Consider the following 1,153,433-nt stretch of genomic DNA (forward strand, 5'->3'; position numbering starts at 1 on the left):
CTGTGAATGCAAATTTGGGCATGTTCCTAGTTTTGACATTAGGATGAGTCTGTACATGAGGGCTTTGCTTAGGTAAGGTATTGTAATGGTGAGATATCTTGTTTTGGAGGAGGTTTATCTTTGCAAGCATGGCTGATTGAATGCTTGTGCACCATGCTTCGTCTTTGACGATCTCATCAGGGCATGTTGGTGGTACTGTTAATTCTTTAAAGATACTGAAAAGTTCTTTAGAGTGGGAGTTGGTGGCAGAGATACGGTGGTTGTAGGTTCAGATTTAGCAATGAAGATGGCGGTTACCAGTCATTTGGTCGAAAACCAAATGATCGAATGACCATTTTTTTATTTTATGGGGGGGTTCCACCCCCAAACCCCCTTTTTCTTTATTAAAAATATTTTTTAACCAACCAAAACTAAAAGTATATATATAAATAAATAAATAAAAAAATTTGACCTTTTTTTTTCGACCATTTTACTTCGATCAAATGGTCATTCGATCTTTTATTTTCGACCATTTGACCAGACACCGAAGATGGCGTCTTTGTATTTGATTTGAAGTTGCCTTTTGTGGTGTCACAGGGATTACACTGCCAGTTTTTGAGCGCTTGGCGTTTGTCTTTGCGCAGAGTCTGGAGTTCCTCTGTGAACCAGGAGTTGGAGTGGAAGGATATTTTGTTTTCTAATGGGGCGACGCATTGACAGCTTTAGTAATGGTATCTTTAAATATTTCTGCAAGGATGTTTGGGTCCAAGAAGAAGGGGGGCGTTAGGCATGGCAGGTTAAGGTGTGCAGTCAAATTGTCTGCAGTGAGTTTTTTGGCACTTCTGGCTAAGGTTGCCGGTGCTGTGGTAGGCACTTTAATGCATATAGCAGCTGGGATGTCGAATTGGAGAAGGTTGTGGTCTGTCCAGGGGAGGCTAGTATTGGATGTGATGGCTGTGTTACAATTGTGGTCTATGATTCAGTCTAGGATGTGTCCTTTTGCGTGAGTAGGCGCAGTGATTTTTTGTGAGAAGCCTAAGTCGTGGAGGTCTTTGGCTAGAGAAGAAGCAGTTTTGTCCTTGGGGTCATTGAATCCTAGATTAAGGTCTCCTATAAGTAATGATTTAGTGGATTTCTTGACATTGTTTCCTAGGAGGTGATCGACTTGACCTATGAAATTGGCGGTGGGGCCAGGAGGTCGGTATATGATATGAATATTTATTGTGCTGTTAGGTGAGAGTGCTAATTTAACTTATAGAATGTCAACATTCCCTTCCTCTTGGTGGGGTCTTGTTCTAATAGATAGTGTTTCTTTGTGAATAAGGGCTACTCCCCCTTCTGATTTGGCGATCCTGTCTTGTCTAAGGATGGTGTACCCGTGCAGTACTGCTAGTGTGATGGCTGGGCCGGAAGCTTCGTTGAGCCAGGTCTCTGTGATAGCGAGTAGATCCAAGTCTAGAGTGGTTATTAGGCCGTTTATTTCTAAGGCGTGGGCATTGAGGGAGCGTACATTGATTAAAGCGCACTTGTATAGCGTAGAGCACAAGTTCTTAGTGGGTAGGGTAGGAGAGTCTGACATGGGTGTGGCTGTATGTTGAGAGTAAGAGTTGCCACTGGTTGTCGTGTGTGTTGGCTTGGTGTTGTGGCGTGTAGGTCAATGTCATGGTGGTGCTGTTTGTTCACTTTGGTGGTGCGTGAGCTAGGTCGGCAGTTTCTGTGTGGTGTAAGTGTAGGTGTGACCTGGCGGTGGATGGGGAGGGTGCGGGATCGGAGTCTGACCAATCTCAGGCTGAGGTTCGGCACCGGTGTGACTGTTATGTTTTGGGGAATGTGTGAAGGCTTAGGCAAGAGGTCCATAGTGAGAGGACGACTGGAGGCGTTCTGATAGTGGTGGTTAGGCTCTGGGCTGGGGAGGTGAGGTATGATTATTTCAGTGAGTACTGCGCATAGTAGACATGCGTAGAAGAGCAGGGAGTACATGCTGTAGGTGAGTTCGCTTGGCCGAAAGAGTGTGGGCTATAGAGGTGCGTATGTTGCTCATAGGTCGGGAGTATATGCTACAGAATGGGCCAAGAGCAATCAATACAGTATAGAGCAGTGTGGGCTAGGCGCAATCAATACAGTAATCAACAGTGTGGGCGAGGAGCAATCAATACAGTAATCAACAGTGTGGGCTAGGAGCAATCAATTCAGTAATCAACAGTGTGGGCTAGGTGCAATGAATACAGTATTCAGCAGCGTGGGCCATATGCAGCTAGCGCAGGCTGGGAGCATTTAACATTGGCTGAACTAGATGCAAGTGTTTTATGATGCGGTGGGCTGGTTTTGTGGTTAGCTTGGTTGGCAAGCAGGGGTGACTTACGGTTATCGTGCCCTCAGTATAGGTAAGGCTGCGCGCATCGTAGTCCATAGTCATGGGTCAGGTGCAGGTGTTCATTCGTGAGTGACTCCGTTAGATGGTCAGCAGGACAAGCAGGGGGATCACGGATACCGCTGGTGGTAGTGGTGGCGGTATGCCGGGCTTGGAGGGAGAGGAGGCGACAAGGCAGACAGGGCAGCGTCCCACGCTGTAGCACAGTGGCGGACAGGGGCAGACAGGAAGGGGCCTTAGGCTGTGTGGGCCTTGGTTGTGGTGCGCCGGCTTCCGCCTCCGGCTTACACTGGTGATTTTCACGTCGGCCTCGGATGGTTGCTAGGCAACCTAGCAGGACGCTACCAGCGTCTTTCTGTGGCATCCATTTTAGGTGGGTGTCGGTGGGGGTCCTAGTAACGCTCACCTGATTCCCACGGAGGCGCTGATCCCGGCTGGGCTGCTATCGTTTCTTCAATTGAGAAGCGTAGAGCTCGGACGACTCTCAGGACTGGGCTTCCTCTTATCGAATGTCTGACTTGCAGGGTAAGTTTTCTGCAGGTGGAAGAAAAAGGGTTAATCACCGTTTGATGGGATTCCTTCTCCCACCAATCGCCAGTTTCTCCCACAGCCTAGCTTTCTACTTGTCTCGGCGAGCTCTCACCTTAGGCGTATAAATGCTGAGCTCTCCATCCTGCGTCTGGTGCAGGGGTGCGTGGATTCCAGTTACGTCAATGGATGAGTTCAGTGTTGAGGCTCAAGTCTTTTGCGGCCTTAGTTGTGGCACTGGTGCTGGGATGCCGAAGAGCGATGCCGCCGTTACTGCACGAGCGGATGCCTGTAAGTATACTTTAGTCTTTAGGCTTTAAAAGATGGGCACCTCAATAATGTCCCTTTTCCTTTGTTTCAGGCCTCGGGATGCTGTGGGCGTAGTTTTCCGTTGCCGCTGCACGTGCCGATGGACGTAAGTATAATGTTCGTTGGCCGCTTTTAATGGCACCTCTAATAATTGTCCTTTTTCTAGTTTTCAGGTGCCGGGATGCTGCGGGCTTTATATCCGTTGCCACTGCATATGCCGATGCACGTAAGTATAATGATCGTTGGCCGCTTTTAATGGCACCTCTAATAATGTCCTTTTTCTAGTTTTCAGGTGCCGGGATGCTGCGGTTGATGCGGCCGCTTCTGCGCGTGCAAAAACTGGTAAGTTAAGATGAATGAGACTGCCTTCACCCGAACCCCTTTTTAATTATGTCCTTTGCCTTTCAGGTGCAGAGAAGCTGCCGAAGAGAAGGCCACGGTTAGCTCCGTTGCAATCACGGATGGATCAGGTAAGCGGGCGCGGCTGCGAGCGAGTTGCACTTTTCTAACCTTATGTTTATTCTTTGCAGGTTTTGCCGGTGACTGGATTCCGGGATCTGGTAAGTATTGTTCTGTGTCTTTCTTCATCCACAGGTTGCTGCGCAGAAGCTGAAGATGACTCTGGACCTGGAATGCCAGAGCCGACTCGGTGAGCGTCCTGCTGCTGCTGCCGAATAACGCGAAGCACGTGTTTTCCATCGGGCGTGGTTTAAATAGCAGAGAAGTGCTTCCAGTGTGTGTTCTTCCACCGGTTCCACCCAGGTAAGAAAAGAGTTCCTGAATGTAGGGAATAGTTCCTCCCAGCCCTGATGGCTGGGGACTTCAACCAGACTGGATTGTTCTGGGTAAATATGCAGCAGGGTCTGCCTCAGGTAAGTCCACCCAAGCATTATTACACTGTTTATCAATATGAGCCCGGCATCTATGGTGCCGGGACTGAAACCCTTCATGAGCCTGGCGCCAAAGGCGCCAGGACACGGTCCAAAGGGCCCCTGTAGGGGTCTGCTGGGTCCGGAGTAGTGGAAGACGGGTCTGCTTCCGAGGGCGCTGGGCCAGTCCTGGCCCCTCAGGAGTAGCGCCCATGACAGTCCTCGTGGATTGGGGCTGCTGTGGGGAGCAGAGTTGCACCAAGGGTTGGAGCCACGGTGCTTCAGTAGCCCTATGTTCCTCTTGCTGGTGAGCGGGATAGCGGGAGAAGCAGCGCAGCGAAGGATCAAGAATCCTAGCTGCTCCTGCAGCTAAGATGGAGCCGGAAGCACGTAGCAGTGCGCAGCTGGTGTTGATGGGCTCCTGCCCCCAACAAAAGTGAAGCTGAGGGGCAGACAGGAAGGGCCCTTAGGCTGTGTGGGCCTTGGTCGTGGTGGGCCGGCTTTGATGTTATGAAAGACCACTGCATTTCCTTCATCGGTTAGGTGTACTCTGTCATGTCTATAGAACCTGGCCATGTAGAACTGTATGTTGTTGTTTGCAATTCATAATTGGTTGTGGTCTGTCATGAATGCTGAAACTGCTTTGTTAGCATTTCTCCCGCATTTCTCAATTTCACCATTAAATCTAGTGGTCCATCTCCATTTTTCCTCTGAGTGAGATTGGAAAAGATAAAGATGTTGTGTGGAAATTGTTCCATTAGTTTTCCCATGTCTTGTTTCATCATTAAAGTAAGGGTCACCCCACAGAAAATTCCCCAAATCATTGTCTCCACAATGAATTAGTTTGATGTCTGGGTGCACTGTACTTCTCAGACTTAACAATTTTGGAAAAACCTGTAAGCAACGCACTCCCCGCAATACACACCATTTAATTGTAAAATCTCTTAAACCTAGGTCCATGTTAATATTTAGTTTCTCACAAAAGGCCGGCAACCAAAACAGCCAACTGTCTCAGATCTGCTACACAGTTTTCAACCCAGCCATGATATCTGCAGTATTTCTCTGTTTCCAGGAAAATGATTCTGAGTTTGAATTTCGAGTAGTTTGTACGAGCAGGGTATCTATGATGTGTGTGTGTTGTACTTGGTCGATGCTGCTGTTGTTAGTATTGGAGGCTATCCAACAGCTGACCAGCGTGCAGAATGGCTAATGACGGGTACATCCTCACACACACCCCCTTTGCAGCCATGGCTATATTCGAGCAATATACACGTTGTGTGTTTGTGGATGTATGGTATCTGCAGCTATCCGTGAGTTTGGGTGGGGTGGCATCTTATATGCATTGAGTGTTTTGGAGGATTGTAAGAGACTAGGAGAGTGGAGGAGGACCATGAGGAGTGGAGGTGGTGCTGGTAGGCATGTTGGGGACAGTTTTTGGCGTTTGGTGAAGTGAAAATGCAGTAGTATTTGTGAATAGTCGCGGCTATCAGCAAACGTCTAAGAGGGGCTCTTGTATAGCGACGTCTATAAAAAGCACGTGCGTAGGGGCGTCATTACTATTCTGTGTTTCATTCGGTGCAGCTGGAGCCACAGGTATATTTAAAGCTTTGTCTATAAATATACATTTTCTGTGCAATAATTAAATGTTCATGTGGATGATATAGTACTCAATTGTATTTGTGTGTGTTATTTTATGTACTTAGTTGTTCATTTATTTGATTTGAAGTTTTAGTTTGATTCGGAGCTTGCAGGAACATTTGCGTGTAGCCGCAGTGGCAAATCAAGATCTGTAGCTGCGTCGCATAGCCACAGCTATGAAAGATGCTAGGTGGGGTAAAAATGGGTTTGTGTCAGTTTCATTTTTTGTTATTGGTTGTTGTTACGTTTGCATTTGTCTAGGGCTTAATGATAGGTTGTGCTGAAAATGTGTCAGCCATCTTAGTAGTTTTATTGGTATATAGTCCTCTTTTTTTGGTGTTTGTTTTGGAAAGTATGAAAGCTACCATTGCCTGCAGTTTTGTCCTTTAGATTCATGAACTCTGACTGTGCACATGGCAGGAGTGTGGCTGCTGTGAAAGTAAGTGTTAGTCTTTATTTACACATCTGAAGGTGTATTTGCAGTGTTGTGTGTGTTTGTATTATGAAAGGTGCGCAACGATGGTCTCTTTGGCATCGTTGACGGCGTCTGCCAAGGGTTTGTTTTCCCTCTTGCAAGATGGCGCCCATAGTTCCGGGTGTCGGTCGAGTCTTGCAGTCCGAAACAGACCTGGCTCCTCCCCTAAACCAGGAAGCAGTACTTCAGTACGCCGAACAGATGCCCTGGTGCGTTGCTACTGTGCTTAGTGGCCGCGCTTCGTAAGTTTCTGCTCATCCTGTATTTACTTACTCCTTGCTTTAAAACTTGGCCCCTCTTCAGACTCTTGATTTCTTTTCTATCTCCTCAGAATATCCTGCCTCCAGCGCGACACCCATTCTTGTTTCAACAAGGATTCACATACCGCAGTAATAGCAAATCGGGGACACAGACTAGTACGTCCTCCCTTTCAGCGTAGCTAGTGTCAGGAAATCGATACGGGGCTAACCATTTCGCTTCTCTCTGAAGGTACGGATTACGAATGTACATCAGACTTCAACTCCCAGCATACTCTTCCAATCATTTGCGGTATCTACCGTGACCGTGAGCAATAAATCACTGAAGAAATCTCTTACCTGGTACGTTAGATTCCCGAAGACCCCCATTACTGTTTTCTTTCCATCCTACTGTCCCTTTAAATCTTTGTTCTTCTCCAGGCTCTTCTCTGGATCCATTTCTTCAGAACACCGCCCACTACCTCCTTAATTAGACTACAGTCGCTGAAAGGAGAGGTTTGTTGTTTACCCGTTTATTTAGAGGTTCTGTTAGCAGTAACGGATATTAACCTCTTTCTTCATATATCCTTAGATCCATTATCAGGAGTTGGATGACAACTTAACTTCCCAATCCACGCCTTGGGAGAAAAGGATCACCATCTTCAAACACCCTCTAGCTCACCGAAACCTATGATCTCCAGCATCACAGGTTTTTTTTCCCCATGAGGGTTTCTCTGGCACATTCTCTTCTTGCCAATACAATTGGCGGGTACAGAGTGTATCAGGTGAATTTCTCTCTTTCTCCAAGCTGCTTCCGAAAGACCAGGTCAGTCATTCTTATCTTGTGCCTATTTGTTGTACACCGGAGTGATAACCCTCCTAGAATACCTTCTCATAAGAGAGAGAGAAAATAATTACATAACAGTTAGTTGTAGTGACCATTGCTTTCAGATGGTGTTCATTATTATTTTCTTAATTTGCTGTTTTTGTACTTTTAATGTATTTTGAGGTATGCAGTACTTGTAGGCGTTTTAATTGCGGTGTTGTGCAAGTTCATGTTTGAAATGTGCTTATTTTTGTATTTTCTTGTTGCTGCATTGTTGTCATCATCACAGTGGATTTTTACTAGATGTTGTACAGTTAGCTCCCGTGAAATGTCAACCTATATTCAAAAGATAGTGGTACTGCTGCAGATGGAAGTAGATGTATGGAAATCTTTTTTAGTGACCTTCTCAGTATTTATCATAATGCTTCACACTGAGTGGAATCTCTCCCATTCCTTAACTGTGGCATCTCCCTTTGATACCGATTTGAGGCATCATCCACACAGGACTTTCATCACTGAATATAGGAAGAGTTATAGGGCAGTGCACCTGGTGACTGCAAACTTGGTTATGATACCGCTGTTGAAGTTTAGAAAAAAAGGAGGGAAAAATAAATTGCCACAAACAACTAACTATGACAGGTAATCTGGTGTTCTGCTATTAAATTCTGCCATGCGCTAAATATGGCATCTTCCTTAACTACCCAGTCGCAGCATTTTGTACACATGCCTTTCATCATGGTTAGATTGGGTGTCGGTAAGAGAGGAGTTTGTGTATTGGATACCACTGCTGATGTACAGGCTTCAGTTGCAGTTGGAGATGTTGATGTACTGGTGGATGTAGGTGGTGCTGATCATCTTCTATGCAAGGAATGGGCCCCATGCATTTTTCTTTTGTGATGTTCATGTGCTTTACGATAGTCATCATCAACCTCATTCCGATGGATTTGCACCAAATGGTTAATCATAATAGATGTTCCCAGGCTTTGAGATGGAACATCTGAAGGTCCAAAGAGTAGAGTTTTATTGCAGAAGATGCACCATACCTACTGTGGCTCTTTTCTGGAGCAGTTTTCTTTCACTTTGAAGACGTGCTGACTGCCAGCAGTTGGAATGTCTTAGTAGGAAGGAAAAAGTAAAACTTTCAAAAAGACAAGTGAAAAAATACAATGCTGCAAAAAAAGGAAAGGTTTAAAAAAAGGAAAAGTAGTTTGATAAATATGAGTTAATTTTTATTTTTTGCATTTTTGAAGCGCTCACACAGCCCCGGGGCATTGAGGCGCTGTTACAGGAGTTGTTTTTGTCTTAGTTGCGTATTTATAATGTGCTTAAATACTCAGAGGTTTCTAAGCGCGGACCTGGGAATCGAAATTGTGTTGCTTTGTGTCGTCTTGCTTCCAAGGCGAGCATGTTGCCGCTGAGCTATCCTCCTGGGAGGATTACTTATCCCATCCCCATTTTCTCTTGTTCTCCAAGTATTTATTCTACCCTATTTTCTCTTATTCACCAAGTTTACTTGACCTTCCCATCCTTTGTCCTGCATGCAACTACACTAATAGAATGTTCTTTGTTTATTTTCACCAGTTTATATATCCGTGTTTGTTTTTTGTAGAGGTATTTTCTTATCGTGTTTTATATTGTTGTATGTTTTGTTTTATCCAGATTGGATTTCTTTTCCCAATGACCCACTGATTAGGGAAACGTCCAAAATGACCAAGAATAAAAGCCTGAATGCGTGATTTGGCCGAATTTTGGCCCTTTGAAATTTCAGAATGACTCAAATGTTGGACCAAATGACGCCTTCAGTGCCAGCGGCTGTGGGGCTGTCCCCTGCAGCCGATCCCAAAAGTCCAAAAAAAAAAAAAAAGAAAGGTCCCTGCAGCGCATGTTCCCAATCGTGGAACTGAAAGGGAATAGGCATTACAGGCACACAGAGAGTCGGAGGCTTCCGCAAGGTAAGTAGGGGTTAGGAGTGGTGTGGATGTGGGTGGGGGCAGGAGCCAAGTCAGAAATATTCAGGGGAGAAAAGACTGAAGATTATTTCAGAAAAAAATATCTTCAGTCTTTTCTCCCTCGAACATTTCCAGCACAGACCTTTAATCCCGATCCATGATTAGTATGTGCAAAGAGAACAACAGTGTACTATGCACTATTGTATCTTTTATATAGAGCATGTGATGCACTGCATATAAATTATGACAGTCATAAAAAAGTGTGTATTAAATTGTGTTTATTACAGTGTGTGTGTCATTGAACTGATTCTGTTTTCTTTTTTTCAGATAGAAGGATATTATGTTTCTTTTAAACATAGATGTATTCCTGCGGCTACGATCCAGCAGAATGAGCCATTGGGATTTGGACATGTGGGTAACCGCAGCAAAAACCGGGGTGTCCTAGGAGCAATTCCGATGACGCATACCCTCGGAATAGCTGTAATTTGTGAAAAGTGCATTCTTCACATGCTTCCTTTTTACTGGGTCTTTTTTTTATTAATATGTTGCATTACATTTATGGAAAGAAAGACACGCAATCACATAGCCGTGGTTATAGGATATGAGGCGTAATTGGATTTTTGAGTAATTGCCGGTATGCATAATTTTGGAAAAAAAAATTAAATGTGGAACATGTTTTAAATATGTATTTAGTGTAGTGTTTTCAAACAGTTAGTGTAACATTTGAAATACGTTTTAATCAATAATAATGCATATAAGTGGACATACTTGAAAAGCGTAAATAAATATTCAAACACAGTTTGTTGAAAACAGGTTTATTTGGGAGGGGATGTGGTTGTGGGTTTTCTTTCTGTTTTAGTTAGAAACCATGATATATCTTGTTCTGTAGCCAAATTTTTGGTATGTTTACTGTCCATGATTATTCTTAAATGTTCAATGTCCCTTTTCAATGATTGCATGTGTTGCTTCCTTTTTAAATCTTATAGAGACTTGAATCACTTCTTCATCTGTTTGAAGATATTTGAAATATTTTTAAACAAGTGATGATATAATACACTTTCAGAATATGTGTGTTGGTTGTATACACATTTGTTAGTTTGATAATAGGTAGATAACTTATATGTGTTTGGTGACTGATATTTGTTCCTTTAAATATAATTGCTAGTCTCATTTTACATGAATATATAGAATGTACTTAAAATTCCTGAGTGTGGTGTATTTTCGTCTGGAGCATTGTTTTGAGCGTCTTCTTTTTTTAATCTCTTCCTCTGTAGGGTCATTATCCCCCAGCCATTCCATGTACTGTTCCATTTTAGTAGTGGTACAGAGAATCACGTCTTGTGAGTTCAGAGTTACAATTTGGAATGGAGCAAGATTAATGAGCAGAGAAGGTGGAATATTTGTGTTCGCTTTGTGATTGGTTGTTCATTGTTTGTGTGTTTGGTGGCTGGCAATAGGATTTCAAGTACCTCGGATGCTGGTGAATTGTATAAAGCCTTTGAGAGAATGTATTTTTGTTGAGTGATTTTTATATATGCCAATAAAATTGCAGATAATGTTGTATTATTATATTACGAGTTTTTGTACATAGTACATTTTTATTGTTTGAGGTTGAGGTGTACCCTTAGGAAATAGTGCTGTTTTGGGGGTATATTTATTGTTTCATTTGATATTTGAACATGTAGCCAATTTCAGAAGGAGAGGAATCTCTTTGTTCTGAAGATTGTGGAAAACGTTTTTAGAATGGGGTTAATGATGTTGAGGACATAGGTCTTGAGTTCTCAAAGCATTGGCTTACAATGTCTTTTTGTCTTATATTATTATTTTAGATGGAGTATTTGAAATGAGAGAGATATGCTGTGATTGTGGAGAAATATTTTTGACAACGAGCACAGGTTGTTTTCTCTTTGGGAAAATAACATTAATTAATCATCTAAAGAAAGAGCACAGACAAGTTTTTCAAAATGTTTTTAATCATCATAGAGGTGAAGAGTATTTCTCTGATTGAAAATGTGTTTTTTGGTGATATCTTGATAAAAGAACCCAAAGGCTTTTTTAAGTACCACCCAGAGCACTTTTTAAGTATATTGGAAAAGGAAAATATCTTTTATGCATTTTTAAATAGCCGTGGTAACGGTAGTAGCCAATGAAATGTCATGTTCTGTCAAGTGTATTATAGCCGCAGGTACCAACCACAGGATAGGTTATAGCCGCGGATATGAGTAAGCAAATGGCAGATCATGTATTTTTGGCAGCTGCAGCCACGGCTATAACTATTGCGCCTTAGCCTTGGGTATATCGATTCCAAATTCTATGCATTGATCATGTTGCTGCATTGTGCGTATTTTGGGTGGGTGCAGCCGTGGATATAACTAGCACGCTTTAGCCGCGGGTATAACCATTTCAATTTCAATGCATTGATAATGTTGTTCCATTGATTTTACACCACACAATTTCATATGTGTTTCTGATTCCATGCCCTCATGTGTACCTTTATGCTATTTGAATTGTTACAGCTTGTCAATATGTCTTTTTGAATCTCTAAAAATGGTACGGGTAGCCGCGACTACTGGTGGTTGACGCGCTCCGTGTCTATGAACGGGCCAATCCCAAGTCATGCTTTTTGACGGTCTTTGATAGCCACGGGTATGTATCTGTCACTGTACCCACGGCTATAGCTGGTTGTATTTTGGTACAGTGATCATATTATATTATGGATGATTTAGCTCAGATTTCTTCATGTGTTTCTGTTCGGATGTTCTCATCTGAAGACTAATATGAATTGATTTTGAGATCTTTGTAATATGTGTTTTCGAGCGCATTAGAACATTTTTCATGTAACCGTGTTTATAGGTGGGTTTTTGTCATGTAACCGGGGTCTAGCCACGTTATGTTATTGGGAAAAATTAGGTAAAAAAAAACATGTTTTTTTAAATTTAGTGTGTAAATATTGTATAAAGTAATCTTTGAAGGATTATGTTGGGGTTTATTGATTGATATAGCTTGTAATAGAAATTTGTTTGTCATTTTCCTTGTTTGCTTTATACAGTCCTCTTTTTGTGCTATTGAATTGTGAAAGCTATGAAAGTGATATTTGTGTGAACTTTTGACAGTATGAATCGAGAACTGTGCACATGTTGTGTGTTTGGCTAAGGTGACAATCTATTTATTATTTGGAAAAGCTGAAGGTGAGTGATAGTGCGTTTTTATATATTTTATGTACAGTTTGAATTATTGTATTTGTAAAATAACTGAAGTGTGTTTAGGTGTCTCATTTGGTCAAGTTTATAAGTATTGTTTGCAAAGTAGGTGTTTCCATATTTTACTTAAGTGCTTTTAGGACAGTGATGAAGCAGTATGACATGGTATGCTATGCTTATGTTTGCCAGAAAATATATTTGCAAATAAAGGTTGCTTCTCAGTGCCATTGGAAGATGTAATATGAATGAGGGTGCATAAGAAACCCTAGTGTGAACCAACAAGTATAACTCTATCCTTGACAAATATTGTGGCTTTGTGTGTGCTTTGTAGTTGTATATTAAGTTGTATATTAAGCAGTTTTTTGTGACCCTATATTGGAGATTTTCTACTGTGTTAGAATTGTGGAAGTGTGAATTTTCTGAAGTGAAGAATGTGAAGTTAGTAATTTAGAAATAACAATGAACAATCACATTTGTCATTTTTCCAATTTGCTTGTAAACGGTGTGCTTTGGAAGTACAGGAATCTATTTGGTTCCATGCTATGTAATGCCATATGTTGTTATGCAATGCACTGATAGAGAGAGATGTAAAATGAATGGGGGTGCGTAGTGGGTTTGGGGAAACAGTAGTATGGATGAGGTTTGCTAACATGGTTTTCTGGGTCTGCTTAGGTCACATGGCCATTGCAAGTTTAGTGCAGTTGGGATGGGCAGTGAAGGGAGGACAAACATGTTGATATGTTTTGTTGATTAGTAGTATTAGTGATTCGTTTGTAGGTGAAATGTAGGGTCTGGCTGTTGGCCCAATGATAGTTGAATAGATAGAAACAGGTGAGGCATTTGACTTTACATGTTATTGGATGAGGATGACTAAGAAGGACTGATTAAATGGGTGTTAGGAGGATGAAGGTTGTGACAGAGCACAGTTACGTGAATAGCAGTAGACTGAATGTTGTTTATCTGGAGGTGACATACAGTCTTTAAGCAGAGGGTTGTGAGGCAGGATAGTGCATTAGGCTATTGTTTATTATGCTGAAATGGGTGTAATCAGGTGAGGTAGTTAATTGTGCATGCTTTTTGTTGAGGGTGGCTAGGTAGGAGTAATTAAATGGGTGCTAGGAGACGCAATGGTGTGGTAAGGCCTAGTTATGTGAACACTGATATACTTAATGCTTTGTACTTGGAGTTGTCGTTTAGCTGTTAAGCAGAGGTTTGTGAGGCGTTTTATGGCGCTGCTAGGGGACCTAGTCATTCAAACTGTAGTGATAGTGGGGATGGGTAGTGGAGAGAGGGTGGACATGCTGATATGTTTTGTTGAGCAGTAGTGGTCATTTTATTTTAAAGGTCCTTTTTTTAATTATGGTGTCAAATTTGGAATAGGTTTCTTATGTTTGCTGTCATCTGAAAAGTGAACAAGTGTCTTTTTGATTTAAATCGTGGTGGTATTTTTTTTTCCGGGTCGGACGTGTACTCACTTTAGTATATATCTTGTCAGGAATTCAAAAAAGAAAATTATCTGCACCGAGGAAAATTCCGAGGGTGCGAATAACTATTACATTTGGGCTGATGGGCATACACAGACCTTTCTGTTCTGCAGCTTTCAGTGAGTGTCTTGTTTTACTTGGCCTTACAAATCCTGGGTTGGCAGGCCATTACACTCCAACTCCACCTGTTTCAGTTTCAGTTTATTTAATATACTTATAACCATCAGGCTTTGTATATACAACAAATAACAACAACATATACATAGACACAATCCATATATAATATTTTGACCTCATATTGACTGTAAACATTGTTCTCATTAATTTACATTATTCAAAGATTGAAAACCCTATTTTTAAAAATGGTGATGCCTAAAACAGTTATATTAAACAGTTTAATAACAACAATTATCAAATAAAAAACACTGTAAAATAGATGAGATTGCAATCATCACATTTCATAAAATTTGGACACAACATTGATACAGTACAAATGTCATGTTATCATATGATTTAAAAAACTTAATTTGCAGCTCCATGACACTTTCACAGCACATCACTCTATAGATTTGCAGCAACATGGACAACATTGTCTCATTTCACAACACAGACCTAGACGTGACCCTTTAGTCTCTAGTGCTCTGAGTTATTAAATTTCATTATGAGGTAAGATTGAAATACCAGGGGACTGGGTAAGCTTTAATGTATTTGGGCACTGTCTCACATTTTATGAGATATTGACAATAGTCACAGCTATGTTATGTTATGTTATGTTATGTTATTTTGCATTTATATAGCGCCTTATATACCATTTGTATGGTCTGAAGGCGCTGGTAGGTTGAACTCCCTTGGGAACCGAAGTTCGGGTCAGTAGAGAGAGTCAAAAGGTGCGTGTGCGCACCAGGTATGTGTGCAGCTGGTGCAGAATTCGTGTAGTAGCTGCTTCTTAGTGGTAGGTGTGGTGTTTGAGAGATTAGGAGTATGTGTTCGTTCTGGCAGGATTTATCCAGACCGAGTGTGGCTGCGTTAGGCCTGAGGAGAACGCCTGGCTGGGGGTGTGTAACCAGCAGTGATTACTTAGAGTGATGAGCAGTAAGCGGGAGATGTTGATGTGAGAACAGTTATACCGAATGGTTTCCTAGTATCTCTGTGTTCTAGTTGAGTGGTGGTGTAAAGAAGAGAGTAAGCGTGGGGTGGGTAATTATGGGATATATGCTTTTTCAAATGTTCCCTGCATTTCAAACCATACTATGTACGTCATGCAATTCTATGGGATCAAGTCCGTTCTATTCACTTTTATTCATTTCATGCGTCCCAGATTGCCCTACACACTCCGGTCTGCTCGACACACTCACGCACTCCAGTCCGCCTTGCATGCTCTAGTCCATCCCTCGCTCCAGTGTGCTTCACGCATGCACTCCTGTATTCCCACGCATGCATTCCAGTATTCCCCACGCATGCACTCCTGTCTGCCCCGCACATGTACTCCTGTCTGCCCCGCGCATGCACTCCTTTGCGCCATGCGTGCTCCGCTTCGTCACACCCACTCCTGTCCCCACTGCACACTCGTCCCCGCCGCGCACTCGTCTCCACTCTGCGCTAGTCCCCTCTAGGCGCTTGTCCCTTCCAGGCACCTGTCCCTTCTAGGCGCATGTCCCTTCTAGGCGCATGTCCCCTCTACGCAACTTTCTTTCGTATGCACTTGTCTGCTCTGTGCGCTCATCCATACTACACACTCATCCGGTCCATACACTCATCCGGTCCACACACTCATTCGGTCCATACACTCATCCGCACTACACACTCATCCGCTCTACATACTACTCATTCGCTCTACATACTACTCATCCGTTCTACACACTCATCCGCTCCACACACTCATCCGCTCCACACACTTGTCCGCTCCACACACTCATCTGCTCCACACTCATCTGCTCCACACTCATCTGCTCCGCACACTAATCCGCTCCACACACTCTAATCCGCTCCACACACTCATCCGCTCCACACTCATCTGCTCTACACACTCATCCGCTCTACACACTCATCCGCTCCACACACTCATCCGCTCCACACTCATCCGCTCCACACTCATCCGCTCCACACACTCATCCGCTCCACACACTCCTCTGCTCGACACACTCATCTGCTCCACAAACTCCTCCGCTCCACACACTCCTCCGCTCCACACACTCATCCGCTCTACCCACTCATCTGCTCTACACACTCATCCGCTCTACACACTCATCAGCTCCATACACTCATCCGCTCCACACTCATCCGCTCCACACTTATCCGCTCCACACACTCATCCGCTCTACACACTCATTCGCTCTACTCACTCATCTGCTCTACACACTCGTCCGCTCTACACACTCATCCGCTCCACACACTCATCCGCTCCACACACTCATCCATTCCACACACTCCTCTGCTCTACACACTCATCCACTCTACACACTCATCCGCTCCACACACTCATCCGCTCCACACACTCATCTGCTCTACACACTCATCCGCTCCGTACACTCATCCGCTCTGCACACTCATCCGCTCCGCACGCTCATCTGCTCCGCACGCTCATCTGCTCTGCACACTCATTCGCTCAGCACACTCATCCACTCCGCACACTCATCCGCTCTACACACTCATCCGCTCTACACGCTCATCCAGTCTATACGTTCGTCCAGTCTATACGTTTGTCCGTTCTGTATAATCATCAGTTCTACGCACTTCTGTGTTCTATTCGCTTCTCTGTATTTACGCACTCATCAGCTCTACACGTTCATCCGCTCTACACACCCAACCACTCTACACACTTGTCCGCTTAGCATGTTCATCTATTCTGTACACTCATCCGATCTACATATTCATTTGATCTATCTAGTCATCTGCTCTTCGACTCATGCACTCTTCCACTCAGTGCATTCATCTGTTCACCACGCTTCATCCATTCTAACTATTTCGTCCACGCCATTCACTTTGTTCCCTCCTCATGCATTGTGTCCATTTCAACAGCTGAGATCTCCTTACTTTTCCCTATGATTTATTCATCTTATCTACTTCACTGATTTGATCTACTTTACTCATTTAGTTCTGTTGTCTTTCTAGTTTACATTCGAGTTTATTAGCTGACAGTTACTTGCATCAGGTAGTTTGTTGGGTCGGTGTCATTGTGATGCTGTTAGTTTGGAAAGCGGTTGGTTTAAGGGGAAGAGCCTAACCCGGTTGGTTTTTAGGGGAAGAGCCAGGTTTTCAGTAGTTTGCGGAAAGACGCTAAATCCTCAGTTAGGCGGATGTGGGGTGGGAGAGAGTTCCACAGGGTTGGAGCCAGGGCTGAGAATGATGAACCGCCTAGCCTGACTGAGTTTGTCTTAGGAATTACTAGGAGGCCGGCTGAGCTTGATCTTAGGGTGCGAGTGGGATGATAAGGTTTTAGTTTGTCTTGAAGATATTGAGGTCCAGTTTTATGTAGTGCTCGATGGGAGATGCATAAGGTTTTGAAAGTCACCCTTCGGGCTACTGGAAGCCAATGTAGCGTCTTAAGGGCTGGGGAGATGTGGTCTCTTGGGCCGAGCGCAAGTAGCATTTTGGCTGCCGCATTTTGTGCCCTTTGGAGTTTATTCAGTTGGTACGCGTGGATTCTGAGGTGTAGGGGGTTTGCGTAGTCCAGTCTTGATATAACGATTGATTGGACCGCAGAGAGTCTGTTGGGAAATGAGAGATATGGAAAGATGCGCCTAAGTGTTTTAAGGTGGTAGTGGCAGGACTTTGAGACGTTGTTGACTTGGCGCGAGAGTGTTAGGTCAGAGTCAAGGGTGCATCCAAGATTTTTCACTGAGTTGCAGGGGGTTGGTGAGTTGCCCATGGCGGCTGGCCAGGGTAGTGGGTGCGGAAGGAGTTCGGAGTTGCCACATACCATGATTTCTGTTTTGGAGGGGTTTAACAAGAGGTGGTTTTGGGTCATCCAGAGTTCTATGTCGAGGAGGCAGGAGGCCAGGTCAGGTCGGGAGTTGGGATTTGAGTTCATTAGTTTTAGAATTAGTTGAGTGTCGTCGGCATAGTTGTAACATAGGATGTTGTGTGAACAAATTATTGGAGGGAGGGTGATCAGGTAGAGATTGAATAGGAGGGCGGATAGGCATGCTTCTTGTGGGACTCCCGTGTCGACTTGGGAGGTATAGGTGGAGAGTATCGTTATTTGGTACCTATTTTTGAGGAATGAAGCTATCCATTTGAGAGCGGTTCCACGCATTCCTAGAGAGCGGAGACGGTCAAGGATGATTGAGTGATTGATTGTGTCAAAGGCGGCAGATAGGTCAAGAAGGATTAATGTGGCGCATCCCGCGGAGTCTGCCGTCATTTTAAGGTCATCCGATATTGAGGTTAGGGTGGTTTCAGTTCCGTGACGGGCTCTGAAACCTGATTGTGCAGGCTCTAGGAGATTGTTGGTTTCGACAAAGGCATTTAGTTGGGAGTAGGCGGTTCGGTCAATGAGTTTGGCAAGGAACCTGGTGTTTGAGATGGGGCGGTAGTTTTTGGGCTCGAGAGGGTTGAGGGAAGGTTTTTTAATTAGTGGTTTGACATGAACCATTTTGAAAGCGTCGGGAAAGATACCAGAGGAAAGGGAGGTATTTATGATGGATCTTGCGTGTTCTCCTGCGCAGGTGGAAATGAAAATTTCTTTGAGGGTTGTGGCCGGGCAAGAGTCAAGCGGAGAGCCAGATGGTTTGCGGGCAGATAGAAGTTTGAGAAATTGTTCTTGTGATATTGGAGTAAAGGATTCGAACGTTGGTTGCCTAGTGGTCGCAGCTGGTGGGCTGGCCGCCATGGGGGGAGTATTGCATGGAGGGTGAAAGAGAGCCAGTTTGGTGGTTACCGTATTTGTTCTTTCAAGAGCCGTGGTGTAAAAGTGGAGAGAGAGTGAGTCGCACAGTGATTGTGAGGGGGTCGGAACGGTCGTGGTGCAAGCCGGTTTGGTGAATTCAGAGATGATTTTGTGGAGTTCTTTGCTTGGGTTTTTGCAGTTTAGGATTCAGGAGTTGTAGTGGGCTTTTTTTGCTTTCCGGATTTCAGCCTTGTACTGATAGAGGTGTCGGGCCAATGTGGCTCTGCTCTCCTTGGTTTTGTCTTTCTGCCATTTGCGTTCTAGGTATTTATATAGTTTTTTATTGATCTTCAACTCAGGAGTGAACCATCTGGGAAAGCGGCCACAGCGGGTTGATGGTTTGCAGGGGGGTGTGAGCCGCATCAGAGGTGAGTTGAGCCATGAGTCGAAGGCGTCTGGGGTTAGTTGTTTATTGAGGTGGCAGGTAGGTGGTGGAGACTGGAGGAGTGCGTCGGCTAAGTCCGGGAAGATTATTATTTTTTTCCAACATTTGTGTAGATTCGGTGGTTCAGATTCGAGTACGGGAGGGGGTTCAGGTGAGCGAATGGTGAAAGAGAGAATGAAGTGATCGGACCAGATGATAGGGGTGCGGGGGGTTTAAATGAATCCGGGTGTTGGAGCTAAAGATGGCATCAAGAGTGTGTCCGTTATAGTGAGTCGGGCCATTTATGTGGGGTTGGAGGTTAATTGCATCTAAGCCGTCAACCAGAGAGTGTGTCATAGCATTGGTGGGGATGTCGAGCCATATGTTGAAGTCTCCAAGAAGGGTGACGTTGGGATGGTTTAGTTGGAGGGTGGGAATAGAGTCACAGAGGTTATTTGTGAATTGTCTATCGTAGCCGGGGGGCTTGTAGATTATTAGGAAGCTGTGTGAGAGCGACGGGGAGAGGGATAGTTTAACGAGGAGTGATTCGCAGGAAGGAATGGACGGTTGGTTGTCAATGATTGAGGCGTGGAAGAGAGATTTGAAGACGAATGCTACTCCCCCTCCTCTAGAGGGACGGTTCAGTGGGATGAGTGAGTAGTCAGGCAGAAAGGCTTCACTGGCGATTGTGGCGAAGTCGTCAGAGAACCAAGTTTCGGTTATGAAAACCAGGTCCGGATTGTCAGAGGCGAGGTGGTCAAAGATGGAGAATCTGTTTTTTGCTACGGATCAGGCATTAAATAGGATGCAGTTCACGTCGGCTGGCTTGGTTGGTCTTGGGGCTGGAGCGGAAAGGGGTGGGGCTTGGGCGGAAGGGGGTGGTGGCGGAGAGAGAGGAAGCTGGAGAGGGGGAGGGTGGGTGGTGATCGATGGGAATAGTGGGCGAGCAGAGGAATTGGCGGGCTTCGGGCGGGATTGGGTGGCTGCGTGTTTTCGAATGAACGGGTTTGGCATGGGGGATTTGCAGGTGGGGTGTGGGCGGTTAGGAGTTTCAGTTACAGTTGATGAGAAATCAAGGGAGATGGGTTTCAGGAAGGGTGATGCTACGGGGGAAGGAGGTGATTGGGGGAGAGTGGTGGTGGGTCGAGACGGTGAGGCGAGGAGTGCTGAGAGATTGAGGGGGACCAGGTACACTTTCTCTTCAGTGTCTTTGTTGCAATTGGTTTGTGAGAGAGGGTAAGGGGGGTAGAGGGCGAGAGGGATGCAGCTTCGGTTCTTGCTAGGGCTAGGCGTGCAGTTTTTAAGGAGGGGAAAGGGTGCGTTCGGGGGGGCAGGCGGTGGGGGTTTGTGGGTATGGCGGGGGGTGGATGGTTGCAGGGCAGGGAGTGCCTGCTATGGTAATGAGGGGAGCAGGTATGTTTAGTGTAGGCTGTTCGGTAGAAGGGTCCGGGGGAGGAGAGGTCTTAGGGTGGTTGGCTCGCCATCGTGCCCCCCTGGCTTGGTGTTTGGAGAGGGGAATGGTAGGGAATGCAAAGGAGGGTGGGATGGTTTAGGAAGGGGGGGATGGGAGGGAAGGCGGATCGGGGGTGCGGGTGGTCTACGGTTGTCGTTTCCGACAGACTCTGTTGGAGTGGCTGCACTCATGCTTAGTACGAGCTGTTAGGTTTAGTCTCAAGTGCAACTTACAGTTTATTGGACTTTATTAGTTTGGCTATATCGCTGGTTGTCTTGGTTTCAGGTTCCACGGAGCCGGGGGATATTATTCACTTGTTCTAGGTTTTAGACTAGGGTAAGATAATTAGGCAGTCTATTTAGTTGTCGCTACAGCAAAGTTACGCTGTTGGGTAGGCTTTCTTCTAGTAAGCAGGCTTTCTTCTAGTGAGCTGGAAAACAGGTAGGTTATTAAGGAGAGGTTGAATGTGGCAGCACCCCAGGTATGGTTTTAGTTGGATTTTAGGTGAGGTTCTAAGTTGTATATTCAACTTTCACAGAGAGGCTATTGGGCGTAGTTTTAATTTCAACTTCCACTTAGGAGCTAATGGGCACACCTCTAAGTTTAACTTTAACACAGAGGCTATTGGGCACACTTCTAAATTCAACTTTCACCGAGCGTCTCTTGGGTCCACTTATAAATTCAGTTTTCACAGGGAGTTTATTGTGGGGACTTCTAAATTCAACTTCTAATGCACTTCTAAGTTCAACTTTCACCGAGAGACTATATGGGCCCACTTTTAAGTTCAATTTTCATAGAGAGTCTATTGTGCGGCCTTCTAACTACTACTTCTAAATGCACTTCTAAATTCAACTTTCACAGTTATGTTATTGGGCGCACTTCTAAGTTCAGCTTTTACATGCAACACTTCTAAGTTCAGCTTTTACATAGAAGCTATTTGGCACACTTCGAAATTCAGTTTCTAACGGGAGAATATTGGGCACACTTCAAAATTCAGTTTCCACAGGGAGGCTATTGGGCACACTTCTAAATTCAGTTTCCACAGGGAGGCTATTGGGCACACTTCTAAATACAACTTTTCATGAGCGGCTAATGGGCGCACTTCTAAACTCACAGAGCGGCTGTAGGGTACACTTTTAAATAAAACTTTCCACAGAGGGGCTATTGGGCACACTTCTAAAATCAACTTTCTCGAAGAGGTTATTGGGCACACTTCTAAATTGACAGAGAGACGATTTTGAGCACTTCTAACTACAACTTTCCATGAGCAGCTGTTGGGTACACTTCTAAGTTCAACTTTCCACAGAGGGGCTGTTGGGCGCACTTCTAAATATAACTTTTCATGAGGAGCTATTTGGTACACTTCTAAATTCAACTTTCACAGAGGGGCTATTGGGTACACTTTAAATTCAACTTTCTCAGAGAGGTTATTGGGCACACTTCAAATTGATATAGAGGCTATTGGGTACCCTTCTAAATTCACAGGCAAGCTATTGGGCACACTTCTTAATACAACTTTACATGGGCGGCTATTGGGCAATTTTCAGAGAGGCTAACGGGCACATTTCTAAGTGGACTTTCACAGAGAGGCTATTGGGAACAATTCAAGATGCACTTTCAAGAGGGGCTATTGGGAACAGTTCTAAATTCTAAGTTCTAAATTCATAGCATCTAAATGCACGTTCACAGAGAGGCTATTGGGAACAATTCTAAATACAACTTTCGCATACAGGTTATTGGGTATAATTCTAAATTCAACTTTCACAGAGAGGCTATTGGGAGCAATTCTAAATGCAACATTCACAGAGGGGTTATTGGGAACACTTCTAAATTCACTTTCAGAGAGAGGCTATTGGGAACAATTCTACATGCACTTTCAAGGGGGGCTATTGGGATCAATTCTAAATGCAACTTTCACAGTGAAGCTGTTGGGCACACTTCTAATGCACTTTCACAGAGGGGCTATTGGGCACGCTTCTAAATGAAACTTTCACAGAGGGGCTATTGGGCACACTTCTAATGCACTTTCACAGAGGGGATATTGGGCACACTTCTAAATGCAACTTTCACAGAGAAGCCTTTGGGCACACTTCTAATGCACTTTCAAAGGGGGGGTTATTGGGAACACTTCTAAGTTGACAGAGAGGCTATTGGGCACACTTCTAAATTAACAGATAGGCTATTGGGCACACTTCTAATGCACTTTCACAGAGGGGATATTGGGCACACGTCTAAATGCAACTTTCACAGAGAAGCTGTTGGGCACACTTCTAAATGCAACTTTCACAGAGGGGCTATTGGGCACACTTCTAATGCACTTTCACAGAGGGGCTATTGGGCAGACTTCTAAATGCAACTTTCACAGAGGGGCTATTGGGAACAATTCTAAATGCAACTTTCACAGAGGGGCTATTGGGAACAATTCTAAATGCAACTTTCACAGAGAGGCTGTTGGGCACACTTCTAATGCACTTTCACAGAGGGGCTATTGGGCACACCTCTAAATGCAACTTTCACAGAGGGGCTATTGGGAACAATTCTAAATGCAACTTTCACAGAGAGGCTGTTGGGCACACTTCTAATGCAACTTCCACAGAGGGGCTATTGGGCACACTTCGAATGCAACTTTCACAGAGGGGCTATTGGGCACACTTCTAAACGCAACTTTCACAGAGGGGCTATTGGGAACAATTCTACATGGAACTTTCACAAAGGGGCTATTGGGCACACTTCTAAATGCAACTTTCACAGAGGGGCTATTGGGAACATTCTAAATGCAACTTTCAGAGAGGGGCTATTGGGCACACTTCTAAATTCAACTTTCTCGAAGAGGTTATTGGGCACACTTCTAAGTTGACAGAGAGGCTATTGGGCACACTTCTTTATACAACTTTACATGGGCAGCTATTGGGCAATTCTCAGAGAGGCTAACGGGCACACTTCTAAGTGGACTTTCACAGAGAGGCTATTGGGAACAATTCAAGATGCACTTTCAAGAGGGACTATTGGGCACACTTCTAATGCACTTTCACAGAGGGGCTATTGGGCACACTTCTAATGGACTTTCACAGAGGGGCTGTTGGGAACACATCTAAATGCAACTTTCACAGAGGGGCTATTGGGAACAATTCTAAATGCAACTTTCACAGAGAGGCTGTTTGGCACACTTCTAATGGACTTTCACAGAGGGGCTATTGGGCACACTTCTAAATGCAACTTTCACAGAGGGGCTATTGGGAACAATTCTACATGCAACTTCCACAGAGGGGGCTATTGGCAACAATTCTAAATGCAACTTTCACAGAGAGGCTATTGGGCACACTTCTAAATTCAACTTTCTCGAAGAGGTTATTGGGCACACTTCTAAGTTGACAGAGAGGCTATTGGGCACACTTCTTAATACAACTTTACATGGGCGGCTATTGGGCAATTCTCAGAGAGGCTAACGGGCACACTTCTAAGTGGACTTTCACAGAGAGGCTATTGGGAAGAATTCCAGATGCACTTTCAAGAGGGGCTATTGGGCACACTTCTAATGCACTTTCACAGAGGGGCTATTGGGCACACTTCTAAATGCAACTTTCACAGAGGGGCTATTGGGCACACTTCTAAATGCAACTTTCACAGAGGGGCGATTGGGCACACTTCTAATGCACTTTCACAGAGGGGCTGTTGGGAACACATCTAAATGCAACTTTCACAGAGGGGCTATTGGGAACAATTCTAAATGCAACTTTCACAGAGAGGCTGTTTGGCACACTTCTAATGGACTTTCACAGAGGGGCTATTGGGCACACTTCTAAATGCAACTTTCACAGAGGGGCTATTGGGAACAATTCTACATGCAACTTTCACAGAGGGGCTATTGGGCACACTTCTAAATGCAACTTTCACAGAGGGGCTATTGGGAACAATTCTACATGCAAATTTCACAGAGGGGCTATTGGGCACACTTCTAAATTCAACTTTCTCGAAGAGGTTATTGGGCACACTTCTAAGTTGACAGAGAGGCTATTGGGCACACTTCTTAATACAACTTTACCTGGGCGGCTATTGGGCAATTTTCAGAGAGGCACACTTCTAAGTGGACTTTCACAGAGAGGCTATTGGGAACAATTCAAGATGCACTTTCAAGAGGGGCTATTGGGAACAGTTCTAAAAGCAACTCATACATGTATAGGACATGGATTCCAAATGTAAATATGTTACAGATATAACGAGTTTACAGTTGTGATGACTTGTTAGACGCATGGTTGGGCAGTATGGCGTGAAGTGATTGCTCCTGGTCCTGCCCTTCCAACACTTACTTATTGATGGCTTCTTGCTTCTCCTGCGGATACCTGCAGATACCTCCTGGAGCCGTCTTTGTAGGAGCCGTCCTTTGCCTCAGGTCTTTAGCCGATGGGCTGCCGGGCAGAGGGCTGCCCTGGGAGGACTGGTAATGGAGGGGAATCCTCTCTTCTGGGCCAATCAGTGGGTGAGGGCGGGTCGGGAGGCGGGTCAGGAGGGGGAATCAGGAAGAGGGTGCGGGGAGGGAAGGGAAGGCAAACGGAGCACAGAGGGGCCTGGGGCCTATAGAATGGGCGAGGGTGGCCTGGATTGGGGGCACAAAGGCTATCAAAAGGCACAAACACACTCACCAGAATCCTTTGGGAAACAACAGCGCTCGGATTCTATGGCGTTGTTAGGCCCAGCATACAAAGTCCCACGGACCAATAGGAGCCTGGAGGCGGGACGGGAGGCGGGTCGGGAGGGGGAATCAGGAAGAGGGTGCGGGGCGGGAAGGGAAGGCAAACGGCGCACAGAGGGGCCTGGGGTCTGTAGAATGGGCGAGGATGGCCTGGATTGGGGGCACAAATGCTATCAAAAGGCACAAACACACTCACCAAAATCCTTTGGGAAACAACAGCGCTCGGATTCTACGGCGTTGTTAGGCCCAGCACACAAGGTCCCACGGACCAATAGGAGCCTGGAGGCGGGTCGGGAGGCGGGTCGGGAGGGGGAATCAGAAAGAGGGTGCAGGGAGGGAAGGGAAGGCAAACGGAGCACAGAGGGGCCTGGGGCCTGTAGAATGGGCGAGGATGGCCTGTATTGGGGGCACAAAGGCTATCAAAAGGCACAAACACACTCACCAGAATCCCTTGGGAAACAACAATGCTCGGATTCTACAGCGTTGTTAGGCCCAGCACACAAGGTCCCACGGACCAATAGGAGCCTGGAGGCGGGTCGGAAGGCGGGTTGGGAGTGGGAATCAGGAACAGGGTGCGGGGAGGGAAGGGAAGGCAAACGGCGCACAGAGGGGCCTGGGGCCTGTAGAATGGGCGAGGATGGCCTGGATTGGGGGCACAAAGGCTATCAAAAGGCACAAACTCACTCACCAGAATCCTTTGGGAAACAACAGCGCTCGGATTCCAGGGCGTTGTTAGGCCCAGCACACAAGGTCCCACGGACCAATAGGAGCCTGGAGGCGGGTCGGGAGGCGGGTCGGGAGGGGGAATTAGGAAGAGGGTGCGGGGAGGGAAGGGAAGGCAAACGGAGCACAGAGGGGTCTGGGGCCTGTAGAATGGGCGAGGATGGCCTGGACTGGGGGCACAAAGGCTATCAAAAGGCACAGACACACTCACCAGAATCCTTTGGGAAAAGCTTTGTTTGCAAGTGCCACTGTATGATACTCATTACTGTGCTCTGCCAATTTTCTTTTGAGACAACCCTTTACCTGAACAGAGGTAGCTTCACTAGGGTTTTGTGGAAACCCATCCACCCATTTATCATGTATAGATTCCATGAGTCCCAGCGTCCGCTTCATTATACATTTATCTATTAACAAAAATGCTTGCATGTGTGATACAACAATTGTTCCATTGTCCAACTTAGTTGGATTGTCATAGCGCATTACTGATCTGCTTATATACTCAGCTCGTATACATTTCATGTTAAACTATAAGTATAAATATTCGACTCATAGGGTGGTGGTAAGACGCATCAATTTTGAAAGTATCATTGCCTCAAGCTTTATTAAGCGAGATAAGTATTTATGTCCCCATATCTCAATTGCATACATCAGCATGGCTCTTACATTTGCTGTATACATCAACAAGACGGCCTGTGCAGAATATCCTATATTCCTGCCTATAAAGGCGTTGATTGCATTGACTCACATAAGGCAACGTTATTTTATTGATATCCATTGACTTTCCCAAGTTAACTTGCTATTCATCAAGATCTCTAAATATTTATAGCTGGTGACCTGTTCAAGGTTTACTTTGTTCATAGATCACACATATTTTTTAGGGCTTTCCACTACTGGGAAGACCATTATTTTGCTCTTCTCTATATTAATATTCAACCCATTTATTTTAGAGTAGTCAGCCAACGCTTCTAGCAGCCTCTGTAGGCCCGCTGGCATGTGATCTAGCAAAAACAGGTCGTCTGCGTATGCTAACCATCCCACGGACGACGTGCCCAGTTTCATTGGACAAGTCGTCAAATTCTCAAAAGCATGTTCCATGTCTGCTAGATATATGTTAGACAGGGTTGTTGCCACTATGCAACCCTGTATTACACCACAACGTGTTGGTGTAATAGCCGACAATTTCCCACTGGCATACAAACATATCCGCACAGAGGTATCTGAATAATGTAACATTAGCATTTTAAGTAGGCCTTTGGGAATGTTCAATGAATTTAGCTTAATCCACAGACGATTCCTAAGAACGGAATCGAAGGCGGCCGAGAAGACGATTAAAGCACAATATACATTAAATTTTCTGCGTTTCCATGCATATTCGATGCCTGATGATAATACAGTCAGATTGTGGATTGTACGGGGTCTTGGTCTGAAGCCAATCTGGTTAACCGGCAAAATGTTGTTTCTTAGTATCCAGTCATTTAATTCTATTAGTAGTACTCAGGCAAGAATTTTTGACGGTATGTCAAGCATTGCCAACATTCGGAAGTTCTTGGGATCAGCCCATGATCCCTTTTTATACCCGGTTAATATGTGACTCACAGTCCATGACTTTGAGATACAATTTAGGAGCCCTATTTCAGTAAACAGCATGTGCAAGGTAGAGGCCCACAGATCAGGCTCTAATTTGAAAAGTTTGTTACAGGTGCTGTCAGGCCCTGCTGCTCTAGAGGTGTTAAGCTGTTCTATGATTGATGTTATATCCAAGATGGAGGCTCTACATAACCATCTCTCTGTGGGTAGTTGGTGTCCCTTTTCAATATTTTCTGCTTGACCTAAGGTTGATTTGATGTGGGCACATCAAGTCTCTTCCGAGATACAATTTATGATTACATTTCGTTTTTTAGTATTGCGGATTACATCCCAGATCTTAGAAGAATTGTTTGAATATGGCAATCAGGCAATCCCTTGCCATCGCTCTCGCAATTCAATTGGTACTGTCTTAACCAACGACGGTATCCATTCTTTATAGGTTTTACTCTAGCTGTGATCAAGGCAGCATCATGCCCTATCCTTGTGCAAGAGACAACTTCAGCTATTTCACAACGTACCCTTTTTTTCGCAGTACTAATTAACTTATCTTTTTATCTACTGTTGGATACACCTTTACTTGATCTTTCAATAACAGACTTGTATGCACGATTCACCTTCACTTGTTTTTGTATCTCCTCCATCAGGTTAGAGAATTGCATTACCAACGTTTCACCAGACTTGTTTGCAAGAGATTGCCCTTTGGCTATAGATTTTGAGAGTAATGCCTTAACAACTAAATTTGCATATTTGAAATTTTTAGCATGCCATTGCATGTGATTCTGTCCCTCACTGACATATATTTGGCCATTTTGGTCGTAGTAATCTGATAGACTATTGCTGGTTGCCAAAATCAGATGAGTGCACAGCAGCAGATGATCGCTCTCCTCTCTACATATTAAACCCATATCTCTTATATATCCAATACCTTTATTGGTAGCTAACACATAGTCTAAAATAGAGGCAGATCTACCTGCCACACTTGTTACTGCCATGTGTTTGCCACTTGGTGTACTACCATTAATCTTTATAAATCCATGGGTGACCAAAACACTGTGTCACCGTTTTCCTTGCCTGTTAATTACCTTCTTAATGATAGGCGAGGATACTTTCATCGTGGCCCAAAACCCACTTGTCGACAAATGGTCTAATCATTGCATTTAGATCTCCAGCAATCCATATCAGATATTTGTGATTATAGTTATCAAGTATAGAACTCACAACTCTTATATTCTCTCTTGTATTCACCATACAGCGTCATGTATGTTAATAAGAATTATGACATCCTTTTGATACAATAGCTTAGCTGCCAAGATATTTGGAGTAGATTCTTTTAGCATTTGTGCTACCCAGGGGAATTTTACTGTTATTAAGAAGCCACCTTTTGGACACCCTTTTTTCCCTTGGATAGCTGCTTGATATACTGTGCTGCACCCATCAAATAAAACATTTTTTCCGTAAACCAAGTTTCTTGCAAGGCAACAAACAAGAACTGTCTAACATAGGTACCAACCCATCCTCTGCAAACAGGCGAGTATGACCCCCTCATATTCCATGCGAGCAATAAATCATCTCAGCTTTTCCTCATCATAAAATGTTGCTTAAACGCTACAGGGAGCCACTGCAAATAGCCATTCTCTGTAATTGCTTGGCTATTTGTTACAAGTTCCTTACTCAGTGGCACTAGGGGGAACTGATTCTTATCTCCAGAATTCATTGTTAGCCCAGAATCTGAGTTTTTAGAGTTCCCCACACCGCTAACTATGGGTATTATGGTTGGAACCGCAACTTGCACATTATTACTCAGTAAAACACTGTGTGGTGCCACCAACGGACGCAGTTTAGTCATTGGTATTGTAACTACTCTACAAGTGTATCCTAATCTTAGTAGATCAGCTTCATATCGCATAACGTAGTTTAGAGACGAGTCTGTAATAAAACAGACATTTGTGGTGAACTCACGCACTGCTTCTACCTGATCAACTCTCTTGATATCCAGAGTGCATAAGGCCCTTAATGGAAGAATTGAATGAAAAATATTCAAGACCGCTGATCTATTCAGTGGTGGTTGATGGTGGTCTTTAAAAATTAGATGCAGTTGCAGAGCGTTATCAGATTTCCTTTCAGCCAACAAATCATTATTGCTTGTTCTTACAGGTAAGATTCTGTCCGTCGCTTTTTTATCACTGTTTTTAGTTTTGGCATTCCATATATATGTCAGAGTGCTTTGTGTCCGAGAATGAACTTCGACTTATACTGAATTCTTGGCCAGCGCACTTGACGCTATTGCTATGACAGGGATATCTTTTACTGGTGCTTAAGATGACTCTTTATTTAGCTCTGTGCTGTTGTTATTATTAGATGCTGTCACCACCTCTATCACAGATTTTTCTAGCTCAGGATTAGAGCAAGGCTCACCCTCGGCTATCCTTGGTTTCAAAGTTGCTTTTTTCTCACTCTTTGCATATTTACACATTTAAATTTTATTCCTATACATAAAAGCCTAGTTCACCGATGTTGTTGTTTTCTTTACCAAGGGAATGTGTCTGGTGCTTGTTTGTGTACTCTTTCTGTGCATTGCTTTATTATGCAACATCTTCTTAGGATTAACAAGTGTCACTGTTTGCAATTCCTCATTTTGTAGTGACATACTGCTGCCACGTCCACATACTGTTCTACTTCTAACATTAAAACTTTTATGTATGAGAAGGGACTGTATATCTAATTTTATTTCAAGGCGCTCACACTTGGTGACAAGTTCAGTTAAAAGATTCTCAAAGGCATTGAGCATCTCACTTGATGTCATGCTGTTATCATTGATGCTTGTATTCGCACTGTCGCTTGGGTCGAATACAGCTTTAGTCATCTCTCTTTCATTTACATCATTATTTTTATTGGGGACAGTTTTTGAGCCAGAATCACCCTGCTTGTCCAACTCTTTCAAGTTGTTCTCATGGGTTAGGTCGTTAACTGAAGCTAAAGGAAACATCATAGCTGCTGATGTAAGCCCATCTGCATGTGGAGATGTTTTCACTTGTATTCTTGGAGTAGATGATGTCACACTGAAGGACATTGTCATGTTATCTCCAAGGTACTCGGCTCCACACTCCTCAAGTTCACTGTGGGGAAGGTCAATGCTTACTAATACTGACTGAGCACTCTCTACACTGTTGTGGACCATTGCTTGAGTATTTCATGATTTTCCTTCAACTGATGTCAGCGGTGTTGCACACACATCAGAATCACCATTCTTAACACTTGCATTAATACTGGCATTTTTACTCTCAACCAAACCATTGTGTAAACCATTATGCAGACCATTATGAACAAGGTTCAGTGACAGTAAGCTCAATGGTTCTAGAAAATTAGTGTCAGTTAGATTTTCTATCGCACTCTGTTGGAGTGGCTGCACTCATGCTTAGTACGAGCTGTTAGGTTTAGTCTCAAGTGCAACTTACAGTTTATTGGACTTTATTAGTTTGGCTATATCGCTGGTTGTCTTGGTTTCAGGTTCCACGGAGCCGGGGGATATTATTCACTTGTTCTAGGTTTTAGACTAGGGTAAGATAATTAGGCAGTCTATTTAGTTGTCGCTACAGCAAAGTTACGCTGTTGGGTAGGCTTTCTTCTAGTAAGCAGGCTTTCTTCTAGTGAGCTGGAAAACAGGTAGGTTATTAAGGAGAGGTTGAATGTGGCAGCACCCCAGGTATGGTTTTAGTTGGATTTTAGGTGAGGTTCTAAGTTGTATATTCAACTTTCACAGAGAGGCTATTGGGCGTAGTTTTAATTTCAACTTCCACTTAGGAGCTAATGGGCACACCTCTAAGTTTAACTTTAACACAGAGGCTATTGGGCACACTTCTAAATTCAACTTTCACCGAGCGTCTCTTGGGTCCACTTATAAATTCAGTTTTCACAGGGAGTTTATTGTGGGGACTTCTAAATTCAACTTCTAATGCACTTCTAAGTTCAACTTTCACCGAGAGACTATATGGGCCCACTTTTAAGTTCAATTTTCATAGAGAGTCTATTGTGCGGCCTTCTAACTACTACTTCTAAATGCACTTCTAAATTCAACTTTCACAGTTATGTTATTGGGCGCACTTCTAAGTTCAGCTTTTACATGCAACACTTCTAAGTTCAGCTTTTACATAGAAGCTATTTGGCACACTTCGAAATTCAGTTTCTAACGGGAGAATATTGGGCACACTTCAAAATTCAGTTTCCACAGGGAGGCTATTGGGCACACTTCTAAATTCAGTTTCCACAGGGAGGCTATTGGGCACACTTCTAAATACAACTTTTCATGAGCGGCTAATGGGCGCACTTCTAAACTCACAGAGCGGCTGTAGGGTACACTTTTAAATAAAACTTTCCACAGAGGGGCTATTGGGCACACTTCTAAAATCAACTTTCTCGAAGAGGTTATTGGGCACACTTCTAAATTGACAGAGAGACGATTTTGAGCACTTCTAACTACAACTTTCCATGAGCAGCTGTTGGGTACACTTCTAAGTTCAACTTTCCACAGAGGGGCTGTTGGGCGCACTTCTAAATATAACTTTTCATGAGGAGCTATTTGGTACACTTCTAAATTCAACTTTCACAGAGGGGCTATTGGGTACACTTTAAATTCAACTTTCTCAGAGAGGTTATTGGGCACACTTCAAATTGATATAGAGGCTATTGGGTACCCTTCTAAATTCACAGGCAAGCTATTGGGCACACTTCTTAATACAACTTTACATGGGCGGCTATTGGGCAATTTTCAGAGAGGCTAACGGGCACATTTCTAAGTGGACTTTCACAGAGAGGCTATTGGGAACAATTCAAGATGCACTTTCAAGAGGGGCTATTGGGAACAGTTCTAAATTCTAAGTTCTAAATTCATAGCATCTAAATGCACGTTCACAGAGAGGCTATTGGGAACAATTCTAAATACAACTTTCGCAGACAGGTTATTGGGAATAATTCTAAATTCAACTTTCACAGAGAGGCTATTGGGAGCAATTCTAAATGCAACATTCACAGAGGGGTTATTGGGAACACTTCTAAATGCACTTTCAGAGAGAGGCTATTGGGAACAATTCTACATGCACTTTCAAGGGGGGCTATTGGGATCAATTCTAAATGCAACTTTCACAGTGAAGCTGTTGGGCACACTTCTAATGCACTTTCACAGAGGGGCTGTTGGGCACGCTTCTAAATGAAACTTTCACAGAGGGGCTATTGGGCACACTTCTAATGCACTTTCACAGAGGGGATATTGGGCACACTTCTAAATGCAACTTTCACAGAGAAGCCTTTGGGCACACTTCTAATGCACTTTCAAAGGGGGGGTTATTGGGAACACTTCTAAGTTGACAGAGAGGCTATTGGGCACACTTCTAAATTCACAGATAGGCTATTGGGCACACTTCTAATGCACTTTCACAGAGGGGATATTGGGCACACGTCTAAATGCAACTTTCACAGAGAAGCTGTTGGGCACACTTCTAAATGCAACTTTCACAGAGGGGCTATTGGGCACACTTCTAATGCACTTTCACAGAGGGGCTATTGGGCAGACTTCTAAATGCAACTTTCACAGAGGGGCTATTGGGAACAATTCTAAATGCAACTTTCACAGAGGGGCTATTGGGAACAATTCTAAATGCAACTTTCACAGAGAGGCTGTTGGGCACACTTCTAATGCACTTTCACAGAGGGGCTATTGGGCACACCTCTAAATGCAACTTTCACAGAGGGGCTATTGGGAACAATTCTAAATGCAACTTTCACAGAGAGGCTGTTGGGCACACTTCTAATGCACTTTCACAGAGGGGCTATTGGGCACACTTCTAAATGCAACTTCCACAGAGGGGCTATTGGGCACACTTCGAATGCAACTTTCACAGAGGGGCTATTGGGCACACTTCTAAACGCAACTTTCACAGAGGGGCTATTGGGAACAATTCTACATGGAACTTTCACAAAGGGGCTATTGGGCACACTTCTAAATGCAACTTTCACAGAGGGGCTATTGGGAACATTCTAAATGCAACTTTCAGAGAGGGGCTATTGGGCACACTTCTAAATTCAACTTTCTCGAAGAGGTTATTGGGCACACTTCTAAGTTGACAGAGAGGCTATTGGGCACACTTCTTTATACAACTTTACATGGGCGGCTATTGGGCAATTCTCAGAGAGGCTAACGGGCACACTTCTAAGTGGACTTTCACAGAGAGGCTATTGGGAACAATTCAAGATGCACTTTCAAGAGGGGCTATTGGGCACACTTCTAATGCACTTTCACAGAGGGGCTATTGGGCACACTTCTAATGGACTTTCACAGAGGGGCTGTTGGGAACACATCTAAATGCAACTTTCACAGAGGGGCTATTGGGAACAATTCTAAATGCAACTTTCACAGAGAGGCTGTTTGGCACACTTCTAATGGACTTTCACAGAGGGGCTATTGGGCACACTTCTAAATGCAACTTTCACAGAGGGGCTATTGGGAACAATTCTACATGCAACTTCCACAGAGGGGGCTATTGGCAACAATTCTAAATGCAACTTTCACAGAGAGGCTATTGGGCACACTTCTAAATTCAACTTTCTCGAAGAGGTTATTGGGCACACTTCTAAGTTGACAGAGAGGCTATTGGGCACACTTCTTAATACAACTTTACATGGGCGGCTATTGGGCAATTCTCAGAGAGGCTAACGGGCACACTTCTAAGTGGACTTTCACAGAGAGGCTATTGGGAAGAATTCAAGATGCACTTTCAAGAGGGGCTATTGGGCACACTTCTAATGCACTTTCACAGAGGGGCTATTGGGCACACTTCTAAATGCAACTTTCACAGAGGGGCTATTGGGCACACTTCTAAATGCAACTTTCACAGAGGGGCGATTGGGCACACTTCTAATGCACTTTCACAGAGGGGCTGTTGGGAACACATCTAAATGCAACTTTCACAGAGGGGCTATTGGGAACAATTCTAAATGCAACTTTCACAGAGAGGCTGTTTGGCACACTTCTAATGGACTTTCACAGAGGGGCTATTGGGCACACTTCTAAATGCAACTTTCACAGAGGGGCTATTGGGAACAATTCTACATGCAACTTTCACAGAGGGGCTATTGGGCACACTTCTAAATGCAACTTTCACAGAGGGGCTATTGGGAACAATTCTACATGCAAATTTCACAGAGGGGCTATTGGGCACACTTCTAAATTCAACTTTCTCGAAGAGGTTATTGGGCACACTTCTAAGTTGACAGAGAGGCTATTGGGCACACTTCTTAATACAACTTTACATGGGCGGCTATTGGGCAATTTTCAGAGAGGCACACTTCTAAGTGGACTTTCACAGAGAGGCTATTGGGAACAATTCAAGATGCACTTTCAAGAGGGGCTATTGGGAACAGTTCTAAAAGCAACTCATACATGTATAGGACATGGATTCCAAATGTAAATATGTTACAGATATAACGAGTTTACAGTTGTGATGACTTGTTAGACGCATGGTTGGGCAGTATGGCGTGAAGTGATTGCTCCTGGTCCTGCCCTTCCAACACTTACTTATTGATGGCTTCTTGCTTCTCCTGCGGATACCTGCAGATACCTCCTGGAGCCGTCTTTGTAGGAGCCGTCCTTTGCCTCAGGTCTTTAGCCGATGGGCTGCCGGGCAGAGGGCTGCCCTGGGAGGACTGGTAATGGAGGGGAATCCTCTCTTCTGGGCCAATCAGTGGGTGAGGGCGGGTCGGGAGGCGGGTCAGGAGGGGGAATCAGGAAGAGGGTGCGGGGAGGGAAGGGAAGGCAAACGGAGCACAGAGGGGCCTGGGGCCTATAGAATGGGCGAGGGTGGCCTGGATTGGGGGCACAAAGGCTATCAAAAGGCACAAACACACTCACCAGAATCCTTTGGGAAACAACAGCGCTCGGATTCTATGGCGTTGTTAGGCCCAGCATACAAAGTCCCACGGACCAATAGGAGCCTGGAGGCGGGACGGGAGGCGGGTCGGGAGGGGGAATCAGGAAGAGGGTGCGGGGCGGGAAGGGAAGGCAAACGGCGCACAGAGGGGCCTGGGGTCTGTAGAATGGGCGAGGATGGCCTGGATTGGGGGCACAAATGCTATCAAAAGGCACAAACACACTCACCAGAATCCTTTGGGAAACAACAGCGCTCGGATTCTACGGCGTTGTTAGGCCCAGCACACAAGGTCCCACGGACCAATAGGAGCCTGGAGGCGGGTCGGGAGGCGGGTCGGGAGGGGGAATCAGAAAGAGGGTGCAGGGAGGGAAGGGAAGGCAAACGGAGCACAGAGGGGCCTGGGGCCTGTAGAATGGGCGAGGATGGCCTGTATTGGGGGCACAAAGGCTATCAAAAGGCACAAACACACTCACCAGAATCCCTTGGGAAACAACAATGCTCGGATTCTACAGCGTTGTTAGGCCCAGCACACAAGGTCCCACGGACCAATAGGAGCCTGGAGGCGGGTCGGAAGGCGGGTTGGGAGTGGGAATCAGGAACAGGGTGCGGGGAGGGAAGGGAAGGCAAACGGCGCACAGAGGGGCCTGGGGCCTGTAGAATGGGCGAGGATGGCCTGGAGTGGGGGCACAAAGGCTATCAAAAGGCACAAACTCACTCACCAGAATCCTTTGGGAAACAACAGCGCTCGGATTCCAGGGCGTTGTTAGGCCCAGCACACAAGGTCCCACGGACCAATAGGAGCCTGGAGGCGGGTCGGGAGGCGGGTCGGGAGGGGGAATTAGGAAGAGGGTGCGGGGAGGGAAGGGAAGGCAAACGGAGCACAGAGGGGTCTGGGGCCTGTAGAATGGGCGAGGATGGCCTGGACTGGGGGCACAAAGGCTATCAAAAGGCACAGACACACTCACCAGAATCCTTTGGGAAAAGCTTTGTTTGCAAGTGCCACTGTATGATACTCATTACTGTGCTCTGCCAATTTTCTTTTGAGACAACCCTTTACCTGAACAGAGGTAGCTTCACTAGGGTTTTGTGGAAACCCATCCACCCATTTTTCATGTATATATTCCATGAGTCCCAGCGTCCGCTTCATTATACATTTATCTATTAACAAAAATGCTTGCATGTGTGATACAACAATTGTTCCATTGTCCATCTTAGTTGGATTGTCATAGCGCATTACTGATCTGCTTATATACTCAGCTCGTATACATTTCATGTTAAACTATAAGTATAAATATTCGACTCATAGGGTGGTGGTAAGACGCATCAATTTTGAAAGTATCATTGCCTCAAGCTTTATTAAGCGAGATAAGTATTTATGTCCCCATATCTCAATTGCATACATCAGCATGGCTCTTACATTTGCTGTATACATCAACAAGACGGCCTGTGCAGAATATCCTATATTCCTGCCTATAAAGGCGTTGATTGCATTGACTCACATAAGGCAACGTTATTTTATTGATATCCATTGACTTTCCCAAGTTAACTTGCTATTCATCAAGATCTCTAAATATTTATAGCTGGTGACCTGTTCAAGGTTTACTTTGTTCATAGATCACACATATTTTTTAGGGCTTTCCACTACTGGGAAGACCATTATTTTGCTCTTCTCTATATTAATATTCAACCCATTTATTTTAGAGTAGTCAGCCAACGCTTCTAGCAGCCTCTGTAGGCCCGCTGGCATGTGATCTAGCAAAAACAGGTCGTCTGCGTATGCTAACCATCCCACGGACGACGTGCCCAGTTTCATTGGACAAGTCGTCAAATTCTCAAAAGCATGTTCCATGTCTGCTAGATATATGTTAGACAGGGTTGTTGCCACTATGCAACCCTGTATTACACCACAACGTGTTGGTGTAATAGCCGACAATTTCCCACTGGCATACAAACATATCCGCACAGAGGTATCTGAATAATGTAACATTAGCATTTTAAGTAGGCCTTTGGGAATGTTCAATGAATTTAGCTTAATCCACAGACGATTCCTAAGAACGGAATCGAAGGCGGCCGAGAAGACGATTAAAGCACAATATACATTAAATTTTCTGCGTTTCCATGCATATTCGATGCCTGATGATAATACAGTCAGATTGTGGATTGTACGGGGTCTTGGTCTGAAGCCAATCTGGTTAACCGGCAAAATGTTGTTTCTTAGTATCCAGTCATTTAATTCTATTAGTAGTACTCAGGCAAGAATTTTTGACGGTATGTCAAGCATTGCCAACATTCGGAAGTTCTTGGGATCAGCCCATGATCCCTTTTTATACCCGGTTAATATGTGACTCACAGTCCATGACTTTGAGATACAATTTAGGAGCCCTATTTCAGTAAACAGCATGTGCAAGGTAGAGGCCCACAGATCAGGCTCTAATTTGAAAAGTTTGTTACAGGTGCTGTCAGGCCCTGCTGCTCTAGAGGTGTTAAGCTGTTCTATGATTGATGTTATATCCAAGATGGAGGCTCTACATAACCATCTCTCTGTGGGTAGTTGGTGTCCCTTTTCAATATTTTCTGCTTGACCTAAGGTTGATTTGATGTGGGCACATCAAGTCTCTTCCGAGATACAATTTATGATTACATTTCGTTTTTTAGTATTGCGGATTACATCCCAGATCTTAGAAGAATTGTTTGAATATGGCAATCAGGCAATCCCTTGCCATCGCTCTCGCAATTCAATTGGTACTGTCTTAACCAACGACGGTATCCATTCTTTATAGGTTTTACTCTAGCTGTGATCAAGGCAGCATCATGCCCTATCCTTGTGCAAGAGACAACTTCAGCTATTTCACAACGTACCCTTTTTTTCGCAGTACTAATTAACTTATCTTTTTATCTACTGTTGGATACACCTTTACTTGATCTTTCAATAGCAGACTTCACCTTCACTTGTTTTTGTATCTCCTCCATCAGGTTAGAGAATTGCATTACCAACGTTTCACCAGACTTGTTTGCAAGAGATTGCCCTTTGGCTATAGATTTTGAGAGTAATGCCTTAACAACTAAATTTGCATATTTGAAATTTTTAGCATGCCATTGCATGTGATTCTGTCCCTCACTGACATATATTTGGCCATTTTGGTCGTAGTAATCTGATAGACTATTGCTGGTTGCCAAAATCAGATGAGTGCACAGCAGCAGATGATCGCTCTCCTCTCTACATATTAAACCCATATCTCTTATATATCCAATACCTTTATTGGTAGCTAACACATAGTCTAAAATAGAGGCAGATCTACCTGCCACACTTGTTACTGCCATGTGTTTGCCACTTGGTGTACTACCATTAATCTTTATAAATCCATGGGTGACCAAAACACTGTGTCACCGTTTTCCTTGCCTGTTAATTACCTTCTTAATGATAGGCGAGGATACTTTCATCGTGGCCCAAAACCCACTTGTCGACAAATGGTCTAATCATTGCATTTAGATCTCCAGCAATCCATATCGGATATTTGTGATTATAGTTATCAAGTATAGAACTCACAACTCTTATATTCTCTCTTGTATTCACCATACAGCGTCATGTATGTTAATAAGAATTATGACATCCTTTTGATACAATAGCTTAGCTGCCAAGATATTTGGAGTAGATTCTTTTAGCATTTGTGCTACCCAGGGGAATTTTACTGTTATTAAGAAGCCACCTTTTGGACACCCTTTTTTCCCTTGGATAGCTGCTTGATATACTGTGCTGCACCCATCAAATAAAACATTTTTTCCGTAAACCAAGTTTCTTGCAAGGCAACAAACAAGAACTGTCTAACATAGGTACCAACCCATCCTCTGCAAACAGGCGAGTATGACCCCCTCATATTCCATGCGAGCAATAAATCATCTCAGCTTTTCCTCATCATAAAATGTTGCTTAAACGCTACAGGGAGCCACTGCAAATAGCCATTCTCTGTAATTGCTTGGCTATTTGTTACAAGTTCCTTACTCAGTGGCACTAGGGGGAACCGATTCTTATCTCCAGAATTCATTGTTAGCCCAGAATCTGAGTTTTTAGAGTTCCCCACACCGCTAACTATGGGTATTATGGTTGGAACCGCAACTTGCACATTATTACTCAGTAAAACACTGTGTGGTGCCACCAACGGACGCAGTTTAGTCATTGGTATTGTAACTATTCTACAAGTGTATCCTAATCTTAGTAGATCAGCTTCATATCGCATAACGTAGTTTAAAGACGAGTCTGTAATAAAACAGACATTTGTGGTGAACTCACGCACTGCTTCTACCTGATCAACTCTCTTGATATCCAGAGTGCATAAGGCCCTTAATGGAAGAATTGAATGAAAAATATTCAAGACCGCTGATCTATTCAGTGGTGGTTGATGGTGGTCTTTAAAAATTAGATGCAGTTGCAGAGCGTTATCAGATTTCCTTTCAGCCAACAAATCATTATTGCTTGTTCTTACAGGTAAGATTCTGTCCGTCGCTTTTTTATCACTGTTTTTAGTTTTGGCATTCCATATATATGTCAGAGTGCTTTGTGTCCGAGAATGAACTTCGACTTATACTGAATTCTTGGCCAGCGCACTTGACGCTATTGCTATGACAGGGATATCTTTTACTGGTGCTTAAGATGACTCTTTATTTAGCTCTGTGCTGTTGTTATTATTAGATGCTGTCACCACCTCTATCACAGATTTTTCTAGCTCAGGATTAGAGCAAGGCTCACCCTCGGCTATCCTTGGTTTCAAAGTTGCTTTTTTCTCACTCTTTGCATATTTACACATTTAAATTTTATTCCTATACATAAAAGCCTAGTTCACCGATGTTGTTGTTTTCTTTACCAAGGGAATGTGTCTGGTGCTTGTTTGTGTACTCTTTCTGTGCATTGCTTTATTATGCAACATCTTCTTAGGATTAACAAGTGTCACTGTTTGCAATTCCTCATTTTGTAGTGACATACTGCTGCCACGTCCACATACTGTTCTACTTCTAACATTAAAACTTTTATGTATGAGAAGGGACTGTATATCTAATTTTATTTCAAGGCGCTCACACTTGGTGACAAGTTCAGTTAAAAGATTCTCAAAGGCATTGAGCATCTCACTTGATGTCATGCTGTTATCATTGATGCTTGTATTCGCACTGTCGCTTGGGTCGAATACAGCTTTAGTCATCTCTCTTTCATTTACATCATTATTTTTATTGGGGACAGTTTTTGAGCCAGAATCACCCTGCTTGTCCAACTCTTTCAAGTTGTTCTCATGGGTTAGGTCGTTAACTGAAGCTAAAGGAAACATCATAGCTGCTGATGTAAGCCCATCTGCATGTGGAGATGTTTTCACTTGTATTCTTGGAGTAGATGATGTCACACTGAAGGACATTGTCATGTTATCTCCAAGGTACTCGGCTCCACACTCCTCAAGTTCACTGTGGGGAAGGTCAATGCTTACTAATACTGACTGAGCACTCTCTACACTGTTGTGGACCATTGCTTGAGTATTTCATGATTTTCTTTCAACTGATGTCAGCGGTGTTGCACACACATCAGAATCACCATTCTTAACACTTGCATTAATACTGGCATTTTTACTCTTAACCAAACCATTGTGTAAACCATTATGCAGACCATTATGAACAAGGTTCAGTGACAGTAAGCTCAATGGTTCTAGAAAATTAGTGTCAGTTAGATTTTCTATCGCACTTTCAATACTTACACTATGCCCAGAAGCAAGTTTACCTCACCACAGATCACATCGTCCAAAAGTTTGGCGCTAACACAGCCAAGTTCTTTGGCAAGCTCACCTTCTAACTCCTTTGCAACTGTTCTTTTACTATTCGACAGTGATTGAGGTATTTTTGAAAAGAACTCATTCATTTGTTTGCAGGTCATACCAAGTGCCCTTGGATGCGTAATAACTTTCGCCAGGCATATGCGTCACCCACGTAGCACCTTGTGTGACTCAAGACATTGGTCACTTGTACTTCGATTCATTTTACACAAATCGTTTATATCTCAGTGGCCTTTTCTTTCTCTTTCCCACTTTTTGTAGGTTATGCATGTAGCACTTGCCGTAATACATGTGGCTTTGGGCTTTTAAAACAACATGTATATTCTATCTTAACCCAAGCGATAGCAAGTTCAATCACTAACAGACTAAATAAGTTATCTTTCATAAACAAAGCCCAATCTCGCCTGGCGTCACGAGGGACAAATGCAGCTCTGATCTGCAGCTCTAATCTGAACGGCATTGGCTACAAACTGCCACAAACCACACCACGCACACCGAACAGCCGAGCTGCACAACAGGTAATCAGATAAGTGTGGTGAAACGACAGGGCTAACCAGCAGATTTGGATTCAAAATATGATTGCACATACAATCAACTAATGATTTTTACCATTTGATGACAAATTGAAGGCAAAATAATGTAAGCGTAAGTCAGTCATAAATTATACATACAGGAGACACACAACTCAACCAGCTAAATCTCGGCACGTAGTAGTGTTTGTAACTTTCTGTTCATCAAACAAAACTGCTCTTGCTCTTGTGGGGGTGGGACTGTTTAGTTATGAAAACATTCCTTTTTTCTTCTTAAAGTCACAGAACTAAATGGAATCTACTTGGATGATTAACGGAGGCACTAAGCACTAAGCAGAAAGCAGCTGCCAATGTCTCCAATTGCTATTTATACCACACAATAGCACACACGGGGCAGTGCCACACGCACAGAGCTGTTGATTAAAATCCCGGCAGTTCATCAAATCCCACTTGTAAGGTGTTGTAAGGTGTTGAGGGGAGGGTATTTGTCATACTTGTAAGGTGTTGTAAGGTGTTGAGGGGAGGGTAATTGTCATGCGAATGAAATGCAGATCACTCCCATGATCCACAGAAACACAAAAACACTCTGCCACAGTCTGCCTGCTTCTCTAGGACTGCAGTATATGAAGGGAACACCCACTGGAAGTAATACAAATAGGATACAGACTCAGGGTCAGATTCAGATTTCCAGAAAAATACTCTGCTACACTCCACCCGCTCTGCTAGGACTGCAGTATATGAAGGGAACACCCACTGGAAGTAATGAAAATAGGAGACAGACTCAGGGTCAGATTCAGATTTCCACAAAAACACTCTACCACACCCTGCCCGCTCTGCTAGGACTGCAGTATATGAAGGGAACATCCACCTGGAAGTAATGAAAATAGGAGACAGACTCAGGGTCAGATTCAGATTTCCACAAAAACACTCTGCCACACCATCTCCACCTGTTAGCTTGGGCTTGAAAGTTATATTTTATATTGAAAATATAAACAAACACAATGCGTGAACGTAATCATTTCAAATTTGTTTTTTATCCAGCTTTTTTTGTAAGGTGCCATCAAGAAAGAAACAAGCTATAAGAAAGGGTCATCTGCAGGGAAGTAGACATGAACAGTATACTTTTAAAACAAGTAGTGTTTTTAAATCTGTAGCTACAAAACCTGTAGATAATGCAACAATTTCTAGTGTTAATGATAGTTTTAAAAATGTTGACGTTGAAATAAGAGATATGCCAACACAACGTTTTTCTGGAACTGGTAATGTTTTTATTGAAAGTAAAAGAATTAAAAAAAATGAACATGTGTTACTAGCTAGTAAAAAAAGAAAGATTTTAGAAAAAAGTTGGTAAATGTGCTATCAATTTGAAACAGAGGATTAAGGATATATATAGGAAAATGAATCACTCCCGAGTTTTAACTAATCTTTGGAGAAGTGTGAAACCAAAATTAAGATATGTGGTAAAACGTTTTTTGCAAAGGAAAAAGGTAGAAGTAAACATTAAGAAAGCTTTTGATATGAAAAAAAATCTTAATTTTTGTATTAAATAAACTTAAGAATTTGCATAAGATTACTACACCATTCTTTACAAATATACATACAGTTCATGTGCTTATATGTGACAACTTTTCTGACATTGGAAACACACTTCTCATACTGAAAGATGTTTTAATGAGGAGAGTTACATTCAAGGAAAGAATGTTCCACAAGCTATTGATGAGAATGGACATAACTATGAAGTCTGAATTTGTTTGATTTCTAAAAAAGAAGAAATCATAAAGTGTAATAATAAGGAAATGGAAACTGTAGGTCAGTCAAAAATTAAACGAAAGAAGGATTGTGAGGTATGGACTTGCAATTTGCTGTGCAATATTGATATAAATTTCTGTGAAGTTTTAAAGAGATTTTTGCAAGTATTGGACAAATATGATAATGTTAAAAGACAGATCAAGATGCTAAAAAGAATAGATGACTGAAGTTTGTGAAAAAACAGTATTTTTAGGTCACTTTCTAGCTTGTCTTTATAAAAGTAGATGTAAGAGTCAGTTTCATTATATATGGATGTTGGCTGCACATCATACTAAATGTGATACCTTATAGTTAAACTGTATGAGTGAAAAACACCAAGTATGTCTCTTGCAGTTTTAAATCAAATATGTTTGACTGGTACTGTAGAAAGATTAGTTTCTACAATACAAATTATAAGTATGATGCATTTAAAAGAGTACGTGTACGTAGATGAAACACTTAGAGGAAGTGGAAATGATGATCCTATGCTTTCAAAGGATCAGATTTTTCAACACTATAAAAGAAGTATTGCAATGTTTGAGTTGTCACCTACTGAAAGACTTGACTTTTTTTTTGTATCTTGTTGACACACTTTTTAGAAGTCTCAAGTGCAACTAGTGTATGTTGAGAACAAAATTATACACAGTGTAGAAGATGTTTGAAAAGAACTGTATCTGTATTTGTTTGTAGAAGAACAATTTGACACAAGTGAGGCACTTTATGTTTGTAGACAATGTGTTGGATTTTATAATCAAACATCTATTCCGCCAAGAAGTGTCTTAAACGATATGGTAGTGCCTGATATCCCTCTTGTGCTTCAAAACTTAAACATGTTTGAAGTGATTGCATTGCAAACTGTTCATCCTTTTCAAGCTATTGTTAGACTGCAAACAAAGATGTCAAATCTGCCTAAGAAGTTATTAGTGCAAGGTGTGAGAGGCAAAGTTGTGTATTTACCCCTGAATTTGGAAGAAAATGTTAATACTCTAGGAGTGAAGCGTGATGTTGCAAATTCGTTGTTTGTTTTAGTAAATGGTGTTGCCACTAAAGATAAGAGAATTTGGCAACAGCTTACCGATATTGGAAAAGTGAAAAACTGATTGGTGTTTCTATTGGAGCACAATGATTTATACAAATGCGGTCTGACCATACCAGACTTGTCTATGCTTGATGTTGAGTCAACAAACAAAAACAGTGAAGGTCAGTTTCAGCATCTATCTGTTGCAGAAGGGAATAGATTGTATGAACATTACACTATTCATCCTCTACACTCATGTGAAGTCATGGGCGACAGTTAAGAATTGTATCAAATGAAAGCAACGAAAGGTGCACCAATTAGTATCAGAGCCTGTTGTTTTCCTATGCTTATTCCAACTGGTACTGGAGGGAGATTGGATAATCGGGAGGTGCAAATCTCTGCTTCAGAATATCATTGTGCAAGAATGTATTCAGAAGATTCACGATTCAGCACCAATGTTGAATATATTTTTCACTTATTGTATGAAAGTGAATTTTCAACATTATGGGCCTCATTATAAGGCTGGCGCTCCCGGAATGAAGGGGCCGGTACGGGACCGCCCCCCTTCATTACGGGAGCGCCGATTACGAGCTTCCCTTTGCGGGACCCGGATCAGACGCCTGGTAAAACCAGGCGCCTTTTCCGGGTCCCGCAAGGGGAAGAGGGAGGTAACAACGGGATACTCATAATGTGCCCGTTGTTACCTCCATCCCCATTCCCATTGAGCCCTATAGGGGCTCAAATGGGAATGGGGAGTGGATCCTGCAAGAAGGAATTACGGGTCCTCCAATGTTGGAATGACCCAGTTATTCCTCATTGCAGGAACCCAGTAAATGAGCCCAGTTTGGCGGCAGCCATGGAGCTAACAACAATGCCGAAAATCACGTGTATGTGGTTACTGTTGGTACTCTTGTTCAGAGAGGAATTGCCATAGCATTTCGGTGCTGGACTGCCCATGTGGGCGGGACAAAGACTGATATGCAAATGGATATTTACCATCTGTGAAAGGTACAGTGAGCAAAAAGCGTGTGCTGCAAACTCTCATCCCAATTCTGGAGAGGAGCGCCTGCTACCTTTTTTTTGAAATATTTGTAAGGAACTTGGGGTTGGTCACCCTGAGTTACCTGGGGGCAACCAGATGTGGACTCCTTGCTCACTGTGCTCAGAGAGGCGCAGCTTCACCTCACTGATGAGGCCCAACAAGGCCAAAATACGTGTATGTGGTTGCTGTTGGTACTCTTGTTCAGAGAGGAATTGCCATAGCATTTCGGTGCTGGACTGCCCATGTGGACGGAAGAAAGACTGATATGCAAATGAATATTTCCCATCTGTGAAAGGTACAGTGAGCAAAAATCGTCTGCTGCAAACTCTCATCCCAGAACAGGTTATCATGCCATGTTCATTCTGAAGAGGAGCGCCTGCTACCTTTTTTTGGAGTTGCTGTTGGTACTCTTGTTCAAAGGAGATTTGCCTGGCATTTCAGTGTTGGCTGCCCTTGTGGGCGGGACAAATACTGATATACAAATGGATATTCCTCCTTTGTGAAAAATACTGTGAGCAAAAAGTGATGGCTTCGGACTCTCAAAGTGGGAAAAAATGCAGAACAGTTTAACACGCCATGTTCTTTCTAGAGAGTGGTGCCTGCTACCTTTTTTGTATTTTTAAAATATGCAAAATACAAACTTGCAATAGAAAAATAGGCTCATAAGTATTTTATGTAAAGTAGGACATAGTTTGTTACTAGGATGCTTTTTGAAAACATTACTAAATAAATGTAGCAGTAGTATTGAGAAAATGGCATTCTGCAATCTTCTACTTCTGTTTTATTGTGTAAAGCACTATATATTATAATGTGTACAAGTGTTCCCTATAAGTGTGAGGTTGCACAAATGGTTCCATGCACATTATTTTGAGTGTGAGGGAGTGTAGAAGCTGATGACTGTTTACAATGAAACAAGTAAACAATAGGTTGTAGATTCAAAAACATGTAGTGCAATTAAAATACAAAATCAGAATAACTGACTGAAAAGGTTACTTTGTTAAATGTATTAATATGGTTTATGTGCAGTGTGCAGTTTCAAGAAAAGAGAAACAATCTTTTCAGTCCTTAAACTGTGCATATTCATTCATTTTGTATGGTAGGTTTAAGATAATTGTGATTAGCTTTTAAAGTGTGCAGCTGGCCAGAGAAAGGATGCACACCAAATTATGAAGGAAGTTATGATATGGCAATGTCTATATACATTTATCATTTAGAATACATTTGATATTGTAAAATAAAGGTATTCTACACTGTGTAGCAGTATCAATGCCAACCGAAGTTTACATAATCATTTAAGTTTCTTTTAAAATATGATGTGTATGATATGAAATGCCATTATGAAATTCTCATGTGTGTAGGTGGCCGAAGAAAGGACGCACACAGATTGTATAAGAAGTATGGAAACGACATTTGTTATGCTATTAGGGTAGTTTTTGATAACTGTTAATATGTTTATTCACAAATATTTTTATTGTCTACATATTATTTATAACATAGGTATAACTTTAGTTTAAAAAGATCAATACTCAAAACAATGTTAGAGTGTTGGGATGTTTCCATTTATTTCTTTGTAAAACTGAAGACATAGGGCCTCGTTACGAGTTTGGAGGCAGCCATTGAGCTATTAGCTCCATGGCTGCCTCCAAACCGGGCTCCATTACCAGGTTCCTGCAATGAGGAATAACCGGGTCATTCCGACATAGGAGGACACAGTAATTCCTCCTTTCAAGAACCATTCCCCATTCCCATTTGAGCCCCCATAGGGCTCAATGGGAATGTGGATGGAGGTAACAACGGGCACATTACAAGTGTCCTGTTGTTACCTCCCTCTTCCCCTCGCGGGACCCAGAAAAGACGTCTGGTTTTACCAGATGTCTGATCCGGGTCCCGCAAAGGGAACCTCGTAATCGGCCCTGATGGAATGAAGGGGGGCCCCCTTCATTCCGTCAGCGCCAGGGTCGTAATGAGGGCCATAGTTATGTTATATGGCTTGGTTTCTGGTGAAGGTTGCATGAAATAATCTGTAAATTAGTCATCATGCAGCGTTAAGTAATCTTTGTATAGTATTGTAACATATGTGCATTGTTGTGAAATTCTTTTTTTTGGTGTACGAACTATGGATGTTGTAGGCAATTTTTTTTTATTTGCTGATGCAAAAACTAGTACAGAGCATAGGGTTTTTTCTCCATTGAGAAAATGTTTGCCTCTATAGCATGATTAATGAACATAACTTGGTAATGTGGTGTACTTGGAATACAATCAGCATTCTTTTAGTTTCATTATGAGAAAAAAAAAAACTAAATAATTTTGTATTTATTTTGTTATGATGAACACCATAGTACCACTGCAGTGGTCATAGTGAATGGTATAAATGGCCTTTACCATTAATGTTAAGTACATTTTTTTTTCAGAGTTCATATATAGAAGAAAGAGGCAACGACATATAAAGGTATTTGGTAAGACTTTGGATAAATATATATGTGTAATATACATATGCAAATAATTGTTTATTTTTTATAATATTATTTCTAGCTGCGATTACGGTATTAGCCAATGAATAGCAGGATTTTTTTTGCATGGCTAAGGTGAGCAACAACTGGAGAGCTTTTAATCGCGACTCTGATAACCGCGGCCACAGGCAACAATTGACAATTCTGAGTACTGAAACTACATAAAATAAATTACAATAGATATTGTGATATATTTTTGCAGTCTGTGTTTAATTTGATCTATTTTTGTAACATAAAAGGTGCCCCTCAAAAGGGACATTTTTGGGGGATCAAAAGAGGTGGGTGGAATAGGGGATGAAAATACATAAGGATGAAACATTTAACAAAGGTCATTAAAATAAAACCCAACATATATTTTCTTTACTTTTTTTAATTCTTCTTTTTTTAGAAAAAAAAGGGAAAAAATTGCCACAAAAAATAGAAATACTCAGCGTGACAGGTCATCTGATGTTCAGCGATTATCTTCAGCCATTGCTCAATTGTGGTATCTCCCTTGACTACCCAGTTGCAGCATTTTGTACACATGACATAAACTTGCTAACATTGAATAATGAACGGAATGAAAATGGCCCATCTGCTAATCTTGAATTAACTCAATGAAATGGCAAACCTGTTGTCTAATCATGAATTGACAGAAAATATGAAATTAAACCAAATATTGAACTTTAATTGCAGAGTTGCAATCAATTCTGAGAAGCTGCCTTTGAGAAATCACTTGTTTGTTATGGAACTGCTCAGAGAGAACTCAAGATTCCTGATTGCGTGACCTGTAGGAGGATCAAGTGGTCCAACCACTGCACCAAGACCAGAGAACCACTTTATGCTGACAAAAAAACCTGATATTGTGTCAAAAGGAAAACTACTACTGATGCAATAAAGTGTGGGGAAGGGGAACCTGAGCTCTGAAGAATTGTTGCAACGTAGCTCAAAGACAAAGCTTCAAGATACTTTCTTCGGTAACATCCTTGATATTGAACTTGTGGAAGGGAACCGTGAGACCTCCTGCCAGGAAACTGTATTGAACTTGGGGAAGGGTGCGGTACTTTATTTTGAACCCAAGAGAAGGTGATTTGAACAGTGTGGCAAACTGCTTAATATTTAGGAAAGAGAAGCTGAAGGAAGAGCGTAAGCTAGAAATAGCTCAGAACTTTATTTTTGGAACAATGTTTAATTTATGGTTGACATCCCTGTGCATTGTTTTGATGTTAGTTGTGAGGGCAAGCATAGGGTTTTGACACAGACAGATCTTTAAGTTGAATTTACTGACGCAGACTATCCTTAGTTACTTTTAGCATAGGGCAAGTTGGGCCTTAAACCATCCTGACATTTAAGTTAATAAAAGCATTTTTATTACATTTAATCTGTTGTCTGTGTCTCCTTACATGATGCCAACCTCACATCACCCACCCTAGCACTACTTGTACTCCATCAAGGAATAACTCTGGGTGATGCAGTGAACCTTGCTGGGTGTTGTTTGCGCAAAATGCTTGTATGATTGCTGCAACCCGCTCTTATACAATGCCAGGCATATAATGCCCTTTCCAAAAATGAAATTGTCCTCTTTGGGGTCTTCAGTTATCGAAAAGATTGGGCACACATGTGTCCTCTGTGGGCTGACCTATTGGCATTTGGGCCAGGTCATGGAAATGGCAACGGGTTAGCCCCAAGCACTGAAATGCTGCTCGTGCCAGTTAAGGCTGCCCACCCTCATCCAGCAAGTAAGCATGGGTTTTCTACCGATAGAAAAACTTCTACTTGACATACATAACCACCAACTCATCAATGCAGTTAATCTTGTGGCCAAAACGGTCCTTGAAAGAAATAGCCACGAGCAAAAATCATCCACGAGAGAGTCGGCTAAACACAATCATTCCAATCCCAAAAGCAAATGGTCTCTCCACCTAGAATGTCAAAACCCAAGTCTAACAACTGAGAAATCAGACCTAAAGATCTGCTTACTAAATACACAGTCTCTAAACAAACACACCCAATGCATCCACGATATGATAGTGGAGGAAAAATTGGAGATACTGGGCCTCATTCCGAGTATGGCAGTAAGGGATAGCGGCCACCGGTAACGAGACCGGTGGCGGTAATCCCTTACCGCCATACTCCGAGTTCCCTTTGTGCCCTCGCCCTTAACGCCTGCTTTGAGCAGGTGTTAAAGTCGAGGGCGCAAAGGGGCCTCCAAGCCAATAACGGTGACCGTAATGAACGGTCACCATTATTTGCATCTTCCCCATTCCCATTGAGCCCTATGGGGGCTCATTTGGGAATGGGGAAGAGCCTTGGTGAATGGGGAATTACCGCCCCGCCAACCTTGGAATGGGGCGGTAATTCCGCCATCCACCAAGGCGCTGCCGGTCCGGGTACGGCATCAACCAAGGCGTTAATAGCGCCATTGGTTAGCGCCGTACTCGGAATGAGGCCCACTATGTATCTGTGAGACTTAGCTAAAAGAGCCAATAGGCCCCGCCTGCAACACAGCTGTTCCAGGCGGCTACTCAATTTACTACTCGATTAGAGAAACAGGCCAATGGGAGGTGGATAGCCACTATCGCAAGAGACTCCGTCTCCATGTTTCAACCAATATCTCATGCAGTGGCACTGTTATCCTGCATCTGAAATACCTTCCAACATACAACAGTAGTCGAAACGTAATTGTAGTCTGCAGACCCTCTACAACAATGCCCAAATTTAATGAGGAACTCGCACACCAACTTAATCTGCTCAAAGGGCCAAATACAGCAACCCTGTTACTGGGAGCCTTCAACCGCTGGTACAGAGATCCCACAGACAGGGAAGCCATTAGTTTAGAGAAACTAATGAACAGCATCGATTACAAGGTCATGAACCAGGAGCCAACAATGACTAACCGTCTTCAATTGCACTGGGCAGTAAGACATGATCTTGTAACACATTCATACAAGACAGTACCATGCATAGGGTCAGATCATTATAGTATCACCTTCCTAATGACCCCTCTACTCCCTGAATTGAAGGTCCCAAATGACCCAAAAAAGGTGAACTGCCGGAACTATAAAAACATCGAGAGGGACAAACTAGAGCAATGCATAAAATACATTAAGAATGATTACCATCGTGAAGACTCTTGTGATACCCTCATGACAAACATGCTTTTCCACATCAAGAAGACAGTAGATTTAAAGGCCCCATTACAAACAAAACTAGTTAGATCTAACACCAAACAACATTCATGGTTCTCGGCAGAACTTGCAGAATTAAAAAGGAAAAAAATAAAAAGGGAAAGTGAGTGGCACAATCCAATCGATCGAAATCCAATAAAGAACTCTAGAGGGATAGTGAGAAAAGATATAAGATTATTGAGTCCTAAAAAAACACTATAATGAACAGATCTCCACCGCAGCAAATTCCACCAGGAAACTGTTTAACATCTTAAAAACAATAGAAAAACCCAAAGCCATCACACCGCCATTTAACCCATCGCAAGAGGAATGCGAGAAAACCCAGACAGCTTTCTTCCAAAAAATCGCTAATGCCAGGGAACAAATTGTAAAAGCACAATCCAATAAAGGGGAGCTAAACAATCTACTGACTGAAATCAGCACCACGGCTATAGAATCTTTCAAGTTCACAGAAATCACCAACGAAGAAATGGTGCTAGTGATCGCCTCAATGAAACCCACCTCTTGTGAGGAAAACATATTAGCACCTAAAATAATACTGGACCATATAGACATCTTCGCACCCATCTTGACGAAAGTCATCAATGCATCATTCAGTGACCAAGTAGTACCCAGCTCAATAAAAAAGGTAACTGTACACCTCTTGTAAAAAAACCTAACTTGGACCAAAGAGATCCTAACAACCTTAGGCCCATCACACATTGCAATTTTATCCTTAAAATCATGGACACTATAGCTACCATGCAATTACAAGCCCACGTCGAAGCCTCAGAATCCGTACACCGCCAACAATCAGGGTTTTCGCCCGTCCCACAACACCGAGACTGCCATGCTTGACCTTCAAACTAAAATGCTCAGCATAATGGATAAAGGCAGGGCCAGCCTACTAATACTCCTTGACTTAAATGCGGCATTTGATCTTTTTGATCACTACCTTCTTAAACTAGCCCTGGAGAAAACTACCAACTGCTCTAAAGAGGCAATCGGCTGGATATCAATCCTTAACAATAGAAAATCAAGAGTGCATTCGGGGGAAAAATTGTCCCATGAAAAAAACATCCTATGTGGCGTCCCACAAGGAGCCAGTATGTCACCTTTGTTATTCAATCTCTACCTGATATACTTCTGTCTGTTCCTTGACCACTTTAACATCTTCTTCACCAACTTTGCTGACGATACTCAGCTAGTGATAGAACTGAGTGGTGACTACATGAAGGATAATGAATTACTATCCACTATTTACAACACAGTGGAATCTTGGATGGATGCAAACTGTATGTGCCTGAATAGCAAAAAAACAGATCTAATAATATTTGGCTCTCACCAAGCTAGAGCTAAACTACCACCTGCTTACGACACCTTCCAGATAAAAGACTCTACCATCCAAGTATTGAGTGAAGTCAAAACATTAGGTATGATGCTTGAAGCTTCCCTGAGAACTGAAGCTCAAGCACACTATGTTGAAAAAAAAAACTGCTCCTATCACCTAAGACTGCTAAAAGCCATCAAACCTTGCTTGTCCGAGGACAACTATGCTATCATCGCAAAGGCAACTATACTCGCACGCCTGGACTTTGGAAATGCACTCATACTAGGAGCTGACAAACAAAGCTTGGCTAGTTATCAACACATCCAAAACAATGCAGTAAGAATCACCAAACAAAAGTCCAGATTTGATCACATCAGTAAGGCCAGAAGAGAGCTTCACTGGCTGAAGATTGAGGATAGGGTACAGTTCAAGGCATTGACACTGGTGCATAGATGTATTAACGGGAAAGCCCCAGCCTACCTAAAATCTAAAATCCACCTATATGTCCCAAACCGCCCCTTAAGGTCTGCGGACTGGGGCATGATTATGGTAGCCCCTCACAAACGCACATATGGTCTTGGAAAAGCCTTTCCTACAGTGGCAGCGAAAAGATGGAATAATCTCCCTGTCAACCTATGACTAGATGCAAACTACATCATCATCATCAGTACCAGTGGACTCTCACCAGATGGTTGATCATTATCGATGTTCCTAGACTTTGAGACAGAATATTGGAAGGCCCACAGCATAGAGTCTTATTGCAGAAGGTGCACAGTACTTCCTCCACCTCTTTTCTGGAGCAGTGTCCCTTCACATTAAAGAAGCACCAACTGTCTGAGGTTTCTTTCATTCCTGCGTACTCGTTCCTTGCTAGTGAAGGATTGTCGACCCAAATGATGACATCATCCTCACTGCTCCGACTGGCATGGAGATGTTGGAATGTCCAACTGGGGAAGAAAATATAAAATAATAAAAATGACTACATGAAAAAGACAATCCTGCAGAAAATTAAAACGTTTTCAAGAAAAGAAAACAAAAAAGTAAAACAAAAAATAGACGTACTAAAAAAATCACAAGACAAGGAAAATTGGATTTTGGGAAAACTGGCAAAAGAATTAAGAAATTAAGGGGTAAAGTGCCAAAAGTGCTTTCAGTTACTCAGAAACCCTTTCACTAGCACGTACAGAAAGCAATGATTAATGTAAAGTTATGTTATTGTTGGTGTGGTGATTATTTGCGGCTACAAACTGCTGCACCATCTGATTGGACAGTCCTGTATGCGCAGATATGTTCAAATGGTGTGGGCTTAGCCATGGTGATAGAGCGCAACATATTATTGGATTGCTCATTGACTTGTACGAAATTCACGTGTAGGCGCAGGGTGCATGCATGATTGGCTGGCACATTTTGCGGGAAGAGGCATAGCCACGTTTCAGAAGTTCTTCACCCGATTGGCTTATTTGTACGATATGGGTTACGTCAAACGGCATGGGCACACTCGTGTCCATACTTTGCAATGTGTGATTGGATCTTTTGTTGGCACGTATAGCATGTAGGTGCATAACCGCAGTATGTGAAACTATTGGCTGGCATATTAGGCATGAAGATGCGTAGCTGCGTCAAAGGATGCAGACGTTCTATCACACACACGGGTTACCCCCTCCGCCGCAGTCATTGCTATGCGTAGCCACGCATGTAACCTTGGTAGATGCGGCTATATAAAATGTTTTTAATAAACAAAAATATAAATATATCTACATATATATGTGCAGTAGTCTTGTAAACATGTATTTTAAAATACATTGATAGTTACTGCAGCATGTTATTAACTATTCATGAACAGTACATATACATATAAATACTTAAAAAAGTTAAGTATATATGCAAACTCATTTTTTGTAACAACAGGTCTATTTGGGGGGATGTGGTTGTTCACTTGCTTTTTATTTTACTTTCTAGACATAATAAAGTGTTTTGATTAGCTGAATTGTCTGTTTTAGGAAATAACTTAAGTTGCAGGGACGTTAAGGTGAGCAATACATTGTAACAAAACCCTTTAAATTCAAGGAAAAAACTTTAGTTGCAGGGACGTTAAGATGAGAACTTAATGCAACAAAACCCTGGAAATTCATATAAAGCCACCTTAACTTTGGGCCCCCTGTTGCGCAGCCTATTACCACAATGATGACATCAAAGATCACATCACTGATGACATCACTAAATACATTAGAGCAGTAACCGATGTGAAGCATGGCCTTCAGCCATGGTCAGTGTACATGGCCAAATATATTTTAACACTTTAATGGGTAGTAGTTATGGCCTTCAGTCATGGCCATTAGCGACAGTCTTCACCCTTGTACACTGTATATTTTATATATATTTTCATATATTTTAAAACACTACTAGACCACCAACCATAGATTTTAGCCTTCATCAGTGGATGCAGCTTTCAACCATGTGCATTGTATATCATATACACTGATCAGTCACTAGCTTAAATTGTTATTATGGTAATCAAACTTTTCATGAGCTAACTTATAAATTATGTTATGTCTAATTCCATTATTGATGTAATCAGTTACATTCAATGCAATTAGCGTTACCACTAGTGATGGCATCAGTGATGTGATTTGTAATGTCATCAGTGTTCTCACACAACATGTAATTAGTGATGTCATCAGTGATGTGATATGTGATGTCATCATTGTGGTCATAGGCTGCGCAACCGGGTGTGCCAAGTTAAGGTGGCTTTAGCTGAATTCCAGGTTTTTGTTGCATTAACTTCTCACCTTAGCGTCCCTTAATGTCCCTGCAACTAAAGATTTTTCCTTCAATATATATATATATACATATATATATATATATTATTGAAACAGAAATGTTCTACTGAAGTTTTGTTAAAACAGCAATCTAATAATACGTACACAAAGGCAATGGCACCAAAATGCACCATAGAAGGAGAGTATTTGTAATTTGGAATATTTGGTCAGTAGTATCATAAGCATGGTGGTGGTGTGAGTTAAGGTTGCATAGCTTACCATAACTGGCACATTTCTTTGATTTTTCGATTTTACCATTACATTAACCATAACGCCCCTTTAACACTTAAACAACATTTCTTCCACCGAATTCCAATGGTTTTTAAAGTGAAAATGTGTCATGATGTTACAGCACTGTATACAAGCTATTAATAATTCCCCTTTTTACATATATGAAAGAGCTATAAACCTCCTTTAACAAAGCAGCACTTACTGATGTGTGTCATTTTCAGCAGCGCATGCTGGGGCTGCAAGTCATGGTTGAATCTCCTAGGGCATGTGGCTATACCATGATAACTCATACCAAATCAACCCTCTGATCCACTGCACATAGCCTGTATCCTGCTCCCGTGTCCACGATACCCCCGTAATGTGATCAATGGCTAATGTTCATGGCTTTCAGCCTTGGCCAGTATCCGCAATCCATGGGGCATGTGCTTCGGCCATACTGCAGGCCCCAATAAGCAAATCAGAGTTGACATTTGTCCTTTGCGGGGGCCTGTACCACTGCAGAGGCACCAAAGTTATATCACTATTTAACATTAACATCTACATTTTGACACTTTGGAAAAAATAAAACAAAAGTATGCTTTAAAGTCCTTGCTGATGCTCTTTGCGCTTGTTTGCTGAAAACCCACCCAGCACTTCAGACTGTAACCGCGAGGAGAATTTGTTTCCCCATTCAAGCCTATCCCGATTTCGAGAATGTTACCAAATAGCTGGTGCCTAGTGGCCATGGCCACTTTAACACCATCTCTGGCCCCTCGTGGCATGGCCAGTGGCCATATTGTCTGGGGCTTGGCCAAAGGCCCAGACAATCTGGCCCCTGTACATGGTCACAGGCTATGCCTTAGGCACCAACATTATATCACTATTTCCTGCACCTGTCCCTGTCGGGTGCCAGGCCCACTGCCTATTTTAACCACATAGGTGATCCCTGTTGGCCATGCCCACTTTAACCCCATAGCTCGTCCCTGGTGGCTATGGCCAGGGGGCAGATTGTTCCGGGCCAGTATTCCCCAGACAATCTGGCTACAGGCGCCAGAATTATACCACTATTTTGTGTATCTACATTTTGACACTTTAAAGGATAGATTTGCAAAAGCATGCTTTTTGGGTGCTTTCAATGCTCCTCACACAAGTTTGCTGCAAATCCTTCCAGCACTTCAGCCCGTATTCGTGAGCAGAATTTCTTTCCCATTCAATCCTATCCGATTTTGAAAGGTTTGGACCCCCTTACAGTTTTATCCCCTCTTGACAAATTCCCTTCACACTTGGTACAAACATTCAAAGTTGAGTCTACAATCTTTTTGCAAACTATTGAGCAGATTCTTCATACTGAGCCAAAGAGAGAAGAAAAAATACCTGATTTTTGGCTTTTTCAGGAACTATACCATCCCATCCTCATCAACCCTCACATCCACAGAGATTGTTTCATGTGCTTGACAAGTGAAATGTTCTGTTTTTTAATATCTTTTTGCTGCGATGTTCGCGGACTATGGGTGCAGTTGGCAAATCCAACATGGCATCCGTTTCAATCGCGTTGACGCACTTCATGTTTCTCATTTGACAAATCAGCAGCCGTATACAATGTCTTGCCAACGTTGTGCAACACCGAATCAGGCAGTAAGGATGCAGACCGGACAGAGATATCACTCATTTTTGTGTACCTACTTCTTGGTCATTTAAAAAAATCTACTGCACGGACTAATAACAAATTTGGAAAAAGCACACTTTTGGGACCAGGCCAATACGTGCAATCATGTTTTCACAGAAAACACAGAACAACAACACAGAACAATGAGGCCTTTTCTTTCGTCGAAGTGAAGGACTGCGGCCCAGTGTTAAGGTTGTATTCCTGAGAATGAAGACAGAGGTTTCGGGATGCCAAAACATGAACCAACATTTAAGACGTTAGCGACCCTCAGAATGATGGTCACTCCATTTGAACTACCTAGGGCCACATTACAGTAACTTTGCACTGGTGGAAGTGCAAAGTTTGCACGGTATTAGCACTAGGGCAAAGTTTGCCCTATTTTTAAAAACACTGGGACACATTAAAAAACCATTACACATCGACAAGTGCAGTTTGGCATATTAAAAGCACCAGGGCAAAAATTGCACTACTGGAAAAAAGATGCATTTTCACTACATTTTTGCACCGGAATGGTATTAACACTAGGGCAAACTTTGCCCTGATGCAAAAATGCATAAAAAATGTATCTTTTTAGCATTAGGGCAATTTATGCCCTGGTGCTTTTAATATGCTAAACTGCACTTGTCGAGGTGCAATTATTTTTAATGTGTCCCAGTGTTTTTAAAAAGAGGTCACACTTTTTCCTAGCGCTACTACCGTGCAAACTTTGCACTTGCACCAGTGCAAAGTTTCTGTAATCTGGCCCAAGATGTGCAGGGAAAAGGGCCCTGACTCTCATGTTTACTGGATTGATTATTGGGACACTAAGTTAACTCATGGGAAGGGGAAACTGATGAAGAGGAACACAGAGAACAACATGATCTGCGTTTTGTGCCAGGGAGAGCTAACAAAAGAATCCCATACAGAGGGCATGATGGGGGCGCCAACATGTCTGGGATGAGAAAAGGGCTGACATTTGTCCGCAAGGCCCAGGCTGACCTCGAAGAGCCACGCTAAGTTCATAATGATAACCAGAAGCATGTCACGTGGCTAGGATAAAAGGTAGGGTGGTGCCAGTTGATGTTCAGCCATTGCTTTACAGCATCCCATGATGGACACAGACGTTGCCCAGGTCTGGAGAAGATAAGTGAACAAACACCAGAACCATAGCTCTCAACCATTTGCCTCGCAAAGGCGGGTGAAATCACCCGATTTTGTTTTTGTCGGGTGAGACGCCCATTGGAATGAATGGGAGTGCAGGAGGCTTGGCGGGTGAGTCAGCCCTTTGCAAGGCGGGTGACACCCGCCAAAAGTGGGTGAGTTGAGAGCTATGCCAGAACCAATTAATGAAGGGGCTAAATGTAATCATCAGCATGTAAATAGGTGGCAACCAATGAGGGTGGGGGATTAATACTGTTTATTGATTACGTCATGAGTGACAATTTGTGTGTTTAAAACTGCAACCTTGTACGAAAGACATCTACAAAATAAAACGCTCTTCCTTCTCAAAACCAGGTGTGCAGAGTTTTTTTCCCTAGCGCGTTGTGTTTTCTTGATCTGATCATTGGGAGTTGCCCTACACTTGGCCAGCCAAATCTTATGTCTTTTTCTTGAATTCATGTTTTAGTATCATTTTTAAAACGTGTTGCATACTCTGCACATCAAATTATTTCTGCATCTCAGATTCCTTTTATTAAAATAAAAAAAAAACTATGAGAGCGCTGTGATGAAATCAGATTTACATATTATTTGCATACATGTTTTGATTATGCATTGAAATTATACTAAAGAATAATTGTCAAGAAAAATCATCATATACACAGTGACCAAAATGCCAGTTAGTTTTTTTTCCAAGTACGTAAACAGCAATGTCTCTCATTGGCAGGTACAGTCACATCAAAACGAGTTCAGAAGCTAGACCCAGAATCTGTTTAATCTGGAATGAAATCCGGGAAATTTTAAGTGAGCAAGCAAGCAGACCATAGACTGGCACAGGAGAATTTCTAACGTGAGCATTCTCGAAAGCATTCTCTAAAGTAAAATGATGACCTTGGGGTGGCTGGCGGGGCACTTTTCATTTTTGTCTGGAAAAGAAAGGTCATTTATTCGAACATTATATTTACACTACATTTACTATATTCGGATTCCTGATGTTGTAATGAAACATCTTGACTCGTCTGGGTATATATAAAATGAAGAATTCTGGGGTCATCATTTGTAAAATGATACGTCTGTACTCTAATGTTTTCATCTCCTGATTCTTTCAAGTCTGGTCATTGTAATGGGTTGACCTGGAACCAATAATCTTTAATATTCTGTACTAGCGGCATACATTTCTTTCATGCTACTGCTACAAATATGAAGGTCATGAACCCCAAACTACTTGAACTAGGCTTGTACCCATTAGACTTAGGATAGCACAAGCACATCTTGAGTGCCTCATGCATCAAGCCTCTAGATTTACAATTTAATTATTTTCATCTGTCCACTCACTCTCAGCTCACGCTCCTTTCCATTCTTACTATCCTCCTTTCTGTACCTCTTCCATCTCGAAACCCCTAATTTCATTTTCCTCCAGCATACTAAAGTCTGGGAATCCCTGGGTGGAGACACAATACACTCTAAAATCTGAGACACGGATAGAAGCTTTTAGGTCACTATGGTGGTGAATTGCCGCAGTAGAAAAGGTCACGAATAATAATCATCATTATTATTGTTATTAATAATAATTATTATTATTAGTTAAAGTGAAACTATTGAAAGTTTATTCTCTGGTAGATTAACCATAAAATCAGTTTGAAAATGACTTTTAATTTCTTCCAGATGTTCTTAGGTATCGCTCATTGGGGGTGATGAATAACAATGTTATCTTGTGCTAGTAATGGCCAATTTTAATACTTGTAATATCCTGACTACTGGCTATTTTAACAAATTGTTTCTTTCCTCTTTCACCCGTCTCCCTTTGAGGCTCAGTAATGCACACAGACCTCGCCCCAACTTGGCACACAATGTCACTGTAGATGCACACCTTCACGGAGCATTCCAGCGGCTGTGACAGACCCTAGCCCAGCGAATCACCTGGGAGGCACCCATATATCCAGGAAGAATAATCTCACAACCTATAACTGAACTTCACCAGGGTTCAATTTGGATCCATCAATGATCAACCAGCCATAAAGGCCTCCTTTCAGCAACACAGGAATATTGATCGCCATCATATATAGGTCCCCGGGCTCTCTCCTCTTTAGCCCATGTTCCTGTCTGTTGTTGCAACCCATCAGATATGATCTTGCCAATGTCGGGGCCTCAATGCATTTACTCATGTCATGGAGAACTGACATGGCCTAGGCCTACTGGAGTGACAACAGTTTTATGCTATAAACCAACTCTCATACCTGTGCATACCTTAAATGTCATACTCTCCCACAACTGCATCTTTGTCGACCCAAAGGCCAACTCTATCTTCCAGTTGTATCACTTCCTCATGCAAGGGCAGGCCCCCTGACTGATAAGGTAAAGATCTGACCTTTTACATCTGACACCATATATCGGCCACTGTGAGCAAATAATTTTTACTCCACAATGTGCTACACACATTCCTTACAGTCTTCTCCTTCAGGCCCCACAGATTTAAAAGCTAGACTATTGGAAAGCCTGCTGTGGGGCTCCTCAATAATAAGGTTGAGAGAAAGAAACAAAGTGAATCCATGGGAAATGATCACCCCTACAAGGGCCACCCAAAACATGCCATGTGTGAGGATAAAAAGGGCCAAAGGTTCCACCTTCCAAATTATGGAAATTAGTATGGTTCCTAGGCCTCTTGTAAAACATGTCTTGCCAAAATGTAAAACTGGCAACAGCATTTGTCTTGTGCAATGAGAAAATGGTATTCACATTTCCCAAGTGCAATGTGAAACTAAAATATCACGTTTGTGTTGCAAATGTAATATTATGTACTGTAATTGGTCATGTGTTTAGTGCCTTCTCGCATTGGGATGGCCTCAAAGCACTGTAGGCGAACACCCTAAGGGGACCAAAGTACAAGGTATGGGAAATTCCTCAGAGGAGTTTAGAATGAGTGTGTGCATGTTTGCCAATACGAAGGTAACTAGGTATGGCCAAGTCCCTGTTAGCTACCCATGTCAAGCTGGCATGTGGATGAGAGCTTTGAGGTAGTCTGGATAGTATGTGAGTATAGGAGACTCATTATATGTCAAGCTAGGCTGAATTTCTCTCATGTGATAGTTGCATTCTTTTGGCAGAGAAGTTGCATGATGTGTCATAGTGTAGTCTATGATAGCAGATGCGTGTGGGTGGCCGTGCTTTTGGCTATCTTCCACAAGCATGGAGTTGTTTCCTGGTTTCATAGAAGTGGCGTGGATTCTGTCCTGTGGTCTGCTGGCATTTATTCTCTCCCTTGCTCAATACATTTCATGGTGGGTTCATTGCTGCCCTGGCCTACCCGAGAGGTGGTTTAATAACCCAAAGTGTTTCATGGGTATGCCAGTATGCAAGGGGGAAAAGCCACGTCTGTATGGCCCTCCAGAAGGCAAGGTGCTCCTCTATTTAGTGGATGCTAAAGGGACTAATGTTCCAGATTGAGGGGGGTTGGTGGGAGAAGGATGAACCTCCTTTTCTTGTTGATTTGAAGGGGGCATCACAAGGTGGAGTGCAGTGCATGATTGCAGGATCCTATTAGGTTGGTATGTTTCTGTTGAAGATATTCTGGGCCTGTCTTGCGGAGGGCACAGTGGGTGATACAAATGGCTTTGAAAGTGGCCTGTTGCCCGACAGGGAGCCAGTGGAGTACACGAAGGGTGGGTGTGATGCGCTCTCTAGGGGGCCAAGGGCCAGAAGGTGCCTATCTGCGGGGGACCTTTCAGAGTTGATAAGTGGGGCCGCCCAGGTAAAGGGAGTTAGCATAGTGTAGGTGGGAGAGGACAATAGCTACGATTGCATTCACTCTGTGAGGGTAGGAGACGTAAGGTAAGATGCATCTGAGAATGTGGAGGTTTAGATAGCAAGATTTAGACACACAGTTAATGTGGTGTGAAAGTGTAAGATCAGCATCCATGCTGCATCCCAGGTTTTTTGCTGCGTTGGATGTGGCGGGAGGAGGGCCTAGGGTGGATGGCCAGGGGGTGGGTTTGGAGAAGAGAGCTGTCTTCCCACCGATCATGATTTTGGCTTTTCTGAGGTTGAGGATGAGGTGGTTAGCTGTCAGGAAAGAGGTGAGGTTTGGATGTGGGATGGAAGAGGTGTTGGGAATCTTGAAGATGATCTTAGTGTCATCTGCATAGTTGTAGCAGGTTAGGTCATGTGATCAAAAACAAGCTGAGAGGCGGCTCTGGTAGAGGTGTAAGAGTAAGGGACATAGTGAGGCATCCTGTGCAACCCTGTTGTTTATGGGAAGGGGGACCGAGGTGAAGGGAGGAAGGAGGGTGATTTGCGATTTGTTAGAAAGGAATTAGAACGTCCACCTTAGTGCTGCGTCCCTTATGCCGAGCGAGTGGAGTCTGTCCATGAGGGTGCTGTGGTCGATGGTGTCAAAGGATGTAAAGAAATTGAGGAGGATAAGAGTGGCACAACCTTCTGAGTCTGTGGTGTTTTTGGGTTCATCCAAAATGGAGACTAGGGATGATTCAGTTCCTCAGAGGGGTCTGAAGCCACACTGGGCAGGATCGATGAGGAGGTTGAATTTGGTGAAGAGGCAAAGCTGGGAGTAGACGTTCGGTCAAAAAGGTTATCTAAGAAGCGGTTGTTAAAAATAGGTCTTCAGTTGGCTGGAAGGAGAGGTCAAGGGAGGGTTTGTTGAGGAGCAGTTTGATATACAATGTATTGAAGGCTGCTGTGAATAAGCGTGAAGGAGGAGTTCATGATGGATCTCACAATGCTGCCTGCACAAGTTGAAGAAAGGATATCTTGAGTAGAGCGGGAGGGTATAGACCGCTTGGGAATCCAGATGAGCGGCTGCTAGCAGGTAGCTTCAAGAATTTGGGTAGAGATATGGGAGAGAATGAAGAGAACGTAGGGCAGAAGGTGGGAGGATTAGTGGCGTCGGATGGGGAGTAGGTGATCTGGGTAGTAGTGCTGATGTTGTAGTTTCTTGCAACAGAAATGCTGTAGAAGTGGTCTGAGAGGGCATCCCATAGTGCGTGGGGGTTGAGAGAGGGGAAGTGTCGTGTGGGGCCTTGAATTCTGCGATGATCTTGTGAAGTTCCTGGCTTCTGTTTCAGGCGTTAGAGATTCTGTTCTAGTAGAAGGATTTTTTGGCCTTCTGGATTTCTGCCTTGTAGTCTTTGATCTGACTGGCGTAAGCAGTTCTATTTTGGGGGATGGGTGTGTCCGCCATATGTTTTTCAGCGTGTGGTTGAGTGTTTTGAAGGTTTTGAGAGAAGGTGTAAGCCATCTAGAGGAAGTGCCTTGTCTGTGGGAGGATGATCTGAAGGGGGTGAGTGGTTTGAGGACGTTGGAGATCCAATGGTCTAAATGACTGGTAGAGGCAGACCTCTCTGCACTGGCAGAATGGTAAGGGAGGAGAGCAGGGAGTCAGCCAAGTCCGAAGTTACTATGAGCTTGTTCCCCAGTGGGAAGTGGGTGGACGGTTCGGTGTTAGTCAAGCAGGGAGGAAGGAAGGGAGTCAAAAGTGAGAAGTAGATGGCTGCATGGTCCATCCGTATAAGTGGTTGGGGTAGTGTGGAGATACAGTTGGAGGAGATAAATATATCTAGGGTATGTCCTGCATTGTGAGTGGCACCTGATATCGGTTGAGTCATGTTAAGGGCTTGCAGGTTGTCCAGGAGTGATCGTGCCATGGGGTTTTGAGGGATATCAAACCATACGTTGAGGTCTCATAGCATGGCGAGGCAGAGTTGGGAAACCAGAATGGCTGCTAGGCAGTCACTTAGAGCATTAGCAACGTTTCTGTTGTTGGGTGCTCTGTAGATGAGTAAGATGATGTGGGTAAGAGGGGGAGATGAGTAATTTCACTACGAGGGATTCACAGTCTGTGTTGCAGGCTTGTTCCTCGGAGTGAGAGATGGTGTGGTGTGATTTGTGGAGGATGGCGATCCCACCTGCTCTGCTGGTTCTGTTTTACATGATTAGTTTGTAGCCTGATGGGAATGCCTCATGTGCGATGGGTCGGAAGTCATCAGAGAACCAGGTTTCTGTGATGAAAAGGATGTCTGGGCTTTCGGAGGAAATAAAGTTGTATATGTTGTGTTGGTTTTTGGCGACAGATCTGGTGTCAGTTAGGATGCATGCGAATTGGATGCAAGGGTGGGCATTGTTGGCCCACTCGGGAGACGACCGGAAGAGGGACACTGAGAGAGCACGGATGGCACTGCAAAAAACAAAAGGCAAGCTGGTGTCAAGGTGGCTGCTTACCACGGTGGAATCTGGTCAAGGGAGATGGAAGGCCAGGCGAGTTGTGCTTGCAGGAGCAGAAAGCGCAAAGAACGCTTCCGGAGAAATGTTTGTAGGTACAGCTGCTTCCTGGGGAGAAGGGCCAATCAGGGATGAGGTGGGCGGGAGTGGCGCAGGGAGATGGACTGAGAGAAGAAGGAAGGAAGAGGGACGCTGGGAAAGCTCAGATGGCACTGCAAAAAATGAAAGGCAAGCTAGGATCAAGGTGGCGGCATACCATGAAGGAATCCGACCAAGGGAGCTGAAAGGCGAGGCGAGTTGTGCTGAGCAGAAAGTGCAAAGAAAAGCAAACATGGAACTGTCATTGTAATTATATTGGGCAATGTAGAAACCATTATGACAATGCGCCAAACTGGGCCCAAACTGAGATAACTATCAACTTAATAGTTGTAAAGCATCTTAAACATGGTAAACTGTATTTGGGATTTTGTTAGGAAAAGCAAATGAGTGTTGCGCATAAGCCACAACCTGCGAGATGAATTTCGGGGTGGGATCGCAGGCGTGGAATTTCTTTTTAAATAATGAGGTAAAGTGGTACATTTTGAAGAACAGTTTTTGTGGAAAATTGGGTAAAGAGCCACAGAGTTTGCAATCGTGTAATTTATGAAAAAATCCAATTACTGCAAGTCACCAACGGTGCACAGGAACATTTTCCAACCCATCGTCATGACACCTTTTCCCACATATATGGAAGTGTAAACATAATGTTCACGCTGGATGTGCCCATACATTTCCATGCTTGCTGTATCAGTGTATGCCAGTATTCCAATACAAGAGCATGCTCATACTTGCTTTTGTGTATAATGCCAGAAATGATACCATAAGAAATTAGGTTGTGAAAGATTGCCATCTGGTAAGGGTTTAAAAGCCCAGGCTTTTTTTATTTTCATGAATAATTAAATCATGTGAGTATCCATCTCAGAAAGCGTGGTCCATTACACAGACCCCATTTCAGAACGCTCAATGCCAAAAACATAGTGAAGTCGTGCATTGCTGTATCAGTCTGCTGATCTGCAACTCCTACTCTTCAGTGGCACAGAGGAGGTTCAAAAGTCACAGCTGCTCTGGTTGACAGCTTCTGTGATGTCAAAGTGACTACAGACAGAGATTGCATTTCGATCTGCACCCGTGATCCAAAACTATAACAATTGTGCAGACTATCCATATGGTGGCAGGGTAATCTCTAATAGTAAGCCATGAAAATGGCATAACTTGTCCATGCCCCACTTGATTTGGACTCACAGCACCACAGAAGCCAAAGAAGCTGGATTCCTGTGTTTCTACACCTCAGACCATTCTGACACCAAAGTCAACTGCACAGAGGAGTCTTTGGAACTCGTCCAGAACCTCAAACCAATGTGTTGCTGTATCGAACTAACATTACTTCGCATTGTGCCAGTAGAGCCTGTCACCTTCCTTGATCAAATAAGATGATCACTGTTCTGAAAGTTGTTGCACAGCCACAATTTTGAAAATCACCTCGAACCACCAGGATCTTTGCATCACACCAACCTGGACCTTGACTTGAACCTCTGGAAGCAGTGTTTCACTCGACAACTCCATGCAGTGGTACTCCTCGCATTGAACCAGCTCAACCTTCAAACCTAACATAGTGGACACTTTGAACCCACCATGCTGATGCCACATTGAATCACATAAAGCTTCACCTTGCACCTGTTTTGATGCTGCCTCACCACCTGTCGCAGCATGAATCACTGCATTCTGATCCAAGGAGAGAATAAAGTACGTTTGTGAGGTCCAGCACCAATGGACTGATAAGCCACGATTTATCTAGGTTTTTAAAAGTGATAATGTTTCAATGTCCTGCTCTTCACTCCAGCTACATTACCCAGAGTGCTTTAATTGCCATGTTTCTGCATTCTTTTCAAAGGGGTGGGTTAATGGTAGTGCTTCATATTCAGTTATGTGTATATTGGTATTTAATTAAAGTATATATAGGTTTACAGAATCTTGATTGTACATGCCTTTATTTTGGACTTTTGCACTATTGCTATTTGTGTTGCTACTGTTAACATAATGGGGATCTGACCCACGACCTGCTATGGAGGAACAATAAGCAAGTCCAGTGAAAACCTGAGAGCTGCCTCAGCTGCATTGTCTAGCTGATGGAGCACTCCTAGGCTCACATCTTTGTCACTAAGTTACAGTACCCCAGCAGACATGCCCAATGGGCCATGCAAGGCTGGGGAAACATCACTTCCCCAAACATGCCTGATCCATTGGGTTTGCAGGCTTGGATTCTGCAGGATGAAATGTGCATACGGGCACTCCTGCACCACATTTGTGTGACAAGGTGTGGCAAGATGGTGCGGCTCTGTCTCCACCACCCAAGGAACTATGAAGCTATCCCATATTCCTGTCAGCAGGGTGTGAAGGAGTCGGAGTGCCATTGTCTCAGAGTGTGGTAGGAGTCTCGAGCTGGAGACCAGGCAACATGTAGATAAACAACTATGCATGAATGTGAGGGGTTGTGTGATGTTTCTTTGTAAAGTGAGTTTGTGGGTGAGGTGAGTGAAGTGTGAATGGTGTAGTGTATGATTTTGCATGTACATGAGTGTGAATGAGAGTTCAGTGAGCATGTTTTGTGTATAGGTGCATGGTTGAGTCAAAGAAAGCAGTGTGTAGGTTAGCATATGTGTGTGTATGTGTGAATGTGTGTCTGTATATTTGGGCTGCAGGGTGACCTTGATTTGGGCGGCACATTGGTCCAGCCTGTATGGACATTCACAGTGGCAAAGCATATTAAGCAGTATTATGGGCAATACGAACATGATGAGGCAAAACAAACATAATGAGTGTTCTTGAGTCATAGGGGAGATAAACTACTTTTGTGCTTCCATTATGAACATGTTCTGTTACGCTAAACAAATATGACAAGTGTTATTACATCCGACAAGGTGATACTTGGGTCCAACCATTTGGATATGTTTACCTACAGTGGCACATAAAGTATATTAGTAATATCACCAAAATGAGCATGAAGATTATTCTCTGTGGGTGGAGTTACTTTGGTGCAACCAGCATGGACACATTTTCTTGCAATAGTATGGCATTTATTTATTGTCATTAGGGAGAAGGCAACATGATGATTGTTCTCACGACATGGTAGAGGGGCTACATTTGTGTAGACAGTGTGGGCATGTTTACACTGGCTCTGTGCCATGTGTGCCCTCATGTTCCACCCCCCTCATGGTTGGATGATGCCACCGGCATTTTAATGGAAGCCTGTTTTGATTGCTTAGGACAGGCATTGCTATGGAACATAAATATTGGAGGATTTATTGTTATGCTTGCTAATCCAGGGGCCAGCATCCACACCTGAATGTGTTGACATTCTTAACCACTTCCAATGTTATCAATAGCTTGAAGTGGAATACAAGTGTTGATATTTGCACATATGGTTCTCCTTTGATGTTTGGTGCCACAGCAGGCTCGAAAGCCAAAGCGTTGGCAGACGCTCCAGAGAGGTAGTGGATGTCTAAAACATGGGCCAACTTATACACATAGTCTGGAGCTCTTAAGGTGCGGGGGAGAAAATAACAACTTTGGTACATAAGCTGCACACATAAACCAAGGAAACCAAAATGTTTCCAGAGATCGTGGACACACCCGTCCGCTGCACACTTTCTGAGGTTGGAAAACCAACTCAATCATCTTTTATATTTCAGGATATCAGTTATACAGACATTGAAAAGATGGAGAAGAAATATTCAAAGAAAATATATTTGACAAATATTCTAAACAGATAGATTTTAATAACCAAAAAAGAGTAAAAAGAGCTCAACACATTTTGGCACTCAATCTCTTCATCAGAAGCAAATTCATAACGTAGGATGCCACGTGTTCAATATTCAATCTATAATAACAAAAAATTATTGAATGGAAAGTCAGTTACTAATTATTAGCAGCACCGGAATCCCAATTTTTCTTAAGGATAATAATGCCTCTATTTTTATCTCAATCAATTTACCTGATAATGGCAAAAGCCTGTCATTAAGAGTAAACAAAGGGGCAGAATCACAGAGATTGCCTTCAATCTATAAAGCACGGGAGAAATAGAAAATCAAGGGAGCATGATATATTAGTGTAAGATAGTTACAAGTACCAGTCCAAACACATACTATCAAAATGGCTACTTCACAAAGCAGGACAAAGTTAAAACAACAAAGATCCAAGTAGGTATGAGATCTCAAACTGTAAAGACACAGTATCTCCCCTCAGTCAGATTTGGAGACTCTCTTAAAAAAGACATCATTATTGTTACAAATTATTTTCAGCCATTGAAATTGGCTAAAGGGTAAGTTCTTCTTAAGATGATAAGGGTGAAAACTGGAATAGTGTAAAACATTGTTAATCTCTATAGGCTTACGAAAAATGGTTGTAACCAATTGTGTGTTCTCTTAATGTAATCTTAACATATTAGAAATGGAGGGAGGGGGCACCTATTTCCAAGATGAAGTTTATTCTAGGATGGCAGGTATTAAGGAAAGTACACATTTCAATGTGGGTCCCATTCCAAATTCTAAAAATATTATTGATGTATCTTTTCCAATATATCAATCTATGGGACCAAACTTGGATTGTGAGGATATGACACATCTTAAAGTGATACATGAATATTGGGGTCATTGCTGAGCCCATAGAGGTACCTGAGGTTTGGAGATAGAAGGTTTAGTCAAAATGAAAAAAGCTGTCATATGGCATTATATTGGTTAATTCCAGGGTGAGTATTTTACTGGACCGGAAGGTATCTTGTTGAAGTGATATCCAGTCCATTGCTTCTAAGTCCTTAAAGTGAGGAATGTAGGTTACATACGTTGTTCCTGTAATGAAAATAGTATTGGTCCAGTACCAATATTAATTACTTCATTTAGTGAATTCAAGAAATCTGAGGTATTCCTCAGATAAGTTGAGGTACTTTTGACCAGAGGTTGAAGAGGTTTGTCAAGATATTTAGCCAATGGGTCAAATATGCTTTCAATCCCAGCAACAATAGATCTGAAGGGTGGAGTAGTGGCATTCTTATGTATTTTGGGTAATGCATAGAACACATGTGTTACGGTCAAGAAAATGTTGTTTTTATTTATGATCCACCCCTTATCAAAGGCTTTGTCAAGTGTGGTATTGATGATTAGTCTGACTGAGTCAGTATGGTCAACGTCTCGTTGCACATATCTCTCAGTATCTATTAGCACATTAAAACAGCCCTGCATATAGAAAACAGTATCCATGATAACTAAAGCCCCTCCCTTAACAGCAGGTTCAATTGTGATAGACTCATCATTGGCTATTTGGCTGACCAATCTCTGTTGGTGTTTCCTGTGATTAAACCCCATAGAAGTACAATACTTGAAAGAATTAAGGTCTGTCAACATTTTGGTCTCTAACACATACAGTACAGATTTCTGAATGCACGGATTGAAAGTGCTCTCCAGAGAATCAAACGTAATGGCTCTTTCTACAATAGGAGTTTGTGAGTCAAAGAAACCTTCAACTTCATTTTGGGCAATCATTTTGATAAGTTAATGTATACTTCAAAAAGGGAAGTGTTATTAGTCGGGACAAAATAGAGCCCCAAATTGAGAAGATTGAGTTGCTGGTTTGAGAATTTCTTTTTGATATATTCACTAACTAGGCCATGCCCTTCTTCTTTGCTTTGGTCTTAGATTTCTTGCCTCCTCATCTGGTCTTCTTTATTCTAAAAAAGGAATGTTAGGGGCTGAGATAGAAGGAATTGAGGATGGAATCTGTGCTTTAGTGTCCTTTGTTAATCATGAACCACCACCACTACTTGATGATTTGCTAGATGGATCCGTATCTCTCACCCCTGTATAGGATGTCTTTATCTGAGGATTGATGTGTTCTGTTGATACATTTCATGTAAGGAATACACTGTATCCTGGGAATAATCTATGATATCTCAGCTGAACCTACTGATTTTCCGCTGTTTAATGTCACAGCGGTAAGAATTAAGTTTACTGTTGGAGTCTTCCAAAGTCTTTAGTAACTCTACTCTGGAGACTAGTGATGATAATTGTTGTTTAAGGTCTGTTATCCCTGTGTCAATACGTGAAACAGATTTCACCAGTGCTTCAATGGTGAGGAAAATAAGGTCATTTGCTCCCATTTCTTAATGAACTCTAAATTCTGTTCGCAAAGTGGAGGTCTGAGATAAATTTGTGGAATAGGTAGTGCTTTGTAATATTGTGCTAATGTTGATGAATGCAGTTTCTGTGTGATTTCTCTAAAAATGTATTTCTCTAAACCATTGATTTGACATTCAGGACTCTCTGTGGTGTTGGTAGCTCTGTCTAAATCTTTAGTCAGTGAGAGTTTACAGGATGCTTTCTCTTTGCTGAATGCTAGAGTAGTATCATGCTTTGCAGTAAGGATGTTGATTTTGGGACATGACATAATTTAGACAGTATAATATGTATAGGGTGCTAACTGTAAATTGTGCATCTCCCATGAGAGGGTACAAATATAATGAGCAGAATAGAAAACAAGAAATGTATGATCAAGCAGAGGAATAAGTAACCCCATTATATGAATTATATGAGTCAAATACTCACCCTGGAATTAACAAAGTTAATCCTACTTAACAGCTTTACAGTACCTCAATGGTCTCAGCAATTAACCGAGTGCATGCAATGTATTAATGTATTACTTTGAGATGTGTCATATCCTCACAAACCAAATTTGGTCCCATAAATTGATATATTGGAAAAGATACATTGACAATATTTTTGGAATTTGGAATTGGATGCACACTCAATTGTTGGAATTTCGGGATTTCTTCAATGCCTGCCATCCTAGAATAAAGTTCAAAAGTTGGAAATAGGTGCACCCTCCCTCCATTTCTTAGATGTTGAGATTACATTAAGAAAACACAAATTGGTTACAACCATTTTGCGTAAATGGATGTTAACAATGGTTTACATTATTCCTGTGTTCACCCATATCATTTTAAGAATAATTTACTCTAGCAAATTTCTAAGACAGAAAATAATTATTTCTACCAATTATGTATTTTTAAGAGAGTCTCAAAATCTGACTGAACGTTGCTATATGTGAGTTTATCCTGAACAAATTTGACTACAGATCTTGCGAGAACTGAACACACACACTAGACAATACCTGTTGATCCCAACACCAAACAGTGAAGATTTTTCTTTTAAACATTTCATGAAATATTCCTCACAAAGCTTCCAGATATCACGGATCCTAAAGAAAAATTGGAAACTGATACAGTTGGAGTCACAAATGTTGCAACTGTTTCCTAAATCACCTATGCTTGCATTTAAATGTTGCAGGAACCTTAGGGACAGTCTAGTGAGGGATGACATAAGTACTGCTATTAAAAAAAACATTCTTTCAGAGACCCAAACATGGTACATTTGCATGCTTGAATTGCTGTCACTGCAGAAATGTCTGCAACACTGGTCACAAGATCAAGTTCTGACACTGCGCCACATGTGAATAGAAGGTTGATTTGTGCATGCAGCAAAATGTATGTTGGCCAAACATTTGGAATGGATAAAGAGATAATTAATGTTCACAAATCTAACATGTGCACACAAAATAAATGAAAAATCCCCTGTCTTTAGTTACTTCAAAATGCATAAACAATCTATTCCACAGTTGACATAGGTGGTCTTGGAGCTTATCCATGAACCATTGACAGCTGGTAACCTACCTCGCATTATGTCACAAAGGGAGATGTTCTGGATACATGCTCTGAATTCCCTGGATCTGTCAGGGATGAATAAAAATCGTATTCTTTTACCTTTTCCATGGCAACTGAAAGATTAGTCGTGTTTACCCTCTAGACACAAACTGAAAATCACTTTTATCTGACCCTTTCTTTAACAACTGGAAGATTGGTCTTGTTCACGCTAAAAACACTATTTGTAAATAATCCTGTTTTGATTTGTGTGCTATTAATTATTGTACAAATATTGGAACTATAACATTCCTAGGGAGAAGACTTCACAGTAAATGTGAATGTTCACATAATTTTCTGTCTCATTCATACTTATGCAAATAGTTGTCTCAATGTCAGCTTGGCCCACTGTCCGACCTATGTGATGTATGAACTACTTATATAATATGTCAGCCGATTCTGTTGTTCCTTTTCCTTAAGACCAGCTGACAATGTACATTCTTAAGAGTCATTCCACTCCAAGAACATGTTCTATTAATTACCAGTACCCATAACTTATTTGGAAATTATTTAGCCCACCTGTTTTGAACTCTTAGATTGTAAATGTGATTATCTTAATCAATTTGCTACAGTATTGTATTTTTGTTTTTATTTTACTTTTACCATCCATAAGTTATCCTTTATAAACTCATTCACCTTTGGAAACGTCTATCTTTCCATATGCATCCTTCTTCTACTTTTCTTTTTTTTGTAATTCCTTTTGTGATGTCTAGATTGGTTTGCCTTTATAGTTTAATTTTACATATTCAAACCACAGAGGTGCAATCTAGAATGGTTTGTTCTTGCATCGTGCGATACACAGAACTTCTCGATTTTGCTCTAAAGATACTGATTTTGTTAGTTGAATTTAACTACTTTGCACATGCTACAGGTATAACAGTGGCCATGTTAGTGCCATGTATCGTTACTTACCATTCAGGCCCTCTGTTTCAGACTCTTAAATTGTAAATGTGATTTATCTTAATCAATGTGTTACAGTATTTTATTTTTTGCCATCCATGTGTTATCCTTTATAAACTCATTCACCTTGGGAAACTTCTGTCTTTCGATATACTTTTCTTTGTTCTTTCGAGTCTGGGTTGTAATTCCTTTTTTGGGAGGACTTGACTGTTTCGCCTTTGTATTTTGTTTTTGCATATTTAAACCATAGATGTGCAATCTAGAATGGTATGTTCGTGCATTGTGCGATATGCGTGACTTCTCGAGTTTGCTCTGAAGATACCGATGTCAATAGTTGAATGTAACTACTTTGTTAGCATACCCACATTCCATGCTATGATGTCATCTATGCGTCATAACTCTGGATGTCATTTTTGCATGCACACACTATAGGTATAACAGCGCCCATGTTAGTGCCCCGTAATCTAACTTTATCTGTGCACCATTTTGAATATGAATGTTAATAGTTTGGTAAAACATACTTACAGGATTTTTTCCACACTTAAAGAATTGGATGTGAAATACTGTATTTTTGCATCCTGAGGTCTCTTACCTCTTGGATCTTTGTCATTTTCACTTTGGCCTATTCATTTACACGTTCTTACCTTAATTATCTATCCTGGTGGATACTTAGTATTAAAACACATTACTTTGTGAGGTAACCATTTTGATAATATGTGTTTGGACTGGTACTTCTAACAATTTTGCATTCATGTAATACACTCCCTTGATTTTCTATTTCTCCCTTGCTTTATAGATTGAAGACAATCTCTCTGAATCTGTCAGTTTATTACTCTTAATGACAGGTTTTGGCAACTTTCAGATAAATTGATTGAGATAAGCATAGAGGCATAATGGTTGTTATGAAACATTGGGATTGCGTTGCTGCTAATTATTATGTATTGAGTATTGATCATTATGTATAGAATATTGCTCATATGGAATCTTACGTTATGAATGTGCTCCCGGTGAAGGGATTGATTCCTGAAACACATTGAGCGTTTTTAAACCTTTTCTTTGGTTAGTAAAATCTATCTGTTCAGAATATTTGTCAACTATATTTTCTTTGACTACTTTTGCTTTACCTTTTCTATGTCTGTATAACTAATATCTTGAATTATAAAAGATGACTGAGTTGGTTTTCCAACCTCTGAAAGTGTGCAGGTGACGGGAGTGTCCACAATCTCTGGACAACTTTTTGGTTTCCTTTGTAAATGGGAGCAGAACATAATGCGTTGCTATTTTACTCAGGGTATGTTGACTATCCAAGGGAAAGTTTCTAAACCACATTTGGGAACAGAGAAACAAAGTGCAACACTTTCTCCTGGGTTTAGGGAATACAAAAGCAGAGACATTGTGTGTGTGATTTCTGCTGGCTTGTATTGTTAGCTTTCCTTGCTGACATCTTCGACAAGGTAAATTCCCTAAATCTCTCTCTGCAAGACATTGAAAGCACATGATCTGCTAAGAATGCTAACATATCAGCATTCAGGAAGAAACTGGAGCTGTGTGAGAGGAGGGTTGATGATGGCATTACTGATGCATTCCCTTTACTAGCAAATATTCTTGAGGAGACAAAATTTTACCTTTCATGTGCTCCTGAAATGATATCAAATCATTTGAGTACTCTCAGAACCAGCATAGAAAAACACTTCCAAGTGAGAAAGAAATGATGCGATTCAAGGGATATTTCAATTTTTGAAATTTTAGAATGCCAAAAAAGTCTATTCTATCACAAATAAATCACATGTTCCGTACTTTACATATTTAAACAATTTACCAATGTGCAATTTTCCAACAACCTGCACAAAAGATTTAGTTACACAATTAATATCTCGTCCACGATTAGCACTAATGCATTGTTAAAATCATACGGTGCTTAAAGTGCATAGTGCATAAATCTGTGTGCTCCGTACGGGAGGCCAAAAGTGCAAACCGTGTTGAAGTACATAAATTACAGGAGATTCTATCACAACTGTAGCAGGTGTTGTCAATGAACTCTGTTGCTTTTAATGATAAACATAGATTTTTAAGAAATACACATGAAAAAAGCAGACATTCACTCTTGACCCGAGCGCTCTCCCTTGCTATTAGGTGATCTTGTCGGCTGTGAAAAAACTGCGCCTTCTGCCTTTGCCTAGAAGTAAAGTTAGTTTGTATAGTGAAAAGTTTCTTGATTTACTAAGCACCTGAGAAAAATAATTATTCCTTAGATCCCAATAAATAATCCATACATTATTCATTCATAAATGAAAACAAACAAATTATATAATCTTTATAATTTGTTCCCAACTCCTTTTTCTTGCTCTTCAAAACACATTTTTTGTGTCCATTGAGTGGTTGAATTACTGTGTCCTCATATGTTCATCATTGAACTGTACTATGGCCCTCATTACGACCCTTGCGGAAATCGGAAAACGATGGCGGAAATGCAATACCGCCATCGAATAGCGCTCGGTGCGACTATGACCCGTCACCGCAAAGTACGAAGCCATTAGCGACACCGTAGTGAACGCCAACGCTAACTGCACCAAGCACGCGCGCGCGCGCCATGCCAAACCGCAAACACCACCATGGCGCAACGGTACGCCAATTCCGACCCTAGCGGACATGTACCTAACGCCATCAGGCATGGCGTAATGTACCATTCCGCCATGGTGAGAAGTACGGCATCGCGAATCAACCGTAAACGGCCCCACTGAGTGCCTGTACACCGCTCCCTGCCCACAAAGTACAACTCCCCGTAGGTGCAATGAAGCCACAATGCAACGATTGAAATGTACAAGTCACCCATGCATGGCAACGAACAAAAGAAACACAAGAGGGGCCAATGGGAGCTGCAGGGCACAGATGGCACGAACACAGAAGCCATCCCAATGGACATGACCACAGTCCCCCACCAAGAAACGCACGCAAACACAGGCACCTGTGACCAGTCATATTCCGAGAATCACATCATTCCACCAGTCCACCTGGCTGACCGGCATCTGTTACACAAAACCCAATCCCCCGCCCCTGAGCATGACAACATTCAAACTGTCATATTGGCAGCCCCCATCCCTGACCTCACGGGCTTAGTAGGCAAACGCGCCCAGTACAGTACCACGCAACTAAACTCCGAAGCTGGAACCCAATGCAGATCTCCTCACAATACATCGCCCCCCAAATAGGCATATGCCACATCACTTGCAAAGAAAAACGCTACACGGGCCAAATCAGAATAGAAATTTAATGCACATCAAAGTCACCAAGCCCATACAGCCATCAGGCCATGAACTCCTAAACACCAATCACCATTGTGGGCTGCATCCGCAAGAAATGACCAGCCACTACTTGTGTGTCGTCCTGTTCCCTCATGGTACACAGAGCCACATTCACGTACGAAAAGGCAACATGGAAGCGCACAGAACCGCAGGGCCGTCCCAATGGGGAGGCACTAGTCCAGCCGAAAGGCCGAAATGTTGCTCCGAGCCACCAGTACAGCGTAAGGGCATGTGGGCCATTGGCGATCGTCCCATAAGATCGTAATGCTGCTCCACTGATTAACACGAAGCAGCAGGTGTCGGGAGTAAAACCCATCTGCAGGAGTGGCATACAGATGGCAGTGGCAAAAGGGGAGGAGATACCTGTCAACCAAAAGAAAAGAAAAAGAACAGAATGGCCATCAGAACTACATTCCAACAACTCACTTCAATGATCACACGAAATCCACAGCCATATGCATGCTAGCCCACTCCAAAGGATCATCACCACCCCAAAACCACTTGCGACTCCTAACCATCTATATCGAGGTGCAAACACCATCACAAACGAGTGTACCTGTGCATGCGTCTGTCAAAACAGAATCCATCAGATGGGAATGTTAATGTGCATGGACACAAGTGTCTGAGGGCGTGTCGAGACAGGGAGGGCTCAACAAGGCCAGATAGACAATGGTCCCACCATGGCAGCCCTGCATCACATAGCGTAGGGGAGGCGGATAGATCCCAAGAAGCCCTGTACATGGCAAACTCTGTATCAAATCACCTGCCCATGCATCCATTCATCATTCCCTCATCCCGGAATCAAAACGCCTGAATAATTACTCACATAACATTAGAAACATCCATTGAGTCTGTGCGTTATGCAGCCTGCAAAATCCACAGTGCCCCAGCCCGTAATTCCGGTGTTGTGAAGTAACATGTATCTGGGAACGGCCGGCCTCATCGCCCACGTAGCAATTGCGCATCCCAAACTATTCATATCAATCATTGCTCCCTCGCCATGGGCCCTGTCTCAAGGACATTGAACAACAGAACGTTATATTTGCAGTCAGACCTGTGGGCATCTCCTCGCCGCTAGCTGGAAACCGAAAGCGCCGCCCTTGGAATTCCACATTTGCAACATCACGCCGAAAAGGCATCTGTGGCCGTTTGAAATCACTAATTATTCCATCGAGTGCGGCTGTGTGTGAAAATGTCAACTGCCTTCACCCACAAATGGGACGCCCCGCCCGTCATTGCAACTCGGTAAAGTGATGCATGAGGGCCCACCGTTACTCGAGTACTACGTTCCACTGACCCTTCACAAGTCTGTTCGCGACTGCACAGATAGTATGTGCAACAATGGGACCACAGCAGAATGAACATGTCAACCAATGTTACACGGCCATCGGGTACAAATACATGATTGCAATAGCAAGATGCCTTTCCCAGATTTGCAGCGTTGTGCGCGGGACGTGCTCGGCCAAAGGGGAGAGCAGCTTGCACAGGTGGAATTAATCACCACAGGTGGAGGCCATACAGCCTGAAAACACATAAATTGCACAGCCAGTCTCCTCCCACAACCACACCGAAATGCTACCGGCAGGACTCGCGATGTTGGCCCTGGGGGACATGATAGCACTGCAACTACTCCAACTCCAAGAAGAAGACGAACACCAACTGCAACCGGCCGCACGAAGGAGACGCAGGAGGAGGAGGAGGGCAAGGCAGGGCCAGCAAGGGCCGCCAGCACAGCCACTACCACCACGCAGGCAGCCCGCAATCCCACGCCTCCGAGCACATCCGTTCGACCTCACTGATGAGCAGATCCACACCCTCTACCGTCTGGACCGGGACACCATAGCCGCCATTGTGGACATGACACAGGCTGACCTTGTCAGCATGATAGATAGCCCAACCGCCATCCCACCCCTACTGAAGGTGGTGTCTGTACTCCACTTCCTGGCCACAGGCACCTACCAGCACACAGTCGGACAGTTGCATGGCATTTCTCAGCCACTGTTCTCACGGACACTATTGCAAGTGCTCGATGCCCTCCTGCAGCACGCAGACGACTACATCTCTCTACCACGCTCGGAGCAGGAAATTATCAACACAAAAGTGGGATTCCATGCACTTGCCGGCATACCGGGTTGCATTGGTGCCATCGACTGCACCCATGTGGAATTGGTCGTCCCACATGCAATGGAGGCCCAGTACCGCAACAGAAAACAATTTCATTCCCTGAATGTACAAATGGTGTGTGACTCCAACAGGATCATTACACATTGTTGTGCCCGATTCCCTGGATCTACCCATGATTCTATGGTCTTGAGGAACTCTACAATACCACGCTACATGGAGCGACACGCAGGGAACAGATCCTGGCTACTCGGTGAGTCTCATTACATGCATGATTATGTGGGGAATGTGATTTGGCAATGACCTGGCAGGAAGGGGGGGGGGGTGTGCGTACGTATCAATGGCATTCCACATCATAGGTTTCTCGTCCACATACAGGTGATGCTGGATATCCACTGAAGAGATGGCTCCTCACACCAGTCCGGAACCCACGGGACCAGCATGAGGAGGACTACAACCATGCCCACTCACGTACCCGTGTAGTCATTGAACAGGCATTCGGCCTACTGAAGACTCGTTTCCGCTGCCTCAGCAGGTCTGGCGGGGCACTCCTGTACCGCCATGAGAAGGTTGCAAAGATGGTGATGGCATGTGTCATGCTCCACAACATGTGCGTACGTAGAAATGTGCCCATGCCCCCTGACGCAGAACTGCAAGCACCTGATGATGGTCATGATGAGGGTGGGGATGTGGCAGCACCTCATGGAGTCTGCGAGGCACCGGAGGCCCGTGACATTCGTCAGCATCTCATTGATGTATGCTTCTAGCACTCACGCCTGGTGGCTGATACATGGACACGGGACTCGTGGCACTGTGCGTGTCTGGGACATGCACAATATGGACTGTACGCCTATGATGGCCTAGTACACAAAAATCAATGTCCACACATCTCATTGGTTGATCGTGCACTTTATATGGCATATGTGATGTCATGTTGAACACCCTATCGACCCGCCACCCAAGTGAGCCCAACACACCCCCTCCACCCTCCTACCTCCCCCCCGAACCCCAGTGTCCAAAGATGCTCATTGTCAGTGGGCTGTCGCTATTGCAAGCCCCCTCTGCGGGTATCAGGGGCACCCCTGCCTGTGGAGCGCAGGTTCCTTCCAGATCTACGTTGGGGGCTGCCCTGGACGGAACTTGCAACGGATGATGTGTCTGCCTGCTCACGTCCATGCATGTCCCTAAGGGTTTGCGAGAGCTCAGTGAGCACACGGCGCACTGCGGCAAGTTCGGCACATACGTCTTTGGACGTCGCATGCAGTTCCCCCCTCAGGCTCTCGGTGCTTCTCTCCATTTGTGCCCTTAGCGTCTCTGTGCCTCTCTCCATTTCTGCCCTAAGTGTCTCAGTTGATGTTTCTATGTCTGCCTTAGTGCCCCCACATTCATCGGCATGGTCCTTGAGGAGCGTGGCCATTTGCTGCTGTTGCACGATTAACTTGTCGAGGGACTGTTGCCTCTGCTGGGCCATGCCCATTTGCGGGGGTGTCACAGAGGGGCTGTTGTCCTCATGTTGCCTTGCCACAGGGCTTGTGGGGGATGGCCAGTCGTTGTCTTGTGGGTGCCCCTGCGTGGTATCCTCATGTTGTACGGGATGGGACAGACAGGGGGATTGGGACAGGTCATGGATGGATCTGACTTCGACATCCCCGTTTTCTGTGTCGGAGCATGCTGCCATCAATGGGGTGTCACCTATGGTGCTGCTGCCACCAGAGGCAGTGCCTTCTGTGGCATCCATTGGGGGGACCTGTGGTGGTGGTGTTGTGGGCATGCTGGCTGCTGGGGTGCCTGTTGATGTTCCCTCCTCTGTGCTGCCACCTGATTTGTGCTGCTGCCGTGTCTTGATGCGTGCAGCTGAGGTGGAGGGTCTCTGGCCGTTGGTCTTGGCCCTCTTTGCAGGTGTGCTGGTAGGGGTGTCCTGTAGCTCGTCGTTTGGATCGGACCCTGTGGTGGAGTAAAGGAGGGCGAGGGTTAATGATGGGTCTGTGGGAATTGGAATGGCATTGTATCACATGCTCTGGGGTGGTACCTGAGGGTGATTTGGGTCGGGTCCTTGGAGGTGCTTTGATTTGTGTGTGGAGTGAGGGTGCAGTTGTTTGGCAGCCTGCAGTTAGGGTGTGCCTGCTGCACGTGTAGTGCGTGTATTAGGGGTTTTTAATTATTTATGTATTTATTGTGGGTTTTAACGTGCGCTATCAGGCCGATGTGTGTGGCCGTTCTCCTGGACATGTGTTTCTGTTGCACTATGTGGACGCATGGTACTTCACATGGATGGACTGTGTGGATTTGGCATTGTTTTATCTGGTACACCTACCTGAATCTTCGGATGTCTGCACTCCTTTCTCCATCCCTCCGACTCCCTCTATGCTCTCCATTCCGATGGTGGAGGCACAGATTTCTTCCCAGGGGGTCAACTTGATGGGTGATTCAGGACCTCCCCCGGTGGCTGTGGCAATGTTGCGGTTGGCAGAGAGTATGCTGCGGACGCGTATCCGCAGGTCGTCCCATCGCTTGCGGCATTGCTGTGGGGTGCGGGGTGCGGTCCCCACCGCACTTACCCGCTGTGCCACCAGAGCCCATATGGTCTTCTTGTTTGCAAGTGCCGTTCTGGTCATTTGCGTGGAGAAGACGACGGCAGCATTCTCCTGGAGGGTCTCTGTTAGCACGGTGAGTTCCTCGCGGGAGAAGTGGACCTGCCGCTTGCGGTCGCACGCTTTCTTCGCTACTTTTCCCATTTGTCTTGGTTTCGCTAGGGTGGGTGACGGGTTGGGGTGTGTTTCAGGGTAGTGATTTTGGTGGTTGTGTGGTTTTAGTGGTTTTATAGGTGTACGCCGGGATGTTTCCCGTTCCGGGCCCATGTTTTAACTTCCGTTTCCGTATATTTCCGGTCACCGTACTTTCCGGTAGGCGCACACTGCGGTGACCGCTAAGAGGGGTGGCGGTATTGCACCTAGGGCGCCGTACGGCGGCGGTGTGGGCCGTTTTGGGGTCATTTCCGCCATCGCGGACTTTGCACTTCCGCCGTGGCGTGGTGCTCGTGCCCGATGGGTCGGAATGGGCCGCACTTTGCTCCTTCGTGCAATGGCGGAAACGCTATTTACGCTGTGGCGCTCCGGTCAGTCGCTTTCCGCAAGGGTCGTAATGAGGGCCTATGTCTTCCTGTCCCCTGCACGTGTTTCACCACCTCTATGTGCCTCTTAAGGAGGAATTGTCTCATTGTCCCCTATCCTACTCCTCTCTCTTCCTCTTCCATTTTCCCTCGCCCTGTCCAACTCATACTCCCCCCCACCTCTTCCCTCTCCCCTTTCTACCCCCCTCAGTTAATTGCTCTTTGCACTTTTTTGTTGAATGATGCAAGATGTACATTTTGCTCCCATGTTAAGTGTTGTTGGTTTTTTGTATTTTGTTGTTCCATTGTACAGCGCCTTGGTGTAAAGCGCTCTATAAATAAATAAATAAATCAATCATTGGTTAGAGTTTCTGTTTATGTCTAGAATCGTTAGCAGATCAACTGTTCAAAAGTTTTTACCATATCCTAATTGCAACAAGTGCATTTATAGATGAGACTTGAATCCTGCCTTTGTAATGTAAGTGATTCAAAAAGTAGCCTGGAATGTACCTGCATTTCGGAACTATATCCATTAAGTGCTCATGATTTCTGAGAGATGATTTTCTCTATTTCATTCCTGGAGCTGTTGAGAACAAATTATAAATATTATATAATTCGTTTTTTTCATTTATGAATAAATAATATATGGATTATTCATTGGAATCTAAGAAGTAATTATTTTTCTCTGGAGCTTAGTTAATTAAGAAACTGTACACTATACAAGATAGATTTTTAAGCATCTGCTAGTCTAGACAACCTTGGGAATCTCATGTTGTCTTCATATCCGAGGTCTAAGAGTTCTAAATAAATTATAACTCTTTGACTATATTCAACATATAGAACATGTAGCCAGACAGATAGCCCAGCACGTTTCTGATATCTGTGCAGAGCCTGCTGATGCAGGTTCTAATCCTGACAGGGCCATCTCAACCTTTCAACCTTCTGAGGTCGATGAATTGAGTGCCGTGCAATACCACACTGTGGGATATAATATTAACTGTTATCTCAGCACTCAGATTCCTCCTGGCTTGTAGCGCTATATAAAACTAGATATTACTATTATTATTATTATTGTAGAACCTTCCAAATCTAGGGAGGTATGTCTTCTTCAGGACTTGTAATCAGTAACTGGAAACAAAACTCCTTTAATGTTACCTAAATATGCTTTTTAGTTAAAATCTTAATTTAATTAACTGACAATCAAATGTATTGGTTGTTCATGGTTAGGCTCTTGAGTCTCGTGGCTCTTAATTGTCTGGGGAGACACAAGTGAGATAATTGCTATAATAAATCTACCCTGAGCCCAAAATTAAATGTGCCCATTTCCACTGAAGACAAAAATTAGCACTCACGTTCAAATAGTCTTGTCACATTGCTGTCCGTTCGAGACATTAAGTAATATGCCATTTGACTAGTCACTGAACAAATGTATGTGCAAATGTTATAATATGAGAAAATCTAGACAAATGGAAATATATATTCGTAAAGAAACAACACGCATGTTGTTTACTATGTTACCTTAAAGTAACATTCTGACGTTTGGAGCTCAATGTCCTTCACATCAAAAATCCTTTTCCACTCGGCTCAGGGAGTGACAACCTTGTTCGTATCATCCATTCCTTTGGTTTGAGACATGCCCAAACCACATAAACAAGTTTCTCTCTTTGGTAACTAAGCAACCTACCTTATTCTTGTACGATCAGCGTCAAGGCTTAATGACGTAATGGCTGACATACCAATGTGCAGGGCCTGTGCAAAAGGATGACCAGTAGAGCGCTACATTTCAGAATTGCTCATAAAGTCACAAGCAATAAATGTGAATACAAATGGTTCACAAGCGGATGCCAACTGGAGTGGTAAGTTTCAGTTATATTGATGGAATCATAAACAATGAATGTGAATACAACTGGTTGATGTAAGACCCGAATGGACAATTCAAATGCATCCCAATGGGTGGCATTCTTCCTTACCGTTAAGGCTCCCATTAAAACTCTGAAAAGTATATACCCAGAATTTTTCTTACATTTGTAAACATATGGAACATGTGACTTACTTGTGCTAGAATAGCTTTTTGTTGAAATCTAAAATTTAAAAAATCAAAATAAATATATTGATAATGTGTCAAATCTCTCCCTTTATTCACCACATTTGCTTCTCACTTGGAATTTTGCAAGTGGCACGTAGAATAGCCGTTTTAGCTTTAGCATTCGCCACATTTGTTTCGTACTATTAGTACCCGGCGAGAGTCAAGCAGAATGCAACACGCATTCTGATTGGCTCTCGCCGGGTCCTTACCCGGCCAAGAATCCTTCGATTCTCGGCCGGGATTCCAGCTGCCTTGTCCTCGGCGGGGGGCGTGGCAGCCCCTCAGCCAATGAGGAGGCTCAAAGCGGGACCATCCCTGCTCCAAGCCTCCCCACGGCTCAGAGGCTGCCTCTGCCCCCCGCTGGGGACTCGAGTAAACTTTTTTTTTTTTCCTTCCTTCCCTCCTCCCAACCCCACCCCACTTACCTTCTTTCCCCTGCGTCCCTGGTGGGGGACGATGGCAGCCTCTAGCAGTGTGGAGACTCTGCGCCTCCACAGCCAATGAGGAGGCTCAAAGCGGGACCATCCCTGCTCCAAGCCTCCCCACGACTCAGAGGCTGCCTCCGCCCCCCGCTGCGGACTCGAGTAAACTTTTTTTTTTCCTTCCCTCCCTCCTCCCTACCCCACCCCACTTACCTTCTTGCCCCTGCGTCCCTGGTGGGGGACGATGGCAGCCTCTAGCAGTGTGGAGACTCTGCGCCTCCACACAGCTGGAGGCTTCCATCGTCCCCTGGCAGGGACGAAGGTACGTTTTTCTTTTTTCTGAGTCGGTATTGCCCCCGCCGCTCGGGTCATATTGCTTAATTATATAGCCCCAGTGATGAAGGGTTAAGGGTCACCTACCTTAGATTTTTGTAAACTTCCAAGTGAGAGCATTGCAATCTCAAAGGTTTTGTACTATGTGAAACTTTTTGCAGGACAGCAGTGTCGGCCCATCCTGTTGTGAACAATATAAACACCCAAAACTATTTTTATTCTATTTTTCTGGATTCCACCTGCAAATCTGCTTGCAGTGTTCACTATTTAATACAGTTGCTTATAAACCAATGTGGGTTGATGCAAAGATACATTATTTTTAAAGAATGAATAAAATGTTTGGCACCACACCTCCATTTGAGGCACCTCTATACACTAGTGAACAATAACTGTGTGGTCTCTTAAGTTTTATTATATGCAAACTACTATTTATGTGATGTGAAAATGTCTAAAATTGACGGTATATAGACTAAGAACAAGTAAACGCAATCGCCTCTTCAGCGGCTTACACCACAAAATGAATCAATGCCTGCAGGCCTTTCCTTTTCCGTGATAGCTGCATTACCATCGCCAGAGCACTTTTCCGTGTCCAGACTTGCTTATTGCAACTCATTATTTGCTGGCACCACTGCCTTCAATATTAACACATTGCAGATCATGCAGAATAATGCATTGCGAACCGCCCTGAACATACCAAAAAAAAGACCATTGGCTTCCTTTCCTTGAGCGCATACTATTCAAAATGCTTGCCATCACACACAAATGGATCTCCAATACTGCGCCGAGATACTTGCCCAGCAAATTTAAGAAACTTCAATCAACCAGACCTACCCTTTCCATCTACACGCACCGCCTCAACGTCCCAAGATTTAAACTGCAAAGATCCGGAGGTCTCAGTTTCCCAGTCATTATGTCACAGAACTGGAATACTCTCCCACTATATTTGAGATCAGAGCATTCATACTGCACTTTCCGCAAACACCTAAAAGCTTGACTCTTTGCGCAGGACCTGCTACCCAGAGGCAACATCTAAACAAGCCTAATGGAACTAATTAGACTAATGGTAACCATCTCTGCGAACTATCACCTAATACCTGCCACACTGCAGGCATTGTTCTATATATTAATGTAACAATTATATGCAACTATTATTGTAAGCTATTCTTTGCAAATGCCTCGTCTGTAACTTCCACCAGCGCCTTGATGCCTCCAGCTTTAGTGCGCTTTACAAATGCCGAAATAAATAAAATAAATAAATCAGTGAATTTTGAAAAATATTGCCTGCCACTTGGCCAATCACATGCCACGAAAAAAAAAAAACATGAGAACATAAACAGATCAATGATTTTATACCATGTGTTTATAAACAAAGACTGTGGAATAGATGCAAACAAACTGCATCTCTTTAGAAAATGAACATCACTCTTAACTGCTGAGGGCATTTATGTTCACCCTGATTTATCATAAAAAGCCCAACCCACTCCCCCACTTAAGAGGCAACCCCCCGTTTGCTTTGTAAAGCGGTCAGTTATTCAGCTTCTTGGCGAAGATGCGGCCTGCAATAGACTGTTTCCTGGATGTCATTGAAGTTTGGAATATGGAAATTACACATAAAAAAGAGTGAATACATTCCGAGCCGGCATAATTTCTCTCCTCGGTTGGCTCGTGTCTTTGCTTCCCCAGTAGACAGATTCCAGTTTTCCATAGGGGGGAAATTAGGGGAAACAAGCAGCGCGACTCTGCATTGAAATGTAAATGTGCTCAAATTATTAATCGCAAGAGAGCAAGTCCTGCCAGCCCTTTGTCCCACTAAATCAAAGTGTGTTATCATGAAAAAACAATAAACACGGCACTGGATTGCATCTAGACAAAGGAACATATACAATTCAAATAGAGCACAGCTTCAGGAGACCAATCCATCAGGTATTTCCCGTGAACGTCACTCTGCTCCAGAGGGGACAGGCCAAGAGCTTTATTAACTGGAACAAAATAAAACACCTTTTTTGAACTAGTGTCAGATCTAGCAGCAGAGGTAATGAGGGCAACTGACCCCCGTTGGATGCGCATTACAGAGGGCTGCTGATTGGTGAGTGCTGCGGCGCTGAGCTCAACCCTGCTGGATTCATGTTTAAATCACGACGAAAATGCAAGGTTTGGGAGACGCTGGCACTGCGAGGAGCCCCACACCGGGGTGCTTTTACACAGGGGTGGGGCACCTTTCAGACAGTAGCATTGCTTGTAAAACAAAGCGCTATAGAGCATTTCCTCTTTAAACCTTGTTATCACATTGTGAATGGTTTTACATTTTTTTTTAAACAGATTAACCGCCAAAAACCGGAGAACAGCATTTTTTTCTGGAGGAAAACTCTCAACCATTTTTATCGTCTTAATAACGAGTGCACACATGTAGAATATCGCGCACAAGTGGCGCACGTTGCTGGTGCACATGTGCGCGTGCGAATCTCTGCGCCAGCGGCGTGCGCTAAAATCCATTTCCGCGCACAGCGTATTCATGGATTTTAGCTACCAAAACCAGCCGTGGCGCACAGTGGCGCAGCGACCCTGCAGCAGCGCCAGTTCCGCCCCCAAGAACGCCCCTGGCGCAAGGAAAAGCCATCAAAATCCCCAATCCTGCGCAAAGGGCTGCGCTAACCCTGGACCAGTTTACAGGGCTGCCAAACAGCAAACGCCAAGCGGGGAACGTGTATTACTGGGGTTCGCGTGAAGTTTTCACACGCAATAGGCCCTGTGCGAGTGGGGTACGTGTATTACTGGGGTTCGTGTGAAGTCTCACACGCGATTGGATCCGTGTACGTGTATTTCGCGGGAAGTCTCACACGCGATTTGAGCATGGTACATGTATTTCGGGGGTGCGCAGAAGTTTCACACGCGAATGGCTCTGTGCGAGTGGGGTACGTGTATAACTGGGGTTCGCGTGAAGTCTCACACGCGATTTGAGCAGGGTACGTGTATTTCGGGGGTGCACGGGAAGTTTCACATGCGAATGGCCCTGTGAGAGTGGGGTACGTGTATAACTGGGGTTCGCGTGAAGTCTCACACGCGATTTGAGCATGGTCCGTGTATTTCGGGGGTGCGCGGGAAGTTTCACATGCGAATGGTCCTGTGCGAGCGGGGTACGTGTATAACTGGGGTTTGCGTGAAGTCTCACATGCGATTTGAGCAGGGTACGTGTATTTCTGGGGTGTGCAGGGAGTCCTACACGTGAATTGGCAGTGTGCGTCCTCCCAGGTGTTCCCTCTACACCCTCCACGGCCCCTGCAGGCAGCCCACACCACAGGGGACTACCCTGCACCCCTGGTCATGTCCCGCAGGCAGCCCATCCACCATGGGCATGCCCCCCAGCCAAGCCACATGTCAGCTTGCACTACTGATCACCAACTCATGTCCCCCTGCACCCCCACCCCCCAGCAGTGCGGGGCACCTGCCAGCAGGCCCCCACTCATGTTCCACTCATGTCGCCCAGCACCCTCACCCCCAGCAGTCCAGAGCACCTGCCAGCAGGCCCCCACTCATGTCCCACTCATGTCCCCCAGCACCCCCACCCCCCAGCAGTGCGGGGCACCTGCCAGCAGGCCCCCACTCATGTCCCCCTGCACCCCCACCCCCCAGCAGTGCGGGGCACCTGCCAGCAGGCCCCCACTCATGTCCCCCTGCACCCTCACCACTCCGCAGTGCGGGGCACCTGCCAGCAGGCCCCCACTCATGTCCCCCTGCACCCCTATCCCCCAGCAGTGCGGGGCACCCGCCAGCAGGCCCCCATTCATGTCCCACTCATGTCCCCCTGCACCCCCACCCCCCAGCAGTGCGGGGCACCTGCCAGCAGGCCCCCACTCATGTCCCACTCATGTCCCCCAGCACCCCCACCCCCAGCAGTGCGGGGCACCTGCCAGCAGGCCCCCACTCATGTCCCCCTGCACCCCCACCCCCCAGCAGTGCGGGGCAACTGGCAGCAGGCCCCCACTCATGTCCCCCTGCACCCCCAGCAGTGCGGGGCACCTGCCAGAAGACCCCCACTCAGGTCCCCCTGAACCCCCACCCCCTAGCAGTGCGGGGCACCTGCCAGCAGGCCCCCACTCATGTCCCACTCATGTCCCCATGCACCCCCACCCCCCAGCAGTGCGGGGCACCTGCCAGCAGGCCCCCACTCATGTCCCACTCATGTCCCCCTGCACCCCCACCCCCCAGCAGTGCGGGACACCTGCCAGCAGGCCCCCACTCATGTCCCCCTGGACCCCACCCCCAGCAGTTCGGGGCACCTGCCAGCAAGCCCCCACTCATGTCCCCCTGCAACTCCCATCCCCCAGCAGTGCAGGGCACCTGCCAGCAGGCCCCCACTCAGGTCCCACTCATGTCCCTCTGCACCCCCACCCCCCAGCAGTGCGGGGCACCTTCCAGCAGGCCCCCACTCATGTCCCACTCATGTCCCCCCCTTGCACGAAATAAAGATGCACAATCATGGCCCACTTATACACCAAAAAACCATATGCCGCCACCCCATTCTTGAGACGCAATGATTTCCCAATCCACCCCACACTGATGCCCATCTCAAGACACAAACCAAAAACTCAACTATGTACATCAACACATGTCCATCACACACATACACTGGTTGGCATTGCTTGTGTAAACCCACATTTTCACATGCATCAACCCAATGAGCGAATCACACACATGGAAATAACATATGAAAATGTATTATGTACATAAATAAATAAATGAAATGAAAGCATACCAAAATATCAAACATGAAATGAAAAGCATGTGAAAAAGATGAGTGAATGAAAATGATAACCAATCCAAAAAAATTTGAAAGAAAAACAGTCCTAACTCTCCCTCCACCAACACAAATCCAAAGGAAAGGTAAAAAAATGATATCCATTGTTTCATGTTCATAATGAAAACTAAAAAAGATAAATCAATCCATAGTCCAACTATTTACAATACATTGTCCGGAAAAAAAAAATCCATTACTCCATGTCCATAATGAAAAAAAAAATTACCTAATTAATACATGATCAAACTAAATACAATCCATTGTCCAAAATAAAAATCCATTAATCTATGTGCAAAATTCCAAAAAAGATATCAAATGAATCCATTGTCCAACGATGTAAAGGGTGCATGAGCCCAACCAAACAAATGAAACCTACCTAAGAAACTACCTAAAAATAAAACTATATACAAATGTGTGTAGCATTGTCCATTGACCACAAATAAAAGGAAAAGGAAACCTAACTCTAAAAACTATTCACAATGGCAGTGGGCCAGTCCGACGGCTCACTTTTGGATGTCCCGGGCCAGGGCATCATCGAACTCTCGCTCAATGTCCTGGAGGCGGTCCTCTTCCATGGCCCAGAGGGTTCGCAGGGACGACGACATGTTCTCCTCCAACTCCCTGCGAATTGCCTCGAGGCACTCGGCCCGCCTCAGGGCCCTCCGCATGGGGTTCTCTGCCCTGACCATTGTGAGCCGTGCCTCTTCCGCCCGCTGCCGCTCCACATCTATGGCGTGGCCGAACCGCTGCCACACGGAAGACACTTGAAATCCAGGGTCCTCCTGCCCTATGGCCGATGCCTGCCCCTCCGATGTTGAAGGCCCCGAGCCATCATGGCTCCCACCTTGTTGCTGCTGCTGCTGTGCCTCTGCCTGTGCCCTGGCTCTTGCTGCCTGCACATCCTCCTCCGGCTGGGGTGTAGTTGTTGAGGTGGCCCCCCCTGCTGGACGTCTGACTCCCGACTGTGGCAGGGATGTGTCCTCCACCAGCCTGGCCGCAGGGTCAGAGACAGCTCCACAGGGTACCCAGTTGATACATGGGTGGGAAGATGGCATGGAGGACTGGCGCATAGGGGATTCAGGTGAGGAGGGGGTCGGAACAAGGTCCAGCAAATGGAGGAATCCGGCCCTGGTGACCTGTCCCAGTAGGTCAACGCAGTCAACGAGCCATTCAAGATGACGTGCAGTCTCCACATGAAAAGACTGCAGGTCACCTCGCATGGCCCGTTGACGGAAAGCCACCCCACCCAGGACAGACTCAACCCGGTCCCAGATAGCCACGTCTGCAGGGAGAGAAAGGCCAGTTGTTGTGCGCTCATCCCCTCCCTGAAAAAGGGTCTGGACGTAGGCATCCCTGCTGGAGCCAGATGATGCAGTGACAGAATCAGGGACAGGATTGCACACAGGCACCTCCGTGGCAGCCTGTGCTGCCTCCTGTCCCTGGTCCTGCACTGCACCACTAGCACCAGTGGAATCCCCACCTCCAGACCCCGTGTGTGTCCCTTCCACGGCCTCCTCCTCCACCAAACCCCCCACCAATCTGGATGACTCCATGCCATCTTCCTCGGTCGGACCCTGTGGGGTCTCAGCTGCCCCTTCTGCTGCTGAGGAGTCCACCTCCAACCTCCGCCTCTTGGACATACCCTCAGCAGCTGCGGCCTGGGACGCGGCACCAGACTCCTCACTTCCCGACGAGATGACAATCTGGGATGGTAGCCGGGTCCTTGCATCACTGCCGCTGTGCTCCACAGCACCCTCTCCGCCCTCTTCATCAGTCGAAGCTGCAGACAGGGAGAGATAAAACACAGGCATCAGGGCACAGTACATTGGACTGATACACACATGACATTTGTACATGAGTGGCATAGTCAAAATTCAGACACGGCATCACACTCCACGACACACATGTCATTTTAACTCACACACATGAGCATTTCCACAGCAATATTGCACCAGCCAGCAGCATCCATACACATTCAACAGCATGCACAGCCAAAGGTGAGTCGGACATCACATGAAACAATGGTAGTGCACTAGACATGCACACACGCCACCACACTTAGATGCATGTGCACATATCCAACTGTCGCAGTGATGAGATCAGCCTTCTACATATCAGTGTCACGTGCATCCATGTTGCATCACAGTTGCACACTTGTCAAATACACATACATGCACATGTACACAGTGCAGATACATGCATAATGAACCAACATCCATGCCACAACCATGCCAATGCACATATACAGAAATTCAAACATGTGTGCTCCCACACCTGCATTTGCCCAGCATGCTTACCAACACATACACCATCGATATGTCTCACACCTCAGAGGACTCACATGTGGCAGCCTCACGCCCATGTTCATACATATCCCTACATGGCCCTACAAAAATACATGTGCAACCTGCACACTACAGGCACACCACGACACGCACATCGTCCAATCACCATGCATGTACACTTACCGCTCGACTCCAGACGGGTCTGCCTCTCAAGGATCTGGACGTAGAGAGCTGGGCATATGCGTTCCAGGACCCTCATTTGGTGGTCCGACAGCTGGACCCGGCGCCCCTTGGCATCCGCTGCCTTAGCGAGGCACCGGGCCTTGTTGAGGGTCCTGGACCTTACACGATGACATGATGTAAGTCGCGGACTGCCACTCCCTCCGTGTTGATGGCAGTCACGATGTCCATCCAGATCCTTGTCTGTCCTTCCTTGTCGACCCGCGAACTTCCAAAGAGGGCATCATACTGCCCCAGGACTTGCTCCACCAGGACACCAACTTCCCTGGCACTGAAGCTGGTGGTCCTCTGCCTCTCTGGCTGGGGGTTGCCAGTCGTGCCAGATGGTGTTGTGCCCGACATGGCAACCCCAGAGGCAGGAGTGGGTGGGCTACTGGGTCCTGGGACTGGGCTGTGGAGCGATGGTATCCCAGTCGGGAGTCTTTGGTTCCAGCTGGGGTGGTCACAGCAACTGCACCCCTGGCTGACGTGCAGGCAGCAAATAGCAGGGCACGTGGGCAGCAGGCAGTCAGGCAGCAGCAGATGGCTGGTGGGAGTGTGCTCGGGGTTCTTGGGTGCAGTAAATCGGCCTTCTGGGCAGGAGCGTGGTCTTCTGTGTGTTGTTGCGTGGCCAGCTTCTTACGGAGTGATTTGGCACGTGAAAATCTTGCAAGTCAGCGTGTAATTCGAGGAAAGGCCCTTCGCGCGTAACCGCATCAGCACACATATGCGGTTTCATTGGACCAAAGACCCTTAGCGCGTAAGCGCTTCTGTGACGTGACCCGCACAGGCATTTCCCTTGTAACGTGGCATCGCACGTGGAAAAACTGCACGTTCACGTGTGGATGCGTGTATTCAGAGGAAAGGACCTACGTGTGTAAGTGACATGACGTGCGTGGGCGTTTCCATCAAAACGGGTGCATGTTCATCGTACACGTCCAAAAAATGCACGTCCGAGTGTCAGCTTGTGTAATTGGAGGAAAGGGCCTTAGCGCGTACACGCGTATGTGACGTGTACGTGTGGGCCAGTTTAAAAGCTACGTGTCGGATGCCATTTCCTTGTACGTGCTTCTCGTGGAGAGCGAGTGGGTGAATTCTATACTTCTTGTCGGTTCACACGCGATTACTTCACAGCGTTTCAAGTTCATACTCCCTGGTACCTCTGACAGCTTTTTTCTGATTTTTTGTTCGGCCTGTTTCCTCAAACAGCGTTCACTTCTTCTTTTGTCCTGTCTCCTCAGACAGCGTACAATTCTTCATTTGGCGGGGGTGTTGCCAACACGCACACACGCGTATTTTTCAAGTTCTTTTTCCAGGCAGACGGTGAGTCGCGCACATATTTACCAACTGTGCTTGTCCGTGTGTCGCATACCCCTTCAGAAGTCATTATAGGCTGCGTGTATTACGTGTACACTTATTTTTGTGTTTCTGGGTGCCACAGCGTAGTGCGGGTACATTTTTTCACGCACGTGGTCTACGAGGGGTTGCGTGCACGTTATTTTTTGATTTTGGGCTGCCTGTGCATTGCGTGACCCGTCATCTTCCCCCAGGGGTCACAGACAGCCTTGTTAGAGCACTAGGGTACGAATTCCATCTAGTACCCTACCCCTTTGACCCTCAATTGCCCAGGACAATTGTTTACTGCAACTCCCAGACGCACAACAACATCAGTGCCATGGTTGGGAGGCGACCAAGCGGTAAGGGAGGCAAAGGTGGCCGACCTTCAAAAGGTGGCCGTGGTGGGCGCGGTAGGGGATGTGGCCGACCTTCAAAAGGTGGCTGTGGTGGGCGCGGTAGGGGATGTGGCCGGGATTTGCAGGGTGCCCCTATACCCCCATGTGTGGAGGACCAATCAGGAACACCCATGCCCCCCCATGGTTGAGGGAAACGTGGCTGACACCATCCCAGCTCAGCCCTTGTTGGACCAGCCCATTCTGGCACCTGACCTGGCACAGGATGACTCCCAGGCTGACTACCAGGTCAGCAAGTCCGGGCCACGTGTGGTGGTGCAAGTTGTTGTCACCAAGCCACGTGGATCTGGGGCAGCTATGTCATCTGCTGCCCCGAGTAGGCAGGGTGGGGATGCTGCAGGGGCAGCTGCAGCTCCATCCGCTCCAGCTCTGACTCTCCCAGCCAGGACAGTGTCGGTCCAGGTCCATCAAACTGACGTTCCCCCTGCCAACATTACCCTGCAACCAATGCCTGCAACAAGACCTATGGTCATTGTGCATTCCCACACTCCTACTACCCAGTCCACCGGTGCTTCTGCACCTACTGACCAGAGCAGCTTAAGCCACTCTGGCTCCGCTCCACCTTTAAAGAAGAGGAAGAAGGGTGCTCTGGCACGACAGGCTGAGACCCCAGACACGGCTACACACTCCGGCACGTCAAGGAAGCCTTGCTTTAATGACGCAGAACTTGATGCACTTGTGTCCTATGTGTCGGCACATAGCCACGAAATGCTGGTGACTGCAGGGTCCAAGACCACAACTGGTCAACGTAAGGCACACTGGCAGATCATCGCCGACCGCATAAGTGCCCTTGGATTAGTGAGGCGCACAGCTGATGATTGCTACAAGCGGTGAATGACCTGAAACGCAGAGCAAAGAACAAGCTGGCCTTAAATCATGCCGCTACTCTGGTGACTGGCGGTGGGTCTCCACCAGAGGACAACAAACTCACTGAACATGAGTCTGTTGCTGGGGCCTTCATCACAGAGGAACAGATCCAAGGCGTGGGAGAACTACCTGATTACGATGAATGTCTGGTGAGTGCCCATGCATGTGTGTGTAATCCATGTGTATGTTGTTTGGGTGACGGGTTCAGATTGAGTGCCAGGTGAGGGTGTGTGCACCTGAGTGGTATGGGTCACCCATGTGCTTCCTCCCATACATTCACGTGCCTTGGATTTGGGTATGACTGTATCCCTTCTGGCCACAGTTGCCTATTAAGCCCACATTTGTGCACTTTACCTTGAACTGTTGTCTTGCAACTACATTGGTCTGATTTAGTAAGTGCACTCTCCCCTTTTTGCTAGACAATTTTATGCCCCATTGCGACATATGTGATATGCTTCGGTCATTGTTTACAGGCCACACTGGGGCACTGTTATTACCTGGTTATGTTAATGATTACACCATTCAGGCTGATGGATTATTGGCCTGCATACAAATTATTATAAGGGGCTGTTTGCATGTGGAACATGACAGATGTTTCCTGTGATGTCAAAGTGAGCAACCTTTGATCAGCCCACAATGACAATATTTTTGGACACTGGATGTGTTCCAGTGTGTGGCACATGCATATTTTGAAACACTATTCAGCATTAACCTTCTCCTCATGTCGATGTCACATGGATGTGTGACAGTACTCAATCACTGACATATTGCTGTAGTTTTGTACTTTACCGTGGATATGCTACATGACATCTGTGTGGTGGCATGTGTCAAAAATGTGTATTGGACATGCCACTCACAGCCTGATGTGTGATGCCTGTGCTACCCAACATGCTACAAATGTGTTGCTTTTCCATCTTGCTCTCCCCAGTGTCTGCCTTTTTGACTCCACTTCCAACTCTTTGACAGTGCATGCATGGCAGGGTTATAGTCATGTGGGACATGTGTTGATCATGTACTGGATCTGTGGCTTGTCACGGCCTATGTGTGTGCTATGGTGCTCATGCTTGTTTCCATTTGTTGTCTTTCATGTTTTTGCAGGTGATGACGCACTTGATGCTGTTGAGGTTGAGGAGATGGTGCAGACCCAGGAGGAATCTCTGGCACGACCGGGCACCAGTGGGGGACGTGGTGTGGTGGTGGGTGAGAACCCAATGTTACTGCAGGCCATACTCTTCAGGGGTGTCTCTGGGTGCACCTTGCCAGACTTCTATTCGGGTGCTGAATCGGATGATGAGACTTATGTGCCATCGCAGGTAAGTGTTTCTGGCAGGGATTCTGTTCTGTCCAACACACCTACACCAGGGGGAGAACCCTCTATGGGGATGTCAGTGTTGGTAGGTCCGCCTTTGGCGGTTACGGATGCAGGGTCACACTCCACAGCATCTGATCCTGTTCCTGGGCCAGCAGATCACAGGGGGAATGCAGTCCTGCAGCCTCAGGCAGTGCCAGCACAGCAAGGTGCAGATCGCCTTGCCCCAAACAGGTGTGGTGCCCGTCGACGCGGTGGCCGTGCGCCACCAGGCAATACTGTATGGGAAAACTCCATGTACCGTATTGCAACCCAACAGGCAGCATCAGTAGAAATTATGGCTCAGGCAATGGAGAGGGTGGCCGCTTCCATTATCCCCCCTGAAAGGCAGATGGAGCAACAACAGCAGGCAACAGACTCCATTTGCCAATCACACAGGGAAGACATTTTGGCGTCCAACAGGGACCGACGGGCGGCACTGGAGACTCTGCGCCAATCAATATCAACAGAGTCCCAGGCCCACAGGGAAGCCCTGAGGGAAGAACTACATACCCTCAGGCAGACTCTGGTTGACCTTGGGGCTTCCACTAATCTTAGGGCAGAACAGCAGCTGGAGCAGCTCACACGTTCGCTCTCAGCTGAGATGCAGGCAACACGTGAGGAGATCCGGGCATCATGTGAGGCCATGTGTGCAGAAATGCAGGCAACCCGTGAGGTGCTGCATGGGGATCTCCGCACATTAATCCTCCAGAATCAGACCTTCCAGACCCGCATGCTTGCTGCCATGGAGGACCATACCCGGGCTTTGCATGGGCTGCCTCCCATAGTGCCACCACCTCCTGATGCAGCAGCAGAGGGTGAGGAGAGCGACAGCAGTTCTCCCACAATGGCATAGCCGTGCAGGCCATGAGCCCAAGGAGGTATTTTTTTTTTGCAACATCCACGCAGGTGGGTGTTGGTGTGCAACCTGTCCTCGAACCTCCTGGGTGGCCTCCCCCACCCCCCCCTGTCCCCCACATGGCCATTTTGGATTTTTCTTTTTTTACAGTGTGTTGCCTTGTGTGGCTCCCATAGGCATCCACTGTATTCCGGCTGGGCACATGCAGGCTTGTCCTGAGTTGGGTTAGATGCGTGGGTTTGTGAGACACACATCCTCCTCCTTCCCGTTACCATGGGCTTGTAAAGGGTGTGACCAAGTGACAGTGAATTACACAGTGACGTTGGGCTCCCATGAGCTGTGTGGGCAGTCTGTAGTCAATACTGTTTAGACATTCCTAGTGGATATTGTTGTTGTTTTCTACACTGCTGGTGTATTGATATGTGCTTGTGCATCCTTGTCTTCCTCCTAATTTGCAGGTTCCTTCCTCATGTCTTCACAAGGCCGTCTACTTTGCAGATGGAGTTCATGTTGTATGCAGTACACTGAGACATTTGTGTGGCAGTAACACTGTACAGATGGAAGGGGTCGATGTGCTGGCATATTCAGGTTGTAAGACTTGCACTACTTTGAATGTGTACTGTCATATTTTGCCACTGTTTCATCCTGTGTTTCTGTATTGTGTTGCTGGTAAGTATTTGTTCATGTGTGCTGTTTCTTATTGATTGCTGGGAGCATATTGTCTGTGGCCTGTTTCCATTTCCGACAGTGCACTTTGTGACACTTGTGTCACGTGTCATGCATTCATTTGGTTGCTTTCACATTGCATGACATGCCATGGTGTGTTGGGTAGCTGAGATGGGGAGGGGTTGGGAGACATGGCACTATCTTCATGTTGTATTTTGCAAGGGGGTAGTCATTCATGCAGCATGAATGTGTGTCTTTTTATCACACATCATTGGTTGTGTTTAAGTAGGTAGGGATGCACACAATGTAGCACTTCCAGGTGACCAATCTCAGGCTGGTATGGTAGTGACAGTTGACTGTCCCTTATGACATTATCATTGATTGTCAGCTGGTATGTGCCAGGGCTGTGTGCACTCCGCAGGGGTGTGATTTTAGGTGAAGTAATTGGCCACCAGCTGCCTCACCATGTGCCCTTTCCCCTCCCATGCGCAGCGGGAGTGCATGTGGTTGGGGATGTGGGGGCACCACCATGTCCACCGGCAGGCCCTGGCATGTTGCAACGTTGTGCAGGACACATGATCCTGCATACTACTGGGGGAGCGTATAGTAGCTGCCCACCAGAACGGTCAAGGGAGTGAAAGCGTGACTTGAGCACTCCGAATGTGCGCTCCACTATGCCCCGGGTTGCAATATGGGCTGTTTTGTGTCTTACCTCGGGTGGCGTGGTGAGGTTCCGAATTGGCGTCATCATGTGGGTGCTCAGAGGGTAGGCACTGTCCCCTGGGGAGGTGATGATGGGTATCGTTAGTGGGGTTGTGACATTACTCAGTATCTGACATGCATGCACGTGCAGAGGCATTTATACTCACCGAGCAGCCATGTATCGCCATGCCGCCCAGCTTCTAGGTCCCGGTTTAGGGTTGACATTCTGTAAATGAAACTGTTGTGGGTGGACCCTGGATAATTGGCATATACTGAGGTGATTATTCCCTTGGCATCACATACTACCTGGATGTTGATGGAATGCCAGTGCTTGCGGTTTCTGTAGATGTGCTCTGATGCCCTGGGGGGACGTACAGCCACATGGGTGCAATCAATGGCACCTAGCATTTTGGGGAATTGTGCCACCCCGTAAAAATCCTGAATGGCAGCCTGCCTTTCTGCAGGCGTTCTGGGCAGGTATATGTGCCTGCGGACTGATGGGCGTGCAGTCATGATGGCCAACACCTGGTGTAGGCAGCGTGGCTGCTTTGCCTGTGACACCCCCCCCACTATAGCAGTTGTCCGCTGAAATGATCCAGTGGCCAAGAAGTGCAGTACATTGAGGACCTTCTCCAGGGGGCTGAGTGCTTGGGAGCACAGGGTGGGTGATGTGAGGTCATCCTCCCACTCACTGACCAGGTCGAGTATTATGTGAGGTGGAAACCTGTACCTCCCATACACCTGGTCATCAGGCATCCCAAAAAGGCTGGTTCTGGGTGTAAAAATTCTGGGCCTGACTATCCTCCTCCTCCTCCTGCGGTATCCCACGACCACTGCTGCTAGGAACGGTATATTCATCCTGGTGTCTGAGCTTGTTTGTTGTTTGCGTGCACTTTTATGCTGCGCGGGTCCACGTACGCCTGCTTCCTGCTGGCGTATGTGTTTCCGGATTAGCGTGTATTTTTTGGCGCATGCGTTAGCCCCGTTCGATTCCATGAATACGTGTTTTGAACGTGCGTGTGAGAGTTCGGCGCATTTGCTTCCTGTACTTCCCCCGTGATGCCCACATTTTCACGCGTTGTTCCCCATTCCGTGTGTCACGCCCCCTGTTCCGCCTACTTTTGTTGTGTGCCCCGCGCTATGTGCGATTTCGCTGTGCACGTAGCGCACACTGTTTGGAGACGTGTGCGCCAGCGTGCGACACACAGAATTTTGGCGCACATCCTGGGATTTACATGCGCACAGACTTCCATGAATCGCTGTGTGCGGGTTTTGCTGCGATTTTCGCACTTGCACTGCGATTCGCACACTTTCGCCGAAAATGTCAGCGCACATTAATTCCATGAATCAATCTGTTTATAGAAATGGCTATTGTGATTCAAGAATCTGAACAAATTTCAAATTGAACATTGAAAGTCCCAGAATCCTAAATATTGTCATAGATTATTCTTTTCGATTGAAACAGTCCATTTTAATTGCACTTCCTGCTTCACTGTGAGCATCTGCTGTAGCTGTAGGTAACTGTAATATTGAAGATACCAGTCCTTCAGCAAGTCACTAATGGGCCAAAAATAATTTAAAAAAACATAACTCCTTTATTGTATCAGGTTCTTAGTTACAGGTATTGTAATCCAGGTGAACAAACCGTCGGCCCATCTATTCAGTACTGTCATTTTAGGGGGGACAAGGGTGTTTGCCCCCCAAACTTTTGTGGCACACCATTTTGTCCCACTCATTTGGCAGGGGCCCTTTCATTTGTGACACACCATTTTGTCCCACTCATTTGGCAGGGGCCCTTTCATTTGTGGCACACCATTTTGTGCCACTCATTTGGCTGGGGCACAAAGGGGCCCCTTTCATTTAGATGTAATTTCCACTTGAACATTTTCAGCAAAGTTACTCTACTGCATCCATCTCTTATGCCAGTCAGTTCTCAACTGGTATCCAAAGAACACTCACTCTGTTCATGAACACAACAGTGCACTCACCAGCACATGCACGCCACCACTTACACAACGTTCCACCAGCTCTCTCACATACACATACTAGACATTGACCTTCTTGATAATATGCCAGGACACCAATTCACCCCACTCGACCTCTTTTCTGCAACAACACTTGGACACCAATGCCCTACCTTATTACATCTGCTGCACCACATCTATAGTACTCAACATGGACACTGTTCTATCTCATCATACAGCTACACTCCAATAACTCCTCTTACTCCGTTCATCACCAGATGAATAAACGCCTCTTTTAACTCATGGCAGGTTCCTACCAACCTGAAAGACGCACAGGTACTACCCCTGCTTAAAAAAGCTTCTCTCGACCATCCCAACTAATTACAGGCCAAAAACAACAATCCATTTCCTTCTCAAAATCATTGACAAAGCAGCCTACCTCCAAATCCAGTCTTACCTAGAGATCAACAATCTCCTAGGGCTCAGAAAATCCGGATTTAGACCCCTTTATGGGACCAAAACAGCGCTACTAGATCTGAAAATGGAAATTAGACCTAATTAAAGACAACAGACAATGTGCACTACTTCTGTTATTAGACCTCTGCACGGCCTTCGATCTGGTTGACCACAATATACTGTGTGAGCATCTATCATCGGCAGCAAAGTTCTCCCCGGAGGCTACAACTTGGATTAAATCCTTCTTAAATAACAGAATGATGAGAGTATTCTCTATCAGATGCAACCGACCCCATCCCTATCACTTGCAGAGTGCCACAAGGATTCTGCGTTTCCCCCACAATATACAATATGTTTACCAAACCCTTATTTGTCATCCTGGACCCTCTGGGTGTCAGCTACACTAACTATGCAGATGACACCTAGATTCTGATCCCACTATCTGGCAACTACGACTCTGACAACGACCTTCTAAATAAAATCTACCTTGTCATTCAAGCATGGATGGCCACCCATAGCTTGTGACTGAATGACGAAAAGACTGAAATTCTCATACTTGGCGCCCCTTTCTATCTTAAAAAATGTAACCCTAAATACACCTTGTTCAATATAAACGGTAACTTCATCAGTACGGCCAAGGAAACTAAAACCTTAGGCTTCCATCTCGATTCCGCCTTGAACCTTAAGAAACAAGTCAACACCACTGCAACAGCTACGGCCTATACTTGCAAACTTATTTATGCATGTAAAAACTATCTTTCTACCAATAGCCGCATGATTTTGGCACAAGCACTAATCTTTTCTAAACTTGATTACTGCAATGCTCTCTATGCAGGAGTAAATAAACAAGTGCTATACAAACTCCAAACCTTGCAAAATAATGCACTAAGAACTGCTTTGGGCATTCCAAGAAAGGACCACATACCCGAAACAAGAAGAAGTCACAAATGGCTTTTCATCCAGGACAGAATCTACTTTAAACTTGTCTCCATCTCCTATAAATGTCTTCATAACACTGCCCCCAAATACTTGATAGACAAAATTGCTCTAAAAACCTCATCCAGACTTACGAGACCAGTTAACTCCTTTTGCATTATCTCACCTCGCTTCAACCTAAAAAGAACCGGAGGTACCAGCTTCCCGGTACAAGCAGCTTTGGCATGGAATGCACTCCCACTCAACCTACGCACTGACCTCAATTTCCACAGTTTCAGGTCCAATACCAAAAAATGGATCCTCACGAAGGACACGGCATACATATTCCACTGACCCCTTACCGGCACAATTACGCCGGCAACTGCTTTTATGTATCACCTTGCTCACAGACAAATGTATCTATGCACACTTAGTTTTGTTTTGTAGCCACTGTATTTAACTGTTATGTTTGTTCACTGTACTTACTACCTTTCGACATCCTACTCTGTATCAATGTCCATTCATATGTACTTGTACTTATGTATACTAAGCTGTCTTGTAAAGCGCCCAGATACCCCAGGGTTTGGCGCGCTGTATAAATAATAAACAAACAAACAAACTCTTGAACACAAATGCCACACTTTGTACATCTACTCAACAATCCCACCACTTGTGCATATCACTACAAAAATACATCACAGCAAACACCCGCATTAGCTCATGCATCACACAGGACATGTAATACAGCCATGCAACAAGTGCTTAGAGTTGTCTCTAGTTGACATGCACAATACTCATGCATTAGGCAACCATTCATCATACACATTCAACGTTGGTCCTGTAGACCTATGCCACCAAACTGACAAACTCACTGCCTCCACTACATCTCAAATTATAATGACATAGAAAATGAGAAACAAAACTTTCCTATCACCAACTATAAAAATCAAAACAATAAAAGTACAACACAAGGCCATGGCTTTGTTGCCAATATCCACTAATACTCACGAGTCCAGTGCACAGCAAAACAGGAGCATTAACCAACATATTGTGCCCTAACTCTACACATAAACCGACTCCTGGAGAACTCTTGGGGAGAAGCTGCTTCTAAGAACAACTGTGCCTCAACTGTAGACATATACAGAACTGTGCAGCATTTCTTAACACCTGGGAGAAACTGCTTGTTAGAGCCATTGCAAGTCGTGCACCTGTCTCCTCATGAGCCAGTTACTAATGTCCATGCCCACTCCCCTTTTCTCGTTGAGTGAGAAAGACGCGTGGCAGAAGAGACAACACGGCAGCTAAATGCACTCCGCATTATGACCATTTAGCTGAGGTACACACTGCTCATGTATTAGTCTACAGGATTCCAACACTCCCATTCGCTAATCTTTATAGGACTTTTACACCCGAGCAGAGGCCATGTTCCAATGCTCTGCAGCCCAAATATCACTCCCAGTGCACCAAACCTGTGTCTCACTCACACATGGCTGAGAGATCCAGCCCAGGCCCCACCTGAACTCCCCTGTATTGTCAAAGCCTCCCCATCGATCACTCCCTCACTTTGGTATTCTGCCTTGTTACACCACTTGCGTAGGCCCAGCCAGTGCCATTAGTTGATATACTAACCAATGGCACACCTTGAATGTAATCTTGTGACAACCTGCAAACAATTCTGTAATGTTCTCCTCCCACTGAAAATAAATGTCACAGGCATTGTCATTCAAGGTGGTAACCGCAACTTGTATTTCCTATGGCCACTCACAGATTACACTCTCCCTTATAGCCAATGCATATCATTTAATTCTGCCTGCCTAGAAATATAAACAATTCTCTGCAACTATAATTTTCTCTAGCCGGAAAATAAAAAAAAGGATGCACTCAGTTACATCTACTGAATGAACTATCTTGCTTAAAAATAATGATTTACTTTATTTAACACTTTTCAATAGAAATTGAATCTAATATCTTCCTTCTTTCAAAAAATTATAAGATTTCTTTTGTAGCTAGTATTTTCTCTGGACACAGAAAAATGACACACTCTGTTACAGACACTGAATATAATTAACTCCTGCCTGCCAATAATTGTACAATTGTTTCTCTTCAGCTAGTATGTTCTCTGGCCACATAAAGAATTCAAAGAAAGGACGGGTAGTGGCTCTTAGATGGAAAGGCTTCAGAAACAAAGTAGGATGTTCATTGAGGATAGTTTTCTATTTTCCATATGGGAGGAACAACTAATTAAAGACAGCCAGCAGACAGAATTATAAATACATTTTTATAAAATCACAGGCTTCAAACTCAACACTGACAAAAAGTAATGGTATTGAATATGGAAGATGCAATGGATATGGCAAAGAGTAAGCAAAAATTAATGAAATAAATGAGTACATTGATAAGAACTTTAAGACATTAACTACAGAAACTAAAGAGGATCTTATTAACTAGTGGAATATGTTACCCCTCTAGATGACCAGGCAAGTGGTTCTTGTCAAAGTGAGCATCCTTCTAAGGTTTATAGTTCTCCTTCATGCACTCCTAGTTCAAATAGTATCTCAATACGTGCACACCAAAAAATCTATGATCAGCAGATTTGTGTGGAAACACCAAATCCCTCTGATATCAGGGCATAGGTCAACAATAACTTGAATGAAAGGAGATGAGCCATGACTGGCCTTAAAATGTATTAATGGAAAAGCTTGATGAGGGCTATGAATTTAATGTAAACACTATGTACCTTCCCAATTATTCATCAAAATATTTAACCCAATAAATAAGAATAATGTGTTTTTATGTAGCACTTTACATAGGACATATTTACATACATTACTATTATTATCCAATCGAAATTGGTACATTTGAAACACGCTTTACTGTTTTCCAAAGTAACTTATAAACACATCTGATATTATTGTAACATTTTGGACCAAAGTGTTTAAGTTTGCATTTTTAGCAACCATACTCTTATAATGTTAACAATTGGTGAAAGCTGCAATCTGAATCTATGGTCTTTATTCATGCACCACAGCAGCAACACTATTATTCTTGCAGATATTGAAAGGGGCAGCACCTCTTCCTAATAATCACTAGTGGTGGCCTGTACCACCTGTCAAGAAAATAAAAAGGAAAAAACAGGGTGACATAATTTTAGAATCATTGGATGAGTTTCGAAAAGGAGAGAATAATAAGGAAAAATGTTGACTGAAAAATTAACAAAGAACCAGATAGAACTACCCACTCTGCTATTTTCATTCTGTTGTTTTTCTATTTTTAGTTTTTAGTTTTCTCCTTTTTTTGTTTTGGTGCTTTTTATAGTCCTCTTTTCTTATTGAATATTTTGTTTGGGTCATTAACCCATATTTGTAAACAATAATAATAAAAAAGATCACTCACTCACAGGTGAACATTCTCTCTTTACTTAAACAATTGTATGATTTGTTATCCCCAACTTCACTAGCTACACATATGTGGTCTAGCCTCACATAGACAGCACATTGAATTTCAGCCACTGAATGTATTCTCCCACCTGCCTCCAAAACATTCTGTGAGGTTCTTATCCCCACATTGACAAGAAATGTAAAGTGCATGGAAGGTGGTCACTAAAATGCAGCCAGAAGCAATACCTAAAAGTTCTGTGCCCTATTTCAATGTTCTACCTCTCCCTCAACTTTGTTCCTTAATTAATACCCCTCTTTCAACAGCCACCTTCCCCTCCTTTAGTAAACATGCAATTATTATCTCTGTCGTAAAATTAAACCCTCCTTGGACTCTTCTCTTCCCTCTAACCTTCAACCTATATCTTTACTGGCTTTCTTAACCAAATGTCTTGAAAATATTGCATACTCCCAAGTATCTTGCTTTTTCCACCTCCACAAGTTTCATGCCCTGCTTCAGTCACACCTTTGTCCCCTATATTCCAGTGAATCTCCATAGTTACATATCTCAAATTCTCTTCTTTCCATTCATCATAATAAACAAGCTTCTGTTCTAATGCTTGATTTATCCACGGCCTTTAATACCATTGACCATTCATTTTTTCCGTTGATCTCTTTCTACCGTAGGCATCTCTGGGCGTCTCTGGCTCTGTTCTACAGTGGTTCCATTCCTATCTCTCTGACTGAACAAACTGTTTTATGGGCTGGTCAATTCTCTTCTTCACGCTATGTTCTCGGCCCTTTATTGTTTTCTCTTTATACTATTCAAACTCTCTGAACTCATCAGGTCGTTCAATCTTTCTTTCCACTTTTATGCTGTTGATACTCAGATCTTTTTCTCCTTCTGCTCTTTTTCACATTCCCTTCACTCCTCCGTCTCAACTTCAATTCAGTCTTGGGTGGCTTCTCCTTTTCTTAATTTAAATCTATCCAAACCAGAAACTCTTTATTTCACGTCTTCCTCTCCTTCTCCTATCAGTCCCCAAACTGGTCTGTGTTTCCCCCTACCTTCTCCCTTTTCCATCCTCAAATCATAATCTTGGAGTCATATTTGAATCTGCAATCTCCTTCTTACGCCATGTTGCTAACACTGCCCACATTTCACATGTCCATCCTTCTAATCTTTGCTGAGCTTGTCCTCTTCTGTCCTTAAGTGCTATTAAACCCCTCATTTTTTCTCATCTTTTCTTGTTTTAACTACTGCTCTAACTTACTTACTTCTTGGTCTCTATTCTTCCCATCTGGCTCCTTTACACTCGGTTTTCAACTTTTCTATTCGTCTCCTCTTTTATCTCCCCTCGCAGTTCTCTATCACTCCTTCGCTTCTCGTTCATTTTCTCTGTATCGTTTTTAAGTGCCTTCATGATCTTGTCCCTTCTTATCTCTCCTCTCCAATGTACTTCAATCACGCATGCCCCATTTATAATATTGTTTTCCAACCTACCTTAAACACATTACCTGAATTACGGATAATGTTCGAAAGAGTCCAATTCATCAAAATACCTAATGTTCATAGGTTTTGGTTTAATTTCAAACAACTCTGCCAATGCTTAATCTTGTACATCCATGGGCAATAACATCACCTACTATCTATGAAACCAAATTGTATTATTAGCTGAAAGTCTTGAGCAATTTGAGTGAGAAAAAGAAAGCTCAACACATGTGTACAGTTTGCATATTTTCACATTAGTTTCTAATTTCAACAGTTTCAAGTTTATTTCTTTAAAAATGATGGTATTTTACCAATGAGCATATTAAGATGAATCAACCGCATAATAAGCTTGTAAAACAAGTAGATAAAAAATGCTTGGATGGGTGGCGCTGTGGAGCAGCCCGAGATGGCTGCCTAGCTTTTCAGCTCCATGTGGCCTTGGCGTTCATCTGCTCACATCTGCGGTCCCCGACATTGTGAAGGACCATCGGCTGGCCGTGCTGCTTTCGCCACTGCACTGGACATTTTGTGCAATTTTGGACTCAATCGGTCCTCCCGGGACCCGGCTGGCACCTTTGTTGGAGTTGGGCCTTGCATTCCACCCGGCCCCGGTGGTTGCCTAAACATCCGGCCCTTCCGCCTGGCTTGCCTGACTCCCGGATCCCCCCTCAGTCCTGAAGCGGCGGCGGCGGTGGCCTCCTGTTTCCCGCCGCTCTGAGGAGTTGCTACAGCCGCCGGAGAGTTCCGCAGCGGACGCCGCAACACCGTGAATGCTACCTGCTGCGTCGGCGATCTTCGCGGCCTCCCCCGGCGCCGACAACACAGAGGATTTATTCGCCTCGCGGACGCGGCGGACCAGGTGAGCGGGGGCTGGAGTGTGTGGGTGGAGAGGCCTCTGCCCGCTGCGGGCAACTTTGCGGGCCCCTGCTGGGCGCCAGAACTGCCATAAGGAAGTGTCCCTTACCGTACTGTTTGCGGCCTGCCCACCTACCCCACGAACCATTTGACTATCCCCCCAGCTGCTACGGCGTGCCTTGCAATGCACAGTCCATCATAACCGCGCTGCTGCCAGCCCGGGGGGGCCTGAGCGGGCTGCTGACACTGGAGCATCGAATCGACATCCCTGAACCAGGCCGCGCCCTGGGATTGCTTCATTTCCACGCATCCTTCCTATGAGCCTGCGCTACGCCTGGACTTCTCCGCCTGAGAGCACCGACGACCCCACTTTCCCGCTGGCATTGTCACTGCCTCCGCACGGACCCCCTGAGACAAATCCCGCTGGCCCCCCGTGCAACCTGAACACATGTGGAAGCCGCGCACGCCAGCCATCACGGCTTCGTTGCTCCGCCAGTAACTCTCTGCTATCTGCGGTGGCCCCCCAGCCGCCTTGTGGCGCCCGCTGGCACAAAAGACAATACAGTTGCTCCTGTCGGTCCCTGCCTTCCCCACTTCTTCATCCTACTCATAAGCGGGCCCTCTCTGCACCCGGGTCCATTACAGTAACAATGCCTAGCAGACTCAAGGCGGGGGCCCAAGGGGGCACGATGGACAAGTACGCTAAAGCGGTCCCCCGAGATGAGCCAGCCTGCATGTCATTGCCTCAGGACGAGCAAGACTTGACCACACACCAAGTGGTCGGAGCACCTGACCTCACCCTACTAATGGAGTCTATGGCTAAAAACTTTGCATCCTTCCATGAAAAACCGGACGACATCAATGCCAATGTTGCCTCGCTAAAGACTCGAGTAGACCAGGTGGGATCGAGGATCACCGAGGCCGAAAATAGAATCTCGGTAAACAAAGATGGTATTCACGCGCTCCAAGACACTGTGGCCTCCCTAACGCGTGACATGAAAAGTGTCAAGGCGAAATGTGACGATTTGGAATCTCGCTCTCGTAGGAACAACCTGCGTATCATCGGGGGCCCCGAGAATGCCCTCAAGGGGCGGATGGAAGACGCGGTGGAGAAACTACTTAAAGACCTGCTGGATAACCCTGCCCTCTAACCATATTTCACAGTTGAGCGGGCTCACCGGGCACTATCGCTGCGCCCCAGACCCGGCGACATCCCCAGACCTATTATCACCAAGATACTCAACTACCGCGACAGAGATCTCATCCTCCGCCTGTCGCGGGAAAAGGGAGACCTTCGATTTGAGGCCCATACCATCAGAATGTTCCCGGATTTCTCGCTGGCCGTGCAGCAGGAGAGGCGCCAATTCTTAGGCGTCAAGAAGCTGCTCAGGGAGCGCAACGTCCGCTACGCCATCTTGTTCCCGGCACGGCTAAAGATCACTCACAATGGCAAGATCTTTTTCTTTACTGTCCCAGACGATGCAGTGAAGTTCATTCAGCTAAATATACCTCTTCCTGGGCCGCGAGGCAACCCCACGCCATAGGCGGCACAGCCCACGATGTTATAATGTGTCCACTGATCCTTGCCTTATGATGTGTTGATGGCAACCTCACCGTGTCCACTCAGCAACTGCATGCATATGTATGCGGGCCACAGGCTAGCTCCTAAACTGTTTACTTTGCCTTCCCACCCACTTGGTTCTCAGAGCTATCCCTGTGTCCTACTCTTTCCTGTGATGTCAACCAACCAGAGGGCACTCTCTGGTCTCAGAGGCTGTCTGTGATACGTGTTTACCGCAGCAACACATTCGGGACAGCATATGCTGCCCCGCACCAAGTTCCAGATGCCGGCCGCACGGCACCAGCGCCCCCGTTGCAGTTGCAATGTTTGCTTTCAATTTAACTTTGTTCCTTTTAATGACTGGCCCCTGTTGGGCTGGTATGTGGCCCTATCTACATTGGACCTGGTCCTCTGACCTTTGTTTTCCGGTTGGAGCAGGCCCAAAGGGCGACTTGTGTGTTCTGGGGTGGGAGGTCTGTTCTGGGGTGGGAGGTCTGCACTGCATGTTCGGGTTGGGCAGTGAGGGTCGGGGGTGGCGAAGTTGGGGCTGGGTTAACAGTAAAAAACATGGCTGAGAGATACATGACTTCGGCTCAACATAACTGTGCACACGGCAAATGCAAAAGGTGGAATGCTAATAAATACTACCACTGGGATGTTCCATAATGTGACACCATGGCTCTGAACATTATGACATGGAATATCCGTGGTCTGAGCAATTTCACTAAGGCCCGCAGGATAAATGCCTATGCCCAGCGGCATGGCGCCAAAAGCCTCTTTCTCCAAGAAACCCATGCTTTTGGGCGCCTAGCAACATGCCCCGTCCCCACGTGGGGCAAGAATAGATACTATACGAAGTACTCCACCCAGTCCAGGGGGGTTCTAACTTTAATCCATAAGTCAGTCCATTTTTCCCTGCATTCCAGCCACATTGACCCCGAGGGACGATACGTGATCCTCCATTGCTCACTCACTAATATGGAATGCCTCCTAGTGAACACATATGCCCCTAACTTTGACACCCCTGAGTTCTTTGATGCCATCACCACCACGCTTCTGAAATATATTGGTATTCCCATCATATGGGGCGGGGACATGAATCTGATCCTAGATAAAGACCTGGATAGGTCCAGGACGGCCCGCAGAGCCCCATCACATGTGGCCCATAGGTTACACGCCCACATGGACACACTGGATCTCAGGGATGTATGGAGAGCTCTCAACCTACAGGCTAGAGAGTACACATTCTACTCATTGGTACACGATAGCCTCTCCAGGATTGACCTTTTTCTCATATCGAGTTGCATGATGGGCAGGGTCACAGAGACCGAGATATTACCGCGCACATTATCGGACCATTCACCGGTAACACTTCGTATAACACTGGGACACGACCAGTCCCCTCGCTCCTCTTGAGATTTAAGTCTGAGGCCCTCCAAGACATAGTCTTCAAAGCTGATATCCTAGCTGACATCAACACCTTCTTTGAGTGCAAAAACAGGCATGACACCTCCGATGGAGTACGCTGGGAGGCATTCAAGGTTTTCATCAGGGGGATGTGCATATCTAGGGAGGCTGGGGTCCTCAAAGCCATAAAAAATAGCTTGCAGCAGTCGGAAGCGAAATTAAAAGAGCCTCCGCCCCTTCCCCGACCATACTGGCACAGATCAGAGCGGAATTGGAAACATTTGAGTCTCATGCTTTAAGAGAAGTTCGGTACTTCGCCCGTCCCGTAGCGGCCAGGAAGTATGGTGAGGGGGATAGGCCGGGTAGGACACTGTACAGACTGGTCCGCACTGAGGGGGGCAGGAACCGCATTGATTGTGTCAAGGACACAGGAGGCACCCTGTGCTGGTCTGACCATGATATCCTTGGGACATTCACCGCGTTCTACACAACCTTGTATGGCCCCCAGCAAGAACACAGTCTGCAAGACACTGACACCCTGCTAGATCAAATCCCCATGACCCTCCTCTCCAGCGTGACTAGCGACCTACTTGAAGCTCCTATCACCCTCGATGAGATAACCACGGTCATCTCAAAATGCCCTAGGGGCAAAGCACCAGGCCCGGACGGCCTAACCTCGGACTTTTATCGGGAACATGTAGCCATTCTGGCACCCAGACTCCTGGAGGTGTGGAACGAATCCTTAGAGTTAAACATCCTACCCCAATCCATGCATGAGGTGCTTATAACTGTACAACCCAAGCCGGGTAAACCATTGGAAAAATGTGGCTCCTATATACCCCTTTCCCTGATTAACACTGAGACGAAAATATTTGCCAAGATTATTGCCAATAGGTTTCTCCCCATTATGCCTCACTTAGTTCATCCCGACCAGAGTGGCTTTGTACCCGGCAGATCCACCGCCCTCAATATCTGTCATCTTTTCAATGTTTTGGCTAGAATTGACCCCAACGCACAGGTGGTGGCGGTCACCCTTGATGCCCAGAAGGCGTTTGATATGTTGTCATGGCAATATATGTGGGCGGTGCTCCACAAAATGGGAATTGGTCCACGCATGAGATCGTACATCAAACTTCTCTACACAAGCCCCGCAGCCAGAGTCCTAGTCAACTTCAGGTCCTCTGCCCCCTTCGCTCTCCACAGGGGTACCCGCCAGGGCTGCCCGTTCTCTCCGATACTCTTTGCGCTCGCTATAGAACCCATGACTGACAACGTTAGGGACAAAGACACGCGCAAAGGTATACGTCTTCGTGAGACACCCGAGATCATTTCTCTATATGCTGACGACGTGCTTCTATATATTAGAGACCTGGCTGCCCACCTGGACCCGATATTGGGAGACATAACCAAAATTGGCACTTTCTCGCGCTTTACCATAAACTACACCAAATCTGAAATCTTCCCGCTCACCCCATCCACTACACAACCGCCCTGCGAATTCCCCCTCCGATGGTCACCGAGGGGCATCAGATACCTGGGAGTGCAGGTGTCCCTTACTAAAGCTTCACTGTTGGCAGACAACTACGTGGCTGGGGCGCAGCTTGCCGAGGCTCAAATGTTGAAATGGCGCAGTCTTCCACTCTCCCTGTCGGGCAGACTATCTCTAATCAAAATGATCATGGTCCCTAAATTACTCTACGTCTTCACTAATGTGCAGATCTGGCCCGGAAAGCGATATTTCAGGAACCTGCACACTGCATGTGCCTAATTTTTATGGCACTCGGGCGCGGTTCGTAAGAAATGGCAGCACATGACTCTTCCCTATAGAAACGATGGTTTCACCGCCCCCGACTTCGCTAAATACTGGACAGCCGCGCAGGCCCAACACGCCACATACTGGTACACGTTCTCCGACCCCCCCCCCCGCATGTGAAGCTCGAGAAACTAGCAATTGAATGTGTCAACACCCTCTCCCTCATTCTCCATCATACATTTCACGCCGACGCCTCAGCCGACACTGTAGCGGCCACTATCAGGACCTGGAAATATATCCTGCAGACACAACCCGGCCACCACCCATACTACAAATGGCTGCCCATCTGACAGTTCCCAGGCCTCAGCCCTACTAATGATAAACTCTTAATGAAACACTGGCACGACTTGGGCTACCGGGCCCTGACCGACTTTTACCCCGATGGGAAGTTTATCACTCCGCAGACGTGGCGCCCCGGACACCTGGGTACTGCGTTGGAACTACTACAATACTATAGGGTGAGGGCGGTGTTCCGTGCCTGGTGGCCCTCATACCCTGATGAGCCCCCAGACTCACCTGAGATTCACTACATATCCAACTCTGCTGGAGCTAGGGGGACAGTGTCCTCGCTGTACAAATTGCTGATGGCCGACCCTACGGACGTGCCACTCAAGGCACGTGATACGTGGAGTGAGGAGCTGGGCCTCCCCATCACTGATGCAGTGTGGGGAAAAATGTGCATACACACCCGAACCACCTCTCTGAATGCCAGACATAGGTGTATACAATACAAGCTCCTGAATAGATTATACTACACGCCGCAAAGACTGGATAGGTTTGCACACACCCAGGCTCGCACCTGCCCTAAATGTAACTCTCCTGCCGCAGATCACACTCATATGTTCTGGTCCTGTGATGTGCTGGGCCCATACTGGAAAGCCATAAATGACGCTCTCTCGGACATTACAGCGTCCCATATCCCTCCAGAACCCCTAGCTATACTGTTCAGCCTGTGGGATAGACCGCATTGAGGAAGATGTCTAGGTTTCTGAATGTTTCCACCATAATAGCCAAAAAATGCATATTTCAATGTTGGAAGTGCTGATCCCCCCCTTGTTTGAGATGTGGTTGGGGGCCCTCACCTGGACTCAAGCGTGTGAGGAGGATTATATCAATACCCTCCCGCTGACCTCTCGACCCAAGAATGTATGGACGGAATTTTGCACCTATCTGAATAACAAAGATGACTTGGAATTGCTATCCTCCCCCCGCCTGATGAAGTAAACTAATCCACTGTTGCGCCACATAAATCCAAACTATTGTGTATCTGTCCTTTGCTGGCATTCTCCATGTATTGCATTACCATTTACGTATCTGATACCCTTGTTACACTGCACATTGTGTTGCTTGTCTGTTCTCTCACCATGCCAATAAAAAAAAAAAAGTAAAAAAAAAAAAGAAATGCTTGGAAAAGGAAATATCCACTAGCAGTGAAAAATCACTAGGAGTGGGGGAGCTAGTGGAAGAACGGTACCCAGTCAATTCACCATAATACCGAAAAATACAGACAATATTAAATCGATATGTATAGGGTAGTGGGTTAAGTGGGTAAAATGGGTCAGGATGGGGTAAGGGTGGGTTTATGAGGATAAAAAATACAGGGGCGTGTGGGGGACCCCCCCACCCAAATTAAAAAAAGAAAGAAAATGTGGTATTTTTTTGGTATTTTGGTTGCAGTGAAATGTGCCACTCTGAAATTTGCTTCGTTAGTATCACATATAACTGGAAGAACAAGCCATTATCCCAGTTAATGCCCCTGGGTAGCCTTTAGGGAATGATGAAAGATCATACGGTACTTTTGACCATGATGAACAGAAGAAACAAGTCATTGCCTGTCGTGCCATTTACAATTACAAGACTCTTTGCATCCGAAAAAACTTTGATTAAATGCTGAAGTCTCCTAGAACTATTTTGTCTCCAGGCTGCCCTTACAAGTGCTGAGAATCTCAGACGTTGAGTATGTCCAGTTACGAGAGGGCAGTTTCCCTCAATGTCCAGAATTCACTGTTATTCATCTGAGTTTCCTATGATAGTAAGATCTAATGTAACTTCATTACTAAAATGGGGATATGATATTCACCTACCAGCGAAGAATAAGAAATCTACTGTGAAATTAGTTGACCGGGAAGCTCTAAGACAGGCCTTTAAGACTCAAGTAGCTGGACCTATGCCTACTGCTTTGGCTGCACAGCCTAAGGTTCACGACAAGGGGATGGTGGTGGTCGAACATTGGGATTGACTGTTTTCTCTTTTGTTGTTTTGCCCAAAGAGAATCCTAATTATTGTCAATGAAGTCTTGGAACACTAGGGGTTATATACATATGTTTGCTTCTAATGATAGTTCATTTGGGCTATTGAGTAAAATATATATATCACTATTGCAAGAAACCTGGCTAACCAGAGAGGTTGTATTTGATGGATTTACATGTTATCAAAGGAAAGCAAAAAAGAGAAACCTGGGCCACCTGTATGGAGGCCTGCTAACTTTGTGTGCTAATCGCTTTGAGGTGATGGGTGTCTCTGAAAGTGATTATGTTCTTGCGGTATGTGTTGAATTGAATGATCGAACTACAATGTTAGTATGTTATGTTATTAGAGTTTATATAGCACACTACCACCCGAAAGTATCTTAGCACTGGGAGCCCACGTATCTAAACACTGTAGCCTAGAAAAGAAAGGTCTTCAGGGATCTCCTGAATTGTAGATGATTAGACATGTTTCTAAGTTTGAGCGGCAGGTCATTCACTAGCTGAGCCGCCACCACAGAGAAAGACCACCCTCCCACTCGAGAGCGGCGGAAGGAAGGTAGACAGAGCAGGCCAGCAGACATAGAATGCAAGAGACGATTAGGAACATAGCAGGTATATTTATCACAAAGATACTCTGCTCCTAGGTCAGACAGGGCCCAGTGAACCAGACACAGTGACTTAAACTTCACACACTGAACAACAAGAAGTCAGTGAAGTATACGCAGAACTGGGGTGATATGGCCTCCATATGGGGATCTGGTGGCCAGCCGGGCAACGAGATTCTGTAGACACTGAAGTCGCTGGACAAGACCTTTAGCTGAGCCAGATAAAGGGAATTACAATAGTCCAACCTACTCAGAACCGGAACAGCTATGACTGGTGGTCTAAGATTAAGGGGTATTAGGGGAAGTACTTTCATCAAGAACCACAAATGAAAATTTCCTATCTTACACACCGCTGAGACCTGGTGCTCCATCGAAAGAATAGAGGAGATCACAATCCCCAGATTCTTGACAGTGGTGATGGGGATGGGAAGTGGTGCAAGGGAGGCCGGCCAAATAGGGGACACCCAGATTGAAGGATCAGGAGGGACACCCACCACCAACACCTCTGTCTTGTTACCATTACTTTTCAGCCAGTTCTGAGTCATCCAATCTCCACGGCAGAGAGGCACTGAGAAAGGCGTGACGCCATCTCAGGCTGCTCAAGATCTAACCAAATCAGGATCTGAGTAAGAGTAGCATCTCATGCCGAAGGAGCGGATGAGGCACATATGTGGCTGAATGTAGACATCAAAAAGGATATGGGACCGGGCGGAGTCTTAGGGAACACCACAAGAGAGGACATAAGGAAGTGAAGAGAATGGAGATAGTGAAAGCATTGGACCTCTCTTTACCAGGAATTAAGCAAACTAGGCAACTACTTGACCGGCAATTCCAGTTTGGGCTAGGCATGCCAGTAGGGTGGGGTGGTCAACAGTATCAAATGCCGCAGATAGATCAAGCAAAATCAGAGCACCCATCCCACCAGCATTGACCAGCCCAGGCAGATTGTCCAATACTGATACCTAGTCACTCTCTGTGCCCCTGCCAGCCGAAAGCCGGATTGAAAGGGGTCAAGGAACCCTGTAGTTTCTAGACACGAAGAAAGGATGGGGAAACCAGAGCTTCAAGAAGGTTCATCAGGAAAGGCAACAGTGATATTGGACGATAGCTAGATGGGAGCGCAGGGCTTTTTAAGAAGAGGGATAACCGTAGCTTGTTTCAACTCCCTAGGGATATGGCCCAACTGACAAGACCTTTTAATGGCCTTGGAAATCACACTCAGAATGTCAGAGAAAATGTCCTTCATGACTAGTACTGGGACAGGGTCAGAGGGAGCAGCTGACCTAACTTGGCTAATGGCTGTGCTAATTGAGGACTCTGTGAATGTAGGGAACACAGCCCACTGATGAGGACAGACCGTCAGAGTAGCCCAAGGTACCATAGTGCCAGATACAGTAGCCTGGGAGGACAGCAAGATGCTATGACGAATGGTATTCATTTTGGAAATGAAAAATCGAGAAAATGATTTGAATAGCTCCTGATATGGAATCATAGATGCAGAAAGATTGGTAGCAGATGAAAGCGATCTAACCACCGAGAATAGCTCCCTAAGTTTGCTAAGGGCATTATCAATTTTTACCTCTCATAAAAGTGTTCTTAGTGGCCAAAATAGCAGCATAATCATCAGCAGCACACTGGTTATAATGTGCTTTGAGGGTAGGGAAATATGCAAAGACGCCATTTCCGCTCAGCTTGCCTGAGCTTTTGACAAGCTCTTTTAAGTTGTTTGAGAACCAGGGTTTGGATGGAAGTCTCCGAGGTTGGGTCAGCCTTAGGGGGGCAACCAAATCTGCTGCCACCGCCAAGGAGTGAGTCAGGAGTGAAGGATCTGTTTCCTGGGCCATAACGCAGTTGACCTCATATAGGAGACTAAAGCCTCAAGGTTGGCCGATCACCAATAACGGCGCAAGACTCTAGGAGGGAGATCCTTAGGGGGTATGCACGGGGAGTTCAAAGTGAACGTCAAGAAGTAATGGTCAGACCACAAGACAGGTCCACGGGGAGAAGAGATAATTCTGCTTTATCGCCAACACCAGATCCAATGTATTCCTCAACTTGTGGTTAGGACCTGTCACAAATTGATGGAGACCCAGATTGCCGAGGTCATCAACAAATTGCTGCAGGATTGGGACATGAGGGCTGTTAAATTTGATGTTAAAATCCCCCAGCACAACAAGGTGCACAAACCTCAGCTGGCGGTCAGCCAACACGAGAGCCGGGGGGGGGCGGTAGATAACCAAAATGTTTCACGTATAGGTAAGAGAGACTGGTCAGCAAAGCAGTAATGCTTCCATTGGCACAGAATGGATAAGTGGAACTTGTGAAATGACAAGATTGGATTTAAAAATCATAGCCACCACACCCCTACGGTGTAGTGAGGGGTGATCAAAATTGATTATTTTATAATCATCAGGCAAAGCCTGAACAAATGCTGCAGCCGAGGCATCGCTGAGCCAAGTTTCCGTGAGGCAAAGAAGATTGATTGTGCGCATAGAAAACAGATTATTAATAGAAGCAGTATGAGCAGAAAGAGAACGAGTGTTAAGGAGCATTACCGACAGCCCAACTAAAAATTGGTGAGGGGGAGGCATATGAGCTGGCAGCAGCAGCCTCCAGGCATGAGGGAAAACAATTTCTGGTGGAGCAAGATTGAAAATGGTCTGTCTGGATAGACCGCTAGTGCGCCTTACGTCCCGCCTGTCCGAGGCCCCAATGGGCACAGACCGGCTGGACTTTGACATGGCTTCAGCGCAGCGAGCCCTTTCCCGCTTCAACCGGCCGCTGCGCTGTCGGCAGGAGCAGTACCGTGTAAATCCGTAGCGTTGCGTGCACTGAGGAGCCTTAGCTCCACAGTAGCCAATTTGATAGCAGCCACAGTAGTAGGCGACAACAGACTGTTGAAGCCTGTGCATGTGAGAAAAGCACATCAAAACACGAGCCGAGCCTCGGTTTGCTGAGAGGCCAGGCACCCTCTACCCACCATGCGGGCCGTACAAGGGAAAGAAATATTAAAATGACAATAGTTAAAATAAAATCAGCATTCAAAATGAACGTGATGTGCAAGTAAGAAGCGTCCAGTCACCAGCCGGCTCCAAGAAATACCCCTTCACCTAAAAGGAAAATGAATGGATGGCTACAACACAAAATAAAATAAGAAGGAGACAGGACAGCCAAAGCCATACCGTGTAAATCCATAGCGTTGAGTGCACTGAGGAGCCTTAGCTCCACAGTAGCCAATCTGCTAGCAGCAACACTAGAAGGTGACAACAGGCTGTTATTCACCTTACGTCCCGCCTGCCCGAGGCACGTATGGGCACAGACGGATGGATTTTGGCACGGCTTTGGTGCAGTGAGCCCTTTCCCGATTCGCCCGACTGCTGGGCTGTAGGCGGGTGGGATCCCAACTAACACACATAGCAAATTGCCTTAGCCAATCTGCTCGCAGCAACAGTAGAAGGCGACAACAGACTGTTAAAGCCTGTGCATGCAAGAAAAGCATGGCAAAACACGAGCCGAGCCTCGGTTTGCTGAGAGGCCAGGCACCCTCTACCCACCAAGCGGCCGTACAAGGAAAATAAATATTAAAATGGCAATAGTTCAAATAATAAAATCTGCATTCAAAATTAACATGATGTGCAAGTAAGAAGCGGCCAGTCACCCGCCGTCTCCAGGGAATACCCCTTCACCTAAAAGGAAAATAAATGGATGGCTACAACACAAAATAAAATAAAATAAGAAGGAGACAGGCCAGCCAAAGCCGTACCCTCTAAATCCGGAGCGTTGAGTGCAATGAGGAGCCTTAGCTCCAGAGTAGCCAATCTGCTTGTAGCAACAGTAGAAGGCAACAACAGACTGTTGAATCTTGTGCAGGCGAGAAATAAAGAAAAGCATGGCAAAACATGAGGCGAGCCTAGGTTTGCTGAGAGACCAGGCCCCTTCTGCCCACCAAGTAGGCAATACAAGGAAAAGAAATATTAAAATGGCAATAGTTAAAATAATAAAATCGGCATTCAAAATTAACGTGATGTGCAAGTAAGAAGCGGCCAAAAGGAAAGTAAATGGATGGCTACAACACAAATTAAAATAAGTAGGCAGGACAGTGCTGTGCAGTACTGAATATATATGATCCTCGTGGATGAAAAAAAGCAGATGGTATTTATTAACAGCGAAGATCAGCTCAAGATGAATGGATATTGATGGGTGGTGAGTTCAATGCGAGATGCATTAATTATGAAATTAAGAATGGAAATGTTGTCACCTGTATGCCAGCCTCCAGTATGACTGACAAAGGTTCCAAATGTTCACGCCGATTGGCTGAGTTTTTGGATGATGTGGAACTGTGTAGACTTAGTGTTCAGTTGGATGGTGATACACCTGCAGTTGTGACATGGAGTGCTGGTAATGCATGCTTGATTATTGATCATATATATGTTAGTAGCTATGTTTTTCATGTGACTATGGATGTAATTTCCAATGATTATAGTATCCTCCCAATTACTATAAAGATTGATAATGGCCTACATACAGCTTTGTATCGGGTGGGAGTGGTCCAGGCTATTATGGGTAAAAATGGGATTGGGTGGACAGATCATAATATTAGCGCCATTACTGGGTATATGAAGTCGGTAAAGATTGATTAAGTTGAAAGAGATAAACCCAGATAGTCTTGTGAGATGGGTATCGACTATTACAGACATTTCCTTACCAATTAGAAGTAGTACATTTTTTTTTATTGTAACAATTAGTTATTTACACAACTTTAATTACAAAAAAAATCAACAATTTCTTCGTCATCTTCTCCAAAAGGAGATCCATGTAGGTTCATCATTAAATTAAGTTTTGATATTCTTCCAGATTGGCATTCTCATTAAGAAGGTTCCGTTTCTAAAATGTTTTCAAGAAAGTCCACCAAAGTGCAAGTCAGTCTGACATTATTTCCAGCTATTAGTGTGTGCCACAAATCTTCAGTTTGTTGATAAGTCGATGTTAGGTGCTGAAGAAAGAATGATCGCTGAGTGGACACATAGCTGCATTCAGTGATTAAATGTTTGAGAGATTCTGGTTCATTTTTACAGAACCTACATCTGTTGTCTGTTATTTCTTTAAAATGTCTCAAGCACATCATCTCTTTGGTTTAGTAGATGTTGAGCCGGAGCCTTAGAAATTTGATGCGATGTGGTCTTGACGGAAATCTTACTAGATATTTTGGTAGCTTATCTAGATTATTGCAGGTTATACCTAGATCGAGCGAAGATGACATAGCCTCGCGCATTTCGCTATTTTTTATCCAATGCCATTGTTTAAGTTTCTTTTTAGCAATCTGAGGTGTATCTCGTACTGTTGCCCAAGAAATGTCAGTAATTTCTAATAGCTTTCTGATTTACGTGGCCCAGATGCCTAGAATTCCTGAATATGGTTTTTCTACCAATTCTTTCAGTATGTCATAGGCAGGTGCGATATTGTTGAGGTTTATTTTACGTAGAAGTGCTATAGATTTCCATTGAATCAGGCCGGATAGAGGGTCCAAGCCTAGTTCATGCCTTATCGCCACAATAGACACATATGTCGGAAGAGCCAATACTCCTCTCCAGAATTGACATTCTAGGGTTGCCCAAATGCGATTGTCAATATTCAGTCCCGCCTCCGCCCCATTTGTTAGAGTAGGGATGACTTTCTGGCGATAAAAAATCATGATTGGGATCAGGGGGAATTTGCCATATTCGTTATGTAAATGCTTGCCTTGTAAAATCAATGATGACATACAATGCTTCAAATCAACAATCCAGGCCTGTTCTCTGATCGATTTGTTTATTTGGACCCCCAAATATCGTATCGTGTGTACGGAGTCAATCTTTTCACCTGCTGCTGACCATCCAAAATTCTTGAGCGATAATTTTTGAGGTGTACCAAATGACATAATCTTCGATTTCCCGGCATTGAGTTCAAGGTCATTTGCTTGTAGATAGACGACCAAGGCCCGTAAGAGTCGTTGTAGACCAATTTCAGTTTGGTCAATTAGGACGATATCGCCAGCATATATTGCGTAACTTATCGTTTGTTTATTCAGTTTTGGTGGAAAACAGCGGATGTTATCTAGCGCCTCAGGTAAGTAACTTAAACAACAGCGCTGCTAATGGGCAGCCTTGCTTGACTCCTTGGGATGTAGGAACCTCATTCGTCAGATGGCCACTGTTGTCGGTGCAAACTTTTATTGATGTTCCATTGTATAGGGCCATAAGAGGATGGCGTAAAGTTGGTGGACAAGACCATGACGTTAGTTTTCTCCACAGTTTTGTACGATTCATTCAGTCAAATGCTTGACGCATATCTATGAAGGCCACAAATATTTTCTTCTTGTTCATCAAGGTTTCAAGCTTTAGCGTGTTCACTATGAAAAGACTGACTTCTGTACCGACCTCCTTGGTGAAGCCAGTTTGTGGGTTGTGTAGTAGATTCTCAGTTGACGCCCCTACAGCAAGTTTCTGTTGTAAGCAGGTGTCAAATATTTTGCCTATTATATCCAGGAGGGCAATAGGGCGGTAGTTGGCAGGATTGTCCCTATTGCCCTTCATGAAAATAGACACAATAACCGCAACTTTCCATGAGCTCGGAATTGCCTTAGATACTGATATTACTTTGAATAGTTCCACAATGAAGTCGGCCCAAAGCTCCATTTTTTCTTTTATATTCGTTAGTCCATCGGGACCTGCTGCACGAGAGTTCTTTAACTGTTTTATGAGTGTGATGATATTGACTCTGGATTAACACACATCCCAAGGATCTGTTGACATCATATGCTCTATTTTGACGTGTGCTGATGTATCGTCAAAGACTTTCCTGAAATGATTTTCCCAGGTTAGCATGGAGATACCGTTTGCCAGACATGAGTCTTGGCTATGATTTTTGTTTAAGATCTTCCAAATGTCTCTGGATTTACATTGGATGATAAGACCGAGCATTGATTCTGCACGTTCTTGGTCTCTAACTATTTGGATTTTAGCCAATTTCGATATTTCATTTTGCATCTATTGATTGCCTCTTTTTTATCGACAATTGTGCTATATTTCCTTTTTATTTGTCTGACATTCTTGTGCATTTGTTTCTTTCGTTGGTTGACCTGGGCGCTGAACACATATTTTTTTTGTTGTTGCTGAGACTTACTTATTGTTTTTCTTTTAGATCCAAATTGTGTCAGTAGAGGTGCAAAATTAATTTTTTCGGTGATGGTTGTTACATCATCTTTTAGACGATCGCTCAGCTGACAGATGTGGTGGTCTTTAATTCGAAGATGGTTCAAACCCTCATTCACCTCCATTGGACAGCTATATTGATGCAATGTTGGTAACCATTCCAGTATGCATGTTAATTCTACTAAGCTGTGATCGTTAACAAGTGTTTTGATTATAGACATTCTGTATACTTTCGGCCAGAAAGATGAGGAAATCCAGATATAATGTAATGTTTTTTGACTTTTGTCTCGTTGCCAGGTGGGTCTTGGGGGAATATCCCCTCGGATGGTACCATTGACCATCTCGCAAGTCCTCGCTTTCATGGCGTCCATCCATTTTTCTCCTCTTGTGGATATCACACTGGTTTGTGATGTCTTTCTAGGCAATACCTCAAACCATGAGAAGTTAAAGTCCCCACATATTAGAATTGTTATGTCATGGCAAGAAGTTAGACATGGATCAATGATTGTCGAGACTGTTTTGATGAAACTTGCTGATGAAATCATTGCTGGATTCCAATAAAGGTTAATGACTAATAGTTGTGGAGAACGTTCCTTCCTTGGTCTTAACTGAAGTAGTGAACCTTGAACAAAAATATTCGGAATTAATGTTTGTACTAGCTCCCAGCCATAAGCATTATTTACCATTGTGATCAAGCTGGAAAAAGGTCTTCCCCGATGATTTTTCCCTGCTTTATTTAGAACAATGGTGTAACCATCTTTTACCGGTGTCTCTCACAGCCACATCTCTTGGAGACAAATAATGAATTTGTTTGATAGCGGCATAGGAAAGTCATTAAAGAAGTGGTGAAAACCTCTGGTATTCCAGGATAGTATCGCACATGTTTCTGTACCCAGATTTAATGATGGTTATGCCTGTGAGACTTTGTGAGAAATCACTTGTCTTGCAATTTCATCTGAGTCTTTTTGAGTACATTTTGTTGAAGACTCAGATGCTCTTATGGAGAATTGACTCCTCAGTTCATCACGTCGGTATTCATTTGATGTATTTGACTCATTAGTTTTGGAAGAGTGTTTTGAACTTCTCTCTGATTGGACTTCAAAACCATAGGATAGTAGCTTGTCCCTTGCCGCTAGGAGGGTTTTTTCCACTGCAATTGATCTGATATGTAAAAAACAGCTTGTCAGCCGACTTTTCCGAGATATATTCAACAATCAATATGTCTTCTGTAGTAATGGTGCGTAATGATGGAAAGTTATGAAGTAATTTCATCACATTTCTTCTATTTAAATTTACATCGCTGTCATCAGGGAACAGATTTTTCCCCCCTGATTTTCCAAGCTTGCTGTACTGACACAGTCTGATATTTTTCATAGACCTTGGTTTTCGTTGATTGCTGTTTATTCAGCTGTGCAGCAGTCATTCTAGGGTTAAAATTTTGGGACGATTTACAGCCTCTCTTTGTAGGTGTAGTCTGGAGCCTATCATTAGGCTGTTTAGGTATAGGGCCATTTATGGGCTGAACTGGGGGTGACATGGTGACTTTTCTTGTATCTTGAAGCTTCTTGCTTATTTGTTCAGCCAAGCTTTCTCTGGTTATGTGGCCTGCTTTGTGGCCTGGCTTCGCTCCTTGTTTCTCCATGCGAAGTGGTTGAGTCTGCAGAATCGATGGAATATGTCGATAGATCACATAGATCCACAGAAGCCTCATCGTATTCTGTTTGTTGAGAATCAGAGTCTATTCTTGTCCTCTTATTCTGGATTTTGTTTCTGATATAAAGATGACTTTCCATCATTGGGCTGACTGTGGGGTTCTCTCCGATGTACAATAACTGAATTGTTTGATGGTTGGCCTTGTGGTGCGCGTTCAAATAGGCTAAGCTTCTGAGGAGGCGATAGATTCCTGACAAATTGTTTGACATTAGTGGAGCGTTTTTTAATTGAATTGTTCGCTGGTTTGTTCAAGCAAGATCTAGGTTTTATTTAGGTCAACTTTGCTGTCGTTGCAAAACATGCAGGGAAATTATTTGCCGCGCCTGTGAATATATCGAAAGTCGTCTTTTTCCCAGTTGCAAGAGTAACAGATGCAGCTGGTGCCAAACTAGATGCCTCAGGCACTTGTGTTGGTTTGACTGCAACATTATTGGCTTGTGTGGTATCCGATGCAGCTTGGACCATGCCAGATGACTCAGGCACTTGTGTTGGTTCGATTGCGGGAATAATGTTCTTTGTAATAACCCTGCAATTGTTTTTATCTGGAGAAAGCAAGGGGGCTGTGGGGACACTGCTTGAATCTCTCGTCAAATCCGGCACTCCTTGGAGTGATTCGCTTTCCGAAGAGCCAATAGAGCTTTCAGAATGGGTAATCTTTGATGGAAATTGCGCTGGTTCTGGCACATGTTCAGCGATTTTCAATGGAACAGTGTTCTTGCTGCCAGCAACCTCTCCACTTTGTTGCCCATAAGTCTGTTCCCTATTCGACTGGATATTGTGTCTCAACCATTTCATGCATTCTAACGTGGCAGCCATGAGAATATCTGCATGGGTGCTTGTCATTAGATCGCCAAGGCGATATTGCCATTGTGATGAAATCTCTCTTTCAAGTCTTTGTATAAGGACGCGATTCAGGTGCTCCATCGTGACCACTTTTGTGATTAAATTGTTGATTTGGGCTCCTTGATCTTTTACGGACTAATTTAAACTTTCATACAATTTCACAAAAGGAAGGGCTAAAGAGGAGGCTGCTATATCATTGTTGTGGATTTGAATATCCACAGCCACTGACAGGTTTGTTTTGTGTAGTTGTTCCTGTGCTGACTTTGCAGATACTGAAGGCAACACTGTTTCGTGCAAATTGTTCGTCCGAGGGTTCCTGCCTCATATCATGTTGAGGCATAATTGCAACTTCTATTGCGCCCTTATAAGTGTGTTTTGGTCTCGCAGCCCCAGAGTCATATGAAGAGTTGTCACCAAAAGAAGAAGTGCTCTGATTTACTGGGCTGTGCTGAGATGAAATCAGTGATGCAGCCAACAGCATCGCGGGAAATCCAAACTTGATCCGACATGGCGTTTCAACTGTAATGCGTCCACTCAATGCTGTTCATGAAGGTTTATCACTAGGTGTGTCCCCAAAGCTTTGTATAAGCTTTTCTTTGATCGATTGAAAGTCTGCCTCCCAGTCAGACGTGCCTCGCGTCCTGCGAGGTCAAAGGCTCTTGATGAATTGCCAGATGGCGTTTTCGTCTTTTTTCCTATTTGTGTCTGTTGATGCTGGCGCACTGCAATGGTTGTAGATTTTTGCGGCGTTCGCGTCCCATGTGCTCTTCCACTGCTGCCCACATTTGTATTTGAAAGAGGGCGTGACAGGTTAGATTATCAAGTCTCTCTCTTGGAACGTCGAGACAATCGCTTGCTGTCATTGGAGTAGCCTGTTGTTGCACCATTTTTTGTGTGCCGTGCATCCAGTTGATGGAAGGATGTCGACGCCGCACCAGCCTGCAGACCTTCATTTATGAGTGGTCTGCATTCTGGCTCACGAGACTTAGTTGGGTTATTCACGTCTTGCACAGTCTCATTTTGATTGATTGGGAGCACAAATACAAGGTTAGTCTCATTCGAGTTATCAGCCATGAATCTGCAGTAGCTCTGTGTCCGTTACATCGAATGGAGACTGAAAGCAAGAGGTATTCACCTCAATCAGATTTTTCTCCAAATTCGTCTCCGAGTCCGTTATCAGTGGAGCTGTTGAAAGGATTAAAGTCTGTGCTTGTAGGTTTTCACATTTTGTGCAATATACAGACAATGCCATGGTGTCTAAGGCATCAGAGCCTTCGTACACTCGAGCATTTTGTGCTATAGGCAGCACAATTATTTATTTATTTATTTATTTATTTATTTATTTATTTATTTATTTATTTATTTATTTATTTATTTATATTGCGAAAACCAGGCCCAGAGGCTACCGGGCGCATATCTTGAGAGCAATGGTTACATAGGTTGCAAACAGTGATTATATATCGAACAATAAATATAGCATAGAAATAGGCATAGGTAGGTAGTACAACGATACATAGTTTGTCGAATAGTACATCCATACATAAGTTATTGCATCACGTTTTCAGAATGTAGCTTGGGCATTGGAAGTGACTAGCCAACATTTGGCTCTATGTTTGAAAAGGTTGAAGGAGGGGAGGTTTCTAATAGTCAAGGGGACAGCGTTCCACAATTTGGCTGCCAGGACTGGGAAGCTGGATCTAGCAGCTGTTTGGAGCTTGTATCTAGGTATCAGTAGGCTCTGGTTCAGGCTAGATCTAAGCGAGCGAACTGGGGTGAATCGTGAGGAGAGATAGGTGGGGGCCAGGTTATTCATGCATTTGTAGGTTAGGGCAAGCGATTTTAGTGAGATCCTTTGGGTGACTGACAACCAATGAAGGTTCTTCCTGGTATCCGAAATGTGTGCATATCTGGGGATGTTGAGGGCTGCCCTGATGGCGTTATTTTGTATGATCTGGAGCTGGTCTAGGTTACCCTGATTAGTGCCCTGGTACAATGCATTGCAGTAGTCCAGTTTGGACATGACCAGGGTCCTAGCAAGGTTAGTACTGTTGTGCGTGGAGAGAAAAGGGCGACATGCTGTGATCAGCTTGCAGGTATAGGCGGCGGCCGCCGCAACTGAATTTGTTTGTCTGTGAAGGGACAGGGTGGAATCGAGGTAGATTCCAAGCGTTTTGGTATCTTTGGAGACTTTTATTAGATTTCCATCGATGTTAAAGGAACTGAACATAGGGCTCAGCTTGTTTAGTCTTTGCTGAGTACCTAGGATGAGGAGCTCTGTCTTGTCATCATTGAGACGCAGCTCATGTTGGGCCATCCATGTTTGAATGACATGGTAAACGTCATTTAGGGCTTTTGAATCTACTGTGTAATCACCCGTGATGGGGATGAGTATCTGGGTGTCATCAGCATAATTTGTGTAGGTGACACCCAGATAGTCGAGCACATCAAATAAGGGTTTAGTAAATACATTATAGAGGGTAGGGGATACACACGATCCTTGGGGGACTCCGCAAGGGACTGGTGCAGGGTCAGCTGCGGAGGTGGGCGAGAATACCCTCATCTGTCTGTTATCCAGGAAGGATTGAATCCAGTTTATGGCCATGTCGAAGGAGTGAGCTGCAGTTTTCAGGTGGTGACAGAGGATTTGGTGATTAACCAGATCAAAGGCAGCCGATAAGTCTAATAGTAGTAACAGGGCTAGTTTACCTTTGTCTTTGAGATCCTCAATTTGGGTTTTGAGATCGAGGAGGGTTGTCTCCGTACCATGCTTCGGTCTGAAGCCGGATTGTCTCGTGCCTAGTAGGTTGTTTGATTCCAGATAGTTCTGTATCTGAAGATAGGCTGCTCTATCTAAGATTTTTAGCAGAAATGGGACCGTTGTGATGGGCCTGTAATTGGTTGGAACCTCCGGGTCTAAGGTGGTTTTTTTTAGAAGAGGAATAACCCAAGCATCCTTCAGGTTATTAGGGACCACTCCCGATTGAAAGGTGGCGTTGATAAAAGTGGTGATAAAAGGAGCGAGGTCATGAGCCGACTCCTTAATGATCAGGGCTGGACAAGCATCCCCTTGGCAGTTGGAAGGTTTTAAGTTGCAGATGATTTTTTCAACCTCCAGAACGGTGAGCGGTGTGAAGCTGAACGGCACCGGGGAGTCAGGGGTAGTTATTTTAGGTGGCCTGGTATTGCTGAATATAGGGGTGTGGAGGGTATTTTGTTTGGCGTTGATTTTGGATTGCAAGGTGGATATTTTGTTAAGAAGGGCATTTTGTATATTGTTGCACCAGGTGCTGTCCTTGGTGCACGTGTCCGAGGCAGGTGGGGGAGATTCTAGCTCTTTGAGGATTTTGAATAATTCTCTAGTGTTCGATTCTGCCTGGATATTCGTGAATTGTAAGTCTCCTTTTTGGCTTGTAATATGGCCTCCTTGTAATTAAGAGAGGTGATTAGAAGGGAGGCTTTATTAGTTGTGCTGGGGTGACTTTTCCAGAGGGCTTCAGCCTTGCGCTTTTCTTTGCGCAGAGCTTTGAGCTGCGGGGTTATGGCTTCTGATAAAGGAGCCGAGCACGATAAACATGGCAATATGAATTTTGGTCCCCGACAAGTGCCCAAAACAAGATTTGTTCCAAAGCATGTAAGCACCTTTTTTTCTTCAATGAAAGTCTTAGTCAGGGTGAATAAAGTGAACACATTGTGTGTTGTCATCATAGGGAGCACTTGTTCAGATTGTATAGCCTGAGATTGGGGTAACTGAGATAGTAAGATAGATGATCCAGATCTTACCTTGGCGTCTTCACTGATCGCCGCAGCTGTGTCGGAGTCGAGGCTGGTTGGCGGCACTTGAGAGGGGGAGTCTAGCTATTCGGACTCAAGCCTGCTTCTCTGTTTCAGCCGCATTTGTGGGCTCATCGTGCGGTTGTTGCTACTTCCCCTCGATTAATGCCCCACTGTCACACAGCGGTTACTCACAAAAAAAACGTTTTATTTTTTATTTTTTTTACCATTGGGCCGTGGGCCTAGGGTGGACTGGGGTAGACTGGACTCTCCTCGGGACTCTGCGCGGTGCTCCGTGCATGCATACACCTTTTAAGGTGGTGTCACCCAGAGGGAGAGAGCTCAGTTAAAGTAATAGTTGTCCAAAAACCAGCGCATAAGACGTCGCTGCACCTCCTCAGTCGTACAAGGTCTGGGGTAGACTGGATTCTCCTCGGGACTCCGTGTGGCGTTCCGTGCACGCGTACACCTTTTAAGGTGGAGTCACCCAGAGGGAGAAAGCTCAGTTAAAGTAACAGTTGTCCAAAAAACCAACGCATAAGACGTCGCTGCAGCTCCTCACTCGTACAAAGTCTGGGGTAGACTGGACTCTCCTTAGGACTCTGCGCCCGCGAAGTAGTAAATATGTTGCTTGACTGGAAATCAGAATAAGCCTTATAATAAGGTTATTAAAGGTGAAAACCACCAGCTAAGGCAATGTTTGCGAAGGATACGTAATGGTGATAATATTCCTATGAATTAGAATATAAGATCAGGATAGAGAAAAAACAGTATAATAACTGGATAAAATGATGTTATATAACCAGTATTAATGTGGCATGGCAGCTTATGTATTCGTCCCTTAACTCGGGGTACACTAAGAAAATGTGGCAAATGTTCAGGAACATGAAAGGCAGTGATAATGCTACACTGTTAAATGAAATTAATGGGGATAAATGGTGCAGAAAAATGTAAAAGTGATAAAAGTCCTCTCCCGTTGAGTGGTTCTGATATAGTAAAGTATGATCATGGCAGCATTTTTGAAATGTTTACAAGATTAAAACAATGCAGAGCCCTGGACCTGGAGGAGGTTTCCAATGCTGTCATGAAAACATACCCAGAGGTATAGGCTTCTATTTTGCTGCAGCTATTTGACATGGTTCTTGACCGGGGGTCTGTTCCTGATGAATCCTGGTGAATGGCACACCTGGTTCCAATCCACAAAATATCAAAGAGTTGTGAACCAGAGAACTATTGTTAACATACTTTGCTAGATGGTATGAGTAAAGTATTCTCTGGTGTTATCTTGGAAGGTCTTAATGCTTGGGTGTCAAATAGCAAGATACTGTCACCTTCCCAGACAGGATTTAGAAAAGGTATGTCTAAGACCAATAATATTTTAGTTTTAAATACTATGATATAACAGGCGACTAGAGATGCACCTACCTTATATGCATTATTTGTGGATTTTTCATCCACATTCAATACCATTAGCAGAGAATTATTGTGGAAAAAATGGATATCTATGAATGTGCCTGATGGTCTTCTTTATCCGGGCAAGTTATTACATCATGAGAATAAAGCACAGATTCGGTTGAGTTGTGCGGTTGAATTGTCTGCCACGGTGGAGATAGGAAGAGGGGACAGACAGAGGTGTGTACTGGCCCATCTTCTATTCAAACTTTTCCTTTTGGAATCACGCCTTTATGGATGTAAGAACATTTCCGCCCAGATTAGGTTGCAGCGATGTGCATTTGTTAACATATGCAGACTACGCAGTGGTTCTAGATCGTACGTACATGGGTGTTCGAAGGTGTGCATTGGCCATATTAGATTATGCTAAAAGAAACTTGTCGTAGGTGAATATGCAGGAAACTAAATATATGGCTTTTATGAGGAGTAATAAGACCAGGAGAGTGATCAGTACATCGGAAGGAGAGATTGAAAAAGTCTCCAGTTATACATACTTGGGGTATGTTATTGACGCAAACAAAGAGGAAAGGGAACTATTGCGTAATAAGAAAATAAAATACATTTCAGTAATGCACATGATTATGCAATTTGCTCATATGACTTCGAGATATAGTTTCTTGGGAACAATACAAGTGTATAGGCAGAAATTGATTTCTGGCCTGTTATATGCCCTAGAGAAATCATATGCAGATTTACATGATTGGGTAAAAACTCTCGATGGTATGGTCTGGTGGAGAATTCTAGGCCTTTCTAATGGTACTTCAATTGAAGCAATTAGGTTGGAGGTGGGTGTGACATCGGTGTCTACCCTTAATAACTTTAAAAGAGGTCATTTGTATTTCATGACGGCAGGAGAGAATACATTGCCAAAAATCATTAAGATAGAATTAGTATTAAGATTGAGCTGTGCACTGCAAACATTTAAATTAGTCAATGAGCACTTGTTTGATCAAATTGCATGGCCTCCTAGGTGGTAAGAGGATACGGGTGTGCTTATGAAATCTCTTAAAATTGAAGCTGAGCGATGGGACTGGTGTTGTAACAATGAATATGTGGGGACGCTCAAATCACTGTGTAGCTTTGCAGAGTTATTGTTTCCTTATAAGGGACCGCAACATTACATTTTCCAGTTTCCATCTCCAACACTTAGACAAACATTTATGATAATGAGAATGAATTAGCTGCAAGTGCTAGATATTAGAAGGGCTTGGATAGGTCTCCAAAAATAAAAACACATTTGTCTATTGTGTTGTGGCCAAGACAAGCTGGAGTCAGCTTGGTTTGTGCTGTCCCCTCCCCTCATAATCTCCCTCTTTTCCCTGTAACACTTGATGAGGTTTCTAGACAAGTCCGCTCTATGGAAGTCTCATCCAAACAGGTGCTCACCTGCTCCTCCAGAACTATCAAGGACAACGTTGTCTCTCTTGCTCTAGCCTTGGCCTATTTCTGCAATCACTCCTTTGCCACTGGATCCTTCCCCTCTCTCCTCAAGCATGCCTTGTGCACCCTCTCCTCAAAAAGTCTTCTGCCGACCCCTCCTGTCAGTCACACTACTGCCCTATCTCCATTACCCCCTTCCTGGGCAAACTCTTGGAGAAGCTGGCCATTTCCCAGATTATCCACCAAACTGAATCTGTTGGATGTCTCCATGACCACCAGTCTGGCTTCAGCGCTGCCAGAGGCACAGAAACTGCTCTCCTGAACACCTGTGAAGACCTGCTCTCTAATCTTGATTACAGCTCCCCTTCTGTTCTCATCTTTCTTGACCTTTCCTCTTCCTTTGATATGGTCAATCATGAAACCCTGCTTAATCAGCTCTGTTATACCCTTGATATCACAAACCGGGGGTCTGGATTGGTTGACCTCCTTCCTCTTGGACCAACTCTCCCAAGTTCAACTGGGCCCTTTCCTCACTACCATCTCACTCTCCACCTGTGGTGTCCCTCAGGGCTTTATCCTCTCACCCTGGCTCTTCAATATCTACCTGCACCCCCTTGCCCATCTTATCTCCACCTTCTCCCCTAACTTTCAGTGTTATGCCGATGGCAAGCAGATTTCTTTCAAACTTCCCTCCGCCTCCTCCTCTTCTTCCTCTCTCATTCCTGACTGTGTCTCTGCAATTCAGGCACAGTGCACTACTAACAATCTCTGCCTTAATGCCAGTAAGACTGAGATCCTTCTCTTTGGGACCTCTGCTCCTTCTTTCCATCCTACAGTCTGGCCACCCTCCTTGGGCCTCATTCCCTCACCCTTGTGTGAAGCTAAAAACTGTGGCGTTATCTTTGACTCCTCACGCTCCTTCTCTCCCCACATTATGGACCTTGCCAAGAGGGCCCATTTTCAGCTATACCTTGTCAGAGGCATTCTCCCCTTCATCCAGAAACTCAATGTCTCCAGAGCTCTAGTTCTCTCCAGGCTGGACTACTGCAACAGCCTCTTCCTCAATCTCCCTAACTCTTCACTTTGCCCCCTTCAATTTATCCAGAATAGGGCTGCAAGAATTATCCTTGGCCTAAAGCTCAGGTATCTCTCCAGCCCTTAAATCTCTCCACTGGCCCCTGTTTGCTGCAAGGATCAAATTCAAAACCCTCTGCATAATCCACAAGGCTGTCTGGGGCCTAGGACCATGCTATATCCAACTTTCTCTCCCTAAATATCTCCCCACTAGAGCCCTTCACTTGTCTAGCTCTAACTCTCTACAAATCAGATGTTTCCCAAGCAGAGAGTGGGGTGGGGGGGTAGATATCTCTCCTCCACAGGTGCATCCCTCTCGAATGGCCTCCCTGCCCCTCTCAGACTGGAGCTGGACCTCCTTACGTTCCCGAAACTCCTCAAAACCTTCCTTTTCTCTTCTTCCTCCCCCTCCTTCTACCCTGCTAATTGTTCCTCTCTTCCTGAGACTAGTGGCCTGGCGCCTTCAGAGTCTTACAGGGCATCAGGCCACTCCCCTGTCCAGTCTACCACTGCACTTACTCCCCACCCCTCCCAACTCTTACCTTGCACATGCACTCACAGCCCCCCCCTCCTCCTACCCTGTTGGCCGCCAGCCCCTTACTTTACACTTTTTTGTGCCCCCCTTCCTTTCTCTTATTTCCCCAGGCCTTGTCCACCTGGCCTGCCTGGCACTCCCCTTCTCATGGGCCCTTCTACCCAGCACCTGCACTTTCCTCCTCCCTTCCCCTTGCACTTCTCGCTACTGCACTTGCACAATCTGAATGTCGCTTGGCCTATTAGGATTGCTACTTTCCTCCTCCTGCACCCTCCCTTCCTGCCTTATTTTTTATTTGTATTTATTTATTTTCATTTATAAAGTGCACAAACAGCACTTGGGCATCGTAGCGCTGTTACAAATGGCTTACTTAGTTACATAAGTGGTTAAAGAAACATACATAGTGCCTAAGATACTTAGTTACATAAGTGCTAAAAAAACATACATGGTGCCTAACCCCATGTTGCAGGGCAGCAGCACACACAGATACAAGAGTCACATTCAGTGGGCATAAATATGGAGCCTACCCCATATTGCAGGGCAGCAGCACACACAGATGCAAGAGTCAAATTGGGTGGTACCCCATGTTGCAGGGCAGCAGAACACACAGATGCAAGAGTCAAATTTGGTCGGCATAAATATGGAGCCTACCCCATGTTGCAGGGCAGCAGCACACACAGATGCAAGAGTCAAATTTGGTTGGCATAAACATGGAGCCAACTCCATGTTGCAGGTCAGCAGCACACACAGATGCAAGAGTCAAATTCGGTGGTACCCCATGTTGCAGGGCAGCAGCACACACAGATGCAAGAATCAAATTCGGTGGGCATACATATGGAGCCTACCCCATGTTGCAGGTCAGCAGCACACACAGATGCAAGAGACAAATTTGGTGGACAAAAGTTGGTGTTACTGTGGGGTTATCATGCCTGGTAGTGAACAGGGAGTAGACAGGGCCTTTGTTGCAGACCTTCGTTATCAGGTGCAGGCTCCCACCTGCCGGCTGCACTGATTGGCCTATCTAGGCCAGGCAACAATGGGACATGGAGCCGGGGTCAGGCCACAGAGATGGCACACAAATTAAACCAGTCGGGCCATCTTGGTCTGGCACAAATGCACGAGGAAGACAGAGCACATGGAGTAGAAGAAGTGAAAAAACCCTGGAAAACGGGTTTAAATCCTGAAGATAGATTGCGCTAGTGCAATCGCCGTGCCTCCTACACAATCTGAAAATTTTAACACAAAAATGCTCCGAAATGCGCATCAGGCGCAATGGATCCCACAATAGCCAGGCTTACCTTGGCTGAGAGTGGGAGAGGCCAGAGAGGATTGCAGGCAGGACCATGGTCGCTGGAGCCGCAGGGCAGGTGCAGAAGTGAAGAAAGGCAAGGCTGAAGTGAAGCACATCCCTCGATACAGGCCTTCGTGGTCATGTGCCAGCTCCTGCCTCCCGGCTGCAATGATTGGCCTATCTAGGCCAGGCAACCAATGGGAGAAGGGGCCGGGGCCAGGCCACAGAGAAGGCACACAAAGTAAACCTTGCTGTGCCTCAAAACACTTGTGCATGGCTGCATTACAAATGAACAATACATACATAAATAAATAAAGACTGGCTGTTCATCGCTTCATAGTATTTATGTGCCATATTTTGGTTCCCATGTTCAGGACATACTAGAGACACAGAGTGAATCCTTCAGGTTACATAGAATCTCTGGCTTTAGCCAATTAATAGTTGTGTTGATTACTAGAGTGTGGATGGTACTGGGGTAATTTTACTCTTATTAACACCAATCATGTAGGGCAATGCTATATTGTTTAAGATAACAGTCAGGGTTTAAGATGGCCTATAAAATGGCTATCTACGAGAATGTATATAATACTTTTGGAAGGGCCCCAGTGTTGCATTAGTGCCCTAGTATTTAGGGTGTTTCTTCTTCCTTTTTTCTTCTTTTCCTTTATGAATATGTATGATATGATGAAATTGTACTGTTTTTATTCTTTCTCTCCCAAGGGGGATGGCACACAGTAGAACCAATTCGAACGCCAGCAGAGGTTTCCTTTCTAGTAATTCACCAAAAACACAGCCATATAATCCTTAGAAAAGTGTCCAATTTATTGAGCATGATAAAATAAAACACTGTACAACGCGTTTCACAGCACCCTTGCTGCTTGATCACATACAAAAAAGTGCATTGGAAAATTCAAACATATAAACAAACAGTCACAGTTTCTATGGTAGTTTCAACATAACATAATGGGCCTCATTATGACCCTGGCGGTAAGGGGTTAACAGCGCTGGTAGAGCTGCCGGCACCGTTAACCCGCTACCGCCTCATTACGAGGTCTGCTCGCGGGACCTGTTAAGGATGCCTGGTAAAACCAGGTGTCCTTAGCGGGTCACGCGAGCAGACCAGGATGCTAACAACGGGCCCGTCATTAACGGGCCCGTTGTTAGCATCCTCCCCATTGAACCCTTTTGGTGCTCATATGGGAATGGGGATATACCGAGTCTGGGTTCCTTGAATGGGGAAATACTGGGCCCTCCAAGGTCGGAATGGCCCGGTATTTCCCCATTCAGGGAACCCGGACCCGGTACCCGGTATGCGGGTAGCCCTGCCACAAAAAGCGCCATGGTTACCTCCATAGTCGTAATGAGGCCCAATGTCCTTTTTTGCTTTTTGACTTTTAGTCCACTAGATTCACAGTGCAACAGCTCAAAGCTTATTGAGGGCCATGGCCATTTTGAAGTGTGGTTGAGCCAACACATATTCTTGTGATTTGAACATATTTCACAGCAAATAAAATTACATCAAGGAGAAAAAGCTTTGAAATGCAATAAATTTACCAAAAAACACAACCTCTTGTTAGAATACTGCAAAGAGTAAAAAATAAAATATAAAGTTATATATGGTTTACAAGTTGCGGCAAATGGCAACCTGACAGATTTTTTAATAGAGATTGTTATGCTGCCTTGTAGGTGCGCATTTGAGCTGCTGCTCGAACAATTAATTAGTGGCAGTTAATTGCAACACTTATCTCGCAAATCATACCTGTTGCTTGCTGTGAATAAATATTTCATGACCAAAGTACATAGAGCTTACATCTTTAAATTTGTCTATAGCCAAGCACTGCATTATTAGAGAAAATATTTGGCAACATTATGGTAAAGTGCATAGTGCATCCCTTTATGTTGTAAACAATCTGATCACAAAAGATCTCTAAAGTGCTAAGTGCATAGATGTTTAATTTCAATTCCAAGGAAATTTCTAATTTGAAGCAATATCTAAAGTGCAACATGCTTATTGTATACATTTTGTAAAGCGCATAGTGCATAATTCCAGCTGTAAAAAATAAGGTCATACAAGACCTATTTATAAAGTGCATAGTGCAGCTACTATATTTAAAATATCCTTGGCTATGAAACTTAGAACTTTAACGTCCATGTTGACCCTTAACCTTGAGAGCACAAAACACTTTGGCACTTCATGGCACATTTATGACATTAATGACCATTAGGTTTACAAGATATGAAAAACAATTGCTTAAAGAGAAAATAGAAGATAGAGACTGAACAAAAATTCTAAAAAAAGTGAATTTAAACACTTCTCTAATGAGAAGAAAGTACTACACATTGACAATCAAACAAAATGTCTTGGATTGATCCAACAATTCCGTAAATATTCATATACTGATTACAAGCTTGTAAAGTCAAAAGAAAAGGCAAGGAAGTGGCAGAAAGGAAGAAATCAGATTAGATCAAAAAAGAGATCAAACAAAATTAAATTACTCAGGTTCCTAGGATTGTGTATAGCTCTTCATCAAGGTTATGACCCTTTGGCTTTTTATTTTTGAAATCTAAAATAGACTTTGTATCCATTTGGCGCAGTTCAAGTTCACAATTGCCCCCGCGAGGATTGGCTATTGTGGTATAACCCAAAGAAGCTCAAGCTTTCAAGTTTGCCCTGATGTACATCCTTAAAGTGAATCCCCATAGGATAAGACGGATCAAAGTTTTTTATAGCTCTCATGTGCTGTAGAATTCTCAGTTTAAGCTTCCCTATGGTGCTACCAATATACCAGAGGTTGCAAGAACACAAGCGAGCATGTATGACAAACTCTGTATTGCATGTAATTCGACTTTTTAGTTCTCCTGAGTGGCCAAATACAGGATGTATATAGCTGGTTCTATTTAGGCCATGTTTGCACACTTTACATTTTGTGCATTTGGCAAAACTACTGGTTTTCTCATGAAGCCAAGAAATGTTGTTCAAGGTTTTAGTTGCAGGGGGCAAACAACTGCTAACCAATGAGTGTTTTAGGGAAACAGATTTTCTAAAAGTTATGTTGACACGTTCTTCAAGGAATGGCAATAAAGATTCATCTGACTGTAGTACATGACAATGATGTTGCAGCATTGTTCTTATACTATTAGCATGTGTACCGTACGTGAGCATAAGCCTGATTTTATCATTTTCTTCTTCTTTCTCTGCTATCCTGTTGGTCGAGAGCAAAGTAGTGCGATTTAGATTACGAGCTTTCAGATATGCTCTCTCCAGGATGGCTTTGGGATATCTTTGTTGGACGAACTTCATAGCTGTATGTTTGCATTCTTGATCAAAACGTTCTAATTTGCTACAGTTACGTCATATTCTATATATATATATATATATATATATATATATATATATATATATATATATATATATATGAATTGTATTTTTATTGTGTTGGAAAGTATGAATGTTATATATGTATGTTACCCAATTTTTGATTTGATTATGTGTGTAAAGTTGTAATTAACAAAATCACACTAATAAGAATAAATAGCACATTATAATGCACATTTTCACTACACAATGCCAGTTCTATTGAATATCAATGGAATACTATGTACACTTTTGTAAGAGCCCATTTTCCCTTGTATTTGAAACAATGTTTAATAATGTGACTTGGAGTCGCTTGACTTTCACTTTGGGTGTAACCATCAGCTTGCCTCTCCAATTCCAAAATGCCATCAACATGATTACTCATCCTCATTTTCTAGCAGTTGTAGGTGGTGAATGATCATTAGGTTGTGTAGCAGCCAACACAACATGATAACGCAGCATACTTTGTTTCATGCAGGCATGAGATCATCACTAGTCAAGTTCAGGCAACAAACCCTACTATTCAATAAACCAAACATGTACATGTACAATTGTGTTCTATTATGTACATGTACCACTTAAGGAGTATTCAACTTCTCCTCTTGAAAGTTTTGTGGGTGCATGATTTGTGTCAGAAGACAATTCTTCAGTAGGTATATAGTATAACTTGAAGAAGGACACCATCACATTTGTATTCTGGCAAATCATGTATGCAGAAGCAAATTATTCACTAACTTCCTTCATGATCACAGCATTTTTGTTGCTTAATGGGGTACAACAAGCTTGCCTAGTAACCTGCCACACTCCTGTGACAAGAATATCATTAATGTGTAGATGGTACCAATCCTTAATTAGAATGTATTATGTGCTGACTCAGGGATATTTGTACAGCAATGTGTTCGAGTGAGATCAGCAGTGCACACAATCTGCACATTCATGGAAAAGATCTGTGAGGAAATTATATCTGCTCTGTAAGAGTACACAGATGAGCAGGGGTTTTTAAACAGCTATTCAGAGCCACACTATTACTAAACCATAAAGCATCTCAATCATAAAGGTGTTTGCAATGTTTGGTAATCTCAGTTACACATGATATAAAAATGGAACATCTTTTGGTCCAGAGCTCCACTTGTCCAACCATGACCTTTTACTTATTATTTATCGCCTGCATCCTGCGGATTCCCTATTCGCTGAAGCTTTTTCTTTTGCAGAAGTCCTTTCGACTTTGTCTTCAATATCCTTGTCGGACCGTATTGGGTGATTTTAACCAATTGCCTGAGGTTTTTTCAGGGACTCATGTGTCTAGACTGCTGGATTTGCTGTCTAACCTTGAGTTGGTTCAGCTTGTTCATGGATGCACACATATGAAGAAACGAATTTTATGATCCTAGTGCTTTGATTGTCTATCCAGCACTCCCTGTGGAATAGTCTGACCATAATATTATTCCTTTTACTTTTTTCGTCACATCTTTTCTGACTTCTGACAGTTCAAAATGTCGTTCTTTGTGTCCTTGGAAACGTGTGGACTCTGCTGCCCTTTCTTCCTTCATCTTGGAGAAGTGCAAACAGCTTACTCCCATCTCTAAGTTTGATCCGCTTTCTGCATTACAGTCCACATTTGGGTGGCTGCTGATACACTAGCCCCTATCAAACAGAGGAAAAGGTCACTGAGACCTTCACGTCCTTGGTTTAACAACCTCCTCTGCTCTCCTAAACTTCATATTATAAAGAAGCCGAATGCCTCTGGTGTTCTACCTATTTGGAATCGAAAGCTTGCTGACTTAGGTATCACTTAGCTTTGGAGGAGGCAAAAAGGGCTTATTTCTCTCACCAAATCAAAGCCACACTTAACCACTCTAAGGAACTATTCTCTGTGGTTCGGGAGCTCTCTTCTCCCTCAATAGTGTCTTCTGCTATTCCAGCTTCTCAGATCCTGTCTGCTGTCTACATTCAGAAGATTGGTAACATCTGGAATAGTATTCCATCTTCTGCCCAGGTTACTGTTGACTATGGGAGTTCTGATCCTGCAATATCTGGCCCTAATGTTATTTTTTCAGATTGTTGCTTAGCTAGGGAGAACCAGGTTTGTACTGTGGCAGCTCATCTTTGGTCTGCCTCTCCTATTGATCCTATCCCACTCAAGACTTTCAAAATGATTTGTCCTGAACTAGTTTCGACTACGGTGCTGAATTATTCTCTGAGCACTGTGTCCCTTCTACTGAAAAAATACCTCACTGGATCCGGCTCTTCCAGCTAATTTTCAGCCTATCTCTCTCCTCTTGTTCCTCATGACGGCTATGGAAGCTATTGTAACACCTCAGCTGAGAGGTTTCCTGGAAGACTTAGCTATTCTAGACCCCTTCCAGTTGGGTTTCCGACCAACTATGGGCAAATAGTCAATGCCTGTGTCAGTGATCGACAATCTCACCATGATACGTGACCAGGGTGCTGTTGGCATATTAATCCTTTTGGATCTCTATGTGGCATTAGACACCATTGACCACCGCACCCTGTGCCAACTTCTTGAGGAGATGGGAGTTACTGGCACTGTGCTTTGGTGGTTTAAGTCTTTTCTCTCTCAGCGTTCTCAAACAATCTCTATATCTCCTTTTCTTCCTTCACCTGCCTCTCTGACCTGTGGGGTCCCAAAGGGGTCAACCATCTCCCCTTTATTGTTTAATGTATATGTTTGCCCCCTGGCTAAACTTACACATTCTCATGGTTGTCGCTTCTATTCTTATGCTGAATGCTGATGATACTCCGCTGATATTTCCTGTTGACCATGAGCGGGGGATGGCTCCCAAGCATAAGAAGTGTTGCCTTGCTGATATTGGCGAGTGGATGAGCTGCAATCAGCTTAAGTTGAATGCTGATAAAAGTGAGCTACTAGTGTTGGGTACATCAGTGGAGCATTCACCACGGTCTGATGATTTTAGGCCCCCATCTCTTGGTCTGCTACCAGCTTCAGTAGATTCAGTTAAGAATTTGTGAGCACAAATCTCTGCCTCTTTCCTCAGAACTACACATCAAAGCTAGATGCAGCTCGGATCACCTTAAGCTAAAAATACTTAAAAGGGCCATGTGCTTATTTCAGCTGACATTCGTGGCACAGTGGTTTCTGCTGCAGTCTCTGGGATTTCGGACTGCTGCAACGCCACGTTGCTTGCTCTACCTAAGTATTATATCAACAAGCTTGAACTTCGAGGCCTCCACTGGCTGCCTATTGACAACAGGATTAAATTCAAATCACTATGCATTGTTCATCAGGCCTTGTATGATCTAGGGGCCTCTTATTTGAGTGAAACAGAACGTGTTATGTGCCTCCTCGCAGGGGCGTCATTTAGGGAATACCAGGGGTCATAGCTTGCAACCCCCGTGGTCTCCCTTACCACCCTGAAGAAAAAAAGAATTACAAAATATTTTTTTTAAATTAAATTGAGGCTCCTGGTCTGTGGCCAGCAGCATGTGGCTCTTTATTTCTGGATTGGCTGTTTTTTTTATAGCTATAGGTGGTAAAATAGCTCAGTGGGTTGAGCGCTCGCTGCTGCAATGTGTGTGTGATCTGCAGGTTGCAGGTTCGACTCCCTGCAAGGTCAACTCAGCCTTTCATCCTGCAGAGGTTGATAAATGAGTACCAACACAGGTTGGGTAATATTGTATGTATATTTGTTCTATATGAAGCGCTTAAGCATAAGAGATATATAATAATACATCATTATCATTTGTCCTTGGACGTCTGCTTGCATTCACAGTAATTTGGTAATATGGGTTTATACGCACTGATATTAATGATACATATGGTGATCCATTCTTGTATAAATGTAGATCACTTTACAGTGACATCATAACCATATTTTTCGAAGTGTACTTAGAAACAATGCTATGTGATGCCGCTTCCTGTTTTGTCAAGGGGTGAAATGTTGCGTTCCATCGCTTACCGTGATGTCACTTCGGGGTTGGGTCAAATGGCATCACTTCCTGTGATGTCATCAGAGGTCAAAGGTCCTGTGATGTCACTTCTACTACCCCTGGCATTTTGGTGAAATGACAACCCTGCTTCCTCGTAACCTTAGGTCCTCAAATCTATGCTTACTCCGGGTCCCAAGGTTTCGCTAAAAGGCTTTTGAAGGCATGGCATTCTAGGTTGCTGCTGCGACTTTGTGGAACTCTCTTCCTCTTTCCTTACTCAAGTCAGATGATCTTTTGTCTTTTAGAAAAGCTCTAAAACTTACCTATTGTGTTGCACTGATTAAGTTAGTTCTGTTTTTTATTTGCAAATGGTGGCTTTAGTATTAGTTGCTCTGGCAGGCGACTCCTTACAATCCCTTGGATGTTGTCAATTGAAATGGTGGTTTGTTGGCCATAGTGGAGTATGACCAGTCCTGTAAAAGTCGCAGGTCAATGGATTTAGATGGTAGAAAAGCCTAACCATCAATCAGAAAAGTTATACCAGGGAATGAATCCAGGACTCTGCACCATCAATTACGTGTATGTTAGGTTTTAATTGATCAACCAGATATTGTCATTTAAGCCCATTTACTGTAGAAGACACGTGTTTCGGCTGCCTTGCGCCTTTTTCAAATCTGGCCCGTGGATGTTAGGATCAATTCAAAAAGACAGTTGTCTCGAAAACAATAACGGGGCCAAATCCCCAGTCAAGCAGAAATCTGTTTCCATGTTCAAAAAGATATATAACGCGTCGGCAAGCAAGTTCTGTTTTTTAGTTTTATTTTCCAACCTGTCTCACCACTTCAGTTTTGTTTTTCCTTGCCAGGATACCTCCTGGACACAGCTGCTATTTACAAGTTTCCGTAACATAACAGAAAGGTGTGAAAAGCACAGCACAAATGGTACTTTTTACCCTTTTTAAGGTAGCATGGGCCGAAAGCATGTAATAGTCTTCAAGAGAGGTGTTAGCCAGCAAGGAGGCATCGTACACATCAATGGTACTGTGGTACCAAAATAAATAAAATGCCCAATCATGGCTTTATAACAAATACAAGACTTTAATGAAAGTAAAAAGCCTGACAAACTATGTATGCAGACTTTCGGCTGAAAGGGGCACTCTCGGTACTAAAGACAAAGGTATCCAGGCAATTGCCTTTACAGCAATGTTCAATTTTAGGTGTATGTCCTATGCAAGCATTGCAGTCAATAGAACAAGTCCAATGGGAACACAATTACTGCAAATACCTTAATATCTTCTGTCTGTGGCTCGACACAACACAGCTGGGATTTGTTGGTGCCTTCTGGTGTATCAATTGGGTTTTAAGTGATTGAGCTAGTATCATGGGAATCAGCAATGCTATGCAATTCAACAAGTGACAATGGCACTCAGCTTGGCGAAGCTTGCGACAGGTAGGTATGCTTGTATCAGCATAGCTTGCACGTGCTCAAAGCAGTTCAAACTTGCAGAGAGAGCCAAAGACAGTTTCTTTTATTCCTAGGGTGATGTGTGTACCTGTCAGTGACACTTGCAAGGTTTGCCACTTCAGCCATCCTGGGTATCTGTTACCAAGAAGAAGGAAGGCTTTCCAGCAACCTATCCTTAGGCTGCTGTGAGACCCTGAACTGGGGCTCTGTGGAAAGGTGAGTCCAGTTTATGTCCTTCCCAGCCTGGAAGGTGGCCAGTGACGTTTTCAGGTTTCCATTTCAGCTGACTGAATCCTGGGTATGAGTGTCTTTATCTTCACCCCAATGGCTGGGGACCTTGAAAAGGCCATAAAACAACAGAATACCATCAAAATACTATTCAAGTTATTTCAAGATAAGTCTTCAAGAGGATTCAACTAAGGAGCGGGGTCCACACCCTTAGATAGTCATTTGAGCTTAGCGCTTGGCCAATTTCAAGCCTTAAGCAAGGGGCCAAGCTCAACTGTTGTAATAAGACGTGTTGCCCTCTGTTGTTAGTTCCCAGAGTGCCTTGTCTGCAGGAAGTTGGGAGGGGCCTAAACTTGTCCAAGATGTTGGGACCCTTCCTCTAGGGACAGATCCTCCCCATGGCTCTATTCTTCCCCCACTCATGAATGCTTGATCAACAAGACTCCAGTAATTGTCCCCCTGGGTCCAGGTTACAAAAACCTTGCACCATTGCAAGTGCAACCTATTCTTTTAATGCATTTTTACACCAAGGCAAAGGTTGCCTGAGTGCTAAAACCATTTTGTATTGAAGGAATCGTTTTTTGCCTCAGGGTTAATATCGTGAAAAGTTGCATTTGCACTGGTGCAACATTTCTGCAATTTGGTGCCTGGTGTGCCTTCCCATTGTGCTGGCATAGCGTCCTTTGAAGCACTGGCTCCACCCGACCCGCTGGGGGTATGTCCTGTTCTTCTGTAAAAGTGTCAAGACTTTCCAGCAGAGGACAAATGAGGCCTCTAGCGCTGTGCCCCACAATCCGTTGGAAACTAGTTGACAATGAAATGGCAGATGGATTTTGACACTTGTAACTGTTTCACATCATAGGTCACTATATCAAACCAGATATAGCTTGCACTATTCATGGTTGATGGTTATAGACTGATAGCCATTCGCACATGATTATATTACTTGTCATCCACTCCAGAGGTTTTCCGATCATGACATATAGCGTCATTATAAGTGTGCCGGTCTGGAAAAAATACCAGTAATTCCAGCTCCGGCATTTTATCTTGACCGGCGCACTTCAAGTTTGCTGGTGGGGGCCATGGATCTCCCGGCAGGCCTGACCTATCATGGGCTCTGGCCTCTACAGGCAAATAAATGCCTGAATCACCGGCACCGTTAATAACGATGCCAGTGATCCAGGCCATCCCATGGAGCCTATGCGACTCCATGGGAATGGGAACTTACCGGCTCTCCGCCGCCCGTAATATCCTGGTAATACAGGGATATCGGGCGGTGGAGACGGTAAGGCAGATTTGCCAATATCCTGCTGGAATTACTGGTGGAATACCGGCAAACCTTTAATGAGGGCCCTAGTATTGTGATTCCCAGATTCATTGTTTCCTTCTTGTCATTTGGCAAACAGTGCCCCACATCCTCCTGTTAATGTATGAAGATAATCTTTGCACCTGTAAGGTGTTGATCTAAAAGTGTGTGGGTCATTCAAATAGGACTGGGCCTTCACAGTCCAGCAATCAACAGCTGTTACCTGAGGATGCAGTGTGTATATGATGGTGTCACCAAATCTGTATATCATTTTAATTGACTGGAGTGTGACTCCACTGCTTCAACAAGATCCCACAGAACCCCCCACTCTCCTCTCCATCTTTTTTCACAATATACTCTGCCCTCTTTACACCGCATTCCCTCACCACAGCATGCCATTAAGCATAGTGCAAGACACATGGTAATGTTGACACCCCGCTAGCATTGCCATTGTTTCTTTTCTCAACTATTATGGCCACCTTTCCCCGCCTCTTCTCACAATGAGCAGCTGGTCACTGGTGTCATGAGATATTGATGATGGTCAAACCTGAGCAGTGGCTATTTCATAACATATTCTGGTCTACAGCATCTCCCATCACCCTCAGCAGGCCTCATGCACGACCGCCACACATTCTACACCTTCCAGCTCTACCCTTTCCATACCACATCAAGTAACACTCTTCAACTCTATATGGTGTTATTGCCCCTCTTCTCCCCTGCTGATCTTCTTTCACTCTCATCAATGCTGCACCTGGCCACCCTCTGCCCATCGGGCCCAGGTACCTGCTCATCTTGCCACCCTCCTGCACTGCCCCCTGGCCACCCCTTGCACTGGGGCCTGTATCTGTACCCATACAGCCCCCCCCACACTCTTTGTCGGCACTGATCAGATACTCCCTATCTGACTAACCTTGCACTTGGCCCTCACAGGCTGCACTACCACTGTTTTGGATCACCATATTTATTTATTTATTTACTTATTATTTATATTGTCCTCTCTTGTGCTCTGCACTTTCCAATTTCTCCCTCCTCCCATGCACTTTCCCCCTTTTCCCTACCCCATGCACTTGCACGTTCTCAATGTCACTGGGCCTAGTAAGATTGTTGTGTTTATTTCTCTCCTCTGTTCCCCTCCCTTTGCCTGGTCACGCTCTGAAACACCTGTGTATAAGCGCGATATAAATAAAATATCATATCATATCATATCATACCACACCCTCACTTATTCATCTCCCTCTGCATATCCATGACACTAACATTTGTGTCCATTGCAAAGCGGACTCTGTATCAAGACATGCTCCATCACTCGCCCTACATCCACCATCATTCCCTTTCTAACTTTCAATAACTCCTCCATCAGTTCACCATTCCTCTCACCTGCTCTACATCACTCCCCCCACTCACCCCTGCATCTACAATCACTCCCCAACTAGGCCTAATCATCAATATTTGGCCCCAATCACCCCGCAATCCGGGACCCCTCTCTCTCATATCGATCTCCTATATCTACCATATCACTTCTGCAACAGGCCTCCCTTACTTTTAATCGCTAACACTGACTTAGTCTCCCTCTATTTGGTCTCCATATTTACTCATCAACCCCCCTAATTACTTTGCCAACTGGTCCCAAACAATCCCTAATCATGCCCTCATAGATATCCCACAAACCAACTTAAATTGTATGGTACTGATCCATTCCTAAAGACCATGCTTAATAGCTCTTTTTAAATATCATGTGTGGCATTCAAGGGGATGGCAGGAATTATTTTCTTCTTTGAAGGATCTTCCCACATTTCCTTAGATCAGCTTGACTTTGTATGTGTAGGGAGTGCAAATATTCTGCCATTTAGGGGTAGAGCAGTCTTTCAAAGATGCTTACCATTTACATTTACAAAGCCAAACTTATTGCCTTTGCTGATGGTTGTACAACACTGATATGATTTCTTATGTACACGGGTGGCCGTGCAAGCACAAGCCTACACATGCAATTCAACATTATGATCTTGTAAACATGCAGGTAGACCTTTATTTTGTCACTTCTAAGTAATATATCGGGATATTATATTTCCAGCCATAAATGTGTGACAGTTAATCATACATTATTGCACTGCTGTCTGGGATAAGCCATATTTTAGAATTGTAGATGTGTCTTTCATGATGCTGAGTGTTTTACAAAACAACGTGCTCAAAATCAGTTTACTATTTCATCCTCGTGCTGAAAGAAAAAAAAACTACAATGGATGATAAGGAGAGAAATGAGAACATTTTGCAATTTAAAGGACAGATAAGTGCTTAGGGATTTTTAAAGCAAGGGTAACTCCATCTCTGTCACTTCATGGTTTCCCAAGTGTCACTCAAATGGGAAATGCCCTAACTCATGTTCAGCAGCTGCAAATGTATGCCTTTGCACTTCTGCCAATGCAGATGACTTCTCCATTTTGAATGGTTGATTGCGAGGCATTGATTCCTACTGCCCCCGTGGCATGTGAGGTGACTCGGGATACTGATAAGGGGAACAGAAATGCTGCATTTATGTCCTCCATTCAAGGAATGGTATAGTTCTGTCAGCGCCTCCTGAAAATGCATTCTCTAAATCAAGGGAAGAAAATATTGACTGCGTAGACTATGGGGCAATTCATTTTCCCTCTTGAGGCACATGGGTTAAGGCAACCTTGAACGTTTTTCAACTACATGGTGTCTAGAGGGATTGCTCTGTATCTTTCATTTTCCAATCGAAGAAGTTAACATATTGGGCTCATAATGTGTTTGGCCGAATTATTTAGTGTAATTCTGTCACACTCCTTTGTTCTTACCACCCTCACAAATGGAGGTAACTCCTTCAAATTCCGAGTTACGTTTAATCCTCATTATAGAGTCCGATAGGGCCTTATTGTGGATTGGAGGAATGACTGCTGGTGGTCATTATACCAGTGAGGATTCCTTCATTATGCTGATGGAAATACTGACAGCCAATCAGTCTCGGGAGGAAAGCTCAGGGCAACATGCTCGCCATGGAAGCAAGATGACACAGAGCAACACAGATTCGATCCCCAGATCCGCGCTTAGAAGCCTCTGGCTACTACGTGCCTTATAAATAACCTATCATATCATATTTCCCTCCAAACCCATAATTTGACAGAGCAGTAAAAATTGCCATAATTCTCTCACCACAAATGTTTACAGCTTCACCATACTCAGGATTAATTCCATAGTCAAAACACACATACTATGCAGTGCACTGTGTCATGGAGAAAGACTCAAGCCAGACTTAATGCACTAAATACTTCTGGCTTCATTAAGAGTTTGTCGATATTACCAACAAACCTGTCCCCTTCCACCATGCAGTAATGGGTATTAAGGAGGTACGGGGGAATTACAAGACAGTAATCCCCCTGCTCCGAGCTGCCTCACGGCTGCAGGCCACCATCTTTCCCCACCCGGGAATGAGGTAAGTGCTTTGTACCCCTCGCCCTCCACAGATTCCTCCACTTACCTGGTTTTTTGCTCCTCTTTGGGAGCGGACACGCAGGAAACACTTCTGTCTCCAGCGCGTCCGCTCCCGATCTGCGACACGCTGCCATGGAAAAGAAGTAGAGACTACAGGCAGTCCCTTCTCCTTTCCATGGTGGTCATTTTATTTGTTTATTTTCTTATTGTTTTCAATGGCCGCCATGGAAAGGGAAAACAGACTTCGTTTTTGTTGTGATGTGCTTCGTTGTGATGTGGCGAGATCTGGAAGGAAAGGAGATGTGTTGTATAGTGCTTGGGATGAACGTGGAAGACTGGTGATGTAAAAGAGAATGTTGACTGTGACTGAGAGAATGTTTATGTGTGAGTGAGAGAATGTGTGCTGATAAGGTCCTAGAGACAGGCAGTTGGAGAGCCTCTGCCTGGGTGATGGGAGCCAGTGGTTATCTGTGTAAGATCTTGATGTAACGGATTGAAGCTGTAACAAAGGAAGTGTACTGGAACCTACCTTTGAGCTTGATAATCCTACATCATTTTAGTTTTAACTTCCTCGGCAGCCATTTTTGTAACTTTTTTTTCTGTTCCGAAACGCTGGAGTGTTTTCGGAACAGAACAAAAATGTTTTTAGTACCCCAGACTCACCGGCCGGGATACTAATAGCAATATGCCCCTTGCAGGGGGGCATTACCACTTCAGGTAATGCCCTGGGGCCTTCGTTAAGGCCTTCGGTTCGCTCGGGTCTGTAACTATGGGACTGGGGCATTACCTGATGTGGTAATTCCCCCCCTGTTAGGGGCGTATTGCTTTTACAGGAAGGTTCTGCTTGATTCAGAGTCATATAGAGCCTTCAGTTTTGCCCCATTTTGGCAACCCATTATATTCCATTAGAGATTGCATTGTACTGCATGCAGTAATTACCATATGTGGTAATATCTAAAGTGTAAGTGGTTTTCTGTGTAGGACATTTTCCCCACACAAAACCATGAAGTTTCGAGTGATTTTCATTTTTGAAACCCAGCATTTGGTGACCTGGTTCCCACCCTTTCTTTACTGCACTGTCAATCACTTAATGAGACCCAAAATAATTGGTTTAAAAGAAACACCTATTTGAAAAGTACTGGTGTAAAGGTACAGTCCCCCAAGTAGTCCAAGGAAAATCTAAAACTATTCAAAAAAGGAGTGTACAATGAGCAAGAAAAATACACAGGTTTTATTAACAGCTGGGAGAAAAAACCGACAGCTCTGTGAAACTGAACTGAAAAACCATTTATCAAATTGCCACTACGGGGCTGCACCATTTAAAGTGGAATTAATAACTTCTACAATTGCAACAATTAGTATAATTGTGCCATCTTTATTGGCTGCTCGGTATTGACCCCCTAAAGAACCCTATACATTAAAACATCTAATTGCAGGTTTCACTTTTCCTACCTTTAAGAGATCCTGCCCCTTGATGAGAACATACTCTGCTGGTTAGCACAACACTTAGCCTTTTGATTGGCTGGCACCCTTCATAGTGCAAGGTGATAAAATGATTGATGCTAAATGGAACACTATGCTGGAGACAGCACAGGCAGTAGCATCCCACCGAAACCGACCAATGGCATTATGTGTAAAAATCAGCAAAGGCAAAACTATGTTGCAGCCCTTGGAATACACCATCCCCTTCTCCTGATTAGATCCCCCTCATACCTCGCCCCTGTAGCTTCTCACTCTGTACCCCTCGTGTTAATAAATGTGTCAATTCTGGGCCCAGCCTTCTAGTTATCTTCTCAAGATGGACAGCTGCATGAAAAAACATGTGCGGCCCTGTTGATGGAAATGAATTCCTTTTATTTATTTGTTCTACAACACACATTTATTCCGTATTCAAATGCCCTGTGGTCAATTGGGGCGCTGTTGCTCCTATCCTAGTGCTATATTTTGGCATTGCTGTGATTTGAGCCCCCTCATGCATCATGCAGTGTCTTTCACCGATCACTGTGTATTAATTATATTATCATCTGGGAAAGCACCAGCTGTCTGGAGAGAAATTTTTATTCTCTCAGTAAATAATAGATTTTTCTTATTTATTTCTTTTATTTATTTATATATAGACGGAACAATGCTCTTTTGATCACAAAAGAACATACAATAGATAAGAAATCAGATTTCACAGGAAGCAGGGGGATTCTTACAACAGGGTGAGTTTGAGGGACATTCTGACCAGGTTGTGGAGGGGAGTAAATGGAACAGTCATCAGGGACAATATATATGTGGACATACATAGATTAAGGACAACCGATATTGAACATTTTTAAGTGCAGGTAATTGGTACGACCAGCTGTGCTTGGGATGTGACCATGATGCGTGAAGTGCTAGAATGGAGGCAGAGGAAGTTAGGAACAGAGGCAGGTTAGAGTCGAGGGAAACATGTTAGCTAGCAGGCAGATGAGAGGTAGGTTAAGAGGGAAACTCAGAGGTCGAGGAGGTTGGTTTTCAACAAATCCATGTGGACTGTTTCTCGGATGTCCAGGGGAAAATAATTCCATGCATTTGGAGCAAGAAGAGAGAAAGAGCAGAAGCGAGAGAAAGCACAGGGAGGGAGAGGAGCCATGGGGGTAGTCAAGGAGGCAGAGAAGATATAACGAGAAGGCTTATAGAGTTGGATAGAGAAAGATAGATGCAGTGGTGCCTTACTATGGATAGATTTGTTAACCAGCAGAAGACATTTAAATCTAGCCCTGTTTTGCATCATCAGCCATCCAGCCTGGTGAGGGTGCAAGTAAGTAGGTGTGAAGTGAGGGAGTTCAAAGAGTGTCCTGGTAGCGAAATTAATGATCTTGTCAAGAGGACAGAAAGCATAGCTGGGAAGACCAAAGAGGATGCTGGCACAGTAGTCCAGTTTAGCGAAGACAAGAGTGGTTAAGAGATGCTTGGTGGTGTTGAAAGGAGGCAGGTGCTGTTCCAGTTTTGGAGATGGAAGTAGAGAAGGTGTGAGAAGGATCATAGATGATGCTGAGGTTCCTAGCTAAAGCAGAGAAGGGGAGAGTGTCAGGTGGCAAGTGGATAGACAGAGGAAGAGATGAGAGAGAGAGAGATTTTGGCAGGGAAGTAGAGTACATCTGTTTTGGTAGAGTTTAACATCAGAGAGTGCAAAGCCATCCAATATTTAAAGGCAAGGAGACAGTTGGACATTTTGATAGAGAGATCAGAGGAAAGATCTGGAAAAGCGAAGCATATTTGGGTGTCGTCTGTGCAGAGTTAGTACTAGAACCCAAAGGAATAGATTAGTGCCCCAAGAGCAGAAGTGTATAGTGTAAACAGGAGCGGACCCAAGACAGAGCCTTGTGTAACACCAACAGTTAGAGGAGTTAGTTGAGAGGTGTTGTTGCTCCAGGAGACAGACAGTTGTCAAGTTAGGTAGGATTCAATCCAGGCAAGGGCTTGATCGTGAATCCCAAGAAGAAAGAGAGTGTTAAAGAGATCAGAGTGATCAACAGTGTCAAAGGCAGCAGACAGGTCAAGGAGAAAATTAGGATAGAGGATATGTTGGAGTGCTTAGCAGAGGTGATGTAGTTGGACACATTCAAGAGAGCAGTTTCCGTGGAGTGACAGGATCGGAAACATTCTTAAATGGGTCTTAAAGGTTTTGGATGTCTAAGAAATTGGTGAGATGTTGAACACAACCATTTCGATCACTTAATAAGCATGAGAAAAATACTCCTTTTTAACAATTAATTGGACCGTGTTTGGCATCTCTTTCTACTCTTATCTTTGTTCCATGAGCTCCTGTGCCCAGCAGTGAAAATAACATTTAGTTAAACGGATACTGCGGCCTTCAGCTAAATCATGGTACTCTGCACCTTACAACACTAACCGGTGCCAGTATGGCCATCCTCATGATTCCTGCAGCAACTAACAATGCTACTTAATACAGCTCAACCTACATAATGAAGCCAGGCCCCACCTACATGCCCTAGTACCTACTGATATAGGTGTAGTGACCCAAATTTCCTCTGACCATTCCTTTCTGCACATGTGTTTTCTGCATATCCCTCTCCCTATTAGCCCCCTGATGTGTGGCACAGCTATATGTATATTCTAATTACCAGATGATGTTAACTTCACACTCCCACTTCAGTTAATTTATTAACTGATAACCCCTACTTCTCCTTATCTCCTTCATCCTTTGGGACCTTTGGGATCCATGTCTTACAAACCCCACATAAACTTTCCCCATTTGCTGCATGCTCCTCTGGTGTACAATTGAGAAAACAGCACCCACTGTCGCCATGACAGTCCACCCAATATTCTTTGTAGTTTTCATGGTCTGGGGAATGACTAAACAGTGTCCCTGGGAGACCAATTGGATTACCCATTAAAACCATGTGGTTCTCTTGTCCCCCCTCCATTGCTCTGTCTGTGTGTGCATACTTCTGGACAGGGGCATTGTGCCCTGGGACCCTTTCACTGAGAGTGACAATATATATGTACTGTGACAAACCTGAGGGTATTCCCTCACCTACACCCTTTGGATCCTATGCTCAAGTGGCCAGGGAAAGGCCATCTCTTTTGGATCCTGACCCTGGGAGTGGGGATGCGAGGAAGGATCACCTGAGTGGCAGGTCCTTGGGGATTGGGGAGAGGATATCTGCATGCATGACATTGTATCCCCCTTTTCCTTGTGCAAGTCAACTTCAACCTCCACCAGCCTTTATAGGATGTTGTAAACCATCTTCCCTCATTCAAACCATTATAGTACTGGGACGAGAAAGAGCCAACTAAGTGTAGTGCAGAAAACATGTAATTTCACCATGCTAGTACTGAGATGTGGAAGAGCTATGCAAACTGATGTAAGGGTCAGGAATGTCCAAAGTACTCTACTAATTATGGTCAGGCAATTGGGCCTAATGACTCACACCTGCAACCTGTCAAATGGTTGTAGGTGTAAAAATGGTGGGGCCAACAATACAGAAGGGGAGACCAACAGGACAGAAGGCGGGTCGAGGCCTTGGCAGGCAGCAAGAGGGCCATAGAGGTGGGAGCCTCATTGGTTGAGTGTCAGCAGTTGGAGCTGCGGGCATGGAAGAGATCTGAACACTGCAAATCATTGCCAGCATCCACAGAGAGCGAGCGGCACTGCTGGCAACCCAAAGGGCAAAAGCGAAGCACAAGCAGAGCTCGCAAATGGAAGAAAAGGCATTGGCAGAGTAGAAGCAGAGACCCAGAGTGGACACCAAGGGCTGGTGAGTGGAAGAGGGAGAGGACTCAAACCAGGGCACTCCTGGGGGCTGTTAGAAAGCCCAATTAAATGCTGAATGAATGAAAAGGTATTTGCAAGATGCAAGGAACCCAAGGGAATGGGTTGTAAGGAATAATATGGATGAAATGAACTTTAAGTAGCAGAAGAAAAGATCTAAATCATTGAATACCGAACTAAATGAAAGCTTTTGATAACACTAAGAACAGATGAAAGCTTTGTGTGAATTACACATACAGTGAATTTAAAGCAAAGAGCGAATTGCATGAACTACAGTGAAAGGTAAGTATGGGATATTGCTGAAGAGCATGAAAGTGATGTGGTTAAAGGAACAAGAACATCAAAAAGTGAACTGTATGAGAAAACACATTGTGGCAAAGCCAAGAGACTGGCCAAGAGGAAACCACATTGTGTCAAGGCCAAAATACTGGCAAGGAGAACGCCAAGTGAATGTGAACCAGCACACATGTACAGATAAAGAAGAACCTGTGTGGGCAAGAACGCCTAGTGTTGGCGGTTGTGTGATCTCTAATGGGTGGACCGTGTGGTCTGTAATGGTTTGTTGAGAAGCCACACTCAACACAGGGAGTTCCTTCCCTCCCCACTCAAGTGGTTACACAACAAACTGTTTAACAGATTCTTTCTTAGCCCTATCTCAGACACATATCATGCCCCTTGGATTCCTCTCCCATTAGCTAAGAATGAGCCAAGAACCAGGCTGGTGTGCAGGAAATATATTGATTTTTATTTCAATCAAAGTAATAGAATTTAGCACGAAAATGTCAAGCACCACTTTATCCATGCCCCATCACAATCAACTTCTCTCAGCATAAAGAAATCACAAAAGTGAGTTGAAAAGAACAAAATCACAATTCTTCAATTTCTGTAAATTTCACTTTACAAAATAATTACACTGATCAATAACGAAGGCTATTATCATGTAATGTTTTGTGATTTTCATTTTCCTGCAGGCTTAAAAAGGCTAGCAGTAGGATTTCAAGATTGGTACAAATACATATGGCAATTATAATTTTGCCATCACTTTTTGTTTAAAATAAACACAGGGTGATTAATCGGTTTGTTTTTCAGACTCCCCCTTGCTTTGGTCTATGTTGGGAAGTTACTGAAAGGCCTGTGTTGGAGAAACTGGAAAAAAGGTTGGACTGATTTCAAAACCAAGACACCCCTCTTCCTTAAAGAAGTCGGGGTCAGCTGGACAACAAGGATTACCCAATTAGTGCATAGGCTATAGTTTTGAGCACACACTGTGAAGTGAGCTTTGTTAATTTTGAATTTTAACAAAATGTACCCCGTAGTGTTCTGCCAAACAGAGAATTAATTAAATTAATATTTTTGGTTAAATAGGCTAAGGATCTACACAGTTTTGCCCCCTACCCACTATAAAGGGAAAGGATTCAAGGCAAGCAGACTCCCCCACTGTTTGGTTTCCCAAGTTATACTTACATAGCAAGCCTCTGTTTAAGGTTCAGGAAAGCCAGCTGTATCTCAGGGCACTCTGGAAAGATAGGACAGGGAGCTGGTCAGTCCACTCTCAAAGATGGCCTTCCACTCTCCACTATAGGACCCAGTCAGGTTTGAGGCCATCCTAGAAACAGAGAGCTCCACCCAGATGCACTCTCGGAAATCTCCTCTGGTATCTCCCTACAGATGTCAGATGGTAAGTGCAGTCCCCCTGATAAAACAGCGATGACACCACCAATTTTACAATCTTTGGGAAGTACCCTGCAATAATTCCTGCCCTAGGATTGGACAATTACCCTTCCCTCTCCTCCCAAACCCAGCCTCCAAGTCAAGATTGGTTTAGGGGTCTGGAGCAACATATGGCAATTCCCATTTGTAATCGCCCTTTGTTCTCCTTTCAACTTTTTGGCTAAAATTAGTTATGTATCACAACTTCATCATTTTACTAGCAACTTCCATAATAAATGCCATTTCTGATTCAGCTAATCATGGAGAATTAGATAAGCCAACCACCAAATCCGTAGCATGTGGCACGGCCATGTGGCACCTTTCTGCCCTTTCCATAAAAAGCACAACAGTTATGAATATCTAAGCTTTTAAGCATATCCCTAATTTCATTTTCCACCTGCTCACCAACTCTCACATTTCGAACATGTTAAGATTAGCCAGAAACCTAGTTTAACTGGCCATTACAATTTCCTGAGTCACAGGTAGATGAATTTTATATCTCCTGAATCGCCTGGAAATGACATAGAAAATGGTACAAAAATGAAATCAATCCGCCTTATGGTTGCTGAGAAAAAGGCCTAAAAAAACTAAAAAATAATAGTCCGTTTATATTAATTGTGAATATTCAAGGGCCATTTGTTTTCACTAGGTCAGCCTGTACCCAGAGTTTCTTTTTGTATCAGTCTCCTTTGTGTAGGAAGCTTGCTCTTTGAAGTGGGTGCTCCCATTTTAACACATATTATTCATGCGTCCCGGGAGGATAGCTTTACGGCAACGTGCATGCCTTGGAAGCAAGACGACACGAAGCAACACAGGTTCGATCCCCGGGTCCGCGCTTAGAAACCTCTGGGTGTTTAATCGTGTTAGAAATATGCAATTAAGACAACAAAAAAAAATTACGCAACTGAAAAAACAAACAATTCCTGTAACAGCGCCTCAGTGCCCGCGTGCTGTGTGAGCACTTTAAAAATGCAAAATAAAATAAAATAAAAATGCACCAGCCAAGGGTAACTTTTCTTGTAGTCAATGCTTTCAGACACAGCAGGTCTGGAGAGCACTGAATGTTGACATCTTTAACAGGTCACTTTATTGCAGTTGGTCATTTGTCCGGAGATGTGACATCCAGGCTGGGAGTGGGAGATTTCCTTGTAAAGGTTTTGCCCACTGCCACCAAGAGGGTTTGCCTGGGGCTAGACAAAGTGGCTCTTCAAATGTCACTGGAGTTTTCTAGGTGAAACATAATATGCATTGCTTTTTGTCAACCCGCACATCATGTTTTGTTTTGCTGACATTTTTCTGTGAGCAGTGATACTTTTTCACTTTTTAAAACTGCTTTTATTTGCACACAACTGTGTAAGCTGTTTTTGTTTTCAATGTTTAAAAATCCTGTTTTCCATGTGACAGTGATCTTTGATTCCTCCATTGGTAATGACAGGTGGGCTCCTTTCCACATGGCTGTTTAATCTTATTTGAAATACAAAAACAAAGGCCAGGCCATTTTTGTTTCAGTGTTTAAAATCTTGCTATTCCTGTGAAAGGGACTTCTGTTTGGGCCCTTTAAATGCACCCACAGGTCCAACAGCATGGATACCATATCAGTGAAAGCTACAGAAATATACAGAGAATTATAGCAAGTGTATGACAGAGATTGTTGAAGTGAAACAGAATAAATGCAATATGCATGAATTGTCAAGCAACCAGAGGATTTTAAAGTTAACATGGGTTTGGTTTTCAACATTGAGAGACTGAGAATAAGTGCAAGTTGGCAAGCTGAAGCCTTAGGTAAGGGAAACCCGAGATTTTATGATGTTGTTATCTTCAGGAAAGTAACCTCAAGGCTATTTTTGAAACTGTGTTATCTTCTTGATGAAAGGGAACCCCAAGACCGTTTGTAACTGTCATGAACTTGGGGAAGGGAATCCCAAGACTTTGTGGAACTGTCTTGAATTTGGGGAAGGGGAGCTGGAGAGTAAGCCAAGAGCTGCTCAGAACTTTATTTGGAACACTGTTCGTTTTATGGTTGACATCCCTACACATTGTTTAGTGTTAGTTGTGAGGACAAGTAAAGGTTTTGGATACAGACAGACTTTTAAGTTGAACTTACTGAATCAGACTTTCCTCGATTTCTTTAGGTAGATAAATCCCACCTTAGCATAGGACAGGTTAGGCCTTCAACGATCCTGAGATTTAAGTTAATAAAACATTTTTGTTTGAACTTTGAATCCGTTGTCTGTGTCTTGCTACATGATGCCTTCACACTACCCTTACTCCAACCCCCCCTACAACATTTTAAGCCCATTTGGCATGCACAGAGAGTAACGGGAACCACTATGAGAATCGAGACATGTACTTTTATGATATTTGATAGCCATACATACACCCACAATTTTTTTTGTTAAACCAGTCCTCTTCAACCACACTGCTAGTGTCCTTTTCCATTGTGACATGAACGGTGTTTAACGCATTTATTGCCTCTGATAATGTTCCATTTTTGGCATCATTTGCGGGCAAGAACGTGCAGCAATTGCTGCCTATTTTTGCGCAGACACCACCTTCCATTGCTGTAATTAAGTCTAAGACATACCTATTCTGAAGAGTGGTCAACCTAACTGCTTTTAGTTTCTCCTTGATTGTGTTCAGGCCCCGTCTCTGCCATTTTCCAGTTGAAGTAACTGATATTGGGTTATCTGCAGCCACTTGGCTTTCACAGTAGTCTGTATGCTACTCGCCAGAAGTGATGTACAAAAGAAGTCTGCTTTGCTAAAAAGTTGAAATTCTGTAGGAATTGCTGCCAACTTTCTGCTGGCTTTTGTGAACAATAATTGTTATCTCTGCAGCGGTTATGCAACTTCACATCCAAGTTCAGATTCAGTGGCCTTTTAGTGCATTTTGTAGACATTTCTTGAAAGGCAGGATGCTCAGAAATTGGCAAAAGGTCTGTGTGGGGCTCAACGAGGGCTGGGGAAAGCAGGGTGACCAACAAACCTAGTCTACCCCATCAAGGTGGAAATTGGGTAAACGCTTGGGTTCCGCAGGCCAAGATGAATTTCACCAGGGCCGCTGTCCCTGCTCGCAGGCTCAGGAGTTCCATTATACCCTGGCATCCCTTATTACTGACTAGTATGGTGGTCCCTTTTGTTCTACAACATATAGAATTGTGTTTGAGTGCCATTATTTGTACTGGTTACTTAACTTTATCAATCCAGGTCAATGCTTTAAGATGACTATCCCAAATACTATGACAAGTGTTAATGATGTACACTGCTACTTCTTCAGAAAACCCTTCCAATCGTCCTGCCCTACATCCTACCAACACTTTATGGCCTAATTATACACCATGTCAGTGCCTGCCCTGTCTCATTCATACAAGACAGTGTGTGGTGTGTTGTGAATGAGAGTTCTCCCCTGATTGGCCCCTTTGTCTCATAATGTAATACCAAATGTTTTGTTTCCTCAATTTCTGCCATCTTCTTTACCTTGATGTAATTATCCTCATAAACAACATCACCCTTATCTACCCATTGTACTTGGACCTTATGCCCTTGGAACAGCCCCTAACTCTGCTGTACGCAACCAAATAAACGGAACAATGCGTGGTTTGTGGTAGTAATTTCTGCTTGGGTGTGCCTGTTGGGTGCGGTATGAGGGAAGAGATGTAGCAAATGCCATTTGCCTTTTCTCTTCCCACTGCACTAATGTGCTTATAGCACATTTTATCAGTATAATTGTGATGCCCCCCCTTACCGCTGCCCACAAAATGTTTGGATGACCTCCCTTTTACTTCTGACCATTGTCATATTACTCTTTTGTGCCACATGTAAATCATTAGTGCTTCCTACTAACAAGCCAAATTCTACTTTAAACAAAAGGAAAGGAAGAGAGAAAAAACAGAAAACAACAATAACATTCAATGCATAATTTGTGACCTCCTGCGTACCACTGGGTCTTCTGTGCTGTGGTGCTGAGAAAAAATTGTCTGGTCTCCTGAAAAGATGAATTGATGTTAAAAACTTAAAGTCAGTTGAATAATACTTACTTTCACTCATGACCTTCTCCTGCAATTGGATTGCTGCCTTTGTCCAGGTGGAGGTCCATTATATGGATTTATACCATCCTGCTCTCCAACTTGACCATCATCGTGGGTGGCGTAGGTAACCATGACAGGGCCAATGAAGCATGACTTGCTCCATTGGTGGGTTGAAGTTCTTGATATATATCCTATCCCCTGGATACAGTGGTGGCTGCTGCAACAGGGACTCTTCATCTTGTGGTGTGGCGGTGTCTGCAGATGATGCAGCACTCTGGCTTGTAGGAGGTGCAACCTGTCCTGAAATAAGCTTGAAGGAATTGGTACGTTCTTTACAGTATCCCCAAAACTGCTCCTCCAAGGCCTAAGCAGAGCTGTGAGCATCCAAAATTGTGTGTGCGGGAAAGAGCGGTGCTCACATTCTCCTGCCTGTAATGATTTTGTGTAGTTAGGTGGTGGACAGAGCCAGATTGTGTCTGCAGGGCAAACAAAGCAAGCAGCAAGCAATGAAGCCTTCACACATCTTCGTGAGGTGTTCCTTAAGCAAGCCACAATTTTGTTGTCTTGAGGGTGGTGCAGAACATCATTTGTGTTTCATGCCCAATAGGGAAGTTATTGCTTTGCAGAGGTCATTGAAAAAATGTGGGCCATTGTCAGACCTCAATACCTCACACATGCCCCAGGTAGGGAAAACCTCATGAATTCGAAATGTAGATGTTGATTTGGCATCAGCCAATGGGAGAATGCGCACACCGCCACAATCACATAGCGACAGCTGTTACACGTCGTAGTCATATCTACAAAGTCGATATGAAACTCTCGGAACAGCCCTGAGCGACAGGGTTGCTTTTATTGTTTTAAGTTTGTTTTCGGTGGTGTACCACTGGCAGGTCACACAGTTGTTAATGAATTCGGCCATGTGTTCCTGTGCATTTGGAATTAACCATTGTTCCTGGAAATCTTCTGCAATATACACCTTGGATGTGTGTGCTGGGTAATGTAATTGATCCTGGGCAAGAATAAGCAACTCCTTGGGCATTACGGGCTTCCCTGTACTGCTCTGTCTCCATGTAAAATCTGTGGGGGACGACAGGGGGCACCCTCTCATTGTCCATAAAGCCTATTTTAGCTGTGGACAGTGCCTGCAGTTCTATGATATGGGTCACAAGCAAAGCAATATAAGAGTCTGTGAGAGGCACCTGTTGCTGTGAAATGTTTGTAAACATGGGCACTTATTCTGTGGTAAATATGGTGCTTCTTTACCTGCTGTTTCTGCTCGGTCATTACCTCAGGAAAATAGGTCTGTACCCCTGTTGTGCACAGCACTTTTACAATTGATAATGCTGCAGGAAGGGGAATAACCTTTATTAATCTGGAAAGTAGATATGCATGTTGCACTGGTGGGCCATCACTTTTCCTGAACCCCTCCATTTCCATCTCAACAATCCTGAGTGCACTGTGGAGTTGACATATCCTGTATCTGAATACATGGTAATACACCACCCCTTCGACAGTGCTTTTGCTCGTATTAATTCCACCAGTTCTGCTGTTTGTGCAGAATATTGTAGAGGCAATCATAATTTTGACATTACCTCAAACTCCCCCTCGTAATAACACATCACTGCTGCCCCCATGTGCCGATACCCAGAGTTCTGATCGATCGTAGATGACCCGTCAAAGAAAAGTAAATCTCCTTTTTTAAGGTAATCTCCTGAGTCATGGTGAGATTGTCGTATGTGTCCTGGTACATAGCACATAGTCGTCTTCCTGCACTGGCTCTGCGAGAAATGTAGCTCGGTTAACAATGTGACATATAACTATGTTAATGGAATGGTTCAACAGTATTTCCTCATACCCTAAAGCTCATTGGATGGCGAGGGTAGACTTGGATTTGTCCAATATTGCAAATACTTCATGCTCTATATAGAGTGTCACTGTGCAGCTCATAGTGATTTTGGATGATTTCTGGATTGCAAACTCTGTTGCAGCAAGTGCCTGTTCACATGGAAAATATCCCTGCAGTAATGGATCTAAAAGACAACTATCATAAGCCAATAGCTTGTGTCCTTATGGTTTTTTTCTGGGTGAGAACAGTCATCATAACCTAACCATAAGAATGGGAGAAAAGAAATAATTTTTTTCGTATAATATGGTATTGCTAAAATGGGTGCATTGCTGAGTGCATCCGTTAATTCTTGGAACAACGTTATCATTTCTGCTGTCCAATTTATGGGCTCCTTTTCTTTCTGTGCTTCCTTCAAACCCTGGAGGAGGGGCTTGGTGCAGGTGGAACAATCAAATATCCAGGACCTGCAGTAATTGCACAGCCCCAGAAATTGCTGCATCTCTTTTACTTTGCGTGGTTGTGATGTGTTGTGTATGGCAGCCACCCTTTCTGGAATAACGCTCTTCCCATCCCAGGATATTGTCTGTAATAGATACACAGCTTCTTTATGGCAGTATTGCAGTTTGTCTTTGTCCACCCTGTATCCCTTGTCAGCCAATAGTGTCAGGAGTGTTACAGTGCCCTTCGGTGGTGCTGCACACTAAGAGATCATCAACATATTGAATCTCTGTTCCTGGTGTCTGCAAGTTACTCAATTCCATGTGTAGTACTCTGTTAAAAACACTTTGGGAGTTGCAGTAACCTTGTGGTATACAAGTGTGTTGTAACATGGTGCCACAGTAGTTAAATGCAGTGAGATACTGTGAGTCTGGGTGCAAAGGAATCGATGAAAAATGCATTTTTTTAAATCTATCACTATGAATTATGTTACTCCTGTAGGGATATATACAGGGTATATGGCATTGTTACATGGGATTCTGAGATTTTAATCCCTTGTTGCCACAGGACCAACATTGTTTCATACATTCACTCATCTGCTTCCTGTGAATGGGGGTGCTGTTTTACACAGGCAAAAATGGCCCCTTGATGTGCACCACCCCTCTTCCCTTCAGCAGGCTAACATCATGGGGGCCGCTGGCCCACACTTCTTTGGGCACCTTGTTTAAATCTTCTTGCAAGTGTGCTGATACTGCCTTTCTGATCATTATTGTCTGGGGAACCTCTCTGTGTTCTACAACCAACATGGTATGCACATTTGGAAGACCACTTTCCCTGCGTCATCATCATCAGTAAAACGCTGTTCTTCTTTCAAGTCTGTCAATCATAGTGTTGGGTCAATGGAGAAGACAGTGCCACATTCAGTACCTTCCTCATACGTGCCCTGCAAGCTCACCATATCTCTCCTGGTGAGCCCTTTATCTAAGTGGAAGATGATAGTGGTGCCCTATACTCCTTCCTTGTCTGAACTAGAATTTGGTGGGTAATCGAAATGTGTGGTCCTTAATCCTGGGCACCAATCCTGACACTACCTGTACTCCATAAAGGAATACCTCCAGGTACAGTGGTGTACCTGCTGCAACTCATGTGTAATAAATGCCTGGAGTGGAAGACACAATACCTCTTTCTGTGAATTAAATTATCATGTTTAGTTTGCTCATAATGTCTCAGTCTAGTATGTTGATTGGCGTATCTCATGACTACAACCGGGGTGCTAGAATTTCTTGTGTGTCTATGGTAAGATGTACATTTTCAGTTACAGGAGCTGTTACAACAACCCCAGAGAATCCTTGCATGCTCATTACTTTGTCAGACAGGGGAAACCTTCCCTCCCTAAAACAGGACTTGGTAGCTCCTGTGTCGACCAAAAATGAAAATTCCTTGCTGCCCATCTTCACTGTCACCTCAGGTCCCTCTTCTGAGTCTGCAGTTACAGGAAGGACTGGGCACGTCAGAGCACTCTGTGGGCTGTTCTATTGGGAGGACATGGCTGCCCCTGAAAATGAGAAAGGGCTTCCCCCGAACACTGTCACTCATGTGTAGTTTGGAATTGCATTCTGGGGCAACACATTACTGTCCCATTGCTGGGCTGGGGCTGTGATTGTGTTTGTGATTGAATGGCATTCAGATGTGGGTATTGGGGCAGCTGCTGTTGCTGGATAGTGCTGGATAGTGCTTTGAGGAGCTGCTTTGGTACCTTTGTCCGTGGGGGCTGCATATCTGGCTTTTGTGGTTGCACCTGTTGCATCTGTGGCTGTATTTGCATTGGAGAGGGCTGTGATTGCATTTATAAGGGTTGCATCTGTTGCTGTGGGGCATAGGTGAGTGTCTGATATGCTTGGGGTCTGCTCCTATAATTTCATTCAAAGTGTCCCACTATCCCACAAATAAAACATAGGCTTCCAAGCCTAGGTCTTGCCCCTCCATATCCAAATTCCCTCCCTCTCTGGAAGTTTCCCTTTCCTTGTGAATAATACAGTGCTTTTGGGACCTACCCCACCTGTGGACTATACCCCCTTGCTAATAATACCCTTGTGGTAACTGCGCTGATCTCGGGTTGCCCCGGAGAAGTGTTAATAAGTACGGCCCCTTCCATGTTGAATTGAGCTAATTTCCTTTGTACTAGCTCCACTTCTGCCTTTAGTGCACGCTGTGCAGTCTTTCTCTCTTTCTCCTGCTTTGCAGGTGTACTATGTGTGCTTGTATTTCTGGCCACCCTTTTGTCTCAATTCTTATTATCTTCTCCAAGTCTACCTAATACAGTTCAACCTACATAATAAAACCAAATCCCACCTACCTGCCCTTCTACTCACTAATATAGGTCATAAAAGGTAGCTGGTGCTCCTCTCCAGAAAGAACGTGGCATGATAACCTGTTCGGAGATGAGAGTTTGCAGCACCCGCTTTTTGCTCACTGTACCTTTCACAGATGGGAAATACCCATTTGCATATCAGTCTTTGTCCCGCCCACAGGGGCAGACCAGCACCGAAATGCTACGGAAATTCCTCTCTGAACAAGAGTACCAACAGCAACCCCATACACGTGTTTCAGCCTTGTTGGGCCTCATCAGTGATGTGAAGCTGTGCCTCTCTGAGCACAGTGAGCAGGGAGTCCACGCCTGGTTGCCCCCAGGTAACTCAGGGTTACCAACCCCAAGTTCCTTGCAAATATTTCAAAAATGGTAGCAGCCGCTCCTCTCCAGAAAGAACATGGCATGATAACCTGTTCTGAGATGAGAATTTGCAGCACATGCTTTTTGCTCACTGTACCTTTCACAGATGGGAAATATCCATTTGCATATCAGTCTTTGTCCCGCCCACATTGGCAGTCCAGCACCAAAATGCTATGGCAATTCCTCTCTGAACAAGAGTACCAACAGCAACCCCATACACGTGTTTCAGCCTTGTTGGGCCTCATCAGTGAGGTGAAGCTGTGCCTCTCTGAGCACAGTGAGCAGGGAGTCCACGTCTGGTTGCCCCAGGTAACTCAGAGTGAACAACCCCAAGTTCCTTGCAAATATTTCAAAAAAGGTAGCAGGCTAATATAGGTTTACTCACCCAGTTCCCTCTGACCCTACCCCTCTGCACATGTGTTTACTGCATCACCCCCCGCCATACTAGCTTCCTAATGTGTGGCACAATTATAAGTATATTCTAATTACCAGGTGACATCACCAACCCTCATGACCAACTCATCACTAGCCGGGCATAAGCCCTTGCGAAAATATTTTTCGTAGCTTGTACTTGTGCCACCCTGATAAACGCTGCATCTGCACCTTCACACTGGCTTGGTGAAAAAGATAGCAAAGGGCTTGATTTATGTCCTCAAAAATATAATTTTGCTTTAAGATCATCATACATAGGAAGTTGATACATGTTTCACTATTAGTAGTACCTGCATTAAGAGAGTTTCAGAATTCTCAACAAACACGTTTAGTTTAGTTTAGTTTAGTTTAGTTAATTTAGTTTAGTTTAGTTTAGTTTGTTTATTTTTCATAGCGCAGCCAAACCCTGGGGTAACTGGGCGCATTAGACTTACAGACAACAAAGGTTACAAATGGTTGCACATGCAGAAGAGAGCAAATGACAGTAATAAATACAATAGAATAGCCTAAGGGACCGGGTTACAGGATGGTCTGAGTCAAAGGATAGCGCCAGATGTATGTGATAGACTGGGTTACAGTATGGTCCAAGTCTATGGCAGGCACAAGGGTAGTTTGCTGAGGGCCAATAGCCAATTATTGCTGCTGAGTCGTGAGCAGAACCTTCACCTTGGCTCTGAACGACCAGAACGAAGGGTCAGCTCTAATTTCCATAGGAAGTGCATTCCAGCATTTTGCTGCTAGCACCGGGAAACTTTCCCCCCTGATTGTTTTCAGGTTGAACTTAGGAATGTTTAGTTGGTGCAGGTATGGGGTTCTGGGCGGTCTGGAGGTGCTTAGTCTGGTGAATTTGTCTGAGAAGTAACGTGGGGCTGTCAAGAAGAGGCATTTGTGTGTGATGACAAGTGATCGTAATTTGATTCTGTCGCGAACAGGAATCCAGTGGGCTTCCTTTCTGAAGGTGGAGATGTGGGCTTTGCGGGGAAGATTGAGGGCACATCTGAGGGCATTATTCTGGAGAACCTGTAATCTATTCAGATTGTTATTAGTGGGACCAAGAAAGAGTGTGTTGCAATAATCCAATCTGGACAGAATCAGGGCTCTCGCCAGTGTTAGGCAGCTGTTGGTGGATAAAAATAGTTTACAGGCATTGATAAGCTTATTAGTGTAGGCAGTGAATGAGATAGTAGTGTTAATTTGTTTTTTGAGCGAGAGAGTGGAGTCACGATACACACCCAATGTTTTGACTTCTTTTGAGACTTTTATAATATTTCCATCAATGGTGAAAGACTGGTACCGGGGGTCAAGTTTGTTAAAACGGGCCTGGGATCCTACGATCAGAAGTTCTGTCTTGTCTTTGTTTAAGCAAAGGCTCTGGGTAGCCATCCAGGCTTGAATTTCGAGGTAGATTTCATTTAGCTTTGCAACATCTTTCTCATAGCATCCAATGAGTGTGATGCTCTGTGTCGTCGGCATAGTTAGTATATGTGACACCCAAGTCTTCAAGGCTGTCGAAGAGGAGCTTAGTAAAGATGTAAAGCGTGGGGGAAATACAAGACCCTTGGGGGACTCCACATTGGATTGAGACGGGTCGGCCGCGGCTGACGGTGCGAAGACCCTTGTCGTTCTGTCAGAGACGAAGGACCCGATCCAGTTGGTGGCATTCTGGGAAAATGCGGCAGCCGAGGAGAGGTGTTTGGTCAGAATTTGATGGTCGACTAGGTCAAATGCTGCAGACAGATCCAACAAGAGCAGAATGGTCATTTTTCCCTTGTCTTTATCTTTGTCCATTTGGATTTTTAGGTCCAGGTAGTGTTAGGACCCAGGCTTCTTTGAGGTTGTTTGGGACCGAGGAGTTCTTAAATGATGAGTTGATCAGGATGGTGATGAGTGGACCCCATCCTTAATCCCTGAGGCATGGCACAATTCACCTTGACAGTTAGAGGGTTTTAGGCTGGCGATTATGTTAACAACTTCGTCCTCTGTGACTGAGGAGAAGTGGAAGGGGGACAGTCTGGATGGGTGGAGCTCGATTCAGAGCGAGAGTGGTCATTGAGGGCGAGGTTAGCTTTTTTAGACTCTATCTTGGCTTGTAGGAGAGCTATTTTGTTTGAAAGAGTATGTTGGATGTTTTCACACCAGGCTTTGTCCTTGATGCAGTCTTCAGAAGGGGGCACTGGCGGTTCCAGTTCTCTTAGGATAGAGAATAACTATTTACTGCCAGATTTGGCGTTGTGGATTCTTGAGTTGAAAGACTTTTTTTTGTGTTCCTAATGGCAGTTCTGTAGGTGGCTGCTGTAGTGGAAAACCTTTCTTTAGTAGAGAGAGAAGGGGCTTTTCTCCAGCTGGCTTCAGCTGTTCTTTTAATAGTCTGGAGCGCTTTTAGTTCTGCTGTGAACCATTTGTTCAAATAAGCAGTTGGTTTGGCTTTTCTTAATTTAAGTGGTGCTATCTGGTTCAGAGCTTCTTCTTATGTGTTATTGTAAAGTTCAACTAGGGTGGTTGGGTTTGAATTAGTGATAGTATGAGTGTTGGTGATCGGATGTAGTAGGGGTCTTAGATTCTCTATGGTGATTTTGTGCTTGTTCCTAGACATAATTTGTGGTGCAGTGGTTGTAGGTGCGCTTTTGACAGTATCTTTGGGTATGGTGAATGTGATGAGATGGTGGTCTGTCCAGGCGCATGGTGAGATGTCGATCAGGGAGATGTCGCAGTTGGTGTCGGCCAACCAGTCAATGGTTCTACCTTTGTAGTGTGTAGGCTTATTGATACGTTGTGTAAGACCTAGTTGGGCGATAGTATCTTTGAGCAGGGAGGCGCTTGCATCATTGGGGTCATGAAGACCTAAATTGAGGGAGCCCATTAGAATAATTTGTGAGTCTGGTTTAGTGTTAGATGTCAGTGGGTGAGAAATGTCCTCCTCAAATGAAGTAATGGCACCTGGATGTCTGTAAATAAGGTGAAATAATATAGTCCTGGTGTTAGATAGTGGGAGTTTGCTGGACAGTAATTCAGCAGAAGGTAGACCTGGATTAGAGACTTCTCTGAAGTTCAAATTGGATTTAGCAATAAGTGCCACATGACCCCCAGTCCTAGTCTTTCTATCTGCGCGAATGATGGTGTAGTTCTCATGCTGCAACGTTATCGTTGCAGCATGCATAAAGCTTCATGCAGTAACAGGAAGGCTGTGCATGATTCAGAATCATGCAGACCCTTCAGTTATGCCCTATTTTGGAGTACCATTGGACGCCATTGCTGACTGTAATTTACTTCATACAGTAATTATTCCATGAGGTAATATCGCATGTGGTAATGGTTTTGTGTGGAGGGAAATTCTCCAAACAAAACCATGCAGCATGTTTTATATTATTTTATTACTTATAGAGTGAACCTAGATCGAGAGCAGCAGAGCAGAGCGCTTTACAACAGGAGGGTGCCAGCCTTGGGATTGGTATGTAATACAATAGTGTAGAATTGTTGGTTGACAGAGGCAAGAGCAGTTATTGTTGAGTACTATGATTTCTTTATCGAACTGCCAAACCTTTGATGAGACCCAAAATAATGAGTCTTAAATAAAAGCCTTTTTAGAAAGTAATGATTTAGCAAGAGAAAAAGTAATGGGCTTTATGATGATGTCCTTACAGATAACGTTTTGCTTCAAGATCATCCATCAAACACAGGAAGTTGATACAGGTAGCATGGTAAGAAGGGCTAGCAGCAGCCTGATGTTTATTCTGCATCAAAAGGTGGAAGCAACCCTTGGAAGAATTTGTAACTGTATAGACGAGTAGTGAAGTACTTGGAGATGTGTGAAGAGGGGAGGAGTGGTTACAGAAAAGGTATTCACTCGAGTGCCCTCGAGTACCGGTTGCAGTCATAATTGTAGCATGCAAAGTTTCTACAGGAAATCCAGCTGGAGATGTAATACAAAATCTATTAAGCCTTTATGATCCTGCAGCAGCACTATATTGTAATTATTCTATGGTGTGGGAGTAAAGAAAGGTGCACACATATGCTCTATGGATCTACATGATTGGGTATGGCAAAACTCAATCCAACATGATGAACAGGCCGGCAGCATGACAAGATAGCAGCCGCATCTGAGAACGAGTAGCTCTGTGCGCGAAGCAACAGACACGCCGGAATCTTTACTGATCGAGAACATCTCAGCAGACCTTTCTCAGAATGCATACGCTGGCTGACACGGAACGCGTGCAACATTAAGGAATTCCATGCGATTTTTTGCTACGGTTATCAATTTAACCCTTTTTTGGTAAGGCTAAGCATTTCTGATTCTGATGCCTGAAGCCCAACATTCGAATCTAGTTTCTCGACCAGATTAGGCAGAAGGAAGCAGAAGGAAGGACAAAGCTTTTCTCCTCCTTACGTTCTGAAGAACGGAATCGCCCTCTATAAATCACCTATACAGGGTTTGGACAACACAACACACCGAACAAAGCAATCAACACACTAGCACATCAGTACACTAGTCTCACATCCAGAGTCCCACTCCTGATGAATGTTCTGGATTGATCACCCATAAGAACAGAAACATGTTGAGAATTGACACAGTATAATTGAAATACAGACACAAAGGGATGCAATTAACCACTGAATGTATTGCATAAACTCAAGGTTTTTTGAAGTCATATAAGAATCAGAGGTCAACAAATGTTACAATTTAATGTTGTTTGAGATACGCTGGCCACGGATGTGGCAGTTTGTAAAGGTGTATTTTACCCACTATCACATTTTGTGTTGTTTTAAAGTTTATTAGGAAATATAATGTATGATGTTTTGATGTTACAATTTTTGATGATTAAAATGTTTTTTAATTGATGAAAGTTACCCCATTTTCAGCAGTCCACACTACTAGACATTGCCTCTATCTCCTTTGTTCTTCATACAAAACTCAATCTCCACCACCACCTTGAAACAAGTTGCAGGTTTATTGCTATTTTTTACAATGTCCTTCTTTAAAGAAGAAGGTTTCAAGAGTTATTCAGGGAGACATCCTGATTTTCCAATTCAAATACTCAAGAGTTGAAACATGGGGAACAGCCATGCCCAGTTTTAGCTCAACAGAGTCAAAATAGGCATTACCTGTTTCCCTTCAATCACTGGACCCATGGCAAATGTCTCACCAATTGATTTCCATATACAAAATTATCCAGATGCGTGCAACTCCAAGTTTAATGAAATTTCTCTTGCCTCTTTCAATACCTCTGCTACCCTCTCCTTCCACTACCGACTACTTGTCATCTGTCAAATCTGTTCCAACATCACTTTGCCCTCTGGCATGACCCAAGTCAAATCACTGTTTCACTAGATAGCCTTTTCTTTTAACCTCTTAAATCCTGCTTCCCTGTTTGGCTCCCTTTTAGCTGTGAGAGCGGTGTGGTGTGGAGAGGAGACCCCGCCCCAATAAGGGCAAATATAAACAGCCCCAAGACGCACTTGTGGTTAAGTCTGCTTCCCTGTTTGACACTGTTCGGAGGGGTGCTGGCAGGTTAGGATCTATAAACTGAATCCTGCGCCTGTTGCAAGCCTGCCGCTGCAGGCCCAGGGTGTACAGGCTCACTGGCTATCTACATTCTCCACTCTCCACTCTCCAGGTGTATGATGGAGTAGCACAGGAGACAGGATTGCTGGTAAGAAATACATTTTCATCATCTTACATGCCCTGCTGGGTCTGACTTTTCCTGCTTACATGTACTTACTTTTGCTGTGCCGCAAAGAGACTGCATTTGTGACTTATTGCAGCAAAGGTGGAGTTCCCTGTCCGGACTGCAACAATATGATTTTTGCCTGGGTCTATAGCTATGTGGCCACCCTCAGTTGGGAACTTGGAGGGCTTCTGTGATTATCGGTGCTCCAAAAATACTCCTTTCCTTTGTCATAGTGCCAATTGAGTGGCAGCGTGACAAGCGAGCAACCTGATAATGTGTTAAATGTCAGGATGGTTGAAAGCCTAAGTTGCCCTATCTAAGGTGGGCTTTCACTACCTAAATAAAAGTAAGGAAAGTCTGAGTTAAAGAGTTCAATTTAAACGTCTGTCTGTGTCCAACACCTATCCTTGCCCTCACAACTACAACAACCCAGTGTACAGGGATGTAACAGTCAAAAGAAACAGTGTTCAAACAAAGGTTCTGAGCTTCTTCCTGCTCGCTGCTTTCTTTCAGCTCCTTCCCCGAGTATAAAACAGTTCCACAAGCGGTCTCAAAGTTGTCACAGTTTAAAGCACAAAAGAAACAATCATTAAGTCCCTGTTCCAAGACTTGCATTTCACTGTAGTTCACAGGTTACAAATTTATTTTCAGGATTGTATACAGTTAATGGACCTAACATTCAGTAATTTATTTAAACTGGAAAGTTCAGCTATGTCCAAAATTCAGCATGCAGTAGTGATTGCACAGTTCCATTCTCTGCTACAGATACTATGCAGTATTTTCTGCTTAATTATAACATTTGCATTCAATTTGGCATTATTGGTGTCTGTGTCTTTAAGAGAAATTCCCCATACTAAGAGACTTTCAAAATCATTCTGCTCCAAGAAACCTGACCACTCCGATACAAAGTACTTCCGGCTCTTTCAAGTTCCTAATTGAAAAAGTCACAGGAGCGGAGACCTTGATGACGTGCTTTGGTAACGCATGCAGCTACTCTGCTGGTAGTTACAATGCATTTCAACACAAAGGGAAATGTTCATTCATTTGCGCAGCGGGTTTCTCATGTTACAGAAACTCGCTGGTCTCTTTGGTTGCTGTACTCGCAGCATGGAGCACACGATCTGCAGCATCTGCTGCTTGGAGTCCAACTCTGCCCCATTGACACCCCTGGGCCAGCATCTCAGCAATGGGGAACAAACACTTCACTCGAAAGGGAAAGGGACAGCCTTTCCACTTGGCTGACCTTATTTGCTGCCAGTCCATTCTATGGAGCGCCTGCTCCCATGCCAGGCTGTTGCAGGTCACCTCTCCCAGCAGTTTTAAGCATCTCATGTGATGTACACCTTGGACCTCTTCGGGCAGTTCCCTCCAGTGACTCACCTCATTTCCAGGTTGGCTCTCTGCTTTTCATACAGGACTCAATGCTGCTGCTCTCACTGTTGCTTTTTCCTCCTCCTTTTATACAGCTGTAATCCTCCAACAGGCTGCAGGTGTGCTCTCTCAATCAGTTTTGCCTGCCCATAATTAGGAGTAAATGAATGACCCTCCCACCATCTTGCAGGCATCTTCCTAGCCCCAGTACCAAAGTGGTGAAAGTGTGTGGTTTTCATTACTCGCACTTGCTTCTTCCTCATCTCAGTATCATCAAGTGTCACATATGGGGAATTGAGGGGAACTGTCTTAAAATAACACATAAAGGTCAGGGGAGGGTTAGGTTGGCCATCATTAGGAAAAGGGGATACCATGTCTCGCCTGAGGTCATCCCACTCCCAATCCTCAAAGACCTTCCACCCAGGTGATCCTCCCTCGCTTCTTCACCCCCAGTGTTAGGATCCAATAGAAATGGCCTTTCCCTGGCCACCTGCACAGAGGATCCAATGGGGTTAGGATCAAGAACACCCTCAGCTTTCTCACATGTCCCAACAACTTGTTTATACCATGTGGGTGCGAGGGGAGGAAGTTGGACTCTGGCAGCACTTTGAGCAGTCGGGCGTGCCTTGCTCCTCATGTCTCGCTTGGTACCATTCTACGGTCACCTGTTGTTTGCATACTGGGTGCCTACTGCTAATTGGACTAAATTGCTAATTGGATTGGACTGTTTTTTTTTTATTTTTTACTAGCAAAAAGTATCCTCAGATTGGGTTCTATGGACAGACATGACAACACTCTCATCAATTGATGAAAATCAATGATCCTCTAGGTCGCTGTTCCAATTCGTTTATCGCATGATGTGCTTTGCACTCTGAAGTAAACTGCACTGAGAATGGGTGTGTGTTGCTGGCTGATAAACCCTGGAGCAGACGTTGGGGGAGGCAGGAGTTGGTGTGCTGCTGCATACTGGGATCCTCTGTTCCCTCACCCCACCTGTTTCCTCACTTTGGCATGGTGCAGTTTGTTGTGGTGCATTGCAGTGCAAATGTCCCAAAAGCTGTGCATTCTACGGTTGAGGAACGGTGGTCCTACACTACCACATTGATGTTTAACCAATTTCAGCTAACCGTCTCATGAGTGAAGGTGCTGTAATATGGGGAAAAGGGCGGGGTGTCCAAATGTTCTGTGGCCAGTAATGTTGGGAGGGTCCTAACAGGTAACTGCAAAATTTGGTGCAGATTGCTGAAACAGTGTGGAATTGTATAAGGAACAATGCTTCGCCAAGCCACAAACCCACAACAAATGTAGAGTTTTGCTGGAATCTGTGGAAATGGGTGGGGTGTCCACATGTCATTTAGCCAGTAATGTCCGGAGGGTACTAACAGGTAACTATGAAAAATTTGGTGCAGATTGGTTAAACGGTGTTGGATTGTATAAGGAACAATGCTTCACCAAGCCACAAACCCACAAACACATTTTGAGTTTTGCTGTAATCCAGGGAAAGGGGCGGGGTGCAAATGTCACGTAGCCAGGGGAGTTGCTAGGTCTGGAAAAGACCCGGGGCTAAGCTGATGTCGGAACTGTCGGGACTGGGGGCTAGCTAGTCTTTTGGCTGTAGCTCCTGAGATTCCATCCGGGGCTACAACCAAAAGATCAGGGGCTATAGCCCCCTTAGCCCCCCTCTAGCAACGCCCCTGCATGTAGCCAGTATTGTCCAGAGGGTCCTAACAGGTACCTGTGCAAAATGTGGTGCAGATTGGCGAAACAGTGTGGAATTCTATAGGGAACAGTGCCTTTCCTCAGACCCAGCCACCTGCACATTTTCAGTTTTATCAATAAAGATTTGGAATTTATCTCTTTATATGCATGCACTCAATGTGCTTATAATCTTTTAAACGTTTTAGGAGTTAGTGTTTTAATTATGTCCGTTGCTGTTTATTAGTAACATGTGTTTTCCTTGTGCTAATTGCATTGTCTGCACCACTAGTTCCTGCTGCTATTTTTGCTGCTATTTCTCTATTCACAATGATTTATAGTCATTGCATTGACAGCCAAAGCATCTAATGGCATACCATCTAAAAGCAGCATTAAAAAAAAACATCTAATGCATTTTGTTTTCTTTTGTTAATGGGGGGTCCCCCCATCCACCCATTTTTACCTTGAAAACCCATTTTTATTAAACTAAACCCTTTACAATCCCAAAAAATGCATTAGATGCCTTTTTTTCGATGCATTTTTTTTAATGCATTTTTTTAGATGGTATGGCTGTCGATGCTTTGGTTGTCAAGGCAATGACCGGATACCGTTTTGGAAGTATACAATCACAAGCAAAGTCGGCAGCACTATATGGCACAGACATTTGGGGATTTGGACTTTGAACACAATTGAAAACACATTTTTAAGATAATGTTACTACTTCCCCAAGGCGCCCCAACCGCACTTGTATGGATGGAGTGTAACCTCTCCACAATTGATGATGAGGCTTTCATACGACGGGTGCTTTAAGGGACCAGAAAATGGGGGAATCCTGCTCTCGGCAAATTTCAGGAAACTCTAACCCATGTAATGAACATGGAAGGAGAATGAATATCCCATGGCTTGTAGATGTAAAGAATTGTCTGGTAGCACTGGACATTTTCTGTTATTGGCTCACCCGAGTTTGATTTCTAAAACTATGGCACTTGGGGTAAAAAAGGCCTGGGTACAGTTGAGGCCTAGCAACATGGAAGGAGCACGTCTTGGTTTAGCTTGGGGCATGGACTATCTGTTCTCCAAAAGAACATTTGGTCATGAGCCTTACCTAGATTGTCCTGAATTATGTCTGGGCTCTTTATAAGGAGTTCAGACCCAGATATTTGAGGGTACAGACATACACAAGAAAGTAGAACATCTCAACTGGTACTGTTTTTTGTGTGGTGCCATGAGCATGTATTTTATGTTTATCTGCGACGGGCTGAAAGATCTAAGGATTAAATATCTTAAACCATTGATTTTATTTCACGAAGTTCGCACTTTGAAAGACGCCAATCGTTTGATATGGATATTGTCCATTTTGTGGCTAAGTATACATTGAGCATGGTTAAGAAGGCGTCTCTTGGTAGGACTTTAAATCTAATTGTATTCCTATTGATTTTGGTTCTTTTCCAATTTTAGCCCCAATGCTGATCACATTTTAATAACTTTCTTATTGCAGCATGTTGAGAGACCAAGGACTCTAAAGTTTTGCAACTTTACGTATATAATATTTAAATACTATGGAGATGTGGACAATAATGATTTTAAACTTATGTGTGGTATATTGGCATTTAATGGAGTCATGAATGCATTTTATGTATTGTAGTATGTTATATAAGTTGTGTCCTGATGACTTTAAGTCGACTAAAGTATTGATTGATTGATAACCTTTTTTGTATTCCCTTCAACCACTTGACTGTGTCTTCAGGCTGGCAGACACACCCTATCTTACCTCTCTAGTATTACCTTCACCCTTTCAATGGCATATTGGAAGGGTCACAATGAAAATAAATACCTCTACAGTCTCTTCATGGAAGTATTGAAATTCACCCTTGCTCATTCCTCTTTCTATGTACCCTTAGGCCCGCCTACATATGCTAATCCGTTATTAACTCACCATTCCCGAATTCCCTGCACCATATCCAGAATCAGAATTCTCTTATCCTTTCAGCAGTCCATTTGCCTGACCCCTCTGTGTACTGAAGAGTCACCACCTCCCTGGTCATCTTTCAGACAGTTAAATAATTAACACTGTCATCACCGCACCTAATAAAATGTTTAAAATAGAAAGAGATCATTGGTGGGGAGGATTTAACCTACAGTTAACGTGACTTCCCAGATGAGTGTTCTAACCTCTAGTGATGTCCTTCAATGTAGGCAATGATTGATATCCCTAAGAGAGAAGAGGCTGAATAGTGACAGTCTTTCTGGGTTTAGGCTTCTAAACCGTTGTAGGTGCTTCATAAGCACATTGATGGTAGTGTAGAGGATTAGAGTCTCTAGTTTGAAAAAAGGAAGCAGGTTTTGTGAGCTAGTTTGAAACATCCCAGCTGCTGTCTGCTTTTCTTTTAATTTTATTTTTTCAAGCAAGCTGAACAGAGCATATATTTTCGAATGTACATATTGTTTCTGTTATGAAGTCCCGTGCATTTGCATGATATGATCGCACAGAGGTTCGGCTGCTGCTCCCCAAGGTAGGTGATGCTGGGCTGGCATGGGCAGAATCCCCTGGCAACCCTCACCACAACACACTCTTGAGACATTGCCACCTTATACAGTCCTGGCCCACAGAAGGAATCGAGGTGCAGAGATCACACAGAACTGACTGTGCCCACTTGCTCTGCTCCCCTTATGTGGATAAAGAAACCTAATTTAAACCACAGGCAAAATGAGCAAGAACTAAACCTGAAGACACAACTCATTCAATCCATCAGCCATCTCTCAAAGGTGATACACAGTTAAGACTGGTTAGGTTACCAGATACCACCCCAAGGGATGGGCTATGGTGTGGAAGGCAGACAGAGGTCCGTACAATGTGAGGAATGAGCCAAACCTGTTGCACATCAGGGCTGTATGCCATCCACAGGTTTGGAACCCATCATCCTTTCCCCCATCCTTGCTATGACAGCAAACGCTCCTAGGTTCCCCTACATAATTCATGGTCTGCGGCAGAAAGCCATGGGAGTTGCGAGAAAGTGTTCATTTTTTTCACCTGAAGGGATGAATAGAAGGAGACAGTGAAGGAGATTGATTTGGATCAAATGAAGAAGACATGAGATCCTTTCAGAGCCCTTGGAGACATGGAAGAGCTGGAGACAAAAGGCAGTATGAGAGGCCCGGAAGGCTATGGTAAAAATATGACAGAAGGCTACAGCAGATCCAGGGTCCCTGGTATGGTTAAAAGAAAGTCACAGGGGGCTAGGGAGAGATGGGCCTAAAGGTTGTGAGGACAGTAACCCTGAGGGATGGGAGAAGACAGAACCAGTTGTTTGAAAGGAGAAACATCCACAAGGATGGGAGAAGAAAGACCCAGGGAGCTGGCGTGAGAAATTCTCAAGAGTTTCGGAGAAGGAGGACCCAGAGGGCTGAAAAGACAGCGAGCCAGAGGATTGGAAAGAGTCGTTAGAGCATGAGCGATTGCAAAGAAAATAAAGGGAGATAGATGAAGGGGGGAAACATCTGGAGGCAGAAGAAGGAGGTGATAGAGAGAAGTAGGGGGTAAATCTGGTGGAACATCGAGGAGGTGTAGGAGGAGGGGGCAAAAGGAAGTCAAAAGGAAAAGTGTAGAAATATCAAGAAGGTAAAGAAGGAGGTGATAGAAGTGTGGAGAAGAATTAGAATATTGCTAAGGAGGAGGAGAGAGACTTCACATTAGTAGATATGTGAAGGAACTGTAGCAATACCAATAGGATTCTGGACACTAAGACACCAATGGTAAACCTTTTGGTATTGCCCACTTTTGCCAAAATTACAATTAGGCTGAATTAGATTTCGTCCCATTTTTTCCATTTGTTTTACTGCAAAACAGAGAGATGGTAGGTTTGGTTTAAGTATACAGAAAGTGGGGGTGATTGGGCAGGGGAGGTAGTGGGTGCGGGCGATTCTGCTGCTTTTGGTGGTAAGAAAACTGTAAAATCTGTAATACAGTCTCAGGAAATGTAACTCGACCAAAAGAATTTGAGCAAACCACTTAGATCCCACCTAGGATGAGTGGAAAAACAAGCTTGTGGTGAGATGTCCAGACGAGGAAGGTGAAGCTCAGAATGAATTGAGAGAGAAGTCTAGGGCAAGACTTGGGGTAAGATGCTGAAGGCAAAAGGTAGACTTGAGAATGGGGTTGGAGAATCAGGACCACAAGGGTGTGGGTTTTTGTAAGGGTCCTAGTGAGTACCCTAAACATAGTTTAGGTTGGCCTCCAGTCTGCCTGAAACTCCAAGCAAGTGTTGTAGGCCAGCTCAAATGCAACACTACCTAAAGAGCTTGCCAAAAGCTGCTGAAGAATCATTTTCTCGGATATCCTCCATGCCCAGTCAGCTCACCCACAACGCCTCTTTCAAATTCTATCTCATCTCCTTTCCCCCCCAACTTTGGACCACTTGCTTAACTCTTCTCTATCTGCCTCTGATATAGCCTGCTTTTTCTCCTCCAAGATGGTCTCTCTCTTCCTTGCTATTGACTCCTCTTTGTCGCCTACACCAACTCCATCCCCTCCCTCTACTCTTCCTCTGACTACCTCTATCTCTCATTTCTTTACCATCACAAATGAAGACATATCTCTTCTGAGGACTCGTGCTCACCCTACAGCTGCGCTCACTGATCCCATTCCATCAGTCCTTATCTCTAAGTTTTATCACTCTCTTCAATCTTATATAACATCTTTCTTTAATATTTGTCTTCTAACTTCAACTTTCCCCTCCTCCTTCAAACATGCCTCCATCATTCCTATTTTAAAGAAACCTCCTGCTAACCCCTCTCTTGTTTCTAACTTTTGACCTACTTTTCTCCTTCCGTACTTATCAAAGCTACTTGAATGTCTTGTCCATCTACAAGTCTCCTTATTTATCTCTAATAACTCTATTATACCCCGTTTTAAATCTGGTTTTCGTCCTATGCACTCAATGGAAACTTCTCTCCTTTCAGTCCTAAACTCGTTACTTACGAAGCGCTACTTCAAACATTCTTCTATTCTCATTCTATTAGACCTTTCTTATATGATATGATATGATCTAGAGCACAACCAGGCAAAGCGAGGTGAACAGGGGAGAAACAAAAACAACGATCTTACTAGGCCCAATGACATTGAGAACGCGCAAGTGCATGGGGAAGGGAAAAAGGGGTAGAGTGCATGGGGAAGGGAAAAAGGTGGAAAGTGCAGAGCATAGGAGAGAAACAAAATAAATAGTAAGTACATAAATAATTAAATAGAGTGTTAGCAGTGGTAGTGCAGCCTGTAAGAGGCAAAGGTGCTAGGTTAGTCAGATAGGGAGTATCTGATAAGTGCAGAAGAAGAGTGGGTGGGGAACTGTATGGGCACAGACACAGGCCCCAGTGCAAGGGGTGGCCCGGAGGCAGTGCAGGAGGATGGCAGGGTGAGCAGGTACCTGGGCCCGAAGGGCAGAAGGTGGCCAGGTGCAGAGTGCCGAGGGAAAAAGGCAGATCAGCAGGGGAGAAGCAGGGCGAAGGCAGAAGCGAAGAGGAAGGTCTTGAGGAGCTTCCGGAACCGTAGATGGTTCTCCTCAAGTTTCAAGGTGGCAGGGAGGCAGTTCCAGAGGGAGGCCCCGGCCGAAGACAGAGATCTACCTCCAGCTCGTTTCTTTGAAAACGACTGACCCTGAGGGAGTTAGAGGTAGAGGAGCGAAGGGCTCGAGAGGGGAGGTATTTATGGAGGGATAGTTGAAGGGATAGTTGAAGGTATTTTGGACCCAGGCTCCAGAAAGCCTTGTGGACAATGCAAAGGGTTTTAAATTTAATCCTTGCATCCACTGGGAGCCAATGAAGGGATTTTCAGAGATTTCAGAGCTGGAGAGATACAATCCCAGGGCTTGAGGCCAAGGACAAGTCTCGCAGTCCTGTTCTGGATTAGTTGTAAAGGGCAGAGATGAGAGGCAGGTAGATTTAGAAAAAGGCTGTTAGTAGTCCAATTTAGAGAGAATCAGAGCTTGGGAGACAGTGAGCTTCTGTGGGAAAGTGAGGAAAGGAAGAGTACCTCTAAGGAGGTGCAATAAGAAGTTAGATTTTTTAGAGACATCAGAGATGTGTGGGGATAAGGAAAGTGTGGCGTCAAAGATGACCCTGAGGTTCTTTGATTTTCAGGTAGGGGTTCTTCCACCTTTGACACTGTTGATCATTCACTCTTGTTAGCTTCCCTGTCCTCCATTGGTTTTTCCGGTTCTGTTCTCTCCTGGTTTAAATCTTCCTTGTCCCAACTGACATTTTCTGTTTCTTGGGGTGGGACAACTTCAGACTCCCATCCTCTTGCTCATGGTGTCCAACAAGGATTAGTTTTGGGGCCTTTTCTTTTCTCTCTTTATACTTTTCCTCTTGCTAAAGTTATCTCCTCTTATGGCCTATCTCACCTTCTACGCTGTTGACACCCAGCTCTTTCTCACTTTCTCCTCCTTTTCATCTGATATTCATACTCAGCTGTCTCCATGCTTAATGGCCATCAAATTATGGATGTCCTCCCACTACTCTTTTTACCTTCTACTACTATTTCCTCTCCTATTCCTCCTTCATTTATTTCATTTCCTCCTTCTCAACTTCCTATTGTATCTACTGCTCGCAATTTGGGACTATACTTTGATTACGCTTTATCATTCAAACATCACATTTCTATCTCTTCTCGTGCTTGCCGTTATCATCTATTTAATATTTCCAAAGTACACTCTTTCTTAACTTTTGATGCAACTAAGCTACTTATATCTTCTCAAATTTGTTCACGCCTCTTTTACTGTTCCACTACACTTTTTGTTCTACCAACCTCTCGACTTGCTCCTCTAAAATCCGTTTTCAATGCTGCTATTTGGGTACTCTTCTGTTTGACCCATGTGAATCTATATCATCTGCTCTTCTCACTCTTGCCTGGTTTCCTTTTCATGCACAACTTAAATTCGACGTTCTTTGCTTGTTATTCAAATCACTTTACGGCCTTACTCCTGATTACCTTTCCTCATTGGTCTCATTCTATACTCCCTCCTGCTCCCTTTGCTCTAGTTCTCAGTTTTGTCTTGTAGTTCTAGCCCCTCCCTGTGCCCAATCATGCTTTCGCACACTTGTTCACCTTGCCCACTGCATTAGAATCTTCTTCCTCTTTCTCTACGCTTTATCACTACCTATTCCTTATTCTGCGAATCGCTGAAACTTTATCTGACCCAGCAGGGCTGAACTCAGGCTCCTAATATCAAGATTAATTTTGTTTACTACTGTACTGTTTTTATATTTTATATATTATTTTAAGCGCTTTGGATCAAGGTGCTATATAAATACCAAATAAATACAAATAAATACAAATACAAAGGCTCCTGCTTGGAGCTGAGGCCAGGTAGGAAGTTCGCCCCCCCCCCCCCGGAAGTCAGAAGAGGGTATTGAAACCCCTTAAGCCCAAAATGAACAACTCAGGAGGAGAAGAAGGCTGTGTGAAAGAGAGAAGAAGGCTGTGAGAATCCTTTAAACTTAACACAACTTAATTGTATTTTAATTAAATTGCTAGGAGAGACCTGGGCCCAGACATACTGACAAATGGAAGAGCCTTTTTTTAAAGAAAACTCTCGGCTTCTATAAGACAGAAGTTTTTTTGTTATGTTGTCATGAAACGCAACCTGCATCCTGGAAAATAACCATCCTGACAAATTTAATTTGGATTAGATGCTACCAGTTTGATATTTTGGAACAATGTGGATATGCTACCTATTTAACCCTTCGCTACATATATCCTTTCATCCGGCTATTTATGTATCAGTCTATGTAAACCATGTGACACTTCTAACAAGTGAGTGCAAATATGATATAAATAGAAGCAAAGAGCATTGGTGGGGCTGTTATCTAACCAGTCTCGGGAGGATAGCTCAGGGGCAACGTGCTCGCCTTGGAAGCAAGACGACGTGGAGCAACACAGGTTCGATCCCTGGGTCCAAGCTTAGAAAAGTCTGGGTAATAAGGGCGTTATAAATAACCAATCATATCATATCATTGACAGATGTGGTTGTGTTAATCCAAGCTTTCTGCTTGGGGCCACTTTGGTGTCATGCGCAGTGTATGGAAGATGGAGGAGGACAGGTGAGCTGTGGCAAGTGGATAGCCACAGTGGGGCCACTGCAGCTAGGAGGGATTATTATGAAGGAATTGGGATGGGCCAGAAAAACAGCACCTAGACATTTATCGAGATCTGCAGATTGTCCCCAAAAAACGAAATGTGCATTGGTTGTTTAGGGCAACTATATATTGGTAGTTGGAAAGAATTGTGTAAATTTACGAGCCTCCCTACAAGCATTGGTAATATAGTAGTTTATATAAATACGTAATGTATGGGCTTGATAATGACATTCAACATGCTCAACCAGTTCCCCTACACTGTCACAACCCTACCTGAATATATTCAGTAAAAATGCCTTTTACATGTAGACATTTCCTGTTAGCTATAAAAATAATGTTGCATTATCTACTGTTCGAAAAGGGCCAAATGCAACACTTATCTGGGAGTGAGTTCTATTTCAAGATTTTGATCTGTTAAACTTTTTCCTACGTGCCTGCCATACTTTCGCTTTAATGTCCCCAATTAGGCCCCCCACATGCAGTGCCTTCTAGGTGCCGAGCTCTACAAAGGAAAACCTGATTCTCAACTATATTTCTACTCACCTGAATTGTATTCATTGTTCTACCTAAAGATATGATTTAGGTGTCCTTTAATATCCATCCATCCGAACAAATGAACAAGAGGACATCTTTCCTCAACTTGTTTGAATTGGGTCCGTCAGAGATAAAACATACATCAAATAATTATATGATGACACAAACATGTTGGAGAAATCTGATATGCATGTGAACATTGCACAAAAATGAATTAGCCGGAATTTATTGTTATCGTAATTGTCTATTTATATATTTATTGAGCATTTGTTAGGCGCCTATACAAGAAAATAGTGCTTCCAGGTGCCACAAGATAAAATGGGGAGGGAACAAGGGGGGTAAATAATAATAGCAGAAGACAGTAATAAACAATCATGATCCTACTCTGGCCTGGCTGACCTCTTTTCTCTCCGACCGCCCCTCGCAGGTCCAACTTGGTTCCTTCCTTTCATATATCTTCCTCTCTACCTGTGGTGTTCCCCAGGGGTCTAACCTCTTGCCCTGGCTTTTCAACCAATACCTGGCAAGTCTCGCCCACTGCATTGCCATTTTCTGCTCAAATTTCCATTGCTATGCTGATGACACTCAACTCATTTTCAGGCTTCCCTCGGCCACCTCCTCTCCTTCTCTCATCTCTGATTGCCTAACTGCCATTCAGGGTTGGTGTGCCGAAAACGATCTCTGGCTGAATGCCAGCAGGACAGAGATCCTCCTCGTCGGCACACCCTCAACCTCCTTTCCCCTCACTCTCTGGCCAACCTCCCCTGGCCCTCCTCCTACCCCCACCTCTGAGGCCAAGAACCTCAGGGTCATCTTTGATTATATGCTTTCCTTCTATGCCCACGTCTCAGAAAAGTCTAACTTCCTACTGCACCTTCTCCTTCCCCCAGAAGCTCACTTTCTCCCAAGCCCTGGTTCTCTCCAGGCTGGACTATTGTAAAAGCTTCTTTCTAAATCTACATGCCTCTACTCTCTGCCCTCTTCAACTCATCCAGAACAGGACTGCAAGACTTGCCCTTGGCCTCAAGCCCTGAGATCGTTTCTCTCTAGCCCTGAAATCTCTCCACTGGCTCCCAGTGGACACAAGGATTACATTTAAAACCCTCTGCATTGTCCACAAGGCTCTCAAAGAAATGAGGTGGGGGTAGATCTCTATCTTTGGCAGGGGCCTCCCTCTGGAACAGCCTCCCTGCCACACTGAAACTTGAGGATAACCATCTCCAGTTCTGAAAGTACCTCAAGACCTTCCTCTTAACTTCTGCCTTTGCTCCTCCTCTCCCCTACTGATCTTTTCTCTCTTGGTGCAGTGCACCTGGTCCCACCCTCTGTCTTCTGGGTCCAGGTACCTGCTCACCCTGCCACCCTCCTCCCGCACTTCCTTCGGTCAATCACTGCACTGGGGTCAGTATCTGTAACATTACAGCCCCTGGCCCTATTTTTTTTCCAGCACTTATCAGACATACCCTGCCTGCTGCCTCAACCCAGCACTTGCCAAGTGTGGCTGCACTACCACTGTTGGTTTCCTTTATTATTTATTTATTATTTATATGTTTTCCTTTGCTCTGCACTCTCCACTTCTCCCCCCTTCCATGCACTTTTTCCCTTTCCCTCTCCCATGCACTTGTGCGTTCTCAATTTCACTGGGCCCTGTAAGATTGTTGTGCTTTTTTTGTTCTCCCTTGTTCCCCTCACTTTGCCTTGTCGCGCTCTCAAACAATTTTGTATGAGTGTGATACAAATACAATATCATATCATATATCTCCTAGTCCTTGTGACATTCTGACATGCAAGTGCAGTGAGTAGAAGTGCAGGGGATGAGGGAAGGGAGCGAGGTAGGGCAAGTGCTAGTGAGTGGCCAGGAGGGAAGTGCTCAGGGGTGCCGTGAGGGTGGGGGAAAGCTGCTGGCTAAGTGCAAGTGCGGAGGCCAAGCAAACATGTTGCTAGGGATGGGCTGGGGGGCTATAGCCCCGGGCCTTTTGGTTGTAGTCCCAGAAAAAGGCTCAGGGGCTACAACCAAAAAGCTAGCTAGCCCTGAATCATGACAGTCCTGACATAAGTGTAGCCCCAGATCTTTTCCAGACCTACCAACATAACCTGGTGGAGGGATCCCCAGGTGGGGTGCACAACCGCCTTGTTGGGGGCCCACAGGACAGTGCTGGGTGGTAGGATGCTGGTGTAGACTGGGCAGGGGCCTGGTAACCTGTGAGATGCATGAGGTCCAGGACGCCAGTGTCAGCTGCAGTGGGGTGATTAGCAGGGGAGGGAAGGGAAGGGAAAGAGGTAGAGAAAAGCAGAGTTTTGAGAAGTTTGCAGATCTTAAGGAGGTCCAGTTCAAGTCTGAGAGGGGAAGGGAGGCTGTACCAAAGAGAGGCACCAGCCTAAAAGAGAGACCTGCCCCCCACTCTCTGCTTGGAGAAGCTTTTGACAAGCAGAGAGTTGGAGTTAGTGGAGTGGAGGACCCTAGCAGGGAGGTATTTAGGGAGGGAACGTTGGGGATAGCGTGGTACCAGGCCCCAGAAAGTCCCAGAAAGCCCCAGGAAGCCAATGGGATTTTGTTCCCCTTTGTACACTAGATATGTAAATGAACCCACTTCTTGTATGTTAGACTTTGAACATTTGTAAGCGTGGTGTAGCAATGAGTATGTGACGTTTGTGTTTTGGAAGTGTTTATGTTGGAGTATAGAGGAGTGGGGTACACAACCAATGTACATTTTTTATTTTATTATTTAGTTATTAATAAAGAATATATTTTGGTACATTTTCCTTTCATACATGTTTAGATTCCATAATGGTGTAGTTGTCTACCTAAAGATACCTAGAAATGAGACCCCTCAGCTAGGACCATCCAGGACCCAGGGGTGGACAGGGAAGCAAAAGAGGCCCTGGAAATAATTTTCAAAATGGCCCTATGTTACACATTCTCAGCAAGCCCAACCCATTTCCTTTGGGAAAATGTGGAAATACCATACAACAGAGGCCCAGGGAAATCTCCAGAGTTCCCTATGGGCCAGTCCACCCCTGCCAGGACCCACACCAGTGGCCAGGATATCCAATTCGTGTGCTCAACTAGAGCAAAATCTGGAAAAAAGATCTATGATGGGGGAGATTCATAAAATAAGGATGAAACTGAGGGTAGGATGGACGGATTATGTAGATGCAGACCTCCCAATGGCGCTAGAACCTGACAACTACATGATGCCTACTACTTACAAACACCGTTAATGACTCAGGAGAACCTACACACACACTACCCGGACAATAGACTCTTATGACAAGATCATCTGCCTGGCTTTGGGTAGCACGAACAGGATGGCTAAGGAGGCTGTCTGTCTGCCTAAGCCAGTTGATAATGGACTCGAGGGAGGTATGTGGAGCTTTGCCTGGTCACCCTTGACTGGTCCCTGGTGCATGGCAAGGTATAGTCACAACACCAGCTTAATTTCCACTCCTCTGCAACTAAGAGAGCCTGAAGCTCTCTCTAGGTGGAACCAAAACCAGAAAAAGAAAGCAATCCCCTTCATTCATTTGCTGGAAATACCGTTTGTTTTGATAATGTTTTTTAAACCAACGGTACATATTGTAGATCCCTTACTAGACATTGTGGGAGCTCGAGAGGCCCATGCTGGATACAAAACGCGAAACTGTTATGCTTTGCCAACTGCACGTTTACCCATGTGTGAGAAAAGGTTCATGGTTCTGGGTAGCGCATTCCCTTGTTGAGGGTACAGCGTTGCAAATCCATCACAAGCATGCAATTCCTGTACATTATACTTTAAAAGATTTCCATCTTGCCTGTGTCCACAACAATTGCCAACATTATGACTGGAAGTCATTTTCATGCCAGCGTTTCTACTGTAAAACACGTCATGAAGCCACTGCCACAATCTATGTACAAATTCCCAATATAACGCTTTGGGTGATATTGCACAAGCTGGCAATCTCACTGTAAACAATTTTCATGATGTAGACCCTGTTGCCAAACACATGCATTAATTCCTCTTCAACAGAAAATACACACACACAGTCTTAACCACACACACTCAGACCCACGCACACAAACATACACACATGCACACATGTTCAAAATGTTCCATGCACACATATTGCAATACATCCAAACATGCACGGATACAGGCATTTTTTTTTGTCTTATCTTACTTTCATGGTCACAAACTGCTCCTTCACTGGTCGAGCAGGGCCATGACAGTGCTCTGGAAAGAAATGTGTTACCTAGCAATCAGTGAGCAGCAGTATGCAGCACTTGAATGCTATATGGTTGGTGTGTCTCATAGCTCATGCCTGCACACCATTGTTAAGGGCATTGCTGTGAGGCAAGTGGGAGGCAGGCAGAGGAGTAGACCAGGTTTGCAGGAAGGACCCAATGGGGTAACTGGGTAACCTTCTTACCCTTTTGCTGTCTTGTCACTGGGACAAGCCCTCTTGATTAGGTCAGTGCTTTAAGTAGGATGGACAATTGAGGGAGGAGCTGAAACATGGGGCTATGACCTAAAGAGTGATGGGCATTGCTGGAAAGGATGGGTAAACCATAAATAATGAAACCCTGAAAAAATGTATTTTAGGTCCCTTGGCATGGTCTCCCGTGATCTTCTATGCATCCAGTCGGCATATTGTAAATATATATCCAAGGCTCAGCTTGTAGATAAATCAATGGACATCATTACGAGTTTGGAGGTAGCCATGGAGCTACTGGCTCCATGACTGCCTCCAAACCGGGCTCCGTTACCGGGTTCCTGAAATGAGGACTTACCGGGTCATTCCGACATAAGAGGACAGGGTAAGTCCTCCTTGCAGGAACCATTCCCCATTCCCATTTGAGCCCCCATAGGGCTCAATGGGAACGGGGAGGGAGGTAACAACGGGCACATTACAAGTGTCACGTTGTTACCTCCCTCTTCCCCTTGCGGGACCCGGAAAAGACGTCTGGTTTTACCAGACGTCTGATCCGGGTCCCGCAAAGGGAACCTCGTAATCAGCCCTGACGGAATGAAGGTGGACGGTCCTGTATATAATGATGCCCAAAATGTCTGTGAATAAAACATTCACTTCCAATACAAACAATTCAATCAGTGACTAAAGCACTCTCATTCTGTATAAGAAATGGAAGGGAAACAGCACCAACGTGGTTTGCTGGCTTCTCTGCGTACAATTAAAGACCATTTTTAGAACATAAGAATTACTAAAGATATGTATATTAGCCAAATATGCCTCTGATAATTATTTAAACATGTAAAGATTCTGACCATGTAATAAACACTGGGCTCGGTGCTCATTGCATTAGTCACAGCACCCTCTCCCTAAGTCTTTAAACAAGTACACATATATGCTAATTTGGACAGCTCTATTTCTCAGGCATGAGGCTTGGGCAGTCCTGCTTGAGCAGAGGACATCTTCTCATTTCCCTTAAGGCCTTGCATTCTGAGCTTGTAAATTGATTGCTTGCAAGCACAGAAGAAATCATCTTGGCAACTTGTTAGTGGGGGCCAGTAGGAGGCCTAGCCACGCTCATTAAGCTTGTTGTCATCATCAAAGGGACCCATTCACTGTAGTGGCTAAGTGAGCCCCCTTCTACACCAGCGGGCAGAAGGAAGAGTAAGATATGAGGAGGAGTTTGGTGAAGGCAAGAACTAACAAGGGTGCAATCCCCCTACCAAACAGAACAGGAAGGCTTCAGTGGACTTGGTCAGTTCTTGGCAGAACTGGAAGACAGGAGGGGTACAAGACCCAGGGAAGGAGGTCAGGAGAAGGAAAATCAGGGCAACTAAGGCGGGGAAATGCCATATTTTGTGTAGGTAGGCAGACTGACCTCAGAGTTAGGCGAGGGGATTCAAAGTGGATGGGACTGTTCCTGGCTCTCTCTCATACCTAGAGAGCAGTTACATCTGTACCACCAGTTGATCATCTTTACAGAACTGCTTACCCAGAGAAGCTTTACAGATGGAGAACTGACAAGTGGGTTCAGGAACTCCCTGGAAACCTTCAACCGACAAATAAACTTTCAAGGGTTTAGCAACCTCTAGGAAACCTGTAATGGTACTGGGAAGTGAGATGTTATAACATCCATTAGCAGCCTGGGTGGGGGAGCCAACCAATCAGGTGACTAGGAACAAGGGCTGACACTACCAGTGAAAGCCTGCGTTCTATGACACCTGATGGATGGCTTCCTCACCTGCCATCTTCCCCTCACCCGACCCACTTTTTTAAACATCCCTCCCCCAATTCCACTCACCTGCTCACTTCAGCAGCAAGTCCCGCCACAGCAGCTGCTACTGCTCCCATCCCCGCTCTGGCCACCATGGAAATGTTCCTAATCCATAGCGGCCATGTTGGTAGACTATTTTTGCTGCATGAACGGGACGCCGCGGGCATCCCGTGCAAAGAAAGAAAATAATTTCCATTTAAAAAACAAAACAATTAGCACCCGCGTAGCATGCTACATGCTGCAAGTTATAACTGAAATGCTTTTCTCACTTGTCTTCTGTGAATGCACCCTTTTAAAACAATGATTTTTTTAATGTATCTGAACTAACTTTCATTTCAATTGTATATGAATTGCCCCCACCAATAGAGATCTTCTACTGAGAATGACATTCTTTGGAAGAAAGGGTTATTTTTAAGAGGCTACTTAATGGAACAGACACATTCTTCATGAGACCTTAATGCTCTGCCAAGGTTAATGTTAGGGCCTGTGTAAGCATCGGCTTCTTTTGAAGTCATATCCAACAGTTGACCAGACACATATTCATCTATTTCCAGGGTGTCTCCCGAATTAATAAAAAAAACATAATGAGGAGGATAGTTATTTGTTATTTATATAGCATGTTGGGAAGGAAATTAACCTTTCCAGACCCTGTATCTGCTTTAGAGTGTGGCGACTCACATGAATTAGATGTGCGATGTACCAGAGGAAAGGGGCCATGCTGGGGAAGACTGCACTCACACAATATTGCATGCAATACAGATGTATAGACGTAGTGCACGCATATAAGAGACAACATTATTGTAGTTATGGTAGATACATTCAGCCCTGCATACACGCGCAGAAAACACAGACCCGGGGAAGAAACCTGAGCAGGCCCAATCGCTGATAGTAGATTGACCTGCGCTGCTAATTCCCAGAGACACCTTTCTTTTTTCCTTAACTGTTGCAATTGCTTGTTATCCCAAAAAGGGATGCACCCTCCAAGGCCGCCCGATAGCCAGGCTCGGACTGGCCTATAGGGCAATAGAATCATGGCCGAAGCAACAATGCAATATGCTGGTGTGTGCCAGTTTTTTTGGTCAAAGTGTGCCACTTCTTTGGCCACTGTGGGCCAGTTTGATGAGTTACTTCACTATGCGGCTAATGGTTTTGACTAGTATTGCTGAATAAATATTCTTTAAAATGCACTATTTGCATCACATTTGTTCAGAAAACTCCTCCTTGGATACTTTTCAAACAGCGTCCCAAAAAGAACTAATAGCCATTTGAAACTGTGGGCCACTTTTGCATTGGTGCCCAAGACAATTTTATGGCCCAGTCCGACCCTGAAGACAGCACCAGCTCTCCGCTGCAAACATCCATCACAACGTGGTGTTAGTAAGGTATGGTATCAAACAGTAAAACAGACACAAGTGATCACAGTTCAACAGTGTTTATTGAACTTCAATTGGGTTTGAAAAATGTCTAGCTAATCCTAAAGATGGGGCAAGCTATGACCACCAAATAATAATAACTCTGTCCTAGTGGTGTCTTGTCAAGATAAAAGGGCCTATACTAATAAACCGGTTGCCAATCTTTACTTCTAAATACAAATAGTGTGGGAATCAATGTTATGCAAAGAAAAGTGTTCAAGAAATGATATGTCAGGGTATTCAAGCCGTTGGCTTCCCTTCCCCACATTTTCACCATGGGACAAGGCGGCACACTTGAGTTGAGCACAGTCTCTGTCTTCTATAGCACAAGGATGCAGTTCAAATCTCAGTATCAGGGCATTCTGTGCCAAAGTCTCTTGTCATTCAAAGGGCCTCATTACGACCCAGGCGGTAAGGGGTTTACGGCAGCGTAAACAGCGCCGACCCTTACCGCCTGAGTACGAGGTCCCTTAGCGCCATGGCGGATTTAACACCTGCTTTTAGCAGGTGTTAAAATCCATGGCGCTAAGGGACCATGGAGTTAATTACGCCACCGTAATTTACGGTGGCGTAATTAACGCCTTCCCCACTCCCATTATGCCCTATGGGGCAAAAATGGGAATGGGGAAGGGTAAATGGGGATTGGGGACTTACCGCCCCGCCAAGGTCGGAATGGGGCGGTAAGTCCGCCAACCACCATGGCGTAAACATAGTTTACGCCATGGTGGTAGAGTCACGGCCCAGGCGGTAACTTACCGCCTGGGTCGTAATGAGGCCCAAAGTCTCTTACTTATAAGGCCTGATGTGACAAACATTCAAAGGTTCCTTTTTCTTCAGGATTATGACATACAACCTCTTGGGTGATTTTCGATTCACCCTGGGTGCCCCTCTGCCATGTTTAAACCCCTTTTAACACACATAACTTTCTTGGGTGATTCAATGTTCACCCCGGATGCCCCTCTGCCGTGTTCAGACCTACTTTAAAACCAAGCTTTCAATTGATCTCTCTCTGCCAGGCTTGGACCAACTTGCTCTGCTTTTTCCAAACTATCTTCACTTCAGAAATCAAAGACTTTTGATTGTGCATGGGATTTTGTTCAACCCGCCGCAGGACCACGTCGATTCACAATTACTCGCTCCTTTCTTGATGTGATCTCTCTCTTACTTTAACTTAGACAATTCTCAGCTGGATAACTTACAGAGACTTTTGATTGAGCACACATGCGGTGCTGGAACACTCTGTCAAAGGTATCATATCTTTCAATCACTCATCAGCAGTTTAACTTCACTTGCGTTTCTTATCACATGCATTTTTAACAATGTTCATTCCAGCGCTCGCCATACAATGTTGCTGCTTACAGCCTTGACTTCAACACAGACCGGTCTTGTATCGGTCTCCCCAACCGGCTATGTTGATTTGCTGCTTTGAACTTGGAGCCAAGCATGGTACCACAGAAGCTTATGATTCTCCGCGCCTTAATTACTGACACAGGAGGGCCCCGGCTATCTCCAACACACAATGCAGGCTTCTTCAGACTGGTTTCCAAGTCTTATGCTTTCTATCTTCTAGGCCTCTGGAAAGTAACAGTTCTTTGTCAAAAAGGTCAAGGGAATTTCTCTCCTTGTGATGCCCTTCGGTATTGCCGTCTTTCCTCTGGTGTTAAACTGCCATCTTGGAACTGCTGTTTCCTCGTGTGTTCTGCCTCGCTCAGAGTGTGCTCTCACGCTCTGCCTTTTTTCCATGTGGGGAATTTTAATGAAAGTCAGGTGTGTGCGATGATCAGTAATTGCCTGACCTTGCCTGACCATTGTATTGGGAAATGTCAGGTAAACGGCTTGGTTGTTAGTCTGTTTTCTCTCTGTAAAAAGGGGGGTAATGTTCCTACGTATCCTACGTGGTAGGATTGGGAAAAGGTGTTACAGGGAAGGGGATACCCGTCTCACCATCCGGTGCCCCACCCCCACTCCACAAAGACCTCTCACCCAGTTGATCCTTTCCGCAATTGTCCACCCCCAGGAACTGGATCCAAAAGCGATGGCCGTGTCATGGCCACCTGGATGACAGATCCCCGGGAACTAGTGGGTGAGACTCCTTCTGGTTGCTCACACAGGCCACACGCAGACCTCCAACCCCCACCCAACCCACCAGGAGTTAAGACACCCACAACTGACCCAGTCCAAGACCCTTGAATTCCGCGATATTAGGTGACCTCACACCACCAACCATATAACCAGTGGTCATGAAAGATCTGGAAAAACACTACCATTTCACCTCATCCCATAAAGACACACTTGGTAATACGAGGTACAGAGTGGAATAAATTATATTCCAAAGCAAGGGTGGAAACCTTGGGTATGGAGAGTGCGATGTGAACTAAGCAAAGAATGTGTGAGCATGACCGTGATCCTCCCCCTGTGCCAGTCCCAGAGTTTCCCAGCTGCATGCCATAATGATAGAGTAGCATTGTCTTACAATAGTAAATTATGAAGAACTGGACCTTCAGTCCCTGGAGAGATGAGCCTAGCTGATCCCACGTGATGGAACACAGGCGGACAGGGCTGGGACCAAAAGCAGCCTAGCATCCCCTATGGAGCAGGACCATGTATAGGGTCCCACTAACCAGCCATGTTGGCTTTTGCTATATGTGATGACAAGGTGCTGCCTTATAACCTTCTGCTTGTACCATTTTTCAGGGATCTATGTGATTATTGCAACGGCCGAAAATGCAGACACATATATATGCGGGGGGAGACCCCCGCTACCCTCATATTAACATTATATTCTATACCCCCCACATATATATGTGCTGTTAGGCGGGGTCCCAAAAAAAAGTCTGCATTTTTGGCCGTCGTAATTGTGCGTGCGACATTGTGGTATCATTCCTTTTTCAGCAGAACGTTCTCGAGCAGCAGAGTTCTTTGCTTGCATTCTTATTTTTTGCAATTATAGCTTGTTATCCTTGCAAGAAATATTTTGGGCTTTTTTCACTAGTGAGTTCTATTTTTATGGAATGATATCTGAGGGGTGTGCCTTCAAGCGCTTACGCCTAAGCGCTGTACATAGAACATATTTACATACAGTAAGACCAAAAAAATACTGATCCTGGAATTAATGTTAACTTCTTTTATGCATTTTGAAAACAGGTCCAGTGACACAAGTAAACACAGCTGGGCCCATTAAGTCTTCCTTGTCTTGATCAAAGTAATAGAGAATGGGGCCTCTGCATTCTTGGTTTGCAAAATAACTTACTTCTGCACATACATACATATGGTGGCAGATTAATTGAAATTCAAAGCTTATGTTCACAGGATGTCAAAGCTACATAAAATATATTTTGCTCCATGTGACAGAAATATCTTCACTTTGTCATTTCTACTTTAGCAGATATGATATTGATGATGCAATGTAATGAAAATTCTAAGGTGGTGCCTAACTTTTTCATTGCCCCTTTCTTTATACAACACTAACATTGAAGTTGTACAACTCACCATGCTCCCCAGGCAACACGGCAGAAAACACACAGAAGCACATTTTAAATTACATTTTCTTGTTTTCAGTAAAGACTACAATATATAATGATTTTACTGTGACTTTTTAATATCTGTTTAACATGAATGACTTGATAGATCATTGTAAAGCCATTCTGAGTGCACATTATGTAATGGAGAGCATTACATTCAATCAGATATTTTACACAATAAAAATCTTCCCTGAAGACCCTGTGAAATGGATGCAATCCCAAGAATACGACGGAAAGACCTTCAGGGCAACGCCAATCCTGAAACAGCCATCAATGCCTGCAATAGGCCTTTAGGGTGGAAGGGTTCCTGAATTGTTGATAGGAACTGTGAATACCCCCTGGAGAGGAACTGAATCTGGAGATGTTGGAGCTTAACATCCAAATTGCCCCCCCTTGTTGCGTGGATTGAAAAGCAGAAGATACTAGAGCAGAAATGGTTTGTGAGCCAGTAACCAAAATAGGAGGGGAAAGTAGCTTCTCCTCAGCTTCTTCTCAGCCAGAAAGTCCTCGTTAGAATCGGTAGTATAGTCAGTACCTTTTGATTTTGAAATGTACTATAGGGATAAGCAGGAAGGGAGGGAAAATATGCAATTGACCCTAAGGACAACCTATGGATATGGTGTCCACCCCGGGCACTCAGGCATGGGGTCTACTTCACAAATTATCAGAACAGTTTTCTCAGAGTAGTTTAGTAAATCCAGCAGGGGGAGGCTGAATGTATTTATTGTTTATTTATTTATTGTTTACTTATATAGTGCTTATACACAGGTGAAGTGATTCAAAGCGCTGATTCAAGGTGGGAAGATAACAAGGGAATACAGTAATCATTCTTAGACCCTGAAGATTCCAATTGATCTAAACAGAAACACTAGCATACTAGGACTAACAACATTTCTCCTAGTGCAGGTGCATGAAGTGGCACAGTTGAGACCAAACTCGGGAGGGGGGGGTTGAAAAACGGTAGTGGGGGGAAAGGACAGACACCCTAACTGGTCTAGTACATTTAGGTCTTGTATACGGTTAAGTGCAGAGAGGTTTCCCTGATCAAGGAGTGTAAGCTGAAAGTGCCATAATGTTGAAAAAAGTGCAGCGTTCTAGAGGCAAGTGCAAAAGACTGGCAGGGGAGCCTGGGACCCGTAGGCTCTGGAGGTGAACCAGGCAACCAGTCAGCAAAAACTGAACAGAATTAAGGAGGATAAGGAGGGTGGAGAGAAAAGAAAGGAGGTCAGCATGGGAGAAGGAGAGAGAAGGAGGAAGAAAACAGGAATGCCTTGAGGTGTTTCTGGTACGTAAGGTACCCCAACTCAAGACAGAGAGGGGCAGGGAGGTCATTCCAGAGGAAAGCACCTGCAGAGGATACACATCTACCCCAAAATCTCTGTTTGTGAAAGTGGCTCACCCGTAGAGAGTTGGACGAGGACGAGCAGAGGACTCTAGAGAGAAAACATTTAGGAAGAGAGCGTTGTAGATAGTGTGGGCCCAAGCCCCAGAACGCCTTGTGGATAATGCAAAGGGTCTTGAACTTAATCCTTGCAGCCACGGAGGGATTTCAGCACAGGAGGGATGCAGTCCCAGGGCTTGAGGCCAATGATAAGTCTTGCAGTTCTGTTCTGGATGAGTTGTAGAGGGTGGAGAGTAGAAGTAGGAAGATTGAGAAAGAGGCTGTGCAATAGTCCAGCCTAGAGAGAACTAGGGCTCTCGAGGTGATGAGCCTCTAGAGGAAAGTGAGAAAAGGTAGAATACCTCTGAGGAGGTGCAGTTGGTAGTTAGACTTTTTGGATATGTCTGGGATATGCGAAGAGAAAGAGAGAGTGGAGTTGAAGATGACCCCAAAACTTTTTGCCTCGTTGGTAGGTAAAGGTGCAGGGCCAAGGGAGGCAGGCCAGTGAGAAAGTGGGAAAGCGGGAGCAGGGGTCTCAATGAGTATGATCTCTGTTTTACTGGCATTCAGGCATAGATCATAAGCAGCACACCAAGCCTGGATTGCGGATAGACAGTCAGGGATGTGCGAAGAGGAGGAGGAGGAGGCCGAGGGTAGCCTGAAAGAGAGCTGCGTGTCATCTACATAACACTGAAAGTTGAAGGTAAAGGTAGAGATCCTGTGGGCCAAGGGGGCCATGCATACATTGAAAAAACAGGGAACCAGGGGGAATTGTTAGATCCCTGGTGGACACTACAAGTAGAGAGAGTGGTGGAAGATAGAAAGGGCCTGAGTTCCACCTGGGAGGGCCGGTCAGAGAGAAAGGAGGCGAGCCATGCCAGGGTTGATCTGCGATGCCCAGGGTATCACAGAAATGTGTGTTCAGGATGTTGTGGTTTACCATATCAAAAGCAGAAGAGAGGTCTAGAAGAATGAGGACAGAGGGAATGTCAGAGTCAGAATTTGAGAATCCCCCAACACTTCAGGTGAAAGACTGACTGATTCAGAGAAATATTCAGGCAAGTTGGAATGCTCTGCCTCTGCTTGACCCTTGATGTGCACTGCCATTATGGAAAGGAGATACAGTTGAGATGGTGCAGAGTATAACCTCAAGCAATCAGGATTTGAATAACCTACGTGTTGATATTGGAAAAAATGTTTTGCTGTCCATCCACATCAGGACAATGCTGTCCTCAAGGCACTGGTCAGAACCTGAAGGAGAGCATCTAATTAGCTCCAGATACAGGATCCTGTTAACCTGTAGGGACACCTGTGCCACTGAATCAGCTGCACCCCCAGGATTAGTACCCAGCCAACATGCTGGCATCTGTATTGAGGGTCAGGGGTGTAGGGGGATTGTGAGATACCTTCTGTAGATGATCACCAGAGGAGGTTCTTTGCCAGTAAGAGGGGACACAAACACCACCATCAGAATCCAGACTGCATTGATCCCGTGGCATATGGAGGTACAAGAATAATGGACAGGGATGCGATCTGGCCTAAGGTACCAGAAACACAATGTGCCTAAGTACCTGCAATACTGATAAACAGCGGCACACTTGAACTGCAGGAGTTGTTAAAGACATTGACTCATCCAGATTCCTCAGGCCTTTGTTAACAGTGTCATTCCCTTCTGATTCCAAAATCTTGCTCCTATGAACAACAGGTCTTTGAATGGCAGGGGTCTCAATTTCTCCATGTTCGCTAGGAACCCCAAAGCCCTGAATAATTTTCCAGGTTCTGAATAAATGTAAAGTAAGTGGGCCAAAGGTGATGAATGCATCCTAGGCATCCTTGTGCAAGCCAGCAGTTCTTGGCAGCATAGGCAGGAACCTTGGTATTTCATGCCCTTTGAGGATGGAAATGTGATTGCTCCTGAACTACCTTCCCCCTTATCGATTTAAAACAGCTCCTGGATTATGACAATTGTACTTGAGAAAATGGGTGAAGGGAAGGTATTTTTCCATCATTGGGGATCCATCCTGGCTAATCCTCTGGGGGTACAGGCACGCTCTGTGAAGACCCAGTGGACTCTTTCCTTCAGTTAGTCCCCAAACTACTTGTATCCTTGGTTTTGATATTTAGAAATGCTGCTCTCTGGCAGTGGTGGTATTACAGTCTGTGATGGGAACCTGGCATCCTGCTGCTACTCAAGCACACTCTGCCAGCAACCAAGACTATAGCCCTTCTCATTCCAGGTGGGAAAGGAACTCTACCTGTCGCCGCATGGCCTGCAACTCTAAAGAATATTCATCTCCTCTTGAATGGCCTTGTAAGGGTTTTCAAATTCTTGCAGCAATGCCTGGAAGGAAGTGCTAAGAGGGCCCTGCATACCATTTCTTGAAGCTCAAATATATCTCTATCTTTGATGGAAGCCACATCTGAAATTGTGGAGGGAAGGCCATATAGGCTGGAGAGCTGTGAATCTGAATCGATTGTCACTATCATGGAGTCTTCCATTCCAATAAGAGGGTGCAGTTTAGCTATTGATCTAGGAAAGCATATTTTCTCAGGCTCCTTACATTCCCTCAGAATCATGTTCTTGACTTAAGAGATCAATCCGATACGATTTCTTATTTCAGATTACAAAACTGTTTCCCATAAAACATAGGCTACAAAATAAAATTAAATAAATACAAGTTCAAATCAACAATACATGATTCCCAGCTTACACACCATTTTCTTACTTGTACTGTTCATGAGGCATACATCACTATTTTATTACCACCTATTATTTTTAAAGTGAAAGTTCAAGAAGTACAATATCAAAGTGTTTAAAATCTAACTACAATTCAAACTTTGTTAAACACAATAAGTTAAAATGCTCCAATACTAATACCCGAAATAATTATTCATCATTCCACATTTTAATGGATCCTTCATATTCTGCTCAGAATTTGCCTCAGAAATTATAGGCTTAGGTGATGTAAGACAAATAAGGCAGGTTAACATTGAGTGAAATAGAATGTTTTGAGCATTTGTATCAAAGTCCTAGTTTTTACTCTATGATAACAATGACAGAGAAACATGAAGTGCATAAGAAACTGGATGGAAAATTGATCACAATCATACGCACTGTTCATTAAATAATTTCTCACCTAGCAGCTTGTAAGTGTTTTAATAGATAAAACCTACTCTAAATCTTGTTGACGGTACTCTTCAATTTAGAGAACTAATGTAATGCCTTTGAGAGGTTCTCACCAGTTACTGGGCCAGTGGGGCATTTGCTTTATCAGACACATTCTTAGATTCCTCTTTATTTAAATCAGATAGTGTCACATTCATGCAATGGTGAACTAGCTGTTTAGCATTTTTGGTATTGAATCCAGTAAAATAATAAAAAATTCCAGATGTTAAATTTTCAAATGAAACCTTCACATATTGCATCCACAATGATAGTATTGTGTTTGCTATCTAGGAGATAATTCAGGATAGATTTAGTAAGACCTGCATGTTGATTTTCCCACATATATCCAAACCTATATTTTGATGGACTATGCTGCCACGACATTTGAAGTGATGCACCTTTAACCCTTTGAATGTTGATTTGACTACATAGTAATACCCATATTTTGAAGGATTGGAGGCGCAACCTCTAAAATGTGCTGTAGCTTTAACCCTTTATGTAAGTTAAAATATGGTATGGGCAGGGGAACCCCCAAGTAAGTCCTTTAAGAACACATTTATTTATTATTTTTTTTATTAAAATCACAGAGAAAGCAATGCATTTTTGGTACAAAAATGCTTATAGATTTTACCATTGATAACAGCAGAGGACATGGGTCCTTTACAATGGGGTGAGGTGAGTGAATGTGACTGGGAACCCCCAAGTAAGTCCCTTCTGAACACATTTATTTATTATTTTTTTATTAAAATCACAGAGAAAACAATGCATTTTTGGTACAAAAATGCTTATAGATTTTACCATTGATAACAGCAGAGGACATGGGTCCTTTACAATGAGTGAATGTGACTTGAAGACCAGATGTTGCAGGGGAAGGTGACAACATAAACCAGGGATGAGGAAAGGAAAGAATGACATAGGAATGGGATGATGGAGAAAGTGCTGAATTAAGGATGGAGGCATGACGGAAAAGTGCTGTAGGGTTCTCCATGAAGATAGGGCGAGAGGAAAACAGGGTGATGCAGTAGCGTAGAGTGTTAGGAAACAGGTTCTTCAGAATGAAGGAGAACTGTGAGGTTGGATTTAAATAGTGGGAGAGTTGAAGCAGTACAGAGAGAGAGAGAGAGAGAGAGGAGGAGCATTCCAGAGTTGGGGAGCAATGAGAGAGAGTGGCAATGAGAGGGAGCACCAGGGGCTCATGTGGTGGCAAGGAGGTTAGCTGAGGATGATCTTAACCATCAACGATGAAAGTCAGGAGTGAGATCAGCAGGTAGGTAGGATTGGGCGAGTCCATGAATAGTTTTGAAGATGATGAAAAGAAGTTTATGCTTAGCCCTTTGTTTCATAGCCAGCCAGCCATTCTGGCGAAGGGCAGAAGAGGAAGCGGTAAAGTGATAAAGGTTGAAAAGTGTGCAAAACACAAATTTGTGGACTTTGTCCAGAGGTGGAAAAGCATAGTTGGGAAGGCCAGAGAGGAGTGTGGCACAGTAATCAGATCTAGAAAGGACTAAGGAGGAGATTAATTGTTTGGAAGTATTGAAAGGAAGAAGGGGAGGTTGAGAGTCTAGCTGCAGTGGCATATTTTGAGATGTAGAGTGACAAGTAGTGTGGTGGGTCGAAGATGACACCAAGGTTATGAGCAGAAGCAGAGTAAGTAAGGTTGTCAGGAGAGAAGAAGAGGAGGAGAGGATGAGACAACCTGTTTGGCTGGAAAGTAGAGAACTCCAGTCTTAGTGGAATTGAGCATGAGTGAATGAGATGCCATCCAATATTTGATGGCAGAGAGACAATTTCAGATGTTCTCATTTTGAAATTCTCTGCTGTTTGTAGTTCAACGGGCAGGCTAACCCACACACAATCACTCCATAGGTACAAATGTCAACAGATTTGGTAGTGTATGTATTTAATCAGTAATTCCAGTCTTCTAAGATTCTGTGACAATCTCATGATAGCTACTGTTCAACCTTTGTCCTCATAGTATAGTCATAGTATTTGTGCAAAATGGCTCCTCCTAAATATGCAACCCTGGCTGAATTAGAATCCCTTCCCAAAGATATAACAACAGATTTTGATGTATTAATATTGATATCACTTACAGCCATATACGTGGAGAAAGTTATAAATGACTTCTACACGACCAGTGGCATCCATGCCATCAGCTTGGCATCCACAGAATACAGAAAAATTGGCAATTTCTGCTGACCTATTTGGGACACTTTGGGCTTGACTTTTCCCGGGAATACTCAGGGAGCTTATGCACAGTGTAACGAGGAGTTGGGTGAGAACACACCCCTCAGGCACCCCTCTGCATGAAGTAAACATATGGATCAGGTCCCATTGTGACCGAGTATGATTTGTGCTGCTGCTGTGTTTTTTTTATAGGTCTATCAGAATCCTAATTATCAAGTATGGCACACCCGTTATCAGTGCAATTGAAGGTGGCTGACAGGACCATATAGGACAGATGTATTCAAGTACTGGTACCTCTACATATTCAGGGGCAATGGCAAATACAAAAACTGTGCCATGGTTCCCATTCCTACCATAAAGACAAGCTAATATGTGTCTGTAAGAATGCCAATCAAGAGTTCTATCTACACAAACCTGTGCTGAGCTACATGGTAAGGAGATGGCAAGGGGAGGACTGGCCACCGTTTTTGTATGTGGGAAGTATTATAGCCTATTCCTGGATTTGCGGGAATCTGCCTAGTTTCCCAAGTGAACTGAATATTGTAGTTAAGACTTAAGCCCACAACTCTTCCTTACATTTAAAAATATCCAAGCTGGGCACTGGTCACTAATTAGTCAATTTGCTGAGAGGTGCATGAAATTGTCATGATGCCTACTCCCGGGGACCCAGACCAAGTCCAGCAACCCCGGAAGCAGGCATCAAGTTATCCCAAGCAAGCCCAACAACCCCTGCTAGGGGCTATTTGGGTGCAGTCCTGGCGTCTATGGCACCAGTCTCATATGGAGAGTCAGTCCTGGCGCCATAGGCGCCAGGCTCATAGATTAAAACTTATCTGATGCAGACCATGCTGCAAACTTACCTGATGCAGACCATGCTGCAAGAGATCCAAGCCAAAAGAGGCTTGGACGGGACTACTTTACCTAGGGACTATTTTTTTACTCGGGTGGGGCTGGGGAGGAATACTTACCTGGGACTACTTTGGAGGGTATTTAAACCACGCCCGAAGAGCAGCACACGCTTCGCATTATTCTGCATTCAGCAGCGTAACGCTCACCGTGCCTGAAAGTCTGCATCCAGTCCTCTGCCACGCCCGCCTCGAGTCTGGAGCTCCTAGAAAAAGGGAGAAAGAAGGAGAAAAGGTTAGAACTAGAGCAATACCTTTGATCTTTACCTGAATTCCCGATCCATCGCGCCTTCGAGCTGGAAGAAAGAAGTTATTTTAATGCGCGTCGCCTCGCCTGCAGCAGCGCCGCGCTGAACTCACCGGCCTTCGCAGCATTTTCACATTCCACCGCATCCTTCTGCATGTTCCTGCCGCACTCCGGCACCTAAGGGGAAGGCAAGAACAGCAAAGTGAGCCAAGGGAATACACAGAGGCAATATTAGTTACCCCCCATAGACTTACCTGATTTTACCACTGGGGGTACTATTCCTCTTCACAGGTCGGCGCAGCTTCCAGTGCATCTTCGCCGAACCCCGGCCCCTAAGGGGAAACAAAAGGACAGCAAGGTCAAACAAAGGGACAAACAAGGGGAAACCTCCTCACCCCAATAGACTTACCTGATTTTACCTCCGGAGGCATTATTCCCCGAGACACCATACTTTCTCTCAGCGCCTGAATAAGGGAGAAAGCAATAGGTTACATATTGACATTATTTTATCGAACTGTGTTGGATAATACAAATCCTTACCTGACTATTACCGGTTGCCACGAGGAACTCTTTGCTAGGATCAAGCTGCAACCTGCAAGGAATCGGACAAGAGTAAAAGTCAGACATTTGAACTCTTACGAACTACATACTTACGGCGTCTTGCCGGGAATCTCAGAGTCAATATTGTTCTGGAACTCACCAATTCCTTCGAGCCAGTGAAGCAACTGGTTATCTACACGCCCCTCTGCTCAATGCAGGATGGAGAGCTCATCTTTCCAAACCATCAGGTGAGACTATAAGAGGGGACATCAAAGGTGATCAGTGGGGAGAACAGCTGGAGTGGGGGGGGTTAACGCTCAACTCCACGGGTGGTTAATTCCCTTTCTCCATTTGCAGAAGAATATTCCTACGGGCCAAGCAAACGAAGCTAGGTGGGCCAGTCCAGTCCGTCATCCCGGCACTATGCGTCACATTCGTGGAGACCGCAGCTGTCCAGTTCAGATCGATGCCCCTGTGGGAGCCAGGTGAGCGTAACAGAAATATTTCTTGGGGACCAAACCAGTATGGGGCCTGTTTCTAGTAAGTTACTAATACAAGAATTATAGCCTGCATTATTGTCTACCGATGTGAATTATAGCACATCGGTAGACCCATATTCCCAATGAAAAGCACATTTCCTGTTTGCTGGGAACAGATAATTTTGATGAATGAATCACTCAATCCTGTGATGTTACATTATTCTGGGGTGCCGTATCTTATCCTTGCACGCTTTCACAAGCACCCTCTACAACTGTTGAAGCTCTTTGGGAGAAGATGTTCCCACTAGATTCCCATAATATATCAGCTGAATCATCTATCTTTAATGTTTTAATATCAATTTATACAATGAACTTGTTTCTCTAATTTTATTATGATTTGGTAGGTCCTTTTTCTGATCATTTATTTATTTTATTTATTTTGATTTGTAGAGCGCACTGCAGCCGTTAGGCTTCAAGGCACTGAAAGAGGAGCTTAAGAAGGCTTGATTCTGGGTTACATGAATGCTGCCCACGGAAAGATTCTTAGACATGGTACACGGTAATACAACATACTTGTAACAGGGTTACATAGTCACTGGCTCTGAGGTAGTCAAAGCATGTTTAGTACAGACATGCCATCTAATGGATCCTTTTTTTAAAGGTTGCACTTTTGATCCAAAGATCTTTTAGGACAAGATAAAAGGCAATGGGCCTCATTACGAATCAGGCGTTAAGGAGTTAACGGCGCCGTAAACGGCGCCGACCCTTAACGCCTGATTACAAGGTCCGTTAGTGCCATGGTGATATTAATGCCTGCTTTTTGCAGGCGTTGAAATCCATGGCGCTAAGGGACCATGGTGCTAATTACGCCACCGTAATTTACGGTGGCGTAATTAGCGCCTTCCCCACTCCCATTATGCCCTATGGGGCAAAAATGGGAATGGGGAAGGGTAAAATGGGAAATGGGGATTTACTGCCCCACTCACCTTGGAATGGGGCGGTAAATCCGCCATCCACCATGGTGTGAACATAGTTTACACCATGGTGGTAAGGGTACGACCCAGGCGGTAACTTACCGCCTGGGTAGTAATGAGGCCCAATTAGTTGAATTCTTAGTCTAATATATAGATGCCACTTTGGTGATATACTTGAAAGCCTCCAATCCGGATATTTCAAATATTAAAAGATCAAGACAGAAATGAATTGCATTTTGGCCATGTTATAATAACGTTTTGCGTGTGTCAATATTACGTATATTAGACCCCTTTAGATTGTACACATTAATAGTTACAACTGCCGAGTTGTACTTCTCAACCACTACAGTGCATTGATTGTATAATAAATCAACCAGCAAACAGAGTAGCTGGTGATCGCCTTCAGGTGTCTTCAAAATGTATAGCTCCTTCAACTTTGGCCAATCATGTAACGTAAGTGATAGTGCTACGAGATCTGCTTTTGTTAAAGGTACATTTCTCAGGAAAGGAATATATTGGAACGGTCTACTTTTTTACCATTCTTAGCCCATCTTCTCATAGATGTGCTCACAGATGGCGACAATGTTCAGACTGTTGTTGATTAGGCGTGTTCTGCGTTGTCAAGCCTAGTAAAATGTCATTTGCATTAACACTTTCATTCTCAAGAAGGCCTACTCCTATCTTGATTTTAAATTTGCCACCAACAATAAATAGATGATTCACCCTGTATCTTCACAAAGTGTAAGAAATGCATATGATTTTAAAATGTTCCAGTGCGTAACATTGCTGAAAGATATCTGACATTGTACAAGGCTTCTGGATGGTACAGTTTAAGTGTGCAGCCAGCCATGTGGTCATACCAACAGTGTTCCTTGCTCTAGAATTAGACTTTGCCTTTGTTAATACTATGGGATAGCAATTAATTTCCAGACTCTCTATAGCCCTTTTCTCATGTAGCATGATTAGGTTTCTGTACCAGCTACGTAACCTGAGCGTATTACTAAAAGGATTAAACCAGACAATGAACAAAGACAGTATTACTGGCTGATCAATCCTTGCCAAAGACTGTTAGTCACAACTGGATCAATCAAATTAACTACATTATGAGATTAAACAGCTGAATAATTATTAGTAACAGAACTGTGGAAGTGGAAGGCAGGCCAAAATGGCCAAGGCCGTGTGGCAGATCCCAGTTGTGGGTCAGAGAATGTACAGAACCTGGTGAGGTGTGTATTGTGTATGTGGACTGGGTCCCCAATCTGACAATAACAGGCAGGCTACTCAAGAAAGTGGGAACAAAAAGAAGGCACCAACGTCTTTGCATGGAAGTAGTCTCATTGCCAGCAGAATAAGTTAGGCACACTAGACATGGATGATTGTCTGCACTAGGCTGCGGGTACAAGGAGGGGAATTGATGGCAGGAATACAGGTTAGGAGGCACACCCAGAGGAAGAGAGCAGGAGAGAGAGGCAAAGAGAGAGGGGGATAGAGAGGGAGATATAGGGAAAGAGAGGGGCACAGATTGAGTGGTACAGAGAGTGTGAGTGGCACAGAGAGAGTGAGTGAGACGCACAGTGAGAGTAAGTGGCACAGAGGGAGAGATTGTGCGACACCGATAGAGAGATAATGAGTGGCAGAGAGAGAGAGTGACGGGCACAGAGAGATTGAGTGGCACAGTGAGAGTGAGACGGGGAGCGAGAGAGAGAGAGAAACAGAGATATCAAGAGAGAGAGAGAGAGAGAGAGAGTGGCAGAGGGATAGAGCGGCAGGCAGGGGCTGAGGAAAGCAGGTTGGAGAGGAAGAGGCACAAGGGTATGTAGCGGGAGTAGGCCAGACTGGGAGAAGTGTACCTGCTAAGGGTCTCTGCAGCTCCTCTGCTCCCACCCACCCAGCACTGCAACTGAAAAAGTGACCCAACCCTGGTTCTCTGTCCACTTATAAGGCTGTTGCTCCACCCCTGCAAAGCCCACCCACAGGGTCCAAGGAGGAAAGAGACAGGATGACAGGGTGTAGTAGGACACATGCAGGTACAGGTCCCTACTCCACAGCTGTTGCTTCCCCCTCCATAGGAGGTAGGGTAGAAGAGTCTGTCCAGAAGAGCACAGCTGTCCAAATGACAGAAAGTGGGAAGGGGCCAAAATAGTTTCCAGGGTCTAAGTGACAGGAAACGTTCAGAGATTCACAGAGGGAGTAGACTGACACGTGCAGGCACAACCACCCTCCTCCACAGCTGTTCCAGGAAGGGGTTGGAGGGACCAAAGGAGGAAGGGACAGGGAAATGACAGATGGGCAAACATTCTAGGATGGACAGAATGGTTCCCACACAACTGTTCCAGAGGGTTGGTGACAGGAACCAAAGAGGCAGGTGAGCAAACATAGGCAGACCCCCTATGGAGGGGTGGAACCTATTTGGAGGACTTCAAGGAAGCTTAGTACAGGAAGGGGTGGGGCTAGCTCCCAGGCTGAAGATTGTACACTGGCTGTAAAGCTGCCAGCTGAAAGCTGTAGCCTGAGGAGGGAACAAGTTTACAAGATGAAAAGTACAGTGCGGGTGAAAAGTCATGTAAATTGAAATGAAATGCAAATGCAGTCATATTTAGTGTGATAAGGAAATAATGCAATACATTAAAATGCACAACATGACAAGTTGTACATTAAAATACATTAAAATCCAACAAGTGACCTATATTAGAAACACAGGTCACACCTGTGGAGACTCATTTCCACAGTACGCTGGTTGATATTTTTAACACATTGTTTAATTACATCATTTTTCCCTGAAACATCTATGTGACATATTGTTTACCTCCTTCAGACCAGATCGGGGGAGGTAAGTCAATCATGGTTCTGTAATGCACACAGAATGTTAAAATGATTGTTAGATGGGCCCAATTTACTTGAACTGAGTAATCAATGGAATGTCCTATTGAAACATCTTTTCAAAGTAGACAGCATTATGTTCTTCGGATGGGTCCGAGGTATCTGGTTCCTGGAGTCCATCATACACGTCAATTGGGAGAGGGAATAGGTCCACCTTTTCAAGAAATGTGGCCTTCAGCTTGCATTTCCCCAACTCCACTTTCAAGTGAAAAAAGTGTTCTTCATCTAGAAAAGAGGTGTAAGAATTGGGTCTTTCCGTCACTTTTTTCCTCATCACTGGGCCCCATATTTCCATCAGTGTCTACCTAGTTACCTGATAAACTCTGACATCTGAAGAGGAAGTGTGTTTAGATGCTTTCTTGACCTGCCTCCTGCCAGGGGAAGATAATCATAAGGATATGTCTCTTACAAGGTTCCATTTTGAAGAGGATTGCAAGAGGCTAGTATTGCTTTTTTCTCTCACGAGGTGCAACAGTGTATCTGCTGAGCACCCGCCTATCTACTGATAACCAATCACAATATATTGGGGATGCAACTAGAGAATTCACCCTAGTGCGCATGCACTGTTTTTAAGAAGTGAAGTCGTCCTCACAGCTGCATAACCCTGTTTGAGTGTGTAGTGTGAGCAACATCAGCTTGTTAGGGTATTCTAGGAGTCCCTGAAGCGAGGCTTTCCCTTCACGTGCCCCCAGGTAAGCACAGCATAGAGGTAAGCAGCAGTAGGGTGAGTGTGCTTAGGTATGCCTACCTGCATTTTCTGCTCAAGCCCAGCAGGAGCAGAGGACTGGGAAATCACAATTAGTGTTTGGCATCAGCAAGGATCCTCTAACCTAGACGGTGCCAGGATGCTTGCAATGTATAATTCCCTGCTCCCGATGCCAGTGCCCAGTATGGGTGGCAATAGCAGAACATAATTTAAGTTGAAAGAGCAACCCCCAATACCAAGCCGGGACCGGATCGAGTCCTAACTGATTGTTGATGTAAAGTGGCAAGGACTACCCAATGACCCCCAAGTTAGTGTCTAGACCTAGACAGCAGACCCACATGAGAGGATTATGGGTAAGAGAGGAACCCGTTTTATAACATGATGTATGCACATACATATATAAAATAGTTCCTGTCAGGTAGGTGACCACCTTCAAAAGTAGGTACTGGAATGAGGAAGAGGGATATATAGGTAAACTCTGCATGAGCAAAATGTACATCATATAGAAGTTATATTCACATAAGTAAAATGTAAATGATTTCCTTAAATCTTTATGAATCATGCTGTGCGATCCCATGGTGCTGACTTACAAATGATTAGATGAGTCACAAAGCCCTATGGGAAATTGTATACCGTTTACTTCTACGCATCATTTTTGAGTCAGATGCGTTTTACTCCTGTTTAAATTAAGCATTTAAAGAAGGTGGAAGTGAGCCCCAATAATCTGAAAACACGGTCCTTTCTTTCGTGAACCCTTTTCAACTCCCCTTACTATTGTGGCTATAGTTAGGGAGATTTTTCCGCAGGCCTATGGTGAGGGGTGCAAGAATAACTATCATGGCGGTAAACAAGGCTTCAACCACATGATAGAGAAGAAATACTCTAGGAGGTAGCATGACAGAGCAATAGTGCCTTCTCTCAGGGGAAGGCAGAAGAGTGGTAGGAATGTACAGTTCGTCCTCGTAGATAAACTGTTAAATTACACTACAATATAAAATAAACACTGTTATAGAATTTCACAATAAGGTACCGTACTTTCAGTAGCACAACATATATTAAAAAGACAGTGGGCCTCATTATGACCCTGGCGGAGAGGGTTTTACGCCAGCGTAGTGCATGGCGTACCTCTCCGCCATACTACGAGTTCCCGTAGCGCCATGGCGGCCTTTTCCGCCTGGTTTTACCAGGCGGAGAAAACCATGGCGCTACGGGACCTCGTTGTTAATTACGCCACCGTATTTTACGGTGGCGTAATTAACTCCTTCCCCACTCCCATTATACCCTATGGGGCAAAAATGGGAATGGGGAAGGGCAGAATGGGGATTGGGGATTTACCGCCCCGCCAAGGTCGGAATGGGGCGGTAAATCCGCCAACCCCCATGGCGCTATCGGCGGCTTTCCGCCATGCTTCGCGGTGCATTTAGCACCGCGAAATCCGCCTGGGTCCTAATGAGGCCCAGTGTGGGCCTCATTTTAGCAAATCCCTGTAAATTGCATGGAGTGCACCAGTTATGTTTGCACTTTCATGGAAACAGGTACCTCCAATGCGATTTTAATCATTTGCACTGTAACGTGCAAAACAAAAGTGTAAATACAGGCGTAAACACCTGTTCCGCTTTGTTTTTGCAATGTGTAGTTTAATTTCAGTACATGTCATCTGCCATTTGCGAAGTGAGGCAGCGTTTACAATGCATTACTGAGCAATCTGTATGCTTTTAGCTGGTGTGAAAGGCAGATGGATTCCTTAGAAATGCAAATGCAGGCATACATTCTTGCACATCTGTGAGTCGAGAGGATGGTGCTGGTAGAAAAATGTAATTCTCCTCTGTCAATGAAATGATTGAAAATGTGAACTAGAGTAAAACGCACAGATAATATTGTTACACATGGATTTAATGCATGCTTTTACTTCACTTCACAATGATTATGACTCTAACATGTATCAATGGCCTTAATGTAGACCCTTTGCTTTCCTAAGAGAGAATGGTTACAATAATTAGAAACCAGACCCAAGGTGCTCCCCAAAAATGCAATAGCTGAACCAGAATAGGTGCCAATTCATGATTAAATACAATCAGAAACTCAGTGCTAAAAATAGTAACACAATGTCCCATGTTATTTTATGTGAACTGCAGTGATGTCATTAATTCCCTAACACATCACTGGTGCCTTATAAGGCCAGACAGTTTATGTCAGAAAACTCCAGGAACCCCCCCCCCCTCAAGGACAACAATGGAATTACTAAAGTCCGCCAAGTGATCTGCTTTCAGTTAGTTCCATAGTTTGCAGCAGTTCGCAAAGTTTGTAAAAATGTCCATAGGAAACAATGGGACAAATTCCATAGGCAAGCCAAAGTCAGGCAAGTAATAGCTCAATGCCCACAGGTTGAGCCCATTCAACTTCATAAGGGAACCCTCAAGAAGAACTTCGCCTGCAGATTCGACACCCTAGTTATCAGACAGGATGTTAGGCAGAATCATATGCAATACCCTTTGGGAACACTACACAACTACAAGTGGAAGTACAATTTCACTTTTGGTACAAGCCTGTACTACAAAGTAATGTGGTAACAGTGGCAGAGCAGCCAGACTTATCTCAATAGTAAAGTGAGAAGTACAACAGGTTACACAAAGGACTAGCAAATACAGTGATTCAAACATACACTTAGGCCCTCATTACGACCCAGGCGGTAAGTTACCGCCTGGGTTGTACCCTTACCACCATGGCGTAAACTATGTTTATGCCATGGTGGTTGGCGGATTTACCGCCCCATTCCAAGGTGAGTGTGGCGGTAAATCCCCATTTCCCATTTTACCCTTCCCCATTCCCATTTTCGCCCCCTAGGGCATAATGGGAATGGGGAAAGGCGATAATTACGGCACCGTAAATTACGGTGCCGTAATTATCGCCAAGGTCCCTTTGCGGCATGGATTTTAACGGCTGCAAAAAAAACAGTCGTTAAAAGCCATCCCGCAAAGGGAACCTTGTAATCAGGCGTTAAGGGTCGGCGCCGTTTACGGCGCCATAAACCCCTTAACGCCTGAGTCAGAATGAGGGCCTTACTCAAGGTTTCTTGGTAAAAGAATATACATTTATTTACACAGTCATTTGGAAAATGTTCCATTAGTAAAAGAGCAGCTTAATATCACCATCTAATATACTACAATACACAACCAATCAATTTCTGAGCAAGTTCAGCTTCCCTGAAGTGGGAGCAAAATGGCACTTCAGTTACTTTAAAAAGGGGTAAAAAGTCAAGGTTATAAGAATCAACAGCACAAATACTTCCACAGGCAGGGCAAAGGGTTTCATTTCACTCCAACCAGCAATTTATTTCAATAGGCCTGGGCCAAAGTCAATGGTTCAGAGTCTTGTATAGGAGAGCACAGTTCTGGTAGTAAACAGTTAAGTCTTTGGCACAGATCTTAGAAGAATTTTTTTCAGAGGAAAAGTTAGATGTTGGTTTAGGGAAGGACAAGCCTTCAAAGTCGGGAAAGTTTCACAGACTTTCACCCCGGCTGAACGGAGTTCTGCACCAGACTTGTACAGTACCTTCTAAGTGAAGAAAAGCTGTGCGGAGGCAGTTGTTCCTGACAGTTCCTGTAGATCTCGCTGTTCCTGAGCTTCAGTCGTGGGGACAAGAAGGAGGACGTTGGGAGGTTCCTGCATTGCCCAGGGAAGAGGCCATAAGCTTTGCAAAATGTCAGTTTAAGGTGTGAGTACCTTAAAGTCCACAAACTGATTTCCTTCTCCATGGCTATCTGGTTTTCAACAGCACTCTGAATAAAATTCGACCAGCTTGGGGACAGTGTCCAGGAGGCTTACGAGTTGGTTGTTCCCACCAAACTGAAGGGAAGAAGTTAAACTTGAAGGGCTTCTCTGTCGATGGAGTTTCAGGCAATTCGGACCTACAGCAATGCTTCACCGGTGGACCAGGAGTTGCAGCAGTCGTCTTCCTTCAGCTCATCTTCGGTTCTTTCGTTCCAGTGGTCAACTCTGCTTTCCAAGTCCCAGAGATCTGCTTTTAAACAGTTTTCCCCCATTCATTCCAGCCTGGCTGTCACTCACACAGCAGGGTGACTGTCCTTGTCGGACAGCCAGCCTGCCAATCACGCCAGTGTGCATTCAGGTCTCCTAGGAGACTAAGCACAGGGAGTTTTGGGCACCTCCTTCACATCCTGTCCACCCCAGACACTCAGGTGCCAGAGGAGGGCTTCAGCACTGAAGCCTGCCAAAGGCCAATGAACAAAGGGACCAAACCTGGTTTGACATGCAGAAACAAACACAAGAAGGACCTTATCAAAAAAGAAATGGCGAAAAAAGTTGACTAGAGTCTGTTTTTACAGATAGGTTTTGGCTGCCATATTGGAAAACATGGCTGACCAGACTTTTAGCTACCAATGTTCGCGGTCAGGAAAAATCATGGTAGTTTGTTTAAAACCACTAGCACCAGCCATTTCAAGTTGGAAAGGGTAACATTTGACTGTTACATGAGTGTCTAAACTCAGGGGAAGCGAGACAACCCCTCCATCACTCCATAGGAAGATAGTGTGTGCTGGGTCTGCACATTTAAAAAGACTAGTAAAGTCAATTTAACTTTACATGCTCTGGGAGACAGTAGTCAGTCCCAGAGAAGGTATTTAAACCTTGGGGAGTCTAAAAGACACCCCTGTTCCACTGCACTGAGGGTGCTGTGTGACACACAGTAAAAGATGATGCTTATGGAGTTGTTTTAAAACTCCATATCCAAAGAACACAAAAGTAAAACACATTGAAAATGAAAGCTCAAAGTCCCAAAATATATCAAAAGAGCTGGAGGGCTCTAAGGTAGAGGGAATTAAGCACTTGGGTGAGAATTCTCCCTAACAGAGGAATGGAAGCAGAGCACAATTTTAACTAATGCAAGTCAACCGCAATATATAGTGGGTAGGAGGCTGCAAAGTCCTAGGCATCCAGGATGATGACTTAGCAGACAGAAGGAGCAACCATAATGTAAAAGAACCCAAGAAAGCGGACAAACCAGACCAAGGGTCCAAGTTAGCACAAGGCGGCAAAAGAAGGCAGCCAGATAGCAAGGAATGATCCCATGATGGAATCAATTTGGCAAATGACCCAGGACAGACCAAGAAGGAGCTGAGGTGGAATAGGTGGGAACCGTCACTTATCTAGGCATGGGAGAATCCCCACCTCAAAGCGCTTGGTCAGGATTTAGTCAGGAAACCGCACTACAACAGCCAGGAAACAATCCCAAGGTGGAACAGCCATTCCAACCGGCAAGGAGGACGGGGGAGGATGAGGAAAGCCAGGAAACAATCTTAAGGTGGAACAGCCATTCCAACCAGCAAGGAGGACGGGGGAGGATGAGGAAAAGCCCAGGATTGGTTTCCAGAACCCTTAGAAGCAATTAGGACAAATGGCCACCCAAAGGCTTGCAGCAGCAGCCTATGTTTGCTGAAATCCTATAGCAAGTCAGGTAAAATAATTTGTGGAATGAACAGGGTGTCCCACTGATGACATATTTACTCAGGGGTTGGCCTAAACCAGCCATCACATTACACCACAGGGAAGAACAGAAACATTTTGGCAGTCAGCCAATTAGGTTGTCCCGCGACAAAACTTTCAAACTCCCTACAAAGTGTCACACCAGTGATTCGTCACTACTGATGGTGTTCTGCCTTGATAGATAGATACTATGGAGGTCATTTTAGATGTGGTGGAGTTGTAAATGAAGATATACAAGGAAGGCTTAATGCTTTTACACGCCGATTACTGCACCTCACATTTTCAATTACTTTGAAAGCAGAGAAGGGACTAGAACCAGCGTTTACATGTCTTTATTGTATTCTCCTGCCGTCTCAGTATGGTATATTTGTGTGCATTTTTATTTCTCTTCCCCAGAGTACAACCTGCAAGTAAAAGATAAATAAGGCACATCCTACCAGTGGGCATTGAACAACATCTCATGATTTTATTGCACATCCAAATGGCAGGAAAGTGTCTTGTCTTTGAGTGCATTTAGATTCCTTTTCCCCCGCACAACCTTCTTATATGTAGGGACATGGAATTTCAGATCAAGTGATGTTTGAAATTAAAACTTAAACTGTGCCTATTGATATTTGCAAAACAACTCAGAGTCTCAGGTATAAATCTGCACAGTGGGCAGAATTCAGCTATTCTGAGCTCCCCGAACGGCTTACTGTTTGCAACAGGTCCGGGTTAATTCCTTCGCTATCACACGGCTATTTACTAAGTGGGTGTCAGCCTCCCATCTAACAGAGAACACACACTCTACGCACACAATCACTTGGGTATCCATCTTGCTCGTCATCTTCAAGTGCGATCAGCCTGCACGTGTTCCTCTCTGAGACTCACAAAGGTCTCTGCTGCACAACTGTGCTGTTAAACGATATATATTCTTTAAAGATGCTGTCAGTTTGACATCATTCGTTGGCCATTTTTCAATGAGTGCCAACTCTAAGGCATGAGGTACCTGTTTCTTTCAATTGTTTTAGCAACAACCTCTGCTCACATAAGAATGCTTGGACAATATTTGTATTCTATTTAACCTATATACCAGTATTACCAATATTTAAAAGGCATATTTTTATGCCAATGGGACTAATGATCCAGTAGCATTTATCAGAGATGTTCATCCAAAAGCAGACCTGTTTCATGACGCGCCCACATACTCATTATACTTGGGCCTTTGGAGGTGCCACCCCCTTTTTCTATGATGATATTACTGAGTCGTGTTGCTATAATGGCAAGTCTAGTCCTCATGTCCAAGTATTGCATGGCTTATTTAATCGATATTACAACTGAATCCCTGTCTGCATAGGCATCCCCGAATAGTAGAGCAAGGAAACCTTGCATTCTGGTTGTAGATATGCAGCCAAGTCTAAAGGAGAGTCTACCCCAATCACATATTTACAATGTTGAAATAGTTACATTCAATTGCAAAACTACACTACTGCCAAACGGTGACATTCCACTTCATGACTGAGGCCATTAGGATTGTAATGATAGGAAAATCGTCTTTTGTTCTCTCTGAAGGAGAGACACTTTTAATTTTGCTATAGACACTTGCATGGGGACTAGACACCAATCCCCTGAATACATGCACACACATTTTTCATCTTGAAGACACAAAAGCCAGATCTTGGGGCATTGAGAATTGGAAACACAGTGTTATGTTGTGTTATGTTAAGCACATATATAAAGCGCAACCTTCACTGACAAGGGCATCATGGTGCTGGGAACTGGAGAAGACAAACACAAACCAGAGCCTAAAACAGAAGGGTTTTTCAGATGATGTCGAAAGGATAGATAATATTTGCTAGCAAAGCAGCTGCCACTGAAAAAGCGCGGCCACCGGTACGAGAATGGGAGAAGTGTGGAACCTGGATAAGAAGAGCTTCAGAAGATTATAAAGAGTGAGAAGGAACATAAGGACAGACTTTAGCTTGCGAGTATTACGGACCTGTACCGTAGGTGACACAAACCGGGAGCCTATGTAACGATCGAAGAATAGGAGAAATAGAGACGCGAAAAGGAGTGCCAATAGCCACGCTGGCTGCTGTATTCTGTAAAACTTGTAAACAGTGAAATAGATAAGCAGTTTAGCCAAATAGAGAGCATTACAATAATAGTCAGTAGAGGACACCACTGGAGCACGAAGGTGGACAGGCAAAAAAGGTAGAATTTTGCAAAGGATCTTAAGGTTAATGTGACCAGTTTAGCACACGGCACTGACTTGGGTCTCCATGGAGAGAGAGGAGGCGATCTTAGAAGCAAGACGACACGAAGCAACACAGGTTCGATCTCCGTGTCCGCGCTTAGAAACCTCTGGGTGTTTAAGCGCGTTATAAATAAGCAACTAAGACAAAAAAAAAACAATTACACAACTAAAAAAATGAACAATTCCTGTAACAGCGCCTCGAAGCCCACAGGCTGTGTGAGCGCTTTAAAAATGCAAAATAAATAAATAAAAATGAATGGCCAGATATTTAACAGTGCAAACCAGTTTAGGTAAAGTCCAAGAACCACATGTCAAAAGTCCAATGTCCAAAGAGAAGCAGCAGACAGCAGGTCAAATAACAACACTTCGGTTTTACCACCATTAAGGTGAAGCTAGTTGTTACTCATCCACCTATTAATAGCATGTAGATAGGCACAAAAGCGCTCTGCAGCAGCCAATTGCATGAGGTCAAGACGCAAAAGAATCTGTGTGTCATCTGCATGCGAATAACAGCAAAAACCAAAGAGTGTATAAGCGTGGCCAGTGGCTGAGTATATACATTAAAGAGTAGTGGAGAAAGAGCAGTACCTTCAGGAACACCATACGTGATGTGAGCTGGGGCAGAAGGAAAAGGAGGAAGGGAAAGAGATTGAGAGCGATCCGATAGAAAAGAGTAAAGCCGGCTATGATCGGGCCAGTAATACCTCCAGAGGAAAGCCTGGCAATCAGGAAAGAGTAGTTGATGGTGTGAAATGCAGCTGACAGATCTTAAAAAAACAGTCCCCCAACACCACCCTGATCCACCAACCTGGCTAGGTTATCTACAATGGAAACCAGGACTGAGTCGCTACCCCAACCCAGCGGTAAGCCTGAATTAATAGATCAGGGAAGCAGGAGTCCTCTTTTCTTTCTTTGTGGCAGGAAATCTAGAATTTGCTGGGGAGATGCTGCTTCAGACTCAACCCAGATCTTATACGGGGTCCCACAAGGTGCTTACTTGTCCCCTGCATTGTTCAACATTTATATTAAATCTTTATGTGTTGAAATGGAGAAGCTCAGCCTACAGTTCATAAACTATGCTGATGATTTCCAGTTAATCATGGAGCTCAGCGATAATCACAACATAGATATGGGAAGGCTGAATCAAGCATCCTTGATCGTTAAGGACTGGATGTCCATGAACCGGCTGTGTTTAAACTCTTCTAAAACCGAGCTGTTGGTCTATGGGTCTAAAAATGCAAGGAAATTGTTGAGTCATGCCTATAAAAGCTTTGAGATTGAGGTATGTAGCATTTACGTCCAGGACAAGGTAAAACACTTGGCACATAAATGTAAGCATTGCTTAATGCTGATGCCCATGTAAATTATGTAGTCAAGAACTCACATTACTACTTGAGGGATTTGAGGCAGATCAGTCCTTTAGTCACTCAAAAGAACTGTGAGAAGCTAGTTCGAGTGATCGTTCTACATAGACCCGATTATTGTAACTCCTTTTTGGGTGGCACAAGTAAAGAGTGTCCAGGAAGACTGCAGAGGATTCAGAATGATGCAGTAGATGGTTTCTGCAATATTTCAAGCAGAGAGCCAATGGTGAGGGCTCGGAGAGAGCTCCATTGGCTCCCCATCACTGCAAGGGTACAATTCAAGATTCTTACCATGGGCTATAACTGTCTGTTTGGAAATGCCCCTTTATATTTGAAGGAAAGATTGGAAATGCATAACCCTGGTCGCAATTTACGGTCTTGTGATGCACATTATTTCATCATACCACGGTTTAAGAGAGTCCGAAGGAACGTTCCTTTCCTGTGCATGGGACAAGCTTCCTAGCTATCTGCGACCACCTAGCCTCTACGAAAGGCTTTAAAACTCTTCTATTGTCATTTATTTATGTTCATTTATTTATGTTCTCTGTGTGTGCGTGTACGCGCCCTGAAGCCCATGGGCTTTGGTGCTCAATAAATAAACATAACATAACAGAACAGAAATGAGCGAAGCAAGAGAGTAACCAAAGATTCAAGTTGCTTCATGAGAAAAGGTAAAAGAGAGATAGATCGAAATTTATCCAGAAGAAGAGGATCCAAAGAAGGTTTCTTCAGCAGTTGAATCACCAAAGCATGATTAAGAGTGGAAGGAATACAGCTAGTTTAAAAGGAATGATTAACCTCAGACACCACCACAGAAGCTATGACGGTCATAATCTCTTTCAATACTGAAAGGGTAGTAGCATCGGATGGAGAGACTGATTTCAGGCATTTTGTAGCATGGAGAATATCCGATTAGTCAAAAAGTAGAAAAGAAGACCAGGAATGAGAAAGGCATAGAAAAGTTGGGAGGACGTCAGCAAGTAGAGACTGTGACCCTGAAGCAGACATTTATTGACGAATAATAGTAATCTTATTTGAATAGAAAGAGGACAACGAATTGCACTAGTATTGTGAGGGAAGAATAGAATTAGATGACAGTGACCCTGCTGGCTAGAGTAGTATGTACGTTTGGCTAAAAAAAAACACAGCGAGTTGGTATGTGGAAGTGGCCAAGCACATACTACATCTGGCTAATGGGCAATATGAGAGATGCCACTTCCACTCCGCCTTCCTGTAAAGAAGTTGCAGATCAGCCTGGTGAATAGAGAACCAAGGTTTTGAGGTTTAGGGGTTCCAAGAAGAGCACGTGAATTGGCTGTAGAAATGAGGACCTCTGATAAAGAAGATAGAGTGAAGCACATTAATAGTGGATGAAATGTCAGTGCCTGAACAGAACGCCAGCCACGCTGAGGAGGACGAGGCAGGACAGGAGGAACAGAAACAAAAGGAATCTCAATAACGAAAGGGATAATACAATGATCAGTCTATACAATGTATATAGATGGAAAAGAACCAACCAAAGCTGGGGAGGCGAAGATAAGATCAGAGGTACTCCCAAGAAGCTGGGTCGGCTCAGTAGTTAACTGAGACAGGTCATGATCAGACAAAACAGAAATAAAACGGGCAGCTTGCATATCCAAAGGATAATTCAGGTGCATATCAAAATCACCAAGTACAATTAGATCAGAAAAGGCAATAACAAATGTCGGATCTGGGCAGGGTGGACAATAAACTAAAAGTACATGAAAAGTTTTTGATGAGGATATTACTATCCATATCAAAAGGGCCTCCAAGGATAGATTTAGCAGCTAACAAGTCCTCCTTCCCAGGAATTGTAAGTGTTGGACATGACAATAACATCTGTAACGGAGAAGCCGCAGATTTCGGGATATTCAACAAAGACTCGAATTTTGACATGAATACAAGGATAACACTATGTTCTAACTCTTAAGACTGCATATAATGTGGATATGAGTTCCGCCTGGGAGCTATGTGATGTAACTAACAACTTTTTCAAATGCAGTAAGGTCTCTCACTGTGGACTCCCTAATTCCCCTCCGCAGGGCCCAATGGCATAATTGTAATACACCATCCTTCTCTTCTTTGTTATCTAGCAAAGGTAAAACATTTCACTCTCTACTCGGATGAACATGTCTTGCAACCAATCCCTGAGGGCCGCTTTTGAAGATCCAATGAAAATTCTATTGTGCTATGGATGGGTATAAATGTAGATGGAGACGATGTTAGCACCAATTTGCCTGTGACCCAATCCTAAGCATTCAACAATGTGGAAACTACAAGATAGCTTTTTCTCCTCAAAGGCAGACCCATTTTTTCTAATTAACCACAGGAAGCCCTTAGCAAATGGCCCAAAATCACATGGTCCATGACTGCACATGGTTTATATGTAGTGCCTTTTACCCACTTGAAAATGAAACATAGTTGTTCTGTGATATAGTAAGCCCAACAATCTGGCAGTGTAAGTCTTCCCCTTTCTTTAGGCAGTTTTATTATTCTTCATGAGACTCAAGGAGATGTATTGTTCCAGATATTGTAATAATAATAATACTAATAATACTAATAATAATAATACTAATAATACTACTACTACCAATAATAATAATAATAATAATAATTTATATAGCGCTACAAACCCTCAGGTATCTGAATGCTGCTTATTATTACCCACGGTGTGTGGTGCTCATTTATCAACCTCAGAAGGATGAAAGGCTGAGTTTGGCCCTGCCGGCATTCGAACCTGCGTCAGCAGGCTCTGCACAGCTGTCAAAGCGAGTGCTCTACTAGACGAATGCGGTAATTGTTTTTTGAAAATCTGAAAAGAATGTCATAGGGGCTGGGACCAGGACAGCATAGAAATAATACAGAAATATGTGCTGGATGCTCATTTTAATCATCCTGAGTCTACATAACCATGACATTGTGAGCCAATATATTCTCAGTCATTTGGGAGAGTTGTCATGAAAGCTCTTTGGAAAAGATTAGTAATGTGCATAGTCAAGTATTTAATTCTGCATTGTGCCCCACTTCGAAGGGCTCCACTTTGGAAAGACTGCATTTCGTGGGAAATGAAAGCATGATTCACATTGTCAGATTTCGTTAAGGTAATGTTTTTCCCAGAGACTGCACTGTGGGCTATTACCTTTTTCGAAGGAACCCGAACTAAGGAAGCAGGATTGGTTAAGGGAATCAAGATGTCATCGGCAAACACACTTATATGTCCTGATCCTGCCAATGAAATGCCCATAATTTGAGGATTAATCAGAAGACCATGTTGCCAATCACTGATCTCTGCATGCCACCATTTTCCGATCTCAGGTTCCCCCAATCCTTGCTTTCGTAACCCACCCAAGCTCCTGTTATACCGCTGCTGCAGTCTCTTAACCCCTGAGTGCAGTCCCTTTGCACAACACTCCATTGCTTCTCTGGTAGGTTTGTGTTTTATAAATCCCATGCATATATACATTGTTCCTAATTTTATTGACTAAAGGTTCCAGACATAATGAGAATAGGAATGGGGATAGTGGTTTTGTGCGGAATGTAATCTTTTAGATTTCTATCCATTCACTGTCACCTTAGTTGAGCAGCTTTTTTGCACGCCTACATTCATTTGAAAGAAAGGTAACACGGAAGCCATTCTGATACGGGGAAGCAAAAGGAAAGGAGAATTAAACTTGATCAAAAGTCTTCCCTGTCGAATTAGACCAAAGCTGCAGGAATTGCTCTTTTTGACACTTTTCCTTACGTTCAGGAATGCTTAGCACCTCTCATGTGACCTGATCATTATGTCCGATTTGAGGCATCCATCTACTTAAATAGGAGGCAAGTATTTAAGTGTATAGCTTTGTGTGTACATTAATCAGAGCAATTGGCCTATAAGATCCACACTCTAAGTGGCCTTTGCCTGACTTGGGTATCAATGTGATTGTCGACTGGCCATGGTAGTGCTACAAAAGAGTCCCATTGTTGTGTTAAGGACAGGGAACATGTATAAATAAAAAGATTGAATCAACCCCTCCCCCGCCCCCCAATAGGGCTATCCGAACCTGAAGTTGTATTTTTTATGGACTTCATTGCGTCTTGCTGTACAGTAATATTCTGGTCTAGATATCATTTTACCTCTGCAGTTAACTGGAAGACATTTGCATTTTGAAGGTATTGGGATTGTAAAGTTGCAGATGGAATCTCTTCAGAGTATAGAGATGTGTACATCTCTCTAAACACCTGTCTTTTCTGTCCTTATATCAAAAAATGTCACCATCTCCATTAGGAATGGCCCCAAAATATTTTTTAGCAGCAGCTATCCTTAGTTTGGCAGCTAACCGCTTGTCTGATTGTCTGATTCTCATAATATTTCTGTCTGGTGCGGACCAGCGCTAACGCCACCTTTTATCACAACATAAGCTGCTGCTGAAATTGAATTGTTTTGAGGTTATGAAATGCTGCTAGCGACCCTCTTTGTTCCCATTATTGTTCCCTCATACATAGCTCTTTCTTCAGCTGTGCGTGCTGAAGGTGATATAATCACTTTCGTGCGTCCCCCAAAGAAATAACCTGCCCATGAAATACCTACGTGAAGGCATTTCCATTGTTAGCTTCTGCACTAATATCGAGGAGGAATATGTCAATGCTCCCTCCTAGTTCTTGCGTCAAGACCAGCTCTTTTAGTGAGTGATCTTTGAAGGTCCAGGAATCTTGAGAATGTCAAAAGAGGCCAAATGTAATTATTATTGTAATATATTTTTGAAGGCCAAACCTCGAGAGCAAAGGGTCACTGTACAGGTCATAGACCAAACAATGAGAATTTAAGTCAGCAATATTTACTACTGGGCAATATACAGATGAGTGTATGCACAAGATAGCCAGAATATAGGTTATACCAAGGTGTTGTTGGAAGAGCAGGTTTTCAGTTCTTTTAAAAACTGAAGCAGACTTGGAGCAGTGAGATGAAGTTCCAGAGGAACAGAGGGTACCCTGAGATGGACACTTTCCTAGTTTTCTTCCTGTGAGCCAGTCTGTGGATGGTCTTAATGTGAGATGACCATGTGCCTTGCATGTTTTTATTTTTGCCTTCAGGCAGGCTGGCATACCGGCACTGATTGATTTGTAGGTGAGGTACAGTTTTAAACCAGTTCATATTTGGGATGGGGAGCCAGTGTACTTAATGCACAGTGAGAGTAATATGATCAAATGTCCTGCCGTGGGTGACAAGATGAGAAGTGGCATGCTGGAATCCTTTGAGGGGCACGAGGTGAGCAGCCGGTTGCCCTGCGAGGAGAGCATCATCCCTGTTGATATGCAAGATCACTAGGGTCTGCACCACCATTCTGCAGTCATGGGGAGGGAGGAAGGGCTTGCACTTGTGAAGCAGAGAGATCTGATACCAAGTTATTTGAGCCATTTTCCCAATCTGTTGTTGGGAAGATAGATTTCTATCCACAATGAAGTGCTTGCTGTCCAAGCACATTTCAATCAAACAAACTTTCAGTGTTTCTTGATTGGATGGGTGGCCCAGAAGTATGAATACAGTGTTGTTTGAGTTAAGCTTTAATTAGGCGCTTGTCATCTACATTTGAATTACTATAAGGCATGAGTGTAGGCAATCGATAGCTTGTGTGCTCTTGACCTTTAGGTACAAATGTGTATAATCGGTGTACAGGTATATCGTAATGTTGGAGGTCATCCAGGAGTGAGCCCAACAGTTCCATATAGTGGTTGAAAAAGACCATGGAAGGAATGGGACATTGAGGGACTCTGCAGGTTACAGGGGGCTGAATAGCCTGGTGTCTGCCAGACAGGTCCATCCTGTGTACAAGGAGGGTGTGTGGTGTGATATGGTCAACCATCTCAAACTCAGACGAGAAATCCCAAGGACTAGCAAGCAAGATAATCTAGCACCTGCTTGTTAGCAATTTCAGTACTGTATTTGAGGCACAACATGGATTGTCAAACGTAGAGACGATCCAGTTGCTCGATATTTGTAAATAGTTTGGTAGCAACTACTTTGTCCATGAAAAATGGGAGAGTGTTTTTTCAGGTGTTGGGCAATTGTAGCATCAATTAGGACCTGTGAATCAGTATTGGTAATAAAGATGAAGTTGATTCACGTCTAAGATTGATGAAAAAATAAAACAGGAGTAATCCCTTTCAGTTACATGCATTTTGCTCCACACATCCATGCACCCCAATTCATGTGTTTTAATTTCTTCATCATGGCTTGGCTTGAGGAGGTTCTAATATTGGATCTGTCTAATATGGGATCCCAAATGATGTTGAAATCTCCTAGAAGTATAATATCTGTGCCTGCAAAGTTAACATTCTGAAACAAGAGGAAATTCAGACAGGCGTCTCTTGCCCCTTACTTTTATGATGTTAGGACCTCTCTCCTGTCTATGTTCCCTATTCATGCCTCTTAAATTAACTATGCTTTCTACCAATTTCACCAAGCACTTATGACTCCATTTGGTCAACACCACCCTGCTTGCTCATTCACACCTTCTCATCCCTGTCCTCAGCCTTGGATCACCTTTGAAATTCAGGCCCTCAAAACAAACATGCACTGCAACCTACAATGCTGGTGCTAATGATGGACACCTACCCTACTCCTAGCCTCAGAAATTCCTTGCTGCCATAACCTCGGCACTGGACTCTGTCAAATCCTCCTACTTCATAAACCTAATCTCCTCCCTTTGCTATCACCCCCGCAAACTAATTCTTCCTCTATTTGTTCACACCTTCTGTTAGGATGTGCAGTGTTTCCAATGTTTACCTGTTAAACCATGAGTGTATAATATTTCCTTCACTATGTCTATTGTCACTTAGATACTATAGAACATAGAACTGCATCTTATGTAGCAGGGTTCCAAGGAGAGCCAGTGAAGAAGCAGGGCCTTAGTGGGAAGATTGTACTCCTCCTGCTGGGGGTCGTCTTATGTCATCAACTTGCAAATAAAAGGTTCTTTACCTTTAAACTACTGGTTATGTGAAAGCCTCCCTTTGTACATAACATTTGGCGACGAGGATGGGATCCAGGGTTGTGTGTTTTCTGAGCGGCCATTGGACACCCTGGCCCCACACTGAGCAAGGTTGAGAAAGGAGTCGCCGCCGATGACCCTGGTGAGGCGCTCCAGGGTGAGTACATAACCAAGCAGCTATCTTTTAATTAGTGTCACCTACCTGATTGGGTGGGAGCTCTATTGGTTAAACCAGAATTGCAAGCTTGTTATTCTATTCTGCAACTTTGAGACATGGCAAATGTGCCTGCTCCTGTGTTTTTTCTGGCAGTGCCAGGTGAACCCAGGGTTAGATGGGGAGCCTTCTGACATTTTGGATGCTGGTCCATATGAAAGGACATTAGCCAAACTGGACAGGCATTTTAGAGTGGAGGAGAACATTATATTGGAAAGATATAAATTTGCCACGAGAGAGCAGAAGAATGGGGAAAGTATCGAGGATTTTGTCACGGCTTTAAGGGGCTTAGCAGTGAAATGCAAATTCACTCACTGTCAGGATGAGCACTTGAGAGACCAGCTAATGATTAAATGTTCCAATGACAGTATTAGGAAAGAACTATGGAAAGAGAGGAACCCCACTTTGGATCGAGCAATTGAGATAGCGAAAATGGTGGAACACACAGATAAGTGCATTGAAGTTCTTCAATCGGATACTGTGAACAATGGTAAACCCAAGTTGGATGAGAGTCATGGTTCAGTGCTGAAGGTGTCAAAGGTTGTTCAGAGGCAGAGTACGTGGAATCCAAGACGCGCCTCGCAGAATGCTAAAAGGAGCGAAGAGAACAGACCGGCAACTGGCAGAGGATGGCGTCAATGGGTTCCTGCAAAAGATAGCAGAGGGATTCCCAAAGACATGAATTCTTTCAAGATGGTTAGGGATTCAGGACAATCCAGAGGTTTTCCAGGGAGAAGATGCTTTAGATGTGGAAGCTTGTCGCATATAGCCTCTGATAAGGATTGCTTTGCTATTCATATCATATGCAATGAGTGTGGTGTGAGAGGGCACATTGCCCGATGTTGTAGAAATTTTAATGCTGGGTCAAATCAAGTGCATGAAATAAGTGCAAGTTATGAAGATGAGTCATATTGTGAGGATGGCAGAGAAGTGGTATTTACAGTGAATGCTGTCAATGACAGAGTGAAAATGCAGAAACCTTATGCTGAGGTTGTAATTCGAGGTGTACCCGTACGCATGCTAATGGATAGTGGTGCTGACTACACCTTGATAAGTGCGGAAGTGTGGAGGAACAAATTCGATAGTTGTACTCTGTGGGAAAATACTGTTAAAGCAAATGCTTATGGAGATGTTCCCATAGATATTATAGGTTGCTTTGATGCTGAATTACAGTTTAAGGACAGGAAGGCCAAAGAATCATGGGATTGAGCAGGTGAATACTTCTTTATATCATCCCCACAGTAATGGGTGTGTGGAACGATTTAATAGGACTCTGATGGAGGCTATTAGGATAGCGGTGGCTACTGGAGGAGATTGGGTGAGAACAGTGATGGAACGCACGTTCCAGTATAGGCTAACTACCCATAGTGTCACAGGCGTGAGTCCATTTGAGATCTTGAGAGGAAGAAAACCAAATACTCATTTATGTCCAGGTTGGATGGGCAAATCAAAAATGGTGGATGTGGATCTAGAGAGTGTAAAAAGGAGAATTTTTGAAGCTGGAGTTAGATCCAAGGAGAGGTATGATCAGAAGAATTGTTGTAGGGAACTCAAGGTCAAAGAGGGTGATTGGATTAAAGTCAAGCTCCCCACCAAAGTTCGTAAAGGAGCCTCGTTGTTTTCTGAACCCAAGCAAGTTGTGAAAGACTTGGGTTCGTCAGTGTTGGTCAAAGGAGGAGCTATTTGGAATAAGGAAAGGGTGGCTTTTCCGTTTCAATGTTAATTTGTCTTCAGTTAGTTGGAGACAGGGACTTTCTTGTGACTCTACCTAATCAACCACTAGATGTCATATATCTATGCTCTTGATTTGTGCCAGGACTTGCAGCGCATCCAATGTTTTACCTGTTAAACCACGAGTGTATAATATTTATTTTACAGGTTTCAATTTCAGTTGTTCAATATGTGTTTTACAGGTTTCAATTTTAGTGGGTCCTCACCCACACAGTTACTTGTTATGTTTAAGGAGGAGAGGTGTTAGGATGTGCAGTGTTTCCAATGTTTACCTGTTAAACCATGAGTGTATAATATTTCCTTCACTATGTCTATTGTCACTTAGATACTATAGAACATAGAACTGCATCTTATGTAGCAGGGTTCCAAGGAGAGCCAGTGAAGAAGCAGGGCCTTAGTGGGAAGATTGTACTCCTCCTGCTGGGGGTCGTCTTATGTCATCAACTTGCAAATAAAAGGTTCTTTACCTTTAAACTACTGGTTATGTGAAAGCCTCCCTTTGTACATAACACCTTCCAAGCCAGTATCCATCACCTCCTCTCTTTTTACAAATGTTCATTACCACTCCTCAGAAATCTCTAACATTCTTAACACTCTCACAGCCCTCCTCTTTCCCTCCTATAAGGAAGGTATGGTATCAAAGTTAGACAGACACAAGTGATCACAGTTCAAGGTGTTTATTAATGTAAAAATGGGTGCGATAAACACCTAATCTAAACCTAAATCTAAGATGGGAGCAAGCTATGACCATCAAATAATAATAATACAGTCCTAGTGGAATCTAGTCAAATGAACAGGGCTGATACTAAATTAAAAAACGATTGCCAATCCTTACCGCTATGCTACAAAAGAGTGTGGGGGTAATGTTCATAAGAAAAGAAAGAAGTGTTCACAAAATGATAAGTCAGGATGTTATGGATGGGGTCTCCCTTCCCCATGTTTTCTAGCACGGGACAAGGTGGGACTCATGAGCACAGCACACTCCTGGGATTCCCCGGCACGAGGTTACAGTTCCTTTTCTCAATATCAGGACCTTCTGTGTCTAAGTCTCTTTCATGCAAAGTCTCTTGCTTCACAGGGCCTGAAATGCCATTAACAACAAAACAAAAGTACCTTTGGTTAATCTTCACATTGGGTGATTACTGTCCACCCTTGGATCCCCCTCAGCTATGCTCTAATACTTCTCTTGATGTAAGCCTCCCTCAATCAGGCTCAGACCAACCTCTCACTGCTCCCCCTAATTCTCAGGCATCCCTTAGTCTGGGTCATATTTGCCAAAGTAACACTGCTCACTTAGTTTTCTCATAATGCAGAATTCACTTCCCTTAGCTTTCCCCTGGCATCCCTCTGTCGGGTTCACATTGCCATTTTAACAGAGTTCAAAAAGAAAGTCTGTCTAGATCCCTTAGGTTCTTCCTTTACCCGAGTCCGGGTTTCAGCCCCAGTCAGGCTTCACACAGTTCTATTTTCACCACAATGTTCTCGGATGGGTTAACGTTTACCCTCATTTGCAGGCATCCCTCAGTGGGGTTCACATTTGCCCCATTCACACAGTTCACTTTGTTTAGCTTTCTCTTGGTGTCCCTCAGTCGGGGTTCACATTTGCCTCCACAATAAACCAAAGACTTTTGACTGTACAAGGGATTTGGCTTGCCCCTCTTATGACCACTTTGAAACCTCACACCGGCCTCCCCTTTGGCCCGTTAGTACTGAAGGCTTTTGACTGTGCATGGAATTCAACACAATACACTGCAGGACCACTTTGATTTCCCAGTTGAATACATTCTCCTTTTTCAGGAGTGGGGTACCTGTCAGAGTCCTTCGAATGAGCGCCCACATGCTGCTGGACCACTCTAAGTCTGATACCAATTTGTCTTACAAAGCTCCTTTGTTCATTAGTCTTCTGTCTTCATACAATGTTGCTCTTGGCAACCTTGAGCCCAACACAGTCTGATCTGTTATCAGCTCTTTCCGACTCATCGGCTGTGCCGAACTCTGTTGGCATCTCCTTCCTCTGGAGTCAAGGACCACAATGGCATCCGTTTCTCCTGCCCTGGCTATCAGGGCAGGAGGGTCACGGAGGGTCCCATGTATTGCTGACATCCTTCGCACCATTCACCAGCTGTGATTCCCGGTCTTAGATTTCCCTTCTTGGAGGCTCCGCAGGTCTGGGTTAAAAAGGGCAAGAGTATTTCCCTCCTCGTAGTCCTATCAAGTCTTGCCACCTTTCTCCTCCATTTGTACTGCCCTCCAGGAATAGCTACTTCCTTGTGCATTTGGTCTTGCTCAGAGTATGCTTTCATGCTCCGTATTCTATCCCTATGGGGAAACAGAAGGGAAGTCAAGTGTGTGTAATTATCAGCAATTGGCTGACTCTGCCTGTCTCTTGTGTTGGGACATGTCAGGTATACGGCTCTGGGTTTAGTCCATTGTCGTTCATGGTAATCGGTCTGTGGGAAAGTGTTTGTGTCAAGAAAGGTGCAGATTTGAATTTCTAGATATCGTACGCAGTAGGTTGGGGAAAAGGTGTCATAAGGGAGCCGGTACCGCCTCTCACCCTTCAGTGTCCCATTTCCACTCCCCGAAGACTCCTCATCCAGGTGATCCTCCAGCACTGGTCCAACCTCAGGAACTGGATCCAATAGCGATGGCCGTGTCCTTGCTACCTGGATGACAGATCCCCAGGGACTAGCGAGTGAGACACATTCAGGTTTCTCACATACCCGCAAGGTGGATATGCTTGTTCATCGTCCAGATTTGATGTTGTTAAGACCTGGGAGAGAACAGTGATGATAGATGTCCAAGAACTCTCGCTTACTCCATTGATTTGTTGTGCCCGGTGTCGGCAGAGTTGTAGTGATTTTACTGGTCTCTCTACAGTAGCCTATGAATTGGTTTTTAAGATTTTTTTCAGGTTTCCTAGGCTCAGAGTTCTGCCTGCCAACAACTCTGGGGCAGCACATCTCCAAATGGAGGTGGAGTTTCCTGTAAGAGAGTAAAGAAGGTAGGGAAATCCCACCCTAGAATAACTTCTTCGGGGAGCCCAAGAATTATGGCTGATGATATTTCACAGGATTCACCCCAGATATTAATGTATACAGGTATTTTGGAGTACACTTCATTGTCCCCATGTACACATGCAATCCTAACTAGGTCTGCATTTTCCCGGTTCTTTGTAGTAACTTAATCAACCCATATAGCAGTTTACTTACTACCTGTGTCAATTAAGGCCTTTACTTGCCTCCCATTTACCCACATGTTTTAGTATGTAAAGTCAGTAGAAGATTGACATAAACATATACTAAAGGTCTCAAGCTTTTCTTCAGGTTCTTCTCATTCTTCACCCTTTAAACAGCCTATTTCCATAGCTTTGTCCCTTAGACTCTTTGCACAGTGTCTAGCTGCATGTCATGTTTCTCTACAGGAAACATAGACAGAAGGGGTTGGTCTGCTTCCTTTTATTTCCTCCCTTCTGCTTTCATCTTTGGTTTTAGGATCAGTTCTTATGATTTCTACTTTTTCTCATAGCATCCCTTCTTTAATTCTATACGACCCCCACTGTTTATCTATAACCGAAGTTGAGGTCAGTGGATAGGCCTATGATCCTTCCATTACCCCCAACGATGGGCTGAGTGGATTTGTTTAGCTGCATTCCAGTGGTCTAAATGGCCGTGGCTAGGGTAGGTTGATTTAACTGTAGAACGGCTTTCAGCAAAAAAGGGGGTAAGGAATTAATGAATTGTTCTAGGGTTAAAATCTGTAGGAGATTTTCTTGGGTTATATCTATTATTTCATGGTATTTTGTAGTATTTCGTGGTATTTTACTATGATGGTATTCTGTGGTATTTTGCTGTATTTTTGCTATGATGGTATTCTATAGTGGTGAGACTAATTTCAGAATACTGCCTAATAATTATTTTACCAGGGTCACTAACAATAAACAAATACTGGACTTAATACACTGTGAATAAATGGCTCATTCTCTCCTGTGATGTTTTATTTACAACATCACATGTATGCCCTTTTGGCTGTGTTTCAGCACATGTAAAGCATGCAAATGAAATTCAAAACATTCATTCAGCCTCTTTAAATAAAACAATTTACTGCAGCTAACTTTGCTTTGAGGTAATTTTTAATGCACGTTTAACTCTCTATGCATGTCAAATCAATGAGACAGGATGCAGAAGAAATACACTGAAACTAAATTACCTTTTCAAACTTGTTCTTTATCATAGACTAGAAATATGCAAGTTACACAGAGTGACATGTACACCCACGTTGTAATCCCCAATGCAAGTGAAGTTTTTCCTGCAATGGTTTTCAACGCTCTATCTGTGGAAAGCTCTGCCAAATCAACCTTGGCTTCGTAACAAAAGTTGCCAGGATAAATATACTTGACTTGCAGCAAAACTTAGATAAATACAAACACAGTGTTACATGCACATTTAACTTCTCATCATTAATGCAGTGCCTAAAAGGAACTGAACTATTTAAGCTATGCTACATAGTATCACTCACTTCACACACCTCAATTAACAGCTAATTACATAGGTTAAACTGGCGATATTCCCTGACTCAGCTTGTCAGTGATCCAGGGTCATTCACAGCTAAGATCGTCGAGACTTTGCAGCTCTTCTGAAGATTGCCAACCCAGGAAGAGATAGCCTCAGCCTAGCAGACAGTCAGCCCAGCACGAGCCTTCTTGCCCACTCCGTCAGTGAGTGCAAGAAAAAGGAATGCCTAATAATTCTGCCTCCAACCCTTTTCAAGAGCACCCACCTTTGACATGATCATCCCACTAAAACCCAGGTGATTTCCTCTGTGCCCTTTTGCTGAAACAAACACTACATTGCTGAATATAACTTGCTACATTTCTTCCTGCTCTACAACAATGGGATGTCTTTAGGAATGGATCTTCACATTCCTTAGCTTACAACACAGATCCAGTCTGCATGGTTAAATTGTTTTTCTTTTCCATTTCGACAAAATCATGCATTTGGCTCAATCTGTATCCAGTTTATATCATAAACTAATTTGCAAAAAATGTTATTATGGGGATCAGTTAAATGTTAAAAAGGGCTGGCTTAATTAGTATACTACTTTCATGTTAGTAATATATTTAAGTGCAACTCAGCTCAATAAAATAGCATCATGGTGCAAAGTGATCATTTTCTAGCATGTGCTCTGTGCATTGGCATCTATTTAAATTCAGCCTCAGACCTACATTATTGAGTCCATAATGAGTCTCACATCCTTCCTTGGCCCTAGTTAAAGTTCAAACCCTTGCCAAAATGTGAATGATGAAATGCAGAGTGTAGATGTTGAAATTCAGAGCCTATATTCTTCCTACACCCCCTCCTTTTTTCCTGCTGGTTCACCATTAAAATCACTGCAGGAAAAAACAAACATGCCATAATCCCAGTAAAGCACATCTTAATAGTCAAAAATAAACATACAATGGTAGTATTCATACACGAGAAACATTATGTATATATCTCTAGTCTTGAGCAAAAGAGTCGTGGGTCTTGAGCAAAAGAAAGCAAAAACAATTTAAGAAAAGGAAAATCTTTTTTTTATTTTTTTTGAAGATTTTGTTTTAGTTTTTTAATCTTTTAAACACCTTTAACTTTGTCTTTGTTTAATTGGTGATCTCTTTTTTTGTATTTTTTAAGTAATTATTTTGTATCTTCTTTTTTATAAAATATCAAAGAAAACCAGTTTCACTTTCAGAAAAACTCAAGTCCATAAAACTGTGGCATTGGCCTTAGTCAGATGTAAAAAGCAGTAAAAATCAGTTTGTGATAAAAGTCAGTTTGTAAAAAGTAGTTAAATCAGAAATCATTCAGGAAACCATCTTGGTGAAATGAACCACCATTCTGGGACTTCTTTGGACTTTGTTTGGGGTCATCATCTTCAAATCTTTCAGGGTCATCATCTTCACCCCTTTCTTCGGTCCAGGCGGCTTTCCGCAGGACTCCATTTCAGTGGTACAATTATTTTTCTAGAGTAAAAAGAAAAAACAAATTAAGTATCAAGCACATCAAACCCTCCACTTTACCTTCTCACTGGAATATCTGAATATTCAGTTATGCACACAAATGCAGATTATATCAAATAACATATAACAGATCCAAGACATCTCCTTATGACCAACTGAAAATAACGTGAAGCACACTAATATCACATGGTATTTTTCAGATAACAGTCTCAAACTCACAACTCCTTTCTCTTAGTTACTTACTTACATTTTGTTTTCTAACTTGACATGGTATTCCTTTGTTTTACCTCTTTAAATCTTGTTTTGACATCTTTGCATTATTTACACATATCCATCTGCTCTGGTAATTCTATTTAATAGGTAAGATCTCTACTGTTTCACTCCCTACTAGTCTCAACTCGCTCTATTCTTTTCACTTCATGTTTTGGGTGAAATGGCTTAATTTGATTAACATGGACAAACTGTTCCACTGTTAATGCTCCTTCCTTTTTGGAAAATCTGTAGACCACAGGTAAAACCTTATCTACAATTCTATATGGCCCTTGCCATGCTGCAAGGAACTTAGAGTTTTTGTGTTTACCCTTTCCGAAATTAAACTTATATATCTGGTTCCCTATTTCATATTCTCTCACAGATGCCTTCCTATCTATCATAATATGTCTTTGAGCCGTCAGCAGCTTTTCCAAATTGTTCTGCACAAACTCAAATGCATATTGCAAGTGCTTTCTCAATTCTTCCTCATACTCATGAATTGTGGACACATTTCTAAGAATCTGTTCATTTGCTCTGTAAAGTAAGTGTTGTGGCAAAACAATTTTTCTTCCTGTCAAGATTTCATGGGGACTGAGATTTGTTGATTTAGAGAGTGTCAACCTTAGAGCCATTAGTACCAATGGAAACCGTAAATCCCAACTAGATCCTGCTTCAGCTACTAACTTTTTCAACATATCAACTATCGATCTATTACACCGTTCTACTCCCCCTAAAGAGGAGAGCCAGTAAGAAATGTGTATCTTCCTCTTCACACCCAATATTTGCAATTTTTTTGTCATTAATGCACTAGTGAAATTATTTCCATGGTCTGATTCTATTCGTTGAGGTAAACCGAACCTTGAACAAATAGGAATTACAAGTAAAGTGGCCACTGTTTGCCAGCTGCAATCTGGAGCTGGAATTCACTCCACCTATTTAGACATTAGACAAACTACTGTCAGCATGTACCTGTTCCCCTTGCTGATCTCCTCACATAGTCGACTTGTAAATCAAACCATGGGAGTGTCAAACCACTTTTCATCAATGGTGCTCTTTGAGCTGGTGATGCAGGTTGCAACTGTGCACACACTAAACATCCTCTGGTGTAGAGCTCAACATCTTGGGACATGTGTGGCTAATAGGCATGATCTTTCCAAAGTTTTCTGTGATTCTCTGTGTCCTGCAGTTATGGCATCATGGGCATGATGTAAAATCAATACCCGAAATGACAAAGTCACTACCCATTGGATTTGGCCTATCACAGATTCTCTAATCATCAGTTCATCCTGTATCCAAATTCTCTTTTTGTTTTTTAATACCACCCTTAATTCCTATTTCCCTTTGCAGTTACTCTTCAGTCAGAGGATTGTATTCTGCATCTAGCAAATGGTTGTAAAATGGGCCTAGAATAAGATCTTCATTTTGTGCCTATAAATACGCAACTAACTAACTAAATATGAAAACTCCATTGTGCAACAGACTGTTCAACTGTTTTCAGAGTTTCGGAACATGTTATCTCATCGACCTGTATTTCAATAGGAAATACCTCATTACAGCTCCAAATTGTGGCTAATTGATCTGCCTTATCATTTCCCTCCTTATCCTCACCTGGTGTTTGTAAATTACCACGTATTTTCCTCCATGTAAATTACCACGTATTTTCCTCCAATGGATTATTAGGTCATGTTCTGACACAGGTTTGTCTATATCCTGAATCATCTTGCCATGTTTAAGTGCCTTCTTGTTAAAGATGTGCATGCCTTTCACTTTCCAGCCAGGTAAATACTCCACAAAACTATTTTGTGCATAATCATAATCAGTTATTAGAACTATTTTTTTTTTATTTTATTTTTTTATTTATTTACTTGTATTTAATCATAAAAAGATTTTTACAAGAGCGCATTCCAATCTGAATGAAGTCCTTTCATATTTTGTTTGATAAGTGATGCGAGCCTTGCAATTAGATACGTTGATGGTGCGATCAGACCCCAACTTCCGGTGTCGCTTTTATTCTTTCCAAGGCCATTTTCAGAAGTTTTGCGGCAGCCGTGTGCCATCGAGTCTTTTCTCCTGTTATCAGGCGCTTCCACCAGATATCTTCGTTCCCCGCGAAGGAGGTGGCCGTCAGAGTGGAGAAATAGGCGATCCTGGCCGGCTGAAGAGCCGGACAACGCATCAGTAGATGTTTTATCGATTCAATGTCCTCGGGATTTGCACAGAGTCTACACGTTTTTTTCTCCAAGCCTCCTCTGATAGCTAAGATTTCTCTAGTCGGTAAGACATTTAGGCATGCTTTTAGAAGAGTTCTCATCAGTAGTTTATCAGGGTATTTTTTGCAGTACACCATCGGTTCTTTCAATTTGTTAGTGTTCATTGGAAGGTGTGCTAGAAGTTTGTACGATGATGCTAAATCAGTCGTGTTCATCCAGTCCCAGCATTCTAGTTTAGTTTTTATCCTAGTTGGGTTTTCCTTCAGTTCATCTTCAGTACACACTATTTGCTGTAATTTTTGTTTTTGATCCGCAGCCCACTGGTTCATAGTCCGATTGAAACCTTTTTCCAGTTCTGTTGCCATTATTTGATAGATTTCGAGACTCTCAGGGTGAATAATTTTCCTATATAGCTGAAGAGAGCTACGGTCCACTACTGCCTTTAGAGACAGAAGGCCAAGTTCTCGCCTGATCGGAGCGATCGGGATGGAGTTAGGTAGACCCAGGACGGCTCTCCATATATGACCTTCCAGTTTTTGCCAGAGTAAGGGAGGGATTGAAGGTATGGCATCCATGCCATAGGTCAGTGACGGCACAATTTTAGCTTTGTAGTAGTTTATAGCTGGTTGGAGTGAGAACTTTCCATATTTCCGGTCAACCAATCTCAGCTGTGCTGTCAGATTTTTGGTTTTCGACCATAAGATAGCTTGCATGCTGCCGGATTTCTTCGAGCTGTCCAACTGTACTCCCAAATATTTGAAGGAGTCCACCACTTCAATTTGTGTCTCGTTGAGATGCCACTGAAACCGCTCCTTTTTTTTGATGGCCATTTTTTGTAAAATCATTACCTTTGTTTTGTCTTTGTTAATCTCCTTGTTGTTTTCCTGTATGTATGATGACAGATTATCCAGTTGACGTTGGAGGCCCACCTGGGTAAGGTCGAGTAGAATTAAGTCATCCGCGTACAGCAATCTCGGGTTTGGTGTAGAACCTATTTTAGGTGGTAATGTTCTGATCTTGCTTTGGCTATCCTTGAAGTCTCCCAAAAATTATATAAACAGCGCCAGGGCCAGGGGGCAGCCTTGCTTTACCCCGCGACATGTTTGGATGGGTTTTGATGTGAGGCCTGCGTTGTTTAGGTGGACTCTTATGCAAGTGTCACTATGTAGACTGATTATGGGCTCCAGGATTGAATTTGGACAGTCCCAAGTCTTCAGTTTCGCCCATAGTTTTTGCCTGTCCACTCGGTCGAAAGCTTGAGATAAATCAACAAAGGCAAGAAAGATGCGAGGGCCACCTGTCCGGACTCTTTCTTTGAGTATGGTTAGACACATAATGTTTGCGCTGGTGCTTGCGTTTTTCTGAAAACCTGTTTGTAGAGGATCAAAGCAGGTTGCTGAGATCGTCCATTTTCGAAAATGAGACAGAAGGATGGAGGCGAAGATCTTCCCAATAACATCCAGAAGTGCTATCGGCCGATAGTTCACAGGGTCGTCTCTGGAACCTTTTTTGAAAATTGGGACGATCAAAGCTTTTGACCATGATTCCAGTACTGTTCTTTTTTCTCTGCAGAGTTTGAAGATTGCACTTATGAGATTAGACCACTCATCTGGATGTTGTTTTAAGTCGCAATTTGCTAAGCCATCCGGTCCGGCTGCTCTTGATGAGTTCAGTTTCATTATTGTAAATTTGATGTCACTTACATCTGTCAAATCCACCCATGGTGAGTCCGGAGCTCTAATAAACGCCACCTTTTGTTCTTCTGGTTGTTGGAACAGATTTGAGAAGTGCATACTCCAGTTTTCTTCTGGAACTGGGTTTAGCATGTGCGAGTTTGAGATCTTATTAGATTTGTTTATCACAGCCCAAAAGTCACAGGATTTTTTTTTGGCTAGTGCCTTCAGCATCTGCTCGGTGTCCTCTTGATATAGAAGGCTTCTTGTATTTTTCAGCCATTGTTTACAGCATCTAGTTTCTACTTTGAGAGTTTCCCAAAGTGATGGTAAATTCCGGCTTCTTGCTTCTCTTCTTAGTTTTCTTAGTGTTCTGCATTTTATGACCAAAGTTGCATTGTATTCGTGGGTGTGCTGGGTTGACTGCATGTTCAGGTTGTTTCTAGGCTTCTTGAAGGCCAGGAGGAGAGGAATGTAGCTCGATCTAGCCACACCATCTTGCAGTGTTGGATCCGAGATTAAGGTTGTAAACTGGTCTTTAAGTTTGCAGACATCTGATGCAATCATCCGTAAGCGAGTTTGTTGTGGGTTTGTCTCAATTTCTGGAACATAGACTTGCGATACAGTCCCCTTATGTTTACATTTGAGATTTAGTAAGTTATGGTCGCTATGATTTGTTTTGACGACGTTGAAGGAGACTATGTTGCGATGTAGGGAATCGGAGACAAAGATGTAGTCAAGAGTGGCCGATGATGCATCACGTTCCCAAGTTGGTAGCAAGGAATCTGAATCCGTCGCAGAGGATGAGTTGTGAAGGTTTCGAGATTTCATGATTCTGTTCCATGCCAAACCCCTGTTTAACAAGGTCGAATTTGTGGATAGTTTTCTTTGATTTGGGCTGGACGTTGCACAGTTGGAGTTTAAGTCACCACAGATCATGATATTAAAGGATTTGTAGTTAATCGCAATTTCATCAATTGTGTTGGTTACTTCTTCGCACATGTTCTCAGTTGAAGTCTTTTGGGGATTCCAATAGACGTTTATTATTGCTACAACATCTTGTGTTCCAGACTTAGTTTTGAAAGTTCTTGGATTCCATATAGTTAAAACTGCCAGGATTTCGTAAGTCCGCTTTATGACCTTTATGATTTCTACCCCGGAACCAGTCCGGATCGCTGTTAGTAGACCTGACGAAGGGCGGCCAAGTGGTCCCTTATGGGCCGGGGATATTTCGATACAATACCCATCAAGTGCCGGTTTTTCACGCAGCCAAGTCTCTTGCAAGCATATGATGTCATAACAGCTGAGATCATGGCTCTCAGATTTGGTGAGGTGTGCGTGTCCCCTGGTATTCCAAGATGCTATACTTATAATGTTGCTCACTGAAGTTGTCGCAGACGAATGGGATGCGGATATCATCGACTTTGCATCCCCAGGTGATAGCTATTTTTTCTGCCCCGACGTTAGAATACTGCGAAACCAGCTCCATTTGTCCTTCTTGGTTGCTTTTTCTGTTTCATGCTGGGTTTGTTTCGTTCTTCTTGCGGACGGGTCCTCAGTTGTTGAGGGTCTGCGTTCATGATCGCGGAAACGTAATGATGTGGCTGGTTTTGTCACTCGATCAGACTTGTGATTTTGTCTCCTCTCTTGTCTGTGTTCAAATCTTTCGTCACTCCTTGACTTGTGTGGCCAACGGGAAACTGTTGTTGGACTTTGACCTTGTCTTCCAGATCTGTATAAGTCTTCAGTTCTAGATTTGAACCTGTAGTTCCTTTTTGGGGAAGTTCTGTGAAAATGTCCTGGAGAGTCTTTGGGTCTCGTAATAGGGATCTCCGATAAGTTAAACCCCAAGTGTGCTAGTTCCAGGTAGGCGTCATGGGAGAGTTCTTTCAAGGCACGCTGTTTAATGTGCAGAAACTCCTTTGCTAGTTTCTTTCTATGATATGGTTCAATTAGTACAAAATCGTCTGATCCAGGGATTTGGTCTTTTTAAGTGTTTTCAGCACCGTATTGCGGTTTAAGATCATATATTGGTCGATTGAGGGTTTTTGTTCAATCTTGAAGAGACGTGTTTCCAATAAAGACGGACCAGTATGTCTAGCGTGATCGTCCCTTGTGCTTTTCGGTGAACGCTTATTGCGGAAAGAATTAGGGACCGATTCTGAAGGTTGTTTAAGATGATCACGAGCCGTCGAATCCGGTACAGGAATGGGGTCTTTTAGTTCTAGTTTTTTCCATTGCGTCACCTTGTTGGATACTGCGGTAGGATTGATGGTTTGGACACAATTGCCTTTCATGGCTCCAGGATTCGTTGAATCCTCTTTGGCTCCATCTAGGTGTTGACTGAGGTCCATCAATGAGCTCTGACCTATAAAATCTACAACCGATCTCAGAGAGGAAGACATGCAAATTACTGACTTGGTAGCACTTTGGGTTGGCTGAGGTAAGATCGTGGTTGCTTTTGCTAGTTCCTTTTGTTTATTTCTCTTTGCCAGCAAAGGATCCAGAGCCGACACTGTTTGTTCTCCATTTCCTCTCAGTTCATTATCGGTTGCGATTTTCAATAATGGTTTACTTTTGATTGCCAGTGTTGTCATTTCTAATATTCCTATCGTTTTCTGATGATTAGACACTGTTGCAATACTTTGGGAAGGCTTTTCTGTTTGCTTTTTGAAGACCGGTGCCAGATCTCGAGACAAAAGTGGCCCTTCGGTCTTAGATTCTTTTTCCACTGTAGCCGGGGGGCTGGATTGAGACGGGACAGAACTTCTTCTAGCCTACTCAGCTTTGCGTCCCATGTATCACTCCGATCTTTATTCTTTTGGTCCAGCGCTGTGATAAACCCTTCGACGAAGATCAGTTTGCTATGCATCATTGCAGTTAGAACCGCACTGTCTTTCAATGAATCGTTAATTGCTTTGTATAGCTTACCGAAGGGTGCTAAGGCAATTGTGATGGCTGACATGATAATTGGGAGATCTGTTTTTTTTAAGGAGAATCTTTATTGCCTGGAGCTGCAATTTCGCTGAGCCTTCGATTTTATGGGGGTGATTTGAGATGGGGTGTTTGTTGAGATGCTTGTTTTGAAGCTTGCATGTGACCGTCCAGGCTGAAAGTCTCTACGTCTGGGGTCCGATGATCTGGCAGGGGGCATATATCTGGTGACATCACATATGGGCTGGATTTTCGTTGTGGGACCTTTTTAGGCGTTGAGGAGGTTTGCATGCCCTGTTCAGGGCTTTTAGGGCTGGATGATTTTAATGACACGTGATGATTGATCTCCAGGATGTGAGAGTTTTCCATGACAGATCGGTTAACATCCACTGTATTGCTGCTTTTTCGGTTTATGTCACTTTCTATGTTCGGAGCGGACATGTACTTTGTGTTTGATTCGCCCCTTTCAGGTGGCTCTTCTTTTCTTGTGGCTTCCAAAACTTCTCTTGCTCCCATTAGTTGGTTTTTGCTGGCCGTTTGAGTCTGGGCCTGGTTTGACAGCCCACAGGTTAATTTCCGTGATTTGCTCACCGGCGGTAAATCCTGTATGGCCTCTAGAATTTCTGCATCTGATAATTCTTTTGTTTGATCTAATTTTCTTTTGAATTGCTTGTTTATAAATTCTTTCAGGGCACTGGAGAGAAGGGGAGCCGGTAAAGTTGACTTTCCTCTTTTCCTGGATCTATGTAGTTTTGTTTTTACATTTGTCGACGTCATTTTCTTTCTTTTTTGACTTTGTTTGGGAGCTTCCTGCGAGTCTTTAGCTGCTAATTCCGACGTGGTAACTGTCTCCAAATGGGCGCTAGACAGATCAAGAAGCAAGTCTGTATGCAAAAGTGAGCATGGGTTTCTTGGATGGACGGGCAAACCCACTGGGGTTCCATCCCCTGCTGCATCCTCAATTCCCTGTGCAGAAGGTTCATCCCCAGCTGATTCTGGGGGGGCCGAGTGAAGGTCTATTTTGTTTGAAGATTCTTGAGAGGCATGATACTGAGCCTTCACTGTACTTCTCATTGCATTGCTGCTGGAAGTTTCGTCCGTCTTGAAACCCTTGGTGGAGCCCACTGATTCAGGCCGTGAGACGGCGTCGTTCTTGGCGGGCTTTGTGCTTGAATTTTCCTCCTTACTCGAGCTCCTCGCGCTCTGATTTCCTTGAGGATCCGCGGATTGAATTATGGCGGAAATTCGTTCTTTGGGGACAACCCCCTTTACTTTCGCATCCGAGATGCCCCTTCCCGTGGCCACACTCTCTTCGCCCACGGCCGGGTGCGCAGGTGCCCGGGCCAACCGTCCTCCGACGGGTGAATCCCGGGCGCTGCTCATCTCGTTTCCGAGACGGGGAGGCAGAGCCAGCCAGGCGGGGGAGTGGTTGCCGAAGGAAGGGGGGCGGAACGGCTGAAATCCAGCGGATCGCGAGGCGTCTAGGGGCCTCAAACCTTGGGTTTGTGCCGCCGGAGGGACCGGGGAAACAAGTATGTCAGGTATTGTGTTCTTATTTGACTCAGTGATTTTACCAAGTAATTCTGTTTTTGCCACTTCTGAATCTGAGGTTTCCGATGCGTTTAAGGTCGTATCGATCAAAGAGCTTATTGATGTATATGTTGACTCAAACGATGTTATCGAGGCACTTGGAGGTACACCCTCAATCCTGTGAGTAGTTTCGAGCCCTTGATCGTTGTTTCCTGTGGCCCCTATCAGAAAAAAGATGATATTCCCGTGTTTGTTGTAGTTTTAGTGGTCGGTGGTACGACTATCGTTGCTTTTGGCGGTAAACGCTGTCCTTTCGGTATTTTGATAGTCAGCGTTGTTTTGGGTTTTGTTTTCTTATTGTCGGTTGACTTCAGTGAACTCCGTAAAATTCAGAGGGATAACTCCGAGGAGGATTCCATTGTAATGGTGTTTGGTGTAATGGTGTTTGCGGACTGAACAGGCTGAGTCTGAGATGTTACTGTCTGTTTTAATGTCTCCATTGCCTCCATTGTCTGCAGCAGACTGCAGACGACTGCTCTCTCTCTGCTCTCGCTCCGCTCACTGCTCTGCGGAAAATGACAGCCTTAAAACACTTCTCACAGCGTAGACAGCGTAGAAAGACTGCAGATGACTGCTCTCCCTCTGCTCTCGCTCCGCTCACCGCTCCGCGGAAAATGACAGCCTTAAAACACTTCTCACAGCGTAGACAGCGTAGAAAGACTGCAGATGGCTGCTCTCCCTCTGCTCTCGCTCCGCTTTTAGAGGTTTTCCTGTCTATTGTGATTCCCCTTTTTACACCAGAAATGAACTTCGGTGCAGGGGAGAGGCAGGAACAGAGCAGCTGACAAACACCAACTCCAGCACTTGGAAGCCAACAGAAAACTATTTATTTGAGTCTATGTTCTACTGCTGTAGATATTGCCTTATAAATAGCAGCCAATACTGCCACTTGACTAGTTTTGGGGCCTATCCTCATGCTTACTTTTGAAATGTTGTCGCATTAAAACCATATGTTTCGTATTTCTGCAACAAGCTCTTTTTGCATATAACTTGCTACATGGTATGCACATCCTTCTACATACACAGTTGGTAAATCCTTACATGTTTCTTCATTGAATGACTTGTGTGGGGATTGCTCAAATTCATTCAAACTTGTCTCTAGCTATGTGTCATCAGGTGCACAGACAGCTGCACAATCATGTAACTTGAGCAACTGGGCTCTTTTTATTTTGTCCATATCTCACTTCTACTGGAAATCCCAGAAGTGCTAATGTCCATGAAGTAATTCTTGACTGGACCAAATTCCCTGATCTGATTCTCTCACTTTGCGAAAATTGCACAGGCTTGTGATTTGTTTCAACAATCACCCGCTCCCCCTGAATTATGAGGTGGAAATGTTGAAATGCCCACACAGTGGTCAGAAATGCTTTTTGAATCATGAGGCGGAAATGTTGAAATGCCCACACAGTGGTCAGAAACGCTTTTTGACATTCACTAAATTTGGTAACTACCTGTGACAATGCTTTACTACCATATGCAATGGTTTTGTTATTCGCGTCATGTTTTTGATATAGCACTGCTGACATGCATTGATCTGTTAATTCTATTTCTACAAAGAAATCCTGGTTTTTCATTGGATATGCCAAATATGGTGCTTTCATCAGACACTATTTTAGCATGACACTATTTCTTGTTGTAATTTGTCATTCCTAGAAAACTCTTTCAAGTTAGTGGGATCTTTTCATTTATGAATTGCTTCAACTTTTTTCTTTTGTGGGTTTAACCCATGTTCTGTCACTTCTTGACCTAGGAAGTTTGCCCTTTTTCTGCACCACTTTGCTTTCTGTAAAGATACATTTGCCCCAGCCTTCTGTAGCTGTCTGAGCGCATGTCTAATCTCATTGAAATGGCTTTTCAGATCTTCATTTTTGATAGGCAGATCATCCACATAGACTATTGTCCCTCTTTCAGCTGCATCCGGGAGTGCCTTGCTCAGGAATATCCCAAACTCAACTCCACTATTGTCATACCCAAAGGGGTTCTGGGACCATGCATAGTGTGATTTGTCAAATGAAAATGCAAACACATTTAGAATATCTTCAGCTGGTGATACACACCAGTATCCATCTGTAAGGTCTAATGTGGTAAAAACCTTTGAACCGTGAACGTGTGTAAGACCCTGATCAATAGATGGAAGAGGCCACCTTGAAACAGGTACCCTTTTTTCAATTCTCATAGATCTGCAGACAAGCGCCATTAGCCATTGGGTTTTAGCACACCTTATATAGGGGTATTTGAAGTTCTATGAATAGGCCTAATGATTCCTCTAGATTCTAAATTCTTGATTATTTCACCTAGTCATTCCAAACAAGCCAGGGGTAACCTATATTGTCGGACACATACTGGCTCTCTACCATGTCTTTCTGGTAGTGTGGCAACATGCAAATCGGTCAGCCCACAGTTATAGGCATCATTGGCAAAACCTGTTTGAACTCCATGAATATTTTTCTCAATTGATCTTTTTCTTCCTCACTTGTGCAAGCATCTGCAGCTTGAATCTGCTCCTCTATCATTTTAGAACACTCTAGGAAGTCTTCCAAAGGAGGGACCTCTGTACTTTCCTCTGATCATGCGGCAGTGTCTCTTTGGAGAGTCGCTACACAGGAATATTGACCTCCATTTCAATATGCTGTTTTGCTCTTTTAGATTCATTTAACTCAAATAGGATACAATCATCTTAATGACAGCACACTATCTCACTTGGCTCATAAGGGTACACAGACTGAACTTTAAAGATTTATTCAGGCTTATACTGCAATGATTCTGGTAAATCGCCCTGTGTAGTCACATAGTTTTCAGGAATGTTCCCGATCACTGGTTACTGAAATCGTCAGTGTAGTAAGATTTCTGTATTGCCATTCCTAATGCTGAATTCTCTTCCAAATGAATGTCTTGACACCCTTTATTTTCCACCAGGATTTGAATGGGTCCATCCCCAATCTCTATCAGTGGGGTACATTCACATTCTAACCCTTGCTATCTTATGGATTCATTTAGGCATACAAATGCATCAGAACCTTTTATCTGTTGTCCCTTCCTGTATTTTAATGCTGTCTGGTAAATGCGGGAATGATAACATCCTTTTTCACCTTAAGCTCAATTGCATATGGCCTCATTTGGGCACCATGGTAAGCTTGGCTTTTGTCTGCAAATTCAGGTACAGCTCCATCCAACCTGGACCAATATGTTTGATAAGTCTAATACCATACATATCATGTGCATGATGTAATTTCCCAAATAGAATTTGTTTTGTGTCCCATTCATGATCCATTCATTGTGATGAATACTCTTAGGGCCAATTGTAATCTTTAACATGCATCTTCCTACAATTCTTTGTCCCAACTAAGGGTCACCTAGGCCAAACATGTGTTGATTCTTTATTCTGAACTTTGGGAACTCCCCCTATCAATTTGTTGATGCAGTATCTTTTCATTAATGAAACTCCTCTCATGTTCAAACGCCAAAGTGGCTTCACTCATTTCAGGATGCCATTAACATAGATATAGATTGATGGCTGCCCCTCTCCCATATGTATTTCTAAGATTGTTGAAATGTGTTTTTCTTGATTTAAATCTGGAGTGACATTTGATTTGCGTTTTTCTTCATTTAGATAAAAACACAACGTGTTTTCATCTATTTCTGTTTGCCAGTTTTTCTTGGGGTCCAAATAAATCTCCAAAGACTGCTCCTCTTTTTCTTCTTGCATTTCATCTTGACACATGAAAATGAAAGTGATGCTAGGCACACAACCATTCTGAAGATATACTTCCACTGTACTTTCAGATTTAGCAACGGTGTGGCATTCTTTTACACTGTTGCTGTGGGTCATTATTTTCTTGGGTCTCTATGGCTTTTTAGCTAAGGACCACACTACTCCATGAACCCCATCAATGAGGGGTGATAACCTCTTCAGGCAATTCGTCCCTATGAGAAAAGTTATTTCATTAATGGATGTGATGAAAACTTCCTGTCTCATCCGATGCTTCCCTATCTTTATGTAACCCTCAGTGACACCTTGTATATGTATTTCTTCCCCATTGAAAGTGTGTATAGGGCCTTCATTTGCCTCACCTTTACATGATTTTGTATGGATCTCCCTTCATTGATACTTTTCACCAGTTCTTTTGACATTATCGTTGCTTGGGCACCAGTGTCAATCATTGCAAATGCATTACATTTTTCTTCAATAGTGATAGGAGCAAAGTACCTATCTTCAGCCTCTTCTAGTACACAAAAAAAGTGGGAATTTCTGCTAATTTCAGGAATTATATTTCTTAGCTCTTTTGCACATTTTTGCTAAGCAAATGGGCATATGAAATTACATTGTACCCTCCTTTGAACATTGTGTCTATTTTCCTGGGCTCAGAACCCATTCGGAGTGTAGCCACTGACTGCTCCTCTGACTTGGGACCACTAGTGTTCACACCCCAAGTTCTCATGGTGTCTTAGCCATTGTCTGGGTCCTCCCTACTTACTGTCAGGTTTCCTTCCCCTATTCAGGCTATTTTCCCTTATTCAAGTGTCTTTCTCTTTATTTCTCTTTTATTATCCTTTTTTAGATTAGCCTTGTGTGGGTGGGAAGTTTTCTATTGTAGTTGGTTTGGCCTTAACTTCCTGATTCAGAATCCTGGTTCTGACCCAAGGCAAAATGGAGTTTCACAGTGACAGCTCTGATTGGTTAGAAAACACTGCAGAACAACAATGAACATTCTAAACTGTCACTCTTTGCCTTTCATCATCTAAGCCCCAGCTGAGAGGACGTGTGTAGTGGCTGCTCCTGCTTAAGACTTGGGCCTGGTGGATTTTATCCTTCAGGCGCTAGCAGTTGAGCGGCTACTTTCTTGGGGGTTTCAGGAGAAGTTCTCAGCTGTCAGGAAAGCGATTTGAAGACAGGAAACTCTGAAGATCTTTAGGAAATCGTTCTGGAGATAAGTGACTTTGTTTAGAGATTGTTAGACTGCCACTCTGTTTATCTTAAAGACATTTAAGTGAGAACTTGTAAAATGCTTTCTTTGAATTTATATTTTGAACTGTTTGAGTGCGCTTGAAATTAAGCGCAAGGTTAACGGGTGAACGCTATTTGTTAAACACGTACTACGTGTAATCTGTAACTAACGGTTGAACCTTTGCGCGTGCGAAAATTATTTAACGTCATTGATTCCTCGCGAGTGAAAATAGCGCGTGTGTTTTCAAGCGTGTTGTTTCGGCGCGAGAATTCAATTGCGCGTGTGAGTTTCAGCGCGTGTGCTTCCTGGCGAGAGAATTCAACTGCGCATGTGAGTTCCAGCGCGTGTGCTTCCTAGCGCGAGAATCTGTTCGCCGCGTGAGAACTCTTTTGCACATGTTTTTCAAGCGCATGTGCTTTTGCGCGAGAACTCAATTGCGCGTGTGATTACCAGCGCGTCTGCTTTCTTACGCGAGATTCTGTCCGCGTGTGAACTCTTTGGCGCGAGGGTTATAAGGCGCGTGTGAATAGGCACGGGAGTTCAACAGCGTGTGGGAATACTAGCGCGTGTGTTTTCTGCGCGAGAATCCGTTTGCACGTGAATTCTGCTTCGCATGTGTTTACATCACATGTGTTTTCTGCGCATGGACTTTTCTTACAGTGCTCGTGTTCTTCAGCGCGGGAAGTTCTCAATGTGCGAATCTTCAGCATTGAGATCATCTGCGTGTGTGCTTTTGCACGTGTTTCTTCAAGAATTCTCAAACTCTATTGAATTGTAAAAAGGTTTTGGAAACTAAAGAAAAGTTTGAAAGAAAAAAAAGAAAATATTAAAGACAATTTAACTGGACAATTAGTTAACTTTGGAAAAAGGCAAAGAGCAAAACTTTCCAGGTTTGCCCAAAATAAGAAGTTGCTGTGAATTTCAAGAGACTCAAGTAAGAGAGATTTTCAGCTTCTTTACAAGCTTCTCTAAGAAATTTAAAGAGAAGAACCAGGTATGATTCTTACATATTAGTTAAGGATTTAAAGTCTTTCCAACTCTAAAGGTTAAGTAAGTAATAAAAGGATTTGTATCTGCTTTCCTTGTATCCTCTGCAGGTTCAGCTTTGGTTAGCCTTGACGCAGTCAGCCTGGTGTTGTTATGTTATCCACTTCCCCCTTTCCCTTTGGGGTGTAGTTTACAGAGCTGAATTAATATCTAGTTCTGGGAATTACATTTCAGGGGGATTGACGAGGGTTCAGCAGCTTCCGCGGACACAGGACCTCTCAGCCTGACAGAATGAAAGGCCAATAATTTAGTCCGCCCGAGCTGTCATGAACCCCCGACGAATCCATGGAGGCGTTAGGATCTTTGATCAGGGAATTACGGGAGGAGTTGAAAATATCCTGTGATGAAAATGCTTTACTTAGTCAAAAGGTGGATGACTTGAGTGTTAAAGTAATACAAATTCAACAGAGGGGAGAAAGGAGAGAGGATGAGGTTTCAGGGGGTGCTGGTTCTCCACCTGAGTTAGAAAGGGAAGGTGGAGATCGATTACCACAAATACAACAGACCCCTCCAGTGGCTGAAGGGGTAAGGAGTTTAATTATGCCAGTTCATTTGGCGCCTCCAGAACTTTATCATGGGGACCCCAAGAGGTTTAGGGTGTTTTTGACACAATGTGAATTACATTTTATGAGTAGACCAGAGATCTTTCCCACGGATGCATCTAAGATAACTTTTATGTTGTCCTATCTTTCTGCGGAGGCATCTGCTTGGGCTGGGTTGTTGGTGAGTCAAAAGAGTACGGTTCTAGGAAATTACACCAGTTTTTTAGAGATATTCCGAAAGATGTTTGATAGAAGACAGTTATCTCTGGAAGTGGATGGTGAACTTTTAGAACTAAAACAAGGTAATAGAGATTTGATCGCTTATATAACACAATTTAAGTCCCTTGTGTTAAAAAGCAGGTGGCCCGAGGATAAACAGGCCTCGTTGTTTTATCGGACCTTAGAGATTAGTTAAAGGATGCATTGTCAGGAGTGGTTGAGCGCCCTTCTACTTGTGAAGCTCTGATTGATTTGGTTATTCAATTAGACTTTCGTTTGAGTGAAAGGAAGGCAGAGAGGCGACATAGTCAGAGTGACGTAAAGTATCTAGTTAAAGTGGATAGATCTAAAGTAGAGAGTAGATCCAAAGGGAATAATCCACCTCCCAGCGTCCGAGGTCCTTTAACTATGGAAGAAAGGGGTAGGAGGAGAGATAACAATCTGTGTTTATATTGTGGAAGATGTGGGCACTTTTTAGGGAATTGTCCTTACACTCCCAAGAAGACTTCTACTTCAGCGGCCAACGTACAACAGATCGCCAATACTGTGCAGACAGCTGTTCCCCATATAACCGTAAACGTATCCTTGTTCCTTGAGTTGGAGTGTAAGGGAAATGGTCCCGTTATGGTTGACTCAGGTGCCACCGGGAATTTCATGGATTGGGGTCTGGCAAAATCTTTGGGAATTCCAATTCTTCAGAAAGAGGTTGTAGAGCAAGTTATGGCTGTTGATGGTACGTCTCTATCTTCTGGTCCCATTACTCACAGAACTGGTTCTTTAATTTTGTAGTTAACAGGAGGTCACAGAGAGATAATTTTGTTCGAGTTAATTGATGCTCCTTTGTTAAAGATTATTTTGGGTATGACTTGGCTTACTCTCCATAATCCGTTGATTGATTGGAGTGCTAGGACAATTAACATGGAGTCAGATTTCTGTAAAGAGAATTCCTTTTCAGGAAGTCTCTTTGAGGAAGATGTCAAACAAAGTAATTCAGTGTCTAGCTTTCTGGCTGAGACTGGAATTGGATGTCATGATGTGGGAGCTGTAGTGGGTCAACTTCCCCAGTGTTACCAAGATTTTTGGGACGTATTTGATGAGAAAGTGGCAGGAGAATTACCACCCCATAGGCCCTTTGATTGTAAAATTGAGCTGGAGCCAGGAACAATTGTGCCTAGTAGTAGAGTATATGCTCTTACAGAGAAAGAGAATGATTATTTAAAAGAATATTTAACGGAAAACTTGGCCAAAGGGTTTATTCGTCACTCTATGTCTCCGGCGGCCTCTCCTTTATTTTTTGTACCAAAACCGGATGGAACATTTTGAACTTGCATAAATTATCGAGCAGTTAACAGAGTCACTGTTAAGAACCAGTATCCTCTTCCTCTCATCTCGGAAATGCTTAATCAAATACAAGGAGCAAATATTTTCTCTAAATTAGATTTGAGAGGAGCTTACCATCTTGTGCGTGTGCAGGAAGGGGACGAATGGAAGACAGCGTTTAAGACCAGGTTTGGGCTGTATGAATACCAAGTTATGCCTTTCGGTTTATGCAATGCTCCAGCGGCTTTCCAATTTTTTATTGACAAGGTTTTTAGAGAATTCCTGGATATTTTTGTTGTTGTGTATATCAATGACATTTTGATTTTCTCTTCTGACCTGGATCAACATCAGAAACATGTTCGCTTAGTCTTACAAAAGTTGCGAGAAAACCATTTGTTTGCCAAATTGGAAAAAAGTCAATTCCATACAGATTCTGTGGAGTTTTTAGGTTTTATAATTTCACCTAAGGGTTTAAAAATGAATCCTACAAAGCTTCAAGCAGTTCTTGAATGGCCCACTTCTACTAAGGTTAAGGAAATACAAAGTTTTTTAGGGTTTGCCAATTTTTATAGGAGATTTATCGAAGGTTTTTCTCGGCTGCTTGCTCCTATAACGAGACTTTTGAAAAAAGGAGTGAAATTTGACTGGGACCTTGAAGCAGAAAAAGCTTTTCAAGAGTTAAAAGAAAAATTTACTTCTAGTCCGATTCTAATTCATCCTGATCTCTCTAAACCTTTTTTTGTGGAGGCGGACGCTTCATATTTAGCGTTGGGGGCGGTGCTTTCTCAAAGGCATGAAACTACTGGTCAGCTACATCCAGTTGCATTCTTTTCTAGGAAGTTTTCTGCTGCTGAAGTGAACTATACAATTGCAGATCGTGAACTGTTAGCAATAAAGTCCGCTTTTGAAGAATGGAGGCATTTTCTGTAAGGGGCAAGACATACGGTAACGGTTCTTACTGATCATCGAAATTTATTGTTTTTAAAATCTGCAAGAACTTTGTCTCCACGACAACTTTGTTGGTCCTTATTCTTTGCCGATTATGATTTCGTTGTGACCTTTAAACTCAGAAGTCTGAACAAAAAAGCTGATGCCTTATCCCGCCAATTTCCTGGTAGTGAGGAGAGAGAGTTTCTGGAGCCAGAACCTCTAATTGCTCCAGAACGTTTTTTGTTAGCCGGAGCCATTAAAGGAATGGATTTTTTGAACGAAGTTCGCCAGAATATGTCCTTGCAGAAGATGGAGGAGTGGGTGAGACTGGATCCAGCCAGAAGTTTGAAAGACGGTCTACCATTTTTTGATAACAAGCTTTATTTACCTACTTAAGAGTTAAGAGAAAAGGTTTTGAGAAATTGTAATGAATCCATTTTATCAGGACATCCTGGTTTCAGAAAAACTCTGGAATTGGTTCAAAGGAACTTTTGGTGGGAAAAAATTTGCCAAGACAAATTGAACTTTGTTAAAACATGTGTAGTCTGTGCACAAGCAAAAAGTCAAATTGGGAAGCCGCATGGTTTATTGGAGCGTTACCTGTTCCTCCTCGTCCTTGGCACACTATTTCTATGGATTTCATTGTTGATCTCCCTCAAGATAAGGGTTGTACTACCATTCTTGTTGTGGTGGATCTTCTTACTAAAGAAGCGCATTTTTTACCGATGGAGGGAGAGGTTACCGCGGAAAAACTGGCTCATAGTTTCTTGCAAGGTGTGGTTAGACTACATGGACTCCCAAGTCAAGTTATCTCTGATAGGGGATCTCAATTTATTTCAAAATTTTGGAGGGCCTTCTGTAGGAAACTTGGGGTAGACGTTAGTTTAACTTCTGGGTATCATCCGGAAACTAATGGACAGGTGGAGAGAGTAAATCAGGAATTGGAGAAATTTTTAAGGTGTTACTTACAAGTTGGAGAGGAATGGGTGGATTTGGTATGGTTGGCAGAATTCTCTTACAACAATTGTGATAAAGATGCTACTTCTATGTCCCCTTTCTTTTTGGGTCGTGGGTTTCATCCTCGCTTTCTGAGTTTTGAGGTGTTGGAGGATTCTGGGAATCCTAGAGTGGAAGATCGTTTGCTGGTAATGAAGAATAACTTCGATAGAGCAAAAAAGGTGCTGGGAGAAAACAAGTTGAAATATAAAAGGTGTGCTGATTTGAGAAGGAAGGATGGTCCTGAATATAAGGTCGGAGACTTAGTTTGGCTTTCTACCCGGTACCTAAAAATTAAGAGAAAGAATAAATTCAGTCCACGATTTGTAGGCCCATTTGAGGTAGAGAGAATCATCAACCCTGTGGCAGTACGAATGAAATTACCCAAGCATTTGAAGGTACATCCTACTTTCCATGTTAGCCTTTTAAAACCAGTTTGTTCCGGAACTAGATTTAGAACACCACCTTCCCCTGTGATTTTCGAGGATTCATCTGAGGAATTTGTGGTTAAACAAATTTTAGATTCCAGGAGAGTGAGGGGAAGGTTGCAGTATTTACTTGATTGGGAGGGATATGGACCTGAAGAACGATCTTGGGAAGATTCAGTTGATGTACATGCTCCCAGTTTAGTTGATAAGTTTCATGCTAAAAATCCACATAAGGTAGGCCCAGGGACTGGGCATTAGGAGGGGGGTACTGTCAGGTTTCCTTCCCGTATTCAGGCTATTTTCCCTTGTTCAAGTTTCTTTCTCTTTATTTCTCTTTTATTATCCTTTTTTAGATTAGCCTTGTGTGGGTGGGAAGTTTTCTATTGTAGTTGGTTTGGCCTTAACTTCCTGATTCAGAATCCTGGTTCTGACCCAAGGCAAAATGGAGTTTCACAGTGACAGCTCTGATTGGTTAGAAAACACTGCAGAACAACAATGAACATTCTAAACTGTCACTCTTTGCCTTTCATCATCTAAGCCCCAGCTGAGAGGACGTGTGTAGTGGCTGCTCCTGCTTAAGACTTGGGCCTGGTGGATTTTATCCTTCAGGCACTAGCAGTTGAGCGGCTACTTTCTTGGGGTTTTCAGGAGAAGTTCTCAGCTATCAGGAAAGCGATTTGAAGACAGGAAACACTGAAGATCTTTAGGAAATCGTTCTGGAGATAAGTGACTTTGTTTAGAGATTGTTAGACTGCCGCTCTGTTTATCTTAAAGACATTTAAGTGAGAACTCGTAAAATGTTTTCTTTGAATTTATATTTTGAACTGTTTGAGTGCGCTTGAAATTAAGCGCAAGGTTAACGGGTCAATGCTATTTGTTAAACACGTACTACGTGTAATCTGTAACTAACCGTTGAACCTTTGCGCGTGCGAAAATTATTTAACGTCTTTGATTCCTCGCGAGTGAAAATAGCGCGTGTGTTTTCAAGCGTGTTGTTTCGGCACGAGAATTCAATTGCGCGTGTGAGTTTCAGCGCGTGTGCTTCCTGGCGAGAGAATTCAACTGTGCGTGTGAGTTCCAGCGCGTGTGCTTCCTAGCGCGAGAATCTGTTCGCCGCGTGAGAACTCTATTGCGCATGTGTTTTCAAGCGCATGTGCTTCTGCGCGAGAACTCAATTGCGCGTGTGATTACCAGCACGTGTGCTTTCTTACGCGAGATTCAGTCCGCGTGTGAACTCTTTGGCGCGAGGGTTATAAGACGTGTGTGAATAGGCGCGGGAGTTCAACAGCGCGTGTGAATACTAGCGCGTGTGTTTTCTGCGCGTGGACTTTTCTTACAGTGTGCGTGTTCTTCAGCGCGGGAAGTTTTCAACGTGCGAATCTTCAGCATTGAGATCATCTGCGCGTGTGCTTTTGCACGTGTTTCTTCAAGAATTCTCAAACTCTATTGAATTGTAAAAAGGTTTTGGAAACTAAAGAAAAGTTTGAAAGAAAAAAAAGAAAATATTAAAGACAATTTAACTGGACAATTAGTTAACTTTGGAAAAAGGCAAAGAGCAAAACTTTCCAGGTTTGCCCAAAATAAGAAGTTGCTGTGAATTTCAAGAGACTCAAGTAAGAGAGATTTACAGCTTCTTTACAAGCTTCTCTAAGAAATTTAAAGAGAAGAACCAGGTATGATTCTTACTTATTAGTTAAGGATTTAAAGTCTTTCCAACTCTAAAGGTTAAGTAAGTAATAAAAGGATTTGTATCTGCTTTCCTTGTATCCTCTGCAGGTTCAGCTTTGGTTAGCCTTGACGCAGTCAGCCTGGTGTTGTTATGTTATCCACTTCCCCCTTTCCCTTTGGGGTGTAGTTTACAGAGCTGAATTAATATCTAGTTCTGGGAATTACATTTCAGGGGGATTGTCGGGGGTTCAGCAGCTTCCGCGGACACAGGTCCTCTCAGCCTGACACTTACTTTCACATTGCAACCTATTGGCTGGGTATTTTCACAAGTGTCACGCGACAGCAGGCCAGCTTCTGGCATGTCACACTTATCTGCAAAGTACATAGCCTGTCATTTATGTACCTTGGAATCTCTGTAGTTCAAAATACTCCTCAGGTGACTGACCTGCAACTCTTTTTTGGGCAATTGTTTCCTCTGTGTGGGTATCAACAGTACGTTGATTATCAAGTAAGGATAATCTATCTGTTGATCTTAATTCTTCATTTTTTGTTTTATTTTCACATTGGATGCTCTTTTTAAATCTGCTCCTCTGTTCTTTAGGGTTTTCCCATTTTTGTTCTTCATCTTTACACACCTGAATAGTCTGGTGCAACTCTAAATTGAACTACACTCCCTTTTTGTGTGCATTTAAATTCCATGTCTCACTTTCATTCATTTGTTTTCTCATTGTTAAATCAGCAAGCAATTCATAACTGTTATTCAAAGGGGATTTATCAGTATTTGTTGTGTTCTCATCAGGGCAGAGGTCATTAGCTCGTCACTTGTAGCTATGGACAAGATCACTCCTATGACCTTCTGCACTTTCACTTGGCTGTTGCTTTTGGACTGCGTATCATTTTCCTATCTTTTCAGACAACATTTTGACTTGGACCTCTAAGCATGGAACCTGCCCATGTCTCTGAATTCCTCTCTTTGTGGCCTTGGCCAGTAATGATTAAACTCACCCTGATTAGGTCTGTTCTGATATCTCTCAGGAGATTGATTTCTATTTGTGTTACCTCTGAAATCATGGAACACAGGAGATGGAGAACGTGGAGTGACCATCCTTTGACGATGGTGGACTAGTAGTTTTGATTAATTATATTGGCGAGGGACATAATTCATATTTTGTCTTTCATTTGGTGGGAATTGTTCCCAATGCTGGTTTCCATTTTCAGTGAATATATCCACATATCATGGTCTTTCTTGGTGGCCATATACCATTGTATTATGGTCAAATCTACTCTGTGCCCCAGTGTCTGGTATGGACCATTGTACATTTGATTTTGATTGTTATTTGGGACTGGCATATTGTGGCGAAATCCCACTCTGGGAGAAATCCCAAGATATCTAGGGCTATTGTAAGAATTATTGCTGGGATCAATGGATTGGAACCCAGGAGTTTGGGGTTTGGTAAGGTGAGAATTGATGTCTAACCTCCTTCTTAAAGTCTGCACATGACAAACATTCCTGTTCACTGAGACCACAAATTATACTAGCAGATGTTTCATCTAGAGTAAGGTGAAAGTACTTTCTATATTATTCCCTAGTTATCTGGAGGGCTTTGAATATATCATGAACAGTCTCTAAATGGTCTTCCATGCAACAATCGCTTCCCTTTTTGAATGGTTTAATTAAAGTCTTTATGGATTTCAGAATTTTTATAGGTCTACATGGGGCATTCTGGTGTGTGTCATTTTGTCGCTCATTACTGTTCTCTTGTGGGAAAGAACGTGGGTGAATATTTGCAGGTGATTCAGACCCCAACATTGGGCTATAACCAGGTCTGGTCAAAGGGACAGCTGTTGGTACATTGTGTCCTTGGCCAGAGCTCTGATTGAGTTCAGCTCCAGTGAATGTACTACACTGCTGCTTTTCCTGAGATCTGATATTAAATATTTTCTGTTCCAGGCTCTTACACTATCCATGAAACTGTTCTGCCTCATGACAGAGGTCAGAATTCTCATCGCTGACCTTATTTATTATTGCTTGCAATTCATTGATTTGTGTCTGTGACTGATTAAGCACTTTGGCTTTTTTTTGTCATTTTCTTCCAGTATTTTAAATATCTCCTGTTACATAGCATGGAGTTCTTTATCTTTCTCCCTGTGATCTTCTCTAACCGCTTGCATTTCAGAAATTGCAACCTCTTTATCTTGTTTTATGTCATCTAATATTGCTTTTACATGGGTTAATTCTGGCTCACTCGTTAAATTGTTTCTCTCTCTGAGCCAATAGAGTAGCAACGTTGCTGTATTTGCCTTGAAATTCCATGTCTAGCCCCACTGCTTTAATTCTGCTTTTAATTGCTGCACCTTATCACATTCATTGTCCAAGCTGTGTTGTAACTTGCTGATGACTTCATTGTCTTTCCCTTGCATCTTTACGGATTCATGCAGCAGAAACCACAGTTGTGCGGATAGTCCGATGATGCAGTTTTTCCCACTTTGTGCGTTCTGTCGCTCGGAATAACCTAAGGAGGCACACCTGCAAAATGGTTCCTTCATCAAAAATATTTTTAAATGCCTTCTTCTCAACCTCTGTGATAATTCTGTTTTTCCATATTGTCACATTTTCCGAGGACCAAAGTGCATGGGCATAAAGCTTTGCCTCGAGGTATTTTGACAATTCCGAAAACTCAGCCTGAATCTGGTACATGATGGCCCTATTGCCAATGACACTATAATGAGAGTCAAATGAGTACACAGTACTGCACTACCTCACAGCACTAATTCAATGAATGAGTGCACAATATGGTTATTCTTTAGAATGCAAGGGCATGGGGAGTAATTATTTTATAATTTCCTGGCCAACACACCAAATCTGCAGGATATTTTTTATGGGTTATATCTAGTATTTTGTGGTATTTTGTGATATTTTGCTATGGTGGTATTCCATGGTATTTTGTTATATTTTTGCTATGGTGGTATTCTATAGTGGTGAGACTCATTTAAGAATACTGCCTAATCATTATTTTACCAGGGTCACTAACAATAAACACATACTGAACTTAATACACTGTGAATAAATGGCTCATGCTCTCCTGTGATGTTTTATTTACAACATCACACTTATCCGTGAGTTTCAACAAATGTAAAGCATGCAAATGAAATACAAACATTCATTCAGCCTCTTTAAGTAAAACAATTTACTGCGGCTAACTTTGCTTTGAGGTATTCTTACTGCACGTTTATCTCTCTATGCATGTCAAATCAATGAGACTGGATGCAGAAGAAATACTCGGAAACCAAATTACCTTTTCAAACTTTATCATAGACTGTAAATATGCAAGTTACACAGAGTGACATGTACACCCACATATTCACAATGTAAGTGAAGTTTTTCCTGCAATGGTTTTCAATGCTCTACGTAGTATCACTCACTTTGCACACCTCAATTAACAGATAATTACCTAGGTTAAACTGGAAATATTCCCCGACTCAGCTTGGCAGTGATCCAGGGTCATTCACAGCTAAGATCGTTTGAGACTCTGCAGCTCTTCTAAAGATTGCCAGCCCATGAGAGAGACAGCCTCAGCCTAGCAGACAGTCATCCCAGCACCAGCCTTCTTGCTCCCTCTGTCAGTGAGTGCAAGAAAAAGGAACGTCTAATAGTTCTGCCTCCAACCCGTTTCAAGAGCATCTCCCTTTGACATGATCATCCCACTAAAACCCAGGTGATTTCCACTGTGCCTTTTAGCTGAAATGAACACTGCATTGCTGAATATAACTTGCTACATTTCCTCCTGCCCTAAAACAATGCATTGTCTTTAGGAATGGATCTTCACATTCCTTAGCTTACAACATAGTTCCAGCCTGAACATTTTAATCATTTTTCTTTTCCATTTCCAGAACATCATGCATTTCGCTCAATATGTATCCAGCTTATATCATGAACTAATTTGCACTAAATGTTATTACGGCGATCAGCTACATGTTAAATGGGGTTGGGTTCATTAGTATATTAATTTTAAGTTAGTATTATATTTAAATGCAACTCAGCTCATTAAAATAGCATCATGGAGCAAAGTGATCATTTTCTTGCATATGCTCTGTGCACTGGCATCTATTTAAGTTCAGCCTAAGACTCATACTCTTGAGTCCATAATGAGTCTCACACTCTTGGCCCTAGTTAAAGTTCAGACCCTCGCCAAAATGCGAATGATGAATTGCAAAGTCTCGATATTGAAATGCAGAGCCTACATTCTTCTTACACATCTCTGTCAGTTCTTCTAAGGATTTGTTATTGATCCACAATGCCACATTGTTTTTGACACATTCACCACTTTCTAAAGGGGTTTCGCCTGCATTTAATCTATTGGCTCTCAACTTCTGCCAATAAAAATTGCAGGTTGGCCCCACTCTTTTTAACAGCCCCTCTTTGATGGATAGAAAGGTGGCTCCCTTTGCAAGATTAACTAGTTGATTGGAGGTTTGTAGTTCACCTTTCAACAAAAGCGCAAAATATCATTTTTTTTGGTTATTTTCCCATCCTAGTTGATAAACTAGGCGTTCGAAGTTTAAGAAAACATTTCCTAAATCTTCGCCTTCAAGATATGGGTGAGGTACCCCGTGGTAGTAAGAGTATCGCTTGCAATTCAACCAATTTAGTTATATTTTCTTGGAGTCTCGCTTTGACCTGCATCTGATGGGCTGCTAACTGGCCAATGACATTGGCCAGGTCAGCCATTTCTTCTGGGGGTGTAAGGGTTCCTTCAGTGGATGGTTCTGAATCAGAGAAGAAGCAACTCTTGACTCCGTTGGATAACGTTTCAAAGTTCTCTGGGTCTTCTGATTCTGAGTCTGCCAAAGGAATGAACTTTGGTAAATTAATCTCTAACCCTGATGGCTCCGTGAAGGATTTCAATTGGGTACCAAAAAAAACGTTTCGGAGGGAGGGTTCAAAGCACTAGGTCTAATAAACCTGGTGTCGAACTTTCAGTATTATTCAATCCCACTGTTGTATATAATAATGTGAGAGAGGAAGGGTGTATAATAACACTTGAGTTTTAAAGAACAGATCCTGTTGAAAGGTCGATATTGAAATGCAAATTCTTGATTTTGAAATGCGGAGGGAGCCTTCATTCTTCTTACACATATCTGTCAGTTCTTCTAAGGATTTGTTATTGATGCACAATGCCACAGTGTTTTTGACACGTTCACCACTTTCTAAAGGGGTTTCTCCTGCATTTAATCTATTGGCTCTCAACTTCTGCCAATAGAAATTGCAGGTTTGTTACACTCTTTTTAACAGCCCCTCTTTGATGGATAGAAAGGTGGCTCCCTTTGCAAGATCAACTAGTTGATAGGAGGTTTGTAGTTCACCTTTCAACAAAGGGGCCAAATAGCATCTATTGAGGTTCTCTTTCCATCCTAGTTGATAAGCTAGGCGTTCGAAGTTTAAGAAAAGATTTTCTAAATCTTCGTCTTCAAGATATGGCTGAAGTACCCCCTGTGGTAGTAAGGGTATCGCTTGCAATTTAACCAATTTAGGTAATTTTTCTTGGAGTCTAGCTTTGACCTGCATCTGATGGGCCGCTAACTGGGCAATGACATTGGCTAGGTCGGCCATTTCTTCCGGGGCTGTAAGGGTTCCTTCAGTGAATGGTTCTGAATCAGAGAAGAAGCAACTCTCGACTCCGTTGGATAAGGTTTCAAAGTTCTCTGAGTCTTTTGATTCTGATTCTGCCAAAGGAATGAACTTTGATAAGTTATTCTCTAACCCTGATGGCTCCACGAAGGATGACAATTGGGTGCCAAAAAAAAGGATCGAGGGGGGGTTCACAGCACTAGGTCTAATAAAGGTAAAGATGGGTCGAACTTTCAGTATTATTCAATCCCACTGTCGTATATCATAATGTGAGAGAGGAAGGGTGTCTAATAACACTTGAGTTTTAAACAACAGATCTTGTTGAATGGTCGGACACGAATTTGCGAGAACACCACTTTTAGTGTGGCCACAGAGGATCCGTGGGTCTGGGTTGAAAAGGGCAAGGGCAATTCCCTCCTCGTCGTCCTTTCAAGTCTCGCCGCCTTTCTCCTCCGTTTGAACTGCTGTCCTGGAATAGCTGCTTCTTCATGCATTTGGCCATGCTCAGAGTGTGCTTTCGTGCTCCGCCTTTTATCCCTATGGGGAAACGGAACGGAAGTCAGGTGTATGAAATTATCAGCAATTGCCTAACTCTGCCTCACCCTTGTGTTGGGATATGTCAGGTATACGGCTCTGGTGTTAGCCCTTTGTCTTTCACGGTAATCAATCTGTGAGAAAGTGTTTGTGTCAAGAAAGGGGGGGTGGAGTTTCTAGATATCCTATTGAGTGGGATGGGGAAAAGGTGTCATAAGGAAGGGGGTACCGCATCTCACCCTTCCGTATCCCACTTCCACTCCCCAAAGACCCCTCACCCAGGTGATTCTCTCACACTTGTCCACCCCCAGGAACTGGACCCAATACTAATGGCCGTGTCGTGGCCACCTGGATGACAGATCCCCAGGGACTAGCGAGTGAGACACCTGCAGTTTTCTTACATCTTTTTAAGTCCGTTACCTCTCCTATTGAAGGTACAATGTTTAAAACAGTACATAGCTACACATGCATCATATCACTACTTGTGAAGCTTTATTTTGTAGTACTTTGGTAAAAGAAGATATATGAATTATAACTAGCACACTGCTTAGAATGTTCCTGTTCGTGCCAAATATATCTAAGTCATGTTCACTATAATATAATCTGTTATTAGATTTACAAAAGGAATTAGTAGAAATAAATAAAAAGCAACATGTGTTGAACCTTAATTATTAACTGCGTTTTAAAATAAACATATGTAAATACTCAGTTGTTTTATTGTAAGAAAAATGTGTTCACGTATCATTTTCTAAACATGAGAAGTGCTTTAAAACAAGGAACAACTAAGTATTAAGACATAATTTAAGATTAGCATACATGAGTATTGAAAAAAAGTGATTATTACTCAAAATTTATAGATGTATAGAAAAGAAGTTTTAAAATTCAACATTTGCTTGAAAACGGTACAAAGATGAATATTTCTTTGTGTGTGTCTTTTGCATGTGATTAACATGTTAAAATTGAAATAAAACACATACTGTACAAAGTAAAAGTAATCTTTAAATAGTATCCAATCATTTTTGAATACATTGATTTGTGTGTATTTCATGTATGATATCATTAGTGATGTCACCAGTGATGTTATTAGTGATGTCATCCGTGATGTCATCTTTGATGTCATCATTTTAGTCATAGGCTGGGCAACAGGGGGTGTGGAGTTAAGGTGGCTTTAGCTGAATTTCAGGGGTTTTGTTGGGTTAAGTTCTCACCTTAATGTCCCTGTAACTAAAGTTTTTTCCTTGAATTTCAAAGGTTTTATTACAATGTATTGCCCACCTTAACGTCCCTGCAGCTAACTTTTTCTCCTTGAATTCCATGGGTTTTGTTATTTCCGCACATGGCCAGTGGCCACGGCACTACAGCCATGCCCACTGTATATTTTAGAACACTACCAGACCACTAGCCTTGGCCTTCGGCCGTGACCACTGTCCATTTAAAAAAAAATGACCAGGCCACTAGCCATGGCTGTTGACCATGCCCATGCCCACCGTCCATTTTAGAATACTACCAAACCACTGGCCATGGACTTTGGCCATGGCTGGTGTGCACGACCACTCCATATTTTAAAACACTTTGTAACCCATCACTCAAAGACATTCATCAATCACAAACTGATTTTGACCTGTTTTGACAGTGGTATTGCTATGTACACACTTTGGTTAAGCAGCATGGTACAAGCCCCTTGTTTTATGGTCGGTCTCTTGGTGACTGTTGTGATACATTGCACGACTCCAGCTAACCACGTTTAAGCAGCATGTAAAGGGGAAACAAATGACCTGCTGCAAGAATAACATATGGCCAGGTACTTTTGCCCCCATGGTGAAAATCAAAATCTGGCACCCATGAATATATGCTTACTAAGTGACCAAATATCTTAAAGTGAAATATACAAATTTTGTTCAATTGACCTTCCCCTTAGAAAAAAGTAAGCAAGACAAAATAGCATTGGACTTTTAAAAAAAAGTAATGAACTCCAGAAAATTAACCTGAGAGGGGAAATGTTCCAATGAATATGCTGGCAAAGTATAAAAGGTGCTCACATTTTGAACCCAGCAATCTGTTTAAAATAATCCCTGGAAAACAAAATCCCGATACGAAACCAGTGCTTGTGGTCTTTTGGGTAAGTGTTTGCACTGGGAACATGACAACCTGAATGAAATTGTGGTAGTCAAATACTTGAGTAAGCTTGCCAACCTAAAAGAAAACAAGAGAATGCACCCACCCTCTGAAAAAAAGTTGCGCTGTCCAACCACATGTGTCCTTTACTTGTGCCCTGAAAAACAGCCACAATCAGGGGCAAATTACTGCACCAGTATCAGGATTGCAAACTCTCTTGACACATTGTGGGCAAATACTCATGACTTACTTGCCCTCTCACCATTTCCCCTCCTCACCCCAAGTTTGGCTTTCAACAATACTCTGCTTTAGAAAGATAACTTGAAAAGTACACAAACCATAATGTCATTCAAATATATAAATCCTTTAATAAATATGTAAGGCAAAAAGTGTGCAATTGCGGGATTAGTTCCCCCACCCCATCTTGACTGGGAGACTACACATACCATTATGCTATTCAGCAAAAGGCAAAAAAATGGTCTCTGAGTGCAATACTTTCAAGGACTGACAGTAGCACAGTTTAAAAAAAAAGAATGCGGATGCCATGTGTTTTCGTGCTGTGTCATGAGATATTTAAAACTAAGAAACACACACAGCATCCGGGACTGTGGACTGTCTCCCAAAATGCTTTCCTGCACCCCCAGGCCCTCTCCAGATGTTCCCCTCCTCTATGTCTGCTCCCCTCACACCCACACTGGTCTCCTCACCTACTCTACCCTCTCCCATTCCCCCCACAACACATGCTGTTTCCGTGATGCAGTTTGCTTTAAAATGTCAGCTATTCGTGGCTATTCCGTCCATAGCCGAGGTTACAGAAAAGCTTTGTGTTGCAAACTCAATCGTCCCTAGACACCCTCCTGCTCCCAGATTTCACTTAGTGTCCTCTTGCCAACCCTGAACCCCTAGAATGATGCATTTGCATGTTTTTTACCTGAAAATTGCTTGTTTCCTGCATTTCATTTTCTGATATCTTCGGCTATTTTTTGTTATATTTTTATTGGTTATATTATAAACCTTTAAAAAGACAAAAGAAGGAAAAGAAAAACCAAGCTAAAATGTATACATTCATCTCAAGTCAATACAAGGCCTCTCCCTTCATCTATTTCCCATACCAAAGTCTCGGGTGCAGACCTCACGACGTTCCAACGATCCGGTCCACCGAGATATCGTGTAAACGATCTTTTATAACAAGAAGGAAAGAAACCAAAGCATATAACAACACTCTGTTTGACCCATCAAACAGAGCTCTCCACCAGTCATCACGAGTGAGGTACTGAAAATTAATTGTTACTGGGCTGAAGATGTTAACTCTCTCAGTCTCAAACTCGGGGCACAATATGATTAGATGTTTGAGTGTTTCCTTTGTGGAGGAACAGAATCGACACACAAGGTCCGAGTCCGGAGATTGAGACCAATAGCAAAGACGTTCTTTAGTTGTCATAGCATTCAGCCTAAACTGAAGATAGGCGGCCCGAGCCCACTGGTCCGGGAAGCAAGCTAAGTATGGAGGTACATATCCGTATGCTCTTGCCTCAGCCGGCACTTCACGCATGGACTTAGAATTAGCTCTTTTGTCACAAGTCTGGATCCAGTCATTTCTACAAAGCTTTAGTTTTGCAGCATCTGGGTTTTCAAGCAGCAGTTGCATCGTAATATCGTACGAGCTAAGCACATCATAGCATATCTTGTTCCATTGAAATGCAATTGTGGGTGCTTTGGCGAACTGTAGGCTATGTAAAATCTTCATCTGAGGCAATACGGTGTTAGAGTTAATTTTCCTAAAAATGCTTAGAAGATTCCAAGCAACTCTTGCTTGCATGGATATGTAGCCAAGTTCGTATCTAATACAAACAGTGGAGGTGCCTTTAGGGAGATGGAGAACCCTGGTCCAGAAGATGTTTTCTAAAGAATTCCACACTTCAAACCCACAACCAAAGGCGTTTTCGCCAGCATAAATCAGAGACGGTACCACCTTCTGCTGAAAGAAGGTTAACGTCGGTTTTAAAGAAAATTTCCCAATTTTTTTGTTAATTATGACTGCTTGGCACGCCAATTGACGGCATTTTTTCTTGACTGAGTTCACCCAAGGAGCGTCATTTCTGCTGGCACTTAGTTGCATTCCTAAGTAAGTGGTGGTAAAGACGCGTCTAATGGGTTCTTTGTCCACGTACCATTTGAATTTCTGCCGGTTCAGATTGGATCCTTGCAGTCTTTCAAGGACCATTATTTCACGTTTCCCTCTGTTGATAACCAACCCGTTATCTATTAGGTATTTTTCCACGGCATTTAGTTTACGCTGTAGACCTATAGGAGTAGAGTCTATCAGAATAATATCGTCTGCATAGACTAAATAGTCCACATGAGAGTCGTGGAGTTTTGGCGGGAAAGTGCGTAGGCCACTAAATACGTCCTTGATATCGGATATGTACAAGTTAAATATAGTTGCCGCAAGCGGGCAACCTTGTTTGACACCTCGGGAGGTGTCGATGGGTACAGATAGATTACCCTTTTGATCTAGGCGGACTCTAATGGTCGTGTTCGTATGTAGTTCATGAATGGCGGCCAGAAGACTTGCAGGGCAATTCCATTTGGTCAATTTAGACCACAGTAATTCTCTGTTAATACTGTCGAACGCCTGAGACAAGTCCACCAAGGCGAGATAAATCTTGGAGTTAGATCGCAAAGCTTCCATTTTCAATAAATTTAGTATTAAAAGGTTAATACCGTAACCCAAGCCTTTGACGAATCCAGTTTGTCTAGTGTCCAACTGATAGCACTTTGTTAACCATTCCGTCAGTTTTTGTTGGAGGAGAGTGGCATAGACCTTACCCAATACATCGAGTAGTGCGATTGGTCTATAATTCTTGGGATTACGACGATCGCCTTTTTTGAAAATAGGTATGATCACTGCTGATTTCCAAGACAAAGGGGTCTTGCAGTTGTTGACAATTCTTTTGAACAGTAACTCACAAAAGGTAGTCCATAGTTCAGGTTGGAGTTTAAGCGTAAAGTTCGTTAAACCATCAGGTCCGGGGGCTCTTGAGTTGTGCAGGTTCCTAATGACTCTGAATATCTCCTCATAATCAAAAACCAAGTCCCAATGTGGCAACGCTGGAGGACTCCAGTCAACAACCTCACTGTTGTTACAAAAAAGGTTGGTATAAAAGGATACCCACTCAGACTCAGAGACCAGGTTTGCCTGGAGAGCATGTTGAGGAGCAAAGTTGTCGTTTATTAATCTCCAGTATTCAACAGCATTGGAGCTCTTCATTTTTGATAGCATCAGCTCCGCGTCATTCTGCAGCATAATAGCTTTATGGGACTTGAGCCAATTCTTGTAGGCTATAGCGGCGGCTATCTCTCGCATCGGGCAAAAACAAAGATAATAATCATTTGGTTTTATATAGCTCTTTAATCTAAAGCACTTTACATAAGACATGAATTACTATTATAACCGATTCGAAAGTGACACTCATTTATCGACCTCAGAAGGCTGAAAGGCTGAGTTGGCCTTGTCAGGATTTGAACCTACGACCTGTAGATGAAACACAGATCACAGCAACGAGCATTTAAGCCGCTAAGCCAGATGGCGGCTGTTTCATTTCTAAAAACACCTGGTTTTGGTTACTTACCCCAGATTTACCTTTTTGTCTATGGGAAAATGAATGAAAAGTAGGCTGTAACTTTCTTAGTTTTTTTGTTTTCTAAATAACTTGTTTATTTCTTAACATATGCGTACCACACTTTGCTGTCTGGGATGCCTGCAAGTCCCTATTGACTTCAAAATGTCAAGCAAATCCGTTGCATGAGTCAAATGTTTTTAGCAATGAATTTTTTTGAGGTTCCTATGGATGCTCGACTCACTTTAACTATTGGGCGGCGACTGTCACCCTATTAAATATATATATATATATACATATATATATATATATTACATGGCCACGGTAGTGGCCATGTAGTTATGGTTAAGTTGGTGTTTCCATAGGAAGAACACTTTTCGGTGGCTTATAACTTCGCTCTTCTTGGACAAATCCTCACCAAACTTTGCAAACAAAGTATATGGGTCACTCTAATGTTTTTTGCAAAGTTTGGTGAGGATTCGCCCAGGGGCGGCAAAGTTATAGGGGGGGGTCGCAAAACTTTTTTTTTACCATAGACTGAATGGGATTTTTTTTTTGCTCGCGTCTACAGCCCAAACCGCTGGATGGATTTTCACCAAATTTGGACCAGGAGCAGCGTCTTGGTCCCGAAAGCGTGCTTTTGCAAATTTGGTGAAAATCCGTCCAGTAGTTTTTTTTTTAAATGACAAAAAAGTAGGTAAAAAAAATGAGTGATATCTGTGTTCGGTTCGTGGACACACTTCCCTGTTTACTCCGCGGACAGTGTCCTGATTGACCAATCGGCTTGCGTGATGTCCGCGGACATGCAACGTGTTTGCTGATTGGACGGCGTGGAGCGTGAAGCGCATCAGATTATCGGTAGCACCCGCCATCTTGGATTTGCGGATGTCCGCGGACAGCGCAGTGAAACTTTGTTCAAAATTTGTATTTAGTAGAGTGTGTTGCTGTGTAGGAGTGTTTGGGGAGGGTGGGAGTGTATGAGATGGGATGAAAGTTGTGTTTTTTTATGTGTTAGACGTTCTTTTTGTGTTTGATTTGTCTGCGGACATCACGGGTGTTCTGAAATGTTCTAAATAAACTGAATGGGGGGTGTTCTGAAGACTCAATATGTGTCCGTTTTGTTCGCAAGCAAGCTGAACTGCTCTAAGAACACTTGGTGTGTCCTGAAAGGTTCGCAAATAAACAAAATGGGGGTGTCCTGAGGACACTGTCCGTATTGTTCGTTGTCAAGTTGAATGTGTTCAAAGAACACTTGCGGTGTCTTGAAATGTTCGCAAATACACAAAATGGGGGTGTTCTGAAGACGTTGTCGAACACTCGCTGTGTCCTGAAATGTTCGCAAATATGAATGGGGGTTGTGGCTGGCAAGTTGAATGTGTTCTAAGAACACTTGTGGTGTCCTGAAATGTTCGCAAATAAACAAAATGGGGGTGTTCTGAGGACGCTGTCCGTATTGTTCTCTGCCACGTTGAATGTGTTCTAAGAACACTCGCGGTGTCCTGAAATGTTCACAAATAAACAAAATGGGGGTGTTCTGAAGACGCTTCTAAGAACACTCGTGGTGTCCGGGGAATGTTCGCAGGGGGTGTCCTGAAGACGCTGTCCATATTGTTCTCTGTCAAGTTGAATGTGTTCTAAGAACACTCGTGGTGTCCTGAAATGTTCGCAAATACAAAAAATGGGGGTGTTATGAAGACGTTGTCGTACACTCGCTGTGTCCTGAAATGTTTGCAAATATGAATGGGGGTTGTGGCTGGCAAGTTGAATGTGTTCTAAGAACATTTGCGGTGTCCTGAAATGTTCGCAAATAAACAAAATGAGGGTGTTCTGAGAACGCTGTCCGTATTGTTCTCTTTCATGTTGAATGTGTTCTAAGAACACTCGCGGTGTCCTGAAATGTTCACAAATAAACAAAATGGGGGTGTTCTGAGGACGCTGTCCGTATTGTTCTCTGTCACGTTGAATGTGTTCTAAGAACACTCGCGGTGTCCTGAAATGTTCACAAATAAACAAAATGGGGGTGTTCTGAAGACACTTCTAAGAACACTCGCGTTGTCCGGGAAATGTTCGTAGGGGGTGTCCTGAGGACGCTGTCCGTATTGTTCTCTGTCAAGTTGAATGTGTTCTAAGAACACTCGCGGTGTCCTGAGATGTTTGCAAATACACAAAATTGGGGTGTTCTGAAGACGTTGTCGAACACTCGCTGTGTCCTGAAATGTTCGCAAATATGAATGGGGTTTGTGGCTGGCAAGTTGAATGTGTTCTAAGAACACTAGCGGTGTCCTGAAATGTTCGCAAATAAACAAAATGGGGGTGTTCTGAAGTTGTTTCTAAGAACACTTGCGGAGTCTGGGGAATATTCGTAGGGGGTGTTCTGAGGACGCTGTCCGTATTGTTCTCTTTCACGTTGAATGTGTTCTAAGAACACTCACGGTGTCCTGAGATGTTCGCAAATACACAAAATGGGGGTGTTCTGAAGACGTTGTCGAACGTTCGCGGTGTCCTGACATGTTCGCAAATAAACAAAATGGGGGTGTTCTGAAGACGTTTCTAAGAACACTTGCGGTGTCCGGGGAATGTTCATAGGGGGTGTCCTGACGACACTGTCCGTATTGTTCTCTGTCAAGTTGAATGTGTTCTAAGAACACTCGCGGTGTCCTGAAATGTTCGCAAATACACAAAATGGGGGTGTTCTGAAGACTGTCGAACACTCGCTGTGTCCTGAAATGTTTGCAAATATGAATGGGGGGTTGTGGCTGGCAAGTTGAATGTGTTCTAAGAACTCTCGCGGTGTCCTGAAATGTTCGCAAATAAACAAAATGGGGGTGTCCTGAGAACGCTGTCCGTATTGTTCTTTATCAAGTTGAATGTGTTCTAAGAACACTCGCGGTGTCCTGAAATGTTCGCAAATAAACAAGATGGTGGTGTTCTGAAGACGCTTCTAAGAACACTTGCGGTGTCCTGAAATGTTCTCAAATAAACAAAATGGGGGTGTCCTGAGGACACTGTCCGTATTGTTCTCTGTTGTCAAGTTGAATGTGTTCTAAGAACACTTCGGTGTCCTGAAATGTTCGCAAATAAACAAAATGGGGGTGTTCTGAAGACGTTCCAAGGTGAGTGGGGCGGTAAATCCCCATTTCCCATTTTCCCTTCCCCATTCCCAGTTTTGCCCCATAGGGCATAATGGGAGTGGGGAAGGCGCTAATTACGCCACCGTGAATTACGGTGGCGTAATTAGCATCATGGCGGGTTAGCAGCCGTTAAAATCGGAATCAGGCGTTAAGGGTTAACGACGGCGTTAACCCTTAACGCCTGAGTTGTAATGAGGCCCTATGGATGTGATATGCTGCTATGGTTCTCCTTATTATTGCATACTTACTGTTTAGTCTAGTAACCGGAGTACATGTATTTCTTGTTAATTTCTGTGATAAAATAAAAATAGCATGTTAGTATTAGTATTTTCTAATGACTTATTACATTGTATAATCAACATACTTTTTTTTTTTTTGGACCCTCATATTTAGTAGATTACAAATCAGAGTACTGTGCAATTTGCTCAGTTTCTTTATTTGTTGCTAAAATCATTGGGTCTGTGGGAGAAAAAAAAATACATGTTGGATTAAAAAAAAAACTTTTTCTGTTATGCTACAGTTTATTTGTTTGTGTGTTTTCAGTTTTGACTTGTTGTTTCTGGCTAATGCTTTATACTTTGGCTTGTTACATTTTTTTGGAGCAGTAACATATTATTTATTTGTTTGGATATTATAACATTTTGGAGCAGTTAGATAACAATTGGCGTATTCTAACTGTCTATTTTTTTGATATATTTTAGTGGTATTGATTTATCTATTTGGATATTGTTAAATTTTGGGACAGTTAGATACCAATTGGCGTATTCTAACTGTGTATTTTTTGGTCTAATTTAGTGGTATTCATTTATCTGATTAGTTGTTGTAGAATCTTTGAGCAGTTAGATAGCTTTTGGAGTATTCTAACAGTTTATATTTTTTTAACACAAGTTTACTTAGGGTTTAAATACAGTTTAGTTATCAAATTTTGGTTTTAAGAACATCAAATAAGTGTTTGTAAGATTTGCTGGTAATCTCTGCTTTAGAATAATGGTACTATCATTACATTCAAACCATCCACATTTCTTTTTTATATATGCAGTATAGTGCCCTGAATTGGTTGTGGCTCCTGCGTGGTAGATTATACCTATTGTTGTGAAGGTTTTCTTACCAAGTGATATTTGATCATGTGTGAATCCAGTCAGCTTGCAGTTGTTTTTGGTACCATCTGCATTGTAACGTAGAAGCATTAGTATTATGTATTTACTATGTGTTTGTATTACTAACGTGGAGCGATTATATGAATTGCAGGTAGAGCATAATCTACTATGGTTTGCATTTTGTACAAGTCGCTGAAATGGAATGGATTCACAATTTGGTATTGATATATATATATAGCGTTCATTGGGGATTTCTTCTTGTGTCAAATTGTTGCAAAGAGTGCATGTATGTTTCCACATGTATGAAATCTGAAAGATTTCATTTATAGGTATGTTTTTGTTTTCCAGTACTTGTAGTAAGTACATTAGACATTCTTGTGGATCTTCCTGTGAGTTTATAGTGAATTTCACCATTCCAGCACAGTAGTCCAATTGTTGTCTTATTCCATAAACACTATACGTGTTGTCAGGATTGTTTGCTGCATTTCTGTGAAGTACTAACATTTGCAAACACAATGGGTCTGTACTGTGTAAGTACATGTTGTCAACAATTGGTGGTAATTGAAATAGAATATTCATTGCTACATTTGCGTAGCAACTTACACCAACTATATTTGAGAATTTAAATGGTCCAGGTCGTTCTGTATCTAACTGCTTTTTTTGGAGTTTGTCTTCCTCCTTTAAAGAAGTACCTGGTTTACTTTCCCTAATTGATTCTTTTTTGCTTGTGGTACTTGATGAAGTATTAGTTTCTTGTACTCTCTTTGGAGGATTTGCAGTGACATCCTGTTGCATTTCTGTTTGATTTATTTTTCTTTAATAACGTTTTACTTTTTGTGGAACAGAATATGTGTTTAGGTGGGGGGTGTATCGTGAGCGAAGTCTATTGTATTCTAAAATGCAAGGAATATCAGCGTTTATTTTACTTGCATCAAAGTTGATTAGAAATAGACCGTCAAGTGTACGTAAGCGTGATAGTGCTATGTAGCTCATGTCTTCTTTAAAGACTGTGTTACCAATATCTATCATTGCTTTGTCTAAGGTAAGACCTTGTGATTTATCAATCGTGAGTGCGTATGCAAGAGTTAGAGGAAATTGTTCTCTGCGTACATACATATCTTTGAAGAGAAGGAATCTAGCTGTTGAGCGTCCTATCCTTTTTACTTCTGAAAGTTTGTCAAAGAGTATATTGACAAACTGAATTTTGTTGTCGCATGGGTATGTTTGAAAGCCAACAACTGTACCCAGTGCTCTATTAACTAGTCCTTGGTCCATGTCAAGGTTACGTTTAAGCATTACTCTGCAATTTAAGGATAATTTTAATATCTTTTCTAAGCCTGCTGTGTTGAGATTGATTTTTCTAAACTATTTAGTCTTGTTGTGGCTTGGTCACACATGGGTAGTGTCATACCATGTACATCTAGTTTGTCTGTGGCGCTAATTTCCATGATTGGTTGCATTTATTTACTTAGCATGATTTCATTGAATTTGAAACCGCTTGCAAGAGTTGGCATTAAGGCCATACAATTGACATTTTTGTGGCTAATTGTTCCATAACATCTATAGCACATGCATTATCGCCATAAAGTGCATTAATGTGCCGGGTTTTCAATATTGCTTCTGCTTCTTTAGAAAGTATACCAACTCTGATACTTTTTAAAATGTTGGCATAAGTGAGATCTGCAGATTGCCGCATGGTTTCTGTTAATTCTCTGTATTGGAAATGTTGCCAAAGGTTGACATTTCCAATGCTGCCAACAGTTTTACGGCAGAGTTTGTGTCCTAATGTTTTAAAAATAGGCTCACCTTTTACTGGTGTTAATTGAAGCAGATCTCCAAAAACAATAATGTGTTTTCCTGCAAAGAGCTCTTCATAGTCTGTTTTGAGTACTTCTTGTAATCTGAGGTGAATCAAAGCTAACATCAGGTTGAAAACCATGCTCACTTCATCTATTAGTAGCATTTTCATTTGTTTCAATACTCTGTGTAATTCCATTGCAGCTTCTGCAGAAAGTTTGTAATAGTCTAATTTGTTCTGGTGTTCTACTAGTAATAGTAGTAATCAGTGTAATGTAACACCACCTATGTTGTAGGCAGCTAAACCTGTGGGGGCAGTGACAACAGCTGACAGTTTGTTGTTTGTCAATTGCTGAAGGAACTTACTAATGATTTTGATTAGGAATGTTTTGCCAGAACCAGCTTCACCACTGACGTACAGTAGTATAGGTTTATAATTATGGCAGGAACATTCTTTATTTTCATGTTTTAACCATGTGCAATTTGTTTTGTTACTTCTTGAAAAATGCTACGTTGCTCATTGTTTAGTTTTGATTGTAGTATAGTTAAGACTTCTTTATCTTCATACTGACACATGGTGTTTTCTACTTCTATCATAGCTAATTCTGCCTCATTTATTATTAGTGGTTCTCCCAGTGGTTCTTGGCTTCCTGTTACAGAAGGTTGACTACTGTCAGGAGTGTCCTTATCTAGTTGGGCTTGGAGTTCTTCTTCGTGTTGCTGTTCATTGTGCAACATTGTTTTGTACTATGTAAACTTTTCATCAGTTATAGTGCTTTCATTTGCTTTGAAAGCATCCTCATATGAGTCATAGTTATCTAGTATTTGTTCTTCTTTTCTCCATGGTTTGAAGAGTTGTAGCAGGGACATGTAATATACTTCTTTATGTTGAGGAGTCTTTAATGACAATTTGATATGATTAATTACATTTCGTTTAGTGAGTTTAACTAAGCTGCCTTCACAGTTTGTCACTCTATATTTAACTTTTTTTTCATCAGGTTTCATATTATTTTTGTATGTGTAGTTTTGGACTATGTGGTATAGACACATGTTTTGCAAAGTATTACTTCTTTTTGGTTAGCATGTGTCCAATAAATTGTTTTTTAAAATGTCTTGGCTGTTGGGATCACGTTTGGCTATTGTTTCTATATCTTCATATGATTTTATAACTCTTTTTCTAGATTTAGCTGGACCAAGACTTAGCCATACTATATTTTCAGATTTACCATACAATGCAGTACCAGTTAAATGATCAGCTGCTTCATATGATCCACATTCTCTATGGGTGAGCATTTTTATGCCCAAGCTGTATAATTTCTGAGACACTGTTTTATCTGATGACAGGTCATTCCAGAAGTCTTGGAGCTCTGTCTTTTCTGCTTTAGTTAAGTATGCTGTGACATATCGTGCAACTGCAGTAGAATTGTCTGCAATATACTGCACCTCTATGTTTGCATTCCATAAGTGGGCAATGATCGCATTATAATCATTGATATATTTTTCTTCTTTTCTTTTTATGTAATATGTATTTTTAGGTGACTTACCTTTAACACTATGTCTAACTGAAGACATGAGGTTGTTCACTTGACCTGTATTTGTAACTGGTCTACGGAAACCAAATCGGCATTTGGTGTAGTATTTCCCTTTGTTTTTGTATTTGCGACGACAATATTTTCCACATTTGTGTCGTTGAAATTGTAAAATTTGTGGCTTCATATGGAATTTCACAAGTGACATATTTTTCAATAAACTGTAAAACAGTGGCATCACTGTCTTGACCAAATTTAGGAGCATCTTTAATCCATAAAAGCATGTGGATATGTGGTGCTCCTCTGGCTTGGTATTCTTTTCTCCAAAAGAAGTGTTGCACTTCTCCAAGGGGAGGAACAGTTTTATTACAAATAAAATGTAGCATAGCAATGAAGCGATGGTGAAAATATCTTGAAACATTAACAGGATCCAAAGAACAAAGTTCTCCAGGAGTTAGTATATTTATGTTTGTTTTGTTTTTATTTGATATGCGTAGGAAATCATGTAAAAAACTTTGTTAAAGGGACGTTATGGTTAAGTTGCGCTACTAAAAACCTATGAAATTCAGTGAAAAAACTTTGTTAAAGGGACGTTATGGTTCCAAGTAAAACCGAAAAACCCTTGAAATTCGCCAGTTATGGTAAGCTAAGCAACCATAACTCGCGCCACTACCGTGCACTGCTAAGACTAACACCCAGGACATCAATTATGACATCACAAATGTCAGTGATGACATCACTGATGATATCACATGTGCATTTACCTTTCACGAAAAGTCTGTACAAGGGTTTCTTATTGTAATGTTAATTAAAAAAGTGTGAAGTATCATTGGAATAAATATCAAGGGCTAATTAGTCCATCCAGTATACTAACGTGCTCATGTAGAAACGTAGGTATTGTGTGCAGCAAACATGATGGAGATGCAATATTCATAAGCTTGCCATGTTAAATAGTGAAATGATAACTGTTTTCTTATTAGACTTTTGAATACTATGAAACATGTGATAAGTAGATAATAAAATCCACTTACTACATAATTGCATTATTACAGACAAAGCACAAAGAGGCAACACCACATACAAATATGAGTATATACGAAGAAATTGAAGTATGAGAAAAGCAGCAGCAGTAGTAGCAAAAAGTGTTCATAAACTAACTGATTACCTTTATGCAGATAAATGATTGTTCTGTTTCAAAGCTGCTACTTACCCTATGTATATATATCACGCAATGTGCCTGGACTCTAATGAAAGTAGTGTGAATACAAGATATAAAAATAGGAGCTTATACAGGGATAGTACAGTAATAAAAAAACAACAGAACTATCAGAAAGTGCTGACAACTCTACTGATTATTTTAATGCACAGAAAGGATTGCTATCTTTCAAGCTTGTGTCTTCCCCTATGTATATGTTTCATATGATATGACTGGTCCCAAAGGGAATTATTGTAAGAACATACTTGAAGGATAAGTCTACAAATATACTACCCTTTCCACTTTTAATTCCTGACTGTTACTGAAGAAAACCATGTGGCCTAGATATGTCAGTAAAGGAAAAAAGAGGGAGCCACACATGTAATGTCATCAGTGATGTCATCAATGACATTTGTGATGTCATCAGTGATGTCATCGCTGACATTTGTGATGTCATCTTTGATGTCCTGGTTGTTAGTCTTAGCAGTGCACGGTAGTGTCGCGAGTTATGGTTGCTTAGCTTACCATAACTGGCGAATTTCAAGGGTTTTTCAGTTTTACTTAGAACCATAACGCCCCTTTAACCCTTTAAGTGCCAAGGACGAGGTATCTCATCCTTGGAAGTGCACACGCAGTGCCAAGGACGAGATAGCTCGTCCTTTTCGGCACCTTGTTTTGAGCGATCCCTGCAAAGCAGGGATCGCTCAAAACTGTAATCCAACCCCCGGGCTATGTGAGGGGGAGGTCCCCCCTCACTGCCCGGGGGTTGGATTTCCTTCAGTTTCACGCCGACGTGCGTGACGCACGTCGGCGTGAAACGGAAAGCAATTCCACCGCAGCAGCCATTTTCGGCTGCTGCGTTGGAGAGAGAAGGTGAGTGCCCTTCTTGTTCCGCCTCGATCTCCGGCTGTATTTCAAGCCGGAGATCGAGGCGGGTATCGTTGGAAAGGGGAGATCTTCCCCTTTCCAACGGTACCCATTGTGTGACTTTGCTGCCCGCGGATCGGGCGCAGGGCGCCTCGATCCGCGGGCAGCAACGTCACGGATCAAACGAAGATCCTTTTGTGACGCGTGGGGGAGGGGGGGCTGCTTACTAGGTAAGCGGCCCCCTTCCCCCGTGGCCCCAAAGCATGGGGCCACAGCGCCAGGGACCCCTGGGGGCAGATGATCACTGCCCCCAGGGGTGGGGAAAAAAAAAAAAAAAAAATGTTGAGGGAAGGAGGGTGGTGGGTGGGGGTTTTGGGCCCTGGGGCCCACTGGGCCACCAGGGATTGACCTAAAAGTGGTGTCCCTGGAAAGGGGACTTTCTCCCCTTTCCAGGGACATGTAAGGATATTTGGCGTGTTACAGTACAGAGTACAGCACTACTGCACAGGTAGCAAACAGCACAGAGTACAGCACTACTACAAAGGTAGCAAACAGCACAGAGTACAGCACTACTGCACAAGTAGCAAATTCTTTTTTGCAGCACCACCACCACAAGGGTGCGGTGCATTGCTATATGGGTTAGCAGATTAACAAGGAAAGACAGGCTATTCAGTCAAAAACGATTTTAACATATAAGATGCAAATCTATTTTTACAGTTAAAAGCACACGTGTTCATTTAAAAATGCACACTATTTTTCACCTGAAATGCCTATGGTGCGAGAGACACATTTGAAAATTAACAGCTAACCTATTAACCATTAACCTGACTAATAAAACCTTATTTAATATAACCCACTAATAAAATGTGTTCTCCACTGCAGAATTAGGCATACTCTGAAAACCATTTAAATGTGTGTGCAGATTTTTTTTTCTTCTCTTCTCTGCCTGATTCTCCGTGTTTTTGTGCACAGTAACTGCAGGAAGAAGGAAGTCAGATTTGCAACAATTGCAAATGTATAAGCGAAGCTATTGTTGAAGAGTAGGAGGATGAGAGATGATGGATTTCATTGGGACACGTCATACAGAGGGCTGAGAGGAAAGTTTTAGTGGGCAGTAACGGGGAAAATTCCAGGAGACATTTTTCTGCACTAATGGGGAGAAGACCTGGCTGTGGGGCTCCTGACTGAATGCAGATTCCTGTGTCCTGCTGCAGTCGAGATTGAGGAGAGCTGAAAGAAAAACCTTTCCACTGGCTGAGGCATTCCTATCTGAAAAAGCTGAGAATTCCAGGCAATGACCCCGGTTTGAGAAGGAAAGGCGATCCTTTTACTGGGGTTAATCTTCAAGGGAGCTACATTCAGAAAGAGAACAGCTGAAGAAAACTCAGATAAGGTAATTACATAAGCGTGGGAGCCGTGTGTGTGCACGAAAATATGCAGTCAGTGTAGGATTCCTGTGCGTGTCTTAATCAAATACCAATGTTGCAATTTGAGTTCTGTTCTCCGCCACGCTCTTTGCAGTGTGTCATAGACAATGCTTTTACTGTACCATTTTATTTATTTCTGTAAAGAATGAGATCGTGTCTAAATGCAACTTTTATAATACAGAAAATATTTGAAAACAGACGGGTGGTTTATTTTCTATTTACCATTACAATGCCGATGATGTGGGGAGATTTTTAAACAGTGCAATGGTCATTTTAAGACAGATGTGTGCATGTCAGAATCAGTATGAATAATTGTGAGTGACTGTAGCATAGCTTGTTGGAGGTACATGAGCCAACGGGAAGAGAGACTCTCTGAACATAGCTCCCTACCGTATATAAGGTAGTGGAAATTACCACAAGACTACCACATATAGCTCTCTGTCGTAAATAAGTCAGTGAGTTCGCCCATGGTGGCACACCAACACTATCACTGGAAATGTGGTATTCCTAGAATGCAGGTCTGAGGTCTCTCTAGTGATCACACGAAAAATCTAAGCAAAGATAAGGGATTCTGGACATTGGGGCCACAAATAAAACAAGGGAATTATGCTCACCAAAAATACCACCAACCACGTATACCAAATATGCAGGTCTGGGTGCTGAAATAATGCATGTCCATTGTATTATTGTTGCACATGGCCAAATCTGAATACAAAGAGTGATTATTGCTAAGTTATTTTCGGCGGTAATAAAATACCGTCAGGCCCCAAATCTCCACAAAATACCCTACATATTTATGGTGCGTTGCAGGCCGGGAAAGTGATCATAGAGTACCTACTGGGCGTGGCAAGCGTGTCTCACACTGCCATTTGCACATTAAAGGGAACCCATTTTATAATAGCAGTGTGCCACTAAAAACGAAATTCAGAATGTCACAAAGGGAAACCACATTCTCAGATCTAGTGCAATATTTAGAGGCAAAGTTATTTGCACATGGGAATTGGTCTTCGAATAGTACGTTAGAATGGAGTAACCGCATTCAGGGTGAGGTGCAGAAAGAAAAACTAGACAATATTTTTGCAGAAGGCAGCATAATTCAGGTCTGCCTTACAAGATTATTGAATGCACCCGATAAAAGTGCAGAGAAAGACTGTTTAATACGGCTATGCGGCAAAATATGGTTTATTTTAAACAAATCCCTGCGAATGCAAGAGAATGATACTCAGCTAATTAACAGGTTAAAGACTGAATTAGAGGGGGCAAGTAAAAATCAGGAAATGTTGAGAGCAGAATTGGATGTATGCCAAAAAGACATGCAATTAAAATGCAGAGACTTTGATACTCAGTTATCCAAAAGCAAGAAACAATTTGAAGATAGTGAGCAAGAATTGGCACACTTAAAAGCCTTAGTGGATCACATTAGGCAGGATAAAGATGAGGTTGTTTCAGAAATGCAGATTTTACAAAAAGAACATTGCGAAAAAGAAGGTGATCTCCAGAGTGCAGAACAAGAAATGATTAAAATGATTCAAGAAAGAGACAAAAGAAATAAAGAGTTCAATGAATGCCAAATGCAAATGTGCGACATGCAGGAGGCGATTAATAAAATGAGCGATGAAAATAATTATTTGCAGAATGAAGCAACCAGACTCCTTAAAAAGTGTAAGGACTTAGAACAGCAAATGTGCATTCCCAGGTCCCAAGAGAGGCGGCAGGGTACCACATTCAATGGAGTGGAGGTGAATTCTAGCTCTGCCCAAAGAGCTAGTGCCCCAGTGACTGGGCCGGTGACTGAATTTGGTTGCAGCGCCCTTGGGGGATTTGAAACTCCCATTGGGGGCAGCCACCAATCTCATACACCTGAAAACAGGATTGAGTCACAAAATAGTGCAATTCCATGCATTGCAACAAGTAGCCCCATAAAAATAATGAAATCCATTAAAGCCCTGATCAAACCATTTAAAAAGGGAGGTGAATGCTGCATTGAGGATCACTTAGAAGCGGTGCATGACATTTTTAAAGCACTCCAGATACCTAGGGAACAGTACAGACAATATTTTCATTTAACTTTAGATGCCCCGACGGCCAGCATCATAAGGGGATTAAATGAACAGCAGAATATGACATGGCTGGAGTTTGAAAAAGAAATTAGGCGTCATTTTTCTCCTTTTCAGTCATTGCAGGAGGCAAAGAAAGTCGCGTACACTATTACTGCTGGACCTAATACATCCCCTCGCCAATTTTTACAAGACTTAAAAAGAGCATTCTCTCGCTTTGATGTATCTTTTGACTCAAATTCCAATGAGTTTAAAACTGCATACTTCTATGGGCTACAGAAAGACATCATATCCCAATTGGTCCGTGAATTTGACCGTGACAAGTCCCTTGAATGGATTGTACATCAAAGCACAAAGCTGTATGAGGTACTCTATTGTCAGGGTAGAGAAAGTGATAAAATGAAAGATACCAGGCCTAAATCTAAAGAACCCTCGGCCACAGTAATGGAAATCAGGTCAGCCAAAATGTCCCTTGAGTCTGCTCAAAGCCAAGGTAAAAATAATGTGACACCTGAACAAAGGGGTAATCAACAAAGATCGCCATTTCCTGTACCAATGTTCCAAACACATGATCCTAGTAATAGAGAGAGCTACATCAGCCCTAGATATTTAGGGGATAGACCCCGGGTAAGATACCGGTCTGATATGGCAGGTATGAACAATAACCAGAGACAAAATCAAGATCAAAGAAATGATGGTCCCTACCAGTCATTGGGGACACAGAGCAGATTTGATCCCAGCACCATGATATATGGTAATCAGGATAGGACCCGATATGTGGATCGATTTACTGATAATGGAAATCAACATAGGGGCCAGTACCCACAATCTGAGAGACAGGACATGAGGCAAAACGTGAACTACAGTCCACGCCAGTACAATGATTCCCCACCAGGGGACTATAATCAAAGGATGGGTGCAACCCGCTCCCCTCCACAAATGAATCAAGAGTTCAGAAACCATCCCAACCGACATCAATCACCTGAGAGGTATCAAAATAGATCCAATCAGGGGGAAAACAACCAATATCGACCTAGGCCACAGAAAGAGGATCCTAGAGAGATGGAAAGGTTCCAGTGCCTTGAGGCCCAAGTGAAAATGTTAGCTGAGCAAATAGGAAAGCTCTATACAGCGCAAAAACAACCTTCCAAAGAGGGGGCTGATGGCCATAGCAATGACCGGGGGGCTTCCGAAAAGTGACTAAGTACTCATGATAATCGCAGTGCCAAAATGACAGATTGCTCTGATATAATTTTGCATAACAACTCTGAGGTGACTAATGGATTAAAAATGAAAGTACCAGTAAATGAAATTGTGATAGAAAGTGCAAATACTTCTAAAAAAGAGGTACGGTTTAACTTAGAGCTAAATAAAACAGTAAAGATTTGCACAAATGAAAAAGAAACATTAGGAATTCCAAAAGAACAAAGGGACAGATTTAAGAAAAATGACTCATGCATGGGGAATACCAGTGAACAGGGAGTAAGTGGGGATGCCATAGCTCCTTCCCTGGGCAAGCAAAACAATGACCAAACACAGACAGAAAAAGGAAATACTCACAAGGAGGGTACAAGTCAATCACCTGAAGAATTCTTTGAGCCACATATTCTTGAAGAGGCTGCAAGGGCTGATATGACACTAAATGATCACAAATGCACAGAATTAAAAAATGACAAATTGCTGAATGATGTTGTTACACATGTTCAGTTGGAAGGTTGTAATGTGGTCTCTGATGTTACCCAGATGGATGGGCGAACGGTGGCCACACTCCAAAAAACCTCTGAACATGGAGAAATGAATAAAATATCTCGCACAGAAATGGGTAAAAAGGAGGAAAAAATGTCTTTTCATTTACCAATGTGCTTAGCCAAAAGTGAAAAAGACCTGAGAAAGGTGAGCCCTGAAATCAGTAAGAATTCACATTTCTTATGTGTATTAGAGGAAGTTGAGGACAGATATTATGCACCCATCACTGTAGAAGAAAAATGCCACACCTTCGCTATGATTGACACTGGCGCACAGGCCACAATTATGTCCAAGGAGCTGGTAAAGAGTATCAATGAAGGGAGGCCTCCACAGAGTCAGATCACAGTGAAGGCAAATCAAGGCCCAGTGCATAACTTTAATGGGGAGGAGGTGCCCATCATAGGTGTAACTGAGGTTGACATAAAAATAGGAAAGCACAGAATGAAACAAGAGGTATTGATCACACCTATTTGTGAAATTCCATTTCTGATGGGGACAGATTGCCTGAAAAGATTGTCTCCTCTCATAGATGGGGTGAATGGAGTGCTGTGGTCCTTAACCAAAAAACCATTGAGGCCTAAGAAACTAAAATCACAAAACAGCAATATAAAAGAATGTCACACCGTTGCCAAAACAAATGATGCTGTGGAGGTATATCTCCAGAATAGCTGCATACCTAGTGTCACTGTTATATTAATGTGTCAAGACAAAGATCAGAGCGACAATGAAAAACTACCTGTACAAATAAATTGGACCCAAGGAAAGATTGGCAGACTGCCATAGATGAGCACACATTACGTTTCTATTTAAAAGAGAAAACATGCAAACAGAATATTGTTCCTAAAACAGATTCAGAAAAACACATTACCACTCTGGCAGAAATACACATGGAAGATGAGCAACCATGGGTTCATGTTGGTATAAATGATTATCTTAAAACAATAAAAGCCACTTTAGCACTTGAACATGAAAGGAGTTTCATTAATGAGAGATTGTTGCAAAAAATTATGGAGAGGGAAGAAATCCCGAAATTTAGGATTAAAAACCAATATGTTTCTGGGTTGGACAGTCCAGACTTTGAAAACCGAATTGCAGGCAGATGCATGCTTAAAATTAGCATTGGGCAGAAAATAATTTACCATAATGTATGGATAGTGAGTGGAGCACAAAATGAATTTTACATGGGCAATGACATCATGCACAGAATGTGTATGGTGTTAGATTTCCTTAATCAAAAAATATGGTCACGCCTAGGTGGTCCGGCACCTGAATTTGAAGACAAAAGAAGGGCTTATCATTGTGCACAACTAGTTCCTTATGCAGTCGAATTACAAATGAGGAAAAATACTATTATTCCTGCATTTACAAAACAGTTTGCAATAACACTGAAATGCAAAAATGGACAGCAGATGAAAGGCTCTGATGCATTTGTATGCCTGAATGAATCCATAAAACAGCAAGGCCTGGATTATGAATACATTCCATTGGTAGACATTGGTGAGGGATCTGTAAAAATCATGGTAAATAATAAAGGTTGTCAGGATATTCATTTAGAGGAAAACTCCCCATTAGGAATGGCCATACAAAAATCACATTATACGGCAGATTTAAATAACATGGTGATTGGGAATATTCCTGAAAAATATGTAGATGCCAAGGGCGAGTTGCCAGAACACCTGGACTCTCAGCCCAAAGGAATATTTAAAATTAATTCTGTGTATCCTTATGATTCAAATGAGACAGTGTGCTGCCATCAAGAGGATTGCATAATATTTAATTTAAATGAAAATGAAACAGGAAATCAGCCCATTGAAGTGGAAGCTGATATGCCAAAATATTTAAAAGTGGCAGCTCTACAAAAAGATACAGCCACACAGTTAGAGGAAAGCGCTGAGATTCCTTTACCAGAAGAGTTTCCAGAATTTTCCAGAATGGTAGAAGAGCAGATCTCCTTAGCGGATGCATGTGACAGCGATGAGGATCGAGACGACCTGAGGGAAATATTTATGGAGTTTAAGGATGTATTTGCAAAAGATGCTTATGATTGTGGTTTAACTGATTTACATGTGGCCACACTACCAGAAGGTTGTAGCAGAAATCCAGTGTTTGTACGCCAGTATAGACTACCGCTGGCATGTTTAGAATCATTGGCAGAGATTATTAAAAATTTGGAATCACGGGGAATAATCAGGCCCATTCATAGCACATCCAATACGCCTATTTTAGGTGTGTTAAAGCCAAATGGTCAATGGCGGCTGTGTGCAGACTTAAGAGAGTTAAATAAAAGAGTACCAGTATCTAGATGGCCACTACCTTTCATTGATCAGGGCCTAGCTCAGATACATGGTTCAAAGGTATTTACCACATTAGATCTTACCTCTGGATATTGGTGTGTGCCATTGGCAGAGGAGATACAACACTTATTTTCCTTTACATTTGACAGGACTCAATATGCCTGGCTTAGAGCTCCGTTCGGGTACATCAATAGTGGGAGTGAATTTGGCATATTTTTGAGAAAGGCCATGCCGGATGCAGCGGAAAGAGGAACAATAGTTTATGTGGATGATGTCCTGATAAAAAATGAAAGCCTTAAAAGCCATTTTGATGAAATAAGACATATACTTGGCCAATTGCAGAAAGCAGGCGCCAAAGTATCTTTGCAAAAAGCACAATGGTGCAAGAAAAAAGTGAACTTTCTAGGGCATGAAGTGACTGAACATGGGCTAAATCCACAAAGGAAGAAAATAGAGGCCATACAAAGATTAAAAGATCCTAAAAATGTGAAAGGAGTAAAAAGTTTATTAGGGATGACAGGCTATAACAGAAAGTTCATTGAGAATTATGCAGAAATCACTCAACCATTAACTAAACTGCTTAAACTAAATACTCCCTGGAGATGGGAAAGAGAACAGTCTGATGCAGTGGCTAGATTGAAGGAATGTCTTGTAAAGGCACCATGTTTAGCATACCCCATAAAGGACAGGGATTTCTTTATAGAAATAGGTTTCTCTGAACATTGTATGTCAGCAGTATTATCACAAAAACACGATTTGAATCACAAAACCATTGCATATGCAAGTAAGGCATTTTCCCAAGTTGAAATGAAATTTAATGAATGTGAAAAGGCCCTATTAACCACTGTGTGGGCGCTACAACATTTCCGCCCCATTGTTCAGGGAGAAAAGGTGATTATTGAAACAAATCATCAACCGTTGCAATTTTTAGAGAGTAAAAGAATTAGATCAGGCAATCTAGCGCAATCCAGAATCACTTCATGGACGCTGGCATTACAAGGTTTTCCCGTAGAAGTGAGATATGGACAAAATAAAAAGAGCCCAATTGCTCAAGGGTTAGCTGACTTACATGACTGTGCAGCTGAACAAATACCAAATGAAATGGAAGTGGAAACTAGTTTACAGGAATTTGAACAATCATCACACAAAGCTTTTGATGAAAAAACATGCAAGGATTTGCCAACTGTATATGTGGATGGTTGTGCTTTTCACATTGAAAATGACAGTAATAAACAGTTAGTGGCAGGAATAGGAAATGTCTGGTTGAAATGTGAAGGCGTTCCCAGTATAGGGATGAGGATTGGAGATAGGAGCAGTCAGGTGGCGGAATTGGCAGCCATTTATAAAGCAATTGCTACTGCAGTTGATAAAAAGTTCAGTGAAATTGTCCTGGTGACTGATTCTGACTATGCACGGAATAGCTTTGTGGAGTATTTGCCTGGTTGGAAAGCAAGAGGCATGGTTACATACAACAAAAAGCCACTTAAACATGGAAAAATGATACAAGCCATAGACAAATTGGTGTCAGAAAATAATTTAACAATATACTGGAGAAAAATTCGTGGGCATTTAAAAACACCAGGAGAGGATAAGGAGGGAAATGATAAGGCAGACCATCTGGCTAAGATTGGGGCTGTGATGGGAGAATTGCTACCTATTGATTATTTAATGGGTGAAATACAAATTGATGCAGTCACACGTTCTAAAGCACCAAAGGAGGTAGATCAACCGGTGGTGCAGTGGAGTCATGACACGCCAGACCAAGATTTGAGTGAGGCACAAAAGAATGATCAAATTTTGGGAATCTATTATAATCATTTGATAGATCCTGAACAAAATCCTGTAACAGAAAAAGATTGTATGGGAAAAGAAGAGTTGAGGGTGTTATTAAAGAACAAAACACGAATTAGATTACAGGATGGGCTCATGATTAGAGAGTCCATAACAGGGCAAATACAGTGGGTAGTACCCCTTTCATTCAGAGGACTAATGCTACACCATGCACATGATGCCATAACTGCAGGCCATAGAGGTTCACAAAAAACATTAGAAATACTAAAAGATTATGCTTACTGGCCTCATATGTCCCAAGATGTGGAATTATATACTAGAGGATGTCTAGTATGCGCCCAATTTAAACCTGCTTCACCAATGCATAGAGCACCATTGATGAAAAGAGGCCTAACTCTCCCATGGTCAGATTTGCAAATAGACTATGTAGGTCCTTTAAAAAGGTCGAGCAGGGGACACCGTTATATTTTGAGTGTGGTATGTTTGATGTCGAAGTGGATTGAGTGCATTCCTGCACCAGATTGTAGTGCGCAAACAGCAGCCACATTACTGGTGAACCATGTGTTCTCAAGGTTTGGGTTGCCACAAAGAATTGAGTCAGACAGAGGAAGTCATTTCACAAGTACTCTAATGAGCAAGGTATGGCAAATACTAGGTGTGAAAAGGAAACTACATATCGCATATCGGGCGGCGTCTTCAGGTACAGTTGAAAGAAGCAATAGGTCTGTTGTGGATATTTTAAAGAAATTTGTGGCAGAAGCAGGTTCCAGCTGGGATTTGCGTTTACCATTGGTTTTGATGGCAATCAGGTCGACTCCTGCCAAAGCAACAGGTGTTAGCCCCCATGAGGTCTTAACAGGTAGGAAAATGGTGTTACCACAACACCTACTATACAGAACACATGAGCAAACTCTAGTGAGTGCATCCACAGTTCATGAATATATTGATGAACTGAGGAGGCATTTGCAACATGCATTTGCTTTTGTGCAGAGAAATCTGGAAAGAGCTGCTGACAGTGCAAAGTCATATTATGATAAAAAGACATCAGTAAAGGAATACAGTGTAGGGGATCAGGTGTACAAGTTTCATTTTGGAAAAAGTAAACAGAAAAATTCTAAATTTCTAGCAGCCTGGCAGGGGCCATTTCGAATTATAGATAAGGTCTCTCCTGTAGTGTATAAAATTTTGAAAAATGAAGGTGAAACAGCAATAGAGCAGTTTGTCCATGTAAATCAAATCAAACCATGCCATCCCAGACATGAGATCAGGCAGCTTGAGCATGTAGAAACAGATAGAGTCCCTTGAGAAAATAAATGGGTGTAATCAGGAGGCAGTGACAAAGAAGTTAAAAAAAAGTTGATTGTTATGATGGCACATAAACACTGTAGTATATGTAAAATATAATATAAAATAAATATAAATAAATAAATAAATAAATAAATGCACATATAATGGAAGTTCATGGTTGGTGTGCAGAGAGAAAGTGTGTTAAATATTGAATATCTGCTTGTTTTCTTTTAACTTGTGTTTAGTTTCAGAAAAAAAAAAAAAATGAAATATTTTTACCAAGCATGTTTTATTTTTGGCAAAAGGATGAAGTTAGTACTGTGCTATGTACTTAATCTGTTTATTTTCTATTTTGATTTAGACAATTAACATTATTTGATCGGAGGTTCCGAGATCAGAGCCCACGGGAGAGACGATGGAGTCCTGGAGTCCCCTGGATGAAGACCAAAAGATGCCTGCCTCCAGGTGGAGGTGAAGACAAAATAACCGGAATGCCAAAAGAGATGACTGCTGTGGATTCAAGATTGCCAAGATGAAAGAATACTCGAATGAACCGAATAACATCGCTGGTCGGGACATACCAAAAGAGACAAAACAGAAGTTCCGGCATATGAAGTTCCACGTATTTATTATTTTAATTATTTATTTTAATTTGTTATATTAATTATTTGTTTTAGTTAGTTGTTTTATTTCGTCGTTTTTAATTGACTTGGGAAATTTAAACTTAAAGTAATGCCACTTCCACTGAGAAGACAAATGTGGAACATTTTATGGACTGATGGACTCAGATGAAATGTTGATTGCAAATTTTTCATTGATGCACATGAATATTCATTTTGTTGGATTGCTATATTGTAAAAAAAAAAAAAAAGAACAAGTTGTTTTTAGGAATTGGCTTGGATTATTGCCAAGTTCTAAAAACAAAAGGAGGGTATATGTAAGGATATTTGGCGTGTTACAGTACAGAGTACAGCACTACTGCACAGGTAGCAAACAGCACAGAGTACAGCACTACTACAAAGGTAGCAAACAGCACAGAGTACAGCACTACTGCACAAGTAGCAAATTTTTTTTTGCAGCACCACCACCACAAGGGTGTGGTGCATTGCTATATGGGTTAGCAGATTAACAAGGAAAGACAGGCTATTCAGTCAAAAACGATTTTAACATATAAGATGCAAATCTATTTTTACAGTTAAAAGCACACGTGTTCATTTAAAAATGCACACTATTTTTCACCTGAAATGCCTATGGTGCGAGAGACACATTTGAAAATTAACAGCTAACCTATTAACCATTAACCTGACTAATAAAACCTTATTTAATATAACCCACTAATAAAATGTGTTCTCCACTGCAGAATTAGGCATACTCTGAAAACCATTTAAATGTGTGTGCAGATTTTTTTTTCTTCTCTTCTCTGCCTGATTCTCCGTGTTTTTGTGCACAGTAACTGCAGGAAGAAGGAAGTCAGATTTGCAACAATTGCAAATGTATAAGCGAAGCTATTGTTGAAGAGTAGGAGGATGAGAGATGATGGATTTCATTGGGACACGTCATACAGAGGGCTGAGAGGAAAGTTTTAGTGGGCAGTAACGGGGAAAATTCCAGGAGACATTTTTCTGCACTAATGGGGAGAAGACCTGGCTGTGGGGCTCCTGACTGAATGCAGATTCCTGTGTCCTGCTGCAGTCGAGATTGGGGAGAGCTGAAAGAAAAACCTTTCCACTGGCTGAGGCATTCCTATCTGAAAAAGCTGAGAATTCCAGGCAATGACCCCGGTTTGAGAAGGAAAGGCGATCCTTTTACTGGGGTTAATCTTCAAGGGAGCTACATTCAGAAAGAGAACAGCTGAAGAAAACTCAGATAAGGTAATTACATAAGCGTGGGAGCCGTGTGTGTGCACGAAAATATGCAGTCAGTGTAGGATTCCTGTGCGTGTCTTAATCAAATACCAATGTTGCAATTTGAGTTCTGTTCTCCGCCACGCTCTTTGCAGTGTGTCATAGACAATGCTTTTACTGTACCATTTTATTTATTTCTGTAAAGAATGAGATCGTGTCTAAATGCAACTTTTATAATACAGAAAATATTTGAAAACAGACGGGTGGTTTATTTTCTATTTACCATTACAATGCCGATGATGTGGGGAGATTTTTAAACAGTGCAATGGTCATTTTAAGACAGATGTGTGCATGTCAGAATCAGTATGAATAATTGTGAGTGACTGTAGCATAGCTTGTTGGAGGTACATGAGCCAACGGGAAGAGAGACTCTCTGAACATAGCTCCCTACCGTATATAAGGTAGTGGAAATTACCACAAGACTACCACATATAGCTCTCTGTCGTAAATAAGTCAGTGAGTTCGCCCATGGTGGCACACCAACACTATCACTGGAAATGTGGTATTCCTAGAATGCAGGTCTGAGGTCTCTCTAGTGATCACACGAAAAATCTAAGCAAAGATAAGGGATTCTGGACATTGGGGCCACAAATAAAACAAGGGAATTATGCTCACCAAAAATACCACCAACCACGTATACCAAATATGCAGGTCTGGGTGCTGAAATAATGCATGTCCATTGTATTATTGTTGCACATGGCCAAATCTGAATACAAAGAGTGATTATTGCTAAGTTATTTTCGGCGGTAATAAAATACCGTCAGGCCCCAAATCTCCACAAAATACCCTACAGACACCACTCATATGCCGCATTGCTGGTCACGGATCAGCGCAGAGCGCTGATCCGTGACCAGCAACCCACTGAACCACCATGGATCTGTTTGTGAGTTGGGGGGGAGGGGGGCTGCTTCAGGTAAGCAGCCCCCCCCCCCGGCCCCCAAAGCATGGGGACACATGAAAATGAACCCTGGGGGCAGATGGCTGACCATCTGCCCCCAGGGAAATAATAAAAGAAAAAAAAATAATAATCCGAGGGATGGGGGGAGGTGGGAGGGGGTTTGGGGTCCTGGGGCCCACTAGGCCACCAGGGATTGAGCAGAAAGTGGTGTCCCTGGAAAGGGGACTTTCTTCCCTTTCCAAGGACACCACATATGAGGCATTGCTGGTCACGGATCGGCGCAGAGCGCTCGATCCGTGACCAGCAACCCACGAGACCACCATGGATCTCTTTGTGAGGTGGGGGGGGAGGGGGCAGCTTCAAGTAAGCAGCCCTCTCCCCCCTCCCGACCCCAAAGCATGGGGGCACGTGCATGTGAACCCTGGGGCAGATGGCTGACCATCTGCCCCAAGGGAATGTAAAATAAAAAATAAAAATGAAATGATGGGAAAAGGGTTGGGGGAAGGGGTGGGGGCCACTAGCCACCATGGATTTTTTACTGAATGAAAGGGGGGGTGTCCCTCCATGGGGGGGGTGCCCCCCCAACCGAAGTAGAAAGGGGGCACCCCTTGTAACCCTCCCTGGGGGCAGATATCTGTTCCTAGGAAGGGGCATCTGACCCCAGGGAGGGATGCATGAGGTGGGCCCCCCCCTATCTGCCCCCAGGGAGGGTTGCATGAGGTGGGGCCCTCTATTTGGGGTGGGGGGGGTTGAGGGCCACCCCCCGTTGCGGTACATCATGCGCTGCCAATTTAGGGTGGCCCTCAGCCCCCCCTAAAAAGCAGCCTGTGATTTTGTATATTTTTTTTTGTTTACCCAACTTGTCTTGGTGCAGATGGGCCTATTAGTGTGGCTATCTGCCCCCAGGGTGCCCAAACCCTACTGCCCCATCTATTGGGGGTCCAGCCCCACCTTTTGGGGTGGCCCTCTCCCCCCTCACCCCAAATGGAGGTGGGGTGTATCTCACGCAGCCGTTTGGAGGAGGCCCAGGGAGGCCTGCATGAGGTGTGTCCCCCAGCCATTGGGGGTGGTGTGGGGGGGGGCACCCCAAAAGCTGGGGCAGGACTCCCAATAGATGGGGCAGTAGGGTTTGGGCACCCTGGGGGCAGATAGCCACACTAATGGGCCCATCTGCACCAAGCAAAGTTGGGTAAACAAAAAAAAATATACAAAACCACAGGCTGCTTTTTAGGGGGGGCTGAGGGCCACCCTAAATTGGCAGCGCATGATGTACCGCAACGGGGGATGGCTCTCAACCCCCCCCCCACCCCAAATGGAGGGCCCCACCTCATGCAACCCTCCCTGGGGGCAGATATCTGCTCCTAGGAAGGGGCATCTGACCCCAGGGAGGGATGCATGAGGTGAGGCCCCCCTATCTGCGCCCAGGGAGGGTTGCATGAGGTGGGGCCCTCCATTTGGGGTGGGGGGGGTTGAGGGCCACCCCCCGTTGCGGTACATCATGCGCTGCCAATTTAGGGTGGCCCTCAGCCCCCCCTAAAAAGCAGCCTGTGGTTTTGTAATTTTTTTTTTGTTTACCCAACTTTGCTTGGTGCAGATGGCCACATTAGTGTGGCTATCTCGCCCCAGGGTGCCCAAACCCTACTGCCCCATCTATTGGGGGTCCAGCCCCACCTTTTGGGGTGGCCCTCTCCCCCCTCACCCCAAATGGAGGTGGGGTGTACCTCACGCAGCCGTTTGGAGGAGGCCCAGGGAGGCCTGCATGAGGTGTGTCCCCCAGCCATTGGGGGTGGGGTGGGGGGGGCACCCCAAAAGCTGGGGCAGGACCCCCAATAGATGGGGCAGTAGGGTTTGGGCACCCTGGGGGCAGATAGCCACACTAATGGGCCCATCTGCACCAAGCAAAGTTGGGTAAACAAAAAAAAATATACAAAACCACAGGCTGCTTTTTAGGGGGGGCTGAGGGCCACCCTAAATTGGCAGCGCATGATGTACCGCAACGGGGGGTGGCCCTAAACCCCCCCCCACCCCAAATGGAGGGCCCCACCTCATGCAACCCTCCCTGGGGGCAGATATCTGCTCCTAGGAAGGGGCATCTGACCCCAGGGAGGGATGCATGAGGTGAGGCCCCCCAATCTGCGCCCAGGGAGGGTTGCATGAGGTGGGGCCCTCCATTTGGGGTGGGGGGGGTTGAGGGCCACCCCCTGTTGCGGTACATCATGCGCTGCCAATTTAGGGTGGCCCTCAGCCCCCCCTAAAAAGCAGCCTGTGGTTTTGTAATTTTTTTTTTGTTTACCCAACTTTGCTTGGTGCAGATGGCCACATTAGTGTGGCTATCTGCCCCCAGGGTGCCCAAACCCTACTGCCCCATCTATTGGGGGTCCAGCCCCACCTTTTGGGGTGGCCCTCTCCCCCCTCACCCCAAATGGAGGTGGGGTGTACCTCACGCAGCCGTTTGGAGGAGGCCCAGGGAGGCCTGCATGAGGTGTGTCCCCCAGCCATTGGGGGTGCGGTGGGGGGGCACCCCAATAGCTGGGTCAGGACCCCCAATAGATGGGGCAGTAGGGTTTGGGCACCCTGGGGGCAGATAGCCACACTAATGGGCCCATCTGCACCAAGCAAAGTTGGGTAAACAAAAAAAAATATACAAAACCACAGGCTGCTTTTTAGGGGGGGCTGAGGGCCACCCTAAATTGGCAGCACATGATGTACCGCAACGGGGGGTGGCCCTCAACCCCCCCACCCCAAATGGAGGGCCCCACCTCATGCAACCCTCCCTGGGCGCAGATAGGGGGGCCTCACCTCATGCATCCCTCCCTGGGGTCAGATGCCCCTCCTAGGAGCAGATATCTGCCCCCAGGGAGGGTTGCATGAGGTGGGGCCCTCCATTTGGGGTGGGGGGGGGGTTGAGGGCCACCCCCCATTGCGGTACATCATGCGCTGCCAATTTAGGGTGGCCCTCAGCCCCCCCTAAAAAGCAGCCTGTGATTTTGTATATTTTTTTTTGTTTACCCAACTTGGCTTGGTGCAGATGGGCCCATTAGTGTGGCTACCTGCCCCCAGGGTGCCCAAACCCTACTGCCCCATCTATTGGGGGTCCTGCCCCACCTTTTGGGGTGGCCCTCTCCCCCCTCACCCCAAATGGAGGTGGGGTGTACCTCACGCAGCCGTTTGGAGGAGGCCCAGGGAGGCCTGCATGAGGTGTGTCCCCCAGCCATTGGGGGTGGGGTGGGGGGGCACCCCAAAAGCTGGGGCAGGACCCCCAATAGATGGGGCAGTAAGGTTTGGGCACCCTGGGGGCAGATAGCCACACTAATGGGCCCATCTGCACCAAGCAAAGTTGGGTAAACAAAAAAAATATACAAAAACACAGGCTGCTTTTTAGGGGGGGCTGAGGGCCACCCTAAATTGGCAGCGCATGATGTACCGCAACGGGGGGTGGCCCTCAACCCCCCCCCCACCCCAAATGGAGGGCCCCACCTCATGCAACCCTCCCTGGGCGCAGATATCTGCTCCTAGGAATGGGCATCTGACCCCAGGGAGGGATGCATGAGGTGAGGCCCCCCCTATCTGCGCCCAGGGAGGGTTGCATGAGGTGGGGCCCTCCATTTGGGGTGGGGGGGGTTGAGGGCCACCCCCCGTTGCGGTACATCATGTGCTGCCAATTTAGGGTGGCCCTCAGCCCCCCTAAAAAGCAGCCTGTGGTTTTGTAATTTTTTTTTTGTTTACCCAACTTTGCTTGGTGCAGATGGCCACATTAGTGTGGCTATCTGCCCCCAGGGTGCCCAAACCCTACTGCTCCATCTATTGGGGGTCCATCCCCACCTTTTGGGGTGGCCCTCTCCCCCCTCACCCCAAATGGAGGTGGGGTGTACCTCACGCAGCCGTTTGGAGGAGGCCCAGGGAGGCCTGCATGAGGTGTGTCCCCCAGCCATTGGGGGTGGGGTGGGGGGGGCACCCCAAAAGCTGGGGCAGGACCCCCAATAGATGGGGCAGTAGGGTTTGGGCACCCTGGGGGCAGATAGCCACACTAATGGGCCCATCTGCACCAAGCAAAGTTGGGTAAACAAAAAAAAATATACAAAACCACAGGCTGCTTTTTAGGGGGGGCTGAGGGCCACCCTAAATTGGCAGCGCATGATGTACTGCAACGGGGGGTGGCCCTCAACCCCCCCCCACCCCAAATGGAGGGCCCCACCTCATGCAACCCTCCCTGGGGGCAGATATCTGCTCCTAGGAAGGGGCATCTGACCCCAGGGAGGGATGCATGAGGTGCCCCCCCCTATCTGCCCCCAGGGAGGGTTGCATGAGGTGGGGCCCTCCATTTGGGGTGGAGGGGGGTTGAGGGCCACCCCCCGTTGTGGTACACCATGCGCTGCCAATTTAGGGTGGCCCTCAGCCCCCCTAAAAAGCAGCCTGTGATTTTGTATATTTTTTTTTGTTTACCCAACTTTGCTTGGTGCAGACGGCCACATTAGTGTGGCTATCTGCCCCCAGGGTGCCCAAACCCTACTGCCCCATCTATTGGGGATCCCGCCCCACCTTTTGGGGTGGCCCTCTCCCCCCTCACCCCAAATGGAGGTGGGGTGTACCTAACGCAGCCGTTTGGAGGAGGCCCAGGGAGGCCTGCATGAGGTGTGTCCCCCAGCCATTGGGGGTGGGGTGGGGGGGGCACCCCAAAAGGTGGGGCAGGACCCCCAATAGATGGGGCAGTAAGGATTGGGCACCCTGGGGGCAGATAGCCACACTAATGGGCCCATCTGCACCAAGCCAAGTTGGGTAAACAAAAAAAAATATACAAAATCACAGGCTGCTTTTTAGGGGGGGCTGAGAGCCACCCTAAATTGGCAGCGCATGATGTACCGCAACGGGGGGTGGCCCTCAACCCCCCCCCCACCCCAAATGGAGGGCCCCACCTCATGCAACCCTCCCTGGGCGCTGATAGGGGGGGCATCACCTCATGCATCCCTCCCTGGGGTCAGATGCCCCTTCCTAGGAGCAGATATCTGCGCCCAGGGAGGGTTGCATGAGGTGGGGCCCTCCATTTGGGGTGGTGGGGGGTTGAGGGTCACCCCCCGTTGCGGTACATCATGCGCTGCCAATTTAGGGTGGCTCTCAGCCCCCCCTAAAAAGCAGCCTGTGATTTTGTATATTTTTTTTTGTTTACCCAACTTGGCTTGGTGCAGATGGGCCCATTAGTGTGGCTATCTGCCCCCAGGGCGCCCAAACCCTACTGCCCCATCTATTGGGGGTCCCGCCCCACCTTTTGGGGTGGCCCTCTCCCCCCTCACCCCAAACGGAGGTGGGGTGTACCTAACGCAGCCGTTTGGAGGAGGCCCAGGGAGGGCTGCATGAGGTGTGTCCCCCAGCCATTGGGCGTGGGGTGGGGGTGGGCACCCCAAACGGTGGGGCAGGACCCCCAATAGACGGGGCAGTAGGGTTTGGGCACCCTGGGGGCAGATAGCCACACTAATGGGCCCATCTGCACCAAGCCAAGTTGGGTAAACAAAAAAAAATATACAAAATCACAGGCTGCTTTTTAGGGGGGGCTGAGAGCCACCCTAAATTGGCAGCGCCATGATATACCGCAAGGGGGGGTGGCCCTCAACCCCCCCACCCCAAATGGAGGGCCCCACCTCATGCAACCCTCCCTGGGGGCAGATATCTGCTCCTAGGAAGGGGCATCTGACCCCAGGGAGGGATGCATGAGGTGAGGCCCCCCTATCTGCCCCCAGGGAGGGTTGCATGAGGTGGGGCCCTCCATTTGGGGTGGGGGGGGTTGAGGGCCACCCCCCGTTGTGGTACATCATGCGCTGCCAATTTTGGGTGGCCCTCAGCCCCCCCTAAAAAGCAGCCTGTGGTTTTGTATATTTTTTTTTGTTTACCCAACTTTGCTTGGTGCAGATGGCCACATTAGTGTGGCTATTTGCCCCCAGGGTGCCCAAACCCTACTGCCCCATCTATTGGGGGTCCTGCCCCACCTTTTGGGGTGGCCCTCTCCCCCCTCACCCCAAATGGAGGTGGGGTGTACCTCCCCCAGCCATTGGGGGTGGGGTGGGGGGGGCACCCCAAAAGCTGGGGCAGGACCCCCAATAGATGGGCAGTAGGGTTTGGGCACCCTGGGGGCAGATAGCCACACTAATGGGCCCATCTGCACCAAGCCAAGTTGGGTAAACAAAAAAAAATATACAAAACCACAGGCTGCTTTTTAGGGGGGGCTGAGGGCCACCCTAAATTGGCAGCGCATGATGTACCGCAACGGGGGGGTGGCCCTCAACCCCCCCCCACCCCAAATGGAGGGCCCCACCTCATGCAACCCTCCCTGGGGGCAGATATCTGCTCCTAGGAACGGACGCCTGAGCCCAGGGAGGAGTGCAGGACAACCCCCCCCCCCCTATCTGCCCCCGGGGAGGGCTACATTTTGCTGGTGTGACCGTAGGTAACACATGTTCTTTGTTTTGTTTACAGCTTTTTCTACCCGAGCAGCTGCAACGTTATGTGAGTACTGTTTTTTATTATTCTATGGTTAGGGCCCACTGTCAGTGGGGTGGGTGAGACTGGGGCTGGATTGTTGGAGGTGTGGGTGGGAATGGCCCGTCTGGGCAGATCACCTCCAACTGTCCTGGAGTTGCGGCTGGGCTGCATTACAGCTTTTCCCTTCGGGGAGGTATTGGCACACTGCCGAGACTCCTTGGTGGGGAGAAGCTGTAACGCAGGGCAGCCAGGGCTCCAGCAAAGTCGGCGGTAATATCCCTGGCCTTGGGCACCCTTCTCCCATGTGGGTCTTTGCTGGTGGTTCTGGGTATTACATTCTGGGCCGATTTGCGTAAGTCAGACCTCTGTGGATTCGCACGGGTGTCCTCTTTTGGGAAATGCATGGGGTTCCCTGTTTCCCTTGCTGGCTGCGACACCCTAGGCCCAAATCTGTAGGTTGCCCACATGAACAAAATGGGCAGTGGCGAATGGCTTGGGGTTCCCAGTCGGTTACCCTTTTCCTTTTGCGCCCCCGGTAGGTGCACCCACACATGTGAGGTACCGTTTTCATCGGGACACGTGTGGGGACACAGGAAGGTAGGCCACGTGTTGTTGGCGGTGTGTTTCGGTGGGTGGCCAGAGCGAAATGTCTGAGAATTGTCTTCATTTCCGGCCAATTTCAGAGACATTTCCCTGTGTCCACTCACCGAAACACGTCGCCAACAGCAGATGTCATACCTTCTTGTGTTCCCACAGGTGTCCCGACGAAAAAGGTACCTCGCATGTGTGGGTGCACCTACCGGGGGCGCAAAAGGAAAAGGGTAACCCGCTGGTAACCCCAAGCCTTTCGCCACAGCACAATTTGTTCATGTGGGCAACCTACAGATTTGGGCCTAGGGTGTCCAAGCCAGCAAGGAAAACGGGGAACCCCATTCATTTCCCAAAAGAGGACACCCGTGGGAAAGCACAGAGGTCTGATTTGCGCGAAGCGGGCCAGAATTTATTACCCAGAACCCCAGACAAAGTGAACATTGTGTTTTTTCCCCACCAAATATCACACTTTGTCGGGGATTGTGGCTAATAAAAACTGGGGCAATTTGCGCAAGGCAGACCTCTGTGGATTCCCACGGGTGTCCTCTTTTGGGAAATGCATGGGGTTCCCTGTTTCCCTTGCTGGCTGTGACACCCTAGGCCCAAATCTGTAGGTTGCCCACATGAACAAAATGGGCAGTGGCGAATGGCTTGGGGTTCCCAGTCGGTTACCCTTTTCCTTTTGCGCCCCCGGTAGGTGCACCCACGCATGTGAGGTACCGTTTTCATCGGGACACCTGTGGGAACGCGGGACGGTAGGCCATGTGTTGTTGGGGGCGTGTTTCGATGGGTGCGTCGAGCGAAATGTGCGGAAAAAGCGTTTTTTCCCCCACATTTCGGACTTTGCAGGGGTGTCTGGGTAAAAAAACCTGGGGCGATGTGCGCAAATCACACCTCTGCGGATTCCCACGGGTGTCCTCTTTTTGGAAATGCATGGGGCTCCCTGTTTTCCTCGGTGGCTTGGACACCCGAGGCCCATATCTGTATGTTGTGCCGGTCAGCAGAATGGCTGAGATTCCCCTCTGCAAACAGACTGGGGGTTGCTTGCGTTTTCGGCTTGCCCCTTGCCGGCCAGGTAGGTGCACCCACGCATGTGAGGTACCGTTTTCATCGGGACACCTGTGGGAACGCGGGACGGTAGGCCATGTGTTGTTGGGGGCGTGTTTCAATGGGTGTGTCGAGCAAAATGTGCGGAAAAAGCGTTTTTTCCCCCACATTTCGGACTTTGCAGGGGTGTCTGGGTAAAAAAACCTGGGGCGATGTGCGCAAATCACACCTCTGCGGATTCCCACAGGTGTCCTCTTTTCGGAAATGCATGGGGCTCCCTGTTTTCCTCGGTGGCTTGGACACCCGAGGCCCATATCTGTATGTTGTGCCGGTCGGCAGAATGGCTGAGATTCCCCTCTGCAAACAGACTGGGGGTTGCTTGCGTTTTCGGCTTGCCCCTTGCCGGCCAGGTAGGTGCACCCACGCATGTGAGGTACCGTTTTCATCGGGACACCTGTGGGAACGCGGGACGGTAGGCCATGTGTTGTTGGGGGCGTGTTTCGATGGGTGCGTCGAGCGAAATGTGCGGAAAAAGCGTTTTTTCCCCCACATTTCGGACTTTGCAGGGGTGTCTGGGTAAAAAAACCTGGGGCGATGTGCGCAAATCACACCTCTGCGGATTCCCACGGGTGTCCTCTTTTCGGAAATGCATGGGGCTCCCTGTTTTCCTCGGTGCCTTGGACACTCGAGGCCCATATCTGTATGTTGTGCCGGTCGGCAGAATGGCTGAGATTCCCCTCTGCAAACAGACTGGGGGTTGCTTGCGTTTTCGGCTTGCCCCTTGCCGGCCAGGTAGGTGCACCCACGCATGTGAGGTACCGTTTTCATCGGGACACCTGTGGGAACGCGGGACGGTAGGCCATGTGTTGTTGGGGGCGTGTTTCGATGGGTGCGTCGAGCGAAATGTGCGGAAAAAGCGTTTTTTCCCCCACATTTCGGACTTTGCAGGGGTGTCTGGGTAAAAAAACCTGGGGCGATGTGCGCAAATCACACCTCTGCGGATTCCCACGGGTGTCCTCTTTTCGGAAATGCATGGGGCTCCCTGTTTTCCTCGGTGGCTTGGACACCCGAGGCCCATATCTGTATGTTGTGCCGGTCGGCAGAATGGCTGAGATTCCCCTCTGCAAACAGACTGGGGGTTGCTTGCGTTTTCGGCTTGCCCCTTGCCGGCCAGGTAGGTGCACCCACGCATGTGAGGTACCGTTTTCATCAGGACACCTGTGGGAACGCGGGACGGTAGGCCATGTGTTGTTGGGGGCGTGTTTCGATGGGTGCGTCGAGCGAAATGTGCGGAAAAAGCGTTTTTTCCCCCACATTTCGGACTTTGCAGGGGTGTCTGGGTAAAAAAACCTGGGGCGATGTGCGCAAATCACACCTCTGCGGATTCCCACGGGTGTCCTCTTTTCGGAAATGCATGGGGCTCCCTGTTTTCCTCGGTGGCTTGGACACCCGAGGCCCATATCTGTATGTTGTGCCGGTCGGCAGAATGGCTGAGCTTCCCCTCTGCAAACAGACTGGGGGTTGCTTGCGTTTTCGGCTTGCCCCTTGCCGGCCAGGTAGTTTCACCCACGCATGTGAGGTACCGTTTTCATCGGGACACCTGTGGGAACGTGGGACGGTAGGCCATGTGTTGTTGGGGGCGTGTTTCGATGGGTGCGTCGAGCGAAATGTGCGGAAAAAGCGTTTTTTCCCCCACATTTCGGACTTTGCAGGGGTGTCTGGGTAAAAAAACCTGGGGCGATGTGCGCAAATCACACCTCTGCGGATTCCCACGGGTGTCCTCTTTTCGGAAATGCATGGGGCTCCCTGTTTTCCTCGGTGGCTTGGACACCCGAGGCCCATATCTGTATGTTGTGCCGGTCGGCAGAATGGCTGAGATTCCCCTCTGCAAACAGACTGGGGGTTGCTTGCGTTTTCGGCTTGCCCCTTGCCAGCCAGGTAGGTGCACCCACGCATGTGAGGTACCGTTTTCATCGGGACACCTGTGGGAACGCGGGACGGTAGGCCATGTGTTGTTGGGGGCGTGTTTCGATGGGTGCGTCGAGCGAAATGTGCGGAAAAAGCGTTTTTTCCCCCACATTTCGGACTTTGCAGGGGTGTCTGGGTAAAAAAACCTGGGGCGATGTGCGCAAATCACACCTCTGCGGATTCCCACGGGTGTCCTCTTTTCGGAAATGCATGGGGCTCCCTGTTTTCCTCGGTGGCTTGGACACCCGAGGCCCATATCTGTATGTTGTGCCGGTCAGCAGAATGGCTGAGATTCCCCTCTGCAAACAGACTGGGGGTTGCTTGCGTTTTCGGCTTGCCCCTTGCCGGCCAGGTAGGTGCACCCACGCATGTGAGGTACCGTTTTCATCGGGACACCTGTGGGAACGCGGGACGGTAGGCCATGTGTTGTTGGGGGCGTGTTTCAATGGGTGTGTCGAGCAAAATGTGCGGAAAAAGCGTTTTTTCCCCCACATTTCGGACTTTGCAGGGGTGTCTGGGTAAAAAAACCTGGGGCGATGTGCGCAAATCACACCTCTGCGGATTCCCACAGGTGTCCTCTTTTCGGAAATGCATGGGGCTCCCTGTTTTCCTCGGTGGCTTGGACACCCGAGGCCCATATCTGTATGTTGTGCCGGTCGGCAGAATGGCTGAGATTCCCCTCTGCAAACAGACTGGGGGTTGCTTGCGTTTTCGGCTTGCCCCTTGCCGGCCAGGTAGGTGCACCCACGCATGTGAGGTACCGTTTTCATCGGGACACCTGTGGGAACGCGGGACGGTAGGCCATGTGTTGTTGGGGGCGTGTTTCGATGGGTGCGTCGAGCGAAATGTGCGGAAAAAGCGTTTTTTCCCCCACATTTCGGACTTTGCAGGGGTGTCTGGGTAAAAAAACCTGGGGCGATGTGCGCAAATCACACCTCTGCGGATTCCCACGGGTGTCCTCTTTTCGGAAATGCATGGGGCTCCCTGTTTTCCTCGGTGCCTTGGACACTCGAGGCCCATATCTGTATGTTGTGCCGGTCGGCAGAATGGCTGAGATTCCCCTCTGCAAACAGACTGGGGGTTGCTTGCGTTTTCGGCTTGCCCCTTGCCGGCCAGGTAGGTGCACCCACGCATGTGAGGTACCGTTTTCATCGGGACACCTGTGGGAACGCGGGACGGTAGGCCATGTGTTGTTGGGGGCGTGTTTCGATGGGTGCGTCGAGCGAAATGTGCGGAAAAAGCGTTTTTTCCCCCACATTTCGGACTTTGCAGGGGTGTCTGGGTAAAAAAACCTGGGGCGATGTGCGCAAATCACACCTCTGCGGATTCCCACGGGTGTCCTCTTTTCGGAAATGCATGGGGCTCCCTGTTTTCCTCGGTGGCTTGGACACCCGAGGCCCATATCTGTATGTTGTGCCGGTCGGCAGAATGGCTGAGATTCCCCTCTGCAAACAGACTGGGGGTTGCTTGCGTTTTCGGCTTGCCCCTTGCCGGCCAGGTAGGTGCACCCACGCATGTGAGGTACCGTTTTCATCAGGACACCTGTGGGAACGCGGGACGGTAGGCCATGTGTTGTTGGGGGCGTGTTTCGATGGGTGCGTCGAGCGAAATGTGCGGAAAAAGCGTTTTTTCCCCCACATTTCGGACTTTGCAGGGGTGTCTGGGTAAAAAAACCTGGGGCGATGTGCGCAAATCACACCTCTGCGGATTCCCACGGGTGTCCTCTTTTCGGAAATGCATGGGGCTCCCTGTTTTCCTCGGTGGCTTGGACACCCGAGGCCCATATCTGTATGTTGTGCCGGTCGGCAGAATGGCTGAGCTTCCCCTCTGCAAACAGACTGGGGGTTGCTTGCGTTTTCGGCTTGCCCCTTGCCGGCCAGGTAGTTTCACCCACGCATGTGAGGTACCGTTTTCATCGGGACACCTGTGGGAACGTGGGACGGTAGGCCATGTGTTGTTGGGGGCGTGTTTCGATGGGTGCGTCGAGCGAAATGTGCGGAAAAAGCGTTTTTTCCCCCACATTTCGGACTTTGCAGGGGTGTCTGGGTAAAAAAACCTGGGGCGATGTGCGCAAATCACACCTCTGCGGATTCCCACGGGTGTCCTCTTTTCGGAAATGCATGGGGCTCCCTGTTTTCCTCGGTGGCTTGGACACCCGAGGCCCATATCTGTATGTTGTGCCGGTCGGCAGAATGGCTGAGATTCCCCTCTGCAAACAGACTGGGGGTTGCTTGCGTTTTCGGCTTGCCCCTTGCCAGCCAGGTAGGTGCACCCACGCATGTGAGGTACTGTTTTCATCGGGACACCTGTGGGAACGCGGGACGGTAGGCCATGTGTTGTTGGGGGCGTGTTTCGATGGGTGCGTCGAGCGAAATGTGCGGAAAAAGCGTTTTTTCCCCCACATTTCGGACTTTGCAGGGGTGTCTGGGTAAAAAAACCTGGGGCGATGTGCGCAAATCACACCTCTGCGGATTCCCACGGGTGTCCTCTTTTCGGAAATGCATGGGGCTCCCTGTTTTCCTCGGTGGCTTGGACACCCGAGGCCCATATCTGTATGTTGTGCCGGTCGGCAGAATGGCTGAGATTCCCCTCTGCAAACAGACTGGGGGTTGCTTGCGTTTTCGGCTTGCCCCTTGCCGGCCAGGTAGGTGCACCCACGCATGTGAGGTACCGTTTTCATCGGGACACCTGTGGGAACGCGGGACGGTAGGCCATGTGTTGTTGGGGGCGTGTTTCGATGGGTGCGTCGAGCGAAATGTGCGGAAAAAGCGTTTTTTCCCCCACATTTCGGACTTTGCAGGGGTGTCTGGGTAAAAAAACCTGGGGCGATGTGCGCAAATCACACCTCTGCGGATTCCCACGGGTGTCCTCTTTTCGGAAATGCATGGGGCTCCCTGTTTTCCTCGGTGGCTTGGACACCCGAGGCCCATATCTGTACATTGTGCCGGTCGGCAGAATGTCTGAGATTTCGCTCTGAAAACAGACTTGGGGTTACTTGTGTTTTAGGCTTTCCCCTTGGCGGCCAGGTAGGTGCACCCACACATGTGAGGTACCGTTTTCATCGGGACACCTGTGGGAACGCGGGACGGTAGGCCATGTGTTGTTGGGGGCGTGTTTCGATGGGTGAGTCGAGCGAAATGTGCGGAAAAAGCGTTTTTTCCCCCACATTTCGGACTTTGCAGGGGTGTCTGGGTAAAAAAACCTGGGGCGATGTGCGCAAATCACACCTCTGCGGATTCCCACGGGTGTCCTCTTTTCGGAAATGCATGGGGCTCCCTGTTTTCCTCGGTGGCTTGGACACCCGAGGCCCATATCTGTATGCTGTGCCGGTCGGCAGAATGGCTGAGATTCCCCTCTGCAAACAGACTGGGGGTTGCTTGCGTTTTCGGCTTGCCCCTTGCCGGCCAGGTAGGTGCACCCACGCATGTGAGGTACCGTTTTCATCGGGACACCTGTGGGAACGCGGGACAGTAGGCCATGTGTTGTTGGGGGCGTGTTTCAATGGGTGCGTCGAGCGAAATGTGCGGAAAAAGCGTTTTTTCCCCCACATTTCGGACTTTGCAGGGGTGTCTGGGTAAAAAAACCTGGGGCGATGTGCGCAAATCACACCTCTGCGGATTCCCACGGGTGTCCTCTTTTGGGAAATGCATGGGGCTCCCTGTTTTCCTCGGTGGCTTGGACACCCGAGGCCCATATCTGTACATTGTGCCGGTCGGCAGAATGTCTGAGATTTCGCTCTGAAAACAGACTTGGGGTTACTTGTGTTTTAGGCTTTCCCCTTGGCGGCCAGGTAGGTGCACCCACACATGTGAGGTACCGTTTTCATTGGGACACCTGTGGGAACGCGGGACGGTAGGCCATGTGTTGTTGGGGGCGTGTTTCGATGGGTGAGTCGAGCAAAATGTGAGGAAAATGCGTATTTTTTCCCACATTTCGGACTTTGCGGGGGTGTCTGGGTAATAAATTCTGGGGCGATTTGGGCATATCATACCTCTGCGGATTCCCACGGGTGTCCTCTTTCCGGAAATGCATGGGGTTCCCTGTTTTCCTCGGTGGCTTGGACACCCGAGGCCCATATCTGTACATTGTGCCGGTCGGCAGAATGGCTGAGATTTCCCTCTGAAAAGAGACTTGGGGTTACTTGTGTTTTCGGCTTTCCCCTTGGCAGCCAGGTAGGTGCACCCACACATGTGAGGTACCGTTTTCATCGGGACACCTGTGGGAACGCGGGACAGTAGGCCATGTGTTGTTGGGGGCGTGTTTCGATGGGTGAGTCGAGCAAAATGTGAGGAAAATGCATATTTTTTCCCACATTTCAGACTTTGCCAGGGTGTCTGGGTAATAAATTCTGGGGCGATTTGGGCATATCATACCTCTGCGGATTCCCACGGGTGTCCTCTTTTCGGAAATGCATGGGGTTCCCTGTTTTCCTCGGTGGCTTGGACACCCGAGGCCCATATCTGTATGATGTGAGAGTGTGACATTTCTGGTGTGAAAACAGACTTGGGGTTACTTGTGTTTTAGGCTTTCCCCTTGGCGGCCAGGTCGGTGCACCCACACATGTGAGGTACCGTTTTCATCGGGACACCTGTGGGAACGCGTGACGGTAGGCCATGTGTTGTTGGGGGCGTGTTTCGATGGGTGCGTTGAGCGAAATGTGCGGAAAAAGTGTTTTTTTCCCCACATTTCGGACTTTGCAGGGGTGTCTGGGTAATAAATTCTGGGGCGATTTGGGCATATCATACCTCTGCGGATTCCCACGGTTGTCCTCTTTCCGGAAATGCATGGGGTTCCCTGTTTTCCTCGGTGGCTTGGACACCCGAGGCCCATATCTGTACATTGTGCCGGTCGGCAGAATGTCTGAGATTTCCCTCTGAAAACAGACTTGGGGTTACTTGTGTTTTAGGCTTTCCCCTTGGCGGCCAGGTAGGTGCACCCACACATGTGAGGTACCGTTTTCATCGGGACACCTGTGGGAACGCGGGACAGTAGGCCATGTGTTGTTGGGGGCGTGTTTCGATGGGTGAGTCGAGCGAAATGTGAGGAAAATGCGTATTTTTTCCCACATTTCGGACTTTGCGGGGGTGTCTGGGTAATACATTCTGGGGCGATTTGGCCATATCATACCTCTGCGGATTCCCACGGTTGTCCTCTTTTCGGAAATGCATGGGATTCCCTGTTTTCCTTGGTGGCTTGGACACCCGAGGCCCATATCTGTATGATGTGAGAGTGTGACATTTCCGGTGTGAAAACAGACTTGGGGTTACTTGTGTTTTAGGCTTTCCCCTTGGCGGCCAGGTAGGTGCACCCACACATGTGAGGTACCGTTTTCATCGGGACACCTGTGGGAACGCGTGACGGTAGGCCATGTGTTGTTGGGGGCGTGTTTCGATGGGTGCGTCGAGCGAAATGTGCGGAAAAAGCATTTTTTTCCCCACATTTCGGACTTTGCAGGGGTGTCTGGGTAATAAATTCTGGTGCGATTTGGGCATATCATACCTCTGCGGATTCCCACGGGTGTCCTCTTTTCGGAAATGCATGGGGTTCCCTGTTTTCCTCAGTGGCTTGGACACCCGAGGCCCATATCTGTACATTGTGCCGGTCGGCAGAATGTCTGAGATTTCGCTCTGAAAACAGACTTGGGGTTACTTGTGTTTTAGGCTTTCCCCTTGGCGGCCAGGTAGGTGCACCCACACATGCGAGGTACCGTTTTCATCGGGACACCTGTGGGAACGCGGGACGGTAGGCCATGTGTTGTTGGGGGCGTGTTTCGATGGGTGAGTCGAGCGAAATGTGAGGAAAATGCGTATTTTTTCCCACATATCGGACTTTGCGGGGGTGTCTGGGTAATAAATTCTGGGGCGATTTGGGCATATCATACCTCTGCGGATTCCCACGGGTCCCTCTTTCCGGAAATGCATGGGGTTCCCTGTTTTCCTCGGTGGCTTGGACACCCGAGGCCCATATCTGTACATTGTGCCGGTCGGCAGAATGTCTGAGATTTCGCTCTGAAAACAGACTTGGGGTTACTTGTGTTTTAGGCTTTCCCCTTGGCGGCCAGGTAGGTGCACCCACACATGTGAGGTACCGTTTTCATCGGGACACCTGTGTGAACGCGGGACGGTAGGCCATGTGTTGTTGGGGGCGTGTTTCGATGGGTGAGTCGAGCGAAATGTGCGGAAAAAGCGTTTTTTCCCCCACATTTCGGACTTTGCAGGGGTGTCTAGGTAAAAAAACCTGGGGCGATGTGCGCAAATCACACCTCTGCAGATTCCCACGGGTGTCCTCTTTTCGGAAATGCATGGGGCTCCCTGTTTTCCTCGGTGGCTTGGACACCCGAGGCCCATATCTGTACATTGTGCCGGTCGGCAGAATGTCTGAGATTTCGCTCTGAAAACAGACTTGGGGTTACTTGTGTTTTAGGCTTTCCCCTTGGCGGCCAGGTAGGTGCACCCACACATGTGAGGTACCGTTTTCATTGGGACACCTGTGGGAACGCGGGACGGTAGGCCATGTGTTGTTGGGGGCGTGTTTCGATGGGTGAGTCGAGCAAAATGTGAGGAAAATGCGTATTTTTTCCCACATTTCGGACTTTGCGGGGGTGTCTGGGTAATAAATTCTGGGGCGATTTGGGCATATCATACCTCTGCGGATTCCCACGGGTGTCCTCTTTCCGGAAATGCATGGGGTTCCCTGTTTTCCTCGGTGGCTTGGACACCCGAGGCCCATATCTGTACATTGTGCCGGTCGGCAGAATGGCTGAGATTTCCCTCTGAAAAGAGACTTGGGGTTACTTGTGTTTTCGGCTTTCCCCTTGGCAGCCAGGTAGGTGCACCCACACATGTGAGGTACCGTTTTCATCGGGACACCTGTGGGAACGCGGGACAGTAGGCCATGTGTTGTTGGGGGCGTGTTTCGATGGGTGAGTCGAGCAAAATGTGAGGAAAATGCATATTTTTTCCCACATTTCGGACTTTGCGGGGGTGTCTGGGTAATAAATTCTGGGGCGATTTGGGCATATCATACCTCTGCGGATTCCCACGGGTGTCCTCTTTTCGGAAATGCATGGGGTTCCCTGTTTTCCTCGGTGGCTTGGACACCCGAGGCCCATATCTGTATGATGTGAGAGTGTGACATTTCTGGTGTGAAAACAGACTTGGGGTTACTTGTGTTTTAGGCTTTCCCCTTGGCGGCCAGGTAGGTGCACCCACACATGTGAGGTACCGTTTTCATCGGGACACCTGTGGGAACGCGTGACGGTAGGCCATGTGTTGTTGGGGGCGTGTTTCGATGGGTGCGTTGAGCGAAATGTGCGGAAAAAGTGTTTTTTTCCCCACATTTCGGACTTTGCAGGGGTGTCTGGGTAATAAATTCTGGGGCGATTTGGGCATATCATACCTCTGCGGATTCCCACGGTTGTCCTCTTTCCGGAAATGCATGGGGTTCCCTGTTTTCCTCGGTGGCTTGGACACCCGAGGCCCATATCTGTACATTGTGCCGGTCGGCAGAATGTCTGAGATTTCCCTCTGAAAACAGACTTGGGGTTACTTGTGTTTTAGGCTTTCCCCTTGGCGGCCAGGTAGGTGCACCCACACATGTGAGGTACCGTTTTCATCGGGACACCTGTGGGAACGTGGGACAGTAAGCCATGTGTTGTTGGGGGCGTGTTTCGATGGGTGAGTCGAGCGAAATGTGAGGAAAATGCATATTTTTTCCCACATTTCGGACTTTGCGGGGGTGTCTGGGTAATAAATTCTGGGGCGATTTGGCCATATCATACCTCTGCGGATTCCCACGGTTGTCCTCTTTTCGGAAATGCATGGGGTTCCCTGTTTTCCTTGGTGGCTTGGACACCCGAGGCCCATATCTGTATGATGTGAGAGTGTGACATTTCCGGTGTGAAAACAGACTTGGGGTTACTTGTGTTTTAGGCTTTCCCCTTGGCGGCCAGGTAGGTGCACCCACACATGTGAGGTACCGTTTTCATCGGGACACCTGTGGGAACGCGTGACGGTAGGCCATGTGTTGTTGGGGGCGTGTTTCGATGGGTGCGTCGAGCAAAATGTGCGGAAAAAGCATTTTTTTCCCCACATTTCGGACTTTGCAGGGGTGTCTGGGTAATAAATTCTGGTGCGATTTGGGCATATCATACCTCTGCGGATTCCCACGGGTGTCCTCTTTTCGGAAATGCATGGGGTTCCCTGTTTTCCTCAGTGGCTTGGACACCCGAGGCCCATATCTGTACATTGTGCCGGTCGGCAGAATGTCTGAGATTTCGCTCTGAAAACAGACTTGGGGTTACTTGTGTTTTAGGCTTTTCCCTTGGCGGCCAGGTAGGTGCACCCACACATGTGAGGTACCGTTTTCATCGGGACACCTGTGGGAACGCGGGACGGTAGGCCATGTGTTGTTGGGGGCGTGTTTCGATGGGTGAGTCGAGCGAAATGTGAGGAAAATGCGTATTTTTTCCCACATATCGGACTTTGCGGGGGTGTCTGGGTAATAAATTCTGGGGCGATTTGGGCATATCATACCTCTGCGGATTCCCACGGGTCCCTCTTTCCAGAAATGCATGGGGTTCCCTGTTTTCCTCGGTGGCTTGGACACCCGAGGCCCATATCTGTACATTGTGCCGGTCGGCAGAATGTCTGAGATTTCCCTCTGAAAACAGACTTGGGGTTACTTGTGTTTTAGGCTTTCCCCTTGGCGGCCAGGTAGGTGCACCCACACATGTGAGGTACCGTTTTCATCGGGACACCTGTGGGAATGCGGGACAGTAGGCCATGTGTTGTTGGGGGCGTGTTTCGATGGGTGAGTTGAGCGAAATGTGAGGAAAATGCGTATTTTTTCCCACATTTCGGACTTTGCGGGGGTGTCTGGGTAATAAATTCTGGGGCGATTTGGGCATATCATACCTCTGCGGATTCCCACGGGTGTCCTCTTTTCGGAAATGCATGGGGTTCCCTGTTTTCCTCGGTGGCTTGGAAACCCGAGGCCCATATCTGTACATTGTGCCGGTCGGCAGAATGTCTGAGATTTCGCTCTGAAAACAGACTTGGGGTTACTTGTGTTTTAGGCTTTCCCCTTGGCGGCCAGGTAGGTGCACCCACACATGTGAGGTACCGTTTTCATTGGGACACCTGTGGGAACGCGGGACGGTAGGCCATGTGTTGTTGGGGGCGTGTTTCGATGGGTGAGTCGAGCGAAATGTGAGGAAAATATGTATTTTTTCCCACATTTCGGACTTTGCAGGGGTGTCTGGGTAATAAATTCTGGGGCGATTTGGGCATATCATACCTCTGCGGATTCCCACGGGTGTCCTCTTTCCGGAAATGCATGGGGTTCCCTGTTTTCCTCTGTGGCTTTGACACCCGAGGCCCATATCTGTACATTGTGCCGGTCGGCAGAATGTCTGAGATTTCCCTCTGAAAACAGACTTGGGGTTAGTTGTGTTTTAGGCTTTCCCCTTGGCGGCCAGGTAGGTGCACCCACACATGTGAGGTACCGTTTTCATCGGGACACCTGTGGGAACGCGGGACAGTAGGCCATGTGTTGTTGGGGGCGTGTTTCGATGGGTGAGTCGAGCGAAATGTGAGGAAAATGCGTATTTTTTCCCACTTTTCGGACTTTGCGGGGGTGTCTGGGTAATAAATTCTGGGGCGATTTGGCCATTTCATACCTCTGCGGATTCCCACGGTTGTCCTCTTTTCGGAAATGCATGGGGTTCCCTGTTTTCCTTGGTGGCTTGGACACCCGAGGCCCATATCTGTATGATGTGAGAGTGTGACATTTCCGGTGTGAAAACAGACTTGGGGTTACTTGTGTTTTAGGCTTTCCCCTTGACGGCCAGGTAGGTGCACTCACGCATGTGAGGTACCGTTTTCATCGGGACACCTGTGGGAACGCGTGGCGGTAGGCCATGTGTTGTTGGGGGCGTGTTTCGATGGGTGCGTCGAGCGAAATGTGCGGAAAAAGCGTTTTTTTCCTCACATTTCGGACTTTGCAGGGGTGTCTGGGTAATAAATTCTGGGGCGATTTGGGCATATCATACCTCTGCGGATTCCCACGGGTGTCCTCTTTCCGTAAATGCATGGGGTTCCCTGTTTTCCTCGGTGGCTTGGACACCCGAGGCCCATATCTGTACATTGTGCCGGTCGGCAGAATGTCTGAGATTTCGCTCTGAAAACAGACTTGGGGTTACTTGTGTTTTAGGCTTTCCCCTTGGCGGCCAGGTAGGTGCACCCACGCATGTGAGGTACCGTTTTCATCGGGACACCTGTGGGAACGCGGGACAGTAGGCCATGTGTTGTTGGGGGCGTGTTTCGATGGGTGAGTCGAGCAAAATGTGAGGAAAATGCGTATTTTTTCCCACTTTTCGGACTTTGCGGGGGTGTCTGGGTAATAAATTCTGGGGCGATTTGGCCATATCATGCCTCTGCGGATTCCCACGGTTGTCCTCTTTTCGGAAATGCATGGGGTTCCCTGTTTTCCTTGGTGGCTTGGACACCCGAGGCCCATATCTGTATGATGTGAGAGTGTGACATTTCCGGTGTGAAAACAGACTTGGGGTTACTTGTGTTTTAGGCTTTCCCCTTGGCGGCCAGGTAGGTGCACTCACGCATGTGAGGTACCGTTTTCATCAGGACACCTGTGGGAACGCGTGACGGTAGGCCATGTGTTGTTGGGGGCGTGTTTCGATGGGTGAGTCGAGCGAAATGTGCGGAAAAAGCGTTTTTTCCCCCACATTTCAGACTTTGCAGGGGTGTCTGGGTAAAAAAACCTGGGGCGATGTGCGCAAATCACACCTCTGCGGATTCCCACGGGTGTCTTCTTTTCGGAAATGCATGGGGCTCCCTGTTTTCCTCGGTGGCTTGGACACCCGAGGCCCATATCTGTATGCTGTGCCGGTCGGCAGAATGGCTGAGATTCCCCTCTGCAAACAGACTGGGGGTTGCTTGCGTTTTCGGCTTGCCCCTTGCCGGCCAGGTAGGTGCACCCACGCATGTGAGGTACCGTTTTCATCGGGACACCTGTGGGAACGCGGGACAGTAGGCCATGTGTTGTTGGGGGCGTGTTTCGATGGGTGCGTCGAGCGAAATGTGCGGAAAAAGCATTTTTTCCCCCACAATTCGGACTTTGCAGGGGTGTCTGGGTAAAAAAACCTGGGGCGATGTGCGCAAATCACACCTCTGCGGATTCCCACGGGTGTCCTCTTTTCGGAAATGCATGGGGCTCCCTGTTTTCCTCGGTGGCTTGGACACCCGAGGCCCATATCTGTACATTGTGCCGGTCGGCAGAATGTCTGAGATTTCGCTCTGAAAACAGACTTGGGGTTACTTGTGTTTTAGGCTTTCCCCTTGGCGGCCAGGTAGGTGCACCCCCACATGTGAGGTACCGTTTTCATTGGGACACCTGTGGGAACGCGGGACGGTAGGCCATGTGTTGTTGGGGGCGTGTTTCGATGGGTGAGTCGAGCAAAATGTGAGGAAAATGCGTATTTTTTCCCACATTTCGGACTTTGCGGGGGTGTCTGGGTAATAAATTCTGGGGCGATTTGGGCATATCATACCTCTGCGGATTCCCACGGGTGTCCTCTTTCCGGAAATGCATGGGGTTCCCTGTTTTCCTCGGTGGCTTGGACACCCGAGGCCCATATCTGTACATTGTGCCGGTCGGCAGAATGGCTGAGATTTCCCTCTGAAAAGAGACTTGGGGTTACTTGTGTTTTCGGCTTTCCCCTTGGCAGCCAGGTAGGTGCACCCACACATGTGAGGTACCGTTTTCATCGGGACACCTGTGGGAACGCGGGACAGTAGGCCATGTGTTGTTGGGGGCGTGTTTCGATGGGTGAGTCGAGCAAAATGTGAGGAAAATGCATATTTTTTCCCACATTTCGGACTTTGCGGGGGTGTCTGGGCAATAAATTCTGGGGCGATTTGGGCATATCATACCTCTTCGGATTCCCACGGGTGTCCTCTTTTCGGAAATGCATGGGGTTCCCTGTTTTCCTCGGTGGCTTGGACACCCGAGGCCCATATCTGTATGATGTGAGAGTGTGACATTTCTGGTATGAAAACAGGCTTGGGGTTACTTGTGTTTTAGGCTTTCCCCTTGGCGGCCAGGTAGGTGCACCCACACATGTGAGGTACCGTTTTCATCGGGACACCTGTGGGAACGCGTGACGGTAGGCCATGTGTTGTTGGGGCGTGTTTCGATGGGTGCGTTGAGCGAAATGTGCGGAAAAAGTGTTTTTTTCCCCACATTTCGGACTTTGCAGGGGTGTCTGGGTAATAAATTCTGGGGCGATTTGGGCATATCATACCTCTGCGGATTCCCACGGTTGTCCTCTTTCCGGAAATGCATGGGGTTCCCTGTTTTCCTCGGTGGCTTGGACACCCGAGGCCCATATCTGTACATTGTGCCGGTCGGCAGAATGTCTGAGATTTCCCTCTGAAAACAGACTTGGGGTTATTTGTGTTTTAGGCTTTCCCCTTGGCGGCCAGGTAGGTGCACCCACACATGTGAGGTACCGTTTTCATCGGGACACCTGTGGGAACGCGGGAAATTAGGCCATGTGTTGTTGGGGGCGTGTTTCGATGGGTGAGTCGAGCGAAATGTGAGGAAAATGCGTATTTTTTCCCACATTTCGGACTTTGCGGGGGTGTCTGGGTAATAAATTCTGGGGCGATTTGGCCATATCATACCTCTGCGGATTCCCACGGTTGTCCTCTTTTCGGAAATGCATGGGGTTCCCTGTTTTCCTTGGTGGCTTGGACACCCGAGGCCCATATCTGTATGATGTGAGAGTGTGACATTTCCGGTGTGAAAACAGACTTGGGGTTACTTGTGTTTTAGGCTTTCCCCTTGGCGGCCAGGTAGGTGCACCCACACATGTGAGGTACCGTTTTCATCGGGACACCTGTGGGAACGCGTGACGGTAGGCCATGTGTTGTTGGGGGCGTGTTTCGATGGGTGCGTCGAGCGAAATGTGAGGAAAATATGTATTTTTTCCCACATTTTGGACTTTGCGGGGGTGTCTGGGTAATAAATTCTGGGGCGATTTGGGCATATCATACCTCTGCGGATTCCCACGGGTGTCCTCTTTTCGGAAATGCATGGGGTTCCCTGTTTTCCTGGGTGGCTTGGAAACCCGAGGCCCATATCTGTACATTGTGCCGGTCGTCAGAATGTCTGAGATTTCCCTCTGAAAACAGACTTGGGGTTACTTGTGTTTTAGGCTTTCCCCTTGGCGGCCAGGTAGGTGCACCCACACATGTGAGGTACCGTTTTCATCGGGACACCTGTGGGAACGCGGGACAGTAGGCCATGTGTTGTTGGGGGCGTGTTTCGATGGGTGAGTCGAGCGAAATGTGAGGAAAATGCGTATTTTTTCCCACATTTCGGAGTTTGCGGGGGTGTCTGGGTAATAAATTCTGGGGCGATTTGGCCATATCATACCTCTGCGGATTCCCACGGTTGTCCTCTTTTCGGAAATGCATGGGGTTCCCTGTTTTCCTTGGTGGCTTGGACACCCGAGGCCCATATCTGTATGATGTGAGAGTGTGACATTTCCGGTGTGAAAACAGACTTGGGGTTACTTGTGTTTTAGGCTTTCCCCTTGGCGGCCAGGTAGGTGCACTCACGCATGTGAGGTACCGTTTTCATCGGGACACCTGTGGGAACGCGTGACGGTAGGCCATGTGTTGTTGGGGGCGTGTTTCGATGGGTGCGTCGAGCGAAATGTGCGGAAAAAGCGTTTTTTTCCCCACATTTCGGACTTTGCAGGGGTTTCTGGGTAATAAATTCTGGGGCGATTTGGGCATATCATACCTCTGCGGATTCCCACGGGTGTCCTCTTTTCGGAAATGCATGGGGTTCCCTGTTTTCCTCGGTGGCTTGGACACCCGAGGCCCATATCTGTACATTGTGCCGGTCGGCAGAATGTCTGAGATTTCGCTCTGAAAACAGACTTGGGGTTACTTGTGTTTTAGGCTTTCCCCTTGGCGGCCAGGTAGGTGCACCCACACATGTGAGGTACCGTTTTCATCGGGACACCTGTGGGAACGCGGGACGGTAGGCCATGTGTTGTTGGGGGCGTGTTTCGATGGGTGAGTCGAGCGAAATGTGAGGAAAATGCGTATTTTTTCCCACATTTCGGACTTTGCGGGGGTGTCTGGGTAATAAATTCTGGGGCGATTTGGGCATATCATACCTCTGCGGATTCCCACGGGTGTCCTCTTTCCGTAAATGCATGGGGTTCCCTGTTTTCCTCGGTGGCTTGGACACCCGAGGCCCATATCTGTACATTGTGCCGGTCGGCAGAATGTCTGAGATTTCCCTCTGAAAACAGACTTGGGGTTACTTGTGTTTTAGGCTTTCCCCTTGGTGGCCAGGTAGGTGCACCCACACATGTGAGGTACCGTTTTCATCGGGACACCTGTGGGAACGCGGGACAGTAGGCCATGTGTTGTTGGGGGCGTGTTTCGATGGGTGAGTCGAGCGAAATGTGAGGAAAATGCGTATTTTTTCCCACATTTCGGACTTTGCGGGGGTGTCTGGGTAATAAATTCTGGGGCGATTTGGCCATATCATACCTCTGCGGATTCCCACGGTTGTCCTCTTTTCGGAAATGCATGGGGTTCCCTGTTTTCCTTGGTGGCTTGGACACCCGAGGCCCATATCTGTATGATGTGAGAGTGTGACATTTCCGGTGTGAAAACAGACTTGGGGTTACTTGTGTTTTAGGCTTTCCCCTTGGCGGCCAGGTAGGTGCACCCACGCATGTGAGGTACCGTTTTCATCGGGACACCTGTGGGAACGCGGGACAGTAGGCCATGTGTTGTTGGGGGCGTGTTTCGATGGGTGAGTCGAGCGAAATGTGAGGAAAATGCGTATTTTTTCCCACTTTTCGGACTTTGCGGGGGTGTCTGGGTAATAAATTCTGGGGCGATTTGGCCATATCATGCCTCTGCGGATTCCCACGGTTGTCCTCTTTTCGGAAATGCATGGGGTTCCCTGTTTTCCTTGGTGGCTTGGACACCCGAGGCCCATATCTGTATGATGTGAGAGTGTGACATTTCCGGTGTGAAAACAGACTTGGGGTTACTTGTGTTTTAGGCTTTCCCCTTGGCGGCCAGGTAGGTGCACTCACGCATGTGAGGTACCGTTTTCATCAGGACACCTGTGGGAACGCGTGACGGTAGGCCATGTGTTGTTGGGGGCGTGTTTCGATGGGTGCGTCGAGCGAAATGTGCGGAAAAAGCATTTTTTTCCCCACATTTCGGACTTTGCAGGGGTGTCTGGGTAATAAATTCTGGGGCGATTTGGGCATATCATACCTCTGCGGATTCCCACGGGTGTCCTCTTTTCGGAAATGCATGGGGTTCCCTGTTTTCCTCGGTGGCTTGGACACCCGAGGCCCATATCTGTACATTGTGCCGTTCGGCAGAATGTCTGAGATTTCGCTCTGAAAACAGACTTGGGGTTACTTGTGTTTTAGGCTTTCCCCTTGGCGGCCAGGTAGGTGCACCCACACATGTGAGGTACCGTTTTCATCGGGACACCTGTGGAAACGCGGGACGGTAGGCCATGTGTTGTTGGGGGCGTGTTTCGATGGGTGAGTCGAGCGAAATGTGAGGAAAATGCGTATTTTTTCCCACATTTCGGACTTTGCGGGGGTGTCTGGGTAATACATTCTGGGGCGATTTGGCCATATCATACGTCTGCGGATTCCCACGGTTGTCCTCTTTTCGGAAATGCATGTGGTTCCCTGTTTTCCTTGGTGACTTGGACACCCGAGGCCCATATCTGTACATTGTGCCGGTAGGCAGAATGTCTGAGATTTCGCTCTGAAAACAGACTTGGGGTTACTTGTGTTTTAGGCTTTCCCCTTGGCGGCCAGGTAGGTGCACCCACACATGTGAGGTACCGTTTTCATCGGGACACCTGTGGGAACGCGGGACGGTAGGCCATGTGTTGTTGGGGGCGTGTTTCGATGGGTGAGTCGAGCGAAATGTGAGGAAAATGCGTATTTTTTCCCACATTTCGGACTTTGCGGGGGTGTCTGGGTAATAAATTCTGGGGCGATTTGGGCATATCATACCTCTGCGGATTCCCACGGGTGTCCTCTTTCCGTAAATGCATGGGGTTCCCTGTTTTCCTCGGTGGCTTGGACACCCGAGGCCCATATCTGTACATTGTGCCGGTCGGCAGAATGTCTGAGATTTCCCTCTGAAAACAGACTTGGGGTTACTTGTGTTTTAGGCTTTCCCCTTGGTGGCCAGGTAGGTGCACCCACACATGTGAGGTACCGTTTTCATCGGGACACCTGTGGGAACGCGGGACAGTAGGCCATGTGTTGTTGGGGGCGTGTTTCGATGGGTGAGTCGAGCGAAATGTGAGGAAAATGCGTATTTTTTCCCACATTTCGGACTTTGCGGGGGTGTCTGGGTAATAAATTCTGGGGCGATTTGGCCATATCATACCTCTGCGGATTCCCACGGTTGTCCTCTTTTCGGAAATGCATGGGGTTCCCTGTTTTCCTTGGTGGCTTGGACACCCGAGGCCCATATCTGTATGATGTGAGAGTGTGACATTTCCGGTGTGAAAACAGACTTGGGGTTACTTGTGTTTTAGGCTTTCCCCTTGGCGGCCAGGTAGGTGCACTCACGCATGTGAGGTACCGTTTTCATCAGGACACCTGTGGGAACGCGTGACGGTAGGCCATGTGTTGTTGGGGGCGTGTTTCGATGGGTGCGTCGAGCAAAATGTGCGGAAAAAGCGTTTTTTTCCCCACATTTCGGACTTTGCAGGGGTGTCTGGGTAATAAATTCTGGGGCGATTTGGGCATATCATACCTCTGCGGATTCCCACGGGTGTCCTCTTTTCGGAAATGCATGGGGTTCCCTGTTTTCCTCGGTGGCTTGGACACCCGAGGCCCATATCTGTACATTGTGCCGGTAGGCAGAATGTCTGAGATTTCGCTCTGAAAACAGACTTGGGGTTACTTGTGTTTTAGGCTTTCCCCTTGGCGGCCAGGTAGGTGCACCCACACATGTGAGGTACCGTTTTCATCGGGACACCTGTGGGAACGCGGGACGGTAGGCCATGTGTTGTTGGGGGCGTGTTTCGATGGGTGAGTCGAGCGAAATGTGAGGAAAATGCGTATTTTTTCCCACATTTCGGACTTTGCGGGGGTGTCTGGGAAATAAATTCTGGGGCGATTTGGGCACATCATACCTCTGCGGATTCCCACGGGTGTCCTCTTTCCGTAAATGCATGGGGTTCCCTGTTTTCCTCGGTGGCTTGGACACCCGAGGCCCATATCTGTACATTGTGCCGGTCGGCAGAATGTCTGAGATTTCCCTCTGAAAACAGACTTGGGGTTACTTGTGTTTTAGGCTTTCCCCTTGGCGGCCAGGTAGGTGCACCCACACATGTGAGGTACCGTTTTCATCGGGACACCTGTGGGAACGCGGGACAGTAGGCCATGTGTTGTTGGGGGCGTGTTTCGATGGGTGAGTCGAGCGAAATGTGAGGAAAATGCGTATTTTTTCCCACATTTCGGACTTTGCGGGGGTGTCTGGGTAATAAATTCTGGGGCGATTTGGCCATATCATACCTCTGCGGATTCCCACGGTTGTCCTCTTTTCGGAAATGCATGGGGTTCCCTGTTTTCCTTGGTGGCTTGGACACCCGAGGCCCATATCTGTATGATGTGAGAGTGTGACATTTCCGGTGTGAAAACAGACTTGGGGTTACTTGTGTTTTAGGCTTTCCCCTTGGCGGCCAGGTAGGTGCACCCATGCATGTGAGGTACCGTTTTCATCGGGACACCTGTGGGAACGCGGGACGGTAGGCCATGTGTTGTTGGGGGCGTGTTTCGATGGGTGCGTCGAGCAAAATGTGCGGAAAAAGCGTTTTTTTCCCCACATTTCGGACTTTGCAGGGGTGTCTGGGTAATAAATTCTGGGGCGATTTGGGCATATCATACCTCTGCGGATTCCCACGGGTGTCCTCTTTTCGGAAATGCATGGGGTTCCCTGTTTTCCTCGGTGGCTTGGACACCCGAGGCCCATATCTGTACATTGTGCCGGTCGGCAGAATGTCTGAGATTTCGCTCTGAAAACAGACTTGGGGTTACTTGTGTTTTAGGCTTTCCCCTTGGCGGCCAGGTAGGTGCACCCACACATGTGAGGTACCGTTTTCATCGGGACACCTGTGGAAACGCGGGACGGTAGGCCATGTGTTGTTGGGGGCGTGTTTCGATGGGTGAGTCGAGCGAAATGTGAGGAAAATGCGTATTTTTTCCCACATTTCGGACTTTGCGGGGGTGTCTGGGTAATACATTCTGGGGCGATTTGGCCATATCATACCTCTGCGGATTCCCACGGTTGTCCTCTTTTCGGAAATGCATGGGGTTCCCTGTTTTCCTTGGTGACTTGGACACCCGAGGCCCATATCTGTATGATGTGAGAGTGTGACATTTCCGGTGTGAAAACAGACTTGGGGTTACTTGTGTTTTAGGCTTTCCCCTTGGCGGCCAGGTAGGTGCACTCACGCATGTGTGGTACCGTTTTCATCGGGACACCTGTGTAAACGCGTGACGGTAGGCCATGTGTTGTTGGGGGCGTGTTTCGATGGGTGCGTCGAGCGAAATGTGCGGAAAAAGCGTTTTTTTCCCCACATTTCGGACTTTGCAGGGGTGTCTGGGTAATAAATTCTGGGGCGATTTGGGCATATCATACCTCTGCGGATTCCCACGGGTGTCCTCTTTTCGGAAATGCATGGGGTTCCCTGTTTTCCTCGGTGGCTTGGACACCCGAGGCCCATATCTGTACATTGTGCCGGTCGGCAGAATGTCTGAGATTTCGCTCTGAAAACAGACTTGGGGTTACTTGTGTTTTAGGCTTTCCCCTTGGCGGCCAGGTAGGTGCACCCACACATGTGAGGTACCGTTTTCATCGGGACACCTGTGGGAACGCGGGACGGTAGGCCATGTGTTGTTGGGGGCGTGTTTCGATGGGTGAGTCGAGCGAAATGTGAGGAAAATGCGTATTTTTTCCCACATTTCGGACTTTGCGGGGGTGTCTGGGTAATAAATTCTGGGGCGATTTGGGCATATCATACCTCTGCGGATTCCCACGGGTGTCCTCTTTCCGTAAATGCATGGGGTTCCCTGTTTTCCTCGGTGGCTTGGACACCCGAGGCCCATATCTGTACATTGTGCCGGTCGGCAGAATGTCTGAGATTTCCCTCTGAAAACAGACTTGGGGTTACTTGTGTTTTAGGCTTTCCCCTTGGTGGCCAGGTAGGTGCACCCACACATGTGAGGTACCGTTTTCATCGGGACACCTGTGGGAACGCGGGACAGTAGGCCATGTGTTGTTGGGGGCGTGTTTCGATGGGTGAGTCGAGCGAAATGTGAGGAAAATGCGTATTTTTTCCCACATTTCGGACTTTGCGGGGGTGTCTGGGTAATAAATTCTGGGGCGATTTGGCCATATCATACCTCTGCGGATTCCCACGGTTGTCCTCTTTTCGGAAATGCATGGGGTTCCCTGTTTTCCTTGGTGGCTTGGACACCCGAGGCCCATATCTGTATGATGTGAGAGTGTGACATTTCCGGTGTGAAAACAGACTTGGGGTTACTTGTGTTTTAGGCTTTCCCCTTGGCGGCCAGGTAGGTGCACCCACGCATGTGAGGTACCGTTTTCATCGGGACACCTGTGGGAACGCGGGACAGTAGGCCATGTGTTGTTGGGGGCGTGTTTCGATGGGTGAGTCGAGCGAAATGTGAGGAAAATGCGTATTTTTTCCCACTTTTCGGACTTTGCGGGGGTGTCTGGGTAATAAATTCTGGGGCGATTTGGCCATATCATGCCTCTGCGGATTCCCACGGTTGTCCTCTTTTCGGAAATGCATGGGGTTCCCTGTTTTCCTTGGTGGCTTGGACACCCGAGGCCCATATCTGTATGATGTGAGAGTGTGACATTTCCGGTGTGAAAACAGACTTGGGGTTACTTGTGTTTTAGGCTTTCCCCTTGGCGGCCAGGTAGGTGCACTCACGCATGTGAGGTACCGTTTTCATCAGGACACCTGTGGGAACGCGTGACGGTAGGCCATGTGTTGTTGGGGGCGTGTTTCGATGGGTGCGTCGAGCGAAATGTGCGGAAAAAGCATTTTTTTCCCCACATTTCGGACTTTGCAGGGGTGTCTGGGTAATAAATTCTGGGGCGATTTGGGCATATCATACCTCTGCGGATTCCCACGGGTGTCCTCTTTTCGGAAATGCATGGGGTTCCCTGTTTTCCTCGGTGGCTTGGACACCCGAGGCCCATATCTGTACATTGTGCCGTTCGGCAGAATGTCTGAGATTTCGCTCTGAAAACAGACTTGGGGTTACTTGTGTTTTAGGCTTTCCCCTTGGCGGCCAGGTAGGTGCACCCACACATGTGAGGTACCGTTTTCATCGGGACACCTGTGGAAACGCGGGACGGTAGGCCATGTGTTGTTGGGGGCGTGTTTCGATGGGTGAGTCGAGCGAAATGTGAGGAAAATGCGTATTTTTTCCCACATTTCGGACTTTGCGGGGGTGTCTGGGTAATACATTCTGGGGCGATTTGGCCATATCATACCTCTGCGGATTCCCACGGTTGTCCTCTTTTCGGAAATGCATGGGGTTCCCTGTTTTCCTTGGTGACTTGGACACCCGAGGCCCATATCTGTATGATGTGAGAGTGTGACATTTCCGGTGTGAAAACAGACTTGGGGTTACTTGTGTTTTAGGCTTTCCCCTTGGCGGCCAGGTAGGTGCACTCACGCATGTGTGGTACCGTTTTCATCGGGACACCTGTGTAAACGCGTGACGGTAGGCCATGTGTTGTTGGGGGCGTGTTTCGATGGGTGCGTCGAGCGAAATGTGCGGAAAAAGCGTTTTTTTCCCCACATTTCGGACTTTGCAGGGGTGTCTGGGTAATAAATTCTGGGGCGATTTGGGCATATCATACCTCTGCGGATTCCCACGGGTGTCCTCTTTTCGGAAATGCATGGGGTTCCCTGTTTTCCTCGGTGGCTTGGACACCCGAGGCCCATATCTGTACATTGTGCCGGTCGGCAGAATGTCTGAGATTTCGCTCTGAAAACAGACTTGGGGTTACTTGTGTTTTAGGCTTTCCCCTTGGCGGCCAGGTAGGTGCACCCACACATGTGAGGTACCGTTTTCAATCGGGACACCTGTGGGAACGCGGGATGGTAGGCCATGTGTTGTTGGGGGCGTGTTTCGATGGGTGAGTCGAGCAAAATGTGAGGAAAATGCGTATTTTTTCCCACATTTCGGACTTTGCGGGGGTGTCTGGGTAATAAATTCTGGGGCGATTTGGGCATATCATACCTCTGTGGATTCCCACGGGTGTCCTCTTTCCGTAAATGCATGGGGTTCCCTGTTTTCCTTGGTGGCTTGGACACCCGAGGCCCATATCTGTATGATGTGAGAGTGTGACATTTCCGGTGTGAAAACAGACTTGGGGTTACTTGTGTTTTAGGCTTTCCCCTTGGCGGCCAGGTAGGTGCACCCACGCATGTGAGGTACCGTTTTCATCGGGACACCTGTGGGAACGTGGGACAGTAGGCCATGTGTTGTTGGGGGCGTGTTTCGATGGGTGAGTCGAGCGAAATGTGAGGAAAATGCGTATTTTTTCCCACTTTTCGGACTTTGCGGGGGTGTCTGGGTAATAAATTCTGGGGCGATTTGGCCATATCATACCTCTGCGGATTCCCACGGTTGTCCTCTTTTCGGAAATGCATGGGGTTCCCTGTTTTCCTTGGTGGCTTGGACACCCGAGGCCCATATCTGTATGATGTGAGAGTGTGACATTTCCGGTGTGAAAACAGACTTGGGGTTACTTGTGTTTTAGGCTTTCCCCTTGGCGGCCAGGTAGGTGCACTCACGCATGTGAGGTACCGTTTTCATCGGGACACCTGTGGGAACGCGTGACGGTAGGCCATGTGTTGTTGGGGGCGTGTTTCGATGGGTGCGTCGAGCGAAATGTGCGGAAAAAGCGTTTTTTTCCCCACATTTCGGACTTTGCAGGGGTGTCTGGGTAATAAATTCTGGGGCGATTTGGGCATATCATACCTCTGCGGATTCCCACGGGTGTCCTCTTTTCGGAAATGCATGGGGTTCCCTGTTTTCCTCGGTGGCTTGGACACCAGAGGCCCATATCTGTACATTGTGCCGGTCGGCAGAATGTCTGAGATTTCGCTCTGAAAACAGACTTGGGGTTACTTGTGTTTTAGGCTTTCCCCTTGGCGGCCAGGTAGGTGCACCCACACATGTGAGGTACCGTTTTCATCGGGACACCTGTGGGAACGCGGGACGGTAGGCCATGTGTTGTTGGGGGCGTGTTTCGATGGGTGAGTCGAGCGAAATGTGAGGAAAATGCGTATTTTTTCCCACATTTCGGACTTTGCGGGGGTGTCTGGGAAATAAATTCTGGGGCGATTTGGGCACATCATACCTCTGCGGATTCCCACGGGTGTCCTCTTTCCGTAAATGCATGGGGTTCCCTGTTTTCCTCGGTGGCTTGGACACCCGAGGCCCATATCTGTACATTGTGCCGGTCGGCAGAATGTCTGAGATTTCCCTCTGAAAACAGACTTGGGGTTACTTGTGTTTTAGGCTTTCCCCTTGGCGGCCAGGTAGGTGCACCCACACATGTGAGGTACCGTTTTCATCGGGACACCTGTGGGAACGCGGGACAGTAGGCCATGTGTTGTTGGGGGCGTGTTTCGATGGGTGAGTCGAGCGAAATGTGAGGAAAATGCGTATTTTTTCCCACATTTCGGACTTTGCGGGGGTGTCTGGGTAATAAATTCTGGGGCGATTTGGCCATATCATACCTCTGCGGATTCCCACGGGTGTCCTCTTTTCGGAAATGCATGGGGTTCCCTGTTTTCCTCGGTGGCTTGGACACCCGAGGCCCATATCTGTACATTGTGCCGGTCGGCAGAATGTCTGAGATTTCGCTCTGAAAACAGACTTGGGGTTACTTGTGTTTTAGGCTTTCCCCTTGGCGGCCAGGTAGGTGCACCCACACATGTGAGGTACCGTTTTCATCGGGACACCCGTGGAAACGCGGGACGGTAGGCCATGTGTTGTTGGGGGCGTGTTTCGATGGGTGAGTCGAGCGAAATGTGAGGAAAATGCGTATTTTTTCCCACATTTCGGACTTTGCGGGGGTGTCTGGGTAATAAATTCTGGGGCGATTTGGCCATATCATACCTCTGCGGATTCCCACGGTTGTCCTCTTTTCGGAAATGCATGGGCTTCCCTGTTTTCCTTGGTGGCTTGGACACCCGAGGCCCATATCTGTATGATGTGAGAGTGTGACATTTCCGGTGTGAAAACAGACTTGGGGTTACTTGTGTTTTAGGCTTTCCCCTTGGCGGCCAGGTAGGTGCACCCACGCATGTGAGGTACCGTTTTCATCGGGACACCTGTGGGAATGCGGGACAGTAGGCCATGTGTTGTTGGGGGCGTGTTTCGATGGGTGAGTCGAGCGAAATGTGAGGAAAATGCGTATTTTTTCCCACATTTCGGACTTTGCGGGGGTGTCTGGGTAATACATTCTGGGGCGATTTGGGCATATCATACCTCTGCGGATTCCCACGGGTGTCCTCTTTTCGGAAATGCATGGGGTTCCCTGTTTTCCTCGGTGGCTTGGACACCCGAGGCCCATATCTGTACATTGTGCCGGTCGGCAGAATGTCTGAGATTTCGCTCTGAAAACAGACTTGGGGTTACTTGTGTTTTAGGCTTTCCCCTTGGCGGCCAGGTAGGTGCACCCACACATGTGAGGTACCGTTTTCATTGGGACACCTGTGGGAACGCAGGACGGTAGGCCATGTGTTGTTGGGGGCGTGTTTCGATGGGTGAGTCGAGCGAAATGTGAGGAAAATGCGTATTTTTTCCCACATTTCGGACTTTGCGGGGGTGTCTGGGTAATAAATTCTGGGGCGATTTGGGCATATCATACCTCTGCGGATTCCCTCGGGCGTCCTCTTTCGGGAAATGCATGGGGTTCCCTGTTTTCCTCGGTGGCTTGGACACCCGAGGCCCATATCTGTACATTGTGCCGGTCGGCAGAATGTCTGAGATTTCCCTCTGAAAACAGACTTGGGGTTACTTGTGTTTTAGGCTTTCCCCTTGGCGGCCAGGTAGGTGCACCCACACATGTGAGGTACCGTTTTCATCGGGACACCTGTGGGAACGCGGGACAGTAGGCCATGTGTTGTTGGGGGCGTGTTTCGATGGGTGAGTCGAGCGAAATGTGAGGAAAATGCGTATTTTTTCCCACTTTTCGGACTTTGCGGGGGTGTCTGGGTAATAAATTCTGGGGCGATTTGGCCATATCATACCTCTGCGGATTCCCACGGTTGTCCTCTTTTCGGAAATGCATGGGGTTCCCTGTTTTCCTTGGTGGCTTGGACACCCGAGGCCCATATCTGTATGATGTGAGAGTGTGACATTTCCGGTGTGAAAACAGACTTGGGGTTACTTGTGTTTTAGGCTTTCCCCTTGGCGGCCAGGTAGGTGCACTCACGCATGTGAGGTACCGTTTTCATCGGGACACCTGTGGGAACGCGTGACGGTAGGCCATGTGTTGTTGGGGGCGTGTTTCGATGGGTGCGTCGAGCAAAATGTGCGGAAAAAGCGTTTTTTTCCCCACATTTCGGACTTTGCAGGGGTGTCTGGGTAATAAATTCTGGGGCGATTTGGGCATATCATACCTCTGCGGATTCCCACGGGTGTCCTCTTTTCGGAAATGCATGGGGTTCCCTGTTTTCCTCGGTGGCTTGGACACCCGAGGCCCATATCTGTACATTGTGCCGGTAGGCAGAATGTCTGAGATTTCGCTCTGAAAACAGACTTGGGGTTACTTGTGTTTTAGGCTTTCCCCTTGGCGGCCAGGTAGGTGCACCCACACATGTGAGGTACCGTTTTCATCGGGACACCTGTGGGAACGCGGGACGGTAGGCCATGTGTTGTTGGGGGCGTGTTTCGATGGGTGAGTCGAGCAAAATGTGAGGAAAATGCGTATTTTTTCCCACATTTCGGACTTTGCGGGGGTGTCTGGGTAATAAATTCTGGGGCGATTTGGGCATATCATACCTCTGCGGATTCCCACGGGTGTCCTCTTTCCGTAAATGCATGGGGTTCCCTGTTTTCCTCGGTGGCTTGGACACCCGAGGCCCATATCTGTACATTGTGCCGGTCGGCAGAATGTCTGAGATTTCCCTCTGAAAACAGACTTGGGGTTACTTGTGTTTTAGGCTTTCCCCTTGGCGGCCAGGTAGGTGCACCCACACATGTGAGGTACCGTTTTCATCGGGACACCTGTGGGAACGCGGGACAGTAGGCCATGTGTTGTTGGGGGCGTGTTTCGATGGGTGAGTCGAGCGAAATGTGAGGAAAATGCGTATTTTTTCCCACATTTCGGACTTTGCGGGGGTGTCTGGGTAATAAATTCTGGGGCGATTTGGCCATATCATACCTCTGCGGATTCCCACAGTTGTCCTCTTTTCGGAAATGCATGGGGTTCCCTGTTTTCCTTGGTGGCTTGGACACCCGAGGCCCATATCTGTATGATGTGAGAGTGTGACATTTCCGGTGTGAAAACAGACTTGGGGTTACTTGTGTTTTAGGCTTTCCCCTTGGCGGCCAGGTAGGTGCACCCACACATGTGAGGTACCGTTTTCATTGGGACACCTGTGGGAACGCAGGACGGTAGGCCATGTGTTGTTGGGGGCGTGTTTCGATGGGTGAGTCGAGCGAAATGTGAGGAAAATGCGTATTTTTTCCCACATTTCGGACTTTGCGGGGGTGTCTGGGTAATAAATTCTGGGGCGATTTGGGCATATCATACCTCTGCGGATTCCCACGGGTGTCCTCTTTCCGGAAATGCATGGGGTTCCCTGTTTTCCTCGGTGGCTTAGACACCCGAGGCCCATATCTGTACATTGTGCCGGTCGGCAGAATGTCTGAGATTTCCCTCTGAAAACAGACTTGGGGTTACTTGTGTTTTAGGCTTTCCCCTTGGCGGCCAGGTAGGTGCACCCACACATGTGAGGTACCGTTTTCATCAGGACACCTGTGGGAACGCGGGACGGTAGGCCATGTGTTGTTGGGGGCGTGTTTCGATGGGTGAGTCGAGCGAAATGTGAGGAAAATGCGTATTTTTTCCAACATTTCGGACTTTGCGGGGGTGTCTGGGTAATAAATTCTGGGGCGATTTGGCCATATCATACCTCTGCGGATTCCCACCGTTGTCCTCTTTTCGGAAATGCATGGGGTTCCCTGTTTTCCTTGGTGGCTTGGACACCCGAGGCCCATATCTGTATGATGTGAGAGTGTGACATTTCCGGTGTGAAAACAGACTTGGGGTTACTTGTGTTTTAGGCTTTCCCCTTGGCGGCCAGGTAGGTGCACCCACACATGTGAGGTACCGTTTTCATCGGGACACCTGTGGGAACGCGTGACGGTAGGCCATGTGTTGTTGGGGGCGTGTTTCGATGGGTGCGTCGAGCGAAATGTGCGGAAAAAGCGTGTTTTTCCCCACATTTCGGACTTTGCAGGGGTGTCTGGGTAATAAATTCTGGGGCGATTTGGGCATATCATACCTCTGCGTATTCCCACGGGTGTCCTCTTTTCGGAAATGCATGGGGTTCCCTGTTTTCCTCGGTGGCTTGGACACCCGAGGCCCATATCTGTACATTGTGCCGGTCGGCAGAATGTCTGAGATTTCGCTCTGAAAACAGACTTGGGGTTACTTGTGTTTTAGGCTTTCCCCTTGGCAGCCAGGTAGGTGCACCCACACATGTGAGGTACCGTTTTCATCGGGACACCTGTGGGAACGCGGGACGGTAGGCCATGTGTTGTTGGGGGCGTGTTTCGATGGGTGAGTCGAGCGAAATGTGAGGAAAATGCGTATTTTTTCCCACATTTCGGACTTTGCGGGGGTGTCTGGGTAATAAATTCAGGGGCGATTTGGGCATATCATACCTCTGCAGATTCCCACGGGTGTCCTCTTTCTGGAAATGCATGGGGTTCCCTGTTTTCCTTGGTGGCTTGGACACCCGAGGCCCATATCTGTATGATGTGAGAGTGTGACATTTCCGGTGTGAAAACAGACTTGGGGTTACTTGTGTTTTAGGCTTTCCCCTTGGCGGCCAGGTAGGTGCACCCACACATGTGAGGTACCGTTTTCATCGGGACACCTGTGGGAACGCGTGACGGTAGGCCATGTGTTGTTGGGGGCTTGTTTCGATGGGTGAGCCGAGCAAAATGTGTGGAAATTGCATATTTTTTCCCACATTTCGGACTTTGCGGGGGTGTCTGGGTAATAAAATCTGGGGGAATTTGAGCATATCATACCTTTGCGGATTCCCACGGGTGTCCTCTTTTCGGAAATGCATGGGGTTCCCAGTTTTCCTCGGTGGCTTGGACACCCGAGGCCCATATCTGTATGATGTGAGAGTGTGACATTTCCGGTGTGAAAACAGACTTGGGGTTACTTGTGTTTTAGGCTTTCCCCTTGGCGGCCAGGTAGGTGCACCCACACATGTGAGGTACCGTTTTCATCGGGACACCTGTGGGAACGCGGGACGGTAGGCCATGTGTTGTGTTTGTGTGGTTTTCATAACGTTTTTACCCATTTGCTGGAGCCCTTTGTCTCACAACCCTTTCTTTTCCCAAATGTGACCTACATTTAGTCGCTGCTTTAGCCACCATACACTTTTGTAACCTGCACAAGTCACCTACCCTTGAAAAGGTCTGCCTGTGCTCTTTCAAAAAATGTATGGCTGCCATTCCTCACCACATTGGTTTTCCCAATTTACACATGCTAAGTGCGTCTCGTCAGGCCGTGAGCGTAAAACTCCTGTGTACCATGGCTCAGTGTTTGGCTTGTGGTATTGCTTGTTTTGTACAAACACTACAAAAATGGTATGCTCTCCTAACTGCAAGAGTCGGGGGAATGTAGCGGAGCATTGCTTTTCTCAAAATTCATAGAAGCCATTGCCGTACCAAGCCAACCATGTCCAACACATACCTTTTTTTTCAGTCATTTTCCCGCTTTTCCCCCATTCGATGGCAGTTTCCCCTACCTAGTTGTTGCCTGACCTATACAAATCACCCCTTCCTAAACTTGGAATTTTGTCTACTTTTCAGAAATATATGCCTTTCTGTCCTCCAATTTGGCTTTCCTGCCCTTTTCTCCCATTCCGTCCATGCATGTCCAATTGGCAAAAATGGCATAAATCGCCTACCTCTCACAAAACGGTTGATATCCCCATCAAAAAATGTTTTTTCCATTTCCACTCAACCTGTTCCTGAAAGCCAACACATTGGGGAACTCAGCACAGCAAACCATTTGTTCTTAGCTCTTACAAGGAAAAAACCACAGGCTTCTTTGTACATCATTTTATTGGCATTTTTTGAAAAAACCCAAAATTTTCGCACATTTTCCTTATTTTCTCTCACCCCCCTACAGCAACCTGGGATTCCTGGGTGGCGTTACGACCGCCTACATGTGGGAAAAAAAGGAGCCAAATTTGGCTGAGATATCTCATGTAACGAAAAAGTTACAAGCCATTGAATGGCCACATACCAAAGTCACCAAAAAAGGCTCTGGCACTGGGGAGAAATACCCATGGCACTTAAAGGGTTAACAAAGTTTTTCCACTGAATTTCATAGGTTTCTAGTAGCGCAACTTAACCATAATGTCCCTTTAACAAAGTTTTTTTCACTGAATTTCATAGGTTTTTAGTAGCACAACTTAACCACAATGTCCCTTTAACAAAGTTTTTTCACTGAATTTCATAGGTTTTTAGTAGCAAAGCTTAACAATAGTAACTTTGACTTTATGTACATGTAATATGGAACATACTGAACCACTTCTACTGAATGTGATGTCCGCAAACTTTTTTGATGTCCACGGACATGTTCGGACAACAATACCACCACCTAAAAAGTCTGGGGGTGGTATGTTTAATTGTTATATTACAACATGATAACATTTAAAAAATTCACAAAGTAGTACACATACATATTATATGTAGTAATATATAAGAAATGTAACCCATATATGTACCACACTAACCATTCATTTAAATACAATATGTTCTAAAATGGAATATACCAAGAGAAGATAAATTGGCTTCCAACATAATTACCTCACAGACACTCCACAACTAAGACCAAGACCAGACCTACAGAGTACTCAGATCATATCTTACCTGAAATAGTAAGTGTACATCCTTGTACTCATATATTTATAAACTTTCTGTATTAGATTAAAAAAAATATGATATTTTTTTTTTCTCACAGAAATGTCTAGTACTCTGGAATGGATAGAGGAGCACTTCCCACATGATTAAATGTCAGAACATAGTGAAGCTAATGGTACACATTTTACAATATAAACCATTTAATTGTTATTATTTTATATATATTTAACATATATATTTCTTTTTGTATAAAGCATACCAAAATAGAAAATATCTCTGAAGAAACTGTTATGGAAAACATGCTTGACAGCTTAAAAGAAAAAATGGATTTATTATTGAGCTATTTTAATAATTTGAAAACTTGTGTTGAGGATAATTTTAAAAACAAAAACCTCATACCATTGTCCCACATGTACTTGTCCCCCCTCACCATATCCCAGTCAATTATCCCCAAACCCTCTCCATATTCCAAAACGTTTTGATGAGACTTCCATCCCTTCTTCACCTGATACCAATCATGTTGAAACCCCTAATTCTCCTGTTTTTGTTTCTGTTTCTGCCTCACCTTCTCTGTCATAAATTATTAATATATGTGAAATAAAGTTAAAGTTTTATATTGTGTTGTAATTAGTTCCCATTTTTTATTTTTTTAAAAACTATGTAGATGTCCGCGGACAGCACGGGTGTTCTGAAATGTTCGTAAATAAACAAAAATGGAGGTGTCCTGAAGAACACTATACCTGTCCATACTGTTCGCTAGCAAGTTGAAACTGTTCTAAGAACCCAATTGGTGTCCTGAAATGTTCGTAATTAAACGAAAATGGAGGTGTCCTAAAGAACACTATACCTGTCCGTAATGTTCGAAAGCAAGTTAAACTGTTCTAAGAACACAACTGATGTCCTGAAAAGTTCGTAATCAAACAAAAATGGAAGTGTCCTAAAGAACACTATATCTGTCCGTAGTGTTCGCTAGCAAGTTTAAACTGTTCTAGAACACACGCGATGTCCAGAAATGTTCGTTTGAAGTGTGACACACTTTTAATTAATTCAGGACCCGAACACTGTCCGTAGAACTTCAACGCGCATGCGCAAACCAATGTCCGTGCAATTGGTGTCCTGCTGACAGTAGCTTCCTTCGCGGACCTGTTCGCGAAGGGATCATGTGAACGCACCAACTCTAATCGCGTGTTCTGAATGCGGACACTGTTCATGTCCCCGAACAAATTAAAAGTACATTTTCACGCCCTAGAGCTTATTCTCATTCTGTTTCTGGCTATTCTTCAGAGCACAGCTATTTCTCGTGCAACTTGCTGATTACAGCATCGAGATGGCATCCCCAGCTGCAGAACTGCCACCTGGTGCTGCACCTGCTTCAGCACCACCCCCACCCCCTCCACCACCACCACCTTCCCAAGGGCCTGAAGAGGGGAACAGGAGTGAGGATGCAGAGGAGGAAGAAGAGCATGACGAGAATGAGGTAGAGGAAATCCCTACTACCCACACTAGACGTGAGTCTTGGGTGTGGCGGTAATATTCCATTTATAGGAATGGTCCTAAGGCCTGTGCGAACCGTGTTATCTGCAATGAGTGCAAAATGATACTAAGTCGCGGGAAGCACAGTTCGTACAGCTTTGGGACCACGACCATGAAGCGACACCTGAGGTCATTTCACTCTGGGGCTGTTCGCAAGGTTGTACCTTGCGAAGAACGTAGTAGATTGATTTCCTCTACTTCATCCTCCGTTTCTGATCCTATCACCACAAGGACCACCTCTGTGGGACAGCGTCTTCCTCAAGCTGCCTCACAGGCCATACAGAATTCTGATGACCGTTACCTTTCGAGGGTCACAGTTGTATGTATGTACTGTGAGACAGTACTCTGCAGGGGGAGCGATTTCGGAGTGATTTTGAGACTATCGTCTCAGAGCACGAGAAGACCTGCTCACTACCCAAATAAAACCCACTCTACATCTTCCTCTCTCAGCTTGTCCTTTATTATCCCTGTGTTTGGTGTTCCCCCTTTACCCTCCTTTCCCCTCCTCCCCTAGTGTGTTGTGTCTAAAAAACCCAAAAAAAATACAAAATTACAAAAATCAAAAAAAAATAAGGCTCTTTTCAGAGCCACCTTTCACAGTTAAAAAATAGAAGTGAAAATAAATGAAGCAGGGCCATTTGTATTTTTGAGAAGTCCGTGGACAGTTCGCGGATATCAAAAAAATTGGGTTGGTACCCTATCATAACCATTGCAATTTTCTCTGGTAGGAAGTGGTGGCTCTTAAAAGAGCCTTTGGGAGGTGTTTGTATGTCAAAAATTATAAATACTTAACACCCACTTCAAAATAGATGCTGTAAATCTAAAAAAGGTCGTAATGCATTTTGTATGTTTGTCAAAAAAATCTGATTGCCAGCCTAAGTAAGATGGACTCCATCTCTGCGAAAAATGTATGTACTACGAAACATAATATTTTCATTATGAGAATAAAACATGCCAAAATCTCTTAGAAAGGCACAAACAGCTTTATTAACATTGCGCCTTGCTTTTTCCATTCGTGGACCAAATGAAGAAGGACGAAGCCATATTTGTCTCTGTGCAATCCGTAAAATATTACTTGAGAATTAGGAAACATGTCCATGACCTTCCCAAGTCCTTCCTTCATAGAAAATTGCAAAGAAATTCAAGACACATGTCCTAAACTATTCCCTCCACAATGAATTACAATTATGTCTGGATGTTGCTCTGTCTCCAAACTAGCACACAGAGGTAGCAAGTCCAACCACTTCATTCCACGTACTCCATGCCAGTGTACTTCCACATGTGGAAATCCAAGATCTACAGCTACTCCACAGCTTTCTGCATGCACCTTCAACCAATGTATCCATGAATCTCCCAAAATCCAAACAATCTGTTTTCTGAAACACACAGCCATAGCTATCTGTTGTTCTCTCAACAAAAAGAGTATCTGAGAAACTCTCTCCTGGCACAACAAAAAAAAGGATAGGACGCTCAACAGCTCGATTCCTTCTCTTCAAAGACATGTATGTACGCAGAGAACAATTTTCTCTAACTCTTGCATACGCAGTCACCATTCATAAATCACAAGGTCTTACTCTAGACAAAGCAATGATAGACATTGGTAACACAGTCTTTAAAGAAGGCATGAGCTACGTAGCACTATCACTCTTACGTACACTTGACGGTCTATTTCTAATCAACTTTGATGCAAGTAAAATAAACGCTGATATTCCTTGCATTTTAGAATACAATAGACTTCTTTCACTATACACCACCCATCTAGAAACATATCCTGTTCCACAAAAAGGAAAATGTTCTAAAAGAAAACTAAATTAAACAGAAATGCAAGAGGATGTCACTGCAAATCCTCCAAAGAGAGTAAAAGAAACTAAAACTTCATCAAGTACCACAAGCAAAAAAGGACCAATTAGGGAAAGTAAACCGGGTACTTCGTCAAAGAAGGAAGACAAACTAAAAAAAAATCACTCAGATACAGAACTACCTGGTCCATTTAAACTCTCAAATATAGTTGGTGTAAGTTGCTACGCAAATGTAGCAATGAATATTCTATTTCAATTACCACCAATTGTTGACATTTACTTACACAGTACAGACCCATTGTGTATGCAAATGTTAGTACTTCACAGAAATGCAGCAAACAATCTTGACAACACGTATAGTGTTTATGGAATAAGACAACAATTGTTGGACTACTGTGCTGGAATGGTGAAATTCACTATAAACAGGAAGATCCGCAAGAATTTCTAATGTACTTACTACAAGTACTGGAAAACAAAAACATACCTATAAATGAAATCTTCCAGATTTCATACATGTGGAAACATACATGCACTCTCTGCAACAATGTGACACAAGAAGAAATCCCCAATGAATGCTTTGTATATATATATATCAATACCTAATTGTGAATCCATTCCATTTCAGCAACTTGTACAAAATGCAAACCATGGTTGATTATGTTCTACCTGCAATTCAGATAATCGCTCCACGTTAGTAATACAAACACATAGTAAATACGTAATACTAATGCTTCTACGTTACAATGCAGATGGTACCAAAAACAACTGCAAGCTGATTGGATTCACACATGGTCAAATATCACTTGGTAAGAAAACCTTCACAACAATATGTATAATCTACCACGCAGGAGCCACAACCAATTCAGGGCACTACACTGCATATATAAAAAAGAAATGTGGATGGTTTGAATGTAATGATAGTACCATTACTCTAAAGCAGAGATTACCAGCAAATCTTACAAACGCTTATTTAATGTTCTTAAAACCAAAATTTCATAACTAAACTGTACTTAAACCTCAAGTAAACTTGTAGTAAAAAATATAAACTGTTAGAATATTCCAAAAGCTATCTAACTGCCCAAAGATTCTACAACAATTAATCAGATAAATGAATACCACTAAATTAGAGCAAAAAATAGACAGTTAGAATACGCCAATTGGTATCTAACTGTCCCAAAATTCAACAATATCCAAACAGATAAATCAATACCACTAACATATATCAAAAAATAGACAGTTAGAATACGCCTACTGGTATCTAACTGCTCCAAAATGTCATAATATACAAACACATAAATAATATGTTACTGCTCCCAAAAAAATCCAACAACCCAATGTATAAAGCATTAGCCAGAAACAACAAATGAACACAGAAAACAAACAAACAAATAAACTGTAGCATAACAGAAAAAGTTTTTTTTTTCCAACATGGATTTTATTTTCTGCCACAGACCTAATGATTTTAGCAACGAACACAGAAACTGAGCAAATTGCACAGTACTCTGGTTTGTAATCTACTAAATATGAGGGTCCAAAAAAATGTTTATTATACAATGTAATAAGTCATTACAAAATACTAATACTAACATGCTATTTTCTTTTATCACAGAAATTACCAAGAAATACATGTACTCCAACTAAACCAAACAGTAAGTATATTATACACTCTATGCCATGGCCACAACCATCGCAGCATATCACACCCATAATATCTTATAACTTTGTTCCTTATAAATTTGTTTTTGACCCAAAGTTATAAGCAACTATAAGTGTGATATGCTGCGGTGGTTGTGGCCAGGGCATAGAGTTTTGGGTGCATGACCAAATGGTCATGCACCCAAAACTCTATGCCCTGGCCACAACCACCGCAGCATATCACACCCATAGAGTCAAACATTTCAACTGTAGCCTATTGAATCTTTTAATATCCACGGACATTACCAGTGTTCTTAGAACACTTTCAATTTGCCAGCGAACAATACGGACAGCGTCTGCAGAATACCCCCTACGAACATTTCAGGACAACGCGAGAGTTCTTAGGACACTTTCAACTTGCCATCGAACAATATGGACAGCGTCTTCAGGACACCCCCTACGAACATTTCAGGACACCGCGAGAGTTCTTAGAAAACTTTCAAATTGACAACGAACAATACGGACAGCGTCCTCAGGACACCCCCTACAAACATTTCAGGACAACACGTGTGTTCTTAGAACAGCCCCCCATTTTGTTTATATGCGAACATTTCAGGACAACGCAAGAGTTCTTAGAACACTTTCAACTTGACAACTAAAAATACGGACAGCGTCCTTATTTTACACCCACATTTTGTTTATTTGCGAACATTTCAGGACACCCCGAGTGTTCTTAGAACACTTTCAACTTGCCATCGAACAATACGGACAGCGTCTTCAGTACACACCCTACAAACATTTCAGGACACCGCAAGAGTTCTTAGAACTCTTTCAACTCAACAAACGAACAATACGGACAGCATCCTCAGGACACCCCCTACTAACATTTCAGGACAACGCTTGTGTTCTTAGAACACACCCCCATTTTGTTTATGTGCGAACATTTCAGGACAACGCAAGAGTTTTAGTTCAACTTGACAACGAACAATACGGACAGCGTCCTCAGAACACCCCCATTTTGTTTATTTGCGAACATTTCAGGACACCCCGAGTGTTCTTAGAACACTTTCAACTTGCCATCGAACAATATGAACAGCGTCTTCAGGACACCCCCTGCGAACATTTCAGGACACCACGAGAGTTCTTAGAACAATTTCATCTCGACAACAAACAATACGGACAGCATCCTCAGGACACCCCCTACGAACATTTCAGGACAACGCATGTGTTCTTAGAACACACCCCTATTTTGTTTATTTGCGAACATTTCAGGACACCGAGACAGTTCTTAGAACACTTTCAACTTGCCATCGAACAATACGGACAGCGTCTTCAGGACACCCCCTCCGAACATTTCAGGACAACACATGAGTTATTAGAACACACCCCCATTTTGTTTATTTACGAACACTTCAGGACACCGAGACAGTTCTTAGAACACTTTTAACTTGCCATCGAATACTACGGACAGCATCTTCAGGACACCCCCTACGAACATTTCAGGACAACGCGAGAGTTCTTAGAACACTTTCAACTTGACAACGAACAATACGGACAGCGTCCTCAGAACACCCCCATTTTGTTTTTTTGCGAACATTTCAGGACACCCCGAGTGTTCTTAGAACACATTCAACTTGCCACAGAACAATACGGACAGCGTCCCCATAACACCCCCATTTTGTTTATTTGTGAACATTTCAGGACACCCCGAGTATTCTTAGAACACATTCAACTTGCCACAGAACAATACGGACAGCGTCCCCAGAACACCCCCATTTTGTTTATTTGCGAACATTTCAGTACACTGCAAGTGTTATTAGAACAGTTTCAGCTTGCTTGCGAACAAAACGGACACATATTGAGTCCTCAGACACCCCCCATTCAGTTTATTTAGAACATTTCAGAACACCTGTGCTGTCCGCAGACAAATCGAACACAAAAAGAATGTCTGCCACATAAAAAAGCACAACATTTAACCTATCTCATACCCTCCCATCCTCCCCAAACAATTCTACACACCAACACACTCTAGTAAATACACATATTGAACAAACTTTCACTGCGCTGTCCGTGGACGTCCGCGAATCCAAGATGGCGGGCGCTACCGAAAATCTGACGTGCTTCACGCTTAACACCGTCCAATCAGCGAACACGCCATATGTCCGCGGACATGACATAAGCCACTCGCCCAATCAGGACACTGTCCACGGAGCGAACAGGGAATTGTGTCCGCAGACCAAACACAGATATCACTAATTTTTTTTGACCTACTTTTTGGTCATTTACAAAAATACTACTGGACAGATTTTCACCAAATTTGCAAAAGCACGCTTTTGGGACCAAGCCGCTGCTCCTGGTCCAAATTTGGTGAAAATCCATCCAGCGGTTTAAGTCTCGCTGAGTGTTAGAATTGTAAATTGTGCAAAAGTTAAATCATTAGAATTCCAGTTGCCTCGTAGAATTGGGCACCTCCTTCCCTCATCTCTGCTGGCCAAACAGTCCCTGAAGAGGAAGGTCTCTATGAAAAGCAATAAGGACCCCTGGCGTCTTTGTTGGGGCCAGCGTATATAAGGGAGAAACATCTGGGACTCTTGCTGTAAGTGACACATAAACAAACACCTCTTTTGAAGGGCAGTTAACCCCTTCACATTAGGGGAAAGTATTCATATCATTAGGAAAAGAAGTTAAAAAAAAATACAGCATAGTAGGTGTTTAGTTCTATTCCCTTGTGAGGGCGATTTTGTCACTAGAGCGTGCGATATTTGGGCACAGAAGTGAACGTGGGTTCTCCCCCCCCACCCTTTGAACTGTGATAACCCCCAAAACAAACCCAAACAATTTCACCATGCCATCAAATGCATGAAAAGTGCTTTCATGGTTTACAACCCACCCAACAGTGGTGTATGGCAACATCTATGTTTCAAGTATATATATCTGTAGTAAAATATATTAATTCCTAAGTGGTGGTAAGAACAGAAAACATAGGAAAACTTAACCCCCTGTCGGAGTCCAGCACCAATCAGCAAAAGTTGATGTATATCAAATGTACTCCCAGAAAACGTTCACATTGCAGTTTTTTTTGGCCGCAACCCCTCAATGTCCATGGTCCACCTGTGAAGTGCACGCTCTGAGTGGTGTCCCAGAGCCTGTAGAGTCTACATCTGCCAGCAAGGCTGTAATAGCTGTTGATGTCTCAAGGAAATCACTCTCTTTTTTTCAAGGTTTTAGTCCCATAAACAAATTACTTCCCAGGGAGGTCTCCCCACTATCATGTAGCTTTGTTACTGAATAGGTGACTCTTTCTAATTCTTTTTTTACCAACACTGGGCACAGATTTCTGAATCCTTTGCCGCTTCTGATCTTTATTATGTACTGAAGAGTTTGCTATGTTTGCGGCAGTCTGAGTCCCAGAATACGACACTCCTTCTCACAGATATTTGTTACACTGGATTTGCCCTCAATTTGAAATTGGAGCCCAACTGGAAGCATCCATCATTATTTGATTTCATGTGTGAGGAGCACCTTTATAGCTGGCTATTTGTTTCATCTTTTCATAATGATGTTGGCGTCAGGTCTTGGTATAGATGGACCTCAAAGCCACAAAAGCGCAAAGAAGCTCGTCATGTGGCCTCCAGAAGTATCTTCCTTCTGAGAGGGTAGGAGGACACTTTCACCCACAATGTCAAAACATATGCCCAAGATTAAACAGTACAGTGTAGAATGGGTAGAGGGAACAACAGACAAAATGTTCATGCCGTGGCCACAAAAGGGATCACTGGCAAAGGCTGCTTACAACATATGACCACATACTTGCGTGCAGCATACACGAAAAAGAAATTAGAGAAAAGGTTAGCTATTTTAGAGCTTTGGAAGATGTACCTGGAGGAGCGGGAAGATTGCCCCTTGAGGAATGGATGCTTAATCAGAGCAGGGAGGAAGGTGTTGAGCCTTCTTCTCCCCTTGCTCGACTTGATGTAAATGGCAGTAGTACAGGAGATGAAGGACTGTATCCGTTAAAGGAACTAAAAGAGGTGACAGGGTACAGTAACCCAAAATATTAACTGCCTTATGGGAGTGATGACAGTCAAGAAGAGACTATAAGAAACGAAAAGATCTTTAAGGTCTTGCAGGGTAAGGATGAGAAAAACAAACAACCAAATGCATCTTTAGATATAGAACGAGAGATTAAAAGATGGAAAGGAGAAAAGGATAAAGCTGATTAGATTACGCTCATACAGAATGAATGGATGGGTGGACAAATATTATTAAAGCTTGATGGGAAAAGCCTTGAGGAGGTTAGGCAGTAGGAAGACTAGGACGAGCAAGATAAAAAATACAGGGAAAGAGAAAGTAGGCCAAAGGAAGATGAGAACAAGAGATAGAATAGTTAAAGACGAGAACAGATGTATCAAGAAGAGCATCTAGAAAGGAGGAAGGGACACAGGAGCAAAGAAAGTATGACAACAGGCAGAGAGCACTCAAAGAAAAAGACTGGTTAGAAAATAAGAGGGAAGAGGAAAAAGCTCAGAGATTACGAGATAAAAGAATGCAAAGACGAAGAGTTGATGAAGTGCGTAGAGAAAACAAAAGAAGGGAAGAGAAAAGAAAAGAGGAGGAAAAGGTTGAATGGGAAGCGCAGAAACAAAGGCAATTAGATGAAGAAATGGAGCTAAAAAGGATACAGAGAGCATGCAACATTGATCACATTTAAAAGAGCTAATCAAAACCAAGTCCAGTAGTATTATGGAGTCACATAGAGAAGTTTCTCCTGCCAAAGGGAGCAACGGCAGAACCACTTGGAATACATCTAGAGGAGTTTCTCCCACCACAAGAGGCAATGCCAGGACCATCTAGGGTAAATCTAGATGAGAATTCTGAAATAGGAAGCATCTGTAATGCTCACCTGGTATCCACGGGGACGTCACTAACCTGTTCTGACCTCTTACATCCTTGAACCCTTCCCTGGAGGCTATTCGACTGGAGACTGGGCTTGAAACACTGGATTGGAAGAGTTTAACTCCCTATTGTCTCTGTGTGCTTGAACCCCTTCTTCCCCGGGGTCCAACCCTTCCCTTTGATCCACAGCTCACCTTGTTTTCTCGGATAGTGTGCTCTGCGTCCTGCTTTCAGCGCAGGGGCGTGTTGATTGATGCGTGCTCTTTGCTGCCTAGTTACTTCACTGGCAAGAGTCCAACAGGTAAGTATAATGAGTCTTTTGAACAGTTCTCTAACTTCGTTCCTTTCCTTCCTTAGATGATGGCCGGCGTCCGGGGATGGCGGCGTGCTGCTGAGATGAGTAGCGCTGAAGGTGAGTGAGAGCATGATGCGCGATGCACCCCTTTCGTATTTGTATTGAACTGAGATATTTTTCTGTGACTTTTAGGTGCCGCAACGTTTTCAGCGTGGATGCCGGTTATGAAGAACAAATGCGGTGGGTAAGTGCGGTATTCGGCGCCTCTAGATGTTTCCACGCTAACCTGCAGTGTCTTTTCCCTCTTGCAGATGGATGAGAAGTTCCGGAGACAGAGTTCCCCCGGAGCGGATGGGATTCAGGTAAGCGTTTGAAGCTCGTACAGTATTTAAAAATAAGCGAAGATTTGCAGAATGCTTACTAATGCCTTTTTTCTGTTCTTTTTACTTTTCCTTAGGAAGCGGCATGCCGGGATGAAAATGACACCACCGAAGATGCCCACAGAACAGAAGGAGCGATGAATGATGGGCAGAAGCGCCGCAAGGTAAGGCTGTTCCTAAAGGTGTTCTTGTTCTTGCAGGAGCTGAGCGCAGAAGAAAGATGCAGGCCTACTGGAGACCGATCCGAACAGGGTGAGTGTCACGCTGCAGGTGCAGAAAACACAAAGCATGTTTCTCAGCCTGGTTGTGGCTTAAATGGTCTCTGCGTATCCCAGGTGTCTCTGGGCTGAACCACACCCAAAAGACTAGACCGCACATGCAGTTCTGGGAACCGTAATATGTGGGGGCATCTATCTTGTCCCCATCAATGCACTACAAGTCCAATCCCCAATGTTATCCCATGGGAGTGAGTGAGTCTGGTGCCACAAGCGCCAAGTCTGACTCCAGGTGGGTCTTTGGAGGGATGAAGAGGCCCTTGAGGGCCATGTAGGTGATCGTGGTCTGGCTCCAGCCTGACATCTTGGAGGGTTGGGGACATGAGGGGCAGGAATCATGACAGCACTCCCCCACAAGGCCCCTCTCAAGGTGGCTCTTCTGTCTGGTCCTGGTTTGGTTGGATGGTTTTGATGAAATCATCTAAGCAAGCGAGGTGCATGGGTGTACTCACAAGGCTCCCATGTCCTGTCTTGTGGACCATACCCCTTCCAGTCTACTAAGTAGTATAATTTGGATCTGACATGCTTTGAATTTAGGATGTCCTTGACTTCGAAATCTGGCTCCTCAGCGACTACTACTAGCTGCGGTGGCTTTGCTACCCGGGTCCCAGGTTGAACAGGTTTAAGGAGAGACATGTGGAACACAGGATGAATCTGCATGTTTGACGGCAAAGCTAGTCTGACTGCCACAGGATTTATCACGGAGGTGACGGTGAATGGACCCAGGTATCTTGGACGGAAAGTTCGGGTTCCTTTAATGGACACGTGTTTAGACGCCAGCCAGACTTTGTCTCCCACTTGGTAGTTGGGGGCCTTTGCTCGGTGTTGTTCAGCAAACTTCTTTTGGTGATTCTTAGCTTGAAGTAGGTGTTCAGCTGCCCTTTTAAAGTTTTGAGAAATGGTCGTGTGCAAGGATTTGACTGCTGGCATTTCCTGGGTTGTAGGAACGTCCTACTCAGAAGTACGTGGGTGCCTGCCATGCATGGTATAAAAGGGTGTCTGCCCAGTGCTGGTGTGTAGGGAATTATTATAAGCATATTCAGCTATCCATAATAGGTCAAACCAGCTTCCTTCAGATTGGTGTAACATGCAACGCAGATACTGCTCGAGCGTCTGATTTTTTCTCTCATTTTGACCATCCGTTTGGGGATGGTGACTGGTGGATAGCCGGATGTCTATCTGGGCCATAGAGCTGCATTTTCTCCAGAAGTTAGATACGAATTGAGTACCTCGGTCTGAGACCAAAACTGAAGGAAACCCATGGAGCCGTACAATGCCTTCAAGAAATACCTTTGCCAGAGTGGAAGCATTTGGGAGCCCCTTAAGAGGAATGAAATGTGCCATTTTTGAAAATAGGTTCACGATCACAAGAATAGTGTTAAACCGTTGACTGGGTGGTAAGTCAGTAATAAAATCGAGGGACAACGTGTGCCAGGGTGCTGGTGGGATTTCCAATGGTTGTAATAGCCCAGCCGGTTTCTGCTTGGATGACATGTTTTGAGCACACACTCCACAAGATAGGATGAATTGGATAATGTCTTTACGCCGTGTGGGCCACCAATAATATTGTTTTACCTTGGCTAGGGTTTTAGCGATTCCGGGGTGGCCCTCCATCAAGGAATCATGATAACCGGACATGACTTGTTCTCGTAGTAAGAATAAACGATTCCTGAAGTAGGGCAACTGATCTTTTATCATGTAATGTTCTCCTTGTGCACTCCACGCTTGTAATTGCTCCAGACTCATCAGGTTTTGGATTTCTTCATGTCATTCGTTCTGAGTTATGGTTTCTGTGATTCCTAGGAGCTTGTCACTCGGGATGATTGCTATTGGGTCAGGGGTCTGATACCCTTGCTCTTCCACCCCCATATGGGAAAGGGCATCGGCCTTCCCGTTTTTCACCCCTGGTTGAAATGTAATCACGTAGTCATATTCAGCAAAAAAAAGAGCCCAACGTAGTTGTCGTGAGGATTGGGCCTTTGCCGTTTTTAGGTACTGGAGGTTCTGGTGGTCAGTTATTATGGTGATTGTGTGTCTGGCGCCGAAGAGGTTGTGCCGCCATGCCTTAAAGGCTGACTTAATGGCCATGAGTTCTTTGTCTGTGATAGTGTAATTGAGTTCAGGGGGTGTGAATTTATGCGACCAGAAGGAAACAGGGTGTAACAGGCCCGTTTCAGGGTCCTTTTCTGAGAGGACGGCTCCCATAGCCATGCTTGAGGCATCCGTTTCCACCAGGTAAGGGAGATCAGGGCGAGGGTGCCGTAAGATTGGGGCAGATGTGAATCTGGCTTTGAGTTCCTGGAAAGCCTCCTCGGCTTCTGTTGTCCACTGAAACTTTTTGTTGCTTTTCCTTAGTAATGATGTGATTGGATGCACGATTTGCGAAAATCCTGGGATGAACCGGCGGTAGAAGTTTGTAAAACCCAGCATACTTTGAACCCCCTTGAATGAATTTGGGGATGGCCAGTTCAGGATAGCATCTACCTTGTGTACATCCATTCGGATTCCATTCGGGCTGAGAATAAAGCCCAGGAATTCCACCTCAGAGACGTGGAATGAGCATTTTTTTGAGCTTGGCGTAGAGCTGGTGTTGACGGAGTTTCTCCAATACGGATCGGACGTGTTTAACGTGGTCCGGCTTTGATGCAGAATATACTAGGATATTGTCGATGTACACTAGAGCACAGACATCAATCAATTCCCGTAGGACATGGTTCATGAAGTATTGAAATGCAGCAGGCACGTCGCAAAGGCCAAAGGGCAATACTTGATATTCGTACAAGCCGTATTTGGTGTGAAAAGCAGTTTTCCATTCATCCCCCTGTTTTACGCGAACAAGGTGATAGGCCCCCCTCAGGTCTAGTTTTGTGTAGATTTGGGCCTCTTTGATTTGATGAAGCAATTCAGGGATCAGTGGCAGGGGGTAGCGATTTTTTACGGTAATCTGGTTCAGTGCATGATAGTCGATGCATGTTCTCAAGTCCCCCTCCTTTTTCGGTACGAAGAATAGAGGACTGGCTGCTGGAGACTTCGAGGGATGGATGAACCCATTGGCCAGGTATTGGTCAAGATAGGCTTTCAGGTGCTGGTTTTCTGGTTCCGTGAGTGCGTAAATTCGCCCACAAGGGATTTGTGTGCCGGTATCAGGTCGATTTGGCAATCGTATGGTCTATGCGGTGGCAGGGTATTAGCCTGTTCTTTCTGAAAAACATCTTGAAAGTCCTGGTATTCACTTGGTAGGGTGCCGATTGCCACAGTCGCAAGCGTGGAGGTTCTGGTGTCTATTGGGTGTTTCTCTTGGCGATAACATGTGTGGGTGCAAGTCTCAGGAAAGGCCAATTCTTTTGCTTGCCAATCGATTCGAGGATTGTGAGCTACCAACCATGGCATTCCCAAAATCAACCGTAACTGTGGTGCCTTAATGAGGTCGAAAACGATAGATTCTTGGTGTCCATCCTGGCACAGAAGGGTTAAAGCTGCAGTGCATTGGGATACTGGACCAGAATCTATTTCTGTGCCGTCGACAGTGGTAACAGTGTCGGTGGTTGATTTAGGGCGTAACGAAAGCCCCATCTTTGCCGCAAGATCCTGGTCGATGTAATTCCCAATGGCTCCACTGTCTATGTACGCTCTTACTGCGTACATCCGAGATGGTTGTTGGTGATTGATCAAGACCACAGATAGTGCAAAATGAGAAATCTGTAGTTCACTTTCTTCGCTCGACAAGTGGACCCCTACACTTGCCGGGCTGGGGAGTTTTCTGATTCCTTGATGGTATCTTCCTTGTCCGTGGCCCATACCGTCCTCCTCGGTGGCTTCACAGGGCACTCTTTAAGGAAATGACCTGACCTTCCACAGTACAGACATAACTGCTGCTGTCTCCTTTTATCCCTTTCCGCTTTAGTCAATGGGGATCTGACCCCCCTGATTTGCATTGGTTCTCCTGAACCTTCCGTTGTTCGGGCAGTATTGTCCTTTGAACGCACATACATAGGGCGAGGGTCCGGTCTGGTTCGATATGCTCTCCGGTCCTGCAACCTATGATCCAGTTGAACAACAAGGTCAATGAATTCTGAGCAGTCTTTCGGGGGGTTCACTACTTGTGCGAGAACAACTCCTTTCGTATTTGTATTGAACTGAGTTCTTTTTCTGTGTCTTTTAAGTACCGCAACATTTTCAGCGTGGATGCCGGTTATGAAGAACAAATGCGGTGGGTAAGCGTGGTATGCAGCGCCTCTAGATGTTTACACGCTAACCTGGAGTGTCTTTTCCCTCTTGCAGATGGATGAGAAGTTCCGAAGACAGAGTTCCCCCAGAGCGGCTGGGATTCAGGTAAGCGTTTGAAGCTCGTACAGTATTTAAAAATAAGCGAAGATTTGCAGAATGCTTACTAATGCCTTTTTTCTGTTCTTTTCCCTTTTCCTTAGGAAGCGGCGTGCCGGGATGGGAATGACACTGCCGAAGATGCCCGCAGAACAAAAGGAGCGATGAATGATGGGCAGAAGTGCCGCAAGGTAAGGCTGTTTCTAACACTGTTATTGTTCTTGCAGGAGCTGAGCGCAGAAGAAAGATGCAGGCCTACTGGAGACTGATCCGAACACGGTGAGTGTCAGGCTGCAGGTGCAGAAAACGCAAAGCATGTTTCTCAGCCTGGTGTGGCTTAAATAGTCTGTGGGTATCCCAGGTGTCTCTGGGCTGAAACACACCCAAAAGACTAGACCACACATGCAGTTCTGGGAACCGAAATATGTGGGGTCATCCATCTTGTCCCCATCAATGCACTACAAGTCCAATGCCCAATGTTATCCTACGGGAGTGAGTGAGTCTGGTGCCACAAGTGCCAAGTCTGACTCCAAGTGGGTCTTTGGAGGGATGGAGAGGCCCTTGAAGGCCATGCAGGTGATGGTGCCCTGACATCTTGGAGGGCTGGGGACATGAGGGGCAGGAATCATGACAGCATCAGAGATAGGATCGATAAAGTCTATCAAGAGATAAGGGCAAATGGTGAATCGGAAAAAAGAGGAAATCTATAATTGCTTGATCAGAAGACAAAGAAGGAAGCCCATTTAGGTTTGAGCATGGACCCTTGTCGTTAGAAAGGCTGACGTTAAATAAGGATGACTGGGAGGAGAGCCACACTAGTTGGGGACTGGATATGTCAGATGAAGACAGAGGACCTCATTCCGAGGTTGGAAGCAGCCATGGTACTATTAGCACCATGGCTACCCCCTTACCGCATACCGGGTCCGGGTTCCCTGAATGGGGAATTACCGGGCTATTCCAACCTTGGAGGGCCCGGTAAATCCTCATTCAAGGAACCCAGACCCGATACTTCCCCATTCCCATTTGAGCTCCCATAGGGCTCAATGGGAATGGGGACTATGCTAATAACGGGCCCGTTATTAACGGGCCCGTTATTAGAATGCTGGTCCTTTAGCGTCTCCCACTAAGGGCTCCTGAAAAACCAGCCAGCCTTAGAAGGGACAGGCTAAAGGACCTCGTAATGCGGCAGTAAGGGGTTAACGGCACCGGCCCCATTACCTGCACCGTTAACCCCTTACCGCCAACCTCAGAATGAGGCCCAGAGAATCCTTCTGTGGAGAGGAGGGAGAGAACGCATGTAGCCCTGAAGGATTCACACGGTCAGACAGGGAAGTAAGATGGTCTGATCTAGAACAACCTAAGGATAGGACACCAAATCCCATAGCATATCCCGAGCACCCTAAGGGACGATTGCATAGCGAAAGAGGAGAATTGCCACCATATGTGAGCAGGTTAAGGTCATTGCCAGTTAGAAGGCGATGTGGAATCATTGTCAGACAATGGGAGCTGAGGGCGGAATTGGGTTTACGCAGTTCCCTCTATTAGAGAAAAGAGGGGCCAGACCGCAGTATATCCCTTGGCCCCAGATGGACAAGGACAATTGAAGATGTAAACTCCCTAGTTTAATGGTGGGTGCAGGAAAACTGATTTATGAACTAGAAAAAATGACAGGAGGAAATACCATAGCCATAGGGGACATTAGTGGTCCCCTAGCAGCCATTCTTGGGTAGAGGGCTGACGACATTTCGACACGAGCAGGTTACTCACGGTGCAGAATACCACTCATGATGGTATAGAGAAGAAGTCAAGTACCCCCACCAAAAGCTCCACCCCCATACTGCCTTTATGTTGGGAGCCAGAAATTGTGACACATGTCGTATCCATTGAGAAAACCCTATATGCATTCACAAAGATATGATGGCCTTCTGAACAAAGTCCCGCAAGAAGTGTGAGAATGAGTGAAAAAGAAGACTGGTGACATCATGCGAAGCAGAACTGACGCACCCAGAAAAGATGCACGAGGCAAAACAACATAGACATTCTATCAGATCTGAAATGGAGGTGTCAAAGATTAGCAACATTTCGGGCTCGAGATGCTTATGCTTATGCTACAGAAATGCTGAAGAAGATGTAAAATCAGTTTACACTTGTACAGATGCAGTAACGCAAGTAGACCAATGATCTTGAGGCTGGCTATGTAGTGAATAGTTTGCAGTGATGCGCCAATGTATATACATAGGAATGTATAGAATCTGAATGTTCCACGATGCACTTTAACAAGGCTTGAAACCCTGTGATTGGAAAGGGTTTTCAGTGTGGCACAGTTGGAAAATAACTGATGGTGAAGAAGAAATTCAAGAAAGGCTTGGCTGGCCCAGCACCATGAAGTCAAGGCCACAGTCAGCCTAGTTGTCCATCCAGTAGTTATTTGAACATGGGAAAGAAACAAATTTCTGTTTGAGGTGGAATGGAAAAACACTCAAGGCGTCAAAAGTTCATCTTTTGATAGTATTAAATGCAGCAAAGAGCTTGGAAATGCAGTTTCCAGTCACATGGTCAAATCAAAATAGACATTGGGTAGAGCTGCACCAAAACCAGAAGACAAACTATGCATATACTCAGGCACAGAGAGCTTCTGCAAGGCCAAGTTGAGAGGGGCTAATAGGGGAGGCTACCACAGGCTGCCACTCCGTCGACCCTCCCTGCTCCTGGAGTGGTAGCCTGTGTGGTGCTAGCATGTGGAATATTCCAGAAGGGTACAAGGGTGCCAACCAATTGTAGAGGATCATGTATCAAAGAGCCCTTTACGTTGTTTAACCAATAAAGTGTTTAGTATTAGTATGACACAGAAGATGACTTGTACTTGGGATTGGCTTAGTTGCCCACCTGACAGTAGAGACCCAATTACTTCACCCTTTAGTATGGAATGTATACATAGATGTTCCCTGTAAGCCTATCACATCCCAAGTAGGTTTATGTAGTTTGCCACAGTGTGACGTCACTGATGATGAGTTTTTTCTTTACAAGTTGTGTTTTTTATCAAATGTGTTGAGAGAAATCGAGCGAACGTCCGTTGATGTCTGTTGTAACTCCCTGTTTTAGATAATTGCTAATAAAACAGTACCCTGTTTTGGCAACTTCCTGAGTCGGTTGGATTATTGAAGTTTGAGTACATTATGCATCCCCATCCATCTCTAAGCATTGCTACCTTGTCTTAAAGGGCCCTAGGTCTATGGGTTCAATGGAGCGCCATTCAATAATTGTAGGGCAGATGTGTGGAGAGCTCTTAGGGTACAGTATCCAGACACATCAGATATGGGTGCAATTATGGCACGTAAAATACAAGAAGGCGAAGATCTGCTTGCTTACATTCAAAGTATTCAGCAATGCTGGATCTTGAAATCTTGCAAGCCTTGGGGGAAATCAATGGTGCTATTTTACCACATTTTATGTCAGGGACTACCAGAATAAGTACAGAGACACCTCAAGAAATTAGTGGGAATGGAGGCAAGGCCTTCAGCGGAGATACAGTTGACCATAGTGCATCACTGTCTACTATCACAACAGATAAACAAAAAGAAGGAAGAGGCTAGGAAGTTAGAGTAAGCTAAGTTAGTTCAGAAGAAACTGTCAAAATACACCATGGAAGGTGCAGTTTTGACAAGCGGAGAAAGGGTGGGGGTGCAGCAACAAATAGCCGGTGCATCACAGGCAAGTAATCAACGCCAGATGGACCAAGGAGGAAATTGGTTTGTGCAGAGAGGCTGCGGAACGGGCTTCAAAGGGAGAGGTAACTTCCAAAACAGAGTGGCTTTCAGAATATGCAGAATGATAACCAGAATATGCAAGGTGAGCAAGTTAGAAGACCACTTCCTATATGTTGGTCGTGTGGCATGACAGGCCATGTACCGCGCATGTGTGGAAACTAAGGGTATGTGCAAAATGGCCAATTTCCAAGAGGGTGGTCAGCTTTTCCTCCTGCATATAGCCCTCAAGCGAGGAATGGGTTTGCCCAAGATCAGACAGTGTATCAAGCACAAGTGCCGCAAATGCAGCAAGCGCCACAGATGCAGCAAACACAACAGCCACAAAAAGCACCATTGAGTCCACTGCAAGGACAGTCGGAGCACACACCCATGCAGATACAACAGAATGCAAACACTGGACAGTTATTAACTCCTAGAATAGGGGGTGTTTTTGTCATGGGAGGAAGTCCTTTCTTGGGTACATGGATGAGCATATACCCACACTAGGACAGCTCATAGGGTGACTTGATGTGTTAAGTACTATCGATACCACCAGACTCTCAAGAGGAACCAAGAATTGATGTATCGATAGGAGGCAAATCTTTTCATTTTTTAGTAGTTAAATTCTGTTATCGGGTAATGCCATGAATGCTCAAGGCTTCTCTGGAGAAACTAGTAGAGTTCCTTTTAATGATGAATTACCAGTCTCAATAGGAGAGTGTGACATGTCTGTCCAATTATTGCATTTACGGCAGACACCAGCTAATATTTTGGGACGAGATTTAATGATGCTTAACATGACGATTTCTTTCACTGATGATGGCATAGTGTATTCTACTCCAGGGATACACTATTTAAATGTGGGCACATTTATTATGGCATTTACAGAACATATAGCTCTGTGAGGAGTGCCAATAGAACATGAAGTCTTTCTTTATGGGAAACGCATTCTGTTAACATGGTTGCCTGGTTTAGTGGGAAATATTATCAGAATACCTGATGAGTTTCTATTCAGGTCACAGATACCTATGGACAAGAAGGAGGGTTAATGGTTCCTTTAGAACTAGTTGCAGCTACAGTACGAGGGGAACTGGTCATGCTCGAAGGATGGGACAGGGGTAGGCCATGGAGAACAGTGATTGCTATTGAGGAAGGGTACAGATTGACTGATGTCACAGATGAGGATTTGTTTAAATACAATCCAGCAGATGATAAAGTAGTATTTGAAATTAATATTACCTATTAGATTCAAATAGAGAAAAGAGAGGTCCCGCAGCAAATGATGATAGTGTGATGGTGTTCAATCCAGGACAGGAGTCCAATTAACCATATTGTAGAGGCAGAATCCCCTCTAGTTCCAAATCCTGTGATGATACCATGTAGTTTCCCTGTTGAAAGCGAAAGGGATATGTGAGAAACTTGACAGTCTTCTCAAAGAGAGGATTGCTAAATTAAAATTGTCATTGAAAAAGGGATGGTTCTATTGTCTACCCTTGGCATTATATGCATTAAGGAATCAGCCCGGGTCTGACCACCACCTCACACCCCATGAACTAGTAACTGGGAGACAGATGAGAACGCCTTTGACTCCTCCATCAAGGATTATAAGTGATGCCCAGAAGGCAGCAGAAATGTTAGGAAATTAGTTACTTGCTTATTTGACATGCATGACCACTAGTATCTCTGCCATTTCAGATCAATTCAAGCGCAGCAAGGGGTGTCGGTCTCAGGAAACACATGAATACCATCCAGCAACCGGATCAGAAAAACTACTAGTTGTATACCAAGACTATTTGTGGGAGACCCAATCCTAATTTGCAACTTCACTAGCAAGTGACATGAGCCTGTTTTACTGGTCCCTACCTCACTGAGAAGATTACTTCTTCAGGGGCGAAAGTCCAAGAACATTGCACATGGATTAACCTCGGTGACATTAAACCGTATGCTGGCGAGACCAACCCACCCCCACCCTATTCTGAAGCAAGTCAACATTAAGTAGTTCAGCACATGCATTCTCGATCGATGATGAGGAAGAAGGACCCAGAAAGTGCTGAGTAAATAAATGCAAGTGTGCATTTGGACTGTGGCTTACCGTGGACACTCCTTATAGGCGTGTAAACTTGTTGCTTGAGCCACAGCAATCTCTGAACTGAACTAAAAGGAATGTGTTAGAACATTGCACAATATGCTAAATTTGGATTTCCTGTTCAGTGACTGGAAGAAGGAACAATTCCCTGATTCCTTCCATACTGAATTTCTCTTTGGACACACCAAAGGTCCTGTCTAATGTCGACATTTACCGGCTCTTGCTTACTGTCTTTGTTTTTATTCTTCGGACATATCCTTTACTTGTGGGGAGTACTAACATTTGTGTGTTCTTGCACAATCCTAAAAATGGTCCAATGAGAAGGAGACTGCTCTCAGCAATCATTGAGCAGATTTTGCAACTACCGGAGCACTTGAAGAATTTGCCTGATTAAAAAGGTTTTTTCCTTCCTTAAAATATAGTACACAGGCATAATGTGGGATCCTGAAAATGATGCAGTAGTGGGAAACAAGCAAGCTCAGCGATATATAGGGAATCAACGTTGGTGGGGACTTATGTATTGGTGCCTGAAATATATCTGCACATCATCTATTATTGTTTTCCTGTTTCTACTGATGCATGCTTATCTTGCCGGTCCAAAGCAAGCAGCAATTCCCTTGATCCTCCCCACACCAGTGACCCTTACAGACATATCTGTTACACGAAGGCCAATGCCATATGTGATTATCCCTTCACCAATGACACGTGCAAAGTCACCTATTTCATTGACAAGTATCCCCATGGTTCTCCCTGAAGGAAGGTCTGTTTTTGATTTGCTCCATGATCATTGGGTACACACTCACTATACAAGAAACAGACCTAAGAGAGGTATAAGAGAAGATGATTATTAACTAAATAATTATCTAGACAGTACAGCACATTTGGGGAACAATATGTGGTATCAGCACATGAATGAAGTAGGAAAGAGAACCTCTGAGGAGAGCTGCTATGTGTGTGCTCTCCTACCCTATGCATTGGGGAATTCTACAATATTCATAGCTATAGAAATAGACGTCCAAACTGCACATTGCCTGATGCACTTTGCACTTTGCCATATGAGAGGACAATTCCAGGGTCGAACAGCATCCTTGGTATGGGTGACAGAATGGACAGCACCAGAAGAAGATGATTATGTTCAAGATTTGAAGACAAGAGCAAGACCACATATAAACGATCATGTGATAAGATACAAACAGCAGATGGATGGGAAGAACGCATAGTCGTATGCAGAGCAGTAGCAGTAACTGGACATTGCAAACTAGTTATGACAATTGTGGAGACAGGTTGACAGGTTGCAAACCTCTCTGGTTGAAGCTTTCCAAACTGCTGACATGGGTTGAAGATAAAGGAGGCCCAGTGCAGATAGTGCCTGTAGCCAGTGCAGAACTATGCTTCAGAAACAATGGCACAAGAAAGGTTTGAGACAATCCAAATTGCGGTCGAATCTTTGATGTACTAGTAATGAAGGAAGGAACAGTGATAATGGACCACTACTGGGCATGTGGATCCAGAGCTTATATGAAGCTACACAGAGATTGAGGAGCACTGTGTTCCATGGTGATTATTCATGTTCCAGCATTAGTGATCCCGAGAAGTGACTTGAACATTGGAGAATTTCCAAAAGCTGATGCTCAGCTAAGGAAGAGGAGATCACTTGGATTTCTCAATCGAACAAAGAAGGAAAACTACTTCTCAGCTAAATCAATAGAAGCTTTCAATGTCATTCCATATGGGCATAGGATATTCAGCAAGACTGCATCCGTATTCACAACTATCTTCATGCCAGGGATCCAGATGATGGCAAATGCCAAATGATTACAGATAACCAGATGGGAGCTCCTGCAGACAGTCAATGCTACCATAAAGGGATTCAACACAATTAAAGAAGAGCTGTGAGCCATTAGACTGACGACTCTCCAGAATAGATATGTCTTTGACATGATTACAGCTATAGATGGAGGAGTTTGAGCCAAAATCGGAGAATCATGTTGTACATTCATACCTTCTCACGATTATGAGAATGGGACCTTGACGGAGGCCATAACATTGTTGACAAACTTATATACCAAGATGAAAGATGAAGTCGAAGATACTGCAGATGACAGCTGGTTTGCTGTAATCTTCTCGTGGGTAACACAGTGGATGGCAAATATCTTCAAGTTCTTAGGGGCATTATTACTGGTGATCATGTTTGGATTTTGTGTGATCAAAATAATAATCATGCAATGCAAGAAAACAGCAAAGAAAGTGGTAGGAATGAGGATCCTAAATGATGTTGAATCTGGATTGAAACCCAAAGAGCTGACTTATAAAGAAATCAGAGACTGTATAAAGGCCAGCATCCATGTACCTGAAGGAACAAAGTTCCTGTATCCAAGAGACCACAAGAAGTATGTGGGAAGATGGATCTACTGCAGTCCAAGTGGAGAATGCAGGCTGATGACCTGGAGCAGTGATGGCCATGTAAAATCAGCAGGATCTTTGGAAGGTGTGATGAAGATATGGACTCCGAAGAAACACTTCTTCAAGAGAGGATGTCTAGATGTGGAGACTGGTGAGAGAGTGGTCGATGAATCAACCAGTGGGGGGAGCGTAGAGGAGGAGCCAAAAGCCTCTACCGAAAGTCTGGCCCCTAAATTGCCTATATATTACGAGCCGGAAATAGTGACAAGCAAGACACCTGCAATGATGCCTATAACCCATGAAGAATCGAAAGCCTCTTGGGATAGATCCCTGAAGAGCACGTGAGGACAGATGAAAGAAGAGACTGGTGACGTCACATGGAGAAAGTGACACACCTCAGAAGAGATGACAGAAGAAAAGCTGAATAGACCATATGGAATTTGAGGACGAAGTAAGAACCAAGTAAACATTCAGATGCGGAGTAAAGATCACACGTATGAAAAGCATGAAAGAAAATGACAACCATTATATAATTGAACAAATGCAGTAACACAAGTAGACAAAGTAATCATAAGGCTGGCTATACATAGTGAATAGATTAAGGCGATGCGCCAAGGTATATATATGCATAGGAATCTGGAAGTTCTGCATCGTATTTGAGTAAACTGGACCCCATGAATAGAAGGGCTGGAAAGTGTGGCGCAGCAAGATAATCTCAGCTAAGAATGAACAGAGCATCAAGAGGTCTGCTTGGCCAAGTGTCAAGGGCTGAAGCAGCCAAGAAACTAGTTAATTATAATGGAATGATACAATGTACGAGAAGGTGAAAAGCTGAGCTCCTGTTATGGTGTGGCGGAAGGACATTGGGTGCCAATCTGACTCAATCTGGACAAGATGGGCTCACAAGCAAAGGATTTTTTACAGATGTCCACAGTTATAATACGCTTGCGGGAGCTTCAGCTGTAAAAGAGAACAGCTCATCATTGAGAAGTCTGTTCCTGTTTTTGCATACTGAACAAGAATGTCTAAATGAATCTGGGGTTAGAAGATCGAGGATCATTGGAATGAAGTGGGAAAATGGAACACAAGACTCCCACCAATCCCCTCACGCCCCTGGCCTAGAGGATCACGGCCCAGGCACCCGCCACGAGAGGAGTTTGCCCATCTACCAGACGATCAAGTACCCTGGTACAAGAACATACGGATGTGCCCACCAGCCTGTCCTGCCCATGCCAACACCTGCGGCATGGATGAACTCGACTGAACCATGCAGCAGTAAATGAACACATCGTTAGAGATGCCATGACGACTTAGCCACAGGTTAGCATACCTATGCGAACATACACACTGGACACTCCCACACCAATCCACACGAAGAACATATTCAGTGCTACGACATAGATGACGGACACACTCACTGACGCGCACCTTTATTATTTTTCACATAGGCTTTCCAAAATGCTGAAACGCAAGACGCATAATGAACTCATCTATAACGCTTGCTCGCGCTTCTCCTAAACCCATACATTGCAATGAGCAATATAATGAAGACACGACACTGGGGATAAAACAATATGGTACCATAACCTAAAGCACGGTGTATCAAACATCTCCACCTATACACCAGGCCCAAATAGGCCGCAAGCAACAGTTTCCATGAACATTGAATTAGCAAGAGTACAGTTGCTGACCCTGCAGAATGAGCCCGGCGATGACTGACAGTCAAGGGCGCAATGTTGCAATCTCGTACGCCGTGAGCCGACGCCAAGGTCACACCTGCAATTAAAACCAGGCACATGGTGGAAAAATACAATATTAATTGTGCAGAATTCTGCCTCAACCACGGTCTCACCTCACGTGATCAAGCCAAATCTGACAGGGTGCCAGGCCCAGGAGAAGGGAGGCACCGAAAACCCCTGTTTCAAGACAACGGCAGATACAATGAAATGATCCAATGGACATCTGCAGCGGTGGGAGTAGTCGGCCTTCAGGCATACCAATAAATCTTCACGTTGTCTGCACATAATTATAGTGAAACATTGTTGCAAATGACAGGTGCACCGCGAGCTGGGAACAACGATGGTCCCAGACTGGGGGGTTCGTGCGTGGACCAATCAGAACATGAGGTCGTTATCACTGACGCCATTAACATTGACCAATCCCCAGGGATCCTCATGTAACAGTTTTCGTGTATCAATTTGAAGGGACAACCCAATTATACCACCTGACTAACCCTTAGCCACTAACAATGCTCTCTATACGTATGCTATACTAACCCTACCACTCGAGGAGCCAATCCAGAGTGGCGATAGATTTTTGCTAACTTTCCCAGGTGATGCAAGTAGCGCGTCATACTAAGGTAAAAAGGGCCTGCGAGCCCCACGAATTTGAAGTGTGTGTCAGGACGGACGCGTACGCTCCTTGACCTATCCCTGCCGTTTTGTCTAATAAACAGCAGAATCACCTTGCTTCTTGCGTGTGTCTCATACTCAATTTTTGGGATATACGGGAGGAGTTGGGGCCTCCCTGCCGGAGGTCCGTGGACGGCCCAGCCGACCCCGGCAGAATTTCCCCCCGACAAGTTGGAGGCACTGCTGAGATCTGTTTGAGGTCTGCTTTTATTTTATTTTTCCAAGTGCCCCCGTTGCGAGGAGGCCCGGCAGCGCGGCCCCCTCTACCGCTGCCCCCTTTTGAGGACTACAGGACCATCGCGGAACTGCGAGAAGACCGTACAGTGCAATCCGGATATTGGCCTTCGGGAGCCGGTTGAGAAGTATCCCGCCCGCGGTTGGCGAGTGTCCGGACGTGGTCCAGACGAGGGGAGGTGGCGAGCCGCTTGGAGGGGTGCACGCAGTCGGGCGGCCCCGCATCGAGAGAACTTGGTGAGTATATTGAACACAACAAGCAATGTGAAATTGTGAGGGAGGGGGGAGGAATTGAATACGGGAGGTGGGAGGTGTTGCACAGGTGCGCGGCGAGGGTTTTGATAACTCAGTGTTGACGGTACAACGAATGGTAGCTGGACACATGCGAGAGCAGTCCACTACGTTAGGGAAGAAGAGGGGGCAGAGCACGAAAACATCACGTGCGGCTGCTCGTAGACACTGATTGGCCTAGGCCGTGACCGCGTGTAAGGGTGTGTGTGGGTGCGGTTTCCTACGATTTGGTGATTATTGATCAATGAGTAGATGAGGTTCCCTATTGGTCGAGCAGGAAACTCGATAGATAGATGACGTTTCCCTGTAGGCGGTAGCTAGCTGGTTGCCTAATACGGAAGATAGCTGGCTGGTTAAGCCCTCCTGTCGAGGGGCGTATCACACGCGAGGCGACGCAGTGTGCGCAGTCCGATTATATTGTTGATTACCTTGTCCCAGGCGTGACAGGAAGACAGCTGTGGGGTTAACGGGGGTAGATAGCAAGCATATTTTCAACTTTTAAAAACATATGAGGAATTTACCGGTAGTTTGAAGAGATCGGTGACGTCACCAGTAGGGTTTTTTTTATATATATATATAGGCATATTTTATGAGAGTGATGGGGAAGAGAATTATGGTGTGGAAACGGAGGTGAGATGGTAACGAGCTGATCGAGGGGAAGGTGAAAAAAGGGGGCGTGGCTACGCACGGAGAACGCCGGCACGGCGAGCGAAGAAAGGGGAGGAGGAGTAAGAGAAAGCGGGACGGCTGTATAAGAACGTAACAATAGGGCACAGAGCCGCAGGGGGCTACGTGCGCTTCGGCCGCAGGGGGCCGTAGGTCACAAAAGGGCACAGAGCCGCAGGGGGCTACGTGCGTTTCGGCCGCAGGGGGCCGTAGGTCACAAAAGGGCACAAAGCCGCAGGGCGGCTACGTGCGCTTCGGCCGCGGAAGGCTGTAAATGTGTTAAGTAAAGAAAAAAAAAAAGGGGAAGGAAAAGAATATGAAAATACCAACGTTGTATTTTACTAATTTTTGATTAACGGACCATCGCAAGTCCCCAAACTTATGGGGCCAGGTACAGATCCAAGGTTGTACAGTGTGAAGTGTTAGTAAGACAACCACTACTAAATAAGGAAAGGACGATAAATAAAACGCTACTATGTCATACGGGGCAGGATCGGGAGGGTGGGGGAACACTCTCACTACCCCGCTACAGCACATATGTAGAACACTGGTACCCCATAGAGAGAAACTGATCAAATATAGCATAGAATGGACACAGGGGACGGACAACAAGATGACGACACCATGGCTGCCTAACGGCAGTTTCGATCCATATACCCAACATTCACTATTAAACCATCTGCATAACACATACAAGGGGAAGAAGTTAATGCACCACAAGGAGGTGTTTAACTTATGGAGGATGTTCCAAGGGTCCCGACCAGGCCCAAACGGAATGTTTATTATGGGGGAACCAACGGAAGAAGAAAAGATTAAGGAGGAAAGAGAAAATGGGGAAAAGGAGAGTGAAAGCACACGGAACACGAGGAACGAAGAAGAGGGACGAGAGAAGAGTAACAACGCGAACAAAAAGGAAGTAAAAAGGGAACAGAGTAACGATATACCCCTAGCAAAGGTAGTAAAAAAGGAGGGAGGGGTTTATATCCTGTAACAGAACTTCGAGATATGGTCCAACTTAAGGCGGCCGAGGGGTACTCGAACCCGGCATACAGTCCGCCACCATATACAGTAACAGGCAGCCACACCGGAAGGGAGCAGAGCAGCACGGCAGGACCAGCCCGCACAAAAATGCCTGCAGGGGAAGAGGACATTGGCGAAGAACAAATTGCAGGGGTAGGGCAGGATGAGTGGGTAGCTGCAAACGTATTATTAAAATTACGAGGTTCATTAACAGAAGAAGAAGAGAAGGTAGTAATAAAAATGGATGAGGAATGGAAAGGGGAGGAGGGGAAAAGGAAGGAGGAGTTGTTAAGGAAAAAGGAAGAGGTTTTGGAAGAACGATTAGCATAATTAAGGGATGAGCAGAACACACTGATGAGGCAGCTTGAGAGAAGGGAAAGGGAGAGAGCACGAGAAAGGAAAGAGGGCAAGAATGAATTGGACAAAATGAGGGAACGAGCTGAGGAGAAAAGGAGAGAAGCGGACAGGGTGAAGGCAGTTGGAGAAAGGGAATCGAGGGCAGCACTGCGCGAGAAAAAGAGGGAGGAAGAAGAGAGAGAAAAGGAAATAGAAACATGTAGAAGGAGACTACTATTAGAAAACAAAAGAAAACATGAAGAAGGGAGAATGTTAGAGGGTATATTAGAGAAAGAGAGAGCGAGATGGGAAAGGGAGAAGGAAGAAGAGAGGTTAATGAATATAATGAGTATTGATATAATGGAGGAATTGAAAAAGAAAAGAGAAGAGATTGGTAGAGAAAGAGCAGAGGAAAATGAGGAGAAAAGAGAAGAAAGGAGAGGGGGGAGCGAAGGAAGGAGATATGTATACGGAGAGACAGGGGTAACAGCAACTCCAACACAAAGGGGAGCAATTGGGAAGAATGACAGGGGAGGAACGGATCTAATAGACCTGGAATCAGTAACGATTATGGGAAAAAAGACAAACTGGGGGATGGAATTAATGGAGGATTTTTGCAGTGAAGAAGGGGAAGGAATAGAAAAGGAAGGGAGAGACAGTGACAGGGAAAGCCTGGATAAATTATACATCACCCGGACAAATAGAGGATCACCATGGATCTGCAGGAGAAAGGAAGAACTAGAGGGAAGTGAGGTGGAAGAGCAAGGAATAGCGGAAAGGCACACACGCACAGCCTCACCGTCACATCCCTCACCGCATGCTCCAATACCTTGCACCCAGTACGTGTAACATGCCCATCTAAACTCGCGCTCTTCCCACACAAACAGACACCCTACGTAGGTAGGCTTAGAGACCTCCCTGGACGCAGGCAGGGAGAACGAATGTACATGCCCACAGTACATGACAAAAGAAAGGGAAGAGATGGAGGAGAAACAGTAACGGGCAGAAAAAATATGGACCCCATTGACTTTGTGGAAGATAGGTCGGATGAGGAGGGGTGTACAGATTCCATTGTGTGGGACCCAAAGGGCCTACCGGGACACAACCTAATGCCACTTCTGGAGAGGGGAGGGGCTAGATCACAATACGTCCCCTGGAAGCATGCAGATAAGGAAAATATAAAGTGCAGGCTCCCATCATTAAGTGGAGGTGCTGGGAAGTGGATATATGAAATGGAAAAAACACACTGCAGGGCAGTAATTGGCAGTGGGGGATGTAAAGGGCCTCTTAATATCAATACTAGGGGATGCAGCTGATGACATTTTCGAAGAGAGCAGGCTTCCCCGGGGTCACAATAACAAACACCTCGCATGATGGGGCACCATTCGCGAACTGCAGACATGCATTATGGCAGGCGCTGAGGGTACAGTACCCAGACACATCAGATATAGGAGCAATTACCTCACGCAAGATGCATGAGAACGAAGATCCTGTTGATTATATCCAGGAAATTCAAGAGAAGTGGCGCATGGAAACTAGAGAACAATGGGACAAGACACCAGCAATATTTTATCATGTACTAGTACAAGGGCTCCCAGAAGCAGTTCAGAAACAATTGAAGAAAGTGGTGGGAATGGAAGCAAAAGCCTGGCCAGAGATACAGCTGACAATAGTGCATCACTGTAGGACATGGCAAGAGAAAATGAAACAGAAGGAAGAGGACAGAAGAACAGAAGAGGCTAAATTAGTACAGAAAAAACTTACTAAATACACGATGGAAGGTGCCCTAATAACTACACCTGCAACATTGACTCAAAGCCCCACGCAAGTAGTAGCTCCGCAAGATCCCTCGCAAACACAACCATCACAGACTGTAACACAGCAGCTTCCTCCATTTCAACCATACACAGCCAACATGGGAGGAGGGTACTCAACGCCAGGGGCGGGGTATTATAATTATAACCGGGGAAGGAGAGGAATGATAAGGGGGAGAGGGTACGGATATAACTCTCAACAGCAGGGGGGAGGACTTAGAAATTTCTACCCCATGGGACAACCAGCATACCAGGACAACCCAGGAAGCTTTCCATGGCAGAACTGGGAACCACCGGTGTGTTGGATTTGTGGATTGGTAGGACACATGTCACGCACATGTAGAGTAAGACCAGGCACACCGTCATGGAATGAACAGGGACAACAAGGGCCCACACAGGACCAGCAGAACACTTGGCAACAACAGAACTTGCAACAAGGAAATGGGCAGCAACAACTAGTAACACAACAACACCAAGTACAGCAAGTACAGCAACCTGCCAAAACCCAAGACCATAACATAACCTCTACCAATACACAACTACAACAAACACAACTGGGAAGGGTGACGGTCCTGGGACACAACCCTTACACAGGAAGTGGTCAATCATTGTACCCGCAATAGGACAGCCCACAGACGACCTTGGTGTGTCCCATCCTGTCAGTAACACCTAATAGTGCGGAGGAACCACGCATAGAGGTAACGATAGGTGACAAAAAATTATCATTTCTTGTTGACACCGGGGCGACCCGGTCCTGCATAAAGGAAGGTAAATTTAAAATGTCAGGTGAAGCCATGAACACCCAAGGATTCTCTGGGGCTAGGGGGTTGGTTCCCTTTACTGATAACGTTCCCTTATCAATAGGAGATTATAACATGTCAGTGCCACTTTTGTATCATAGGGCCTCACCAGTGAATATACTGGGGAGAGACATAATGAGTAGGCTAAATATGACCATCTCCTTTACGGAGGACGGCATAGTTTGCTCCACTCCAGGAATTAACATGCTCACTGCACGACAAATTATGCAAGCATACTGCGGACAGACTGTGATTAGAGCTGAGCCAGTAGATGGTGAACTGTTCCAGTACGGGACAGACATGGCATTTGCATGGATGCCTGGAATAGAAGGAAAGATCTGGAGAAGGCCAGCAGCCTATCTCTTTAGACCAGAAACACCAGCCAATGAACCAGAAGGAAAGGTGATTTTAGTGGACATAGAGAGCATTATAGCCACTGCTGATTACATTGCAGTACATGCCCAAGACAGAGAAGGTAGAGCATGGAGGGCAGTAATAGCACTAGCAGAGGGATGTAGACTCACCCAGGTGTCTGACGAGGAGCTCTTCTCCGAAGGAAAGGAAGAAGGTGAAATGGTGTTCATGATGAGTGTAGAAATATGGCTAAGAGTGTCATACAAACAAGTGGCACAGAAAATAGCAATGGCACTCGAAGCACCCACACCAACCCCAGTCCCCTTCTTTGAGGAGGACATGGCAAAGGTACCAACATCATTATGGACTACTAGTCCCTATGACGTGGGGTGTATAAAAAGCATAGGGGGAGGAAGAATAAAGTTGAAAAAAGGTGCAATTCTCCCCAGAGTAAAGCAGTACCCACTATCAAAAGAGGCAGATGAGGGCATATATGAAACGATAACGGCCCTTATAAACAATGGCATACTGGTACCATCAGAATCACCATGTAACACAGCCGTGTACCCAGTGCGCAAGGCTAGAGGGGGGTCTTGGCGCTTCATACAGGATCTTAGGCCCTTGAACAACATAGTAGAAGCAGAATATCCAATAGCAGCGAACCCGGCAACAATATTGTGCGGTATTCCAGCAGAAACATCACGATTTACAGTGATAGACCTCAAAAATGCCTTTTTCTCAATACCCCTGCACCCAGACTCACAAGATTTGACAAGCTTCACATACAGAAACACAAAGTGGAAACACACCAGATTGCCACAAGGGTACTGCGAGTCACCCTCAATATTCAACAGAGTAATACAGATGGACTTGGCCAACATTGAAGTAGAAAGCACAGTTTTGCAGTATGTTGATGACATAATAATTTGCAGCACAAACAAAATAAGATGCAGAGAGGACTCATTGAAGATGTTGACAGTATTGGCTGAAAAGGGTTACAAGGTGGACAAGGAAAAGTTACAGGACTGTCAGGAACAGGTACTTTACATTGGTCAGCTCATATCCCAACACAGAAGAAAGATCGCACCACAACGAGCACAGGCCATTTCAAAAACGCCACTGCCCCGCACAGTGCGGGAACTACAACAGTTCCTTGGACTGTGCAACTACTCTAGAGCCTGGGTGTTTCATTACAGCTCATACATAGGTCCCCTACTTGAAGGGTTGAAAGAAGCTAACAAGGGGGAGAAAAAGTTGGGTTGGACAATGGAAATGAAAGAGGCTTTTGATGAACTGAAAGATGCAATATCAACTGCTTCAGTACTAGCCACCCCAGATTATGAACGGCCATTTTTTATATTTTCACATTGCGACTCAGCAGTAATGAAAGCTGTGTTGGCTCAAAAAACAAGCATGGGCTACAAACCAGTAGCGTTCTACAGCGGCCACTTAGACCCTGTGATGCTAGGACATTTCCCTTGCGAACAAGGTCTCGCCGCAGCTGCCTTTGCGGTAGAGAAAGCTTCACCATGGGGTGCCCAACAACATTATTTGTAGAACATGCACTATTTGCAATATTGAACAAACCTAAGTCCACACTGACCACACAGAGGGCGTCGGGTTATGAGATCATCTTATCTAGGCCTGAACTATCAATTGTTAGATGTAGCACGGTTAACCCTGCAAGGTTCATGGCAGAAGTGATTGAGGAAGGGGACTATGCACACGATTGTACGCAGAGTACTGAACTGTACGCATGTACTAGAAAAGTTGAAGAGAACGCACTAGATGGAGGCGAACTCTTGTTCATTGATGGGTCATCAACAATTGACCAAACTGATGGGATACGGAGAACTGGGGTGGCAGTGGTAAAAATGACGGAGGCGCCAGTGTGTGTGGCGATGAAATGTGTACAATTACCACATCATTACTCTGCTCAAGCAGCTGAACTGGCTGCACTGATCTTGGCGTTACAGGAAAGCTTTGACAAACGAGTAACCATATATTCTGACAGCGCATATGTCACATCTACTGTCCACTCAGGATTGTCCAAATGGAGGAGAAGAGGGTTTAGGAGAGCTGACGGCACCCCAGTGCAACATGCTCTCTTGTTGGCTGAACTAATTGAAGTTATAAACAACCCCCAAGAATTAGCATTGGTCAAGTGCACTGCACACACTAATGGAGAGGATCACATCTCTAAGGGAAACGCAGCAGCAGACGCACATGCGAAGTACGCTGCATATTTTGGTGAGGTATGGAACCCCCCTGAGTCAGAGAGAGGGAGGGGAATAGCTAAAGAGATGTTGATAAGAGAAGGATACACCCATCTCCCAGCCACACAGATAATGGAACTACAAGCAGCTGCACCAATGGCAGAGAAAGAAATATGGGTTAAAAGAGGATGCACAATGTCACCAACTGACGCACTATGGCGCCAGGGTAACACTGGAAAGATAGTAATGCCATTGGCACTATTGAACACCGCCCTGAGCCAATTACACCACCCAGCCCATACAGGCAAGGAGGTCATTGCAGCACGAATTAGGGAAGACTGGTACTGCCCCGAGTTAAACTCCCATGTCACAAATTTTGTAAGCAACTGCCTCACATGTCAACAGTTCACGGCCGGTCACACGCTGAAGGTGATAAAAGGTACTATACCCCGGCCAGAAGGACCCTTCCTACATATCCATATTGACTTTGTTGATATGATTAACGTATGTCAAGGAAATAGGTATATGATTGTAGTAGTATGCCCATTCTCCAGGTGGATTGAAGCAGGACCCTGCTCACACCCAGATGCATTCAGAGCAGCTAAATTTCTAGTGAGGGAGGTCTTCCCCAGATGGGGAGTGTGCGAGGTACTGCGGTCAGACAATGGCCCACACTTTGCCAATGAAATGTTCCAGCACATCACATCCTTACTGAGCATCAAACATAAATTTGCATGTGCATATCACCCACAGGCCAATGGTATATGCGAACGTTTGAACGGCCTGCTAAAGGAGGCAATTGCAAAAATACAGCAAACAACAAAGAAGAGTTGGTTGTATTTCCTCCCGCTAGCCCTATTTGAGTTGAGGAATAGGCCAGGCTCCGACCACCACCTCACTCCTCACGAGGTGGTGACCGGCCGTCAAATGCGCCTCCCCCTAACGCCAACATCAAGAGCATTTACCGACCACGAAAATACTGCTACTGTTCTCGGTGATGAAATGTACCAATATGTGTCTTCTTTGATTACTAGTGTAGTGTTTGTGTCTCAACAGCTCGAGCACACACGGGGCGGGTCTAAGAGTGAGCAACAAGAAGACGCGGACAAAGAACTGGGAAAAGAAAAACTGCACAAAATTGCTAAAGGGGACCACGTGCTACTCCGCAATTTCAACAGAAAGTGGAACAGCCCACGTTTCTCTGGCCCACATCTGGTAGACGAAGTATCAATGAGAGCAGTAAAGCTACAGGACAAACGCGCTTGGAACCATCTACACGACGTAAAGATCTGCAAACTCCAGACCCGCCCTAGCGTCACCGACAGAGCCATTGGGAGAACAGCGACGGCATCTCCAACGGGAAAAGACCACCGCAAACGACCTAAGTGTCCCCCTACCATACCACCCCCCAGACTCCCCAGAGACTACTACTGAAATAGAGAAGGACAACCCCCATACCGCCCACCCCATGGTCACACGATCAAATAGTAAAGTTACCCCCACCTGTTGAGCACTTAATACTCTGCCTATCGATGTCCTACCTACTGCAGTAACTATCAGACCGAAGGACGCTATTTTGCACATCTACACATGTAAACACTTGAATGTTCTCTTTTTTCTTTCTCGCACATGCAGGTATCGCATATTATTGTATTGTTTAGAAAAGAGATTACTAACGAAGTTCACTGCCCAGAAGTAGATGCTACCCTCAGACCATAACCACCCTGAAGAGCTATCGCACCAATTTGTCTATCACATAAAAAGGCCAAAATACCTGAAAAGAAGAAGGGTACGTGTCTACTACACAGAATTTCTCCTGGCCATAGAACAATCCATGCCCCACCTCCACCCATACTTGCCTGTCCTAAGAGATAGATCGCTTAGATTGGCGTGGGAACAGCTCTTCGCCTGGGCACTGAACGACTACTTGATAGGGAGAGCTTGAAACCAACAACTAACACTAATAACAAGCATATTGAGTATTTTCAGGCGGGCAACTTTAACGTCGCAAGAATTAGCTGCCGGACTGCAGCAAGGTAAGAGCAATATGCCGGTGAGACTAGCATCTGTAATAAAAATGATAGGGATTTTGATGATCACCGGGTTCTTGGCTGCCTCTGTATGGCAGAACAGTTATGCTATCAATATTTTGGCTGTTCCCAAACCTAATATACCCCCACCCCCGGCTGCAACAGGTGTTACGTCAGGTGGTACTGGCAAAGCTCCACACAAGGAAAATAGAGTTAAACGCAGCACATACTCAGATAACAAAGGTATCGACAACTACATACAAGACTCAGCACACGTCTCGAACAACATGTGGTACAAACACATGACTCAAATAGGGAAGCAGACAACTGAAGATAGCTGTTATGTCTGTTCATTGATCCCATACGCCATGAGCGCCTCCCGAACTTTCGTTGCCACAGAAATAGATGAAAAGACAGCACGATGTATAATATACTTGGCGCTGTTCCAGACGAAAGGGAGATTTCAAGGGGGCACGGTGCACCTGGCATGGAAGCCGCGAGACACGTATCCATACGAAAACAACTTCCTCAAAACTTATTTGAGTTACCACAAGACCAGTTTACATGCTGAAGCATTCAGATACATAACAAGCGGCCCTGAAAAAGGAGAGACAAAGAAAGTAACACTACAATACCTACCATGTGATTGGTATGCCACTGAAGTTCCTGGTAAACAAGGATGTTGGGAAAGGCCACTGATAACAATAATAGGGAAGGTGTACCTGGGCAACAAATGGGAGATAGGAGTGGTTGGCAGCAACATGGTAACGAGAGAAGATACTACAACTATTGCTGAACACAACAACAGATGCTGGACGATTTGGATCAAGTACGTTCCCATGCTAACATGGATAGAGAAGGATGAAGACCCGATAACCATACTGCCGCTATCTGCACCTAAGATATGCTATCAACATAAAGGAGAAGTGGACATGGGGTACAACACCAACTGTGCAAGTGTGACAGAGCTGCCTGAGGGGGGAGCGGGAACAGCGGTATTAATGGACCATTACTGGGCCTGCGGAGACAAGGCATACCACACACTGCCCCCTCTGTGGAATGGTATATGCACGATGGTACACGTTAATGTACCATCACTAGTAGTACCCCAGAAACATGTGAACATGGCAAACTTCCCTAAAATGGATGAAGGAAACAAGAGGGATAAGAGATCTGTACAATTCCAGAAGGGGCCAGAGGACCAAAAGAACAGCAACAACACTGTCCTAAATAGAAAGAAAAGACAAGGAGAACCCCTAACAGGGAATTACCTATGGGGAAGGTCGGAAACAGCACTCACTTCAATACCACCAGAACACAGACTATTCAGCAGAGCAGCGATGTTTTTCTCCTCCATAATACATCCAGGACTACAGGCCTACGCAAACGCAAAATGGCTCCAGATAACTCGATGGGAATTGATGATGACAATTAATTCCACAGTAAATGGATTTAACGCAATCAAAGAAGAACTGCGAGCAGTAAGGATGGTAGCACTACAGAACAGATATGTACTGGACCTCCTCACAGCAATGGAAGGTGGAGTTTGCGCAAAGATAGGACAATCATGCTGCACATTCATTCCTGCTAACGATGCTGACAATGGTACACTGACAGAAGCAGTATCACAATTGGCCCAGGTGCACTCCAACATGATGGACGAAAGTAAAGGTGTGAAGAAGGATGACAGCTGGTTCTCGATACTATGGTCATGGATGCCATCGTGGCTGTCGGACGGACTGAAGATTATAGTGGGGTGTACTCTTTTGGTTGGAGCTGCACTGATCATAATAAGATTTTGGAAGGCCCGGAAGGCACGCACCACAGACGAAATGATCGAAATGGTTGGTATGCACCCCTTAATGCCAGCAGATGACGGCCAACACACAGGAACAATAATAAAAGAGAGAGAGAGACTGCGCAGCCAGATCATCACCAACCACCTGGACCCGCCGTCTGTGAAAGTAGAAAACCCAAGAAACCCAAGGAGCTACGTAGGGAAATGGGTTTACTGCACACCTGGCGGCACATGTGCATACATGTACTGGTCATTTGAAGACCATGTCAACCACTATGGACATTTGGGAGGAGTAACTAAAATATGGAGAGTGAGAGGAGATAAGGAAAAGGATATGTTTGTGGTCGACAAGTCGACCAGAGGGGGGACTGAAGTGGGAAAATGGAACACAAGACTCCCACCAATCCCCTCACGCCCCTGGCCTAGAGGATCACGGCCCAGGCACCCGCCACGAGAGGAGTTTGCCCATCTACCAGACGATCAAGTACCCTGGTACAAGAACATACGGATGTGCCCACCAGCCTGTCCTGTCCATGCCAACACCTGCGGCATGGATGAACTCGACTGAACCATGCAGCAGTAAATGAACACATCGTTAGAGATGCCATGACGACTTAGCCACAGGTTAGCATACCTATGTGAACATACACACTGGACACTCCCACACCAATCCACACAAAGAACATATTCAGTGCTACGACATAAATGACGGACACACTCACTGATGCGCACCTTTATTATTTTTCACATAGGCTTTCCAAAATGCTGAAACGCAAGACACATAATGAACTCATCTATAACGCTTGCTCGCGCTTCTCCTAAACCCATACATTGCAATGAGCAATATAATGAAGACATGACACGGATAAAACAATATGGTACCATAACCTAAAGCACGGTGTATCAAACATCTCCACCTATGCACCAGGCCCAAATAGGCCGCAAGCAACAGTTTCCATGAACATTGAATTAGCAAGAGTACAGTTGCTGACCCTGCAGAATGAGCCCGGCAATGACTGACAGTCAAGGGCGCAATGTTGCAATCTCGTACGCCGTGAGCCGACGCCAAGGTCACACCTGCAATTAAAACCAGGCACATGGTGGAAAAATACAATATTAATTGTGCAGAATTCTGCCTCAACCACGGTCTCACCTCACGTGATCAAGCCAAATCTGACAGGGTGCCAGGCCCAGGAGAAGGGAGGCACCGAAAACCCCTGTTTCAAGACACCGGCAGATACAATGAAATGATCCAATGGACATCTGCAGCGGTGGGAGTCGTCGGCCTTCAGGCATACCAATAAATCTTCACGTTGTCTGCACATAATTATAGTGAAACATTGTTGCAAATGACAGGTGCACCGCGAGCTGGGAACAACGATGGTCCCAGACTGGGGGGCTCGTGCGTGGACCAATCAGAACATGAAGTCCTTATCACTGACGCCATTAACATTGACCAATCCCCAGGGATCCTCATGTAACAATTTTCGTGTATCAATTTGAAGGGACAACCCAATTATACCACCTGACTAACCCTTAGCCACTAACAATGCTCTCTATACGTATGCTATACTAACCCTACCACTCGAGGAGCCAATCCAGAGTGGCGATAGGTTTTTGCTAACTTTCCCAGGTGACGCAAGTAGCGCGTCATACTAAGGTAAAAAGGGCCTGCGAGCCCCACGAATTTGAAGTGTGTGTCAGGATGGACGCGTACGCTCCTTGACCTATCCCTGCCGTTTTGTCTAATAAACAGCAGAATCACCTTGCTTCTTGCGTGTGTCTCATACTCGATTTTTGGGATATACGGGAGGAGTTGGGGCCTCCCTGCCAGAGGTCCGCGGACGGCCCAGCCGATCCCGGCAGAATTTCCCCCCGACAGGAACAACAACTAATCTGTGTCCTGACAAAGGCCTGCATGAAATAAATGAGGGAAGCCCACCCGGGATGGGGTCTATACTTCGACATTTAAGCATAAACGCAGTGCATCTGCAAAACTTTTTCTTGAACAACTTGAACATCCTTTGGTAAAAAGAGTTTGGGATAACTGACATTACAGATCCCACAGAGATTAAAAAAGGCAGACAAGAGACTGAAGTGAAAGACAGTGTACGTTGCTGTGGCCATAAGAACATATATAAGTGGAATGTTTACATTTACACACACTGTCGATTATTGTAAGAACCTATAAGGAAGAACACTGTCTATTTGCTGGTTTTGAATCTCTGATCAAAGATGTTTGGAAAGTCACTGAACATCTGCAGACACTGTTTTTGGTGAACAATTGAACCTATGGTACAAAATATTTGCCAGCATTGTATACTAACCTGTTATGAATGAAATGATCTGAAGTATGTAAGCATGAACTGTATTATGTGATACACTTGTTTTAACAATACAACACTCTGTAGAAGAGGTGTTTGTTAATTAAATAAATACGTTACTTTGCTACATATATGAAAAACATCAAGGTTTTTGGGACTATTTATTGTTTTTCTGTCTGTTGAAAGCAAAGTCAGCAGCCATCAGCTATTGTTGGTCTAGAACATTTAAATACAGGTGAAGGGGGTAGTCTGTGATTTGTGTTGTTGGTGGCTCCAGAGATGCAGACTTGAATGTCGGCCAGCTTATTGGACTGGATGAAGAGTCTGTAATGCCTTTGGAGCAGGTGACAGGCCAGTTTGTCAGTGGATGTGTGAGCATCTGGCCACTTTCGTTCAGCAACTCTGCACTCTGCATTTGTCAGAGTTAGTTTACTATCTGTACCAAGATGTCTCTTAATCTCTGCATATTAAAGTGAGTTATTTATTGCCATATTGTAGAATTAACAGAATGAGAAATTGTTTGAGGCAGAGCCCACAAGATATGGTGTAAAAGCTGTTCTTATATTCATGTCTACATTGCAGGTTACGAATCACTAGTTATCATGAGTCTTTAATTTAACTGCGCAAAAAACAATAACCAAATAATGATTCAATCGACTACCACTAGCAGGTAATAAAGTTAACTGGTCAGCGATGTTAGGCAATATTTGCAACTGTAATCATATTTCGATTGAAACCAATATGCATTTTCTGCTGGTGTGTTTGAGTTCGGACCGCTTTCTTCCGGCATCGAAATAACAGCTCCAAGAACCTAGTGATGGAACATGATAAGTTTTACTTTCATTAAGTTGTATTGTCATAATTGATATACTTTTACATTTTAATTGTTGAGTATTGTGTGCATTGGTATCATTTTTCTAATGAAGTTTAACGTTTGGCATTAATGTGGTTGCAGTTAGAAATGAGTAATCGTTGATAAAATTAAATACTTTGGTTTGGTATAGCTCTGTCGTGTAATTCTGCTGATTATTTTACTACGGTGATGTTTTATGGATTAACATTATTCACAATACACAGGAATTAAATTGCCACACCATATTCATGTGTGATTGAACATTGTCACATACATTCATATACTTAAAATGATGCGATATTACGCACGCATTTGACAGTTTGATAAATAAATTGCAAATCTGTGAGACTGTAAGAACAACTGTATTGTTACTCAAAACTGATTATGAATTTTCCTCAATGTCTTGACTGGACTATTAGATATTTATTTTTTTAACAATGAACGAAATGGATTTTATGAACTTGTATTTTCCTTTTTTTCTTTTTTCTGTTTCACTGTATCACATGACATAAATATAACATGTATACGGTTACATTGTAACCAAATAACACTTAAATACAAAACAAAATCAGCAAGGTCACTTTGCAGTCAGAATTGGAAGCCTTGCTCCATGCATACTTACAACAATATCTTCTGCCACCTCAGTACATGTGTCATGTACAACAACTGCGGTGGCGCTAAAAAGTAAAAGCAACAAAGACTAATACCGGTGCCGATAATCCCTTACCGCCCTATTCCAAGGTCCCTTGGCAGGGACTGTAAGCAACGTGTGGTCTGACCACACGTCCCTTATGGGTCCCGCTAAAGGACCAGGGCACTAATAATGGGCTTGAAAGTTGCGAGCCCGTTATTAGCGCCCTCCCCATTCCCATTAGCCCTATGGGGGATGAAATGGGAAATGGGAATGGGGAATGGTCTGTTCAATGGGGATTTACCGGTCCCGCCAGGGTCGGACTACACCGGTAAATCCCCATTGAACGAAACCGGACACGGGCACGGTATGGGAGGCAGCCATGGAGCTAATAGCTCTATGGCTACCACCCATCTCGTAATGAGGCCCTATGGCTTAAAATCGTCAGCACTGTCTGTTTCGTCCAAGTCAATTTCTTATCCCTCGTTATCCCTCCGCCAGCAGCCCCCTCCCTCCTTTGGAAACAGCAGTGCCAATTAACGGCTCGGCACATGAATTTTTCATTGACCTCCTGCAATTCTACACGGGCCTCGAAGTCTATAACTGAACGTGAAACATTGTTTCTTAACCGATAAGGAAACTAAGGCAAGGCGATTGTTTAGGCGTCTTTAAATTTTTTTGTATAACACATCAGTTCTTTGGGAAAAAGTAATTACATTAGACAAATGCGTTTTGTCAACCATCTTCTTGAATTGTGCTAAAAGTGTGCTGGTGGCGGCAGCGGCAGAGAAAGTAGTCAACTCCCGGCTTGCCTTTGTCTTCACAAATCCAATTAAAATCTAACACCTGTCTCTTTTGTCTGACACCTTTGGGTGGCTACAATGCGGAGCAGCTCCTTCAACATTTAATGGTATTCTCCTTCGATGCGAACCCAGCGTAAATCCCCAGTTCTTGGCTGTACAGCTATTTGTAAAAATGCTGTATTTTTTTTTATCGCAATCCATTTTATCGTTATCTAATTTGGCATTGCAAAGAGTCTTTCATCAAGCAGAATAACTTTGTGATTTGTAAAAAAAAATAAAGGTTTAAATCAATCGGAATATGCAGCCTGCTAAGGGGTGGGATGAAACCAGGGACGGACCAGTGTTATGAATGATTTTGGGATACAAAGTGTCAGAATGTTAGGGGTTTACAATTAAAATTACACATTGAATTGAAATTAAAAGTAATGTAAAGCCCTATGCTAAACAGTGAACATTAATTAGCATTCTATACCATTTGTTCCCAAAGGTTTTTTGTACAGTTTGGAGCGCAGTTAGCAACAGTTGCTAAGGCATCTTAATGTAATGGTATTAAATGGATCATCCTTGACAGTTCGTTTTGCTTCTCCTGGGATTTTAACCTGTGGTCTCTGCATTTGAACACCTATTCCAGCAAGTTGCCCTTACACCAATGAGCTTTAGAAAAGTTGTGAATTGCAATTAACGGATTGCTGTATTTTCCTAGGTGCAAATAGTTGTCCGGAAAGATGTCACAGGACCATGACGAGTTGTACGAAAACACTGCACAAAGTGACCAAGAGGCCAGTGACACATGAATTGGTAGCCACAGTGATTCCAGATTAAAATGAGATGGTGTTAACTCACCGTTACATGCAGGTTCACAGAACACATTGGGCCTCATTACAAAATTGCCGCTCCGGAAACAACTGTACTGCTAAGCTTGCTCGTACCGTTGTTACCGGACCAGCAAAGTGCGAGTTCTGTGAGCGGGTGCCTTTCATGAATGGTGCCGTGCATCCTTCCTCCCCATTCCCATTAAGTCCAATGGGACTCGAATGGCAAGTAATATTTACCGGTGACCGGCACTGGGCAATTACCGGGCCCGCCGAGGCCATAATGCCCTGGTAAGTCCCCACTGCCGGGTGCTGGAAAAAAAATGACTCTGGCAGCAGCCGTGCCGTTTTTACCGGCACGGCTACCGCCGGACTCATAATGAGGCCCATTGTATTCCATTCGGCCTTAAGGCACAGACAATCTTGTGCAATGCTTTGTGAAAGAGAAGTGACAGGGGTGCGGGGGTGAGGACCCATCCATGATAACATTTTGACAGCCACCAAAACACTGGCAGCAACACAATGATTGCTGCAGCTGTTGCCTAGGTTTCTACAATTGATTTTATAGAATAAGAACCTGTGTAAAATGTCGATGAATCACAAGGAGCAAGTGCCACAAGGATTGCCTTCATGGAGCAAGAGACATTGCAATGTGGGTTTCCTGCTCGGGTTCTCGCTCTCTGTGGCCAGTCCTTATCAGAATGGTCCTGACACAGGAAAAGACATGGAAAGACATTGAGCCTCATTACGAGGTTGGCAATAACCTGCCGGTTCCACCGGCCGGTTGCCGCCAACCCTGTAACACCGAATCTGTCACCTGACTTCCCGGTGCCACCAGGAAATTACAAGTCCTGACGGCGCGTGAATTCAGGTGCTGGATTTTGTAAGTCCCCATTCTCATGGAGTCCCTTTCTGCTCCATGGGAGGGGGGAGACGGAAGCACTGGCACCTTTGCTAAGGGTGCCAGTGATTCCGTGACAAATCTGCCTACAGGGGCTGCTGCGGCCAGCAGGGTCAGACCTGCCTGCCACAGAGGCCACGGCAGGCAGACTCGTAGTGTGGCAGTCTGGAAACAAAGGTGCCAGTGAGCTAATGAGGACCCTTTTGTTTCCCAGGATTCCCTGCATCTATCTACCTGAATCAGAATGCTAATGTTTGTGTATATTGTATGCTTCAGACGCAGGCGTTAACTGTGGTAAAGCCAATAAGCAGTGTGTTCAGACCGCAAATCGGCCCCATTTTCCTCAGAGCACATATTAGGCAGAGTAGCACCGAGCACAGCCTCTGGTTCATCCGTGGAATTCCCACAACATAAAGAGAATCACTGAGAATGGTCTCTCACACACACGCAGAAGAAGCCATGAAAAGCATTATTACATACATTGCCTGGTAATACCCCCTACCTATGTTGTGAAATTATACAGGTGATTAAGGAACTGAGTCTTAAATAGAGGGCTGCATAACACAGCATTGATTATGCATGGGTATACAGTGCCAGAAATTGGTTACCTGCCTCTACCTACTGGTCTGAAAGTTGAACACATATGTGCCAACATGCAAACTGACATCATCCTATTACTTACAGGCACTACAATAAACTACACAGAGGAGGAAGATGAGGACACAAGTGCTCATGATACAAGTAATCCTTATCATTCATCCAAGGAGGACATATGTTGCCATGCATAAACCCAGTCGTTATTTTCACCAATTATAGCACACGCTGTACAAACATTTGTCCATTGAAGAACGATGGGGATGTTCAAAATATATGAATTGCATTCATTTTTGCCATTATCTTTACTTTTTAGGAGGTTCGAGCATATATATATGAGGTGACACCATCGTCGGAGTTAAGTGGGTTCTACTGTGTCTGATCGAAAAATGCATAGAGGATCTAGGGGAAGAATCTGAAAATAAAAGTGAATACATCTGGCAAACAATTATCAAGGATTGACCAACATAAAGCAGGGTTCTCCGGCTTCCTCCTGGCACCGTGGGATGCCGAGCCAAAGGAATAAAATAGTCTTAAACGTCGGCTTAACAGTGTCTTCCCTCCTGGTCTATCAAAACAATGTTTCAAGGGTGGTAAACAGCATAAGAAATCTACTTTTAGCAAATCCTTTAGCTTCCTGTATGAGACTGTATGACACTATGAGCCTGCTTTACAAAAATATTTTAACATAGGAAAGCCCCATTGAAAATATTTTTGTAAATCATGCCCTATTTATTTCAACAGAAATATTCAACATTTTGGTCAACAGAAGTTCCACAAACCTATTCATATATGCATTGTCAATACTCACAGTTTCGGCTTTTATGTAGGCATGGGGAAGACATTGGCAGGCATTTCTGTAGTGGTATTAACTGCCCATTCATGGTAGCAGCTACAAAATGTTGCGAGTACTTGGAAATATAATAGCAGTGTCTAGCAAATGCCAAAACACTTTGCCAAGGCTTGGCAAAAGCCTTGGCAAAAGCCAAAACACTTTGCCAAGGCTTGTTTTTACAGGACTTCAGTGAAGGACAGGCTTAGTGCTTATAAATGGAGCGGCTGAAGGCAAATCTGGTTAAGACATTTTTATTGCACCAGAAGCGCGTTTGCAGCTCCAATTAAGTAATTTTCTCTCAGAAACCTGCTTTAAATAAACAGTGGCGTGCACTTCTAGCACAACGTTTGATGGTAAGGCTTCAGAAAGCTAGCTCGAAAAGATACCAGGAGGGTGTGCTTTTGGTGGGGAAGGGCAGGAATTGGGTGGGAATGGCTGCAGGGATAAGTATGGCCTGGGCAGTAAGTGGGTGGATAAATAACCAAACAACCCCTACAAGCTTTGTTTCCCTCCTCATATGCCATTTCTCTGTAACTGTTCTCTAATGCAATAGTTTTGACTAATAGGTGGTGCATAAATTCCCTCTAATAGCCAACACTATCATTGTAAGGCCCTAATCCACAAACAAATACTGAAGTTGATTGCCTTGATAATCCCCTAAAGGGAGTATTCATGGTTCTGACTGCTTCATAATCGCCATGATGATATACAGCTTTTAATGCAGCCATACACTGCAAGCCAATGACATCAGGAAAGGATGTGGTGCTGGGACTTTGCAAACCCTTATTGTCCCACTGTGAGATGGGAGTGTCCCATCTTCATGACCTCCTTCTGAAAAGGGGTCGAAACCAGTAGTTGGTACCTCACATTCTCAAATTCCTTACCATCATTCTCTGCCCTGAATAGAATTCTGCTCTTCTTGATAATTATGGGTCTTGTTTTTGAGTCCCTCCAATCTCAGAGATCACTTGCTGGAAGGTATCCCTCACCAAAGGATCATTTAATTGTGCCCTAGCAAAGCAGGGACAGGGGGTCTTGAAATTATTATTCAGACCTTCCATGCATACAGGAGGGTCAAAGGTCTTAATTGTCACCATCAATTACCCCATCATTCACATCCACTGAATGAAAGGGAGGCTGGATTTTGGGACTATTCTTTTGTAGTTTGTGGTGGGTATGTGGACTTCAAGTCTTGTGCTAAATTTAACTGCACAGTGTCTTGGCTCCTTTAGATGTCAACAGTGCGTTGACTTCAATAGATGTTTCCACAGTCTGTTTCTTTTTTTTTTATTTGACATTTTATGGTTTTCAAAATTGAAAACCTTTCGTCAATAGAAAAAGATTAAAACTTCTTTGTTCTAATTTTCTTCCCTTACACATAGAATAGAAATACATTCCTACTTATTAACATTTTCTTTTTTAAAAAGAGAACCGAGAAAACGATAAATCGAAAAAGGATAGCAAAGTTTGTGGTGCACAGAACCACTGGTCATGATATGATATGGAATTTATAACGCGCCTATACACAAGTGTCAGAATACATATATCTAATCGTCTCTGACCATTTCCAGAAGGCTATTTACATTCTCCGTTAACCAAGTCTAGTCTTGCTTGAATACCTACAAGATGTTTCGACACCGCCAAGATGATATTCGTTTTCTCACCCTCTATCAGGACTAACCACCAGTCTTCAATAGATCTGTTGCAATATTGTTTCAAAATGTTATCCGTTTCTGATTCTCTTTCCACTTTTAGCTTCGGACAGCTCAGGAGCAGATGTTGGATTGATTCAATTATGTTGATGTCTGAACATAGTCTGCACGTAGCTGTAGCATTAGGGCCTTTTCTCTCACGTAACCTTAGATTTGATGGAAAAAGGTTCAAGTGTAGGCGCAGATATTGCATTCTAAGAAAATCGTTAGGGAAGATCTTTATGTATCCTGGAAGATCATTTAACTTTCGTGGCCGGGACCAGAATTCGTCAATGTATTTGTAGTTGTATATTGATTCCTGCGTGTCAATTGTGAAGGGTTTTGACCCATGCTGAATCAATAGACTGGGTAGATGTGGGGATGAGCTGCCGCTGCCCATCATTCCATCCCAGAGTCCAGGAGAACTGCGCAGTTGGCACAAGACCACTCCAAAGATACAACCTTCTTGTGGGGGGTTCCACATCATCACTCTACTGTAAGGATGCCATCAAAACAATGTTAAGCAAGGGTCCTATTCTATCAAGCAAAAGACCACTCTATTGAAATGCAGTAATTCAAGACAGATCCCAAAAATGGATGCAGTACCGACAAATTCCACAAGGCGGCGCTAGCAGTCTAAACTCTGACAGGAGAACTGGCTGACAAAGGGACCTGAGTCAACTGGACTTCAAAGCCTGTTGGTTAATTGAAAATCTAAGCCACCTGCTGTTCCCAGAGGCCAAGAGGCTGAGAACTCTTAACACCCCAGAAACTCACAACAGGAGGCAGGATATCACATGAATGGCCCTTCTGAGTGAGAGGGAGGGGGTTTTCCCTTCAGCCTGGAGGAGAGAGACAATAGCGCCTTTCAGTTGAATGGGGTATGTTGATTTTGAGTGTTTCCTGTCAACAGCCCTCTGCCAGCAAGGAGAGACATGTGATCACTGACCCACCCACACTTCTGGAGGCGGACCCAAACACTTTGGGGAGTTGAATTTCAACAAATATATATTTTATAGAAACATTAATAACTTATTGTAACCAAATGACAGGAATGTACAACTTTGAGAGTCTTAGTATGAAAAATGCCCTCACGATTTGAGTCCAAACTCCAATTTCTATGGTGTTCTAGGACCAAACCCCGCTATTTATTGATATTACAGACACCGGGTTTATGCTAGAAACCTAGTAAATATCTGGAATGTGTGGAGAAGGAGGGTGTACCTTTGTATAATTTTTGATGAAAAACCAATGTTGCAAAACCCACTAAAAGCGCAAAATGTTGTAATTTTTTAATGCAAGCCCCCAGGAAGATCAGAGGCGGACAAGCATGGACCATAAGGAATATATAATGTGTACATGTAATTTCAACAAATTGTGTATCTGGGAAATATGTATTTGAATCAAATATAGATTTGTGGGCAAATTGACCAGGGGAGGATCCTCTGACCCATAAACAGACCTCATCATGATGACAATCCATTTCCTTCCCCCAATCATGCGAGAGGGGAGAATTGGGCCAATGACAAGTAGAGAGGGGCAGGCTCAGTTATGCCACGCACACACCCACTTCCAAAACACATAAAAAGAGACTGCTGGGGCAGGTAGAGACATTCAATTCCATTTGCTGCGGAGCGTGCTGACCGACGACTTCACATCCAGAGATCCAACACTTAGACTTCCAAGCTAAACAGAGACTTCAGAACTTTGAACCAAGAAGGCCCACTGCAAGCAAAAGTATTTGACAGCAGGCCTCAAAATCTTTTTCAAACTATTCCACAGCCGCGCAAGCTGTCTGAATTCTTTGCCAAGAACTTTTGCCAGTACCCAAAAAGCAGTGTTACATCCAGAATCCACTTGATCCGGACCGAAAAGCAGAGCAGTATCCAGAACCAGAGGCCGCTGTATCCAGAGAGGCTAGACCAGCAGAGCAGAGCTGACCCAGACGCTGTGAGCAGAACCGCCCGAAGTCCAGTCCAGTTGACCAGATCCGTGACAAGGCCCATTCATTTCAAAATTAGGAGTGAGTATCCGCCAGAACTGTGCAGAACCCAATCTCTTAGTTAAAATAATCTAATCCAAACTATTTTAACCTAATTAGAACAGCCTCCTAGAAATCGTGTCATCTGTCATTTTTAAAGCTGCACAACTGTCACCTGTCAATTCTGCAGCTGCAAGCTGTCACCTGTCATTTTGAGTTTACTTTAAATCTGAAAAACTACCTTCACAAAATCATCCGTATCTCTGGAACCGTTTATCCTAGGAACAAGATTTAACTTTCCTCAGAAGGCTTAGAATCTAAGCTTTCCAACAAGCCTACTCCTTATACTTTTATCGCAATCGTGATTTACGCACTCGCAAAATTTACCGCGATTTGCGATTTGGGCTGATTTCGTCATCTGTAAAAAGATAGCCGCTTTTGCCTGAATTGCTAAAATTCGTTTGCAACCTAATAACCATCCCTGAACCATTGTTAGGGCTGCCCTGAATTGATTTTAAGTGTCTACCACTCACTCTGAACCTCCTATAGGGAAATAAAAGCAATTCTAGCATTTTTCACTTCCTTGCCACCACCTTACAAAGCACTCTTGCCCGTGTTTTAAAAAGCATACCTGTTGTCTAAGCTTGCTGGGTGGGGGGGGACTGAATTCTGTATTGTATTTGATTGTATTCCCGAAGACTGTGTGTGTTACTTCCATCTCCTTGCATTGCATATAGGGGGGGGTGAATTGCCACCAGGGGAAAAGTGAACATATTATCTCTTGTGAAACCATATCAGTTTATTTTTTGTACTGCATTTATTCCACCTTGCATTTCCTTGAAACCATAAAGCATTTCAGCTACATCATCCTCTATACTACTTCTAAGTAACCAAATCAGTTTACCAGTAGAACATTATCCTTTGTTGATCACTGTCATATTTTTAGTGTGATATCCAATATTATTTTATTATAAAAGTGTGATAGATATATATTGTTATATTTCTCAAATAAACCTTTTAAATTTGCAAAACAGACCTACTTCTTGGCTCAGTGGGGTCAGGGGGATTCTAAGAGAGGGGTGTTATATAAGGGTTGTCATCCAGAGTACATGAACTGGACCTAAAACTATATCAATAAGGGTTTTCCTCAGCATCCCAGACTAGGCATTGACTTAGCTGTAGTGTTGAAGTGAGGCCGCTTTACACAATCCAATCGTTAACATACCGCTTTTTTTTTATTTTATCCGGGTCACGTATCATGAAATCCTCTGTTTCATCTATGAGTCTCAAAGTCAACACGCATATTTCTTTCCATTCTGTGAGCTGCTTCTCTCTCGGATCTAACATTGCCTGTTTTAAGACTGCAAAGCCACCCTTCGGATTTTCCTCTATACATTTGCTGTACAGGGAAATTAATTTCCAAAGAGTAATAGCTTTGAGCGATATTAAGGCTAGTTCTCTTCGTACGATGGCTATAGGTATGCTTTTAGGCAGCCCAAGTACAGTTTTCCAGACAATCCCCTCCAGTTTTGGCCATTTCGTTTCAGATAGCGTAAATTATGTCTCTGCGCCATATGTAAAATTGGATGCACTTTTGACTGATAGAATTGCACCAGTGGAATAAAAGAATATCGACAATAAATATGTAGTAGGATTCAACCTTGATGTGCCAGATTTTTAGCCTTTTTCCGTAATTCGGCTATCCTCTGTGCTTCACACCTACTGGTGTTAATTTTTACGCCTGAGTACGTAAATTCTTTTACTGTGAGGATACGTTGTCCCTTCAGGGACCAGGGATAGCTTTCTTTTTTGTTACTTTGTCTCCTGCTTTAAAGATCACAATCCTCGATTTCCCTGGATTTATTGTTAGTCTGTTACTTTCTAGATAAAATTCCAGGGAATCTAGCTGACGTTGAAGGCCAATAGCAGTCTGATCTAATATGACTATATCATCAGCAAAGGAGTCTTTCAATCAGGTTATTTGTGATCTTTGGTGGAAAGGCATGTGTCTCTGAAAAAAGCCTTGTCAATTTCTGAAATGAATAGATTGAATAATTTGGGCGCCAGTGAACATCCTTGTTTCAGTCCCAATTATATGGGGATTGGATAAGTGAGGTTTCCACTTTTATCCAACCTGATCACAATGGACGTATCTTGATGTAAGTCTATGATGTTAGCGAGGATTATTTTAGGGCATTGCCATTGCTCTAATTTGGCCCACAGTGTATTCCTGTTTCCTGAGTCAAACGCTTTTGTTTGATCTATAAAATCTAGATATAATTTACAGCCTTTGGTATGTAAGGCTTTTGCATTCAACACATTTAGTAGAAACATGTTTAAAGTTGGACCAATCCCCTTAACAAATCCTGCCTACCAGGGGTCAAAGTGTCTGCCATTTGACCAAAGCTTTTAATATTATTCAGCCAAAGATTTTGCCCGCAAAGTCTAAAAGAGCAATCGGCCGATAGTTGTCCGGGTCCAATCTCAAGCCCTTATTAAAAATCAGGACAACTACCACCATTGTCCAGGAAAGAGGTACTTTTGATACTTTCAAGATTCCTGCATACAGTTGGTAAAGGAATACTGCCCATCTCTCAGGGTGTTTTGTCAGGTCTGCGTTTGACAGGCCATCCGGTCCTAGAGCTCTCTAATTTTCAGGCCTTTTATGATGTCTTCTATTGTTGATTTTTTGAAGTCCAACTCAATTTCTTCATTTAAATTAACTATGTTTGTTTTTGGTCTCTCAGTCTTTGGTGCATTTTTTTCTTTGTCTGCCTTTTGCATTTTTGAATAATGATCTTGCCATTCACTCGCCGAAATTAGATTGGCTAGCAAGGGCTTCTTTGTGAGCATAAATTTGATTAATTATGTCCCAAATTGCTGTAGTGTTTTTGGTCTGGACCTTTTCCAGCATAGCTTGGTCATCTTGGTTCATCATCGTTTTCTTATGGCGAAGCAGCCAATTATGATATATTTGCTTTAGGTTGTGTATCGCCGTCAATGCCTCTCTACTTGCATCACGTTTCCATCGGCTGATGCAGTTCTTTTTTTTTGTCACAATCATAGTGTCATATGTGTGTCGATGGCAGTTTTTTTTCTTAGTTAGCAGTTTTGCCTTGGGGTTTGCTAATGAAGTCTTGGAACAGGGTTACATAGTTAAATATTTCTTGGTCTTCCGTGTCCAATGTACTATTGATTTTCGCCTGTAGGTTTTGCGTTACATTGGCCAATTTATTGACTTGCACCCTCAGTCTCTGTCTACCTGCGTTAGCGCTGATCTTATATTTGTATTTCTTTAGAATTTCTCGATCTGGTGCATGGCAAGTCAATTTGACTTTGTTATGATCTCTTTTATCAGAGTGGCACATTTTCAATGACTTTAGTATCACTGACATGTTGGAAGAGACACAACAATAATCCAATATATGGTTGGTACTTAGTCCTTTCCAAGTAGGTTTAGCCGGCACATCTCCTTCCAGATGTCCATTAAGGATTATACAATCCCTAATTTCCAACATTGTTCTGCATGCAACTTCTCTTTTCTCTTTACCAGTAGCAAGTTCATTGGCTTCTGTATACCTCTCCTCAAGCTCTTGGTTTCTGTATACCTCTAAATGAACTTTAAGCTGCTCTGTACTTGGTTTTCTCAAAGGCGAAGCTGCACGTTCCTTCACCTACCTTTGGGTTTGAAATTGTGGAACTTTTCCATCTACCATACCCATATTTGTGGTATCTGTATGCAATGAGAATGTCTCCTCCCTTCATCAGGGTGCTTGTCAGACAGCTGATATTCTTAACATCCTGTTAGGGGTCACTCATTCCAGTCAGGATTTTCTGAATTTCTATCAATTCCCCTGTTCCCTTCCCATTTATCCTTGTGGTGCTTTAAAACACAATCCTGTTGTATAAAGTGCCTTACAAATGATAAATAAATAAATAAATAAATAAATAAATAAATAAATACATAAATAATAGATACATTAATTTTTCATTTACAGCTGGTGCAACCTATCTTTGTCTTTTACATTGTTCTAAATATTCCATAGTTCATGGTCCATTTCCATGCTTGCCAAGGTGTCTGTGGAGGGCAGAGTACAGAATGAGATTTAGACGAATCGTTTACATTATAGAGGTAAATACTTACCTGGAAAGCCCCAACCTAGAGATATGATCTCATTAATATATTGGAGATGAACTTCAAGTTGACAAGTCCTCTTTATATGTTCATATTTTGTGTTATTCCTAGAGGTACGAAGGCAGCTCAAGGTGCCTGAGCCAGTACAAGGGCAGAAAGGGAATACATATTTCAGAGCTCACATTTGTTGTCTAGTAGATTAAATATCAGTGTTGCTTCACAATACAGAGTTAACATGTATTGGCCACAGCCAATAGAAATACTCTTATAATGGCATGCTGCTGCTTGCATATATTGGGCACAGCCGGATCGAAAATGTATGTTTACGGTGGCATGGTAGCATGGATTGGGCACAGCCAACTCAAATATTTGTTTTGTAGTGTCAAGTAGCTGGCATCTGTTACTGCACATGGCTGTGTATGAAAAGAGGGGAGGGGGGAATTGTTAGTGGGACAGCTGGGGAAAGGCAGATGCAAAATCTGTGGTGTTGATGGTCGGAAGTACCTGTGTCTTGAAGGACAATCTGCTTGTAGGGCTTTTTCAAAGACACTTTGGTATATGCTATCTGAAGTAAAACTAAGGCTATGATCTTCTGGCCCTCTCACTGTCAGTGCCGCCTGCTGATATTGGAAAGTGAGGGCCAAAGGTTGGAGCAGGTAGTCTCATACAACTACTTGGGGTTAGGATTTTCTGAGAGTTTCCTCTGGACTTACCATCTTGTAAAGGCCACCACAATTGTATATTGCAACTACAGGGCTGTGAGAGGCTTGCTAAGAGCTACGGGAGTGGAGCAATTTCACCATCAATCAAGTTGTATAACAGACATTTCTGACCCTCTGCTTTATACAGGGCAGAGCTATGGGGATATAACAATGCCCACAAGTTCACTATTATTTAGAATGTTTTTCTAAAAATGTTATTGCTACTTCCCTAGAGCACACCCAGTGCATTGTTCCACCTGGAGATGGATTGAAAAGACGGTCACAAAGCCAAATCGGCCTCTAACTGGTATTTGTTAAAAGAAAAGAGACAACACAGAGTGGTTGTGGTATGTCCCCTTCTCGCACTCTTTCACATAATAGTGCTGGTTGCCCCCACTTCCATCCTGCACCAGACCAGCTCCTTACCCTGTGTCCAAGAGAACAGGACAACGGTCAATACTAATCTCATTAGTTGTTTTGTCTTGCCCTTATCAGCAAGTTGATGAACCTTTTCCCCAGTAAACCGTTCCCTGTGTACCTGTATCTCCCTACGGTTTGGGAAGGCAATTGCCACTCTGGCTCTTTGAGCCTTAATTTACCCTGTTGTTTGTTTTTATACTGCAAGATGTACAAAGCAGTGTGCTCTGGACTCGGGTACTTCTTGAGGTATAAATACTCAAGAGGCTGTCAGGGCATAGGGGATAAGTGAGCAAACAAAACAGCTTTCCCTCAATCTCTCTCTCCCCACCGTCTCCATTGACCTATGCCATGAGTGTTGTTCAATATTTATGGAATTATCAAAATACCTTCTAATAAAATACTCATCATCTGCAATACTTCTACTGTCTCCACAACTGGGCGGAATACCATTTCCTGCTTGAACTGGAAATCTACTTGTTTTTTAACTTCTTCACTAACATTATGACATAGGGACACATTTGTCTCATCATAATCAGTTAAATGTAGTGTGTGATAAAATAAGAAATAAAAACAACAAAAGAGAAAGGAAAACATAAGCACTGCAGTAGCCATGATGTCTGTTGTGTTCCCATGTGGTCTGCAGCGTATTGATTGGGGTATTATAAAGAGATTAGGGACATAAGGATGTGAAAACATTCGTACAGTGTTAAGATGGATTTCTAAACTCTGACCTGGTGGGCAGAAGTTCAGAAGGCCAGCCTAGTTTCTTGGAACAGGGTAACCTCTGGACAAGCCACACCAATTAAGTTAGCTGTGGCGCCGGTCAAGACTAAGGGCCTCATTCCAAGTTTGGAGGTAGCGATGGCGCTATTTTCCATGGCTGCCTCCAAACCCGGGTCCGTGTCCGGTCTGGCTGAATGGGGATTTACTGGGACATTCTGACCTGTGCGGACCTGGTAAGTCCCCATTCAACCAACCATTCCCCATTCCCATTATAGGTCTCAATGGGAATGGGGAAGGTGCTAATTACGGGCCCGCTAAGGGACCTCGGAATTGGGCGGTAAGGGTTTAACCGGTGACCATTAACCCTTACCGCCCAACTCGGAATGAGGCCCTAAGTCTCAGGAGGGGTGATGGTGACTGAAAGACCTCAATGAGCACACAGAGCAAGTACACTTACAAATTACTCCCAGACAGGTTTTATATCAAAAATATAAACACATTTATTACAAGGCCTTTGTAACTCAGACCATAGCAAAAGAATCACAGCAATATTAAGTAAACCAACACAACAACATCAATAAAATATATATACAATATGTGAACACTTGGACTCCTTTTGAGAGGCTAGTCTGTCAGGCGACACTTGATTTGTTCATCCTACTAATTTTGGGTTACTATTAATCCATTCATTTTGTCACGTCTTATCTGAGTTGGGTGGTAAAAGAGTCTGCTCAACCACCTTACAAATAGTATTTTTTCACATACTCAGAGTGCAAGAAATGCACCAGACTATGTAATTGTGTTATTCGGGTTTTAATATTTGCCCATAGTGATGACACGTGTTTTGGCTACTGAAAGCCTTCCTCAAATCTGGGCTAGTAGTGCTATCATTATTAGTCACATGACAGTCAGTATAATGTAAAAGGCACACGAACACATAGAGATTAGGGGTTGGAGAAAGGGAGGATTGAAGGGTAGTTTGAGAAAATAAAAATAGCAAATAAAAAAACAAAATGTAAAGGTCAGATTCATTAGTGTCACACCGCACACAATAATAAAATCATTCCATATTACTCTCATGTGGGTATGTGTACTACTGTTGATCTACATTACCTTTGCAGCGTTGTTAGAATAGCAAACGTTGTTAGGTATTATACCAATTGTAAGGGTCCGATCCCTGTGGGTAAATGCCATAATATTGTATTCAGTGTCTATTGATAGTTCTTGCCAGATAATTCAAATAGTTCAATTATTACAGTTTTATGCATCCTGTGTACAGTAATCCATTTGGTCTTATATTATTCCAATCCTATTTAATGAATGTTCTGTCTTCACATAGCAGCATATCGTCCTGTTTGCATACATTGTGATTTGAGTATTTCAAATAATTACCTGCAAACTTTGACTGCTCGCGTCCTTAATCTCTATTCCTGAAATACCAGAGCTATGCTTACATCCTTTTGACTGTGTTCTGATTGCGTTTAAATTATATAATAGTTTTATATCTAGACTATGGTATCCTCGTAATATATTCCTTGTATGGTGCTATTTGTCCCCATATTACAGCGTCTGCACCTTTGTGCTATCTTGATTGTTGAATAGATTAGCGCATACGTAACTTCCCAGCCTTTAAGAATCCCTTTTTTTTTGTTTACTCGCGGTTGGTTCTCTGACCGCACCCTTTTGCATATCTAAAGCAAAGGTGTTCATTACTCTAGTGGTAGTACGCTCCCATTATACGATGCCAAAGGCTTTATTTTGTATATATTCTAAGCCTTGTTCTATTACATTGACAGTCTCTTACCTGCTGATTATGCCCTGCGGCGTCCCTCGCGTTGGCTCTGTGTTCCTCTTACCGTTCTAGCAAAGCTAATACTGACTTGCCTTTCGGGTGTTGCCAGGGTAACGGTCGATGCCTGCGTCCTTCCTTTGTGTCTATCTTTGAACACGGCATTCTATGGCTGCCATCTTTTGGGAATGAGATTCCCTTGAATCAAGTAAACCTAATGCTGTTGTAAAGTTATAACCATAACATTATAGTGTTAAGCCGCATATTCATGCTCGCAATGCGCATTTAATGCTTATATTAAAATGTATTGTATATGTGGAGCAAAGCCTAATAATAGTATACTAATATTATTTGCGTCATAAATTGGCTCTTTGGTCTTCATTATGTATGTTAAACAGATACATTACAGTTGTTAGCTTTTCTTACATCACAAGTACCAAATATATGCATTGTAAATACATTGCTCAAAGAAATGACACCATCTCATTATCTGAGTTCAATCCAGTCACAGTACTGTTTAGCCTGCAAATAATACATTTAAGGTCACTCTCCTTCTCCATTTGATAGTATTTCTGCCAATGGCCTGCTAAGGGCAAACAATGGTCCTGGCTCCCTATATTGGCCAGGTGTTCCCTTATTCGAATCTGCAGTTCTCGAATTGTACTCTCTATGTATACCTTGTTGCATACACATAATATACCATATACTACATACTTAGTATGCCAGTTAATTACTTGTTTTATTTTGATTTCTTTGCCATTTTGATCTTTGAAAGCTTCCGTTGGTTCACTGGCAAATTTGCACATTGTGCAGTTCCCACATTTTCGAAAGCCTTACCACCTATTAAAGGCTTTCGAAAATGTGGGAACTGCACAATGTGCAAATTTCTGCTCATCTTTTGGCTCATCTCTTTCTTCATTTTTTCGGTTTATTCCTTTTCACTTGCCATTCTCCTGTTCTTATCATTCAGCCTCTTTACATACTCATCCCTTTCTCCTACCTCCCTCTTCCTTCTTTGTCTTTCCTGTTCCTCTCTCTGCATCTTCTCTCTGTTCCATTTCTTTCTCCCTTTGTGTATTTTGTTCCATCTCTTCCTGTGTCTCCCTCCTGACTTCCGCCTGGCTGCTCTCTTCATTTCTTCATACTCCACTACCTTCACATAACTATTTTCAGTGCCTTTCCCATCGAGTTTCAACAAGATTGTTACTCCTACCCATTTCTCTGGTTTCCTCATGGTCTCTTCACTATCCCCATTACCTATGGGTATGCTTCTTGGCCTCTGGCCATCTATCTGCATGCCTTTCACTCTCTGGCGCTCTTCCTTAGCTGCATTTAAATGCTTTTCTAAGCTATGTAGCCTTCTATATTAATCCTCATCCTTTAACATGCTTCATTCTCCAAAGGCACTGATGGCACCTTTATTTTTACTACTTTCACCCTTCTCCTATTAGCATCACCTTCCTCATCAGGGGATTCAAACCTGGGATCACTATACCCCACAGCTGCTGCTTGTTCCGGGAATATTCCTAGATGGTCGAGGCTGGTGTGCTCTCCTCATACAGAGGTGGTACTGTGAATTGTGTGTGGCAACCTGCCTCAGCTGGTGGTGGTGGAGCTGTTGGCTCTGTGTAAGTGCTTTCCTTAGAGGGAGGAGGCGGCAGCCCTGTGGGCTGATTGTGCTCCCCCTGACACATATTAAGCATCCATTCCTTCTTAGGCCCCTCTGTTTCCAACTCAAAGGCCTTCCAGAATCCTAATACCCCGAGCCTGTTCTTGAGCTTCCTGCCCTTGTGTGCAGCATGTAACTATGTGCACGTGTTGGAGTACATTTTTACAGTGAGTGCCCTCTTGTGGCCATGACAGGTACATCTTCCAGGCAGTCCCTTTCACCCACTCAGCATGATACTCAGTGATTTTGGCACTATATCTAGGGAATGCTTTCCATAGGTGAATTATTCGGGTATCTGACATGGTGACAACGTTTAAGCAGTGCACAGCTTGGCACTTACACAGAATAAACAATGCAAAATAGTGGTCAGTTTACCGAACATTTAGAACAGAAATAGTTTTTGACAATTATCTCACACTTTTCCCTCAGGGCCAGGCCCCAATATCCAAATCCTACCTCTGGATCGCAACAACAAAATCCGCTCACAATCTAAATGTTCATACTTACCCCATATACCTATATCAAGCAATGCTGTCTGCTACTCTCACAACACACAAAGAAAAATTACCTCTAAATGACCTGTCTCACAACACAAAACAATGCTGAGAACCAACAATTTCATCAAAAAATGCAAAACAACACAATAATATACAGCTGTCTTCTGGTTTGCCCTGGGGTATGCTTATCTCACTGTCTCCTTAATTCCACCCTCAAAAGAAGGTTGGGCCCTAAGTGGCCCTAGTGTGCAGTCATCCAAGACCTTGTCTAGGGCTAACCTTTTTTCACTATTTCTTAAATGCCATACAACAAATCACACTGCACATAGCACACTCACGTTGTTCAGAGGACCTTTGAGGGTTGTGGACTCTAGGGTACCCTCACTTGCCAGCTCCTCCTGTTGCTTCCAGCGGGTGGTGGAAGACCAGGCAGAGTTCCGCTCCAAAGTCAGCCCTGCTGTCCTTCCGGTTGAGTGGTGCACAAAAGACAATCTGTTCGCCTGACTGATCCGTTGCATAAAAGGAGGGTGGCAGGGCCCCCCAAAATCCACAGCTTTTAACCATCCGCTGGTACCAGATGTAAAGAGGGTCACAAAGCCAAATCACCCTCTAACTGGTATCTTTAAAAAAAAAGAAACATTACTGAGTGGTTCAATATGTACCTACCATCTGGATCCGCAGGACACTTCCCTAACAAGAAGTCTTCTCTTTGGCTCAGAAGAATGGACATCCCTCTCTTTTTCAGTTTTGCTGTGTCATGAAATTGAGATGTATATGTCTGGAATGCAATTGGTTAACGTCTTGTTGTAGAGGAGATGTGTCTCCTTTAGACATGCAATATCTAATCCCTCATTTTTAACCTATGTAAGAGCTGAACTATTTTGTTTGTGGAGTTGAGGTCCCTCGCATTCCGTGTTTGTAGCTAAACCAACATCAGGGTTTGTGTTTATCAATGCCATCTGTAGAGATTCAAGGCTTAGCTTGTGTGGGCATGACCTGGGTTGGGAGCTGGGGTGGAAATACATTCCAAGCTAGGATTGGCATATTTATAGTTGACAACTATTGAATGAGTTAACAGGTTTAAACAGTAAACATCTGTGTAGTGGTCTCTAGTAGACATAGGACTTAGCCAGATCTCCATTACCAGCAGCTCCTTCAATGTAGTCCCCAATGCACAGTGTTCTCCAAAGTGTCAAATGAAAAATCAAGCCTTGTCTGGGTTCTTTCTCTCAAGCCCTCTCGGCACTCTCCTCCATTGGTTACTGATGTGATAACCTTCTCTGCCTGGGGCCAATACTGATGGTGCCTCCTCAGGTGTAGTCATTGGTCGAAGTGTATGAAAAGAAGTAGTGGAACTATGTTCCCTGCTGGCCTGCACCCACTCCCCACAAACCCCATTGCCACAACCCCTCCCACACAAAATACACCCCCAAAACACTTGCACCTGCTGTTTAAGGGAACGTTCAGTGCAGTGCACTGAAAGTGAAGGTTTGAACTTCTTCCTACACTTTTATTTTAAAAAGAAACCATTCCGGAATGGTTTCTTTTTAAAATAAAAGCATAGGAGCTGTAAAAGGTAATTTAAAAAAGTAGAGGAGCACCGCTCCCGACCGCTCCTGCTCACTTCGACCACTGGGTGTAGTGCATCAAGTTTCTTTCTGTTCCCATGTGAATACCAGGCAGAAAGACAAGGGCCATCTGTATTTGGTACACTTGTTGTTTATCGGTAATCTCTTTGAATAAATGCCTCTTCTGGAGAGTGAGGGACACTATAACTAGAATGACTAGCAATGATTGACCGGAGTAATTAATGGTGCCCAGTTGTCTGAACCAGAAGGATATCTTCATTGACCCAATAAGCAGGGAACTTAATGCAGACGTCCCTGGCTGGTGTTTTGGAGGCCTTTCTGGCTGTGCTGACTCTGTTCACTGTTATGCCCTTTACCGCTATTTCTGGAAAGACTTCTTCAAACATATTGTGCATCTAGCCCCTCAAGCCTGGACCCTTCAGTCAGACCACAGATCTTTAGATTCTTCCTTTCATCTCTATGTTGTAGTTCTTCAATATTTGAGGTTAATATTTTCAGATTTTGCGGTGCCTCTGCCAATTCACCTTGCAGATGGATCACATCCACTTGAAAGGATTACACCGCATTTTCTGCCCCCCCCTCCCTCGCCCGCCCTTAGGTAGCAATCTGTTTGAAGTCTTCAGAAAGCTTGGACAGTGACTTGTCGCTGACTGGATTTCCAATATCACCTAAAGAGTACATTCCTCTTTCAGTGATGTGAAGCAATCCAACAGAACTTGTTTGGTAACCATGGCACTGTATGCATTAGCCCTGGAGGCTGAAGCTGGGTTAGCAGCTGTCTTCATGTTCCTTTTCATTTCGCTTAGTTTAAATGTCTCTACCACACCCTCTGACCAGCAGCTCATTTCAACTTGGGAGCGGCCCCGGGGATTGTGACATTATTGCCCCCTACGTTTGCCAGAAGGTTGCTCCTGCTGCCAGGATTCCATCGTTGCGGAGGACTCCTCTGATCATTCTAAGCAGGCATTGATATAACCTTGTAGCTAATATGGATCCTTGAAAAACAGGTACCTACCATTAACAGTGACACATGTCTTTGCTGAGCTGAATATGGCACACTTAATAATCAGGTCTCTGAAGGTGTGCTGCAGCACCAGAAAGCTTTCTTTATTTTGCCAGTGAGTCAAAGTGCTGATTAATGAAGAGCATATGGGTGCACCATTCGATGAGCCAATTTGTCTTTGCGGCCTATAAGAATTCTTAAGCTTGAGCATACTTTAGCAGAAGCAATATATTAGCTCTAGATTTCACCTGAGAACTGTCAGTTGAGTGGAGTCCCTATCAGTGAGCATGCTAGGTATCTAGAGCATACTGCTTTTGCATTTTCCAAGACTGTGGTGTCATTCTGGTTAAGAAGCCCATTGTGTCCTCTTATTTGTGATCTTTCCGAATGCCACAAATGTGAAGATTCTTTCCGCATCCATTGCATCTGTTTCTTCTAAAGCGATATTTGTGACATGGCACTTTCTAAGGAGCCCACTTTGTGCACAAGCTCATGTTGAACTGCTTTGGGAGATCCTAATCCAGCCTTGATTTCCTCTATATCCTGTTCAATATTCCTATTTCGGACATTTAACTCAGCCATGAATGCTTTAATTGAGGCTAGTTTTGTCCCTGCGGCCAGCATGGTGGATATTCTTTTTCTGGTGGATTTTGGTGCCGCAGTTTCAAAAGAATGCAGACAGGATATTTGTGCAGAGAAGTGTTACATTAAAAGAAAGAAAAGGAAATGAAAAACAACCTTTCTGAGACCACAGGATAGGATGAATGTATATACACGTTCATGTAGGAAAGTGGATAAAACGTAAAAACAAGATTAGGAGAAACAGGAGCTTCTTTTTTAACTATTGTATTTTTGGTTTAATATACAAGCCTTACACAAGTCTTACTATTCCCACACGTCTTCATTATTATGCTAAAAATAGAACAAAACCATATCACATATAATATATCATTAATACGTTACTACCGTCCATCTTGATAACAGGAACAGAACAGGTTTCTTCTAAGCTTTTGCTCTACATCCTAATTATAATTCAGCAACTCATTAAATTTGTATTTCTGTTCAAAACAAACTAAAAAACATCTTTACACATTTGCTTCAATAGGATTTTAAATTTTAATGAATGCACCAAAGTGCAGCTATTATAAGAGATATTTGGTTTCCTGCCAGTATCCTGGTCCAAAGGTACGAGTGTGCATAATCTTCATATATTATAAAACAAACTAAAACAAAACTTAATGTGCTTGTATCTGCAACAGTAACTTTGGGTACATTGGGTAGGGAGGTGTTCTAGTGTTTCAATTGCCTTCTCATCAACCTAGCTCCCACAACTTCCATTGTCCGCAGTAAATTCATTCTCAACCTGAGAAAGCTAGAGCTCCACTTAGGGCTGGGAAATGTCATAATGTATGCTGTGTGTGTATTGAGACGTTTCTCCTCCCTGGCTAAATTGTTTTCAAGGGCATGGTTGTTTATGACATCCCTTCCTGGCACCAATCGTGTTTGCTAAGGAATTTCTTTACTTTAAGGTGTTGGAGGATCGCAGTGTCCCTGTTTTGATTTATATTCGCCAGGAGACATTCGCAATCCATCACCCAGGTGTTGAGAAGCGTGCATCTTTTCTCCTTCATTTCGGAATTTAAATCCATTAACAATTACTTTCTAGGAGGCATAGGAATTTTTTCATAGAACACCAAAGTCCTCCATTTAATCATGCTTGCCAGGAGAGGAGGCCTAGTCAATATCTTATGACCACCACAGGGATACACTTTGGGAGTCCAAGAACGATTTGCCAAATTAGCGCTTCCAGTTTTTGCAGCTCAAGTTCTTTTGTGTCGAAGAGTATCGCTGCATCATAGAGAATCAGATGTTTCTCTCCTTCACGGTTGCTAGCCACCTGGAAATCCAATCCCTACAAAAATCCGAAAATTAATATATCACTAAAACCCAGTAAGGGCTCATAGGCTATTTCCTGTAGTGTAACATTTGACTATATTATGACATACAATGATTTCTCACCAGTTCTGAAATGGTGGGTTTGCGGACATATGTTTTAATCCATATTAAGGGTGCAGAAGAGACTTTCCTTAAGACCTCATTTTTCCACATTAGGTTTGAAGAGCTTCTTGCAAAATGAAGAATTCACAGATAAAATTGCTTTGAGCTGCCCCGATTTTTCAAGCATTCGCTGATATTCAGTGATGTATTAACAAACCACTGCGTTTCCCTTTTTCTTGCTCTCGTTCAACCCGTAAGGAGATCACTCTTTCTGAAAGGACGTCTTAAAATAGGGAAAGCTTTTCACAATATTCAACACAAATTCACTTCAAAGCAATTCAATGAGAAACCATATTATATCTCTCTGTTCAATGCTTGTGGCCATCAAGCCTATACCACGCTGGACAACATGTGGGGTTGGGATGTAGTCTAGTTGTTGCCCAGCCAAATTAGAAACAGGATACTAGTGTTTAAATCCATCCTTCCGCACTTGAACAAAATTTGTGAGTTTACGGAAAACGTTTCTCCTCTGTGCGGTTGAATTTTCTTGCTGATACACATTGGGCGGAGGGGTGAATACGTTCTTAGAAACCACAACAAAATGCACGTTTCAGAGGAATCAAAATGAAAACACACACAAAAACATATAAACACCCAGACAGACACTGTCACACTTGTGTTTGTTTACGACTAATTGGTCATATTTGGATGCTTGAAATGATAGCCAAAATGTATGGCTGGGACTGAATAGCAGCAGCAATTTAACCTGGAGTTACTGTTTGAGAACCCTGGAGCTTTTATGCAGATGATCATGGCCATATTACATCTATTTTGCACCAGTGCAAGTCTCATTTTGAACGGTGATAGTACTAAGGGGAACAATGCTCCAGGACATTTATTCACCATGGCAAGGTATTCGCTAGAGCAAATACCACGCAGTATAAACACTACCAGAAACATTGGCCTGGGGCAAGCAGTATTTGAAGGAATAGTTTTTTGGCCAAGGGCAAACTTTCCCCTGTGCTAACACCACACAACTTTCACTTGCACTAGCACAAAGGTCTTGCACATGGGATACAGAATGTTCACCTTGGAGAGTGCTGGTTGGAGGTCACAGAGGGGAAATGTAGAATGCCGCAGGGATATTTTGAGTCTAATTCACAGAACGTTTTCCACTGGGGTTTCGCAATTATAAAACGTTTCGGTTAATAACGCCCTTTGTCTCTCCATTGTCCCTCAATATCTACATGCCACTGCTGGTTCTTCAAAGCAGGCAGCGTGGTTGTATATTTCATACGTACTCCGATGATGCACAACTATTGCTTAACCTCGATGGCAGGGGTAGGACACGTCTCTGCCATAATGCTAGTAAATCAGAGGTCCTGATTCTGGGTTGTAGGCCTAGTCCGAGGAATCTCCATTATTCTTGCCTCACAAAATTGGGACGCGCTCTGGCGCTCGTCCTTTCAACGTCATCAATGCGTTTCCAGGGTCTCTCCTCTCATGAATACTGCTTACAGGACCGTTCTCATTATAGCGCTGATGTTTCCTTAGGCCCAGATGAATGGGTGTCGCAGGCATATATCAGCGGCTACAAAATTAGCCCAGATGCCTCGTTAGTTTTGGCTATTAGGTGGCGTTATGGTGCCACCTGTAAGCCGAAACTATTGCATTGGAGCACAGCTAGGGCGAGGTGCATGTGAGGAGGGACACAACGCTTATAGGTGTTGTTTCGATATTTACCAACTCAGAATTTAGTCATCTGTAATATCCACTTTTTCGCATGCACCATATTTTATTCAGAAGTGCTGTTCACTCCTTGCTCCAACGGTCCCCATCGCGTGCTTGATTATACCGCATCTCCGAACTATGTTGTGTTATTGACTCATGAGCACGAAATTTAATTTGATGTGCGGAAGACAGCGCTCTCCATTGTTATTTCTGGCAAATTCTACCTGGGAAGGAGCTGAAAAAAAAAATAAGCTGTAAAAAAATAAAATGAAAACATTGCATCTGACTCACTCCGCAATGAAACCGTAAACGCGTTTTACTATTTGACGGAAATGTTCTTTAGGCGCAGTTAAGTGGCTATCATTTCTTCTAATGATAGGAAAATGCATCATAACTTCTGATTATACTGCTATTAAGCGTATGGGTTCCAATTGATGTCACTCATGCGCTGCTCCGTGCACGTTGCCTATCCTATTTTCCCTCAAAAGAATTGTTGCCAGCGAGCAATTGCGCAGAGACACTTGTCGCAGTCCATTCAGAGCCTGCTTTAAATACTCATGCAGGCGATGAGGTCCTCTGTCTGCGGCGTGCAAATGGATATCAATGAGCGACCCAGGGGGCTGCCAGGTTGAAAGGGGAAAAAGGCTTACTTATTTTTATTATACTATTGAATAGACTTTTTTTTTTTACAGAATATTCAGTGCCTCCTGGAAGAAGCAGGGCAATTACGAAAAGTAACCCTGTCATATACTGAAATCTGCTGTACAGTGTTCAGCGTTTCATCTGCCTGTGATGGGATCCGAACCTTTGTATGGGCTCAGATTGCTTAGTGCTGCTGAGTGGGATTCTTCCACTTGCTGCTGACTGGAACATGAAGACCTGGGTCAAAGGCCCAGGCCCTGATTCTGAGCTCCAGGTAAAACGAGAAAGGTGTAGTTCCGCGATGGAAGAACACTTTTCATATTTTCTGCATCTAACGCTCCTATAGTTAGAGGAATACTGAATATGGAGCAAATAAGAAAATAATTGTCTCATTCTGTAATGGCACTTTTCTTATTTTACATGGAGCTTGGTGTCAGGCCCTCAGTCACAATTGGGAATGAATGAACCTAGAGATTAAAGGGAGGAATTAGCTCTGCTTTGTTAGACAGAGGACATGTGTGTCTTTATGTTACGGAAATGACAGGCATAATGCCTGCATGACCACCAGATTATCCAGATTATCAAAATTTGGCGCACGTGTTTAAGGCCGAGCAAATTAATTTAGCGACTGGACAGGTTATTTTATATTTGCATTGGTGCTAAAAACTGAGTACTATGAAAATCCAGAATGGAGCAAACAGGTTTTGTCACAATCTGTACTATCTATAACTGTTTGCAGTATGGCAACATGAATTAGTCTGTTTTTTGCATTGTGATTGCTGCATAACTGTTGCAGCAAATGTGGTACATAAAACAGAATGCTTAATTTTTGCCCCAGTGAAATCCTTTTTTAAATAATACGATTTGGGGCTGTTTTGCAGCTGCAAGAAGTGACATACACTGGCTATGCTGGCATATATTGTAGGCACAGGCATCCCAACAATGTTTTAAAATGCACCTGTGTACTGCTGGTGACACAGTATATACCATATTTTTTCATGTCTAGAAAACCAGTTGTCATGTTTTTTCTCCTTTTCATATTTTCTGTGTAGAATTTTGTTTGCTAAATTCAATTTTCTCCAGTTTTATTTAACAAGGGCGATGCTTGGATCATCTGGCCCATGTCTGGTTTGTAGATAGGTTTTTCCACAATCCATATTACCTAAAGAATTTTGCAATAGAGTGGTATGAATTTGCTATTGTTTTCAGTCATTTTGGCTGCACCCCATCTCCAGCCAACATGCATGGAGGCATGTACCAGTCTCCATTTAGGCCTGCCCTCACTCGTGGCGCCAGCAGCCCAACACCTTCCATCATGGCGGCTTTGTTCCCCGCAGCACTGGAGTGTGGAGATGCACCGTCCTGCCTGCCTTCTGATTGTCCAAATCTTCCATCATCATGGCCGATCTGGTGCCGTCAGGTGTGAGTCGGCTCCCGACACGAAGATCTGCATAAAGATCCCTGTCCGGCCCTGTTGGAACAAGGAGGGCTACCACGGTGGTATTCTGTTCTTTGGTATGTTTGTCATGCATCTATGTGCCTTTGCACCCCACCATGCATCTGTGTGTGCTGGACTTTCAAGTTTGGTTGTTTTAGCATCTTTACGCCCCACCATGCATCTGTGTGTGCTGGACTTTCAAGTTTGGTTGTTTTATCATCTCTACGCCCCACCATGCATCTGTGTGTGCTGGACTTTCGAATTTGGTTGTTTTAACATCTTTGCACCCCACCATGTATATCTGTGCACTGGACCCAACTCTCATGCTTGTCCTGCACTATCCTTGCCTTTTAACCTATCCCGTCTGTTCCATCCTTCTCCTCCCCCCTCCCTTCCCTTCTCCCATCTATTGCTAAAGCACTTTCACTATCTGAAATGTCATCATGCCTAGTAGGATAGTTTTTCGTTCCTTTGTCTTCTCCTTCTCCCCCTCCCCTCTCTCTATCTCTATGTTCAGTTCTTACATATTGAATCGCCCGTCAGGGATGAACAATAATGATCTCATATGTTTTTTGCAGTTTGCTTTCCTCTTTGTTTTATTTTGTACCTCCTAACACATAGCTCTTGCCCATTCTGAATGTTCCAATGCCTATTAAGAATGTGGTTTTCCATTTTTGTTGCCTCCCTGTGTTGGAGCGCTTTGAAATTCTTGTTTAAGTGTATAGGCACTACATACATGACCAATAAATAAATACACAAATAAATAGGGAATAGACCCAACAGACCCTGCTCAAAATCCAGCTTGGACATCATTGCATACAATTTTGAAGAAAGGCAAGAGAACTGATTATTCATGTTTTGCGTTTATACAATGAAAACACAAAAACAGTGGCTCTGCTTTTCCAACATGATAGATTGGACTTTGAGGCAAACATTTCCTCCTCTGTTACACCAGAAACATAGTACAAAAATCAGACTACTCCATGTTTGCCCTAGTGCAAAAAAAAATTCTTATCTGGTTTGGGGCAGAATCTAATTGATCCATTTCTGTCCTCCCAAAGCAGCAAAACTGGTACCAAGTGCATTGCCCAATTTTTAGCACCACTGCAAACATTTGATAATCTGGCCACAAGGAGATTGTGTACTTGCTTTCTTAGTGAGCCCAGAGGGAGGCAGACCTTTAGATGTATCTTCCGACTGGTTTCACTTAGGCCACACAGGCACTTTGTACAAGATTCTCATGTTATGTTGTGGTGTCTTATTTGAGGACACATCTTCTCTTTGGATCACTGGAGGGGTTTATTATTTATTGTGAGTTTTTTAGTGGTCCGAATGCATGTAAGGTATGTTCATCACGACAGAAGGAAAGGGAATAAATAGGAAAGAGGAGGTGAAAGGAGGAGGGGAGAAAAGATAAATCAAATAAGCATATGGGCATCTATCAAAGAAGACAGTGAAGTTGCTTGCTGATTCCGAACTAATAAACATTTTAACAGTAAGCAAAAGAAGAGCACATAACTGAAAGGTTAAGACCTTCTGCTGGGCAAGTCCATGTGAAAGAGTAATTCCATCGTTCTGGGCCTCGATGTTCCTCAGCTAGATCCGCTTACTGTGTCCATTTGCAGCGCATGAGCAATGGGTCTAGATGTGGTGCAACGATTGAGCTTGTTGATCTAATATTTAAGGCCAATTAGCTGGACACCTTTACAGGTAATCTAACGTGTTTTGCAATTTGCTGGATTTTCAACAGTTATCAAGTGTACGTTTTATAATGGCGTTGAAGTGCTATCCTCATCATCTTCAACATTTGTTTGTTCGGATTCCCATCATCAAGCGTTTCACAACCAATTTAATACTTATAAAATACTCAATAAAACCAAATAAAGTCAGATCATTAAATTACATTGTTCCCACAACACAGAACAAAATGCATAGCAAAACAAATTATACAAATGGCATAGCAGCATGATACTTGCTATCCATTAAGAACATGTTTTGAGATGTTTCGCTATTATTTTCCCAGTGAAACATCTTAGTACAGTGGGTATCATAGTTGATCTGGTCAATAATAGGGCATCTGTTGTCGTTTTAGTGTCAATGTTTTTTAGCAATGGAATTAGCGAAGGATTTCTTGGTTTTGCGTAAAGTGGACAGAAGAACATGCTGAACCATTCCTGCACAAACCCTCAACAACAACTAAATTGCCCGTTCACTTTCCAACAAGAAGTAAAGCTAAATACAGGTAGAATCCCCAAATGGTATTTCAGATATATTCCCCGGTCAAGGTGCGGTGTGTTCAATTCCAGCTAAATCTCACATACATGAAAAGACTTGCACTCCAAGTAAAATGTAAATATTCGAATTAAGACCGTTTAGAATATTCACCTTCTCAGGCAGCAAGAGTTGGCAGCTTATTTGATCATAGCCTGTCTCCTACATGAATAGAAGAAGAGTTGTGCCACATATAACTAAGATCCAATGACTCAAACATCTGCTTCACGTAACCAAATCAAGGAAGTTACAGTCCGGCTTGCAGGCATGGAGAATGGCAGAACGCAGGCCCTTTTTATGGTGTTGGGAGAGGGGAATGGTCGGTAATTTCTATGTGTGTTAGTTGTGCATAGTAAAACGTTATGTGATCTTGTAGTCTCCAGCTGAGCCACATTCTTAGTGCTTATTTGTGCGTTCTCTGCCGTTTTTACAACTTTTTTTGTCTAGACCTTCATATATGATATTGTAAGATTGCCAGACAAACACTGCCATTGATTGGCAGAGTTCTGACCTGCAGTAGAGGACGCAGGTTATCTTCTGAAGCACATTTGAATGGAAGGTACTTCACAGCCACATTTATATGTGTGAATATCGCTAGCTCTGGCCTTATTGGCACAGAGAGCTTACCTATGAGGCGTCGCTCCCTATGTAGAGGCTTTGTCAAGATTATCTAACAAGTGGGTCTTGAAGGTAATGTAGTTGGGCCCACCCCAAGGGGAGCCTGCAGATTGAATGGGGTTTGTTCTGTTCATGGCCATATGTGCAGATTCGACCAAGATCAGAGAGGGAGGCTGCACCAACCAAGGGAGGTTTTGTGGTTTTCTCCCACCCGCGAACAGTTTTTTAAATAATGGGTTAAATGGTGAATTTTACAGAACACTTTGAGAAATTAGGTAAAAAACACACAGTTTAAAATCGGTTTGATAGGGCAGGACATTAAAAAAATCCATTTGATGCCAAGTCACCAACAATGCAAAGCAGAATTTTCGAACACATTTTCATAATGCCTTTGTCCACTATAGGCCAGTACTGTGCCAGTGTAAAAACAGTTTCATGCTAAGTGTGCTCATATATGTCCATGCTGGTGCTCCTATATATGCCAATATTCCCTCATACAACCATAGTTAAGTTTGCTTACTACAACACAACATGTTCATGTTGGCTCTGCCAATATATGACATTATCCTCACACACGAACAATACTCCTATTGGCTTTGCCTTAATGGCAGTATAAAAAATGTCAAGCCACTATAAGAAAGCATTGCTTTGCGCTTTGCACAAATACCCTCATGCAAGAACACTCATAATGTTGTCTTTGACCTTGACACACACAGTAACAAAATGATGCGCCACAGTAAGGAAACATGCCCTTCCTTCTCGCATGTAAGAACACTCATCCTGTTGGCTTTGTCCTTAATGCAAATACAACATTCCAATCCAAAGCAGAAAAAGACTGCCAGACCCGTTGTAAGAGCTTCCCAGCACCCCAACCCTTCCTTCATGTAATAACACTCAATATGATGGCTTTGCTTTGCCACAAATGCCAGTAAAACATGCTTTGCCCATGTCAATAAATGCTAATGTGTCACTGCCCTCTGTGTCCAGTAAGCATGCACAAGCCCACGTGCGCACGTGTGCGTGCAACCACACACACACACACACACACACAGACACACACACACACACATACACAGCCATACAGCTTCTCTGACATTCACCTGAGCATCCAGAACATTCACTGTGGATTCTCACTCACAAGCACACTCCCACCTTTGCACATCATCAACATTGCATGTGTTCATAAGCATGCATTTACAGACACTCCATTGTATACATCCAAAAATATGTGCACTTACACAGACACCCCACCACATGCACACACACATACATTTATACCTACAATCCTTGCACACATGCATACATGCAGATAAAAATGTTTTTATACTTTCCTGTTCCCCTCCAGACTTAACAAGACAATGGGCCTCATGCTCGCTACCGGCACCGCCACCTGCGATTGGGAAATAACTGGCTCATTACGAGTTGAATGGGCCGGTAATTGCCCATTCACGGGTGGCAGTATTGCCGGGCTACCGATCCCCATTCTGCCCACTAGGGCAGAATGGTGGTGGGGAGCATGGTTGCACCGTCACTGTTGATTACAGTGCCGGTGCAATCACGAGTTCTGCTTATGGGCTGCTAGGCACCTGCTAGCAGAACTCGTAATACGGCGGTATGGTATGAACGGTGCTGGTTCCTTACCGGCACCGTTCATACCGTGACCGCAAACATTATAATGAGGCCCAATGTCTCCCTAGCTGCTCTCTAGGCCCCCAGTTCCATAACCATGCAGACAGGAAACAACAAGCAGGGAGTGCTTCCTGGTTCCTGACATGTGCAGACGAGCCAGACAGAACCCCTATTGGCTTGTACTTAAATCCTCCATTTTATGGAATGTGCTTTAAAATAAACCATTTGCCTAGGATGTTTGCAAATATACTTGGGGAAAAGCATTTTTATAATCATAGGAAATCAACAAATGTATTCAGTTTTTTATCTCACCATACTGCACAGCATTTAACAGCAATTTCACCTCATGTCTCCCATTTTTCTTTCTCGTTTTACCAGGGATCATGACCCCAAACATAAATATATGGATATGGGTCTTACTTTAAACCTATAAAACTACATTCACATACTCAATAACATTTTTATGCAGGAATGAAATATATGCAGCTGATTGGAAACCCTCCTCAAATATTTTGAACTCCATTCTGTTTGTGTACATGCACACCATTTATTCCTGCAATGATCTATACCCCGATTCCTGCCTTCAAAGATTTGAAGATTATAAATCGGAAGTGCTGGGGGACCTGCGTCGTTGACATCTGTAAATGTACACTCAGTGCTGCTGAGTGGGCATTTGCACATTTTGGGTGGGGCTTGCCTGCTCAGGCCCTACCCTGTCTATGCCTGTGCTCCTATGAACTAGAGCCATTCCAAAGGCATCTTAGTCCCGGATCTGCAATCACACATGAAAACCTGCTGTTGTGGAGTGTTAGTGTCAACAAAAGTGGGGGACAGTTCCAGCAAGTTGAGTTTATGCAGTCAAACAATGCAGCAGTCCGACTGGCCTCCAAGTGCCGTACTTATTGTGGCAATAACCGCAGAGCCGTCAGGCCATTACCGCCTATAGTAATGCTCCCGGGGCCTCAAGTTACAGGCCCAAGGGTAGTGAGGTCCTTAACGTGGCCCTGGGGGAATTACCATAAAGCGGTAATGGCCCACCGGCGAAGCAGTTATTGCCATTAGTATTCCGCGGTTTGCAGGCTCGGGATACTGGTTATCCAGAGTTTGCAGCCCCGGAACACTAATGGTTTATGAAACCTTATCAAGCTGCGTTTGTTTACCATTTGAAAAAGGTTTTGTTGCAGTATGCCCTGGGGTTAGGAACACTAGACCGTGCATACTGCTTCATTAGCACGGAGCAACAAGGCACCATTGTAAGCCAAGTTGTTCCGTGCTAATGAATGGGAAAATGTTTTAACTCATGCAATCTGCATGTGTTTCACTGTACGTGAAGTGTTGTAGTGAACATTGTATGTACTGTGTTACATATGCAGAATGCATAGCTGAAAGCAATGATATGTGGGGAAAATAAGTTCACATGAACAGTCATGTATATTCTGTCCGTAGTATATGACAACAGCATTACAAGAACAAAAGAGAAGATAAATGAGAGTTATTTCACTTGAATTTCTTTGTAAATATAATATAAAATAAACTGTACAATAACAAGAAAAGGAAGACTAAAAAAAGAGGTGACATTTTAAAGTCCAATGGGGATAACATTATTTACTGCTACAAATCTATGGGCTGTGGATGCAAGTAAATTAGTGAAACAGAGCATATGCAAATGCTTGTCTTGCAATGTATGACACGATACACATTTCAGTAAATGAGTGGTGCATATGTATTATTCACTGCTGAAGTGTACATTTCCATGAAAAGCGAATGTGCAATTTGAAAACTGTGGGTTGCTTTTATTTGATAAGATTTTGGACATTACAGTTTTAATGGAGGAGGAAGAGGTGGGAGCAGATGAAGTCTTTGGTGCATTTTGAACTGTAAGGCTATGAGGGTAAGTGTTTTGGGTATTTTTTGTGCTTTGTGCTTGGTGGAGTATAGATGACCAAGCATTTAGTTGTGTGTCTTGAAGTTGCCAGTAGTTTGAGAGAGATGAAGCATTTTTGTGTCCAGTTACTGACATCATTTCTTTACAGCCTAAACCGGAGTTTGCAAGAAGTTGAATGACAGTTGCTCTAATGCAGTGATTGGTATAAATGGTACTTAGGTGTGCACACTCACTAATGCGTTGCATGAAACATCCAAGAGTGTTCTTTCCAAGCGGGTGGGTTGTGTACCAAATTTCTTATTCTTTGCTTTGGTTGTGGCGAAAGCGTTGTGGCATTACAAATAAACATGAGGCGTCAACAGGTAATTTTGACATGTAGAGAAGCAGGGATTGAACCGGGCAATTGGAATCAGTGGGAACGGCGTACATTCTTCAACGAAGTTGGCTGCGTTGTTGGTTGAATAGTTTGTGATGGTTTTTGGTGAGTTCATTGTATGTCAGAGTAGCATATTGTTTCCCATTTTCATCTGTCACAATGTGAAATGCGTTGCGTGGTAATAATCAAAGACCTTCACAACCACGTCGTGCAAAATTAATTTGTATGTCAAACCACATCTTGTATTGTAAAGTTTGAGGATGGTGTATACTAAAAATGCGGCATGATCGTAGCTTTGAAAGATCACCAGAGGTGATTGCTGCTTTGTGTTGTGCTTGATCCTTTCCATTTTGTCATAGTTTTTTAATTATGGCAATGAACACAGTATTTGCTGGAGTGAATTCAGGGGAATGCATAATGTTTATTTTGCAGCTGAAAGGTGGGTTGTTAAGATGGCGATTAATACCAGATCGCAATGATATTAAACTTTGTGGCTGATATTCTGTTCCCTGGACTGTGCGTACTTCAACATAAAATGCACAAAGGTATGACGCAATAGTCTGCAGTGATTCCATTTCAAATGAAATAGAATACCCTTTTTGGGAAAGCCAACCTTGAAAAGTGTCAAATGCCCATTTTGTAGCGCTTTGCGTATTCTGCTCACTTCTATTTAATTTGAGTACTTCTAGTTCATGGGCTGGTACTGAAAGATGGCGCTTGCTTAAAGCATTGAAGGTATTGCTGGTCATGTTATTCTGTTTGGTCGAGGCTGAGGATGGTCCTTCTTCTATGTCCACTACATCTTCGGTAAGCCACTCCTAAATGGATTTGTTTCCTGTCATGGCAAACGTTATGGATGTATGCAGGGAGGACATCATGCCACTGTGTGCAGGTGATTTGTTTACCTGGAAAGTTATGCGCCGGTGTTTGATGCAGAATGAAGGTGGTTTCGTTTGTGTCCAGCGGTTACGCTGAATTCATCTGCTCTGAAGACGAAATGGCAGCGAATGGTGGTAAGGAAAGCTGTGTACCTGGCAGGCGAACGACATTCGTGAGTCCACAGGATTACACTGAGGTATGGCTCGGGAAATGAGCCAATCACCTTTCCGTGTAATCCCGTGGAACGCAGTGCCGGGTACTAATTTGCATTCTATGTTCTCACTCTAGGCTCCTTCATGCAACGTTCCACCCATTATAGTACTTCACACCAACAGACATCCCTTTCACTTGCCATACTTTGTGTCCTCATACATAACACAGTATCTCATACCTCAGGCTCACTGGAAATTAAATGAAACTTGGGTGAACAAAAACATAGAAATGCAACAACAAAATGAGTATTGAACAAAAACCATGGCATCATTTTGGCAATCATTGTACCTGTACACACTTCTGCAGGCCTCTCTGGGAAATGAATACTGCATGGAAGCCATCTTCATATCTTCCAGCGAAGCCTGGGAAATCCAGAACCTGCTGGTCACCTTGTATAGCACTGGCAATCTCAACATCCCAAGATTAATTCTAATAGGCAACTTTATTGCCAGAGGTAAGATTCTCATTATCTCCACTATGTTCCTCCACACAATTAAAAGATTCCCCACGATTTTCATCACCTACCTGCAATTACAATTGTAATTCCATAAATCTTCACTTGAGGAGAACCATCTCCAGTTCCGGAAGCACCTCAAGACCTTCCTCTTTGCTTCTGCCTTTGCCTCTCCTCTCCCCTGCTGATCTTCTCTCTCTAGAGACTGTGCACCTGAACTACCCTCTGTCTTCCGGGCCCGGGTACCTGCTCACCCTGCCTCCCAACCGCGCTGCCTCCGGGCAATCCCCTGCACTGGGGTCTGTATCTGTCACCATACAGTCTGTTAGGGAGAATTCTCAATATATGCTAATTTCCCTTACCTTTTGAGACCGCCAGCAACTTTGCTGGATTTCTAGGATATGATTTTTTTTTACCTGGAACGAGTGTGAGCCTTTTTCCCACTGTTTCATGTATTTTGATGTGTGTTTTACTTTTGTCTATTTTGGTTATGGAGTTTTAAACAAACTCAATGGCATCATATTTTTCAATGTGTCACACAGCACCTTCAGTGCAGTGTCACATGGGTGTCTTTCAGACTCCCCAAGGTTTAAACACCTTCTCTGGGACTGACTACTGTCTCCCAGAGCATGTAAAGTTAAATTGACTTTACTAGTCTCTTTAAATTTACTGACCCAGCCCACACTATCTTCCTATAGAGTGCTGGAGGGGTTGCTTAGCTTTCCCTGAGTCAAAACACTAATGTAACAGTCAAATGTTACACTTTCCTACTTTAAATGACTGGTGGCAGTGGTTTAAATCAACTACCGTGATTTTTCCCGACCGCTAACAACGGTAGCTAAAAATCGGGTCAGCCATGATTTTCAATATGGCACTCAAGACCTATCTGTAAAAACAGACTCTGATCATCTTTTTTCGCCATTTTTTTTCGTAAAGGTCCTTCTTTTGTTTGTCTCTGCGTGCCAAACCAGATTTGGTGCCTTTGTTCGTTGGCCTTTGGTGGGCTTCAGTGCTGAAGCCCTCCTCTGGCGCCTGAGTGTCTGGGGTGGAAAGGATGTGAGGGAGGTGCCCGAAACGCCCTGTGCTCAGTCTCCTAGGAGACCTGAATGCACTCTAGTGTGATTGGCCGGCTGGCTGCCCGGCAAGGACAGCCACACTGCTGTGTGATTGATAGCCAGGTTGGAATGAATGGGGGAAAACTGTTTAAAAGCAGGTCTCTGGGACTTGGAAAGCAGAGTCGACCACTGGAACGAAAGAACCGAAGAGGAGAGGAAGGAAGAGGACTGCTGCAACTCCTGGATGACTGGTGAAGCCCTGCTGCAGGTCCGAATCGCCTGAAACTCCGACGACAGAGAAGCCCTTCAAGGTTAACTTCTCCCATTGAGTTTGGTGGGAACATCCAACTCGCAAGCCACGTGGACACCGTCCCCATCTAGTCGAAATTTCATCAGAGTGCTGTTGAAAACCGGATAGCCGGAGGGAAGGAAACCAGCTTGTGTACTTTAAGGCACTCACACCTTAAACCAACGTCTTGCTAGAGCTTTTGGCCTCATCCCTGGGCAGTGCAGGAACCTCCCAATGTCCTCCTTCTTGTCCCCACAACTGAAGCCCAGGAACAGCGAGATCTGCTCGAGCTGCCAGGAACAACTGCCTCAGCTACAGCTCTTCTTCATTGACAAGGTACTGTGAAAACTCGGTCTGGAAATCTTTTCGGCTATTGAGAAAGTGCGTGAAACTTTCGTCAACTATGAAGGCTTGTCCTTCCCTAAACATTCATCAAACTTTTCACCTAGCCAAATCCTTTAATAATCTGTGGAAAAGACTTAACCGTTACTTACCAGAACTGTGTTATCCTATACAAAAGACACTGAACCCAGGCCTATTGAGAAGAATTGCTGGTTGTATTTAACTGAAACCCCTTTCCTTGCCTATGAATGTATTTAGGCTGTCTATTCTTATAACCTTGGGCCTCATTCCGAGGCTGGAGGTAAGGGTTAACGGTCACCGTTAATGGCAACGGTGACCGTTAACACTTACCACCATATTCCGAGTTCCCTTTTGCGGGTTGGCATTTAACGCCTGCTTTTAGCAGGCGTTAAAAATCCAACCCGCAAAGGGACCTTGGAGTAAATTACGGCACCGTAATTTACGGTGCCGTAATTTACTCCTTCCCCATTCCCATTGAGCCCTATGGGGGCAGGAATGGGGATGGGGAACCGGTATGGTGAATGGGGACTTACCGGTCCCTCCAACCTTGGAATGGACCGGTAATTACTCCATTCACCATGCCGGATTTCCATGGAGTAAATAGCTCCATGGTTGCTTACCATGGTGCTCTTTACTCCATGGATAGCTCCAGCCTCGGAATGAGGCCCCTTGTCTTTTCCCTCCTTTATTAATTATCTGAAGTGCCATTTTGCTCCCACTTCATTTTGGAGCTAAAATTCTTCATTTACTTTCCGGTTGGATTTTTGTGGTTTATTAGTGTGTGATATTGAGCTGCTTATGCTAGTGTAATGTTTTCTAACTGACTGAGTAAATAAATGTATATTCTTTTACCAAGAAACCTGGAGTAAGTGTTTACTTGAATCACTGTATTGTTTGGTCCTTTGTGTAACCTGTTCTATTGCTCACTTAAACTCCTGGGATAAGTCTGGCTGCTCAGCCATCGCTACCACTTTACTGTGTAGTACAGGCTTGTGCTAAAGGTGAAATTGTGCTTACACTTGTAGTCCTAATTGCCTGTAGTGTTTACAAAGGGTACTGCAGGTGATTCTGCCTAAAACAGTCCCCCCTTTTCCTGCACTTATCAGACATGCCCTGTCTGCTGCCCTAAACCCAACACTTGTCACTTGTAGGCTGCATTACCACTGTTTGTTGCCTTTTATTATTTATTTATGTTATTATTTATCTGTTTTCCTTTGCTCCACACTTTCCACTTCTCCCCCCTTCCATGCATTTTCCCTTTCCCTCTCCCAAGCACTTGCCCATTCTCATTATCACTGGGCCTAGTAAGATCATTGTTTTTGTTCTCCCTTGTTCCCTTCCCTTGCCTTGTCGCGCTCTGAAACACTTGTGTACGAGCGCGATACAAATAAAATATCAATATCAATCACATTTGGCATTTGAATCCCGATCCTGTGTTCGGTTCAAACCCTGTGGTGTGTTTTCACCTAACCCTGCCTTTGTCTGTTTTTCAAAAAGATTGCCACCCAACCTGCACCTTTTTCCTGTCCTCTTTACGATTTCACCTTCTCCAATCTTTTCTCCACCTCCACCCTGCCTTATAGGTGGCCTCCCTAATCACATGACCTGAAACCCACAAGGATGGTTGTACTGTGACACATGGTGAGTTAACTCAGCATTTGTAGCCTGATACTGTCTGCAAGCACATTGGAGAATTTGTAACTGATCTGATCTTTTCTGCTTTCCCCAAAAGGTTACAACCTAACAAGTGCCTTTTTCCTTGCCATCCTCCCTGCCCTCTGCTCACCACTTCTCCCTCCCCATTCTTCTCCTGCCCTCTGATTGCCTGAATGGTGGCTTTTCTGGTTACGTGATCAGGAGATCCCACTAACTCAAGTCCATCAAGGCAGCCTTGCCTGTGCAGCCAATGAAGAATAAAAGCACATACTGACACCTGTTTGGCCAGTACCCCTACGTCTTGCCTACAACCCCTTCCACTACCCAGTAGACAGTTCCAATATTGGGTAAGTGATGACACCCAGAATAATAATTAGATGTAATATTGATTTCCCCGTTTAATTGTTGCATACCTACACGTATTGTTGCATAGTTAAAAACATTTTTGCATGCCTAGATGAATTGTTACATTGCCAGATTAATTTTAAATGCTACTCTTTTATTGATTGTAGATCTAGAATAGTTGTTCATACCACAAGAAATATTGCTACATAGCCAGATTAATTGTTTGCACCCTAGATATAGCCAGACTGATGGCTGCAAAGCCAGATAGATTTGCCATACCGCTACGTTTATTGTTTTTTCACTAGATTCGTGTTTATATAGCCAGAATCTGATTTTAAGGAGATTATACATCACCTTACTGCACTTTGATCCTTGACTTCTTAATAAATAAAGTTTTCATTGATAGATTGATTATTACACTGCTGGATTAACTCTGCATTTAGGAATTGGCTATTGGCCAACTTTACTGTCCTCCGTGATCACATTATAATTGTGTTCCATGGCTATGGCTAGATCGCCTTTTACTCTGCTAAATTCATTCCACACCCAAACAATATCATGTCTATGGTTGCTAAAGCCTAGTTGTTTTCTATGCTGTTTTTTGTTCCCTGTCACCCAACCATACTGTGGATATTCCAGGGTTCGAATGTGGCAATAAGACCCTAGGCGGTGGGCCAATACCACCCCAGGTAATGCCCACATGCCTGGAGGCTTCCATCGCCCTCCGCTAGAGACTAAGGGATAGAAGCTAAGTGGGGTGGGGAGGGCAGGAGGTGAGAGGAGGGATGTAAAAAAAACGTCTTACCTGAGTCCCCGGCGGGGGATGAAGGCAGACTCCAGCCATGGGGAGGCTCGGAGAGGGGATGGCCCTGTTTTGAGCCTCCTCATTGGCTGAGGGGCTGCCACGCCCCTTGCCAGGAACAGAGTGCCCGGCATGCACTGCGTACACAGGAATACTGTGTGGTATGGCTCGGAAAAGAGCCAATCAACACGTTGGATTCCCGGTGCGCCGCGCATGCCAGGTACTAATGTCTCATACTGTATATCACTACATGATTGTATATTACTAATGGTTCTAGATTGCCTGACTGATTGCAGTTAAGCTTAATAATACTACTCAACTAGTTTCCACCCAACTATACTTTGTATAATTGTAACTGTTTTGCATTTGTAGACCCAGTCTTATATTGCTAGATTAGCTTTATATTTTCTTGACTGACCTCTGTCCAGCTATACCTGCTCCCAGATCGCATAATATTAATCTTTGTACTTTGCTAAGATTGTTTGAACAGCTTGATTAGCTGGGCAGTCATTCCTCAGATAATACACAAAATGTCTCTAGGCTCATCAAAAACTACACCCTCTGATATCTCTCTATTTCCAATGGTTCAGCAGTCGCACTGCAGGATTAATCTATTAAATGGATAAAACATGTCTTATGACCATCCTAGTTTAGCTCTCATTCCAGCTTTCCTGCAATGCTTCATGAGCACAATATCTACAATCAGAATGACTGCTCGAAGGTAAGAACTCCTGGACCCACTCGTACCAGTCACACAACAAAACTGTCTAGCGCCCAAAAGATGGAAAGATTGCAGGATTTGGGCAAAAGAAAGAAGCAGGAAAACAAAGGTATCCACTTTCAGAGTGTATACAAATTTGTGAATGAGAGGCATCACAGGTAGTCCAACAATCGCCTCTAAAAGACCCCTGATGGACTTCATCTCACCAAACAATTGGCTGTATCAGCAATGTACATCAAAGCCTCGTCTGAAGCCAGCAACTCAATACAGAGAGAACTTTCTACAAAACACGACTTTCAATGAACCTCATCCTCGACTGCTAGGCTTGCACCACTAAACGGACCCACAACAAAATCCAACTAAAAAAATCCAACTAAAAATAGCCTCTCTGACACACAAAGCATTACACAATGGTGCCCCCAGCTGCCTAATCAATAAACTGTCCAGAAAAACCTCCAATAGACCCACCAGAGCTGTCAACTCAAACTGCCTGGTGGTACCAAGGTTTAAGTCTTCCAAGATCGGCGGCAACAGTTTCCCTGTGAAGGCCGCCAAACTTTGGAACTCACTACCAACCGAGCTGCAAACCGATCTACCCTATCCTCTCTTCAGAAAGAACCTTATCACCCACCTTAATCTATCCGAAGACTAATTCCCTTTCCTTAAACTGTTGTACCATATGACACCCCACCTTGAGTATAACCCTCTGCATATTAATATGTAAATACATTTCCTGTGCATTCACCTTATAGGCATACCACTATATACTTGTGCATATTAGAAATGTAATAACCTTGCCGTAATCTGTTATGGCACTTTCTTAGCTTTACTTATTATGTAATTTGTGTATCTCCTTTGTCTATGTATACTGTTTATTATTATGTAACTGTGTAAGCTTTGCATATCCTTGCTGCGCCCTGCTACCTTCGGGTCTGGTGCACTCTACAAATTTAATAAACAAACAAGCAAACATCCAGAAGCATCTTACCTAAGGAGTGCACATTAATTTCACCTTAAACCATTAAACAACACCTACTGACACTCTTAGCTGGAGACAGAATACGCAACATAATGCCAGGAAGAAACAACTCAGCTTGTTTGGTGATGAATGCAACAAACAAAAGCATTCGAATGGTCTCCCACCAAGAAATGTGCAAGCTAATTCTGGGTGCTTTGTTTTGAGGGATGACAAAAATATTATTCTGAACAAATTCCTTTGCATCAACACCTGCTCTCTTGGCAATTAATTATCTGACATTTACGATCTCCTGTGCAAAGATAAAATAGGCCAGCTTTTCATCACAGACATCTGCCTCTCAGAGGATCACTCACTGGTTATGCCTGGAGCCATTCCTAGAGGTTACAGGATCAAGTTTGCCAACAGAACAAGACAGAGAGGAGGAGGAAGTGCACTTGTTTGCAGAGAAAAGTTAAAATACCATTCTCCTACAACATCCCAGACGGGGAATGTCTCTCCTTAACCTTCTCAACCTCAAACACATCCATACTTACATTCCTTCTCTTTTACAGACAACCTTCTTACAAGCCTTCCTTTGCAGAAAACCTTGCTGATATGGTCACTACTCTTTCTGTAGATCAACTATATTTCATCATACTGGGAGACTTCAACATCTGGCTTGAGAAGCAGGGCAATGCAACTATGAAGTAAATCACTACCAATTTTGGTGCTGTACACCCTAAACAACTGCAATAGTAATTTCACTACTGTTTCCTCCCCAGTGCACTTAAATGTGGAAGACCACATATCCATCCCATTCACTATATGCATCAAAGCACCTGCACTCGTGAAATCATCCTAAGGACCTCCAACATTAACCATGGAAAGAGGTAAATGGACATCCCTATGGAAAACCCAGATGCATCCAAAAGCGGTCATACAACCAAAATGTAGACTTAAACACCAGATTAGGAATTGAAAAATATGAACAACTGGATAAACAACACCCTGGACAGCATAGTAAACAAAATGCCCATCAAAATCTCAAAAAAGAAACATGTTGGCAAATTACTTACCACCAATTTAATAACATTGGTAGAGAAAACACAAACATTCAAGAACATCTGGAGAAAAAATGTCCTTCCTCTGCACACATTGGCTTAACATTGGCGGATGTAGTGTGAAACCCAATCAGACTTGTCTTCCCTTAACCACCCTCCTGCCCCACATCTTTTATAATGTAATGGATGTAATGGCCACGGACAGTGGTTTATTTCATAACCCTTTAACTAGGCCATCTAGCACACTATTCATGCGTATTACAAATGGGCTTATTCATCCAGATGGATAGTCCGTTGATTGTGTTGATGTGGAATGATACCACATGATGGTGTCTTTCTTGATGAAGACCAAGGCCGATTAAGTTCAATTCTGCTCTGAGCCTCCTGAGATGGTAGGCCTCGCGCCTCCACATGCAGGCAGAAAGTTCTCTGTCAGCGGTTTTGGTGTCCATGCACAGTTCAGTTCATAATGAACAAGCTTTGCCCAGTGGCTATAGCGGAAAGGGGCTTAACCTAACGAAGGTATTCTATAAAAAAGGAGAATATTCAACACTTAGGATTGAGAGACATAGGATTTCCTCACTGGGGCCAAGATATACATCTATTTTTCCTGTAAATAACCCTATCCCCACCCCCATTCATCCCTTTGTTCCGTTGGCCACAATATTTATTCATATATTTATTTACTAACTAAACCACATCTCAGTTTTTCTTTCTTCCACAGACCCTCCTTTTTCCCCTTTAGTGCAACAACATTTGCATCAGCAACATGTCTATCTTTCAATGGTGTACATGTTCAGAGATTTTGTAGGAACATGGCCATCATTTTTTTGGCCTTGATGTGCCTTTAGATTACAGTCTAAACAAGGATTTGCTTTATTTATTATGTTGACACCGATCATCTGTTGAAATGTGATGGGCTGATTTGGAGGGCGCTGTATTAATTATGATTTTCCCACTCCTACAGCACTGTCAAGGACATCTTACGATGATGCCTGCCAATAAAACAAAGAACAGTATTACACATACAGTCGGTTTAATAGAGGGTTGTTCAGACACTTCAGTGATAATGGAACAAATAATATCATCAGGAGTACAAGGGGCAGCGGTCTGCTGTATGGTAAGCAACTTCTAAAGGCTTTTCATGCTCATTAAACACTACCTCTAACCCCTGAAAGGTTTCCTGAATGTCTTTTATCTTTTTCACCTCTGTGATTAACTTCTTTAAAGTCCTGGAAACCTCTGGGCACTAGCTTCAAGAATTGTATGTGCAGATATTCTGACTTTCTTTCTACTGCTGACTGGAACACAATAAACTGTTGCGTACCTGTTTGTCACAGAAACTGAATAATGGTTGCAGGAACAGAAACCAACTCAACACGCATATCTTCTCCCTTAAGCAAAATTGTGCCTGTTAGTGATATCCCCACTGCCATTCCATTCCAACAAATCCTGTTTCCCACTAATAAAACCAGACGTTTTCCTAACTTATTAAGACATTTCAAGAGAGGGGTTTGCAGGGGCCATAACTTCCAAGTGGAATCAATTCCTAACCACAAGTCAGGGGTTATCCCTGGGACAAATGTCAAGTATCTGGTGGAATCACTGGGCCTTCGCGCTTCCCAGATTTGTATGTTCGTCAGCTAGTCCTAGTTGCACCAGCCCATAGTCCTGGTACAGTTCTACTGGTGGGGGCCCAGTTGCCTCTATGTTATTAATAACTTAATTTCAGAAAGTAGTATTACATAAAAGCAAAACAGTCATACATTAAAACATGAATAACAACCATTGAGGAAGTTATTCCATAATTTTACAAAAACAAGATATTGTATGTAATACAAGGGGTACAGGCGTATTTATTATTTTACTAGCTCTCTTCTTAAATCAAGAGTTGTCTTGGGGTCGTAGAAATTAAACATGTATAATAACAAATACATATATGTTCCTAAAACGTCAAAGACTTTAAAAACACACATATTTTCTCTGAAACAAAATTCTGGCTGTTAGTGATACCTCCATTGCCATTCCATTCCAGCAAATCCTGTTGCCCACTAATAAAAACTGACATTTTCCTAGCTTATGAAGACATTGCAAGAGAGGGGTTTGAAGGGGCCATAAGTTCCAAGTGGAATCAATTCCTAACCACAGGTCAGGGGTTATCCCTGGGGCAATTAGTTTAGTTTAGTTTATTCATTTGTATTGCGCGCCAGACCCGAGAGTATGAGGGCGCATGAGCAGCAGATTATTCAAAGCTTGGTTACAGTATCTGGAGGAATCCCTGGGTGGTCGCACTTCCCAGGTTTCTAGGTGCGTCACCTAATCCCAGTTGCACCCAGGCCTCTGGCAATTATACTGGTTGCCGCTCTGTTATTAATAGCTACATTTCGGAAAGTTGTATTCCATAAAAGCAAAACAAAAAATAAAATGGAACATGGATAAAAGATATCAAAGAAGTTATTGCATAAAAGATAAAATATTAAAGTCAGCAATTTTACAAAAAAAAGAAATCAAACCTAACGCAAGTGATACAGGCTTATTTGCAATTACACTAGCTCTCTTCTTTAAACCAAGAGCTGCCTTGCGGTGCTAGAAATTAAACATGTGTATTTACAAATAAGTATATATTCCTAAAACTTCTTAAACAAAATCTTAGATTCTGGTTCATAAGTAAAACATCCTGCAGAACAAAGGTTCTTTAGGAGCTCAAACTGTTTTTTTTAACATTAATGTATATGAACTATAAATCAAGGGGCAGAATATTGTTATTGATTATTTGTTTCTATTATTCCTTAACTTATTTATAATGTTCAGGTTAAGACTAAAAGGAAGATTTGAAACAAGACAACGATCTCTCAGGAAAATGCTATAGTTAAGACACAGCTGACAGCCGCTCCCTCTTGATATGGCTAATGGATCACAGTTTCATGGTTTCTTTAGCTCAGCTTCTTGGCAGATATTTTCTAGAGTGTTTTTAATGGCAATCAAAAGGTTCCTGCTAGATGGTTTTTGCAGTTGTAGACTGTAAGCAATACTTGGTGTAAGCTGCAGCATATGAGCATATGTGTCATTTTATGTATGCATATTAGCCATGGGATTATTTAGCCCTGTTCCCACCTGTGCAAATTGCACAAAATCGATTTGGTGGGCTTGGCTTGTTTATTAGCAGCCATTCTGAGAAAAAGGGATATTGGGGCTGTGGGATGTTCTGACCCACTAGGCTCTGCCCTGCAACATCACTGTGTGCTGCTTTCATCAGAAACAACAGAATGGCTGCCAAAAAGCTCTATGCGCACTATGCGCACTAAAGATCTATGAGAAGTGCGCAAAGGAAACCGGAAAAATAGGCCACAAATCTATTTTGCCTGTGTCAAAGGTAGAACAGGAGACCACACTACCAAACCTACTGCCCCCAGAGCGAAATGGAACTACCTGAAAAGGCAGTGCTTCATTGCCAGGAAAACCCAGAAATGCTTTAAAATCCGTTTTTCCTTGGCTGTTGAAATTGCAAAATAATGGTTCCCCTAACATCAGAAAAGATCCAACATCCTTGTTGGGTGTTCATCATCACATTATCTAAGAAATCCCCATAAGCACAATGTCAGGAGAAGCAGATTTCATCACAGAAATATCCACATTCAAAAAGGTGCTTGCCTGGGAAAATCTGTCAGAATATGGGCGCAGTACCACCACCTGCCTTTGTCAAAGCTGTCATTTACTTATACTGTAGTTTAAACTTGTACATTAAGATCAAATTGTGGAAAAGAAGAGACTTGCTATCAAAAGAAAGATAGGTTGTTACTATTTAATTTCTATGTTTTTAAAAGACTGGAATTAGAGAAATGTTTGCCTACTGTTGAAAATATAAAGTTTATTCAGAAAAGACAATTTTAAACAAAGTGTTTTAAAGTGAACTGATGCCGGCCACAGGACTTACATTCCACAGTTTGCCCCAAACAAAGGTGCCTTCCCTTTTGCTCTCTGCACAGGAACTTTCAGTTAGATGCTAATGAAAGGAGGAGGGGACTTTGCTCCGCTTCTCTGAGAAGCGACAATAGGCTTCCTGGACTGAAAGGGAATGCAAATTCAGGTGTCAACAAAAACAACTGCCAGCAGGAAGAGAGCACTGGACTGCTCTGGGCCCAGCAAACCATCGGGGTGGGACTAGACAGATATGTGTATTTTAAACCACAAGGAAATATCTTTTTGAAAAAGACTCATAGAGAAATGTGCAAAATTTGTATAAAGATGTAACTTATTGGTTGTTACCATGAAAATTCTGCTCACAGTTTGAAACTACTCTGAACTCTGTGCGATGTTCAGAGACAGGACTACCAAAATTGTAATTTTATAGCAATTGTGATGATTCTAGAAATATGAAACTTCACAGGATTATGCCCAGATGTCATGTGCAAGTATGTAGAAAACTGTGGACAGATCTGACACTGGGTACCTGTTACAAACCGTTCACAACGGTGGTCTTTTCTGCACTGGTGGCGCTTCATGCCGTCTATTCACACCGTTTCTCCCAAGATGGCGTCGCGGGATCGAATGGAAGGTCTAGATCCCTTTCCATCCATTGAAGAAAGTCCGCCCGGTCCTTTGATCACGTTACTTAAACCGCCGGAATGAAAGACTCAGGGGAAATCCTGGTATTAGTATCCGAATTGGTTCTAAGCTTCCACCTCCTTACTTTATTGAAAACTGTCTATCTATCCTCCTCTTTCTCTCGTAGACTGGCTGCTGTCAATCACCGTCACTCTATTAAGTTCAAGAGCTCTTTATCGTGGAAGTCGCCTTCAGACCTGCTTACAGTCCGTAGGTTACATCGCCTCACCATTAGATTCACATTTCTACACACAGGAATCCCCACGCAACACTTAACTCTTATTGGGCCTCATTACGACCCAGGCGGTAAGTTACCGCCTGGGCCGTGACTTTACCACCATGGCGTAAACTACGTTTACGCCATGGTGGTTGGCGGACTTACCGCCCCATTCCGAGGTCGGCGGGGCGGTAAGTCCCCAATCCCCATTTACCCTTCCCCATTCCCATTTTTGCCCCATAGGGCATAATGGGAGTGGGGAAGGCGTTAATTACGCCACCGTAAATTACGGTGGCGTAATTAACTCCATGGTCCCTTAGCGCCATGGATTTTAACACCTGCTAAAAGCAGGTGTTAAAAGCGCCATGGCGCTAAGGGACCTCGTAATTGGCGGTAAGGGGTCGGCGCAGCTAACGCTGGCGTTAACCCCTTACCGCCAGGGTCGTAATGAGGCCCATTGTTTCTCTCTCGTGTCTATTCATTAGGAATTCCTGAACTACATCTCCCATCATTCATCACGGGAATCTATCTTTAACATCCATTTTCCTACTCAGACTGGGTAGGTGGAATAAAACCCCTTACATTTTCCTACAACCTGTCCTCTCTTTGTACATCACTGATCCTGTTTTCTTCCTCTCTCAAATCTACCTCCGTTCCCAAACCTCTCAACAACCCCACTTCCGAAAAACGTCATCGCCACCGGCGAACTGCAGGATAGCTCCCTGGAGAGACCCGCTCACTGATTTGTTTCCACATCGAGGCTGCGGCAGAAGTCTTCTCAAGCTCCATTTAATTCAGTGCTCTCAAGCCGCCCAGGGTTTTTCCCTGAAGCATCCTCTATTTGCCGAGTCGGAGGCGACTGGAGGGTGTGACAGGTGAATTCTTGCTAGCAACATCTCTCTACTGAAGACAAGGTAGGAAATCTCCAGTTTTTATGTTGTGGTGAAGAGAGCCATTGAGTTACCACAGTTACAATTAGCACAAACGTTAACAGTACCCAACCAAAAGCGCGAAAAACTGTCATATTTGAACCGAAGCTCTCACTGATATGGAGCTCAGACGGATACGTGCTCTACTAAATCTGTGATGTAAATATGTATTGCTAGCAATTTGGTTGTATTGTAAATATGATTTATGTGAAAAATAGATATACTGTACAGAAACAAAGGGGAGGTACTCCCTGGATTGTAAAATACTGCATCATCATGAAACCATGTGTTCCTTCTCAAATCAGGAGAGAGGACAGACCCTAACCAAGAGGATTCCTAGAAAGTGTGCTTAGTATAATTTAGCCTACCCAACCCTTAGGGAAATACATAAATAGAGACTGCTTAGGACCTACAGACACACAGATTCATCCATCAACTGATCACTGGCGAAGTGCTCTGCAGGAGAAACCCATATCCAAGACTCCAGAACCCTGAAAGCAGAAGGCCCAATTCCCAGTCTGAACCCTTCTCAGCTGCCCTTTTAAAATCTTGAAACCTGATTTTACCCCCAGACTTTCAAGGGGCATACCAAAAATTGAACAGCCTGGCTGTGCTGTTTCTGCTTTCTTGCCAAGAACTCTTGCTAGAACCCAGAGATCCAAACCAGTAGAGCAGAGCTGTAACCTGATAGCTACAACCGAGAAACAAACCCGTCAGATCCAGTCCAGAGGCTGTGCAGTGTCCAGAGTGCCGTGCTGAGTGCAGAACCAAGCACCCTGAATCCTTTCCGGTGGGCTAGCAGAATTTCAATCCAGAACCCTTTGACCAGATCCTTGACGGGCCTATTCCAAACCATAGTTGTGAGTATCTATAGCATAGAATTGTCCATAGCCCGTATCTTATCCTTAATAATCCTATCCAAACCATTCTATCATATCCTGAACTGCATTTTAGAACCTCTTTTGTTTTTCCTGAATCTTTCCCCCATCCATATAGTCCTTTGATAATTGTAGTGATAATATCATCTTTGCGCTAATATATTTGCTGAAGAAAGACAAGTGTCTCGGAGGGCAAAAGTCAGAACAGAGGCGCCGCTGATCTGGTGGCTGTCCCGTTGGGTATCCTTTGGGTATCTTGTATCTTCATAGCTTCCCTAGTGTAAAAAAAATCATTGTTTGTAAATTCAAAAGCGCATCTTTCATTTGAAAATTTATTTGGACTCTTTCTGACTCTTTCTGAGAAAAACCAACCTCTATTAAACCTTCATAACTTCCGTACCATACATGCTAGAAACGAAATTTAAGTGTCAGATTGAAGCTAACATCCTCAGCAAACCCAATACATTTCAACTCCCTATAGTTTTTGAGCAATCGCGTTTCTCGCGCACGGAAAAGTTTGCTGCGAATCTTTCATTTGGCTCAATTTCATCACGTGTACAACAGCTATTTCTTGCATCCTACCTCAGAATTCAGTTTTCAATCTGCTAGTTATTCAATCCTCATTGCTAGTGTTTAGATGAAACTATACAAAGCGGCTCCCACTAGTTTTGAATCCAATTTAGAGAATTAAATCAATTTTTCAGTGTTTTCCCAGTGATTCAAAGCCACATTCAAAAGCATTTGACCTGTTTTGAAATCATTCCTGTTTCTCTCTATGCTTGCTTTGGGGAATTGGGATTGCAACTGTATTTGTTGAGTGTTTATTCCTGAAACCTGTGTTCTCCCCTTACATTTCTTTATACTGCATATTGGGGGGAATTTAGTAGTGTGCAGCGGGAAAAAGTGACATTGCATTTGATTGAACCCATTTTAAGTATTATTCTATGCTGCATTAATGTTCTTATCCATACTACTTCTGATTAAAGAGATTGTTGATTGTTGTGACATCACCCCCATGGTGATCATTGTATAATTATTAATAGTGTGATATATATATATTGTTCAAATTCATAAAATAAATCTTTTAAATTTGCAAAACAGCCTGCTTCCTGGTTCAGTGAGACCGGGGGGATTCAAAGAGAGGGGCGTGACATAAGGGTACATCATTCAGAAATAAAAGAACTTATAGACAAAAATATATAATTAAGGGTTGCAGCTGTGCATCACACGCTAGGCATTGACTTAGGTGGAGTGCTGGGTTGAAATCACTTACAGGGCCAACTTTGCTTGATCTTCGAGATAACGGAGACCAGTTTTGTTGTGCATAGCAAAAATTGGGGCACCAATAGGCAGGGCCAGAAGTCTTCTGCAGAAATTGGTTTTAATCATTTGTAAAACGGCCACATTTTGGAATCTCAAGAGGCCCATCCCAAATACGGCTAACTGGATTAACATTAGTCTCATAGGCATGTAGCATCATATCTAAAGAGAAAAAGTCCCCCAAATGCTTGTGACGCTTGTGTGACTTGTCTCTTTATGTGTGGTGTGTTAACCAATTTATCGGAAAAACAAACACCTAAATAGTCGTAGTCACATAATCTTACGATCGTTGCTTGCCCCGAACAGACAATCTGCCTGGCTGCAGATCTATTCCCAAAGACAAGAATTGCAGATTTCTTTGAGTTGAGTTGTGTCTGTATTGGTAAATCCTGTCGATCGTTCTAAATGGCCCAAACTGCCATCTAACATTTTACCCTAGTATACAGCCCAAGCAGCAAGGGCTATGTAAACCTCATCCCAGACCTGATCGGCTACTTTGGTTTTCTTTACTCCTCTGCATAATTCCTCGGATTGCTGCTGCAAGTGAATAGAGGTCATTTCAGTGCAGTTGGGAAAATGTTTTGTGCCCTGAATAGAACATAAGGGTTTTGTAAAAATCATAGTTGCTAAAGTAGTGTTCAAAACAACATATCTAAACCCTGACATATCTATCGTGTTCACTGTGTCATACCACAAAGACCGGCCATGTATCAGCATATTTCTCATAAATTCAACAACCTCAAATGTAGGCTAAACTAGGTACACTATTAGTGTAGATGTCATATTTTCTAACTAGGTGTAATATCTACACAAAGCATGTGTGGTGTTGGACCACAGCCTTACCACTTTGGTACTATTCCTGGAAGTAAAAGTAGTTAGTAGAAACAATCTAATTGTATTGAATCATTACACTCTCTCCCTAGCATTACAGTTTGATCCTCTATGCTGCACTCTTCCGGTACCACCACTCTATGGAACACTCTTGGCAAAGATACTACGTCAGGGTCTGCACTTTCAATGGTGCTCTGAACCCTTTATCTCGCCACCACTGAAGTGTTTGTTGCATAGTGGAACCAATAGATGGTCTTCAAAAGCTCCCTCTTTCCCATTCTGGAATGTAAAACATGATACAAGTTGTATGTTAGACATGGGACTGTTCAGGGTACATTTCAGGAGCTGTGGTCGGTTTTCTAATCATAGTCATTTTCTTTCTTAACACATTCAGGGTAGTGGTCATTTCTGACAATTGTGATTCGGTATTCAAAGCATGAAGGTAATCATCAGTTGAGATCCAGTTTGGCAGAGCTTCACAGGGATAAGGCGCCACAGCTGGTGGGCACTCAGCTGATCTAGACCACTTTCTCAGCTGCCCATGAGATCACATTTTCTTCTCAGCCAGTGAACAATGTACCATCTTCTTTACCATGTTGCAAACCTGAAAGGCTGTTACCCTATTTGAAAGTTTGTAGTTTTGTTTTAGTTCAGAGGAAAAGACATTCAAGGAATTAGCACTAAACTAGCAAGTAAATACAACTAAGATTCATAAAATACACCTTTTCTTTCTCAAGTGATTGGTGTTGCAGCCATGTAGGGTGCCTATGTACCTTCATAGCTGAGTTTAAGGTTAACCCCTTAAGTGTCAAGGGCAAGGTATCTCGTCCTTGGGATTACCTCCCTGATGCCAAGGATGAGGTACCTCGTCATTGGCACTTAAGGGGTTAGTGAAAGAGAAAACGTTACAAGGCATTGAATGGCGAAATACCGAAAACACCAAAAAAAGCCTTGGCACTGGGGGGTCGGGGGATCCCAGGGCAGTTAAGTGGTTAATAGAAGAAGTAGATGTCCATTCCACCTTGGAGCCAGAGTTGACTTCCTCTATTGAATCTTCACTAGCACACAATCACATGGCTGTACTCAATGGCAGGCTACTGTTGGTTCCTTCTGTATGTCAGCCTTGACCTTCCAGTGAACTAAAGTGACAGAAGACATAGAACACTTTTTCACATGTTGAGAGGAAGGAAGTCTCCTGAGCTGCCCATATAAAACCTTGTGGGGGGCTGAGACCAGTTTTTCTGCTAGGAGTGCTTCAAAATCATTTCATGATAACATTTAGACAATGTAATTTTTATTACACCATTCTTTCTCTCCACCGCCTGACTGTGGATAGTGGGGGGAATGTAGGTTATGTTGGACATTCAGGGATTTTAAGTAGGCCTTACCACATTATTCACAAAGTGCGACACTTGGTCTCTGTAAATGCTAACAGTTGTACCAAATCTAGGTGTTAGGCACTACGCTTTTGGCCATGATCACAGCACCTGCCCTTTGGCAGGGTCACAAGGAGATGTTGCCAATTCTAGCAGCAGGGAAGCTGGGAAAAATCGATCTGGATAAAAGGTCCATTAGAAGAAGGATTGGCCCCTAGCATGACAGGAACCATCTTACCCATGTTTTTCTGGAGTCAAATTATGGAACGTTTTCAGTATTCCTGGGCCATGATTTGGAATTCAGGGGCAAACCAGTGTTAATTCAACTCCATAACCATCCCTTCTTTTCCTACATGAGCTTGGACATGACAAGATGTGACAATGGTGTTTTTGGTGCAACTTTGTTTCCTTGGTCATTTTTCCACATGAGAATCTTCAAGTTATGATATGATATGATAGGTTATTTATAACATGCTTAATACCCGAGGTTTCTAAGCGTAGACCCGGGGATCGAACCTGTGTTGCTCCGTGCCATCTTGCTTCCATGGCGAGCATGTTGCTCCGAGCTATCCAACCGAAACTACATTCAACAACATTAACAACATTCCTTTCTATCCAGTTATCCTTTTCACTTGAGATGGCATTTTGTTGCATTTGAGTCAATCCTTCTAGGATTTTAATTAGGGAGGGGCCAGGACCAACCTTAACAGGGAGAATATATTCATCTTATGATTAAGACATGGCTTCCCATTTTTCCATCCTGCCTGAAAAGTTTTGTGCAACTAATGTATTCATCTAGGGACTGATGAACGGCACACAATGGAGGTCATTACGACCCAGGTGGAATGGGTTAACGCCGTTGTTAACCCTAAACGCCTGATTCCAATTTTAACGGCTGCTTTTAGCAGGCGTTAAAATCCATGGCGCTAAACCGCCTTGGTGCTAATTACGGCACCGTAATTTACAGTGCCGTAATTAGCGCCTTCCCCACTCCCATTATGCCCTGTGGGGCAAAAATGGGAATGGGGAAGGGTAAATGGGAAATGGGGATTTACCGCCCCACTCACCTTGGAATGGGGCGGTAAATCCGCCATCCACCATGGTGTAAACATAGTTTACAACATGGTGGTAAAGTTGGTGTACTTACCGCCTGGGTCGTAATGACCTCCAATGCCTTTACATATTGACTGTTCTTCATCAGTGACCCTGTTGATGTCAAGAATCCTCTCTGCTTCCAGAGATGACCAAAATTGTGGGCTACTCCAAATGCACACTTGGAATCAGTGTAAAAATTGACATACTGTTGACTGGCGAGCTTGTATGCCGCTGTGAGTGCCACCAGCTCTGCGACTTGTGTGGAAGTGACCTGAGGTTACTTCCCACTCTCCACTACCCACCCAGGTTCACATACCGCATACCCAATTACCAATTTGTCATTTTGGTCTTGATAACAAGAACCATCCACAAAGTAAATCAGGTCTGCTTCAGGGATGGAGACGTCAGTCAAATGAGTTCAAGGTATCAGTAAGAAATTAATAATAGCAACACAGTCCTGGGGCTTTGTATCATGTGTTCCACCATCCTGCGGAGTGGTAAGCAGAGAAACTGGGTTCAGCACTAGACATCCAGTCAGAGTAACACTGGAGGAGTTCAGGAGGTGTATCTCATATTTACTGGATCATGACACAGACAAATGATGGGGTTGTTTTTTTAAATATTAGGGAGACTACTGAATACTGCAACTCCTAAGGGGGAGCCCAGCACAATATTCTTGCATTTTCTACAGCAGGTGTGGCAGCAGCAACTGAATGCAATAACAGAAGCACCTCTAGAAATGGCCTTATCTACGGGCCGTTTGAGATTTTGAGATCTTGTACACTGCCTCCTTTTAGGAGCACACTGTTACTCAGAGACTTTTTGTAATGTCATGCCCTAAATAATGTACTGTTTATATGTGCAGCTGTAATTTATGTTTTGAAGCCTTGTGCCCCTTCTCTGCTAATACAGTTAGCAGTACCTGGGTGTCTTGTTTACATGCCTCATATGACGGTAAGCATATCAATAAATTGTCCACATACTGGATTAACACTGTCTGTCCTGGGAGTTTCAGATTGTCTAAATCGTTCTTAAGCTGTTGGGAAAACAAGGAAGGGGATTTAGGGCACCCCTTTGGCAGCCTTGTGAAAGTGTACTGGATTCCTCTATATAAAAATGCATACAAGATATCTAGGATACACAGTAAACTTGGATACTAGGGAAGCCTGGGTTATGGCGAAGAGAGCCCACAGGAGGTTGAGGCATCAGTCATAAGAACCAATACATCAAATTGATCTATAGTCTCAAAATCACCAAAAGGCCATTTAAAAGAATTGTTAAATAAAAACCCTTGAACAATCTATCAGGCTCTTACGTTTGTTAAGGTCATCTGTGACAGCCTCTGAACCAACTAGAGAAGTTCGAGAACCTAAACAGTCTCAAAATAATCACAAACACTATAGGGAAGAGAAACCAGGGTTAAAATCACCTGCATAAGTGTCTTTACCTGCAACATCATGCACACTTGTTATTTCCACCGGCAGCACTCTTACACATCCCATACACCACATGAAATCCAAAATGGCAACCAGGTTTGATATATGTTTATGCTGGGACCCTCAGGATCAGATGGTCCCAGGTGAGGCTAGAAGTAACAACCAATTCCATTTATCCAACAATTGTGAACACTAGGTAGTGGCCTTTACCTAGAGTTCCATCCAAAAGAAGGGGAATTCTTCCTATATAATTCAGTTATCTCAATTTGACAGTGGGATTTGTTGGAGCATGTGTATTGACATTTTAGGAGCTTTTATTGTGATGCAAGGACTGTGGAAGATTGAAGGTGGTAGGGATGAAAGGAGGAAGACATTAGGAGAATGTGGTGAGATTGTGCTGGATGGGGTAACATCATGAGGAGAGGCTTACGATTAGGAGGGGTTGATTATAATTAGAGGAGGTGGTAAAGAGTTTGGCAGAGGTGGTAGCATCAGTGGTAGGTCATGAAGATCTGGAGGAGGTTACTATAGTGGGAGGAGGTTGGGGAGCAGGATAAATATATAACATTAGGACAAGATGGTGAAGCACGGAATGATGCAGCAACATTAGGAGGAGCTGGTGAAGATCTGGTGGAGGTCACAACATCAGTAAATGCTGGTGAGATACACAAGAAGCGTGGTAGCAGGAGGAGGTGGTGTACCTGAGGAGGAGGTGGTAGCAGCTGGAGTTGGGGGCAACAATTACATTAAGGGCAGGAAGGAATTGTCCAATGGTTGGTTGGCCCAAGGCAGATTGAGAACATTTTAGGTACAAAACCCAGGTAAGGAGAGCAAAAGCAGACAGGCCACTAGAAGAATGGAAATCCAGAGGTACAACCTTAGAGGTGGAGAGGGCCCATGTTTAGAGTCTGGTAGTGGGGACTACTGGCTCCTACACCAACCCCTTTTGAAACTTGGAGTTGTACCTACAGCTGGCAGAAGTAATACAGCAGTGGATCAATAATGGATTCAAGAAGCCGACTGAGATCTTGACCTTTTGAGGACATGTGATACTATATAGCCATGGGTATGTGACCCAAGAAATCTGGCAGCTTGCTAGTCACCTTGGATATGAGGATGTGGCACCTCAGGATGAGAGACTTTGCTTGGATCAGCTGCAGTCTTTTCCATCAGCAAATATGACTTTTATTTTGATCCTTTTGTCCTGTAAAAATCAACACTGTATACTTCATCTTCTGAGTCTGTCATTTGTGTGTACATTCGGGCTTCTGTGACAGCTACAATACATATGTTTCTTGAATAAAATATTGATTTGAGGGTCACATTGATTCTAGAGTTATTTATTCTTCAGACCGGGCACCATCTCATAAACAATAAAGGTCACAGGTAATCAGTGAATGTGATGTGTTGCCTATGTGGTGCATGGCCTTATTGTTCATATCTTACATGCCCCTCCAGATTGATTACAACACCCAGAAAGCAAATGAAGGAGAAATGAAATCCAAAGTCAGTAATATGCAGCCATATTCATCCAATTGCTCAGACCCCCTTGATGCTGTTTACAGTGTGGAAGAAGGTGATAGATGAGATAGGGCTAGTGGCTAATGGAAAACTACTCTTAGCTATAAAGACCAAACTTGTAAAGAGAGATAACATAGAGATCCAAGCTCCATGATTATGTTATGGCAGAGGAGACTGAACATTGCTTTAGATTTTGTATGGAAAATATTTGTTGGCTGACTTTATTGACTGACTTTCACAATTATATTAAATCTTGCCCTGTATAAGCCATATGTTGAAGTGCCTTCTAAAAGACTGTCAGAATAATTGATTTGCCAGTCTGTTTTCCCTTCCCATGGTCACGTTGCACATAAGGTGGAACTGAGGATAGAAAAACAGACTAAGCAGACATGGGGTAGGGGTCTTTCACAAATAGTCAAAAGAGAATGATGGTAAACTATGTAAATGGGTCAAAGTGAAACCAACATCAGCTAAAATAGCTGATGTAGGACACATCAGTGGCAGTAGCAATTACGAGACACATAACGAAGATGACGTCAAAAGAATGAGACACTGCTGATAGATTGCAAGAGTGAGATACAGAGGTGGACCACAAGACTCAAAGAAGGTATGGAGAGCTAGAACATTCCCAGGCTAGGAGGTGTGTGCAAGAAACTAGAAGGAGAGTCAGAGAAAGACCAGTGAGCAGAGCCAATAGCTGGGTGAGGTTGATGGACAGCAACTGCTTAAGAGGAATAGAACTAAGCAAATGGCATACAGAGACAAGGTGTACCAGTCAAAACCCAGAACGCCAAAAGCACTAATCAGGAGCACAGAGAACGTAATCCAATGAGCATTATAGCAACGCGAATAATCTCAAAAGCACTGAAAACTGGACCTTGAAGGAAAAGTTCTGTTTGAGAAATGAGAAACAGGCTAAGTTAAAAAGTGATGAATCCGGGAACTGCAAGCCATAATTGCTATTATGACATGGAGATCATTATTGATCTCTTCTCAGCCAATCAGTATGTTCAGAGAGCAGTCAGTAACTCGAACATGCTCATGATGAACCTATGAACATAACCTTGGTATATAAATACTAAAAAATAAAATCACATTTCATTTACTGACTTTGTAGATTTACTTTCTCATTATTTAACTAACATTTTTTACTTCACCGCCAAAACTCCAAGACATGATTTGCTAATACAACAATACGCTCATAGACTTATAGACCTCGAGTGGGGTGATTATCACTTAGGATAATCATCCTTTCTCAACTTTTTGCCTAAGGCAGCCTTGAGCCATGACTTTGTGGCAGGTAATTATCCTGCAATAATGACCCCTCCCTCAGTCTATACGCCTATAGCAACACATCAGAAAGAAGACAATATGAGAAAAACAGAATTCCTGAAATTGGAGGCAAAGTTCCTAGTTCCACTTAAAAGACTAACTTGAGAAATGCTGAAACCTGGAACTTGGAGCCAAAGTTCCTAGTGCCACAGCAGTCTAACTTGAGAAATGCTGACTTCTGGAACGTGCAGATCATGTTCCCAATACCACAGAAAAATGACAATAATCTGAGAAGTACTGAATCCTGGAATTTAATGACAAGTTTCTGTGTGCTACATGAGGAAAAGTCTATCTGGAAAAGCGCTAAATCATGGACGTTGTGGGCACAGTTCCTAGCACCATATGACAAATAGCCCAACTTGGGAATCGCTGAATTCTAGCACTTGGAGGAAAGGTTCCTTACATCATGTGAGAAATAACTCACATGTGAATCAAGGAATCTTGGAATTTGAAGGCAAACCTTCTAGCATCACATAAAACATAAATCAATTTGAGAAGTTCTACATGCTAAGATGTGACAGCGAGATGTGTAGTTCGTTGCAAGAAAGACATTAAATTAGAACTAGCTCTGTAGAATTGAACACACCTTTGCATGCCAAGACTAAGTGAGCTTTTATATCGTGGGTCATGCCAGAGATGAGCCTTTAAGCATGGGACAAGGATTTTAACCCAGGATGCTCTGCGCTGTCTTGCTTCCAAGACAAATGCCTTGCCCCTGATCTATCCTCCCGGCCCAAGTCCTGCTTAGTTGCTTAAAAACGAGAACATGATTAATGAGGCCTATAATAAGAATGAAATTAGAGTCCTAGGTTTTCAAGCCGGGTGCCACTGTGAAAGAAGCTGCGAGACTGTAAGGAGCTGAGACGTGCACAACGAGGGAAACAGCGCCTTGATTGACACTTTTGCTGCATCCCGCCTCCCTTCTCCACGGATTGGTCTGTGATTTTTTCCTCTCCCATTGGATATTGCTTAACAGCCCAAACGCACGCGCATCGCGCGCGCGCATCTCGGGCAAGTACTCGGTTAAGTACCGCTTTGCCGCGGTCTCTTTTGTTTTCAAGCCGGGTGCCACTGTGAAAGAAGCTGCTAGACTGTAAGGAGCTGAGACGTGCACAACGAGGGAAACAGGTGACCATTGCGCCAGAGTTTATTGGCAACTGACTTTCATGTGCGAACTTTGGCTGACTTTTGGCTGATTGGCTCCTGCTCCTTTCTCTTTCCTCAGCGCCTTGATTGACACTTTTGCTGCATCCTGCCTCCCTTCTCCACGGATTGGTCTGTGATTTTTTCCTCTCCCATTGGATATTGCTTAACAGCCCAAACGCACGCGCATCCCGCGCGCGCATCTCGGGCAAGTACTCGGTTAAGTACCGCTTTGCCGCGGTCTCTTTTGTTTTCAAGCCGGGTGCCACTGTGAAAGAAGCTGCGAGACTGTAAGGAGCTGAGACGTGCACAACGAGGGAAACAGGTGACCATTGCGCCAGAGCTTATTGGCAACTGACTTTCATGTGCGAACTTTGGCTGACTTTTGGCTGATTGGCTCCTGCTCCTTTCTCTTTCCTCAGCGCCTTGATTGACACTTTTGCTGCATCCCGCCTCCCTTCTCCACGGATTGGTCTGTGATTTTTTCCTCTCCCATTGGATATTGCTTAACAGCCCAAACGCACGCGCATCGCGCGCGCGCATCTCGGGCAAGTACTCGGTTAAGTACCGCTTTGCCGCGGTCTCTTTTGTTTTCAAGCCGGGTGCCACTGTGAAAGAAGCTGCGAGACTGTAAGGAGCTGAGACGTGCACAACGAGGGAAACAGGTGACCATTGCGCCAGAGCTTATTGGCAACTGACTTTCATGTGCGAACTTTGGCTGACTTTTGGCTGATTGGCTCCTGCTCCTTTCTCTTTCCTCAGCGCCTTGATTGACACTTTTGCTGCATCCCGCCTCCCTTCTCCACGGATTGGTCTGTGATTTTTTCCTCTCCCATTGGATATTGCTTAACAGCCCAAACGCACGCGCATCGCGCGCGCGTATCTCGGGCAAGTACTCGGTTAAGTACCGATTTGCCGCTTAGCCGCGTAGCCACGGAGCAGCGACGCACTGTTCTAAATATCAACCTTGTTCACTGCTAGTTGCGAGTGACAATTTCTGTGTGGAGAGTTTTGTACGTTTTGTGAACACCTCCTAATACTCTTAATCTTCTCACCGTGAGTGAAAATTTCTCCCCTTTCATTACAATGGTGTTGACGCTTAAATCAGGAATGCCTGCAATTGAAAAAATTAATGTATGCGTAGCAGAATCAATCATGACCCCGAAATCCTCCTCGCGTACTATTCATCTAAAACGAGCGTCCAAGTCAGCAACTGTATCTCGGTCTTGTGCTCCATTGGCTGACATACGAAAGTTTTGTGCGCTGGGGCCCAAAATGGGGGAGGGAAAAGAAACTCCTCAAGAAAACTTGTTGAATGTAGAAACAGCAAAAATGCCCTTTGGTAGTAATATCAAAGATCAGTTAATTCAAGATATTGATAATACTCCCTTCTCATTTATGGTGGAAGGTCAGGAGAGACAAATTAAAGAACAATTGGCCGTTAAGGGGGGTGATAAAGAAACGTTGCCTATTATCATTTCACAACAAACTACAGTAACTGTAGTTGATATAAATCAAGGCGGCGCTAAGCAAGATGTTTGTACGGGTTCTCCCTCTGATAGTGCTATAGTGAAGGTTTTCCCGGTCTTGGAAGAAGGTTCTAATGTTGACAGCACTGTTCCTATAAGAATGCCGGATAACAGTAATTTGGTTGAGCAGTTTCCCGATAACGATGCAATTCGGCATGATCTATCGAGATCCCCAATAATGTTTTCACCGACACAAAATGAATCTTCGGTGTTATCATGTTCTTTTGTGCAGCCCACTCCGCGCAGAAACTACGTACACCCTGGTGGCAATAACCAGATTACGCAGGGGAATTTTGTAATTGGTTTGGAGACCTCTATCCAAACAATGAATGCTGCGCTGTTTTCACTGACAAGGCTATATGATTCGTTGGACACAAAATTGAATGATCAACAGATGTTGTTATTGAAACTGGTCCAGGGACAGTCAGCGAACTTGACGTCATGCGAACAGTGTAAGACTTGTAATAATGTACAATCTCAAATGGGGAAAAATCTTACTGATATGCAAAGAAAGATGAATTATACTAATGATCATGATGTTTTATTGATTGATTGTAATCAGAATCAGCAACTGATCTTACAACAAGATGCTGGGAAAGAAATAAGATTAAAACCACTAACTAATAATAAGCAGATTGAAGACCATGAAAAATCTTTAATATTGGTCCAAGACCCCATTAAGATCGACATACAGCCTATTTCGAAATTAAATGCGGACAATAAGGAAGTATGTCAAATAGGCCAGCAATGCTTGAAGAAAAAAAAAACAAAAGTGAAGAATATGATAACCCCGTCCACACTAGGTGATGAAAAGGTTCATCAAGAAATGGTAGTTGAAAATACTAATGTAATTTTGACAGGTGATAAAGAGCCAACATATTTGATATTTGAAAAAAAAAATCAAAAGACTCAGATGGTAAAAGTGCAAGAAACTAAAAAGTCAAAAAATTTGAAAACCTTACCAAATTCTAAGATCTCTGGTACTAGGCACTTTTTACAATCTCTGACAAAACCAAAAACTGTAACAGCTCTGGCTCGAAAAGCAATAGCCAATAAGTATAGGGACGCAATGTTAATCAGAACTAGTCAAGCAAGTCAAAATAAACTAGCCTCCCTCGCATATGAGCCCCTTGATAACTTAGTATTGTTGAGTAATCAGAATGAGAGTACAGATGCAAGGGAAGTGACTACTGCACGGGAAGCTCCGAAAGCTCAAGCGGAGCCTGAGTTTACTACATCTACTTCAAATGGTACGATGTTGCCTGAATTTGCAAAGGAAGGAGTGCGAGTGGCATCAGTGGAATTGGTGGGTGAGAATATATTAAGATTGAAAGAGTGGAAAGAGGAAATTGAAAACTCGTTAAAGAGAATCGTTTCCATTGTAAATAGACCGAATGTAGCGCTGCAGAGTGATGGGAAAAACGATGTCGGGAATGATGCTTCATCGTTTAATACAACTCCTCTAGCCTTTCGGAATCAACCTTATCCGATCTCTGCCCCTAGAAGAGCACAAGGAAAATTGGTAAAATCTGTAACAATGCATCACCTGATTCTGCAGTGCCGCTCGCACCCGTTTCGATGTTTTGATTTGAATAGACAATCTGTTATGAACATCATTTCAGATGTACCGTCATTAGAGGGGATTTGTTCGGGTGACATTGAACAAGTGGAGTTTATACACGGTTCTGACCTATCAGTGGTTAAACTATGGATGAAATCAGGGTTTGTCAAAAATGCTTTGTGGCAAGCCAGAATGGATTTATATGAACTGGGTTTTGTGTTAATAAATCTAGCTGAACCTGTGCAACTACCGACTCCGTTGGGGAGAAATCAATATCAATCTAAGGCAAATCAAAATGTGAAGAACCAATACACTAATCAATTTTCGATCAATGAGTTGGAGAGTCTTAGTCGATCAGATGATATGCCTGGAAGATCATGTGGGAATTAACTATCTCAGCCTTCCACATTTGTCTCTCTTGCCTCTTGGAACACCAGAGGCTTTAAACATCTAACCAAATTTGAGAATACTATTCTAGGCCAATATGATATTTTAGTGTTCCAAGAAATATGGCTGGCAACTGCCCCGGTCTGGGACAATCATATAATATCTCTGATACCGGCAATAGTCCCTGTAAAAGGTCGACCGATGGCTGGTCTGATGGTGGCTATAAAAATATCACCAAATGTCTACTTGGAACCATGGGCATCTCCAAATAGTTTTCTTCAATTGGTAAGAATAAAAATATACACCAGAACAATAGGGTTAATAAATGTTTATTGGAATCATGGAGCAATTACAGAAGAAGTTTTCTTTACCGCCCTGGAAGAGCTCTTGAACATGACAGTCGTGGATCGGTCCTGTGATCATGTCATCATCACAGGCGATCTTAACATTACCTGTCAAAGACAAGAGGGAAAACAACTATCCGCAGTGGCGATGAAATGGAATTTGTTAATGAAGGAAAGGCAACTATTCAAACTGAATGGAGCAATAGAAGGGGACATTCCACAACAAAACACCTGGCATCGGGGTTCGCAATCATCTATGATTGACTATACTTTTGTTGATAACTCCTTGTTTAATAGTATGGTAAATTTCACAATTGTCTCACAGACATCTAGTGATCATGATATCCAGACTATGCAATGGAATTGGAATGCTCAAAAGAAATATTTTGACAACTCTCGAGCTACTAATTTAACCTTAAATGCAGCTCGCAATAGGTTTAAATGGTCTCCTCAGTCATTAAAAACATTGGAGCAGAATCTTATGAGAACTCAAAATGATCGACAAAATCAGATTAAAGGCACTGACCGCACTTACGTAGAAGAAATGCAGATATTCGTAGTTAAAATAATGAACAATTCAGGAATAAATTCTAAGTTGAGGCTACACTCATATGATGAAGACGTGTCTGTACGGAAAGCACAATATAGGAAAGAAAAGAGACAATTAAAATACTTAAGTCCGTCGAAAAGAGATGCCAGACTTAGATCCCTGAAATGTAACTACAAAAATTGGGTAAAATCAAGACATGCGTTAATGTATCAACAGGATGCGGAAAATATGTTAGAACAATTAAAATCAAAAAACTCAGCAAAGATCTGGAACCTTTTGAAAGTCCCCCAGGCTAAGGTCGAAATGATTCACCAGCTGAATCCCATTCCACAGGAGGTATGGGCTTCATTTTATAAAACCCTCTATGCTGAAACTAACTTAGTGAATAGCCGGATTCCGGTGAATTATATACAAGGTAAGGATATCATATTTGATATTGCGGATATATTATTTTATATATCAAAACTATCAACGTCGCGTGCACCAGGGCCAGACGGTTTATCGAATCTAATGATCAAGAGACATCCAATGGCGTGGGCAAACATCTTTTTTCTTATATTTCAGCAGATAATTGAAACCCACTCTATTCCATCGTCGTGGAAAAAATCCATCACCATCCCAATTTATAAAAAGGGCAATAATAAAAATCCTGCGAACTACAGGCCAATATCGCTATTAGACATACCAAGTAAATTGTTTGCTAGATTAATCTTGCGAGATCTAAACAAATGGTTGTGTGAAGGAGGAATGAGGGACCCAAACCAAACAGGCTTTATGCCGGGGATGGGAACTGCCATTAATTTGCATATCTTGCAAATCATTAAGGAACAGGAAAGTCTAAAGGGTCAAATGGTATACTTGGCCTTCATTGATTTTCAAGCCGCTTTTGACTCGGTATGCAGAAAATTGCTAATAAAGAAACTAGGAGAGGCGGACTGTCCAGCGTATCTGATTTATTGGATAAATGAGCTACACTCGGGTACAACTGTCCAAATTAGGCTAGCCTCAGATGGTACGCTATCGGATCCCATCCCGACGCACAGAGGCCTAAAGCAGGGATGCATATTAGCAAGTACTCTGTTTAATTTCTTTATGACTGCAGTTAGACACGACTTTGAAAACTGCAGAGCTGATGCTCCACGTCTGGGAGGACGTGCAATCCCCTGGCTGTTTTATGCTGACGATCTGATTCTGCTGGCTAAAACTCCGGGGGGGTTGCGCGAGCTCCTGACAGCCCTGAGTAAATATGCCAATGAAAATCATTTGAAAATAAACCAAGAAAAATGTAAGATCATGATATTGGGTAAAAATAAAAAGCGTAGAACTGTGATCACACCATGGGCCATGCAGAATATTCTGATTGAGACAGTGAATGAGTATAAATATTTAGGTCTACAAATCAGTAATGATACACAAGACAGACCATTCTTCAGAGATCTAAATCAAAAATTGTTAACGGGTATATCACAAACTAAGATTATACAAGCTAAATTTGGAAAGTTCTCCTTAATCCCTGCGATGACCTTCTACAAACAAAAGGTTGTTCCTACTCTTACATATGCGTCAGAAACTAGGGATATGATTGCTGAAAGATCTTGGAGTAGAATGGAAGGTCGTTTTTGGAAATCGATTTGTGGTTTACCTCTATCTGTCCCAGTTTGCTTACTACGCCATGAGATGGGGTTGATCTCTTTAAATGCTGTGTACTTATGGAAAGTGCTGTCTCTTTATCGTAAATATCTCATGGCTAATGAAGAAAATAGGGTTATGCATGTTATAGGAAATTTCATGCTAAATGCAAGTAATAACAACATTGTAAAGTGGCGAAAATGGATAATTTCAATCATGAATGAAGCTGGTATAGATATCATTCTCTTGGTAAATAATCCAGACAGAGCCAAGAAAAAGCTGTGGCTTGGTGACTGGATCAAGACCAGGGAGGCTTGCTTGAAATTGAGGTTGTTCAAGAATCAACCATATGCAATTAAAGAACTGCATAAAACAGAGCAATATTTGATTCGATTTCCTGATCCAAAAAATAGATTTAATTATCTAAGGTTTAGATTGAATTTATGCCCAACAAATGAACTGAAAGTGATGCGTAAAATAATCACAAACGGAGACTGTAGATTCTGTGGGGTTCCGCATCAATTGGAAACTGTAAAGCATCTCATTGTAGCTTGTCCTGCATTAATTGAGAAAAGATGTCAATTTTTTAAACATATGTTTACTAATCAGTGTATCCTTGAGTATGAAGTACTATGGGGAAAATTATATCACAGTCAAGAAGCAAAAATTAATATTGCAATATTACTGTTTATTAATGCTCTAAACTTAAACTTAAATGAGCATATCCCGGTAAATAGCAAAGAATGATTATGGTACAGCGCAGAGATTGTGTGCTTTGTTACGCTTTCAAGTGAGATAGTGATACGTAGTATTAAATAATTGAAAAATGGAGAAGGATAATAAAAGATTTTGCTATGATGGGAAGAAAAGGTACAGATGAAATGTAATTAGAAATGTGGTATTTTATTGGGTTTTATTGTAAAATTGATAATTCGTTCCTCTTGATTTTGCTTTTATATAACGGGAGATAACAGTATATTTTTTATATGTTGGGTTTATACTATGTAAATTGTCAAATATATTTTATGTGTAATGTGTATAAATTTGAAAGGCTGTGTTCAATACAGCTAAATCAAATAAAAAAAAAAAAAAATTAGAGTCCTAGACAACCTAACAAGTAGATGAACAAATAAAAAAACTCTTTATATTTCCTGTCACACTTATTTTAATAATTTACCAAACATGGTGAGATGGTGATCAACGTGGGTGTTGCACATTCATGGCAAGAGGATTTGGAGGAAAACACCAACATGAAGGTAGAAGTAAACATGGTTTTGAGACATACCACATTGACCTGAAATGCCTATACTGCAACAGAAAGTTCATAAATAACTGTGGGCTCTAATATATACAGTTCATACAACTATAAGGTACCTACCAATGGAACAACATTTATACATATACCAAACTGCAAGTAGCACTATCACTAGTGTTCTATATGAAAATATAACTTCAGTCAGGCATGGCTGTACGCACGTTTTTAGATGTTGGGGAAGATGGATTTGGATCACTGAGGAAAAGTGGGGGTCCATCTGTTTAACCTTTGAAAATAAGTATTTGAAATAACTCGGGGAGATCAAGAGGCCCAATTTAGCTGCATACACATGCTCTCCTCCAAGTAGGAAGAAAAGGAAAAGTCTGAAAATGCAGACAGAGGCATGATAGAGACTAGCGGTTTTGTAGCAACCAAATGAAACTAAACAATACAAGACTATGTAAGAGTTGCTGTGGGACAAGAACCCAAAGAAAATATCCTTTCTCCAAACTTTGTCTTTGGCCAAAGTCATTATCCTGTTCTCTGAGATTATTCTGAGTAGGTCAATTGCTTCAAAGCCAGAAGTAAAATGTAATGTATCATCATCCCTGAAGCTAAAGGATAACACCACCAAGCTGAATGGACCTAATAGCTGATAGAAAAATCTACTTTGGTTCCCTGGTTCTCAACAATTCTAAAAGAAAGTAATGGGGCCTCATTACGAGTCCGGCGGTAACCACGGCGGTAAAACCGCCTGGTTACCGCCGGACTCGTATTACCATTCCGCCTCCGTGATTCCCGGAATTACCGGGGCATTACAACCCCGGTTTTCCGGGAATCACGTAGGCGGAATGGTGTTAATCCCCATTCCCATCGAGTCCTATGGGACTCGATGGGAACGGGGATAATGGAAACACCGGCAGCATCTCGTAATGCTGCCGGTGTTTCCTCGTCCGCCTGCAGGCGGGCGGTGTTAAACCCGCCAGGTCAGACCTGCCGGGAACATCACCTCCTGCCTGCAGGGGTCGGACTCAGGCGGTCCGGAAACAACGGTGGCGGCGGGTTTACCGCCACCGTTATTTCCGGACCGCCTGGGTCGTAATGAGGCCCATGGTCTTTGCTGGCCTAACAGCAGGTCATCTGGGTAAAATTACATACTGGCTGGTTAAGTTTCCAGTTCTTCCAAAAAGAATGTGCTATTAGGCCCACATAAAAGATGACAAGTGAATAATATATTCGGAGGGCCCATTCTGACAACTCTTCCCAACATCAATGTACCTTTCGAGGAACTAGTAATGGACATTTTGGGACCTTTAAAATCATCCAAACAGGGGTTTCAGTACACACTAGTCATATTAGACTATGACACCAGATACCTGATTCACTATTATCATATATTACCCACAAAATAACAAAGGTATCAGGAACATATTTCAACAGGCTAAGTTTCCCTAGAGAAATATTAACACACCAGGGAAATAATTTGTGAAATTAAATTAAATATCTCTTACAAATCATTGCCCGTTCAACCTCCACTTTTCATTAGGAAACAAAAGCTGATTAATTGATGGAGCAAATGAATACATCTTTGAAAATACTGTTGCAGAAAGTAGTGTCAGTGAATGGAAACAATTGGAGAACTGCATTACCTTGGGTGCTGTTTGCAGTCCAAAAGACCCCAAACGCCTCTTTAGAACTCTAACCATTCAAAGTGGGATTCATTCCAGACATATGTTCAATGAGCTGTAAGAATATTGGAAAGAACAGGAAGATGAAGGCCAGCAACCATTAGACCTTGTTCAGAACACTCGGAGAAATGGTTGAAGAGAATCTCTCAACAGCTCAGGATGAGCAGAGATGACCGATAGCAAGTCTGCAAGGTTAAATAATTGTCATGAATTTAATCATGTGTTTGCCCATTTACTCATTAGTGAAACAAAGATCTTGGCACAGTGACATCGACTATTTGCCATCATACTGGTATTGGGTCATTTGAATTAACGGGGGAAGTGTCCAGATCATCAAATGAAAGTCAAAGTATATCATGTAATCAGCTCATGAAATGGAGAGCAAGGGATAAATCAGAATTTCTATAAACCAAGGCTGTAAGTTTTGACTTAAGGGGCTGTCACAAAGTTTCAAAGATTTCAGTCAGCATTAAGTACCTGCAAATTGGGGTGTGTGGGTATTTAAGTATGTAAAAGCTAAATTAGCACAATAAATGTTGCTCTGGAAGTGCTGCCATTTTTTCCCCTCCACAAACAACTGTAACCGAAAAACAAATGCTGCTAATGTAATATATCCACTGAACCAAGGAAGTGGGTGCAGAGACTTTTTTCTGCAAAACACTATATGCTGAAATTATTTATTGTACACCTATCATGAACATGCCAATCACTGCAGTAGCAAGCTAGATATACACTATACCACTTCAACTTGCTGTTTTTCTCTTGTGACTGATCTAGGTTTATGATAGACTACACGCTCATGAACAGGAGTCTAAGATGCATTATTTAGTCTGGTGTGGAATTCTCAGATTATTTTCATAATAAAGAATGGAAAATTCAGTACCTATCAGTTGTAATATCGACTGACATATGATGCACCCTTTACCAAAATATGTAATCTGTTGTCTAGTTGAGTGACCTCTGCTTGATTTATTAATTGTTTCTCATCGCCAATATGCCTAAAGAGAAAATAACTGAATCTCTCTAGTTTCTTCATTGTGTGGTGCTAAGTAAAAACCCTGCCGCCCATGTGCAAGGTTTTACCTGAGCTGAGTTCATGCCGACATCTGATGATGTGCCGAAGCCTATCTGGGCTTTTATGGGAAATTGAATAAAATAAATGTCCCACTGAATATGTGTCAACATAAATGGGATCCAGGACTGGTCCATTAAGCAAACTGATGCTGAAAAACTGCAAACTGTGCTGCTTCTTTCAAGTGTTAGACGACTGGCTCAGTGTGGAGAGAATCAAAGAAAATGGAGAGTGTTTCAAGTTTAATTGAGAAGGGCACCAGAAAATACATGACACTATTATTTAATCACCTGCACACTTGAGAGATAGCACTTGACAAATAGGGATAGTGCCACACATCTAACATTGGAAATTGCCACCATTTTATGTTTTATCTTTAACAACACTCTGTCTGTCCAACTGGAATGGGGCTTATCTGGTTATATCTGGAAATGAGGAGCATTGTCCAGGAGGGATACTGAAGCTGGTGGTGACAGATCTCACCTGTGTTAGAGGGGACCAGAGAACAGGGAGGACCAGATGCCTAGCTGCCGACCTGGTACTGTTTCCATGTACTAAAATAATTACTCCAAAGTAAGTATAAAAAGATGTATGTTTTTTGGAGCTGCACAGTGAGATTCAAACAGGATTGGAAAGGGGATTCATGTATGTTCAATACAATCTGAAAACCCGTTTCTCAGGTTGGGTAGGTGAGTCAAACTATTATGTGCATTTAAAATTGAAAACATTACTTCCCCAAGGAGTGGCATTGACCCCCAACATTCATGGTCGTGTAAAACATATTTATATTATAATCATCCATTATTTTGGGGGGTGTATTCAATGGGAGTGACAGACTGTTGGGTAAGCAAATGGAAGGATCATACCAATCAAATAGTATAACATAATTATGACATACACATGTATATTTTGGATACTTTAAAAACTACTCACACAGAGAGGATAGAATTCTAATAGAAATCTAATAGCATTCTGACACTGGAAAGAGCTGATGTAAAATGCAATTTTCTATGATTAGCAACACACTTGCTGTCTAACTTGAATGGAGCTTAGCTGAAATATCTGGAAATGGGGGGCTTTGTCAGGAGGGATACTGAAGCTGGTTGTGACAGATGTCACCTGTGTCAAGGGGGACTGGTGCCTAGCTGCCCAGCCACCTAGCTGATGCTGGTTCCATGAACTAAACGAATGAACCCAATCTAAGTATGAAAATACCCTAAAACAAATTGGATTTGCCTGTCAGCCTTTTCTATGCTAAATACCAGGAAAGGCTTCTATGGAAGTGTTAAGGGGCGCTAATTCCCAATAGCATACAGGAGTATTGTAATGTGAAATGCATTTTGATTCTGTAAGTGATTTCAATCCGGCACTTCACCTAAGTCAATGCCTAGCGCGGGATGCACAAAGGAAACCCTTAATTATTTATTTGTGTCTATAAGTTATTTTATTCTGAACGATGTATCAGTTATATCACGCCCCTCTCTTTTAACCCCCCGGTCACACTGAACCAGGAATCAGGCTGGTTTGCAAAGTTAAAAATATTTATTTATGTATTTCACAATATATATATCACACTATTTTTAATGGTTATACAATAAGCACCAATAGGGTGATGTCACACTAAACAATCTCTTTAATCACAAGGAGCAATGATGGGAAAAATAATGCAGCACAGAAATAATCCTTTTGTGTGTGTTCAATCAAATGGCAATGTAATTACTATTTCCTCCTGCACACCCCTCAATCCCCCAAATGCAATATAAAGATATAGGAGGAGAGAGAACAGGTTTCAGGAATTCCGAAATTTAAGCAAATTATCAATCCCAATTTCCCGCCAGCAAACACCAGAGAAGAACAGAATTGATTGGCAAACTTGTAAAAAATGGTTTTAAAGTTGACTTTCAATGAATGGGTTAAAACACTGAAAATGGTTTAAATCACTGATATTGTTGAAATTCTCATGGGAGCCGCTTTGTATGGGTTCAGACAAACTCTAGCAATGATATTAGGGTAATAAGCAAGTTGAGAACTTTTGAGGTTGGGTGGAATGAAAAGCTATTTTACACGTTATGGACTTTAGCCAAACAAAAGATTTGCGGCAAACTTTTCCACGTGCACTAAGTGCAATTGAGGAATCACTATAAGATGTGGTTTTGGGTTCATTGGAAAGCCTAGGATGTTAGCTTCAAGTAGACACTTAAATTTAGTTTCTTTCGTGGAGGTCGTTTTATTTCAGAAAGAATCAAAATTGAAAAACAAGGATGTGCTTTTAAAATACAAACAAGGTTTCTTTACACCAGGGATGGACTATGAAGAAACAAACTACACAACAGCACAACCACCAGACCAGGACGTCTCCGATCAGGTTTTTGCCCGCAGAGACGCTTGCCTTCTTCAGATGATCTATATCAGCGCAAAGATGATTTTTAACAATATTATTACAGAAGGACTATAGGATAAGAGAGAGAGTTCAGGCAAGACAAAAAGGATTTCTAGCAATACAGTTCTGGATATAAGATAGATTTGATTTGGATAGGGATGACTATGAACAGTACATAGGCTAGTGACAATTCTATGCTATGGATACTCACTACCAATGTTTTGAATGGAACCGTCTGGCATTCTGGTTCTGGTCAGGGATACTTTCTGGGACCATCTGCTGGGCACACCTGACTGGTCTGGATCAGCGATCATTAAGGCGCTCTGAACACTGCACGGCAGGCCTGGACAGCAAGGCACTCTGGTCAACACTGCACAGCACGACTGGACTGGATCTGCAATGGCTCTCTGGTCTGCACAGCACAACACAGCATGGCACCAGGCAGGGTTTAATCTGCCCTTCTGGTTATGAAGATAATTCTTTGGCAGGCAAGCAGTTACAGCACAGCCTGGCTGCTTCTTTGGTTTCCCCTTTAAATTGAGGGATGGGTTCTGGAAGTTAGGCCCAGATGAAAGTGGATCAGCTGTGCTCTGAGCCTTTCTGCTTGCAAAGATTCAGGAGTCTGCAACAAGGAGTATGGATGGATCTCCTTCAGAGTGCTTTGCCAAATTCGGGATGGTGGGTGGATTAGTTTGTTTCTAGGTCCTTAGCTGCCTCTATTTATGTGTTTGATAAAGGGGTCGGTATGCTGAATTATCCTAGGTGCACCCCCAGGTAGTCTATTGGCTAAAGTCTGCTCCATTGATTGGAGGAGAAAATAGTGTGTCACCATGATGATGTAGTTTATGAGGCAAAACATCCTCCCCTTTGCCTTTTGCACAGAAAATTTATTTTTTATATAATACATCTTTACATGTGTACAATCTTTATACCAATAACATACATAGATCACATATTGTGTGGAGCAAACCCTCTTCCAATCCTCGTTGTGGTGGGATCATGGGTCTGAATTTGACAAATTTTCGCACTTTTTGTCTGGGATAAAACATCTGATTTGTCCACAATTTTGTACATATGTGCGCACGATATCGGGGCATTATCGTATGACGTTTCATGCTTCTGACATAAATACAATTGCTAGAAAACCAGAATATTCACTGTGCCTTCCCTGAACATCGCACAGATTTCTGGTACCTCTTAAAATGTGCACAAAAGAATCACATTAACACTGCTACCAATTCTATAATTTTTACAAATTTGCACAGTCCTTTATCAGTCTTTTTAGAAATATGCTTTCTGTGCTTTGTGAATCAACAAAAATGTCTGTCCCCGCCTACATCTCCATCTTGTAACTCAAGAGCAATCTCTGCCTACTAACTCTGGCAGAGACCACTGTTGACACTTTACAATCTGCATGTCCTTTCAGCCAAGGAAGGTTCATTGTCTCTCCCAGGAGCAGCCCCACTGCCCCTCCCCTCTTAATCAACACCTGAATCTGAGTTCTTGGTCCAGAGAGCAGAAGGTAGGTGCCTTGCCCAGTGGGGGAAGTTTGCTTTGTAGTTTTAGCTTGCATCAGGCTTACTTTAAAAGTCACTTTGTTAAATTTTTCTTTGTTGAAAATAAACTTTGCAATTTTAAAACAGGCAACTAGAACTCTAATTCCAGTCTCTAAACCATGGAGATTAAATAGTTGCAGCCTATATTACTTTTGATAACAGGTCTCTTAATTTATAGACATTTGTTTTCAATTGCACATGTTTAAGCTTCTAATGCAATTATTAATAGCTGTCTAATACAGGCGGCTGCTGGTACTGCACCCATATTTTGACAGACTTTCACAGGCAAGCTCACTTTTTACTGTGGATATTTTGATGATAGATTCTGCTTTTCCTGACATTGTGTGTTCATAATGATTCCTTATGTGAAGCGACGGGTAGCACCCAGCAAAGATATTGGATGTTTTGTGGTGTTTTGTCTGGTATTTTGTATTTTCAGCAACCAAGAAAAAGGGATTTAAGAGCAATTTCTGGGTTTCTTGCAATATAGCACTGCCTTTCCTGCAGTGTTCATTTTTACTTGGTGGGCAGCCCAGTAACATGTTTCAGCAGTGAGGTCTCCTTTCCACTACTGACAACAGGCAAAGTAGATTTGGCAGCCATCTTTTCCGGTTTCAAAGCGCAGTTTTCATAGGTTTTGGCGCACATGGGGTTTTCACTGCCATTTTGCTGATTCTGGTGCCACCAGTACACAGGGATGTTGCAGGACAGAGCCTAGTGGGTTAAAACATCCCACAATTCTCACTTTAGGTAAGTGTCATGTCAAATGTACTCAAATTGGTAGTACTTCTGTGAACAGTTTATTTTTGAAAATCTAGTTAAATAAAATTGAACTATGTGTGTTTTCACAGGTATAGTTGCCAATTCAGCCTGTGAACCGAGGGCACCCTTATTAGTATTTTGCAGCCTGTGGATCCCATAGATATTTAAAATGGTATTCAGTGAAGGAAGTCATTTCTATTCCCTTAAAAATAGTATATGCGTAAATCCCTTACAACCCCTTATTCTAAAACGGCACAGTGAGATTCAAATCTGATTTAAAAAGGGAGGGGTATTTATATTTGTTCAATACAATCTGAAAACCATTTTCGCAGGTTGGGTGGGTGAATCAAAATATTCTGTGCATTCTAAATTGAAAACATTACTTCCCCGTCCTACAACCTGCAGATTTCTAATGCAGGTCATTATAAGCATATAGTAAACTGCCTACACATGTTAGCAGCCCACAGCAACGGATCTAAAAAAGGAAGCAAGAGACCTGAAACAGTTCTTTGATTTCAGCATGTATATTTGGCTTTGGGGAAAGAAAGTGTTTGCAGTATTTGTAAATGTACCATCATGTGTAATTTGATAATGTAAAAAAAGTGTTGAAATATTGTGCAATGAGCAGCAGAAGTGAAATTAGCAGACCTATGGTAATTTACGAATTATTGTAGATATGTTATTGATTATGTAAATGGGAGTTTGTGTGTGAGAAGTCATTTTCATTTTTGTAGACGAGCTGTCAGTGATTGTGTTACAATGTGGTGACATCCCCTGCATAAAGCAGGAGACCACCTTTGCTTTGATTTCACATTTAATTTCTTTATTTAAATTAATTCAAGTTTTGATAAAACTGCTTTGTTTCTTGCTCAAGATGCTGGAACTGTGTATTTAGGAGGCATTAACTCAAGGTGTCCACCTAATGTAATACATATACATTGACCAACATATATGTTAAATAAGCATCAGTCATTAGAGCTGGGTTTGAAATACCTCCTGTACAGTCCCTTTATGGAATTTTTTGTATTTTTTATTTTATTGATCACAAACATTCCATTCACGTGGTTAGCTACATACTGCACCAGTATGTGCATTTTAACTCTGTTAAGGGGACATTACTAATGTTAATGGCAGGTGAAAGGCTTAACATTGGGTGTTAATTAAATGCTTTCTCTGTAAGGACAATTACAGGCAAAACAGCAAGAGAATTCAAGTGCATGGCTTGCAGTGAACTGATAGCAAGGTGCAAGAGACAAAGGTTGTGTGGTGTCTCATCAGCCATGCTGTAATTAAGTAATAATGCACAATAATGGTGCTGTGATTGTTGACAGCCAGGAGTTTGTGGGGAGTGTACACTATACTGAACCATAAGATGGAGCACTGAAAGCGATTGCCACTTTGGAGCTCAGTGAGCTATGTCCTTGTAACTGGATCAGTTATGATCTGTGGGGATGGATTAAAGCTTATTTATGCTTCTCTTGGCTTCATTGTCGTGGTGCTAGTTGTGAAGCCCCATTGAGTGTTGTGCCTGGGGTGGTAAGGATCTGGGTCTTTTAATATTTTTTAGTTATTGTAATATTACTATTTTTGTATGTATTGTTAAGTTGAAAGGTCTCGACTTTTTTTTGCGCGAAAACAACTGATAAATAAAAAAAGAAAAAAAAAAGATCTGGGTTCAATTCTCATCACATCCAAGGGCCTTTTGGAATTGCCCATTTTAAAAAAGGATTTTGGTGCTTCTGTTTTCATGTTTTCAAACAATTCAAATATGAAAAACAATAACAAGAATCAGAATATTAATATTTCTACTAATATTTATAAACAGACTGCTATCTCTATTCTATGACATCTTTATTAAAGTGTGTGCTACAGTTTGGGCCCCTTTTCTTCATTTCAGAATCTTCTTGCAGTAACTTTGACTTTTGGGTGTATAGTAGGTGGTCGGTTTTGATGTCTGTGTGGTGAGGGTGAAGGTGAACCAGTCACATTAAGATGTTAACCTCTTGCAGAGTACTTTACACCTTTTCCCATGGGATCCTGTTGCTGAAAGTTGCCAAAGGCTGGAGGAAGAGAGGTGATTAAGGTGAAGGCAGCCTCAGATGAACAAAGCTTTTCAGTCAATGGAGTGAAGGTCAGTACAGTCGATTGTTTCTACTGCTGATGTATATAATACATACAAGTATGCCCCATTCATTCATGGTGTATTGCAAAATCGATTAACACTGCAGACATTCACCAGCAGTTAGTGCTGATGTTCATTTTCTGCACCCCCAAAAACAGAGGTTATATAAACACATTAAAAAAAATCAGGGAGTACATCAAAAACGAAAATCATGAATTAATTACCCATGTAAAAAATGTACTAATTAATGAAAGCATTAAAAGTAACAATGCCAGGGTAGATTTCATATTGGGACCCAAGGGTCACACAGAAGTTGTTGGGGCTCAAACCAGATTCAAATCATGGTCTCTGTCGATCACAGACACAACAGGTAGCATTTCAGTCATGCAGTCAGAGCTGCTGGAGAGAGCGGCTAGAGAGAGTGGCAGGCTTCTCCCTCTCCTGACGCGCACCTGTGTCTAGCACATATATGTATGGGTGCTTCCAACCCATATAAATATAAAGGGGCCACATAGTCGTGAAATGAAAAGTCTCATCTGGAAAGGCTGCACAAGACTAATATCAAAGATAGATTAGAGCCAAGCCACCATCAAGATGTTTGGATCATGTTGTTGATGTAGGTGATAACAAAAATGTTGTGTACAAAACTTGCTTACAGGTACTATAACTAATTCCACTCATAGGAACTAAGCATTTACCTTTTTGGAGAACCTGTTTTATTTTTTGTGAAAGTTTGGTTGTCCGGGGTAGAGGAGGATGAATTCACCTCAATGTTTGTGTCATTTTATATTATCTTTACTTAGTATCATTTGATTGTGTGTGTACTATCCATGGATCTGCAACCTTTGGCTTTTGAGATGGTTTGCACCCTTACCAGCATTGCCAATGGCCAATGTTGAGGGATCATGGGAATTGTAGTCCAGAACAGATGGAGAGCCAAAGGTTACAGACCCCTGCCCTGTTAACACACATACACAACACCAAAAAAAGGACATTAAGGGACGGGACACTCGCTGGCCTAGGCTACTGCCTGGGGCATGGGTCCAGTGAAAAGGGTATAGGGTGGATTGACTGGAGCTGCTGGAACCATATGGCCATTTGCCTTTTCAGCCATTTTGTTTGTTCAGTATGGTGACAGGTGAACCAAGGCCCATTTTGGGAGTATGGGGAGCCATGAGGGGCTTGAAATGAAACTTCCAAAGTATATTTTAAAATCATTAGAAGCAGAGAAAAATGTACCATATAATAATACATCCTTTTATATATTTTTAGAATGTGATTAACTATGTAAAAAATTTAAAATAAACAATTTACGTTTTTATTGACCACGTGTGCCTTAATGTAAACATTTCTATATTGTTTATTGTGTAATTCTTATATTTATAATTGGTTTTATTTGTTTGTATTTATTGAATGTTGGCTATTATTACTTCAGTATTGCTTCTTTACCAATCATTAGGATGTTGTTAATTTATTTAAATGTTGATTATTTATTTAATCTTGATTAACTTTGAATAATCTTATTGATATTAGTATAAGTTAAAGCCAATACGTTTTTTTAAACAAGGAATACAAGTTAAATCAATTTAAATAACACATACATAGTTCTGAGTAAAGAATAACATTGAAGAAATACAAGTACATAATTGTGAAATAAAGAAATTAAGAATATTCCTGCTAGTTATTCATAATTTAGTAATATGATAATTCAGGCCAAAGTTTTTGCATGGAAGAATTTTCCCACATTGAATCTCTGAAAGTAGTAAAGAGTTCAGGAGTGCCATATGCTAGAGCTGGTGTCCAACATTTTTGCACTAGGCTCTCACATTTCAGCACAAGATGTTTTAATGTTGAAACCACAGCAGAGCCACACAGTTTGCACGTGCGGTTGAATCTGAGGATGTTTAGCCTGGCTTCCAGTACTTCCTGGAGGTCTACAGCGTTAACTTTTATTCTGAGATATTCAGGTTAGACCCAAATATCAGTAAAGGAATTAATATACGGTGGGGTCGTTTTGTGTGATTTAAGGTCATTAAGTAATCCCAGCTCATAGATTTACAACATAGATGATCCATTTGTTGGCCAAGAAAGCGTTTGGTAGTTTCTTTCGTGATGATGACTTCAAAAATAGACTTTCTAACAATAAAATGGTCTAGATTATGTCACTCACACCAGATACCAGATTCTTTTTTTAGCATAGCAAGGTGCAAGGATTGGGCTCTGAAAAATAATGTCAAATTAGAATTTTGGATTACGCCTAGTAAGGTGTTGAAAGTGGAGTTCATTAGGCACCAATAAAGAGTTAATCAGTATCTAGGTAGCCAGAGATTAACCCCTTTAATCCCAAACTCTGTCAATAGATATTCAACCAGGAGTTGTGTAGGAACCCTGAAGGGGTTTTAAGGCTCTCAATCTGTTTAAGTTTACCAATATGATTCTGACCCAAAAGTTCTGAGCCATATCATTTTTTTGGTAGCAGTTTCATAGTGTATATCATAGTGATAGCTATTAAGCAGTAGCCCCCATGCAGTGAGATTTGCACCGGCCAAGAGCTGCAAATGGATGTAAAGGGGTTATCAATGTGAGTTGTCCATTTTAGTTTGTTATCGATGGTAACTCTCAAATAATCATAGTGAGGTACTAATTCTAAGTTGGAGTTGGCTATTTTTCGAGTCACAAATATTTTTGCTACTGCCTCAAAAATCATGATTTTAGATTTAAGAGTATTAACCCCTAGGGCATTAGCATTGGAATATGAGGCAAGGGAATTTAGGGAAGATTGTATCCCTTGGGGGTGTAGTCTAGTAATAAAAGGTAATCTGTATATCCTAACCATTGGAGTCAAGTTGGGCCTAATCTAGAGGGGTACGTGTTATCAGCAGTGAGGGCTTCTAGTATGTCTGTAAGATAGAGATTAAACAGGAGTAGAGCCAGGATGCACCCCTGCTTAAGTCCTATATGTGTACCTATTAAATTAGTGAGATGGCCAGAAGTCGAAATCCTAATTCTGACAGAGGTCTCAAAATGCCAAGTGGAATCCCCCAACTGGTCAAATTACACCAGAGAGCCTCTCTCTTCACTGTATCAAAGTCTGAAGAGAAGTCAATGAAGGCAATGGATTGTTGTCTGGAGCGCCAGGCTTTCTCGACACAGTGAGTGCCGAGATATTATCTGGGGTAGAGCTTCCTTTGTGGGACCCAGTATGATTATACAGAAGAATGTTATGCTCTTCTACCAATGTGTAAAGTTCTTCAAGCAAGATGCAGGAAAATATTTTAGTAGGTACTCTGCCAATTTTATCAAATGAATAGCAATACTTGTAGTAATAAGTCAATTGTACATTTTCAGTTTTCACACAACCTTTGCACCAACCAGGTGCAGCAGCTCAGACAGATTTACAGTCATATGTGTTATACAAGGTGAGTATGTTCCCCAAAAAAAGCATTTGCATTTTTCCGCATGAACCCTGAGAGTGCACTCATATTTATATACTTATCTTTTTGTCCTTTTCCATAAAGGTAAGCCAATCATTCAAGATACATTTCCTAAGAAGCCTTATTGAAAAATGGCACAGAAAGAACATGCTCAGGCAAGCAGGAAAGTGCTTAACTCCAAGAGAATGAGCAATGTGACTTAATCTTGCTTAATCTTACTCTATCCGTGCCAATCTTTCAGCAGACGTCCTCCCTAGAAGTCAATGTCTGGTTGACCTGTTACAACGATTGACCTGGTACTGAAGAAGGTGAAAGTGCTGCTGAGGGCAAGGTGTCACCTGTTTGAATCATGGGCGAAAGAAGGTGCTTAACCTGTACTGATGGTGATAATTGCATGTGGTGAGGTTCAGTTACAAGAGGAGAGGCAAGCACTGGAAAAAGAGCAAGAAGATCCAGCTTTGGTGGCAAACAAGGCAAATTATTCAGATTACAGTAAAAATGGTAATGAAAGTGAGGACAATTCTAAGCCCCCCCCCCCATTTTGATATGATGATGACAGTGGCATTCTATGGATCCTGCAGGCCTTTATAAAAGGAATATACCATAATTGACATCCCTCTCTAGCCTTGATGGAGCATTAATAGTGGTGCTTTTAGTCTTGGACATATGAGCACAAGTGATACTGAACACTAGAAGCATATCAGAAAGCATATCAGAAAGCAACAAAGCAAATAACACACGGTGTACTCATCAGCAAAAGGAAAAGAAATTAACCCATAGTAGAGTGGGGCAAGTGGTACACATATATCTGGCAGGTGTGGGAGCACAAACAGGAGTCTATCAATCCCAAAGGCCCAGGGTTCTTCTGCTATATCCACTTCTCAACCTGCCAGCATCACAAACAAAATAGGAACCCCCATGACTGAATTGCCAGTACAAAGAAAGCCACGTAAATGGCCTAGGAGTTTCACCTGATGTGCTTCTTATCTCCTCTACCTCACAGGACCTTCCCTTACCACTATGGAACTGTGCTAGACAACCCCAGTAGGGAGAATGGTAGGAATAGAGGTAGAGAAAAACATACATCTATCACTATGCATAAAAAGATAGAGTAGGAAATAAACCTCTGCAGTGGATTAGCAACACTCACTCATCAACAGAGGACTCTTTTACTAATGTCGTGTAATTTATTGAGGGTCTACTGTTAAAGCCCCTACAAAACCATTCCTTATCAAAACATGCACAATGTACGGTAAGAAAATATACATCACTTTATATAGATGCCTCACTCTTAATACACATGCACACATACTCATGAATTGATCCTCAATAAAGACCACTCAATAAATGTTCTCAAACTCTTCTGCAGAGTGCATTTCTTTTTATTGAGAGAAATAAGTAATACAAAAGGCATTGCCACTATTATTGTAACTACACATACATTCAATATGAAAAAGGTTACACATGACAACACTGCTATCATGTTCTACCCTATATCTCTACTCCAGATGAGTCAACATCTCAAAAACATAATAGCTCCTTAGACGCAATTGTATGCTCATAAATTCTCACTAAACAGCCTCATGAAATGAATTGCCTTCTCACTACATCTCCTGTTTCCCAATCTGATATTTAAAAATGGCTAAAACTTTCTCTCATACTCACTCAGTCTCCTGTGATTGTAGGGAGAAGAGAGAACCAAGCTGAATGCCTGGATACTGGGTATGGAGGGCAAATTGTTGTCCGTCCAATCTAAAAGAAAAGAAAATCCCAAAAGCAATCCAGTAGAAAAATACCCCATGCTACAAACATAAGCCAAATCTGAATAAGATGGTTCCATGGGCATTGTGCAGACCACTATAAGTAAGAGTGCTTCTCTATACAGCTCAATTAAATAGTCATTTTCTCAAAAAGAAAAAGAAAACACTTTATGAGCCTTTGGTGTCAAAGATGCAATTTCAAAGCTTCAAGAATCAGGGTAGAAAAAAGCAGCAGAATATGTCCATCCTCCCCTCATAGGCCAGAATGGGGAAGGAATTTCAAGTCAACTTTAGGTCCTTAGCTCTACCTCCAGCCTGGTGGCCTTTCTCCAGGATCTCTGAACAGCTCTGAGCTCCCCTCCCAGAACCTGGCCTTTCATACCTTCTAGCTTGTTTGCTTATGATATTCCCTGGGAATATGGTAAAGGTTTTTCCCACATGCACCGAAAGAACATTTTATCTTGATCTACCGTGAGCGATCATTTGATCAGTTTATAAACAATGTTGCTCAGTTGCATTCGGTAGCCCCAGAAGCCACGTCAAACTTCTGTAGTAGTCAATTGTAGTCCATTTAGAGCATTGCTTATTGTTTACTAGAATATCAGGCACTATTTACATAAATACTAAAGACACTGGAACACAGCCCAGACTACTGCATCACAGCCCAGAAGCTGTAGTGCCTACAGTGTCCTTCCGTGTTTCAAAACAACTGATGGCTTGGCCTGAAACCGGATTTACACAGAGGACAGTGAAATAAGTAATTTATAATTGTTCATTTGCAAATAGCTCGAGTGCGACTTTTTACTGAAATATGCGTCTCCATGTCTGCACTAAACGTAATAGGACTACATGGTTTGAGATAATGCTCATAGCTCCTCTATGTATTTTTCCTGTTTGACTAGAATACATGTCAAACTTTTGATAAGAACAATAACGACTTTGAAATATGAAAACTCTGCAAAAATACTGTGTGTTGTGACAATGGGGAAATGTAGAATCACTTGGGAAAAATCATTGAGAGGAACTGTATGCTCTTCAGGTAAAGAGTAAAAGTGTGCTGGCTGGTGGAACATTTTCTGTATAGATTGTTCTGTCAGGAATTGGTACTCTATATATATAGCTGATGATTCTCACAGTTCCCTCCCACCCTATGTGTGCTGAACAACAATGAAAGAAAATCAATTCACTCCAAAGAGAAGGGGTGAAAATGTGGAGAGCAATTGTAATCAGATACTTCCCAGAATGGCTGAAAAATAGGATCACAAATTTGCAGCAGGTATGTAATAATGAAAAGTCTTGACAATACAATAAAAGGAAGTGTGTACCAAGATTGAAAATAATTTTGTCCTCAAAACAAAGAAACAAGCTGGCGTTTAGAGCGAGTCTGAGTGAGTAAGGAGTCAGATTCAGTGGGATTAGTGGGAGGGAATTTTACCACAAAATCCAAGGAGAATTGTCTGGGCTATGAGTCCTAAACCAGACCGGATGGGGATGCCAACACACACAAAAGTCCCAGAGCAAAATCTCAAAGACAGTTAAAAATAAAAAAACAATCTGAATCCTAGTTCAAGATGGGTATAATAATTCAAAAATATTTGCCATGGTTCATAGAATATTCTAATCCAGTATATGAGCAAAGGCCCAACTCCAAATACACATAGGAAGTCACAAACAGAATTAGGAGACCCAGTCAAGATCAAAACCAGGAGAGTCACAATGCAAGAAGGAGTGGAAAAAGCAGGAGATGCAAAATACAGAAGGATATAGGCAGCAGGGAGTGGAGGCAAACGGCATTGGAGAAAAGGACAAAAGGGAGAAACTCAGGTCAGATGACCACGAGGAAGGCTGAGCAGAGTAGCAATGGGTGGAGCTTGTTGATTCATTTAAATATCGAAGGAATCCCAGTTAAACACTTCACAAACATATGTTTGGGTTTTCTGCTCTACCTTGATCCGGGGGTGGGTAGACAATAATTATAAAAAATGAGATAGAGATGTGGGTACCAGGTTGTACTGACTAAAGTGTCAATTTATATCGAACTTTCATAAAAATCAACAGTATTTTATTAAATGTAGACAGTAGTTAAAAATAATGAAATCACTAAACATTCATTTGCACAAGTGCCAATAACAACATACAAAAATCTAAAAAAAACTCTTCTCACAGGATTTCATCAAAACCAATGAATGATTCTTGTTACACAAGAAAATATTTGTGTCAAAGCATTGTCATTGCACACACTTATCAAGTCATTGACATATATGATAGTGTGTCTCTCTGTTTTAATCCAGAGAACTAGGGTCTCAACATGTTTCTGTTAAAATGAAATAAATGCTGAACATTCATCAGGAGGGTAGTGGTAAAACAGAATCCTATTCAAAGAGTCCAACTGGGGAGGAGTTAGACCATTGCAACCTGGAAGGTTAAAAGAAACAAAGGGTGAGCTCAAAGTCGCTAGATATCGTTGTAACAGTTCAACAAATAGAACTTAGAAACTGCAACATAAGGGATAAATTACCTTAGTTGGTTCAGGTGGGGGCAAACAACTTCTTAATAAGATGGTTAGGGACTTATTAGTAGGCCCTGGTTGCCAAATCTGCAAGAAAAGCAGAAGCTTAGCTTTTCGAGTATGCATAAGAAGTATAAACAAAATCTATCAAGTAGGTGAACAGCGGATAAGGAAAACCCTACACTCACCTGAATGGCAGATCTGTATACAAGATGTTTCACAAGATAAGGAGGTACGGTAGTGGCCTCTCTGGTAGTTAAAAAGAAGCGTCCTCATGCTAATCGGGAGATCTGATAGTTAGGAATAAGTGGAGCTCAGCTAAACAAACTTAACTGGATCGGAAGGGCTGGAAAATCCTCTACCTCAGGCTTAATGCAACGTGGGCTGGCTTCTGATGTTTCCAAAAGTAGTCCTCATCATGAATCGCGGCGGGGAGTGGACCATATAACGCGCAGAAATGCTGTTAGCGAAAGTAGCAAAAGTGCATAGTTAGCATCGGAGGGGTGGCGAGCTAATGGGGCTGACTAGGGATCAGGTTATAAAAGGGATTTACCTTACAAACAACCTTGTCTGCAAATTGAAGAGTCTGGCACGAAGGGGCCAGTGTGCACGGGTCTAAAACAGGACTCTGTGTATGCCGCATTAGAACTCTGGATAGCCAAGCTTCCAGGTTGCTATGGCAACGCAGGGAGTCAGTCCTTTTTTGATTGCCATAACGCTATGAGTGGCACCATCTTAGAATGGATAATGTAACGTATGGAGTTAAAAGAGTGGATAGACATAATCAACTCCTGAAAGTTGAATCACTCTCAAATGATAAAGGTTGGCAGAAGCTAGGTTAACTGGGACAAGACCAGAAGAAGACATGGATCAAACAGGGTCTATATAAGATCCGGGGGACACGTGAAGCTAGCAGCCTCGAGACCGAGGTGTTAAAGACCTGCGACTCTCCATTGAAGTGTATAGAAGGTGCCGCGATGTGGCTAGAAGTGTGTTCCAGTGCCTTAATTATGCTAATGATGGAAGCATCATTAGCAAGACACGAGTGCACACATCAGAGTGAATATATGAAAAACCCATGGCTATAGGGGAAAGAAAGGGGACCTTCCTTCATAGAGCTTGTTGAGTGCCAGGAGTGAGGTCTCTGTCTTCCGTTTATCAGAAGACTCATGACCGTGGCAGCATGAGGCATCTGGGAATTGTAGTTTTAGACAAATATCATGGAGAAATGCATCACATGTCTGATCTTTGCTCCTCACAAGCATAGAGCGCAGGTTGTACCTCATAGTCAGTGAGTCATATTAATGGAGCATGGGATTTTTCCTGATAATCTCTTATGTTTGGGGAAGAAGGCCATGATGGTACAGGATATGTCAAAACACATCAGGATTTAGTGAACAGGCCATCAAGACTCATGCCACCCTGAACAAATCTACATTTGGCACAGATCTGTCGCCCCTCCTTTGGCACAGTGATTATCAAGTAGTAGCCAGTAGACCTTCAGAATCACAGTCTCTGAAAAAAGACAGTATCAAGAGTTTTTATCATGTCTACATAGAAAAGCAGAATGGGAGCTGACCAACCTTTTGGCAGCTCAACTTCTGCCCTATTCTTTGGCCGACACTGAAGGATTCCATGAATTTGATAAAGCTGCTTGACCAACATACAAGGTGTCCTGTTGCAAATATTCTCAAATAGTTGCAGTGTTTGACCTTCAAAGAACACATTTTGTGACCATTTGAAGGACATTAATAGAGTCTGCTATGATAGTAATTATTTTGGCAACCATTGAGTGGGTCAGCGGACCAGCAACAGATAGGTTTGCATCATTGCACATTGGGCTGCTGTTAAATAACTGCAACCTGGCTGGACAACCCCAACTACTATCTCCTCTGTGATATTAAAATTAAATTACCAGCAAACAACTATTTTAATGTCCACCATGAATAAGGAACACACTGCAGTACAAATACTGACAATATTCAAATCCAATGATTTGGGATTAATTAGATCAAAAGCATTGACTATGGGGCTTACTGTGAGCTGCAATTACAGCAATATCGTACACGCAATTGTGGTTGACAATTACTATCATGTGCCTTTTCACTTTATACTCACTTCTTTGAACACAGAGAGGTCCAACTCTTTAACAACACTCCTCTATCACCACATGTCTAACCCACCTGTTATAACCAATCTCAGATCTTGACTGTCTAAATGAGTCCTTTCCAGCCAATATTCCTCTGGTCATGATGGGCAATTTCAACCTGCCCATCAAGTCTAAGGATTGTCAACTAGAACATGACTGTGCCCTCTCCCACCCCTCTCATGTGAGACACCATAACCTTACAACTCACAACAGTTGAACTTGCTTCTGTTCTCTACCTCTCTGCCCTCTATATTGATCAGTCATCATCAGATCATCTACTCATTCACTTCACCATCTTGATACCTGCCCTATTTTCACCCACATCTCTCTTGACAATCAGTAAGAACAAGTTCAAACCTGACTCCTGGGCTTTTTACCTGGACCAAGACAACTCCTTTATCCTAGCCCTCTCTTCTCCCCCTGCCCACTACTTTAAATGGTCCTTGCCCCCAAGCCCACTCTCATCTTCAACCAGGGACAACCTCGGTCATCCAGCTTGGAAAAGCATCCATGCACCTCCACTTTTATATCACTGATCCATTCTGCTTGCTGCCTACAAACACTCTCTCCTTGCATTTACTACAAATGTTGACTCTGTAAAATAATTAAACGTCTTTAACCTCCTTTCTTCTCTCTGCTCCCACCCCCCAAAGCTCCCCATAAATCTCCAGGTTATGCTCTCCCCTCAAAACTGATCCCTACTCTCATACCTGATGACTTTTCTCATATTTCATATCAGAAATTATAAAAATATTTGACACTTAAAGAACTTATAAGAACTCTTCTATCCCTCTCACCTCATCCACCCTTCATTCCATCACTCGTCTCTATATCACTTCCCCCACTTCCTCACCAGACACCTACCGATTCACCAGTCAGCAACCCCCACATGTGTGCCCTTTCCCCCCTCTACCATCAAACTATCAAAGTGCTTGCACCTATCACATCCGTACACCTCTCCTGCCTCTTAAATTCTTATATTCTCTGCTGACTTTTTCTTTGCCTGCTATAAAACAGCCATTACATCCCCATTCTTAAGAAAACCACTGATAAACCCAATGACCCGTTCTTTTACATATCTTTCTCTCTTCTGCCTCACCACTCCAAAATCTTCTACTGATTTTCCTTCAACTGCACTGTCAGCTACCAGGGGACCACTCTCTCTGCAACCCCCTACAATCTGGATTCAGGAGTAAACACTCAATTAACACTGCTTAGCCTTCTCAGCAAATTCCTTACTATAACTCACCACTCCCAACTATCCTCCATTCTAATCCTACTCAATCTTGTTCTAAGCTTTGACACAGTGGACCATCCCTCCCTCCTCCTGCCCTCTCCTCACTTGACTTTATTGGCACTGTACTCCTGCCTCTCTGACCACGTATTTCCTGGAACTTGAAAACCTCCACCCCACTTCCACATCTACCAGTGTGCCACAAGAATCCGACCATGGCCCACTCCTGATCACGTCCTATTTCACCTCCCTTGCTAAGATAATCTCCTTCAGCAGTTACTGCCACCTCTTTGCTAATGACACCCAGACCTTCTTCTCCTTGCAGTGCAGCAGAGCTGTAATCTCATACAACATCACCTAATGACTCAAATCATTTCATTACTTCATAGCATCAAGCTCCAAAATAAACATAGTATTTTGTCTCCCTCCAGTGCTAATTCCACTCTCTCATCTCCCATCTCCTTCCCACAGGACATGTACACCTCTTCACCCAAAATGCTGACAACCTCGGGATGCACTTTGGCAGTTTTATTTATTTATTTTATTACATGTGTTACTCACCCAGACCCTTGGGTATCACGGCGAGGTTGCAGACAGCTTGGTAATGCATATATTACATTGGCAAAAAGTGGCAAACAATAGACAAATAAAACAAAGACCAGATCTTCATAACACAAGTATATATACATAGTAAGATATATTTATATCACATTGAGATGGCTATGTTATTGTTCTAGATTAATTAGCCAGGTTTTCAGCAATTTTTTGAACTCCTTGAGGGTTGTCTCATTTTTGATGGCGAACAGCAGAGTGTTCCAGTGTTTAGGGGCTAAATGCTGAAAACTGGCGCCTCCTGCTCTAGTCTTTTTGAAGTGAACATATACCCTAAGGTTTCATTACCATCACATCTAGAGCTCCGAGAATCAATCTCCTCACCATCAGCACATTAGCCCCCACCTCATCCACCACTTCACAACAATGGTAATTTCTGCTCTTGTGCTAAGTAGACTCAATTAGTCCTCGTGCTTACTCTTCGGGCTCCCCCTCTAATCCATCTCTCCCCTTAACAACGTTTTTAACTGTCCTACGCATGTGGTCTACAAATACCCTGTACCACCCTCACAACTACAAACCACCACCTTATCAGCTAACATTCAATGAAAAAACATTCTCTCTTTCAATTCCATTCTCCAGTCTTCAAATCCATCCATGGTCAACCCCTCACTAGCTTTCTGACAGCATCGCACTGTACTACCCATCAAGAACCCTATGTTCCTCCTTCCTCCTTAACCTCTTAGTCCCCATCACATCACACTTCTGCTCCTTATCCTATCCTATGACCGACTCCACTGGAATTTACTCTCCCAGGTATCAAATCTATAACATCTCCTGAAACCTTCAAAAACACACTCAAACTCCATTGTCTGTCCTACAAAAGGGCTCTGACCACCCCCCCCAACTTGCTCCATTCTACACCGGCCACAATACTCCATTCCAATCTTGAGCTGTAAATATATGAATATGTATAATGTTACATAAGTGTACAATATATGTCTGTTGCGCTGTCCATGCCCCAAGTTTCTCTATTCAACCCGGCAACTCAATCCCAGATATCCATTTTGTTGTAAAGGCACCAGTCTTGGTGCTGCCTCCGTCTATTGTACTCTTTCCTATGTACACAATTTCTGGTCATCTCAAAATGACACCCTGCCCTTCAATAAATATCTTACAGTACTTTGTGCTGTGATGGAACATCATATTATAGGACTCCCTAAAACAGACACAGATGTTGCCAATGTCAAGTCCATAAGTCAGAAAATGTGTAGCCATTTCAGTATTCTGTCAAAGGTTGCAAGATGCTGAGAAGATTGCAAATCACAAATTGATTTCCACAGCATGGTCTCATATGTGAGGTTTTGCACAATAGAATTTGACCATATATATCTTTCAGCACCTCTTTGAACAGCACACAGCTATCAATGGTTATGTGATGCAGCACAAAGGTCAAACAGGACTATCCATGTCTTGACCCCTGGGCAATGGGAAGATTGTGAACATGTTCCTGCATCTGATGACTGAGATTGCAATGATGCGGAAGACAGAAACATCATCCAGTAGTCCATCTCTTTTTGTGCAAAGGTTGGATCAGGCCTTTTTATTAAGCAACAGTAAAACATAAAACAATTTTGTGTAAATTGGTTTATGAGGGTTGTAACATGAAGGTCCTTGGAAATGTGATAGTTGAACTTGTGATTATATACAAAGGCGAGCAAACAAAGAGGCACACAGAAAGTTCCAGGCTGGAGGATCTTATGTTTAGTTAATTTTAGCACTCAGTCCTTATGCCGTGTTTTTGGAAAAGGCCTTTCCTACTCTTAAGTGGTATTTCAGAGCATCCACCTCTTTCGCAAGTCTCTCTCAAGTACTCCCATTCACTAAAGGCTCTCCTGCTCTCTGTTACCCACTCCCTCCATCAAGCCCCAATGGCCTCCCTTCTACTACAAGGCCCCTCCGCTTCTCTCTCTCTCTCTCACTCTCTCTCTCTCTCTCTCTCTCTCGCTCTCTTTCACTCTCACTTTCCCTTTCTCTTGATCTCTCTCATTCTCTTTCGTGATGGGAGTATACCACTTCTCTGTTCATGGGGCTTCTCTCTGCCTCACTGGCACACACCCCTCATCTGGAGTTCAAAAGTTCTCTCCTCTTCTGTTACATATCCCCTCTTCCAGGGATCAAAATCACTGACAAATTTACCAGATCGGTCAGAGGTCTCTGGGATATCTATTTATTCTGGTCTCAACTGACTCTCACCCTCCCTCGCCCCAGTAGAGCACACACCTCACCTGGGCTTAAAGGGCCTCTCCTCTTCCTCAATTGAACAAATCCCTCTTCTGGACTCACAAGGTTCTTCTCCCCTTCACAGGGGCAGACCCATCTTCTGGGCTCAAAGGGAATCACCCCCCTCCCATCCCCTCACTGGAGAACACCCATCTTCTGGGGCTCAGGGAGCTTTACTCTTACTCACTGATGCACACCCCACTTCTGGGCTCAATTGGCTACCCTTCTCTGGTGCCCTTCAGCTTCCTCATTAAACTCAACTTCTCAACACGCAGCCTAGAAACAGTATCTGTGATTCTTAACATCAGTTTAAAAGCCATCACCGTTATCCCATTGGCTGAGGCATTCATTCAAATTGATTGGATAATTGGTTACTTAGTCCAAGCCACAATCTTGGATTTTTTCCACTTTATTTTCAATGTAGCAGCTAGTGTTAGTTTTCTTCTCTGCTCCTCCCTTGAATCCTGACTGCTCCCTTGCAAGAAACATTGTTTGGGGGGTTCTAGTGTTTGAAATGCCATCACCAAGAAATGAAAAACCTGTAGCAAGATGCACACCTGTGAAAAATCGCTTTTCCTTTGACAAGTGAGAAGGAAACATTTCTCTCCTTAAATGCTGTTGCTGCAGGGGAGAGGTGAAGGTGTTCTCCTTTACAAGCACTGCTGCTGCAGAGGTTGGAATGAGTTAGGCTTTTACCCTTCAAGGATCCGTACCCATTGTCTAATGTCTGAAAGCGCTAATTTTTCCCATAGTGCATCTTCTCCCTTCCGTGTTTTGGGGCTCTAAACATGATCCATCCTGTGAGTGCAGTGCAGAATCTCATGTTACTTTGGGACATGGTTCTTACCACCTAGTTGTTCTCTCAAGGATTTCAGGAATAGTTGACGGATGGTCTGCCTAACATCCAGGAACTGATTACCTCACAGGACCAACAACATTTGCTATTTTGGGTCTTTTAACTGTCATTTTGTTACCTATTTTTCCCCTCCCTCCTCCCTTCCCTTCTGACTTACCAACTGTTGAGATGGAAATGAGTCTGTCCCTCCCTTCTAGGTACTTTAGAGTGAGGCAAATCCTATAGACAGCCACACGATGTGCTAGGGGGTAAAGGGCTGTGCTAAAGTAACACAATTTTATAGTATTGGGAGACACATACAGTTCTACATGGCTTCCTGGTAAACTTAGGCCCGGTGAAGGAACCCAAACAGGCCCAAACGCTGAGGACAAATGAGCCGCTTCTAATTCTCACAGAAACTTCCCCTTGTCCCGTAACTGTTGCAATTATTTAGTATCGCAGAAAGGAATGTGCTCTGCAAGGCCATGAGACAGCACGAGGCACGTCGCAATGCCCATTCATCACAGCCAGGCCTACAGCAGACGTCTAACCCCCACCCACTCCACAAGGAGTAATGGCACCCACCACTGACCCAGTCCAAGACCCTGCATTCCACGATAGTGAGTGACCCCAGCCTGCCAGCGATAAAACCAATGGTCATAAAAGATCTGAGCATGCATGACCATGTCACCTCTTCTCATAGATACACCCTTTGTAGTATGAGGTAGAGGGAGGGATACATTATAGATCATAACGAGGGTGGAAGCCTTGGGTGTAAGGAGTTTGATAAAGACAGAGCACAAAATGTGTGGGTCAGCATGTTTGTATTCCTTCCCTCCCCCCCTGTTGTCAGTCCATGAGCCTCCCAGTTGCATGCCATAATGATGTAGTAATAGCATTAGCTCACAATAGTAGCCTTGGAACTGCAACATGTGAAGCGCATGACCTTCAGTCCCAGGAGAGATGAGCCCAGCTGACCCATGTGGGAAATACTGATGGCTGAGACTGGAACCAGTGGTAACCTGGCATCTCCTATGAAGCAGGACCATGTATAAAGTCTCACCAATCATTTGTGCGGGTTTAGACCCTATGTGATGACTTCCTTAGTGACGCTGTGGACTCTTATAATGTACTTATTATGATGATTCAGGCGGAACGTTTGCGAGCAACAGAGTACTCTGTTGACACATTTACTTTTTGTACAATTAAACCTTGTTATCATTGCAAACAATCTCTTGGCCTTATTTCCCTAGAGGGTTGTTTTAGTTCTGGCGTGAGCTTAAAGGTACTTGCCTTCATTTGGTGACCCTGCTGATGTGATCATAGCACCCCCCGTACCTGCAGAGGCATCCAGGTGACATCTCCAGAAGGGCCGCGCCAAACTACAGCGACCAGCCCCAAAACATATACTCCCCAGTGGCCCTGCAGGAGCCTCGTTGCAGAATCATGCCTGCTCTTTGGAGCGGGTTGTGGCCCCAAGGAAAGGTACAGGCGGGTGTTGGAACCCCGTGAACGGAGGAGTTAGGGTGAACACAGGCATGTGAGTATAGCTTGCAAGGGATAGCAAAGTAGCGTTGGATGTTTGTGTGAGAATAGTGTGAACACGCGATGACTGAAATTGGGAGTGTGGCGTGCCTGCAGATTGTGTTGATTTGTTTTTAGTTTTTTATTAATTTTTTAAGGATAATAAGTAAAGGGAAAATGGAAAGCGAGGAAACCTCCCAGAGTGAAGGGGGAAGGTGGTGCCAAAATTATTGTTTAAACAATTGTCAGTCTAGAAATCTAATTCGAGACCGCAAACAAATTTTGGTGGCCGTGGACCAACCGTCTCATGCACGATACGACAGAATATAGGTTTTCAAGTGTTCTAAAGAACAGCCATTTTGATGTAACAAGAATCGCCATTTTGTTTTTTAACCATTGCTCATTGCTTTCTGTTCCTATTGCTTCGCAGTATATTTTTCGCTTACACTGCTCGACTGAGGAACAATGCTGTCTGTATATGAAAAGGACAAGGCCACAGGGCCGAGAGGATAACAAGAGTTTCGCTGAAACACAAACGTAGGCAGCGCCAGGAAGAATGCCCGGCTCCCTCCTTAATATAGCCTTGAAGCAGAGCCGCAGGGCATTTAATCATTTCACAGCTGCCAGCCAGTCTCGTTATATGGTAGAATATGTTAGAATAATACCACTAAAGCCTTGAATTATGCTTTTCTAACAGCCTCCCTTTGCTGAGCCCTCTAAGAGCATGTCGGCTCCCAGGACGCGAATAGCACCTGATAGATAGCAAGGTCCGGAATGTAATCCCTTCTGCATGTAGCTCGCTTCCAAGAACAGAAGCGCCATGTTCTAATCAATAACCAAAAGATGCCTACGCACTTACAAATTGCAAATTGTTACTAGGATAGATGTTTGAAGGTGTCATAATGGCCGGAGATGTCCATCGTCACACCAAGTTCAAAGAAACCTGATGAAGAGGGGTGTTAACCATGACATAGCTGATTGTTTGATATGCATTTTGTATATATGTAACTGATGTACGTAATTCGCTCTCTTGCGTCCCACGAGGTCTAGAGATACACGTCGCGGGGCGTTGAGACGGAGTTGGCCAACTGAGACTTTTGCTTTACAATAAAACCCTAGCTTTGGGAATACAACCTCGTGTCTGGCGTCTCTATCGTGTGTGGTGACTCGCCTTGTTTCCATAGACGTCAGGGTCCCCAAGGGGCCCCTTTCAAAATGGCGCCTGAATAGGGACCCTCCCCCACTTGTTCCTTCGCGTAACGTTGTAATTGAGAAAGGCAGAGAACGGCGAGGACGGGACGATCGAGCCAGGATCAAGAGGTGTAAGGGGCACCATGTAAAATTGATGAGAGACTCCTTTGCAGATCTGCACACATCGGATCCCTGATCGACGCGCCTGGCTAGAGAACAAGGAGGCGAGGGTCCCGAAATGAGGCGGAAGCCAAGAAACGCAGACACGACATCCTTTGGTGCGTCAGTATACAGACGACTTGATTTATCAGGTGAGTCATTCCCCGATTCATAGCATCCTGATATTGGTTGAGAGTTGACTTTGCAAAATCAAACTCCCTAGGTAAGGTTGGTTAACCAAGGGGAAGGTTGAAACATGCCTGGGGTATTGTCCACCTTAGCAGGGTTTTTCCGCTGTGGTAGACAATCTTTGGAAGATGGCCAAATTGTACCACCTGGGGGAACGCCGCCATATGAGATGTATGTGAAGTATGGAGTGGGTGCTATAATATTCTGTGAGACTTGGCATAGGCAAACCAGAAAGCACCAAGACCACCAGTGGCCGATTAAGGGTAGTTTTGAGATGGCGAGGATAGATAACTTGGAAAGGGTGTTGATAAGAAAGAAAGAAACTATTAAAGACTGGAGAAAGGAAGCAATGCTCCAATTTAAAAGCAGAGCAAAGGATGCGCGCAGGCATAAATCAAAAGGTGAGGTAGCGGAAGAAAAAGAAGAGGAGGAGTGGACTGAGAGTATAAGAAGGGCGGGCAGGCAGGCGTGACCAGTTGAATATAGAAAAGATATACCCACAACGAGAATTACACATGACAGATGAATTGATAGAAAATATATTGACTCATACAAACCAAGGCCCAAGATCAGAAGAAAGACCATATACGTTAGTAACTATTGCCCAGACCCCGCCCGCAGCTAAACCTCCCCCTCCGGTAGCTCAAGCCCTCCCACAGCCACAGACCGTGCACATAACACTTCCTACTAGCCAACCAGGCCCAAAACAGACACTCGCTGTTCCCATTGTCCCATCCACACCTCCCGCCTTAGACACGGACTCGGTACCGTCCGTTCCTCCCGGGGTTGAAGTTGAAACCGCGGGGGCAAGAGGCGGGACTGACCAACGGCAGCGCACAAGGGTAACCCGCAGCGCAATCAGCAAGGAGAGGAAGGTGGAATTGCAGCAACAGGCAGAGATGTATATACACGGGAATGATGGGACGGCAACATTGGCTTCGATATATGACTTTCGGAGAAGCAACGAAAGTCAGGTAATGTTGGAATGTATGGGTGAATATTTGGTAGAGATATGGAAACAGCTAATTGGGAAATTACCACTGCAGTGATTGTTAGATCTGAATGCATTAGCACGCTGTAGGGAGAGGGATGAAGAAGTAAGAGAACATGTGTATCGACTTTTTGAGTTAAAGGATGAATTAGATAATGACTATGCCGAAATGTTTACTGCACCCGGATACAGGAGTAAAGATATTGGGAGAAATAGAAAGGAAACTGTACAGCCATATATACAGCGACGACATTCGATGTCATCAGTACAAAGGGGCGTCAAGTTAAAAGTATGTATGCGGGAAGCGTCTAGATGGATGTCAGATCCTAGTATTCCCACAATGGAGATACACAAGATATTTGATGAATATTCCATGCCTATGAAAAGAAAAGCGCTACAATCAATGGTTGAACACTTATTAGATAAAGATATAAAAAACGATAAGGCCAGCCCGCCTGAAATAATGGCAGTATATAGGAGAGCATTAGAACGAGGAACAGGAGAAACAGCCCTATCATTGGATCTGGGAATATTGTTGTATCTTAGAGAAGGGGGAGGGACGGTAAGTGGGGCATTCCCTATGAGAGAGGTCCCACCTACCTTTGTGCCCAAAGTGGAGGTTCCCGCAGTGGGCAATGTAGTGGCGCAGGTAACACCAGCCCATTACACCGCCCAATACGTGCATGTCCCCTTTTCTAGACAAGAGGTGAACAACATAAAGCAGACGATTCCGGATATAAGAAAGAATCCTGCAGGGTTTTACAAGGAAGTAGAGTCCTGCCTACAGTCATCCGTGCATACCATGGGTGATATAGACCTAATATTCCCAGTGATCCTGCCAGCAGATATATGGAAGCAAATAAGGAAGGTAGATGACACAACAGCCTTTGGCGCCACATGGGCGGATTTGATGATGGAGGATAGGAATAAAGCGGTTGGAGGAACACCAGGACCGAACCTGGTGGCATTACCAGCACGTATAGTACAGAAGTTAAAAACAATTGTTCCAGAGAAAAGAATCCAATGGGACAAACTGACTGCATGTGTACAAGGCAAAGATGAATTGGCTACAGATTATTTTAATAGATTTGAAGAAATATTCACAGACTTCAGCGGGCAGGATGTGGGTTCAGAAGCAGGGAAAAGGTTATTTGTTGACAAAGATGTGAGGGTGTCAAGACTTCCAATTCAGGATCTAATAATGACATCAGAGAGTGCATGGCAAGCAAAAACGTTGGGCGAAGTACTGCATATGGCCCAATATTATGAGGGCAGAGTGACTGCAGGAAAAGAAAAAGAAGAGAGGGATAGGGTAAATCTAAAGACACGGGTATTAATGCAGCAAGTAGTAGGACATAATAGAGGGTGAGGGAACGCACAAGTGAGGAGTAGTTTGAATATGTATGGGGAAACAGTGGGGCCGAATCAGTGTGCATATTGTAAAGAGGAAGGACATTGGCGAGCGCAGTGCCTGCATTTACAGAACAGAAATGGGTCTGGTCAAAGGTGACAGCATAGAGGACAGCCAGGAGCGAATGGACCAAATAGGAATAGTATGCAGCAGCATCATAATAATGGAGGTAATCAAAACCAAGGCCAAAACCAAAATGCTCCAAATCAGAGTCAGGGACACCAAAATCAACAATATGGAAATCAGAATGGGGGAAATAGAGGGAAGAGTGGAAATGTTTTCGATACACAGCCAAACACGTATTACAGTAATAGTAATGATTACACATCGGACGATGTGTTATTTCCCCAATAGGACAGCCCAGGACAGGGGTCGGAACCAGTGTCTATTCCCGTGAATCAGAGAGGACCCTATGTAGAAATGAAAGTCGGGAATGAAGAACACCGCTTTCTTGTAGATACAGGAGCACAGAAGTTTTCAATAGACCATCACTTGGTTCCGAATATACCACTGTCAGGGCAAAAGAATATTTCCGTAGGGTTCGCAGGTACAACAGTCATAAACCCAGTGTCCAAACCAGTCCCAGTTACCATAGGACCATTCACCGAACAGTGTCCTTTTCTTCTAACAGAAAATTGTGGAGAAAATTTGTTGGGATTGAATTTGTTGAAAAAACTAGGTTCTGTTATACATTACACGGCAGACGGCGTGTTTCAAACGATATGGCCACACGATACCCATGTGTCAGAATTCATGTCCGAAGCATTACCAGGAGAACTAAGTAAAGTACCAACCTGTATATGGGCAATGCATGACAACGATGTGGGATGTTTAAAGATAGAGCCAGTAAAGAATATTTTAAAAGAAGGTGTTACCCTACCGCGAATACCCCAATACAAAATTTCGGTTGAAGGTGAGAAAGGATTGAAGAGAATTGTTACCGATTTGATGAAATTAGGGGTAATAGAGGAAATCACAGGCAGTACATTTAACAGCCCGATCCTTCCGGTTTATAAAAAAGGAGGTAATGAGGTACCATACCGTTTCATAATTGATCTACGCGCATTAAACAAAGTAGTACATCCACAATTTCCTTTAGTGGCAGACGTCACTACAATATTGACAATGATACCTGTTTCAGCAGAATATTTTAGTGTAATAGATTTGAAGAACACATTCTTTAGTATTCCAGTCGACAAGGACACTAGATACTTGTTCGCGTTCACATTAGGAGGTCGATCATTTACATTTACACGGATTCCACAAGGTTACACGGAAAGTCCAAGTATTTACAGTAGAGCATTAAAAGAGCAGCTAGACATGCTGGAATTACCCATAGGTTGTGTACTTTTGCAATACATAGACGATTTATTACTAGCTGCAGACACAGAGGAGATTTGTAAAGAAAACAATGTATTACTACTGTCACACCTAGCGGCACATGGCCATAAAGCTAGTTTGAAGAAATTTCAGTATAATCGAAAGGAGGTAGTTTATTTGGGCTACCTACTTTCGAAAGGAGGGAGAAGACTCACGCCAGAACGCATAGAAAGTATTTCTTGTATGCCTATTCCAAAGACACAAAAGAAGTCAGAGCCATAATAGGCATGGCTTCATATTGCCGACAATGGATTGGTAATTTTGCATTGATTGTGAAACCATTAGTGAATTTGACTAGAAAGGATGCGGTTATGCCTTTGCAGTGGGATGAGGAATGTCAGAGAGCATTTGATGGATTGAAAACTGCATTATGCTCGGCTCCAGTTTTGGGTACGCCGAACTAAAAGAAAATTCTCAGACTATTTGTATGTGAAAGTGAAGGATGTGCATTGGCGGTTTTGACATAGGAACAAGGTGGAAGAAATAGGCCGTGCGGCTATTTTTCATCTGTGCTGGACCCTGTAGCGCGCGCACTACCATGATGTTTGCGATCTGTCGCGGCGGCTGCTGCGTCAGTGAAACAAACGGAAGGGATGGTATTGGGGCACACTTTAATTCTGATGGTGCCACATGCCATAGACGTTCTATTAAATAGGACACAGACGCAACACCTCACCTCTGCTAGATTGACAAGATATGAGATTATCTTGTTTGCGCCCCATATCCAAATTATGAGGTGTAGCGCTTTGAATCCTGCAGAATTAATGCCATTAACTATAACAGAAATTGGGAAGAATGAATCACCCCCCCCCCACGATTGCTTAATGGTCACTGAGGAAGAAACCAAGGGGAGAGTTGATTTAAGTGATATTCCACAGAAAGAGCCGGATGGAGAGTTATTTTATGACGGCTCATGTTTTAAATTACCAGATGGCACGACAACTGCTGCATATGCTATCACTACCCTAGAGAGTGTTGTAGAAAGTAAAATAATCCCCTATAATTCAGCACAAGCTGCGGAAATAATAGCAGTAACCAGAGCCTGCGAGATTTCTGAAAATTTGAACGTGAATATATATACTGACAGTCAGTACACGTTTGGAGTGATTCATAACTTTGGACGACTCTGGGCTGAGAGAGGGTTTCTGACATCACATGGTGCCAGAATTCAACATGGCCCTTTGATTGTACGATTGCTGTCTGCACTCACATTTCCAAAGCGCCTAGCAATACTGAAATGCGAGGCACATAAAAAAGTAACATGCAAAATAGGAGAGGGAAACGCGTTTGCAGACAGGATTGCGAAACAAACTGCCACTGATTTAAATACCAAGATGATGACGGTTCAGACAGAGGAAGTACCCTGTATGATAGAAGATGGAGTTGCGACTGTCAAAGAAATGCAGGCCGAGGCTACGGCCAATGAAATACAGGGAAATACAGGGAAAAATTCTGCCCGCCTTCGTCTGACTGCACAGGTCTATAGTCAAGTCCCAATGGCTCAATGTATACAGCACCTCAGTCTCTGGAGCCAGCGCCTAATTTCTCCGTTCCGCCTTTCTTCTGGTCATCTGTCCCCATTGGGCAGTTCTGTGTATCCAGCCACTCCATCGCATCCTCAGGGGTCTCAAAAAATATTGCTCGGTTCCTGTGGAACACTTTCAACTTTGCCGGATACATCAGAATGTATTTGAGGCCTGCTTCACAAAGCCTCTTCTTCACTGTTCTGTAGTTCAGCCGCCATCTTCGGACCTGGAGTGTATAACTGGGTACGCTGTGATGGATGCAGAAGACCTTTGTATTGTGCCGCCCTTGCAAAAGTATTCCGAAATCCTCTCCTTGTCACGATAATTCAATATCTTGTCTATGATTGGTCTCGGGGGGACTTCTGGGGGGGTTCTTCTCGACAGGGCTCTGTCCAACCTCTCCACCGCAAATCCTTGAGTGAGTGCTCCCCCTTCTATTTCTTGCAGCAGCATTGTCTCAATATATTCAGTGGGGTTTGTTCCTTCCTCTCCCTCCGGGAGGCCCATGATGTGTATGTTATTTCTTCGTGCGCGTGCTTCGGCTTCCTCGGCTCTATTTTCCAAGTTGCTCACTTGTTGCCGCAGTGCATGGATCTCCGAGGCGTGTGATTCACAGGCAGCCGTGTTTGTTTTACTTCCTTTTCCAACGTGCCTGTGCGTTCCGCTATTGACCTTACATCTTGTCTCAGTAAGTTAACGTCCACCTGTACGGCGTCTATTTTGACCTCTAGCGATTCTTTGAGTGTGTCCATTGTCGCCTCCAGCTTTGTTTCCCATGTCACTTTCAGGTCTGCGATAGCCTCCAGGATCTGTCGATCTCCACATGTTGGCAATGCGTCCCGCTGAGCATTCCTCCCTTTGTTCCTGGCTCCCTCTGTTATTTGTGGAGTTTTTGTAAAGTCCTCCATTGAGGGTTGCTTCCCCTTCGACTTGGGCCGCTTGGATGCCATCTCTGTATAGCCCAATGGTGCAAGTCTAGGTAATTGGGGCTGAGGTTCCCAATATTTGCACTTGTTCTCTTGCCTGGTGCTGAAGTCCGTCCCGGGGCTACTCACTGCTTGGGTGTGGTGCTTCTCTCGGGGTGTAGGATGCCTAGGTGTCTCGCATAACCTTTAGATTGCTCTCCCTGCTCTGGCTAAATTTGGTTGCTTCACCATGCACGCTCTTTTGGGATCCAAGTTCTCCTTGTTGCTTGTTGGCCTAGGGCGGTTGTTCTTTCCTGCCAGTGGGGGTGGTTATCCACGTGTGACCTGAGGCACTGTGTCTTGCAACTTCCACATGTGTTGTGCTGGTGCCAGTCTTGCCAGCTATGCCAAGGTATCTCTTGCGCTCCTGCCGTGTTTCCCTTTTTGTATGGGCACTGGCTGTACCTTGTCTGGAGGCTCTTATGTGCCAGCTTGCAGTGACCCTGCTTGGTACTATATTTGCAGGCCACTAAACGGTGTGGTCCACCTCATTTGGGATATCTGTAGTGGGGCCACCTCCGTCGGGCTCATGCGCCCCAGTGCTGCCACTTGCGCTCCTGCGCGTGTTCTAATGGGGCTGGGTTTTTATGTCCCAGTGTCTCACTCTCCCACTTTTTTAGCTGTGTGTTATATTGGCCTTGCTTGGCCTGTCAGCAGGTCCCGTTCCTCTGATTCGGGCCTAGTGCACCTCATTCAATGGCCTTGTGTCCCCTTCAACTTTCTCAGTCAGTCCTGTTAGTGCTGTAGTGCGGGGGCTACAGCCGCTACTAATGCGTCCAGTCTCCACCCCACTCCTATACGGCTGCGTGCTGTATGCAGCTCCGTAGGGGCAGTTCAGACCCGATCCCCCGTGGAGGCCTGCACAATCTCCTGCACCGGCTCCGGTGCATCTGGCTGGTCCACGTGTTCTCCTCCACGTCGGTGCCTGTAGTCACACCATTGTGCGTGGGCCTCGGTCTGTGTGCACACAGGGCTGGCACGCCTCAAATGCCTGCATGCACTTTCCTCCACACGCAGTCAGACTTGCAGTCGAGAGCTTTCCAGCGACCATCCATTACGTTTCATTTGCGAGTCATCGCTCGCGTGTCCCCGCGGTGCTCGGTCTCTTGAGCCCTTTATTTTGCAGAGCAGACATTTTGTTGCAATGATCTCCGTAGCAGTATGTTCCTTTCAGCTTGGTCAGTTTCCTCCGTGCAACACAGTTACGGCTTCTGGGCAGCTCGATGCGTGCAGCTTCCTTTCCCATCCATTTGCCTGTTTTTATAACTCATTTTTAGTAATTTAGGCGGCGGGCATCAGCAGGATAATGGATGGATCTTCGGGAGCTCCGGAGCAGCTCAACCTCCTACATGGCTAGTGAGCCACGCCTCCCCCAGGGGCTCCTTTGACAGAAGCATGTTGGAACACATGCCTACCTTATTGACAGCTGAGTATAAGGGTAGACCATTTCAGAGTAGCAGGGAAGTATTAAACCTCTGATAAATGTTTGAGGATACAGAGGATTACAATGATGAAAGAGTGACACATGGCGGCAGTAAAGTTACAGGCCCGGTAGAAGACGGGAAGAAGCTGATGAGGAAAAAGGGAATATATTCACTAGCAACCCGCACTGCAGGGTGGTACACAAACCCAACATATCTATCGGCTGGCACAACTGGAGTGTCAACAGCCAAGGCCCAACCTCCACCTTACGTTTCTCCTCCAGAGGTAAACACACACACTGGGGTGAGCGCAAGAGACATAGAAGTAGCACTGGCACTGACACAAACAGAGTTAGCAAGACTACGGGCGACTTGAGACGCAACAAAGACAGACACACCAGTGCAACCTGCGGGGGATGAGTGGAAGTCGGGAGACTTCTTATTTAGAATAGACAACTCACCATAAGGACCGTCCATGAAGAACGTTGCGGAGAGACAGACAGCTTGGGGTACGAAAATGTGGGGTCATGGAAAGGAGATGGAGAAGAGTGGAGTGAATTCGATGAGTTTGAGGACGATCAGGAAGGCGATGCAGAGCAAGTGCCTCAATGCACCCCGAGAGTGGAATGTTTGTGGGACGGAAGATTGAGAGAGAGGTTCGGCAGGATAGCATTAGCAAGGAAAAATGGAAAGCTTATTTAAGGGTGGAAAAAGCAAGATAAGAAAGCAAATGTCACTGATACACAAGGGAACAGGGAGGCCACAATATGTACCAGGGGCACAGATGGACAAGAATAACCTCCTCAAGGCATTCGCGCCATTTACGGTGTGTACGGAGAATTGGATATATGCTTTTGAAAAGCACACAGCGAGGTGACCTTGGAAATATGAGACATTAAAAGCCTACTGTTGGCTGCAGTTGGGGACCAAGCTGCAGATATGTGGGTGAAGGAGGGGTACACTGGAGTAACACTGAGGAATAACGCCCATGATGGAGCCTCCTTCAATAAGATTAGAGCCAGGGTATGGGATGCGCTGCACCGAACGTTCCTAGATACTCCAGATCTCCAGTCAATCATGCAATGTACAATGGGGGATGATGGGGATGCTGCAGAGTTTATCCTCAGGGTCGAATTGATGTGGAGGGCAGAAATGGGCAACGCCTGGGACCAGTCAACCCCCTTTTACTATTTTATAGTGAAGCAGGGACTACCCAAGGAAGTTTAGAAAGCGCTCAATAAAATAGCAGGGATCAAAGCAAAAGTGTGGCCCGAAATTAAAAGCATTATAGTTCACCATTGTAGGAGAATAAAAGAGCGCAAGAAAGAAATTATTCAGAGGCGACAGTCAGAGGAAGCAAAACTAGCGCATGATAAATTAGCCAAAGTAGCTCTGGTGGAATCTGGACTGACACAAACACAGAGAGAAGACAGAGGGTACGCCCCTAAAGCTATGAATGCCAGATTAGCCATGGCATGGGCTGAAGGAGGGCAAGACAGTGGGGTCAAACCCTGCAATTCTCTGGTCCACAGTGGCAAGGAGGACAGCAACAAGCACAAGGTGGGTTTCAAGGATTAAGAGGAGGGAATTTGGGGGAATGTGCCCAGAGGCGTGGGGAATGGGTTAGTGTTGGACATGTGGGAAGTGGGGAATTTTTTTAGAGAGAATGCCAGAGCAGGCAGGGTATGGGATATAACTACAGTCAGCACAATTGCGGCCCCCTCCACAAGGGACCCCTGAGGGTTCGCCCCAGGATATCCTCGATACTGTAAGAGTTCCATAAAGCCTACATGTAGCTGTCATGATGCCCGCTCCCGGGGAGCCGGTTCAAGCCCTGCGTCCCCGAAAGCGGACATCCAGTCCCCAAGGAAGGACCCAGCAACCCCATATAGGGGCCCTTTGGACAGTGTCCTGGCGCCCATGGCGCCAGGCTCATGAAAGACATCAGTCCTGGTGCCATAGGCGCCAGGCTCATTATGGGAGTGCTTGGGTGCACTTACCTGATGCAGACCATGCTGCAGGATCCCGGCCTCCTTGAGGCCTGAAAGGAACTACTTTACCTGTGGGACTAATTTACCATCCGGGCGTGGTCGGGGAAGGATACATACCTAATTGGAGGAAGGATACATACCTGGAACTTCTTCCAAGGCTATTTAAACCCCACCCGAACAGCCACACGTGCTTCGCGTTGTTCTGCATCTAGCAGCTGGACGCTCACCGTGTCTGCTCCTGCATCCTGACTTCTGCCACGCCTGCCAGCATCCTGGATCACCTGCAAAGAAAGAGAAGAAGAGAACAGAAGAAGGAAAAGTCCGTATCTGCTAAATCCGCATCCCGGAGACATCTCGCCGACAATTCTGAAAAGGAAAACTTTTATTTAAAAGCTCATCACGTCGATCGCTGCAGCGCCGCATTCCACTCACCTTTACAGGGCGCCTCCATGTTCAGCAGCGATCATCCGGATTCGCAGTCACGCCCCAGCGCCTAGGGAGAAAAAGACCAGAACAAAAGGTGAGAGAGAGAAGGGAATAAGGAAAGCTAAATCTCCATGTTAAGACTTACCTGTTGATTCATTCCTTCTTCATTTCGGGTCCGCGCCGCATCCTGGCATTTCCGGACCCCGGCCCCTAAGGGGAAAAAGAGACATCAGCGTTAATGAGCGAATGAAAAGACATTACCAAAATACGCTCATTAAAGACTTACCTGATTTCTACAAGGATTTCACCTCTCATCTCGGGTCGGTGCCTGTTCCCCGGCATTCCGTACCCCGGCCCCTATGGGGAAAAAGACACTAGCATTAGTACATTAATGCATGGACACAAGGGGAACCTCTTATCAAAAAACTTACCTGGAAGCCAAGCAAGTTTGGTTCTCACCAATCCGAAAATCCAGTGAAGTACCAACGCGCCCCTGCATCAGAAGCAGGATGGAGAGCTCGTCCTTCCAGACCCTAAGGTGAGACGCTACGAGGAATCACAGAAGGGTTTCGAGGAGGGTGAGAGGGGAAAGTGGGAGGCCGATTGCATTACCCCGCAGACAGTTAATCCCCTATTTTCGCCTACAGAAGGATACTTCTGCGAGCCAGACAAGCCAGATTTGGGGGCCCGGTCCAGTCCGTCTTCCGAACCCTGCGCATCACCTTAGAAGAGGTCACAGCAGCGCGAACCAGGCCAGCGCCTCTGTGGGAGTCAGGTGAGCGTAACAGTAGCTGCCCCAAGGATATCCGGCCCCCACTCCACCGCAACACCCACAACAGGCAGTACAGCATTGTCATCCCCACCCAACCATGCAGCAAGCAGTGAACTCGAACGCCTTCGGAGGTGCGCCCAATGGCACAGAGGCCATGTTTCAAGGCGCTAGAGTGGTAAGGGGAAACCCTTTTTCGTTCCCTGGGACAGACACATACCCTGACTAGGATGCCCACAGAGAGCACTTGTGTGTCCAGTCCTGTCAATGACCCTAACCCAGAAGAGGAACCATTGGTGGGGGCAGAGATAGGGAACAAACAATTCATCTTTATGGTGAACTCAGGAGCCGAGAATGTTTGCATTAGCGAAACTTATTTCCTCTGGGGCTGTTTTAATGGTTCCATACACAAAAGATTTAGATGTAAAGGTAGGGGGGAAGTTGTAAGGGCTCCCCTCTTGTATTCGGAAAGCTCTCCTGCAACTTGCTTGGCAGGGATCTGCTCAGCAAACTTAACATGACAATCTCATTCACAGACAGCGGTATCATCTGTGCAACACCTGGCATGTACTCAATGAGGGCAATGTTTGTGATACATGCGATGGCATGGGACGTGGTGGTATGAGGCATCCCTTTCAACCCCAACATGTTCATTTATGGCATTATAGTGCTCGCACAAGCCGTGCACCAAATTACCAAAACATGCTGGAGAGTACCAACTGATTTCATTTTTTGGCTGGTGGTGTCCCCATAGCTAGTGGCAGGCACTGTACTGTCCTAGATCTAGAGGGGCTGCTGGTGTCAGGCAAAAGAATTGTGGTCCTAGGTAGCGATACTCAGGGTTGCCAGTGGTACACACTTGTATGCATTGATCCCACTGTACCCCTCAAGGAGTTCACAGATGCTGAACTTTTTGAGGACAACGATGACAGGGAAATCATACTCGAAATCTGCATCTCCTGTAAAATCATGGTACAGTACCGAAGAGCACAGACCCCCCTAATGGCTGTTGTCACCCCTGTTCAGCCAAGCAGACTTACACCAGGTTCCCCCACAATTATGGACAACCAACCCACACAATGTAGGGATGCTGAAAGAAGTGACCCCAGTAAGAATCACACTAAAGCGCACAGCAGTGTTACCCCGTGTGAAGCAATAGCCATTATCCAGGTTGGCAGAAGAGGGGATAAGAGACACGATAGATACAAGCCTCACTTCACCAAGGGATCATAGTACCCTCTACCTCACCATATAAAACTGCCATATACTCTATTAAAAAGGCATCAGGGGCAGTTGGAGGATGATCCAGGATCTCCATCCCCTCAATGATGTAGTGCAGAAAGAATTTCCACTTTTACCAAAGCCGGCCTTCATTTTGTGCAGCATCCTCATGGAAGCAACCCATTTCACGGTGGTCGATTTAAAGAACACCTTCTTTTCAGTACCCCTGCACCCAAACTCACAGCCTTTACACATGACGGAAAGCGCTATGAACATACTTGTTTGTCCCAAGTGTACTACGAGTGTCCCAGCATATTTAACAGGATACTGCACGAAGACTTAGGCAACATTCAATTACCCAGCACAGTAATTGAGTATGCAGATGATTTATTGGTGTGCAGTGACAGTGAACAGAACTGTTGCAGAGACTTCATTGCTCTATTGCAACTGCTAGCCCATAAGGGGTATATATACAGAGTTAGATAAAAAAGTGTATATTTCATATTAACAAGTGAATTCATCAAGTGCCCCTTCATGCTATTTGATTATCATTGTGTGCAAAAACTAGTTAATTATCTGCTGTCACAGATAAGCAGAGATTATTTACAAAATTAGCACAGGCAATAAGTAAACTCATATTAGTTGAGCTTAGTAAACAAGACCATCTCAGGTTAGGTTGGACATTAGCAACAATAGATAGATGTTTTTTGTACATGTTATTTCTTTTTGAACATAGTGCAGAGCATTCAACGATTAGCTGTTCTAAGGTTTCCTTTTGTAACGTATTGTTACAAAATCTGCAAAAACTTCTGAGATAACAATTTGCTTTCGCTGGCTAAGATATCTCTTGTGGGCCACAAATGAAAACGCAATCTCATAATCGCGATACGAATTTGTGGTGAAGGTGATTTAATCAGGTAACTTGCTACTGTTCCCATTTTATTTGGCTGTTGAAATTTTTATAACTTAAACAGAGGTCACGATTAAGTATCCAATCTTGAAGAAAAATCTTTTTCTTAGCTTGTTCCGGATTTTGGATTAAAGTTTCAACATCTACATCTGCTGTAGCCAGAATTCGATACACATTGGTGGTCCATTTTACAACAAAACAATGATTAGTTGAAAACAGATAATTAGATAAAACGGCTATAACAGTATCAGCAGCTATATTTACTAAGCATTTTCTAAATAGTGCACAAAGTTGCCATTGGTATTTGGCGTTGAGAGACGTAAGTCCCAATTCATAGCGAATGCATGAAATCGGGGTTGATTGAGGTAAATGCAATAAGCTTCTCCAATATTTAGCTTCCAATTTATTTAGGTTTTTAGCGTCAGTGATATCTCGAGCTTCAAGTCCATATAGAAGTGTAGGAGTCACTTTTTGTAACCAATAGTACAGAGCAGGCTTGATGGAAAATTTACCATATTTATGTAGAATTACCTTTGATTGGGCAATTGCAACCATCAATTTATTTTGTTGTAACTGCAGATGTTCAATAGGCATTGAATTTGAAACGGAGTTCCCAAATATTTGTAGTTAGTTACAATGTCTAGGGTAATGTCTTTAACCATCCATACAAACTTTGATCTTGATGAGCATTTTGGGATGTCAACTAATATCTGAGATTTTTTGATGTTCATAGAAAGCTCATTTTCTTGAAAGTAGGTTGCAGTGCAGAAATTAATCTTTGGAGGCCTATGGGTGTTTTGGATATCAGGACTAAATCGTCCGCATACCACAGCGCTTGTATTACTGTGCCATTCCTTTTAGGTGAATCCATTAAGATGGACGTGAAAACTTCTTGGACATCGTGAATAAAGAAGTTAAACAGTGCCGATGCCAAAATAGAGCCTTGTTTCAGACCTCTTGTTGTTTTAATTATTGTAGATAACAGGCCGATGGTAGATAGTCGAACTCGTATGGGCGTACCTGAGTGTAAAGCACGTATTATGCCCAATATGTCTGGTGGACAGTTAGCTCTAGTTAGCTTTTGAAACAATTTAACGCGGGAGACAGAATCGAATGCAGCGTTTAAATCGACAAAAGCAAAAAATAGAGAGGTTTTGGTATATCGTGCTTGAGCTTTTAAAGAATTGAGAATCATAAGGTTGATTGACGTTCATAACCCCCGGACAAATCCAGTTTGATTTTGGTCTCGACATTTGGTTTCTTGTGTCCAATTATTAAATGCTGATAGTACCAATCGAGTGAAAATTTTTCCCAGAGCGTCCAATAACGCTATTGGGCGATAGTTCGATGGTATGGTACGATCTCCTTTTTTAAATAACGGCACTATGATAGAAGTACGCCAGGAGTTTGGAATTCTCTGGGTTTGTAATACCTGTTGGAATACATTATTCAAAATTTTTGCCCAGTACCATGGATGTTGTTTCAGCATAAAGTTGGTAATACCATCTGGGCCTGCAGCTCTTGATGGTGATGATTTAATAATGAATTCTTCAATGATGTCTTCAGAACAATCCAAGTTCCAGGACAATGAGCTCTGACCTTCATATTCATGTACTTGAGAAGATTTATCTGTATATAGGTTGGAGAAGTGCAATACCCACTGATTCTCAGATACTCGATTTAATTGTGCCATTTGATTGTTTACATGCAATGTTGAATTAAGTAAATGCCAGATTTGCGCTGAGTTTTTGTTTGTTATAGCACTCAGGAAGGATTCCCCATCTTTTTGAAATAATTGTTCTTTATGGGAGCGTACCCAGTTTTTGTAGCAAGATTTTATCAATTTGAAAGCAGCAGACTTTTCGGACCAAGGGAGTTGTCTTGCAGATCATAATTCTTTTCTGTGACAGTAAATGATCGTACGTGTGGACCGCAACGCGATCTGAAGGGGTAAAGAATGTTCTATAGTTAGACAACAATTCTACATATGATGTTACATTCCGCGAATCCATTTGTTGTAGCAAATTGTTATTTAGATCTAATAATTTCGTTGGGTGCCACTTAAAACGTGATTTGGCATTGTTTACTATCAACTTTTGTGACATCCATTGACAGTTGGTTTCTAATTCTACTTTATCTCTCGACCAAGTGAGTAGAAGCATATGATGATCACTCCTAGTTTGCTTCACTATCTTAAATTCTTTTGATGTCATATATTTCTTATTTGATAAATATAGATAATCAATGGTACTTGCTGAGGAACCTCTTTGCCATGTAGCTTGTGGAGGGATATCTCCAGGGAGAGAACCATTGACCATTCGCATGCCAAATTGCTTCATAAAATTACTCCATTTGTTGAATTCTTATTTTTTTCTTCAGTGTCACATTTAAAAGCATTTAGATTAATGTCCCCTGCTAATACTACATCTGTTATTTCTTTCGTTTTACCAATTAGTTCAAACATCTTTGATAGAGCTTTATAGAAACAGTCATCCGTAATTGCTACTGGGTTTCTGTAGACATTTATTATTGCCAGCGTTTCTTGATCATAGGATATTTTTACCATTTGTATAAACTTGTTGGGGTTATTCCACGCATGCAGTGTCATTTTGGATCCCAGTTTGACGGCAGCCATAAGACCTGCCATTGGCCGTCCTTTTTGAGCTGTGATGGCTGGATTAATCACAATTTCATGGTTGTCCCATACTGGGATAGTGGATATCCAAGTTTCTTGTAGTAGTATAACATTTGCATCTTCTAAAATTGGATTGGAATTTGTAAGTAAATGAGAATGTCCTCTCGAATTCCAACTTATTAATTTTATAGAATCTGTTTTTTTCTCTATATTCTCTTGGAGCAATGATGGTTATACATGAGAGGAAGAAGGGTATTCAATCCCACATACAGGCAAGTTGCAGTTAGAACAGTGACAAACAGTGTTAATAGGATTTGAAGTGATTGGTGTTTCATTTTTAATGTCTACATTTTTCCTTTCCGGATCTTGAGCTAATAGAAATCCCATTGAGAACAATTTTAGTCGTACTTGCCACCGTGAGTTCATAACAAGCCCCGATTTCATCCATAATCAGACAATTCCTAGGTTTGCGTCACAAATAAATTCGACTTGGTCAATGTCTAATGATGTTAAATCACCGAGCTCCGGCACATCACTGAAGATGTTAAGTACGCTAGCGCGTGATAGGTCATATTGTGGATGAGGAGCAGCGCGACATTTCAGTATTAAGGTATGGTAACTTGCAAGTTTCTTTTTACGTTGTTGCTCCATTTTGCGTGACTTCATTAAAGGGTCTTCAAAGTTAGAGGAATTCTTATGACCTAGTTCACTAGTCATTCTTTTTGTTTTTTGGAATTGATTGTTATTTTTCTGTAATTCAGGTTGCTCAGCAAAAGTGACTCTCGCCTGATTTTCTGTCGTGATGTTTGGAGATTTTACTGATGACTCCAAACGAGTTGCCAAATATGTTTCGATTATCGATTTGATCTTATCATCTTGTTCATTGCAAGGGCCCACTGCATTAGAGGTTTTTGTTGGGTCTGGCATTCCTGGTGTCTTTGCAGGTGTTGGCACTCTATTGTCAGGTTGATTCAAACAATGATTCTCTACATCATAAACATTTTGTTGATCTCGAAAAACAGGTTGCACATTTAAATTCTGCGTGCATAGTTTGGATGCCAGATCTTTTATCTCGGATGTTCGACGAAGAATATAAGAGTCAACTGCACATCTTAGTTGATCAACTTGAGATGTGTCAGTTATAGACAGATTTGGTTGTGTATTTACTACAGGCTGTGGAGTTACTTTAGAACTTGGGTAAGCATCATGATCGGAAGGTGCATTCGTTTGACCATGTACGGTTAAAGAGACATTGTCCAGAACTGAAACCAATTGACTCAGAGGAGACGGTTGTCTTAATGGTGTGGGATGAGTTGGTACTGGTGTTCCACTCATTATCACTTGATCCGTAGTTAGATTGGCCACAGATTTCTGAGGTGCAGTTAGGTCAACTATTTGTGATCGTTCAATACGATTAATTGGTTTATTATTCCGTTTCGATGGTTGGAACGGTTTGGTCATGAGATGTCTGACTCGTCCTTTGTTTCTTGAGTGGTTATTAAACAGGTCATATTGAGTTCTATTACTTTTCTGCGTCAATGATTTAGGGGATTGATCAACGCTTATCCATGAGGAATTTTGCTGAATTTTTTCTAGACCTTCCTCTTCGATGGGACGATTTATATGCTCGAATGCAGGAAGACTTGAATGTAATAAAGCTGGTATAGTCATCATTTCTACATTTTTTGATAAGTCATTTATGACTTCTTCATGTTGACATACTTTCTCTGTATTGGTTGGATAAGATTTAATCCATGTGGATATTTGATCTATCTTGAATTAATTTTGCATTCGAGAGATTCATATAATTTAAACAAACTCTGAATCGTTTGTTGACAGCTGCAAGAGTAACCTCCAAAAGTCCAGCCTTAGTGCTGGTCCTTTCTTTTTCTCTGGATGATTCTCGCTGTCGAGGGGTTGGAAGTATGTATGAAACGTCTTCAGAGATTGTTGAATCCATTGAGCAGCGTCGATGGAAATCAATCGGCGACCTGCTAGATGGTATGTTCTCTTTTCTAGCTGTTTGTTGTGAGTCCACAGGAAGAACATCTTCATTGTTATTTTCTAGAATTTGTTCTAATAGTGCTTTTGGAGGCTTGATTTGCTCAGTTTGTTTTGTCGATTGTATCATAGTATTATCTGATATTGGTAAATTGTGTGAGTTTCCAGATTCAAGATTTAGCAATTCATTTAGATTTATTGTTGGTATAACAATCAAACTTGACGAGCTTTTGCCGGTATGTTTTTGTCCACACTGCGCTAAAGAACTTCCTAAAGAGTCTGGTCCTGCAAGCTCGGCCAATGGATCTTCCAGCACAAATTGCGCTGATTGGACAGGCAGTTCAGTAGGGAGGTCATCAGTTGCCTTGTCCACGTCTTTTTGTTGAGATGTGGGAGAGGCCGTTACTGGCAAAGAGTTTTTCACAACATGACAAAAGTCTCTAATATCTTTACTAGCAAGCTGAGTTTTAGCTCGCGTTTTAATACGTGGTGTTAGTGTAATTGATGTAGAGGATGACGACGAAGTTTTTTTGAGATTACTTTTTAGTCTTGATGATATGCCATCTGATGGAGTATTGCCATTCAGAACCGCTAAAGCCAAATTAGTTTTGCACGATTGAGGTATTGAGGTATTGAACTCATATTTAATTTAATCTATAATGATAGATACTAATAGGCACAGGTTATGTTAGCAAGGGCAGCTAATCGTGTTAGGCTGAAGTCAAAATGTGAGAGTGTGGTGTCAAATTTTAAAACTTTTATGTAATATGAGTAAGAAGAAATAAATCTGATTACCTATTTGTACACACTGATAGTTCAAACCCTCGCGTGATGCGCAGATTATGCGGGTATCCAAGAGGGATCAGAGAGGGGATTCCTCCGCAGTCTCCCTCAATGCACCACCAGCGCGAAACAGCCGTAAAACAGTCGGCGCCCTTCACCCCTGACGGGCTTAACGCCGCAAGGGTGGCTCGAGCGAGTTAATGTCCTCGAGTAAGGTCACGTGATTGGTCACGTGCAGCCAATCGGTCCCGCCTCCTCCAGGAAGCAGGGCGCTGGAAACGAAGAAGCTTTCCCAGCAAGAGCAACGCTCGCAGTGCTGTGGAAAAGCAAGAAGCGGGTGTGCGTCCCAATATGCAAACACTCCTTAACTTTCAGTTCAAAACACACCGCAAGGGCGGCTCGAGCGAGTTAACGTCCTCGAGTAAGGTCACGTGATTGGTCATGTGCAGCCAATCGGTCCCGCCTCCTCCAGGAAGCAGGGCACTGGAAACGAAGAGGTTTTCCCAGCAAGAGCAATGCTCGCAGTGCTGTGGAAAAGCAAGAAGCAGGTGTGCATCCCAATATGCAAACACTCCTTAACTTTCAGTTCAAAACACACCGCAAGGGCGGCTCGAGCAAGTTAATGTCCTCGAGTAAGGTCACGTGATTGGTCACGTGCAGCCAATCGGTCCCGCCTCCTCCAGGAAGCAGGGCGCTGGAAACGAAGAAGCTTTCCCAGCAAGAGCAACGCTCGCAGTGCTGTGGAAAAGCAAGAAGCAGGTGTGCGTCCCAATATGCAAACACTCCTTAACTTTCAGTTATAAGGGGTATAAGGTTGACAAGGCCAAGCTCCAGTACTGCCAGCATGAAGTACTCTATCTAGGGCAGCTCATTTCTGAGGATGGCAAAAGAATTATCCCTGACAGGGCAGTGACAGTGCATGCCACACCCAGACCAGTTACAGTAAAGGACATGCATACATTCTTTGGGTTATGCAACTATTGCAGGGCTTGGATTCTGGATTATATAGCATATACGAGGCCACTATTTCAGGGCTTAAATGAAGCACAAAAGGAAAACAGTAAAATAGAGTGGACTGCAAACATGGTTCAGAGTTTCAATGATCTAAAGGAAGTGATTTTTACAACACGCAGGAGTTTGACATATTTGCAAACTCAAATGGTACACTTATGACAGCGTTACTAATGCGAAAAAGCACAATGAGACACAAGCCACTGGCCTACTACAGCGATACACTAGACTCAGTGATGCAGGGATGATTTGCATGCGAACAAGCTTTCGCAGCAGCTGCCTTGGCAATTGAAAAGAGCTCCACAATTGTGATGGTGTGCTCAGTGACATTGGGTGTGGAACATACAGTATTCCCTATCATAGACCAAACAAAGTCCACTCTCGCAACCCAACGGGCATCAGCATTCTTGATTATCCTCTCAAACCCACATATCCATGTTGTAAGATGTAAGACTGTGAACCCTGCCACATTCTTGTGGAAGCATGTACAGATGAAGACTTACAGCAGCATGACTGTGCCACTTATGAAGGAGAGGCGGATGACATCCCCAAAGCCAAAGACAGCCCTTTGGAGGAGGGTGAGGTACTTTTTGTTGATGGTTCAGCAACAATCGACCAAGACACAGGGCAGAGACATGCTGGGGATGCAGTGGTGCACTTAGTAGCAGGCGAATATGAGACACTAGTAATGAAAAGGTTACCCATGCGTTACTCAGCACAGGCTGCAGAACTCATAGCACTCATTGAAGTGCTTTTGGCATCAAAGGGGTGTTATGCCACAATTTATTCAGACTCTGCTTATGTCACCACAATGGTGCATGCAGGTCTTTCACGCTGAAAAAGGAGAGGCTTCAGGCAAGCAGCAGATCACCAGTGCATCATGCAGCATTGCTCAATACCCTGATTTCCACCCTTTCAGAGCCATCTGTGCTAGCCGTCATCAAATGCGCAGCCCACAGAAATAACACCAACCACATTTTGATTGGACACGCAGCTGCCGATGCAGCTGCAAAGGGGGCAGCATATCTCCTGGTGCCCACACCTGCTGAGTATGTCATCACAGCCATCGCCAAGAGGCCAGACACAAACCCATACACAGCTTTGCCCACAGCACATATTATAGAGCATCAGTCTAGAGCACTGCAGGAAGAACAAGATATTTGGCTCAAGCATGGGGTGCATAAATCTCCAATTTACCTCTTGTGGAGGAAACAATGCATGCAATGTTATGTCCGTGGAACTACTGCACACAGCTTTTGAACAGTTGTACTACCTCTCTCACAGCTCCAAACAACACATTGTAGCAGACATACAGGAAGATTGGTTCATACCAAATCTCCAAGAACATCGCTCGACGATGGTTGTGCAGTGCATCACCTGTCAAGTGATCAGTACTGGAATGACACTTTGCACATTGCAAGGCACTCTGCCCCGCCCCATCGGGTCATTCCATGGAGCTCGATATGTCATTGTGGTAGTGTATCCATTCTCGCAGTGGATTGAGGCTGGCCCTTGTGCCGACCCAGACGCCAAATGTGCAGCAAAATTCCTCGTATGTGAGGTATTCCCTGATGGAGGTGTGTGATGTTCTGAGATGAGACAATGGCACTCACTTTTTTAATGAACTTGTTAAGGAAGTCACAGCATTGTTAAGCATCAAGCACCACATGTGTTCCATTTATCACCCCCAAGTGAATGGTGTTCTGGAACGGATCAATGTCCTTCCCAAGAGTAGGCATTGAAAATTGTGCAACACCCTGAAAAAGAACTGGGTACACTGCCTGCTCCTGGCCCAGTTCAATTTGTGCACTCAGCCCAGCAAGGACCACCACCTCTCGCCCCATGAGATAGTGACAGGCAGATGCATGCAAATGCACATCTTTCCTGTGAGGCGGGCATCAGATGCCCAAACGGCTGAAACCAGAGACGTCTTCATGGGAGGGCAAAAGGGGCACATGCCCAAGGCCCCCACCCTTGAGGGGGCCCCCACGTGGCTGCCTGATTGAAATCAGTCAGTGCCCATTTGTGTAACAAACCTAAAATGAAACATTCAATGTTTTATGGTGTGCTGCTGAGGTGCCGACCTGCAGCCAGGCTTTTGCTGACCAGTACATTTTGCTCTGATCAATTAATTCTATAAAGCTTTTGCGTACGCACTTTGTCCAGTCAGGATAGCACAACTGCTTGGGTATTCTCATGCTTCTGTGGGTTATATATAGATCATGTGCCATACTGAAAGTTGAAATTCATGTTGATACATTTGAACGCCATGATTGCTCAGAAGATATCACATTTTTTTAGGTACTGGTTACAGAGATTTGTGGGGGCGGTGACCAGGATTTATTAATCCTGTAATTTCTTTGGTTTAGAGGGGGGCACTAAAGGAGTCTGTGCCCCAGGCCCCAAGGTTCCTTAAGATGGCCCTGGCTGCAACGATTCTGGGAGAGGAGTTCAAGGATTATTTACCAAAACTAACACATGCAAAAAAAATGTGTCTCATGACAAGTTGCACCACCCCACCCAGATGACACCCAAAACGGATCCACCAGCTGGCACATTTCCGCCCAACCACTGTTGGCGGGGGAGCTGGGGTATGTCAGGTTTTGTAAAAAAATTGAACATTCCCAGGTTCTATGGGCCATACGAAATAGTGTTTTTCACCCCTCTTGGAGTAAACGTGAAAAGGCTTTGATATTGGATACACCTCTAAGACATTCACATGGCCCCACGGAAGTCAATACTAGCACCCTAAAACTGATACAACCATTCTTCCTCACCTGACTTAGCTTAATGCTGATGATATTAGTGAATGTTCAAATGAAAACCAAACATGCATTGCTGCCTGAAGCATAAACTCTGTGAACTAAACATCTCTCTCTCTCTCCCTCTTTCTCCCCTTCTCCTTCTTCCCTGCTCCTCTCCACTCCCTTACCCCCTTCCCTGAACCCCTCCCCTTGCCCATTACCATCCTATACCCATTCTTGTTCCATTACAGGTGAAAAGAAGATGTAAAGTTCAATGTCAAATTGTTCATTTCATAGCGATAGGAATGTTTTAGCACTACTAGAATGTATTCATACCAATGCGGCCTGCATTTTAGGGCAATTTTGTTCACCTTCCTTATGTTATTGTGAGGAATATATTGGGGGTCATCTTTTATCTGGGCAAGCCATCTAAAAGAGGGGGAGCGGGAACCTGAATAAAAGCACACCTCTTAACTTAACTGAACACTTAAACAGAATTGTATAATATGTCACAAACAAATGACACCAGTACACTATGAATGTATGCACAAGTAAAATCTTTGAAATACTACTTCCAACTATTAAAAACCTCTTTTGTAGATCAAATAATAGTAATAACACCATGATTAGCAGGAGTAGATTACCAAGACACTATATATTGCGCCATGACAGAATGAAAAGACAAGCGCGTACGCTCAAATACCATGGCCTTAATGTGGTTGAAGATATTTGTCATCTCGAGCACTCAAACAGTTGGTACTCTGACATGAGAGCAGTGGGTAGAAAAACAATCAATAGCAGTTGCTACGTGTGCTCGTTAATATTGCATGCATCGAGGGCACCCAAGTTCCTAGTGCCACAAGAAGTAATGATTTTAGAGGCACAATGCCTGATTCATCTTGCGCTATGTAGACTCAAAGGGACTTTCCAGGCACGTAACAATCACCTACAATGTATTGATTCAGAAGCCCAGAAATGCAAAATCAGTCTGACCAACAGCAACTGTCTAAAGCAACCCTATTTGGTGATCGGAGGAGCAACGTATGTTAACAACAAGTGGCAAGAAACAACCCTCACTTGCTGAGCCGAAGAACTCCTGGGGTTTCCAGAAAATACTCTGGCCCTCATGGAACGGACATGCTCACAAACATGGACAGAGCATGTCACGAAGTTGACACGGATTGCAGCCATGGAGAAACCAGTGAAAGTGCAAGAAAAGACTTATGGTCTGTGCTTTGTCAGCGAAGGAACTGTCTTTGTTGGCTGAAATTAACGATGCAACAGACAGTGTCGATTCCAGATTTAAAAAGGGGCACAGCGGTATTGATGGACTACTATTGGGTGCATGGCCAACAAGCATAATTGTACCTCCCACCATCCTGGATGGGTTATTATTCGCTCGCTACGCTACATTCAGCCATATAAGTAGTGCCAGAAGAACACCTGAAAGGGGAGCCACTGCTCAACAGAGCACCCGCAGTGCCCCCAACGATCGCAGCACAACACACACTGCCACCACCAGACTTTTGCATTCTCCCTGAGTAAGAACCGGATGGCCAGCTACGTCGAAAAAAAGAGAACCTCAAACTATCCATCATAAGACTCACCAGAATTGCTTGAAGAGATACCGGAAGAATACAAGCTATTCACCTCAGCAGACACATTTTTCACATCCCTATTACTATCTGGCATGCAAGTACAAGCCAATGACAAATGGCTCCAATTGTGCGCTGGCAACTGGTCCACTTGGCTAACGACACCGAGCAGGGCTTCAATGTCATAAGGGTCAAGCTGCGTGCACTAAGGCTGATTACGATGCAGAACCGCTAAGTCCTTGATATGCTGACTGAGATGGAAGTTGGCGTGTGGAAAAAGATAGGGAGTTCATGTTGCACATTCGTACCTTCCGAACATGTTGAGAATGGGACTTTGTCAAATGTCATCACTGCAATGAATGATCTAGGGGCCACAATGAAAAAAGATGCTGGCGTCCAAGAGGACTGGTTTACACTCGCTTTCAGTTGGACCCCATCCTGGCTTGGAACACTGGTGAATATGCTAGTGCCCATAATCGTGTTCGTCTTGGTCATCTTCTGCACGTGCCAGTGGGGTCTCCGGTGTTTTGCCAAAGCAGTGCCTAATAGCACAATGATGATGGAAGTACAAACTGACCACCCCATTCCCCACATGGTCCATATCCCCTACGGAGATAAGTTGACCGATTGTACCACATAACCATTGTCCCTCCCCCAAACCCTGAACATCATAAAGAAGTATGGGTAGATTTGGCATGGGATGTGGGCTGCATTTACATGACATGTACGCCCGAAAAGTATGCATGAGCAGGATAAAGCCTACAACATGTGTGTAGGGCATGGATGCCAATAAAGGAGACACCCCCATATGAAGATTCAGTGAGAAGGGAAAAAGAGGGAAAATATGTGGAATGATTCATTACTGTGGAACTAACATTCTTGCCGAATGTTGGGAAGGAAATGAGTCTGTCCCACGCCCTTAGGTGCTTTAGAGTGAGGTGAATACCAAAGACAGCTGCACAATGTGTTAGGGCGAAAGGGCCTTGCTAAAGAAACCCAGCACAGATACAATATCAGAGGCATTTGAGATGCATGAACTTAGTATGCACATATACAGGGAGGTATACATTATAGATCAAAAACCAGGCTGGAAGCCTTGGGTGCAAGGAGTGTGATATAGACAGAACACATAATGTATGGGTCAGCACAATTGTATTCCTTCTCTCCCCCCTGGTGCCAGTCCATGAGCCTCCCAGGTGCATGCCATAATGATGTAGTAGTAGCATTAGCTCACAATAGTAGCCTTGGAACAGCAACATGTGAAGTGCCAGAACTTCCGTCCCTGGAGAGATGAGCCCAGCTGACCCACGTGGTTAAAGACAGATGGCTGAGACTGGAACCAATCATAACCTGGCACCCCATATGGAGCAGGACCATGTATAAAGTCTCATCAATCAGTTGTACGGGTTTATACCCTATGTGATGACATCCTTAGTGACGCTGTGGACTCTTATAATATATTAATTATGATGATTCAGGCAGAAAGTTCTTGAGCAGCAGAGTCTGCTGACACCTTTACTTTTTGTACAATTAAACCTTGTTGTCCTTGCAAACAATCTCTTGGCCTTATTTCCCTAGAGGGTTGTTTTAATTCTGGCATGAGTGTAAAGGGATTTGCCCTCACCACCTACCCTCCTTCTCTCTCGGGCTACACCCTTTTTTTATTGTCTTCATTTGCCTATTTCTTCTACCTCCAATCATGTCTCTTGAATTTGCTCCATTCCGCCATTTTCTCACTCTTTGCATTCCCTCCTCTCATAGCCTTCACGCTCAACTCGGTGTATCTTTTGCATCAGTCTCCAGCCCATCCATCTTCATCCTTCCACCCTGCACACACACCCCTCAAGTAAGACGCTGCCGTTTTTCTAAGTTCTCTGACCTCATCTGTCTCTCTAGCCTTCATAAAACACCTTCTCCTTTCCCCCACTTCCTATTACTTATTCACTGGTCCTCTGGAAGGCACAGTCCCTCTGCAACACGACTTCCTATATCACTGACCACTTTGACTATTATCACACTCAACTTTCCATTTTTGCGGTCACTTACATTTGGATCCCACCTCAGGACTCTACTACACTAGCAGCTCTTTACACTGACTCTGCTACCTTCTCCCACTCTCTCAGATCCTGTTTGGAAGGGCGTCTGTGTGGTTTTCCTTATCAATAAGGCCCACAACACTGTACCTCTGCCCCCATGACATCTATTCTTCCTCTTTTCAATATGCCACTATTCGACTCCTCCTTCCTGCTCCTCCCACTGTTCGGGCTCTCTATTTGCCCCTCTGGTTCTCTCAAGTCCTAATTCCCTGATCTGATCCTTCATCCTGATTAACTTCCTATTGCCTTCTCCATTGTCATGCTGGAGGACTTTGATCTTCCCAACCCCTCTGCAGACACCTATCTTGAACATAAAACCTTCCTATTTGACCACTTCCTCTACTCCCTTCATGACCAGCCTACCCACTGGTAGGAAATCTCTTGACCGTGTCTTGCTCTCTAATGTACACTTCTTGTCTGAACCCTTTCCCTCTGATCACTCCATTGTTCAGTTAAATAACTTGGTCCCTCCACTTTCTACACCTCATCTCCACTCTTCATTGAGTAATTGGAAATTCAGGCATGATTTCCATGCCCCTTACCTTGATGATGTGAGGACCTCACTCCTGTCTCTTTCCCCTATTTATACCTCTTCCACTGAATGTTCTTTCACTGACGTTTTACTGTGCACTTTTGACTCTGTATGATCAACATTATCCTGCTTACACCTTATCACCTTCCCGTCCTCAGCCTTGGATCGCCTCTGAAATTCAGACCCTCAAACCAAACATGAGCCCTGACCTACGACACTATTTATTTATTTATTGCATTTGTTGGTAGTGCCCAGACCCAGAGGTATCACAGCGCTAAATAGGTTGCAGTATGTTTGTGCAAATTAAGGACATCTTGCCTACTCGCAGTGTACAAAGATTCCTCTGGGCTGCACGCTGCCAAATAACCCTAAACCTAGTCTCCTCCCTTTACAATCCTCTATCCTCCACTTATTACTCACACCTCCCTAGTCAATATTCATCACCTCCTCCCTTTCTGCTAGTGACTTCACTCTTTACCTTTCCTCTAATATATCTAAAAAGTGTGACATTCTCCTAGCCCTCCTCTCTCTCTCCCCCCAATCCTCGAACTGCCCACCACTGCTCCCCCTACTTCTTCTATGATTGACTACTTCTCCCCTATCTCTCCTATTCCATTAGTACCTATCCTTTGCAGTGCCAACCCATCTTGCACTCCTTTTGACTGTTTATCTTCCCAAATGGTGAAAGTCTTAGTCTCAATCACTTGCCCTTATCTCTCTCAGCTCTTTAACTTCTCTCTCCTGAACTTTTATCTGCATGCTTCAAACCTGTGACTATCTTATCCCTATTGAAGAAATCCTCTGCTGACCCAAATGTCCAAGCAGACTATCACCCAGTATCTCTACTTCCCTATTATTCAAATGTCTTTGAGTGGGTGGTCTTCCACCAGATCACTAAATACCTTATGCATAACAGCCTTGGAGAGTCACTTCAATCCTGCTTCCATAGTAAACAATCCACCAAGACTACATTTCCAGCGTGATTATTTGTCTTAGCATGGTGTGCAAGCCGCATCCAAAGCTCATACTTGTTTTTCTCTTTGTGTCTGCGCAACCAACTGTAAAACGTAATTTTGTGAATTTTAATCATTTTTGGGATTTTACTCTTTAGTGTATAGTGTTTCTCATGTTTTACTACTAGTGAAATGTTTTTCCTTAGTGTTTTTTTTGCTAGTCGAATGCTGTGAACATACAGTCGATTTTTAGGTTGGGATCTATTACATCGCTCTACTGACGTATTAAATCTATCTTTTTTCTGCGTGACTACTTTGATTGGTTCCATCGCTTTGGTGAAATCAGTTAACTTGGATTCACCCTTTGTTTCAAGCGTGGTGTTCCATCAGTCAGCAAAACATGGGATGATGTTTTCTACTACCACTCGTGCTTTCTCTAGATTTTACTGGGTTCCAACATATACGGTTACAATCAGGGTTAAGAAAAATGTCACCATTCAGTTCAACATCATTTTAGCTCTCACAGGCATTCAGTAATACACACAGTTGAAGTGGGAGAATGGAAGAACAGGCTCCCGCCCTTCCCCTCTCGCGCTTGGCCTAGAGGATCACGGCCCAGACACCCGCCACGAGAGGAGTTTGCCCATCTACCAGACGACCAAATACCCTGGTACAGGAACATACGGATGTGCCCACCAGCCTGCCCTGCACATGCCGACACCTGTGGCATGGATGGACTCGACTGAACCATCCAGCCCTAAATCAACACGTCGTTAGAGATGCCATGACGACCTAGCCAACGGTCAGCACACCTGTGCAAACATGCACACCGGACACTCCCACACCAATCCACACGAAGAATATACTCAGTGCTATGACGTAGGCGACAGACATACTCACGGACGTGCATCTTTATTATTTTCCACATAGGCTCTCAAAATGCAGAAACGCAAGACGCATCATGAACTTATCTAAAAAGGCTTGCTTACGCTTCTTCTAAGAACCATGTACCATAATGAAGAATATAACGAAGACACTATACTGATGATAGGGCAATATGATACCGTAACCTAAAGCGCTCTGCATCAAACGGTTCCACCTATGCACTAGGCCCAAGTAGGCCGCAAGTAAAAGCTTCCATGAACATTGAATGAGCAAGAGCTCGGTTGCTGACCCTGCAGAATGAGCCCGGCGAAAGCACACCGCCAAGGGCACGATGTTGCAATCTCGCACGCCGCAAGCCAACGCCAAGGTCGCACCTGCAAGATAAACCAGGCACACAGTGGGAAAAACAATATTAATTGTGCTGAATTCTGCCTCAAACACGGTCCCACCTCACGTGACAAAGCCAAACCTGACAGAATGCCAAGCCCAGGAGGAAGGAGACGCCTGAATCCCACGTTTCAAGACACAGGCAGATACAATTAAAAGACTCATTGGACATCTGCAGCAGTGGGAGTAGTCGACCTCCCAACATATGAATAAATCCTCACATTGTTTACACCTACCCATAGTAAAACATTGTTGCAAATTACAGGTGCACCGCGAGCTGGGAACAGCGATAGTCCCAGATTGGGAGGCTCGCGAGCGGACCAATCATAACATGGGGCTCTTATCATTGACGCCATTAACATTGACCAATCCTCAGAGGTCTTCATGTAACAATTTTCATGTATCAAATTGAAGGGACAGCCCAAGTATATCACCTGACTAACCCTCAACCACTAACACCGTTCTCTATATGTATGCTATACTAACCCTACCACTCGAGTAACCAATCCAGAGTGGAAGTAGGTTTTTTGTTAAACTTTGTAAGGTGACGCAAGTAGCGCGTCATACTAAGGTAAAAAGGGCCTGCGAGCCCCACGATTGTGTGTGTGTCAGGACGGATGCGTACGCTCCTTGACCCATCCCTGCCGTTTTGTCTAATAAACAGCAGAGTCACCTTGCTTCTTGCTTGTGTCTCATACTCTATCTCTTTTGGGATATACGGGAGGAGTTGGGGCCTCCCTGCCCGGAGGTCTGCGGACGGCCCGGCCGACCACGGCAGAATTTCCCCCTAACAAGTTGGAGGCACTGCTGAGATCTGTTTAAGATCTGCTTTTTTATTTTTACTTTTTTCCAGGTAATCCCGTTGCGAGGAGGCCCGGCGGCGCGGCCCCCTCTGCCGTTGCCCCCTTCTGAGGACTACAGGACAATCGCGGAACTGCGAGAAGACCGGACAGCGCAATCCGGATATTGGCCTTCGGGAGCCGGTTGAGAAGTATCCCGCCGGCGGTTGGCGAGTGTCCAGACGTGGTCCAGACGAGAGGAGGTGGCGAGACGCTTGGAGGGGTGCACGCAGTCGAGCGGCCCCACATCAAGAGAACTTGGTGAGCATGCCACGCACAACAAGCAATGTGAAATTGTGAGGGAGGGGGGAGGAATTAAATACGGGAGGTGGGAGGTGTTGCACAGGTGCGCGGCGAAGGTTTGACAATTTAGTGTTGGCAATGAAATGAAGGGTAGCAGAACGAGTGCGAGAGCAGTCGGCTACGTTGCGCGAGAGAGGGGGGTGGAGCACGAAAACATCACGTGCGGCCACTGATTGGCCTAGGTCGCGACTACGTGTAAGGGTGTGTGTGTGTGTGGTTTCCTACGATTTGGCATTTATTGATCAATGAGTAGATGAGGATCCCTATTGTTCGAGCAAGAAACTCGATAGGTAGATGACGTTTCCCTGTAGGCGGTAGCTAGTTAGTTGCCCAATACGGAAGATAATTGGCTGGTTAAGCCCTCCTGTCGAGGGGCGTATCACACGTGAGGCGACGCAGTGTGCGCAGTCCGATTATATTATTGATTACCTTGTTCCAGGAGTGACAGGAAGACAGCTGTGAGGTTAACGGGGGTAGATTGCAAGTGTATTTTGAACTTAAAGAATATATGAAGAACTTACCAGTAGCTCGAAGAGATCGGTGACGTCACCAGTAGGGCTTTCATAGGATATCCCGAGCACAAGGCATCTTTCTTTCTGAGAGTGGTGGGGAAGAGAACTGTGGTAAAGGAGTGGAAACGGAGATAAACGGTAATGAATTGATTGAGGAAAGGCGAAACGGGGGACGTGGCGGCGCACGGAGAGTGTAGAAGAAGGAGGAGGAGCAAGTGAAAAATAGGACGACTGTATAAGAACGTCACAAGGGGTACGCAGCCGCAGGGGGCTACGTGCGCCTCGGCCGCAGGGGGCCGTAAGGGTGTCGTGTAAAGGAAGAAAGACAGAAGAAAATATACAAATGTAAATACTATATTTTAATAATTTTCCTTAGCGGACTATCGCAAGTCCCCAAACTTACGGGGCCAGGTAACGATATAAGGCTGTATATTGTAAACTGCTAGTGAGATGACCGCTACCAAATAGGGGAAGGGTAACAAGTGGAGCGCTACTATGTCACACGGGACAGGATCGGGAGGGTGGGGGAACACCCTCACTACCCCACTACAACACATATATACAACACTGTCACCCCATAGGGAGAAACTGATCAAGTATAGCATAGAATGGACACAGGGGACGGACAACAAAATGATAACACCATGGCCGCCTAATGGTAGCTTCGATCCATATACCCAACATTCACTATTAAACCATTTGCATAATACATACAAAGGGAAGAAGTTGACAAACCACGTGGAGGTGTTTAACTTATGGAGGATGTTCAGGGGTCCCGACCAGGACCAAATGGAATGTTCACTGTGGGGGAAATACCGGAAGAAAAAGAGATTAAGGAGTAAAGAGAGAATGGGAAAAAGGGGAGTGAAGACCCAAAGAACACGGGGAATGGACAAGAGGGAGGAGAAAAGAATAATAACTCAAAAGTAAATGAAATGAAAAAGGAACAGAGCAACGATATACCCCTAGCAAAGGTAGTGAAAACAGAGGGAGGGGGGTTGTACCCTTTAAGAGAATTAGGAGAAATAGAAAGAGGACAGTTAAGGGCGGCTGAGGGGTACTCGAACCCGGCATACAGCCCGCCACCATATGTGGCTCATAGGAAGATGACAGCAGGGGAGGAGAGGACTGGAGAAGAACAAACTGTGGAAATAGGACATGAGGAGTGGGTAGCCGCGCAGATATTATTAAAATTACGAGGTTCATTAACAGGAGAAGAGAAGGAGGTAGTAAGGAAAATAGACGAGGATAATACTAGGGAGAGTGGAATGACAGGGGAAGAGCTGTTACGTCAAAAGGAAGAGATTTTGGAGGAACGACTAGCAGAGTTAAGGGATGAGCAGAATGAACTGATCAAACAGCTCGAGAGGGAGGAAAGAGAGAGAGCGAGGGAAAGGAAAGAAGGTAAGAACAAATTGGAAAAAATAAGGGAAAGAACTGAGGAGCAAAGGAAAGAAGCTGACAGGGTAAGAGCAGCAGCAGAAAGGGTATCAAGAGCAGTGCTACGAGAGAGGAAAAGGGAAGAAGAGAAAGAAAAAGAAATGGCAATGTGGAACAAGAGATTACTATCAGAAACAACTAGGAAATACGAAGAAGGGAGGGTGATAGAGAGTATATTAGAAAGGGAGAGGATGAGACGGGAAAGGAAGAAAGAGGATGAAAGGATATTGGAAAAGATGAGTAGTGAAGTAATGGAGGAATTAAAAAGGAAAAGGGAGGAAATTGGTAGAGAGATGGAGGAGAGAAATGAAGGGGAAAGAGAAGATAGGAGAAGGGAGAGTGAAGTAAGGGGGGATGTATATAGAGACACAGAAGTAGCAACAACATCAGCGCAAAGGGGAGCGGTTGATAAAGGAGAAAAGGGAGAACCAGACCTAATAGACTTAAAAACAGTAACAATCAAGGGGAAAAAGACAGAGTGGGGGCTGCCGTTTGTGAATGACTTTTGTAGTGAGGAAGAAGAAGGAATGGAGAAGGAAGGAAGAAGCAGCGAAAGGGAAAGTCTAGATAAACTATACACCACCCGGACCAATACAGACTCACCATGGATCTGTAGGAGAAAGGATGAACTGGAGAGAAGTGAGGAGGAAGAGCAAGGAATAGCGGCAAGACAGACACATGAAACCACACCGTCACCATCACATCCTCTCCCATCCCACCCCACATGCTCAACCACCTCACGCTTATTACGTACAATAAAACTTGCGCCCTTCACAAACGAACTGACACCCTATGCATGTCGGCTTAGAGACCTCCCTAGACGCAGGCAGGAAGGACGAATACACACGCCCACATTAAATACAGGAAATGATGGAAGAAGTGGAAAGGATGAAGAAGAAAGAGTTACGAGCAGGGGAAATACGGACGAAATTGATGATGTAGAAGAGAAGGAAGAAGAGGAGGGGTGTGAGGACTCGACTTTATGGAACCCAAGGGGTAAAATGAGACACAACTTAATGCCACTTCTGGAGAGAGGAGGAGTTAGACCACAGTACGTCCCTTGGAAGCATACAGACAAAGAGAATATAAAGTGCAGGCTCCCATCATTAAGTGGAGGTGCGGGTAAATGGATATATGAAATGGAAAAACACACCGCAGGACAGAAACTGGCAGTGGGAGATGTAAAGGGCCTTCTAATATCGATATTAGGGGATGCAGCGGATGACATTTGGAAGAGAGCGGGATTCCCTGGGGTAACAATAGCAAACACATCGCATGATGGGGCACCATTCGCAAACTGCAGACATGCACTATGGCAGGCATTGAGGGTACAGTACCCAGACACATCAGACATAGGAGCAATTACCTCACGCAAGATGCGTGAGAACGAAGATCCTGTTGATTATATCCCGGAAATCCAAGAGAAGTGGCGCATGGAAACTAGAGAACAATGGGACAAAACACCAGCAATATTTTATCATATACTAGTACAAGGGCTCCCAGAAGGAGTTCAGAAACAACTGAAGAAAGTAGTGGGAATGGAGGCAAAAGCATGGCCAGAAATACAACTGACAATAGTGCATCATTGTAGGGCATGGCAAGGAAAAATGAAACAAAAGGAAGAAGACAGGAAAACGGAAGAGGCTAAGCTAGTACAGAAAAAAACTTACTAAATACACAATGGAAGGGCACTAATAACTGCACCTACAATAATGACCCAAAGCCCCACACAAGTATTGGCTGCACAAGATCCCTCCAAAATACTACCCTCACAGACAATAACACAACAGGTGCCGCCACTCCAACCATACACGACCAACATGGGAGGAGGATACTCAATGCCAGGAGCTGGGTATTATAATTACAACAGGGGAAGAGGAGGAATTATGAGGATACGGATATAACACACAACAGCAGGTGGGAGGACTTAGAAACTCCTACCCCACCGGGCAACCAATATACCAGGACAACACAGGAAGCTTTCCATGGCAGAGTAGGGAACCACGGGTGTGTTGGAGTTGTGGATTAGTAGGGCACATGTCACGCACGTGTAGAGTAAGACCAGGTACACCATCATGGAGCAAACAGGGACAACCAAGGCCCACACAGGAACAGCAGGGCATACAGCAACAGCAGACGTTGCAACAGGGAAATGAACAGCAACAAATAATAACACAACAACAGCCACAGACATATTCACTGCCACAACAACAGGTAGTGATAACACAACAACCCCAAGCACCACAAACACAACTGGGTAGGGTGACGGTCCTGGGACACAACCCTTACACAGGAAATGGTCAATTGTTGTACCCTCAATAGGACAGCCCACAGACGGCCTTGGTGTGTCCCATCCTGTCGGTAACACCTAATAGTGCGGAGGAACCACGCATAGAGGTAACGATAGGCGACAAAAAATTATCATTCCTTGTTGACACCGGGGCGACCCGGTCTTGCATAAGGGAAGGTAAATTTAAGATGTCGGGCGAAGCCATGAACACCCAAGGATTCTCTGGGGCTAGAGGGTTGGTTCCTTTTACTGATAAAATTCCCTTATCTATAGGAGATTATGACATGTCAGTCCCACTTTTATATTATAGTGCCTCACCAGTAAATATACTGGGGAGAGACATAATGAACAGGTTGAATATGACGATCTCCTTTACGGAGGACGGCATAATTTGCTCCACTCCAGGAATTAACATGCTCACAGCACAACAGATGATGCAAGCATACTGCGGACAGACAGCGATTAGGGCCGAGCCAGTAGATTGCGAACTCTTCCAGTACGGGACAGACATGGCATTTGCATGGATGCCAGGGATAGAGGGAAAGATCTGGAGGAGGCCAGCAGCCTATTTGTTCAGACCAGAAACACCAGTCAATGAACTAGAAGGAAAGGTGGTTCCAGTGGACATTGAGAGCATTATAGCAACAGCTGATTACATTGCTGTACATGCCCAAGACAGAGAAGGAAGAGCATGGAGGGCAGTGATAGCACTAGCAGAAGGATGTAGGCTCACCCAGGTGTCAGATGAGGAGCTGTTCTCAGAGGAAAAGGAGGAAGGTGAAATGGTGTTTATGATGAGTGGGGAAATATGGCTAAGAGTGGCGTACAAACAAGTGGCACAGAAAATGGCAATGGCACTTGAGGCACCCACATCCACCCCAGTTCCCTTCTTTAAGGAGGATATGACAAAAGTACCCACATCATTATGGACTACTAGCCCCTATGACATGGGGTGCATTAAAAGTATAGGGGGGGTAAGGATAAAATTGAAAAAAGGTGCAATACTCCCCAGAGTGAAACAGTACCCACTATCAAAAGAGGCAGATGAGGGCATATATGAAACCATAACGGCCCTTATAGATAATGGCATATTGGTCGCCTCAGAATCACCATGTAACACGGCTGTATACCCAGTGCGCAAGGCTAGAGGGGGGTCTTGGCACTTCATACAGGATCTCAGGCCCTTGAACAACATAGTAGAAGCAGAATACCCCATAGCCGCAAACCCGGCCACGATATTGTGTGGCATTCCAGCGGAAGCATCACGATTTACAGTGATCGACCTTAAAAATGCTTTTTTCTCAATACCATTGCACCCAGACTCACAAGATCTGACAAGCTTCACTTACAGAAACACAAAGTGGAAACACACCAGATTACCACAAGGGTACTGCGAATCACCCTCAATATTCAACAGAGTAATACAGATGGATTTGGGTAACATTGAAGTGGAAAGCACAGTGTTGCAGTATGTCGACGACATAATAATTTGCAGTACAAACGAAAGAACATGCAGAGACGACTCATTAAAGATGCTGACAATATTGGCTGAAAAAGGTTACAAGGTAGATATGGAAAAGTTACAGTACTGTCAAGAACAGGTACTTCACATTGGTCAGCTCATATCCCAACATGGAAGAAAGATTGCACCACAAAGGGCACAGGCCATTTCAAAAACGCCAATCCCACAAACAGTGAGGGAACTGCAGCAGTTCCTGGGTCTGTGCAACTACTGTAGAGCATGGGTATTTGATTACAGCTCATACATTGGACCCCTGCTTGAGGGGTTAAAGGAAGCTAATAAAGGGGAGAAAAAGTTGGGGTGGACAATGGAAATGAAAGAGGCTTTTGATGAACTGAAAGATGCGATATCAACTGCTCCGGTACTGGCAACCCCAGACTATGAGCGACAATTCTTTATATTTTCACATTGCGACTCAGCAGTAATGAAAGCAGTGTTGGCTCAAAAAACAAGCATGGGCTACAAACCAGTAGCATTTTACAGTGGCCACTTAGATCCTGTGATGTTAGGTCATTTCCCTTGCGAACAAGGTCTCGCCGCAGCTGCTTTTGCGGTAGAAAAAGCATCAGCAATAACCATGGGGTACCCAACTACACTGTTTGTGGAACATGCACTATTTGCAATATTGAATAAACCTAAGTCCACCCTAACCACGCAAAGGGCATCAGGTTATGAGATCATCTTATCCAGAGCTGAACTATCAATTGTTAGATGTAGCACGGTCAACCCTGCAAGGTTCCTAGCAGAAGTACTTGAGGAAGGAGATTATGCCCACGATTGTACGCAAATAACTGAAATGTACTCATGTACTAGAAAGATTGAAGAAAACGCACTAGAGGGAGGTGAGCTCCTGTTCATTGATGGGTCATCAACTATCGACCAAAGGGATGGTATAAGGAGGACTGGGGCAGCAGTGGTAAAAATGATGGAGGTAGCGGTGTGTGTGGCAATGAAATGTGTACAATTACCACAGCATGACTCCGCTCAAGCAGCAGAATTAATTGCACTGATTTTGGCGTTGAGGGAAAGATTTGACAAACGAGTGACCATATATTACGACAGCGCATATGTTACGTCCACTGTCCACTCAGGGCTGTCGAAATGGAGAAGAAGAGGGTTTAGGAGAGCTGATGGCACTCCAGTGCAACATGCCCTCCTATTGGCTGAACTAATTGATGCAATAAATGACCCCCAAGAATTAGCTTTGGTCAAATGCACCGCACACACCAATGGTGAAGACCACATTTCAAAAGGGAACGCAGCAGCAGACGCACATGCGAAGTATGCTGCATATTTTGGTGAGATATGGAACCCCCCAGAGTCAGAGAGAGGGAGAGGGAGGGGAATGGCTAAGGAGATGTTGATAAGAGAAGGGTACACCCATCTCCCAGCCACACAGATTATGGAGCTACAAGCGGCTGCACCAATGGCCGAAAAGGAAATATGGCTAAAAAGAGGATGCACAATGTCACCAACCGACGCACTATGGCGCCAGAGTGACACTGGGAAGATTGTAATACCACTGGCACTATTGAACACTGCCCTGAGCCAACTACACCACCCAGCCCACACAGGCAAGGAAGTAATTGCAGCACGAATTAGGGAAGACTGGTTCTGCCCCAAGTTAAATTCTCATGTGTCAAATTTCATCAGCAATTGTCTCACATGTCAACAGTTTACGGCCGGTCACACTCTGAAGGTGATAAGAGGTACTATACCCCGGCCAGAGGGACCCTTCCGACATCTCCATATTGACTATGTTGATATGATAAACGTATGTCAAGGAAATAGGTATATGATCGTAGTAGTATGCCCATTCTCGAGGTGGATTGAAGCAGGGCCCTGTTCACACCCAGATGCATTTAGAGCAGCTAAATTCCTAGTGAGGGAGGTCTTCCCCAGGTGGGGAGTGTGCGAAGTACTGCGGTCAGACAATGGCCCACATTTCGCAAACGAAATGTTCCAGCACATCACATCCTTACTGAACATCAAGCATAAATTTGCATGTGCATACCACCCACAGGCCAACGGTGTATGTGAACGCCTGAATGGCTTATTAAAGGAGGCAATTGCAAAAATACAGCAAACAACAAAGAAGAGTTGGTTGTATTGCCTTCCATTAGCCCTATTTGAGCTAAGGAATAGACCAGGTTCCGACCACCACCTCACCCCTCACGAGGTGGTTACCGGACGTCAAATGCGCCTTCCCCTAACCCCAACATCAAGAGCATTTACTGACCACGAGAGTACTGCAGATGTCCTTGGTGATGAAATGTACCAATATGTGTCTTCTCTGATTACTAGTGTAGTGTTTGTGTCTCATCAGCTCGAGCGCACGCGGGGCGGGTCTAACAGCGATCAACAAGAAGGCGCGGATAAAGAATTGGAAAAGGAAAGACTGTGCAAGGTTGCTAAAGGTGACCACGTACTACTTCGCAATTTCAACAGGAAGTGGAACAGTCCACGCTTCACTGGCCCCCATCTGGTAGAGGAGGTATCAACGAGAGCAGTAAAGCTACAGGACAAACGTGCCTGGAACCACCTACATGACGTAAAGATCTACAAACTCCAGATCCGCCCCAGCGCCACCGACAGGGCCACTGAAAGAACAACAGCAGCGTCACCAACGGAGGAAGAGACTTCTACCGCAACTAACGGCCTAAGTGTCCCCATACCCTGCCACCCCCCAGATTCCCCAGAGACAACTACTAGAAAAGAAAGGGGTGATCCCCATACCGCCCACCCCATGGTTACACGATCAAAGGGTAAAGAGACTTCCGCCAGTCGAGCCCCAAACCCTCTGCCCATTGACCCCCTACCCACTGTAGTAATAACTGAACTGAAGGACATTGTTTTGCACATATACACATGTAAACACCTGAATGTTCTCTTTCTTTTCTCTCGCACATGCAGGTACAGCGTATTATTGTACTGTTAAGAAAGTAGATAACTAACCAATTCACTGCCCAGGAGTAGATGGTACCCTCAGACGATAATTACCTGGAAGAATTGTCACACCAATTTGTATATGAAATAAAACGGCCAACGTACCTGAAAAGAAGGAGGGTACGTGTCTACTACACAGCATTCCTCTTGGCCATAGAACACTCAATGCCCTACCTCCAACCATACTTGCCTGCCCTAAGAGATAGATCGCTTAGATTGGCATGGGAACAGCTCTTCGCCTGGGCACTGAATGACTACTTGATAGGGAGAGCTTAAAAAAACGACAACTAACACCAATAACAAGCATATTAAGAATTTTCAGGCCGGCAACTGTAACGTCGCAAGAATAAGCTGCCGGACTGCAGCAAGGTAAGAGCAAAATGCCGGTGAAATTAGCATCTGTAATATAATTGATAGGGATTTTAATGATCACCGGGTTCTTGGCTGCCTCTGTATGGTAGTACAGCTATGCTATTGATATTATTGCTGTACCCAAACCTAAAGCACCCCCAGCTGCAACAGGTGTTACGTCAGGTGGTACTAGTAAAATCCCACACAAGAAAAATAGAGTTAAACGCAGCACATACTCAGATAATAAAGGTATTGACAACTACATACAAGATTCAGCACACATCTCAAACAACATATGGTACCAACACATGACCCACATAGGTAAACAGACAACAGAAGACAGCTGCTACGTTTGCTCATTGATTCCATATGCCATGAGCGCTTCTCGAACATTTGTTGCCACGGAGATAGATGAAAGAATAGCACGATGTATAATATACCTGGCACTGTTCCAGACGAAAGGAAGATTTCAAGGGACAGTGGTGCATCTGGTGTGGAAAACACGAGATACATATCCATATGAAAACAACTTCCTCAAGACTTATTTGAGTTACCACAAGAGCAGTTTACATGCTGAAGGATTCAAATACATAACAAGTGGTCCTGAAAAAGGAGAAACAAATAAAGTAACACTGCAGTACCTACCATGTGATTGGTACGCCACTGAAGTCCCTGGTAAAAATGGATGTTGGGAAAGACCACTGGTGATAATAACAGGGAAGGTGTACATGAACAACACATGGGACATAGGAGTGGTTGGCAGCAACATGGTAACAAGAGAAAATATTTCAACTATTGATGGACACAACCATAGACGTTGGATGACTTGGGTCAAGTACGTACCCATGCTCACGTGGATGGAAAAGGATGAAGACCCAATAACAATACTGCCCCTAACTGCGCCTAAGGTATGCTACCAACATAAAGGAGAAGTGGACGTAGGATACAACACCAACTGTGAAAGCGTGATGGAGTTACCTGAGGGGGGAGCAGGAACAGCAGTAGTAATGGACCATTACTGGGCCTGTGGAGACAAGGCATACCACACACTGCCCCCTCTGTGGAATGGTGTATGCACAATAGTACACGTTAATGTACCATCACTAGTGGTACCCCAGAAACATGTCAATATGGTGAACTTCCCCAAAATGGATGAAGGGAACAAAAGGAAGAAGAGATCTGTACAACCTCAGAAGGGGCCAGAGAACAAAGCCAACGGCAATAATACTGTCCTGAATAGAAAGAAAAGACAAGGAGAACCTCTGACAGGGAATTACCTGTGGGGAAGGTCGGAAACAGCACTCACTTCAATTCCGCCAGAACACAGACTATTCAGCAGAGCAGCAATGTTCTTCTCCTCAATAATACATCTGGGACTACAGGCTTACGCAAACGCAAAATGGCTCCAGATAATTAGGTGGGAACTAATGATGACAATTAACTCTACAGTGAATGGATTCAACGCAATGAAAGAGGAACTGCGAGCTTTGAGGATGGTAGCGCTTCAGAACAGATATGTACTGGACCTCCTCACAGCAATGGAAGGAGGAGTTTGCGCTAAGATAGGACAATCATGCTGCACATTCATCCCTGCCAACGATGCTGACAATGGTACACTGACAGAAGCAGTTTTACAATTGACCCAGATGCACTCAAAAATGATGGATGAAAGTAAAGGTGTGAAAGAGGATGAGAGCTGGTTTTCAATATTATGGTCATGGATGCCATCTTGGCTGTCAGGTGGACTGAAGATTATAGTTGGATGTACTATTTTGGCTGGAGCTACACTGATCATAATAAGATTTTGGAAGGCCCGGAAGGCACGCACCACAGACGAGATGATCGAAATGGTTGGTATGCACCTCTTGATGCCAACAGATGACGGCAAACACAGAGGCACGATAATAAAAGAGAGAGAGAAGTTGCGCAAACAAATCATCACCAACCACCTGGACCCACCATCTGTAAAGCTCGAAAACCCAATGAACCCAAAGAGCTACATAGGGAAATGGGTATACTGCACTCCTGGAGGAACCTGTGAATATATGTATTGGTCATTTGAAGACCATGTTAACCACTATGGACATTTGGGAGGAATAACTAAAATATGGAGAGTAAGAGGAGATAAAGAAAAGGATATGTTTGTGGTCGACAAGTCGACCAGAGGGGGGACTGAAGTGGGAGAATGGAAGAACAGGCTCCCGCCCTTCCCCTCTCGCGCTTGGCCTAGAGGATCACGGCCCAGACACCCGCCACGAGAGGAGTTTGCCCATCTACCGGACGACCAAATACCCTGGTACAGGAACATACGGATGTGCCCACCAGCCTGCCCTGCACATGCCGACACCTGTGGCATGGATGGACTCGACTGAACCATCCAGCACTAAATCAACACGTCGTTAGAGATGCCATGACGACCTAGCCAATGGTCAGCACACCTGTGCAAACATGCACACCGGACACTCCCACACCAATCCACACGAAGAATATACTCAGTGCTATGACGTAGGCGACAGACATACTCACGGACGTGCATCTTTATTATTTTCCACATAGGCTCTCAAAATGCAGAAACGCAAGACGCATCATGAACTTATCTAAAAAGGCTTGCTCACGCTTCTTCTAAGAACCATATACCATAATGAAGAATATAATGAAGACACAATACTGATGATAGGGCAATATGATACCGTAACCTAAAGCGCTCTGCATCAAACGGTTCCACCTATGCACTAGGCCCAAGTAGGCCGCAAGCAAAAGCTTCCATGAACATTGAATGAGCAAGAGCTCGGTTGCTGACCCTGCAGAATGAGCCCGGCGAAAGCACACCGCCAAGGGCACGATGTTGCGATCTCGCACGCCGCAAGCCAACGCCAAGGTCGCACCTGCAAGATAAACCAGACACACAGTGGGAAAAACAATATTAATTGTGCTGAATTCTGCCTCAAACACGGTCCCACCTCACGTGACAAAGCCAAACCTGACAGAATGCCAAGCCCAGGAGGAAGGAGACGCCTGAATCCCACGTTTCAAGACACAGGCAGATACAATTAAAAGACTCATTGGACATCTGCAGCAGTGGGAGTAGTCGACCTCCCAACATATGAATAAATCCTCACATTGTTTACACCTACCTATAGTAAAACATTGTTGCAAATTACAGGTGCACCGCGAGCTGGGAACAGCGATAGTCCCAGATTGGGAGGCTCGCGAGCGGACCAATCATAACATGGGGCTCTTATCACTGACGCCATTAACATTGACCAATCCTCAGAGGTCTTCATGTAACAATTTTCATGTATCAAATTGAAGGGACAGCCCAAGTATATCACCTGACTAACCCTCAACCACTAACACCGTTCTCTATATGTATGCTATACTAACCCTATCACTCGAGTAACCAATCCAGAGTGGAAGTAGGTTTTTTGTTAAACTTTGTAAGGTGACGCAAGTAGCGCGTCATACTAAGGTAAAAAGGGCCTGCGAGCCCCACGATTGTGTGTGTGTCAGGATGGACGCGTACGCTCCTTGACCCATCCCTGCCGTTTTGTCTAATAAACAGCAGAGTCACCTTGCTTCTTGCGTGTGTCTCATACTCTATCTCTTTTGGGATATACGGGAGGAGTTGGGGCCTCCCTGCCCGGAGGTCTGCGGACGGCCCGGCCGACCCCAGCAGAATTTCCCCCCGACACAGTGGGTAATTATCACTTTCTTCACAGTGCAGTATAGCCATGTATTTCACAATGCTCATTCCTGCTTTGTTGACAAAGACGTAGTCAATCGCTGAGGGACTTTTTCCACTTATTCGCGTATATGCCTTTATTGGATCACCGTCACAATTTCCATTGAGCATGGAGAAATTAAAGGTGTTGAACAGCTCAAGCGAGTTCCTGCCTTGTCTATTGGTTTCTACTGTGTTTGAGGGCCCAGATTTGCTTTGGGTTTAACAGACATTCGCTTCGAGCACTTATTCTGGCTTAAAATCACCCAGGACAAACACTGGCATGTCACAATTAGACAATTGGAGGATGCTTCTCACGGTTGCTATATTAGGTTTAGTTGCCGCAGTGTTGGGTGGGTCCTAAACATTAACTGGCAGGATGATATCATGTTTCTGTAAGTTACAGTTGATTGTTACAGCTTGTATCATGGGTGCTGATGTCATCGAAGAGAGGTGACAAAGATGGTGCACTGTCACAAATAAACCACCACATGTTCTTCCCATTGGGCCCGTGGTGGCTAATGTGTGAAGTGTACTTCGACCATCTATCTCATAGGGTTCAAACATCCATGTCTCTTGTAGTGCCACTATTTTAAACAAGTCAATGCTACGAACCCACCCTTAGCTTATAGGTGGGCAAAACCTCTTGTGTTCCAAGAACACAATACACTATTGTCATCAAGATATTTCAGCAAAGTGGGCCTTAAAAACTTTAGGTAGCCATTGCCAGTATCCCTCTTTGTCCTGCTCTTCATCATATTGAGATACTATTGTCGCTTCCTTAGGAAGTACGATAGATTCAGTCGTATGTGTCAGCAGCCTCTTGTGTGGAAGACCACTACCAATATGAACAGGTACATCTTGGGGCTGCTACTATTATGGGTTCAATAGTCATTTTGACATTTTTTAGATTGCTTTGACTTCTACTTGCATTTCTGAATCCTGTAAGTCTTCTATGTCTATCTCGACTTGCATTTCTTGACCAGACTCTTCTGTGTTTGTAGTGTTATCTTTACACACCATTCTGGTGCGAATAATACTCTTGTGAAATAGTCACGATTAGACGTCAAGTTTTTTTCAATTCTTTCACTTTTTATATTTAAGCTACACAACAGAATTTCAACTATTTCAAACATCGCTGAGGATGATATACTCATGGTGCTGATGTTGAAATCATCTAGTTTGTCTATATCTTTCTCCTGTGTAGTTATAATTTCTTGGATGTGAAGCTTCTTTCTTCAATTATTAACTTCTCTACACTTTGTACTTGGCTACTCGTTTTCCACTGGATGGCGGTCACGTTAGATGTGGATGTGTTGTGTTCTGTGTTACATGTTTCTTCCACTACATCTTCTACTGCATTAGGCAAGTACATTTAGTAATCACTATCTATTCTGCTTCTGTGCACCGACAGGGATTTCTATTGAACTTCTGCAGACTCATAATCACATGTGACTTTATTTGCTGACGTTGTATATTTGTTCGGTCAACCTATCGGTCAAGGATGTTTTCTCTGTGGTATCTCCGGTGTCAGTCCTAGATATGCTCATGTTTGCTTTGTCTGAATAACTAATCAGGGGTGAGCTAATGCTAGGTAGGATAGACGTAGGTGAAATAATTCTCTCAGCAGGGGGTCAGTTACTTGGGTATGTGGACATGTGTTAATTTGTTGACCTTGGTGGGCCTCGCTATTCTTGGTGACTATAGTTGTACTAAATACAGATTCTATTAATTTAGTGGCCAGACATGGTAATAGCTCATTGAGTTGACATGATAACTCTTGTGCCGCAGCCACTTTATCAGTGAGTTCGATAGGCTTGCACACGCCTGACTCAACTGTATCATCTATTACCTCTATGGTCTCAATGACATTTTTTCCCTTTTTGGAGGTCTCTTCTTTGAGTAGTAATTTGTCATTACTGCAACTTTTTTCGCACTCCTGCTCCCACTCCCACCACCATATCTACTACTAAAGATACTTTTAGTTATATTTTTAGTTATACATGTGCAGTTCCCTCGTCAGGGGGATCTGGTGTATCATAAAAATATACTTAAAATCGACTTCATGAACTGCTTAACAGACTGCTCCCACTCCCATTAAGTGTTTGTCAACCAGTCCCAACGCATCTCAGGCAGAGAAACGACTCTGATTACATTCCCATCATAGAGAGAGTAGAGATTGTGAACGATACCAGCATAGGCTCTATCTCACATCCTCACACCACCACAGTACCAGAACAGCATAACAGAACTTCCTGTGCACTTCTGGATGTGTGCACGCAGGTGTGCACACCGGCTATTTTGTAGTTGAGGTGCGAGCAGCCAACCTATTGACAAGGTAAACAGGATAAGAGGTGTAAGAAATCTTACAGTCCACTCTTAAAGTCCAATATCTACGTGTTACAGTGTTATAGTCTATAGTAGTATCCAATACTGGGGAACAAACACATCTTTCGTGCTCTGCCTCTGATATCAGTGTCTCTCAAACAGCAGTAACGTCTCCAACAGCGTGACCAACAGTGTAACCCAGCAAACAGCACTTCCTGTGCACTCCTGGGTGCTCGTCTATTTTGTAGTTGAGGTGGGAGGGGCCAACCACACAGTCGCTCATGCTCCGCCTCTGATATTGCAGTGTCTTGCCAACAGCAGCAGTATCTCCCTCAGTGTGACCAACAGTGTAACCCAGCAAAACAGCACTTCCTGTGCACTTTACTGTTAGAAATGTGTGCTTTTATCTTTAGCTCCATTACAAATGCTCAGGGAGAGAGACCAGCACCTTTGTTTAGTTAACCAGCATTGCTAGTTCCCAAATTCATCTCTATCCATTACAATTTGACCTCCATGTCATATTGCATTTGTGCAGAGAGACCCATTGACTTGGGGGTTACATAGTAGGTATACCAGTGGCAAGGTTGCAGGCTTAAGTCCTCTCATTGACGCCAACATGTTCAAACTGATAGTTTGAACTTTGTGTTGGGAGAAAATATGTAAACATTTTATTTTTAACATTTTGTGTACTGGTCTAAATATTGTTTTGTCTTTATTTTCGTTACATAAGGCTCAGAGGGAGAGAGTGACAGACCAACACCTTTGCTTATCCCAATTTTCATTGCTAGTTCCCAGGTGAACCTTCATTCATTACATTTTTGATCCGCATGTCATAGTGCAACATTTATGCTTTTTGGCAGGTTACCCAGTGGATCAGAGATTAGAGCACAGGGTTTCCAATGCAGGTCACCACATTGGCATGGATATGATATGATATGGCATTTATGACGCGCCTATACAAATTGAAGGCGCGACGAGGCAAGGGAGGGGAACAAAGGGAGGATGGACAACGATCCTACTAGGACAGGTGTCATTCAGATCGTGCAAGTGCATGAGAAGGGGACAGGGACAGTGCAGTACATGGGAATAGATAAAACAGTAAGTAAGTGACGGCCAGCAAGTGGCAAGTGCAAGGGTAAGTGCAGAAGGCCTAAACTGATTTGGGCATGTGTGCAGTGAAGGACATAGGTAAACATGTTTTTTTTACTGCTCTAAATATTGTTTATCTTTATCTCCATTACAAATTGCTCAAAGAGAGAGAGGGAGAGCAGCACCTTTGTTCATCCTAACCAATATTACACCTTCCCGAATGCATCTTTATCCATTCCACCATTGGCTCCATGTCATAATGCAAAAAGCTATCATTTTTGCAAGGGTGACCACTTGGCCCAGAGCTTAGAGCATGCCTTTTACAATGTAAAGGCTGCAGGCTCAAGTTTCCATCCATGCCGTTATAGAAATACTCAAAATGGTATTTTGAGCTGTTCGTTTTGAGGAAATAGGTATTGTTAAAAAAATATTGTTCCCTCTTTATTTAAATTACAAATGGCTCAGAGAGAGGGACAAGCACCTTTGTTTATCCCAACGGGCATTGGTAGTTCCCAGGTGCATCTTCATTCATTACACCTGTTAAGAGGGATTTTGAGAATCTGGCCTGGTGAACAGATTTTAGGGGGCCAAAATAGCTAATGGTGAACATTGAACTTGGAGCGGAAAGCCAAAACACAATCAAAGAGGCAATGCAGAGCAGTCAAGGCCTGTTCTTGGGAGATTGTGACTGGGTTCAGCGGCTCTCAATGAGTCCACATAGTATGGCAAGTACATTTTAGGGCGCCTGGCGGGGTCCTGATATACCCAGGTGGGTACACGTCTACATATCAAAAAATCAGGATGAGAGATCCTACAAGCAGCTGGGTGGTTCTGAACATATACATTTATTTCAAAACACAAGGTTTTTTTTAAGACAAATTCTTGATTATTTTACAAAACTTTCGATAAGCACGAAAGTGACAACGGACAGGTGTGATTATATACAGTGTAAATACAGGTAAGTATCAACCTCTATAATGTTGAGGTAAAAGCTCCACAAAAGGGCACAGTCACACATGACAGTAGGGTAAACCTACAGTTGAACAAAGTGCACCCAGGACGGAAAATGGTCCAGGGCGTGATTAACACAAAATGTGCACAACACTATCTACAGAACATACACAAAAGAGGTTTATACAGTTGTGCCTCAGGAGATCGACACAGGAGTGTTTCGGCCATGGAGGGGTGAGGGGGGTAAAATGTTACTGCTACAAAAATGATGTTTGATCTTTATTTCCATTACAAATGACTCAGAGAGCGAGAGAGAGAGACCAGAACAGTTGTTTAAACCAACAGGCACTGCTAGTTCCCAGATACCATTTAATCGAGTACACCTTTGACAGCTAGGTTATGATGCAGAAAATGATGCTTTCGATTTTAAGGGAGAACCGGTAGCTCAGAGGTTACAGCATGTATTTACCAGTCACAATATTGCAAGTACAAGTCTCCTAATTAGAATGAAAATACTCAAACTGGTAGCTGAGCTGTGCATTGGAAGGAATTAAGTGAACACTTTAAATATTTGTACTGTTATAAAAATATTGCTTTAACTGTACATCCATTATTAATGACTCGGAGAGAGAGAAGAGCAACTTTATCTAAACCAGTATTGCAGGATCCCAGACGCAGCTTCATCCATTACACTTTTGTTTTTTGGCCACCATGTCATAATGCAAAAAGCTAAGATTTCAGAAGTGAGACCCAATGGCCAAGAGGTTACAGTGTAAGTTTATGGGTGGCAGGGTTGCAGATTCAAGTCCCCTTGTGGATATAAACATAACCAAACTGGTGGGCTGACCAGTGTGCTGTGAGGAAATAGGTAAAGCTTTTAATTGTTACCATGTTTTACTGCCATACACATTTAGTTTTAACCTTATTTCCATTACAAATGACTCAGACAATTACACCTTTGCACAGATTTGTTTTAATGCAAAAAGATATACTTTCTGAATGGAGACCCTATAGCTTGTGTTGGTTTACCAATGGTAAGGGTGCAGGCAAACTGCCCAGTTGATCTGTGGGTTGGGAGGAAATTGGTAAATATTTTAATTAACATTTATTTAATGTTATGAAAATAATGTTTTCTCTTTATTTACATTACAAATGGCTGAGAGAGAGAGAGAGAGAGAGAGAGAGAGAGAGAGAGAGAGAGAGAGACTAGCACCTTTATTTATACCAAAATGCATTTATTTTTCCCAGATGAATAATGCATATGGGTTTAATAATGACAACTCCCTTCATTGGCACTAAATACTCAATCTGGTTGATTGAGCTGCACCTTTCATAGATAGAGATAAACATTGTTACACATGACTCAGAGAGAGAGACCCCCACATAAAACAATCAAAAAGCTATGCTTTCTGAAAGTAGACCCCTAAGATTAGAAAATGGCAAGGTTACAGTTTCGAGTTCCCTCTTTGGCATGGGAATCCTCAAACTGGTATTGAGCTGTGTTAGTGTTATAAAATATATTTTACTTTTATTTCCTTTACAAATAGCTCATAGAGAGGGACCAACACCTTTGTTTATGCCAACTGGCTGCTTTGCCCCCCCCCGCCCCATGTTATAATGCAAAGCCATATGCTTTCTTAAAGGAGACCCAGTGGTTCTCGTGTCATGGGGTCTTTCCCATTCTGCCCAGTTCAGGGGTAAGTTGAATAGGTAAGACATCATCTCATGTCAGAATGTCTCCTCATAACAGAAGAACTATTTTAGAATTAGCTTTAAAATGCCAGATATAATATAGTACCTTGAATCAGATAAGCAAATTGATTCCTATATTATATCCTGTGAGGATATGTTATGTTATGTTTAAGGTATAGTTATCAAAGATAGTATTGTGATACATGTTTAAGGGCAGTACACAATGTGATACTTAAACTTACAACTGTAGTGCTTAGCACTGCAACAGTAAACTCAATGCAGTTTACTGCTCAAAAAGGCTCTTAGAGGCCATATTAGCTTTGTAGTGAAAAGCCGCTATATAGCAATGGAGTTTTAGTAGTAATATCTCAGACACAAAGAGAAGTGTGTTTTTGAGTTAAAATTCATTAATTCATTTATTCATTTATGTAATCATTCAGCATAGCAAGGCGCTAAGAAGCTTGACCAAATCATATCATATATGCATGCATGCTTACATATGCAGTGTAGTTAGATTGAGCAGTCCAGTACATGTATCACTATGCAAACCTATAGTTATAATGTGAAGGCAGTTGAACCAGAGCCACATAATTTGCTATTTCGCAAAATGTACAGCAATTAGCTTGGGAGCTAAGAAAAAGCACGTTGTGACGTTGAGACCTTGGGTAGAGACAGCCATGTCATGTTATATAGATAAATCCTGACAGAGCCAGTACTGATAATTCAGCTTAAGGATTCTACTGATAAAAAAGAAGAAATCCTAGGGTTGTTACCATCAATATTGTTTACCATTATCCTAATGAGAATGGGAAGTACTTCCTATTCAGAAGCTAGAAGCTGTGGGATTCGTCTGAGAGTGGGAGCGTTTTTGGTAAGTGGGGAATTCCAAGTGGGAAACATAATAAATAGGCCTTCAGCCCACAGACCTGGGCGGCCAAAGCCATACAAGGGATGTAGGGGGATGTGGGCTCTGAGTGCCACCTAAATGCCATAGATGATGTATTCTTTGAAATGCATTGAGTTTTGCATGCCAGAACAGTGTGAAATTCTGATCCTGTGGCATTGTTTCAAATATTTATATGCATAATATTGTTTGATTGAATAAAGCATCTTGGTTTGTTTTAGAAGTAATAGAAATAGGTTTGACTACTCTCAGAAAGTGATATACCTTTCCGTAGAGAACATATGGGAAGTGCGTTAGTATTCAGAAGGTGAATTGATGATAGCAGTTGTTTTAGTTAAAGATAAGTGACCTGAAACTCATCTCATGTAGATATTGGAGCTGCTGTTATTGCACCATTGAAAATGGCAATAAATGTGTTTGTGCATTATGTTAATTTAGTGATAAGAAACTGATGGACTTTGTGACTGTAAATAATATGGTTTATTTTGTACATCAATATTGGTTGTTCATGTCTCTGGTATATTACTAACACAGTGAGCATTATGAGGATAGCTTATCAAAAGCACTGCATTATTTGTTCTTTTTGCCTCTCTCCAAGTCTTTCTACCACTCTCTCCCTGTGTGTGCATTAGGATATGTCACAAGAATTGACATGGAACGATTGCTGCACCAGTAAGTAAAATGCAAGTATCTGAGGGTTGTAATGTTTTAATGCTGTGAGGGAGGGAAGGGAAAACCAACCTTGAGGCCCACACATCTAAATAATTGTAGCAAGAGTACACATTTGCTCTGGACTGGCCCAAGGGATCTTTCTTGTAGTTAGTCCAGTGGCTGATTTCTCCTTCTGTTAGCAAAAGAAAGATGATTGTCCTCATATCTGGGCTAAGCTGAAACAGGTGTGGGCAGTCATTCACTAGCCAGGAGATCGTTAATACCAACTGCGACTTAAGTAAGAGGATGCAGGCTCGGACTGGCCTTTAGGCCAATAGGATAATGTTATGTTATGTTATTGAGCTTCATACTGCACACCACTACCATTTCCATGGTATACAGGTGCTCAGGGAGATGTGAAAAGGAAAGAGGGTCGGGGAGGGTAAGTTAGTGGGAGGTAGAAGGATAGAGCAAAATAACATTTTGCTGGTCCTGTTGTTACCTTCAGTTCAGAAAAAAAGGTCACTGTGTGTTGGGTTTGCTTCTAGATGATATGGGTTAGGTGCTGTTGTTTTGTGTGAGTCTATATGGCATTGTGTTGTGTGTCTGTGGCCTGGTGCTGGAGGTTTAGTCTGTTGGGTTGAGTGAGATTACAGAGGGGGGGTGCTGTTTTCTGTGTCATTTCTGGTTTGTGCTCTGATAAATGTATGTGTGTGTTGTATTTGGCAGTTGGCAAGTGAAGTCAGGCCAAGTCACTGACCCCTGCTGTCTGCAGCGGCTGCGTGTGCCTTGACATCCTGCTCTGCTTGGAGCATTACTGACTGTGCCCTGTCATTGTGAGGATTCATACCATCTGGATTTACGGCATCTGCGAGGCCCTTGAGATTTGTGATCATCTGCTGTTTGGCGTGTGTGGTTGCCTAGCGATACCCGGCAATTTGCTAGGCACACCCCCAGCCTCAGTTTCATCCCATGTGTGTGCTACAAGACCCACCCCCCCTGTTGAAGCCACAGCAAAGTTCGGCCAAGTCACTGACTCCTGCTGTCTGCAGCCAATGCGTGTGCCTTGATATCCTGCTCTGCTTGGAGCGTTAGTGATTATGCCCTGTCATTGTGAGGATCCATACCATCTGGATTTACGGCGTCTGCAAAGCCCTTGAGACTTGTGATCATCTGCTGTTTGGCATGTGTGGTTGCCTAGCGACACTCAGCATCTTGCTAGACATGCCCCCAGCCTAAGTTTCATCCCGCTTGCATGCTACAAGACCCGCCGCCCTGGTGGAGCAATGGTGAAGTCAGGTCAAGTCACTGACCCCTGCTGTCTGCAGCTGTCCCCGGTGGTTCAGCAGCTAATTACCTTATAGGTATGTCACGCACCACCTGCCTGCTCTTCCCAGCACTTTCCCGAAACCATTATCTGCTGTTCAGACCATCACTGAGATACTGTTCATTTCCCTCATGACTGTATCAATACATCATTGTTCATCTCCTGATAACTCCCAATCAAACTATCGCTCTACGGACTCATCTACATATACTAATCTCATCTACCCACAACTTACCGACACCTCCACTGCCATCGACCTTGCGCTATGGAATATGAGGTGGCTCTGCAATAAGATGACATCAGTATTGGACCTTTTCTTCTACGCTTGCATTTTCATTTCTTCTGCATACCCAAAACCTGGATTCTCCCATATAATACTACTGTAGGTGCTTCTCTTACCTCTTCTCTGTCCTCTTTTTCCCATGTTCCTCGAGCCAATGATCACAGTGGCGGTGTTGGTCTACACCAGACTATTACTCATTTCAGTTTATTTATAAGATTTTCACTGCTCCCCATGCTATTTCTTTTCTTATTGTCTACCGCCCACCTGGCCCACTTAGGTCATTTTGCGAGGACATGGATCGCCTTCTTGGACATATTCTACCTAGTCCTACTCCACTTGATTTACTTGAAGACTTTTATCTCTATTTTTCTTCTAGTCACATACCTTCTCCCTTCCTCTCGATACTTGACTCACATATACTTTCACCATTTCCTACTCCTCTCACTCACACCTCTGGTTCTACTCTCGACTTGTTTCTTACCTCATTAGTCACTGTTTCTTCTCTATCTGCTTTACCTGCCTATCTGACCACTCTCTACTTTCTGTATCTCTTCCCCCACTTACCCCTCTTAGTATCCTTGGTTTCTCTTCTCCTAAAATATTCTTTAGGCGTGACTTACGCAACTTTAATTCCTCACTTTTCTACTATACCTGCATAAACTCTCTTCCATCTCTTACAGATTTCTCTACTCTCTCTGTGGACGAAGCTACGTCCACCCTTTCCTCATCCCTTGTTTCCAGGCTTGATCAACTCTATCCTCTTTCTTCCTTTCAGCCTACCCACAAACCTGCCCAACCCTGGCTCTCTTCTCATCTCTGTTCTATGCGCCGTCTTCTACATTGCCTTGAAAGGTGCTGGTGCAAATTCCAATCTCCCAGCAATCAAGCTACTTATTTTTCTTATCACGCTCTTTATGTTAACTGTATTAACTCTGCTAAACGCACCTATTTCTCTGATCTTCTCCTTAGTCAATCTACTCACCCTCGGCTTCTTTTTCAAACTTTAAATTGGCTTCTTTCTCCTCCCACATCTGATCCCTCTATTAATTTATCTCTATCAGCATCTGATTTCGTCAACTTCTTCTCTTCTAAAGTTTACTCCCTACACCAGGACATTCTATCGTCACCCTCCTATAATTCTTCTCCTTTATCTTTTCCCTACACCTTCCAACACGGTTTCTAACTTTGCTCCCGTTTCTGACTCTGAAGTGGCTCTTCTGCTGACCAAAGTTCACCCCACTGCTGCCCCTACTGACTCCATTCCGTCTCTGCTCATTCCCAAAATGTATCCGCTCTTGGCACCCTTTCTTGCATCCTTCTTTAACATCTCTCTCTCTCTGCATGTACCTTTCCCTCTGCTTTCAAACATGCAGTCATTATTCCTATTTCAAATAAACCCACAGCTAATCCCCTTCTTGTTTCAAACTTTCATCCTATATCTCTTTTACCTTTTCTATCCAAGCTTCTTGAGCGGCTTGTTTATTCACAAATGTCCTTGTTCGTGTCTGGTCTATCTCTTCTTCCCCCTACTCAGTCTGGTTTTCGTCCCTGTCACTCTACTGAAACAGCCCTGACCTGTGTGCTCAACTCTCTTCTTACAGCTCGTTACTCTAAACACTCCTTTGTTCTCATTCTTCTTGATCTATCTTCCGCTTTTGACACTGTGGATCACTCTCTGCTTCTGGATTCTCGTTCCTCATTTGGTCTTTGTGGTTCTGTTCTATAATGGTTTTCTTCTTAATTATCTAATCATACTTTTTCTGTCTCCTGGGGTGGCAACACTTCTCCATCTTTTCCCCCTTTCATCATGGTGTTCCCCAAGGGTCAGTCCTGGTTCCTTTTCTATTCTCCCTATACACTTCGCTTCTTGTGCCTATAATTTCTTCTTTCGGACTATTGCACCACTTCTATGCTGGTGATACTCAGCTTTTTATATCTTTTTCGTCTTTCATGCCTGATATTCATCACATCTCAACATGTCTCTCTCTATCAAATCCTGGATGATCTCCCATTTTCTTACTTTAAATGCCGGAAAGACTAAAGTCTTATTCTTTCCTGCTAATACTCTCCTACCGCAGTCTCCTCCTCCTTCTATTTCTTTTCCTCCCTCCAGTCTGTCTATCTCTCCTACTGCTCATAATCCTGGTCTCTATTTTGACCCCAATCTTTCTTTTGCTCATCATATCTCTCTCACATCTCGCTACTGTCGATTTCATCTCTATAATATTCGTAGAGTCTGCCCTTTTCTTTCTTTCCACGCTATAAAACTTTTAATCTCATTGTTAATCTTCTCTCGACTATTTTACTGTTCTGTTATGTTCTTTGGTCTTCCCTGTTCACGTCTCGCTCCTCTTAAATAAATGTATCATTCTTCTATTCGTTCACTCTGTCTTCTTTCTTATCCAGACTCAATCTCTTCCTCTCTTGCCTCACTCGGCTGGCTGTCATTCTATTCCCAGCTTAAATGTAATTTTCTTTGTCTAGTTTTTAAATCTCTTTACAGACTTGCCCTGACTCTCTTGCATCTCTCCTTTCATTTTATAATCCTTCTCACTCTCTCTGTTCTCTTCAGGCTGAATGTTCCCCATCCCCTTTGCGCCCCAATCCTGCTTTCGTTAATTTCAGCTTCTTGCTCCTCTTGATTGGAACTTGCTCACTATGTCTCTCTGCTCTATCCCTTCTTACGCCTCGTTCTGCTCTGCCCTAAAAACTCACCTGCTTCAGTTTACTGATTGATTGTTACTGGCAGTATCCAAATGTTGATTTGAATTACTGATTTTATGTACCTTTGATTTTCTTATGTAAAGTGCTTTGGAAAAAGGCGCTATATAAAGTACAATAAAAATACAAATAAAAAGTTGCAGGAAAATGTCTGGTTTTTGTTAGGGTTAGTGGTGAGGGAGGTCTGTGCCTTCTTGCAACTTGCATTGTTTGTTAAACTGAATATCTTATTTTGCAGTTTGTCAATATTATGGTTTTCTTTTGTTGGGCTACTTCAGTTCATTTTGGTTTTACAATGGTTTGTGGTGCCTTTCCTATTTTCATGTTTTTTTTTCTCAGTTGTGCTTTCTGTCTAGGTGTGTGCGTTAAAGAGAGGTTTAGGTGTTCTTCCATTGTTCGTAAGTCCTTGGGTGGGGGTTCCAAAGTTTTACTGAGGTGCAAGAAAACACTGATTCAAAATATTTCAGTTTTGAGTATTGCTTTGCTTCAGGGTGAATGTCATTGCTGGATCTCAGGGTTCATTTCGATTTGTAGATGGAGTTTTAGTCCTTGCTGAATTCCACTCCTTGGCCGTGTATTGTTCTATGTGCTATTCAAAGAGTTTTGAAGTAAATCCCTTTTTTGACTGTTAGCCAATGTAGGGTTCTCAATGCTGGTGTGATGTACTTTCTCTTGTTGAGTCTGAAAAGTAGACTTGCCAATGCATTCTGTATTCACTGTAGTCTTTTGGTGAGGTAATACTGCATTTTAAGGTAGATGCTGTTGGTGTAGTCTATTCATGACATGACAAGGGAGATGACAGTGAGTGTTCTGTGTGGGAAGGTGAGGAAAGGTAGAACCCGCTTGATTGTGTGTAGGTGGAAGAAGCATTTCTTATGACTTTGTTGACTACTGCTTGCAGTGTTAGGTTGTTGCATGGACATCATTTAGGGGTCGCCTGGTGTTGTAACTGTGACCCGTGTGGTCTCCCTTGCTACCCCTAAAAAAAAAATTTAAAAATATAAAGTTTTTTTTCCACACTGAGGTTCATGGGTTGTGGCCAGCAGCATGTGGTTCTTTGTTTCTGGAGTGGCTGGTTTTCTGATGGCTATAGCTGGTAAGATAGATCAATGGGTTGAGCGCTGACTGCTGAAATGTGTGTGTGATCTGAAGGTTGCCGGTTCGACTCCCAGCAAGGTCAAATCAGCCTTTCAACCTGCTGAGGTTGATAAATGAGTACCAACACAGGTTTTGTGATATTGTATGTATATTTGTTCTATATTAAGCGCTTAAGCATAAGTGCTATATAATAGCACATCATTATCGTTTGGCCTTGGAAGTCTGCTTGCATTCACAGTGATTTGGTAATATGGGCCTTTACGCACTGATATTAATGATACATTTGATGATCCATTCTTGTATGAAATGTATATCACTTTACAGTGATATCGTAACCATATTTTTTGTAGTGTATTCAGAAACAATGTTATGTGATGCCACTTCCTGTTTTGTCGTGGGGTGAAAGGTTGTGTTCCATCGCTTCCCGTGATGTCACTTCAGGGTGGGGTCAAATGACATCACTGTGTGTGATGTTATCAGAGGTCAAGAGTCATGTGATGTCACTTCCGCTACCCCAGGCATTTTGGTGTAATGACGTCCCTGGGTTGTTGTCCATTAATAGTTTGAGATTTTTAACTACTTTCAAAGGTTCTCGTTGGTTTCCCATTTCACTAGTCCATGGAATATGATTTTGGTCCAAAGGATTGTTGTGCATGTTCATGATTTCTGTTTTGTCGGGTTGAGTTAAAGGCTGTTGTTGCTCATCCATTCTTTTATTTATGTGAGGCAGTTGATGAGTGTTTGATCTTGTTCTCCAGTAGTGTTGATGATATAGATGATCTTTGTAGTTGTAGCAGGTGAGTCCAAGTCTTTTGATGAGGTTGATTCGAGAGGTCATGTAGATGTTGAAGAGTAGTGGTGAGGGGGCTGAGCCTTGTGGGACCCCACCGGTTGGTATGAGTGGTGCTGACATGAAGGGGGCTTAGCCAGGTTTTTCTGTTCTCTATGTTATTAAAGAGTTTACCCATTGCAAGGAAGTGTCATTAATTTCTATTTCACGGACTCTATTGATGAGAGGTTTATGGTAGACTGTTTCGAAGGCTGCTGAAAGGTTTAGTAGTATTAACGCTGAGGTAATATTGGAGTCAGCGTTTGTTTTAAGATCGCCCCAGACGATGTTACTGTTCCTCTCGTGGATCTGGAACATATTAGTCCCTGGTTAAATAACTCATTGCTTTCTGCATGTCCCAGGATTTGTTCATAAATGTACATTTCTAGATGTTTGGCTGGGTAAGAGATGTTTGAGATTGGTTGTTGGTTAGGTCTTCTGTGTTTCCCTAGGAATCTTTGAGGAGCAGTTTAATATATGCCACTTTGAAGTTCTGTGGTATATCTCCTGTTACCAGAGAATGGTTAATGAGATTCTGGAAGTTTTCTGCAGGCATCTCTTGGGTTAGGATGATCTTGTAGATGTCCAGAGGTCTGTTGGGAATCCTGCTTTGGTGCTTTGACACAATAGGTTGCTAAATATTTCTTTTGATACTGTTGAGATGTAGTTCAGTCTTGTATTTTATTATGGAGCTGAGTGGGCAGTGGAATTGGTATTTGTGTTCTTGGGCATACTCTTGATGACTTGCTGGATGTTTACAATTTTGTCTTTGAAATGGTTTGCAAGTTTGTCACACATTTTCTGGGAGGTAGTGGGTGAGTTATTGCAGACTATCAGGTTTTTTACCATGCTGATGATACTGAACATCTCTTTCTGGGTGTTGCTTTTCCGGTGTGATAGCATCTGGTGTTTTTGTGATCCATATTTGGAGTGTCTTAGTCCTTTCATCTAAGTGAAGGGTTTCTAGGAAGCCACTTGGTGGTTTTGTGTATTCTAGTCTGGTTTTGAGGTTTATGGTGTTTATAGTATCTATCTGCTGGCTGTTTGCTCTCTAGTTAACCTGGACTGCTGTGCTATGTTTCTGCCTGCCTTTGTTTGTGCCCTCACGCCCACGGGTTAATAGTTTGCGCACCACAAATTAAATAAAGTACAGTCAAGTATAAGTAAAGTAGGGATTTCTTTTATGGGCTGTAGACATTTTTTTAATATCAGGTTGTATTGTGTTAGTGCGTGGATCACAGGTCACTCCAGAGAATGCGCATTGGGGGTGTATTTGTGACCAGGTTGCATTTTCAGAAAATTACATCGAGGGTTTGCCCTGCGTAGTGGGTTGCTAACTTCACAATTTGCTGTAGTTGGATTACTGCTAGTTGCGCTATTAGTGATTTAGCTGAGTTGATATTTTCTTCTTCAAACCATATATTGAAGTTTGCAAATATTATCAATTGGTCATATTTTTTGGCGATGTTAGTTATGGCATCTACAAATTTGTCTGCGAAAGATGGGTTGTATGTGGGCAGTCTATAGACGAGTAGAATGAAAGGTTGGTTTGGTGGTCCATGGCTAGGTGGAGGAGGTTTAGTAATGGTGCTGGTTTGATCTTTAGGTGGTCTTTGTGTTCAATGGTGAGACCTCCTCCTCATTTTCCTTCTCTGATTGTTTCAGTTTGAAGTTGTTGAGTAGGGATTTGCGTTGATACTACCTTAAATTCTTCAGTTAGCTAGGTTTTGGTCAGGAATAGGATGTTCATTCCACCATTTCTCAGGACGTTATATCTTTGTGCTGTGATTTGACATAAATCTTACACTGACTAGATTGCAGTGAATATTTTTGTTCACTGAGGTTAGTTTGTCCTTTGGGGTTGGCGTTGGTAATTCGGCTTGGCATAGGTTGATATTTTCTTGTGATTCTGCGTTAGGTTTTGGTCCGAGAGTTGTATGGGAGATTTTCATTGGTTTCATTTCATCATTGAATTGTTCATGAAGGTTGCATTTTGGTGGAGGTGTTCTTTGGGGTTGTGTGTATGTTTGTGTTGGTGAAACTTGTTGTTTCACAAGTTCTTAGTGATGAATGGCGTGTTGTAGTCGCTTGGTTCAGTTGCATTTCTTCTATCCATCTCAGGTTTGTCACTTATGTTTTCATCATCCTTCCTTGTGTCATTATATTGATTATCAGTGGCTGGTTGTTGAGGTGTGTTGTATTTTGAAAGGTAGCGCAAAAGATAACGTGATTTTGATCATGTTCTTGTGAAAGATCTTTCTTCCCGAAAGCTTTTTAATGGAGTGTTTCTTGGTATTCGTTTGTTCCTTAGCATAGTTAATTGAGATGATTGGTCGCCTTCTGTCTAATGTGTTCTTTAACAGAGTTTTCTAGTGTGCAAGGACTGGTGCGTGGCATTTTTTTTTTTGTTTTTTTGTAGTTGGGTAGAGTTTGTGTCGTTGCTTGTTGGTTCCTTCTCTGGATTTGATGTATATTGATTGTGTTAATGTTCCCAATTTGGTTGTCTGCATCTCAACAGATTTAATTGCATGTTGTTCAGTCACAGAGTTTTTATCAACAATAGGTTCGGTGTGGCCAAGCAGGACATTGTAGGGAAAGAAAATACTGCAGGGAAGTGTACTAGAGGGGTTCAGTATAGCAGGGTTTGGAAGTCGCAGTGGGTGACTACTGCAGGGGCTGCATATCCATTGACTGGATATTACACAGGCTGCATATTGTAGGGGCTGGATGCAGAATAGGCTGGGTATCAGAGGGCCAGGGTGCAAAAGGGGTGGAATAGCATGCAAGGAAATCGCAGGCAGGGTTACTGCAGGATGTCACAGGGACACAGAATGTGAGTGACAGGATGTAGCATGGTCTCAGTGTATCATGGGCACAGTGTTGCAGGAGCAAGCAACCACAGGTTTGGTTGGTGGTGGTGTCACCCAGTTAAAAGATCAAAGTGTAATCTCAGTATGATCTCAAAGTGGCAGAGCCTCACAGCAGTAGATGTTCATCAGAAACCTCACAGTTGTAGTTCACTAAATTGGATCAATGGGATCAATCTCACAGGGCCAAACCCTTATAGTGGTATCACCTCACAATGGCGCAGTCTCTAAGTGGTGGATTCTCCCAGTGGTCAGGCTCACAATAATAAGGACTCTCATTGACAAAGACTTACAATGATAAAGGCTCACAAAGGAAAAGGCTCACACTTGCAAGGACTCCAAATTGAATGAATTCACAGTGGTGAAGATTCAAACTAGGGGAAGTCTTACAATGGCAAAGATTCACAATGGAAAACACTCACAGTGGTGACTCCTCATAACGGTGAGACCAAAGTGGCAGAATTTCCACTGTGGAAAAGCTTTTTCACACTGGCAGAGGTGTGCAGTGTCAGAACTCTACAGTGGCAATACTATACAGTGGAAAGTCTCTCTGTGTTTACATTTGACAGTGGTTGGACCGAGCAGCCAGTTTACCCTACAATGGAAAAACTTGCAGTAGTAAATTCTCACATTAGCACATACATTCTCAGTGGAAAAATCTGGTACTTGCAAAAACTGACAGTGGCAAAACTGACAGCAGCAAAACCAGCAGTAGCAAAACTGACAGTGGCAAAGTCTCACATTAGTACAATCTCATATTATAACATTCTTAGTGGCAAAATCAGACACTGGGCCTCATTACGTGATTCGTGGTTAAAAACCAATCCTTATTGGCATGTAGGCAATATCGCGTCCAAGTAGCACTGACGCCGCTAACAGCGGGCGATTACGAGAATGCGTGCACGCGCGTACCGGCATGCCGGTAAAGCCCGTACCGGCATGCCGTGAACGACCCGCAAAACCCTGTTAGCGGCATCATGTAATGCACTGACACCTCCTCCACCTCCGTCCACCCCTAATTAACGGGACCGGCAATACCGGAACCGGAAGTAATGTCATCGCGCCGGAACGGGAAATCCAACGGCAGCCATCTTGAAAAGCACAATTTATTGCAATCCTCCACACACAGGACCTGGATCCCCAAACCACCACAGACATCGCCACCAGGATGCCAAAGGCCATCACGAAAGGTGCCTCCAGTCAGCGTAAGGTATGCTTCTCCGAGGACACGTTGAATATGTTGGCCAACACTCTGGCCCACAATGCTGATGTGGTCTTTGCAGCAGACCTCAGGCGACCTGCTCAGATCAAGAAAAAGGAGATATGGGAGGAAGTGACCAGAAAGGTCAGTGCGGTCGGCACCACCGCCCGCACCGTCAAAGATGTGAAAAAACGGCGGGATGACCTACGCCTCCATGTGCGGAACATTCTATCGGCCAATCAGAGCCAGGGTCTGGCAACAGGCGGTGGGGACCACTCCCCCATCAAGCTCACCGGGAGATTGGCATGGATGCCCTTGAGGGAGTCTGAGACATGGAGCGTGGAGTACCGTCATCGGCAGATGGATGTGAGCGTCCACACAAACCACTAGAATCCAAAGCATGATGATGGCCTGCAAATGTGACAGTGGCATAAGCCAGTGCATGGGCCATCACGCACACATGGACACATCCCTGTCTAGATACTGTACCCAGCACTGTCACTTCAACATGCATGCAGCATGCCAATGCCATACCTGAAACATCCCCCACAAACAGCTAAATGGCATGTGTCACACTGCACGCAGTCCACAACACAAAGGCATGTCGCATACTCCACCTTACACATGTGAGAACCTGACGTATGCCTGAATAACCCCCCATATAGCAAGCAACCTGTATACCACAACTCCAAGACAGAAAATCATCACACGTGTACAACTGCACTAATACCAATGTATGCATGAAACATGTACAACCATCACTGATTCTGTGCCTCTCTCGGTCCCCCACAGGCACAGATTCTGACAGCGATGGTGAGGATACTGCGGCACAGGCCAGGGCCATGGATGACGGCACCAGGCCATCCACATCAAAGGCCACTAGCAAGCAACAACTGTCACCCAAACCAATACCAACACAAGATGCCAAGGCACAGGGGTGGCAAAGAACTTCCGAAAAACCAATAGAAGGAAAACAGGTGGCATCCACTGATCCTGAGGCAGTGGCAGACAGGACCCTGTCAGCCGCAAACAGCTCCATAGGGGAGGCAGCTGCCACAGCGCCCCAGAGTGGAGACGAAGGACAGTGCCAGGTTGAAGAATGCCTACCTGAGGACGACAACCTGTGGGGGGGCGCGGAGGGTGTGTGTGGGGTAGTTGTGGGGTAAGGGGGAGTGCGAGGGGGAGGGGGTGTGTGGGGGAGTTGTGAGGCAAGAGGGAGGGGGAGGGGGTGTGTGGGGGATTTGTGGGGCAGGGAGTTTGGGGGTGTGTTTGAGGTAGCGGGTCAATGCTCTTTGTATATATCACCTGTTTAATACACCCATTGAGTACAAAAAAACACATGACTGGACATTGCATATTGTGTATGTGTGCTTTATTGGTCTACAGTGCAGGGTCCATGTACCCCAACGCCCAGTGCCCAGAGTCCAACATCCATGGCACCCTCTGCATCCATGTGTCTTAGAAATGTTAGCCTATCACAGACTGGTTCACAACACGTCCCTCTTGTGCATCGCCACCTGGCAGATGTGCAACTCCTTCTTCTTCATCATCTTCATCCGCACCTGGTGGTTGCTGGTCAATGTCAGGTGGCAGAGGCATGTTCCGTCGGATGCACATGCTGTGCAGCATGGCACATACCATGATGATCTTGGCCACCTTCTCATACCCATACAGGAGTGCCCCGCCCTGCCTGCTGAGGCAGCGAAACTGTGCCTTCAATAGGCCGAAGGTCTGTTAGATCACCATACGGGTACGTGTATGGGCCCAATTGTAGTCCTCTTTGTGCCTGTTCTGCGGGTTCCGAACAGGGGTGAGGAGCCACGGATTCAAGGGATAGCCAGCATCAGCTGCATGGGAACAAAATGAGGTCTTTGTGAGTCAATTTCTACCATGACAACTGTACTTATCACTCTCATGCCTGCAGATATTTGTTGTTCACATGCACATGTCCCTGGATGTCTGCACACATGTTTATTTGCTACAATGTGTGCTGTTCCATGGTCTACAGGTGTGGGTTGATTCGTCCAGATGATGCAGGGTTGTTTCATCATGATTTGTCATTCATCGGTTACTATTCCCATGTGACATGCAGCGCTACTGTGGTGGTGGGCCAGTAACAATCAGTGTATTCCCTTGGTGGGATTGATTTGTGCGCACTCATCGATGCATGTCGTGTGTTGTGCTTTGCTGTGGTCATGTACATTGTGCATACTCACTGCATGTTGCTGCATTGTGTTACAGAGGGTACGGTCTGATGATGTGCAATGGACGTGTTGAGGGATGTGGGCTGGTTCAAGTCTGGCATGTTGGCATTGATGTACAGCATCCATCATTTCTATGACGTTTAGGTGTCATGTTCAGGTTGGGATGTTTTGGGGCGCAGTGTTTTGCAGTATGGGCATTGTCCAGTCACCACCCCAATCTCACCCAGGTGGTGTGTGCATCTCCCCGCCACCTTTACACTGCCATGTGCCTGTCATGCAACTTACCAAGCAGCCAGGCACGTCATTCCAGCATGCCGCTCCATGTAGCGTTGTATCATCGAGTTCCGCAGGACCATTGAATAATGAGTTGATCCAGGATATCGGGCACAACAATGTGTGATGAATTTGCTGGAGTCACATACCATCTGCACATTGACAGCGTGGTATAGCTTGTGATTGCGGTACGCCACCTCCATGGCATGTGGGACCACCAATTCCACATAGGTGCAGTTGAGGGCACCAATACAATTTGGCATGCCTGCTAGTGCATGGAAGCCAATGTTAGTGTCAAAGATCTCCTTTGCAGTGTGTGGTAAGGATATGTAGTCGCTTGTGTGCTTCAGGAGGGCATCCATCACTTGGTTCAGCATGCGTGAGAAAAAAGGTTGTGATATGCCATGCATCTGCCCCACTGTGTGCTGGTAGGTGCCTGTGGCCAGGAAGTGGAGCACAGACACTAGCTTTAGTAGAGGGGGGATGGCGATGTGGATTTCAATCAGGCTGACAATGTTGTTGTGTATCATGTCCACAATGGTGGTGATGGTGTCCCGGCCCAGGCGGTACAGAGTGTGGATCTGCACAGGAGTTAGGTTGAAAGGACTGGTTATGATGCGAGGGATTGGTGGCTGCCTGTGTGGTACCACTGGCTGTACTGGTGGGACTTGCTGGGCCTGTCTCACTCTCCTTCTCCTCCTGCATCTCCTCTGTAGTGCCTGTTGTAGTTGTTGCTCATGGAGTAGCAATACAAACATGTTCTCGAGCCCCAATATCGCAACAGCAAGTGGGATCATTTTGGTGTGGGAAGGGGTGTGGGTGTGCTTCTTTTGTGCTGGGCCAGACTCCATTGCCTCCACCGGTGCTGATTTTGTGCCCCTGTGGCAGTTGGGAACACAGCACATTGCTATTAGCGGGTGATCCCTAATTACCACCTTCGAGATGCCGGTGGGTGCATATCCGCATGACTTGTGATGTCCTCCTGTTAGCGGCATCCTGGTATTGCCGGCCCAAAGGGGCGTGTGCCCGCCACATGCCAGTACGGAGGGGCATGGTCTCAGGGGTGGCGCTGATACCGGGTTGTCTACTCATAATAGGCCGGAGCGGTAAGCGGTGCTGATATTCCCTTACCGGCATCGTTTTTCCATTACCGCGAATCTCGTAATGAGGCCCAATAACAATAGGTGACAGCAGCAAAACTGATAGTGGCAAAATTGATGCTGCCAAATCTGGTAGAAAAACTGATAGTTGCAAAACATAATCGTGGTAACAACTGATAATGGCAAAGTCTCACATTTAAACAATCTTAGTGGCAAAATCGGACAATGACAAAGCTGATAGTAGTGAAAGTGTTAGGGAGAACTCCCAGGCAAGCAGGGTGGTTTGCTAGGAGTTTGCAGACATCAAACTCATGGAAGGCCTAGCCCCTTCCCACTCCCAAAAGGAATGCAAGTCCAGAAAGGCAGCAAGTTCAACTGTGGTTTATTACAACCAACAAACCAACAAGGATTAGCACATGGAGAGAAATCCAGGTATAGCTCAATGAAATCTGGCCTGCAGGCCAGTTTTGATGGAACATTTCATCACAAGAACGTCACAACCTGGGCCCTTCTCCAGAAACCTATCCCCACTCTGGACTAGCTCTTGAGTGGTAGTCCCCCAATAGTAACCCCTATAGAGGTTAGTGGATTGGCTCTTATCATATCAGGTGTCAGGCCTGGACCATTGCCGAAAACTGTTACTTATTTATTGTTACAGTATGCGGACCTGATGATTGGTCAGTGACCCCAGCTTCCCACCCTTAGGGCCATGAATTGTTATTGGTTGAGCTGCGAGCCCTCAGGCCTGGCACAGAATCAATTCCCAGCTTGGAGTGTACCTCTTCAAGGTAGTATGTGCAACTATGTGTCTGCACCATAACCGTGTGAGAATTGCTGTCGCCATGGCAGCGTTCCTTTCCCAGCGTATAGCTTCGACTTGGCTGTACCAACTTTGCTTCCCAGCCACCAGTTCTTGACTCACTTTCAGTTTAGCTGGATTACGTGTTCAGAGACCACGTTTGTGAGTTCTGAAACTCTGAATTAATTTGTATTTTATGGAGAATTGTGAACCTCTGCTGTTGGTGTTACTTCAGATCAGGAGAAGGAATGCCCCTTTGCAACATTGTAAACTTGGCAGTGGGTCCTGTTCCACGCTTGGCCGGCAGCTCTGGCCTGTGCGGTATTCAGTTTAGCTTAATCTTTCTGATACCATTGTAGCCTACTGTGATTTCCTAAGCCATGGTTTGGCTTCTACTGTATGTGCTTTCCCATAGTATTCATAGGTTAGTGTGTTATGGATCTGTCAGGTCCCTTGAGTGCTTCTGACATTCCATAAGGTTATTTGCATGCAACCCTCTGCAAGTATGTACACAAGATCTTCTTGCTTCTTGCGATTCTGCGTTGCTGCGATAAGCTAATGTCAAAATAATAAACATGTAAACAGTATGTACATATTACCATCCTCTAACTTAAAGAACTGTATGGATGTGTTCTTCATGTATTTGGGTGCGTGATTGTGTCCCGATGTGCGGATGGCACGTGTGCTTCGTGTCTGATGCATCTCAGTCATGTGGGCTCTAACGACTAGAGCCATAGCTTCTCAGCACTTTTAGTCGATTCTGTCCATGTAGTTATCACTGGTTCCTTCTTGGGGGTCTTCGTCCAGGCTGGGTAATGCTTGTGTTGCCCCTGGTTTGTAAGGTCGATTAAGAGGGAATTTCTCGCTGTATTTGTCCGATGTGGGTGGGGTGGGTGTTGGTACGAGCTCATACGATCGGTGGCCATATTATCTTTGGTTCTTCTTCTGGTTGGAGTACTTTTCAGGACGGGGGTATATTTTGATTTTCCCTCTTCAGTCCCCCCTCTGGTCAACTTGTCAACCACACCACCACAATCTCCTCCATCGTCTACCAACTGCCACACTTTTGTTATCCCTACGAGGTGTCCATAGTAGTTGACATGATTGTTAAATGATCAGGATATGTAGACGGATCCTCCCCCAGGTTTGCGCCAGACCCACTTCCCTACGTACTTTTTCGGGTTAGGTGGATTTTCTACTTCCATTCCAGCTGGGAATAGGTTAGATGTTATTATCTTTTCTCTCAGTCTTTCTCTTTCCCTCACGATATCATCCATTGCTCTTCATCTCTCCATTTCCATAAGTACTTGCAATCCTATTTCCTCTTCTGCTGTCTTTTTACACCTACCAATACTTATGTTAAATCCACAAATGGATGCTGCTCCCAGTGTCAATCCATCTGCCAGCCAGGATGGCATCCATGACCAGAGATGTGCCAGCCAGCTCTTGTCTTTTCTTGCTCCGTGTGCTTCGTCCTCCATCTTCGCGTGCATCTGGGCCAATTGTGCAAAAGCATCTGAGAGAGTTCAATTATCTTCATTGTTGGCAGATATGAACATGCAACAGGAACTCCCGATTTTGGCACAAACTCCTCCTTCCATTGCTGTGAGGAGATCAAAGACGTATCTATTCTAGAGAACCACTGAGCATATTTCCCTCAGTTCTTTTATTGCGTTGAACCCATTTACTGTCGAATTTATAGTTACCATCAACTTCCAGCGAGTGATTTGTAACCATTTGGCATTAGTGTATGGTTGTATCCCTGGGATCAGGGATCCAAAGAACATTTGTGTTATGCTGAGCAGTCTGTGGAATGCTGGTAATTTATCCAATGCAGCTTCTGATTTTCTGAAGAAGTAGTTTCCTCTTTTCACTCTGCTTAGCCCTTCCCGGTCTCTCATCTGTTCTCCTTGGATGGATGGAACTTCTTTCAATTACCTTTAATTTCTTTTGTTGTCATCCATTTTCGGGAAGTCATCAAGCTTCACGTCTTTTCTAGGTACCATCAACAAAGGCATCTTGACGTGTACTAATGAACACATCCCTCCCCAGTTAGGTGGCAGCTTCTTGTATGCTTTTGATCTACAGGCCCAGTAGTGATCCATAACTACTGCTGTTCCTGCTCCCATCTGTACCACCTTGCATCCTGTGTTTTCGCCAACCTCCGCATCTCCATTATGTTGGTAACACAGGGCTGATGTCTTCAGGGAAATTATTGGCATCAGTCCACTTTCGTTGTCCATCCAGGTCACTAACTTTGCGCTCCTGTCCCATTCCTTCAGGCACTTGTTGTTTTCTTCCTGTACTTTATTCACTGGCGCATTTGCTAATGTCAGTGCCTTGCTTCCCATCACTCGATCTTCTGACCAATTGTTAGTGTATAATTGTCCATAGATCAGTATTTGTGGCCTTTTCCAGCAGCCGGGCTCTCCTCCTATTTCCGTTACTCATGTCCATGGACATGGTAGCTCCTATAGTGTGACTTCTTTTGTTTCCCCCTTCTCTGGGCCGTCTGTAACGTATTGTAGTCCCTGGTTGAGCTGCCAATAATTGTTCATCATGTCTAGTGTCTTGATGTAACTGTCTCCATATGGGAAGGTCCCCTTAGACATCCACATCAACGTTGCTGTTTTTCCTTGGAATCTTCCTCGTTTTTGGAAAATGGCGAGGTACATTAAACCGTGTGCTTGTGCTGTGGGTGTTTCTGTTGCAACAAAGGTTCTGGGGGCATTCATGATGTAGGGGATTAATGAGCAGACATAACAGCTCTCCCCGTTGGTATCCCTACCAATTTTGGACATGTGCTTATACCACATGTTTGTTATGTATGCTGTGTCTGTGAGATAAGTGTCAACTCCCTTCAACAGCAGGGTCTTCTCCTCCAACTGACATTGTAGCTCCTGCTGCTTTGGTGGGGGATGTTAGTAAGGGACACAGCGGTAACATGCATAGCACAATAAAGATGCCATAATACGATACCCACCACCCACATGGGAACCAATAACCACACAAATATAGAAACCAAGTTTATTTTGTTCATTATCACCACTTACGCTGTTTTGTCTGAACAGCTAAGGAGATGATAAAGATGCTCGCCTGAATATCCCAAGAAGAAGCGTTATTTGTTTAGTAGTTATAAGTATTCTTTAAGCTCTGTGTATTAAGTAATCACTTATTGCCCATGCAAATATCTCTTGCCAGACCTTCCTTATAGATGGGCCTTGTAATGTGGGTAGGATGGGGTATGCGCTGTGGTCAAGTTGTGGATAAACTTAGGTCAAATACTCTATAAATACCAGGAAATATATCTCAGGGGATGGTGCCCTGAAGCATCTCAGTCTTTGTATTGTGTGGACAAATTAGTTGGAAAATGCTTCGGAGCGATCAATGGGAGGTAACATCAAGTGGAAATGGCCCAAAATGTCACCCTCACAATTCCGATGGCCGAAATGCCCGACTTTTTAACAGCCCCTTCACACCACATATATATATATATATATATATGGGGGGATGAGATATTATAGAAATATGGGGGTCCTGTGGGGGGTCTCCCCGCACATACCTATGTGGTGTAAAGGGGGTTTAATAAAAAAAGGAAAAAAAAGGCAGCATTTTTGGCCGTCACAATTATATGTGGTCGCAGTGATCACATAGAGCCCATCAAGCTACTTTTCTAACACTTATATCAACAGTCGCATCAACCTGCATGTGCCAGAGAAAGAGAGGTTAAATTGTGTTACAGATGTCAAATGTGCATATCCTGCGTGTGCGAGAGAAGAAAGAAGTTAGATCGTGTTACTGTTGTCAATGTCTAGACATATCCAAGTTGTATCGTAACAATAGGCATGTGCTTTGGTCAAGGGAAAGAACAGTGTTTCTCATTGGTCAATTTGTACCAATGTTGCTATGGGTACTTCTGCGGTTTGGGAACGTCTGACCATAGGGTGGCCGGTAGTCTCTAGTTCATTAGCATTTGCACTGCCTTGTAGATCTTCGGTAGTTGCAGAGTTGGCCCTGTCAATCTCTGCAGTTATGCTTCTGGGCAAAGCCAATGCTTTGTAGGTCTTGATGTCCTGCAGGTGTTTCCAGACCGTCTTTCCCTGTAGGCATACTGCTCTGTCTGCCACGGCCTCAACTATATGGGGTCCTGCAAATCGGGGCGCATTCCAGCACCTGATGACATTTTTCAACAATACTAAATCTCCAATTTCTACTAAAGGTTCCTTACGTGTCTACTGCCCTGTGTCGTCTGTATTTTCTTGCAAGTTGTCTTCTGTCCTGCCCTGGGTCTGCTGTTTCTGGCGAAAGATAAAAGAAGCACTAGAAACCAGCGAAGTGACATAATTGAACATTTCTTGCCCCATAATTTCAGCAACATTTTCAGAATCTTTAGTGCCCTAGTGGGAGGAGCCAATGGGAGATGGAGACTCTGGCTTGTTACACAGTTCAAATAGTGCCAATGGCAAGCCGTGGAGCCAGTTTTTCTGTTTGCTTTGCTGAGTTTTGCCAATGCTCTCCTTCAGGAGGCCATTGAGGCGTTCACAGATTCTGTTTGCTTGTGGGTGGTACGCACATGCAAATTTGTGTTTTATTTCTTTCAGGGTAGTGATGTGTTGGAACATTTCATTGGCGAAGTGTGGGCCGTTGTCAGACCTCAGGATCTCACACACGCCCCATCCTGGGAATACTTCCCAAACTAAGAATTTGGCTGCTTGGAAAGCATCAGCATGTGAACAGGGTCCAGCCTTTATCCATATTGAGAATGGGCAAACGACAACCATCATGTAGCAGTATCCTTGACATACTTGGATCATGTCCACGGGTCTGGGTATGGCTCCTCTCACAAATCTCAGAGTGTGCACAGCTGTGAACTGCTGCCACATCAAACAAGTACTAATAACATTGTTCACATACTCATTCAAATTAGGACAGAACCATGATTCTCCAATGCGTGCTGCAATTACCTATTTTCCTGTGTCTGTTGGGTGATGCAACTGCGCCAATGCTGTTTTCAGTAGCGCAAGTGGCATGTCCACTTTCCCTGTGTTGTTTTATCGCCATAAGGCATCTCTGGGGGACATGGGACACCCTCTCATTAACCAGATCTCATTTTCTTCTGTGGGTGCAGCTCCCTGCAATTCCATAAAGTTTCTGGTAGGTAATTTTACCCACCTCTCAAAACCATGTTTCTCACCCCTTCCAGTGTCTTTGGCCTCTCTTTCACCTCCCACAATTCTCCAGAATAAGCTGCAGATTTTGCATCATAGTCCGCTGCTTCATGCTCCCTTGAAATTGCATCTTCCCCTTTGGTGTGTGCTTGGAACTTTACCAGTGCTAACTCCTGTGGGTATGTTATCACTTCAATCAGTTCACCCAACAATAGTGCATGCTGTATTGGCGTCCCATCTGCCCTTCTGTATCCTCTCCTGAGCCATCGTGCCAAACCAGAATGTACTGTGAACATGACATAAGCACTGTCTGAATATATTGTCACTCTCTTATTTACACTGGTTCTGCTGCCTGTGGTGAGTAGTGAGGTGGCAATTGTGCACTCACAACCACCTCTTTTCTCCAGTCCTCTTTCAATCTCACTAGAGCAAACCCTGTCCTCCTCACTCAGTCTGTTTGATCAATGGTCGAAGAACCATCAATGTGAAGTACTTCTACCCCCTCAACTGCATCTTCCTCCACCTTACGTGTAGACCTTATGTGTCTCAATTAATTGCTCTATGTTCTTTGTGCAGTCATGAGCCCAATCTCCTGGTTGAGATATGTCTGCCAGGAATAATGTTGGATTTACCGTTTTGCATCTTACTATCTTCAGCTGTGAGTTTGCCAATATGATCTCATATCCAAATGCTCTCTGTCTGGTCACTGTGCTCTTTGGCTTGTGCAGTCTAGCAAATAGGTCATGCTCCAAGTAAAGGGTGGTTGCGCACCACATTGTCCCTGTGGACGCTCGCTCCACTGTGAAGGCTGCAGCAGCCAATGATTGTTCACACGAGTAGTGTCCTTTGATCACTGGATCAAGTTGTCCACTGTAGTAAGCAATTGGTGTATGGCCCATCCTTGTTTTCTGTGTCAACACTGCCTTTATTGCTACACCATCAGTGTGCAAGAACAAAAACAACTCTCATTTATAGTCAGGGGTCCTCAAATGCTTCAGCCATTTCCAGGTCAGTTTCTTTGCTCCTCTCTGTACTTCCTTCAGTGCAGTTAAAAGTGGTCGAGTGTAAGTGATTTAGTCAAAAACCCTTGCCCTGCAAAAGTTTCAAAAACCTAAGAACTGCTGCATTTCCCTCACTGTTGTGGGTTTCGGTGTGTCGTGTGTGGCCTGTGCTCTCTTTGGGGCTATGTGCCTACCATCTTTTGATATCAGTTGTCCTATTTACAGCACTTCCCTCTGACAGTACTGGAGTTTGGCCTTGTCTACCTTGTATCCCTTGTCAGCTAACACTGACAGCATATGTACTGAGTCAGTCCTGCACTCTTCCTCTGTTTTGCTACAAATCAAAATATCATCTACGTACTGCAGGACCGTTCTCTAAGTCTGAATGTTTCCTAAATCCATCTGGCTAACTCTGTTAAAGGTAGATGGTAACTCGCAGTACCCTTGTGGCAGCCTAGTGTGTTTCCACTTCTGGTTGCGATATATAAAGCTAGTCAAATCTTGTGAGTCTGGGTGTACTGGTACAGAGAAAAAGGAATTCTTTAGATCAATTACGGTGAAGCAGATGGCTAACGTTAGAATGCCAAACAGAAGTGTCACTCGGCTTGCTGCTATGGGGTACTCTGCTTCTACAATATAGTTAAGTGGGCATAAATCTTCTATAAAACGCCATGACCCCCCATTCGCTTTGCGTACAGGGTACACTGCAGTGTTGAATGGATATTCTAATGGTACTAGGATGCCTCTCTCAATGAGGGCGTTGATTGTTTCATAAATGGCCTCATCTGTTTCCTTGGTCAGTTGGTATTGTTTCACCTGTGGCAGATTTGTTCCAGGTTTCAGTTTTATCTTCACTTCCCCTATGCTTTTAATGCACCCTACATCATAGGGACTTGTGGTCCATAAGCTGTCGGGTACCTTGGCCAAGTCTTCTTCTCAGAATATGGGTGGCACTTCCAGCGCCATCTCCATTTTCTGTGAAACCTCTCTGTAGATAATTTGTAGCCAAAAACACACACTCATTTCCAACAGTGTATCTGTCTCCACTCTTTCTTCCGAAAATAGCTCCTCATCTGTCACTGTTGTTAGCCTGCACCCTTCTGCTACTCAAAGAATGCTCTCCATACTCTCCTTTAGTCATCTGTTGCATGTTCTGCAACCCAATCCTCCCTTACCAGGACTGCCTCCATGTCTATGGGCACAATTGTTCCCTCTTTCTCACCAGTGGTGTCCCTGGTCTGAACAGATACTATCTCGGCATCCTCCACACCTTCCCTGCTACACCTGGCACCCATGCGAGTGCCACATCTGTCCCATACTGAAACATCTCTGAGTCTGACGGCACCCACCCCTCTGTACCGTGCTCCCACAATATGCTTGGACAATCTGTCTTACATTTAGCATGTGTATTCCTGGTGTAGAACAACTATGCCCTTGTCTGTGAATGAGATGGTCATGTTTCGTCTACTCATGATGTTGCGTCCCAGTATGTTTACGGGTGCTTGTCTAGAGTAAAGTAAGGGTAAAGATAAGTCGTGATCTCCTATAGATAGGGAGATGTTATCAGTAAAAAGACCCACTTCTTGAATCCCACAAAATCCTTGAGTGTTAATGGCATCGACTGAAAATGTAAAGGTTCCTTCCCAAATACATGACTTAGTCGCCCCAGTGTCTACAAGAAAGGAAAACATTTTGTCACCTATCACTATCCTTATGTGAGGTTCCTCCGCAGGATTGGGTGTGACCTCAAGGATGGGACACAACAAGTTTGTCTATAGGCTGTCCTATTGAGGAAACATAGATAGCCCATTCCCGGTGAAAGGGTTGTTCCCTACCATGGTGACACCTCCCAATCGTCTGACAGGTATGGTTGCCATGGTGTCCATAGGTTCTGGGGAGTCACAACCCTGTATCTGTGCTAACTGTTGCATGCTACCTCTAATTTCTGCTGCTTGTAGATATTGGGGTAGTAATGCTGTTATTCGTGCAATGTCATTTGTGGTGATCTCCTAGGTGGAGCCGGTGACTGTGTTTGCATTGGACTTTGTACTTGCGTGTGTGACTGTGGTATCTTTTGTTGGGTGTTTTGTACCTGTCCTTGTTGCTGCATATCTTGGGCATAATAAAAAAATCATCCTGGCCTCCTTGATATCCCTGTTGTCCTTGATCTCCCCACCCTTGTTGTACCCCTTTGGTCCTGTATGCTGTTGAAATTTGTCCTAGATGCCCGCATGTCCAGCACTGTGGTAGCTCGCTCCCTTGACCTGGTAACCCTCTCGAAAAGTCTCCCGGTCATTGTGGCATCTGTTGGTTGTACCTTCAAAACCTTACTTGGTGGTGATGTGATTGTGGTCTGAAGGCATGCCCTTGCAGAAACCCTCCCCTTCCTCTTTAACCTTGCTGGTACCCACCCCTTCCCATGTACCCTCCTCCCATGGGTGGTGCAAATTGTTGCATTGGGTGGTACTGTTGCTGTGGTTGGAATTGTGGCGGTGGTGTTGGTGCGTGTGTCTGTTGTGTGGGACTAGTTATCAGTGCCCCTTCCATGGCATATTTTGACAATTTCCTTTTAACTGGCTTGGCCTCATCTGCCTTTCTCTCTTCTGCTTTTTGTTTAACCTTTTCCTGTCTTAGCCTGCAATGGTGTACTATGGTGAGCTGTATTTCTAGCCATCCCTTTCCTTCCATCCCCACCAATTATTTCACATTTTTCTGTACATGTTCTGGTAACTGCTGCAACAAGATGTGATAAAAGATCGCTATCGTTTTGTTCCACGGCTCTTGAGTTTTGAGACGCAAAATCTCTCGAATCTCTTGAATATAACCAACAAGTTCTTTGTCGTCACGCATTTTGCGTGACGTAATAGCCCCTATGTCTGACGTATCTGGGTATTGTGTCCTTAATGCTTTCCATACTGCTGCTCCGCAATTTGGAAATGGTGACCCGTCATGGGCAGTATTTTGGATGGTCACGCCTGGGAACCCACCCACTTCCAAATGTCATCAGCTGCGTCACCCAATATGGAGTCCAGCAGTCCCTTGGTGTCTCCTGCTGCTAGCCTGTGCACTGCTGTCAGCTTCTCCATTTTGTATCCATTTACCAGCCTCCGCACTTAATGATGGTAATTAGCATTTTACGTTTTCCTTGTCTGTGTGTTTCCACGGCACAAACTGATGTCTTGTCCCACCCCTCTCTAGCAGGGGCATCTGAGAGTATGCTGCTCTTTCTTCCGGTGTCCGTCTGTATTGTCTGTAACTGGGTAGACCCTCTTTCGTCCTCAATGTCTGTACATATATCCGTGAGTTGTAGCATCCCTGCCCACTGTGCTCTAGACAGTCGCCCCCTGTAGTGTGCTAATTCTGCCTCATCCATCGAGCACCCTGGAAGATCCCTTAGTCTGTTGAGGTGTGCGTTTTGTGGTGTGGTGCCTCCGCTCCCGTTCGTAGTGTGTTGCGTTGGTTCATCTGAATCCTGTCCTCCTCCCCTCTGTTCCTGGGACCTGCATTCCCATGATGTCCCTTCACCCATCCTCGTGAGATAGAGTTTGCTGTGCCCCCCTCTCTCGTCATCACTGTGTGTGTCATCATTGTCAGACCCTTCGTCCATGTTGCTACAAAAGCCGTCTGACAAATTCAATCTTCGTGAGGTTAGGCCGGGGTCATGTTCTACATTAAGATCAATATCCTTCAAATTATATTTGTTCTCCCCTTCCCATAATACCGGGCGTGCGGTGCCACTCCCTACTGAACCTTTCTCCTGTATAGCTGTGCTGTCTGGTTCTGTTCGCTTCTCACCTTCCCTCTTTTCTTCTCCCATTCTAATCCAGCTTGCTCACTCGCTGCCTTTATTTCTCTCTCATCCTCCTCCTTTCGTGCTCGCAACCATGTCAGCCTTTCTAGTTGTAACTTCCGCTGTTTCCTTTCTTCATACTTGTGTGTTTCTTGCTCTATTATCTACCTTCTCCACTCTGCCAGCTCTGCCTCCTTCTCTTCTTCCCCATTTTTCTCCTACTCTTACCTCTCCTTCTCCTTCCTTTCCCTTTCTATTCTCTCCTTCCGCTGCCTTTCCATGATCTCCAGCTCCTTTTCCCGTCTTAGTTCCCGCACTTCCCATTCCAATTTCTCTTCCCTTCTCCGTTCTCTGTCCTCACGTTCTAGTCTTGCTTCTTTGTCCCTTTGTCAGTGCTCCACCTCCTTCACTTGCGCTGCCCAGTCAATCTTCCCTTGCTCCCTTTCCAGGCTCTCTATTGCCCCTGTTGCCCCTTCTGCTACCCCTGCCGAGTTTCAACAGTTTATGTGCTGCTATTCATTTTTCCGTACCTATGCCCTCCATTTCTGCCTTTGCACATTGCAGCTCTACTTCATTTGCCTCGGAACTATGAACTGCTGACCCTACACCTTCAGTGTTCTCTTCCTTAGTATATGGTGGTGGTTTATATGTTGGATTGGAGTACCCCTTTGCTGCCCTAAGTTCCCTTCTTGGATAGATCCAGTTGGCCATCATCTGTGTCATCGGATATTACAGTAGGCGGAGCTGCAGGGGGTGCGGAAGGGTCAGATCCCTCCTTCTTAATCTCCTGCTGGTTCATCATCAATGCTCTTTATCCTGCCCCCTCTTGGAACATGCGCCAAAGTTCGAATATGGCCATGTGGTTTGCTAGTTTCTTCCCCTTACATGTGTTCTGTAGGTATGTCAACAGCGACTGCAGCACGTTCCTGGAGAAACTGCTGTTAGGCGGCCATGGCCTCAGTATTTTCCCTTCAGTGCCCTTTGACCACTGCACACTATACCTGCCAACCCCTTGCTCACTATTCTTAGAGAGGCACAGCTACACCCTACTGATGAAGTTCAACCAGACCAAAACACGTGTCTGGGTTTGCTGTTGGTACTCTTGTTCAAAGGAGAATTGTCTAGCATTTCGGTGCTGGACTGCCCCGGAGCAGGACAAAGACTGATAGGTTTGGGGCATTTCTCCTCTGTGAAAGATGGTGAGCTATAGAATCTGGGTAAGGCTCTCGTAACCAGGACTAATGTCTGGCTGAGAGACTCCCAGGACCCCCTTGTTTTTTTGCATGGTGGCAGGGTTTTGCACATGTGTTGTATTGGCGTTACTCCCCCCTACCATCCCTTGGTAGATTGGATACATTATTATTTTTTTACCAGACCTCTAATCGAGGGTTTCGATTATCTGCTGTCAAATGGAGAAAATTACAATTCAATGGTAACCACTTTCAATTGCTGCGAGCCCCAGTGGCTCTGCACCTTACATGGCGTACTCCACATACAGCCCCTCCTTCACCAGTTTTGACATTCTCTGACACACCACCTCAATCCTGAGCATGCGCCTTCCTCGCACTGCTATTCGTTCACCTCTCTACAAAACACAAGTTCACAATACTAGCTCCTCACTGTCACAACATTCCGTCCTATGCACCGACCTATGGGTGATGTCACCAAGCTAAGCTTATCATCAAAACAGACAACTGCACATACAGACAATAACCTGTTGCACCCAAACCTGCACATAATTCCCCACAATCCCACAACAAAACCCCACAGCTGTCTTCCCACCTCTCCATGGCATAGTATAATTCTATTTCATGTGACTAACGGCACATGTTGCATCGTCAAACATGTGAAACGCCTCTCTCCAGGAGACTTAAACAGATAGTTCACCTTCCGCAAAACAGGATAGCTCCAGCTAACCCTCACCGGGATACAGACATCTATGCTTCAAGCTTAAATGCCTAATGCATAGGAATTCTTTATTTGCATACTTCTATAGTCCAAGCCTGTCAAGTCTACAGTCCGGTTTTCCACCTGAACTTTTTACTTCAAAGACCGAACATTCCCTAGATATAGAAAGGGAATCCTACCTCCGCTTCGGTCCCAACTTAACATGCACCTGCTACCAATACTCTCTAAATACTACACAATACTATACGTTACAACCGATAACTCCCATCTCCCACACATATAACACCCACCCTCACACCTTCCGTTTGCTAATTGTTTGGACCAATACTTACGTTCCGTGTTTGTTGATACTGTTCAGCCGCTGGCTCCCAGTCAACCGCTTGCCTCGCCCTTCTGGTCTGCCATGGAATCTTCACTGATTGCAGCCAGGATAATTTCCAAAATGGCTCCCGACTGCCTTTCTCCGGTTAATGCTTTCTTTGTTCTTCTTGCAATACCCGCAAAGGTCCCACACCATTTCAGGTACGGCAGTGAAGGAGGCAGCTTCTGGCTGGGCTGACGCCACAAACCATCACCTCTGCTACCAACTTGTTAAGGAGAACTCCCAGGCAAGCAGGGTGGTTTGCTAGGAGTTCACAGACATCTAACTCATGGAAGGCCTAACTCCTTCCCACTCCCAAAAGGAACGCAAGTCCAGACAGGTAGCAAGTTCAACGGTTGTTTATTACAGTCAACAAACCAACAGGGATTAGCACGTGTAGAGAAATCCAGGAACAGCTCAAAGAACTCTGGCTCACAGACCAGTTTTGATGGAACATTTCCTCACTAAGAACGTCACACTCTGGGCCCTTCTCCATAAACCTATCTCCACTCCGGATTGGCTCTTGAAGGTCAGTACCCCTATAGTAGTCCCTATAGAGGTTAGTGGATTGGCTCTTATCATGTCAGGGGTCAGGCCTGGACCATCGCCGAAAACTGTTACTTATTAATTGTTACAGTATGCAAACCTGATGATTGGTTGGTGGCCCCAGCTACCTACCTCTAGGGCCATGAATTGTGATTGGTCCAAGCCTGGGACAGAATCGATTTTCAGCTCAGAGTTTTCAAGGTAGTATGTGCAACTATGTGTCTACACCATAACCGTGTGTGAATTGCTATCACCATGGGAGTGCTCCTTTCCCATCGTATAGCTTTGACTTGGCAGTAACAACTTTGTTGCAAGCCACTGTCTTGGTCCGTGAGATGATTGTCCTTCCCAGCCACCAGTTCTTGGGTCACTCTGAGCTTGGCTGTATCACGTGTTCAGGGTTCTGAAGCTCTGAATTAGTTTGTATTTTATGGAGAATTGTGCACCTCTGCCGTTGGTGTTACTTCAGTTCAGGAGAAGGAATGTCCCTTTGCAACATTGCAACCTTGTCAGTGGGTCCTGTTCTATGCTTGCATGGTGGCCTGCGCGGTATTCAGTTTAGCTTCAGCTTTCTGAGACCATTGTGGGCTACTGTGATTTCCTAAACCATGGTTTGGCTTCTGCTGTATGTGCTTTCCCATAGTATCCATAGGTTAGTGCGTTATGGCTCTGTGAGGTCCCTCGAGTGCTCTTGACATTCCATAGGGTTAATTGCACGTAAGCATCTGCAAGCATGTACACAAGATCTTCTTGCTTCTTGTAGTTCTGCATTGCTGCGATAAGCTAATGACAAAATAATAAACGTGTAATCAGTATGTAAATATTACCAGCCTCTAACTTATAGAACTGCACGCATGTGTTCTTCATGTATTTGGGTGCGTGATTGTGTCTCGATGTGCGGATAGCATGTGTGCTTCGTGTCTGACGCAGCTCAGTCATGTGGTCTTTAACGACTTGAAGCATGGCTTCTCAGCGCTTTTAGTCGATTCTGTCCATGTAGTTATACCCGGTTCCTTCTTGGTAGTCTTCATCCAGTCTGGGTAATGCTCGTGCAGCCCCTTTGTTGTAAGGTTGACTAATAGGGTATTTTTTGTGGTATTTGTCCGATGTGGGTGCGGTCGGGGTTGGTACAAGCTCATACGATCGGTGGCCATATTGTCTTTGGTTCTTCTTCCGGTTGGAGTACTTTTCAGGAAGAGGGTATATTTTTTTTATAACACATTTTATTGCATTTTGTGTGATAATACAAAAACATACAAAACGTAACCATATAACTTTGCATACAAAAGGCAGAGTCTGATATGATCTGTATATAAGCAGACGTGGAAACACAGTTGTTTTGAGAGATAGATGCAAACAAGTCAGCAAATGGCCGTTTACGTATTAGTCCTTCTCAAGCAGCCTCAAAAAGTGACGTTGTCGTTCGTGGCCTTGGCAGAATTGCGCAACAAAACTTGTTGTCCATTCTGGATCCGAGTTATAATGTCTGTTCCCATTTACCCCAGATTCTATCTGCTTTGCCCGGACAGCCTCTAGCTTGGTAGACTCGGCGTTCCATTTGGATGATGGCGTCCACATCTGACATCCATTGGTCATATTTCTATGTAACTTCTGAGCCCCACAATTGCGCAATGTTCCATTTGGCAATTCCTGTTGCTGACGAGAGAAGAAGCTTTTTGAAGCGAGACATGTCTACTGCATCTTCAATACCCAAAAGGAAGAGTTTAGGGTCTGTTGGGATCGGACGGCACATAACTTTAGTGAGTCTTTCGCTACACTTATGCCAGAAGTGTTGTATACGTGTACATTGCCAGACGATATGATAGAAGGTCCCTTCTTCCTGTTTGCAGCGTAGGCATTTGGGGTCGGTCGTTTTGCCCCAATTATACAAAGCCACTCAGGGATAATATATCCTATGAAGAATCTTCAATTGAACGAGTCTGATTCTTGCGGAGATGGCAGAGTCTCTAGGATACATCAGATTCGAGATCCAGTCTTCAGGTAATATTGGGCCCACATCGCATTCCCATTTCATCTTCAGGTTCAGCAGCTCTTTTGTGGTAAATGAGGAGATAGCGTTGTATATAGTAGACGTGACCTTGCTATTCACACTGTCTATGACTATATTCCTTTCCATAGGCGTACATTCCGGCATGTCTGCCATTTGGCCCCTATGTAAGGTGAGAGCATGTTGTAATTGTCCATAGTGAAAGTGTTCAGTGTCCGGGAGACCATATGATGCCACGAGCTCAGGGAACTGTATCAACTGATCATTCACGAATACCTGCTGAATGGTCAGTATGCCGGCTGTTACCCAGTTTGGCCATTTCGGGAGATTGCTGAGGCTCGAGAGGTGAGCATTGTTCCAGATGGGTTGGACTGTTGTCCCATCCTAAGTGTTTGTGTATTTCCTTCCACACCAGGGCTGTATGTGCTACTATCGTGCGTTCAGGAGGGTGAGTCTGTTTACAGTAGAGGCTTTCAATCGGGGGCATTCCGTGTCATGCAGCTAATTTAGGTTTTATATGGGGAGTGGACGGGTCTCCGTGCAATATATCATTGACTGTCGCCATTTGTGTCGCCCAGTAGTAGATCTGGATGTTTGGAAGTCCTATTCCCCCCTCCCAGACTGAGCGTTGGAGAGTTTTGAGGGCAATTCTCGGGTATTTCCCCACCCCAAAGGAGTTTACGTGTTGTTCCATCTATTCTACGGAACTCTTCGGTGGGGACATGGAGAGGGGCATTTTGAAGGATGTATAAGAACCGGGGTAGGGCCAGCATCTTAATAGCGCCGCCCTGCCTAGCAATGTCAGTGGCAGTGCTTGCCAGTTGGCTGCATCTTGCTCATATCTCTTAACTAGTGGATGCAAGTTTTGTTTTACATAGCTATCCAGCCCATTGGTGATTAGAATGCCCAGGTAGCAAAACTGAGTGGTTTCTACTTGATAAGGGAAGCCCGATGCTGGTATGCAGTCTACCCCTTTTACCGGAAACAGCACAGATTTGGACCAGTTTACTCTGAGTCCACTGAAGATTCCATAGTTAGTCAGTAGTTGCGTGACCACGGGGCAGGAGGTCGCTGGGTTGCCCAGATATACTAAGAGGTCATCCGCATACAGGGATATCCTATCTTCCCAGTTCGGCCCCCATCTGAAGCCAGTCCACTTGGTGGTGTCCCGCAGAAGGACTGCCAGTGGTTCCATTATCAGTGCAAACACCATTGCCGAGAGTGGGCAACCTTGTCTGGGTCTGGTTCCTTTCCCTAATCAGATATTACGTGAGGGCCACCCATTTACTCTGACCTCTACCGTTGGATTGTTGTAGAGGAGTTGTACCCATTTTATGAACGGCTCCCCAAATTGCATCTTGCGCATTATTGCCCATAAGGCCTCCCAGTAAACTGAATCGAATGCTTTTTCGAAATCTATGGCCAACAATGCGAGTGACTGTTGCAAAGCAGGTGCTCTCTCCAGCGCCAGATGCAGCCTGCGAATGTTCATTCTCATGGACCTTTGAGGCATGAAGCCGCATTGGTCAGGGTGAATCAGTGATGAAATGACCAATTGTAGCCTGTTGGCTAGTATTTTGGCTAGTATTTTGGCTTCACTGTTGATTAGGGATATGGGTCGGTAGGAGGTGCATTCCTCCGTGGGGTTTGCCCATTTTGGGGATCACTATGATGGTGGCTTTACAGAGGTCTGGTGGGAGTTCGCCCTTGGCTAGGGAGTGTTCGAACATGTTGAGCAAGTGCGTGGGTATATCTAGATGGTTCAGCTTTTTCCAGATGTCAAGTGGGAACCCGTTGGGACCTGGGGTCTTGCCTGTTTGGAGTTGGGCAATGGCTGTTGATATTTCATCAGCCGTAATTTGGTTGTCTAGAGTGGTAGCTTGTTCTGTGGTAAGTGTTGGGAGGTCAATGTCGTTCAGTATGGTGCTGACTGCAGCGTTGATGGGGGGTTTATAAAGGTCCTCGTAGAATTCTGCAAAACGCTCTGCAATCTCTGCATCGGAGTAGACAAGATCTGCATTCGAAGTTCTGATGGACTTCACCTTCTGTTGTCCTTCGTCGCGCTTTTCCAGCCACGCGAGCATTTTGCCTGCTTTTTCTCCTGTTTCGTACAGAAGTGCTTTCATACCAATGTGTGCCTTTTTGGCACAGTCTAAGGCTAAATTGTGGAGCTTCTGCTGTGGCATTATAAGGGCTCTGTTTGTCTCTGGGGTGTCTCTGGCAATGTGATCTAATTCCTTGGACGTGACTTCGCTTTCGGCTTCGGTGATTCTCTCGCGTTGTGCCTTCTTTTTTGCTGAGGTCCATGAGATGATTTCACCGCGTAGGACTGTTTTGTACGCTTCCCATAGTGTATTGGGATCGTCAACCGTGCCTGCATTCAACTCAAAATAGTTGGAAGTAGCTGCCTCCATCTTTTCCTGAAGGTCCGGGAACCTCAAGTAGTAGGTGTTCAGCCTCCACAAGGGGGGCGGTCGTGGTCTTGCCGTTTCCAGTTCGAGTACCAGTGGGGAGTGGTCAGAGATCCCCCCGGGAGGAAGAATGCGCTGGATACTTTATGAATATTTTGGCATGGTAAGAAGAAGAAGTCTATTCTGGACATCGAGGCGTGGGCCCCAGATGAAAAGAATACTGTTGAACCTCAGCGTGCAGGTCTCTCCACGCGTCACATAGGCCCAATGCTGACGCGAAGGAAGCCAATTTGGTGGTGTTGGCAAGATTTATGGCTCTCAAGTGCGTGCGATCGAGGATATTGTTCATGACTTCATTGAAGTCCCCTCCTAACACCCATGTGTCTGTGGGGTTTGCTGCCAGGATGGGGGTAATTTCAGTTAGCAGGTCATTAAGGAGAAGTGGCGGGGAGTATACTGCCATGAGTGCCAGGGTTTGGCTCCATAGCGTTGCTTGGATGTGTACATAGCGGCCTCCTCTGTCTTGTAACATGTGCGTGATCACAAGCGGAAGTCTTTAATGGATCAGTATGAGCACCCCTCTCGCACCCATGGAGAAACTAGTGTGCACTGCTGTGCGATAGTTTGATCTTAGGAAGAATTTGCACACATTTCCTTCAAGGTGTGTTTCGGACAGAAAGACTATATCCGGGGAGTGTCTATTTAGGTGCTGCAGTACCAGTCTTCTCTTGATGCTGGATCCCAGCCCATTCACGTTCCATTACAGGAGTTTGAGCCTTCTCTGGGTTGAATTAGCCTCAGGTGCCATTGGCTTTTTGGGGTGTAGATTTGCGCATGGGCTTCCTCGATTGTATACGCGGCAGTTGTACCGCGTTTGATCTGAACAGCGTACTCATTGTGCCTTTGCATGCTAAACGTTGAAAACAGAAAGAAAACATCATCCTCAACTCTCCCCACCCCATACTCCACCCCCAACTGAAGCATCTGTCGACCCAACATAAACATTCAACCAATTTAACCCTTTAAGTGCCATGGGTATTTCTCCCCAGTGCCAGGGCCTTTTTTGGTGATTTTGGTATGTGGCCATTCAATGGCTTGTAACTTTTTTGTTACATGAGATATCTCTGCCAAATTTGGCTCCTTTTTTTCCCACATGTAGGCGGTCATAACGCCACCCAGGAATCCCAGGTTGCTGTAGAGAAAATAAGGAAAAAGTGTGAACATTTTGGGTTTTTTCAAAAAATGCCAATAAAATGATGTACAGCCTGTGGTTTTTTCCTTGTAAGAGCTCGGAACAAATGGTTTGCTGTGCTGAGTTCCCCAATGTCGTGGCTTTCAGGAACAGGTTGAGTGGAAATGGAAAAAAATTATTTTGATGTGGTTATCAACCGTTTTGTGAGAGGTAGGAGATTTTTGCCATTTTTGCCAATTGGACATGCATGGACGGAATGGAAGAAAAGGGCAGAAAAGCCAAATTGGAGGACAGAAAGGCATATATTTCTGAAAAGTAGACAATATTCCAAGTTTAGGAAGGGGTGATTTGCATAGGTCAGGCAACAACTAGGTAGGGGAAACTGCCATCGAATGGGGGAAAAGCGGGAAAATGACTGAAAAAAAAGGTATGTGTTGGACATGGTTGGCTTGGTACGGCAATGGCTTCTATGAATTTTGAGAAAAGTAATGCTCCGCTACATTCCCCCGACTCTTGCAGTTAGGAGAGCATACCATTTTTGTAGTGTTTTTACAAAACAAGCAATACCACAAGCCAAACACTGAGCCATGGTACACAGGAGTTTTACGCTCACGGCCTGACCAGACGCACTTAGCATGTGTAAATTGGGAAAACCAATGTGTTGAGGAACGGCAGCCATACATTTTTTGAAAGAGCACAGGCAGACCTTTTCAAGGGTAGGTGACTTGTGCAGGTTACAAAAGTGTATGGTGGCTAAAGAAGCGACTAAATGTAGGTCACATTTGGGAAAAGAAAGGGTTGTGAGACAAAGGGCACCAGCAAATGGGTCAAAACGTTATGGAAACCACAAAAACACAACACATGGCCTACCGTCCCGCGTTCCCACAGGTGTCCCGATGAAAACGGTACCCCACATGTGTGGGTGCACCTACCTGGCCGCCAAGGGGAAAGCCTAAAACACACGTAAACCCAAGTCTGTTTTCAGAGCGAAATCTCAGACATTCTGCCGACCGGCACAACGTGCAGATATGGGCCTCGGGTGTCCAAGCCACCGAGGAAAACAGGGAACCCCATGCATTTCCGAAAAGAGGACACCCGTGGGAATCCGCAGAGGTATGATTTGCGCACATCGGCCCAGATTTTATTACCCAGACACCCCTTCAAAGTCCGAAATGTCGGGAAAAAAACACTTTTTCTGCACATTTCGCTTGACGCACCCATCGAAACACGCCCGCAACAACACATGGCCTACTGTCACGCGTTCCCACAGGTGTCCCGATGAAAACGGTACCTCACATGTGTGGGTGCACCTACCTGGCCGCCAAGGGGAAAGCCTAAAACACAAGTAACCCCAAGTCTGTTTTCAGAGCGAAAGCTCGGACATTCTGCCGACCGGCACAACGTACAGATATGGGCCTCGGGTGTCCAAGCCACCAAGGAAAACAGGGAACACCATGCATTTCCGAAAAGAGGACACCCGTGGGAATCCGCAGAGGTATGATTTGCGCACATCGCCCCAGAATTTTTTACCCAGACACCCCTGCAAAGTCCGAAATTTGGTGAAAAAACGCATTTTCCGCACATTTTGCTTGACGCACCCATCGAAACACGCCCCCAACAACACATGGCCTACTGTCACGCGTTCCCACCGGTGTCCCGATGAAAACGGTACCTCACATGTGTGGGTGTACCTACCTAGCCGCCAAGGGGAAAGCCTAAAACACAAGTAACCCCAAGTCTGTTTTCAGAGTGAAATCTCAGACATTCTGCCGACCGGCACAACGTACAGATATGGGACTCGGTTGTCCAAGCCACCAAGGAAAACGGGGAACCCCATGCATTTTCGAAAAGAGGACACCCGTGGGAATCCGCAGAGGTATGATTTGCGCACATCGCACCAGAATTTTTTACCCAGACAGCCCCGCAAAGTCCGAAATTTGGGGAAAAAAACGCATTTTCCGCACATTTCGCTTGGCGCACCCATCGAAACACGCCCCCAACAACACATGGCCTACCGTCACGCGTTCCCACAGGTGTACCAATGAAAACGGTACCTCACATGAGTGGGTGCACCTACCTGGCCGCCAAGGGAAAAGCCTAAAACACAAGTAACCCCAAGTCTGTTTTCAGAGGGAAATCTCAGACATTCTGCCGACCGGCACAACGTACAGATATGGGCCTCGGGTGTCCAAGCCACCAAGGAAAACAGGGAACCCCATTCATTTCCGAAAAGAGGACACCCGTGGGAATCCGCAGAGGTATGATTTGTGCACATCGCCCCAGAATTTTTTACCCAGACACCCCTGCAAAGTCCGAAATTTGGGGAAAAAAACGCATTTTCCGCACATTTCGCTTGACGCACCCATCGAAACACGCCCCCAACAACACATGGCCTACCATCAAACGTTCCCACAGGTGTCCCGATGAAAACGGTACCTCAATGTGTGGGTGCACCTATCTGGCCGCCAAGGGGAAAGCCTAAAACACAAGTAACCCCAAGTCTGTTTTCAGAGGGAAATCTCAGACATTCTGCTGACCGGCACAACGTACAGATATGGGCCTCGGGTGTCCAAGCCACCGAGGAAAACAGGGAATCCCATGCATTTCCGAAAAGAGGACACCCGTGGGAATCCGCAGAGGTATGATTTGCGCACATCGCCTTAGAATTTATTACCCAGACACCCCCGCAAAGTCCGAAATGTGGGGAAAAAAACGGTTTTTCCGCACATTTCGCTCGACGCACCCATCGAAACACGCCCCCAACAACACATGGCCTACCGTCACTCGTTCCCACAGGTGTCCCGATGAAAACGGTACCTCACATGTGTGGGTGTACCTACCTGGCCGCCAAGGAGAAAGCCTAAAGCACAAGTAACCCCAAGTCTGTTTTCAGAGGGAAATCTCAGACTTTCTGCCGACCGGCACAACGTACAAATATGGGCCTCGGGTGTCCAAGCCACCGAGGAAAACAGGGAACCCCATGCATTTCCGAAAAGAGGACACCCGTGGGAATCCGCAGAGGTATGATTTGCGCACATCGCCCCAGATTTTTTTACCCAGACACCCCCGCAAAGTCCAAAATTTGGGGTAAAAAACGCATTTTCCGCACATTTTGCTTGACGCACCCATAGAAACACGCCCCCAACAACACATGGCCTACCGTCACGCGTTCCCAAAGGTGTCCCGATGAAAACGGTACCTCACATGTGTGGGTGCACCTACCTGGCCGCCAAGAGGAAAGCCTTAAACACAAGTAACCCCAAGTCTGTTTTCAGAGGGAAATCTCAGACATTCTGCCGACCGGCACAGCGTACAGATATGGGCCTCGGGTGTCCAAGCCTCCGAGGAAACCAGGGAACCCCATGCATTTCCGAAAAGAGGACACCCCTGGGAATCCGCAGAGGTATGATTTGCGCACATCGCCCCAGAATTTTTTACCCAGACACCCCCGCAAAGTCCAAAATTTGGGGAAAAAAATGCATTTTCTGCACATTTCGCTTGACGCACCCTTCGAAACACGCCCCCAACAACACATGGCCTACCGTCACGCATTCCCACAGGTGTCCCGATGAAAACGGTACCTCACATGTGTGGGTGCACCTACCTGGCCGCCAAGGGGAAAGCCTTAAACACAAGTAACCCCAAGTCTGTTTTCAGAGGGAAATCTCAGACATTCTGCCGACCGGCACAACGTACAGATATGGGCCTCGGGTGTCCAAGCCACCGAGGAAAACAGGGAACCCCATGCGTTTCCGAAAAGAGGACACCCGTGGGAATCCGCAGAGGTATGATTTGCGCACATCGCCCCAGAATTTTTTAGCCAGACAGCCCCGCAAAGTCCGAAATGTCAGGAAAAAAACACTTTTTCTGCACATTTCACTCGACGCACCCATCAAAACACGCCCCCAACAACACATGGCCTACTGTCACACGTTTCCACAGGTGTCCCGATGAAAACGGTACCTCACATGTGTAGGTACACCTACCTGGCCGCCAAGGGGAAAGCCTAAAACCCAAGTAACCCCGTCTGTTTTCAGAGGGAAATCTCAGACATTCTGCTGACCGGCACAACGTACAGATATGGGCCTCGGGTGTCCAAGCCACCGAGGAAAACAGGGAACCCCATGCATTTCCGAAAAGAGGACACCCGTGGGAATCCGCAGAGGTATGATTTGCGCACATCGCCCCAGAATTTATTACCCAGACACCCCCGCAAAGTCCGAAATGTGGGGAAAAAAACGCTTTTTCCGCACATTTTGCTCGACGCACCCATCGAAACACGCCCCCAACAACACATGGCCTACTGCCACGCGTTCCCACAGGTGTCCCGATGAAAACGGTACCTCACATGTGTTGGTGCACCTACCTGGCCGCCAAGGGGAAAGCCTAAAACACAAGTAACCCCAAGTCTGTTTTCAGAGGGAAATCTCAGACATTCTGCTACCCGGCACAATGTACAGATATGGGCCTCGGGTGTCCAAGCCACCGAGGAAAACAGGGAACCCCATGCATTTCCGAAAAGAGGACTCCCGTGGGAATCCGCAGAGGTATGATTTGCGCACATCGCCCCAGAATTTTTTACCCAGACACCCCCGCAAAGTCCGAAATTTGGGGAAAAAAAACGCATTTTCCGCACATTTCGCTTGACGCACCTATCAGCCCCGCAAAGTCCGAAATGTCAGGAAAAAAACACTTTTTCTGCACATTTCGCTCGACGCACCCATCAAAACACGCCCCCAACAACACATGGCCTACTGTCACGCGTTCCCACAGGTTTCTCGATGAAAACGGTACCTCACATGTGTAGGTACACCTACCTGGCCGCCAAGGGGAAAGCCTAAAACACAAGTAACCCCAAGTCTGTTTTCAGAGCGAAATCTCAGACATTCTGCCGACCGGCACAACGTACAGATATGGGCCTCGGGTGTCCAAGCCACCAAGGAAAACAGGGAACCCCATGCATTTCCAAAAAGAGGACACCCATGGGAATCCGCAGAGGTATTATTTGCGCACATCGCCCCAGAATTTTTTACCCAGACACCCCTGCAAAGTCCGAAATTTGGGGAAAAAAATGCATTTTCCGCACATTTCGCTTGACGCACCCATCGAAACACGCCCCCAACAACACATGGCCTACCGTCACGCGTTCCCACAGGTGTCCCAATGAAAACGGTACCTCACATGTGTGGGTGCACCTACCTGGCCGCCAAGGGGAAAGCCTAAAACACAAGTAACCCCAAGTCTGTTTTCAGAGGGAAATCTCAGACATTCTGCTGACCTGCACAACGTACAGATATGGGCCTCGGGTGTCCAAGCCACCGAGGAAAACAGGGAACCCCATGCATTTCCGAAAAGAGGACACCCGTGGGGATCCGCAGAGGTATGATTTGCGCACATAGCCCCAGAATTTATTACCCAGACACCCCCGCAAAGTCCGAAATTTGGGGAAAAAAACGCATTTTCCGCACATTTTGCTTGACACACCCATAGAAACACGCCCACAACAACACATGGCCTACCGTCACGCGTTCCCAAAGGTGTCCCGATGAAAATGGTACCTCACATGTGTGGGTGCACCTACCTGGCCGCCAAGGGTAAAGCTTTAAACACAAGTAACCCCAAGTCTGTTTTCAGAGGGAAATCTCAGACATTCTGCCGACCGGCACAACGTACAGATATGGGCCTCGGGTGTCCAAGCCACCGAGGAAAACAGGGAACCCCATGCATTTCCGAAAAGAGGACACCCGTGGGAATCCGCAGAGGTATGATTTGCGCACATTGCCCCAGAATTTTTTACCCAGACAGCCCCGCAAAGTACGAAATGTCAGGAAAAAAACACTTTTTCTGCACATTTCGCTCGACGCACCCATCAAAACACGCCCCCAACAACACTTGGCCTACCGTCACGCGTTCCCACAGGTGTCCCAATGAAAACGGTACCTCACATGTGTGGGTGCACCTACCTGGCCGCCAAGGGGAAAGCCTAAAACACAAGTAACCCCAAGTCTGTTTTCAGAGGGAAATCTCAGACATTCTGCTGACCTGCACAACGTACAGATATGGGCCTCGGGTGTCCAAGCCACCGAGGAAAACAGGGAACCCCATGCATTTCCGAAAAGAGGACACCCGTGGGAATCCGCAGAGGTATGATTTGCACACATCGCCCCATAATTTTTTACCCAGACACCCCCGCAAAGTCCGAAATTTGGTGAAAAAAATGCATTTTCCGCACATTTCGCTTGACGCACCCTTCGAAACACGCCCCAACAACACATGGCCTACCGACACGCGTTCCCACAGGTGTCCCGATGAAAACGGTACCTCACATGTGTGGGTGCACCTACCTGGCCGCCAAGGGGAAAGCCTTAAACACAAGTAACCCCAAGTCTGTTTTCAGAGGGAAATCTCAGACATTCTGCCGACCGGCACAACGTACAGATATGGGCCTCGGGTGCCCAAGCCACCGAGGAAAACAGGGAACCCCATGCATTTCCGAAAAGAGGACACCCGTGGGAATCCGCAGAGGTATGATTTGCGCACATCGGCCCAGATTTTATTACCCAGACACCCCTGCAAAGTCCGAAATGTCAGGAAAAAAACACTTTTTCTGCACATTTCGCTCGACACACCCATCAAAACACGCCCCCAACAACACATGGCCTACCGTCACGCGTTCCCACAGGTGTCCCGATGAAAACGGTACCTCACATGTGTGGGTGCACCTACCTGGCCGCCAAGGGGAAAGCCTAAAACACAAGTAACCCCAAGTCTGTTTTCAGAGCGAAATCTCGGACATTCTGCCGACCGGCACAACGTACAGATATGGGCCTCGGGTGTCCAAGCCACCAAGGAAAACAGGGAACACCATGCATTTCCGAAAAGAGGACACCCGTGGGAATCCGCAGAGGTATGATTTGCGCACATCGCCCCAGAATTTTTTACCCAGACACCCCTGCAAAGTCCGAAATTTGGGGAAAAAAACGCATTTTCCGCACATTTTGCTTGACGCACCCATCGAAACACGCCCCCAACAACACATGGCCTACTGTCACGCGTTCCCACCGGTGTCCCGATGAAAACGGTACCTCACATGTGTGGGTGTACCTACCTAGCCGCCAAGGGGAAAGCCTAAAACACAAGTAACCCCAAGTCTGTTTTCAGAGTGAAATCTCAGACATTCTGCCGACCGGCACAACGTACAGATATGGGACTCGGTTGTCCAAGCCACCAAGGAAAACGGGGAACCCCATGCATTTTCGAAAAGAGGACACCCGTGGGAATCCGCAGAGGTATGATTTGCGCACATCGCACCAGAATTTTTTACCCAGACAGCCCCGCAAAGTCCGAAATTTGGGGAAAAAAACGCATTTTCCGCACATTTCGCTTGGCGCACCCATCGAAACACGCCCCCAACAACACATGGCCTACCGTCACGCGTTCCCACAGTTGTACCAATGAAAACGGTACCTCACATGAGTGGGTGCACCTACCTGGCCGCCAAGGGGAAAGCCTAAAACACAAGTAACCCCAAGTCTGTTTTCAGAGGGAAATCTCAGACATTCTGCCGACCGGCACAACGTACAGATATGGGCCTCGGGTGTCCAAGCCACCAAGGAAAACAGGGAACCCCATTCATTTCCGAAAAGAGGACACCCGTGGGAATCCGCAGAGGTATGATTTGTGCACATCGCCCCAGAATTTTTTACCCAGACACCCCTGCAAAGTCCGAAATTTGGGGAAAAAAACGCATTTTCCGCACATTTCGCTTGACGCACCCATCGAAACACGCCCCCAACAACACATGGCCTACCGTCACACGTTCCCAAAGGTGTCCCGATGAAAACGGTACCTCACATGTGTGGGTGCACCTACCTGGCCGCCAAGAGGAAAGCCTTAAACACAAGTAACCCCAAGTCTGTTTTCAGAGGGAAATCTCAGACATTCTGCCGACCGGCACAACGTACAGATATGGGCCTCGGGTGTCCAAGCCACCGAGAAAAACAGGGAACCCCATGCATTTCCGAAAAGAGGACACCCGTGGGAATCCGCAGAGGTATGATTTGCGCACATTGCCCCAGAATTTTTTACCCAGACAGCCCCGCAAAGTCCGAAATGTCAGGAAAAAAACACTTTTTCTGCACATTTCGCTCAACGCACCCATCAAAACACGTCCCCAACAACACATGGCCTACTGTCACGCGTTCCCACAGGTGTCCCGATGAAAACGGTACCTCACATGTGTAGGTACACCTATCTGGCCGCCAAGGGGAAAGCCTAAAACACAAGTAACCCCAAGTCTGTTTTCAGAGCGAAATCTCAGACATTCCGCCGACCGGCACAATGTACAGATATGGGCCTCGGGTGTCCAAGCCACCGAGGAAAACAGGGAAACCCATGCATTTCCGAAAAGAGGACACCCCTGGGAATCCGCAGAGGTATGATTTGTGCACATCGCCCCAGAATTTTTTACCCAGACACCCCTGCAAAGTCCGAAATTTGGGGAAAAAAACGCATTTTCCGCACATTTCGCTTGACGCACCCATCGAAACACGCCCCCAACAACACATGGCCTACCATCAAACGTTCCCACAGGTGTCCCGATGAAAACGGTACCTCAATGTGTGGGTGCACCTATCTGGCCGCCAAGGGGAAAGCCTAAAACACAAGTAACCCCAAGTCTGTTTTCAGAGGGAAATCTCAGACATTCTGCTGACCGGCACAACGTACAGATATGGGCCTCGGGTGTCCAAGCCACCGAGGAAAACAGGGAACCCCATGCATTTCCGAAAAGAGGACACCTGTGGGAATCCGCAGAGGTATGATTTGCGCACATCACCTCAGAATTTATTACCCAGACACCCCCGCAAAGTCCGAAATGTGGGGAAAAAAACGTTTTTTCCGCACATTTCGCTCGACGCACCGATCGAAACACGCCCCCAACAACACATGGCCTACCGTCACGCGTTCCCACAGGTGTCCCGATGAAAACGGTACCTCACATGTGTGGGTGTACCTACCTGGCCGCCAAGGAGAAAGCCTAAAGCACAAGTAACCCCAAGTCTGTTTTCAGAGGGAAATCTCAGACTTTCTGCCGACCGGCACAACGTACAAATATGGGCCTCGGGTGTCCAAGCCACCGAGGAAAACAGGGAACCCCATGCATTTCCGAAAAGAGGACACCCGTGGGAATCCGCAGAGGTATGATTTGCGCACATCGCCCCAGATTTTTTTACCCAGACACCCCCGCAAAGTCCAAAATTTGGGGAAAAAAACGCATTTTCCGCACATTTTGCTTGACGCACCCATAGAAACACGCCCCCAACAACACATGGCCTACCGTCACACGTTCCCAAAGGTGTCCCGATGAAAACGGTACCTCACATGTGTGGGTGCACCTACCTGGCCGCCAAGAGGAAAGCCTTAATCACAAGTAACCCCAAGTCTGTTTTCAGAGGGAAATCTCAGACATTCTGCCGACCGGCACAACGTACAGATATGGGCCTTGGGTGTCCAAGCCTCCGAGGAAAACAGGGAACCCCATGCATTTCCGAAAAGAGGACACCCGTGGGAATCCGCAGAGGTATGATTTGCGCACATTGCCCCAGAATTTTTTACCCAGACAGCCCCGCAAAGTCCGAAATGTCAGGAAAAAAACACTTTTTCTGCACATTTCGCTCAACGCACCCATCAAAACACGTCCCCAACAACACATGGCCTACTGTCACGCGTTCCCACAGGTGTCCCGATGAAAACGGTACCTCACATGTGTAGGTACACCTATCTGGCCGCCAAGGGGAAAGCCTAAAACACAAGTAACCCCAAGTCTGTTTTCAGAGCGAAATCTCAGACATTCCGCCGACCGGCACAATGTACAGATATGGGCCTCGGGTGTCCAAGCCACCGAGGAAAACAGGGAACCCCATGCATTTCCGAAAAGAGGACACCCCTGGGAATCCGCAGAGGTATGATTTGCGCACATCGCCCCAGAATTTTTTACCCAGACACCCCGCAAAGTCCAAAATTTGGGGAAAAAAATGCATTTTCCGCACATTTCGCTTGACGCACCCTTCGAAACACGCCCCCAACAACACATGGCCTACCGTCACGCGTTCCCACAGGTGTCCCGATGAAAACGGTACCTCACATGTGTGGGTGCACCTACCTGGCCGCCAAGGGGAAAGCCTTAAACACAAGTAACCCCAAGTCTGTTTTCAGAGGGAAATCTCAGACATTCTGCCGACCGGCACAACGTACAGATATGGGCCTCGGGTGTCCAAGCCACCGAGGAAAACAGGGAACCCCATGCGTTTCCGAAATGAGGACACCAGTGGGAATCCGCAGAGGTATGATTTGCGCACATCGCCCCAGAATTTTTTACCCAGACAGCCCCGCAAAGTCCGAAATGTCAGGGAAAAAACACTTTTTCTGCACATTTCACTCGACGCACCCATCAAAACACGCCCCCAACAACACATGGCCTACTGTCACACGTTTCCACAGGTGTCCCGATGAAAACGGTACCTCACATGTGTAGGTACACCTACCTGGCCGCCAAGGGGAAAGCCTAAAACCCAAGTAACCCCAAGTCTGTTTTCAGAGGGAAATCTCAGACATTCTGCTGACCGGCACAACGTACAGATATGGGCCTCGGGTGTCCAAGCCACCGAGGAAAACAGGGAACCCCATGCATTTCCGAAAAGAGGACACCCGTGGGAATCCGCAGAGGTATGATTTGCGCACATCGCCCCAGAATTTATTACCCAGACACCCCCGCAAAGTCCGAAATGTGGGGAAAAAAACGCTTTTTCCGCACATTTTGCTCGACGCACCCATCGAAACACGCCCCCAACAACACATGGCCTACTGTCACGCGTTCCCACAGGTGTCCCGATGAAAACGGTACATCACATGTGTTGGTGCACCTACCTGGCCGCCAAGGGGAAAGCCTAAAACACAAGTAACCCCAAGTCTGTTTTCAGAGGGAAATCTCAGACATTCTGCTACCCGGCACAATGTACAGATATGGGCCTCGGGTGTCCAAGCCACCGAGGAAAACAGGGAACCCCATGCATTTCCGAAAAGAGGACTCCCGTGGGAATCCGCAGAGGTATGATTTGCGCACATCGCCCCCGAATTTTTTACCCAGACACCCCCGCAAAGTCCGAAATTTGGGGAAAAAAAACGCATTTTCCGCACATTTCGCTTGACGCACCTATCAGCCCCGCAAAGTCCGAAATGTCAGGAAAAAAACACTTTTTCTGCACATTTCGCTCGACGCATCCATCAAAACACGCCCCCAACAACACATGGCCTACTGTCACGCGTTCCCACAGGTTTCTCGATGAAAACGGTACCTCACATGTGTAGGTGCACCTACCTGGCCGCCAAGGGGAAAGCCTAAAACACAAGTAACCCCAAGTCTGTTTTCAGAGGGAAATCTCAGACATTCTGCTGACCTGCACAACGTACAGATATGGGCCTCGGGTGTCCAAGCCACCGAGGAAAACAGGGAACCCCATGCATTTCCGAAAAGAGGACACCCGTGGGAATCCGCAGAGGTATGATTTGCGCACATAGCCCCAGAATTTATTACCCAGACACCCCCGCAAAGTCCGAAATTTGGGGAAAAAAACGCATTTTCCGCACATTTTGCTTGACGCACCCATAGAAACACGCCCACAACAACACATGGCCTACCGTCACGCGTTCCCAAAGGTGTCCCGATGAAAATGGTACCTCACATGTGTGGGTGCACCTACCCGGCCGCCAAGGGTAAAGCCTTAAACACAAGTAACCCCAAGTCTGTTTTCAGAGGGAAATCTCAGACATTCTGCCGACCGGCACAACGTACAGATATGGGCCTCTGGTGTCCAAGCCACCGAGGAAAACAGGGAACCCCATGCATTTCCGAAAAGAGGACACCGGTGGGAATCCGCAGAGGTATGATTTGCGCACATTGCCCCAGAATTTTTTACCCAGACAGCCCCGCAAAGTCCGAAATGTCAGGAAAAAAACACTTTTTCTGCACATTTCGCTCAACGCACCCATCAAAACACGTCCCCAACAACACATGGCCTACTGTCACGCGTTCCCACAGGTGTCCCGATGAAAACAGTACCTCACATGTGTAGGTACACCTACCTGGCCGCCAAGGGGAAAGCCTAAAACACAAGTAACCCCAAGTCTGTTTTCAGAGCGAAATCTCAGACATTCTGCCGACCGGCACAATGTACAGATATGGGCCTCGGGTGTCCAAGCCACCGAGGAAAACAGGGAACCCCATGCATTTCCGAAAAGAGGACACCCGTGGAAATCCGCAGAGGTATGATTTGCGCACATCGCCCCAGAATGTTTTACCCAGACACCCCCGCAAAGTCCGAAATTTGGGGAAAAAAATGCATTTTCCGAACATTTCGCTTGACGCACCCTTCGAAACACACCCCCAACAACACATGGCCTACCGTCACGCGTTTCCACAGGTGTCCCGATGAAAACGGTACCTCACATGTGTGGGTGCACCTACCTGGCCGCCAAGGGGAAAGCCTTAAACACAAGTAACCCCAAGTCTGTTTTCAGAGGGAAATCTCAGACATTCTGCCGACCGGCACAACGTACAGATATGGGCCTCGGGTGTCCAAGCCACCGAGGAAAACAGGGAACCCCATGCATTTCCGAAAAGAGGACACCCGTGGGAATCCGCAGAGGTATGATTTGCGCACATCGACCCAGAATTTTTTACCCAGACAGCCCCGCAAAGTCCGAAATGTCAGGAAAAAAACACTTTTTCTGCACATTTCACTCGACGCACCCATCAAAACACGCCCCCAACAACACATGGCCTACTGTCACACGTTCCCACCGGTGTCCCGATGAAAACGGTACCTCACATGTGTAGGTACACCTACCTGGCCGCCAAGGGGAAAGCCTAAAACACAAGTAACCCCAAGTCTGTTTTCAGAGGGAAATCTCAGACATTCTGCTGACCGGCACAACGTACAGATATGGGCCTCGGGTGTCCAAGCCACCGAGGAAAACAGGGAACCCCATGCATTTCCGAAAAGAGGACACCCGTGGGAATCCGCAGAGGTATGATTTGCGCACATCGCCCCAGAATTTATTACCCAGACACCCCCGCAAAGTCCGAAATGTGGGGAAAAAAATGCTTTTTCCGCACATTTTGCTCGACGCACCCATCGAAACACGCCCCCAACAACACATGGCCTACCGTCACGCGTTCCCACAGGTGTCCCGATGAAAACGGTACCTCACATGTGTTGGTGCACCTACCTGGCCGCCAAGGGGAAAGCCTAAAACACAAGTAACCCCAAGTCTGTTTTCAGAGGGAAATCTCAGACATTCTGCTACCCGGCACAATGTACAGATATGGGCCTCGGGTGTCCAAGCCACCGAGGAAAACAGGGAACCCCATGCATTTCCGAAAAGAGGACTCCAGTGGGAATCCGCAGAGGTATGATTTGCGCACATCGCCCCAGAATTTTTTACCCAGACACCCCCGCAAAGTCCGAAATTTGGGGAAAAAAACGCATTTTCCGCACATTTCGCTTGACGCACCCATCAGCCCCGCAAAGTACGAAATGTCAGGAAAAAAACACTTTTTCTGCACATTTCGCTCGACGCACCCATCAAAACACGCCCCCAACAACACATGGCCTACCGTCACGCGTTCCCACAGGTGTCCCAATGAAAACGGTACCTCACATGTGTGGGTGCACCTACCTGGCCGCCAAGGGGAAAGCCTAAAACACAAGTATCCCCAAGTCTGTTTTCAGAGGGAAATCTCAGACATTCTGCTGACCTGCACAACGTACAGATATGGGCCTCGGGTGTCCAAGCCACCGAGGAAAACAGGGAACCCCATGCATTTCCGAAAAGAGGACACCCGTGGGAATCCGCAGAGGTATGATTTGCGCACATCGCCCCATAATTTTTTACCCAGACACCCCCGCAAAGTCCGAAATTTGGGGAAAAAATGCATTTTCCGCACATTTCGCTTGACGCACCCATCGAAACACGCCCCCAACAACACATGGCCTACCGTCACGCGTTCCCACAGGTGTCCCAATGAAAACGGTACCTCACATGTGTGGGTGCACCTACCTGGCCGCCAAGGGGAAAGCCTAAAACACAAGTAACCCCAAGTCTGTTTTCAGAGGGAAATCTCAGACATTCTGCTGACCTGCACAACGTACAGATATGAGCCTCGGGTGTCCAAGCCACTGAGGAAAACAGGGAACCCCATGCATTTCCGAAAAGAGGACACCCGTGGGAATCCGCAGAGGTATGATTTGCGCACATCGCCCCAGAATTTATTACCCAGACACCCCCGCAAAGTCCGAAATTTGGGGAAAAAAATGCATTTTCCGCACATTTCGCTTGACGCACCCTTCGAAACACGCCCCCAACAACACATGGCTTACCGTCACGCGTTCCCACAGGTGTCCCGATGAAAACGGTACCTCACATGTGTGGGTGCACCTACCTGGCCGCCAAGGGGAAAGCCTTAAACACAAGTAACCCGAAGTCTGTTTTCAGAGGGAAATCTCAGACATTCTGCCGACCGGCACAACGTACAGATATGGGCCTCGGGTGTCCAAGCCACCGAGGAAAACAGGGAACCCCATGCATTTCCGAAAAGAGGACACCCGTGGGAATCCGCAGAGGTATGATTTGCGCACATTGCCCCAGAATTTATTACCCAGGCACCCCCGCAAAGTCCGAAATGTGGGGAAAAAAACGCTTTTTCCGCACATTTTGCTCGACGCACCCATCGAAACACGCCCCCAACAACACATGGCCTACCGTCACGCGTTCCCACAGGTGTCCCGATGAAAACGGTACCTCACATGTGTTGGTGCACCTACCTGGCCGCCAAGGGGAAAGCCTAAAACACAAGTAACCCCAAGTCTGTTTTCAGAGGGAAATCTCAGACATTCTGCTACCCGGCACAATGTACAGATATGGGCCTCGGGTGTCCAAGCCACCGAGGAAAACAGGGAACCCCATGCATTTCCGAAAAGAGGACTCCAGCGGGAATCCGCAGAGGTATGATTTGCGCACATCGCCCCAGAATTTTTTACCCAGACACCCCCGCAAAGTCCGAAATTTGGGGAAAAAAACGCATTTTCCGCACATTTCGCTTGACGCACCCATCAGCCTCGCAAAGTACGAAATGTCAGGAAAAAAACACTTTTTCTGCACATTTCGCTCGACGCACCCATCAAAACACGCCCCCAACAACACATGGCCTACCGTCACGCGTTCCCACAGGTGTCCCAATGAAAACGGTACCTCACATGTGTGGGTGCACCTACCTGGCCGCCAAGGGGAAAGCCTAAAACACAAGAAACCCCAAGTCTGTTTTCAGAGGGAAATCTCAGACATTCTGCTGACCTGCACAACGTACAGATATGGGCCTCGGGTGTCCAAGCCACCGAGGAAAACAGGGAACCCCATGCATTTCTGAAAAGAGGACACCCGTGGGAATCCGCAGAGGTATGATTTGCGCACATCGCCCCATAATTTTTTACCCAGACACCCCCGCAAAGTCCGAAATTTTGGGAAAAAAATGCATTTTCCGCACATTTCGCTTGACGCACCCATCGAAACACGCCCCCAACAACACATGGCCTACCGTCACGCGTTCCCACAGGTGTCCCAATGAAAACGGTACCTCACATGTGTGGGTGCACCTACCTGGCCGCCAAGGGGAAAGCCTAAAACACAAGTAACCCCAAGTCTGTTTTCAGAGGGAAATCTCAGACATTCTGCTGACCTGCACAACGTACAGATATGGGCCTCGGGTGTCCAAGCCACCGAGGAAAACAGGGAACCCCATGCATTTCCGAAAAGAGGACACCCGTGGGAATCCGCAGAGGTATGATTTGCGCACATCGCCCCAGAATTTTTTACCCAGACACCCCCGCAAAGTCCGAAATTTGGGGAAAAAAATGCATTTTCCGCACATTTCGCTTGACGCACCCTTCGAAACACGCCCCCAACAACACATGGCCTACCGTCACGCGTTCCCACAGGTGTCCCGATGAAAACGGTACCTCACATGTGTGGGTGCACCTACCTGGCCGCCAAGGGGAAAGCCTTAAACACAAGTAACCCCAAGTCTGTTTTCAGAGGGAAATCTCAGACATTCTGCCGACCGGCACAACGTACAGATATGGGCCTCGGGTGTCCAAGCCACCGAGGAAAACAGGGAACCCCATGCATTTCCGAAAAGAGGACACCCGTGGGAATCCGCAGAGGTATGATTTGCGCACATCGCCCCAGAATTTTTTACCCAGACAGCCCCGCAAAGTCCGAAATGTCAGGAAAAAAACACTTTTTCTGCACATTTCGCTCGACGCACCCATCAAAACACGTCCCCAACAACACATGGCCTACTGTCAAACGTTCCCACAGGTGTCCCGATGAAAACGGTACCTCACATGTGTAGGTACACCTACCTGGCCGCCAAGGGGAAAGCCTAAAACACAAGTAACCCCAAGTCTGTTTTCAGAGGGAAATCTCAGACATTCTGCTGACCGGCACAACGTATAGATATGGGCCTCGGGTGTCCAAGCCACCGAGGAAAACAGGGAACCCCATGCATTTCCGAAAAGAGGACACCCGTGGGAATCCGCAGAGGTATGATTTGCGCACATCGCCCCAGAATTTACTACCCAGACATCCCCGCAAAGTCCGAAATGTGGGGAAAAAAACGCTTTTTCCGCACATTTTGCTCGACGCACCCATCGAAACACGCCCCCAACAACACATGGCCTACCGTCACGCGTTCCCACAGGTGTCCCGATGAAAACGGTACCTCACATGTGTTGGTGCACCTACCTGGCCGCCAAGGGGAAAGCCTAAAACACAAGTAACCCCAAGTCTGTTTTCAGAGGGAAATCTCAGACATTCTGCTACCCGGCACAATGTACAGATATGGGCCTCGGGTGTCCAAGCCACCGAGGAAAACAGGGAACCCCATGCATTTCCGAAAAGAGGACTCCAGTGGGAATCCGCAGAGGTATGATTTGCGCACATCGCCCCATAATTTTTTACCCAGACACCCCCGCAAAGTCCGAAATTTTGGGAAAAAAACGCTTTTTCCGCACATTTTGCTCGACGCACCCATCGAAACACGCCCCCAACAACACATGGCCTACCGTCACGCGTTCCCACAGGTGTCCCGATGAAAACGGTACCTCACATGTGTTGGTGCACCTACCTGGCCGCCAAGGGGAAAGCCTAAAACACAAGTAACCCCAAGTCTGTTTTCAGAGGGAAATCTCAGACATTCTGCTACCCGGCACAATGTACAGATATGGGCCTCGGGTGTCCAAGCCACCGAGGAAAACAGGGAACCCCATGCATTTCCGAAAAGAGGACTCCAGTGGGAATCCACAGAGGTATGATTTGCGCACATCGCCCCAGAATTTTTTACCCAGACACCCCCGCAAAGTCCGAAATTTGGGGAAAAAAACGCATTTTCCGCACATTTCGCTTGACGCACCCATCAGCCCCGCAAAATCCGAAATGTCAGGAAAAAAACACTTTTTCTGCACATTTCGCTCGACGCACCCATCAAAACACGCCCCCAACAACACATGGCCTACTGTCACGCGTTCCCAGAGGTGTCCCGATGAAAACGGCACCTCACATGTGTCGGTGCACCTACCTGGCCGCCAAGGGGAAAGCCTAAAACACAAGTAACCCCAAGTCTGTTTTCAGAGGGAAATCTCAGACATTCTGCCGACCGGCACAACGTACAGATATGGGCCTCGGGTGTCCAAGCCACCGAGGAAAACAGGGAACCCCATGCATTTCCGAAAAGAGGACACCCGTGGGAATCCGCAGAGGTATGATTTGCGCACATCGCCCCAGAATTTATTACCCAGACACCCCCGCAAAGTCCGAAATGTGGGGAAAAAAACGCTTTTTCCGCACATTTCGCTCGACGCACCCATCGAAACACGCCCCCAACAACACATGGCCTACCGTCACGCTTTCCCACAGGTGTCCCAATGAAAACGGTACCTCACATGTGTGGGTGCACCTACCTGGCCGCCAAGGGGAAAGCCTAAAACACAAGTAACCCCAAATTTGTTTTCAGAGGGAAATCTCAGACATTCTGCTGACCTGCACAACGTACAGATATGGGCCTCGGGTTTCCAGCCACCGAGGAAAACAGGGAACCCCATGCATTTCCGAAAAGAGGACACCCGTGGGAATCCGCAGAGGTATGATCTGCGCACATCGCCCCAGAATTCTTTACCCAGACACCCCCGCAAAGTCCGAAATTTGGGGAAAAAAACGCATTTTCCGCACATTTCGCTTGACGCACCAATCGAAACACGCCCCCATCGAAACACGCCCCCAACAACACATGGCCTACCGTCACGCGTTCCCACAGGTGTCCCGATGAAAACGGTACCTCACATGTGTGGGTGCACCAACCTGGCCGCCAAGGGGAAAGCCTTAAACACAAGTAACCCCAAGTCTGTTTTCAGAGGGAAATCTCAGACATTCTGCCGACCGGCACAACGTACAGATATGGGCCTCGGGTGTCCAAGCCACCGAGGAAAACAGGGAACCCCATGCATTTCCGAAAAGGGGACACCCGTGGGAATCCGCAGAGGTATGATTTGCGCACATCGGCCCAGATTTTATTATCCAGACACCCCTGCAAAGTCCGAAATTTTGGGAAAAAAATGCATTTTCCGCACATTTCGCTTGACGCACCCATCGAAACACGCCCCCAACAACACATGGCCTACCGTCACGCGTTCCCACAGGTGTCCCGAGGAAAACGGCACCTCACATGTGTGGGTGCACCTACCTGGCCGCCAAGGGGAAAGCCTAAAACACAAGTAACCCCAAGTCTGTTTTCAGAGGGAAATCTCAGGCATTCTGCCGACCGGCACAACGTACAGATATGGGCCTCGGGTGTCCAAGCCAATAAAAGGAAAACAGGGAACCCCATGCATTTCCGAAAAGAGGACACCCGTGGGAATCCGCAGAGGTATGATTTGCGCACATCGCCCCAGAATTTTTTACCCAGACACCCCCGCAAAGTCCGAAAATTGGGGAAAAAAACGCATTTTCCGCACATTTCGCTTGGCGCACCCATAGAAACACGCCCCCAACAACACATGGCCTACCGTCACGCGTTCCCACAGGTGTCCCGATGAAAACGGTACCTCACATGTGTGGGTGCACCTACCTGGCTGCCAAGGGGAAAGCCTTAAACACAAGTAACCCCAAGTCTGTTTTCAGAGGGAAATCTCAGACATTCTGCCGACCGGCACAACGTACAGATATGGGCCATGGGTGTCCAAGCCACCGAGGAAAACAGGGAACCCCATGCATTTCCGAAAAAAGGACACCCGTGGGAATCCGCAGAGGTATGATTTGCGCACATTGCCCCAGAATTTTTTACCCAGACAGCCCCGCAAAGTCCGAAATGTCAGGAAAAAAACACTTTTTCTGCACATTTCGCTCGACGCACCCATCAAAACACGCCCCCAACAACACATGGCCTACTGTCACGCGTTCCCACAGGTGTCCCGATGAAAACGGTACCTCACATGTGTAGGTACACCTACCTGGCCGCCAAGGGGAAAGCCTAAAACACAAGTAACCCCAAGTCTGTTTTCAGAGCGAAATCTCAGACATTCTGCCGACCGGCACAACGTACAGATATGGGCCTCGGGTGTCCAAGCCACCGAGGAAAACAGGGAACCCCATGCATTTCCGAAAAGAGGACACCCGTGGGAATCCGCAGAGGTATGATTTGCGCACATCGCCCCAGAATTTTTTATCCAGACACCCCCGCAAAGTCCGAAATTTGGGGAAAAAAAACGCATTTTCCGCACATTTCGCTTGACGCACCCATCGAAACACGCCCCCAACAACACATGGCCTACCGTCACGCGTTCCCACAGGTGTCCCGAGGAAAACGGCACCTCACATGTGTGGGTGCACCTACCTGGCCGCCAAGGGGAAAGCCTAAAACACAAGTAACCCCAAGTCTGTTTTCAGAGGGAAATCTCAGGCATTCTGCCGACCGGCACAACGTACAGATATGGGCCTCGGGTGTCCAAGCCAATAAAAGGAAAACAGGGAACCCCATGCATTTCCGAAAAGAGGACACCCGTGGGAATCCGCAGAGGTATGATTTGCGCACATCGCCCCAGAATTTTTTACCCAGACACCCCCGCAAAGTCCGAAAATTGGGGAAAAAAACGCATTTTCCGCACATTTCGCTTGGCGCACCCATAGAAACACGCCCCCAACAACACATGGCCTACCGTCACGCGTTCCCACAGGTGTCCCGATGAAAACGGTACCTCACATGTGTGGGTGCACCTACCTGGCTGCCAAGGGGAAAGCCTTAAACACAAGTAACCCCAAGTCTGTTTTCAGAGGGAAATCTCAGACATTCTGCCGACCGGCACAACGTACAGATATGGGCCATGGGTGTCCAAGCCACCGAGGAAAACAGGGAACCCCATGCATTTCCGAAAAAAGGACACCCGTGGGAATCCGCAGAGGTATGATTTGCGCACATTGCCCCAGAATTTTTTACCCAGACAGCCCCGCAAAGTCCGAAATGTCAGGAAAAAAACACTTTTTCTGCACATTTCGCTCGACGCACCCATCAAAACACGCCCCCAACAACACATGGCCTACTGTCACGCGTTCCCACAGGTGTCCCGATGAAAACGGTACCTCACATGTGTAGGTACACCTACCTGGCCGCCAAGGGGAAAGCCTAAAACACAAGTAACCCCAAGTCTGTTTTCAGAGCGAAATCTCAGACATTCTGCCGACCGGCACAACGTACAGATATGGGCCTCGGGTGTCCAAGCCACCGAGGAAAACAGGGAACCCCATGCATTTCCGAAAAGAGGACACCCGTGGGAATCCGCAGAGGTATGATTTGCGCACATCGCCCCAGAATTTTTTATCCAGACACCCCCGCAAAGTCCGAAATTTGGGGAAAAAAAACGCATTTTCCGCACATTTCGCTTGACGCACCCATCGAAACACACCCCCAACAACACATGGCCTACCGTCACGCGTTCCCACAGGTGTCCCGATGAAAACGGTACCTCACATGTGTGGGTGCACCTACCTGGCCGCCAAGGGGAAAGCCTTAAACACAAGTAACCCCAAGTCTGTTTTCAGAGGGAAATCTCAGACATTCTGCCGACCGGCACAACGTACAGATATGGGCCTCGGGTGTCCAAGCCACCGAGGAAAACAGGGAACCCCATGCATTTCCGAAAAGAGGACACCCGTGGGAATCCGCAGAGGTAAGATTTGCGTACATCGCCCCAGAATTTTTTACCCAGACACCCCCGCAAAGTCCGAAATTTGGGGAAAAAAACGCATTTTCCGCACATTTCGCTTGACGCACCCATCAGCCCCGCAAAGTCCGAAATGTCAGGAAAAAAAACTTTTTCTGCACATTTCACTCGACGCACCCATCAAAACACGCCCCCAACAACACATGGCCTACTGTCATGCGTTCCTACAGGTGTCCCGATGAAAACGGTACCTCACATGTGTAGGTACACCTACCTGGCCGCCAAGGGGAAAGCCTAAAACACAAGTAACCCCAAGTCTGTTTTCAGAGCCAAATCTCAGACATTCTGCCGACCGGCACAACGTACAGATATGGGCCTCAGGTGTCCAAGCCACCAAGGAAAACAGGGAACCCCATGCATTTCCGAAAAGAGGACACCCGTGGGAATCCGCAGAGGTATGATTTGCGCACATCGCACCAGAATTTATTACCCAGACACCCACGCAAAGTCCGAAATGTGGGGAAAAAAACGCTTTTTCCGCACATTTCGCTCGACGCACCCATCAAAACACGCCCCCAACAACACATGGCCTACCGTCACGCGTTCCCACAGGTGTCCCGATGAAAACGGTACCTCACATGTGTGGGTGCACCTACCTGGCCGCCAAGGGGAAAGCCTAAAACACAAGTAACCCCAAGTCTGTTTTCAGAGGGAAATCTCAGACATTCTGCTACCCGGCACAACGTACAGATATGGGCCTCGGGTGTCCAAGCCACCGAGGAAAACAGGGAACCCCATGCATTTCCGAAAAGAGGACACCCGTGGGAATCCGCAGAGGTATGATTTGCGCACATTGCCCCAGAATTTTTTACCCAGACACCCCCGCAAAGTCCGAAATTTGGGGAAAAAACCGCATTTTCCGCACATTTCGCTTGACGCACCCATCGAAACACGTCCCCAACAACACATGGCCTACCGTCACGCGTTCCCACAGGTGGCCCAATGAAAACGGTACCTCCCATGTGTGGGTGCACCTACCTGGCCGCCAAGGGGAAAGCCTTAAACACAAGTAACCCCAAGTCTGTTTTCAGAGGGAAATCTCAGACATTCTGCCGACCGGCACAACGTACAGATATGGGCCTCGGGTGTCCAAGCCACCGAGGAAAACAGGGAACCCCATGCATTTCCGAAATGAGGACACCCGTGGGAATCTGCAGAGGTATGATTTGCACACATCGCCCCAGATTTTTTTACCCAGACAGCCCCGCAAAGTCCGAAATGTCGGGAAAAAAACACTTTTTCTGCACATTTCGCTCGACGCACCCTTCAAAACACGCCCCCAACAACACATGGCCTACCGTCACGCGTTCCCACAGGTGTCCCGATGAAAATGGTACCTGACATGTTTGGGTGCACCTACCTGGCCGCCAAGGGGAAAGCCTAAAACACAAGTAACCCCAAGTCTGTTTTCAGAGCGAAATCTCAGACATTCTGCCGACTGGCACAACGTACAGATATGGGCCTCGGGTGTCCAAGCCACCAAGGAAAACAGGGAACCCCATGCATTTCCGAAAAGAGGAGACCCGTGAGAATCTGCAGAGGTATGATTTGCGCACATCGCCCCAGAATTTTTTACCCAGCCACCCCTGCAAAGTCCGAAATTTGGGGAAATAAACGCATTTTCCGCACATTTCGCTTGACGCACCCATCGAAACACGCCCCCAACAACACATGGCCTACCATCACGCGTTCCCACAGGTGTCCCAATTAAAACGGTACCTCACATGTGTGGGTGCACCTACCTGGCCGCCAAGGGGAAAGCCTAAAACACAAGTAACCCCAAGTCTGTTTTCAGAGGGAAATCTCAGACATTCTGCTGACCGGCACAAGGTACAGATATGTGCCTCAGGTGTCCAAGCCACCGAGGAAAACAGGGAACCCCATGCATTTCCGAAAAGAGGACACCCGTGGGAATCCACAAAGGTATGATTTGCGCACATCGGCCCAGATTTTATTATCCAGAAACCCCTGCAAAGTCCAAAATTTGGGGAAAAAAACGCATTTTCCGCACATTTCGCTTGACGCACCCATCGAAACACGCCCTCAACAACACATGGCCTACCGTCACGCGTTCCCACAGGTGTCCCGATAAAAATGGTACCTCACATGTGTGGGTGCACCTACCTGGCTGCCAAGGGGAAAGCCTAAAACACAAGTAACCCCAAGTCTGTTTTCAGAGGGAAATCTCAGACATTCTGCCGACCGGCACAACGTACAGATATGGGCCTCGGGTGTCCAAGCCACCAAGGAAAACAGGGAACCCCATGCATTTCCGAAAAGAGGACACCCGTGGGAATCCGCAGAGGTATGATTTGCGCACATCGCCCCAGAATTTTTTACCCAGACACCCCCGCAAAGTCAGAAATTTGGGGAAAAAAACGCATTTTCCGCACATTTCGCTTGACGCACCCATAGAAACACGCCCCCAACAACACATGGCCTACTGTCACGCGTTCCCACAGGTGTCCCGATGAAAACGGTACCTCACATGTGTGGGTGCACCTACCTGGCCGCCAAGGGGAAAGCCTTAAACACAAGTAACCCCAAGTCTGTTTTCAGAGGGAAATCTCAGACATTCTGCCGACCGGCACAACGTACAGATATGGGCCTCGGGTGTCCAAGCCACCGAGGAAAACAGGGAACCCCATGCATTTCCGAAAAGAGGACACCCGTGGGAATCCGCAGAGGTATGATTTGCGCACATTGCCCCAGAATATTTTACCCAGACAGCCCCGCAAAGTCCGAAATGTCAGGAAAAAAACACTTTTTCTGCACATTTCGCTCGACGCACCCATCAAAACACGCCCCCAACAACACATGGCCTACTGTCACGCGTTCCCACAGGTGTCCCGATGAAAACGGTACCTCACATGTGTAGGGACACCTACCTGGCCGCCAAGGGGAAAGCCTAAAACACAAGTAACCCCAAGTCTGTTTTCAGAGCGAAATCTCAGACATTCTGCCGACCGGCACAACGTACAGATATGGGCCTCGGGTGTCCAAGCCACCGAGGAAAACAGGGAACCCCATGCATTTCCGAAAAGAGGACACCCGTGGGAATCCGCAGAGGTATGATTTGCGCACATCGCCCCAGAATTTTTTATCCAGACACCCCCGCAAAGTCCGAAATTTGGGGAAAAAAACGCATTTTCCGCACATTTTGCTTGACGCACCCTTCGAAACACACCCCCAACAACACATGGCCTACTGTCACGCGTTCCCACAGGTGTCCCGATGAAAACGATACCTCACATGTGTGGGTGCACCTACCTGGCCGCCAAGGGGAAAGCCTAAAACACAAGTAACCCCAAGTCTGTTTTCAGAGGGAAATCTCAGACATTCTGCCGACCGGCACGGCGTACAGATATGGGCCTCGGGTGTCTAAGCCACAGAGGAAAACAGGGAATCCCATGCATTTCCGAAAAGAGGACACCCGTGGGAATCCGCAGAGGTATGATTTGCGCACATCGGCCCAGATTTTATTATCCAGACACCCCTGCAAAGTCCGAAATTTGGGGAAAAAAAACGCATTTTCCGCACATTTCGCTTGACGCACCCATCGAAACACACCCCCAACAACACATGGCCTACCGTCACGCGTTCCCACAGGTGTCTCGATGAAAACGGTACCTCACATGTGTGGGTGCACCTGCCTGGCCGCCAAGGGGAAAGCCTTAAACACAAGTAACCCCAAGTCTGTTTTCAGAGGGAAATCTCAGACATTCTGCCGACTGGCACAACGTACAGATATGGGCCTCGGGTGTCCAAGCCACCAAGGAAAACAGGGAACCCCATGCATTTCCGAAAAGAGGACACCCGTGGGAATCCGCAGAGGTATGATTTGCGCACATTGCCCCAGAATTTTTTACCCAGACAGTCCCGCAAAGTCCGAAATGTCAGGAAAAAAACACTTTTTCTGCACATTTCGCTCGACGCACCCATCAAAACACGCCCCCAACAACACATGGCCTACTGTCACGCGTTCCCACAGGTGTCCCGATGAAAACGTTACCTCACATGTGTAGGTACACCTACCTGGCCGCCAAGGGGAAAGCCTAAAACACAAGTAACCCCAAGTCTGTTTTCAGAGGGAAATCTCAGACATTCTGCCGACCGGCACAACATACAGATATGGGCCTCGGGTGTCCAAGCCACCGAGGAAAACAGGGAACCCCATGCATTTCCGAAAAGAGGACACCCGTGGGAATCCGCAGAGGTATGATTTGTGCACATCGCCCCAGAATGTTTTACCCAGACACCCCCGCAAAGTCCGAAATTTGGGGAAAAAACGCATTTTCCGCACATTTCGCTTGACGCACCCTTCGAAACACGCCCCCAACAACACATGGCCTACCGTCACACGTTCCCACAGGTGTCCCGATGAAAACGGTACCTCACATGTGTGGGTGCACCTACCTGGCCGCCAAGGGGAAAGCCTTAAACACAAGTAACCCCAAGTCTGTTTCCAGAGGGAAATCTCAGACATTCTGCCGACCGGCACAACGTACAGATATGGGCCTCGGGTGTCCAAGCCACCGAGGAAAACAGGGAACCCCATGCATTTCCGAAAAGAGGACACCCGTGGGAATCCGCAGAGGTATGATTTGCGCACATTGCCCCAGAATTTTTTACCCAGACAGCCCCGCAAAGTCTGAAATGTCAGGAAAAAAACACTTTTTCTGCACATTTCGCTCGACGCACCCATCGAAACACGCCCCCAACAACACATGGCCTACCGTCACGCGTTCCCACAGGTGTCCCGATGAAAACGGTACCTGACATGTGTGGGTGCACCTACCTGGCCGCCAAGGGGAAAGCCTAAAACACAAGTAACCCCAAGTCTGTTTTCAGTGGGAAATCTCAGACATTCTGCTACCCGGCACAGCGTACAGATATGGGCCTCGGGTGTCCAAGCCACCGAGGAAAAAAGGGAACCCCATGCATTTCCGAAAAGAGGACACCCGTGGGAATCCGCAGAGGTAAGATTTGCATACATCGCCCCAGAATTTTTTACCCAGACACCCCCGCAAAGTCCGAAATTTGGGGAAAAAAACACTTTTTCTGCACATTTCGCTCGACGCACCCATCAAAACACGCCCCCAACAACACATGGCCTACTGTCACGCGTTCCCACAGGTGTCCCGATGAAAACGTTACCTCACATGTGTAGGTACACCTACCTGGCCGCCAAGGGGAAAGCCTAAAACACAAGTAACCCCAAGTCTGTTTTCAGAGGGAAATCTCAGACATTCTGCCGACCGGCACAACATACAGATATGGGCCTCGGGTGTCCAAGCCACCGAGGAAAACAGGGAACCCCATGCATTTCCGAAAAGAGGACACCCGTGGGAATCCGCAGAGGTATGATTTGTGCACATCGCCCCAGAATGTTTTACCCAGACACCCCCGCAAAGTCCGAAATTTGGGGAAAAAAACGCATTTTCAGCACATTTCGCTTGAAGCACCCTTCGAAACACGCCCCCAACAACACATGGCCTACCGTCACACGTTCCCACAGGTGTCCCGATGAAAACGGTACCTCACATGTGTAGGTACACCTACCTGGCCGCCAAGGGGAAAGCCTAAAACACAAGTAACCCCAAGTCTGTTTTCAGAGGGAAATCTCAGACATTCTGCTGACCCGCACAACGTACAGATATGGGCCTCTGGTGTCCAAGCCACCGAGGAAAACAGGGAACCCCATGCATTTCCGAAAAGAGGACACCCGTGGGAATCCGCAGAGGTATGATTTGCGCACATCGCCCCAGAATATATTACCCAGACACCCCCGCAAAGTCCGAAATGTGGGGAAAAAAACGCTTTTTCCGCACATTTCGCTCGACGCACCCATCGAAACACGCCCCCAACAACACATGGCCTACCGTCACGCGTTCCCACAGGTGTCCCGATGAAAACGGTACCTCACATGTGTGGGTGCACCTACCTAGCCGCCAAGGGGAAAGCCTAAAACACAAGTAACCCCAAGTCTGTTTTCAGAGGGAAATCTCAGACATTCTGCTACCGGCACAACGTACAGATATGGGCCTCGGGTGTCCAAGCCACCGAGGAAAACAGGGAACCCCATGCATTTCCGAAAAGAGGACACCCGTGAGAATCTGCAGAGGTATGATTTGCGCACATCGCCCCAGAATTTTTTACCCAGACACCCCTGCAAAGTCCGAAATTTGGGGAAATAAATGCATTTTCCGCACATTTCGCTTGACGCACCCATCGAAACACGCCCCCAACAACACATGGCCTACCATCACGCGTTCCCACAGGTGTCCCAATGAAAACGGTACCTCACATGTGTGGGTGCACCTACCTGGCCGCCAAGGGGAAAGCCTAAAACACAAGTAACCCCAAGTCTGTTTTCAGAGGGAAATCTCAGACATTCTGCTGACCGGCACAACGTACAGATATGTGCCTCAGGTGTCCAAGCCACCGAGGAAAACAGGGAACCCCATGCATTTCCGAAAAGAGGACACCTGTGGGAATCCGCAGAGGTATGATTTGCGCACATCGCCCCAGAATTTATTACCCAGACACCCCCGCAAAGTCCGAAATGTGGGGAAAAAAACGCTTTTTCCGCACATTTCGCTCGACGCACCCATCGAAACACGCCCCCAACAACACATGGCCTACCGTCACACGTTCCCACAGGTGTCCTGATGAAAACGGTACCTGACATGTGTGGGTGCACCTACCTGGCCGCCAAGGGGAAAGCCTAAAACACAAGTTACCCCAAGTCTGTTTTCAGAGGGAAATCTCAGACATTCTGCCGACCGGCACAACGTACAGATATGGGCCTCGGGTGTCCAAGCCTCCGAGGAAAACAGGGAACCCCATGCATTTCCGAAAAGAGGACACCCGTGGGAATCCACAGAGGTATGATTTGCGCACATCGCCCCAGAATTTTTTACCCAGACACCCCCGCAAAGTCCGAAATTTGGGGAAAAAAATGCATTTTCTGCACATTTCGCTTGACGCACCCATCGAAACACGCCCCCAACAACACATGGCCTACTGTCACGTGTTCCCACAGGTGTCCCGATGAAAACGGTACCTCACATGTGTGGGTGCACCTACCTGGCCGCCAAGGGGAAAGCCTAAAACACAAGTAACCCCAAGTCTGTTTTCAGAGGGAAATCTCAAACATTCTGCCGACCGGCACAGCGTACAGATATGGGCCTCGGGTGTCCAAGCCACCGAGGAAAACAGGGAACCCCATGCATTTCCGAAAAGAGGACACCCGTGGGAATCCACAAAGGTATGATTTGCGCACATCGGCCCAGATTTTATTATCCAGACACCCCTGCAAAGTCCGAAATTTGGGGAAAAAAATGCATTTTCCGCACATTTCGCTTGACGCACCCATCGAAACACGCCCTCAACAACACATGGCCTACCGTCACGCGTTCCCACAGGTGTCCCGATAAAAATGGTACCTCACATGTGTGGGTGCACCTACCTGGCTGCCAAGGGGAAAGCCTAAAACACAAGTAACCCCAAGTCTGTTTTCAGAGGGAAATCTCAGACATTCTGCCGACCGGCACAACGTACAGATATGGGCCTCGGGTGTCCAAGCCACCAAGGAAAACAGGGAACCCCATGCATTTCCGAAAAGAGGACACCCGTGGGAATCCGCAGAGGTATGATTTGCGCACATCGCCCCAGAATTTTTTACCCAGACACCCCCGCAAAGTCCGAAATTTGGGGAAAAAAACACTTTTTCTGCACATTTCGCTCGACGCACCCATCAAAACACGCCCCCAACAACACATGGCCTACTGTCACGCGTTCCCACAGGTGTCCCGGTGAAAACGTTACCTCACATGTGTAGGTACACCTACCTGGCCGCCAAGGGGAAAGCCTAAAACACAAGTAACCCCAAGTCTGTTTTCAGAGGGAAATCTCAGACATTCTGCCGACCGGCACAACATACAGATATGGGCCTCGGGTGTCCAAGCCACCGAGGAAAACAGGGAACCCCATGCATTTCCGAAAAGAGGACACCCGTGGGAATCCACAGAGGTATGATTTGTGCACATCGCCCCAGAATGTTTTACCCAGACACCCCCGCAAAGTCCGAAATTTGGGGAAAAAAACGCATTTTCCGCACATTTCGCTTGAAGCACCCTTCGAAACACGCCCCCAACAACACATGGCCTACCGTCACACGTTCCCACAGGTGTCCCGATGAAAACGGTACCTCACATGTGTGGGTGCACCTACCTGGCCGCCAAGGGGAAAGCCTTAAACACAAGTAACCCCAAGTCTGTTTTCAGAGGGAAATCTCAGACATTCTGCCGACCGGCACAACGTACAGATATGGGCCTCAGGTGTCCAAGCCACCGAGGAAAACAGGGAACCCCATGCATTTCCGAAAAGAGGACACCCGTGGGAATCCGCAGAGGTATGATTTGCGCACATTGCCCCAGAATATTTTACCCAGACAGCCCCGCAAAGTCCGAAATGTCAGGAAAAAAACACTTTTTCTGCACATTTCGCTCGACGCACCCATCAAAACACGCCCCCAACAACACATGGCCTACTGTCACGCGTTCCCACAGGTGTCCCGATGAAAACGGTACCTCACATGTGTAGGGACACCTACCTGGCCGCCAAGGGGAAAGCCTAAAACACAAGTAACCCCAAGTCTGTTTTCAGAGCGAAATCTCAGACATTCTGCCGACCGGCACAACGTACAGATATGGGCCTCGGGTGTCCAAGCCACCGAGGAAAACAGGGAACCCCATGCATTTCCGAAAAGAGGACACCCGTGGGAATCCGCAGAGGTATGATTTGCGCACATCGCCCCAGAATTTTTTATCCAGACACCCCCGCAAAGTCCGAAATTTGGGGAAAAAAACGCATTTTCCGCACATTTTGCTTGACGCACCCTTCGAAACACACCCCCAACAACACATGGCCTACTGTCACGCGTTCCCACAGGTGTCCCGATGAAAACGATACCTCACATGTGTGGGTGCACCTACCTGGCCGCCAAGGGGAAAGCCTAAAACACAAGTAACCCCAAGTCTGTTTTCAGAGGGAAATCTCAGACATTCTGCCGACCGGCACAGCGTACAGATATGGGCCTCGGGTGTCTAAGCCACAGAGGAAAACAGGGAATCCCATGCATTTCCGAAAAGAGGACACCCGTGGGAATCCGCAGAGGTATGATTTGCGCACATCGGCCCAGATTTTATTATCCAGACACCCCTGCAAAGTCCGAAATTTGGGGAAAAAAAACGCATTTTCCGCACATTTCGCTTGACGCACCCATCGAAACACACCCCCAACAACACATGGCCTACCGTCACGCGTTCCCACAGGTGTCTCGATGAAAACGGTACCTCACATGTGTGGGTGCACCTACCTGGCCGCCAAGGGGAAAGCCTTAAACACAAGTAACCCCAAGTCTGTTTTCAGAGGGAAATCTCAGACATTCTGCCGACTGGCACAACGTACAGATATGGGCCTCGGGTGTCCAAGCCACCAAGGAAAACAGGGAACCCCATGCATTTCCGAAAAGAGGACACCCGTGGGAATCCGCAGAGGTATGATTTGCGCACATTGCCCCAGAATTTTTTACCCAGACAGTCCCGCAAAGTCCGAAATGTCAGGAAAAAAACACTTTTTCTGCACATTTCGCTCGACGCACCCATCAAAACACGCCCCCAACAACACATGGCCTACTGTCACGCGTTCCCACAGGTGTCCCGATGAAAACGTTACCTCACATGTGTAGGTACACCTACCTGGCCGCCAAGGGGAAAGCCTAAAACACAAGTAACCCCAAGTCTGTTTTCAGAGGGAAATCTCAGACATTCTGCCGACCGGCACAACATACAAATATGGGCCTCGGGTGTCCAAGCCACCGAGGAAAACAGGGAACCCCATGCATTTCCGAAAAGAGGACACCCGTGGGAATCCGCAGAGGTATGATTTGTGCACATCGCCCCAGAATGTTTTACCCAGACACCCCCGCAAAGTCCGAAATTTGGGGAAAAAACGCATTTTCCGCACATTTCGCTTGACGCACCCTTCGAAACACGCCCCCAACAACACATGGCCTACCGTCACACGTTCCCACAGGTGTCCCGATGAAAACGGTACCTCACATGTGTGGGTGCACCTACCTGGCCGCCAAGGGGAAAGCCTTAAACACAAGTAACCCCAAGTCTGTTTCCAGAGGGAAATCTCAGACATTCTGCCGACCGGCACAACGTACAGATATGGGCCTCGGGTGTCCAAGCCACCGAGGAAAACAGGGAACCCCATGCATTTCCGAAAAGAGGACACCCGTGGGAATCCGCAGAGGTATGATTTGCGCACATTGCCCCAGAATTTTTTACCCAGACAGCCCCGCAAAGTCTGAAATGTCAGGAAAAAAACACTTTTTCTGCACATTTCGCTCGACGCACCCATCGAAACACGCCCCCAACAACACATGGCCTACCGTCACGCGTTCCCACAGGTGTCCCGATGAAAACGGTACCTGACATGTGTGGGTGCACCTACCTGGCCGCCAAGGGGAAAGCCTAAAACACAAGTAACCCCAAGTCTGTTTTCAGTGGGAAATCTCAGACATTCTGCTACCCGGCACAGCGTACAGATATGGGCCTCGGGTGTCCAAGCCACCGAGGAAAAAAGGGAACCCCATGCATTTCCGAAAAGAGGACACCCGTGGGAATCCGCAGAGGTAAGATTTGCATACATCGCCCCAGAATTTTTTACCCAGACACCCCCGCAAAGTCCGAAATTTGGGGAAAAAAACACTTTTTCTGCACATTTCGCTCGACGCACCCATCAAAACACGCCCCCAACAACACATGGCCTACTGTCACGCGTTCCCACAGGTGTCCCGATGAAAACGTTACCTCACATGTGTAGGTACACCTACCTGGCCGCCAAGGGGAAAGCCTAAAACACAAGTAACCCCAAGTCTGTTTTCAGAGGGAAATCTCAGACATTCTGCCGACCGGCACAACATACAGATATGGGCCTCGGGTGTCCAAGCCACCGAGGAAAACAGGGAACCCCATGCATTTCCGAAAAGAGGACACCCGTGGGAATCCGCAGAGGTATGATTTGTGCACATCGCCCCAGAATGTTTTACCCAGACACCCCCGCAAAGTCCGAAATTTGGGGAAAAAAACGCATTTTCAGCACATTTCGCTTGAAGCACCCTTCGAAACACGCCCCCAACAACACATGGCCTACCGTCACACGTTCCCACAGGTGTCCCGATGAAAACGGTACCTCACATGTGTGGGTGCACCTACCTGGCCGCCAAGGGGAAAGCCTTAAACACAAGTAACCCCAAGTCTGTTTTCAGAGGGAAATCTCAGACATTCTGCCGACCGGCACAACGTACAGATATGGGCCTCGGGTGTCCAAGCCACCGAGGAAAACAGGGAACCCCATGCATTTCCGAAAAGAGGACACCCGTGGGAATCCGCAGAGGTATGATTTACGCATATCGCCCCAGAATTTTTTACCCAGACAGCCCCGCAAAGGCCGAAATGTCAGGAAAAAAACACTTTTTCTGCACATTTCGCTCGACGCACCCATCAAAACACGCCCCCAACAACACATGGCCTACTGTCACCCGTTCCCACAGGTGTCCCGATGAAAACGGTACCTCACATGTGTAGGTACACCTACCTGGCCGCCAAGGGGAAAGCCTAAAACACAAGTAACCCCAAGTCTGTTTTCAGAGGGAAATCTCAGACATTCTGCTGACCCGCACAACGTACAGATATGGGCCTCTGGTGTCCAAGCCACCGAGGAAAACAGGGAACCCCATGCATTTCCGAAAAGAGGACACCCGTGGGAATCCGCAGAGGTATGATTTGCGCACATCGCCCCAGAATATATTACCCAGACACCCCCGCAAAGTCCGAAATGTGGGGAAAAAAACGCTTTTTCCGCACATTTCGCTCGACGCACCCATCGAAACACGCCCCCAACAACACATGGCCTACCGTCACGCGTTCCCACAGGTGTCCCGATGAAAACGGTACCTCACATGTGTGGGTGCACCTACCTAGCCGCCAAGGGGAAAGCCTAAAACACAAGTAACCCCAAGTCTGTTTTCAGAGGGAAATCTCAGACATTCTGCTACCCGGCACAACGTACAGATATGGGCCTCGGGTGTCCAAGCCACCGAGGAAAACAGGGAACCCCATGCATTTCCGAAAAGAGGACACCCGTGAGAATCTGCAGAGGTATGATTTGCGCACATCGCCCCAGAATTTTTTACCCAGACACCCCTGCAAAGTCCGAAATTTGGGGAAATAAATGCATTTTCCGCACATTTCGCTTGACGCACCCATCGAAACACGCCCCCAACAACACATGGCCTACCATCACGCGTTCCCACAGGTGTCCCAATGAAAACGGTACCTCACATGTGTGGGTGCACCTACCTGGCCGCCAAGGGGAAAGCCTAAAACACAAGTAACCCCAAGTCTGTTTTCAGAGGGAAATCTCAGACATTCTGCTGACCGGCACAACGTACAGATATGTGCCTCAGGTGTCCAAGCCACCGAGGAAAACAGGGAACCCCATGCATTTCCGAAAAGAGGACACCTGTGGGAATCCGCAGAGGTATGATTTGCGCACATCGCCCCAGAATTTATTACCCAGACACCCCCGCAAAGTCCGAAATGTGGGGAAAAAAACGCTTTTTCCGCACATTTCGCTCGACGCACCCATCGAAACACGCCCCCAACAACACATGGCCTACCGTCACACGTTCCCACAGGTGTCCTGATGAAAACGGTACCTGACATGTGTGGGTGCACCTACCTGGCCGCCAAGGGGAAAGCCTAAAACACAAGTAACCCCAAGTCTGTTTTCAGAGGGAAATCTCAGACATTCTGCCGACCGGCACAACGTACAGATATGGGCCTCGGGTGTCCAAGCCTCCGAGGAAAACAGGGAACCCCATGCATTTCCGAAAAGAGGACACCCGTGGGAATCCACAGAGGTATGATTTGCGCACATCGCCCCAGAATTTTTTACCCAGACACCCCCGCAAAGTCCGAAATTTGGGGAAAAAAATGCATTTTCTGCACATTTCGCTTGACGCACCCATCGAAACACGCCCCCAACAACACATGGCCTACTGTCACGTGTTCCCACAGGTGTCCCGATGAAAACGGTACCTCACATGTGTGGGTGCACCTACCTGGCCGCCAAGGGGAAAGCCTAAAACACAACTAACCCCAAGTCTGTTTTCAGAGGGAAATCTCAAACATTCTGCCGACCGGCACAGCGTACAGATATGGGCCTCGGGTGTCCAAGCCACCGAGGAAAACAGGGAACCCCATGCATTTCCGAAAAGAGGACACCCGTGGGAATCCACAAAGGTATGATTTGCGCACATCGGCCCAGATTTTATTATCCAGACACCCCTGCAAAGTCCGAAATTTGGGGAAAAAAATGCATTTTCCGCACATTTCGCTTGACGCACCCATCGAAACACTCCCTCAACAACACATGGCCTACCGTCACGCGTTCCCACAGGTGTCCCGATAAAAATGGTACCTCACATGTGTGGGTGCACCTACCTGGCTGCCAAGGGGAAAGCCTAAAACACAAGTAACCCCAAGTCTGTTTTCAGAGGGAAATCTCAGACATTCTGCCGACCGGCACAACGTACAGATATGGGCCTCGGGTGTCCAAGCCACCAAGGAAAACAGGGAACCCCATGCATTTCCGAAAAGAGGACACCCGTGGGAATCCGCAGAGGTATGATTTGCGCACATCGCCCCAGAATTTTTTACCCAGACACCCCCGCAAAGTCCGAAATTTGGGGAAAAAAACACTTTTTCTGCACATTTCGCTCGACGCACCCATCAAAACACGCCCCCAACAACACATGGCCTACTGTCACGCGTTCCCACAGGTGTCCCGGTGAAAACGTTACCTCACATGTGTAGGTACACCTACCTGGCCGCCAAGGGGAAAGCCTAAAACACAAGTAACCCCAAGTCTGTTTTCAGAGGGAAATCTCAGACATTCTGCCGACCGGCACAACATACAGATATGGGCCTCGGGTGTCCAAGCCACCGAGGAAAACAGGGAACCCCATGCATTTCCGAAAAGAGGACACCCGTGGGAATCCACAGAGGTATGATTTGTGCACATCGCCCCAGAATGTTTTACCCAGACACCCCCGCAAAGTCCGAAATTTGGGGAAAAAAACGCATTTTCCGCACATTTCGCTTGAAGCACCCTTCGAAACACGCCCCCAACAACACATGGCCTACCGTCACACGTTCCCACAGGTGTCCCGATGAAAACGGTACCTCACATGTGTGGGTGCACCTACCTGGCCTCCAAGGGGAAAGCCTTAAACACAAGTAACCCCAAGTCTGTTTTCAGAGGGAAATCTCAGACATTCTGCCGACCGGCACAACGTACAGATATGGGCCTCGGGTGTCCAGCCACCGAGGAAAACAGGGAACCCCATGCATTTCCGAAAAGAGGACACCCGTGGGAATCCGCAGAGGTATGATTTGCGCACATCGCCCCAGAATTTTTTACCCAGACAGCCCCGCAAAGTCCGAAATGTCAGGAAAAAAACACTTTTTCTGCACATTTCGCTTGAAGCACCCTTCGAAACACGCCCCCAACAACACATGGCCTACTGTCACACGTTCCCACAGGTGTCCCGATGAAAACGGTACCTCACATGTGTAGGTACACCTACCTGGCCGCCAAGGGGAAAGCCTAAAACACAAGTAACCCCAAGTCTGTTTTCAGAGGGAAATCTCAGACATTCTGCTGACCCGCACAACGTACAGATATGGGCCTCGGGTGTCCAAGCCACCGAGGAAAACAGGGAACCCCATGCATTTCCGAAAAGAGGACACCCGTGGGAATCCGCAGAGGTATGATTTGCGCACATCGCCCCAGAATTTATTACCCAGACACCCCCGCAAAGTCTGAAATGTGGGGAAAAAAACGCTTTTTCCGCACATTTCGCTCGACGCACCCATCGAAACACGCCCCCAACAACACATGGCCTACCGTCACGCGTTCCCACAGGTGTCCCGATGAAAACGGTACCTCACATGTGTGGGTGCACCTACCTGGCCGCCAAGGGGAAAGCCTAAAACACAAGTAACCCCAAGTCTGTTTTCAGAGGGAAATCTCAGACATTCTGCTACCCGGCACAACGTACAGATATGGGCCTCGGGTGTCCAAGCCACCGAGGAAAACAGGGAACCCCATGCATTTCCGAAAAGAGGACACCCGTGGGAATCCGCAGAGGTATGATTTGCGCACATTGCCCCAGAATTTTTTACCCAGACACCCCCGCAAAGTCCGAAATTTGGGGAAAAAAGCGCATTTTCCGCACATTTCGCTTGACGCACCCATCGAAACACGTCCCCAACAACACATGGCCTACCGTCACGCGTTCCCACAGGTGGCCCAATGAAAACGGTACCTCCCATGTGTGGGTGCACCTACCTGGCCGCCAAGGGGAAAGCCTTAAACACAAGTAACCCCAAGTCTGTTTTCAGAGGGAAATCTCAGACATTCTGCCGACCGGCACAACGTACAGATATGGGCCTCGGGTGTCCAAGCCACCGAGGAAAACAGGGAACCCCATGCATTTCCGAAATGAGGACACCCGTGGGAATCTGCAGAGGTATGATTTGCACACATCGCCCCAGATTTTTTTACCCAGACAGCCCCGCAAAGTCCGAAATGTCGGGAAAAAAACACTTTTTCTGCACATTTCGCTCGACGCACCCTTCAAAACACGCCCCCAACAACACATGGCCTACCGTCACGCGTTCCCACAGGTGTCCCGATGAAAACGGTACCTGACATGTGTGGGTGCACCTACCTGGCCGCCAAGGGGAAAGCCTAAAACACAAGTAACCCCAAGTCTGTTTTCAGAGCGAAATCTCAGACATTCTGCCGACCGGCACAACGTACAGATATGGGCCTCGGGTGTCCAAGCCACCAAGGAAAACAGGGAACCCCATGCATTTCCGAAAAGAGGACACCCGTGAGAATCTGCAGAGGTATGATTTGCGCACATCGCCCCAGAATTTCTTACCCAGACACCCCTGCAAAGTCCGAAATTTGGGGAAATAAATGCATTTTCCGCACATTTCGCTTGACGCACCCATCGAAACACGTCCCCAACAACACATGGCCTACCGTCACGCGTTCCCACAGGTGTCCCAATGAAAACGGTACCTCACATGTGTGGGTGCACCTACCTGGCCGCCAAGGGGAAAGCCTAAAACACAAGTAACCCCAAGTCTGTTTTCAGAGGGAAATCTCAGACATTCTGCCGACCGGCACAACGTACAGATATGGGCCTCGGGTGTCCAAGCCACCGAGGAAAACAGGGAACCCCATGCATTTCCGAAAAGAGGACACCCGTGAGAATCTGTAGAGGTATGATTTGCGCACATCGCCCCAGAATTTTTTACCCAGACACCCCTGCAAAGTCCGAAATTTGGGGAAATAAATGCATTTTCCGCACATTTCGCTTGACGCACCCATCGAAACCCGTCCCCAACAACACATGGCCTACCGTCACGCGTTCCCACAGGTGGCCCAATGAAAACGGTACCTCCCATGTGTGGGTGCACCTACCTGGCCGCCAAGGGGAAAGCCTAAAACACAAGTAACCCCAAGTCTGTTTTCAGAGCGAAATCTCAGACATTCTGCCGACCGGCACAACGTACAGATATGGGCGTCGGGTGTCCAAGCCACCAAGGAAAACAGGGAACCCCATGCATTTCCGAAAAGAGGACACCCGTGAGAATCTGCAGAGGTATGATTTGCGCACATCGCCCCAGAATTTATTACCCAGACACCCCCGCAAAGTCCGAAATGTGGGGAAAAAAACGCTTTTTCCGCACATTTCGCTCGACGCACCCATCGAAACACGCCCCCAACAACACATGGCCTACCGTCACACGTTCCCACAGGTGTCCTGATGAAAACGGTACCTGACATGTGTGGATGCACCTACCTGGCCGCCAAGGGGAAAGCCTAAAACACAAGTAACCCCAAGTCTGTTTTCAGAGGGAAATCTCAGACATTCTGCCGACCGGCACAACGTACAGATATGGGCCTCGCGTGTCCAAGCCACCGAGGAAAACAGGGAACCCCATGCATTTCCGAAAAGAGGACACCCGTGGGAATCCACAGAGGTATGATTTGCGCACATCGCCCCAGAATTTTTTACCCAGACACCCCCGCAAAGTCCGAAATTTGGGGAAAAAAACGCATTTTCTGCACATTTCGCTTGACGCACCCATCGAAACACGTCCCCAACAACACATGGCCTACCGTCACGCGTTCCCACAGGTGGCCCAATGAAAACGGTACCTCCCATGTGTGGGTGCACCTACCTGGCCGCCAAGGGGAAAGCCTAAAACACAAGTAACCCCAAGTCTGTTTTCAGAGCGAAATCTCAGACATTCTGCCGACCGGCACAACGTACAGATATGGGCCTCGGGTGTCCAAGCCACCAAGGAAAACAGGGAACCCCATGCATTTCCGAAAAGAGGACACCCGTGAGAATCTGCAGAGGTATGATTTGCGCACATCGCCCCAGAATTTTTTACCCAGACACCCCTGCAAAGTCCGAAATTTGGGGAAATAAATGCATTTTCCGCACATTTCGCTTGACGCACCCATCGAAACACGCCCCCAACAACACATGGCCTACCATCACGCGTTCCCACAGGTGTCCCAATGAAAACGGTACCTCACATGTGTGGGTGCACCTACCTGGCCGCCAAGGGGAAAGCCTAAAACACAAGTAACCCCAAGTCTGTTTTCAGAGGGAAATCTCAGACATTCTGCCGACCGGCACAACGTACAGATATGGGCCTCGGGTGTCCAAGCCACCGAGGAAAACAGGGAACCCCATGCATTTCCGAAATGAGGACACCCGTGGGAATCTGCAGAGGTATGATTTGCACACATCGCCCCAGATTTTTTTACCCAGACAGCCCCGCAAAGTCCGAAATGTCGGGAAAAAAACACTTTTTCTGCACATTTCGCTCGACGCACCCTTCAAAACACGCCCCCAACAACACATGGCCTACCGTCACGCGTTCCCACAGGTGTCCCGATGAAAACGGTACCTGACATGTGTGGGTGCACCTACCTGGCCGCCAAGGGGAAAGCCTAAAACACAAGTAACCCCAAGTCTGTTTTCAGAGCGAAATCTCAGACATTCTGCCGACCGGCACAACGTACAGATGTGGGGCTCGGGTGTCCAAGCCACCAAGGAAAACAGGGAACCCCATGCATTTCCGAAAAGAGGACACCCGTGAGAATCTGCAGAGGTATGATTTGCGCACATCGCCCCAGAATTTTTTACCCAGACACCCCTGCAAAGTCCGAAATTTGGGGAAATAAATGCATTTTCCGCACATTTCGCTTGACGCACCCATCGAAACACGTCCCCAACAACACATGGCCTACCGTCACGCGTTCCCACAGGTGGCCCAATGAAAACGGTACCTCCCATGTGTGGGTGCACCTACCTGGCCGCCAAGGGGAAAGCCTAAAACACAAGTAACCCCAAGTCTGTTTTCAGAGCGAAATCTCAGACATTCTGCCGACCGGCACAACGTACAGATATGGGCGTCGGGTGTCCAAGCCACCAAGGAAAACAGGGAACCCCATGCATTTCCGAAAAGAGGACACCCGTGAGAATCTGCAGAGGTATGATTTGCGCACATCGCCCCAGAATTTTTTACCCAGACACCCCTGCAAAGTCCGAAATTTTGAGAAATAAATGCATTTTCCGCACATTTCGCTTGACGCACCCATCGAAACACGCCCCCAACAACACATGGCCTACCATCACGCGTTCCCACAGGTGTCCCAATGAAAACGGTACCTCACATGTGTGGGTGCACCTACCTGGCCGCCAAGGGGAAAGCCTAAAACACAAGTAACCCCAAGTCTGTTTTCAGAGGGAAATCTCAGACATTCTGCTGACCGGCACAACGTACAGATATGTGCCTCAGGTGTCCAAGCCACCGAGGAAAACAGGGAACCCCATGCATTTCCGAAAAGAGGACACCTGTGGGAATCCGCAGAGGTATGATTTGCGCACATCGCCCCAGAATTTATTACCCAGACACCCCCGCAAAGTCCGAAATGTGGGGAAAAAAACGCTTTTTCCGCACATTTCGCTCGACGCACCCATCGAAACACGCCCCCAACAACACATGGCCTACCGTCACACATTCCCACAGGTGTCCTGATGAAAACGGTACCTGACATGTGTGGATGCACCTACCTGGCCGCCAAGGGGAAAGCCTAAAACACAAGTAACCCCAAGTCTGTTTTCAGAGGGAAATCTCAGACATTCTGCCGACCGGCACAACGTACAGATATGGGCCTCGGGTGTCCAAGCCACCGAGGAAAACAGGGAACCCCATGCATTTCCGAAAAGAGGACACCCGTGAGAATCTGTAGAGGTATGATTTGCGCACATCGCCCCAGAATTTTTTACCCAGACACCCCTGCAAAGTCCGAAATTTGGGGAAATAAATGCATTTTCCGCACATTTCGCTTGACGCACCCATCGAAACACGCCCCCAACAACACATGGCCTACCATCACGCGTTCCCACAGGTGTCCCAATGAAAACGGTACCTCACATGTGTGGGTGCACCTACCTGGCCGCCAAGGGGAAAGCCTAAAACACAAGTAACCCCAAGTCTGTTTTCAGAGGGAAATCTCAGACATTCTGCCGACCGGCACAACGTACAGATATGGGCCTCGGGTGTCCAAGCCACCGAGGAAAACAGGGAACCCCATGCATTTCCGAAATGAGGACACCCGTGGGAATCTGCAGAGGTATGATTTGCACACATCGCCCCAGATTTTTTTACCCAGACAGCCCCGCAAAGTCCGAAATGTCGGGAAAAAAACACTTTTTCTGCACATTTCGCTCGACGCACCCTTCAAAACACGCCCCCAACAACACATGGCCTACCGTCACGCGTTCCCACAGGTGTCCCGATGAAAACGGTACCTGACATGTGTGGGTGCACCTACCTGGCCGCCAAGGGGAAAGCCTAAAACACAAGTAACCCCAAGTCTGTTTTCAGAGCGAAATCTCAGACATTCTGCCGACCGGCACAACGTACAGATATGGGCCTCGGGTGTCCAAGCCACCAAGGAAAACAGGGAACCCCATGCATTTCCGAAAAGAGGACACCCGTGAGAATCTGCAGAGGTATGATTTGCGCACATCGCCCCAGAATTTTTTACCCAGACACCCCTGCAAAGTCAGAAATTTGGGGAAATAAATGCATTTTCCGCACATTTCGCTCGACGCACCCATCGAAACACGTCCCCAACAACACATGGCCTACCGTCACGCATTCCCACAGGTGGCCCAATGAAAACGGAACCTCCCATGTGTGGGTGCACCTACCTGGCCGCCAAGGGGAAAGCCTAAAGCACAAGTAACCCCAAGTCTGTTTTCAGAGGGAAATCTCAGACATTCTGCCGACCGGCACAACGTACAGATATGGGCCTCGGGTGTCCAAGCCACCGAGGAAAACAGGGAACCCCATGCATTTCCGAAAAGAGGACACCCGTGGGAATCCACAGAGGTATGATTTGCGCACATCGCCCCAGAATTTTTTACCCAGACACCCCCGCAAAGTCCGAAATTTGGGGAAAAAAACGCATTTTCTGCACATTTCGCTTGACGCACCCATCGAAAAACGTCCCCAACAACACATGGCCTACCGTCACGCGTTCCCACAGGTGGCCCAATGAAAACGGTACCTCCCATGTGTGGGTGCACCTACCTGGCCGCCAAGGGGAAAGCCTAAAACACAAGTAACCCCAAGTCTGTTTTCAGAGCGAAATCTCAGACATTCTGCCGACCGGCACAACGTACAGATATGGGCCTCGGGTGTCCAAGCCACCAAGGAAAACAGGGAACCCCATGCATTTCCGAAAAGAGGACACCCGTGAGAATCTGCAGAGGTATGATTTGCGCACATCGCCCCAGAATTTTTTACCCAGACACCCCTGCAAAGTCCGAAATTTGGGGAAATAAATGCATTTTCCGCACATTTCGCTTGACGCACCCATCGAAACACGCCCCCAACAACACATGGCCTAACATCACGCGTTCCCACAGGTGTCCCAATGAAAACGGTACCTCACATGTGTGGGTGCACCTACCTGGCCGCCAAGGGGAAAGCCTAAAACACAAGTAACCCCAAGACTGTTTTCAGAGGGAAATCTCAGACATTCTGCCGACCGGCACAACGTACAGATATGGGCCTCGGGTGTCCAAGCCACCGAGGAAAACAGGGAACCCCATGCATTTCCGAAATGAGGACACCCGTGGGAATCTGCAGAGGTATGATTTGCACACATCGCCCCAGATTTTTTTACCCGGACTGCCCCGCAAAGTCCGAAATGTCGGGAAAAAAACACTTTTTCTGCACATTTCGCTCGACGCACCCTTCAAAACACGCCCCCAACAACACATGGCCTACCGTCACGCGTTCCCACAGGTGTCCCAATGAAAACGGTACCTCACATGTGTGGGTGCACCTACCTGGCCGCCAAGGGGAAAGCCTAAAACACAAGTAACCCCAAGTCTGTTTTCAGAGGGAAATCTCAGACATTCTGCCGACCGGCACAACGTACAGATATGGGCCTCGGGTGTCCAAGCCACCGAGGAAAACAGGGAACCCCATGCATTTCCGAAAAGAGGACACCCGTGAGAATCTGTAGAGGTATGATTTGCGCACATCGCCCCAGAATTTTTTACCCAGACACCCCTGCAAAGTCCGAAATTTGGGGAAATAAATGCATTTTCCGCACATTTCGCTTGACGCACCCATCGAAACCCGTCCCCAACAACACATGGCCTACCGTCACGCGTTCCCACAGGTGGCCCAATGAAAACGGTACCTCCCATGTGTGGGTGCACCTACCTGGCCGCCAAGGGGAAAGCCTAAAACACAAGTAACCCCAAGTCTGTTTTCAGAGCGAAATCTCAGACATTCTGCCGACCGGCACAACGTACAGATATGGGCGTCGGGTGTCCAAGCCACCAAGGAAAACAGGGAACCCCATGCATTTCCGAAAAGAGGACACCCGTGAGAATCTGCAGAGGTATGATTTGCGCACATCGCCCCAGAATTTATTACCCAGACACCCCCGCAAAGTCCGAAATGTGGGGAAAAAAACGCTTTTTCCGCACATTTCGCTCGACGCACCCATCGAAACACGCCCCCAACAACACATGGCCTACCGTCACACGTTCCCACAGGTGTCCTGATGAAAACGGTACCTGACATGTGTGGATGCACCTACCTGGCCGCCAAGGGGAAAGCCTAAAACACAAGTAACCCCAAGTCTGTTTTCAGAGGGAAATCTCAGACATTCTGCCGACCGGCACAACGTACAGATATGGGCCTCGGGTGTCCAAGCCACCGAGGAAAACAGGGAACCCCATGCATTTCCGAAAAGAGGACACCCGTGGGAATCCACAGAGGTATGATTTGCGCACATCGCCCCAGAATTTTTTACCCAGACACCCCCGCAAAGTCCGAAATTTGGGGAAAAAAACGCATTTTCTGCACATTTCGCTTGACGCACCCATCGAAACACGTCCCCAACAACACATGGCCTACCGTCACGCGTTCCCACAGGTGGCCCAATGAAAACGGTACCTCCCATGTGTGGGTGCACCTACCTGGCCGCCAAGGGGAAAGCCTAAAACACAAGTAACCCCAAGTCTGTTTTCAGAGCGAAATCTCAGACATTCTGCCGACCGGCACAACGTACAGATATGGGCCTCGGGTGTCCAAGCCACCAAGGAAAACAGGGAACCCCATGCATTTCCGAAAAGAGGACACCCGTGAGAATCTGCAGAGGTATGATTTGCGCACATCGCCCCAGAATTTTTTACCCAGACACCCCTGCAAAGTCCGAAATTTGGGGAAATAAATGCATTTTCCGCACATTTCGCTTGACGCACCCATCGAAACACGCCCCCAACAACACATGGCCTACCATCACGCGTTCCCACAGGTGTCCCAATGAAAACGGTACCTCACATGTGTGGGTGCACCTACCTGGCCGCCAAGGGGAAAGCCTAAAACACAAGTAACCCCAAGTCTGTTTTCAGAGGGAAATCTCAGACATTCTGCCGACCGGCACAACGTACAGATATGGGCCTCGGGTGTCCAAGCCACCGAGGAAAACAGGGAACCCCATGCATTTCCGAAATGAGGACACCCGTGGGAATCTGCAGAGGTATGATTTGCACACATCGCCCCAGATTTTTTTACCCAGACAGCCCCGCAAAGTCCGAAATGTCGGGAAAAAAACACTTTTTCTGCACATTTCGCTCGACGCACCCTTCAAAACACGCCCCCAACAACACATGGCCTACCGTCACGCGTTCCCACAGGTGTCCCGATGAAAACGGTACCTGACATGTGTGGGTGCACCTACCTGGCCGCCAAGGGGAAAGCCTAAAACACAAGTAACCCCAAGTCTGTTTTCAGAGCGAAATCTCAGACATTCTGCCGACCGGCACAACGTACAGATATGGGGCTCGGGTGTCCAAGCCACCAAGGAAAACAGGGAACCCCATGCATTTCCGAAAAGAGGACACCCGTGAGAATCTGCAGAGGTATGATTTGCGCACATCGCCCCAGAATTTTTTACCCAGACACCCCTGCAAAGTCCGAAATTTGGGGAAATAAATGCATTTTCCGCACATTTCGCTTGACGCACCCATCGAAACACGTCCCCAACAACACATGGCCTACCGTCACGCGTTCCCACAGGTGGCCCAATGAAAACGGTACCTCCCATGTGTGGGTGCACCTACCTGGCCTCCAAGGGGAAAGCCTAAAACACAAGTAACCCCAAGTCTGTTTTCAGAGCGAAATCTCAGACATTCTGCCGACCGGCACAACGTACAGATATGGGCGTCGGGTGTCCAAGCCACCAAGGAAAACAGGGAACCCCATGCATTTCCGAAAAGAGGACACCCGTGAGAATCTGCAGAGGTATGATTTGCGCACATCGCCCCAGAATTTTTTACCCAGACACCCCTGCAAAGTCCGAAATTTTGAGAAATAAATGCATTTTCCGCACATTTCGCTTGACGCACCCATCGAAACACGCCCCCAACAACACATGGCCTACCATCACGCGTTCCCACAGGTGTCCCAATGAAAACGGTACCTCACATGTGTGGGTGCACCTACCTGGCCGCCAAGGGGAAAGCCTAAAACACAAGTAACCCCAAGTCTGTTTTCAGAGGGAAATCTCAGACATTCTGCTGACCGGCACAACGTACAGATATGTGCCTCAGGTGTCCAAGCCACCGAGGAAAACAGGGAACCCCATGCATTTCCGAAAAGAGGACACCTGTGGGAATCCGCAGAGGTATGATTTGCGCACATCGCCCCAGAATTTATTACCCAGACACCCCCGCAAAGTCCGAAATGTGGGGAAAAAAACGCTTTTTCCGCACATTTCGCTCGACGCACCCATCGAAACACGCCCCCAACAACACATGGCCTACCGTCACACATTCCCACAGGTGTCCTGATGAAAACGGTACCTGACATGTGTGGATGCACCTACCTGGCCGCCAAGGGGAAAGCCTAAAACACAAGTAACCCCAAGTCTGTTTTCAGAGGGAAATCTCAGACATTCTGCCGACTGGCACAACGTACAGATATGGGCCTCGGGTGTCCAAGCCACCGAGGAAAACAGGGAACCCCATGCATTTCCGAAAAGAGGACACCCGTGAGAATCTGTAGAGGTATGATTTGCGCACATCGCCCCAGAATTTTTTACCCAGACACCCCTGCAAAGTCCGAAATTTGGGGAAATAAATGCATTTTCCGCACATTTCGCTTGACGCACCCATCGAAACACGCCCCCAACAACACATGGCCTACCATCACGCGTTCCCACAGGTGTCCCAATGAAAACGGTACCTCACATGTGTGGGTGCACCTACCTGGCCGCCAAGGGGAAAGCCTAAAACACAAGTAACCCCAAGTCTGTTTTCAGAGGGAAATCTCAGACATTCTGCCGACCGGCACAACGTACAGATATGGGCCTCGGGTGTCCAAGCCACCGAGGAAAACAGGGAACCCCATGCATTTCCGAAATGAGGACACCCGTGGGAATCTGCAGAGGTATGATTTGCACACATCGCCCCAGATTTTTTTACCCAGACAGCCCCGCAAAGTCCGAAATGTCGGGAAAAAAACACTTTTTCTGCACATTTCGCTCGACGCACCCTTCAAAACACGCCCCCAACAACACATGGCCTACCGTCACGCGTTCCCACAGGTGTCCCGATGAAAACGGTACCTGACATGTGTGGGTGCACCTACCTGGCCGCCAAGGGGAAAGCCTAAAACACAAGTAACCCCAAGTCTGTTTTCAGAGCGAAATCTCAGACATTCTGCCGACCGGCACAACGTACAGATATGGGCCTCGGGTGTCCAAGCCACCAAGGAAAACAGGGAACCCCATGCATTTCCGAAAAGAGGACACCCGTGAGAATCTGCAGAGGTATGATTTGTGCACATCGCCCCAGAATTTTTTACCCAGACACCCCTGCAAAGTCCGAAATTTGGGGAAATAAATGCATTTTCCGCACATTTCGCTTGACGCACCCATCGAAACACGTCCCCAACAACGCATGGCCTACCGTCACGCATTCCCACAGGTGGCCCAATGAAAACGGAACCTCCCATGTGTGGGTGCACCTACCTGGCCGCCAAGGGGAAAGCCTAAAACACAAGTAACCCCAAGTCTGTTTTCAGAGGGAAATCTCAGACATTCTGCCGACCGGCACAACGTACAGATATGGGCCTCGGGTGTCCAAGCCACCGAGGAAAACAGGGAACCCCATGCATTTCCGAAAAGAGGACACCCGTGGGAATCCACAGAGGTATGATTTGCGCACATCGCCCCAGAATTTTTTACCCAGACACCCCCGCAAAGTCCGAAATTTGGGGAAAAAAACGCATTTTCTGCACATTTCGCTTGACGCACCCATCGAAAAACGTCCCCAACAACACATGGCCTACCGTCACGCGTTCCCACAGGTGGCCCAATGAAAACGGTACCTCCCATGTGTGGGTGCACCTACCTGGCCGCCAAGGGGAAAGCCTAAAACACAAGTAACCCCAAGTCTGTTTTCAGAGCGAAATCTCAGACATTCTGCCGACCGGCACAACGTACAGATATGGGCCTCGGGTGTCCAAGCCACCAAGGAAAACAGGGAACCCCATGCATTTCCGAAAAGAGGACACCCGTGAGAATCTGCAGAGGTATGATTTGCGCACATCGCCCCAGAATTTTTTACCCAGACACCCCTGCAAAGTCCGAAATTTGGGGAAATAAATGCATTTTCCGCACATTTCGCTTGACGCACCCATCGAAACACGCCCCCAACAACACATGGCCTACCATCACGCGTTCCCACAGGTGTCCCAATGAAAACGGTACCTCACATGTGTGGGTGCACCTACCTGGTCGCCAAGGGGAAAGCCTAAAACACAAGTAACCCCAAGTCTGTTTTCAGAGGGAAATCTCAGACATTCTGCCGACCGGCACAACGTACAGATATGGGCCTCGGGTGTCCAAGCCACCGAGGAAAACAGGGAACCCCATGCATTTCCGAAATGAGGACACCCGTGGGAATCTGCAGAGGTATGATTTGCACACATCGCCCCAGATTTTTTTACCCGGACTGCCCCGCAAAGTCCGAAATGTCGGGAAAAAAACACTTTTTCTGCACATTTCGCTCGACGCACCCTTCAAAACACGCCCCCAACAACACATGGCCTACCGTCACGCGTTCCCACAGGTGTCCCGATGAAAACGGTACCTGACATGTGTGGGTGCACCTACCTGGCCGCCAAGGGGAAAGCCTAAAACACAAGTAACCCCAAGTCTGTTTTCAGAGCGAAATCTCAGACATTCTGCCGACCGGCACAACGTACAGATATGGGCCTCGGGTGTCCAAGCCACCAAGGAAAACAGGGAACCCCATGCATTTCCGAAAAGAGGACACCCGTGAGAATCTGCAGAGGTATGATTTGCGCACATCGCCCCAGAATTTTTTACCCAGACACCCCTGCAAAGTCCGAAATTTGGGGAAATAAATGCATTTTCCGCACATTTCGCTTGACGCACCCATCGAAACACGTCCCCAACAACACATGGCCTACCGTCACGCGTTCCCACAGGTGGCCCAATGAAAATGGTACCTCCCATGTGTGGGTGCACCTACCTGGCCGCCAAGGGGAAAGCCTAAAACACAAGTAACCCCAAGTCTGTTTTCAGAGCGAAATCTCAGACATTCTGCCGATCGGCACAACGTACAGATATGGGCGTCGGGTGTCCAAGCCACCAAGGAAAACAGGGAACCCCATGCATTTCCGAAAAGAGGACACCCGTGAGAATCTGCAGAGGTATGATTTGCGCACATCGCCCCAGAATTTTTTACCCAGACACCCCTGCAAAGTCCGAAATTTTGGGAAATAAATGCATTTTCCGCACATTTCGCTTGACGCACCCATCGAAACACGCCCCCAACAACACATGGCCTACCATCACGCGTTCCCACAGGTGTCCCAATGAAAACGGTACCTCACATGTGTGGGTGCACCTACCTGGCCGCCAAGGGGAAAGCCTAAAACACAAGTAACCCCAAGTCTGTTTTCAGAGGGAAATCTCAGACATTCTGCTGACCGGCACAACGTACAGATATGTGCCTCAGGTGTCCAAGCCACCGAGGAAAACAGGGAACCCCATGCATTTCCGAAAAGAGGACACCTGTGGGAATCCGCAGAGGTATGATTTGCGCACATCGCCCCAGAATTTATTACCCAGACACCCCCGCAAAGTCCGAAATGTGGGGAAAAAAACGCTTTTTCCGCACATTTCGCTCGACGCACCCATCGAAACACGCCCCCAACAACACATGGCCTACCGTCACACGTTCCCACAGGTGTCCTGATGAAAACGGTACCTGACATGTGTGGATGCACCTACCTGGCCGCCAAGGGGAAAGCCTAAAACACAAGTAACCCCAAGTCTGTTTTCAGAGGGAAATCTCAGACATTCTGCCGACCGGCACAACGTACAGATATGGGCCTCGGGTGTCCAAGCCACCGAGGAAAACAGGGAACCCCATGCATTTCCGAAAAGAGGACACCCGTGGGAATCCACAGAGGTATGATTTGCGCACATCGCCCCAGAATTTTTTACCCAGACACCCCCGCAAAGTCCGAAATTTGGGGAAAAAAACGCATTTTCTGCACATTTCGCTTGACGCACCCATCGAAACACGCCCCCAACAACACATGGCCTACTGTCACATGTTCCCACAGGTGTCCCGATGAAAACGGTACCTCACATGTGTGGGTGCACCTACCTGGCCGCCAAGGGGAAAGCCTAAAACACAAGTAACCCCAAGTCTGTTTTCAGAGGGAAATCTCAGACATTCTGCCGACCGGCACAGCGTACAGATATGGGCCTCGGGTGTCCAAGCCACCGAGGAAAACAGGGAACCCCATGCATTTCCGAAAAGAGGACACCCGTGGGAATCCACAAAGGTATGATTTGCGCACATCGGCCCAGATTTTATTATCCAGACACCCCTGCAAAGTCCAAAATTTGGGGAAAAAAACGCATTTTCCGCACATTTCGCTTGACGCACCCATCGAAACACGCCCTCAACAACACATGGCCTACTGTCACGCGTTCCCACAGGTGTCCCGATAAAAATGGTACCTCACATGTGTGGGTGCACCTACCTGGCTGCCAAGGGGAAAGCCTAAAACACAAGTAACCCCAAGTCTGTTTTCAGAGGGAAATCTCAGACATTTTGCCGACCGGCACAACGTACAGATATGGGCCTCGGGTGTCCAAGCCACCAAGGAAAACAGGGAACCCCATGCATTTCCGAAAAGAGGACACCCGTGGGAATCCGCAGAGGTATGATTTGCGCACATCGCCCCAGAATTGTTTACCCAGACACCCCCGCAAAGTCAGAAATTTGGGGAAAAAAACGCATTTTCCGCACATTTCGCTTGACGCACCCATAGAAACACGCCCCCAACAACACATGGCCTACTGTCACGCGTTCCCACAGGTGTCCCGATGAAAACGGTACCTCACATGTGTGGGTGCACCTACCTGGCCGCCAAGGGGAAAGCCTTAAACACAAGTAACCCCAAGTCTGTTTTCAGAGGGAAATCTCAGACATTCTGCCGACCGGCACAACGTACAGATATGGGCCTCGGGTGTCCAAGCCACCGAGGAAAACAGGGAAGCCCATGCATTTCTGAAAAGAGGACACCCGTGGGAATCCGCAGAGGTATGATTTGCGCACATTGCCCCAGAATATTTTACCCAGACAGCCCCGCAAAGTCCGAAATGTCAGGAAAAAAACACTTTTTCTGCTTATTTCGCTCGACGCACACATCAAAACACGCCCCCAACAACACATGGCCTATTGTCACGCGTTCCCACAGGTGTCCCGATGAAAACGGTACCTCACATGTGTAGGGACACCTACCTGGCCGCCAAGGGGAAAGCCTAAAACACAAGTAACCCCAAGTCTGTTTTCAGAGCGAAATCTCAGACATTCTGCCGACCGGCACAACGTACAGATATGGGCCTCGGGTGTCCAAGCCACCGAGGAAAACAGGGAACCCCATGCATTTCCGAAAAGAGGACACCCGTGGGAATCCGCAGAGGTATGATTTGCGCACATCGCCCCAGAATTTTTTATCCAGACACCCCCGCAAAGTCCGAAATTTGGGGAAAAAAACGCATTTTCCGCACATTTCGCTTGACGCACCCTTCGAAACACACCCCCAACAACACATGGCCTACCGTCACGCGTTCCCACAGGTGTCCCGATGAAAACGATACCTCACATGTGTGGGTGCACCTACCTGGCCGCCAAGGGGAAAGCCTAAAACACAAGTAACCCCAAGTCTGTTTTCAGAGGGAAATCTCAGACATTCTGCCGACCGGCACAGCGTACAGATATGGGCCTCGGGTGTCTAAGCCACAGAGGAAAACAGGGAATCCCATGCATTTCCGAAAAGAGGACACCCGTGGGAATCGCAGAGGTATGATTTGCGCACATCGGCCCAGATTTTATTATCCAGACACCCCTGCAAAGTCCGAAATTTGGGGAAAAAAAACGCATTTTCCGCACATTTCGCTCGACGCACCCATCAAAACACGCCCCCAACAACACATGGCCTACTGTCACGCGTTCCCACAGGTGTCCCGATGAAAACGTTACCTCACATGTGTAGGTACATCTACCTGGCCGCCAAGGGGAAAGCCTAAAACACAAGTAACCCCAAGTCTGTTTTCAGAGGGAAATCTCAGACATTCTGCCGACCGACACAACATACAGATATGGGCCTCGGGTGTCCAAGCCACCGAGGAAAACAGGGAACCCCATGCATTTCCGAAAAGAGGACACCCGTGGGAATCCGCAGAGGTATGATTTGTGCACATCGCCCCAGAATGTTTTACCCAGACACCCCCGCAAAGTCCGAAATTTGGGGAAAAAAACGCATTTTACGCACATTTCGCTTGACGCACCCTTCGAAACACGCCCCCAACAACACATGGCCTACCGTCACACGTTCCCACAGGTGTCCCGATGAAAACGGTACCTCACATGTGTGGGTGCACCTACCTGGCCGCCAAGGGGAAAGCCTTAAACACAAGTAACCCCAAGTCTGTTTTCAGAGGGAAATCTCAGACATTCTGCCGACCGGCACAACGTACAGATATGGGCCTCGGGTGTCCAAGCCACCGAGGAAAACAGGGAACCCCATGCATTTCCGAAAAGAGGACACCCGTGGGAATCTGCAGAGGTATGATTTGCGCACATCGCCCCAGAATTTTTTACCCAGACAGCCCTGCAAAGTCCGAAATGTCAGGAAAAAAACACTTTTTCTGCACATTTCGCTCGACGCACCCATCAAAACACGCCCCCAACAACACATGGCCTACTGTCACACGTTCCCACAGGTGTCCCGATGAAAACGGTACCTCACATGTGTGGGTGCACCTACCTGGCCGCCAAGGGGAAAGCCTTAAACACAAGTAACCCCAAGTCTGTTTTCAGAGGGAAATCTCAGACATTCTGCCGACTGGCACAACGTACAGATATGGGCCTCGGGTGTCCAAGCCACCAAGGAAAACAGGGAACCCCATGCATTTCCGAAAAGAGGACACCCGTGGAAATCCGCAGAGGTATGATTTGCGCACATTGCCCCAGAATTTTTTACCCAGACAGTCCCGCAAAGTCCGAAATGTCAGGAAAAAAACACTTTTTCTGCACATTTCGCTCGACGCACCCATCAAAACACGCCCCCAACAACACATGGCCTACTGTCACGCGTTCCCACAGGTGTCCCGATGAAAACGTTACCTCACATGTGTAGGTACACCTACCTTTCCGCCAAGGGGAAAGCCTAAAACACAAGTAACCCCAAGTCTGTTTTCAGAGGGAAATCTCAGACATTCTGCCGACCGGCACAACATACAGATATGGGCCTCGGGTGTCCAAGCCACCGAGGAAAACAGGGAACCCCATGCATTTCCGAAAAGAGGACACCCGTGGGAATCCGCAGAGGTATGATTTGTGCACATCGCCCCAGAATGTTTTACCCAGACACCCCCGCAAAGTCCGAAATTTGGGGAAAAAAACGCATTTTACGCACATTTCGCTTGACGCACCCTTCGAAACACGCCCCCAACAACACATGGCCTACCGTCACACGTTCCCACAGGTGTCCCGATGAAAACGGTACCTCACATGTGTGGGTGCACCTACCTGGCCGCCAAGGGGAAAGCCTTAAACACAAGTAACCCCAAGTCTGTTTTCAGAGGGAAATCTCAGACATTCTGCCGACCGGCACAACGTACAGATATGGGCCTCGGGTGTCCAAGCCACCGAGGAAAACAGGGAACCCCATGCATTTCCGAAAAGAGGACACCCGTGGGAATCTGCAGCGGTATGATTTGCGCACATCGCCCCAGAATTTTTTACCCAGACAGCCCCGCAAAGTCCGAAATGTCAGGAAAAAAACACTTTTTCTGCACATTTCGCTCGACGCACCCATCAAAACACGCCCCCAACAACACATGGCCTACTGTGACACGTTCCCACAGGTGTCCCGATGAAAACGGTACCTCACATGTGTACGTACACCTACCTGGCCGCCAAGGGGAAAGCCTAAAACACAAGTAACCCCAAGTCTGTTTTCAGAGGGAAATCTCAGACATTTTGCTGACCGGCACAACGTACAGATATGGGCCTCGGGTGTCCAAGCCACCGAGGAAAACAGGGAACCCCATGCATTTCCGAAAAGAGGACACCCGTGGGAATGCGCAGAGGTATGATTTGCGCACATCGCCCCAGAATTTATTACCCAGACACCCCCGCAAAGTCCGAAATGTGGGGAAAAAAATGCTTTTTCCGCACATTTCGCTCGACGCACCCATCGAAACACGCCCCCAACAACACATGGCCTACCGTCACGCGTTCCCACAGGTGTCCCGATGAAAACGGTACCTGACATGTGTGGGTGCACCTACCTGGCCGCCAAGGGGAAAGCCTAAAACACAAGTAACCCCAAGTCTGTTTTCAGTGGGTAATCTCAGACATTCTGCTACCCGGCACAGCGTACAGATATGGGCCTCGGGTGTCCAAGCCACCGAGGAAAACAGGGAACCCCATGCATTTCCGAAAAGAGGACACCCGTGGGAATCCGCAGAGGTAAGATTTGCGTACATCGCCCCAGAATTTTTTACCCAGACACCTCCGCAAAGTCCGAAATTTGGGGAAAAAAACACTTTCTCTGCACATTTCGCTCGACGCACCCATCAAAACACGCCCCCAACAACACATGGCCTACTGTCACGCGTTCCCACAGGTGTCCCGATGAAAACGTTACCTCACATGTGTAGGTACACCTACCAGGCCGCCAAGGGGAAAGCCTAAAACACAAGTAACCCCAAGTCTGTTTTCAGAGGGAAATCTCAGACATTCTGCCGACCGGCACAACATACAGATATGGGCCTCGGGTGTCCAAGCCACCGAGGAAAACAGGGAACCCCATGCATTTCCGAAAAGAGGACACCCGTGGGAATCCGCAGAGGTATGATTTGTGCACATCGCCCCAGAATGTTTTACCCAGACACCCCCGCAAAGTCCGAAATTTGGGGAAAAAAACGCATTTTCCGCACATTTCGCTTGTCGCACCCTTCGAAACACGCCCCCAACAACACATGGCCTACCGTCACACGTTCCCACAGGTGTCCCGATGAAAACGGTACCCCACATGTGTGGGTGCACCTACCTGGCCGCCAAGGGGAAAGCCTAAAACACAAGTAACCCCAAGTCTGTTTTCAGAGGGAAATCTCAGACATTCTGCTGACCGGCACAACGTACAGATATGTGCCTCAGGTGTCCAAGCCACCGAGGAAAACAGGGAACCCCATGCATTTCCGAAAAGAGGACACCTGTGGGAATCCGCAGAGGTATGATTTGCGCACATCGCCCCAGAATTTATTACCCAGACACCCCCGCAAAGTCCGAAATGTGGGGAAAAAAACGCTTTTTCCGCACATTTCGCTCGACGCACCCATCGAAACACGCCCCCAACAACACATGGCCTACCGTCACACGTTCCCACAGGTGTCCTGATGAAAACGGTACCTGACATGTGTGGGTGCACCTACCTGGCCGCCAAGGGGAAAGCCTAAAACACAAGTAACCCCAAGTCTGTTTTCAGAGGGAAATCTCAGACATTCTGCCGACCGGCACAACGTACAGATATGGGCCTCGGGTGTCCAAGCCTCCGAGGAAAACAGGGAACCCCATGCATTTCCGAAAAGAGGACACCCGTGGGAATCCACAGAGGTATGATTTGCGCACATCGCCCCAGAATTTTTTACCCAGACACCCCCGCAAAGTCCGAAATTTGGGGAAAAAAATGCATTTTCTGCACATTTCGCTTGACGCACCCATCGAAACACGCCCCCAACAACACATGGCCTACTGTCACGTGTTCCCACAGGTGTCCCGATGAAAACGGTACCTCACATGTGTGGGTGCACCTACCTGGCTGCCAAGGGGAAAGCCTAAAACACAACTAACCCCAAGTCTGTTTTCAGAGGGAAATCTCAAACATTCTGCCGACCGGCACAACGTACAGATATGGGCCTCGGGTGTCCAAGCCACCGAGGAAAACAGGGAACCCCATGCATTTCCGAAAAGAGGACACCCGTGGGAATCCACAAAGGTATGATTTGCGCACATCGGCCCAGATTTTATTATCCAGACACCCCTGCAAAGTCCGAAATTTGGGGAAAAAAATGCATTTTCCGCACATTTCGCTTGACGCACCCATCGAAACACTCCCTCAACAACACATGGCCTACCGTCACGCGTTCCCACAGGTGTCCCGATAAAAATGGTACCTCACATGTGTGGGTGCACCTACCTGGCTGCCAAGGGGAAAGCCTAAAACACAAGTAACCCCAAGTCTGTTTTCAGAGGGAAATCTCAGACATTCTGCCGACCGGCACAACGTACAGATATGGGCCTCGGGTGTCCAAGCCACCAAGGAAAACAGGGAACCCCATGCATTTCCGAAAAGAGGACACCCGTGGGAATCCGCAGAGGTATGATTTGCGCACATCGCCCCAGAATTTTTTACCCAGACACCCCCGCAAAGTCCGAAATTTGGGGAAAAAAACACTTTTTCTGCACATTTCGCTCGACGCACCCATCAAAACACGCCCCCAACAACACATGGCCTACTGTCACGCGTTCCCACAGGTGTCCCGGTGAAAACGTTACCTCACATGTGTAGGTACACCTACCTGGCCGCCAAGGGGAAAGCCTAAAACACAAGTAACCCCAAGTCTGTTTTCAGAGGGAAATCTCAGACATTCTGCCGACCGGCACAACATACAGATATGGGCCTCGGGTGTCCAAGCCACCGAGGAAAACAGGGAACCCCATGCATTTCCGAAAAGAGGACACCCGTGGGAATCCACAGAGGTATGATTTGTGCACATCGCCCCAGAATGTTTTACCCAGACACCCCCGCAAAGTCCGAAATTTGGGGAAAAAAACGCATTTTCCGCACATTTCGCTTGAAGCACCCTTCGAAACACGCCCCCAACAACACATGGCCTACCGTCACACGTTCCCACAGGTGTCCCGATGAAAACGGTACCTCACATGTGTGGGTGCACCTACCTGGCCGCCAAGGGGAAAGCCTTAAACACAAGTAACCCCAAGTCTGTTTTCAGAGGGAAATCTCAGACATTCTGCCGACCGGCACAACGTACAGATATGGGCCTCGGGTGTCCAGCCACCGAGGAAAACAGGGAACCCCATGCATTTCCGAAAAGAGGACACCCGTGGGAATCCGCAGAGGTATGATTTGCGCACATCGCCCCAGAATTTTTTACCCAGACAGCCCCGCAAAGTCCGAAATGTCAGGAAAAAAACACTTTTTCTGCACATTTCGCTTGAAGCACCCTTCGAAACACGCCCCCAACAACACATGGCCTACTGTCACACGTTCCCACAGGTGTCCCGATGAAAACGGTACCTCACATGTGTAGGTACACCTACCTGGCCGCCAAGGGGAAAGCCTAAAACACAAGTAACCCCAAGTCTGTTTTCAGAGGGAAATCTCAGACATTCTGCTGACCCGCACAACGTACAGATATGGGCCTCGGGTGTCCAAGCCACCGAGGAAAACAGGGAACCCCATGCATTTCCGAAAAGAGGACACCCGTGGGAATCCGCAGAGGTATGATTTGCGCACATCGCCCCAGAATTTATTACCCAGACACCCCCGCAAAGTCTGAAATGTGGGGAAAAAAACGCTTTTTCCGCACATTTCGCTCGACGCACCCATCGAAACACGCCCCCAACAACACATGGCCTACCGTCACACGTTCCCACAGGTGTCCCGATGAAAACGGTACCTCACATGTGTGGGTGCACCTACCTGGCCGCCAAGGGGAAAGCCTAAAACACAAGTAACCCCAAGTCTGTTTTCAGAGGGAAATCTCAGACATTCTGCTACCCGGCACAACGTACAGATATGGGCCTCGGGTGTCCAAGCCACCGAGGAAAACAGGGAACCCCATGCATTTCCGAAAAGAGGACACCCGTGGGAATCCGCAGAGGTATGATTTGCGCACATTGCCCCAGAATTTTTTACCCAGACACCCCCGCAAAGTCCGAAATTTGGGGAAAAAAGCGCATTTTCCGCACATTTCGCTTGACGCACCCATCGAAACACGTCCCCAACAACACATGGCCTACCGTCACGCGTTCCCACAGGTGTCCCAATGAAAACGGTACCTCACATGTGTGGGTGCACCTACCTGGCCGCCAAGGGGAAAGCCTAAAACACAAGTAACCCCAAGTCTGTTTTCAGAGGGAAATCTCAGACATTCTGCCGACCGGCACAACGTACAGATATGGGCCTCGGGTGTCCAAGCCACCGAGGAAAACAGGGAACCCCATGCATTTCCGAAAAGAGGACACCCGTGAGAATCTGTAGAGGTATGATTTGCGCACATCGCCCCAGAATTTTTTACCCAGACACCCCTGCAAAGTCCGAAATTTGGGGAAATAAATGCATTTTCCGCACATTTCGCTTGACGCACCCATCGAAACCCGTCCCCAACAACACATGGCCTACCGTCACGCGTTCCCACAGGTGGCCCAATGAAAACGGTACCTCCCATGTGTGGGTGCACCTACCTGGCCGCCAAGGGGAAAGCCTAAAACACAAGTAACCCCAAGTCTGTTTTCAGAGCGAAATCTCAGACATTCTGCCGACCGGCACAACGTACAGATATGGGCGTCGGGTGTCCAAGCCACCAAGGAAAACAGGGAACCCCATGCATTTCCGAAAAGAGGACACCCGTGAGAATCTGCAGAGGTATGATTTGCGCACATCGCCCCAGAATTTATTACCCAGACACCCCCGCAAAGTCCGAAATGTGGGGAAAAAAACGCTTTTTCCGCACATTTCGCTCGACGCACCCATCGAAACACGCCCCCAACAACACATGGCCTACCGTCACACGTTCCCACAGGTGTCCTGATGAAAACGGTACCTGACATGTGTGGATGCACCTACCTGGCCGCCAAGGGGAAAGCCTAAAACACAAGTAACCCCAAGTCTGTTTTCAGAGGGAAATCTCAGACATTCTGCCGACCGGCACAACGTACAGATATGGGCCTCGGGTGTCCAAGCCACCGAGGAAAACAGGGAACCCCATGCATTTCCGAAAAGAGGACACCCGTGGGAATCCACAGAGGTATGATTTGCGCACATCGCCCCAGAATTTTTTACCCAGACACCCCCGCAAAGTCCGAAATTTGGGGAAAAAAACGCATTTTCTGCACATTTCGCTTGACGCACCCATCGAAACACGTCCCCAACAACACATGGCCTACCGTCACGCGTTCCCACAGGTGGCCCAATGAAAACGGTACCTCCCATGTGTGGGTGCACCTACCTGGCCGCCAAGGGGAAAGCCTAAAACACAAGTAACCCCAAGTCTGTTTTCAGAGCGAAATCTCAGACATTCTGCCGACCGGCACAACGTACAGATATGGGCCTCGGGTGTCCAAGCCACCAAGGAAAACAGGGAACCCCATGCATTTCCGAAAAGAGGACACCCGTGAGAATCTGCAGAGGTATGATTTGCGCACATCGCCCCAGAATTTTTTACCCAGACACCCCTGCAAAGTCCGAAATTTGGGGAAATAAATGCATTTTCCGCACATTTCGCTTGACGCACCCATCGAAACACGCCCCCAACAACACATGGCCTACCATCACGCGTTCCCACAGGTGTCCCAATGAAAACGGTACCTCACATGTGTGGGTGCACCTACCTGGCCGCCAAGGGGAAAGCCTAAAACACAAGTAACCCCAAGTCTGTTTTCAGAGGGAAATCTCAGACATTCTGCCGACCGGCACAACGTACAGATATGGGCCTCGGGTGTCCAAGCCACCGAGGAAAACAGGGAACCCCATGCATTTCCGAAATGAGGACACCCGTGGGAATCTGCAGAGGTATGATTTGCACACATCGCCCCAGATTTTTTTACCCAGACAGCCCCGCAAAGTCCGAAATGTCGGGAAAAAAACACTTTTTCTGCACATTTCGCTCGACGCACCCTTCAAAACACGCCCCCAACAACACATGGCCTACCGTCACGCGTTCCCACAGGTGTCCCGATGAAAACGGTACCTGACATGTGTGGGTGCACCTACCTGGCCGCCAAGGGGAAAGCCTAAAACACAAGTAACCCCAAGTCTGTTTTCAGAGCGAAATCTCAGACATTCTGCCGACCGGCACAACGTACAGATATGGGGCTCGGGTGTCCAAGCCACCAAGGAAAACAGGGAACCCCATGCATTTCCGAAAAGAGGACACCCGTGAGAATCTGCAGAGGTATGATTTGCGCACATCGCCCCAGAATTTTTTACCCAGACACCCCTGCAAAGTCCGAAATTTGGGGAAATAAATGCATTTTCCGCACATTTCGCTTGACGCACCCATCGAAACACGTCCCCAACAACACATGGCCTACCGTCACGCGTTCCCACAGGTGGCCCAATGAAAACGGTACCTCCCATGTGTGGGTGCACCTACCTGGCCGCCAAGGGGAAAGCCTAAAACACAAGTAACCCCAAGTCTGTTTTCAGAGCGAAATCTCAGACATTCTGCCGACCGGCACAACGTACAGATATGGGCGTCGGGTGTCCAAGCCACCAAGGAAAACAGGGAACCCCATGCATTTCCGAAAAGAGGACACCCGTGAGAATCTGCAGAGGTATGATTTGCGCACATCGCCCCAGAATTTTTTACCCAGACACCCCTGCAAAGTCCGAAATTTTGAGAAATAAATGCATTTTCCGCACATTTCGCTTGACGCACCCATCGAAACACGCCCCCAACAACACATGGCCTACCATCACGCGTTCCCACAGGTGTCCCAATGAAAACGGTACCTCACATGTGTGGGTGCACCTACCTGGCCGCCAAGGGGAAAGCCTAAAACACAAGTAACCCCAAGTCTGTTTTCAGAGGGAAATCTCAGACATTCTGCTGACCGGCACAACGTACAGATATGTGCCTCAGGTGTCCAAGCCACCGAGGAAAACAGGGAACCCCATGCATTTCCGAAAAGAGGACACCTGTGGGAATCCGCAGAGGTATGATTTGCGCACATCGCCCCAGAATTTATTACCCAGACACCCCCGCAAAGTCCGAAATGTGGGGAAAAAAACGCTTTTTCCGCACATTTCGCTCGACGCACCCATCGAAACACGCCCCCAACAACACATGGCCTACCGTCACACATTCCCACAGGTGTCCTGATGAAAACGGTACCTGACATGTGTGGATGCACCTACCTGGCCGCCAAGGGGAAAGCCTAAAACACAAGTAACCCCAAGTCTGTTTTCAGAGGGAAATCTCAGACATTCTGCCGACCGGCACAACGTACAGATATGGGCCTCGGGTGTCCAAGTCACCGAGGAAAACAGGGAACCCCATGCATTTCCGAAAAGAGGACACCCGTGAGAATCTGTAGAGGTATGATTTGCGCACATCGCCCCAGAATTTTTTACCCAGACACCCCTGCAAAGTCCGAAATTTGGGGAAATAAATGCATTTTCCGCACATTTCGCTTGACGCACCCATCGAAACACGCCCCCAACAACACATGGCCTACCATCACGCGTTCCCACAGGTGTCCCAATGAAAACGGTACCTCACATGTGTGGGTGCACCTACCTGGCCGCCAAGGGGAAAGCCTAAAACACAAGTAACCCCAAGTCTGTTTTCAGAGGGAAATCTCAGACATTCTGCCGACCGGCACAACGTACAGATATGGGCCTCGGGTGTCCAAGCCACCGAGGAAAACAGGGAACCCCATGCATTTCCGAAATGAGGACACCCGTGGGAATCTGCAGAGGTATGATTTGCACACATCGCCCCAGATTTTTTTACCCAGACAGCCCCGCAAAGTCCGAAATGTCGGGAAAAAAACACTTTTTCTGCACATTTCGCTCGACGCACCCTTCAAAACACGCCCCCAACAACACATGGCCTACCGTCACGCGTTCCCACAGGTGTCCCGATGAAAACGGTACCTGACATGTGTGGGTGCACCTACCTGGCCGCCAAGGGGAAAGCCTAAAACACAAGTAACCCCAAGTCTGTTTTCAGAGCGAAATCTCAGACATTCTGCCGACCGGCACAACGTACAGATATGGGCCTCGGGTGTCCAAGCCACCAAGGAAAACAGGGAACCCCATGCATTTCCGAAAAGAGGACACCCGTGAGAATCTGCAGAGGTATGATTTGCGCACATCGCCCCAGAATTTTTTACCCAGACACCCCTGCAAAGTCAGAAATTTGGGGAAATAAATGCATTTTCCGCACATTTCGCTTGACGCACCCATCGAAACACGTCCCCAACAACACATGGCCTACCGTCACGCATTCCCACAGGTGGCCCAATGAAAACGGAACCTCCCATGTGTGGGTGCACCTACCTGGCCGCCAAGGGGAAAGCCTAAAGCACAAGTAACCCCAAGTCTGTTTTCAGAGGGAAATCTCAGACATTCTGCCGACCGGCACAACGTACAGATATGGGCCTCGGGTGTCCAAGCCACCGAGGAAAACAGGGAACCCCATGCATTTCCGAAAAGAGGACACCCGTGGGAATCCACAGAGGTATGATTTGCGCACATCGCCCCAGAATTTTTTACCCAGACACCCCCGCAAAGTCCGAAATTTGGGGAAAAAAAACGCATTTTCTGCACATTTCGCTTGACGCACCCATCGAAAAACGTCCCCAACAACACATGGCCTACCGTCACGCGTTCCCACAGGTGGCCCAATGAAAACGGTACCTCCCATGTGTGGGTGCACCTACCTGGCCGCCAAGGGGAAAGCCTAAAACACAAGTAACCCCAAGTCTGTTTTCAGAGCGAAATCTCAGACATTCTGCCGACCGGCACAACGTACAGATATGGGCCTCGGGTGTCCAAGCCACCAAGGAAAACAGGGAACCCCATGCATTTCCGAAAAGAGGACACCCGTGAGAATCTGCAGAGGTATGATTTGCGCACATCGCCCCAGAATTTTTTACCCAGACACCCCTGCAAAGTCCGAAATTTGGGGAAATAAATGCATTTTCCGCACATTTCGCTTGACGCACCCATCGAAACACGCCCCCAACAACACATGGCCTACCATCACGCGTTCCCACAGGTGTCCCAATGAAAACGGTACCTCACATGTGTGGGTGCACCTACCTGGCCGCCAAGGGGAAAGCCTAAAACACAAGTAACCCCAAGACTGTTTTCAGAGGGAAATCTCAGACATTCTGCCGACCGGCACAACGTACAGATATGGGCCTCGGGTGTCCAAGCCACCGAGGAAAACAGGGAACCCCATGCATTTCCGAAATGAGGACACCCGTGGGAATCTGCAGAGGTATGATTTGCACACATCGCCCCAGATTTTTTTACCCGGACTGCCCCGCAAAGTCCGAAATGTCGGGAAAAAAACACTTTTTCTGCACATTTCGCTCGACGCACCCTTCAAAACACGCCCCCAACAACACATGGCCTACCGTCACGCGTTCCCACAGGTGTCCCAATGAAAACGGTACCTCACATGTGTGGGTGCACCTACCTGGCCGCCAAGGGGAAAGCCTAAAACACAAGTAACCCCAAGTCTGTTTTCAGAGGGAAATCTCAGACATTCTGCCGACCGGCACAACGTACAGATATGGGCCTCGGGTGTCCAAGCCACCGAGGAAAACAGGGAACCCCATGCATTTCCGAAAAGAGGACACCCGTGAGAATCTGTAGAGGTATGATTTGCGCACATCGCCCCAGAATTTTTTACCCAGACACCCCTGCAAAGTCCGAAATTTGGGGAAATAAATGCATTTTCCGCACATTTCGCTTGACGCACCCATCGAAACCCGTCCCCAACAACACATGGCCTACCGTCACGCGTTCCCACAGGTGGCCCAATGAAAACGGTACCTCCCATGTGTGGGTGCACCTACCTGGCCGCCAAGGGGAAAGCCTAAAACACAAGTAACCCCAAGTCTGTTTTCAGAGCGAAATCTCAGACATTCTGCCGACCGGCACAACGTACAGATATGGGCGTCGGGTGTCCAAGCCACCAAGGAAAACAGGGAACCCCATGCATTTCCGAAAAGAGGACACCCGTGAGAATCTGCAGAGGTATGATTTGCGCACATCGCCCCAGAATTTATTACCCAGACACCCCCGCAAAGTCCGAAATGTGGGGAAAAAAACGCTTTTTCCGCACATTTCGCTCGACGCACCCATCGAAACACGCCCCCAACAACACATGGCCTACCGTCACACGTTCCCACAGGTGTCCTGATGAAAACGGTACCTGACATGTGTGGATGCACCTACCTGGCCGCCAAGGGGAAAGCCTAAAACACAAGTAACCCCAAGTCTGTTTTCAGAGGGAAATCTCAGACATTCTGCCGACCGGCACAACGTACAGATATGGGCCTCGGGTGTCCAAGCCACCGAGGAAAACAGGGAACCCCATGCATTTCCGAAAAGAGGACACCCGTGGGAATCCACAGAGGTATGATTTGCGCACATCGCCCCAGAATTTTTTACCCAGACACCCCCGCAAAGTCCGAAATTTGGGGAAAAAAACGCATTTTCTGCACATTTCGCTTGACGCACCCATCGAAACACGTCCCCAACAACACATGGCCTACCGTCACGCGTTCCCACAGGTGGCCCAATGAAAACGGTACCTCCCATGTGTGGGTGCACCTACCTGGCCGCCAAGGGGAAAGCCTAAAACACAAGTAACCCCAAGTCTGTTTTCAGAGCGAAATCTCAGACATTCTGCCGACCGGCACAACGTACAGATATGGGCCTCGGGTGTCCAAGCCACCAAGGAAAACAGGGAACCCCATGCATTTCCGAAAAGAGGACACCCGTGAGAATCTGCAGAGGTATGATTTGCGCACATCGCCCCAGAATTTTTTACCCAGACACCCCTGCAAAGTCCGAAATTTGGGGAAATAAATGCATTTTCCGCACATTTCGCTTGACGCACCCATCGAAACACGCCCCCAACAACACATGGCCTACCATCACGCGTTCCCACAGGTGTCCCAATGAAAACGGTACCTCACATGTGTGGGTGCACCTACCTGGCCGCCAAGGGGAAAGCCTAAAACACAAGTAACCCCAAGTCTGTTTTCAGAGGGAAATCTCAGACATTCTGCCGACCGGCACAACGTACAGATATGGGCCTCGGGTGTCCAAGCCACCGAGGAAAACAGGGAACCCCATGCATTTCCGAAATGAGGACACCCGTGGGAATCTGCAGAGGTATGATTTGCACACATCGCCCCAGATTTTTTTACCCAGACAGCCCCGCAAAGTCCGAAATGTCGGGAAAAAAACACTTTTTCTGCACATTTCGCTCGACGCACCCTTCAAAACACGCCCCCAACAACACATGGCCTACCGTCACGCGTTCCCACAGGTGTCCCGATGAAAACGGTACCTGACATGTGTGGGTGCACCTACCTGGCCGCCAAGGGGAAAGCCTAAAACACAAGTAACCCCAAGTCTGTTTTCAGAGCGAAATCTCAGACATTCTGCCGACCGGCACAACGTACAGATATGGGGCTCGGGTGTCCAAGCCACCAAGGAAAACAGGGAACCCCATGCATTTCCGAAAAGAGGACACCCGTGAGAATCTGCAGAGGTATGATTTGCGCACATCGCCCCAGAATTTTTTACCCAGACACCCCTGCAAAGTCCGAAATTTGGGGAAATAAATGCATTTTCCGCACATTTCGCTTGACGCACCCATCGAAACACGTCCCCAACAACACATGGCCTACCGTCACGCGTTCCCACAGGTGGCCCAATGAAAACGGTACCTCCCATGTGTGGGTGCACCTACCTGGCCTCCAAGGGGAAAGCCTAAAACACAAGTAACCCCAAGTCTGTTTTCAGAGCGAAATCTCAGACATTCTGCCGACCGGCACAACGTACAGATATGGGCGTCGGGTGTCCAAGCCACCAAGGAAAACAGGGAACCCCATGCATTTCCGAAAAGAGGACACCCGTGAGAATCTGCAGAGGTATGATTTGCGCACATCGCCCCAGAATTTTTTACCCAGACACCCCTGCAAAGTCCGAAATTTTGAGAAATAAATGCATTTTCCGCACATTTCGCTTGACGCACCCATCGAAACACGCCCCCAACAACACATGGCCTACCATCACGCGTTCCCACAGGTGTCCCAATGAAAACGGTACCTCACATGTGTGGGTGCACCTACCTGGCCGCCAAGGGGAAAGCCTAAAACACAAGTAACCCCAAGTCTGTTTTCAGAGGGAAATCTCAGACATTCTGCTGACCGGCACAACGTACAGATATGTGCCTCAGGTGTCCAAGCCACCGAGGAAAACAGGGAACCCCATGCATTTCCGAAAAGAGGACACCTGTGGGAATCCGCAGAGGTATGATTTGCGCACATCGCCCCAGAATTTATTACCCAGACACCCCCGCAAAGTCCGAAATGTGGGGAAAAAAACGCTTTTTCCGCACATTTCGCTCGACGCACCCATCGAAACACGCCCCCAACAACACATGGCCTACCGTCACACATTCCCACAGGTGTCCTGATGAAAACGGTACCTGACATGTGTGGATGCACCTACCTGGCCGCCAAGGGGAAAGCCTAAAACACAAGTAACCCCAAGTCTGTTTTCAGAGGGAAATCTCAGACATTCTGCCGACCGGCACAACGTACAGATATGGGCCTCGGGTGTCCAAGCCACCGAGGAAAACAGGGAACCCCATGCATTTCCGAAAAGAGGACACCCGTGAGAATCTGTAGAGGTATGATTTGCGCACATCGCCCCAGAATTTTTTACCCAGACACCCCTGCAAAGTCCGAAATTTGGGGAAATAAATGCATTTTCCGCACATTTCGCTTGACGCACCCATCGAAACACGCCCCCAACAACACATGGCCTACCATCACGCGTTCCCACAGGTGTCCCAATGAAAACGGTACCTCACATGTGTGGGTGCACCTACCTGGCCGCCAAGGGGAAAGCCTAAAACACAAGTAACCCCAAGTCTGTTTTCAGAGGGAAATCTCAGACATTCTGCCGACCGGCACAACGTACAGATATGGGCCTCGGGTGTCCAAGCCACCGAGGAAAACAGGGAACCCCATGCATTTCCGAAATGAGGACACCCGTGGGAATCTGCAGAGGTATGATTTGCACACATCGCCCCAGATTTTTTTACCCAGACAGCCCCGCAAAGTCCGAAATGTCGGGAAAAAAACACTTTTTCTGCACATTTCGCTCGACGCACCCTTCAAAACACGCCCCCAACAACACATGGCCTACCGTCACGCGTTCCCACAGGTGTCCCGATGAAAACGGTACCTGACATGTGTGGGTGCACCTACCTGGCCGCCAAGGGGAAAGCCTAAAACACAAGTAACCCCAAGTCTGTTTTCAGAGCGAAATCTCAGACATTCTGCCGACCGGCACAACGTACAGATATGGGCCTCGGGTGTCCAAGCCACCAAGGAAAACAGGGAACCCCATGCATTTCCGAAAAGAGGACACCCGTGAGAATCTGCAGAGGTATGATTTGCGCACATCGCCCCAGAATTTTTTACCCAGACACCCCTGCAAAGTCCGAAATTTGGGGAAATAAATGCATTTTCCGCACATTTCGCTTGACGCACCCATCGAAACACGTCCCCAACAACGCATGGCCTACCGTCACGCATTCCCACAGGTGGCCCAATGAAAACGGAACCTCCCATGTGTGGGTGCACCTACCTGGCCGCCAAGGGGAAAGCCTAAAACACAAGTAACCCCAAGTCTGTTTTCAGAGGGAAATCTCAGACATTCTGCCGACCGGCACAACGTACAGATATGGGCCTCGGGTGTCCAAGCCACCGAGGAAAACAGAGAACCCCATGCATTTCCGAAAAGAGGACACCCGTGGGAATCCACAGAGGTATGATTTGCGCACATCGCCCCAGAATTTTTTACCCAGACACCCCCGCAAAGTCCGAAATTTGGGGAAAAAAACGCATTTTCTGCACATTTCGCTTGACGCACCCATCGAAAAACGTCCCCAACAACACATGGCCTACCGTCACGCGTTCCCACAGGTGGCCCAATGAAAACGGTACCTCCCATGTGTGGGTGCACCTACCTGGCCGCCAAGGGGAAAGCCTAAAACACAAGTAACCCCAAGTCTGTTTTCAGAGCGAAATCTCAGACATTCTGCCGACCGGCACAACGTACAGATATGGGCCTCGGGTGTCCAAGCCACCAAGGAAAACAGGGAACCCCATGCATTTCCGAAAAGAGGACACCCGTGAGAATCTGCAGAGGTATGATTTGCGCACATCGCCCCAGAATTTTTTACCCAGACACCCCTGCAAAGTCCGAAATTTGGGGAAATAAATGCATTTTCCGCACATTTCGCTTGACGCACCCATCGAAACACGCCCCCAACAACACATGGCCTACCATCACGCGTTCCCACAGGTGTCCCAATGAAAACGGTACCTCACATGTGTGGGTGCACCTACCTGGCCGCCAAGGGGAAAGCCTAAAACACAAGTAACCCCAAGTCTGTTTTCAGAGGGAAATCTCAGACATTCTGCCGACCGGCACAACGTACAGATATGGGCCTCGGGTGTCCAAGCCACCGAGGAAAACAGGGAACCCCATGCATTTCCGAAATGAGGACACCCGTGGGAATCTGCAGAGGTATGATTTGCACACATCGCCCCAGATTTTTTTACCCGGACTGCCCCGCAAAGTCCGAAATGTCGGGAAAAAAACACTTTTTCTGCACATTTCGCTCGACGCACCCTTCAAAACACGCCCCCAACAACACATGGCCTACCGTCACGCGTTCCCACAGGTGTCCCGATGAAAACGGTACCTGACATGTGTGGGTGCACCTACCTGGCCGCCAAGGGGAAAGCCTAAAACACAAGTAACCCCAAGTCTGTTTTCAGAGCGAAATCTCAGACATTCTGCCGACCGGCACAACGTACAGATATGGGCCTCGGGTGTCCAAGCCACCAAGGAAAACAGGGAACCCCATGCATTTCCGAAAAGAGGACACCCGTGAGAATCTGCAGAGGTATGATTTGCGCACATCGCCCCAGAATTTTTTACCCAGACACCCCTGCAAAGTCCGAAATTTGGGGAAATAAATGCATTTTCCGCACATTTCGCTTGACGCACCCATCGAAACACGTCCCCAACAACACATGGCCTACCGTCACGCGTTCCCACAGGTGGCCCAATGAAAATGGTACCTCCCATGTGTGGGTGCACCTACCTGGCCGCCAAGGGGAAAGCCTAAAACACAAGTAACCCCAAGTCTGTTTTCAGAGCGAAATCTCAGACATTCTGCCGATCGGCACAACGTACAGATATGGGCGTCGGGTGTCCAAGCCACCAAGGAAAACAGGGAACCCCATGCATTTCCGAAAAGAGGACACCCGTGAGAATCTGCAGAGGTATGATTTGCGCACATCGCCCCAGAATTTTTTACCCAGACACCCCTGCAAAGTCCGAAATTTTGGGAAATAAATGCATTTTCCGCACATTTCGCTTGACGCACCCATCGAAACACGCCCCCAACAACACATGGCCTACCATCACGCGTTCCCACAGGTGTCCCAATGAAAACGGTACCTCACATGTGTGGGTGCACCTACCTGGCCGCCAAGGGGAAAGCCTAAAACACAAGTAACCCCAAGTCTGTTTTCAGAGGGAAATCTCAGACATTCTGCTGACCGGCACAACGTACAGATATGTGCCTCAGGTGTCCAAGCCACCGAGGAAAACAGGGAACCCCATGCATTTCCGAAAAGAGGACACCTGTGGGAATCCGCAGAGGTATGATTTGCGCACATCGCCCCAGAATTTATTACCCAGACACCCCCGCAAAGTCCGAAATGTGGGGAAAAAAACGCTTTTTCCGCACATTTCGCTCGACGCACCCATCGAAACACGCCCCCAACAACACATGGCCTACCGTCACACGTTCCCACAGGTGTCCTGATGAAAACGGTACCTGACATGTGTGGATGCACCTACCTGGCCGCCAAGGGGAAAGCCTAAAACACAAGTAACCCCAAGTCTGTTTTCAGAGGGAAATCTCAGACATTCTGCCGACCGGCACAACGTACAGATATGGGCCTCGGGTGTCCAAGCCACCGAGGAAAACAGGGAACCCCATGCATTTCCGAAAAGAGGACACCCGTGGGAATCCACAGAGGTATGATTTGCGCACATCGCCCCAGAATTTTTTACCCAGACACCCCCGCAAAGTCCGAAATTTGGGGAAAAAAATGCATTTTCTGCACATTTCGCTTGACGCACCCATCGAAACACGCCCCCAACAACACATGGCCTACTGTCACATGTTCCCACAGGTGTCCCGATGAAAACGGTACCTCACATGTGTGGGTGCACCTACCTGGCCGCCAAGGGGAAAGCCTAAAACACAAGTAACCCCAAGTCTGTTTTCAGAGGGAAATCTCAGACATTCTGCCGACCGGCACAGCGTACAGATATGGGCCTCGGATGTCCAAGCCACCGAGGAAAACAGGGAACCCCATGCATTTCCGAAAAGAGGACACCCGTGGGAATCCACAAAGGTATGATTTGCGCACATCGGCCCAGATTTTATTATCCAGACACCCCTGCAAAGTCCAAAATTTGGGGAAAAAAACGCATTTTCCGCACATTTCGCTTGACGCACCCATCGAAACACGCCCTCAACAACACATGGCCTACTGTCACGCGTTCCCACAGGTGTCCCGATAAAAATGGTACCTCACATGTGTGGGTGCACCTACCTGGCTGCCAAGGGGAAAGCCTAAAACACAAGTAACCCCAAGTCTGTTTTCAGAGGGAAATCTCAGACATTTTGCCGACCGGCACAACGTACAGATATGGGCCTCGGGTGTCCAAGCCACCAAGGAAAACAGGGAACCCCATGCATTTCCGAAAAGAGGACACCCGTGGGAATCCGCAGAGGTATGATTTGCGCACATCGCCCCAGAATTGTTTACCCAGACACCCCCGCAAAGTCAGAAATTTGGGGAAAAAAACGCATTTTCCGCACATTTCGCTTGACGCACCCATAGAAACACGCCCCCAACAACACATGGCCTACTGTCACGCGTTCCCACAGGTGTCCCGATGAAAACGGTACCTCACATGTGTGGGTGCACCTACCTGGCCGCCAAGGGGAAAGCCTTAAACACAAGTAACCCCAAGTCTGTTTTCAGAGGGAAATCTCAGACATTCTGCCGACCGGCACAACGTACAGATATGGGCCTCGGGTGTCCAAGCCACCGAGGAAAACAGGGAAGCCCATGCATTTCTGAAAAGAGGACACCCGTGGGAATCCGCAGAGGTATGATTTGCGCACATTGCCCCAGAATATTTTACCCAGACAGCCCCGCAAAGTCCGAAATGTCAGGAAAAAAACACTTTTTCTGCTTATTTCGCTCGACGCACACATCAAAACACGCCCCCAACAACACATGGCCTACTGTCACGCGTTCCCACAGGTGTCCCGATGAAAACGGTACCTCACATGTGTAGGGACACCTACCTGGCCGCCAAGGGGAAAGCCTAAAACACAAGTAACCCCAAGTCTGTTTTCAGAGCGAAATCTCAGACATTCTGCCGACCGGCACAACGTACAGATATGGGCCTCGGGTGTCCAAGCCACCGAGGAAAACAGGGAACCCCATGCATTTCCGAAAAGAGGACACCCGTGGGAATCCGCAGAGGTATGATTTGCGCACATCGCCCCAGAATTTTTTATCCAGACACCCCCGCAAAGTCCGAAATTTGGGGAAAAAAACGCATTTTCCGCACATTTCGCTTGACGCACCCTTCGAAACACACCCCCAACAACACATGGCCTACCGTCACGCGTTCCCACAGGTGTCCCGATGAAAACAATACCTCACATGTGTGGGTGCACCTACCTGGCCGCCAAGGGGAAAGCCTAAAACACAAGTAACCCCAAGTCTGTTTTCAGAGGGAAATCTCAGACATTCTGCCGACCGGCACAGCGTACAGATATGGGCCTCGGGTGTCTAAGCCACAGAGGAAAACAGGGAATCCCATGCATTTCCGAAAAGAGGACACCCGTGGGAATCGCAGAGGTATGATTTGCGCACATCGGCCCAGATTTTATTATCCAGACACCCCTGCAAAGTCCGAAATTTGGGGAAAAAAAACGCATTTTCCGCACATTTCGCTCGACGCACCCATCAAAACACGCCCCCAACAACACATGGCCTACTGTCACGCGTTCCCACAGGTGTCCCGATGAAAACGTTACCTCACATGTGTAGGTACATCTACCTGGCCGCCAAGGGGAAAGCCTAAAACACAAGTAACCCCAAGTCTGTTTTCAGAGGGAAATCTCAGACATTCTGCCGACCGACACAACATACAGATATGGGCCTCGGGTGTCCAAGCCACCGAGGAAAACAGGGAACCCCATGCATTTCCGAAAAGAGGACACCCGTGGGAATCCGCAGAGGTATGATTTGTGCACATCGCCCCAGAATGTTTTACCCAGACACCCCCGCAAAGTCCGAAATTTGGGGAAAAAAACGCATTTTACGCACATTTCGCTTGACGCACCCTTCGAAACACGCCCCCAACAACACATGGCCTACCGTCACACGTTCCCACAGGTGTCCCGATGAAAACGGTACCTCACATGTGTGGGTGCACCTACCTGGCCGCCAAGGGGAAAGCCTTAAACACAAGTAACCCCAAGTCTGTTTTCAGAGGGAAATCTCAGACATTCTGCCGACCGGCACAACGTACAGATATGGGCCTCGGGTGTCCAAGCCACCGAGGAAAACAGGGAACCCCATGCATTTCCGAAAAGAGGACACCCGTGGGAATCTGCAGAGGTATGATTTGCGCACATCGCCCCAGAATTTTTTACCCAGACAGCCCTGCAAAGTCCGAAATGTCAGGAAAAAAACACTTTTTCTGCACATTTCGCTCGACGCACCCATCAAAACACGCCCCCAACAACACATGGCCTACTGTCACACGTTCCCACAGGTGTCCCGATGAAAACGGTACCTCACATGTGTGGGTGCACCTACCTGGCCGCCAAGGGGAATGCCTTAAACACAAGTAACCCCAAGTCTGTTTTCAGAGGGAAATCTCAGACATTCTGCCGACTGGCACAACGTACAGATATGGGCCTCGGGTGTCCAAGCCACCAAGGAAAACAGGGAACCCCATGCATTTCCGAAAAGAGGACACCCGTGGAAATCCGCAGAGGTATGATTTGCGCACATTGCCCCAGAATTTTTTACCCAGACAGTCCCGCAAAGTCCGAAATGTCAGGAAAAAAACACTTTTTCTGCACATTTCGCTCGACGCACCCATCAAAACACGCCCCCAACAACACATGGCCTACTGTCACGCGTTCCCACAGGTGTCCCGATGAAAACGTTACCTCACATGTGTAGGTACACCTACCTGGCCGCCAAGGGGAAAGCCTAAAACACAAGTAACCCCAAGTCTGTTTTCAGAGGGAAATCTCAGACATTCTGCCGACCGGCACAACATACAGATATGGGCCTCGGGTGTCCAAGCCACCGAGGAAAACAGGGAACCCCATGCATTTCCGAAAAGAGGACACCCGTGGGAATCCGCAGAGGTATGATTTGTGCACATCGCCCCAGAATGTTTTACCCAGACACCCCCGCAAAGTCCGAAATTTGGGGAAAAAAACGCATTTTACGCACATTTCGCTTGACGCACCCTTCGAAACACGCCCCCAACAACACATGGCCTACCGTCACACGTTCCCACAGGTGTCCCGATGAAAACGGTACCTCACATGTGTGGGTGCACCTACCTGGCCGCCAAGGGGAAAGCCTTAAACACAAGTAACCCCAAGTCTGTTTTCAGAGGGAAATCTCAGACATTCTGCCGACCGGCACAACGTACAGATATGGGCCTCGGGTGTCCAAGCCACCGAGGAAAACAGGGAACCCCATGCATTTCCGAAAAGAGGACACCCGTGGGAATCTGCAGCGGTATGATTTGCGCACATCGCCCCAGAATTTTTTACCCAGACAGCCCCGCAAAGTCCGAAATGTCAGGAAAAAAACACTTTTTCTGCACATTTCGCTCGACGCACCCATCAAAACACGCCCCCAACAACACATGGCCTACTGTGACACGTTCCCACAGGTGTCCCGATGAAAACGGTACCTCACATGTGTACGTACACCTACCTGGCCGCCAAGGGGAAAGCCTAAAACACAAGTAACCCCAAGTCTGTTTTCAGAGGGAAATCTCAGACATTTTGCTGACCGGCACAACGTACAGATATGGGCCTCGGGTGTCCAAGCCACCGAGGAAAACAGGGAACCCCATGCATTTCCGAAAAGAGGACACCCGTGGGAATCCGCAGAGGTATGATTTGCGCACATCGCCCCAGAATTTATTACCCAGACACCCCCGCAAAGTCCGAAATGTGGGGAAAAAAATGCTTTTTCCGCACATTTCGCTCGACGCACCCATCGAAACACGCCCCCAACAACACATGGCCTACCGTCACGCGTTCCCACAGGTGTCCCGATGAAAACGGTACCTGACATGTGTGGGTGCACCTACCTGGCCGCCAAGGGGAAAGCCTAAAACACAAGTAACCCCAAGTCTGTTTTCAGTGGGTAATCTCAGACATTCTGCTACCCGGCACAGCGTACAGATATGGGCCTCGGGTGTCCAAGCCACCGAGGAAAACAGGGAACCCCATGCATTTCCGAAAAGAGGACACCCGTGGGAATCCGCAGAGGTAAGATTTGCGTACATCGCCCCAGAATTTTTTACCCAGACACCTCCGCAAAGTCCGAAATTTGGGGAAAAAAACACTTTCTCTGCACATTTCGCTCGACGCACCCATCAAAACACGCCCCCAACAACACATGGCCTACTGTCACGCGTTCCCACAGGTGTCCCGATGAAAACGTTACCTCACATGTGTAGGTACACCTACCAGGCCGCCAAGGGGAAAGCCTAAAACACAAGTAACCCCAAGTCTGTTTTCAGAGGGAAATCTCAGACATTCTGCCGACCGGCACAACATACAGATATGGGCCTCGGGTGTCCAAGCCACCGAGGAAAACAGGGAACCCCATGCATTTCCGAAAAGAGGACACCCGTGGGAATCCGCAGAGGTATGATTTGTGCACATCGCCCCAGAATGTTTTACCCAGACACCCCCGCAAAGTCCGAAATTTGGGGAAAAAAATGCATTTTCCGCACATTTCGCTTGTCGCACCCTTCGAAACACGCCCCCAACAACACATGGCCTACCGTCACACGTTCCCACAGGTGTCCCGATGAAAACGGTACCCCACATGTGTGGGTGCACCTACCTGGCCGCCAAGGGGAAAGCCTTAAACACAAGTAACCCCAAGTCTGTTTTCAGAGGGAAATCTCAGACATTCTGCCGACCGGCACAACGTACAGATATGGGCCTCGGGTGTCCAAGCCACCGAGGAAAACAGGGAACCCCATGCATTTCCGAAAAGAGGACACCCGTGGGAATCCGCAGAGGTATGATTTGCGCACATCGCCCCAGAATTTTTTACCCAGACAGCCCTGCAAAGTCCGAAATGTCAGGAAAAAAACACTTTTTCTGCACATTTCGCTCGACGCACCCATCAAAACACGCCCCCAACAACACATGGCCTACTGTCACACGTTCCCACAGGTGTCCCGATGAAAACGGTACCTCACATGTGTAGGTACACCTACCTGGCCGCCAAGGGGAAAGCCTAAAACACAAGTAACCCCAAGTCTGTTTTCAGAGGGAAATCTCAGACATTCCGCTGACCCGCACAACGTACAGATATGGGCCTCGGGTGTCCAAGCCACCGAGGAAAACAGGGAACCCCATGCATTTCCGAAAAAGGACACCCGTGGGAATCCGCAGAGGTATGATTTGCGCACATCGCCCCAGAATTTATTACACAGACACCCCCGCAAAGTCCGAAATGTGGGGAAAAAAACGCTTTTTCCGCACATTTCGCTCGACGCACCCATCGAAACACGCCCCCAACAACACATGGCCTACCGTCACGCGTTCCCACAGGTGTCCCGATGAAAACGGTACCCCACATGTGTGGGTGCACCTACCTGGCCACCAAGGGGAAAGCCTAAAACACAAATAACCCCAAGTCTGTTTTCAGAGGGAAATCTCAGACATTCTGCTACCCGGCACAGCGTACAGATATGGGCCTAGGGTGTCCAAGCCACCGAGGAAAACAGGGAACCCCATGCATTTCCGAAAAGAGGACACCCGTGGGAATCCGCAGAGGTAAGATTTGCATACATCGCCCCAGAATTTTTTACCCAGACACCCCCGCAAAGTCCGAAATTTGGGGAAAAAAACGCATTTTCCGCACATTTCGCTTGACGCACCCATCAGCCCCGCAAAGTCCGAAATGTCAGGAAAAAAACACTTTTTCTGCACATTTCACTCGACGCACCCATCAAAACACGCCCCCAACAACACATGGCCTACTGTCATGCGTTCCTACAGGTGTCCCGATGAAAAGGGTACCTCACATGTGTAGGTACACCTACCTGGCCGCCAAGGGGAAAGCCTAAAACACAAGTAACCCCAAGTCTGTTTTCAGAGCGAAATCTCAGACATTCTGCCGACCGGCACAACGTACAGATATGGGCCTCGGGTGTCCAAGCCACCAAGGAAAACAGGGAACCCCATGCATTTCCGAAAAGAGGACACCCGTGGGAATCCACAGAGGTATGATTTGCGCACATCGCCCCAGAATTTATTACCCAGACACTCCCGCAAAGTCCGAAATGTGGGGAAAAAAAAGCTTTTTCCGCACATTTCGCTCGACGCACCCATCGAAACACGCCCCCAACAACACATGGCCTACCGTCACGCGTTCCCACAGGTGTCCCGATGAAAACGGTACCTCACATGTGTGGGTGCACCTACCTGGCCGCCAAGAGGAAAGCCTAAAACACAAGTAACCCCAAGTCTGTTTTCAGAGGGAAATCTCAGACATTCTGCTACCCGGCACAACGTACAGATATGGGCCTCGGGTGTCCAAGCCACCGAGGAAAACAGGGAACCCCATGCATTTCCGAAAAGAGGACACCCTTGGGAATCCGCAGAGGTATGATATGCGCACATTGCCCCAGAATTTTTTACCCAGACACCCCCGCAAAGTCCGAAATTTGGGGAAAAAACGCATTTTCCACACATTTCGCTTGACGCACCCATCGAAACACGTCCCCAACAACACATGGCCTACCGTCACGCGTTCCCACCGGTGGCCCAATGAAAACGGTACCTCACATGTGTGGGTGCACCTACCTGGCCGCCAAGGGGAAAGCCTTAAACACAAGTAACCCCAAGTCTGTTTTCAGAGGGAAATCTCAGACATTTTGCCGACCGGCACAACGTACAGATATGGGCCTCGGGTGTCCAAGCCACCGAGGAAAACAGGGAACCCCATGCATTTCCGAAATGAGGACACCCGTGGGAATCCGCAGAGGTATGATTTGCACACATCGCCCCAGATTTTTTTACCCAGACAGCCCTGCAAAGTCCGAAATGTCGGGAAAAAAACACTTTTTCTGCACATTTCGCTCGACGCACCCTTCAAAACACGCCCCCAACAACACATGGCCTACCGTCACGCGTTCCCACAGGTGTCCCGATGAAAACGGTACCTGACATGTGTGGGTGCACCTACCTGGCCGCCAAGGGGAAAGCCTAAAACACAAGTAACCCCAAGTCTGTTTTCAGAGCGAAATCTCAGACATTCTGCCGACCGGCACAACGTAAAGATATGGGCCTCGGGTGTCCAAGCCACCGAGGAAAACAGGGAACCCCATGCATTTCCGAAAAGGGGACACCCGTGAGAATCTGCAGAGGTATGATTTGCGCACATCGCCCCAGAATTTTTTACCCAGACACCCCTGCAAAGTCCGAAATTTGGGGAAAAAAACACATTTTCCGCACATTTCGCTTGACGCACCCATCGAAACATGCCCCCAACAACACATGGCCTACCATCACGCGTTCCCACAGGTGTCCCAATGAAAACGGTACCTCACATGTGTGGGTGCACCTACCTGGCTGCCAAGGGGAAAGGCTAAAACACAAGTAACCCCAAGACTGTTTTCAGAGGGAAATCTCAGACATTCTGCCGACCGGCACAACGTACAGATATGGGCCTCGGGTGTCCAAGCCACCAAGGAAAACAGGGAACCCCATGCAATTCCGAAAAGAGGACACATGTGGGAATCCGCAGAGGTATGATTTGCGCACATCGCCCCAGAATTTTTTACCCAGATACCCCCGCAAAGTCAGAAATTTGGGGAAAAAAACGCATTTTCCGCACATTTTGCTTGACGCACCCATAGAAACACGCCCCCAACAACACATGGCCTACCGTCACGCGTTCCCACAGTTGCCCAGATGAAAACGGTACCTCACATGTGTGGGTGAACCTACCTGGCCGCCAAGGGGAAAGCCTAAAACACAAGTAACCCCAAGTCTGTTTTCAGAGGGAAATCTCAGACATTCTGCCGACCGGCACAGCGTACAGATATGGGCCTCGGGTGTCCAAGCCACCGAGGAAAACAGGGAACCCCATGCATTTACGAAAAGAGGACACCCGTTGGAATCCTCAGAGGTATGATTTGCGCACATCGGCCCAGATTTTATTATCCAGACACCCCTGCAAAGTCGGAAATTTGTGGAAAAAAACGCATTTTCCGTACATTTCGCTTGACGCATCCATCGAAACACGCCCCCAACAACACATGGCCTACCGACACGCGTTCCCACAGGTGTCCTGATAAAAATGGTACCTCACATGTGTGGGTGCACCTACCTGGCTGCCAAGGGGAAAGCCTAAAACACAAGTAACCCCAAGTCTGTTTTCAGAGGGAAATCTCAGACATTCTGCCGACCGGCACAACGTACAGATATGGGCCTCGGGTGTCCAAGCCACCAAGGAAAACAGGGAACCCGATGCATTTCCGAAAAGAGGACACCCGTGGGAATCCGCAGAGGTATGATTTGCGCACATCGCCCCAGAATTTATTACCCAGACATCCCCGCAAAGTCCGAAATGTGGGGAAAAAAACGCTTTTTCCGCACATTTTGCTCGACGCATCCATCGAAACACGCCCCCAACAACACATGGCCTACCGTCACGCGTTCCCACAGGTGTCCCGAGGAAAACAGCACCTCACATGTGTGGGTGCACCTACCTGGCCGCCAAGGGGAAAGCCTAAAACACAAGTAACCCCAAGTCTGTTTTCAGAGGGAAATCTCAGACATTCTGCCGACCGGCACAACGTACAGATATGGGCCTCGGGTGTCCAAGCCACCGAGGAAAACAGGGAACCCCATGCATTTCCGAAAAGAGGACACCCGTGGGAATCCGCAGAGGTATGATTTGCGCACATCGCCCCAGAATTTTTTATCCAGACAGCCCTGCAAAGTCCGAAATGTCAGGATAAAAACACTTTTTCTGAACATTTCGCTCGACGCACCCATCAAAACACGCCCCCAACAACACATGGCCTACTGTCACACGTTCCCACAGGTGTCCCGATGAAAACGGTACCTTACATGTGTAGGTACACCTACCTGGCCGCCAAGGGGAAAGCCTAAAACACAAGTAACCCCAAGTCTGTTTTCAGAGGGAAATCTCAGACATTCTGCTGACCGGCACAACGTACAGATATGGGCCTCGGGTGTCCAAGCCACCGAGGAAAACAGCGAACCCCATGCATTTCTGAAAAGAGGACACCCGTGGGTATCCGCAGAGGTATGATTTGCGCACATCGCCCCAGAATTTATTACCCAGACACCCCCGCAAAGTCCGAAATGTGGGGAAAAAAACGCTTTTTCCGCATATTTTGCTCGACGCACCCATCGAAACACGCCCCCAACAACACATGGCCTACCGTCACGCGTTCCCACAGGTGTCCTGATGAAAACGGTACCTCACATGTGTGGGTGCACCTACCTGGCCGCCAAGGGGAAAGCCTAAAACACAAGTAATCCCAAGTCTGTTTTCAGAGGGAAATCTCAGACATTCTGCTACCCGGCACAACGTACAGATATGGGCCTCGGGTGTCCAAGCCACCGAGGAAAACAGGGAACCCCATGCATTTCCGAAAAGAGGACACCCGTGGGAATCCGCAGAGGTATGATTTGCGCACATCGCCCCAGAATTTTTTACCCAGACATCCCCGCAAAGTCCGAAATGTCGGGAAAAAAACACTTTTTCTGCACATTTCGCTCGACGCACCCATCAAAACACGCCCCCAACAACACATGGCCTACCGTCATGCGTTCCCACAGGTGTCCCGATGAAAACGGTACCTGACATGTGTGGGTGCACCTACCTGGCCGCCAAGGGGAAAGCCTAAAACACAAGTAACCCCAAGTCTGTTTTCAGAGGGAAATCTCAGACATTCTGCTGACCGGCACAACGTTCAAATATGGGCCTCGGGTGTCCAAGCCACCGAGGAAAACAGGGAACCCCATGCATTTCCGAAAAGAGGACACCTGTAGGAATCCGCAGAGGTATGATTTGCGCACATCGCCCCAGAATTTATTACCCAGACACCCCCCGCAAAGTCCGAAATGTGGGGAAAAAAACGCTTTTTCCGCACATTTCGCTCGACGCACCCATCGAAACACGCCCCCAACAACACATGGCCTACCGTCATGCGTTCCCACAGGTGTCCTGATGAAAACGGTACCTGACATGTGTGGGTGCACCTACCTGGCCGCCAAGGGGAAAGCCTAAAACACAAGTAACCCCAAGTCAAGTCTGTTTTCAGAGGGAAATCTCAGACATTCTGCCGACCGGCACAACGTACAGATATGGGCCTCGGGTGTCCAAGCCACCGAGGAAAACAGGGAACCCCATGCATTTCCGAAAAGAGGACACCGTGGGAATCCACAGTGGTATGATTTGCGCACATCGCCCCAGAATTTTTTACCCAGACACCCCCACAAAGTCCGAAATTTGGGGAAAAAAATGCATTTTCTGCACATTTCGCTTGACGCACCCATCGAAACACACCCCCAACAACACATGGCCTACCATCACGCGTTCCCACAGGTGTCCCGATGAAAACGGTACCTCACATGTGTGGGTGCACCTACCTGGCCGCCAAGGGGAAAGCCTAAAACACAAGTAACCCCAAGTCTGTTTTCAGAGGGAAATCTCAGACATTCTGCCGACCGGCACAGCGTACAGATATGGGCCTCGGGTGTCCAAGCCACCGAGGAAAACAGGGAACCCCATGCATTTCCGAAAAGAGGACACCCGTGGGAATCCGCAGAGGTATGATTTGCGCACATCGGCCCAGATTTTATTATCCAGACACCCTTGCAAAGTCCGAAATTTGGGTAAAAAAACGCATTTTCCGCACATTTCGCTTGACGCACCCATCGAAACACGCCCCCAACAACACATGGCCTACCGTCACGCGTTCCCACAGGTGTCCCGATAAAAATGGTACCTCACATGTGTGGGTGCACCTATCTGGCTGCCAAGGGGAAAGCCTAAAACACAAGTAACCCCAAGTCTGTTTTCAGAGGGAAATCTCAGACATTCTGCCGACCGGCACAACGTACAGATATGGGCCTCGGGTGTCCAAGCCACCGAGGAAAACAGGGAACCCCATGCATTTCCGAAAAGAGGACACTCGTGGGAATCCGCAGAGGTATGATTTGCGCACATCGCTCCAGAATTTATTACCCAGACATCCCCACAAAGTCCGAAATGTGGGGGAAAAAACGCATTTTCCAGACATTTCGCTCGACGCACCCATCGAAACACACCCCCAACAACACATGGCCTACCGTCCCGCGTTCCCACAGGTGTCCCGATGAAAACGGTACCTCACATGCGTGGGTGCACCTACCTGGCTGGCAAGGGGAAAGCCGAAAACGCAAGCAACCCCCAGTCTGTTTGCAGAGGGGAATCTCAGCCATTCTGCCGACCGGCACAACATACAGATACGGGCCTCGTGTGTCCAAGCCACAAAGGAAAACAGGGAACCCCATGCATTTCCGAAAAGAGGACACCCGTGGGAATCCGCAGAGGTATGATTTGCGCACATCGCCCCAGAATTTATTACCCAGACACCCCCGCAAAGTCCGGGGCTCATTACCAAACACATCTTCATTGATTATTCCGTTGACAGCCATGTTATAAAGCAAAAAGCTGTGTGTGCTGATTGGAAAGCCAGTAGCTCAGAGGTTAAAGTGGTTGTTTACCAGTAGCAAGGATAAGTCACCTCATTGGCATGAACATTCTCAAACTGGTAGGTTGAGCTGTATATTGGGAGAAAGTCAGCAACATTTTGAGTGTTTCATTTTTTGTACTGTTATAAAAATATTGTCTTATCTTTATTTCCATTTCAAATGGCTCAGAGAGAGACCAGCAAATGTCTTTAACCTAACCGAAATTGCTTGTTCACAGATGTATCTTCATCCTTTATACCTTTGTTCCCTGTGTCATAATGCACAAATCTATGCTTTCAGAAAAGAGAACCAGAGGCTCGGAGGTTAGAGCATGGGCTCAACAATGGAGAGATTGTAGTTTTAAGTACCTCCGTTGGCATGAAAATACTCAAACTAGTAGGTTAAGCTGCGCATTGGGAGGAAATCGGTAACATATTTAACATTTTATTGCTGTTATAAAAACATTGTTTAATCTTTCTTTCCATTACACATGTCTCAGACACCAGTACCTTTGTTTTTTCCCCACCAGCTTTGCTAGTTCCTTGATGCATCCTCAGCCACTACACCTTTGACCCACATGTCATCATTCAAAGATCTATCCTTGCTGATGGGAGACTCAGTAGCTCAGAGGTTAGGATATGGTTTCGCCAATGGCAAGAATGCAGATTCAGGTCCCTTCATTGGCATGCATCTACTCAAACTTGTAGGTTGAGCTGTGTATTGGGAGGTGATAGGTCATATTTTTAAATGTGTGTATTTATTTTACTTTAATAACATATTGTTTTATCTTTTTGTCCATTACAAATGGCACTCAAAGAGAGACCAGTGCCTTTGTTTGTCCCCACCGGCATTGTTAGTTACCAGATGCATCTTCATCCATTACACCATTGAACGTAATGTCATAATGCAAAAAGCTATGCTTTTTGAAGGGAGAGCTAGTAGCTCAGAGATTAGAGTTTGGTTTTGCCAGGTTGCAGGCTCATTGGTGTGAATATGCTCAAATCATTGCTTCTAACTTCAAACTGATCTCCCAACAGTATCAAAAAAGGTAACAGGCGCTCCTCTCCAGGAAGAACATGGCATGATAACCTGTTCTGAGATGAGAGTTTGCAGCACAGGCTTTTTGCTCACTGTACTTTTCACAGATGAGAAATATTCATTTGCATATCAGTCTTTGTCCTGCCACATGGGCAGTCCAGCACCGAAATGCTATGGCAATTCCTCTCTGAACAAGAGTACCAAAAGCAACCCCATACACGTGTTTCAACCTTGTTGGGCCTCATCAGTGAGGTGTAGCTTTGTCTCTCTGAGCGCAGTGAGCAGGGAGTCCTCCACGTCTGGTTGCCCCTAGGTAACTCAGGGTGACCAACCCCAAGTTCCTTTCAAATATATCAAAAAAGGTAGCAGGCGCTCCTCTCCAGAAAGAACATGGCATGATAACCTGTTCTGAGATGAGAGTTTGCAGCACATGCTTTTTGATCACTGTACTTTTCACAGATGGGAAATATCCATTTGCATATCAGTCTTTGTCTCCCCCACATGGGCAGTCCAGCACCGAAATGCTATGGCAAATCCTCTCTGAGCAAGAGTACTAACAGCAACCACATACACGTGTTTCAGCCTTATTGGGCCTCATCAGTGAGGTGAAGCTTTGTCTCTCTGAGCACAGTGAGCAGGGAGTCCACGTCTGGTTGCCCCCAGGTAACTCAGGGTGACCAACCCCAAGTTCCTTGCACATATTTCAAAAAAAGGTAGCAGGCGCTCTTCTCCAGAATGAACATGGCATCATAACCTGTTCTGAGATGAGAGTTTGCAGCACACGCTTTTTGCTCACTGTACCTTTCACAGATGAGAAATATCCATTTGCATATCACTCTTTGTCCCGCCCACATGGGCAGTCCAGCACCGAAATGCTATTGCAATTCCTCTCTGAACAAGAGTACCAACAGCAACTGTATTTAAATTGACATGTATTGTAACTCCTACGGTCATCAATGGACTAGGATAGATTAAACAGCATGTCAATATAAAATACAAATGCAACCATCAGTGATTATAACAATAATTCAAAATGCTCATAGACTAAAGACTAAAAGTTAACATTAAAGTGAAAGCTGTAGTATATGTGTATTCAATTAATGTCATGTACATGGGGCTTGAGGAATAAGTAGTACAGTCCCTTTCTGTGTAAAATCTGCATACATATATAGATGCACACTATAGCAAACATAATGAAGAATACACATTTCTCATAGTAGTATGTCTTTGATCCCTTTCATTTGGAAGTCAATACAACAAATCAAACGAAACCTCCAACATTTGCAAAGGCAAGGAAAGAGTTGTTGTGTGTATATATTCACCTTGAGATGGGATAGATGGATCAGTGCAGAGAATAGTATTAGCACATGGATCTCATTATTGACCCCTCTTAGCCAATCAGAATGTTTAGATTGCAGTCAATATTTACTGGTATTGACTGCATTCTGATCTTTCTGTCTTCAGAAGCAGACGGCTAAACGGCAATGTAATTTCCAGGCAAGATATTTTTCAACAAGACCCTTCCTATCTGGGACAACCTTTTTGTTCCAGCATGTTATCTAAAACATGAAAGATAAAACTAAAACATGGAAAGATGCTTTCACTTTCTGATAGAGAAACTGTTAACTTTTACATGGCACCTATTGCATTCTCATTAAAACCTGTTCCAGTTCAATTAAGTTGCAATTGACATGCTTACGTTATGAAGAAAACCATGCTATTTAAATACTAGAAAATAAAAACACATTTAATTTACTAACTCAGTTTGATTACTTTGCATAGTCGTAAAGTAACATATTTTACTTCACCACCAAAACTCCAAAACATTGATTGATCCTCATGGCATAACTCGATGGTGCATCTTTATTCTGTGATAATGACCCCTCCCTCAGTCTTTAAGGGAATAATAGGGCCCTACCACATTTTTGGCTAAAGTTACACAAATTCTTGCTCTAAAGAGATCACCTTCAACTTCACACTTTACCCCTTGCATTCTTAAATGGCAATTTCAAATGAAGGGGCCACTTTTACAAGCTATTTTCTTGAGAATCCATAGAACTTTTCCTATTCTTTTAAAACAATGTGTGCACAATGGGAAAAAACTGTAATGAATAGTAACGGATGTGGTAGAACTTTGGTTGGCCCTACTGCTACTGATATGTGTCTAGATGCATCCTTGTGCAGAGGCTTAGCATACAAAGAGATCACTTTTCCAATTAGAGCAAGCTGAAAGGTGAATCCAAACTATGGACCTGATTCAGAAAGATTTGCAAGGAACAATGAAAGGGGATACCCATTAAAATCTTTGAATTTCACCTCCTACTTGTCCTAAATCGGGAACAAGCTCTGAGATGCTTGAAGGTTATTCAAGATGCTCAAGTGCAAAGGCAATTCACACAAGATTTTGTCAAGGGCATCGTAAACATGTTCCAGGCATCTCAAGATTTGCTCCAGTTATTTGTAATTATGAGGTAGCGGGTGTAAATCTAAGATGATCCAGCCCTCCTGATTCTCTACAGTGTAAATCACTTTTTATTATGCCGTAAGGGCCAGATTGTGAAAACATCTACACATTCATGATGTAAAGCATTGGTGTGCCTTCAATCGTATGTTCACAGTTTGCAGGTTACAAGATCATGATTCTTCAATGTCTTGCAAGTTGGTAGTGCAGGAGTGGGCCCCTAATCACCTTAACCACCACTTAAGAAGCAAGTGCACGTTTGTACGTAAAGCAAGTTTATTGTAAAATTGTCTGGGGAGCAGCTAGATGACTCTGTCAAGCCAAACTAACCAAATACTCACCGAACCACATACGTTGACACATTATATGCACTTTTGAAACAGTCAAAACACTCCCATATATTTTATTACAACCCACCCCAAACATGTGATTGGAAAATCCATATGCAAAGAAATCCCATCTTTCTTCAATTCTTCCAGTCTCATTGTTCACTTGTTATCTTAACTACCATCTTCAGCTAATCTGTAGAGCACTCTTAGGATTTATCCGAGGTAGATCATGTCATCAGCACATGGTAACACATTCATATACAAACATAATTCATTCCAGGTCATGACTCGCCTGAAACCTTTTAAACCTAAATGTAATGGCACATGGTTCATATAGATACTTCAAGTAACATGAGGAAAGCTAGATAAACCGGTTCTCCTTGAACTGACGATAACTATCTCATCCACCCCAACTTTACTAGCATCCCGGAAAATTCTAATATAGACAACTACCATTTCAACACGCATGGCCCCTGGCCACAACCTGAGTAGATAATTGAGCCACAAGGAGTATCAATCACTTTGGCCTCAATCATCACTTCACCCCATGTTTATTGGTGGTCAAAGACAAATAGCCGAAACCCTCTGTCAAGCTCCCATGAATTTAAGAGATTACATCTGCTTTCTGAGATACTACCAGGTCATAAAAAAACATGGCCAGTTTCTTTAGCTGACCTGACCATCGACTAAGGTCGTAGTTACTTATTTACCCATCGTCTGGTCCCTGAAACCCAGTGAAACCAGTTTCTCAAAGTCAACCCTGGCTGCTGTGTTTTAATCCATTTATAATAATAATCCTCCTACATGTGAAATTATAAACTCCCCTGTGCATGCATTTCAGTGTGCATGCATGTTTAATAAACATTGTCTCCCCTTTACAGTGGGCCTCCCATGACCCATCCCCTTCCTCACATGCGCATTACCAAACTCTGCATCACTCAATTTCTATGCACTTCATATCTCACCATATCTGGATCGTGTTTTACATTTTATTTGGTAGTTTGCAAATCTGATGTGTATCAACTTGAGCACACAATAAACCCTTAAAGTAACATATTCCATTCACATTTAACTACACTGGATACATATGAAATAGCAACTCTGCACCCAGTTTGCTACACGCCGAGTCACAAATATGGCACATGCAACATGAACCCCTGTTCATCATCGGGACCTTTTTTGACCACCCCAACATCCCCTCTTTAGTTAATACTTTAACTAATAAATCATACCTCTGTTCTTAAAAACCATCTTCTCAGGGAAAAACCCTACCATTATCCTTCATGCTCATCCCACTATGGGCATACTCCACCGCTGAACAAACCCAACTCGTCCCCCCACCACTTCTGCAATCTACACGTTGCTCCAAACAATCATCTCACCTTGGTGGAGGACACAAAACAGCTTAATTCTGAGTATCCACGTGAGATGAAATGGTAGTGATTCTAGCCTTGGACAGTGTCACAGTAATCATGTCAGCTGCTTTCAGTACCTAGGCAGAACAACATCATAAGAGCATTTGACAAGAGTAAATCATAATGAGAAAACAGACAAAAATAGATAGGAGAGTTTTTACAGCATGGCTAGTCCAAGCTGGCACCCAAGAGAAAAGCAAAACTAGCTATGGGTCATTTGTTATTCCTGCCTCGTTTTCCATGATCACTGTAAGCTTGTGTAAGGCAGTGACAGTCTGCATTAGGGATCCATTCTCTAAATCAATGGGAGGCACAAATGTGCAGCATGTGCTCCCTTTCTTCTGACAAATCCCTCCCTCTATAGCTGTTAGGAGGTCGAGTATGTACCTATTTTGTAAGGTTATAAGCCTCATGGCCTGCAGCTCTTTTTTGATGGCACTGAACGCTTATTCAGATGAATTAACAAAAAGGAGTTCTGATCTGGTCACATGGAGCAACTTGGTATTTAACGCTGTTTGGACGCAGGGATCAGGACAGGGATAAAGAACATCTCTGTGTGACAGTTGGTTCTGCTCATGAATGTGCATTAAGTATTTTATGATGCTGCTGAAAGGTTGTTACAACTCTTACTCCATTGCAATAGTTACTGCTTCCCATTGTCATAAAGAGTAATTGATATGTCCATGTGTGGGGACACAAGGGATGTAAGGGCCACAGGGGACAAAGGGAGCACAGATGCGATGTTGGGCATAAGCGGGCAAAAACAAAATGTTCCTCTGGAATAATGAGGACGGGCAGGTGCAATGTGGTAAAGCTATACACACCTCGCAAGGCAGGAGGCATCTGCCTGTAGGCGTACAATCCACATGTGCAAAAAATGGCCAAAAGTGCAGCTGTTCCTCTAGCTGGTTAGTGTGCGAAACGTGCGGCTGCAGTACCCATTTGTGCCATCAAGCACTGTGACATCGCCCTTAAAACATAGAGAAAAATGGGTAAGTATTTGTATTTTAACAGGTTTTTCTGGCTCCTTGAGCCATGTCAGGTGCTGTAGGTAACTTTCCCACACATTCCCATATTCTTGATGCACCCATGCCATCCCTTCCTCTGAGAATCCCCTTCTTCTTCCCTGTTTCCCATCCCTTGCCTTGTTGCGCCTTGAAACACTTGTGTATAGGCATGTTATACATGCCATATCATACCTGCTGGGAAACAGTTTCCATTTTCTGGAAATCTGTAAACGGTAAGTGCACCACTTCCATCACTGTCTTGTCTGCATGATCATCTGTCCCAAGTGCTATTAAGTTAGTATGATTAGAATGCGCAGCACACTTCACAATGCCTACTTCTGTGGACAGGGTTAATGGTTCAATTAGTCAAGATAGAAGTGCAGCATGCCAGACAGGGTTCCTGTCAGATCTCCTAAACCCTCTTCTCTGCCACCTTGATAACCCTGAATGCACAGTCAAATACAAAGAGTCTGAATAAATGGTGACTGCAGTTCACCTTACTCATTTCTAGTGCCTCTATGAGTACCGCTAGTTCCTCTGCTTGCGCTGAGTAATGCAAAGGCAACCGTTTCTTTAGTCTGACCCAGTATTCCCCCTCTGCAAGACCCACAATAGCTTCACCTGCATGCCTCTCACCAGTGTCTTGATTAATTATTGAGGACCCATCAACAAAAGGTTCCTCACCTCCTTCCAAGGCATCGTCTTTAACATTCGTTCTTTCTTTCTCTTCATCTCATAAGTGGAACAATCATGAACAATGTCATCAGGTTTCACTGGCTCAGCTACAAATGTCAGAGGATTGATTAGGTGACATCGTATGGGATGTGTCGATGCATTTGATAAAATAACCTTGAACCCCGAAACTCTTTTAGTCATCAAAGTCGACTTGGACTTTTTCAAAATCGCAAAGAATGCATGCTCCACATACAATGTCACTGGGCAACCTATGATAATGGTTGAAGATTTTTGAAATGTAAAAGCCGCCTCTGCTAGAGCTTGCTCACAATGGAACTGTCTGAGTGCCATTTGGTCTAGGAGTCCACTGTAATATGCTTATGGTTTGTGGCCTAGCAATGTGTGCTAGATCTGGACCACTCTCATCACCTACCCATCAGAGTGAGAAACCAAAAAATATGTTGTCTTGTAATTCAGGGTCGCCAAGACAGGAGCATTGCTGATTACAGCTTTGAGATCCCGAAAGCAAGTCACAATTCTATCAGATCCTTCACCTTCTGCATTCCTTAAGTACCTGTAGTAAGGGCCTCACATAACCAGAGTAGTCAAATATCCACAATCTACAATAGTTACAGAGCCCTAGAAACTGCTGCATTTGTTGTGACGTGACAGATTTAGAGTACAGTTTCATTGAATAGATACAATATGAAGCATATCCCGGGCCTAATCCATGCAGACATTAACATTTGAGTGTGTATTTAATATCCCTTAAAGAGAAAAGTGTGGAATTAGAATCCTAACTATACTATGCAATAATAGTCAATCTAACATTTTAGGAGAGTTAAAGTATGCAGTGCCAAGCTCCAAAAATTCAGGTTACTTTAACCTTTACTGATATATGCAGATTGTATCTTTTGAAAATAATTTAGAGACGTGAAATAGTGATATTACACGGCCACAGTAGTGGCCGTGTAGTTATGGTTAAGTTGCTAATCCCATAGGAAGAGCACTTTTTGGGCTGCTTTATAACTTCTCTCCCCCTGGACGAATCCTCAGAAAACTTTGCAAAAAAAGTATCTGGCCCACTCTGAATTTTCCCATAGACATAATGGGAAAAACTTTGCTCACGCCTACAGCCCAAACCCAACATTTTCACCAAATTTGCAGCAGGAGTGGCAGCTAGGTCCCGAAAGCGTGCTTTTGTTAATTTGGTGTAAATCCGTCTAGTAGTTTTTTTTTAAAATGACCAAAACATTAAGCAAAAAAATGTGTGATAGCTATGTCCGCTCCGCGGACACACTTCCCTGTGACATTTGTGATGTCATCTTTGAAGTCCTGGGTGTTAATCTTAGCAGCGCATGGTGGTGGCACCAGTTATGGTTGCTTAGCGTACCATAACTGGCGAATTTCAGGTTTTTTTTGGTTTTACTTGGAACTATAACGTCCGTTTAACAAAGGTTTTTCTTTGAATTTCATAGGTTTTTATTAGTCCAACTTAACCATAACGTCCCTTTAACAAAGTTTTTTCAGTGAATTTTAAAGGTTTTCATTAGTGCAACTTAACCATAACGTCCCTTTAACAAAGTTTTTTCATTGAATTTCATAGGTTTTTATTAGTGCAACTTAACCATAACCTCCCTTTAACAAAGTTTTTTCAATGTATATAATATAATATTATATTGCAGGGATTTAAACCTTTTATCTCATCAAAGGGAGTTGAATCACCAAAGACCACTGGTAAGCCATTGTTCAACTCACTGATGTGAACTCATACATTCCTTCTTGTGCATCTGAGTCGTCCTCACCAGCTAGAGTTATCTGTAAAGTAAATCAAACCATAAAAAAGAGCAAAAGGACTAGATTGACTCCAACATATAGCAAATATACCACATGTATTGAAGACTTGTAATCTATGACCAATATGAATAGAGTATAACCAATGAAATATATAGTCAAACATAGATTACATACCATGATTGCTAATGAAATAGTCCCAGGTGTAAATATAAAGTGTATATACATATAATCATTTTCTAATGCAATTGGACAAGACAATGCAAACACTAACAGTGTTCTAGATTTTTTCTCCTTTGATTTTTTCCTTGAATTTTTCATATGATTTTTGATTTTTGATTTTATTTTCTCGTCTGGTAATGTATATATATGTTTTTTTGTTTTTTTTGTTTCCACTTGTCTCTATGAACCCACTTCCAACCCTCTCCCCTTTTTTCTCATACAATTGATGCAAATTGCATCAATGTACATGATTATGTAATTACCAATGTACTTGTGTTATGTTGTATAGACATTGTTTCAACAATGACAAAATAACTAAAGGACTCAATGACTATGCCCTGATTTGAAAAAGGCCAATGGCCGAAACACGTGTCATCACAAAGGGCACTACACTATCAAGAATAAATAGTGATAAATAAAATTTGGTGCTTGTCTTCAATGGAGTATTGTGACATTTACTACCATTTCAAATGCATGGCCCCAGGCCACATCCTGAGTAAATAATCGAATCACAAGGAATATCAATCACTTTGGCCTCAAGCATTGCTTCACAGACGTTCATTGTTGGTCAAAGGCAAACAGCCGAAACACTCTGTCAAGCTCCCATGCACTGAAGAGATAACATCTGCTTTCTGCGATTCGACCCGGTCATAAAAACCATGGCCGGTTTCTTTAGCTGAGCTGACCATCGGCTAAGGTCGTACATACTTATTTACCCATTCTCTGACCTCTGAAACTCTGCAAAAACAGTTTCTCAAAGTCAAACCCTGACTGCTGTTTTTAATCCATTTATACAAAAGTCTCGTACATGTGAAATGAAAAACTCCATTATGCATGTATCTCAGTGCGTATGCATGTTTAATAAATATTGTCTCCCCTTTTCAGTGGGCCTCCTGTGACTCATCCCCTTCCTTGCATGTGCATTGCAAAACTCCCAGTCACTCAGTTTCTAGGCACTTCATAGCACACCATTTCTGGATCGTGTTATATATTTCATTTGGTGGTTTTGGCATTTGTCTTTCTACGGGGTGCAAAGCTAATATGTATCAACTTGAACACACAATAAACACTTAAAGTAACATATCCCATTCACATTTAACTACACAGGATACATGTGAAATTGCTGCACCCCTAGTCACAAATATGGCACGCGCAACATGAACCCCTCTATATCATCAGGACCTTTCCTGACCACCCCAACACTATCCTGGTTCTGAATACAAGTAAAAGGGGTCAACCTACCACTAATGTAGTAATTGGATGGGGTCACTCATGTACCAACCCCAACCACGTTAATTAATAGTGATGTGCTCATGCATTTCTATGTATTGGAGGACAATGCTGAATACATAGCAGCTTCAATGTACAACTCGGTGAGAATTGGAAACCTCATCATGTGCGCCTATCATGCCCTTCCTCCTCTAAAGATCCACAACTGCAGGTTCCTAATTGTCAAACATGTGGTTCGGATCAGTAAAGAGATTTACTACGTGGTGTGTTACAGATGTATTTTTGAGGCTCAAGGCCATGAAGTTTGCGTGTTTTCTATGTATTCGTTTGCAGACATTAAACACAGAGGCGCATATAAATTGAAGAAAAAGGCCCACAATGAACATGTTCTGATATCTTATCATTTTGATGGGATGATATCTTTAAGAATTTGGTGATTTCTGTTATTGCCTGTGCTTCATGATATCTGTGCATTCATAATTTTAAATGGGGCTCTTTTTTGAGTATTGAATATTTCACCTTTTAGTTTATAATCGTGTCCTTTTTGTAGTGACTACAGCAACAACCAGATAAGCAGAATTTGCTGAACGATGGTCCATGTTCTGTTGAATTTTGGACAGGTTAGAGTTCGAATTTGTTTGACAATATTCTATAACATGCCTTCCAACCTCAACTTGATGATGTGCAACTGAAATCTATGAGGGTGATCACCTGAATGAGTTATAGCAGGGAAACGCCCAGCTTGGTCATTCATCGTGCTTTATTCTTATATGTTTAACAAAAGATTGCAACAATGTTCATAACAAGAACCATACAAATCCAGCAAAATATAATAGGAATGTTTTCAATGTAAACAACTAAAGTTGAGGTGCAGTAATACTATATACGATATATGCTTATCAATATTTAAGCATTAGTAACCCTTTAAGATGTATTATAGAGAGTAAACTATTTTACAAGGACAGGGCAGAGACTTCTTCTTGAGTTGGTTGGCGTCTCCTGGTCAGTGACTGATGTAGCCATGTGTTGCATACACATTGTTTTTCTGTGCCATTTAGTATCAGCCTTGTCCACACTGCTTCCCACTGTCCAATTTATGAGTAAGGATGTCTATGAAATAATCTTACTTGCGCCTTGAAGACAGGGGACACCGGAGGACCAAGGAGAGGGGGCTGGGACACTGACCAGAGTGTCGCCTGGTAGAAGAGACTGTTCCTTACCGTCTTTGTTGGCTATCGGGAAGGTGTTCGCCTCACTCCTTCTCCTACATTTCCAGAAATGGACTTCTGCCTCGATGTGCTTTGATACCCTGCAAACAGGATTTCAAAAAAATGCGAGCACCAGTGTCAACATAATGTGTTTGAACATACTGAAGGAAAGAGTATTGACAGGTGCTCCTCGGATTTTTCTAGCATTCGTCGACCTGTCCCAAGCTTTTGATAGAGTGGACAGGGCAAAACTGTGGTCGAAACTGAGGACATGGCATTGCCCGGAAAGCATTTTGGAACCTATAATCAGTCTCCACACGAACACCAGCATAAAGGTTCGGCTAAACAATCAAGGTCTCATCTCGAAGTCCATACCGACCTCTCGTGGAGTGAAGCAAGGTTGCCCCTTGGCCCCCGCCCTGTTTATATCCTTCCTCGGAGACTTCAAAGATACCCAGGAACAAATAAGGTCTTTTCCTCCAAAAATAGGCTCTATAAGAGTTCCCAGACTTCTGTACGCGGACGACCTGATCCTACTTGATCAAACTCAGGTCGGTCTGCAACGTCAACTAAATAACCTTTCAACTTACATCACTGACAATAACCTGGAGATCAACAAATGGAAAACAAAAATAATGATCTTGCAAAAACCAGGGAGCAAAAAGAAAGATCTTTTTCGATGGCACCTAAGCGAAACAAAAATCAAAGTGGTCGACTCATTTAAATACCTAGGAGTCCAACTCGATACCACAAAGAATTCCCGGAACATGCAAGCTACCCTTTGGGCCAAGGCAAAGAACCTAGCCGCCCAATTAAGAGCTGTTGATCGAAAATATGGTAAATTTTCACTTCAGCCAGCAGTCAGTTTCTATAAGTCAAAAATCATCCCTTCTTTGACGTACGGCATGGACGCCACACCCTCAATTCCCTTACATCTCTGGCCAAGACTTGAAGGGTTAATCTGGAGAGCAGTTTTAGGACTTCCTAATTCTACATCGGTAGCCCCGATCAGACGAGAACTCGGCCTCATATCCCTGAAAGCAGTGGTGGACCACAGTACTCTACAGCTATACAGGAAAGTCATCCATCCAGATAGCCTGAAAATTTACCACATGATAGCTGAAGAAATTGGAAAAGGCAAAAACCACTTTATGAATAAGTGGGCCATGGAACAAAAACAAAAACTCCACCTAATTGCCTGTACGGAAGAGGAACTGAAGAACAACCCAACCAGGATCAAAACCAAACTGGATTTCTGGGACTGGATCACAACCATTGATAAAGTAACTGTAATAATTGTCACATAAATATTCTAACACGGCCAGAAAGTACACAGAAAACACCTACCTGAGTCCTTTCCCTGCGATTTATGGCGAAAATGAGGAAATACCTAGAAGTCCCTCCACTGGCCAGAACGAAAAAGTCCAGGCCAGGGGTGAGCCCTCCAGGGAAAACCCCCGTAGGGGAAAAAACCCTGTGCCGAGAAGAGCTGCTGGGGTTCGAGGCGTCCAGATAGCTGCTCCCCGGGGAGGTTCCAGATGATCGGGATGTTTCTTCTCAATGTAGTAAATGATCTTCGTGCAATCAGTAAGGACTACTGGAACTGGATAATAATATAAGGGGAAATTTAAGATTTACCCACAACACATTCATAAACTGAGAAATGGAGTTTAAGAAGGAAGAAATGGAGGCTTACCCAAAACTAGCCAGAGATAAGCCTTGAGTGAGGAAAGGAGTGTCCCCCGATTTTAGACCCGGGATGTTAGTAGGAACTAACCAGAAAACTGTGAACAAAACAGAAAAATATGAACCTGGTAGCAGAGGGAGTTGAACTGACTTCCTAAAGATATTCGTGAGGAATCTTACCCTCGGAATAAAATGGTGAGTAAGGCTCGGCTCCAAACGTGGGTCGGAGTATATAATCACGACAGATGAGATGAAGCTTTTGCCTGAAGGAAAACAAGGAATGAGATACCTGTGAAGGTACAAGATCTCTCCCCACTATACAATGAGAGAGCAGAGGAAAAAAATATGAAGAGACGTACCCGCTCAGTGAGCGTTGGTGGTTAAAGGAGGCGTCTCCGCCCTGAAGTGCAGGCAGAGGGTTTCGGAAGTGAGGAAGGGATTCTTCTGCCGAAAGCTAGGAACACATATAGGGACGAAAGCCAGAACAAGGATTAAAGTGCCTATCAGGACAGAGGAGCTAAAAAGGCAATTCTAAGTATGGGGAAGAACAAATAGTAAATAGTTAGTGTTCGAACTCACGAAGCGTCTCAGAACTCTGTGGAGAGTAGCAACGCACTGAACTGCTGTCGCCGTCTCGTGATAAGCGTTGCGTGCGTAGAGGGGCGTGGCCATGGAAAGGTTGGTCGCTGCTTGCAACACTAGACCGTTGCCTGCAGTACTGCAATTCGCCATGATACCGGAAGGAGCCAGGTAAGGTACTGCCAGATCGCTGTGCCGTGTCCTCATCTCGACAGTGTTTATTACAGTATGCCCCCTCCTAAGGGTACCGCCCCCTGGTTTGTTAGGATGCTTTGAATGAAATAGACGCACAAGTTTGGGGGCATGAACTGCTTTTTCAGATTCCCAAGTTCGGTCTGAAGGGGAGTACCCTTTCCAATCCACCAGATACTGTAATTTTCCATGATGAAATCTGGAGTCACAAATTCCTGATACCTCATATTCCGAACCTGAGTACCCTAATAAGGGGGGAGGACGTACCGAAATATTAGGATGAAAAGTACTTCGGAGATCTGGCTTTAATTGGGAGACATGGAACACCGGATGAATTCTGGACCAGGTCCTTGGGAGTTTTAATTTGAAGGCGACTGGGCCCCTTGCTGCCTCAACACGAAATGGACCCAGAAATCTCGGTGAAAGCTTTGAAGGCCGAAGATGTCTGGGGAGAAAACGAGAGGACAACCAAACCCAGTCACCGACTTGAATAACCGGAGATGGGGTCCGGAGGCGATCGGCGAACTTCTTCACTCTTTCTTGAGACTCCGATAGGGCTTTTGAGGCAGCGAGATGACCATCATGAATCTGTCCCATCAGCTGTTCAACATCAGGAAACTTGACATCGGAGAGTTTGGTCTTGGGAAATGCGGTTGGATGGAATCCATATGAACAGAAAAATGGTGAGGTCTTAAGTGAGGAATGATAAGAATTATTATATGCAAATTCTGCTAGAGGTAATAACTCTGACCAATTATCGTGAGCAGCTGAGATATAGTTTCTTAAATAACCTTCCAAGGTCTGGTTGAGCCTTTCAGTCTGGCCGTTGGTTTGAGGATGATACCCCGAACTTAAAGCTCGTGTAATTCCTAAGATCTTACAAATCTGCTTCCAATATTTAGATGTATATTGTGACCCTCGATCAGAGATGATGACTTCCGGTAATCCATGCCGGGAAAAGATTTTGTCAATAAACTTCCGGGCCATTTGAGCTGCGGACGGAAGTCCCTTAAGTGGCTCGAAGTGTGCCAATTTAGTGAAGGAGTCAATGGTTACCATAATGGTCGAATGACCTCCTGAGGGAGGTAGATCGACCACAAAATCAGTGGAGATGATTTGCCATGGTCTTGTGGGTAATGGCATTTTTACTAAAGTCCCTACCGGATGTTGACGGGGACTCTTAGTCTGAAGACACGTAGGACAAGAATCGACATACTGTTGAACATCCCTTCTTATCGTTGGCCACCAGAAATAACGGGAGATCCATTCTCGGGTGGTAATCCGTCCTCGGTGACCCGAAGTCTTGGAATCATGACACCACTTCAACACTTCCTTCCGTAGTACCTTGGTTGGTACGTAAACCTGAAGACCATGGAAATAACAACCTTCCTTTTTGGTCAGCGTTTTCTGGTGGGCTAGGGAAAGTTTCTTCAATACTGCCGGCCCGGATTGTTCTTCCAGACGAGATACAAAATCGAAGGGTTTGTTTACCTGCAACGTGGAGCAAGAGAAAATGGGTTCTGAACGGAAGAGGCTCGAGGGAGTAGGGTCCTTTCTAGACAAAGCATCCGCTTGCAAATTGTACTTCCCAGGAATAAATGAGAAGGAGATCCGGAAAGGGGAGAAAAAGTGAGCCCATCGAGCCTGTCTGCTGTTGCATGTTTGAGCATATTGTAAAATACGCAGGTTGTGATGGTCTGTTCTAACTTCCACTGGAATGACGGCCCCTAATAATAGATGCCTCCATTCTTCGAACGCTCTTTTGATAGCCAACAGTTCCTTTTCCAAGACAGTATAATTCCATTCGGAAGGGGATAATGTTTTAGACAAATATGCGATGGGTCGTTCTTGGCCCTGATCATCTTGTTGTAGCAAGACGGCTCCTAGAGCATGTTGGGAGGCATCAGTCTCGATGATGAAACCCTGCTTTTGATTCGGAGTCTTCAGAATGGGAGCGGTGGTAAACCGATTCTTTAATTCCTCAAAAGAATCTTGAATAGCTTTGGTCCAGACAAATTGAACCCCCTTCTTTAGTAGATTAGTCATGGGTTGTGTAAGAGAGGAGAAATTTGGAATAAATCGTCTGTAGAAATTAGAAAATCCCACAAATCTCTGGATATCCTTACAGTTTGTGGGTACAGGCCAATCCTTAACAGCTGAAACCTTCTCTGGATCCATTGAAATACCTTGAGCCGACAAAATGTACCCCAGATAAGTCACCTGTGATTGATGGAACATGCATTTCTCCATATTGCAGTGTAAATGGTTTCGGTGCAGTCTGCCCAGGACTTCCTGGACCTGAGATTTGTGTTCTGAAAGATTATCCGAGAAAACCAAAATATCGTCAAGATAGACGATAACGGAATGAAGTAGAAGGTCGGAGAAGAGATGGTCCATGAACCTCTGAAAGACTGCTGGAGCGTTCGAAAGACCAAAGGGCATCACCTGATATTGATAGTGACCAAATGGAGTCCTGAAAGCAGTCTTCCATTCGTCCCCTTGTCTAATTCTTATTAAATGATAAGCCCCTTTCAAATCCAGTTTGGTGTATATCTTGGCCCCTTGGACTGCTTCTAATATATCAGGAATTAGGGGCATAGGGTATTTGTCCGGAATGGTGATCTTGTTAAGGCCCCGGTAGTCAATACAGGGTCTGAGCTCTGAACAATTTCTTTTTGGAATAAAGAATAATGAGGCCGCCGCCGGGGATGTAGACTCAGTAATCAACCCGTTCTTTAAATGAGTGTGTAGATATTCTCGTAGTACTTCTTTCTCGGTGTTAGAGAGAATATACATTCTTCCAAAAGGGAGAGGTTGTGCTGGAACCAACTCAATGGCACAATCATCGCGACGATGAGGTGGTAATTGCATATATTCTGAGGTAGAAAAGACGTCAGCATAATTTTGGTAGTCCTTCGGTAAACCTGAAATGTAGCTGACAATCTTGGTCCTTGGACTCTCTAGAACTGGCAATGTAGGAGCTTCTTTGTTCTTCCCTGGATCTCCAATACAATGCCTCACACAAAACTCGGACCCTAAGGAAAGGGATCCAGCCGTCCAGTTAATAAAAGGGTTATGTTTTCTTAACCAAGGTATCCCTAATATGATGGGATAGTGGGCGGCACGGATTATATCCAAAGTTATGATTTCATGATGAGAGGATATTGACATGGACAAAGGATTCGTCTGGCTCAAAATTGGGCCGGAAATTAACGGACTCCCGTCCACACTTTCGACAGGAATAGACTCGGGTTTAGCCGAACGAGGTATGTTTCTTTGTCTGGCCCATTGATCGTCAATAAAATTGCCAGCGGCTCCACTGTCCACCAATGCTGATATCTCGGGAAGGAAATTTTCACCGATTCTTAAAGTTACTTTTAGAACCAACATATAAGTCAGGGAAGAATCGGGACAAAGTGAACATTGTAAATTATGTGAGGAACCTAAAACTAGAGAGGGTTCCCGAACCGTGGTTCCTCCTACGGCCGGGCGCTGGCGTTTCCCGACTTTCTAGGGGGAGCGATGGGACAATCTTGAACCACATGAGTATGTGCTCCACAATACATGCACAAGTTATTGGTTCTTCTCCGGGTACGCTCCTCTATCGACAAAGGACCTCGAGGGGTAGCGGTTCCTAATTGCATAGGTTCATCGGAACTCGATTTGTTTGTGACCGATGAGGGCTGAGAAGGAAACGGGCGCATGACTCTGCCTCTTTGTCTTTCATTGTTCCGTTCTCGGATTCTGTAATCTAACTGCATAACCAATGCCACTAGTTCTGCCAAGGATGATGGGCGAGGTACTCTGGACACTTCATCTTTTAGCTCCTCTGACAGACCTCTACGAAAAATAGTCACCTGAGCATCGTCTGACCAGGTTGTCTCGCTAGCCATCTGTTTAAACCGGGTGACATAGGTCAGTATGTCTTGGTTCCCTTGTTTAATGTCTAGCAAGTGTTCCTGAGAGGCCACCCTAATTTCCTGCCTAGCGAACATGGTTCGGATGCTGTGACAGAATGCCGTATAGGAGTCAAGAATTGGATTATTGGACGTTACCAATGGGGTGGCCCACGCTAGGGCTGGTCCTGACATCTGAGAAATCATATAACCAACTCTGTCCCTATCATTCTGAAAATAAGCATGTTTGAAAGCAAACTGTATAGTACAGGCATCAAGAAACTCTTTTACCCGATGAGGATTTCCATCAAACATTCCTCCTGGTAGAGCCCCGGGAGGAACCTCTGAACACTGAGGGATCCTCACACTTGTAGCCTGCTGAGCTGCCTGCTGTTGTGCAACCTGTTGCTGGGCAGCTTGTTGGGCTGCCTGCTGCTGATTCTGTAACAGCGCAGCGTTTTCCTGTTTAAGGGTCTGAACTTCTGAAGTTAAAGCCTGTACTGCAGCTATAAACTGCTGGATTTGCTGATCCATCTTCCTCTAGGTGTTCCCCAGATACGCCCCGGCCGTGTCAAAATAATTCTCTTCGTCAGGGCGTTGCTAACTGTAATAATTGTCACATAAATATTCTAACACGGCCAGAAAGTACACAGAAAACACCTACCTGAGTCCTTTCCCTGCGATTTATGGCGAAAATGAGGAAATACCTAGAAGTCCCTCCACTGGCCAGAACGAAAAAGTCCAGGCAAGGGGTGAGCCCTCCAGGGAAAACCCCCGTAGGGGAAAAAACCCTGTGCCGAGAAGAGCTGCTGGGGTTCGAGGCGTCCAGATAGCTGCTCCCCGGGGAGGTTCCAGATGATCAGGATGTTTCTTCTCAATGTAGTAAATGATCTTCGTGCAATCAGTAAGGACTACTGGAACTGGATAATAATATAAGGGGAAATTTAAGATTTACCCACAACACATTCATAAACTGAGAAATGGAGTTTAAGAAGGAAGAAATGGAGGCTTACCCAAAACTAGCCAGAGATAAGCCTTGAGTGAGGAAAGGAGTGTCCCCCGATTTTAGACCCGGGATGTTAGTAGGAACTAACCAGAAAACTGTGAACAAAACAAAAAAATATGAACCTGGTAGCAGAGGGAGTTGAACTGACTTCCTAAAGATATTCGTGAGGAATCTTACCCTCGGAATAAAATGGTGAGTAAGGCTCGGCTCCAAACGTGGGTCGGAGTATATAATCACGACAGATGAGATGAAGCTTTTGCCTGAAGGAAAACAAGGAATGAGATACCTGTGAAGGTACAAGATCTCTCCCCACTATACAATGAGAGAGCAGAGGAAAAAAATATGAAGAGACGTACCCGCTCAGTGAGCGTTGGTGGTTAAAGGAGGCGTCTCCGCCCTGAAGTGCAGGCAGAGGGTTTCGGAAGTGAGGAAGGGATTCTTCTGCCGAAAGCTAGGAACACATATAGGGACGAAAGCCAGAACAAGGATTAAAGTGCCTATCAGGACAGAGGAGCTAAAAAGGCAATTCTAAGTATGGGGAAGAACAAATAGTAAATAGTTAGTGTTCGAACTCACGAAGCGTCTCAGAACTCTGTGGAGAGTAGCAACGCACTGAACTGCCGTCGCCGTCTCGTGATAAGCGTTGCGTGCGTAGAGGGGCGTGGCCATGGAAAGGTTGGTCGCTGCTTGCAACACTAGACCGTTGCCTGCAGTACTGCAATTCGCCATGATACCGGAAGGAGCCAGGTAAGGTACTGCCAGATCGCTGTGCCGTGTCCTCATCTCGACAGTGTTTATTACAGTAACTTCTAATAAACTTCTGGTCCACCTGCCAATGAATACGAATAAGCTAAAAGAACCAATGGCCTACTGTAAAAGATACCCCAGTAAATCTCTTATGAGAATCTTTTTGAAAGCCCGTTTGAACGTGCTACCGACACAAGAAATTCTAGCTATCAGAACGAGATCAAAAGAAAGAACCTGCAGACTTTGCCAAAACTCTGAACAGACCGAATCGATAAGACATCTATTGATGTGCTGCCCTGCCTTGCACCAACCCAGAATCGCCTACTTCAGTTCTCTGACAGCCACCTCCTTTGCGGGCAATGAAGACATCTGGTGGAACCGCATTATCAACGGCGAAAAGACCCGATGGCACACGGCAGCCGCCAAACTTTTGGAATTTGCAATTGAAAAGATAAAAATCAGCACAGCCGTTGATTCCTCACCCACAGAAACTTGAGACCGTGGTTCACTCTACTGTCAAATCGTCCGCAACGCAAAGCGGATTCGCTCTGAATGGAACCAGTTCTTGTAAAAATCTGTTTTTTGATTATATACAAGTAATAAAAAAAAAAAAAAAATAAATAATCTTACTATGGTAGTCAAGTTACTCTCAAACGCACACAGGAGCACTGTGCCACGTTCAGCTAATCCCTACATAGTCCTGAGTAGTTTGTGTGGATAATGCGTCCAGAGGAATGGCAGAGACAATAATTATCCCTGCCCAACTTTTTTTCACCTCTCCACTATCGCGGCAGTACAGAGAACTGTTCACCTCGAACACATTTCGAGCTCTGGAAAAAATAGGAAGCCTGGAAACACCATTGTTATCTCGGGGGTAAAAATCAATATCTTGGTGGCCAGGAGCTAAAAGTTCAACCCAACCTGCCCTCCCAAAGCTAAAGTGTCATCAAGTCCCCTGAAAAAAAAAAAAAACCCTTGGCAGCCGAGATAAAGGGATATAATGAAAATGTAAACGAAAAAACTTTATACCAGGCCTAGGACTGACAGATAGAAGATTGATATCCCATGATGCTTTGTCTTGATGAGACAATGAAAAATAACCACCACAGCAGCTGTGTCAATATCAGACTTGGTAATGCACCGCCGGCTGCGGGTTTTTATTTAATCCGCTTTGCTCCAAGATGATAACGGTTGTTACTTTTCCAGGGCCTGTCTGTCAGCTCAGCACTGCAATATTCCAGCGCAGCTTTGCGAGTTGGTTTTCATTTATTATAAAATACCATTTCACACACGGCTGGCTTTAACTAGGTATTATACAGTGTTCGGCGCGAGTTTGTGAGATTGAACAGTGACAGAAACAACACTTTTTATGAGAATACAGAATATTGAAAACGGGGCACAATATACAGATGGCAGTTCTCACTACAACTTGTTTTTTTCTTATGCACCTTCTACCCCGGCTCCCCAGTGAATGCATTTGTAGTAACACCATAAATGTCACTTTCGGTGACTGCCTTTTTGGCATTTTATTTAAATGGGCCTCAACTCTTGAAGCATGAGAGCGGCTTCCTGCTTCATGCCAGGGTCTATGTTTCCAGTTAAAATGAGGTTGCCTGGACTGGAGCCTCTGCTCCACTGCCTGAAATCTAATGCGGCGAGTGCCTGGTAGGGGCCGCCAATGGCAGCCTTGCACTCTCTCGCAATAATTAAGTGCAATTCATGGCCTTCAATGGCAGCCGTGCGCTCTCTCGCAATAATTAAGTGCGATTCAACGTAGAGCCTTATTAGACTCTGAGACTGCGAACTGTTCAATCAAAGTATTTTACAAATAGTTATGTTGGCGCCTTCGGAAACCCCTCCAATATATAGAGAGCAATGGATCATACACTGGCTTGCTGTTCAACTCAGCTGTGAATTGCTTCCATATGCTTTTCACAATATGTTATTATTGTTATTTTATTATCATCATTATTATTAGTGTTATTATTATGATAATTATTTCTATTATTACTATTATAGTCTGCTGATATGGGAGTGCACTGCATTTTGGCAGGAAACCTGAGCAGGGGGGCTCGCGTTACTGGTTTCTGATGGGGGTGTGTGTGCTTTGTGGGGACAACCTATGATAGTTTGTAATTGATCAGGTTAAAGTGGAAGGGATGAGCGGCCATGGGCTAAAATTGAAAAAGGAAGGGGGGTGGGTAGGTGGCAGCCATAAAAGCACCTGCCCATTGAGCTCTCAAGTAGCACATTGAAACCTACAGCTCCCCGGCCAGATCAAAGAACGCAGTTTTGGGTCACTCAGGGCCCAGTCAGAAGAAAAGCATTCACTCTAATACGTAATGAGATAGCCATTGTAACTCATTTACATTACATGAGTCTCATGTATCTTACACACCGACGAAAGTTGATAGTTACAGAATTAACCCACATAAAAAGGTGCCACTACAACCATAGGAAATAGGGTTATAATGAAGCAACAGTCCAACGCAGTTGACTGGAGCTAAATAATTGTAGGTTCACCAAATAAATAAGTTTGCCCAAGTAAACTGACTTGGACCGTAGGGGCGGGAAATCTCTGTGAAAAGTTCATTGTACCTCAATCAAGACCTCCGTTTGCCTTTTTTAAGTAAAATCAATGGCAGAGAGACATCGGCATTGAGGACAACAAACATAGGCGCAGAGTCGGACTGGGGCACACAATTATCTCGGGAACCAATGAAAACGTAGCCTTCTGTCGCAAATGACATTTCAGTCCTTTTTGTGACACTGTTTGAATAGTAGGGTGCTGGGGGTTTGATAAAATGTGACACAAATGGTGCATTTTAAAGAATATTTATTCAGTAACACTGGTAAAAATTACTAGATGCATGGTGAAGTAATTTATCAACCTGCACACATGGGCCAAAAAAGTGGCACACTTTGCCCACAAAAACTGGCCAACACTAGCATTTTGTGTTTTGGGTTCGGGCATTGCCCTATTGCCCTATAGACCAGCCTGAGTCTGCATACTCATGCCTAGAACACTTCCAAGGCATAGTAGGTTCGTCTTCCTCTCCCACCTTATCTTCTCTTGTGTATTTAATTATTTATTATTGTAGGTAGGCGATAAAAATGATCCTTGTGGGACTCCATAGGAAATGGGGATAGGATCGGCTGCAGCCGATGCCCAGAAGACTCTCCTGGTTCTGTTGTTTAGAAAGGATTAGATCCATGCTGTCCTTTTGTTGAGAAATGTGCCGCTGTGTAAAGGTGCTTACTTAGAACCTTATGATCAACCAGATCAAAGGCGGGGGACAAACCCAACAGAAGCAGGAGGGCTAATTTCCCTTTATCTTGCAGATCGTCAATCTGTATCTTTCGGTCGATCAGGGCTGTTTCTGTGCCGTGTTGGGGCCTAAAGCCAGACTGGCGGAGTCCAAGTAATTTATTGATATCCAGATAGTTTTGTATTTGATTGTAGGCTGCTTTGTCCATAATCTTCAATAAGAAAGGGATTGTCATTATAGGTCTAAAGATTGTAGGTATGTTTGTGTCTAGTGAAGTTTTTTTTTAAAAAAAGTGGAGATACCCATGAGTTCTTCAGGTTAGTAGGGACAGTGCAAGTGCGGAAGGAGGCATTGATGAACGAGGTAATGAAGGGAGAGAGAACGCTTGTCGCTTCTTTTATGACAGTTGCTGGACAGGCGTCACCTTGGCAATTGGAGGGTTTGAGAGAGGCTATGATTTTTTGCACTTCTTGGGAAGACACTGGGATGAATTTGAAGCATTGAGTCGCTTTAAGGGTGGTGGGGCTTTGATTCCAGGTATTTCCTTGAGGAAGCAGGTTATGTTTTTTGGCGGCTATTTTGTTTTGGAGCAGAGTGATTTTATTGCCTGGGGCATCTTGAATTTTGGTGCACTACTTTTGATCCTTAATGCAGTTATCTGAAGGCGGGGTGGGAGATTCGAGTTCTCTTAGAATGGTAAAATGTTCTCTGGTACTAGAACTCGCTTTATCAATCCTATCGTAGGTGTCACTAGGAAAATGTCTTCTTTATAGTTGGCTGTAATTTTTAGCAAGTCATTTTGTTAACTGTGGATGGGTTATTTTCCCAAGTGATTTCACATCTTCTTTTTTCATTTCTTAAGTCTTTGAATTTGGGAGTGAACCAAGTGTTGAAATGTGCTATGGGTTTGCTTTTTCGCATTTTGAAAGGTGCAATAGAATCTAAGGCTGAGGTAATGGTCTTATTATAGAGATGCACTAGTTCTGCGGGATCGGAGGAAGGAGGTAAGGGTTTACGCAGAAGTTGGAGGAATGGCTTAAGTTTATCTACTGTAATGTTTTTCTTATTCCTGGTCGGAATGGGTGGAGATATCGGATTCTCTCTAATGGGCAGTATGCAATCTTGTAGATTAAATGTCTGTAGAAAGTGGTCAGTCTAAGATTGCAGTTTGATTGACGTTATATTAGTTGCACAGTTCAAGTCTGCTACCCAGTCTAGAGTTCGTCCATTTTCATGTGTGGGTAGGAGGGCTCTTTGAGTAAGGCCTAGTTCAGAAAGGGCGTTGGCAAAAATCAGTGCAGATTGGTCTGTGGGGTCATTGAATCCTAGGTTGAAGTCACCTAGTATGAGGATTTGCAAGAAGGGCTTTGTATTAGTTGAGAGCAGGTATATTGTAATAATGTAATAATGTCGAAAATATAATTTTGAAAATATAAATGTCGAATAAACAATACGTCAAATTTATTTCAATTTTTTTTTCGAATGTGTCCATACAACGTAAGTGTTAATATATATTCCATATTTTATTAATCAGTAATATTATTATATAGTTAATTACAAATACTTAAAATATAATAACATTATAAATATAAGAACATATACTAACATTATGAAATATGAAATATACATATTTTATTAAAGGTTAGTACAATAAATATTTTATTAAAAGATAAATAATTTTATAAATAATTACAAGTGTATTGATGATTTGCAACTTGGAATAAACAGTATATGTTTTCACCGCTAGATGGTGCAATTGGATAACAAATGGTAATGTAGATTTTGATGTTATTTGTTAAAATTATTTACGTAACTTAGCGTAGTGTTACGTTGATGTGGGTGCCATTTTTAAAGTCCAGTTCGTATCCGCTTTCGTTGCGTTCGGGTCTCCATGCTGCGTGTTCCTGGATTTTTTGTTTTTTGATGTTTTTTTTCTTGGATTTCTTGGACCTTATGGATTTTTTTATCATATGGATTGTTGCCATTGTATCGTGGATTGGAATCAGGTCTCCATGCTCAGGCTTTTTGGATTTTTACACTTTTTTTTGCTGGATCTACCTTTTTCACCGTGAATTGGGATATGTTTTTTTAATGTTTTTTTCCTTTGCTGGCGTTGACTTTGATTATGGATTTCGACTTTTTCTGTGGTGGATATAATTTTTTTTTTCCTTCGGACTGGGATATGGATTTCGGAATTGTTGGATATGTTGGGTTGGCGTCATTGGTTACTTTTGGATTTGCTATGCTGGATCGTGGACTCTTCAAACTGTGAGTTTTTTAACATTTTAAATTGTATGCAATTGAGTCTAGGTAGTTTTGTTTGTCTTCTTGGTTAAACTGTTTCACTATTTGTTCAATTTTTTGGTCATAGTCCCGGTATTTTCTTCTTTAAATGGGTGTTTGCAAGCTAAATGCTCTGAGATAGTCTACATTCTTGATGGGATTGTTCACATGATAAGTCTTTTAAAAAGTGCCACAAATTTGGGTTTTTAGTGTTAAAATTCTTGTTAATCCTGTTATGCCATCCTTCCAACGTATTATTTGTTTTTGGCCTCCCTTCCATTACGGCTTTTTAGCAATTCCATCCTTTTATATTATATTTAGGTCTTCGTCTAGTGCCATTTCTTGTCTACTGTCCCAACCAAGTGTTTTCCATATAGTCCAATAAGTCAGAATTTTCCTCTTCATTATTTTTGAAATATTCACTGTCGATTAAATGTTCGTAAAATTGTATAACGTTTTCCTCCTTTACAAATGCTAATGCTAAAAGTTTTTTCACATTGTGTTGATATGCACTGTCCTCTGTGTATTTTGTGTGGAGTCCTAGTTTTTGTAGTTTTTTCCAATCGGCCTGTGTGAAATGGAAAAAAAAACATCCCTGTATGTATGTGTCTTTATATACTGATGAGAATGCCTTAATTTGAGCCATTTCAAAATCCATGATGATATTTGTAGGTGTTGTTTCTGGTATGGCGTCTTTAACTTTTTGAAATACAATTTTGTAGGTATCTTCATTTTTTTGGGCATCAAGACGTAGACTAGGGGTATGAGATGGCTATTTATGGATCCATGTATAGTAAAAAACTATTGGAAAGGCTGAGGGCATGTCTTGAAAGTCGCGTCACTTTGCCACATTTCGCACTCACTAAGTTGTTTTAAATTGCTTGCTGTTGAAAATACTAACAGGGTAATTAATAGAATTTCGCAAAAAAGTGGCGCATGCAGCTGTCGCAGAGTGTGCGCGTGCAAATGTCTGCGCCAGCTGCGTGCACTAAAATCGATTTCCGCGCACAGCGTATTCATGGATCTTAGCCTCCAAAAGCAACCGTGGCTCAGAGTGGCGCAGAGACCCTGCAGCAGCGCCAGTTACGCCCCCAAGAACTCCCCTAGCACAAGGAAAAGCCATCAAAATCCCCAATCCAGCGCAAAGGGCTGTGCTAACCCAGGACCAGTTTACCGGGCTGCCAAACAGCAAAGCCAAGCGGGGAACGTGTATTACTGGAGTGCGCAGGAAGTTTTACACGCAATTTCAGCAGGGTACGTGTATTTTATGGGTGCGCGGGAAGCATTACACGCGATTTCAGCAGGGTATGTGTATTTCAGGGGTGCGCAGGAAGTTTCACACGTGATTTCAGCAGGGTACGCGTATCTCAGGGGTGCGCGTGAAGTTTCACATGCGATTACAGCAGGGTATGTGTATTTCAGGGGTGCGCGGGAAGTTTTACATGCGATTGGCCTGGGTACGTGTATTCCAGGGGTGCGCGTGAAGTGTTACACGTGATTTCAACAAGGTACGTGTATTTCAGGGGTGCGCAGGAAGTTTCACACGCGATAGGCCCTGTGCGAGTGGGGTACATGTATTACTGGGGTTCGCATGAAGTTTCACACGCGATTTCAGCAGGGTACGTGTATTACGGGGGTTCACAGGAAGTCTCACACGCGATTGGATGCGGGTACGTGTATTTCGGGGGTGCGCAGGAAGTTTCACACGCGAAAGGGCTGTGCGAGTGGGGTATGTGTATAACTGGGGTTCGCGGGAAGTTTCATACGCAATTTCAGCAGGGTACGTGTATTTTGGGGGTGCCGGGGAGTCCTACACGTGATTTGGCAGTCTGGGTCCTCCCAGGTGTTCCCTGTACAGCCTCCACGGCCCCTGCAGGCAGCCCACACCACCCTGTACCCCTGGTCATGTCCCGCAGACAGCCCTCCCAACATGGGCATGCCCCCCAGCAAAGCCACATGTCTCCTTGCACTACTGATCACCAACTCATGTCCCCTTGCACCCTCACCCCCCAGCAGTGCAGGGCACCTGCCAGCAGGACCACACTCATGTCCCACTCATGTCCCCCTGCACCCTCACCCCCACCTCCCAGCAGTGCAGGGCACCTGCCAGCAGGCCCCCACTCATGTCCCCTTGCACCCCCACCCCCCAGCAGTTCAGGGCACCTGCCAGCAGGCCCCCACTCATGTCCCCTTGCACCCCCACCCCCCAGTAGTGCAGGGCTCCTGCCAGCAGGCCCTCACTCATGTCCCCTTGCACGCCCACCCCCCAGCAGTGCAGGGCACCTGCCAGCAGGCCCCCACTCATGTCCCCTTACACCCCCACCCCCAGCAGTGTGGGGCACCTGCCAGCAGACCCCCACTCATGTCCCACTCATGTCCCCTTGCACCCCCACCCCACAGCAGTGCGTGGCACCTGCCAGTAGGCCCCCACTCATGTCCCACTCATGTCCCCTTGCACCCCACCCCCCAGCAGTGTGGGGCACCTGGCAGCAGGCCCCCACTCATGTCTCCTTGCACCCCCACCCCCCAGCAGTGTGGGGCACCTGCCAGCAGGCCCCCACTCATGTCCCACTCATGTCCCCTTGCACCCCCACCCCACAGCAGTGTGTGGCACCTGCCAGCAGGCCCCTACTCATGTCCCACTCATGTCCCCTTGGACCCCCACCCCCAGCAGTATGGGGCTCCTGCCAGCAGGCCCCCACTCATGTCCCACTCATGTCCCCTTGCACCCCCACCCCACAGCAGTGTGTGGCACATGCCATCAGGCCCCCACTCATGTCCCACTCATGTCCCTCTGCCCCCAGGTCATGATGATCCTCAATCATGGCCCTTATGGCCAGCCTCCCCAGCCCAAAGACCCAACCAAGTATTGCATCCACCCACAAAGAAAAGGCAATTACATGATACAACCCCAATGGCTAGTAGGTAAATGAAAACCTGTCTGTCACACACACACAATGGTTGCAAGTGAATGTGAAAACCCATATCATGACATGCATGAAACCAATGAGATAATACCACACATCGAAGTATGAAGAAAAAAATGTATTAAACACAACATGAATGTAATGAAAATCAAATAAACAACAATGGTAATAATAAAAGAAAAGCTCCATGTCGTTAAAAACTGAAAAACAAGAAATCATAATCCAAAGAAATACAAAGGAAATGGTGTCCAAAGTCACAGTCCAACAAAGCAAATCCAAGGGAAAAAAGAAAAGTGAAAACCATTGCTCCGTGGTGAAATAAAAAAAAAAGAGAAGAATCCAATGGTGAACTATATACAGATGAACAATACAGGGTCCATGAGCTCAACTGAAGAAATGAAACCTATCTAAAATACTACCTAATAAAAAACTATATACAGAAACGTGGTGCATTATCCAAGCGCAACCAAAATAAAGAAAAAACAAAAGGAAACCTAACCCTATCTAACTATATACAATGGCAGCGGGCAAGTCCAGCGGCTCACTCTGTAGTGTCCCGGGCCAGGGCATCATCGAACTCCATGTCGATGTCCCGGAGGCGGGCCTCTGCCCTGGCCCCGAGGTCTCGCAGTGAGGCACTCATGGCCTGTTCCAACTCCCTGCGAGTTGCCTCGAGGCACTCTGCCCGCCTCAATGCCCGACGCATGGAGTTCTCCGCCCTGAGCATCGTGAGCCACGCCTCTTCCGCCCGCTGCCGCTCCGCACCTATCTGCTGGCCCAACCGCAGCCACACGGAAGACACTCCCATTCCTGGGTCCTCCTGCCCTATGGCCAATGCCTGCCCCTCCGATGTTGATGGCCCGAGCCATCATTGCTCCCACCTACAGCCTGCTCCTGCTGCTGCAGCTGCTTTCCATGTGCCCTGTCCGATGGTGCCTGCACATCCTCCATCTGCTGGTCTCCAGTTGTGGTGTCCACCCCTGCTGGACCGCCGACTCCCGACTGTGGCAGGGATGGAATCTCCAACAAGCTGGCTCTGTTGGTCAGGCCAGGTCCACAGGGGGCCCTGGTGGAATCTGGGCCGGAAGACGATGTGGAGAACGACCGGCGCATAGCCTCCACAGAGGAGGAGAGGTCCGCCAGAGTGCGCGACACATGTAGGAACCAACCGACCAGGGCCCATCTCAGCAGTGCCACGTCACAACGCTGCTCTTCGTGATGGTGTTCGTTCTCCTCCCAGGAACAACACACGTCATCACGAATGTCACGTGTGCGCAACGCGACACCCACCAGGATGGATCCCATACGGTCGTGGGACCCCACGCCCGCCGGTAGTGGAGAGGCAGGTGACATGGCACTCTCCCCTACCTGCGGACGGGCCTGGGACAGGGCCTCCCTGCTGGTGCATGATGGTGCAATCACAGGGTCAAGGACAGCGACATGCACAGGCCCCTCTGCGGTGACCTGTGCTGCCTCCTGACCCTGGCCCTGGACTGCACCACTTGCACCAGTGGTACTACCCCCACCAGGCCCCATGTGCGGCTCAGTAGCGGGCTCCTCCTCCTCTGTGGAGACCACCAACCTGGATGTCTCTGCACCGTCTTCCGCCATTGGAAGCCCCTGTGGGGGCTCACCCGGCCCTTCCGCCACAGCCGTTGTGGCAGACGCGGCACCAGCCCCCTCGCTCCCAGATGATGGTAATTCCTGGGAGGCTGGCTGGGCCTTGCGTCGCCGCCCGGTGGAGGCATCCCCGCCACTTGGCTCCAAAGGCACGTCTCCGCCCTCTTGTATGGGAGCGAGGGGTCCTCAGGCCCCCTCGCATCATACGCTCCTCAGTACAAGGCTTGGACCACGTGCTTCTGGTAGTGGGATTGCCCCTTGCCCTTATGTAAAGTTAACCACGGTTGATTGCTGCATAGATGGGACTACTGAGCAGGACACAGGGCATCCATCTTTTGTGCCCCTTTCGACTCCATCTTGGGTAAACAGGCCTCACTGCGATAGTACAGCAATGCTCAGCTCCCCTTCCACCGCGGCAGCCAAGGACAGACACACACACAAGGCGCGCAGGCCCCCACCCTTGCACTCCCCCTGCGAAGGAAAGCTCTGCGCTTCCATTCTCACGCTGAAGCTGGAGAAAGTTGCAACAATCTATATGCTACAGTTTTCTTCCTCTGAGATCACTTTTCGTCCGAGAACTGGCATGTGAACCAGGATGAGCTAAGCACTTTCTGCTTGATTCGTCCTCATATACGAGCAAGCCACCCACCCCCATTAGAACAATTTATTGCCATCCTGACCCTGCACCCCCTGTAAGGTATTTCTTTCAAATGCCAGACCCTCGCCTGTGCTGCGAAACCCACCAAATACACTCCTTACTAACCTTAAGCATGTTTTACTACTATATATGTTTTTATTTGTACTAATGAGTTTTGAAACCTAGGAAAATATGCGAAACACAGCCTGATTCTTCTACATGCACAATAAGGTCAAGGCCTCCAATTAAAGCCATGAATGACCCAATTGTACTGACAATAAACATTGTGTGTGACTTATGTAGAAATGTGACAAGTAGCATTTAATGTTTTAAATAATTTGTTATTTAGAGTGTAACATGTTAGCTTAGGTAGTGACCACAGTGACTGGACCCTGACCTGCGTGGAGCACAAGATGTTTGACGTCCGTCATCTCGTCAGCCACTCAGCCAACCAGGAGGAAGAGATGCCACCCACACCTACAGCACCACACCGCCTGGCCAATCGGGTCCATTTAGCATTTTTTGTTAGAGTTACTTTAATTAATATAAATATAAGTGTGATGTAATGAGGGGCTGGAGGGTTTTTTGGGTTATTTCCTAGCTGGAGAAATAAACCATCCTTTGAACTCTTGCAGCCGGGCCTCAGTGTCTCTTTCCCTGACAAGGGGTTGTGTCGGCTATTTTATTTTCTCTCACACGTAGTAAGACGGGGAAAGGCACCTACATTTTTGGTGACCCCGACGTGATTTAGAGAGGTGCCTTGAGGCCTGCGCCGCCCGGCAGCAAGATGCAGGGCGCCCCCCGGCAGAACCATCGCCTCCGCGGTTGACCAGACTGTGCACACCAAGAAGAAAGGGTCAAGGGTTCCTGGTTGACGAATACCCAATCGATAAAGGTGCTCGCCAAGGCAGGCCACGGCTTGGTTGGGGGACGGACCTGAGCAAGGTCCAGCCGTGAGCGGCGACCCTCGGAGTACTTGACTGAACACGTGGAGTCCCAGTTGCAAAGACCCCAAAGGAAGGTAAGGGGAAATACGGGAAGAAGGGAATTAGCAACAAAGGGAAGGAAGCTAAGAATAGGGTCTGCGTGAGTGACGGTGAGGCTTTTCTGATCTATCCTTTATATGGCCATTAGGTGTTGTAAGAAGTGAGAAGAAGAGAAGTGGTATTCTAGCCCGTACGGGGTAGAAGGCGGCGCCGCACAGCATTTGTCCCGACCAAGTGCAGAATAGAGATAAAGAGAAAAATAGTAGGGGTCTCGTGTAGGCTCGGAGTAGTTTTTTAGAATATTCTTTTTCCGTGAAGGTAAGAAATCTTGAGATATAATGAAGGTGAAAGACGTGGGGAGTGAATGCGAAATAGTAGGTAGTATAGGGAAGAAGAAAAACCAGGGACAGTAACGGGAATAGGGAAAGAACAAACGCGCGCAGGCAGTGCATGTGTATGTTGCATGATTATATGTTTGTTGGTCTGCTTTTGTGTATATGTTGAACACGCAAAGTATTTCAGTACAGGTAATTCGTGATTGATATAAAATAAAGCAAAGAAATAAATTGTGAGAGGTGATCAGGTAACACCTCTCAGAAAACTAATACGACATATGGTAATTGTGAGCATTGATAAAGAACGTATTATTTCCACATATTGTAACTGACATACCAAGTGAGAGGTGGGAAGAGATTCAAAGGTACCAGAATACAAAAGAAAGGAAAAGAAACATTGCCATGGGGGGAGTAGCACCACTAGCACATATTTGCCAGCACCTTCCACTATATAGCGACAGGATACAGAAGTATCATGATCAGTGGATCACTGAGATAAAAGGAGACGGGATTACACCAATTTGGCCAGAAGGAGGGTCGTTTGACAAAAGAGTATTGGATCTAGTCTCAACACATTTACTAGCACGATACAAAGGGAAACAGTTACAGAACCGAAGAGAAGTGTTAGATTTATGGCGAATGTTCAAAGACGTTTCCCCCATGGAAGAGGTAGGTACAAGCTGAATGACAGAAGAGCAGAAAAACTATGAAGAAGTAGGCGGGACACCAAAAGGGGAATGCTCGACAACTACAACCGAAAACGAAGTAACAAAAATCTATCCCTTAATGACTATGCCAGCGGTAGGGTTTAGTGAACCCTTGTATATACCACCCACCGCCACTGCTCAGGACAGGGCAACAGCCCCCGAACCTCCACCATATGACAAAGGAGGCCTGTACGGCCCCACGAGTGCGCTCCCTGTGGATATAGCACGTTTAACAGGTGATTTGAACCGTCAGTTAGAACACACACAAATGGAAATAACACGGTTAAGAGCTTTATGTGACAAAGGGCAAATGCTGCCAGGGGGAGGGGAGATACCCCCGCTGTCACTGGCAGATCTCACACCTCCGATAGGAGCAGCAAGCAATGCAACCCCAGCAGCCTCGGTATCAGGGCAATCTATAGCATCACAAGGGACGTCATCACAGCAGAGGCAAGAACAAGAGTGGCAATCAGGACAGTTTCTGTTCCAATTGAATAACAAACCAGTGAGAATTATATGCCCAAACACACCGGGAGTCAACAAAGTGGAGATTAGGGTGAAAGACAAGGAAGTTACCCAAGGAAAACTGGGAGGATAATAACGAGCTAGAGTCAGAAATATGGGACGATTTAGATGAATACGAAGAGGCAGCTGCCGCAGAGGGTTCCCCACTGCCAAACCGTCGTTACCCAGTCACATTATCGCCACCATTATGGCAAGGTAGATTAAGACAACGAGCAGGGAGGATCGGAAACATACTGGTAAGTAAAACGAAAAAAGGGAAGATGAGCAGAACGGGAAAGAAACAGAAACTACAAATGCCACTGATACATAAAGGAGCAGGTAGACCAAACTACATACTATGGGCCCAAATGGACAAAACCAACTTGTTAAAACTCCTCCCCCCGCTGACGGGAGGGGCAGGTAAGTGGATACATGTATTTGAGAAGAACACGGCAGGCGTGCCGTTAGCTATAGGTGATGTGAAAAGTCTATTAGTATCAGCAATCGGGGACCAAGCAGACACAATCTGAGAAAGGGCAGGGTTCCCGGGAGTAACGATGAGTTGTGACCGACACGATGGATCACCATTCAACAATGTTCGAGCACGAGTGTGGGATGCATTACGGCGTGCATTTCCAGACGTTCCAGATTTACATGCAGTGATGCAGTGCACGATGGAGGAGAAAGAGGATCCTGCGCAATTCATTTTGCGAGTGCAAGACTTATGGAGAAGCGAAACTGGTATGGCATGCAATCAATCAACAGCTTTATTCTATTTTATCATTAAAAAGGGGTTACCGAAAGAGGTGCAGAAGGCCTTGGACAAAATAGCTGGGATCGAAGTCAAAGGGTGGCCTGAAGTTCAGAGCATAATTGTACACCACTGGAGGAGGATCAAAGAGAAGGAAAAGGAGGTCACGCAAAAGAGGCTGGCTGACGAAGCAAAATTAGTACAGATGAAATTAGTGAAGGTCGCCGCCATTACTGCCAGTGCAACAGCAGACAGAGGAAACGAAGGAGAGGAAAACGCGGGAGGGAGGCCTGTTGGGATAGCAGCGCAGTGGGTTGGAGAGGACCAAGGACAGTGGAACGGAGAGGAACAGCCATGCCAAGGATCGCAGTGGCAGAACAGGCCGGCCCAAGGAAGAGGTGGGTACCGCGGGCAGAGGGGAGGATACGGAGGAATGGGAAACAGAGGGTATGGTGGGCAAGGACCAAGGGAAGGACAACAGGGGTCTTGTTGGAATTGTGGAAGATGGGGACATTATTCACGAGATTGTAGAATGCGACCATCAGGGTATTTTTAAGGGCAGCAACAACAGCCCATGAACAATGAACAGGGGTGGGGCTGCTCACACCCAGGTAGCCCTTGTGGAGCTCCAATGGGGAGGGGGGACAACAGGATCAATACTGCTAGGACCCCCAAATGCAACAGAGACAGCCAGCCCCACAACAGCAGCAACAGCAGCAGCAGCCACAACAGCAAAACACACTACAGCCCATGGCGAGACAAAACCCAGTAGGGAACATAAACAATAACCCTTTTGCAGCGGCCGCAAACGGTGCCCCTGCACCGTTCCGAGGCGTAACGGTCGTGGGTGACAATGTTTTTTCAGTGCCAGGTCAGCAAAGATACCAAGACTAGGACAGCCCACAGGGAGCACTTGCGTGTCCAGTCCTATCCACCACACAAAGTGCAAATGAGGAACCACTAGTGGCGGCAGATATAGGAAACACGCAGTTTATCTTTATGGTAGACTCTGGAGCAGAAAAATCATGCCTCACAGAAGGGCGGTTTCAGCTCTCTGGAAGAAATTTGGAGACGCAGGGGTTTTCTGGGGCTATTATAAAAGTTCCTTATACAAAAGATCTTGATGTAACAGTGGGGGGAAAAACAGTGCGTGCACCCTTATTGTATTACGAAGACGCGCCAATCAATTTGATGGGACGAGACTTGCTCAGTAAGTTAAACATGACCATAGCCTTTACTGAAAGAGGAATAGTGTGCTCGATGCCAGGGGTATGCCCCGTACTAGCACTCTTGATAATAAGCACGGTTACAAAGGAAGTTGCAGTAAGAGGGATTCCCATTGACATGGACATGTTCGTCTATGGAATACAGGTATTAGCCCGAGTAGTGCCTGGAATAACACAAAATGAGTGGAGAATACCATTAGACTTCATATTCCGCCCAATCACACCAACAGATGTAGTGCCAGGCACAATTATGTCTATAGACATTGAGGCAGTTCAAGTTTCCAACAAAACCATTGTGGTCATAGGTCTGGACACGCAGGGACGCGAGTGGAGAAGTGTGCTATGCATAGAGCCAAACATAATGCTAAATGATGTAACTGATGAAGAATTGTTTACTGATTACGAAGGGGATGGAGAAATAATAATGGAAATAAGCATACCATGTGACATTATGATCCAATACAGAGAAATACACAACCCACTCATGGCTAACATAAAGGCTCCGCGACAATATTTGAAGAAGACATGGCCAGGGTAGCACCTGAAATTTGGACTACAGGGCCACACAATGTGGGATTGTTGCACGAGGTAACTCCCATAAAGATAAAACTGAAACCAGGTGCCCTCCCACCCAGAGTGAAACAATACCCAATATCCAAAGAAGCAGAGGAAGGTATTAGAGAAACAGTGAATGCACTCCTAAGCCAAGGTATTTTAGTGCCATAAACTTCCCCATACAACACAGCGATTTTTCCGATTAAGAAAGCGAAAGGAGGGGTGTGGAGAATGGTTCAGGACCTCCGCGCACTCAATGACGTCATCCTAAAAGAGTTCCCTTTAGTGCCTAACCCGGCATCAATATTGTGCAGTATACCAAAAGAGGCAACTTGCTTCACTGTCATTGTCATTGCATTTTTAACAGAGTACTACGAGAAGACATTGGCAACATAGATGTAGGGAGCACCATTATACAGTACGTAGACGATTTACTCGTCTGCAGCAAAACAGAAGAAGAGTGTAGAGAAGACTCGATAACACTGCTTAACGTATTGGCTGCCAAGGGATACAAGGTGGGCAAAGGAAATTTACAATACTGCCTTGCTGACGTTATGTATCTTGGCCAGCAAATATCTAAAGATGGAAAAAGAATACTACCAGACAGAGCAGCGGCCATTCGACACATTATTTTACCAAAAACAGTGAAGGACATGCAGACATTTCTTGGCATATGTAACTATTGCCGAGCGTGGATCCTCGATTACGCAGCATACACACGGCCAATGCTACAAACACTGAAAGAAGCACAAAAGAACAGGGCCCCAATAAAATGGACACAAGAGACAATTGCCCAATTTTCTCGATTAAAAGACCTTATTTCAGACGCCCCAGTCCTTGCAAATCCAGATTATGAAAGGGAATTTTTTCTGTTTTCACACAGCAATGGAACATTAATGACGGCAGTATTGACACAAAAGACATCGATAGGCCACAAACCATTAGCGTACTACAGTGGAATATTAGACCCAGTAATGCAGGGACATTTCGCTTGCGAACAGGCCCTCGCTGCAGCGGCCTTCGCCATTGAGAAAAGTGCCACAATCGTAATGGGATGTTCAGTAACGCTATATGCGGAACACTCGTTATTTGCTATCTTGGAAAGATCAAAATCTACTCTCACAACACAGAGAGCCTCTGCTTATGAAATAATAATATCAAGTCCAAATGTACATGTGGTCAGATGCAAGACAGTGAACCCAGCCACATTCATTACAGAGCCATGCACAACTGAGGATTTACAGGAACACGATTGTAGCACATATGAGGGAGAGGGCGATGACATTCCCAAAGCAAGAGAAAACGCCCTTACAGAAGGAGAAATTTATTTCATAGACGGGTCAGCATCCATAAACTCAGAGACAGGAGAGAAACATGTGGGGATGGCTGTAGTGCGCATGGAAGAAGACACATACGAAGTGATTGTTCAAAAATGTCTCCCCTCACACTACTCTGCACAAGCAGCCGAACTGACCGCACTAATCAGCGCGTTACACACAGCCAAAGATTGTGCCGTGACAATATATTCAGACTCAGCTTATGTCACCACCACAGTTCACTCAGGGCTATCACGTTGGCGAAGGAGAGGGTTCAGAAGAGCAGACGGGTCCCCCTTACAACATGCCACATTGCTAAATGAACGAATAGAAGCTTTAGCAGAACCATCGGTAGTAGCAGTGGTTAAATGCCAAGCCCATACCAATAACACAGACGCCGTCTCATTGGGGAATGCGGCAGCCGACGCAGCAGCGAAGGAAGCCTTGTACTTCAATAAGACACCAACATCAGAGTACATTGTAAAAACAACCACAGCAGAACAACCAGCAGAAGCATACAGTAACACGCCCATAGCACAATTGATAGAACTCCAGAGAAGGGCCCCACCGGAAGAGCAGGAGTTGTGGGGCAAACGAGTATGTAAACAGTCAGCCACAGATCTCATTTGGAGACAGGAAATGACGGGCAAGGTAGTGATGCCTGTAGAATTATTAGAAGTAGCATTCCAACAACTGCGTTTCCCAGCTCACGTTGCAAAACAACACATTGCCTCAGATATTCAAGAGGATTGGTTTGTTCCTAATCTACATGAATACTCGTCTAAATTTGTGATTGAATGTATTACATGCCAAAATTGCAATTCAGGAATGACATTATGAACTCTGCGTGGCACTTTGCCATGCCCTACAGGTCCATTTAGAGAACTACATATCGGGCCTCATTACGACCCTGGCACTAAGGGATTACCGGTACCGGTACGGGTACCCATACCGGTAATGCCTTAGCGCCTGATTACGAGGTCCCTTTGCGGGTTGGAGACTTTAATGCCTGCTTTTTGCAGGCGTTAAAAACCAACCCGCAAAGGGACCTTGGTGCTAAGTACGGTGCAGTAATTTGCGGCACCATACTTAGCGCCTTCCCCATTTCCATTGAGCCCTATGGGGCAAAAATGGGAATGGGGAAGCGCCATGGCGGCATTGGGAATTACCGCCCCGCCAACCTCGAAATTGGGCGGTAATTCCCCATTCCGCCATGGCGGAGTCAGTAAGTTACCGGCATGGACCATGGTGCTATTAGCACCATGGTCCAACGCCAGGATCGTAATGAGGGCCATCGACTACGCCGATATGGGAGCAAGATGTAATGGAGCAAGATACTTGATTGTGGTGGTATGCCCTTTTTCACGGTGGGTAGAAGCGGGCCCCTGTCCCCAACCTGATGCAAAATGTGCTGACAAGTTCCTTGTGCAAGAAGTATTCTCGCGGTGGGGAATCTGTGACGTGATCCGTTCAGAGAACGGCATGCACTTTGTGAATGACCTGAAACATAAACTATGTTCGATTTATCATCCAATGGCCAATGGAGTTGTGGAGAGGATCAACGGGCTGCTCAAAAGCAATTTATCGAAATTATGCAGCACGTTGAAAAAAAATTGTGTATATTGTTTGCCCCTAGCATTGTTCCAACTCAGAAATCAACCATGCAAGGATCACCATTTAAGCCCGCATGAAATTGTGACGGGAAGAAGAATGCACATGCCGCTCTCCCTTGTTAGGAGGGCATCTGATGCACACAGGGCTGCCACAGTGCTGGGAGAAGAGTTTAAGGAATACCTAGCACAGCTAACGCGTGCGGTACGCAGCATAGCAAAGCAAATTGTTTCACCATTTTGAAGATGTAGCAACAGACACTTCCATGCCGATAGCAGAAAGCCCGGAGGGGCCTTTAATGCCAGGGGAGCATATTTATGTCAGAAATTTTGTAAGAAGGTGGAATTCACCAAGATTTCATGGTCCATACACAGTGGTGTACAGCACCCCAACTGCAGTTAAAGTTAAGGGGTTAAAATACTGGATGCACCTCTCAGACGTAAGAAGGGCACACAGTGTTGCACCTCCCCAAAATGAAACCGACTGTGTGGATGCCATCACTGGCACAGGTTGACATGATGAAAACTGCAACTTAGACAGGGAAAGTATAGGGCAAAAACAAAAGGTTTTAACATATTTTGTCTCTCTCACTCTCTCTCTCTCTCTCTCTCATTCTTTTCTTCTCATATAAATCATGTTGTCTTTTCTATTTTTCCTCATTATTTCCATGATGAAATGAAAAGGAATTGTTAAATGCCTAACTGAGTAAAGAAATGAAAAAGAATGAACAATTGCAAATATGTTTCTTTTCATGATGACTTAACGAATTTGTCTCGCTCACATAGGTTCAACATGAGCCAATGCGATGAAATTTTAGATAGAAATAGGGATGCCACTAGGGCCAGTAGATTAAATAATTTGGAATTTGTTATAAAATATGCTGCTATACTATTTGCAATAATGATGTTTTATTTTATTTGGTATAATGTTGTTTTATATGTGGCAAATGAAATGAATAAAGGGGGAAGCAGAACTGATACGACAAAACCAGGGTCTAAACTAATATGGACTGAAGCAACAACTATTTTGAAGGACACTTACAACATTGAATCGAATAGTATAAATATAACGTCACCCTTTGAACAATTGCATGTAAACAAAACTGCTATTCCATTGTTGAATAATACTGTGGCCAAGGAAATAGAGCTTGGATGGAATGTAAATAATGATTACTATTGGTTAACTAACTCCAAAAATACAAGCATGCGTACACACACTGCACCAGAAACCACTACTAAATACACACATGTCATCATTAACAACATAGATGATGCATGGTCTAAGATATTCCCGCTGCAATATCCACAAGTTGGTACCCAACTAAAAAACACAAGGAGGAGGAAAAGGGGGGTGGGAAAAACAGATACAATATTTATCATAACCTGGGGTTAGATGAAATAGAGGACCCCCGACACCCTGACCAATGAAACAAATGGTATTCAGACATGAGCACCGCAGCAAAGCAAGCAAGTAATGAAAGTTGTTACGTGTGCTCACTTATTCCTCACGCAACTGGAACCCCAAAAATGTTAATCCCACAGGAAGTACCCTTGTCTGAGGCCCAATGTTTGATTCATCCGATGCTGTGCAGAATAAAAAAGACATTTCAAGCACACACAGTCACTATGGAAAAATTGGAAAACAAACAAATTTGCACCAGCAGACGACAAGGAGTAATCTGCCTCCAAGAGACATTTTTCATTATAAAAGGGACAAGGTATGCAGACATGATGTGGCATGATGAAACGATTAAATGCAAAGCTGAGCGGCTTCAAGGGCTGTCAGATGAAACACACGAGTGGGCAAAAGAAACGTGCATCCCCATCTGGTCACAGCATATCACCAAGCTGACATGGGTCACACCCCTGGAGAGACCCATAAAGATTCAAAAGGAAATACCGCACGAACTTTGCTTCCATGGAGAAGGGAAGGTGAATATGGGAACCGTGCGGCAGTGCAATAAGACTTTAATAATGCCAGATATGAAAAAAGACACTGCTGCATTAATGGACATATACTGTATCTGTGGCAAACGAACTTACCTTCATCTCCCAGCATCCTGGAGGGTTACTTGTGCCCTAGCCACACTTCACTGAGCACTAATGGTGATGCCAGAGAGCCACGTCCAGTTTACAGCAAGGCCTTCGGCTGACACATCGACAGCAGGCCAATCGGCTGACACATCGGCAGCAGGGCAATCGGCTGAACCATCAACAGCGCCCAATGAGACAATCACGGAGCCCCCAGCATACGAACTATTGTCAGAAGAAACTTTGAAAACCAAGTTATCACGCAGCAAAAGATCCAATTATATTTCGTCCAAATCGTCAGAACTCCTTGCTGAAATCCCACAACAGTATAAGCTTTTTTCATCTGCAGAAACATTCATTGCATTGTTTCTAGCACCAGGCGTTCAAGCAAGGGCATATGCAAAATGGCTGCAGATAACACGCTGGGAGCTCATCCAGCTGGCCAACGACACCGAAGAAGGATTCAACATCATAAAAATAGAGCTCCGTGCACTGCGCCTGATGACGATGCAAAACAGATATGTCTTAGATCTTATCACGGCGATGGACGGTGGTGTTTGCAAAAAAATTGGGGGGGCGTGTTGAACGTTCGTACCAACTTCAGATGCTGATAACGGGACACTGTCACATGTGATAACAGCAGTGCATAATTTAGGAGAAAGAATGAGAGCAGAAGGTGGAGCAGAAAACGACACGTGGTTCGACAATCTGGTCAGCTGGATACCATCATGTGTGAACATAGCAGCGAAGATATTCATTCCGATCATAGTCTTTCTTCTTCTAATATTCTGTGTGTTTGCCAACTGGGACTAAGATGCTGTGAAAACAATATGCCTAATTCAGCAATGATGATGGTAACAGTGGGCCGACAGACAACGGTGGCTACCATGATAGATGCCCAAGTACAAACCGGAGAATACACCACACCGCAGTATAGGTTGACTGCCATCTATAGACAGTATGGGGATGTGGTCGATAATCTACATTACACTACCATTAAAGAACCAAAGAACTTGCTGTGGTATAACGAGGTTTGGATAGATTTAGATGGGGATGGTGGGATATACTTAATGGTCACCCCAGAAGAATACGCAAGAAGAGGTAACAGCTTAAGAAGTGTGTGCAAAGCATGGATGCCATTAAAGGGTACACCTGCTTGGGATGAGGCTGTAGCTGAAGCTGAGCGCTACCGAAGGGAGAACGGAAAGAACGAGATAAAGTAGTTTGTTACTTTAGATGTAACGAAAGGGGGGGATGTATGGGAGCGAGGGGTCCTCAGGCCCCCTCGCGTCATACGCTACTCAGTACAAGGCTTGGACCACGTGCCTCCGGTAGTGGGATTGCCCCTCGCCCTTATGTAAAGTTAACCACTGTTGACTGCTACATAGATGAGACTACTGAGCAGGACACGGGGCATCCATCTTTTGTGCCCCCTTTCGACTCCATCTTGGGTAAACAGGCCTCACTGCGATAGTACAGCAATGCTCAGCTCCCCTTCCACTGCGGCAGCCAAGGACAGACACACACACACGAGGCACGCAGGCAGCTGACTGGCCCCCACCCTTGCACTCCCCCTGTGAAGGAAAGCTATGCGCTTCCATTCTCACGCTGAAGCTGGAGAAAGTTGCAACAATCAATATGCTACCATTTTCTTCCTCTGAGATCACTGTTCGTCTGAGAACTGGCATGTGATGAGCTAAGCACTTTCTGCTCGATTCGTCCTCATAAACGTGCAAGCCACCCACCCCCATTAGAACAATTTATTGCCATCCTGACCCTGCACCCCTGTAAGGTATTTCTTTCAAGTGCCAGACCCTCTCCTGTGCTGCGAAACCCTCCCAATACACTCCTTACTAACCTTAAGCATTCTTTACTACTATATATGTTTTTATTTGTACTAATGAGTTTTGAAACCTAGGAAAAGATGCGAAACACAGCCTTATTCTTCTACATGCACAATAAGGTCAAGGCCTCCAATTAAAGCCACAAATGACCCAATTGTACTGACAATAACCATTGTGTGTGACTTATGTAGAAATGTGACAAGTAGCATAAAATGTTTTAAATAATTTGTTATTTACTGTGTAACATATTAGCTTAGGTAGTGACCACAGTGACCGGACCCTGACCTGCGTGGAGCACAAGATGTTTGACGTCTGTCATCTCGTCAGCCACTCAGCCAACCAGGAGGAAGAGATGCCACCCACACCTACAGCACCACACCGCCTGGCCAATCGGGTCCATTTAGCATTTTTTGTTAGAGTTACTTTAATTAATATAAATATAAGTGTGATGTAATGAGGGGCTGGAGGGTTTTTTGGGTTATTTCCTAGCTGGAGAAATAAACCATCCTTTGAACTCTTGCAGCCGGCTCTCAGTGCCTCTTTCCCCGACAAGGGGTTGTGTCAGCTATTTTATTTTCTCTCACACGTAGTAAGACGGGGAAAGGCACCTACACTCTGCTTCACTTGACGCTTCGTAGAGGGAGACATATAACACAAGCATCAGGGTACAGCACACAATACCCTAGACAGGAAGCAATAACACATGAGTGGCACTGTCAAATGTCACTTCCATCCTGTCCTTCCACAACACATGGGTCAATGCATGCAACACACATGCAGAAACACACACACACACACACACACACACACACACACACACACCATACACACACACACACACACACACACACCATACACGTACATGACATCAGCACCCATTCCTCACCCCCCCTCCGTGTCCAGGAACAGAGACTGCCATGCTTTCAGGTGTGCATTCTGCATAGAGGTCCCCATGTTTCATTAAAACATATGCACCTACCATGTGGTTCACACATGACTGGTCTCACATGCATGACCATGATGTCCCTACACACACACATCCATACATGGCCTATGTCACATATACAGGCAAGTATCAGACTACCAGCACACTGCAACATACCCTGTCTCACACAGCAATGCTTGGCCACTTACTGCTCAACTCCAGATGGGTCTGCCTCCGAAGGATCTGGGCGCGGAGCGCTGGGCCTACGCGTTCCAGGACCCTCATCTGAATGTTGCTCAGGCTGACATGGCCCGCCTCCGCGACGCGCCAGGCCTTTATGAGGGTCCTGGACCTGAAGTCCTCCCAGCGCTTCTTGACATGTTGGTAGTTGCGGGTTGCCACCCCCTCTGCGTTGATGGCAACCACTGCGTCATCCCAGATCCTCTCCCGTCCTTCCTTTTTGGCGCGTCTTGTTCCAAAGAGGGCATCATAATGCCCCAGGACATGGTTCACCAGGACACCAACTTCGGTGGCAGTGAAGCTGGTGGTCCTCTGCTCTCTGGCTGGGGGTTGCCAGTGGTGCCAGATGGAGATGTGCCTGACATGGCAACCCCAGAGGCAGGAGTGGGTGGGCAACTGGGTCCTGGGGCTGGGCTGTGGAGCGATGGAATCCCAGCCGGGAGTCATCTGTTCCAGAAGGGGTGGACACAGCACCTGGACCCCTGCAGATGGCTGACATGCAGGCACCAAATAGCAGGGCACGTGGGCAGCAGGCAGGCAGGCAGCAGCAGATGGCTGGTGGGAGCGTGCTCGGGGCTCTTGGGGGCAGGAAAATGGCCTTTTGGACAGGAGCGTGGTATTCCGTGTGTGTACGCGTGGCCAGCTTGATACGGAGTGATTAGGCATGTGAAAATCTTGCACGTCAGCGTGTAATTCGAGGAAAGCCCCTTAGCGCGTAAGCGTCTCAGCACACGTACGCGATATCATTGGACCAAAGGCCCTTAGCGCGTAAACACGTCTGTAACGTATTGCGCACGGGCGTTGCCCTTTCGCGTGTAAAACTTGCCGTGCACCCCTGAAATACACGTACTCCGCTCGAACAGGGCCCTTTCGCATGTGAAACTTCACGCAAACCCCGTAATAGACGTACCCTGCTGAAATCGCGGGTGAAACTTCACGCGAACACCGTAATACACGTACCCTGCTGAAATCGCGGGTAAAACTTCACGCGAACCCCAGGAGTACATGTACCCTGCTGAAATCGCGGGTGAAACTTCCTGCGAACCCCAGGAATACACGTACTCCACTCAACAGGGCCCTTTTGTGTGCAAATCTTCACGCTGTACCCCAGAACTACACATACCCGCTCGCTCGCACAGGGCCAATATTCCTGGGGTTCACGTGAAGTTTCACACGCGATATGCCCTGTGCGAGTGGGGTACGTGTATTACTGGGGTTCGCGTGAAGTTTCACACGCGATTTCAGCAGGGTACATGTATTACAGCGGTTTGCGGGAAGTCTCACACGTGATTGGAGCAGGGTAAGTGTATTACGGGGTTCGCAGGAAGTTTCACATGTGATTTTGCTGTCAGAGCGGGGTACGTGTATTACGGGGGTTTGCGGGAAGTCTCACACGCGATTGGAGCAGGGTACGTGTATTACGGGGTTCGCGGGAAGTTTCACACGTGATTTTGCTGTCAGAGCGGGGTACGTGAATTTCGGGTGTGTGCGGGGAGTCCTATACGTGAATTGGCAGTGTGGGTCCTCCTAGGTGTTCCCTCTACACCCTCCACAGCCCCTGCAGGCAGACCAAACCAGAGGGGACTACCCCGCACTCATGGTCATGTCCTCGCTGTGCGAGTGGGGTACGTGTATTACTGGGGTTCGCGTGAAGTTTCACACGCAATTTCAGCAGGGCACGTGTATTACGGGGGTTCGCGGGAAGTCTCACACGCGATTGGATGCGGGTACGTGTATTTTGGGGTTGCGTGGGATATTTCACCCGCGATTTCAGCAGGGTACGTGTATTCCTGGGGTTCGTGTGAAGTTTCACACGCGATTTCAGCTGGGTACGTGTATTACGGGGGTTTGCGGGAAGTCTCACACGCGATTGGAGCAGGGTATGTGTAATACGGGGTTCGCAACAAGTTTCACATGCGATTTTGCTGTCAGAGCGGGATACGTGAATTTCGGGGGTGCGCGGGGAGTCCTACACGTGAAATGGCAGTGTGGGTCCTCCCAGGTGTTCCCTCTACACCCTCCACGGCCCCTGCAGGCAGACCACATACAGGGGACTACCCCGGGTCATGATGTCCCGCAGGCAGCCCATCCACCATGGGCATGCACCCCAGCCAAGCCACCTGTCCGCTGCCACCACTGATCACCAACTCATGTCCCCTTGCACCCCCACCCCCCAGCAGTGCAGGGTACCTGCCAGCAGGCCCCCACTCATGTCCCCTTGCACCCCCACCCCCCAGCAGTGCGGGGCACCTGCCAGCAGGCCCCCATTCATTTCCCACTCATGTCCCCCTGCACCCCCATCCCCCAGAAGTGCAGGGCACCTGCCAGCAGGGCCCCACTCATGTCCCCTTGCACCGCCACCCCCCAGCAGTGCAGGGCACCTGCCAGCAGGCCCCCACTCATGTCCCCCTGCACCCCCACCCGCCAGCAGTGCAGGGCACCTGCCAGCAGGCCCCCACTCATGTCCCACTCATGTCCCCCTGTACCCCCACCCCCCAGCAGTGTGGGGCACCTGCCAGCAGGCCCCCACTCATGTCCCCTGTACCCCCAACCCCCAGCAGTGCGGGGCACCTGCCAGCAGGTCCCCACTCATGTCCCCCTGCACCCCTTGCACCCCCACCCCCCAGCAGTGCAGGGCACCTGCCAGCAGGCCCCCACTCATGTCCCACTCATGTCCCCCTGCACCCCCACCCCCCAGCAGTGCGGGGCACCTGCCAGCAGGCCCCACTCATGTCCCACTCATATCCCCCTGTACCCCCACCCCCCAGCAGTGCGGGGCACCTGCCAGCAGCCCCCACTCATGTCCCACTCATGTCCCCCTGCACCCTCACCCCCCAGCAGTGCAGGGCACCTACCAGCAGGCCCCCACTCATGTCCCCTTGCACCCTCACCCCCCAGCAGTGCAGGGCACCTGCCAGCAGGCCCCCACTCATGTCCCCCTGCACCCTCAACCCCCAACAGGGCAGGGAACCTGCCAGCAGGCCCCCCACTCATGTCCCACTCATGTCCGCCTGCACCCCCACCCCCCAGCAGTGCGGGGCACCTGTCAGCAGGCCCCCACTCATGTCCCACTCATGTCCCCCTGCACCCCCACCCCCCAGCAGTGCGGGGCACCTGCCAACAGGCCCCCACTCATGTCCCCCAAAACATGTCATCACGATCCACAATCATGGGCCTAATGGCCACCCAAATCTCACCCCACGCCACCCCAGTCGAAACACACAACCAAGTATTACATACACCCCACATTGAAATCCCCATCACATGAAACATCCCAAATGGCAAGTATGCACTTCAATACATGTCCATCACACACACACAATGGGTGCAAGTGAATGAAAAAATATGCATCATGACATGCAGGAAACCAAGGAAAGCATACCACACAATGAAGTATCAAATAAAAATGTATTACACACAAAAGCAAGGGAATGAAATGAAATCACACAAGAATGTAAATAATAAATAAAAAGCTGCATGTCCAAAATATGAAAAAGAAGATGTGTAAATCCCAGAATAAAAATCAATCCAAAGCAAATGGGTCCAAAGAGTCTGTCCGTCAAATCAAATCCAAAGTGAAAAAAAAGAAAAATTAATTGATCCATGGTTAAAAAAAAGGCAAATGAAGTGAAATCCATTGTGGAACTATATACAAAGTACTAATCCAGGGTCCATGAGCCCAACCATTGAAAGGAAACCTACAAAAACCCTACATAATGAACAACTATATACAAAAAGGTGGGGCATTGTCCAAGCGCCCCAAATGAAAAGAAAAAAAAAAGGAAACCTAACACTATATAACTATTTACAATGGCAGCGGGCTAGTCCAACGGCTCACTTTCTGATTTCCCGGGCCAGGGCATCATCGAACTCCTGCTCGATGTCCCGGAGGCAGTCCTCTTCCATGGCCCCGAGGATTTGCAGGGACGATTACATCTGGACCTCCAGGTCCCTGCGAATGGCCTCGATGCATTCGGCCCGCCTCATGGCCCTATGCACGGAGTTCTCCGCCCTGACCATTGTGAGCCACACGGAAGACACTTCCCGTCCTGGGTCCTGCTGCCCTCTGACCGATGCCTGCCCCTCTGATGTTGAAGGCTCCGAGCCATCATGGCTCCCACCTTGTTGCTGCTGCTGCTGTGCCTTTGCCTGTACCCTGGCTCCTGCTGCCTGCACATCCTCCTCCGGCTGGGGTGCAGTTGAGGTGGCCACCCTTGCTGGACGTCCGACTCCCGGCTGTGGCAGGGATGTGTCCTCCACCAGCCTGGCCGCAGGGTCAGAGGCAGCTCTACAGGGCACCCAGGTGACACATGGGTGGGAAGATGGCACGGAGGACGACTGGCGCATAGGGGGTTCAGTTGAGGAGGGGGTCGGAACAAGGTCCAGAAAACGGAGGAATCCGGCCCTGGTGAGCTGTCCCAGTGGGTCAACGCGGTCAATGAGCCATGCGAAAAGACGTAAATTCTCCTCATGAAAAGACTGCAGGTCAGCTTGCATGGCACGTTGACGCAACGCCACCCCACCCAGTACAGGCTCAACCCGGTGCCGGATAGCCACATCCGCAGGGAGAGGAAGGCCAGTTGGTGTAAGCCGATCCCCTCCCTGAGAACGGGTCTGGACGTAGGCATCCCTGCTGGTGCGGGATGATGGAGTGACAGGATCGGGGACAGGATTACACACAGGCACCTCTGCGGCGCCCTGTGCTGCCTCCTGTCCCTGCCCCTGCACTGCACCACTAGCACCAGTGGAATCCCCACCTCCAGACCCCGTCTCTGTCCCTTGCATGGCCTCCTCCGCCACCAAACCCCCCCCCAACCTGGATGACTCCATGCCATCTTCCTCCGCCGGACCCTGTGGGGTCTCAGCTGCCCCTTCTGCTGCCAAGGAGTCCAACTCTGACCTCTGCCTCTTGGACCTACCCTCTGCAGCTGCGGCCTGGGACGCGGCTCCAGACTCCTCACTCCCCAACGAGTTCACAACCTGGGAGGGGAGCCGGGCCTTGCGTCTCCGGCTGGCGGTGCGATCCCTGCCGCTGGGCTCCATAGCACCCTCTGCGCCCTCTTCATCAGTTGATGCTGCAGACAGGGAGAGATAGGAGACAGGCATCAGGGCACTGTACAATGGACTGATACACACATGACAGTTCCACATGAGTGGCAGTGTCAAACTTCAGACATGGCATCACAATCCCCAACACACATGTCATTTGAAATCACACACATGAGCTATTCCACAGCCATATCACAACGGCCAGCACCATCCATACACATACAAAAGCATGAGCAGCCAAAGATGAGCCAGACATCACATGAGACACAGGGAGTGCACTAGACATGCACACACGCCACCACACTTACATGCATGTGTACACCTCCACCAACTGTCACAGTGATGAGATCGGCATCCATGTCACATCTGGCAATCAGCCTTCTACATATCAGTGTCACATGCATCCATGTTGCATCACTGTTGCACCCTTGTCAAATACACACACATGCACAAGTACACGGTGCAGATACATGCAGCTGGAACCAACATCCATGTGTGACACCACTACCATGCCAACTTACATACACAGTCATTCACACATATGCATTTGGCCTGCATGTTTACCCACACATACACCATCCATGTGTCTCACACATGAGAGGACTCACATGTGTTAGCCTCACAGCCCTATACGTACACATCCATACATGGCCCTACAAAACCACATGTGCAACCTGCACACTACTGGCACACCATCACACGCACAGCTTCCAATCAGTGTGCATGTACACTTACCGCTCGACTCCAGACGGGTCTGCCTCTCAAGGACCTGGACGTGGAGCACTGGGCATATGCGTTCCAGGACCCTCATCTGGTGTTCCGACAGGTGGCCCCGGCACCCCTTAGCATCTGCTGCCTTCAAGCGGCGCCGGGCCTTGTTAAGGGTCCTGGACCTGAAGTCCTCCCAGCGCTTCTTGACATGTTGGAATTTGCAGACTGCCACCCCCTCCGCGTTGATGGCAGTCATGATGTCCATCCAGATCCTGGTCCGTCCTTCCTTGTCGGCCCACGAACTTCCGAAGAGGGCATCATACTGCGCCAGGACTTGCTCCACCAGGACACCAACTTCGGTGGCAGTGAAGCTGGTGGCCCTCTGCCTCTCTGGCTGGGGGTTGCCAGTGGTCTCAGATGGTGGTGTGCCCAACATGGCAACCCCAGAGGCAGGTGTGGGTGGGCAACTGGGTCCTGGGGCTGGGCTGTGGAGCGATGGTATCCCAGTCGCGGGTCTTCAGTTCCAGCAGGGGTGGTCACAGCAACTGCACCCCTGGCTGATGTGCAGGCAGCAAATAGCAGGGCACGTGGGCAGCAGACAGGCAGGCAGCAGCAGATGGCAGGTGGGAGCATGCTCAGGGCTCTTGGGGGCAGGAAAATGGCCTTTTGGGCAGGAGCGTGGTCTTCCGTGTGTTTTCATGTGGCCAGCTTGATACGGAGTGATTTGGCACGTGAAAATCTTGCACGTCAGCGTGTAATTCGAGGAAAGGCTCTTAGCGCGTAAGCGTGTCAGCACACGCACGCAATTCCATTGGACGAAAGGCCTTAGCGCATAGGCGCGTAAGTTACATTACGCGCACAGCTTTTCACTCATAGCACCTGATGACGGAGCACACGTGGAAAAACTGCACCTCCGAATGTCATTGCGTGTAATTGGATGAAAGCGCCCGCGTACACACATCTCTGACGTGTACGTGTGGGCCGGTTTAAAAGCTGCGTGTAGGACACCATTTCCTTGTATGTGGTTTTCGTGGAGAGCGAGTTGGTGAAATCTGTAGTTCTTGTCGGTTCACACGCGATTACTTCACAGCGTTTCTAGTTCGTACTCCCTGTTACCTCTGACAGCTATTTTCTGAATTTTTCTTGGGCCTGTTTCCTCAAACAGAGTTCACTTCTCCTTTTGTCCTGTCTCCTCAGACAGCGTACAATTCTTCTTTTGGCGGGGGTGTTGTCAACGCGCACACAAGCGTTTTTTTCACATTCTTTTTCCAGGCAGACGGTGAGTTCTGCACGTACTTAGCAACTGTGCTTGCCCCGTGTGTCACCTTCCCCTTCAGAGGTCAGTGTAGGCTGCGTGTATTACGCGTATGCTTATTTTTGTGCAGGTTCATTTTTTTACGCACGTGGTCTACGAGGGGTTGCATGCACGTTTATTTTTGATTTTGGGCTGCCTGTGCGTTGCGTGACCCGTCATATTCCCCCAGGGGTCATAGACACCTTTGTTAGAGCACTAGGGTAGGAATTCCATCTGGTATCCTACCTCTTTGACCCCAATTGCCCAGGACAATAGTTCACTGCAACTCCCATACGCACAACAACATCAGTGCCATGGCTGGGAGGCGGGCAAGCGGTAAGGGAGGCAAAGGTGGCCGACCCTCAAAAGGTGGGTGTGGTGGGCGCGGTAGGGGATGTGGCCGGATTTGCAGGCTGCCCCTATGCCCCCATGTGTGGAGGAACAATCAGGGACACCCATGCCCCCCCCATGGATGAGGGAAACGTGGCTGACACCATCCAAGCTCAGCCCCTGTTGGACCAGCCCATTGTGGCACCTGACCTGGCACAGGATGACTCCCTTGCTGACTTTCAGGTCAGCAAGTCGAGGCCACGTGTGGCGGTGCAAGTTGTTGTCACCAATCCACGTGTATCTGGGGCAGCTATGTCATCAGGGTGGGGAGGATGCAGGGGCAGCTGCAGCTCCATCCGCCCCAGATCTGACTCTCCCAGCCAGGACAGTGTCAGTCCAAGTCCATCAAACTGACGTTCCCCCTGCCAACAATACCCTGCAACCAATGCCTGCATCAAGGACTATGGTCATTGTGCATTCCCACACTCCTACTACCCAGTCCACCGGTGATTCTGCCCCTACTGACCAGAGCGGCGTAAGCCACTCTGGCTCTGCTCCACCTTTAAAGAAGAGGAAGAAGGGTGCTCTGGCACGACAGGCTGAGACCCCAGGCACGGCTACACACTCCGATACCTCAAGGAAGCCTTGCTTCAATGATTCGGAACTTGATGCACTTGTGAGCTATGTGTTGGCACATAGCCATGAAATGGTGGTGACTGCAGGGTGCAAGACCACACCTGGTCAACGTAAGGCACACTGGCAGACCATCGCTGACCGCATAAGTGCCCTTGGATTTGTGAGGCGCACAGCTGATGAATGCTACAAGTGGTGGAACGACCTGAAACGCAGAGCAAAGAACAAGCTGGTTTCAAATCATGCCGCTACTCTGGTGACTGGCGGTGAGTCTCCACAAGAGGACAACAAACTCACTGAACATGAGTGTGTTGCTGGGACCTTCGTCACAGAGGAACAGATCCGAGGTATGGGAGAGCTACCCGATTATGACACATTGTCCGGTGAGTGCCCATGCGTGTGTGTGTAATGCATGTGTATGTTGTTTGGGTGACGGGTTCTGACTGAGTGGCAGGTGAGGGTGTGTGTGACTGAGAAGTATGGGTCACCCATGTGCTTCATCCAAAACATTCTGCGGCCTTGAATTTTTGTGTGACAGTATCCCTTCTGCCCACAGTAGTAATTTAGCGCAACATTACGGCAGTTGCCCTTGAGGTGGCATCATGCAACAACATTGTTTGTATTTTTCAGTGTTCTGTCAGGCTGATTGTTTCAATTCTCCCACTTTTGCAACGCATTCCTCAGCCCTATTGTGACATATGTGACATGCTTCTGTCATTGAAGAACCCCACATTGGCCCACATGTGTCACCTTGGTAGTTGAATGATTTGACCATTCAGGCTGAATGAGTATTGTCCTGATCACATGATGTTTTTGGGCCTGTTTGAATGTGGAACATGCTAGTTGTTTCCTGTCATGTTGAAGTGCACAACCATTGATGTGTACATGGCCCTGCAATCACTGTATTTTTGTACACTGGATGTGTTGCAGTGTGTGGTACATGGCGTATCTTTTCACACTACGTGGCATTTTTCATCTCTTCATGTCCATCTCACATGGATGGGTGACAGTACTCATTCACTGACATATGGATGTATTAGTGGAATGAACCATGGCTATGGTACATGCCATCTGTGTGATGGCATATGTCATTTATGTGTATAGGACATGCCACTCACAGGCCAATGCGTGATGGCAGTGCTACCCAGCATGCAGCAAATGTGTTGCTCTTCCATCTTGGTGTCATCAGTGTCTGACTTTTGCCTCCCCTTCCAACTCTGTGACAGTGCATGCATGGGAAGGTTATAGTCATGTGGGACATGTGTAAATCTTGTACTGGTTCTGTAGCTTGTCAGGCCTATTTGTGTGCTATGGTGCTAATGCCTGTTTCCATTTTTTGACTTTCATGTTTTTTCAGGGGATGACGCACTTGATGCTGTTGAGGTTGAGGAGATGGTGCAGACTCAGCATCACATACTACCTGCACGTTGATGGAATGCCAGTGCTTGCAGTTTCTATAGATGTGCTCTGATGCCCTGGGGGGACGTAGAGCCACATGGGTGCAAACAATGACACCTAGGACTTTGGGGAATTGTGCCACCCCGTAGAAATCCTGGACGGCAGCCTGCCTTTCTGCAGGTGTTCTGGGCAGGTATATGTGCCTGCGGACTGGTGGGCGTGCAGTCATGATGGCCAAGACCTGGTGTAGGCAGCGTGACTGCGTGGCCTGTGACACCCCCCCCACTATGGCACTTGTCCGCTGAAATGATCCGGTGGCCAAGAAGTGCAGTACATTGAGGACCTTCTCCAGGGGGCTGAGTGCTTGGGAGCAGAGGGTGGGTGATGTGAGGTCATCCTCCCACTCACTGACCAGGTCGAGTACTATGTGAATTGGAAACCTGTACCTCCCATACACCTGGTCATCAGGCATCCCAAAAAGGCTGGTTCTGGGTGTGAAAATTCTGTGCCTGACTATCCTCCTCCTCCTCCTGCGGTATCCCACGACCACTGCTGCTAGGAACGGTATGTTCATCCTGGAGTCTGAGCTTGCTTGTTGTTTGCGTGCACTTTTATGCTGCGCGGGTCCACGTACGCCTGCTTCCTGCTGGCGTACGTGTTTTCGGATTAGCGTGTCTTTTTTGGCGCACGCTTTACCCCCGTTCAATTCCATGAATACGTGTTTTGGACGTGCGTGTGGGCGTTCGGCGCATTTGCCTCCTGTACTTCCCCCATGACGCCCACATTTTCACGAGTTGTTCCCCATTCCGCATGTCACGCCCCCTGTTCCTCCTACTTTTCTTGTGTGCGCCATGCTATGTGCGATTCCGCTGTGCGCGTAGCGCACGCTGTTTGGAGACGTGTCCGCCAGCGTGCGCCACGCAGAATTTTGGCGCACATCCTGGGATTTCCACGCGCACAGGCGGGTTTCTCTGTGATTTTCGCACTGGCACTGCGATTCGCACGCTTTCGCGCGATTTCGCACACTTGCGCCGGAAATTTCAGCGCACATTAATTCCATGAATCATCTTTTATTTTTAATGTTGCATGATGAAAATGTTCTACCTTTTCTGTTGTTTTAAATATATCTGGGATGTTTATATCACTGTAAATTCTTGGTGCTGGCGAAAGATTTTCTTTCTGTTGCTTTGTCCTGTTTACTGTGCGTTGCATGTGCTTTTCTGCAGGCATTTGTGTGGAGATGTGCAATGGCATTTTGTTACAGATTCTAGCAATTACAGACACTCCGGCCTCAGTTGGGTTTTCTACTCCTTTTCTCTATAGTTCATTCAGAGTTTTTTTTATTTATTATACTAGTTCTGTTAGGAAGATGGTTGTGTTCTCCTTTTAGTTTTACATTGGAAGTGTCAGTTATTACCCTTGCTGTACATTTTGTTTTCTCATATTCTGTGCATTTCCAAAATGTTCTTTCATTTTTGTGGGATTCTTTATTATAAACGTATCCATCGCAAATTAGCTGTTGTCCTCCCTTCTGCGAAGTTACATACTCCACGTTCTCTGTCATTGTAAATCTAAAATAATGAAAAAAAACGTTTCACTATTTCTGTCACACATTATGTGTAGTATACTTTTCGAATTGCCTATTTAGTTATATATTTAGTATGGTAATATTACCTGTATTTGTCTGAAGTAGTTGCACTGTTCGTCCTTTAGTCTGCTCTGACGTTAGGTTCTGTCAGGTAATGACGGTTTGTCACAACCATCATCTGTTCCTCAGTGTCTAGCTAAGGTTCTTTACTCTTGGCTTTCATTTCTTCGTTTAACCCTTACTAATCCTCATTTTGTGGGTTTTTTGTTATTCATAATGTGTTATATTGATGGATGGCGACACGGTTCTGTGGGGGGGTTGGGGTGGGAGGGTTGGGGGTGAAACCACCTCCCATAAAAACGTTACTATTTCTGTCATTTTACATTGGTATGTTAGCATTGCCTTTTTGAGGGGTTTTTTTACATTTTTTTTTCGAACATGTGTCTTTTTCTATTGTATGTATATGATTTTGACATATTATATTCGACATTATTTTTTCGACATTTTTGTTTTTCGCATTATGTTTTCGATATTATCACTATAAACCATAGAGATCCACTAGTTCTGTGGGATTGGAGGAAGGAGGTAAGGGATTACGCAGAAGTTGGAGGAATGGCTTAAGTTTATCTACTGTAATGTTTTTCTTATTCCTGTTCGGAAAGGGTGGAGATATCGGATTCTCTCTAATGGGCAGTATGCAATCTTGTAGATTAAATGTCAGTAGAAAGTGGTCAGTCTAAGATTGCGGTTTGATTGACCTTATATTAGTTGCACAGTTGAAGTCTGCTACCCACTCTAGAGTGTGTCCTTTTTCATGTGTGGTTAGGAGGGCTCTCTGAGTAAGGCCTAGTTCAGAAAGGGCGTTGGCAAGAATCAGTGCAGATTGGTCTGTGGGGTCATTGAATCCTAGGTTGAAGTCACCTAGTATGAGGATTTGCGAGGAGGGATTTGTATTAGTTGAGAGCAGGTTGTTAATCTCTTCTTCAAAGGAACATATGGGTCCAGGGGGTCTATAAATCAAATGCATTGTTATAGTGCACAAGGTGGTGAGGGGGAGTTTGACCTTCAATAATTCACATGATATAATGGGGTCAGGCTTGATTCTATCAGTGAGAGTCATAGGTGGGAGGAAGATGGTAAGTTTGATGCCACAATCAGTATGAAAGTGTTTGGACATAATGAAGGAATCTCTAGGCTTGTGTCTGTGTGGGATGATGCTGGCACAACAAGATTTAGACTGGGTCGTGATCGCACTTATGGACAATAGTGTGAAGGCAAATCCAAGGTAAGCCATTGCAGTATTTGGTAAAGTCGTACATAGTTACAGGTCACAATAAATGAATGACATGTAGAGATAAAGATGCTGTTTACCTGTTGGTGTGCATCAGTGAAGTCCCAGAGTTAAAGGGATGAGTGAAAGGGATGAGTTAAAAAGGTATCTGATGTTGACTGCGATCATATGGAATGGGAGGGCTTTCTTTTAAATGGTCTTCTATAACCAGAACGTTGTTTCTGATTTGTCACCATTTCCCAGGGAAGATTCTGATAATCATTAGTGTAGGGTGACTTCCTGAAGGGATGATTTAATGGAATGCAATTGCGTCCACATTAAAACTATATATGAATGTGCTTGGTAACTGTGAACAACAGGTCAAAGATGAGTTCATTGTATGCAACCTGCAGTATCTTTTGTAGCCTCTGCATATTATACAAATACATAATTTCAAAATACATGGAAAATATAAGGGATAGCTATTAAAAAATATGCTAAAACTGCACCTGATAGAATAACATAATTTCAATTTTATTTTATTTGTAGTAAAATGCCTATTAAACATAATTGAATCAGATAGATCATAAACATACTAGTAAATATATCTAATTTAAAAAAATGACATAGAACAGTTCCTGAAATGAAAACATTCATAACTCCAAGCCCTTAAGATCAACCTCTAAATCCTTTGATCCCTAGTCCTCAATGAAGTTTTTAAAAATAATTCAAGATCCCGTGCCACAACCAGGTTTGTGACCAAACTGAAGTACAAAAAGGCACGGTGACACTGGCTGATCCCTCTATTCCTACATACAGGAAGTAAAGTGGAGTGATGAAAATGTGAGTACCATGGACAAAAGAGATATAAATTGAAACATTTGAAATTGAACAAAACAAATTGTTTGTGTCAAATAGGCAACCTGAAAGAAAACTTGCCAGAGACTTGTGACATTTGGTCTAGGACCTGTTAGGGAGATGAATTATTTGTATGCTTTATCCCCTCTCCTAGTGAGATCACCAGCACTTTTAGCTGTGCCTCTGGACCTTTTTCTTTACATCCTGAATGAGTGTAGCCTTTTTCCACTCATTCATTCTTTTGGGCTCTGTCTTTTGGGCCTCTGTTCTCTGTGTTTTACTGTCCCATGGAGTCTACTTTCCTCCATATATCCAGCTGAAGAACCCATTGGTGTTCAAGCTAGAGTTTGTTTAGTATCTCTGGGACTGCGTAAACAACAGAACGTTGAAGTCTATGATTCCATTCCTGATAATACTAAAGAGTATTATAAAGACAGTGTACTTGTAAATGGCCAGGACACTCCTGCTATTAGAGACGCTGGGGCCAGTATCTACTTGGGTAGATGAATGTTTATTTCAATCTGAGGAAGTTGCTAAGGCTCCCGAAAGGCTGACCAAGTTACCAGGAGGTTCGGTCCAAATGTGTTCCATACTGACAACTATCATTAAATGTAATGACATGACTGTAAAAATCACTGTGAGTTAGTGTCCAGTAAGAAGTGCCAGGTAGGGTACTCTTGGGCAATGACTTGAAGGCCCTGGGTGTAGTTTCCAGCACTGAATCCCCCTCTAAGAAGAGAATGGAGCTGACAAGGAAAGCAAAGGAGGCAACCTGAAGAGACCTCCCAACTGAGACCATCGGGAAACCGAGAGTCTACAAAGGAAAGAGCGGCCTCAAGCCCAGAAATTCCTCAAGGAGTAAAGTTTCTGTAGAAGAGGGCACACCTATGACCCCACCACCAGCTGAGGCTGAGTTGGTGCCAGAAATATCCCTAGAAGAGCCATCTTCTGATGAGTCAGAGGTGGAGGAGATTCAACCATGTCTGGAAGATCTGGATCCAAGAGACCATCCTTAACTGCAGACTTTGCTTGCAGAAGGTGTACCATGAAGGACAGATTTCAGTAGGGGACAGGGAGAGGATCCCTCTCTAGATGGTATGTGTCAACAGGCAGCTTCCCAGTGTGAAGGGCAGGACCTGGGAAGCATAGGCTGTACTGGGAGGATGGACTGCTCTACAATGAGCCTATGGAGTCTATTCCAGGGGACCTCAGGAGACGGGTGGTATTCCAAGATTGAGATCCAAATTCCTACAGTTATTACATGACATTTCCCTGGCTGGCCAAAGAGGACCAAGGAGAGGATATAATTGTACTTTTACTGACCCAAGATGGGTACAGAAGTTGGGAACCACTGTAGGAGTTGCCACACTTGTCAGTTATCTGGTAAAAGTGGAGCAAATAATGTGGTACTTTTAGTGCCTCTACCATTAGTGGGAGTTCCTTTTGAGAGGGTGGGGATTGACATTGTTGGTCCCCTAGACCCTCCAACTTCTTCAGGAAACCAGTTTATATTGGTTGTAGTGGATCATGTCACTAGGTACCTGAAGCTATTCCAATGGGGACTGCTACTGCTCAGGCAGTGGATAAAGCCCTACTTGGTATTTTTTACCAGAGTAGGAATTCCTACGGAGGTTGTATCCAACACAGGGTCATAATATATGTCTCACTACATGCAGGCCATGTGTAAAAGTTGTGGGGCCACCTACAAGTTCCCAATTGCCTACCACCCTCAGACAAATAGGTTGGTAGTGAGGTTCAATAGAGCAATGAAGAACATGATTGGAGCTTCAGAAGAACCACTTAGAAGAAAGTGGGACCTTTTTCTGCCATTCCTTCTCTTTGCCTATAGATACGCTCCTAAAGCTGGAGTGGACTTTAGCCCCTTTGAGTTACTTTATGGTCATCCTGTCAGAGGCCCTTTGGCCCTTTTTAAGGGGGGTCTGGAGAGTGTTCCTTCCCCCAAGCCAGTAAGGATTCCTGACTGTGCTAGGCCTCAGACAGAGGATGGAACAATTGATGACAGAGGCTTCTGAGAATGTGAAAACTGGTCAAGCTCTGGTCAAGCAATGGCACAACCAGAAGCTTAAAATGCTGGAGTTTACCCCTGACCAAAAAATTCTCATCATAGTTCCTATAAGACAGAGGGTCTTACAGGACAAAGGGACAGGACCTTTCAAAGTTGTACGAAGACCTGGAGAGCTTAACTATTTGGTAGATTGGGCAACCCCAAGGTGACCCCTAGGGTATTTCATACAAATCGTCTGAATTTTTATATTTCCAGACCAGAGATAGGAGTTTTGCTCTTAGCCTCTGATCAAGAAATAGCAGAGAGTGAGCTTCTCCCAGATCTTCTAAGAGGACACCCATCAGATAGATCAGTAGACGAGTTAAATCTCTCTACTAATCTTACACTGCAGCAACAGGAGGAAGACAAACAGTTGTTAACTCAATTTGCCCCTCTGTTCTCACACCAGGCTTTACCCCTTCCGGCCAACGTGACATTGACACTGGTGATTGTGTACCTGTTGAAAGCAGGGGCTACAAGATGTCATATAATGTGTGAAACCACATTAAAGAGGAGGTCAACAAGATGCTTTACCTTGGAGTGATTGAACGTTCCACAAGTCCATGGGCTAGCCCAATTGTGTTAGTGCCAAAGGCAGGAACGAAGGAACTTAGATTCTGTATGGACTATATGGCATTAAATGCAGTCACAAAGCTTGATGCCCATCCCTTGCGAAGGACAGATGAACTGGTAGATAAGCTGTGCTGGGCTCAGCAATATTCCTCAGTATTTTTGACCTGACAAGTGGTTATTGCCGGAGTGCCATTTGTTATTGGTAATTTATACTACACTTAATACCGAAGAGGTTTCTAAACACGCACCCGGGATTCCAACATGTGTTGCCCTGCGTAGTCTTGCTTCCAAGACTAGCGTGTTGCCCCTGAGCTATCCTTCCGGCTCCCTGGCATGAAAACAGCATACTCCATCCCAGAAGGCTTGTACCAGTGTAAGGCCCATGTCCTTTGGCTTACAGAATGCACCTGCCACGTTCCAGAGGATTTTGAACCATGTTCTGAATGGGTTAGAGAACTTATGCATGGCATATCTGGATGACATTGCATTGTTTAGCCGTAACTGGGAAGCACATCTCACCCACCTGGTGTTGCAGGCCCTTCAACAAGCCAATCTGAGCATCAAAGCAAGTAAATGCCAAGTTGGTCAGAGCAAAGTGGTCTACCTTGGTCAGGAGGTAGGAGGAGGGGAGAGTAAGCCCTTACCCAGCAAAGTGCAGGCTGTACAAGATTGGGCCAATCCAGCTACTCAAACCCACCTAAGAGACTTCTTAGGACTTACTGGAACTTCATTGAGAACTATGGGACCAGATCCTCTCTTCTGAATACTGTATACTCTCCCATGTATCCTAAAAAGGTCAAGTGGAATGAGGACTGCGAAAAAGCCTTCCAGGGGCTGACAGATGCCACCTGTAAAGCTCCAGTGCTGAGAGCTCCAGATTATACTCAGGCCTTCTTAGTCCAGAATGATGCATCCAACACAGGGATAGGAGCAGTCTTGAGTCAATTTGATAGCAAAGGCAGGGAGCACCCCATCTGCTTTATTAGTTGAAAACTAAAAGATAGGGAAACCAGGTGGGCCACAATGGAACGTGAATATTTTTCTATTGTATGGGCCTTGAAAAAGTGGAGGATTCAAACTGACCACCAACCCTTATATTGGTTGATGCAGATGAAAGGAGACAACCTAACATTGCTCAGGTGGTTCATAAGCCTTAAAACCTTTGACTTCACTATTGAGCACAGGTCAGGTACCCAACATAAAAATGCTGATAGTCTCTCCAGAAGGTATGACCGACTGGATCAAGAGATTCATCAAGGAGTGGATTAGATCTTTCTGTCCTTAGTCTGGGGGTAGAGTGTTAGGGAGATTTATCAGTTCTATGCTTCATCTCTTCTCCTAGTGAGACCCCCAGCACTTTTTGCTGGATTTCTGTACCTTTTTCTTTAAATCCTGAATGAGTGGAGCCTTTTTCCACTCCTTTATTCTTATGGGCTCTGTCTTTTGGGACTCTGTTCTCTGTGTTTTATTGTCCAATGGAGTCTACTTTCCTCCATATCTCTTTTAAGGCATCTGTATTATATTTTTGCAGTACACAGCTCCTTATGGGCAGTGTTGCTGGTAACCCTTTGGGTTCTCCTGTGAGGTTCTGAGAGATTTGCATGCACACCACCTTATGTGGCGTGCCAAGGGGATACTTGGCTGGTGGCAGTGGATGTGTTCTACCTACTATTGTGTGAATCTTCAACTGCAGGCTATGTCAATAGCCCCGTTAGTGCACACCAGGGTCCCCCAAGTACTAAGTTGGTAGCTCCTTTCATTTTATTCACAATTACTAGTGTGGTTGTTCTTTGCTAGCCCTTCCTCTACCGTCATGGGAGGGGAAGGCCTGTGTGAGTGTTTTGCCTTTGGTAGGAATGCTTGGGAGTCCCTGTCTAGGCTCCAGTGTGTCTGGGCAGGCAGAAAGTGGGGAGGATATTTTCGCTCCCTTGCTCTTTGCCGGCATGCCTGAATGAAACCAGCTCCCACTCAGGGTCTGGCTATCCTGATATGACAGCCACCCGACGCTTTCTGTAAATTGCTGAGAGTGATTACAGAGGAATGTGTGCTAAAATTGTATAGAAGGTGAGGTTCCTGAGGTAAAAGGTAAGTCGACCACTGGGAACTGAAGTAACTGAAGAAGAAGACCACCAGAGACGCCTGTAGACCCATTGCAACACTGTGAAGCGACCACTGCTGTCCAGACCCTGTTTTCTGTGAGACAGAAGAACTCCGAAGAGGCTGACTCCTTCCCTTTGGCTGGTGGGAACAGAACAACTAGTCCCAAAACGAACTGTAATCAGAGCCATCGCCTGAGGTGCTGTGACTCTCCAGAGCTGCAGAACCCCAATACCAGTATACCTCCGGACCAATTAAAATGCATTGACATGGAACGGCTGAATCCATCCAAGTCTTTGCTGACCTCCAGGTGAACCTCCGGAGACACAATCAGACCTGTCCAAGTCCCGTTACCAGAGTTTAGAACTTCAGGAACTGTAGCAGATTGTCTGGGCAAATCGTGTCCTTTATTGGTGCTGCAGAAACTGCGCCAAAACCGCAAAGTGACCAGAGAAGTTGCTGAAATCTGTGCCAGAGGTACTCCGCCAAGATTTCTGCTGAGAGATCCTGTACATTGTCCTGCTTTTTGTCACCAGACCCAGGAATCTGGAGGTTGGGTCCAGCTCTGCCACGAGGAGAATCCAGCCACGAACATTTCTTCAAGCCAAAGGTACTGTGGGGAAAAAGGTATATCTTACCTTAATCCAAAAAGTCACTCCAGATCATTGCAAACCCTCTTACCTCTGACCCAAGCTGCTGCTTGTGTCCCTTCAGCAAGTCCTTTCACAGGGTCTCCAATGTTGGTTGTATCCTCTTGCATCTTAGAGACTAGAGACCAGAAATTATCCACAGGAGTTTCCGTTGTTCTGCAGCTTGTCAAGACTATGAGCCCTCTGCGAACTACCTTTAGCTAAGGTTGCATTTTGGACTTTAAAAGCCTTGTTGTGTAAATAAACTGTCTCTAGAACTTCAAGCCTTGCTAGTTGTACACTAACTATTTTCTTTTTCTAAAAGTCATTTTATATGAATTTGCAAAGTAAATGTACTTAACATATTTCTTCTAAGTTTCACGATTGTGTGTTATACGATAGAAATGTCATTACTGTCAAAAGCTGTAACAACTGTAGATGCGACAAACTACAAACTAAGCAGTGGCCTTTGAAAGGTATTCTAAAGTAGTCCTCTGTGTTTTGGTTTATTGTTTATTTAAAAGTGTTTCTTGTGTAAATATAATACATCTATATTTTAATAAACATTTATTGAGTGTTTCTTTGATGTGCATTACTAACTAGGCTCAGTGTACTTACCTACAGCTCACACCTTCCTTTTATGATAAGCCTCACTGCTCTGCCAATGTTCCATGAGTAGTACAGACTGATACTAAGAGGTGGGATCTATAAACCTTTGGGATAATTTTGTAAAGTCCTACCTTGCAGAGGACTTTGGAAAAACTCCCCTAACAGGACCCCATCCTCTAAAATTGCCTACATGAAAACAAAGAACATGCAGTAGGGTAAGAATGGTAACAGACATTGAAAATGCTATCCTTTCCACATAAGATGGCACAGTACTATACAGTGAGATAAAATGATTTGCCCAGATCCCAGTATCATTCGGTGGCAAAGCCTGGATATGAGTAACACACACTCGAAATTGTATCTCCTGCACAATTCTTTAAGTTCGTTGTTGAGGAAGGGAGGCAGGTGCCCAGTTTTTGTTATCCTTGTTTGAACAGACACAACTTTAAACTTGCACTATACTGATGCTTTGTTAGTTTTTATAACTATCTCTGTTTTGTGCAGGTAGTTTCTTCTGTAGCCAAAAAAAGGTGTTACTAACACCACATTTTGAATGAACCTTAAAGCAAGGAAAGTTTTTTAAATTTAATGTATTTATTTATTTATTTTATTTGTAAAGGGTGCACAAACCCTTGGGTATCAGGGCGCTGTAGAACCAATTATATGGGGCCCAAAGCCGAGAATGCATAAAGTTACAGAGGAAACAACCGGCAGCAAACAATATTCAAGAGGTCTCAAGCAGGTTACAGTTTAGTTTTATGAACAGATTAGTTGAACAACCAGGTTTTGAGTGCTGTATGGAAGGCACAGAAGGACCCTTCAGCTCTGAGAGCAGGTGGTGGGGGGGCATTTCACTGCTTGGCTGCAATGACTGGAAAGCTTGTGCCTCCTGCTTTCACACATTTTAATTTAGGCTGCACAAGCCTGTAAGAGTAGGGGGTTCTGGTGGGCCTAGAAGGTTGAGACATGGTGACTTTATGCAACAAGTATTGTGGACTGACTTGGAGATGCATTTATGGGAGATGGCGACAGTCTTGAAGGTGATTCTTTCTTTGATAGGGAGCCAGTGGAACTCTCTGCGGGCAGGGAAGGTATGTTCTTAGCCGGAAACGTTAAAGGCCACGCCAAGGGCATTGTTTTGGATAACTTGGAGTTTCTTTATATTCTAAGCTGAAGTGCCTGCGAACAGGGTGTTTCAGTACTCTAACCTGGCTCCCACCACCGAGCGGGCGAAGGCCAAACAGTTGTCGTTGGTAAGGAAGGGACTGGCAGCATTGATGAGTTTGGTGGAGTAAGCTGCAGCTGGAGAGATGGAGTTGACTTGGCGGGTGAGGGATAGGGTTGAGTCAAGGTAGACTCCTAGGGTTTTCACAGATGCATACACTGGGATGACTGACCCATCAATGTTGAAAGCTGAGTACACGGGGTTCAGTTGCTTCATTGCTGAGGTGGAGCCAATGATGAGAAGTTCTGTTTTCTCATCATTAAGGCAAAGTCCATGGGTTGCCATCCAGGCTTGGATAGTGACATCGGTGGAGCTTAATGTGGCAGCATCATCGTGGTAGGATCCAAATAGGGGAAGGAGTATTTATGTGTCATTAGCATAGTTTGTGTAGGTGATGCCGAGGGAGTCAAGGTGATCAAAGAGGGGCTCCGTGAAGATGTTGTAAAGTGTAGGGGACATGCAAGACCCTTGTGGCACCCAGCAGTTAATGGGGGAGGGTGTTGTACAGGCATTTTCTGCAAAGACTTTCATAACTTTGCCTTCTTGAAAGGAGGCAATCCAAGAGGCTACTTCCGTAGAAAATGAGGCTGAGGAAATCAAATGTTGGCATAGAATGTTATGATCGACCAGGTCAGAAGCCACGGCCAGATCAAGGAGGAGGAGTAAGGCTAGCTTTTCCTCATCTCGGATCTCGTCCATCTGGATTTTCAGGTCTAGAAGCGCTGATTCCATTCCATGTGCTGGACGGAAACCAGATTGACAAATGGCAAGGATTTGATTAGACTCAAGATGATGTTGAATTTGGATGTAGGCCGCCCTGTCGAGAATTTTGAGGAGAAAGGGAACCGCAGTGATTGGCGGTAGTTGTTAGGTGAGGTTGGATCAAGGCTTTTTTTTTAGAAGCGGGAGGTCCCAGGTTTTCTTTAGCATCCGCCTAGAAGTGAAGGAGGCATTAATGAAGGCCGCGTAGAAGGGAGGTAATGTTTCAGCACAATCTTTGATCAAGGGGGCTGGGCAGACATCGGCTTTACAGCATGAGGGTTTGAGGCCTAGGAGAATGCACAGTGATTCCTGTGTGGTAATATTGTTGAAAGTGGACAGGGGACTCCAGGCATGTTTAGGATAGGGGCATGGGAGAGCCTGAAACTGCCTTGTTGGTATTTCGTGCTGTGATCTAGCATGTGCATACAAATCTCATCAATGAGTGCTTAACACACTGAGCTATATTTTGAACCATTGTGGCACTCAAACTTATTAATATGAATTTCAACTTGGCTATCATGGCTTTTGCACATGATAAATATATTCCCCAAATAAAGGTGAAAATGCTACAGAGATTGTGCTATGATGAGTGCACAAAGTGTATGTAGCATGGTGAACACAGAAATCAGCACACAATGAACTGATCAGAACATTTCTCAGTTGTATTCGATAACTAGGCAGCAGGTTCGGAGCCTTAGCAGCACACTAGAGAATAACATGACATACGTTATATATGTCTTGTAAAAAGGTGGACTGAAGTCTTTTTCATCAAGTGGGGCCTTTGGGAGGTGCCCCTTTTGCCTTCCCATAAAGGTACAGTGACATTTTAGGGATACTAAAACATACTTTGAAAGCACCGTGCAACAAAAAGAAACCTCTGTTCCCCACAAACTGTTAAACTATTAGATACGTTTACAAGGCTTACAAAAGATGTTTAAGAAAGGGATTGGTTCAATACACCTTTGGGGTTCCAACCTAAACCACTCAGAATATTGTTAAATATTTGGTTACATAAAACTCACATGCAAACAGTGCAGAACTCTTGATGGAAGTTATTCCTAGTAAAATGTGTGTAATAATCATTATAAGAAAGATCAGTAAGATAATAAACACATTTCAAAGAAATTAATAAAAACAAAACTGTGACCTACGAACTGGTTACAAAAAATGTAATAAATACAAACTGTTTGAATACATCAATTAACAAAAAGAAAGATTCATAACCGGAAAGGAACTCATGTTATACAATTGAAAACTGTCATCGCATTACACAGAATATGCAATCATCAAGGTTTGATAGAAAGAAGAAAGTAATTGTTACAAAATGTATTAGAAACCATGTGCAGTTTAATTCTCAACTCGTATTGAGTACACAAGACCCTTTTTCAAGGGAACAGCACACACACTTCCCAATGTGTCTAATAAAGAAAAAAAAACATTACATTAGTATATGTTCAATCGGACATCCTGACAATTTAGAGTGTAATGCTCAGCATGAACCAACACACTTAACTCACTGATGTATAGAAACCTGACATCAAATGTATCCAAAAACAAAAGAAGATCATTATATAATCCTTTCATTGGAAGCAATGTGTTGTTTTCTATTAGCCTCTTCACCACGCCACTCAAATAATTCAATCTGGAAACACAACAATATATTTATAATACAATAATCAATTAATGTAAACCTGTCTTCTAATTCTAGGCCTCTGCCCGAAAAGAATTGGAGCGTTCCTGATCTTGTATTGTGTATCAATAACGTTGTGGTTATTTGTTGACTCAGAAATTCACACCAATTTCCATCACGACAATTTATAAGTATCTGAAAGTAAATCATTGAAATAATTATATCCTTTAGTGATATTATGTAAATGACACCTAGCGTTGCTATCTACAATCTCTTACCTCACAATTAAAAGAGTTCCACCCCTTCGAGTCTCAGCACAAAAGAGCAAATCCACTACGAATTTGCACGTCTTTTGAATATGGTTTCTGGAAATACTTTTAAAATCACATTAACTAAAACTTCAATGTCTAAAACAGTACATTTATATGAAGAAAACCACCTTGAGAGTGACGATAATCTCATGTCCATATTCATATTGATGACATTTTAACTATTGCACAATGCATATTGAATGAGAAGCAGTAATCTTCTACAATATTAACTATCCAATCAGTCAGTTACATAGAATTAAAATTAAGTTTTTTTTTGTCGATAAAATGATCACATTTTTAACTAGTCGCAAACTGTTACTCATATGGGCATTGAGTTAAATCACTTGATATTTAACAATTTTGTTGACATAAATTAGCACAAATGTATAAGGATATTATATAATGTTGTCAACTGATTTATATGTGTGTTACAATGTAATATAAAAAACTTGTAAGTACTCCACTGAGCTAACTCTTACCACATTTCTGTTGCCTCTTCCCTACACGGGGGCAAGCACTGGTCTGAGATTGTGACCCTAAACCCAAAGTCACTAGACTACACAAGTTAGAAATATTAATCTAGACCACTGCGCCACACTCTACTAATTTGTTACTATTTATTTGAGAATATATTTGTCCTCTCTACAAATGCAAATCAACTAAAAAGTCCAAAATTAGCATATACAGTTGTTTTTTGGAGTAAATTGCTGGTGATAAGTTGCCAACATGTGTTTTGACCTCTCACAGAGGTCCTCTTCAGGGTTACAATACCAATTGCATAGCTACATATTGTCCCCAAATTTACATTGAAAGCATTCATGGTGCACAAAACAGCCACATATATTTAAAATTGTTTGACCATACATTGGTTAGACAAGAGAGCTACAAGGCAAGAAAAACCAACAATATAATTAACCACAACCATACATTTGTACATTAATCAACAAAAACAATAAAGTTAATAATATAATACAAACCAACATCCGGCCCACAAATGATTTGGGGGAAAAAGCGAAAAAATAAAGGATACAGTTCAATATATTAGTCCTCATACATTTTGATAGTACAATTCACACAATCTTCACCTTTACTCTAATGCTAAGACCCTTACTTAAGTTCTGCCCACCACCAAATCAACCGCTTATGGAATGGAATGGGAATGTGACTCACAACCACCCTCCACCTCTACAAAACTCTTATCACTGTGCTCTGCTTGTATTCACTCCCATTTGAACACCTGCCAGTGGGCCACCTCATTCCCAGGTGCTACCCAACTCCACTACCACACCGTCAGTGCAACCCAGACTCAAACCAAGAAGACATTACTGTCTTTTTATTAGGTATTGGTTCCAAATATTTGGTTCAATCCAATGATTCCTTTCATGGATTATCATGTGACCTAATTAGAACTGCCTCCAGGACTTCAGCGCTTCCAGTAGCCAGCTCCAGCACACGGCCGTACCTGTATCCCATCTCAGGTGCGTGCTGACTCGTCCGGATCTCCCGCGGCTCTTCAGAAGTGGCTCAGCGTCATCAGGAGAAGCTTCGGGATTCCCTCGCTGACCCCACCTTCACCGCGGACTCCTCCGCAAACCGGCAGCGTATTCTTCTGCTGCCTCCCGGGATTCCGCAGCACCTACAATATAAACAATAACAAAGAAGGTGAGAACAGACATTCCATTTTACCCTTCTCACCCCCTCCAATTCAGCACTTACCTTGGTCTGCTCTTGCCTTTCACTTTCTGCTGCAAGGTTCCGGTTTTCTGTAGTTTCAACATACTGGTCCTAGAAGGGGGAGAACAACAATTAGACTATTCCTGAACGTGAAAGATCAATCGCGTGCCTCTGACCATAAGACGGCACGCAGGCACACCTCTACTTACCATTGCTGGTTCCAGGATTTTAACCAGTCTGAGCTGTGCCCATAAGAACTCTAAGAAACAAGACAATCTGGTATGCTGCAGCTGGCCTGAGTCACTGTGGTCCATTGAAGGAACTGGGCTAGGATTGCAACACTGGCTACCCAGTGAAGGAACTGGGATTGACTATTAATTTACCCGGAGAACTGAAACAGAGATACAGCAGCACGGTGTGCCCGAGGATCCATCCATCAATCCGGATCACTCCCAGCTCTCTGACCACTGGGTGATTACCTGCAGTGAGCAGAGGGAAAGGAGTGTTTTGGGCTAACTGCAAGGGGGGCAGGTGATCGCCGACAAACCGGACCTGAGAACGCCGACAGACCGGACCAGGCACTCCTGTAGGGCCCCAGAGGTAACCGTTACAGAAGCTCCTACCATATTACCTGATGGACTCTGATACACTGGATTTCCTTTTTCAATTTCCTTAAGTTTCAATCATTACATACAGTCATTTCCATGGTTAAATCCAAACTGCCACTGTTGGTGCCAATGGTCGTTCCCCAACAATTAAACATAAACCCACAAGGAAAACAATAACAGTGTGTAATAAATACCTTACTTTAAATACTTTAACCTGCAAAAGTACATTTAGGGCCTCATTCCGAGTCCGGCGCTAACCAATGGCGGTAGTAGCGCCTTAGTCGGCACCGGACCCATACCGGCACCGCCCTGGTGGAATGGGAAATTACCGCCCTATTCCAAGTTGACCAGGGCGGTAATTTCCTATTCCCCAGGGCCCTTCCCCATTCTCAAATGAGCCCCCATAGGACTCAATGGGAATGGGGAAATTGCAAATAACGGTGACCGTACTTTACGGTCACCGTTATTGGCTAAAAAGCCCCTTTGCGCCCTCGTCCCTAACGCCTGCTAAAAGCAGGCGTTAAGGACGAGGGCGTAAAGGGAACTCGGAATGTGGCGCTAAGGGATTACCGGCACCGGTCTCGTTAACGGTGACCGGTATCCCTTACCGCCATACTCGGAATGAGGCCCTTAGTCTTTTTTAGGCCAAACATACAGAGTTAAGATGATCAAATTCATATTACAAGAAAACCAATTCAATTTGTCAGATTTGTGAAGTGATGTCAAGGACGTGGACAGTGATTACAGTCTTAACTCGGAGTCACCCCAGTAGATGTCACCCATGAAGTTATTTTGCTTTCATTGTTGATCCTTACTGTGATCATATGTAAGTGCTCATCTCATGGGCTGAGCAACAGTGGTCACTACAAGTTAATTTTGTATTCACTTCCCACATCTGCCAAGTTTCATGGGTTTTGCTGTGGTCAATTGAATCATTAGAACTCCGTTGTAACTGCACATTTTTCACAGAATTTCAAGGGTTTTGTTATGATATATCTTCTGCCTTCTATGGCTGCGGTCCAAATTAACCTCACTAGCAACTAAGGTGATCCAACCAGCCATGGCTTTTCGGTCTGGCTACTTTCCAATCTCCAGTCTCCATGGTGCATCATTAGGAAAAAATAATTTGGTCAGCTGGCAATGGCCTCCGGCCATGGCCCTTTAACCCCTCCGTGAAAAATAAATCAGCTCTTCAGGCACAGCTAGTGACCATTTTTAAACAATTAAGTTAATGGCCAGTGGGACATGCCTCCTCCTTTTCCCCCATTCTTTAATTTCTGCTGTAGTTTTCAGCGAGATAGAAAAATAATTCCACACTATGGCTACCCACTCTTCGTACGTTCAGATTGTGCTTGTCCCAACATACCAAGTACACAGAGCTGTCATATATAATTTAGACAGAGATACACAGGGTATTAGAAAAACTATAACGTCCCATTAAGAAAGTTATAACATCCCTTTAACAAAGGGGGTAATTCATAGAATTCAGCTCAAAAGTAGCACACGCAGGCAGCGCAGAAAGGGAGCGTGCGCCAGTGTGCACCAGCCATGTGCGCTAAACAGCATTTTGGCGCAGCGCGTATTCGTGGATTTCCCAAGCAATTTACAGCCGTGGTGCAGCGAACAAACCCGCAGTGCCAGTTATGCCCCCAAGATCACCCGTAGCGCAAGGAAAAGCCATAGAAATCCCCAATATGGCGCAAAGGGCCACGCTAACCCTGGACCAGTTTACAGTACACTGTAATCGTGTCAAAAACTGAAAATGTACTCGCGCACCCCCTTGAATACGTGTACACCGCTCGCGGCAGCCAAAAGGCGTGAAAATCTCCCTGCACACCCCCTTCAATACACGTACCCCGCTCGCAGCAGCCAAAACAGTGAAAATCAACTCCTGCACCCCCTTGAATATGCATACTCCGCCTGCACCAGGCAGATTGCTTGGAAAAATTCCCCCCTGTGTATGGTGGTCCCCCGTGGTGTGGGTTGCCTGCAGGGCATGGTCAGGGTGGATGGGATGCCTGCGGGGCATGCCCAGGGGTGTATGGTGGTCCCCCATGGTGTGGGCTGCCTGCAGGGCATGGTGAGGGGTGATGGGCTGCCTGTGGGTCATGGTCAGGGGTATAGTGGGGGGGCCTGTGGTGTGGGCTGCCTGCAGGGGGTGAACGTGGCTCCCCACCACACTGGTGCATGAATCTGGGGGTATGCGAGTGAGCTTTACATGCGATTTTGCTGGCCCAAGCGGGGTACGTGTATTACGGGGTACGCGAGTGAGCTGTCCACGCGATTTCGGTGGCGGGAGCGGGGTATGTGTATTCCGGGGTACGCGTCTAAGCTTTACATGCGATTTTGCTGGCGGGAGCGGAGTCTATGTATTTCAGGGTACGCGAGTGAGCTTTACATGTGATTTCGCTGGCGAGAGTGGGGTACATGTATTCCGGGGTACGCAAGTGAGCTGTCCACTCGATTTCGCTGGCGCAAGTGGGGTACATGTATTCCGGGGTACGCGAGTGAGCTTTACACGTGATTTCGCTGGCAGGAGCGGGGTACGTGTATTTCGGGCTATGCAAGTGAGCTTTACATGCAATTTCAATGGCGGGAGTGAGGTACGTGTATTCCGGGGTACGCAAGTGAGCTGTCCACGTGATTTTGCTGGTGCGAGCAGGGTACATGTATTCTGGGGTATGCGAGTGAGCTTTATACATGATTTCGCTGGATGGAGCGCGGTACCTGTATTTCGGGGTACGCGAGTGAGCTTTACACGTGATTTTGCTGGCGGTACCGGAGTACGTGTATTCTGGGGTACGCAAGTGAGCTGTCCATGCGATTTCGCTGGCGCGAGCGGGGTACATGTATTACAGGCTACGCAAGTGAGCTTTACATGTGATTTCACTGGTGGAAGTGGGGTACGTGTATTCCGGGGTATGCGAGTGAGCTTTATACGTGATTTCGCTGGCAGGATGGGGTACATGTATTCTGGGGTACGCAAGTGAGCTTTACATGTGATTTTGCTGGCGGGAAAGGGGTACCTGTATTCCGGGGTACGCAAGTGAGCTTTACACATGAATTGGCAGTGGGCTCCTCCTGGGTGTGTCCTCCCCATGCCCCACAGGCAGCCCACACAACAGGGTCCCCCCTAGACCCCTGGTCATGCCCTGCAGGCAGCCCACACCACAGGGCCCCCCCTACACCCCTGGTCATGCCCCGCATGCAGCCAGCACCCCTGACCATGCCCCGCAGGCACCCCGCACCACAGGGGGGACCCCTGCAAACCCTGACCATGCTCAGCAGACAGGCCACATGGCACCATGCACTTGTGAGCCCCAACGCAAGTCCCCCCCTCCTATGATGGGCACCTGCCAGCAGGCCCTGACACATGCCCCCCCACCAGTGATGGGCACATGCCAGCAGGCCCAGAATCATGTCCCCCCCACCAGTGATGGGCACTACACAGGCATGCAAACATGTGTGCATCTTCACATGCAGTTGTGCATCATGTTTTGGAACACATACACCACTTATGTGCATGATACATGACTGGACTCACATGCAACATGGTCATGTCCCTGCACATACACATCCATGCATGGGCCATGTCAGACATATATCCAAGCTGCACACTCCTGGCACACCTCAACATGCACTGCGTCCAATGAGTATGCATGCACACTTACCACTTGACTCCAGATGGGTCTGCCTCTCGAGGACCTTTGGTGAAGCACTGGGCGAATACGTTCCAGGACCCTCATCTGGTCGATGGTAAGCTGGACCCGGCAGCATCCACTGCGTCAAAGAGGCGCCGGGCCTTCCTGAGGGTCCTGGTCTTGAAGTCTTCCCAGCGCTTCTGGACATGCTTCAAGTTGCGGGTTACCACCCCCTCCACATTGATGGCAACCACAATGTCCGACCAGATCCTCCTCCGTCCTTCCTTGTCGGCGCATGGTCATCTGAACAGGGCATCATAATGCCCTAGGACTTGCTCCACCAGGATGCCAACTTCTCCAGCTAAGAAGCTGACAGCCTCTGCCTCTCTGGCTGGGGGTTGGCAGGGGTCTCAGATGGTGTTTGCCCCGACATGGCAATCCCCGAGGCAGGCGTGGGTGGGCAACTGGGTCCTGGATCTGGGCTGTGGAGCGATGGAACACCAGTCGGGAGTCTTCTGTTCCAGCAGTGGTAGTCGCAGCAACTGGACACCTGCAGATTGCTGATGTGCATTCACCAAATAGGAGGGCACGTGGCCAGGAGGCAGGCAGCAGCAGATGGCTCGTGGGAGGCTGCTCAGGGCTCTGGGGGGCAGGAAAATGGAGCGTGGTCTTCCGTGTGGTGTCGTGTGGCCAGCTTGCTGCAGAGTGAATCCGCACATGAAAAATCAGCACGTTTGTGTGAAAATCGAGGTAAGGCCCTTAGTGCGTAAGCGTGTAAGTGACGTGGCACGCGTAGGCGTTCCTGTGTGCAGGGGTTAAAGGTCTGCGTAGGACGCCATTTTCTTGTACATGCTTTTTGTGGTGAGGGAGCCAGTGATTCTTGTACTTCTTGTCGGTTCACATGCGATTACTTCACAAAGGTTGCAGTGCATACTCCTTGTTTACTGAGGCAGAGCTGAATTCTTCTTTTGGCAGGGGTGTTGCCAACAGGCACACACACGTCTTTTTCACATTCATTTTCCAGGCAGACGGTGAGTCGTGCACATATTTTTCCACTGTGGTTGCCCCTGTGTGTTGCGTACCCATTCAGAGGTCACTGTAGCCTGCGTGCACCACACGTATGTTTTTTTTGTGTTTCTGGGTGCCACAGCGTACTGTGGGTCCTTCATTCCACACAAGTGGGCTACTGAGGGGTCACGTGCATGTTTGTTTTTGTTTTTGAGATGCCTGAGCTTTGCGTGACCCATCATTTTCCCCCAGGGGTCACAGACAGCCTTCCAAGAGCACAGGGGTACGTATTCCATCTAGTACCCCGCCCCCTTCACCCCAATTGCCCAGGACAATTGTTTTCTGCACCTCCCATTCACACAAGAACATCAGTGCCATGGTTGGGAGGCGACCAAGTAGTAAGGGAGGCAAAGGTGGCCGACCTCCAAGAGGTGGCCGCGGTAGGGGACGTGGCCAGGATGAACAGGGTGGCCAAGGTGGCAGTGGTGGCCAACGTGGGCAGGATATGATATGATATTTTATTTGTATCGCCTTCGTACACAAGTGTTTCAGAGCGCGACTAGGCAAGGGAGGGGAACAAGGGAGAACACAGCACAACATAAAAACGATCTTACTAGGCCCAGTGACATTGAGAACGCGCAAGTGCATGGGAAAGGGAAAAGGGAAAAAGTGCATGGAAGGGGGAGAGTGGAAAGTGCAGAAGCCGAGGAGCACAGATAAATAAAATAAATAGAAAATTGAGGCAAACTGTGGTAGTGCAGCCAGCAAGTGGCAAGTGTTGTGTTTAAGGCAGCAGACTGGGTAAGTCTGAATAAGTGCAGAAAAAGAAAAAAAGTGGGGGGGGGCTGTATGGGTACAGGTACAGTCCCCAGTGAAAGGGGTGGCCAGGAGGCAGTGCAGGAAGGTGGCAGGGTGAGCAGGTACCTGGGCCCAGGGGACAGAGGGTGGCCAGGTGCACAGTGCCAAGAGAGCAGATCAGCAGGGGAGAAGGGGAGTGAAGGCAGAAGCAAAGAGGAAGGTTTTGAGGTGCTTCCGGAACTGGAGATGGTTCTCCTCAAGTTTTAGAGTGGCAGGGAGGCTGTTCCAGAGGGAGGCCCCAGCCGAAGATAGAGATCTACCCCCAGCTCGTTTCTTTGAAAAATGACTGACCCTGAGGGAGTTAGAGGTAGAGGAGCGAAGAGCTCGAGAGGGGAGGTATTTGCGGAGGGATAGCTGAAGGTATTTTGGACCCAGGCCCCAGAAAGCCTTGTGGACAATGCAGAGGGTTTTGAATTTAATCCAAAGTGAGCCAAGAGGGCAGTGTGTCCAGGACCATTCAGGGCCACCTATGCCCCCCCAGTGGATCAGGGAGATGCAGCTGACACCAGCCCAGTTCAGACCCGGCTACCCCGGCCCAGATTGGTCACCGAACTTACACGGGATGACTCACAGGCCGACTTCCGTGTGAAAGTTGCTGTCACCAGGCCACGTGGATCTGGGGCAGCAATGTCATCTGCTGCCTCAAGTAGCCAGGGTGAGGAGGCTGCAGGGGCAGCTGCAGCTCACTCCACCCTGGCTCTGAGACACCCAGCCGGGCCAGTGTTGGTCCTGGACCCTCACACCAAGGCAGTTGTGCCGCTTGGTCCTGGCAACAGCACCCAACAGCCAATGCCTGCAGTGAGACCTTTGGTCATCGTACCATTGCATGCTCCAGTGGCCAGTCCACCTGCGCTTCAGCCCCTACAGACCAGAGCGGAGTAAGCCACTCAGGGTCCACACCACCTCTCAAGAGGAAGAAGCGTGCTCTTGTGGAACAGGCTGGGACCCAAGACACGGCTCACCCCTCCGGCACGTCAAGGAAGTGGAGTTTCAATGATGTGGAACTAGACGCACTTGTGGACTACATGTCAGCACATGGCCGCAACATGCTGGTGATGGCAGGGTGCAAGACTACGACTGCTCAGCGTGGGGACCACTTGCAGTGCATTGCGGACCAGATTAGTTCCCTTGGATTTGTGAAGCGCACAGCTGCTGATTGCTCAAAGCCTTGGAATGACCTCAAACGCCAAACAAAAACAAGCTGGCTTCCAATTACGCCTCTACTCTGGTGACTGGCAGTGGGTCACCACCAGAGGAGGATGAACTCACACAACATGAGGCAATCGCTGAAGGGTTCATCGCAGAGGATCAGATCCAAGGCGCGGAAGACCTACCAGATCTTGAGACAATGTCCGGTGAGTGCCCATGCGTGTGTGTCCAGACCATGTGTATGTTGCTTGGGTGATGTGTTCTGATTGAGTGCCAGGTCAGGCTGTGTAGTCATACCTGCTTTATGTGACCCATGTAGTGCCTCCAACCCATCCCCGCACTTGGGTATGGGGTTAACTGTATCCCTACTGACAGCTGCAAACACTTTGCACATGATTACTGCATTTGTCCTTAAACTGCCATCATGCCACGACATTGTTAATACAGTTTTTCTCGTTATTCTGCCTGATTGATGTAATCATTTGCACGATAAATGCAGATTTGTGTGCCGATCTGCCCCAAAATCACCAGAATTCCTGTGCGACAGGCCCTCCAGTCCATGGGCACCTTGCTCTTAACGTTCCCATTGCCAGTGACGCTGCTTCGGGGGCTTAGCCATTGTCTTCCCATCTCTGCCAGATTTTCCTCGCTTTCTGCGGGCATCCCCTTGCTGCATATACCCTGCGCTCCATTGTTACACAGATGTCCACGTTCGTGATCCATTTATCATAACTACGTGTTCTTTCCGATCCCCATAGCTGCGCAATGTTCCTTCTCAGTATCGCTGTAGCGGTTGACCAGAGCAGTTTCTCATACCGGGTCAGGTTACATTCATCGGAGATCCCTAACAGGAGTTGCTTTGGTCCCCTTTGTATTGACTTGCCCAAGACTCTGGTCAGTTTGTCACAGCATTTCCGCCATACTTGCTGTATTTTGTCGCATTCCCATATGATGTGGAAGAAGGTTCCCTCCTCGCGCCTGCATCGTATGCATCGCGGGTCCGAGACCTTGCCCCACCGGAAGAATGCCACTCTCGGATAGTAAATACGATGTAGGATCTTGAGTTGGACCAGTCGGAGCCTCGATGAAATGGTCGCCTCACGAGGGTACATCAAGGCTTCCATCCAGTCTTCCGATTGTAGTGGGCCAACGTCTCGCTCCCACCTGGCTCTCAAGCTGACGAGCTCAGGTGTAGCAAAGGATGTGATTGCATTATACATGGTTGAAGTGACTTTTCTTTTTATTTGGTCCTGGACTATGTTACGCTCCAGCGGGGTACATTCTAGCACGTCGCTGATGATCTGTTGATGGGCGTGCAGTGTGTGTTTCAGTTGCGTATAATGGTATCCCTCCGAGGATGGGAGGGTGAATTCCGAACGCAGTGTTTCAAGGGGGACCAATTTCTCCTCTTTTATTACGTCTCCTACTTTGGTGATGACACGTTGGGCCCAGGCGGGCCATTTCGGCAGCTTCTGTAACTCGGGGAGAAGCCTATTGTTTCAAAATGGTTGGGGCAGTGTCAGTTTCGATTCCCAGCCTACATGCCGGTGTGCTTCCGCCCAGATTCGTGTGATGTGCGTTTCCATGGTAGGAGCTGATGTGCGGCCCATGCCACAGCATAGAAGTTCCAGGGGTGTTATGCTGCTGTTGGTGTTAAACCTTCTGATATGCGGCAGGTTCCTTTCCCCATGGAGCATGTCATTCACCACTGCCATCTGGCTGGCCCAGTAGTATGTTTGCAGCCTGGGTAGCCCGATCCCCCCCTACCAGACAGATCTCTGAAGGGTGGAAACAACTATCCGCGGGGGCCCTCCACTCCAAAGCAGTTTCTGGAGGATACAGTCTATTTTGAGGAATTCCTGGTGCGGGATATGCAGCGGTGCATTTTGCAGAACATACAAGAACTTGGGAAGGGCGATCATTTTGAATAGGGCAGCTCTGCCCATCAGTGTCAGTGGCAGGGAGCTCCAGTGGCGAGTGTCCTCAGCGAATCTCGCCACGACTGGTTGTTGATTCAGAGCTGTGTAGTCTGTGAGGTGCTTCGTGATTTTCACCCCTAGGTATTTGAACTGATCAGTAACAATTTGATAGGGGCAATCGATGGGGCAAGTGGCAGCTACGCTTCCTATGGGAAATAGGATGGATTTTGACCAGTTCACGCGTAGGCCACTGAAGGCTCTGTATCTTTTCAGCATTTAGGTAACATTTTGGCAGGAGTTGCATGGGTCTTTCAAGTAGATAAGCAAGTCATCCGCATAGAGGGACACTCTATCCTCCCATGTTTCTGACCACTGGCCATCGTAAAAGGATGGCCAGTGGTTTGATGGCAAGCGCAAAAATCATGGTCGAAAGGGGACAACCTTGCCTCGTTCCTCTGCCCAGTCTGAAGGGGTCTGATTGCCAGCCGTTGACCTTAGTTCTGGCTATTGGACATTCGTATAGTAGTTGCACCCAGCCGATAAAGTTTGCGCCAAAACCCATGTGCCTCATTATGTCCCAGATGGCCTCCCACCTCAACGAATCAAAAGCTTTTTCAAAGTCGATTGCCAACAAAGCCAGCGGACCCTGTATGTTGCCGGATTTTTCTAGTGCTGAGTGCAACCTGTAGAGATTCATGTGTGTCGATCTCTCGGGCATGAAGCCGCATTGGTCAGGGTGGACCAGGGAGGGGATGACTTGTTGTAGCCGGTCTGCCAGGATCTTCGCAAGTATTTTGGTTTCGCTGTTTATAAGTGAAATGGGCCTGTAGGAGCTGCAGTATTCAGGGGGTTTGTCCGGTTTGGGTAGTACTATTATTGTGGCTTGCCTAAGATCTGGGGAAAGGGTGCCCCGTTCTCTTGCATGTTGGAACATTTGCAGTAGGTGTGGAGCAATCACATTGGTTCCCACTTTCCGCCACAGCTCAATCGGGAAGCCGTTTGGACCTGGGGACTTGCCAGCTTGGAGGCCGGACATGGCATTCGACACCTCATCCTCCGTTATGTCTCTTTCCAACAATTCTTGTTGTGTTATGCTCAAGGTGGGGAAGTTAATTTCCTCTATGATTGCGGTATTTGCGGGGGTATTAGGTGACTTATACAGTTCAGCATAGTAATTTGCGAAGCCCCTCATAATGTCCTGATCTGCCACAAGTGGGGTTTTGCCCTCTGTCTGTAGCTTTATCACCCGTTTCATAAACTCTTGCACGCATTGTCGAGTGTGCATGCCTAGCATTATCTAGTGCAGTGTTCTGGAGATGCTTTTGTGCCAGGAGCAGGGCCCGGTTTGTGTCGGGCGTGTTCTGGGTTATGTGCGCTACCTCTGCTTGTTTCACCTGTTGTTCCGCTTCATGTACCTTGAGTAGGTATTGTTTCCTCTGTGAGGTCGTCCATGAGATGAGTTCCCCCCTCAGTACTGCCTTGTAGGCCTCCCATAGTGACACTGGGTCTGATGCAGACTCTGTGTTCGACTCAAAGTATGTCTGCGTTGTCTTTTGGAGCCTGACGACCAGGTCTGGATTGCCCAGGTAGTAATTATTCAGGCGCCAGCTGGGCGGGGGAGTCGGCCTGGATGTTGTGATTTGCATCACCAGTGGGGAGTGGTCGGAGATGCCTCTGGGGAGTAGGCATGCTTCATGTGCCCTGTGTAGGTAAGTTGCTGGGAGAAAGAAGTAGTCGAATCTGGAGAGCGAGGTGTGAGCCCCCGAGTGGAAGGAGTATTCCCTGATATTAGGGTGGAGTTCTCTCCATACGTCACACAGGCCCATGGCGTTCATGAACGTTGCAAGTTTGGTAGGCACGCTGGGGTTTCTATTTCGAAGGTGTGAGCGATCCTGGGATATGTCCATGACTTTGTTGAAGTCCCCTCCTATTATCATGATGTTAGAAGTGTCTGCGGTAATCAGGGGGGAAATTTCGGCGAGTAGCGGTGACAACAAAGTGGGCGGTGCATAAATCGCTAGTAGTGTGACAGAGTGCTCCCAGAGTGTGCCAGCCACATATACGTATCTTCCTCGAGTGTCCTGGGTCACTGTGTTCAGGTGGAAAGGGAGATTCTTGTGTATCAGTAACATGACCCCCCTTGAGCCCATTGTGAAGCCTGCGTGGACTGCGAGTCTATAATTTGTGCGTCTGAATAGGGAGCATTCTGGGCCTGCAAGGTGTGTTTCGGACAGGAAAGCGACGTCCGGTGCTTGCCGGTTCAGGTATTGCCCCACCAATTGCCGTTTGATTGCATTGCCGAGGCCATTGTCGTTCCAGGTCATACATTTCAGTGGTCTGCTTGTGTTTGTAATATGTGATGCCATATCTATCCGTGGCTAATGGAGTGTGTGCTGCTGATGACGACGCCAGGTACCTGTCATGATCTCTGCTTCCAAAAGGTCAGGGTTTTCCCAACTCCCTTGGAAGCAGATCCATAACCCAGGTTCCGAGTGCCAACCAGTCCCAATTGGGACCTTTTGGACCCAGTCCTGGCGCCAGTGGCACCAGGCTCATAAATATGCCCAGTCCCAGCGCTGGAAGCGCCGGGCTCATAATGTTTGGGTGGACTTACCTGCAGCAGACCATGCTGCTTACTTGCCTGCCAGTTGAGCCTCTGATCCTCTTCTGTTTGGAACTACTTTTCCTGTTGGTTGGGGCTGGAGCCACTCCCTAGATTCAGAACACTGGAAATCTTCTGGAAGGCAGGAACTCTTTTCTTACCAGGAACTCTTTTCTTACTTAGGCGTGGCTGTGGAAGGAGACACCTAAGCACTACAGGAGGCTATTTAAACCACACCCGGTGGATGAATCTTGCTTTGCGTTATTCTGCACCCTCTGCAGCAGAACGCTCATCGTGTCTTCTGCATCCGGTCCTGGGCCTAAGGAAAAAGGCTTACCATCCTGAATCCAGTCTTCAGCAACACCTATAAAGACAAGAAAGAACAGGTTAGCATTCCGGCATCTGAAAGGCAAAGGCTTACCTACTCTTCGTGCGCTCCGGAGGTCTTCACACTGCATTCCGGCATCTGAAATACAAAAGCTTACCAACTCTTTGCACGCTTCGGAGGCCGTCGGCGCTGCATCCCGCATCTGAAAGACAAAACAAGGTGCGTTTAAAGACATTGGGGAACTTTAATACTCACGTGCCATTACTCCTTTCCACATCTAACCCAGTGGGTATCCCGGCACCCTGCAGCCGCTCCGAACTTGTACCTGCAAAATAAAAAGACAGTTAGAGCGCATCGTGAAGCTGGCAACAAGCGCTTACTTACGTGCTTCCAGGCGCTTCTATTCATCACACGGGCTCCATCTTCAACTCACTTCAGCCCGTCATCCGCCATCGCCGGAATCCTGCAAAACAAGAGACATCATTATTAAAGACTTTAAAGACATTTGAGTTACTCGAAACTTACCGTTCGTGCAGTAAACGACGGACAGCAGTCCTCTGAAGTCAAGAGGCCTGCGCTACCTATCCAGTGAAGAAACTGGTTACAGCACCCTGCCCCGAGGCAGATGGAGAGATCGGCATTCACTTACCTAAGGTGAGAGCGTTATCCTGTGGGGGTCTACAGGAGAGGAGAAGAGGAAAGAGATAGGGACACCCCAATAACCCCAGTTCATTAACCCCGTATTTTCTATCTGCAGACATCTTACTCTACACGTCAGGCATACAGGGCACAGAGGTCCAGCCCAAAGAGCCAACCGGGTGCTGCACATCACCTTTGAAGATACGGCAGTCGCCCAGTCAAGACCGGCGCCTCTGCGAGAATCAGGTGAGCGTTACAGTACCCGGCAACCGCGCGCCTCCGTGTTATAACCCTCTTATGTGATTTTAGTGTGTTATGTGCTAGTCTGGTCCTTCCCCTAACTAAACTCAACAAACCCAACCGCACCCTCCCTATACTTCTCCCAACTAGAAGCATTGGTCACCCGAACTTTAACACTACCGGCTGTCAACTGGACAGCTTACATAAGACAATCGCAGCCTAAGGCTCAGGTGGTCCCCCTACAAACTATGACTGGGGGGGGTGACACCTTTAGCGCTTAACTTGAAACTTACTAGCTGAGGGGAGGTGTGGGGGGCTACAAAGCGCGTGTGCGAGACGTTCCCGCAAGCGAAACATTCAAGTGTGTGTTACCTTAAGATGGGTATTGCGGTATGTCGCATAAGGTGCCGTATTACAGTTCGAGCTTACTGTTGAGTACTGAGGCACTGGATTGAGATTTAGGCGTGGGTCAGCCACTTATGTCTTCCAGTGGGTCTTGTGCTGGAGGCTGACGGGGCTCGCGCTGTTGGGTTGGCGGGGGCACGCGGTTCCTTCCCCCTCTGCCGCGCGAATACGACCAGTCGCCCTCTATATGCTGTTCAGCCCAGTGCCATGCCTCTTTGGGGTCATTAAAGTGGTAAATCTTTAATTGCACGGGAAAGAGCAGCCCATACTTCACTCCCATTGATTGTAGTTGCTTCTTGAGGTGGTCAAAGGATTGTCTTGCCCTCTGCACTTCGCTAGTGTAGTCAGGGAAAAAGGCGATCCTGGAACCATTAAAGGTAATCGTGCCCTTGGCGTGTGCATGTTGCAGTAATGCGTCTCGGTCCCTGAAGTTTAGAAATTTTGCAATTACTGTGCGCGGTGGAGCCCCAGGCGTTGGTCTGCCGGTGGGCACTCTGTGCGCTCGCTCTATAGAGAAGAACTTGGAGAATGAGTCCGGATCGAACAGGTCAGCGAGCAGCTGCTCCAAAAACAATTCCATGCAGGCGCCTTCTGCTTTCTCGGGGATACCAAGTATTTGCACATTATTGCGTCTAGATCTCCCCTCTCCATCTTCAATTCTATCCTCCAGCACCTTGAGTTTGGACGTGACACTCTGGAGTTGTTGTCTCATGTTGTGAATCCCATCTTCGGTGTTTGAGATGCGTTGTTCGGCCTCTCCCGTGCATGCTGTTAGCTTTTGGAGGTCATGTCTGAGGAGGGAAACGTCCATGCTTATTCCGTCCATTTTCTGCTCCATGAACGTGCTGGATTCCACTATGGTGGTCATTATGTCTTTTAGGGAGATCGTATTGTCTGTCTACACCTCCTCCGAGGACAACGAGTGGAGGTCGGGAGCTTGTGGAGGGGGAATTGTGTATTGGTCCATGCTGCTTTGCGTGGGCAGTCTTCTAGATCTGTCTTTCCCCATGTTTCTTACTTCGCCTGGTGGTCTGGATTTTGCGCGGAAATCGCTGTGCAGCAACCGGACTGCGGACTGAGCTGTTGCCTCTGTGTAGCGTGCTGGTCTGCTCTGGCGTCGGGACTGGTCATGGATTGCCCACCCAATCCGGCCCCAGTGAGTTCCACCACTTCGGTCCCGGGGGCCACACACCGTTGCAATCTGCGGGGTGGAGGAGCGTGTAATGGCCGCCTCACAGCCTGGCGAGTCCGCTTTACCCCCTTCCCCTGGCGGATTGTTGGCCAGTTGCCCTGGCCGATGCAAGTGGTGAGGCTGTGGGACTGCTACTCACGTCTGCTCTCCAGTGCCGCTCGCCTGTTTCTGAGATGTAGCTTCTTCTCAGGGTTCCCTCACCCTCGCCAAAGGCGGTGCGTTGTTGGTCTTGTGTAGTGCAGCTCTCCTGGAATCCTCGATGCAGACCTCGGGGTCCCGTGCTCTTGGCGGCGAGTGTGCTGCTGTGCTTAGGGCCCTTGCTGCGGGTGGCCTCCCGCAGTCCTGTCCCGCCCCAGCCCCGGTTACCCCCCACCAGCGGGGGAGCATCGGATTCACAGCTTTCCGGTAGGCTGCAAGGCGGTGCGGGGCACTGTTCTTGGGGGGTGCCGTCGGTGTCCTTTGCACTGGTGTGCTTGCTGCCGTGCTTTGGGACTCTGCCCCGGCCAGCCCCGGCACCTCTATTTCCGCTCGTCGCTGACCCTCCTGGCCTGTGGTTGAGCGAGTGCAGCCAGCCTCTCGCGTTCACTCATCCGCCGGACCACTCACTATGGCGTGGGCCGCGTATCAAAGCCCCCTCGGGGTGTCTTTCCCAGCGGAGATGTGCAGAATTGTAGTTCTTCCGACAGGCTGTACAGTTGTTACATACAAGTCGGAGCTTCGCCTGCCCTCGATGTCGACAGAGGGCAGGCGGCAAGCCGAGTCCCCCTGCCGTACAGCTCTGCTTCTCAGGCACAGAGTTAGAGCTCGCCCCCGGCGGCCATCTTGAAGTTGGGCCGGTTGGCGCCCGCTCGGATTTCTTCTCACCTGTTGCTCTGTGATACAGCCGCGGTTTCAGCTGCTTTCAGGCTCACTTTAGCCTGGGGGGGTCTGACACCCGTCCGGAGTGTTTGTGCCTCTATGGCATGCAGGAATCAGGCAATTTAACCAGGATGTGTTTGGCGGTCGCGGGAGCATGAGAGACTCACGTCTTTCCCATCGCACTGCTGGCCACGCCCCCCAATAAAATCTTTTTGATGTTAAATGGATGTTCTTGTTTACTTTACTTTAATGAGCCTGGTGCCGAAGGCGCCAGGACAGTGTCGACCCAGGTCTCCTGTGCATGCGACCCCTGCATGCCTGTGCCCCTGCCTTCATGACAGTGATAGACGACATTAACCACATTACATGGTGAAGCAGCAGTCGCCCGCCCGTAGGGGTGAGTAATATGATCCTCAGTAGATAGATGCTTTTAACCTATGTATGAGTGCTGTCCACGCTTCGTAGTCAGGATATTCAACTCTAACAGCATTTGCCGTAATCTTTTGCAGTACTCGTTTGAACAGAGTCATCTGTAGCTGTAGCTTTGAACTACATGGTGAATCACATCTGTTGGAGGAATGGAGCATATCATAACAGAATAGACTGGTGTGACGCTTAGCGACAGCGAGGTCCATGAAGGGGGTGAATGTTGGTTATTTAATAATTGATAATTTCTGTTCTTTAAAATCTTTCACTTTTTGAGTCTAACGTCTGACTGTGAATAAAGTAGTATAACAATTGACGGTCACTGAGGCATAGAGGGCCAGCATTATTTATCTTGCAATCATTTACCAGGCATTTTTTGCCTATAAGTGGTGGTTATATAGAGCAATATATTCACGCACATGTGGGGTGTAACTCTGCTGTCAGACTTTGAATCCGTTAAGGAGCATGGGTATGCAGAGGTAAGTCTAAAGAAAGGTTGGTAATGTTTGCATGGTTATGAATATGGATGACACTAAGAGGCTTTACCGGCATCTGACATATGTCCATTGGTTCTTCCCCGTCTCCAGGAATTGACCTTCGGCATAACCCTTTACACTAATCTTTTGTACTGAATGAAGAAATTACTGGTGAGCAACATTGGCTCGTTCAATTTAATTTCACTGGGTGAACTGGATTGGATAAGGGCTATACTCCACGCACAGGGGCTAACCTTTAGTGTCTTGGTTAGACTGGCAATTGATTGCTCTTTATCAACCTAATAGGGTCACATCCAGTTACTCCATGACTACACTGGTGAAACATGCTTAATAAGATATTGTATCTACGTTGGGACAGTCAATATACTGCCTTTGAAGAAATTGGTATCTTATATATTAAATCAATCTGGAGTGTGTACAAGACTGATATATCCTTTTATGTGATATCTTTTTTGGCTCAAGAAGAAGGGGTCTTTACCTCGAAACGCATCAGCCAAAAAGCAGACCTGAATACTGTATCAGTGATATTGATTGTTATTAAATCTTATTTTCTGTTGTGAAAATTGAATGGATGCTCTCTTGATTGACTTAGGTCAAATGTTGGTAACATTGAATTGAAATCTTGACTGTTATGTACAGTACTTGAAAGTGTGCAGGGGACAGTAGGATCCTAATTTTGGATCTTCTTCTTACCTTCGTATCTTGTGATAGTCTTGTGCCAGGACCATTGTTCTTCCCCTGCACCTTAAGAATTTCTCAATATTGATTAAGACTTTGAATTATTTAGATTTGAAGAGTGTTGTGCACTAACATGGTTCCATAATATTGTTTGTCTCACCAGATCATAAAGTCATTTTTCCTTACTTAAATATTAAGTACAATCCAAATGTCATCATTAGTCTTTATCGCTTTCAGAAAGGGACTAGAAGAGAAAACCATTATGGATGAGATATATTTAAAGTGAATCATGTGAAGATTCGTTTATTGTTTCTACTTTCTTTGGTAAAACCTCATCAGGGCAATAATGTGTCCCTTCAAAACATATGTCTCTGTTCGTTGCTTGACCAATACAAGTTTAACCATTTTGATGGGATTTACACATCACTTGTGGTGACGTTCTATACCATGAGTTGCGCCAACTTCTTCCTCTCTGTCCAGAATATGGGATGTGAGTAAAAACCAACACATCCAGAACAAAGTAAATGTAAATCCTCTAAAACCAGGAGTCAAGTCCTAAAAAAATAAGTGGAGGGACTCAATAACATACCAATTGAATGTGGTGTTACCAGAAATTAGCATATCAATGTGCCCTATGAAAAAAAGTGGGGGGACTCCTGAAAAGGTGGAGGTCCTGCTTCCATCCATGTGTACCCTCTACTTGAGCCCTGCCTAAAACAGTACATTTAGCAATTGTACAAAGTTCCTAAACAGACCATACTAACCTTTTGGAAAAAAAAATGGGATAATATATGTTAGGAGCATATTGACATCATGTCACTATTCTAACTGGAAGTGTCATAGAGGTAGTGGATGTAAGAAAAGGCTTCCATGTATGATTGCACTATTTCCACCAGCCTCTGGAGTCAGTTCCTATTTAGAGAAAATATATTGAAACAATCAGGGACGATGGAGCACAGACGAAGCTGATACACAGGGTGGAAGAGCAGGGAAAGTCTGTAATTGTGAAGTCCATTCAAAGGGAAGTGGAACTTAACACGAAAACAGCTGTGGCCCTCTGGTGTAAGGGTTGACCATCTTCAAAGAACACTACTTTCAACAAAAGATAAAAGAAATACGTAATACTGCACAGTGTTCAAACTTGGAATTAAAAGGATACCTTTGTATACAAACTGATTTATAATTGCAGGATTATCAGTTGCTTTTCCAAAAACATGACACCAATTTTTCTACCATCAATACATTCACAGACCGGTCAAAAGGAGCAATATTTGCTTTAATTTTATTTCCATAAAAATTCAGCAAAACTGAGACTGTTTAACAGGAATAGTTATTTAATACAACATCTAAGATTACATTTCTGACATCAAACCATTACATATACAATTCCGACATGTATTGTAACTGTTTCTAGGTGGATCATTATCTGCATGATTAGATGGAGTGCCACATCCTAGGTAAACCTATATTTATCTGTGCCTGTTATCTTCCTAACATGACATAAAAATCATACGTTGCACAAATCATGCTAGTGTGAACGGTGTCATTGCACACAAGAAGTTATTTATGTTCATGCTGGGAGCGATGAATAAATAATCACCTTTTAGTGGATGGGTGGTTCTCGAACTTATGTACTGTCCTTGGAAATGAGCTCACGATAATTTTGCCAAAATATGATTTCCTAGCATTATTAATTATTCCCTGTTAATGTATGAATTGTGTCCCTATCAGTCACTGGTAATTTCAGACAGAAGTATATGGTCTTGAATTTCTAGTATTTACCTCAGTTGCATTTCTTTTTTTTTAACTCCTCTCAACTGATTTGATAATAAAGATACGTCTATCTATTTTTATATATATTCAGTGAAAAAAGCTTTCAGGGTAATTCATGGAATAAATGTGCACTGAAAATGGGGGCGCAAGTTTGAAAATCGCAGCACACACGTGCGAAAGCCGCGCACCCAGCCGTTTGTCGATTCATGGAAGGCGCTGCGCGTGGCTTACCTGAGATCTGCGCTGAATCCGCGTGTGGCGCACACATCACTGCGACATCCCGAAGTCTCTGCGCGAGATGGCCAGTGAAGTTGCACGCACACACACCTAAAAAGGGGGTAGAAAACGCGGAATGGGGAACAACACGTGAAAATGTGAGCGTTACGGGGGAAGTACCGCTGCTAAGTCCTTGCAACACCCTCACGCGCACTAACAACACGTAGTCATGGAATCGAACAGGGGAAACCCACGCACCACAAAAGACGCGCTAATTCGGAAGCATGTACGCCAGGCGCAGCATAAAAGTGCACGCAAACAACAAACAAGATCATACGCTACGATTAATATACCGTTCCTCGCAGCAGTGGTCGTGGGACACCGCAGGAGGAGGAGGATAGGCAGGCCCCGCATTTATTTACCCAGGACCAGCCTTTTTGGGATGCCTGATGACCAGGTCTATGGCAGGTACAGGTTTCCACCCCATATCATCCTAGAACTGGTTGCTGAGTGGGAGGATGACCTCACATCACCCATCCTGTGCTCCCAAGCACTGAGCCCCTTGGAAAAGGTGCTCAATGTACTGCGTTTCTTGGCTACTGGGTCCTTTCAGTGCACAAGTGCCATAGTTGGGGGTGTCTCACAGGCCAAACAGTCACTCTGCCTACACCAGGTGTTGGCGATCATGACTGCACGCCCCTCAGTCTGCAGGCACATATACATGCCCAGAACACCCGCTGAAAGTCAGGCCGTGGCCCAGGACTTTTACCTGGTGGCACACTTCCCCAAAGTGCTAAGTGCCATTGATTGCACCCATGTGGCTCGACGTCCTCCTAGGGCCACTGAGCCCATCTAGCGGAACCGCAAGCACTGGCATTCCATCAACGTGCAGGTTGTATTGGATGCAAAGGGAATCATCACCTCTGTATATGCCAACTATCCGGGGTCCAGCCATGATAGTTTTATATTCAGAATGTCACCCCTAAACCGGGACCTGGAAGCTGGGAGGCATGGCGACACATGGCTCATTGGTGAGTACAAATGCCTCTGCACATGCATGTATGTCTGACACAGAGAAATAGCAAAACCCAACTAATGACAACCATTATCACCTCCCCAGGGGACAGTGCGTACCCTCTGAGCACCTACATGATGACACCAATACGGAACCCCACCACACCACCCCAGGTAAGATACAACACAGCCCATATTGCAACCTGGGGCATAGTGGAGCACACATTCGGAGTGCTGAAGTCACGTTTCCGCTCCCTTGACCGCTCTGTTGGCCCGCTGCTATATGCGCCCCCAGTAGTGTGCAGGTTTATAGTGGCAGCATATGTCCTGCACAACGTTGCAACCCGGCGGGGCATGCCGGTGAACATGGTGGTGCCTCCACATCCCCAACCACATGTACGGCCATTGAGCATAGGAGGGGAAAGGGCACGTGGTGAGGCAGCCCGTACCCAGCTCGTGGCAACTTTTTTCACCTAAAATCCCACCCCTGCGGAGTGCACACAGGCCTGGCACATACCAGCTGACAATTGATGATGATAAAAGGAACAGTGAACTGTCACAGCCATACCACCCTGAGATTGTTTCCCTGGAAGTGCTACATTGTGTGCATCCCTAGCTACTTAAACAGACCCAATGCTGTGTCAGTAAAAGGCACACATTCATGCTGCTTGAAGGACTACCCCCTTGCAAAACAGCACACCCAAATACTGGTATGTCACCCAACCCCTCCCAAACCCCATCTCACCCGCCCAAGACACCATAGCATGGCATGCAATGTAAAAGCAGCCAAATGAATGCACAACACATGACACAACTGTCACAAAGTGCACCGTCACAAATGGAAACAGGCCACAGACAATTCCCTCTCACCTAGGAAAAAGAAACAGCACACATGAACATATACTTACCAGCATGACAAAACATGAATACAGGACCCAACAGTGGCAACGTCTGACAGTAACCAATCACAATAGTGCAAGTGTCACAACCTGACAAAGGCACCACATCGACCCCTTCCATCTCCAGTGTGTTGCTGGTAGGTAAATGTGGCAGGGTACTGCATACAACATTAACCGCATCTGCAATGGAAACAGGCAAGGTAAGACATGAAGAAGCTACATGCAAATATACATAATGAGCAATATGGAATACAATATGCAAATCAACCATGCAGTGGAGAAATCATCAGTAATCCCCACTAGGGGTGTATACACAGTTTGGACTACAGACTGAACACACAACTGATGGAAGCCCAATGCCTCTGTGTAAGGTACTGTCACATGGTGCCACCCTTGCGAGTCCATGGAAAGGGGAAGCAGGAGTGGCATATGTGTCTGGACCCCAAGCTTCAAACAAAAGACAAGCCTGCATGGGCCCAGCTGGAACACACAGTGGATGCCTACAGATGCCACACAAAGCAACACACTGTAAAATGAATGCATAATAGACAAAATAAGAGGAAATACAAAAATTTTAAAAATAAAATTTAAAAAAATAATAAATCAAATATGGCCATGGCAGGGAGGAGGTGCATGGTGCACCCCAACAACCACATGCGTGGATGTTGAGAAAAAAAAATACCCTCCATGGGCTCATGGCCTGCACGGCTACCCGATAGTGGGAGAACTGCCATCGCTGTTTTCACCCTCTGGTGCTACATTAGAAGGTGTGCATGGTATGGGAGGCAGACCACGCAAAGCCCTGGCATGCTCCTCCATGGCAGCAGGCATGCAGGTCTGAAAGGTTTGGTTCTGCAGGATGATGGTCCGGAGATCCCCATGCAGCACCTCACAGATAGCACAGACTTCTGCCTGCAAGGCCTCCCGTGATGCCTGGATCTCCTCATGGGTTGCCTGGAGCTCAGCTGAGATTGTGCGTGATAGTTGCTCCAGCTACTGTTCTGACCTTGTACTCTGGGACACCTCAAGTGCACCCAGAGTAGGTCTGAGGGAGCTGTTTTCTACCCTCAGGGCATCCCTGTGAGCCTGTGCCTCTGCAGATATGGCTGTGCGCAGAGCCTCCAGTTCAGCCCGTCGGTCCCTGTTGGCAGCCAACATGTCCTCCCTGTGTGAGCGGCACGTGGACTCCGTTGCCTGCTGCTGGAGTTCCACCTGCCTTTCTGGGTGGAGAATAGAAGTGGCCACCATATCCACAGCCTGAGCCATCATCTCACATGATGCCCCCTGTTGTGCTGCAATTGCATAAATGGAGTTCTCCCACACAGTATTGCCCGGTGGCGCACGGCCACTGCATTGCCGGACACAACATCTGTTAGCCCCAAGGTGATGTGCAGTTTGCTTTGCTGGCACTGCCTTAGGCTGCAGGACTGCATTCCTCGTTTGATGTGCTGCCCCAGGAACAGGAGCAAATATTGGGGAGTGTGACCCTGCATCTGTAACCGCCACAGGCAGACATTCCAACACTGAATGGGACGTTGAGGTGTCTACCTTCAGTGCAGGTGCATTGGACAGAACAGCATTCCTGCCAGAAACACTCACCTGCGACGGGACATTTGTCTCAATGTCTGATTCAGCACCTGAACCATAGAGATCATCAGAGGTTTACCCAGAGACACCCGTGGACAGCATGGTCTGTAAGACCAATGGATTCTCGTGCACCACCACCTCACTTCCTCCAGTGGTGCTTGGTTGGGGCTCTGAGTACTCCTGCCCCTGCGCCATCTCCTCCTCCTCCACAGCATCTAGTACCTCATCACCTGCACAAAATGAAAAGTAATGAAGACACGCATGAACAGCATAGCCGACACACAAAGGTATCACAATGTACACATTCAATACATTAATCAGACATGTCACACATGACACAAACTCAGCCATTCATGCAGTGGCAATGAAGTTGAAGGGGACCCTGAAAGCAGACACTGATGACTCCAAAATGGAAAAGTAACACATGTGCTGTATGGTGCATAGCACCTGCATCACACATTAGCCTGTGAGTGGCATGGACGATCCACAAACATGACACTTGCCAGCACACAGATGGCAGGTAGCATAGCCATGCCAGAACTGACAAGAACACCCAGATGGGATTTAGTCACTACTGTCCACCATCCATGTCAAACGCATATCATCTCAAATAGAACATGCAAAAGAGTGGGACAAAACACACATGTTTCACACACTGCAACAACGCCAGTGTGTTCAAATACAGTGATGGGAGGCACATGGATACATCAATGGTAGGTCACTTGGACATGACACAAGTCAATTGTCATGTTGAACATTCAAACAGGGCTCAGAAATGATCGGGTGCAGTGCATGCGTAGGTGCACAGCAGTCAATCAGCCTGATTGATGACATCATTCACGTAAAAAGTGAACATATGTGGGGCTTTGTGGGGGAAAATCCCCATCCCCCTCCCCAATTCTGTTTTGACCCCCCATTATGGTTTACCCTCTGTTTCTTCCTCCCCCTGCAATGCACAGTGTTATGTGTAATGTTTATGTATGTATGTAAAATGTAATAAAACATTTTTGATTAAAAAAAGCTTTTATTATGGACATAGCACTTCAGGTGCATTAACCTTGAACATTCCATCCATTAAGCAGGATGCATTAACCTTGAACATTCCATCCATTAAGCAGCCCCAAGTGTATTTTTGGGTGTGGCTGCTAATGGTTTGCCTTTGCACGTGCTCACTCTCTAGGAGTGTCAGAGTGTGGCTGATAAAACAGCCCTAATGGGCATGCCCACGATCTCAGCTATATAAGCTGCCCCGATCCTCAAGACCGATGCTTTGGGTTATTCTGCTCTTGCAAGCAGCGTAACACTCACCGTCGCCTGAGGTCAGACTTACCTTTGAAGATCCTGCTTCCTGGACATCCTGCTTCCTGCCAGCATACTTACCATCTGGGGGGAAGCTGTTCTTACCTTCACATCTCTTCGGCAAAACAAGTATTCATCTTTACACTTTCCAGAACGCCGTAATCTTCATCTTGACACCACAGCACGACATGCTCCATCGTCGACAGCAGCGCCTGCATGGAAAAACAGAAGACAAGGTTTGACATCGAAAAAACAGTCAGTTTAAGGTTGCGCTTCCCCACACTTCTCACTTTCCTTAAACCATCACTTACCTGCAGAACATTGCAGTAGCATCCATCTTCCATGCGGCCGCGTCTCGCATCTCACAGCTGCATTGAGGCTGCATTTCCATCTAAGGAAAGGAAACAGAAAAGAGACATTATTGCGCGCATAAATAGGAGCAACATATAAAGATATTAAACAGAACGAACAGCATCACAAGAGCTCAAGAAAGACTTACCAATCATAAGGAGAAGCATAGTCACAGCTGAAATGGACTTATCCTTACCAGGGATCAGTGAAGGAACTAGATCCCATTCGACGCGCCCCTGCCAGAAGTAGCAGGACGGAGAGCTTATCTTCCATTATTCACAGGAGCAGTATCACCACGTTCCACCGCTCACAGCTTTTCTACTGAGGGAGAGGCTTGAAGGGGGTGATTCAAGTTCAGAGAGGGTTGCAACCGTGCCCCAATGCCTCCGCAGAGACCAGGTCAGCGTAACAAAACGTGAAGCCTCTAATACTCTATGCCTGGACATTATGGAAACTTCAGAAATAGATCAGTTAGCCCTCTTACTAGGGGAATTATGGGCTGAAGTACTTGCTTCAAGACAGCAAACCAATGTATTATGGAGGGATCGTATTGTAACTCGAGAAAGAACTGATGAATTGGCAAGACAAATGCTACAAGTACAAGCAGGACAGGTTCCACTGCCTGCAGTGACCCATTCTTCTCATTCTTCCACAACACAACAATCAACATCGGTTCAGGTGGTTCTTCCAGGTGCAGTGCCTCAAGCCCCTCCCGAACGCTTCATCAGCGACCCATACAAGTTTGCTGTATTTATGAACCAATGTCACCTTCATTTCTTGTGCAGACTAGGAGCCTTTCCTAATGACCAAGCCAAAGTGGCGTTTGTACTCTCGAATTTAGGAGGTAGTGCAGCGGACTGGTCTATACGTTTGGTAAATCAAGATGACCCTTTACTCCCAAACTTTGGGAATTTCCAACATGAGATGGAGAAATTGTTTGCCCGTCATACTCAAGGACAAGCTCTGGACAACAAGTTGTTGTTACTCAGACATGGGAGTCAAGATCTATTAACCTATGTTGCAACCTTCAATCATCTCATAGCCCAGATCAACTGGCCAGAAGAGAAGAGGACTACACTCTTTAACCAAGGGTTACGTGGAGAACTTAAAGATGTGTTGGCGCAAGTGCTGAATCCCCCTGAGAGGTGTGCAGACTACAAAGACCTGACGGTGCAACTCGATCATAGGGTGCAGAATCGTAAAATGGATTGAGCTAGATCAGAGGGATGGTCAGTTTACGTACAACCTTCTGAGAATCAGACTAAACCACATGAGCAGTCTGAGCCAATGCAAATTGGTGGATTACGAAGTTCCCTTACCAAAGCAGAAAGGGAAAAAAGAATATAACAACAGCTTTGCTTATATTGTGGACAAGCAGGTCACTTCCTCCGTGACTGCCCGGTAAAAGGACCCAAGAAAACGGTTGGGGCAACAGACAAATCTGATGAAGAAGAAGAACAGAACTCGGGAAAGGCCAATGCCTGACAAGTGTAGGTGTCTGCTTGTCGAGCATGAAAAAGGAATCCGTACAGACCTCACATCTATTCCTTTCAGTGCTTTTGGTGAATCACAAGCAACCAACAAAAATACATGCCTTGGAGGCATATATTGATTGTGGAGCTGTGGGTAACTACATTGACCAAGATTTGGCTCTCTGAATAGGCCTTCCTCTTCGACAGAAGCAGAAATCGGAAAACAGCACTGCTGTGGATGGTTCTCAGCTATCATCCAGCCTGGTGACACAATACACCGAGAAAGTCAAGCTTCTGTGTCAGGACGGGCATCAAGAGGACATTACTTTCGATCTCATCGGTGCTCCTCAGTTCCAGATGATATTGGGAATGCCCTGGCTGGAGATCCACAATTCTAGGATCGACTGGCGAAAATGAGCTCTGACATTTCCCCATGATTGTGCCGACACATGTTTAAAAAAAAATGACACCAATCTGAAACCGAAGAAAGGAATCGTGTTGGGCCTCGTCAGCTTCTTACCGCTTGAATACCAAGATTAACAGGATGTCTTCAAAAAAGAGCAAGCCAACATTCTGTGTCAAATAGATCTTGCACCCGGAGCCCAGATCCCTTGCAGCTGAATGTACGCTCGGACAGAACAGGAAAATCAGCATCTCAGAACATACCTGGATCAGTACCTGGCTTACGGTTGCATTCGCCCGTCCAAGTCACCTGCCTCCTCACCCTTAGTCTTCATGCCTAAAAAGTAGGACACTTAAGAACTTGCATCGACTATAGAGCCATCAATCAGATCACAGTAAAAAATCGATATCCTTTACCACTTATGCCAGAGCTACTGGACCAAGTGAAACATGCCCAAATCTACACAAAACTGGATTTAAAAGGAACATACCATCTTGTAAGAGTAAAAGAGAGACACGAGTGGAAAACGGCCTTCCGCATGAAGTACAGCCTCTTTAAATACCAGGTCATGCCCTTCGGGCTATGCAATGCCCCCGCGGCGTTCCAATTCTTTATGAATGATGTACTCTGTGAACTACTGGATGTTTGTGCTCTTGTTTACATTGACGACATTCTTATCTGCTCAAATTCAATGGGAGAACATGTAGGCCATGTCTGGGTAGTCTTGGAGAAGCTTCGACCCACACCAATTGTATGCCAAGTTGGAAAAATGTTTTTTCCATGTAACCAAGGTCGAGTTTCTCCGTTTCATGCTCACAACACAAGGCGTCCATATGGATACACGGAAGGTGGATGCAATCCTCCAATGGCCCTCACCAACATCCACGAAAGGAGTGCAAAGAGTGCTCGGATTCACCAACTTTTACCGTCGGTTTATACCTGGGTTTTCACAAATTGTACATCCAATTACTTCCTTGTTAAAGAAAAATCAAAAATTCAATTGGTCGACAGAAGCTGAAGGAGCCTTCCCGAAGTTGAAACTAGCATTCACTACAGCACCAGTGCTTCGACTCCCACGACCAGACCTATTTTACATGGTTGAGACAGATGCTTCAAAAATAGCCATGGGAGCAGTATTGTCACAACGAGACCCTGAAACAGGACAAGTACACCCCGTCGCATTGTAGTCCCGCAAATTTTCAGCCCCCGAGTTGAACTACGCAATCACAGATAAGGAATTACTGGCGATTAAAGCAGCATTAAAGGCCCGGAGACATTACCTTCTTGAGGGCGAGACATACAGTCACTGTCATCACGGACCACCGTAACTTGCAAGAGCTTGTAAGAGCTTATCTTCCATAATTCACAGGAGCAGTATCACCATGTACCACCACTCACAGCTTTTCTACTGAGGGAGAGGCCTGAAGGGGGTGATTCAAGTTCAGGGAGGGCTGAAACTGTGCCCCAACGCCTCCGCAGAGACCAGGTGAGCGTAACAATCACCAGGGCAACAGCACTCTCTGTATGCTTGTGACGCCCGACATCTTGATATTGCTTATAGAATCTGGTGTGTTAACGCATCAAAGAAGGACTAACTGAAATGGATTCTACAGCCTAGACACCATCTTAGAATGGCGTCCTGTACATAAATTCAAAGCAACATGTCACTAATCTCTGTGATAACTAATTTTATTAGTGTAATCCATTGTGTTCAGACTTATTTACTGATGGATCTCCAATATAAAAGCAGGTAAACCACACCCCAGCTCCCTGGGATAAAGTTTCTACTCCAACGGGTCAGCTTCTAAGTGGCTCTTATATGATTAGTCAAAGTACCTCACATTATTCTAACGTAGATAATACTGAGCAATGCTCATCTCTTATGGATGTTGCTAATGTTTACTTTTGATATCTCATCTTACACTTGTCTGCATTATCAATGAATGCCATTATTTAAATGCACATTCCATTTTGACATGTTCATGTGATTCAATCATATTTTGCAGGGAGCTCACAGTGGTTCTACAGACCAAGCCTCACATTTACATTTACACACTATACAATTATACAATTCTTCCATTATTGTACCTTGTTATTATATTGTAAAGCACTTTTGATTAAAGCACTATATAAACCTAATAAACATAAACATAAACAATTAGTTGCAGGTTCTACCGGCCCCTCCTTGCCCATCCATAATCAAGATTATATAGTTATTAACTGGTCACCTTTGTTGTTAATCCATCGCTACATCCTGGCAACATTAATCCACTACTGTAAATCAATGTATGGGTGATACATTCCAACTCCAATTACCCTCAGATGGGTCCATTTCTTATATAGTGAACAAAAAGACATCTCATTCAATAAAATGATAATACACACGAATATAAGAGGAACAATCTTACTACAGACACTTTATGATTGATTACATGATGCCCATTGGGTGGATCCAATTAAGATAATCACATGCAATTGATTAGTGTCGTACAAAACAATTCAAAGAACATTCTTCATTTAAGCCCTTTGGCTGAACAGTATCTGTGGTGTCACGTGCCCCGCCAGTGGAAGGTCACGTGGCACACAGGAAATAAAGGAATCACCGGAACTGGCGCCAGAGCGCCAGTCCGGGTTTATGCAACGATCGAAGTGGTCTGCGTGTTCTTTAACTGCGCCCAGCCTTCCCGCGCTGCGCACCAGAGGCCTATCCACCCGCGGCCTAACGCTGAGCCCGAAGCTCAGAGGGTGGGACATCACACTGGCGACGAGGCGGAAAGAACCCGCGTTTCTGCAACGCACAGCGGATCATCTTTTCCCTCCACGTGCCACCGCGATGCAGAACCGCGTATCATCCCTCCGCCTGCTACCGCGGATGACCAACTACCTTGCACAAGGCCGACGAGCAACAAGCTCTTCCCGGCGCAACATCCCCATCACACCACCCCGACACGGGGAAAAAGATATTGGTCGACAACGCAAGCACCCGGCACGTCGGAGAATCTTTCTAACTATGACATAACCAGCAAGGCCGCAAATTTTCGATAACATGTCCAGCCCGAATACCAGCCCCACGAGAGCCAGCACCGGCCCATTATCCAGGAGAAGCCTCACAATGGACCCTCCGGATCCAGCGCAGACGACCTTCATGCCACCGTTTGATCCTTTTACCACCGGGGCAGCTATTAGGTGGGAAATCTGGCTACAGCAATTTGAAATGCATCTAGATGCAAGAGACATCGCCATAGTGAGGAAGAAGTGCACGTTCCTCCTCCTCAACATCGGAGCAGCCGCCCTGCGCCTGTTTAACGCAACCCCAAATCGTGGCAACAACGATGACTACGACGCAGCCAAAGCGGCGCTCACGAACATGTTCAAGCCCGATCTCAACCCGGATTACGAACGATCCACTTTTGTATGGCACGACAACGCGAGAAAGAGACCGTTGACAAGTTCCATGCTCGCCTTCGAGAAATGGCGGTAGGTTGCGAGTTCCCAGACGAAGAATTTGCCCTCCGTCTCCAAATCATCAATGGGATATCCTCAGAAAAACTGAGAAGAGCCATCCTGTCCGAGAGGAACATAAGACTCTCTCGCATCCTGGAAATGGCACGCCTCCGTGAACAAACTGAAGATCAGGTAGCGACCATAGAGGTCGCGATCCAGAGACTGCCGCTAGACAACCCTAGACCCTCCGAGGATATCGCTGCCATCTCTAAACACCAGAGCAGTCGCACGAAACAAGGCCGAAGGTCCAGCAGAGCGCAGGGACAAGACAAGAACTGCAAATGGTGCGGAGGCCCATGGCACAAAGGTGAATCTTGCCCGGCATAGGGGTCCACGTGCAGGAAATGCAACCGCCTCAACCACTATGCCGCAGTATGTCTGAACCCGCCAAACAGAAATGACGCAGCGCAGCAGCCTGCACAAGATCGCAAGAAAAAGTTTGCACCCAGAGAATCCCGCCAACAAGAGCGAAGAGGAAAAGCAAGAGCTGTGGACGACTCCCAAAGGTCTCCGGACACGAGCAGCAGCGACGACAGCGACGACAGCTCGTCCCCAGAAACGAGAAACAAAAACAGGCGGAAAAAGGGGAGTAAACGGACACACCGAGTACACTTGATCTCGGCCGTCGAGCCGCACCGATCGCGACAGAAAAAGAGACCGTCATGCACCGTCCTGTCCAACGGAGCTCCGTTGAAAGTCGTCATCGATAGCGGCGCAACAGTAAACGTCATGCCGGTGACAGCGTACTGCATACTCCACCCGAAGCCCACTCTTCATGAGAAGAAGGTCCGACTCTACGCCTATGGAAGCAAGAAGCCTTTGCCTGTACAAGGGTCGTTCAAATCAGACTTCACATACAAAAACGCCAACCACAGAGCTCGCATCTACGTGGTAGACGCCGGATGCGAGACGCTATTGAGCTGCCGAACCGCAGAGAAGCTGGAGCTGATCCATTTCGCATTCAACCTTCAACAGGATGAGCTCGATAGCCTGCTAAGACGATACAAGAAGCTGTTCCAAGGTATTGGGTGCCTGAAAGGAAGAACCATCAAGCTCCACATAGACCCAACAATTGAACCCAAAGCAGTTAGGCATCGAAGGATCCCGTTCCACCTAAGGGGAGCAGTGGAAAAAGAGTTAACCAAACTAGAGAAAGCAGGGATCATTGAAAAGACGTCAGGGCCTACCCCGTGAGTCTCACCCATGGTAGTTGCTCAAAAGCCCAAACAACCAGACGCAGTACGAATCTGCATTGACATGAGGCTTCCCAACGCCGCCATTGGGAGAGAACGTCACGTAACACCTACGATAGACGAGCTCATTGTAGACCTCACAGGGGCAACGGTCTTCAGTAAACTTGACCTCAGATCAGGCTATCACCAACTGAGACTGTCCAAAGAGTCGAGATATATCACTAAATTCTCCTCTCACCTCGGCCTGATGAGGTATAAACGACTCAATTACGGAATATCATCAGCCGCATAAGTGTTCCAGCACGAAATCTGCAAAGTCATCACGGGGTTGGAAGGCACCACCAATATCAGTGTCGATATTCTCGTATAGGCATCAAACAAGAAAGACCACCACAAGTGACTAAAAGCAGTCCTGACAAGACTCGAAGAAGCAGGACTAACACTCAACGCCGAGAAATGCGAATTCAACAAGGATGAAATATGCTTCTTCGGATACATTTTCAGCGCCAAAGGCGTATCCCCCGACCCGTCCAAAGTACGAGACATAAAAGACTCCAAAGCACCCCAGTCAGCCTCCGAAGTGAGAAGCTTCATGGGAATGGCGACGTATTGCGCACGCTTCATCCCTGATCTCGCCAGCACGGCGAGCCCACTCAGGGAGCTAACGAAGAAGGACCAAAAGTGGGAATGGACCACTTCCCACCGACAAGCGTTTCAACAAATTAAAGACACGCTATCCGAGTCCACCACCATGGCGTTCTTCAACACAGAGAAGCAGACTGAGCTTCTGGTCGACGCCAGTCCGGTTGGCCTCGGGGCAGTCCTAACACAGACTGACATCGAAGGAAACGTAGTCCCCATCGCGTTCGCCAGCCGAGCGCTCACAAAACCTGAACAGAATTACGCACACATTGAGAGGGAAGCACTAGCCATCTTGTGGGGGTGCCGTCACTTCAAAGTGTACCTGTTGGGCAAACAAGCAAAAGTCCTCACAGATCACAAACCCCTGATCCCGATATTCCGTGGATCCTCTCCCCACCCGCCTGCACGCATCGAAAAATGGATGTTACAGCTACAACCGTACAACATCGAGGTTGACTATCGCCCAGGAACAGACAACCCGGCAGACTACCTGTCCCGCCACCCGCGACCCGCTACAGACAAAGAACGGCGCCAAGCGAAGGAGACCGACGAGCACGTCTGTCACATAGTAGCCTGCGCGAGACCACGAGCCCTAACCCTACAGGAAGTAGCCAGTGAGACAGCATCGGACGCCATCCTGCAGCACACCACTGCCACCATCCGATCAGGAAACTGGAAAAACTATCTCACGTCGATGGCTCAGCGCACCTCGGTGGCCCAAGTCAAGCTCAGGGCGCTATTCGGGATCAGGCACAAGCTCTCGATAGCCCCAGAAGGCATCATACTCAAAGGACACAGAATCGTACTGCCTGAGTCCCTAGAAGACAGGACTCTCCGCCTAGCGCACAGTGGTCATCAAGGCATAGTCAAAACCTCTGCATATCTCAAGTCCCGGATGTGGATGCCGAACATACAGCAAAGAGTAGTGGAACTAGTCGAGTCTTGCGCGGCATGCCAAGCATCCAGAAGACCAGAACATCCGGAACCGATTAGCAGCGCCCCAAGAAGCCGGAAGCGCTGGGATGCTGTCAGCATGGACCACTGCACAGTGGCCGGTGAAGGGTACCTTCTCGTAGTGATAGACGAAATTAGCCGATACCCGGAGGTAGAGCACGTGCCATCCACCAACGCGGAAACCACAATCCTCGCACTAGAGAAGATATTCGCCACGCATGAAATACCGAGGAAGGTGAAAAGCGACAATGGACCTTCCTTCACTAGTCAGGAACTACGCGAGTACTTCAACGAGGTGAATGTCAAGCACCAACGGATCACCCCAAGGTGGCCCAGGCGAACGGTGACGCGGAAAGATTCATGGGGTCACTCAACAAGGTCATCAGAATAGCCAAAGAACAAGGGCGCCCGTGGCTAAAGACAGTGTACCGGTTCCTGAGAACACACCGGCAGACCCCGCACTCAGGGGTCAGCCCGGCAGCCCTCATGCTGGGCGTGCCCATACAAGCAGAACTACCCATACACCCCCAGTGGATATCTCCGGAACCAGACATCCCCACCATGGACGCCACGCGGCTGAGGCGAAATGAGCGAGAAAGCGTCACCAGACGAGCCCGCCATCGAGAGCTAACACCAGGAGACACCGTCATCGTCAAGAATCGAGCCCTGCCTAAAAAAATGTCCCTCAACTATGAAGTCCAGCCATGGACCGTTAGTACCACAAACCACAGCATGATCACAGCCACCCGAGGAGGGGAGACAGTGACGAAGAACGTGTCCCATTTCAGGAAAGTACCCCCGGAACTGTGGGAAGAACAGCCAATACCGTTGAGGGGAGAAGCAGAGGTACCGCACTCACCCCCCGGCCAAGCCACCCCGCGAAGCCCAGTCACTCCCCGAAACTCGGGCAGTCCATGCCAGCAAATAGAGCCAAGAAAAGCTGAGACTCCCAAGATGGACGCCCCAGAGAAGAGGAACACCAGGTATCTTCTGAGCGAAAGGCCCAAACCGTCATCCCGCCTGAAAGGATATGTCGTGGACAGAATAGGCCAGCCGAAACATTGAGAAGATGAACTCGACGAGTGATAATTTGTACACAGTCGTGATGTGAGACAAGGTATGCCAATGGCCAGCTAATAATGTATATAGTTGAATTTGTTTACACCTGTGCAAACACCTCCAAGTTGGGGAGGAATGTGGTGTCACATGCCCCGATAGTGGAAGGTCAGGTAGCACACAGGAAATAAAGGAATCATCCGGAACTGGCGTCAGAGCGCCAGTCCGGGTTTATGCAACGATCGAAGTGGTCTGCGTGTTCTTTAGCTGCGCCCAGCCGTCCCGCGCTGCGCACCAGAGGCCTATCCACCCGCGGACTAACGCTGAGCCCGAAGCTCAGAGGGTGGGACATCACAGTATCCAATAGGTGGACCTAGTACATCTCTCTCTGTAGAAGACGTGACAGATAGGAGCATAAGTCTAACATAAAATGCAATGTTCCCAGGTCTCCAGTGGCCAGACAATTCTCTGATCAACATCATACCATAGCACAATTGAAATTCCAAATACTGCAAGTAGTCAAACGCACACAGAGAGGGGGGAACTTTCAGTCACTTCTTCAAGAGGGAGATATGTACTGTGTCCACCTATTGGATACTGTTGGCAATGAAAGGATGGGATTATGTTAAGGTGAAATTTGATTGAGTGCAGAGGTTGGTTTGGTTTATAATTATGAGCTGTGTTAATTGGAAGTGATGGATAACAACCATGATATACGCTATACAAACGCCCAGTAACATAACATAATGTAACATATAATGTTGGATTTACACACCACACAGAGAGATTTAAAAAATCAATGTGCCTCACAACAGGTAACCATTGAAGAAAATGTAGTGAAACCCACACATGGGGCACTCTTCTTTCAAATTAGGATAATGTATGCTGTTGCAATCTGAATGGTGTGAAGACAGTTGATCAAGCATTTCAGTAGACCTAGACATATACCTTTTAGTGTATGCAAAAAGTAATCACATTAAAATCATTTGCAAATGTACATTTATTTTTATTGGTGAAGTGTTGCATTAGGAAAAGTTACATTTGGCTTAATTTTATTTTTGAAAAGTTGCATTAGCAGAGTTTAAAGGTAAAAACACGTTTTTTTTTTGCCCAAATGTTTCTGTGCTTTGCAGGATAAGCCCAAGTCAATTTGAACTCCCAGGTTAAAAATCCTTTGCACTGGAGAAGTATAGGTACGTGAAACCGGAGGCAATAAAAAAGAGTTGTGAAAAGAACACTACATAGGTAGGCAAGCGTTGTCGGGGAGTCGGTTGTGAGAGAGACATGCTGTACTCCTTCCAACTCTGTATACAGTGTGGCTTGACTCGCTGGTTGCATTGGGTCCTTTCCTCTAGTGGGAAGTGAGGCCAACTGCGAAAGGCAGTGGAGGATTAGCTCTCTTATTGCGCCTGCATAGTTTTCCAAAGACGTGGAGCCGCCTCCCCAGGAAATTGTAGTTCAATCGCAGTTCACTGCTCCCCCAGTCGGCTTCCTATCTCATCTGGTTCAGGGTGGGGGCGTGGACCCGGCTGTGGAGGTACTAACCTAAAACGGTTGTTAGGTGTTTGGTTAATGGCGGTTGCTGCTGCAAGAAAGTCAGGTATCGTCTTTGTCTCGGAGGTGTTTATTACTCCTGCTTTCGGTACGTGCCGCCTTGCACATCCTGGATTGGTATATGATAAGGGATAGTTATTTTGTTTTCATCATTGTATTGGCTTGTTGGGTTTGACATTATGTCAGTCTTTAAAAGGCATTTTTACGGTCTGCGCAGCGCTGTTCCCATTAGAGAGAAACAGGCTCGTAGCTCTTCTCTTGGAAGATTGAAGCATTCTGTGACTAAAACTACAAATAAGGAGAAAAAGGGAAAAAAGGGTAAAGAGGTTGGTGGCTGTTCAGCACAAAGTGAGATTACTCATTTATTTTCGATAAACCATCTCTTACTGTAACAAATGATGTATCACTCCCCCTGAGTAAGGAAGAACATGCCATTTGTGGGGGGAGTAAAGAACATGCCAAGTATGGAAGTCAAGTCGGGGAGAGTAAGGATCAAGCATTGTGCCTAGGAAACTCTAATACCATCGACAACAATGAGTCCCTGCTTAATCCGTGCTTCTCTTTAAAAAGAAATTCCCTGGCCCCTTTTTCTCATGCAGCATGCTCCAACCTGTCCACTAATCTCTTGGCCTCGCTGGACTTGGAGAAGTATTTAACCTCCTAGAATGACATCAGCACGGATAGTGAAGATGGAGAGACCTTATCTCCCATGGTGGGGGGCAGAGGGGCATCCAACTCTACCCTCCACGGGAGCCGGCTACTTGCAGCACATGGAAGCCAAGATTGAATCATTGTTTCTATTAGGTTATAGTTTGGCAACCGGTCAGTCCGACATTAAATATAGGGTGAGCCAGTTTAGGACCCATTTGTTGGGGCATTCCACTCCCCATGATTAGTTAAACCAAGGGCTGACCGAGATTATCCAAACAGCCCAGAGGGGGCTGGGAAACAATGTGATTGATCTTCTTCCATTGGGCCCGTCAATGGATCAGGCTGACACTGTGAACATTATTGCCTCTTCTGAGGAGCATGCTTTGGATGCACTTTGTGTGGAACTATCCATGTTGGATAGCCCTTTGTCACTGCATGAGGAGACCAAAAAAGAATCTAGAGCAAAACGAACTACATTTCAAAATAAGGAAGACATGAGGTCCAGGCGCAAGCAATAGAGCCAAGAAAAGCTGAGACTCCCAAGATGGACGCCCCAGAGAAGAGGAACACCAGGTATCTTCTGAGCGAAAGGCCCAAACCGTCATCCCGCCTGAAAGGATATGTCGTGGACAGAATAGGCCAGCCGAAACATTGAGAAGATGAACTCGACGAGTGATAATTTGTACACAGTCGTGATGTGAGACAAGGTATGCCAATGGCCAGCTAATAATGTATATAGTTGAATTTGTTTACACCTGTGCAAACACCTCCATGTTGGGGAGGAATGTGGTGTCACGTGCCCCGATAGTGGAAGGTCAGGTAGCACACAGGAAATAAAGGAATCATCCGGAACTGGCGTCAGAGCGCCAGTCCGGGTTTATGCAACGATCGAAGTGGTCTGCGTGTTCTTTAGCTGCGCCCAGCCGTCCCGCGCTGCGCACCAGAGGCCTATCCACCCGCGGCCTAACGCTGAGCCCGAAGCTCAGAGGGTGGGACATCACAGTATCCAATAGGTGGACCTAGTACATCTCTCTCTGTAGAAGACGTGACAGATAGGAGCATAAGTCTAACATAAAATGCAATGTTCCCAGGTCTCCAGTGGCCAGACAATTCTCTGATCAACATCATACCATAGCACAATTGAAATTCCAAATACTGCAAGTAGTCAAACGCACACAGAGAGGGGGGAACTTTCAGTCACTTCTTCAAGAGGGAGATATGTACTGTGTCCACCTATTGGATACTGTTGGCAATGAAAGGATGGGATTGTGTTAAGGTGAAATTTGATTGAGTGCAGAGGTTGGTTTGGTTTATAATTATGAGCTGTGTTAATTGGAAGTGATGGATAACAACCATGATATACGCTATACAAACGCCCAGTAACATAACATAATGTAACATATAATGTTGGATTTACACACCACACAGAGAGATTTAAAAAATCAATGTGCCTCACAACAGGTAACCATTGAAGAAAATGTAGTGAAACCCACACATGGGGCACTCTTCTTTCAAATTAGGATAATGTATGCTGTTGCAATCTGAATGGTGTGAAGACAGTTGATCAAGCATTTCAGTAGACCTAGACATATACATTTTAGTGTATGCAAAAAGTAATCACATTAAAATCATTTGCAAATGTACATTTATTTTTATTGGTGAAGTGTTGCATTAGGAAAAGTTACATTTGGCTTAATTTTATTTTTGAAAAGTTGCATTAGCAGAGTTTAAAGGTAAAAAAACGTTTTTTTTTTGCCCAAATGTTTATGTGCTTTGCAGGATAAGCCCAAGTCAATTTGAACTCCCAGGTTAAAATTCCTTTGCACTGGAGAAGTATAGGTACGTGAAACCGGAGGCAATAAAAAAGAGTTGTGAAAAGAACACTACACAGGTAGGCAAGCGTTGTCGGGGAGTCGGTTGTGAGAGAGACATGCTGTACTCCTTCCAACTCTGTATACAGTGTGGCTTGACTCACTGGTTGCATTGGGTCCATTCCTCTAGTGGGAAGTGAGGCCAACTGCGAAAGGCAGTGGAGGATTAGCTCTCTTATTGCGCCTGCATAGTTTTCCAAAGACGTGGAGCCGCCTCCCCAGGAAATTGTAGTTCAATCGCAGTTCACTGCTCCCCCAGTCGGCTTCCTATCTCATCTGGTTCAGGGTGGGGGCGTGGACCCGGCTGTGGAGGTACTAACCTAAAACGGTTGTTAGGTGTTTGGTTAATGGCGGTTGCTGCTGCAAGAAAGTCAGGTATCGTCTTTGTCTCGGAGGTGTTTATTACTCCTGCTTTCGGTACGTGCCGCCTTGCACATCCTGGATTGGTATATGATAAGGGATAGTTATTTTGTTTTCATCATTGTATTGGCTTGTTGGGTTTGACATTATGTCAGTCTTTAAAAGGCATTTATACGGTCTGCGCAGCGCTGTTCCCATTAGAGAGAAACAGGCTCGTAGCTCTTCTCTTGGAAGATTGAAGCATTCTGTGACTAAAACTACAAATAAGGAGAAAAAGGGAAAAAAGGGTAAAGAGGTTGGTGGCTGTTCAGCACAAAGTGAGATTACTCATTTATTTTCGATAAACCATCTCTTACTGTAACAAATGATGTATCACTCCCCCTGAGTAAAGAAGAACATGCCATTTGTGGGGGGAGTAAAGAACATGCCAAGTATGGAAGTCAAGTCGGGGAGAGTAAGGATCAAGCATTGTGCCTAGGAAACTCTAATACCATCGACAACAATGAGTCCCTGCTTAATCCGTGCTTCTCTTTAAAAAGAAATTCCCTGGCCCCTTTTTCTCATGCAGCATGCTCCAACCTGTCCACTAATCTCTTGGCCTCGCTGGACTTGGAGAAGTATTTAACCTCCTAGAATGACATCAGCACGGATAGCGAAGATGGAGAGACCTTATCTCCCATGGTGGGGGGCAGAGGGGCATCCAACTCTACCCTCCACGGGAGCCGGCTACTTGCAGCACATGGAAGCCAAGATTGAATCATTGTTTCTATTAGGTTATAGTTTGGCAACCGGTCAGTCCGACATTAAATATAGGGTGAGCCAGTTTAGGACCCATTTGTTGGGGCATTCCACTCCCCATGATTAGTTAAACCAAGGGCTGACCGAGATTATCCAAACAGCCCAGAGGGGGCTGGGAAACAATGTGATTGATCTTCTTCCATTGGGCCCGTCAATGGATCAGGCTGACACTGTGAACATTATTGCCTCTTCTGAGGAGCATGCTTTGGATGCACTTTGTGTGGAACTATCCATGTTGGATAGCCCTTTGTCACTGCATGAGGAGACCAAAAAAGAATCTAGAGCAAAACGAACTACATTTCAAAAAAAGGAAGACATGAGGTCCAGGCGCAAGCAATTGCTTAAGGTAAAGAGGAAACCTTTGTCCCCTGAACCCAGTAAGGGAGGTATTCCTTCTCTTCCCCACCCCCGGTTGGCCGTTATACCATCACAAACAAGGTGGGTGATGGTACTGTTCGACAAGTGGTACTGCGTGAGCCCCCTGGACAATTGGTTAGGCGAAGGATGCCCACCGCGGCCAAAACAATTTCCCATTACAGCCTCCTTAGGCAAAGATCTCACAGATTATGTACAGGAGCCTGATCGAGAAAGTGTGAAATCTGCTATGTTGGGAAAGGCTACGCATAAGCATGTCGTGAGATCAGATGGACCACCCCCTATCCTCCAACTGAGATGACGGGACAAATATACTACCCCACAGAGTAATCAAAAGGAAGGCAGAGCCGAGCACATGGGTTTGGGGCCTAAGACAACAGAGGTCAATGACTTTGCTGGGTGCGATGACTATACACAGGACCTTACTCATGATAATTTGCTTGCCCACGTGAATGCTACCAGGGCTGCTAGATCGGCTTTTGTGACTTCATTGCCTGACCCTGCATGTTTTTCTGGGCTAAAGTGTATCAAAATAGTGGAAAGACTCCCTAAGGGGGATAGCCCATTTTCTTATCGATCCTGGTTACTCACTTTATTGCATCAAATCGCGGCCATCATCTCTATCACTACCAGAGATATAGAGGGTCTGGAATTACCTATTTTTAATAGTGAGTTGAACTGGGTCCTTGCCGCTTTTGCATCCCCTTTGGTGGTGCAATCCATCTGCACACATACTAGTGCCTTTTCCCGTATGGGTTTTGATATTTACTTGTTCTGCGCTATGCAGAATGCAGATTTGGGGTCAGATGTTCCTGGTAGGGGACTTCATGAGGGGGTGAGAGGGGATGTGCAGTATCCTGATAATGGGCATTTCGGTGAGAGGGAGGAAGGTATGTGGTTTGCACCATCGCAGCTTTTCGATGAAATTGGGAAACTAGTAGATACTACTTTCAAAGTCATGTCCTGGAATTCTAAAGGCCATTTGTCATTTTTGAATAACAGGGTGGTTTTCGAATTCATGAGGGCCAATGACATATTTTGAATACAAGAGACTTGGCTTACCTCTGGATTTGATCTGGATGGATACGTGATTTTCTTTCTTTTGTCCCCACCCCCTAAAGCAGGTTGCCCAGTGGGAGGACTATGTATGGGTGTTAAAACTGCTTACTCTGAAAAAGAGATGACTGTGTATGGCCTAAAAGAAAATCTACTCTGCATGGAAATGATTGGGATGCCTGTTGGTAGTGATAATTTGTTGGTGATCACTTTATATGACCCTCCAGGAGGCACCCAGACTTCAAGGCTGAGGAAGGCTCTTTGTAATGTTTTTCGTTTTTGGCAGTTGTTGGATCCCAGGGATGGGCTTATGGTGGCTGGGGATTTTAATGTGGACTATTATGATAATGGGTTGCCCAAGTGCCTGGGGAATGTCCCTAGGAAAGTGAAATATCTTCCCCAAGGTCAGAAGTGGAGAGATTGTAGACAAATGGTAGACAATATAGTTGCCTTGACTGTTTGTTTGTGAATGGTTCCCTTTGCAAACATTTACCCCTATTGAAAATCTTGCCAGTCTTAATGAGTAACCATACGATTTTGACCCTGACATTACAGGTTACTAAATCTATATTCTCCCAGCAGCTTGCATGTAATACAATGGTTAATGTACAGGGGAACAGACTTTGTTGGACGTTGGGGCACACACAGGAACTAAATGATAGGTTGACTAGGGCAGAAGCTATGGGTGTCCCTATAGTACAATATTGATCCTGGAATCTGGATACATTGGTTGCCAGGTATGCACCACAATCTGCCAGGTATATTATTGTTAGGCGTGGTTTTAAAAAGCTGGGACCCCTGTACAAAGCAATTATTGCCACCAAGAAGAGAGAGCTAAGGGTGGCAATTTCTGTGGTTAAAATGTATTATGTTACTTTTAAATTGCAAAATCGAGAAATCTCTTACTTGAGAGGCATATATAAACGCTGGCTTATCAATTATCGACATGGCATGACCAGCGCAGCCTGGATGATTATGAACAAACTCATCCAAGAAAGAGAATCTAGAAAATTCTGGCATTTTATACGATCCAGTCTGATGGAGGATGGGGCCCCCGAAGTATGCCCTGTAGAAGAGTCCCACTGGGACACACATATCAGTCAAAACTACTGGGTGGATCAGGAATCTTCTTTGATCTCACCTATTAGGTCAATGGTTAACACTGAAGTGGGGAGGCTGGTTGAGGAAGCAGATTTGAATTTGATTATTAGCAAATTGTCAGCATCCTGGTCATCTGGCTCTGATGGTCTTTGTAATATTATCTTTAAGAACAAGCCTGAATATTGGGCAGAGGCCCTCCGACAAGTATTCCTATTTATTTGTGAGATAGGAATTATCCCCAAGACTTGGTAATCTTCCATTTTAATTCTGGTTTATAAGAAGAGCCCTTGGCATTTGCCCGAGAATTACAGACTCCTGGCAATGCTGGACAGTGGATCCAAAATATTTGCGAAGTTGCTATTTGAGACACTGGGCCTCATTACAAGTTTGGCAGTAGCCATGCCGGTAAAACCGGCATGGCTGCCGCCTAACTCGTGAAGATACCGGCACCCAGTAATGGGGAATTACAGGGGTATTCTGACCCCTGCAGACCCGATATTTACCCATTGCCAGGTTCCGGTACTCAGTACTCCCCATTCCCATTTGAGCCCCATAGGGCTCAATGGGAACTGGGAGGACGGATACACCGGCACCATTCACGAATGATACCGGTGCATCCGTCGAGTTGTGCTCGTGGGTGTCGGTCTGCCCGTCCATGTCAGACCTAGCGGGCAGAAAGGCACCCGTGAGCACAAGTCGTACTTTGCCGGTCCGGTAGCAACAGTGCCGGGAGCTTTCTGGCACAGTTACTACCAGACCAGCAAACTTGTAATGAAGCCCACTGTCATGTTGGGTTAAAAATCGTGCCCTCTTAAATCTTATGCAGACAGGATTTAGAAAGAACTGCTCAACGAGTCATCCTTTGTGGGTTTTGCTTACATTAATTTCGGAAACCTTACAAAACTCGGATCAAACACTGTGTTTATGTTTTGTTGATTAGTTAGGCTTTTGACAGTGTTTACCGGGGGAACACTCTGGTCTAAGTTGGAGAGTTGGGGCATAGATTCCTCTGTTTTGTATTTTTTGAAGCATTTACATACTGATACTAAGGTACAGATTAATCTAACACAAGCAGGCAATGTGGGAAAATCTATACCTACTAACTGAAGGTTGAAGCAGGGATGTGTGCTTGCCCCTACGCTGTATAATCTTTATGCATCTGAATTTGAGCAGTGTTTAAGAACAGTGAACAATCATCCTCCCAGATTTGGACCTGTGAGTATACATTGGCCCTCATTCCGAGTATGGAAGTAGTCATGGCGCTATTTGCGCCATTACTGCCTCCCATACCGGTACCGACTCCGGTTTGGTGAAAGGGGGACTCACCTGTCCATTTATTAGTTCAGCAAAATAAAAACAGTACATAACGATACATAATACGACAGTAACAATGGATTATTCAAAAATATATTTTGTATTAAAATATGCAATGAAAGGAGGATGGCTGTCCCCCATTATATTAACTAGCAGTTCAACAATCTTTAAGTTGAGATCTCTCACAATCGATCAAGTAAAATATCTCTGTAAAAAGTCCCTTTCATTTTCCAAGAATACCATAAAGACATAGGGCCTAATTTCCCCAAAAAACCCTAAGTCTGCACGAGCAAGAACATTGAGCGGACTAAATAAATAGCACAGCGAGCCAATTCATGGATTAAATGCGCGCAGAAACCTGCTGCGCAGAGAAAGATTAGTAGCGCCCGGAACGGCCACAACACGCCACCATAACCAACAGAACTTAGTGCTGTCGAACAACCCGCTGCGCCAGACCATGATAAAAACTTATCAAGGATTACCTACCAGCAATCATCATTACTTCTACGCCTCTGTTGAAACTGACAAGTCCTTGTCGCAGCACTCCCACTAAAATGAGCCCCAGCCCCCTGTATTTAGACAGCACCGATTTACCCCTACTAAACTGCACCCCAAACCCCTAATTTAAAGCAGTAACCACATTTCCACCCTCATCCCAGTGCCCCCACGGATCTGCGTCCAAACCCCCGAACTTAAGGAAGCACCCACAAGTCCACCCTCGTCCCAGTACCCCACCAATATGCATATACCCCGACTAAAGTGCGCACTAGCCCCGAACATCAAGGCAGCATCCACAAGTCTGCCCTCATACCAGTACCCCCACTAAACTGTACCATGGCCCCCTTAGCTCAAGGCAGTATCCACAGGTCCACCCTCGTCCCAGTAGCCCAACAAAACTTCACCGCAGCCCCCTAACTCAAGGCAGCACCCACACGTCCAACCTCGTCCTAGTATCCCCACTAAACTGTTGCACCAATACGCATCACTATAGGTCCACTCCTCACCCACACATTACCTGTCCCAACAAGGTGCCTCATCCCAATGAAGTACCCCAAATACACATCACCCCAATGCCCACACTTACTCATTCAGTGCACATTACTGACACCAGGAGTTGTATAAAATGTGCAATGTCTGAGAAAACATCCATTGAACCATCTTGCTCACAGAGGTCCATGATGAATCCCCAGTCCACCTTGCTAGACCACATGCACTCCCTACAACACTTGTCTGACATGACAACAGCTCAGTGGATGCCCCCCATGCCCATTGAAAGTCAGGACACAACAATTGGACTCCCACAGATGTAGTAATCGTGTTGCCTGCTGAACAGACACAACAGTATGCTGTCATACACCCATGATCTGTTCTGAAAAGGGTATAGTCAAACACCCAACAATAATGGATACACACCCCCATTCACTGTCCCTACAAGGTGACAAACAGGCTTGCAGACCCTGTTCAGTACAATGGTGGCGTCAGCCTCATGATCATTGTAACACCAATAACACTTGGCCAGTGTCTATCATGAACTACACCTGGCAGACATCCTCCTCCAACATGATAACTTTTTTTTTTTTTATTATTTATTTGTTTATGGCTTTCCGAAGAGAACCTTTACAAAGTCGAATACAAAGGAGAAAAAGGGTCGTTAAAAGCTTAAAAACTTGGTTTTGCAGGTCGGTCAAGAAAAGCTCACCCCTTGTTCGGCATTTTGACTATACTTTGTGAGTATCAAACAGTTTTCTAAAACCTTTACAATTGCCGTGGTGAGCATAACTTCCTGACCGGAGATCAATCTATCCCAGAAGGAATCTTGTGAGAGGGTCTCTTCTCTGGCGATGAATCTTCCCAGCAACTGCCGTCTTGCGGACCAGGTCCCCTCGCACTCTAACAGCAGATGTCTCAATGATTGTTGGTTCGGTGGGTCACAGAACCTACAGAGCTTTAAGGTTTTTTCGCCCTGCTGTCTTTTGGCCAAAATTTCTCCGGTGTGAGCCAGATTTAGTCTCAGTCTTAGAAAGTTATTTCGAATACTCTTGTCGGGAAATTTTTGGAGATAGCGTGGTAGAGTACCCACTTTTCTCTCTGCTGTTAGGAAGAGGTTCGGTGGGTTTAACAGCCTAACTCCTTCAATCGTGCAGATCCAATCATGTATTTCGAGTTGTTTTTTTATTTTCACAGGATTAACAATCAATAGTTCTAGTGTTGAGTTCAGCCTGAGTAGGATGTCCCCCGCTTTTCTTTCGAGGGTGAGGAGATGTTTCGATTTTTCCTTTTTATGGTGTCCCATTACGTCGAAGAGTAGAGTGGAGGGTCCAGCGGTGATAATGTTCCGATATAGTGACAGAAGCTTCCAGTCCGCTCGACAGCCTAAGGAGATAAGACCCAGTTCATATCGCAGACTACTGAGAGGTGTGCATATCGGCAGATTTAATGCTGCTTTCCATAGCCTACCCTCTATTTTGCTCCAATTGTAGTTCCAGAGCATAGGTTTTACTTCCAGGCCGTACAAGAGGATTGGCACAGCTTTACCAATGTAAAATTTTAGAAGCGGCAATATCGAAAATTTGCAGAACTTCCCCATCTGGTTCTTCATCTGGGCCGTGATTTTTACAGTTTTACCAAGGATAATTGGTAGCATCTTACTCATGGATGGAGATGCGAAAACTTCATAGCCCAGGTAAGTAAGTTCTTCAACTCTGGGAATTTCCGTTTCTTCGAGGATCCATTTCCTGGATGGTAGGTTTTTTCTCGGATGTTTGAATACCAGGATTCTAGATTTCGAGGGATTGATTATTAGACCGTTGATCTTGACATAGTCACTTAGTTTGAGAAGGAGCTGCTGCAATCCTCGGGCCGAGCCGTCCAGGAGGACAATATCATCTGCATAGGCCAGCCAATGTATCCTTCTCCCATTTATCCTAGGTGCTATCATGGAGGCCGATTCAAGGTAATTCCCCAGGTCTGCTAGAAAAAGGTTGAAAAATAACGGAGCGCCTAGACAGCCCTGCCGGACTCCCCTGAAAACCTCTATGGCTTCTGATAAATTGCCGGTTTCGTCCAGTCTTACCCTGATGGTGGTGTTTCTGTGTAACTCTATAAGCATAGCCAAAAGAGGTGCTGGAATCCCCCAGTTTTGAAGTTTGCGCCAGAGGTGAGCCCTGTCCACCAAATCAAATGCTTTGGATAGGTCCACTCATGCACCGAAGAGTGGGGAGCCATCCTTCTCGTTGGAACCTTCGCTAAGTAGGTTTAGGATAAGGCCATTTAAACTGGTAGATAGACCTTTCCTAAAACCCGTTTGGTGCCGGGAAAGAATTTCGTTGGTATCAGCCCAGTGAGTGAGTTCTTTCAGGAGAAGTCGCATAAACAGTTTGCTATCGATGTCAAGCAGGGCGATTGGTCGGTAACTAGCAGGCTTAAGTCTATCGCCTCCCTTGAAGAATGGGATGATAAGTGCATTCTTCCAGGACGGTGGAAAGGAGCCAGACTTTACGATTTCCCGAAAGAGATGATATAGTAGCTTTGCCCACATTATAGGGTGATTTTTTAGGACTTGATAGGTTAGGCCGTTAGGTCCTGCTGCCTTTGATGTAGATGCTGAGAGAATGAGGTCGAGGATGTCTTGTTGGTTAAATGACAATGACCAGGTCGTTGGGGGTCCAATAAAGTCTCTGGTGCCTGGATGTTCAAAATTCTTGGTTAAATAGTCAATCCAAGATTGCTCTGGAACTAAGTTGCAGAGGGAGCTATTGAGGCCTGTCTCCAGTTGGCTGAGTGCGGCCCAGAAGCTTCTACAGTTATTGGCATTGAGTAAGTGGAGCATCTTTTCCCCGTCTTCTTGCTGTATTTGATGTTTATGGTTGCGGGACCAATTTCTGTAAGATTGCTTAGCTGTCCTGATTTTTTGTGAGGTTTCTCGTTGGTCTCCTCCCCCCTTTTTCTTTAGACTACGAATGAGACGGCGGAGAGACCTTTTTTGCTTGTGTGTTTCCTCATCGAAATAATGAAAGTGTGTTTGCTTCCCTGCCACTTTCATCTCTTGTGGTGGACAAATTGACCAAATGAAGTTTCCAAATTTTTCAGGATGAAATTCCTCGATCCCTAACGGTCCCGGTATTGTTTCTAGGAGTTGATTTAGTTTTTCCCCACCAGATTTGTATTTTACCACTCTCAATTTGTTCTTGAGTCCGACTAAATCCTGCGGACGTGGTGGGTTGAGGGCTCTCTGTAGTGCCGAGAATCGAAGTTCAAGGCTTGCGTGGTCGCTGCCTCCTTCCCAATTAAGGGTTAGGATCGGGCGGTAAGATGCAAGACCTGAGGTTACGAAAATATAATCCAACGTGGATTTCGAAGAGCCCCGGCACCAGGTGTGATTTCCTAGCTCGTTGGCCCCATTTTGATTAGTGATCCTTTCCAGGTCCCAGGAGGAAAAAAAGTCCCCCCATAATTTACCATTTCGTAATATACTCGGCTTAAGGTGTGGAGGCCGGCTATTTTTTGGGGTGATATAGTCGGCATTAAAATCACCTGCTATTATAATGTGTACTCCCTGGAAGTTGGTCTTCACTCCTATTAGTATGCACTGTAGGAGTTCCAGAAAATCTTGTAACTTTATGATGGCTGGGTTCCAGTATATGTTGATGAGAACTAGATTAACTCTTGTATTGACTGAGACTAGCTCTACTTTGCAGGCCTGAATGCCTGCGACATTATTGTAGAGGGAAATGATTTGATGGATGCTTGAGTTTTTGAGGACCATTAAGAGTCCACCCGCCGGTCTCCCTTTAGATTTTTGTAAGGCCCCGAGATTTTTAACTGTGAAACCCTCGATCTCTATGGGGTTTACGAGCCATGTCTCCTGGAAAAGTAGAATATCGAATTCTTTTAATAGTTTATTTTTTAATAGCTTTTTTTTTAGAAAGCTAGAGCCTCTTGTATTCCAGGAGACGAGACCGAGACTATTTTGTTTAAAGGCTCATTTGCTCCTCACCGAGATTCAGAAGAACCTGCGATATAATCTCGGGTAATTTTATGATGAGGTTCTCATTAAATTTGGGGCCGGAAATAGAATTCCTTGAGTATTCAGTCGGTGGACCTACTGGTCCTCTCAATCTTGGTGTATCCTCTTTATTTGTATATGTTCTAGAATAGTTCCTGAAACCATCTTCCTCCTCCTGCTCAAATATCCACAGGCCTTCTCTTGCTAATTCGTCTTTGTTCCCAATTAATGCCTGAAAGGCTCTTTTTGAGCTGAGGCCGACCTCCACAAAGAACTTGTCATTAGCTACTGGAAATTTGACGTATTCAATGTCTTCTGATGAGAAGAGAAACAACTTATAGTTTTTTCTGATTTCTGTTAGAAGGACTGATCTGCAGAGAGACATGTACCCGGTTGGTCTTTCCAGTCTTAGCCAAATCCTTGGAATTGTGAAGTCAGCAATTTCCTGCTCTTTCTCCCACTCCGGGTGAGTGTAGAAGGGGCCATCTGCCTCCTCTTCCACTGAGCTAATTTGTGGAAGACACTCTAAATTTCTCGATTTTCCCAGGCCATTCCGACAGTCTGCTTCACAGGCCAGGGACCCAGTTAGAGCATTGCTGTTGGTCAATTGAAGCTCAAGGGGTGATGCCATTGCGATTACTGTCGCAGGTTTTGGAGTTGCTTTTAGGGAGATGGGTGCCAGTCTGATGTTACTTATACTTGTTTGGAGGGCCATGCTACTGATAGCATTTTTTTTGGGACCCTTTTTTAGAAAAATAGGGGCTATTTTGATATTCGAGTTAGGCATAATTGGGTTCGATTGATTAGAGGCTCCATTCACAGGAATCATGGGCTCAGTTTGCATGCACGTGTTTGTAGTTTGAAGCGTTGTGTCGCTATGGGCTTTCCTTGACTTCACGGGATCCGCTATGTGTCTGTTTGGGCCCTTTCCTCTTTTGAGGGATCTTGAGGACTTCTGGCTTTCGTTCTGAGAGGAAGCAACGACTGGAGATGCATCAACTTCTAGGTCTGGGGACTTTTCCTCAGTCAGGGATAGGTTTTTAATAAAGGCATTTGTTCCCGATTTATTTGGGGCTTGTTTTTTTTTTTGTTTTTTTGTTTTTTTTTGAGTTTGTGGGTGAGCCGGAGGCCTCTCTTTCTGCTTCTTTCCTCTCCTTCTTTCCGGATGACTTGGGGTAACCAAATCTAGATTGACTTCATTGTGCGGAGAGTCTTGACCGTTTACAACTATGATTTTATTTGGGCTCTCCGAGATCTCTACCAAAGGCTCTATTTCAACGTTCGCAAGTCTGCGGAATTCTTCTAGAACTGAATTTGATAGTGGTGTATCATCAAAGCAGTCCACAGGATCCTCTTCTAGTTGCGGAAGGATCTTATTTGTAGTGTCTCGAGTTTCCATGGAGAGGTTTCTTATAAGATCTTGTGTTATAAGATTGTTCCTTGCTTCTTCTTTCAACATGGAGTAAATTTGAGTGAGATCCAAACCTTGTTTTATTCCCTCGATTTGTGAGTCTTTTATTGTTGGAATCAGGATCGTGTTCATGATGTTATTGAGTGCCGTTGTCGTCGACTCATTCTTTGATACTTCATTTGCAAGCTCTAATAGAATGCCTGATTGTGTTTGGACCTCTGCTTTCAGAAGTTCAAATACAGAGACCAGAGAGTTCAAAACGAAGCTCAATACTGTCAGCGTATTCTCGCTGGTTGTGAGCGGCACTTCCTGTAATTCCTGTTCGTCCTGTGAGCCTACTGGGGCAGGACCATTTTTAGGATGAAAGAGACAGTCTAAGGACGAGGGTGATTGACGGATACCGTCACTCTCCTGAGTTGGACTAGAAGTCTGGCCAGATATGGCCCTTAGTTCAGCTAGGTCGTTGGTGCTCTTGTTTCTTTTTCTTGCGAAGTGGTCATTAATTCTGCTTTGTATTTTTTTAGTTGTTAGAGTGTATTCTAGTCCTCTCTTCCACCCTTCCTGAATGAGTGGAAGAGAGACTTGTGGCTCAGGAGCCGAGTGACAGACCGCATGGGTAATGACTTGACTGGCCTGATTAGGTAAGTAAGATGTTCCTGGAAGAGTAGGGGGCACTGCGTCGGGTGTAGTTCTGCCCTCCCCTCCCAGGTATGAACCTTCTTGATCCACCATCTCTTCCGATGGCGGTGAGCTTCGGAGCCTCATTTACTACTTTTCTTTCTAGTTATGATGGTTGCAGAGTTTGACGATGTCCCCCCACAACAAGAAAATAAGTGGATTATGGGTTACCTGTATTGTGCGCCTCTGCGCCTAACAGCCGCTTAACAGTCAGACTCCGGACTTTACCCTGCAGGGCTTAACGCCGCAAGGGTACACTGTGAGTGCTTTTGTGGTCGTCGGATGTCACGTGACCGATCACGTGAGCGGCCCGAAGCTCCGCCTCCTCCAGGAAGCGAGCGGCCGTGCGGGTGGCGCGAGTTCAGCAAGCTCCCAGCGCTGACCCACAACTAGGCACCCAACAGAGAGTATATTCTTTGGATGAACTGTAGCAGTAGCAGTGGCGATACCTCTCGCCGCTCGGCTGCACTGTGAGTGCTTTTGTGGTCGTCGGATGTCACGTGACCGATCACGTGAGCGGCCCGAAGCTCCGCCTCCTCCAGGAAGCGAGCGGCCGTGCGGGTGGCGCGAGTTCAGCAAGCTCCCAGCGCTGACCCACAACTATGCACCCAACAGTGAGTATATTCTTTGGATGAACTGTAGCAGTAGCAGTGGCGATACCTCTCGCCGCTCGGCTGCACTGTGAGTGCTTTTGTGGTCGTCGGATGTCACGTGACCGATCACGTGAGCGGCCCGAAGCTCCGCCTCCTCCAGGAAGCGAGCGGCCGTGCGGGTGGCGCGAGTTCAGCAAGCTCCCAGCGCTGACCCACAACTAGGCACCCAACAGTGAGTATATTCTTTGGATGAACTGTAGCAGTAGCAGTGGCGATACCTCTCGCCGCTCGGCTGCACTGTGAGTGCTTTTGTGGTCGTCGGATGTCACGTGACCGATCACGTGAGCGGCCCGAAGCTCCGCCTCCTCCAGGAAGCGAGCGGCCGTGCGGGTGGCGCGAGTTCAGCAAGCTCCCAGCGCTGACCCACAACTAGGCACCCAACAGTGAGTATATTCTTTGGATGAACTGTAGCAGTAGCAGTGGCGATACCTCTCGCCGCTCGGCTGCACTGTGAGTGCTTTTGTGGTCGTCGGATGTCACGTGACCGATCACGTGAGCGGCCCGAAGCTCCGCCTCCTCCAGGAAGCGAGCGGCCGTGCGGGTGGCGCGAGTTCAGCAAGCTCCCAGCGCTGACCCACAACTAGGCACCCAACAGTGAGTATATTCTTTGGATGAACTGTAGCAGTAGCAGTGGCGATACCTCTCGCCGCTCGGCTGCACTGTGAGTGCTTTTGTGGTCGTCGGATGTCACGTGACCGATCACGTGAGCGGCCCGAAGCTCCGCCTCCTCCAGGAAGCGAGCGGCCGTGCGGGTGGCGCGAGTTCAGCAAGCTCCCAGCGCTGACCCACAACTAGGCACCCAACAGTGAGTATATTCTTTGGATGAACTGTAGCAGTAGCAGTGGCGATACCTCTCGCCGCTCGGCTGCACTGTGAGTGCTTTTGTCATGATAACTTGGAAGCAGTGCTGGTGAATCCATGACAGCCGGCTCATCCATAGCTTTCCCTTGGATCACACTCAGCTGCACAACAATAGGCAACCAAATCATCAAAGCAGCTACAATTTGTCCCTTCATGTACAGGTGACATAGTACACATATGAGGTGTGTAGCCCATTGAATCAGAGTGAGACCAAATTTCTTCCCATCATCCCCATTGGTAATAGTCTATACCTGTTCATGAAGTGTGAGCACATCCACATGTACAAGCAAGTGCCAAAGGACCGCGAAAACTGCTGTGGTAGCATAACGGAACACAAAGAAATCCTGAGAAGTGAATGACCAGAGGGGAATACGATGCCAACAGATACCTCGGACACCCCCCCTCTGGGGAACATCTGGCCAGTCACCTAAACAAATCAGTACCCATCCTCAACGAGGGACCTAAAACATCATCATGAAACATACCTCGCATCTCCAAATGTCTCCCCACATCGTCAAGCATTAGACATACAATCCAAAAAATACTCAACCAAAACCGAAACACTGACAGCAAACATGCAGTGCCCTTGAACCATAAATGGCATCAGGCAACCATCCCTGGGGACCTCCACACTTGAGATAATCTCTTCCCTTCTTGTGAAGCACATGTTCACATGGCCATATCATCAAGTCAATCAAAGTAATGCCACCATGCCTACCTCAAACAATCCCCAACATGACCCAAAACTCATCAGCACGTGTACAAAGGAAGTGCCATGCCGACCACAGAATACATGTTAAACACACCCACACACATCATGTACAAGAATTACCAACATGCCTGTATGGCAAGCACAGAAGTAGCAAAGCAACAGAAGTGAAGGACAAAGACGTCAAACATGTCCAACTCCAAACATGTCATCTCCCCACATCTACCATTGTCCAAATATGTACATTGGCCACAACAGCATCAAACTAAACATCATACTCACTTGAAGCATGCCTACCAGCATATAGGCCAGTACCAACATGAGAGATTGAGTGTGCCCTAAACACACATGACAGCCAAAGGACATACCTAGTTGGAGAGGATGTACAAACAAAAGCTGCACATGGACAAAGTGACAACAAACAGTTGAATAACAAAATTAAGCTGTAGAGATGCAAAACTATGTACAATAATGCAAACAATTTAATAGTCACTGAAACAATAAAAATGACAAAATAAGACCTAAAACTAGTGAACTATATTCAAGAGTCAGTGGGCTAGTCCATTCCTATCTCTGACAATACCTCAGTTATGCCAATTATTCGTCACATCCACCTCCTTTAGGTTTCCTGAAGGGCTTGCACGGACTTCATCATCCCATTCACAATCTCCTCCGCTGCCCTGCAACATTCCTCCAGGATGGCAGCCAACGTCTGTGTCATCCTTCCTCAACTTCAGCCCTGGCTGTTTCATATGCTTGCTGCCTCTCTTCCTCCTGCTGCCTCACAAACTGCACCTGGGCTGACACCAGAGCTTGCGGGAGCCATTCTACCTCTTGCATCACTTGCACCATGTGTGTGGCTCCTTGCCTCCTCCTCTGGCAATGCCATCCAGGATTTACCTACTCACTGTCAACATCTTCTGCTGCATGGCAATGTGTCCAAGGTGCAGGTACTCCCTCTGACTATATGGCAGTCTGTGTCAGTAGAGTACAGCACATGCACTGCCCTCAAGTACCTGGAGTTCCTCCATGGCCTGTTCCGCTGTAAGTACTTGAGCAGGCTCAGTGACCCCCTCATCTGCAATGGAATGGACTTCCAACATGGGGAGGGCTACATGAGACCATGGTGGTAGCCGGCATGGATGCCTCAGTTCAGGATGACTGGGGCAAAGTTGAGTAGGAGGCCAGAAGTTCAGCCTCTGTCTGGGTGGAGGCATCAGCGAAGGTGGGTAGTGCTGCAGCAGATGGCCTTGGGACAGAAGGTTGTTCTGAGTCCTCCACGGCAGACTGTACAGCCTCCTTTCTCAGGCCCAGGTGTGCAGCCTGCACATCTCCCTTGGTACCCGTACCGGACACTGTGGGCAGGCCTGCAATGGCCTTCTTATCCATCTGCTTATCCATCAACCCAGATACTTTCAGTGAGGTCTCCATGGTTTGGGCTCCTGTGTGGCAATGTCACCACCACCCTGTCCCACTGCTGCCGAAGTGTCCACCACAATGATGGAATCCTGGGTCTCCCCTTCAGCAGCATTGCCAAATGTATGGGATGCTCCCCCAGACACATCACCCCCAGAAGAGGTAGAAACCACTGGTTGTGCCTGGGATGTATGCCTGTGTCTGGAGGGCTTGTCTCTGGGTTGCAGCACCACAGCACAGCTTGCACCCTCTTCTCCTGCCGCAGCAACTGTGGAAATGGGAACAAAGAACATACAAACCAATCATAAGTGCCAATGCATGTGTCCCCTTCCTCAATAGTATCAGTAGCATGCTGTCAGCATGAGGCAACAAGCAACTTCCTCACACCCACAGGCCCCTTTGCGCTGACATTAGAATGAATCCAGTCTCACAAGTGAAAGCAAAATGAAAAGGCACAATGATGAGATATGCACATGTGAACATAGCACATTGATGTGTGACCACATACACATGGCAACAATTAATTCCACATCACAATGCCAATGAAGCAGTGACCAAAGTGTATCCTGAAGGCTGGGCCATTGAAAGGGCACCCAGCCATATGTGTCCGTAGCACCATAGACGCATCCGCATACAACCACATCTAGCAACATGCACTCCTGACAGTTAAACATGAATGCATACAACATGTACATCCACCTGTTGCTCAGGATCAAGCAGCAATGCAGTCTTTCCAAACCCAACCAAATGCCATAATGACATGCCATGCATGGCCCCTCATTCAGTTGCCTGACAAGTCACTATGTCGTTCCAGATAGTCAAATGCACTAAATTGCCATTACCACACATCCATACACATGTGTCAGGATCAGCTGCTGAGTGTAGATGATTCAATCATCATACACAATTAACCAACCCATAGAGGTGGTGTGCATGAATGTACCTCAAATGCCCACAACATCTCCATCTGGCAACTGTACCTGGCTGATTCTTTGCTGTCAGCATCTCACATTGCATGAACACAAGTATGGTTAGTCACCAAAAGCTGTAAGAGCTCATCCCTACACCTGCCCACTTCACATATGTGTGCCATCACATACCCCCTGTGTGGGCATGAGGGTGCATGGCAATTAAGAATTGTGCAACACACATGCAGTGAAAGTAACCAACTAGCACAATTCATGCATACCCACGCAGGACACATAAACTATGTGGAAAGGATCACCCTCTGAGTACTCACCAGCAGCTTGGATCTGTTCCTGCAGGTCAAGAACCTGGGCATGGGAAGCTGGGTTTATCCTCTAGAGGACCCGGAGATGAAGGGGTTGTGACACCCGGCAGTGACATGCAGAGTGCACCTCCACGGACGCACCTGCCTCAAGGGCTGCCTTCCCCTTTATCTGGCTCTGGATCCTGACATCATCCCAGCACTTCTTAGCATGGTCCACTGTATGCACTGCCACACCCTCTGCATTGATGTTGACTGTGATGTCTGCCCAGATCTTCTGACACCCACACATCCCAGGTTTCTTCTGTGGATTGAAGAGGGCATAATAATGGGCCAGGCCATGCTCACCCAGGATGCCAACATCTGTAGCAGTGAAGTTGACAGCCCTCAGTCTCACCTTGGGGGTGCTGGCCGATGTTCCGGACATGGTCCCTCTGAGGCTGGTGGGGTGAAGCTGGGAGCTGATGATGTGTACTGTGGAACTGTGTTGGTAGTCTTTATTTTTGTCATCGTCCAGGGTGGACTGTATTATCTTTGACTCCTCATTTCAGAGCTATTGTGCTTTCAATGGCAGTGAGTCAACTGCTCAAGGAAGTTGGCACAATTTCAGACCAGGGGCTGGTCATACGACCATGCTCAGTGGAGTCAACTAACGTGGTTTTGCGGACTGTTACAGCCTCCCAAATACAGGTCAACATTCCATTCTAACTTGATGTGTATATGTGCAGTCTGGCAGACAGACTCCATTAGCTGGTCAAAACATATTTCCAATGTTATTTCAGTTATGTTGCCTCATCCAGTGCCCACACTCCCTGAGAGGACTTCCCAGCACCCTATTTACATCCAAGTTCTCATTCTCTCTGCTAAACGCTGGCCTTCCTGGCACCAATATGGAGGCCCTTTGTTAGTTGGAGGTGGTGAGGGAGTCAAAGCTCCACCGCTGTACCACCAGGTAAGGTTGTGCACTGTCATAGATGTACATGGCTGGTGACAAATGCATCCTAATTGTGGCATGATATGGCACTCGTAGGGTTTGCATGGATGATGTGCTTTGGTGATGATTGGACGATGTTGAATGTCACTCGAGATGTGGGCTGTCTTAGATAACTGTGTGTGCATGTTTTCCTTGATCTGTTATGCATGTGCTTCGGGTTACTGGTGGCACATCCACAACTTGCTGTTTTGGGTCAGTCTCCTTGGGATGTTCTTGTTCAAATGTTCAAATGTTTTGGTGAGGGCTGATGCAGCAGCTTCATTTTTGTGTGGCATTCTATTTTCACTCCTCTTATGTCAGTCTTGCATGCATGCCATCTCCTGATATGTGTCATGTCCAGTAGCCAATTCGGGGTGTACTGGTGTATTGGGAACTCTGGTAATTGTGCAGTAGTCCTCTGCACTCTACGCCTATTTTGTGTATTTTTTCCACATTTCCTCATGGGAATAGCGTTGGCCTTGGAATAGAAGTATGATATGAGGTCTGTTTGGGTATCATTTCCATTATATCTTTTGGTTCCCAGTCCACCCCTGTCCATGTTGCATGGTCATGTAAAACACCTGTCTGTCACAATCCACAAAGGTAAAAATATGCATGTAGGTGATGTGTGTAGTGTGCAGTGCATTGCTGATGAGGTGCAGGTGTTAGAGGCCGGAATGTCCTTCTCATGTGTCATATGTGATGTTGCTGATGTGTTGTCATTGATATGATCAAGAGCTGTTGATGGAGAGGGGTGTGTTACCTTTTTTGTATACTGTGGATGGCTAGTTTGCTTTCTGGAATTCCTAGAGAGCATCTTCATGATTGGACGGGGGCTATGTTGATGGTATCAGAGTTCTGCATGTGGAGGGGAAGGGTGGGCAGTTGTTGATATTCCCCGTGGCAGTGGTGTGTGGAGGTGGGCAAGACCAGTAGTAATGGTGCAGAGGGACAAATCATCAAGTTGGCAGTCAGGTGAGCCCTTTTTTGTGCTTGATGCATGCCCCTCAGGGAGGCACATGGTATGGGGGTATTGTGCCGGGGGCTGGCTTCACCATGTCTTGTGTTTTTAGCTTGTGACATGGTAACTTTTTATTCCACTTGAAATAACTATGGCAGCGGTTTGTGCACTTCATGTGATGATATTAATGGGGTGGCATTGTGCTTTTTGTGTTGTGGAGCACACACAGTTTGGCAGTCCAAGAGATGCATTTCAGTGTGCTGTTATGGGCAAGCTGCATTAGCCCGATGATCTGGCACAGACTGATGACAAGGGTGACATTAGCGCTCTGCTGCTGCTGGACCTCTCTGCCACCTTTGACACCATCAATCATGCAGTCCTGCTTGATTGCCTGGCAGTTGCTGGCTTCTCAGGCACCATCCTGGTTTGGTTCTTTTCTTTTCTATCGAACCATTACCAAACCCTCTCTCTTTCTCCTTTTCTCACTTAGGTGGTGGACCTCACCTATGGTGTCCCTTAAGGGTCCGCCATCTCCCTGGTCTTATTCAACATTTACATACAACCTCTGACCAAGCTTATCTTCCCCCATGGCTTCCTCTTCTATTCATATGCAGACGACACACAGATCCTGTTCCATCTTGATCTTTCCATTGCTGAGTCTGCAGCCAGGTTCTGTGTCTATCTGAAGGTATTGGGGGAATGGATGCATAACAACTGGGTCAGGTTGAATGGTGATAAAACTGAGGTGCTGGTGGTTGCACCCCCCTTTGCATCCTCTTTCTGGACCACTGATTTCTGACCCCCCTCTCTTGGTCCTTTTCCCTCACCTGTTCATATTGTTTAAGATCTTGGGTGAAACTTTCCTCCTCCCACTATATGGGGTTTAGGATGGAACAGTCTGTCAGCTGGCTATTTTCAGCTGAAACTTCTTTGTCACATTCTTTCTAACATCCCGCCCCATCTTTGTGCCCCGGTAGTGTCTGCTCTCGTCACCTCCTAGATTGACTACTGTTACTCAGTAACTCTTGCTATGTTATACAGCACGTTCAGGCACTCTAAAATTGTGCTGCAGGGCTTGCCACCTCCAACCCCCGCTTCTCTAATATCTTTCAGATTCGCCAGAAACTTCATTGGCTCCCTGTAGCAAAAGACATCCAATTGAAATTTCTTTGTTTGGTGCACTGTGTCTTCTACGGCCAAGTAGATGAGTATTTCCAGGCAAAATTTTGGCCCCACGCGCCCTGTCATGGGGCCTCATTACAGCGCCATGGTTGCCGCCGGTAATTTACCGATCCCGCCATGGTGAATGGTGGAATTACCACCCCATTCCAAGGTTGGCGGGGCCGTAATTCCCCATTCACCATTGGCCCTTCCCCATTCCCATTTGAGCCCCCATAGGGCTCAATGGGAATGGGCAAGGCAGCAATTACGGTACTGCAAATTGCGGTACCGTAATTGCCTCCAAGGTCCCTTTGCGGGTCCTGTCCTTAATGGCTGGCAAAACCAGCCGTTAAGGTAGGGACCAGCAAAGGGACCTCATAGTAGGGCGGTAAGGGATTACCGGCACTGGTGCCCTTACCAGTGCCGGTAATCCCTTACCGCCATCCGTGTAATGAGGCCCATGCTCTGTGTTCTGCCGATATGTGTCTCCTACCCATTTCTTTGGTTAAATACAGTCGGATTGGAGGTCACGCTTGTGCAGTGGTAGCCACAGGCCTTTGGAATGCCCTGCCGTGCCCCCTCAGAGCCAAGGTCACCCATCTGGCTTTCCGTAAAACCCTACAAATGTACCTCTTCTAAATATTTCTCTTTCCACCACTCTGCTAGAAGTGCAAAGATGCCTCTGGGTGAATGTCACGCTCAATAAATGCCATACAATACAATGGGGTGGCATTTTACTTTTTGTGCTGTGGGGCTCACACAGATTGGCCGTCCGATAGGAGCATTCTCAGGGTGTTGTTATTGACAAGCTGCATTAGCCCTATTGCATCATTGATTGCCATCATGGGTGTGGCTTTACTGTGTTTGTTCCATAGGGCTTTGTATTGATGGGATGTAGGGCTGTACAACCTGGTTGCATATGTCCTGTCCCTGTGCCTGGTGGCCTTCGAAGGGGTAATGGGTTGTGCCTGTGGATGAGGGCAGAAGCGTTCCTGCACCTTTACTGCTATACCACGACGTGTGGCAATATTATGCAGGACACAACATGCCACAATGATTTTGCATAGTACAGGAGGTGCATTTAGCAATACCTCACCTGAGTGTTCAAGGGAGCAGAAGCGTCACTTTAGAACTCCGAATGTGCACTCCACTACCCCTAGTGGCTATGTGTGTTGCGTTGTAGTGCAAATCTCCTGAGATGGCTGGATTCCTGATGGGTGTCAAGAGGTATGATGACAGCGGATTGGCACTGTCCCCTGCAAAGGAGTAAATGGTTGTTCATGGCATGCATTGTCATTTCTGTGTGTCATCTGACTGCTTGTTTGTTTGTAAAAGTTGATAATCGCCCACCAGCCAGGTGTTTCCAAAGCAAGGGCTTGGTATATGCGGCAATGCTCAAGATGTAGCTGTAATGCGTGAATCCTGGGTAATTGGCATTGGCATTGGCATTGGCATGCATGATGCATCCCTTGGGATCACATATCACCTGCACATTGATGGAAGGTCGGGATTCCTATTGCAATAAATGCGCTCTGTTTCTCAGGGGGGTTGTAACACTACATGGATGCAGTTGATGGCTCCCAGTACCCCTGGAAAGAGTGCAAATGTATAGAATTCCTGGTGCACTCTCTGCCTTGCCTGCAGTGTTCATGGCATGTGAATGTGCCCATGCACATGTGCCAGGATGCAGTGCAAGTCCCGGTAGAGGCACCTTGATTTTGTGGGCTGTGATATTCCACCCACAATGGCTGTGGTATGCTGGAATGATCCTAGAGACCGAAAGCTACTCCTAAATGATGAGGCCCAACAAGGCGAAACCATATTTGTGGTCGCATGCAGAAGGGATGTGACCAAGCAGTCCTGCTGGACTGCCCTTTTTTGGGTGGGACCAAGCCTGATTTGCATGTGGTCTTTCCCCTTTTGGAATGGCTTGGCAGGCAAATAATGATGGTATGGAGCTTTGCCCAGAGTAATGCCAAGGGTTAAGATTAATTCTAAACTATGGAGCCATCACCTCTTTTGTTTTGCTGTACTCACCCCAAGTTGACCGGTATGTCCAGACGTGGGTCATGTGCCTGCTGGGCCTAGTGACCAAAGCTTCTCCTCACTGATGAGGCCCAATAAGGCCAAAACATGTTTGGCGATGCTTGTGGGCTAATGCAGAAGGGAGGTGAACAAGCAGCATGGGCTGGACTGCCCCTTTTGGGGTGGGACCAAACCTGATTTGCATATGGTCTTTCCCCTTTTGTAATGGCTTGGCAGGTGAAGAACGATGGTCTGGAGGGTTGCCCAGAGCAATGCTAGAAGTTAAGATTAATACTAAACTTTTCAGCCATCACCTCTTTTATTTCTCTGTAGTCACCACAAATGGGATGGATATGCTCAGATGGACGTGGGTCCCATGCCTGTTGGGCCTAGCAAACTAAGCTACTCCTCATGGATGAAGCCCAACAAGACTGAAACATGTGTGCAGATGTTTGTGGTCTCACGCAGAATGGATGTGACCCAGCAGTTTGGGCTGTAGTGCCCCTTTTGGGGTGGGAGCAAGTGTGATTTGCATATGGTCTTTCCCCTTTTGTAATGGCTTGGCAGGCGAGGAACGATGGTCTGAAGGGATGCTCAGAGCGATGCCAGAGGTTAAGATTAATTCTAAACCTCCAGCGATCACCTCTTTTGTTTTGCTGGAAGGATCCTGTGGCCAGGAAGTGTAGGACTGATAGCACTTTGACCAGAGGTGGCACAGCATGTGAGCACATAGTTGGCATTATCAGATAATTCGCCCACTCCCTGACGAGCTCTAGGATGACATAGGGAGGGAAGCAGTATTTTCCATGCACCTCCTCGTCTGGCATCCCAAATAATTGTTCATGGATAGAATATTCTGGGGCTCCTACTCATCATCCTTCTCCTCCTCCTCCTCCTTCCATTGAATAGTATCAGTGCTAGGAATGCAGGTTCTGGCATTGTGGCAATCATATTTTCATTGCTGTTACATTGGGCTTTTATGAGTGTGCTTTCATTGGGCTTTATGAGGAGTAACGGGTGGTGATCCGTTTGCGGGATGATCGTTCTCCTTTTGACTCAAGACGATTGCGCGCTGGCATCTTTGCATAGGGTTTCCTTAGCACTTGATGGGGCAGGTTTGCTGTTTGCATGGAACCTCCCTCCCCATTCCATTGTTCTTCCTTATTTTCCTCCTTTCATGAGGATTTTGCATGTTCCACCCCCTTGTTAGTTCTTTGTGCTGGACCTTCCCGGGCGTTCTTCGATGTGTCACGCAAAGCATTCCTGCACAGTGCAAAGTGAGAAGGGCCAGAGAAAAGTTCCATCTGTGAACCAGAAATAGTTTTTTTTGCAGTGCTAAGTGTACTTTCATGTTGCATCACTTTGTGCCACGCAAACATTTTTGTAAATGAGGCTGATAGTGACAGAAAACACTGATAAGCAGTTTAAGCTCTCTGCGCAGATCAAGGCATCCAGGATTTGTCCCACTCATGCCTCGCTGAACAAAGGCTTTAGCCACTGAGCCCTTATTCTTGAATAATACTTGCAATATAAATTATATCAAGATGCATTTTGCCTTGTTGTTGTATGGACTCCTACCCTCCTTGAGGGAATGCCCCAACTATCTGCCCCACTATGGCGTAGTTGGAGTCCCTCAATTGTACATTTTACATATAATGGATGCATTACATGTGAACATATGACATTCCTGCCCTCAAAAATATTTCTGATCAAAATCACATTTTAGCCTTGCATTGCCACATGTCCTACTCAACATGTTATTTCTCATCAGAACCCTAGAAGGTGCACTTCGAGATAGAGGACATATTATCAAAATTGGTAATCTTGTACAGCAAGTATCATATCCTTTGTATGAATACACATGTATCTTGAACCACCTCCAAAACATGAGTTTTCCCCCATCAATGGTATTTTAAAATACATCTAACTGCACCTCTTCACTCTCTGCCCAGTGCAGAGCTACACACAGAGAACTGCATACAAAACAAACCGTGCATTAGCAAGATATGGTTTAAGCCATATCCGACATGTTGCATTATCTACTGGCCTCAGTCTAAGCACTGAAAGCCATCCCAAGGGTGGTGCCCCACATATAGAGTCATGCTGTTCTTTATGTAGGCTTATATCTGCTTGTACATGCTTCACAACCAGAGCATTGGCAGTGAAGAGGAACAGATAGGAAATTTGAAAACAAAGGGTTCACCTTTATGAGCTGGTTTCAAATCTCTCAGCAATTCCCCTCAGCTGCCCAAACCACAGAATTATATAAATAATGATTTGAATTAAAAGAAACAAAAATGTAATGATAATCTTCACATATTTGAAATAATATATGCTCAGTGGAAGACATTTACAAAATAATATTTAGCATCTTAACCAAAATACAGTGAACCACTCAAGAAGCATGAAGGCTTTGCTACCGTCTATTATTTTACAAAATGGAGCTGCGCTGTCTGAATGTGTGCATCAGTGAAGCTGTGCAGACTTTATTAATAGTTAATGACAAGAAGGGCATCAATTATGAGAACATGGCTGGCATTTGCTGACTTACAATTGATATGTTTACGTTTATTTATGCTTGTTCTGGCTCCACAACTAGATCATCCATACTGCAGAAAAATACTGCAGGAGGTTAAAGAAAATGGATCAACTATGCGATCTGTTTTCAAGCCTTTTCACCAGCGCTCGTTTTACCTCTGTTGAAATTTAAACAATTAAGACCTAAAATGTCCTATAATTCCTACACTGTTTGATTGTAGCACCCTTTGGGAAAAACTCTTTCCTATCTGTTTGCTTTGCAATGTAAGGGGAAAGTACCTTTGATGACGTTAATAGTGTAGTTCAGCTCAAGGTTGGGCAGGGGGTTGGGATGGGAGTGCCATCTTTATCAAAATGATGTGAAGTATTAAGTAAGTATACGAGATGCCCATCACATTGGATTACTTTAGGGGATCTGTCTTTAAATAAAGTTAGCAGAGTGATACAAATAAAACAATTGTTGCCCATCTGGTGGATGGACTATGTTCGAGAGCCTTAGCTAGTTGCCTTGTGGCCATTGGTCACCCATATAAATCAAATTGAATTCAGAATGAAGATAGTCAATGTTCCCAGGCAGATCCCCTAGACTACTGGCACCCTGTCCAAATGCATGTGTGATGACCTAAGTACCTACTTAACCAAGAATCTATATGTTGTACATACTCTTTGGTGATTTTACGTGTAACCAACATTTCACATGTAGTATTTCACTGTAATGGAGCCCTTATCTCATTAATTGGTAAAACTAAGCAGCAGATCTATCATGAAAATGATGCTCTTCTTGCATGCTATTCTGGGTTCACCTTGAAGACATAGACCAAATTTAGGAGGAATGAAAGGAGGTTTTTGTAAACAAATTGAGCATTATGTTGTCAGGTGGTTATGTAAACAACAGAAAATTGTGCATTCAGATTGTGAGTGATAGGTTGAAGAATCTGAATGAAGACTTGTAAAATATATCAGTAACTCTGTTATTAAATACATTTTTAAAAATACATACATATATTCTTAATGTATGGTACTCAGTCCTATCTGACAAAGAACAAATTATCAATTATCAATTTAAGAAATTTGTGTGGTAATGAGGTGGGCAACGGACACTAGCTATTTACTGCAGTTCTCAAATGAAAGCTATTGGACTTCCAACAATAATCACAGAAACACAAACCTATACTTATCTTATTAAATATATCCCAATTGGCATATACCTCTAAATACACAACTGATACCTCACTGTGGTTCAAGAGTGATAAGAACCTAGTAGGAAGCAAACGAGGGCGAGCAAGCATGGTGGGGCTGAGGCCTAAAATTGTCTGGGGCACCTCTGAAAGTGTCCCACAGATGCAAACAAAATATTTATTAATTTCATGACAGTTGTTCGCAAGGGGGGGGTCTTTGGTAAAATGTGTTGCAGGTTGTGCTTTCTGAAGTCTATTTGTTCAGTAACACTGATCAACACTGGTAGCTCAATTAAGTAACTCATGAAACTGGCCGACTTTGGCAGAAAAAATGGGCACAATTTAACCAACAAGGTGGCCTACACTGGCCTGGTGTGGCTGCTCTTGGGGCATTGCTCTATTCCCGTGTAGGTTAGCTTGAGCCTCCATCGATTTTCAACAAAACATAGTGATAGATAGAAAACAATTACTAGGACAATAGAGGAATGCATCCACCTATCCAACAGGAAGCCCCCCATCTGGAAAAAGAAGAGGGGACCAGAGCTTAAAGAATAACGATCATGCTTCACATATTGATTGACAAATGCTTTAAAAAATTAGGGGACATCCTACAGAAACGTGTCTACATCATACCTGTGTATTGGGCAACCTCCAGTGGTAGATGCATACACAATTCAAACACTACCTCAGCTGCACACTAAAAACAGACCACCAAAAACAAATTAAAGACAGCAAATACAAGATATCAGAGGTACACAGAGAGCTGAGTGCAAACCGTTTCTTCATATAAAACTCTAAGAACTGGAGCTGGAAAAATCCTAAACACTACTGAATACTGAATTTACAGAGCCACCATGTAATTTAACTTACAGAGAAACCATGCAGCAGAAGCACGAACGCCCACGGCATGCGGCGCCAAGAAGGCAGCCTATTACCTAAGTAATTTCAAGGATATCCAGCAGTGGCAATGGACCTCTCAATGACCACATGAAACAGGACTAAAAGATGAACGTTGCTCACATGTTCTGTTCTGTAAACCACTTGGTATGGGTTAAAGTATGTGCTGCACAGATATGGACAGAGATTCAGGATTCTATGACCCCAATTCTGTTGACAACTTCTGAATATAAACTAAATTCTGCATTGGACATCAGCCATCTGACATTTTGAGTATGATTGTCCATTGGAGAGGACATTAACTTTTTCGCCTGCCTTCAACCCTCTGTGTCATCATCTTCCAAACTGGGGCCACAACATTCTTTTATTTTATGTTGTCAGTATTCTTGTATGGCAGTGGTGGAACTTCTTGCTTTAAATCACCCTGAGGCTGCAGAGACAGGTCTGTGCTATGTAACAACTAATGTCTCACACACACACACACACACATACACACACACACACACACACACCCTTACAGGAGAGAATACATAATTTGAATGGCATCTCATGAATGGTCAGTCCTTTGACCGGACGTCCAATACAGAATGGCAGTGGTATTTGGGAACCAATGTGGAATGAGCTTACTGGAGTAAGTACACACTGGCATGACAAGATCTTATGGAGAATCTGATAGGGCTCTTAAAGAAAACCGAAACAAGAGAGTCTACGAACTGCAACAAAACATTAAAAAGTCTGGCGGGTTACCACCGATTGCAATGTGGTACTATGTCCACAGGACCTTTACACACTAATGTGTGGGCCAATGTCTGTTCAAAAACGGAATGCTGTCATTTCAGAAAAAAAACTGTCAAAAACATTTGGCAAAAGAATTGCCAGCATTTGAGAAAAAGAACTGCCAAAAAACAATGATATCGAAATAATATCTATTCTCCTGTCACATCCAAATAAGAACACACATAAATGACCTTGCAAACATTTACCAGGCCTCATGTCAGCCACTCTTTGAAGGATTTGATAAAATAAAAAACAGACATGAAAGAAAAGGAATAAGAATCATAGAGCACAAGTTAAAGCAGGTGGAGTGGGATGAAAACTAAAATAAAAGTATTGCAAAGAGGAAGGAATGCTTAATTCGTTTAGCTAGAGCAGGACTTCACCGTATTACTGGTAACATATTCCATCTTTTCCCCCGTGAGATTAATATTTCCGCTTTTTCTGCATGTCTGAGGAATGCCTTTTATCACTGCATGCAACTCATCCTGGAAAGTCATGAAGATCACCCGCCACAGCTCCAACTTGGAGACAGCAGCCAATTAGCATTCCTCATCCTTGTTTACAGGAAAGGGGCTGAGAGCAGAGTGCACGGCGTCACGTCTGAATTCATTACCCGCTAATGTTATGCTGCAGCATGCAAACTACAGAGACATGTGACGGCACAGGGAAACGGGAATGCTCTGGCAGGGCAATAAAGCACTTTCTATTCCGTATGAACTGTCAATGGTACACGATCACAACATTTGTATGCAGGTTCAATATCTGCAGCATGGCTATTAATTATTAGGCAAATCATCCCACTCGCGCTCTCAGATCTCATTACAGTAGAAACTACATGTGCAGTTACTTCCATCGGTTACAGTGTGTGGTTATAACTCATTGTTATGACCGAATATTGCGATCACAGCATTGCGATTTCTTCAGGAGAAAATCAGCTTGATAAAGGCAATATTTCGTCATACTGATATATAGGATCTTTAGCACAGTCTGTCTCAATACTTTACAAGATTATAACAGAACACCTTACCGGATATGAACCAATTGCACGTAAGACTAGAAAGACATGCCGCTTCTGTTCCACTCTTCTGGCCTTAGCTAATTCTGGCCAAAGATATTTGGCACCTACAGCAACCTTGTTTATTGTTGTTGCCATAGCCACGGCACCTGAAACGCTGCATGGTGCACATTGGTCGGAGACATCTTCTTCTTGCAGCCCGATTCACCGGCAGGCGAGAAGCCAGCCCTCCCCCTAAGGCCAGACCCACAAGGACATTCCTGTCCAGAGCCTGTCGGAGCTGGGCGAGACGTAGGGACACAAAGGGCCTCATTACGAGGCTGGCGGTAAGGGGTTAACAGCACCTTTAACCCCTTACCGCCCCATTCGAGGTCGCTTAGCAGGTCCCACTAAGGCCGGCTGGTAAAACCAACCATCCTTAGTGGGAGCAGCTAAGGGACCAGGGAGCTAATAACGGGCCCGTTGTTAACGGGCCCGGTATAAGCTCCCTCCCCATTCCCATTGAGCCCCACGGGGGCTCGAATGGGAATGGGGATGGGTATTTTGAATGGGGACTTACCGGGTCCTCCATGGTTGGAATGACCCGGTAAATCCCCACTCAAGGAACCCGGACACGAGTTTGGAGGCAGCCATGGAGCTAATAGCACCATGGCTACCTCAAAACTTGTAATGACCCCCAAAGCCTCAAACTTTTGCTTCATATAGAACTGTAAGTAACCCTAAGTAGCAAACTTCGAACTGTCGATCCAAACATTTAGACTGTATCATTAAAAACTTTCATGTGCGATGGTCCACAACGCGCCCTTTCGCGGTGTGGATCGGGAAATCTTCCATCTATAGCCATCAGATTTAGCCACGTCTTATACTACCACCTCTACTGTAATTTACCTGCTCTTTTCTCATTGTATGCAATATCGAATGCGTCTTATCTACTTTCACCCACTCGCCGGTGTACAAAAGTTGACCTTGTTGCCCGCACTTCTTCTTACGTCGACCTTTGAACTTGCATCAAAGTGTCCCCAATTTCAGTCCTCGCTGCGCTACAGAGTTTATAGTCACTGTGTAATCATCTAGTCCGCCCGTCGGACTTCGTTGACCATAATTACTGAGTCTCACAGAAGTTGCCCGAGTGCCTGAGTAGCTGTTTAAACTGCCATCACCTGCTTTGTAGCTGTGCACCTACGTCCTAATTGAGCTTGAACTGTACCTTTTCCAGTGCACCTAGCCCAGCCCACATGTAACATCACTCTGGTGCTATATGCTGCCTATAAGTACCGCTACATGCATAACACTACTAGGTGCTACACCTACTCGGTCTATACTATGACGTGCACTCTCAAGATATTATCATTGAGTCCAAATTCCAGGGCTCACACAGCCATATATTTTTGATCTGTATACATGAATTGGCACGAAGATATTGTTGAAGCAAGATTAGGTTTTGTAACTTACTGCGCTTTACTTATGATATGCCGAAAGACTTAGTAATTTTTATACTTTATACTGCCGTCACACTAAGTGCATCATTAATAGACTTGTTTTCAGGATCAACTGCTAAACTGTATGAAGAGTCAATTGTGGTACCTAATCTAACTGTCACAACGACTGATCGTCTCACAACACTAATTCTGCCTATTGTCCCACCTTAGACCTCCAACCTAGCACAACCAATAATAAGCAACGCTCTTCACAGGATTCAAACATCCTCAAATTAAATATCATGTACGCTGTGCTACCATTACTGGTAAGCATATGGACTGTGCTTATCCAGCTCCTCTCTTTCACATACGGTGTACGATCTGCGTACCATCTATGTCCAACCATGCAGTGCGATCCCAAGAAAATCAAGGCTACACCATTCCTACCTGCCTCAAAATACAATGCTTCAGATTCTACCATCAGGCCCACACACTTCCTACCGAAACTAAACTTAAACTTCAATTCTCAAAAACTAGACCCGTTGAGTGAGGATTTTCAACCTTCACCATCATTGATCAGCTACTTAAACCATTCCCACATCAAGGTGATACCCTCAAGTCATCCTTGCCTGACTTCAATCAGAAACCTCAGACTTGGCAATAGACTCCGGTCATTATATCAGGATACAGGAAATTATACCAACCCTGAAGTCTCAAGCCATCCTTGTCCAACTCGAGACAGAAATGGGAGACTTCATGCCAGACTCCTATCTTCATCTAACACTCTGCACGCTAACCTGCCACAATATATCCCTATAAAAGGTACCTTTGCACCTAGGAAAGTGTCAACAAAAAATACCACCAACCATAATAAGTCACTAAAACAGCATAAACAAAGTACCATCCCAATTAAAGTCGGTACACAGACTATTAATGGTGGGTTAATTAACGCCAGATCGCTGGTAGCACGTGTGGGATGTATTGACCCACTTTTGCTCTGCTATGCTGCATCACTCTGTTATGGTGGGGCCAGAAACAGCAAAATGGCCGCAAAACCCTTGTGCGTGATCAAACCCCTGAAAATCACGCTTTTCAACGCACAAAAAGATGGCTGCCCAATCCGCCACGCATGTTGTCAGTGGTGGAACAGAGCTCTCACTACTGAAATGTGTCACTGGGCTCCACAACAATTGAAAGTGGTGTGCAGAAGGAAAAAGCAGTGCTTTGGTAAATGAAACTCCAATATTGCTTTAAATCACCTTTTCTTGGCTGCTGAAATTTCAGAATGCCGGTACAGAACACCTTCCAAATATTCAAAATTCTCGCTGGGTGCTACATTTCCCTTAGTTTGAAGAATCACTGTGAACCTACAAAGTCCTGAAAGGCTAAGAACATAAAGAGATCTCCACAGCAAAAAGGGCCTGCCTGTGGATCTGTTAAAAAACCTCTGTGCAGCAGAGGGCTACCTGTGATGACAGCTGTCAGGGGCCTTCCTGATTAAACTTTAACATGTTATAAACTAAAGGTCACATGTTTGCAATATAAGAGGTCTGTTACTGATAGTAACCCATATTGCAGTTGTTTTTGATCCTATAGGTTAAAATCTTGAATGAGTATTCTATCTGTTATTTGATACAACACGTTTGTTTTGTGCCAAGGAAAAGCCAAACGAATTTAACAATTAAATTAAACCTGGCTGAGCTGCAAGAACTGGAAAGCCAGGTTTTTTTTCTGCCAGAGAGAGGTCCTTCCTCTCAGCTGAGACTCAAGGGGAGGTGCTAATTGCTTTTTAGCCCAGGACTAAACAACGGAAACCCTCCAGCCTAGGAAATTGGAAGTGTGAAAAGGGGTCGTAAATGGCCTCTGGAAGGAGCAAGCAAGTAAGGGGATGCCCTGGGCTCCCAGGAGAGACAAAATGGTGGAGCCAAGCGACCACCTGTTGCTGAACCTGAACAAAGAACACATTTTAAAAGTCTTATAACTTGCTATCCAAACTGATGAAAAATATAAAAATGACATAGCTGTTAATTTAATTTCTGACTGCACGTGTGAAGAGGCAGCAGAACTTTGTGACATGTTCTGGACAGGAATGGCAAGATATGTGATTTCACGCAAAATGTATGACTGTTAGAATTGTGAAAATGTACATGCATGTCCCCATGTTAAACACGCATATTTGTGGAAATTTGCAGACAAATTGGAAAGTGTGTTCATAGCAAAAAGGGCAAAAATCTGTAGAAAGGGGAGACAAGATCCCACCACTGCAGGGTTTTGAGGAATAGCTGCCATGTAAAATATGGCATCTTTATGTGTGATTTGTGTAAAGGTGACCAATGTAGAAATGTACATTTAATATAAAATCAGACTTGGAGACCAATGGCTAAAGGGAGGTCTCTGAGGATTGTAAAGCAAATCATAAAACCTGACATCACCCAGCCTGAGCTAATCACTCAAATTGCAAGGCAGAGATGAAGTATTCACCCTATCCCAGCTCAAAGGGGCAAGCTTAGCTAAGCCGGCCCACGCACCACCGTTATGGTTTCATTTTATAGCATAAATAGAGACAGCTGACCAGACATAGGGACAGACAGATCCACTCACTCTCCTGATGCTGGAGGAGCACCCTGCTGCTCTAATCTACATCTCCCTTGCTCCAGACTCCAGAAACTTGGCAAAGCAAAGGCCTGTTGCATAGCTGAACCATCCACAGTTAGGCTTCAAATTCTAGAACATAACCCTAAAAGCTTAGGGGAAGCATCATAATACAGCTGGGCTGTGCTGTTACTGCTTGCCTATGGAATTGAAATATCCTCAGAACCAAGAAGGGCAGATCCCGTCCAGTCCGGTGCCATGCTGTGACCAGAGCGCCTTGCTGACCCTCTCCAGTCCTGTGCTGTGACCAGAGCGTCTTGCTGACCCTGTCCAGTCCGATGTGCCCAGCTGTCAGTTCCTGATAGGTCCAGAATCCTGACGGTCCAGAATCCTGATTGTCCAAAATATTAAATCCATTTTTTTTTTAGTATTAACAGAAAGCTAGAAATTGTTGATTCCCGTGCATTATCTTGTCCCCTCCTAACCTCTGAACTATCCTTACTTCCATAATCAGTAATATTGTTAAAATCGGTAGTGAAATCTTATTCTATCTGTAAAAGCATCTTTTTCCTAGTCATTTGTCAACTAGATCTATTAATTTCATTTGAGTGACCAGCCTAGCGCTCCGAGGTGGACAGCGAGGAACCAGGACTGAGTCATGTATCACTCCTGACTCTTACCTGTGTCGCCCTGGTGGCTTAGCTTGGATGCTCTAGTCCGTAGCCAATATTTCCTGATTTTAAAACTAAAGCCTCTTTCCATTCTCGTGCCTATCTCGCAAAACAACGACCTTTACTAAATTCGCTATAACTCCTTCAGTTTTTGTGATAGGAACGAAATTTCAACTCCTACTTGTAGCTAACATCCATATCTATCCATAGAGCGGTTCTCCCGTTATCGCAAATATCGTGCACGGAAAAGTTTGCTGCGAATTTTCATTTTGAGAAATGTTTACACATGTAAAATAGACTTAGGGTGTCATTACGACCTGGGCGGTAAGGGATACTGGGCACTGGTAAGGAGAACGGTGCCGGTAATCCCTTACCGCCCTATTCCAAGGTCCCTTGGTGGGGACCGTAAGGAACGTGTGGTCTGACCACACGTCCCTTATGGGTCCTGCTAAGGGACCAGGGCGCTAATAACGGGCTTGCAAGTCGCGAGCCCGTTATTAGCGCCCTCCCCATTCCCATTTAACCCTATGGGGGCTCAAATGGGAATGGGGAATGGCATGTTCAGTGGGGACTTACCGGTCCCGCCATGGTCGGACTACACCGGTAAGTCCCCATTGAACTACACCAGTGCCGGACCCGTTATTGGTGTCAGTCATGGTGCAAATAGCGCCATGACTACCACCAATCTCGGAATGAGGCCCTTAAACTGCTTCCGACTTGGATTTTAAGATTGCACATCTTTTCTGCTGACTAAATCATTGCTTATGTTTGTGTGCAACTGTTCAAAGTGGCTCCCATAGGAATTTACAACAATTTAAGCATTTTTCCACACATTTAGAGTTCTTGCTCAGCCACTTTAAAACTCATGCTGACAGTTGAAAAACCTGCTCTCTCCTTCCAACTCTTTGCATTGCCTATTGGGGGGTTGAGAAGTGCTGCAGGGGGAATTTCTAACCATTGTGCTATCTGATCTGAAACCAACACAAGAGTATTAGTTTATGTGCTGCATTTGTTTGCTCATAACTTAGTCCCAGTGTATTAAAGACATCATTCTGTGTTCTGTCACCCCATTGGTGATTGTTGTTTACCTATTAAAATATCTATTCTGATTGTGATCTTAAATAAATAAATAATAGCTTTTACAAACCAGCCTGATTCCTGGTCCAGCGTGACCCGGGGTATTCTTAAATAAGGGGTGTGATACGAGTGGTACATCTTTCAAATAATTGAATCTATATATCAAATACGTTTTTCCATTGCGCTGTACCCTAGGCCGGGAGCAGAGTGTATCGCCTGATTGAAATCCTTAACACAAATGCAACAGACATCGATGATCTAATAACTGCCGATAACCTAGACTTCTTGGCCATTACAGAATCCTGGTTGCATGCTGCAGCAGGACCGTCAATCGTACTTGCTGTGCCAGACAATTACACTATTGTAAGAGAGTACAGTCTAGAGGCCAGAGGCAGTGGAATTGCCTTTATAGCTTAAATCAGACCTTAGATTAGTTACTTCGCATCAAGTCTCCTCCTGCGAACTATTGACTGCCAAAATACCAGCTGATAACTCCCATACTATAACAATCCAGCTAGTATACAGACCTCCTGGGCCCATAGGCACCTTCAAGAACAATCTGATGCTACTACTGAAAGACAATGTCAAAACATCTTACCAAATCCTAATACTGGGTGATTTAAATCTGTGACTGAACTACCCTAATGATCCCAAAGCGCTAATAATTGCCAATACAATGACAGAACAAGGCTTTAACCTAAAAGTTACCCAACCTACCCACAATAAAGGCAGGACCCTTGATTGGGTAGCCAACCTTAATTGTGACACTTTAATCACCGCCATCACTCCCCAATCTTGGACATATCATCACCTTCTGTCATTTACCCTCCCAATAAACCCTCAAAAAACGAAATTAAACTTGCCAGTACCTCCATGTCAGAAAAGGAACAAATGTAACATCACGGTGCAGGCTATCCTGCCACTTGTGATCCCTATGCTAAATGCAACAGAAGATATCACTGACCCTCACAAACTAGTACAGATTTACAACTCCTCTATGACTAAAGCTCTGAATAGCATTGCCCCCCTTAAATTACGCAAAGGTAAACCAAAAAACCAAGAGCACACCTGAACTCTTGGTTCACCCCTGAACTAAAAAATATACACACTAAGAAAAGAAGCTAGAATCTATCTGGAAGTTCATCCCCTCTGCTGAGAACAAAACGAATCTAAGGAATATATCTGGTAAATACAAGGAAGAAATATTGAGTAGTAAACAGGAATCATACAACAATAGAATTAATCAGGCTAGCTCTAGTACCAAAGAGCTATTTGTGATCCTTAAAGAGTTGGAGATGCCTATTACCTCTGTGGATACATGTACAAAGGACGAACTCTGGTGCATGAACATTCAGAATGCTCTCACCAAACAAATAGCCACTCTGCAAACCAAAAGTGCGGAAAAACAAAAAAACATACAAAATATAGATAACCTCCACCACAATACAAAACCAAACACTAATCCATCTCATGACTTTAAATTCTCTAAAATATCTGCCTTGGAGGTTCAAAAAATCATTGCCTCGCTCAAACCGACACGATGCCAAGACGACAGCTGCCAGGCGCTAATAATTAAAGATGCTGCTAGAGATCTAGCACCCTTCATATCCAAACTAATCAATGCCTCATTTACCTCAGGTACAGTACCAAGTAACCTAAAGGAATCTTGGGTCTTACCCCTACTTAAAAAACAATCTTTGGACCCGACCATCGCAACAAATTATAGGCCAATTACGACAGTCCCGTTCTTATTGAAGATTCTGGACAGTGTAGCTTATCTACAGATCCAGGAATATCTAGAGATTAACCATCTCCTAGGGACTTGACAATCATGATTTAGACCGCAACACGGGACCGAAACGGCACTCATTGACCTAAAATCTCAGATTGATGTACTAAATGACAATGGGCCTCATTACGACCCCAGCGCTAAACCATGGTGCTATTAGCACCATGGTCCATGCCAGGGTCCGCCATGGTGAATGGCGGAATTACCGCCCCATTCCAAGGTTGGCGGGGCAGTAATTCCCCATTCACCATGGGCCCTTCCCCATTCCCATTTTTGCCCCATAGGGCTCAATGGGAATGGGGAAGGCGCTAAGTACGGTGCCGCAAATTGCGGCACCGTACTTAGCACCAAGGTCCCTTTGCTGCACCCTACTTTAACGCCTGCTAAAAGCAGGCGTTAAGGTTGGGTCCCGCAAAGGGAACTTGTAATCAGGCGTTAAGGGTTTAACGGCGCTGACACCTTTTACGGCGCGGTTAAACCCTTAACGCCAGGGTCGTAATGAGGCCCAGTGGGAAAATGGCCCTACTACTATTACTGGACCTTTCGGCGGCATTCAATTCGCTTGACCATAAATTACTATGCAACCATTTCACCTCTGCAGCTCATTTCTCCCAGAATGCCATTACTTGGATACAATATTTTTTAAATAACAGGACTATGAGAGTCTTTTTCCCTGTCAGCAGCAGCCAACCCAATTCCCATCACATGTGGAGTCCCCCAAAGCTCCTGCGTATCACCCACTTTGCATTACATCTTCACTAAGCCTTTGTTCGATAAACTGGACCATCTGGGTGTGACCTAAACCAACTATGCAGATGACACCCAGATCTTCCTTCCATTGTCGGGTATTTATGAGGATGATGTAGCATTAGTGAATAAAATGTATCTCATCATGTGGACAATGCTGGATTTGACTTTTATGGACTTCATTCATTCATGGTGCGTCACCCTTTCTCAACTCTCATGCTGAACTTCTTTTGCATCTTGTACTCATGGTGGCCCTGAATCATGTTGTTCCCATCTTCATCTTGTATCCTGGCTTGCAACATTATGTGTTACTACTGACTTCTGCAATTGTATTCACTCTCCCCTCTAGCTTCTGCACTCTTTTGAATGCTAATTCTCTGTTCTCTCCTCCTTTCCCTTCTCCCTTTTCCTATCTCCTCCCCTTACTTTCTTCTATGCACTTACTCTACCAAAATTGTCCCTTGGCCTAGTATGATAGCAACCTCATCTGTCTCCTCCTCCCTCCCCTTACTGGTTATTTCCTCCCCAACCCCCCTCCAGCACTATCTGAAATGTCATCAGGCCTAATATGATAGTTGCTTGTTTTGTTCCTCCCCTACCTTTCTGCACCCCTCTCCCTCACCTCTTGTTTTTTTTCCGGCTCTACCAGAAATTTCGTCAGGCCTAGTACGGTAGTCGCCTGTCTGTTTCCATTTCCTTCCCACTCTCTCCCTCCCTTCCTTATCTATGTTTTAGCTCTTGCACTATCTGAAATGTCGTCAGGCCTAGTATGATAGTTAATTTCACATCCTTACTGTTCATGGCCTGTAAGAATGTCATTGTTTTTTCCCTTGTTCCCTCCCTTGCCTTGAAGCGCTTTGAAACACACTGTGTATAGGTGCTATATAAATAAACTATCATATCATATATCATATCATTATCATTCAGGCATGGATAGCCACACACGGTCTCTGACTGAATGATGAAAAAACTGAACTGCTGATTGTAGGCTCCACAGCTAACCTTACAAAAACTGAATTCAGACTACACCTCCTTCAACATCGATCGAAACAAGATCCCAGTGGCTAAAGAGGTAAAAACTCTAGGTTTCTATCACGACACTAGGTTAAATCTACATAAACAAGTGAACGCTATAGCCTCTGCCACTGCATATTCTGAGAAACTAATTAGGGCATGCAAACCTCTGCACTCTAGGGAAAGTTATATCACACTTGCCAGAGCATTAATACTGTCCAATTTGAATTACTGCAATGGGCTTTACTTGGGAGCCAGTAAATATGTGCTCAATAAACTACAAACCCAGCAAAATAATGCTCTTAAATTAGCTCTGAGCATCTCAAGGAGAGCTCACATATCTGCTACAAGTAGACAATATAAATGGCTGTCAATCAAGGACAAGATTCAACTTAAAACTATGTCCCTCACCTATAAAGCACTTAATCATGCGCCCCCCCCTTATACTTAACAGAACAGTTTCATCTAAAATCATCTACCCGAGTCACTAGATCAACTAATACACTCGGCTTGATAGTCCCTAGATATAAATTAGACAAATCTGGTGGGATCAGCTTCCCAGTCATGGCTGCTCAGCTGTGGAACTCACTCCTGCTATCCTTAAAAACATCCAACTCATGTGCTAACTTCAGAAGCAATTCCAGCAAATGGTTAATCAATTAGTATCAACTTTAATATTCCTCTACCATTCCAATCCGGAATTATGAATGCACAGCTCGCGTAATTTTGCATCGTTAGTATTACTTATGTCTGCAATTATGTAATTATGATTGTTCCAATTCTGTAATTCTGTTTATTTATCCTATGTACCTCTGTAACTTCTGCAACTGTCCAATGCGCCCAGATAGGTTAAGGTGCGCTAGAGAAATAAATAAAACAAACAAACAAACAAACAAAACAAGCTATGCTAAAACCATGTTAGCTCTTGATTCCAGTTATGGGCATGCATGCAAGAGCATGTGTGTGCATGGGTGTGTGTAAGACTCCTGTGTCATCTTTACCTGAAAACCTGAAGCAAAATACAACCAACTGATCTTGTGTGGGTGGATTTTGACATGGGTACCTCGAAAAGCATCCAAATTGTGGCAGCATGGCTGCTCAGTTGTTTGTTCCAGTCCAGACTCCATTATGTTACAAGCTAGTGGAAATCGCCAGGTGGCATTCACTGTAATGTTTTTAGTACCTGTATATGGTAGTGCTGAATGGCAGGATTAAAGGGACATGCCGGGAAATGTACATGATTTGACAACATATGGAAAACAACTATTATTTTTCAATTCATTAAAAAATACCATCCAGCAATCAAATTAAGAAGAAATGTCTTAGAAAAAATGTGAAAGGTCTTTTGGTCATGCTGCTGAAAGAGGACGAGCATATATATCCACAGGGAAAAGAAGAATATTAAATCAATATAAACATTGGCAACAAATCCATACAAATTATACTACCCAGAAGAAGTGGTCCAACAGTTTCAACTTAATAATGAAGAAATATGCACAGAACTTTTGGTATTTTATAAACAACCTCAAAGGTCTACATAAATCCAGGCAATTAGTGCCTATAAAGTAGGGGGCATGAGCCGAAATATTAAAAACCAATTTCCTGGCCCCCAACTGCAAACATAACAGAATGCTGAAAAAGTGAAAAATCTAGAGCCCCGGGCCCCAACGGTCTGGCCAATATAACGCTGGTCCGTCAAGCAGACATAGTGGCTGATTATGAGTGTCCTCTTTTTAATAAAAAAATAGAACGTGAAATGATTCAAGCATCAAGAAAGTGGGACGTCTGATACCAATTTTTATGAGGTCGGACTCAGAAGTGTATCTCATAATTGTGCTGTTGGATTCGCTTGGTGAAGTTGTCTGTAGTGTACTCCTATGCAGATGAAGGGATTGTGCCACCACAAAGTGAATTTAAGTGAGGCCCAAATAGGCTTGAGAAAGAAATGTTCAGGTATACAAAGTCTGATGATAATAAATCGTTTCACCAAGGATTCTTAGAACAAGGAACAACGTCCCTTGCACAGGGAATTCATTGACTTTATAAGAGAGTTAGATTAATTGTGTATTTTGGATTACCATCTGAGCAGGCTGGAGCTGCCATGGCTGAACTACAACATCTTCTGCCTAACCATGAAGCAAAATTACTGTGACCTCGATCACCACAGTACAGATAAGCTCAGCCGGGCTACAATGAAATGCTTCGGAAGCCTTACCCATCATAAATGGCTGCTGCCATTTCCACTTGCTGGCCTCGGGTATGCTCACTCCGAGTCAGCCCCACTCTGCATCCATTGGCTGCATCTCTTGTTTTAACCCAATCCGGGGAGCCTAATAAGGTCCATGTTCCTGTCTGGCCTGTCCAGCCATGCCGGAATGCTATGTTGCCTACCCCTTTCATCCTTCCTGCATCCCCACAGCTTATTCTCTGATTGCCGCTTTGATGTTAGACTAAGTCCTGCTTCCAACTGGTCGCTCACTGCATCACCCGAGACAATGACCACAAGGTAAGTGTTGCTACCTTGCCCTGAACCCTAGCACTGAGGTGGGGCATTCCAGTGTAGCGTTCTACCTACTTTTTCCTGCATAGATGATGTAGCCGCCCTCACCATGAGGTGGGGCATTCCCTTGTTGCTTTTTACCTACATGTACCTCCACACATGATGGAGCCCCCTACACTATGTGGTGAGGCTTTCCCAAATTGTGCACCAACTCCAACTGTTCCTCATTCGATCCTTGTGCTGTTGTCTGAACCTGTTCACTGCACTCTCCCTCCACCCCGCCCTGCACTTCCGCATCTCTCCCTGCCCCCTGCATTTCATGGTCAGCACTTGCACAATCAGATTGTCTCAAGGCCTAGTAGGAATGTTTTGTTTGTTTTCTTAACCACTGTCCCTCCCCCCCCACACTCCCTTTTCCCCCTCTTCCCTACTTCTCTCACTACAGCACTTGCACGATCCGAATGTCTCAAGGCCTAGTAGAAACGTTTTTGTGATTGTTTCTTCATCCCTATTCCCAACCCCCCTTATGACTTGATGCGCCTTGAAACACTTTTTGCTGTATAGGCACATTATAAATACCCAATAAATAAATACATAAACAATGCCTTCTCTAGAATCATTATGAGGGGTATGATGAGCCTGTTGTTTTAAAGCATATAGGTCTGCATTAGGACACCTCTCTTAAAATATGATTGACCACTTGAGGAAGTTTTACAAACAGAATGCTTACAAACGTCAGCCTAAAACAGGGGTGCGTGCTGGCGCCCTTACCATTTAATATCTAATATCTACCATTCAATATTTGTCTCGGGAGGATAGCTCAGCGGCTCGACTTGGACGCAAGAGGGCACAGAGCAACACAGGTTCGATCACTGGGTCCATACTTAGATACCTCTGGGTATTAAGCGCGTTATAAATAACCTATCGTATCTGGCAGACCTTGAGGCCTGCCTGCAAGGAACACACATTTTTCCACCTGAATTAGGAACGCACCATTTTTATTTTTCATCTTATGGAAATGATAAGTCATATTTGATGGGACTCCTACTGCCCCGCAAAGGGCACTATATGCTCTTGACTATTTATCAGCAGAAAAAACACTTAATAATATAATAATAAGTACTAATAAAACAAAGATCATGATATTCTCTGCCAAAATGTCTTTTCAAAACCCACTTAATACACTTTGGGCCCAATTCATGGAAATCTGCGCATTCTACCAGCAAGTACCGCACACCGACAAAAACCCTGTACCAGCCTCTGCACATAATGTAACCTGCGTGATTTGCGTATTCATGTATCCAAACGCGCATTCCCACCCAAAATGCAAAGGTATTCGAGCTGCGTGAGGAACGCCCACAACACACCCCCACACAACCCATAAACACAGCCTGAGAACAACCTATGCGTACATGTTTGTGTCCACCTCTTACCCAACAACCAGCACCCCAGCTACTTTGCGCGAGGACCCACGTAATTAACGGTGTTAACCCAGCTACTCTGTGCAAGGAACCATGTAATTAATGGCTCTATCCCAGCTACCCTACGCGAGGACCCATGTATGCAATGGCTGCACCCCAGCTACTCTGCGCAAGGACACACCAAGGAATGTCTGCACCCTTGTGAACCGTCCCCGCTACTCCCACCACACATGAAGTGACATCCCACACCCCAACTTCACACCAGCCCCCTCACCTCTGACACCACCCCCAGGCAACCCCCTCAAGTACTGCCACCACCCACCAGCCCCCTCCCCTCTGACACCACCACCAGGCAGCACCCACACTACCCACCAGCCCCCTCTCCTCCAACACCATCCCCAGGCAGTCCCCTCAAGTACTGACACCACCCACCAGCCCCTTCACCTCTGACACCACCCCATGCAGCTCCTTCACCACCCATCACCCCCCTCACCTTTGTCACCACCATAAGCAGCCCCCTCAAATACTGACACCACCCACCTGGCCCCCTGAGTAACTCAGCCTGGCACTGCCCCACCCCCCTTACCAGTGTAATCACCTCCACTGTACTCCCTGGGACATCCACCTCAGGCAGGGACGTTCCAACCACCAGACTGGGTGCAAAGGGCATGACAGGAGTAGAGGAGGCTGTGATGGGAACCTGCAAGGAAGGCCCCTCCCCCAGAGGATGACTGGGGCACAGAGGAGGCAGTTGAGGAGTGGGCAGGTGAGAGTGCCAGTGCATAGAGAACACCCGAGAGCAGTGTGCGTGCCAGCTGGGACAGGGAGTGGATCATTGGTCCATGATGATCTCAGAGTACCTCTCAATTAACCTCCCATCATCACGGATCAGCAGGCTGTGTGAAAGTTCTGGGGTGACCACCATGGCCCAAAAGGGGGGCCCAGCCTGGGTGGAGGCATCCACGAGGTTGATCCCTGCTGCATCAGATGGATCAGAGACAGAAGATTTGCCAATGCCCTCCACGCTGCACTGCACATCCTCCTGTCCCTATTCCAGGGGTGCAGCCTGAATCCCCTCCTTGATGTCCCCACCCAACCCTGTGCACTGGCTTTCATCTTCCTCATCCCCCACAACCACCTCCATCTCTCTGGATGACTCCAGAGAGCATTCTGCCCTGGATGGCACCTCCATGCCTGCACCTTGGCCCACAGCCACTGAGGAGTCCCCTTTCACACCAACCTCCTGGGACGTACCCCCAGCAGCTACGCCCAATAGACCATGCACAACCTCAGCTGACTCACCCTCAGATGAGGTGGACTCAAGTTGGCCTGTCTGGGGAGTGCTCTTACGCCTGGTGGTCTTGTCCCTGCCATGATGCTCCACAACAACGCATCCTTCCACTCCATGAGCCACAGCAACTGTACAAACATAGGAGACAAAACATTGACATCAGTCATGGTTGCCAATTGATGTCCGGCATACACAAAATAAACATGGCAAGTCAAGCATCATGTCACATCCATGAACTGAGTCACACACAATGCACACACCAGGCATCTGAGCACCTCTGTCACATCTATCACATGAGCCAGCATGCATGCACTGGCAGTACTATCACACATAGACTTGGACATCATGTGTGGCACTCAGATGCTACAATGCAGCCAGTCCACATCTGTCATGTACAAGCACCCACACCAAACACACACCCTGCATTTGACCAACAACAAGCCATGGCTACGCCGTACACAAATGAACATGCAAATGCTACTATACAATGTCACACACAACAAATATGTGCACTAGGACCCCAACTGGCCCATAAAGTTGGGGGTTGACCAATAGCACTTTAAGATGAGTAGCAGCATCCTTTAGATGGATGGTGATGCAGATTAATACTCTAGCATCAAATCAATAATGACAACTCAATGGTTTGGCAAACGGAGTCCGTTTAATGACAAGTACAAAAAACGGGGAATTAATGAACATCAGCTATTGCTTGATCTTCCTTCTCACTTCAACAACTACAACAAACTTCATAAAAAACATGTCTTTTACACTATAAACTCATCATCACTGACGTGTAATGCTTAAAATGTTGCATGCAATTCTATTGGTTATTGGAAGGTAACTTTAATATAGGTGCTATATCTGTATATGGTAACAGAGTGATGGGATTGGACAAACACTGTCAGGTGAGGCATCTAAGCCCTACCTTCAAAATGGCTACTGTAGATGTCACTAAAGGTACAACGTCTCATTGGTTCTACAAACCACAGGACCCTAGATTACTTAGTCCATTATGATTGGGTTGGCACCAACCCCACTCATACTTTTCCACCAGTTTAGCAGCGTGCAGAATAGCCGGCCAGGTGCAGGTTGCTCGTCTGCTTCCCCAGCCTTCCTCCAATTATTGCTACAATCAATCATCACCTCAGTGGTCATGTGTCAATTATTTCTTTGTGGTTTATCCTCGAGACTCCATCTCTGTCTGGAAAAGTTCAGACATCTGTGCATGGCACAAAGCCACGCGTAGGTGTGAAAGTTTCATCTCTTCTCACTTGGCTGGTCATGTGATTCAGACATGTGAAATCATCTCATTCTCCATGCAATTCATGTATTTGATTTAGTTTTGCCCACCACCTGCCTTCTGCAGCTTATCTTGACCTCTCTGAACAGGATAATCTGTTCTTTGCTTCATTAATTGTATCTACTGTTTCGGTCTATTTCAGCTGATGTGACCTTGGCTTCTTGGCACGATTTGCATGCGTCTGAGTTTCTTTCTGTCTTTAGTTTTTGATTTGCTTGCTGAGGGGCTCCTCGCCTGAGACCTTTAGTAACCTTTGGTTGATTCTGCTCTTGTGCATAGTGGAAGTATACTTATATAAAGTGCTTCTTTTTGAGCTAGATATGTATAGGTGGTGCTTGCCGCAATCTATCTTACTACTTAGCATAAGCAAGCCTCACATTTTTCTTAACTTCTTGCAGTTCCAAGATTATATACACATGTAAACTATCTGAATATCTTCATCGTGCTCATGGCATAAGCTTCTAACATTTTGACATTGATTATTTCACTTTAGGTTCATGATGTCCCTTATCCATGGTGTTTCATCTCTTTTTGTGATTCACAGGTCATCATATCTTCTATATGTGAGTCAGTCCGGGTTCTTGTGACGTCGCCATTTGTCTTCCTTTAGGACATTCTTGGCTTCTTCAGGCATTGTGTTTTGACAATCGTCATTTTGTCTCACTTATCAATATGGTTTCCTCAATGGATACCTTACTGTCCAGGTTTTCTTATGTGCAGATACTTCAATAGGTGCTGTCAGTCTGATAGGTACTGGGCAGAGCCCCACTGCGACGCTCTGCTGGTTTATTTGCTCATCATATGTCACATATTTTGGCTTGAAAGTTCCTGGTACTTCAAAATGAACGATAGGAGTGCGGGTCATGCTTGGGACCTCCTCTACACTCCCCCCTCTGGGCGATTCATCGACCAATTTCCCTTCTTCTTTTGTATCCATCTTTTCTGCATCCTCTGTGTTCACTTTCAATTCATCTTCTGGGTCCACATGTACTTCATCTTCTGGGTCCACACATGACGGTCTGAAGAAATGTCTCTTTGGGTTCCATATTTTTATGACTCCCTTCACGCTTCCTGCTGTTCTCACGTGTTCATCTTTGTTCCATGTCATTAGTTGACATTGTCCATTTGGACTGCAATAGATCCATCTTCTCACATAGTTTCTGTGTTTCCTTGGATATCGAAACTTGGTTCCTTCTGGCCCATAAATCGAGCTTTCACAAAGTCTCTTATATCTTCATCAGTCAGGTCTTTGGGTTTCCATCCTGCTTCGACATCAATCATGATCTTCATCCCTATGGCCTTTTTCACAGTTTACTGGCACTGGAAGATTATTATCTTGATAACACAGAATCCGAGCAGTATCCTCGCTAGCAGGGCTCCTAGGAATTTGAATCCATCTGCCATCCATTGTGGAACACACGAGAATAGTGCTCCAAACCAACGGTCGTCATCCACTTCATCAGTTTCATCAATCATTTGATTCTGTAGTTTTGTCAGCATACCTATGGCCTCTATTAAGGTTCTATTTTCTTCGTCGTGAGAAGGTATAAATGTGCAACATGATTCTCCAATTTTTGCACAAACTCCTCCATCCATAGCTGTAATCATGTCAAGGGCATATCTATTCTGGAGGGTCATTAGTTGGATTGCCCTTAACTGTTCTTTCATTGTGTTGAATCCTTTTATGGTCATGTTGATGGTTTGCAGTAACCCCCATCTGGTTATCTGCACCCATTTAGTATTTGCCCCAACTTGAACTCGTGGCATAAAAATTGTCATGAACACTGATGAGGTCAGGCTGAACAGTCTGTGTTCATACGGGATTGCATGAAAAGCTTCTTCTTATTTAGCCGAAAAGTAATTCTCTCTGTTTATTCTATTCATCAATTCCACAGATCTCCTCTTCCTCAGGTGAGCATCTGCTTTTAGGAAACTGTCAATATTCAGGTCACTTTTCGGGATCACTAATGCTGGAACATGGACATTCACTATTGTGCATATACCTCCCCAGTCTCTTGGCAGTCTGATGTATGCTTTGAATCCACATGCCCAATAATGATCCATAATTACGGCAGTCCCATGGACCATTCCTGGAGCGTCAAAAACTCGTACACAGTTCTAATTCTCTCCCATTTTTCTTGTGCCATTATTCCTGAAGCAGAATTTTGGGCTTTCCAGTGGCACTATCTGCAAGTGTCCTCCCCTGTCTTCGACCCATGTCAGCAGTTTAGCACGTTTTGCCCATAATGGCTTGCATCCATTTCGCACTATGTAGATGGTGGGCTTGTAGTGACCGAAGACCATCCATGCTCTGCAGATCACTACTCCTTTCTCCCATCTGTCTGGTGAAAGCACTGTTCCCCAGATTTGCATTTGATCTCTGTTCTTCCATTTTCTGGCTTCTTCTGGAGTTTTTCCTTGGACGTTTAGCTTTTGATTTGCCTCTCTTCTGATCTCTGCTCCTTTAATTCGAGGGTTCTCATATCTGATCACAATCTGCTTTGTCTTTCCATTGTTCCTTGTCTTTATGTCCTGGACATAATCGTCTTCATTTGGATCGGTTGCTTCAGTTGCCCATTTCAGTGAGGCATCACTTCCCATGAACTGGCCTCTGGTCTTGCACATTGCAAGGTGTGATAGGCAGTGCGCTGTCTGTACATCTATTTCTACAGCTACAAGGATCTTTGATTTCCCCATGCTGTAATGTAGGAGCGCACAGACAAAGCGTTCCGTCTCTGAATTTCGTCATCCAACTTCTTTCATATGTTGGTACCATATGTTATTTCCCAAGTGTGCTGTGCTCTCTAGGTAGTCGTTTAGTTCATTATCATCTCCTTGTATGCCTCTCTTGATTCTCAAGGTTTTCATGTAGTTTGCTATCACTATGTCCTTGAACACATCCAAATTGCTTCTTCTTGCTGAAGGATTCTCAGGTATCTCAATCCATCGTGCAGGCCTCTTCATCTGTACCAATTGAGTAGGCAAATGTCTGGCAATTCTTTCTTTTTCCTCTTGCCTTTTCCTGGCTCTGGCTATGGATGGCCATATTGATTCTGCTATCATCTGTGCTCGTGTGATTTTGGCTGGGCTTGCACTTGCCCTTTTCAGTGCTGGATCAGGGGTGCTTATCAATGCTGTCTCAGTTGGCTTCTTCTCCAACTCCTTTTTTTTCTTTAACAGTTCAGCTTTCTCCAGTTATCTTTTCACTTCACTTGTAGGAGAGCTTCTCATCGTTGGTTGTCCAACCTTCTCCCCTTCTTTGGCCTGTGGTTCTGCAATTATTGACACTAGACCTGGTGTATGTGTGCACTCATCGATTGCATGTGTCTGGTTGTCAGTAACCTCCTTTCATTCTTACTCTGCCGACCCTGTCTCCGGCTTTTCAACTTGCTTGTCACTGCATGTGTGTCATTGCTAATCACATCCATTTCAAGTTCACTCACTACTTTGTCAGACCTTCTAGGAACTGCGATCACTATAAAGGGTCTGGGTGCTTTTGTGGGTGTCATGCGTAAATCATTAGGAGGGTGCACTGCAATCGGAACACTTTGTACACCTATGAAAAATGCAGTTTGAATCGTCAGTGACAATAAAACAACAATGAATACAATGCATAAATATATTATGCCCCTGTAGGTTAGGCGTCAGCACTTAGTTCTTGAAAAATAAGTATGTCTCTCCTCCTGAGGGATGACGATGCTGCTGTTTTGCTTTCCCACCTCTATCATTTAAGGAAAAAGACTAACGTTTAATACGTTCTTATGCAACAATATCTCTGGATTCTGATGTCTCTGCTTGTCGGATGCAGGTACTGGAACAATTGTCCTCCTTTGTCTGGACACTAGATTGTCTTATTGTCTCTCGATACAGATCCCTTTTCTGTATTCGTAAAATGTCAGTTAAGGCAATAAGTTCAGCAAGTCCTTTTTTACTGTATGTGTTCAAAATACACAAGCTCCCAGTCTATTCCTCTTATCTGTTTCATTTCAAAGAAGGTAGCAGGCACTCCTCTCCAGAAATAACATGGCATGATAACCTGTTCTGATATGAGAGTTTCCAGCACCCGCTTTTTGCTCACTGTACCTTTCACAGATGGGAAATATCCATTTGCATATCAGTCTTTGTCCCGCCCACATGGGCAGTCCAGCACCGAAATCCTATGGCAATTCCTCTCTGAACAAGAGTACCAAAAGCAACCCAATACATGTGTTTCAGCCTTGTTGGGCCTCATCAGTGAGGTGAAGCTTTGTCTCCCTGAGCAAAGCACCTATCTGTTTCACTCCGGAAGACATGTTGTGGCCTTGATAGTATAAACAAGAGGGAAGTCTCTCGCAACACTTTCTCGATCAGTCCCTCGGCGGAAAGTCTTACAGTCTCCTCTGGAAATTCTGATGATGATTAGAAAGTTCAACCTGCATCACAATACCATGCAAGAGCCTGATCATCTGTGTAGAGTTAGCTGGGTATCTGATGAAAGAGAGGACGTCAACACCGACAAGCCTCCCCACAAGTTCTGGAAAGTCCTCAATTAGGCGAAAGAAGATATTGCCTGCCAATCTGCTGTCTTCTGGTGATAGGCACATTTGTCTTGCCCTTGCTGAATTCTGGAACTGCTCGGTACTCACTGTGAGCAGCTTCTGTGATCTCAATGGGTGTGAAGAGCAACCTGAATTATGATTCCCTTCAGGATTACACTCAAGCGTTCTGTGTTTGCTGGATCTCGAAGAAATGTCAAGTCGTCAATGTGTCTCCCGACAAGACCTGGGCTGTCTTCAATTAAGTGAAAGAATAGAACACTGACAAGCCTACTCGCTTCTTCTTCTGCTTGGGACATTTGTTTTTTCCTCTTTGTATTCCAGAAGCAGGAGGAACTGCTCGGCGATCTCAGTGAGCAGCCTCCTTATTTTCTTTTAGTTTTTAGGGTCTTAAAGAAATTCAGTGATGCTAGTGAGCGTTCCCACTAGTGACGGGTATGATCTCAAGACTAAGTCAAAATAGTTCAGAATGTCTTTAGTGATGTCGCTGCTGTGGGACACCATAAGTGAGTTCAAACAATGCTTCTGTTGGGAACGAATCTGGATACTGTATTTTCTTCCAGTTTGTGTGTCCTCGATCAAAATTTCACATATCCTTTCTTATCAAGGCTTCAGTGTGCCTCAGTCCAAAGTTCAAAGTCAACAGAATATGTTGTGGCTTCTACGTGCAATTCGCTTTTTCACCCAGCAACCAGGATGTGCAGAGTATCCGTATTTTATGTCCTTATCCCCTTTTTTGCATAAAGGAAATGTCCAAAATTAAGCCACAACCTTGCACAAACATTCTTTGCCTTTGCTTCGCTGGCCATGCGTCCTTCTTCCTCGTCATGGATCTCGTCTGCACGTGCTGTGGTTCTTCCCTGTCGTCTGGAGTCTCTACGCATTGGGGTGCGGGCAGGGGGCCTTCTCTGATGTATGTCTTGATGTCACCCAAGAAGATCCAAGCTCTTCCTCCTTGTAGCTTGACTGCAGAGGGAGTGACGTCTTCCACTGTGAAAGGTCCGTTGAACGTTGGCTCGTCCCACTTCTTTCTCATGTGATTCTTCACCAGGACTGTGTCTCCAGGCAAGATTGATGGAACACATAAACTCTGAATTGAGTTTACAGTAGTATCACCTTCTGTGTTCTGTGCTGTCCTGCACCCTTTTTGTAATTGTTTGTCCTGAAATTACAGTAAGACAAGATGTCATGCAATTCAACTAATTATGCATTTCTGATCCTAAAATTTCCCCTGTTGGCTAAGCATCATATCTAGCTCTATCTCGGGGTGTCAGTGGAGTATGCATCCTTCTGTCTGTTGCTATTTTGTGCGGCGTAAGATGATGGTCAGAACCAGGCTGGTTTCTGAATGCGTACAGTGCCAATGGAAGGCAGTGTAGCCATCCCTTCTTTAGAGTAAGCTTCAACTTGGCCATCCTTTCCTTTAACAAGCCGTTGAGCTTCTCACATAACCCATTACCTTGTGGTTGATACGCTGACGAGAACTTGTGCTTTATACCAAACAGCAAGCTGATCTGCTCAAATACTGCATTAACAAAGTGAGGACCATTATCTGACCTCATGGCCTCACATACTCCCACCTGGGAAATACCTCTCTCACCAGAAATTTGGCCGCACAGGTAGAGTCTGGGTGTGTACATGGACCTGCTTCTATCCATGTAGAGAATGGACACACCACAACAATTAGATACCTGTACCCGTTACATACTAGAATCATATCGACATAATCGACATGCAAGTGCAGAAAAGGTCCATTGGGCCTTGGGATGACTCCTCTAATTACTCTTAGTGTATGCCCAGGCGTGAACTGTTGGCATATTATACAGTTCACCATAAAAAAATGCAACATGTTCCGCTAAATTCTGTATAAACCAGTCTTCAGCGATTGTTGCTGCTAGATTCTCTTTTGACATGTGCGTTGGATAATGCAATTATTCCAATGCTAATTTTAACAGGGCTATAGCCATTACTGGTTTACCAGTGCTGTCTTGTCACCACAAGCTTTCTGAGGGGTATAAAGAACACCTTTGCTGCTTCCAGAGGTTCTTTTCTTCCTGTGGTGCTTCCACTTGAAATTCCATTAACTGGGCTTGCCCTATGTTACTATAACCCTCAGGTTCACAATCATTTTTTCATTTACATCAGTTATTTCCACATTCATTATGGTTTCGGCCTTGGATGCCATACGCTTGGCCTTTGTGTCTGCTGCTTGATTTCCTTGTGAGATCAAATCTGTCCCCTTCATGTGGGGAGCGTATTTCATGCCTGCTATGCCCACTGGGAGTCGTAGTGCATTATTAATGAGCCTCTCCAATAAAGCTGTGTGCTGCACTATCGTGCTGTCCACTCGGAGGGAGCCGCTCCTTTTCCAGTGCGCTAGGCCTGCGTGCACTGTCGACGTCACATAGGTGGAGTCATCGTACACTATTACTTCCTGGTCTGCATGATTCGAGTATCAGCACCAATAATTTTGCAGCCTGTGCTGAATAGTAAGATGGTAATCGTGCACTGATGAGTACTTGAAATTCTCAATTTGCTGTGTGCTTTACCAGAGCAGTGCCTGTGTATCTTTGCCCATCATGTTGATCGATTCTCGAGGAACCGTCAACGAAGACAATTTCTCCTTCTGCCAATGCATTTTCTTTCACTCTGGGAATTTCATCATAGAATTCTTCATAGTTCGCGCAGTCATGGATTGGCTCTGCTATAAACATAGCTGGGTTCACTATCTTACATCAAATTATCTTAATCGATGGATTAGATATGATCACTTCATTAGCAGAAGCTCTCTGGGATGTCAGTGTGCCTTTCGGTTTCTCTAGAGTGGCAAATAATGGCTGCTCGACATACAACATCAGTGAACATCCCATCACAATGGTTGTAGCCTTCTCTATGGCGAACGCTGTGGCAGCTAAACTTTGTATGCAGGGGAAGTGGCCTCTCATCACTGGATCCAAATTCCCCCTGTAGTATGCCAGGGGCTTGTACCCCAATGTGGTTCTCTTTGTGAGTACTGCCATCATAATGCTGCTATTCGTGTGTAAAAACAAGTAGAATTCCTCTGCATAATTGGGAATGCCTAAATCTGGTGCCGTGCAAATGGCTCTCTTGAGTTCAGTAAACCCTTCTTCCATGGTCTCAGACCTTTCAATTTTTTCTTTCGTCACCTGTGCCTTCTTTAGGGTCTGTAACAAGGGCTTGGTATATGAGCTGTAGTCAAAGACCCATGCCCTGAGATAATTTCAAAGACAAAACTCTGCATCTGTTTTATCGTATGTGGCTTGGCTGTGGTCAATATGGCCTCAGCCCTTTCAAAAGTATCCCTTTTCCCCTCATGCGAGATCAGCTGGCCTATGTACAGCACTTCTTGCTGACAATATTGTAACATCTCTTTGTCAACTTTATATCCTTTCTCATCCAATATAGTCAATAGCTGCATAGAATCATGCCTGCATCTTTCCTCTGTCGTGCTGCAAATTAAGATGTCATCCACATATTGCAAGACAACACTCTCTAATGCAACATTGCTTAAGTCCATCTACAGAACTCTGTTGAAAATTGAAGGAGACTCACAGTACCCCTGAGGTAACCTCGTGCTTTTCAAACACATCTGTCTGAATGTAAATGATCTCAAATCTTGTGAGTTTTGTGCAACATGATTGAGAAAATGCATTGTTCAAGTCAGTCACCGTGAAATATTGTGCCTCAACAGGTATATTACATAGGATTGTGGCCGGGTTAGGGACTAGAGGGAACTCGGCCTCTACAATATCATTTATTGGGCGTAATTCTTGAATTAGTCTTCACGATCCTCCCTTTGATTTTTTAATCAGATAAACTGATGTGTTGCATGACGAATCTGAAGTCACTAAGATGCCCTGTTCCATCATAGCAGAAATTGTCTTGAAAATCCCTTCATCTGCTTCCCTGGACATGGGATATTGTAGTTCTTTTGGCAAAATTGCTACTGGTTTCAATTTAATCCTCACTTCTCTGACTCCTTTCAGTAAACCTACGTTATAAGGGCCTGTGGTCCACACTGAGACAGGCACCTGAGCCATGTCTTCATCAAAATATTCAGGACAATTCTGTGCCAGCATCATTCTCTGGGGCACTTCTGTTTTGATCATTCTCACCCAAAAAATGAGATTTATCTCAACTGTTGTTTCCTCAACATCTGTTTGTTCGTCAAACAGATCGTCATCAGTGACGTCAGTCAATCTGTACCCTTCCTCAATGGCGATTACTGTGCACCATTATCTGCCTTCATCATCACAACCATCGATCAATGCCATCTTTCCTCGCACTATGGCTGTGTGTATCGTCAAGGGAAACACTTGTCCCTTTTTCTCATGCATAGGTATTCTTGGTCTGACTAGAAACTCATTGGGGGTTCCCATGGTTTTGCCTGCAAGACCTGGTAGCCCTGCCATTAACACACGTACTCCATATGCAAATATTTCTCGCTCCAATGAGACAGCCCTCATAGCTCTTTGTCCGCCGTATGCTCTAATAATTTTGCATATGTTCAAATAATGCATTCCTGTAGTTGAACATACTATGCCCTTCTCCGTGAACGAGATTGTCATGTTTAACTTCGTCATTAGGTTTCGTCCCAATATATTTACTGGGGTTTGTCTCGAATATAGCAGTGGCACATTCATATCACATTCTCCTATATAGACTGGAAGTTCATTTGTAAAAAGGAACACAACTTGTTGCTCCTGTGAAGCCCTGTTTATTTATGGCATCGCCGGACAAGGAAAACTTGCCTTCACGTATACACGAGCATGTTGTACCTGTGTCTACTAGGAAGGAATATTCTTTATCCCCTATGATGACATCTACCCTTGGTTCCTCATGAAGGTTAGGTGTCATTGATAGGATAGAACACATCAGGTTTCCAAGTGAGCTGTCCTAATCCATAGATTTCTTTGTCCCATTCTGAGTGAATGGATTTCCTCCATCACCAGTGTTAGTTCTCATCCCAGAATTGAATGCCTGTCCTGCCCTTGTTGTCTGTGACAGTTGCATTAGCGACTGTTGTGACTGTCATTCTGGAAAACCTATCAAATTCTGAGGTTGCAAGCTTTGCTGTGCTCCCGACGCTTGCTGCTGCACCCTGTTATGTTGTGCTACTCCATTTCCACCCTGCAGTAAAAACATAGGTGGATGCACCATCCCTACTCTTGTTCCTTGGTCGTTTTGCACCATGCCTTGACTTCTGCATGTGCATGCTAGATGCCCTGTCATCCCACACGTCCAACCTATTGACGGTGGTCTGGTTATTTGGCCATTTGACATATCCTGATTGCCATTTTGCATGTTTTGAAAACCTCCCTGATTGTTTTGAAAACCTCCCTGATTACTCTGCCATCCTCTTCCTCGAAAGCCTCTCTCTCTGGGATAAAACCCATTACTGCCCTGATTAACCTGCTGTTGATTATTGACCTGCTGTATGTTCGATCTGTCTGTTCTAGTTATCATTGCCCCTTCAATGGCATACTTTTACAATTTTTTCTGCACTCATTTTGCCTCTTCTGTTTTTCGTGCAACCTCTTTTTTGCGATTCTGCCATAGTGAGCTATGGTCAACTGTATTTCAGACCACGGTTTGGCCTCAATTCCTACCAACTTCTTGAGCTGCTTCTGTACCTGATCTGGCAGCCCATGGCATAATATATGGTAAAGCATGGGTATGGTTTCCCCCAAGATTCACGTGTTTCCATTACCCAAGCGTTTTGTAAATTCTGAATGTAAAGCAAAGGATGCTCTGACTCCTTCATTTTTTCGTGTCATTATGGTTCCCATGTCAGATGTATCCGGGTATAGCAATCGTAATGCTTTCCATACCGCAGCTCTGCAATTGTTAAATAGAGCTCCATCATGTGCAGTAGTAACTGTAGTCATGCCAGGGTAACCTGCACGTGTCCACACATCATCAGCTCGATCACCAAGTATGGTGATTAAAAGACCCTTAATATCCCCAATATCCAACGTGTTCCCTCCCGTCATTTTTTCCAGCTCATGTATCCATTTTCCGCCTCCCGATGTTAACATTGGAAGCTTATTTTTCAGATTTTCTCGATCCATGTGTGGCCATGGAATATACTGTGGCCTCGTTCCTCCTTTCTCGAGAAACAGGAATTGTAATATGTGGCACGCTTTTTCCTACCACATCATTTTTCTATCCAATGCAGAGGTGATAGTCCTGCATCGCCGTCTACCTGGCAATGTCCTCAGTCTGCTCACATAGGGTGGTGGAGACACACCCCTCTGACCGTAAAATACTCCTTCGTGTCAGTCTGACTGTGTGGCTGACTCTGATGCCTTAGGTTCAGACTCGCTAGAATCTGACCATCTTATCCCTTTTCCTCCGGAGAAGCATTTTTCACATCTTCTCTCTTCTTTCTTTTCCTCATATTCCTCTCTTTCTGTGTCTGATATTCTCTGTGCCCAACTCGTGCAACTCCTCTCATGTGCCTTGTTCCTATTTAGTTTCAACCTGTCTAGGAACAGCTCTCTATTTCTACATGTTGGGAGGCATCCACAGTGTCATACAACTGAGTGCTCTCAAGACGCTCGTCCTCTCCTCTCCCTTGTCGTACTTGTTCTAGCCCCATTTCATCATATATTCTATCGATCGTCTCTCCGATGCTTCTGGTGTCGAAGTCATCCTCGATATTTGCCCTAGACGTGCCTGGTACTGAATCATACTTAGGAAAGAATTCTTCTATGTCTTCCCAAACTACTACTGGATACGTTTTTTAACCCCTCTTTCCAGATATTCAAGATCACATGCTCTCTGTCTTTGCTTACGTTCTATGTCATCATCAAATTCTCTACGCTTCCTTGCTTATTCTCTGACCCCATCTTCTTCCTGTTTCTTTGCATCTCTACATTCATTTGCCCTTTGTATTTCCTCATCCCTTCGTCTTTTTATTCTCTTCTCCCTTATCTTTTGTTCTTCTTCTTCTATTCTCCGCTGTTCCTGTCTGCTCTGATTGTTAGCTGCTCTCTGCTTATGATCATGTTTCCTTTCTTGCTCCTCGTGATACAGCTGCTCTTGTCTCTATCTTTTTTCCTCATCCGTTTGTCTCTCAATCCTTTTTCCTTTTCCTTCTCTTTTCTTTGTAATTCGTCTGGCTCTCCCTTTTGTCTCACGTTCTTAATGCCTTTACCATCGAGTTTCAACAGAATCTGACCACCCGTCCATTTGTTCTGTGTGAGTGCCATCTCTTCAGTTCTGTCCTCATCTCCTTTCCAACTCTTGCCCTCTCTCTTCATATCTGGAGATGTACTTACTTGCGCTTGATCTCCTTTTTCTTTCTCATGCCTCTCCTTGTCCCTCAGGAATTTGGAGGTGATACCTCTGTCTCTGTCTTTGTCTGGGTTTTCGTCACTACTTTGCGTAGGTGACTCATATGCCGGGTTGCTATATCCTGTGGCTGCTTTTAGTTCCCTTAGCCGGTATAATCCTTCATCTTTGCTGGCTTAGATTTTTGTTTCAGACTGGACGGGTGGCGCAGAAGGCATCTCACCCCCCTCTGTGCATATGTTGAGTATCCAATTTAATGGTGGCTCCTCCTCCTTATCCTCTTGGTACATTTTCCAAAGCTCTAAACTAGCTAGGCGTTTGTCTAACTTTTTGTCAGGGTACGTGGTGTGCCAATATGTCGTCATGTGTTGCAGGACTGCTTTAGATAACTATCCACCCTGAGGCCATGGCATAAACATTTTGTTGGTGGTTCCCTTAACCCATTCTGCACTGTACATTTTCAGCTTAGTTGCATGTTTCGGCAACTGTTTGCACAAGTGTATTAATGGTGTAATATCTTCCAGGCTTAAAATTATTTCTTTTCTGCTACGTTTTACATTAGTTAAACAAAATCAACATTATGAGCAAGCACCAATCGTCGCAAGCTCCAATCCCGTTTTTTCCCGAAAATTATTTTGTTTCTTTTTTACACAACAACCATCAATTCATACTATACAATATCTTAATTAAACAATCGAGTACTTTTCGTGCTAATTCCTCCAAAAATGTCTTATTTTTTATGACGTCAGAGAGAAAAAAGGAAAAAAATACATAAGACAGGCATGACAGACTAGACAGACTCCAGCCGGCTACACAAATATCCTGCCCCTATGATTTACCCCAACATGGAGTGTAAGCCCATTCCTTTCAAAACGTCTTTAACCGTTTTGGTTTCCTATTTCGTCCTATTTTATTCAGGACTTTGAATGCAGTCTTCTAACCGCTATATTAAAGCATAGGTATTTGGGCGTATCCTCTCTCTGCTCAGGTATCCTCCTAGTATATTCCTCTATGCTCGGGTATCCTCCCTGTATCCTCTATGTATTGCTCGGTCAGCCTTGAGTCACTATTTCCATCCCCTTATATATATATACATTCTACTTTATCTCTAACTTTATTTTTGTGCCGCCTCCCACCGTTACCTTCCCTTACTTGTTCTAAGGCATGCACCTTTTTGCCAAAGCGTTCAGTCTTTTCCACTCACCGTTCGCATGTTTTCCTCTCTGGATCCTCGGGATCACTGCCTTCGTCATTGCCTCTCCTACCTTTCGCTTGATCGGCTGCTCGTAGAAGTGGGAAGGGGTTTGTGGGTGAAACAGAGGTTCCTTCAGACCTCAACCTGCAGGTTTTACAATTTCATCTAGCCACTATCTACGGGGAGCTTCTCAGTCTACTTAGTAGATGGCAAAGGATTTGTGATATTGCAGAGGACCGAGAATTACTTTATGTCGACGGTCAATGGGTGTCTTGTCTAATCGATAATCGATAAACCATCCTCTCTCTGCTACCAAGTGTGCACTGGGACCCCAACCAGCCCATAAAGATTGGGGTTGCCCAATAGAACTTTAAGATGAGTAGCAGCACCTGTGAGATGGGTGGGGATGCAGATTAATACTCTAGCATTAAATCAATAATGACAACTCAATGGTTTGGCAAAAGGAGTCTGTTTAATGACAAATACAAAAAACAGGGATTTCATGATCATCAGCTATTGCTTGATCTTCCTTCTCGCTTAAACAACTCCAACGAACTTCATAAAAAATACATCTTTTATACTAAAAACTCATCATCACTGACATGTAACGCTTAAAATGTTGCATGCAATTCTATTGGTTATAGGAAGGTAACTTTAATATATGTGCTATATCTGTATATGTTAACAGAGTGAGAGGATTGGACAAACACTGTCAGGTATGGCATCTAAGCCCTACCTTCAACATGGCTACTGTAGACATCACTAAAAATACAACATCTCATTGGTTCTACTAACTATAGGACCCTAGGTTACTTGGTCCATTATGATTGGGATGGCCCCAACCCCACTCATACTTTTCCACTAGCTTAGCAGCCTGCAGAATAGCCGGCCAGGTGCAGGGTGCTTGTCTGCTCCCCCAGCCTTCCTCCAATTATTGCTGCAATCAATCATCACCTCAGTGGTCATGTGTCAATTATTTCTTTGTAATTGGCCTTGAGACTGCATCTCTGTCTGGAAAAGTTCAGATATCTGTGCATGGCACAAGGCCACGCGTAGGTGTGAAAGTTTCATCTCTTCTCGCTTGACGTGATTCAGACACATGAAATTGTCTCATTCTCATTGCAATTCATGTATTTGATTTAGTTATGCCCACCACCTGCCTTCTGCGGTTTATCTTGACCTCTACTGATACTCCTTTCTTTGCTTCATTAATTTTATCTACTGTTGATCTATTTCAGCTGATACGACCTTGGCTTCTTGGCTCGATTTGCATGCATCTGAGTTTCTTTCTATCTTTAATTTTCGATTTGCTTGCTGAGGGACTCCTCTCCTGAGACCTTTAGTAACCTTTGGTTGATTCTGCTCTTGTGCATAGTGGAAGTATACTTATATATAGAGCTTCTTTTTGAGGTAGATATGTATAGGTGGCACTTGTCGCAATCTATCTTACTACTAAGCACAAGCAAGCCTCACGATTTTCTTAGCTTCTTGTGGTTCCAAGCATATATACATGAGTAAACTAACTGAATATCTTCATCGCGCTCATGGCATAAGCTTCTAACATTTTGACATTGATTATTTCACTTTAGGTTCATGATGTTCCTTATCCATGGTGTTTCATTTCTTTTCATCATTCGCAGGTCGTCACATCTTCTATATGTGAGTTAGTCCGGGTTCTTGTGATGTCACCATTCGTCTTCCTTTAGGACTTCATTGGCTTTTTCAGGCATTGTGTTTTGACAATTGTCATTTTGTCTCACTTGTCAATATGGTTTTCTCAATGAATACCTTACTGTCAAGTTTTTCTTATGTGCAGGTACTTCAATAGGTGCTGTCAGTCTGATAGGTACTGGGCAGACCCCCACTGCGGCTCTCTGCTGTTTTTTTGCTCATTATATGTCACATATTTTAGCGTGAAAGTTCCTGGTACTTCAAAATTAATGATAGCAGTGCGGGTCGTGCTTGGGACCTCCTCCTCAAATATCTACCTTTGGCATGAGACAGCAATCAGCTCCAACTCACAACACACACAAGACCCAAACAGGATGTGGCACCTGCAAACATGCATGCAACAACTACGGTGTAGAGCTGTATCCCAAATGGGTACTCAACACCATCATCCAGATGTCTCTTCCAGGCCAAGTACTGGGAGTGGAGGTTCAGGTAGAGCCTCTTATGTACCTGCAGCTGTGCCCAGTAGAAGCCTGCGCAGTGCACAACCACAGATTTCTGTCCAGAGGGCTGCCAACACCTTGATATGGCTGAGGGTCTTGAGATGGTCCCAATGTTTCTTCACTGGTCCCTGGTGCAAACTGCCACCTCTTCACGTTGATGGCAGTCATAATCTCATCCCAGATCCTCAGCCTTGCGTCGTAGCCCAGCTGCATCACTGGGTTGCAAAGGGGATCATAGGCACCCAGGACCTGATCCACCAGGCTCCCAACTTGAATGTCAGTGAAGCTGGGTGCCCTCTGCTTCAATGTCGGGGTGCTGTCCCCACCAGATAACGCAGATGGTCCAGATGTGCCACCCCTGAAGGCAGGTATGGGCTTCCTGTGTCCTGGATGGAGGTTGTGGAGCCACAGTGGTGTTTGCAAAGGTGGAAGTTCTTGGAAGTACAGTGGAGGGGTTTGCAGGGTCAACACAGGATTCCAGGCAAAAGTGGGGCAGCTGGCCCAAGGAGACAGTTCAGTTTGCAGGCCGGCACTCGCACCAGAGCAGGCAGCAGCACTATAGGGGTGAATGGGGCAAAGCAGTGCCAGAGGAGGCAAGACAAGCAGCAGTGTGGCTTGGAGGTACCGTGGTGTGCGTCACGCAAATGCAGTTGCCAGCAGCAGAGTAAAGGCCCTTGTCTCATGATAAAATAAGCGTAAATTATGTCCTGGGTGCATTCCTACGCGGAACGCCTATGTGTTCATGTCATTGACAAATCCATATAAGTCACACGACACACATCAAAGTCGTGCGTTTAAAGGTCGAGGTTATGAACCACATTCAAATGGTGTTATATTTGATACAGAATTCCCTTCAGGAATCGCGCACCCATTTTCTTTTGGGGGGCTTTGCCTCTGTGCATACACACATGCACTTTTGTTTTTCTTTCATCCGTTATACCTGTGACATGATTGGAAAGGCCCCAAAAGGGAAAGAGGCAGAGAGGGCTGGGGTGGGGGTGATGGTGGTGACACACCTGACCCAGCCCAAACCCCAGAAGGACATGGCAGGCCTCAGTCAAAGGTGGCCCGGCACCTGGATGCCAAAGTAATTCCAGCCTGTCAGGGGTAGCGCCAACCTCCCTGCCACTCATGGCAGGAAGGGACGCACCAGAGGAAGAACAGCTGACTGCATCAAAAGGCCATGAGCCAATTCATCCTCATTGAGCAGCTGTAAGGCATGGGAGGCCGGGAGAATTATGAGGACATATCAGGTGAGTGTCCGTCATTGCACCTCCTGTGTTTTGCCAATCATGCATCACCCATACAGTAGCATTTGTGTGACAGCCCCGGGTAAAACATGTCCTGTGATGTACAGACTCATATAATTGGCTATCTTACTGGGCATAGCCGATGTGGCAGCCATTCACCGGGTACTCCCCCAGTACTTGGGAAATATGTGACACTGACAAGTAATGTACATTACTACATTCTTGTTGTGTTTCACTCTGCACTGCTAGACCGGTGGATGCACACAAAGTATCACTTGCATGTCATGTCATGTAGAGATGCATGTTGCTTTTCCCACCTGCTCATATGGGTTTCCTTGTCACAATGCACATCAGAGCTGTCTTTCAATGCACATTGTCATGTTCACATAGTGCAGTTGTCCCGAGACCACATACACAATGGCTAAATTCCAGTGCCACAGAGAGCCTACTCATTGTGGTGCATGCTCCCTCTTACCTTCCCACACTCTGTGCCCACTCCATGTGGGCACCACCCTCATCCTCTTGTGGATTGTTTGACCTTATTGACATCACAAATTCCTCTCTCCATCTCATTGCACTTCAGGGACCTTGGACAGAAGTCACACATTCAGGTGTACCCTCTCATGGGCTTCTTCCCTTTCCACGCCTTCCTGCAGGTCCTCGTTGTCTCCTGTTCCCTGTCCCAGACCTGATTAGTGTGTCATGTGTCAACCGTGGTGTTGTCTATGAATATGGATGGCTGACCATTCCCATGGGCTGTCATTGTATATTAAAATGTCACAAGTGCATTAGTATTCCCCTGGCATGTGTGGTGACTTGACAGTTGAATATCCCCTCATTGTGCATTTACAGCACAGTCAAATGCCTATGTGCCCAGTGCTGGCATGGACAGGATGGGGGGGGCACTTGCATGTGCCATGCATGGTGCATCCTTGGGATTACTGCGGCATGTTGACAGCTGCTGTGTGCATGTCAATGCTACCTTCGATTTAATGCACATTTGACCAAATGCAATTGAGTCTCAGTGAAGTCTGTATTACCTTGCACTTTCGAGTTGTTGGCTCCATTTTGTGTGCTTTTTACTTTTGCCTCTGTTTCTCATTGATTTGTCATGTCTGCTTGTGTGTTTCAAGCCAGTTACCTCAGTGCCCAGGCTTCCGGTCTGACATCTGACTCTGTGAAGTGCTGCCTTCTGCAAGATCCGGTCTTCAGTGCAATTGGTGAGTATTTGATTTCAAAGGTTCTTGGGCTTCGCATCATCGGCTCCCATACCAGTGTTCAGTGCCCTGTGCCTGTGCTACGCTGATGATGGCATGCCATGTCAAGGCATGGGAAATACTGCCAGGGTGATCCAGCCTTTTAATGATCTCAGTGATCTACTTTTTGTGGATTTGATCATTGTCATGCAGACTGTTGCCAGATGCATGTGTGGAGCATGTGCCATCAGCTTAATAATGGGTTAGGTGTGACAAGGACATTCACTGCATGGCACTTAGGGGATCAGGCAGTGTTTGGGTTGTGGGTGGGTGTTTGTCAGTGTGTGTGTTTGATTTGCATGCAGTGTGCAGACATGCAGTGTGCAGATCTGTCTGCATGTGTGCCAGGACACATGTTGATGGTCGGCATGTGATTGTTTGCATTTTTTGCATGTCACTCGGGGGGATGTATTGCTGTGTGTTTGTGTGCATGGATGTGTTGGTTGTGCTCACATTCATTTGTCTTTCTCTGCAGATCAATTCGTCATGATGTGTTCGCTCATGGGATTGAGAGGATACTTGCATTCGTATGCATGCACAGGAAACAGGTAAGAAATGCATTTCTCTTGTGGTGCACTTTTGTTGCTCTTTGGTTGTTAATATTGAAAATTACTACTTTGATGTCACTTAGTATTGTGTGTATTGTTGCGGTCAGGGAATGGGTTGACCAGTGTACGTGTTTTTTGTTGTGTAACTCGCATTGTGGGTCCATGGCATTCCTTGCATAGGTTAATTGGCTTCTAGATAGTATTGTGCCTTACTACTTGTGGTCTCATGTGTGAGGTTTGGTGTCTACATGCAGTACAGTTGTTGTCCATGTGACAGTCATCATATAGTTCATCTATTGTGATATGTTGTTTTTGGTGCACTACATGTACACTGTTTTTTGCAGTTGCTGTGACTCGGTTGGTGAATGGTGCAATGCCATGCTGCTTATGGTCTTGACTCAATGTTGATTTTGCTATGGAATGCCTATGTTACTTTCTGCAACTGTGCCTGTGTCCATCTGGGTGTGTCAATCACTTTTTCTCAATTGTCAATTGTGTCGTGTTCAGTGCATATTTTGATATGAGGTGCATTGTCTCCATATTGCCTGCAGGTATGTCCCATGTGGATCCTGACACCACTGCTTTTGTGCTCACAGCAACAAGACTATATTTGTGCCTGTGCACATTCTCACACAGGTGTGCAACCCTATTGCATTGGCCTTATGGGAATTGCTGTAAATGATACTTTTGCAGTCCATGCATGCCTGGATGCTCATAATCGATATTTGGAAAGTTGATGAATTTTTCTATGGCAACACACATTCTGGGTGATAATTTCTTGGACATTAGTGATGTTTTTGTGCCTCAGGAGTGGTTTCACTCCATGCTTACTGTGGTGGCGGTGGTATACTCCCGCTGATGTGTCTTTCATTTGGCCACACTTTGAGCATGTTGGTTTATGTCTAATGGAGGCACACAATTTTGCACTCCCAGGGGCACATTCTCAGGGTGTTTTTGTATGCCCGGAGGATTGGCCCATGGTCATCATTGAATAGCACCAGGGATGTGGCTGGATCGTCTGCACTCCACAAGGGCAGGATTTTAGGTGAAGTAGGATTGCACCAGCTGGGTACGTGCAGCCTCTCCATGTGCCCTTTGGCCAGCAGGCGTAAGGGTCGTGCCTGTGGGTGAGGGTGGTGGCCCACCAGCATGTACACTGGGACACCAGACACCATGCCATGTGGTAACATTATGCAGGACACATGCTCACTATGCGCCCCAATGCCTGTGGGCTTTTGGCACCGTATAATAAATTTAAATAAATTAAAAAACATGCTGCCACAATGATCCTGCACACAACTGGTGATGCGTATAGCAAAACACCACCAGAGTGGTCAACAGAGCGGAAACATGACTTAAGCACTCCGAATGTGCAATCCACTATGCCCCTAGTAGCTACATGGGCAGGATTGTACCTTACCTCAGATGGTTTTGTTGGATGTATGGGCGTGATCATCAATGTGCTCGGCGGGTAGGCACTGTAAATGTATACATGGTTGTCATTATCATTCATTGCCAGTGTGTATTGGTAAGTGTGAAACATGCATGCATGTGCGTGTCCATTCATATTTACCAATGAGCCATGTGTTCCCATGCATACCAGTTAGCAGGTTCCGGTGTAGTGGTGACACTGTTGTGTGGGCTTCCTGGATAGTTGGCATACAATTCAGTTATGATACCCTTGGCATCATACACAACCTGAACATTGATTGAGTGCCAACGTTTGCGGTTACAGTATATATACTCAGTTGCTATGGGGGGACGTAGCACAACATGGGTGCAATCTATTGCACCAAGCATTCGTGGGAAGCGTGCCACAGCATAAAAGTCCTGCATGACTATTTGCCTTTCTGACGGTGTTCTTGGCATATAAATGTGGCGTCGCACCAAAGGTTGTACAGTTATGCATTCAAGCACTCGGTGTAGGCAGTGTGACTGCGTGGCCTGGGAGCTGCCGCCTACTATGGCAGTGGAAGGCTGGAAGGATCCAGTCCACAGAAAATGTAAGGCAGTGAGCACATTTTCAAGGGGGCTAAGGGCCTGGGAGCACATGGTGGGGGATGTTAGCCCATCATCCCACTCCCTGACCAGGTCTAGGATGATATGAGGGGGGAATCTGTACCTACCATAAACCTGGTCATCTGGCATCCTGAAGAGGGTGGTGCGTGGGTTGAAGATGCCAGACCTGGAAATCATCCTCCTCCTGCGGTGTCCGTGCACGATCACTCCGACAAATGCTGGCTTCATCGTGGCTGGATACGTTTCGTTTGGTGTCTATTGCATGCTTTATAGGTGCATGTTGACATTTATGCCTGCTATCAGGTGGCAGGAGTGTACCAGGATTTGCATGAACTTTTTCGCGACCTGACGTTCAGAGTTTGAATCCATGAAAGGTGTTTATTTGAGCTGGTATGGGCGTGCCATTGCTTGACCATGGACCGTCCCTCAACATGCCCACATTATCACCTTTAATTCCTCATTCTGCATGTTCCGCCCCCTATTTTGCTTGCTGCGTAGGCCCAGCACACACTCTGCTTAGAATCTCGCGCAATGCGTTCCTCGGCTCACAGCGATGTGCGAAACCAGTGCAAAATCCACACAAGTACAGGAAAAGTACTGTGCATTCCATTCCATGAATCGACAAAGGCGGATTTGCGTGCAGTTGGGTGAGCAAGTCCCCTATTTTCGGTGCGGATAATTCCATGAATCAGGGCCTTTGTCTCTATCAATAAATCCCTTGGAAGTAGTTTCTGAGATAAAATATCTCGGCTTAGAAATAACGACGGGTAAAGCAAACAGAACGTTTTTGCAAAAAAGAGGAAAACACATTTATGGTTATGGGTGCTTTTCTTTGAGTTTTTGATTGTAAAATAGGTGGGTTTTTATTCGTTCCCATTATTACATTTTAGCAGCCTGGTGTGGGAGGTCAGGGGACCTCCCAGTCAATCATGAGGCTTAGAATACTGGGTTTTACCTCATGTTAAAGCCCCTTTTGCAAGCCTGCTCAGAGGTTGGAGACCACCATGTTCCCCGCCAGGACAGCAGTTAAGTGCTCCCCGTGCTTCCCTGCACCCACTTTCCCCAACTTCCTCCCCTAATTCCCAAATCCCTCACCCACACCCCCACCTCACTTACCTGGAACTTCCTTGTCCTTCACGGTGAGCTGGAACACTCAGTGTCCCTGGCACTTCCTTGTTGTGGTAAAGACCCCAATGGAAAGCGAGAAGGGACAACTTGTAGTTCCCTTCTCCCTTGTCCATGGTGGCCATCTGTTTTTTAGTTTTATTTTAAGGTGAGAAACGGCTAATATGCTGTTTCTCAACTTTAGAAAAACCTATTAGCATCCGGTAAAACATGCCAGGATACTAATAGCAATAAACCCCTCTGGGCGGGGGCATTACCGGATCCTGTAAATTCCCAAAGCTAACGCCCGTCAGGATTTGACGCTGAAGTATAAGCAGAAATGTATTCCAGCCGTAAAGTATGGGCTCGAATTATTAACCTCCAATATAGAGGAGATTTTGACTAGGAGACTCGCCGCTGTTATGTCTATTGTTATGTCGAGGCAGGACTATGCCAATTCCTTATTCCTGGGTGCACCGGCATACCAACTTAACAAACTCCAAAGAGCCAAAAATGCTGCTGCCAAACTCCTCCTCGCCCTGGGACACAGAGACCACATTTCCCCCACTCTCTGCACCCTCCACTGGCTCCCAGTCGGATGAAGGGCCACCTTCAATACCCTATGCATAACCCACCAAGCAGTGCACAAGACCAGCAAACGAAGATAAAACCCTACCTCCCATCACACACCCTAAAATGAAGCACTGCCCTCTTTCTAGTGATTCCAACCTCCAATTCTTCCAGGACCGGAGGATCCGCCTTCTCAACCTTGGCCCCAACTCTGTGGAACACACTTCCCCCACATATTCAACACTCCCAAGACTACATGGCTTTCCGCAAAGCTCTAAAAACCGGCTCTTTCCATAATACTGATTAAGACCATCTAAGGCCGCTGAGATGTTGCAACCTGTGGTTCAAGGAGATACAGAGCAATGACACCACTAAATGCAACTATTAATTCACTAATAAGTTCACTCTGAACGCAGCAATCACAAATGTCTAATTGAAATCCGGAATAGTGGACTCGTAATAACAAAACCTCCACCCCGACACTCACCTCTCTTATCGCTATGCTCACTCTCTACTCAACACCAACACACAATAGAGCGCAGCTACACCCCTCGATAAATTTCAGCCTAGCTGCTCACATACGAACAATACTCTACAAACACCTCAACATTCTGCTAGAATGCAGCTGTACCCTACAGAAATCGGCCTAGCTGCACACATAGGTGTCCTACACAGGCCCAAAACAGCCAGAACCCAGTCTTGGTGACCAAACGCCAGACTGCACACATTCAACTGATCTCATATACCACCACACCTAATGCTAGGATGCAGCTACCATTAGGTAATCACATCAGCTGCGCACATAATCGGTGCACCCAAGCACCCTATGATACCTTACTCTCTCGACTGACCTGTACTAGGGTCCCCGATGACGTTCAACCCACTAGCACTTTGGGGTCATAGCAATGTTATATAGAGCGCTATATAAATGGCAAATAACATAACATAAAATAGAAGGTAAATTTGGCATTTGTGATTAGGTTTTCCTAAAAACACCTCAATGGCCTTACAACGAATAGAGCTTGTATTGGTTGCACTGAATACGACAGTCAAAATTAGGGGAGGTGCTTGTTTTATAAAAATTATGCATGCCTTAAAAGGAGACATAACATATTTATTGAAATTGTCCATGAGTGAGACAGCTTTATATTTATAAGGACATGAATGAATTGTTTTGTAAAAATATTTATTTTGTTTACAACTTCTATGGAGAACAAAGTAAAAATAAATAGAAACAAAGTTAAACGGTGGGATTTTATAAACAACTGTTTGTTAATTAAGCAATAGAACCCGAGCATCGGGGGCATTACCGACTCTGGTAATGCCCGGGGCATTACCAGAGTCGGTAATGCCCCAGATGCTCGGGTTCTATTGCTATTAGTACCCCGGCCCACAAAAATTGCGTTCCCGGGGCACTAAAAGCTTTTTTTTTTGTCCCGAAACGCCGCAAAAAAAAAAAAAATGGCCACCGCCATGGAAAGGGAAAACGGCGTCCGTTTTCCCTTTCTATGGCGGCCATCGGGAGCGGACGCGCTGGGAACACAAGTGTTCCCAGCGCGTCCGCTCCCAAAAAAGTATCAAAAAGAATGTAAGTAGGGTTGGGAGGGCAGGAGTGGGACGGGGGAAGAGGGAAAAATAAAATAATTTTAAAAAAAATGTACCTGCGTCCCCGGCGGCGGACGAGGGAAGCCCCCAGCCGTGTGGAGGTGCAGAGCGGGGATGGCTCCTAAAAACTTACCCGAGTCCCCGGCGGGGGGCGAAGGCAGCCTCTCAGCTGTGGGGAGGCTCAGAGCGGGGATGGCCCCGCTTCCTGCCTCCTCATTGGCTGAGGCGTTGCCATGCCCCCTGCCGGGGTCAAAGGCCGTGGTATCCCGACAGAGGGATTCCCGGCTGGGTAGGGACCTGGCGAGAGCCAATCAGAATGCTTGTTGCATCCAGATTGTCTCTCACCGGGTTACTACTACAACATAGACCAAGGTTACAATATAATGCCCAACCAATACGCTATGGCTTTACACACAAATATGTCTGCTTTGTCCCCACATTAAACCGCAAGACGTAAAGTTCTAAAAAATATAGATTGAATATGTTGGAAACCCTACAGATCTTGAGACCTGGAAGAGGGATAGTTAGAAGAGAACGTTCCTGTCGGCCATGAAAGACTGACAATGTGATGGAAACACCTAAACATCTGCTCTTACACTTTCCTGCTGGTTCTACAGAGAGAATAGTTTTCATTCGGAAATGTGTACACATTGTATATTTTGCTTCATCAGATTGTGTCTAAGAGTGTTGTATGAGTGGTTATCAAATTGGTTTGGTGTTTGCCATGGTTAGTTTTTGGCTCCATATACAAGTCAAGTTTTAATCTGTAATTTGCAATTAGATATATTGTTTAATGTCATCTTTAACAATTTTTAATATTAATTACATATTTTCTTAGTGTTTGTATTGGACATGTAAAGGGAAATATTTATACTCTGTTTTTGATAACAGAAATGGTGAATCTGTGTAAGGGTTAATTTTAACCAAATTGTACACAGTAAAGAATCTGGCACTGAAATATGAATTCACATTGTGCATCTCCTGTATCATGAGAACAGAATTTATCAACAATATGCGTATTTCAAATCTATTGAAAGCACTATTCTGCCCTAAATGTAATTTAGAAGGCTATAAATTAATTAAAAAAGAGTTTTCTTTTATACAAGGCTCGTCTTACAAATGGTAAAAGTGCCCATCCCATTCTAGGGGAATCAGCTCACAGCAAGTACAACACTGCACATCTATATTGAGTGAACCGAAAGTTCACGCAGAAGGGTTCTCAGGGTCCTGGCTCTTTGCTCTGAGGATGCGGGACAAAACGATAGTAAATGGGCCAGATCCTCCAAAAGCACATTACACAACAAGAAAGATTGATTTAGTCTAGCTCGCTACAATGACGCCATAATGGTTCTGAGAGGGAGGCAGTTAAAATGTGCTCTTGTAATCAAGATGCTCTGAGAAGGACACTTGGCCAATAAAAGATGTTTCTGAATGCCCGTTGCAGGTACATTCACATGCCTCCTATTAAACTGAATCAATAAGTCCTCCAATTCCCTATTCTCTTACCTGTGAGAGGTAATTCTTGTTTTTAGTCCCATTATCACCCTCCATGTCAGCATCTCTGATGAGTTAAAATATGATGCAGCATTGATTTCCACCACTTCTGACTTTATAAACGCAAGCCAGGGAATCCTGGCACTGGTGTTGTTCAAAGTTAAGAACCTAATTAGGTCATGCATCAATCCCGCCTTATCATTACTCCATAAATGGAGCCAGTGAAATAAAGGCTGGGCATGTAAAGTGTCACTAATAAATTCACGGCCAAGTTCCAAATGGACTCCATAATTGGAAGCCGATCGAGCAAGACCCAATACTTGGGAGTTTAAACTCTTACAGAGCCACAACTCCATGCCATACCTTGCAACTGAAGCCTTACAATTATAGACTGTTAAGATAATTTCTACTGGTTTGGTTTTAAAATTTGCCAAAGATCTACCTACCCCCCCGCCCCCCAAAGCTTGCCTGAACTTCATTGACTGTTTCTTGACATGTGTTTCCGGGGAAAGGTTTGATGAAAAATAGAGTTCATCTACAGATGATGGAAAAGTAACACTCCTATCCTTAATCTTCCTCGTTGCAGTACTTGCGTGTGGGGGGGGGGGCAGCTTGCCTCATACATAAGTACTGGGACATGTAGATGGGCATGAAGGTAATGTCTATCTTAGTTACCTCTAATCTTCATCACTCCTAGTCCCACTTTTCCTCATTCCAGTACTAACTGATGAAGCAAGGTGCCTCATACCTAAGCACTAGGACAAGAAAGAGGGACAGGAAGGTAATTCTGGTTTGCAGAGCTGATTTTGAGGGTTGGTTTAGGGGGTTGGAGGGAGAGGGGATGTGTGGGTGTGAGGTGGGATGGGGTTTGTGTGCTAAATCGTAATGGTAATCTATGTCCAGGCTAAGCAGGCATGATACATGTTATTAGTGGCTAGACTGGCATTTTCATGCAGCCAGTCTAGCCATTTCTTAATGTGGCATGCCTTTTGTTTACTGGGCATCTCTGATAAAGCAGTCTTGCTAAGTGTAATTTCCTGGCTAGACTGCCATTTGGGTGCAGTCTCTCTAGCTGTTTCTTTCTGTGGCATTGTATATTTTTCTGGACATCTGTGATAAAATAACCATGATAAGTGATATTGCTTTGACTGGCATTTTTGTGCAACCAGTCTAGGTTTGTCTTAATGTGGCATGGCATGTTTTATTGTAATATGTTTATTACATGTCTATACTAGTCTACAATTTGCATCCAGTTTGACATGTTTTCATTGTGGCATGGCATTTTTAATAGCAAAGCATGATGTTAATTAAAGCATTAATGCTCCTGTGCACTGTTGGTGACTTACATGTATTGCATTTTTGGATTGGTTTTATCCTACAAAAATATTACAAATGCGGTGGCTTATTAGCCAATTTATCTCAGAAAGTGTGCTCCATAACACATTAAAACACATATTTATATCTTTCTCTTAGTGCAGTGTGCGGTGTGCCCCTGCAGCATCATGATCATTGTGTGTATTTCTCAAGCCTGCTAGTCTCGGCTGGCCTGGGATGTGGTGCAACCTGTAATGTGTTGCCGTGCCTGGGGGGGGGGGACAACATGGCTAGCAGGGGGACCCCACATTTTGTGTTACACCACTTCTAAGTATGCAGAGAATCATACTGCCTTTCCTACTCTGCAGTTTGTCATCAATACTTCTAACGTCAACCTCTGCAATACAGATGAATTCCCTAATGTTGCAGGCACCCTGGAAAGCATCAGCATTGTTATGGTAAAACCACAGGCAATAGAGCAGATGCCCCCCCCCCCAAAAAAAAAGGTGCAGCGCACAATGCGTAGATGGCAAGTGATGCAAACCTGTAAGGACATCCTGGCTGAGGGTTGAAGAAACACTTTATTGATGCTCATTCCTGTCAACCCCGTAGGAGGCCTGTCACTCATTGCAACCTTTCCTCAATTGATACTAGTGGAATATTAAGGGCTCCAGAACATAGTGTGGTATTCTACCATAGACACAGCTGGCAAAGATGGATTGCATACCACACTTCTACAGAGGGAGCCCAACCCCACCCAGGCATACCCTCTCATTAGCTACAACTATATGGGCTACACATGTAAAACAAGAGGAAAGTGGGAAACAAATATGGAAAGGCCACACAATGTACTCAAGCACGATCAGAATAAGTCTCTCACATACCCACATCTCCTTATCTGTCTTCTGTGTCTGAATTGCCTCACTTCCTCCCTTAGTGCTATGGGGCACAAACAGATATGTTCCCTCTGGGTGTTGCAGAGTCCCTCCCTCTCCTCTCCCAATAACAGCACATCCTGTTGACATTACAGACCCTGCTATCCTCTGCTCAGAAAGAAGTACAATACACGTTCAACGCCATCACAGAATTAGACCACCTATCTTGACTGCCCAATAATTTTTCCTGGAGTTTTGTTTGAACCCACTGCTCTACAGAAAAATGTATCTCTTTTACTGCTTTGTGTCTATCAAAGTTAAGGTTGCTCCTTTCTGGTGACGCTTATCTTACCTTTTCCTTCCTTCTAGGTCTAATCTAGCCACCCAAGCGCCATTCAACTCTGGAGGACACAGCTTAGTGTTGGGTTTCCTTCCTCACAATGCCTCGACATGACTAATCACTCTGGTGGAGTGTGATAGTGAACCTATGAGCAGTTACAATGTCCACAACCTCCACCACCCAGTTCATATTTGAGCTAAGTGCCAGATGAATGCATCTATTGATCACTTAGTTGGCACATTCCATTGCACTGTTCATATCCGGATGCTAAATAGATCTACACTTGTGAGTAATGCCATTGCTTGACATGTACCCTGGCATCTCAATTGACTTAGATTGTACCCCATTATCAGTAATGATGTTCATGAGGTACCCTTCCCTGTGGATGATGCCATCCAGGAATTGTATGTAAATATGTCACATAGAAAATGTATTTTTCCCCACGTGGAGGGATAATCAATTAATGCAAGATAGTATTCAGCATTACAGTAGAGTTTGGGCCTGGTACATCCAAGCAACCATTTCTCAGCCCATTGAAGGGATTTACCTTAAGGTCATTAGAACAGTATATGATGAGCATGCCACTTTCCATTTGTCACAAATGATACATTCCTGTTTCGCAGCCCACCCACCAGTAGACAGCTCCCACTCTCTGCTTGCACTGCAAAATTCCCAAGTGGCCTAAGCAACATAACGTGTTGTCACACACCTTGAGGCGGTATAATTGTTTCTCCCCTCCTTAGGGTGTCACCTTCCATATCAAGCTCCTACTTGATGTGTCACCAGCACTCACAATCGTGGAATTTCATTCATGCCTTGGGGCTGCCTGAGTTGACACCAAAGCTGACCCTTTTTATTGATCCTCCTACTCCATGGCACCGGTCTGTTTCTGTTCTGCCACAATGTTGCTGAAGATCATAAGCAGTTGCTCATCTTCCTCACCACCATCTTCTACATTTGACATCTGCAAAGGCAGCCAGTTATCTGTTTAGTTCTTCAACCCAGGTATATACTAAAATGTCTGTTCCTGCAGAATCTGCACTTATTTCTGTATGTGGGTACACACTTTATGCAAGCCATTCCTGACTAGAATTTCCTTAAATGGTCTGTGCTACGTGCAGATCTCAATTTTCCCGCTCCACAAAAAATATAATTTTTCCCCATGATTGATTAGGTGTTCTCTGGGCCTTTTAACAGTCTATAAGTTAAGAATGTCCCCTCTGTACCTTTGGCTTGGTTGAGCACCACAATAAAACCCACACCACTTGCATCATTGCTGATCATTCTCATTCTTTAATGTAGTCAATCACTTAAAATGTTTTCAATTTCACGAACCCACTTCACCATGTCGAATTCCACTTTGCAGGCATCCGTCCACTTGTTTGAGGCTCCCTTCCTAAGCAGAGCTCTAATGCATGTGGTATTTTGAGACAAGATCGAGTATGAAATTGTTGACATACTCAAAATTACACACAATTTCTGTGTATTAAGTGCTTTCTCTCTTCGAAGCCACACCTTTTGCTGAGATCACATAGCTAGGATATTTCATCCAATCTCTTCTGACTTGAGACATCTCTATCCTACAATGCGTGTTGCAGTTTCCCTTCTTGCACCCTGGCCAGAAATACCTTCCATGGAGTTCAATTGTATTTTGCCCTTGAATCTAGCATCCTGGGAATGTAAACACTTTCTATTCCCTTGTCATGCTTGGTCTCTCCTCCTCTTCAGCACTTAAAGCACCCCTCACTGGCCAGGATGAACTCCTTCTCATCCAGTGACATATCCTCTACCATATTCGTTGGATCCATCCTGTAAACCATTGCATGAAGACTCTTGCAACCACATTTTATGCATAAAATGATGATAAGGACTATTACAGAGGTAACAATGTTTTCTATCACCTCAATCAACGCTCCCCATCTTTCCTACCTCGACTATAGGCACTGGCCTGGATACACTTGCTGTTTTCCATATAAAGGTTGCCCTACCAACCCCGCTTGTCCTCACTCTTCCCTCCAAAGGCACTTACACCATGTGTATGACTGTGCCGGTTCTACCAGTGCTTAGTGACTTCTCCTTAATGGCAAACACTTTCACTCACTACTTCCTATTCTTTTTTTTCAAATGTAAGGTATCTCTCCCTATTGTTTCTGAAAGAATGGGTGAGCAGCAACCTGTCGGAGTCCTGAGCATGGGATAATTACACCTTACCGCACACATGTATGAATGACAACCCAGGGGGATGATGGGTGGACCCTCATATGAGGGCCTATGGCAGACCTCAGAGTGGGAAGTATGCTCTGTGAGAGGGTTGGCCCTCTCCTATTGGCAGGTCAGCCCTGGTGGCTAACAGTAATTACTGTGCACCATGGTTAAATAAACAGCCCCAGTCTTATTTCATTTGACCAGCTTGAAAGCCTTCTTTATAAAACAGAAATTGTAAAACTAGATCCTTGGTATTGAATAATTACATAACACACAGTCGGTCACCTCTGAGCAAGTTAATTTACTATTTGGTAAGCAAACAATCAAATAGCATCAATTGGGTCACCTGGGAGCAACTTAATTCACATTGTGTAGATAAATAATTAAATGTCCTCAAATGGGGTTACCTGGGAGCAAGTTGATTCACATTTGGTAAATAAATTATTAACTATTATCAATTGAGTCACCTGTAAGCAAGTCAGTTCACATTTGGGAGATAAATAATTAAATATTATCAATTGGGTCACCTGTAAGCAAGTCAATTCACATTTGGTAAATAAATAATTAAATATCATCAATTGGGTAACCTTTAAGAAAGTCATCTCACATTTGGTAAATAAATAATTAAATATTATCAATCGCTTCACCTGTAAGCAAGTCAACTCACCTTTGGTAAATAAATAAGGAAAAATTATCAATCCCCAGTTTACCTTTTCTGGTACCACAAACTGTAATGTCAACACTGCTACTTCCGAAAACCTGGGCTCCTCCCCTAATGGTAGCTAAAGACTACCACAAGACCCTCCACACATTCGCACCACAACCAACCATGCAGGCGGCCTAAACTGGGGTCCTTAATCCGACCACTAACTGCCCATCCTCCCCGTGAAATGGGAAGACTGGGAGTGGGATATCCCCTCAATAAATCACACCTGAAGCAAGTACCACCCGGGAGCACTTTATGATTGTCTGAGGTACTCTTTTCCCAACCACCATTCACACAAATGGCACACGCAGAATCAGGCCGCTCCACTCTCCATCCTGATGGGGGAAAAAGAGGAAGAGATAAACACACCCAAGGGGAGCTCCCATCACAGCTAAGGTGAATTCACCTCACAGACCGGCCGCTCCCCCTGCTGGTGGATCATACCAATTCGGCTGGAAACAAACTCTTCGCCCAGGGAGCGTGAAGGAAGGTGTAAGCAGTGAATGAGAAATGGAAAAACAAATGCCCACCAACAGAGTCACTGTGCCCATTCACACACAGAGACCCACAAGAAATGTCGGTTTACACAAACGTAAAAAAAAAACCATACAGTGAGTGATCTTGTTCTGATACAATTCCTCTGTGACTGTGCCCTCTCTGCAGCTTAACACGAATTGGTCATGGAGTCTCTCATCACCTTTATGGTCGAGGTTGCATGACAAAGCTAGACCCCTTGAAGCCGTAATGCACATTTCACTGTTTTGTTTTGCCCTTACACCAAATTGGCAGCCTCCCAGTCCCCAGCTAATTTTAGCAGATGTATACGTTTTTGGTCGTGGCACAATTGTTGATGGCCGAATTGACCGTGGTCAATTTGGCCGCAAAGCCAATTTTGCTGTGGCCAAAATGGCCCTAATTAAAACCCCCTACAAAGCTCCTCACCCACCCACTCCTTACCTTTTTTCAGTCCGTGCATGTTTTTACTCTGCAGCTCGGATCTGTCCCACCTACGTGGGTCGGAACCGACGCCGCAGGGTCCGCTTTTCATTTTATTTTAGTTCCCTGCCTCTAGACATCAGGAAGCGGGAGATACCCTTGCTACCCCCAAAGGCAATCACTACCAGACATGGGAGCAGGGACACCCCCTGAACCCCCGCTCCCAATGTTTGGTAGTGTTTACCCATAATTGGTTGTTTCAATCGATTTGGGTAATACTATTTTAACTTGGCAGTTTTTATCAAGCATCCCAATGAACCACCCATGAGCGTTTTGTTCTGTCGCTTCTTCTCTGCTCCTTTCTAGCGAGTTTTCAGATTGCTCCTGACCATTGGTGCCTAACAATGCACTAATGAGGAAATGTTCCTGGCCTCACTATAGTTGGTGCCTGTGCTGTACTCAGATAATGTGTAAAGCTTTCTGACCACCTCCTCTATTCCCCAGCTGGTTCTCTTAGTATTGTAAACATTGTCGAGGTGCTGTCACATCTTACATTTCATTCTCAATGGCCGCCAAGGCATCTCCATAGCCTGACCAACCACTGGTTACCAGCCTCTTACCCACATTCCTGGCATCTGCGTAATCACCAGTACATGGTCTGGTACAAGAGCACAGTGCTATGGCACAGCTGTCTCTCTCACTGTTTCTTCTCGCCGACACAGTGGCGATTGCGCAACTGCTGCCAGCACACTGCTTGCATTTTTTCTTTTTTCTTGTTATTTAGTTAAAACAATAACCTTTAACACATTGTTGCACATACTCTGAGCCAAGCTTTTGTCTGAGGGTGCACCAGAGTCCCTCGATTTCAGGTGTGAAGTGTGGTCTAGGATCTCTGTTTTTTCGAAAAGTGCTGTGGTAGTGGAAGGATCTAGATCATCCCAACTTTCCACAGAGTGTGTTGGTGGGTGGGGAGAGTATCTTCATTTTACCATCTAGACAAACTGGTAGCTCGCCCACACCATTAGTGGTACAAGATCCATTCCTGCACTGAGACATAAACCACTCTGGGACCAGGCAAAGGGACTCTGGGACATTCGGTTGTGTACTCAAGAAGCCTGTGGCACCTGATCTGAAATGGCAGGCATCAGGGGAATGTGCCAACATGGTCCAAGGTTGCAAGCCATCTAGTTGGTCATGTTTCACAACCCCCTTCCCATCTAGTCGGGCCTGTCAGCCAAGATGGTCAGAGTCACAGCCAGGGCAGTTAACTTCCATCAGTGGTCAGAAGCCACCACTCATAGCCGAGAATGAATTGCTAACTATGTGAGGGCTTGATGGTGGATGGGGATCATACCTACCTAGACAAGGACTACAGGGAGGTGGTATGATCGACCAAGGTGTCAGGGGCAGGTTGAGTCAGGGCTTCAAAAATATGGACCTTTGTGGAGGCTTTCCAGAAGCAGTTGGCTATCCCTAACTGACCCAAAGTGTCTAAGTGAGGGCAAGGATGGCAAAGACATGTAGTATTCAGCGAGGGTTGTCTGTAGCAGGAAGGTGGGTTCCAGGCTAATTGAGTGCTCTACATGGTAAGGCTGACAGGGGCATCTGAGGGTGCACTCCAGATCCGATTAACATCACATCCATGACTGGCCAAAAATGCTGAAGTAGATGGCAAGGCTGACCATGTCCCACTGCAGAGACTCAGGGCATATGGGGGAGCTGCAGAATGTGTAAGGGCTCCACAAGGCTAGGAGGGACCTCTAACATTGTTTGATCAAAGCAGGTGGCCATCCCATACTGTGCCAACATATCTACAGCAGACTCCCATCTGTGTTTGAGGAAGAAATGTGAGATCAAGACCAAATCAGGGTTTCATGAGGACAGCAAGAAACACACAATTCACATTCTCAGAGTAAATGGACATCCCCAACTAACCCAAAATGGCACAAGTAGACTCCAAGTCTGACCAAGTACAATGGCAGTTACCCAGGCATGAGCGTGAGCTACAGGACAAGTGAAGGGCTCATGGTGCCAGCAAGGAAATCACAGTTTAAAACTCAAAGCAGGTGGCCATACTCTGATATTTCCAAAGTGCGTAAATAGAAAGCAAGGCTGACAACGTGTATTATCTGACAACAAGGTATATCTGTAAGAAGAGAGAGGCCACAGGCCACACAGGAAATTCTAGGTCAATGGCACATGTAGGAATCTGGCACAGGGAAACAGAATACACCTATGCCAAGAAGGAAATACCAGGTTGACAAAGTCGCACAGTTGGAGGCCAATGATCATCCCAGATAAAGAGCTTGCTCCAGCCTTTGGCAAGAAACCACATGATACCCAAGCCAGTAGCCCAACATAATGGGATGAGTGGTAAGACCATATGGTCATGATGCCTGGGAAGTCTTGATAAAGCCTCATTTGAAATATTTATTGAGCCAGATTTAAAAGGTCTATATTGAAACCATTAGTTAACACTGACCCCTGGGTCCCAACAAGACAGACCAATCATCTCATCTGGAATGCAGTGGGAAGCATGAAATGGGTCTTAAAAGACGCCATATCAATTCCTGGTTCCAAGGCTGATCTCCAGCATGCCTGAAATCACTTTGGAGTGCAGCTCTTCGAATGTGGCTTGAGCCATCAAACCAATGTAGCTGTCACTACCCTGGGCAGAATGTTGACCATTCAGTTAAGGGTCAACGTCTCCTCCAGGAAGCCAACCCCTGACTCATCCCAGTCTGGGATCCACAAGGCCCACATGACACATAAGAGGTGACCCAACTGTCCCAAGTGACGTGGCCAAGAAGGGGGCAAGGGGCAAGCAGGACCAAGTACTATTACAAACACCAAGGTGTGTCCAGGGCAGGAGGTTGGGAGAAGAACAAGTTATGGTGCGACACAGCATTAAGGTATCTTTGGGTCTGTGTCTGAAGGATGCATTCAGGAGGCCCAAATTACCAGTGCCAGGAGGGAACAACAGAGTGATGCAAGAATGATCAAGACCCCAAGAAGTGTGCTGTTGAGTAAAAAGCACAAGCCAGGCCTTTGGCCCAAGCTGCCATTGAAATTAATGATAAGACCAGATGCCTGCACTCTCATGTAAGTCCCAATGAAGGATCATTTTGAAATGTGTATCCAGTTAAATATTTAACGAGTTCTGATACATTTGTGGGCACAGACCCTTCTGTTATCCAGGTATGCAGAAAACAACAATTCCCAGTCAACTTCCTAAGGAGTACTGTTTTAAATATGAAAGGGAGCAAAAGGTATCTCCTGATGACCTCCAAGGCCTCAGTTTCAGTTCAAGGATGACCTCAAGCACCTTGGGTATGAAGCTCCGGTGACCGTGGCTGTAGTCATCTACAAAGGATGGCAATCTCGACCTATGGCAGGATTCTCCAACCCCCAAGAGGAGTGCCAGTCTCCTCTGGAGGGACAGTCTGTATCAAATCTGAGTTAGAATTATAGGAGAACTGGGCTGCCCATGACCTGGAGCACCAGCCACCAATGAAAGTTGATTCTTCTTACCCAGGTTAAAGTTCCACAAACTCAGTGTGTTAGCCAAGCCTCTTTTGGAGAGCCAGGGTTTGCTTGATTCGAATCAGCGATAATCAGTGTGACCTACAAGCTACCTCCTGCTTTGTACCCTTCTCATCCCCCCCTGTTGTGTGCAGTAAATACAGGTTCAGAGCGTCTACAACAAGCATAGGGCAAGGACATCTCAGACATGACTGTGACAGTAGGGTGAGTTCCAAGCGGTCAGCGGTCCATGAGCACACAGGAACCTCCATCATTTTAAACTATTTTAATGCAGTCGACACATTCACACCACACAAATGCAGTATGTCCAGCAAAGTACTAAATAGTGAGAAACATGGCGGAGAAAGTGAGGGAGGATGATACCTAGAGCCAAGGTCACATCATTCGTAAGCAGGCCTAGTATATGCCCATTATATCATCAGGAACATAAGAAGCATGAATAAACAGTTCATTAGGAAATGTTGAGGCAGCAGCAGAACTGAGCATCATTTGTATTGTTAGCAATTCAATGTCTGTAAATGCCACCGGACACCCTGCAGCCTTCGACTCTCTCCACATTGCTAGTACAGGCCCCTGAAGCTGAAATACCAAGTAAAATGGGATTTTCTCTAGAATAGAAAGGTCCTTTTCAAAAGCTTGAATCTTCACTGACTCATGTGAGGATTGGGCAAATAGACACATATTGGGCCTCATTACGAGAAGTGAGCTAAAAAGGGGGTCATTACCGGCATGGAGGAAGTAGCGTGTCCGTGCTCATTTGACGCCACTAATAGCGGCTGATTATGAGTGCGCAAGCACGCGCGAACCCCCATGCCGGTAATGGCCGTACTGCCATGCCGCTAAAGGCCCTCCAACCCCACGATAGCGGCATAACGGGACCCGCCGATACCGCCTCCGCCCAGGAGGCACCCCTTAATACCGCCCCGGTAATAACACCATGTAAATACTGTGCCCGTAATACCGGACCCGGAAGGAACGTCATCTCATCGGATCGGGAAATGCGCCGGCGGCCATCTTTAAAAACACAATCCATTGCAATCCTCCCAAACCACCAGTGTTGCATAGGAGAGACCAGGGCCATTGAAAAGAACATGTCTAAGGCAACCCGAAAAACCAACCCCCGTCTGCGGAAGAAGCGTTTCTCAGATGAGGAATTGAACATGTTGGCAGACACCCTTGCTGCCCATGCTGATGAGATCAACACCCATAACCTCAAAAGGGAGGCGCGGCAGAGGAAGGAGGAGATATGGGAGGAGATAGCCCTCAAGGTGCCTGCAGTCGGCACCACACCACAGAGAGTCAAAGCCTGCAAGAAAAGGTGGGATGTCCTCCGCCTCAGGGTCTGCAACATCCTGACCAGCAATCCTCGGGAGGCCATGGCCACAGGCGGGGGTGCTCATTCCCCGGTCACACTCATGCGCTGGGAGGAGACATGCAGCGCTACCATCCAGAAGGAGTCGATCGAGGGCTTCGGGAGATGGAGACGGGTGCCGCAAAATCTGGAGATGGAGGTGAGTGACCCTGCAAACCCCAGTAGGGCAAACCATGACGTAGCACAAGTGATGTGGAATAGCCTAGGCAAGGCAATGCATGTCCCATCACACACACATGAACATATCCATGTCCAGATGGAGGCCCAAACCCTGCTACACTGAAATGCATGCTGACTGCCAATCCCATTACCAACATACAACCAACAAACAGGGACCATTCCCATGTCATACATCACACAAACCCCAATGCAATGACATGCCACCTGGCATGCAGCATTGCCGAATCGAGACATCACGGCTAATGCCAAAATGGCCCCCCCCTTCAAACTACCCTGTGTGACACACCTGTAAAATATAAATGCATGAGAAATGAAAAACTCCACAGCACCATCTCATGCATCTTGCATGTCACACCATCACTGATGGCCTGCATCACCCCTCCCCCACCCCCAGGCACCGATGGAGAAGATGGCAGTGAAGACCCAGCCCCAAGGCCATCCACATCCCGGGCCAAACCACCTGGCACTGGCAAAACCACCTCTGGGGCAGCATCGCGGCCCACAGTACAAGCCAGGGCGAGGGCACAGGCCATGCCGGCACATGAGGGCCCAGAGCTGCAGATCAGACTGCAAGCACAGAGCTGCCAACAACAGTGGAAGGGGAGGCTAGTGGCACCCATTTTGCTGCAACTAGTTCAGTGGGTGAGGCAGCAGCCACAGCCACACTGAGTGACATTGACATCGGAGCAGAGGAGTACGTGGACCAAGAAGGCGCAATCCATGTGGCATGTCCACACACCTCAAACCTCCCGTCGACCCCCCAACACGCCACTCAGGCCTCACTCACCAGCCGCATGCTGGAATCTGCAGTTCTCCTGGACAGCCCCAAACTCAGTACCACCCCAGAGGCCAGCCCTGCAATGCCACGCCCTGCCGCAGCACCATCAACCTCTGCTGCTCCCACTGACTTGGAGGCACGGCTGTCCAAGGTGGAGGCAAGGCAGGAGAGCATGATTGACATAGTGCGCCAATATGTAGCTGACGGGGAGGAGACAAGGCGGGAGATCCGTCAGGCCATTGCAGGGACCACTGCCACAATCAATGCCTGTGCTGCAATGATCTGTGACAGTTTGGGGACAGTGATGCAGGTCCTGACCGGCAATACTGCAACACATGCAGCAACAACAACCTGTGCCAGCCGTGCCAATCCCTATGGCATCCACCCCATCCTCCACATCCGCATCCTCTGCACCTTTCAGCCCTGTGCGACTGACAACGCAGAGTGTGAGGAAGTCCGAAATGCTGCCCCCGGACACAAAGAAGTCTCACAAATAGTGTGTGACAACAATGGGAGTGGGGGAGGTGGTGTCGGTGGTGTATAGGGGAATAAGGGGTGTTCATTGAGGGGAATAGGGAGTTCATTGTGGGGAATGGGGAGTTCATTGGGGGAATGGGGAGTTTTGGTATGCTGGGGGGAGTGTGGATGGCATGTGAGTGGTGGAGGGGTGAGGCACTTTTCTGTAGTTTTCATTAATACACCGGTTGTGTAAAAAATCATTTAATGCCTGGACATGTTCATTTCGTGTGCATTCATTTTATTCATGACAGTGCACAGTGCCCAACTCCCCACATACCCTGTGTGCATATCAACATGGACCCAGTGCTCGGTGTAGCACTGACACATATCCATCAATGTCCATGTGGTTCAGAAGTATTCGTCAATCAGTGATTGGCGTGCAGCACAGCCATCTTGTGCATCAAATACTGGCAGGGGTGCTGCTTCTCCTCCATCTTCATCCTCATCATCCTCACCCGGTGCATGCATGTCAATGTCAGGTGGCAGTGGTATATTTCTCCGGATGCACATGTTGTGCAGCATGACACAGGCCATGGTGATCTTTGCCACCTTCTCAGGCCTATAAAGGAGTGCTCCACCAGACCTGCTTAGGCAGCTGAACCGCACCTTCAACAGGCCAAAGGTCTGCTCAATCACGACACGGGTACGGGTATGAACCCGAATGCACTACTCTTCATGCCTGTTCCGCGAGTTCCGCACAGAGGTAAGTAGCCACGGCTTCAGGGGATATCCTCCATCACCTGCATGGGAGTACACAGAGGTCTGTGTGAGTCATTCTGAGCTGCCACCTTCAGGATTCACAGCCATGGCCGCAGCTATTTGCTGTTGACATGCACATGTCCCTGTACGTATGCACAAAGATTATTTGGATGCATTGTGTACTGCAATATGGTCTGCTAGTCTGGATAGCATTGTACAGATGATGCAGGGTCTTAACTTGCATGCTGATGTGGATGTACTGTGGATGTGGAACAATGCCTTGCCTCCCATAATTGCAGTGTATGCTACTTTGTGCCTAATCACACTAGCGACATTGACACAGTAGTAATCATGTCTAGTCATGCATCGCTTGACATACCCATGGTGGCCTGGTTGTGCGTCTTACATGATGTGTCATGTTCGAGTTGGGAGGTTCAGGTCAGAAGTGTTTAGCTCTGAGTGCATTGTCCACTCACCGCCCATCCCCACCCAGGTGGAGTATGCGTCCCCCCACATCACAACCCCAATGCATGGCCATGGGCCAGTCTGGCAACTCACCAAGCAGCCAGGCACGTCGTCCTGCATGTCGCTCCATGTAGCGGGGTAGCATGGAGTTAAGCAGCGCCATGGCATCATGTGTCGATCCGGGATATCGGGCACAACAATGTGTGATGATCTTGCTGGAGTCACATACCATCTGCACATTGGTGGAGTGGTATTGCTTGCGATTGCGGTACACCGGTCTATGGCATGAGGGACTACCAATTCGACATGGGTGCAGTCGAGGGCACCAACGCAATTGGGCATGCCTGCCAGTGCATGAAAGCCTACTTTGGTGTTGGCAATCTCCTGGGCAGTCCGTGGTAGGGATATGTGGGTGCTAGCATGCTTCAGGAGGGCATCCAGCACTTGGGTCCGCATGCGTGAAAAGAGTGGTTGTGATATACCATGCAGATGGCCCACTGTGTGCTGGTAGGTGCCTGTGGCCACCACCGGAAGTGTGTATTTCAATGAGGCTGACGATGTTGTCATGTATCATGTCCACAATGGTGGTGATGGTGTCCTGGTCCAACCGATACAGGGTGTGGATCTGCTCAGGGGTTAGATTGAATGGACTGGGTCTGATGCGAGGGATTGGTGGCTGCCTACGAGGTACTACTGGCTGCACTGGTGGTAATTGCTGGGCCTGTCTCACCCTCCTTCTCCTCCTGCGTCTCCTCTGTACTGCCTGTTGTTGTGGCTGTAGTTGTTGTTGTAGTTGCTGTTGTTGCAGTAGTTGTAGCAGTACAGGCATGTCCTCCAGCCCCATGATTGCAACAGCTAGTGGTATCATTTTGGTGTGGGAAGGGGTGTGGTGTGTGGGTGTACTCCTTTCATACTGGGACAGGCTCCATTGACTCCACCTGTGGTGATTGTGTGCACCTGTGGCAGTTGCCTTCACTGCAGGTTGCTATTTATGGGTGGTCCGCAATGCCTGTATGGCCGCCGTCGTGCAAGCCCTACTTACCGCCTTCCGGATGCCGGTAAGTGCATGCCCGCGTAACTTGTGATGTCCTCCTATTACCGGCATCCCAGTATTTCCTCCCCGAAGGGGCGCGTGTACACGCGCAACCCGGTATAAGGGGGCACGGTATGGGCGGTGGCGGTATTGGCGGGTTGTCGGGTCGTAATGGCCCAAACCCGTTAACGATGCTGGTAATACCATTCCGCCTACCTATATTCATTACCTCCATTCTCGTAATGAGGTCCCTTGACAAAACCATTCTTCAATTGAATAGAGCTAATCTTTCTGCATTTAAGTGGGACTACCAGCATATCCCCACAGTTGCTATTGAATATGCTATTCATGCAGTAGTTCACACATCCTTTCACGTGTCTTTCAATATGTCTGTGTGGCTATGTGGTGTTATACAATGGAGGTGATTATACGTTTGGATGTCATTGTACCGTCACATTTCTTTAAAAAAAAATCAATTCCACCTGCTTTTAAGTGGAGGTAATTACCTCCAAATGAAAGTATTAAGATGTGTAATATTACCCGGTATGGGATTTGGGAATACCGCAGGCAGTAACATGGCATTTCCCACATTAAGTACTATGGGACACCAAATTGGAAACAACTGCAGAGTCTAAATCATGAAGTCTCTTCAGATTATCTCATGCTTACCATGTGCGTTGAGGATAATTCTATCTATCAATACTATATAAGGTAATACCGCCACTGCGTTGTCTGGATCAGTGTTTCCAATGTCCCTGCTGGTTGAGATTACATTCATAACAATTCGTGCATCATTTGTTAATTGCATTAAACAGTATGTTATCTTTCTTTGATGCAATTGTAGTGACTCGCTTATATTCTATTTTTTTAAAGTGACATTTTCAATAATAACCGTGTAAATAGAAAAAGATCAGGTGCTGACATATTGGTTAACTGTGAAACGTGCGCGCTTTTTCTGTGGATAAATCTCTTACGGTTCAATCATCCAAAATCAACGCAGAAACCCTGGTAAAACGGGAGACTTGCAGGTATCAAGGATGTAAATAAATAAATTGAAATGAGAAGCAGAAGAGGTTTGTGTAGTCTTACATATTGAACCGCCCCTTCCCACCCGCCTCTGACATCTCGGTGATGTATATTAAGAGATGACAAGTCCATCAGGCCTCATAAGCAGGTCTTCACAAGGAGGCGATGCTTCCTTTCATGGGGAGAGCATCATTAATCTTATCCCGGCTCTGCCCGTCTGAGCAACTGATAGTGAACACGGTTCCTTCCGGCTCCCCCAGCCAACCCTTCCCCTGTGTAACACAGCGTGAGGGAAAGAGACCGCGCGTGGAGATTTGCATAAAGTGCTCTTGTTTGGAAAAAGACAAACACATAGAAGACACAGCTGTCTCAGAACGCCTGGTATCATGCCTAGCTGGGAAGTAAAGCATACACACCTGCAGTAATAATTTAGGATAAAGTAGTGATACATTCTACAGATTTTCGATATCATTCTTTTTTTTAGAGAGATTAAACACACAGGGCATACACTCTATTTTAAGCTTTTCCTTGATCGTATCAAACAAAAAGCACAGGTTATTTATCATTGTATATTCCTATGGATTGCCACCATTCCAGATCAAATGAATTGCCCATAAGCAATTCTAGCAGTGAACATTTTGGGCTACAAATATTCTTTTTTTGCAAACGCTTGCGATATTGTAAGTGTAAGGTCGTCGCTATATTTAATATAAGTCCAAACAGAATAGTTTTAATGGATACAAATAGCCTATCCTGAAAACTTAGCCCAAGGCCAGAGTCAATGCCAGCCTTTCCTTGCTTTCCATCTTCAGTTCGTTTCCTTTCTTTGAAATATCGCTCCTTTTCTCCTTTTCTTTCTTGTGCCATTGGTCTCCAACTCCTGCGTTTGCACTTCTTTCTCTCTTTCCTTCTTTCCTTCTTTCTTTCTTTCTTTCCAGCAAATCAAGCAGCACTAGTGCATGACAGAGCCATCTTCCGCAGCATCTCCACCACAGTCAGCAGCATGAACATATTTAAATAATTCTTGCAGATCTGCTTGCTCCAAAGCCTCTGAAATAGGATGTACAGACTTGTCTTCTGCCTCTGATAATGGCCCCAGCTACACCAAAACCTGCACATTCAGAGGAGACCCTGGTAGCAGTGCACACTAGATATATGAGTGACAGCCTGCTTAGTGTTGGCTACTTGGGGCTAGCAACACACGCCCTAGGCTGTTTGCCCCTGGGACCATGTATTTTTGATTAAATAATTATGAGAAATTACAATGCTCACTATGCAGGGAAATATTGCAGTAATTCGTGGATTCCCGTTCCAGAAGCTGCAATGCACCACGAGCCCCTTTTTATTAGCTGTGCCAGTCCTGGGCCCACCCAGTCTGTCATTGACCATCTGCCCACTCTGTTGTACAGTTCAATGTGCACCCACCACATCCAACATGTGTGTGGTTCCAAGCTCATTCTCCCCCACCATCCACCGCTCCACAAAAAGTAAAAGACAAGTTAGAACCAGTCCTACAATTACCTAATTATCTCTAATACATGTGCTGCTTGTTTTTGTATCACAACAGCAGACCAAATAAGGTACCCATGTTCTTCCAGTCATGAGGGTGGAGATAGCCAGCGCGGAAAAACAGGAAGGGGAAGTGCTACAGTATAGCACGCATGCTGCTGCAGTGCATGGCATGCTTGTTTGACTTATAAGCAATTGGTTTGTGAGAATTAATTTCAGCCAGTAGTGTTTTCCGAGAACATATATCTGCACCCGCTTCCTTGGCACTGTGGGCAATATGTTTACCAAATTGATTCCTTGGTTGCAGCTGCCTGAGAAGGAGGAAACTCGCAGCACATTTCCTTTCCATGTCTTTCTTTTCTTCGCCTCCACTGCTCTTTTCTTTCTCCTCTCCACCTCATCCATTCCTCTGTCTTTCCTGTCCACCTCCTCTGCCCCCCCTCTTTCTCTGCTCCCCACCACTTCCTCTTCTCTCTCCACTGTTTTGCTGATCCACCATGCACTACTCTGCACCTGCAACTCCACACACCAACTCCAAGCTCCTTTTCTGTTCCCCCGCTGTGCTTCCTTAATAAGTTTACAAACGTGCAACTGCTGCTGGTATGCACGATCGACCACAAGAAGAAACGATTAGCCGTAGTGGCAAGAGCGGACTGCCAGAGCAATGTGTTTCGGTTTTTGTCTGCCCTGTATATACGACTCTTAGAGCACAACGCGGATGAAGTGACCCGCGAGGGTAACAGTGGGCCTTCAGTTGTTGAAAGGCAAATGGTAGCATTCTTGAGACCACATGAGGTCAACCTCTGAAGTATGGCTAGGTTGCAGCTGGCGCTCATGAAGAGCGTGAACGCACCTGCGATAACACATCAAGGAAACGTGGTTTGCAACTTTGTAGGACGACGACAGGGTACATCTCTAAGCTAGCCCCTGGGAAATGTGTTTTGTACGGCGCAGTTTGTCTAATTGCACAGGAGAAACTACTATACGTTGAAGCACGTTCTAAACGACGTGAGGTAATTTAGGAGTTGTTGGTCTCAGTGCAAAGTCTATAAGGTTGACCATTCCCAACCACTTCAATGTGTCTGTGTGTTTATATTGTTCAGAGGTTGGAGAGAGAAGGAATTTGTTTAAGCCTGAATACGAAAAACAAAGATAAACAAGAGGTGAATTTCATAGACTGTTCAGAGGGACAATAGAAAGTGAAGAGACAACGAAGCAGCTGGTGTGTAATAAGAAGGATGTGACGAATTGCACACCCGCTGTGTTGTGTGTGGAAAACCACAAACATAGCGGCATAGTATTCGAAATTATAGTTTAGATGCGTAAGAAATCTAAGACAATTTGGTGCTAACCATTTTTTGAAAAGAATTGGGCCTGCAAGAAGGAAGAATAAAAGAGAGAGGAGGTGCAGCTTAGAATTGTGAACGTGCGCATTTCTAGTCATTTGTTAATTGAATTTTGAATAATGGGCAATAATAACCTGCTTTGTTTTTTAATAAATATGGAAACATGGGAATTAATATCCATGTAAATGTCGTTTCTGGAGAAGCAGAGTTGTTATGAATGTCTGTACCAGTGCACAGAATCATACAGATCGGAAGAAATGGCAGGATGAAGCTGTAACAGTGTGCAGCAGCCAACTGATACAAACAGTTTATTCGAAGAAACGCGTGAGCCAGCCTGCCCCTGAAGAAATTCCTAATCATGGTGTTTATGGTGTAGAGAGGAATCCAACATGTAGGGTGAATGTGGTATGAAGCTTGAATGAAATTATTCGTTTTTGGGAGTGAGTGAAAGGCTAATTGTAGCTCATGGATTTGTATTGTATTGAAAGCACTAGCACTTTAATATACAATTGATGTGAAGAGCTGAGGACCACTTTTGATCATCATAACTGCAATATATGTATTTATGTGTTAACATTGTGTTGTTTGAATATCTGTTTGCTGCTATACCAAGGAGCACTTGCTGCTATTGGTGTCTAGAGATTGTATTTAATGAAATAAGGAATTGTTAAATAATCAATTATTTATTTTTACATTGGTGCATGGTTATTGGGAGTATGACACTGTGAGTCTACTGAAGCGACAATACCGGTGCGCATTTGTGTAATTGAAAGGATATTATCCTACAGAGGGATTGCTACACTAGGTCGTTAAATAACCCCCTTGTCTCTGTGTGTTGTGTTGCTTCCTTTATATACAGCTACCAGACTGGGCTGAGTCACGGCGTCAATAGTGTCAGGTGGGAAAATAATTTGAGCTTGTCCGCAAATTGGATATATTCAAACTTGAATCCACAAGGTTATTTAGATTGGGGAGTGGAACACCCTGCAGCTCCTTTCTCACAGCTTACAAAATGGGCGTCGTCCCTTTTGAAAATATTGTGGCAGATGGGGCTGAGTGATCCTTGAGGTAGGCTGGCTATACCTACCTTTGAACTCTCTCCATGTTGTCTTTTTAGATTATCCCTTGAGCTTTGCAATCACTTGTGAATAGAATGTTGTATAAGGGGTTGATTTTGAGTGTGATGGATTTTGGATGTCAGGTGGCAGTGGGTTTCACGGCGAGTCAGAAGCTGCGGTTGGATAGGGTGCAGGCAAGGGCATTGAGGGTGTGTTCGGGTGTGATGAGGTCCTCTCCAGTGAATGCGGTGCAGGTACTTGTGGGGGAGATGCCGTTGGGGTTGAGGAGGGATGTGTTGAATATGAGGTGGTGGGTGAAGTGCAGGGCGAAGAGTATGGCTCACCCGGTGCGTGAATGTTTGCTGTATAATTGGAGGTTTGACTATTATAGGGACCGGTGGAGGAGGAAGGGGGGCACTTTGGGGTTTCACATGTGGGAGAAGGGGGTGCAGTGGGGTGTGGGCGAGTTGTTGGCTGTGACGGGTACGGATTTGGTGAGATGGCCGATGTGGATGATGGGGTCTCCAAAGATGTGTTTGGAGTTGGCAAGTGTGGTGTCAAAGAAGCAGGGTTTGCGGGGTGAGATCAAGGCTTTGGGTCAGGTGTATGTGGCAGGGAAGGAAGGGTGTAAGGTGTTCACGGATGTGTCTGGGAGAGTGGGTTTGGCGTATTATCTGGAAAGCACTGGGGAGTATAAAGTGGGGCGACTGACAAATGACGTGTCGATTTGTACGGCTGAGTTGGTGGCGATTGCATTGGCGATTGATAGGGTGTGTGAGTTAGGGTTTGAGAAGGTGGTGGTGTTTTCGGATTCATTGAGTGGGTTCCAGGCGATTGTGGCAGGGGATGGTGATAGGAAAGATGTGATTTTGGACTTTAGGAGGAAGATTGATCGGTGTGCGCGTGGGGGGATGGATCTGGAGTTGGCGTGAGTTCCCAGTCACAATGGCATTTTGGGTAATGAGTTGGTGGATTTGGCGGCGGGTGCGGGTATGAGGAAAGGAACGGTTGATGTGAGGATACCTTTGAGTGTGGATGAGGTGAAGGCTGTGGTGGTGAAGTGGGTTATGGATGAGTGGCAGGAGAGGTGGGAGAGTGGGGTGAAGGGCAGGTGGATGTTTGGTGTTCGTGAGAAAGTGTCTGTGAAGGTGGATGCAGGGAAACTGGAATTGAGGAGGAGGGAGGAGGTGATGCTGAACCGGTTGAGGATAGGGCATGTGGGGCTCAATGACAGTCTGTTTCGAGTGGGGAAGCGTGAGTCGAGGGACTGTGTGGTGTGTGGGGTGCCTGAGACTGTGGGACATTTTCTGCTTGCGTGTGAGAGGCATGTCGAGGAGAGAGAGTTGATGAGGGTTCGGATGTCTGCGCTGGGAGTGGCTGAACTGAGTGGGAAGGCTTTAATGGGAGGAGTCGGGGTGAGAGGCAGAGAGAGGAGCAGTGTGCTGCTAGATTTTGTGGGGCAGACGGGGCGGTGGGAGGAGTTATGAAAATGTGAGGGCTGTGTGTAAGATTGGTGGGGTAGGTACACATCATCCTTTTGGATGAGGAAGCGCCTGTGTGGGTCCACCCACGCTGTCGATAATTTGAAGAAGAAGAAGAAGAAGAAGAAGGAACAGGGCCGACTCAGCCTTTCATCCTTCGAGGTCAAATAATGAGCACCACACACCATAGGAAATAAGCAGCGCTCAGATACCTAAGGTTCTTAGTGCTATATAAATGCACAAACAGACAAACATCAATGCATTATTTCTTAGGGAAAAACGTTCAACTGGGGCATTTAACACCTTACCATTCCTATGAAATCGTGGATGCATTGCGCTGTCTGCCTCTGGGAGTCGCCAGCATGAGCCCGCTGCGGAGTCGACCTCCCCGAGTCTCATCTGATTCACGACCGCCCGGACCCCTCCTGACATCTCCGTGGTCCCGTCTGGATTGCGTCTGTCCACCGCCATCTTGGTTCCCTCTGTCTCCGGCGGTCCATTTCATCTGTGTGGGATCCCTGCTGCAGTGTATACCATCGGCAGACCGCGGGTCCCGTCTGGATTGGGACTCGCTGACATCTGATGGGTTCCTCCAGCACTCTGCTAGCCCCCACGGACCCGTGGGTGATTCTGCGGCTTTCTCCTGCTGGCTCCTCACTGGTCCCTCCGGCGCTCTCTGGTCCTGTGGGGATTTGTTCTGCTCCCTCCCGCCGGCTTCTTTCTGTTTCATCCAGCGCTCTGTGGACCGTTTGGTGGTTGTGCTGCTTGACTGGTCCCTCCAGCACTCTGTGGACCTTTGGTGGACTATTCTGCTTCCTCCCGCCGGCGCTGACTGGTCCCTCCGGCGCTCTGTGGTCCTGTGGCGATTTGTGCTGCTCCCTCCTGCCGGCGGCTGACTGGTCCCTCTGGTGCTCTGCGGACCTGTGGGTGATTGTGCTGCTTCCCCCACCGGCGCTTGGCTGGTTCCTCCAGCGCTTTTTGGACCTTTGGTGGACTGTCCTGCCTCCACCCACCGACGCCTGTCTGGTCCCTCTGGCGCTCTGTGGTCTTGTGGGATTTGTGCTGTTCCCTCCCGCTGGCAACTTTCTGTTTTCATCCAGCGCTCAGCAGACTTGTAAGTGATTGTACTGCTTCCCCCGCCAGCACTTGCCTTGTCCCTCCAGCACTCTTTGGACCTCTGTTGTCTGTCCTGCTTCCACCCGTTGATACCTGTCTGGTCCCTCCGACACTCTGCGAACCATTGGGGGACTGTGCTGCTTCCACCCGCTGGCACCTGCCTGATCCCTCTTGTGCTCCATTGACCTGTTGGGATTGTCCTGGCACCTGAACATCGCCTTGGCACCTATTTTGCCGTGTGCCGCACCTATGTGAGGGTCTACCACCCTAGAATCAGCCGCCTTCAGTCACCCCCAGCTGACATCACCCGCCTGAGTCTACCCGTCTCCTCCTCTGCCTTGCCGTAGGGCTGCACCTACATAGGGGTCAAGGTCCGAACTACAACCTGTACTGTGTGTATACTACTGGTGCCTCCACACCACTTCTGCTCCTTACATCTTTCCCTCTCAGTAGAAAGAGCAACTGGTCAAGATCTCAGTACCTGCCCACTCCCCCCCATTTACTACCCTAGTCCCTCCTCTGTGGCCCCTACACTGCCTCTGATTCCTCTACCCAGTCCCCGGTTCTGGCCCATCTCGATACTTCCACACTGCTTCCTATCCTCGCCTTCACTAGTACCTACTGCTACGGCCCTCCTGACTTGCCTTATTTTTGAGCCCCTGTTATGCAATACTCCAAATCTTCTCCTCGCCCTCTTTTCTCCCCTTCCCCCTCCTTCCTCCACTCTCACTTTCTCTTCTCCCTCCTTTTCTCCTTTTCCTTCCTCCTTATGCCCCGTCCTCTCCCCTATCCCCCCATTACCCCTCCCGAACCTCACCTTCTCTCACTCACCGCCCTAATCTTCTTTACCCCCCTCCCACCCACCATTCCTGTCACATGAACCTAGCACTCTGGAACGCCAGATCCATCTGCAATAAAACCGCAGCAACTCTTGACTTATTCTTTCGCCTCAACCTCCACTTTCTATGCTTAACTGAAACCTGGATCCCCCCCCCCCCTATCACTTCTGTCCCAGCTTCCTTAACCACCTCCTCCTCCTCCTTCTCTCATACCACTCGTGCTACCGGCCGTGGTGGAGGTGTTGGCCTCCTCTACCACCCTAAGTTTATCTCCTCTCCCACCTCTCCAGCCCTCCTTTCCTTCCTTTCTTCCCTTCCTTTGAATTCCTTTACAAATCCTTTTCCTCTCCCCACCCTATTTCTCCCCTGATTATCTATCGACCCCCAGGCCCACTTTCTTCCTTCTATGAAGACCTGGATCACCTCCTCTCACTAATTTCTCCCTCCCCCTCTCCTCTGTCAGTACTTGGTGACTTTAATCTTCATCTCCCCACCCCCCCTCAATCCTCTCCCCTCCTCTCTATCCTTGATTCCTACCTCCTTTCCCCTCTCTCCTCCTCCTCCACACACTCCTCCGGCTCTACCCTTGACCTCATCTTTAATTCTTCCTACCCTTCTTCACCTGTCTCTACCCTTCCTGTCTATCTCTCTGACCATGCACTACTCTCATTTTCCCTTTCTCATCTCCCTCACTCCTCCTCACCTTACCCTTCCGCTCCAGTCTACTCACGACGCGACTTCTGCAACTTTGACCCCTCTCTCTTCGCCGACACCTGCACTTCTCTTCTCTCACCTATCCATAACTACTCCTTATTATCAGCGAATGATGTTCTTTCCTCCCTTTCATCTGCTATTTCATCCTCCCTTGATTATCTCTATCCTCTTTCGTCCTTCCCCCCAACCCGGAAACCCTCTCAACCTTGGCTCACCCCTCACCTCCTCTCTATGAGACGCCTTCCCAGATGTCTCGAGAGACTCTGGCTCAAAACCCCCTCGCTATCTAACCAAACCTCTTACTTCTCTTATCACTCCATCTATGACTCTTGTCTTGCCTCAGCTAAATCCTCTTATTTCTCTAACCTACTCCAGTCTCAAGCGACTCTCCCTCGCCGCATCTTCCAAACTCTCTCTCGACTCCTCTCTCCCCCCACTCCTGATCCCTCCTCTAATTCCTCACTCTCTCCTTCTGACTTTGCTAACTTCTTCTCTTCTAAGATTATCTCCCTTCGGCAAAAAATTCTCACCTCCACCTCTGACTTCCCTGCTTCTTTGCCCCCCCTCCAACTTCCTGTATGCCTTCCTTCTCACCTGTCTCCCCCTCTGAAGTCTTCACCCTCCTATCCAAAGCCCATCCCACATCTGCCCCTACTGACCCTTTCCCTTCCCTTCTCATCCCTAAGATTTACCCTCTTCTTGTCCCCTACCTCACTTCCTTCTTCAACATTTGTCTCTCCTCCGCTACCTTTCCCTCTGCCTTTAAACATGCCACGGTCATCCCCTTACTAAAGAAACCTTCTGCTGACCCATGCCTCACCTCAAATTTCAGACCTATCTCTCTTCTCCCTTTCCTTTCCAAGCTTCTCGAACGCCTTGCATACTCTCAACTTTCATCCTTCACCACTAATTACTCTATTCTACCACCCTCCCAATCAGGCTTTCGTCCTAAACACTCCACTGAAACTGCTCTCACCTCTATTCTGAACTCGCTTCTTACTGCCCGTCATGCTAAACAATTCTCTATCCTTATTCTCCTTGATCTCTCTGCAGCCTTTGACACTGTAGATCACCCCCTCCTACTTCACACTCTCTCCTCCTTTGGCTTCAAAGGCTCCGTCCTCAACTGGTTATCCTCTTACCTCTCCTCCTGCTCCTTTACAGTCTCCTGGGGTGGTCGGTCCTCTCCTAACTATCCTCTTGATTATGGCGTACCCCAAGGCTCTGTTCTTTGCCCTCTTCTCTTCTCTCTATACACCTCCCTCATTGCCCCTGTTATCTCCTCGTTTGGCATCTCTCACCACTTCGATGCCGACGACACTCAACTCTTCCTCTCCTTCTCCTCCTTCTCAACTGACCTCCACCTACAGCTCTCTTCCTGCCTCACTGCCATCAAGAACTGGATGTCTTCCCGATTTCTCTCTCTTAACACCGACAAAACAGAAGTCTTATTTTTTCCCTATAACTCTCTTCCCCCTTCCTCTCCTCCCCCTTTCATTCACTTTCCTCCCTCCAATCTCCCTATCTCTTCTCAGGCTCGCAACCTAGGCGTTCTCTTCGACTCCTCTCTCTCCTTCTCCCAACACATCTCCCCACTTCTCGATCCTGCCGCTTCCACCTCTTCAATATTCGCAAAATCCGCCCCTCTCTCAATTTCCACGCTACTAAACTCTTAATCTCCTCCCTTATCTTCTCCCGCCTCTTCTACTGCTCTTCCTTACTCTTTGGGCTCCCTAATTCTCATCTTGCCCCTCTTAAATCGATCTACCACTCTGCTGTACGCACCCTTTGTCTCCTTAGCTCCCGTGATTCCATCTCTTCCTCTCTCTCCTACCTTGGCTGGCTTCCTTTTCACTCACAACTTAAATTTCAATTTCTCTGTCTTGTCTTCAAATCTCTTCATGGTCTTGCCCTCCCCCCCTATCTCTCCTCCCTTCTCTCCTTCTACTCTCCCTCCCGTTCCCTCCAATCAGCTGACCATTTCCTTCTCACTTCACCTCCTCCTCCCTGTGCCTCCTCCCGTTTTCGCTCCTTCCAGCTCTTAGCTCCTTTACACTGGAACTCCCTTCCTCTTGCCATCCGTTCTTCCCTCACCTTCCTTTCATTCCGCACTTCCCTGAAATCTCTTCTTCTCCATCCTCCTCCTTGAATCCCCTACTCCCTTATCCTTCCCCCTTCTTCTCTCTTTCCCTGACTCTCTCCCTCCCCTCCTCTACCCCCCTTTTCCTCCCTCCCTTTCCCCCTCTTGCCCTCCTCCTTCTTCACTCCACCCCCAACCTGTCCCTTCTCCCTTTCCCCCCTCCCCTTTCAGTTAATTGCTCTTTCCATTGTTTTGTTGTTTGATTGATTCATATTGTTATGCTTCAACAGTTTATCGTTCATGTTTTATGTATCATGTTGGTCTTTGTACAGCGCTTTGGCGTAAGGCGCTTTATAAATCAATAAAATACAAAATACAAATACAAACCCCAAGAGTATCTTTTGGAAAAATAAATGGCTGAGAGATCTTGGGCATAAGGAAGAGGGGTGGACGATATAGGGACCACTTCTGTTACTCAAAGACCTCCTGACATCGCCTCTATCTTGCTTAGACATTGAAACATAGAATCTAATAGATATTCCGAAAGTCAATTCACAAGTGTCAACTTCCCTTTTGGCTTTTTGACAAGCATGATGGTAGAGGCAGAGTGACTTTGGAAGGTCTCAACGACTTGTAAATCCAACATTTTCTAGATCTTATCTTTGAACACCTTTCATCATACCTCAAGAAGTCAAAATGGCAGCAGGTGTACCAATTTTCCAGGTGGGGTGTTTAAGTGGTGAAAGAAATATTTCACTTGTCTGGGCTTCTCAGAAAAGACCTCTTGGAAATAGTGAAGGAGGTCCTCTTCGCTGGCCTCCATTATAACTTCCTCCACGACATGAGCTGCACTCCAGCTTCCTTCCCTATACTTCATTGTTAATCACTCTGTGACATGCACCACACTCCGACCTGCTTCCTGGCCTCCATGGTTAATCGCTGCATGGCATGCAGCGCTATACAACCTGCTTCCTGGCCTCCATGGATACTAGCTCTGCAGCGTGAGCACATTGCAGGATTGCAGGGTCCCCTTTTTTCATGTTCTGATTTCATGGTGACATCACCATTCCCTCTTCAGAATTCACTGAGGACGGAGCTCCTTTTTCCCCACGGCTGCCTCGCCATCTGCCCCGGACCTGCGTCACAGACTCTCGGTCCTCCAGAGCTGCCTCACAATCTGCATCATACAGGCAAATCCTCCTTCTGTTTTTTAAATTATTTGTTTCTTTAAAGTGGCACTGTACTTTTTCTGGCACTCTAACTCGTCGACAGTGTGAAAATGGTAAGTTCTCCAGTGTGGCAAGCCAGAAGAAGAACTCGGACGAGAGGACATGTTTAACTGCAGTTTTATTTAAATGAAAAGAAAATGCCTCACTGACCCTACTACTAAATAGATCCCTTCCTAACTAAACTAAACTAAGGTGCTTGTCTATAGTTCAAAATAAAATAGCTGTTGGCCCAAACCTGTCCACTGAACTGGCCGTACAACTTAGCAAAAAACATGAAAGAAATAGGTTGAGTGACGTGCACACTTGCTTCTTCACAAAGGTATCTCTGGCTGTCCCAGGAATCACAGCTGGGTCTGGATCCAATGGTTATAATTAAACAAAAGTTCCATTCAAAGAAACCAGTTTCTGTCAGTCTATCAAAAGTTCTTCGAAAGTTTTTAAAAAGTCTTAAGTTCCTCAAAAAAACAAAATGTCCAAACTTCTATAGTTGGAGGGCTTTTTCTGTGATCCCTTTCCACCACCTTGGTCGATCTCGCTACACTTCGACCAACTTTCGGGTGCATCCGTGCTCCCATGATATCTGCTTTTCACTTTGCGTATTGTGGCCCTGTGGCTCCTTTGGGGTCCCCTGACCTAATATCTCACTTACTTCTTTAGGGTTCTTATGACCCCTCTCTACTTCTGATTCTGTTTGTTTTCTTGGGTCCTTGTGACTCTTCTCAGGATTTATGCTGCTTGGGTTTCTCGGGCTTCACTAAACCTTTTCCTTGTGCCATTCTCTCTCTTCTCTCAGGTCTCTGTGACACTTGAATGGGGCTAGAGTAGTCCTTCTCTCTTCCCCGCTCATTCTCTCTTCGCTTCTTCGCTTCTCTTCCCTCTGACATGGGCAACCTGTGTACCTGCTGTGTTTCAGTGCTTGCTTCAGTGAGGATCTGTCTCGTAAACTATGGCAGCGTTCTTCACAGATTGCCGCTCATCGCTTCTGGATGCTAGCAATCTTCGTGTTCTAATCATCTCAGTTCTTTCTCTCACTGGCTCTCAGTCTGAGAGCGGAGGAAAGAGTCCTCCCTTTATCCATGGACTGTGCATACATTTGCGGGCTCTGGGCCCACCATGTCTTCTACATGTTCAGGTCTCCAGGTCCAGTTTGTACCGCATGGCCTCAGCCTCTCCGGCCTTTCAAGCTTCCTGGTCTGGCAATACAGCATCTCCCACTGGCATCCGCCTCCTCCTGTGCTGCAGCCTGCTCTGCTGGTTTCCTCAGCTCCTCTCCTTGCAGCCATTTTCACATTTGTGACTCGCCTTGGCCTTGGGTTTCTCATGCTCCACTGAAGGGTTTCTGGCTATTTATTCTTGCTCCGGTATTCAGACGGGCCATATTGTTCAGCACAGGTTGTCAAGCATATGGACATTTCAGCATTACTTTCAGCCAAACACATAAAGGTATTGTCAGAATGTCTTCCTCGAATGTAGGTAACTAATACCTAGGGTATAGAGAGTTCTCAATGGGAGTGAGAGTCTGTGTCGCCTAAATGGGAGCCACTCCCAGTGAGGTCCCGCTTTCCCAAACCCCTACAGAGGGTTTTACTTAGTGGGATCACCTCCCTAGCCCCAAAGTAGGTGGCTCCACCTGGGGAAGAAGGGTCAAAGTCTCCAGATTCCTCACACCAGACTCCAGAATGTAAGTTTCCTTTAAGTTACTTTATTAGGTTGCTGAAGTACGTTACATGTTAAGTCCAATTCACAAGAGCTGGACCCACAGGTGCCCACTACCCAGGCTACCTTCTTCCAACTGATCTGGGTGGAACCTTAGGGTCAGTAAAATCACTAACATTCTGCCTCCATGCATCCATCATTCCACTCATGACCTCACATATTCTAACATCACTCATATATCTCTAAGATAAGAGACACATACAACAATAGTATCCCCAAGTAAGAACACTCCCTTTGACTTTGCACATAATGCCAGTAATAATGCCATGCCACTTCAAGGAAACCTGGCCATGCCTTGGCTATGCCTCTTAGACAAGTATCTCTGTGTAGGATCACTCATGTTTGGCTTTTTTTAAGAACGTGAGTAATAATGCCATGCTATGTAGGCAGTAGGTGCCCACGTAGACCAGTATCCCAACATGGCTTTTGCATGTAATGGGACTAATAATGCTACGCCAGATCAAGCAAACATGCCCATGATGACTGTGTCCATCACATTATCCCCGTGTGGGAAAACTGCATTTCATTTGGCTTTGTTCTTAATTCCATTGATAATGTTGTGCCACATCAAGAAAACATGTTCAGCCGAGCTGTGCCCATGACAGTACCCCCATGTAAAAACACTGAGTTTAGCTTTGCTCATAATGCAAGTGAAAATGCAATGCCACTTGAAGAAACCATCTGCATGCTGCAAACGATGTGTCCAGTATACACATGTTCAAACTATCTGTTTGGCTCTTTTGTGAAAGCCACTAATGATACAACATTACAACCTCCACACTCATAGGAGATCTGTCAAGCAGTGCCCCACAGAGAGCCATTTTTCCGGTCACTACCTTTATTCAGGCAAGCACTGAATGCACCCCGAAGAGAATAATCTTCTCACCCCCAGATACACGCTCAGGGCCAGTATTTCTACCACTAGTCATGCTCAAAGCCAGAGAGTCAAAGAGTTGCAGCTCGGCAGCCAGGAATGATGGGGAGTTGCCACCCCCCACAGATACAAAAGAAGGATGATGATGATGGTGGAGCGTGCTGCCTGTACATCCCAAGAGTATACAGGGAGGAACTGCAGAAGACAGAATCTTCAGTATGTGGGTCCAGTGAGAGCACCTTCATGAGCTGTGGTAGCTGGTGAATTTCTTTAATTCGATGGGGGTAAACATTTGTCATTAATGTGCAAGAGGGACTGAGGGTTTCTGGGGGTTCTCCCCCCAAAAATACTCTTCAAATAATAGTTTAAATGGTGCATTTTACAGACAGCACACTTTTTGTGAACAATTGGGTAAAAGGCCACACATTTTCCACTGCACAATGTGAAATTCAAGAAGCTTTCAAAATTCACAGTAAGCTTACCCGCCCACAAAACTAGTTATCATCCAAAACCCTCAATGAAACTGGCCAGCTCTCTTGCTAGGTTCTTTTCCAGATATAATTGTCAAAATCAAAGCCATCATCGATCACTACTTTTATGAAATTCAACTTCATTACAATTGGAGAATCAATTAATACCACTGAGTAAACGAATGCCTCCGCTGAACAATCTGACACATGTCCAGCCATCCGGATCATGAACAGCATAGCTAACACGGTTGAAGCACTGACCAAAGTTTATAACACATCCCTAATATCAGGCAGTATCCTGATATTACTAAAGGCTATCACCTTAATACCACAATGAAAAAAGTTGATTACAGACCTCGAGATACCCCCAAACTACCTAGCTATATCCAACATTGCTTTCCTTGCTAAAGCTCTGGCAAAAGAAACTACCAACTAACTGATCCTCCACAGTGAAGAGAATCCCCTGCTTGATGAAAACCAATCTGTTTTTCACTCAAACAAGAGTTTGGAAACAAGTTTGCGTTTCAAAAAAGAGGAAATTCAGAAAGCACTTAACAACAATCCACCAAAGCCCTAGATGTCCTTGATCTACTGGCTGCCTAATTTACAGTCAGCTATCAAACATGAATAAACAGAATTTAGGTTCAGATGGGAATAGATGGTACTGTCTTGGAATGGGTCACCAACTACCTTGATTAAAACGTGAGATTTTAACTCAACAATTTTCCCCTTAAACTTAAACGGGCCGATTCATAGAACAAATGTGCGCCGAAATCCGTTGCGCAGGCGTGAAAAAGCAAGTGCACACGTGCGATTCATGGAAGGCGCTGCGCGTGTTTTCCCTGGGATGTGCGTCAAATCCGCGGGTGGCGCACATGGGCGCACACGTCATTGCAACATCCAGAAGGCTGTGCACGGCGCACACAGCAAAAGCGCACAATGTCAGCGCACACACCAAAAAAGGGGCGGAATACAGGGCGGAACACGCAGAATGGGGAACAACGCGTTAAAAAGAAGGCGTAACTGGGGAAGTACTGCAGGGAAATACACGGAACACCCACACACACATGGACAACACGTATTCATGGAATCGAATACGGAAACCCGCGCACGCCAAAAGACGTGCGCAGGCGTAAACACGTTCCCCACACGAAGGCAGGCGGAAGCATCCCCGCTCACTCTAAAAGTGCATGCAAACAACATACACATATACACAGTTACGATGAATGCCCCATTTGTCGCAGCACTGATCTTGGGACACCGCAGGAGGAGGAGAATAGCCAGGCCCTGCATTTTTTTGCCCAGGACCAGCCTTTTTGGGATGCCTGATGACCAGGTCTATGGCAGGTGTAGGTTTCCACCGCGTATCATCCTAGACATGGTCAGGGAGTGGGAGGATGACCTCACATCACCCACCTTGTGCTCCCAAGCACTGAGGCCCTTCGAAAAGGGGCTCAATGTCCTGCATTTTATGGTCACTGGGTCATTTCAGCGGACAACTGCCATAGTTGGGGGCATCTCACAGGCCACGCGGTCACGCTGCCTACACCAGGTTTTGGAAATCATGACTGTGTGACCCTCAGTCCCCAGACACATATACATGCCCAGAACCCCCGCAGAAAGGCAGGCCGTGGTCTGGATTTTAACAGGGTGGCACACTTCCCCAAAGTGCTCGGTGCCATAGATTGCACCCATGTGGCCCTATGTCCACCTAGGGCCACTGGGCACATCTATAGAAACCGCGAGCACTGGCATTCCATCAACGTACAGGTTGTATGCGATGCCAAGGGAATCATCACCTCTGTCTATGCAAACTATCCTGGGTCTACCCATGACAGTTTCATATACAGAATGTCCGCCCTGAGCCGGGCCCTGGAAGCTGGGAAGCATGGCGACACATGGCTCCTAGATGAGTACAAATGCTTGTGCACATGCATGCATGTCACGCACAGACAAATACACAAACCCAACTCATCACAACCATTATCACCTCCCCAGGGGACAGTACCTACCCTCTGAGTAACCACATGATGACGCCAATACGGAACTCCACCACACCACCCCAGGTAAGATGCAACGCTGCCCACATTGCAACCAAGGCAATAGTGGAGTGCACATTCGGAGTGCTCAAGTCATGCTTCTGTTCCCTTGACCGCTCTGGCGGGCAGCTACTATATGCACCCCCACTAGTGTGCAGGATCATTGTGGCAGCATAGGTCCTGCACAATATTGCAAAACGGCAGGGTGTACCGGTGGACATGGTGGTGCCCCCACATCCCCAACCACAGGCACAGGCGCTGCCCATGGGAGGGGAAAGGGCACGTGGCGAGGCAGCCCGGACCCAGCTTGTGGCCACATTTTTCACCTAAACCCCCACCCCTGCTGAGTGCACACAGGCCTGGCACATACCAGGTGACAATCGATGATGACAAAGAGACAGTCAACTGTCACAACCCCTACCACCCTGAGAATGTTGCCACAGAAGTGCCACATTGGGTGCATCCCTAGCTACTTAAGCATAACCAATCCAGTGTAACCAAAAGGAACACATGCAAGGTGTACATCACACCAACCCCCTGCAAACCAAGCCATGAAAATCACTGGTATGTCGCCCAAACACTCCCAACCCACATCACCTTTGTCTGCCACACCATGACATGGCATGCAACAGCAAAAGAGCAAACCAAAAGCCCAACACATGACCAATTAAATAGGAAGTGACATGTGATAAATGGAAACAGGCCTGAGACAATCACACCTGACATGGAATCAGGTCCAATGACTGACCAATAACCCCCCCCCCACATACAAAGTCATACACAAATGCATGCCACCAGCGATACCATCAACAAAAGACAGAATGCCTGTTGGAATGCACATTGGCAAAAGCCAAATTCGCAAATCCCTAATCCGTCTGCTGTGTGTGTCTCCTGCAACACACTGCTCAGCACACAGCACAGTGAGCAGCCATTCTGTTGGGGATACACCTTGAGCATCATATAAAAAGGACAAGCAACAAAAATAACCATGTGCACGATCCCCAAATGGTAAGTGATCATGCGCTGCAGGGACACAACATGCCAGAGAAGGCAATCTGTGTGCACGTGTGGGCATGGAGGGGTGGTTGTATGTGTGGTGGAGCATTGTAGAAGTGTGTGTGTCAGTAGGGACATGCACGCAATACATCCATGTGAAATCAAGTGACCCTCAGTGTCCTGTACACATCACATGTAAACATTGCCCATGTGTACACCCCCGTATGTCAAACCACAACAATTCCCTGACACCTGAAAAGTAAACCCAACACAGGAACAGCCATTGACCAGCAGAACTCATCATGTACATACTACCCCACAATGACAATGTCAGAGAGTGCCCAAACACTGTAGCCTAAGGGTACTGTCCGACAACAAACGCCCCTCCCTCATTTACTCATCACCATGACCTTCAGAAGAACTGTGTCTAGGGTCCATTGGCTTCTTCTTTCTAGTCTACCTGGCTTCAGGATCCCCCTACCCCTTGTTTTCCTTTTTCTAGCCTGCATGGAAATAGGGTCCATCCCCCTCAGAGGTCACCTTGACTGGTAAAAATACTAAATCACAGAGAACTCCAAGGAGCCAAACCCCCAAACCTGGGAAAAAGCCTGTAGCCCACTAAAAACCCTGGAAGAGTCTCCAGTAGATGACTTGAAGTTGCTGAATATGGCCAAGCACATGTCCAAGCAGAATGACAGAAGAACTACCAAGGTAGCACAGTTGAAGAATGGATCACTAGGATGGGTAGCATTTTCAGTACACAATAATCAATGAGGCTGCAACAACTGATGGGTAGTGTCACAGCTCTGGTCTCCAGGCGCAGGAGTGGCACAAACCAACCACCCCCTCTGCGGTCTGGGCGCCTGCAACGTCAAACTTACACAGGCCTCTGAGACCCTGGCAGGGAAAGAGAGTCAGGGATCCATTGTTTGGATAGGCATCGGTATTCAGGATAACCGGAAAGAGGAACAGGAGAGGGGAGGTGGATGGGCAAGGGAAAGTAGGCAAAACATAAAATCCTACTATTCACAATTACACATACTCAATCAGAAAAACCATGTTCCTCATGCACATTGTACAAATGGGCCAAAGCCGAGACAAAATAGACTTATCTCTGGGATGAGTGCTGGCCTCCTGCCTGCGCACTCTCAGGTCCGGTAACAGGAGCACTTCAATGCTGCAAAGAGAGCGTGAGTTACTATTCTGTGTGTGTTTTCCCCACACACATAACACCATTCATGCTTCAAACTTAGTGACTCCTCCCCAAGCAAGCACTCTTGTCTACTGCTTCATTCGTATCCTCTTGCTTGCACCCCTGTGATGCTTCATACACTGTTAATGCGTTATGGCAGCCACACGTGGCCCCACGGTAAATGGAAGACCATGTGGTAAGAATCACACATGATAGAATGGTCCTTGGGTGAGCTGCTAGACGGGGTGTCCAGTCAAAGGATCTAAAACAAAAGGATCAAATACAATAGGGTCGAGTCAATAGGACTGAAAAAAAGGGTCGAATGCCTTTTTTAAAATGTATATTTTTTTGGGGTTTCCGTATAATCATTCATAGATAGTGTGAACAAAGAAAGGCAGAGACAGCAGAAGTCTTGAAAGGCACAGAGAATGTGAGATAGCCAGAAACAGCTGACAGCAAGTCAAGAGCCACAACAGTCGAATAGCATTGGTAAAAGCCAACAGCCATCATAAAGGCATGGATGTAATAGATGAAAGACAGGAGGAGTGACAGAAAGATGCTGTTGAACAGAATTCTACAGAGGCAAACCTAGGCAGTGTAAGAGTATGTGGAAATAACAGCCCGACAGACAGGCGGACAGATCTGCATCAAGGACAGTAGCAGGAAGAAGAACAGGGACTAAAGGCACCAGAGTGTGAAAAACAAGTCAAAGAGCAGTAGTCCAGTAGGAAAACTGCGCCTTCAGGCAGCATCAAAGTCCAAGAGGGAAGACACACAACGAGCCGTCCAAAGGGAACAGAGTTTAGTAGTAGTATAGGCAGACATCTCAGGTGAGGACTGGACCCTGACTTGTGCCTCTTGGGTCACATTCCTAATGCACCCTCCTTTGACACAATCCCCAGGGGCTGAACTGAACATGCACCAACTTGACATTGCCAACATCCAGCCCCCTCCCACCATCAGTGTGACTCTGACAGGCAAAGGGCGCAGGCTACTGTCTACAGCATGAAGTGCATCAAGCACATCTACTGGCAAGAAAATAACATACATCACAATCAACATCAATAAATGGACATTTCAATAATGTACTCACAAAAATTGATTGCAGACATGCCGTGGAGAAAACATCCATAATCCCCACTAGGGGTGTTAACACAAGTAGTACAGCAGCAGACAGGCCACAGATATGACGAAAGTCTAATGCCCTTGTGTAAATGGTTGCAACACCGAACCATCCTTGCAAGCCCATGGACAGGGGAAGCAGGAGTGGCATATGTGAGTCAGGACCCCAAGCTGCAAACACATACACGAGACAAGCTTGAAGGGCCCAGCTAGAACAGACAGTGGATGCTTTCAAAAGCCACAAAGCACCACACCGTCACATGAATGCACAATAGACAAGCAATTTTAAACTATATTAACTAATTAAACTAACTATAAAAATAAAAAATGGCCACATACGACCGGGGGGGGAACAAAGAGGGGGGAAGGTACAGGGTGCACCTCAACACCCACATGCGATGATGTTGAGATTTAAAAAAAACCTCCATGGGCTCAACGCCTGCACGGGCTGACCTGTGCGGGAGATAAGTCCTCGTCCTCCTCACCCTCTGACTCAAAAGTTGGACGTGGCACAGTACCCTGACCACGCCTATGCGCAGCCTTCCCCTCGATGGCAGCAAGTCTGCGGGACCGGTGAGCCTGGTTCTGTGTGGCGATGACACGTAGGTCAGCATGCAGAACCTTGCATGATACGCGTGCTTCCTCTTGCAAGGTAACACGTGTAACACCGAGTTCTTCCTGCATGGCCTGTCATGACATCTGGAACACCTCCTGGCAAGCACGTAGCTCAGCCGAGTTGGTATTCTCAAGCTGTTCCAACCTCTCCTCTGTCCACTGCCTCTGGAACATCAAGAGCACACCCAGAGTCGATTGGAGGGAATCATGGGCTACCCTCAAGGCCTCCATGTGTGCCTCTGCGTGAGCAGCAATTGCTTGACGCAGAGACACCAGTTCAGCCTGGCGTGCCCTGTCTGAGGCCTCCATGCCCAGCCTGAGCGAGCGGGCCATGGACTGTGCCGCCCGCTGCTGGAGATCCACCTGCCTAGCAGGGGGGAGCACGGATTGGACCACACGTTCCATGCTCTGAGCGATATTATCAATTGCTGCCCCCTGTTGTTTGGAATTGGCTACTATGGCTTGCTCCCACTCAGTAGACCTCAGTGGCGCACGGGCACCACGTTGCTGGGCTTGACACCCTTGGGGCCCAAGGAGCCGCGGTCCTTGTTGGGTTGGCACCGCCCGTGGCTGCAGGACTACATTCCTCCGTTGACATGATGCCTCAGGCACATCAGCAACTGGTGTGGAGTGTGACTGTGCATCCCGATCCACCACAGGCGGAGGTCCCACCACCGTCTGGCCCCTCAGTGCAGGTGTCGCAGACAGAGGATCGTCCACATCAGAATCACTCACCATTGATGAATGGACATGACGCTCATCCAACTCAACATTGTCGTCAGAGTGATCATCCGGGCTAGACTCATTGCCAGCCCTAGACACGATGGTCTGGAGCACAAGTGGGTTCTCGTGGCCTTCCACCCCACAACCCCCACTTGTGCCGGTTGTCTGGTGTTATAGCAACCCTGTGCCTGGAATGACATCACCATTCTCTTCCTCCAGTGCGTCATCATCTGAAAAGTGGAAAAAACAAACAGTACACATGTCAGAAGCACATAACCCACATAGACATAGACATCACATCGACAGCCAACACATGAAGCAGATATGTCACACACAAATGAGATTCTGGCATGCATCCAGTGGCATTGATATGCAAACACATCCCAAAAGCAGAAATTGATGTGTCTAAATAGCAAAGCCTACACAAGTACAACATCATCACCAATATAGCTTCATGCATCTGCAGATCAGCCCGTACCAGGTGTCATGAGCCATTTAGACATAGTGAATGTCCCGAGCAAAGCGAGGGCCTGCAACCAGGCATGAGGGACCATAACGCCCAGTACAGTCCGAGCTGCAGGCCATGAAGCCTCCAGAACACCCCCCAGGGCCTGATTGAGCACATTGTGCTATGAATGTGCCCTATTCCATTATTCCGTGTGTAAATTCATCATCATATTAGCTAAGTGGGCCTGGGCATACACATACTGCACAACAGTGCACTTTCAGGATCATGCCAGTTGAACATAATGGGCGCAATGCTGAAATCTCACCAGCATAAACGTCAATCAACTACATATTAGTCAACCAAAAAGCTGTGGAAGACACATGTGCAAATGAACACTTGCACACACACATAAGTGAGTAGCCGCAATGTTGCACTACACAACGTAGAATCTGCTTGCATATGTACATGTGAAAGTGTGCAAAAACACCCCTTTCCCTATACACCTGTATTGTGAACCTGAACAGCATTCAATACAGCAAAGCAAGCAGCTACAACGCTGCTTGCTTTGATGTATCTGAAAGTGTACACATACACACGTGAAGCCAGCTCCACAGTCATTACAACCTGATTGGCAGACTACAATCAATCTGCGCTCTAAACCCGTTGGTATAGGCCGCAGATTGACCAATCAACTTTGCTAAACACCCGCTAGAGTGTTCCAATACTGAGTACATGCGTCACAGGATGCACCTGTGCCCGTGGCACTCCTGACAGTGAAGGTATGAAAATCTGACCATACAGCCAGGTCACTTTGACATTGCAGCAGTGAGTAGGCATATAGAACGGTGTAACATGGCTCAGAAGTGGGTTGATGCAGTGCAAAACATGTGTACGTTACCCACTATCTACATGAACAAGTACATTATGATGTCAATCAATAAACCTGAAGGCAGTGTAAGAGCAAGTTCAGGCATCACGTGCAATGTGCATGCAATGGGTTGCATGGCTACAGGCAACCCCCCCCCCCTTAGTGAAAATGCATGGAGGCATTGCATGGCAGCGAAAGGGTGATCAGAGAACTGTGTATTGGCAGACAGTGTTGACTAGCGTTAATTGCATCATCTGAGTCACTGATAGCACAGCAGATGAGATGGAATAGTAAGCCGGACACATGGTGGACCCTCAGTAGTACACCCATGTGTGCAGAAGCCACTACACCAGTTGAACAGAATCAGGGGGAGGCCTGTGCCCCACACAGACTGTGAAACCCTAAACATGTGCGTGATGCAGGACTGAGCCAGAGTGGGCATGGAATGGATGATTGATTGATTGATTGATTGATTTATAGAGCGCTTTACACCAAGGCGCTGTACAATGGAACAACAAAATACAGAGTAATAACAACAAATAACAATGTGAGCATAGTGGCAACTTGAATCATTCAACAACAAAACAGTGCAAAGAGCAATTTACTGAGAGGGGGGAGAAGTGGAGTGCGAACAGGAGAGTGAAGGGAGGGGCGGGGAAGGATTGAGTGAGGGTAGAAGGAAGGGAGAGAGAGTGTAAAATAGAAAAGGGGAAGGTGGAAAGGGAGGGGAGGGATTAGAAGAGGGGAAAGACGGGGGGAGTAGAGAGGGCAGGGGGGGCTTCAAGGTGGGGAATGGAGGAGGAAGGATTTAAGGGAAGTGCGAAATGAGATGAGGGTAGTGGAAGAGCGGATTGAGAGGGGGAGAGAGTTCCAATGCAGAGGAGCAAGAAGTTGGAAAGAGCGGAACCGGGAGGAAGCGCAAGGGGAAGGAGGTACAGAGAGCAGGAAGTGGTCCGCAGAACGAAGAAAGCGCGAAGGGGAGTAGAAGGAGAGAAGGGAGGAGAGATAAGGAGGGGCAAGACCATGAAGGGATTTGAAAACAAGGCAGAGAAAGTGGAATTTTAGTTGTAGGTGGAAAGGTAGCCAGCCTAGTCGAGAGAGCGAAGAGGAAATGGAGTCACGGGAGGTAAGGAGACAGAGGGTTCGAATGGCAGAGTGGTATATAGATTTAAGAGGGGCAAGCTGAGATGAGGGAAGACCGAAAATTATAGAGGAGCAGTAGAAGAGGCGGGAAAAGATGAGTGAGGATATTAGGAGCTTGGTAGCATGGAATGTGAGGGAGGGACGGATTTTGCGAATATTGTAAAGGTGGCATCTGCAGGAGCGGGAGGTGAGCGAAATGTGTTGTGAGAAGGTGAGAGAAGAGTGAAAAAGAACACCTAGGTTGCGAGCATGAGTGGAGATAGGGAGATTGGAAGGAGGAAAGTAGATGCACGGGGGAGGAGAGGAAGGGGGAAGAGAGTTAGCGGGGACGAAAAGGACTTCAGTTTTATCTGTGTTAAGTGAGAGAAAGCGTGAGGACATCCAGTTCTTGATGGCTGTGAGACAAGAGGAGAGTTTAAGGTGGAGGTCAGGTGTGAAGGAGGAGAAAGAGAGAAAGAGTTGGGTGTCATCCGCATAGAAATGATGGGAGATGCCAAAGGAGGAGATGACAGGGGCAATGAGGGAGGTATAGAGAGAGAAGAGGAAAGGGCCAAGTACAGAGCCTTGAGGAACACCGTAAATCAGAGGGAAGGAAGGAGAGGTCTGACCTCCCCATGAAACAGCAAAGGAACGAGAGGAAAGGTAAGAGGAGAGCCATTTTAGAACAGGGCCTTTGAAGCCGAAGGAGGAGAGAGTGTGGAGCAGGAGAGGATGATCGACAGTGTCAAAAGCGGCAGAGAGATCAAGGAGAATAAGTATGGAGGATTGCTTCGCGTGGCGAGCAGGGAGGAGCGAGTTGAGAATCGAGGTGAGAGCAGTTTCAGTGGAATGTTTGGGACGGAAGCCAGATTGGAAAGGAGGAAGGAGAGAGGAAGACGAGACAAAGGAAGAGAGTTGAGAGTAGGAAAGGCGTTCCAGGAGTTTAGAAAGGAAAGGCAGAAGAGAGATAGGTCTGTAGCTGGCAGTGAGCAGTGGATCAGCAGAGGGTTTCTTAAGAATAGGAATGATCATTGCGTGTTTGAAAGCAGAGGGAAAGATAGATGAGGAGAGGCAGGAGTTGAAGAAAGGGCTAAGGTAAGGGATAAGAAGAGGGTACATTTTTGGGATGAGAACGGAGGGGAGAGGGTGAGAGGGGGCGGCTGTGGGGTGGGCTTTGGATAGAAGGGAGGATACTTCGGAAGGGGAAACAGATGAGAAAACAGACATGCTGGAAGAAGGAGGAGAGGGGGAGGAGAAGAGAGGGAGTCAGAGAGGGAGTTCATTTTTTGTCTGAGTGTGATGATTTTGGAGGAAAAGTAGTTGGCGAAGTCAGAGGGAGAAAGTGTGGAATTAGATGAGGGGTCAGGAGAGGGAGGAGAGAGGAGGCGGGAAAGAGTTTGAAAAATCCGACGAGGTTGTGAGGCTTGAGACTGTAGAAGGTTAGAGTAGTAGGTGGATTTGGCCGTAGCAAGGCAAGAGTTGTAAAGTGCATGGTAGGAGAAGTAGGAGGTTTGATTAGAGAGCGAGGGAGTTTTGAGCCAAAGTCTTTCAAAGCGCCTGAGAAGGCGCCGCATAGAACGAAGATGGGAGGTAAGCCAGGGTCGAGAAGGTTTCTGAGTGGGGTGGAAGAGAGAAAGGGGATAGAGATGGTCAAGGGCAGTGCAGATGGAAGATGAGAGGGAAGAGAGAGCATCATCAGGAGAGAGTAGTGCAAAGTCATGGTGAGATGGAAGAGACGAAGAGCAGGTGTCAGAGAAGAGGGTAGTGTCGAAATCACGCAGGTCACGACGTGAGTAGATTGGAACTGAGGGATTATTAATATTGGAAGAAGAGCGAGGAGAAAGGGAGAACGAGAGCAATGCGTGGTCAGAGAGATAGACAGAGAGAGAGGAGAAAGGGGAGGAGGGATAGCAGGAGTTGAAGATGAGGTCAAGAGTGGAACCAGAGGAGTGAGTAGGGGAGGAAGGAAGGGGGGTGAGGAGGTAGGAGTCAAGGATAGAGAGGAGGGGAGAGGATTGGGGGGAGAAGGAAGATGGATGTTAAAGTCACCAAGCACAGTTAGAGGGGAGGGGGTGGGAGAAATAAGTGAGAGGAGGTGATCTAGGTCTTCGAAGAAGGAGGAGAGAGGGCCAGAGGGACAATAGATGATCAGGAAGGAAATAGGGTGGGGAGAGGAGAATGATTTGTAGAGGAATTCAAAGGAAGGGAAGGAGGGAAGAGATGGGGATGAGAAGGAGGAGGTGTATTTGGGGTTATACAGGAGAGCGACACCTCCACCGCGGCCATAGGGGCGTGGAGTATGGAGGAAAGAGGAGGAAGAAGTCGTTAGGGAAGCTGGGACAAAGGTATTATGAGGGGGAATCCAGGTTTCAGTTAGGCAGAGGAAATGAAGGTTAAGACGAAAGAATAGATCGAGTGTTGTCGCGGTTTTATTAGAGATGGATCTGGCGTTCCAGAGAGCAGTATTGATGAGGGCAGCATGGTTGGAAGTGGGAGTAGAGAGAAGGTGAGGGCGGTGAGAAAGGGAAGGAGGGTGGCTAGGAGATTGGGGGAGAGGATAGTGGAGGGGGCTAGGCATCAGGAGGAGCGAGGAGGGGAGAAGGGAGAGGAGTAGAGGGCAAGGGGGGAAGGGGGAGAGGTGGAAGGAAGAAATGACGGATCGCATAGGGTCAGGGGGAGTAGGTAATGGGTAAACAAGTTGGGGAGTACAAGTGAAGATGGCACAAAGGTGGACTCAAGTCAGAGGTGTATTTGGGGTTATACAGGAGAGCGACACCTCCACCGCGGCCATAGGGGCGTGGAGTATGGAGGAAAGAGGAGGAAGAAGTCGTTAGGGAAGCTGGGACAAAGGTATCATGAGGGGGAATCCAGGTTTCAGTTAGGCAGAGGAAATGAAGGTTAAGACGAAAGAATAGATCGAGTGTTGCCGCGGTTTTATTACAGATGGATCTGGCGTTCCAGAGAGCAGTATTGATGAGGGCAGCATGGTTGGAAGTGGGAGGATAGAGAAGGTGAGGGCGGTGAGAAAGGGAAGGAGGGTGGCTAGGAGATTGGGGGAGAGGATAGTGGAGGGGGCTAGGCATCAGGAGGAGCAAGGAGAGGAGAAGGGAGAGGAGTAGAGGGCAAGGGGGGAAGGGGGAGAGGTGGAAGGAAGAAATAACGGATTGCATAGGGTCAGGGGGAGTAGGTAATGGGTAAACAAGTTGGGGAGTCCAAGTGAAGATGGCACAGAGGTGGACTCAAGTCAGTGGTGTGAGACAGCCGGGAAGGGCTAAAAGAGTCAGAAGGTGCAAGTTCGCTTGACTGAGATTGGAGGAGACCAGGTGTTTGAGGCAGGAAGATGGGGAGGAAGTTCTGAATTGTAGCAGTAGGTCACGGGTCTAGTGCTGAGAGTTTACCAGCAGGACCCAATTTGGTCAAAAGGAGTAAGCACTCAAGGGCGAATGAAATGTAATGATCAAATGCCATTAACTGTATGTCATCCTGTCCACGTACTACAATGATCATCCAAGCAAGGACACATAGGGGCATGCATGGAATGCACAAGGAGCCTGAATGGGCACTCATGTCCCTGCAGAGCATCTGCCATCTGCACAGTCCGAGTGAGACACACTGCATCAAAGACAAAGGATGCACCCCACTGTATGTGTCTGGCAGGTTGGCAGGGGGAAGTGTGCATGTGCACAGGAGCGTTGAACAGGCCATTGCAGTACTCCAACATGATACCCACCAGTGCCATGGTGAAATTGGGGCACAGGGGGATGGAGGGGCAAGGGAGCATGCCTACGTGGAGTACCCGCATGCAGGCAGAACCCACATGCACGCAGTCATGCGATGACATAGTCCTAGTGCTGAGTGGAACGACACACCAGGCCACATGCAGAAGGGCCAGTGAGCTGGAACATGGACCGGAGGGGCTGCTGGGTGACTAGCATGTGAGCAGGGTGCAGGTGTGGTGATGAGGACAGTCCCTGTCTGCTCTACATGTCCAGCATGCTGCACAGCAGGCACGCATCAGTGAAGCATTGCATGACTCTCACATGAGAACCATGTACACATAGCATGTAGTTGCAGTCAAGCACAACACATTACACAAGCAAACCACACATGGTCTGTACAAACACGAGACAACACTCACTGGACGGGGCATCAAAGTCCAGCATCTCTCCCACTCCTTCGTACAATTCTGGCGGTATGAACTCCGCAGCGACTGACTCTTGCGGATTGAGATCTTACTCCTCAAGTGGTGGCCCACTGCCAGTCACCAGAGTCATGTTGTAATTAGGGGCACGCTTTAGCTTAGCAGAGCGTCGGAGGTCATCCCAGTGCTTTTTGTACTCCTGAGCTGTGCGCGCCTCATGGCCAATTGCACTGACACCCTCCGCAACATGCTTCCAGTGGGACAAACGCTGGGCAGCCATAGTGTGACAATTTGGTCCCACTAGCATATCACGGTCGTGTCCCAACACGTAGTCCACAAGGAAGTCCAGTTCCTGCTTGCAGAAAGGCTTCTTCCTCGACGTGCCGGAGGCCGGAGCCGTGTCTGGGGTCCCAGCCTCTGCTGCAGATGCAACCTTCCTCCTCTTGGACAGTGGTCTGGACCCTAACTGGCAAATTCCACCCTGATCAATATGAGCAGTGGGGCTGGTGGATTGAACCGAGGGAGTGGCAGGTGGAACAAGGACGGAAGCCCTGACTTGCGCCAGTGGCTGCTGGGTGCCCTTGACTTGACCCTGCACAGCAAAATGTGCTGTGCCAAGGTCATTGACCGGGACTGTCCTGGATGGTAGACTCACAGCCGGGGTGGTGTCGGCTGCATCTGCCCATGCACTTGCCAACACCCTGCTGCTCAGTGCAGCAGATGACAATACTGCCCCAGGGACATGTGCCTCGGTCAGGGCAGCCCTGCATGCACTTACTGTGTGCCTCCTGACCTCCTGGAAATCATCCTGGTACTCTTCAGGAGCCAACGCAACATGCGCTGGCTGACCCTGAGCCTGGGTGGTGGTGTCCACAGCTGCACCTGCAGCTACCACTACCCTTGGGCCCATGGAAGGCGATGAAACGGACTGCCGGGTCACATTGGCGCCAGTGCCAGATGCAAGAGCTGCATCTCCCGGAACCACAGGGGGTGGTGGCATGACTGCACCAACACGTGGCACAACATCATGCCGAAGTGGCCCTCTGCAGCCACCCTGGACACCCTGGAGTCCCCCTACTCCCTGGTCACCCCGGCCACGTCCCTGACCATGCCCGCCAATGGGAGTGCCAATAGGAGGTGTACACGACAATTGACCTGGGCAATTGGGGTGAAGGGGGTGGGATACAAGATGTTAACAGCACCCCTGTGCACCTGCACGGCTGTATGTGACCCCAGTGATAATGTGACGGGTCACGCAACGCTCAGGCACACCAAAACTGCATTAAAACCGTGCACGCAACCCCTGGTAGCCCACGTGTGTGGAATCAACCTCCCGCAGTACGCGGTGGCACCCAGGGACATGAAAAACACATACGTGTGGGACACGCAGGCTACTATGACCAGAAAATGGGTATGCGATACACAGGGGGACCCGCAGTGGGAAAAATAGCGTGTGCGACTCACCGTCTGACTAGCGTGATAATGAAAAACATGCAAAGCCAATACCCCCGCCAAAAGAAGAGATACGTCCTTGATCCGCTGTGAAGTTGTGATGGCGCGCGAAACAACCAGAAGTAGCAACACACATCGGTCTCCACGAAAGGCACGTACAGCGAACTGCTGACCCCGCCCACCTTTAACCCGTGCTGAGGGAAACACCTGTGCGCGTCACATCATTTACGCGCTTAGTCCCTTCCCTCGAATTACACGCATTAACACGTGGACGTGTTGTTTTTTCACGTGCAGAATCACCATGCACCTGTGACGAGGGAAACGCCCCCGCATATCACGTCACATACGCGCTTACGCGCTAAAGGCCTTTCCTCGAATTACGCGCCGATGTGCTGTTTTTTCGCGTGCCAAATCACTCTGTATCAAGCTGGCCATGCGACAACACACGGAAGACCACGCTCCTGCCCAGAAGGCCATTTTCCTGCCCCCCAGAACCCCAAGCAGACTCCCACCTGCCATCTGCTGCTGCCTGCCTACCTGCTGGCCGTGTGCCCTGTCATTTGGTGCCTGCACGTCAGCTATCTGCAGGGGTCCAGATGCTGTGACCACCCCTGCTGGAACAGAAGACTCCCGACTAAAGTTCCATCGCTCCACAGCCCAGCAGGCCCCGACTCATGTCCCCCACCCACCCAGCCATCCACCAGTGACGTGCACCTGCCAGCATGCCCCGACTCATGTCCCCCCACACCCCCACCCATCCACCAGTGATGGGCACCTGCCAGCAGGCTCCAACTCATGTCCCCCCACACCCCCACCCAGCCACCAGTGATGGGCACCTTGCAGCAGGCCCCGACTCATGTCCCACACCCACCCAGCCACCCACGAGTGACGGGCACCTGCCAGCAGACCCCGACTCATGTCCCCCACCCACCCAGCAGTGACTGGCACCTGCCAGCAGGCCCCGACTCATGTCCCCCACCCATCCAGCCACCCACCAGTGACAGGCACCTGCCACCAGGGTCCGACTCATGTCCCCCCACATCCCCACCCAGCCACCAGTGATGGGCTCTTTGCAGCAGGACCCGACTCATGTCCCCCACCCACCCACCCAGCAGTGACGGGCACCTGCAATCAGGCTCCGACTCATGTCCCCCACCCACCCAGCAGTGACTGGCACCTGCCAGCAGGCCCCGACTCATGTCCCCCACCCATCCAGCCACCCACCAGTAACGGGCACCTGCCAGCAGGCCCCGACTCATGTCCCCCCAGACCCCCACCCACCCAGCAGTGACAGGCACCTGCCAGCAGGCCCTGACTCATGTCCCCCAACCACCCACCCAGCAGTGACGGGCACCTGCCAGCAAGCCCCAACTCATGTCCCCCACCGACCCAGCCACCCTCAAGTGACGGGCAACTGCCAGCAGGCCCCGACTCATGCCCCCCACACCCCCACCCACCCAGCAGTGACGGTCACCTGCCAGCAGGCCCCGACTCATGTCCCCCACCCAGCCACCAGTGACGGACACCTGCCAGCAAGCCCCGACACATGGCCCACCAAACAACATGTCATAACTAAACAGACCAATGGCCCTAATGCCAACCACAATCCCCCCTGCCCCCCAGTACAAGCACACAACCATCCACTGTGACCACTCCCAAATTAGCCATGCCATGAGAGTCTCAAATGAACAAGCATGGCCATGCATGAGTGTACAACAGAACCACACAGTGGCAACACATGACTGAGGCAATGCTCATAGAGACATGCACAAAACCAATGAGAGTACACCACACCAATAATGAATGAATATGAAATGTATTGAAAAACGTAATGAAATTACTAAATGAAAAATCAATAGTGCTAATTAAGAAATAATGAAAGGAAAAAAAGAAATGAAAAATTCAAATATAAAACAAAAATCCACAACAGGAAAGTACAAAAGTGGTCCATTGCCATCGTCCATATAAAGTACATTAAAAAAAATCAAAACCATTGCTCCATGGAATGTCCAAAGAAAGAAAGTATGAACAAGTTGATCCAGAAACAAAATGAAACCTACAAAAAAGTCCTATGAATAAAAAACTATATACATAAAGTGGAGCAATGTCCATGAACTCCAAATACAAATATTAAACAAAAGAACCTAACCCTAAACAACTATTTACAGAGGCGGCGGGCAAGTCCTACGGCCCACTCTTTGATGTTCTGGGCCAGGGGATCATCGAACTCCTCTTCAATGTCCCGGAGGCGGGCCTCTTCCCTGGCCCCGAGGTCTCGCAGAGGGGCAGTTATGGCCTGTTCCAACTCCCTGCGAGTTGCCTCGAGGCACTCAGCCCATCTCAATGCCCTGCGTTTGGAGTTCTCCACTCTGACCATAGTGAGCCGTGCCTCCTCTGCCCGCCGTCGCTCCTCATCTATCCGCTGGCCCAACTGCTGCCACACGGAAGACACTCCCAAATCAGGGTCCTCCTGCCCTCTGACCGATGCCTACGCCTGTGATGTTAATGGCCCCAAGCCATGATGCCTCCCACACTGAGCCTGCTGCTGCATCCGACACAACTGCCTCTGTCACCACGACGGCATCCGGGATGATGGAATCCACCGGTGCCGTCGTGTACGTGCCCTGCCCGATGATGCCGGCACATCTTCCATCCGCTGGGGTCCAGTTGGTGGGGTGTACACCCCTGCTGGACCTCCGACTCCCGACTGTGGCAGGGATGGGATCTCCACCAGGCTGGCTGCGTTGGTTGGGGCAGATCCACAGGGGGCCCTGGTGGCATCTGGGTAGGAAGACAGCAGGGAGAACGATTGGCGTACAGTAAGCACAGAGGAGTAGAGGGCCACAAGACTGGCCGACACATGGAGGAAACCCCCGACCATGGACCCTCCCAACTGGGCCACATTGGCACACAGCTCTTTGTGATGATGTGCATGGTCTCCCCAGGAAGCACGCGCATCATCACGAATGTCACGTGTGCGCAAAGCAACACCAATCAGGACGGACTCCATCCGGTCATGGGTCCCCTCATCCACAGGTAGAGGAGTGCCAGATGACATGGACCTCCCCCCTACCTGCGGACGGGCCTGGGACAGGGCACCCCTGCTGGTGCATGGTGATGCAGTCACAGTGTCAGGGACAGAGGCATGCACAGGCACCTCCGTGGTGACCTGTGCTGTCTCCTGACCGTGGACTGCACCACTTGCACCAGTGGTACCACCCCCACCAGGCCCCACATGCGGCTCTGTAGCGGCCTCCTCCTCGTCTATACACACCACCAACCTGGATGTCTCTGCACCGTCTTCTGCCATTGCAAGCCCCTGTGGGGGCTCATCTGCCCCTTCCGCTACAGCCATAGTGGCAGACGCGGCACCAGTCCCCTCGCTCCTGGATGATGGTATTTCCTGGGAGGGTGACTGGGTCTTGCGTTGCCGGCCGGTGGAGGCATCCCTGCCGCTTTCCTCCACAGCGCCTTCTCTGCCCTCTTCTTCACTCGCCACTGTGTAAAGGGAGACATTGAATACAAGCATCAGGGTACTGAACTATAGTCCCCTAGACAGAAAGCAATAGCACATGAGGGGCACTGTTAAACGTCACTTCCATCATGTCCCTCCACAACACATGGATCAGTGCAGGCAACACACATGCAGGAACAGGCATGGCACATGCAACATACATTGGTATTCATGTCCAAGGCACCGTAGTTGCATCCAATGGTGGGCTGATTCTCACATGCATCATGGGACATGTTGGTCACATGCACACACATCACCGGAGGGTGATGCATCTGGCCCGGTATACCCACAGACACAGTGGATACAAGGATGACTAGGCTGTATCAGTGAATGAACACATCGTCACGGACATGTGTCATGCATCCAGGGCGCACACACTACTCAGACAAACGGACATGTACATCATGCATGTCCATGACAGCAGCACACATCTCTCACACCCCAAACATGTCAAAGTACAGACACAGGCATGCATAAATGTGTGCGTTCCGCATGCTGCTCCGAATGATGCATTGTAACACATACACTATCCATGTGGGTCACGCCTGACTGGACTCACATGCAGCACCATCATGTCCCTTCACACACACATCCAAACATGACCCATGTCACACATGCAGCCAAGTAGCTAACTACCAGCACACTGCAACATGCCTTTTTTTAAACGTGAATGCATGGCCACTTACCGCTCGACTCCAGATGGGCCTGCATCCTGAGGATCTGGTGGTGAAGCACTGGGAAAATGCGCTCCAGGACCCTCATATGCTGGGTGGTAAGCTGGACCCGGTGGCCCACTGCATCCGATGCTTCCAAGAGGCGCCAAGCCTTCTTGACGGTCCTGGACTTGTAGTCCTCCCAGCGCTTCTGGACATGTTTGATGTCGCGGGGTGCCACCCCCTCCTCATTGATGGCACCCACTATGTCCTTCCAGATCCTCTTCCGTCCTTCCTTGTCGTCGCACAATGGTGTGAAGAGGGCATCATAAAGCCCCAGAACTTGCTCCACCAGGATACCAACTTCCTTTTCACTGAAGCTGGTAGCCCTCTGCCTCTCTGCTGGGGGGTTGCCATTGGTGCCGGAAGGTGTTGTGTCAGACATGGCAACCCCCGAGGCAGGAGTGGATGGGCAACCGGGTCCTGTTGCTGGGCTGTGGAGTGATGGAACCTCAGTCGGGAGTCTTCTGTTCCAGCAGGGGTGGTCACTGCAACTGGACCCCTGCAGATGGCAGATGTGCAGGCACCAAATGGCAGGGCAGGTAGGCAGAAGCAGATGGCTCATGGGAGGCTGCTCAGGGCTCTGGGGGCAGTAATTCAGCCTTCTGGGCAGGAGTGTGGTCTTCTTTGTGTTGTCGGGTGGCCAGCTTGATATGGAGTGATTTGGCACGTGAAAAAACAGCACGTCAGTGTGTAATTCAAGGAAGGGCCTTAGCGCTTAAGTGTGACTGTGAAATAACAAACGCGGGCGTTTCCCTCGCCACGGGTTGAAGGTCCCACGTGGGTTTCCATTGCTCTGTATGTGGTCCTTGTGGGAAGCAGTACGTGTATACCGGGGGTGCGTGTGGACTTTCACATGAGTTTTTGATAGCGCGTGCGGGGTACGTGTTTTCCAGGGGTGCGCATGGACTTTTACACGTGTTTTCGCTAGTGCGAGTGAGGTACGTGTATTCTGAGGGGTGCACATGGACTTTTACACGCGTTGTCACTAGTGCGAGCGGGGTACGTGTATTCCGTGGGGTGCGCGTGGACTTTTACACGTGTTTACGTTAGCATGAGCAGAGTACATATATTCCGAGGGGGCGTGTGGACTTTTACACGTGTTTTCGCTAGCGCAGGTGGGGTACGTGTATTCTGAGGGGTGCGCGTGGACTTTTACCCGTGTTTTTGCTAGCGCGAGCAGGGTACGTGTTTTCCGAGGGGTGCGCGTGGAATTTTACACGCGTTTTCGCTAGCGCGAGTGGGGTATGTGTACTCCGAGGGGTGCGCGTGGACTTTTACAAGCGTTTTCGATAGCACGAGCGGGATACGCATATGCTGAGGGGTGCACATGGACATTTATATGTGTTTTCACTAGCGTGAGCGGGGTACATGTGTCCCGAGGGATGCACGCGGACTTTTACATGCGCTTTCAATAGCATGAGCGGGCTACGCCTATTCCGAGGGGTGCATGTGGCCTTTTACATGCATTTTCGATAGCACAAGCGGGGTACGCATATTCTGAGGGGTGCGCAGGGACTTTTACACACGTTTTCGATAGCGCAACCGGGGTATGCGTATTCCGAGGGGTGCACGGGGAGTTTTACATGCATTTTCGATAGCGTAAGTGGGGTACGCGTATTCCGAGGGGTGCACTGGGAGTTTCCCATGCATTTTCTTGGATGGAGGGCTATATGCTGGTCCACTGGCCTTTGCGCCATGTAGGGGATTTGTGCGATGTTTTTGGTGCACGGGGTGGGGTTGGGGCTGTTACTGGGCTGCTGCAGGGTCGCAGCGCCGCTCTGCGCCATGGCTGGTTATGGATGTTGAAATCCATGAGTACGCTGTGCGCTGAAATGTGCACCAGCCGTGTGCACCACTTGTGCGCCAAATTCTATGAATTACTCCCTTAATGTTGGCTTTCCCTATAATGCCAGCAAATAATGCCATGCCACACTAAGAAAAGATGTCCACACTGGCTGCACCAATTTAGTGCAGAATGCACATGTAAGAAAATCATGTTGACTTTTCCAAGAATGCAAGTAGAAAATCCAAAGGTAATGTAAGAAAACATGCCCATGCTGGCTGCACCAGTGTAAGTCAGTGTGTCTATGTTAAAACACTCATCATGTTGGCTTTCCCCATAATGCCACTAGAAAATGTATAATAATGTTGCGCATACTGGCTGCAACTATATAATGCCATGTCACTGTTAGAAAGCATGCCCATACTAGTTCCTCGAGTGTAGGCCAGTAAGTGCATACAAGAACATTAATCACCTTTGCTTAAACCATAATGCCATATAATTTCAGTGTGCCCCACTCCGCCCTCATTGGCTCTGCACTGGCACCTCAGATCTTAGGATTTTAGGGAACGCTCCCCCGCATTATTCACTGACTCACCACACAGAGAGACAGAGATATGATACACACACACACACACACATACACCCCCCCACACACACACACTACCTTTACCGACACATGGGCGCAGCGTTGAACTTCTCATCTGGGGCTCCTGATACCAGGGAGCATGCACTGGAAGCAAACAACACGTGCTGTTTGATAACCTCTTTCTGAACCCCTGCATGGTGATCAGAGCGAGGTTACCGAGCAACGCACTATTACTTCACCTCCAGAGTCATTGCAATACATGCAGAATGCATGCAATGCAATGATTAATCATTTAGTGTTTAAATGTGGGTGTCAAGGGTGTGCTCTGAGGTGCAGAGGAGGGTTTTGGAGGTGACTGCCCCCACCGATACTTCCCAGCTCTTACACTGGTTTGAAACTCTATGCAGGCTGAACAACAGCTCTGAGAATGTTCATGGATCAGTTGCTTCTTTTATTAAAAAAAAAAAACATGTCTATGTTTCCTCTCCTACCCTGCCTAGGTGGGTGCATTGGCTCGGGGGCCTGGCAGGTGTCGATGTGTCCACATTTGGGTTTCATTCGGCTAGGTGTGCTGTGGCATCCAAAGCCTTTTGGTCTTGACCAGGCTCGAGGACATTCTCAGGGCTGTGCATTTAACCAGAGAGTGCTTTTAACTAGAGAACATATCTGTCATGCAAACCTGTTGTTCATGCATCTGATGTAGATATTGCAAGGGCTTCAACTTTCATAAGTGGAAGCCTCTGTGTCATGCCATAGAATGTGGCGTTCTCCTAGGTTTATGAAGGAAAGTTGAGATTCCATGAATGCCACGGAGGCAGCTATAATACCACCCAGATGACCTTCTCTTTTTCATAGCTTTGCAGGGGCACTTGCGATAAATTGTTTGGGTTAACAGTTTACAGAGCCTTTGGTACCCTTCAAAAAGATGTATCTTGGGTGTGATATGTCTTGCCCTATTCCTCCCGAGATTGGTGGGCTGGTCTGAGCATTGATGAAAGGTGGAGGTTCTCTAGAATTCACAATTCTTATGGGACTTGATGTTTTGTGGTGATTGGTGGAAGTACGTCCAAGGCCAAATGATAATGATGGATGTGTTATTATGAAGCACTTACGCTTAAGTGCTTTATATAGAAAAAATATACATACAATATCACCCAACCTGTGTTGGTAGTCATTTATCAACCTCAGAAGGATGAAAGGCTGGGTTGAGGTGTTTAAGAACGAACTAATTCATTGACTCACCCCCTCTAGTGTGCCTGTAATAAACCTTTATTGAGTCTAGCAATTATTGTATAGAATTTCAGAAAGACAAATGATTTGTTATTCCTATTCTTTCTTATTTAGGATCACTGCTCAAAGTGTTACACTTGTGGAACCCTTGTTTTTTTTTAAGAGGCCTTAACAAGAAAGACAGTCACTACAAAAATAAAGAGCCACATGGCACTGGCCACAGCCCAGGAGCTTACATTTAAAAAAGAAAAAAAAAACATTTGTTTTTCTTGGGGTTTTTTTGCGGTAGCAAGGCAGACCTCAGGGTTAGCAAAGTAGACCTCAGGGGTCGCAGCTGCAACCCCTGGTGACGCCCAAATGACGTCCCTGGGAACAAGTAATATAATAGCAGGAATATTTCAAGTATAATGACAAGTTATCTTGAAATCAAGTGTTCCTGTCAGCCCCCAGTAAAGAAAAGAAGAATACTTTAATGTTTTGTTTAAGAACGCTGCCAGTTTATATAAAAAAGAATGTCCAAGGCCCATTAAGTACACTGCGTTGAAAGTTGCACATGGCTGAAGTGCCTTTGATAATTTTCCTGATAGTAAAATGTGGAAATATGCAAATGTCTTTGCAAAATAAATATGTCTATTTCACAATAATTTCATTGCAAATGCATCAAGTCGCTTAGGAGTGCCTCCGTGCTGCATGCTAATCGCCTTTCTGATCCTTTTCCCTCTCCCCTTTCTGCAGTGTAACAATACAGTCACGTTCGCCTACTGACCCTTGACCCGGAACACATTCCAGTGCATCTTCCGTCCCATCTGTTTCTTCTTTCATATTAATATGTTTCCAATCAGGCACACAAGTTGAAAAACTATCCGTGAGTTGAAACGCATCTTGGCACAGAACATTGTGTCTAAAACTTGAAAAAACTGTTTTAGGGATAATCTGATCCTTGTTTCGTGGAAAGCCAGTCTGATCCAACTACACTTTAATCCAGCAGATTCCTGTGCCAAAGTCAACAGCTGCAAGCCTCAGAAAATTCAGAACCCAATCGTCTTTGCATTTTATATTATTACCCGTGTGTGCCTTCTCCTTATTTCTTGTTTACTTTTATGAAATTGGAATGCTTCCCCTTCGTTATATCCCAAGTTTATTCCAGTGTATTGAGTGTTACACTGTGTTATTTCTGGCCCAGTCCTATTATTTAGATCTACAAACGATTTGTATTACTGTAGGATCTCAAATTTACTGTTTCCAGAATGCATGTGTTCATTAAGTCAAAGCAGAAAATTTGAAAAGGTGTTTTCCCGGTGACATGGAGTCATCTGGTTACACTATTCAGGAGTGACAGGTTAATCAATTTCTCTTTCTAGTTTTACAAATGTTTTCTTTGGGTAAGTGATTTTTTTGAACAGTATTTATGTTTGTTTCAAATGATTATGTTACCAAAATCGAACCTATACAGTTTCGGGACCATTGAATTTCCCATACATAACGCACGTCACATGGCGATTACTTTTAAATCTTTGACCAATGTTCTCCAAAGCTTCGAAGAAAGTAGGTACAGCAAATATTGTGTGATATGTGAAGGTTGATGACCACTAGTTATAGATTTTGAAAGGTATAGGCTTGTAAAAAGCACGAATTTATAACTTTGCCCAAGACACAATTCTCAGCATTGGCTGCAATGATTTGCCCAGAATTTCACAGAGGTAAGCATTGCCCTCTGATGGTCCACAATGCAAAAAAGACTGATGAAAATGTTGTCAGCCATTTTGGGGAAATAATACTTAAATGATGAAAGTGATATTTTGCACATTTTCAGCAGACTAATCTGCCTTTCAGTCGCAAGCATTCTAAAATTGGCATAAAAATGATCTGATATGATATGGAATTTATAGTGCACCTGTACACAAATGTTTCTAGGCACAACAAGACAAGAAGGGAGAAACAGAGGGAGAACAAAAACAACGATTTTAGTAGGCCTTGTGTCATTCAGATTGCGCAAGTGCAGGGGAGTGGAAGGGGAGAAGTGCTGAGGAGTTAGGGGGAGAAGTTCAGGTAACTCAATAAGTGCAGAGAGAAGGGACTGTAGGGTTTCAGATACAGATCATAAGTGCTGAGGGAGCCCGGAGACAGTGCCAGGGCAGCTGGACATGCAGGAGTCTGGGCCCGAGTTCAGAGGGTAGCCAGGTGACTAGTGAGTGGAGCAGATGGAACATCAACAGGGTAGAGGAAAAGAGAAAATGGAAGAGAAAAGGAAGGTCTGGAGTTTCTTCCGGAACCAGAGGTGGGTCTGCTCAAGTTTGAGAGAGTCAGGGAGGCTGTTACAGAGGAAGGCCCCAACCCAAGAGAGAGATCTGCACCCAACTCTCTGCTTGGAAAAGCATCTGACCCTTAGAGAGTTGGAAGTAGATGAGCGGAGAGCTTGAGAAGGGAGTTGTTTAGGAAGAGAGTTGGAGGTAATGCAGTCACAGGCGCCAGAAAGCCTTGTGGATGATGCAGAGGGTCTTGAACTTGATCCTTGCCAACATAGGGAGCCAGTGAAGAGATTTCAGAGCTGGAGTGATAAGATATCTGGGTTTGAGGCCAAGGACAGGTCTAGCAGTTGTGTTCTGGTTTAGTTGTAGAGGCAGGCAGATTTAGAAAAAGACTGTTGTAGTAGTCGAACTTAGAGTGGACCAGAGCTCTGCAGACACTGAAGTTCTGGGGGAAAGTGGGGAAAGGAAGAATACCTCTGAGGAGGTGCAGCTGATAGTTTGACTTTTTTGAGACATCACAGATGTGAGGAGAGAAGGAGAGGGTGGAGTCGAAGATGACACCAATGTTCTTAGCCTCACAGGTAGGAGCAGGAAGAGGGCCCAAAGTGTGCAGCCAGAGGGAGAGAGGAAAGGAGGGAGCTGGTGTTCCAATGAGGAGGATCTCAGTCTTACTGGCATTAAGGCAAAGATCATTAGTGGTACACCATTCCTGAATTGCAGCCAGACAGTCTGGTATGAGAGAAGGGGAAGAGGTGGCTGAGGGGAGCCTGAAAGAGAGCTGGGTGTCATCCGCATAACACTGAAAGTTGGAGCAGAAAGTAGCGATGCCGTGGGCAAGAGGTGCTAGGGTGTGATTGACAAGTCAGGGAGAAAGGTTAGAGCCCTGGGCAACACCACAATGTGTGAGAGAGATTAAAGAGAGGAAAGACCCCAGTTGTACCTGAGAGGGTTGGTCAATGAGAAAGGAGGTCAGCTAGGCCAGGGCCTGATCAGTGTTACCCAGGTTATCACGGAGGCCATGGAGCAGGATGGCACGGTTGACTGTATCAAAAGCAGAATAAAGGATTCCAAGATTGTAAGTGATTTCAATCTGGCACACACCCAAGTCAAAGCCCAGCATGTAGTGCACAACTGAAACCCTTATTTATTTTTGTCTATAAGTTCAATATTCTGAAAGATATACCACTCATATCACACTCATCTCCTGAGAACCCCCTCCCCCCCGGGCACACTGAACCAGGAATCAGGCTGGTTTGCAACGGTAAATATTTATTTATGTATTGAAAATGTAATCACAATATGTTTTAATAGATAAACAACAATCATCAATGGGGTGACATTCTAATCTGGCCGCCCGATTAGTTCCATGTAACTCAATGAGTTTACCTCTCTTAATATGGGCGTTGTGTACCAAGCAACGGTTGCCTAGGCGACCAGCAGCAACTACAACAACTTAACAGGGACCCTGATGTGCACGCGCGCGAATGCGTTCAGCATTAGCGGAGCACTACGAGTCATAACGCATGTAAATTTATGTCTATTACGATACGAACGGTTGAATATTTTGACTTTGATTATGGTACATGTCTGTCTAAATACACGCGGTTGATCACTCTACAGAGACTTTAGCCAATCGTGTATCTATCCTGGGGGTTTTGACCGCTGGTGAAAATGCAAGTTTGTTTCTGCATCTACACTAACTGAAGGTTAGTGACACTGCTCTAACTGATTGACCAGAGGTATTACGGAGCTGTAGAGATATTTGTTATAGTGATTTACATTACATTGATTTTTCTTTTCATTTCCTTGTGGTATTTTCTGTTTTTTCTTTATATTTATTTTTACTTTTATTTTATTTGAATGATTTTGTTACCTTTTCCACATCTACGTGATTTGCGATACATGCGCTACTTGATTGGAACTGTGGTAATGTATGACTGTGTTTGTCTTTTGCATGCATGATTTTGATTACATATGCATTGAATATGTAAATGTGATACCGTGTTTTTTTGCTATATGACATGGTGATTTCGATAATGATCCACTGTTGATTGTAATTTTTGCTTGATGTTGGTAATGTGACGATTTTTGTGACCAATGATTATATGAATAGGTTTAATCTCAGGTCCTGAGGAAGGTTTACGACCCGAAATGCATAGGCCATTCAAGTGATTAGTTCTGCTGCAATAATTTAACTTGAAGATTGGCGTATTTTGTGAATTAAACTTCATTAATTAAAACCTTTGGAAAAAGAAATCAATCTTGAAATACACTTACTTATTTAAATGATACCACTTAGTAGTGGTTTAAGGGTGTGCAGCCCGCACCGCTGGCCGCACGGCCAAGGTCTCTTCACCCCATAGCACACTGAATAATATCTTTAATACACTAGGAATAAGTAATAAGCAAAACAAATGCAGCATAGAAAATAATACTTTTGTATTGGTTCAGATCAGGTAGCACTTTGGTTAGAGGTTCCCCCTTCAAACACCCCTCAACCCCCCAATAGGCAATGTAAAGCGATGGGAGGAGAGAGCAAGTATTCAGGAATAGCACAAATCAAACAGAATATCAGTCCCACTTGCTCCCAGCAAACACAAGAGAAAAACCGCATTGACTTTTCAGTGCCTTTAGAAATTACTGGGCAAAAACACCAAATGTGGTCAAAAATACTTAAATTGTTATAAATTCTTATGGGAGCTGCTTTGAATAGGTGCAACCAATCACAAACAATGATTTAGTCAACAGCAAGCATTTGAAATCTTAAGGTCCAAGTCGGAAGCAGTTTAAAGCTCTTGTACACATGTAAAAATGTCAGATTTTTAAAATCGCGGCAAACCTTTAATTGTGCGATATTCGCAATAACGGGAGAATCACACTGTTTTGAAATGCGGTTTTGCATTCTATGGATAGCTATGGATGTTATAGGTACAGGGAGGAGTTGAAATTTCATTTTTATCACAAAAACGGAGGGAGTTATAGAGGTTTTAGTAAAGGTCGTTTTTTCAAAATAGGCGCGAGAATGGAAAACACAAATGCACTTTGGAAAATGACAAATGGGTTTGCTTACACTAGAGGATGACTATGAAAAAGCGAATACCACACAGGGATCTTACAGTCACTTGATCAGGGTGATCCGCCTGCCAAGGAAACTCAACTTCTTCAGATGAGAAAAGGGTCAGCGCAAAGATGGTTCTAACAATACTGGTTCTGAAGGAAAGATAGGATGGGTTGAAATAGGGATAAGACAAGGCAAATATATTATGGGCCACAGTTCTTCCTATTAATACTCACAGGATACGTTTTTTAAATGGATCGTCAGCTCTGGTCATAGGATTGGTCTGGTCTAGGAAAGACAGCACCTCAGGCACGGTATTGGATCTGCCCTCCTAGTCTGTGGGTATTTGAATCAGCTGGATGGCGAGTTCCTCAGGCAAGCCTAGTGGTGGCAAGCCAGAGGATTTCAGGATACTGTTTCAAAAGGCCTTCTCACACCACCCAGCGCTTTACTGGGTAGAGAGAATACATTTGAGGATTTGGGCCTTGCTGGAAATCAATAGTTCTCCAGTGCTGACAAGAGTTTTGGCATCTGGATCTGGAAGAATATTAAAGCTGGATGTTGGATGCTAGATCAGAGTGCTTCGCTCGAATCAGGAAATTGAGTGGATCTGTGAGTCCCTGTGTGTTGTCAGGTGTCTCTATTTATCCTCTAAAATGACATCACAAAGGGTGTGTGTGGGCCGGCTTAGTTAAGTCTGCCCCTCTGAAAGGTGATTGGGTCAGAGTCTCCTCTCTGCCTTGATAGGAAGAGAGAAACAGAGTGTCATCTTTATGGTATCATTTTATGATGCTGAGAATTCACCCCTAGCCACTGGAACACAAAGTCTAATTTTGGCAAAATACATATTTACACATGTGCAACCTCTATAAAAATCACATACACAGATTGCATATTTTATGGAGTATATGTTCATCAAATTTCCACAGCTCTGAGACTTTGTTTCAACTTTCTTCAGAATTTTGTCTGTTTTGTAATGAGAACATGTTCCAATATTTCTGTAAATTTCCACAAATATGCACATTTACCCTGGGAATGTGTGTATAAAGTTTCACCATTCTAGCAGAAATTCAGTCCCCGTAAACCCACATTTAATGCCATTCCTGTTCAGAATAAGCTACACTGTTGTACTAAATTTTCAATGATAGTGCTAAAAATTAGATTAATTAATCTGCCATTTTCAGATTTTTCACCCCTCTGATAATAAGTTATACGCCTTCTAAAAATGTCCATTACATATCCTATTAAGACCAAATGGCCAGTATTTGTCACCCCTTGAAGCATGTGGTAGCCCCCTCCTTTGGAATGTTCTTCTGTCAGCCAGGAGTTTCCTGTGCTGCAGCAGTTTTACGACCTTTCACACCTTCAATATCCTCGGTTGGAGGATGTCCATTGTTCCTTCGCTTTCTGTAGATAAGATTCTGTTCTAACCCACAATTAACACCTCCCAGTGAGTTTCTGCTGAGAGGAAGGCTCTCCTTCTGGGAGAAAAACCTGCTTTTCCAGTTCTTGCAGCTTCAGCCAGGCTAATTAACTTTTTAACCCCAGCTAAAACCAAATTTGTAACATCAACCATAAATATATGTCTTTCTTGGCCTTAAAATCTGTGGGAAAAACACAACAAAAATCTGTATTCCTTTTTGGCAACAATCATTTTTATGTTTGCTAATCCAGCAGACTTTTTAGTTTTAGGTCATTTTAAAGTTTCCTCAATACTCCTCTGACAGCTGTCATTCAGGGAGCCGCACCCAGATTTCGGCATAGATGCTGTCAGTTTTCAGAATTTGTATATTTCAAAAAGCTTCATTTGATACATGAATGTTAGCACCAGGCAAGATTTTGAATGCAGAGAAGTGTTGTGTATCAGCATCTAGGAGTTTTTAGCAACAAATCAAATGTCATGTGTAAGCACATTTTGGGGTTTCACTTGCAAAGTGCTGCTTCTCTCTCTGCACTCTGTTTGTTGGTCATGGATCCCACTGGCACCTTTTCTGCAGGGTGTACTCTATTTCCCCGCACATGCATCAAGGGTGGTAGGTTGTGCATCACTCTTTTTGTGTGCTGAAGCACACAGGTTTTTGTAGGTTTTTGGCGGTTTTTGGCACGCACAAGGGTTTTGCCGCCATTGTTGCTGTTTCTTTCACCATAACTGGCAGGGTGATGCCGCATAGCATAGCGGAGTGGGTCAATACATCCCACAAGATGGCGGCTCAATAAGCAGGACGTGTTTCTGTGCTCTCCGTCCCCCACCAGCAGCCGAAATTAGAAGCAGCACAATTTGCCCGTGAAACAGAGCCCCGGGAACTACGCAGACCAGGGACAACACCATAAGTCGAGCAGAACGGGTGCACACCCCAAAGGGGAAGGCGAACAATCAGAAGCACTCATGGCAGCGGGAACACACCACTCAGGCCAAAATAATCCTTGCAGGGAGATTCAGCACCAAAAACCAGCTGCGGGGCACACAGCCAGGCAGACCAAACTTGGAGTGAGCAGCTTCGAGACTCTGGGGCCCCAGGCTTAGGGGGACAAGGGAGACTAGCTACCTCCCCACCCCCAACCAGCACGGGACAGTGACCCACCAATCGGGGCCGTGGCAGGTGCTTCAACAGGATTGCAGCGGGCTAAGCAGATGGTGAGCGGGCACCCAACTCCAGCATCTGCAGGTGAGCGAGGCAGCAGAGAGGAGCAGGAGGATGGCCCCTCCAGGCGATATAACCTCGAGGAAATCTGTGTGGCCATCCGAGCAGCGTGCATAGAGGAAGGTGCTCTGGGGCCCACTTCCCCCTGCAACCCAATTAGGACTGCATTTCAGAACCGGGCGAACCTCCCTCCATCCCCCCTTGGCGGTGCCCCATAGGAAATTTGGACGTGACTCGTGTGTGCCGAAGGGGATTGGCCACAGCGGGCGGTGATGGCTTTTCTAGCCGAGGATCCTCAGAAGGCCTCTCTTGAGGAGGCAAGGCAGATTCATAGTCAGCACCGCTGCCCACAAACTACGTGGCAATAAGGGTGCAACCCCCCCTCACAGCAAACAATCAGCCCGGGCTGCCCACATTGAGGGTTTGCACTAAGGGAAGGAAAGCACACAAACCTGGACCATTACCACAAGCTTGGCCACATATATACAGGGCCTGTAGCAGCCCCTAATGAGGCACGTAGGAGAACTCTTCTCAGAATACATGCCGACTACCCCCAGGAGAAGCTCAGACCCACCCTTACTGGAACATACAGGGGGGATCCAGAATCAGCAGACCACCGGCCGAGGACCCCTGCTGCAGCTACCTGGAGACCCAAGCTGTCAGAGACAGGACACCAACACAGTGAATAGATAAGGGGTCCTACCCAGCTACACACTAGCCACCACCTGGGCCCAACTCCCCGCTTGCCCCTCCACAGGAAGACTGCCTCTAGAACAGACTCCCTGGAGGAGAGGGGGGCCCAGGGAGACAGCCGCATTAGGGAAGAAAAGCCCGGTCTTGGTCCCAAGTGGCATGCAGGGGACAAGTAATTTTACAGAGGCATCAGCGGGAGGCTCAGGGATCTATCTGGGAGAGATATCACCCCAAGAAGCACTACAAAACTACTCACAATGTCAGGCAGCAGAGGAAAACAGATCCAATAAAACCTCCCAGGCTACCACTGGGAGGGCTCTATCCAACACTGCTGGGCCAGAGAGCCTGAAGAAGGTGACCCCCCCTCCAAGTAGCACTGGAAGAGCAAAATAAGCAGACGGAGGGCCCTGGTCCCTCATCCCCCTCACAGGCGGCTACAAAAGCAGACATGGAGGCATCCTTTTAGCAGTTTCAAAACAAGAGGACCCACGAGTTCCAAGCCCAATTTACGACCTTCATGGGGGAAATGAAACAGTTTATGGTGGAACTGAGGAGGGATATTACGGAGTTGCGGGAGCGTATGGACACCACAGAAAGGGCCCTACAGGGGGTGGTGGAGGACACCTGCAATATGGACATAGCCCTAGAAGAACTAGCGAGAGCCACCCACAACATCGAACAGCAGTGTGAGGGCCTAGGAAACAGGTCCCGCAGATCAAACATCCAAATACGGAACCTGCCGGAATCAGTAACAGACCCAGACCTGAGCAGCACAGTAACCCGAATCTTTGAAAGCCTCCTTGATAAAGACTTGAGTGGCGACATCCCGATAGACAGGGTCCACAGAATATGTCCTAAGAGACTAGAGCCGGGCTCTAGACCAAGGAATGTGGTGTCAGCACTGGTCAGATACCTGCAGAAAGAAGCGATCCTCAGGGAAGCACAATCAGCAGACTCAATAGGCTGAAGCGGTGCAGAAGTCCACCTTTACCAGGATCTGGCCCATTCCACCCTCCTTAAGAGAAAAGAAATGGGTCCTATCCTCAGATTTCTACAAGATAAACAAATAAGATACAGATGGACCTTCCCCTTTGGGCTCCTTTTCCACTGGGAGAGTAAACAGCGCAGGGTCACCACTCTTCAAGAGGGTATCCAGCTACTCAATCTGGAAGACAATGAGGATACAAGGGAAAAAAGGCAGCAGCCGAGACAAGCCCGCCAGCATAAATCCTGGGAATGGCCACACGTTAATGGGGGATGCAATTGACCCCCTCCACGGGGTCCGCAGCATATGACTCCCCAGAAGGACAGTCAGGGGTCTAAACTTGCATACAAATGACTCGAGACCGGACGCTGACTTAAGGGAAATGGAAATGCTTACAATTTCCTCCATATCATGTATAGGGGATGGGGAGTGCGATGAACCGCTCTCTTGGAATTTGAATGGAGGTTTTATGACACCCCGCTGGAAGGCCCCGGGGAAAAAGGTGGGTCTCAACCCCGCTCACCGCGAGGGGGGCACACAAGTGGACAGACCCACCACAGGTTAAGGGGAAGGGAGGGGAATGGAGGGAGATGGGAAGGGACCGAGACTGTTGGGGGACCTGGGGGAGGGGCTGGGCTCAAGTTGGGGAAGAGCCCAGGGGAACACCAATCCAAGAGCATAACGAGACCCGAAGACAGGCACACCCGCTCAGATGCTTAAAATAATATCGATGAATATACAGGGCTTAAACACCCCAGTCAAACAGAGAAAGGTTTTTAGCAGACCATACACCAGATATTATAACACTTCAAGAAACACACACCAAGAAAGCAGACTCACATCACCTTAATCTGAGATGTTTAAATACAATTATTGAAGCAAATGCAGCAAGCAAGGTGGGGGGATGCTGATCGTGATCAGATCGGGGCTAACAGCTCAAATCTTATCCATCAAGGCATACAGGGAAGGCAGATATGTCTTTGTTACGATGGAAATCGATACAACCTATGTCATGCTAGCCATGGTTTACACTCCTAACTTAGGGCAGGACGGGTTTCTCCGAGCGGTACTCGCAGAGCTATGGGGGTTTTGCACAGGGAGAGGTCATTCTTATGCCAGATTTTAATCTTATGTGGGATCCCCTAAGTGACAGGAGCACTCCCACACAACGCCTGCAAGCCCCACCAACACCAGCTCTCCAGAGGAAGATGGTACACCTTGTACTCGTAGATATTTGTGTTTCTCTGAGGGAACGGACCCAGGATTCACCTTCTACTCCCACATACACAACACCTTCTCCCGCATTGACTACTTTTGGGGGTCAGCAACTCTGCAAGGCAAAATACAATTCATAGATACTCTCCCCACTACCCTCACGGACCATGCACCAATTCTATTGACTTTCAACACATTGCACCAAAGGCAGGGACTCTGCCGCTGGTCATTTCCCAAAGAAGTCCTATGCGACGTTGCCCTATGTGTGGACATAGAAATAAAAAGGGATTACTTTGAACAAAACGAGGGCACGGGGGTGGCTGAGTTAACAATTTGAGATGCCTTAAAGGCAACCCTGAGAGGGGAACTCATAGCTCTCTGGGCTCGGTGGCTAAACCAACAGTGCACGTTGGAGACCCAATTAGAAAGAGACCTTCAGGAGGTAATGGGGAGAATGACACAAAACCCCTAGTTGAAACTGCGAAAAGAGAACCTCCATAACAGAGGGCAACTGAACATGCTCCAAACAAAAAAGCCAAATGGGGGCTACTAGCATTAAAACACAAATACAACATATCTGCCAATAAGACAGACATAATGCTGGCAAGACAGCTCAAGCAAAAGGCAGCCGCGCAAACGATTAAGGGTATTACCACCCCACAAGGGGAGAAGGTCCACTCTACTCCTGCAGCCCAATTTGGTAACTTGTATGAGAACCTATACAGCTCAGATAACCCCGAAGAGGAGACCCAACTAGATTACCTGAGTCCACTTACAATCCCAGAAATACCCTTAGCAGAATGTAAGGCTCTGGAGGCTGAAATAAACCAAGAAGAGGTACTTCAGGTGATAAAAAGGCTCCCGACAGGCAAGGCCCCAGGCCTGGAAGGGTACCGCTCACGGTTTTATAAAGCCTTTCGGCACATCCTGGCTCCCAAGTTAGCTGAGTTCTTCAACACATTTGCCTTCTCAGGAGGTATCACCCAGACGATGGAAGAGGCAAACATTTAGCTTTTTCCCAAACCAGATAAAAATCATACGCAGTGTGGCTCATACAGACCTATTGTGTTGATTAATTTAGATGCTAAAATCTATACAAGAATACTGGCTGGCAGGCTGGAGGGCCAACTTCCACAATTAAGCGACATAGATCAAGCTGAGTTTATTAGCCAAAGACAAACCCATGACAATATTAGGAGGGTCTGCCACATGGAAAAGATGCAGAAGAGGGGAACGCCGGCAGTACTCCTCTCACTAGATGCTGAAAAAGCGTTCGACAGGGTGGAGTGGACCTTCTTGTTAAAACTGTGGGGGAAATGGGCATAGGGCAGAGGTTCATGGCCATGGTTAGCGCAAACTATAGAAACCCGTTGGCCCAAATCTTGGTGAATGGAGGTGCAGTGCTCCCTTTGCCTAATACCATTTGATCCAAGGACTCCCTTGTTCATCCTCGTCGACCGCTTTGGTCCTGCCGGAGAAAGTCAAGGCTGCCAACGACCCAAAGACCTCAGAGACTCCGACGAAGCTACTGAAGCCCACAGTGGTCAGGTCCCGTTTGCCGACACCAGACGCTGACGACTCGATGCACTTGCTGGGTCAAAGTTCTTCACTAACTCTTTGCAGCAACAAACCATCGTCGTCGAGGTGCACTGCACGCCCCCCCCCTGTTGCAGGACATTTTTGATCACTCATCTACGAGTACTGCAAGGACCGAAGCTGCTGCCTCAATGACAACGTTCACCTTTTTTTCATCTCAGAAGTTCGACGACCTGTGGCTCCTGCTTGAAAGGGAGTGCACTCAAGAAGGGCCCATCGATTCCCCGACGAAGAAGTCTGCAACACCAGGTATAAGTCTAGGACTGAGCTGATAGCTGCCCTGGTGGACTACCAGACTGATTGTGAAGTTCTTTGAGGGGGAAATGCAACCAATGAGGACTCCTTCCCTGGGGTTGTTACTGAATCTGATTCTGGGAATTCCACTGTTCCTGCTGCGTCTGTTCCAACCGCCAGCAATGTTTCTTCAGGGAATGCCCTGGAACTTGATTTATTAAGCATGAAGTTAGCCTTTGAATACAAAAAGTTTGAAATAGAAACTGAGCTTAAGAAAGGGGAGTTGGCACAACAAGTGATCCTTAAAGCCAGGGATCTGGAACTAAAGGATAGGGATCTTGAACTCAAAGACAGCGACACTGAATGTCAGCGAACCCAGCTAGAGAAAGCTAGAGGGGAGACTTCAACAAAAACAATTGAGAGTGTCAGGTCCCCTGTCACCAAGTTTATGAAAGATTTGGTTGGTGTGTATGTGGAGGGTTCTGATATCCTCCAATGGATTGAAGCATTGGAAATGGCTTGTGCAATTCATGATGTTGATAAAAGAGATTGGGCTAATTGTTTGTTAAGCAGAGTGCCTCAGACTGGATATGACTGTATTCTGAAACTGAGTGTGGAAGAAAGGGGTCAGTATGAGTGCATGAAGACTGCTTTGATTGCAATGTTTGGAAAGACACCTGCCCAATACCTTAAAAGGTTCCGAGAATTTAAGAAATTAGAGAATGTGTCTTGTATTGACTGGGTGAGTGCTGCGCACATGAACATGATGGGGTGGATTGATGGTTGCAAAGTGAAAACGTTTGTTGAGCTGTCACACCTTTTGTTTTTTGAGCATTTTTCGGAAGCCTGTTCACCGGAGCTGGGTCAGTATATTGCTGACCAGAACATTTTAGACCCCTTTAAGCTGGCCAGGCTAGCTGACAAGTGAGTCTCCCACCGGGTGTCCCCTAAGGACTCCAGTGGGAAGGACAAGGACAAAGAAAACAGGACCTCTCAGAAGGCTAAGGAGTCCCAAAAGCAATCACAGTCGGGTAAACCAAAACCTTCCTCTCCTAAGACCCAAAAATCTAGTGGGGATAAGTCTTTTGTGCATTGAAATAAGAGTAGTGGTCCACCTGCTGCAAAGCAGGCTCCCAGTGGTTCCAATACCATACCCTGCACTCCTGGCACTTTTTGGGAATGTGGGGTGCTGGATCACAAAAAGGGTGACCCCAAGTGTAAAGATAAGGCACTTGGAGTCTAGGCTGTCAGCTTGACATACCCTTACCCCATGCCTGAGGTGGAGGTCACTGTCCTCCCCTCCTCTACAGCAATCACCTTCGGTGCTCCTGTGGAGATTTCCCTAGTGTCCCTTGGGGCCTGGGACCAGTACACAGAAGTACTGCCGATAATCCCACAGAACACCCATAGGTTTTTGAGAAGTGTCCTCTTGAATGGCCAGCCTTCTACTTGCTTGAGAAACACTGGGGCAAGCATGACAGTGGTGGACAGGACCCTGCTCAAGTCAGAGGACTATGTAGGTGCTCCTCTGAGAACCACCAGGTTAGCTGGTGGGTCTCCGAAATTTTTGCCTGTAGCCTTAGTCAACATTACGATTGGAGACAAGACAGCAAAGCTTTCAGTTCTGGTTCAGGACAATGTACCTGCTAATATTCTGTTACAAAATGATTTGGTAGAATTGGGGATGATCGCTGATGGTCTACCCATGACTGCTGTGGCAGTCACCTGATCACAGGTCACACGGGGTCTGGCTGTGAGTCTGGTACCCTCGTCAAGACACAGCGACAAACGAACAGCAAAAAGGGCGCCTCTGCGAAAGGGACCCCTTCTCTTCCTGCTGCTCCTGCAGCACTCATTGGGATTCATGCTCTGAATGGGCTGGATCCAGTGAGGACCCAAGCCTCAACTCCTGTGGGAGAAGAGCTAGAAGACTCTCCTGTGGGAGAAGTACTCAACCCGGAGGACCACCCCAACTTCAATGCCTGCTGGCTGAAGGGGCACCCTCCCGGGCAGACTTCTGTAAGGGTCAGAGAGAGTGCCAGTCTCTCGAGGGTCTGAGGAAACAGGCCCTGTCCCAGGCACAGGGGAAGTGCCTAGGACATTCTGGATCTATTGGGAGGGTGAGCTCCTTGTTAGTGAGCCCACTAAGCCTGAGCCTGGTGCCCTCAAGAGGTTGGTGGTACACCAGGTTTACAGGCCCTTCCTACTGATGTTGGTGCATGAGGTGCCCTTAGCTGGTCATCTTGTGACCAAGAAGACAAAGCAGAGGCTCTCTGCCCATTTCTACTGGCCCCGGATGGGAGTAGACATGGAGTCCCATTGCAAGACCTGCCCAACTTGTCAGGTGTCTGGCAAGACTGGGGGCAGTGTTATTGCACCACTGCAGCCATTGTCAGTGGTTGGTACACCATTTGAGAGGGTGGGCATCGACATTGTCGGTCTCCTTGACCCTCCCACTTCAGGTGGAGATTGGTTCATACTGATCCTGGTTCATCATGCCACCAGGTACCCTGAGGCTATACCCTTTTGGACTATTACTGCCAATATGATTGCCAGTGCATTGCTGGACATTTTCACCCGTGTTAGATTCCCTAATGAGGTTGTTTCTGACAGATGATCCAACTTCATGTCGAGCTACATGAAAACAATGTGGAAATAGTGTGGGGTAACTTACAAGTTCTCCACCTCTTACCCTCCCCAGACCAATGGTCTGGTTGAGAGATTTAATAAAACTCTCAAGGGCATGCTAGGCACTTTGGAAGAGCCTCTAAGGAGGAAATGGGATTTCCTCCTACCATGCCTGCTGTTTGCTTACAGAGAGGTACCTCAAGAGGGTGTTAGTTTCAGCCCCAACATGGATTGATAAATCCTGACCCGTGGAAACCATAGGTATTTAAAAGGCATTTTAGGATAAAAGGAAACTTAGTTGGGCAACTTCCATAGCAAATGCTGCAATTTCAAATGAACAGTAGAAATATCATCAATTACGTAGTGGTGAAGTGAGAGGACCCTGCATTAGATACACCCACATCAGGCAGTGGTTCTGGGGGGCTTGCAGTTGAAATATACTGTATACAAATTAATATGCTGTGTGTTCTAAGTTGATAGCACAGCTTTCTTAACTGCAAGCCTGTACATTGTGGTTCAGCCCACTAGTATTTTATTTACATGCACATGCTTGAAAGCAATCACACCAAGGTGCCCATAGTAACACATTGCTTAAGTGAAATGTTTAGCAAATCCATTTGTCGGTGCAACATTTTGGTTATTCATTATAAGAACGTTGTTTTTTATGTATACATTTTGGGAAGTATCCGAGCACAATGGCTGATAATCGATGAAGACTGATTGAATTATTTTATTTTATTTTATTTGTATAGTGCACAACAGCTCATGGGCATTGCGGTGCTTAGACTGTATTGCTTACAGGCTATATTACCTATTCAAATTAAATATTAAGAAATGTAGTTATTTGATTAATGGAATTACTGAGTCATAAGGAAAATTTCTTGGACAAGCTGACTGTCTTCTATAGACAAGCTGCCTATATATTCCCCAAAATATGCAGTATAACAAAATATTGATTGTTCATACGATCTGTTGTTTGTACCAGAATTGCAGGCTTAAATTGTATACCAAGGGGTGTTAAATCAGCGGGAAAACCAGAGGGTGACACTTAGTGAGAACAAAAAAGTAATTCTGACAACATCCTTTCTGCACAAGACTTCAAGCCACCCGAGGAATGCTTAAGTCTCATTGAGCTTATCAGAGAAGTGTAGACTGGGTCCCTAGACACAGTAAATTCAGGTCCCATGTATAGGCATTCCCTTCATTATAGGGGTGACTTTTGCAAAACTGAAGGCTAATGGCTGGACGGTTTTGAATTAATCATAACCACTAGAATTGCTGTAGGCTCCAGATCATAGTTATTCAGTCTGATGTACAATTACAGAAGGCAAAAGGCTGTATGCAAATCAGGCATTGTCCTAAACCAAAATGGGGAGTCCAGCCTGATCTGCTAGGTCATATGCATCTGCACAAGACCACAAGAATCCTGAACCATCTTTCAACCTCGTTGCCGTTATGAGTAAGGTGTAGCTTGGGTCTCTAGGCACATTAGGTTCTGGACCCTCAACTTGGAATACTCATCTACATATATAGAGGCATTTATAAAACTGAAGGTGGATGGCTGGAGGGTTTTGAATGAAGCATAGCCACGTTTATTACTCTGGAAAACCCTGGGTCATCCCCTATCAGCCTGCCATGCCATTACAGAACGGAATGGACCATATGAAAATGGACCTTTAGCCCATTCCAAAAGGGGTAGTACAGCCCAAACCGCTAGATCACTGCCCTTCTGCATGAGATCACCAGCAACCCAATATATCTGCCTCTTTGGGCATCATCAATGAGGTGCAGCTTGGGTTTCTTAGCACAGGAGGCAGGAATGGAAAGTGGAATTTTACTGGCAGGTACAGACCCAGTTCTGAGCCTCCTGAGTGGGTGGCAGCACTCCCTTGGCTGTTCTGCGTATTATGATATGATGTTGACCGGATTAGTATTGCCGGTCTGCTGGAAGGACCAATGTGGGAAACCCACTGCGTTATCTTAAAAATATCCGTGAGTTATGAAAGTATGTTGAAAAAAGTTCTTGGATTCGATGAAGTAAAATATACATGTATTTATTGTTGATATATCATCTTTGTAAGGCCGTTTGCAACTATTTTACTGTCCAATGCATTTCGGTCTATCCTAGACCTTCTTCAGAAACTGATAACAATAAAGAAAACAATAGAGAATGGTAAATAACTAACATATTCATAAGTCTGATCATTCCAAATTATATGCATTTTATCTTGTGTATTTTCACTTCAATGCCATGACGTTTTATATACTTTTGCTTTAAAACCATGACATTATACAATATGAATGAATGTACCTGTACCATGTTGCTTAATAACTTGAGCCTTGTTTATGTTTAACTTTCTTTTTGGATATATTGCAATTCCTGCTCCACCTCAGCGTTCTTGTCTGGGTTTTGCTGGTGTAAAACCTCTCAAAGTCTTCCTGTGTGTTCTGTCAATCTAAGTTGTAACAAATGTAAATATAAGGTCTAAAGGGGAATTGTTATTGAATGGATGTTAAGTCAATATTCTAACTATTAGAGCTTTGTCTCCCCGTGAGGAGATTCTTACCTGTGATTGGGCAGTATTGCAGCCGCAGGGCACCTCGCTCGCGTAGATACGCGTTGCTGGTAGCCCCGGCTGTTTATGTATTGAACAAAAAGTGGTGTTCATTGTTGCTGCGGTGTTTGTGTATTGTTGGTAATGTGTAACCTTTGTAATAATACCAAACTCATAATTCTGAGCACACCATTCATATTTCTCAGACAATGGGCCTCATTACAACCTTGGTGCTAAGTGCACCAACTTTACCACCATGGTGTAAACTCTGTTTACACCATGGTGGATGGCGGATTTACCGCCCCATTCCAAGGTGAGTGGGGCGGTAAATCCCCATTTCCCATTTTCCCTTCCCCATTCCCATTTTTGCCCCATAGGGCATAATGGGAGTGGGGAAGGCGCTAATTACACCGCCGTAAATTACGGCGGCGTAATTAGCACCATGGCAGGTTAGCGCCATGGATTTTAACGCCTGCTAAAAGCAGGCGTTAAAATCAGAATCAGGCGTTAAGGGTTAACGGTGGCGTTAACCCTTAACGCCTGAGTTGTAATGAGGCCCAATAAGTGCCCATACACTGGGTCAACCTTATATGACTCGTGCTCAACAAAACGTGTTGTTCAACTAAACCTGTATATATTATAATACAATCTTTTATACTAAGGTGGTTCTGCTAAGATACTTCACTTGTTGATATTGTTAGTCAAAGGTACATACACAAATGAAGCAACTCTCATTGAAAATTACATAATGTACATATTAGATAATGAATACATGTTGAACGCTCCATTGTGTACTGATGGACCTCATAATACACTCTAAGTGCATTTCTTTCATAAACATCGACCTGTTATTCATATGGTAAGTCATTTCACAAATACTTACCAACAATTCTTTTCTCTTTGGTTTAAGCTTTTTAAACTCATGAAATAATACAATAGAGATTAAAGAAAACATGCAAAATTACACTCTTCATTGAGACCACCTGGCTGCATAGAGTTGAGCTTTTCAATCCAATACGTTTCTTTCTGATTTAACAGTCTGTTAATGTCCACATTAGTGCCACGGGTAACTTCAAGTACGTCAAGGATTTGGAATTTCATCTGTGCCATTTGGTGTTGAGCTTCCTTGAAATGTCTCGATACAGGCGATTTCATATTGCGTGTCCGGATATTGGATCGATGTTCGTTCCATCTCACTTTTGCTTTGCGAGTAGTTTGGCCCACGTAATATCTGCCGCATGGGCACTTGATGCTATATATAACATTCATGGTGTCGCAAGTAGCAAATTTCTTCAAGTAGATTTTTTGACCTGAGTTTGGATGGAACACAATGTCTCCCTTCTGAACCATATTGCAATTCGAACAGTTCAAACATGGGTAAGTTCCCTTTCTTTTTGGTCTTGGTTTCTGTACTTGAGTATCACTGCGTATTAGCATGTCCTTGATATTCCTACTTCTTTTGTAGGCAAACATTGGTGGAATGGTATAGAGATGTCCCAGTATCCTGTCTTCTACCAAGAAGTGCCAATGTTTCAAAACAATTTTTTTAATCTTGTTACTTTGTGTTGAATATTTGGTCACATAGATAAATGGAATTTTCTTTAGTGTCCTTAGATTTAGTCAATATCACTTGTCTATCCATCGTAGCCACTTTAGCAATTGAATCTTCAATTTCTTGTGTCGAGTACCCTCTTTGTGCAAATCTCATGGCCATTTCTTGTGTCTGTTTTTGACATTCAGCTTCTTCTTGCACTATTTTTTTAACCCTTAAGAGCTGACTATAAGGGAGACTTCTAAGAGTGTTTTGAGGATGAAAACTTAGACGATGTAAAAGGTTATTTCGATCACTAGGTTTGCGATACAAGGTTGTAACAAGCTTCACATTTTTTTGCATCACAGTAACGTCCAAAAAATGTACCTGGGTATTAAGCACGTTATAAGTCTCTGGAGGATAGCTCAGAGGCAACGGGCTCACCTTGAAAGCAAGACAACGTGGAGCAACGCAGGTTTGATCCCTGGGTCTGTACTAAGAAACCTCTGAGTATTAAGCATGTTATAAATAACCATATATATATAAATATATATATATGTACAAAGAAAGTCCGTACCATGGTACACTGTTTGGATAGCACTCCCGGAGCAGCGGAACAAGGCGAAATCCCTTGGTCTGCACAGAATACACAATCACACGGATTCCACAACAAAGATAACTTATTAGAGTAATCTGTGGACAGGGAAACACACAACGACTCATTTTGCGTTAAACAGACCACTTGATCACATACGAGGGAACAGGCATAAAGATAGGACATTAGTATGGTAAAAAAATCTATGGTACAAACGTGATAGATGGGTCTTGTTGTAGAAAGAGCACCTAATTCACGCTCAAATGTATCAGACATTTTGTAATGGTGCTATCCGGCTGGGTGACATCACAAGGCTACAATGGGTAAACATGTGAGCCATAAAAATGAATGCATTGTAAGTACATCACTGAATGCAAATTCATATAAGTTTGTTAACAGAGTTTCTGTGTGTTTACAAAATTTCACAATGTTACGCAAAATTTCGCAAAATGTCATGAACAGCACATGAATTACACAGTGCAGTGCTTAATGCACTGTTTATCCAACAGGAACAATATCAATGTGGAAAACTCCAACATAATGTTAGCTTGAGCCATCCGCAAAGCAGAATACAGATGCAATGGTAATGCACATGTTTCTTTCTTAATACGCAGAAAACTCCATCGGATTACAAAGAACCTGATATGTGATCGCATTCTTCAGTTCTAAAGTGCATGGTGCAATTCAGTGCAAAGCAGTGTTAAATAAGTAACATATGAATCACAAAATATAAAGTGCATAGTGAACAAATAGTACTCCTATGGGGTTGTCAATGTGCAATACTAATAGAATGGTTTCCTATAAGTTATGGATTGATTAATACAATGATAATGCACCAGTTTCTAGGCGATAGAGAAAACCCATGGAGGGATAAAATATGTAAACAACTAATTTCACTACAATAAATGTAGCACAATTCAGTGCAAACATCTATTTTTTACAATAAAGTGCATAATGACTAAACCTATTCTTACATTCTAAAGTGCATAGTGCAGTTAAGTGCAAACAGTATTTCACAAGCAGCATATTGGTCTTAGAATAAAGTGCAAAGTGCATATCTATTTCTACAAAAAGATTATCAGTGAGGAAAAGGGCTAAACCCACATAAGAATTCAAGTGGGATCTAATATCTAAACAACTAATGTGACTATGAAGTGCATAGTACAGTTCAAGGAGAACATCCATTTCAACACTGAAGTGTATAATACATAAAGGTTTAAAGCAAAATCGGCATCAAGTGCATAGTGCATGGGTGACTAATTAATGTCACAAAGTTAAAACCTCTTAAAAATAATACTGTAATATAATGTTTGTGATGTTTAACCAGCCTAATCAGGCATGGTAAGTGCATCACAGCTCAACAAAGAGTTCCACCAATGATAGAGAGCATCTGGTCAAGGATTGTAATAACAATGAGTATCAACAATGCTATACTCAGAAAAGATGTATTCTCCAAAATGTAAAGACCGTGAAATATTAGAAATGGGGAGGCAAATCTGTACGTCAGGCAAATATCATGGATTCATCTCACCATCTCTACAACCCACTGTGTATGCATACAAAAACCGTAATACTCTCTTAGACCAAGCATGGCAGCATTAGAGTACGAATCTAAATGCCCTAACTTCCCTCATGTCAAAAACAAACCTACACTATGTGACATACAGATGGTGTATAAAACCATGGTAAAGAAGAGAGAAGGGGCTCTCAAATCCACAATCAAAGAGGTAGCCTTGGATGAGAGCCTCTTAAAATTTAAAATTTGAAAACTAGACTCAGCAAGTAAAGGAGTAACATAAACCATATAGCCACTATTCCTCCTTAATAGAAAAAATACCTCGCTAGCATGAATTATTGCAGTCCCTTGTGTGCAACAAGCACATATAGAAAACCTAATGCAGTAAAACCAGCAAAAGATATAAATGAGATAAGGTGCAAGGTTTGAAAGGAAAGATTAACAGCAAAGAGTAAAAAACAAGAAAACTACAAAAGAGAGAAGAAACATGACATTACATACAAAGGGCCTTGCAATCACTGATGCATGGGCAAAAATCTATTTGATAACTCATGTGCCCAAAAATGTGTACAGTTCTTTGTCCAGATTATGCGCACTGGGTTTTTTGGTCTCTAAGTCAAGTATGCACTTAGTTTTGAATTGTCATAACTGGAGTTCAAAATTCTCTTCCCTTTGCAGTTCTTGGACTGTGTGTATACCAAAGAATGTGAAACCATCCGGCTTTCCTGCATGTGTATTTTTAAAGTGTAAAGCCATAGGGTATGCAGGATCTGTATTCTTGATGGCTTGTGTGTGCCGAAGAATCCTCAATTTCAGTTTGCCAATATTACTGCCCATATACCATTTTTTACATGGACATGAAAGGAAATATACCACATACTCAGTATTACAAGTCATCCAAGACTTCATCTGAATGTCTTTAGCTAGGATGGGATGATCATAACTTGATAACTTGGTAGCATGTTGACAGGCTTTGCACTCCCTGCATCTGTGAAACCCAGGTGTACCTTTACTGAGCCAAACATCAGCATTAGTGTTGACCCTTGGACTCATGTAACTAGACACAAGGTTATCTTTCAGGGACAGAGATTTCTGAAAGGTGATGTTGATTTTCTCACCAATAGAATCCCCCAAATGTTCATCAAGTTTTAATACATGCCAGTGTCTGTTGATAATTTGACATATGTTTGTAGACTCTCCTCCATATGTGAGAATCAAATATATGGCTTCATCATCATTGGCCATGTATTGATTTGAATTGGATACCAGTAATGAATCTCTGTGTCGCTCACGTGCTTTGATAAATGCCCTTCAAGCACCTGTTTGGGATATGCTTGAGTGCAAAATATGTGTGACATTTTGGCACATTCACTATCAAAGGTTTAAATTCTGGTACAGTTCCTCTGAATTCGTATTAACTCACCGTAAGGTATGCTCCATTTTAGTGATGTTCGATGGTTACTGAAGGCATGTAGTGGTGTGTCAGAGCTGGTGGGTTTTCTGTACAGTTCTGAGATGAGTTCACCTTGATCAACTTTTACAGAAACGTCTAAAAAGACGATCGAATGCTGGCTATGACTTTCTGTACATTTTAAATTAAGCATGCTTACATTCAGAATTTTTACAAAGGCTAGCCATTCATCAGCTGTTCCCTGCCATATGATGAACAAAATATCTATGTAGCGTAGCCAAAACGTAATTTTGTCTGTATGTTTGTTGTTGTCCAGATGCCAGACTACAAACTTCTCCCACCAACCCATTGTAAGATTAGCATTCAATGGTGCAAATGCGGTGCCTATTGCTGTCCATTCGAGTTGGGTGTAGTAGTCTTTATGAAACAGGAAGATGTTGTTGGCGAGACATAGATGGATCATCACAATGATGATTTTGCCATGTTTCAAGAAATTCATAGATCTGGTATTTAAGAAGAATTTACATGCTCATAAACCATCCAAATGCTTTATAGAAGTATAAAGCGACACACAGTCTAACGTGGCCAATGAAAAGGAGGATTCCCATGGAATACCATTGATTTTGTTTAGAAAATCCTTCGTATCTCTTAAGTATGAAGGTAACAAGGTGTCAAAGGAGACCAATGTTTCGTCGACATATTTATAGACATTTTCTAAAAGTGCACCACAAAGAGTGACAATGGGTCTGCCCGAGGGTTTCTTCATACTCTTGTGTAACTTGGGCAAAAAGTAGGGGGTTGGTATGATGGGAAACCTAGGTTGTAAAAATCTGAACTGTTATTTGTCCAAAATGCCTGAGCATTTCCATTCTTTGAGAAAATCCATGAGTTTGGCACTCCAATAGTACTCTTTATCTTTCAGCTGTCTCTTTGCTTCAAAAATATAGTAATGTCTGTTTTGTATGACAATGTTTGTCCCTTTGTCCAAGGGTTTTATGATACAGTCTGGCAGGGTTTAGAGTGCCAATAAAGTTTTTCTTTCATGGATAGACAGGTTCTGTTTAGTCCAACATTTCTTCTTCCTTGTTTTTTTTCAAATCGTGAATTACCAGATCCTGAAATGCTTCCATATAACCACCTAGTTGAAAAGTAGGATTAAATAATGAAACTAGAAGCTGGTGACAGACAAAATCAGATTATGGACATTCTTTTCTATTTTGCTTGTGTGATATTTTGACAAGTGCTCTTGTCCTAGAAAATATTGTTTGCTTTGGAGTAAGGTGAGCCAATAACCACATTTCTGGCTCTAGGTCTTACTGCCATTAGACTCAGACCTTTGGAGATCGTACAACCTAGGCACTCTTTTTCTATTGCCCTAGCAATAACTTTTTTAATTTTATTTTTTATTATCATATCTTTAGTTTACATTTAAACTTTTTTATGCTAATCACTAAAAAAAAAAATCCAATAAATTACAGCCAAGGTAAAAAGGAGATAAAAAAAAATAAAACAAGAACAAAAAAAAAGAAAAAAAAAGCTTTCCAAAGTTCTCAGTAGAGCACTCAGATTCCAACAATCGTTCATGTTGTTTCAATGAGTTTCTTCCTTTTTGTCTTCTTCCACTGCTAATCTCTCAAAGCTTTTTTTGACGAAGGCCAACAAGGCCAGGATCCCTGTAGTTCTCCTCCCTTGACACAAGTTAGCCCAAAGTGAATTAGGGGATGTTATTGCTGAAGTTTGAAACAGAGGCTCCATATACATTGTTCTTAAGTCTTTCAGTGATGCACATTCTGTAGTTAGGTGGTTAAGAGTTTCAGGGCTTCCCTTGCAAAGTCGGCACGTGTAATTTTGCATTGCGGCTGTTTTATGTCTCTCGAGGACCTCTTTTGTTGGGTACAGGTTAAAGTAGAACCTCGTGAAGTCTTGTCTCAAGGTGGGAGAGGGAAACTTAGTCAAGTATCTTGGAACTTGTCCTCGTTTCCTATTGTCTTTTGTTATCCCGCCACCACTTTTTATGGTTCAAATCCATTCACCTGTATCTACCCAGTCCTGTTCATAAAGTTTCTTCTTGACGTGGTCTGGATTTTCAAGTAGGAGCTCTGCGCTTAGTGCTAAGCTTTTTAGTATCTCCACAAATGTACTCATCCATTCAGTTAGGGACTTCTTACTATTTGAGAGCATGGCCTTATGTAAGACTTCATACCCACCTTCACCTGGAGGTTGTAAACATTTCCTCAGCAGTGAGAGTGATCTCCACACCATAGAGGAGTAATGTGACACGTACCCATTTCTCTCCTGATCACTTCAACCGGGAGAGAAGTTGGCATGTTCAAAACACAACGCCAACATGCTCCCTCAACCTGGATCCACAAAGAGGCTGCAAGTTGGGTTTCAGAGCCATACATCAGTATGGGAGTCACCTTCAGTTTGTAAAAGCTGATAACTGGTAATAGGGTAAATTTGCCGTATTTACGATTCATTATTCTAGCCTGAGTTGCTAGATTCTTAGCTTTTTACTTCACGGCCATTACCCGCTGAGATTCTACCATACTAGTGTTCACAGTTAGCCCTAAATACTGCATTAATGAGACCTCAGGTATTTTTAACACTTGCAGGCTCCAGCTTCTCTTAGTTCTGCGTGTTCCGTTTACATCTCCTATAACCAAAATTTTAGACTCCTTTGGGTTGATGGTTAGTGAGTTGGCTTCCACGTATTTGGACAAAGCATTCAACTGTCTCTGCAGCCCTACTTCCGTTTGATCCATAATTAAGAGGTCATCAGCATAGAGTAGTCTTCCTACTGGAGTGCCTGCAATCTTTGGGCAGAAGCATCTCACATCCTCAAATGCCTCCTCAATGTCAGATGTGTAAAGGTTGAATATGGCTGGTGCTAGTCTACAGCCTTGTTTTATCCCTGATGATGTACCAATTTCTCTTGACAGTGTTCCTGCTCTATCCAACCTTATTCTTAGTGTTGTTCCTGAGTGCAGGAGTTCCAGGGCTTCTCTCAGGTCGGTAGGTTAGCCCCACTTTGCCGATTTTTCCCAAAGGATTTTTTTGTTTATTGAGTCAAATGCATGGGCCAAGTCTATTGATTCTATATATGTCTTGTTTTGCTTAGTAACATTTGCCATGCATTTTACAAAATTTATCAGGAAAAGGTTTAAAGCTGTTCCTGTCCCTTTTTTGAAGCCAGACTGCCAACTATCTTGATGGTGAGTTTGCTAAGACCATACATTAAGATGTTTCAGGAGTATTGCTGAAAACAGTTTTCCCACCATGTCCATTAGGGTGATAGGTCTGTAGTTGGCAGGGTCAAACCTATCCCCCTTTTTGTAAATCAGGACCGCAATTGACTTGGTCCAAGAAGTTTGAATTTTCTTTGTCATTTTAATTTCCTGGAACAGAGCCAGCATGAAGTCGGCCCAGTGCTCTGGATGTTTCTTCAAGATGGCATTTGTTAAGCCATCTGGCCCCGCCGCCCTTGATGAGCTTGCTTTGTTTATTAGGGAAAGTACCTCCTCCCTATCGAATTCGAAAGTCCATGGTAAATTAGAGAGTGTAACCTTTTCATAACCTTCCTGTGTGTTGTTTGAAAATAAATCTGCAAAGTGTTTCTCCTATATAGATGACGATATTGACTTTTCAAGAATCGCATCTTGTGGAACAGTTGAAGAGTTCAGCAGTTTCCAGATCTCGACCGTGTTTTTCTTGGCCATTAGACCTAGCATTCTATCCCCGTCAGCTTGCAGAGGCTGGTGTTGATGCGATTTCAACCAGTTTTTGAGGGACTGTTTCTCTTTTCTTATCTTTTCTCTTCCGTCGGGAACCATTCCTTTTCTGAGTTGCACAGCTCATTTTTTAATTGACTTTTTCTTTTCATTTATGTCCTTGTTGTAGACGTGTTTCCTTATGAACACACTTTTCAAGCCTTTCCCGTCTTTGGCCTGAAAGATTTTCAAAGCCAGTGGGTATTGGAGCGGTGGTATAATTTTACTAGAAGCATCCCTGTTTTTACCATTAAACAGGGACCTAGTTAGTTGGCTCAGAGCAGGAGAGGTGTAACCTTGATGTTGGTATTATTGTGTGAATGAGAAATCTGCCTACCAAGATCTTTGTAATGACTTCCCACCATCTCTAACAAGTTGTGGTCGCTGTTGCCACACGATATTACTTCAAAGTGACTCATCTGACCCAAGAGGGTCTCGGAAACAAAGATATAGTCAAGGATTTTTGTATACAGTCCTCTTTTCCAAGTTGCTATAGGTGGGATGTCACCCCTTATGTTGTCATTCATCAGGTTTATGTTTCTTTTTTGTAGATCTTGTCTCCAACTAATACCCCTTAATATCTTTGAGGTGGCTGCTCTTGGTGGGTTAATTATCAGTTCATGCCTGGAATTGAAACATTCAATGTTCCAGTCCCCACATACCAGAACATCAATGTTGTTGTAAATAGTTCTGGTTTTATCAATGTAATTCATAACCATCTCTGAGAATTGTACTGCAAATGGGGGCGCATGGCTCCAGTAGACATTACATATCAGCAAGTACCAGTTGTGTTGGTTATACCTTTTAACCAACAACACAAGTTGAATCAATGGCGATGGGTTCTGTACAGAGAGCTTAGTCCAGCCGTTTGTTCTTTTGCACGTTGTGATTGGTCCAGCCATATGTCGACCTAGGTTCCCTTTAACAGCGGGGTTCAGAAGTGCTTTGTAGCCCTCCAGGGATGGTTCCTCCTTCAGCCAAGTCTCCTGGAGGCACAATATGTCGTGTTTCTTGATTACCAATTCCCCTTCCCCTTCCCCAAAGAGGTGCGCAAATCCCTAGTGTCCCAAGAACAAGATCTGGAAGAGAGACGATTCTATGCACTTTGGGCATTATGACTTTGTGGCCAGCGTCCCTGCTAGCCAGCTCCAATCTTCTCTTGGACTATCCGGGCTTGTCCCTCCGAGTTGTTTAAACAGCAGTGAGTCATTTCCCGGGTCATCTGTCCCTGCCCAAATTGGAGCTGTTCTTTATCCTACTGTTTGCTTCTCGCTCAACGGTTCCTTCTGACGGGCCTCCCATCCCCTCAGACTTGTAATCTTCGCATGTGCCTGTTTAACAGAGCGGTGGCGGTCCTCTTCATATACAAATGTTGGTGTGGAGTGGGGTGTTTCTCTTTCTTTTAGCCAGAAGCCCATAGTGAGGAGCCTATGGCTTTCTTTGATGAAGGTGTCCTTAGTTTTGCAATCCGATATGTAGATCAAAGCTCTATCTAAGCGCTTGTCCTCTGGAAATTCAATTAAAAGTATATCCCTAGATTGTATTTTCTTGAATTCCTCAACTGTCCCAATGAGTGTCATAATGTTGGTTCTGTTGAGGATCAAGTTGTCTTTAATATTTAAGACCCTTTCTAGGAGAAAACAGGAGGGTGACCTATTGTCACAATTCTCGACCACCCTCATGATTCTAATACTGTCTTTCTCTTGTGTTACGAGTCTTCCACTCGGTCTTTGAGCCACATCCTTCCTTTCCAGGTTACTGTGTCTATTCTGATTCCAAGTTTTATATTCTTCTATTACCAGTTGCTCTGGATCAAGATCATCCTTTTTTGTTTCAACGTGGTTCTTATTTATCTGATCACAAGTGGTCGAGTTCTTTTTTCTTATTGGGTCAGTTGATACAAAAGTCTGCAGTCTTTAGAGAATCTAACCTTTAGAATTTTCTTCGGGGTAGGCTCCTGTTGATTACATTGCTCCTGTTCCTCTTCCGATTCCTTGGCCTGATCTCAGTCCTCCTCTTCATTGAATTTAGAGTCAGGCTCTCCAATCTGTGACTGGTTTTCAGACCCAATTGAGCATATCGAATCTGAGTCATTAGAATAGGTAGATAAATTTAGTAAAGCAACATTGATGTCATCTTCTGCATGCTGCCCTTGAGCTTCAGGTGGTTGTGTTGGAGTTTTTTGAACATTCACTATTTGGGTCTCTTTCACACTTGCATTGACAGTTGGCTTCTTTAATCCTCTGTCAAACATCTCTGGAGTTTCTGGTCTTTGGATGTTTTGTATGAGGACGCCTTCATTTGTTTTTGTCCCCTTCTTACTAGGTGCTGCGATTACCCCAGTTTTCCCCACTTCAGCATGTGGTTTAGCTGGCTTTGTCTTAGCCGGTGTCTTTTTCCCAGCACTTTTTTTGCTTGTTCAGGTGTTTTCCGGAAAACTTATCTCTTCGACTGTGGGGAGTCTGTCTTTTTTATTAATCCTTTGTCACCCTCACCCAATTTGTCAAAGATGTTAAAGATCTTTGGGGGCGAGTGAGAGTCACTTGTTGGTTTTTTATTCTTTTCAGCCGGGGGTACTGGTGCAGTATTTTGGGTCCCTTCAGGCATAGTTTGGCTTAAGGTGGATCTAGTTCCTTCTGCCTCTGTGTCTGCAATGACTATGGTTACAGGGGACAAGGGTTCTGTAAGACTCGATATGCTCGTGTATGTTTTTCGTGACTTATTAATATTCACACTGTCCCCCACCCGGGGCCCTTTCTCATTAAGATCATCCGTGTTCAGGGGCTCCCCTCCCAACGGGTGTTGTGGGTGTGTGAATGGGAAGAATCTTTCTGATCTTCTTCTCTCTTTATCTCGAATTACAGGCTCTTGCATGCTCTTCAAGATGTTAGTAGTTTGTCCCCACTTGTATCCATTTTTCTTTGGATCGCCATAATAAACCCTTCTACATAGATCATTTTGCTGTGCAACATTGCAATCACTGTAGTTTGGTCCCTTATCTGTTCATTTTGAGTTTCAATCAACTTCATGAAAGGTGCCATAGTTAAAGAAAACGCTGTTATTAGTTTGGGCTCAATTGTACTATGGCTGTTCAATCCTCCTTGCTTTGTTCCACCTGGGAGGCTATTAAATCCATTAATAGAACCTCATCAAGGGAGTAAGGTGTTGCATTCTCTAAATCGGTCCTTTGTCATTTATTTGCAGGGGTTATCTCTGATGGTTTTGGGCGGTCTGTTATCTGCTGTCTATTGCCCATTTCTGATCTTGCTGGAACGGATTGTTTTATGCTAAATCCAGTAAACACAGGCTCCTGCAGCTTCGGATCAGCTGCAGGCATGCCTTCACAACATCCAGTGACAAGCTGTACTCTTAAGTCCGAATCATTGTTCAGGACAATTGCCCCCTCCACTGAGGTATCTACGTTTGGAGATGTAGCTAGTTGGCTTTCTTTACTGCCAGCAACCAAGCGAGATAGGGGATCTGTGCCCTTGCCACCTTTTTCTGTGGGCATAGGTCCATTGTCCTTAGTGCTCAAATTGCTTTTGGTCTGGCCCCAGTCCCATCCTTGTTTGTCATCTTTCCTGTAATAATGGAAGCACTGGTTCCCTTTCAACAGGACAAGAGTGATGCCCTGGGGCCTCCAAGTACTTTCCAAGGTGCCTTGAGCAAGGTGGTTGTGTAATTGACTTTTAGCATTTGTACCAAATGTGTATGAGGAGTTTAGTGTAACTCCCCTATTTGCCTCCTGAGTGCCGTGTCATAGTTTTATAGTCTCTACTAATTTGTGATTTTCAGTTACTCCTGCAGGTACGTGGGGTTAGGATTTGTTCTTGTTTGTGTTAGTGCTTGGGGGATGTGCAGGATGTATAGCATCCCCCAAGTTGAGTCCATTGGCTTCTGCCGTGGGGTCATGTACGTTGGCACTCTTTTCATCACTTAACGATGCAGTACAGTCAATGTCCTTCAATGATGCCATTCCTGCCCCTAGTATTTGTTCCGCCGGTACCCTCCCTTCCTTCTGAAGGGCATTTTCATGTGTTGTTATTTTATTTGTTATTTCCACTGTGGGAATCAAATGTACTACCATCTGTGGGACAGGTGTAGACTGTAGATGGGGAGATTTGGGTGGGCTACTTTTCCCCACAGTTCCCCAGTGCAGTTCGACTTTCCTCAAGGGTAGATTCGACCATGCCTGTCACAAAGTCTGAATCATCCTCCATACAAAGTCGGGGCTTGAGGTCACAACGGGGAGGGAAAGGAGTTCAAATGCAGTTGCAATGGGGTTTGAGATTACCCCAAACCGCTTTGCAGATCAAAGGGTCAAGCCCCACAGTCTCTGCAGTGCGGTACTTGTGTACTTGGCAGAGGCCGTGTAGTCGGGGAAGCGAGTGGCTGCGTACTTCCAACAAAACTCAATGTTCGCAAAAATCAAACAGAGCGGGCGCGTCCATAATCAGAACATCTCCTGCTCCCGCCCTTGCAAAGCCCAACAGCCACCAGCTCTTTACTTGCGTGTTCGCTGATCCGAGTCCTTCCTTCTCCTTTTCTTATCCTTGAGCCCATCACTCTAGCAGAATTGGATGGAATCCTCGGGACCTCAGCTGAAGGTACGGGGCACAACACAACCGCGTTACCCCGTGGAATACCCCTGAACACACTTCTCCTTCACTTAACTGCTCTGCATCCGCCAATATGGGAGCTTTTAAAGGCTGTCAGCGCACACTGCACGCTGGGAAAGCTGTTTAAAGTGAATGCAGCAGCCTTTCAGTATTTTGGTATCTCGCCGCTGAACACACTTCTCCTTCACTTATCACATAATAATTTAAGGTGCAGGCCTATCTAAAAGACACCACCTCAATTATCAACACGCTGGCTCAAATCAACTGGAAAGATCATTTTTTACTGGCAACATGGGACGTCAAAGCTCTATATACTTCAATTGGACATAACCTGGCATTGCAAACTATAGATTACATTTTCAAGGACAAATCTTCATCACATTTCAGTTATGTCTGCATGCTCAAAGAAATGCTACTAACTACTCTGGAAAACAACATTTTAATTTTTGATCACAGCTTTTATAAACAGACATGTGGAGTTGCAATGGGCGTTAAATTTGCCCCTGCCCTTGCTAATTTAGTAATGGGCATGTTTGAAGACCTCTTTATCTACCAACTAACGGCATACAAAAACAATATTGTTAAATGGACGCGCTATATAGATGACGTCTTTTTGATTTGGAATGGAACTCAAACTGCTCTTATGGATTTTCTGGAAGAAGCTAACAACAATACCTTTGGTCTACAATTCCCAGGGAATTCCGGTAATTCTCAGATAAATTTTATAGACCTAACAATTTTTGTTTCTGGAAACGAACTGTAAGCGATATTCAATCAACACTACAGCCAAGTCAATGCCTAGTCTGGGATGCTGATGAAAACCCTTATTAATGTATTTTTATGTCTAGATCAGTACTCTGGATGACCACCCTTGTATAACACCCCCTCTTAGAATCCCCGTGACCCCACTGAGCCAAGAAGTAGGTTTGTTTTGCAAATTAAAAGGTTTATTTGAGAATTTAAACAATATATATATATATCACACTTTATAATAAATTAATATCTGATAGTACACTTAGACATATGATGTTGATCAACAATGGGTAATCTAGCACTAGCACACTTCTTTACAATCAATGAGGAGTTAGTATAGGATGGATAAAGTAGCAAAAATACTTTTATGATTTCAAGGGAAAAGCAATGAGGAAAAAAATGCAGTACAGAAATACTTGATATGATTTTAGCAAAAGATAAGATAATCACTTTTTCTCTGGCAATTCGCCCCCCTCCCCTTATGCAATGTAAGAAATGGAAGGAGATGGAAAGAGGAGCACACAGTTCTCAGGAATGCAATCAAAAACAATACGAAATTCAGTTCCCCCCAGCAAGCTTAGAGGAAACAGGTAGGAGTTTGAAACACAGGCCCAAAATGCTTTTTAAATGTGATGGCAATGGATGGGAAAATGTGCCAACTGATTTTAATTCCTTCTAGAGATTCAGGGTGAGTGGGAGATGCGTGTTGGTATTAGTTCAGGCTCACTTTAGCAATGCTCTATGAGTTATTACCAAGTTGCAACAGATTTTAACAAAAGAAAGAATGGAGCTGCTATTTTGACAAGTGGAGAAATTGAGCCAAAATCACAAATCGCTGTAAATTTCGCGAGTGCGTAAATCGTGATTGCGGAAAAAGTATAAGGAGTAGGAAGTCGGTTCTAGGCTTGTTGGAAAGCTTAGATTCTAAATTAAATAAATTTTGTTCCTAGGCCAAATGGTTCCAGAGATACAGACGATTAAATAAAGGTAGTTTTTCGGATTTAAAGTAAACTCAAAATGACAGGTGACAGCTTGCAGCTGCAGAATTGACAGGTGACAGTTGTGCAGCTTTAAAAATGACAGATGACACGATTTCTAGGAGGCAGTTCTACTTAGGTTAAAATAGTTTGGATTAGATTATTTTAACTAAGAGATTGGTTCTGCACAGTTCTGCTAGGTACTCACAATATAAATTTGAACTAGGCCTCGTCACGGATCTGGTCAACACGTCCGGCTGCGGTTCTGACTGCTCGGCGGGTCAATCAGGCACCGGTTCTGCTCACAGCGATCTGGGTCAAATCTGCTCTGCTGGTCTAGCCTCTCTGGATTCTGGATGTAACACTGCTTTCTGGGTACTGCTACAGGTTCTTGCAAAAATTCTCTGCAAAACTTCAAACAGCTCGCCTGGCTGTTGAATAGTTTGGTTAGTTTTGAGGCCTGCTGAAGAGGATTCAGCTGCTGGATTCAGGCCTCTCTGCTACAAATTCTGGAGTTAATTTCTTCTACAGGTTCTGGAGAAAGATGGATTTGAAGTCTGGATCTCTGGATGTGAAGTCGTCGGTCAGCATGCTCTGCAGCAAATGGAATTGAATCTCTCTACCTGTCCCAGCAGTCCCTTTTTATGTGTTTTGAAAATGGGTGTGTGCCTGGGCCTAGCTAAGCCTGCTCCTCTCTACTTGTCATTGTCCCAATTCTCCCTTCTCCCATGATTGGGGGAAGGAAATGGATTGTCATCATGATGAGGTCTGTTTATGGGTCAGAGGATCCTCCCCTGGTCAGTTTGGCCACAAATCTATATTTGATTCAAATACATCTTTCCCAGATATACAATTTGTTGAAATTACATGTGCACATTATATATTCTTTATGGTCCATGCTTGTCCGCCTCTGATCTTCCTGGGGGCTTGCATTCAAAAATGACAACATTTTGCGCTTTTTAACTGGTTTTGCAATATCGGACATTTACCCAAAATTACACACATGTGCGCAAGGAGTATGGACATTAATTGATGAAGTGTCAGATTTTTAACATGCAGACATTTGGAGTGAGACCCTATTCTCCGCTAGCAACCCCCCAGAATACACCACAGGGTCCTAACGCCTCTCAAAATGTTCACAGAAAAATCACAAAAATAATGATATTACTTATATAATTCTGACAAGTCCGCACTATGAGTTATCTATCTTTTTAAAATTATGCCCTGGTCAAAAGGGGTGTGGCTTCCCACATCACAGGGTGGAATAACTGGTTTATCCACTTCCCCCAAGCCAGCTTGTTCACAGAGGCACAGCTGCCCCCCAGTTTCTCCCAAGAGGAAGCTATTTTACAACGCCCCCAATATAACATTTGCCTGAGTCCAGGACAGGCCTTTGTTCAACTCCCTGTAGTCCCCAGCTGCTCCACCCCTAATCTAATCAGAGAGGTGTTAACTCTTTTTGGCCAGGGGCAGAGTGGCTGAGCATCCAGTTTCAACTCCTGTCGGGGATAGTTGTCAGGTAGAATTCAGTTTCATTAAGCCAGGTTTCAGCTAAATGTCACTTTTTGTTCCCAGTTTTCTACATTCAAATCAAACTGACAATTTTTACCTATACATTAAATAATTACTTCCTTCAAGTCATTTCAGAATATAGTTTTACATTGTATCCACCTCTTAGCAAGTCTTTCCTTGGTCTGGTTTTGTTTCATTTGTTCAGTTTTACACAAAAGTCTGGTGGTTTTAAAACACCGGCTTTCTGATAGTGGTGAGTACTGGTAATGCAACCATTTTTGGGATTAAGAAAATGAATTCCCCACAGTTCTGGGTTGCTTTTGGCAATCAGCATTGCCATTCCCAATGGTTTCAGGCTACTGTGTGTGTAGCCCAATGGTGGTTAGGCAGTGCCCTCATGTGCTCACAACATAGGCAAAAATGGGTGGCAGCCTATTCTTCATGTTTTCCCTGTGCACTCTCTGGGGAGTTCTGGCCATCATGATGTTTTCCATGCCAGTACTGCACAGTTTTATTGTAGGGCTTGGATGCATTGGTAAAAACATCCCACAGAACTACTGACCAGAACCTATAGGAAAAGAAACGGAGGTCAATTCAACTCTTTACGCTACCAGCTGCCATTATAAACCGGTCATCAAAAACATTCAGAAAGGAGAATTCATTAGGGCAAAAAGAAATTGCACCTATACCTCATCTTTCCAATCTGAATGTGAACTTCTATCCAGGGGATTTCTCGCCAGGGGGTACCCCAAAAATGATATTACAAATGCCAGAACTAAAGCTCAACAAATGACCAGGACAACGACATTGACTCCGCAAATCAAATTACAACAACAGCAAGAGGTGGTACAATTCATCACCACATATTGTGAAAATACAAAAGCGATCAGGAAAATACTAAAGAGAAACTGGTATCTTCTAAAACTAGATCCTCATATTTCCAAAAATATCAAAGACACTCCAACCCTAGTTTTCAAAAAGGCTAAAACTCTTAAAATGTGTATCAGCCCTTCTTTCTTACCGGAACAAGAAGAAACTGCACAGGCAAATTGGCTCAAGCAACCAATAACAGGGTTCAGAAAATGTGGCTTCTGCAGTATGTGAAAACATACTTTTCCATCGACAACCACATTCAAAGACTCCAAAGGGATCACAACCAAGATCAAGCAACAAATTAACTGACGTTCAAAATCTGTGGTTTATACCATCCAATGCACATGTAAATTGATATATATTGGATCCACCATACGTGAACTAAGAACTCGTATTAGGGAACACCTCTCAGTAATTGGCAATCAGGACAGTAATTTGCCCCCTCACAACATTGACAACTGACTCATCAAATGGACAATAAAATGGATTTTAAATTTATTGGCCTGCAGAAAATCCAGAGGAACATAAGAGGAGGAAACCAAGAACTTTTTCTTAGACGAGCAGAAGCAAGACTGATCTGGCATCACCGATCAGTAGATTGGGGTTTGAATTCTGATAACGAAATGGTCCATTTTCTTTAATGCATTATGTGTATGTGTTTCCTTCAATCTTACTGATCGTCTATTTGGACAGTATTTCAAACACATGTCTGTTTTCTATGTTGTTTTCTCCCAATCTACCCGTGTAAGGCATTTTTGTTCTCTCTAGGCAGACCTATTATTTCTACAAATATGTGGAAAATACTCCTGTTCTTCCTATACACAATGGCCCTCATTAGGACCCTGGCGGATTTTATCCGCCATCGACGGACTTTTCCGCCATGGCGTAAAGTCCGTTTACGCCATGGCGGATGGTGGACTTACCGCCCCATTCCGAGGTCGGCGGGGCGGTAAGTCCCCATTGACCCATTTACCCTTCCCCATTCCCATTTCGGCCCCATAGGGTATAATGGGAGTGGGGAAGGAGTTAATTACGCCACCGTAAATTACGGTGGCGTAATTAACACCAAGGTCCCATAGCGCCATGGATTTTTACGCCCGCAAAAAGCGGGCGGAAAAATGACCATGGCGCTCTGGGAACTCGGAATTGGCGGTAAGGGGTCGGCGCAGCTAACGCTAGCGTAAACCCCTTACCGCCAGGGTCCTAATGAGGGCCAATATCTCTCCCATTTCATGTAATATGTGGAAACCAATATTTTACTAATAATAATTTTTTGTAAAGGACCACATTTTATTCTAAACCGAATTTGACCACCTTCACAATAGGCTAACTGTTATATTTTGCACAACTCACTATTTTCTTGGCTCTTTTCCCATTTCTCCCCTTACCCAGGTATCAAAGAAAGAAAAACTACATTACCCAGAATGCTTTGTTTCGGTTACATTAAACTCTATTAGGATCAGCCGCATATGCGCGCAATTTATTTACACACAAACACACTTTTCTGAGGTTGACAGCTCAATAAACAGTATTATACGCTATGCCAAGTCAATTTATCATCTAATTAATTAGCAAGCCTTTTTTTTCAACTCTGTGGATAATACATGATGGAATAGGCATTCTGCCTTTGTATCTATTCAATGCGCGACTTCATTTCCCAAAATATGGCCGCCAATAATTGCAACTAACAAGGGACTTAACTTAATACTTCCACTGCCGTGACAGTGGACAACTTGACACACGGAGGCCTATTCTGTACAAGGTAGGACCCTCTGATGCTTCCCGCTTACATCGGGGCAGGGGGGTGGGGGGGGTTCTGATCCATTCTGTGCTAACCAAGATGCGCACGTGTAAACGCTAGCACTGCACATGCACACTAATCACTTTTTATTGCGCATTTATGCTCGGATGACTGTTTCACTTTTTACCCGATTTAATGGATATTGCTTTTTCTAAAAACAATGACCGGTGTAACGTCGAATTCTGCTCATCGTCGAAAAATGCTTAGGCTGCTACTGCGCATGCGTGAATTTCAATGGCAAAGCAAAATCTGACGGTACTGTAACGTCGGATTTTGCTTACCCGTCAGAAAATGCTTTCTGGTCTACGGGGCAGGGGCAGGGACAGGGACAGTGGGGCCAGGGGCACGGGCAGGGGCAAGGACAGTGCTACATTAACCCTATGTTTCCACAGGGCATATTATTTATTTACAGGGCATAGTATTTATTTTAACCCTATGTTGTGCAGGGCAGTGCATTAACCCGTCAGAAAATGCTTTCTGGTCTACGGGGCAGGGGCAGGGACAGCGGGGCCAGGGGCACGGGCAGGGGCAGGGACAGTGTTACATTAACCCTATGTTTCCACAGGGAATATAATTTATTTACAGGGCATTTTATATATTTTAACCCTATGTTGTGCAGGGCAGTGCATTAACCTGTCAGAAAATGCTTTCTGGTCTACGAGGCAGGGGCAGGGACAGGGGGGCAGGTGCACAGGCAGGGGCAGGGGCAGTGCTACATTAACCCTATGTTTCCACAGGGCATATTATTTATTTACAGGGGATATTATATATTTTAACCCTATGTTGTGCAGGGCAGTGCATTAACCTGTCAGAAAATGCATTCTGGTCTACGGGGCAGGGGCAGGGACAGGTACAGCGGGGACAGGGCACGGGCAGGGGCAGGGACAGTGGTACATTAACCCTATGTTTCCACAGGGCATATTATTTATTTACAGGGCATAGTATTTATTTTAACCCTATGTTGTGCAGGGCAGTGCATTAACCTGTCAGAAAATGCATTCTGGTCTACGGGGCTGGGGCAGGGACAGCGGGGCAAGGGGCACGGCAGGGGCAGGGACAGTGTTACATTAACCCTGTTTCCACAGGGCATATTATTTATTTACAGGGCATACTATATATTTTAACCCTATGTTGTGCAGGGCAGTGCATTAACCCGTGAGAAAATGCTTTCTGGTCTACGGGGCAGGGACAGCGGGGCCAGGGGCACAGGCAGAGGCAGGGACAGTGTTACATTAACCCTATGTTTCCACAGGGCATATTATTTATTTACAGGGCATATTATATATTTTAACCCTATGTTGTGCAGGGCAGTGCATTAACCCGTCAGAAAATGCTTTCTGGTCTACGAGGCAGGGGCAGGGACAGGGGGGGGCAGGGGCACGGGCGGGGGCAGGGGCAGTGCTACATTAATCCTATGTTTCCACAGGGCATATTATTTATTTACAGGGCATATTATATATTTTAACCCTATATTGTGCAGGGCAGTGCATTAACCTGTCAGAAAATGCTTTCTGGTCTACGGGGCAGGGCCAGGGACAGCGGGGCCAGGGGCACGGGCAGGGGCAGGGACAGTGCTACATTAACCCTATGTTTCCACAGGGCATATTATTTATTTACAGGGCATATTATTTATTTTAACCCTATGTTGTGCAGGGCAGTGCATTAACATGCCAAAAAATGCGTTCTGGTCTACGGGGCAGGGGCAGGGACAGCGGGGCCAGGGGCACGGGCCTGGGCAGGGGCAGGGACAGTGCTACATTAACCCAATGTTTCCACAGGGCATATTATTTATTTACAGGGCATATTATATATTTTAACCCTATGTTGTGCAGGGCAGTGCATTATCCCGTCAGAATATGCTTTCTGGTCTACGGGGCTGGGGCAGGGACAGCAGGGCCAGGGGCAGGGGCAGGGACAGCGCTACATTAACCCTATGTTTCCACAGGGCATATTATTTATTTACAGGGCATATTATATATTTTAACCCTATGTTGTGCAGGGCAGTGCATTAACCCATCAGAAAATGCTTTCTGGTCTACAGGGCAGGGGCAGGGACAGCGGGGCCAGGGGCACGGGCAGGGGCAGTGTTACATTAACCCTATGTTTCCACAGGGCGTATTATTTATTTACAGGGCATATTATATATTTTAACCCTATGTTGTGCAGGGCAGTGCATTAACCCGTCAGAAAATGCTTTCTGGTCTACGAGGCAGGGGCAGGGACAGGGGGGCAGGGGCACGGGCAGGGGCAGGGGCAGTGCTACATTAACCCTATGTTTCCACAGGGCATATAATTTATTTACAGGGCATATTATATATTTTAACCCTATGTTGTGCAGGGCAGTGCATTAACCCGTCAGAAAATGCTTTCTGGTCTACGAGGCAGGGACAGGGGGGGCAGGGGCACGGGCAGGGGCAGTGCTACATTAACCCTATGTTTCCACAGGGCATATTATTTATTTATAGGGCATATTACATATTTTAACCCTATGTTGTGCAGGGCAGTGCATTAACCCGTCAGAAAATGCTTTCTGTTCTACGGGGCAGGGGCAGGGACAGCGGGGCCAGGGGCACGGGCAGGGGCAGGGACATTGTTACATTAACCCTATGTTTCCACAGGGCATATTATTTATTTACAGTGCATATTATATATTTTAACCCTATGTTGTGCAGGGCAGTGCATTAACCCGTCAGAAAATGCTTTCTGGTCTACGAGGCAGGGGCAGGGACAGGGGGGGCAAGGGCACGGGCAGGGGCAGTGCTACATTAACCCTATGTTTCCACAGGGCATATTATTTATTTACAAGGGAATATTATATATTTTAACCCTATGTTGTGCAGGGCAGTGCATTAACCAGTCAGAAAATGCTTTCTGGTCTACGGGGCAGGGCCAGGGACAGCGGGGCCAGGGGCACGGGCAGGGGCAGGGACAGTGCTACATTAACCCTATGTTTCCACAGGGCATATTATTTATTTACAGGGCATATTATTTATTTTAACCCAATGTTGTGCAGGGCAGTGCATTAACCCTTCAGAAAATGCGTTCTGGTCTACGGGGCAGGGGCAGGGACAGCGGGGCCAGGGACAGGGGCCTGGGCAGGGGCAGGGACAGTGCTACATTAACCCTATGTTTCCACAGGGCATATTATTTATTTACAGGGCATATTATTTATTTTAACCCTATGTTGTGCAGGGCAGTGCATTAACCCGTCAGAAAATGCTTTCTGGTCTACGGGGCTGGGGCAGGGACAGCAGGGCCAGGGGCACGGGCAGGGACAGCGCTACATTAACCCTATGTTTCCACAGGGCATATTATTTATTTACAGGGCATATTATATATTTTAACCCTATGTTGTGCAGGGCAGTGCATTAACCCGTCAGAAAATGCTTTCTGGTCTACGGGGCAGGGACAGGGGGGGCAGGGGAACGGGCAGGGGCAGGGCTACATTAACCCTATGTTTCCACAGGGCATATTATTTATTTACAGGGCATATTATATATTTTAACCCTATGTTGTGCAGGGCAGTACATTAACCCGTCAGAAAATGCTTTCTGGTCTACGAGGCAGGGGCAGGGACAGGGGGGACAGAGGCACGGGCAGGGGCAGTGCTACATTTACCCTATGTTTCCAGAGGGCATATAATTTATTTACAGGGCATATTATATATTTTAACCCTATGTTGTGCAGGGCAGTACATTAACCCGTCAGAAAATGCTTTCTGGTCTACGAGGCAGGGGCAGGGACAGGGGGGGCAGGGGCACGGGCAGGGGCGGGGGCAGTGCTACATTAACCCTATGTTTCCACAGGGCATATTATTTATTTACAGGGCATATTATATATTTTAACCCTATGTTGTGCAGGGCAGTGCATTAACCCGTCAGAAAATGCTTTCTGGTCTACGGGGCAGGGACAGGGGGGGCAGGGGCACGGGCAGGGGCAGGGCTACATTAACCCTATGTTTCCACAGGGCATATTATTTATTTACAGGGCATATTATATATTTTAACCCTATGTTGTGCAGGGCAGTGCATTAACCCGTCAGAAAAAGCTTTCTGGTCTACGGGGCAGGGGCAGGGACAGCGGGGCCAGGGGCACGGGCAGGGGCGGGACAGTGTTACATTAACCCTATGTTTCCACAGGGCATATTATTTATTTACAGGGCATATTATATATTTTAACCCTATGTTGTGCAGGGCAGTGCATTGACCTGTCAGAAAATGCTTTCTGGTCTACGGGGCAGGGCCAGGGACAGCGGGGCCAGGGGCACGGACAGGGGCACGGACAGTGCTACATTAACCCTATGTTTCAACAGAGCATATTATTTATTTACAGGGCATATTATTTATTTTAACCCTATGTTGTGCAGGGCAGTGCATTAACCCGTCAGAAAATGCTTTCTGGTCTACGAGGCAGGGGCAGGGACAGTGGGGGCAACGGCACAGGCAGGGGCAGGGGCAGTGCTACATTAACCCTATGTTTCCACAGGGCATATTATTTATTTACAGGGCATATTATTTATTTTAACCCAATGTTGTGCAGGGCAGTGCATTAACCCTTCAGAAAATGCGTTCTGGTCTACGGGGCAGGGGCAGGGACAGCGGGGCCAGGGACAGGGGCCTGGGCAGGGGCAGGGACAGTGCTACATTAACCCTATGTTTCCACAGGGCATATTATTTATTTACAGGGCATATTATTTATTTTAACCCTATGTTGTGCAGGGCAGTGCATTAACCCGTCAGAAAATGCTTTCTGGTCTACGGGGCTGGGGCAGGGACAGCAGGGCCAGGGGCACGGGCAGGGACAGCGCTACATTAACCCTATGTTTCCACAGGGCATATTATTTATTTACAGGGCATATTATATATTTTAACCCTATGTTGTGCAGGGCAGTGCATTAACCCGTCAGAAAATGCTTTCTGGTCTACGGGGCAGGGACAGGGGGGGCAGGGGAACGGGCAGGGGCAGGGCTACATTAACCCTATGTTTCCACAGGGCATATTATTTATTTACAGGGCATATTATATATTTTAACCCTATGTTGTGCAGGGCAGTACATTAACCCGTCAGAAAATGCTTTCTGGTCTACGAGGCAGGGGCAGGGACAGGGGGGACAGAGGCACGGGCAGGGGCAGTGCTACATTTACCCTATTTTTCCAGAGGGCATATAATTTATTTACAGGGCATATTATATATTTTAACCCTATGTTGTGCAGGGCAGTACATTAACCCATCAGAAAATGCTTTCTGGTCTACGAGGCAGGGGCAGGGACAGGGGGGGCAGGGGCACGGGCAGGGGCGGGGGCAGTGCTACATTAACCCTATGTTTCCACAGGGCATATTATTTATTTACAGGGCATATTATATATTTTAACCCTATGTTGTGCAGGGCAGTGCATTAACCCGTCAGAAAATGCTTTCTGGTCTACGGGGCAGGGACAGGGGGGGCAGGGGCACGGGCAGGGCTACATTAACCCTATGTTTCCACAGGGCATATTATTTATTTACAGGGCATATTATATATTTTAACCCTATGTTGTGCAGGGCAGTGCATTAACCCGTCAGAAAAAGCTTTCTGGTCTACGGGGCAGGGGCAGGGACAGCGGGGCCAGGGGCACGGGCAGGGGCGGGACAGTGTTACATTAACCCTATGTTTCCACAGGGCATATTATTTATTTACAGGGCATATTATATATTTTAACCCTATGTTGTGCAGGGCAGTGCATTAACCTGTCAGAAAATGCTTTCTGGTCTACGGGGCAGGGCCAGGGACAGCGGGGCCAGGGGCACGGACAGGGGCACGGACAGTGCTACATTAACCCTATGTTTCAACAGAGCATATTATTTATTTACAGGGCATATTATTTCTTTTAACCCTATGTTGTGCAGGGCAGTGCATTAACCCGTCAGAAAATGCTTTCTGGTCTATGGGGCAGGGACAGCGGGGCCAGGGGCACGGGCAGGGACAGTGTTACATTAACTCTATGTTTCCACAGGGCGTATTATTTATTTACATGGCATATTATATATTTTAACCCTATGTTGTGCAGGGCAGTGCATTAACCCGTCAGAAAATGCTTTCTGGTCTATGGGGCAGGGACAGCGGGGCCAGGGGCACGGGCAGGGACAGTGTTACATTAACTCTATGTTTCCACAGGGCGTATTATTTATTTACATGGCATATTATATATTTTAACCCTATGTTGTGCAGGGCAGTGCATTAACCCATCAGAAAATGCTTTCTGGTCTACGAGGCAGGGGCAGGGACAGGGGGGGCAGGGGCACGGGCAGGGGCGGGGGCAGTGCTACATTAACCCTATGTTTCCACAGGGCATATTATTTATTTACAGGGCATATTATATATTTTAACCCTATGTTGTGCAGGGCAGTGCATTAACCCGTCAGAAAATGCTTTCTGGTCTACGGGGCAGGGACAGGGGGGGCAGGGGCACGGGCAGGGCTACATTAACCCTATGTTTCCACAGGGCATATTATTTATTTACAGGGCATATTATATATTTTAACCCTATGTTGTGCAGGGCAGTGCATTAACCCGTCAGAAAAAGCTTTCTGGTCTACGGGGCAGGGGCAGGGACAGCGGGGCCAGGGGCACGGGCAGGGGCGGGACAGTGTTACATTAACCCTATGTTTCCACAGGGCATATTATTTATTTACAGGGCATATTATATATTTTAACCCTATGTTGTGCAGGGCAGTGCATTAACCTGTCAGAAAATGCTTTCTGGTCTACGGGGCAGGGCCAGGGACAGCGGGGCCAGGGGCACGGACAGGGGCACGGACAGTGCTACATTAACCCTATGTTTCAACAGAGCATATTATTTATTTACAGGGCATATTATTTCTTTTAACCCTATGTTGTGCAGGGCAGTGCATTAACCCGTCAGAAAATGCTTTCTGGTCTATGGGGCAGGGACAGCGGGGCCAGGGGCACGGGCAGGGACAGTGTTACATTAACTCTATGTTTCCACAGGGCGTATTATTTATTTACATGGCATATTATATATTTTAACCCTATGTTGTGCAGGGCAGTGCATTAACCCGTCAGAAAATGCTTTCTGGTCTACGAGGCAGGGGCAGGGACAGGGGGGGCAGGGGCACGGGCAGGGGCAGTGCTACATTTACCCTATGTTTCCACAGGGCATATAATTTATTTACAGGGCATATTATATATTTTAACCCTATGTTGTGCAGGGCAGTGCATTAACCCGTCAGAAAATGCTTTCTGGTCGACGGGGCAGGGGCAGAGACAGCGGGGCCAGGGGCACGGGCAGGGACAGTGTTACATTAACCCTATGTTTCCACAGGGCATATTATTTATTTACAGGGCATATTATATATTTTAACCCTATGTTGTGCAGGGCAGTGCATTAACCTGTCAGAAAATGCTTTCTGGTCTACTGGGCAGGGCCAGGGACAGCGGGGCCAGGGGCACGGACAGGGGCAGGGACAGTGTTACATTAACCCTATGTTTCCACAGGGTATATTATTTATTTACAGGGCATATCATATATTTTAACCCTATGTTGTGCAGGGCAGTGCATTAACCCGTCAGAAAATGCTTTCTGGACGACGGGGCAGGTGCAGGGGCAGGGACAGTGGGGCCAGGGGCACGGGCAGGGACAGTGTTACATTAACCCTATGTTTCCACAGGACATATTACTTATTTACAGGGCATATTATATATTTAACCCTATGTTGTGCAGGGCAGTGCATTAACCTGTCACAAAATGCTTTCTGGTCTACGGGGTAGGGCCAGGGACAGCGGGGCCAGGGGAACGGGCAGGGGCACGGACATTGTTACATTAACCCTATGTTTCCACAGGGCATATTATTTATTTACAGGGCATATTATATATTTTAACCCTATGTTGTGCAGGGTAGTGCATTAACCCGTCAGAAAATGCTCTCTGGTCTACGGGGCAGGGGCAAGGGCAGGGGCAGTGCTACATTTACCCTATATTTCCAAAGGGCATATAATTTATTTACAGGGCATATTATATATTTTAACCCTATGTTGTGCAGGGCAGTGCATTAACCCATCAGAAAATGCTTTCTGGTCGACGGGGCAGGGGCAGGGACAGCGGGGGCAGGGGCAGGGACAGTGTTACATTAACCCTATGTTTCCACAGGGCATATTATTTATTTACAGGGCATATTATATATTTTAACCCTATGTTGTGCAGGGCAGTACATTAACCCGTCAGAAAATGCTTTCTGGTCAACGGGACAGGGTCAGGGGGGCAGGGGCATGGGCAGCGGCAGTGCTACATTTACCCTATGTTTTCACAGGGCATATTATTTATTTACAGGGCATATTATATATTTTAACCCTATGTTGTGCAGGGCAGTGCATTAACCTGTCAGAAAATGCTTTCTGGTCTACAGGGCAGGGCCAGGGACAGGGGGGGCAGGGGCACGGGCAGGGGCTGGGGCAGTGCTACATTAACCCTATGTTTTCACAGGGCATATTATTTATTTACAGGGCATATTATATATTTTAACCCTATGTTGTGCAGGTCAGTGCATTAACCCGTCAGAAAATGCTTTCTGGTCTACGGGGCAGGGACAGGGGGGGCAGGGGCAGGGGCAGTGCTACATTTACCCTATGTTTCCACAGGGCATATAATTTATTTACAGGGCATATTATATATTTTAACCCTATGTTGTGCAGGGCAGTGCATTAACCCGTCAGAAAATGCTTTCTGGTCGACGGGGCAGGGGCAGGGACAGCGGGGCCAGGGGCACGGGCAGGGACAGTGTTACATTAACCCTATGTTTCCACAGGGCATATTATTTATTTACAGGGCATATTATATATTTTAACCCTATGTTGTGCAGGGCAGTGCATTAACCTGTCAGAAAATGCTTTCTGGTCTACTGGGCAGGGCCAGGAACAGCGGTGCCAGGGGCACGGACAGGGACAGTATTACATTAACCCTATGTTTCCACAGGGCATATTATTTATTTACAGGGCATATTATATATTTTAACCCTATGTTGTGCAGGGAAGTGCATTAACCCGTCAGAAAATGCTTTCTGGTCTACGGGGCAGGGGCATTGACAGCGGGGCCAGGGGCACGGGCAGGGGCAGGGACAGTGTTACATTAACCCTATGTATCCACAGGGTATATTATTTATTTACAGGGCATATTATATATTTTAACCCTATGTTGTGCAGGGCAGTGCATTAACCTGTCAGAAAATGCTTTCTGGTCTAGGGGGCAGGGCCAGGGACAGCGGGGCCAGGGGCACGGGCAGGGGCACGGACAGTGCTACATTAACCCTATGTTTCAACAGAGCATATTATTTATTTACAGGGCATATTATTTATTTTAACCCTATGTTGTGCAGGGCAGTGCATTAACCCGTCAGAAAATGCTTTCTGGTCTACGAGGCAGGGGCAGGGACAGGGGGGGCAGGGGCACAGGCAGGGGAAGGGGCAGTGCTACATTAACCCTATGTTTCCACAGGGCATATAATTTATTTACAGGGCATATTATATATTTTAACCCTATGTTGTGCAGGGCAGTGCATTAACCCGTCAGAAAATGCTTTCTGGTCTACGAGGCAGGGGCAGGGGCATGGGCTGGGGCAGGGGCAGTGCTACATTAACCCTATGTTTCCACAGGGCATATTATTTATTTACAGTGCATATTATATATTTTAACCCTATGTTGTGCAGGGCAGTGCATTAACCCGTCAGAAAATGCTTTCTGGACGACGGGGCAGGGGCAGGGACAGCGGGGCCAGGGGCACGGGCAGGGACAGTGTTACATTAACCCTATGTTTCCACAGGGCATATTATTTATTTACAGGGCATATTATATATTTTAACCCTATGTTGTGCAGGGCAGTGCATTAACCTGTCACAAAATGCTTTCTGGTCTACGGGGCAGGGCCAGGGACAGCGGGGCCAAGGGAACGGGCAGGGGCACGGACATTGTTACATTAACCCTATGTTTCCACAGGGCATATTATTTATTTACAGGGCATATTATATATTTTAACCCTATGTTGTGCAGGGCAGTGCATTAACCCGTCAGAAAATGCTTTCTGGTCTACGAGGCAGGGGCAGGGACAGGGGGGGCAGGGGCAAGGGCAGGGGCAGTGCTACATTTACCCTATGTTTCCACAGGGCATATAATTTATTTACAGGGCATATTATATATTTTAACCCTATGTTGTGCAGGGCAGTGCATTAACCCGTCAGAAAATGCTTTCTGGTCGACGGGGCAGGGGCAGGGACAGCGGGGCCAGGGGCAGGGGCAGGGACAGTGTTACATTAACCCTATGTTTCCACAGGGCATATTACTTATTTACAGGGCATATTATATATTTTAACCCTATGTTGTGCAGGGCAGTACATTAACCCGTCAGAAAATGCTTTCTGGTCTACGAGGCAGGGGCAGGGACAGGGGGGGCAGGGGCACGGGCAGGGGCTGGGGCAGTGCTACATTAACCCTATGTTTTCACAGGGCATATTATTTATTTACAGGGCATATTATATATTTTAACCCTATGTTGTGCAGGGCAGTGCATTAACCCGTCAGAAAATGGTTTCTGGTCTATGGGGCAGGGACAGGGGGGGCAGGGGCACGGGCAGGTGCAGGGCTACATTAACCCTATGTTTCCACAGGGCATATTATTTATTTACAGGGCATATTATATATTTTAACCCTATGTTGTGCAGGGCAGTACATTAACCCATCAGAAAATGCTTTCTGGTCTACGGGGCAGGGGCATGGACAGCGGGGCCAGGGGCACGGGCAGGGGCAGGGACAGTGTTACATTAACCCTATGTTTCCACAGGGCATATTATTTATTTACAGGGCATATTATATATTTTAACCCTATTTTGTGCAGGGCAGTGCATTAACCTGTCAGAAAATGCTTTCTGGTCTACGGGGCAGGGCCAGGGACAGCGGGGGCAGGGGCACGGACAGTGCTACATTAACCCTATGTTTCAACAGAGCATATTATTTATTTACAGGGCATATTATTTATTTTAACCCTATGTCGTGCAGGGCAGTGCATTAACCCGTCAGAAAATGCTTTCTGGTCTACGAGGCAGGGGCAGGGACAGGGGGGGCAGGGGCACGGGCAGGGGCAGGGGCAGTGCTACATTAACCCAATGTTTCCACAGGGCATATTATTTATTTACAGGGCATATTATATATTTTAACCCTATGTTGTGCAGGGCAGTGCATTAACCCGTCAGATAATGCTTTCTGGTCTACGAGGCAGGGGCAGGGACAGGGGGGCAGGGGCCCTGGCAGGGGCAGTGCTACATTAACCCTATGTTTCCACAGGGCATATTATTTATTTACAGGGCATATTATATATTTTAACCCTATGTTGTGCAGGGCAGTGCATTAACCCGTCAGAAAATGCTTTCTGGACGACGGGGCAGGGGCAGGGGCAGGGACAGCGGGGCCAGGGGCACGGGCAGGGACAGTGTTACATTAACCCTATGTTTCCACAGGGCATATTATTTATTTACAGGGCATATTATATATTTTAACCCTATGTTGTGCAGGGCAGTGCATTAACCTGTCACAAAATGCTTTCTGGTCTACGGGGCAGGGGCATGGACAGCGGGGCCAGGGGCACGGGCAGGGGCAGGGACAGTCTTACATTAACCCTATGTTTCCACAGGGCATATTATTTATTTACAGGGCATATTATATATTTTAACCCTATGTTGTGCAGGGCAGTGCATTAACCTGTCAGAAAATGCTTTCTGGTCTACGGGGCAGGGGCAGGGACAGGGGGGGCAGGGGCACAGGCAGGGGTAGGGGCAGTGCTACATTAACCCTATGTTTCCACAGGGCATATAATTTATTTACAGGGCATATTATATATTTTAACCCTTTGTTGTGCAGGGCAGTGCATTAACCCGTCAGAAAATGCTTTCTGGTCTACGGGGCAGGGGCAGGGACAGCGGGGCCAGGGGCACGGGCAGGGGCAGGGGCAGTGCTACATTAACCCTATGTTTCCACAGGGCATATTATTTATTTACAGGGCATATTATATATTTTATCCCTATGTTGTGCAGGGCAGTGCATTAACCCGTCAGAAAATGCTTTCTGGTCTACGGGGCAGGGGCCGCGGGTCAGGGGCAGGGGCAGGGACAGTGTTACATTAACCCTATGTTTCCACAGGGCATATTATTTATTTACAGGGCATATTATATATTTTAATCCTATGTTGTGCAGGGCAGTGCATTAACCTGTCAGAAATGCTTTCTGGTCTACGTGGCAGGGCCAGGGACAGCGGGCCAGGGGCACGGGCAGGGGCACGGACAGTGCTACATTAACCCTATGTTTCAACAGAGCATATTATTTATTTGCAGGGCATATTATTTATTTTAACCCTATGTTGTGCAGGGCAGTGCATTAACCCGTCAGAAAATGCTTTCTGGTCTACGAGGCAGGGGCAGGGACAGGGGGGGCAGGGGCACAGGCAGGGGCAGGGGCAGTGCTACATTAACCCTATGTTTCCACAGGGCATATAATTTATTTACAGGGCATATTATATATTTTAACCCTATGTTGTGCAGGGCAGTGCATTAACCCGTCAGAAAATGCTTTCTGGTCTACGAGGCAGGGGCAGGGACAGGGGGGGCAGGGGCACGGGCGGCGGCAGGGGCAGTACTACATTAACCCTATGTTTCCACAGGGCATACTATTTATTTACAGGGCATATTATATATTTTAACCATATGTTGTGCAGGGCAGTGCATTAACCCGTCAGAAAATGCTTTCTGGCCTACAGGGCAGGGACAGCGGGGCCAAGGGCACGGGCAGGGGCAGGGACAGTGTTACATTAACCCTATGTTTCCACAGGGCATATTATTTATTTACAGGGCATATTATATATTTTAACCCTATGTTGTGCAGGGCAGTGCATTAACCCGTCAGAAAATGCTTTCTGGTCTACGAGGCAGGGGCAGGGACAGGGGGAGCAGGGGCACGGGCAGGGGCAGTGCTACATTAACCCTATGTTTCCACAGGGCATATTATTTATTTACAGGGCATATTATATATTTTAACCCTATGTTGTGCAGGGCAGTGCATTAACCCGTCAGAAAATGCTTTCTGGTCGACGGGGCAGGGGCAGGAGCAGGGACAGTGGGGCCAGGGGCACGGGCAGGGACAGTGTTACATTAACCCTATGTTTCCACAGGGCATATTATTTATTTACAGGGCATATTATATATTTTAACCCTATTTTGTGCAGGGCAGTGCATTAACCCGTCAGAAAATGCTTTCTGGTCTGCGAGGCAGGAACAGGGACAGGGGGGGGCAGGGGCAGGGGCAGGGGCAGTGCTACATTAACCCTATGTTTCCACAGGGCATATTATTTATTTACAGGGCATATTATATATTTTAACCCTATGTCGTGCAGGGCAGTGCATTAACCCGTCAGAAAATGCTTTCTGGTCTACGAGGCAGGGGCAGGGACGGTGGGGCAGGGGCATGGGCAGGGGCAGGGGCAGTGCTACATTAACCCTATGTTTCCACAGGGCATATTATTTATTTACAGGGCATATTATATATTTTAACCCTATGTTGTGCAGGGCAGTGCATTAACCTGTCACAAAATGCTTTCTGGTCTACGGGGCAGGGTCAGGGACAGCGGGGCCAGGGGAACGGGCAGGGGCACGGAAAGTGCTACATTAACCCTATGTTTCCACAGTGCATATTATTTATTTACAGGGCATATTATATATTTTAACCCTATGTTGTGCAGGGCAGTGCATTAACCCGTCAGAAAATGCTTTCTGGTCTACGGGGCAGGGACAGGGGGGCAGGGGCACGGGCAGGGGCAGGGCTACATTAACCCTATGTTTCCACAGGGCATATTATTTATTTACAGGGCATATTATATATTTTAACCCTATGTTGTGCAGGGCAGTGCATTAACCCGTCAGAAAATGCTTTCTGGTCTACGGGGCAGGGACAGCGGGGCCAGGGGCACGGGCAGGGGCAAGGACAGTGTTACATTAACCCTATGTTTCCACAGGGCACATTATTTATTTACAGGGCATATTATATATTTTAACCCTATGTTGTGCAGGGCAGTGCATTAACCTGTCAGAAAATGCTTTCTGGTCTACGGGGCAGGGCCAGGGACAGTGGGGCCAGGGGCACGGGCAGGGGCACGGACAGTGCTACATTAACGCTATGTTTCAACAGAGCATATTATTTATTTACAGGGCATATTATTTATTTCAGCCCTATGTTGTGCAGGGCAGTGCATTAACCCGTCAGAAAATGCTTTCGGGTCTACGAGGCAGGGGCAGGGACAGGGGGGGCAGGGGCGCAGGCAGGGGCAGTGCTACATTAACCCTGTGTTTCCACAGGGCATATAATTTATTTACAGGGCATATTATATATTTTAACCATATGTTGTGCAGGGCAGTGCATTAACCCAACAGAAAATGCTTTCTGGTCTACGAGGCAGGGGCAGGGACAGGGGGGGCAGGGGCATGGGCAGGGGCAGGGGCAGTGCTACATTAACCCTATGTTTCCACAGGGCATATTATTTATTTACAGGGCATATTATATATTTTAACCATATGTTGTGCAGGGCAGTGCATTAACCTGTCAGAAAATGCTTTCTGGCCTACGGGGCAGGGGCAGGGACAGCGGGGCCAGGGGCATGGGCAGGGGCAGGGAGAGTGTTACATTATCCCTATGTTTCCACAGGGCATATTATTCATTTACAGGGCATATTATATATTTTAACCCTATGTTGTGCAGGGCAGTGCATTAACCCATCAGAAAATGCTTTATGGTCTACGAGGCAGGGGCAGGGACAGGGGGGGCAGGGGCACGGGCAGGGGCAGTGCTACATTAACCCTATGTTTCCACAATGCATATTATTTATTTACAGGGCATATTATATATTTTAACCCTATGTTGTGCAGGGCAGTGCATTAACCCGTCAGAAAATGGTTTCTGGTCTACGAGGCAGGAGCAGGGACAGGGGGGGCAGGGGCACGGGCAGGGGCAGTGCTACATTAACCCTATGTTTCCACAGGGCATATTATTTATTTACAGGGCATATTATATATTTTAACCCTATGTTGTGCAGGGCAGTGCATTAACCCGTCAGAAAATGCTTTCTGGTCTACGAGGCAGGGGCAGGGACAGGGGGGACAGGGGCACAGGCAGGGGCAGGGGCAGTGCTACATTAACCCTATGTTTCCACAGGGAATATTATTTATTTACAGGGCATATTATATATTTTAACCCTATGTTGTGCAGGGCAGTGCATTAACCTGTCAGAAAATGCTTTCTGGTCTACGGGGCAGGGCCAGGGACAGCGGGGCCAGGGGAACGTGCAGGGGCACGGACAGTGCTACATTAACCCTATGTTTCAACAGAACATATTATTTATTTACAGGGCATATTATATATTTTAACCCTATGTTGTGGAGGGCAGTGCATTAACCCGTCAGAAAATGCTTTCTGGTCTACGAGGCAGGGGCAGGGACAGGGGGGGCAGGGGCACGGGCAGGGGCGGGGGCAGTGCTACATTAACCCTATGTTTCCACAGGGAATATTATTTATTTACAGGGCATATTATATATTTTAACCCCATGTTGTGCAGGGCAGTGCATTAACCTGTCAGAAAATGCTTTCTGGTCTACGGGGCAGGGCCAGGGACAGCGGGGCCAGGGGAACGGGCAGGGGCATGGACAGTGCTACATTAACCCTATGTTTCAACAGAACATATTTATTTACAGGGCATATTATTTATTTTAACCCTATGTTGTGCAGGGCAGTGCATTAACCTGTCAGAAAATGCTTTCTGCCGTCAGAAAATGCTTTCTGGTATTTGGTGCCGGGGCAGCGGAGGCAGGGGCAGCTCTACATTAACCCTATTAACCCTATGTTTCCACAGGGCATATTATCTTATTTTAACCCTATGTTGTGCAGGGCAGTGCAGCATAGCATTAACCCGTCAGAAAATGCTTTATGCTTTCTGCCGTCAGAGAATGCTTTCTGGTCTACGGGACAGGGGCAGGGACAGTGGGGGCAGCACTACATTAATCCTATTAACCCCATGTTTCCACAGGGCATATTATCTATTTTAACCATATGTTGTGCAGGGCAGTGCAGCATTAACCCTACGGTGGAAATTTTGTACCCTATGTTACATCATTTATGGTGCGATTGCAAAATCAGACGGCAGCCTAAGCAAAGTCTGACGGCACGTAAAATGCCATTTTCTGCTGCCCTGCAAAGCCGCCTTCCTGGGCAACTGGAGCTGTGCCTCAGCCTTTTTAACCCTATGTTGCATCATTTGGGCATCCTAAGCAAATTCTGACGGCAGCCTAAGCAAAATCTGACGGCACGTAAAATGGCATTTTCTGCTGCCCTGCAAAGCCGCCTGTGAGGAATTGTGCCAATTAACCCTATGATGGCTTGGCGCCGTCCTTCCCGGGCAACTGGAGCTGTGCCTCATCATTTTTAACCCTATGTTGCATCATTTAGGTAGTGATAGCAAAAGCTGGCGGCGAATCCGCTGTGGATTGGCGGGTATGGAGTCCTTTCATTTTTCTTTTATTCTTTTAGAGTATTAAGGCTGTTTTTGTTTAGTTTACACATGTTTACTAGTAATGTGATGATTTTTTTGTAAAGTTAAATTTAAACCAAACACAATAAAAAATGTTTTTAAAAAAAGTATTGAGTCCTTTCATTTCCCCAGCTGTATAACCTGCAGGCTTGTCTGGGCCTATTTTCAACTCGAAGAGCCCCCGCCCCCTCCCCTGTGGTGTTATCTATTGTGGTGGTTGCCCTCCCCGGGCTTTCATTTTGCCTTAAAAGTTAGCCTCCCTGATGCTTGTATTCTGGTTCTGGGCCTCTCAGACCCCTCGAGCCTCATGGGGGGGTGGAAGAAACCCCTCTATGTAATGTCTTCGAGGTCCGATCTTGTGGCGATGAGGTGCTGGTCGGTCCCCCTCCTTCTCCCCTGGGCCTCCTTTTGTGGGACCTCTGTTCTGGAGCTACCTGGGGATTCTCTCCTCGTGGAGGTCCACAGGGCTATACCTGGCAGGTTGTCTCTCTCTCCTGGACCAGGTCAGCGGGGCCCCAGTCCTTTACTTCCCCTGCTTTTATGGGGCAACGTCTGCCAGCGACCCTCCCGTCCCCCGCCTGGGTTATCAGCTGTGCTCCTCTTGATATTAGAGGCTTCTTCTCCTGTGGTTGCCACATTTTGTCTGGTTAGGAGTGCCTGCCCCCCCTGGAAGCTCCTCCTTAGCTCCTTTATCCTGCTCTGGGGAACCGGGGTGTCTGGGGTCACTCTTGTGGGCCCTTGATCGGATCTCGCCGGGGCCAACAAGGTGCGGTGCCTTGGCCCTTCCTGGCCTCAATGTTCTCCTGGATGGGTGGTGTAGTGGGGGTTGTGAGGTAGTCCTCTGGGTATAGCCAACTGGTCTGTGGCCCAGAGCCTCCTCCCTCCCTTGTTATGTCCTACGGTATCTTCCTCTGTGTGTTCACTTTAATGGAGGGGCCTCACCTGTTGCACTTGTCGGGGTTGCACTTGTCGAGGTCCTTATGAGCCTCCATGGGTGCTCCTGCTATCCCCCTGTTGCTCTCCTCTAAGCTTGCCCCTTCAAGCTCCTGCTGTCCCCCTGTTCTTCTCCTCTACGCTTGCCCCTTCAAGGCTCCTGCTGTCCCCCTGTTGCTCTCCTCTACGCTTGCCCCTTCAAGGCTCCTGCTGTCCCCCTGTTGCTCTCCTGTACGCTTGAACCTTCAAGGCTCCTGCTGCCCCCCTGTTGCTCTCCTCTACGCTTGCCCCCCCTGTTGTTCTCCTCTATGCTTGCCCCTTCAAGGCTCCTGCTGTCCCCCTGTTGCTCTCCTGTACGCTTGCCCCTTCAAGGCTCCTGCTATCCCTGTTGCTCTCCTCTACGCTTGTCCCTTCAAGGTTCAGGGCTGGCTCCGGCTGCTTTCTCACTCATAAGGCACTGGATGGAGTGAGAGGCTCTTTGCAAACAAAACTAGCTGTTTAGGTGCTGCAGATGAAAGTGCTTGAATTGCCTGGGCATCCCTTTCAGGGGCCGACAGAGGAGATGAGTAGTGCCTTTGAAGGGTTAGGCTTACCCAACCTACTTAATGGGATGCTAATGAACCTGCTACTAAAACAACTACCCTTTTGTGAGGGTCCAATAAGTAATGATATTGAGCATTGATTTCTAATACTTTAAGGAATGTAGCAAGCAGACTGTGTTGTGATATGCACTTAAATAGCAAGCCACACCATTTTTAAAATGTTCGTAGGTAGGCCACCCCCATCAGGTATTAGACCATGGACATCATGCAAGACACGCCCCCAAATGAGCCTCCACCCCCTTACTTTCTTACCCTACTCAACGCCCTGGGAGTACTTGAAGCAGGGTATGAGTAACATATAAAACATTCTTGCAGAGGGCTGGTTGTGGGTTCTCTGGATTCGTGCTCAAACACCGCCTGGGGACTGGATGGGAACCTGGCGCATAAAGTGTTGCTAAGTATCACACACCAGGTGAAGTGCGGCTTCCCTCTTGTGCAATTATCACACCATTGACGAGAAGTCTTGTCCCGCCTCCCCTCACTGAAACAATTACACTCATGCTGAAACCAACGCTACAACCGACTGCACACTACACATCCCATCTCGCAAAACCGCAGCTATCTGGACAATTTGAGACACTCACTGCCATCCTTGCATTCCCGTAAGGCTACATCGTATGTGCCTGACTGCCTCTGTACTAGAAACCCTTTCCGACTGAAGCACTCCTCCCTTACCTGACAATCATTAGCTGCTCTCAGCAGAACACAACTGTATTAGTGCCCGAGGCAAGTGACCTTCATAGAATCATAGTTGGCTAGCCAACCCCTCTGATTGGGTTTATAGCTCTTTGGTGACTATTAGCCAATTAGGAGAGCCGTTCTGTTTGGGGTATGAGGCACACTATGACAAATCAACTTCTAGTGCACCAGTGGTGCAGGGATGAATATCGGTTTCTAAACCATCACACAACCCCTAGTACACCATTAGGGATGTGAACAGATTGGAAACATAAGCAAATTATAAACCTTGTTCAATTTTGGTAACATGGACGGAGTGGCAGGTTTATCTGCGAATAGTCGTGGATCGTTGGTTAGTTGCAACACAGCGAAAATAAAATTATTACCCAATGGGCCTCATTACACGGATGGCGGTAAGGATTTACTGGTACCGGTAAAATACCGGTACCGGTAAATCCTTACCGCCTTACTACGAGGTCCCTTTGCGGGTTGGGGGATTTAACGCCTGCTTTTTGCAGGCGTTAAAAACCAACCCGCAAAGGGACCCAGGGAGCTAATTACGGTACCGCAATTTGCGGTACCGTAATTAGCGCCTTCCCCATTCCCATTGAGCCCTATGGTGCAAAAATGGGAATGGGGAAGGGCAATGGTGGAAGGGGGAATTACCGCCCCGCCAACCTTGGAATGGGGCGGTAATTCCCCTTTCCGCCAAGGCGGTGCCGGTATTTTACCGGCATGAACCATGGCGCTAATAGCGCCATGGTTCTCCGCCATCCGTGTAATGAGGCCCAATGTCTTTGCTTTGGGTAATAATCGCTTTGTGAAAGCGAGGTGAGTGGAAAGCATCTAAAAGCTCCTCCGAGCATGTTTTTTCTATTTAATTGTATTAATCTGTGCTCCGTGCCTCAGGGAATCCCTCTTCCTGCCTTCCCCACCCGCTTCCTCCATGATTGGTCAGATCACTAGTCTTAACTGATATGAGTTTCTTGACCTACTATCTGCCAGTTGTCGCTGTGTAACCCGCCCTTATTTTCCTCGTCGTCACTGTGTGCCCAGACCCCCTGGTTCCCATCTCGTCACTGCCCCTCCAACAACCTCTGGTCCAGTGTGATGCCCCCAGCTTCTCGCCTGGTCGCCGAAGATATGGCCGTCTACCCCATGCCTCTCTCGTGTCCCATGTTGTTGCTGTGTGCCCCCAGCCCCCTCTGGTCACCCTTGATGTCGCTGTATACCTCCTGCCCTTCTGGTTCTGTGATGTCTCTCTGTACCCTCTGGCCCCCTGCAGGCTGTTGCCGTTTGCCTCTACCCCCGGTCCCCTGCGATACCGCTGTGTACCCAACCCCTTCCGTCCTCGTTTATAGTTCCCAGGCATGCCCTCCTGTCTGTGCCCTAGCACCTGCATTGTCTAGGTGTCTCTAGACCGAGTGCAGTAGCTAATCTTCACATTTGTGCTGTTCATGCCGTGTGGAAGTGTATTTGCTTTCTCCCTCTTTCCCTCCCTTGTCATTGAACGCCTTTGAAGCGCATTGCGCTTAGGCGCCGTTTGCATGAAACATCATATCATATCAGTATGCTTACTCTCTACTCTACACCATCACACAATTAGAGTGCACCTATACCCCTCGATCAATTCGGCCTAGCTGCTCACATACGACCACTACCCCACAAACACCTCATCACTTTAATAAAACGCAGCTATATCCCATGACAAACCGGCCTAGCTGCACACATAAGCGTCCTACAGGCCTAACGCAGCCAGAACCCAGTCTGGGTGTCCACCCACCAGACTGCACACATTCAACTGATATCATCAACACCACACCTAATGCTAGGATGCAGCTACCATCAGGCAATTACATCAGCTCCACACATAACTGGTGCACCCATGCACCCTACGACACTTACTCTCTAAACTGACCTGGACTCTGGTCCCAGAGGGCGTTCAACCTACCAGCACCTGGAGGTCACACCAATGATATAGAGCGCTATATAAATGCCAAATAACATAACAATAGGGGCCCAAGAGTGTCAGGCTGTTTGCCTAGACATACACCCCAGTCAAAAATGTTGAGTGTCATAAAACGGATTCAAATTATATATACTGTATAGCTCATGATTTATACCTCCTTTTAGCACTACCAAGGAGTTCTCCAGGATGAAGTTTCAAGGCACAGCAAAAGAGTTCATACTGAACAGTATGTGATGTTCCATCCCACCCTGATGATCCTGTCAGCAAGAATAGATGTACAAGGCCCCATTTGCTTTATTGGCCCACATTCTGTATAGTTGAAGGCCATTTGAAGGTACGCTGATTTGATCAAAGTTAACACAAAGAAGCAAAGTAGTAGAGAAGCAATCAAGTTTTACGCTGATCATTTTATTCTTTACAATGAAATATGTATTAACAGAAAATAAATTGCAAAAGTCAGCAAAAACATTTTATTTTTGGACAACTTCGAAACAATGGCACTCAGGAGGTTGGTGCGAAATTCAGGTCACCCACACAAGCCAACGCTGAATGCTCCAATTGGGATAACTTCTCTGTAAGTGTAAAGAGATGAAAAAGTAAGGCTCAAAGATTGGGATGCATACAATAGCCACCAAAATGTAACGCATGACAGCATGAACATATTAATCAATAATGTATTCGGTATTTATAATGCCCCTATACAGCAAATGGTGCATCAAGGTACATATATTTATAATAGTAATGTGAAATTCAAAATTACAATGTACATGTCATCAGAGTGAACTGGACCTTCCAGCCCTTTAAGATGAGATAGCAATACCCTTGAGATAGATGGGGATGCAGAATTGTATTCAAACAGCAATAATCGAAACAACTCAGGTATTTGGCAAAAGGATAACTGTTTTAATATCAATTATCTAAAACAGGGAGGACAACGGACATCAGCAGATGTCTATCATCACTATCTCACAGCGTTTCATTGAAAAAATGACACCTTTATAGTAAATATTGATGACGTTAACCTGTGTATCACTCATGTCATCCTACGTGGGAAAACTTAAATACCTACGGGTGAATGAGATAGGGTCTAAACGAATCATCTAGGTATACAATCCATACTCGTTTGGGCAGTGAAATAAAGTGATAGGCTTCTTAACATCAGGTGGGGCAACTAAGCCCTTCCCTAAAATATGTCACTATGAACGTCACTAAATACACAACGTCTAATTGGCTACACAACTATAGGACCCTTGATCATGCCGCCCTCTATCATCGGTAACTTTCCAACCTGTGTCAGTACCCTCCCAACCTACGTTAGCAGCTCGCAGGCTGAGCGTCCAGGTGCAGATAAGCTAGTCTTAACCACAGCTTCCCAACAATTAACATGATCATCCATCATCACCTCAGTGGTCTGCTGTCAATTAGGGTGTTGAACTTGTCCTTGGAAATGTTCCTTGCTACTGAAGAATTCAGGGGAGTGAAGGCACACTCTGCCCTTGTGCGTAGGTGTGACCATCATGCTCTTCCGACTTCTTCTCCCCACATGACTAAAGACCACGAAATTGAACTTTCAGAATTCAGATTTTCCAGACTAATGTCCAGGAAAGTCATAATTGTATAAAAAAATGATATTTTATGCGGCTAGTAGTTTTGACGATTGTTCCTGAATACATATTCTTAAATTTACAATTTGCATCACATTGTATACAAAAACTCCCACTTGTGTACAATTCAACCAGTCTGTTACAAAAGGAATGAATTGCCATTTGCAACTGTGGGTCAATTTTTCATTGGTGCCTGAGACAATGTTATGCCCCAGGCCAACCTGGTGGCCAACCGTGCTTGGATAGTGTCATGCATTCTGTTGATGTAGCTGGAGTCTTGGTCATAAATCCCTGAGAGGTTTTGGGTATCATTGGCATAGTTGGTATAAGATATGTTCGGAGCGTGGTTTTGTACAAATGTTGTAAAATGTTGGGGAGACGCATGAGCTTTGAGGGACCCCGCAGGGAACTTGAGTTGGATGGGCAGCAGTCCTTCCAGCATAGACACTGTCTGCCTGCAAGGAATTAGGCAATCCATTTGGTGGAATTGGGTGAAATGTTGGCAGCTAAAGTGAGGTGGTGGCAGAGTGTTTGGTGGTTGACCAGGTCAAACTCTGCCGATAGATCGAGAAGAAGGAGGATGGCTAGGTTGCCAGTGTCTTGGATATCATTGAGTTGGTTTTTCAGGTCAAGGAGGGAGGATTCTGTGCCATGGACAGGTCTGAAGCCTGACTGGTGAGGGCTGAGGATGTTGTGTTGTTTCAGGTAGGCTTGTATTTTAATGTATGATATGATATGACATGATATGGAATTTATAACGCGCCTATACACAAGTATTTATAGGCCAGACAAGACAAGGATGGGGAAACAGAGGGAGGACGAAACAACAATCTTACTAGGCCTTGTCATTTAGATCACGCAACTGCAGGGAAGGGGAAGGGGAGAAGTGCAAGGGGGGGATGGAGAAGTGCATGTAACCAAAGTTGCAGCCAGCTGGTGGCTCAGTGCAGGTAATCAAAAGTGCAGCCAACGGGTGGCTCATAAGTGCAGAGTGAAGGGGATGTCGGGTTACAGATACAGACCCCAAGTGCTGGGGCAGCCAAAAGGCAGTGCAAGGTGCAACTACACAGGCAGGGACCTGGGCCCAACTTCAGAGGGTGACCAGTGCGTGGACCAAACGGGTCATCAGCAGGGGAGAGGAAGAGAGAAAGCAGAAGCAAAGAGGAAGGTCTTGAGTTGCTTCCGGGACCAGAGGTGGTTCTACTCAAGTTTGAGAGAGGCAGGGAGGCTGTTCCAGAGGGAGGCCCCAGCCGAAGAAAGATCTGCCCCCAAGTTTCTGCTTTGAAAAACGACTGACCCTCAGAGAGTTGGAGGTGGATGAGCGGAGAGCTCAAGAAGGGACATGTTTAGGAAGAGGGAGTTGTAGGTAGTGCGGTCCCAGGCCCCATAAAGACTTGTGGACAATGCAGAGGGTCTTGAACTTGATCCTTGCCACCACTGTGGGCAATGTAGGCAGTAATGGTAGATGAGTGTTCAAAATGGCTGCGCATCGATGCCATGTTATTCTGGCTCACATTTTACATACTAGCATTACAAAGCCGTGTCTCCAGGTGTCACAGGTGCTCTGTTTGTTATGCAGGGGTAGCACAAACTTGTGCATCCCCATAGGGTTATGGCACCTGCACTATAGTAGTACACAGGACACTGTAACCCCTCAGGGATAGAGGGTTAGAGTCTGTTGGATTGGATAGGCACAGGAAGGTAGGGTAACTGGAAAGAGAGTTAGGTAGAGGGTGTGGAAAGCAAGGGGGAAAGTAGGGTAAGGAACAAGTTACTTACCTGTAACTGTTGTTCTCTAACATGGGTCTGGCACGGAATCACATGCTCATGAATATTCCCTGTCGTCGGGCTGGGAATCCTCGGTATAAGAAAAAAAAGTTTCACTTTTGTTTATAAACTGTCTTTCTCCTATAAACCAATGTCTGAGCTATGGGTCATACTGCCATCAGCCAATGACTGCCCTCTCCCTAAGCCCCTCCTCTGGCAGCCATCCTCAGATTTGGTAGCACGTAAAGTGGCAGTATGACCAAGAAGAGCCCCAGAGGGGCAGGAGGGTTCACATATGATTCCATGCCAGACCCATGCTGGAGAACAACAGTTACAGGTAAGTAACTCGTTCCTTCTCCAGCATGGGGTCTGCCATGGATTCACATGCTCATGAATACAAGAATACATAGCAGTACACACATGCAACTACGGGGGGTGGCAAAATGCTCAACATTAAGCAATACAAAAACTCAACATTAAGCATCTCTTACCTCCTCACCAGGCTCACCTTAAGCGAACAGGTTGCGCAGCACTGCTTGGCCGACCCTGGACTCCTCCCTGGAGTCCCGATCGACGCAGTAGAATCTTGTGAAGGTGTGCGTCGACCTCCACGTAGCAGCCCTGCAGATGTCCAGCAGGGGCACACCAGATAAGAATGCCGTAGTAGCAGCGATCGCTCTGGTCGAATGGGCTCTCGGACGGCCTGGCAGCGGTCGGTTAGCCAACCGGTGGCAGTGCATGATGCAGCCGGAGAGCCATCTGGAAATAGAAGACTTCGAGAGAGCCTTCCCTTGATTCACAGGTCCAAAGTTCACGAACAGCTGTGATGTCCTCCGGAAACTCTTTGTGCGGTCCACGTAGAACTTCAGCGCTCTAGCCACATCCAGGGAGTGCAAAGTCCTCTCGGCCGGCGACGAAGGAGACGGGAAGAAAACAGGTAACACCAGGGGCTCGTTAAGATGGAAGTCCGACGGCACCTTGGGCATAAAGGAGGGGTGCGTCCTAAGCACCACCCTCGAGGCATGTAAAGTCAAGTACGGTGCTTTGCAGGATAGGACCTGGATCTCTCCCACTCGTCGTGCGGAGGTAATGGCCATCAGGAATGCAGTCTTCCACGACACAAACTTCATCAGTGCGGAGTGCATCGGCTCGAATGGGGGCCCCATGAGCCTGGTCAGCACCACGTTAAGTTCCCACGCCGGGGCCGGGGCCTGCACCGGCGGGAACGACCGGAACAGTCCTTTCATAAACTCTTTTACCAGTCGATGGGACCACAGGGACGTCCGTCCTGTGGTTCTGGTATATCTGGAGATTGCCGCCAGATGAATCTTAATGAAGGCATGGGCTAGCCCAGCCTTTGCCAGCGATAGCAGGTATGGCAGCACTTGAGGGGCCGTAATCCGTAGGGTGTTGATCTTCTGTGCTCGGCACCAGATAGAGAACCTCTTCCACTTATGACCGTAGCATTTGAGAGTCGAGGACGCCCTGGCCTTTGCAAGAACCTCTCTGCAATCAGCCGGTATATCGTAGCCTCCAAACTCTAGCGCTGCAGGTTCAGCGACGCCGGGTCGTGGTGGAAGATGGCGCCTCCTTCTCTGGAGAGAAGGTCCGCGTCCGCCGACAGCTTGATGGGAGGGGACGTTGACAAGTCCAGAAGGTCCGGGAACCAGATCTGCCTCGGCCACGCCGGTGCGACGAGGATCATCCTGCACCGGGACCTCTTGAGCTGGTTGATGAGTCGAAGCAGCAACGGAGGGAACGCATACAGGTATAGGCCGTCCCAGGGGGACGAGAACGCATCGCCCATGCTTCTCGGCTGGGGAAACCTGCTGGCGAACCTCTTGCACTTCGAGTTTGTCGCTGTTGCGAACAGGTCGATTTGGGGTTTGCCCCATCGTCGGAAGAGTTGATCCACCTGATCCTGGCACAGTTCCCACTCGTGACACGCGCGCAGCTCCCTGCTGAGCGAGTCGGCGATGGTGTTTCTTTCTCCTGCCAGGTAGAAGGGAACCAGGAACATCCCCTAGGCGACCGCCCAGTGCCACAGATCCTGTGCCTCCTTGGATAGGGCTGGGGATCTGGTGCCTCCCTGCTTCTGTACGTAAAACATTGTCGTGGTGTTGTCCGTGAAGATCCGCACCACCTTGCCCTTGAGCGACGGAAGGAACGATTTGAGAGCCCAGAACACGGCTCGGAGTTCCAGGACGTTGATGTGCAGGAGCCTCTCCTCCGGGAGCCAGAGGCCTCTTGCGTGGATATCTCCGGTGTGGGCGCCCCAACCTTCCAGGGAGGCGTCCGTCGTCACGTCTCCTGGTACGCCGGCGTCTGAAAGTCCTTGCCCGCCGTGAGGTGCGCTCGAACGCCCCACCACTGAATCGCCCGCCGGAACACCTCGTTGAGGGCCTGCATCCAACGGGCGTCGAGAAATTCTTGAAGAGGGCGCATCCGTAGTCTGCAGAGGTGCACCAGGTAGATGCAAGAGGACATCATCCCCAGGAGGGACTTGATGGACCTCACCCTGGCCACGTCCGTGGCTAGCAGGCGCTGCACTTTGCCTAGAATGGTCTTCGTCTGTTCTTCCGACGGTGCCGCCAGGCGCCTCACTGAATCGAGCTTGGCCCCCAGAAACAGGGCCACCTGCGACGGCACCAGGTGGGACTTTGGGTAGTTTATGGTGAATCCCAGGTCTGTGAGTAGCTGGACGGTCCTCGCAGTGTGTTCGACGGCGAGTTCCCTCGTCCTTGAGCGGATGAGCCAGGTAGGGGTAGACGTGAATCCCCTGCAGGCGCAGCCGCGCCGCCACAGGTGCTAGGCACTTGGTAAAGACCCTGGGGGCCGACTTCAATCTGAACGGCAGTGCTCTGAATTGGTAGTGGCATCCCTGGACGACGAACCTGAGGAACTTTCGGTGACTTTTGAGGATGGGAACGTGGAAGTATGCATCCTCCAGGTCCAACGACGATAGAAAGTCGCCTTCCTCCAGCTGTCCCAGTACGTGCTGGAGTGTGACCATCCTGAACTTTTGTGACCTGATGTATTTGTTCAAACGACGAAGGTCCAGGATGGGGCGCCAGCCGCCCATCTTCTTCCTGACGAGGAAGTACCTTGAGTACACCCCGGAGCCCCAGAGCCCCGGAGCCTCTTCGGGACAAGCTTGATGGCGCCTTTCCTGAGCATCGCCCGTACCTCCAACAGCAGTTGCGGGATGTGATTTACCTTCCTGGCCACAGGTGGAACGTGAGGGCACTCCTCTTGCCAGGGTATCCAGCACCCAACGGTCGGTGGAGATGGACTTCCACACGCCGACGAAATTCGTCAGCTGGCCTCCCACCGGGGTGCTTCGGTGGGGGCCCGAGACCACGGCCGGTTCAGTCCTGCTTGGAGGTGGTGGCCTTGCTGCCCTGGCCTCCTTGCCGACGGCGGCGAGGCGCTCCCTGCTTGCCCCGACCCCTGTAGGCCTCCTGAGACGAGCCACCGCTGGATCCCTTGGAGGCACCCTGTCTGCCTCCGGAGCTCCGAAAAGGGCCGTCGTTGCTGAAGGGCTCCTAGGGCGCGGGCTGTCTCCGTGTCCGTCTTTATGGCTTGGAGGGATTCGTCCACCGCCTTCCCGAACAAGTTGCTGCCGTCGAACAGCATTTCCAACACCCTGGTCTAGACGTCCTGACGGAAGTCGGTCGCCCGGAGCCAACCCCGTCGTCGTAGGCAAACACCGTTGCCCAGCTGGCGGAACCCGGTATCGGCAATATCGGTTGCCACCGTTATGGCGTGGTCCGACGCCACCTCGCCTTCTTGAAATATTTCCAGGGCCTCGGACCTCTTGTCGTCCGGTAGGAAGTCCAATATGGGGGCCAGCTTAAACCAGAGCTCCCTGTCATAACGGGCCACGATTGCCAGGGCTTTGGCCGCTTTGATCGTCGTCGCCGCCTACGAAATGACCCGCCGCCCCATGGCGTCCAACTTCTTTCCCTCGCCGTCCGGCGGGGAATTCGACGTCGAGGCTCCTGACCCCGCCGCTTTCTTCTTCGCCGCCCCCGAGATGACCGAGTCTGGCGTTGGCTGGGCCCTGAGGCACAGGGGAGCAGTTTCGGGGACCCGGTACTTCTTCTCGTACCGGTCCCGTTTGGCTGGTGCCGTGGAGGGGTTCTTGAGAACCGACAGGCCCTCCTCCCAGATGTCATTGATTAGAGGCACCGCGATGACAGTCTTCCTCTTGGCCTCCCGGCGCTGATAGAGGAAACCTTCCTTTTTCTGCTCCTCCGGGAAGAGCTGGAAAAATTCGGACGCCCTGGCGATCATGGTGTGGAATGAGCCAATCTCGTCGGGCGGCGAGGCCCGTGCGACGGGAGACCCCTTCCGTCGTCGTCACCCTCAGAACCCGTCGTCGAGCCCATCGCACCGTCATCTCCCGACTCGTGGGAGGATGAGGAGGGAACTGTAGGCCTTACGGGGGCGAGTGGAGGAGAGGGTTGGGCCCCCGTCGCCGCAGCACCTTAAAAGGTCTTAGAAGACCGCTCGGATTTCTTCTCATCTGCTGCTGGGCTCTTCCCCTTCAGCCAGTTGGTGAGTCGAATACGAAGATCCTTCATTGTCCGGACGGACATGTTCTTACAGAATGCACAGTCCTTCTCCACGTGCGATTTGTCATCGTGAAGGCAGTAGAGGCACCAGGAGTGCTCATCTTCCTTGAAGACATTCTGTAATCCACATCCTGGCCAGTTGCTGAACAGTTTGGATCCAGTAGGCGTCGAATCTCCCTTGTCTTGGGCCGTGTCCGAAACGGGGTAGGCCTCAAAGGTCTTCCGGAATCCTCCAAGAAGTGTAATTCAATGAAAATCCGCCCTTGAGGGGCGTAGAAAAATTCCAAAACGGGTCCCCGTTGATAGGAAGAAGAATCGGTGGAGCTTGAGGCTCGAATTGACCAAACAAATAAGAGTAAACTTTTTGAAAAAAAAAAAATACGCAGTAAAAGCTCGAGAGCTAAGCACGAGGACTCCCAACACTTGAACGTGCAGTAAAAATCTGAAGATGGCTGCCAGAGGAGGGGCTTAGGCAGAGGGTAGTCATTGGCTGGGGGCAGTATGACCCAGAGAGCAGTGATTGGTTATTAGTAGAAAGACAGTTCAGAAACAAAACTAAGACTGATTTTTTATTTACCGAGGGTTCCCAGCCTGACGAAGCGGAATATTCATGAGCATGTGAATCCATGCCAGACCCCATGCTGGAGAATGAGAAACATCACCTGGGTGACGGCACAGTGACACAATTCCTGCACCTCTCTGGAGAGCGCCAGGGATCTCGTGCCCCCCTGCTTCATTGTGGTGGTATTGTCTGTGAAGACCCTCACCACTTGCCCTTTAGGGACAGAAGAAATGACTTGAGGACCCAAAACACTGCCTGTAGTTCCAGGATGTTGATGTTTAGTGTCTTCTCCAGTAGCCACAGGCCTCTGGCGTGGAGACGTCCGTTGTGGTTTCCCCAGCCCTCCTGGGAGGCATCCGACGTGACCGTCTTCTGGTATGGCAGGCTCTGATGTCTGTGCCCCTGGCGATGTTGGCGCGCACGAGCCCCCCACCTTCTCGCTACACGGAACTCCTCATAGACCACGATCCTGTCCTTGAAGCTTCCGGACACCTGGATCCAACGGGAGTCCAGTAATTCCTCAAGTGGTTGCATGGGTACACATGAATTCCCTGTAGTCACAGATGGGCTACCAGCCGAGCCAAACACTTCCCCAAGATTCTGGTCGTCAACTTCAGTCCGAAGGGGAGAGCCGAAAAACAGATCCCCATTAATCGGATGAAGAAATGATGGAGCACACAGGCTCGATTGAGCAAAAATAGAGTTTTGCGAGTCGAAAAGCACAAAAAAAGCAGAAGGCACTACGAGCGAAACACAAGGACTCCCAACACTTGAATGTGTGGTAAAAATCTGGAGATGGGGGGGCGTGGCTTAGAGCCATGGCGGTCGGTCTGGCTCAGTGAGAGCTCCCGACTGGTGCCATGCATCCAGCTAAAAAGCTCCGGTGATACAAAGTTTTCCATTCAGCAAAACAGATGGAGTGGTGACCCCTTCTCTTGGGGCTCATATGGCCTGATGTGGGGCGTCCTGAGGTCCTGGATCGAGTGGTACCTCCAGTTGATGGAGTGGTGGTGTCCTCCCACAATCTCCACCTCTGCCTGGGGTGCCCCCCCCCGGTGCAGTGAGGCACCCAGGCTGCCCGTGACATAATCAACCCGCCTACACACCAGGAGAGCCCTGGAACGACATACCTTGGGGGCGCGTGACGGCGGTTTGCCCAGGCCGGCTACAAAGACCCCCTGCAACTTTACTCCTTTGGGGTTGGAAAGACGCTACGCTCCCAGCAAAAGGAGCACCCATTATTCGGCCAGGCGGCCATCGCCACTCCTGCTCCGGTGCCCACATCGTCGATGGGAGGAGGCAGCGAGACCCCGCCCTCAGAGCATGTGCTGCAGGCTGCAGCCTCCGCGAGTGTCCCTGACGCCGGTCCCCTGGGGGGGCTCTGACCGGCAGAGGTAAGGCGGCACCTGCCACTTGCCCCAATGCTCCTCTGGACTTCCTCCCCACTGGCTTGTAAGGTGCCTCCCCGGGGGCTTAGCAGGGACGCCCTATATCAGTAGGTGGCCTGCCTCCTGGGTCCTCGCCCACCCGCCATTCCCTCCACCGCTACACAGCGCTTAAAGCACCCATCATCTGAGAAGACTCCCGCGGAACCTGAGGATCTAAAAGCAGATTGGATCAATTGGCCCTTAATGCTGGGAGATCCCTGGCTTCTCTAGGCTTTCACTGTCAACAGCTACAGCCCACATCTGGTGATCCGGCGCTGAGCACCCCATCCCCTGCAGCAGGGGTCCGTGGGCACTGGAACCAGCAGCTCCCCCTCAAAGAACCGACAGTGAGCATGCCTGCATCCGATCACAGGCCTTCAAATCAATCAGTCAGACAGTAAGCCTCCCAGCCTGCAGCCAACACCACTTGTTCACTCAGATGCACCTACTTCTTCATTTGGGGCCCAGCCCTTTGATCGGGTCCTCTGGCCTAGCCCCTGCCTCCACAGCACCGGCCATATCTCTGATCCCTCACCCACACAAGGCATCATCTAACCACAGCCTAAGACCCAGCCTGCCGGGGGCACCAGTCCTATAAAACCAGACTCTGCACCCCATCTGAGGTGGTTCACCCCCACAGCAGTTACGCATGCCTCACAGAGGTCTTCTCGATAAAGGCTACACAACAAGGCAAGGAAACACACAGACACCGGGGGGGCCCCCCAACCCAGGGACCGTCAGCCTCACCTAGTCATCTCAGCCCCCAACAGCACAGAGGATCCCTGATCCGTGGGATCTGGGAGCAAGCACTTCGCTTATAATGGCCAAGAATTTGAAGTTGTCCAAACAGACAGACATTGTGGTGCTACTGCTGACCCCTGCAGCGTAAAGGCCCAGAATAGAGGGACCGGCCAGAAGTGACTGAAGTGAATATTGAGGACACCCGCATGGAACCAACCCCGGGAGGCTCGACCCAGGTGGTCACAAAATCTGATGTCCAGGAACTCCTGTCGGCCCTTACGAAAGAGTACCAGAAGGGCACAGAAGAGGTCAAGAGCAAAATCACAGTCCTGTACGAACGAGTAGGGCAACTGGAGACGAGAACGGCGGAGGCGGAAACCACCCTCTCTGAGCACAGCTACAAGATCGAGAGGGATGTGCACAGACTAGCCGCACTGGAGGCCAGGTGTGAAGCCCTTGAGCTCAAGTAGGACGGCGCTGAGAAATGCTCCCGCAGCAACAACATATGCTTGAGGGGGATCACAACCACCATTCCAGATGCTGACCTGGAGCATTACGTTTGTGACCTCTTTCACTTCATTCTAACGTTGCCAGACGACCCCCCCCCACCCTCCTGGTTCTCGACAGGGTCCATAGAACGAGACCGAGCACAACCCCCACCACCCCCGCAGGACGTCCTAATGAGACTGCATTACTTTACAGTTAAAGAAGAAATAATGCAAGAAGCAAGAAGCTCCCCCCGCATACTTTTCAGAGACGCCTTCATTTCCTTATATCAGGACCTCGCAGCGGTTACACTAACGAAAAAAGGAAGGCTTTGAGACCGGTCACAGAGTGGCTGAGGGAAAAAGGAATCTCTTATCGATGGGGCTAGTCCACTTCCCTGACCTTCACCTGGGATGGCAACATTAGCCATATACGAAATGTACACAAAGCCGAGAACCTGCTGCACACGGGGAGGGGGACGGAGCCCCTGACGGAAACTCACCTTCCAGGCAAGAAGAACCACAAGACTCTAAACAGTCCTTGTCCCAAGTGGAGAAGAGACGTCGCAGTATGAGAGAGCCCCCCACTCAAGGGAAAGCGGCCTAGTAACCATGGATAGCGCAGGGTCACTCTTGGACACCTGGCTTTCAGGATCCAAAACCCTTGACAAGGGTCCATTTCCACAAACCTCTGTTACGGACGAAGTTCCCTAAGGAGGTGCCTGCCGCCCATCGCACACTGAGATTTCACTGCTTAACAGCGGAGGCCCAACTGCCTCCACGCAAGTTGGCTGCGTTGGCCCAGCTGGAGGCCCCGTTGGTCGAAGGCTGGTCCGGATGACCATGTTTTGTTTTCTATGAGGGGGAGCGGGGAGGGACTTGAGCCATCATTGAAAGGAACAAATCTCTCACCACATACTTTGGCTTTACGGCATGAAGGTGAAACAGGATAAATAATAATAAAATAAATAATAAAATCAGCACAAAGTGGCAGTGCAGCCAAGTGGCAAGTGCTAGGTTTGAGGCAACAGATCAGGTGGGTATGATAAGTGCAGGAGGGGAAAAAAAAGGGGAGCGTTGTACGGGTACAGATACAAACCCCAGTGCAAGGGGTGGCCCGGAGGCAGTGCGGTGAGGTGGCAGGGTGAGCAGGAACCTGATCCCATAGCGGGATCGGAGGTCTGCTGAATTCCGCAATCCTCCTGGGGGTCATGTAAGTTCTGTAAAGTACATTCAATTGAACCAGTCTGAATCTAGCGTTTCTCAACACTTCTCTGGGATATTGTTGAATTCTTCCCCATTCTTGTTCCGTGATACTGGTTCCCAAATCTGCTTCCCACGCGGTCTTCAGAGCTTCACTCTTGGGGTTAGGTTTGTCTGCGATCTGGGCATACATCCTGGAGGTTGATTTCCAGCCATCTCCCAGGTTGCGCAGCAGGGTCAGAGTCGGGTTCGGGTCTGGTTCCTCCGGCCATTTGCTCCAATTTCGTTTTGCTGCCTCCCTGATTTTCCGGTAGCAGAGGTGCTGGCCTTTGGGAAGTCCGTCATTCGTTATCATGGAGTCCAGCTCACGAAAGGAGCCCTCCTCATACATCTCCCTCCAGGTGTAGAGGCCATGCCTTTCCCACAGTCTTGTCGGTGACAATTCCTTTCTGCTGGAGCAGGTGTCTGCAATGAGTGGTATCTCTGGGGAGTATGGATTTACCAACTTCTGTATCTTCAGAGCTCTATCCCAGACTTTACGGCCCAGTTGGATGAGCGGTGGATCTCTCATAGCCGGCTTCCATCAGACCCAGAGGATTTCTTTAAGTCGCACCGGAGCAATTAGGTGGCGTAGGAGGTCCGTCTCGGAGGTGGGGTCATCTGCGAGCCATTTAGCCACAAAGGCGAGTTGGGCAGCTAGGAAATAGCGCTCTAAATCGGGGAGTTGGACTCCGCCTGCTTTATATGGAAGCATTAACGTATTTAGGGCAAGCTTATGTCTGGAGCTCCCCCACACCAAGTCCTTCAATGGTACGCCCAGCAGTCGGAAGAAGGCTATGGGTATGTAGTAATGGACGTTTTGGAAGAAGTACAGGAAGCGTGGTGACACTATCATTTTAGCAATGGCTACTCGGCCCATCATTGAAAGTGGAAGCCTGGTCCAGAACCTCATCGACTTTTTGAGTCTTTGTACTGCTATCAGGGTATTGCCCCCATGCGTTTGCTCGGGGGTATGCAAAATATTGGACAACCAAGTATCGGAATGTATTTGGTTCCCAACCTACCCCGACCTCCGGGAGAGCAGATATTTGAGCCCCTACCATTCCCGCCAGTGGGAAAATGCAAGGTTTTTCTGGGTTAAATCATATTCCTGATACTTTTGCAAAATTCCCCAGTACTGCCAGGATTGTAGGTAGGTGTGGGTCACTTAAATAAAGTAAGACGTCGTCTGCATATAGTGAGATCACGTGGTATCGGCCCCCTATGTTTATGCCAGCGTCAACATTTTTTTCCTGATAAATATCACCAGCAGTTCTAGCCCAAGTATGTACAACATAGGAGAAAGGAGGCATCCCTGCCTGATGTCCCTCTGTATGTTCCAAGGTGCAGACACCGTTCTGCCGGTTTTTACCCTTGCTCTCGGTGCTTTGTACAGGATCGCGACCTAACGGAGGAAGTGGCTGCCCAGGCCGAATTTTTGCAGGGTAGCTAGGAGCCACTCACAATATATGGAGGCGAATGCTTTGATGGTATCTAGGGATACCACTGCATAGGGTTCCTGCAAGTCTGCTGTTTGTGCTATGATATGTTGCAGTCTGCGTAAGTTTGCTGTTGTACTACGGCCGGGGAAAAACCCGTTCTGGTCTTCATGTATTAGGGTCCCAATAACTTTAGGTAATCTATTGGCAGGTATAGTGGTGAGGATCTTTATATCGTAATTAAGGATGGCTTTGGGTCTATAAGATCCACACTCGGCGGTTGGCTTCCCGGGTTTGGTTATAGGGATCGCTAGGGTTTCGTTCATGCTATCAGGTAGCCTCCCGATTTCAAAGGCTTCTATGTAGACCTCGTGTAGGATTGGAGTCAGTTCCACTGCAAATGTTTTATAGAACTCCGGGGGTAGCCCGTCGCTCCCAGGAGTCTTACAAGTGGATAGTGCTCTAATAGCCTCCTGTATATCATCAATGGTAAACTCTCTATTCAATGCTTCTCTTTGGGCCTCCTCTAGTGTGGGGAGGCCTATTTCGTCTAGCGTGTCTTGGATCTCACATTGGGGAACAACAGAGTCGTGGCTATATAGTTGTGAGTAGAAGCTTTTGAATGCCCAATTAATCGCTGTTTGCGTTGTGTGTGTGGATCCAGATTGATCTTGGATCTCAAGGATTGGGTTTTTCGGATTTTCTTTTTTGCACAGCCACAAAAATAATCTGCCTGGCTTGTCTCCCTCCGAGTGGGCCCTAGTGGTTTTCGCCACATAGTCAAATTTGGCTAGTCTGGACCAGGCTTCCTGGCAGTTCCTTCTCGTTGCGGACAATTCTTCCTCAAGTTCCAGTGACTTGCTGGGCGTGGCCTCCAGATGTTGATCTTCTCCTCACCACCCTCCAGTGTCTTCCAGATCCCACCGGCACTGGTTATGATCTCCCCTCTTACCACTACCTTCAGGGTCTCCCAGATGGTGCTCCATCTGCTCACATTTCCCACGTTATTGTCCGTATATTCGACTATTTTGTCACGAAGGCCCTCCGTCAGGGCGTCCGCTGGCATCCGCCACATCGGTATAGGCGGCCTAGGGCCCTTTGGCTTCCATACTAAGAGGAGCGGGGAGTGGTCGGATATAGTTCTACCTAAGTACGAGGCAGACTTTACCTGCGGGAGGTGTGTTTTGTCTATTAGTAGGTAGTCTATACGGGTGTATACCCCGTGTGGGGACGCGTAGTATGAGAATTCCCTACCTTCAGGATGCAGGTCCCGCCATACCTCCGATAGGTCCAGTGTTTGTATGGTTTTCTGTAGGGCAGAGGGGCATTGGCTGGTTGGTTTCATCAGAGGAGCAGATCTGTCAAGAGCAGGGTTGCAGACATAGTTGAAGTCGCCTCCCCATACATAGAAGCAATCTCTAGGGGGCTAATTTCGATTGGAGCTTGGTGAGGTATGCTGTGGTTCCACTGTTGGGGCGGTATGTATTAACCAAGCACACCTCTGTCTGTTCAATGCTTCCATGGAGTAGGAGGTACCTGCCCTCCGGATCTGCCTCTTTGGACCAGATTCTAAAAGGGACATGACCGCTAATCCATGTGTGGACTCCTCTGGCGTATTTAGAGTACGTTGCGCCAAAGCCCTGGCCGCCCCACCAGTCGGGGATGTGAGAGTCAGTTTCAGCGGTAAGATACGTTTCTTGAAGCATTGCGATGGAGACATCCTTCCTAAAGCGGAAGCACTTTATTCTGTTCCTGCACATGTAGGTCCCCATCCCTCTGACGTTCCAGGGCAGTATCTTAATGTCAGCTGCCATGCTTGTAGGGTTGGCTCCACAGCCCATTGTGATGTGTCTTTTGGCTCTGAAAGTTGAGCATGTTGAGAACTACAGGACTCCCGACCTAAAACAACAAATAAAAATACCAAACTTTTCCAATTGTGACTGCGTTGCTCGGGTGTCCCCGCCCTGCCAAGGCCCGTCCGGGTCATCTTGGGCAGGTTTGATGCATCAGCAGTGTGCTGTCACGTGTCCTTTCCATGGGGAGGTGTAGTGGGTCGGTCTGATAGGTTAGCTCCCTCCTGCCATGCGGTACACAATCTTTGGTTCAATTTGCGCTGTTTGTTAATGGATGGATTCGTCGTGTGGGACCCTCATGCAAATTCTGGCGTCCTCTCCCCGCCGTCCGCCAAGTTGTTGTGTTCTAGCCACATGGTGGCCGCCACCGGCGAGTCCAGGAAAATTGCTCTACCCTTGTGGATTAACTGGAGCCTCGAGGGATACATTAGCATGTATTTGATGTTAAGTTGACGCACTCTGGCTTTGATTGGGATGAACGAATTCCTTGCCCTTTGTACTGAAGGTGTATAATCCGGATAAATGGCGATTTTGCCGTTGCCTCTTCTGATTTCCCCTCCCTCCCGGAAGAAGCGCAGGACAATCTCTCTGTCCTGGAAATTTAGAATTCTGGCTATTATTGGGCGTGGGTAGGAACCCGGTGGCGGTTTCTTCTGGTGGGATCGATGTGCGCATTCGACCGCAAAGCCTTGCGAAATGTGGACAGCGCTTATTTCTTGTTGTAAAAGAGTTTCTATAAAGTTGGTAGGGTTAGAGCCCTCCATTCCCTCGGGAATACCGAGTAGGCGGACGTTGTTGCGTCTGGAGCGTCCTTCGGCATCCTCCGCTCTCTTTTCCAGGAATTTGTTGCGCTTCTCGAGTGCTTGGACTCTACTTTGCATGTCCTTGAGGGTCTCGATGGATTCTTTCTTCGTTGCCTCCGTGGTGGACATACGATCTGTAAGATTCCGTAGGTCCTGTCGCATTAGCATTACGTCTGCTTTTACCTCCACGATTTTGGTGTCAATGACAGGAGGCAGATGTAGGGTGGATGCAGCGAACTCCAGGAGAAGATTACAGGTCCGGTCTGCTTGTGGAGCCGTCTGTGCTTCAGCACGCCGCGAGCCACAATGCTTGTTCAGGCCTCTCTTGGATTCCCGCCGGCTAGGGCTGCTTCTTTCGCTGGTAGGTGTGAGCACTCTTGTGGACGCAGCTTAGTTGGGGTGGCCAGTCCCGCGCACGTCTCACACCGTCTGACGCCCACCAGGCAGGCCCCCACCTTTGTATCTGCAATCCCCAGACAGGCACTCTGGGCGGCAGCACTGGTGGTCCACAGTTTGGATTCCAGGGTGCTGTTGCAGGAGCAGCGTCACCCCCACCAGGTGATCGATCTTCTGTGTTCCTTCGCCCGCACTGGACTGGCTGGGCGCTCCATGCAGGTCTGCGGGTAGGGTATTTCTTGTGGATCGTTGCCTCTTCACGTGGAGTGTTGCGTGCTTCACCTAGTGCTTCTGCACCTGCCGGGCCGCCTCGGTCGGCAGATAAGTTCTCTGTGTTATATGGGTCTCGGGTGCTTCCGTTTATGCGCTCGATGACATGTTATAGTGCAACTGAGTTTCCAGGCGGCGCCTCCTCCTTGATACGCTTGGTTCTCGAGGGTCGCGCTTCAATCTGCGGCCATCTTGGCGTTCCTACCTCGAATACACGCCGATTTCTTCCGCGGCTTGTATATTGCTGGTGGATCTGATTTTTGTTCCGTTTTTCACCCAAATGTTCTCCACTCATTTGTCGCTCCACAGGGATTGTTTTCCCCTCAGGGTTTACAAGACTAGCAGGCTATTTTACAGGATGTTTGTCGGCGGTTGAGGGAGCTCGGAGACTCACGTCTTCATAACTCTGCTGCTAGCTACGCCCTTCCAACACTAGCACGCAGTTTAGTCTTCACACCAGGTAGACAGAGTAAAGACAAGCTAGCCCAAAGACGCCGCAATCCTTTTAGTGAGCCTAATGAGTTGCTTGTTCCCCTGGGCATAGAGTAAGAGCCCAGGAGTGTGTGAAGGCCAGGAGGTGAGAACCTGACCTCAGCCAGAAGAAACAGAAGACAAACAAAGCAACAGCATGAACAGTGACATTCAATCAGTGGAAGTACTAATTGTATATCACTTACAATGCCAATTATCCTAAAAAGGGATTTTAACATAGCGTGGGACCCCTCTAAGGACAGAACCAAAATAGCACAGGGGGCACAAGGTAAACCCTGGCCTTGGTAGACGCGTGGAGGGCGTTTGAAGGGATACCAGGAGGGGTACACTGTGGGATGTTTTTACCCATGCATCCAAGCCCTACCTCAAAACTGTGCAGTACTGGCATTGAAAACATCATGACGGCCAGAGCTTCCCAGAAAATGCCCAGGGAAGTGCATGAAGAATAGGCTGCTACCCATTTTGCCGATGTTATGGGCACAGAAGGGCACTGCCTAAAACCACCATTGGACTACCCACACAGTAGTCTGAAACCATTGGGAATGGCAATGCTGATTGCCAAAAGCAACCTAGAATTGTGGGGAACTCATTTTCTTAAATCCCAAAAATGGGTGCAGTACCAGTACTCACCACTATCAGAAAGCCGGCGTTTTAAAACAGCACCAGATTTTTTTTATATGTGTAAAACTGAATAGATGAACCCAAAGCATGCCAAAGAAAGACTTACTGAGAGGTGGATCCAATGTAAAGTTATATTCTGAAGTGACTTGAAGGTTTATAACAAGACTGACTGAGCTGTGGATTTCAGCAGTTTAAGTAAATTTGGACTGAAAGACACTAAAAATCTAAATGTAGATGATGTCCTCATCAAAAGTTCATCTGTGGAGGAACACATAGCGGAGATCCGTTATGTTGTTACCCAGTTGAGGGCCGCCGGAGCAAAACTTTCCTTTCAGAAAGCACAGTGGTGTAGAGCCCGTGTTAATTTCTTGGGGCATGAGATTACTCCTCAGGGTCTCTGTCCCCAGGAAAAGAAAGTGGAAGCACTTCAGAAACTGAAAGACCCCACAACTCTGCGGGAACTAAGGAGCCTCCTTGGACTGACGAATTACAGCAGAAAGTTCATTGAGGGCTACGCAGAGATCACCAGACCCCTGATTCATCTCCTGAAGGGGGGGGTCAAGTGGGAATGGGGTCCAAAACAAGCCGAGGCAGTAAAACAACTCAAAAGAAGCCTCTCACAAGCGCCTTGCCTAGCTTACTCTGTCAGAAACAAGGAGTTCTTCCTGGAGACGGGGTTCTCTAATACGTGCTTGACAGCAGTATTATACCAAAAACATGACAAGGTCAATAAAGTAATCTCCTATCCGAGCAAAACTTTATCCTCTGTGGAGGAAAAATTCAACGATTGTGAGAAGGCACTCCTGGCAACGGTGTGGGCATTGAAGAATTACCACCCGTTTATCCAGGGGGAACACATCATAGTGGAGACTCCACACCAGCCTCTGCAATATCTCCAAAGTGACAGAATCCGGGCCGGAAATGTGAGTAATTCCCGAATTACTTCCTGGATTCTGTCAATGCAAGGCTTTCCTGTGGAGGTCAGATATGGCCAAAACAAGAAGAGTCCCCTCGCGCAAGGTCTGGCTGACTTGCATGATTGTGCCAGGGAAAACTGTCTCGAGGACGAAAGTCTAAAAATCAAGGACAACACGGAGGCATACCTTATTTCCCCACACAAAGTCTTTGAAGAAGACAAGTGTGAGGGAATGCCCACTGTCTATGTGGATGGATGCTCTTACCATGTTAACAACGGGGAGAAAGAACTGGTGGCCGGCGTAGGGAATGCATGGGTGAAGGAGTTCCCAGAACCCTCCGCTGGGTACAAAATTGGTCCCCGAAGTAGTCAGGTGGCAGAATTGATGGCTGTGCATCAGGCCATCCTCACTGCTGTCCAGCATCAACTCCACGAACTGGTCATAATCACAGATTCGGATTATGTACGGAATGGGTTCGTGGAGCACCTGGTTAATTGGAAAACCAGAGACATGTTATGTGCTAACAACAAACCCTTGAAACATGGGAAGTTGATCCAAAACATTGATGATCTGGTCACCTCGAATGAGATGACCATCTATTGGAAAAAGATCAAGGGTCATTCCAAAGTAGAGGGACCAGACAAAAATGGAAATGACTTAGCTGACCAGCTGGCCAAAACCGGGGCCATCCAAGGGGATCTAATTGAGATTGAGTCCCTGTTGGGGGAAATCCAGGTCACTGCTATCACTAGGTCCCAGACAAATGCTCACAATGACCTTTCAATTGCACAATGGAGCAAGGAGACCCCTGATGCTGAGTTGATTACCGCTCAGAAGGGGGATCCAATAATTGGTAAATTTTACCAGCACCTTGAGGACCCTGAGAACTTTCCCCTGACGGATACCGATTACATTGGGAAAGAGGACCTAAGGGTGTTGATGAAATGTCCAAAAATGTTCCGGAACCAAGACGGTTTGCTGGTAAGGAAATCCAAAGCTGGCCACGATCAGTGGGTGGTTCCTACCTCATTCCGAAGCCTGATAAGTCACGCCCATGATGCGGCCACCGCCGGTCATAGAGGGTTTCACACAACACTGGAAATCTTAAGAGAGGTTGCATACTGGCCACACATGCGACCAATACTTGAAGGGGTGTCTTGTGTGTGCACAATTTCAGCCATCATCCCTCACGCACCGTGCGCCTCTCCAAAAGAGGGGGATGACACTGCCATGGTCAGATTTACAAATCGACTTTGTAGGCCCCGTGATTCGCTCTGCTAGGGGGAATAAGTACATGTTGACTGTGACATGCTTGTTTACCAAGTGGGTGGAATGTCTCCCAGCCCCAAATTGCAAGGCAGAAACTGCAGCTGCCCTGATGATTAACCACATCTTTTCCCGTTTTGGTCTACCTCAAAGGATTGAGTCAGACAGGGGTAGCCACTTCACCAGTGAAGTAATGACAAAGATGTGGGAGATACTGGGGGTCAAAAGGAAGTTGCATATTGCTTACCGGCCAGCTTCTTCTGGGGCAGTAGAGAGATATAACCGAACCATTGTGAGCATATTAAAGAAGTTTGTGGCAGATTCTGGGCCAAGTTGGGATATCTGATTACCTCTGGTCCTAATGGCCATCAGATCTACCCCTTCATCTGCAACCAAAATGTCACCATTTGAGTTTATGACTGGACGCAAGATGGTGCTTCCTCAGCATTTGCTCTACAGGACCCAAGAGCAGACACTGATAAATGCCTCCACAACTCATGAGTATGTGGAGAATTTAAGGAAACACCTTCAACATGCTTTTGCTTATGCTCAGCGGAATATAGAAAGATCAGCTGATAGCATGAAGACCCACTATGACCTGAAGACTTCCAGGAAGGAATATCAGGTGGGGGACCGGGTCTATCTATACAATTTCCAAAGGAACCAGGCCAAACAGCGAAAATTTTTGCCTACATGGAAGGGACCCTTTGAGATTATAGACAAAATCTCCCCGGTGGCCTACAAGATCCGCATCCCCAAAGGCGGTTCGGCAGAGGGGGAAGACAAGTGGGTCCACATTAACCAGTTGAAGTGTTGCCATCCCAGGCACACTCTGCAACATCTGGAGGAATCCTCTGGAATCCTAGAGGGTACTGTCTCAGATTACTTCAGTCTAACTTAAAATATCCTACATATCGCCTATCAAATTCTGAGTTCTCAATGTGGGTGTTTTTGTTTTTGAATGCAAAAAGAAATGTGCATGTTCATATGTTTTGACTATAAATTTATATGCCACCTCGCTATATCAATGTTGGGGGAAAAAGGTCCCTGAATAGGTATTGCCGCTCTTCCGTTGTCGTCCTAGGAGAAAGAAAACCTGGAGACGGGCCAAGGAGGACGATCCGGAGACCGGGAGCAGAGACGCAAAAGGGGCCCAGTGTACCGCCCAATATTCCCATCAGGACCGGCGAGGAGAACCGATCGATCCGTACTGGATGGAGGAAAAGATGCTGAACTGTGCCATCTATTGGAAGAAGATGAGGAAACATCCCAGGTCTTCAGAGTCCCATTAGGGAAATAGAATGGCCATCGCAAGAGGGGGGCTTGTGGGATGTTTTTACCCATGCATCCAAGCCCTACCTCAAAAACTGTGCAGTACTGGCATTGAAAACATCATGACGGCCAGAGCTTCCCAGAAAATGCCCAGGGAAGTGCATGAAGAATAGGCTGCTACCCATTTTGCCGATGTTATGGGCACAGAAGGGCACTGCCTAAAACCACCATTGGACTACCCACACAGTAGTCTGAAACCATTGGGAATGGCAATGCAGATTGCCAAAAGCAACCTAGAATTGTGGGGAACTCATTTTCTTAAATCCCAAAAATGGGTGCAGTACCAGTACTCACCACTATCAGAAAGCCGGCGTTTTAAAACAGCACCAGATTTTTTTTATATGTGTAAAACTGATTAGATGAACCCAACGCATGCCAAAGAAAGACTTACTGAGAGGTGGATCCAATGTAAAGTTATATTCTGAAGTGACTTGAAGGTTTATAACAAGACTGACTGAGCTGTGGATTTCAGCAGTTTAAGTAAATTTGGACTGAAAGACACTAAAAATCTAAATGTTTAAAAGAAATGAGTGACTTACTTTTGAGTGTCACATAGGTTGCAACTGTTGAAATGCCATAGTTTTGAACTTAGAATCAGCATTCTAGCTGCATATGTAAAAAATTGTCTTGACTTAAACTGGGGAACAAAAGTGACATTTTATCTGAAACCTGGATTAAGGAACTGAATTCTGCCCACCAGCTACCCCCGACAGGAGATGAGACTTGCACAACAGCTGTGTTCCCAGGCCTAGCTGCCATTTTGCTGCTCCCACCAAAAGGGATATGACACTTCTCTGATTGAATTACCTGGGCTCTGCAGGAAATTGAACAAAGCCCTGTCCTGACTCAGGCAAATGTTTTATTATGGGGGCCATAAATGGCTTCCTCTTGAACAATGGGCCTTCCAGGGCCCAGGCAGACGGTTTATTGCAGGGGTAATATAAATGGCTTCCTCTTGGCAGAAACTGGGAGGGGGCGAAACTGGAGACAGAGGCTGAGCTTGAAGAAAGTGGAAAGACTGGTTTCTGTACCATGTGACCTGAAAAGACACACCCCTGTAGCCAGAATATGGTTTTAGAAAAAGATGAATAACTCATAGTACGGACTTGTCATAATTATTTAAATGATACCATAATTCTTGTGATTTTTCTGCCCACATTTTAAGAGGTTTTTAGAACCGGTGGCATGATCTGGGGGCAAGCTAGCAGTTAAGAGGGTATTACTTAAAATGTCTGCATGTGAAAAGTCTGATACTTCATCAATTAATGCCTGCATGCCTTGCACACATGTGTATAAATTTGAGTAAGAATCTGATATTGGTAACCTGACCAAAAAGTGAAATATGTTGCCATTTCTGAATGCAAGCTCCCAGGAAGAGCAGATTTGGACAGGGTATACCTCCTGTGATATGTGATGGGTGCATGTAATTTTAAACAAATGTGTACCTGTGCAAATATGTCTTTTGGGTCAAAATATAGATTGTGTGTAATTTGACAGGGGTGGGTTCTCTGGCACTGGCACCATAAACAGACCTCATCATGATGACACTTCATTTCATTCCCCCAATCAAGGGGAAGAGGAGGAAGTGGCCAATGACAAGTGGAGAGGGGTAGAGCCTAGTGATGCTGCACACACACCCACTTTCAAAACACATAAAAGCAGACAGACAGGACAGATAGGGACATTCAATTCCATTTGCTGCAACGCGCTCTGCCGGACCATACCACATCCAGAGATCCAGACTTCAAATCTATCAATATCCAGAACCAGAGTCAGAGCAGAGCTGACCCAGACCACTGTTAGCAGAACCAGAGAGCTGACCCAGATCACTGTGAAGTGCAGAGACCAGACCAGAGTCCAGTCTAAAACCTGACCAGATCCGTGGCGAGGCCCATTCTAATTCAAGAATATAGTGTGAGTACCTAGTAGAACTGTGCAGAACCAATCTCTTAGTTAAAATAATATAATTCAATCTATTTTAATCTAAGTAGAAGTGCATCCTAACTGTCACCTGTCATTTGCAAAGCTGTCACCTGTCATTTTCTAGTTGCTAGCTGTCACTTGTCTTTTTGAACTTTAACATTTCAAGTCTGAAAAACGACCTTTACCATATCGCTCATAACTCCGTAACCGTTTGTGCTAGAGACTTGCAGTAACTTTCCTCTGAAATCTGGGAATCGTGGCTTTTCTACGAACCTAGAACCGCATTCCTAGCCCCGATACTTTTGCCGCAATTCCTCCACGTGTGAAAACAGCAGCTTCTTGCTAGAACTGTTAGAAAGTCGTTTGCAACCTGCCAATCATTCCTAGAACATTGCTAAAGTAAGCCTGAACTAATTTAAACCAACTAATCCTCAACCTGAACCTCTAGAGGGAATTAAAAGCATTCTAGCATATTTTTCACTTCATTGCCAGCACATATAAAAGCATTTTGGGCCTGTGTTTCCAACTTCTGTAGTGTAAGCTTGCTGGGGTGAACTGAATTACATTTGATTGCATTTCTGAGAACTGTGTGCTTTCCTTCCATTTCCTTGCATTGCATAAAAGGGGGGAGGGGATTGCCAGAGAAAAGTGATTACATTGTTTTGTTGAAATCATATTGAGTATTTTCTGTATTGCATTTTTCATTCAACATTACGTCCATCTGAACTTATATAAAGTATTCTCTACCACCTTATTCTTCTGTTCCTCTTCACAAGTGTGCTAGTGCCAGACTATCCATTATTGATTACTGCTCAGATTAAGTGTGATATCCAATTATTAATTTATTATAAAGCGTGATATATATATATATTGTTTAAATTATCAAATAAACCTTTAAACGTGCAAAACAGAACTACTTCTTGGCTCAGTGGGGTCAGGAGGATTCCAAGAGAGGGGTGTTATATAGGGGTAGTCATCCAGAACGCATGAACTGGACATAAAGATATATTAATAAGGGTTTCCATTCAGTATCCCAGACTAGGCATTGACTTAGCTGTAGTGTTGAATTGAATCCTCTTACAAATTGGGGGCTCGAGCGGGATGTTTGGGTTAGATCTATCACTTGTGCAGATTAATACAGTGTGCCAGCTGACCAGATACACATATCCGGTCGGATCACCATGCTGTGTTACGCTGTAAAGCACTCCTCAAAGGAACGCTCTAAGGAAAAGGTCTGTTTTGCAAAAATAAAATACAAACTTCTGTAAGTCAGGAAGGAATTCAAATTCCAGAATGACGACCTTAGTAGACATGAAAATAGCCAGAGAGCACTTCTTACATAAGTTATTTGTGAGAGGTGAGTGGACTCACCAGGACCGCATGGTCTGGTTGCAGGCCATCACGCAACAGGTCACGGAAACAGGGTCAGATATATGGAGAGATCAGGGTCCCTTACATGTGGCCTTGAGTGAACTATACATGGCTCCTAAAGCTAAGGATGAACAAGACAAGATGGTTAGGATAGCGGCATACCTGTACCTATATATGGGAGACATGCAGGATAAATGTACTGAAAGCCAAGATCTGGCGAATAAGCGACAGATGGCGTTAGAGAAGGTCCAATCTGACCTGGTCTCTTCTGAGCAGAGGCTGCAGGGGAGCCAGGAGTCAGAAAATGATAGTAGGCAGTATATCATTAAAATAAAAGAGGACATGGATATACTGCAACAGGAAAAGACAGACCAGGATACCAGAATTCTGGCTTTGCAGAAGGAACGCCAAGACAGTTTGGACTCCCTACTGCAGAGCCAGAAAAGCTGGAGCAACAGATCAATTTCAACAGGGCATGCACAGAGCAGGTAGCCACCCTGCAAATCCAACTAGACAGAGAGAAAGAGGAGAGCAATAAACTGATCCTGAAAGACCTGGATACCCAGGCCGAGTTTGATCAGGAGCGCCAGAAAGCTGGTGCCTTCCAAATGATGGGGAACCCCAGGAGAGTAGGCCCATTAAGGGCATCCTGAAAACCTCTGCCCAGTATGGTCAGTGGGGGGGGTACCCATCAAATCCTGGAAGCAAGGAGGGATCTGAAGACTCCTCTGAGCGGTACAGGACACAGGAGACCAGGTCCCCACATTCTGCCAGCCATTCCCAGGCTCGCAGAATCCGGGAAAACCTGGAAGAACAGACGGGAACCTCTGGGAGCAGTGCCTCTGAGTCAGAAGATGAATGGACAAGGGTTACCCGAACCAAAAAGGCCAATAAGGCAAAAAGGGCCTTGATTAAGGACCCATTGAAACAGATTAAGGCAATCAGGAGCGTCATCACGCCTTATCATAAGAACGCCAAGTATTCTGTTTGGGAGCACTTAGAGTTGTTTGAGCAAATGATGGAGACTTTCCATTTGAAAGACAGCCAAAGCTGTATTCAATATGTAAAGTGGACCTTCTCCCCGGAATACTCCAGTTTCTTTGCGGGGCTGGAGGACCAAAATCATTTAAGATGGTCCACTTATAAGGCGGCCATCTTGAAACATTTTCCTACTCATAGAAATCCTCAAGAGGCTCGCAAGGCAGCCTACAATTTACAATGTGGGGAGGATCAGGCCCCACAAGAGTTTGTGCAGGAGTTAAAGCGTGCTTTTGCACAGACCACAAGAAGGGTGCGCACGGATAGCAGAGAATTTATTAATACGTTTTTCCATGCCTTGCCCAAATACATAATGACCCAGCTCGTGAGGGATTTTCACGAGAAAAGATCTTTAGACTGGGTCATTGAACAGGCGACCCGGATCTATGAGGTGCAGAAGCCAATAGAAAATAAAAATAATGCGCCCAAAAACCCCAAAGCCAACAACACCCCTGCTGCTGCCAAGGTGGCAGAGGTAAAGGTCACCCCCGTTTTAGAGTTGGAGATGGGGGGGGCCTAAAAACCTACCTACACCTAATAATGCTAGGCCCAGAAGGTCCTCGGGCCAGTCACAGACAGGGAGCCAGGGAGGCAGCCCCACAAATGGGGTCCCTCGCTCTCCTGATTATGTAAGCCCCTGTTACAAGGGAAACAGACCCATCCTGGGTTATGTGTGGACTCCTCCAGCCCAAGGGGGGGGGATCCAGCCAAGCACCTAACCCAGGGAACTTCCCTCCTAACTTCCCACCGGAGGGCAGAAACTCACCAAACCCTGGGCAGAACTTCTTCCCCAGGTATCCACCCAATTTCCAGCCCCAAAATCATCCATCCTTCTTTCCCCAATTCCCTGAGCCCAGACAACCTAATCCGGGAGAGGGGAGGCCAAGGGTGGAGGGGTACCAAAATCTTCCCAACCAGGGGTACTACCAGAGAAGGGATAGCTACCCTTCCCGGGATCAGCCCAGGGGAGAAAACAGGGCCCCGTATCAGCATGAGCGGGTTTCCCAGTTAGAGCGCCAGGTTCAAAACATGGCGCGGGATCTGGGTCACATACTGAGGGCTCAGCAGAACCCTCAGATCGGCATGCCAGCGCAGAACGCACCCAACTCTGGAACTGGTGCTCCAGAACAATGACGGGGCAGCACCCCGATAACTCACCGGTTCCCAGGGAGGAGGCACAAAGGGAAGGGGGGTGTAAAGCCTGGAAGGAAGCTTCCTTCCTCACTTGTAAACAGCCCCTGGAAACCCAGGAACCGGAAACAATCTCTTGCCCCTGAAAGTCTGTCTCCTAAGGAGCAGAGGGGGGGTAGGAGAAACAAAAGACCCAAACAGACTCAGTTTGAGGAGGAGGTACAGATCTTCCAATTTGAGGGAGAGGGATCCTCAGAGGATCCTGGGAAAAGGATCTTCTCCTTCAGAGAGGGGGGAACTCCTCCCAAAGAAAAATGGGTCCCTAGGGATGCAAATCCAGACTGGGGAGATGTGGAGACTGAGCTACCGCCGCCCACCATCTCATCCCAGAACCAACAGCAAGAAAATCCCCTGGTTCAAACCCATCCTGGTGACTGCCTCCAAAAAGGGGGGGGCGGCCCGGAACCGGAGCCAGGGGAACCCACAATGGCTCTGATCTCCAGTTGCCAACTTTTTCTTTCAGATTCCCAAGGCTCTCCACAGAATTCTGCCCAAATCTCTTCGCTAGCGATGTCCAAAACCAGAAAGTTAGCCCACCAGTTGTCCAAAAATGCGCATTATCTGTGCCCCCTTGAAGAGAAGGAGGGAAGATATTATGCCCCAGTACAAGTACAGGGGCAGGGTACGATTTCAGCGCTGGTGGACACGGGATCTCAAGCTACCCTTCTGTCCAGAAGGGCCTTTGATGAACTGAATGCAGGAAGGGGAGGGAATTACCAAATTCCTCTCACCTCACTTCCTGGACAACTCCAGAACTTTGACGGGAAGGAAATTCCCGTCGAGGGGACTGCAGACTTGGACATTAAGATCGGGCGACACAAGGTGAAACACCCGGTCATAGTAGTGACTCCAGAGGGCACCCCTTGTTTACTGGGGAATGACCTCCTGAGGAGGTTGTCACCCTTAATAGATTGCGTAAACAAGGTCCTCTGGACCCAGACTAGCCGACCCATAAAATTAAAACAGAGTGTCAACCATGTTAATTTAAACGGCACATGCCACATGGTTGAACAAAAATCTGACCAAGTAGAATTTCACTTCCAGAACAACCAAATTCCAGACGTGACAGTAATAGCAGTAGGACAACAGACTGGTGATGGGGGGTCCTCTCTATTTCTGAAAATCAACCTTCCTTCCAGTTTAAGGTGGTATTCCACACTGGAAGGAAACACCCTGAAATTCTTTACCAATCCACAATCAGAAACTCCCACTCCTATAGTCCAGAAAGATGTGAAATCAGCTCAGAGCCTGGCTGATATTCAGCAAATTGGAGAGCAGTTGTTCATCCCTGTTCAGTTAAATGATGGGAAGGACTCTGTTCTCGCTCGAGTGTGCGTGAACAATGGTAAGAGCTTCATCAGCGAAGCCATGTTTTGCCAACTCCCAAAAGATCCAGCCATTCCCACCTTCAAACTGATAGACAAATGGGGAATGGACCTGGAAGCACCTAATTCCAAACATCTCCTGCCAAGCAGGTGTATGCTCAAAATCTCCATTGGCAACAAGAGCGTAGTCCATAATTGTTGGGTCGTGCGAGACGTTACTGCCGCCTTTTACTTAGGCAGTGACATTCTCAATCGCTTTGCCATTAGTTTGGACCTAATAAACTTCAAAGCTTGGTCCCGGTTAGCGGATAATCCCATGGGCTTTGATGATCCAGAAAAAGCATTTAGGTCAGCTCAATTGCTACCTTATGCAGTTGAAATTCAGATTAAAGAGGAAGTCACCATCCCAGAAAGGACCCGACAATTCTCCCTGGAAGTGAAAGTTAAAAGAGGACAACATTTGCAAAACCCTGATGCTTACATACATCTAAACGCTTCTCTCCAACAGCAAGGGTTGGGGGTAAACCCAACTCCATTAGTCAACATAGAACATGACACCATTCTAATAGAGGTGGATAACAGCGACTTAAAGAGTATTACTCTAGCCGCAGGCACCATTATTGGAATGGGGGTTGATGATCGTCATTTTTCCATCGATTTAGGTAATGAACTGTTAGGGCCAATCCCCAAGGACTGCTTTGACAGTGACAGTGATGACAATACAACACCAGACAGGATTTTTACCCGGCATGGGGGGAACTTCCTGGTGTACACTTCTTGCCCTTATGGTAAGGAAGATGTGACTTGTGACTTCAGGAGGGATGAGGTGATTTTCCAGGTCCATGAGTGCTGCCTTTCCCACCTGAAGCCTCCAGTCCAAATCAGCACTCTGACCAGGGACTTCTCCACCCAGCTGGAGGAGGCCGCTGAGATAGCCAAACCAGAAGTCTTTCCAGGCTTCAGGCAGATGGTGGAAGAGAGAGTCAACCTAGCTGATGCCTGTGTGACTCTGGAACAAAAGCAAAAGTTGAAACAAGTTTTCTTGGATTTCCAAGATCTCTTTGTGGTAGACTCATATGACTGTGGCCGCACTGACATCCACACAACAACAATCCCCACGGACCCTGGCATGACTCCAGTGTTTGTGATGCAATATCGCTTGCCTCTCGCATCAATGGAGTCCCTTACTGAAATAATTAAGAACCTTGATTCCCGGGGAATAATCTGTCCAGTCCACAGCACCTTCAATAATCCGGTGCTGGGAATATTGAAGCCAAAGGCCAGTGGAGACTCTGCGCCGACCTCAGGGAGCTCAACAAACGGATCCATACTTCCCGATGGCCCCTGCCCTACATTGACCAAGGGCTGGCCCAGATCCAGGGGTCACAGCTATTCACTGCAATAGACCTGACCAATGGATACTGGACCGTGCCTGTCAGCAGGGAGGACCAATACAAACTGGCTTTTACCTTTGAGGGCCAGCAATACACATGGACCCGGACTCCCTTCGGATACCTCAACTCCGGCAATGAATTCAACATTTTCCTACATAAGGCCATGCCCGACCTGGGTGCGAGGGGTAACCTGGCTTATGTAGATGATGTCCTCATCAAAAGTTCATCTGTGGAGGAACACATAGCGGAGATCCGTTATGTTCTGACCCAGTTGAGGGCCGCCGGAGCAAAACTTTCCTTTCAGAAAGCACAGTGGTGTAGAACCCGTGTTAATTTCTTGGGGCATGAGATTACTCCTCAGGGTCTCTGTCCCCAGGAAAAGAAAGTGGAAGCACTTCAGAAACTGAAAGACCCCACAACTCTGCGGGAACTAAGGAGCCTCCTTGGATTGACGAATTACAGCAGAAAGTTCATTGAGGGCTACGCAGAGATCACCAGACCCCTGACTCATCTCCTGAAGGGGGGGGTCAAGTGGGAATGGGGTCCAAAACAAGCCGAGGCAGTAAAACAACTCAAAAGAAGCCTCTCACAAGCGCCTTGCCTAGCTTACTCTGTCAGAAACAAGGAGTTCTTCCTGGAGACCGGGTTCTCTAATACGTGCTTGACAGCAGTATTATACCAAAAACATGACAAGGTCAATAAAGTAATCTCCTATCCGAGCAAAACTTTATCCTCTGTGGAGGAAAAATTCAACGAATGTGAGAAGGCACTCCTGGCAACGGTGTGGGCATTGAAGAATTACCGCCCGTTTATCCAGGGGGAACACATCATAGTGGAGACTCCACACCAGCCTCTGCAATATCTCCAAAGTGACAGAATCCGGGCCGGAAATGTGAGTAATTCCCGAATTACTTCCTGGATTCTGTCAATGCAAGGCTTTCCTGTGGAGGTCAGATATGGCCAAAACAAGAAGAGTCCCCTCGCGCAAGGTCTGGCTGACTTGCATGATTGTGCCAGAGAAAACTGTCTCGAGGACGAAAGTCTAAAAATCAAGGACAACACGGAGGCATACCTTATTTCCCCACACAAAGTCTTTGAAGAAGACAAGTGTGAGGGAATGCCCACTGTCTATGTGGATGGATGCTCTTACCATGTTGACAACAACGGGGAGAAAGAACTGGTGGCCGGCGTAGGGAATGCATGGGTGAAGGAGTTCCCAGAACCCTCCGCTGGGTACAAAATTGGTCCCCGAAGTAGTCAGGTGGCAGAATTGATGGCTGTGCATCAGGCCATCCTCACTGCTGTCCAGCATCAACTCCACGAACTGGTCATAATCACAGATTCGGATTATGTACGGAATGGGTTCGTGGAGCACTTGGTTAATTGGAAAACCAGAGGCATGTTATGTGCTAACAACAAACCCTTGAAACATGGGAAGTTGATCCAAAACATTGATGATCTGGTCACCTCGAATGAGATGACCATCTATTGGAAAAAGATCAAGGGTCATTCCAAAGTAGAGGGACCAGACAAAAATGGAAATGACTTAGCTGATCAGCTGGCCAAAACCGGGGCCATCCAAGGGGATCTAATTGAGATTGAGTCCCTGTTGGGGGAAATCCAGGTCACTGCTATCACTAGGTCCCAGACAAATGCTCACAATGACCTTTCAATTGCACAATGGAGCAAGGAGACCCCTGATGCTGAGTTGATTACCGCTCAGAAGGGGGATCCAATAATTGGTAAATTTTACCAGCACCTTGAGGACCCTGAGAACTTTCCCCTGACGGATACCGATTACATTGGGAAAGAGGACCTAAGGGTGTTGATGAAATGTCCAAAAATGTTCCGGAACCAAGACGGTTTGCTGGTAAGGAAATCCAAAGCTGGCCACGATCAGTGGGTGGTTCCTACCTCATTCCGAAGCCTGATGTTAAGTCACGCCCATGATGCGGCCACCGCCGGTCATAGGGGGTTTCACACAACACTGGAAATCTTAAGAGAGGTTGCATACTGGCCACACATGCGACCAATACTTGAAGGGGTGTCTTGTGTGTGCACAATTTCAGCCATCATCCCTCACGCACCGTGCGCCTCTCCAAAAGAGGGGGATGACACTGCCATGGTCAGATTTACAAATCGACTTTGTAGGCCCCGTGATTCGCTCTGCTAGGGGGAATAAGTACATGTTGACTGTGACATGCTTGTTTACCAAGTGGGTGGAATGTCTCCCAGCCCCAAATTGCAAGGCAGAAACTGCAGCTGCCCTGATGATTAACCACATCTTTTCCCGTTTTTGTCTACCTCAAAGGATTGAGTCAGACAGGGGTAGCCACTTCACCAGTGAAGTAATGACAAAGATGTGGGAGATACTGGGGGTCAAAAGGAAGTTGCATATTGCTTACCGGCCAGCTTCTTCTGGGGCAGTAGAGAGATATAACCGAACCATTGTGAGCATATTAAAGAAGTTTGTGGCAGATTCTGGGCCAAGTTGGGATATCTGATTACCTCTGGTCCTAATGGCCATCAGATCTACCCCTTCATCTGCAACCAAAATGTCACCATTTGAGTTTATGACTGGACGCAAGATGGTGCTTCCTCAGCATTTGCTCTACAGGACCCAAGAGCAGACACTGATAAATGCCTCCACAACTCATGAGTATGTGGAGAATTTAAGGAAACACCTTCAACATGCTTTTGCTTATGCTCAGCGGAATATAGAAAGATCAGCTGATAGCATGAAGACCCACTATGACCTGAAGACTTCCAGGAAGGAATATCAGGTGGGGGACCGGGTCTATCTATACAATTTCCAAAGGAACCAGGCCAAACAGCGAAAATTTTTGCCTACATGGAAGGGACCCTTTGAGATTATAGACAAAATCTCCCCGGTGGCCTACAAGATCCGCATCCCCAAAGGTGGTTCGGCAGAGGGGGAAGACAAGTGGGTCCACATTAACCAGTTGAAGTGTAGCCATCCCAGGCACACTCTGCAACAACTGGAGGAATCCTCTGGAATCCTAGAGGGTACTGTCTCAGATTACTTCAGTCTAACTTAAAATATCCTACATATCGCCTATCAAATTCTGAGTTCTCAATGTGGGTGTTTTTGTTTTTGAATGCAAAAAGAAATGTGCACGTTCATATGTTTTGACTATAAATTTATATGCCACCTCGCTATATCAATGTTGGGGGAAAAAGGTCCATGAATAGGTATTGCCGCTCTTCCGTTGTCGTCCTAGGAGAAAGAAAACCTGGAGACGGGCCAAGGAGGACGATCCGGAGACCGGGAGCAGAGACGCAAAAGGGGCCCAGTGTACCGCCCAATATTCCCATCAGGACCGGCGAGGAGAACCGATCGATCCGTACCGGATGGAGGAAAAGATGCTGAACTGTGCCATCTATTGGAAGAAGATGAGGAAACATCCCAGGTCTTGCGAGTCCCATTAGTGAAATAGAATGGCCATCGCAAGAGGGGGGCTTGTGGGATGTTTTTACCCATGCATCCAAGCCCTACCTCAAAAACTGTGCAGTACTGGCATTGAAAACATCATGACGGCCAGAGCTTCCCAGAAAATGCCCAGGGAAGTGCATGAAGAATAGGCTGCTACCCATTTTGCCGATGTTATGGGCACAGAAGGGCACTGCCTAAAACCACCATTGGACTACCCACACAGTAGTCTGAAACCATTGGGCTGTTCTTCAAAGAAAGCTTTATTATTAAAAACATTGTATTCAGCAAGACTGTTGATTTACTTTAGTTTAACAGTGTCAAGCGCATTCCTACCCCCGTTTTCATTATACTATATATATATATATATTGTTTAAATTATCAAATAAACCTTTAAACGTGCAAAACAGAACTACTTCTTGGCTCAGTGGGGTCAGTGGGGTCAGGAGGATTCCAAGAGAGGGGTGTTATATAGGGGTAGTCATCCAGAATGCATGAACTGGACATAAAGATATATTAATAAGGGTTTCCATTCAGTATCCCAGACTAGGCATTGACTTAGCTGTAGTGTTGAATTGAATCCTCTTACAACACCTTCTACTGGCATGCTCACCACAGGCACTCGAGGATAGATCACGTGTGGCTCTCCAGAAGTCTGCTGGACCACACTACAGGGATCTCGGTCGAGACTATCATGCACTCAGATCACGCACCCATAACCCCAAACCTGAAAAGAAACTGATGACCTGCTGCCAAATCGGTCGAACAACTGTATCAAGCAAATTATCCACCCCTCCTAGAAAGGATCAGAACGAAAACTATGGGGCCCCCTACCCATAACACTGCTAGGCCGAATAAATGTTATAAAAATGGTCATCCTACCCCAACTGTTATACTACTTCTCAGCCCTCCCTATCCAGGTACCGCCCGCCCTATTCAGGTCTCTGCAAAAAAATGACGAGTAGATTCCTATGGAACAATAGAGTACCGAGAGTGGCTGCTAGAGTCATGGAAATGCCTACTTGTAAAGGCAGGTTGGGGGAAACGGACCTTAAAGCTTACTATCTGGTAGCTCAGATGAGTTATCCGGGATCAGCAGAATGAAGATAGGGGAAAGATAGGCCAATGGACCGATCAGTAGCAGGAGAAAACTTGGAAGAGATACTATGGAAACCTAAACCAGATAAACCACCCCGAATGTACTGTAGCAAGATTCTGGCTCTAGTGGGTGACGCGTAGGATGAAGCAACGAAGAGGGGACACATCACCCATCACCGTTCACGCCGTTATTGATAATCCACAATTCACCCCGGGACACAAAACCGCTGCATTCACCAAATGGCAGCAGGGGGGGATGCCAAAAGATCAGAGATATGTTTGCACGGAACCAGGTCAAACAATTCGACCTATATACGGCAGACTTCAAACTGGGGGAGAGGGAGAGATTTCGCTATGCACAACTAAGGCACTGGTTACTCCAACCCTCCATGAAACAAGCAGGAACATGCTAGATAACGCCCTTTGAAAAATACCTGAATATGGATCCCGGCGACAAGCGGGTGGTCACGTCTATATACGTGCACCTAAAAGTGGTTGAAGATCCCCCTCCGAGGCCATAGATGAAAACATTGAAATTATCCACGGGACACTCAATAGAAGAGAGCGAATGGTCAAGCATTCCCAAGCTCATGAGATCCCTCCAAATTCAGGAAATCTGGGTAAGGAACAAGTTACTTACCTGTAACTGTTCTCCAGCATAGGTCTGGCATGGATTCACATGCTCATGAATATTCCCCGTCGTCAGGCTGGGAATCCTCAGTAAAGAAAAAATCAGTATCAGTTTTGTTTCTGATCTGTCTTTCTTAGTAGTAACCAATCACTGATCTGTGCCCTCTGAATGAGTGTTCTCTCTATGTAAGCCCCGCCCCTGGCAGCCATCCTCATATTTGGTAGCACGCCAAGTGGCAGTATGACCAAGTGAAGAGTCGCAGAGGGGTAGGTTGGAGGGTTCGCATGTGAATCCATGCCAGACCCATCCTGGAGAACAACAGTTACAGGTAAGTAACTTGTTCCTTCTCCAGCATGGGGTCTGGCATGGATTCACATGCTCATGAATAAAAGAATACGTAGCAGTATACACATGTACAACCACGGGAGGTGGCAAAGGCTCAACATTAAGCATTACATCCAAAACTCAACATTAAGCAATTCTTACCTCCTCACCAGGCTCACCTTAGGCGAACAGGTTGCGCAGCACTGCTTGGCTGACCCTGGACTCCTCCCTGGAGTCCCGATCGACGCAGTAGAATCTTGTGAAGGTGTGCGTCGACCTCCACGTAGCAGCCCTGCAGATGTCCAGCAGGGGTACACCAGACAGGAACGCTGTGGTAGCAGCGATCGCTCTGGTCGAATGGGCTCTCGGAGGGCCGAACAGTGGTCGGTTTGCCAACCGGTGACAGTGCATGAGACAGCCGGAGAGCCATCTGGAAATGGAAGTCTTCGAGAGAGCCTTCCCTTGATTCACAGACCCAAAGTTCACAAACAGTTGTGACGTCTTCCGAAAACTCTTCGTGCGGTCCACGTAGAACTTCAGTGCTCTAGCTACATCCAGCGAGTGCAAAGTCCTGTCAGCCGGCGTCGAAGGCGACAGGAAGAAAACTGGTAACACCAAGGGCTCGTTGAGGTGGAAGTCCGATGGCACCTTGGGCATGAAGGAGGGGTGCGTCCTCAGTACCACCCTCGTGTCATGAAAAGTCAAGTATGGAGGCTTGCAAGATAGGGCCTGGATCTCTCCCACTCGTCGTGCGGAGGTGATGGCTATGAGGAACGCTGTCTTCCATGACAGGAACTTCAACAGCGCTGAATGCATAGGCTCGAATGGGACCCCCATGAGCCTGGTTAGCACCACATTAAGCTCCCACGCCGGGGCAGGAGCCTTCACCGGCGGGAATGATCGGAATAGTCCCTTCATGAATTCCTTCACCAGGCGATGAGACCACAAGGACGCCCGTCCTGTAGTCCTGGTATATCGGGAGATGGCAGCCAGATGTATTTTGATGGAGGCGTGAGCCAGTCCAGCTTTGGCCAGCAACAGTAGGTACGGCAGTACTTGAGGGGCCGTAATCCGCAGAGGGTTAATCTTCTGTGCACGGCACCAGACAGAGAACCTCTTCCATTTATGACCATAACACTTGAGAGTTGAGGACGCCCTGGCTTTTGCAAGAGCCTCTCTGCAATCAGCCGGTATATCGTACCCTCCAAACTCGAGTGCTGCAGATGCCAGGCCTGCAAGTTCAGCGACTGTGGGTCGTGATGGAGAATGGCGCCTCCTTCTCTGGAGAGAAGATCCGCGTCCGCCGCCAGCTTGACTGGTGGCGACGTTGATAAGTCCAGAAGGTCCGGGAACCAGATCTGCCTCGGCCACGCCGGTGCGACGAGGATCATCCTGCACCTGGACTTCTTGAGCTGGTTGATGAGGCGGAGCAGCAACGGCAACGGATGGAACGCGTATAGAAACAGGCCGTCCCAGGGGTACGAGAAAGCATCGCCCATGCTCCTCGGCTGTGGGAACCTGCTGGCGAACCTCTGGCACTTGGAGTTCGTCGCCGTCGCGAACAGGTTGATCTGGAGTTTGCCCCATCATTGGAACAGCCGATCCACTTGATCCTGTCGCAGTTCCCATTCGTGGAACGAGCGCAGCTCCCTGCTGAGTGAGTCTGCGATGGTGTTTTTTATTCCTGCCAAGTGGAAGGGAACCAGAAACATCCCCTGGGCGACAGCCCAGTGCCACAGATCCTGGGCCTCCTTGGATAGGGCTGGGGATCTGGTGCCCACTTGCTTCCGTATGTAGAACATCGTGGTGGTGTTGTCGGTGAAGATCCTCACCACTTTGTCCTTGAGGGACGGAAGGAACGACTTGAGAGCCCAGAACACCGCTCGGAGCTCCAGAATAATGATGTGGAGAGACCTCTCCTCCGGGAGCCAAAGGCCTCTTGCGTGGAGATCTCTGTTGTGGGGCCCTCAACCCTCCAGAGAGGCGTCCGTCGTCACTGTCTCCTGAAACGCCGGGGTTTGAAAGTCCGTGCCTGTAGTGAGGTGAGCACGGGTGCCCTACCATAGGATCGCCCGACGGAACTCCTCGTCGAGAGGGATCCTGTCCTCGAAGCAGCCCGGCGCCTGAAATCAGCAGGCGTCGAGGAACTCCTGTAGCGGACGCATCCGAAGTCTGCAAAGGGGTACAAGGTAGATGCATGAGGACATCATCCCGAGAAGGGACTTGATGGACCTCACCCTGGCCACGTCCGTGGCTAACAGTCGCCGCACCTTGCCCAGGATGGTCTTGGTCCTCTCCTCTGAAGGGGAGGCCAATTGCCCCACTGTATCGAGCTTCGCTCCTAGAAACAGTGCTACTTGCGATGGAACCAGGTGGGATTTGGGGTAGTTGATGGCGAACCCCAGCTCCGTGAGTAACCGGACGGTCCTCGCCGTGTGTTCGACAGCGAGTTCCCTTGTCCTTGCCCGGATTAGCCAGTCGTCCAGGTAGGGGTAGACGTGGATCCCCTGCAGGCGCAGCCGCGCCTCCACTGGTGCCAGGCACTTGTTGAAAACCCTGGGTGCCGACTTTAATCCGAACAGTAGGGCTCTGAATTGGTAGTGGCGTCCCTGAACCACAAACCTGAGGAACTTCCTGTGCCTTTTTAGAATGGGGATGTGGAAGTAAGCATCCTCCAGGTCCAACGACGATAGGAAGTCACCTTCCTCCAGCTGCCCCAGCACGTGCTGGAGGGTGACCATCCTGAATTTCTGCGCCTTGATGTATTTGTTTAACCGACGCAGGTCCAGGATGGGGCGCCAACCGCCTGTCTTCTTTCTGACAAGGAAGTACCTTGAGTACACTCCGGAGCCCCGGAGCCTCCTGGGGACGAGCTCGATGGCACCTTTCTTGAGCATCGCCTTTACCTCCAACAGCAGTTGAGGGACGTGATTCTCCTCCCTGGCCACGGGAGGAATGCGAGGGCACTTCTTTTGGAATTCCAGCGAGTGCCCGTTGCCCAGGGTGTCAAACACCCAACGGTCGGTGGAGATGGACTCCCATACGCTGACGAACTTCGTCAGCCGGCCTCCCACCGGGGTGCTTCAGTGGGGGCCTGGCAACACGGCCGGGTCAGTCCTGCTTTGGAGGTGGCCTTGCCGCCTTGGCCTCCTTGGCGACGACGGCGGGATCCCCCTTGCTTGCCGCGACCTCTGTCGGCCTCCTGGGAAGAGGAGCGGGCCGCCTGACGGTAAGTGGAGGAGCCACCGCTGGATCCTTTGGTGGCACCCTCTCTGCCTCCGGAGCTCCGAAAGGGCCGTCGCTGTTGAAGCACCCCTAGGGCCCGGGCCGTCTCCGAGTCGGTCTTGATGGCCTGTAGAGAATCGTCCACCGCCTTACCAAAAAGGTTGTTGCCGTCGAACGGCATGTCCAACACTCTGGTCTGGACGTCCTGGCGAAAGTCTGTCGCCTTGAGCCATCCTCCTCGTCGTCGGAGGCAAACTCCATTGACCAGTTGATGAAATCCGGTATTGGCAATGTCCGTTGCCAACGTAATGGCGTGATCCGACGCGCCCTCGCCTTCCTGCAGAATTTCTAGGGCCTCCGCCCTCTTTTCGTCAGGTAGGAAGTCTAGCAGGGGAGCTATCTTGAACCAGAGCTCCCTGTCGTAGCGGGCCACGATCGCTAAGGCATTGGCCGCCTTAATCGTCGTCGCTGCCGACGAGATGACTTGTCGTCCCATAGAGTCCAACTTCTTGCCCTCGCTGTCCGGCAGGGAAGTTGAAGCCGCCGCACCCGCTGCCTTCTTCTTAGCTGCTGCCGAGACGACAGAGTCCGGCATGGGCAGGGCCCCGAGGAACAAGGGGGCGGCATCAGGGACTCGGTACTTCTTCTCGTACCTGTCCCTCTTGGCGGGTGTCGTGGAAGGGTTCTTGAGGACAGCAAGCCTCTCGTCCCAGATGTCGTCGAGCAAAGGCACTGCGAGGACCGTCTTCCTCTTGGCCTCTCGTCGTTGGTACAGAAACCCCTCCTTTTTCTGTTCTTCAGGCCAGAGCTGGAAGAGCTCGGATGCGCTGGTTATCATGGCGTGGAAAGAGCCAATTTCGTCGGCTGGAGAAGCCTGCGGGGGGGTGATGACGGGATGTCCGCTGTGTCATCGCCGCCGTCATCGTCCGTCCCGTCGCTGTATCCATCGCCGTATCCTCTCTAGGGTCCCGCGAGGGGGATGAGGCGTTTACAGGTCTCGCAGGCATGAAGGGCAGACCGGGGTGGACTCTCCTCCGCTTGTTTGGAGGGCTTCCCGACGGGCCTGGTTCTGGATCCTCCATCGGGGTCCGTGGTTATCTCGTCCTTATCTCGGTACATAAGGATTGGATTGCCAACAAAATGGCAGCTGAGCTATCCTGGGGCTTGGGTAATGGCTGCGATGGACGGGATGGCCACTCTTCATCGTCATCGTCGCTTGCTTCGATCACGTCAGCAGGGACCGCCCCCTGGGATCGAACCTTCTTGAACCTCTCGTTGAGGCCTATGAACCTCTCGTTGAGGCCTATGAACCTTTCGTTGAGGCCCTTCTCGTTTTCCACCAGCTCTTCCTCAGAGGCTGATTCCGAGTCTGTAATGGCCAACAGCCACCCCCTCTTATTCCGCCGGGGACTTCATGGGGGTCTTAACGATGGGCTGGAAAGAGGGGGGGAGGGTCAGCGCCTTGCTCCCCCTTCGAGATCGACCGGGTCCGCTCCAGCGGCTTACCCGGGTTCTCGGACTTTCTCTTCCCCGAACCAGAGCGCTGGCTCGTGGTTGAACGCGCCGGGGAAGTAGCACCATGCCTGGCAGCCGAAGAGCCCGATCTTTCGGCGCTCCAGGTGCCCCCAAACTCGCGGTGCTTGGCCTTCTGTTGGGCCCCAGTCGCCGGGGCGCCCTCAGAGGACTTAGAAGCCCACTCAGACTTTTTCTTCGCCTTCTCACCTGCTGTGCCCTTCTCCAGCCAGGCGGCGAGGCGGGAACGACGATCTTGTTTGGTCCGTTCCGAAAGGTTCTTGCAGAACGCACAGTCCTTCTCCACGTGCGTCTTGTCCTCATGAAGGCAGTAGAGACATTGCGAATGCTCGTCCTCCTTGAAAACATTTTGCAATCCGCATCCAGGGCAGCAGCTGAACAGCTTGGGTCCGGCTGTCGAGCTTCCCTTGTCCTGGGCCATGTCCGTTGAGGTAGGCCGCAGATCTTCCGGAATCCTCCAAGAAGTGTAAACTCGACAAAAACTTCACCCTTGAGGGGCGTAGAAGAATTCCGAAATGGGGCCCCGTTGTCGGAAGTAGAAAGGGTGGAGCTTGAGGCTCGATTAAACTCAAAAAATGAGAAAATCTCTTGAAAAAGCATAAGCAAAAAACTCGAGAGCTAAAGCACGAGGACTCCCAACACTTGAGCATGAGGTAAAAATCTGAGGATGGCTGCCAGGGGCGGGGCTTAGGGAGAGGGCAGTCATTGGCTGGGGGCAGTATGACCCAGAGATCAATGATTGGTTACTACTAAGAAAGACAGATCAGAAACGAAACTGATACTGATGTTTTCTTTACCAAGGATTCCCAGCCTGACGACAGGGAATATTCATGAGCATGTGAATCCATGCCAGACCCCATGCTGGAGAAAACTGCTTTTCCATTGGCACCCAACACCCTAAAGACTCCACAAAATTGACCTGGGGGAATCAAAATTCTGTTGGAGGGAATGTGGAGGGGAGGGAACGTGGAGCCACATATGGTGGGACTGCCCCAAAATAGAGAGATATTGTGAGAGCATACAAGAGGGTTCTCCACAGACTAGTCAAGGTTATTGGAGTTCCTACAGGAAGGATCGAGGGGTGCCTGGTGTCCAAGGAACATGTGCCTCTTGGGTATAGCAGGATAGTCTCTGATCGAGCTAGTGCAGGAGAGGTGCCCCAAGGACTGAACAGAAGCACGCAGTGCAGCACTGACTCATGACACCAAGGATAACGAAGCCCAGAGATGGCACTTTAGCACTATGGACTACCGTCAAACCAAAGTGGGTGAGGGGGCGTACACATTTACAGTTGAATTGTCCATTTTGGGATGCCCAGGCCCTGTCATTGGAATCAGTGGTTTCCTGGTAGGAAACAAGATGGCCCCGGTGGCCTCTTGCTTTCTATCGCCTGTTACCTTACTTTTCCCAAAGTCACAGGAAGCCCTGACTCTGTCCCTTCTCCCTGACTGGCTGTTGGGTGGAAGTTCCATACATGGTGTTGTGGGGGAAGTCCAGGCCAGACTGGCTGGAGCCTTCCCAATCACTGTATGTTGTGGGTATGCCCTTGGGGTGGGACCTAGGTGAATGGAGTGTGTGACGAATACGCATTCTGTGTTATGGGTGTCTAGTATCTGGCGTTTGACACAATGATTGAGACAGCCCTGCCCAAAACTAGTATGAATGCAGTGTGTAGTGCTGAATGGCATGGTACTTGGCCGAATCCACATTCTGTGTTGTGAGTGTCTGGATGGAGAAGAATGGCCTGAATGCACTGTACGCCTGATTGGCTGCCTGACTGCCTGAATGCCCTTCTGAGTGATTGGTTGCCCGAGTGTGACCCAGCAGAATGAATGGGAGATCAACAGTATATCTGGGGGCCTTTCACTACTAGAAATCGCTCAGAAGCTGAATTAGAAACTGACTTCAAAACTGACGCAGTTCAGAAGCTGAAGTTGAAACCGATGCTTACCTTTGAAGCCCACTGGAAGAAGAAGAACTGCTGCTGCTGTCCTTCGCTAATCTGAAAGCTGCTGTGCCTTCAAGGAACTGATCCAAGAGAGGACCTGGCTAGGAGACCTCTTCCCGAGCTACAAGGGGCCATCGTGCACCAGCTGATCTTTGCCAAAGCTCCCTGGTAGACAGACCTACGAAAGGCTGCCGACCGGAGAAGGGTACCGCCGAGGAGATCAAAGAGAAACACCAGACAGCCATCGCCGACCTGAGCCACAGAGCTCCCTTTGCCTAAGAACATTTGATCCAAGGACTGGGACTAGAAATTGGTATGCTTTAGTCTGGTCATGTAGAGTTCTTTCTTGTATGGCCGTCAGTGTGGTTGCTGTGGTAAAATCATTAGGCTTGCTTTTTTTGGTGTGGTTTTCCATACTGCATCAGTAATGCTTACAGAACGTCAATCTCTGCGGTTCACTATCCTGTTCAGGAAAGCATGGTAGCCTACTAACCCTTGATTTGCCAGCTTCTTCAGACTGTTGAAAGCCCTTTGCACTAGTGGGCCCATATTGTTGGATCTGTTAGACTTGAGAGAATGGCAGTCAGTAGTCGAGACGTCCGCTCCTTGATTCTCTCCCCCTTGCCGATCATGTTAGAGGCATTAGACCCTGTTAGCACATCCCTAGCCCACTCTAAAATCTGGAAACTATCAGGCACATCCTATCCATTCCATGGCGATCTGCCACTGTGGAATTTCCTCCCAGGGGTCCCATACTTACCATCATCCATCATACGCCGGTGGGCTGAAACAGGCTACGAGGCAATCCGGGACATCTTTGAGAGTGGTGGTTTCGTTGAGTGGTCGGATCTTCCACCCATCCTCAGACGGAAACCATCCGCGTGGCTCCAATACTCCTCCCTCCGAAGAGTTCTTAAAATCAGATACCCTGACTTCCCTGCGCTACCTCCCAACGACCCAGTAGTTGCGAAGCTATGCAGCTTCAACTCCTTTAGCGGGAAGGTATCCAGACTATACATTCTATTACAGGCCAGATCGACCCCCCCCGCCCCTGTGACAAACAAACATAAATGGGCAGAGGACTTGGGGGTGATGTCCGACCAATGCTGGAATCTCATGTGTGCGCGCACCCACAATGTGTCCTTTAACTCCTGATTCAAGTTAATCCAGTTCAAAGTCCTGCACAGTTATCACCTCACTCCGATTCGGTTGCACCGCATGTCCAAGGACCACTCCCCCAGATGCCCCAGGTACAGAACCGACAGCGCCACATACATACACATGATCTGGTCCTGTCCTAAAGTAGCGCAGTACTGGGAGGAGATATGTACTACTATGACTGTCATTTTGGACTGCACAGTCGCTCCATCCCCTGCATTGTGTCTCTTTCACGACTTCCCGGACTTGAGTCGCGACTCCAAAAAGCTGGCGGGCCTCTGTATGTTACTCACTGTCCACTGCATCTTACCATGCTGGCTCCGTCCTGGTCCACCCTCACACTCGCAATGGCTTAGGGCAGTTACCTGGGCATCTGACACAGAAGAGGTCTGGGCTAATGAACAGCTGACGCATTCCAGGCCCAGGAACATATGGCTGAGATTCTGCTCTTATATGGCCTCCATAGCTACAGACTCTGATGGTGCATCTCTTACTTCATCTTCTCCCACCTCCACCATGGCCTGAACTTTTGATTACCAAAATTGCTCCTGTGTTGTTGCGCCCCTCTGCTCATACCCGCAAAGCAATGCACAATGTTGAAATCGGACTGTATGCACTGCAATTGTCATGTCTGCCCCTGTTGGGCTTCTGCCTCTTCTGTGTTGTCAAGCTAAATAAATAAAGTTCCCCGTTCACCCAGCCAAAGCCCACTCTGGTAGTGACGCATTCCTCCCTCTCGGGCTGGGGGCTACCCTAGATGGCCATTTGATTCATGGCGCATGGTCCAGAACGGAGGCCCTCCTGCATATCAATCTGCTGGATCTCAAAGTGGTAGGCCTGGCTTTTCTACTGGTGATCAGGGGCGACGCGGTTCTGGTCAGGACCGACAATTCCACAACGATGTTCTACTTGAACAAGCAGGGCATCACCCCCTCTCCCCTCCTGTCCATGGAGGCAGTGTCAATCTGGGAGAGACCCAGTTGGAGGGGACATGGATCTCTGCGGTCCATCTCCCAGGGGACAACAATGTGGAAGCCGAAAACTCCGCCGCCTAGGGCTAAACACCTACGAATGTGAATTACACATCAACTGTTTGTTGCCCCTATTCCAGAAATTGAGGTTCCCAGATCTGGACTTATTTGCATCTCCTCTGAATTCCAAGTGCCCCCTCTTCGCTTCATGGGTGCGGTGGGGTGGGGTCAGGGGTCTCTGGGCGACACGTTCCAACTCAGCTGGCAGTTGCTATCCGTTTCCTCCTCCTCCATTGCTCCAGCGGACCCTCTGCACATTTTGAGCCTCAGTAGACTGCAGCCTCCTCCTAATCGCCCCCTCCCCCCACTGGCTGGCCCGCTTGGCCTGGTTCCTGATCAGCGGAGACTGCGCCACTCCCAGTTTTCGTACGGCAACTGGGAAATCATCCAGGAGGCCCTACACGTGTTCTCAGTACAAGAGTAGGTGGACGGACCAGGTTCTGCCACTGGGCTCACGACAAGGGGCTGGACCCCGCTCACCTGCACCCTGGACGACGTACTGGCCTTTTCTACACATCTGGCTCGCTATGGAGACCAGGTTGATACCTGCCACACCTATTTGGTAGCCATTGGGGCCTACAAGAACTCCCCAGAGCGCATTTCTTTGGCGGCCACCCCTGTGCTTAAGGCTCACCTCAAGGGGTTGTCCAGACGGTTTCCTCTGGTTCATGGGGCACACCCGGCCTGGGACCTCAGCGTGGTTCTGGCGGCTTTACAGTGTAAACCTTTCAAGTCAATGGCCTTGGTCAACATCAGGCTGGTGACGCTCAAGGCAATACTGTTGGTAGCGCTCACTTCTGCATGCAGAGTCGGCGAGCTGCAGGCTCTGTCGTGCGAGCCCTTCACCACCTTCCACAATGACAAGGTAATCTTGGGCACTCATCCAAACTTCTTGGCCAAGGTGGTCTCTCCATTCCATTTGAACCAGGAAATCTGCTGGCCAGTGTTCTTTCCAAACCCGCCATCGGTGCTGAAAGGGTATTGCATTCCTTAGACTTGGAGAGCGCTGAAGTTGTATCTCTCCCGGAGAGGTCTTTCCAGAAGTCTGAAGCGTTGTTCGTCACCTTTGGGGGCTCGGCTACCGGCACCCAAGCGTCCAAAGATTCCATCGCCGGTTGGATGTTCCAGGCCATTTCTGAGGCATTTGTGGCCATGGGTAAGACTGTTTCTGCGGGGGTTAATGCCCACACGGTCAGGACGGGCAAGGCTATGGTGGGCGCCTTTCAGAGGCACGCTTTCCCGGAAGAGATTAGCAAGGCGGCTACTTGAGCCACTTTGTCTGCTTTCTGTAAGCACTATTCCCTGGATACCAGTTCCAGGTGGGATGCAGCGTTCGGTCAGGCGGTTCTGGAGAACATTCTTGCTTCTTCTTAATCTTGAGGCAGGTTGTCGCAGCACCACCCGGTTGTCTTGATCGGTGGAATCACCCACAAGGATGGAGGAAAGGGGACAGGACATAAGAGTAATTCAAGTTACTCTACTTAGTGACTGGGTGTCAGGTTTCTTGGTATTGCGCGAAGGTAGCACATACACCTGCCTCCCCGTTGGATCTTGGTGCCTGGATTGTACACAATCTCAGGCCTCCATGACCCGCCGCGGAAAGAGGGTTAGGATCTGCTGGATTGGATAGGTAGGGGTGATTATGGAAACCAGATAGAGGATCAGGAAGAGGTAATGGATGGGGAAGGGGATTCAGGGAAAAGGTATGGCTTGTTGCCCCCCTGCTGGGGTTCCTGAGATTGCTGATGCTCCGCCCACCCACTCCTGCACACTGGCACACTATCCCCCCCAAAGCCCTGCCTAGTCTGGCCTTCTCCGGCCTTAGTAATTCTGCTTTGATACCTGACACATTGTATTTTAGGATTCTCTGGTACGTTACTGGCATACACTCACATTGTGCTGATTGTTTGAACTCACAACCGGCACACCTTAAACAGGTTCACTAGTACATTGCAATCATATACCCACTGGTTACATGCAATGCGTTGGTTGTTGGAACTCACAACCAACACACATTAGCTAAAGAAACAAGATGGCACTTAGCTTTGTGTCGTGCAGCGGGGTACGTCTGCCATGAGCTGCGGTCCCAATGTTCAAGCCGTTTTGATCCAGCGGAGCACCGCTACAAAGAAATCAAAAGCACGTGTGAGCTTGTGTTGCGGAACAGTATAACAGAACACTTGACAAGCTACCAAAACTGCCCACTGGCGGTCTACAGCATGCAAATGCAGTCGATTTGTGGTGCCGGTTCTCTGCCACTCATTCTACTGTGCATCGGAAGTTGCTATCAGCTGTGAGCACCTCTGTACTCCATACACTTCCCGATGCCTTTAAGAGTTACATTGCCCAAACACTGCTTGCGTTCTATTCAGTTACTCCCCGAACACAATGCTCCTCCCGAGAGCGCTGCCTTGCCCGAACGCTGCTTGCGTTCTATCCAAATAAACACTCCGGAATTAACCAATAGTCAGACTTGTTAGATAAAAGCACTTATCTGTTGCTGAATGCAGGGCCTGTAGTATTCGCAGGCGGGGAATGGCCCTGCGGTTCGCAGCCTGCAGGAGACCTCCGAACACATGTCCTCTCTCTCTCTCTCTCGTGTTCTCCAGCACAAGCTGGTATCTTCGATTGGTTGGGCGTTGTCCTAGAGGATCCCGGAGGCTAGTGGTCATGCGAGCCTTCTGGGAAATGTACTGGTCCTTTTCATGCCCCAGAGCGTTCTTAGTCCACACACCAAGCCCTTTTCCTGTACATGAAACAAAGCAGTGTCTTGAAATAAAGGTGTTTGGGTCTTTTAGTCCTTTTTTTATGGCCACACTGCTGCATAACCCTGACATTGTCTGCTTGGTGCTTCCCACTCATGCTTGCCACCTGTGAGTCCCTGACACTGGAGTACTCATAGTCCTTGTCATTGCCGATCCATGCTTCAATGAACAAGAGCATAAATGAGAAATGCAACCAAGGAACATCGCCCGTACCACAGGAGGAGCTTAGTTTGTCTTTTCTTTCCTTGGTGGAGGGCACTTGTCAAGTTATTTTACTGGGTCTTCTTAAAGCATGGCATTTTACATTTGCATGACCTCTTTGCCCTATGTGTACTGCAATTAAAAAGGTTGGGTTCTGGGTGAATTATCGAGCGTATAAGAGGTTGCTGTTGGGTCCGATGCTCGAAGCAGGCCAGGTTTTGTCATTGCCTTTGTGCTAGTGTGTGCAGTATTTGCGTGTAGTATGTGTTAGGTTTTTGCTGGGTGTTGATGTTGAGCAAGCTGTAATACGTTGTCTGCAGGCATTCTGAGGTGGCAAGAGTTGTGGGTTGTAATGAGTGCTTAATTTGTGTGAGACAAGTGAGAGGGTGCTATTGTAGATTTGTTAGCGCGTTCGTTAGGTTGGAGAGTTTATACTTTGCAAATTGGCATTAACATAAGATTGCATTCAGATGCACCTGTCAGCACGGTAATGCTTTAATTGCCATGTGCACGGTAACAATGTTGTGTATGGTTGGCTAATTCAGTTGCTGGCATATGGTGCATCTCCATTGGGCCACATCGTTTCATCACCCCATAAAAAGCTAAGTGGTCCTGAGGTTGAAATATCTGTGAGCTGTCGATGCTCAGGAGGGAAGCTCCATGAAAAATTGGAAGTTGCGGTCTTGAATTAGCACCCTGTCATAAGGTGACATTGCCTAACATTGCATGATCATTCATAACAAGGTACATTAAGGCCAAACAAGACACAAAATGACATCCCCTTCACACTCACTTGCTCCGCAGACCAGATAGCTCCAATGTTTACACTCGGTTTTCTACTCTCGCTAATATTTTTCTTTCTCGCTCGCTCTCATATATAGATCCATTGTACATAGACAGGCAGTGTGCTGGAGCAATTTCGCCGCTGTAATGTACATGGACACAACAGGCAGTGTTCTGTAGAGACTCCAAGCAATGTGCAAAAGACTTAGCACTGCTTATCAAACACACAGAGACCCTGGAAAATGCACAGAAGAAACATCACTGCTGTGGAACGCTGCAAAGACATATGTAAGGTCTATCAGACCTTATTTGCAATGGAAAGTAGCTGCATGTACCCACATCCATCTATAGTAAGCACCTGTGAGGAAAAGGAGAACTGGTTATACACCTTACCGCGCAAAAAGCACCTATTGGGAAATCCGGGGAGAGAATGGAGAAACGCCCAACAATATTGGGGCTTCTTGCTTTGAAAGAAGTGACTCCACTGGGAGCGAGATAATGGGGACAGCTCCCAGAATCCCTAGTGCCTGTAAAGAAAACCCAATGTCATTTGTACATGGACAAGTTAAACAGTCATGTTCTCTAGCGCTGAAATAATGTCAATGCACATAAATGGATTTATCACCCTTGGGACAAGGTGCCTTGCCTTTTTAATGATATATTTAAATATTAAATACATAAATAGCATAAACATATAATTAACCTTCTGAAAAATGGTTGGATCAAAGTACATATCACATATCAAGACCAGGAGTAAACACGCCCTCTGTTAAAATCCAACAAATATAACTCTGGATCAGTGTAAAACGTTCTCTGTATATAAATATTAAATAATTAAATATAACAGCACCTATTGACAATGCGGCTGAAACAATGGATGCAAAAATAGAATAAATCACCTTTTTATGTAATGCATAGTTGGACATCACTATAAGGCATGGTACCGCCTCTGAAACATATAAATTACCAGATCATGGCATAAGACATCACATTTCATCAAATAAAAGTACAGTATTGGCTCTGAGGCACACCTATACTGATATATATAATACAATGTCCCCATTTTATATAAGCCTATACTTAATCATGAGAGGGGCTAGGGGGGAACAATGTGAAAACACTTCAGCAGCAGCAGTCCCGTGGAAATGATCAATGACTCACTGGTACCTGCAGTCTACCACAAACAAATCATTGTCACAAGCTAACAACACCAGGGAAAGAAACTAAATACATGCAGACATGAAACAGGAGAAAAGGAAAACCAACACGAGCAGTAGACAAATGCAATAGGCTCTCCCAGGCTCCACTTGACTCCATAAGGAAAGCCTTAGTCAACATATGCATAGAAAGTATGAAATCCCCACAGATTGTTTTGCAGATGGTGATTCTGTGCACATGTTGAAGCAGTGATTTCTTTCATCCCTTAGTGCGGTAGCTGCACTAACATTCTCCAGAATCCCTAAATGTGAACATAGAGCAGCCTAATGTTTACTGAGGGCTGATGCCCCTTTTCACTTAGCTGCACTGTGTTGCACCAAACTGTTTGCCATATTGGAGAGATAAAGGGCTAATGTGGGTTCAATCGCAGGGTGAAAGGTAGCCGTTTACAGCCTTCCCATTGATATACAGGATCTTTTCATGAACATCTATTCCTAATTCTGGATGTGAGATGCTGATCAGGTAGGTGCCCCCTGACCGCGCCATCTTGTGACCTCCAAAATCGTTTTTGCACCTGTGCTTAAAAGCACGGTGAGCGCATTCGGCGCATGGTCCCTCTCCCCTTCCCAACCCGCTTCCTGAACCTCCATCTACACGCCTCCCTCAACGCCCCTCCGCCCTGATTGGCGCACAACGCCCTCATCAAGGACACCGCAGAGCAGCCCCCTGCCCGTGCAGCCCCTTCGGCTAAGGGCCCCAAGGCCAAGGGCGGCTCCTACAATGGCGGCTCCAAGACATGTCTGCAGGTGTCAGCAGGGGAAGCCAATGAAGCCAGCAGTCAACAGACACCAACTAAAACTGTAATTGTGGCTTGGGTAGGGTGTAGAGCAATTACTCAACTCCAGAAAGCCCCCTCCACTCTACCTTACCTCTCCCTAAAGGACACCGCCAGAGGCTTACACCATGCACATTTAGAGAGATGTATGACCTCCGACCTAAATCTACGCATGACTGGACTGTAAATGTTGTTTTGCATTACTTACGACCATAATTCCCAATGTTAGCATATACCACACTTAGATGGAATTCTTAACCTCAGCCTGCATCACATAGAGATAGAAAAAGTGAATGTTAGCATGTGCCACACCTAGATGGAACTTGAATGTTACCATGTGCCACACTTACAATAGAGAACATCTTCCTGCCCTACATCGAGATAACTATTGGGAAGATTAGCAAGTGCCACACTTGGACGGAATATGTAGATTAGCAAGTACTACACTTAGACAGAACTGTGAATGTTAGCATGTTAAATTTCATATAACCCACTAACCAATATAAGCTGAAATTCTCTGCATACGTATCTTTCTAAAAAAACTCACAACCATCTCTCGCACAAGCCGCTTCACCACACTGCAACAACACATAAGCCGCACCTACAGCACACGCGGACTGACTGATACTCGCACCACTGCTCAGCACCCGGTTTGTACCGAGTTGAAGCTGCCAACAGTACACCACTCCTCTCTCTATCCTACTCCCTCTTCACCTTACTAACCCATCCCACCTTCTCGTTTGCAGATCTGCCAGCGCGCCTGGGGACCAATTCCATTGGAGACGGTGCGCTATATAAGTACCTTTAACATAAAGTTTGTATCACATAGTAGTGCCCTTTTGAGGTCACTGGTGGTCTTAAATGGCTATGATGTTAGTATAAGTGTAAATGACATAGTTTCACTTCTAAAAGCCATCGGCGATGGCCAGTTTATTATTTCATGCGAGTCTGCCATCCCCCCTCTGAAGAAACAGCTATGTAGCATTGCTCATGAAGAGAGCCTATAATTATGTGCACAGGGAGAGGAAAGTTAAACATCACCTTGCTTACCCTCACCTGGGAAGTAGAACCCTCAACGTGACAGCATATTGATTGATTGTTTATTTGTATAGCGCCTATACACAAAGTGTTTCAAAGCGCTTCAAGGAGGGTGGGAACATGGGAGAATACAATTACATTCAAACAGGTCCTTGAAACAGGTCAGAATGTGAAAAATAACTATCAAATCATAACAGATAGTACAAGTGCATGGAACAATAAGGGAGAGGTGAGGGGGGAAAAGGAGACAAAACTAGCAGTAACATTACTATGCCCGACGACATTTGTTGCAGTGCAAGAGTGACAAGAGGAGGGGGGAGGGGAGGTAAGGGGGGAAATGGAAAGCGGTAAGGAGAGGAAAAAAACAAGTGACTATCTACAAGATAGTGCAGGGGAGGGAGTGGGAGGAGAAGACAAGAAGGGAAAAAGGGGGGAGGAACAAGCTGTTATCAGTGATCCAGGGACCGATGCTAAGAATAAGTGCTAAGATAAATAGGATTGGAGACACTGGCGGAGGCAGGGGGGACAGGGAGACACTGGCAGGGGTCAAGGGGGACAAGGAAGACACTGGCAGGGGGCAGGTGCACAGGAAGACACTGGCAGGGGTCAGGGGGGACAAGGAAGACACTGGCGGGGGCAGGGGGGACAGGAAGACACTGGCAGGGCGAAGGGGGGACAAGGAAGACACTGGCAGGGGCAGTAGGTCAAGGCGACACTGGCAGGGGGCAGGTGGGACAAGGAGACATTGGCGGGGGCAGGGGGACAAGGAGACACTGGCAGGGGGCAGGGGGGACAAGGCAACACTGGCGGGGGGCAGGGGGACAGGAAGACACTGGCGGGGGGTAGGGGGGCAAAGTGACACTGGCGGGGGTAGGGGGGACAGGAAGACACTGGTGGGGCAGGGGGGACAAGGAGACACTGGTGGGGCAGGGGGGACAAGGCGACACTGGCGGGGGCAGGGGGGACAAGGAGACACTGGCGGGGGGCAGGGGGACATGGTGACACTGGCAGGGGACAATGCAGACACTGGCGTTGGGACAAGTAGACACTGGCGGGGGCAGGGGGGCAAGGTGACACTGGCGGGGGCAGGGGGGACAGGAAGACACTGGTGGGGCAGGGGGGACAAGGAGACACTGGTGGGGGCAGGTGGGACAAGGCGACACTGGCGGGGGCAGGGGGACAAGGAGACACTGGCGGGGGGTAGGGGGACAAGGCGGCACTGGCGGGGGGCAGGGGGACAAGGTGACACTGGCGGGGGCAGGGGGGACAAGGCGACACTGGGGGAGGCATAGGGGACAAGGAGACACTGCCGGGGGCAGGAAGACACTGGCGGGGGCAGGGTGGACAAGGAGACACTGGCAGGGGGAAGGGGGGACAAGGAGACACTGGCGGGGGGCAGGGAGACACTGGCAGGGCGAAGGCAGGACAGGGAGACACTGGCAGGGGGACAAGGCGACACTGGCAGGGGGCAGGGGGGACAAGGCGACACTGGCAGGGGGCAGGGGGGACAAGGCGACACTGGCAGGGGCAGGAAGACACTGGCAGGGGGACAAGGAGATAGGGGCAGGGACAGCATAGCAAGTAACAGCTAACCAAGACTATACGAAATGGACTAAGCAGTCTTTCACTACACCATTTTGTCCATGAGCAAAATTGTAAAGCCAGTAACGGGGAGAGGAAAGTTAAACACCACCTTCCTTACCCTCACCTGGGAAGTAGAACCCTCAACCTGACAGCATAGCAAGGAACAGCTAACCAAGACTATACGAAATGGACTAAGCAGTCTTTCACTACACCATTTTGTCAATGAGCAAAATTGTAAAGCCAGTAACAACAACCGACGGGCTCCCGCGCCCGACGAAGGAGGGCCCCTCGGCGGGGGCCCCCCTTAGTGCCGACTGCCTCACGAGGCATGGTGGCTCGAGGATCCATGGGGGAGGGGGGGGTGAGCCACGCATCGCACCCCATGGAGGGGGGTGGAGGGGCAGGTGACGTCATCACCTCGCGCGCCCATTGGGCTTAAATACCCTGGGAAAGGTCGCTGGGTCTCTCTTGCCGGCTCTCGCCTACGTTGCTGCTGCTGCTGCGCTGCGCACCTGTGGAGTTTCCAGTGTTCGTGCGGCCGGAGAATCCTTGTTCCGGAAGACGGTTCGTGCTAGCTGTGGGGACGCGCATTCGAATTCAGGTAAGGGTCGTTTCGGGAATGGTTTACTGCAGGCGGCAGGGTATTTGGTATAAGGGTCGTATCGTTTTCGAATTCGAAGTGGCAATGTGGGGCGGGCTATGCGTCGGGTCAAAGGATGGTAGGGGGGGCGGCAATGCACGGGCGATGCGTTTAAGTAGGGGGCTTACGATGCGACGGGCAAAGTCGGTAGTAACCTAGTCACCGCACATTAACGGTCTTAAATGCGCCGATTTTGGGGGGTGGCGGAGCAGCTAAGGGGCCAGACCATGTATGGGAAATGGTAGTTACACTGCTCGAAGCGAGTTGTAAATGAAGAGGTCGGAGGTTGTCGATTTTGGCCGCGGCACCGAGGAGGCAGCGGGTAAGGGGGACAACTTGGCGCGCTTACGGGGCATAAAGGGGGTCAGGCGTTGGGGTGGTTTGGACTGTTTCTATCACTCTTTTACGGCCAGGTACGATTTTAAGGTAATAATCGGCAGTTTCGGCATTATTTAATGCTTGTGGGGTATTCCAATGTGAATTTGTATGTGGCAGGTATGGTGGCAAGGCTGCATTTTCTTTTCCGATTGGGGTTTGGGCTGGATGGTTGGACGCCCTTGGAAGGCTAATTTTAAAGGACACTTTCGTTTGATATTTTAATGGGATTGTTTATTGGGATTATGGAGGCGGGGCCGCGCGGTGGTTTGGAATGGAGTTAAGGTCAGGGCGCCCCGCGGTAGGGCCAAAGGAGGGGGGGTTCAGGGGCAAGGTCAAGGTGACCGGGTACTGGGAAATGTTTAGAAATGTGCAATTGTGGTAGGGTTTTGGGGGTTGATGGCATTGGGGTGGGCATCGTTTTCGAGGGGTCCTCGTTTGGGTTAGGCGCAGAAATAAGTGCTTTTGAAAAAACAATACTTTGCAACCCTTTACCAAACAAAACACAAGAAACCTATAGGTATTTTTATCTTTTGTACTCACTCTATACAGGTGGGATTCAACCCCATGAATCACTGCACTAATATGCATTATGCTGTTAATTGACCTGAAAAAAGATAAGGGTAAGAACCTGCACTTCTATCCATTTTGCCTCTGCCTCGACTTTTTCTAGTCTAGTTCAACCTGACTCACCTTTTACCATATGGCAAAATTAGTAATGATTTCCCAGATTACTCATTCCCCCCCAGTTTTCCCACACACACTTCATTCCATTTTGCTTAAATCTCACATTTTGAAACAAATGGTATTATTTTACTTTATTTTACATATGTTCTTTTGCTTTGATGTGCCTATTTTCATAAATCAAAGGTTGTGTGTTCACACAATATGCCAAGATAATCTATATTTTTTCATTCTGTTATGTTTTCTGTCAATATGCACTAATATGTGACAGACATTTTCTTCTTTTTTCTCTTTCTTTTTCGTTATATAATTTTCAAATTAGCCTGGATTTGAAAAAGGCAATCTTTGCCGAAACACGTGTCATCCTTAAAGGCTATGATTTCAAAATAAAAGGAACACACAACTCTCATTGAAACTACTTGTTCATCTGGTTATTTTTCGGCGCATGGTCAGGTGTAAGCTCACCCAAAACTAGAACTAATAATTTAAGATGTGTACCCTCTGAAAACAGAAATGTTTTATCACCAGGGACTTGCTCACTTTAAAGTTGATCCACTTTAGAAGCTAAACAAGTGCAATCCATCATTTATGAAAATAGCTGCCATTGGGTAGGTGCAGCGCTCTGGTCCAGAAATTGTTCTCCAGTGTTTTCCACAAGTCATGTGGACAAACAAACATGTTTTCTGCACCATAAATTAGTGCCGGAACAGCCTTCTGTCGATAAAAGTCAATCATGGGTTTTGTAGAAAATTTGCAGAATTTTTTGTTTATAATGGCGGCTTGGCAGGCTAACTGTTGGCATTTCCTTTTTGTTTCCTCCACCCACGGACCATTGTTTATGTTAGAGCTTATCAAGGATCCCAAGTACTTAATGTAGGGCGAGATTTTAAGTGTTGTTTTTTTCTAAATGCCATACATATTGTTTGGTTCCTCTTTTTTGATTTGACAGGTTTCGTAAAATCAGGACTTCACATTTCTGTTTGTTAATGCAGAGCCCGTTTTCATTGACAAACGTTTCAAGGGCATCCAGCCATGGAGCCTGGGGCAAGGATGGCCTGTTGGAGTCTGCCAGGAGCAGGCCCCCTGGTACATGAGGAGACATTGGCAGGGTTGCATGAGGCTGCCCAAGTGTGCCACCATTTCCTGAGTGACTATGCCAGCATTATCTAATAAGGGGAAGTGTAATTTCCATGCCAAGTAAGCGTAATTGTGCCTTTTTATGCACCTGGAAGGCTAAAGGTTTTATTGAGTATAGACGCTATGCTGATTTGGTTTCAAGTGGGGACCACACAATGAGAAAATGGTTACTGTTTGGGTTTGGGTATGATAGTAGTTTTTGTGGATGATTAGTTTACACTTGCAGAAGAAATTTTGGACTTTCATTTAAAAAGTAAAATGTCATAATGGATTGAGCAACAATGTGACAAGTTGTGACTGAAGAGTGCTGTTGTGCATTAGTAGTGAATTAACATGAGAAGTATTGGTGAGAATGATGTTGCACTGAGAATAGGAGATGCATTTTATTTTAGATGTAACCATTTTGAGGCATTGCAGGTTGGTTTTAGAGTTGGCCCCAGTTGGCAACATGTGAGGTTGATTGAGGTGGACAATCAAAGGGTGTTGATCCTATTATGCTTAGTATAACGTTTTGAGGCATTTTAGCATATTAGGTTGCCTTTTTAATGGCCACATGGACTTTTAGAAAATGTGACTTGGATGTACTATGTTTCAATGTTCTGATCATCCTAACACTATGTTTTGCTTATGTGTGTGTGGTGTGAGATTTGTGATCTTAAAGCACAATAAGAGTGATGTTGTTCATTAATGGTTACCACAATCTTTGAGGCATTTCAGCATTTAGAGTTGCCCATGCTTTGGCAACATGGACTTTTAGGAAATGAGATCTGCAATTTATAATGCAATTATTGATATGTCATTGCAATGCTTACTATAACCATTTGTGAGGCATTGTAGGCGTGATGTTTTGTTTGTGCGTGTATGGATGTGCAACCCATGATGACTCCTAGAGTGACTGCAGCGCTGCTTAGCAGTTAACATTCTATGTGGGGGTTGTCTGTATTTTGAGCATCCTGTATTTCATGTGTGTGTTGGAGTAGTATGTGAATGTTTTAGTGTTGGTGCATGACCAGTGTTTGGTTTTGAAATATTGTGGGGCTTTTTGGAATGTGTTTTAATTGATGTACATGACCAGGGTTGGTCAGGGGACTCTGCAGAGTTGGAGGTGTTTGGTGTTTTGAGGCCCTGCAGGGTCAGTGATGTTACTAGTGGTAGGCTAGTATAGAAGCTTGTAGGAGCTTTGATGAATTGGTTTGTGACTCTGAGGGGTCCAGAGGTATCTAGTAGGACACTAGTACCACAAGCTTTGCGAAGCTGTGTATGTTGTGATGATTTCTGACTCTGCAGAGTTCACGTGAAGCTTTGTGAAGCTTTAATGTTGTTTTGGTTGTGGCTCTGCGGAGCCCAGAGGCATCTAGCAGGGGACTAGTGCCTGAAGCTGTGTGAAGCTTCCATGTTGTTTTTGGTGATGTGTGGCTCTGCAGAGTTCACGTGAAGCTGTGGGATGCTTTTATTAGAAGCACTGCTTGTTGCGGAGGCGGAGCGAAGGGGGGGGCGGTTTGGTTGGGTCACGGCATCAAAGGGGCAGCGGGCATGGAGGACCACTTGGCGCGCTTCTTGGGGGGTCATACGAGGCGAGAAAAAAAAAAAAATAATAATAAAAATGGTGGATTTGGCTAAAACCAGCGCTTCTTCCAAGCTTTTATTTTTTTTGGTGACCTTATGGAGTTGTTAAGGTTCAGGGATTTCTTCGAATTCTGAAGATGCAGGTGACATTGCATCCTGTGTTATTTTTTAAACTTTAGGTGACTTCTGGAATTGTTCTTGAGTCCGCTTTTGATTAATTTCAGAAGCCCGGCAACGTTTCATCTGCAGCTGTGTTCATTTTGGGGCTGTGATTGGTTTGATGGGCTCATTTGTCTGGCCAACATTTGTAGCGTTATGCTGGTGGTGGTGTTTAGTGACGGCTGTTGCCTTCCCTTTATTGGTGTGATGAGTTGAGTGATTGGTGTTTTGGAGTGTCTGTGTTGCTTGAATTTCGGATTGGATTTGACAGCGGTATGAGTTGTGACTGGTTTCTTGGTGACCTGGGTAGATTGTTGGGTTGTTAGTGAGTATCTCGCCTTGTTACGACAGTACCTTGTTTTTCCAGGTTTTGGGAGTTAGTGCTCGGAAGTGGCAGTTCGAGGTTCCTTTGTGGCAGAGAGGAACGGAAGGAGCTTTGTGTTTGGTTGGTCTTGTTAGTGTTTTGGTTTGTTCGCCAAGGTGGGCGGTGAGTGCTCGGAAGTGGCCGTTTGAGGTTCCTTTGTGGCAGGAGGGAACGGAAGATGATTTGTGATGTTTTGATTGGTTAGGACTGTTAGTTGTGGTGGCTGGGACTGTCGTAGGATGTTAGTTACGCCTGTTTGTTCAATCTCTGCGGTTAGCGGAACTCTGCTGAGAGTGAGGTGTGTTTTGTTGTTTTGAAAGAGTGTGTTGTTCTTTACGCAAGAGGAGGAGGTGTTAGGGTTGCTTCCTCCATGTGTGTTTGAGGTGTGTTTGTTTGTTGTAGGAAAGGAGGTGTTAGGGTTGGCTCTTACACTTGCATGTGTGCTGAGCCAGGATTGATGTTACCATCAGAATGTAGGCTGTGAGTGTGGAGTGTGAGATTAGAATGTTTAGAGTTGAATGGGTTCCAATCCAGGCAGTTAGATTATGTGAGCCTGGGTGGTGGGTGTCAGTGGGCTCCTGATCCTGTCCCTTTCCTCTTTATCTCCTAATAACTATGATGACATCTGATCCTTGTAACAGAAGAACACTGATAAAGTAACCACTATGCGTACCTGGCCTGTGTATCCTGAGTGTCCCTTGGAGTGAACCCTATGACCAAGAGCCGGTCATAACAGAGAGCCACTGGCAGCTTTTTTGTTCATGGGGTGCTGTGAGGCCCATATAGGGCCTAAGAGGAAAGGTGAGTCCTTCTTCTGCCTTTCCAGCCAGGAGGTTTGCCAGGAGGGTTACCAGGGACACTTGTAAGCAGGGCTTTTCCAATAGCAGGTTACATTAAATGTTCCTCTGAAGTGGTTGAGGTGAGTGTCTGCCTCTCTTCTTGGAAATCTCTGTCTTCACTGCTATGACTGAGGACTTTGGCAAGACTGTAAAACAATACCTTTACAGAACAACCATTCTTCTCCTTGAGTCCAAAATAAATTCAACTAAGGTGGTGAGAGCTCTCATTCATTTTGCCACAGCAGGATGGTCTGTTTCAACCCTTTTGTAAGGGGCCAATCTCAGTTGTTTTAACAAGAGCTTTGCCTTCTTGTGTCAGCTCCCAGAGTGCATTGCTCTAGACAGTGAGGAGAGGGCACAAGACATATGTGTGGGGCTTAGGGATTTCTTAGGTGGGGGATCCCATCTCCGGTTTGTAACTTCTCTCCTGTGCTCCTCCGAACTTCTCCCTCTCCTTATCTGTCTTTCATCAATGAGAATCCAGTCATTACATCTCTGGTGTGATGTTCCAACTGTACTGGCAGGGTTTCCTTTGAACCGCTGGGGGTAGCCTTCCCAGCAGAGATCACAGGCAGCTTCTACAGCTCGACCCACCAGTTTGGTTGTTGTTGAAACTCAGCCCCAGACAATGATACACAAACTCTCTGGCAGTTGTATAAGTCACTAGAGACCAGTTTGACCATCAAGGGACATCACAGGGGTTTTGGCAATTATAACTGCATCCCACCATAGGCTACTATATCAACCCAGATATAGCTTTTTTATGTTTTACCCAACTGCCACAAGGCCTTGGGTATGTCCATTTATACTGAAAAAAATGGTTTTAACTTCAAAGGGATTCCCGTTAGTATTCCAAAAATGGACTTTACAAAATATAGATTACCTTTTGTTGTAGACACGCCAGCAAGACATCTTTGGAAGCCACCTTCCAATTTGTAGACTGCTGGAACATTTGTAGCAGGTTTGGTAACTAAAAATGGGTTTCTACTTTCAGAGAACAAATTGGATGGGGAAATTCTAAAAGTGTATCCCCTTTGCTGCTAACATGCTCCTATCATGTCAGCAGCAAATAGAAATTGAATGTTTTATATATGGATGTTATTAAGTTCAATTATACACCAAATGGCTGGCATACGCATCTGGGTACAAACCCACCAACAACTGTTTTTAAAACACAGGACACTGGGGGTCCTTACGACCCTGGCGTTAAGGGTTTAACGTCGCCGTAATAGGTGTCGGCGCCGTTCAACCCTTAACGCCTGATTACGAGGTCCCTTTGCGGGACCCGACCTTAACGGCTGGTTTTACCAGCCGTTAAAATAGGGTGCCGCAAAGGGACCTCAGTGCTAATTACGGTACCGCAATTTGCGCTACCGTACTTGGCGCCTTCCCCAGTCCCATTGAGCCCTATGGGGCGAAAATGGGAATGGGGAAGGGCCATGGTGAAATGGGGAAATACCGCCCCGACAACCTTGGAATGGGGCGGTATTTCCCCATTCCACCATGGCGGACTCGTTACAACACCGGCACCAACCATGGTGCTAATAGCGCCATGGTTTAGCGCCGGGGTTGTAATGAGGGCCACTGTCTGAAAGTGAGGCTGTTTAGAAGATCTAACTATCAAGGAAAAATCCATTTACTAGACCTCCTAAAATGTAAGGACATCTGGGAAATTTCCTTGGGATATTGAGACCCGTCATGGTGGGGCCCCCAGTGCTCTATTATGTCCCTGTGCATAGCAACCTCCACCCCTTACATGACTAGGTTTCTGGTGTTTATGTGATGCTTAGTTATCTATTGGATCCCGGGACCTGTAAGTGAATGTTTGAGCACTAGCACAACACTAGTAATCCCTCAGATTAAAATGAACTGCTAACATGACAACCATCGTTAAACTGTGGGCCTCTTGTTTTATAAATGGATAGCCCTGGTACAGATGCATATTTTTTACAATGATATTCTCTACTGCTGGCTATAACAGAAGAAATATGGGATTGGTTTTCACCTGTTGCCAATATGTTTTTATTTCGTTCTGAGAAATATGCTAATCTCGTGTTTAATCGATAGATCAGAGTGCAGCAGTAAGTAAGAAAAGCGCGATCCGGTGTAGTTTCTGAAAGCAGGCTGTACCTTGATTTAGGCCACAATGCGCGCGGCTGTGTATTTAAAGTGACTTTCCAATTAGCAGACACGCCAGAAACCTGCACTTCACAGAAGGGATGTCCGCCAACGCAGTGAGATTTTATCTTATTCAGTCAAAATGTTCATGAAAATCAATTTTTACCAATCACTGTTAGAGACAGAAATCCAATCTTTTAAAGTGTTTAAAGGAATGAATCTATTCAGTCGTTCAACATTTCGCTGATGTTAGAAATACTTACACATGTTTGCCTTAATGTATCTCTCGAACTTTCTCTCTCTCTTCTCTGTCTGGGTAAGACATGTTTAAGCAGATGTGTTGCTTATGTCAAACTTTGTTGAAAATTGATATTTTTCAAAAAATTACTAATTACAATTACCATGTACATTTACATGCTACTTAACTTTCTTAAAAGATGCACCTAGGGGATCATATTGCAGAAACTTTGCACCATACCAAGGTGCAATTAGAACTAGGATAAACATGCCCCTAGTGCAAAATACATGCTCTTTCAATGCACTATTGCAACAGGGCACATTTCACACTAGTGGTAGATTGGGACAACTATTGCCCCGGTGCAAAATTGCATTGAGACCATATGATTTTTATGCTAGGATAATGTTTGCCCTAGTGCCAATTGCACGTAAACCAATGCCAATTACCTATAATACAATCCAAATGGGCCTTATGAGTGTGCTGGTGCGGTAATAACGTGCCAGTATTTTTATAACGTTACTGCACCAGCACACTCCAAGGTTGCTGGTGGGGTGGCCGGATTTACCTGCAGCTCTGATCTGCTAGTAATTCCAGCACCCCAGCACCAAAAAATGAAAGTATCGCTGGCACTGGTATTAACGGTGCTGGTAATACCAGCAATTCCCCCATGAAGTCATATGTGACTCCATGAAATGGGGAATTCCCACCCTACCCACCATTTGTAATCTGTCTGTAATTCCTGCAGAGCCAGTGGTGGGAACAGTATTACCGTTAGGTGGTATCCCGCCGGATTTCAGAAAAATGGAATGCAGTATTTCAGAAATAATGATTGAATTAAACCGATGAGGGGCAGTAAAGTTATAATACCCCATGTGAAAATGATAATGACCACCCACAACATTCCTGAAATGAATTAAGTAAAAGGCATAATGACTAAGCCACAGTGCCTTTGTGTCTTTAATTAAAGGGCTGCTCTGCATGTAGCAGAATCACAAAGTTCTCAATTACAATTGCCCACAGTTCATACATAGGATGAAACGTTGGATCAGTTGAGACAGTGTGTAAAAACCCACTTTTACCTAAAACATCTTCCCCTCTAAGGAGGACAAAATGGATAAACCAGAACAAAGGCCTTGGTTTGTAATAGACAGTAGGAAAGTGGTGTCTTTCTGAGACAGGCCCCCTGTGTTTCACACTACTGAGATTCAAGTACGATTCTGGTACTCGAGGGGGGAACTAAAGCACTATTGTTCCTTCATGAAGCCCTGACTCCATCTAACTGTTGTGCAACTTGCCTTGTTATGGATTCTTCAAGAACCAGGAAAGTGAGCAGGGCTTGCTGGAACCCTTCAGACCAGCCAATTGCAGGATACCCTAATGGAGGAACATAAAGCCCCGACAACAGGGCAGCTCCAAAGGGAAGTAGGTCCACCAATCGTTGGGCCTCCCTTTGCGAGTCCAAGCACAGCAGTGTTAACTTTACACCTAGCACCTAAGCATGATGTTCAGAAGATACTGCTGTTCCTGTCAGATTACAGCCGACTTGCCAGAGCTTCAGCCCCACTCTTTGAGCCTTTTCATTGTCCTGTTCAAACCTGTTCATCAACCTGAAAAAAAGTCACCAGTAAGCCTGGGAAAACTTTCCAAAATGGGTCTGCAGACTCCAGTGAATCTCCTAGTAAACTTCAGGTACGTTCCTGCAACTCTTTCTCCTTAAAGAGCCATAGAACTTCAGGGAAATTAGGGAGAACTACTGGGAAAAAATCATACACAAAATAATTTAAACGGTTTCAAGAAAAGAAAAAAAGATTAGGGGAAAATGAAAAGGTCGGGATGATGGTGAGTGGGTGTGGTGTTAGCAAGACGACAGTCATGTGCATCCGTGGATATTTTCCAAGAAGGACAGCACATTATACTCTGCAGGAAGATATCTCAAATAATGCACTTACTGCAGAGATCAATGTGCAGCCTGCAGGTCTCAGATTTGAAATTGGGTATGAAAACCTCAGCCTTTCATTCTTTTGAAATTGATCAAATTAGTACAGTTGATGTGGGGAATTGTAAGATTGCATGTCAGACCAGTCGAGGCATTCACGTCAGGCAAATATTGGTCTGCTTTTTCCTCATTCAGTGGTTAACACATTGAGGATTATTGAGGTTTATAATACCATAATGTAAGAAATTCATAACAGACAAGGACCTTTGAAATGCCTACAGGTCTGGGAAGAGTAAGTCATGCAAAAGGGATGCGTGAAGTTTCATCTTGCTGTATTTGCATCCATGAGGATTACTGAGGTTATTCATTCAAAAACAGAGAAACTCCATGGCTGCAGGTCAATAACCATAGATGGCCAGTAGGACTGAGGCACAGTCAGTCACATGCCAAGCATTCATGATTTATACTACGAAGTTACTTAAAGGAATACCATTTTGTCATGTGGGATTGCAATTTTAGGAGTTCTGCACTCATAACAGATATCTGCAGTAAAACTCTGTTCTCAAAATGAATATTGGTGCAAGGGATGGGGTCACCCAAAAAGATGTGCTCTATTCACAAAGCTCTGTTGAATGTGTGCCGCATAGAGGCGCACATTCATATTCCCTTTTTCATCTCAGCTTTCGATTCTCTGCACATTCATCTACAGGTCCATTCGTGGGAATAAAGCAGAATTTGTACACAAGGAAAGCTGAAGGTACATTGAATAGATCAATACAATATTTCAAAGAATAGCAAGTCAATAACTCAGCGACCAGGCTTACTAAGCACATGCTGTTCTTTCTCAGAGTCTCAATGCATTCCATAAGAAAAAGTCCACCTTTTTCACAGCAAATAGAGCGTTGTCATTTGACACTTGGCTTATCGGTTTGGCATTCCTTGCAGCTGCTCTCTCTACCCTCCTATTGCATCAAATGACTCAATTTCGACCTCACAGTCTGAAAACAGAAACACAATTAAGGTCATTTTAAATTGGGGGAGTGGTAAATCTGGAAGTAGCGCTTTTCTGCCTTGATTGACCTCTCTGCCACTTTTTTCGGAACTACAAGGCGGAGGAGGAGCATGGAGCAGTGATGAATTCTCCACTGTGCTGACCTCCTTCCTAATCAAAATGGATTTCTATGGAATCCACCTTGGTTTAGCTCCTGCTAAAGACAAGGCGGATTCCACAGGTACCCATTATTAAATGCGGACTGCAAAGCCTAATTTGCAGGCAGTATTTATTTTTTCACAAGACGGAGAGTAAAGCGAAAGATTAAATGTGAGTTTCCCTCGCTTAGCTCTTTCTTTTTACCCCCCACCTTGTCAATGCCTAAAATTGCACACTGGGGACCCAACAGCACATAAGTGGTCCCTTGAGGTAAGTATGCATTGCAAGCAAATTGACCCTGAATGTATGGTGTCCCACTCCATATGTGGCGATTATGCAGCCTGAGCAGAATAGTCACATGTTCCGCTGTTCTTAGCTATTGTACTTCCCACATTATCCTACCTTTTCTAGCTTGGATTCCAAGGGCGGCAAATTGCTACTGACTAATTTGTCACTTTGTTTGTCCAATCTCTGATAAAAGGTTTGTGTGAGAGAACACAAAGGCGGCATGGAATTTGAAAAATCTAATGGAAACAACACTGTAACAATAATACAGTATAATCCTAATTTCATTTTTCGGAAGTGCCATTTCTAGCATTTCTAAATGTGTCGAAGCAATATTATTACCACTGTCATGTAGGACTGAGTTTATCAACCACAGAAGGCTGAAAGTCAACCCTGTCTGAATTGAACTTCAAGTTGTATAGAGATCTCAACAGTGGGTGCTTAACCCCCTGAGCTTGCTAACTGGCTATAAACTATAATAACGATCCATTGGAGAGAGGCTTGAACAAGGATTGTTTGATAAAACAAAAGTATAAGCAGATAGTCATAACGGGGACCGGATTACAGAAATGTTGCACAGGTACAAGTGCAATTTTGTAAACTTTGCCTTCGTGGCAAAAACCTTTGGGCCATATTCGAAAACAGTTGCACTATATATTGCTACCATTTGTACCAGGGCAAAGTGTGCCCTTGGGCAAAGATCTCTTCTTTCAATACATTCTTGTGCCCAGACAAAGTTTGCCCTAGTGCTAATAGAGAATGTTATTAGCACTCAGACAAACTTTGCCCTGGTGCAAAAATGCATTGAAAGTATAGGTTTTTTGCACAATGGGCAGTTTTTGCCCTAGTGCAAAAACCATGCAACATTGCATTTGCTGTGGTACAAAGATTTTCTAATGTTGCTGATCCAAATTATTTGTCACATAGCCAAACATGTTTGTTTTCTTATGAAGCAACTGCTCCACAGCCTGGTGTTCTACTCCCTCAGGCAGATTAATTGTTGCATAGCCAGACATATATGATGGTGAATCAAATTCCAGGATTTATTTTGATCTGGTAATCAAATTAATTGGTTTATTTGTATAGCCAGATGTATTTTTTGCTGGCTCGTTCTCCATAGCCAGACATATCTGCTGCTTATTCATACTAATTGTGGCATAGCCAGGTGAATGTGTTACCTAATCAGATGAATGATTACATAGACAGACATATTTTACCTGCCAAGACTTATTTCCTACTAACCCACATTTTATTTTTTGCATTATCAACCAAATGCAGCGCAGCGCAATTTAGTATTCCCTCAGCTAGAGTCATTGTTGCACTGCCACAGTTATGTGTTGCTGAATCGAATCACTTGCTGCATGGTCAGACTTATTTCGATCTCTTAATGAAATAAGTGTTGCATACCCAGAGTCAAATGTAGAGCCAGATATATTTTGTTTCTGAATCAGATTAGTCAGTCTCACACTCCATGTCCATGTGCTGCTTATTCATATCAATTGTTGCATAAAAAGAAACATGTTATTGTCTAATCAGATTATTGCACAGGCATGCTCACTTGACATAGTGAGAAGTAGTTTACTTCTGATTCAGATCTATTGTTTCTCAGTGAACCTTTATTTTTTCCTTATCAATCAATTGCTGCTTATCCAGATGTATTGATTCTCTGATCAAGCTAATTGCTCTATATCCTAAATTGTTTTCAATAGACAGATTGTTCTGTTGTAAAATACAATCACCTGCTACTTAGCCAGATTCACATGCTCCTTTACTCCGTTTGATTAACGGATACTCGGATTTATTTTATTTTTTGCAGATTCAAATGTATTACTGCATAGTCAGTATCCTTGGCTGCTTTTTTCCAATCAACTGTTCCACTGCCAGATGCATGTACTGTCTTAAACAGATCAGCTGTTGCATAGAGAGACTCATTTTGCACAGCCAGGTCTATGGACCTCATTACAAGTTTGCCAGTCCGGAATAAAGTGCCAGTAATAATGGTCACCAGCACCCATTCCAGACTGGCAAACTACAAGTCTGCCGGTTGGGGCTGTGAACTGCCAGCAGGTCTGACATGCCGGTAGTTCAGGCCGCTCCTGGCAGATTTTTCACTTCAGGCTTCCCACTGCGGGAATGGAAACTTAGCGGTCTTCCGCCACCGGCAATATTCCTGTATTACCAGGATATCGGGGTAAGGGGCGGAAGCCGTAAGGTGAGTCCACTGGTAACCTGCTGGTGCCACAGGCAGGTTACCGGCAGACTCATAATGAGGGCCTATGTGTTGGTTATTCAAAACTGCTGATGCATGGCCAGCTATTTTGTTGATTAATAAAATAACGCATTGCATAGCAAGATTTCCCTGCTCCCTTAACCAGATAAATTGTTGGATGGCCACACTCATTTGCAGACTTACTTTTGCTTAATCAGATCAATTGTTAATTAGCCACCCTGACGTTCATAGCTAATCTAAATATGTCTACGAAAGCAATCTATATCAGATCAATAGTTTAATTTTAAGAAAAAGGTAAACTACCCAACTTGAACTCTAACCTGACAACAGAACAGTAAGCCGTGGACTTGCATGGACGGAATATCATACTACTGTGTTTAGCCTACATAATGCCACTACAGTGATAATTTCGAACAGTATCAATGCCTTGTAACATAACATAACACGTGTAACATAGCATAACACACGCTGACTGACCTACTACATACCTGCTAGACAGGCTATGACTAAATGCACAGCACCCCGAATACCAAGCGCACAACCTAATTAACCTCGTCTATGGCAGTAAGAGTCTCTTGACTTATTTACTGCACTACCCTACACTCTGCGACATGTCACTGACTCAACCACAAATACCTAAGACTAATCGAATACACCACCAGAACAAAGGTTGCTTTCTCAGACTAGATCCCTGTAATGCACCAGGAGCCAGGGAGACGAAAACTAACTAGCACTTGAAAGTAAATTAAACATACTGCCAAGAGCTTGCATTACATAACTCTCATATAAACTGTTAACCGTCAAGCAGCAAGACCATTGCATTCTTAGACCATAGCATTCTTAGAACGTGGAAAGATATCATGAATAGAGCGGACAAGAGAAGCAGGAAAGCTAAGCAGTCCACCCTCACAACACCTACAAATCAATCTACGAGGGACAGTGAAGAAAGCCCTATTCCACACCCCAAAGGGGTGTTCTTCATCTTCAGGTACACCCTCAAACAATTCACCTCATCTTCATCAAATGTCCAACCCTTACTTCATGCCAACAATTCAGTGCATGGGGAGATATTAGAAAATAATTTAGTCCACACCAGCCTTCAAACAAACCCCTGGATGACCGATAGATCTACAACACTGACTGGACTGCAGAAATATATAACTCAGAGAGTCACAAGAAATATCCCCCGAGCCATCCCTGATAGGAGCCAGGATGTTCAACCTGAAGCCAGGAAGAACATAAATCAACAGTCAAGAGTCTTTAAATGGCAATGCCACAAATAATGAACACACCAATCAACTCCTACCTACAAAAGAGACCCACATAGTAATGCTCACTTCATCGTCAGACATTCCTCTAATATCTCTGATAATCTTTGTGAGGACCAAATAGACCCAGTCCCTCATTAAAAGTTGGGTGGTAAAATCAAAGGTAATTTTGCTGGCCATATTTACAGTTACTGCTGTGGTGTCCAGCGGAATTACCACCATATTAGAAGCTGACCGGCATGCGCACCACCCATCGGTGGTAATGGTAAATCTGCCTGGTGGAATTACTGCTGAAAAATGAAGGACAGCAGTAAATCCACTTATTTATGGTGGATTTACCGTTACCACTGTAACTCGGCAGAATTAACGATCGACAAAAGTTGTCATGTTGTGAATGGGAAGTTCAGTGGAGGTCATCTTTAAAAACACAATCCACTCACAATCACCATTTTAGAACTGCCATCCGACCCTAGAAGCCGGCCAACACATGTCTGGAGGAAAAAGCAGAGCCATGGTTCCAGAAATCAAAAAGTAAAGAGTGGCAGTGAAAGTCAAGGGTATCCACAGTGCTTGTATAGTCAATTGTGATCAGCAAAAAGGCAGTGGGAGTCAAGGAAGTGTGGGTGTACTGCCGGTACACTACTACGGTAATTAAGCACAGACAAGAAGGGTCCCAAGACACACTGTGCCAAGAAATGCAAAAATTTAAATATAATAATGTATTTATTTATGTAGATTGGTCAGCCTGACACGTGTTTCGAGCCAAACCCAGCTCTTCATCTGAGGTTTGTTATTAGAGGTCAGGATTGCGTAATGTAGGGGCATAAATTGCCTGTGCAAACTCTTATGCTTCACAATTGCGGCAGATGCTGAGCGCTGGATAGGTAGCTACTAGGAAGGGCTCTTTAGGCATTAGTCGTTATAATTGCATTTGATCAATGAAATTGAAAAAGTCTTTTCTCTAAAAACCCTCCTGATGAACCAAGCAATTTGGTGAAACAAGTGTCGAGGGCAACATTGTAACTTGGAGTTTAATAAATATTTCATGACAAATTAATCAGGTGTTATGAGCATCAACTAATCTTGTATGACCAACAATTGAAGGTGCGCGAGAAGGTGACTAGCCAATTCTTATCTTTTCAAATTTTTACACACTCGCCAGTCTAAGTGGCACTAGTCATCACTAAGCAGCACACAAACTTTTTATCTAAATGAACAATACCTTTTGAAGACTGATTCGCCATCAAGTGTATCATAGACTGCAAAGTTATCAATTTCTAGTTTGATTCATACATTTGCGGCAGAAGTGGAACCTTTACTTTGAAACACCAACTCTTCTTGTGAAAACATCTTGATTTATACTATGATGGAACAACTTTACAAAACTAGAGAATTACAGGCAGAACAACTGTTCTTAGGTATCAAAGTACATTAGACACAAAGCAATAGCAATGTCAACAAAAAATCTCTCCTAAAACTGTTTGAACATCTAGAGCTCCTATCCAAAGAGGAGAGTTCTCGATGGTGGGAAATTACCACCCTAGAAAAATATTTGGAGGTTGGAAGCATACCAAGGGGCCTCAGGATTTGCATTTTTCCTTCCTTTAGTGAAAAGGATGTGGAAAATTTGAAAGATTGGGAGGATTTATTAATCACCACATCGAAGGAAATGATATATAAAATCATATCTAATACCAAGAAAGCCCATGACAAATTGATAAAAGAAATTGAATAAACTTGTAAACATATAGAAGATCTCAATATACCAGAAGGAATATTTCAAAACTTTCAAATTCTAGACAACTATTTGGAAAAATTTGAACAGGAACTCAAAATTAAAAAATAACAAACTTTCTTAAGAGATGAATTGGATTACAAATTCAAACGTGTTTACACATTTCACAAGAAGAACACGTACAAAAATCCAATCACAAAAAATAAGTCAGCACCACTAACGATCTCTGAAACTGAAGCTTCACCATCAGCATCTGAGACAGAACCAACTAGCGAAGGGGAAATGGAGACCATGGGCCTCATTACACAGACGGCGGTGGACCAAGGTGCTAATACCACCTTGGTCCATGCCGGTAAAATACTGGCACCGCCTTGGAGGAAAGGGGAATTACCACCCTATTCCAAGGTTGGTGGGGCGGTAATTCCCCCTTCCCCATTGCCCTTCCCCATTCCCATTTTTGCCCCACCGTAATTAGCTCCCTGGTCCCTTTGCGGGTTGGTTTTTAACGCCTGCAAAAAGCAGGCGTTAAAGTCTCCAACCCACAAAGGGACCTCGTAGTAAGGCGGTAAGAGTTAACGTTCACCGGTACCATTAACGGTGACCATTAACCCTTACCGCCGTCCGTGTAATGAGGCCCCATATCTGCTAATGATGACAACATAGAGGAACCCCCAAGGCCATACTCTTTTTTAGAAGAGTACAAAAAACACAAACAGTGGAAAAATCAACTAATGACCAGATCAGAATTTGTTATGAACAGTCAAAACAAAGATCTAAAACAAGGAAGAAAGACAAAAATAGGACATAGGGGCCGAGGGAATACCAGGAAACATCATAAAAGAGCAAAGAGTCTCCGCAAGAGCAAAGAGCCAACAGCAAAAGAAAGCTTAACACTCAATCTTTCAAATAAACAATTCTCTAAAGCATTGGAATCCGCACCGAACAAAGGACTATCATTCAGCCCCTCTTCACACTCAGATTATTTTCAAGAAAATGTGGATGTGTTCAAATTTGGAAGACTTCTTAAATTAAAAAATTCTTTGCAACGAAAGATACAACCAAAAAACCAGTTAAGCTTAAGCATTTCCCATTCTTTGAACACTGTTGAATTACTAACAGGGTAATTCATAGAATTTCGCAGAAAAGTGTCGCAAGCGGCTGGCGCAGAGTGTCCGCATGCGATTGTCTGCGCCAGGCACGTGCGCTAAAACCGATTTCCGCGCACAGCGTATTCATGGATTTTAGGCTCCCAAACCAGCCGTGGCGCAGAGAATCGCAGCGACCCTGCAGCAGCGCCAGTAACGCCCCCAAGAACGCCCTCGCGCAAGGAAAAGCCATCAAAATCGCTAAATCATCGCAAAGGGCTGCGCTAACCCTGGACCAGTTCACCGGGCTGGCAAAAAGCAAATGCCAAGCAGGGAACGTGTATTTCAGGGGTGCGCGGGAAGTTCCACACGCGATTGGCCCCGTGCAAGCAGGGTACGTGTATTCCATGGGTGCGCGGGAAGTTCCACACGCGATTTCAGCAGGGTACGTGTATTCCAGGGGTGCGCGGGAAGTTCCACATGCGATTTCAGCAGGGTACGTGTATTTCAGGGGTGCGCAGGAAGTTCCACACGCGATTGGGCCAGTGCGAGCAGGGTACGTGTATTCCATGGGTGCGCGGGAAGTATCACACGCGATTTCAGCGGGGTACGTGTATTCCAGGGGTGCGCGGGAAGTACCACACGCGATTCCAGCAGGGTACGTGTATTTCAGGGGTGCGCGGGAAGTTCCACACGCGATTGGCCCAGTGCGAGCAGGGTACGTGTATTCCATGGGTGCGCGGGAAGTTACACACGCGATTTCAGCAGGGTACGTGTATTCCAGGGGTGCGTGGGAAGTTCCACACGCGATTCCAGCAGGGTACGTGTATTTCAGGGGTGCGCGGGAAGTTCCACACGTGATTTCAGCAGGGTACGTGTATTTCAGGGGTGCGCGGGAAGTTCCACACGCAATTGGCCCAGTGCAAGCAGGGTACGTGTATTCTATGGGTGCGCGGGAAGTTCCACACGCAATTGGCCCCGTGCAAGCAGGGTACGTGTATTCCATCGGTGCGCAGGAAGTTCCACACGCGATTGGCCCAGTGCGAGCAGGGTACATGTATTCCATGGGTGCGCGGGAAGTTCCACACGTGATTGGCCCAGTGCGAGCAGGGTACGTGTATTTCAGGGGTGCGCGGGAAGTTCCACACGCGATTGGCCCAGTGCGAGCAGGGTACGTGTATTCCATGGGTGCGCGGGAAGTTCCACACGCGATTGGCCCAGTGCGAGCAGGGTACGTATATTCCATGGGTGCGCGGGAAGTTCCACACGCGATTGGCCCAGTGCGAGCAGGGTACGTGTATTCCATGGGTGCGCGGGAAGTTCCACACGCAATTTCAGCAGGGTACGTGTATTCCAGGGGTGCGCGGGAAGTTCCACACGCGATTTCAGCAGGGTACGTGTATTTCAGGGGTGCGCGGGAAGTTCCACACGCGATTTCAGCAGGGTATGTGTATTTCAGGGGTGTTGGGGAGTACTACACGTGAATTGGCCGTGTGGGTCCTCCCAGGTGTACGCTCCACAACCTCCACGGCCCCTGCAGGCAGCCCACACCACGGGGGACTACCCTGCAGCCCTGCTCATGTCCCGCAGGCAGCCCATCCACCATGGGCATGCCCCCCAGCCAACCCACATGTCACCTTGCACTACTGATCAACAATGCATGTCTCCCACCACCCCCAAACCCCAGCAGTGCAGGGGCAGCCTCCACCAGGCCCCCACTCATGTCTCCCACCACCCCCACCCCCCAGCCACCAGGGGCACCCTCCACCAGGCCTCCACCCATGTCCCCTATCACCCCCACCCCCCAGCAGTGCAGGGGCACCCTCCACCAGGCCCCCACTCATGTCTCCCACCACCCCCACCCCCCCAGCAGTGCAGGGGCACCCTCCACCAGGCCCCCACTCATGTCCCCCACCCCCCCACCCCCCAGCAGTGCAGGGGCACCCTCCACCAGGCCCCCATCCATGTCTCCCACCACCCCCACCCCCCAGCCACCAGGGGCACCCTCCACCAGGCCCCCACTCATGTCTCCCACCACCCCCACCCCCCAGCAGTGCAGGGGCACCCTCCACCAGGCCCCCACTCATGTCTCCCACCACCCCCACCCCCCAGCAGTGCAGGGGCACCCTCCACCAGGCCCACACTCATGTCTCCCACCACCCCCACCCCCCAGCAGTGCAGGGGCACCCTCCACCAGGCCCACACTCATGTCTCCCACCACCCCCACCCCCCAGCAGTGCAGGGGCACCCTCCACCAGGCCCCCACTCATGTCTCCCACCACCCCCACCCCCCAGCATCCAGGGGCACCCTCCACCAAGCCCACACTCATGTCTCCCACCACCCCCACCACCCAGCCACCAGGGGCACCCTCCACCAGGCCCCCACTCATGTCTCCCACCACCCCCACCCCCCAGCCACCAAGGGCACCCTCCACCAGGCCCCCACTCATGTCTCCCACCACCCCCACCCCCCAGCAGTGCAGGGGCACCCTCCACCAGGCCCCCACTCATGTCCCCCACCACCCCCACCCCCCAGTAGTGCAGGGGCACCCTCCACCAGGCCCCCACTCATGTCTCCCACCACCCCCAACCCCCAGCAGTGCAGGGGCACCCTCCACCAGGCCCCCACTCATGTCCCCCACCACCCCCACCCCCCAGCAGTGCAGGGGCACCCTCCACCAGGCCCCCACCCATGTCTCCCACCACCCCCACCCCCCAGCCACCAGGGGCACCCTCCACCAGGCCCCCACTCATGTCTCCCACCACCCCCACCCCCCAGCAGTGCAGGGGCACCCTCCACCAGGCCCCCACTCATGTCTCCCACCACCCCCACCCCCCAGCAGTGCAGGGGCACCCCCTACCAGGCCCCCACTCATGTCTCCCACCACCCCCACCCCCCAGCCACCAGGGGCATCCTCCACCAGGCCCCCACCCATGTCCCCTATCACCCCCACCCCCCAGCAGTGCAGGGGCACCCTCCACCAGGCCCCCACTCATGTCTCCCACCACCCCCACCCCCCAGCATCCAGGGGCACCCTCCACCAGGCCCACACTCATTTCTCCCACCCACCCCCACCCCCCAGCCACCATGGGCAGCCCCCACCAGGCCCCCACTCATGTCCCCCTGCACTCCCACCCCCCGCCACCATGGGCAGCCTCCACCAGGTCCTCACAATCCCCAATCATGTGCGTTATGGTCAGCCTCCACAGCCAAAAAGCCCTACCAAGTAACCCATTCACCCACATGGAAATGGAAATTACATGTTACACCCCCAATGTTCATAAAGCTAATGAACCCATGTCCGTCACACACAATGGTTGCAATGAAATGGGAAAACACCCAACATGACATGCATGAAACCAATGAGATGATACCACACAGTGAAGTATGAAAACAAAATTGTATTAAAAAAAATAAGAATGCAAAAGAAATGAAACAAACTACAATGGCAATGAAAAAAAGATAAGCTGCATGTCTGTTTAAAAAAAAAAAACACCAAATCCTAATCCAAAAAAATGTTGTCCAAAGTCAAATGAAAAATAAAATCAATCCAATGCAGAACTATGTACAAAACTTCCAAGGGTCCATAAGCCCAGCTGAACAAAGGAAACCTACAAAAAACCCTAACTAAAATGCAACTATATACAAAAAGTGGAGCAGTGTCCGTCGACTCCAAATCATAAGAACAAACAAAGGAAACCTAAAACTAAAGAACTATATACAAAGGCGGCGGGCAAGTCCAGCGGCTCACTCTGTGGTGTTCCGGGCCAGGGCATCATCGAACTCCTGTTCGATGTCCCGGAGGCGGTCCTGTTCCATGGCCCCAAGGGTCCGCAGGGACGACGCTGTGTCCTCCTCCAACCCCCTGCGGATTGCCTCGAGGCACTCGGCCCGCCTCAGGGCCCTCCGCATGGAGTTCTCCGCCCTGACCATTGTGAGCCGCGCCTCTTCCGCCCGCCGCCGCTCCTCATCTATGGCGTGGCCCAACCGCTGCCACACGGAAGACACTCTCTGTCCTGGGTCCTCCTGCCCTCCGGCCAATGCCTGCCCCTCTGATGTCGAAGGCCCCGAGCCTTCATGGCTCCCACCATGTTGCTGGTGCTGCTCTGCCTCTGCCCGTGCACTGCCTCCTGCTGCTTGCACATCCTCCGCCGGCTGGGGTGCAGTCGTAGATGTGGCCACCCCTGCTGGACGTCCGACTCCTGACTGTGGCAGGGATGCCTCCTCCACCAGCCTGGCCGCACCGTCAGAGGCAGCTCCACAGGGCACCCAGGTGACTGATGGGTGGGAAGATGGCACAGAGGACGACTGGCGCGTAGGGGGTCCAGTTGAGGAGGGGGTCGGAGCAAGCCCCATCAGACGGAGGAATCCGGCCTGGGTGACCTGTCCCAGCAGGCTGACGTGGTCAACGAGCCATTCGAGATGACGTGCAGTCTCTCCATGAAAAGACTGCAGGTCACCTCGCATGGCCCGTTGACGCAACGCCACACCAGCCAGGACAGGCTCAACCCGGACCTGGATAGCCACGTCCGCAGGCAGAGGAAGGCCAGTTGACGTCAGCTCATCCCCTGCCTGAAAACGGGTCTGGACGTAGGCATCCCTGCTGGTGCAAGATGATGCAGGGACAGGATCGGGGACAGGATTGCACACAGGCACCTCCGCGGCGGCCTGTGCTGCCTCCTGTCCCTGGTCCTGCACTGCACCACTAGCACCAGTGGGATCCCCACCTCCAGACCCCGTCTCTGGTGCTTGCACGGCCTCCTCCTCCACCAAACCCCCCACCAACCTGGATGACTCCGTGCCATCTTCCCCTGTTGGGCCCTGTGGGGTCCCAGCTGCCCCTTCTGCTGCCGAGGAGTCCAACTCCAACCTCCGCCTCTTGGACCTCCCCCCGGCAGCTGCGGCCTGGGACGCGGCACCAGACTCCTCACTCCCCGACGAGATGACAACACGGGAGGGGAGCCGGGCCTTGCGTCTCCGGCTGGCGGTCGGATCCCCGCCGCTGTGCTCCACAGCACCTTCTCCGCCCTCTTCATCAGTTGACGCTGCAGACAGGGAGAAACAAAACACAGGCATCAGGGCACTGTACAATGGACACATACACACATGACAGTTGCACATGAGTGGCATTGGCAAACCTCAGACATGTCATCACAATCCCCAACACACATGTCATTACAACTCGCACACGAGCCATACCACAGCCATATCGCAACTGCCACCTCCATCCCTACACATAGAACAGCATGAGCAGCCAAAGGTGAGCCCGACATCACATGCAACACAGGAAGTGCACCACACATGTACACACACCACCAAACTTGCATGCATGTGTACACCTCTGCCAAGTGTCGCACTGTTCAGACGGGCATCCATGTCACATCTGCCAATCAGGCTTCCACATACTGCTGTCACATGCATCCATGTTGCATCACTGTTGCACCCTTGTCAAATACACACACATGCACATGTACACAGTGCTGATACATGCAGCCGAAAACAACATACATGCGTGACATCACGGACATGTCTACTTACATACACATTCATCCAAACATGTGTGCCCACACAACTGCATTTGGCATGCAAGGCTACACACACAAGCACCATCCATGTCTCACACATTACAGCCCTCGCATGTGTCAGCCCCACGGCCCTGTACACCCCCACCCATACTCGACCCCATACAAACAGATGTGCAACCTGCACACTACCGAATAATCACCACACGCACTGCTCACAATCAGGATGCATGCACACTCACCGCTCGACTCCAGCCGGGTCTGCTTCTCTAGGACCTGGACGTGGAGCGCTGGGGATATGCGTTCCAGGACCCTCATCTGTTCTTCCGACAAGTGGCCCCGGCGCCCCTTGGCATCCGCTGCCTTCAAGAGGCGCCGGGCCTTGTTCAGGGTCCTGGACCTGAAGTCCTCCCAGCGCTTCCTGACATGTTGTAAGTCGCGGACTGCCACCCCCTCCGCGTTGATGGGAGTCACGATGTCAGTCCAGATCCGAGTCCGTCCTTCCTTGTCGGCGCGGGAACTTCCGAAGAGGGCATCATACTGCCCCAGGACTTGCTCCACCAGGACACCAACTTCGGTGGCACTGAAGCTGGTGCCCCTCTGCCTCTCTGGCCAGGGGTTGTCAGTGGTCACAGATGGTGTTTGCCCCGACATGACAACCCCAGAGGCAGGAGTGGGTGGGCAACTGGGTCCTGGGGCTGGGCTGTGGAGCGATGGAATCCCAGTAGGGATTCTTCGGTTCCAGCAGGGGTGGTCACAGCAAAAGCACCCCTGGCTGATGTGCAAGCAGCAAATGGCAGTGCACGTGGGCAGCAGGCAGTCAGGCAGCAGCAGATGGCAGGTGGGAGCGTGCTCGGGGCTCTGGGGGGCAGTAGTTCGGCCTTCTGGGCAGAAGCGTGGTCTTCCGTGTGCATACGCGTGGCCAGTTTGATACGGAGTGATTTGGCATGTGAAAAATCTGCACGTCAGCATGTAATTCGAGGAAAGGCCCTTAGCGCGTAAGCGCGTCTGCACGCATACGCATTTTCATTGGACAGAAGGCCCCTCAAGCGCAAGCGCCCCTGTGACGTGACGCGCACAGACGTGCATGCGCATTTCAGCGTGCGTGAAAAACTGCACATCCGCGTGTAATACGAGGAAAGGGCCATGCGCGTATGCACGGCAGCACGCATATGCGATGTCATTGGACCAAAGGCCCTTAGCGCGTAAACGCGTCGCCAGCGTATGCGCGTCTATGAAGTCACGTGCACGTTGAATTGGGCACACGTTTGAAAATGTTTCGTGTTAAAAAAATGAAAGACACGTCCGAGTGTCAAAGCGTGTAATTGGTGGGAATGGGCCTAGCGCGTACACGCGGCAGTGACAAAGCGTGTAATTGGTGGAAATGGCCCTACACGCAGAAGTGACAAAGCGTGTAATTGGTGGAAATGGCCCTACACGCAGAAGTGACAAAGCGTGTAATTGGTGGAAATGGCCCTAGCGCGTACACTCCACGTAAGTGACGCTGGACGTGTGGGCCTGTATAAAAGGTACGTGTAGAACACCATTTCCTTTTACGTGCTTTTCGTGGAGAGCGAATGGGTGAATTCTGTACTTCTTGTCGTTTCACACGCGATTTACTTCACGGCGTTTCAAGTTCGTATTCCCCGTTACCTCTGACAGCTTTTTCTCTTTTTTCTCTTTTACTGGTTTACCTGGGCCTGTTCCCTCAAACAGTGTTCCCTTCTACTGTTGTCCTGTCTCCTCAGACAGCGTACAAATCTTCTTTTGGCGGGGGTGTTGCCAACCAAACGCGCTCCTTTTTCACGCTCTTTTACCTGGCAGACGGTGAGTCACGCACGTATCTAACATCTGTGCTTGCCCCGTGTGTAGCCTACCCCTTCAGAGGTCATTCTAGGCTGCGTGTGACACGCATACGTTCATTCTTGTGTTACTGGGTGCCACAGCGTAGTGCAGGTTTTTCTTTCTGCACACATGGTCTAGGAGGGGTTGCGTGCACGTCATCTCCCTTTTTTGGGGCTCCTGTGCGTAGCGTGACCCGTCATCTTTCCCCAGGGGTTACATTCAGCCTTGCTAGAGCACTACGGTACAATTACCATCTGGTACCCAACCCCTTTGGCCCCCAATTGCCCAGGACAATAGTTTACAGCCACTCCCATACGCACATTAACATCAGTGCCATGGCTGGGAGGCGAGGATTCCGTAAGGGTGGCAAAGGTGGAAGAGCCACAAGTGGTGGCGGTGGTGGATCCGGTAGGGGACGTGGTCGTTACTTGCAGGGTGAGCCTGTCCCCCCATGTGTGGAGGACCAGTCAAGGGCACCCATAATCCCCCCCCCGTTGAGGCTGATGTGGCTGACACCATCTATGCTCAGCCCTTGTTGGACCAGCCCATTGTGGCACCAGACCTGGCTGACTCCATGGCTGACTTCCAGGTCAGCAGGCCTATGACACGTGCGCTGGTGCACATTGATGTCATCATGCCACGTGCATCTGGGGCAGCAAGGTCATCTGCTGCCCCAAGTAGGCAGGTGGAGAGGCTGCAGGGGCAGCTGCGGCTCCATCCACCCCAGCTCTCACACACCCAGCCAGGACAGTGTCGGTCCTAGTCCATCCTGCTGACATTCCCCCTGACACCATTACACTTGAGCCAATGCCTGCACCAACTCCCATGCTGAGTGTGCAATCCCACACTCCTGATACAGAGTCCACCAGGGCTCCTGCCCCTAGTGTCCAGAGCGGCGCAGGACACTCAGGATCACCACCACCTTCCAAGCGGAAGAGGAAGAGTGCTCGTCCGGCACAGGCTGATGCCCCAGACACGGCTACACAGTCCGGCCCGTCGAGGAAGCCCAGCTTCACGGATGACGAACTGAATGCACTTGTCGAGTATGTGTCCGCACATGATAACGAGATGGTCATTGTTGCAGGATCCAAGACCACACCTGCACAACGCCAGGCACACTGGCAGACCGTTGCGGACATCGTAAGTGCCCTTGGAATCGTGAGGCGCACAGCCAATGATTGCTATAAGCGCAGGAATGACCTAAAGCGCAGGGCAAAGAGTAAGCTGGCCTCAAGTCATGCCGCAACTCTAGTGACTGGAGGTGGGTCTCCAGTAGTAGACATGGAACTCACTCCACATGAGTCAGTCGCTGGGACCTACGTCACGGTGGAAAAGATCCAAGGCGTGGGAGATCTGCCTGATTACGAGGCATTGTCCGGTGAGTGCACATGCATGTGTGTGTCATCCATGTGCATGGTGTGTGTGTGAGGGCTTCCGTTTGTGTGCCAGGTGAGAGTGTGTGCGCCTGAGTCGTATGGGTCAGCCATGTGCTTCATGCAATACATCCTGCGCAGCTGCATTTGGCCATAGCAGTATCCCTTCTGCCAACAGTAGACATCTAGCCCAACTGCACGCCAGTTGCCCTTGAAGTGTCACCTTGCCACAACATTGTTGCTTATTTTTCACTGTTCATTCAGTCAGATTGTTTGCATTCCACCACTTTTACTAGGCATTTCGCAGTCCTCTAGTCACATGTCTGACATGGCTATGGTAAAGTGGAGTGACTTTGTTACCTGGATATCATTTGTTCACACATGCCCCTGTGCAATTGGACCATTTTGGACTGGCAGCTCCAGGTGAAAAATCTGACCTGTTTAAATTAGAAAAGCTATTACATGCGGGAACTGGACTGAATGAATAGGTGCTGCCCTCCTCTCCATCTTCACTCAATAGCAATGGTACATGCCATCTGTGTGATGGCATGTGTGTTTCACCTGGCAATCACAGGCCAATGTGTGATGCCACTGCCAGGCAGCATGCAGAAAATGTGTTCATCTTCCATCTTGGTGTCATCAATGTGTGCCATTTGCCTCCCCTTCATACGCAGTGAGGGTGCATGCATGGGAGGGTTTTAGTCATGTGGGACATGTGTCAATCAAGTACTGGTTCTCTTGCTTCTCAGCCCTCATTGTGTGCCATGGTGCTAATGCCTGTTTCCATTTCTTTGTTTTTATGTCTTTGCAGGGGAAGACGCACCTGATACTGCTGGGGTTGTGGAGATGGTGCAGACCCAGGAGGGGTCAGAGGGCCGACCAACCACCAGTGAGGGACGTGGTGTGGTGGTGGGTGAGAACCCACAAGTGCTGCAGGTCGTGCTCTCAAGGGGTGTCTCTGGCTGCACTTCCCTCTAGCTGTACTCAGGTGTTGATTCGGATGATGAGACCTACGTGCCGTCGCAGGTGAGTGTTTCAGGGAGGGATTCTGTTCTGTCCCACCCACCTGCACCAGGGTCAGAACCCTCAATGGGGATGTCAGTGTTGGCAGCTACGCCTTTGGTGGTTACGGATGCAGGGTCCCACTCCACGACATCTGATCCTGTTCCTGGGCCAGCAGATCAGAGGGGGAATGCAGTCCTGCAGCCTCAGGCAGTGCCGGCACAGCAAGGCGCAGTTCGCCTTGCCCCAGACAGGTGTGGTGTCCGCCGACGTGGTGGCCGTACGCCACCTGGCAATACCGCATGGGAGCAATCCATTTACGGTATGGCAACCCAACAGGCAGCATCATTCGAGATGATGGCTCAGGCCATGGATAGGGTGGCCACTTCCATTGTCCCCCCTGAAAGGCTGATGGAGCGACTAGAGCAGGCAACCGACTCCATCTGCCAGTCACACAGGGAGGACATGTTGGCGTCCAACAGGGACAGGCGGGCGGCACTGGCGACTCTGCAGGAGGCCATCTCCATAGAGTCCCAGGGCCACAGGGAAGCCCTGAGGCAGGAGCTCCTTCACCTCAGGACGACTCTTGTTGAGCTTGAGGCTTCAACAGACCAAAGGACAGAACAGCAGCTGGAGCGTCTCACCCGTACGCTCTCAGCTGAGATGCAGGCAACGAGGGCGGAGGTCCGGGCATCCCGTGAGTTGTTGCATGGGGACCTCCGCACACTCATCCTCCAGAACGAGACCTACCACACCCGCATGCTTGCAGCCATGGAGGAGCAGACTAGGGCCTTGCGTGGGCTGCCTCCCATAGTGCAACCACCTCCGGATGCAGCTGCACAGGGTGATAATAGCGACAGCAGTGATACTCCCACAATAGGGTAGCTGTGTGGGCCATGAGCCCATGGAGGTGTTTTTTTTTCCCAGGATCCACACAGGTGGGTTTTGGTGTGCACCCTGTCCTTGGACCTCCTGGGTTGCCTCCCCAACCCCCCCGGGCCCATCAATGGCCATTTTTGATTTTTTTTATTTTTATTTTTATTTTTCCCAATTTTTTTGGGACAATTTGTTGCCTTCCGTGGTTCCTGTGGGCATACGCTGCATTGTGGCTGGGCACATGCAGGCTTGTCATGTATTTGCTTCAGATGCTTGGGTTTGAGTCACACACACCCCTCCTGCTTCCCGTTTCCATGGGCTTGCAAAGGGTGTGCCCAAGTGACATTGACGTACATGGTGACATTGGACTCACACTACATGTGTGGGTAGTCTAGTCAATACTGTGTATACATTCCTAGTGCATATTGCTGTTGTGTTGTACACTGCATGTTGCATTGATGAGTAACTCATCATCTGTGTCTACCTCCCAATTTGCAGGTCCCTTCCTCATGTCTACACAAGGCCCTCTAGTTTGGAGATGGGGTCCATGTTGGCAGCAGTGCACCTACAACTCTACATGGCGCCAACACTGCACAGTTGGTAGTGGTGGGAGTGCAGGCATTTCCAGGTGGTGAGACTACTAATTTATTACATTTGTGATGTCATGTTAATGGTAGTACCTGCTCAAGTTTGTTGTTGGTCCTGCATTACTGTGAGCATTTCAGGTGTTGCAAGTTTCAATTAGGGACACTGTACATTGTGACACTAGTGTCATGTTGTGGGGATTACTTTGTTTACCTGCAAATAGCATGACATGGCACGGTGTGTCGTGTGGCGGTGCTGGGGATGGGTTGGCTGACATGGCACTGTCCTCTTGTTGCATTTTGCAAGTGGGTATTTATTTTAGCTGCTTGAATGTGTTTCTTCACATACCTGCATTGGTGGTGTCTGTGTGGGTAGGGATGCACACATTGTAACACTTCCAGGTGAACAATCTCAGGCTGATATGGTTTTCACGGTTGATTCTCCAGACATTCAGGATCAGTGTCAGGTTGAGTCATCATTGATTGTCAGATGGAATGTGCCAGGGCAGTGTGCACTCCACAGGGGTGTGATTTCTATGTGAAGTAATTAGCCACTAGCTGTGTACGGGCTGCCTCCCCCGTGCCCTTTCCCCTGCCATGCGCAGCGGCTGTGCATGTGGTTGGGGATGTGGGGCCACCACCATGTCCACGGCCAGGCCCCGGCGTGTTGCAACGTTGTGCAGGACACATGCTGCCACTATGATCCTGCACACTACTGGGGGAGCGTACAACAGCTGCCCGCCAGAACGGTCAAGGGAGCGAAAGCGTGACTTTAGCACTCCGAATGTGTGCTCCACTATGCCCCGGGTTGTAATGTGGGCTGTGTTATATCTTACCTGGGGTGGCGTGGTGGAGTTCCGAATTGGCGTCATCATGTGGGGGCTGAGAGGGTAGGCACTGTCCCCTGTGGAGGTGGTGATTGGTATCATTGGTGGGGTTGTGACCTTGCTCAGTATCTGACATGCATCCATGTGCAGTGGCATTCATACTCACCAAGCAGCCATGTATCGCCATGCCGCCCAGCTTCTAGGTCCCGACTTAGGGTGGACATTCGGTAAATGAAGCTGTCGTGGGTGGACCCGGGATAGTTGGCATATACTGAGGTGATGATTCCCTTGGCATTACATACTACCTGCACGTTGATGGAATGCCAGTGCTTGCGGTTCCTATAGATGTGCTCTGATGCCCTGGGGGGACGTAGAGCCACATGGGTGCAGTCGATGGCACCTAGCACTTTGGAGAATCGTGCCACACCGTAAAAATCCAAGGCGGCAGCATGCCTTTCTGCAGGTGTTCTGGGCAGGTATATGTGCCTGCGGACTGATGGGCGTGCAGTGATGATGTTTAAGACCTGGTGTAGGCAGCGTGACTGGGTGGCCTGTGATACCCCACCCACTATGGCACTTGTCCGCTGAAATGATCCAGTGGCTAAGAAGTGCAGTACATTGAGGACCTTCTCCAGGGGGCTGAGTGCTTGGGAGCACAGGGTGGGTGATGTGAGGTCATCCTCCCACTCACTCACCAGGTCCAGTATTATGTGTGGTGGAAACCTGTACCTCCCATACACCTGGTCATCAGGCATCCCGAAAAGGCTGGTTCTGGGTGTGAATATTCTGGCCCTGACTATCCTCCTCCTCCTCCTTTGGTAGCCCACGCCCACTGCTGCTAGGAACGGTATGTTCATCCTGGGTCTGAGCTTGTTATTTTGTTAGCGCGCAAATGTATGCGTTGCGCGTGTTGTAGGCGAGCGTGTGACCCGCACACCCCTGAAATCCAGTACCCAGTCCAATAGCGTGTGGAAATTCCTGTGCACCCCGGGATACAGGTGCGCTGACGTACTTGCGTGTGTAAGTGCCCGCGCACCCCTGATATACACGTACATAGGCCAATCGCGTGTACGCGCACTTTTGTCCAATTACACGCGATGACACTCTGACGTGCTTTCCAATTACACGCGATGACACTCTGACGTGCAGTCGTTCCACGTGTGCTCTGTCATCACGTGCTGTGTGGGAAACACCCGTGCGGGTCACGTCACAGACGCGCTTACGCGCTGAGGGCCTTTGGTCCAATAGAATCGCGTATGCGTGCTGACGCGTTTACGCGCTAAGGGCCTTTCCTCGAATTTCACGCTGACGTGCAGGATTTTCACGTGCCAAATCACTCCGTATCAAGCTGGCCACGCGAAAACACACGGAAGACCACGCTCCTGCCCAGAAGGCCGAATTACTGCCCCCCAGTGCCCCGAGCAGCCTCCCACGTGCCATCTGCTGCTGCCTGCCTGCCTGCCTGCTGCCACCGTGCCCTGCCATTTGGTGCCTGCACATCAGCCATCTGCAGGGGTCCAGTTGCTGTGTCCACCCCTGCTTGAACTGAAGACTCCCGACTGGGATTACATCGCTCCACAGCCCAGCCCCAGGACCCAGTTGCCCACCCACACCTGCCTCTGGGGTTGCCATGTCGGGCACTTCCACATCTGGCACCAGTGGCAACCCCAGGCCAGAGGGGCAGAGGGGCACCAGCTTCACTGCCACCGAAGTTGGTGTCCTGGTGGAGCATGTCCTGGGGCAGTATGATGCCCTCTTTGGATCGTCCCGCGCCAGCAAGGAAGGACGGGAGAGGATCTGGGCCGACTGTGTGGTTGCCATCAACGCGGAGGGGGTGGCAACCCGCGACGTCCAGAAGATCAAGAAGCGCTGGGAGGACTTGAGGTCCAGGACCCTCGTGAAGGCCCGGCGCCTCGTGGAGGGGGGCCGGGGCCGCATGAGTTCCGTCCAGATGAGGGTCCTGGAACGCATACGCCCAGCGTTCCACGCCCAGATCCTTGAGAGGGAGACCCGTCTGGAGTTGAGCGGTAAGTGTCCAAGCATTGCTGTGTGAGACAGGGCATGTTGCGGTGTGCTGGTTCTCTGATACTTGCCTGTATGTGTGACATAGGCCATGTATGCATGTATGTGTGCAGGGACATCATGGTAATGCATGTGCGACCAGTGATGTGTGAACCACATGGTTGTTGCATGTGTTTAAATGCCACATGGGGAGCCCTATGCAGATTTTAGACATGAGAGCATGCCAGTCTCTGTTCCTGGACATGGGTGGGGGTGAGGGATGGGTGCTGATGGCAGGTACATATATGGTAGCCATGTCTGTGTGCCTGACCTGCGTGTCTGTGACTTGTGCATGCCATGGATGCATGACACATGTGTGTGACAATGCACAGATTCACTGATGCAGCCTAGTTACCCTTGTATCCGCTGTGTTTGGGGTGTATGGGGCCAGATGGATGTGACTGAGGTGAAGTGTGTGCATGTGATAGGCATGACCCATGATGCATGTGAGTTCCATATCATTGTATGTTTCAAGAGTCCATTGGACATGTATGGAAATGTCCATGGCATGCACCATGCCTGTTATTGTGTGTGTTTTGCCTGGACTGACCCATGTGTTGTGGAGGGACATGATGGAGGGTGCCCCTGGTGGCTGGGGGGTGGGGGTGGTGGGAGACATGAGTGGGGGCCTGGTGGAGGGTGCCCCTGGTGGCTGGGGGTGGGGTGGGATAGGGGACATGAGTGGGGGCCTGGTGGGGGCTGCCCATGGTGGCTGGGGGGTGGGGGTGGGTGGGAGACATGAGTGGGGGCCTGGTGGGGGCTGCCCATGGTGGCTGGGGGGTGGGGTTGGTTGGGAGACATGAGTGGGGGCCTGGTGGGGGCTGCCCCTGGTGGCTGGGGGGTGGGGGTGGGGTGCTGGTAGACATGAGTGGGGGCCTGGTGGAGGGTGCCCCTGGTGGCTGGGGGGTGGGGGTGATAGGGGACATGAGTGGGGGCCTGGTGGGGGCAGCCCATGGTGGCTCGGGGGTGGGGGTGGGTGGGAGACATGGGTGGGGGCCTGGTGGGGGCTGCCCCTGGTGGCTGGGGGGTGGGGGTGGTGGTAGACATGAGTGGGGGCCTGGTGGAGGGTGCCCCTGCACTGCTGGGGGGTGGGGGTGGTGGGAGACATGAGTGGGGGCCTGGTGGAGGGTGCCCCTGGTGGCTGGGGGGTGGGGGTGGTGGTAGACATGAGTGGGGGCCTGGTGGAGGCTGCCCCTGCACTGCTGGGGGGTGGGGTGGTGGGAGACATGAGTGGGGGCCTGGTGGAGGGTGCCCCTGCACTGCTGGGGGGTGGGGGTGGTGGGAGACATGAGTGGGGGCCTGGTGGAGGCTGCCCCTGGTGGCAGGGGGGTGGGGGTGATAGGGGCCATGAGTGGGGGCCTGGTGGAGGGTGCCCCTGGATGCTGGGGGGTGGGGGTGCAGGGGGACATGAGTGGGGGCCTGGTGGAGGGTGCCCCTGCACTGCTGGGGGGTGGGGGTGATAGGGGACATGAGTGGGGGCCTGGTGGGGGCTGCCCATGGTGGCTGGGGGGTGGGGGTGGGTGGGAGACATGAGTGGGGGCCTGGTGGAGGCTGCCCCTGCACTGCTGGGGGGTGGGGGTGGTGGGAGACATGAGTGGGGGCCTGGTGGAGGGTGCCCCTGCACTGCTGGGGGGTGGGGGAGGTGGGAGACATGAGTGGGGGCCTGGTGGAGGGTGCCCCTGCACTGCTGGGGGGTGGGGGTGATAGGGGACATGAGTGGGGGCCTGGTGAAGGCTGCCCCTGCGCTGCTGGGGGGTGGGGGTGGTGGGAGACATGAGTGGGGGCCTGGTGGAGGGTGCCCCTGGTGGCTGGGGGGTGGGGGTGGTGGGAGACATGAGTGGGGGCCTGGTGGAGGGTGCCCCTGGTGGCTGGGGGGTGGGGGTGGTGGGAGACATGAGTGGGGGCCTGGTGGAGGCTGCCCCTGGTGGCGGGGGGGTGGGGGTGATAGGGGCCATGAGTGGGGGCCTGGTGGGGGGTGCCCCTGGATGCTGGGGGGTGGGGTTGATAGGGGCCATGAGTGGGGCCTGGTGGGGGTTGCCCCTGGTGGCTGGGGGGTGGGGGTGGTGGTAGACATGAGTGGGGGCCTGGTGGAGGGTGCCCCTGCACTGCTGGGGGGTGGGGGTGGTGGGAGACATGAGTGGGGGCCTCGTGGAGGGTGCCCCTGCACTGCTGGGGGGTGGGGGTGATAGGGGACATGAGTGGGGGCCTGGTGGGGGCTGCCCAGGGTGGCTGGGGGGTGGGGGTGGGTGGGAGACATGAGTGGGGGCCTGGTGGGGGCTGCCCGTGGTGGCCGGGGGGTGGGGGTGGTGGGAGACATGAGTGGGGGCCTGGTGGAGGGTGCCCCTGGATGCTGGGGGGTGGGGGTGCTGGGTGACATGAGCAGGTGTGCAGGGTTGTCCCCTGTGGTGTGTGCTGCCTGCAGGGGCCGTGGAGGGTGTACAGGGAATACCTGGGAGCACACAGCCAAATCGCGTGTAGAATTTCCTGCGCACAACTGAAATCCACGTACCCTGACAAATCGCGTGTGGAACTTCCCGCGCACCCCTGAAATCCACGTACCCGGCCAAATCGCGTGTGGGACTTCCCGCGCACCCCTGAAATCCACGTACACGGCCAAATCGCGTGTGGAACTTCCCGCACACCCCTGAAATCCACGTACCCTGACAAATCGCGTGTGGAACTTCCCTCGCACCCCTGAAATCCACATACCCGGCCAAATCGCGTGTGGAACTTCCCGCGCACCCCTGTAATCCACGTACCCTGACAAATCGCGTGTGGAACTTTACCGCAAACCCCTGGAATTCACATGCCCTGCCAATTCGCGTGTGAGACTTCCCGCGCACCCCGGTATACACGCACACGTATTTTTTGTCAGCGGGTGTCCGTGTTTGTGGGTACCCCTTTGCACGTCATTTGTCCTGGAGGGCCACAGTATGGGACATTCATCATGGCAGTATATAGGTGCTATTTTTTGCCGCACCTTTTGGCGCACATTTCTTACAGGCGCAGAGACGCTACCGCCTGCTTTCTTGTGGCGGTCGTGTTTGTGCCTGTGCGCTGGTTTGAGCGTGCGCTTTTTTGCCCTATTCTATTCCATGAATACGTGTTGTAGGCGAGCGTGTGGGCGTTCCGTGCACTTGTACCCTGTACTTCCCCAGTGACGCCCACATTTTGGCAAGTTGTTCCCCATTCCGAGTGTTACGCCCCGTGTTCCGCCTACTTTTGTTGCGTGCGCCGCGCTATGTGCGATTTTCGCTGTGGCCTGTGCGATTTTCGCTGTGACCTGGCGCACGCAGTTAGATGGCCTGTGCGCTAACGTGCGCCGCGCACTTTATTATCGCACATCCGATGGTTTTCTCGCGCACAGCCTTCCATGAATCGATGTGCGCTGCTTTTCGTGCGATTTTCACACTTGCACTGCGATTTTCGCTATTCCACTGCGATTCGCACGTTTTTGGCCACTTGCGCTGCGCTAATTATTCCATGAATCGGCCTGTAAATATTCAAGAAATAGAAGACACTCACACAATTGAATCATTCGCTATGAATCTAGATTTAGAACTTGATTTAGCAGAAACTACATCTTTACAAAACAAATCATCGTTCTATCCACAACTACCATCAGGTAATACAGTGGACATCTTTCAAAAGGTTGTATTGGATGACTTAAGAAAGAATTATCTCAAAAGAAGAAAAAAGCAGGCTTTGAACTTTACATTCAATTTAACGTTTTTGGAGAGAAAAGCCATAGAAGAACTGAAAAAAGATGAGGAACTAACAGTTAAACAAGCTGAAAAAGGAGGGAAAATTGTCCTCCTCAACACCAAGGATGACCTAAAAATGGCTGAGATGCACCTAAACGATGAAAACTGTTATGAGAAACTAAAGGACAATCCTATTCCTAAACTCACTGAGGAGTGGGCCACCATGAGTAAAGAATGGAACAATGTTTGCCTACTAACGGATGACAAATTGGATTTCATGAACAAACAATATCCAATCATTGCAAGTATTTATTTTCTTCCAAAAATCCATAAACACTTCGAGAATTTGCCAAGTACTAGACCAATCATAACCAGCATAGGATCTTGACAGAACTAATATCAGCATACATAGAAACTCACAACCCCTGGTACAAAACCTATCTTCCTCATTAAAGATACAAAAGATGTCATCCAACAGCTAACATTTATCAACTGGGAGTCTGATTTCAGGCTAGTAACTTTTGATGTGACAGCCCTTTACACAAGTATCATCCACAACAAGGGCATCCAAACTGTTCAATCATTTTTGCAGACATGTTCAATATCCTACCTTCATCAAAATGAGATGATCTTCAAAATGCTAGAATTCACTGTTATGAACAACATCTTTTTATTTAACAAACAATTATACAGACAAAAACAAGGCACAGCAATGGGCGCTAAGTTTGCCCCTGCTTATGCTAATCTTTACATGGGTGCCTATGAACTGCAGTACGCATGGAATCATAGCTCATTCACAGAAAATCAACAAGTTGTAAACTGGGGGAGATACATAGACGATACGGTTGTCATCTGGAAAGGCAACCAAAAATCACTGAAGGAATATCATAATCATCTCAACAACGACAATTTCAATTTAAAATTAACAATGACCGAAAGCAATGAGAGAATACAGTTTTTAGATTTGGAACTTTATATCAAAAATCATAAGATCCACTCAACATTATATGTGAAACCATCCACAGGAAACAGCATTCTTTACGCCAGGAGTAACCATCCATCACACATAATTATAATATTCCATATGAGGAATACCTACGTATCAAGAGGAACTGCACAGAACACAAGGAATTTGAAAACCACCAACAACGTGCGATTGAGAAATTCCTAGAAAGAGGCTACTCAAAAATATTTTGAAAAAAGCACAAGACAAAACCAGTGCCAGATCACAATCTGATCTTCTACAAAATAAGGAACTACCAACCACCAGTATACAGTCACAAAAACTCAGATTCATAACCACATTCAACTCAAAAACTAAATATCTCAAGACAATTCTATCAAGACATTGGCACCTACTGAAACTAGATCTGGATCTGCATCCATTTTTGGATTACCAACCAAAAATTACTTTCAGAAGAGCTAAAACTTTGAAACAAATCATAAGTCCATCTCATTTTGAACAACATCAAAAACAAAAAGGGCTTACACAACTTTGGAATAACATTGCCCTAACAGGTAATTTCAAATGTGGAACATTCACAATGTGCCAGTATTCTGACAATGGGTTCTCCAATATCCAAATGCCAAATGGTTACAACTACAAGATCAAAGATTTCATAAATCGTAAAAGCAAATGCATAGTATATGCTCTAAAATGCCAATGTTCACAATTATATGTGGGTAGTACCATCAGGATGCTTAAAACAAGAATTTCAGAACACATAAGAACTATCATCAATAAGAACATCAGATTCCATCTTGGTTTACACTTTCTGACTGAGCATGTGGAAACACAAATGGACAAAATCAAATTCTTTGGAATCAAAAAAGTAGCAATCTCACCAAGAGGAGGGAACATTGAAAAAAGATTAAGACAAAGGGAAGTGTTTTGGATATGCTGTCTGGACTGCTGCCACACAGGTCTAAACACAGACTCAGAACTGGGACACTTCCTATAACCATTTCAGTGCCAATACACAGCGCATTTTGGATCTCCGGATTTAGATCTAAGGTTGGCGTTCTACACCTAAGTGATATTAGCCAAACAATCAATCACATGGTTAATTGTATCTCTATATGTTTTTGTATTCTAGATATTTAATTACAATTGGCAAATGATTGCTCCTACTAATCGAACATTAGGAACAAGATCCCCGCAAACAATCAGCTCATGCAAAACAGACTTTTCCTCTCTAAAGCATTAGATCCAAAAAGGGATTCCACTAACATCTTATTTAACTATCTAGTCTGCAAAATATAAAAATTACCGGCATATGCTAAGTTGCTCATAAACCTTTTTTATGGTTCTTACTAAATAAGTACCCATATCCCCAATATATTATTAGAGATTATTTAATGATTCTGATCAGGAGATCCATGACTCTTTTCGAAGAAATTAGACCACTTAATTTCTTAACTGTGACTTTTCTAAGGGAATCAGCTTATTACTTACATTTTTGTACTTTGAATCCAACAAATAAAAACATTTTGATCTTAATTGATCTGTGTGTTTCGTTTGAACTTCAGCATAGTCATTTGCCTAATCCAATGCGGCGTTTCGGAACATAGCTTCTGAGCGTCAGTATAAGAGCATACTCTAGAGTTAGTCCGTGCCCAATAATTCATTCTCGCAACAATAACTTATCCAAGGTAATCAGATTATCATATACAACAATGTACTCAGAGTCATTCATACAAAACTACCAATTTTTAGAATTCAATTGGATCTGTGAATTCCTTCTAAATCAGCATAGTCATTTGCCCAATCCGAAATTGAGTCTTCGGAATGTGCTTTTCGACCGTCATGACGAAATGCTTATAATAAGTGGCCATCTTAAAGTCAGTCCGTGCCCAAAAAATCTTGTAAAGCAGGACGCTTGCACTTATCATTCGATTCTGTCTCAATTGTAAGACTTTGTGAAGGTAAGACTAAGGCTTCCTTTCACCTTATCAGATGTGATCACTCACACAGCGTGCTGACTTTAAAAATGTGCTATCTTTACTAAATAACAGTTTGCTTCTCTCTTAGAAACTTCCTAATAGCTGCGAAAGCATGATATAAGTGAAACTACTGAGGAAACTTTCAATGTGACGACTTGGAATCTAAACTAATTTTGATACAAAACATGGGGCACTACTGATTTGTAGTTTAAGGCCCTCATTACGACCCTGGCGGAGAACCATGGTGCAATTTGCACCATGGTCCATGGCGCTAAGCTGCCAACTCCGCCATGGTGGTTGGCGGACTTACCGCCCCATTCCGACCTTGGCGGGGCGGTAAGTCCCCAATCCCCATTTACCCTTCCCCATTCCCATTTTTGCCCCATAGGGTATAATGGGAGTGGGGAAGGCGTTAATTACGCCACCGTAAATTACGGTGGCGTAATTAACAACAAGTCCCGTAGCGCCATGGATTTTTCCGCCCGGAAAAAGCAGGCGAAAAAAGCACCATGGCGCTACGGGAACTCGTAGTAAGGCGGAAAGGTACGCCATGCATTACGCCGGCGTAAACCCCTTTCCGCCAGGGTCGTAATGAGGGCCTAAGACTAAAAGGATTGTTTACAAACAAAAGCACAAACAAGGTAAGCATGCTAATAATTATGAGTTTCCAATATTGTTACGAGAATACTACAACGTAGAACAATTGCAATGTTTAAATTGTATTTACTAACACAATCAGTTATCAAATCTAATCAACTGCCTGTTCTCTTCAGATTCAAAACTAAGACTCATGTGAAATGTTATTTAGAACGCTAAAAGTGCATTTCGTTTTTACTCTATGTTGTTACACCAGCATCTGTACTTCACTGCACATAAACACACTCTTTTGTTTTTCTTTAGGCATTTATGTTGTTATAATTGCATTTGACCAATGAAATTGAAAAAGTCAATTCTCTAAAAACCCTCCTGATGAAATAAGTAATTTGGTGAAACATGTGGCGAGGGCAACATTGTAACTTGGAGTTAAATAAATATTTCATGACAAATTAATCAAGTGTTATGATCATCAACTCATTTTGTATGAGCAACAATTGAAGGTGTGCGAGAAGGTGACTAGCCAATTCTTATTTTTTCGTCCATGGTGTGGGACCTGGGTGAATGGAGTGTGTGACAAATACACATTTATTGTTATGGGTGTCTAGTTTCTAGGATGTGACACAAAGATTGAGACAGCCCTGCCCGAAACTAGTATGAATGCAGTGTTGAGTGCTGAATGGCTGGGTACTTGTCCCAATCCACATTCCTTGTTGTGAGTGTCTGGATGGAGAAGAATGGCCTGAATGCACTGTGAGCCTGATTGGCTGCCTGCCTGCATATATCCCCTTCTGGATGATTGGTTGCCTGGGCCTGACCCAGCAGAGTGAATGAGAGACCAAACAGTATATCTGTGGACCTCTTACTGATGGAAATCGTTCAGAATCTGAAGTCAAAACTTGAGGCTTACTCGCGAAGCCGAGCCGGAAGAAGAAGGTGAACCGCTGTTACCTTAAATGCAATCCGAAAGCTGCTGTGTCTTCAAGAAACTGATCCAAGAGAGGATCTGGCTAGGAGAACTCTGCCCGAGGTATGAGGGTCCATCGTACACCAGCTAAACTTCACCGAAGCAGCCTGGAAGTCAGTCCTTGAAAGTTTGCCGACCGGAGACGGGGACCGCCGCGGAATCATGAAGCGAAGCGCCCGGACATTGAAGTCCATCACCGTTGACGACCAACATCATCGTCCGGAGCCGCAAGGCTCCATTGCTTAAGACATTTGAATAAAGGACTCCCTTGCTCATCATTGTTGGCCACTTTGTCCGGCTGGAGAAAGTCAAGGTCGTCGACGACAAGGAGAATCCGCTGGTGGGTTTCTGGCCACTCGAAGACCTCAAGGACACCGTGGTCATGTCCTGATTGCTGATGCCTGACATGACGACCCAACGCCATTGCTGGCCCAAAGATTTTAATTGACTCTTTGCGACGACGAACTATCGTCGTCGAGGTATACCGCATGCCTCATCTTCACAGGACGTTCATGAGCTTTCGTCAACGAGCACTGCGAGGTTCGAAGCTGCTTCACCGACAACAGCATTCACATTTTCTTCACTTAGAATCTCAACAACCTGTGGCTCCTGCCTTAAAGTGAGTTCACTCAAGAAGGGGCCGTTGACGACTCATCGAAGAACTCTAAGAAACCAGGTACATTGGGGTCGTAGAACCTTCAGAAGGAATCAAGACTATATTAAGCATATCTGGACTGGGCTTGTCAATACGCTTTATTCACAGGTTGCCCAGGTGTGGGGATCCTCACACAGAACTGTCTCTAGGTAGATGGGAGACCGCCCTGCCATTGCTTGATTTAACTTGCATTCTTTTTGTGGTTTATCATTGATTCATCTTATAATCTGATTCGTATGTCATTTCAGCTGTTAGCAGTTGATGCATTTCAAAGGAATCAATAGTTAAGAGTGGTACCACGTAGACCTGTGGATATTTCCCATTATAGTATTGCCGGAGTAGAAAGTGTGTTATTGTGATTGTGTATATAACTTGAACCTTCTTTATGTAAAGACTGTGTTATCACTAACACAGTGTGTGGACATTCCTTTGTGGGTGCTTGGGGACTACACTGTACTTAAGAACCAGCCTGATGGGGAGTTCCTCGAAGGAGAAGGTAAGGACATATATTTTTTTAAGTGTGTGTGTGTGCTTGGGAGGGAGTTTGTGTGTGGGTGTGTGTTTGTTAATATATGTGTTATGTTTGTGAATGAGTGAGTGCTTGTGTTCAATGTCTGGACTACTCCCGTAATCTTCATTACTCTCGGTCCTACTCTTTCTAGTACTTGCATATGAAACACCTTGCCTCATACGCAAGTACTAGGACAAGGAATAGAAATGTGGAGGGGATGCTGTTACGCTCACCTGGTTCCCACGGGGGCGTCGACCGGAACTGGGCCGCTGTTATTTCCACCAGCATGACGTGTAGCGCCGAGATGACTGACTGGACTGGCCCGCTCAGCCTAGTTTGTCTGGCTCGCAAGAGTATTCTTCTGCAAAGGAGAAGAGGAATTAACCACCCATGGAATTGAGTGTCAACCCACCTTCCCCACTCTTGTTGTCTTCCCACTGATCACTCTTGATGTCCCCTCCTTAGTCTCACCTGATGGTTTGGAAGGATGAGCTCTCCATCCTGCGTCGACCGCAGGGGCGCGTTGAAAACCAGTTACTTCACTGGCGTAGAGGAATTGGTGAGTTCCAGTATTGACTCTAAAGTCCAATTGTTTATAAGAGTTCAAATGTCTGCTCTTCACTCTGTCCGATTCCTTGCAAGTTGCCGATTAATCCACTCGAAGATTTCCAAATGGCACTCAGTAAGATTCAGGTAAGTCTATTGTGTTTTTCCCCTTAGGGGCCGGGGTACGGCGATGAAGCAGAGTTGACTGTGCCGACCCGAGATGAGGTGAGACCCCCGTGGTAAATCAGGTAAGTTTTGTGGGGGGTAACTTGTATTGTCCTTGCTTTCTCCCCTTAGGGGCTGGGGTACGGCGATGAAGCAGAGTTGACTGCGCCGACCCGAAATGAGGTGAGTACCTCCCGTGGTAAATCAGGTAAGTCCTTGGGGGTAGCTTGTATGGGCTTAGAGAGTCCCCTTGCTCACCTTGCTGTCTTTGTCTCCTTAGGTGTCGGAGGGCGGCCGCGAGATGGAGAGAGCGTGATGGAATGCTGAAGTACCGCCAAGCAGGTGAGTTCAGCAACGCGCCGTAGGAATGCGAAGCGATGCTTCAAAGACTTCTGTCTTTCAGTTCCGTGGCAAAATGGATCAGGATTCAGGTAAGGATTAAAGTTAAAACTCCTGTTCTAACCTTTATCCTTTTTGTCTTCTTGTTTCAGGAGTCCCAGGATTGAAGCGGGCGTGGCTGAAGACTGGAGCTGCTGAAAACACGGTGAGCGTTACGCTGCAGCAAGCAGAATAACGTGAAGCACGTGTAGCTGTCCGGGCGTGGTTTAAATAGCCTTGGAAGAAGATCCAGGTAAGTATTCTTCCACAGCCCCACCCAAGTAACAAAATAGTCCCTTCAGTAAAATAGTCCCTTTTAAGCCTCATTTGGCTTGAGTCTTCATGCAGCATGGTCTGCCTCAGGTGAGTATGCAGCATGGTCTGCTTCAGGTAAGTTATCAATAATGAGCCTGGCGCCCATGGCGCCAGGACTGACTTTATCTTTATGAGCCTGGCGCCATAGGCGCCAGGACTGTACCCAAACAGCCCCTAACTGGGGCTTTTGGGCATGCTCCAAGTGGCATGATGCCTGCTTCCGGGGCTGCTGGGACTGGTCTGGTCTTCCGGGGGCAGGCATCATGACAGCACTCCCCCTCAAGGCCCCTCCTAAATTCGTTCTCCCCCTTGGCCGTGGTTTGTCTGGAAATTCCCGATGGAACCTCTTCACTAAACGAGGTGCATGCACGTGGTCACTAGGTTCCCAAGACCTTTCCTGTGGACCATAACCTTTTCAGTCAATTAGGTAAAAGAGTTTTGATCTCACTCTTTTTGAGTCCAAAATATTCTTGACTTCGCACTCGGGCTCCCCGTCTATGAGGATAGGTTCAGGTGGAGAGGTTAGCCCTGTTCCTGGTTGCACTGGCTTCAAAAGAGACACGTGGAAAACAGGATGGATTCGCATATGAGCAGGTAGGTCTAACTTGACGGCCACTGGGTTAATAATTGCCTTGACAGAAAAAGGTCCCAAATACCTGGGGTTAAAGGTCCGAGTCCCCTTGAGTGGTAAGTGCTTAGTGGCTAACCATACTTGGTCCCCTATTTGGTATTGAGGAGCTTCACTTCTGTGCTGATCCGCATACTTTTTGTATTTTTCCTTAGCCTTTTGCAAATGGATGGTTGCTTCTTTAAAGGCTTGTATAATAACAGCGTGGAGATGGTCCACTGCGGGCATCTCTAAATGCTGGGGTGAGTCCAAATCCGAGGTTCGAGGATGGTGCCCATAATTGGTAAAAAAAGGACTTTGTCCAGTTCCTGAGTGTACGGAATTATTGTAAGCATACTCTGCGATCCACAGAATGTCTTTCCAATTCTCCTCAGACTGATGTAGCATACAACGGAGGTACTGTTCAAGAGTCTGGTTGGTCCTCACCGTTTGACCGTCGGTCTGAGGGTGGTGACTGGTCGAAAGCCTAACATCAATGTGTGCCAGTTCGCAGCATTTCCTCCAAAAATGTGAAATGAATTGACTGCCCCGATCTGAAATTAACACTGAAGGAAAGCCATGCAGGCGGACAACATTTTCAAGGAATTCCTTGGCCAGGATTGAAGCTGAAGGTATCCCTTTTAAAGGAATGAAGTGGGCCATTTTAGAAAAAAGATCTACAATAACTAGAATGGTATTGTAACCTTGGTACGGGGGTAAATCCGTGATGAAGTCTAATGACAAGGTATGCCAAGGGGTAGGTGGTATCTCTAATGGTTGCAATAATCCAGCAGGTTTTTTCTTTTGCCCTTTATTTTGTGCGCAAATGCCACAAGACATAACAAATGACTTGACATCCTTTCGCCAGGTAGGCCACCAAAATTGCTTCCTAATTTTAGCTTCGGTTTTTGCAATACCCGGATGCCCTTCTATTAAGGTGTCATGGTAATGGGAAATGACAAGTTCCTGTAGTTTCTTTTGCGGAAAAAATAGCCGTTCTTGGTAATAAGGTAAATCATCGATGACAGAGTACTCTGGAACTTTCTTTGCCCAGTCCTGTAGGGCAACGGAATGAAAGAGTTGGTGGATCTTGTTTTGAATGTTCTCCAGTGTCTGTATGGAAGTCAGGCCAAGGATTCTCTGTTCCGGAATTATGGGTACGGGTTCTAAAGTTATTTCTGCTTCTCCCATTCCAATCCGGGACAAGGCGTCTGCTTTACCATTCTTACAACCTGGTCGATAGGTTATTACAAAATCAAACTCGACGAAGAACAATGCCCAACGGAGTTGGCGCGAAGATTGGGCTTTGGCTGTCTTTAGGTATTGTAAGTTGCGGTGATCGGTGATGACCGTGATGGTATGTCTGGCACCCAGTAGATAGTGCCGCCAAGCCTTGAAGGTGGACTTGATGGCCAGCAGCTCCTTGTCGGTTATGGCATAGTTTAATTCGGGGGCTGAAAATTTTCTTGACCAAAACGCCACTGGGTGAAGCTCGTTAGTTTTGGGATCCTTTTGGGAAAGGACTGCTCCCATGGCTGAACTGGATGCATCTGTTTCCACTATGTAGGGAAGCTCGGGGCGCGGGTGTCTTAATATGGGAGCAGATGTGAATTTAGCTTTTAACTCTTGGAAGGCGTTCTCGGCTTCCTCTGTCCACACAAAGCGTTTGTTTTTTCGCAAAAGTGTTGTGATGGGATGTACAATGTGCGAGAAGTCCGGGATAAACCTGCGGTAGAAATTGGCAAAGCCAAGCATGCTTTGAACTCCTTTGATTGAACTTGGCGAAGGCCAATTAAGAATGGCATCCACTTTTCGTGTATCCATCCGGATTCCTCTCGGGGTCAGAATAAATCCAAGGAATTCCACTTCGTAGTGTGGAAGATGCATTTTTCCAGTTTAGCATATAATTTATGCTGGCGTAACTTCTCTAGGACTGCTTGGACGTGTTTTACATGCTCAGAATCTGATAAAGAGTATACTAAGATGTCGTCGATGTAAACGACCACACAAACGTTGATAAGCTCTCGGAGGACATCGTTCATGAAGAACTGGAAGGCTGCTGGTGCATTGCATAGTCTGAAGGGCATCACCTGGTACTCAAATAGTCCGTACTTGGTGCGAAAAGCAGTCTTCCATTCGTCACCCTCTTTGACACGTACCAGATGATATGCCCCCCGAAGGTCTAGTTTCGTGTATATACAAGCGTCCTTCACCTGGTCTAGTAGTTCTGGGATCAAAGGCAGTGGGTATCGATTCTTGATGGTTATCTGATTCAGTGTGCGGTAGTCTATACATGTTCTAAGGTCGCCTTCCTTTTTCGGTACAAAGAACAAAGCTGAAGATGCAGGGGATTTGGACGGGTGAATGAAGCCATTAGCAAGGTCAAATGAAGATTTTTCGGGCTCCGTAAGGGCATAGATTCTGCTGCAAGGTGGTTGTGCTCCAGGTTCAAGATCTATTTGACAATCATACGATCTGTGAGGTGGTAAGGTGTTTGCCTGTTCCTTTTGGAAGACATCCTGAAAGTCTTGGTATTCAACAGGTAATTGCATGGCTACTGGAATTACTGGGGCCAGGACTGAGTTTTGAGTTTTCCTTGGGTAGCAGGTGTGAGCACATTCTGGGAAGGTTAGTCTCTTCTCTCGCCAATCAATACAGGGATTATGTTTTTCCAACCAAGGTATCCCCAGTATCAGCTGAAACTGTTGGGCCTTGATTAAGTCAAACATCATAGCCTCTCGATGCCCATCTTGACTCAGCAATGTCATCTCTGCAGTGGAATGAGTTACGGGTCCAGAGGCGATTTCCGTTCCATCTACAGTGGTGACAACATCGGCCGTGGTCTTGCGGGTGAGAGATAGATTCATCCTGGTAGCCAATTCCCAGTCCAAGTAATTTCCTATGGTTCCACTGTCTACGTACGCCTTTACCGCGTGCATGCGTGATGGCTGCTCTGGATCTACAAGGACCATGGGTATGGTGAAATGCGAGGTCAGAGTGTCCTTCTTTAAGCTCGGCAAGCGGACCTCTACGCTTGCCTGGCGTGGTCGTTTTCCGAGTCAGATTTCACATGGTTTTCGTCTGCTGCTCCTATAACTATCTTGGGTGGTTTTACAGGGCAGTTCCGAAGAAAATGACCAGCAGTTCCGCAATATAAACATAATTGCAGTTGCCGTCTTCTATCTCTCTCCTTTTGGGTTAGGGGTCCTTTAACCCCCCCGATTTGCATTGGTTCTGAGACATCTACTCCCTTGGAGCTTACGTGGGTTTTAACCAACACCCTGTTCTCAAACTTGGTTCGGTCAGCCTTCCTGGTTTGAAGTCTGTGATCGAGCTGGACCACTAAATCTATATATTCAGCACAGTCTTGAGGCGGGTTCACGATTTGGGCCAAAACATCTTTGAGTTCTCCTCGAAGTCCTTGATGGAATAATGTGATTCGCTTGGCTTCAGGCCATTCGGTTTCCACTACTAATCTATTGAAAGTTGTAATGTAAGATAAAAGATCCTGGTTACCTTGACGTAGGGATAGAAGTTTGTTGTCCAAAGCCTGTCCTCGGGAGTGTCGGGCGAATAGTCTTTCCATGCTTGTTCGAAAACCCTGGAAATCTCGAAAAATCGGGTCATCCTGGTTAACTAGTGGAATGGACCAATCCGCCGCACTGCCTCTGAGATATGACAGTACAAAGGCTACCTTGGCCTGATCGTTTGGGAAAGCTCCAGGTCTACATAAAAAGTGCAAGCGGCATTGATTCATGAATGTTGCAAACCCTTTTGGGTCTCCGGCAAAGCGTTCAGGCGGAGCCAAAGGAACGGCTCCAGGTAAATTTATCTGCACCGGGTTGCTCGATGGTACAGGAGCTGGACTTGCCCCAAGTCCTGGTAGAGGTGTTTGTCCAGCCTGGCTCTGTAATAGTTGTCTGGCCAACTCATCAGTTCGTTCTTTTGACACTATCAGTTCCCTCCTGAGGGTGTTGGTTTCTTGGCGGGCGGAATGCACTTCGGCCCTTAATTCCCCTAATAATTGGGCCAACTGATCAGTTTCCGAGGTCTCCATGACGCCCAGGTGGGTATTTGTGGGTAGGCTTCACGTTCTGTTACGATCACCTGGTTCCCACGGGGGCGTCGACCGGAACTGGGCCGCTGTTATTTCCACCAGCGTGACGTGTAGCGCCGAGATGACTGACTGGACTGGCCCGCTCACCCTAGTTTGTCTGGCTCGCAAGAGTATTCTTCTGCAAAGGAGAAGAGGAATTAACCACCCATGGAATTGAGTGTCAATCCACCTTCCCCACTCCCGTTGTCTTCCCACTGATCACTCTTGATGTCCCCTCCTTAGTCTCACCTGATGGTTTGGAAGGATGAGCTCTCCATCCTGCGTCGACCGCAGGGGCGCGTTGAAAACCAGTTACTTCACTGGCGTAGAGGAATTGGTGAGTTCCAGTATTGACTCTAAAGTCCAATTGTTTATAAGAGTTCAAATGTCTGCTCTTCACTCTGTCCGATTCCTTGCAAGTTGCCGATTAATCCAGTCGAAGATTTCCAAATGGCACTCGGTAAGATTCAGGTAAGTCTATTGTGTTTTTCCCCTTAGGGGCCGGGGTACGGCGATGAAGCAGAGTTGACTGTGCCGACCCGAGATGAGGTGAGACCCCGTGGTAAATCAGGTAAGTTTTGTGGGGGGTAACTGGTATTGTCCTTGCTTTCTCCCCTTAGGGGCCGGGGGTACGGCGATGAAGCAGAGTTGACTGCGCCGACCCGAAATGAGGTGAGTACCTCCCGTGGTAAATCAGGTAAATCCTTGGGGGTAGCTTGTATGGCCTTAGAGAGTCCCCTTGCTCACCTTGCTGTCTTTGTCTCCTTAGGTGTCGGAGGGCGGCCGCGAGATGGAGAGAGCGTGATGGAATGCTGAAGTACCGCCAAGCAGGTGAGTTCAGCGCGGCGCAGTAGGAATGCGAAGCAATGCTTCAAAGACTTTTGTCTTTCAGTTCCGTGGCGATATGGATCAGGATTCATGTAAGGATTAAAGTTAAAACTCCTGTTCTAACCTTTATCCTTTTTGTCTTCTTGTTTCAGGAGTCCCAGGACTGAAGCGGGCGTGGCTGAAGACTGGAGCTGCTGAAAACACGGTGAGCGTTACGCTGCAGCAAGCAGAATAATGCGAAGCACGTGTGGCTGTCCGGGCGTGGTTTAAATAGCCTTGGAAGAAGATCCAGGTAAGTATTCTTCCACAGCCCCACCCAAGTAACAAAATAGTCCCTTCAGTAAAATAGTCCCTTTTAAGCCTCATTTGGCTTGAGTCTTCATGCAGCATGGTCTGCCTCAGGTGAGTATGCAGCATGGTCTGCTTCAGGTAAGTTATCAATAATGAGCCTGGCGCCCATGGCGCCAGGACTGACTTTATCTTTATGAGCCTGGCGCCCATGGCGCCAGGACTGTACCCAAACAGCCCCTAACTGGGCTTTTGGGCATGCTCCAAGTGGCATGATGCCTGCTTCCGGGGCTGCTGGGCCTGGTCTGGTCTTCCTGGGGCAGGCATCATGACAATGCTAGGCAGAGACACTGATTTTGGAGGGTGGGAGAGTGGATATGTGGGAAGGGTGGGGCAGGAGGAGGGTGCGCTAGTACTTTAAGAGGGTCTCAGAAATTAGGGGGGGCTCTAGTTAGGGTGCGTGGCCTAAAAAGGTGTGGCTGGATGCCGCGACCACACGTATTTAGGCCATGCCCCTAACTAGAGTCCCCCTTGCCTATGGGGTGTGGCGGCCTGGCAAATTTTAGGCTCCCAGGAGAGCTGGGGCATACTGGTATTATACCTTTAGTGTGCCCAGGCCCGCCTTTTTGTTACAAACCATGGTCTCAGACTCCACTGCTAGGCTGCCTGTGTGGAGTCAGAGCCTGTGATTAAGAAACAAAAGGAAGGACCATGACCACCAAAGGTATAATATCAGTGCCCCTCAGTGCTCCTTTAGTTTCTTAAAGACAGGAGCTAACACCCAGCAGGCCGCAAGGAGTCATGTGGTTAAATGGCTGCCTGTGGGGGTCTGCAGCCCTGCAGGAAGCCCTTTAACTATGCAGCTCCATGAGTGAAAGGGCTGACTGCAGGGGGCTAGCTCCTCTTACTTGGAAACAGAAGAAGAGCTGGAGTGCTCAGGCTCTCCTTTTGTTCTTACTGAGAGGAGCCAGCCCACAGAGCTGCACATGGTTAAAGGACTACCTGCAGGTGTCAGTATTTGTAATTTTATTTTTATTTTTATTCTTTTTTTATTTATTTTTTCCACTTGTATCGCATCGATAGCCCGCAGGCATCAGGGCCCGTGAACACTTAACATACTACAGACAAACAACAAACAAATTCTGCTGGAACTAACAGAAGAATCACAGGACTAAGGTCAATTAATTTAAAAAGATGAGTTATCAAGAGTTTCATGAAGGTCAGGTCGTTTTCTTCCAGCCGGAGGGTAGTGGGCAGTTTATTCCAGTATTTTGCTGCCTCTACTGGAAAAGCTTTACCCATCCTGGCTGTTCGACTAAAACGCGGCACATTTAACCAGCCCTGAACTTCTGATCTGAATATCTGTGATGGCACGTATCTGTAAAAAAATTTCTTTAGGTACATGGGGACCGTCCCGTGTAGACACCTATGGACTATAGTCATGGATTTGTATTTATTTCTGTCCTCTATTCTCAGCCAGTGCAATGATTTCCTTCCTTCCGTTATATGCTCTCTGTTCTTAATCCCTTTAACAATACAAACAGTCTTATTCTCCATAACTTGGCATCTCTCGATTTTTTTCTTTGTAGCCCCTAACAGCAATGCATCGCCATAGTCTAATCGCAATAAGATGATGGCCCTAGCGATGGTGGCCGTATTTTACTCATTCAGGAACGATCGTATGGATCTCAGTAAACGCAGGTAATAGGCTTTGTTCTTATGAGAGTATTTAACCTGAGCCTCAGACCCCACGGATGTTTCCACCATCATCCCTAGCATTTTCACCTGGGTCATTACTGGAATATTTGCATCCTTGATGTCAAATGCTTTATATTCTGTGCCTAACCTTTCTCTGGCCTGGCGTGTACCAAAAATCATCAATTCAGTTTTAGTGTTATTCAAACACATCCAGTTTTGTTTCATCCAATTATCTATAATGTTATAGACTTCTGTTATTTTGGCACTGCCAATGAGATGGTCACCCGCTAGTTCAAAGACTAGATGGGTGTTGTTGCCTTAGTTTGAGAAAAACCCGCCAACACTTTCCAGAAGGTCACAGAGACATCACATATATAAATTGAATAACAATGGTGATAAACTCGCTCCAAAATTAATGTGAGCGGCCTCTGAGAATTTATCCCCCCAGTGCACTCTTGCTCTCCGATCCTCTAGAAATGATGACAACCATGCCATAGCAACCAGAGAACATCCCGCTATTTTATACAGTGCCCTCTGCAGTGATTGGTGATCCACCAAATCAAACGCTGCACTTAGATCTAGGAGCATCAGTATCCCGGCCTTGCCCCTATCCAGAATTTCAAGCATATGAGTTTGCAGATCTAGCATAGCAGTTTCGGTGCTATGAGCCGCCCGGAAACCTGACTGTTGGAAGAGTTTCCTTGACTTCAATATGCTTTTGAAATTGATTGGTTGCTATCTTGTCCAATATTTTTAAGATGAAATTAGAGTTGGTAATGGGGCGTAGGTTACCTGGGCCTTTGGTATCTAGGCCAGCCCTTTTAACCAGTGGTGTGATAGTCACTTCTTTAATAACCCTGGGTACTATGCCCTCTTGGAATGAAGCATTTACTATCTTAGTGAGGACTGGAGAAAACAGATCCTTGTTATCTAAGATAACTTTGGTGGGCAAAGTATTTTCGGCACACAACGTGGGTTTCATTTTAGCCAATACTGAGGACATCTCTTGGATGTTATAATGTTGTCTCTGGCCTTCTGTATCTTGGCAGTGAATGCCTTTTGTTCTACCTCACAGTCCTCCTTAGTCTGTGCAAAAGGAAGGGTAAGCACCTTGGGTTTTTCTATATTTTTTGAGAATCTCAAAGATTTTACTTGTGGCATTAGGGGCTGCTGTTATCTCATTATTATAATAATTCGCCTTTGCTTCTCTTATACCTTTTCTGTATTTGGAATTTATACTTTTCCATTGATCTTTGTTAGCAGATGTGGAGTGCTGTAACCATTTTCTTTCCATGGCTCGTTTTTCGAGCATTTATAAGCTCTCCATGATACCATTTATGGTGGTTATCGATTTTCCTGACTAATTTGGCTTTCAGAGGTGCAAACTGTTCCACCAATTCGTGAATTTGTGTGGTATATTGCAGTAGCATGTTTTCGCACTAATCTTTATCCTAAAAATTGTCTAAGATCCTTTTTAAGCATGGTTTTAATTGATCGGGACCTATATTCTTAAAATTACGACTGTACACCTTAACATGGGGATTACTTTTTTGTTTTGCTGGATTGTTTAACAGTACATCAAAAGTGACCGAAAAATGGTCTGTCCAAATACAAGGTTACGTAATTACATTCTGGGTATTGAAATTTTGAGTTAAATCCCAATCTAGCAGGTTGCCTTGCGGTGTTGTAGGTTCATTATTTATCACTGTAAAATCAAGGATTTTTCATTATATTTTCCAGAAGAATAGCTTCCTTATCTGCTTTGTTCCCTCTCCATCCATTCAAATCTCCCACCAATAATGTGGCTGTATTGGAAGATTTTAGGTTATTTAACTGAAGAGATAGCTCATTACAGAAATCGGATACGAGTGATGGCGGTCTGTATATCACTATGATATTTAAGCAGTCATTGGGAGTATAAGTGAATTTAAGATGTTTGGTTTCACATCCACTGCATGTTAAATTGGTTTTAAATAGCTTAATTGAGTCTCTTACTATAACTGCCACTCCTCCACCAGCTCTGCAATCTCTGTTTTTATTGTATAGTATATATCCTTATGGCACTGCTATGTCGCATACTGGGCCTACTGTATCCTTTAACCACGTTTCGGTAACACACATAAGATCCAGTTCAGATTGTGAATACTGTGGCCGTGTTTACTCATGTAATGAGTATTCAACAGCAAACTTTCAGGGTTTGCGGCGACATAATAGAGATATTACAACCATCTCTTACTTGATCACCTGCCTGTGGGGGTATTGAGGTGTCCCATCCTGTCTCCCCTTCCTTTAAACTCTCTATTGCGTTGCTATTATTACCCTGGGTTTCATCAGTACCCTGACTTAAGTCCAGAGCCCTAGACTCCTCTCAGGTGATCGCAATGATATTTTTTGCATTTTGCTCCTTTGCCTGGGACATACCTAACAATGTCACTAAAGTAACTAACCAGGCGTAAGACTCACCTGGCGCTTTAGACATGGCTTCCAGCACTTCATTAATGCCCATGAGGAGAATAATAAAGGCTGGGATTGTCAAGGATCTTTCTGCACTTCCGCGTCCTTCCACGGGCTGTCACAGACTGCCCGTCCATCGCGCAGGATATGAAGGGAAACCCGTCACCGAAACTACAAACACCCTTGGAACTGTAGTTCCAGGTGGATGAAACCACGTGTGTGCAGCTTCTGACCCGCTATTTTTAATCGGACTGTTATGAAAACATGTGTTCCAATGGATTACCCCAAACAAAGCTTGCAGGCAACACAAAAGCAATAAAAGTCATTATTAAAAGCTAGTTTCAAATTATCACGAGTTTAAAAGGTAGTTTATAAATTCTTCCAACAAAAATTATGTTAAAAGAATTTCCTTAAACACAATCTCAAATACAAACAATGCAAGTACAAACATCTAACTAAAGGTGCTTACACTCTTCCTATTGCCTTTAAATACGGCACAGATTGCCTGTCCGCATCTGCGCAATCGCACAGGGTATGAAGAGAAATCCGTCCCCAAAACTACAAACACCCTGGAAACTGCAGTTCCAGGCGGGTGAAACCACGTGTGTGCAGCGTCTGACCAGCTGTTTTAAATCGCACTGGTAGGAAAACGTGTATTCCAATGGATTACACGAAACAAAGCTTACAGGCAACACAAAAGCAACAACAGTCAAAATGAAAAGGTATTTTCAAATTATCACGAGTTTAAAAGGTAGTTTAAAAGTTCTCCCGACTAAAATGATGTTAAAAGAAGTTCCTTAAACACAATATCAAATATAAACAATGCAAGTATAAACGTCTAACTAAAGACTAATTAGGAAAAATTAGCACGTCTCTCCTTTTTCCTAATCACAAGCGCATCAGGTCTAGCATGTTCTTCCTGTGCCATGGCATATTTTTCTGGGCATCTATAATGAAGTAATCATGTAACTTTCCCATGAAACCACTGTCATCATATGTTTAGATGAAACTGGCAATCAATCTGCAAAGATTCCTACCAATTATGTACTCAAACAAGGGTGCTTTCTACCACCATTACTGTATACCCTCTATGTAGCTAATCTGCATAAGGCATTAATTGACTGTAACAACTTCCCTCCTCGAATGAACTTGTAAAGGATTGCATGGCTGTCCTTTGCGGATGACACAGTCATCTTAGATAACACCCGCATTTGCCTCCAACGATCGCTCCAAGCATGGTTCGAATACTCTAAATCACATAACCTTCGTATTAACAACTCCAAGACGAAGATATTGATTATTCCCCTATTGACGTAGTCGAAAGTTATACCTATGAAAGATAGATGGGACCTAGGGTGTGAACACTCCTGCGCTGTGTTCTATTTGTTGGTACTCCAGTGATTGTATGTTGAGAGATCACAGGTTGTTGGAGGTGATGCCCACATCTCTTGGTATGGTTAGAGAGAGGATCCTGGCTAACTCACACTGGTATATTGAAATGGATGAGTATTCACACGTATTAGGTAGATACAGTGTACATTTATTTGGGTGAAGACATTTAGTCTTAAAAGTGGGCAGCCAACACGTGTTTCGATCTCTAGGTTCTTTACCAAGGCTTGATTGGGGTAAGTGTGCTCTTCCCTCCTCTATGTTCCTTCCTCATCAACTTCCCTGTTTTTGGATTGTACTGCTTTGTGTTCTGCTGTATTCCTTCTTCCTCTAGGTGTTTTTCCTCATCGACTGCCCGGTTTTTGGATTGAACTGCTTTATTTTCTGCCTTCCTCCCTCTAGGTTTTCATTTTTGACTGCTCTGTTCCTTGTTCTGTGTTCTACATGCTACACCCTCTTCTAGGTTCTCTTTTTTAGTGACTGCTCTGGCTCTAGATGCCCGAGTCACCTGACTGTTGTTACCGACTGCCTTGTTTTCTGCCTTGCCATTCTATCTTGTCTACTTAGTTTAAATGATTCACTATCTGTCTTGTACCTTTCTGTCTCATCTGCTTTCACCCGTTCCTGTGTCCTCCCCTAGTGTCCCCCCAACCTTTCCCCTCCACCCTTTTTCCTCTCTCCTCTAGCCCCCCACCTGCTCTATGGTGCTCTCTGTTTCTCCTATTTTTTCCAACTGCTTCTCTATTGACTATCCTGCTCTCCTCACTAGGTCTGGTAGGTAGAAGTTCAAAAGGGATATCCTGATCTCCAACCCAGGCCTCCCTATCACTTACACCTACACCAGTGCTTCCTCAAGACCGGCCATCACTGACATCCTCTTTGTCCTTCCCTCACCAGACCTATGGACTCTTCATATGGTCTCTGTGCTCTCTCCTTTCTCTTCTTCTCCCATTAATAGTGTCACCCGTTGGGAGGCTCTCCTGGCCCCCTTCCACTCTTCTAAGGTCATAAATAATGTTTACCTGAATTAAACTGTCTTGGTCCAAGGCCCTAAGGCCAACCTTCTCCTCTTTGATAGACGCTTCCTGCACCTCATCAATGTCCTTTCTTCTGCTGCTGGCCCTTCTCTCCCTTCTTCGGCTTCCTTGCCTCCCCCCTCTGCCTCTGCCTTGGCTACCTTGCCCTCTCCTACTTCCTCTTATGCCCTCCATCGGGCCCTTTCTTCACCTCCGCAGGGCATACCTCTGATTTGTACCCTCCGTAAATACCTCCCCTCATGAGCACTCCGCTCCTCTACTTCTAAGGCCTCCCTTTGGAACAACCTCGCTGCCACCTTGACACTTGAGGAGAACCATCTCTGGTTCCAGAAGCACCTCAAGACCTTCCCCTTTGCTTCTGCCTTTGCTCCTCTTCTCCCCTGCTGATCTGATTCTCTCTAGGCATTGTGCACCTGGCCACCCTCTGTCCTTCGGGCCCATGTACCTGCTCACCCTGCCACCTCCCGCACTGCCTCTGGGCCACCCCTTGTACTGGGATCTGTATCTGTACCCATACAGTCCCCCACCCACATTTTCTTTCTGCACTTATCAGATACACCCTATCTGATTTACCTAGCACTTGTCACTTGCTGGCTGCACAACCACTTTTTATCACCTTTATTTATTTATTTATTTAACATATTATTATTTATTCTGCTCTCTCCTCTGTTCCGTACTTTCCACTTCTCCCCCTTCCATGCACTTTCCCCCTGTTTCCTTTCCCATTCACTTGCGCATTCTCAATGTCACTGGGCCTAGTAAGATCGTTGTTTTTGTTTCTCCCCTGTTCCCCTCCCTTAGCCTGGTCACGCTCTGAAACACTTGTGCATGAGTGCGATATAAATAAAATATCATTTCATTTACCCCTCCCCTGAAGTCTTTCAAGGTTGGCAACCTTCTTCACATTGCCACTCTCAACTCTCGCTTAGCTGTCAAACACTCCTCTGACATCTGCCGCCTCCGGGAAGAGCTCACCCCAATGTCCTCGATCTTACCATGACATGGTTCACTTTCAGCTCTGTCACGAGCTTTGACACACTCCTCCCTGATGACTAAAAGATCCTCTCCGTGCCCAGATCCAACTGCTCTGTAGGGGTGTAGCCTTGAGCTTCCCTGACTGGATTCCTGACTCTGTCATTCCTATGCAGACCTACTCTTCATTCAAATGCCTTGTCTGAAGGATTTATCTCTCTCCTGGCCACTCTGTTACCGTGGCTGCTATCTCTCGGCCACGTGGTCAGAGCATCTGTTTCCTCTATGAGTGGGCGGACCTCTCCTCCTACCTCCTGGCCTCGACCACTCAACTCTTCCTCCTTGTAGAGTTTAACATTCACCTGGATGCTTCCAGTCACTCCTCTGGACTCTTTTTGTGACATCTGCGAATCTCTCTCTCTTTCTATTATTCTCTCGGGCCCAACTCACTCTGAAGGGCACACTCTGGATGTTCTGATCTCTTCAGACCTCCCCTCTCCATCCCTCTCCCCGCTCTTCTCTCCTGGAGTGATCACTTTCTCCTTTCCTCCCATCTCTCCCTCTATCCCCCTCAGGCCAAGCCTACTCCAGCAATGCCACCTACCTTCTCGGTCATGTGAGCCACGAATCGTGATGAGGCTTTCGCCACTATTTTCTCTCCCCCTCCTCCACCTCTGCCTGACTCACACCCTGACACAGCCCTCTCCATTCTCCTCTCTCTGATACTCTTGATGTTCTTGCCCCTATCATGAGGATCCACTTGAAGCCCAAACGCAAGTGCCACTCTTGGTATGACTCTGACCTCGTCACACTTAAACGCGAGTGCTGGGTGGCTGAGAGGTAATGGCTAGCATCTTGTGCATCCTCTGACAAACTTGCCTGCTGGGTGATCCAAAGGCAATACCGGTTCTCTGTCCTACAACAAGAAGATAGCCCACATCCAAGTCCGCATCTCAGCGGCATCTAACAACGCAGACGAACGCTTTAAAATCTGCAAGGAGAAGGCCAATCCTGGTGCAGTCTGTACTTCTCCTGTCCCCTCTCAGGCCCTCTGCACGGCCCTGTCTTCTCATTTCATCTCCAAAACCCAGGACATACTCTCCACCATCTCGTCCTCTCCTCCTCCTCTCTCTACTCGCTCCTCTACCTGCAGCCCTCGTGTGGCCACCTGTCAGGTGTCTTGACCCACTTTTGAACTATTATGCTACAACATTTGGTGCTGTGGGCTTAGAAAATCCAAGATGGCTGAAAAGCCCACATTTGCGCCAGAATCCAGGAAAACCGCGCAGTTTTGCGCACACCAAAATGGTCGCCTGACCTGCCACCCACCAGTGCGAGCGTGATGGGCCAGAAGCGCCATGAGCGAAATCAGTGCAAAGGAATATGGTGCTGTTAAAAATCTGTTTTAATTGATGTCAAAAATTGCTAAAATCATGGCCACACAATTACTCTACTGCAGAATCTATAGCAATACACTGTTAGTAAAGGCTATCAAGTAAAATCCCTTTTTTTGAAATGTATTAATTCAAGACAGCTCCCAAAAATGGGTGCAGTACCGGCGCTCAACACTAACCGGCGCGAGCGGTCTAAACTCTGACAGGAGGCCTGTATTTCAGGAGCTGACAAGGAACCTGAGTTCGCTGGAAACTTCAAAGCCTTGCTGGTTAATGAGAATTCTTAACACCTACTGTTCACAGGCCTGGCTGCATTCTGCTGCCCCCACCAAAATGAGATCACACCTCTCTGATTGAATCAGGGGAGGGGACTGCAGGAAAACAGAACAATGAACTTTCCTTGGCTCAGGCAAATGCTAAATCAGGGGTCGTAAATGGCTTCCTCTTGGAAGGAAATGGGAGGGGCGCTGCCTCTGGGAGCCACCTGAGCTGGAGGCGGGGACAGACAGAAATTCCCCCATGTGCTTTGGAACCTAAACCACACCCATCTGGGCCAGAGCATAATTTTAAAAAGATGGATAATTCATAGTACATAACTGTCAAAATGATATAAATAATATCATCATTCCTGTGATTTTTCTGTGCACATTTTAAGACGTGTTAGGACTCTGTTATGTTCTGGGGTGTAGTAGCGGCAAATAGGGTGTTACTCCGAATGTCTGTATGTTAAAAATCTGACGCTTCATCATATGATGCCCATATTACTTGAGCACATTTGTGTAAATTCTGGAAAAGTTTACAGGTTGTGTTCTGGATGAAAAGGGCAGAATTCTGTCAGAAGTGGACACGATATCTTACAAAGACAGGGATCAGATGGTTTGGTGCTACAGAAAATATGTTAACTGGACATATAATATTAGAAAAATTGTATATAGATAAATATGCATTTGGATCAAAAATAGATTTGTGTGCAAAGTGACAAGGGGAGGATCCTCTGACCCATAAACACACCTCATCACAATGACACTCCATTTCCTTCCCCAAATCAAGGGAGAGAGGAGAACTTGGCCAATGATAAGTTGTGAGGGGCAGGCTTAGTTATGCCCACGCACACACCCATTTTCAAAAGACAAAAAAAGAGCCACTGAGACCAGGAAGGGACATTCACTTTCCACTTCAAACTGATTTCTTGCAAAGCATTTTGCCGGACCAGACAATATCCAGAAGACTCCAGAACCAGAACTTGGAATCCAGACTTCAGAACTTGCAGCAGAGAGGCCTAGTCCAAAAGCTGAATCCTTCTCAGCAGGCCTCAGTATCCAGCCACCTAACCAAACTATTCAACAGCCGGGCGAGCTGTTTGATTCTGGCTAGAACCCTGCCAGAACCCAGAAAGCAGAGCTGTATCCAGACCGCCGTGCAGTGCCGATAGAAGACCAGACCCAGACCAGACTGCTGTGAGCAGAACCAGTGCCAGAGACCAGTAGAGCAGAGAGAACCGCAGCTAAACCTGTTGACCAGATCTGTGACGAGGCCCATTCCTTCCAAAATTAGGAGTGAGTATCCAGCCAGAGCTGTGCAAACCAATCTCTTAGATTAAAAATAATCTAATTCAAACCATTTCAACCTATTTAGAACTGCTTAGAAATCGTGTGTCCATTCTGTGGTTTCACCTGTGAAAGTGTCAAGTGCCATTCTGAATCATTAATTCATTTCTGAAATCTACCTCCACAAAATCGTACGTATCTTTTGAACCATACGTGCTAGGAACGAGATTTAACTTCCATTTTAAAGCTAAGAACCTGAGCTTTCCAACGAATCCAGAAAATATTCCTTATGGTTTTTTCATAATCACGCTCGACGCTTTCGGAAAAAGTGCCGCAAATTGCAACTAGCTCATTGCACTACTTGTAAAAAAAATAGCTGCTTTTGCTTTGCATTGCTGAAATTCGTTTTCAACCTGATAATCCCTCATGAATCATTGCTAGTGTTGACCTGAACTCATTCAAAGTAGCTGTCACCTACCCTGAATCTCCTATAGGGAATTAAAATCATTTTTAGCATATTTTCACATCTTTGCAAATCACATTTAAAGTATTTTTGCCTGTGTTTTAAAATCATCCCTGTTCCTCTAAGCTTGCTAGGGGGGAACTGAATTGGTATTGCATTTGATTGTATTTCTGAAAATTGTGTGCTCTCCTTCCATCTCCTTATATTGCATTGGGGGGAGTGAATTGTCAAAAGAAAAAGTGATCATATTATCTCCTGTTGAAACCATATCAGTTTATTCCTGTGCTGCATTCTTTTCCATCTTTGCATTTCCTTGAAATCATTAAAGTATTCTCTGCTACCGTATCCTTTCTATACCAACTCCTAAGTGATTAAAAGAGCGTACCATTGTAATATTATCCATTGTTGATCACTGTCATATTCTTAAGTGTGCTCTCAAATATTAATTTATTTATAAAAGTGTGATATATATCTTGTTTAATTTTTCAATAAATCTTTTAATTTGCAAAACAAACCTACTTTTTGGCTCAGTGAGGTCAGGGGGATTCAAAGAGAGGGGCGTTATACAAGGGTTTATCATCCAGATCTATGTACTTGTCATAAAAATATATAAATAAGGGCTTCCCTTGGGCATCCCAGACTTGGCACTGACTTAGTTGGAGTACTGAATTGAAGTCACTTAACAGAGTGGGGGCTCGAGCCAGGACGTCTGGATTAGATCTACCATTTGTGCAGCTTAAGACAGTGTGCCAACTGACAGGATACATAAATCCTGTTGGATCACCACGCTGTGTTACACTGTAAAATCACCCCTTAAAAGAAGGACGCTCTAAGGAGACGGTCTATTTTGCAAAATAAAATACAAACTTCTGTAAGTCAGGAAGGAAATCAATTTCCAGAATGACAACATTGGTAGATATGAAGATAGCTAGAGAGCATCTCTTACATAAACTGTTTGTGAGAGGTGAATGGTCTGAACAGGACCAAAATGTGTTGTTGCAGGCGATCACACAACAGGTCAATGCGACTGGGTTAGATATATGGAGAGATCAGGGTCCCTTACATGTGGCCCTGAGTGAACTATATATGGCCCCTAAGGCCAACGATGAATACAACGAGATTGCCAAGGTAGCGACATATTTATATTTATATATGGGAGCCATACAGGACAAATGTGCGGAAGGCCAAGATCTGGCAAATAGGCAACTGATGGCATTAGAGAAGGCCCAATCTCACCTGGTCTCTTCCGAGCAGAGGCTGCAGAGGAGCCAGGAGTCCGAAAATGATAGTAGGCAGTATATCATTAAAATAAAAGAGGATATGGGTATCCTGCAACAGGAAAAGTCTGACCAGGATACCAGATTTCTGGCCTTGCAGAAGGAGTACCAAGAAGGTTTGGACTCCCTACTTCAGAGCCTGAAAAAGCTGGCGCAACAACTGGACTTCAATAGGGTATGTGCTGAGCAGGTAGTCACCCTGCAAAGCCACCTAGATGGGGAGAAGGCAGAGAGCAACAAACTGATTCTGAAAGACTTGGATACCCAGACAGAATTTGAGGAAGAACGCCAGAAAGCTGGTGCCTTTCAAAGGCAGAAGGACAACCTGGCGGCACAGATGCGGGCTCTTAGTCAGGAAAGGGACACCTTAGGCCAGGAAGTCTGCCGATTAAAAGAGAAAATTGAAGAAAATCACTTGGCCCTCCAGGGACTGAGTGGCCTCCAAAAAGAGCATCAGAACTTGTTAGAGCACACCAGGAGGGTCGAAGATGCTCTGCCAAGAAAGGAGCAGGCCAGTAGGGATGGGGCTCAGGAGGTAACCCTCCTGCAGCAAAGACTGGCCCAGTACTCCAGGACCAAACAGGAGGCACAGAGAGAAAATGAGGCTCTCTGTCAGCACAATGATAGGCTCCAGCAACAGGTAGCCATGCAGGAGAGACTGATAGAGTCTAGTAAGGCCTTGACTGAGAAACTGAAAGCACAGGCTCTTGCATTGCAACAGGGAGCAGGGGCTGATAGAGATTAGGTTCGCTGGGAAAGGGAAACACCTGAGCATAACCTCAGGAGCCCTAGTACCAGAGGCCTTCATCTCTCCCAGTCCCTGGACTCTGCCACCCCCATGTCCCCTGGCGCACATGAGTACAGGGCCACAGGGATGGCAGATTACTATCCAGCCAAAGGTATGGGGCTCATAGGCCAGTACCTCACAGGAATGGATGGGCGGGCATCCGGGTATGGGCACCTAAGTACAGTGCAATTTACTGGGGAACCCCAGGAGAGTAGGCCCACTGAGGGCATCCTGAAAACCTCTGCCCAGTTAGGTCAGTGGGGGGGTACTCATCAAATCCTGGCAGCAAGGAGGAATCTGAAGACTCCTCCGAGCATCACAGGACACAGGAGACCAGGTCCCCACATTCTGCTTGCCTTTCCCAGGCTTGCAGAATCCGGGAAAACCTGGAAGATCAGACGGGCACCTCTGGGAACAGTGCTTCTAAGTCAGAGGATGAATGGACCAGGGTTACCCGAACCAAAAAGGCCAATAAGGCAAAAAGGGCCTTTCTTAAGCACCCCTTAAAACAGATTAAGGCAATAAGGATTGTCATCACCCCTTATAACAAGAACGGCAAGTATTCTGATTGGGAATACTTGGAGCTTTATGAGCAAATGATGGAGACTTTCCATTTGAAGGACAGCAGTAGCTGCATTCATTATGCCAAATGGGCATTCTCCCCAGAATACTCCAGTTTCTTTGCGGGGCCGGAGGACCAAAACCATTCAAGATGTTCAACATATATGGCGGCCATCTTGAAACCCTTTTCTGTTCAGAGAAATCCCCAAGAGGCTCGCAAGGCAGCCTACAATTTGCAACGTGGGGAGGATCAGGCCCCACAAGAATTTGTGCAGGAATTGAAGCGTGCCTTTGCGCAGACTACCAGAAGGGTGCGCACGGACAGCAAAGAGTTTGCAAATGCGTTTTTCCATGCCTTACCCAAATACAATAATGACCCAGCTAGTGAGAGATTTTCATGAGAAAAGGTCACTAGACTAGGTCATTGAACAGGCTACCCAGATCTATGAGTTGCAGAAGCACATAGAAAATAAAAATAACGCCTAGAAAAGCCCCAGACCGACCAGCACCCCTGCTGCTGCCAAGGTGGCAGATGTAAAGGTTGCCCCCATTTTAGATTTGGAGATGGGGGGGCCTAAAAACCTGCCTGCACCGAATAATTCTCAGCCCAGAAAGCGCTCGGGCCAGTCACAGACAGGGAGTCAAGGAGGTAGTCCCACAAATGGGGTCGCTCGCTCCCCTGACTATGTAAGTCCCCGCTACAAGGGAAACCGACCCATCCTGGGGTATGTGTGGACTTCTCCAGCCCAAGGGGGGGGATCCAACAAGGCACCCAACCTCGCGAACTTCCCTCCTAACTTCCCAGAGGAGGGCAGAAATTCACCAAACTTTCTTCCCAGGAATCCACCCAATTTCCAGCCCCAAAATCACCCATCCTTCTTTCCCCAATTCCCTGAGCCCAGACAACCTAATCTGGGAGAGGGGAGGCCAAGGGTGGAGGGGTAGCCAAATCTTTCCAACCCGGGGTACTACCAGAGAAGGGATAGCTACCCTTCCCGGGATCAGCCCAGGGGAGAAAACCGAACCCCGTATCAGCCTGAGCGGGTTTCACAGTTAGAGCGCCAGGTCCAAAATATGGCACGGGATCTGGGTCACATGCTGCGGGCTCAACAGAACCCTCAGATGAGCATGCCGGCGCAGAATGTCCCAAACTCTGGGCCTGGTGCTCCAGAACAATGACGGGGGCAGCACCCTGATAACCCACCGGTTCCCAGGGAGGAGGCACAAGGGGAAGGGGGGTGTAAAGCCTTGGAGGAAGCTTCCTTCCCCACCTGTAAACAGCCCCTGGAAACCCAGGAACCGTAAACAAAATCTCCTACCCCTGTAAGTTTGCCACCCAAGGAGCAGAGAGGGGGGTAGGAGAAACAAAGGACCCAAACAGACCCAGTTTGTGGAGGAGGTACAGATCTTCCAATTTGGGGGAGAGAGATCTTCAGAGGATCCTGGGAAAAGGATCTTCTCCTTCAGAGATGGGGGAACTCCTCCCAAGGAAAAATGGGTCCCAAGGGATTCCAACCCAGACTGGGTAGATGTGGGGATTGAGCTGTCGCCGCCCATCATTCTATCCCAGAACCAACATTACCGAAAACCCCTGGTTCAAACCCATCCTGGTGACTGCCTCCAAAAAGGGGGGGGGCGGCCCAGAACCGGAACCAGGGGAACCCAAAACCACATCAATAGACTGGGTAGATGTCGGGATTGAGCTGTCGCCGCCCATCATTCTATCCCAGAACCAACATTACCGAAAACCCCTGGTTCAAACCCATCCTGGTGACTGCCTCCAAAAAGGGGGGGGCGGCCCAGAACCGGAACCAGGGGAACTCAAAACCGCATCAATAAATATCCAATTGCCAACTTTTTCTTTCAGATTCCCAAAACTCCCAGCTGAACTCTGCCCAAATCTCTTCTCTCTCAGTGTCAAAAACAAGAAAATGAGCCCACCAGTTGTCCAAAAATGTGCATTATCTGTGCCCCCTTGAGGAGAAGGAAGGAAGATACTATGCCCCGGTGCAAGTACAGGGGCAGGGTACAATTTTGGCACTGGTGGACACTGGATCCCAAGCTACCCTTCTGTCCAAAAGGGCTTTTGATTAACTAAATGCAGGAAGGGGGGAGAATTACCGAATTCCCCTCACCTCTCTTCCTGGACAACTTCAGAATTTTGACGGGAAGGAAATTCCCATCGAGGGGACTGCAGATTTGGACATTAAAATTGGGCGACACAAGGTGAAACACCCGGTCATAGTGGTGACTCCAGAGGGCACCCCTTGTTTATTAGGGAATGACCTCCTGAGAAGGTTGTCACCCCTCATAGATTGCGTAAACAAGGTCCTCTTGACCCAGACTAGCCGACCAATAAAATTAAAACAGAGTGTCAACCATGTTAATTTAAACGGCACATGCCACATGGTTGAACAAAAATCTGACCAAGTAGAATTTCACTTCCAGAACAACCAAATTCCAGACGTGACAGTAATAGCAGTAGGACAACAGACTGGTGATGGAGGGTCCTCCCTATTTCTGAAAATCACCCTTGCTTCCAGTTTAAGGTGGTATTCCACACTGGAAGGAAACACTCTGAAATTCTTTACTAATCCACAATCAGACATTCCCAGTCCAATAGTCCAGAAAGATGTGAAATCAGCTCAGAGCGTGACTGATATTCAGCAAATTGGAGAGCAGTTGGTCATCCCTGTTCAGTTAAATGATGGGGAGGACTCTGTTCTCGCCCGAGTGTGTGTGAACAACGGTAAGAGCTTCATCAGCGAAGCCATGTTCCGCCAACTCCCAAAAGATCCAGCCATTCCCACATTCAAACTGATAGACAAATGGGAAATGGATCTGGAAACACTCAATTCAAAACATCTCCTGCCAAGCAGGTGTATGCTCAAAATCTCCATTGGCAACAAGAGCATAGTCAATAATTGTTTGGTCGTGCGAGACGTTACTGCCGCCTATTACTTAGGCAGTGACATTCTCAATTGCTTTGCCATTAGTTTGGACCTAATAAACTTCAAAGCCTGGTCCCGATTAGCGGATAATCCCATGGGCTTTGATGATCCAGAAAAAGCATTTAGGTCAGCTCAATTGCTACCTTATGCAGTTGAAATTCAGATTAAAGAGGAACTCACCATCCCAGAAAGGACCTGACAATTCTCCCTGGAAGTGAAAGTTAAAAGAGGACAAAAATTGAAAAACCCTGATGCTTATATTCATCTAAATGCTTCTCTCCAACAGCAAGGGTTGGGGGTAAACCCAACGCCATTAGTCAACATGGAACATGACACCATTCCAATAGAGGTGGATAACAGCGACTTAAAGAGTATTACTCTAGCCGCAGGCACCATTACTGGAATGGCGGTTGATGACCGACATTTCTCCATTGATTTAGATAATGAACTGTTAGGACCAATCCCCAAGGACTGTTTTGACAGTGACAGTGATGACTATACAACACCAGACAGGATCTTTACCCGGCATGGGGGGAACTTCCTGGTGTACATTTCCTGCCCTTATGGTAAGGAAGATGTGACTTGTGACGTCAGAAGGGATGAGGTGATTTTCCAGGTCCATGAGGGCTGCCTTTCCCACCTGAAGCCTCCAGTCCAAATCAGCACTCTGACCAGGGACTTCTCCACCCAGCTGGAGGAGGCTGCTGAGATAGCAAAACCAGAAGTCTTTCCAGGCTTCAGGCAGATGGTTGAAGATAGAGTCAACCTAGCTGATGCCTGTGAGACCCTAGAGCAGAAGCAAAAGTTGAAACAAGTTTTCTTGGATTTTCAAGATCTCTTTGCGGTGGACTCATATGACTGTGGTCGCACCGACATCCACACAACAACAATTCCCACGGACCCTGGCATGACTCCAGTGTTTGTGAAGCAATATTGCTTGCCTCTCGTAACAATGGAGTCCCTTACTGAAATAATTAAGAACCTTGAGTCCCGTGGAATAATCCGTCCAGTACACAGCACCTTGAATAATCCGGTGCTGGGAATATTGAAGCCAAACGGCCAGTGGAGACTCTGTGCCGACCTTAGGGAGCTCAACAAACGGGTCCATACTTCCCGATGGCCTCTTCCCTACATTGACCAAGGGCTGGCCCAGATCCAGGGGTCACAGGTATTCACTGCAATAGACCTGACCAATGGATACTGGACCGTGCCTGTCAGTAGGGAGGACCAATACAAACTGGCTTTTACCTTTGGGGGCCAGTAGTACACATGGACCCAGACTCCCTTCGGATACCTCAACTCCGGCAATGAATTCAACATTTTCCTACATAAGGCTATGCCCGACCTGGGTGCAAGGGGTAACCTGGCTTATGTAGATGATGTCCTCATCAAAAGTTCATCTGTGGAGGAACACATAGTGGATATCCATTATGTTCTGACACAGTTGAGGGCCGCCGGAGCAAAACTTTCCTTTCAGAAAGCACAGTGGTGTAGAACCCGTGTTAATTTCTTGGGGCATGAGATTACTCCTCAGGGTCTCTGTCCCCAGGAAAAGAAAGTGGAAGCACTCCAGAAACTGAAAGACCCCACAACTCTGCGGGAACTAAGGATTCACCTTGGACTGACTAATTACAGCAGAAAGTTCATTGAGGGCTACGCAGAGATCACCAGACCCCTGATTCATCTCTTGAAGGGGGGGTCAAGTGGGAATGGGGTCCAGAACAATCAGAGGCAGTAAGACAGCTCAAAAGAAGCCTCTCACAAGCGCCCTGCCTAGCTTACCCTGTCAGAAACAAGGAGTTTTTCTTAGAGACAGAGTTCTCTAATACATGCATGACTGCAGTATTATATCAAAAGCATGACAGGGTCAATAAAGTAATCTCCTATGCGAGCAAAACTTTATCCTCTGTGGAGGAAAAATTCAACGATTGTGAGAAGGCACTCCTGGCAACAGTGTGGGCATTGAAGAATTACCACCTGTTTATCCAGGGGGAACACATCATAGTGGAGACTCCACACCAGCCTCTGCAATACCCCCAAAGTGACAGAATCCGAGCCGGAAATGTGAGTAATTCCCGAATTACTTCCTGGATTCTGTCAATGCAAGGCTTTCCTGTGGAGGTCAGATATGGCCAAAACAAGAAGAGTCCCCTCGCGCAAGGTCTGGCTGACTTGCATGATTGTGCCAGAGAAAACTGTCTCGAGGACGAAAGTCTAAAAATCAAGGACAACATGGAGACATACCTTAATTCCCCCCACAAAGTCTTTGAAGAAGACAAGTGTGAGGGAATGTCCATTGTCTATGTGGATGGATGCTCTTACCATGTTGACAACAACGGGGAAAAAGAACTTGTGGCCGGCGTAGGGAATGCATGGGTGAATGAGTCCCCAGAACCCTCCGCTGGGTACAAAATTGGTCCCCAAAGTAGTCAGGTGGCAGAGTTGATGGCTGTGCATCAGGTCATCCTCACTGCTGTCCAACATCAACTCCACAAACTGGTCATAATCACAGATTCAGATTATGTACGGGACGGGTTCATGGAGCACCTGGTTAATTGGAAAACCAGAGGCATGTTATGTGCTAATAACAAACCCTTGAAACATGGGAAGTTAATTCAAAACATTGATGATCTGGTCACCGTGAATGGGATGACCATATACTGGAAGAAGATGAAGTGTCATTCCAAAGTAGATGGACCAGACAAAATTGGAAATGACTTAGCTGATCAGCTGGCCAAAACCGGGGACATCCAAGGGGATCTAATAGAGATTGAGTACCTGTTGGGGGAAATCCAGGTCACTGCTATCACTAGGTCCCAGTCAACTGCTCACAATGATCTTTTCAACTGCACAATGGAGTAAGGAGACCCCAGATGCTGATTTGATCACAGCTCAGAAGGGGGATCCAACAATTGGTAAGTTTTACCAACACATTGAGGACCCTGAGAACTTTCCCCTGACGGATACTGATTACATTGGGAAAGAGGACCTTAGAGTGTTGATGAAATGTCCAAAAATGTTCCGAATCCAAGACGGTTTGTTGGTAAGGAAATCCCAAGCTGGCCATGATCAGTGGGTGGTCCCTACCTCATTCCGAAGCCTGATGTTAAGTCACGTCCATGATGCGGCCACCGCCGGTCATAGGGGGTTTCATACAACACTTGAGATCTTAAGAGAGGTTGCATACTGGCCACACATGGGGCAGGACTTCGACCAATACTTGAAGGGGTGTCTTGTGTGTGCACAATTTCAGCCAACATCCCTCACACAGCGTGCGCCTCTCCAAAAGAGGGGGATGACACTGCCATGGTCAGATTTGCAAGTCGACTTCATAGGCCCCGTGATTCGCTCCTCTAGGGGGAATAAGTACATGTTGACGGTGGCATGCTTATTTACTAAATGGGTGGAATGTCTCCCGCCCCCAAACTGCAAGGTAGAAACAGCAGCTGCCCTGATGATTAACCACATCTTTTCGCGTTTTGGTCTACCCCAAAGGATTGAGTCAGACAGAGGTAGCCATTTTACCAGCAAAGTAATGACTAAGGTGTGGGAGATACTGGGGGTTAAAAGGAAGCTGCACATTGCTTACCGGCCAGCCTCTTCTGGTGCAGTCGAACGTTACAACCGAACCACTGTGAGCATATTAAAAAGGTTTGGGGCAGATTCTGGGCCAAGTTGGGATATCCGATTACCTCTTGTCCTAATGGCTATCAGATCTACCCCTTCATCTGCAAAAAAAAAATGTCACCGTTTTTGCTGATGACTGGACGCAAGATGGTGCTTCCCCAGCATTTGCTCTACAGGCCCCAAGAGCAGACATTAATCAATGTCTCCACAACGCACGAGTATGTGGAGGATTTAAGGAAACACCTTCAACATGCTTTTGCCTAGGCTCAGCGGAATCTAGAAAGATCAGCCGAGAGTATGAAGACCCACTATGGTTTGTTGGTAAGGAAATCCCAAGCTGGTAATGATCAGTGGGTGGTCCCTACCTCATTCCGAAGCCTGATGTTAAGTCACGCCCATGATGCGGCCACCGCCGGTCATAGGGGGTTTCATACAACACTTGAGATCTTAAGAGAGGTTGCATACTGGCCACACATGGGGCAGGACCTCGACCAATACTTGAAGGGGTGTCTTGTGTGTGCACAATTTCAGCCAACATCCCTCACACAGCGTGCGCCTCTCCAAAAGAGAGGGATGACACTGCCATGGTCAGATTTGCAAGTCGACTTCATAGGCCCCGTGATTCGCTCCTCTAGGGGGAATAAGTACATGTTGACGGTGGCATGCTTATTTACTAAATGGGTGGAATGTCTCCCGCCCCCAAACTGCAAGGTAGAAACAGCAGCTGCCCTGATGATTAACCACATCTTTTCGCGTTTTGGTCTACCCCAAAGGATTGAGTCAGACAGAGGTAGCCATTTTACCAGCAAAGTAATGACTAAGGTGTGGGAGATACTGGGGGTTAAAAGGAAGCTGCACATTGCTTACCGGCCAGCCTCTTCTGGTGCAGTCGAACGTTACAACCGAACCACTGTGAGCATATTAAAAAGGTTTGGGGCAGATTCTGGGCCAAGTTGGGATATCCGATTACCTCTTGTCCTAATGGCTATCAGATCTACCCCTTCATCTGCAAAAAAAAAATGTCACCGTTTGTGCTGATGACTGGACGCAAGATGGTGCTTCCCCAGCATTTGCTCTACAGGACCCAAGAGCAGACATTAATCAATGTCTCCACAACTCATGAGTATGTGGAGAATTTAAGGAAACACCTTCAACATGCTTTTGCCTAGGCTCAGCGGAATCTAGAAAGATCAGCCGAGAGTATGAAGACCCACTATGATTTGAAGACTACTAGGAAAGAATACAATGTGGGAGACCGGGTCTATCTATACAATTTCCAAAGGACCCAGGCCAAGCAGCAAAAATGTATGCCTACATGGAAGGTACCTTTTGAAATTGTAGACAAGATCTCCCCAGTCGCCTACAAGATCCGCATCCCCAAAGGTAGTTTGGCGGAAGGGGAAGACAAGTGGGTCCATATAAATCAGCTAAAGTGTTGCCATCCCAGGCACACTCTGCAGCAACTGGAAGAGTCCTCTGCAATCCCAGAGGGGGCCGCTCCAGAGTAATACAGTTCCAACCCTAAAATATTCCACATATAGCCTATAAAATTCTATGATTCTTGAATGCAAATGTTTCCTGATGTATAAAATGTATATGTTTGCCCCACCATTAATAGTGGTGGGAAAATGTCTACGAATATGTTTCTGCCGCTTTGCTTTGTCATCCTAGGAGAGAGAAACCATGGAGACTGACCAAGGAGGACGACCCAGGGACCGGGGCAAAGATCCGAGGGGCCCAGGGTACCGCCCAATACTCCCATCAGGACCGGCAAGGAGAATTGATCGATCCACCCTGATGGAGGAAAAGATGCTGAACTGTGCCATCTGCGGAATCAGAAGAAGATGATGTGGACATCCCAGCGCGTGGATCAAAACATCCTTTGCACCTGACTCCCCCTCGACTCGAAATCAAAGTGCAGTCGGTCGGGGGGGCTTGTCAGGTGTCTTGACCCACGTTTGAAATATTATGCTACATTTGGTGCTGTGGGCTTCGAAAATCCAAGATGGCTGAAAAGCCCACATTTGTGCCAGAATCCAGAAAAACCGCGCAGTTTTGCGCACACCAAAATGGTCACCTGACCTGCCACCCACCAGTGCGAGCGTGATGGGCCAGAAGCGCCATGAGCGAAATCAGTGCAAAGGAATATGATGTCAAAAATTGCTAAAATCATGGCCACAAAATTACTCTACTGCAGAATCTATAGCAATACACTGTTAGTAAAGGCTAACAAGTAAAATCCCTTTTTTTTTAAATGTAGTAATTCAAGACAGCTCCCAAAAATGGGTGCAGTACCGGTGCTCGACACTAACCAGCGCTAGCGGTGTAAACTCTGACAGGAGGCCTGTCTTTCAGGAGCTAACAAGGAACCTGAGTTAGCTGGAAACTTCAAAGCCTTGCTGGTTAATGAGAATTCTTAACAACTACTGTTCACAGGCCTGGCTGGATTCTGCTGCCCCCACCAAAAGGAGATCACACCTCTCTGATTGAATCAGGGGAGGGGACTGCAGGAAAACAGAACAATGAACTTTCCTTGGCTCAGGCAAATGCTAAATCAGGGGTCGTAAATGGCTTCCTCTTGGATGGAAATGGGAGGGGCACTGCCTCTGGGAGCCAACTGAGCTGGAGGCAGGGACAGACAGAAATTCCCCCATGTGCTTTGGAACCTAAACCACACCCATCTGGGCCAGAGCATAATTTTAAAAAGATGGATAATTCATAGTACTTAACTGTCAAAATGATATAAATAATATCATCATTCCTGTGATTTTTCTGTGCACATTTTAAGAGGTGTTCGGACTCTGTTTTATGTTCTGGGGAGTAGTAGCAGAAAATAGGGTGTTACTCTGAATGTCTGTATGTTAAAAATCTGACGCTTCATCATCTGATGCCCATATTCCTTGCACACATTTGTGTAAATTCTGGAAAAGTTTAGAGGTTGTGTTCTGGATGAAAAGGGCAGAATTCTGTCAGAAGTGGACACGACATCTTACAAAGACAGGGATCGGATGGTTTGGTGCTACAGAAAATATGTTAACTGGACATATAATATTAGAAAAATCGTACATAGATAAATATGCATTTGGGTCAAAAATAGATTTGTGTGCAAAGTGACAAGGGGAGGATCCTCTGACCCATAAACATACCTCATAACGATGACACTCCATTTCCTTCTCCCAATCAAGGGAGAGAGGAGAACTTGGCAATGATAAGTTGTGAGGGGCAGGCTTAGTTATGGCCACGCACACACCCATTTTCAAAAGACATAAAAAGAGCCACTGAGACCCAGGAAGGGACATTCACTTTCCACTTCAAACTGATTTCTTGCGAAGCATTTTGCCGGACCAGACAATATCCAGAAGACTCCAGAACCAGAACTTAGAATCCAGACTTCAGAACTTGCAGCAGAGAGGCCTAGTCCAAAAGCTGAATCCTTCTCAGCAGACCTCAGAATTCAGCCACCTAACCAAACTATTCAACAGCCGGTCGAGCTGTTTGATTCTGGCTAGAACCCTGTGCCAGAACCCAGAAAGCAGAGCTGTATCCAGACCGCCGTGCAGTGCCGATAGAAGACCAGACTCAGACCAGACCGCTGTGAGCAGAACCAGTGCCAGAGACCAGCAGGGCAGAGAGAACCGCAGCTAAACCTGTTGACCAGATCTGTGACGAGGCACATTCCTTCCAAAATTAGGAGTGAGTATCCAGAGAGAGCTGTGCAAACCAATCTCTTAGATTAAAAATAATCTAATTCAAACCATTTCAACCTATTTAGAACTGCATAGAAATCGTGTGTCAATTCTGTGGTTTCAAACCTGTGAAAGTGTCAAGTGCCATTCTGAATCATTATTTCATTTCTATATTCCTTATAGTTTTTCCGTAATCGCGCTCGACGCATTCGGAAAAAGTGCCGCGAATTGCAACTAGCTCATTGCTCCACTTGTAAAAAAATAGCTGCTTTTGCTTTGCATTGCTGAAATTCGTTTTCAACCTGATAATCCCTCATGAATCATTGCTAGTGTTGACCTGAACTCATTCAAAGTAGCTGTCACCTACCCTGAATCTCCTATAGGGAATTAAGATCAGTTTTAGTATATTTTCACTTCTTTGCAAATCACATTTAAAGTATGTTTGCCTGTGTTTTAAAATCATCCCTGTTGCTCTAAGCTTGCTGGGGGGAACTGAATTGGTATTGCATTTGATTGTATTCCTGAAATTTGTGTACTCTCCTTCCATCTCCTTATATTGCATAGGGGGGAGTGAATTGTCAAAAGAAAAAGTGATCATATTATCTCCTGTTGAAACCATATCAGTTTATTCCTGCGCTGCATTCTTTTCCATCTTTGCATTTCCTTGGAACCATTAAAGTATTCTCTGCTACCTTATCCTTTCTATACCAACTCCTAAGTGATTAAAAGAGCGTACCATTGTAATATTATCCATTGTTGATCACTGTCATATTCTTAAGTGTGCTCTCAAATATTAATTTATTTATAAAAGTGTGATATATATCTTCTTTAATTTTTCAATAAATCTTTTAATTTGCAAAACAAACCTACTTCTTGGCTCAGTGAGGTCAAGGGGATTCAAAGAGAGGGGCGTTATACAAGGGTTTATCATCCAGATTTATGAACTAATCATAAAAATATATAAATAAGGGCTTTCATTGGGCATCCCAGACTAGGCACTGACTTAGTTGGAGTACTGAATTGAAGTCACTTAAAACACCTGTCCTCCCTCTTTCTTTTCATTTCCTCTGTTCTTCACTGGCGAGGTTTCCAGACAAGTCTGATCTATGAAAGTCTTGTCGAAACAGGTTCTTCCCTGTTCTTCTAAAATCATCAAGCACCACATCGACACCCTCAATCATGCCTTGGCCGAATTCTGCAATCACTCTTTTGCCAATGGAGCCTTTCCTTCCCCCTGAAGCACTCTCTTGTGCACCCTCTTCTGAAGAAACCCTCAGCCGACTCCTCCTGCCTGTCTAACTATCGCCCGATATCCACCACTCCTTTCCTGGGCAAACTCCTGGAAAAGCTGGCCATCTCCCAGCTTAATCGTCACACTAATTCTGTTGGTTGTCTCCATGACCATCAGTTTGGCTTCAGAGCAGCCAGAAGCACGGAAACTGCTCTCTTGAAAATCTGTGAAGACCTGCTTTCTAACCTTGTTTCTAAACTCCCCTCTGTCCTCATCTTATTCGATCTCTCTTCTGCTTTTGACATGGTCAACCATGCCATCCTGCTCAACTGGCCCGTGATAACTTGGGTATCACCAACCAGGCCTTGGTCTGGCTGACCTCTTTCCTCTCTGACTGACCCTCCCAGGGCCAACTTTGGCCCTTCCTGTCCTCTATCTCACTCTCTACCTCTGGTGTTCCCCAGCGTTCTAACCTCTACCTAGATTTTCAACCAATACCTGGCACCTCTCGCCCACCACATTGCTGCTCTCTGCTCCAATTTTCAGTGCTGTGTGGATGACACTCAGCTCGTTTTCAGGCTCTCCACTGCCACCTCTTCTCCCTCTCTCATCTCTAACTGTCTGTCTGCTATCGAGGAGTGGTGTGCCGCCAATAATCTCTGCCTTAATGCCAGTAAGACTGAGATCCTCCTCATCGGCACACTTGCACCCTCCTTTCTTGTCATTTCTGGCCTGCTTCCCTTGGCCCTCTTCCTGCTCTCACCAGTGAGGCTAAGAACCTTGTGGTCAACTTCGACTCCACACTCTCCTTTTCTCCTCACATCTCTGACGTCTCTAAGAAGTCAAACTACCAACTGCACCTCCTCAGAGATATTCTTCCTTTCCTATCCTTCCTACATTTGCCTGCCTCTACTCACTGCCCTCTGCAGCTCATCCAGAACAGGACTGCAAGACTTGTGCTTGGCCTCAAGCCCAGGGATCGTATTGCTCCAGCACTGAAATCTCTTCATTGGCTCCCAGTGGCTGCCAGGATCAAGATTAAGACCCTCTCCATTGTCATAAGGCCTTCTGGGGCCTTGGTCTTCAATACCTCCAACTCTCTCTTTGTAAATACCTTCCTACTCGAGCTCTTTGCTCCTGCTCCTCCCACTCCCTCAGGGTCAGTCGCTTCTCCAAGCAACAAGTTGGTGGTAGATCTCTCTCTTCAGCTGGGGCCTCCCTCTGGAACAGTCTCCTTGCCTCTCTGAAACTTGAGGAGTACCATCTCTGGTTCTGGAAGCACCTCAAGACCTTCTTCCTTGCTTCTACCGTATGTCTTACTCTCTCCTGCAGATCTTCTGCCTGATACTGCACTGGTCAACTGACTACCCTATTATTTTCAGGCTAAGGTCCCTGCCCGCCCAGCTGCACACCCGCACTGCCTCCTGGCAACCCTTGTATTTGGGTCTGTATCTGCAACTTTACAGTACCCTTACCTGCAACTATTGGACACCTGCTGTCTGCACTTACCCTTGCACTTGCCACCTGCTGCCCGCACTACTTGTTATTTGTCTGATCCCATGTACAGCACTGCCCCCCTCCCTCTCCCTTGGAACTTTCCCCTCCCTTCTCCCTTGCACTTACGCAATCTCAATGTCACTTGCCTAGTAAGATTGTTGTCTCTGTCCTCCCTCTGCCCCGCCCTTGCCTTGTCACGCCTTATAGCACTTGGTTATAGGCACGTTATAAATGCTTTATCAAATCTTATTATGAAATGTTTTTAACATTTATTCTTATGGACTATTTTATACTTTACTAATATAACATCATTCTGCAATGTACCTATTGTAAGAATGTAACATTCTTTTTACGTGTATGTTATTTAAGAGATTTGCGTGCTCGGAGGCCCCGGTATGTAGCGCGTTATATACAAATTCTAAATAAATAAATATATAAATAAAGAAAGGGATTATATGTAAACCAGATACACTCATTAAAAAATAATGAAGCAAGCATCATAAGTGTTATTACTTGGCTAGACTAGTATTTTGGTGCAGGTAATCTAGCCATTTTTTACTGTGGCTTGACATTTAGTACTGAGCATCTCTGATAAAGCAATCATGTCAAGTATAAATACCTGGTTAGATTGCCATTTGGGTGCAGCCAGTCTAGCCTTTCCTTACTGTGGCATTGTATATTGTTCAGGGCATGTATGATAAAGTAAGCATTCTAAGTGTTTTTACGTGGTTAGATTGGCATTTTGGTGCAGCCAGTCTAGGTATGTCGTACTGTGGCATTGCATGTTATGCTGTGCATCAAACATGTGTATTACATGTCTGGCCAACATTGTTCAGCCCGTTTTTACATGTTTTCTTTTTGTAGCATTGCACTTTTAATAGCAGAGCGGTAAAATAGCTCAGTGGGTTGTGCGCTCGCTGCTGCGATTTGTGTGATCTGCAGGTCCCAGGTTCAAATCATGACAAGACAAACTCAGCCTTTCATTCTTCCCTGTTTGTTAAACGAGTACCAACTTCGGTTGGGATGATATTTGTATGTATATATGTGCTATGTATAGTGCTTTGGCAAAAGTGCTATATACATAACAAATTATCATCATTAATTAAAGAATTAATGCTCCTGTGCACCGTTGGTGACTTGCATCTATTGGATTTTTGGATACTGTATTTGTATTATATTGTACTGGATTTATTTATTGGTATTTTGCTATTTTAAAAAGTGTACGATTATGTAATCTTTTTTTTACGACCGACAGTCACTTCTGGTGACATCACCACAATTCAAGAGTAACTGATGCCATCCAGGTTACAGGTCATGTGACATGACTTCCTGTGATGTCATCAGGAACGTGATGCCACTTCTGCTACACCTGTTATTTTGCTGAAATGACGTCCTAGCAGCAGCAATTGCTGTACTACATTTCAGAAATTATCAAAACAGCTCTCTACTCTCATTACTTAGAATCACTGCAAAATGGTCAGAAGGAAGTCTTCAAAATCATCCAATAATTCAATAATCCAGCAGCCAAATCTATGAATCCATTGCGGAACATTTAAGGAACAAAAGTCAACAAATTGAAGACCATATGCATGGGACAATACTCTACCCACCTAGGGAAGTGATACCCACATATTCTTCTGCCTTTTTACCACCGGGAATTGCTTTCTACTGCCATCTCCAGCAACTCTGAAGGCCCTCTAGAAACCCTGAGGATGAGGAGCAGAAAACAGCTTCTTAAAAAATTGAGTGTGCACCTGTGTTAGGTCTTCTGCAGACGGTCAAACCCCTACCCATGGAGTTTGTGAGTTTGTAAGTGTAAGCAGGAGCATATTTTCTTCTGTTCAAGTTTAAATTCAATGCTCATTTGTGGGAACAATTTCACTGCACCCTCTATTTCGAGTTGACCAGCAATCAGAATATCATTGTCGATACAGCTTTTCTACATAAATATGGAGTGTTGATCTTCAAGTGAGGGTTTTTTTGTAGACCAGAGCTCTTTTGGACATAACAAATATTTTCTCATTAGAGCTCAAGTATCATAAATGTGTTTCTGATAATTTAGGGAAAACCAATCTGTTTGACTGAGCTCAATCGAACTGGTTCATGGCAGGAATTGGAGAATGATGATTGGCATTATCATGTATGTGTAATGAGGAGTGTCACAGGCATCCTTGCAGATCTTGCATGTTTGCCGTAGGTGATTTGTTTATGTTTTCCAGTGAATTACCTCAATAGGGAAAAAATAATTACATTTACTGCATCAGAAATACACTTAACTGGGCTGTAACATGGGACGGCTTTACCTTTTGTGCAGTACAGTTATGGTGTGTTTTTGAATGTCCTATGATCTTACCTATGATCTGTGATACTAAAGAGAAGAAGCAGGTGTTGCATACAAAATACTTGATCAAAACAGGCGAGGAAATAAGAAAGAACACTTAACTAGCAGACCAAAGCAAAGCATGCACTTAAAGACCATGTTGGGGGGGGGGGGCATCTACAAGCATGCATCAAGGACCATAGGCATCATTGAAGGGAAAAAGAACAACTTTCTCAGTGGGGTGTTGATGGCACATATGAAAATGTTTTCTGCATAAAACTGGATAATTATATAAAATCATGCGAAATATTCCTCAGCTAGGGAATTAATGGCTAACGAGGGGCTTTGTTGATAAAGAATTCCACTTGAGTGTCTGGGCCTAAAAAGAACAGAATTGATCAGGGCACAGTTCAAGGTTTATTTGAAGTATGCTCACAAACCCTCAAAGAAGCCAGAGCTGTTGCATGGCATAAACACACTTTTGGTCTGAGGTACTTTGCAAGACATTCACATCAAGACAACTGGCAATGCTAAAAAAAGGTGCTTCCAGTGGTAATTGAATGTGACTGTGACATTATGAACATCACGAATAATTAATCTGGGAAGTATCGGAAGCGGTCTTGGTGCATAGGTGCGGCTTGACACAGCGAGCAAGACATGTTGTTTGGTGCTTTCCTCTAAGGATCTCTAGCCGTTGCTGTTGCTGTTGTGGCGTTGAACTTTTTACTCTCAAATCTTCTTTGGTGTTCGCGAGCGAATATACTTAAGAAGGTATATAAGGTAAAAAAGAAGGTAGTGTTTTATGCCGTATACTACTGTATACAATAGTGAATTAGCTAGTAGCTAGTAGCAGAAGTGCTGTAACTAGGTTTTCGGTGTGAGATGAGCTACGTGTAGAGGCAGCACTAGCGAACATTGCAGATGTTAAGTAGATCAGTGTGCTTCCTTTCTTCAGTCTTTTTGAAAATGGGGGTGGAGGAGCTGCCTACTTGACTAATTTGACTTTGCCTGAAACAGTATTTTTTGAAGCCAGTGAAACTGCTCGGTAATCAGATAGTCAGTGACTGCGGACCTAGACCTTTGAATCCGCTGGAATTATCATCGACTTGTTTTGACTTATTCAGAGCCTGTGATACAGTTTGGCAATTAGAAGGTCTGTGACTGTGGGCAAGGACAAGGGCCTTTGAGCCAACCGTATGTTTGGATTTAGCTCTGAACGGGATTCAACTAAGGGTGGTTGTGAGCTTAATAACATTTTGTGTGTGCCTTAAAGTCTAACTTATTGGTTGCACTACACACGTCAAGAGCTGCATATTTATCTAAACTTGGAAGCCATGCTGGTGTGTGGTTTGGTCAGGTGAACTCCCCCAGTACAGCATGTTTTGAATACATTCTCAATTCAAGTACTCAAGGTACGTTTGTGTGTGACTCTTATATCGAATTGCTTATCAAGCAAACCGATCAGGGTGAACAAGAGGCTATGGGAGAAAATAGTGTCACACAAACTGGTAAAAAAGTACCCAAAAAGCGAAATATCCTCCTCCTACATCTGTTGAAATTCAAACAGAGGAGGAGCTACTACAAATAATTTGTGCTGACTTAAACATGACACTGGAACTCATGCTTGAAGAGGGTTTGACTGAAGTAGTGATTGCCGGTAATAATGTGCCTGTAAAAATCAAAGATAGGAAAACGTTTGAATACCCGAGAAATCCCTATTATGGCACAAGAAATACAGATTTCTTTCCATGCGCTGGTTCAAGTACAGAGGTCAGGTGTCTCGCCCCCATGAAAGTCTACCCCGAGAGAGGGAGTTGACAATTTAACACACCATAGTCTGATTGCATGTGTGGGAAATGTAGACTTTTCTAATTATGAAAGTGTGGAAGAAATAGTTGAGGCCTCCACTGGTCCCCATTTATTCAATACGATATCAGATAATGCAACTCTGATGGAATTGGGTGAGTCACTATAAGCTATACATTTTGAAGGTGTGCCAGATTCACCATCTCAATTGTTGGAATTTATATCCTTGAGTAATTTTGCACAGGGACCGGGGGCTACAATGAGTAACGTCATGCACCACGCACTAAAAGAAGTTGACTATCAAATTAAATTATCCTCTCCCTACATCTCTGCGCTAAATTCCATATTAAGTGCCTCAGTTGAATTATATGGAAATATTTGTGATGACCTAAGTGTACACACATTAATCCTTAGTGAATTGAATGTAAAAATTGATATCCTAAACAATTCTGCTTTTCAGAAACCTTTAAAAATTGTAATGCATGATAAACAAATAGGAGTGGAAAGGGGTGTTTGGGATGTGGATTTTCCTGTAATGTTAGAAGTGGAACAAAATCAACCCTTTTGTACCCTGAGCATTGAAGAACTCTCTCAAACTGAGGTGCAACCAGAGAAAGCTTCAAGATAAACAAGAAATGGAAGAACAAATAAACTATGAGCTAATTCTAGAAAATTCCTTAATAATCTACGCTTGACAGAAAGTGAAGCTAATTTGGCCAAGGTGCCTAACAGTAATGATGAAAATATAGGAGGAAATGCTGAAATTGAGTTGCTGAATGAACTCCCAGGGCTTGTTGTTGACAGGCAGGAAACTACAGATTGAGTTATGCAAGCCACACAAACAGCTGGGCCAACTGCCATATGTAGTATTCTGGCTGATGTCACCACCAATTCTCAAAGTGCAATGAATACACAACAATCTGGTGGAACCATCTAAGATGATTCCTAATGTTCTGGAATGTCCTAGTATCTCAGTAAATCCTACCGAAGCAACCCAAACAGTGGGAATTGATCTGCCAAATAATGAAGTAGAAGGGAATCTGGCTATTGGATTGGTTATTTGAAATAAGGCGTCAGCAGGTTAGCGATGGGTGCAAATATTTAAATTCCCCCCAAAATCAGTTAAAGATCCTGCAAAAGACAAAGAAGGAAGTAGGAAGTATTGAAGGAAGTATTGTAACATTAATAGAAAAACAGCTGTGCTTTAACATGGATATTTCAGAAGCTTCCATCCGAAAAACATGATCTAAAAAGGGAGGAGCACTACTGCCTGGGACATATAATATGGCACGATCGAAAAAGAAGGGAGGCTCTTCACTGGAATAGTCTCTAATACAGGCGAGCCATCTGACATTTAGCACCCAGAATTAGTTGGGAAAGATTATGACCGCCACCTCAGTATTTTGGAGTTGAGTTGAAAAAAAAATGTAAAGGCAACATGTTTGAACATGTGGCTCATTGTTTAAAAGACTAACATCATAGCTTGGCGGGGTGTGGTCAGAAGCTTCATAAGGAACCAGAAAAATACCTTAATAGTAATCCGATAGCAGAGACAGATGGCTCAAATAAAATGTTATACTTAGAATTAGATCCCGAACTCAGTTCACTGATTGTATGGGATTTTTCTAATATTCTGAAGCGTTTGCATGAGGTCCCTATATTAGATATAGTGAACACCATATCAGTTTTATTAATAAAGTAAGAACTGATATGGTAGAAAGAAATCTGTTTAAAATCAGTATTTGTTAAAAGGGTAATACTGACAGCCCAAAACGAATATGAAAACTTGGGCTGACAAGTTTATACTGAGAGAAAGTATCCTGATGTGGTACCGAAGGAATCGAGCAATAGGCCGCAACCTGATACAGGCACACAATCAGAGAGTGAAACCAGTATAAATGAGCTTAAAGCGGTTGGACATTTCTTTGACATCATTAGCCATGCAAAGGATTCGGAAGAACAAGATGGTTGGGCATGGTTATTTGATATTCTACAATGGGAAACAGCTAAGAAGAGTGTACCAGCAAAAAGTCTCTAAAAAATGGTACTTAAAATTATAACTTGGTCATAATAGTTTCTTGTGTCATGAGCAGGAAAATAGAATATTTGATACAAACAACGTGATCCGATTTCAACAAACCTGGCTCCGGGATAAAAATTGTAATGATGGCTTCACCACATTGCAGCAAGAGGCCACTAAGTCTCCACCCAGAAGACCCTCGAGTGGCCTCCTAATTGCAACAAAAAATTATATTATTAGTAATGTAATTGTAATTTGTAATAATGTCCCAGGCATGCTGGTAGTGCAAATAGATATTTTTGTGGAGAAAATCTCTGCAATTAGAGGTGAGTGGTTAGCTGTCAAAGAACCTAATATAATCTTGGCAGGAGACATCAACACACAATTGATTGAAAACTCTTCTAAAAAATTAAGAAGAAATTGAATTCCCGGCTTCTTGAATGGTATCTGCTTGTTACTAATGGAAATATAACTGGTGATCTGGAGCCTCATGCTACATGGAAAAGTGGCTCCAGATCATCTGTAATTGACTACTTGATTATGGCTAGTCCAATATATGAAATATGCTCCACGCTAAAGGTGAAAGAAACCCTACTAAGTAATCACAACATGGTTATAGACACGTTGCCCACTAAAATTAAAACAAAGCTGTTGTATAAGGGTAGCGATCTGTTCATTAATCTTGGGAAAATCGTATTAAAAGTTATCGGAAAGGGGGTGACTATGTTTCCACTAACGTAAAGGAAGTACTGCAGGCAGGATGCTCTAGTCAGTCATTCAATACCTTTTTATGGGATACAGAGGAACCTGTTTGTCGCAGTACTCCAATATGGACACATGAACATAGGTTTGATGAAGAAGTCTGGCTAAATCAAAATAAGAGTGTCGGCTACAATTAAGGCAATTCGGACTATCTATGTTAGTTGTTGATACATATACACTGAGTGAAAAAGGAGTTGAAGGAACATATAAAAACTGGCTTCAAACTCATAGACAGGGCATCTTTCAAAGAAACGGAGAAAGAATATTGAGCACTCTGATCACAAGGGATAGTTGCAGCTTCTGGAGTTTAATTGGGGAATCAACTAAATCACAAAGGGAGCTAAAAAGTTGTGTTGTAAGTGAAAGTAGTTGCCACACAAATTGGAATAGTATGAATGACTAATATATAGAAAGGGTGGGTACATGGGAAGAAAAATCACGGAAATGTATCTTCCAGGTGTCAGATGTGGCACGCATGATAGCTTGTGCTTCCAGCTACAGAGCGACAGGCCCGAATGGGTTCACAAATAATTCTAAAAATGAATAAGGATGTGTGGGCAGAGCTGCTATTCATGCTGTTTGAAGATACAGTGATCCGTCGAAAACTGCCTGAGAAGTGGACATACTCTATTGTCGTTCTCATATTTAAGAAGGGCAATCGGCTGGATAGTATTTTGGATCGCAATTACTGGCTGATCCCCCTTGTTGAAGCAGATAGCAAGATATCAACTCAAATTAGATTGGATGCAAAAGGACATCTTTCTGATCCAATTAACATTATGAAAGCCTTAGACAAGTATGTATATTGGCGTCTTGTCTTTTTAATTTGTATTTTTCTGATCTGCATGATACTCAAGATGAAGCATCATTTGTGAGCCCTACATTGGGCAAAGGGCATATCAGTTGGATGACATATGCCGATGATGTTGTGCTGTTAGACTGTACCCAAATTGGCTTCCAGAGGCTAACTGCTTTGGCTAAGTACGCATACTGTAATGAACTGATAATTAATCAGCTGAAGTCAAATATCATCCACTTTGTCAGGAACCCAAAGAAAACTGAGAAATTCAAATGGCAGGTGGATGAATTTATAATTGAGTCGATAAAAACCTTCACCTACTTTTTATTTTGTCTAACGGCCCAGGCTAGTATGTGCTAGGGTTAGAGAAATAGAGTAGATCAGTTAACATACCAAATGAAGAAGATCTAATCTAAGTTCTGTAAATGTAGCATAAAGTCATTGTTAAAATGTTATGTTGGGGAGGTAGTTCCAAAATTATTATATGGATCAGAAGTTGAACCTTCCTATTATGAGATGCCCTGGGACCGGATCAAGGCAGAATTTGGAGAAAGATATTCAATCTGCCAACTTCTGTCCCTGTTGCATCTTTGCATCTTGAACTTGGTCTTCAGTCATTATGCTCATAGTTTAATTGGCATCTCACCTCAGAGTACAGAAAAATGATCTTCCCTACTAAAGCAACCTTATATGAAGATCTGCTGATAGTATTGAGTTCGAAGACAAATAAGTTCATGTTAAAGATTGAACAATTGGTTAAGTCGATTCTCTTTGCCTGTGGGAAATCAATGGAAGACTTAAGGATACATCTTTTACAAGTAAAATGAAGTCTTCGAGAAAAGGTTTGGGTTGACACTATTGACAAGATCAGGAATTATCATTTGTATTTTACCTTGTTACGAGTAGACAATCCGTTAGGAATGCTGCCAAAGTATCTTGAGCAATAGCCATCTCCTTTTTATCGTGAACAATTTTAAAGATTTAATTTAAATCTTCTGCCGACTGGAGACGTTTTATCAGCTAGATCTTTTAATACTGTTTTAACAGAGAAGAAATGTGAATACTGCCAAGTAGAAGGTACACAGACTTTGAAGCACATCATGGTAACCCGTATAGGAATGACAGAATATAGAACTAAATATTTGGGTCGCTTCTTTATGAAATGTGTATTTATGGATACTGATGACATGTAGGAAATGAAGTGTTTTTAACTACTGAGATTGTTAGGATGACATTTTCTGGGTAAAGGAGCAAAATGATAATATGTGCAGTGGCATAGTTGTGCCGCTTAAAAAAGGTATAACTTGCTTTGGAGCTTCTTTATGACCTTCCCTTATGAAAAGTGTTGTACTTTGCTGTACTTGTTGCTGTTGTGTTCAGGTATGTATGGACTACACAAGGTTGAAATCTGGGTGATATATACCAGTATGTGCACACTGCTGCCATCTTGTATGTTCACAGTTGTTCACCAATATTGTAACAGTTGGACACACAATGCTTGTCCCTAAAACACTCCCATCACATACTTTGTCAGAAATGTTACTTTTATGCCATAGTTAGAGTGGATCAGGCTCGGACTGGTCTATAGGGCAATGCCCGAACCAAAAGTGTTGGCCCGTGTGTTTGGTCAAAGTGTGGGCCACTTTTTTTGGCCCATGTGGGCCATTTTAATAAGTTACTTAACCATGCTACTAGTAGTTTTGACCAGTGTAACTGAATAAGTATTCTTCAAAATGCACAATTTGCATCAAATGTTATCAAAGACCTCCGCCTTCGGTACTATTCAGTCTACCACAAAAGGAATTCCTTGCCATTTGCAACTGTGGGACGCTTTTTGATTGGTACCCGAGACAATTTATGTCCCAGTCCGACTCTTGAGTGGATCCTCATAGTGAACACTGACGCAGATTTGGTTTTCATTTTACAGATATGCACAGATGTGCTGACTATGCTGTAGCATTTTATTGCTTGCATCACAAGTACTGCTCGATGTTACTTGTAGGACTCCCAGACAATGATGTGCCCATAACCAGCCCTCATTATGATGACAAATGTCCCTTTGCTGCCACTGTGAACATACAGTGCCTAGACAGTAGGCTCCAGATTCTCAAACTCATGTGTATCGCAGACTGAAAAGTGCCACCTCCTGCTCGTCCATGAAGGACATGAGTGCCTCACCTCTGAATCTGAAATGTTATTCTTCCTCTTTCTCTACCCTATGGTCTTCTGGTGCTTTTGTGGCATGTCTTCCATCTTGGGACTGAAAAGCTTCCTCTGGAGGGCACCTACTGTTGTGACTGTAGCTTTCTGGAAGAATGCACATTTGCAACACCCATGTATTGACTAACTGCTTCTTGTTTGTCAGCATGGTCCACCTGAAGAAGAATTTCTTGGCCTCCTTTTAGAGCTTATAGATGGCAACAGATTAAGACTTGGTAAGTGCTGTGTTCATAGTTGAGCGTGAAGTGATGGTGGCGCATGAAATATCTCTCTACATTTCAAGTCTACAGAACTACTGAATTGCTAGCAGATATTATATCATGCAACTTGTTTACACTCCCCTCCATCTTTTGTGTTCCTTATTCCTCTTCCCCTTTCAACGTTCATTGCCTCCTTCTTTTTATACATTTTTTTATTTGGTTTAATAAAATCTTTTCATAAAAATGGATAAAAAAACAGCTTTCCGAATACATTCTTTTACATCATTTCTCAAAATGCACAGCAAAAGCAAAAAAGTTACATCTCTGTTTTGATACTCCCGTCAACTTCTTGGAGCAAATACAATTTCCACCCACATCTCAGGTAATTACCAGCAGTGAATACATTATATCTGAACTGTTTTAGTCCTTCAGAGCCTCCTACTCCAACCTTAGTACTTTTTCCACTAATCTCATAGCTGCCAGGGTCATTCTCACATTAGTTCCCATCAAAAGCATCATCCACCATTCATTAGCCGTTAGTGATTGCAGGTCTTTAAAAACACCTCTCCAAATAATTTGTTCTTATTATTTTCAGTTTTTTACACTCCACCATCAGGTGATATATGGATTTACTAGCTGATGTATGTTCGCAATATCTACAATATGACTGCACTTTCTTGAACTGTTTGCGAAACAGTAGCACTTCTCTCGCTGGGAGCACATTTAATCGAAATCTCAAAACGACATTGCAATAATGGTGTGAAAAAAAACTTAGGGCCTCATTACGACCATGGCGGAAATCGAAAAACGATGGCGGAAATGCAATACCGCCATCGAATAGCGCTCGGTGCGATCATGACCCGTCACCGCAAAGTACGATGCCATTAGCGACACCGTAGTGAACGCCAACGCTAACTGCACCAAGCACGCGCGCGCGCGCGCCATGCCAAACCGTAATTACCACCATGGCGCAACGGTACGCGAATTCCGACCCTAGCGGACATGCACCTAACGCCATCAAGCACGGCGGAAAGTACCATTCCGCCATGGTGAGAAGTACGGCATCGCGAATCAACCGTAAACGGCCCTACTGAGTGCTTGTACACCGCTCCCTGGCCACATTGTACAACCCCCCGTAGGTGCAATGAAGTCACACAATGCAACCAGTGAAACGTACAAGTCATCCATGCCTGCCAACGAACAAATGAATCTCAAGAGTGCCCAATGGGAGCTGCAGGGCACAGATGGCACGAATACAGAAGCTATACAAATGGACATGACCTCAGTCTCCCACCAAGAAACGCACGCAAACACAGGCACCTGTGACCAGCAATATTCCGATAATCACATCATTCCACCAATCCAACTGGCTGACCGGCATCTGTTACACAAAAGCTAATCCCCCGCCCCTGAGCATGACATCATCAAAACAGTCATAATGGCAGCCCTTATCCCTGACCTCACTGGGCTCCGTAGGCAAACGCGCCCAGCACAGTACCACGCAACTATACTCCGAAGCTGGAACCCAATGCAGATCTCCTCACAATACATCGCTCCCCAAATAGGAATATGCCACATCACTCGCAAAGAAGAACGCCACACGGTTCATATCAGAATAGAAATTTAATGCACAACAAATCCACCAAGCCCATACAGCCATTAGGCCATGAACTCCAAAATATATTTCATTATCGTGGGCTGCATCCGCAATAAATGACCAGCTACTTCTTGTGTGACGCCCTGTTCCTTCATGGTACACAGGGGCTACATTCCCGTACGAAAAGGCAACATGGAAGCGCCTAGAACCGCAGGGCCGTCCCAATAGGGAGGCACTAGTCCAGCTGAAAGGCCGAAATGTTGCTCCTAGCCACTAGTACTGCGTAAGGGCATGTGGCCCATTGGCGATCGTCCCATAAGATCGTAATGCTGCTCCACTGATTAACACGAAGCAGCAGGTGTCGGGAGTAAAATCCATCTGCAGGAGTGGCATACAGATGGCAGTGGCAAAAGGGGAGGAGATACCTGTCAACCAAATGAAATGAAAAAGAATAGTATGGCCATCAGAACTACATTTGAATTACTCACTTCAATGATCACACCAAATCCACAGCCATATGCATGCTAGCCCACTCCAAAGGATCATCACCACCCAAAAACCACTTGCGAATCATAACTATCTATATCGAGGTGAAAACACCATCACAAACGAGTGTACCTGTGCATGCGTCTGTTAAAACAGAATCCATCAGATGGGAATGGTAACGTGCATAGACACAAGTGTCTGAAGGCGCGTCGAGACAGGGAGGGCTCAACAAGGCCAGATAGACGATGGCCCCACTATGGCAGCCCTGCATCACATAGCGCAGGGGAGGCGGATAGATTCCAAGAAGCCCTGTACATGGCAAACTCTGTATCAAATCATCTGTCCATGCATCCATACATCATTCCCTCATCCCGTAATGAAAACGCCTGTTTCCATACTCACATAACATGTGAAATTTCCATTGAGTCTGTGCGTTATGCAGCCTGCAAAATCCACCGTGCCCCAGCCCGTTATTCCAGTGTTGTGAAGTAACATGTATTTGGGAACGTCCGGCCTCATCGCCCACGTCGCTATTGCGCATCCCATACTATTCATATCAATCATTGCATCCTCGCCATGGCCCCTGTCCCAAGCACATTGAACAATAGAACGTTATATTTGCAGTCAGACCTGTGGGCATCTCCTCGCCGCTAGCTGAAAACCGAAAGCGGCGCCCTTCGAATTCCTCATTTGCAACATCACGTCGAAAAGGCATCTGTGGCCGCTTGAAACCACAAATTAATCCATCTAGTGCGGCTGTGTGTGAAAATGGCAACTGCCTTCACTCACAAATGGAACGCCCCGCCCGTCGGTGAAGCTCGGTACAGTGTTGCATGAGGGTCCACCGTTACTCGAGTACTACGTTCCACTGACCCTTCACAAGTCTGTTCACGACTGCAAAGATTGTATGTGAAACAATGGGACCATAGCCGAATTAACATATCAACCAATGTTACACTGCCATCGGGTACAAATACATGATTGCAATAGCAAGATGCCATTCGTCGAATTGCAGCGTTGCGTGCGGGACGTGCTCGCCCAAAGGGGAGTGCAGCTTGCACAGGTGTAATGAATCACCACAGGTGGAGGCCATACAGCCTGAAAACACATAAATTGCACACCCAGTCTCCTCCCACAACCACACCCACTCCGAAATGCTACCGGCAGGACTAGCCATGTTGGCCCTGGGGGACCTGATAGCACTGCAAGTACTCCAACTTCAAGAAGAAGACGAACACCAACTACTACCGGCCGCACGGCGGAGACGCAGGAGGAGGAGGAGGCCAAGGCAGGGCCAGCAAGGGCCGCCAGCACAGCCACTACCACCACGCAGGCAGCCCGCAATCCCACGCCTCCGAGCACATCCGTTCAACCTCACTGATGAGCAGATCCACACCCTCTACCGTTTGGACCGGGACACCATAACCGCCATTGTGGACATGACACAGGCTGACCTTGTCAGCATGATAGATAGCCCAACCGCCATCCCACCCCTACTGAAGGTGGTGTCTGTACTACACTTCCTGGCCACAGGCACCTACCAGCACACAGTCGGACAGTTGCATGGCATATCACAGCCACTGTTCTCACGGACACTATTGCAAGTGCTCGATGCCCTCCTGAAGCACGCAGACGACTACATCTCTCTACCACGCTCGGAGCAGGAAATTACGAACACAAAAGTGGGATTCCATGCACTTGCCGGCATACCGGGTTGCATTGGTGCCATCGACTGCACCCATGTGGAATTGGTCGTCCCACATGCCATGGAGGCCCAGTACCGCAACCGAAAACAATTTCATTCCCTGAATGTACAAATGGTGTGTGACTCCAACAGGATCATTACACATTGTTGTGCCAGATTCCCTGGATCAACCCATGATTCTATGGTCTTGAGGAACTCTACTATACCACGCTACATGGAGCGACACACAGGGAACAGATCCTGGCTACTCGGTGAGTCTCATTTCATGCATGATGATGTGGGGTATGTGATGCGGCAATGACCTGGCAGGAAGGGGGGGGGGTGCGTACGTAGCAATGGCATTCCTCAATATTCCTTTCCTGTCCACATACAGGTGATGCCGGGTATCCACTGAAGAGATGGCTCCTCACACCAGTCCGGAACCCACGGGACCAGCATGAGGAGGACTACAACCATGCCCACTCACGTACCCGTGTAGTCATAGAACAGGCATTCGGCCTACTGAAGACTCGTTTCCGCTGCCTCAGCAGGTCTGGCGGGGCACTCCTGTACCGCCATGTGAAGGTTGCAAAGATGGTCATGGCATGTGTCATGCTCCACAACATGTGCGTACGTAGAAATGTGCCCATGCCCCCTGACGCAGAACTGCAAGCACCTGATGATGGTCATGATGAGGGTGGGGATGTGGCAGCACCTCAAGGAGTCTGCGAGGCACAGGAGGGCCGTGACATTCGTCAGCATCTCATAGATGCATGCTTCTAGCACTCACGCCTGGTGGCTGATACATGGACACGGGACTCGTGGCACTGTGTGTGTCTGGGACATGCACAATATGGACTGTACGCCTATAATGGCCTCGTACACAAAGATCAATGTCCACACATCTCATTGCATGATCGTGCATTGTTTATGGCATATGTGATATCATGTTAAACACCCTATCGACCCGCCACCCAAGTGAGCCCAACACACCCCCTCCACCCTCCTACCTCCCCCCCGAACACCAGTGTCCAAAGATGCTCATTGTCAGTGGGCTGTCGCTATTGCAAGCCCCCTCTGCGGGTATCAGGGGCACCCCTGCCTGTGGAGCGCAGGTTCCTCCCAGATCTACGTTGGGGGCTGCCCTGGACGGAACTTGCAACGGATGATGTCTCTGCCTGCTCACGTCCATGCATGTCCCTAAGGGTTTGTGAGAGCTCAGTGAGCACACGGCGCACTGCGGCAAGTTCGGCACATACGTCTTTGGACGTCGCATGCAGTTCCCCCCTCAGGCTCTCGGTGCTTCTCTCCATTTGTACTCTCAGGCTCTCGGTGCTACTCTCCATTTGTACTCTCAGGCTCTCGGTGCTACTCTCCATTTGTGCCCTTAGTGTCTCTGTACTTCTCTCCATTTCTGCCCTCAGTGTCTCAGTTGATGTTTCTATGTCTGCCTTAGTGCCCCCACATTCATCGGCATGGTCCTTGAGGAGCGTGGCCAGTTGCTGCTGTTGCACGATTAACTGGTCGAGGGACTGTTGCCTCTGCTGGGCCATGGCCATTTGCGGTGGTGTCACAGAGGGGCTGATCACCTCATGTTGCCTTGCCACAGGGCTTGTGGGGGATGGCCAGTCGTCGTCTTGTGGGTGCCCCTGCGTGGTATCCTCATGGTGTACGGGATGGAACAGACAGGGGGATTGAGACAGGTCATGGATGGATCTAACTTCGACATCCCCGTTTTCTGTGTCGGAGCATGCTGCCATTAATGCAGTATCACCTATGGTGCTGCTGCCACCAGAAGCAGTGCCTACTGTGGCATCCATTGGGGGGACCTGTGGTGGTGGTGTTGTGGGCATGCTGGCTGCTGGGGTGCCTGTTGGAGTTCCCTCCTGTGTGCTGTCACTTGATTTGTGCTGCTGCCGTGTCTTGATCCGTGCAGCTGAGGTGGAGGGTCTTTGGCCGTTGGTCTTGGCCCTCTTTGCAGGTGTGCTGGTAGGGGTGTCCTGGAGCTCGTCGTTTGGATCGGACCCTGTGGTGGAGTAAAGGAGGGCGAGCGTTATTAATGGGTCTGTGGGAATTGGAATGGCAATGTATCACATGCATTGGGGTGGTACCTGAGGGTGATTTGGGTCTGGGCCTTGGAGGTGGTTTCATTTGTGTGTGGAGTGAGGGTGCAGTTGTTTGGCAGCCTGCAGTTAGGGTGTGCCTGCTGCACGTGTAGAGGGTGTTTTTAGGATTTTTAATTATTTATGTATTTGATGTGAGTTTTAAAGTGTGCTATCAGGCCTATGTATGTGGACGTTCTCCTGGACATGTGTTCCTGTTGCACTATGTGGGCACGTGGTACTTCACATGATTGGACATTGTGGTTTTGGCATTGTTTTATTTGGGACACCTACCTGAATCTTCGGATGTCTGCACTCCTTTCTCCATCCCTCCGACTCCCTCTATGCTCTCCATTCCAATGGTGGAGGCACAGATTTCTTCCCAGAGGGTCAACTTGATGGGTGATTCCGATCCTCCCCCGGTAGCTGTGGCAATGTTGCGGTTGGCAGACAGTATGCTACGGACGCGTATCCGCAGGTCGTCCCATCGCTTTCTGCATTGCTGTGGGTTGCGGGGTGCGGTCCCCACCGCACTTACACGCTGTGCCACCAGGGCCCATATGGCCTTCTTGTTCGCAAGTGCCGTCCTGGTCATTTGCGTGGAGAAGACGACGGCAGCATTCTCCTGGAGGGTCTCCGTGAGCACCGTGAGTTCCTCACGGGAGAAGTGGACCTGCCGCTTGCGGTCGCACGCTTTCTTCGCTACTTTTCCCATTTTTCTTGGTTTCACTAGGGTGGATGACGGGTTGGGATGTGTCTCAGGGTAGTATTTTTTATGGTTGTGTGGATTTTGTGGTTTTATAGGTGTACGGCGTGATGTTTCCCGTTCCGGGACCATGCTTTTACTTCCGTTTCCGTATATTTACGGTCACCGTACTTTCCGGTTGGCGCTCACTGCGGTGTCCGCTAAGATGGGTGGCGGTATTGCACCTTGGGCACCGTACGGCGGCGGTGTGGGCCGTTTTGGGGTCATTTCCGCCATCGCGGACTTTGCACTTCCGCCATGGCGTGGTGCTCGTGCCCGATGGGTCGGAATGAGCCGCACTTTGCTCCATCGTGCAATGGCGGAAACGCTATTTACGCTATGGCGAACCGGTCGGTTGATTTCCGCAAGGGTCGTAATGAGGGCCTTAGAAAGATAAGTGGGGAGTTTGGTTTCCTTCATGGTTTAGACTTAGGGAGAGACCATATTTATTCCTTTTATCCTGAGTATCTATCCAATCCTCCATCTGCAGTTTGTTCTTAACCTTGTCTTGTTAGGCTACAAGCAATTCTGTAGAAGTTCCTAGTAGTTTTGTACAACCCACAAATCTTTCTTTCCATGTTTCCAAAAAGCACTCAATCTTAGAGGAATGTACATTCCTTACCATTTCAAAAGGGGGCAAGATATCTGACATCACACATTTCCTATATAGCGATAAGATCTTCCACAAAACAATTGCTCCCATTGACTGTAGGCCTAGTTCCTTTATTATTGTGCTAATTGACAGGCTCTGAGGAAGTCCCAACATGTTTTTTCAAAAGAGACCTTCCAGCAACCCCCACACCTGCCAGGCGAGATTAAGAACCACTTTGGCACCATATGTCAGAACTGATGGTTGTACATTTTCGATATCATATATGCCTTGCAACCACCTTGGTTCTTAATATCTCCAACCACGTTTCTCATTTATGCTCCTATTTATAAAAACCCCTAGGTATATGATTGATCAATTCTTTTCTCTCCTACATACTATTTGAATCCATTTGCATTATTTTTCTGGGAAGCACTCAGTACCAATAGTTTAGATTTATTAGCATTAATTCTTAGATTGTTCTAAGTTTTTTAGGTTCAGCATTTTTTTAATCATCTCTGTAGGCTTACTGGATGATGTCTAAATCATCTCCATATAGGATCCATGGGATATGATAGTCCAGCACTTTAGGGGGAACGCTTTAACAGAAAACTGTGATTCCCTCAGGTCGGAAATATATAAATTAAATAATATGGGAGCCAAGGGACAGACTTTATTATAGCTTCCACTAAGACCTGCAGACATTTCCAAGTCAGAGGTTTCCCCCACAAGTGCACCCTATTGACACTATCGAATGCTTGTTTGAGATCTATAAATGCCAAATAGATGGTTGCCTTGTTTTTTTATTGCTCTCAGTTTTAGAAGATTTGGGAGAAATATGTTCAAATTGATCCCAACTCCCTTGACAAATCCAGCCTGACGAGGATCTAGTCTCCCCGAGCCGGTCGTCGAGATGTTTAATTTATCCAGGATTACTGATGCAAAGATTTTTCCCTATATATCAAGGAGGGCGATAGGGCGATAATTCCTTAGATCCTCTCTATTGCTCTTCTTGTAAACAGGTATTATCAGAGCTTTCTTTCATGACTTTGGGACCATGTTAGATATCATAATCTATCTGAATAAGATAACAGTAAATGCGGGCCATGGCTCGGAGGCCTCTTTCAGCATTGAATTTGTGAGTCCATCAGGACCACGGGCCCGTGATGCATTAAGATTACTAATTATATGCTCAATGTAAACTCTTTCCCAGTCAAAGGACCATTTAAAGGCTCCTTCAGGTTTCCAAGCTTTTCTTTGGTCTCTAATAGGACGAACAGAGATGAAAAATGATCTATCCATGCTTTTTCAGATACTGGACTAGTCATTACCGCCTGTCGGAACTTTCCATCATTGTTTAACAGTTCCCACAGGTTCTGGGTATTATTTTTGCATATCATTTTTAACAAGTGTTCCACAACATGTTGATCTCTTAGGGCTCTTGACACAATCAGCCAGTTCTTATATTGCTGTTTGCATTTCCTGATTGTACTTCTGCCCTCCTCCCCACCAATCTTTTTTCACTTCCTGAGGTCTGCTCATAAGGATATTCTTGCTTCCAGCACCTCTAGATTGTACCCATGCTTGGGTTTGAAATCCCTGTTACCATACTTGTATTTCATCTGAATAAAGTCAGCCAGAAGCCAAGTATATTCCAAGTCACCAGTATTGGTTTTTAAATAATTAATGAAGATTTTTATAATTCAGGGGATCTCTCGAGGTTTTACCCTCAACCTATTCATCCCCTGGGAAACCTGGGTCACACCATTTATTACTCAATACAGTGATTCCAAACTTTCCATGCATCTTATTTCCAGTAACCTGTGATCACTGTTTCCCATAGGGATCACCTTAAATGATTCTACCAGTTGGCACATATTGAGGGACACAAGCTGTTTGTTTACCCCTTTCCCATGTGGAGTTACCGGGGATGTCTCCTTTAGTCTGGCCATTTAACATAAGTAGGTTTCTATCATTTGCCTCGCTCAACCTTTGCCGAGTATGGCTTTGGAGGGCAATATCGCTCATTGGAATCCCCTGATCATCAAGACATTTTATATTTAGGTCCCTGCACATAATAATGTACAGATTATTCCAAGTAATGTAGCTGTCATCAAGCAATCCCATTACTATTTCAACAAATGTTTGTTCACCACATATCACCTCATTCCAATACAAGTTGAATATTACAATTAATTTACATCTCCTTGGTCTCCTTTTTGCTCTCTCTCTATAATCAACATTTGTATATGAAGGTTGGGATTTACCACTTGTTTCACTAGCAACTCGTGTCCAACTTTTATCAAAGTTAGGAGACCCGAATCCAGTCTACCTAAGAGTCCTTTCTTTGCTGGATTCAGAAAACATGTTAACCCCTCACACAGGGAATGATCTCTTAGCCAGTCTCCTCCTGGAGGCATAAGATGTCATATGACCCAAGGCCTGAATTTTTATCATTAAAGAGATGGCCAACACCACAGGGGTTCCAGGAGCCTATCCGTGGGGGGGTTCCCTTTCTCTGCACTGCAGCCTGGCAATACATTTTTGTAGAGGCTCCCAGCGTATCTGCCAACTATGACCAGCTTGCTCCCCTGGAACTGAGCTCTTTTCTTTGCTGACCACCTCCAACACACCCAATTGGGATTTTAGGAAGTCAATCACCCCTCTCAATGGTCTAAACTGCGTTACTTCACTCCTGGTTGGCATCATTTCTCCAGTCATTTTTCTCATGTGAGGAAATCGGGTTATATCTGAGCCCACTCAACCTTTAAAAACAAACCCCTCTGTCACAGAATCCCATTGTAAATTCACCTTTTCTGTTGCCAGGCTCTTTTTCTGGCCATACTGGGAGGTTTGCTATTGCCTCTTAGTTGGTGACGTGGTTATATTTTGTAGAAATGCTCTTGAACCATTGGATTTAGGTTTTATCACTAATTGGCATCTTTTTTTAATTGTTGTAATAATTGCACAGGCCTAAACGTGTTCTTAGCCTGGCTACATCTCTTGTGTTTGTCAAATATAGCAAATGACTTGAGCAGCGGGGTTTGCGATTCAGATTGGGGTTGGCTCAGCTTGGTATTATTTATGGCAATACCCTCCCCCCAAGCATTTGGTCCATCTCCTTCAACCACTAGTGGACCCTCTTGTTCTTTATAGGCCATCTCATGCTTAGGCATGTCACTTAGTGGAATTATCTGTTGTAGTCTAAAAGGCACCCCTACTCCCTGGTCTGGGGTAGTCTGCTGCTGGTCTCCAATCACTGCTCTCTGATCTAGTTGACTGGATTGGAGGCCATCATCTGTGCTACCATTCTTAGAGCCTTTTGATGGCTGATTTCACACATGGCCGCTGACCCTCGCCTTCATCTTAGGGTTGTTCCAACTGGAATTTCCTTTTTAAAATTGGGTCTGCGTCCATTTGCAATCTGCCAGCATCGCTTCCATCATGATGTTCTTGTCCATTCTTTCCTCTCTTGCCATGTTGCGTAATCTATTTTGCCATAGGTCAGATGTTTCAGACTCTTTGTTAAGTCTTGACTGGATTTTAGAGGTATACGATTCCAAAAATATCATCTTGGAGTGTAACATTGCTAGTAGCTTAGCTTGATCTTTGAGTGTGTCATTGAGGATTTCATAAAGGGTTCAGAAGGGGGCCAAGGCTATCAATAATGCTGCCATTATGTTATTTTGCAGATGCGCCGCCACCGCCACTGATAAACTGGACGCCTTTACCTGCCTATTTGGACAGAAGATAAAGTCACTTTCCGACGGCTCTGAGAACAGTGAAGAACATATTTGGTCATCACGTCCCCTCTGACCAAGCTGACCCTCCAGTGTCACAGTTACCTTAACCGAGAGACAGGAAACCCAGGCTTGATGCTGGAGGCTAAGGCCAGCTTGTTGATTCATGCAGTTACCCTTGTCCATAGTGGATTGTGATTGTTCCGCCCCATCCACCTCCTTATCCTCCTCCACTTGAACAAAATCAGGTCCTCTTCTTGTTTGCTCCCATTTTAATTGAGCTTCCAATGTTGTCACCTTTTTAATGGCAGCGAGACAGTCTTTTATCTCAGCAATATCCTGATTTAATCGATTCACCTGTAAAGTCACTTCATCCATTAGGGGGGCAGGCATTAGTAGGAGTTCCTGAGACCCCATATTGGGCAATGATATAATATCAAGGGTTAATGTCAGATCTGAGTCACTCGAGGGAATAGACGTGCTTGATGCCGAATAAAGGTGATGCGTAGATCGGTATTCCCCTGTCAGCTCACTAGCCTCACTCGGGATCTGACTGCATTCCAAGAGCCTTTACTCTGCAGGGGGTACCTGCATTTCAACATCTCGAGGGTCTAGTCTTTCAGGTAGAGAATCAGCATTCACCAAATTACTTTGATTCACCGGCAACAAGTCTTTCATCTAGCAGTTACGGCTGTATCAACGGCCATTGATATGCAGAATATCATTCAGTACCCTTTGGGAACACAACACAAAATTAAGTCTACAAGTATCAGTACAATTTCACCTTTGGTACAAGCCTGTACTACACAGTAATGTGGTAACAGTGGCTGAGCAGCCAGACTTATCTCAAGAGTACAATGAGCAGTACAATAGGTTACACAAAGAACTAGCAATCACAGTGATTCAAACAAACACTTAGTCAAGGTTTCTTGGTAAAAGAATATACATTCATTTACACAGTCATTTGGAAAACATTCCACTAGCAAGAGCAGCTCAATATCACAATCTAATATACTACAATACACAACCAATACGTTTCGGAACAAGTTCAGCTCCCCTGAAGTGGGAGCAAAATGGCACTTCAGTTACTTTAAAAAGGGGTAAAAAGACAAGGTTATAAGAATCAAAAGCACACATACCTTCAGAGGTAGGGCAAATAGTTTCAGTTCACTACAACCAGCAATTCAATTCAATAGGCCTGGGCCAAAGTCAATGGTTCAGTGCCTTCTATAGGATAGCGCAGTTCTAGTAGTAAACGGTTAAGTCCCTGCCACAGTTTTTAGAAGTAGTTGGTCAGATGAAAAGTTAGATGTTGGTTTAGGGAAGGGCAAACCTTCAACGTCGGGAAAGTTTCACAAACTTTTACTGCGGCTGAACAGAGTTCTGCACCGCACTTGCACATTTTAAATGAAGAAGAGCTGTAGCTGAGGCAGTTGTTCCTGGCAGTTCCTGCAGATCTCGCTGTTCCTGAGCTTCAGTCGTGGGGACAAGAAGGAGGACGTCGGGAGGTTCATGTACTGCCCAGGTAGGAGGCCACAAGCTTGACAAACCATCGGTTTAAGGTGTGAGTGCCTTAAAGACCACAAACTGGTATCCTTCCCACTGGCTATCTGGTTTTCAACAGCACTCTGAAGAAAATTCAACCAATATAGGGACGGTGTCCAGGTGACTTGCGAGTTGGTTGCTCCCACCAAACTCAAGGGAAGAAGTTAACCTTGAAGTGCTTCTCTGTCGATGGAGTTTCAGGCAATTCGGACCTGCAGCAGGGCTTCACTGGTGGACCAAGAGTTGCAGCAGTCGTCTTCCTTCAGCTCGTCTTCAGTTCTTTCGTTCCAGTGGTCAACTCTGCTTTCCAAGTCCCAGAGACCTGCTTTTAAACAGTGTTCCCCCATTCATTCCAGCCTGGCTGTCACTCACACAGCAGGATGGCTGTCCATGCCAGACAGCTAGCCGGCCAATCACGCCAGAGTGCATTCAGGTCTCCTAGGAGACTAAGCACAGGGGGTTTTGGTCACCTCCCTCACATCCTGTCCACCCCAGACACTCAGGTGCCAGAGGAGGGCTTCAGCACTGAAGCCTGCCAAAGGCCAATGAACAAAGGGACCAAACCTGGTTTGACATGCAGAGTTAAACACAAGAAGGACCTTTCCTAAAAGAAACTGCGAAAAAAGTCAACCGGAGTCTGTTTTTACAGATAGGTCTTGGGCGCCATATTGCAAAACATGGCTGACCCGATTTTTAACTACCGGTGTTCGCGGTCCGGAATAATCATGTTAGTTTGTTAAAAACTACTGCTACCAGCCATTTCAATTAGGAAAGGGTAACAAATGACTGTTAAATGAGTGTTTAGACTCAGGGGATGGTAGGCAACCCCTCCAGCACTCTATAGAAAGATAGTGTGTGCTGGGTCTGTAAATTTAAAGAGACTAGTAAAGTCAATTTGAATTTACATGCTCTGGGATACAGTAGTCAGTCCCAGAGAAAGTATTAAAACCATGGGAAGTCTGAAAGACATCCCTGTGCCACTGCACTGAAGGTTCTGTGTGACACACAAGAAAAAGATGATGCCTATGGAGTTGTTTTAAAACTCCATCCATGGAACTAAAACACATGAAAAAGTGTCAAAAAAGGCTCACGCTCTTTCCAGGTAAAAATTAAAATTCTAGAAATCCAGCAAAGTTGCTGGGGGTCTCAAAAGGTAAGGGAAATTAGCACATTCTTGAGAATTCTCCCTAACAGCCATTCCAACTCTTGTATAGAGCTCCTGCTCCCCATTTATCACCAAGGTAATTACCCTCCTTTGGACCCCCACCTAGCGCTGATCCAGTAGAAATGATGGTAGCGTGTGTAGTTCTGAGAATGATCTGTTGCCCACATTATCCATCTCATTATCAGTAAACAGCACAAATTGAGAGGGCAAACTCACCTGTATTGAACTCCATGAAGACACCAGAGCTGCTTCCAACTGTCTTAGTTGTTGACGGGTATGCAGTCCGGTGCTCTCCATAGGCTGCGATCTGCAAAGATCCCCCGACGATCAGGCTTCCCGGCTCCACAGCAACACAACAACACTCGGCCAAGCACTCCACCAAGCTCTGTTCCAGGCTAGGCAGTTGTAGTGTAGCGCGTCCTCCAGTAATGCCCAGTGAAGAAAGACTGCTGGTACAGGACACCACACCAACAGCAGCAACGAGTGCAAAAACACTCAGTCAAGCACTCCCTCCTTTTCTTGTTTCATTACATCCCTCTCTAAAATCAAATATGTGTCATCATTGCCTTTCATAGTCATTCATTAAAACGCCCTTTCAAATTTCTGTTGATCTTGCAATGGGAAATTTACGTTGTGGGTCTCGAGCTAAAGCTCAAATTCTTCTAGGTTTTTCCACTTGTGTCTCTGTCTTAACACAGCCCCCTTTGATGTGTGAGGTGCCATTTTGTCTGGCGCTGCATTATATGGGGTAGGGTTCTCGTATTCCCTCGGCACTGCTTCCCTATGGCTTTTTTTTTTTTTTTTTTTTTTTATATATATAGCGCTACAAACCCTCAGGTATCTGTATCTATGTTCCCCAACTCTGGATTCTACAATCTATATCTGTCCAAAACATGTTATATTATCTCCGATTCATCTTTTACCTCTATTGTCTTTTGTCTCCATTCTGTGCTCTAATCAGACTCGTCCAATACTTTTGCAGACATCTGCTTGCACGTAATGTGGGCTGAATTAATCTCAAAATCAAAAGCATCCCGCTCAGCCTTAATTTTCTAACCTTCAGCCTCTGGGTCTTGTACCGGACTTTCCATAATGCAGCCAAAGGAACTGCTGCTCTATTCTTTTTCGCATAATTGGGAGAACACAAATGCATACTTTCATCCAAAATGTCCTCTTCAAGCAGTGGCAGTGCGTCAATAGTCTTCCATTGTACTTTACGACACACTTCCTTAATTGCCCTCTCCGACTTTTCCGAAGCCAGCCTCTCCCGCTTCCTCAGTGGCCAAGCAGCTGCCATAATCTAACCCTGCCCCTCCTTTCTCCTTGAGCCCCTGTGTCTCCGAAAACTGTCCCTTTCAGGAGGTAGCACTTCAACTGTGTGTCTTTCTGGCCCAACGATCAACTGCTGCCTCTCTGTACCTTTTATCTATCACTGCCCTACACCTATGCTAAACGCTAGTATGGTACTGGAAACTCTGGCACCCTTGAAGCTACTTGCTCTAAGCCGTGGTGTCTCTGTAATGAAACTGAGAAGGTGTCATCCTCATACCTTAGTAGAACAAATCATGGGCTGCCCAAACCAAATAAAGTAAAAACATCTTGTACTGTTCACAAAGATCGTCAGGGCGGGACAAGACGGGCAAGGTCCCTGGTTCTGGGGTACCAAAGTCACGACCCCATGCTGGTACCCTGAAGTACTCCGGGCGGGTGGACTTTCTGAATTGTGCACTGATCCACTCATTATATATCTATTACTGCATAAAAGCAGGCCTCATCCAACAATGGTCCTTGGTGGGAATGGCAAGCTGGAGCAGCAATGGCTATTGGAATGAAGGAGGGGCGTCATTTGGAAGAAGGGTTTAGCAGTGCCAGATGACAAATGTGGTGCGAAAGGGGATTCGGAAAAACACTGATGCAGAAAATCATTGGAAAACCTCGGCGCCAGAGGAACACTATGTTGAAGCCATAAAGCCTGTTTAGCTAGTCGAGTGCTCATGTGAGTTGTAGGGTTGTGACGCTCATCTCTGCGCATTGTTGGCCAAATGTGATGAAAAGATTGAAAATAGCATTTTGGGAGCAAGGGAGCCAGCACAAATCTGTGCTCAGACTCTGTGTTGGTAGGAGTCAGAAGGAGTCTTGAAAAACAAAGGGGAGGGTGCTTTCTTTTATGAACTATTTTTGTACATCCTTTAGTCCTAATAGACTATTTTTGGAGCCCTGTACTTGCATGAACTGCACGTTATTTTTGTTGGCTTTCACTCCGTTTTTATTCAGGTTATGTTCTCAATAAAGCAGTTGCTAAAACTATATATTCATGTAATACTTTTAGTTTCGAGTTTAAACTCAGGAAATCAAGCGACTAGAGCACCAGAATGGGACGCACACAGCTCTCACTTCCCAAGGCCTTTGTTTTTGATTCATTCTGTCTCATATCAGGTGAGGTATATCTGAGGGTCATTCATTTATAACTCCTCAATATCCAAGTAGCAGGGGGATAAGATCAACTGTGGGCTGGCCCGAATACAGCCTTTCACTGCTGAGCCCTTAACATGCAGGCTGAATAATATTAATACAAATACATACTAATAATAATAATACTATTAATAATAACGCTAATACTAATACTACTACTAATAATAATAATAATACTAATAATACCAATTCATGTTTCAGCAGTGGGACTGATTTTTAGAACAACTACATGTGTTCATCACCCATGACTCAGGGTTGGAGAACGCCCTGCATCTTTCACCATTTGGATCATACCTTTTTAAGGAACAAAAGGCCCCGTGTTTGCCTTAATGTGTCAGAGGATTGCTAGAAAATATTTGACTCCTGGCCCTTTTTTTAAAAATTTTTTTTTTACTACGCACGGAGCATGGCGCATACAATGGACGCACGGTACATATGCCTGTTTCCACGGCCTGTATTATTGTATTCAAACGCGCTGCCAAGAAAGCCAGAACATTGGACAAACAAACGGAGACTTAGCAAAGTATGACATCCTTTCCAGTACATTTGCTCGAGCCGGGAAGTAACTCTTTAAACAGAGAACAACAGGAGTAATCGCTGCTCAGCGCACTCAGGAAATTCGAAGAGACAGTGCCTTTAAAATAACACAGGTGGTCGCCTCCTCTGGGGACGCTGGAGCCCTGCCGCACTGTCTAGGTAACGTCAGGAAAAACAGGAGGCGAAATAAATAACAGGCTTTGCTGCGGAATTTATACATAGCTATTCATCTTAGTTTTGTTGAGGCCACTGGGTCGCAGACAACTCGGGAAGCCTGTGTACAAGATAAAAAAAAAATGCACTACACATTTCATTAGCTCATAAACAGTCAGATGATTGATCAAAATAAAATTAACCACCTCAAATCAATGGGATGGGCTTGCGTAAGTGCCTGTCAGTGGCGCCGCACCGCAGAGGCTGCAGTTTAACTCTTCAGCGGCAGGGGAGCTGTCTTACATATGCTAAATCCGGATTTCTCAGAGTCGCCTACAGCACATCTGTGCACTACAAAAAAGCAAGCACTGGCAACGCTAACAGTTTTCCCTTTTGCATTATAAAATGATGTTCTTTCTTGTCAGTTTTCGTCATCACATGCCAGGCAGGCATAGCATATACCAGGTATAGTAATCATATTACATGCCAGGAATAGCCATCATATGGCAAGTACTCACATCATGGCATGCATTTTCTGCAAATGTCAGCTACTCATAACACAGAGGTGTTGCTGGCGGGGGGAGGCTGAGAGGGCTATAGCCCAGATAGAAGCTCAGGGGCTACAAACAAAAGGCTAGACAGCCCAGAGTACCGACCGACCTGACATTACCTTTTATCACATGGCATGTACCCCCAAGATATGTCCTGTTAATCACACCAGGTGATCATATCATAGCCCATCCCATCACATCCGATGGTATCAGACCACAGGTATTGCCCTAAAAGATATTCACACCAAATGCCAGATAAATGATAAATGAAGTATTGTCAGAGAATGGCTGGTACTAACTCCATATGCCATGCACTGACATGAAATACACAGGCCACATTCCAGCTGTGGCAATTGAACTGCCAGGTGTACTTATTACTCGTGTCTTGTTCCAGACATGTCAGTCGCATGCCCAGGTGCTCACATCATATTCTAAGCATTTGCCATGAAACACCAGTTATTTGGGTTAAACCCCTGTCTGGTATGATCATCAAGAGTCAGGTATAGTAATTACATGCACAAGTAGCTTGTGCTCTTGTTTCAGGAAACGCTGGCATTAGTTCAAGGTTTACTGGAAAGGGCATTGTGTAGGGTTAGAGAGGTTGTGATGGAGTGGGTGGAAGGAATGGAACTATGTGCAGGTAGACTATGTGTGATTGCGTTAGTGGTTAATCACCAGAACAATGAAAAACACTTCGTAAACAATAATGCACTCAGTCATATTGTCCTGCCAGCCCATAAAAGAGTTCTCCTTCACAAATAAAGCAAGAACACAACACATCGACGTAACAAAGAAACAGCACATCAGTGTCGCTTTCCAAAAAGCGTAAACGAAATGGAAAGCATGGAGAGGAAGGGATCTGGAAGGGGAATGAGAATATAAGACCAACGATGCAGTTTCGTCTCTGTTTCTTTAAAAAAACATGCATGTCCTTAATGCTCAATGTTTGCTCAAATGTCTTGCTTTTTGAAGGATACATCTACCATCTGATGAGCTTACAATCGACTTTGGTCGTCAACTTCTCACTTCAGCCCTGGGAGCAGAACCCAAACTCCTCCCAGCAACCAGGGGTGGAGTGGGAACTAAAAGAGTGTGTGGACATTTCTTCAAAAGAAGGCTCATAGAGTGAGCGTGGCAAGCTAGCCGAACCCCTCTTTGAGGAGTTTGAGAGGGTCCTCGCCAGAAAACATTTGGGAATATGTCAGATGGGTGCATTGCTAAGCACATATTTGCATTCCCGGAGCTCTGCCTCCCCACCCACCACATTACAAATACCATACATGTTCTGTCTCAAAACTTACATTTGCTTTCCTGCCTCCCCATGATCCCCCAACACAGAATTCATATATAAGTCTTGCCAATATTGATAGATATATCCCCATGTGATCTTTAATTTATACATCTAACCAATGGGATCACCCCTTGATGACCCAGATAACTTTCTACATGAGTAGGTGGATGACACCTAGTTCTACCTTAAAGTTAACTGCTCCCATGGCATCGCTCGCCGTCTGACATATATTACCATCATTCAAATGTGGATGACAAGCACATACCTAAAACTCAACCTGACCCAAACGGAATTCGTGATCCTAAGGCATCCTGCCAAAAAGGAAACCATGCAAGGATGGACGAACGAGATGCACCTGAATGAATATCTCGCCCAGTTCCTTGGGTTCATTATGTGAGAGTGACATCTCCTTTCTTCAGAAAATCAACAAGGAAGCGCAGACCGTGTTGTACCAGATCGTACTGGTCCGCAAAATGAAGTCCTTGCTCCCTCTGCCCCTCCCGATGACCTAGAACCATGGTACAGGCTCTCATGATTGTACACATTGATAGCGGTCACTTTCTCCCCGCCTGGCTCCCAGCTGAATATCTGGCTCCCTTCAAAGCAATCCATCATGCTGCAGCCCATATCACAACCTCTTCAAAATCATCCATATCGCCTCCCCTCCTGATCAACTTTCACTGGTCCCTGATCCCTGCCAGGAACTTTTTCTAAACGACCTGTTTCACCCACAAACCAACCACCAGTCAAACGCCTGCCTACCTTGAGGACAAGCTTACACCTAGGTGGTACAGGCTCCTGCTGGCTGGAAACTAAACAATCCTGCATGGCGAAAAACAGGAAACAGTCCTTCTCAAGATATGCCTTGGCATACTGGTCCCGGGAAGAAGCTCAGCGGCAAAGTGCTCGCCTTGAAAACAAGCCGACAGGAAGCAATACAGGTTCGAATCCGGGTCCTCGCTAAAAAACCTCTGGGTTTTAAGTGAGTTATAAATATGCAATTAAGACATATTTCTGTAACAGCGCCTCGATGCCCCCTGCTTGTGTGAGCACTTAAAATGCAAATAAATAAATAAATACTGGAACACCATCCTGGTGGTAATCACGAATGCTCCAATGCTTCTGCAGTCCAGAAAAGAACTGACACCGTGCTCTGCAGGGAATTCCTAGGTGCAACACCAGTAACTGTCTCTTGTTCTATTACTACTCTGTAAACTGCTTTACTCTTGTACATTGCTCCATTGCTCTTGATCTAGGTTCGCTGTACATAAAACAGAAATTCAAATGCAAGTACATTACGTTATCTAGAATACACACTACGTTTGAGAAATAAAGCAGGGATGCAGTCTTCACCTTAGGCATTCACCCACCTATCTCCCTTCTTTAGCTGACAGTTATGTGTTCAGAATGCAACGTAATGCTACCTCGAAAAACCTGTTTTCGGTTTCCCAACTATGGTACAGAATTCATGTAAAGGCAATTGAGAACTCTGTAAGAATTATAAGTACTGGAATAGCAGTGAGTTTAGAATGTAAGGTTTATGATGCATTGGCAGAGCTGGGTGTAGAGCTGAGCACTGTAATAGCAGGGATGACTGTATGATTATAGAGCAGGTGTGCATTGGTCTCACCATTGAAAAGGCCGGATTGAGGTGCATTAGCAGTTGCATTTACCTCACAGGAATTGTTTTAAGTGGGAGCTGCGCGTGCTGTAGCTGCGTGTAGTTGCCAATTATATTGCAATGAAAATGGTGGTGATGCATGCTTTGGGTTAGAGTGAACCACATGGGGGATGGGCGCTGCCTCCACCATGGCGCACTTCGTAGGCCTCCCCTGCCGTTGTTCCCACCCACAATATAATTTTGATTTTTGTATTTAAATTTGTATATATGTTCCTCTAAACAGAAACAAAAAACTAAACAAAATGTTAACATTTTGAACATTAAAATAAACTCTTACATTAAGCCAAAGAAAACATTATTACAGAGAATACATTTAAAACAAATATATAAAACAAACTTTAAAAAAATCAACTAATTTTGACACACTGTTTAAATATTCAATGCTCTTAAAATCGAGATGAGCAACACAACAGAAGTAGTAAATCCAGCTAAACAAGATTTCCAAATTAACAAATTTTCTCCCCGAGCCAATAAATCAATGAACCTTTTAAAGAATGTCCACCTCAATCCATAGACTGCAGGGCAATGGACCAACAGATGCTTAAGAGTTTTTTAAGTTTATCTTTATCCTGGCAGAACCTACAAAATACATTCTCTTCCTGCACCACCCCAAATTGAACCAACACTTCTTTGGTAAGCACTAGTTTCCCTCAAAACCTTAGAAATAAACGCTGGGTGTTCTTATCAGGATAAATTGCCAAAAAAGGGTCTAATGTCCCAAACCTCTTATGATCCTCCTGCAGGTGAGCCAGTGAAGTATACTTGTGGAAACCACCAACAGTGTGTATCCAATCAAGGTTGTATAACGCATGTTTTACTTTGGTTGGATTCCTCATCAATGCACTTGCTGTGCAACCACATTCAGTGATTAAGGCTGTGCAAAACTCATCAAATTCTTGCAATACGCGGCATCCCTTTTCCGACAAAATTTCTTTCAGATCCACCAACAAAGATCCCTCGCTGTGGACCAATATTTTACTATAGAGTGAAAGACACTTCCAATATGGTCTAGCTTTCAGAGAAATTATGCCCAGCTCATAGTGCATTGCAAGGAGAGGGATGGAGCCAGGGACACAAAAGACTTTCCGCCAAATCAGGATTTCGAGTATCAGTAAGTAATCCAGAATTGTCAGATTGTACGTTTCAATTCCATGTAGGATCTTCAGTACTATTTTCCCTTCATATTAAAGAATGCAAGGCAGCAAGGACTATTCCATGAAGCTGAAGTCTACCTTACACAGCTACTTTGCCATCGCAATAACATGGGTTCTCAGCCAGGACCGCAATTTGATTTTATTTATTTTCGAGGTGACAAAGAAGCCCAGATAAAGAAGAGTGTCAGTCTTATCAACAGGCTCAGACAAAATCCGCCAGCCAAAGATAACTTTCTTTTTCTGATTTGAAATGTGTATAATCTTCAATTTGGTTGAATTAATCTTTTAATAGTGTGCATCAACCAAATAAGAAAAGCCATTAAGTAAGTGCTGCAAGCCTATGGGTGTACAGTCAAAGATCAGAAAATCGTCAGCGTAAGCCCACCATAACGTTCGTATGTTATGTAGTTTGTGGGTAACAAAAGCTTCAGGTTGCAAGTAATCACCAACATCAGTCATATACAGGTTGAACAAACAGGGAGCTAGGACGCAATCCTGCATGACCCCCCCACCCCCCAAGAAGAGAGGATTGAGCGAGACCACAAGACATAATTATTCAAATGAACTTGAATGCTGGAATTTTCATATTGGAAAGTCATCAGTCTCAACAGACCATTGGGAATAGCCCACTTGTTCAATTTAAACCACAATAAAGTGTGGTCAACAGCATTGAAGGCTGTTGTAAGGTCAATAGAAGAAAGATAAACAGGGTTCTAATTCTTCCCCCATGAGAGATGTTGAATGCATTTAACCAAAAGACTATTTAATGACGTACCCATATTTCTTCGGAAGCCCGTCTGCCATTTCTCAATTTGCCCCCGATTTATGTGCACATAATTCCAAGTACTGAAGCAGGATGGTGGAAAAAGCCTTGCTATCAGCATCAAGGATCGCAATCAGTCTGTAGTTGCAGGTATCCGATCTAGCACCCTTTTTAGCCTTTATGCGCTTTGGACCAGGCCAATGGGAAAAAGCTCAGTATTGACCATGTTGGTCAACAATATGGCCAAAGTAGTTGCCCAATTAACTATGTCAGACTTGAATGAGGAGTTTGAGAGCTTGATCGGGCTGGGCCCATGAGGCACTGATCCCTTAAATTATCTCTAGCACAAACTCATAGTTAATGTTGATGTTATGTGGCTTAGCACTACTCACAAAAGCTTCCCTCGCACTAGGCACAGTCTGATCGGGTTGTACAATATAATACTAAAAGCCTTACGGCATGACATGATATGCGCACTTCCAGAGGAACTCAGTAAACGAAGGCATGAAGTGCTACATCATTTGCAATTTACATTGGCAGAGAAGCAACAGACACTTATAGACCTGAACACTCAGCCCTCGCGTATCCTCAATCCCCGTCCCCTGATGAGGCACTTACTCTTCTGCCCATTGGCCCATCACCACAGTGTCAGGTTTCTCTTTGCCTTGCTTCCTCAGCTGGGTTCCCTTTGCTTTCTTGCAAGGCAGCCCCTAGTACTGCTATTCCTGGAGTATGTTCTTCAGCTTTTTCAGAGTGTATCATTCTTTGCTTAGGCCAGGTTCTAAGCACTGAAAATATGTGTGTTATATGTGCTCTCCTGGTAACTAAATCTACACATCTGACAGCCAAGACAACCAATGTCGCCAGATCGGGGTGGAAAACCCAGAGAACTTTAATGCCAGTTTACTTTGTTATGCAGGGCATTGTACATTTAAAAAGGTCGGTCTATGTACTAAGACTGAATACCTGGCTTCATGTGTACAGGTGTACTCCTTCCCACTAGTAGAAGAACTGGTAGTGAGAGAAATCATACTGTACTCTGTTAACTGCTGAACTCCAATAATCTGGGCTGACTGCGCAAGCCTGTCAGGGAACTCATTCCTCGGCACCACCGTGTGTTGCCTTAATGGCTGCAGCATTGCTGGAGTAAACAAGATGTTCTCTTGTCCCGGGAGGATAGCTCAGTGGCAGCGTGCGCTTCGCTAAGATTTTGTTTTGAAACCTAAGTAGATTACATTAGGTTCCTGGAGTTCTTTCAGAGCAGTATTTAGAGAGACTTCAAGAAAGCTCTTCATTATATTTGTGCAGGCCAACAAAGAGTTTTAAAGACGATACAGGTCAAAATAAAGAAAGGATTAACTAAACATGGATTGACTTGAGAGGGGTAACACAGAATGTGTGAGCTGCTCGAAGAAGCAAATGCTTTGCCACAGCCTCTCAGACCTGCCTGGGGCATCATGCATCAGCAATGCACATGAGGATCGAGCTGCTTCAGGGTACTACTGCACATTGAATTTAGTGAAATATGTAAGTATATTTTTGAAATAAACCTTACATTGTTCATCTACCATAAAAACAAGTTGGGTTTGAGGTGCCTGCCTCTTTTTGCCCAAACATGTACCAGCCTCCACTATGCATGGTCAGTACTATTAGCAGAGGCAGCCTTTGGTACCTGAGGAGGCGGGTGTCTCCTGACAGGGCAATGATTTTGAAAAATGGATCATGGTCAGTAGTGGAACTGAATATTTATAGTAAGGGGCATTAACATCTCCCAAGAATTAGCAGGAGCGACCAAGAATAGTGTGGGAGTACTAGGCAATGTGGTGGACTTAAGGGGAAAATCCCCCAATAATATTTTTAGAATAATGTGTTTAAACAGTGCATTTTAGAGCACATTTTTGAGAAAAATTGGCTAGAAAGGCATACAATTTGCAAGAGGATCTCTTGGTCAACACATGAAAAAAATCCAGTCACCAATAATACAAAGGAACATCTTACAATATGTTAATTATACCTGGGTCCAAAACATATGCCAGCGTTGTCATTGTAAGTCACTTTCATTCGGCTGTGCCCATGATATATTCCAGGATTGCCATTGTAAATCTCTTGATGAAGCTGCCCTATAGTAAATACCAGCATTCTTAGTGAAAATCACTTTGGTGTTGCATCCACAGCCTATGGTGGTATGCTCACTGCACTTCATTTTTATGAAGTTGGGCCCAATCTATATAATAATTCCCAATTTAGCAATTTGGATAACCAAACACAAAAAGATAAACCGACAATGTCACTATAAACACCTTTCATGCTCCAACCACACCATCAAAAACAGGCATGCATCACTCTTGCATGGGCACACACACATAGGTAGTCCCTCACACATGCACAGACACAAAAACGTATATGGGGCACACAAATTCAAAATATTGCACACTCACATTTCAATACATTAAAACATGCACACGTACATACACTTTTTTTTATTGAACTTACATTCAAGTTCATATGCTGGTGGATCAGTAGTCTCCTCTCCGTCTGGGTGTGGCAATGATAGCACTCCAGAACAAGTCAGACATCTGAGTGGGCTTTTGCTTGATCACCTAGCAACTAGTGGCCAGCAATATTTCCATCCGAAATGCTTTGAGCTGCCATGGTGTGCAGCTCAGCAGGAGGAAGGCTGAAAGGGTGCAGCATGCACGTCGGAGAGGCTCAAGGGGGACATCTGCCCTCCACCTTACTCCACAACTGGCACACATGTGTGCATGATCTTGACTTAATTGTTTCATCTCCACTTACAACTACCTCTATCTCTGTTCTACCAATCTACTCCTCTGACCTCCATATGCTTTCCTTTTTGATTATTAATCCTCCCTTTTATCTTTCTACCCCTCCAACCAACACTTTTCCTTGACGCGATCTTCATGTCTTTAACTGCTCCTTGTTCTTTTCCCCATATACTTCTTCTTTCCCTTCTCTACCTGACTTTGTCTCCCTTTCAGCTGACTCTGCTACTTCCCCTCTTTTCTCTTCCTTATATGTGACTATTGACTCCCTAGATCTGTCTTCTCCTTTGTCACCTACTTGGAAGCCTCCTCTGTCTTGGTTCAGTCTCCAGCTTCGCTCCCTGCGGCACAACCTTTGCAGAGGTGAATGCCACTGGCGTAAGTCTTTTGCTGCTTATGACTCTGCTACCCTCTCACTCTGCTTTTGATACTGCCCTTCCCTCTGCCCAACAATTTTACTGCTGTGACCACCTTCATGCTTACTCGTCTCATCCTCATTGTCGTTTCCAAACTTTGTCTCATTTCCTCTCTCAAGCCTTCTCACGCGATCCCACTGCAAAGTCCTTGCGCTCATACATATTATAATAGAAGGGATTAACAATGGCATTATGGGGGGAAATCAACGGTAGCACGCTTATTAAGCTGGTCATGACTTCCCACACACGCTGAATTTCAAGGCTTTTGTTGCGTTAAATCTGCACATTTTAATAACACGTTAACTAAGGTTTTTTCAGTGATCTTATATATAAATATCGATAGAAATGTACATGAATACCTACTACAGCATATATATAATAATACTGGAAAGGATCTCTGATTGTAGGAAATATGTCAACCCAACATTTCAACTCATGGATGTGCATTATTTACCGCAAGTGGTATTTGAAAATTCTTTATACGGTAAATACGACTTTAGAATCCTCCCTGTTTTAAATACTACTGCTATACTGACAAAGAACCTATCCTCTTCAACGAACCTATCCTCTTCATCGAAGGCAACATATTTCTGTTTTATGCCAATTTTATTCATTTTTAATTAACAAAACCCTTCATGTCCGGTAAAGCTCCACTAATAAAATGAGTGAGCCTAACTTTTTGCAGGCCTGGATGGTTCTACAAGGGATATCCCTATCAGAAAAAGTGCATTGTGGAAAGGATCTATGTTCATGGGCCTAATTTACAAACAAAAGTGTTATGTCCGCACAAAGTAGTTGGCGCAAGCACGATCATTGTGCAGCCCAAATGTACAGTGCTGGGAGCTGATTCATGAAATTAAATGCACACAGAAACCTGCATGGCAAAGAAAAATTAGTAGCGCCTGCCACTCCCATAACACACACCCAGGGTAAAATGAACATAGCGTTGTCAGACAACTTTTGCACCAGACCCATGGGAAAGAAGTAATCAAGGATTACTTACCAGTAACCACACTACTTCCACTCCCCTTCTGCGACCGACAAGCCCACGTCCCAGTAATTCCACAAATCTGCGCCCCAACACCCTACATCAAGGCAGCACTCTACAAGCATCTCATGAGTTGCATCCACAGCAGCATGGATGGATGCCTGCTGCCTCAAGGCACCCACCAGCAGTGGAAGCATTTAATCACGGATTGCCTCATCGACGGAAGTGTGTGCTTTGGGTGGAGGCATTGATGAAGTGGGTAGTACTGCAGCAGATGACCCTGGGAAAGGAGGGTATTCTGACCCCTCCTACATGGAAGACTGTTCAGCCTCCTGTCTCAGGACCAGATGTGCAGCATTCATATCCCCCTCAATACACCCACCTGACACCGTTGGCGGGCCTGCAACTACCTCCTCCTCCTTCTCCTCCTCCATCATCCCTGACACCTCAAATGAGGTCTCAATGCCTTGGGGCCCCTGTTTGCAACATCACTACCACCCTGTCCCTCTGATGCTGAGGTGTCCACCAAGACAATGGGATTATGGGACTCCTCCTCAGCAGCAGTGCCATCAGAGGAGGTGGATATAACTGTGCGTACCTGGGGTCTGCTCCTGTATCTGGAGACCTTGACCATGGGATGCAGCTCTACAGCACAGGTTGTGCCTTCCTCTTTAGCCACTGCAACTGTGCAAAAGTGAAGAAACAAAATATGAATCAATCATAAGTGCCAACACATGTGTACTGTCATCGATTGTATCAGAAGCATGCTGTCAGGATTAGTCTACAAGCAATTGCCTCATACACATAGGCTCATGCTCGGTGTTCTGAATGAATCCAGTCTCACGAGTTAAAGCAATATGACAAGTCACAATGATGAAACATAAACATGTGAGAATAGCACATTGACGTGTGGCCATATACAAATGACAACTGCTAATTTCACATCACAATAGCAATGAAGCAGTGACTCAAGTGAATCCTGCAGGAAGGGCCATGGAAAGGGCACATGGATGCATGTGTCTGTAGCAACATAGGCCCATGCCCATCCAACCACATCTTGCAACATGCACCCCTGACAGTACAACATGAAAGCATGCAACACGTACATGGATCAGTTTCTGAGGATGAAGCAGCAATGCTGTTGGTCCCACCATGAAAAAATGTCATGATGACATATGAGATTAATTTAGCAACATTGTTGCTGATTCCATGGAAGGTAGCTTCTCTTACGTAGTCGGGAAAGGCATAAGCTACCTGACTCAGATCCTGGGGTGGCTATCTGTGGGAGCATCACGTTGAACATCCTGACATAGACAGCCTTCAATTTTTTTTAGGCAGGGAAACCCCTCATAGAGTTAGGGCTAGATAGGATATTCTCCCAACCCTTTCTTTATTTTCATAATACTAAACGTATATGACCAAAAACATAATGCCTGTGTGTCCGACTATTACTCTTGATCCCTTACACATATCATGTATGCCCCCTCACTCAGTGGCCTTAAAAGGTCTCGATGTTGATCCAGATAGTCAAATGCACTAAATTGCCATGACCAGCCATCCAAACACAAGTGTCATTCTCAGCTGCTGAGTGGAGATGATGAAATCTACATTCCCATTTGAACAACCCATAGAGGAGGTGTGCATGAATGTACCTTACATGCCCTAAAAATCTCAATGTGGATTGTGTTCCTGTTTGAGGCCCTGCTGTCAACATCCCACATTGCACACACACAAGTATACTTTGCCACTAAAACCTGCCAGAACTCATTCCTGCACCTGTCTGCTTCTCAGATGGGTGCCATGACATCCTTCCAGTGTCGGGATGAGGCTGCATGCCAAGAATTGTGCAACACACATTGGGGGTCATTACGAGGTTGGAGGTAATGGAAAAACGATGCCAGTAAAGGATTACTGGCATCACATACCGCTCCAGGCTATTCCGACCTAGGACCCCGGTATTAGAAGCACTGCTAATAACGGTGCCTCTAATAGCGGCAGGGGCGCGGGTACGCGGCCCTTCAGGCCAACAATACCGGCATGCCGCTAATGGGAGGACATCACAAGTCAGGTGGACATGCAAATACCGGCATCATGAAGGTGCTGATAGGGGATACCGGCATGCCGGTAATACCGGCATCGTGAACCAACCATAAAATGCTATGTGCAGTGTTCCCAACTGCCACAGGTGCACACAATCAGCACAGGTGGAGGCAATGGAGTCTGGGCCAGCATAAAAGGAGCACACCCACACACCACACCTTTTCCCACACCAAAATGATTCCACTGGTAGTAGCAATACTGGGGCTGGAGGACATGCTTTCATTGCTACACCAGCAACAACAACAGCAGGCACCACAGAGGAGAAGCAGGAGGAGGAGGGTGAGACAGGCCCAGCTTGCCCCACCAGTGCAGCCGGTGGTAACACGCAGGCAGCACCCAATCCCTTGCCAGTCCATTCACCCTAACCCCTGGACAGATCCACACCCTGTACCGTCTGGACCGGGACACCATCACCACCATCGTGGACATGATACACGGGTCAGCCTCATAGAAATACGCACGCCATCCCCCTTCTACTGAAGGTAGTGTCAGTGCTCCACCTCCTTGCAACAGGCACCTACCAATACACAGTGGGGCACATGCATGGCATATCACAACCCTTATTTTCTCGCATGCTGAACCAAGTGCAGGATGCCCTCCTGAAGCACACAAGTGACTACATATCCCTACCACGGACTCCCCAGGACATATTTGATACAAAAGTTGGCTCCCATGCACTGGCAGGCATGCCAAATTGTATTGGTGCCCTCAACTGCACCCACGTGGAGTTGGTGGTCCCACATGCCATGGAGGTGGTGTACCGCAATCGTAAGCAACAGCACTCCATCAATGTGCAAATGGAATGTGACCCAACCAAAATCATCACACATTGTTCTGCCCGATATCCCACATAAACCCATGATTCAATGGTCCTGCAAAACTCAACGATACCACGCTAAAAGGACCTACATGCTGGACTACTGCCTGGCTGCTTGGTGAGTTGCATGGCAAGCACATGGCAGTGTAATGGGGGTAGAGATGCATACTCCACCTGGGTGGCATTGGGTGTGCAACTGGACAATGCCCCTACTGCAATACACTGTGCCCCAAAGCATCCTAGACTGAACTTGACACCTGAAATCAATATGAAAGACGTAAGCTGCCCAACAATGACAACATGCCAGTACTGCAACCATGCTATATCCATCAACATGTACACTGCACATCATCAGACCGTACCCTCTGCAACACAATGCAGCAACATGCTGTGAGTATGACCACTGCAAATGACGGCTGAACAGCACTACACCGGACATGAGTCCATGAGTGTGCACAAATGAATCACACGAAGCCAATACACAGATAGTCACTGGCACACCATCACAGAAGCGCAGCATGCCAGCATGAGAACATCAAGCGTGGAATGGCAGATCATGATGAGACTGGTGGCAACGGTTCCAGGATGAATGCATACGATTAACTACACATCACATAGATCATAGCAACTACTGCCATAGGCAACCACAGTGCATGAACACTGGCAAGGAAGTGGACACCCTGCATCAACTTGACGATGCAACCCACACCTGTGGACCACGTGACTTCACACATTGTGGATAGTTGGAATGTCTCCATTCATGCAGGGATATGTGAGTGATAAGTACAGGTGTCATTTCATGAAATTACTTACACATACCCAATGTTGCACCCATGCAGGTGCTGCTGGCTATCCCTTGAAGAAGTGGCTCTTCACCCCTGTCCAGAACCCACAGAACAGGCATGAGGATGACTACAATCATGCCCATACCCGTATCCGTGTGGTGATCAAGCAGTCCTTTGGCCTGTTAAAGGCACGTTTCGCTGCCTCAGTAGGTCTGGTTGCGCACTCATGTATGGGCCTGAGAAGGTGGGAAAGATCACCATGGTCTGTGCCGTGCTGCACAACATGTGCATCCGGAGAAATGTACCACTGCCACCTGACATTGACCAGCATGAACCGGGTGAGGATGAGGAAGAGGAAGAAGATGGGGTTGCACGTCAGGCAGGTGGCGTTGTACAGGAGGGACGTGCTGTGCGCCAGAATGTGAAAGACTAATATTACTAACACACATGGATGGGGAGGGTGCCATGGAGGTGGGACTCAGGGCACTTGGTGTGGGGGGGACATGACTATGCACTGTTAACCAATAAAGCACACATACACAATAACCAATGTCCAGTCATGTGATTTTTCTTGACACAACGGGTGTATTAAACATGAAGTATATACAAAGTGCTCTAACCCTCCACCCCACACATCCTCTCCCCCCTCGCACTGCCCCAGAACTAACCCACACACCCTCTCCCCCAGACCTATCCCACACACCCTCTTCCCCCTCCCCCAGAACGACCCCACACACCCTCTCCCCTCTCCCCCTCCCCCAGAACTACCCCACACACCCTCTCCCCACTCCCACTCCCCCAGAACTACCCAACACACCCTCTTCCCCCTCCACAGCCCCCAGAACTACCCCACACACCCTCTCCCACCCCCCCAGAACTACCCCACACATGGTGTGCATTTCAATGCAGCATGAGTCTGCAACAGTTTTCATTACTTTCCATGTCCTCTACCAGCCTAGGGTGGCGGCATGTCTGAGCGGCGCAAGGACAGCCCGGACCTGCGCAGGGGGCTGGTCTGTGTGGAGCTGGCAGAGGAGCACCTGCTCGCTTGCTCCAGTCCCTGTGTGGGACACTGGGGCTCCATGGCATCTGCAATGCGTCTGAGGACCTGCCTCACAGCAGCCAACTCATCGCAACATGCAGTGTGTTGGCGGCACTCCTGCCTTGCCAGGGCACCTTCTATCATGTGCTGTCTGACCAGAACTGTGAGCTCCTCCTGGCGCTGTTCAATGAGTGCCATTCTCAGCTCTCTGTCCCTGACACCAGTGGAGGTTGATGCAGCATGCAGCAGGGGTCCCACATCATGTGTGCTCTCTGTGGGGCTCAAGTTCTCTGGCCATGACTCCCCTCCAGACTGCTCATGGCTGCTGCCATTGGGTGTGCTGTGTGGGTTGAGGTGGGGTGACAGATGCGGCCTGGGTGTGCCATGTGGTCCGTATGTTTGACTGTGTACCTCATCGTCTGTCAGGGGAGCAGTGGCAGCTGATTCACCAACAGAACTGTTGGCAGCGGACAGTGACCCATCTGCCACTGGCTCCTGTGCGGTCGTAGCAGCTGGTGTGGGCACTTTTTCAGTGTTAGTGGCACTTTGCCGCCCCAATGCCAGTGAACCTTGTGATTCTTTGGCCTTCTGTGGCAGTCCAGGTTTGGCTGTGCCTCTTGATGTAGAAGGCCTGTTGCCTCCTACCGTGCCCCTGGCCTTCTTACTGGGTGTTGTGGCCTGCGCCGCAGAGTCCTGGCCCTCGTTGTCAGATTGTGAGCCTGCGGGGGACAGGGAGAGGGACAGCATCAGTGATGGTTCTACATGCATCATGCACATATTGGTATTGATGCAGTTCTACACATTTGAGGGGATTTGATTTTGGAGTTCTGACATACAGGTTGCTTGCCATATCGGTAGGTCATGCAGGCATATGTCTGGGTCACACATGTATGAGATGGTGTATGCTGTGTGACGTGCCTTCCAGTTGTGCAATGCGTGCAGTGTGACACATGATGTTTACATGCTTGTGGGGTGTGTGTTAGGTATGGCTTTGAGGTGCTGGATGTATGTGGATGTGATGGTGCTGGGGACAGCCTATAGGCAGGGTTGTGTACATGTGTGTGTGATGGCCCATGCATTGGCTCATTTCACTGTCACATTTGTGGGACATCATCATGCTTTGCATTACAGTGGTTTTTGTGGACACTCACCTACATTTGCCGATGATGGCGCTACCCGCTCCTTTTCTCCCACTACCTCAATTGACTCATCCCAATTGTCCTGGCACATGTTTCCTCCCAGCGAGTCGTCTTGATTGGTGAGCTTGCTCCGCTACCTGTTTCCATGCCCTGGCTCCTGTTAGCTGCCAGAATGTGTCTGACGCGTAGGCGCAGGTTGTCCCAGCGCTTACGCACATCTTTCACAGTGCAGAGGGTGGTACCGACCGCACTGACTTTACTTGGCACCTCCTCCCAGATCTCCTTCTTCCTCATAATGGCAGGTCGACTCATATCTGCCGCAAAAACACATCCCCATTTTCTGCAAGGGTGTCCGCGAGCATGTTTAGCTCATCCTCTGAAAAACGCACTTTGCGCAGGCACGCAGCACCTTTCTTCAGGGCCTTGACCATGGTGATGTGGTGGTATGTGAAGTTGGGGCTGATGTGGTGCTGATGCAGGTCCTGTGTATGGAGGATTGCAATGGATTGTGTTTTTCAAGATGGCCGCCGTGTTCTTTCCCGTTCCTGTGCGATGGCGCTACTTCCGGTTCCGCTTATTTACAGGCACCGCTAATAGCAGTCACCGCTATCAGCGGTGCCCACTGATGCCGTAGCCATTGATGCCGGTAGTGCAGTCAGTGCTTTCCATGATGCCGCTAAGGTCCATTTTTTGGACTTTAGCGACATGCCGGTATTTACCTCCAAACTCGTAATGAGGCCCATTGTGTGAAAAGACCTAACTTGCTCAATTCATGCATACTCATTCCGGACATACTAAATCTGTGAAAATTTTCACCATGTGTGTACACAACAACAGCTTGGATACATGCCTGAAGGTCAAGGATCAGAATGTGGACATGGACCTCTGGTTTGCTCCACTCTGAAATCTTGAGGGGAAGCGTTGTCACCCGATGAGAGCCTGCAGAGTGCACCCTCACGGAAGCACCTGCCTCAAGTGCCACCTTTGACTGGCTCCAGTTCCTCAGGTCATTCAAGCACTTCTTTGCGTTGTTCACTGTACGGACTGCCAGCACCTCCACCTTGATGGCAGCCATGAGGTCCATCAAGATCATCTGACAGCCACACATCCAAAGCTGCTTCTGTGAATTGAAGAGGGCTTCATAATGCGCCAGGAACTGTTCACCCAGAATGCCAGCTTCTGCAGTAGAGAACTTGACAGCTCTCAGCCTGACCACCTTGGGAGGATGAAGCTGTCATGATGCACCTGAGGCAGGTGGGGTGCACCTGGGCCCTGACTGTATGTGTACATTGGAGCTGTAGTGGTGTTATTGAGGTTTCAAAGTCATTTTATGGCATATGAGGTGGCCAGAGAGTCTGAAAGGAGACCCACAGAAGAAAAGGCTAAGGAGGAATACAAGGCACCCCAAGGAAGTGCTAGTGGTCAGCAGCCAGTAACACACTACCAGGCAACAGGACATGTAGAGGTTTGGAGGCAAAATATGGCTGGAGGAGGCAAAACAATTGAACAAGGCAGGAGGAGCAGCAAGTCACAGGTTTCTCCACTTGATGCAAAAGACAGCAGTGACAAAATTGGTGGAATAGCCCTATAGGGGTAATTTCTGGACCACACACAGAGCACATACACCTGTAATGCTGTAAATAACATGCTCACGAGTGCCTCCAACCTGCATGCACTTATCCTGGCATGCGCAGAGGCAACGATATTTGGGGTACATAGTGGACTTCCTGGTGTGGATGGAGGTAGTGATATTTGGGGGTACCAAGTGAACTTCCAGGCATGCACGCAGGTGGCAATATTTGGGGGTACCAAGTGAACTTCCTGGTGTGTGCTGCAGTATTTGGGGGTACCAAGTGGACTTTCCGGGATGCATGGAGGTAGCGATATTTGGGGGTACCAAGTGGTCTTCCAGACATGCACAGATGCTGTGATATTTGGAGGTACCTTGCCATAAATGTACCTTACATAGTGCTTCAGAGAACTTTTTCACTCAACCATCCTATTGCACCATGCGTGAGAGGCCTCCATGGAGAAGACAAGGCAAAATGTGGTGGTAAGGCTGCAGTTGCCCCAGTACAAGCAAGGCCCACTAGGGCTAAGAGGGGCCAACCTGAAGAGCAGGCACAGGCAGCACCCCATGAAGAGCAACAGGTTAAGAAGAAGGGGCCACCAAGAAAGAAGCGTTTCACTGATGAGGAGCTAACAATCCTCACAAATTGCATGGATGAAAACCATGTTGACCTATACCCTTGGGTCAATAGTACCATTCATGTGACTCAGCGGTGAAGGATGTGGCGCCTGTCACATATCTCATAAATGCCTGTGGTGTGGAGAGGCACACTGAGGAAGAGGGCCACAAGAAGATGTCTGGCCATACAAGGCAAATGATGCTTGGCAGCAATGTGGCCTCTGCCCAAGCTACCGGAGAAGGATCACCACATGTTGAGGAGCTAACTCCATTTGAAGAGGTCACCCATGGCCTCATCTCCAGCGAGCAGGTGGTTGGCATGGGAGAGATGTTCCCATATGTGACCACATAATGTGAATGCCATGTGTTCATGATAAATATGTGCTTTCTTTAACACATGATATGCTATCAAATGTTGTAGTACAGTTTGTCTGGGTCCTTCACACCCATCCATGAGTACTGCAATAATTCATCCATTGTCACTTTCATTACATGTTGTACATCCTAGAAGGTGTATGCCTGATATATGTTTGTGGTTAACATTCATCTTACAGCACACATTACACCTATATGTAACAAGGGCCTGCAAGACGCATGCTTGTGGATAGTGTATTTTAAACACAAATAATGCCTCACATAGAATAACACTAAGCAGTGGATGATGTCAGAGCTATCTATTCACTGGCCCTGGCAGGCAAAGGACATGGATGAACAACAATGTAAGTGAGAAGTTGCATGAGGGTGTCTTCCAGACAGATGTTGCAGTGGTTGTCCAAAAGGTGTTTGATAAGTGATGTTCATTCCATCTTTGCACTTTCAATTGTTCAGAGTCATGCAAGTGCCCACTGTTCATGTCCATGTTGTAATCACCTCACATGTGGTAAAGCTGCATGGGAGCATGTTTAACTACTATTTGGGCCTTCTCAATCTGACAAAGAGGGTGATGTGGATGTTGGTAACACAAACGCCTCTAGGATAGTAATGTCCGCAGGAAAAAACTTGATTCTTGCACATCTTGCGTGTATGCATGTATACAAATGAGAATGGGCCTAGCAATGAAGCATGGAACTCCATCTGCCTCCTGTTACATCTTCCACTCTCATACATGTCTGGCTGTATCTATGACCATCTACTCCTCCAATCAATGGCTTGATGCATGACCCTATGTGCCCGACATGATTGCTCACAGCATTAATTGTCACCCACCTGTGCATTCCACTTTACAGAATGCCCAGTTCCAATGTCTGATTCAAGTGTGCCAGGCCCTTTTGTGTCTGTATACATTTGATTTTGAGTATGCATGTTCAAGTGGATAAGTGGACCTCTGAAATGTGTTGCCTGACTTTTTACAGGTGATGATACAGTGATGAGGAGGAGAAAGAGAGGCGGATGATGAGGCACAAAAATCCACCAGTGTGGCCCAGGGTGCTGTGACCGATGAGAATCCCCTCCTGTTCCATGCCATTATCAACAGTCCTGCTGACTCACCGTTTGATGATGCTGCCACATCAGATGTTGAGGGACATGGTGGAGGGGCCACTGATGAGTAGTCCGGATGCCGGGGCTCCTTGAGGTGCTAGAGGCTGCGGATTATGAAACGGAGAGCTAGGAGACACTGTGACTGGCAGGGAAGAGGCCTGCTCCAATGGTGGATTTAGTGTCTGCAACTTTGCCTCCAACCATCATGGAGGCAACAGCGGTGGCTGATGTCAGTGGGAGGTTTGTAGACCACCAACCTATAACAGTGCACTCACTGAGACGGGCCCAGGCCCAGGCTCCAGCATCTGAACTTGATAGGCCACGCACACATGGTGGACATCAGTCTGCCGGACACTTGGAATGGGAGGAGTTGCTGCATGAAGGTTCCCACCAGATTGAGGGGCATCCACCACCTGGTGGAAAATGTGATCTTCTCCACTCCTGCACACACTGCCGAACTACGACTATTGCAGTATGAGAGGAGAGAGGACATGCAACACCAGTGCTAGGTGAATATGTTTGCATGAGGAAATAATAGCCTCAAGGGAATGTGATGGTGTAGATAAGACCAGTGACACGTAAGGCCACACCCCTACCTGTTCCCAAACGACAGCAAACATATAAACTGAAGAAACTTCAATAAAGTGTAATTTTGTGTATGCCACCAACATGTCGAATGTTACGCAACCAGGATAGTGTGAGTTTGCAGCACTGTAGGGACCTAGTTTGCCACATTACAGGGAGGGTTATGTTGCTGAATGCACAGAGAGTGAATGTAGTCAATGGTGGTATGCACAGCTCGGTAGAATATATATGTAAATCAGCATTACAAATAACAAGAGAAGCACTGTGTTTCCCTTTGCAAGGCTCTGCACAGCACATGGTTAAAAAGCACAGTATTGCTGTTAAAATAGTTTAATAGGGTTTTCTTTGGTCCATGATGGTGTCCAGATGACTGAAAGTGCAAAGGCTGAGAGAAAGGGAAGATTTATGAAATTGCAGGAATAGTTGTTGCTCATGGTTTCAGTTTTAGATAGGCAACAATTAAGTTAGTTTTGTTACTAGCAGACAGAAATATATACCAAGTTCAATTGCCAGGTGCATACAATAATGTTGCCAAAAGCATGCTAGCAAGATATATCTACAGCGCCCTCATCGTGAAATCAGTTCAACACATACCCAAAGAACACATTAACAGGTTGAATAAACTGAAGGCAGAGGGTCTCATACAATGGCCGCACACTAAAATAAATAGGCTATGCACATCATGACCCAATTAGATGAAACACCTGCAAGCATCAATATGTATCAGAAGGGAGTACAAGATGAGCTGTGCAAGGTTGAGCAAACTGTCTGGAATATTGGGGCCGGCGTGGACAGATAAGATGACCATGGGGGGTCATTACGACCCTGGCGTTAAGGGTTTAACGGCGCCGTAAAAGGTGTCGGCACCGTTAAACTCTTAACGCCTGATTACGAGGTCCCTTTGAGTGACCTGACCTTAATGGCTGGTTTTACCAGCCGTTAAAGTAGGGTGCCAAAAGGGACCTTGGTGCTAATTACCGTACCGCAATTTGCGGTACCGTACTTAGCGCCTTCCCCAGTCCCATTGAGCCCTATGGGGCGAAAATGGGAATGGGGAAGGGCCATGGTGAAATGGGGAAATATCGCCCCGCCAACCTTGGAATGGGGCGGTATTTCCCCATTCCACCATGGCAGACTCATTACAACACCGGCACCAACCATGGTGCTAATAGCGCCATGGTTTAGCGCCGGGGTTGTAATGAGGGCCCATGAGCTTTATAGATCTGTAGCCAAGGCAATGTTTTGATCTCTCCTTTTCTACCAGAAGTTAATTGGACTGTTGTGAATAGGTGTAACATCCAAGGCCACATCAGTAACAGGCACCAGTATTGTAACAATATCAGCATGTTGTGGTGCCAAACAATTAGAGCACGGTCCGATGATGCCTGAGACATGAGGTCTTGCATAGTGGGTGGGAACCTGGGCAAGATCCAATAATATGATTGTCAAATTAGAAGTAATGTATAGGGAAATATATGTGATTTTTATTTAACAACCAATGGTATCTTGTGAATACCGTATTTTTTGGGAATATGAGGATGTAATTTGTTTAGTTTATTACCCCTGGGGTACCAGGGAGTAACTGAGAATGTCTGTGGACCATCTATGGGGCGAATGTATCAATAAAGCTTGTTTCTTCATGCACCTTGGTTTGCTCCCTTATTTTGGTTGGTGTGGATTATTGGGACCATGGCCCAGAGAGATCTTGAGCATTCTCCGGGAGGTTGAAGGCTCCGAGCCACACCCATTGGGCAGTGGTGCTGGCCCATTGACACCGGAATAGAAGCACAAATTGAGGTGGTAGCAGGCGCTGAGTTCTACGAGAGTCCTGCCCTATCTTACGAGCGGCAGGCTGGACCTGGGGATGTGCAGGCAGTTGATGGAGCTTTGACATCGGAGGATCTCTGAGATCTCAGAATGTGAGTATACTCGTACATGAAGAATGGTAGCTCTGTTTATATGAATGATTTGATGTTTGTTTAAGTGTTGAGGCCAAGAAGACGAATAAGAGATATTTTTGGTGAACTAGTGAGTAATATTCTGTTGATAGTGAACCCAGTGAGATCATGTGGTTGTAGAAGTAGAAATGACATGGAGATATTGAAGAAGAGGCTACCCCTATTGTATTAAGGGAAGACAGCATTATGTAGCTTTACTATTGTGAAGAAAAGAGGACATTCCCTGAGGGTGAAGGGCATGCTGTGTAGCATAGGATGGTCCCATATATGAGGAGAGGACCTGGTTATATAGCAGTGGTGTTTTTGAATGCGTATTGATTGTTGTATTTTGGTACAGTTTTTTTTGTGTTGAGGAGAATTTAGGTTTGTGATGATGTATTGATGTGTATAAAAAAGAGTATGAGTTGGATTGGAATTTTGTTTAATGTGCTTTTTTGGGGTATACAATAAAAGGTGAGAGGGTGATTTGATTAAGAGGAAAAAGGGAATAAAGTAATGAGCGCTGCTGGAACAGCTTTGATTAAGAAAAATGGTAAGTAGAGTATATAATTGTGTATTATGGATTCACTGCTGGCACACATGTGCAAATCACTCCCCCAATATCGGTAGAAAATAGGCAAGTATCACACAATATGAAGCATGGTGAAATATGCGTGCCCCCAACAGCTTCTCCTCCGCAATGCTTTCAAGTGCCGACTGTGCCCGGATAGCTCCCTTTACAGCCAGTAGCGGGATAAACCAATCCCCAGTTTATACCCCTGACGAAGACAGTGACGAAAGGACAGGACAGATAAAAGGGGACACCTGAAACTCTCTTGTGTTGCAGGTAGAGATCAATGTGCAATGAGATTTTAGAAAACCAGGTGCAAGAAGCATGAGAGGAACTGGAAACTGGTTGGTGTGGATTATTATGAGTGTGTGTACACTTGGAGGCCACAGCAATATCTCCAGCATCCTCAGGAGATTGAAGGCTCCGAGCCACACCCATTGGGCAGTGGCATTGGCCCGTCAACACGGGAATAAGCACACAAAATGAGGAGACTGCAGGAGCCAAGTTCTACAAGAGAAGTGCCCAATCTTGTCATCCGCACGCTGGACCGGGAGAAATGCAGGCAGTTGAGAGCCGTTCGACTATACCCGGACAGTTCCTGTTGCAGCCAGCAGCAGGATATACAAATCCCGGTTTATATCCCACGACAAAGACAGTGAAAAATGGACAGGATAGATAAAAGGGGACACTCAAAACTCTCTTGCGCTACGGGTAGAGATCCATGCACAGTGGCATTTAGAAAACCAGGTGTGAAAAGAAAGGGAGGAACTAGATACAGAAAGGCAAGCAAGAAGAAATAGACAAGAAAGAGGGACAGCTCCAGATAAGTAGAGAGTAGGACAAATTATGCTCAGGATAGATAGTAGAGCTGTTGAGGACCCACAAATGAGACTGCCAGCTGAAGTTAAGGCAGGGAACCTCCAAAGAGGAAGGGGAAGAAGATTTGAACAAGCATATGGAGGAGGATTTGACGGAGGTAGACCTAGATTTGGTGGCTATGGGAATTTTGGAGGCCCATGTTGGACATGTGTGATGACAGGACATTATGCAAGAGGATGTAAAAGTAGAGGGATGGCACCATATGGATTGACGCCTCAGGGTCACAGAGGAGGGGCAGCACATTTTGTACCCACGTACCCCCCACAGCCGCAGATCCATTATTCTTATGTTGCACTGCAAGCATAGCAGATCCCTCATACCCTGACACATACTTTTGATTATACACAGAAAAACACACAGCCCCAAGTTCAGCAACCAACTAAATGCTTTACATGCACAAGCACAGCAGACAGCACAACAGTAGGACAAAAGTATGATACCAGCATGTGTCGTGCTGAATTTCTGGAGGTGGGGAGGACACAGTTATGGGATGAAATCCCCTTTTACCTGCAGGCACAAGCATGTACCAGCAATAGGACAGGCAACAGAGATCTCTGGTGTGTCCTATGCTATCAGTAACTTCAGACCCAGAAGAGGAACCGAGGGTGGGAGTGAGGATAGGGAATAGGACATTTACTTTCTTAGTAGAGACAGGGGTAACTAGGTCCAGCGTCACAGAGGGGGAATTCTATTTTCAGACATAATTATGGATACACTGGAATTTTCACAGGCTATGTTAACATTTACTTTAAGATTTATCAGTTACAATTGGGTCACGTATATTGTCAGTACCGTTGCTATGTTTACAAAGCACCCCAGTGAATATCGTAGAGAGTTGATGCACATATTGAACATGACCATTTTGTTTATATGAAAGGGCATAGTGTGTTCCATACCAGGTATCATTATGTAAATGCTAAAACATTCATTCAAGCATTTTGCAGCCAGAGGTTTATGAGAGGAATGACACTTAATGCAGACTTGTTTTCCTATGGAGTACATGTGTTGGTGGGATGGGTTCCCAGAATAAAAGACAAGCTGTTGAGATTGCCAACAGAGTATTTGTTTAGACCTGAAGTACAGACAGACATTGAATGTGGACAGATATTATGGTGCATATAGACGCAGCAGTGGTGAGGGAGGATGGAGTGCATTTGCATGCAATAGATGATAAAGGCATTGGCTAGCATTCAGTTTTAGTGATGGAGCAAGCGCTGCGACTGACCGACATTACCGATGAACAATTATTCTAAGATGAGGACGAGGACAATGAGTTGATTTTCCAGACAAGCATCCCATGCCAATTGAAAATAGAGTATAGAGTACCCCGTAGAATATTATTGGCTAATAAAGTATCACCACATTGTCACAAGGATTTTGAGAAAGTGGCCAAGGAATTAAGGACCAGTGATACCCATGATGTAGGTCTCCTTAGAAGCATAAGGCAGTTATAATTACATTGAAGAAGGTAGCAATATTACCCTGAGTAAAGCAATATCCCATGTCAAGAGAGGCAGTCAAAGGAATAAACAAGACAATAGCTGCACTGCTACAACAAGGCATAATAGTGCCATCAGAATCCCCATGTAACACGGCTGTGTAACCAGTGAAAAAAGCAAAGGGAGGGTCATGGAGATTCATACAAGATTTAAGCCCCTTGAATAACATTGTGGGGAGAGAGTTCCCAATTGTTTCTAATACAGCCACTATTTTGTGTAACATAGCCAGTATTGCCACCGTTTTTACAGTTATTGAAAAAACACCTTCTTCTCCATTCCTTTGCATCCAGACTCACAATATCTCACTTTGTTTACTTATAGAGGGAACCAATTCCAGCACACATGATTAACATAAGGCTACTGTGAATCCCCTAGTGTGTTTATAACAGAGTGTTACAGATAGATTTGGCAAATGTACAGACACAGAGCACAGTCATACAATATGTTGTTGATTTGGTGGTTTGTACCAACACAGAAATGCAACGTAGGGAAGATTCAGTGATGCTCCTAAGGTTATTGTCAGAAAAGGGATACAAAGTTGACAAAGAAAAAGTACAGTATTGCCAGAAAGAGGTAATTTATTTGGGGCAGATAATATCAGCAGGAGGAAGGTAGGCAATGCCCTGCATCCCATTCAAGCAGGTGTGCGATGAAAGCTGTCCTCGGACTGTAATCTTCGATGGGGTACAAACCCCTAGCATATTACACTGGGTTGTTAGACCCATTGTTAAAGGGACATTTCCCAAGCGAGCAAGCATTGGCTGCAGCAGCCTTTGCTATTGAGAAATCAGTGACTATAACGTCGGGCTGTGCATTGACACTGAACGTGGAGCATGCCCTGTTTGTAATTTTGCAGAAACCGAAAAGCACACCCACTACACAGAGAGCGTGTGGCTATGAAGTGATCATATCCAATCCAGCAGTTAAGATTGTACAGTGCCACACTACGAATCTGGCAGCCTTTATCACCAAACCTGTAGAGGAATGCGATTATGTACATGATTGTTCCACATTGTTACACATAGAATGATGTATGTGATGACAAACCACGGATGGCAAGAAATTGCATTTGTTCATTTGATATCAGAGCACAGGATTGAGACACATGGGTGCATCAGTTGTATACAGTTGCACACAGTGAGGATGGAGACCTCGAGGTAGTAGCAAGAAGGAGATTGCCTCCACACTATTCTGTGTAAGCAGTGAAACTAGTGGCATTAATAACAGCCCTACAATGGTAAGCTGACAGAGAGGTGATGGGCTACTTTGATTCAGTGTCTGTAACATCCACCATACATACAGGAGTACCCTATTGGAAAGTAAGGGGATTCCGCGATCAGATGACATGCCAGTGCAGCATGCCACATTGTTGACCGAATTGATTGACGCGCTCTCACTGCCTACGTCAGTAGCAGTCGTGAAGTGCTCCGCCAACACTAATGGTACCGCTTTCATAGCACGTGGCAATGACGCAGCAGACAGAATGGCCAAAAAAGCAGCATATTTAACAGACATGTTAGAGTTAGTGATATCAACAAGTAATGAGAAGGCTTATCAGAAGGAAATAGAGGAACCATATCATGCTTTACCCCAGGCACAGATTATAGAATTGCAAGGATGCGCATCACAGGAAGGGCAGGAATTATGGACAAAGAGGGGCTGTTCACTGCCCCCTACAGACTTAATGTGGTGGCAGAATATGATGGGAAAGCCTGTGTTGCTGTTAGAATTATTGACAGTGGAATTAGAACAACTGCACTGCCCCATGCATGTATCTAGGGAATATATTGCTGCAGAGTTGCATGAGCAGTGGTTCATCCCTAATTTGCAGGAGCATGTTCACAATTGTATTGTTAACTGTCCAGTTTGTCATTAATTTACTGCAGGACATACAGTGAGGATGGTGAAGGCAATATTACTTTGTCCTTCAGGGCTATTTCTGCATCTCCATATTTATTACATTGATATTACACTGCAATGTAACGGCTATCGTTATATTATTGGTGGGGTTTGTCCCTTTTCACGCTGGATAGAAACAGGTCTGTGTGCTCATCCAGATGCCAAATCAGCAGCCAAATTCCATGTACATGAGGGTGTTCCCCACTGGGGAGTGTGTGAAGTGTTACAATCCGATAATGGACAGCACTATACAAATGATTTGTTCAAAGAAATTGTCACCTTCTTGGGTATAAAGCATAAGTTATGCTGTGTCTATCACCCCAGGTGAACAGCGTGGCAGAACACATTACACTCAATAAAAACTGGCTTTACTACTTACCACTGACTCGTTTTGGCTTATGCAATCAGCCAGGTTCAATGGGAGTTTCATGAATAATCATTTGCTGATGATGCTCCATCCAATATTCAGGCATACTCTGGAGAGCACAGACTCCTCTCCCTCATTTATATGAATGTGGAAAAACTGTTTGCCTTTTTTTACGTCTGTCAGACTTTGAGCGGGTTCTTCATTGTCTTGTTTCACGGGACTCAATGTTTCTTCTGACTTTGGACTGGTGTAGAGTTTCAATGTATAATGGTAGAACACACTACACTCAATAAAAACTGGCTTTACTACTTACCACTGACTCGTTTTGCCTTACGCAATCAGCCAAGTTCAGATCACCATCTCACCCCGCATGAATTGGTCACTGGCAGAAGAATGAATGTTCCCCTTGTTTTCGCACATAATAAATTTGATGCCCACAGAAACCGCCAATGTTTTAGATGATAAGTTTCATGCATATTTGACCGCCATGACTGATGCTCTGAAGTTTATATCCCTCCATGTGAAGCTGCAACAGGGGAGACCGCCCATAGCCCAGATACCTCTGCTATTGCAGCTATACCCTGGTGATAGGGTGCTGATCAGGAACTTTGTCAGGAAGTGGAATGTCCCATATTTTTAGGACCTTAGATCATATAGTGGGCTACTGAATCGGCTGTGAAAGTAAAAGGAAGGCAAGGATGGCTCCAACTCAGAGACGTCAAGAAGAGCAACAACAACACCCCCCCTGTCTGATGACTAGGAGCAAGAAGAAGAGGAAGTGGACTGAACTGTTTAAATATTGTACGGCCAGACTTGACGTTTTTGGAAAAGTCATTTTTTAGGACAAAATTGTCATGGATAGCTGTGTGTTGTGATATCTCCCTGATTAGTCCTCAGGGGTCTGTCATCCAGGTAGCCAGGATACACCCATCAGTATTGGATCCAGTTCCTGGGGGTGAACTAGTGAGGAAGGGTCGACTGGATGGGGGTCCTCTAGGTGTGGAAGTGGGACTCTGACAGGTGAGGCACGACATCCCCCTTAATCCGTCAACCTTTCCCCATCCTAGCCACGTAGAAAACACAAGCACTTTACCCCCTCTTTTCTAACGCAAACACTTTCACACATTACGAAGGATGATGGACTAACACTTGAGCTATTTACCTGGCATGTCCCAACACCAGGGTCAGGCAAAGTCTGGAAATTGACCCGAACCACACACCTGATGGCCCTTTCCCTTCCCCACAGGGATAAAAGGTGGAGCACAAGAGCACAATACGAGCAAGGAAGGCCGCACGTCCAGGGAGCTAACTCAGCATGGCATTTCAAGATTAGGAGAAAGACAGCGCATACTGAGAGGCTGACAAGGAGAGAAGTGACCTTGCCTTTTCTGACCAAAGCCCTTGAGACGTCCGCAGAAAGAACTGGAAGTATTGCAAACAATAGCCGGCGTTTGTTGCAGCAGATGTCTACTGTACACAAGACCCTCCTCCACTGATAACCAAGCCGGGGAGAGACGTTTGTCTCTGTGGCACCAACCTTGACTCAGAAGAGAAAGAAAGCCAAGCGGTTTATCACAGTCGGTGAGTCGAGGGCAGAGTCAATAAGAAACTGAACTGTGTTGAACGAAAAGTAGCAAATGGCTAATTGTACTTTGAAAGTATAAAGAGCAATTGTTGAGAAAGGCGGAAAACCAGCAACACAGGAATCCGACACCATGTGGGTGCTCACTCAGGAAACTCATGTCGATTACCCAACTATTGAAACTACCATAACCAGAAGGCCTTGGGAAAGGTGACGAGAGGGGTCAAAGTGGTCATACTAGGGTCTTGTAAAATTCTCTGTACAGTTGAAAGTCTTTGACCGACAGATGATTGTGAAGCCAAGGGGAGTGAATCCTGCATTATAAGAGTTGAATGGAAAAGATAAGATTGGCAAGAGTGAACCCAAACGAGAGATGCCAGCAAAGAGGGGTCAAAGTCTAAAGTCCCCAAAATACAGTGTGTTCACAAAAGTCAACCCGAATGAGGGATGTCCACAGTGAACTGTACAAAAAGATATTAAGGCTTGTGAAGAACACTGCAGTGAACCAGAATAAGGGGGTGAACAGTCATCACACGAAGATGTGTGAATGCCTGAAGAGTCTGAGCCTGAACGAGGGAGATCCAAAGGGTGAACAGTCATCACCTGAAGATTTGTGAATGCCAGAAGGGTCTGAGCTAAAACAAGAGATTTTCAAGGGGTGAACAATCATCACCTGAAGATTTGTGAATGCCAGAAAGGGTCTGAGCCTGAACGAGGGAGATCCAAGGGGTGAGCAGCCAACCCCTGAAGATTACGTGTAAACAGAAAGGAACTTTGAACGCTCGTTTATTATTTTGAACCACAGGCCCTTGAAAACAAGGAACATAACTATCAGAGGTCCTGGTATCATTAAGAAACTTTCTAGGGGTTCTGTGTCCGGAAGAGGGTTATCCAAGGGTGAAAGGCATCACCCGACGTGCAACTAGAGAAGAACTCTTTGTTTATTATTTGAATAGTTCAGGCCCACGGTGGCAATATATTTTTTTTATAAGAAAAGAGGCTTAACCACTGAATGCCCAGATTGATGAAAGCGGAACTGTTAGCTTGTGCTGGGAAAGATTGAGCATGTGCTGTGCTCCAAAGTCCACCCTAGTCCCGTGCTGAAAACGTGGGAAAGTGGGACCCCAAGTACCACATTCTGACTTATCATTTGTGAACACTTCCTTCTTTCTTAAGAACATTATCCCCACACTTCTTTTTGTATTTAGCGAAAGGATTGACTATAGGGTTTTCTTAGTATAGGCCCTTTTATTTGACACAAAGCCACTAAGTCTGCCTTATTATTATTTGATGGTTGAAGCTTGCTCTCATCTTAGATTTAGGTTTCAATTTAGGCGTTTTTCCAAACTACCTTTGTAGCTTAATAAACACACTTGAACTGTGATCACTTATGTCTGTCTTTACTGTTGCCACTATGAGTTCCTTACAGGGTATAGTCATTTTACTGTTTTCTCTTTATTTGCTTTGGTTAGAACACGGCAGAAATATGAGAAAAGAAGTAGAAAATATCAGTAAAGTAGAGAATAGAAGTAGGAGAAGTATAAGAATGAAAAGAGAAATTTATAAGGAAGAATTATCTTTGAGAGATATATATGAGGGATTTCAATCAGAAGTAGGTAACACCTGGTATGGACACATGCAGGAGGTGGGATTAGCGAGATGGAGTGAGAGTTATGATGCTTGCTCTCTCATAGCTCAAACCATGTGTGTCCACAGACTGAGTGCAGCACAAGAAATACCAGTAGACACAACGCATAGGCCTCATTACAAGTTTCCCAGTATCCGGCAAACTGTATTACCGTTACCAGCACTTAGTCCGGCAGTATTACCGCCCAATTGCGAGTGTCGGCAAATCCCCATTCCATGGACTCCGATTGGACTCCTTGTTGGGATTTGCCAAATACCAGCAATTTTTGCTAGTAAGGTGTCTGACTTAACTCCAACTCTTAGCTGGAGGTAAATCGGTGTGTCCCACCGGCAAACTGGTAGTTGGAGGTTGAGGTAACGTGCCAGTATACATAAATACTGGCATGTTATTACTGCACCAGCCAACTTGTAATGACCCCCCAATTGTCTGGTCCATCTCACAGTTTGCAAAATGAGAGGACTGTTCCAAGGCCACTGGGCCTACGTTAAATGGGTAGATAATGATGATTATTTTTTACAGATGATTATATAAAGGAACAGAGGATGTTGGATAGTTTGACCGGTAAGAACACAATAATGAAATACACTTTGCATGAGCCACATAGAGGGAAGGTTACTTAACAACAAGAACTGAAAAAATGCATCAATGCTATAGAAGCTGTGCTGTCCTGGTGTTCGCCCAGACCGAAGCGCCATATAATAGGGAAGGTTTTTATAAAACCAGGTTGGACAGATGGAGTAATGGTTGGGCTAACAGAAGAAACGGTTGCATTTCTGAATATTAAGTGCCTTTCAGATGGTGGGAAAGTATGCTAATTTGCACACTTGGGTTGATGTCAGGGGTTTTGCTAGGTCTGGAAAAGATCTGGGGCTATAATGACTGTCGGGACCCGGGGCTAGCTAGCCTTTTGATTGTAGCCCCTGAGCTTCCATCTGGGGCTACAACCAAAAGACCTGGAGCCCCCCCTAGTGACTCCTCTGGTTGATTTTAACAGAGAGCCCAGGCATATACAAAGAACGTGAACCCCATTGTTATGTTTCAGAAATAATGTCACAGTACATATAGGGAAAAACATAGGATGCAAATGAATTATGGAATTGCCAGGTATCTAATTGGATACTGCAGTATTGATGGACCACTATTGGTCCTCTGGCACACGAGCATACATGCACCTTCACTCACGGTTGAAGAGTATTTGTTCTCTTACCACAATGCACTGACCATCACTTGTAGTGCCCCAGAACCATGTTGTGCCTATCAATGAACATCTCACAGTAATGGATGCGGCCAACAAGAAGGGGGCTCATAGGGGTATAGGCTTACAAAGGAGTAAGAGAGAGAATTATTTATCTGAAGATTCCACAGACAGATTAGCGACAATTCCAGCAAAATATAGGCTGTTTAGTAAGTCAGCTGTATTTCTTGTATCCCTGCTGTCCCCAAATTACCAGGTGAGAGTTGTTGCAATTGGCCAGTGCCACAGAGAGAGGTCTGACCACCATTAAGGAAGAATTGCTGGCTGTCAGACTAACTGCTCTCCAAATTGGGTATGTGCCAGACCTTCTCACTGCTATGGATGGAGGAGTGTGCGCAAAAATAGGGGCAATCTGCTGCACCCTTATACCTGCAAACAACAAACAAAATGGCAGTTTAACAGAAGCTACATCTGCCTTGCACACCCTGCACACACGTATGGAAAAGGAGAGTATTAAAGTAGTAGATGAGGACTGTTATCATTGGATGCACTCATGGGTGCCTAACTGGTCGGATACAATATTTAAGGTAGTAGTGCCTCTTTTGTTGGTAGTACTACTAAGTTTGTGCATTAAGCACATAATAATGGGATATTATAAAGTAGTAAAAAAGTGCAAGGAAGAAAGTAACATGATGTCCCTTACTAGTGCTACTATAGAAGGTACTGCTGGCCCGTTGCACACGAATACACAGACAGATGCACTAGTTGCCTCTGATGAAATTAGGATAGTTCCAATAGAGAGACCTATTGGACCCCCTGAAACTAGGTTTACTCCCCATTTTCATCCTTGGACTTATACACAAAACTGGGTAGATTGTGAGGGTGATGGTGACTGATGCTCTATGACCAGTGGACCATATGAATATGTAAGAATAGGAGGTAGCTTGAGGGGGTTCTGCAGAGCTTGGGTCCCTAAAGATGAGTATGACAGGATGGCAGAAAAAGGACTTTTGGTCAATAAATTGACCAGAGGGGGGAATGTGATGGTGCATATAAGACCAGTGACACATAAGGCCATGCCCCCACCTGTTCACAAATGACAGCAAACATATAAACTAAGGAAACTAGAATAAGGTGTCATTTTGTGTATGCCACTGCCATGTACAATATAACACAAGCAGGGCAGGGTTCATTTGCAACACTGTAGGGAGCTAATTTGCCACATTATAGGGAGGATTTGGTTGCTGAATACAGAGCGTGAGAATGGAGAGAGAATGTAATAAATAGTGGTGTGCACAGCTAGTCAGGGTATACATGTAAAGCAGCATTATAAATAACAAGAGAATCACAATTTTCCCTTTGCAGGGCCCTGCACAGCACATGGTTCAGAAGCACAGCATTGCGGTTTAAATAGTTCAATAGGGATTATGTTGGTCCATGATGGTGTCCAGATGACTGAAAGGGAGGATAGCTGAAACTGCATGAATAAGCCTTTCTTATGTTTCCAGTTTAAGTTTGTTTTGTTGCTAGTAGACAGAAATATATACTGGTTTAATTTCCAGGTGAATACTGTAACGCTGCCAATAATACACTAGCAAGATATATCCACAGTGCCCCAATGGTGAACAGGTTGAATGCATTGAAAGCAAAGTGTCTCATACACTGGCTTCACATTAACATGTATAAGATGTGCAAGTCATGGCCCAATTAGATCAAACACCTGCAAGCAGCAGTATGTGTCATAAGGAATATGCAATGACATGATAGATTATTTATATAGCGCCTATACACAATGGGCCTCATTAGGACCCAGGCGGTAAGGGGTTTACGCTGGCGTAAACAGCGCCGACCCTTACCGCCTGATTCCGAGGTCCCTTAGCGCCATGGAGGTTTTAACACCTGCTTTTAGCAGGTGTTAAAATCCATGGCTCTAAGGGACCTTGTTGTTAATTACGCCACCGTAATTTACGGTGGCGTAATTAACGCCTTCCCCACTCCCATTATGCCCTATGGGGCAAAAATGGGAATGGGGAAGGGTAAATGGGTTAATGAGGACTTACCGCCCCACTCACCTCGGAATGGGGCGGTAAGTCCGCCAACCACCATGGCGTAAACGTAGTTTACGCCATGGTGGTAAAGGTACGACCCAGGCGGTAACTTACCGCCTGGGTCGTAATGAGGCCCAATGTGTTTCAAAGCGCTTCACGACATGGGAGGGAGCATGGGAAAATACAAAACATTCTTAGAGGCCATGAACAACAAGAATGTGAAAAATAACTATAGTACTCAGCCTAGCGACATTTCAGATAGTGCAAGTGCGAAGACACAGGTGGGAAGGAGATGGGAAACAGACAGGTGACTACCATACTAAGCCTGACAACATTTCTGGTAGAGCCGGAGAATTACACAGTGTTAGGGAGAGGGGAGGAGAAAGGTGGGAGAGGAACAAAACAAGCAGCTATCGTACTAGGCCTGACAACATTTCGGGTAGAGCTGGAGGTGGAGGGGGGAAACAAGAAAGGGGGAGTGGAGGGGACAACAGTGTTACTATCATACTAGGTCCAGGGACAATTCAGATAGCGTAAGTGCATAGAAGAAAGTAAGAGGGGGGGGAGAGAGAGAGAGAAAAGGGAGGGTAGAGGAGAACAGAGAATAAAACATCGAAAAGAGCAGGGAAGCAGGCGGAGAGCAAAAATCAGTTACAGAGGCCAGTGAAGTACATAATGTTGCAAGGGACATAAAAATGTAGGCAAAGATTAACAGTGATAATGGGCACAGCATAGTTCAGAGCCAACTTGAGTGCGAGATCCAGGGAGGGTCCAGCATGAAAGTTGAGGGGGAGAAGCCCCAAGTGCCAATGGGCCTCATTACTTACGACCCTGGCGGTAGAGTGATAACAGCGCCGGTGGTGCTGCCGGTGCTGTTATCACTCTACTGCCACATTACGAGTTCTGCTTGCCTGGTCAGACCACACATGCAGAGCGTCACCCGCTAGCAGAACAGGGTGGTAGCAATGGTCCCGTTATTAACAAGACAGTTGTTACCATCCTCCCCATTCCCATTGAGCCCTATGGGGGCTCAAATGGGAACGGGGACGTACCGGATCCGGGTCCCACGAATGGGAATAAGGTCGAATGGGCAGGTTATTCCCATTTTTCAGGAGCTGGACCCGAACCCGAGTTTGGGGGTAGCCATGCCAGTAAAAACGGCATGGCTACCTCCAAACTCGTAATGAGGCACAATGTGTCCAAACGTTAAATCCAAGCAATGGCAAAAGTCATTAAGGTGAATCCTTCGTGAATCAAAACAACTCCAGCAGTGAATGGGGGGAAAAGGGGAGAAGGGAAAAGGGGAGAAGGAGGAGGCAGAAGAGATCAGGGAAAGGCAGAGAGGGTGTGGAGGTCATCAAGGGGAGAGAGGGGGGCAGATGAGAACATCATGGGGGATCAGAGGAGGGGCACATGGGAAACATCAGGGGTAGCAGAGGGGGGGCAAATGGGAAAAACATCAGGGTGGACCGGGGGGAGGGGCACATGGGGAACATCAGGGGGATAAGGGAGTACAGGACAAGCGGTCCAAGGTTGAGCAAACTGTCTGGGAGATTTGGGGCCCGACGTGGAAAGATCAGATGGGAGTGAGTTTGATAATTCTTTGTCTAAGGGAACATTTCAATTTCTCCTTTCCCACCGGAAGTTAATTGTCCTGTCGTGGATAAGTGTAACATCCAAAACCCATCAGTAACAAGCATCAGTACTGTAACAATGTCAGAATGTTGTGGTGCTAGCCAATTAGAGTACGGCCCGATGTTGTCAGAGACATGATGTCTTGCATAGTGGTTCGGACCCTGGGCTGGCTCAAAGATGATGATTGTCCAATTAGAAGAAGTAATGTATAGAAATTTATAGGTGATTTTATTTTAACAACCAATGGCCTCTTGTGAATAATGTGTTTTACATGAATATGATGATGTAATGCGTTTAGTTTATAGCCTCTGGGCTAAAAGGAAGAAATTGAGAATGTCTGTGGGCCTTCTTCTGGGTGAATGTATCAATAAAGCTGGTTTCTTCATGCTCCCTTGTTTTGGTTGGTTGCAGATTATTGGGATTGTGTTTACAGGAATTCCACCATCAAGACCTGCCCACTCACTCCCCCCCCCAAAACACCTCTTCCTGGGTACTCTTTGAGTTTTATCAAGCTCTACCATCAAACATTGTGCTTTAGATGCCTGGCCGTGTTTTTGCAAAGCAGCATTCTGACTGATGTTCTGAGCAGTGCAAAAGGAAATAAAGCACACCGGTATGTTTTAGGCATACATCAGTTTGTATTCTGGTATTTGTGGACATCTTCCATATATGATAGGGAAAAAGAGATAGAAATAGTTCTGTATTGATTTCTTTATTCAAAATGTGCAGTTAGTTTATCAAGTGATTTGTGTACTCATGTATCATGTGAAATTCAGTCAGGTATGAGTATTATTTTAAGCAGGAAGGCCAGGCAAGCATTTCAAGTTGCAAGCTACTAGCCAGCCATACAAATTCACTTGCCACCTCAACTCTATACATACACAAGGAGTATACCATTGCTTACTCACCAAGAGTTAATCGTCACAACTACAAGCCAATGGCTAGTGTGACGGTGACTCAATGAGTGCACATTTTGCGACCTGATTTTCAGTAATGAAAGTCAAACATTCAGAACCAACTGCACCTTGCTGAAAGAGCAGGGAAATAATGTGAATGTGGTTTGGTCTAAGTGCTGAAACTGCTGAAATCCCAGTTATATACCACTTAATTAAATAATTGTGCGTGGGACCCTCAATAACTCATGTAATTTTATAGTACCTAGATTTTCGAAATTGAATATTAGTCCTTAAGAGTGAGCATTGGTAATCTATCTTTTATAAGAGAATTGTGTCTGAAATGAGAAATTAAAGTTGTTTAAACGTCAATGAGTTAAAGTATAGCATGATGGTGCCTTCGCTTGGCCAGTGCTGGGTTTTACTGTTCAGCGAGCAAGTTACTTTGAATTATTTGTGTATGAAAACAACTTCCATTAAAGTATTTGGTTCATGACAGAGGTAAGTATGCAGCAAATGGTTTACTATTGTGTGTGTGTAAGGGGAAATGAAAGATGTGTGAATGGAGTTGAAGCCTTGGTATGCAGTTACTGTTCTAATGGGGTTTTCCCATGTGCCACGTTTACCAATTTGAGTGACTGCACAGTGGCCAGAAACGCCTTAAAGGCAGAGGGGATAAAATGTTCTTTTCCACTTCAATTTTATTCGTCCTTCTATATCTTTTAAAGTAATCAGGGCTAAAGGGAGCGGCGTCTGGTAAAGGGGGCGGAGTACAGCAGGAGTGCAAGCACTTTGTTGTGCCTAAGACAGCTGAAATCCTAAATACACAACTGCCTGTATGCATACAAGGTTGTAAGTGACTGACATGGAATGCTGTGTGTGAGAATGTTTGGCTCTGAATGGTTCTGTGAATATCAGTAGAGAGGATGGTTTGACTGAGAGAGGATGTCGGTGGATGTCTGTCCTAGTAACCCACCTCATGTGGCCCAAATGCCTTCCCTGTTTCTGGAGCTGGGACCTAGTACAAGAGTTTTCTGTTCCTACCAGAGTATCAGTGATTTGCTTGGCATGGGCCCACCTTAACAGGTAACTTTGCCTACACAAACCTATGCCAGTTGTTGACCAGCAGACAGGATTGAATAGCAATAGAAGTGGGTGGCATGGACTCCAAGAGACACAGTGGCCCTCATTACGACCCTGGCGGAAAGTGACTGACCGGACCGCCACAGCGCAAATAGCGTTTCCGCCATTGCACGAAGGAGCAAAGTGCGGCCCATTCCGACCCATCGGGCACGAGCACCACGGCATGGCGGAAGTGCAAAGTCCGCGATGGCGGAAATGACCCCAAAACGGCCCACACCGCCGCCGTACGGCGCCCTAGGTGCAATACCGCCACCCATCACAGCGGACACCGCAGTGTGCGCCTACCGTAAAGTACGGTGACCGGAAATATACGGAAACGGAAGTTAAAACATGGGCCTGGAACGGGAAACATCCCGCCGTACACCTATAAAACCACTAAAACCACACAACCACTAAAATCACTACCCTGAAACACACCCCAACCCGTCATCCACCCTAGCGAAACCAAGAAAAATGGGAAAATTAGCGAAGAAAGCGTGCGACCGCAAGCGGCAGGTCCACTTCTCCCGTGAGGAACTCACCGTGCTAACAGAGACCCTCCAGGAGAATGCTGCCGTCGTCTTCTGCACGCAAATGACCAGGACGGCACTTGCAAACAAGAAGGCCATATGGGCTCTGGTGGCACAGCGGGTAAGTGCGGTGGGGACCGCACCCCGCACCCCACAGCAATGCCGCAAGCGATGGGACGACCTGCGGATACGCATCCGCAGCATACTCTCTGCCAACCGCAACATTGCCACAGCCACCGGGGGAGGTCCTGAATCACCCATCAAGTTGACCCCCTGGGAAGAAATCTGTGCCTCCACCATCGGAATGGAGAGCATAGAGGGAGTCGGAGGGATGGAGAAAGGAGTGCAGACATCCGAAGATTCAGGTAGGTGGGCCAAATAAAACAATGCCAAATCCACAAAGTCCATCCATGTGAAGTACCATGCGTCCACATAGTGCAACAGAAACACATGTCCAGGAGAACGTCCACACACATCGGCCTGATAGCGCACGTTAAAACCCACAATACATACATAAATAATTAAAAACCCCTAAAACACGCACTACACGTGCAGCAGGCACACCCTAACTGCAGGCTGCCAAACAACTGCACCCTCACTCCACACACAAATGAAAGCACCTCCAAGGCCCCGACCCAAATCACCCTCAGGTACCACCCCAATGCATGTGATACAATGCCATTCCAATTCCCACAGACCCATCAATAACCCTCGCCCTCCTTTACTCCACCACAGGGTCCGATCCAAACGACGAGCTTCAGGACACCCCTACCAGCACACCTGCAAAGAGGGCCAAGACCAACGGCCAAAGACCCTCCACCTCAGCTGCACGCATCAAGACACGGCAGCAGCACAAATCAGGTGGCAGCACAGAGGAGGGAACATCAACAGGCACCCCAGCAGCCAGCATGCCCACAACACCACCACCACAGGTCCCCCCAACGGATGCCACAGAAGGCACTGCCTCTGGTGGCAGCAGCACCATAGGTGACACCCCATTGATGGCAGCATGCTCCGACACAGAAGACGGGGATGTCGAAGTCAGATCCATCCATGACCTGTCCCAATCCCCCTGTCTGTCCCATCCCGTACAACATGAGGATACCACGCAGGGGCACCCACAAGACGACGACTGGCCATCCCCCACAAGCCCTGTGGCAAGGCAACATGAGGACAACAGCCCCTCTGTGACACCCCCGCAAATGGCCATGGCCCAGCAGAGGCAACAGTCCCTCGACCAGTTAATCGTGCAACAGCAGCAACTGGCCACGCTCCTCAAGGACCATGCCGATGAATGTGGGGGCACTAAGGCAGACATAGAAACATCAACTGAGACACTTAGGGCAGAAATGGAGAGAGGTACAGAGACACTAAGGGCACAAATGGAGAGTAGCACCGAGAGCCTGGGAGTCCAAATGGAGAGATGCACCGAGAGCCTGAGGGGGGAACTGCATGCGACGTCCAAGGACGTATGTGCCGAACTTGCCGCAGTGCGCCGTGTGCTCACTGAGCTCTCGCAAACCCTTAGGGACATGCATGGACGTGAGCAGGCAGAGACATCATCCGTTGCAAGTTCCGTCCAGGGCAGCCCCCAACGTAGATCTGGGAGGAACCTGCGCTCCACAGGCAGGGGTGCCCCTGATACCCGCAGAGGGGGCTTGCAATAGCGACTGCCCACTGACAATGAGCATCTTTGGACACTGGTGTTCGGGGGGGAGGTAGGAGGGTGGAGGGGGTGTGTTGGGCTCACTTGGGTGGCGGGTCGATAGGGTGTACAACATGATATCACATATGCCATAAACAGTGCACGATCAACCAATGAGATGTGTGGACATTGATCTTTGTGTACTAGGCCATCATAGGCGTACAGTCCATATTGTGCATGTCCCAGACACACACAGTGCCACGAGTCCCGTGTCCATGTATCAGCCACCAGGCGTGAGTGCTAGAAGCATACATCAATGAGATGCTGACGAATGTCACGGCCCTCCGGTGCCTCGCAGACTCCATGAGGTGCTGCCACATCCCCACCCTCATCATGACCATCATCAGGTGCTTGCAGTTCTGCGTCAGGGGGCATGGGCACATTTCTACGTACGCACATGTTGTGGAGCATGACACATGCCATCACCATCTTTGCAACCTTCTCATGGCGGTACAGGAGTGCCCCGCCAGACCTGCTGAGGCAGCGGAAACGACCCTTCAGTAGGCCGAATGCCTGTTCAATGACTACACGGGTACGTGAGTGGGCATGGTTGTAGTCCTCCTCATGCTGGTCCCGTGGGTTCCGGACTGGTGTGAGGAGCCATCTCTTCAGTGGATATCCAGCATCACCTGTATGTGGACGAGAAACGTATGATGTGGAATGCCATTGCTACGTACGCACACCCCCCCCCTTCCTGCCAGGTCATTGCCGAATCACATACCCCACATTATCATGCATGTAATGAGACTCACCGAGTAGCCAGGATCTGTTCCCTGCGTGTCGCTCCATGTAGCGTGGTATTGTAGAGTTCCTCAAGACCATAGAATCATGGGTTGATCCAGGGAATCTGGCACAACAATGTGTAATGATCCTGTTGGAGTCACACACCATTTGTACATTCAGAGAATGAAATTGTTTCCGGTTGCGGTACTGGGCCTCCATGGCATGTGGGACGACCAATTCCACATGGGTGCAGTCGATGGCACCAATGCAACCCGGTATGCCGGCAAGTGCATGGAATCCCACTTTTGTGTTTGTAATTTCCTGCTCCGAGCGTGGTAGAGAGATGTAGTCGTCTGCGTGCTGAAGGAGGGCATCGAGCACTTGCAATAGTGTCCGTGAGAACAGTGGCTGAGAAATGCCATGCAACTGTCCGACTGTGTGCTGGTAGGTGCCTGTGGCCAGGAAGTGTAGTACAGACACCACCTTCAGTAGGGGTGGGATGGCGGTTGGGCTATCTATCATGCTGACAAGGTCAGCCTGTGTCATGTCCACAATGGCGGCTATGGTGTCCCGGTCCAGGCGGTAGAGGGTGTGGATCTGCTCATCAGTGAGGTTGAACGGATGTGCTCGGAGGCGTGGGATTGCGGGCTGCCTGCGTGGTGGTGGTGGCTGTGCTGGCGGCCCTTGCTGGCCCTGCCTTGGCCTCCTCCTCCTCCTCCTGCGTCTCCTCCGTGCGGCCGGTTGTAGTTGGTGTTCGTCTTCTTCTTGGAGTTGGAGTACTTGCAGTGCTATCAGGTCCCCCAGGGCCAACATCGCGAGTCCTGCCGGTAGCATTTCGGTGTGGTTGTGGGAGGAGACTGGCTGTGCAATTTATGTGTTTTCAGGCTGTATGGCCTCCACCTGTGGTGATTAATTCCACCTGTGCAAACTGCTCTCCCCTTTGGCCGAGCACGTCCCGCGCACAACGCTGCAATTCGGGGAATGGCATCTTGCTATTGCAATCATGTATTTGTACCCGATGGCCGTGTAAGATTGTTTGATATGTTCATTCTGCTGTGGTCCCATTGTTTCACATACTATCTGTGCAGTCGCGAACAGACTTGTGAAGGGTCAGTGGAACGTAGTACTCGAGTAACGGTGGGCCCTCATGCATCACTGTACCGAGTTGCAACGACGGGCGGGGCGTCCCATTTGTGGGTGAAGGCAGTTGCCATTTTCACACACAGCCGCACTCGATGGAATAATTAGTGATTTCAAACGGCCACAGATGCCTCTTCGACGTGATGTTGCAAATGAGGAATTCGAAGGGCGGCGCTTTCGGTTTTCAGCTAGCGGCGAGGAAATGCCCACAGGTCTGACTGCAAATATAACGTACTATTGTTCAATGTCCTTGAGACAGGGGCCATGGCGAGGATGCAATGATTGATATGAATAGTTTGGGATGCGCAATAGCGACGTGGGCGATGAGGCCGGACGTTCCCAAATACATGTTACTTCACTACACTGGAATTACGGGCTGGGGCACTCTGGATTTTGCAGGCTGCATAACGCACAGACTCAATGGATATTTCTAATGTTATGTGAGTAAATATTCAGGCGTTTTAATCCCGGGATGAGGGAATGATGAATGGATGCATGGGCAGGTGATTTGATACAGAGTTTGCCATGTACAGGGCTTCTTGGGATCTATCCGCCTCCCCTACGCTATGTGATGCAGGGCTGCCATAGTGGGACCATCGTCTATCTGGCCTTGTTGAGCCCTCCCTGTCTCGGCGCGCCCTCAGACACTTGTGTCCATGCACGTTAACATTCCCATCTGATGGATTCTGTTTTGACAGACGCATGTACAGGTACACTCGTTTGTGATGGTGTTTGCACCTCGATATAGATGGTTATGAGTCGCAAGTGGTTTTGGGGTGGTGATGATCCTTTGGAGTGGGCTAGCATGCATATGGCTGTGGATTTAGTGTGATCATTGAAGTGAGTTGTTCGGATGTAGTTCTGATGGCCATTCTGTTCTTTTTCTTTTCTTTTGGTTGACAGGTATCTCCTCCCCTTTTGCCACTGCCATCTGTATGCCACTCCTGCAGATGGGTTTTACTCCCGACACCTGCTGCTTCGTGTTAATCAGTGGAGCAGCATTACGATCTTATGGGACGATCGCCAATGGGCCACATGCCCTTACGCAGTACTGGTGGCTCGGAGCAACATTTCAGCCTTTCAGCTGGACTAGTGCCTCCCCATTGGGACGGCCCTGCGGTTCTGTGCGCTTCCATGTTGCCTTTTCGTACGTGAATGTGGCTCTGTGTACCATGAGGGAACAGGGCGTCACACAAGTAGTGGCTGGTCATTTCTTGCGGATGCAGCCCACAATGGTGAAAAGTGTTTTGGAGTTCATGGCCTGATGGCTGTATGGGCTTGGTGATTTTGATGTGCATTAAATTTCTATTCTGATTTGGCCCGTGTAGCGTTCTTCTTTGCAAGTGATGTGGCATATGCCTATTTGGGGGGCGATGTATTGTGAGGAGATCTGCATTGGGTTCCAGCTTCGGAGTTTAGTTGCGTGGTACTGTACTGGGCGCGTTTGCCTACGAAGCCCGTGGGGTCAGGGATGGGGGCTGCCAATATGACAGTTTGAATGTTGTCATGCTCAGGGGCGGGGGATTGGGTTTTGTGTAACAGATGCCGGTCAGCCAGGTGGACTGGTGGAATGATGTGATTCTCGGAATATTGCTGGTCACAGGTGCCTGTGTTTGCGTGCGTTTCTTGGTGGGGGACTGTGGTCATGTCCATTGGGATGGCTTCTGTATTCGTGCCATCTGTGCCCTGCTGCTCCCATTGGCCCCTGTTGTGTTTCTTTTGTTCGTTGGCATGCATGGGTGACTTGTACATTTCACTGGTTGCATTGTGACTTCATTGCACCTACGGGGAGTTGTACTTTGTGGCCAGGGAGCGGTGTACAGGCACTCAGTGGGGCCGTTTACGGTTGATTCGCGATGCCGTACTTCTCACCATGGCGGAATGGTACATTCCGCCATGCTTGATGGCGTTAGGTACATGTCCGCTAGGGTCGGAATTAGCGTACCCTTGCGCCATGGTGGTATTTACGGTTTGGCATGGCGCGCGCGCGCGTGCTTGGTGCAGTTAGCGTTGGCGTTCACTACGGTGTCGCTAATGGCTTCGTACTTTGCGGTGACGGGTCATAGTCGCACCGAGCGCTATTCGATGGCGGTATTGCATTTCCGCCATCGTTTTCCGAGTTCCGCAAGGGTCGTAATGAGGGCCAGTGAGTCTGCTTTTTTCTCATTGTTAGGACATATACTGCCAGATGGCTGAATTAGTGTCAACCATGGCAGGTCAGGTGGGGATAAGGGGGCTCAGAGGTGGGTGCACTGACAAAGGGAGTGCCAAAGTGGTAGGATGTCAAACCATAGGTAGAGGTGCAGGCACATGGATAGAGAGCAACCAGTAGCTGGAGTAGGGGGATTTGACATGGAGATTGGAACTTGTGAGGGCCTTGACAGGGTGCTGGGGTGCTGACAGAGGTTGTCCGTCCTTTGTTGATGGGGTAAGGGGGCTGGAATTAGGGTTTGAAGTTGGCAGAGGTACTGAATGGATAGTGGTTTATGAAGGACATGGTAAGGGGTTGTAGACACATGTGCAACAACTGTCAATGTATGGGGTAGTGGGGTGCGCTTAGGGGAGCAGGAGGGAGAGTGGGTGTACTGGTAGGGCTCCACCAACAAACAGGTGACAGGCAAAATGGAAACAGAGGTAGAAGCCGAGTGGGGCTACACTGTGGTGGGAGATAGAGGGGGGCCATTGGGTGGTATGGACACACACGCCATGTGCATCAGGGTAGTGGGTTGGCCAGTACCCATACAGGTAGGAGCAGGCATGTGTGTGGACTTCAACTCACCCTGCTGCGATGTGAAGCCTATAGTGGGTGTATGTGGGGTGTGCAGTGGTACATGGTGCTACAGGAATCATGAAGGGGGCATTGATGGTTTCATGGGAAGGGCATGATGATGACTGGAGGGAGGAACAGAGCATTGAAGTGTGTTACATGGTGGGGATGGGGTAAGTAGATGTAAGTGGCAGCAGTACGGATGAAATGTATGTTTTATTTATTTCTTTGTATAGCGCCGGGGACCCAAGGGCATCTGGGTGCACAGATACACAAAGTGCATACATGTAGATGAACAAGACAAAATATATCAGCGTGCAGAATTCAGGGTGGAACTAGGTTCAGTTCTAATTACAGAGTAGTGTTTTCAGTGACAACCGGAAAGAGTATAAGTCTTTGTCCAATCGCAAAGTGAAAGGTAAGGAATTCCACAGCTGGGCTGCTAGGGAACCCATCTTACCTTCTGTCCGTTGACTAGTGTAAGGACAGTTAAGCATACATTCTGTTTAGGCTCATAAGGGGCTACAAGGGCATTCAGGCAGGCCGGTGCCTTACAGTAGAGGTATTTATGCACAAGGGTAGCTGTCTAGAAGTGAGGCCCATAAGGGGTTTACAAGGGGCTTCAGGTAGGCCGGTGCCTTATGGTAGAGGTATTTATGCACAAGGGTAGCTGTCTAGAAGTGAATTCTGGCTTGTATTGGGAGCCAAGGTAAGATTTGTCTGTGAGAAGATATGTGCTCTCAATGAGAAATTCCTTGGCAGATGTGAACTGCATCGTTCTGGAGAGTCTGGAGTTTTTGTAAGCATTTTTTGTTAACACCTATCAGCAATGCATTACAATAGTCAAGGTGGGAGAGAATAATTGCACGGGCAATTGATAGGCAGTTTGACTCTGAGATGAATGGTTTAATGTTTTTTAGGAGTCTAAGATAGTAATGGCAATTATTGGCAATGTAGTTCACCTGGGTATCAGCATTAAATGAGGAGTCAAGGAAGACACCCAGGGTTTCAACTTTAACAGAGACTGATATGGCACAATCCTTGATATGAAGAGTATTCCTTCCCCAGTTTAGCTGTATCCACTGATGTTCCAACCATCATTAACTAGGTTTTACCTCTATTAAAATAGAGCCAGTTTTCCCTCATAAACTGTTCAATCATGCAGAAGATGGAGTTAAGCTTGGTGGTATCGGAGTCATGATCTCCACTAATTTCCCAGATTTCCATGTCATCAGCATTACTCGTAAAAAATACCCCCCTCTTCTCTAGAAGAGAGCAGAGAGGCCTGATGTACAAGTTAAACAATGTAGGTGATATGCAGTCACCCTGTGGTACCCCGCAGTGGATCAGGGCTGACTTAGAGGAGGCGTTACACTAACACACTGATGATTGTCTGTGCGACAGGAAAGAATTAATCTACTTTGTGGCTTCTGCGGTTCAGATCCCAAGATCAGTCAGGATTTGAAATAGGCATCTGTGGTCCAGAAAGTCAAATGACGCAGAAAGATTTAAAAAGATAAGTAGCCCTATTTTCCTTTGGTCCAGAAATTCCAGCATGTCAGTTTGTAGATCAAGCAAAGCAGTTTCGGTGCTGTGATTTGCTCTAAAACCTGACTGTTTAATGTGAAATTTAGAAGTAGTTTCAAGGAAGGATTGTAATTGGTGAGTGGCCACCTTGTCTAGTATTTTCAGTACGAAGTTTAAGTTTGTGTTTGGTCTTAAGTTTTTTGCATCTTTGGGATCCAATCCTACTTTCTTCACCAATTGAGTTATCATAACAATCTTGATGGATTCTGGAATGGAGCTATGGCTGAAAGAAGAGTTTACAAATCTAGTGAAGAAGGGAATGAAGATATTTTTATTGTCAAGAATAATTTTAGCCAGAAGAGTGTTTTCTCGGCAAGAGGTGGGATTCATAGAAGATAAGATTTTATTAATTTCCAGACTTGTAAATGATTTGAAAAGAAATCAGGGTTGTTCCTTGATTTGTGCTGGCAAGGAGAGAAGGTGGGGGAGTGTAGCCATTCGGTCTACTGAGGCTTTCTGAAGGTCACTCTTAATCTTATGGCGTGCTATTGCCAATTTGTTGCAAAAGGCCTGCTGGACATCCTCACAGTCTTGATCAGTGGGATGGAAGTGTAAGGAGAGAGCTATGGGTTTTTCGAGTGATTTCAGAATATTGAACAGTTTTTTTGAATCATTATTGGCTGCAGACATTTCTTCATTGAAGAAGTTATTTTTTGCTGTTAAAATCTCATGTTTGTAGAGTTGCTCGAGAGTTAACCAGTCTGTCTTGTTAGCTAGTTGGATGTTTGAGCCAAATTTGTTCGGCTTGCCTTTTCTTTTTCTTTAGGATGGAGAGATCTGGCGTGTACCATTTATTATGATTTGAGCTTTCGCTCAGTAGTTTTTTCTTGAGAAGATCTACATTATTAAGCATATCTGTCAGAGCTTTATCATAATTCTCTTTTATAGATTCGGGAGTGTCTGACATTAGACTTGATGTTGTCGAGGCAAGCCTGAAAGAAGGAGATTGTAATTTTCTTGAATTTACGGCTTTGTACCTCTTTAATTGGATTTGGTAAGGGTTTTGGAATACTGCGTAGGAGTATAGAGAAAATGATGGACCATATACAAGCGATGGTATTCTTTATCTAGAGATGTACGTTTTTTTAAACCACCCAGCCCGAGATGTTTCCAGAAATGGACATGGGTTTGTGATTTTGGACCTGGAAGTCAGGTTCTTCAAGCCTCCTTTCCGGTACCACTGCCTACTTATCCCTAGGAATGTTGTGCCATCTGTTGAAGTGACCCACTAATAAAGTGGATCGATTGGGGTCTCTGGTTGTTTTTAGGATCTGGGTTATGTCTTTATTGAAGTTCACAACTCATTTGGGGGGTCTGTATATGAGATTAAGGCAACTAAAGGGAGTGAGAATACATTTTAGGTGAAGAATCTTGCAGTTGTCACAGTTGCTAGGGCGTTCAAAGAATTGGAATTTATCCTAAGCAATAACGTGGAATCCACCCTCATGTCCTTGCTCTCTGTTCTTACAAATAATAAAGTATCCTTCTGGGATACTGCTAGGTCAATCAGGGGGCCATTCGTGTCTGTTATCCAGGTTTCCATTAGCATACAATGTCTATGTCATGCTATAAGATGTGATCATGGAGGCTTAAGGCATATTTGCTAAGTGACCTAATATTCATTTAGGCCATTTTTAAATCGGTATCGTCAATCAGGTTTACTGATGGATTGATTAGGACATGAGTGGTGCAAGTTCTGTCAGGTAAGATTACCTGTGAGATGTCCTTACTGTTATTTAAGGCTTTTAAGCCTCCTGACATTAGCTGCACAGAGGAGCTATTCCTGGGTCTACAGTGCTGCTGGTATTATCTCATGATTTGTGGGAGGTATCGATGGAATCTGGGAGAATGGGGTTCAAGACCACCGTGATTAGTTGTCCCAGAAAATTGGTTAGAGGATCATCAGGACTGCTGTTTACCGCTGTTGTTAGGAAAATAATTACCAATATACAGGGTAATTCATAGAAATTCGCACAAAAGTGTCGCACGCGGCTGGCGCACAGTGTCCCTGTGCGATACACTGCGCCAGCCGCGTGCGAAAAAATCCTTTTCATCGCACATCGTATTCATGGATTTTAGCCTCCGAAACCAGCCGTGGCGCAGAGTGGCGCAGCGACCCTGCAGCAGCGCCAGTTACGCCCCCAAGAACGCCCTCGCGCAAGGAAAACCTTTCAAAAATCCCAAATCATCGCAAAGGGCTGCGCTAACCCTGGACCAGTTCACAGGGCTGCCAAACAGCAAACGCCAAGCGGGAAACGTGTATTTCAGTGGTTCTCGGGAAGTTTCACACGCGATTGTCCTGGGTACGTGTACATCAGGGGTGCGTGGGAAGTAACACATGTGATTCCATCAGGGCACATGTATTCCAGGGGTGCGCGGGAAGTATCACACGCAAAAACAGCAGGGTACGTGCATTTCAGGGGTGCGCAGGAAGTATCACACGCGATTCCATCAGGGTACGTGTATTCCAGGGGTGCGCGGGAAGTATCACACGCAAAAACAGCAGGGTACGTGTATTCCAGGGGTGCACGGGAAGTATAACACGCAAAAGCAGCAGGGTACGTGTATTTCAGGGGTGAGCAGGAAGTATCACACACGATTCCATCAGGGTACGTGTATTCCAGGGGTGCGCGGGGAGCACCACACGTGAATTGCACGTGTGGGTCCTCCCAGGTGTTCCCTCTACATCCTTCATGGCCCCTGCAGGTGGCACACAACACAGGGGCCTACCCTGCACATGTCCCACAGGCAGCCCATCCACCATGCCCATGCCCCCAGCCAACCCACATGTCACCTTGCACTACTGCCCACCAACGCATGTCCCCCTGCACCCCCAGCCCCCAGCATCCAGGGGCACCCTCCACCAGGCCCCCACTCATGTCTAAACCATGTCTCCCAGCACCCCCACCCCCCAGCAGTGCAGGGCACCCTCCACCAGGTCCCCACACATGTCTCCCATCACCCTCACCCCCCAGCAGTCAGGGGCACCCTCCTCCAGGCCCCCACTCATGACCCCCTGGACCTCCGCCCACCAGCATCCAGGGGCACCCTCCACCAGGCCCCCACACATGTCTCCCATCACCCCCACCCCCCAGCAGTGCAGGGCACCCTCCACCAGGCCCCCACTCATGTCCCCCTGCACCCCCACCCCCCAGCAGTCAGGGGCACCCTCCACCAGGTCCCCACTCATGTCTCCCATCACCCCCACTCCCCAGCAGTGCAGGGCACCCTCCACCAGGCCCCCACACATGTCTCCCATCACCCCACCCCCCAGCAGTCAGGGGCACCCTCCACCAGGCCCCCACACATGTCTCCCACCACCCCCCAGCAGTCAGGGGCACCCTCCACCAGGCCCCCACTCATGTCCAACTCATGTCTCCCATCACCCCCACCCCCCAGCAGTGCAGGGCACCCTCCACCAGGCCCCCACTCATGTCCCCCTGGACCCCCAGCCCCCAGCAGTCAGGGGCACCCTCCACCAGGCCCCCACTCATGTCCAACTCATGTCTCCCAGCACCCCCAACCCCCAGCAGTCAGGGGCAGCCTCCACCATGCCCCCACTCATGTCCCCCAGCCAGCACGTCATCACAATCCAGATCCCAGGCTCCTATGCCCACCCAAATCCCACCCCACACCAGTCCAGTCCAGTCCAGTCCAGTCCAGTCCAGTCCAGTCCAGTCCAGTCCAGTCCAGTCCAAACACCCAACCAAGCTTTACATCCATTCAAATTGGAAATGCCCATGTAATGATAGATAAGAAATAAGCAGTATGCGCATGAGTACAAGTCCGTCAGACCCACACAATGGCAACACATGACTGTGAAAACCCACATCCTGACAGGCATGAAACCAATGAGCGAAGTCCACACATTGAAGTAAGAAACAAAAATGTATTACAGTGTAAAGGAAGTGAATGAAATCAAAAGAAACAATAATGGGAACAAAAATCAAAATGCTGCATGTCCACCAAAATAATCAATAATGAAAATGGTAATCCAAAATAACTGTAATGAAATTGTGTCCAAAGTCACCGTCCAACAAAGCAAATCCAAAGGGAAAGTAAAGTGAAAATCCATTGCTCCATGGTAAAAAAATAATAAAAGATGAAAGCCACAAATCCACTGTCAAACTATGTACAAAGAGCAAATCCAGGGTCCATGATCCCAACTATGTAAATGAAACTTACAATAAAACCCACCTAACTAATAACTATATACAAAAAAGTGGGGCATAGTCCAAATGCCCCAAATTAAAAAAATAAAAATAAAACCTAACACTAATTAACTATATACAATGGCAGCGGGCTAGTTCAACGGCTCACTTCTGGATGTTGCGGGCCAGGGCATCATCGAACTCCTGCTCAATGTCCTGGAGGCGGTCCTGTTCCATGGCCCCGAGGGTCCGCAGGGACGACGACATGTTCTCCTCCAACTCCCTGCGGATTGCCTCGAGGCACTCGGCCCGCCTCAGGGCCCTCCGCATGGAGTTCTCCGCCCTGACCATTGTGAGCCGTGCCTCCTCTGCCCGCTGCCGCTCCGTATCTATGGCGTGGCCCAACCGCTGCCACACGGAAGACACTTCCCGTCCTGGGTCCTCCTGCCCTCCGTCCGATGCCTGCCCCTCTGATGTCGAAGGCCCCGAGCCATCGTGGCTCCCACCTACAGCCTCCTGTTGCTGCTGCTGCTGCTGTCCATGTGCCCTGTCCGATGGTGCCTGCACATCCTCCTCCAGCAGGGGTGCAGTTGTTGATGTGCCCACCCCTGCTGGACGTCTGACTCCCGACTGTGGCAGGGATCCGTTGTCCACCAGCCTGGCCGCACGGTCAGAGGCAGCTCCACGGGGTACCCAGGTGATACATGGGTGGGAAGATGGCATGGAGGACGACTGGGGCATAGGGGGTTCCGTTGAGGAGGGGGTCGGAACAAGGTCCAGGAAACGGAGGAATCCGGCCATGGTGAGCTGTCCCAGTGGGTCAACGCGGTCAACGAGCCATGTGAGAAGACGTGCAGTCTCATCATGGAAAGACTGCAGGTCAGCTCGCATGGCCCATTGACACAACGCCACCCCACCCTGGACAGGCTCAACCTGTTGCAGGATAGCCACATCCGCAGGGAGAGGAAGGCCAATTGGTGTAAGCCAATGCCCTCCCTGAGAATGGGCCTGGAGGTAGGCATCCCTGCTGGTGCAAGATGATGCAGTGACAGGAGCAGGGACAGTATTGCACACAGGCCTGTGCTGCCACCTGTCCCTGGTCCTGCACTGCACCACTAGCACCAGTGGAATCCCCACCTTCAGACCCCGCCTCTGTTGCTTGCACAGCCTCCTCCTCCACCAAACCCCCCACCAACCTGGATGACTCCGTGCCATCTTCCTCCGTTGGGCCCTGTGGGGTCCCAGCTGCCCCTTCTGCTGCTGAGGAGTCCAACTCCAACCTCCGCCTCCTGGACCTCCCCTCGGCAGCTGCCGCCTCGGACGCGGCACCGGACTCCTCACTCCCCGACGAGATCACAACCTGGGAGGGGAGCCGGGCCTTGTGTCTCCGGCTGGTGGTGCGACCCCTGCCGCTGTGCTCCACAGCACCTTCTCCGCCCTCTTCATCAGTTGACGCTGCAGACAGGGAGAAATAAAACACAGGCATCAGGGCACAGTATAATGGACTCATAAACACATGACAGTTGTACATGAGTGGCATTGGCAAACCTCAGACATGCCATCACAATCCCCAACACACATGTCATTTCAACTTGCACACATGAGCTATACCACAGCCATATTGCAACAGCCAGCACCATACATACACATACAACAGCATGAGCAGGCAAAGGTGAGCCAGACATCACATGTGACACAGGGAGTGCACTACACATGCACACACACCACCACACTTGCATGCATGTGTACATCTCCGCCAACTGTCGCAGTGTTCAGATCAGCATCCATGTCACACCTGCCAATCATTCTTCCACATCCTTTGCCATGCAAGCCTACACACACAAGCACCATCCATGTGTCACAAATGAGAACCCTCGCATGTGTCAGCCTCACGGCCCTGTACCCCCCCATACTTGGCCACATAAAACCTGCACACTCCTGCCACACCACCACACGCACAGCTTACAATCATGATGCATGTACACTTACCGCTCGACTCCAGGCGGGTCTGCCTCTCAAGGACCTGGACGTGGAGTGCTGGGGATATGCGTTCCAGGACCCTCATCTGATCTTCCGACAAGTGGCCCCGGCGCCCCTTATCTTCCGCTCCTTTTAGGAGGCGCCGGGCCTTCTTGAGGGTCCTGGACCTGAAGTCCTCCCAGTGCTTCTTCACATGATGGAATAGTCGGACAGCCACCCCCTCCGTGTTGATGGCAGTCACGATGTCCGTCCAGATCCGAGTCCGTCCTTCCTTGTCAGCGCGCAACCTTCCAAAGAGGGCATCATACTGCCCCAGGACATGCTCCACCAGGACACCAACTTGGGTGGCAGTGAAGCTGTTGTCCCTCTGCCTCTCTGGCCGGGGGTTGCCACTGGTGCCAGATGTTGCAGTGCTCGACATGGCAACCCCAGAGGCAGGAGTGGGTGGGCAACTGGGTCCTGGGGCTGGGCTGTGGAGCGATGGTATCCCAGTCGGGAGTCTTCGGTTCCAGCAGGGGTGGTCACAGCAACAGCACCCCTGGCTGATGTGCAGGCAGCAAATAGCAGGACACGTGGGCAGCAGGCAGTCAGGCAGCAGCAGATGGCAGGTGGGAGCGTGCTCAGGGCTCTGGGGGGCAGTAATTCGGCTTTCTGGGCAGGAGCGTGGTCTTCCGTGTGCTTACGCGTGGCCAGCTTGATACAGAGTGATTTGGCACGTGAAAATCCAGCACGTCTGCGTGTAATTCAAGGAAAGGCCCTTAGCGCGTAAGCGTGTCAGCACACGTACGTTAATTCATTGGCCCAAAGGCCCCATGCGCATCTATGACGTCACGCGCATGGCCGTAGAGAATGGCACGTGTAAAAATAAAGATACACGTCCGAGTGTCAAAGCGTGTAATTGGTGGAAATGGCCTCATCACGTATGCGCGTCTGTGTCGTGTGTATAAAAGGTACGTGTAGAACGCCATTTCCTTGTGCGTGCTTTTCGTGGAGAGCGACTGGGTGAAATCTGTACTGTCGGTTCACACGCGATTTACTTCACGGCATTTCAAGTTTGTACTCCCTGTTACCTCTGACAGCTTTTTCGCTTTTCCTCTTTTTCCTGGGCCTGTTTCTTCAAACAGCGTTCCCTTCTACTGTTGTCCTGTCTCCTCAGACAGCGTACAATTCTTCTTTTGGCGGGGTTGTTGCCAACGCGCACATGCGCATATTTTTCACGCTTTTGTTCCTGGCAGACGGTGAGTCGCGCATGTATTTAACATCTGTGCTTGCCCCGTGTGTCGCATACCCCTTCAGAGGTCATTCTAGGCTGCGTGTGACACGCATACGTTCATTCTTGTGTTTCTGGGTGCCACAGCGTAGTGCAGGTTTATTTTTCCACACACGTGGTCTAGGAGGGGTTGCGTGCACCTTACTTCCCTTTTTTGGGGTGCCTGTGCGTTGCGTGACCCGTCATCTTTCCCCAGGGGTGACATACAGCCTTGCTAGAGCACTACGGTACGATTACCATCTGGTACCCAACCCCTTTGACCCCCAATTGCCCAGGACAATAGTTTACAGCGACTCCCATACGCACAATAACATCAGTGCCATGGCTGGGAGGCGAACAAGCCGTAAGGGTGGCAAAGGTGGCCGAGCCCCAAGTGGTGGCCGTGGTGGATCCGGTAGGGGACATGGCCGTGACTTGCAGGGTGCCCCTAGCCCCCCATGTGTGGAGGACCAGTCAGGGATGCCCATGCCCCCCCCCCCTGGTTGAGGGTAACGTGGCTGACACCATCCATGCTCAGCCCGTGTTGGACCAGCCCACTGTGGAACCAGACCTGGCACAGGGTGACTCCATGGCTGACTTCCAGGTCAGCAGGTCTAGGCCACGTGCGCCGGTGCACGTTGGTGTCATCAGGCCACGTGGATCAGGGGCAGCTAGGTCATCTGCTGCCCCGCGTAGGCAGGCTGGGGAGGCTGCAGGGGCAGCTGCGGCTCCATCCACCCCACCTCTCACACACCCAGCCAGGACAGTGTCGGTCCAAGTCCATCCTGCTGACATTCCCCCTGACACCATCACACTTGAGCTAATGCCTGCACCAACTCCCATGCTGAGTGTGCAATCCCACACTCCTAGTACAGAGTCCACCGGGGCTCCTGCCCCTAGTGTCCAGAGCGGCGTAGGACACTCAGGATCCCCACCACCTTCCAAGCGGAAGAGGAAGAGTGCTCATCCAGTAGAGGCTGATGCCCCATACACGGCTACACAGTCCGGCCCATCAAGGAAGCCCAGCTTCAATGAGGCGGAACTGAATGCACTTGTAGAGTATGTGTCCGCACATGACCGCGAAATGGTGATTGTTGCAGGATCCAAGACCACACCTGCACAACGTCTGGCACACTGGTAGACCATCGCGGACATCATAAGTGCCCTTGGAATTGTGAGGCGCACAGCTACTGAATGCTACAAGCGCTGGAATGACCTGAAGCGCAGGGCAAAGAATAAGCTGGCCTTAAGTCATGCCGCTACTCTAGTGACTGGAGGTAGGTCTCCAGCAGAGGACATAGAACTCACTCCACATGAGCATGTTGCTGGGACCTACGTCACAGAGGAACAGATCCAAGGCGTGGGAGAACTGGCAGATTACGAGGCATTGTCCGGTGAGTGCACATGCATGTGTGTGTCATCCATGTGCATGGTGTGTGTGTGAGGGCTTCTGTTTGGGTGCCAGGTGAGGGTGTGTGTGCCTGAGTGGTTTGGGTCACCCATGTGCCTCATCCAATACATTTTGCGCACCAGCATTTGGGTATAGCATTATCCCTTCTGCCAACATTAGACATCTAGCCCAACACCACGCCAGTTGCCCTTGAAGTGTCATCTTGCCACAACATTGTTGCTTATTTTCCTCTGTTTATTCAGGCAGATTGTTTGCATAATACCACCTTTACTAGGCATTTCTCAGTCCTATTGTCACATGTCTGACACGGCTATGGTACAGTGGACTGGCTTTGTTTCCTGGATATGATTTGTTTAGACATGTCCCTGTGCTATAGGACCATTTTGGACTGGCAGCTCCAGGTTAAACATTTGAACCATTTCAATGAAAAAATCCATTTCATGAGCAAACTAGACTGAATGAACAATTGGTGCGCTCCTCATTCCTCTTCACTTAATGGCTAGAGTACATGCCATCTGTATGATGGCATGTGTATTTGACCTGCCAATCACAGGCCAATGTGTGATGTCACTGCTAGGCAGCATGCAGCAAATGTGTTCATCTTCCATCTTGGTGTCCTCAATGTGTGCCATCTGCCTCCCCTTCACACGCAGTGACGGTGCATGCATGGGAGGGTTTAAGTCATGTGGGACATGTGTCAATCAAGTACTGTTTCTGTAGCTTCTCAGCCCTAATTGTGTGCCATAGTGCTAATGCTTGTTTCCATTTCTTTTCTTTTATGTCTTTGCAGGGGATGACGCACTTGATACTGCTGGGGTTGTGGAGATGGTGCAGACCCAGGAGGGGTCTCAGGCCCGACCGACCACCAGTGAGGGACGTGGTGTGGTGGTGGGTGAGAACCCACAACTGCTGCAGGTCGTGCTCTCAAGGGGTGTCTCTGGCTGCACCTCCCCCGAGCTGTATTCAGGTGTCGATTCGGATGATGAGACCTATGTGCCGTCGCAGGTGAGTGTTCCTGGGAGGGATTCTGTTCTGTCCGACCCACCTGCACCAGGGTTAGAACCCTCAATGGGGATGTCAGTGTTGGCAGGTACGCCTTTGGTGGTTTACGGATGTAGGGTCACACTCCGCAACATCTGATCCAGTTCCTGGGCCAGCAGATCAGAGGGGGAATGCGGTCCTGCAGCCTCAGGCAGTGCCGGCACAGCAAGGCGCAGTTCGCCTTGCCCCCGACAGGTGTGGTGCCCGCCGACGTGGTGGCCGTATGCCACCTCGCAATACCGCATGGGAGCAATCCATATACGGTATGGCAACCCAACAGGCAGCATCATCAGAGATGATGGCTCAGGCCATGGATAGGGTGGCCACTTCCATTGTCCCCCCCGAAAGGCTGATGGAGCGACTACTGCAGGCAACAGACTCCATCTGCCAGTCACACAGGGAGGACATGTTGGCGTCCGACAGGGGCAGGCGGGCGGCACTGGCGACTCTGCGGGAAGCCATTTCCATAGAGTCCCAGGGCCACAGGGAAGCCCTGAGGGTGGGACTCCTTCACCTCAGGACGACTCTTGTTGAGCTTGAGGCTTCAAGAAACAGAAGGACAGAACAGCAGCTGGAGCGTCTCACATGTACGCTCTCAGCTGAGATGCAGGCAACTAGGGCGGAGGTCCGTGCATCCTGTGAGTTGTTGCATGGGGACCTACGCACAATTATCCTCCAGAACGAGACCTTCCACACCCGCATGCTTGCTGCCATAGAGGACCAGACTAGGGCTTTGCGTGGGCTGCCTCCCATAGTGCCACCACCTCCTGATGCAGCTGCAGAGGGTGAGGAGAGTGACAGCAGTGATTCTCTCACAATAGGGTAGCCGTGCAGGCCATGAGCCTATGGAGGTGTTTTTTTTTCTCGCAAGATCCACACAGGTGGGTTTTGGTGTGCACCCTGTCCTCGGACCACCTGGGTGGCCTCCCCCACCCCCCCTCCCGGGCCCATTAATGGCAATTTTGGATTTTTTTTTATTTTTTTTTTATTTTTGTTTTTTGGACAGTGTGTTGCCTTGTGTGGCTCCCGTGGGCATACGCTGTATTGTGGCTGGGCACATGCAGGCTTGTCATGAATTTGGGTCAAATGCTTGGGTTTGTGTGACACACACCCCTCCTGCTTCCCGTTTCCATGGGCTCGTAAAGGGTGTGCCCAAGTGACATTGACGTACATGGTGATGTTGGACTCCCATTTGATGTGTGGGCAGTCTGTAGTCAATACTGTGTATACATTCATAGCGCATATTGTTGTTGTATTGTACACTGCATGGTGTATTGATATGTGTCTCTGCATCCATCTCATCCTCCTAATTTGCAGGTCCATTTCTCATGTCTTCACAAGGCGGTCTACCTTGGAACTGGAGTCCATGTTGTAAGCAGTGCACCTACACTCTTGCGTGGCGCTAACACTGTATACTTGGAAGTGTTCGAAGTGCTGGCATTATCAGGTAGTGAGGCTACCAATTTTTTAAGTCTGTAATGTCATGTTTAAGGTAGGTTGGAGGTTGTGTAGGTGATTGGTATTCTTGGTAAGTATTTGGTTATGTGTGTAGTAGGTCCTGCATTACTGTGAACATTTCATGTGTGGCCAGTTTCCATTAGGGACACGGTAGTTGGTGACACTTGGGGCATGTTGTGGGGATTAATTTGTTTGCTCTCACATTGCATGACATGCCATGGTGTGTTGTGTGGCCGTGCCGGGGAGGGGGTGGGTGACATGGCACTGTTCTCATGTAGTATTTTGCAAGTGGGTATTCATTTTTGCTGCATGGAAGTGTGTCTTCTGATGACACTGCATTGGTGGTGTTTGTGTAGGTAGGGATGCACACATTTTGACACTTCCACATGAACAATCTCAGGCTGCTATGGTTCTGACAGTTGACTGTCCCTTTGTTCGTCATAATTGTCAGGTCGAGTCATCATTGCTTATCAGATGGTATGTGCCAGGGCTGTGTGCACTCCACAGGGGTGTGATTTCTATGTGAAGTAATTAGCCACCAGCTGCGTACGGGCTGCCTCACCCCGTGCCCTTTCCCCTCCCATGCGCAGCGGGCATGCATGTGGTTGGGGATGTGGGGGCACCACCATGTCCACAGCCAGGCCCCGGCGTGTTGCAACATTGTGCAGGACACATGCTGCCACTATGATCCTGCACTCTACTGGGGGTGCATATAACAGCTGCCCGCCAGAACGGTCAAGGGAGCGAAAGCGTGACTTGAGCACTCTGAATGTGCGCTCCACTATGCCCCGGGTTGCAATATGGGCTGTGTTGTATCTTACCTCGTGAGGCGTGATGGGGTTCCAAATTGGCGTCATCATATGGGTGCTCAGAGGGTACTCACTGTCCCCTGGTGAGGAGGTGATGGGTATCATTAGTGGGTGTTAGGCGGAAACCTGTGCAGTTCCCTCTGGGACCACTGCAAAAGATTTAGGACTACAGGTGTTTGGCGGTGAACCCACTTGGTAGCAGTCTGTACCACACAGATTCACTTGGTAGCTGTGGCTGAGCAGTCAGACTACCCTCAAGAAGAGTTAAGCAGTATGTGGAGTGTACAAGATAGGGCAATTCTTCACAGCAAGACAAGCAAACACGCAACGAGACTTAGTGTAAAGATATTAAGGTATTTATTTATAGCAGAACATCTATGAAAAACACTATGGCGAATCACGGCAAACAAATCAAACACAATTACTCTACGGAGTAGAAAACGATCAATCCCCCTAGCAAAATATCGACAACTCTAGGTTCTACCGGTACCACTTATTTTCAGACAGAGGTGTATACCTCAACCTAGATGACACTCGAATATTAGTTAGGACGGGAGAGAAAAAGATAGGCAGGTTATGCAGTCACCACAGTTCAATCCTACGCGGATAAAATGCAAGGCAGGAAGGCAAGAATCGCAATAGATCATAAAGTTCAGAGGCCAGGCCCACTCGGAGAGAGGCAAGGCGCGATGTCCCAAAAAGTCTTTAGTGGAGATGCATTCAAGTCTTTGTAGCAAATTGTTATCGGCAGGTTGAACCAGTTCAGAACAAAGAATGAGAAAAGCTTGGAGGCGACCCAACGGAACGGAGAGGATTAAGACACCTCACTCGAACCGATCGAAAGGGAAGCCAGGTGGACACGGTACCTTGTTGTGGAGGGCAGCTCCGGCGGGGGCAGTTGTTCCTGGTGGTGGATGCACGTCGGGTCTTTGCCAAGAGTAGAGATGATCTCGTCGTCGAAGGAAATGAAGTCCGGTGCACCACCAGGGAAGAGACCAGCCGCGGAGTTCTCCGTCACAAGGCACCACCTTTTGGTCGCGGTACAGGGGTAGTGGCTATCCGGTTGCCGAGGTGCTCTGCACGGGCAATTCGACCACTGCGTCCTGAGGCGAATAAAAAGCAAAGGGGACTGGTTGTTCCCACCAGTCAGGGGAAGAGACTCTCCGGCAGGGAGATCTCCTCTGTCGTCGGGAAGTGGTGAGTCGGTTCCGCAGGGCTCCACCGGAGGTGTCGTTGTGCAGGTCGGCTCAGCGTTACCCTCGTCGGATTCTTAGGTCCTGTGGCGACTTCTGAAGATCCAGTCCCAAAAGCCCTGCTTTTATGCAGAAAACCCCCATTCATTCAGCCTAGCTGTCAATCAACACATGCTAAGTGGTGAGCGGGAACGCTCACCACTTGGGCCAATCACTCCAGAGTGCGACCGGAGTTGGCAAGGCAACTCGGTCCAGGGTGCCTAAACCCCCTCCCACACCCCTGAGGTAACCCAGACAGAATGTCACCACTTTGGAGGGTCTCTGTACAGAGGCCCGCCAAAAGTGGAACAAAGGGCTCAACCTTTGGTTTAGGAGTCACAGAGACGAACACAGACGCCATTTTACAAACCGAGTTCTGGCAGAAAATACCATCCAATAAACTTATTTAAGATAAGTAGATCAGTGGTACGTTAGAGATTAACGAGAAAAAGTACCAATCTCCAACAATGGGACGAATCCCATAGGGTTATGTCCGGGGTCGAACATAACAAGTTGTTTCCACTGCCACCAGCCAAAACTCGATGAGGGGGGACGGGACAGTGCCCCCTCGAGTAACAGGTCCGGGAGTAATCGAATTACCCCTACTAGTATGTCCACAATAAGATGGTTGGTACTAGTCCTGTTAGTAAATTTAGGTCTAGTAAAGCCAATGGTGACTTTACATGCCCGGGGAGACAGTAGTCAGTCCCCGGGTATGGAGTCTATGGTGGGGGATCCGCTAGGACGCCCCCGTGTTACGGCACGTAGGGTGCGGTGTAACACACATAGAAAAACATACGAGACCCTATGGAGTAAAAGACCCCATAGCCCATCGAACACATTGACATCCAAAGGAATTACACACATTCATGTCCAAGAGTGGGAGAAAAAAAGAGTCTCACTTTAGGCAGGATGGAAAAACAAACTCCCGAAATCCAGCAAAGCTGCTGGGGGACTCACTAGGTTAGGAAATTCAGCCTAAACAGAGAATTCTCCCTAACACTCGCCCCCCCCCCAGACTAAGGGACAGGAGGATTTAATCCACTCCTGGATGAATCTCATACCTCTAGTCGATGACATACATCCTAGAGAGACCATCAGCATTTTGGTGGTGACATCCTGACCTGTGCTCAATGGTGAAATCAAACCCTTGCAGGCAGATCGACCATCTCAATAGTTTTGGGTTTTCCCCTTTCATTTGCATTAACCATCTCAAGGGTTGGTGGTCGGTCTGAATGACAAAAGTAGAACCATACAAGTACGGCCTAAACTTCTTCAGCGCCCACACGATAGCAAAGCACTCTCTTTCGATTGTTGCCCACCTTGTTTCAGGATCCTTCAGCTTGCGGCTGATGAAGCAAACGGGGTGCTCCCTACCTTTCCCATCCAGTTGACTGAGTACGGCACCTATTCCTACATTTGAAGCATCTGTCTGCACAATGAAGTGTTGGCGGTAATCAGGAGTTCTGAGTACTGGGGCTTGGCAAAGAGCCTTTTTCAGGTTTCCAAAAGCCTGATTGCACTCCTCGTTCCATTTAACCTTTTTAGGAAATTTGGGTGAGGAGATGACATTCAGTGGAGAAGCTATGGTCCCATAGTTCTCTATGAAATTCCTGTAATACCCAGTGAGGCCTAGGAAGGCTCTCACCTGGGTTTGAGTAGTCGGTGTTGTCCGATTTTGCACAGCTTCAACCTTACTGAGCAAAGGCCTTATTTCTCCACCGCCTACCTCATGTCCAAGATAGACTACCTTACTCTGTCCAATTTGGCATTTGCTTGCCTTTATGGTCAGATTGGCTCGTCCAAGAGCCTGCAAAACATCTCTCAGGTGGGTTACATGTTCTTCCCAGGAATTGCTGAACACTGCAATGTCATCCAAGTATGCCATGCAGAAGTCCTCCATCCCATTCAGAACCTGGTTTACCATCCGTTGAAACGTAGCAGGTGCATTCTTCAATCCGAAAGGCATGACCTTAAACTGGTATAAGCCAACGGGGGTCGAAAATGCAGTTTTCTCCTTGGCATGGTCTGTCAGGGCTATTTGCCAATAGCCTGACGTCAAGTCAAATGTGCTGAGGAACTTGGCGGCGCCAAGTTTATCCACCAACTCATCTGTTCTTGGCAAAGGGTGGGCATCAGTCTTGGTGACTGCATTAAGAGCTCTATAATCCACACAGAATCTAAGTTCTTTCGATCCAGCCACTGGTACTAACACAACTGGGCTAGACCATGGACTAGTAGAGGGCTCTATTACCCCGAGATCAAGCATCTTGCTGACCTCACCTTTGATGTGGGTTTGTACGTTTTCTGACATGCAGTATCCTCTGCTTTTGACTGGCAGACAGTCACCAGTGAGTATGTCGTGCTGGCCCCAAGGGGTCAAGCCTGGTGAAAGCGAGAACAGAGAGGCAAACTGATTCAACATAGATTTGCACTCTTCTTGTTGCTCGGGTGTCAGATTGGAGGAGAGATTTACTCCTTCAATTTTTTCATCTAAAGGTAAGCCTCTGAGGAGATCCGGAAGAGCTTCACTCTCTTCTTCTTCCTCGGATGACGCTAGAAGCAACGCTCCTACGTTAGGTCGCGAGACATACGCTTTAAGTCGGTTGGTGTGAAAGACTGTCGGAGCCTCCTTGGGATTGCCCAAGTCCACCAGAAAGTTAACCTCTCCGAGTTTACCCACTACTCGGAAGGGTCTCATCCACTTATCTTGCAAGGCCCTCTGCCTTGTTGGGATCATAACGAGAACGAGCTGGTCTTGAGCGAACTCAAACATGTTAGCCTTTTGATCGTGCCAGTGCTTGACCAGTGCTTGTCCAGCTTTCAAGTTATCACTTGCTTCCGTCATCATGTGCGACATTCTCCTCCGGAGACCTATCACGTAGTCAGTCACTCTGACTGGCTTGGGGGAAGGAGCACTCTCCAACCCCTCCTTAATCAGGGCCAATGGACCTCTGACGGGATGACCATAGAGTAGTTCAAAGGGAGAGTAACCTACCCCCTCCTGAGGGACTTCTCTATAAGCAAAGAGAAGGCATGGCAGTAGAAGGTCCCACTTGCGCTTAAGGGGTTCTTCTAAAGCACCTATCATGCTCTTCATGGTTCGGTTGAACCGTTCTACCAACCCATTGGTTTGTGGGTGGTAAGCTGTTGAGAACTTGTAAGTAACTCCACAGGTTTTCCACATGGCTTTCATGTAGTGGGACATAAAGTTTGACCCCCTGTCAGAGATTACTTCCTTAGGAAACCCGACCCTAGTAAAAATACCAAGGAGGGCCTTAGCCACAGCCGGAGCTGTAACAGTCCTCATAGGAATTGCCTCAGGATACCTAGTAGCATGGTCTACTACAACAAGGATAAACCTGTTGCCTGAGGAGGTTGGAGGATCAAGGGGACCAACGATGTCAATCCCTACTCTCTCAAATGGGACTCCCACAACTGGGAGAGGCACTAAAGGTGCCACATTCTTGGAGCCAACCTTGCCAGAGATCTGGCAGGTGTGGCAGCTCCTGCAGTGTTTTTCTACCTCGGCCCCCATCTTCGGCCAATAGAAGTAGAGAGATAGCCTTTCCTTAGTCTTCTTGAAACTCAAGTGACCAGCCAAAGGAATCTCGTGGGCTAACTGCAAGAACTGTGGTCTGTTCTCTTTGGTTACTACAAGTCGTTTGTAGTCTCCAGGTGCAGACTCGGTCGGTTCACTGTAGAAGAGGCCATCTTCCCAGTGCAACCTGTATTTCCCAGGCTCTTGCCCTTCAGCCTGAGCTTCTGCCTGGTGGCGAAGACCTTCCAGAGTTGGACATTCTCTCTGTCCCTTACTGAAGTCTGCCCTGCTGGGTCCACCTTCTGCCAGTAAAGACTGCAGCTCAGGATGGTCAACAGGATCCAGATCTCCAATGAGTTCCTGGCCTTCCATTAGCTCTTCCTCAGAGTCTAATTCTACCACACAGGGTCGTACCTCCCTCTCAGCCTCGGCTAGAGGTGGAGTTACGGGTGTAACTTTGGACAACCGCGGGGAAGTCCGTGTTGGCTGCACTGGAATGCGGGCTGCTGGTTTCGGGATAGAAGCCGTAGGTTTCCCTTTTGCTTCTGGTGTCTTGGAGACAGCGGCCGACAATTCCATTGGAGCAGGAGTGATTTCTTTCTTCATCATCTCCCCGAGAGTACCGCGCAGGGTCCTCTCTCTTGTAGGTCTGGTTAGCTCCTGTAACCGTTTACTAGGAGGTCTGGGAGTCTGCGATACAACTCCGAGAGTTTTTAAATCGTTACCCAACAGTACGCGTCCTGGTACCTCACTCTGTATGCTGACAGGTATCTTCACAGTCATGTTGTTACACTGGATGAGAACTGGTAATTGGGGAAGCATCTGCACAGGCCCTCCAGCTAACTTGGTGAGGCGTTTGGGTGCCTTAGCAACATCCTCGGCCTGAAAAAACGATTTATCCACCACAGTTATGCTGGCCCCAGTGTCCCTAATGGCAGGAGTCTCCTGACCATTCACCTGGACACTGTCCTTATAATACTCTTTAGTATTATCGGGGATAGAATTATAGACATCTAAATTCTGTTGTTCCCACAACCCCAGAGATACTAAAGAAACGCTGGCTGAGACTCCAATGGGTTCGTCAGCTAGCAGTAGAAAGTTTCCACTTGCCATTTGGACTTCCTCCTCTGGAGCGAAGGCTAAGGAGACAAGCTGGACCCCTGAAGGTTTACCCTTACATCTGGGATCTCCTTTCACGTGGTCAGTCGAGCCACAAACAAAGCATTTACCGAATGCTTTCTGGAATGGCGGCTTGTTCTGACATCCTTCCGGTTTGGCACCAGAAGACACACTATTCTGCTGTGGTTTTCCCGGTGGCTTACCCTTCTGGTTTTGTTTGGTGCCCTCTTTGGAATGTGAGTTATTCGAATTCTCTTTTGAGTCTTTTTTAGGCTGTTTTCCCTCATCCTTTTTCTGAGTTGCCCCAGAATCCTTATGAGTAGCCTTGTTGGCAACCCACAAGTCAGCAGCCTTAGCTAGTGCCCGGGAATCCAATTCCTTCGAATCAGCCAAGTGCTGTCTGAGCTCAGGAGAACAGGCATCATAAATAGACTCCAACATAAAAAGATTTCTCATACCCTCATAAGTGTTCACTTTGTAACCCTTAATTCATCCCTCTAAGTTTTTCAACCCTTCACTCACCCAGGTAGCCCAAGGGGTACCATCATGCTTTTTGAGGGTTCTAAACCTCTTAAGATACTGGGAAGGGGTCTTCCCGAATCTAGCTATTAAAGCTAGTTTCACACTTTCGTAATCCGTTTTATCCGCCTCCCCCAATTCCATTACCACATCAGTCGCAACAGGAGGGAGCCTAGAGAACAACCAGGGAAGTAAAGCATTCCCGGCGATGTCCTGGAGCCCATGATTGTATTCAAACAGCTTCAACCAATCCAACACATCCAATCTCGGTTCATACATACCCACTAATTCCTTCGGCATCCGGGGTCTTTTGGGACTGGAGCTCCTAGAGGAACCAGAGAAGAGAGAAGCATTTTCCATAGACAACTTTTTCATCTCTAACTCGTGATGAAGTTCTATTTCCCTGAGTCTCAACTCAGCTTGCTTCTGCTCAGCCTGGGCATTCATCCGTCTGAACTCGAGCTCTTGGTTTCGTTCAGATTGAGCCAAGAACCGTTTCTATTCTAATTCGAGCTTCATTTTTTCTAGTTCAAAATAAGCAGGGTTACTTATGGGACCTGGTATGGGCCCCGTAGGCACAGCTGGTAAGGCAGGTAGAGGAGCAGGGGAGACAGTTTCGTTAGCCTCTCCGTCCTCGTCAGCCTCTTCATCGCTATCATCAGAATTACGATTCAGATCAACACCATTACTGTTATCTACAGTCGCTGGAGAGACTGGTTCCTCTGAGCCAGTACCCAGACTTTGGTTCGCCAGCAATCTCTCGATTAGTTCTAACTTCTTGCCTCTTACAGGAAGATTCTCTTGCCTACAGAGAGCTCGCAGACTCTCAGCATTTTCACCTGACAAAGATTCTTGACTGTAAGTTTTCATCGTAGACATGTTTTTTGAAAGTTGCTTTTTGTGCAAAGTTTTGTGGTTAGTTATCCTACAGTGTCGAAAAGCACTCTAAACTGTATACTCGATACAAATCCCACCGCTGTACACCAGTGTTAGGCGGAAACCTGTGCAGTTCCCTCTGGGACCACTGCAAAAGATTTAGGACTACAGGTGTTTGGTGGTGAACCCACTTGGTAGCAGTCTGTACCACACAGATTCACTTGGTAGCTGTGGCTGAGCAGTCAGACTTCCCTCAAGAAGAGTTAAGCAGTATGTGGAGGGAACGTGCACGACGGCGTCGGTGGATTCCATCAGCCTGGATGCCGTCGTGCTGGCAGAGGCAGTTGCGTCAGAGGCAGCAGCAGAGTCAACGTGGGAGGCATCATGGCTCGGGGCAATCTACATCAGAGGGGCAGGCATCGGCCGGAGGGCAGGAGGACCCAGGACGGGAAGTGTCTTCCGTGTGGCAGCGGTTGGGCCAGCAGATAGGTGCGGAGCGGCGGCGGGCGGAAGAGGCGTGGCTCACGATGGTCAAGGCGGAAAACTCCATGCGGAGGGCCCTGAGGCGGGCCGAGTGCCTCGAGGGTATCCGCAGGGAGTTGGAGGAGGACATGTCAGCGTCCCTGCGGATCCTCAGGCCATGGAACAGGACCGCCTCCGGGACATCGAACAGGAGTTCGATGATGCCCTGGCCCGGGACACCACGGAGTGAGCCGCTGGACTAGCCCGCCACCTTTGAACATAGTTAATTAGTGTTAGGTTTTATTTCTTTTTTTAATTTGGGGCACTTGGACTATGCCCCACTTTTTTGTATATAGTTATTAGTTAGGTAGGTTTTATTGTAGGTTTCATTTACATTGTTGGGATCATGGACCCTGGATTTGCTCTTTATACATAGTTTGACAGTGGATTTGTGGCCTTCATCTTTTATTATTTTTTTCACCATGGAGCAATGGATTTTCACTTTACTTTCCCTTTGGATTTGCTTTGTTGGAGAGTGACTTTGGACACAATTTCTTTACGGTTATTTTAGAGTCCCATTTTCGTTATTTATTATTTTTGTGGACATGCTGCTTTTTGGTTTTTGTTGCCATTATTGTTTGTTTATATTTCATTCACTTCATTAACACTGTAATACATTTTTGTTTCTTACTTCAATGTGTGGACTTCTCTGATTGGTTTCATGCCTGTCAGGATGTGGGTTTTCACAGTCATGTGTTGCCATTGTGTGGGTCTGACGGACTTGTACTCATGCGCATACTGCTTACTTCTTATCTATCATGTAATGGGTATTTCCAATTTGAATGGATGTAAAGCTTGGTTGGGTGTTTGGACTGGGGTGGCGTGGGGTGGGATTTGGGTGGGCATAGGAGCCTGGAATCTGGATTGTGATGATGTGTTGGCTGGGGGACATGAGTGGGGGCATGGTGGAGGCTGCCCCTGGATGCTGGTGGGTGGGGGTGCAGGGGGACATGTGTGGGGGCCTGGTGGAGGGTGCCCCTGACTGCTGGGGGGTGGGGGTGGTGGGAGAAATGTGTGGGGGCCTGGTGGAGGGTGCCCCTGGATGCTGGTGGGTGGTGGTGCAGGGGGACATGAGTGGGGGCCTGGTGGAGGGTGCCCTGCACTGCTGGGGGGTGGGGGTGCTGGGAGACATGAGTTGGACATGAGTGGGGGCCTGGTGGAGGGTGCCCCTGGATGCTGGTGGGTGGGGGTGCAGGGGGACATGTGTGGGGGCCTGGTGGAGGGTGCCCCTGACTGCTGGGGTGTGGGGGTGGTGGGAGACATGTGTGGGGGCCTGGTGGAGGGTGCCCTGCACTGCTGGGGGGTGGGGGTGCTGGGAGACATGAGTTGGACATGAGTGGGGGCTGGTGGAGGGTGCCCCTGACTGCTGGGGGGTGGGGGTGGTGGGAGACATGTGTGGGGGCCTGGTGGAGGGTGCCCCTGACTGCTGGGGTATGGGGGTGATGGGAGACATGTGTGGGGGCCTGGTGGAGGGTGCCCTGCACTGCTGGGGGGTGGGGGTGATGGGAGACATGAGTGGGGGCCTGGTGGAGGGTGTCCCTGACTGCTGGGGGATGGGGGTACAGGGGGACATGAGTGGGGGCCTGGTGGAGGGTGCCCTGCACTGCGGGGGGTGGGGGTGATGGGAGACATGTGTGGGGGCCTGGTGGAGGGTGCCCTGCACTGCTGGGGGGTGGGGGTGCTGGGAGACATGAGTTGGACATGAGTGGGGGCCTGGTGGAGGGTGCCCCTGACTGCTGGGGGTGGGGGTGGTGGGGAGACATGTGTGGGGGCCTGGTGGAGGGTGCCCCTGACTGCTGGTGGGTGGGGGTGATGGGAGACATGTGTGGGGCCTGGTGGAGGGTTCCCTGCACTGCTGGGGGGTGGGGGTGATGGGAGACATGTGTGGAGCCTGGTGGAGGGTGCCCTGCACTGCTGGGGGTTGGGGGTGATGGGAGACATGTGTGGGGGCCTGGTGGAGGGTGCCCCTGTATGCTGGTGGGTGGGGGTGCAGGGGGACATGAGTGGGGGCCTGGTGGAGGGTGCCCCTGACTGCTGGGGGGTGGGGGTGATGGGAGACATGTGTGGGGGCCTGGTGGAGGGTGCCCCTGGATGCTGGTGGGTGGGGGTGCAGGGGGACATGAGTTGGACATGAGTGGGGGTCTGGTGGAGGGTGCCCCTGGATGCTGGTGGGTGGGGGTGCAGGGAGATATGTGTGGGGGCCTGGTGGAGGGTGCCCCTGACTGCTGGGGGGTGGGGGTGGTGGGAGACATGTGTGGGGGCCTGGTGGAGGGTGCTCTGCACTGCTGGGGGTGGGGGTGATGGGAGACATGAGTGGGGGCCTGGTGGAGGGTGCTCCTGACTGCTGGGGGGTGGGGGTGCAGGGGGACATGAGTGGGGGCCTGGTGGAGGGTGCCCTGCACTGCTGGGGGGTGGGGGTGATGGGAGACAAGTGTGGGGGCCTGGTGGAGGGTGCCCCTGGATGCTGGTGGGTGGGGGTGATGGGAGACATGTGTGGGGGCCTGGTGGAGGGTGCCCTGCACTGCTGGGGGGTGGGGGTGCTGGGAGACATGAGTTGGACATGAGTGAGGGCCTGGTGGAGGGTGCCCCTGACTGCTGGGGGGCGGGGGTGCAGGGGGACATGAGTGGGGGCCTGGTGGAGGGTGCCCTGCACTGCTGGGGGGTGGGGGTGATGGGAGACATGTGTGGGGGCCTTGTGGAGGGTGCCCCTGGAGGCTGGTGGGTGGGGGTGCAGGGGGACATGAGTGGGGGCCTGGTGGAGGGTGCCCCTGACTGCTGAGGGGTGGGGGTGATGGGAGACATGTGTGGGGGCCTGGTGGAGGGTGCCCTGCACTGCGGGGGGTTGGAGGTGATGGGGGACATGTGTGGGGGCCTGGTGGAGGGTGCCCTGCACTGCAGGGGGGTGAGGGTGCAGGGGGACATGAGTGGGGGCTTGGTGGAGGGTACCCTGCACTGCTGGGGGGTGGGGGTGCAGGGGGACATGAGTGGGGGCCTGGTGGAGGGTGCCCTGCACTGCGGGGGGTTGGAGGTGATGGGGGACATGTGTGGGGGCCTGGTGGAGGGTGCCCTGCACTGCAGGGGGGTGAGGGTGCAGGGGGACATGAGTGGGGGCTTGGTGGAGGGTACCCTGCACTGCTGGGGGGTGGGGGTGCAGGGGGACATGAGTGGGGGCCTGGTGGAGAGTGCCCTGCATTGCTGGGGGGTGGGGGTGCTGGGAGACATGAGTTGGACATGAGTGGGGGCCTGGTGGAGGGTCCCCCTGAGTGCTGGGGGGTGGGGGTGGTGGGAGACATGTGTGGGGGCCTGGTGGAGGGTCCCTGCACTGCTGGGGGGTGGGGGTGATGGGAGACATGAGTGGGGGCCTGGTGGAGGGTGCCCCTGACTGCTGGGGGGTGGGGGTGCAGGGGGACATGAGTGGGGGCCTGGTGGAGGGTGCCCTGCACTGCTGGGGAGTGGGGGTGCTGGGAGATATGAGTTGGACATGAGTGGGGGCCTGGTGGAGGGTGCCCCTGACTGCTGGGGGGTGAGGGTGCAGGGGGACATGAGTGGGGGCTTGGTGGAGGGTGCCCTGCACTGCTGGGGGGTGGGGGTGATGGGAGACATGTGTGGGGGCCTGGTGGAGGGTGCCCCAGGATGCTGGTCGGTGGGGGTCCAGGGGGACATGAGTGGGGGCCTGGTGGAGGGTTCCCCTGACTGCTGGGGGGTGGGGTGATGGGAGACATGTGTGGGGGCCTGGTGGAGGGTGCCCTGCACTGCTGGGGGGTGGGGGTTATGGGAGACATGAGTGGGGGCCTGGTGGAGGGTGCCCTGCACTGCTGGGGGGTGGGGGTGATGGGAGACATGTGTGGGGGCCTGGTGGAGTGTGCCCTGCACTGCTGGGGGGTGGGGGTGCAGGGGGACATGAGGGGAGGTCTGGTGGAGGGTGCCCTGCACTTCTGGGGGGTGGGGGTGCTGGGAGACTTGAGTTCGACATGAGCGGGGGCCTGGTGGAGGGTGCCCCTGGATGCTGGTGGGTGGGGGTTGCAGGGGGACATGAGTTGGACATGAGTGGGGGCCTGGTGGAGGGTGCCCTGCACTGCTGGGGGGTGGGGGTGATGGGAGACATGTGTGGGTCCTGGTGGAGGGTGCCCTGCACTGCTGGGGGTTGGGGGTGCTGGGAGACATGAGTTGGACATGAGTGGGGGCCTGGTGGAGGGTCCCCCTGACTGCTGGGGGGTGGGGGTGGTGGGAGACATGTGTGGGGGCCTGGTGGAGGGTGCCCTGCACTGCTGGGGGGTGGGGGTGATGGGAGACATGAGTGGGGGCCTGGTGGAGGGTGCCCCTGACTGCTGGGCGGTGGGGGTGCAGGGGGACATGAGTGGGGGCCTGGTGGAGGGTGCCCTGAACTGCTGGGGGGTGGGGGTGCTGGGAGATATGAGTTGGACATGAGTGGGGGCCTGGTGGAGGGTGCCCCTGACTGCTGGGGGGTGAGGGTGCAGGGGGACATGAGTGGGGGCCTGGTGGAGGGTGCCCTGCACTGCTGGGGGGTGGGGGTGATGGGAGACATGTGTGGGGGCCTGGTGGAGGGTGCCCCAGGATGCTGGTGGGTGGAGGTGCAGGGGGACATGAGTGGGGGCCTGGTGGAGGTTTCCCCTGACTGCAGGGGGGTGGGGTGATGGGAGACATGTGTGGGGGCATGGTGGAGGGTGCCCTGCACTGCTGGGGGGTGGGGGTTATGGGAGACATGAGTGGGGGCCTGGTGGAGGGTGCCCTGCACTGCTGGGGGGTGGGCGTGATGGGAGACATGTGTGGGGGCCTGGTGGAGTGTGCCCTGCACTGCTGGGGGTGCAGGGGGACATGAGTGGAGGTCTGGTGGAGGGTACCCTGCACTTCTGGGGGATGGGGGTGCTGGGAGACATGAGTTCGACATGAGTGGGGGCCTGGTGGAGGGTGCCCCTGGATGCTGGTGGGTGGGGGTGCAGGGGGACATGTGTGGGGGCCTGGTGGAGGGTGCCCCTGACTTCTGGGGGGTGGGGGTGGTGGGAGACATGTGTGGGGACTTGGCAGGGGGTGCCCCTGACTGCTGGGGGTGGGGGTGATGGGAGACATGTGTGGGGGCCTGGTGGAGGGTGCCCTGCACTGCTGCGGGGTGGGGGTGCTGGGAGACATGAGATGGACAAGAGTGGGGGCCTGGTGGGGGATGTCCCTGACTGCTGGGGGGTGGGGGTGCAGGGGGACATGAGTGGGGGCCTGGTGGAGGGTGCCCTGCACTGCTGGGGGGTGGGGGTGATGGGAGACATGTGTGGGGGCCTGGTGGAGGGTGTCCCCGGATGCTGGTGGGTGGGGGTGCAGGGGGACATGAGTGGGGGCCTGGTGGAGGGTGCCACTGACTGCTGGGGGGGTGGGACTGATGGGAGACATGTGTGGGGCCTGGTGGAGGGTGCCCCTGGATGCTGGTGGGTGGGGGTGCAGGGGGAAATGAGTTGGACATGAGTGGGGGCCTGGTGGAGGGTGCCCCTGGATGCTGGTGGGTGGGGGTGCAGGGAGACATGTGTGGGGGCCTGGTTGAGGGTGCCCCTGACTGCTGGGGGGTCGGGGTGGTGGGAGACATGTGTGGGGGCCTGGTGGAGGGTGCCCTGCACTGCTGGGGGGTGGGGGTGATGGGAGACATGTGTGGGGGCCTGGTGGAGGGTGCCCCTGACTGCTGGTGGGTGTGGGTGCAGGGGGACATGAGTGGGGGCCTGGTGGAGGGTGCCCCTGGCTGCTGGGTGGTGGGGGTTCAGGGGGACATGAGTGGGGGCCTGGTGGAGGGTGCCCTGCACTGCTGGGGGGTGGGGGTGATGGGAGACATGTGTGGGGGCCTGGTGGAGGGTGCTGGTGGGTGGGGGTGCAGGGGGACATGAGTGGGGGCTTGGTGGAGGGTTCCCCTGACTGTTGGGGGGTGGGGGTGGTGGGAGACATGTAGGGGGCCTGGTGGAGGGTGTCCCTGGATGCTGGTGGGTGGGGGGCAGGGGGACATGAGTGGGGGCCTGGTGGAGGGTGCCCCTGACTGCTGGGGGGTGGGGGTGATGGGAGACATGTGTGGGGGCCTGGTGGAGGGTGCCCCTGAATGCTGGGGGGTGAGGGTGCAGGGGGACATGCGTTGGTGATCAGTAGTGCAAGGTGACATGTGGGTTGGCTGGGGGGCATGGCCATGCTGGATGGGCTGCCTGCGGGACATGAGCAGGGCTGCAGGGTAGTCCCCTGTGGTGTGGGCTGCCTGCAGGGGCCGTGGAGGGTGTAGAGGGAACACCTGGGAGGACCCACACGGTCAATTCACGTGTAGTACTACCCGGCACCCCCGAAATACACGTACCCTGCTGAAATCGCGTGTGGAACTTCCCGCACGCCCGGAATACACGTACCCTGCTGAAATCGCGTGTGGAACTTCCCGCGCACCCAGAATACACGTACCCTGCAGGTTTAGCATGTGGAACTTCCCGCGCACCCCAGAATCCACGTACCCTGCAGAATTAGCGTGTGGAACTTCACGCGCACCCCGGAATACACGTACCCTGCAGGATTAGCGTGTGGAACTTCCCGCGCACCCCGGAATCCACGTACCCTGCCGAATTAGCGTGTGGAACTTCACGCGCACCCCGGAATACACGTACCCTGCAGGATTAGCGTGTGGAACTTCCCGCGCACCCCGGAATCCACGTACCCTGCAGAATTAGCGTGTGGAACTTCACGCGCACACCAGAATACACGTACCCTGCAGGATTAGCGTGTGGAACTTCATGCGCACCCTGGAATACACGTACCTTGCAGGATTAGCGTGTGGAACTTCCCGTGCACCCCGGAATCCACGTACCCTGCAGGATTAGCGTGTGGAACTTCACACGCACCGCGGAATACACGTACCCTGCAGAATTAGCGTGTGGAACTTCCCGCGCACCCCAGAATACACGGACCCAGCCAATTCACGTGTGGGACTTTCTGCGCAGCACAGAATGCATGCACACGCTATTTTTCATACAGCAGGTGTCCGTGTTTGTCACGTACCCCTTTGCACGTCATTTGTCTTAGAGGGCCACAGTATGTGACATTCATCATAGCTGTATATAGGTGCTTTTTGTTGGCACACATTTTGGCGCTCATTTATTTCAGGGGCAGGGACACTACCGCCTGCTTTCTTGTGGCGGACGTGTTTGGGCCTGTGCGCTGGTTTGACCGTGCGCTGGTTTGCCCTATTGGATTCCATGAATACGTGTTGTAGGCGAGCTTGTGGGCGTTCCGCGCACTTGCCTCCTGTACTTCCCCCGTGACGCCCACATTTTGACGAGTTGTTCCCCATTCCGAGTGTTACGCCCCGTGTTCCGCCTACTTTTGTTGTGTGCGCCGCGCTATGTGTGATTTCGCTGTGGCGCACGCCGTTAGATATCCTGTGCGCCGGCGTGCGCCGCGCACTTTTTCAGCACACATCCGATATTTTTCTCGCGCACGGCCTTCCATGAATCGATGTGCGCTGGTTTCCCTGCGATTTTCGCACTTTTACTGCGAATCGCATGTTTTGGCACCTCTGCGCGGGAATTTCCGGCGCACATTAATTCCATGAATCAACACCATAGTCTGTTTCTGTAGCATTGGTTCCTGGGTCAGCAGAGCTGCTGTTTACCTTTGTTGCTGGGAGAGTAGTATCATTATTATCTGTACCATTAGTTGGAGCTTTATGCAATGTTATAGATAATGGAAATCCTAATGATCGAATGCTCAATGTATTCTCTTTGCCAGTGGTCGTGGGTAGGTTGTTGTCAGATTTTAGGAGCAAATATTTATTGATGCTTTTTGTGCTCTTAAGAGCAGATTAGTTTGTTAGAATGGCCCATTGTGTGTTAGGGATATCGTACAGTAAATATATATTATGGAGCGTGCAGTGTCTTTGCCTATCATAACAGACTACAGCTTGTAATTAGCCCAAGACGGAAGTAGTACAGTGAGGTACAAAAACCCCTGTGCATTCAGTGAAGGTTTTGTGCCCCAATGCCCATGAATACCATGTATCAGTGAGGAGAGGGAAGCAACCCTCTTATAGACATGGTACCACTAGTGCAGAGCTTTACGCTGAAATGCTGATGTCGACCAATGACCGGCTAGTCGCAGGTGTGCTGCCGCTGGTTTGCCTGGTAACCGATTAAATACTCTGGAAACCGCTTGGGTAGCTGGGAGATGTGGTTCCCAGCCTGGACAGCGTTCCTAGTGCCCTATAAGTAAACAGAACAAGCCACAAGCTAAAATCAGGCTCAGATGTTCCTTCATATTTCATTTAATGATTTTACAAAGACAACAGATATGTTAGCAATACATATCAGCCATATTCTATCTGCTTGAAAAAAGTAAAAAGTAGATGTTAAATGCCTATACAAATTACTGGAAAGCACAATTACACAATGAGGATTCAAACTCCTTCAAAATCTATTTAAACTGGGTGTAGTGCCATATAGCTACTTAAATAGTCCGGTGAAGACCAGCTAGTCGCAGGTGCAGCACCGCTGGAGCACCTGGTAACTAATTAAATACTCTGGAAATCGCTTGGGCAGCTGGGAAATGTGGTTTCCATCCCAGACAGCGTTTCCAGTGCGCTATAAGTAAACAGAACGTGCTACAAGCTAAAATCAGGCTGAGATGTTGCTTTAAGTTTCAAGCAATGATTTTACAAAGGCAACAGATATATTAGCAATACACATCAGACCAATTCTACAATTCTATCTGCATGCAAAAAGTCAAATTTAGATGTTAAATGGCTAAACAAATTACAGCAAGCACAATGAGGGTTCTAACCGGAAGTGGGGAGAGGGAGAAGTAGATAAAAAGGTACAGTGGCTGGGCAACTGTTGATTTTCCCCGTTGCATGAGCACCTACATGGCAGAGTGGAGGTGAGCAGGACCAGCAGCGTTGGTGTATAGCGACTCAGCATGATGATGTCAATCAGGTGAGAAATGTTTGCTTCTCTTGATGCATGCCACTCAGGGGAACACATGTGATAAAGCCTCATTCCACGGGCTGGCTTTGCAATATCATGAATTTTGGGCATGTGATGTGGACATTTTTCTTTCCGACTTGACATAAGTGTGGACGTGGCTTCTGCACTTTATGTGAAGGATGCCAATGAGTTGGCAGTGTAGTATTAATGTTATGGGGCACACTGTGTTCACCAATCCATTAGACACATTCTCAGGGTGGTGTTATGGGAAAGCTAGATCAGTCAAATGGCATCATTGAGGACCATCACGGATGTGGCTTCACTGCGTGCGTTCCACAGGGGATGTGATTCCTGCAAAGTAGGTTTGTACAACCTGGTTGTGTGTGTGTGTTCAGTCCATTTCTCCTTTGGCCTTCTAATGGAATGGGTGGTGCCTGTGGATGAGGGTGGAAGCCCTTCTGCACCTCTACTGATATGCCATGACTTGTGTCAATATTGTCCAGGAAACACCATGCTACAACGATTTAGCATACTGCAGGGGTTGCATATAGCAATATGTCACCTGAGTGGTCAAGGGAGCGGAAGTGTGAATTATGCACCCCAAATGTGCGTGCCACTATGCCCCTAGAGGGTATATTTTCTGCATTCCAGCATGTCTCACCTGGGGTGGCTGGATTCTTAATCAGTGTCTAATAGGAATAGTGACAGTGGGTACGCACTGTCCCCTGCAAAGAAGACACAGATTCTTGATGGGATTATTTATGTACACGTGTTTCACCCCTCTCCCTAATCAGACCATCCCTGCCATTGCCACTCATCACCAACCACACCTCTCACCAGCAACATCATGGATGCCACATCACAGCAGCCTCATCCATGTTAATGTACACCGCATCAACACTCCAGCACCCACCAATACACAAAAACTGATGCTCATCAATGTCCATTCAGCAATCAACCATGCAGCGGACCTCACTTACTCATCAACACCCATCACTTGGATGACATCTTCATTACTGATACATGGTTGACATTCACCTCCACCTACATCCTAGATGTCCTCAACCACAATGGCTACAGATTTGTGCAACTAGACCATCCAAGCAAAGTCATGAAGGCCATCCACCCAACAGGATGTCACCACCATTGGCTCTTATGATAAACAATCATGCCACCTCTTGCTCTCCCCAGCAGCCACATTCACTTTTCACCTCATCTACAGACAGCCCAAGCCCACCGCCTCCTTCATAGAACATTTAAAGAACTTGATCAACAACCTTTCTCTTACACATGCCAACAACATCCTCCTTGGTAACTTCAACATCCTTGGTAACCCAACAATCAAGTCATGAAGGAAGGTCTCCCCTGCCTATTCAACACACTGAACCTCACTCAGCACATACAAGTCCAAAGTAACAGGACACGTAATATTCTCAACCCCATCATCACCACCATGCACACCCCCATCACAGCTCTCCTATTCCAGTCGACTGTCCAGCCCATCTGGCAAATCCCGTTTGACATTAGTCACAACACACATCTCAGCCAATTCCATTGGAAACCCTTCAAACACGACTTCTCATCCTTCAAGAACTTCCCAGTGGCAGCTCTCATAGAAGACTTCACCAAACTCCACCTCACATGGGCTGATCTACCTCTCGCCAACCAGGACTGCAACTCGCTTCTCTGAGAATTCAACACCAGCATCACAAACTACATCAACCACCATACCTGAGTGAACCGGCGTACCCTGAAGCCTAAACCTTCTGCACCCGGGTACACTCAACATCAACAAAGTAACCATTAGTGAACAAGGATCAAATTAGCAAATTATGCAGCTGCACGTCCGGCCTCGGCCTGCTGAAGGAACTCTATGCTACATGCAGATGATTGATTGATCCTGTTAATGCCGACTACTAACAAAACACCACAGCCAAGGCCAATTATGCAAGCAGAACCCTCTTCTAAGCCATCAGGCATTGCATAAACCCTGTGCACGACCCACCCAAAGCACGCTCCATCAAATGTTACACCACCATCAACTCTTTGTTTGTAAACAAGGTCAACATGTTATGCAGACAACATCCTCCTTGACTGCGTGCTCAAGAGCCTTCCGACTGTAGCATTCCATCCTTACATGACAATTCTCAACTGCTCCATAAGTCAAGGCACCTTCCACATGACCCCTCAAGACTGGACAAATCCTCCCACATCTTGGGGTAACAACACTAAACCCTAACAATCTCAGAAAATATTGCCCCATCCCTCATCTTTCATTCGTAGGTAAGATCCTTGAGAAAGCAGTAGCCATGCAGCTTCTCAAACACATTGAAGCCAATTACCTCCTTCAGTTCTACTAATCTGGCATCAGATCTTGATGCAGCACTGAAATGGCTAACATCAAGGTGATCGATGTTTCCCTTCAAAATCCTCAATGATGGCCATCCTTGCCTCTTAGCTCTCCTTGACCTCTCACAGCATTTGACACAGAAGACTACCACATACTCACTGCTTCAAATCCTTTCTTGCAAATCAACAGTTCATACAAATGTATTCTTTAACATCCCCAATTCTACCCATCTCCTGTGGAGTCCCACAAGGTTCCCTCCTGTAGCCTGTGATCTTCAATTTTTACATGGAATCACTCTGAACACTCCTCACTCCACACAACATCCACATCCACTGAAACACAGATGACACGCAGATATACCTGCAGCTATCTCACATCGAAGACATCCACAAACTCAAGAACGGCTTCTCATTGACCCAGTCCTGGATGTCCACTGCTTAATTGATGCTCAACCCCTCAAAGACAGAATTCCTAAAGCTGACCAACAACAATAAACACCCTGACATCCGGAACTGACTCTCTGCTATGAACCTCAAGGGCTTCAAACTACAGTTGGACACCTCTGCCAAATATTCTGGGTGAAAAATCAACTGACAACTCACATTGAAACAGCACATAGCAAGGGAGACAAAACCATCTTGGTAGTTTTGTTCTCTCATGTGTAAAATGAAGCCTTTCATCCCAGAAAAAAACTTCAGATCCGCTGTCCAACCCTTGGTCCTCTCCCACCTGGTTGGTGGCAATGCCCTTTTGAAATGTCTTCTTGCAACTAAAATGGAACCCCTGAGATGTGTCCTGCATGCTACAGCAAGACTCTGCAATGGACTCTGCAAATTCATCTGCATTACCCCAAAAATCATCCAGCTGCAGTGGCTCCCACTGTCGGCCCATTTCATGTTCACATCCTGTTGCATCATCCACATGGTTGTCACCCTGAAGTCCCAAGCTACCTCACTGAGCAACTCGGCATCTCCAGAGGCCTACACTACAACCCACTAGAGGTAAGGAAATGTGCAGATTCAAACTCTGATAGGGAAGGAGGGACATAACCAGTGGGCAAGCCTCCTCTGTCTATGCTCCAAGACTCTGGAAACTCCTCCCCATCAACATCAGAATTGCCCCATCACTTTGGGAGTTCAGGAAGGAGCTCAAGAACTTTCTCTTCAAGGAATGTCTCCTCCTTAACATGTAGGTCCACACACCCTGCCTTCCCTGCCCTACTTGAGAATCTGTGATCTGTATTCCATTGTCTCTTCCCATGGTTGCTTGTCACGCACTTGCTGCCATTTGCCTAGCCTCGCACTTCTGTTTTTTCTCCCTGCTCCCTTTTTCTCTGCTTCCCTCATTGTGTTGTTCTCCCTATGATTGTGAGGCACTCTGTTGCTTCCTGAACCTAGGTCCGTGCTCAATTGACAATTATTATGATGATGTTCATTGATTATATGTGGTCTCATTTCTTGTGTTTTTGTGTGTCATGTGACTGCTTGTGTGTGCATGATGGTTGATACTCGCCGATGAGCCAGGGTTTGATAAAGTTTCCAGATGCCAGGGCCTAGTGTATAGGGGAATGACGCAAGATGTAGATATCATGCGTGCATTCTGGGTAACTGGCATTCACCTGCACAGTTAAGGAATGCCAATGTCACCTGTTTCAATATATGTGCTCTGTCTCTTGGGGGGTTGCAGCGCTACATGGGTGCAGTCGATGGATCCAAGGACCTGGGTCAAGTATACAACTGCATCAAATTCCTGGCACACTCTCTCCCTTGCCTACAGTGTGTGTAGTATGTGAATGTTCCCATGCACACATGGTAGGATGCAGCTCAAGACCTAGTGGAGGCACCCTGATTGTTTGGGCTATGATATACCCCCAATAATGGGTTGTGGTGTACTGGAATGATCCAGTGGCCAGGAAGTGTACGGCTGATAGCACTTTCACCAGAGGTATCACAGCCTGTGAGCAATGACATGAGTAGGGAAGCAGTATATTGGATGCACCTCCTCATCTGGCCTCACAAATATTGTTGTTCATGGATGGAAAATTCTCGCCCTCTTTCCCACCTTTCTCCTTCCATGTAGTAATATGGCTGTAAGTGATTTCCTCGCTGGTAACAAACTTCGAGGGGTAAACAATATTTTTTAACACACTAAACACCCTTCGCAACATATTTATTTTTAGGACTGGTGCAATTATATAAATAAACTCCAGTACTAGAATATTTGGGGAAAGTGTTGGAGAGAGGCTTGAAAAAAATATTGTTTCCCCCCTCGATGTTTATTTCGAGCAATGAAATTTCTGTGTAGCAGTAATATCAGTGCTAGCAAAAAGATAAATCCGGTGTTGTGGCAGTCGTATGTTTCTTGGGATTGCATTACACTTTGTATGCATGGCCTTTGATTGTGCTTTGTGCTTTGCGACAGGTGACAGTGTGATTTTTCTCCTTTGGAGTCGGAAACGATTGCTTCTGTAGATAGGGTTTAATCAGCACTTCATGGGGCGTGTTGATTTTTTTGCAAAGTGCCTCCCTCTTCACGCCCATGTTATTCCTCATTTTTCTCCTTTAATGAGAATTGTATATATTCCGCCCCCTTTTTTTATTGTTTGCATTTACCCTTCCCAAATGATACGTTCTATCCAGCACAAAGTGCTTGCGCCGGGTGCAAAGTGGGAGGGACCAGTGCAAAGTCTGATGTGTGAATCGGTAATATGCATTTAGTGTGGCGCAAAGTGTACTTTTATGGCGCAAAGTCACTTTGCACCACGTTAAATCTTTTTTAAATTATGCCGCATGTGGGGTAACCTCCTGTGCAACAGCAATCTTAATGCAATCTTAATTCAAAAAAGGTAGACATGGAAAGTAATGTTACTGTTTCTCCAAGCACAGTTGTACGGATGCAACAAAAAATGCACTGTCAATGAATTTGTAGACCAGGGAAAAATGTGCCCTAGTGCTAATACGGAATGGTATGGTATGCCCTGGTGGAAAAATGCACTGAAGGTGCATGTTTTTTGCACTAGGGCCATTTTTGCCCCAGTGCTTATACCATGAAAATTGCACTTGTCACAGCACAACTGTTTTCTAATATGGCTTTGCACTTGCAGCGTGCAACGTTTCTATAAACTGGCCCCTAGTATGAAAAAGGGTCACATGAGTTGCAGAAGCCCTGTAGGTGCACAGCTGTCTGTAGATTTTAAATGGAAGTGCAAAAATATTGAAACATGAATTAAAGAGTTCATCGGAGGTAAAGGAGCTAACACAGACCACACCCAAATTAAACAATCAAGTGTTATCCCACATGGTTGTGATTTGCGAACCTAACTTGCAGCAACCATCAGATGGCAGACACTCAATCAGTCATGTTCCACCTGTAATTACTGTGCATATTTGCATTTTGTATCCACAGCATGCAGAAATCTTGCAGCTAAAAGTGTGCCTCTTTATGTTATTCAATTTTCTTTCACTAATGGACCAAAAGGCAAGGTGACATGGTGGTGAAGTATGGAAAATACATCAAGCCACTACTGTCAATATTACCGGGTATAAAAAAAATACATTAAAAAAAACATGAACATTTTGAAGAGGATGTGAGGTAATAGTTCAGAGTTAGAAAGGCTAGTTTTAAACATTACTTTTGGTTAGTTCTGGGAGTGTGCCATCTCATTGTTATTGATGTCTTGGAGATAATGGTGTTTTTTAAGGCAGCTGTTCAGATGTTTGCAAGTTTTTAACAGCTTATGAAAGCAGTTGATGCCATTTGTGGAACATAAAATGCATTACATCTAATGTTTGTTGTTGAAACATGTGGCATTTGTTTCTAGTTGTTTTGCGCTCATGACTGGAGGGGTTGGAGTAGGCAAAATATTTTCATTTTGCAGTTCTTGTTTTAGAGGGAGAACTAAATAAAAATGCCAGGCCTACTATTTTTGTCCTGTTGGAAAGTAGATTGTGTCTTTTTGTGCAGTACACTTGTTGTAAAGTATCAGAAACAGGATACGAGCAGCCACATTGTTGTGTCGAAACAAACTCGGGTAACATACTGACTGGCTTATGGTTCTGAAACGGATGGATGTGGGCATGCTACATTAATCCCAGTCCCGAACATGGTGTCCCATCCTACGGAACAGTAAAGATGTGGTACTCAACTTGCTCAGACACTTTCCTCAGTGCACACTTTTATTACAGGTGGTGAGATGGTGCCATGCTTTGGTCTGTAGTAGAAGAATGTACATACTTTAGACTTACTGGAGTGAGAGGATTTATCCTCATATCGTTTTATTACCGTGAAGGCGATGTTTGATGTTGGTGAAATTGCTGATGTGAGCCACATGCTAATGCTATACACTTTCAGATCTGACGAGCCATCTTCGAAAGACCCTTTAAAAAGATGGAAAAAGAACAAGTTCTTCACCTGTAACTTTAGAATTTTTCACATTATTCTTCTCCTATGTATCACTAATTTCCAAAACCTTGTGATGCCAGAGCTTCAACTCAGAAGGGTCACCAATTTTATCTTGGTCTTCATCATCATCATCATCATCATTATACTCAGACTCATCATCAGTCTATGTGGTGGTGTACAATTGCTGCATGCCTAGCAATACATTTAATACATTTTCTCTTCAACCTCTATTTAGCAAATATGTGGTGTGGTGTCCAGTCAACTGGTCGACAACAAACTGGTCGACTGCAATTTGGTCGACACCATTTGGTTGAATGCCAAATGGTCGAATTCTTTTTTTTATATATATATGTGTTTTGTGGGTTTTCGTGTGGGGAAAAAAAAAAAAAGAAAAAAAAGGGGGTTGGGGGGGACCCCCCCAAAAAAACCCAAAAAATGGGTAAAAAAAAAAAAAATTCGACCATTTGGCATTCGACCAAATGGTGTCAATCAATTGTCCTGTCGACCAAATGTTTTCGACCATTTGACTGGTAACCATGTGGTGTGCCTTTAAGAACAACGCACTCAGTTACAGACATCGAATATAATCTACTCCTGCCTATTTTCTGGTAATTAAAATACAAGACAAACAGTTAGAGGCACTTACTATAATCTCATCTTGCATTTTGAGAAATATGACTTTTTATCTGCAACTAGTATTTGATATGGCAAATAAAAGACAATACATTCAGTTACATACATTGGATGCACACGTTTGCCTCAAAACAATTGTAGAATCTGTTATTCACAGCTTTGCAAGCAACTAGTATTTGTCCTACCCACAAATTGATGAAAGGTCACTTACTACAACTGAATATCACTTCTTCCTACCTAACAAGAATTAAAAAAACTTTTTGCAATTATTTTTTTATTCTTTTTTTATGGGGCTCATTACGAGTTTGGAGGCAGCCATGGACCTATTAGCTCCATGGCTGCCTCCAAACCTGGCTCCATTACCGGGTTCCTGCAATGAGGAATAACCAGGGCATTCCGACATAGGAGGACCCGGTAATTCCTCCTTGCAGGAACCATTCCCCATTCCCATTTGAACCCCCATAGGGCTAAATGGGAATGGGGATGGAGGTATCAACGGGCACATTACAAGTGTCCCGTTGTTACCTCCCTCTTCCCTCGCAGGACCCAGAAAAGACGTCTGGTTTTACCAGACGTCTGGTCCGGGTCCCACAAAGGGAACCTCGTAATCGGCCCTGACGGAATGAAGGGGGCCGGTCCCATACCGGCCCCCTTCATTCCATCAACGCCAGGGTCGTAATGAGGCCCTATATGTTTGAAAGAAATCAACCTTTAATAAAAAAAAACTACAGATGCAATAAGCATCTAATACATTAAAGCAGTTTATAAAATCAACAATCCGATAATTAATTTACAATCCTCATTCCTGCAATACTAAAACACATCGAATTTAACAAACACACTAAAACTCCTCTAGATTTAGTGCTCTAATAAAATATCTGATACCAATTACTAAAGACGTAGTTCGACCTGCCAAGCATATGTTCCAAAATGCATTTACATTAACCTTCGAGACCAGTTGAACCAATTTACGCAAATAAAGATTATGTAGTGCATTTAACCCCATGCAAGTCATTACTAGATGTTTAATAGTTTCTTCCATACCGGCTGTCTTACAAAATCTGCACCCTCCACAATTTGCAGGGATCTTCTTGTATCATAGCATGATTTCTTTTGTTTTAAGCAGGTTCCAGCGAAAACATATAAAGAAGGCACATGTCAGTTTGTTGAGATAGATGCTAAGGTATGGGGCCAAAAGACCCCTCCATTTGTAATCATCCCTCTAGTAAGCTAAAGATGGAAGAGTGAAATTGGTCCAAAGTCTCTGCCCAATCGTGGAAGTATAAGAGTGATTTGACCACACTAGGGTACTCTAGCAAGTCCTCTATAGAGCAGTCAATATTTTCCAATATTAAAGTGCATAGTGCTTTAAGGGCTCTTATTCTGGGGCAACATTGAGTCACATAAAATACTGTAAAATCAACATATAGCAAATTACCAACCGGGATTAACTTTCCTTAAGAGGGATACGATTATTCACTCAGCATGTGATTTAAGGGAGAGTAAGTCCAATTCGTAGTTCACCACGGCTCCAGGAAAACTCATAGGTATACTTAATAATCTCTTCCAGGTTTTCCGCTCAATCAAGGACAGGTGACCCAATATAGGAAATGGATGAGTCTCAATACCATAAAGCAGCTTTGGAATCACCTTAGCTTTGTGATATTTTATCGCCGGTTTAAGGGAACACCTTCCAAATGTAGTGTCAATAATTTTTTTCGGGGATACCAATTTCTCTGCAACTTCATTCAACCAGATTACACTGTTCTTGAGAGAGACTCTTGCGAAAACAGGGAAACCCAAAAAAACCAAAGAGTCTACACACACAATTATGGATTTTCCAATAGCCTACTTGAGAGTACATTTCTTTTTGCTGTTTGAGAATCTAATTATTTTAGATTTAGAGAGGTTAACTATCAGCGAGTGATCTCCCATACATTTCACAAATTAGGTAATCAGATGCTGCAAGCCAATCTTACTAGCGTCAAACACAAAAAAATCATCCACATGTGAAAGCCATTGGAAACAGATCTGAGACAATTTTGGGGGTGATCAAAGAGGCATCCTGAAAGACCTCCATAATGTCCACCAAATATAGATTGAACATACAGTGGGCAACAACAGAACCTTGTCTCACCCCTCTAAAAGTCGAGATCTTCCTTGACAGGGACCCTGAGTTGTTTAGGTGGATGTGAATTATGGTTCTTGAGTGGAGGGCCATGAGCAAGCTTAACAGGCCCACAGGAATTCTGCAGCTAGCTAGCTTCTTCCATAATAGCCCTCGATCCACTGCATCAAAGGCAGCTCTTAGGTGAAGACGGGTTCCATAAACTGCTTCATACTTGCCAATCCATGCAAGATGTTGAGCAGTATTAATGACAAATTCGTTCAACTAGGTCCCCATCTGTCTCCTGAAGCCTGTTTGCCACCCGTCCACTCTGCCCACGCCTCCAGATGGTATAGTACAATTGCAGCAGAAATCTTACTATCTGCAGAGAGGAGCGCAATAGGCCGGTAACAAGCTGGATTGGTTCTATCTCCTGGTATAGAAATAGGGACAATATAAGCGTTGGACCACAAGGGCGGGAAGACTGTAGAAGCCAAGATGTTTGCAAAGAGAATTGAAAAGGTTCTAGCTGGGGCAACCCTGTCAGATTTCAATAAAAGATTTGCCAAACCATTCGGGCCAAGCACCTTAGAAGAACTGATAGAATTGATTATTCTTAGGAGCGCATCCTCACCAAAGTGCATCTGTATGGCTACACTGGGGTCCCAATCTGGTAGAGCTGTATCCCGGCTAGAACCGTCAATGGCTCCAAAGACCCTTCCAAAGTACGAAAACTCATTCTGACTCAGACGCCCCGTTTATTTGGAGCAGCGATTGGGGAGCAGCACTAGAAGTGTATTCGCCCTTGCAATTTACCCAAATTCCAAGAAATCTGAAGGCCCGAATTGCTCACCAGCAGATCAGAAGCACACTCTGAATAGGAAGTATTCCCGTCCTGGCCTTTAATCTGGTTTTGGAAAACTTCAAAGTCAACCTCCACTAATGCATGGTCACTATACTGCGTTAAGTTCACTGAACATTTGGAACAATGAGCAGCGAGTCCTTCATCCACACATATATAATCAAGTGTCGAGCTTGCTGCACTGTTTGTCCAAGTCGGGTGGGTTGGGGAGTTACTAGAGAAGGCTTTATTAAGTGACCAGAGCCCCATGCCTTCCAAAGCCGAAAACCACCTAGAGCCATTCCTCCTTCTAGAGGTATGTGGGGGTCCTGAGCTAATAAAATCGGAATTCTAGGTCCCCTACCAGCACAATTTGTCCCCCCAGAACATCTTCACGTCATTTTGATACAGACGACACCATGGCACTGAGAAAAGTCTCCAAGTCTCTGAAACTTGAGGAAAACCATCTCTGGTTCCAGAAGCACCTCAAGTCCTTCCTCTTTGTCTCTGCCTTTGCCCCTCTTCTCCCTTCTCCCCTGCTGATTCTGCTTCTTCTTTCGGCATTGTGCACTTGGCCACCTTCTGTGACTCGGGCCCAGGTACCTGCTCATCCTGCCACCCTCCTGCACTGCCTCAGGCCACCCCCTTGCACTGGGGCTCTGTATCTGTACCCATACAGTCCCCCTCTACATTTTCTTCTGCACTTATCAGATATCCCTTATCTGACTAACTTTCACCTGCCACCTTCTGGCCGCACTACCATGATTTATTGCCCATATGTATTTATTTATTTATTATTTATTCTGTTCTCTCCTCTGTTCCGCACTCTCCACTTCCCCCCATTCCATGCACGTTCCCCCTCTTCCCTTTTCCATGCACTTCCGCTTTCTTAAATGTCACCAGGCCTAGTAAGATCGCTGTTTTCATTGTGTTCTCCCTTTTCCCCTCCCCTTTGCCTGGTCGTGCTCTGAAATACTTGTGTACGAGCGCGATATAAATAAAATATCATATCATGTCAAGTACCCTATCCCTTTGTGCCAGTAAACATTCACCACTAACAGCTCCCGTTGGTTGCCCCCCCAAGATTACATGAGTTGCTAAAGTTCTGTTGGTGATACTAAAGGAGTCCTTTACTATTGCTGCACCAGAGGAGGACATTAAAGCTAGAAGACCCCCTGATGGCTGGCCCCTGAAACCCTGCATTGCTGGCTGACTAGTAACCACAAAGACATTCAATATAGGGAGCTGAGTCAACCTCATCTCCTGTAGAGTGATATCTTAAGCTTATCCCTCAAAGCTGGGTCAGTGAACAGGTGTCTATGGCCCCAAGTATTCCAGGAAAGCAATGTAAAGGACTTAACCCCACAGTTGCCCATTATCGGAGCAATAACCTTTCCTAATTCAAGCATCGAGTAGGCACGCCCAGTATTTATTTGCCTCTTAATGTTGCATCTTTTGTTTCAGCTTTGCAATCTCCACATGTCGAATAGACAGACCGTCCTCCCTGTCTTACCTCCTAAATGGAGAAACATCAAACCCCAGAATTCGCAGGTTAACACTTTCTTTTAAAAAGGAATCAAAAACGAATTTAGAGTTTAAGTAAACCAACGCTCTCTCGCCGTTAAACCGTAATCCACAAAGTTGACCCTTTTTGGGTCACTTGAGGAAATACTGCTTAGCTTTGGTACCTCTGCAAAAAGATGAAGTATCGTGGGGCATCTCATAATCACATCCTTATCATCAGCTAGGATGCTTTCAAGTAAGATTGTCGGGTTTAAATCCCCTTCCTCCTTAAATAGATACTCAGATGATTTTTTGCTAATGCTGATTCTCTGCTAATTCTGTGTTTGCATCCCATTACTAAAGGAAGGACACTTCGGAAACCTATTCAGGCATTCCCTTGGAAGCAGATCCCTTTCTCCCGCTAGCAAGTTAGTTCTTGGGGATCCTTTAATTGGGGCTTTCCACTGGCTCACACCCGGACCATTCCTTCTGCACGTAACCAACCCATCAAGCTGATCAATTCATGGTGGGCACGGATCCAGGCCACCAGTCAACAAAGAAGCTCCTGGGGAACCCCCTGAACAGCTGGAGCCTGTGTGGCAAGTATCTGAGGTTTATTCAAGGCCCTAACGGCCCGAAAGGTATTGTGGCCTATTAACCACTCCCGGTTCCAGTCCAACCTTCCTCAGCATTCACCTTAGGACTCCCAGACTACGGCCCTCATTACGACCCTGGCGGAAATCGAAAAACGATGGCGGAAATGCAATACCGCCATCGAATAGCGCTCGGTGCGATTATGACCCGTCACCGTAAAGTACGATGCCATTAGCGACACCGTAGTGAACGCCAACGCTAACTGCACCAAGTACGCGCGCGCGCACCATGCCAAACCGTAATTAGCACCATGGCGCAAGGGTACGCGAATTCCGACCCTAGCGGACATGTACTTAACGCCATCAAGCACGGCGGAAAGTACCATTCCGCCATGGTGAGAAGTATGGCATCGCGAATCAACCGTAAACGGCCCCACTGAGTGCCTGTACACCGCTCCCTGGCCACATAGTACAACTCCCCGTAGGTGCAACGAAGTCACAATGCAACCAGTGAAATGTACAAGTCACCCATGCATGCCAACGAACAAAAGAATCACAAGAGGGGCCAATGGGAGCTGCAGGGCACAGATGGCACGAATACAGAAGCTATACCAATGGACATGACCTCAGTCTCCCACCAAGAAACGCACGCAAACACAGGCACCTGTGACCAGCAATATTCCGATAATCACATCATTCCACCAATCCACCTGGCTGACCGGCATCTGTTACACAAAACCTAATCCCCCGCCCCTGAGCATGACATCATTCAAACAGTCATATTGGCAGCCCTCACCCCTGACCTCACTGGGCTTCGTAGGCAAACGCGCCCAGCACAGTACCACGCAACTATACTCCGAAGCTGGAACCCAATGCAGATCTCCTCACAATACATCGCTTCCCAAATAGGAATATGCCACATCACTTGCAAAGAAGAACGCTACACAGCCCATATCAGAATAGAAATTTAATGCACAACAAATTCACCAAGCCCATACAGCCATTAGGCCATGAACTCCAAAACACATTTCACCATTGTGGGCTGCATCCGCAATAAATGACCAGCTACTTCTTGTGTGACGCCCTGTTCCTTCATGGTACACAGGGGCTACATTCTCGTACGAAAAGGCAACATGGAAGCGCCTAGAACCGCAGGGCCGTCCCAATAGGGAGGCACTAGTCCAGCTGAAAGGCCGAAATGTTGCTCCGAGCCACTAGTACTGCGTAAGGGCATGTGGCCCATTGGCGATCGTCCCATAAGATCGTAATGCTGCTCCACTGATTAACACGAAGCAGCAGGTGTCGGGAGTAAAACCCATCTGCAGGAGTGGCATACAGATGGCAGTGGCAAAAGGGGAGGAGATACCTGTCAACC

The sequence above is a fragment of the Ambystoma mexicanum genome, chromosome 1q (genome assembly GCF_040938575.1).
Source record: "Ambystoma mexicanum isolate Mex_15411 chromosome 1q, UKY_AmexF1_1, whole genome shotgun sequence".
Classification (NCBI taxonomy): domain Eukaryota; kingdom Metazoa; phylum Chordata; class Amphibia; order Caudata; family Ambystomatidae; genus Ambystoma; species Ambystoma mexicanum.